Source organism: Cetorhinus maximus, chromosome 6 (genome assembly GCF_964194155.1).
Source record: "Cetorhinus maximus chromosome 6, sCetMax3.hap1.1, whole genome shotgun sequence".
Taxonomy (NCBI): Eukaryota; Metazoa; Chordata; class Chondrichthyes; order Lamniformes; family Cetorhinidae; genus Cetorhinus; species Cetorhinus maximus.
In genome coordinates, this window is record NC_135884.1 from 25,656,025 (window position 1) to 26,663,788 (window position 1,007,764).

Consider the following 1,007,764-nt stretch of genomic DNA (forward strand, 5'->3'; position numbering starts at 1 on the left):
CACACACACCATGGATTTTAAGGGTGGGATAAAAGACTTCAATAGCACCAATCCGGAGTACAAGATTCAATGTCTTCCAAATTCCTTTCAGTTCTTTGTTGATGACACGAGGTGCTCTTTTCACACTTTCAGTATTTAGTTCACCGGCTAAACACTTGCCTTTCAATGTCTCTAACAGTGATTTTCCCCTTCGCCTCTTGACATGGGTTTTCAGAGCGAGCAGGTTATAGAGATATGAGGGGAAAAAGCCAGCTTGCTATTATTGTGGAATTACTGGAATTTTCCACACACAGAAGAAAGAGGTTTTAAGTCTTGTTCCTTTCAGGCTAGGAGCTATTCTGCTGCACTGTTCTCACAAAACCTGGTCACCTGTTCAGGAGCCAATTAAAATGTTGTTGTCAGGCAGCTCCCTTGGTCCAGGACTCCTTTCTTGCACCATCCTGTCTTTCATGGCACACTCTGTTCAGGACTGCAACATCGTATACATCTCTCATCCTGCTGCAGTGGACATGACTTTCAAACTGCAGCCATTATAATTTTAATATACAGTCCAACAGAAATAAAAAGATATGTTCCACCCTTAAAAAGAGATGAAACGCCATTTCAAAAATGCATTTCATCACAAGGTATGTGACACATGGACAACAAAACATGAGACTTACTTTCATTCATCCTTCCTCCCCTTATACAATCTTCAGCATTTCTTACCCCTTTAACTTATTTTAGTATTTTACACCAAGGACAATGCATCTGCGATCACATTATCTTTACCGGCAATATGAACAACCTTTACATTGAATGGTTGAAACAATAGACTCCTTCTAAATTGTGTCGCATTTAGAGTTTTAAACTTTTCAATGAACACCAGCAGATTATGGTCACTGTAGATTAATGTTTCTTTGTTATTGTGTCTGACATAAACTTCAAAGTGTTGAAGGGGCAACAACAATGCTAGAATTTCTTTTTCTACTGTAGAGTACTTCCTCTGATATTGATTTAGTTTCTTGGAAAAGTACCCCATCAGCTTCTCTATCCCTAATTGATCATCTTATAATAGGACTGCACCTACCCCCAAGTCACTAGCATCAATTGCCATTTTAAAAGGTTTGGTAAAGTCAGGGGTGGCCAACACTGGTTCATTTATTAAGATTGCCTTTAGCTTTTCAAAGGATGCTTGGCATTCTGCTGACCATACCACTTTTGCATGTTTTCTTAACAAATTGGTGAGGGGTACAGCTATTGTCCTGAAGTTAGGCACAAACTTCCTATAAAATCCACACATTCTCAAGAATCTCAAGATTTCTCATTTTGTTTTAGGAATGGAAAATTCTATTAGAACGTTCACTTTTGCTGTTCTTGGCAACACCTTTGTCCTACAAATGTGACCTAGTTGAGTTACCCTTGCTTTTGGTCAGATTTATGACTAAGCCAGCCAACTGCAATTGCTTAAACAGGTCCTCTAATTGCTTTAGATGTTCTTCCCGTGTGTTACTACATATTACGACATTGTCTAAATAAACCACACAGTTAGGTACTTCAACTACGACTTGATTCATAAGCCTCTGAAATGCAGTTGGGGCGTTTTTAAACCCAAACAGCATAACTAGACATTGATATAATCCACTTGATGTAACAAAGATAGATATTTCTTTAGCCCTTGATGTTAATGGCACTTGCCAGTACCCCTTCAATAGATCAATTTTACAAAGAAATGAGGCACTGCCAACCCTATCGACACAATCTTCTAACTGATGAATCGGGTACGAATCTGTCCTTGTTACTACATTCACTTTCCTGTAGCCTATACAAAATCTAGTGGATTCATCCGGCTTAGGAACTCCAGCCAATTTGGCTAGGCTCAATCAATTGATTGTCCAGCATATATCGGATCTCTGTTTCTGACTGAGCTTGTTTTTCTGGGCTCAACCAATAATGATGTTATTTTACTGGCACTGAGTCCCCTATGCCCATGTCATGTTTAGCTTAAGTAGTGCATCCAGGTGTATCCCTACAAATTCTCTTATACTTCCTAAGTAACCTTATTAGATCTCCAAATATGAGAGCACAGTGTCTAACTGTCCCAGTATTGTTGTATTAGCTAGTCGAATTGTAGGAGGTTTGCTTAGGGAACTGTACTTCTCCTTCTACCTTCCCTTTATTGTCTCTATTATCCTCCACTACTCCTACCATCTGGCACACTTGCTCTGTCTTATCTTCTCTGTGATCATAATGCTTCAACATGTTTGTGTGACATAACTGTTTCTTCTTCCTACGCTCAGGAGTATCAGATAAGTCACTGCACTAACTCTTTTAAGTTAGAACCTTGGTCAGATTGTATTTCAATTGGTAGACCACAACAAGTGAAAAACTGAGTTAACGTTTCCACTACCACCTTAGCTGTAATTGTCCTTAAAGGAATGGCTTCTGGAAATAGGGTTGTCATATCCATGATTGTAAGGATATACTGATGTCCTACTTTCGTTTTGGGTAACGGTCCTATATAATCTACTAATACCTGACTGAATGGTTCTTCAAAAACTGGTATGGGTGTTAAAGGTGCTGGTTTGATTACATGTTGAGGTTCATCTGATGTGTATGAACATTTTACAAAATTGCACTACATCCTTAAAGTCTTGGCCCGGTAAAATACCTATTTATCGATGCTTGAATTTTCTGTATTCCTACATGTCCTGCCATGGGGATTTCATGTGCGACTAGCAGTATCTCCTTACGATAGTTGGGCGGTACCACTATCTGATGAACAACCGTCTATTCCTCTTCCGCAGGTCCGTGAGGGTGCCTCCACTTCCTCATCAGAACTCAGTTCTTAACGTAACAGCACTCTGGAACTCCTTCTGCCTCAGCTTCAGTATGAGCTGACTGTGCTATGTTGTTTAACTCTGGATCGGCTTTCTGAGCCTCAATTAATGAAGGCCTGTCAAACACTTACTTTGAATTATCCTCATCCTTAAAGAAAGTTTCAGCTACACTAACATCCACTTGTGGTATTACTTTGACCTCTGGTGATAGACTTTGTTTAGCCATTGCTCTGGTCACCACACACAACGGAAAAATACCAGGAACTTGTTCTTGTAACTGCTCTGTCTCTTTAGCCTCTCTCAGGCTTTCTGTAATTATAGGCAAAGCTATAACCTTCACTCCTGCCAAATCATTCCCCAGGAGTAAATCAAATCCATTCACAGGTAATTTCTTGACCATTCCTACAACCACTGACCCAGACAACAAATTATACTCCAACTGCACTTTGTACAATGGAATCGGGACATACTCTCCACTGATCCCGTTTAACAATACTTTAGCTTTAATTGAAATCTCTGGAGGGAAAACTAGATCCTTCTCCAGCAAAAGAATTCGAGTAGCTCCTGTGTCCCTTAATATAGTTATGGGTTTAGCTGCATTTTTTGATGAAAAAGGGGTCGTCTTCCCTTTAGACAAAAACCCTTTATATCTCTCATCTAGCGTATTCACTTCACCTGCATTCACAGCGGTGTTTACCTGCAGACCCTTAATTTTAGTTAAAGCCACAATTTGGTCTGCAGCATTTTTCTTTTGAGTTCCCTTTCCAGACTCTTGCTTACAAACTCCATTAAGTCCCATGGGCTTCCCTTGCAACTTCCAAAATTCTGAACGAATGTGTCCCACTTTATTACAATGGAAACACTCAGGCCTTCGAGTTTCACCTCCACCCTCAGTACCTTCCTTCCTGATCTGGGGAGGAGATCTCAAAGTATTCCCAGCTATTCTTTACCTTGGCTACTTGCCTTCCTTTCACACTCTCACTTTCTATCCTTTTCAAATTTATGCAGGTGATGGAAGAAAGGTTGAGTTTTATGGATCAACTCACAATCGTCAGCCATTAATGCTGCCTGTCTCGTAGCAGTTGCAACCCTTTGATCTTCAACACGGGTTCTTATTACAGATGGTAGGGGGGGTTTTAAAATTCTTTGAAGAGAATGGTCTCTATGAGAACCTCATAGGTAGTTTCAACTCCTAATGCTTGTATCCACCTGTCAAAACCATTTTGCTTAATCCTTTGAAACTCAATTCAATGTAAGTTTGCCCAGGCTGTTTCATTAAATTTTGAAACTTGTCTGTATGTTTCAGGGGCCAACTCATTTGCACTCAAAATGGCCTTTTTCACCACATCATAATTCCTAGAAACCTCCTCTGACAGTGAAGCATAAATTTCCTGTGATCTACCTATCAATTTGCTCTTCATGGACAATGTCCAATTTTCCTTTGGCCAGTTCATCCGTTTAGCTATCTTCTCAAATGAAATAAAGAACGCTTCAGCATCCTTTTCCTCAAACTTGGGAATAGCTTGTACAAATTTAACATCTCTCCACTGGGTTCTGATCTGGAAATAAGTGCTGCTTCACATACTGGGGTCTCTTTTTTAACTGCCAGCATTTTAAGCTGGAATTCTCTCTCTTTTTCTCTTTCCTGCTTTTCTAACCTCACCAATTCTAATTCCCTTTTTTGTTTTCTTTCCTTCTCCTGCTTGTCTTCTTTGGGAGTCATGTTTTGTTTCATTTCCTTTGCTCATTCAAATTCAAGTCGCTTCATTTCTAACTAAAGTCTCACGACTTCCAGCTGTGACTCACTAGTGTCAGGTATCACTTGCAACTTTAAATGCTCTGCTATCTCTTCAATTATCCCTGCCTTCCCAGCTTTAGAAAGCATTCCTACTCCTAATTTACTTGCTAGTTTGATTAACCTGGCTTTTGGGATCCCTTGTAAAATCACCAGGGCAACTCTTCCACTTGCAGGAAAGCTTTAGCAGTTTCCAGTGCCACCCTATTTTTGACAGTACAAACCTGGTGTTTCCTTTTAGCTTTTATTTACTTACTAAATCTACACCCAAATCGTCACTGTCTTTTGTCGCAAAATATCCCAGACTCAAGCCCCCAAACTTTGTCCCATTGTTCTCCAAGTCATGACAAATGTGAAAAGTTTGACCAAACCACCAGGTTGCCCCAATTTTACATAACTGAATACCAGCACCAGGTTTGTAAAGTTAATACATAACTGTTTATTGAACAAATTGTCGTTCACTACTAGCAAAAGAAATATGAACTGCTAATTGTAACACTCTAGCTTAAACTCTACCCCTTTCTTAAATCCCTATACACACACACACACACACACACACACACAAACACACACACACACCATGGATTTTAAGGGTGGGATAAAAGACTTCAATAGCACCAATCCGGAGTACAGGATTCGATGGGTTGATTTTGATCGACATCTTCCAAAGTCCTTTCAGTTCTTTGTTGATGACACGAGGTGGTCTTTCAGCACTTTCAGTATTTAGCTGACTGGTTGAGCACTTGCCTTTCAATGTCTCCAACAGTGATTTTCCCCTTCACTTTGATAGGACTGCATGACCTTACTGCTGACTACAGCAGGTTATAGAGATATGAGGAAAAAGCCAGCTAGCTATTATTGTGGAATTACTGGAATCTTCCACACACAGGAGAAAGAGTTTTTAAGTCTTGTTCCTTTCAGGCTAGGAGCTATTCTGCTGCACTGTCCTCACACAAAACCTGGTCACCTGTTCAGGAGCCAATTAAAATGCTGTTGTCAGGAAGCTCCCTTGGTTCAGGATCTCTTTCTGGCACCATCCTGTCTTTAATGGCACATTCTGTTCCAGGACTGCAACATTGTATATATCTCTCATCCTGTTCCAGTGGACATGTCTTTCAAATTGCAGCCATTGTAATTTGAATACACAGTCCAACAGGAAATAAAAAGATATGTTCTTTACAAGAATCCAACAGAAATAAAGATATGATCCTTACGTTGCATTGCGTTATATGTTCCTTACAGTGGGAAAATTCCAGTTGGCATCCCTTTAAGAGGCCTAACTGGCTACTCATCACTCATTGATGGGTAGTTGTCATGACCCCAGCAACCACCAGCCCTCACCACCATAACAGCCTCTTCCAAAATAGCCAGAGGTGGGAACACACTGGTTATCCAGTGCCCCACTCTGACACCTAGCTGCTGGCATGCTCACCCTCTGGTCCTGCCTTCTCACCCCAACACAAATTCAGCTATTTGTTTGTGACACTGCGTACGAATCAAAAAACCTATGCTTCTTTGGGTGGTTGACACTGCATTGGAGGAGTTAGGATCAGAGTCCTAACCCTTTGACTCTGCAAAACTTACAAGGGTTCCCACTTGGAAAAATTTGTAAACTGCTGTTTTACAAAACAACCTGGAAACATGAAACAAAACTGTGACCTTTAATAAGGCCATCTTAGTTTCCCCATGAGCAAAAATAAATACAACATAGGTTGTCAATTTAAACAGTTGGCTGGAGAACACAGGCTGACCACACTACTAGTAATAACTTCATGCATTAATGTGTTTCATGAAAAACCTGTACTACAAATAAGTTATTCAGTTGTAACAATGCAGTGAAATAAAGTCTAATAAATATCGCTGCAGATACTATGAATTGTTACATACACATTTTAAATCCAAACACTAAAGGCCAAAGGTTAGAAAGTCATTCAATTTGCATATTTAAAAATAAAAATTCATGTTTGTTACAAGGCAAACACTTTGGTGTTGGGGCATTAATTAACCGACCAATTTTTTACAGTTCATATTATTGGAAATCTTCAAAATGTTACTTACTTTGTACAATACTACAGATTACTTGCCTTAAATAAAAGATGAAAAAAATTGCTCTTTCCTTAAGGAAAATGAATCAAACCCATTTCATAATTAATTGATCCAATTAGTTCCTATCTTACCTTCCTGGTTCTGTAAGACAAAAAGCTGCAACATGCTCTCCTGTTGCCAGTTTAGGCAGATACTTGGCTTTCTGCTCTTCAGTACCAACAATTAGGATTCCCTAATCACATGCAAAATAAACAAGGATCAGGTTCTGATACATTTGTGCCAATTACTCAACTGTAATCATATTTACTCAGAGTATGTCTAAATTACTTATACAATGGTATGATGGCATGCAACTGTAGTATCTGGGACAGTGATATTATTTTTACGACAACAAATATACTTCCAAAATGTATCATAGCACAACAGCACAAAGACACGAAAGGGAATTAGACAAATATTAATCAAAACAACAAAAAAAACATTTTGTTTCTGGATTTCAGGTTTCGTCAATCCATTCCCTGGAGTTTCCAATTTCATTCATGACAAAGAATCTCCTGACCATTCAGAAAGAAAATAGTTTATTTTAGAAGTCTCATCCCATTTTAATCCCTCCATCTATTTCCCTTTCAGGTATGATTTGTAAACTACTTATTTTCAATAAGCAACCTTTATCCCCCCATAATCTAGAATCATAGAACATTACTCTGCAAAGAAAAGCCATTCAGCCCAATGAGTCTGCACGAATACTTTCTCCATGAGCCACCAAGGTCAAAAAAACTCATCTGCTCACTTCCTGCACTTAAAATATTCTGCTTTTTCCAGGTGAACTTTCTTCCATTTTGTTTTCTCCAAACTACTCCAAAACTGGATTTACTCCTTCCCCTATATTTGGACCAGTTGCAGTTATAATTTTGTCTGCTTCTGCTACTTCATTACTTTCCTGGTACAACTGCTGCCCCAGAACCGTATGACTTTGCTTCCCTTCCTACTTCTTTCTAATCAGTCTTGCTTTTGCACAGGGCATGGGATCCGGACAGAAAGCAGACTGCATTCTGTTGAGAAGTAGTCAGGTCAGAAAAAATTGGGAAAGGGACAAATTCCACAGCAAGTGGAACGAGAGGCCATAGTTTTAGGCTAAGGGGTGGTAGATTTAAATCAGAGATGAGGAGGAACTACTTTTCTCAAAGGGTCGTGAATCTGTGGAATTCACCACCTCAGAGTGCAGTGGATGCCGGGACGCTGAATAAATTTAAGGATGAGATAGAGAGATTTTTAATTAGTAATGGGTTGACAGAGAGAGGGCAGGAAATTGGAGTTGAGGCCGAAATGAGATCAGCCATGATCTTAATGAATGGCGGGGCAGGCTCGAGGGGCTGAATTGCCTACTCTTGCTCCTAGTTCTTATGTTCTAAGTGCAAAACTTCCTCCTCCTGCAGCGCACAACCAAGGGCATGAAGTAAGATGCCAGCAATATATACTGACCACCATACTAGATTGGTCTCTGCTAAATACATTATTGGTGCATCATAGGAATAAATCAAGTTATATTTGTTAAGCAATGCCAAAGTAGGGTTTCAAAGTAGGAGCTACTGAACCCAACTGCGTGAAGGAACTGAATTAACCCAAACCTACATTTCTTTCCATTTTAACTTTGTACACTAATTCAACTCCCACATTCAGTCTCAGCAAGTCTAAACCAATACCACAATGTCGCAAGCACTTTATTTTAGAAGATTTTCTTTCACGGAGGGAGACAGTTATTGGTCTTTATCTTCAATTCAAATCAACAGTTTACAATCTACTTGGTCAGGATATCTCAAATACCTTCAGTCCAATAGCTTGATGAGCTGCCAGAGTAACAGCAATGGACCCATCCAAAGAAGTGATCTCACCAATTCGTGCGTACATGGTGTTTGACAGGCCAAGGCCACCTGGGAACAAAATCCGTCAACAGATAACACAATCACAGTATTCCGATGCCAAAACTCAAATCGAGCAGTCAAAATAACTATTATGCATTATGTATAGTTATTTTGGTGTAAAATGCTGGGCACACAAAGTTAGACACATCAGCAGTAATTTTATCCTTCAATATTCACAAACTCACCATACTCCACAGGAATCTGCTGTCCAAAGAGACCCAGCTCTTTGAGTCCTTTCATGGTTTCTGGTGGAATTTTTGCATCCAAATCAATGTTCTTTGAATCAACTGATTAAAGAGAAAACATTAACTTAAAACATTCATCTGAATATCTGTTAACATATATAACATGCATATGTCACTATTTATTAATCAATTTTACCTCAAAATGAAAAGGTAAACAGCAGATCATGTGATAGGATTTCAAAGTAGTCATGGAGACCTGCAGTGCCAAATAGTGCTCAATATCCAGAAAGGAATCTCATTAGAATGCTGATGATATGAGCCTTGTAAAGACAAACTTTATTACTAGTTAAAATAGTATTTCTTAAAAACTAACGAGTGCAAAAACGAATTGAAGGTTAGGACTGCTGAAACATACTGATTAGCTGCAGTCAGCAGTAAGGTCGTGCAGTCCTATCGCCCACCTCAGCAAAAACAGTAAAACAAAGGAGAAAACAAGGTTATTTCCCATAGACTTATAACATCTGGTACTTGGGCTTCTTTGTTCTGCTACCTTCTGGGTTGATCCTGTTGCATTGGTTTCTTGGCGCAATTGGCTGAAATTGGCAAACCAGCACAAAATATCGCAGAATTGAAAGAATAAATTACAACCAGCGCAAATCAAGTTTCCAGGCCTTCAAGGAAGCTCTAGCCATTTTGGGCACAAGGACATTATTTTTTTTTTTAAAAAGTAAGCCTTCAAATGCAATTTTGTTTCTCATTTACTAAGAAATTGACTCTCAGAGACAAATATAAACAGCAAATGGTTCTGTATACATATTTTTTTCAATCATTTTCAGTAATTTAAAAGTAGGTTACTCTCAGGTTATAGATTGGCACAAATGAAAAGTGCTTATTTTTGCGATGTACTCATTTTTAGGTGTATTAATCAAATTACAGCAAGTTACTACTCTTAAAAAGATCAAAGTGTACATTTTAAAATATGTTTTTTTTAAAAATTGTATCTTCAGACATTGGTCATGGCAGATTTTACATTCAGTGATATGAGCATGAGTTTGAGCAGAAACCCAAGAGAAAAAACACTTCTCCAAAACTGGCAAAGTTCGCTACTTGTACCCAGAGTGGAAAGTCTATGTTCATATCTCAAATCAGACCTGTACTTCAATATTGCCATTTTTATTGATCAACCCAGAAGGTAGCAGAACAATAGGAAATAACCCTGTTTTCTCCTTTGTTTTACTATTTTTGCTAACATGAGGGCAATAGGACTGCATGGCCTTACTGCTGACTGCAGCTAATCAGTATGTTTCAGCAGTCCTAACCTTCAATTTGTTTTTGCACTCCTTAGTTTTTAAGAAATACTGTTATAACTAATAATAAAGTTAATCTTTACAAGGTTCACATCATCAGCATTCTAATGAGATTTCTTTCTGGATATTGAGCACTATCTGGCACTGCAAATCTCCATGGTTACACACATTAGATGGCTTTACCTCTACAGGATGGACCTGAAGGTCACTTAGAGCAAAGAAATGGGTTGATGTTGTGTGGTCTGATTTTACTACTGGAGGGGATACAGACTTCTTATTGAAGCATAACAAAACAGGCATTTTTACAAAGCAGAAATGGGAGCTGGAGATGATAGCATAATGTGACTAAACTAGTAATCCAGAGGGCCAGGTTAATGCTCTGGGGACACGGTTCAAATCCCATCACAACAGCTGGTGGAATTTCAATCCAATTCATAAATCTGGAATCGAAAACCAGTCTCAGTAACGGTGATCAAGAAACTATTGACAATTGTTATAAAAAACAATCTGGTTCACCAATGTCCTTTAGGGAAGGAAATCTGCCACCCTTACCTGGTCTGGCCTACATGTGACTCCAGAATCACAGCAATGTGGTTGATTCTTACCTGCCCTCTGAAATGACTTAGCATTAATGCTGGCTTTGCCAACGATGCCCACATTCCATGAAAGATTATTAAAAAAGGTAGATAGTTAGCTCCTTGAAATGAACCAACTTGACAGTGTGGTGGAGGCAGAGTCAATTCTGGTTTTGAAAAGGGACTTGGATCATTAACTGAAGAGGAAACATTCGCAAGGCTACGGGGAAAAGGCAAGAAATTTTGTTATGATCTGGTTAGGGACAGTTAATATTTAAATAGAAATTTGAACACCTCATTTTAACCAATAGAACTAAGCCAGAAGATTTCGCTTTTTTAAACAAAACACAAACTTTTATTGTATATACAAAAATTAAACAAAACAAGCACTGTTAACATACGTAGTTATAAACCAAATTGTTATGTACTCAGGTTTACTACTCATTTCCTCCAAGAATTCTCTTGGAACACACAATCTTAGTTATTTGCTGTGGGTACCCCAGTCCCTCGTTCTGGTTACATTTCCAATAATTCTAAGCTAATTCAGCTGATTACTTTCTTTTGCAATAAGACACAGCGGTCCATTGTAGATTCTCCCATTAACTCCAAACTTGGCAATCGTCCATCTTCTGTTCCCTCAAGATTTAAACAGAGTAAACCTCAGCCACATTGCACACTGTCAATTATGACGTTATTCCTTACTCTGCTTACAGTGCAGGTCTATCTAACTGTCATTTACTTTGGTTATCTTCTCAATGAGCTGCAACTAAGAAACTCTCAGCAAACACCAAGATGAACTGAAACCAGAGAACCTTCCTAAGCTCCACCCATCTCCATGATGATGTCACCTACTCTAGGCTGTCCTCAAACCGACCTTTAGATTAATTATCCCACATTTACAATTTCTTCTTTGGTCTGATGAAGAAAATGGGTTTTACAATCTTTCAGGGTTTACTGAATGCCTTTAGACTAATTTAGTTCTAAATCCCAAAACAAAAACATCCTTCTGGACTGTCATCACTGCAAGCTTTACAGAAGTCACATCTCCAGCTCTTTAGCTACGTACGTCCACCTGCTGTTTTATAGCTCTCTCTCTTCTTTTCTGACTTTATTAAACAAACTTTTTGAAGTTTCAGGGTCTTGAGGTTTTCTGGTGATCTCTAAAGCCCAGCAATTTAATTACCTTATCTCTCTGGCTGTTAACCTCTTAAGGCAACATGGCCCCAACCTTTTAAGTGTAATATGCTCTAAGCTTGCTTTAGTTGCATTTATCCCATTTTCTACAGTTAAACTTTAATTCTTAAAACTACAAGTTATGTTCTAAAACACATGAGCCCACAAATTAAGTGAACTTGCAGAGAGCCAACACAGACACGAGAGGTTGAATGGCTTTGTTCTGTGCTATAACGATGCTATGATTCTCCAATGCAGGGATGATTATTTTCATTGCAATACTCTCTTTAATTACAGGTATTTTTGTCATTCTTTTTTTTTTGTCCCACTACTACATGTTCAATTACTTAAGCTACCTACATTATTATAATGTCTACCATTTACAGGAAAAAACAAATAAAGCTTCTGTCTATTGGCATTTTTCTGGTTTAAAGCACCATTCCCCCTCCATGCATACACATACAATAAAGCATTATTTTCATTTGTGCAAATGAAATTATTATAATTGGGGGAGATTTCAACAGAGAAAGATGTGGTTGCAGGTCACAGAGGTTTTCAAAGTAATTATATTCTTTTGGTCAACTCTACGAGATCTACTACATTACATTCTAAACCCCAAAATGTAATTATCAGGGAAAATAACCCTAACAGTGCCACTCCGATTAAAGCAGATTACACGATAGAAGGTATGACAATTCCCTTCTGGAAAATCATAGAATGATACTGAACAGGTGGGTGGCCATTTGGCCCTTTGTGCCTGTGCCAGCTCTTTGAAAGAGCTATCCAATTAGTCCCACTGGGTTCTTCCCCATTGCCATGCAAATTTTTCCCATCAAGTGTTTATCCAATTCCCTTTCAAAAGTTACTACTGAATTTGTCTACACTGCCCTTTCTGGCAGCAAGTTCCAGGTCACGACAAGCTACTACGTGAAGCAATGTTTCCTCATTTCACCTCTGTTCTTTTGTCAGAGCACAGGCAATGCTATGTGCATTAAATGATTTTAATCTCGACAGGATAGACTTGAGTACACATCATTAGAATAAATGACAATGCTTAACCAGGTGGTAGATTTACATAATCCATATTAGGCAAAAAAAACACACACCATCTTCACTGAAAAATTTTTCCACAGGTGCAACAAGTTGACTAATCTCCTCCAACTCTTCTTTACTGATTTCTGGGTAGGGAAAAACTTCTTTCTAGAAAAAATGAACATATAAACTGAAATTACTTACAGTATACAATCCTTTTATAACACAAACTTAGACCAACTATTTCTCCCTCCTCAGTGGTAGCACTTTCACCTCAGAGTCAGAAGGCCAGGTGCTGAAGGCTCACTCCAAACAGTATATAATCCAGGCTGATACTTCAGTGAGGTTGCAATCCTCACAACCTCATTGCCATATTTGACCCCAAGATACGCTTGCAACCAATATCCAATTCATCACCATAAGAACATAAAAGCATAAGAAATAGGAACAGGAGTAGACCATTCAGCCCCTCGAGTCCGCTCCGCCATTCAATAAGATGATGGCTGATCTTCTTTTGTTTTGATTTCTACATTCCCATCTAACCCCGATAACTTTTGATTCCCTTGCTGAACAAGAATCTATCTACCTCTGCCTTAAAAATATTCAGTGACCCTGCCTTCACCACCTTCTGAGGCAGAATGTTCCAAAGTCGCACAACCCTCAGAAAAAATTTCTCCTCATATCCGTCCTGAAAGGGCAACCTCTAATTTTAAAACAGTGCCCCCTAATTCTGGACTCACCGATCAAGAGGAAATATCCTTTCAATGTCCACCTTGTCAAGGCCATTCAGGATCTTGTATACTTCAATCAACCCTCTTCTAAACTCCAGTGGAAACAAGCCCAGTCTGTCTAACCTTTCCTCATAAGACAACCCACTCATTCCAGGTATCAATCTAGCAAACCTTCTTTGAAACGCCTCCAATGCATTTACATCCTTCCTTAAATAGGGAAACCAAAACTGCATAAGTATTCGAGGTGCAGTCTCACTAATGCCCTGTAAAATAGATGCATAACATCCTTACTTTTATGTTCAATTCCTCTCATAATAAAGGATAGCATTCCACTAGCCTTAATTACTTGCTGTACCTGCATACTAACTTTTTGTGACTCACTTACTAGAACACCTAGATCCCTCTGCACTTCAGAATTATGCAGTTGCTCTTCATTTAAGTAATACTCTGCATTTTTGCTCCTCCTGCCAAAGTGAACTACTTCACATTTTCCCACACTAAACTCCATTTGCCAGGTCTTTGCCCACTCACTCAACCTATCTATATCCATCTGCAACCTCCTCATGCCCTCTTCACAACATACTTTCCTACCTATCTTGTGTCATCTGCAAATTTAGCTACCATGTCTTCACTCCCCTCATCTAAGTCATTGATGTAAATCGTAAAAAGTTAAGGCCCCAGTAGATTCCTGGGGGACTCCACGTGCCACATCCTGCCAATTAGAAAAAGACCCATTTATGCATACTCTGCTTTTTGCCAGTCAGCCAACCTACCTTCTATCCATGTTAATATGTTACCCCCTACACCATGCACCTTAATTTTCCACAATAATCTTTGATATGACACCTTATCAAATGGCTTCTGGAAATCCATGTACAGTACGTGTACAGGCTCCCCTTTGTCCACTGTGCATGTTACTCCTTTAAATAGCTCCAATAAATTGGTTAAACATGATTTTCATTTCACAAAACAATGCTGACGCTTCCCGGTTGCCTTGAGCTCTTCTAAGTGTCCACTATAACCTCTTTAATGATCGATTCTAATAACTTCCCCATGACAGACGTCAAGCTAACTGGCCTTTAGTTTCCTGTTTTCTGCCTTCCTTCCTTCTTAAATATAGGGATATTTGCTACTTTCCAATCTGATGGAACCTTTCCAGGATCTAGTGAATTTTGGAAAATTAAGACCAGCACATCGACTACCTCATTAGCCACCTCTTTTAAGACACTAGGATGTAGTCCATCAGGACCCGGAGACTTGCCAGCCTGCAGCTCCAACAAATTTGTTCAGTACCATTTCCCTAGTGATAACAATTTCACCAAGTTCCTTTCTCCCAATCACCTCCTGATTTGCCAAGACTGACTATTTCCACCTCTATAATATTGCCCAACATTGTCTCTGCCTCAGCTCATCTGCTGCTGAAACTTTAATCCATATCTTTGCTACCTCCAGGCTACATTATTCTAATGCACTCCTAGCTGGCCTCCCATCTTCCACCCTCCATAAATAGAAGCTCATCCAAAACTATTTCACCTGCATCCTAACTTGTACCAAGTCACCATTCACCCATCACCTGTTCTTGCTGACCTACACCAGTTCCTGGATAAGAAAAGCGTCAATTTTAAAATTCTCATCCCTGTTTTCAAATCACACCATGGCCTACCCCTCCCTGTCTCTGCAATCTCCTCCTGCCTCCAATTCTGGCCTCCTGTGGATTCCAGGTTTTAGTCACGGCTATGGCTTCAGTTGCCAAGGCTCTAAGCACAGGAATGCCCTCTCTAAACCTCTCTGCCTTGCCACCTCCTTCCTCCTTTAAGACATTCCTTAAAACCTACCTCTTTGACCAAGGTTTTGACCAGTTGCTCTTTTGTCTCATGTGGCTCAGTGCCATATCTTGTTTGATAATGCTCCTGTGAAGCACTTTCAGATGTTTTACCATGTTGAAGTTGCATATAAAGATGAAAGGTCCCATGGTACTATCTGAAGACCCAGGAGGACTCTCCTAGTGTCTTGGCCAATATTTATCTCTTAACCAACATCACTAAAACATATGATCTGGTCCTTATGGTGACTGTTATTTGTAGGGCATTGACCTTGCAAACTGGTTGCCGCATTTCCCATGTTACAAAAGTGACTACACTTCAAAACTACTTCATTGGCAGTAAAACACAGATATCCTGAGGTCAAAAACATTATAGGCATCTAATGGCATCTAGATTCTAGTAACACCCCTGCATCAGATGTTGCACTAATGGGCCTATAATTACCCGGTTTCTCTCCCCTTTCCACCTTAAATAGTGGAGGGAAATTGGCAATTTTCAAATTCGAGGGGGTCATTCATAAATCAAGAATTTTGGAAAATGATGGAAAGCATCTACCATTTCCTCCCTTTCTTTTTAAATGGGTGAAAACCATCAGGTCCTGGAGATTTGTTCATCTTCAGTCTCATCATGGTCTCCACTACTATTGACACTTTAAAAAAAAACAAAGGGAGGATCTTACTAGATTTAATATATGCTTCCTCATATCTCTTGCACTTTGTTCTCTTCCAGGCTTAAGTTCCACTCCAAGGTTTGAGCACAAAAAAAATCAAGGCTGACACTCCAGTGCAGTACTGAGGGAGCACTGCACTGTCGGAGGTGTCAACTTTGAGATGAGACACTAAACTGAGGCCCCATATGACCGATCAGGTGGATGTTAAAGATCCTATGGCATTATTTTGAAGAGCAGGGGAGTCATCTCTGGTGTCCTGCCGATATTTATCCCTCAATCAACATTACACAAAAAAAAAGACAGACTATATCATTATTATTTTGCTGCTTTTGGGAGTTTGCTGAGCACAAATTAGCTGCCACGTTTCCTGCATTCCAACAGTGATTGCGCTTCAAAAAAAAATGCTTCATGGGCTCTAAAGTGCTTTGAGACATTTGGTGGTCATGAAAAGTGCTATTAAAATGCAAATCTTTCTTATTACTGTGAAAACTGATATAAAGCAATTATTTACTGGGCCCATCATTGCCCCATTTTCAAATACAGTCTCACCAGCATTGTCTTTAAGGGGCCCACATTATCGTGAGTCACTCTCTTTCTCTCAACATACATCAACAACTTTTTAGTTGACACGTGTTATCTCATTGTAATTCAGATCATTTTTCAACCTCTTTGATCAACTGATGTTTTAACCTTTCGTAACATAATACATAAAATAATTTGTACAAGACAAAGTTCAAAGGCTGACTCTGTGACAAAGCATCTTTTGCAATCTTGGTGTTTGCCACAAGTTATATGCCTGACTCTGTTTCTAAGAACTCACGCTTGGCATTCAGGCAATATATTACAAAGATATATAATCTAACGAAACTCAAGTGCAATATTGACTCCTCCTGCTTCTACATTGTCATCCTCTGACATGAAGGTGGTAACTCATATTTTAACAGGCAGTGACAGTTCTTCTTACTTTACGTATTTTTAAGAATTGAAAATGTACATCTAAGGGGTCCTTACAGAATACAGGCACATGTTTTAGTACAAATTCCCCCAAAAAACAATTATCACTGCCAAGTGCTAAGATTGTCTCCCCTACACTTTGGGCTTGATACCATTTTTCAACAGATTGCCCAAAACGTCCTAAAATGGAAATTTGACATCAAAATGCCTGACGGCCAATTATCACATATCAACATCCCACAAACTAAATTCAATGAGGAGTTAAGCTGCTCTTTAAATGCCACCATCTATTCTTTCTGAGCAGGCAGGCAGGGCAGTTTAACATATCTTCAGGACAGCACCTCAGGGTCACTGCAGCACTTCCCGAAGTGTTAACCTAATTATGTATTTATGTTTTCTAACAGAGCCTGAGTCTACAACCTTGTGGCTCAAGAGGTCAGAATGCTACTAAAGGAGCCAAATGCCATTTGAAAAATTTAACCATTGGCTGTCCACTGGCAATCAAAATTCTGCATAAAATCCATCCACACATGGAGTTTAATTGTGCCTGACCAGGCTGCAATGTGGAGAATTACCATTTGCAACAGTTGCCTACAATATAACCAAGGCCGGGACAATCTTCCTCCGAATTTCCATCAAGTAATGAAGCGGTACAACTCTGCCAGTCCCCAACCTTTCTCAAAAGCTTGAAATTTGGGAAAACACGACAACTGGAAATCAGACCTACATCAGTTTGATGGAGCCACAGCACCAGCTGCAAACCTGCTCCTCCCTCCTCCCTCTCCCCAGTCCCTACCCCACCCCCGGCCAACCAGCTCCAGCACCAATCTCCCTTCCCCCTGCCAAACCAGCCCTAGGACCAACCACACCTCCAGGGACCCGGGACCAGGACCAAGGAGCAGGTACCAATGACCAGGACCAGGTCCAGGACCATCCCCACACCAACCCCAGGGCCAGCTCCACCCCCACCTCCACCTCCACCTCCACCCCCCAACCCCCAACCCTCAACCCCGGGCTTCCCAAGGACCAGGTCCAGGACCATCCCCACACCAGGGCCAGGGCCAGGGCCAGGGCCACCGCCACCCCCAACCCCACCCCCACCCCCAACCCCACCCCCAACCCAACCCAACCCCAACCCCAACCCCAACCCAACCCAACCCAACCCCAACCCCAACCCCGGGCTTCCCAAGGACACCCACCCACCTGGTTAATTTTACCCAAAAACAAATCCTTGGCGTAAGCCAGACTCCGGCCGTCAGTCCTGAAGCTGCGGCGGTGACAGCATGCGGGGTGCAGGCTCCCGGCGGCGGCGGTGGCGCCGCGCTTCCCCGAGGCCGAGAGCAGGCGAGACGCGCTCACACGGAGTAAAGCCGCTCCGCTCATCTCCTGAGGCTGCTGCCGGCTGCCCGGGTCCGACCTTTCACCCAGTGGGCGCAGAGCTGTCGCACTTTGCTGACGTCACAAAGACCGGGGCGGTACCGCTGATGGCCGGCAGGGGGCAGCCCTATGTCACCTTCCAAAAGTGTCAGCGAAGAAACACCCAACCAAAGTATCCTTTTTTTTTGAGGGGCTCACCCAATAAATGGAACCGTAAGACAAAGGAAACATAAAACTATCATCACCCATGTCCAGTCAACACTCCAGTCCCTGCAGTGCCCAATGGTGATGGAAGGCCTAAAGCGTAAGCCATTGACCCATGTGCTTCCTTTCCAGGGGCACCAGAGGCCACAGAAGAAAGGCAAGAAACCAGAGGAACAATCTCAGTGTTTTATTCAATCTGGACCTGCAAATCTATTTGGATGTGCTAAGGTTTTAAATGGTGGCATAGGTATATGTTTAAAAGCATTGGCTCCTGATCTGCCAATCCCTTGATTTTTAATTTGTATTCAAATCCCTTCATGGCCTCATCCCTCGCTATCTCTATAACCTCCTCCAGCCAAACAGCCCTCCGAGAACTCAGTGTTCCTCCAATTATAAGAATCTGTGCAGCCATCACTTTCTTCCCTCCGCCATTGGTAGACATGCCTTCAGCAGTCTGAGCGATTCAGTGATTTACATTTACATAACAATTCCCAGCTCCCAGAAAGAATCATATTTTAGAGCACCCCATTTGGAGACCCCCTGATTGTTGAGACTTCCCAACCATCCATTCTCCTCCTCTCTTGGGGATGTTATGAGCTCAAAGACTCTTTCTAGTGTAGTGCCTTTATTGAACTGAATGTAAGATGGTTGTCTGCAGGGAGTCCTGCATGGCAGAAGTCACATGACTACAGGAAGCCAGTAAGACATGTAGTAGTGATTGCATTTCAAAACCCAAACATCCCCCTTTCCATAACGAACAAAAGACAAATTTACATGTGTAATTGTGAGCTATCCAAATTACCCACTATACCACAACTATTCTCACGCATTTAGAAGCCGTTCGTTATTCTAGTCAGCCTCTGCACATGCTTTGCACACATAGTCATTAAATCATGCAGGTCTCTTAATGGTACACATGTGCTTGATCATTGGCTATTCATCTAGGTGATGTTCCATCTCCGGGAGTGTTGTTCCTGTGGCACTTGTTGCCATGGTAACTGTTGCATTTGTTTCATTTCTGTTGTTGGGGACCCGTGGACCTCTGGGAGTGATGGTCATTCTGTACTCTGTGCAGCTGGTGAGATCCCATGTTCCTGAATGGCCACCTGCAGTGAAGGAATAGCTTCTCTAGTTGTTCGTACATGCCTGCGGTTTCGCCGGTATATTGAGTCGTTCACTTCCACCGCGTACGACTGAGGCAGCAACTGCTCTCCATACATCCCATGTTGCCACGTAGGCTGACTCCTGTTGAGATCGTTGAAGATTCACACCCTGATGGCTCTCCAATTCTCAACTCTGGTAATGGCATGGCAGTCTTGTCAGAATGAAGTTTGGCCTTCTGCTGCTTCAGCTTGATTTTATCGCCCACACCTGTTACTGCTTCTGGTTTCAGCAGCGTTTTTTGCTATTGGAAGAATAGTTTGGGTGTGGCGTGACATTAGTCTTTGGACTGGACTACTTTCCATGCCTTCAGTCGGTGTGTTTCTCCACTCAAGGGTTGCCCTGTGCTACATTTGCTCAATTTCTTGATGATTCCTTTAGCGATTTTCACTGCCACCTCAGCCTTTCTAATCAACTGGGGATAGTGCAGAGATGATGTATAGTGTTGAACTTCCCAATCCTTTGTGAAGCGGCTGAATTCTTCATTTGTGAACTGCAGGCCATTGTCATTCATTACAATGTCTGGAATGCTATTATGATTGAAGTGTGCTTTCAATCATTCTACTATCTCTCCTATCCACTGAAGTCAGCTGGTCTACCTCCCAGTAGTCAGAATAGTAGTCCACAGTGACAAGATAATCAGCCCTTGCTATATTGAAAAGGTCTACTCCCAGCTTCGCCCATGGTCTGTTTGGGCATGTGTCATCAATAGCTCTCTAGCTTGTTTAGCTTGGTACTTGTTACAAGCACCGGCTTATGTGGTCTTTAATTTCATTTCTCATGTTTGGCCAGTAGAGCACTTCTCTTGCCTTTCTCAGACTCCATTCAATTCCTTGATCGTTTGCATGGATGCGCTTCAGCATCTCTCCTCTCATCTCCTTAGGGATGATGACTCTATCCTTTGTACGAGATGCCATCTTGGGCTGTCAATTTCACAGAATCACAGAATCTCACAGTGCAGAAGAGGCCCTTCGGCCCATCGAGTCTGCACCGACACATGAGAAACACCTGACCTACCTATCTAATCCCATTTACCAGCACTTGGCCCATAGCCTTGAATGTTATGGCGTGCCAAGTGCTCATCCAGGTATTTTTTAAAGGATGTGAGGCAACCCGCCTCCACCACCCTCCCAGGCAGTGCATTCCAGACCGTCACCACCCTCTGGGTAAAAAAGTTTTTCCTCACATCCCCACCTAAACTGCCCCTCACCTTGAACTTATGTCCCCTTGTGACTGACCCTTCAACTAAGGGGAATTTACCTCAGTATGCCCAATATGCCCTTGATGCTCTTGGGCCATCCTTTCATCACTACTTCTTGCAGCACTTGGAGGGTTGCATCTTGTTGGGTGGTTCACTTGATTTGAGCAAGGCGCTTGTCTGTCAGATTCAATGCCTCTGCTGGGTTGATGGCTTCCAGATTATGTCAAGCTGTTGCTTCACGTTGAATCTGGAAGATTTCACATTCTGTTATAGCATCCTCAACTTTCTTCATGGGAAATGCTGCTCGCGACAGCATGTCAGCAATATCGATCTGTTTCTTTTGCTTGTATGTCACATTCAGATGATACCTCTGTAAATTGACACTTTGGAGCAGATAGTAGCATTTGAGAAAAATGCTTTGAAGTGGCTTATGGTTGTTCTCCACTGTTACTTTGTCTCTCCCAAGCAGGTATAGATGAAAACACTCACAAGCAAAGACAATAGTCAAACACACTTTCTTCACCTGTGCATAGCGTCGTTCAGTTTGCGTTAATGCCCTGGATGCAAATATGACTGGTTTTCCTTGCTGCATTAGGGCTGCTCCAAGTCCTGTCTCGCTGGCGTCATGCTCCAAGGTGACCTCATCATTGATGTCATAGTACTTCAGCCCTGGCATCGTGATCACTAACTGTTTGATTTTAGTGAATGCAGTTAACGGCCAAGCATTGCTTAAATTTTAAACCAGGCAGCTTGACCCTGATTGAGCTGCCTGGTTTAAGCTGATCAAGCGGCTTGGTTTAAACTTCAAGCAATGCTTGGCAGTTAACTGTCAGTCACCATCACTGGTGCATTCTCCATGGCAATGCCACTTTGCCAACTAATCAGCACTCTCTTCATATACTGTATAAATTGTTGTTTTCCCCTTATATTGGCATTCTTGCAAGGTGTCCTGATGAGTGCAAGATGAAAAGCTTAGACATGTCTCTTTTTTCAGCAATACTCAAGTTCTGTATTACCAAACGACTATTCGTGTTAAAAGTGTTGCTACTCGTGTCAGCTCTGGCTTGTTAATTAAATCTGTTGCAATCTCATAGTTTTGCCATTGTAAGTGGAAAAACTGCCAGTTTTGCTGCATATCTCCTCTAATTTTGACAGGAGCTGGGAGAGGAAAATTTACAGCCATTTTTGTCTCACCTAGTATCTTACTTGCAGCCTTCAGCTTGTATTAGCTTTTCTTGGTCTTTTTTTTTCTTCAGCACCTTTTAGCAGGTTGGAACATTTCAGTGTTCCTCTTTTAGTAGCTATGGCTTCTCTTCCAGCTTTTCAAAACTCCATCCCACTCCTAACATCATGTTACAAGCTCAAAGACAACAGTCCTCCTTTTGTAGTATCTTTATTGAACTGAATGTAAGGTGGCTGCCTGCAGGGAATCCCTCACGGCAGAGGTCACAGGACTATGGCAAACCAGATAGGACATGCAGTAATGATTGCATTTGAAAAACCAAACTGGGGGTAACAACATAGAGCTAGAGACTTCTCCAACAGGAGCTGGTGATGTCATAAAACAAGGGGGAGATTTTGCATAAAAGTAAACCATTGAATCTTTCAGATTGCTGGAGGTGGCTGTGAGGGAGGAACTCCCAATTCCTGGAAACCTTCAGTCATTCCAGGAGGAATAGAAGCCCTGGTGCTCACTGGTAGGTGAATGGGAAATAAAGAAATGTTGGATTAAAACAGAATAAGAGGCTGTGAAGAAAAAACAAATACCAACTGCAAAACAGGGGTGTCCAAAATAAAAATTAGAAAACAGAATTGAAGCTTAGAGAACACAAGTAAACTGATAAAAAGAGCATGCAGAGCACTGGTGAGTTATTTTTGCAATTTATTTTTTTAAGAACATAAGAAACTGGAGCTGGAGCTTTTTCTTTTTTTTTTAATTCATTCACGAGCTGTGGGCTTCACTGGCTGGACCAGCATTTTTATTGCCCATCCCTAGCTGCCCTTGAGAAGGTGGTGGTGAGCTGCGTTCTTGAATTGCTGCAGTCCATGTGATGTAGGTACACCCACAGTGCTGTTAGGAAGGGAGTTCCTATGCACAGTAGCCGCAGTGTGTACCATCTACAAGATGCACTGCAGGAATTCACCAAGGCTCCTTCGACAGCACCTTCCTAACAGCACAGTGAGTGTACCTACACCACATAGACTGCAGCAGTTCAAGAAAGCAGCTCACCACCACCTTCTCAAGGGCAACTAAGGGTGGAGGGAGTGAATGTTTGTGGATGTGTTGCCAATCAAGTGTGCTGCTTTGTCCTGGACGTTGTTGAGCTTCTTGAGTGTTGTGGGAGCTGCACTCATCCAGGCAAGTGGAGGATACTTCATCACATTCCTGACTTGTGCCTTGTAGATGGTGGACAGACTTTGGGGAGTCAGGAGGTGGGTTACTCATCATACGATTCCTAGCCTCTGACCTGCTCTTGTAGCCACAACATTTATATGGCTAGTCCAGTTCCATTTCTGGTCAATGGTAACCCCCAGGATGTTGATAGTGGGGGATTCATTGATGGTAATACCATTGAACATCAAGGGGTGATGGTTGGATTCTCTCTTGTTGGAGATGGTCAATTTCTGACACTTGTGTGGCATGAATGTTACTTGCCACTTGTCAGCCCAAGCCTGGATATTGTCCAGGTTTTGCTGCATTTGGACATGGACTGCTTCAGAATCTGAGGAGTCACAAATGGTGCTGAACATTGTGCAATCATCAGTGAACATTCCCACTTCTGACCTTATGTTGGAAGGAAGCTGAAGTTGATGAAGCAGCTGAAAATGGTTGGGCCGAGGACACTACCCCCGAGGAACTCCTGCAGTGATGTCCTGGAGCTGAGATGATTGACTTCCAACAACCACAACCATCTTCCTTTGTGCTAGGTATGACTCCAACCAGTGGAGAGTTTTCCTGATTCCCATTTACTCCAGTTTTGCTAGGGCTCCTTGATGCCACATTCTGTCAAATGCCACCTTGATGTCAAGGGCAGTCACTCTCACCTCACCTCTGGAGTTCAGCTCTTTTGTCCATGTTTGAACCAAGGCTGTAATGAGGTCAGGAGCTGAGTGCCCCAGCAGAACCCAAATTGAGCATCAGCGAGCAAGTTATTACAAAGCAAGTGCTACTTGATAGCACTGTTGATGACCGGTTCCATTACTTTACTGATGATCGAGAGTAGCCTGATGGGGTGGTAATTGGCCGGGTTAGATTTGTCCTGCTTTTTTAGTACAGGACATACCTGGGCAATTTTCCACATACCCGGGTAGATGCCAGTGTTGTAGCTATACGGGAACAGCTTGGCTAGGGGCGCAGCAAGTTCTGGAGCACAAGTCTTCAGTACTATTGCTGGAATATTATCAGGGTCCACAGCCTTTGCAGTATCCAGTGCCTTCAGCCATTTCTTGATATCGTGTAGAGTGAATCGAATCGGCATCTATGATGCTGGGACCTCTGGAGGAGGCCGAAATGGATCATCCATTCGGCTGAAGATTGTAGCAAATGCTTCAGCCTTATCTTTTGCACTGATGTGCTGGGCTCCTCCATCACTGAGGATGGGGATGGGGATATTTGTGGAGTCTCCTCCTCCAGTAAGTGGTTTAATTGTCCACCACCATTCACGACTGGATGTGGCAGGACTGTAAAGCTTAGATCTGATCCATTGGTTGTGGGATCGCTTAGCTCTGTCTATCACTTGCTGCTTATGCCGTTTGGCATGCAAGTAGTCCTGTTTTATAGCTTTACCAGGTTGACACCTCATTTTTAGGTATGCCTGGTGCTGCTCCTGGCATGCCCCCTTGCACTCTTCATTGAACCAGGGTTGATCCCCTGGCGTGATGGTAATGCTAAAGTGGGGGATATGCCGGGCCATGAGATTACAGATTGTGCTTGAGTACAATTCTGCTGCTGCTGATGGCCCACAGTGCCTCATGGATGCCTAGTCTTCAGTTGCTAGATCTGTTCGAAATCTATCCCATTTAGCATGGTGGCAGTGTCACACAACACGATGGAGGGTATCCTCAATGTGAAGGCAGGGCTTTGTCTCCACAAGGACCTTGTAGTGGTCACTCTTACCAATACTGTCATGGCAGGCAGTTTGGTGAGGATGAGGTCAAGTATGTTTTTTTCTTTTGTTGGTTCCCTCACCACCTGCCGCAGCTATGTCATTTAGGACTCAGCCTGATCGGTCAGTAGTGGTGCTATCAAGCCACTCTTGGTGATGGACATTGACGTCCCCCATCCAGAGTACATTCTGCGCCATTGCCACCCTCAGTGCTTCCTCCAAGTGGTGTTCAACATGGAGGAGCACTGATTCATCAGCTGAGGGAGGGCGGTCGGTGGTAATCAGCAGGAGGTGGTAATCAGCAGGAGGTTTCCTTGCCCATGTTTGACCTGATGCGATGAGACTCCATGGGGTCCAGAGTCGATGTTGAGGACTCCCAGGGCAACTCCCTCCTGACTGTATACCATGGGTGCCACCACCTCTGCTGAGCCTGTCCTGCTGGTGGGACAGGACATACTCAGGGATGGTGGTGTCTGAGACATTATCTGTAAGGTATGATTCTGTGAGGATGACTGTGTCAAGCTGTTGCTTGACTAGTCTGTGAGACAGCTCTCCCAATTTCAGCACTCCACCATCTGCTGTGGGGTGGTATTCAAACCCGGGTCCCCAGAGCATTAACCTGGGTCTCTGGGTTGCTAGTCTAGCGATCGCTATCGCCTCCCCCTTAAAGGCTAAGCCATTAAACTTTTCCAGTCTGCTCTGCTATTCAATTAGATCATGGCTGACCTTCTCCAACTCCACTTTCCCACAATATACCCATAATTCCTTGATTCCCTTAGTATCCAAAAATTGATTGATCTCTGACTTGGATATACTCAATGGCTGAGCAGAGACCGCTCTAGGGCAGAGAACTCCAAAGATTCCCAACCTTCTGAGTGAATAAATCTTCCCTTCATCTCAGTCCTAAACAGCTGAGCTCTTATTCTGAGACTGTGACCCCTAGTTCTAGTTCATTAATTCTGTTAATGACACTTTAAATGGCCTCAATAGGCCGTTGACAGGTCGGCAGGTGCACAGCTGATTTGGCTGTGCCCCCACCAACCTGAAAATGGAGATGATGCAGGGTGACATCGTGAGTTCCACCTGACATCATCCCATGTCGGCGAGCGGGCCCCGCCCCCAGCTCACTGACCTAAAGACCCTGCCCCATATCACAAAGCATTTCCAAATAATTTCCTTGGGTTAAACAAACTTATTTTTTTCCCAATGTAATTTTCGTAAACAGAGAGCATCAAAGCAACTGGTATGACGACAGAATAGGGTATGGTATCTCATCGTAAGTTGGAATTCTGATCTAATGTACGTCTGGGTGTACAAACTTCAGTTTGGTTTGTGCTCAAAGTGCAGACATGTCCATATTGTAATTCAGTTAGTTGTCTTTGTCCAAAGTCTACAATAATTGACAAAAATGCTCTTCAAAAGACCTTTGTTCCCATGTTGCCCTGGAAACAGCAAGTTTTTAAGCATAAAACAAAGAAACAAATACCAATATGCTCAGTGTGCTAAAGGTCAGGTAAGCCATAATAAATGAGAAGCTGCTGCAGCATCACAGTCACAGCCTGGTTAGTGATTTGGTTTCAGAACAAAGCAGACAATTTGACACTTACTCAACCTCCCAGTGCAGACGGAGTGATTCTCTTCATGCTTAGACAAAGGGCAAAGCAATGACTGTTGACATTTCTAGATTTTTCAGGTTATGATGTTATTGAGAAACTAGCCTCTTGTGCAAAGTTACTGTGAGCTGTTAAACTTCATAAATTGCTTCTTCAGATGATTTGAACATCTATTTATGGTAAATGGATATCTGGTTCCTTATCAACAGCTACAAACATAAACCTCCATAAGAAAATATACTTGATGTCATTATGTTCCATCTTTATCAGTGACCTAATCAATGTTAATAGGGATGTCCTTTTTTCTGATGGACAACTTTACAAAATGATTAACTTATCATTTCAAAAACAAAAAAAAAGGGTGATATTTCTCTAAGCAGGCACTAATGTAAAATCAACTCTGGGTGGACAAATATTATTCTTAAGGACTAATTGATAGTCATTTTAAGAAGGACTGGTTGAAATGCCATGATTCAATTTGTATTACAACAGTTTTGCAACAAGTGATATCAGTCTAACTGGCCTTTAGTTCTTAGTTTTCCTTCTGCCTCTTTCTTGAATAGCAGTGTTAGATTTGCTGTCTTCCAAGCCACTGCAAACGTTGCAGAATCTAAGGAATTTTGGAAGATTGAAATCGGTGCATCCGCTATTTCTGCTACCCCTCCTATTTTTTTAAGAATCCTAGGATGTAGACATCAGGTCCAGGGGATTTGTTGGTGTTCAGTCCCATTAATTTCTCCAGTACCTTTGCTTTGCTGACATTACTTCTAAGTTCCTCATTCTCATCAGACTCTTACTTCTATTGTTTTTGTGTTTCTGCTGCGACAGACAGACACAAATATTTGTCTGTGCCATTTCCGTATTCCTCGTTATAATTTCTCCTGTCTCAACCTCTATGTTTAATTTTGCTCTTTCTTTTAACATTCTTGTAGAAGTTCTTACAATCTTTTTTTATAGTTTTGACTAGCTTACTTGCATATTCTATTTTATGCCTCTTTTTGGTCATCCCACACTGGTATCCAAAACGCTCCCAATCCTCAGGATTACTATAATAAAAGCAAAATACTACGAATGCTGGAAATCTGAAATAAAAACAGAAAATGTTGGAAAAAGTCAGCAGGTCTGTGTGACTCAGACTTGAAATGTTGGGTGGGATTATTTGGACCCACCGAAAACTTTTGGCTGGGCCACCACATCCCCCGTGGCGAGTCCTGCCACAGCGGGACTGGAAAACCCCAGTCGTTAACTCTGTTTCTCTCTCCACAGATGCTGCCAGACCTGCTGAGTTTTTCCAGCATTTTCTGTTTTTAACCCAGGATTATTCTTGGCAATACTAGGAGTCTCTTTTAATCTAATGCTTCCCATTTATTTCTCAATGGAATGCAGTTTCATTGCTCATCAACCACCTACATCTTCTTGTCTAATTTCCTAAACCATTTTAGCCAACATGCCCCTCATGCCTTTATAATTAACTTTAAGTTCAATACTTCAGTTTTGGACTTACGTATGTCAATCATCTTATGATCACTCCCTCCCAGAGGTGCCAAAACATAATTTGGGTCTGACCTCCTTATCTCTAGCATTTAGCCCTCTTTCCCCTGACCACTTCTTCAATTCTTTCTCAAGTCCAAGCCTTAACTTGAAGTGGATCGAATACAATGTATCCAAGTTAGTTGGGAAGTAAGATGTGAGGGGGACACAAAGAGGCTGCAAAAGGATGGAGGTAGCTTTAGTGAATGGGCAAGCTGGCTGGTGGCGTATAATGTGGGGAAATCTGAGGTTATTCACTTTGGTAGGAAGAATAGAAAAACATTTTTTTTTGAATGATAAGAAAATGTTAAAATGTTGGCTTTCAGGGGATTTTGGTGTCCTTGTGCAAGAAACACAAAGTTAACGTGTATGTACAGCAAGCAAATAGGAAGGCAAATGGTATATTGGCCTTTATTGCAATGGCCTTAGTGTACATGACTAAGGAAGACTTGCTACAATTGCACAGAGCTTTGGTCAGATCACATCTGCAAACTGTGCATAGTTTTGATCTCCTTACCCAAGGAAGGGTATACTTGCCTTAGAGGAGGTTTACTAGAGTGATTCTTGGAATGATGGGGTTGACCTACAAGGAGAGATCGAATAGGATGGACCTATACTCATCTGGATTTAGAAGAACGAGAAGTGATCTCACAGAAACATACAGGATTGAGAGGGCTTGACAGGGTAAATGCTGAGGGTCTAGAACAAAAGGGACATGGTATCAAGATAATGGGATGGCCATTTCAGACTGGGATAAGAAATTTCTTCACTGAGGGTCAGGAATCTTTGGAATTCTCTACCCCAGAGGGCTGTGGATGTTCAGCTGTTGAGTATATTCAACACTGAAATCAATAGATCTTTGGACTCTAGGGGATATAGGAATCCAGTGGGCAGGTGTTGAGTTTGAGGATCAGCTGTGCTCTTATTAAATGGCAGAACAGGTTTGAGGTGCCACATGGTCCACTCCTTCTCATATTCCTTAAGTTCTTGTGTAGAGAAGAAAGCATCAGGCTGTTCAATCTTTTTTAAGATGTATAACCTCTGTTTTGGTACCATCCTACTCAATAATGAGGGTCACTGGTGCTGTAGCTCTGAGTTTACCATTATTAAGCTCGTAATGCAGTCAGGGTAAGTGATGATGAGAATTAGGGCACAGATGTTGTCTAAATCAGCCTAGACAGGCAGAAATGAGGAGGAGTTTGAAAGCTGAAGTGTGTGGGAGAGTTTCAACAGCAAAGTTTGCAATTGAGAATGACATTATGCAACTGTTTTGGGCTTTTTGTCTATGTATTCTTTACTTCTCACTGCTTCTGACAGATTGACCATTGGGGGATTCTCAGCTCCAACCCCTAACCACAGCAAGAGTTCCTTAAAAGTAGATATGTCTCTTCAGTTTTAAACCATCTTGATACTAGTAGTAAATCAGAATTTAAATAGAATATTCAGTTAGTGTACACTTTTGAGAATTTGCATTACACAGTATTTTGAAAAAAGTGAAATGACTGAGCAATGTATGTGATATGATATTGACCTGTGACAGGATAATGCAGCATACTAGAAGCTTGCCCCGTTAATGGAGCAATATTTGATCAAGAGTATGGTAATCAAGCATGTTACCGCACCTGTTTCTCCTCACCTAGACCTCAAACAGTATACCCATTCTAACTCTAATTTTATTCGCAGAATGTGGGTATTGGTGACAAGGGCATCATTTATTGCCCAAGGGGCTTCCTAGGTCATTCTAGAAAATAGCCTCGAGTTAACCACATTGATGTGGGACTGAAGGCACGTGGAGGTCCGACTGGAGGCACGTGGAGGTCCGACTGGATAAGTATCACCGGTTGCCTTTCTTAAAAGAACCTAAATGAACTAGCTGTTTTTTTTAAAAAAAACAGCAATCTAACAGCTTTTACTGGTGCTAGCTTTTTTACTTCCAGCCTTTTAAAAGCTGATTTCAGATACTCAAACAACCATCGTGGGATTTGAACTAATTCTCAGTCACATAAGCACTGCACCACTACCAAATGCTAATGAAATGGCAAACACGCAACTCTTTGGTCTAAATTAGAAAGCTGTGCAGATTAACTTTCCTTTTGATGTTTTGCCTTTCCTTTGACAAAAAATGCCATCACAGTATCTTTACAGAGCAGGAGGCGGCCATTTGGCCCGTGAATGGATCAAAATGAATCAGAATGACAAGAGGCTTACATCTTACTTTGAATCTTTGACTCCATTTTAAAAACATTAGACACCTGTACAAAGTCATTCGGTAGAGGTTTTAATGCAGTTAATGTAATTTCCATACATAATTTGCTGTCATATTCCTCTCACTTCAACGAATTATCTAGATCTCTTTCAACAAGATTACATTTTTATTTTTAATTTGAATTCTTGATTAATTCTGTGTCTTCTTCATAAAAATTTACAAACATGTACAGTGCATTGGTACTTTAACACTGAATATCATATTGAACAAGAAGGAGATATGAACAGATGCTTGGATTGGAGATTCTTACACCTCTACCCACAATTGTTACTTCAAGATTAACATGTCATAATGATTTTCCAAATTTTGAACCAAATCTTGGAAAAAAAACACAAAGCAAAATGTCTTCCTTCCAGATTACTGTGTGTTAAACTAAATACCCTTTTGATTAAAAAGGTGTATTAAAATAGTATATTTAGTTTAGAGTAGGTTACATGTCTTCAGCATAATCAGTGACATTTCAATTGCATTTATTTATTTCTCTCGAGACCAAACAACTCGGACAATTGGTACCAGTGCAAATCTGGAAAAAGGTCAGCTGGAGGAGAAGGCCCAACACATCAAATGGCCTTTTTATGTTTTCTTGTAATGTTTGACCTGCAAGAGAAAAAGGATTGAAAATCTGCAGCCCTGCCAATATACTCCCATCATAACTCTAGTAGGAACATCCCAAGAAGGGCCAGAAATTAGCTCAAGTTCCAGTCACTATATAGTGGATTTCGCCTTTTGTAAACAGCAACATGAATGGCAGGGTTGAATAGCGGGGACAACCAAGGGCTGATGTTCCCAAATCCTTGGCCTCCCATTTGCTGGGGACATCATCAATCACACCAGGTCATCGAATAATGGGTGATGGCTCCACTTGGGAGATGAAGCTGGGATTGTGGTCTGTTTCCTCAAAGTTTAATGGATGGCACTAACTTTGTTATATACTTTAAAAAGTGGTCCTCCTCTTACAAAAATCACTTGAGGTGCATCTACTTTATCTTAGCAGCAGGAAATGGTCCCATAACACACCTCACTTGCGCCAAATAGAGTACACCACTTATCAGCTTTCAGGGGCAGCTGGGTATCCATCTTTATCACAGCAATTAAGGAAACATTTGCAGCATCAGTGATAGACGTCCTCAGTAGGCAGCCCTACCCCCAATAGATTTTAAGCCCGAGTATGTTACATAAGGCATCAGTGCAGACCTTGTGATTTTACCTATGACTCAATATGGGCCAACAGTTCTTCAGCATAATATTGATTTACCTAACTAACTGTAGCCACAATATCTCAAGAAACAGCTTCTCTTCCCATTCCCTCGCAGTTACCTCTGGAGGGAGCCAAGGATTTATTCTTGTCTATTACCACCTCCTTATTTACAAGCTTACCCTCAGTGACATCTTCCACATGTATGCCTACACCCAGCTTCACCACTCTATTCCCATCCATTCATTATCTATGTGCTATAAGATTACTTACCAGATATCCACTTGGATAAGCTGTAATTTCATCCAGTTAAACATTGGGAAGATTAAAGCCATGAGATAGGAGTAGGCATTTCAACCCTGCAAGCCTATTTTTGTTCCCTGCTACAATGTTTGAGCCCTCACCACTGATCCCAGCTACTGTCTCAGGCTGAACCAAACTGCAAATTCGTCAGCCTGCTTGACCAATTCAAGTTTCTAACTTTTGTAACATTGTCTATACCTTAATCTATTTGATATCAAAATCCTCGTCCATAATTTCATCTCCAAATTTCAATATTCCAATGCTCTGCTGGACAACCTCCCATTCTCCACCCTCCATAAACTGCAGCTTATCCAAGTTTCTGCTGCCATATCCTATCCTGCACAATGTTCTGCTTGCCCCATCAGCCCTGTCCTCAAAGGTTTATACAGGTGTCCAGTTCCCCAAACTTCTCATCCTAGTGTTTAGGTACCTTTATGTCTATGGACCCTGTCCATCTCCAAATCTCCTCCAGTCCTACAACCCACCGCAATTCACAGTTCCTCGGATTTTGTTCTCCTATGCATGCCTTGTTACCAACCCTGTTTTTAGCCACCTATATCGTAGGTCAAACTAACTCCCTCCACTGCTACACTTCTCCTCCTGTAAGGTCCTCTTTAAAATCCCATCTGACTAAGCTTTTGGTCATCTCCTTAGATGTGGTGCTGCCCATTTTTGTCAGATTGCATCTCTGAAGCACTTTGCAACATTTTTTCTACATTGAAAGTAATTCACAAGTGGCAAGTTGTTGTACGAGTTCAAAGGAGAAGATAACTTTTCAGAAATAAAGATTTGGTATGAAAATAAATTTAAATGCATAAGAACAATTATATTCAATAAAGTATATGTACATACTCCAAAAATTATGAGCCATAAGTGAATTTTTGACCAAGACTTTCCATTCTGCTTCCAATTGCTTTTGCCTCAGTTGTATGATCAGAATCGAAATCTTGTTGCATGTGTCAAATTGCCTATTTATGCACACTTTTTAGTTTTAGTGAAACTTCCCAATGAGGTTTATGGAGGATTTTTCAAATTTGCCAAGGAACTCAAAGCACACAATAAAACGCAAAAGCACAGGTGAAATGGATGCTTAAATAAAAGCAAAATATTTACAGTTTTTTTTTGGTCAGCTTGATGGTTGATGCATATGGAAACCCCATAGCCATGCTTAAGAGTATCCAAACCAAACTACTGAGAGTAACACATTATTGTTATTTAAAATGCAGTGAACACGATTATAATGCATGGCATGAGATTCTAAATATAAAAAATTTATGCTGTAAAATTATATATTTGTGTCTGGAATTTGGCTAGATTATCTTCGGGGTGGGGGTGAAGAGAGGGGAAAGAAAAGATTCACGGAATTTTCATTCAATAATTTAAATAAGTTAAAAGTAGAGTCTAGGGGCCTAATTTTCACTACCGAGGTGGATAGCTCGATTTGGGAAATTTCCTGACTTGGCAGGCCAGCCTCAGTTTCAAGGGCCCCATTAGCCCCAGTTTTGTTCCAGGGAGGCAGGGTGTGATCGTGTCATGCCCACCAACCCTGAAAGCAGATCCAGGCGGACATGAAGGCAGGAGAATACCACGACAGGCTGGTTAGAAGGCCCACCTCAGTTCTCGGGGACTCTGGTTTAGAAGCTGTTAGGCCTCTAGCCCTCACCCCTTAAAACTGCTTCATCCTCCCCCATGCAACCTCCATGTCAATTCTTGCCCCCATTCCACCACCTCAACCACTCACCATGTATCTACAGAGATAAAAACAAAAAACTGCAGATGCTGGAAATCCAAAACAAAAACAGAAATACCTGGAAAAACTCAGCAGGTCTGGCAGCATCGGCGGAGAAGAACAAAGTTTGTTCTTCTCCGCCGATGCTGCCAGACCTGCTGAGTTTTTCCAGGTATTTCTGTTTTTGTTTCACCATGTATCTACCATGGCCAGGCCTCAGGAGCCACGTGGCGATGAATAACAAAAACTTGTAACCACCCAACACAGCTCTCACTCCTACACATCGATAGTGAAAGAAAATCCCATTCTTGAAACCCAAAGCTTTTAAGTCAAATGGTTTATCTCTTACAAAAAAAAACTTCTAATCAGGCCAAAGACAGCTAATCCTTTAATAGCCTATTTAAACTGTCAAACCATGTACTCAGAACTCCGAGATAATTGTAGTTTTTGAAACTCAGCCAAGCATTCATAATGACATCATAGCTCTTAGGGAGTGTCAACAATAAACTCTGTTGAAATTGCATGAACAAATGTTTTTTTTCTAACCTGCACCAGATGGCTTGTCAATCAAAGTAGTCCAGCAGAGTCTTTTTTAAACTCTCACTGATAGCTTACGCCTCTTTTTTCATTTTTGTAGAATGGGGATTAAAAAAAATCTTCAGATCATGACGCTTCAAAAGACCTTATCCATCCTTCAAGTGTGTTTATGTTTACTGCATCAATTTGCGACTCTCACGCCACAGGTTCTTGCACCAGCCAAAATGGGGCATGTTTGAACTCGGAACGAAGTTCAAACGGCCCTTCTGAGTTCAGGTTTCCTGCTTGAGAGTAAAGCCCCGCTCCCTTCCCTACTGGCAAAAGTTAGATCGGTTGGAAATGGGGGCAGGTCTTGCAGATCCGTCATTTTCAAAGGTCTGTGGAGTCTTTCCAACTCCACAGAAATCCATCCCTATGACTCAAAGGGCTACGGATATTAGAATGTTTAAACTAACCTGCTATCGAGAAGATTATAATAAAGAATATGACACAGCAGTGGTATTTTATAACAATTCCAAATATCTAGAACAGCAGAGAATTTTTATAAAATATGAAAAACGGTCTGAAAATAAGACAACTTCAAAACTGTTGTATTTTCAAAATTCCAAGGAAACCATTAAATAAAAAAGGACAAAAGTAGTAATCTTGTATGGTTTATTTTGCGTTCTCCACATTATCACAGTCATAGTTTGACATGGATAGGGTTGTATACTACTTACAACTATAATGCATAATAAAATGAAAGCACTCCTCTCTCCTCATGTACATACAAAATGGATCATGAGCCTTGTAGAACAGTTGCAATGCATGAATAGTTGAAAGCATCTGAAAATTAACTAACAGTCTGTTTTCAAGAACTCATCACTTGCAATAAGCAAACAATTTGGCATGGGCTGCCACAGATGTACAACAGACCTAAGCAATATGGTAGTTTGGGAACAGAAGGATTGCAACCCCGAAGTGACTGGGCATATTTGTAGTACTAATTTACACACTATGTACAAATTAAAGGATTGCCTATTCATTAGCCCCACCACCTATTTAATTTCCTACTCCCCTCCCCATCTCACCCTTGAGATACGGTATTCCATTCTTCGAGTATGTACACATTTACTTCTTTATATTTGCAGGCAGAAGTGTCATTGCCAAATGATATTGTACAATGAGTACAAACCTAAATGCATGCTGGACTGTAGCAACACACAGCTTTACATGAGACAGTAATCTAACATCAAGAGTTTCACTTTGTATTTGCTGATTTTCAGTTTGTTGTTACAAGGAACAAGCAGCTACTGCAGCATGCAGTGCACGATGGGAAAGATTTGACATCAGATGGTTGCATTTTTTTTCTTCTTCAAAGCAATACAATACGTGTACACTAATATTAAAGTGATCTTATCCAAAAAAATACATTGTCATACATTTCATTCTCAACTTAAAAAAACAAATACAAATACACATTATTTGGGTTATTCCAGAAAAGATCAGGTCTGCAAGATAAGGTGGGTGAATTACAGGCCACATAGTGTATTCTTCTTGATCTGGCATCATCTGGTAGAAATTATTTGCATAAGCCAAATATATATGCTGAATACCAAACACATCTTGATGAAAGTATGCAGTCTATTCTGATTCTGACAAATCAGATATGCCATGTGTTTGAACTTGTTTACATATCAGCACTCTCAAAACGTGCACAGCTAAACATTAGCTCGGACAAACTCATTATACAGGTGTTTAAGCAGTAGAAATAAAAAGAATCCACACTATTCCCAATTTAATACATTTTTATTTACAATGAAAAATCATGATAATTTCAAACAATTTATGCACAGTATATGTAACAGACACACGTCTTCATATGAAGGAGCTATTGTGCAATTTACCTAGGTTCTGGACCTTGAAGCTAACCCTTCCCACCGCTATCATCTAGAATGGCAACCAGATCTTTTTTGGAACAGATTTTAGATTACAGGTAGACTATACTTATAGATACCGAAGTATGAAGAAACAGTCTAAGTATTTTAATATGAGATCATCTTACCTCAAGTATACTTAATGTCAACACTGAAATTTTGCAAATATACAGTATGTAGAGTGTAGCCTCACCATATTAACATTAAATGTCATGCAAGATAGCCTGTTTCATTGAGAGCTCATCGTTCTTTATACTGCAAGGAACAGAATCTCAGGAATCAGTCTGACTCCAAGAGATAAGACTTCACGATCCAAGATGTTTAAGAATGATTAAATTAACAAACCTGACATTTATTCTCACTTCTCAGTACATAATTATAAGAAAAATATTGCACATACAGGAAACAAAACTTTAAAAAAAGGCTAAACTCTATTTGCTGTATTTCCTCACTATGGCAGCTAACAAAGTGCTCAGTTCATAGGTTTGCTGGTATTTATGTTTGGTGAATTTTGTTGTTGTCAGAATAAAAAATATTAGTCTGAGCTAGTCTTTTATCTTAGAATGGTCCAAACCAGAAATGTTCCTTCAGTTTCAGCAGACCTCTCACATTGTCACTGAATATATTATTTTGCAAGCTTACTATTGCTGTTCATTTAAACAGTGTGTCTGCTGCAATAATTTGATATTAGATGGTATCACCAATCTATTTTTGAAATATAGGGACCATATTTAAATTTCAAAAACAAGTATGATAGTGATGCGAGTGAGAGATGTACTCAGCCTGCTGAGTGCAATGTACTTTGAAGCAAAAAAATATATATATTTATCTCCTGAAAATTATCTTATAAGAAAAAAAGGAATTTTATCTTTGAGAATTTTAATGCTTTATCCTGCAAATTTCTGAGTGGGCTTCTGAATATTCATGAGTGCACATATGTACATGGGTTTTTGTTTATCCTGGACTCTCACGTGTAAACGGATGAAATAAATCTGGATCTACTCTAAATGCATTCCCTTCATTTTTCCCACCTGATAAGCTATTACTGTTGTAACGAAGGATGCCAAATCCAGATGACCAGATGTCATTTCAATAGCAAACTGCACTAAATTTCAGTTAGCTCACTATATTAATTTCAATACTGATAAGTCAAATAGGTTTTCATTTTTTTCTATTAAAATATGCATGTTATACACAAAGCAGATTTTGATTAAAATAGTATGTGATGATATAGTTGGCACACTTAATAAAGATTACAATCTTGATGTATTAGTTACAGGGGGCTACAGTTGAATAAATACTGGAATTGTTTAACAATGCTCAGAATTCCACAATTTTAGTTTAGGTTTCTGTGCTAAAAGTAACTGAACCTATGACTTTTTTTTTTAAAATTGAGGCTTGTTTTGCAGCTTCAGGGTACTAAGCATTATTTTCCATGCGCAATTAAATTATTTTATCACCAAAAACAAAATTCAAACAAAGCCACCATAACAATCTTCTGTTTACACAAGGGTTTCATCAATTGCCAGAAACCAGTGTCATAAACTAAGCAAGTTTAGAATCATTTAATCCACATCATATTCTTTTGGTATAGGCTCCTACATCTGAAATAATAAAAGAGCTATCAGGCATTACTCCAAGGAAAAGAAAAGAATGCTGCCACATCTGCTGGAAGTGTAATAGTAAAAGCACTGTATGGTAAGCAGCACAGAAGGCTCCCATCTGCCTCAAGCAAGGCAAAAAAACGATACCAAGGAAAGCTTTCCCCTGAGCAGCCTAAGGGATGTAGCCAATTATTGTATTTCACTGACATTACACTGGGAATGTGAATTCTGTTACTCTGATCGGATGCTATCTATAGAACGTAGTAGTAATTTGATTGGTTAAAATTAGGAAGTCAGATTTATATGTCACTGCATTTAAGTGTCTTCACAACTATTAGTGCAGCTTCTGTGGTATTTTAAGTGTACAATGTTCTCAGTTCTAACTTTTCACCTAGACTATTGTGCTGATGCCACTTGTGTGTTTGGTCTTGCTACTGGCAGGAGCAGAAGGGGTTTGCTGGCCATGGAGATGCTGAGGGTGCTGAGAGTGAGTAGGATGCTGGGAATGGGGAGTGGGCACAGGAGGATGAGCTGCATGGGGGTGTTGTTGTACATAGGGAGCGTGTTGGGAATGTGATGCGTGTTGGGAATGCTGTATGTGCTGGTGATGCTGATGAGGGAGTTGTGCATGTTGAGGTGGGTGATAGTGGTGATGGTGATGATAAGGAGGTGGGAGAGGCTGGGTCTGTTGCATGTGACAGAATTGGGAGTGGAGCGCATGCAGCTGCTGTGTCTGCACCTCTGTCTGGCCTGGGTGATGTACAGCTGAGGAATGTTGTTGATGTGGTGGATACGGAAGCTGCTGAGATGACCCTGGTACAGAATAACCCTGGGAAGAGGATTTCCCTCTTTTACTACCAAACAAAGAACCAAGCAGTGATGATGAGTTTGACAACGTCTGGTGAGGACGGATTGGACACTCTCCTCGTGTAGATGTGGTGGCTCTTCGACGTTCATGAGGACTGTTAATGACTGACCCCTAGGAGAAAAAGTATATTATTTATTGAAGAAAGCTGTTGAAAAGTAATTTGCAGAAACATTCTGACATAAAATTTTATTATATATTTTTATGGACCAAATAACATTCAAAGGCCAATGAATCATTATAACAATTAGATCCCTTCTTCAATGAAATGTGAAAAATTATTTATGCATTGTATCATAAGGTTTTATGTAACTTATTTGAAACATACTAATAGGATGGTTTTTTAATTAAATGATGAATTTCTCAGGAACACTAAAATTCCCTACATCTTATTTTTAATTAATGCAGCTAATAGATTTAAACCAAAGATGTATAATCTCTCAACATAAATCTCTATGGGCAGAATTTACTGAATGGAAAGTAACAAGTTTTTTGCACTTTTCCAGCCTAATCTTCATTTCTTTAAATGTAATTCGCAGAGAAAAAAAAATCAAAACTAAAAATGGAGTCCTTCAAAACTTAGCATCTGAAGTGGGTGCCAGAAGTAGTTTACGTTCACCTCAAAGTTATTTTTGTTTATAGAAGGCATTTGCAAGTAACATATAAGCCTGGGTAACCTACAGTCAGATCCTGTTAAAATTGCATGAGTGAACACAAACTCCTGACTATGATTAGAGAAAACGTATTCATCCATGATGTTGCCAGGCAGTCTTTTGAATAAAACCAGAATGTTTAAACAACATCTGGAGTCGAAGCTTTCACTTAAACATCACATCTACAGCAGTAACTGTAACCTTGTGAAGGAGGCATAGTCCACAGCTAACCCATGATTCTCGTGGGCTACATATATGGGCTTGTTGCAAAGGACTTTTGCAATAACTAATCCAATTGGTGGATTTCTTGATTTATCTAATGACTAAAGGTCAATTGTATTAAGATAATTTGAAAATTAATTGGATTAAGGAATCCTCAACTTCATGAAGACAGTGTGATGGAGCGATATCTTAAAAATCAGCACTTTTATCTATCAGGGAGGGGGGAAACAGGCCTGATCTAACAAGTGTTTGTTTCAATTTCTTTTAATGCTAGCCATTATTACAAGCTACTCTTCCTTCACCTTACCATTGGTGACAGGGCCTTGCCCTAATCTCTGAATTTCCTCTTCCTCAATCCCTCCACTTTCAAAAATCTTCTCAGGGTAATTTTTTCAAGTAAGCTTTCAGTAATCATGCCTTATCATCCATTCCCTTAGCCTATTTTATTCTTGTCACTCAGTAAAACGCCTTTTTATGATAACCCTGATGTAAGTGCAGTTTTTTAATCATCCCATGTCTTGGTAGCTATCTGGCAAAGTTCATTAATTGAGGGTGACTGAACTTTAACACCAAAGCAGTCAGATTGTGCAGTACCTACTCAATTATTGGCCACAGATGTATGCAACTAGAGTGCAATAATACTTTGCCATCAATCTTGCCAAACACTCTGTTGAAAGATTAGTGACTTTCCCTCTGGTCTCTTAAGTGCATTCAATCTCAACTTGGTAAGGGACATGTTAATGCACAAGCATATAGAGTTTTGAAATTAAAAAAAAAAACTGGACTCTCAAAGTATTCTGTTTATCAAATTATGATAATTGTGTCAGAACATACATTGTGGCTTTGACTGGATATAAACTTCTCCCAGATAACGGCGCATAAAGTTAACAAGGACCCTAATCTACAAAAAATCTAATTTTCATGTTATGAAAGCAAAATGGTCACCAGCCTATTAGGATTAGAACGTCAACAAAAGCTAAATTTTAAGATTAGAATTGCTTTGTCCAGGGGGGGCAAACAACAGAAGATATAATCATAATTTTCAGTATTCTACCTTTCAGATTTGATGTCTGAACTATATCCTTTATAATTAATGCATTTAAGTTATTTTTCAATCACAGACCCCCACCAAACAAAAAATGTTATACTTTTACTCTGTAGTGATTCCCCATCTTTGTCTCCAAAGACTTCCTGATTATCTTAATTCAGGAAGGCAGGATTATCTAACCAGCCACATTTTCCAGTGTTTTTGCTGACCCTCCCAGATGGAAGCAGCAGCAGTGCTTAAGGGACCAACTTCTCCTCCTCCATCAGAACTCATTTATCCTTTCCTTCCTTGCCCGTGTTTTGGATGAGTGTGTTGGGAAGCTCCAGGCGACTGGCAAGTGTGAATTTCCATAATTTTAGCTTTGGAGTCATTAGCTACATGTTAAGAAAACAGATAAATGCAACACTCTCAAACATTTTCCTAATTTTTGATTAATATATTGACCAAAGGGCATTCAGCTGCACAATTTTGTGAAGTCACACACTGTCTTTATTACTATTTGCTGTGCTGAAATATATGTCTGGAATATAGCTGCAAAATTTATAAAGGATGAATCAGGTGTGCTAGATTCATTGAGAGCAGTAATCGCAAAATTCAGCAGACATCATGATGAATTTGCTAGTTATTTTTCTTCAACTCTTCCACAAACACAAACAGACACTTAAATAAAATGAACCTCACCATGGCTTTTCTTCTGGCATCCTATTTATGCACAGTCTAATTGTTCACTTCAGAAATTTAATAGAAACAGGACCAATGGACTGGACATACTGTGCCACAAGCCATTTACAAATAGAAACAAATTTCAATACCACCTTTCGGAATGTACAAGACTACCACAACAAAGACACTTGCACAAACAATAATCATTGAGGACATCAAGAAAAAAACAGGTTTTGAGTGAAATAAAAATAGGATACATAATTACTGACATTTTGTGTTAAAGTAGCAAGTCTATTAATCTTAATGCCATTACATTGTAAGCATGCATGGGCAATACATGAATTTGGAGCAGGGAGGTGTGGGTGAATGCTTGGATAATGAATGAATTTTCATGAAATCCACAATCAGTTCATCTACTCTATCCAGTTTTTCTATGTGATTCCATACAATGCTTTCAACTAAAGCACAATGGTGCTTTAACAAAAAAAAGTTAACAACTTAAGAACTCAAAACCTTGACTGAGAATCTTAAGTGTTATTCTGCAAACTGATAGCCAATAAAATACAAAAGGAGAAAGTATAAGTGCAGCTTATACAAAGCAAAATAATAAACTGAGTCCATGTTCCAACGTTACAACATGGCACTTGTTAGTTTATTCAGCATTACACATGCTGATGATTTCAAAAGCTTCAGACTCATCGCTGCCAGCAGAACCACATTCAGCTTATTCCATCAACAATGGTGTGCCTTGTCAAGAAGCCTGACTATGCGCGCGAGCATTAGGTGCACATGGCAAGCAATTCACACATGCATATTCTATATGGCAGGCAGGTTACTTGTTGGAAGAAAGCAAAAGGATGCAAAACAAACGCTTTAAAAATATACATTATACATCCAGCTACAGATCAATTACTTCCTACTTACTTCCATATTGCTGTCTAGCGATCCTGCACTGCTGCGGCGCCCACGCTTGCCTGCCCAGGACATGCAATACCAAAGATTAGAAACTGAGAATTAACCCAGGGGCCACATCTTTGTACCCAATGCATATTAAAGGGTCTCTGCACACAGTACAAGCTGAGCACATCTAATTGGGAACTAGCAGGCAAACTCGAAGGAAACTGAACAGCATATATGGGGGATGGCTGCAGGGTGTCTATATATTAACAAAAAACCTAAAAGTAACAATGCGTCATTGTTACCTCTCATTGTTGATTGAGAAAACTTAGCATTTTAAATGAAATGATTCAAACAATTAATGCTATAGTTTTAAAAATTGAGTTTGTTGTTTAGAATTCATACAAATACGGGTGTATATTGTATAAAAACATACTGCAGACGTAAAAAAAAAAGAAAACATCAGCAACATGGGTAATGGCTATTTTATTTCCATGGAAGCTACATAAATGATGAGCTTTACCAGCATTTGTGGCTGAGTAGAGGCAACAGAATGAACACATCACTAAACTTTCCTTAATGTAATTTTGCATTATATTTTTTTTAAAGCAGCATCCATTGATCTGTGAAAAACTGGACCTCTAGTGGATTTCATTTTTCTACTCTGGGAAAAAATAGCTAATAAGAATCCTGCAGAACCCAGGTCAAATGGTGAAAGATGACAGAGTCTCTTCAAAAGAGGTGCAAATCCCATCTTGTGACCAATGACCTTGCCTAAATATGGCATGTTTTACTGAAATGTGGGATGTGTAGAACTGAACATTCTATGTTAATGTTTTGTTTAACATCAGAAGTATTTGAGTCTTTTCAGAGAATGGAAGTTCTTTGTTTAAAAAGCAGAGATTAGAGATCCTGGACTAATTTGGGAAAGTAGTCATTTTAGCGTTTATTAAATCAGCACCTTTAAGAGGATAAATGTATATCACATGAGAAAATAACGGTGCAACATCCATAATTAAAATCAACTTTGAAAGAGAAGAAACAAACGGACTCGAGACCAAACATTACTAAGCAAGCGCAATAACTAAGCTGTTTTCCTGGAGCTCCCTTCGTTTTGGACATTACACATTGCTATATCTCACATTAAACAAAAACAATACACTTGAAATGGTTGAACGTATACTTGATTCAAGCACATATCACATAGAATTCCCATTCAGATACATTACACAGGACCTCTCTATCCTAAATGTAATCTATGCCAAGCAGAACATTCCCTGACTGACTGGATCACACAATTTATTAATCTGACAACAGGGAAGTTGCAGTTTATGTTTCTGATCATTTCAATGACTTAAAATTTGAATCATCAAATAATTTTATTTAAAATATATACATCCAAATAGTCAGATTAAGATTCTGCAGTGTATATTTCTGGATTCTCCATCCGACAATACTAAACCTAAATGGTTTGCTCTGGTCAAAGCTCATATTTTCAAATAAATATGCAACATGAGTGTGCTTCAAATAACAGCCTCATATTTTCCATAATAAAATAGCATGTCAGTACTGATTATTAACAGAATTTATTTCACAATATACAACACAAATTCTTTGATGTTGCTCAAAACTTGAGTGTACCAAATTTGCTGAAGATTAAACAAGTCCATATGCAACATTAATAAAGTTAATACACAACTTCAAAGGCTGAAAATTAGGAAACATACTTGATCATTCTTGGAATAAACCTGGAACAGATTGCAAATGTGTATGCAGTGTATGACATTCTACAGTGTTGAAAAGTTTGCTCAAAGATGATGTTTGACCTTCAACATCTGTCCGACAGCACAACAGCCCTCATTTTCAACTGGTCAAGCAACAGCAGAATTATATTTAGCTTTTCAACACAATAAGAAAAATTACAATAAACAGCTAGCTTCTTACCTGCTTCTGAGAGGTCCCTGAGGGAACTACTGAGTGCAGTCCTTTTTAACCCCTCTCCAGTGGTATAACTGTCATCCAGACTGGTCCTGCTTAATGTGCCAATACCAGGTTCCTTTTTCAGGCCTGAGCTCTGAGAGATACTTGGGCGTACAATTCCTTTCTGTTTTTCTAGTTCAGCTGAAGATAAAATGTCAAATTATATTTCCTGACAGTGTATGATGAGAATGGACAACTGCGACAGATTAATACAAGAGATGCCTTGAAAGGTATGATTGTTTTAGTTTTGCAAAATTTCAGTATTCATATTTCAATATTAAAATACTTCAGCTAGCAAAATGATAGTCAAGGCAGATTTGCAATTTGAAGCCAATGAATTCAAATCTATTGCAGTTCACACCCTGAAATAAAAAATGTACACTGACAAAAAGGTGATTTGATACAATTTTGTACTTACATTCTATTCTGTACTTTTCCATCTCTTGAACTTCTGCAATAGACTCGCGTAGATCATCAGTGAATTTTTTGCGATCCTGCGGGTTGGGGGCATTGAAATTAATCAGGACTTTGATGTCAGCGCCGGAAATAGCGGAAGTAAGTCGGATTCCATTTGGGTAATCTAAGAAAAACAAAGGAATACTTCATATGTTGGAAATTTTATTTATTACAATACATGAACCATCACCAGCAAAGTTATAATGGTTTCTAGAAGATTTTATTTATGTTTAAGGGTTTGAAAAAGCAGACTGAAAGTTGCTCGAGTCCTTACACTGGTTTTCAAAGAGAAGAACTTGTATCCCATACAAGGAAAAGGATTGCCGGAAGCTGTATGTCACTGAATTTTTCTTCTTTTGAAATATCTTTGTAACCTAGACAAAAAAAAATTTGAGGTTATAAACTGATCATGCAGAAATTAAGTGACCAACATGATTTCAATGTGGTTGTAGCATGTTGGCTACTGAATGGGCAGTCTCAGATTCTCAACTCATTCTATGAAGGGAAGATTTCATAATCAAACCTTTCATTTATGTTGACCTTCATAAGTCCTCAACTATTCGTAAACATATCAGTCAGTATTTTTAAATGATGTCCTTACATTCCTTACTTCATGTTTGCACACACTTGAACTGTGCTACTCGTCAAAAGTCCATTTACAGATTAGGTTTGCACAAACACACATACTCCCCATTTTCTTATGATGAAACTTCCCATCTGTCATCAAATCAGGGATGAAACCAATATCTGAAATTCAGTTATTCGTGTCACTTTACTGACAGTAGTAAAATCGTCATAAAAATCCCGAGTGATCAAAGTATTGATAGGTGGTACACGATTTTGGAAACTATTGCAGATTGATGTAAACTTCATATTAGCAAATGTATTGCAAACTGTAATTCCTAAAGTTCAAAAATTGCTCAAAGATTTACTTCCTATCAGCTGAACCCTTAAGCATTGTCCTATAATCTTCCTACTGAACTTTAGCAAATCATTTGCATTTTCAGTTTTTTTTTAATTGATTTTTGGAATCCAAACATTTTTTTGTTATGTAATTATTTAAAAAATCTGAATTATCAAAAGAAAAAATATAGGTGTTCAACTGGAAAGCAAATACAGTAATCACTCAGAGTGAAGGCATACCCTAAAGAGGTTATCATGAATCCAAATAGGATGTTAGATGCCAACATAATCATCATATTTTGTTGTAAGGGTGGCCGAGTTGCACTTTAATGATAGAGTTAATCTGCAGACACTTCTTGGCTGGAGTATTAAGTTTATTTACAATACACTCAGCAGCAACTACGTGTGCTTTCAACTCCAACTCTATCTCAACACTGGCTGCTGAGGGTAGCCCAGGCTAATCTCTTATTGGTTACTACAGATTATGTGATCTTCCTTAACAATGTTTTTCTTAAAGGCATATTACACACTAAACAAAACCATAATTACTACATGTTTATAAATTAAAAACAAGCCAAATGAAAAGGAAACCAAGCCCAAAAAGAGAAATTGCGAACTTATATTGAACCTCTGAAAAAACAAAGGGAAGCCATCAGTGAATAATCTGCAAAAGATGAAAGTCTCTTTATATTTCTAATCCATACATTCACATGGAACTGTCATGGTTGTATTAAGAAGCCCCTGCTATTTGCATCACCCTTCGTGGTTTAATTCTGTACATCACTGTGCCACAACCACACCCACTGCTATCTTAAAAACAATGCTTTCAGATTACATTTATCAAAGGTTTGCAAAATATTCTGAAAAAATGATAATTTCCCCTTTTAATATATTGTACAAAAAACAACCAATTTGAATGTTTAGATTTTCAACAAGAGGCCTTGCTATTTCCTTATCAGCGAAGGGAAAAATGTGTGTCCTAGACCAGGGGAAGATAAATTAAATCTGCTGTTGAAAAAAAAGTGCTTTTGTTCTATGCTGTTCCAAGACAACCGACATGAACATCATTCTTCATCTGCCTCAATTGCCAAAACGCTCACTGCAGAGTCAAAATCTGTGGGCCAGGCTCTAATCCAGATCTGGAACACATACTATAATTCAATGGAGATTTGCACTGCCCAAGAGCCCACTCTCGGTTCCTGCAACTTAAGTGGATAAAAGAGATCCCTCGGCACTATTCCAAGAACTGCGGTTCTTAAGGTGCGTTGGCTTAAATTACTCCCTCGACCACCAAAAACAGATCAATTTTTCATGCATCTCATTTGCTGTATGTGCAAATTGACTGCAGTGTTTGCCTACATAATATTGACTACGATTTTGATGTATTTCATTGGTTATGAAGCACTTTGGGACATTTCTTCTGCCACCAAAGTTTGATTCAAACACTTTAAGGAGCAGAATGTTCTGAATAGGATTCTGTACATCCTGTTGAATGTCCAATATGAGGTGAAAAGGCACTGATATAGGGATTACTCTATCTTATCAATCAATTAACCTGGAATTTGCTGTATACACTCTAATTTAATAGTTAAAATTAGACAAATCTAACCTTCAAAAATAGAAACAAACATCCTATTACCTAATCTGATATCATGACTAAAAATGGTGCACTACCAAGTAAAGTTGTCTTACGACCTTTGACTGGCAAATATTGATATTCATTGGTGGTATTCTGAACTTGATTTGCCTCGTCAATATGCACATATCTAAGAACAGATGTTCTTTCAGCCAGTACTTCTGCATCTAGGCAGATTGAAATAATTGATTAGGCACCTGAGCAAAGGCTGAAACACAGTTTCTCTCAATTTGAATTGGAAAGCCTTTTAATCTATGGATGCATGTGAAGTTAGAACGCAGATCAGCCATGATTTTGTTGAATAGCAGAACAGGCTTGAAGGACTGAATGGCCTACAGCTGGCTCCTATGTTCCTAATGTAATTCCCTTGCTTTGCTTAAAATCTAGAAATGATTTATTACAATTTTTTTGTTATTTGCAGTAAACCTGTCTTACAGTAGATAGGAAATCTTGCTTTAGAACTTCTTTCAGTTGTAAAAATGTTAATATTTATGAAACAGGGATGATAATTTCAAGGTTTAATAGTCTGTATTTATGAAATGTTTTGTCCTGTGCTTTCAAAAGAAACTTGCACACAGTCAGATCACCAAAGCTACTAGCAAAGATGGAATAAATCAGTTTCATACCATTATATTTCTCTTGGTGAAGGGAGACACAAAAATTTTAACTGAGCACATGACTCTACCAATTCTTCTTTATGAAACTTCATAATTACTCTTGGCTTTACAAAGTGAGAAGCACTTCTACAAAGTAACAAATGTCACAAAAAATTACGATCGACTTAAATGTCCCTTCGCGGCTGATTTTTGATGAGAAGCATTCAAGCTAAGTGGAATGATACTGTTATGAAACTGACTTGTAGGTGTTTCTCGGCATAACGGATACAAAAAAATCTAAATGATCAAAAGTCAGCGGGAAAAAAATCAAAAAGGTATCAAGTATAACATGTTACAGAAATTTGAATTTAAATAGAACCCAGATAGTGAAACAATTTAATAATCTTAATTTCAATATCCTGATTCCATATAATTTAACGACCCTATAATTGCTTTAAATGTATTTCAATAACACAGTACACAATTGGTGACCTTTACAAATACATACAACATGCTGTGAATACCAAGTTATTACACTGTTCTTTAAAATGTTTAATGGAGATGGATTCGCTCCGATATGAATATTAGGATGGTTTTAATTACTGTTTTCTAACAGAGCGATTAGTTAACTGTCACCATTTTTTCTAAAGCTGAACACACTAATAATTAATCGCTCATCAGAAACAATCTCAAGCAAAGCAGATTCTTATTTTAATTTTGTCTGGGCACAAAAACATCTCTCTCCCATACTACTGGCCTGATCAACCAGAATTGTGCAAAGCTATGGGCAGTGAAAGGAAAAATAGGCTTTTCTCTCCGTTAGTCATCCGTGGAACGTGGAAGAATAATTTCAACATTAAGATATTCTAATACTCATTTTACTTGTCTTGTAAAAGCATTCTGTACATTTCAATAGCATATAAATGTATTGCAAGGTTCCTCTCACTCCTCATTCTACTGTTAATTATTTGATATGTGTAACGAAACAGGGTTAATTCGTACTTTTATAGTGTAGGATCCTTTGTGGAAAGCTGATCATAGTATGATGAATTTCCTATTGAGTTTGAGTGTGAAGTGGTTAAATCCAAAACTAGGGTCTTAAATTTAAACAAAGCCAATTATGTAAGTATGAGGGATGAGCTGGATAAAGTAGAATGTACATGAAATTGTAGGGAACCAATGTCCAGTGGAAGTGAGGAACTTAAAAGTGATTAATATCAAAGAACTAGAAAAACTGAATGGGACTAAAGGTCTATAAAGCCCCTGGACTTAATGTCCTACAATATAGGGATTTAATAGAGGTAGCAGCAGAGATTGGTTTTGATCTTCCAGAATTTCCATGTACTGAAAGGTAGAAAATGTAACCCCACTGTTCACAAAACAAAGGAGAGAGAAAACAGAGAACTCTTGGTCAGTTAGCCAGGCACCAGTTGTAGAGAAAATGCTAAATTCTATTGTTAGGGATGGGGTAAAATGGCACTTAGAAAATCATAAAATGATCAGCAGAATCAACACATTTTTGAGAGGAAAATTGTGTTTGACAAATCTGTTAGTGTTTTGAGGGTGTAACTAGCAGGGTAAATAAGTGGGGGATGGAGGGTGGTAATAGCAATGGGTATAGTATATTTGGATTTTCAGAAGGCATTGGATAAGGTGCCACACAAGAGATTGTTGCACAAAGTTAGAACTCATGGGATTGGTGGTAATGTATAAGCATGAATTAAGGATTGGTTAATGGACAGTGAACAGAGAGTAGGAATAAACAAGTCAGACTTGTGAGAAAAGTTATCGCTCATGGAATAAAAGGGACAGTAGCAATGTGGATACCAAATTGGCTGAAAAATAGGAAACAGGGCAATGGCAATGGCTATTTTTTGGGCTGGAGGAAGGTTTGTTAGTGGAGTTCCCCAGCGGTATTGGGACCCTTGCTTTTCCTGATATACACAAATGATCTAGATTTTGGTGTGCAGGGGACAATTTCAAAGTTTGCGGATGTTACAAAACTTGGGAGAATTGTAAACTGTGAGCAGGACAGTGTAGAACTTCAAAAGGACAAAGACAAGTTGGTGGAGTGGGCAGACAGGTGGCAGATGAAGTTCAATGCAGAGAAGTGTGAGGTAATGCATTTTGGGGTAGGAAGGACATGGACAGACAATATAAAATAAGGGGTATAATTCTTAATGAGGTGCAGGAGCAGAGGGATGTGGGTGTATATTGCATAGATCATTCTAAATGGCAGGCAGGTGGAGAGTGCAGTTAATAAAGCAAACAGTATCCTGGGCTTTATTAACAGGGGCATAGAATACAAGAGCAAGGAGGTAATGCTGCGCTTATGTAAGACACTAGTTAGACCCCAGCTGGAGTATTGTGTACAGTTCTGGGTGCCACGCTATAGAAAGGATGTGAATATATTGAGAGAGTGCATAAGAGGTTTACAAGAATGGTTCTAGGGATGAGAAACTTAAGTTATGAAGATAGATTGGAGAGGTTAAGACTGTTCTCCTTGGAGAGGAGAAGGCTAAGAGGAGATTTGATAGAAGTGTTCAAAGTCATGTGGGGGCTGGATAGATGGGGAGAAACTGTTCCCGCTCGTATAAGGGTCAAGACCACGAGGGCACAGATTTAAAGTGACTTGCAAAAACAAATGTGATGCGAGGAAAAACGTTTTCACACAGCGAGTGGTTCCAGTCTGGAATATACTGGCCAGAATTTTCCCATCGGCGATTTGGGGGCAGGGCCCGCTCACCGACGGGAAAATGACGCGGGATGACATCAGGAGGAACCTCTGACATCATGCCGGTCCCTTTAAATTTTCAGGAAGGCAGACGGACAGCGAAATCAGCTGTCTGCCCACTGACCTGTCAATGGCCAATTGAGGCCATTGACAGGGTAATTAAAGTAATTAAAGGCCCTGCCCATCCAACCTTAAGGCTGGCGGGCAGGCCAGGAGCCCCAGCGGGCTTCTGATAATACATGAAACCTCATCCACTGGCGGGATGAGGTTTCATGTTCCTTTTTAAAAACTTTAGTAAATGTAATGTGATATTTATTAACATGTCCCATCTCGTGTGACATTGTCACGAGGGGGACATGTTAATAATATTTTTATTTTTCTATTTTTTATGTTTTTTACACTGTCACTAATCTCCCTGCAACAGCACTTTGCCTCAGGGAGCAGTGCGCTCTTTGACAGCTGGGGATTCCCTCCACTCCCCGCACAGGAAGTGCATAGCGCTTCCTGTTGGGCAGGCCTTAATGGCCCGCCCATTTAAAATGGCGGTGGGCCCCATTTCGGCGGCGGGAGTCGGCTGTCAGCCCGTCGTCGAGCCGGTGGGGCCCGCACGCCCACCAAGGGCTAAATTCTGCCCACTGCCTGGAAGTGTGGTGGAGGCAGGTTCAACTGAGGCATTCAAGAGGGAAATAGATGATTATTTGAATAGAAACAAGGTGCAAATGTAGGGGAAAAGGCAGGAGAATGGCATTAAGTCATAAAGCTCATTTAGAGAGCCAGTGTAGACATGATGGGCCGAATGGCCTCCTTCTGCATTGTAACAATTCTGAGATGGTAGATTGTAACTATTGAGCACTGCACACATCAATGCTTGGGCCTCAGCTATTTACAATCTATATCAATGAATTAGTAGAGGGGAGCAAGTGTAATATATCTAAGTTTGCTGAAGATACAAAGCTAGGTGAGAAAGTGAGCTTTGAAGATGACGCAAACAGTCTGCAGATGGATATAGGCAGGTTAAGTGAGTGGGTAAGAACGTGGCAGCATAATGTGAGGAATTGTGAAACTGTCCAGTTTGGTAGTAAGAATGGAAAAATATATTTTTTTAAAAAGGTGAGGGACTGCAAATGTTGATATTGAGAGAGATTTGGGTACCTTTGTGCACGAATCAAAATGTTAACATGCTAGCACAACAAGCAATCAGGAAGACAAATGGTGTGTCTGCCTTTATTGCAAAGGGTCAGAAATGAGGGATGGGCCATTGGTGATAAATTTGCCTTATTTTTCAATTATATATTGGAAGCTTCAACATGTATAAAAATGCTCCGCTATTTGGTGACACTGGGTTTTCAAAACTATCTGCCAATCTTTGATGGTGGATCAATAGCCTTTTAGCACAGAACATTTAGTTAGAAACGGAAAACTTAACTCAATTGCCACCTAAGATAGAATTTCTTTTTATTCTAATATTTGAGCACTGTTGATTTATTCCAATACCAATCAAAGGAATGCCCCGGAGGAATTAAGTTCAAGTTTGCCAGAATGAGGTCCCAGAATTATCTGAAGATGGAAATGACATTATAATGAACTGCACTAAGAAAATGTTTTACGATTAATAGGAGTGAGGCCCGGTTAAAGCATATTTTAGCATCCAGTTGAATCCTTTTAATGAAGTTAAATGATTACATACCACAAGGAGGTCATTAAACAAGAAGATTTCTCGCTGATGTAAACCAAGTTTCTGTGGCTTGTTGGGATCTGGAACCTCAAATAATCGGCAGTAGCAGACTAATCTTCGATGGGGTAGGGAAAGTACCTGAAATGGCAAAGATCAGCAGAGAATTTCAATACCATTCATATTGTCAGAACAGATGTCATGCAGATCACCTGGAGGTTTATGTTGAGGAATCTATCAAGGTGCTGTGGATATGTTTAAAACTTAAATATTCAAAAACCAGGATAAACTTTGTTGCCATAAAAACTTTCAACTACACCAAATTTATTGTCTAGATTCAATGTTGGTCACAAAATATGTTAGCACATAAATCACCATGTCAACTTTCACAGGAACCTTACACATCAATGCTTCCTTTTCACAGAAAACTATTTTTCTATTTCTACAGACTTCTGTTTTCTTTCAAGAATGGTACATTGTTAACTACATGCATATTCTTTCACATTCTTTGAAGAAGTTTGACCTCCACGGTCAAATAGAAATGTATATCATCCAATTATTCCTACTCCTTTAATTTTGTATCGTATACCATCAGATCTTTCTACACTGGTTGTCTATAAATGCTTCATTCTAGTGTGCATCCTTGTACCTTTGCCTAGAGGTTAAGACCCTGAGAAATTCCAAGATGAAACATTAAATAAAACATTCCCAAACCTTGCCTAGTGACAAAGGTAAATGAGAGAAGCCTGTTCTGTACTGGAACTGGATATAAAGGTGCTGTACTCCTCTTCCAAAACTGCTCACGAATCAAGGATCACTCTGGAATGCAAAGGTAACCCTGGATTCCTAAATCTTTCAGGTGAGACATTAAACTGAGGCCCTTTCTATCCTCTCATGTGGATGTAATAGATCCAAGGTGCTATTCAAAGAAAAGCACAGGAGTTTGCCCCCAATTTTTGACTAATATTTATACCTCATATAATGAGGTATATGTGGATCTGGGACATGTGTGAACAGGGTAACCAACTGTGTATAAAAGTAAAATACTGCGGATGTTAGAAATCAGAGACAAAAAGAGAAAATGCTAGGAATACTCAGCAGGTTAGGCAGCATCTATGGAGAGAGAAACATAGTTTAAGTTTCAGATCAATGACCTTTCATCTCTCCAAAGATGCTGCCTGGGTATTGTCCCAAACTTGGGCAAGTTTGTTCTTTATTTTACAGTCCTCTTAAATCCCTCTCCCCACCTCCAATAAATATGAGATGCTCATGAATTTTTTTTGTCATGAAGATTAATACTAACTGTTCAGCTGCCAGTTTTCCTCCCTTCCCTTAGGCCACCTGCCAAGCTTCTGCTAAGGCTCCTCCTGCCTGCCCTCCCCTTGAACTGACATCTTTCTCTAGCTCATCTTTTCCATGAGACTCACCAGCTGCTCTATCATACCTTATTCCCAAACTGCTGACCACCCAACTCCCCTTCCTGATCATCATGTTTCTCACATTGTTAGCCATTCCTTCTCCTTAGATATTTGTCCTACTCCTCTTCAAACCTGCCATCATCATGCCCCTCCTCAGAAATGCCACTCTTGACAACTCTCAGTCTTTGCAAACTACTGTCCCATCTCCTCACTTTCCTCTTAAGTCCTTGAACATGTTATCAACTCCCGAGTCTGTGCCCATCATCCCGGCAACTCTATTTTTGAACTCCTCCAACTAGGTTTCCGTCGCTGCCACAGAAGAGTAAATCGGACAGTAACTTCCAGCAACTGCACACGTGCAATTAAACTGCTGAAATCTACAAGCCATTGTTCAAGTTGGCCTGCTCCTCTAGAAACTACACTATACTGGCATTTCGCTGAGAGACTTGGGCATTGAAATGCATGGAATGGGATGAAATTGGTGTATCTAAGTGATACTCACTAAACTTGCCTGATAAAATTAGGGCTTGTCCAGTTCTGTGCAAATAAATTTTTAATGGCGATATAGGTCTTAATTACTGCCAAACAATGACTCTCTCATTGAAAATGAGCTTTTAATTGTGGCGTCTCATTTGTTCAGGTTTTAATTTTTGTTGCTAATCAATTTTAAAAAAAACTTTTCCTTTTTCTCTTACCCAAGTCTCTTAAGCCCAGCAATCTGATTGGTTAAGGAGATACACAGTTGGTTGCAACAGTAAATGGAAATACCCAACAGGGCAGGCAGCATCTCTGCAGAGATGGAAGGTCAATGATCTGAAACTTTAACTACGTTTCTTTCTCCATAGATGCTGCCTAACCTGAGTATTCCCAGCATTTTCTGTTTTTGTTTCCGATTTCTAGCATCCGCAGTATTTTACTTTTGTACACAGTCAGTTACCCTGTGCACACATGTCCCGGATCCCCTGTACAGGGTTCTGAACCAAAAAGACGTTCTTGTCGCAGGAAGGCCATGGATAAGTGTAAATGTAATGAATGACTCATGCTATTTGTTGGCCACTAGCCACAAAAACTGGACCAATGTATTTTTAGCAAGGCTGACTTTGTAGTACAATAATGAGGGGTAACTGAACTGCTGGGAATGCCACCTTTCGGATACAATGTTAAACTGAGGCCCCATCAGTTTGCTCTGGGCGGATGTAAAAGTACCCATGGCACTATTTCGAAGAGGAGCCAGGGGAGTTATATATCCCTGATGTTCTAGGCAAAATTTATCCCTCAATCAACATCACAATAACAGATTATCTAGTCACATTACGTTGCTCTTTGTGGGAGTTTGCAGTGCACACTTTGGCATTTTCAGCCTTTCCTACAACAGTGACTATGTTCAAAAGTACTTCATTGGCTGCAAAATGCTTCAAGATGTCCAATAATCATGAAAAGCTCCATATTTCTTTAAAACACTATATCGCAGTAATTCAAGTGGGCAGCCTAATACCACCTTTACAGTGAAACCAAGAATGAGTACTAAATATAGCCTTGCTACTCTTGCCCATATCCCATGAACAAATGAGAAAACATAAATGTTTGCAATCAGCAAGCAATCAACATTCCTCAAAATCAACAGTGGTCATTGCAGTGTCAGCATACAAAACGTAATGCAGTCTTACATCAGTAAAACATCTCATTATTTTAAATACAGATTTTCAATACTGTAGATATATTCAATGAAAATTGTTAACCATCAAAATGAAAAGAAATACCTACACAACCAAGTCCATGATGTAGGGATCCAATCTACAGAGGAAACACATATACAGTAAATTAAACTTCAAAGAGAAACATAGGATTTCAAATCACAACACACTAAGCATATTGCGCTTTAAGACTAATCTGGATTAATCAAAAACATGATTTGTGCACTGGTTGCAATTTAGTCCAACTACATTAATATTTAAGGCTAGCTATTAAAAAGTTACTCCAAGCTTACCAGAACTACTTTTTGTGATTTGTCTAATTTTCAATCTTCCTCTCCTGGAGAGGTTTAGAAAAGTGTAGCTCCCCCACAACTTCTATTCTTTGTGTAAGAATCCTAGGAAATCCTTACACCAAGCTAATTAATGGAAACCAACTCAAATACTATTGCTGACTGTACATTTTTAATTTCATTGAAAACCTAGTTCAGTGTATAATGTTTTTATTTAATGCACCCTGGATAAAAGCAGTTGAGAGATGATTAGTAGGAAATTGTGTTTTGGGCCTTCATTGACCAAACGTTTTATTGGCTTGAAAGGTGTAAAAAAAGGTCAATTTGGTTAAAAAAAAAGGAAACTTCATCAGGAGCCCAGTAAAGTGAGAACAGACAATCTGCTGTGTGGGAATAGCGAGATAAACAGCTCCCAGAGAACAGAGGAAAAAAATAGTGCTTCGAAACCTAGTCAAGACACCTGGGTATCAAGGTCATCACGGGCAGAATTTTTGGGTCGGTGAGCGGGAGCAGGACCCACTCACCGACACGTGGTGACATTGGGTGTGCGTCCTGATGTCACCGCACGTCATTTAGATCGTCAGTTCGGTGGGCGCGCAGCCACGTCGGCTGCACGCCCACCAAACTGTCAAAGGCCTATTAAGGCCATTAAGGAAGTAATTAAAGTTGTTAAGAATGCTGCCTGTCCAACCTTAAAGTTGGCAGGCAGGCAAAGAGCCCAGGTGGCCTTCACATTTTTCATGAAACCTCATCCACGTGGGGGACGGATTATTAATTAAATAAAAAATTTTGAAAAAATTAATGGACATGTCTCAGCTCATGTGACAGTTTCCCCCACATGAGGGGACATGCCTTTAAAATTCTTTTTTTCCCCCTTTATTAAATTTTTCAGAACTTAAACTAAACCTCTGTGCCTCAGGGAGATTTCTGGGCTCTTTTGTGTGCATGTGTGAAAGAGCGCAGGCCCCGACTCAAGGAATCCACCCCCCGCCCACACAGGGAGTGCGCAGCGCTTCTGGGTGTGCGTCATGCTGGGCGGGCCGATTAAGGCCCACCCATGTAAAATGGTGGTGCGCACCCGATTGGGGGCGCCGATCAGGTTCATGCCCGCTCCTGCCCGCCCCCTCACAACCCCCCCGATGGGGGGAAAATTCAGCCCCGTGTTTTCACTGTTTGGCATTGGGAGCCAAGATCTTGGTAATTTGATGTGACCTAGCTGGGCACGATGGTTCAGTGACAGTCTTTGTAATTGGTCCATTCAAATGATAGCTAGGCAATGATTGGGTTGAACTATTCTCCAGGAACTTTGTTGTGTAAAGAGATTTGTAGAGGTTTTTACACATGGCATTGACTAATGCCACGGTACCTGGGGCAGAATAGGGAGAATTTAAATGTGCCTCTACCTAAAGTGTAATGGTGCTGTTGCGCTTTGACACTACTGTCTCAGACATTAGCATGCATCAGGTTTTACCTACCCTGAATAAAATATGACTACCATCATCAATAAGGATTATCACATTGAATCATCTCAGTTTGGGAAAAGGGTTAATTGACTCCCTATAATTGGCCTAATTTTCTTATACTTGTTTCTAGATAGACCTGGTCTTTAATGTTATCATTAGCCCCTGTGAACCAAATAACCATATTTAAAAATAGGAAATTCAACAGAAAGAGTGCACTGACCAATAGGCTTATTTAAATTACAGGCAAGTCCTGTTTAGTTAATATTTAATATGCATTATTGAGTGCTTCTTCAATGTATCCAGCTTCCTTGAGTTTAGCAAAGCAACGTTTCAAATTCTTCAATATTAAGGGCCAGTTTATCCTTTCCAGGCATTAAAATGGCAGGATTAGAATATCACGTCATGCATGGGATTTTCTAAGATTGGATAGATAATGCAGGAGAGAGCAGGAACAGCTAGCAGGTAAATCTCTTAAAGATTGCAGCCACTGCTGGACTGAAGACTAGAACTGGCTGACTAACAACATGGGACATTTTCAGATACTGTTTTGAAGGTGTTTCTACTAAAAGTGCAGCAAGGTAAGATTTTCTTTTTGGGATCCTGGTACACCTTTGAAACAGAAGTACATAACCTACGTTCGGCAGCAAGTGTGGCAAACAGCCAAAGAACATGGACAATATTGAGGAGAGGTTAATAATTGCCAAAAAATCTGCCAGAGTAAGCCAAACCAATATTTTACTATGAAAAGTAGATGGGCAAATTCGGCACTTCCAAAAGGGTTTTACCTCATCCCATTTTGCCACGTTGGCAGCGGAATTCTAAGATCACAGCAAATGCCTCTTTCCAAACTTTGCACAGTTGGAATGCATGGTTGACACTTCTTTGTCTTTTATATGCTCTTCAAACTTCCACAAACTCAATGTAACTTCTTTGCTAGCAGGACAAGATGATGCATAACAATCAAAAGAAACCCAATTGAGCCTAGATGAACAGATCATGCTCTAGATCCAGGGCTTCAGAGTATAACAGAGCAGAATTTGGAGGACTCTCAAATTCAGGGATTAAAATCTCATCCCTTTGCTCATCATTCTTTTTCACCTGATTCACTCCTTTATACACTGCAGGACACTATGACTTACGTTATCAGCAATATAACCTCTGTCTGAAGGAATGTCTTGCAACCAGCATTCCAACGTATGTTCCTTTTCTGTAACTTTCAATTAACTCAAGAGCCAACTAGATCCCAGTAATGCTAAAGATGCCAGCAATCTCAGGCTCCAACCTTACTCACTTCTTCTATGTTGGTTTTAAGGGACCCAAAGCCTTTTGTGTGTCATGTAGACTGCATTGGCTGCCAACGTGCTGCATGCGCAGTTATAAAAACTCACTCCATGACATCATTGCGAGCAGACATCAGAACAGATGTTATGGACGCACCGATTGACACAACTGTGATTTAAAACACTGATTAATCAAAACAACTTAACTTCCCTACACATAAGAACCCCATTCATTTGCCATGGTCCATATTCTGCCCAAATGTAGTTTGATCAAACAGGCAGACCCAAATTCATTTATTCTTTCATGGGATGTGGGTGTTGTTGGCAAGGCCAGCATTTGTTGCCCATCCCTAATTGCTCTTGAACCGGGAGGCTCCCATCGCCATTTCAGAGGGCAGTTACGAGTCAGCCACATTGCTGTGGGTCTGGAGTCATGTGTACGCCAAACCAGGTAAAGATGGCAGATTTCCTTCCCTAAGGAACATCAGTGATCCAGGTCGGTTTTTACAACAATCGACAATGGTCTCATGGTCACCATTACTGAGACTAGCTTTTCAATTCTAGGTTATTAATTGAATTTAAATTCCAGCAGCTGCCTTGGCGGGATTTGAACCTATGCCTCCAGAACATTAACCTGGGCCTCTGGATTACAAGTCCAGTGACAGTACCACTACATCACCATCTACCCCCATCACCTCATCATCCCATCATCCCATGAAATGAATCACCTTAGATGCATAATTATGCACGACTTTCTCTTTACAGCATTCAGATCATCCTTGCATTCCCTTCTGCCCCAATGTGCTGTGGATATATTGGTTTGGTAGGGCCTGTGTATTGAAGGATATATTAGAAACCATGCAAAATGTAACCTGCACAAAACGATTGCAGATTTCAACTCAAGTTCTCTCAAGTTTATGTTATCAGCAATGACAAGCAATTGCATCAGGGCCATGTCACTGACATTCCTGATAGTCTATCACTGCACCAACTAGCTTTTAACGTCAAATTGGGAATTTGCTTCCGCTTGTCTAGGACCCAAATGCTTTGGCCCTGCACAGGACTGGATTAAAGAAGGAGCCGTTTGCTGCTGACAGGCCCAGCTAATGACATCAATGGTGTCTGCACACGCGCAGAGGAGATGTGCAGATGGAGGTTGGCGGCCATCTTGCGTGGCCATCTCATGTTGGCAGGAGACAGAGTGTAAAGTGTTGTATACTCAGCTGCTTCTTGATGCCATGTGGAATGAATCGAATTGCTGAAGGCTGATGATGGGGGCTTCAGAAGGAGGTCAAGGTTATCCACTGGAGGCTTTGGTAAAAGACATTTGCAGATACTTCAGCCTTGAGTTTTGCACGTGTGCTCCATTCCCTCACAACTGAGGAAGATGCTGTTCCTGGACCCTCGGGCTCCTCTTAGCTGATCAACTGTGTATCATCATTTGTGACTGGGTGTGGCAGGACTGCAAAGTTTTAACTTGACCTATTGTTTGACATATAGGCAATTGTGTTGTAGCTTTGCAAGGTTGGCACCCCTTTTCATGTAGTTGCCAGTATGCTCTCCACGAACCAGGGTTGATGATCTGGCTTGATACGATGGTGATGGAGGAGTGAGGGATGTGTCGAGCCATGGACTACAGGTGAATACAGGTGACAGGAGGTTTACAGTTTTGCTGCTGCTAATGGCCCATGGCAACTCATGCAAGCCCAGGTTTGAACTATTAGATTTATTCTTAATCTCAGGGGATAGTGGTGACTCGTGGTATCATCACTGGACTAATAATCCAGAGATCCAGGGTAGTGCTCTGGGGACTCAGGTTCGAATCCCACCACGGCAGATGATGAATGCAAATTCAATAAAAATCTGGAATTAAAGGTCTAATGATGACCATGAAACCATTGTCATGTTGTAAAAACCCATCTGGTTCACCAATTCTGCCGTCCATAGCTGGTTTGGCCTACATGTGACTCCAGACCCACAACAACGTGGTTGACTCTAAACTGCTTTCTAAATGGCCTAGCAAAGCACTCAGTTGCATCAATCTGCTAAAAGGTCTAAAAGGAATGGAACCGGACCACCCAGCATCAACCTAGGCACTGAAAGCAACAATGGCAAACTCAGCCCTGTCAACCCTGAAAAGTCTTCCTTGGCTAGTGCCAAAATTGGGAGAAGTGTCTCACAGACTAGTCATGACATAGTCATATTCAAACATACCTTACAGACAATGTGCTCGATACCACCATCGCCATCCCTGGGTATGCTCTGTCCCACCGACAGGGCAGATGCAGCAGAGGTGGTGGCAGAGTGGTATACAGTCGGGAGGGAGTTGCCCTGGGAGTCTTCAACATTGACTCTGGACCCCATGAAGTCTCATGACATCAGGTCAAACATGGTCAAGGAAACCTCCTGCTGATTACCATGTACTGCTCCACGCCCCCCACCTCAGCTACTGAATCAGTACTCCTCCGTATTTAACGCCACTTGGAGGAAGGACTGAGGGTGACAAGGATGCAGATTGTGCTCTTGGTGGGGAACTTCAATGTCCATCACCAAGATTGGCTCAGTAGCACCACTACAGATCAAGCTGGCTGAGTCCTAAAGGACAGAGCTGCTAGACTGGGTTTGCAGCAGGTTGTGAATGAACCAAGAGGAAAAACATACTTGACCTCATCCTTGTCAACCTGCCTGCTGCAGATGCATCTGTCCTTGACAGTGTAGGTAGGGAGGAGTGATCATCGCACAGTTCTTGTGGAGATGAAGTCCCAGTTTCACATTGAGGACACCCTCCATCGCGTTGTGTGGCACAACCATTGTCCTAAATGAGACAGATTTCAAACAGATCTAGAAACTCATGATTGGGCAACCATGAGGCTCTGTGGGCCATCAGCAGCAGCAGAATTGTACTTGAACACAATCTGTAACCTCATGGTCAGGCATATCACCCACTCTACAATCACCACCAAGCCAAGGGACCAACCCTGATTCAATGAAGAGTTCAGGAGGGCACACCAGGAGCAGCACCAGGAATACCTGAAAATGAGGTGCAACCTGGTGCAGCTACAACACAGGACTACTTGCTTGCCAAACAGCATAAATAGCAAGTGATAGACAGGGTTAAGTGTTTCCACAACCAACGGATCAGATCCAAGCTCTGCAGCCCTGCCACATCCAGTCGTGAATGGTGGTGGACAATTAAACAACTCACTGGAGGAGGAGGCTCCACAAATATCCCCATCCTCAAAAGATGCGTGAGCCCAGCACATCAGTGCAAAAGATAAATGCTGAAGCATTCGGCACTTCTGGCTGAGGATTGTTGCACGTGGATGATCCATCTCGACCTCCTCTGGAGGTCCCCAGCATCACAGGTGCCAGTCTTCAGCCAAATCTATGTGATATCACGTTGAGGGCACTGGATACCACAAAGGCTATGGGCCCTGACAACATTCCTGCAATAGTACTGAAGACTTGTACTCCAGAACTTGATGAGCTTCTAGCCATCCAGCACAGCTACAATGTTGGCATCTACCTGGCAATGTGGAAAATTGCCCAGGTATGTCCTGTACACAAAAAGGACTAATCCAACCCAGCCAATTACCACACAATCAATCTACTCTCGATCATAAGTAAAGTAATGGAAGGGGTCATCAACAGTGCTATCAAGCGGCACTTGCTTAGCAATGACCTGCTTACTGACACTCAGTTTGGGTTCCGCCAGGGCCACACAGCTCCTGATCTCATTACAACCTTGGTTTAATAATGGACAAAAGAGCTGAACTCCAGAGGTGAGACGAGAGTGACTGCCCATGACATCAAGGCAGCATTTGACCGAGTGTGGCATCAAGGAGCCCTAGCAAAACTGGAGTCAATGGGAATCAGGTGAAAACTCTCCGCTGGTTGGAGTCATACCTAGCACAAAGGAAGATGGTTGTGGTTGTTGGAGGTCTATTATCTCAGTTCCCGGACATTACTGCAGGAGTTCCTCAGAGTAGCGTCCTATGCCCAACCATCTTCAGCTGCTTCATCAATGATCTTCCTTCCATTAGACGGTCAGGAGTGGGGATGTTCGCTGATGATTGCACAATATTCACCACCATTCGTGACTCCTCAGATACTGAAGCAGTCCAGGTGCAAATGCAGCAAGACCTGGACAATATCCAGGCTTGGGCTGACAAGTGACAAGCAACTTTTGCACCACACAAGTGCCAGGCAATGACCATCTCCAACAAAAGAAAATCTAACCATCGCCCTTTGCGATTTAATGGCATTACTGTTGCGGAATCCCCCACTATCAACACCGTGGGGGCTACCGTTGACCAGAAACAGAACTGGACTAGCCTTTTGTCACCACAAGAGGAGGTCGGAGGCTAGGAATCCTGCAGCGACTAATCACCCCCTGGCTCCCCAAAGCCTGCCCACCACCTACAAGGCACATGTCAGGAGTGTGATAGAATGATCTCCACTTGCCTGGATGAGTACAGCTCCAACACTCAAGAAGCTCTATACCATCCAGGACAAAGCAGTCTACTTGATTGGCACCCCATCCACAAATATTCACTCCCTCCACCACCGTTGCACAGTAGCAGCAGTGTGTAACATCTCCAAGATGCACTGCAGGAACTCACCAAGCCTCGTTAGACAGCACCTTCCAAACCCATGACTGCTGCTATCTAGAAGGACAAGGGCAGCAGACACATGGGAACACCATCACCTGGAAGTTACCCTCCAAGCCACTCACCATCCTGTCTTGGAAATATATCGCCATTCCTTCACTGTACCCGGATCAAAATCCCGGAACTGCCTCTCTAACGCCACTGACAGCATACCCACACCACAGGAACTGCAGCAGTTCAAGAAGGCAGCTCACCACCATCTTCTCAAGGGCAATTGGGATGGGCAATAAATGCTGGCCTAGCCAGCGACACCCAAATCCCATGAACTAATTAAAAAAAATAATCAACAGTGGGAATGGTGGTTTCCATTAGCATGAAGAAGGGACTTGGTCTCCACAGGGACTACATAGTGGTCACTTCTACCAATGATGTAATTTACAGATGCATCTCCAACAATTAGATTAGTGATGAGGTCAAGTAGGTATTCACTCAGGGTGGTTCACTCACTGTCTGCTGCAAGTCCAGCTTGGCAGCCATGCCTTTGATGACCACTGAGCAGACATGACAATTTACTGAAGATCACCTTGATGAGAGCCTGTGATATGGTTGGAATATCATTACAGCAAGAACATCTTCCTGATGATCAGGGTCCTACTCTCCCCTCGCCCACAGGACAGGCATCATTGTAGGCTGCGCAACTCTTTTGTTAAGTGCTCTGTATGGCAACATAATGCACCATGCAGCAGGCTACAATAATCTTAGGGACTATTATAAAGTGCCTCAAATCTGCTTTGAGCTGTTGATAATGTGTTGAATACTGATTGTTGTAGTTACAAGGGCTCTCTGCTGACTCTGCCACTGTTGCAATCTTCCCTGATCTTAGAATCAGGTATTACCACACAAACAGATCATTTGGCCTATCAAGATTGCAGCAGAGTTTTTCTACACAAACTACACAAATCATATTGTTGATAATTTGCATATAATTTCTATTGATCTTATGTTAAAATGAGGCTCATGTCCGTTTTTATCAAGAACACTCCAGGCCATCTGGAAAGTAATGTGAAACACACAATGGGTACACAGAGCAATCTCCATCCAATTCCTCAGCCCTAATTAAACGTTCCACTACAGTGCCACCAGCCATGGCAACTGGGAAATCAGCTGTATAGAATCTTGCATTTTGGCAGTATGTTTTTTCTCCAGTTTAATTACCTTAATTTATGTGTCATTATAAATTTAACAATACAGTCGTTCTTTTAAAGGTGTTAGCAAGCTGAATACTGTATAAAATGTAAATAATGTCAGGTCTAAATGACACATCATTTGTCCAGCCCAGCTCCCTTAGAGAATTTTCAAACTTGACATTTTAGTAGGTTGCTATGAAGATTCTCAGATCTCAGTTCCAACAATCTGTTTGCGTTTTCATCTGGGTATATCTTACTGTTTCGTGCACTTTGGTTAAGTAGCTTTTATGCATATCCACGGCTAAGCATTTTTCTGCTGAGTGAGCAATTTCAGGATGAATGAACGAACATTTTAAATATTTCACGCATACTTCATACATAATTTTGGAACCACACACTTATGAGCAACCCATATCCATATTTAACTGACCGCAACTGTCTTAGTGCAGACATTATATGGTGGATTAGTCATCACCATTAATCAAAAGGCAACAGTTTTCCATGGAAAATAACAATTTAACAGATCAATTGCAGAACAATGTGCTGATACAATGGAATGTTTTCAGGTTAGAGGTCTAACTCCATGCGTTGAGAACATTTTACATTCATGCCACCTCTCCTTTTAAATGGCTTCATCTAAACTCTTACCCTACATGCCAAATTCACTATTATTGAAATAGCATTTTGCACTGGTATTGTTGGAATATATATGAACTTACTGGTTTCTTTCCTACAATCAACTTCTCAACCTTCTGAACCTGGGAGACATGATCCTCATTGGTCTTGAGCTCCCTTTTGCGGATTCGTTCATAAATTCCCGTAAGCATTTCTCGAGGGATGTCTTCTCCATCATCCACCCCTGCAAGACAGAACAATCCTGGTTGGTCTCCTACTTATCTATTATACTTCTTTTCTTATAGATGCAGGGTGGTCCTTGTAATATGAGGGCTAGGCACAAAGAAGGTTAATGTGGGACTGAGTACAGTACCACCCAGGGGTCTGTCTAGTGTTGGACAGAGCTGTGTGTACAAGTACGTACAGAGATAGCTCCTAGTTTGAACCCTTTACTGCATGTACATAGTTCTTGTAGTTAATAAGGCATACAGCTAACATAAGACAATGAATAATTCATTAAGACCCACCAAATGGTATCTAACACCCTACAACAGTCCTCACTTCAAAGTAATAGAAGGTACCTTGGACAGATCAAATTTTGCTGAGATAATTTTGTGTATGGTAGAATTACAAAATTGCTTATAAATGTCTCCATTTAATGTAGATCTAAAGCTAAAGAAAATGGTTACATTTTATCTGCAAAAATAACAGAGAGAGTTATGGGCGCTACAATTGGCCTCAGCAGGAGGAAACTATCCAAGGCTCCTGCTCTTGACAGCTATGCACTGATTTAATTGGAAAGAATGGATGTATACTTGTTTGGCGTGGGCAGCATGAGGCTTGGCTGTTGTAACCACTATTGGCTTGCTAAGATTCATTGTCCATGGAACAGTACACGATAAAAAAAACGAGGCTTCTTAAAACAATTGCCATAAGGATGAAGTTCTGCCATGGAGTTCATGATTCACATCATTGCTTTAAAGATTATTTATTAGTTTCATTAAACTGGTTTTTATAAGCCATCAAGATTTTATTGCATTACTAACTCTCTGCAACTACATGGAAATGATCATAAATCATTGGGCTCTGAGGTATTCAGAATCTTACATTCTGCCTATCATGCCTTTTTTTTCATTTTTCATGGGATGTGAACATCACAGGCAAAGCCAGCAGTTGTTGCCAACTCCTAAGTGCCCTCAAGTAGGTGGTGGTGAACCACCTTTATTAACTTCTTCTGGTCCATCTGGTGTAGATACACCCATTGTGCTACTAGGAAGGAAGTTCCAGGTTTGACCCAGCAACAGTGATGGAACATCGATATAGTTCTAAGTCAGGGAGGTGTGTGGCTTGGGGAACTGGCAAGCGACAGTGATCCCATTGTGTTTGCTCTCCTTGTTCTTCTAGCAGGTAGAGGTCATGGGTTTGAAATGTGCTGTTGGAGGACGCTTGGCAAGTTGCTGCAGAGCATCTTATATATGGTACACACTACTGCAACTTTGCAGTGATGTTGGGGGAAGTGAAAGTTTAAGGTGATGGATGGGGTGTCAATCAAGGGGGTACCATGCCCTGGATTGTGTTGAGTTTCTTGACTGATATCGGAGCTGCACTCATCCAGGCAAGTAGAGAGTATCCCAGCACACTTGTGATTGTATCTTGTAAATGGTGGACAGCCTTTGGGGGAGTCAGGTGAGTGACTCACAACAAAATTCCCAGCCTCTGACCTGCTCTTGTAGCCACAGTATTTATATGGCTGGTCAAGTTCAGTTTCTGGTCAATGGTAATTGCCAGGATGCGGACAGTGGGGAATTCAGCAATGGCAATGTCATTTAGCGTCTCGGGGAGATGGTTAGATTTTCTTTTGTTGAAGATGGTGATTGCCTGGCACTTGTGTGGTACAAATGTTACTTGCCACCCATCAGCCCAAGCCTGAACATTGGCCCAGTCTTGCCACTTATGGCACAGACTGTTTCAGTATCTGATGAGTCATAAATGGTACTGAACACTGTGAAATCATCGGTGAACATCCCCACTTCTGACTTTATATAGGTAGGAAGGTCATTGATGAAGCAGCTGAAGGCTGCTTGGCCCAAGGTCACTACCATGAGGAACTCCTGCAGCTTTTTCTTGGGGCTGAGATGATTGGCCTCCAACAATCACAACCATCTTCCTTTGGGCTAGGTATGACTTCATGCAGTGGAGAGCTCCCCCCACTCACCGATTCCCTATTACTTCAATTTTGCCAGGGCTCCTTGATGCTATACTTGGTCAAATGCTGCCTTAGCGTCAAGGGTAATCACTGTCACCTCACCTCTTGAAATCAGCTCTTTGGTTCACATTTGGGCCTCATGGCCCTGATGGAACCCAAATTGGCAAGCAGGTTATTGCTGTGCAAGTGCCAACTGATAGCACCGTCAATCACACTTTCTATCAGTTTTCTGATGATCAAGAGTAGACTGATGGGGCAGTAATTGGTTGGATTGGATTTGTCCTACTTTTTTGTAGACAGGACATACCTGTGCTATTTTCCACACTGTCAGATAAATGCTACAATGTTGCTGTACCTGAACAGCTTGGTAAGGGTGTGGTTAGCTCTGGAGCACAAGTCTTCTGTATTAGTGTCATGATGCTGTCAGGGCCCACAGCCTTGGTATCACGTGGAGAGAATTGAATTGGCTGAAAACTGACATCTATGATAATGGGGACCTCAGGAGGTGGCCAAGATAGATGAAGATGGTTGAAAATGTTTCAGCCATGTCTTTTGCATTCATGTGACGGATTCCCCTGCCATTGAGAATGGAGATATTTGTGGACCTCCCTCCTCCAGTTACTTGTTTAAGTGCCCACTCCCATCCATGCCTGGATGTGGCCGGATTGCAGAACTTAGATCTGCTCAGCTGATGGATCATTTAGCTCTGTCCATCACAAGACTATGCCACTATGCCCCTTTGTATTTGAATATGACTTTTCAACTTTCAACTGACTGGAAATTTTGAGATTGGAAGTGAGATAGAGCAAGCTGCTTAAAAATGCAAGGCCACATTCCAAAGTGAAGGCGAGAAACCAGCAAATCACCCTCAGGGGTGTATGAAGGGAGAGACATTTCCTATAATCCAGACACCCATCGAAACTCGTAACTGCCTAAGAAAGCGACATTAAAGATGCAAGGTACTGGATACTGAAACAATGGTTACCACAGACAGACTTTTCAAGGCAAGATTGCCAGCCACTACAGGGAGATTGCAAGTGACACAGGCGTTTTCAGCAGAGGAAACAAGCTGAGGGCTGTGCTCTCTCCCTTTCTCTCTTTTGGAATGAGCATGTCACCGGGTTAGAGAAGCCAACTCTACCAGAAACCCACCAGCGAACTGTGATCTAGTAATAATTGCAACATCCTCCACATCTGACCACATCCAAGAAACCAGCTAACCTAATTCGGCTGCAACGTTTAAAGTCTAAATCAAAATCAAGGGCAATCAAAGGACACTTGATTGCATTTTCTTTTTCCTTTTTTAAATTAGACTCTAACTCCCCTTATTTCTGATGTTCTTGCGTGTGTGTGGGTGGGCCTGGCTGATTGCATGAGAGCTGAATGCTTGACGTCAAGTTTTGATTATTTTTCTTGGGTTTTGTGGTAATAAATTTGCTCTTTCTTTGACTCAAGAACCCTTGTTTGATAGGCTCTTCATTGTTCACGGCTCAAATAGTTAAATATATTCTGATTTGAAAAAGGCACATCCTCGTAAAAAGGAAACTGAAACCTTTTTTTGTGACCAACCGAAGAGGTTGAATAGAGGGGAGCCAGTTCACCCCTTCTCACCTGGTTATAACAATGCTCCTTCCAGTGGGTAGCATGTATGAAGTTCAATGTTGTAGCTTCACCAGGTAGGCACCTCATATTTAAGTATGCCTGGTGCTGTTCCTGGCATATCCAATTTATCTATTTAGTTGGAAATCAAACCTTCAGTGTACATTTGTGCACAAACCCATTACTTATGAACCTACATTAAGACAGCTAAGTTATTTAGGATTTTTAAAATTCAATGTTACTTGTTCCACAGCTAACATGAGCTAGTAAGATGAATATTAATGGCGATTTATATTAAAATTCTTTTGGTGTTCTCTGTCTCATGATAGCATGTTTGAAAAATCACTCATTTCAAAATGTAATCATTTCAAATATCTGAAGCCCATCAATTAAAATGCAGCTACTTTGAAATTTTGTGTACTTTTCCTTTCTGGTTTTCATGACACAAAGATAAATGTTTGGGCCTGCAGCCGACTAGGCTGTCAGAATGATTTGGGTTCTTCATTTGCTACTAGTTATTGCCGCATGCATCTGACCACCTCAACTTCAACAAACACTTTCAATCTGATGCTTTTTTCCCCCCCTTGTTTCAGGTAACTTCCAGATTAAATATACTCAGGAGATGAAACAATACTATACCTATTGGGGCTAACTTTTCTATTCGCTGCTGCCTGCATTTTCTTCCTCCTTTCATTTATTCTGTATCTAACTGCTCACCATCAGTCCAGGCTTACTTCCCATCACTACTACAAGTCATTCCATCATCTACCTCTTCTTAGCTTAAAAAATTTGACTAACCCGAGGCTGAAGGATCGAGTTCTACCTCCTTCACCTAATTTGTCTACATGTTTTTCAATTATTTGCAAAACTCTGCAACTCATCTGAATAAAGTCAGTATCTCTGCAATTCTTCTTTCCACTTGCATCTCAGATGAGCTAAATAAATAAATATCCTTTAAGTATTTGAATTTCAGAGTTCTCAATTTATTTTTCTACTTACTCTATGCACATACATCAACTCAACTGTGTAAACAGTTTGCATAGAATAATATTTCAACACATTTGACAAAATTACATCACAATTAAAGTAAAATAATCATCTTTAAAATGAACACGTCAGGGACCATATGGCACAGAAGGTGAGCACAATACCATTTTAATCTGGCAACTGGGTTTTTTTCAACACTTTCAATGTTTTGATTCCCCTTTTATCCACTGCACTGGTAGTTGTACATCATTCAATCTGCTTTTATATTGTTCTTTTAATTTGGATTCCAAGAGATCAGTCTGGGTTTATGCTGCTAAATCAATTTCCTGTAGCAGGATTATAAACTCTGGAAATAGTGGATTTGCAAGTCTGCTGCTGGGCTACATAAAATAGATTTGGCAGCATGAGTGTCAGCAGCCATTTTACAGTCTTTCAGAATCTGAATTGAAACAATGGTTTAAAGGCAGCTTAGAATAGCTACTCACTGGGTTATCTTTAACTCAAAATTACGTCTGCCAACTCTGCAGACAAGGACTTAACATCTATCCTATTGCTTCTATTCATTATTTGAAAAACTTGTTCCTCAGACTTACATATTATGTTTGAAGTTAACAAATTTCTGTGCCATGCTACAATTATCAGTTTAAACATATGGTTTTTCATGGTAATGGTTGGAACTAGTTTATGAAAAAAAAAATCACCACCGTGACACTTCAACAGAAGTTCTCCAGTGCCACTAACCTCGCAAATTCTTGACAAAATCCTCCAGTTTCATTTTGCGTTCTGGTTTCACATTGGGGCTGTACATGTCGGTGTTCAACAAAATAATTGCAAAGGCTAGGATGAAGATCGTATCAGGATTTCGGAACTGTCGCACAACCCCAGAGTTGCAGATACAGTATCGTTGGCTACAACAGAAGGATAGAATATTGCATGTTATATACAGTGAAGTTATGTTAATGGAGAAGTAGCATCAGTAGCTGTACACGAGATTCCCCATAAAGAAAAGTGAAATGTTACAAGTAATCATCCACAGGGATGTGATTGCATCAAAGTAAAAAATACTGAAAATGAGTGAGCCCTGAGAGGGAGCGAAGCAACCAAGCAGGGGAGTATGTTGGTTGTGGGGGAATGGGGGTGGCGCCCCCTCCCACAGTGTGGAAAGTTTTCAGGTATGTGCTTCAAATTGGGACTTTCTGGTGCATTATTTCAGCAGCATTTGAAGAAATAACCTCTTCCCAACCCCTTTCCCCACTCATGCTCTCCTTCCCCACTCAGTTCCTGACTCATGCTCCCCCTCCCTACTCAGCCCCCACTCATGCCCTCCTCACCCCTTATTCATTCATCCCCCTCCTCCTTCTTCACCCTCCCCTACTTGGATTTCACCACCTTGCCTGGACTCAGCTCCTCATCGCTGCTGCTGCCCCTGCTGTCAGTGGATGACTCCTCCTTGGCCTGTGCCACTTGGATCCGCACTGCCAGGAAAAAGCGAGCCACCTCCCTGGGAGATAGGAGCTCAGGCCCCAGGGGCTCAGGTCCTGGCAGGTCAGGGAGCGCAGCCTCTTCCATCACTAGTAGTTTGTGTAGTGCTGGGTTCCAAGAGTAGGCCAAGTCAGTGCCACATCCAGTCTGATGTGGAACAGCAGCAGGTTCAGGATTTTTGGAGTACAAAGGAGAGTTGGGGACACGCACCCCTTGCTGTGGCCTCATTACTGGCAGAGAGTTCCTCCTTTTCTTTCATTTTTGGATTCTTCTCCTCGGCCTCCCGGAAGATGTCGAATGATTGGTGACAGTGCTGCCCTAAGTGTCCTGCATGGTGGCTGTGGGACTGGCTAGAGTAACTTCTGCAGCTCTTCCAATCACAGGTTCCCTCTCTCCTACCCTTGCTGCCCCTTAAACGATAGATTCTTTCTCTGGAGGAGCAGCAAGAGCGTATGGGAGAATACCTTTAATTGGAGGAACTGGAGCAGCTGGTGTGGGAGGGACACAATTTGTGATTGGAGGAGCAGTTCCTTCTCTCCTGCATTGGCTGCTCCTCCAGTTACAGCTCTGCAGTCAGTTCCCACTCTTAGTGACTGAAAGTAGAGTTGCAAACTTTTTTAAGCCCTGTACCAGCTCTGAAGGTCAGAACATATGTTTAAAATGGTGGATTTCTGAAAACCCAATGTCAGAAATCTCCTGGCTTATTAATCAAAACTTGGGGACAGGGGTAGGTGGGTGGGAATTGAAACTGGAAAATCATGAGAGAGGTAGAGACCAAAAAAAGGAAAGCCGGAAAAATGACATCGCCGAGTCTATCATCATTTCGTACACACAGATTTTATTTTTAAGTATAAACCATATTTGCTACTATAGTTTTATTTTCAAACCAGCAACTTGTGATGCAATAATAATAATGTTCGGTGAAATTATCAGAAGATAATCAACAATAGTTTTCAGTATTACAAATGTTGCTGTGATTTTATATTTTGTTTCCGCTGCTTCTTCCCATTTGCACTTTACACCCCTCTTCTGGCTCCCCTCTCTCCCAAGTTTCTCTCCCCATTCCAACCGTGCCCTCTCCAAGCTCATCCTTTCCATGAGACCCGCTACAGGTGTTGGATTAGCTTCCACATGTGCTGCTGACACCCAGCTCTACCTCTCTGCCACTTGTCACAACCCTTCAACTGCCACTAATGCTATCAGACCGCTCATCCACTTCCAACAAAGCCAATTTAGAACAACTTTACTTTGGAACATATCTGTGATAGTCACAGTGATAAAGAATTACTTCAATGCAGTCAAAGATCATAGTGTGTGTGTGTGTATGTGTATGTGCTATTTCAAAAAATAAATGAAATGGGGGTAAAAAGGAAAAAAAACTTGCATTCATATAGTACCTTTCACAATCGGAGGGTATCCCAAAATGCTTCACATCCATCAAAGGAGGTTATAGGGATAAGGAGAGGCAAGGTCAAAGCATTTATAAAACAAATAATGATAATTTTAAATTTCAGTCATTGGGGTTCATGGAGCCAACGTAGGAGGGAGTATGGGTGATGGTTGAGTGGGACTTGGTGCGGGATAGGACACGGGCAATAGATTTTTGAATGAGCTGAAAGTCATGGAGGCAGGAAGATGGGAGGCCAGCCGATAGAGGGTTAGATTAATCAAGTCTGGGAGTGACAAAGGCATAGGTGGGAGTTTCATCAACAAATAGGCTTTGTTGGAAGTGGATGAGCGGTCTGATAGCATAGAGGCAGTTGGAGGGTTGTGACAAGTGACGGAGAGGTAGAGCTGGGTGTCAGCAGCACATGTGGAAGTTAATCCAACACCTGTAGTGGGAAGAATGAGTTTAGAGAGGGTATGACTGGAATGGGGAGAGAAACTTGGGAGAGGGGGAGCCTGAAGTAGGGTGCAAAGGACTAATGGGGAGAAGCAGCAGAAACAAAATATAAAATATTAGCAACAGAATTAGAACAGATCAATCAATAGGATAAAATCGTTCCACTTGATTGCAATTTCCATCACCGATTTTGAGAAAATGTTCCATACTTTACAGCAAAGAACCTATAGCAGTTCTTTTTGCATACAACCTCAGACAGAAACCTAACTGATGCACTGGGAATGCCATTATGAGTACCTGAAATTGGCTTTGTAAAAACATCTCAAATTACTCTGCGTGCATACAGTTCCTCCCTATGTCAGATGTATACAGAATATATGAAGAATTGCATTATCTATAAATTCACAGCCATTACGAAAACTTTGCAATTCAACATACCTGGAGTCACAAATGTGAAGTCAAAAGCTAATCACAAAAAATTTGATAGGAAGTTTCTTTTAACGCACAGTGGAAGCCACTTGCAATCTATAAGACAGGGATTTGTCCACTCCTACCTGCTTAATCACCTCAAGGTGCTAAAGCTCCTTGCCTCGGGGATCACTTTCCTCCCTCCCAGCTGCTGCACATTTATATGACCATAATCCCCAAGATCATCCTGCATATTTGAAATCCCATAGTATTTAGGTATCCAGCACTTTGTTAATACAATGCGAAGAGGTGACAGCTAAGAATATATCTGACTTCTATGTTTTGCTTTGTTTTTCCAAGGCAGATAAAGATGAAGGTAAGAATAAAAACATACTGATCCCCATGCCAGACTCCTTTGTTGAGATACCCCCAAGCAATTTGTTATGATTGCTTAGCTTCTTTGCTTTAGTTGGGAAATTCATATTCTGGGGTGCATTTTCATGTTCAATTTATTAGGAGCCCTAAACCTAACCTTTAAAGAACACTCAATATTGTGTCCAATTCTGGGCACAACTTATTAGGAAGGAAGGGTGTGAAAGCATGAGAGGGGGCTCAGGAAAGATCTACATGAACGTTTCCAGAGTGAGGAGCTTCAGTTACATGGGTAGATCGGAGAAGCTGGCACTGTTCTCCTTGGAGGAGAGAAGGCTGAGAGGACATTTGATAGAGGTGTTCAAAGTCATGAGGGGTCTGGACAGATCAGATATAGAGAAACTGTCCCCATTGGCAAAAGGATCAAGAATCAAGGGTCACCAATTTAAGGTGAATGGCAAAAGAACCAAGGGCAATATAAGGAAAAACCTTTTCATGCAGCACTGTGCGAGAGTCAATCTTAGCTTTCAAAAGGGAATTGGGTATTTATTTGAAGCAAAGACATTTGCAGGGCTACAAGGAAAGGGTGGGGAGCAGGAATAACTGAGGTGCTCTTGCAGAGGGTTGGCATAGACATGATGGGCTGAATAACCACCTTCTGTGATGCAAATATTTCATGATTCTAAGAATGAAAATGAGAAATGTAATGGTCAGCTAGCCATGGATGGGGTAAGAAAAAACAGTAGGCAGAGTTTGTCCAGGCAGAAAAGCAAGCAGATATGTTAGATTACCTAGGCAGTAACGATATGAGCGAAGGAATGCTCCAGGAATGGAACAGGCTGGGGAATGGGAAACAGTTGTCAAATGGCCATAAAATCTAAGCTTTGTAGGAGAACATACTTTACTCAGACTGCGATGTATATACAAGGTACAAAAGCAGATGAGATCTCCTCTTCAATGCTATTAATGTTACTATAAAAGTTGATTTGGATAAAATTTAAGAAAGCTTTAAGGCTTTACTGGATTATTCACACATTGGATAAAACAAAAACCTGAAATTACCCCGATCATCACAATAGATGTCTATAAAAATATTGTATTGCAATTAAAAAGTGATTAATGATGAGTGCAGAAGTTCAGTCATTTGCAGTCAGATGGAGCACAGAAACACAGACATAGAAAATAGGAGCAGGAACAAGTAATTCAGCCCTTCAAGCCTGCTCCGCCATTCAATATGATTATGGCTGATCCTCTATCTCAACGCCATGCTCCTGCTCTCTCCCCATACCCTTTGGCGCCTTTGGAGTCCAGAAATTGATCTATTTCCTTCTGAAATGTCATGAAAATATAATAATTTTCATAACATTGTGATTTATTTTAAAGGTAGGTTAATAGTGGGGTTTGGATTAATTTCTCTGTATGACAGTGTGTGTGTGTGTGGGAGTTTTAATTGAATTGCAGATAGCTTGCCTGGAACTTTTGAGTTATCAAAAGAGAAGCTAGGTTTGAAGTGCTAAATATGTAAACATGGCCGAAGTTTTAGAATGTGAGGTGTGAGAAACATTTGCATTTTTTGATAAACTAGAATCATGAATTTCAAAGAGATGGTAAGGTGTTACACCGAGCCAAAAGAGGCTAAGCCAAATAGTGTGTTTATTTTTCCCAAAGATTACTGATAATATGAGTACTATGGAAGATTTATATTATGGAAAAAGTAAAGCTGCAAAGACATATTGGGACAATGGAATTTACATTAAAAAGGGAGAAACCTGTATAAAGGAGATGAGGTTACGTGCTTAAGGAGAAGGTATTCTATACTCTTTTTTAAAATTCATTCACGGGATGTGGGTTTCGTTGGCTGGGCCAGCATTTATTGCCCATCAAACAAGTGTGAAAGCCTCTAGCCATCAAGTTGCTGTCTACAGGAACTGAAGCTAATTAAACTCACTGTGAATATCACTATCCAGGAAATTGTATGCTTTGCCTGGGTCTGTTGAAATTTATTTGTTTTCATGAAAATGCCCTTAATGGTGGTGTAACTGGCAGTCAGATAAATTAGGGGAGCTAGGAGTTATCATAATAGTAATTTGTAGACCTATATATGTGCTTAAAATCTTTTTGTCTATTATTAAATGTTTAATTTAGTTCGTAAAAACCCTCTAAGACTCGGTGGTCTTATTACTACTGAGTGCAAGGTACGCACCCCGAAATAAAGTACAAATTGCAAACAGTTGTGGCACCTATTTCAGGTTTCCCTCTAGGATTTGAGCAGCTCAGCATTTACCATCCGCTGTGCCATAACAAATACATTCAGTGACTTGGTCCCTACAGCCTTCTGTGGTAGAGAATTCCATAGGTTTACCACCCTCTGAGTGAAGATGTTTCTCCTCATCTCGGCCCTAAATGGCCTAACATGTATCTAGAGACTGTGACCGCTTGTTCTAGACACCCAAGCCAGAGGAAACATCATCCCTGCATCCAGTCTGTCCATCCCTGTCAGAATTTTATAGGTTTCAATGAGATCCCCTCTCATTCTTCTAAACTCCAGTGAATACAGGCCTAGTTGGCCCAATCTCTCCTCATGCAACAATCCTGCCATCCCAGGAATCAGTCTGGTGAAACCTTGCTGCACTCCCTCTATGGCAAGCATATCCTTTCTTGGGTAAGGAGACCAAAACTGCACACAATACTCCAGGTGTGGTCTCACCAAGGCCCTGTACAGCTGCAGTAACACATCCTTGCTCCTGTACTCAAATCCTCTTGCAACGAAGGCCAACATACTATTTGCCTTCTTAACTGCTTGCTGCACATGCATGCTTTCTTTCAGTGAATGGTGTTCAAACACGCCCAGGTCTCTTTGTACATCAACATTTCCCAGTCTATCACCATTTAAATAATACTCCACTATTCTGTTTTTCCTACCAAAGTGGATAACTTCACACTTATCCACGTTATTCTGCATCTGCCATGTATTTGCCCACTCAATCAACTTTTCTAAATTGTCTTGAAGCCTCTTTACACCCTCCTTACCACTCACATTCCCACCAAGTTTCATGTGGTCAAAAAACTTGGAAATACTACATTTGGTTCCCTCATCCAAATCATGGATATATATTTTGAATAGCTGAGGGCCAAGCACTGTTTCCTGTGGTACCCCACTAGTCACTGCCTGCCTTTCCAAAAAGACCCACTTATTCCTACTGTTTCCTGTCTGTTAACCAATTCTCAATCCCATGCCAATATATTACCCCAATCCTTCATACGTGGGACTTTATCAAAAGCTTTCTGAAATCCAAATACACCACATCCACTGGTTCTCCCTTATTTACTTTGCTATCTACGTCCTCAGAAAACTCCAGTAGGTTTGTCAAACATGATTTCCCTTTCATAAATCCATGTTGACTTTGTCTAATCCTGTTTATATTTTCTAAGTGTCCCGTTATCACATCCTTTATAATAGCATTTTCCCTACTACTGATGTTAGGCTAACTGGTCTGTAATTTGCTATTTTCTCCCTTCATCCTTTTTTATTAAATTATTTTAAAGTAATTTGCCACCCTCCAATCTGCCGGGACTGTTTCAGACGCCACAGAGTTTTGGAAGATGACAACCAACGTATCCACAAATTCCATGGCCACCTCCTTTAGTACCGTAGCATTTCTGGGAAATTAATGGTGTCCTCTCCGCGAAGACAGAACTAAAGTCATTATTTAATTGCTCTGCCATTTCCTTGTTTTCTATTATAAATTCTCTTGTTTCAGACAGTAAGGAACCTACATTTGTCTTCACTAATCTTTTTCTTTTTACATACTTATAAGAAGCTTTTATAGCCCGCTTTTATGTTCCTTGCAAGTTTACTCTCATACTCTATTTTCCCCCTCTTAATCAATCTCTTGGTCCTCCTTTGCTGAATTCTAAACTACTCCCAATCCTCAGGCTTGCTATTTTTTCTAGCAACTCTATATGACTTCTTTGGATCTAATACTATCCTTAATTTCTTTTGTTAAAGATGGTTGGGCTGCTTTTCCTGTTGTGTTTTTGCACCAGAAAGGAATGTATAACTGCTGCAATGCATACATTCGTTCCTTAAATATTAGCCATTGCCTATCCACCGTCTTTTAATGAAGTTCCCCAATCTATCTTAGCCAATTCATGCCTCATACCTTTGTAGTTTCCTTTGTTTGGATTTAGGACCTGAGTTTCAGATTGGACTACTTCACTTTCCATCCTAATGAAGAATTTTATCATGTTATGGTCACTGTTCCCTAAAGGACCCTGCACAACAAGATTATTAATTAAACCCTTCCAATTGCACAATACTAAATCTAGGATAGCCAGTTCCCTAGTCGGTTCCTCGACATACTGGTCTAAAAAGCCTTCTCGTATACGCTCCAGGAATTCATCCTCCACAGTATTATTGCTAATTTGGTTTGCCCAGTCTATATGTAGATTAAAGTCACCCATGATTAATGTAGCACCCTTGTTACATGCATCTCTAATTTCCTGTTTAATGCCATCCCCTACCATATCACTACTGTTTGGAGGCCTATAGACAACACCCACTAATATTTTCAACCCCTCGTTACTTCTTACCTCCACCCAAACTGATTCTACATCTAGATTTTCCAAGCTAATATCCTCTCACTATCGCACTGATTTCATCCTTAACTAACAACGCCATGTCAGCTCCTTTTCCTTTTTCCTGTCCATCCTAAATATCGAGTACTCTTGGGCATTCAGTTCCCAGCCTTGGTCATCCTGCAGCCATGTCTCCGTAATTGCTATCATATCGTACCCGCTTACATCTATTTGCACGTTAATTTGTCTACCTCATTGCGAATGCTCCGTACATTCAGATACAGTGTCTTTCGACTTGTCGTTTTAACATTTTTACAGTTTTTTCTGTACAATGGGCCAATTTGATGCCAGCCCCCATTTCCACTGCCTTCTGCTTTCTACTTTTCTGTCTTTCATTCCTATTTTTGTTTCCCTCTCTTATGTCTCCCTGCTCAGGTTCCCATCCCCCTGCCAGTGTAATTTAAACCTTTCCCCACAGTGCCAGCAAATACTCCTGAAAGAATATTGGTCCCGGTCCTGCTTGGGTGCAGCCTGTCCACCTTGTACAGGTCCCATCTTCCCAAGAATCGGCCCCAATGCCCCAGGAACCTAAATCCTTCCCTTCTACACCATCTCTCCAGCCACGTATTCATATGGTCTATTCTCTTACTCTTGATCTTGCTAGCATATAGCACTATGAGTAATCCTGAGATTACTATCTTTGAGGTCCTGCTTTTTAATTCATTTCCTAGCTCCCTATATCCTGCTTTCAGGACCTCATCTCTCTTTTTATCTATGTTGTTAGTACCAATATGGACCATGACCTCTGGCTGTTCACTCTCCCCCTTCAGACTGTCCTGTAGCTGCTCAGTGACATCCTTGACCCTGACACCAGGCAGGCAACATACCAACCTGGTGTCACATCTGCGGCCAAAGAAACATCTATCAGTTCCCCTTACGATAGAATCCCCTATAGCTATTGCTCTCCCACTCTTTCTTTTCTCCCTCCTCCGTGCAGCTGAGCCATTTGTGGTGCCATGGACTTGGCTCTTGCTGTGTTACCCTGAAAAACCATCTCCCCCAGCTGTATCCAAGATGGAAAATCTGGGAGATGAACCTAGGGGACTCCTCCACTACCTGCCTAGTGCTTTTTCTCCATCTGGCAGTAACTCACTCACTTTCTACCTGTGCACACTTTACCTGCGGCGTGACTACCTCACTGTACGTGCTATTCACAAAGATCTCGTCCTTGTGGATGCTCCATAGTGACTCCAGCTGCAGCTCCAGCTCCAAAACATGGATTTTGATTAGCTGCAGCTGGAGATACCTCCTGCACACATGGTTGCCCTGGACACTGGAAGTGTCCCTGACTTCCCACATTGCACAGGAGGAACATTCCGCTTGGCCAAGCTGCCCTGCCATGACTTACCCTTAAAAATGTTCCCCTTACTTTTATTTCCTCTAGTTTAGAGGATATTAAGGATAGAAGAAATACTCACCAGGTTCTACTTGCCAAGTTCACCACTCTTCTTACTGAGGAAAGGTAGAAAATGAAAGGATCCCCTTTTCCCTCTTCCATGAACTCTCACTAAACTCCAACTGAATCACTCTAATGCAGCCCAAAACAGCACTCCAGTACTAATGGATCAATCGTATTATGAATAATCTAAATGATTGATCAATTTAATTTTATGGGAAGTTGCAACCAATATTTCAATAAGTCTCTTGATGTAAGAATAAACGAGCATGAATAATGTTGTTTTTCATTTGAATTGTGCAAGAGTGTCCTGAAACAACTTTAAACTCTGTTGCCGAGTTACATAGACACAGAGGGAAAAATATTGATGTTTTTTACCTGTGGTACATACGCAAGGATGATTTTTAAAATCTACGAACCACAATACCTGAAAGCCTCGATGAGACGTTCTACTTTCTGAGCTTCTCCTTGGACCCGGATGTGTGCCTGGAACTTTCTGAGAGCTTCATCTAATTCCATTCCTGAAAAATCCATCTCATCAACAACACAGCTGAAACAAAATAAACGCCAGTGATTACTTGGCACGATTTAAACATTTAGAAAATACTCTGGTGTAGTGCAGAAAAGGGCCTTTTTAAATAAGTGTTGTTGCAAAATACTTAGCTAATCCCCAGAGTGCAAAATAATTTAGGAAAAGTTTTACAGCCTGTACCACTATTTTGGATGTCTGCTATATTGCTCATTATTTCTGATTATGACTCAAAAGGTTACAGTTGAGGCTTTGGATTCAGCAATTCTGTGGTTACAGAAACAGTTTTGGAATTTTGCCCCACCAGATTTTTCTTCTTTAAACAATTTATACCTCATAACAAAGCCATCTAGATTCCACTCAATAGAATTGACTTCTTAAATCCATCTAACTCCTTCTCAGCCTCCTTAAAGCTGAAGTCATTGACCAAGCTATTGGTCACCCTCCCTTTATCTTAAAGTCAGATTTCATCATATGGTTGTGAAGCAGAGACTATTAGATTAGTCGCAGAATCACAGAATCTTAACAGCACAGGAGGCGGCCATTTGGCCCATCATGTCTGCACTGGCTCTCCAAATGAGTATTATGACCTAGTGCCATTGCTGTGCCTTTTCTCCGTACCCTTGCACATTGTTTCTATTCCAATAATCATCTAATGTCCTCTTGAATGCCTCGTCTGGAACTAACAACAGCATGGATGAGGGCAAGTATAAGCTCTCACCTTACTGATGTCCTTACAAGGAACTTTCATGCATCTATGTATTCGACCTGCTTACCGTTTTGAGGAAGTAACGTCCCTAAATAGCTGTGAAAAGTCTTTAGTTGTAATATACCTGGTCTAATGTAAAGCCTTTGATAAAGTTCCATAAAAAAGGCTGCCCTATACATTTAAAGTTATGGAAAGTCAATGTAAAGCCATAAAATAATTGGCCAAAAAGTAAAGAAACAGCATGGACTTGTTGGAGGAGTGATATGGGGTTGCAGGAAATTAAGCACCTTCTGTTGATTGATGGAAACAGGCACAACTTATAGCACAACTAGAAAAGAACATTAATTCTAGAAATCTGAATGTGACAAGTCATCTAAATACAAATAAAGATCCGAGCAATAGTCTCAAGTATCTGAGCAGAAAAAGACTTTTGAAAAACAGACAAGAATAAAGACTGCAGATGACAAATCAATAATTTCCCATAATCCTAGTGTGTGGTGCAATGTTGTCTTAAATCTTTTTTGTTGCAATGATGATTATTCCTGTATTCCATCAACAAGCAGCATGACAGGATTAATGGAATTAGGTAAGAACAGGTCCTCAGTGGCTCAGCATCTATCCTGAGGTTCACACTGACTTTAATTTATATCAACAATTATGGTCCAGAAACTCAACATACGTTGGCTGCATTTCCAGATCATACTAAACTTAGGCAGGATGGGGAAGCAATCATAGGCAAGCTTTTGTTGTAAAAACAATTTTTTGCATAATAATACTTTTTAACAGTATTTTGTTAACTGGAATGTTAAATTTTGTCTTCTGCCACTCATCTTTAGTGAGTAAATGCACAGCAGGATCTCATGTACATTGACAAATCAAGTTGCAGGTTCGTGTAAAATTGAAGAAAAGTAATGTAATCCTAAGGGTATAGTAAATACTAATTAGAGCTTGTTGCTATAATTAGTTAACTGTTCTCCACTCAAGTTACAAACATGACTACGAACGTGCACCAGTACTGTTTCAGGCATTGTGACATGCAACAGAAAGGGAGTTTGGCCATATTTCACGTCCTAAGAGTATTTCCATAGTTTCAGTATCCATTTATGACCAGTCAGTTTAAATTTGCTGTTCCTACAGGCTTAATTTTTCTGTTGCTAGAATCTACAGTGTTTATAGTTGTCTGGAAACTGATGTGTAAGTATGATAGATATGCATATTTTGATGCAAAATTCATATATAAGTAACTCCATTAAGTAACCACTCAACACAGCTGGAATGCATTGTTCTGCAAAGACTCACTGGAGTCAAAAGGGTGCGTTGAAACAAAATGACAAATGAATAACATGTCTATAATTTATTTGGCTGACTCTCCAGAGACCAATTAACAGCCTCAGACCACATGCATGGTGGATTCTACGGATGACTGACAGTTTTCATTTATTATGAAAAATACATATCTGCCTTTGTCCCATATTGTACTTTGAGAATTGGAAGGTATGTCTCCTCCAAATTTACCGCAACACTTCAGTTTCTTCTGGGCCTATTGAGATGAGCATGTACACCAGGAAACTACTAGAGTATAGATCAATCCTAATGTACAAGTTTGTCTTATGGCCACTGGTCCATTATGTTAAGAGAGATAACTAAGTGTTGTGTATTTTTTATTTTTATACCTGAGGAAGATTATTGCTTAATTTCCATTCTTAGTAAATTAATTTAATAGTTTCTTGCTGAACATGAATTTCTGTTCAACTCCTGTTTAGCAGGTATATATAAAAATATACATTTGTTCTAATGCAGTAAGGACTCAATACTCAGGGTGTTCTTTGGTACTATGAAAAAATATCTGTTCCAGTCTTAAAGATGAGACATACACATCTGTAATATTCAGGATAATATTTTACAGATACAGCCCTCACCAGCCATAAGCAGAATCAAAGTTAGAAGACAACTAAACTGAGTATTTTAAAAGAAAGGAAGGCAACAGAGGGGTAGATAGCAGCAAGCAGCATCTGAAATGTATTTTTTTGCTATGTTTGCAGCTGACAGGGAGTAAAAGACTGGTTAAGCTTTTCGAAGAACAAGTGGAGTAGAAGTATTAAAGCATCAAGAAATTGCAAAGTTGTCAAAACAAATCCTTTATAGTGTCGTTCACAAATCAAAACTGTAGCCAAATTCCAGATCCTGTCAATTTAGCTCAGGAATCTAACATATAGGGTAAATTCAACCCTGGCCTACGCTCAATTATCAGCGAAACGCTGGAAGAAGCTGTCAACAGTGCTATCTAGCGGCACTTACTCTCCAATAACCCATTCAATGCTCTCAGCTTGGGTTCTGCAGGGTCCACTCAGCTCCAAACCTCATTTCAGACTTAGTCCAAACATAGACAAAATAGTTGAAATCAAGAGGTGAACCGAGGGTGACTGCCCTTAACACCAGGGCAACATACATTTGAGTATGACACTAAGGAGCTTGCATAAAAGCGTAGTCACTGGGACTGGGAGTAGGTAATGGTGGGGGCAGGGGATGGGAGAGAAGGGGTAGTCTCCAGTGGCTGGACCTTTACATCTGTATGAAGGAAGATAGTGTGTTAATTGAAGGCCAAAAGTTTCAGCACAAAGACATCAGGCACCATCCTAGGCTCAAATATCTCAGCTACTTTATTAATGACCTTCCTTCCATCATTAATACAGCATCTATCAGCTCACAAGCCTGGATGTTGCCCTGGACTGTTGCATATGAGCATGGACTGGTTCATTATCTGAGTAATTTTTTTTTTGAATGGAGCTGACCTCTGCAATCAATGAACAAACACTATCAAACACCAGCGAAACAGTGCTGCCTATGTGCACTGTCTGCAGGATACACTGCAGCAAGTCATCTAAGCTTCTTCAGCAGCATCTTCCAAATCTTCTACGTCCACCACCTAAAAGGACAAGGGCAGCCAGGGCATGGGAATACAATTAGCTTAAGTTCGTCTCCAAATCACATACCATTCCAACTTGGACATATATCACCGCTATTCCTTCTTCATCACTGGGTCCAAATCCTAGAGCCATGCCAGTATATTCACCACAAGAATGCAGCACATTGAAAAGGTCTACCACAACCTCCAAAAGCAACTGGACATGGATAATAAAATGCCAGTCTAGATGCTCACTTCAATATATAGTACTGAGGCCTGCATCTTTTGAGGTGGCATATTTTGATTGAGGTGTTAAACTGAGGTTTGTCTATTTGCTCAGGTAGGTGTATTGACTCCAACGCACTGTTCAGAGAATCAGGCAGCCCTCTCAGTTAAGTCAGCATTCCCTCCTTATCCACAAAAGTAGATTACTTGAGGTTTACCCTGGATTATGGAAAAACATACAAAGCTGGATAATTTCAAACTGGCGAAAGTTATGATCCTGTCCTGCACAATACTTACTCAAGTACATCTCGGTTGAACTGCTTCTGGCGATTGCCTAAAAACTCGCCAATCATCTGCCTGCTCAGGCCTTTCCTCTGAAGAAGGAAGTGAGCAATACCAACAGGGGTATCGGGAACAAATCCACGCTCAATCAGGTACTGCACACCTTTCTCAGGTTTTCTATGCAAAGAAAATGAAAATTAGAGAGTTAGAAATTCCCAGATATGCTGTGTTCTGAAATATATATCTTTTAAAAAAAACCAAAATATTTATTATTGTACAATGTGATTGCACATCCATATTTTGAGACCAACACACAACACTGAAATACCATTATCTCTCCAAGTTCGCCTTTAATTCACACATACGGACTTGGACATACATCAGACCATCACTGGGTGAAAATCCTGAAATTCCTTTTCTCACACCATTGTGAAAGCACCATGTAAAGGAGTGCAGCAGTTAAAGGACAAGACCCAACAATATTATCTTAGTGCAACTAAGGATAGGCAATAAATGTCAGCATCACTTTCATTTAGAACATTAATCCCAGTCTGGAAGCACCTAAACAAGTTGAGTATGATAGGATCCACCTGACACTTTTGCCAGCTTAAAAGCTGGACTGATTCAAAGGCACTGAAATCAATGGAACCATTTCACAATCCACAGGGCTCTTTCCTTGGCCTCAGAAAATTTACCATTGCGTAGACTCCTTCTAAAAGCTGTCTGAAAAGTTTTGAACTTTAAAACCCTATTTGTCTCATAATTGCTAAATCTCTAATCTTAAAAAAAGGAAAAGCAGGTGACTATTGGCTTTACCCATATTACGTATTTTGGGAGCAGATTCAGTTGCAATCCATTGCATAATTGATATTGATAAATGCAATCTAGCAGCAGCATCAAGTTTGAATTGCAGTTGAACCAACAATGAAAATGCAGCAGGAAGTAAAAGTATCTTTCAGCCAGAACCTTGAAGACAGCAAATTACCTGGTGGAGCATGAGCTTGCATTACGATAGCTGATTTGCTACTCAAGGGCATAATTTGTATGCCTAGCTACTTCCCCGATACTCGCTATACTCTTATCTCACGGTAGCAACACAAAAATGTTAATGGAAAACACAGTAATACAATTTCCATTTGTTAAGAAAAGGTATCATCTTAAAAAAAAACTTTCAATACAATACAGTATAGAATGAATAAACCCTGCCCTACCACCCCATCCTTCCTTCTCATTTAATGCAATATTAGAATTATTGATAGAATCCTCCTAAATTGCTGCGTCACTGCCCCTGGTCCATTGATGGAGATAGATTCTGGCAAAACTCCAGGCGCCTACTTATCTATTTTTCAAGTTATGCAGCCTTCAGTATAACAATTCTAAATTCTGCTGAATGAAATTAAGTGATTGCCCTGCAAAGCCACCTTAATCAGAAAGTAGAGTGAAGGAAGCAGTGAAAATTTGTCGTCTGTGCACTTTTTTTTAAAGCAGCTTTTAGGAAAGATTTTGGGTCTTGACAGCGCTTCCATCTATAAATGGACCTCAAATCATAAAATGGGTTTTTGAAGGCCATTTGTCTTGTCATGCCTATACCGGTTCTCAGGCTGAGCAGCTAGGCTAGTCTCACTTTCCCTTTCCCCATAGCCCTGCAAATTTTCTCTCTTCAGATAATTATCCAATTCCCTTTTGAAAGCCAAGATTGAATCTGTCTTAATCTCACACACATTCTAAATCCTAACCCCTTGCTGCAAAGAGAGATGTTCATGTTGCCTTTGGTCCTTTTGCCATTTCCCTCATTGATTATTCCCATTCTACACTGTCAATGATCAGTAAGAAAAGGATAAACCATGAAATTGTAGACGTTACAGGGAATTGGTGCATATGGTATATATGGATTTCAGAGGTGTTTCCTTAAGTGCAACATAACAACACCTCAGAGCCTTTTTATGAAAATGAAGACAGATGGCATTGAAAAGAACATAGCCACACATGGAAAGGTGGCTTGGATTAACTGATCAGATATCTAAGGTAGTAGCTACATGGGTCTTTAAAAGCTGAAGTGCAGTCACAAAAGGTCATAAAAAGACAAATTAAATTCTGGATATTATGGCCTAGAACTTCTGATTTCCAGGGGGGTCATACTCCAGATGTACTCTGGAAGATGCACTGGGACTACAAGGGAATTGCCTGGGAAGTTCCATCTTCTGATAGGCAATTGTCCTGCATCAGGAACCATCAAATACTCCAATTTAAATTGGAGATTTCGGATGGTTCTGACTCACTTAGCAGAACAGTTACCCAGGAAAAGTTAGGAGAATTAAAACCACTTCTAACTCTGGGTAACTATTATGACCGACTTTCCCTGACCACACACCCCCCCCACTCCCCCCACCCTTAGCTACCCTCCTGAAACCCCCCTTCCCTATCCTACTCCATTCCCCATCCTACCTCTCACCTCCCCGATCCCACTCATTTACCTTCCCCATGGCTAGTGGGCATGGCTTCACTTCTCCTGACGCTGCTGCGTTAGCCTGAAGACCTCAGGAACCCGCTGCACTGCACTTTTCTCACCCGGCCCACGTCAGAAGGTTGGGTGAGGAAATTGTAGATCACGACTAAGATCGGAAGAAAGGGGCAGAATGGCAGTCTGACTTTAAAAATTTTGAGAGCGTACATGGTGAAATATTATTTCTATTGCTTTACAAATTATCAACAAGGGATCACAGATTGAGGGACATGAAAAGGTGATTAGCAGAGCCCTTCCTCAAAATGCTCTCCTCCACCACCTCCCACTACCCCCAGCTGTGTAGTGATGTACTGGTTCTGTGCTGAGAAATAAGCAGGGCCATTTTTGAAAAAGTCCATATCATGCAATGCATTTTAGAAGTCCACTATTTTGAAAGAATTTGCAAAAAAAGACTTATAGGCAAGGTATTGTAGAGACTTGTAAATAAGCTAATCAGACATGTCACACAAAGTAAAATGATGGTATAGCTAAATGACATATAAATGCAAGTTATTGTTGATCATCTTATACATTTCGCTATAGGATAGAGGCACAATGGTTGGCATGGCTGGGCTTATGAAGTTCTATGCATAAAAAACTACATTTATGAGGCAAAATGGTCCACATTTCCAGAGCATTTGTTTTCTTACATACAGCAATTAAAAACATTTGTGTTACTGCCCAGTTTTAATGATCAAAGCTATGATGTGACAACTGCAGAACTGGATGGGTGACTGCCTGTTACATATATGGCTCTTATTTTTCCCAAGAACCCCAATCACAAATGATAGTGTTGCCTCTTAAGCATAGGATGGATGTGTTGCTGGACACTGTTGGCTTGTAGCCCACTTGTTCACATACAGTTTTTGTTCCAGTTTTATAAGGTCCATTAAGTACTTTTGCTCCACAGAACTTGGAAATTTATGAACCACTGATACAACTGAAACAAAATACAGTATATAGACTGAAACAAAATACAGTATATAGCCAATCATTAAGTTATGGCCATAAACATCTCAACTCTGAAGACATTTAACTCCTATATACTGCCTGAGATAATTCATTACTTCACTCTATACATGAACATTTTGTTTGCAACAAGTGAAGGAAAAGTTTTCATTGAAGAGTAAAAGGAGGGAGTCCTTGGAACCGAATGATATAAATATATGTTCTAGCAGTTACCAGGCAAAGTCGGTTGTTATGAATGTGGGTGCTGCCTCTTTAGCAATCTTGTTAATGGAAATTTTTCCTCTGGTAATGGCATCTAATTACTTTGCATTAAACAAACAAATGAGGTAATATTAATAATATGGCCAAACACTTTTCTCTCCTAAAAAAATGATTTATCTCGCTTCACATTTCTACTCTTACATTTCTTTATCTTCTTTTCATTCTTCCATCCTCATTTGGCTTTTTTGATTTTATATATTAGTTTTGCATTGATTAGATGGACGGGCAGGATGGTTCCTTTGAACTTTGCCTTGTGCGTCCCACATATGCAGCACTTGATACCTTATTTCATTCCAACCTAACAGCAGTCAACATAATTCCAGGGTACACTCACTAAACTCTAACTATGCAAAGTCATGGATTTTTTTAGTTGATATATTTTGAACCTCCTAAAGTATAATTCTTTGTGACCAATAGTGGGTACCAAATATTGTCCAGCTCCATTTGTTAGCTTACAAGTAAAACAGAAGACACTTTGTATCACAATATGAAAACAGATTACTTGATAAAGCATTATGCATGTCTTGTAAATGATATGGATTGTGTGTCCAACTGTTGGTGCATTTCAAGAGAAGCAAGAAGAGATATACCCAAATGTCATAACCACAGGCAACAAGTGAGTGGGGCAAAGATATGATACTTTGTTGCTTGTTTGGCCAAATATTCTGCTATATCAGTGTATTCAAATTTCTCATACTCACTTTTGTACAAGTTGGCACTAAAGTCCTAGATGGCTAGTTCCGATTTTGATCTGCCATAATCATGAGTCAATCATAAATGTGAACTGCATTTAATTTGGACCAACATGGCAAAAATAAATGCAACCATGTGGAGTTAATCAGACAAGGTGAGTAAAAAAATCACAGCTGCTTCCCATCTTCAGAAAAGGACATTCTCTTCAAGCATTTTACAATGAAATTTATTCCTTATTTAGCACAACAGATTGACTGCATACTGAAAATGTGTTCATACCATATATGAAAATACTCATACCAGACAATGGGTCAGTAAAATAGAAAATGTAGAAGTTAATCAATTACATATATCTATGGGGAAATTTGAGCGAGGAAAATTCGCCAAGATAAATAAGTAAAATTACCTGCATGCAGAATAATTTGCCTAAGATTGAGAAAGAGTGAAGCCTACATACAGCCTTCGCTCAACAGATTTGACATAGGGTTTTATGCCTAACCAAACAGGCTGGGCCTTCCAATTTTCAGAAAGCCATTCGCATCAGTGCAATGTAACAATCTTTTCTTGAATTTTAGTCAATTTGTACAGCAATGGGCTAATCCTCAAATATTCAAAATATTTTTTTTTCTAAAAATGCTGAAAAATGAAGAGTAGTCTTCCAGTATCTTAAATACATATATGTATGTAGATTTAATCACAATTTAAGAACCACTCATGCGGTTGTTTATACCTTAATTATTACGAGCTCAACACTCAAATCACTTCTATGGAAATATATGATTTCCAATGAAAAAAATCAGGCACCTAAGTTCATATTTATGGAAATTCCCCACCCTCACTGAAGTTAACAAATACCTGAGGCTTTACACCTAAATATTTAAGCAAAAATTGACAATGGGTAACAATGATGACATTAGAAACTACCGAAGACCCTGTGAAGTTGCAACTTTTGAAAATCTGCCACGTATTTCAGCATCCGAAAGTTTGTATTTGGAAAAGAACTTGAGAAAGGAGGAGGAGAAAAATAGAGCCAAGTTGATATTGGCTACTCATACATAGAAGTTGAAAGAATAACCCTGGTAAAAGCCAGGGAACAGGCTGTATGCTCACCCTCTTGCTATAGGATGCCCATGAACAGGTTTTTAACCATTTTAATAATTCTTGTTGATTTTTAATATGGTGAATTAAAGTACACTGTCGGTATTCTCCCATGATAATCTCCAAATTAATAGAGTAATTTCCTCCTTTGCAGCTTTTTTTTCTAAAATCAACAAATCCTCAAAAGCTGTGAAAATATGGGCAGGTGATGTTGCCCTTGACAATTGGCAATTAATCACAGGGCAGCACTGAGGTCAGCTTTAAAGTCCACATCTCAACCTTAGAATCTAAACATAGTTTGAGATAGAAAGATTAATTAAATTTCTACATACTTATTGAAGAGGTTTAGACCAATCCGGTAGTGACGTTTTCTGATGATATCATTGCTAAATGCAGGGGAATCCCAGCTGTTTCGGGTTTCCTTGTGGTATGTTTGTTTGCTCAAAGTTTGCTCTCGTAAACTGTCTCTGGAAGAGGACTCAGAGCTACAATTTATTGTATCATTGGAGTTTGAAGTGCTATTGATACTGTCATTATCCCCATCAGAAAAATCCGACTCAGATTTGCTTTGTCGATTTGCTGAGCCATTGATAGCTAGGTGGCTGTCAATCTGCCGTGGTCGATGGCGAGCAGGCTCATCATCACGGTGGAACACTCTTGTGGGTATTGAATGTGGGATATGCTTGGGACTTCCACGTTGGCTATTAGGGGTCTGTTCATAGGCATTTTGTCTCTTTAGTGAACCTCTGTCTGAACGGTCACTTAAATCGACTGAACTATCACTGGGTGGCTCGATAGTTAGTAAAGGGAGATGATCAACACGAAGCCTCGATTCCTGACCCTCCAAAGAAGGGGTGCTCCTGCAGCTTGTGTCAGTGTCTGGCTTGTCATCCCTGTGGGTCATGGACCAGTATTCCTGGGCAGAATTCACCGACCGGAGCCGGAAATCTGACTCTGTGCTGGATGGCCTGTCTACAGATTGTAAAGACACAGGAAGTGGAGGAGAAAGTTCTTCCTCATCAATATACAGAGTGACATCACTATATGAAGCAGACATTTCATCCAATTTTCTGCGTTCAGCATCACGTGTGGATTTAGCATAAGGTACACTATCCATCTCTTCCTCTTTTTGCAAGTTTTCTTTGCAACGTTTAGCCTGGTCAGTAGGTTGCCCATCATCTGTGTGCAAGCTGCGACAATTCAGTGCATCGTCTATCGATTCTGCAAGCGATTTGACTTGCCTGGAGAAAGCATCTTCAAGCTCAGTTATTGCATCTGCAAAATCATTGTTTGCAGCTGGAGATTTGATCACTGCTGAACCTCCAAGATCGCCACAATCCGACTGGACAATAGGTCCCACTTTTCCTGCATCATCAGTCATGGACACCTGTTTGCCCTCAAAAAATGAGCTGTGGACTTTCTCAGGTCCTTCAAAAGAAAACTGCATTCTCATATTGGACAGAACAATGCGCCTGGACATGCGATTCTCAGACATAGAACTTCGAAGTCTTTCAAAGTTTTTGTTCATTTGATATTGGCGGAAGGCTGTCTGAATGGTTCGAGCGGCATGCCTGGTTATGAAACGTCCTCCATATTTACGTTCAAGCATCTCCACCTAAAAAAAAAGCCAAATATTTAATAACCCAATTCTAAACCGAAATTAGGCCAAGCCTGAGTGTAACTTTGCGCTGTATGAGGGTCTAATTTTGCATAGTTTGAAATGGCTTAATTCCTTCATTTACAACAGAGTAAGGTTATTAAATTTTAATACAAAGATCAAAGCAATTACTCATTTGTTGCTAAACTAGTATTTAACTGTAGTGTGTTCAAATAAAGAATAGGATAATGCCTAATGGAATAAAAGGGTAAAATATGGCAACGACACACCAAAAGATCAGATAGATGAAACCCAATATTTCTTCTGAAAAAGCAGGGTTATTTTAGTGTAGGCTATTCTAGATATTTGCTAATATACATCTTATTTTTCTAGGAATGATGGAAGTGTAAATGTATATTTTCTTCCAAGGACGGTATACCATATGGAAATAATGGATTGGGTATTGTTTCTGGGATGTCAGAAAATGCATCAGGAGCATTTGCAAATATTCCAGTTATCAGCATTCTACTCAACCTCAAGATCAGCTTTGTCAAACATATCCATTTCACTAACAAAATTGTTTTCTCCCATCATACAACATTACTTACCAACGGTTACTGAAACCTTAATCCATGTTTTCATTAACTCAATCCCTGACATCTACAAAGCTTTCTGCCTGCTTCTCTGCATCAATCCTTAACAAGCTACAACTCACCCAAAATATTACAGCTCATTTCTTCACCTGCCCATGTTCCATCCTTCCACCACCCCCATCTTCTGCAAATCTCTATTAGCACCCCTTGTCCCAGCGTATCAATTCCAAAATTCACAGTCAAATCTATTCTTAGCATTGGTCTACATTAACTCAGTGACCTCCTGCTACTCTGTGATACAGTGGAAGGCAGGAGTGTTTAAATGACAAAAGGGATGATGGGTAAGGCAAAAGGGCAAGGAAACGTACTGTGTTAATAACACAACAAAAGATGGGACCAGATGCATTGTAAATAGTTACAGCAGAACTATTAACAGCACTTGTACATGAAAATGAGAGCATCAAGCTCTACAATTTCCGATTGTAACCAATGTTGAGGCAGGAAGGCTGCAAAGTGTTCCACGAGTTTCTTTTGAACTTCATGGGGAATAACATAGCAAGCCAGGACAGAGCGATCAGAGTGCAGGATGTAGAATTAAACCGGCAAACCCAAAAGTGTCATACTTGCGGACCGAACACAGGTGTTCCACAAAGCAATCACCCAACCTATGTTTTCTCAGTGTGACGATGACTGCACTGTGAGCAGTGAATGCAGTATACTAATTTCAAAGCAGTGCAAGTGCATCACTGTTTCACGTGAAAGGAATGTTTGGGATCCTGGAGAGTGGGAAGGAAGGAAAAGGGCAGGTGCTCAAGCTCCTGCACTTGCAAAGGAAGGTGCAAGGGGAAAGGGAGTGGACACAGGATGTGACAGAGCAGTGAACCAGAGTGACAGAGCAGTGAACCAGAGTGACAGAGCAAATGATCCTTTCAGAATGCTGAAGGGGGATGGGAGGGGATGACTCTTTTGGTGGTGGCATTGCACAGGAGGTGGCGGAAACGTCAGAGGATGATCCGTTGAACATGAAGCACGGTGGGGTGGCAGGTAAGGGGAAGGTGGACACTGTTGTGGTTCTGGTAGGGAAAGGATGAGCATAGAGATGCAGAAAATATAACAACAATGTTGAGGATCTTGTCAACCACAGTGAAAGAAAATCCTCAGTTAAGGAAAAAGGAAGACATTCTGGAAGCAATGGTGTGAACAATGGCATTGGAGCAGATGTACCTCAGAAACTGGGAGAATGGAATGGAGTCTTTACAGGAAACAGAGTGGGAGTAAGTGCAATCAAGATAACTGTGGGAGTCAGTGGGCTTATAGATATTGGGGCACACCCTTACCCTTCATAGAATTGGAGGTCAATTAAGGAAAGAGTCACAGATGGACTATGTGAAGAAAATGGAAGAGTGAAATTGGAATGATTTTTCCAGTTTGGTGTGAGCGGTAGAAGCAGCACCAATACAGTCATTCATGCACCAGAAAAATATAAGGGAGGGGACCCGAATTGGCCTGGAACAAAGAATGGTCCACACAGGTAGTAAGTTTGATACAAAATTGGCTCAGTGGCAGGAAACAAAGGGGAATTGTTGATGGGCTTTTTTGTGAGTGGAAGGTTGTTTCCAGTGGGGTTGCACAGGGCTCAGTACTAGGCCCCTGCTTTTTGTGGTATATATTAACGATTTGGATGTAACTGTAGGGGGCATGATCAAGAAGTTTGCAGACGACAAAAATTGGCTGTGTGGTTGACAATGAGGAAGATAGCTGTAGACTGCAAGACAATATCAATGGACTGGTCAGATGGCAGAAAAGTGACAAATGGAATTCAACCTGAAGTGTGAGGTGATGCATTTGGGGAGGTCAAACAAGGTAAAGGAATACACAATTAATGGGAGAATACTGTGAGGTGTAGAGGAAATGAGGGACCTTGGAGTGAATGTCCACAGATCCCTGTAGCTAGCAGGACAGTTCGATAAGGTAGTTAAGAAGGCACATGGAATCCTTTCCTTTATTAGCCGATGGGCACAGAGGAGATTTATGAGGATGTTGCCAGGACTGGAAAAATGCAGGTATGAGGAAAGGTTGGGGTTGTTCTCCTTGGAACAGAAAAGGCTGAGGGGAGATTTGATTGAGATGTACAAAATTGTGAAGGGCCTGGATAAAGTGGATGCCAAGGGCCTATTTACTTTATCAGAGAGGCCAGTGACTCGGGGACATTGGTTTAAAGTGATTTGTAGAAAGATTAGAGGGAAGATGAGGAAATGTTTTTTCACCCAGCCGGTAGTAGGGATCTGGAACTCGATGCTTGAAAGGGAAGAAGAGGGAGGAACCCTCAACTCACTTAAAAAGTGCCTGGATATGCACCTCAAGTGCTGTAACCTGAAGGGCTACGGACCAAATGCTGGAAAGTAGGATTCGGCTGGGTAGCTTGTTTTTCAGCCGGCACAGATACGATGGGCCAGGTGACCTCTTCTGTGCCGTAAACTTTCTATGATGTCCCAAGAAAAGGCAGGCATACCTATGACCTATCTGAGACTTGGGGAGACATTTGTATTTGGAGGAAGTGAATGGAGTTAAAGAAGCTGTACAGTACAAGTAAAAGTTCAGCGTGGTGGAAGAGAGCATTGGTAGATAGAGACTGTTTGGATCTCCGGTCAAGGAAGAAGCAGTGGGCTTGCAGGCCACTTCACGGATGATGGAGGTGTTGATGAATTGGATGCCCATTTGAAACAGAGACAGGACCAGGAAACTCAAAATGGTTAAAATGACAGAAAGCATTGGAAGCGCTGTGGATGTAGACGTAGCATAGACTGGACAAAAGAGGTAAAAAAGGGTTAAGATTGGAAGAAATTAATTCTGCAACAATCGCCTAATCATTCTTAGTATTTCAGAGCAACCTCAAAACCATCCCTATTCAGCATCTAGCAATTAAAGTTATTTTCCATTTCCAAATCACTCTCTGTCGCAGGAATATTCGCAGTGAGATTCTAATGAGGCTAAAAATATAAATTTATCGTGCTATGATTATACATGACAGGTTCACATAGCCTGACGTGCATTTAAGAGCTATGAAGTCTTCATATCTTAGCTACCAAATATGGGTATGCATCCAATTAATAAAAATAGCTTTCTCCCTCCTCTATTACACATATGCACTGCCACATTGTTAAAGAAAGATGAATATTATGATTCAAAGTTGCGTTTACTTGTCTTCAACATTTGAGCAATAATTACCTTTGAGCTATTAAATACCATAATTTCCTGATGATTGAGAAATATTACTGGACATCACTCAGGCTGAACATCCATTGCTAATTTTGGTGTGACTCAAATGAGACTGAGTCAGATCCTTGTTGGAAACACATATTCCATTTTTAAAAAGTCTTGATTTTGGATACACCTAATAATGTAATCTCAGCATTGTTGATACTAGGTCAGCATGAAATGCATATTTGGAAAGAGTATGTTACAGATGTATTTCACCACTAATGTCACTTTATACCATTTTACATTTGTGACTGTGGATGTAAACCTCGTGCTTTAAAGTGCATTTACAGCTCAGATAAAATTCTGTTCCATGTCTTTAGCTTTCTAAAAAAAGTTTATGCTAAATAGTAATGAAATTACACAATTAATACATATCACAAAACATAAACCTTCAACAAAGTGCAAGAAGACCTGCTCTTGAATCTGGAAGCAGTGCAAATTCAAGACAAAACCTGGACATGAGAAATCAGCTGAAGGAAAGGCAGCAGTGGGCACTTGTTTCTGATGTAATTTCAGCAGGGTAGGCCTGAAGCAATTCTGAATGAAGTGACCAAATGATCATGATTTAGGTATTACATTTCCCAATTTACATGAGCAACTTGGATTCAAAGAACTAAGGCTAACAGGTCAAGAGAGCAGACAAGGGAGTAGCCATCCAGCAGTCGAGGGTAAAAGGACCTATGGCACCTATAAAAGGATACCTACAAAAATCTATACATTAGGTATATATCAATAGGGCGACACAGAGGCTGTCCAGAGTAAACTGGGCAAATCTGTTTGTGGATAAAATGTTTCTAGATCAGATGGAGGTGTTTAAAAAAAAATTTGAGATACAGAACTAGGTTATACCCCAAAAGGGCAAGAGTTCTACTAGCAAAAGACGACAGTCAAGGACAACTAAAGAGGTGACACAACATAAAAAAGCTTGCAAAAACATAACAAATAGCAATTTGATTTTACCCTGATCCTGGTGACTGAAAAAGATACAACGAGTAGCGAGAGAGAGAGAAATTAATGGCACTAAAGGATGAGGTCAGGATCACTGAGGACATCAAGAAGAGTGTGAAGCAAGTCAGGATCACAGTGAAGCATAACAGGAGGAGTGTGAAGCAGGTCAGTAACACTGAAGGGGGGGGGGGGGTTTAAAAAAAAAATCACTGTGACATCACAAGGTGGCCATGAGTTGATTAGCTGTTAAATAACCAGAGTGTGTATCAGGAGCAAAAGCAGTGGACTTGGAAGAAATCAGGAACATTGGGGAAAAGACAAATTGTGGGCCAAGAGTGGGGCATATCAATTACCTGGAGAGAGAGAGTCAAAAGCAACAGCGTTCCAGGACCGCGCCGGAGTTTGAAAAAGAAAGTGGAGGAAAAAAATAGTCAAACATTGACATCGCAGGAAAACCATGAGTTGATTGGCTGGTGAGTCTTGCTGCTGTCTTCCCTTTCTCCAAAGTTAGGGAGTGAGTCTGAGCAGCTGAGAGATTAAAAATATTCAAAATTTAAATAAAGCATCCAGCTAACTTCCCTAAATTTATATGACATCAATAGCAGGGAAGTGAGTAGCTTTTAAGTTTTATACAAGGTTAGTAAAAGGTTTATCAGTAGCAAGGTTTATTCATAGGAACAAAGTTTCTTATCTAATAGACAGATGAATGGCAGGGTTGCACTGACCTCTAAAATGCATATTGTGTGCTTTGTTGGAACTCCAGGATGCTTCCTGTGTTCTGGATGACCAGGAAGCATCATCAGTTTCAGCAACTCAAGCTCCGGGTTTTGGACGTGAATAGCAGCTGGCGTTACTGTTATGCGTCCGCGAGATTGAGAGCTTTGTGGATAGCAAGTTTATAAAGGTGATCATGCTGCAGCTTAGGAGTATGCAAGGAGAGAGGGAACGGGTGGCCGCCAAACAGTCAAGAAGGAACCGGCAGGTAGTGCAGGAGTCCTCTGAGTGCATCTCACTCTCTAAGCAGTATTCAGTTTTGAATACTAATGGAAGTGTTGGTCCTGCTGGAGAGCGCAGCCAGAGCCAGGTCCATGGCACCACAAGTGGCTCAGCTGTACAGGGGGGGCACAAAGACGACTGGAAGAGCAATAGTGATAAGAGATTCGCTAGTTAGTTAGAGGAATAGACAGGGCTTTCTGTGGCTGCAAACGAGAATCCAGGAAGATATGTTGCCTCCCTGGTGCCAGTGTCAAGGATGTCACTGAGCAGTGAACTGTCAGCAGTCATGGTCCAATAACATAGGCAAAAAGAGGGATGTCACCCTGAAGTCAGGATTTAGGGAGCGAGGTCAGAAATTTGCATGCAGGACCTCAAAGTAGTAAATTCTGGATTACTCCCAGTTCCAGCACAAATGAGTATAGAAATAAGAGGGTAAAGCAGATCAATGTGTGGCTGGAAAGACTGTGCAGGAGGGTGGGTGGAGGGGGCAGGTGGGAGAGGTTTAAGGGGGTCATAGATTGAAGAAGCCAGACATCATCTTTGCTCCCAGGTTGCTCCTGGAGGAGCATACAATTCTGGCAGAGAGCGAGGTCAGATAGCATTTGATGTAGTTCAACCAGATCTGGCGATAGATAGCTAAACCAGTTGTGTACCAGGTGTGCTCAAGTCAGCACTCATAGAGCTTTGCAGAGCAAAGATAGAGTTAAACCCAGGGAAAAAGACCAGGGTTGGAGAAAGTAAAGGTTTTACCGGGGACATGGGTATTAAAGGTGAAGGTGAAGCAAAGGTTGAGCACATCAATTATTGCAAAAATTTCATGTTGAATGGAAGGCTAAAGGCTAGGCAACTGGAAACTTGATAGTGCAATTGTAAATTACCCAGTCAAGGGTGGGTGGGGAGAGGCTGCTGGAGAAGGAATTGGGGTTGGAAGGAGGTTGTGATTGGTGAGGGTTACAAAAAAATGGTTAGAATGGTTTCATCTACAATGAAGGCATTCAAGCAGAGAGGCCACAAGAGATAGGGATTTTGAGAAAATGGGTGCGAATGTAAGTAAGTGAGATAATATCAAGGGAGAGGTTATGGGGGGGAAAAGAGTCAAATCAGTGGAGAGGTTGAGGTGAGTTGAAATTAAGTTGAAATCACTGAGGATAAATTGTCGCTGAGTGCAGAGGCAAAGGGCGTACAGTAAGTCATACTTTAAGTCACCCTGTTTAAAGTTGTTTCACTTCAGCATCGTTTATTCTTCAAGGCCTTTTTTTTGATTTACAATGCCATTTTCAGTTTCACATCATCTGCACCACCAGCCACACACCACCCTGGCAGCCCCACCCCCTCTGGCAATCTAGGCCAGCTCCTGCCTTGTTCTGAAGCTGGAGCCACCGCTGCAGGTCACCAGAGACCCAGGCTGTGGGGAGAGACCGAGGCTGGAGATCTGGGAGGAGCAGCACAGGGAAGGAAGGAAAGCTGCTGGCCACTGATTGATTGATGAAATGCGAGTAACCTGGGGTCAGGAGAAGGGGGTAGGGAGCAGGGCCTCTGCCTCCTTCTGCTGCCTCCTCGGCTCCTGCAAACTGTCAGGAAGAGCAGGAAGAGTTCCAAGCTCTGGAGGGAGACGGGGTGGCGGGGGGAGGGGGGGGGTGGAAAGAGATGTCAGAGACTGGGGGGGGGGAGAGGGGAGTGTGGGGGAGGGGAAGAGAGAGCACACGAGGAAGGGAGGGAAGGATTGGAGAGAGAGGGAGGGGTGGGGAGAGGGAGAGAGCGAGAAATGCAAATGATTCCAGCTTGGAATGCACAGTGCTGCATTTGTATGGTACACTATTTCAACTTCATTGGTTCCAAAACCAAACGTCGGCTTTAATTCCTGCAGGAACCCCTTCACTTAAAGTGGTGTCACAAAGTCGCGATTTTCAGGAATGCAACCATAACATTAAGCGAGGACTTACTGTAAAGGAGGGCAATATCTCACTGAGCGAAGTGTGGTGGCATTTGGGGGAGTAGCAGGGAACAAAGATTTTAAAAGAGAGACAAGAGGGGTAGGTAAAGGTGAGATGTATATATGAAAAAGTGGTATCTGAAGAGTAGAACCATGAGATCAGATTGTAATTTGGTAATAATGGCTACGCTACCACCACCACGCCAAAGCGGCCAGCACAGCAGTTTGTGCTGGACAGATGTTACAAAATAACACCTGGAGAGATTTGAGCAAGGGGTAAATACGCCATTTGTGAGTCAATGGGAACATAAGAACAGGCATGGGCCATTCAGCCCTGAAGCTGTTCTGCCACTTAATTTGATCATGATTGATCTGTATTGTGACTCCATTTACATTAATGCTCTCACCTAACAAAAATCCATCATTCTTAGTTTTGAACTTTTCAACTGACCTAGTCTCAATAGCTTTTTGGTGAAGAGCTTCAGATTTTTAATATCTTTTTTTGTGAAGAAGTGCTTCGTTACATCACCCTAATTGTTGTGGACTCCCCCACCAGGGGAAATCATTCCCTCTCAATCTATCATATCCTCTAATCAGCTTAAACACCTGAATTAGATCACCTAGTAAAGGGAATATATATTTCCATCAAAGCCAGGATGTCAAAGCATGTGTCTACAATAAGGTTGTGGATAGCCAAGGTCTTGTTTGCAAGGGAATGGACATTTCAAAGGGAATTGTAGAGAGAGGTGGTCATCATTCCCGGATAAATGTTGTAAGTTTGCCAATGAGCCACAAGCAGAAATGAAACAAAATTATTTGAGGGAGAAGAGTTTGAAAGTAGCAACTTGTCCACCTTCCATGAACAGGTCCTGTGCTCTCACTTGGAGCATGAGATACACAATTGCTGTACTACCAATTTTGGTGCAATTCATAATTTATTCATCTGCCTTATGCATTGGCATATACACTAACAGAAAGGCAACAATATGTTTCATGCTCATTACCTGTTTATCCTGCAGATCTGAGGAGAGCTCATAGCTTTCTGACAGTGATCTGGAGCGCTTGATTGCGTCTTCCTCTGCTTGCTTCCGTAGTATGGAGGTGGAATGTTGAAGCTTGGGCCGCCTAGGACGCTGCTGACCAGGTGAGACAGGGAATGATATCAAGGAAGAACCATCAAACTGATCGGGACTGGCAGCAGCACTATGGGTTATTGGACCCTGGCTGTAGCCTGAAGGGCTGTCGAGAGTGCCAGTCTCACTTCCTGGAACATCACCCTCCACACTAAAAGGAAGGAAAATAATTCAAATCAGTAACAAATAGATAAACCCATTCACAAATCTAAATATTTGCTAAAATCAGTGATACATTCTAAAGTAAACTCTAAAATGTACCCAAAGACATTTAATACAAATTATCACGCGTATCAGTCCTGTCGTTTCCCTATTATAAAACAGTTCAAAGTACACATCAGCTCGTAAAACCACAGGATTTTCAAATACTCAAAAGGATCAAGGTAGTAATTTCAGTTGGATAGCTCTGGCATAGCTCAGCGACAACCAACCTTGCGCTCCTTCTGCTAAAAGCAAAGCTTAAAACAAACTACACTCTTGCCTTCCAGAGTGATCCAACATTCTTTGCTTCTCAACGCGAATCAACAAACACAAGATTAAAAATGCACACGGTCTCCGCATATGCAGCATTCTTCACTAATATTCTCCAAAAAGGTATTTTAACAGACACCATTACATGATTGTATCCTATCATTTCACCCCTTTTTGACAACTGAAACAATCCTGTGAAAAGCAGGTAGTGCTGATCTCGCAAGGACATTTCTTCCATTACTTTCCGGACCTTTGGAGCAATGGCAAAGCAATTATCTTTCACAGTATGCATGAAAACTTCCAGGATACAGTTCAACCAGATTTCAGAGACAATTCAGTCATTAAAAAATGAACATGTTGCAGATAGAATATATCCTAAACAAATTTATAAAACTAAAAACCAGGGTGAAAATCTGTAAATGAGTCAGATAAAATCATTCTATGCCAACACTACTTTGTTAAAGTATGTACTTTTTGAGAATGGCTCTACAGAAAAAAAAATGTCGCATGTAGCAGAAAAGTACTTAAATTGTTCCCGAGTGTTAGTTGCAACTTTTCATATAAAAGCAATAGGTTTCTAATTTCAGAACAAAAGAAATTCACAATTCAATTCCCATGAAGAGTTTAACCAAAATTCAAACAGTTAAGCAGCAGTAAGGCCCGTACTTATCTAAGCAGGAAAAAAAAAGCTGGAAGTGCCTTGTATAATGCAGAATTTGAATTTAAAAAGATCCCGCCAACCCCCGGTGGCATTGCTCATGGGTAGCTCAGAACCTGGAAGGGATCTCTGATGTTTACCTCTGTGCAGACTACACAAAAAAAAGCTTCAGATTTACTAACCTATACTTCACAAAATGTGCTTAAGATTTTTTTTTGTTCTTTGGTCCTAAAATTTAGCTACAAAAAAAGTTCCCCTTTGTCTCAGTTATTTCCATGATTACAAAATATATTGTTTTTCTACCTCCTATTTTATACTGTGAATTTGCAGTGAGCGCTGAAATAATTGGCACTGTATTCACTGAGGATTTCTTCCCTCCACCATTGAATCTTTAATCACCATCATTCACCACAGTTTGGGAACTGATTCCAATCACAATATCTAAGGTATCTTAAATATTCTTGTTTGGTCCTGGTGTGAACATCAGTCTAACTGTCCAATACAAACTCTAACTCAAACAAATATTTTATTTTTTGCTTCAACTACTCCTGTCTCAGAGAATGTTCTATACAGCTGTCATACTATGCTCTGGATATTGTAATTTTGCATGAGAAGAATGAAAAGTACAACTACAATGATGCAAATGCACAGGGAAAGATAATATATCATTTTATCTTAAATTAAATCTGTGGGAAGGACACAAATAGCACATTTATGTGGAGCGTACTGGGTATTTTGAAAATGCTGTAGGCAATGTATTTGAAGGTAACACCCAAGACATTTTAATCCTATTCAATGCAAGAGTTTATACCCAAAGTCACATCCTGATAACAATTCAAAATCATTTCATTCAGTGCTTGATAATGAATAAACCATGGGCTCACTTAGTCATTTAATATAAGAAATCAATTATTCAGTATAGAGTAGACAAGTTTCTCTTTGCACATCAAGCAATGGGATTAGCTGCCTCACACTGACCTCAGCTTCTATTAAATGTTCTTGGGAGGAAGTGGGGTGGGTGAGCGGGGAGAAAAAGTAGCAAAAAAGAGGTGTACATTGTAGAGATGGCCAACAATACTTCTCAGATTAAAAAAGGCTTCATATTTATAGATGAGATTAGTCAGAGTTACCAAAGCCTTTCCATGTAATATTTTCCTTTATAATAGGATAATTTTCAAAATCCACAATAAGGTTAACAATCTGGATCTGATTTTGTTCATTAGAATATCACACTTTTTAAGCGAACCATATTTGCAAGAATCAGTAGAACAGAAGTTTGCGTCTACCTTTAAGAAGGTCCAGAATATATTTAAACAGGCAGCAGCTGGTCCTTTAAATGGGTCAGGTGATTTTGGCTAGGAAAAGCATCCAGATGAACTACAGAGCATTATATTGCATGATTGGCAACAGCCACTAAAACAGGAAAAGCAATGCCTCAGTTTGAAATGAAATTTACCATGGAATTTTAAACAACATTGAGGGCTTTGCTGGACATTTGTTCTCAGTTTACTCTTATGCAGTAGGACTCTTATTTCCTTCCACCAGAACTTTAACATAGCTTTTAAAAAAAAAATCTAGAAATAAAGCCCTGATATCAGTAAAAATGATTACAATTGGCATTCCTTCAGGGAGGGAGTCCTAGTTTACCTGTATTAATTGACTTGAGTCCCTAATCAATATAGTTGTCTTTTACTTGTCCTCTGAAGCTACAGTTAAATCAAAACTGTTTACAGCAGTTCAAATTGGCCTAGAATTACCTGTGGATGAGCAATAAATGCTAGCTTTTCCAATAAGTGAACTGACAGATTAAGTCAGTGGTTCCCAAACATATTTTTGCTAACCCACGCATTCAGAGATTCCCACCCCATGCTCACTCCCCACTTGTTAAAGAAAATCAATGGAAAAGAAAACTGGGCAGGGTGGATTGCTCTGAGTCTGCTCTCAATTCTAGCAAAAACTATGTCCATTCTAACCCCACCCATCAACTAGATTTTCCATTGAGCAAATTTTATTTTCTTGGCTAACATAACAGTTTAAGACAAAAAGTAACATAAATAGCAAAGTACCAGTACTATACAATTGAATGAACTTGAACATAAACGTTTGCTGACTCATCCTTAGGAGGATTAGGAGGCGTCTACTTACTGATACACACTTTATTATTTAGAATTTGGAGAGTTTCAAATGTCAGAATAAACCAGGATCATTATCATTACGTAAGAACATACAAAATAGGAGCAGGGATACTCCATACTCTCTCACAAGCCTGCTCTGCCATTTAATATCATGAGTGATCCTCGACTTCAACACTACTATCCCCCCGATCCCTGAATCCCTCGATTCCGTTATAGTGCAAGAATCTGTCAGCTTCAGTCTTGAAGATACGCAATGGCTCAGCACACCAGCCCCGATAGGGTAGAGAATTCCAAAGATTCACAACTCTGAAATGAAAAGATTTCTCCTCACTTCTGTCTGAAATGGGATGTTCCCTTATATGGAGACTATGCCCCCTGGTTCTAGAGTCTCCAGCCAGGGGAAACAAACATCATCTTCGCCACCTACCCTTTTCAGAATCTATGTTTCAATGAGATCACTTCCAATGCTTCTGAACTCCAGAGCATACAGGCCCATTCTACTCAATGTCTTCTCATAAGACAAATGCTCTCACCCCAACAATCCAGTGAACTTTTGTTGTACTGACCCTAAGACAAATATATGCTTCCTTCGATTTGGAGACCAAAACTGTACACAGTACAACGGCAGCAAAACATCCTTACTTTGGGGCTCTAACTTCTTTGCAATAAAAGCCAACATACCTTTTGAGACCAAACACAAACTGGGCGACCGCTTTGCAGAACACCTGCGGCCTGTCCGCAAGAAAGACCCAAACCTCCCTGTCGCTTGCCATTTTAACACTCCACCCTGCTCTCTTGCCCACATGTCTGTCCTTGGCTTGCTGCATTGTTCCAGTGAAGCCCAACGCAAACTGGAGGAACAGCACCTCATCTTCTGACTAGGCACTTTACAGCCTTCCGGGCTGAATATTGAATTCAACAACTTTAGATCTTAAACTCCCTCCCCCATCCCCACTCCCTTTCCGTTTCTTCCCCCTCCCTTTTATTTTTTCCGATAATTTATATAGATTTTTCTTTCCCTACCTATTTCCATTATTTTTAAATCTATAACTGTAATACCCTGTCAGTCTTTCCACCCCATCCCCAATGAGCTGTATCTTGAGTGTCCTGCCATCCATTCTTAATTAGCACATTCTCTTAGATAATATCACCACCTTTAACACCTCTTTGATCCTTTTGTCTGTGACATCTTTTGATTATCTGCTCCTATCACTGCTTGCTTGTCCTTACAACCACCGCCCCCCCCAACTTCTCTCTCTCTCTCTCTCTCTCTCTCTCTCCCCCCCCAGCCCCCCCAACCTTAAACCAGCTTACATTTCACCCCTCTCCTAACTTGACTCAGTTCTGCTGAAGGGTCATGAGGACTCGAAACGTCAACTCTTTTCTTCTCCGCCGATGCTGCCAGACCTGCCGAGTTTTTCCAGGTAATTCTGTTTCTGTTTTGGATTTCCAGCATCCGCAGTAGTTTTTTGTTTTTATACCTTTTGCTTTCCTAACTGCTTACTGTATGTTAACTTTGTGACTCTTCTACAAGGACACCCAATTCACTCTTAACTTATTAGTTTCACATGATTTAAATCAGTTTTTCTATTCTTCCTACTGAAGTGAATAACCTGATTTTTCCCCCACATTATACTCCATCTGCCACCTACTCGCCCATGCATTTAACCTATCTGTAGTCCTTTGCAGACTGTGTCCTCCTCACAGCTACTTTCCATTTGGCCTTGTATCGTCACAAACTGGGAGACATTACACTCTGTCCCTTCATCTAAGTCGTTAATAAAGATTGTAAATAGTTGAAGCCTTACTGATACTTGTGGCAGCTCACCAGTTACAACCTGCCAACCTGAAAATTACAGGTTTATTTATACTTTTTTCTGTCCTTTAACCAATCTTGTACTCATGCTAATATTCCCAACCCCATGAGCCCCTATCTCGTTCAATAATTTTGCATGTGGCAACTTATTGAATGGCTTTTAAAAATCCAAATACACTACATTTACTGGTTCCCCTTTATCTATTCTGGTTACATCCTCAAAAAATTCTAATAGACTTGCCAAACACCATTACCCTTTATAAAACTACGTTACTCTGTCTGACCATATTATGATTCTCTAAGTGCCCTGTTACCACTTGCCTAGCACTGGATTCCAACACTTAGATGATGACTGATGTCAGGCTAACTGGCCTGTATTTCCTTGATTTCTCTCTTCCCTCCTTTCTTGAATACGTACATATGAAATAGGAGGACTAGGCCATTTGGCTCCTCAAGCCTGCTCTGCCACTCAATAAGATCATGGCTGATCTGTTTGTGTTTCGAATTCCACATTCCCATCTACCCCCCGATAACTTTGATTCCCTTGCTTCCCAAGAATCCACCTACCTTAAAAATATTCAATGTCCCCGCTTCCAGCACCTTCTGAAGGAAAGAGCTCCAAAGTCGCACAACCCTCAGAAAAAATTTCTCATCTCTGTCCTAAAAGGGTGACCACTAATTTTAAAACAGTGCCCCTTAGTTCTGGACTCACCCACAAGAGGAAACATCCTTTCCATGTCCACCTTGTCAATACCATTCAGGATCTTCTATACTTCAATCAAGTTACTTCTCACTCTTCTTAACTCCAGTGGAAACAAGCCCAGCCTGTCCAACCTTTCCTCAAAAGGCATCCCACTCATTCCAGGTATCAATCTAATAAACCTCTTCTGAACTGCCTCCAATGCATTTACATCCTCCCTTAAATAAGGAGACCAAAACTGCACACAATATTCAAGATGCGGTCTCATCAATGCCCTGTATAACTGAAGCACACGAGTGGTGCTACATAGTGGTACTATATTTGCTCCCTTTCAATCCACTGGGACCAGTTCAGAATCTAGTGAATTTTGGGACAGCACAACCAGGGCATACACGTTTTTTTTGCAGCCACTTCATTTAGAACCCTAGGACATAGAATCAGAATCATTAAAGCACAGGAAGGCATTTGGCCCATTATGTCCGTGCTGGCTCTCCTAAAGAGCAATTCACATAACGCCACTCCTCCCCCCTCTCCCCACATCCCTGCACATTGCTCCTTTTCAGGTATTTAGAAAATTTAGAACATGTAGAAAAATGTACAACACAGGAGGTAATCACTTTGCCCATTGTGTCTGTGCCAGCCAACAAATGAGCCCCCTAGCCTAATCCCATTTTCCAGCACTTGGTCCGTAACCCTGGAGGTTACAGCACTTCAGGTGCAAATCCAAACACCTTTTAAATGAGTTGAGGGTTTCTTCCTCTTTCAGGCAATGAGTTCCAGACCCCTACCACCCTCTGGGTGAAAAAACATTTTCTCATGTCCCGTCTAATCCTTCTACCAATCACTAAAAAGCTAAGCCCCCTCATCATTGACCTCTCTAAGGTAAATAGGTTCTTCCCATTTACTTTATCCAGGTTCCTCACAACCTTGTATACTTCAATCAAATCTCCCCTCAGCCTCCTCTGTTCTAAGGAAAACAACCCCAGCCTATCCAATCTTTCCTCACAGCTGCAATTTTCCAGTCCTGGCAACATCCTTGTAATTCTCTTCTGTTCCCTCTCTAGTGCAATTACATCCTTCTGTAATGAGGTGACCAGAACTGCACACAGCACTCAAGTTGTGGCCTAACTAATGTTTTATACAGATCCAGCATAACCTCCCTGCTTTGATATTCTATGCCTCAGCTAATAAATGAAAGTATTCCATATGCCTTCTTAACCATGTTATCAAACTGTCCTGCTACCTTCAGGGGTCTGTGGACATGCAATCCAAAGTTCCTCACTTCCTCTGCACCTCTCCGTATTCTCCCATTTAAGGTGTATTTCTTTGTCTGTTTGACCTCCCCAAATGCATCACCTCGCACTTCTCCATGTTGAATTCCATTCGCTGCTTTTCATTCCACCTGACTAGTCCACTGATATTGTCCTGCAGTCCACAACAATCCTCCTCACTATCAACCATGTGGCTAATTTTTGTGTCATCTGCAAACTTCTTGATTATGTCCCCTACATTTAAGTCCAAATCATTACTGTATACCACAAAAAAACAGCAGATATAGCAAAGAGCCCCTGTGGAACCCTACTGGAAACAGCCTTCCAGTTGCAAAAACACCCATTACTCTTTGTTTCCTGCCACTGAGCCAATTTTGTATCCAGCTTTCTACATTCCCCTGGATCCCTGGGCTTTTATTTTTTTAACCAGTCTAGGCCATCTTTCAGACCCATTTGTTTTTCCATCACTTTTTCTTTACAAATCTTAGTTACTTTAACTTCCTCTCATTAGAATCTTGTTGGGGACGTTCCCCATTATTTCTGGTATGTTTTTGTGTCTTATGTGGTGAAGATGGGTGCAAAATATTTCTCTAACATCTGCCATTTCCTTCTTCTCTATTGTAACTTTGCCTATCTCAGCCTCTTAATGTCTACTTTTGGTACTCTCTTCCTTATGATATTCTTCTAGAAACTCTTACAATCGGTTTTTATATTTCTAGCTATTTTACTCTCATATTCTATTTTCTTCCTGTATCAATCTTTTAGTCGTTCTTTGCTGGTATCTAAACTCTCCCAATCCTCGGGCATTCCACTCTTCTTGACAATATTATGAGACTCATCTTTTAATTGAATATTGTCCTTAGCCCCTTTAGTTAGCCACAAATGGATCTCTCTTTCCATGGAGATTTTTCTTAATGCAACACATTAATTGAGAATGATGGAATATTTCTTTGAATGCTCATCTCCCATCATACCTTTTAATCAAATTTCCTAATCTACCTTAGCCAACATGTCCCTCATACCTACGTAACTGGTTTTATTTACGTTGAATACTCCAGTATTACCCTTTTCCCCATAACCCAGCAATTTTTTTCTTTGCAGACAACGATCCAATTCCCTTTGAAAACCTCAATTGATCCTGCCTCCACCAAATTTACAGGCAGTGCATTCCAGATCCTCACCACTCATTGCATGAAAATGTTTTTCATGTCATCATTGCTTCTTTTGCCAGTCATCTTAAATCTGTGCCCTCTGGTTCTTTCCACCAATGAGAACAGTCCACTTTATTTTTTTAAAATTGGCTTTGTTAGAAGCTTGTCTTATTTATTAATTAATACTCTGTCCAACTGTATAGCGTCTATTCGTTAGTCTATAAACTACTCTCACCAATGTTTCCTTCCCCTTGTTATTTCTTATCTCCACCCATACTGATTCTACTTGGTGCTCTTCTGAGCCAAGATCTTTCTCCACTACTGCCCTTCTACAATTCTTCATTATCAGGACTACCCCACCCCTCCTTTTCCATTCTTTCTGTCTTTTCAAGATAAGTACCCTGAAGTGTTTATTTCCCAACCTTGGTCACCATGCAACCATTTCTCTGAAATGCCTATTAGGTCAAAACCATTTATCTTGATTTGTGTCATTAGTTCATAAATCTTCTTAAGAATCCTTCATGTATTTAAATAAAGCACCTTTAATTTCAACTTTTAACTATTCTTCAATGATTTGATCTTATTAAATGATGCATTATTACTGTTAAACTTCTTGGCCCGCCCTGTCATTCTACTTATCTTAATCGCTACATAGCTCTTTGGTCTTGACTTCTCTCTTCAGATTTATAAATTTTCCCTCATTTGTACCCTACCCACACTATTTATTTTAAAAGCCTTATCTATGCAACTCTAATATTACAGTGGAAGTTACTTCATGGAAATAAATGCAGATGCCACAAATAAAAAGGAACATCAGGTGGTGTTAAGTAGGGCTTCATTTCATCACTTCAACAGTTTTTCACATAGTTTATTCACCAAACCCTTCTGCAGAATAAACCCTCCTCAATACACCAAAGTTCCACAGATGACATAGCCACATAGTATTGTAGGTTTTTATAATGGATTGTACGAATTCTACAATTAGCAGTGGTTGGAATTAATGTTCCCAAGCAATGCCAGAATGAATCAAATGAGAAGTGAAGAAACAAACCCATTTTTGAATTACTCTGCTATTGTATTCTGTTCCTAAGTTAATAAATCTGTTTTAAACTTGTTTTCTCTCCCCAATTTCAGCCCCCACTTTCTTGCAGATGCCAATTCCTGCAGAACTAGGTTCTACATGTAACAGCAGCCCTCTCATACTTGACCCACATAAGTCCTTAACAACAAGCGTCTGAAATACTCAATCATTAAGTATCACAGGCAAGTTAATACTGTTCTCATGCTATGTCCACATATGGACATTTTCCAGAAGTGGTCACTAAAGCCAACAGAAGTAGGGACATTGGAATAAGGAAGGGAAAGGTTTGTCAATGATGTTACAGTCAGTTGAAGCAAACCAACTCCCTTCATTGCAGCGATTAACTCATTTAGAATAGAACACAGTCTACATGACTCACTTTTATACCTAGGTGATGTATGTATTTACCCACTTGCACATTACCAGAATACCTCTGGTAGAAAAATAAACAATTCTATTTATACAGTGCCTTCAGTAAAACATTCTACTGTGTTATGGTGAAAATGCCCAAGACAACATTTCATTTTTTTATTCTATAAGCTGAGTTGGTTCATTTACATGCTATGAAACAGCACTACTTTTTCAACAATGGCTTTCACCATCCAAATCCTATGCCATCTCTTGGGAGGGTGGTTAGGGTCGTGGTTTCAATTTTAATAAATCAGTATATAAATCCTTCAGTAGGGTATGGACTATATTTAAAGGTCATTCCACATTTGACTAGTTATGCAGAATTGCTAGGTATACACAAAGACATTCAAAAATCGAGAAATGGCAACTGCGATCATTTTCTAAGCAATGAAGTGTGGTCTGTCAAATGTCACTGATACAGAAAAATATGAGGCTATGGTTTAATTATTCACAAGCTATCTTATAAAAATAATTGGTAAAAATGAAAAATGTAAATATTTTGACATTAGAAAGGAAGTACTATGTAACAAAGTTCCTGTTTTAATGCATCGATGCACTGCAGCCAAAACAGGAGTAATGAAACACATTGCAGAGAAATATGAGGAAATGCTCTAATTTATAAAATAGTATTAATAAAACCCATTCTCACCTGCTGAACCTGTGGAGTGTGCTGAACATGGTGCAGATTAACACTTGATCCACCTAGATTCAATAACGGTCAAATGATACTACACTTGAAAATCCATAAAGCCAGATGAATCAGTGTCTGAGACTGTGCCAAAACTGAAAGCGTTTCGACTCCATTCTGATATTTAAAATGCCAACCTGCCTCGGATCTCGTTAAAGATGAGTGTAAGAGAGCATTCCGCTTAAACAGTTGCGAAGGGATTGATCTTTCCCACAGCTGAGACAAATGAATACAATACAGTAATTGTTCTAATGTCATTTCTTGCTGCTTCTTTCATTGCAAGCCTGAATCTTCAGCTGTTCAGAACCACCAATCAGAAAGGAGTGCGACATAGGATGACATAGCCTGCAGATAAAATCCAGTTTTTTTTAATGTTTATGCTTCGCAGGAAATCAAGCATATCCTGCGATTTCCATTGCTGTTTCCCTTATCATGAGTTTCATTTTCTGCTTGATTCATTTTACTTTCTGAACAGATACAACAATAGCATAAAAAAGGAGCCTCTGTGGTAACAGCATTTTAATCAGAGTAAAAGCTGCCAAATACCTAAATAGTCAGAATATCCATGAAATTTCAGAAGCATTTCTGATGAGAGAATATTGATACACCAATGTCAACATTATCCTGATTGAATTACGATTGCCTTTGTATCTAAACATCAATTTGAGCTCATTTGACTCCACACAGAGTCTAACATTCCAGTTTTTCTCTGAAGTGTTGACTGAATGAGCAATACGAGCCCCATTTTTCCTATAGTCCTCAAGCAGTAGAGTACTGATGTATTATCCAAATTATTGTGTTTCTGCGGCACAGAATTCTAAGAGATGCATTGCAATAATCTGCTTCTTGACATTTACATTATTAAATCTTGTCTGCAGTTGTTAAACAGCCCACTCCCAGATTTTCGATTGTTAAATTACATCATGAGCCACCATACTTCTCCTCTGCAAGAGATAAATGTGCATGTGATTAGGAGGATGATCCTGCATGGTCATTCAGTTGTAAGTAATCAAAAGTGAAATTCAAACCCGAAGGAAAAACACGTGGAGGAAATGTAAGGGAAAACCTGGAAATGAACTGCAGGCCTCAGTACAATACTGCTCCTGAAGCAATTCATTGAAATTTGTGATTAGATTTCTCCAAATGCACGGAATCCAGTACATTTGATATAAGCTTTGAAGATTCTGTCCAACAAGGCAAATTCAAATTTACAGCAGTGGGAGGTTAATAAACAAAAGCAGAAGTACTAATAATGCTTAAAAATGGTCTGAAACAGACACGTACAGCTGCACAGAAAGTCAAATACATGGACTTTATAAAATCAAATTACACTAGAGCACAGAGAACCACAAGAAGCAAAAATCACATCTTTTAAAGCAAACAACCCTCTTCACTGGCAAGGAGTAAGATGCAACCACTACATATATTAACTGCTGTGCTGCTGTCTCCACAGATACATCAATCTTGCTAGCAGTCTCATTGCTGAACTGATGAAAGTAGACCATTAATAGTGAATATTGGAGTGTGACCTCTTAAACAGCAAAACATCATTCAGTTTCCTCCAACCCAGAAAATAATTCTAAAACCTTAATCTGATAAGCATCTCTCTGTATCTGAACATAATCCTGCTTTCCTGAATGAATCAGGAGCATTTATTACCGAGTTTATAGGATGTCTTTGACTGATTATATACTTGAGAGCTCCTTCATAAAATCTGCAAATCAAATATACCACAAATCAGAAAAGCGCTTTAACGTGGAAATCCCCTAGGTGCTCTAAATGTAATTTATGCACATTTAGCTTGGACTGAAAAGGTCTTTAGAAGCCACAATTTATCTTATGGTGCTTTATCAACCTAAATACAAATTCTCAATACAAATTTCCAAGTCAAGTTGTAAAGGCTTACTTTTCAGTGGCATTCAAAAGCATGCTGCATGCAGAAATGGTGTACAAAAATATCTTGCAAGGTATGCACGATCAGTGTTTCATTGCTAAGTGCAAAATAATTTCACTAGTTGTAGATTATAACCTGGGTTGTCGATACTATCAAATATGTTCCAAGAAAGCGTATACTGACACATTGAAAATTGTCCATTGCACAAAACGCTGAGGAGTGCTTTCCCCACCCATTTGTCATACTGCAGACAACGAAATATTTGAAAGACAACTATGCTTGTTGATTCAATCACATTTTGATTGGTATTCCTATATTGATAACCAAGCAGAAGCCAACTGGTAGCAGTGCTCATCTTGAAGGTGGTTGTAAATGTGTATGAGTGCCCAGCTATCTTAAAATTAAAATTACATGTACCTTTTTAACAATAAAGCATCTACTTACAAATGCTTTTTCAGCAAAGATTCAACTTATAAAAAAAAGTTTTCCTAATCATTCTAATCCAAGTGTACAGTTTCATTTCAAATAATGAAATAACAGACAGTACATGCTTACCTACTATCCAATTCAAGCTCTAGGAAAGACTGGGTTCTTTCAGATGTACAATGTAAACACCACATGGTTATAACAGTAAGTAGAAGGGGGTGTCCAATGTATTAACAAAACTCCAGTTCAGGTAAGCATCGTCAAACAATGAGGGTGCAGCATGCATATGTGGCAAAATCACGAGTGCTCCAACAGAACCCAGGAGGCTTAAGCAGCTCAGTTACAATATCCTTTTGGCTTCTGAAGAAAATGAAATTCAACAGTATGTGGAGAAGGAAACGATTGGCCTGTTTGGGAGTGGTTGATTGATCTAGTTAATCAACCTGATTTGTTAAAAGCTTTTCCCAGGGAGGTATTTGCCACAGGAAGACAATGCTGTCATCATATTTGATGCAGATTGTCAGTGAAAACACCAATACAACTGGGAGTTGGCCCATGTGATGTGGTGTAGGCAGCTCTATTAATAGATGTTTTTAGACTGATAAATGTTAAAGTCTGTCTTTACCAATTTATTGATACCGATCAGCTTTGTGCAACTGTAGCTGCCTGCACTTGGAGGAGATCGGTCTCCTTATCCTTAAGGTTTGTTAACTCTTTCAGGAGTACACAGACTGGACTTGCAATTACATTTCTGAAGGTTTAAATTGTCTACTTTAATGCAACACTAATTTTAAGGGAAATCATGTAAGTAATGAAAAAAAGGTATGAATTTTAAAGGCCCTTTAAAGAGTCACTGCCATCATGATAAAGTTTAACAAACCACTTTCTGCTGGATGAAGTTTCTAAATCATTATATTGTGTTTCAGCTAGGTGGTGGTGTGTTTTGAACCAATTCACTGTGTGACAGCGTTTTGAAAGGTTCTGCACCTAATTGGCTAGGTTTCTTTACAGGCACAATGGACCGAATGGTCTCTTTTTATGCTCCACCATTCTCTGATATGATGAAGCTGGCGCACTTTTTAAACTAAGCTCTCAAAATCTCTTGTACCATTTTAAGCATTGCATCTAGAGCTGTTCGAGTATAATCCAAACGTTTCGAAACTACAACACACAACTCAGTGTTTTTGTTTAAAGGAACAACCAAATGGTATAGAAAAAAAAAAATCCGGCACTAATGTCAGCCTTTAAATCTTGTTTTTGGGTCAACTTGCTGTCTGATTCAAACAAAAGCCTATCATGTTTAAGTCTCCATGCTAATGAGGAAACTTACATCTATAGAGTTTTTGCTCGTTTTGATATGGAGTGCATGCACTCTACTTACACAGTCTACTTAATGAGAGAGTTATTGCTTAGGACTCCTAATATATACAAGGAGACTATCAAAACTACACCGCTTACCAATATGGTGCTGGCAAACTTCCAACTGTCTGTTCAGCTAGGATTACTCCATCAATTATTGGCTAACAGCATCACCAAAGCTGATTTCGAAGAATCCTGGGATCCCTGGAATTCCCTTGTGATCTGCCTGGCTCTGGTATCAACTTATCAAGCCTGCTACACCAGACTGCCTTGATTCTGAACCTTCATCACCAGCTTGGCTGGGGGAGGGGCAGGCAGTGGCATCATGGTATTGTCAGACTAGACTAGTGACCCAGGGCAATGCCTGGGGACCCAGGTTTGAATCCCACTATGGCAGATGGTGGAATTTGAATTCAGTAAAATACCTGGAATTAAAGGTCCAATGATGACCATGAAACCATTTTTAATTGTCGTAAAAACCCACCTGGTTCACTAATGTCCTTTGGGAAAGGAAATCTGCCATTCTTACCTGATCTCCAGACCCACAGCAATGCTAAATGCTTTCCAAAATGGCCTAGCAAGGAGACTAGTTGTGTCAAAACTGCTAAAAACATGTTAATAAGGAATGAAACGGGACAGACCACCCAGCACTGACCTAGACACCAAAAATGACAATGGCAAACTCAGACCTGTCGACCCTGCAAAACCCTCCTCTAACGCCTGGGGCCTTGTGCCAAAATTGGGAGAGCTGTCTCACACATTAGTTAAGGAACAGTCCGACATAATCACACTCACGGAACCATATCTTACAGATAATGTTCCAGACACCACCATCACCATCCCTGCGTTTGTCTTGACCCTCTAGCAGGACAGACCCAGCAGAGGTGGCAGCACATTTGCAAGAATCTTCAGTTAGATGTGCCATCTCGGCATCACAGATGCCACTCTTCAACCAATTTGATTCACTCCACGTGATATCAAGAAACGGCTGAAGGCACTGGATACTGCAAAGGCTATGGGCCCTGACAATATTCCGGCAACAGTACTGAAGACTTGTGCTCCAGAACTTACGACACCCCTAGTCAAGCTGTTCCAGTACAGCTACAACACTGGAATCTACCCAGCTATGAAGAAAATTGCCCAGGTATGCCCTGTACACGAAAGCAGGACAATCCAACACGGCCAATTAACGCCCCATTAGTCTACTCACGATCACCAGAAAAGTGATGGTAGGGGTCATCAAAAGTGCTATCAAGTGGCACTTGCTGAGCAATAACCTGCTCACTGATGCTCAGTTTGGGTTCCGCCAGGGTCACTCAGCCTTGGTTCAAACTTGGACAAAAGAGCTGAACTCCAGAGGTGAGGCAAGAGTGACTGCCCTTGACATCAAGGCAGCATTTGATCGAGTATGGCGTCAGGGAGCCCCAGCAAAACTGTAATCAATGGGAATCGGGGGAAAACTCTCCACTGGTTGGAGCCATACCTAGTACAAAGGAAGATGGTTGTGGTTGTTGGAGGTCAATCATCACAGTTCCAGGACATCATGCAGGAGTTCCTCAGGGTTGTTTCCTAGACCCAACCACCTTCAGCTGCTTTATCAATGATCTTCCTTCCATCATAAGGTCAGAAGTGGGGACGTTTGCTGATCATTGCACAATGTTCAGCACCATTTGCAACTCCTCAGATACCAAAACAGTCCATGTCCAAATGCAGCAGGACCTGGGTAATATTCAGGCTTGGGCTGACAATTAACATCCAGTGCCAGGCAATGACCATCTCCAACAAGAGAGAATCTAACTATCGACTCTTGACATTCAATGGCATTACTATCACTAAATCCCCCACTATCAACATCCTGGGGGTTACCATTGGCCAGAAATTGAACTGAACTAGCCATATAAACACTGCGGCTACAAGAGCAGGTCAGGGGCTAAGAATCCTGTGACGAGTAACTCACCTCCTGACTCCCCAAAGCCTGTCCATCTTCTACAAGGCACAGGTCAGGAGTGTGATGGAATACTCTCCACTTGCCTAGATGAGTGCAGCTCCAACAGCATTCAAGAAGCTTGACACCATCCAGGACAAAGCAGCCCATCCACAAACATTCACTCCCTCCATCACTGATGCACAGTAGCAGCAGTGTGTACCAGCTACAAGATGCACTGCAGGAATTCAAGGCTCCTTAGACAGCCTTGCCTTGCCTTCAAACCATGCCTGCTACCATCTGGAAGGACAAGGGCAGCAGACACATGGGAACACCACTACCTGGAAGTTCCCCTGCAAGCCACTTACCATCTTGATTTGGAAATATACTGCTATTCCTTCATTGTCACTGGGTCAAAATTCTGGAACTCCTTTCCTAACAGCCCTGTGGGTGTACCTACACCACATGGACTGCAGCGGTTCAAAAATACAGCTCACCACCACCTTCTCAAGGGCAATTACGGATGGGCAATAAATACTGGCCCAGCCAGCAATGCCCATATCCTGAGAAAGGATTAAAAAAACCCATTCACCACCTCTCCAAGAAGGATAGTCATTAGACAATTTAAGAATACAAGTTTGAGCCCTAAAAGGCGGGCCAGTGGGTTGCAGGAGCTTCACATAAGCTGCATGGTCCGAGCACAATTCTCGATTTGTTTTGGAAAGTTCACAACTATAATTGACCCAATTTTTATAGCACAGTGTGTCCGCCATCACCATAATGGTAACTTACTGTGGTGTTTCCGAGTCATACCTGAAACTGGCAGGTTAAACTACTGCAAACATTCCTGGTTGCGATACTACAAAAGAGATATATAAAGCACTAGGAAAAATGCAAAAACTATTTCCAGAATAAAGAGAGTACAACCATTAAGAAAAAGTAAGATCAGGCTGGGGTTCTTTTCTCTGGAAAAGAGAGCACCAAGAGGTAACTGAGTAGAGGTCTTTAAAATTAAATGATAGGTTTGATAGGACACAAGTAGGGAAGATATTTCCACGTGGGAGAGTCCAAAACCAGAGACCATAAATATAAGACAGTCACTAATAAATCTAATAAGTAATACAAGAGAAACTACTTTACTCAGTGTGGACTTTACTGTGACTGAATGGTTGAGACAAATAGCTTGGATGCATTTAAGGGGAAGCTAGAGAAGAACATGAAGGTGAAAAGAATAGAAGGATATGTTGATAAGGTGAGCAGGAGCAGTTCATGTGCATGGCACAGATCTGTTGGGCCAAATTGCCTAATCCTGTGCTGTAAAATTCAATGCAGCTCCATGTAAAATGGCTCCCATAGTATAGAGAAGAATCAGCTCATACATCAAGTATATGAATGAAGTGTATGTCCTGATAAATGATCATATTTGACAATTTTCTAGTCAATTACTCACCAGTAACAAGATTCTACAAATGCATTTTTTATTTTTAAAAGGTACAAAATTCATTAAAAAAATTACATGGTATGAAGAGCGCCAAAAAGTCATGTGACTGCTCAATTCCATCATATACAACTACAGCGATGGTACCATGTTTTGGAATTTCAAACTACGTTTTCATAGGAGTGCCTTGATATAATTTATGGCATCAAAACTGGGCTGCTGAACTTGGTTCTCAAGGAACAAGGTATAAATTTTGGTTCAAACAGGGGCCTGGGCCAGCATTTAGAGACAACCTACAACAATTTGACATGTGAAATATTCACTCTCATTGCTAATCTGACAATGCTGTTCCTTTGGACTCAGTTATGGTCATTCAGCTGCATGATTTTATTCTGGAGGACAGTGGTCAGTTTTGACTAAAAGCTGGCACTGGAAAGAGAGACAGAAATGATTGTGTATACAGTCAAATCAGCTCCTTGCATGATTATTGGATTAAAAAGTTAAGTGGGAGTTCTAAATTTCAATAGCAAGGTTGTCAACATTACTGTACAGAACTTGCTTTTCCTTGACTAAGATAGAAGAGTAGGATTATCAAGAATCATTTCTTAAGGAACAAATAAGAAGCCAGAAAACTCAACTAAAAATGCAGTTCCACTTATTAAATAAGTTTATCAATAATATTTCTTAAGAATTTTATCTAATTGTAAAATGTGCACTGAATATTCTAACTCACTTTTTAATTTGGACTTGTTCCACTTTCCCATGCCCTCTTTTCATACAGAAGCAAAAGCGTGGCTTGGGGGGGAGGTGGGGGCGCATTGCGGTGGGAGGGGGGTTAAATGACCCCTGCATTTTCCTTAGACATTAGGTCAGGGCATTGGTCCATGGGCCAATTGACATCCATATATGGGGAATTATCAACGATCTTAAGTACCCATATAATAACTGCTGTTTAATTGTCAACCACCACCCCGCCCCCATTGAACAGGTTAAAGAATATCTGAGAACTGCAAAAAGATCCTATTATATTTGCTAACAATTAATTTGAGTACAATAGAGCATTAGTCATACTGCGAAGAGTTTTCTAATCATATCTATAGCAACCTTTTTTGGAAAGCATTTATGAAGAAGTTACACATTGGCAAGTTATTTGACACCACCTTCTCAAGGGAAATTAGGGATGGGCAATAAATGCTGGCCTAGCCAGTGAAGAACACATCCCTTGAATTAATTAAAAATGATTCACTTGCTTAAATCATAATTCAATGAGCTTAAAAGAATGAAAACTTAAAAAAAGACGAAAAGCCCAAGAGCTGTGATGTCAAGTAAATGTCATCCAAATATTAAATGTCATCCTAATATACAATGGATTTTTTTTTAAACATCGGCATTTTTTGCCTTTTCAGAACAACATGCACGTAAGTTTACACAAGCTCACACTGCCAGGACCAGGACCTGCGAGCCTCAAGATTGCTTTGCTTTGGACCATCAAGAAGCGACTTAAAGTCTGTGTTTTTTTAATTTATCCTGTTATGTTCCTTCTCTGTCGGGTCGCTTTGCTCGTGAACACGGTTACACGCCTATCTACTGGTGAGTGAGTTGGTAACAAGACACTGCAGATGAAGAGACCAGGTGAACTATCAATTTTAGTACAGCCAGACTTTCTAATACTTCCTCTTTATCAATTTTTAACTCTCTCTTTTTCTACAACTTTGGCAGCATTTTCCCCCTTGGTCAAAACAGCTTTAAAGTACTAACTTATTACTTCAGACATGCCCTCTGCCTCCATGCATAATTCCTCTTTTGTTTCCCCTCATGAGGAACCTAGAACTGGTTGGGGGGGTGGGGGGCACAGTTCAAAATAAGGGGTCTCCCATTTTAAGGTAGAGATGAGGAGGAATTTCTTCTCTGAGGGTCATTAATCATTGGAATTCACTACCCCAGAGAGTGGTTCTGCAGAGATTGCAGCGGTTCAAGAAGGCAGCTCACAACCACCTTCTCAAGGGCATTCAGGGATGGGCAATAAATGCTGGCCTGGCCAATGATGCCCACATCCTGTAAATGAATTTTAAAAAATAAGAAATTGGTGCAGGAGCTGGCCATTTGGCCCCTTGAGTCTGCTCCACCATTCAATAAGATCATGGCAGATGTGATTGTGGCTTTAATTCCACTTTCCTGCCTGCTGCCCCAGAAACTTTGACTCCATTGTAGATCAAAAATCTGTCAAACTCAGCCTTGAATATATTAAGTAACCTAGCCTCCACTGCTCTCTGGGGTTGTGAATTCCAATGATTAATGAACCTCAGAAGAAATTCCTCCTCATCTCTACCTCAAAATGGGAGACCCCTTATTTTGAAATGTGCCCCCGAGTTCTAGATTCCTCATGAGGGGAAACATCCTCTCAGCATATACCCTGTCAAGCCCCCTCAGAATTTTATATGTTTCAATCATCTCTGATTCTTCTAAACTCCATTGAGTATAGGCACAACCTTTCTTCATAAAGCAACTCATCAATTTAGGAATCAACCTAGTGAACTTTCTCTGAACTGCTTCCAATGTAAGTACACCCAGGAGACCAAAACTGTATGTAGTACTCTAGGTGAGCTCTTACCAATGCCCTGTACAATTGTAGCAAGACTTCCCTACTTTTATATTTCATCCCCCTTGCAATAAAGGCCAACATCCATTTGCCTCCTTAATTACTTGCTGCATCTGCATGATTCATCCACAAGTACACTCAGTTCCCTCTGTGCTGCAGCATTTTGCAGGCCCTCTCTATTTGAATAATATTCTGATTTTCTATTCTTCCTGCAAAGTGGACATCATATGCCATCTGCCAAATATTTGCCCTCTCATTTAACCTTTGCAGACTCTTGGCATCCTCCTTACAACTTGCTTTCCTACCTATCTTTGTCTCATCAGCAAATTTGGCTTAAACACACTCAGTCCCTTCATCTAAGTCATTAAAATAGATTGAAAGTAGTTGAGACCCCATTACTAATCCCTGTGGCACACTACTAGTTACAGTTTGCCAACTTATAAAACACCCATTTATCCCAACTCTGTAGTTAGCCAATCCTCTATCCAAGCTAATATATACCTCAACACCATGAGGTCTTATCTTGTGCAGTAACGTTTTGTGGCTCCTTATTGAATTTTAAAAAAATTCATTCTCAGGATGTGGGCTTTGCTGGCTGGGCCAGCATTTTTATTGCCCATCCCTGGTTGCCCTTGAGAAGGTGGTGGTGAGCTTCTTCATGAACCGCTGCAGTCCATGTGGTGTAGGTACATCCACAGTGCTCTTAGGAAGGGAGTTCCAGGATTTTGGCCCAGCAACAGTGAAGGAACTTTGATATATTTCCAAATAAGGATGGTTAGTGACTTGGAAGGGAACTTCCAGGCGGAGGTGTTCCCATCTATCTGCTGCCCTTCTAGGCGGTAGTGGTTGTGGGTTTGGAAGGTGCTGTCTAAGGAGCCTTGGTGAGTTCCTGCTGTGCATCTTGTAGATGGTACGCACTGCTGCTACTGTGTGTCGGTGGTGAAGGGAGTGAGTGTTTGTGGATGTGGTGCCAATCAAGCAGGCTGCTTTGTCCTGGACGGTGTCCAGCTTCTTCAGTGTTGTGGGAGCTGCACTCATCCAGGCAAGTGGGGAGTATTCCATCACTCTCCTGACTTGAGCCTTGTAGGTGGTGGACAGGCTTTCGGGAGTCAGGAGGTGAGTTACTCATCGCACGATTGCTAGCCTCTGACCTGCTCTTGTAGCCACAGTATTTATATGGCTAGTCCCGTTCAGCTTCTGATGAATTTCACAACTATCTGCCTTGGTTCTATAATTCTTAATATCTTTTCCTAACATCATCAATCTCAGTTTTGAAATTCTCAATTGACCTACTCTCAGCACCTTTCAGGACAGAGATTTGCAAATTGCTGCTACTTTTTTGTGAAGATGTCCACTTTGGCATAATTCTTGAACAGCCCAGGTCTAACTTTAAGGTCATGCCCCTTGTTCTGGTCGCTCCTATAAGAGGAAACAAATCATTTAAGACCTTAAAAAACCTCAATTGGATCTTCCTTTAATCTTCTATACTCAAGGGAATATATGCCTAGTCCATGAAACCTATCCTCATATTTCAACCCTTTTAGCCCTATCATTCTGGTGACTATGCACTCCTTCCACTCCAAGTTCAATATATCCTTTATGAGCTGTCCTGCACTTCCTGAATTGAGTGCTCTCAATGAAATGTAGTGCTCCAGATGGGCTCTCACCAGAGGTCTGCACAGCTGTAAGACAACTTCCATCCCTTGGTATTCCAGCCCTCTTCAGCTAAGGGTAAAGTCTCAACGAGCCTATTAATTTTTTTTTTGCATCTGTCCACAATCTTTTTAAGGATTTCTGCACTTGAATGCCTAAATTTCTGCTTATCCATCATTCCTAGCTTCTCACAATTTAGAAAATATCTTGTTGATCCAAAGTGGTTGGCCTCACGCTTTCCCCACATTAAACTCAGTTTGCCACACTTTTGCCCAAGTTGTCTGCCAAATTAATGCATGATTAGAGAATATTTCCTCTGTTCACCAGCAGGCATAATTGTAGCCATGTTACTTATAAACAAGTTTATGAGTTTGCAACAGCTAGAAAATGATGAGAATTGCCCCCTACAGTGGTAAATGGGACTACGAACTGTTAGGTGTTGGAGATATTGCTTGCTCCAGCCTCAAAAAGCCCAATGCAAACAAGTTCAGGACCACGATTACTTTTCCAGCCATTGGCAATGCTGTCATCACCCTCCTCAAAGGCTGCAGGTCTACCTGCAATAGGTAGCAAATTTCTGTGAGCAACTCCTTTGTGAAACGGAGATGTCACACACACTGTTCCTCACTAAAGTGGAGACGGGGGAAGTGTTCCCTGAAGGCTCTGGGTGGATATGATGTCCTGCTGAGAGCCCTTCTCACTGTCCTCCATCTTTCAGAAGCTTGTCCTCATATGTGTTATCTCTGCTCACTCTCCTGGTCATGTTGCAGACCTAATGGGGACAGAAACTACAGCTGACTGGGAGCAAATGTTGTGGACAAAACACATGAAGTGAGAACCAAGGCATTCACCATTATCGCACCACTCCTTGTGGACTTCACCAAATTTAAACTGCATTGCAAACCTTCAAATACTTCTAATGCAGTGACAGCCAATACAAATCAATGAGCAATCAACATGAAATTGGCTGATCAATTTAAATAGCATTGGTTGGGGAGTGGCCCGGTTGAAAATGGCTCGGCTAGTCAAAGTAGCATTATACATTGACCTTGCACATGATCTACCTACCCTAGATACTTCCAGTACATGTACCGACAACCTAGCCAAAATGTCATCCAGCACAACCTGCATCACAAGTTTGAGAATGGCTTGGATGTCTTTTGGAGCTGAAACAGCATCAACTCCAAAATTTGAATACAGTTGTCTTAATTTACGTAAACTAGCTTCCAAGAGATGCAAATTTGTGCAAATGTTTTAAAGGAATTCACCACGTCAGCAGCTAGACATCACAGCTATGCTTCCCAAGCCAACTTTTAGTAAGGCCACAGGAAAGCCACTAGTTGTTACTGATTTACTGTCTTCTCTTTTACTGTTTCCAAACTTGGTGTCATATACTATTAATCTTGCCCCTCCATTTTGAGGTTACTCAATACAATGACGACCAAAACTATATTCCTTCATTAATTATAACATTATCTGGAATAAAAGTTAAAAAGTCTCTCCATGAGAAAATTGAAAAAAATGAAGAGGAATTCTTCCATATAGGAGCATAATGACTCACGTGAACTGATGGAGCTTTTGTACCATTAACACTCCAATCAAACACTACCTAAAGTCCATATCGTACTGACTACTTCCCTTTTGAATAACCAGGAAATCTAGACCCCCCAATAGACTAAAGGCCATCTGTCTTTGCAATTAATTGATTTGCTTTGAAGTATTAGTTAATGGTAGGCAATTTAAAAAATGGGAGTGGGAAAAGCTGTGTCAAACCTGGAATACACTAATCAATTGGCAGCAAAAACTCCTTAGGAAATACATATATCTGTTATGAATACACCATATTGCTAATAAAACAGGTAGATTCATAGTCTGCTATGCATTGGTGCGCAATGATGTTACAGTAATTTTTTAAAAATGTTATATTTTCATTGATGGGTGCAGAGTAAAATCACATCATTCTCAAAAAAAGTGAACTCTTCTCTGTATTTCTGAGCATTCCTCATTTAAAAAAAAATCTTTACATGACCTTCATCTCATGGGAGGTTTCTTTATGATCATATTCTTGCTGCAGTTCTAGCATGAATGAGGAGAAACTTCAAATTGACCCACAGCTCATTACCAGAGATGTTCCCATTACATCCAGAGCTCATGACCTGTAAGGACTGTAGCAATGAAAGGCTGGAATCCTTACCTATACATGGAAATATATAACAGTTACAACATGGCAGTAGGCCATTTCGTTCAGCCAATTCTGTGTCAATGTTTACTATCCATGCAAACAAGTAGTCCTAATCACACTGTTCCTACTTCCTTCACCCCCCTTCTTTCATCCATCTGTCTAATCTAATCTTAAATGTTAATGTAGTATCTGCTTTAATCATCAATCCTGGAAGTGAATTCAAAAGCCTCTACTGTGTGTAATGAATTCATTTTTTATTCTCTGTTCAAAATTTCTTGCATTTGATCTTGCATCTATGGTCCTTTATCGTTTTAGACTCTTCAACTACTGGAGACAGTCTCTCTTAACTATCTAGAGCCACCCTTTCAAGATTTCAACTACCTCTATCATATCTTCCCTATAATCTTCTTGTTCTAATGAAAAGTGTTTCAGTTTTTCATAGCCTTCTTCGTATTTGTATTTCTTCATACCAGGCAGAATTCTAGTGAATCTGTGTTGTAGCCTCTATTTATTCTCAAACCCCTCCCCATGGTAAGGCACAACGTAATCTTGAGGATTTATATAGCTTCGTTGTTAACTCTTGACATTTATATTCCAAACCTCATGAGAAAACTGTAGTTTCCATCGGCATTTTAAAAAAATCACAGTCCGAGATGCTTCCTTTAATATCCTGTGAACCTGTACCCTCAAATATCTATGATCGTTCACAGCACCAAGTCTACTTCCATTCCGAGTATAATTACCTAAAATTATATCTTAAAGATGGATGATATACTTTTCACCGATAGCCATACACAATACATACTCTTTCCAACAGTTGAATTTTGTGAAAAATTTGAAGCTGACCAAAGTATCATATAGCATATGGTATGCAATCAATATCAGTTATATAATTATTGCAAAATTCAATGGTTTACACTTAAGATTATTCCCGGTCATCTGTTGTGTTTACCTGCTCATTAGTTCACTCTATGAGATTAGATCTCAATCTTCATGGATAAATTGTTTTGCTTCCAAGCAGAAAGTAAATGCTCAAGCAGCTCAAACAGTTCACATGCACCAGATAAAATGACATCACTTTATTAGTGAGCCAGAACATCCTCCAGCTGAACATTCAGAATAGCTGAGTCATCAAATATTTGTACCCTCCTTGACTCTATCAGCATTTCCGGCTGATTACTCAGGTTGAAACAGATTGTACACAATTTCTTTGTGCCATTTGACCATTTTTGAATCCAACACTTCATGCACCACCAGATCACTTCTACATCCACAATATCATTGGCCTGACCACCTCTGCTACTGAAACCCTTATCCACAATTCTTCTGATTGCCTTCTAACTTACTTTCTCCAATACCCTGTTCACTGCCCTCCCAGGGTCCACACTTACAAGACATCAACCATTCCCCAAAAAAATCCACTATTCACAACCTGTCCTGTTTCCCTTTGTTAAAGGTGCAGGGGAGAAAGGCTTACAAAGAATGAGCAGAATAAGTTTAAATTGCGTTTGGCGCAAATCATCTTTACAAGGAGGGAATAATTGTTTCATCAATCGTTGATTTATTGCATTTAAGTTGCTTAATACATAATATTGTATGACCATGTGCTTTCAGCAACAAAGGGATTGACATTTAAACATGTGGCATGAAGAACAGGCCTAATACTGATACAAGGATTCAGCATTTATACATTTATACCAGCTCCTTAATTGTAACTTTTAGAAATGAGATGGTACAAGTTTAAAATAATTACAATGTTGTCAGCATTTCTACATTTCCAATTAATTAAATATTTTAAATTTTCTGTTGCAACACAAACATAGCCAAGCCTACATTCAGATAATATCTTTTCTAAAATGTCAGGCAAGCATGGTATTATTTTGTTCAGTTAGTGTCGACAGGCGCAAACTACAGCGTAATTAATGTAATTAAAACAAATCCATGCTGGCAAAAAATACAAGAAAATAAAAGAGAATTCCTTCCTATCTGCCTTTAAGAGAATAAAATCGCATTAACTCAGTGCGTACAAGTATTCTTGTAGTAAAGCTCTGCCCTTCATACTTCTGTTTTGCGGTTGTTAGACTGCCATTAACCTGTCATACAGAAACTGTTTTCCATAATGCATCCATCTTTTGCATACTTTCAGATTATCTTTTAAGAGTATTTCACGATAGGAAGCAATTTAAAAGCTTTAGCCCATTAGCAATTCTTGCTAACAATCTTTAAACGTGACCATAATGGAACTTTCAATTCAACTGATTAGATTATACCACACAACTCACATCCGGAAAAGCAAATATATCACAGGCATTATTAGCCTGAGAACAGAGCAGGCATTTGTGCTTGACTGGATTGTACAAGACTAGCTGCATATACCTAGTATATATAATTTCTTGATTGAGAGAGAAGGAAGAAACCATTTCATCTACCTCTCAAATTTGATATAAATGCCACTGTACATAGCACACATCTTGGGACAGCTGTGCAGCAAATTGCACCTTGTGAATGATTGCATTGGTAAGGTTTGGATGTTCAAACCATCAGCTTCCCAAGTATTTCTGTGCACACTATGCAATTTTCCATGCAAACATTTAATTCACAATGGACGAGGATTAATTCCATTCGTTGGTTGGTTAGCTTGTGCTGTAACCTATGCCAAAGCTCTAATGTGCAGTTAAACAGGATATGCTGATAATAAGAGATTGCTGCCAAAAGCTGCTAAATGGTGTATTGTTAACAGCTGAAGGATACAAGTTAAAATATTTCATTAGGGATGTAAATGATTGTATTCTAAAGCATATTATTTTTCTATTTGAAATTCATTTTTAAATTTCTTAATAAAAGGCTTCCCTGCAGAACAACTCTTTAATTATTATTAAAACAATGTTTTACTTCATGCAAATGATCTCAATGACTATATGTGAAAATTAGTGCGAACAGAAAATTAAAAAAATACCCAATCTGAAATCGAACATGATTTCAATCTTAGGTTTTTGTTTATTTAGTAAATTACTAAAAAAAAGACATGTCACAGCTTTTGTCAATATTCAAGTTCTGTAGTGCCAAATGGTTATTTAGTAAATTCATTAAGATGCCATATTTAATGTTCCTCATCAAATAAAAGTGACAGCAAACTTAATTCTCTTTAATCAAACTGAATTTGAACAAATTTAAAACTTGAGTATTGCTGAATAAAAAAGATGAAGTTATTCATCTTCCACCCATCAGAACACTTTGCGATAATATCAACATAAGGGGAAAATAACAATTTATGCTGTATGAGAAGAGAGTGCCGATTGATGGAAAGTGGACTCTGACTGGTAGAAGCATTTCCATGGAGAATGCAACAGTGATGGTGACTGACAATTAACTGCCAAGCATTGTTTGAAATTTAAACCAGGGAGCTTGACACTGATTGGTCAAGGCATTGCCCTGAGGAATGAGTCAGCGAATGGCTGTCACTTATTTTGTTTAGCTGATACAGGCGCAATGTGTGTACATGTTCTTTGCAATGACGTGGCAATCCAGGTCAATAAAAATGTTTTTGTATTTTTGCCCGGATCTTCCGAATTCCTAAATGTCCCCCTATTGGAATTTCAAGAGCTGCTCTCAGTATCTCATTTCTATATCCAGATGGCATAACAATCTGATGCACTTCCATCCATTTTTCATCTGCTGAAACTTGATACGGTCTTCACTTCCTCATTAACACATTATCCTTAAGGTAATAACATTCTGGAATACATTCTGCCTCTGTTTCTGAGTAAGCTGTCTGATATAACTGCTTTATTCGTGGATCCTTTTGTTGTAACTCTACCAACTGAACTGAACTAAACACTTCAGCTTCATTCTCTCTTCCTGAACAATCTTATCAATGATAGTATCAACTAATTGAACTTCAATACCTTTTCCCCTGCCATTTAACAACTTCCTCCTGTTTCAACCTGTGAGTCTGTGATCTTGTTACTCCATAATCTGGAAACAATCCAGGATGCTCCTCCTGTAACACCTCTGTTGAATGCACCTCCACAGGCTGCTCAACTACCAAAGGCATCACCCACATCTGCGACCTAACCATATCATTACCTAAAATAAATTGAACCCCTACAATTGGTAACTTTTCCACTACTCCAACAATCACCTTGCCTGTTTTCCACTTACTCTTTAAATTTACCTTCGACAATGGAATAGGTTCCACATCTCCATGAACTCCACTTATCATCTTTTCCCGCAATACTCCCTCTGAACAACAAATATCACTATCCCATAACATTAAGGATTGACAAGACCCTGTGTTTCGTAATATTTTAATATCTTTACCTGTTCCACCATGTACACATGGACTTCCCCTTCACATACAAAATCTTTTAATGTTTCTGCAACTTGTTCTTCAGACCTTAGTTGAGCAAATTGTGAACACATTCCCACTTCTTTACCTATCATTGATTCTTCCTGCTTTACCTGTACACAAACCACTACTTTGTCCTGTGCCTGGACTTCAGAACCCACAGTACTTTTACTGCCAGAACTTTTCGGGATTCCAATTACTGCAACAGATTTTCCCTGTAACCTCCAACACATTGTAATAAACTTGGGCACACAAAGTCAATGAAAACACCCCAATTTTCGAGTGCCACTTCTACCTTCAATACCTTCCATTTTAGTGTAAGAAAAAACTTCCTGAGTATTTCCAACTACTACTACTCTTCCCTGACCACCTACCTTCCTTTCACCTTCCCACTTTCTATCCTACTCTGATTTAGAAAGGTGACAAAAAAGGTTTTGATCTATGAACTAACTCAATCATCAGCTATCTCTGCTGCTTGTCTTACCGTTTTAACCCCCTATTCTCACCACTGAAGAAACTGAATCTTTAAATTCTTCCAAAAGATTTTTTTATATTCATTCATGGGTTGTGGGCATCGCTGGCTGGGCCAGCATTTATTTCCCATCCCTTGTTCAGAGGGCATCTAAGAACCAACCACATTGTTGTGGGCCTGGAGTCACAAATAGGCCAGACCAGGCAAGGACAGCAGATTTCCTTCCCTAAAGGACATTAGTGAACCAGATGGATTTTCACAACAATCAACAATGGTTTCATGGTTATTATTAAACTTTTAATTCCAGATTTTTATTGAAGTCAAATAATAATTCAAAGAACCAGAATCCCCAGAGCATTACCCTGGGTCTCTGGAGTACTAGTCCAGCGACAATGCCACTATGCCATCACAGCAACAATACCGCTATGCCATCAGAGCGACAATACCGCTATGCCATCACCTCCCCTTGGGTACTTCTCTAAGAGCTGCATATGTTGTCTCTACTTAAATGTCCATATCCACCAGTCAAAATGACTTTGTTTTACTCTCTCAAACTCAATATAAGTTTGCCCTGGCTGTTTCCTTATATTCCTAGATTTCTGCTTGTACGCCTCAGGAACCAACTCATATGCACTCAAAATAGTCTTTTTTGACTGCATCATAATCCACCAGTTCTTTTGACAGCAAAGCATAAACCTCATGAGCTCTATCCTCTAACCTAGACTGTAAAAGCAATGTCCAGATTTCTTGTGGCCATTCCATCTGCTCAGCTATCTTCTCAAATGAAATAAAGAACGCCTCTATATCCCTTTCTTCAAACTTCCGAAGAGCTTGCACAAATTTAAACATCTCCCCAGTGGGTTTTAGGTTGAAGGTTTTTTCATCATCAGAACCTTCCTCAGCATCTGAGATCTCTTTTTTAAAGTCCAGCTTTTTAAGCCAGTATACCCTTTCTCGTTTCTTCTCTCTTTCCTCCATTGCTAACTTCTCCCTCTGGAGGTTGAGTTTTCACATTTCTCTTTGAGATACTCTTTTTCTCTTTCTGTCTCTGCCCTTTCTTTTTCTTTTTCCTCTAATTCAAGTTTCTTCAGTTCCTTTGCTTGTTCAAGTTCAAGCTTCTTCATTTGTAACTGAAGTCTCACTACCTCCAGCAGTGACTCACTAGTGTCAGGTGTCACTTGCAATTTCAAATGCTGTACTATCACTTCAACTATGTCTGCTTTCTTTGATCCTACAGGTAACCTCAACTGCAGCTTATCAGCTAAGTCCTTTAACTTACCTTTAGATACTTTTTGTAACCCAGAGTTAAATCTTCAGCTTCTAAAAAAAGTTTTAGCCATGGATACAGCCATTTTTGCAATCTCACCACTTTAAAATCACTCACACCAACTCCTGAATTCAATGTGTTTCTCATACTCCGTAACTTTAAGATTCACCAACTCCAAACCAATCAAGGAATTTCAAATATCCCGCAAAGAGTTCCCAATTCTGTTATGATGTGGCAGATGATGTGTGCCAGGTGGACCAAATCCACAAGGGAAACTTGGTCACGCCATCACAACCGTTTTGCAATTTGTATTTATTACAAGATGTGTGCACTGAATTCAGAAGTAATAAGTCCACCAAGACCTTTAGAGATTTTAAAAATTAAATTAAATTTTTTATTAACATGATAAAAGATTTCAAGCACATACATAAGACTACAATTACTTAATACTATAACAAACCCTAAAATTCCTAATTGACCTGACTCCCAGTTACACACTCCTTTTAAAGCAACAGTTCAAAATAGATTTTAAATTTAGAACAAACATCAGCAAGTTAACACAGCACCCACTTGACAGTGGAAATCCAAATGGTTGTCTCCAACTTCAGTTACTTTACGTAGCAGATTTATGCACAAATGGCTGGAGGCTTCTTGAAGGCTATTTCACATACTCCCGTTAGATCTTACATGGCCTTCTCCACATAGCCTATCATTCTTCTTTATATATCTCTTTTTACTACATAAATTCTGTTATTCCATATGTCTTTGAAACTATCTTCCTCATAATATAAAAGCTTTCATGTTGCAAATATTGTCAGTAACCTTTGGGGAAAATATTAAACACATTCCTTAGCCTTGCTGATGTGGCTAGTTATAACAGGCTAACATTCCTTTGAATCCACAATCCCTTCATTTATCAAAAGCTGCAAATTCCCTTCACGCCTTACATGCTAAGCCAGCATCCATGTTTATTCATTAGCATGTCAAGCACATTTTTACACCTAGTTTCTTTTGATGATTTCAAGCTTGCAGTCGACTTGACTCCAAAAGTAAATTAAATCACACAGACGCAACTTTAACCACACCCATAAACCTACTTAACAATAAACCAGAAAAATATTTTGAAAATTATTATACTTTCATCACATCTTTCTGTCTGCAAAGAACAGGGCCGTGTGTATTAACATATGTCGCTTCCAATACTCGCAAATGTGCCACATTGCGAGCCTGGCTGACAATCTTAAATTGGTTGTCAGCGTCATTCTTAGCACAGGATTGTTTAGCAAATGTTGACCAATCATGGAATCAAATCTAAATGTCGGACACTGTTTTGAGTTTTGCAAGAATGGGCTGGCTGGGTACAGTCAGTACCTTGCCCATTGTGAAGAATGGGTAGGACATGCTCTTCGATACGATTTGCCAGTCTTTGGTTTTACGGACTACATACCTAGCATCTCACTGGCACTGAAATTCATATACCACATGACTCATTTGTGCAATAGGCAGAAAGTCTTTATGGCTTGACGGCAGCATCCTGTTAGTGGCGAATACCACTCGTGTTGCTACTGGATAGTAGTAGCGTGAAACAGCTAGCTTCACCAGTTGTTCAATTTTTTGCACTTCCAGGGTATTCTGAGGTAAACAGGGCACTTTTCAGGGCCAAAATAGGGGAAGGTGATGGCGCAGTGGTATTTTGTCGCTGAACTAGTAATCCAGAGACACAGGGTAATACATTGGGGACCTGGGTTCGAATCCTGCCACAGCAGATAGTGGAATTTGAATTCAATAAAAATCTGGCATGATGACCATGAGTAAAAACCCATCTGGTTCACTAATGTCCTTTAGGGAAGGAAATTTGCCTAGATGTGACTTCAGACCCAAAGCAATATGGTTGACTCTTAACTACCTTCTGGCAGTATCAAACTCAATTGCATCAAACCACTACAAAGTTTAAAAAAAGGAATGAAACCGGATGGACCACCCGGCATCGACCAAGGCACCGGAAATGACAATGGCAAACTCAGCCCTGTTGACCTCCTTACTAGCATTTGGGGGCTAGTGCCAAAATTGGGAGAACTGTCTCACAGACTAGTCAAGCAACAGCCTGATATAGTCATTCTCGTGGAATCATAACTAAAAGACAATGTCCTAGACACCACCATCACCATCACTGCAGAGGTGGCGGCACGGCGGTATACACTCGGGAGGGAGTCCTGCCACATCCCCAACATTGATTCTGGAACCCATTGAAGTCACATGGCATCAGGTCAAACATGGGCAAGGAAACCTCCTGCTGATTACCACGTACCACCCTCCCTCAGCTAATGAATCAGTGTTCCTCCATGTTCAACACCACTTGGAAGAAGCACAGAGGGTCGCAAGGGTGCAGAATGTCCATCACCAAGAGTGGCTCGGTAGCACCACTACTGACAGAGCCCTAAAGGACATAGCTGCTATACTGAGTCTGCGACAGGTGGTAAGGGAACCAAGAGGGAAAAACAAATGACCTCATCCTCTGCAGGTGCTGCAGATGTCCATGCCAATAATCGGTAAGATTGACCACCGCACAATCATTGTGGAGACGAAGTTCCACCTTCACACTGAGGATACCCTCCATCGTGTTGTGTGGCACTACCACCATGCTAAATGGGATAGACTTGAACAGATCGAGCAACTCATGACTGGGCATCCATGAGGCACTGTGGGCCATCAGCAGCAGCAGAATTGTACTCAAACACAATCTGTAACCTCATGGCCCAGCATATCCCCACACTATCATTACCATCAAGCCAGGGGATCAACCCTGGTTCAATGAAGAGTGCAGGAGGTAATGCCAGAAGCAGCACCAGGCATACCTAAAAATGAGGCGTAATCCTGGTGAAGCTACAACACAGGACATGTGTGCATAAACGCATAAGCAGCAAGTGATAGACAGAGCTAAGCGATCCCACAACCAGCGGATCAGATCTAAGCTCTGCAGTCCAGCCACATGCAGTCGTGAATGGTGGTAGGCAATTAAACAACTCACTGGAGGAGGAGGCTCCACAAATATCCCCACTCTCAATGATGGGGGAGCCCAGCACATCAGTGCAAAAGATAAGGCTGAAGCATTTGCTACAATCTTCAGCCATAAGTGTTGAGTGGAAGGTCCATCTCGGCCTCCTCTGGAGGTCCCCAGCATCACAGATGCTAGTCTTCAGCCAATTTGATTCAGTCTACGTGATATCAAGAAACAGCTGAAGGTACTGGATACTGCAAAGATTATGGGCCCTGGCAATATTCCGGCAATAGTACTGAAAACTTGTGCTCCATAACTTGGCGTGCCCCCTAGCCAAGCTGTTCCAGTACAGCTACAACACTGGCATCTACCTGGCTATGTGGAAAATTGCCCAGGTTATGTCCTGTACACAAAAAGCAGGAAAAATCCAACCCAGCTAATTACCGCCCCATCAGTCTATTCTCAATCATCAGCAAAGTAATCGAAGGGATCATCAACAGTGTTATCGAGAGGCACTTACTCAGCAATAACCTGCTCACTGACGTCCAGTTTGGGTTCCTCCAGGGCCACTCAGCTCCTGACCTCAATTAAAGCCTTGGTTCAAACATGGACAAAAGTGCTGAACTCCCGAGGTGGGATGAGGTGAGAGTGACTGCCCTTGACATCAAGGCTGCATTTGACTTGAGTGTGGCATCAAGTAGCCCCAGCAAAACTGAAGTCAATGGGAATCAGAGGTAAAACTAGCCACTGGTTGGAGTCATACCTAGCACAAAGGAAGATGGTTGTGGTTGTTGGAGTTCAGTCATTTCAGCTCCAGGACATCACTACAGGAGTTCCTCAGGGTAGTGTCCTTGGTCCAATCATCTTCAGCTGTTTCGTCAATGACCTTCCTTCCACCATAATGTCAGAAGTGGGGATGTTTGCTGATGATTGCACAATGTTCAACATCATTCGCGACTCCTCAGATACCGAAGCAGTCCATGTCCAAATGCAGCAAGATCTGGACAATATCCAGGCTTGGGCTGACAAGTGGCAAGTAACATTCGTGCCACACAAGTGCCGGGCAATGACCTTCTCCAACAAGCGAGAATCTAACCATCATTTCTTGATGTTCAATGGCATTACCATCACTGAATTCCCCACTATCAACATCCTAGGGGTTATCATTGACCAAAAACTGAACTGGACGAGCCATATAAATACTGTGGCTACAAGAATAGGTCAGAGGCTAGCAATCTTGCAACGAGTAACTCATCTCCTGACTCCCCAAAGCCAGCCCACCATCTACAAGGCACAAGTCAAGATGAGTGCAGCTCCCGCAACACTCAAGAAGCTTGACACCATCCAGGACAAAGCAGCCTGCTTGACTGGCACCGCATGCTCAAACATTCACTCACCTCACCAGTGATGCACAGTAGCAGCAGTGTGTACCATCTACAAGTTGCACTGCAGGAATTCACCAAGGTTCCTTAGATGGCACCTTCCAAACTCACGACCCACTTCCATGTAGAAGGACAAGGGCAGCAGGTAGATGGGAACTGCACCACCTGGAAGTTTCCCCCACCCCAAGTCACTCACCACCTTGGCTTGGAAATATATCGCCATTCCTTCACTGTCACTGCGTCAAAATCCTGGAACTCCCTCCCCAACTGCACTGTGGGTGTATCTACACCACATGGACTCCAGTGGTTCAAGAAGGCAGCTCACCATCACCTTCAAGGGCAACTAGGATGGGCAATAAATACTGGCCCAGCCAGCGAAGCCCACATCCTGTGAATGAATAATAAAAAAAAGTGACACCCTGAGACCTGTTGATGAGTTTGCGTGGTATACAGCACGAAATGGATACCAATCGGGGTATCCATTATCCTACAGAATACCTTTCATACGCCCTGTTTCAGCATCAAGCTTGCATGGTGAGCACTCTCTTTTCATACAATATAAATTAAGAAAACCAAATTATTGGTATTCACGTGAAGTGTCCTGATGAGTGCAAGTTGGAAAGCTTCAACATGTCTTCGACAAGGAAAAGTAAAAATGAAATGAAAACACCATCTCAGATATTTAGGTTGTTTTAAATGGAAATTGGATGTAGACTTTCTTAAAAGCTATCTACACGATTAATATTCAACTTGATCACAATCACAGAATTGCTACAGTGCAGGAGGCGGCCATTCGGCCCATCATGTCTCCGAATGAACAAATCACCTCGAGCCATTCCCCTGCCTTCTACCACAACCCTGCACATTCTTTTCAGAGCGCAGTCTAATTCCCTTTTGAACACCTCATTTAAACTTGGCTCCAGCACACTCTCAGGTGGTGCATTCCAGGTCACAACCACACGCTGCATGAAAAAGTTTTTCATGTCGCTTCTGCTTCTTTTGCCAATTATTTTAAATCTGTGCCCTCTCAGTCTCGATCCTTTCATGTATGGGAACAGTTTTTCTCCATCTACTCTGTCCAGACCCCTCATGATTTTGAATACCTCTGTCAATCTCCTCTCAGCCTTCTCATGATGCAGAAGCAAAACTAATTTATAAATGAAAATTTTTAACAATAATTGCAGTTGTATGCTAAGTGCAATTAGAAGTATTGTATCATAGTGTAACTTTATTTAGACTGTACATTTTTTAAAAAAAGTGTGAACATATTTTGCTTTAACACAAAGCTGTTAAATGTAACTCCCTCCCCCAAATCCTTTTTGCAGAAAAATGATCAAAAATCCCAAAATGTGGCTCACATTATACAAGTGTCATGCTTTCATTTAGATATGGTTACAGTCCTGTAATCAGATGCATGTTTTTTGCCCCCTGTAGTCATTATTAAAAGTCCACTTCAGTTCATTAAACGTCAGCATGTTCATCTGCTGATGAGACAATTCTTTAAAACCTGCAGCATCAGGTTTCTGCTTTATAGGAAACACGGCCCAGATGAAGCAGGCAAAATTTCATCTCAAATGATCAAAACTTACAATACATTGTTCTGATACTTCAATGGTGCATAATCCTGGTGGCTTAACTTTGGCAAATTTTAGGATTAAGAATTCAACAAAAACAGTTTCGAATATAAAACAAAGCTGCAAATCAGTTAACGTTAATGCAGAGAAAGTACTATTGCAAATTCAACAACAGGAACATTTTTAATAAACGCAACAAGCTCTGCAGCAATATTTTAGCTTTTGATCTAATAAGTCTGATCGGATCTTCAGATTCATTATAAAGCTATAACAGAATTTGATTTGTGTTTATTACGTGCTTTAATGAAAATGCTAACAGGATGTAGTCTTGTGGCTACACAAGTTAGACTTCCATCTGGGAGCATTTGAATTTTCAATCCTGATCAAAAGTATAATACAGATTTCTCTGTGGTTTTGCTTAGTCTATGGCAGCAGCTTGGTTGAGCATGCTGCTCCTTAGCAGGGTGACCTAGAAGTACATTGATTGCGTTGATGGAATGTCCACAGAAATGTTCTCAATCAGAAATGTGCTGACTCAAAGATGCTGTGGATGTGAAAGAGAACATGGGGATGAAGGAGAAAAATAAGAAATAATTTTTTTAATGGATAATGCAGGAAGACATATGTCCTTTTAATCATACTCAATTTCACAGAAACCATCGCGTCTCTTGATCATAAAGAGTTCTTTGTTTGGAAGACATTGACAATAAATCAGAACATTTGACTAAAACTCCAAAAGCAATGATTTATTAATACTGCCCTCACACTATTCTACTGAGCCATAAACACTTATCTCATAACACATTCCCTCAGATCCAATCTCATTTATAGACAGAAAACTTTCACATTTCCTGCATCATAGATAGGACAAGTTATCTCAACATCAAATGCTAAAAATAACATTGCACCATGCCATCATTAGATTTCGTGTATGGATTACAAAAAATGGGCAGAATTTAACCTCCACCAACTCCCCCCCCACCCCCCAAACCATGTCTCGAAACTAATCTCAGGGCAGGGCATTTAATCCGGCAGGAGGGTGTGGGTTGGGGATCCCATCCCATTCCCACCTCTGCCCCAAGTCTGGGGCAGGAAGGCTCATTGACAGCCTTCCCACCATGATACAAGCTGAGGCTTTTAAGTGGCCAATTAAGGGCCTCACCTGGGGCAGTTGCCATGCAGGGTGCCAGAAGAGCTAAAATCCTGTTACATGTGCTTGCGGGCTCCCACAAGGGGCTCACTGTTGTCAGGCACTCGGTGCCTGATCAAGGGACCCAAAATCAGGAGGAGGGGGCCTGCTTAGCCACCCACCTGTCCTCTAATCCGACCCCTGCACCTCCCACCCCAACTAGTGACTCCTCCCCCGCAATACCAATCATGCCTTTACTCACCTGTGGCCTGGCTCCCTTGCTGATCCTGAGCCTCTAGCGGGGTGCATTATCAGAAGCTACCAGATTCCCCTGAATTAAGTTCCCTTGGTGGCGCTAACAGCCATAAGGAGCTGCCAGCTTCCGATTGGCAGCTTTCAGCATTGGAGTGGGTGCTGGATTTCCACACTCAAGGGTCTTTGGTCCCTGGGATGGCTCCTCCGCTGGTTACTCAAATGCCTGACTGGTATTTAATTCATGGGGCCTTCCCCCAGGGAGGCAATGGGAGCTCTTGCCAGCTCTCCTATCAATGGGCGAGACTCCCATCGCCTGGATTCAATTGCGCTAGATAGGTCAATTAATTTTCAGTCACTTTGGTACCATTAGCGTTGGGATCACATAACTGTTATTCTATGCAAACACTAACACATTTCAAAACAAGTAACAGCTTTGAAGAATCACAAATTGCCACCAATATTAATAACATTTTGATGTTCAAAGACAGGAAATAATATTCTTCTCAAAGGTTTGCAAACATGTCTAGTTTTAGGCCCTGGCAATTGTGTACATACTATTTAATAAATTGAAATAACATGCTTGCTGACTCCAATGACAAAAAAATTCCCTTGGAGCCCTGGTTGATATTCTGCTCTCTTGCCAGGGGAGCCTGAGGTTTTGCATAATCCCCACAGAAACCACACCCAAAATTCATACTTTAAACAACTCTTTTGGGAGACACTTTTAACATTTGACTGCAGTCAAGAAAATACTTGTAACAAATACGACTCAGCCTAAGTAGCTACAGTTCCATTTGGTCATTTAAGGGTAATTTAGGGTAAAATGAAGGGGTCATGTCAGCTTTCCATAAAACTGTCCGACAACAAGCCTGGGGGGTGGCTTGATTGTTTGAGATTACAGGGGGCCCAGATTGTTTTATGGGGAAGGTGGTGCAAAATGCTTCTACTTGAAGACAATGGCAACAGCCTGAGTGGTAACAATTTTTTAATTTGTTCATGGGATATGGAGGTATCACTGGCTAGGCCAGTATTTATTGCCCATCCCTAAGTTGCCATGCCTAACTGCCCATCTCTAATCCCTGATGGATATACTGAGAGTCTCCAAAGTTCCAGAAAAGTGTTGAGAATGTTGTTTGCAAACAGTTGTGCTTTAAAGTGTCCATTTAGTTCCAAGATGAAAGAAATTTGGGCTCTCAAGGATAGCTAATCAGCATTTCTACCTGGAAAAAATATTATGGTGCAATGGAAATGGGCCTCGAGAGGGAAAGGATTTGTAAGATATCCCTGAAAACTCAAAGACACAGTTAGTCTGCCAGAGTCAGGTGAGAAAGAAAGATAGCAGATAGGGTTCAAAGTCTCTCTAGTTCACCGTGCCGCAATGTAGGTGGAAGATCGCGCTCAGATTGCAAAGTCCAAATTTGTGGGGAGTTAAAATGAGGCAGAATGATTTGTCTAGCTTTAGCCAGAGAGAGAAATCTCCAGGAAACTTGCACCATGAAAAACATTTCTGGAGTTAAAAGTTCCCAGGCTGAAATCCTTGGGAGCTCAGGAACCTTTTCGACTGAATTTGGGAGAATTGACGTGTACCTGTTGTTGTGGCACAGCAGTTGATAAAGTCTGAGTTATTTAAAATCCCAGAGGGAAACTTTAAACAACCGTCAGAACCTATATTTTCAATTGATGTTTGAGATGCAGCTCTGAATTCAGAAATGAAACCGCCAAGCCTCCAGAGGGTTATTATATCAGTTAAATTAAACATTTGTTAATTTTACAAGGTATTAAACACATACACATCTACAAATTAATACTATAATAACTATTAAACAAACCCCCAAATTAATCACTAAAGTCTTCACCAAGGCAACAATAACCCATAGACTTTAAACAGACACCAGGCAAAGCATATTTTAACTTATGAATTCTAAATGAGGTTCCTTTCAATTTGTTTCCTTTGCAGACAGTTATAGGCTTACAGGCACTTAGATATCACATCCCTCTGGCCCACACAAAACTCTTTTCTGTATATGCCTAGCCTTCCCTTTGAATGCAAATTCTCATTGTATCACCGGGCCTTTTGAACTCCACCTCTTCGAACAATAAAGCCCCTTTCATAGTACCAATTTTATTAGTAATATAAACATATTGCTTGGCTTGGTGTCTCCTAGCTTGGTGCAAAGATTCATCCCCAGTCTTTTGAATGGTTTATTCAACAAACTGCAAATGTCCCCTTTACCTTACTGTTTAACATCTCAAAACTACTATCAAAGCACCCAGGCTAGCTGGCTTTAATCCAATTAACACACACACACTCACAGACACAGATCCTACTACAAGTCCAATTTAAAAATAATTCCAATAACATTATACACATTAATATCTCTTCATGACACTGAAATTGGATTTTACAGCTGTGCCAAAAAGTAAAAAAAGGGGCATTCCATCCTGTCATTTAAAATATAAGTTGCCTACAAGATAGTGTTTAATTATGGTGTTTCAGTCATTTGTTACAGTAAATGTCTTAAGACGTGACATCTTATATTATCCTTTCAGCTATTAACTGGAAGCTTGAATTGCTTTTTTTTAAAGAAGTTATTGGTCTCTGAAGGTCTTAGCAATATGCAGTCAAAAGAAGTATATGACAAGAAAATAAAAGAGAGATCTAAATTTCTGATGGACAAAGTACAAATGCAAAAAACTAAAGAACTCTAGTCAAAAAATGCACCTTTAAGCATGACATCCTTTTGAACCATAAATCAAATAAACTTCTAAAGTTCACTGTCAATATATTCACATGGTTATATTTTGCATCTTGGCATGCAGCAGTGATGTGAACAAGTTAAATTAGTAAATTAAATTAAACTGGTATTAAATTCAGGCTGCTGATATTTCAGAAAAAGGGACCCCACCCTCTTTCCAAAATATTATGTATCTAAAAGAACTGGAAAGGAATGACAAAATATATGGAACAAAAACAGTACAAAAAATGAAAAAGTTTGTCAAGAGCAGTTTAGTTGATTAAACTGTCAATTTTTGTTTGATAGCACTCGTGAAGCGCCTTGGGATATTTTACTATGCTAAGGGTACTGTATAAATACAAGTTGTTGTTGTCCAGAGTTCCAGAGATATTTCAATTTCAGATGGAACAATGACATCACTTTCAGTAGCCCAGATGTTGCAGCCAGCAGTAAAGCATCAAGGTTTGCCGCTGGCCTCAAAAAAGCTACACGAAAAGATCTACTGGTCTTGGTGATGTGGTTTTTCCTTTTCCTAATAGCAGTCTAAATCTGGCGCCAAGTTAAGGGGATGCCTTGGCATGCAGCAGTAATGTCTGCAAGCAGGAAAACAGCAATCACATTAAAGCTTTCGCAGACAGTAAACCGGGATGTTAAAAAGCACTTATTATCCTAGACTCCTAGGGAAAAAAAAAAGTGATTTTTTTTTTTAGAAATCTGACATTCCACAAATATAAAATTAGCTTCTCAGGGCCAGTGAGGGTGTTCAGCATTAATAATGAGGTTAGCATGCGTTAAAAACCCAGTGGCACTTAATTCAACAAGATGAACTCTTTCAAGGGTTTTTATAGCAAGACTAAAAGCTTAGGAGTGGAAGTTCTCGTCAATTCAATTGATTTCCCATTGTTTGCAGTTTGGGATTGCTAAAACAGTGCACCCTCCGGAAAAACTTACCACTGACAGCATCTTCTGGATTTTCATGTTATCCTACAATCCAAACTCTATCCACTTATTTCATTATCTTGTGTCTTCCTTCCGTCAACAAAAAAACTGCATACCAAGTGCATCTTAAAGTCAATGTCACATAACCTGGATTCACAAGCCTTAATTTCCTCTAATTGCAGCTAGATTGCTTCGTAAGAACAAGTGAGCACAGCTAAGCCATTCAGGAGAGAAATCGGGAAGCACTTTTTCATACAACAGTTCAGAGAAATCTGGGATTCTCTTCCCCCCACTCCCCCTCAAAAGGCTGTTGATGCTGGGACAACCGGAGCTTTCGGGATTTAGATCGATGGATTTTTGCTCAGAAGAGATAGGGAGGTAAGGTGGATAAATGGAATTGAGGTACACATCAGTCAAGATAGACTTCATTGGCTGAACAAGGTGCATGAAAGATGTCCTTCTGCTCCTGTGTATTTCCACAAGGCTATGCTCCTTTATGTTTGAAAGTATGAGTTTTCAACTTTCAACCGACTGGAAATTTTGAAATTTGAAATGAGATAGAACAAATTACTTAAAAATGCAAGGCCACCTTCCAGGGTGAAGATGAAAAACAAACAAATCACCCTGAGGGAGTGTGAAGAGAGAGACATTTCCTATAATTCAGAAATCCATCAAAACTTGCCACTGTCTAAGGAAGAGACATTAAAATGCAAAGTGCTGGATACTGAAACAAAGGCTGCCACAGACATACCCACCCAAAACCCCTTGGAAATACACAATAGGTGAAATATTTCAGGGCAAAATTTCCAGCCACTGCAGAGTGTTTGTAAGCAAGTGTTAGCAGAGGAAACAGACTGAAAGCTGGGCGGGCTCTCCCTCTCTCTTTTGGAACAAGTGTATCATCTGGTTCAGAAACCAACTTTACTAGAAATCTACTGAACCGAGATCTCGTAATAATTGCAACATCTTCTACATCTGACCATGTCCACAAAAACTGCTAATCCAAATTAGCCGCAAGGTTTAAAAACCTAAGACAAATCAAAGAAAAATCAAAGGTCACTTAACTGTATATCCTTTTAACTTTAAAAATTTTTAGTCCAACTTCCCTTATCTCTAATATGTGTGCGCGTGCCTGCATGCTCAAATGACTGCATGAAGGTCAAATGCTTGACCTCGCATTTTTATTATATTTTCTTGGGTTTAGCGATTAATAAATCTGTTCTCTCTTTGACGGGCTTCTTGTTGCTCACAGCTTAAATAGCTAAATACATTTGGATCCAGAAAAGACATATCCTTGTGAAGAAGAAACTTTAACCTTTATTATGATCAATCGAGGTGGTTGAATAGAGGGAAGCCTGTTGCCCACTTCTCACCTGGTCCCAACAATAAGCAATAAAATAAATTGCATAATTGCTGCAAACCTAATAATTACTGTCAACGTTCCAGTCCATTTGTTTAACAGAAGGTATCTACTTTAGAATGCAAATACACTATATATCAACAAGACAAATTACTGCTGGTTTAGGGTCTTGTGGTGGGGGGGTTAGGGGGAGAAGGACAAATAAAACTTGACGATCCTAGGTTTTTACATTGAGGGGTTATTTTTGATCAAATTCTAGATGCAGGTTAAACAGAGGTATTGAGTACTTGCAAGAATTTATACAACAATAAGATCTTGCTACAAACTCAGATACTTGCCTTGAGTTTAGGTCCGGAGTTCGGAAACTACATTTCCCGGTGAGCCTTGGGACTTCTGCACACGCACCAGCCGGGAAAGGGCTGCACGTGCACAGTTCATCCATTTTCACGTCTCGAGGACGGGAACCAGCCCCATGCACATGCGCAGAAGAATAATGAAACAGTGCGAAACTGCAGGTCAGGTGACATGAAGAGGAGCGTCATTGTAAAGGTGCCGTCCCAGGGAGTAGGACACGGGGAGGGGGATAGGGAGAAGGTCCCAAACAAAGAAGATGATTGAAAACCAATTTATGGAGCAGAAACAGGTCCCAGGTGGTGTGGTCTTGGGTATGGGACAAGGACAGAATCAGAAATAGATCCTGTTAAGTAAAGTTGAGAAAAAGGAGCAGAGCAATAGGTTCCAAATTAATGAGAGCTGCGAGGAGCAGACTTGAAGTGAAGTGGGCTTGAGAGAATCCCTGAAGATCGGAGGGGGCAGTCGAAGATTGGTGACTCTGTGCTGCAGGCCATAAGGACAAATGTACCCTTTTGGAGCAGTGGTGTTCTGCTTGGCACGGCCGAAGATCTGGAAAAGTGCTTGGAACTTGAAACTCGAGTGTACCCAGCGATCCAGGGGAAAGAAATCTCAAAAGGCGAAACTGAAACCCTTGTTGAAGCCATCTAAGTGGGAATGATGTTTGGAGAGAACTCCAAGGTGATTTCTTCAAATGTAGAGACAGGAAACCCTCATGAGAAAGACAGTTTCAGTGAGGCCAGTTGGCTCACAGTGTGACGAGCTTATGGGTGGGTTGTCAAGAAATCCATAGAATCTGCTTTGGTCGCATCTGTCATTTACCTTGGAGTGTGGTGTGCCCATCCACAGTTCACCAGTAGGCTCACATACACTGTATACTTACCCTGAGTATTAGAGTACAAGATAGATATGGTAAATTGTGCTCTCTTTCTAAATTTGTATCTGTCTATAAATATATAGCTGGGGTGAAAGAACAAATGAATATTTGAATCATTTTCTTGTGTTTGAATTGAGATCTTTCCAACCTTTTTATCTGGAGAAATATAGTTAATTTTTCTTGTTTAATAAATGTTTTATTCTGTGTGTTACAAGTTCATCAGCAGAATCCTGTGAATTTGTTCAGTAGCTTAACCTCCACGGTTTCTTAAAAAAAAATAAAAGTGAGGATCTATCAAGCCAGGTTTCACTCTGGGATCTGACTTGTCCAGTATTAATATAAGCTGGGGTCGTAACAATCTACATATAATCAAATCATGAAATATTACTATAAAGTTCAGTCAAGCAGAGTGATGAATGTGACATTTCAAGAAAGCGACTGTCATTGATGAGTGACATAGGGAGTACAGTACTGTCACTTACTTTGTTAATAGTTAAGCAAAGCCAGCTACGAAATTTGCCTGTCAGCTCACCTTAAATTTTTCCCTCTAGCCTGAACAATGATTTTTGTATCTCCAGATGTTAGCATATCATCCATTTATGTTATAGCAGTGCTCATGATGTGGAGTAAGCCCACATCATGGGGGTGGTGGCGGCAAGGAAAAATATACAGCATATTGATGTTTGGAGTAGAGAACCTTTGTCAGAACCTACTGTTGGCATGGACCTTAGCTCATAGTGTTTAATAAAAGTTCTTTCATAGGACGTGGGCATGGGTGGCTAGGCCAGCATTTTTACTGCCTATCACTAATTGCCATTGACAAGGTGATGGTGAGCTGCCTTCTTGAACCTCTACGGCCCATGTGGTGTAGGTAAACCACAGCGCTGTTAGGGAGGGAGTTTCAGGATTTTGACCCAACGACAGAGAAGGAATGGCGATATAGTTCCATTCAGGATGGTGTGTTGTTTGGAGGGGAACTTCCAGGTGGTAGTGTTCCTATGCATCTGCTGCCCGTGTCCTTCTAGGTCGCAGAGGTCAGGGGTTTGGAAGGTGCTGTCGAAGCAGCTGTGGTACATTCCTGCAGTGCATCTTGTAGATGGTGCATACTGTGCGTTGGTGGTGGAGGATGTGGATATTGAAGGTGGGGATATTGAAGGTGGTGATTAAGGTGCCAATTAAGCAGGCTGCTTTGTCCTAGATGGTGTCAAGCTTCATGAGTGTTGTTGGAGCTGCACTCATCCATGTAAGTCTAGGGTATTCCATCATACTCATGGCTTGTACCATGTAGATGTTGGACAGGTTTTGGGGACTCAGGAGGCGAGTTACTTTCCACAAACATTCCCAGCATCTGACCTGCTCTTGTAGCCACGGTATTTATATGGCTAGTCCAGTTCAGTGTCTGGTCAATGGTGACCCCCAGGATATTGATAATGGGGGATTCAGTGATGGTAATGCCAAGGGGAGAGATGGTTGAACTCTCTCTTGTTAGATTTGGACATTGCCTGGCACTTGTGTGGCACAAATGTTACTTGCCACTTGTCAGCCCAAGCCAGGATATTGTCAAGCTCTTGCTGCATTTGGATATGGACTGTTTCAGTATCTGAGGAGTCACGGATGGTGCAGAACATTGTGCAATCATCAGCGAACATCCCCACTTCTGACCTTATGATGGAAGGAAGGTCATTGATGAAGCAGATGAAGGTGATTGGGCCTAGGACACTACCCTGAGGAATTCCTGCAGTGATGTCCTGGAACTGAGATGACTGACATCCAACAACCACAACCATCTTCCTTTGTGCTAGGTATGACTCCAACCAGCAGAGAGTTTTCCCTCTGATTCCCATTGACTCCAGTTTTGCTAGGACTCCTTGATGCCACAAGGAGTCATAAGCTGCCTTGATGTCAGGGGCAGTCACTCTCACCTCATGTCTTAGTTCAGCTATTTTGCCTATGTTTGGACTAAGGCTATAATGAGGTCAGGAGTTGAATGACCCTGGCAGAACCCAAACTGAGCATCAGTGAGCAGGTTATTGCTAAGCAATTGCCACTTCATAACGCTGTCGATGATCCCTTCCATCACTTTGTTGAAGATCGAGAGTAGGCTGATGGGGTGCTAAGTGACCAGGTTGGATTTGTCCTGCTTTTTGTGGACAGGACATAGCTGGAGAGTCTTCCACTCTGCTGGTTAGATGCCAGTGTTGTAGTTGTACTGGAACAGCTTGGCTAAGGGTGTAGCTAGTTCTGGAGCATGTGTCGTCAGTACTATTACTGGACTGTTGTCAGGGCCCATAGCCTTTTCAGTATCCAGTGCCTTCAGCAAATTCTTGATATGATATGTATCTAATTGGCTGAGGACTGGCATTTGTGATGCTGGGGACCTCAGGAGAAGGCTAAGATGGATCATCCACTCGGCACTTCAGAGTGAAGATTATTGTGAATGCTTCAGCCTGGTCTTCTGCAGCGATGTGGTGTGCTCCTCCATCTTTGAGGATGGCAATATTTGTGCACCCTCCACCTCCAGTTAGTTGTTTAATTGTCTACCACTGTTGATGACTGGGTGTGGCAGGACTGCAGAGTTTAGGTCTGATTCGTTGGTTGTGGGATCGCTTAGCTCAATCACATGCTGGTTTTGCTGTTTGACAAGCAAGTAGCCTTGTGTTGTAGCTTCACCAAGTTGACACCTCATTTTTAGGTATGCCTGGTGCTGCTCCTGGCATGCCCTCCTGCACTCTACATTGAACCAGGGTTGATCCCACAGGCTTGATGGTAATGGTAGCGTGAGGGATATGGCAGACCATGAGGTTACAGATTTGGATGCATACAATTCTGCTGCTGCTGATGACCCATAGTGCCACATGCCCAGTTTTCAGTTGCTAGGTTTGTTCCAAATCTATCCCATTGGAACGGTGATAATGCCATACAACGCAATGGAGGGTATCCTTAATGTGAAGACGGCACTTTGTCTCCACAAAGAATGTATTGTGGTCACTCATACCAGTCCGGTCATGGACAGATGCATATGTGTCAGGTAGATCAGGGAGGATAAGGTCAAGTAGATTTTTCCCCCGTTGGTTCCCTCACCACCTGTCATATACCCAGTCTTGGACTATGTCCTTTAGGACTTGGTCAGTTCGGACAGTAGTGGTGCTATTGAACACCATGGACATTGAAGTATCCCATCCAGAGTGCATTCTGTGCCCTAGCCACCTCCTCCAAGTGGTATTCAACAGGGAGGAATACTGATTCATCACCTGGGGAGGAGGCAGTAATGGTAATCAGCAGGTTTCTTTGCCCACTTTTGACCTGATGCCATGTGACTTCATGGGGTCCAGAGTCGATGTTGAGAACTCCCAGGGCAACTCCCCCCGCAACTGTATACCACTGTGCCGCCACCTTTGGAGGGTCTATCCTGTCAGTGGGATAGGACATATCCAGGTGTGATGATGCCCAGGAAATTGTCTATAAAGGTATGATTTCATGAGTCTGCTATGTCAGAAGAAGGGTCATACGGACTCAAAATGTTAAGTCTTTTTCTCTCCACAGATGCTGCTAGACCTGCTGAGTTTTTTCAGCATTTTCTGTTTTTCTTCCGATTTCCAGCATCCGCAGTATTTTGCTTTTATGTCAGGCTATTGCTTGACTAGAACTAGTCAGCAGGGCAGCTCTCCCAATTCTCCCAGTTCGAGTCAAGCCCCCAAATATTATAAGGACGACTTTGCAGGGTCAACAGGACTGGTTTTGCCATTGTCATTTCCAGTGCCAAGGTCAATGCAGGGTTATCCTTCCGGTTTCATTCCTTATTGTAGGCTTTGTAGCAGTTTTGATACAACTCAGTGGTGTGCTGGACTATCTCAAGGGGCATTTAAGAGTCAACCACATTGCTATGGGTCTGGAGTCATATGGACCCGAAACATTAACTATGTTTCTCTCTCCACAGATGCTGCCAGACCAGCTGAGTTTTTCCAGAATTTTCTATTTGTATTTCAGATATCCACAGTATTTTGCTTTTATTTCAGCATAACATGCCATCTTTTGTACTCAAACACCTCTATTTGTGAAGCCCAAGATCCCATATGGTTTGCTAATAACTCTCAACATATCCTGCCACCTTCAAATATCTATGCATGTGAATCCCCAGGTTCCTTTGCCCCTGTACACTCGTTAGAACTGTGCCATTACCTCTGGATTGCCTGTCCTTATTCCTTCTGCCCAAGTTCATCACCTCACACTTCTCAGTATTAAATTCCACCTGTCACTTGTCTACCCCTTCTGCTAGCCTATCCATCTCCTGTTGCAGTCAATTGATATCTTCCTGTAAGCCATAACTCCAAATTTGGAAATTTTATTCAGTTTTCAATATCACAAAAAAAAGTGGTCCCAGCACTGACCCTTGGGGAACATCACTGGCTATCATCCTCCGGTCTGAAAAACAGCCATTTACCATGATTTTTTCCTGATATTGTTCTGAAAACCTTGTATGTTACAAATGTTATTCTGACCACCCTGTAGTTACCAGGAATGTGCTTACATCCTTTCATGAATAAGAATTTGATACTCTCAAATCCTCTGGCACCTCCCCCGTATCTAGGAAAAACTGCTAAACTATGATAAGCCCTTCCAATATCTTGATTCCTACTTCTTTTAGCAACCTGGGATTCAAGCCATCCTGATCAGGCTACTAATCCACTTTCCAGCTTATCCATCTGATCAATTTTCACCCCTTCTATTACCACTACCATCCCTGCTTCAACCAATATTTTGTCAACATCCTTTTCCTTAGTAATAAAAGCTTTGTATCAGTGTTTAAGTATTGCTCAACATCTTGAAGCATATATCAGTCCCTTTTTCCCTAATAGGCCTTCCCCACCTCTTACTACCCACTTACTACTGTATTTACATGCTGGAAGATTTTTGGATTCCTTTTTATGTTCATTACCATTCTGTTCTCACGTTCTCTCTTTACCAGATGGGTTTCCTCTTTGATTCACCTCTCAACATAATTGCACTTGGCCTGGTTCTAAGAATCCACCGTAGATGCATCATACAGCTTTTATTATTTCATCATATTTCACCTCCTTCATTCTCCAAAAGGAGCACTGGCTTTGGTTTACTTACCTTTTGCCCTTGTTGGAATGTACCTAGCTTGTACCAGAAGCTTCTTAAAGATCATCCATTGTTCCATTAGAGCTTTTCCTGTCCGTCTTTGGTTCCATTTTACCCTGACTAGTTTCCCCCTCATCCCACTGAAGTTAGCCCTCTTCCAATTTAGAAATTCTAAATTAGGTTGTTCCTTGGTCTTTTCCATTACTCATATAAAACTTATGATACAAATCACTCTAATCCAAGTGTTCCCCCCACAGTCACTTGATCCACTTAGCCTAGCTCATTCCCCAGCACCAGATCCAGCAATTTTCTTCTCCGCCGATGCTGCCAGACCTGCTGAGTTTTTCCAGGTAATTCTGTTTTTGTTTTGGATTTCCAGCATCCGCAGTTTTTTGTTTTTAGCTTCCTTCCTAGTTGGGCTGAGAACATACTGGTTAAGGATGTTCTCCTGAACACATTTCAGAAATTTCTCCCCATCCTTACACTTTACTCCAAAATTAATTACGCAAATATCGATTGGGATAAAGTTGTCTAATATCACTGTGGCTGTTTGCCAATTTTGTACGGCTGTACGTAAACGTTATACGATAACTGCACTCAAGAATGCAAGCACCGAAATGCCACCACTTGCTTCAAATGGGAATGGGTTAATTGTTCTGTTGTGCTGCCAAGAGAATGGATTATTCATAGCCTCAGCAGGGCTGAGCCATGATTAGTTGACAGGTAAACTTGAGATGTAAACATGACAATTTAGCCTAAGCAGTTTCATTTTCAGGTGTAGCCATGGGAACTTAAAATGTTGTTAATACAAAAATAAGCTTTAACTGGGAGTTGAATTACGTCTGCACGCCCTGGTGCAACTATCCCCCAATCTCCAACCTTGAAGGCTGTACTTGGTCTTAACTCTCCATATACAGTGCTATGGGACACTGGCCACTAACTTCAAATACACTGCAAGTCCAGCATCCAACCCTCAAATAATTTAACCACCTCTAACATCAAAGGTCTAAGTGGTTGCCTTGCCCTGCATTTATTCCGGCAAGGAAATGGAATATAGAAATACGGAAGTCTTGCTAAAACTATGCAACGCACTAGTTAGACCAGATCTAGAACACTGAACAGTTTTGATCCCCTTATCTAAGGAAAGATATACTGACATTGGAGGCAGTCCAGAGGAGGTTCACTAAGTTGATCCCAGGTATGGAGGGATTTTCTTGAGGAGAGGTTGAGTAGGTTGGGCCACTGGAGTTAAGAAGAACGAGAGACGACCTTATTGAAACATAAAAGATTCTTAGGGGGCTTGACAGGATAGATGCTGAGAGGTTATTCCCCCTTGTGGGAAAGTCTAGGACCAGAGGGCATAATCTGAGAGTAAGGGGTTGCCCATTTAATACAGAGATGAGGAGGAATTTCTTCCCTCAGACGTAGTGAGTTTGTGGAATTCTTTACCGCAGAGGCTGGGTCATTAAGTATATTTAAGGCTAACAGATTTTTAATCAGTAAGGGAATCAAGGGTTATGGGGACAAGGCAGGAAAGTGGAATTAAGGATCATCAGATCAGCCATGATCTCATTGAATGGCAGAGCAGACTCGATGGGCCGAATGGCCTACTTCTGGTCCTACGTCTTATGATCTTGGAGGCCATTGGATAGAACAATTTCTGGTAAAGAAGGGTTCTTCTGTTGCAAGGTGGAGCTTAAATGACATCTCATGCTTACCTGTCAGTTGATCAAGGCTCAGCCCTTGAAGTCTGGAACAGTCTTGGCAGCAGAAGGGAGCAATGAAGACCTCCAGAGTCAAAGTTATGTAATTAATTCAGGAAAAGATCCATGAAAAGAAAATAAGCCTGAACTGAAGAATGTTAGGAAGCAAGTGGCATTTTTATTTATCCAATTATTTGTTCACAGCTTTCTGGAAAAAAATATTTAGGGACATTTGTAAAAATAAGAAAGCAATGGTACTACATGTAGCATCCACATTGATAATTATAAGTACTCTAAATTATTAGGACAAAGATTGAGGTTTGTGTTTCTTAATGCTGTAGTTTTCTAATTGTAGACTAGCTTCCATATACTGTTCTCATAAACAAGTACCATCCACCTGAAAATGTGGAGACTGACAATAATGCTTTAACAAGAAACATCCCAAATCAACATCAAATTACGATTTAGCTTAAATTATCTTAAGGATGTGGAAGAATTAAAATAGTAAAGGACAGACTCTTCCATTGTGCTCATTATCTTGTGATACAATACAGCCTTCCTTTAGTTTAGATTATGACTGCAGCTCACATTCCTAACAGAGCGCTCTGGTATTAATAAAAGTGTCTCTGCTGTTTTACAGACAGAAAGAGAACATTTGTTACTCCAATCCAAATGGAATTTATGCAAAACACCCAATAAACATAACATTTACTGAAACAAAACCATGACACTCTTTAAAAAAACAGATAACATTAGTTCAAACTGTTTGCCTTGCAGGATATAAAAATTTCATTATGAAACATTGGAAAAATGTGCTTTGCTAAAAGGATGTTTAAGTAAAGATTACTTCACAGGGAGTTACCAACAGCTCAAAGTACAGTACACACCAACAGGCAAGGTAGCTTCAAAACAAAAAAAAAACTATCCTGACTAAAAAATTCCAAACATTTTTAAAGATCTGCAAGCACAGAGAGGGTGGTTTTTTTGAGGGGTGAGGATAAATTAAAATGTCTACAACAAGGTAACAGTGGTTTTAGAATAAAATTTAGACGGCACAAATTTACTAGTTCCCAACATCAAAATTTATTTAAAAAAAATTAAATTTGCGGCTCCTTATAATGGACATATAATTAGCCTGCACATATGATTAAATGCTGTAAACATATTTTCTTCTTAGGCAGACTCTTGGGATCGAGGATGACTTGCTTCCAATCCAGTTGGATGGATATATCAGCCATCTCAGAACCCAATGTGCCATCTGCAGACACTGCCACATGCCAGGCAAGTGGTGTTTGAGGGGTCAGGCAGATGAGGTGTTTGGAGATTTGTACGCTCCGTCTGCTGCCTCAACCTCTGCACATTTCCGACCATGTCTCTCGATGTGTTCGGTGCCTTCTCCGTTTTGGTCAGTCTCAAGCCAGGGACTCCCATCAGTCAGTGGCTATGTTTGACCTATTAATTCAGAGGCAGAAACATCCACCCCTATTTAAGAGTTACTTACATGAGTTTAAAAAAAAAATGCTTTCAACTGGGAGGATGAGCACAGAATTAACATTTAACTAGTCTTCCTACTTCAAACATAACTGACTTGAGTTCTGGATCCAAGCTTTCTAGGGCTCTCAAATATTCAAATTGTCTGTGCAGCCATGACAATGTTTCAGGGATGGGCTGTAGTCCATCAGGGTTACCAGAACTTTAAGTCTATGCATAAGCACATCAAGAGCATTAAAAAAATGTATTTTCATCTCAGTATCTGCTCTAGAAAAGGGGTTGAAATAAAGAATAAAGTTAAAATCATTTATGAAACAACAATCTACAAAGCAAACCGAATGCTAAATTATATGGCTAAAAAGTGTACAACTTTAAATAAACGATGCTTCAACTGTACAGTATTCTGGCCAACCCAACTAAAGTACTGCCCATTGCTTTGCTCATTGAGATATGAGGGAGGTCTTCAAGCAATTGGACTACAATTGCAGAAAAAAGTCAGAATATTAATAGCAGAGATCAGAGTTATATGAAAATATGATAGAAACTAGCATTTTTCTGCCTTGAATTGAGGTATGTTAAGAGGGGCCCATATTGAGGTGCCCAAGATATTTAATGGTATAGAAGGTAAATCCTTCAGGTTAAACCATGATAGTCAGACAAAGGCATAAATTGCATCCAACTAGAGCCAAATTTAGGACTGACAGCAAAAAGCTTTTCACATAAACTATGATCTACACGTGGAATGGAATTCTGGGTAAAGTGGTGGAAATGAAGAAACATATAACAATCTAAGAAAGCTGCATATTATGACAGGTGTGGATGCATGAACTAAGGTAGTGTGCAAGGTATCTTCATCCAAATAGCTTGCGTGGTTTTCTAAAGAGGTTTGCGATGAGGCCCACGTGACAGAACCACTTTCTTAGCAGCAAGTTGTGCCTAGCTTGGGAAGATCAGAGGAATTGAAGAATTAGAAAACATGGTAATGTACTATCAGAATTCAAAATCAACTATCATTTTCATCTGCATGAAAATATCAGCTTTTCAGTTTTCACACTGAACAAAGATATATGCCATATTTTCAAATTCTACAGCCTTTCAAAGTCTGCAATATACCACTGCCTTAACGTTCTAATTATAAAAATCCTATTCCCCAAAATTGAATCTTTTAAAGAATGAATTTCCTGTATTTGTTTCGCAAAGAGATGCAGAAAAATGCTAGTTACTTGGAAATATGCAGACAGCAATTGAGAGAACGTGTTCATATGTACCATTCTATAAAATTATCTGATGTCAGGGCAAACTGATCCCAATGGATTTTCTGTTAAATCTACAAAGGCGGCACCTACAATATTAATTGAAAACATAACATCTTCTGCCCATAGATTTTCAAGAAACTCATCCATTTACAGTTAAGAGGAACCCACACTAACGTACAAAACCAAAGCTGACTTCAGCATACATCACCCCAGAGAGAGCCTTTTATGCAAAAAAAGGGTAATTTCAAAGGTGCATGGTGTTTAATCTAGAATCCTTCAGCAATCCCTTACCTTAGAAAGAAAGCATCAGAACGTACCCATAATATAAACTTCAAAGCATTTATTTTTATTGAAGCATTCGATAGTTTTAATTCTTAACAGGATAAAGCCTGAGAAATGATAAAAATTATGTTTTGATGGAACGCCACTACAAACATGAATATATCCTTATAATTTCAAATATTTATGCCTGCTTGAATATGATCCACATCACAACATTAATGGGCCAAAACTATTACAAATATTCAGTTTTGAAACTATCAAAAAACTGTAACACTGATGATTTAATATAGAAATCCTCAGGTCAATTAACTATGAAATTGGAATAAATTAAAAATATAACTTGGGCTTTCCTCCTTCCTCCATTAATATATTTAACCAAATCTATGGTGATTATAACTTGGCCATACTGCCCAAACTAACCAGATCACCCCGCCTGCTTCAATTTATTCAGGTTATCCACTTTCAAAACAGCAAATAATGAAAAATCTCAGGATCAATTGAAAACTTATCAATATAAAACCAGGATTTATTCAGTTTGGCTACACACATCTTTGACAGGAAACAAAATAAATGCATGACCTCAGCTGCAATTGATGCTGGTTTATTGAGCTTTATCATCGCGCGTCAATTTCATTGAAAGGTGTGCTCCTACAGGGAAATCTAGACAGTGTATATTAAAGTCGCTGAATTGAAGAACCAAGAAAAGTAACCATACTATCGCAAGCTTCACTTTTTCTCCAAAGCAGAGTTCCAATTTACATCATCAAATCTGCCCTCTATGGGCTCCCTCCATTTCATTCCTTCATTATATCACACTGTGAATACAAGCTACTTCAAGGAAATCTACTGATAACATCAATACTGTCCTAATGCCGTTCAGTAAGTAAACACTAATAAAGTAGAAGCTTCTACAGACAGTGCTTATTCATCAGATTATCACTGTACTGCAGTCACTTGCTGCACTGCATAATTCACCTACCTCTGACTTCATGCTTTTGCAGACCATGAATAAATAAAAAATACACAGCTGGAGCTGTCAAGGTTCCGGATGCAGTGGAATTGCAGTGACTGTGGGGCCCGGAGGAAGATGAAGCTGTACAGTGCCTCGTTGTGGAGCTCAGGGCAGGCCTAAATCCAGTAATTAGGATTTACTGATCAGCAAAATCATATAACGTCGATGTGACGGGCTGTATTTTGTGGCTCCCTCTATTCAGCAGCTTTCATGATCTAGTGTAACCTAATGCATGCTTCTCCGATAATTGCTTCTGTTAAACAATCAGGTTTCAAGGTCATTGCCTGCTAAGCTTCAGTATAAATCAGAAATGGGAATCAGGAACTGGCAAATACTTATTGAATCTGAATATCCCATGTGCTGAGCATCACATACAAAAAGCCATAGCTATTGTATCTCTAAACATCTAAATATATATCAGTGCCCTTCTATCCCTTAGACTGCAGGTGAAAGTAAACTGGCTACCAGGCTGCAGTGCCAATGTATGCAATTGGCATCAGTAAGGTCAGTAGCAATGACATTTTGCACATTAAACCCACAAAGCATGCATTGATAAATCAGGAAAGATTTTATTTCATTTTTCTATTGCCAGGACAGCACAGACTAAATTACTTTTGTACAGTCACATAGTCTGCACTTCAGAGCTGATGCAATTAAAATGCTGATCACTTTTTCTAACAAAGTTCTGTTAATCATTTTCTTGCTTAAAAATCTTGCATCTATTTATAAGCCTCAAGAGGATCAAAGGTACCTGCTCCAATTTCATGTATAAAACAGGTAGTTCTGTAGTTATTGTTCCACAGCTCAGGAACACAATAACAAAGCGCAATTAAAAAGTAAGTAATAACTCATTGCTCTCAAACTGAGCATTCTGGGCTGAAATTCCCTCTCCCGACCCAGAGCAAACCCACATTGGGAGGCATAAAGTGTGGGGCCACAATTTTAAACTTAGCAGACAATTCCTGACAGACAGCATTTTCCCCAAGGTGGGAAGTGTGTCGGACTGAAACCGAATACTCAGGTAAAGTGATGTCGGGGTATGCCATTTAAATGCCTGCAGCAAATCCAATTTTCCCTGACACTGGTATTTTCATCAAGGCAGGTGAGTTCCTGTTGGGGACCATGCCAGTCAATTCATGAACCTTGGGGAATGCCTGTTGCATCCTTTCGACAGTTAAGTTTAAAAGGTCTTGCCAACTTTAAAAAAATTAATTCATGGGATGTGGGCATCGCTGGCTAGGCCAACATTTATTGCCCAGCCCTAGTTGCCCTTGACAAGGTGGTGGTGAGCTGCCTTCTTGAACCGTTGCAGTCCATGTGGTTTAAGTACACCCACAGTGCTGTTAGGGAGGGAGTTCCAGGATTTTGACCCAGCAACAGTGAAGGAACAGTGATATATTTCCAAGTCAGGATGGTGAGTGACTTGAAAGGGAACTTTCAGGTGGCAGTGTTCCCACATGTCTGCTACCCTTGTCCTTCTAGATGGTAGTGGTCGTGGGTTTGGAAGGTGCTGTCTAAGGAGCCTTGGTGAGTTCCTGCAGTGTATCTTGCAGATGATACACACTGCTGCCACTGTGTCGGTGGTGGAGGGAGTGAATATTTGTGGATGGGGTGCCAATCAAACAAGCTGCTTTGTCCTGGATGGAGTCAAGCTTCAAGTGTTTTTGGAGCTGTACTAATCCATGCAAGTGGAGAGTATTCCATCACAATCTCACCTTATGCCTTGTAGATGGTGGACAGGCTTTGGGATTCAGGCGGTGAATTACTTGCCACAGGATTCCCAGCATCTGACTGTTTCTTGTGGCCACAGTGCTTATATGGCTAGTCCAATTCCATTTCTGGTCAATGGTAACCCCCAGGATAACGATGGTGGGGATTCTGCGATGGTAATGCCATTGAATATCAAGGGGCGATGATTAGATTCACTCTTGTTGGAGACGGTCATTGCCTGGCATTTATGTGGCACGAATGTTACTTGCCACTTGTCAGCCCAAGCCTGGATATTGTCCAGGTCTTGCTGCATTTTGGCATGGACTGCTTCAATATGTGACGAGTTGCGGACGGTGCTGAATATTGTGCAATCAGCGAACATCCAGACTTTTGACCTTATGATGGAGGGAAGGTCATTGATGAAGCAGCTGAAGGTGGCTGGGCCTAGGACACTACCCTGAGGAACTCCTGCAGTGATGTCCTGGAACTTATGATTGACCCCCCCCACCCCCCCCCCTCCCCATAACTACAACCATCTTCCTTTCTGCTAGGTATGACTCAAACCAACAGAGATTTCCAACCTAATTCCCTTGACTTCAGTTTTGCTAGGACGCCTTGATGCCACACTTGGTCAAATGCTGTCTTCATGTCAAGGGCAGTCACTCTCACCTTAACTCTGGAGTTCAGTTCTTTTGTCCATGTTTGAACCAAGGTTGTAATGAGGTCAGGGGCTTAGTGGCCCTGGCAGAACCCAAAATTAGTGTCATTGAGCAAATGTCAAAATGCAGTGGTATATGGTGATTTTTGCAGATTTTCAATGCAATGATTGATCATAGGCCTCTGCCCTTAAAAGGTAAGTGATCATTAAATTGATCCACATTGTATAATTGTTCACATGCATTAGAGTATTTTATCCAGTGGATATAGTATTCTTCTGCATTCAGCAATATTGAAAATCTGGTTTAAAATAGGTCACCAGGACACTATGGTTTGAGTTGTATTGTACAATGATTTAAAATCCAGAGATCTTTTCAGACTTTGAAAATATCTGAACAGTTGCCAGGCTTCTGATTGAAATTCCGTTGAGCTTTTGAAAAAAAAATGGAGCAGATGGCTGGACATCTGGTCAGGTGCCTTCAAAGAGTCTACTGTATTATGTTCTATAGTGTCTGTTGATTCAGCTGTGCATTGTGATCCCATTATGAATGCATGGCTGAGCTCCCAACCCCACTAATGGATCTAGCTGAGGAGCTGTTTACACAGTTGGAGGGGACTGTGTGTTTTGTTTGATTGACAGTTTTATAAGTTTCTGATAAGGTTTGAGTGGCTGATTTTTTGTTATTTTATGAGCACTGCAAAGACTTTCCAACGTTATTAAAAGACTCAAATTTGGTACATAGTGGGTTCTGGATGAATGAGCATGGGTGAGGCATGGATAATTATCAACACGTCACCTTACCATTACATTCCGTAACATATGTTAATATAAATACAAGTTATTGTGGTCATACTTACTGTCAGTTGGAGAAAAATGGCTCAGATTTTGAGTTTGTAGTGATAGCATGTTCCCCTACAATACTCTAGGAAATTGGCAGCAGCTTCAGGCACCTGCACATGTGCAATTAGATGCAGACATTCAGAAGCTACTGTCAGTTATTCTCTGCTCCTCCACAGGATGTGCTTATTGAAGTTTGGGCAGATTGAAATTAGAAATCAATGAATTGATGTGAATCTACACTTTTTACATCATTATTCCAGCTGTAAAAATCTTCGAAAAGGTTATGCTTTGTTGAATGAGGTATAACTGGGGTTTTAATGGCTTACCAGCTCATAATTACTAGCGAGCAACCTCCGTAGTCTTGAAAACCCAATTTTATTTATAGAAAGTCAAATTTCGCCATTTCGTGATAAAAAAAATCCATAGATTTTCAAAATGGTGAACTTTTAAAAAATAATTCCAGAATTTAGCTTCTACCTTAATTCCACATGCATGTCTCAACTTTATTTTGCTCTCTGTAAAATTCTAAAACATGAATGATAAAACCTGCTTGTTATTTCTTGGTTTGCTGCTGGAAATTCATCAATGCGATTGGCTGCTTAGCCTGCTTGATTACATCGCTGTTGAACTCCAGAGATCCCTTATAATCGCCGCCAGAGTGAAATCAATATCAGGAAAGGTGAAATCCATGCCACAGAGCTTGCTAAATGTTTGTGGGCAGCTGGCTTCACTGATGAGCATCATCACTTCTCTGTTGACCACAAAATCCAGGTCCATAAGTTATTCATTTGAATTTCAAGAGCATTTTGGCAACACGCGGTGCGGTAATTGAATTAACCAAGCCATCGGGAAGGCTAATTTATTCTATCATTCCCACTGGCACCAAGTTTAATATTGAACTTCAAAGTCAATTGCTTCAGTTACAGCATACTTAATTTAACAAGAGATTAACAAAACTATGAATGCTAAGAAGCTGAACTGAAGTGAAATGGGAACACTTTTGCAAACATAACTTTACCCGTATTGAGATGGAGAAATAACAGGTTAAATGTTTTATTAGAACCCCTTTATCAACCTAATAATCAGCTGCTTATCCTGTGATACATACAGATAAAGTGGAATATACACTATATACAAGTAAACAGCCTACATTATTTACTTCACAAGCATTGTGGCAAGCACCAATGAACGGCAGGCTTCCACAATGAGTTCAGTGACATTACACAAGACTATGTTTGAGGGCATTGACCAGTCTGCATATATTAGATTACTTCCACTTTTAAAGAAGTACTAAGAATTTCTGTAAATTGAGGGGATTATAATCGTCCACACAGGTTTCATCTCACCTGCCCTTGGGAAAATAGATGAATCTCAAGTCTTTTCCTGTGACCACTTTCTGTGCCAATAATACATCTATAATTAAAATTTGTATATCTGTCACAGTTCTAGTGTGGCCATGTTGCATGTGATGCCCATAGACAATATATGCACCAACATGGTTTCTATTGTTAATTTAACACTGATGCTCGGAAACACCAAAATAGATTGAGAACCACAACACTGAGAACACTGAGTCTGCATGCAGTTGCAGACTCTGACCACTGCTGCCAGACCTGCTGAGTTTTTCCAGGTAATTCTGTTTTTGTTTTGGTGTTTCCCCACTAATTGCTCAAAATTCTTTAAATTATTTTACCAGTTTCACTTTTCTTTGGTAACTGCAGTTCATAAAGTCCAAAATTAACATGTAAACAATAGTAAAAATATCAAAATGTTATATTTCACTGTAACATGATCAAATAAATTCAATGAATTACCCTTTACATCTTTTAACTCTTCCATGAAAGTTTTTAGCTGAAGGCCTCAGCCTTTCCAAAAAGCCTGGACTTGAAGTTGATAATTGTGGCCACAGCGGAGATGAATTTGGATTTGGCAGCACATCTAACAGTAGTCAGTAGTATGGATGGAATTTGAATCTAGAGTATTTGTTCAATTTTTCAAAATTAGAAATAGACAAGTTTTCAGAAGTTCACTTAGTAAAATTTAGAGAGCGTTTTAAAAACTGAATGGCTGTGCTTTGGAGGTTGACAGTAATTAATACAAGCAGAAAGGCAAAGGCTTTCCTCGTTCTTTGAGGGAAATGGACTGGAAAGGACAAAAGGACAGAAATGGATTAAGGATAATGGTGCCTCTGATCTTATTACCAATTTTTGGAAGGAGGAATTGGGAGTAGGGCTTTTAAGGAAGACTAAAAGAATAAACATGGCAATGAAGCAGAATTTGGTTGAAGCAGCAAATAAAGGATGACTCACATGCAGATAGACTAATTTGGGATTGACAGTGTGCTGAAGAGAGAATTCATTGCATTAAAACACAACTGGACCAGGAGCTGTTTTTGATGCAAGTTTAACAGAGCACATAATGGTCTTTGCTTACTATCAAGGATGTTGATGAGAAAAGTATCAAGGCTTTTATTATTGCTTCAAAGTTCCTTGGAAATACTTTAGCAAGGATAAGGGACAGATATGCAGCAAATAACAAGGTCAGCTGCTTTGCTGAACTGTAAGTAAACTCATCATAAACACTCTCCTTTTTTAAAAGAAAGACTTGCATTTATATGGCGCCATTCAGGACATTCCTAAGCGGTTTACAGCCTATGAAGTACTTTTGGTGTTGTGATTGTTGTGATGTGGGAAACGCAGCCACCAATTTGTGCATGACAAGGTCCTACCAACAACAATGTGATAATGCCCAGGCAAACTGTTTTATTTTAGTGACGTTGATTGAGGAAGAAATATTGACTAAACACAGGGATAACTCCTGTGCCCTTCAAAATAATGCCATGGGATGTTTTACATCCACCTGGGCGTTTCACCTCTCAACCAAAAGACATTCTGCCCAGTAAAAACCTTGAACAAGTTAAAATCATTGAGCTGGTGTCCTTTTATAAGGAAAACATTGGAACAAAATGAGCTAGGGACAGAATCTTTTCACTTCCCAAGAAAAAGGTTTCGATGAACTTCATTCTATGAACTTCATTCTTGAACTGAACTCACCCAGAGAAGGTTGCATTCGAAGCTACTTCTTGATGGCAAATAAAACTGTTGCTGCCATATAAAGTTTCTTAGAGTGAGGAAATAACTAGTGGCTCAACTGATCCTTCACCTTTTGTATTCTGAACAAGAGCGAGATGAAATCCTTACGGGCTGGTTACAGGTGGAGGTTTAAGGATGAGATAGTGATAGTGGTATGAGGGGAAAGGGCACATGTAGAGGCTGAGTGGATAGGATAAAGGCAAAGAGGTGTGGCTAAAGATGGGAGTGAGGTGGCGATGGGAAGGGGAGAAAGTAGTACCAAGTTAAAAAGGTAAGGGACACTATGGGAACAAGGAAGCAGGAATGTCAAGAGATACCAAGAGCCACATTTTCCCCATAACCCCCCACCCCAAATAAAGCCACTGTTGGTTCCTTATCCCACATCACCTAACCATGCACCACTACCATGTGAAAGAAAAATTCAGGAAAAAAGGGGGCAGAGGGAGAAGTAAAGAGTTAATGGAAAGGAAAAGCAGTAGACAGGAGAAAAATACACATGTAGACAATAGACTGGTAAAAGATAGAGACCATTTTCCCCTCTGTCTAACCAAATATAACACATGAAATTGACCAGATAATGTGTACTGGAGCTAGTTTAAAAACACGTTTAAAATGCTCAAAATTTGGTTATAATTGGGAGAATTGTCAAAATAATAACTACTAAATATTGCCATGTTATTTAGGGTTTTTACAACTAAAAAATTCAAGCTTTAGAAACCAAAGTCAGGAAATGTGTGCCAGTAAAGATATCATTGAAATATGGTCACATAGATAAATATTACACAGAATGTAACAGCACAGATCCAGGCCTATGCTGGTGTTTGCACTCCACATGAGCCATGTTTTGCTTACTAATTCTCTGGATTATATTGAGAGAAATTTTTCCAAAGAATTTCAGTGAATTTACAGAAACTCAGCATAGACTCCAAGTTATTGCTATAAGGTCTAAAAACATAAATAACTAAATTGCTGTGATTTGTATAATCAGTCAGGTGCTGATCCTTAAAATAAAAACAGAATGACGAAAAGCAAGCCAGCAGGAATTGGAAATAATTCCTGTGTTGTATATTCTTTATAGCAAAATGATAAAAAGTACATAAGCAAAATAGCACTGGAACAGCTTTCCAGTTTAAGAACATGCATTCTTTATTCTAGAATCCTGCTCATCATTGAAGTATACTGGTTGATTATGCATACACATGTCTTCAATACAATTGTAGGTATCTTGAAGGATGACATTAAGAATTTTAACAGAACATTTTTCTTCATTGCATAATTCTCTTCATAATATTTTTGAATAAGCCAGTAACGATTCTTTACATTGCAATTCGATTTAGAAATACACTGCAATGAATCAAAAAATTAAAAAGTACTATGTTGTATTCATATTATTAATGATCAATTACAGAAACTGAATAGCTAGTAGATGCTACTGCTAACAGATTGAACATGAGTAGTTCCAATTATTCAATTTGGTTAACTGTTGTAATCAATGTTATTAAATTGGGTTTCCTAGCCAGTACCCAAAAATAAAATGGCTCAAACTGAAATGATAACATAACAGTTTAAATATCTGCTACTGTTGCCACGATCTGACACAGGGATCAGCACCTGAGCTCCTGCTGATCTGCAAATGGTTGCTGGCAAAGTTAAATATGAAATAAGGGAAAAAATTATTAAAATGGTTAGCGATGGAGAGTTTAATAGAGGTGCTCACTCGGCACTAACTGAACGGTACCTGTTAATTCTTCTTGAATAAGGGAACTTAGGACAACTGTAATCACATTTTGTTCAGATCGGTGACTTTGTCCTATGCACAGTTTTCCACCTTTCAAAATTTGAAGTAGCATAGGATCCAATTAGAATTCTTGTAACAATAATTTAGTAACACAAGCAGGAGCAAGCCATTTAGTCCCTTGAGCCTTTTCCACCATTCAATCAGATGATGATTAATCTGTATCTCAGTTCCATTTACCTGTCTTTGGTCCATATTCTTTGAACACTTCTATCAATCTCCAACATTCTCAGCTCTAAGGACCTTCTCAAAAAATTCAACTAGATGAGAAAGACATGATTTACCATTCACAAATCCATGCTGACTCGCTGATCAAATTGGATCTATACAGCACCTTTAATGTAAAAGAAAAAGGCCCCAAGGCACTTGACAGTCAAAATAAAACATACAGCCCAATTAGGAAATCATAAGGCAGACTATCAAAACCTTTGTCAAAGTGGCAGGTTTTAAAGAGTGTCTTAAAAGAGGAAAGTGAGTTAGAGAGGCAGACAGATTTAGGGAGGGAACTCCAAAGCTTAGAGCTAGGCAGCTGAAGGTACGGCTACCAATGGTGGAGCTAGGAGGCTCAAGAGGCCAGAATTAAAGGAGCAGAGATATCTTGAAGGGTTGAGAGTCTGGAGGAGATTACAGGGATAGGGAGGTGCCAGGCCCGGGAGGGATCTGAAAACAAGGATGAGAATTTTAAAATCAAAGAATTGTTTAACCAGGAGCCAGTATAGGTCAGTGAGCTTAGGGATGATGGGTAAGTAGCATTCAGTGGAAGTTAGGACATGGGCAGCAGAGTTTTGGATGAGCCCAAATTTACAGAGTATAGAATGTGGGAGGCTGGCCAGGAGTGCATTAGAATAGTCAAGTCTGGAGGTAACACTGGCACGGATGTGGGTTTGAGCAGAAGAACTGAGGTAAGGGCAGAAAAGGGTGATGTTACAGCGATTTAAACAGGCAGTCTACTGACAACGCAGATGTGTATTTGAAATCTCATCTCAGGGTCAAATGCAACATTGAGGTTGCGACCAGTCTCGGACAGTCTCCAGGGTGAGGGATGCAATCAGTGACGAGGGAGCAGAGCTTGTGACGGAATGAAGACATGGCTATAGTCTTCCCAATGTTTAACTGGAGGAAATTTTTGCTCATTTAGTAATGGATGTTGGACGAGCAGTCTAACAATTTAAACACCCGCCGACTGAACATCAATGAATGATCTCCCAGTCTTCAGTGAGATAACTCAATTCACCAAGGTGGCCCTTTCCAGGGCCAAGCAATGTTTCAGGCCAGTCCTGGAACAAGCATCCTACAAATTAACATCGAAGGACTTCCCTAGGCAAGTGTGAATATCTCGGGGTCATCTGAAGACACAACATTGACATCCTTGCACTTCAAGAAACCGATGTCTCCAATGACCAACAGACTATCGGCTATCCTATTTATGGATAACAACCTCATGACTAGTCACTACCACTTAAAATACGGCTTGGCGACAGACATATGTAAAGAACCCCATTACAGAGCACCCTCCCAACTGAAGAATCCACCAACAACAATGCTATCAAGACAGGGGAACTGCACATCACTGATGATGTATAAAACCCTTAACTTGAAATGGCTAAAGCCAACACTCCCAAGCACACCAATCCCAGCTGTATATGTTGGTGATTTTAACAGTCACACACTATGTGGGGTTGTGAGGCAAATGAAGCCAATGGAGAAGACCTAAAAGACTGGATGTCTGTAGAAGACCTGCACTTGGTCTTCGATCCTAAACAGCGAGCAACTTTCCACTCCGACCTGGCAACAAGGCTCCAACCTGGACCTCACCATCATGTCCAAAGGCCAAAGTGGGAACACGCTGCACACATCTTGCAAAATACTTCGACTTCCCCAACAGCCAGCATAGGCCCATCATCACCCAGGTCAATACTGAAATTCCTGTGCTCTCATCAAAACGAACCCCACAGGGAAACTTGGCCAAAGCCGACTGGGACTGCTTTCGGGAAGCTGTCGAGGAAGTGGTGACCCAAATCCCTACGAGTCTGGAGCGTTATCGGTCTGTTGGTCTCCTATCCACCACCTCCAAAAGGAGCATCCCCCGAGGATTCAGGGAAAATACACTCCCTGCTGGACAAAGGAGACCCAGGACCTACCCTGGGAATGCAATCTGTCCGGCAGACCACAGGTTGCAAAGGCCTTGCTCGAGTCTCTAAATTCAGCCAGATGCCAGTGGTGGGTTTAGGCGTAGAAGGTCTGGGCTTCACGCACTCGAGTGGCTTTGCTTCGGCCCTTCTACGTCGTCTTGGAGCCACTAATCCTATGGAACACTGGGCCCCAAAATCCTGGCCCAACTCCATAGCCTCTAAGTTAGCGCAGAGTACAAAAGGACCTCTTGACAAGGACACCAAGACAGAGGTGCATTGTCAACTATGCTGGACAATAACCTTGATCCCTCCACAAGCCCCCAACCCCTTTAGCACAGATAAGGTGAATGGAGGGTTAGTGGCAATGAAGAAAGGGAAGGCAGCTGGCAGAGATGGTATCCCCAGGAATTTTTTCAACAAGTAGGCCCAAAGGGACTCAAGTGGCTTGTGAAACCATACAGCAGAGTCATGGAATCAGGATGCATCCCAAAAGCATGGCAGGAGACAATCATCTGTGTCATATTAAAGCTAAGCCAATCGATGACCCAGCAAGCCATAGGCCAAAATCATTTCTTGGCATGACTTACAAACACCTAGAACGTATCATTCCATGGAGAACCTGCCCTCTCCTTGAAGCCGTGATCTTTGAAGAACAAGCAGGCTTCTGGCCTAAAAGTAGTTGCTGCGACCAAGCTCTTGCCTTCAGAATACACACTGAGGCCAGTTTCCAGAGGAAACTCAAGACTGGTGCAGCCCTCGTAGGCCTATCATCGGCATATGACATGGTCTGGATTAAAGGCCTGATGCTGAAACTTGCAAGCATAATTCCCTGCCCCCATACACTATGCCTGCTGGAGGTGATGCTGAGCAATAGGCGGCTACGTCTCCACCTTGGCGATAGTCAGCTCACTTCAATCCCTCAACGGACTGCCACAAGGATCAGTGCTGGCACCGATGCTTTTCAACGCCTACATGAGTGACATTCTGCCAACAAAGCCATGCAAATTTGCATATTTGTGTGACCTTGCCCTGGCAACAAAAGCAGCTGCCTTCGATGACAACAAATTCATCTTGAATAGGGACCTCAGCATCATGTCTGAGTACTTCCAGAAATGGAGGTTCAAAATAACCCCCCACAAAACAACAGTCACTGCATGTAATCTTGATAACAAGAATCCTAAACGCAACCTGAATGCAGCCTTCTGTGACAACCTCATATGACAGGACCTTAGTTCAAATTACCTCAGAATGAAGCTGGACCGCACACTAACATTCCACAACCACCTGAAGAAAGTAGCCACCAAGATGAAGTCAAGAGTCAACTTGATCCAGAAAAACACTAGTTGGGAGCCTCAGCACCAGTACAATGGACTTCAGCGATAGCCCTCATGTACTCCGTAACTGAGTACTGTGCACCGGTGTGGACCAGGAGTAGCCACACTCAACTGGCTGATGTTCAACTGAACACTGTAATGGGACCCCAACAACCTGGCTACCTATGCTGGCATACATCACCACCCTCAACTGCCGCCACCCTCAACTGCCGCCACCCCCACCACCCCCCGCCTCCCCTCCAACCGATCCACCACGATGCAATGGCCCACCATGAAGCTCAGTGAATCAAGGAAAACAAACTCCTCCCCATCCACCAAGACCACAGCAATGTTCTTTGCCTCGGTTTGAAGTTACATAAGCCCTTTTGGACCTGTGCACACAACCTTAGACAACGCAATTTCAACCCTGAAGAAACTTTGAAAAATGAAGGTCCTCACAAGAAGTCCCAAGTCCCTTGTGAACACAGAAGACCCCTGGTTTCGACCTTGCACGAAGCCCTAAGCCGCATGCATACAAACCATGGAAGATATGGATACCTGACTCTCAAATGGAAAATTAAAAACTCTCCTGTGTGCGCCTAGAACAAACCATGGAACACATAACGACTCATGCATGACACATAAATAAAGCGGGTATTACAGCGAGACACACTGCCACTCCTGACTTAATGACCTGGCTTAATCACCCTGATGTAAAATTATAGTGTTGCTCTATACCCAGCCATATGAAAGAGGAACAACACAGTAGAAGGGTCGTAAGATGTCGTGGACTTTAGTGTCATTAGTGTACATGTGAAAACTGAGATAAGAAGAAATAGGAGTAGGCCATTTAGCCCATCAAGCTGCTCCGGCTTTCAATTATCATGGTTGATCTGATCATGATCTCAACTGCACTTGTGTGTCTGCCCCCACCATAATCCTCAATTCCCTTGCAGATCAAAAATCTGTCCAGCTCACCCTTGAATATATTCAATGACCCAGCCTCCACAGTTCCCTGGGGAAGAGAATCCAAAAGGTCAGTGACCCTCAGTGAATAACTCCCTGCTCATTTCTGTATTAAATCTCTTATTCTGAAACTGCAACTCCCTAGTTCTACAGTCCCCAGGGACTGTATCATCTCAACATCTACCAGTTCAGCCCTTCTCAGAACCTTATAAGTTTCAGTAAGATCACCTCTCATTCTTCTAAACTCCAATAGGCCCACTGCTCAACCTGTCCTCATAAGACAACCTAGTGAACCTTAACTGAACTGCCTCTTTGTATAAGGAGGCCAAAACTGTGCATAGTACGCTAGGTGTGGTCTCACCAGTGCCTTGTACAGAAGTAGTAAGACTGCCATGCTTTTATACTCCATTCTCCCCCTGCAATAAAGGTTGACATTCCATTTGGCTTCCTAATTACTTGCTGTGCCTGCATGCTAACATTTTGAGATTCGTGTACAAGGACACCCGGATCCCTCTGTACTACAGCATTCTGTAATCTCTCTCTATTTGAATAATATTCTTTTCTATTCTTCCCACTGAAGTTGATAACCTCACATTTTCCCACATTATACTTTCATCTGTCAAATGTTTGCCCACTCGCTTAACCTATCCATATCATTTTGTAAACTCTGTTTCCTCTTCACAATTTGCATCACAATCAAATGAGGCAACAATACAATCTACCCCTTCATCCAAAACATTGATATAAATTCTAAATAGTTGAGGCCCTAGCAGTGATCCCTGTGGCACCAGACTAGTTACAGTCTGCCAACCTGAAAATGACCCATTTATCCTGACTGTTTCCTGCTAGTTAGCCAATCCTCTATCCATGCTAATATATTACCCCCAACACATGAACTCTTATCTTGTGTAGTATGTGACCCCTATCAAACGTCTTTTGTAAATGCAAATATGCAACATCTACAGATTCTCCTTCATGCACCCTACTAGTTACAACCTCAAAGAACTTGAATAAACTTGTCAAACATTATTTGCCTTTCATAAAACCATGACGACTCTGCTGGATTGTATTATGATTTTTAAATATCTTGCTACTATTGCCTCATTTTTTTTCTTTCTTCCTATTCTTCAGAAGCGTCAAACGCTCTTGAATATCCAGTTGCGTTTTCAGATGATGTCGCCAAGGTGCATCATGACGACAAGAAATAGGAGTTGGGGGGGTGGGGGCGGTGGTCAAGGATAGATCCTTCAGGTACACTAGAGGTAATTGTGCAGGAATAGGAAGAGAAGCCACTGATTGATGGCGGTTCTCTGGCCGCAAGAAGAATGGAACCAACCAAGCACAATCCCATCCAGTTGGACAATGGCGGAGAGGCACTGGAGGAGAATCGCAGGGAGGTTTGCTAGTGCTTTTGGGGAGGCCGGGGGGGGGGTGGGGGGGGAATGAAAACCTGAGTGCAAATCCAGAGCAGGGAATGGGAGATGGAGAATTAGTGAGTAACTCTGAAAGACAGAAGCAGCAGAGGTTAAAAAGTGTACAGCACAAGAATTTGGCAGTGTTAAAGGTATATATGTAAATGCAAGGAGCACAGGAAATAAAGCTAATGAGCTGAGGGCACAGATTGGCACACAGCAGCATGATATCATCCTTATAACAGAAACTTGGCTTAAGGAGGGGCAAAAATGGCAACTCAGCATTCCTGGATATAGCATTTTCAGGCAGGATAGGGAGGGGGATAAAAAAGGTGGGGGTGTAGCATTATTGGTTAAAGAATTAATTACAGCTTGAGGAGGGATGATGTACTAAATGAAGCATCACATGAGGCCATATGGGTTGAGCTCAAATAAAAAAGGGGCAGTCATATCTCTAGGAGTATACTATAGCCCCCCAAATAGTGGAAGGGAGTTAGAAGAGCAAATATGTAAACAGATTTCTGAGTGCAAAAACAATAGGGCAGTAATCCTTCGGGATTTCAACTACCCTAATAACAATTGGGATACAAACAGTGTGATGGGCAGAGGGCACAAAATTCTTGAACTGCATTCAAGAGAACTTTTTTTTAAGCTTGCAAGCAACAAGTCTAACGAGAGGGGGCACAATTCTAGGTTTAGTTTTAGGAAATGAAGCTGGGTAAGTGGAAGTAGCAGTGGGGGACCATTTTGGAGATAGTGACCATAATATAGTTAGATTTAGCATCATTATGGAAAAGGACAAAGATAGAACAGGAGTGAAAGTTCTAAATTGAGGGAAGGCAAATCTTACAAAGCTGAGGGGTGAGCTGGCAAGAGCGGACTGAATACAGCTAATGGAAGGAAAAACTGTGTCAAATCAGCGGGAGGCAAAGGTGAGATTCTACGGGCACAGTGTATAGATGTCCCCACAAAGAAAAAAGGTGGTACTGCCAAATCTAGAGCCCCCTGGTTATCCAGAAGCATACAGGCCAAGATAAAGCAAAAAAAAAGAAAGCTTATGACAGTCACAAAACACTTCATTCTGTAGAAAGCCTCGAGTATAGTAAGTACAGAGGTGAAGTAAAAATGGAAATTAGGAAAGCAAAGATAGGATACAAAAAAATATTGGCAGGTAAAATCAAAGAAAATCCTAAGATGTTTTACCAGTACATTAAGAGCAAGGGAATAACTAGGGTTGGGCCTATCAGAGATGTAAATGGTAAATTGTGGGTTGATGCAGAAGATGTTGGCAGGGTTCTTAATGGGTACTTTGTCTCTATCTTCACTAAGAAGAGGGATGATGCAGATATTCTAGTTAATGAAGAGGAGTGTGAAATATCAGAAACAAAAAGCCTAGTAAGAGAGGAAGTCCTGGAGGAACTGGCATCCTTGAAGGTGGATAAATGGCCAGGGCCAGATGGATCCTATCCTAGGCTGTTGAAGGAAACCAAGGAGGAAATAGCAGATGCTCTGAGGATCATTTTCCAATCCTCACTAGATACAGGCGAAGTCGCAGGTCTGCGAACGTTGTACCATTATTTTAAAAAGGGTGTGAGGGATAGGCCAGAAAATTATAGGCCATTCAGTCTGACTTCAGTAGTGGGGAAATTATTGAAAACAATTCTGAGGCACAGGATAAACTGTCACTTAGAAAGGCAGGGATAGTCAGCATTGTTTTGTCAGGGGAAGATCGTGTTTTACTAACTTAGCAGAATTTTATGAGGAAGTAACAAGGACAATTGATGAGAGTAGTGCAGTGGATGCTGTCTACATGGATTTCAGTAAGGCATTTTACAAGGTCCCACATGGCAGACTGGTCAGTAAAGTGAGATCTCATGGGATACAGGGGAAGGTGGCAGGTTGAATCCAAAATTGGGCTCAATGACAGGAAACAAGGTTAATTGTTGATGGTTGATGAATGTTTCTGCGAATAGAAAACGGTTTCCATTAATGTTCCACAAGGCTCAGTGTTGGTGTCCTTGCTGTTTGTTGTATATATTAATGATTTAGACTTAAATGTGGGAGACATGATTGGGAAATTTGCAGATGACACAAAAATTGGTCATGTAGTTGATAGTGAAGAGGATAGCTGTCAGCTCCAGAATGATATCAATGGTTTGGGTGAGCGGGCGGAGAAGTTGCAAATGGAATTCAATCTCAAAAAGTGTGAGGTAATGCATTTGGGGAGGGCAAACAAAGCAAGGGAGTACTCAATAAATGGGAAGTTATGAGAGGGGTTGTGGAAGAGAGAGAGCTTGGAGTGCTTATCCACAGGTCCCTGAAGGTGGCAGGAATGATGGACAAGGTGGCCAAGAAAGCATATGGAATACTTTCCTTTATTGGGCGACTTATTGAATACAAAAGCAGGGATGTAATAATGGAATTGTATAAAATGCTGGTTAGGCCACAGCTGGAATTTTGTGTACAGTTCTGGTCATCACATTGGAGGAAGGACATAATTGCTCTGGAGAGAGTACAGAGAAGATATACAAGGATGTTGCCAGGGCTTGAAAATTGCAGCTATGGAGGAGAGATTTAAAAGGCTAAGGTTGTTTTCTTTAGGACAGAGGTGGTTAAGGGGTGACCTAATTGAGGCATACAAAATTATGAGAGGTCTAGATAGGGTAGACTGGAAAGACTTGTTTCTCCTAGCTGAGGAGTCAATTACCGGGGGGGGTAGAGATTTAAGGTGATTGGTAGAAGGATTAGAGGGAACATGAAAAGATTTTTCACCCAGAGGGTGGTGGGTGTCTGGAATTCACTGCTGAAGTTGGGGGTTGATGCTGAAACACTCAACTCATTTAAAAGGTACCTGGATCTGCACCTGAAGTGCAGTAACTTGCAAGCTACAGGCCAGGTGCTGGAAAGTGAAATTAAACTAAGTGGCTAGTTTGTTTTTTCCTCTTTTTGGCTGGTGCAGTCACGATGTGCTGAATGGCCTCTTTCTGCACCATAACTTTTCTATGGTTCAAAGCTGCAGACAGATCAAGAAGGTGAGGAGAGATAGTTTACCTTTGTCAGAATTAAATAGAATGTCATTTGTGACTTAGATAAGTGCCATTTTGCTACTGTGGCAGGAGCTGAAACGATTGAAAAAAATACAAATGTGGAGTTTGGCAAAAGTTGACCGTGAATATGGGAGGTGACGACACATTCAAGGACTTGAGAGCAAATGGAGGTTGGAGATAGGACAGTGGTTTGCAAGAACTGAGGGACCAAGTGTGGGTTTTTGAGGAGGGGGTGATGACCAGCAAATTTTGAAGGAAATAAGGGCAGAACCTGAGGAGAGAAAGCGATAAACAATAATACAGAAGCCAGGAAGGGAGGTTGGGCGGTCATGAGTTTCATGGAAATAGGGTCAGAGAGCAGGAGGTGGGTCTTGTGGGCTAGATGAGGTCAGGGGCAGTATGAGGTGAGATAGGAGAGAAAGAAAAGGAAACAAGTTCAGGGCTACTGCAACATGGAGCCCTAGAGGTAGTTCAGTCTCATGGGCTTGGGGAAGGGGGGAAAATGAGGGACAGCTGATCAGAAACTCACATTGATGTCCAGATTTGCAAGTTTAAGGTGCTTAACACTCAAGACAGCTGGGTCCCTTTGACACTTGGAAGTCACCAGCTTAAATTTGAAAACTAGCTCACTTCCAGAGAAAGTTCAGCATTACAAATATAGTGGCATAAATCTGATCCCTCCCTGCCCACGCACGTACAAATTTTTCTGCCAAAAATGGTGCAGAGATAATTATTTTGTCCAGCTCTAAGTCAGAATCCACTCTATTCAATCAATTATTTTCAATTAATGTACTGAACAGGTATTTTAAATAAACACACATTGCTGGGACCAAATGGAAAATAGTTTCAGGCAAATTATCACTGGCAGCTAGGCAGATAAAGCAGCCAGGTTAATATGAAATGACCAGTAAAAGTAACCTCCTGTTTATATAAATGATATGTACTAACAATCCTAATACCATCTAATGACTATGCTGTTAGCAATACTGCAATACCTCAATCTTTTTAGAAAGCTATGAGCTTTGGCATGCATTGAAAAACAGCAGAGGTTGCTAATGCTCCAGTAATATTGACCAACTTCTTGCAGACTTGGTGCGAAAGCTTCATGGGGAAGTAGCTATTTTTCTCAATATTTTGTATCAAGGTTTTCTACAATGAACCCTCCCACAGTACAAGCCACAAGTCAACAAGGTGGCAATATTAGAGGAAGCTATTGCCGTAGTAATGACAGTGAAACTGCTTGCGTTTGTCATCATTGCTCCATTGAAACTAACAGCAACTTTTGAGCCTGCATTTGTGCCAAATAATGCAGAAGTTGCTGCCAGTGATTCTCTGCTTCTCCAGAAGAGGTGCATTGCTGGAATGAGACATATGTTATCTAAGCTTTTCGAGCTGCACTCAACAGGACAAGTTTCAAATGCTCACAACAATTTATATTGTAGAAGAAAAGGATGCTGAGTAATTGGCAAGTCAACTCTGATTAGCCAGGGCATTGCCATGGAGAAAGCAACGGGGAACTACAGGCTCCCAAAGCTCCTAGATAATGCAAAAAGTCACAAGGCTTGAACACATTCCTTTTGTTAACAGAGGATGGGTCCCTGACTATGAATGTATGTCGCTTCTAGCGAGCTCAAAAGAGCCTTGTTTTTGAGTTTGACTGATTATCTTAAATTGGTTGTTAGTGCACTCAGGATTGTTCAGCAAGTGCTGCCCAATCACTGAATTACATCTAACAGCAGACATTTCATTTTGACTTTGCAAGCGCGGGCTGGTTGAGTATGGTCTGTACTCTGCCTATTTCAAACAACCAAAGGAACATGCTGTTTGATTCATTCAGCCAATTGCTGGGACATATGGCCTATGTACCTGGCATCACACAGGCATTGAAATTCATACACAACGTTGGTCAATTATGTGGCAGTAGAACGTCTTTTTGGATGGATGGTATCATGCTATTCATGGAAAATAGCACTCATGTTGCCCCTGCATAGTAGCAGCGTGGAATGGCTTGCTTAACAAGTTGTTCAAATTTTTGAGATACTTTGCCTTTCCAGGGTAATTTGAGGTAGACCAGGAACTTTTCAGGTCCTAAAGTGACAACCTTTAGCCCAATTGCCTTTTGACATTTTAGCATTTGTCCTGATGAATGCAAGGTGAAAAGCTTCGGCAACATGTCTCTCTTTTCAGCAATATTCAAGCTCTGTACTAAAAGGATATCTTGCACTGAAAAGCTTGTGATCCAAATCACTCCCAATGACAATGGGTTGAACTTTGAGCACTGATATTTCTACAGCAGAGTTATTAAATGATAAATCGAACAGAAACTTCCAGCAACTGTACATGCACAGTTAAACATGGAAATCAGGAAGTTCCAAAATTCTCTGCTCCTCCAGAAGCTGTGCTACAATGATATCTCACTGAGACACTCAGCATTGGAGTACATGGAATGGTGTGGAGTTGCTGCACAGAGAGTCATAGAGGTTTACAGCACAGAAAAAGGCCCTTCGGCCCATCGAGGCTGCGCCAGTCAAACAAGTACCTAACTATTCTAATCCCACTTTCCAGCACATAGCCTGTATGCCATGGCATTGCAAGTCATCCAAATACTTCATAAAAGTTATAAGGGTTTCTGCCTCTACCACCCTTTCAGGCAGTGAGTTCTAGATTCCTACCACCCTCTGGGTGAAAAAATTCTTCCTCACATCCCCTCTAAACCTCCTGTCCCTTACCTTAAATCTATGCCCCCTGGTTATTGATCCCTCCACCAAGGGGAAAAGTTCCTTCCTCTCTACCCTATCTATGCCCCTCATAATTTTATACACCTCAATCATGTCCCCCCTCAATCTCCTCTGCTCCAGGGAAAATAACCCCAATCTATCCAATCTCTCCTCATAACTAAAACTCTCCAGCCCAGGCAACATCCTGGTAAATATCCTCTGCACTCTCTCTAGTGCAATCACATCCTTCCTGTAATGCGGATTCCAGAACTGCACGCAATACTTTAGCTGTGGCCTAAGCAGCGTTTTATACAGTTCCGGCATAACCTCCCTGCTCTTACATTCTGTGCCTCAGCTAATAAAGACAAGTATCCCATATGCCTTCTTAACAACCTTATCTACCTGTCCTGCTACCTTAAGGGATCGGTGGACATGCACACCAAGGTCCTTCTGATTCTCGGTACATCCCAGGGTCCTGCCATTCATCGTGTATTCCCACATCTTATTTGTCCTACCCAAGTGCATCACCTCACACTTATTCAGATTAAATTCCATTTGCCACTGATCAGCCCATCTGACCAGCCTGTCTATATCCTCCTGTAATCTAAGGCTATCCTCCTCACTATTTACCACCCCACCAATTTTCATGTCATCCGTGAACTTACTGATCAACCCTCCTACATTCAAGTCTAAATCGTTTATATATATCACAAACAGCAAGGGACCCAACACCGATCCCTGTGGAACCCCACTGGACACAGGCATCCAGTCACAAAAACACCCCTTGCCCTTCACCCTCTGCTTCCTGCCACTCAGCCAATTCTGGATCCAATTTGCCAAATTGCCTTGGATCCCATGGGCTCTTATCATCGTTACCAGTCTCCCATGTGGTACCTTATCAAAAGCCTTGCTGAAGTCCAAATAGACTACGTCAAATGCATTGCCCTCAACTACACACCTGGTCACCTCTTCGAAAAATTCAATCAAATTGGTCAGACATGACCTCCCCTTAACAAAACCATGCTGACTGTCCTTGATTAATCCCTGCCTCTCCAAGTGTAGATTAATTCTGCCCCTCAGAATTGCTTTCAATAGTTTCCCCACCACTGAGGTTAGACTGACTGGCCTGTAGATCCCTGGTTTATCCCTTCCTCCCTTCTTAAAAATGGTACCACATTGGCTGTCCTCCAGTCCTCTAGCACCTCTCCTGTGGCCAGAAAGGTATTGAAAATTATTGCCAGTGCTCTTGCTATCTCCTCCCTTGCCTCATCAACAGCCGGCGATACATTTCATCCGGGCCTGGAGATTTATCTACTTTTAAGCCTGCCAGACCACTTAGAACCTCCTCCCTTTCTATGCTAATTTCTTTAATTATATCACAGTCCTTCTGCCTGATTTCTATACCCACATCATCCCTCTCACTTGCGAACACCGACACAAAGTATTCATTTAGAACCCTACCAATGTCTTCTGGCTCCACACACAAATTACCATTATGGTCCTCAATGGGCCCTACTCTTTCCCTAGTTATCCTCCTACTCTTAACGTACTTGTAAAATAACTTTGGATTTTCCTTTATTTTACCTTCCAAAGTTTTTTCATGCCCCCTTTTTGCTCTCCTAATTTCCTTTTTAAGTAACCCCCTACACATTCTATGCTCCTCTAGGGCTTCCACTGTTTTGAGCCCTTGGTATCTGCCATAAGCCTCCCTTTTTCTCTTTATCCAATCCTGTATATCCCTCGACATCCAGGGTTCCTGGGATTTGTTGGTCCTACCCTTTGTCTTTACTGGAATATGTTGGCCCTGTGCTCTCCCTATTTCCTTCTTGAATGAGTTCTACTGCTCTGACACATATTTATCTAAAAGTAGCTGCTCCCAGTCCAGTCTGACCAAATCATATCTGATCTTATTAAAATTGGCCTTCCTCCAATTTAGAACTCTGATTTCTGGCTCATCCTTGTCCTTTTCCCTAACAACCTTGAATCTAACGGAGTTATGATCACTATCTGCAAAATGCTCCCCCACTGATACCTCTACCACTTACCCAGCTTCATTCCCTAAAACTAAGTCCAGGATCATCCCCCTCTCTTATAGGACCTTCTACGTATTGGCTTAAAAAGCTCTCTTGGATGTATTTCAAGAATTCTACTCCCTCTAAACCCATCACACTGTGACTAACCCAGTTAATGTTGGGGGAAATTGAAAACCCCACTATTACTATCCTATTATTTTTACACTTCTCTGAAATTTGCCTACATATCTGCTCTTCTATTTCTCTGACTGTTTGGGGGCCTATAGTACACTACCAGCAATGTGATTGCTCCTTTTTTGTTTTTCAGTTCTACCCATATGGCTTCATTTGAGGAGCCTTCTAAGATGTCATCCCTCCTTACTGCTGTATTTGATTCCTTAATCAATATTGCGATAACCCCTCCTCTTTTACCTCCTTTCCTGTCTCGCCTTAAGACCCTATATCCTAGAACATTGAGCTGCCAATCCTGCCCCTCTCTCAGCCATGTCTCTGTGACAGCAATGACATCATACTTAATGTGTTAATTTATGCCCTCAGCTCATCTGCCTTATTCATCAGACTCCTTGCATTAAATTAAATACTATCCAACCTTGCCAAACTCCTTTGTGCCTTAACTGGCCTATAATTTCTATGCCTTCCAGATTCACTCGCTCTCTCTTCTAATTTTGGCTGTGCATCTCCCCCTGCTGAACCTCTCAGGATCCCATCCCCCCATAAATAATACATAGCCACTAAACCCACAAGAAAGTTGGGCTTATCCGTTCCTATCTAAGTAAATATTTAATGGCATGATAAGACTTAAGTATTACTAAACAACATCTCTGGCAATGAAAATTAACTTTTATAAGTACAGAATCTTATCCTTTCAGATTTTAATTACTGTTAGTGATTTTTAAAAATTAAAAATTAAAAATCACCTAATAAATGTTGTTTTTCTTATCCTTTCTGTATCTTAAGTGGTGGCATACTGGTATTGTCACTAGACTAGTAACCTGGATACCCAGGGTAATGCTCTGGGGACCTGGGTTTGAATCCACCAAGGCAGATTGTCAAATTTGAATTCAATTTAAAAAAACTGAAATTAAGAGTCTAACGATGAACATGAAACCATAGTCGATTATTCCAAAAACCCACCTGGTTTACTAATGTCCTTTAAGGTTGGAATTCTGCCATCTTTACCTGGTCTGGCCTACATATGCCTCCAAACCCACAGCAATGTGGTTGACTCTTAAATGCCCTCTGAAATGGCCTAGTAAGCCACTCAGTTCTCAAGGGTAATTGGGGATGGGCAATAAATGCTAGCCTAGTCAGTGACGCCCACATTCCATGAACAGATAAAAAACAATACCATCTTCATTTTGCTTTCACTTGCTGGTTTAGACTTTGTGCTGTTCAGTAACAAAATCTTCAATCTGATTGTTAAGGAGATGCATGGTTGCTTGCCCTCTTTACACAAATCTCAGATCCCCTGCAGAAGGCGCTGTGTTGAAATGAACAATTAGAGCCAGTCCCAATGTAAAATCCCTTAAACAGTCTGTGAGCAAGCGCAAGTAGATCAGCCCAACGTATATTATATCAAGTCTCGCGTTTGTGTGCACTGTGACACTTACTTTCTGCAACCGTCACATTTTTGTCAAAACCATCCTTGCATTGTGTTATTTCTGTGATGCCAAGCATCAATTTTAAGATTAGCATTACACTGACTTTTCAGCCCTCCCAACTGTTGTTGTGCTGCTGAGCTCCTTCTCCAAGATTGACTCCAGTTGCGACAAGATAGCTTTGTTTATAAATCAACTGGCTCTCACCAGTGTCCTTGTAGAAAATAGGTCTTTCTGCTTTCCACTGGCTTCCCCACCTCCAGCCCTGCTTGTCCTCCCTATTTCAGCACTTTGGGATTCAGGCTGCCTGCCCTCTTCTGACCTGCCATCATAATTGCAGCCTCTTTGCAACGCTTGGCCACTTTTGGTTTCCCCTGCACCACTTCACTGCCTTCCCTTTCCTCAAGTTGTTAGCACCAACCAATCATCCTTTCTTCACTTGTTTCCCAGAATTAAACCCAAGAAAGTACAAATTTTCCAACTGCATGAAATATATCTACTGTACAAGAACTCTTGAAAAATAAATTACTGCTTTCCCATTTAACTACCAAGAAAATGGCTTCCGGGCCAGCCTGGTGGGGAGCAGGTAGGGAAACAACAGGAAGAATATACAGGTGAGGGTATAGTCAGCAATGAAGATTGAAGGAGAATGTAAGGATAGATGGTGACAGATTGAGCAATACCAGGGTGTAGCTGGAGTGAGAAGGTCCGGAGCCAACAAATGTTGAGAATGGGTTGAGAAAGGGGTACGACAGACAAGGGAAGATACCAGGAAGAGATGGCTGATGGGACAGGAATGTAGAGGGAGGTGAGAAATGGCAGAAGGAGGGGATGAAAGAGGTAGAAGAGAGGTGAAAATTGTGAATGAGAGAGAGGGAGAGAGATCAGTGACGGGAAGAGTGAGGGGAGCAGACCATCAATGGTGAAGATATAGTGAGTATGGGAGTAAGAGAGGCATCATTCTAGAGGGGGTGCATATGTGTATCCTTTTCATTTTGCTTTCTGCTGCTGCCTGCAGCTCTTCCCCCCCACCCTCCATCAAAACCCAGTCTGCAGCCTTGGATGGATGCTCCCTACATCGGAGCTCAAAAGACACCCTGTAGACCTCCACCCTAACTGACGGTGCCTAGAACAACACCAATTTGAAAATTGTTTGTTTAATTAGTGTTCTTCTAGATAACAAGAATAAAGCAGAACAGACAGATGTTTAACAAAAGTCTTCATCATTGCTCCAAGTCATTGTAAGGTTATCCTATAATGCTGATCAATTGAATATTTTCAGGTGCTGTGCCTTGAACCAGGAAAGTCAAAGAGGTAAATTTAGTGAGGTGTGGAAAATAGCTTCTGTGTTATCAAGCACCAATACGCAGGACTTTCGCTGAAATTAGTTCCCTAATAATTCATTGCTGTTAAGGGTTACTTTGCAGTCTGTTAAAATAAAACTCTGAATTATAGCACCATCTATATGTGAACAAGAATTTTAATGAGAAACACAGAAGAATGGGAAATGCTGATTGCAGTTTTTTGTTACACAACTTATTTTAAATGACTGCAGTCCATCACGAGACATTAGCTTCAGGACACATTGAGCTCTAGAAAGCACTTTTGCTAGTTCCATTCTTAATTAACTAGAATATGAATTTCATCCAAAAGAATCATTTTTATCTGCTCTTCAGGGGCTTGAGCAGTACCGGAGAGCTTGTGCGTCTGCTGGAACTGTAAGGCCAGAGGGTGATTTGCTTCATTAAACCTGCTATCATTATCTTCAACCACTTTTCGTATGGCTTTAACTCTGCATTGCAAGGTCCCTTCTGTTCTAAGATGATAAAAAAATCCAAACATTACTGCTATTTATTATTTAGCACTAATGCATTATGCATTAAGTTTCTCAAGTGTTAAATAAGGAAACAGTCACCAATAAATAAAGAGCAACAGTATCCACATATTTATCAATGCAAATATTGTGATCATAATATGCTTGTGAAAATAGAAATTGCAAATGTAAAGCAAGAGTGCTATTTTTATGTGATTTTACAATACTATCAGTAAACTATTCAAGTATTATTAATTCCCAGAGGAAATCCATTTTAGGTCAATATACAATTACTTTTTACCTAAACCACAATTTATTTTAATTGCTCAAAACCAGTATACCTCTCCAAGTAGTGTTTCTGCATATCTTCCATTGCAGCACATGATTTATGACTAAAATGCCCTTTCAAGTATCCAGCACGTGATATTTGCAAAAGAAAGGCTGCATTATAAATTACTAAAAAAAATGCAGATGATCATTCCCATTGAGGGAGAGCATCTGATTCATGAAGTACTTGGCTGGTAAATTGAACATATCCACAATATAAAGTACGGTACTTTGTATTATAAGCTCTATTTTGCTACTGTCAGTGGCTCAGCGTGTTCTTTGTCCTTCATACTCTATGATATCCTGTTAGATTGATGATCTCAAAGCAAAATTGCTTTTAATTTAGTCCGAAGGACAGATCGCCTTGTGGAGATCAACGATCTACAGTGGTGCTCATGCTGAAAGGTGTAACAAAGGGAAAATCCACCAGCTGGCCCAGGCACCCAGACAGTCCCTTCTGGAAAAGCCATCAGCATTGTAAAAATTAAATGCCTTTGAGAGTCTGCTTATTATTCTGAGGCTAAAGAATGGATGGAGCATCTGTGGACCCACACTCATCACATTTTGATTGATGATAATTAGGAAATAATAAATTGAGTAAATAAGATCATCCACTAAATATGACTGCCTGCAAAAATATTACTACAGGTCAGCGCAATAAAGAAAATTCTACAAAGAGATTGTATTTCAGTGTACAAATTAATACTGTACTCCTCTTTTAAAACAACCATATTTCCCCACAGCACAATAGGACTTATCTTTGGCGGATAATTTAAGTCACAGGCTAATACATGAGCAAATCAATTTGTGTTTTATGAAATTAAAAAGAAAATCAAAACCTGATTGAAGTTTGAAATAGAAAATGCTAGAAACACATGGTTTATGATATTTTCAGTGTGCCCTTCACCAAAACCAGTTGTTCTGGTGCAAGGTAAATACCCAAAATATCATAACCTGTCTTTTCTCTTTACAGATACTGACTAAAGTGCTTTGTATCTCCAGCATATTCTAATTCTGGTTCTATACTACCACAGCATGGGATTAGTCCACTGTCCTTCACTCTTGTTTCTGCCTTCCTCTCCCAGAGTGTAATTTCCCTAACAGCCTTTTCTTCCACCACCCCACCCCCACCTTTCCCCTAGATTTCGACTGGTCCAACCAGATTTGCTTCTTCCCTTTACTCCATCCCTCAACAGAAATGAGACACAGAAAAACGTTCACACTTTTTGTACTGCACCTCTGGCACTGAAATTTACTCAAAGAAGGGATTTTCCATGTCTTGCATCGTGCGCTTGTAGGAGATAAAAAATGGTGGCTTCTGTAATGAGTGGAGAGTGTGAGTAACCGATCTCTTCCTCACTTTTGAAATTTAAAATAAATATATACGCAATCCCTTTTAAGGCTAACCCTATTGGAATGATTAAAGTTACTATCCCATCTACTTTTTAAAAAACAAGTAGAAAAATACCATTTTCGGAGACCAATATGCATCTTGTCCTTGCTATCCCACCAGTTTACAGCACAGCATGCAAGTAGACAGTGCATCTATGCATCCTGCTTTACAGAGTGGGCATCCATTCCAATACAGTGCCACCCACAATCATAAAATGATCTGCTCGTACACACTCTGCAGCTTGGTTTTTATTCACATCAATGTGAATTTCCACTACCATGAAGAACTGGATCCATTTCAAGCACACATTTATCAGGGTGAAGTCATAATTATGGCATTGACGTGTCAGTTACATGGAGGTGATAGGGTCATCGCGACATGGGCTGGAACAGCTACATTAATCATTCTTTTGAACAGAAAGGTGTCGTCGAGCTGGAAGCAATGAGCACCATATGTTTTTTTTCCAATCCTCGCAGCTATTATTAAAGACTAGGCAGAGTAACAGATGAGGGAACTGGGAAAAATAAATCAAACTGGGGCAGAGCCACAATATTAAGCTGAGGTGAGAAACTGATCTAGGTAAAGAAAAATAAAAACTGCCATCTTATACTAATATTGAAGTACACAAAATTTATAAGAGTTATTATTTTTCTCTAAGTGAAACAAAACATAAATTAAGACAATTACTTCTTCCCCGCTTAAGTTCATGACTGATGTGAGTTATGTTAGTTACATTCCCCATCCCCTGGGTGGAAATATTCATGTGACATATCAGCTCACACCAATGGGGCGGATCAATAATCTTTGTCACCATTGGATAATTGGGACAAAAATAATAATGGGACAGTGTGGTCATTTTGCAAGCCACCTGGGTACAAATAATTACCTTCACCTTGGAGAGTAGTGCTTTGCAATATATTCACTGGATGTTTTACACAAGTGTAAATGATTTTATTTTAGGGTTCGAGAAATTGCAACGCCTGTGGGAATGATGTTTCAACTTGCCAATAAAAGATGCATTTTTCTGCCCTCTCGCATCTCTTCGGAAACATTGAGGGCACACGTATCGATACTGTACACAATTCGATTGTGTGCACTGGCATGTTCTCATGAGATTACATGTTTGTGTAAATCATGGAATTCAGTGTGCATTAACAAAAAGATCTGTTAAGGTTATAAAAATGCATTAAATAGCTTTACTTGTTCATTACACTCTGAAGGGATCACATCGGTTTACGGTCCATTTATTAGTATGACAAAGATTGATAGCAACCATTACAATATAGAAGTCAGCACCTTATTCTTTGCTGCTTTAAAAAAAAATACGGGTTTTTGATGATGACATGGGCACTAGCTGCAGCAGACTCTGGCTATGGAAAGCAAGTGAAGAACAAAATATATACTGACTTCTCGCTTTCAGTCAAAATGAACAAGGCGAATCTGCAGCAAACATTCGTACTAACGACAAGTCTCCTTTGCACAATTGAATTCAAAATCATTCCACTAACTATGAATTCTTGGTCTTCACTAATAAACTTAACAGAAGCAAAATGGACAGTTGGATTGTTAAAGCATTACCAGAGTTGTTTATGGGACAACCCTAAAGAGCAGAGATTTACTGCTTACAATTACTGTATGCCCGTGATCAGGCAACATATGCAGGGTGATTACAAACAGAATTGTGGGACAGAGAACTGAAATGGCTTTGCCACATTAGGTAATTCAACATGTTTTCAAGAAAGTATGGTCTCTTTGATCTAAATTCCTATGCAGGTGGGATTTAACCAATTTCATATTCTTTATCAGGTTTCAATACTTCTTGTGCCTTAGCAAACCTTTCATGAATTATTAGCAAAATGAGTTTTAAAAAAACTTGATAAAGGTGCCAGTCTTTAAAGGACATGGCAAGAATAAGCCACTAATTCAAAATCTATAAAATTGTGTGGAGAAAGTTACAACACTCGTGAAGTCTAGTATCTTCCTTCAAAAACATTAAATGTTGCTGAGGTACTGTCTGGATCTTTGGAAGGAGTTTCTGGACTAACTCCAAGACTTTGTTGCTTCAGCTGAAGAAACATATTCATGAACCAGAGAGTGAAAATACAATTTGGTGTAACATATGGATCTGGATTTTTACTTCCTGGATCTACATGCTGGAGACCATATAACAAAGACAGACATGTCTTTAAGGAGCTAAGTAACACAATATTTACTAGTTTTTGTTCCAGGAGTTCTCTGATCCTTCAATTGGTGCCTTGCAGTTGTATAGCATGCAGGCTACACAAACAGCTTTTAGCATAAAGATCCAGATTGTGTTTCAGGTCTGGGGTGGCTTCAAACTGGTTATTTGTGCTGGTAAGAGTACTACCATGAAAGAAAGAACAAGCTTGCATTTATATAGTTACTATGAATCACTACCTTCTCAAGGGCAACTAGAGATGGGCAGTAAATGCTGGCCCAATCGGTGAAGCCCACATCCCATGAATGAGTGGAAAAATCACTATGGATAGCATAAACAAATTAAAACATTCTGCATCAATAAATGGGTTTACTCATCAGCAATCAGGAGACAGTAGTTTAATCAATTCAAGTATTCAATTTCAACAAATTATAGAGCTACAGCTCTAGAAAATGGAAAGAGAAGTATATAATTTTGCAATGATTGTCCAGATACAAACAAAAAGTAATAGATTTCCAAAATTTGGAGGGAGAATATTTTCAGAGAAGTCCTCTGTGTAAATAGGGCAAATGGCTTACATTGTTTCTGTAAAATAACTGCAACCTGGAGCAATGCCTTGGTTTATTGCAAACACTGGATATGCAGTGCTAATTTCACATGATCCAAATCCACCAAAATAGATTTCTCAATTTTATGCTGTCAAACTTGTAATAGGTTTATTACTAGAAAAAGACAAAGATGCGGATGATGATAGATTATATCCTCATCACTAGATTGAAGGGAGGCACTTGTATTTCTAACATTTTGCTTGCCCAATATTTGGTGCTTTAAAAGAAATATTTGAAAATAGTAGCCAATACAGAATTGGATTCAATATATCCAGTTTTTGTGATTAATCTTTAATTCTTAGTCTATGACTTTTAGCCATTTGAAGCTTTCAAGATTAACAGCTAAATTTATGACCAGCAATGGACAAAAATTAATATTTCCCACAATCATCATGTAGTGTGATCCATCTAATTCCTTATCTGCCATCATGACTTAAAAACCACATAATAAAGGGGCCTCTAAGCAACTGCGATCATAACATGATAGAATTTCATGTTCAATTTGAAGGGGAGAAGTGTGAGTCTAAGAGTAGTGTTTTAAACCTAATCATAAGGGTACGAAATCAGAAAAGACAAAAATGAATTGGGAAACTAGGTTAAAGTTAGGACAGTAGAGATGCAGTGGCAGACTTTTAAGGAGATATTTGATAATTCTCAGCAAAGATTGATCTGAGTGAGAAAGGAAGACCCTTTGAGAAGGATGCATCATCCATGGCTGAATAAGGAAGTTAAGGATAGTGTCAAGTTGAAAGACGCACTGTACAAATCTGCAAAGATTACTGGTAGGTCAGAAGATTGGTCAAATTTTAAGGACCAGCATAGAATGACTAAAAAAAATAAAGAGGGAGAAAAAAGAATCGAGAGAAAGTTAGCTAATAATATAAACACAGATAGTAAGATTTGTTTTTACAAGTATTTGAATAGGAAAAGAGTAACTAAAGCCAGTGTTGGTCCCCTGGAGAATGAGTTTGGGGAATTGATAATGGAATATAAGGAAATGGCAGAGGCGTTGAACAGATATTTTGTGTCTGTCTTCACCGTAGAAGACTTCGAAAACTTCCCAAAGATATTTGAAAATCAAGAGGGAGGAACTTAAAACAATCATCATCACTAGGGAAAAGGTGCTGGGAAAACTATTAGACCTAAAGTCTGACAAGTCTCCAGGACTAGGTGGCCTGCACCATGGAGTCATAAAAGAAGTAGCTGCAGAAATAGAGGATGCATTGGCTATAATCTTCCAAAATTCCTTAGATTCTGGAAGGGTCCCAGTGGATTGGAAAATAGGGAATGTAGCACCTTTATTCAAGAAAGGAGGGAGGCAGAAATCAGGAAACTACAGGCCAGTTCGCCTAACATCTGGCATAGGAAAATTGCTGGAATCCCTTATTGAGGAGGTCATAGCAGGATACTTAGAAAATCATAATTTTATCAGGCAGAGTCAACATAGGTTTGTGAAAGGGAAATAGTGTTTAACTAATTTATTGGAGGTTTTTGAAGTAACAAGTAAGGTAGATAAAGGGGAACCTGTAGACATGGTATACTTGGATTTCCAGAAGACATTTAATAAGGTGCCACATCAAAGGTTACTACACAAAATAAGATTGCATGGTGCAGGGGGCAAAATATTGGAATGGATAAAGGATTGGTTGGCTAACAGGAAGCAGAGAGTAGGGATAAACAGGTCTTTTTTGGATTGGCAAGCTGTAACATGTGGCATGCCATAGGGATCAGTGTTGGGGTCTCAACTATTTACAAGCTACATCAACGATTTTGCTGAAGGGACCAAATGTATAGTAGCTAAATGCGCTAACAACACCAAGAAAGGTAGGGAAGCAAGTTGTCAAGAAGAGGTAGAGTATACAAAGGGATATAGACAGGTTAAGTGAATGGGCAAAAATTTGGCAGATGTAGTATAATGTGGGAAAATGTGAACTTGTCTGCTTTGGCAGGAAGAATAGAAAAGCAGTATCCTATTTAAATGGAGTGAGATTGCAGAACTCGGTAGTAAAAAAAAGGATCTGGGTGTCCTGGTGCATGATTCACAAAAAATTAGTATGCAGGTACAGCAAGTAATTAGGAAGACAAATGGAACGTTCACATTTATTGCAAGAGGAATAGAATAGAAAAGCAGGGAAGTTTTACTGCAGTTGTACAGAGCCTTGGTGAGACCACATCTGGAATACTGTGTACAGTTTTGGTCTCTATTTGAAAAAAGGTATAATTGCATTAGAAGCAGTTCAGGTAAGGTTCACTTGACTCATTCCTGAGATGAGGAGCTTATCTTCTGAAAAAAGGTTGGACAGGTTAGGCCTATACCCATTGGAGTTTAGAAAAATGAGAGGTGATCTGATTGAAACATACAAGATCCTGAGGTGAGTTGCTAGGTAGATACTGGGAGAATGTTTCCACTTGTGGGAGAGACTAGAGCCAGGGGACACAGTTTAAGAATGAGAGGTCGACCGTTTAAGAGAGAGATGAGGAGAAATTTTCTCTCTCCAAGGGTTGTTAGCATTTGGAACTCTCTTCCCCAGAAAGCAGTGGAGGCTGGGTAATTGAATTTATTCAAGGCAGAGTTAGAATTTTGCTAGACAAGGGAGTCATGGGTTATGGGGTGCAGACAGCAAAGTGGAGTTGTGACACAATCAGATCAGTGATGATCTTATTGAATGGCAGAACAGGCTTGAAGGGCTGAATGGCCTACCCCTGCTCCTAAGTCCTAAGTCCTTATGACTGTGCTTGGAAATACATCCCAAGTGTTGATCACTTCCTGCATGAAGAGTATCGTGATAATCTACCTTACCTCACTGTCCAACGAGCAGTTCAATTTTAAGTAACAATATTAATTAATCTTTCAACACTATGTACAGGTTTATGTAACTTAGAAAGATCAACTCAATCCACCTTTCAAGGCTCAAAAGCCAAGTTCTTGTTTTATAACTCATTCCCCAGCACCAGGATTCATCATGGTGGCTTCTGCACTTCAATGTTTTCCCAATTTGTCAGTGATCAGAACTATACATAATATTCAAAGTGTGGTCTGAGCAGATCTCAGTGCAGTTTGATCATAACTTCCTTTGGCCTGAAATACGTTCAATATTCTGCTTCACTGTAACCATCTGTTCTTCTGCAGAAATTGGTTTCAAAGGAAAGCAACTGCACCTATTTCTGACATGTACTGCCAGCGTGCATTAGATTTCCCAGACATTCAGGTATTGCAAACTAAAACAAGCACATTGCCGAACAAAACATCACTAGAACTGCACAGCATTTTCATGCATAATTACTTAAAAAAATTAGTGTTTAATTTAGTTTAATTTGTCCCTAAAATCCAAGCTACTTATTCTGTGAAATACGAAACATAACCAGTGAATGTGCTGCAGCTTTATATTTTTCTTCCCTCAGCAGATGGGAAGCCATTGACCATTAGGGCCGTTAGACTATTTTACAGGTGATCCAACAAAGGTTAGAGCAGTATTACATTCAAAGTGAACGCCCATTCTAAATCAGAACCCAGTTATTTGCAGAAGCTGCAACTTGTTTTCTAACAGCATTAGTTGAGTTTCACTATGGGTTAGCTATTGACACAAAGCACCTCATCTGGTGCCATCTTATGAAACAGCTTGCATCGAAATAGAAAATATGAATTACATAAAACTTGCCAATCCCTGTTCTGCCTGAAGGATGTGCTTACTATGTTTGATGCCAGTTGTGCATATTCATGCACCAGAAATGATGACATAGCCTTTAAGTAAAAATAATCTTTCTGGGCAGGAGTTTCTCAGTGCAAGATTTAAGGAGGCAAGCATTCTGCTTTGAAAATGCTTACCATTACCCCAATAATTTTTTAAAATACAAGACTTGTATTGCAGTTGTGACAGTAAGAAGCACCTGAGTGCACTGAACACAGTGCAAGTTCTGAGCCCCTTCAACAGCATGACTTATAAACAATGAGGATCTGTGCACCTGATCAGCTGGTCATCAGTAAACTGCTCGCTTATCAGGCTCCAGAGTCACTGCACATCAGATCTCATCACACTGCGACTATTTTGAATAAGAATACAGGAGGTACCCATGGTGCTCTGACCAACATCCATCTCTCAATCAACATCAGAAAAATAGATTATCTGGTTATCATCACATTGCTGTTTGTGCGATCTTGCCATGTGCAAAATGGCTGTCACATTTCCTACATTACAACAGTGGCTATTCTCCAAAAGTACTTCATTGGATGTAAAGTGCTTTGGGCTGTAAAGCGCTTTGGGAAGTCCTGTGGCTGTGAAAGGTACTATATAAGTCCAGGTTTTTTTTTTAATTGAGCCTTTCACATTGTTGGGCCATCCCAAACTGCTTCATAGCCAATTAATTTTGAAGTGCAACTTATTTCCTTGGCAAATGCAAAGCCAAAATTCTATAAGCAGCAAATTAGCTAATGTCTGGTGGTGGTTTTGGCTGAGGGATAAATGTTGACCAGACACCAGGAGAAGGCCCCCAATGGAATCTCCTGCACTCACCTGAACAGGTGGATGTGGCCTCAGTTCAGCATCCCAACCAAAAGTAAGTGTATCTGGAATGTAGCAATGTCTCAATGCTCAGCTCAACATTCCATGCCTGAAGTGATCACAACAATAGGATTCAGGTGCAAGAGTGCCATCACTGAACAAAACTGACTTGCAATGGATTCTCCCATTGCTTCAATGGATGAATGTTCAGCAAAATAAAAATCTACGTTGGTGCCATCTCATATGTAATGTTAGGCCAAGTCTCGACCTATAAATGGGAGTTAATTAATAACAGACAGAAGCTAGAGGGAGTTAGTGAGTTATCCAAAGTGTTTCTCCCTCCAGTAAAGTTGTTCAACCTGGAACTCTAACAGAATATGGAGGATATATAGTGCACCTAGTTACAGATACCATTTCAGTCGATTAACAAACTCATTCCTTTTGATATGCAATCAGTTAGCTGGGATTCATTAGCCTTGCAATTTTCCAATTTTAATCCATTTAAATTCCATCTTGGAGCTCAGGCAACAGTGTCTCATTCATTTTAAGACTGGTCCCAGAATGTTGTCATCAGTTACAGAACAGGTGGCTGGATTAAATTTAGTGGCAAAACTTAGTCCTACTGACGTTTGTTTGCTAGAAGTCTGATCTACACCTTTGTCTCACAACTATACACAATTGTACCTCTGCTGCAAAGTGGTTTGACTTGCTGTCAACACTTAGGCAGCTTGAATTTAGAGTTGAGTTGACTGACAGTGGAGTTGCTTTGCACAAACTTGTTGTGCAATTGTATCCCAACATCAGCATTATGTCATATCAGATGTCCTAACACTAACCCTGTGATGTTATTCAGTAGCTGTCAAACACAATGCCATCTTTCAAAGCAGAGGTACAGTGATCCTATTGTTGGCTTGGGATAATAAAGGGAAATTAATTGAAAATATTTAAAAGATCCATCTTAAAATTGATAAGAACAACTGAATAAATAGAATGAAATCAAAAATGCAGTTGATTAACAAACTCATTCTTTTTGACATGCAAACTTTTGATGGGGAGACGATGGCGTAGTGGTACTGTGGCTGGACTAGTAAAGACTCTGGGGACCCGGGTTCGAATCCCGTCACAGCAGATGGTGGGCATTTAAAAATCTGGAATTAAAAGTCTGTTGATGACCATATGAAATCATTGTTGATTGTTGTAAGAACCCATCTGGTTCACTAATGTCCTTTAGGGAAGGAAATCTACCGTCCTGGTCTGGTCTAGATGTGACTCCAGACCTACAACAATGTGGCTGACTCTTAAATACCCTGTGAAATGGCCTAGCATCAAACTGCTACAAAGTCTCAAAGAACGGATGCAACTGGATGGGCCACCCGGCATCAACCTAGGCACCAGAAATGACAATGACAAACTCAGCCCTGTAGATCCTGCAAAGTCCTCCTGACTAACATCTGGGGGCCAGTGCCAAAATGGGGGAGCTGCCCCATGGACTAGTCCTCACAGAATCATACCTAACAGATAATGTCCCAGACATCACCATCGCTGGGTTTTATTTTATTCATTCACGGGATGTGGGCTTTGCTGACTAGGCCAGCACTTATTACCCATCCCTAGTTGCCCTTGAGAAGGTGGGGGTGAGCTGCCTTCTTGAACTGCTGCAGTCCATGTGGTGTAGGTATACCCACAGTGCTGTTAGGAAGGGAGCTCTAGGATTTGGACCCAGCGACAGTGAAGGAACGGTGATATATTTCCAAGTTAGGATGGTGAGTGACTTGGAAGGGAACTTCCAGGTAATGGTGTTCCCATCTATCTGCTGCCCTTGTCCTTCTAGATGGTAGTAGGTCATGGTCATGGGTTTGGAATGTGCTGTCGAAGGACCCTTGGTGAATTCCTGCAGTGCATCTTGTAGATGGTACACACTGCTGCTACTGTGCGTCGGTGGTGGAGGGAGTGAATATTTCTGGGTGTGGTGCCAATCAAGCAGGCTGCTTTGTCCTGGACAGCATCCAGCTTCAAGTGTTTTGGGAGCTGCACTCATCCAGGCAAGTGGGGAATATTTCATCATACTCCTGACTCGTGTCTTGTAGATGGTGGATAGGCTTTGGGGAGTCAGGAGGTGGGTTACTCGTCACACGATTCCTAGTCTCTGAGCTGCTGTTGTAGCCACAGTTCAATCAGTTCAGTTTCTGGTCAATGGTAACCCCCGGGATGTTGATAATGGGGAATTCAGTGATGGTAATGCCATTGAACGTCAAGGGGCAATGGTTAGAATCTCTCTTGTTGGAGATGGTCACTGCCTGGCACTTGTGTGGCATGAATGTTACATGCTTGGAACAGCTTGGTTAGGGGCGCGGCAAGTACTGGAGCACAAGTCTTCAGTACTATTGCCGGAATATTGTCAGGGCCCATAGTCTTTGCATTATCCAGTGCCTTCAGCCGTTCTTTGATATCATGTGGAGTGAATTGAAGTGGCTGAAGACTGGCATCTGTGATGCTGGGGACCTCCGGAGAAGGCCGAGATGGATCTCCCACTTGGCGCTTCTGGCTGAAGATTATAGCAAATGCTTCAGCCTGTGACGCTCACATCCCATAGATGAATAAATAAATTTGAAAAAATGCCATTACCCATTGCTGTCTGAGCTGTGCTTCTCCATTGTTGGCTTTGTGAAAAGAGTTCTGCCTTACAAATGAATTACATCAGTTGGTGTTAGATTGCCATATTTGCATGGTAAATATTAACAAAATGCACCATAGAAAGTTAAGTCTTTGTTTTACGAGTGCAACTAGCATTTTAACAACGTGATAACTTAATTGTCAGAAGTTGATTAGCTGTAATTAACTATTACAAATTTGAAATCTTACTCCAGCTATTAAATTAGTGGAGATTTTTAAAATGTTAGAATTGTTTTAAATTGCACTTTTCCTTTCTGGGTTTCTCCCTTTCTCTCTCTATCCAATCTCCCTTTTCCTCCTTATCCTGAACCTGATTTGACACTCACTAATTTATACTTTTGTCCATTGTTCTTGTTTAGTTTTCAATCCTTACATCTGATAGGTTAAAGGAGATGCACAGATCCAACTGTTACCTTTGGCACAGTGTAATCAGCACAGCAACTTCCCACTCAAAAAAAAACAAAAACCCAGCCGTGTGAGGGCAAGTCTAATTTACAGCAAACGTCATTGTACAGCAAAATGGGCCATTATGCATCAGCCCAAAAAAGTAAAGAACATCTAATGCTGTGAACTAAAATAGAGAAGCACAGGAAAATGGCAGCAGAGAGTGAAACAAACTAAAATAAACCAACATTTTTTTGTTGCTCATAAGGAAATAAACAATAGAAAATTAGCCTTGAAGCTATTTGTTGGCTATGACAGCCATCATTAACACAGTTTTTTGCTTCTGTAACCACAGATGAAAGCCACATTCACAATATTTTTGCTGTGGATTATTATAGTTGTCTCCTACCTTCAGTTTTGGCAGGCTCCAAATTTTAGATTTGCATATTACTGTCTGTTAGAAACTTGAACATGTAGAGAGAGTACACAAAACTTGCCAGTTTTGCTATTTCCTAAAACCCCTGCTCTCCAAAATCCACAACTATCCCTTGAAAACACATGTCATGCAGGTGTACTGCAGAACTAATGGGACAAAACAAACCGAACAACACAATCAAGTAAACAAAAAGGAACACAATAGCATCCAATCAGAAACAGAAGGCCCCAATTGCACCATTACTTCATTTGTTTCATGCAGCCAGCCAAAAGTCAAAGCAATGGACTCAATCCAAATGTGGTTGAGTTTGCTAGCTGCACATTTATACTAGACAACCACTCAAAAAAAAAAACGGGAGTAGTTCTGTTGTTTGGAATATATACTTTGCATGCTCTAGACATTCTTTCATGAGGACATCATTGTAAGCATTTGCTTCTGATTCATGTCCTTTTTACTGCAGGCTGCATTTAATAGAGATAAATGTGGCATCTATAAAAGATACTTTTTAGTTAATTACACTGACCACTTAAATATAGTGAAATCTTGAAATTTCAAAGTTAAAGCTGATGACAGTCTGTCTTTCCTTTTGGGTAGGATTGCTCAGTCATGTCAAAGTTCCTATATTCTGAAATCCTTCTGCTATGATAGCAGCTCTGTTGGTTCACCAGCAGTTTATACTTCAGTCTATACTTAAGTCCAACCCGTTGAAATGAAACGCTCTGGGGACCGGTGTTCGAATCCCGCCACGGCAGATGGTGGAACTTGAATTCAATAAAAATCTGCAATTAAAAGTCTAATGATGACCATGAACCCAGTGTCAATTGTTGTAAAAACCCATCTGGTTCACTAATATCCTTCAGGGAAGGAAATCTGCTACCCTTACCTGGTATGGCCTACATGTGACTCCAGACTCTCAGCAATGTGGTTGATTCTTAAATGCCCTCTGAACAAGGTCAATTAGCCAGCGACGTCCACATCCCATTAATGAATTTTTAAAAAAATCTGCCATCAATGCTGAACAAAAATCGACTGCCAGCTTCTTACCCCATGAATACATATATTAATAATTAACCCAGTGTTCTTGACTGGTGCCCTGATTATTCACTGATATTGAGTCACAGAATCTCCTTTAGTAGTTTGCTCAATGTTAGAACCACATCTAATTTTTCCAAAACAAGGCTCAGCAGCTCCATTGGTCATTACCAAACATAACACTGTATTCAATAGGAGTGGCTCAGCAATAATGATCTTGTTGATATTATCTCATTCTTTCTAATTTTAATTCTATTCAAGATATTATAGCAGTGTGTAGTGCAATGACAACACAAATCGCCAATCCCATCACAAATCCTATGTTCGTTAGCTGTGACTCTGTTAGTAGCACACTCACTTCAGCAGGTTGTGGTTTAATTCCACTCCAGATCTTGCGCACAAAAATCAAGGCTGATACTATGTAGTACTCCAGGAGTGCTGCACTGTCAGGGGTGTCATCTTTCAGATAAGACGTTAAACCATGGTCATATTTGTCCTCACAGATGGCAGTCAAAGACCACATTGCACTTTTTCAAAAAAGCACAGGGGAGTTAACCCGTGTTCTGGACAATGTTTATCCCTTGATCGACATCACAAGAACAAATTATCTGGTCATTGTCACATTGCTGTTTGTGGAACCTTGCTATGTGCAAATTGGCGCTGTGTTTCCTACATTACAGCAGTGATTACAAAAATGCTTCATTGGCTGTAAAGCGCTTTGGGACGTCCAGTGATTATGAAAGGCGCCATACAAAACTTTTTGCATATTCCACATGCACTTTCAAAAGAAAATAAAAAAGTTTCAGCAGAGAGAAAAAGATTCCACTAGCAATACCAGGTAAAACAGCTACCTTTACTGACTATTCCTCAAATTTCAGGTTTAAATTGTTACATTTGTTGATATACAGTCAGTCATTCTCTCTACATACCTATCTGGGGATGGAATTTATTTTAACTGACCACAAATATATCCTGCACATTTGGTCCCAATTTCCATTTCTTTCTTTTTGTCTACACACATTAGGCTGCTGCAGAAATTAAACTTCAAATTACATTTCAACAACTGTATTACAAGGAAACTAGCACTCAGAGCACACCACACAGCATGGAGCAACATGATGGAGGAGTTGCAGAGTGTACTGCAGATAAACTCTGCTGCCTCCAAGCTCTCAATAAACCAGCATTCTTTCAAAAACACAAATATTACTAATAAATAGCTAAATAAGAATAAAAGCATTTAAAATAGATGTGTGCATCTCCAAAGTGTTCTACATCTTTTATTTCTCATGAGACCAAATACTCTGTTGTGCTATTCAGACACCACAGGAGACCAAGTGGTTTCCCAAAGACAAAGGGCTGGTCTCATATCACAAAAGAGAGTGCTATTGCCAATGCCTTCGGAATAGGTTGTCAATCTTTTCTCCTGCCTTGTGGCATGAAAAAGAACTGGAATAAAGAAACAAACCATGTACAACTTAAATCCTAAAGTGTCATTAAACCTCAACCTTTAACTCTCACCCACAGACCATTTTAATGGAAATGGTCCTTTTCATCTTACATGACTTCCTTTGGCTACATCACTCCAGAATCTGCACAGTATAATTAGTGTGAGAAGTAATGCTCAATATTGCTAGTTGTATTTGCATGCGAGCCTTTTACTGTAATAAAAATCCAATTGCATCAAAATGCCAACTTCACAACAAACTTTAAAAAAAAAAATCTCTTTTCAGCATTTTCCTGGATGCACTTGCTCAGGCAAGTGTATAGGTCGAGGAGACCAGATGTCTTCTGATATCTCAAGCGCAAAGCCATCCTTCATGTCTCACATTTCACACAAAGGATTGAACCTTCCATACTTTAAAAAGTATTCAGCAGTTGGGACCATTGTGGGGTCCCAACCTCATTCGCAGTAGCAGCAACCTCCTGGGGTAATTTTACAGGAGGCACCCAATTAAGAGGCCACCTCTGGGACTGCCATCCAAGTAGGGGCTAGGGACAGACTGTTAAGGCGGGAGGGTGAGTCAGCATGAGACTGCTAAGCTGCTAGGCAGCCCATGAGTGTAGCCAGAGTGCTGCTCGCATGCAAGAAATGATAGATGAATGGACAAAATGGAGTGAAATGGCTGGACACAATGGACTCCACTTGCTCAACACAGGCATTATTGCTTACTACAGTCTGCAGGAGATTGGAAACAATTTCAAATCTTTGCCTGTGGTGGACCTCAAGCTTGGCAATTTGCACCTTATGGGAGTAGATTTAATTTATTTATCTTAACACTCCAACCTCCCACTCTGCGCCTCCTGCTACCCAACAAGCTCTAGACACAGTGAGGGGTCCTATGTAACGTTGGCTGCTGATTGGTTGATGAACTTTAATTGATTTCCCACTGCTGCCAGACAGGTTGCCGTCATTGCACTAAAGTCCCTTCCAGGAAAGGTGCGAGGAGGCAGGAACATGTCAGGGAACTCACATGACCTCTTTGCCCATGGTTTTCCTGGCCACCCAACCTTCAAATGCGCCGAGTCCCTGGAAAAACTACCCCTCTCCCCCAAAATCTTGAAAGTTTTTTTTGACTGTGGAAGGCATCGAAACAGAGCCGATTCCAGCACACAAGAGCCTTAGCAGATATCCTCTTCCCAGGTCAGGGTACTGAAATCAGTTGTAATTAAATCTTGTACTTTCTTGATGCGTACAGCGCAGCACCATCGTGGCCAGTGCATTTACCAAGGAAGCAATAAGAACAACTTTGTACATCTAGGCCTGGCACAAAATTACAAGCAGTCTGTTCAAAAACATTTTACATCAAACCTCAATAATTTTATATTTGCCAGCAACTATTTAAACAGTGTCCATCCCATTTTATAGGCGATCAGTCTGTTTTTCCATAGAAAAACAAAACCTTTAAGAGAATTTAAATTCTTGAATATGACACACATGCAATTCTGCCACACCAAAAGATAAATGAGCTTAAAGTATGTCCTACCTGATTGTCCTCACAGAGATGCAGTACTTCCACATTAGATTCCACATGGCATTGGCATCACCAATTTGAACAATTTATTCTTGCAAACTATGGGAGTTGCACAGTTACAGCAGAGAAAAAGGCTTCTTTCAAGAGCAAGCAAATTATTTCCTTGTGCAGCCAGTTAATGACTCACAGACATGAAATAATTTCCACAGCAACTTATTTAAGGAAAATGTACGTATCCTAAAACCTCAAGAAAACCGTGTTAAGTTTCTTCGTTTTCTTTCTCATTGTATTTTGCAACCTTGATTTGTTTTCCTGATCCACATTTTGTTGATCGTTGAAAGCAATGTCGAAACTGAAAATGTATGACGCTTGCAATTTACCAAGTAAGGTAAAAGTCCAAACAGTCCTATGAGATTTGACAGTCGAGTTCACCATTGGGTAAAGCTGGCTGCCTGTGGGGCCCCTGAATATCACTTACCAGAAGACAGCAAGTATTCAACAATACACCCTAAATCATCTGGTGGGGACTGTTTAACCTCCCAGCTGCCTGCATTTCTAACTTGTCTAGTATGATAAAACATTACATATGTAGTTAGTGATGAATAGATCTGTGTTTTTCCCGTAAAACATTTGACAAGAAACCATAAATTGTGGTTTCATAAATTGTTTACATCAGTGAAGTCACTACTTGAAGATTCTGCAATTTCAGAGCTCAAAAATGAAAACATTTAGAGCATTATATACCCAAATTGAAGCATTTACTCAACAATTCCTCTAGTGAAGTTTAGGGAATAATACTGCAAAACATGGAATGGATTTTAGGCTATTGTAACTTACAGCAAACTCCTCAGAACAGATTGTCAGGGCACATATTCTTCAATAGCTGTCAGATTTCACAAATACTGCACTCCAATGTTTCATTGAACCCTTCCCAAAACATGGAGAATGTTCAATTTTTCCATTTATGTTAAGTGTTATATTCCTGATAATTTAGTACGAGGTAAAATATTTTCTGTACTTTTAAGCTCATTGAAGTATTTATTCATTTTGTAACTAAGTATAAAGCTACTCATACATTTGCTTAAGTGAATAAACATATAAATCATTGGAACAGTCAGGTATCAATTTTATTTTAATTTGCTCCTGATTAGGGGCCAAGATGTTGATCTTCTTGTGGGTGTAAAAGGGCATGGCTGAGGTTACTACTGACTGTGTAGCTCACACCTGTCCGCACTTAAAAGGATAATGCCAATGTCACAGTAAAGGAGGTGGTAGTACAGAAATTGCATGGCATAAAATAAATAAAGAATTTATATTTAAAAAGGTGGCAATGCTCAAAGTAGAAAAGTCACCAGGCCTGAATAGGATGCTTCCTAAATTACTGTGGAAAGGAAGGCTGGAAATTGCAGAGGCTCTAGCCACGTTCTTCCAGTCTTTAGATAGAAGAGCCTGGAGGGCTACAAATGCCACACCCCTGTTCAAGAAAGCGAAAAGGGATAACACCAGTCATTGCTGGCCAGTAAGCTTAATATGTCAATGGTGGGGAGACATGAATTTGGAGCAGGATTAAGTGACACTTGGGAAAAATAAGGATTAATAACTGAAAGCCAGCACAGGGGGAGAAAGAACAAAATAAAAACAGAAATACTGGGTATACTCAGCAGGCTTGGCAGCATCTGTGGACAGAGAGATGAGTTATGGTTTCAGGCTGATGACCTTTTATCAGAACTGGGAAAAAGTTAGAAATGTGTATTTCACATAAGTTTAAGTACGCAAAATGGGGGAAGGCAGATAAGGACCAAAAGGTGATGGGAAGGTCACAGACCTGAAGTGTTAACTGTTTCTCTCTCCCTGCTGAATACTGCCAGCATTTACTCCATTTCAGATTTCCAGCAACTGCAGCATTTTGCATTTGTATTTATATAACATCTTTAATTTTTTTTTATTCGTTCATGGGATGTGGGCTTCACTGGCTAGGTCAGCATTTGTTGCCCATCCTTAACTGCCCTTGTTCAGAGGGTACTTAGGAGTCAGCCACATTGTGGGTCTGGAACCACATGTGGGCCAGACTAGGCAAGGACAACAGATTTCCTTCCCTAAAGGACATTGACGAACCCGATGGGTTTTTACAACAATCAGCTTTTTTTATTGAATTCAACTTTCACCATCTGCCACGGTCCCCAGAGCATTACCCTGGGTCTCTAGAATACTAGTCCAGTGACAATACCACTATGCCACCGCCTCCTCCATAATTGTAGTAAAACATCCCAAGGCACTTCATAGAAACCTCATCAAACAAAATTTAACACTGCGCCAGTGAGACACTGACCAAAAGGAGGCAAATGACCAAAAGCCAGTCTCATGGGGGTAGGTTTTAAGGACCACCTTAGAGGAGAACATTTTTTGTTTTTGTTTCAGGTTACCAGCATCCACAGTATTTTGCCTTTACACCAATGAGGTGGTGGCCTTGATAGCCCATGTTGATGTGTACAGACACAAGGAACTGAAAAGCCATAGATCTGGTTCCCTTTTAAAAAAAAATAAAGACACAAATCAATTTCATGCTTAAATGATATCACTGTTGTAAACAAATTCACTACAGAGTCCAATGGCTGGATTTTCATGTATCTCATGTATAAGTTGACCCTGACTTTCAGCTAAAAATCCAAACTCTTTGTCCTTGCTGCCTGCTCGCCGAAGTCAAACTCACCCTGGTGCAAACCTACTCATTCATAGAATCATAAAATGGCACACTATCGAAGGTGGCTTTTCACTCCTCATGTATGCGCAGGTCAACGTGTTGTCAAGGCCACTACCTCATTGGTGTGCACTGCATTCTCACCAATTCCGCCCTCTGATATGCCAACATGATATCAAGAAGGAATGGCAGATAAAGTCATTGAGATTGCAGAGCAAGACAAATAAATGTGCAGCAGCTAGAGAATTCAAGGCGTTGGAGAAGAACATTAGAGATTGAAGAAAGCTCTTTACACAGCTTAGACAGATGCCCAAGGGTAAATGCGTAAACAGAGGAAAGCCTAGCCTGTGGCCACAGTTGGAAAACAAAGTTGCAAAATATGTTAATGAAAATCGCCAGAATGGACTCTCAGTTTCTCATGGTCTGAATCTTCACCGTGAAACAAGAGAGAAAATTAGGCACTGCAGATTTTAAAGCCAGCCCTGGACGATGCACCAGGTTTATGAAGAGAAACAATTTTGAAATGGACAAGACCAAGGTTTCAGTGTCTCCCAGCAGAACTTGACAATAAGCTTATTGCATCAGCAGTTTATAATCAAACATCAACAAAAGAATGGATACAGATTGGTCTGTAGTGGAAACTTGGCTGAGACTCCCATGAATTTTGACATGCCAGCCAGTCAACCAGTGAGCAAAGTTGGAGAAAAAAAAAGTGTTAGCGAAAACAACTGGCCAAGAAGAGTAGATTCACTGTTGTGCTGTCATGTATGTCCGTTGGGACAAAGCTTAAGCCAATGGTGACATTCAAGAGAAAAACGCTCCCAAAACAGAGATTCCCAAAAGGAGCAGCCCATGTTCACAATTAAAGTATAGATGGAAACACGACCAAGGAAAGTTTTAGAAGTTTCTGACCAGGAGGACTATGTAAAAAAAAAAGTATTTTTCATCTGGAACATGTTCAGATCACACCTTGTTGTTGACAGTGTTGCTGAAATTAGATTGCAAAACACTTGATATTACAGTGATTCCTGATGATGTAACTGGCTTTGTTCAACCACTGGGTGTCTCTCTGAAAAGTCCCTTCAAGGATAGCCTGAGAAAAAAAGTGAAATGACTGCATGATCAGAGGAAGGAAGACACTCACTAAGGGAGGCAGCAATACTGGCTCTGATGTTAGCAACCCTGAGTGAAAGAGTTGCAGAGGCCTGAGATAAAATCAGAACAGAGATTGTCAAATTATTCAAGAAATGTGGGGTATCCAGTGCACTTTATGGCACAGATGATGATTATTGTGGAATGATATGGCCAATGACAACATGATTGCTGATGAAGATGATGTCAATGATGCATATGATGATGCCATTTAAGAAACAGATTGGGATACGATATTCGGTTTTGAAGACGAGGAGGAGGGTGATTTTTCCTGGGTTTTAATACATGTTCAGTGCACCCTCTGCTGAAAAATGGTATTCTTCTCTGTACTGTGAAAAAAACTGAATGAAATTGTATAAATTTATATGTGACTTTTGCTTTTGATGTATTTTTTGATAAATTTGACGAATTTAGTGTACACAAATTAATGTCCATCTCCATGGAGATTACTTATTTATAAATAAAATTCAATAATAAAAATGCTTTTGGGTCCTTTCGCACTTTTTTGGGGGGCAGGATTGGAGGGAATAATCTCCAACCTGGCAACTCTGTGATAGCTAGATGATGGGAGAGGGTGGATTTCAACCCCTCAAAAACATTACTCATGTAAAAGTCAACCACCTACTTTTTGGCTAAAAATTTTCACTTAGAAACCCGACTTTTAGACCAGTATATACGGTAGCTCCGACTTGTTGGAGCATCTTGGTAAAAAGTACCCTGAATCTCGTGATTTTTCACTTTGGGCTGGTGGTGCTGTGGCAGTTGTTGGAAGGGCAGGGATGGCCGTCTGTGAGATGGAGTCAGGCTCGGCAGCTGCGGATGCAGAGTGCTGGCAGCCACAGGGGCAGGCGAGTGCAGAGGTGGGCTAGTTAGAAGGCCTGCCTCGGTTCCCTGGGACTTTGTCCCAGTTGTTTCAAAAGCTGTTCTGCCCTGTAGCTCTCACCCCTCATCCCCCAACTCAACCCCCCATGGCTTTTCACACCCCCATGCCAACTCTTGCCCCCCCACCCACCCCATGGCCCCTCACCCAGTATCCACCATGAATACACCTCAAGAGAATGTGGGGAGAACAAAAAAAAAATCACCAACAATCTAATACAGCTCCTACTCATATAAACTTGATAGTAAAAATAGTTCCCATTATTAAGACATAGTCAAAGCTTTAAAACCCCAAGTGGTTAATCTCTTATAAAAACAAAATCTTCTGTTTAGACCCCACAAAGACGGCTAATCATTTAATAGCCTCTTTAAACTATCAAACTGCGAATTCAAGACTCCCTGCTGAGATAATAGATTTTGAAACTCAGCCAAGCATTCACAACATAATAATAGCCTTTGGAAAATGTCAAAAAAGAACTTACGTTTTTTTTTCTAACTTGCAGATGGCCTATCAAAGCAGTCCAGCAGAGAATTTTTTCTTTAACTCAGGGATAGCTGCAGCCTGTTTTTAAAGCTTAAAATGCAGAGGATTTAAAAAACTTCAGATCATGACAGTTATACACACCTTATCCACCCTTCAAGGGCATTTATGTCTACTCCATCAATTCATGACTCCTACTTTGCTGGTTAAGGCCCTTGCAACAGCCAAAACCAGGTCTGTTTGAACTCAGTGCCAAGGTCAAATGGCCCAGCCGAGTTGGGATTTCTTTCTTGTGCAAATCACGCCACATCCCCTTTTCCCTACAAGCAAAACTGGGACATTTTGGAAATGAAGTTTGGACTTCTGCATCAGTATTGCGGTGTTGAAGGTGCCACCTTTTGAATGAAACATTAAATTGAGAGCCTATCTGCTAGCTCAGGTGAATGTAAAAGATCCTATGGCACTAGGAGCAAGTACTTGTGTCCTAACCCAGCGGTTCTCAACTGGGGATCCTTGGCCCCTTAGTGATTCACATGAAGTTTCCATGGAATCCTTATAACAGGAAAGGCAGGCCTCAGAAGCCAAAAGGTTGAGAACTTCTGTCTTAACCAACATTCTTTCCTCAGCCAACATGACCAGAAACATTGTCTGTCTGGTCATGCATCAGCCCACCATTTTTAAGGTCAAATTCAGTCCTAAGCCCTACGGGGAAGTGCAAGTTAAAATGATCAATTTATACTTCTTCCATCTGGAAAATAAATGGCACTAGGATGGGCACAGAATTTTGATAACAAGGCATGTGGTTCAAAATTGCTTTGTTTGAATAAACAATTTATATTTAAAGTAAGATTCATTTCCCCTTTAAAAATGATTATTACATTCAAAGAAAATGGTGATGTCTACAGCAGCCACAATGCTACATTTCTTTGATGGTTGGCCTCATGCACCAGCTAACGCCTTCTGTTTCCAGGAATACATATACGTTAGCCCTTTCATGCAGACTCCACAAACCAGTAAGACTTTCCTACATAATTAAGCACAGTGTAAATCTGTTCCTGGTATTTCAAAGATAACCACACATTTTAGAAATTGTTAGCACCAGGAAAGTAAGGTTCTTTGTATTCACTTTTGAATGTATGGAGCCAAGGATGGATTTTAACATTTATTATTAAACGGAAGTGCCCCTGAATTATACAGATGTATTTTAAATGATTAAGACCAATTCCTCATGATTCCATTGTTTATTAGGGAAATAGATAATGTTTTGTATAAGGTTGATGGTGCCAAAGTTGTTGTAAAATCGTATTTTTCTGATTTACCTGCAGCAACTAAAGACAATGTCCTGCTATAAAAGACTTCCCCTGCATCCGTTGATATTAGAGTTCTGCAGTAGATTTCCAAAAACATTTAGTTTAGACATCATTTCTGTAACCATTCTTTGCCATTGAATTCTCCAACGGCAGTACATTTCACTGAAAACTGCAAGAACACAAATAGGACCTTTGGATTATTGACATCACTAAAACACAAATGGCCTTGTGACTAATTCAGCTGCAAACACACTATGGTACAGCAACTAAATTTTCACTGCAGAACCTGTATTCTGTTGAGGAAGCATTTCCTCAACATCCAATTACCACTTGCACTCCATTTAAAATACAAGATTTAAAATACAGGTTCTGCAGTGAAAATGTAGTAAAAACTGACCTTAATAACCTTTAACAATAAATCAAATCTTGTAAGCTTTCCTCCACATTGGCCTGTCCCTGGGATTCGGGATTAGATGTTCTACTAGGCTTTAATTTCTTTCAATGAGCTTTTGTATCAGTATTTCCAGGGCAATGAGCATATTTCAGACATCTGGAGTCTAACAGTTAAGAGGTTGTCATTTTTATGCTTGCCAAAATCTTATTCTAGATGAAAATCACTCATAGCATTTCAAGAAATAAAGTGAATGCACAATAGTAAAGTGCATTATAGGTAGCAGTTTGTTGTGTCTTTTGAGATGCCCTGATACCAATTGTAATTAGGATTAAAAAGGAACTTGCATATATTGCATCTTGTCACGTCCCTCGGATGTCCCAAAGCTATAATTTCTTTTCTATTCCTTCTCAGCAGCAATCATTGTTGCTATATATAGACAAACACGACAGCCAACATAGCAATATCTCAAATATCAGCAAACTGATGCATGACCAGACAGACAATGTTTCTGGTCATGTTGGCTGAGGAAAGAATGTTGGTTAAGACAGAAGTTCTCAACCTTTTGGCTTCTGAGGCCTGCCTTTCCTGTTATAAGGATTCCATGGAAACTTCATGTGAATCACTAAGGGGCCAATGATACCCAGTTGAGAACCGCTGGGTTAGGACACAAGTACTTGCTCCTAGTGCCATAGGATCTTTTACATTCACCTGAGCTAGCAGATAGGCTCTCAATTTAATGTTTCATCCAAAAGGTGGCACCTTCAACACTGCAATACTCTCTCTGCACTGCAATGAAATATCAGCCTCACTTATAGGCTTGTGATCTGAATCTGGGTCTGTGACAGCACTGATATTTTTTCTTAACTGCTCTGACACATCGTCTTAAGTTCATTTTAAAGTGAGTAGTTACCAAAACCCACAACATAATTAATGCAGTGGGCAGTTCACAGCAATAATGAAGTAAAACGGTACCCTATTACTATGTAATGATCAAAGCACAACTATAAAGTAATAAAGTTGCAGCTCACTAATTAATAAAGATAATGTAGAACAATAGCCAACTTGTACTGCAACACAAGGTCCAGCCCCATCTCCATTCACTACCCTAGCCTGAGACTCCACCTTACTAATCCCTACCAATTCAAACACTGGGCATCAACCCCTTTACATGAAAAGACAACATACACTGAACTGTGACTCAAAGGCAGAAAAAATAACTTCTGCATCAATCACAAGCTGAAGTTCTGAATCTGTCCCCAAGTTTCTATGATAGGAGAGGAAATGGAAAATATGAAACATACAGAAAAAGCAAGTGCATTGACTAAGAAAAGGAAAGAAACTAAGTACTTGAGAAGCCTAGAGTATCAGAGAGGAAGAAAAAGAAATTTGTTGTGGTGTGCCTTTAAGGGATAGCAGCATGCCATCACAAAGAGAAATGGGTCATGTGATCCAGCCTCAGTTTCACTTTGGCCTGTGAGCAGAACACAGCACACACAGCTCTGACATTACTGTCTTCAAGTTTTCTACCTTTGTACAAATGTTCTCATGTGCCTGGTCTCAACAAATGAACCTGCAGCATGTTTACACAATCCCTTATGAGTGATTAGTGCCTTTATATCATTATAAAAACATGAATGGTGTTCAACGGTGGTCAAACAGCATGGCAGCAAGACTAAGTACAGGTACGACATGGCGAACAGCCTATCATCATGCTACTTGGCATGAGACGTCCCTTCACGTTTTGGTCAGACCACAACGAGTTCACAGCGGAGTGTGTTAAAATTAGTGTGGTGACTGGAGCGAAAATCTTTGAAGACACAAACCAGAATAGTGCTCAACTAAAGAGCTGGCAAACAAACAGATCCCTCATGGTGAGATTGCAGCGCATAGCCTGTCAGTCAGTGGGTGGGTCAGCACGTCAAGAGGACCAGCACTAGGTTAGCTCAGTCGGGAAAGGCGAGTGATCAGGTTATGGGCTGGATTGATAGTGAGCGAGGGAGTCAAACAAAAAAAAAGTCAAAATAAGGCTGGAGAAGGTTATGATTATAATGGGTAGCTTCAAGAGTTGAACAATAAATTGAACAAAACAAGGGGGGAGATCAAAAGGATATTGTAAAATATCCACAAAATCTCCAGTTTGATTTGGGATGCAGATGACCTACTATCCAAATTGTGAATGTTTAAACAGCGTTGAAAGCTATTGTTTCTTGATTCAGGAGTGTCTGAACCAGACAAGCCATAAAAATTCACCTAGCAACTAGGAATGAAGATCTACGCAGGCTGAACACATCAGGATTAATAGCAGAATAACTAAAGGATCCCCAAAAGACATGGACTACATTGGAAGATGGGTTCGGAATCAGGTTAAACTTCCATATTCATCGACTAGAATTCATGTCAATTCGACAACAGCCTACAGAATCCACAGAATACTTCATCAGTAGATGCAGAGAAAAGAGTGCATACTGTGATTTTTCAAATGCACAGCAAGCAGACAGAATTGTTGAGCTGGTGATCACCTCCACTTCTCCCATGGAAGAATTCCAGAAAGAGCAGCTAGACAAGCACAAAACGTATAGTATCGAAGAACTACAAAGGAGGAGGCAAGTACGAAGCAATCCTCCCAGGTTGAAGCTTACCATGTCCTAAGCACTCACTAGAACATACACATCTAGCAAGACATGTGAAAGGTGTGACCCTCAGCATACACCAAGGAAATGCCCATCTTTTAATCAATTCTGCAAGGCACATGGCAGAAAGGGCCATTGGCAGTGGCAGTGGCAGTGTACTGGAGCAAAGGCTGATGCAGCTACAAAGAGCTGTGCACTGAACCAGACTATACAGAATGGGTACCTTCAAACATACAAATGACCATCCAGCGCCCGTCAAACATTTGAGGTGATTGACAAACCAGAAAAATGATGATGATGTGCAAATTGAGATGATGAGTGGTGAACACGTGGTTCACACTGTCAATCTCGTGGAAAACATAGATACCATCACATCGTCCGAGGTGTTTGCCAAGATTCAAATTATCTGCCTTAAGTTGGTAACTATTCGTTATTGGCCAAGATTGACACAGGGGCAAGTGCCAACAAACTACCCCTGTGAATTCTAAAAGATGCAAGAATAGAAGAGCAGAGTATTTTTAAAAAGATGTGAGACTTTAAGTGTTGATGTTCAGAGAGACTAGGGTGTGCTTGTACAAGGAACGCAGAAAGTTAGCATGCGGGTGCAGCAAGCAAGTAGGAAGGCAAATAGCATGTTGGCCTTTATTGCAAGAGGATTGGAGTAGAAGAAAAATAAGTCTTGCTACAGTTGTACAGGGTTTGGTGAGATCACATCTGGAATACTGTGTGCAGTTTTGGTCTCCAAATTTAAGAAAGGATGTACTCGCTACAGTGAAGGCTCATGAAATTGGTTGCTGGGATGAGAGGATTGTCCTACGAGAGGCTGAGTAAATTGGGTTTATATTCTCTGGAGTTTAGAAGGATAAGAGGCGATGTCATTGAAACCTACAAAACTCGGAGGGTTTGATAGGGTAGACACAGATTGTTTCTGCCGATTGGGGAATCTAAAACTCAGGGCTGAGAGGAGGAAAAATTACTTTACTCAAAGGGTTGTGAATCTTTGGAATGCTCTGCCTCAGAGGGTTGTGGATGTGGATGTTGAATACGTTTAAGGCTAGACAGATTTTCAATCTCACAGGGAATTAAGGAATATGGGGAGCAGGCAGGAAAATGGAGTTGAAGTCCAGCAACGGCCATGATCACATTAAATGGTGGAACAGGCTCAACTCAATGGTCTACTCCTGCTCATGTTTGTGTTTCTTGTGTATCCATAGACATAGAAGGCCATGGTGAAACCTACTATTGCACAACTTTTGGCATTCAATGGTTCACTTATTCCAGGTGCAGGACCAAAGTGCTGGAGTGTAAGTACAATCAATCTTCCTGGGTGTCACAGATGTTCTATATCGTGGAAACTAAAGGCCCAGCAATCATAGATCTATCAGCATGCCATGACCTCTCACTAGTGTCAATCCATTGAATCAGTCAGACCTCACATAGCATATCAATGTCAAACTACTCCTATCGCCTCAGTTCACAACCCAATGTCAAAATATCCAGAATGTTTCAACAAAATTGGTAGTTTCAAGGGAGCTGCAATGTTGTGCTTGCAGGGGAATGCAATTCCGTCAACTGATCTGGTACATTTAGCACAACGCAAAGGCCAGCAGCTACAAGGAGAAACAGCAAAATATTCTACACTACAGAAACAGTGAAAAACCATCACTGAAAGATGGCTCGATTCAATTCAGCATCTCCACCAATAACACACAAACCATTTTGGACTTACCAGGGCAAGCTAGGCTTCTCCTGGGAATCATTTTTAAAGGCAGGCAGGTCATCATACCAGAATCTTTGCGAGCTGATATTCTTCAACAACTTCATCACACACACAGATGTAGATCGGACGTGAAGACTCACAGGAGAGACTGTCTATTAGCCAGGCATGAACAATGACATTGGCGTTGTCGTAATCAAGAGTGGAAATTTATCCATTCCCAGGGTTTTAGTAGTCCTGGCAATGGTTAAAAGCTAATTGTAACCGGTCCCTCACAGCCACATAAAATGACCATGGAGTACCTACAGCAAATCACCCTTTCGCTCCTGCATACCTACTTTTAATCAGCCTGTACATCCCACAGTTGACAGTTCATGATTCAAGTGAGATACAGTAGAAGTATAGGTACTGAACTGGAGCCAATATCTCAAAGGTAAGTCAAAAGTTATCGTAGGATTTTAAAAAAATTTACATCTCATGTCAACAGAATTCCATCAAGATGATTATAATCAAGTGTTTCTGAAACAATGTTCAAAATATTTGCCTTCTGATGATAGGTCATCGACCTGAAATGTTAACTCAGTTTCTTTCACTACAGATGCTGCCAGACCTGAGTGTTTCCAGCATTTTCTGTTTTTATTTCAAAATATTTCATTCAGTTTAAAGGAATTGGCTAAACATTAAATTTGTTCCAAATTAAAACTAAATATAAAACGCCAATTAAATACAAGCTTTAGCATTACCAGACTCCACTCATGATGGTTACTCTAATTAACTTTTGAACCGCTTCCAGAAAATGGATCAAAGATCCATAATCATTATTGCACAACCAAAAGACAACCTGCACTCAATGTTTTACCTGATCAGCACCTGTACCTCATAGGTCAGGAGGGCACCAGATTTGGTCCTTGGTCTGTATGTTAAATAGCCTCCAAACTGAGGAAGTCATGAGGTTTCAGTGCCTTAGTTGAGGAGAGCGCAGTGTCTGATTAGTACCATTGGTTCAAATATTTTATCTTTACAGATGAACGAATGGAGAGGAATCAGGTGCTTTGTGAGGCCTGGTATGAAAAGTAGCTGCTTCTTTACCAAAAAGGTTAGGAGGCAACCTCATATGATTGGGCTTAATCTTTTCATCAGGCCTGCTAGGGGTTAATAATGCACTCTAACTGCAAGACTGTCCAAATTGGAAGGAATTTAGATACATCCCGAGTTTCACTCTGAGTAGCACTTCTTACTAAGCTACCATTGGGTAATTAAGAGCATATAGTTACAAGCAGCCCTAAAGTCATCTACAGTACAGCAGTTGTGAAATCACCCACATGAGAACTGAGGAGGCTGGAAATCTCTAGAGAGATGTTTGAATGAAATTGGAAAAGAGAAAATTACAGCCATTTAATTCATATTCTACATTTATAGGCCAGAGCTTTCCAATTCTGTGTTCATCAGTTCAGGATTTTCCCTCTAAGTGAATGGGTAGAAAATTCCCAGGCTTGTAAGCACAGAAGCAGAAATTTTCTGACCATAACATTCAAGAGTTTTATTAATACTCTAAAATACAACCACACTTCAGCATATTAGTTTGTAAAATCCTGAAGTACTTCACAATTCTTTTTTTTCATATATTCCTTTAGCAAGGGGCAGTTTTTTTACATTTACACGGCTTTGCAGGAACATAAATCGTTATAATTTCACTGCATTAACACTGTTTTTGTCCATATCACAGCCTCTTAAAGGAAAAGGGACAAATAGAGCCATCAACTTATAATATTTATGTAGTGCCATTAACAATGAAACATCCCAAGATGCTTCAAAGGAGCATTAGAAGGCACAGTATTACACTGAGCCACATAAGGAGCCATTCGTTCAGATGACCACAAAAGCTTGGTCAAAGAGGTAGTTTTTAAGAACGGTCTTAAAGGAAGAAAGTGAAATAGCAAGGCAGAGGGGCGTAGGGAGGGAATTTCAGAGTTTGGGGCCTAGGTAACTGAAGACACAGCCACCAATGGTGGATCAATTGTACCTGGGAATGCACAAGAGGTCAGAATTAGAGAAGCATAAATATCTTGGAGGGTTGTGGGGCTGGAAGAGATTAGAGATAGTGAAGGAAATGGTCATGAAGGGATTTGAAAGCAAGGATAAGAATTATAATGTCAAAGTGTTGCTCAACTGGGAGCTGATGTAAATTAATGTGTGCACATGTGATAGATGACCAGGATTTGGTGTGAGTAAAAACACAGGCAGAGTTTTGGTTGGCTTCAAGATCATGGAGGGTAGAATGTGGGAGACCAGCCAGGAGTGAGTTGGAATAGTCAAGCTTAGAGGCGGCAAAAGCACGACTGAGGGTTTCACCAGTAGATGAGCTGAGACAGAGGTGAATGTCATGGAGGTGGAAACTGTCAAACTCAACTCTGGATCAAATGTGACACTATGGTTGTGAACTGATGGTTTAATCTCATACTGTTGCCTGGGGGAGGGATGGAGTCAATAGTTAGGAAATGGAGTTTGGAGCAGGAACCGAAAACAATGGCTTCAGCCTTCCCTATATTTGATTGGAGGAAATTTCTGCTCATCCAGGATATTTTTTTATTCATTCATGGGATGTGGACATCACTGGCTAGACCAGCATTCATTGTCCATCCCTAATTTCCCTCTAGGTGGTGGTGGTGAGCTGCCTTCTTGAACCGCTGCATTCCATGTGGCATAGGTACACCCACAGTGCTGCTAAGGAGGGAGTTCCAGGAACTGCATAAAGATAAAAGCAAAATAATGCGGGTACTGGAAATCTGAAACAAAAACAAAAGGAATTGCTGGAAAAACTCAAGCCGGTCTAACAGCATCTGTGGAGAGAAAGACAGTTAACGTTTCAAGTCCGTATGACTCTTCTTCAGAGGTAAAAGGGACTGCGTGTTGGATAAGCAGTCTGATAATTTAGCAACAACAAAGAAGTTGAGAGAGGTGGTGGCGAGGTGTAGCTGGGTGTCTTCAGCATATTTGTGAAAATTAACACTGTGCTTTTAGATGATATAGCGCAGGAGCAATATGTAGGTGACAAAGAGGAGGGGGCCAAGTGTCAATCCTTAGGGGACACCAGTGGTAACAGTGCAGGAGCAGGAAGAGAAGCCATTGCTAGTGATTCTCTGGCTATGATTAAGTAGATATGAATCGAACCAGTGAGAGCAGTCCCACCCAACTGTACGACAGTGGAGAGGAGCCAAGAGGATGATGATGTGGTCAACCACGTCAAAGGCTGCAGACAGGTAGAGAAGGGCAAGGGAGAAAGTTTACCTTTGTCACAGTCACATCGGATGTCTTTTGTGACTTTGATAAGAGCCATTTTGGTACTGTGGAGCAGAAACCTGATTGGAGGGATTTAAACATGGAGTTCCAGGAAAAATGGGAACAAACTTGGGAGGTGACAACAGGTTCAAGGACTTGAGGGAAAGCAAGGTTGGAGATGGGTCGATAGTTTTCAAAGACAATGGGATCAAGGGTTGGTTTTCTGAGAGGGGTGATGATGGCAGATATAAAGAAGAGAGGTACAGCATATGATGAGACAATGATTTCCAATATTGGGTAACATGAGGACCAGGAGGGAAGTTCAGTAATCAGCAGTTTAGTGGGAATAGGATCAAGGGACCAGGGAGGTGGGTTTCATGGACAAGATGAGCTCAGAGAGGACATGAAGGAGAGAAGCTTAAAGTCTGGAATAAAAATGTGTACCATAATTTCTAAAATTTAACTTTAAAAACTGTTTGCACCACAGAATTTGTACAAGGCCCTCATTAAATCTCAGGATTCTTAGCGTGCTCACCAACTTTGCCATGAGGTCATCACTATTCCCTACCAATGGACCAGGATTCTCCAACATACTCCAGCTATACATTACTTGTGTTTTTAAACAAAGGTCTCTGAATTCATCAGAATTCACAGAAGGTTCAGCAGGCCAGGCACCAAGAAAGTCACCAAGAAATACAATAGGGAATTAAGAAGAAACCTCTTTACCAAAGAGTGGTAAGAATGTGGAATTCGCTACCACAGGGAGTGGTTGAAGCAAATTGTATAAATGCATTTAAGGGGGAGCTAGACAAGCATATAAAGGAGCAGGGAATAGAGGATTACAATGATTGATTTAAATGAGGAGAAACAGAAGGCAGCTCAAGTGGAACGTAAACACTAGCATGGACTAGTTGGTCTGAATGGCCTGCTTCTGTGTTGTATATCTTATGTAATCCTATGTACAAAACCAAGTACAGAGTTGTAAGGATTTCATAAAGTATGGCACCACAAGTTCTTTGCAGAACTCAGATAGCACTTACAGTCTTGCTTATCTAATAAGTAGTCAGTCAATGCCAGAAATTAAAAACTGATCAAACTAAAAACTTTGTTATAAAGAGATTTTCAATTTGTGATAAAAACGCAGTACTCTGACATTTCTACAAGAACATCAAACAACTCCAGAGGAAACCAAGCAGCTGCTGATAATGAGTCATGACAACATTCTGGGGCTGTATGACTCTACTTGTTCAGCTTCAAACAACAGTATAACACCAAACAGAACCTTTTTATAGGGTCAAAGACACTGGGTTAAAGATATTACCAAAACAAACTGCTTTCAAATGTTCTCTTTTTAAATAATATTTTATCCAATTTTTCTTTGGAAAGCACTGGAATTTTAAAATTAAAATAAATGTAAAACTGCAGGTTAGCAACAATCATTCTTCAAAAGAAAATTTGAAAAATAAGGAATGCTCATCACAGAAGAGATGAAATAGGATAATTTGGGGAAAGCATAAAGCTGTGTTGGATCTTTAAAGGGCTTACCACCCAAACGACCTACAACTTGCATCTATAAAAATTGCAATATAGAAAGAATAAAGGCTCTTCACAGGGCTGTAAAAAAAAGAACAATGAGCCAAAAACAATAGAGTGATAAAAATCTTAGTCAAACTGCTGAGCTTCAAGGAGGGTGATCAATATGGAGAAGGAAGACAATGAGGTGGACGGGTTCAGGAAGGGAGTTTCAGACTGTAGGGACTAATGGACTAAAGGTACAGCTGCCAATAGTGGGGTGAAGAGGTGAAGTATGCAGAATAGGCCAAAGGAGGAGGAATGGAATGTTCATCGAGTTCATTGGGTGGCTAGAAGGTTACAGAGATGGGGAGTGACAAGGCCATCAATGGGTTCTAAAACAAAGACGACTATTTTAAATTTGAGGCATCAGGGTACCTGAACTCAAAGTAGGTCAGCAAGGGCAGAGAGAATGGGTCACCAGGATCTAAAGGCAGCAGAGTTTTGATTAAATTGTAGGTTAGAGGGTGGAGGATGGGAGGCTGGCCAGAACATTACTAGAATTGCTAAGTCTAGATGTGACAAGGCATAGGATTAGTGTTTCAGCAGCAGATGGGCTGAATCAGGAGTCTTTTTAGCATGTTGAAGTCTTTCAAGAAATGTCAAAGATGCATCAGGAAACGTCAATATACCAAATTCCTCAACCAGAAATCTTTGGATCATTGCTAAAGGGACATGAATGTACAAGCAGCATCTGAACAGATGCTTTGGTTCATTTTGAACTAACTAACTACAAAATTGTAGATATTATTGAACTGCGGTTTAGCAATCATGCAATAACCAGGTCATGATCCATATAGCATATAATAAATGTAAAGACTTACCATGAAGGCCAAGTACTCAGCACCAAAAGCTTAAAACAATCCATCACCTTCAAATCAAGCTGAAATTGTGCAGGCTTCGTATAGAAGCACATCAACTATATTAGGAGGTATAGTTGCATAAGAAATTAACAAATCACCAATTACAAAAAGCAGCATTTTAAATTTAATACAGCATTCAAATTTCCTTCAAGTGACTACTTGTTGAAAGAATTTTCAACCAGACAGTACAGCTCATTTTACTTCCAAATCAGTGTCTAGTTGCTTATTCAGGAAAAAGTCTACATGCTGTTTTCTTCCAGACAAAGGGGCACGGCCACCAGTACAGTCTTCATGCAGGATTTTGTCATAAGCCAAGCATATTAAGGTGCTTTATCAGCGCGATGACTGCAGTAATTAATCAATACAAAGTCACAAATGAAACATTCAACTTAGTAAATTGCATCTGGATGGTTTTCTAAGGTGGTACCAAAAATAAATTTGAAAACAATTTCACCAAAGTTCATGCTGTACCGATACTGATGAGATTGATGAAACAATTATACTGAACATTTTAACAGCCGTCAACAAAAATGATGGCTTAAGTATACTACTCCAGAAATATCTATACAAACACTATTTATTCTTAATTACCAGTGTGCTGATCAGATCAGGCATTAGTCTGTATTTTCTATTAGAGATTGCATCAAAGTCATGGTAACAGTAAATGTTTGTGCCCAAGTAGACGCTATTCTATGCAAAATAATGCAAAGTTGAATTGATCGGATATATCAATATTGAACTTGCAATTCATATTTACTTAAATTTAGGAAAGAACAACCAATTGTAAATAGGTTTAGGTTGACTTCTCCATACATTCTTGGATATGCTTTCAAAGCAGATCAAATTGATATTGTTCAAAGAATTAGTGTTTAGTGAAGGCAAAAACGAATGGAGTAGAGGAGATTAATTTGGCAAATAACTCAATTTTTACCATAACAAAATACTGCAGATGCTGCAAAGCTGAAAACCAGAACATAATTGAAGTACTCAGCTGGTCTGGCAGCATCTGTAGAGAGGAAAAACCGAGTTAATGTGCAGGTTTTTTCTGCCACGGGCTTCTGAACCCTGCCATCAGGCTCAAAATGGGGATCAAAAGCCCGCACTGTGTGGGAAGTCACATGTTGTAATTTTCCCCGAGTTGGTCAATTATGGCCTGACGGAGGGCTCGCTGTCCAGCTAAGGATGGCGGGTAGGTTTCTGGAGCTGGAGGGCCAGAGCTTGAAAGCAGCAGCAGGATGCCATTCAAGCAAAGCGAGGGAGAGGGCACTCAAAAATGGAGGCACCCTCCCTCCAACTTCTTTCAAGCTAAAATTAAAAAATGACCTCTGCCTGCAGCCAGGTCTGCCACCTCCAGGCATCTAAACTACTGCCTCACCGCCTGCACTGACCTAGAGGTCAACTTGAAAATCTCAGTCTCCCTTAACAAGTCGGTCAAATGGCTCAATAGGCTATTGTTTGCAGGAAATTGGGGGGTTGGGCTCAGAAGAAGGGTGGGAAAAGAGGATGGAGCCAGGAAATAGCGTGCAGGCCGGTGGCACAAAATTTTACACCCATCCACCTCCATTCCTACCCTAGGTGGGGCTAAAAAACCTGCCCAATGTTTTAGGTCATTGACCTTCAGTTCTGTTGAGCCAAATTTATTACCATTCATCCTTAATAAAAGTCGCGGCTGTGAAGGGATTTATTTTTCTCTATTTAAACTTGGCTCACTTTAAAAGGTTTACAGTTGGCAGTCAGTGTTTGGGAGAGGGTATTAAGTGAGTACCAGAGAAGAAGAGATGCTGCAACAACAATGCCAACAGAAACAGCCTGTAAAGGAGTTGCTGAAACAGAAAGCTGAGGGAGAAAAATCGGGGTCTTGGTAAAGAAGGAGCAACATGTTGAAACCAAAAGCTGGCAAGGTGATCTTGTTCCTGCTGGATTAAGATGCACAGCCTACCAGTACTGCTGCATGCAGGTGGTATTGCAACATATGGAGAGTGGGCAACTAATGGCAGGGAGTGTAACATTAGGCTGGGCAGAACCAGAAGCTGAAGATTGTAGCATCAACAGGGGTGTCACGGCTACAGCAAGTAGGGACTGCTTGCCAGGTAATGCCAAATGGCATTCATCGTCAGGATCAGGAAACGAGTGACTGAGATACAACAGAAGGATACAACAGAAGGTCAAGATCAGGAGCATCTAAGCTGGCATTACAGGACAAGGACAGAGGTTAAGAGGAGTTACTGATGAATGCTATAATTATTTGAGTCCCTCATTACAAAACAATGAGATTTTTGAAAACAAAACAAAAGAACTGTTTTTATTTAATATAAAAAATGAAAGCCTGTTCGTAGCACTTCAGTTCTTTTTGCACTTTTTGTGTCAATTTATTCCCCATGCAAATGTGACATGTGAAAAAACCTTTTCACAAAGTGAGTGGCTCGGGTCTGGAATGCACTGCCTGGAAGTATGGCGAAGGCAGGTTCAATCAAGAGGGCATTAGATGATTATTTGGATAGAAACAATGTGCAGGGGTTCGGGGAAAAGGCAGGGCAATGGCATAAGGTCTTAACGCTCATTTGGAGAGCCGGTGCAGACACGATGGGCCGAATGGCCTCCTTCTGTGCCGCTAAAATTCGGTGATTGTGATTAAAAATTTCTACATTTACTTGTATCGCCTATTTTAAGGCTAGTCATGCTGTGGTCACATAACTCAGCTACAGGATGGCTTTGAGAGCAAAATCTCAAGTGTTTCTGTGTTCTAGGTCATGATTTCTTATTTTTCAGGTGAATCAGAATCCAAGTAAATGCCTTTTCCACTCTTTTTTTACAATTTCTGTGAACTTCCAAGTTTTAGACAAATGTATTTCATTTTCATGTTTTTCCCTCAGGAGATCATCTCCCAACTGTGCTTCACCATTTGTCAATGTCCCCACATCGAACCATGTCTTCTGCCTCAAAGCAGTCCCATTAGTTAATGATAAGACTATTGGCTCCACTAGCCAACTATATCCCAAGTACTCATACCAGCTGTTATGACCACAGCCGATGTTAATTGCTACACAAATCAAATCCCAAAGGGAAACTTGGCTTACGGGCCATACCCTTTTTTTGTATTCTGAAAACGAGATGATGACATACCGATCTCAGCAGCAAGCAGCTCAGTAACACTTGGGATTTTAAGAATTAGAAGTAAAAGGTTTATTAAGAGGAATAAAAGAAAACTTAGGCACACAAGATTACAGTTACAAAAACTTAGTCATACAAAACATTCCGCCTAAAAAGACACTCTACTTGGTCAGACCCACAAGTAAACACCTTCCAGGTAACATTTCCTAAAAGAACATAGGAAATAGCAACAGGAGCTGACCATTCAGCCCTTGAGCCTGCTCCGCCATTCAACAAGGTCATGGCTGATTTCCATATTGCCATCTACCCCTGATACCCTTTGATTCCCTTGCTTAATAACAATCTATCTCCCTCTGCCTTAAAAATATTCATTGACACCGCCTCCACCACCTTCTGAGACAGAGTTCCAAAGTTGCACAGCCCTCAGAGAAAAGAATTTCTCATCTCTGTCCTAAAAGGGTGACCCCTAATTTTAAAACAGTGCCCCCTAGTTCTGTGCTCACCCATAAGAGGAAGCATCCTTTCCACGTCCACCTTGTCAAGGCTGTTCCGGATCTTGTATACTTCAATCAAATCACCCCTCACTCCTCTAAACTCCAGTAGAAACAAGCCCAGTCTGTCCAACCTTTCTTCATAAGACAACCCATTCATTCCAGGTATCAATCTAGCAAACCTCCTTTGAGCAGCCTCCAATGCATTTACATCCTTCCTTAAATAAGGAGACCAAAACTTGATGTTTAACTATAAAAATCCAGTAACATTGCCCAAGGCAAACTGCTGTAGCACTAATAAGTGCATACCACATAACCTGTAACTCTCTTCCACTCTGCTGTGGAAACCCAAACTTCAGAATAAAACTGCTTTTTGCAGCTCAAGATTTTTCTGACTTGACTGGATGGCTGATTCAAACCTGCACCTTCTTCCAGCCCAGAGCCACAGCTCCCAACTCAGCCTCAGCTCAACAGCTAGTTCCAGCTCCAGCCACTGCATCTCAAACAGCTCCCTTAAACTCTCCATACTAACTCTAAAATACCGTTTTTCCTCTTTCATCTCAGGTTCCATTGCTTTCACTCCTCTTTGAAACTCAAATCCTTCCAAATATAAGATCTTTCCTGTGTCCATTTTGTCTTTGCTTTCAGGTCAATAAAATATATCCCCACTTCTGTTTACCTTTGGAACTCCTGCAAGATACAAACATGTTTCTTGTCATTTCAACTTCCCTTTAATATTCAAACAAACTCTCAACTTACCTAAAAATGTAAATGTTAGATCCAACTTACTTACTTGTACCTCAAACCTAACACCTCTATCCTTTTCATGTTTTAAACTCCCCAGACAAACTGTCTCCTATTAATCTCTGCCCAGCTTAATTAAATCATACATACACACACACACCCAGCCTTCTTCACAGAATAACACAATATTCCTCAAAAATATTTTTAAAAAACATTCATTTCTCACACCGGTATATTAATTCTTAACCTGCCCAAGGAACTCCAAAAAATTAATCTTATTTTCAAGTTGTGAAGACAAGCAGCTCATTCTTAAGCCGCACTGGCTGTCCTTATTGAGGCCATTGGCTCAAAGAATGTGAAATGTGGCTATGGTGATTGTTATGCAATTGCAATCTGTTATACTCTGCTGGAAATGCATGTATGTGGATGCTGAAGATAGTTGTGAAGCCCTGCAAGTATCATGTCACCATTCACTGTTTATGCTCACACATGAAGACTGGCTAATTAGGGAAAGGAAAAAAATAACCAGAGTCAATCATCAACTTCAGCAGTGGAGAGACAAGGGGAGAAAAGCAGAAATGAGAGGAAAAATAGAAAAGAGAACAGTGGGTACAAGGGGAGGTGAGAAGGAACAAGGGCACAATTGCCAATTGAAGGCAACTGACTCTGGAAAAGCAAGGATAGTGCCAGGATCAAACCAGATAACAGTTGGTTTGATGTTCACCACTATTAATTATTTACTCTTAAGATCTGAAACTTTCAGTATGATCCAGTGCCAGAACTTCAGCCATCCATAATTTAAGTTAATATCACAAAACAAAATGCTGAACTGGGTGGTCTGTCTGCCCACTCCAAGCTGACAACAACGAAACAGAGGTTGAATCCTACAGATTTTTTAAGCTCATAGAAAAGATAGTTTTATATTTTAATCTTATAGTTTGGTGGGGAGGCATGTCAGCTTCAGGGAGAAACAGAAATTTCAGTGCTTGCAACCAAAATATTTACTGCTCTATATTAAATGGAAATAGTAAACTTATGCTTCAACTTGGGAGCCTGTACAATGCTAAAAGCAAAACTCAAGTTGGCTTCCTCCTTTTCCTGCTCTTATTCACTGCCCATCTTACAATTAGCTAATACTCCTACATCTCCCCTGAATTTTAATCAATCACAAAAGGGGAGTGCTGCGTGCAATGTAACAATTCAGCTTTTTTAGTGGGGAGGTATGATGTAAATAGCTACCATAGCAGCAAGCAACAATGAACTTCATTGGCATTACCCTCACAGCAAAGCTGTCCTTTAGAAATCAAATTGCCAGATGAATGGTAAAACTCCCCAGTTTGGAGTTTCTGAAACTGTTTTAGTATCAAGTTTTAAAGATTATTTGGGAGATTTCTTTACAAAAGGGGATCTGTGCCTCAGAGTATTGATATCAGTCATTTTGGTTTCTCAAATTTATATGTTTTCTAACAAGAGTTAAAGAACAAATGCTGCACCCACAAAAACTTAGAACAAAATGAAATCAAATTTATTGCAATATCCTTTTCATTAAGATAGAATATAAATGACTTTCTGCCGAGCCTAAACTATGCACTAAGTTGTGCTAATGCTTGATGTCTTGTGCAGCTGAATTAAATTAATTCAAGTGCAAAACAAGGTTAATTGTAACACCAAAACAGATAATTATAAATTGCACTCTTTCATACAATGATTAAGTTGCATGTTGATCATCCTCCTCAAAAGATACAATTTAAATAGTGCCTTACCTTTTATAGAACCCATGGATTGGTTGTAGACACAAGAACTGCCAATAATCCAAACAGAAAGCTTTGAATTTCAACATTTTAAGGTTGCCGAGTTATTTCATGAAGTTGCTTTAATAACTCAGTAAAATTCCTGCTTTGGCTTCAATATGAGGTGCACATCAGCACTTCCATTCACAAAGCAACTCAATGTTCTTCAACAAACCTTGGGGTTCCATTCTTCAAAACACCAATATTTACAGATGGTTACGTAGCTCTTATCCTCACCTAGCTTCCTGAGATAAAAACTTATGACAAGGACAACAGCACATCTCCACCTTAGTTACTGGGCTTTTTAAAATCGACTTGTGCTTACAAAGCCTATTCAACATATTACGCGTGGTAATCAGTGCCTCTTTGTCATTTGAAGCCTGCTTTTACCATGCGATTTTAATCCAGGCGTGAGAAAGCTTAAATGTTCATTGTTTCCTAGATTCCTAAAGATGCATCAAAAAACACAGAGATCTGGAAAAATGCATGATAATTTTCCAAATAAGATCAGAAATCTCCAATTCAGATGTCTTCGTCTGTTAAAGGCTAAGCAGCTGAGCTGTAGTAAGTACAGTACGAACACAACTGCCTTCACCGGACGCTTGAATTCAGAACTACAGCTGCTCCATTGTCTGCCACTGAGTATGAGAAATGTGGCTTTCCCAATAACCCGGAATGACAATGAAAACAATACCTTACTCAATCAGGGTGTTAATTATGCCTTATCTAATTCCCAGCACCCTTTGCCAATCAGCTCTGTGAGCAAAGAAGCTAATCATCTGTACCACATGGTGCTCAGTGGGCAATCTCCCAACCGTAGGAGGTTGCAAGCTAAAGCTGTATAGATAGGCGGATGATCGTTGCTGTAGCAACTGGATCACACTGATAAAATCTGGAGTGGAGCATGGGTGACAGTTCACTCACCAATTCTAAAATAATGTACTTATGATAAAAAAATGCAGACATCACAAGTAACTATAATAGAATGACTATATAAATATATTTACATTGATCAAGTACAAATTGAGTTTTAACATTAATAAGTTTACAAAAGTACATGTATGTTTATTAGTCCCATAATGCTTCACATTTTTTATTGTATAACAAGGAGAACTGCTGAAACTTTGTTTCAGGTACCGTGACTTGCAAATACTTATAAAAATGGCTTTACTACAATACATAAAATAATTTCACGAGTGAAGGCTCTTTATATAAGTATAAGTTATTGAAGCATCATCAAAATGAGAGTTTGCTTTTTTTTTAAAACAACTCCACCCATTAACATACAGTAATAAATGCTTCTTCACATCAGTTGGAAAAGCTGGTCAAATGTCAAGTGGTAGTGGTTCTGCTCTTTTGTGTTTGAAATCTAAGTTATGATAATGACTGGTGTGAGAATCTGCAGCAAACACGGAAGAGCTCAGTTAGAGTGCAGTATGATTGTCCACAATGCAATACTACACAGCAATCCTAAAACTGGCCTACCTCTAAAATACAAAAAGGTGCACAAATGCCACTGTTTTTGTAGATTCCTATGAAATTTGACCTTTTTTTTAAGATTTCTTTATATGTTGCCATGGTGATGAGAAAAAGTGTTGGAACTAGAATAAAGGCATGGATTTTCATCCTCAAGGCAGCTAGGGGAGTTGGGAAAATTCCTGGCTCGGCCCAGAAAGTGCACGCAAAGAAGGGATCTTCATTGGTGGGGGCTGGTTGTGGGCTGGTGTCAGGCCAGCTGACCTGGGAAACTCTTTCGAGTTATCAACAGTCACAGATTGCAACTCTTTCGAGTACAATCACAGTTCTTGGTTTCCGGGAGTGGGACATGAACCCACAACCCTCTGATTCAAAGGCGAGGGTGCTATGGACTGAGCCACAGCTGACACCTCCAGCTGACCTGGGAAGAAGTACGAAGGTAGCCACAGAAGCTGCCAGATGCAGAGGCGGGCTGTTTAAAAGGCTCACCTGAGTGTCATGAGACTTTGTTCCAGTGAAAAAAAAAACAAAGACCCTTCAGCCTGCACACTTCACATCCGCTTCACCCTCCAATCATGTCCCATCAATGCCACCTCATTCCCCTCTCCCCCACCCACCCCCTCAGGCCCTCTGCCAAGCTCTGCCCTTCCATCCACCCCCTCGGGCCCTCCATGACACCTATGACAAGCTATGGCACTTCCATGCCCATTGACCCACTGTAGGCTTTCAGGAACCAATGAGCCCCATAGTGTATAGTTGAATGTGTAAAAAAACACATTAAAAAAATTATCCTTCAATAACTTTGAAAAGACAGTCTGGAATGCAAGCTAATAAAAGTGTCAATCATTCAGGCCCTTTGTAGTTTCAAAAACCACAAACCCTTGAACCCACTTACATATCAACAAACATTGTGAAATTGACCATGAGGTCAGTAAGCATGAGCTGTCAATCAATGTTCCCTTTGGCACACAGGTATTCTCGTGTTATAATAGCTGTCCAGGCAGTCACCGTGTGCAGTTCATTAGTTCTAGGAAGTGCACAGTGGGTCAATGCGCATGGAAGTGCTATAGCTTGGTATAGTGGACAGGAGGGGCCTGAGGAGGTGGGTGAAGGGCAGAGCTTGGCATGGGGGGCATGAGACGACATAGGGCATTGGCATAACTTGGCATAACGGGTCCTTTTGAACTTCCCTTTTAAAACATCTCCTCATGCTCTCTAATGTTCATGACTCCTCCAAGGTGCTGTGAATCACAACTCTTCAAAAACCTGGCGTGACTCTACAAAAATTGCAGAGGAACAGGACATGCCTATCTCTGCAACGGGAGTGCCGGATGTGGACTTTTGATAGGAACCAGCTCGCATTCTTTAAAGGCACTCCCGAAAATTAGTCAGCCTGGGAATTCTGGAATTGGAACCCCCCCACCCCCCGCCATTTTTAAAGGGCTTCCGAGTCAACCTGACTCAGCGAAAATCCAAGCCAATGTGCACATTAACAAATTTAACTGATCGGTCGATCTTCCATGTCAGAGGAGACACTACTTTAGGGACCATGAAGGCCAACAGTAACCTCCCAGCTAGCTGCCAGGGAAACCAACTGCAACCAAGTTCCCCACTCCACCCTTGACCCTCCTCCTTTCCCATGACAAAAGCCATTCATGTGTGCGTCAATCTATTTTCTCTCCCCTTCTCTTTCCAGCTTTCCCAAGTACACCTTGCATTCCCTTTCACCTTATGATCTTAGTTAACAACATGTTTTTATAGAGCTTTTAACATAAATTCCCAAAGCAAGTTATCAGTATTATCAAACAAAATTTGACAGAATCATATAAGGAAATATTAGGTCAGATGACCAAGGTGAAGAGAGATAGATTTCAAGAAGTATCAAAGGTGGAGAGAGGGGGAAATTCCAGAGCTTAGGCTCTAGACAGTTGCAGTCACAGCTGCCAATGGTGGAGAAATTAAAATCAAAGACATACAAGTGGCCAGAATTGCAGAGACCTCAGGAGACTGCAGGGCTTGGAGGATGTCCCAGAAGTAGGGAGCAGCCAGGCAATGGAGCAAATTTTAAAATCAAAGCAATGCCAAACCAGCAGCCAATATAGATCAATGAGCACAGGATGAGTGGGACTTGGTGTGATTTAGGATATAGGTTCGGGATGAACACTAGTTGAGAGAGGTTGCATCAGACCAAATACCAGGTTTGTTGAAAGGATGATATTCTTTGAGATCGGATCTGTCAAAATTCTGCGATGCAATAGTCAAAGAAACAATGCCTCTTCCTGCAATCTGACTGGTGCAACACACTCAGTATTACTGTCGTACGGCACCAGGGTAGAACGTTAACCAACTTTCTGCCTGTGGCGCATGCAAAGATCCAACTGCAGTTTTGGAAGAGCTTCAGAAAGCTCTCCTGATGTTTTAGGACAACGTTCCTCCCTCCAGTAAAACTATCAAAAAAATCAAGATTTATTATTATCTCAAAGGAGCTGCCATTCTATACTACTGTGACTGTGTTCACCTACATAACAGTCCAAAGGTAATTCCATGTGTGAAGCACTCGAGATGTTTTCAATGATGGGATAAAACATGTTTTGCTACAATGCTACAGCTTTATAGGTTCCAAGCTTTTAATAATATGAATGAACCAAAGTAGAGAGAAAAGAACTCAAACATATCTGCAGATTCATGTAATGATAGGACAGAGGGACAGACACAACCAATATTAATATACTGAACAGGTATTGTTCCGTTAAAGCACAAAACTGTATAATCAACACTTGCATCTTTCTAACATTGTCCTCAACATAAGCATATAGCTAATACTTTCATTGCACCAGCATTCAGACTCAAATAATCATACCTATGGTATACATGGTTACAGACAGCAAGTTATTATCCCTGCCAGCGCCTCAAGCTTTATTCCACATTTCACTGATAATATCATCTTCAGTGAACATTTGCAGCCATTAATCATTTTCCACCGACTTCCTTTTCACCTTGCAACTGCATACTTACCTTTTTTTTTGTGAAACATTTCAAAACTTATTTTCAAAATAAAGTAATTCTATTTTAAGATTTCTGACCATACTACCAGGTCATGGTGTCATTTTTGCTAAAAGTACTACTGTTTATGTCGCCCACAAAGAGTTCAATTTACAGAACAGCAGAACTAGGAAATACAGCACTGCATTCAAATGAAATTAAGAAAGTAAGTTTTAAACATTGGAAATGAGTAGTGATATCAGTGAGTATTCACACCTGTTTTTATTTTTGCAAGTCTGGCATAAGTTGTCTGCTGAGAATATGCATGAGAGAAGGGGGCAGTTTGATTGACATTTCTTTTGGGAAATATTTCAATAACGAAGGATTCTGAGGCCCACCCATATGAACATAGGAGCCACAGTAGTCCCTTTAGTCCCTCAAACCTGATCTGCCACTCAATGGATCATAGCTGACCTGCATCCGAACTCCATCCACCTGCCTTGGTTCCACATCCTCCAATATGCTTACTTCACAAAAATCTATCAATCTCAGATACAAACTTGTTAATTGAGCTAGCATCTACCAAATGTTTTGGTAGTTTCACATTTCTAACACGGTGTGAAAAAAGTACATTCCCTAACCTCTATCCTGAGTGGCCTGGCTTTGACTTTAAGGTTATGCCCCCCTGTCCTAGATTCCCCCTCCAACAGACAAAGTCCCACTCCATCTACTTGATCAATTCTTTTAAAAATCTTTAACAAAAAGCACAAATCAAAACAACACCTAATATCCCAGGGAGCACAAGCCTGGTTTATGAAATGTTTCCGCATAATTTAACTCTTTCAACCCTGGTGACATCTTGGTGATTCTGTGCTGTAATCCTTTCAAGGCCAGTAGGTCTTTTCTAAAGTGCCGTGTCCGGAACTGTACAGTACTTGAGATGTACTTCGTCAAAAAATTCAGTCAGGTTTGTTAGACATGACTCACACATTACAAATTCATTTTGGCTCTTTCTAGTTAGTTCAGATTTCTTTTAAATTTTCGGCCATTGTTCTCAATTACAGATACCAATAGCTTCCCTATAACAGATGTGAATAATCAGAACAGAGAATGGTGGGGGCACTGGGTCAAATCAGCCAGCCACTAGGTCTGGCAAAAAAAAGCTGGCCTCAGAACGGAAACTTAGTCAACTCAAGCACATTTCATCAGAATACTGACCAAGAAAAGTTGAGTCAAGCTGTTAAAAAGATAGCGTATTTGAAAAAAATATTTTCTAATGTTCAAAGAGTTCTGTAGTAAATCGAATGAAGGGTAAAATTTGATTATGGCTTACTCGATATGTTCACTTGTCGTCTTGTAAAATAAAGCAGCTTAACAATTCTTATCTCCTTGTCTCACATTTTTCAGTCAAGCTTCAGAAAGCTTGGCACGTATGAAGACATGTGCAAATCAGTCACTGCAATTAAATTAATGAAAGTCTTGAAGTTTCCATAATAAAATAATTGGATTATTAAAATCTAATATACAGGACATTATTAACAAATGAATTAATTACATTTTAAACAACTCTGATGTCTTTTAGGGGAAAACTTCAGTTCAAAAGAAAATAGTTTGGTATGGGCTGGCTATTTTCAGGTTCTGATTTCAAGAGCCTCGATATATTGGAAAGGTTGCAATAACAAGTCTGTACAGAAACAGTTGTATAAATAGCTATGTTAGTGTTTGATGAGTACAGCTGCAGTGAAATACTTGTTAGTTTGTTCAAATAATTGATGCTTCAAAAATTTGCCTAAGTATTATATTTTCTTATAGAACATTAGGCCGAAAAATGGACAGAGACATTGTGAAATTAGAGCTATAAAAGAACATGAACAAAAGTTTGCTATTTTGTGCTTAATTGTTCACTATTGTAAGTCATATCTGAAATGACTCTTGCACTGTTCTGCCATTACATTTACAGAGCGTTCTAACTAGATTAAAGTAGTTCTCATTATATATGTTACATATTTTCATTGCCAGCTTATAACACTAGGCCTCAAACAATAGCGTAGATCACAACGCGCAAATCGACACGGCAAGATGACCCCATATTTCCAGCCCCAAAAATGTCTTTGTATTAACTCATACAAGTCCACCCCCTTTTCAGCCACAACATGCTATACTCATTAGTAGTCAGCCTCAATTTTTCACCCCACAAATGCATGTTTAACTTACTGGTACCTTCTAACTGGGCACAAGGGATCAAGTAGGCAAAACAGGCTGGGTTGCAAAGATGTGCGGATGTTTAAGACACACCCACTCTGCGTCAGATACCAATGACTTTGAATTTGATGGGTTTTAAAATGCTTTGATTGTCATTAAAAGTATCTTTGTATGGTTAATTTATTCACCAGTGTTACATTAATTTAACATGAATTACCAATGTTTCTTATTCACGTTTCAAAATGGCAATCTCCCACCCAAATGGAAGTTCACTTTTATATTCAGCGTACAGGTCAACCCCCATTTTTGGAGGCATTTTTTCAGGTCTCAAAGGTCAACTTATACACTGACACCTACGGTACTCATTCCAGTTGGTCAAGGCATAGGCTTGATCGGGCCCTCTTAAGCTGTGTGTTCTCACTTCTAAATAAGGAACATCTGGTGTTTCTTTCAGCAATGATTTCATTGTTTCATTTAGGGGAGTTAACTAAATTTATATCTGCTCTCGACACAATCCACACCCAGACTGTTCCAATAATTTGATTCTTTCCACCTTCAAAGGCTGAACACAGTTTGTTGAAACCAGGCTATTAGCCTAATGCAGAATACAAACATTACTCTAAAAACCACACACCCTTCCCCAGCAGTATTTTGACAGCATTTTATGCAGCTGGGTAATTGGTGTTATTATGTCGTCTTTGTCTCCAACAGCTGAGCTTCCAATTTCCTGAGGCTTCACTTTAGATGATACCAGGATGACAATGTGCAAAGCCTTTCAATGGAAAATTTGCAGCTTGGACTCAGATTTTCAGTTACAACACTAGAGCTACCTGGTTGGAGTTAGATGTACTGCCAATATCACGATCATCTCTTGTGTTGCAACATGATAACTAGGTCAGAAATGTTGTTTTCAGAGGATCAAAATGACAGGGTAACCATACATTACTATTTCAGACACAGAATACCCTCTAAGATGACATAGCTAATAGATTGGTTGCATAAATTATAAGTACCAGTGCTCAGATGATGATTAGGCAGTAGAAATAAAGATTGCGGTTCAAGTATAGCAGATGTTAATTCCATAAAAGTTGTCTTTATTCTAAAGAATTTCTTACATCAATACCACCTACATTCAGACATCCGGTCTATAAATTAAGTTGATTAGTCAAAATGGTTTTGATTGATACGTGCAAGACAGTTCAACTTAAAAAGAAATCCTGATAGTAGTGATAAATCGCTATATGGTTCAGTCACTTTTGGCAATCAAACAGAGCCCAACATTATGTAAATCTACACATTTTTAGTAGTTGGTAAATCTGTAAATTGTGCCATCTACTTAGATGGGCAATGTCATTATCCAGAATTATTTTTAATAGCTCATTTTTAATAGTCAAGTCACTAAGAATTAAAAACAAAAAATGCGGAACTAAAATTATGACATAGCCAATGAAATACATATATAGTTCGAATTGGTTGCTGATCAATAAGGACCAAAATTAGGGTTTACACCAATGAGTTCAGACTTAGGTCTTGGCCTGAGATAATCTGGCTAATTACTTCTTCATAGAGAAATAAAGAAAAAATTAAAAGGTGCGGCGGGGGGGCGGGGTGCAGGGTGCAATCATTTATATTGTTTACACTTCTGGCAGCCTGTTTCAGGGAGGTATTGAAGCTGGTCCCTGTACTGTGTGTAGCATAAGGGTGTTTGGCAGAGCAAGGGTTAATGTGGGACTAGGGAAACAGTACCACCCACATAGTGATGTAGAGTGACATAATAGTAGACTGTGTGTACAAGAGTCTGGAAGAAGCCAGCATGGAGACAGCACCCTTGCAGAGCTGTAGCTTGGAGATGTATATAGTTATGAGGTGTTAATAAACACTTATATGTTCAACCATACAAACCTCCAGACCTCTCACTGAGATGCCAAACAACCCTCACAACATGGAGGCAGTGAAGGATAGACCCCAAAATCCCTAAATAATGACAAAGTCAAGAAACTGCAGTCTGACCTGAGAAAAGTGCACCTAAATTAAAGACACCCAAATTAAAGACACAGCTGGAGATCACCTAAAAACGTTCCATTGCCAGATCTAATCAAACACAGAGTCAAGGGACCTTGCCAGATCGCAAAAAGGGTCAGAAAAAATAGTGAAAAAGCAGAAATTACCTTTTGAAATCAGCAATCCGGATCAGTACTAGCATACCAGTGCACAGCTGGAAGAAAGCTGCAGTACGGGTCCAGTCGCCACAATAACACATGGCGGCCGAGCTTGACGGATTAAAAAAAGTTTTGAAACTGAAGGCCGAGCTGAAAATTCACCATCCAGTACATAAGAACATACGAAACAGCAGGAGTAGACCACTGGGTCCCTCGAGCCTGCTCCGCCATTCATTAAGATCATGGCTGACCGGTTTGTGTTTTGAATTCCACATTCCCATTGCACACCCCGATAACCTTTGATTTCCTTGCCTAACAAGAATCTACCTCCGGCTTAGACATTCAATGACCCCACCTCCACAGTCTTCTGAGGCAGAGTGTTCCAAAGTCGCACAAGTCAAAAATTTATCCTCATCTCTGTCCTAAAAGGACAACCCCTAATTTTAAAACAGAACCCCCTAGTTCTGGACTCACCAACAAGCGGAAACATCCTTTCCACGTCCACCTTGTCAATACCCTTCAGGATCTTATTTACTTCAATCAAGTCACCTCTCACTCTTCTAAACTCCAGTGGAAACAAGCCCAGTCTGTCCAGCCTTTCCTCATAAGACAACCCGCTCATTCCAGGTATCAACCTAGTAAAGCTCCTCTGAACCACCCCCAACGTATTTACATCATTCCTTAAATAAGAAGATCAAAACTGCACACAATATTCCAGATTCAGTCTTGCCAATGCCCTGTATAACTAAAGCATAACATCCTTACTTTTAAGTTCAATCCCTCTCGTAATAAAGGATAGCGTTACATTAACCTTCTTAATTATTTGCTGTACCTGCATACTAATGTTTGCACTAGAACACCTAGATCCCTCTGCAGCTCGGAATTCTGCAGCAGTTCTCCATTTAAGTAATAATCAGCTTTTTGATATTCTTCCTGTCAAAGTGAATCCCACATTATACTCCATCTGCCATATTTTTGCCCACTCACTCAACCTATCTATATCCATCTGCAACCTCCTATGTCCTCTTCACAACATACTTTCCTACCTATCTTTGTATCATCTGTAAATTTAGCTATCATGTCTTCACTCCTCTCATCTAAGTCATTGATATAAATTGTAAGTTGAGACCTCAGCACAGGAATGTTTTGAAAGTCTAAAATATGGAACGCTTCACGAATTTGCATGTCATCCTTGCGCAGGGGCCATGCTAATCTTCTCTGTATCGTTCCAATTTTAGTATATGTGCTGCTGAAGCGAGCACGAGACCTCAGCACAGACCCTTGCGGGACTCCACTCGTCACAAATTGCCAATCAGAAAAAGACCCATTTACGCATACTCTGTTTTTTGCCAGCCAGCCAGCAAATCTTCTATCCTTGCTAATATGTTACCCATGACACCATGAGCTTTTATTTTCCACAATAACCTTTGATGTGGCACCCTATCAAATGCCTTCTGGAAATCCAAGTGCAGCACATCCACGGGCTCGCTTATATCTACAGCGCATATCACTTCTTCAAAGGACTCGAACCAATTTATTATTGAATATGATTTTCTTTTCACAAAACCATGCTGACTCTTCCTGATTACCTTGAGTTTCTCTAAGTGCCCAGCTATAACCTTCTAAATAATCAATTCTCCCCATGACAGACATCGAGCTAATTGACCTAAGTTTCCTGTTTTCTACCTCCCTCTCTTCTTGAATAGAGGGCTATATTTGCTACAATCCACGCTGATGGACCTTTTCAGAATTTAGTGAATTTTGGAAAATTAGCACCAATGCACCTACTACCTCATTTGGCACCTCTTTTAAGACCCTAGGATGAAGTCCATCTGGACCCAGGAACTTGTCCGCCCACAGCTTTGCTCAGTACCACTTCCCTAGTGATTGTAATTTCACCAAGTTCCCCTCTCCCTTCCACCTCCTGACTTGCAACTATTACTGGAATGTTTTTTGTATTCTTTTATAGTGAAGACAGGAGCAAAATATTTACTCATTTCATCCGCCATTTCCTTATTACCTACTATTAACTCCCTATTCTCACTATCTGGATGACCAATACTCACTTTACTTACTCTTTTTCTTTTTAAATACCTGTAGAAACTCTTGCTATTCGTTTTTTACATTTCTAGCTAGCTTCCTCTCCTCTTATAATTTCCTACTCCTGGTTAACCTTTCAATCATTCTCTGCTGTTCTTTATATTCTGACCTGCCATTCATCTTTGTGCAGTTATGCTTTATCCCCCAAGTTTGATGCTCCTAACCTCTAGTTAACCATGGGTGGTGGGTCCTCCCTTTAGAATGTTTCTTTGTAGTAGGAATATACTTATTCTGAGTATTCTGAAATAGCCCCTTAAATGTCTGACACTGCTTCTCTATTGATCTATCCCATAACATAGTATCAAAGTTCATTTCAGCTATCTCAGCTTTCATGCCCACATAGTTGCCCTTATTTAAGTTTAAAATACTAGTCTTAGACCCACTCTAAGAGCCTTTAGCTTTGTCTTTTTGTTATCTTCGTAACACTTAGTCTTGACTGTCGGTGTATCCTTAGGTTTTATCTCTCTGCCCCTTCCTGCTATTACCTGACCCTCATATCCCACATTACTGTTATAATCTCCTGCCTTGAATCTACCCATTGAACCAAGATTGATCCCTTACCCGTCTTGTTTAGTTCAGAGCCCTCTCTACTTCCCTAGTTATGTAATTCACGTGAACACTTGTCCCAGCACGGCTCAAGTGTAGACCAGCTCAACAGTACAACCCCCACTTTCTCCTGTCCTGGTGTCATAAAAATATAACCATTTTCATCATACTATTGTGATTTATTGTGAAGGTAGGTTAATAGTGAGGTCAAAGTTCATTCCTCTGGAAAATTACAAAGAGATGCAAAATGGATTTAATGCCACTCTGAATGGACTGAAGAACCAGTTGGCAGAGAAGATTCAACAATGCTACTAAATTCCAGGAAGAAGCTGAGGTACAAGAAAGAGACCGAAGAACCAGCTGAATGGAAAAAAGGAGGCATTGAAAGGAAAGCCGTAGAGCTTTCCAAGCTGTGAGTAGATAGTGAAGCCCTGAATAACATGATTACAGAACTGAAATAAGCTTAGACTTCAGGAGACAGACCTGGCCAACAGTGAGCCCAAAATGAAGGACAAGGACAAAGTTCTGCTGCAGACGGAGAATGAAAAGACAGCAATAAGATCAAAAAATATAAATCAAACGCTGAAGATCAAGGACTAGAAGAAAAAGCACTAGATGCCTCAAACGTACTGAGAACCATCAAGTTGTTGAAAAATGACATGGTAGAAACGAAAATCAGGAACCTAGAATGTCAAGAAAAACGTTTAACAGTTGCAAGAGAAAGTAGAAGTTCTCACAAAAACCTGAAGAATCTTGGAAACAACTAGCAGAAGCAAAATTACACAATGTGAGCTTTAAGGATAGCCGAGGAATCAGTGAAATGAAAACTCAAAAATGATGAGCTTCAAGCTGACACAAACAGCACAAAGTTGGTGCTGGAACAGGAAAAGGAATTAATGATGAATCAGAACAGTTGGTTGAATATGGAATTAACAACTAAAACTGATGAAATGTTACAACTTCATCGTGAAAAAAAACAATGAAATTCTTGAACTTTAATTCATTCTGGAGAACATGAAAGATGAGGTGTGCAGTATGGATGGGTAAATCCAGACTTTAAAAGCAGATAAGGAAAGTTCTAAGAAACAGATCGAGGATCTAACATAAGAATTGAAAGGGTCTGAGGAGCAGTCAGTTACCATGGAGGAAAGATATCCCAGATGAAGTTGTTAAACTTAAGAGCTCCCCAGACAATTCTGAAACAAAGACAACTGAACTTACCAAAGTAGTTGCTGAGCTGAATGAAAACATTAATAAGTTTTAAAAAGAACTGAAAAATACAGTAAACAAATATTTGGGTGAAACTGTAAAACAAGTGGAAATGAGGGTTCCACTTTTGAAATGTAAAGATCCAAGAACAACACGGGAGACCCTACAGAAATAGCAAACTGAGTCCACTCTAGGAACGAATGGAGTGAACATTCCTTTCGAACGGAATGGGACAAACCCATGGTGTGTGAACAAAGCACGGTTGTCGACAAAGAGAAATGCAACTTGAAGGAGTGCAAAAAATGAATCAAATTGTGACACCCATGGACCAGAAACACAGAATGCTACGATTTCAAAACTGAATCAAAGTCAGCCTGAAACAACTAAGCTTACCATTCCTTGAAATGTGAAAAGAATGAGATCTGTAAGAATTGTAAAGCCTCCAGACCATCTGAATTTATAAGATCACAGACTTGGCGGGGGGGGGGGGGGGGTGGGGGGTGGGAAGCATGTGTCAGGGCGGAGGGTGGATGCAGTGAAGAGAAGGGGTAGCATGTATAGAAGATTGGATTGTAAATGTATGTTGGGTAAAGACTTGAGAGGGGTATGGTATAAGGGTGTTTGGTAGAGTAAGGGTTAATGAAAGACTGTGGAAATAGTACCACCCACATAGTGCTGTAGAGAGTCACATGATAGTAGACAGAGTAGAAGAAGCCAGCATGGAGACAGCACCCATGCAAGGCTATAGCTTGGAGATATATATGGTTATGAATTGTTAATAAACACTTCAACCTTCAGACAACATTGTGTAAAGATTCAATTGGAGAGATCAGAAAATTTAAAATGAACAACCATTACGATGAAAGCAGCCCATCATTTCTCTACAGATTTCTCAACATAAAACGCATGGCAAAATTTTGTGCAATTGTACATGAAAGGAGGTCAAGTTTTTTGTGGAAAATCTATTTTCATGTGAATTAGTTTTGGCTGTGTAACTTGTTTTAGAGTCCATGAAATTAGACTCAAACTAAACAAAACAACAAGAATCTCAATTATAACATATATAAATAACATTTGTAAAAATGTTAACCTTTTTGATTTATTCATGAAGTACAGGACACATTTTAAGTATTCATAGAATGCAAACTTCAAAGACACTTCCTGAAGGTAGTAGTACTGCCTGAAGAAAGTAGAACTGTTTTTCATACTAATATCCAGGCGTAAGAGTGCGTAGTTACTGAAATATTTTTTGATAGAAGTACAGCAACTATTTTGCACCAAAAATGTAAAATAAACTTGTAAATTATGAGATAAACAGTTTTTAAACTCTATACTATTTCTTCCTATTCCATTTTATAATATTCATAAGTAACCCTTTAGAGCATTTATCTTATGAGTGGAGCATTTTGGACACCAATTAGGTCCTTGTTATAGGTGGACTTTCTCAGCAAGTTTAGCCCCTGATATAGAGAAACCAAATCACACTTCAATTCTGCTGCACCATCCCAAATGAAACCCATAAAATTGTATTTCAGAAATAAAAACTAAAGCTCCACTGAAACATTAAGTATTATTCGAAAGCCACCCGTCATCCTACAACTCTTTAAGCAACAGGCACTAAGAAAGTTAAATCATGAATTTTCCACATTTTGGAATGTTTGTTTTATTTGTTGGCTAATTGAGGCTAAATTCATCTAGTTTCCCACCACCTCACTCCAGAAGGAAATAATTTTTAAAAAGGAAGTAAATCAACCTACTGTGCATTCACACACCAGGGGTGGAAATTAGTTCGTGTGACAAGTGTCCTGTCCAACAGTTGGACATGCACTTCAAGATCCCTCTATTTCTCTACATATCTCAGTATCCTACCATTTATTGTATATTCACTTGCCCTCCTCAAATACATTGCTTCACTTCTCCAGATTGAATTACATTTGTCACTTTTCTGCCCAGATGACAAGATCACTTGATATCTTCCTGCAGTCTACAGCTTCCTTTCTGTCAACCACATCCCCAACTTTTGTATCATCTGCTAATTTCTTAATCATGTCCCCTTATTTAAATCTAAATCATTGGTATATATCACAAAGTTGGGGACCTAGCACTGAGCCCTGCAGAGCCCCACTGGAAATAGCCTTCCAATCACAAAAACACCCAATCATAATCCTTTACTTCCTGGCACTGAGCCAAAATTGGATCCAACGTGCCACTTTCCCTTGGATTCCACAGCTTTCAATTTTCTGACTTGTCAGTCATATGGGATCTTGTCAAAAGCCTTGCTAAAATCAGTGCAGACCACAAACACACTATTTACATTGGCCCTGCTTGTTACCACCTCAAAAAAATTCAAGTAAGTTAGTCAGGCACAAGCTCCCCTGAACTGTTCCGTGCTGATCTTTGATTAATCCGTGACTTTCTAAATGATGGTTTATACTGTCCTTCAGAACTTTTTCCAATAATGTTCCCACCACCAAAGTTAGGCTGGCTGACCTGTGATTACTCGAGCTATCCCTTCCTCCCATTTTAAGCAATTGCATAATGTTAGCCGTATCCACCTGTACCCAGAGGGGATTGGAAAATGACAGCCAGGGCCTCCTCCATTTCCTCCTTTGCCTGAGAAGCACTTCATCTGAAATAAAAATGGAAAATGCTGAAATAGTCAGCAGGTCTGACAGCATCTGTGGAGAGAAAAACATTGGTAATGTTTCAGGTCAGTGACATCTTATTAGAATGTCACTGGTCTGAAACGTTAACTCTGTTTCATGCTCCACAGATGCTGCCAGCTCTGCTGAGTAGTTCTAGTATTTTGAGTTTTTATTTCAGGTTTCCAGCATTTGCAATATTTCAGTTTTGCATTTCATGCAGGCCTGGTGATTTATCCACTGTTTGTACCTTCCAATTTTTCACGCTCCTCCTCCGCAACCAAAATGTCTGCATTGTACTCCTCTTTTATAAGAGGGACAAAGCATCTATTAAGAACCAGGCCCAGATCTTCCATCTTCACATGCATAAATTGCATTTTTTGGTCTCTAACTGGCCCCCGCTGTTAGAGACTTAGATACTTAGTCATCCTCTTTCTCTTTGGGCAGAATGTTTAGGTTGGCGGGCGGGTGCACGCCTTACCCGATCGGATGCGAAATCGCGCGAGATGATGTCGGGCAAGTATCCCGAAGTCATCCCGCGCTTGCGCAATATTTCAGTTGGCAGGCGCGTGCAAAAGTCGGAAGTGCACTTGCTGACAATTAAGAGGCTAATTAGTGCAATTAAAGTTGCAATTGTCTCCGAGTTTGTGGGGTGGACAGGCAAATCGGCCAGGTGGACTTCGCATTTTTTATGAAACCTCATCCAAGGGCGGGATGAGGTTTCCATTATTAAATTTAAAAAACCTATCGACAACATTTTTATCATGTATATGTTCAAGTGACTGATTGCGATGCTTGGACAGTTTTCTCCTGATTTTAAAAGCTTTATTTAATTGTTTTCAAGTCTTCAGCTCCCTGAGGCAGCTCTCTGCCTTCAGGGAGCTTTCATTCAGTGCTCTCCTGTGCTTACATCAGCGCCCATGCTCCTCCTGCCCCCATCCCGGCAGCACTGAGCATTTCAGCGCACGCTTCACGCTGGCTGGCCGTTAGTTGGCCAGACAGCGTGAAATCGCGGTCGGGGGCCAATCGCAGTCAGCGGTCCATTCCCCGGCTGATCCCAGGCCCGCCGATCCCACCCGCCCGCCAACCTAAAAGTTTTGTCCTTTATGTACTTATAGCACATCTTCACGTTATCCTTGATTTGCCAATATTTTTTCATGCCCTCTCTTTGCATTCCTAATTTCCTGTCTAGTTTCACTTCTGCACTTTCTATTCTCCTTCAGGCTTTCTGCAGTATTGAGCTCTTGGTATCTGACATTAGCTTCCTTTTTTTGTCTTATCCTATTTATCCTCTTTGACATCCAGGATTCAGGAGTCCCTCCTTTTTTCTCTCTGGGAACATTTGTTCTGAAGCCTCGCTCTCTCTCCCTTGTATATCTCCTCCTTGAATACCACCCATCTGACACTGATTTACCACTCAGTCCACTTTTGCCAAATCACATCTCAGTTTAGTAAAATTAGCCTTTTTCTAATTCGTCTTTGTCCTTTTCCAAAACTTTGCTAAATCTGACTTAAATTATGATCACTACCACCAAAATGCTCTTGCACCTGCCCAACTTCATGCACTAATACTATATCCAGAACTGCCCCTTGTCTTGATGGGCTTGCTACACACTGGCAAGAAATAATGCTCTGAATGCATTTTAAGAATCCTGCATCCTCCATACCTTTTAAACTGATTTCATCATAGTTAATATTAGGGAGTTGAAATCTTCTAATACTGTTTGATTGTTTTTGCGCTTCTCAGTAATTTGCCTACATATGCTCTTCTATCTCCCTCTGACTGTTTGGGGGTCTATGGGTCCCAGCTGTGTGATTGATCCTTTTATGTTCTTCAGTTCAACTCATAAGGCATCATTTGATGACGCTTCTAGCATATCATTCGTCCTCATGGTTATTATTGTTTCTTTAATCAATTTTGCACCACTTTTTATCCCCCTTCCCAATCCCATCTGAAAAGCTTGTTATCAGGAATGTTGAGCTGCCATTCCTGCCCTCCTTTAAGCCATGTTTTACTAGCACCAATAATATATTACTTCCACGTGTCGTCTTCAGTTGTGTTGAAACCGAAAACAGGTTATTCCTGGCGATTGAGTCAAAAAAAAATTAATGGTTCAAACTAAACAAGCAAAGCAGGAATTTGGAGCAGAAAAAAAATCAAGTTATCACAATTTAATATAAACTGTATTGGGAAAAGTTCCATTGTGTTCAGGTACTGCAAAGTAGCTAGCCAAATAAAATAATCATGTATTTTGCACAACAACTCCCTCTAGCTGTATGCACCTCATGTTTTCACTGCCTCCAGTAACACTAGGCCATCTATTTAAAAGTACTCAGTACATGAATACAAACAGCAACGTCAAACAAGTCAGCGCCGTGGGATATAAGCAGTTTGATCAATGCTCTGAAATATCCTCATGCCTTTTCAAGTAATTTTCAGGATATCACAACCAATATATGATTTGGAGGATTGTCAACAATTAAATGTTTCCATTCATCTGTTTACTAATCGATCCAAATCATTCAGCATCTGATTGCAGTATTAGTTCTGCATTAAACCATAGCATCTTCTGAACATTTAGATAAGCTTTTACTTCTCGATATCCTTATCTATTAGGGATGCTAAAACTAACTCCTGTGGAATTCAAATTACACTGTTCCCATTTATAAGTCCCCATTCTGAGCCCATTTTCTACCGGGCACTCTCCTAAAGATATTCGAGTACTCTTGATCTTAGCTATTCATCTTTTAAAATGCACCCTTATCAAATGCTTTTTCAATAACTAAGATACACTACATTTCTCTTGCCCACGAAAGAGCATTATCTTCCAAAGGTTAGTTGTACTTGAGCTCCCTTTCTTGAGGTCAGGCCAGCTAGCTTTTATCAAATTGCACTTTTTCAAATCATTTCTCTAATGGGTCCCTTGAAATTCTTTCCTGCGCCTTTTAATAAACTGACAGGTCTGTGGTTTCCAAGTATATCGCCTTTGTTATCAACATGGACTTTGGATGTTAAAATGCCAGCAGAATGAGATTAGTGAGAAGGAAAGAATCATCACTGGAGAGCCTGAACGATTGAGGGAACAGATGGCAGGCTCGGTGGACAAAATGTGCATAGGGAAGATGGATATAGCAAAGAGATAACAGAACATGTGAGTTGCAAGGAAAGCAAGAGGGAAAGCTGGACCTTCAGGGTAGCTGAGGGACCATTAAAGGAGGCAGTTAACAGCTATGCAAATGCTTCAGATTTCACATACAAAATGGCCCACAAGCAATGTTCCCCCCTAAGCTACGTGGCTGCACAGCAACCCCCAAGTTCCCACACATGCTGTGCACAGGTCGGCTCCTTTAAATTACTGCAACTGCATAGCCGAGTAAAAAAAGAATTTAAAGGTCCCATGCACTTTAAACAAATCAGATGTGCAAAAATAAAAGCACCTCGTCCATGAATCCTTTGCACTTAGAGTTGAAGTTCGTCATGGGGTTATAGAGGGAAATCAATTGTGGCAGAGGAGAGGAGTTTACATTTCTCTAATGATAAAAGGGAACTAAGCATTCTTGGCCAAAGTGAGTGAACAATATAACTAGGTGGCCCAGCTGATCTAATGGTGGACACTTGACCAGTTTAATGCAATGTACATTCTACCTTACAGTCTGCGGAATGAGGCTACAAAGCGGATCTGAGAATCCTGGGGTCAATGATCAGAACAGTTGCAACAGAGAAATGAGCAGCTGCATGTGCAGATTAAATTTTTAAAAACGTTGGTCTTTTTTTATTCTCCCATTGCAAGTAGTTTCTTGCTGGGCTTGACAACAATAGTGCTGTTTGGAGGACTGAGGCAGCAGCATAACTCCACCTCCCCTGCTTAGGAGCCCCACGATTGCCATTGAAGCATGTTGGGTAAGGGAAGAAGTTTTAAAACGCTAAATTGGCAATTCCACTCAAATTCCTAAATTGGGTTGGAAGCAGTATGGAGCGGAAGGAGGAATCTTTCTTCTATTTTGAAAATCCACTTCAGGAGCTATACTGTAGATTAAACTGAGATCTTATATCATCTTGCATATAATAAGAATACCATAAAATTCTCTTGTAATTCAAGCAAAGATCTTGCTAATACAATATTTTGAATTGAATTTGAAAATTTCAAATACAGAAAAATAATTTGAAATTCCAAACTTTAATTAGTTTATCAACATGCAAGCTTCCAGTGACTAACGGAGGCTATTAGTCTTGCGACACACTCGGGGAACCCTATGCTCAGGGGACATGAGTTGTGACACAAAGAGCAATGATCTTTTGTTTTTCACTTTCTGCTGATGAAAGCAATCTGCTAAATTGAAGGTGAAATGTGTATAAAATTAAAATCCAAAATAGGATTGACCTAAAAAAGTGTCAAGGAATGAAGAGATTTATACTTGCTGACTCACGAAAAATATTCACCTTTACCAAATGTTCACACGGGTTAATCTGTGGAATAGCACATTAAAAATATATATACACCAATTCTATATAAAGCAGCTGGGGCACTTCCTGCAGAATGAAACAAAAATGTTACCACTGAGCCCAAGCAAATCATTTTAAACACAATCTAGAAGCTTTAAGAATACTATTCAAAAGTATCATGAATATGCTACACGATCCTCTTCTGACCATGAAATTAGTAACACTGTTCAAGGGCATGATAGAATAGGAAAACATCCAAAAACAATTTTTTTTAGGACCAAGCTGTTCATTCGAAATTATATTTAACAGGCATGCTTAGATTGGGGGAACATATGTGACAGTAACGCACAAAAGGAGGACGTCTCAAGTAGTTAAAAAATAGTCCTGAGGCTATTTGTGGTGAAAAGCTTTAATCACATTATGCTTCCACCATTGTGTAAAATAAAGACACTGTTTAACAGAAGGAATGTATGAGAGTGTGTGAGAAGGAGTCTCCCTCGTATGCTTGTCTAGTTTCCCCTTAAATGTATCTTTACTTAAACACTCCCTGTGGCAGCAATTACCACATTCTTACCACTCTGAGTAAAGAGGTTTCTTCTGAATTCCCTATTGGATTTCTTGGTGACTGTCCTATCTTGATGGACTTATGCTCTTCCCCACAACAGGAAACATTCTCTCAATCCACTCTGTCAAAACCTTCCATAATTTTCAAGACCTCTATTTGGTCACCCCTCAACCTTCTTTTTTGAAGAGCTGAGAGATCCATCCTTGTAAATGTTCTCTGCACCCTCTCTGATGCCTCTAAATCCTTTTTACATTATTGTGACCAGAACTGCACACAGTACTCCAAGCTGTGTCTGACCATGTTTGATGCAGGTTTAGCATAGCTTTCATATTTTTCAATTCTATCACTCAGGAAATAAAACCTGGTGACTGGTTTGCTTTTTTCATGGTTTTGTGAACCTGTGACACAACTTTTAGTGATTGATGCATTTGTACTCCAAGACCCCTTTGTTCCTCTACCTAGACTTGCAACTTCCAAGTAATAAGTGGCTTTGTTATTCTTCTTACCAAAAACGCTGAGATTCAATGCTTTATATGTAATAGTTAATATAGTATGATACAAACTGCGATGAACTACAATAGAGTGACGTATTGAATGACTGAGATGACTTCATAAACTAGACAAGTTTCCTCATGGCTCACCACAACGAAGAGTTATTGCCATGTCTGAATATTATTAAACACTGGATCAATGTATACAGCTGTGTGCGTGAATGCACTACATTTTTTGGCTTTTTTAAAAAAAAAACTTGACTAGCGTACTCGTCATCAAATTACATGGTTTGAAGCACTACCGTAACATGCAATTGCAGACTTTATTTTGCTGTATTTTAGAGGAAAACTAGCATATCCCATAAGGCTGAAATATCAATCCATGACAATGAGGGACATGTATGAAGGCAACCTGAACTTAATGAATTCAATAGTTGCAAATGAGAAAAGAAATAATAAGAGTGAAAAAATAAGCAGTTACATCATCCAGAATTAAAAGAAGAGCAGATTCATGGAGTGAGTAGAAGGGTGAAGGCTACAATCTAAAAGGCAAAGATCTGGAGCTCCAAAATGAAACAGAAACACAGCAAACAACTCTGCTTGCACAGCTAATATTTCTTTGCTTCTGTGTTCACCAACTAGAATTGTAACTGAATTAAAACAGATTTCTAAAATCTGAGCATATTGACCCAGTGTCACAGATCAGCTGTCCCTCAAAGAATGGCAAAGGTCAACAGCAATCTGCAAATTCCAATGGTTAGTAATTGAAACAATGGGCCGTAACTTCTTCAAAGTGGCAATCAGCGTCAGATTGCCACTCCACTTACCTACGCCAAATTTCTTCTATGCCTGTCTCACCTGACCATCTGACTGCGGCCGGGTGAGATCCAGACAGTGCAGCTGTCTCCGAAGCCCAGCGTCGCACTGTCCAGCAGAGTTGAATTGAAGGTGGACACGCCCCCTTTTTTACAGCTTAGCTGTAAAGCAGCTAAGTTTAAAGATCCAATTGAATCGACCGAAAGTAGTAAGTGGATCGGATTGGGGGGGGCGAAGAGAAGAGAGGGAGACACAAGTTCGGAGGTCAGGTGGGGATGAGAGGAGGATTTCGGACGTCGTGAGGGAATAAGGAGTTGGACATTTGAGGTTTGACATACAGGTGGGGGCTGGGAATTTCAGATGTGCAGGTTTGGGGTTAGGTCAGGGGGTTGGGAGCCAGGCCTGCAGGGGTGGGGGAGGTGTGAGGCACCCCATGCGGGTGTGGGGGAATCCCATGGGAGGTCAGAGGGTGGGGACTCATATGGGGGTTGGTTACTCAAGGGTGGAGGAGTCCCCTGGGTGGGATCAGTCTGGGCCTTTACAACTGTTATCCAAAAGTTAGAAGAGGTTTTAATTCTTCTAACGTTTTCGGAGTAACTATTGGTGTAACCGTCGGAACCTTCTGGAGTTTGCATTTTAAATCACATTTTTGGATGGTTCCCAGCAGAGTGTAATTGCCCAGAGGAAGTGTGCACTTCTGGGCAATTCCGTACAAATGCTTACCTGTGAAGTTCCAAGAGGGGTTCTCCAGCGCATATTTGGGGTACCTCCCCAATTCAACGCTGGGGAGCTCGGAGGTTATAGCCTGTTATTTGTGCAACTCGCTCAGATTGACTTATTTTAACGTAAATTGAATATTTATTTAACAAACATCCTTCATTTATAACCAAGATATGATCGTTATTTTCTGCTGAATTTTTAGAATTCATGTTATAACCCATTCCTATAAGGTTTAATTTACAAACACACACACACACACACACACACACAAGGTAATTGTTAATTCAAAGACAAAAGTAACTCTTTCTGTCCATGTATTTCTAAGAGGATACCATCATCATGCCCTGAGAAAGACCAACAATGAGCAATTTCCTTTTCTGGTTTTATTCATGTTCCCAACCTCCCTTCCTTACCTCTGGGGCCCTGGAAATGCTGCGCAAGGTCTAAATTTCTAAAGCCATGCCCAGTCCCTCCGGTTGCTTTGGTCATTTTCAAAACACTGCATCATGCTAATTACAACAAACTAATCTAGTGTGTCACCATGTTTGCATCATAATGCACATTAGCATTACAGTGGAGATGGAAATGGGATTGGAAATAGCTTAATGACAATTTCCCATGATCAAATACAATAAGTAAAATAAAAATCTATCACCTAGATTGTTTTTTTCTCTTTTCCTCTCACTAAAAGCCAATTGACAAAGTCAGTCTTCTGCTCACTTTGCAAAGAGCCTTCCATCAAGTGTCCAGGAAAACTGGAGACAAATGATAACATGAACATATGATAATGATAATCAGGAAATGACTAGAGGGTCCATCACAATGGCCCCACAGTCATGATACCTGCAGCACATCTTACCTCAGCAGCCAGCTAATCACCTGGGAGGGATTAAAAATAAACAGGGATAATAAGGGAAAACAAAACTCAAATTCCTCTCTGACCTGTGCAAAGTCAGCATACATCACACAAGCTGCTAATGCATTAGAGGTTTAATACTTAGAATCATAACAGCACTAGAGGAAGCCATTCAATCCATCAAGTCTATGTCAACTCTCTATAGGGCAATTCACTCAGTCTCATTCCACCGCTCTATCCCTGTAGTCCTGCAAGTTTATTTCCCCCCTCCGCCCCACCCAAGTGCTGTCAAGAAATCTTCCTCACTTCAGCCTGATAATGCTAACAAGACTGTGACTATATTATCAATAAATTATGAAAATGCAATTTAGTATCAAACCCCTTCTGGCAAACATCCAGGCTAGGCAAGGATGTTAAAATACATGGTTTTCCAGTTAAGTCTTATTAATTTACCCACAATGAAGCTGCTCAGAAGGAAAACCAGAGAACAGGATGATGAACTAATACTTAAAATTAAACTTAAAAATGGGCACTACTGAAGTGAAAGGATGGGAAGAGATGGGAGAAAGTATTGGAAATTCTCAAATGTAAATGGCCTGTATTTTACAACAGGAATAATGGATAGGCTATCAGCACATAATGTTATAAGGGGTAAATCAGACAGCAACTTCCAGTCCCGGAATATGTGCAGCTAAAAACAGAAATCCGGACACCACTGTGCAATTTGCCCTGCTCCTCCATCAGTTTCACTAGACCATTATCTCACCAAGATACCTTGCATTCAAACACATGAAGGACGTGAAGTTGGAAGTTCTGGTACCCAGCCACAAGATATGCCAGTGAAGAACCGGGGCTCATTTATTCTGTTTAAGTAAATTTTCAAATTTTAAATTAACAACCAACTTCTCTGGCACTAAAAACTTACTTTCACAAATGTGAAAACACATTCCTTTCGATGTGAATTATTGTTGCAAATGTTTTTATTTTTGTAACTTACTCTCTATTGCATCTTCTCGCTTTATTTCACGTTATATACATGACATTACATTAAGTAACCATTCCTTACCTCAGCAAGGACTCTTAATCTGATTGGTTGAAGACGCATCCTGTTGGCTTGCCTTGTTGACAGTCCTCTGTAGAGAGTATCAGGCTGCATCAGCCTCCCGATGACAATGTTGCTGTTCAACAGCCTAGATTCTGTAGGCAGCTGCATGCATAACAAAACAGCATGTGCATTTGCTGCTGACTGCAAAATTTTGGCCCATGTGTTTTCCTTTCCTTGCAAGCACTTGATTTACCTTGATGTTTAATCAAAAAAAGACTTTACCTCAACAATAGCTATACATATGGGACAAAAGTGCTTTTCCAGGGCATACACAGGCAACATTCTTATGTTCTGAAGAGTCATACTGACCCGAAACGTTAACTCTGTCTTTCTCTCCACAGATGCTGTCAGACCTGCTGAGTTTTACCAGCAATTTTTGTTTTTGATTCTTATGCTCAATGTGAACATGGAAAATTATAATGGCTTGGATTTTGGGTAGATAATAACAGAGAGGCTAACAGTGCCCGTCATTATGGAATAAACCAGACAGCAGCATTATTGCATCTGTGGTTAAACCTGAGAAGCCAGAAGTTGCTGTCAGAGATACCCCACTCCTCCACAGGTCATGCTGCATCAGTCATTGCCAACAGACTCAGCACCCAACTAAAGATATCCAAAACAAAGTTTGGGCTGGTGGATTGAGGAATAAGTGATTATTTAGTGGTGTTATAAGTGTTAATTACAACTGAACAGCTTCTTTGATCCTGAAAGTTAAGTTTAACAAATATAGTGTTTAATTCCTTCATAAGTTAATAATTGTTGGATGTTTAAAGAGATTTTCTTATTCTTTTTCTCTTACACCTCTCTCTCAACATCATTTGCCTTTCCCAAACTTTATTCCACTTTCTGTATGTGATTTAAATCTGATTCAGGCACTTCATGGCTCAGTGAAGATTCTTCCATCTGATTGGCTGAAGAGCCTTATTTTTTCTGCTCACAAATGCCCTGTAGAGGGCATAGCTCCAGGTCAGACACTGAATTTAGGCAAGTCTCCACCCAAAAGCCCACCAAAAATATGTGGGCCACTGTCGGTGCAGTAAACATCATGCAAGCTCTGCTGACTGCAAAATCTGGGCCAATGAAGAGTCGATGTAAAGGTAATGGCTGCAAAAAGGACACATTGTGAAATAAGCAGTATTTGGCCCAATATTACTAGGCAAAGCTACTGAACAGGACAATGCATCAGCAGGATAATAGATTCGTCAAATAAGAGAAAGGTAGGCATACAAAGTAATTACAGATATTACTATAAAGCTAAAATGGAAGTGCAAAGGATATGTTTCAGGACAGGCTAACTCTAAATTGAAACTCAAGAACCATATGGTGATACTAGGGCCAACTAAAGGAGAATCATAGAAAAGTGCAGTTGGGGGGAGTGATGAAAAAGTACATTAGAAGGGCCAAAAGTAAAATCACATGAAGAAAAGCACATATCAAAGCAAATAGTAAAGGTTTTTACATATCATAAAAAGCAAAAGTATTCAGAGATGGGATGAAAGGGGAAAGCTAGTTATGGAACATGAATGCCTGGTGAGGATATTGAAGGCTGTCTGCCATTTCCAGTGTGTTTTATTCTTTTCAAAACAGCTTTCAATCCAATTTCTATTCTCCATAACCCTTAATTTTCTTTTATAATAATAATCTGTTCTGAAGAGGAGTCATATTCAATTTGAAATGTTAGCTCTGTTTTTCTCTCCACAGATGCTACCAGACCTGCTGAGTATTTCCAGCATTTTTGGTTTGTATTTCAAATCACCACATATCTGCAGTATTTTGCATTTATTCCCTTGTTCTTCTTCCTTAATTTACAATGTTGCACCTTGCCAAAGACTTTCCTATAGTTCATGTATATCTACTTCATCTCCCTCATCTACCACATCTGTCAGCTGTTATGATCCTGGACCAGACCCCCAAGTTTTTATATAATCCAGTTAAGAACCAGTAAGTTTCTGCTTCAAGTAGTCAAAGTTTGAGATTGAAGCCACTTGTTAAGGGCTTAAAGCCACAAGATTCCACAGGTTTTGAACAAACAAAATAAACTTTACCACACAAGGTCAGAAAGATAAAACAATTTACAATATCAATCTTATACTCTAACATTCAGGGTTAATACGAGGTATATGGGAGTTTACAGGCAAATTGTGGTCCAGCACCCACACTACACATTAAATGGCAAATGTGACCAAGGCAGAGCCCACAGATTTCTCAGTAACCCACCCAGAACATCAGTAAACACTGAAATAAAAAAGAAAACGCTGGAAAAGACTCAGCAGGTCTGACAGCGTCTATGGAGAGAGAAACAGAGTGAACGTTTCAAGTCTGTATGACTTTTTATAACATCTGTATGACATTAACTCCGTTTCTTTTTCCACAGATGCTGTCAGACCTGCTGAATCTTTCCAGCATTTTCTGTTTTTATTTCAGATTTCCAGAATCTGCAGTATTTTGCTTTTATATCAGTAAACACTGAGTCAACCAATCTCCTTGAAACTGTCTCTCTCTTGAGGGATTCCAGTCTTCACCTTCAAAGACCTTGCCTTGGAATTCTCTCCAAAAGTCACTCCTACTCAGACTGCCTCCGAGTGTCAGTGTCCCCTGAATTTCCGAGTCTGCGCTCCAGGACCAACTCAAGCACAACTTCAGCTATTCAGCTACGCGGAGCAGAACACTACTTCTCCAAAGGGTCACATTTACCCCAACAGCTTGCGGCATGGAGTCACCAACCTTGTGCTGTTTTTCTTTTTAGATCTTTAGGACTTCTCCCAAGCCCCCATTACTTAACGTCTGCCAACCCTTTTTCTGCTGGGAACCTCCTTCTCTGCTCCTCTTACTTTCTTCTTAGCTGGAACCTCTCCCTGTCCCCTCTCTGGGACTCCTCACATGGAACCTCTCCCAGTCCCCTGCTTGGCACTCATCTCGGATATGGTACCCCGCCCCTGGGTCACCTGATTGGAGTTTTTGCAGAGCTTTCTTTTTGGTCAGGTGCACTGGGCTGGTCCTTGGCCCGAAGGACTACAAAAGACCAGATTGCTCATGTACGTGCACGGAAACTCCCGAGGCTTGTTGGAATTTCAAGTTCCCGGCCCCTGCTCGCTGATTAGTAGGCAAGTTGGATCTTGTAACACACCTCCTCAAAAGAATCCTATCTGGCTTTTCAAGCATGATTGCCCTTTTTGAAATCCATATTGGCTACTAACTAGTGGCTCTTTATTTAGATATATGGAAATTTCATCCTTAAGAGGCTCTAAGGTATTCCTCATCACAGGTTTTAAAGTAACTGCCCTGTAATTAATTGAATTAGCTCCATTCCCCTTCTCAGCACTGTTCAGTCCGCCAGAACACTTCTACAATCATTAAACCTCAAAGTTGATTCCTAGAGCCTCAATAATCTTCTGCCCCCTCTTCCTCTAAATCCTATGACATATCCCACAGAGTGCTGGCATTTCCTTCTCTCCATCATCATATCGCTCATCTTGCTCTCAACCACTTCACTGTGCCACTCCCATCAAATATTCATCTCTCTAAGTGCCATATTCCTTTGCCATTTTTGATCATCACCTACAAACTGATGATTTGCCTTTAGATTCCTTTTACTGATATAGTTTAAAATGTTTTACTGTTACTTTTGATTTTTAGTGTAGCGTAGTGTCGTTTAAACACATTCCCTCTGAGATTTACTTATGCTACTCAACACATTTTCTGGTTCTCCTTTAATTTTTCCATTACTCTAATCCTTATAAGCCCTCTTCAATTTTAATTGGTTTCTAACCTGTTTATTTATCCATAACATCCTAAAACTACCAGCAGCTCACTGTTTTATTTGCTGCCATAATGCTATTAAGTCTGATCTTCCATAAAATTATTGCTTCCAGTTTTCCTAGTTTATTTCCCACATGAATTGCAAGTCATGCTTTTTATCCTTTATGTTAAGCTACCCCCTATCTTTAACACAATACTTTCTCATTTATAGCTTGACCTTTGAACCTTCATATGAAATCAAAGCCTTCCTGAAGGGCACCCAAAACTTTCCTCTACAAATACCATCAATAAACCAGATTAACCGGTCATTCATCTCTGTTGTTTTAATGGGACATTGTTGATGCAGAATGGCTCATACTTATCTACGTAATCAACACTGCTCAAAAATAATTTAACATGTGAACTGCTTTGATCACCTGTTTTGTATATAACTGCAAATACAGTAAAAGCATCTCAACAATAGTCCTGCTCCCAATTCAGTGTCACTGATCATTGAAAAACATTAGTGCTTTTGAATTTTTTTCCCCCTTCAGGCATGTTATAAGCCCTCACTTAATGTTGTAGTCGTGTTCCTGAAAAGTGCAACTTTAAGCAACATTAAGCGAATTATAATACATGTAAAAGCTGTAGTGAAAGGTTCAGTTAGGACCTTTCTCATCGGAGAAAAAAAACATTAAAATTATACTCTAAGTTGTAATACTTTAGATGTGTAAATTCCTATATTCGTAGATGAAATAACTTTTGAAATAAAGTAAAGCTTAAAACTGTAAAATTAATATGCTGACTCTACTTACCTCTGGCTCATTGCCACTTCAGCTTCTACCTTTCCCCAACCCTTTGGCTTACTGCCGTGCCTGCTTATTGACCCTCCCTTCGCTGAACCTCCCTCTTGTCAAACCTCCCCCTCCCAAATCCTCACATCAGTTGCCACTTACAGATCAGAGTTCCATGTTTCTATCAGCCTTGTGTGTGTAGGGGTGTTTCTTAATTTCACTCCTGAAAGTTCAGGGTCTAATTATTCGATTACGCTCCCTTGCTCAACACTCCTCAACTGGCAGAAATAGTATCTATCTGCCCTAACTGTTGCTTTTAAATCTTGAAAACTTCAATCAAAAGGCCCCTTAAATTCTAAATTCTAAAGAACACAACCCTAGTTTGAATAACCTATCCTCATAATTTAACCCTAGAGTCCAGGTAAATCTATGATAAAAGCAAAGAACTGCGGATGCTGGAAATCCAAAACAAAAACAGAAACAGAAATACCTGGAAAAACTCAGCAGGTCTGGCAGCATCGGCGGAGAAGAGCACAGTTGAAGTTTCGAGTCCTCATGACCCTTCAACAGAACTAAGTAAAAATAGGAAAGGGGTGAAATATAAGCTGGTTGGGTGGGGGTGGAGGGGGGGGGGGGGGGGGCAAGAAGCCAGTAATAGGTGGAGATAACCAAAAGATGTCACAGACAAAAGAGCAAAGAGGTGTTCAAGGTGGTGATATTATCTAAAGGAATGTGCTAATTAAGGGTAGAAAGCAGGACAAACAAGGTACAGATAGCCCTAGTGGGGGTGGGGTGGGGTGAAGGAATACTAAAAAGGCTAAAAGGTAGAGATAAAACAATGGGTGGAAATACATTTAAAAATAATGGAAATAGGTGGGAAAAGAAAAATCTATATAAATTATCTGAAAAAACAAAAAGGAGGGGGAAGAAACGGAAAGGGGGTGGGGATGGAGGAAAGAGTTCATGATCTAAAATTGTTGAACTCAATATTCAGTCCGGAAGGCTGTAAAGTGCCTAGTCAGAAGATGAGGTGCTGTTCCTCCAGTTTGCGTTGAGCTTCACTGGAACAATGCAGCAAGCCAAGGGCAGATGTGGGCATGAGAGCAGGGTAGAGTGTTGAAATGGCAAGCGACAGGGAGGTCTGGGTAATGCTTGTGGACACCTTAGGGCAGATAGATACTATTTCTGCCAGTTGAGGAGTGTTGAGCAAGGGAGCGTAATCGAATAATTAGACCCTGAACTTTCAGGAGTGAAATTAAGAAACACCCCTACACACACAAGGGTGTTAGAAACATGGAACTCTGATCTGTAAGTGACAACTGATGTTAAATCAATTGTTAATATCAAATCTCAGATGTGTGTTAACCAAAGATATTAAGGACAATGGGGCAAAGGTGCACTTAGGTCATAGATCAGCAATGAAGAGGCTCAAGGTGCTAAATTACCTACTCCTGTTCTTATTATGGTTCAAAACCCAAAAACAATAAATTTATTTCCATTAAGTAGAACAAATCAGATTATCTCCATAAAACCATGGCTAAGAATAAGACGAAGATGAACCTGGACTACTTTAGAATTCTACAGTAGATGAATGGCATACTTCATTCTTTTGAATGTAATCCATTACACGAATTTCTGTTCTAGAAGCATTTATTTATCTCAAGTAGCACAAAACCTTTTAATTTCAGAGCAGGATTATTACTTAAACTGATTATGAATCCTGTTCGTTATTGCACAGAAATAAAATATTTCCCCAAGTCGGGTTCAAATCATACAGCCAATAACTTAAGATATTTTGAGATAAATGAAATGCCTCACTTATAGCATTGTGTTGTTTCACCAGACAGTAGCCAAATAAAAAGTCGTCAATACATGATTCAAAAGTCTCGAGGCAAAGCACCAAAATGTACAGCTCTACATAATTAGGTTTCACTTTAGATATTTCCCCCCTTTGGTTCAGCACTTCAGCCCACTCCCATGGACAAGCTCGTTTCCGTGATCTGCAGAGTGCTCTTACTTGACTAAGCACGAAGGGATTTGCAGCATGCCCGGCCTTTGAACATAAAACCTGTGTTACTGGTTATACTATGTGCACTCACATGATCCTCCTGAGCTTCAGAAGGCAGTAGAATGAACAGCTCAACAGCATGTGGTCAGAAAGTAGATGGTTCTATTTACAGTGTACTGCATTGCAGATTTTAGTTAGAAACTCAACTTACTAATTGATAAATCGGAAAAGACACAATTGCATCAAGTGTTTCAATAGACTAATGGATTTCTGGGTGCTCAGCCAAGCCTTATTTTGTATTCTTGGCTGAGAGCTCAGACATCCATTAGAGTACTAAAACACCTGAGCCCTAGAGAAAAGTGCTTGACTGATATCTCTGGCTCTCTGATCTTTGCTGTAACTTGCACAATGTTTATTTATAGAAGAAAGAGGTTTCAAGTGCATGCGGTTTCAGCTATGGAAACATTAAAGGGTCAGGATGATTGACACTTCCATTGCCCTGCAGTAAAGTGACTTTTTTTTTAAGCTTAGTGGAAAGTTATGAATGAATGACTAGTTTTTTTTTTGAAGCTTTATTTACACATTCTATTATCGCTGTCAGGTTCATTGACCCTCTACACATTGTATAGAATCAATGGGCCTGGAAGTGCTACAGTTTGACATAGTCGGCATGAGATGCTATGGGGGATTGTGGAGGGCATTGCTTGGCAGAGGGGGCATGAGAGGCCATGGTGGGGGGTGGTGTCATGAGGACCTTTCAAAAGGTTTCCTCATGCTGGCTATGGCTCACGATACCTCCGAGATGAACCACTACTCTTTAAAATGCTGGTCTGACTCACTCCATGAAAATTGCAGAGGAGTAGGTCATGCCTATCTCTGCAATGGAGCTAGCCAGTAAGGAGTGCAAGGGCAGGCTTTTGATCCCAACCAGCCAGGCCAGGAGTGGGGTTGGAAATTCCAGGTTCGGGTCCCAGCCGCCATTTTTAAAAGGCTCCAATTCAGTGAAAATCCTGGCCTTGGTTTCATTACAACACAAACAATGCACCAGTTTTCAATCTATTTACCAACTCTCAGCCTGTGCCCAGAAGGGCTCGAATAGACTCAACATTTGTGATGCTACAGACTTTAGACCTTTATATCTAGTTTTGTAAGTATTAGCAAGAATGACAACATGGTACCATCAACTTAACATACTAATATCAGCAAAATACTAGCACTTAGTGCCCTACAAGATTTAATAGAATAAATTAAAACATAAATTATAACAGTAGGCAACTCCCCAGAATATTGGAGAAAATTCTGAAAGAGAGAATCTATCTCCACTTGGAGAGGCAAGGTTTGCTCAGGGATAGTCAGCATGGCTTTGTCAGTGGGAGGTCATGCCTAACAAATTCGATTGAATTTTTTGAGGTGGTGACCAGGTGTGTAGATGAGGGTAGTGCAGTTGATGTAGTTTATATGGATTTCAGCAAAGTCTTTGACAAGGTCCAACATGGGAGACTTACAAAGGTGGCAAATGTACATGGGATACAGGGTAACTTGATAAGGTGGGTTCAAAATTGGCTTAGTTGTAAGAGACAGAGGGTGATGACAGAAGGCTGCTTAATTGACTGGAAGCCAGTGTCCAGTGGCGTACCACAGGGATCTGTGCTGGGTCCCCTATTATTTGTCATTTATATAAACGACATAGATGACTATGTGGGGGGTAGGATTAGTAAGTTTGCGGATGACACAAAGATTGGCTGGGTAGTTAACAGTGAGGTTGAGTGTCTTGAGCTACAGGAAGATATAGATGGGATGGTCAAATGGGCAGATAAGTGGCAGATGGAATTTAACCCTGAAAAGTGTGAACTGATACACTTTGGAAGGAGTAATTTGACAAGGAAGTATTCAATAGACGGCATGACACTAGGAAGTTCTGAGGAACAAAAGGACCTTGGCATGTGTGTTCATAGATCTCTGAAGGTGGTGGGGCATGTTAGTGGGGTGGTGAAAAAAGCATATGGGACCCTTGCCTTTATCAATCAAGGCACAGATTACAAAAGTAGGGAGGTCATGTTGGAGTTGTATAGAACCTTGGTGAGGCCACAGCTAGAATACTGTGTGCAGTTCTGGTTGCCACATTATAGGAAGGATGTGATTGCACTGGAGAGGGTGCAGAGTGGATTCACCAGGATGTTGCCTGGGATGAAACATTTAAGTTATGAAGAGAGGTTGGATAGACTTGGGTTGTTTTCGTTGGAGCAGAGAAGACTGATCAAGGTGTACAAGATTATGAGGGGCATGGACAGGGTGGATAGGGAGCAGCTGTTCCCCTTAGTTGAAGGGTCAGTCACAAGGGGACATAAGTTCAAGGTGAGGGGCAGGAGGTTCAGGGGGGATATGAGGAAAAACCTTTTTACCCAGAGGGTGGTAACGGTCTGGAATGCGCTGCCTGGGAGGGTGGTGGAGGCGGGTTGCCTCACATCCTTTAAAAAGTACCTGGATGAACACTTGGCACATCATAACATTCAAAGCTATGGGCCAAGTGCTGGTAAATGGGATTTGGTAGGTAGGTCAGGTGTTTCTCATGTGTCGGTGCAGGCTCGATGGGCTGAAGGGCCTCTTCTGCACTGTGTGATTCTGTGAATATAAGTGATTTTAAAAAATTCCTTCTGGTTTTATTTGTTAAGTTGAAGAAAATAACATGTTTAAAAACACTGAAGCCTACAGCATGTCATCAACCTGAAATGTTAGCTCTGTTTTTCTCCACTGATGCTGCCTGGCCTGAGTATTCCCAGCATTTTTTTGTTTTTATTTCAGATTTCCAGCATGCACAGTATTTTGCTTTTGCCCAAGTAATATAAATTACTAGTACATGGCATGGGATTTCCTTATTTCAAATATCTTACCAGAAAAGATTACACAGTTAATGTAACCAACCCTCAAAACAAACACCTTTCAGTTGCTCTCTCAAATATCTACCCAATTTTTCGACAGCATCTGCTTCCCTGGACAGTTCACTCCATGCATTCATCACCCTCTGCATTAAGTAACTAAATCTGAACTGCTAATCTTCCCTCTTTTTATTCTCCTTCATTCTAGATTTGATGTGAATCTCAAAAAATATTACAGGGTTTCAATTTATCCATTCCTTCCGAATCTTCAGTGTTTCCTGAGACCTCTTTTCCAGAGTTAACAATTCTTCGCTCCTCAACCTCTTTGTACTCAGTTGCCTTAAACGAGGTTAGCTTGGTTGCCCTTTTCTGCATTAACTCCAGCAGCTGGTTTTCCTTGTTGCAGCATGCAACTACCGCCTTATGTAGTACTGCAGGTGTTGGTGTAAAAGTGCACTGCCTACCATTCACATTTTATGTCAACAGGTCACAATTCAGGCATAATGTTTGCATGTCTCATTTTCCACAAAACATCTTGTGCTATGTTTACATTGACCTTTTGTGCTATGTTTACATTGACCTCAATGTGCCGCCACTGACTTTGCAGGCTGCATCAATGCTTTATAGATGTTAACCCCAACAGGTGCGAAATATGGTGAGCAAACCCTAGGCATTCCAGACTCAGTTCTGCAGACAGGGGAAGCTGGTTACATTAGTTGGCACCAGATGATACAGCAGTGCCTGAAAGCATTGGTCACACCAGCAAAATTGCAGAATCATCCATCTTCCAAATAATGGAATCAGTTCTTATCCCGCACAGCATCTCAGCTGCGACTCACTTTGTGGGATCCATGAAACTGATGGTGATCCATTATGTAAAGTTGAACCCGGCTTAGGCTATGATACAAAATTATTGAATGAGTTACACAAGAGCAAGAGTAGGTCATTCAGCCCGTTGTTCCTGTTCTGGCAATTTTATTAGGTCATGATTGATCCGCTCCAAAATCCACCCTCCTCGCCATGGAACCTGGGCGATGAGTAAGGATCACAACAGGGTGGGATTCCTCATGTCCTGGGCCGCTTCAGTTACTGTGAAGGCCTGTTAGGAGCCCTAGAAATAGTGAGCAGACGGGGCTCGGCCAAACAAGTTCTCAAAAGCAAAACAGCTGGAGGAAGACGTGCCATCTGGAATATCTCAACGGCAGTTCTGGTGGACGAAGGCTGCAGCAGAACGAAACTTCCAATCTTCTTAGTTTCCTTATCATTTGATCAAGATTTCATTCTGTCAAGACATGTGTGAAAGCTGGTGTGCAACGCTTTCTCCATGCTAAAAGATGTCACGCACAGGCAGCTTCTTCCTCAGCATAACTCCCAAGCCCTTCAGCAACCAGAAAATGGCAACAGGAGCAGTCTGGAAGCTTCTAGAGAAATGCACGACCAGGCATCCCGCATGACAACAAATGCCTTACGTGCTATGAAGTCTGCAGATCCCGGATTGGCCTCATCAGTCATCTTCGGACTCATGGAAGACAATCGTCCTCACTTGCGAGGGATGTCCCTTTTACCTGCCTTTACTCCATAACAGTCAATATCCTTCCCTAACAAAATTCTATTGATCACAATCATGAACTGAATCAGCATTCAGAGTTTGGTGTGGAGGTTTGGGTGCAGGGGTGGGGGCGTCATGTTTGGAAGAATCTTAATCTTTCTTATTTCACATTTAACTTGCAGAGTTTATATTTGAAGATTATATTTCTTTTTACTGGATTCCACCACTAGAAGGAAGAGATTCTCTGCATATACCCTATTGATTTTTTAAACATTTTTTACACTTTGATTAGCTTTCAACCTTCTAAACTGAAGGAGTTAAAAACAAGTTTATGCAACCTGTCCTCAATTTTACTCTTTATAATCTGATGACATTCTGATGTGTGCTGTACCCCTTCAAAACTCATATGCTTCCTGAGGTAGCATCCAAATTCAGTCCTCCACATGGGGTCTAATCAAGGCACTGTTCAACTCAGGCATCCATCCACAATTTTATACTCCAAATCTCTTGAAATAAAGTCCAACATTCTATTAGCTTTTTTGATTTTTTTTTATACCTGTGCACCAGATTTTAATGATGAATATTGCACCTCTGTAGCTCTTAATCTCTCCTGCATTGCTCCGAATCTCTCACCATCTTCTTTGAATCCTTATGCTATTTTGTACTGAGCACATTATTAGTCCAATACAAAGTTACTGGCCCATCTGTGATGAATAAGTTGATAATCAACTAGCTTCTGTCTGCATAATACTACAACTGAAGAGTTTCTAGTTGTACATTAAAATGTTTTCTTGGTGCCTCTGCAGTGATCCACAAAGTAAGTATAAATGATCATCAGAGGAACTAAGCGCAAAGCTGATTGTGATATTGCTGGTTCTTTTTACATCAGTTGTTTTATGTAAGATGGTCAAAGAATAGAACAGTTTTTGGACACCTTACTAAACTTCTGGCATCACAACTGTAGATAAAAGCTCAATCCATTCTTCCTACAACTTGGTTGCTGGTAGAAAAAGATCAAGTCATAAATGTTTTTGCTACTGTTAAGTGTTTTCATTGTCTTAAACAAACCAAAGCATCTATGGCATTTTCTGTAAAAGCAATATATAATTGCTCCTTCAGTGATAGACACAAAACTGGTATGTCTGCTACACTTTTCATAAACCACACTCCAACAGTATTGTAATGTTCTGTGTCTTCATAAATACAGTGTAGTTAGCATAAATACAGTATAGTTAGTACAAATGGATATACTGCTAAAGGAGGCCATATTATGTTCATTTTAACCCAAACGGTGATGTTTGCCAAAAAAACTTAAAATAATCTATATATATGATCATGTATTAATTGAAAAGAGTTTTTATTATGCTATAAACACCAGTTATATCAATGATTTGGAGTAGCCATGATGTATGAAACAAACATATTTGTTGTTCCATTCAAATTTAAGAATTTCCCAAAACAACTAGGTGCATTTAGAAAGAAAACTGAAAAATTATGAACGACCGATACTAAAAGCTTACCTTAGCAAAATCACCAAATGAAGGATCAAAATAGACGCAGCAAGGGGGCACGAATAGATCCTTTCAACAAGAACAGCATCTGGTTCTTACCATAAAAGCCAATCGCACATGAAAAATTTACAATGGAGGCTATTTAAATATTTTATAAGTAACATGATTCGTGAAGCACAGTCCTGATTAAGTTTCAGGATTAACCTAGTTAATAGCACTGGTTGTATACCTGTAAAGGAAACTACAGCATCAATACTGTTCACTTCCATGCTTTTTTGAAGATGCTTCACAATTAATGGAAAGGTTTGAAATGGCACTGAAACAGCAGCATAATGGCACAATTAGCATTGCAAAGAATTTAATGAAGGACTGAAGTCTTAAATATTGTTAAAGTATCACATTGCACAGAATATTGAAAGACATTAAACTCTTCTGCTCCTTTGGGGAAACAGCAACAATCCCTTCAATCAATTCTGTTGAACAACTGATTAAGAAACTGCTCAAGCAGCACAATGAATCTTTAAATTGATGAAAGTTAGGAGACTTAGGACACAAGATTTATGCTCTTGTACTTACAAGATCTAGAGTTTTGAGTCCAGTCCAATGAAAGGAAAGTGCACGCTATCATCTGACTACAAAAACTTACAAGTGGAGAGTATTTGGTCAGTCTAAATCCAAAATCATGTGGGCATTCTTCCACAGCACAACACAAGTTATGGTGAAGCACTAATTACTAACCTTGTTCAGAAAAAACTACAATTTTTCCCCCCACTATCTCTAGAAATGCTTGTCTGGATGAACTTTTCTGACGGTTCACTGCAACTCCCAAGTGGAATAATGAAATATTAATATCCTCTCTTGCCTTATTTACAGATACCACTTAGGGTCTGTCTTAAAGGTCTCATGACCTTCAAAATTATCAAGGCTGACAATCACTCTCAGTCCCGAGTGCTGCGCTGTAGGAGATGCCATATTTTGGATGAGATGTTAAACCAAGTCAATCTGCCCTCTCAGGTGGACGTAAAACAATCGCACAACACTATTTTGAAGTGCAGTAGCGTATTCCCCAGTGTACTGGCCAATATTGATTTCTCAATTGACATCACAAAAAATATTATCTGGCCATCATCATATTGTTGTTTGTGGGAACTTGCTATGCACAAATTGGCTACTGTGTTTCCTACTCTACAACAACAACTACACCTGAAAAGTACTTCAATTAAAGCACTTTGGGATGGCTGGTGGTCACATAAGGTGCTATATAAATGCAAGTCAATCTTTCATTTTAAAGGCAATAGGAAATAATGCAAATAAAATGCCACCTGCATTTCAATGGAATGAGGTGGGGTGTTGGGGGAGGAGTCTCCATTCTCCTCATTTTCAGCAATATTCTTGGACAGCCTCAGAGGGATGGATCGTAGCCTGAAATTTGGCAATTCCAGAAAACCCATGACTGGGGTTGGTAATTGTCTCCTTCCTGCTGGCATCCTACCCTCATAAGGTGTATAGAAATGGGACATTTATGCAACTTTAATAATGGAGAACATTTTTGAAGGCTTCAAAAGGATGCAAAAGCGCACAAACCTTTGTGGGAGAGTTAGGAAAGACACTCAAAAACTCAGTTGAAGAGGTGGATTTGGCAAATGCTTTAGAAAGTGGGTTTCGGTGTTTGGGGGGGGGGGGGGGGGAGTTCCGGTAAATAGGGACCAAACAGCTGAAGACTCTGTTGTCAATAGTGGAACACTGAAGTGGAAACAGAGGCCCCAAAGAGCTGCAGTACTGATGTTACTATGGAGGAGGATGATTTTACTTATGATGCACAGGACCACAAGATGGGGAAAGTGAGCTTTAGTGCAGTACAGAAACCAAGTGCTGAAATGTTTGATGTTGGGCATGCAGATCGGGAGGACAAGGAGAATGTTGGAAAAAATGTACAAGTGACGCAGGTACAGATAAGGATTTTGACTGCAGTGGGGAGAAGGTGCAATGCTGTGAAGGTATAAGCAAGTTAGTATCACTGGCAACGGTACTTATCAGTCAGGATGCCACTGATCCTGCCCACCCTTTCTTCAGGAACTCATCAATAGCAGTTTCAAGGCTAATAAAAGAAGGGCATTATCAGATTAGGGACATTATACATAGTAATCGTTATGTCTAGGCATGTTTTGAGAGTGTTTTATTGGAATTGTAGGGGGTGGTGGGGAGGAAAGAAGATGCTCAATAGAGAGTAAAGAATTTATGGTATGGGACCAAATGCACTATTGAAAACATAAACTTCTTTAGATGTATTTGAAGGCATGGAGACTTAAAAAGACCAAAAACACTTGAGTGATAGGTCAATTCAGTGGAGAAGATCCATCGTATAATGTGGGTTGGCACAAATTTCACTTTTAGTCACTATGCATATTCCCCTTTTGTAGGAGGATCTCAGACACTGCACGAGTACTGTTACTTACCAGGGCTTTTGTGCGCGCGAGGTAAAGCATCTCAATCTGCTTAACTTTACTTCCTCACTTATGTAATAGAAGGTCCTTACAAAGTACCGCTCAATTTCCACCCTGTCTTTCCTGTTTTAAGTCCTCAAACGTCCTCTTGCCTCCTAAATCATATTGATTTCTGCCATAACCAAATTTGTCATGAAGCAAATAAATTAAATTCTGTGATTGAGAGGGATAATGGTTTACATTTACCATCATTCTCAACCACTTTGTAGCTTTCACATGATTGACCACACTATCCACTTCCAAAGTCAGACCTTTACTCTTCAGCTTGGTGAGACTATTACTTTATTATGCGCCATCTATCCAATCAGAGCTCCTTATACTACCACAAATGCTCTCAGAGGGAATATGAAAAGTAAGTCCATGCCAGTTCTTGGCAAGTAGCCCAGTCCAGTCTGTTTCAAACTATCAAAATAAAAAGGAACTTAGAAGACCATGGGCGGAATCATCCCAGATTTGCACAAAGTGTGGTGGTGGGTGGGTAAAACGACGTTTGATTATTTATGCATTCCCGGGAATCACGCCGTTTCCATGGCAGACGAGCTCCGATTTGCCTGCCATGCTGTGACCTCGCCGCTTCATCACGCCAGGCACCACATTTAAAGTATAGCTGCGCTCAGTGCTTCCAGCCCAGGACCGCAGCAAAGAGATGGCCCTGAAAAGCAAGACGACTGCGGCCTTCGAGTGCCCTTTCGATGCAGTAGAAGCTTGCTGTGTCGTCCTCTATCCCTGCTCTGGCCACAGGAGGGCCAGCAACATTACTACCACTGCCGTTGCCTGTCAAGCCATAGTGATCAGTGCCAATGCTGCAAAGGAGATGTTGGCCATCCAATGCAGATAGAGGATGAGTGATCTCATCTGTACACCCAGGGTGTGGCAACCATCTCAGCACTCTAAATTCACACACTCAAACCCATCACACATTCACTGGGATCTCACTCTGCCAGCTCAAGGGGCATCACCACCCATTCTCACATACATACCCTCATGTCCATCTGGATTCATCTCCTCTAGAGGCTGCCTCCTCAGGCCACTTGCACAGATCAACATGTCCCCTCCCCCCACACACCCTTGGTTACCCTCCTTCCCCTGTACAGCCCTCGTCCTGCAGCCTCTTCCTCCCCTTCGCCAAGTAAGCCCTAGCCTCCAGCTATTGAAACGCCACCAACATACATTCTGATAGGTAGAGACCTGCCGTGAGCCCCCCTAAAAGTGATGTGGTGCTGTCTGTTAAGCCTGGCGCTGATGACAGCGAGTGCTGGCCAAAGCAAGGTAGCAAACAAACGAAGCCCTGAGCGAAGCCAAGTGCACGTCGCTTGTGTGTTGTGAAACACGTTGACTGGTTTTCCCGCCAACGTGGATGGACGATCCAGCAGGGGGAATCAATTCTGGCAGGCAGGCCTAATAATGATATGCTGATGTATTACAATGAGGTTCCCCAAGTCCAATGGCAGGGAATGTGGCCCACCATCGGCAGGCTGAGCAGATGATCGCGAACTGGTTTCACAACATTGTGAAACCTATCACGCCATATTGTCTGCTCACGCCACCGAACACACCCGACGACGGCGGGCACGGAAACTCCCAGCCCATATTGATGGCTAAATTGCAAGGTAAAACAAAGCATCTCTTCCTATGGTCATACAAAAAAAAATGGCTTGTGTACAAGTGGTAGCCAATGTCTGTTATTTTTGCAGCATCTTTAAACTATAAAGATACCACACTTGGAAACTATTCAATATCACCAAACAGAAATTGGGTGCCCCCAGATGTTGTACAAAGACAATGAAAATGTTGTTCACGCAAAACTGTAAATCTTCTAGCAGAGGTGGTGATGAAGGAATACTTAATGACTAAAATAAACTGAAGCAACTGAAATATGTTACGAACGTCAAAGATTCTATGATCACTAAGAATAGAAAATAACTATGTGGCTCAATGAATGTATGATTTTACAAAAGTAACGTTATTACCAAACTAAGATGCAATCTTTTATTTCTGTCTCTCTCTCCACCGATGCTGCCAGACCTGCTGAGTTTTTCCAGCACTTTGCATATAAAAGCAATTATTTATGTACAGTAATCAAATTTCTTATGTTTAAAGAAATTGTTCTATGACTTTGTACATCAAATACCACAGATCAAAAGTCAGCAAAGCAATTTACCTGGAACAATGTTCAAATTATTTAAGCTATCTGGTATGGTCAAATAGGAATTTGGGTATTTTCTTCTGTTTTTTGGATTTAAAGAAGTTCTGCAATTGATCAGTGAGACAAAATTTAATACATTATTTAATGTCATGAACACTTTAATCACAGAAAATGGTTCATCTTCAAGGACCTAGGACATTCTGGAAGAACGTGTTTTTCAAAAGATACTGTCCCTTAAAGGGATAATGCAGGACTCAGATTGCTATTCCTGGAAAAAGGCATCCTTTTACAAGAAAGGGCAATTAAGCAGTTAGAAAAAAAAACAATTTCTTGACTTGGTGTCATGTGGGTTTTATGGCTCTGAAAAAAATTGTCTGGAAGGCAAGTGTTTTAAAAGTGGGTTTTCATTTTGCTTCGAGATGAGAAGGACCAACTGCTTGAGAAGGAAGACAGCAACCTTTTGCAGTCCACAGCTGGGAGTGAATATAAACTGCTCCTGAGATGCTCTACATTCCACAAATCTGCCTAAAAAGCAGTGCCAGAATCATCGATTGTTTCGCGGATCAGTGCTGAGAGACCAACCATATAACCTGGATGCCATTTCAAGACCTCCACCATTTATCCTTCGTCTTTGAATCATTGACTTGTAATTTTTGGCCGGATTCCTCCATTTCTATTTTTATTTCATTGTTTGTGTGTGCGTGTGCGTGCCTGCGAGGGAATGTGCATGTGAGGCACACACTGTTAGGCTACCTTGAAAGAGTAATTGGTATAATTTCATATTCTGTACTGTATGTTGATAAGCTTTGCCTTTCTATTTGATAAGGCTGGTTTGAAAATAAGCTAATAAGTTTGCTGTTTAATGAAAGAAGCCTGGTTAAAGTCTCTTTCATTCTGGGTACCAGTGGTGAAGGTAAACAATTGGCCATATTGATGAGTAAATTAAACTTTTAAACTAATGGTCTGACCTGTGGAGTAGTGAGGCTAGATCAACTACGCACTCCTCCCATCCGGGTGGTAACATTAAATTATATACTTTCATTGTTTAAATTAACAAGTCAGATTGTAATTTACCTTTATAGAGGTTTCATATATTTATAATCTGTTCATAAAACTGAGGCAGTTCATTCGATACAAAATAGTGAAATATAAAAACTTACCCCCACCACGCCAAAATGAAGGAACCAAGAATACTAAAATGCAGCATGCATTAAAAAGTGATACGGTGAACCCATATGGCTTCAACTTCAAATAACAATCCTAATGTATTACTAACTTACATGGAGCAGAAAATTCCAGTTTGTGAGGCATTATTTGATCTTAGACAGAGTAGCAGTTGGATGCCATCATTAGTTTTAGTGTCCATGGCCTAGCAAGGGAAAAGCCAGTCAGGGTTCCTGTTTTTTGCACATTTGAAAATGCAACATAGTATGGTGAGTGAAACCAAGATTTGACTCAACATATGATAAAATAGACGACTGACATTGTGGGCAGAATTGAGATCAAGAACAGCAGTCCACCTGCTTGCATGATCTTACTGGAGGAAGCCAATTAAGAGGTTGCCTTCAAGAGCACCATCCAATTAAGGAGAGCAGATGGAAGAGACACCCAGCTGGGCTCATGGGAGGGTCCACAGTGTTGCCCTGCCACCAGCCCCACCAAGAGAGATGGGTGCTACTCCGGCAGGAAGGATGAGGGCAAGGTACACCCAGAAGATGCATGAAATGATTAAGATAATTTGTGGCCACAGTTGCCAGGCCAACATTTGTTAAGGGGGACCCCCTCCACAGAATAACCTGCAGCTGCAGCCCTGTGGCAGAAGGAGCTCCAAGGTGATTTAGGGATAAATAAGAGGCCTTACTGTTCCGCTGGCCTGTCGCCAGGAGTCCATCTCAAGGGAGCTGCCAGACTTCACCCGTAGTGTGGGACTGGTCTACCCTTGGTAAGAGCCCACCAGGGTTCCCAATTTTATTTTTATTCATTCACGGGATGTGAGCTTCACTGGCTAGGCCAGCATTTATTGCCCATCCCTAGTTGCACTTGAGCAGGTGGTGGTGAGCTGCCTTCTTGAACCGCTGTAGTTCGTGTGGTGTAGGTATACCCACTGTGCTGTTAGGAAGGGAATTCCAGGGATTTGACCCCAAGTCGCTCGTTAATTGGCACTAATTGGCTACCTGCCACTTCCAGACGAGTAGCCACTTCAGTTGCTCATTCTCCTCCTGTAAGACTGTCTAGAGGTAGGAACGTGTTGACCCGCCAACTCAACTGTGATCTTTCGGATTTCCTTCCTGGTCCTGCCTTCAGCCCCGTTTGAGTCACATAAGATTCCATCCATTGTCTGGGTTCATACATGAATGAAGTAGTACTGGAGTGCAGCAAATACAACAGACTACACCTCTTCAGGGGAGAGAGAAAATTGGAAATAATTTTGGAACCTAATGTATACACATTTGGAGTACGATCTACAGATTCAAACCAAAATGGAAATCTACCTTGTATCTACTTTGCATTTTACTCTATTTGAAACTGAAGTCTGACAAAGTTACTGCAGCACATCTCCATTTCTTGACAACGCAGAACACCAACAGGGCCACATCAGAAATATCTGACAGCTTCCCACTGTCAACTATTGAACATCCTTAGTATTTGGCATGCAGTGCCCATTATCAGTAATTGGAACTACCCCACTGTGATGAATCATAGAAGTTCATGCACAAAGGCAGTATAGACTTGAAAATAGGGCTCTGGTTGCAACTCAGTTTTCTTACTAACTCTTTGAACCATCCTTTGTCATATTTTATAACGTCTTTGAATATATGAAGTTTAAAAGATGTATATTGACATTTCCATACTATTTCTAGCTAACTCATTCAGAAATCTGTATGAAGAACCTGGCTTGTCAGTCCTGACATACGTAATTAACTAATATTTGTGTAGCGCCTTTAACTTAATAAAAATCCAAGGCACTTCACAGAAACATTATAAAACAAACTACAGCACCAAACCACATAATGAGGTATTATGTTAGAAGTCCTAAAACTTTGTCAAAGAGGTAGGCTTTAAGCAGTGTCTTAAAAGGAGGAAAGCAAAGTAGAGGGGCAAATCAGGGTGATGTGGAGATGGTAATGCTCGATCTTACAGATGGTGCAAATATGGGGTCAGAAGCTCATCTTGAGGTCAAATATGACACAAAATTGAGAACAGACTGGGTTAATCTCTGTCGCCAGAAAGAGAGGGATGGCTAGAGAATGGAGTTTGGAGTGCAGACCGAATACAATGGCTTCTGTCTTCCCAATTTTTAATCGGAGAAAATTTCTGCTCCTTAGCCGGTGGTAAATTATCAGACTGCTTATCAATAATGGGGCAATCAAGAGGGTTGGGTGTGGGGTAGAGCTGGGTGTCATCAACATACATGTGAAAACTAATGCGCTTTAAAATGATGTTTTTGAGGGGCAGCATGTAGTTGAGAAATAGGAAGGGGGGAAAGAATAAACCCTTGGGGGGCACCAGAGGCAACAGTGTAAGAAAGGGAAGAGAAATCCTTGCAAGCGATACTCTGGCTATGATAGCTTCAAAAAGAATGGAGCAAGTGAGAGCAGTCAGGCTGGAGGACAGTGGAGACGTGTTGGAGGAGGATAATGTGGTCAACCATGTCAAAGGCTGCAGACAGGTTAAAAAAGATGAGCAGAGACAGCTTACCTTTTTCACAGTTACATAGCAATGTCAAAAATTATATCCTAAGAGCTTTTTGGTTACTGTGGCAGAGATGGAAACCCAATTGAATAGATTCAAATCTGGGGTTCCAGGAGATGACGATGCATTCAAGGACTCAAAGAAAAGGGAGGTTATTTAATGGGGCAGTCGTTTGTAAGGAAAGGTTGTTTTTTTTTGGAGAGGTGTGATTACAACAAGTTTAAAAAGAGAGGGGGACAACACCTGAAGAGACAGAACAGCTAACCATATTGGCCAACATGGAAACCAGAAGGGAAGTTGAAAAAGATGATTAAATGAAGATGATCCTGGATTTTTAGTGCAATTTTATATGATTTAATGTTTATGCAACTTTTCACAAACAGCTCAAAAGAAAAACTATATACGCAATGACACAAACTATTATAATCGCTAATAAGTGCAAAAAACCAAACCTCACAAATTAATGGTATCGCAATATCTAAAATAAACACAAAATAAAATATAAACTTGCATTTTAAAAGGTCATAGGATCATAAAAATAGGAGCAAGAGTAGGCCATTCAGCCCATCTGCCATTCAGTAAGATCATAGCTGATATGACTGTAATATTAACAGTACTTTCTTGTCTGTCCTCCAAAACCCTAGACTCCCTTGTAAATCAAACATCTGTCTAACTCAGCCTTGAATATATTCAATGACAGCCTCCACTGTTCTCTGTGGAAGAGAATTCCAAAGACTAACAACAGAGAAAAAAAATCTTCATCTCCATTTTAAATGGGAGACCCCCAACTGGGACCCCTAGCTCTAGATTCCACCATGAGATGAAACATCCTCTCAGCATCTACCCTGTCAAAACCCTTCAAAATGTTTCAGTGAGATCATTTCTAATGGGTATAGGCCCAACCTGCTCAATCTTAAAACAACCCCTTCATCCCAGGAATCAGCCTAGTGAACCTTCTCTGAACTGCTTCCAATTCAATTATATCCTTCCATAAGCAAGATCAAATCCATATCTGCAGTCTCAGTTGTAGCAAGACTTCCCTGCTTTTATACTCCAACTGTTGATTTTTTTTAAAAAAATTATACAATTCTACAGTTTAAAAGCCAGTCCACTTAGAAAGAAAAATTGCTAACTTAGTTTTTTTTCTATAATTTTGCCCTTAGCTAATTAATAGGTCAAGGGGCCAGAGGACAACTCAGCTGAAGGAGGTTAATAATAAACTTGTACTTGGATGCTTGTTTTTACAGAAGGAATCAAGGGGAAGGAAATGTACACCTATATATACACATACACTCAGGTGAATCAACAATATTTAAATTCAGAAGCTTCAGACCTCTTGGGACTGAACAAGCTTGAATGAATATGATAATGCAGATCGTCAGCAAATACTTGCTACAAACTGCAGCTCCAAAACGTGTTACCTGGCACGATTGCAGTATAGTAAGGATCGAACTATTTCATGGCTTTTCTCTCTATAAACTCATCATCCACAATTTACTTGTAAGCATCATCAATAAATGCATCAGTAACATATGCAGACATTCCACTTTGACCTTGGATGAAACATCTGTCTCTGTGCATAGAAATGATCAATTTAAATAGCAGATACACTTCAATATTAAATTCCCATATAATTTCTCATTACACAAAACATTTGGTGCTCTCTCCATATTTGATACTAAGTATAGATAAAATTCCACTATATCCACAGGAACACTAACACCGAAGACAATGAAATAAAAGATTTATCTAGTTTGCTGGTCAACAGGAATTTTTTTTTAAATTATCGGTAAGCCATAAAATATCTGTTAGCTGAGATTCAAATTCCTAGGTGCACAGTATCTCCCATCGCTCTGGTGAGTTTGTCATGCATTTGTTTTTTCACTACATCAAGCTAAAAATGCACGACAGCTTCTTGATTAAAGAACCTTCCATTCCCCCCCCCACCAGTGTTCAAGATTATTTGACCCCTCTGGTTACAGATTTTTAGAAAACGGTCCAGTACTTTATCAAAATGTACGAGATTATTTGATGTCAAGATATATTATGCAAATTGTCATCCTTACCCTTGGCTATATGTTTATGTATTTGCCACAACGTTTTGCAATGAGCCACAAAGTTAGACAGTCCTCATAAGCTTTAAAATTTTGCTTTGATGTCTAATCACATTATTACAGCATACCTAGTTGCAACCATCTTATACAACACCTTGTACATTACATTATTTGCAAGCATTTCTAGCACAAGTGGAAAACAAAATGCCCATTATACCATTAACTGGAGGCCAGTTGCTACAAATGTTTAAATCGCTGAAAAGGGCTTCCAGTCACCAGATGACCTTATGTTCATCTCTTAATGCTATTATCCACTAACTATTCAAGACGAAATCTGTTATATGCTGCAGAAATATATGGGGTAACTGTGTACTTACAAATGACAATGTCTACGGGCCATTTTGAAGCTGTGTCACCTTGATAATCAAATAAAAATCAGAGCTGGTTGATTGGGTTATTTCCAAAAAACTAATCACTGGACTTCCACATTTCTTCCAGCTCAATTAAAAAGGGTCAACCTATAGAACAGAGAGGTTTGATGCAACCAGCAAACAACTGCATCAGCTGAATACAGCACTGGGTTAAGATACGAAGGGGTTATAATATTTCATTAAGAGATTGCTGTTCTGCCATATCTTCCAGGTCATTTAAAATAGTTTTCCCCAAACTAAACAAGGTAATCATTTAATTTACCCTGATCAAATATTTAAGAAATGCAGTCACATATTAAGCTATCTTTCCACCTCTGTTTAACCAAAGTAGTTCAGTCCAAAACAGTGGCTGTTGATTGGAGCTTCATCACCATGGAAACCACAGTTATCTGTTCAGGCAAATCATAGTCCCTTTGACACTGGCAAATCAATTTATAGGCATCCACTACGTAACAAGTGGTGATATATTTTGGTTTGATGAACAATTGGATAATTAGCAAGGCAGAAGAAGATTAATTTTAATATCCTTGAGATTTCAATTACAGCAATTATTTTAATTATTTAGAGAAGCTTCCCAATTTACAGTGTGAAAAGACAGTATGTTAGAACCCATTATGTTTACAGGTATTAAGCAGTTTTTAAAATTGTGTTTGTTTTAATTCCACACCAGCATTTTTTTTTTTACTTAATGCATGAGCAGTTTTTTCTTCTATTATCACAGCTGCTGTAATTCCCTATAGCTCCTAAAATCAAATACAATATTTCACAGTTCATCTAGCTACTGACAAAATCATATGACTGAAAATGTGTGCGTTTTACAGCACATAATAAACATTTCCAAGAAAAAAAATTGTCTCTTTATATAATAAAATCATAAAACATTTTTGAACTCCCCAATTACTTAGTTGTAGGTTCATTTCCTAACCCAGAGTGGAGTTGTAATAGTCATGTCACAGATTCAGTCCCCATTTTGTGCAGATCCATTTGATCCTAGTCAGGGTGTTAGAACACATCTAACCTTGGCATTAGAAACAGAAAAGTGAATCAGCCATAAAATACATTAATTTTTCTGAAGATCAAGGAAACATGCAAGGCAGCTAGAACATTGACAATTAGGGATTTCAATTACTTAAGATATTAGCCGGAAAAACAAGAAAATCTAATGAGCAGTGCATATTTTTGGGCATGGCAGCCGGTTAGTCCCTTCCTCGGGGTATTGAAGGATCAATAAAGGGTAAGTGCTCATCTGGATGTAATCTTTGATAATGGTCCAGCTATGGTACACAAGCAGAAGTCTAGGAGCTTTGAGAATCCAGTTGAATCAATAAAATGGAAATGCTCGCCAGGGTATGCAAAAGACGTGAAACATGAAAATTAGACTTTGAGAACATGCTTTTGGGGAATATGGAGCTTGAGTTGGGAAACATTCTGATTGTGGTTAAAACGTATCATTGCACAATTAATTCATTCAATAAACTGTACCACATTAATTCAATAAGATTAACTGGTGTTATGTTTTTGTTCACATTTCAAAATGGTGACCACTCAGATCCACACTGGCAGTTCACATTTTATGCTCAGCGTATAAGTTGACCCCAATTTTTAGAAGGATTTTGAGGCTTCAAAGGTCAACTTATACACTGTGACCTATGGTAAGCCCTTTCCCCGTGACCAAAATGCAACCTTACGTACAATGTAATTGAAATAGCAGGCCACAAATAGCAGTCCTTTAATGGCTGAGCTTGAAAATAATATGGGATACCAACATACACTCTTAATCTCTGATTTACAGAATGTATATTAACAGACCACAAGATTAGGCTGAAATCTACCATCCAAGTTTAGAATAACAGGAACAAGATAAAGAATAAACAAACTTTGCTAGATTACATTGCTATGTCTGCTCTAAATTTTCTACTTTGAAAACCCTTGACTGTAAGCCTGGATAAAATACTTTTACATGAGAAACTAACCCCACAGGTGCCTTCATTGATCTTCACCTTTGCAGCAGTGTTGGAGGTATCATCCTTCAGCTGAGACATTAAACTGAGGTCCACCTGTACTTAAGTAAAAGTGAAGGCTTCCTTTGAACAACTCAAAGTAGAGCAGAGAAAGTCTTCTGATGACTTGGCCAATGTTGGTCCCTCAACCAACATCAGTAAAAAAAAATTTTCATAGCTATCTGGGGGAATCACAATGTGCACACATTGACTGCTGCATATCCCTATATTGCAATAGTGACTAAGAATTGACTGTAAAGTTCTTTGAGATATTGAGATCATGAAAGGCTCTATATACAGCAAGTTCTTTCTTTACATCCATGTGTGAAGGATTAGAGCACTGTCTTGTTTCAAAGTAAAACAGTTTAAAATTGAAGTTCTACATACTCTGGACTGACATAAATAAGATGTATGTGCTGAAGTCTCTGGGGTCATGATTCTAACTCAAAAATAATTTTAAAACGTGATACAAGATGTTGCTTTCACAAATGTAGCTGTAATAGATGTATGAACAGAGTAGAAGTATCACCACTTGGTGTAAATTTCACAAGCATTTGTAACAGAAATTGAAATACTAAAAATATCAGATACCCATTTGCAGTTAGTTACCATAGTATGTACGTGGCCCATATGGAGTTTATCAAGTGTTGAGACAATCAGATTTTCAATTTAAAATTGCTCCTTTTCGCAAAGTTTAACTTATTATTTTTCTAACCAGTTCTCTTGAACTCCATTGGCCTATTATTGAGAGAAGGGAGACACTTAAATCTATACACCATACAGGACATAAGGATGAAGATTCTTCAGTGAGGCAAATGAATGTCACATGAAAATGTGTCCATTCTCGAACATAAAAATTCCAATGTTCAATGCAGATAAATCAATGCTGCAATTTAAATGATTCAAAAATAGGAATGATGTTGTAAATTCATAAGCAACTAACAGCATTAAAAAAAAATGCTGAAACACATATCATGACAAAACTGAAATTGTTCAGGCAGAAATTCTAATGATATGTCTAGGTAGGAACTTTAGTCATTGAAACTTTTGTACTCCGGGAGTGCTGTGGTGTGGGGACGATATTGAGAGACACATTCCTCACTGCAAGAGTCTATGCTTGCTCATGTCTGTATTGTGTACACATTCAATAAAGCACAGTTCATTGTCATAAATGTCTCTTAATATTACAACGAGGAATAAATCCAAATATGGTGTCAGAAGTAAATGTCAACTAAGTGTAAATACTTACGGAGGACAAACTACATGCGAATACCAACGCTAAAAAAAAGACACATGGCAGCATGGCAAAATTCTGCCCACTAAACGACATCGGCTTCAGCCACCCGGAGCAGCGGCCTGAATGGAAGCAGCACTTTCACCGGTACAGAATCGCCACCAAACTGGACAAAGAGCCTGGTGAAGTCCAGGTATGCACACTAATTTATGCGCTGGTGAAGGAGGCAGCGGAAGTCATTAAAATGTTCTCATTTGAGGCCAATGAGGAAAATAATTTTGACAAAGTGCTCGAGAAGCTGTCTGCATATTGTGTGCCCAGACGTAATGTCATTCATGAAAGAGCTAAATTTCACCAAAGAGTGCAAAAAGAGGGCGGATCAATAGAAGAGTATAGCAGGAGTTTGAATGAACTAGCAGAAACCTGAGAGTTTGCGGAAAGGAAAAAGGAAAATACCCGGGACAGACTCATGATTGGCAATACTGATAAAGAAAGATCCCAGAAATACAGTTACATCCCGACTTAACACTGGAGAAAGCTATACAGCTAGCACGTCAGTTAGAAAAGACAAAATTGGAAACGCAAGAACAAACAACTAACAATGCATTCATCATGTGAAGTGTTTCAGAAAGTTGATAAACGAAAGATGAAAAAGGAGCAAAGAAAGGAGCATACTATGAAAAACGCACATTTGAAACAGGGTGATGACACACATTTCACAAGCAGGGCCAGACATTCACAGCCACAAGAAACTTGAAATGTACACATTGTAGCACAGCACATGCTCGACAAGATCATTGCATTGCAAGGTATGCAGAGTGCTACAAATGTAAGAAAGTAGGCCATTTTGCTGTGGTTTGTTACACCCATGTGGTCAGCGAAGTAACTGCAGGGGATGTGAGAAATAAGGACAACAAATGTCTTTTTCTTGGCTCTGTCAGGCACGTAAATGACGGCAGCAAGCCTTGGAGAATAGACCTTCCAATTCATGGAAAAGCTGAGTTTCAAAATAGATACTGGAGTAAACACTAGTATAATTTCCGACAGAATATACTTTGCTTTGAAGATGACTCCACAGCTCAATGGCACTAATGTCGCTATTGACAGTCCAGGAGGGAAACTGCAATGTCGGAGAAAATTCCTTGCAAAAACACAGTACAAAGCTGGACATTACCAGTTTACTGTGTATGTGATTAATGGGTGCCAGTGAATAATTTGCTGGGGCATGTGACCGCAGCAATGGGCTAAGTTCAGCAAGTTGACAAAGTCCACTGTGATATCTTAGGAGAAATTGGCCTGCTTAAGATCACACCAGTTAAAATCAGCCTTAAAGAAGGTGCAGTGCCCTACAGTATTCCAAGCGTAAGGTGAATTTCAATGCTGAAGCTCCCCAGAGTCAGAAAAGACACTTGGAACTTATGGTCAACTGTGGTGTCATTGAAGAGATCAAAGAGCAAACTGAATGGTGTGCCCCGATAGTACCTGTGCCAAAGAAAATGGATCAATTCAGATCTGCGTTGATCTCAAAAGACTTAACAAGGCAGTACTGAGAAAAATACATACTTCCAACACTCAATGACATTCTCCTAAAGCTAGCTAACACCCGAGTGTTTTCATTCTGGATGCTGGGAGTGGATTTTGGCAAATTCCACTACATGGAAGATTGTGCTAAGCTTATCACATTTATCACTCCATTTGGCAGGTATTTCTTCCACAGTTTGCCTTTTGGTATTACCAGAGCACCAGAAATATTTCAAAGAATGAGGACAGACTTGTTTCAACATCAAGAGGGCATCACCATGTACATGGATGACATCCTGACCTATGGCATGACAGACGACTGTCTTAAGCATTGCAGATCCATGAAGCACAATAAAGAGAAAAGCTTGATTTGACAAACAACTATTTCCTTGGAAACCGCATTGACAAGCCTACACCGAGACGCTCAGAAGGTCCAGGCCATTGTGGAGATGAGAATGTCTCAGAATTGCGCAGGATCCTAGGCATGATACATTACCTTGAGAGGCTCCAACCCAACCTTTCTGATGTCACAAGACCCTTGATTGAAATGTTGAGGAGTGATGCATGCTGGAACTGGACGCCAACACCTTTGTGAAGGTAAAAGACCTGATTTGAGATGCTCCTGTGTTAGCCTTCCATGACAGTACAAAGCCTAGTGTTGTCAGCGCTGATGCAAGCAACTATGGCCTTGGTGGAGTCCCACTGCAGAGCCACAATGGAGAGTTGAAACCTGTCGCTTATTGCTCCAGAAACCTGACAGATGCAGACGGCTGCAAAAAGGCAGCCGTGTATGTACTGGTGAAATTTCTTGACACCAAAATCTGCGAGTATCTCTTTTCCGCTGTGGTGAGCATCCTTGATACATAACCTATTGGCTGCTCTGTGCTGTCATCCATCCGATGAGAGAGCACTGCTCCCATTCCGTAAGGAGATGCATCACATGTCAGCACCACTCCTTTCATCTGGTCATAATGCACTAATATTTTGGATGAGTGCAGCAATTGTTTCACCTTTATGAAAGCTTCGTTCTGGGGCACCTCCCAAGACCAACGATGGCTCTTTTTCAGTTGAGAATGTGGGGTGGGGGGGGGCAGCGCTGCAGATAAATTGGTTAAGAACCACCCATAATTGTTGATCATTCATAGGAATGATTTGAGCTCTGGGGCGTTCTTTGGCGCAGGTGCCTCTCCTATGGCTCTCACTTTCTCCTTAGCCCGGTTGAGGCCCTGTGAATCTACCCGGTGACCCAAATAGATTACCTCCCTTGTTTGGAACATGCACTTTTCCTTTTTTAGATGGACTCCAGCCTGCAAGAAACATTTTAAGACTAAGTTTGCCAAATGTTCTTTCAGTGAATCCTGTCACCAACAAATCATCTAAATAGACTACAACCCGGGGTTAAATGAAAAATTTCAGACCATTCTAACTTAATCCCCTTTAACCAGTCTCACCCAAGGAGGCTTGGCCCTTCACCTGCTACCACCATCATGAGTAGCTGTACCAATTGGCTTCCATAATGGACAGTTGCTCTGCTTATACCTTTTACTTGAATGTCTTCACCTGTGTAAGGTTTTTAACTTGGCTGTTCATTCCAAACTTAATTGGCGTTCACCATTATTCAAACATCTGAAAGTATGTTCCACAATTATTGTAGTGGAAGCTCCCGTGTCTACTTCCATTCGAACAGATTTGCCATTTACTTTCACTGTGACAAATATTGGTTCTGTCTTTCCAACTTTCAGCTTAAACAATGAGTAAATGTTTGAATTTGTTGTTTCAGGCTCTTCTACATTGTAGATTTCATTGGGCTTTTTTTGTTTACAATCCTGTTTGAATCTTTCCATGCACTGCCTCATTATATGTGCATTTCTGTGAGAATGGTAGCATTCAATTTTTTTAAACTACCAATCACTAAAAGACTGATTGTTTCCACCTCTTAAAATTATTCTTCAATTTTGCTGCTACGTTATTTTTCTTTATTCTTCCACTGGCAGGGTCTGTTTCCCGCTTCTCGGCAGAGTCTCGCTTTTTCATGCCACTTTCGGCTAAGGTTTCCCGCCCGATGTGGAGGATGGCGCCACTTTGCGCACCCTGTATTGCCTGTGAATCTCTTACTGTGCTTTCCATGGCCAATGCCATCTCTAGTGCCTTCTTGAAATCCAGATTCACTTCAGACAATAATCTTTTCTGAATAGTGTCCTCTTTCACACCACACACTAAAATGATCTCTGAGCATGTCATTTAGAGTCATACTGAACTCTCAATGTTCTGTTAGTTGCTTCAAATTTGTCACATGGCATGCAATTGTCTCACTCGGGGCTCTATTTCGTGAATTAAACCTGAACCTCTGCATCATGACCTGAGGGCTTGGGTTGGAAGTGACCCTTCACGAGGTCCACCAATTCATCAAAATTCTTCGAATCTGGGGCACTGGGTGCCATCAAACTTCGAATCAAACTGTAGGTTTTGTTCCCACAAGTACTCAAGAGGATCACTCACCTCTTCTTTTCCCTGTAATCTCATTCGTTTGAAAAAAAGAATGAGAGTTCGTCTACATGTTGAGGCCAATTGTCTGCGGCTAGTTCAAAAGGATCAATTCTCCCAAATTGTGGCATTTTGAGAGGGGATAGCTTCAATTCTAACAGAGCTTGCTGCTTAGAATCACTGGGCGAGGTACAGTGCCACTTTCTTTCTAACTTGATTTCTTCTGTTCTATCTTCGTCGCCAGTTTGTTGCATGGTGGCTGACTTGTACTGTTAGTGATAGCGTTGATATGCAGACACTTCTTGGTTGGAAACATTACATTTATTTACAATATACTCAGCAGCAACCGCACGTGTGCTTTCAACTCCAGGTCTATCTCTACACTGCTGAGATAGCCCGTGCTGCTACTCTTATTGGTTACTATAGATCATACGATCTTCCTTAACATGTATTATTCTTAAAGGTACATTACATACTAAATAAAACTCAATTACTACAGCTACAGAGGCTATAAAACCTGATCTAGCCTTAGAGAGAGAACCAGGCCTTTGTATTAGTTAACTGTTTGATTAAGAAATTCATGTAATACATTAAAAGTGAAAATGTTAATGTTACTTTCTAGCTAATGAGTAGTATAAAAGTTCTTATTTATTACACAGTAGACTTGTGACATCCATTACTTTTTCACTTTTTCAGTCAAAAGGAGGGGTGGGGGTGGAGGGGTTGGTGGGGAAGGAAAAATTATGTAATATGTCTAGGTAGGAACTTTTGTACTTTGGTTGTGGGGGCGATACTGTGTGACACATTCCTCGCTGGAGAGTCCATGTTTACTCGTGTCTGTATTCTGTGTACACATTCAATAAAGCACTGTTCATTGTCATAAACGTCTCTGAATATTACAACTAGGAACAAATCCTAAAAGAAATGATCTTGAATACTTACCTGAAAGCGTTGAAAGTGCCGGCAAGCACACAACTTGCAAGCTATATTACTATTGTTGCTAAGTTCCAAGGTGTTGAAGCACAATTGAAGATTATCTTACAGGGATGAGGCTATATAAAACTGCCAACTTGTCAGATAGGATATAGAAGAAACTACTGTGTCTTCTCCTTTGCATTGGAATATTAAAGCAGAGAAAGAATTTGCTCTCTGGTGTTCAAGATAGTGAAAAGCCCTATGCCCGTGTGAAAAGAAAAAGCAGTTGAGTAGCCCTAAATAAAAATTCCAGCTAATTAAGAGTATTATAAACAAATTATATGTGAAGTAATGTAGGAGTGATTTTTGTACACCAATTTCAATTTTTGATTTGGCTATGATCTTCCCATTCCATTAGGGACAAATAGGCTAGATAATAATATGGGGTTCACATTAAGCACACGAGCATTTAGGTCTTAATGCAGCGTTTTCATTTCATAGAGATTTGACCCTAAATATAAGACACATGAAAATGAATTATGGTTATAGGGACATTATTTCAAAATGCTGGGATACTTCCTTAAACCCATATGGGTCAAGCTGCATCAAGTGGTGTGATTGAGAGAGTTTGGCTTAGTTGGGAGCTCTCACCTCCAAGTCAGAATGTTGCAGGTTCAAGATGTATTTCGAACTGGACTGCCTAATCTATTTCAGTCCGGTACTGAAGTAGTGCTGCTGTAGTAGTTGTGCATCTTTCATATGAGGCATGAAATAGTAACCTCATCTGGCTATTCCAGTGATCAGGGTGTTATAAATGACCCATGCACCATTCAAAGAAGAGCAGAGAGCTTTTCGGTTGCACTGGTCAACACCTCCCCTTCAGATACTAACAAAAACTTTTTTCTACATAACAGTGACTGTAGTTTGAAAGCAATGTTTTTATCAAATTCTAAAGAAAACCTGGTTCTTCAGCAAACAAGGCAGATGCAAACATAGTATTCTGATGAAGTTCTGATCACTTTCAAACAAATCCATTTGCAAAACGTATTGATGGAAGCCACGGAGAGCACTGGTTCATTTAAAATCAATTATTTACATGAGCAAATGACATTTTGTGCTGGCAACTGGTGTATATATGGATTATCACTGATTGCCTTTAACATAAGGCATTTACCAAATCATTGGGCGTGCCAGATATTCCAGTACCATGCAAATCAACAGGTGATGCACCAGAATGACAAATCAGAGAAGAATTTGAAATCTGGTCTTTGCACAATATTCTAATGTATCTGAATCTACTTTTATTTTTAATTTTCATTTTAATGATTGTCTATAACTTTGTCATGAATTATGATTACTTGTTTTATTTTGACCGTCATCACAATTTGGCCCTTACCATCATGATGATTTTTCAATAAACTAATTATCTATCTACTAGTACTTACGCCTCACCATTTCTAGGCAGAGGATGCCAACAGTAGAAGCACTTCATAAATGGAGCAATATTTCATCAAACATTAAGCATCTTCTATCACAGGCACTAATTAATACCCTTCGTGAATGTTGTCTTTTATGTACAGAATAGAGAATGGAGGATGTCCTTCAAAAGTTTTACTTTGTTTGAGTAGGATGGACATTTGGGTGAGGATCTGGCAGTTGGTTCTAACTCACTTACCATCTTATAACTGATTTTCAGATTTTCACTTTTGTGATGCATGATGTTACTCATGTCTATTTCCTGTTGTTGCAACACCGGGCATAAGGAATCCCTAAGAGTCTTTGGAATACCTGCTTTGTTTATCTGGCATTTCTTTAGTACCAATGCATATGCTACAAGTTATATGCTTCCAAAGATTTTGATTAGGTCACTTTTCCAGGTGACAAACAAATAGTGATGAAAACGCAAACATGTTAAACTTAGGATTCCATTGGCTGCAGACATCAATTATATCTAGAATTACTGTACTTTGCATCTAAAATCTGTCACACTTTTGTATCTGATATCATGTTTTAGGATTGTTTCAGTTCAGTTATCTTGAATTCATAGTATAGAATTGTATTTTTTCATCCCTTTTCTTGGTCTTATATTTTGCATATTATTCTTGCAGAGTTTGATTCTCTTCAACAGACTTTATTTTAAAATCACTCTACATTTAGGTCACTAACACCTGGAGATGTACCAAAATTGGGAGAGATTCCCACAGACTAGTCAAGTATCTGATAGTCATTCTCAGCAAATCATACAGCCAATATCCCAAACCTCTACCATCTCTAGGTACGCACTGTTCCACTGTCAGGGCATACAACCAGAAGAAGTGGCACAGTGGTATACAGCTGGGAGGAAGCGGCCTTGGGAGTCCTCAACATTGACTCTGGACTACATGAAGTCTTATGGCATCAGGTCAAATTGGGGCAAGGAAAGATTCCAGACCTGAAACGTTAACTCTTTCTCTCTCTCTCTCTCTCTCTCCACAGATTCTCCCAGACCTTTTAAATATTTCAGGCATTTTCTGTTTTTATTATGGGCAAGGAAACCTCCTGCTGATTACCACCATCCCCCACCACCATTAGTGAATTCGTACTCCCCAATGTTCAACACAACTTAGAAGCACCAAGGGTAGCAAGAGCACAGAATGTACTCTGGGAGGGGGACTTCACTACTGATCGAGCTGGCCAAGTCCTGAAGGATATATTTGCCAGACCCAGCCTTTGGTAGGTGTGAGAGAACGACGAGAGAAAAACGCACTTGATTTCGCCCTCACCAATCTACCTGGCGCAGACACAACTGTACATGACAGTATTGGTAGGAGTGACCATTGTACAGTCCTTGTGGAGACTAAGCCCTGTCTTTTTTGACTCCCGGCTACTTTCTAAAAATCTGTCCTTACCCACTCTAGCTTCAGCAGCAGGGTGATGGTGCAACAATGGAAAATGCACAATGGCATTCCACATATCATCATTCCATGCATGAGGAATGACAACAAATGCCAGGAGTTCTCAGAAGCTCTCGGGCTGTCCCTTCCACTTTGAGGGCTGAACAGATAACACTGATGACGCATGGAAGTCTCTGCAGTCAATCATCTAGTAACCACATTTATCAAAGGAAGAAACAGGGGTAAAGACTGGTTCAAGACCCACCTTGCAGAAATGACTCCCTTCATTGAAGCAAAGAGTACAGCACACCTGGCTTACAACCTGTCTGACAATCTCATGCTAGCCAAGACAGTTGTGAAAACAGTAAGGTGCTCTGCCAACCAGTATTGAATCAATCTATGCAAAGAAATATAAATTGCCAGTGTTATGATCCCAGCTGATGTTAATACTGGACAAGTCAGATCCCAAAGTGAAAGCTGACTTGATAGATCCTAACTTTGTTTTTTTTTTAGAAACCATGGTCAGTTACTGAACACATTCACAAGAGTCTGCCAGTGTACTTTAACACAAAGGATAAAACATTTATTAAACAAGAAAAAATGAACTATATTACACTAGAATAAAAGGTGGGAAATATTTCAATACAAACACCAGAAAATGATTCAAACCCACACTATTCCTTCTATCCCAGCAATAGCCTTACAGACACAAAACCCCAGTGAAGGCTTACCACTATCTCAACACCAAGGCTTGGGCTGGCGCAGCTTCAAATGGTTTCCTTCCAGCAGATTACCGAGCATTCACTAGATGCTTTTCCTCAGCTGGTATCTGTCCTCGAGACACCCAAAAAACCACACTCTAAATTCACTATCATTTCAACTTCCCCAAACTCAGTTCACCAGCAGTCTTGCAGGATTTCTTACTAGAGAGTTTAGACCTTCTGCCTTCACTCTCTGGCATACATACACTAATTGAACTGCTCTTCTGTCTGTGTGTGTGTGCCCCTGGACCCTTGTCACGAGGTAATAGCACAGTTTTTTCTACTTTACATTTTCTTTTCCAAAGTCCACTTACATTACCTTTAGAACCCATCTCTTCACTCCAAGGGTTGTAAAACCTTATTAAAAATGCATGCATATAAACCCGGGTTGTAAAACCTTATTAAAAATGCATGCATATAAACAGGCCCTTCAGATTTCCTGGCACCCAGCTCTCAAAAAACTCTAAATGAAACTAGCCCCATGTTTCACCTTTCTTAACACACAAATACAAAATATAAATTAAACATCAAGTTATACATTGTTCCTAACACCTCCCTGCGGAAAAAAAAAACGAAAAGGCATCTTTAAGAGACATTTTTATTCCCCATTACAATCTCCTCTCATCACTATCCTGGGATGGCAGGATTGTCACATGAGGAGAGATTGGGTCGACTAGGCTGTGTTCATTGGAGTTTAGATGAGAGGGGATCTCACTGAAACGTATAAAATTCTGACAGGGCTGGACAGACTGGATGCAGGGATGATGTTTCCTCTGGCTGGGGGGGTCTAGGACAAGGCGTCACAATCTCAGGATACGGGGTAGGCCATTTAGGACTGAGATGAGGAGAAACCGCTTCACTCAGAGGGTGATGAACCCATGGAATTCTCTACCACAGAAGGCTGTGGAGGCTAAGTCACTGAATATATTTAAGAAGGAAATAGATAGATTTCTAAACTCTAAAGGCGTCAAGGGATATGGGGAGAGAACGGGAGTATACCGTTGAGATAGAGGATCAGCCATGACCATATTGAATAGTGGAGCAGGCTCAAAAGGACTGAATTATCTACTCCCGCTTCTATTTTCTAAGTTTTTATGTTTCTATCTATATTTTACTCGTACAGATATTACACTAGCAATAACATTTTATTTACATCAAATACACAAGGACTTTTCCATCAAAATCATTTGACACAAATCCATTTTGATCACGACATTCTTGTTCCTTCATATTTGCTCTTGATAAAGCAGTTATGATATTGTCTCTTCCTGTTACATGAATGATTTTCAAATGCTCTTTGGCCAACTCTCACACTTTGGCTAATCTTTCCCAGAAATTTGACTCTCAGGCCAAAAGTGTAGTCTCTGAGCTTCGGTTTAATAAATGTTTCTTTCATTAATTTGAGTGATCCTCTCACCTCATGCCCTTATATCAGTTTAAAAGGACTGAATCCTGTGGACTCATTTGGGGCATCTCTAATGACAAACATTAAAAATGGACTTTGTTTATCCTAATCATTAAAGCCTATTGTCAGGAATGTCCTAATCAAGGTCTTCAAAGTTTGAAGCCACCTTTCTGATGCTTTCACAATTGTGGATAAACTGAGGATTTGAATTGTTTTATTCCCAAACTATTCATTATTTCTTTGAATATTTGAGACATAAAATTTGCGTCTTAATCTGAGTTGGATTACTTAAGGAAATACAATCTTGTAAGGAGTTGAATTAACTGTTCCACTACCTTTTTGCTGTAATTTTCTCCAAAGGCACTGCCTCAGGAATTCTTGTTGAAACATCCATAATTGTTAAATTGTAAAAGATACTGATTCCCATTTTTGGTTTTAGGTAGGAGTCCTACACAATCTATTAAGACCCTGCTAAACAGTTCTTCAAAGGATAGAACCAGAGTTAAAGGGTGCAGGTTTAATTGATGATTGAGATTTCCCCACTATCTGATACACATGACATGTCTGGCAGAATTAAACCTCGTCTTTATGCAATCATGTTTCAGTACTTTAACCTGCGTTTTCCTAATACCTAAGTAACCTGCCATTGGAATGTTGTGAGCAACTCAAAATTTCGTTACAATACCCAGATCGAGTTACCACCTGATGGACTGTTGCCCATTCCTCATCAGCTGACATTTGAGGTGGACTCCATTTCCTCATTAGCACTGTGGATTTTAAATAACACTCGGGTTTTGTTCTGACTCAGTCTGTGTAAGCTGTTTGATACAGCCCTCTCAACTCAGCATCAGCCTGTTGCATTTCTATTGAAGATGATGGGCTAAACATTTCAGCCTCATTCTCTTTACCTTCCATGGTTCTGCACATCTCCCTTCAAGATAAAATATCCAGAACCTCCAGTAGCCTGTCTCCCTTTAGCAGTAATCAAGAAAGAATTCTCTTGACTATCCCGAGCCATATTCCCCTTTCTAGCAGGTTCTGAGGGAACATGTTTCACCTGTACCACTGCTATGGTTTTAATATCCTTTTCTTTTCCTGGTACATCATTTTCTGATAATTCCTTAAGTGTTCCTACTATGGCAATAAGTTTCATTATTTAATTTCCAGCAATTAGTTTTTGTATATCCAGTCTTATTATAATGGAAGCATATTACTTCCTTCACATCACTTGTAAGTTCTAGCCCATCTCCTTTATTATTTTGGTGTCCTTCTGTTTCTTCCCTAGAACAAGTACCTTTGCCATCCCCAGATTTTCTATTCCTCTAATTTCCTTGTTGATTCCCATATGACCACCTACCCACATGTATCTGTCTATGTGGGATATCATAGGTATCAGCCAAAGTTGCCGCTTCAGGTCTTTGATACTTGATGCACATCTAAAATCTTAATTGTTAATGGAATACTATTTCAGAATTATTCCATAATCATGATTTCCCTCATGTTCTCAAAAGTTTTCTCCAACTTCAGTGATCAAAACCACTAATCCTTAACACTTCTTTTTCTCTTGCAAATTCTACAAATGTCTGATTAGGTTTCTCATAATCCTAAACCTTAAGTGATATATTCAGGGACAAATTCATAAGCATAGAATATTGCATTTTTACCCTATGGTCTGCAGACAGTTAGATAAATGACTTGGATGAAGGGACAGATGGTACGGTTGTTAAATTTGCTGATGACACAAAGATAGGTAGGAATGTACGTTGGGAAGAGGATGTAAGGAAGCTACAAAGTAACATAAATAGGTTAGGTGAGTGGGCAAAGATCTGGCAAATGGAATATAATGTGGACAAATGTGAAACTGTTCACTTTGGCAGGAAGGCTGAAAAGGAAGCATATTATCTAAATGGCGAGAGATTGCAGAGCTCTGAGCTTCAGAGGGATCTGGTTTTTCCAGTGAATGAATCACAAAAGGCTATTATGCAGGTAATTAGGAAAGCTAATCAAATGTTATCATTCATTATAGGGGCAATTGAATATAAATGTAGGGAAGTTATGCTTCAGTTGTACAGGGTACTGGTGAGATCACACCTGGGAGTATTGTGTACAATTTGGTCTCCTTATTTAAAGAAAGATGTAAATGCGTTAGAAACAATTCAGAGAAGGTTTACTACACTAATACCAGGGTTGACTTATGGAGAAAGGATGGACAGGTTAGGCTTGTATCCACTGGTGTTTAGAAGAGTAAGAGATGACTTGATCGAAACCTTTAAGGTCCTGAGGGGTCTTGACAGGCTGGATTTGGAGAGGATGTTTCCTCTTGGGGGGGGTGGAATCTAGAATTAGGGGTCATGGTTTAAAAATAAGGGGTTGCTCACAAAAAACAGAAATTAGGAGAAATTTTCTCTTCAGGGTTTTGAGCCTTTGGAACTCTCTTCCTCAAATGTCAGTGGAAACAGGGCCTTTGAATATTTTTGTGGCAAAGCTGGATAGATTCTTGATCAGCAAGGGGGTGAAGGGTTATCAGGGGTAGGCAGGAGGTTACAATCAGATCAGCCATGATCTTACTGAATGGCGAAGCAGGCTCGAGGGGCCAACTGGCCTGCTCCTGCTCCATGTTCATATGTTCGTAAGTTTGAATAACTGTCAAAGCCGTTTCTGAATTCCAATCCGTGTAATATACTTCACAGCAAAACCTGTTCCTACGCCCAGTACCTCCATGTACTTGTTTCTTTAAGGATTCACAGATCCCACCAAAATCCAATGATTTACTGATTTTTACTGTTTTTCCTGCTGAGATGTAGAATGTACTTCCACACATGATCAGATGGGAAGCTCCTCAATCTATCATGACTGAAAGTCAAGACAAAAGTGCGGCATGTCCTGATGAGAGAATTTCTATATGCTTATGATGCTGCACTAATTAGCCAGATAGAAGACCAGCTTCAAAGGCTCATGGATCACCTGTCCTGTAACTGTCAAATTCTCTGGCAGTGTCAAGAAAACTGTAGTTGTGGGACAGATGTTGTGTCTCTGCCTGTGATCAGAGTCAACAACACGCCACTGGAAGCAGTCAGCAAACTCTGCTACCTTGGATCTACAGTGATAACCTGTCTCTTGAAGAGCTCAGCACACACATCGGAATTGGCAGCCACCAACTTTGGCTGACTTACAAAATGAGCATACGAAAACAAACTGATCCGCAGAACTAAGGTGCTTATCTAGAAGGCCTGTATCCCCAGCTCAATGCTGCATGATAGCAAAGCCTGGGCAACTTGCACCGACCAAGAAAATTGGCTAAATTACTTCCATCTCTGGGGTCTGCAATGCACCTCTGGCATCGCATGGAAAGACAAAGTCACCAATGAAGCAATCCTTTCTAGGGCAAATATGCTGAGCATGCTAGGGCTAATCAAGCAAAGATGACTTTGCTGGCTTCAGCATGTGCACACGATGGAAAATGGCCACATCCTCAAGGATATGCCATACAGGAAGATAACCCATGCCAAGGACCAGCAGAGCAGCCAAAGCTCCAATTCAAAGATACTGTCAAAAGAGACATGAAAGCCCTCAACATCAATCAGGACAAGTGGGAAATTGATACAAATGTTGACACCAGGGGAGGAGTGTGGGGAGGAGTTTGCCACCATGACGACATGCAGCTCTAACAAGAGAGAATCCAAACCACCTCCCCTTGACATTCAAATGGCATTACCATCGTTGAATCCCCTATCATCATCCTGGGGGTTACCATTGACCAGAAACTGAACTGGACCAGCCATATAAATACTGTGGCTACAAGAGCAGGTCAGGGGCTGGGAATTCTGCGGCGAGTAACTCACCTCCTGACTCCCCAAAGCTTGTCCACCATCTACAAGGCACAGGTCATGAATATGATGGAATACTCTATTTGCCTGGATGGCTGCAGCTCCATCAACACACAAGGAACTCAACATATAGGACAAAGCAGCCTGCTTGATTGGCACCCCATCCATCACCCCCACCGCTGATGCACAGTGGCAGCAGTGTGTCCCATTTACAAGATGCACTGCAGTAACTTACCATGCCTCCCTAGACAGCACCTTCCAAACCCATGCCCTCTGCCACGTAGAAGGACAAGGGAAGCAGACGCATGGGAATACTGCCACCCCCTCCAAGCCACACACCTTTCGGACTTGGAAATATATCGCAGCTCCTTCACTGTCGCAGGGTCAAAGTCCTGGAACTCCCTCCCAAACAATATTGTGGGTGTACCTACACCACATGGACTGCAGTGATTCAAGGCTGCAGCTCACCATCACCAACTCAAGGGCAATTGGGAATGGACAATAAAAATGCTGGCCTGGCCAGTAATGCCTACGTCCCATGAGAGAATAAAAAAAACTCCAAAGCGGACACCAGCCCTGCAAACAAGGCATCATCAAGAGGTCATCCTGCACCACCAGCAAGGGACAAGTTCATGTGTGGCACTTACAGCTGACTTTGCCTTTCCAGAGTTGGCTTGGTCAGTCATCTAAAGTGCAGACGATCTCAGCTGACCTCACCAAAGTTCTGAGGCTGCATTCCGAAATTCTCTTACACAGGGAAGGATGCCAATCAATCAGCTTTTCAGCAGAGGTAAGCCATCCCATCAATCTGGAACTAATTTGAATTTTTACTATGAAGGCGTGAAAATAGTGGAGTAGATTTTCATCACCTCATCAGTAACCTGGTAGAATGAATTGAATGCCTTTTATAGAACTCACTGGACTTTTGAACAAACACAGGGGAGTCCCAATACGTTAATTGGATATTTGTATTTACTTGTATGTAAATGGTGGATATTAACTTGGGATTCACTTATGCTCCAATAAATAGGAACAGCCTGAAATTGTGTTGGTTGGGTTAGGAGGTAAATGTTTGCAATGTGCATCTCTGTTAATAAATGCTTATATAAAAAAAAAGTGTAGAGATAGGCTCCAATTCTATCCTTCACTACTTATCACCTGATCTTTCTGGAATTTAATGTAGGGTCCTGGCTAGCACTTATCCCTCAAACCATAGAATTAAAAGGATTATCTTATCATATTGCAATTTGTGGGATCTTCTATTGCACAAATTCGCTGCTGCCTTTCTTAACATTGCAACAGTGACTACACTTCTAAAGAACTTAATTGGCTGTAAAGAATTTTGAGACAGCCTGAAGTCATGAAGATGCATTAGAAATTCAAGTTTCTATATTTTCTGTCTAAGACCAGTAGCAATTAGCTCGAAAAGATACATATGTCTCATGATAAAGCCAAATCTGCCACAAATGCCTCATTGGAAACAGGAAACTTGAAAATAAAAGCACCTCTAATGAAGCAAATTTATGTCATTGCACTAATTTTGATTAAATGATTGTGAATATAGTATTCGTTGTCAGAACTCTCCAGCACTGCCAAAGGAAATATTTCTGACAGACTGCCAGTAAGTCGAGAATGACTGAAGAAACTTTCCAGTGGGGGAGAAATAAGAATAACAAATAACTCGTTGGCGAGTGGGAGCTGGGAACTACCACTTCCAACTTGCCTCAGGAGTTTTTGCGCACGTGTGGACCGGGAGTGGGCTTTGGAATTCTCAGGGCACCTGCATGAAGAGGGGGAAAATGCAGCACGAAAACCAGGTCATGTAAAGGAGCGGGGCACCACATCATACAAGAGTCCCAGACAGGCGACAGGAAGAGGGGATGGGGCAGGAGTCCCAAAGGAGGAATCCCAGACAGGTGACAGGAAGAGAGGACGGGGGAGGGGTCCCAAAAGAGGAATCCCTGATAGGGGACTGGGAGAGGGGTCAGGGAATGGTCCCAGTTACAAAGAATAGAGTAGAGAAAGATGCTCCAAGTCTGCACCCCTTTTTCAACTTGAAGTGGTTAGAACTTGGGCAAAGCCCTGGCCACTGAAGAGGGCCGAGGAGCAGCCCTGGCCACCGAAGGCAGCAGCAGAAGATTGGTGATTCCATGCTGCGGGCTGTTGGGGTGAAGGTACGCTTTTGAAACCGAAGTGCTCTGCTTGGCGCATCCGAAGAGCTGAAGTCGTGCTTGAGCGTTAGTGCCCGAATGCAGACCCGGGAATCCAGGGGAACGGAGTCACGGAAGATGAGGCTGGAACCATGCGAGGGGGTGATGAGGCTGGAACCATGTGAGGTGGACAGTCGTTGGGGCCATCCAAGTCGGGGCGACTTTTGGAGGGATTTCCTAGGTGAGAACTTCGAAGTTGAAGATTGGGATCCCTCCAGAGCGAGAGCGAGAGCAAGAGCGATCCAATGCCTCAATGTTTACTGACATCTGGGTGGGTTGTTGAGAAATCTACGGAATCTTGGTTGCACCTGCCATTTATAGTGCAGTGTGGTGTGTTCAGCCACTGTTTGACTGTTAATTCACATGTGCCTCATGTTGTAGAGTACAAAATTGATATTATAAATTGTTTTATCTTTCTGGTCTTGTATAGTGAAGTTTACTTCTGTTGTTCAAAACCTGTGGAATCGTGTGGTTTTATTCTGAGCAACTGTCCTGAATCTCAAACTCTGCCCACATTAAACAAAACGTTATTGGTCCCTAATCGAATCTTACCAAAAACTTGGTTGTCTAATCTAGGATTGTAACGCAAAATAATTTGGTAATTACGAAAAGCGTAAAGGCAACAAAATGATTTTAATTAGTTACACTTGTTAAGTTGGCATTTTTACTGTTCTATAGGTGGTGGTGGTCTCCCAGAACATTTGAAGCAAAAAATGAGCATCGCATGTCAGTGAAGCACCTTTTACAGAGTTATCCATTGTTGCCATTTCAGCAGGCAAACATTCCCTGAAGACCCTGCATTGTTTAGTGGAAAGCTCACGTGGTTAATTATCCCTATTGTAATTCTACTCAACAAGAACCAAACATAAGCACTTAACTTTAGAAATATAAACAGATAATTTACTCTTCACATTAATATCACTGTCCTCAGAAGAAAGATCATCCCTAGTATTTTTTTCATGTTTGCACATCTTGAAATTTGGGAATGTGTGCATGAACACTTTGGAATAGCATATATAGGAAACCTCCGAAGAATATTTTACACAGCAAAAGCCAAATTATATATGCAGACAATAGCACTGATCTGCAATCTGTTATCTGTCTTACTGCAAAATGTATTAATTTGCATGCAAAAAGACAACGTGCTCCTTACAACTCTTTAAAAAAAAAGATGGCAGCCAATACACAGGATATCACACATGTAGATCAATGTACCTGAAAGTACAAAGGATGGGATTTATTTGCCACTCAAAAAAGCGCCTCCAAAATCAACGTTTTTCTTTATTCATTCAGCATTTATTGCCCATCCCCAATTGCCCTCGAGAAGGTGGTGGTGAGCTGCCTTCTTGAACCACTGCAGTCTATATGGTGTAGGTACACCCACAGTGCTGTTCGGGAGGAATTTGACCCAGCGACAGTGAAGGAACAGCGATATATTTCCAAGTCAGGAGGGTGAGTGGCTTGGAGGGGAACTTCCAGGTTGTGGTGTTCCCATACGTCTGCTGCCCTTGTCCTTCCAGATGGTAGTGATTGTGGGTTTGGAAGGTGCTGTCAAAGGAGGCTTGGTGAGTTCCTGCAGTGCACTTTGTAGATGGTACACACTGCTGCTACTGTGCGTTGGTGTTGGAGGGAGTGAATATTCGTGGATGGGGTGCCAATCAAGTGGGCTGCTTTGTCCTGGATGGTGTCAAGCTGCTTTGGAGTGTTGTTGGAGCTGCACTCATCCAGACAAGTGGAGAGTATTCCATCACACTCCTGACTTGTGTCTTGTAGATGGTGGATTGGCTTTCGGGATTCAGAGGGTGAGTTACTCGCTTCAGGATTCCTAGCCTCTGACCTGCTCTTGCAGCCAACATATTTAAATGTCCAGTTCAGTTCAGTTTCTGGTCCCCAAGGATGTTGATAGGGGGGGATTCAGCAATGGTAATGCCATTGAATGTCAAGCGGTGATGGTTAGATTCTCTCTTGTTTGAGATGGTCATTGCCTGGCACTTGTGTGACATGAATGTTACTTGCCACTTGTCAGCTCAAGCCTGGATATTGTCCAGGTCTTGTTGCATTTGGACATGGCCTGTTTCAAATCCAGAAGAGACAAAACCCATCACCCCTTTCTTGGAAAAGCCAATAAAAAAGGTCCACAGGGAGTCAAGTATTTTGGTACGATTGATGAATTCACACCTAAAAACAGTAGGATTTTCTTAATTCTGCCCTCAGAAGACAGAAAGTACATAAAACTCAGAATTGGTCTCAAAGATAATTGGCATTAGAGTTCACCATCCCCTCTATTTAAAATCTGCTTGAAAGGTATTGGTAGATGGCCAGAGTTTCCCAGTAGATACCATGATATTCAAATATTAGAAAGAGTGCAGGTGCAAAAAACCTCACATCTGACTCCGAAGAAGAAACAACCCATTTGGAAACATAAAAAAGAGTAGGTCATTCAGCCCTTTGAGCCTGTTCCACCATTCAATACGATCAAGGCTGATCCTCTATCTCAACGCCATACTCCCGCTCTCTCCCCACACCCCTTGGTGCTTTTAGAATCTAGTAATATAACTATTTCCTTCTTAAATATATTCAGTGATTTGGCCTCCACAGCCTTCTGTAGAGAATTCCATAGGTTCATCACTCTCCCAGTGAAGAAATTTCTCTTCATCTCAGTCCTAAATGGCTTACTCCATATCCTGAGTCTGTGACCCCTTGTTTTAGACCCCCCAGCCAGAGAAAACACCAACCCTGCATCCATTTGTCCAGCCCTGTCAGAATTTTGTACATTTCAATGTAATTCCCTCTCATTCTTCTAAACTCCAGTGAATACAAGCCTTGCCAACCTAGTCTCTCCTCATGCGACAATCCTGCCATCCCAGGAATCAGTCTGGTGGAGCCTTCGCTGCACTCCCTCTAAGACAAGTATATTAGGTAAGGAGACAAAAATTGCACACAATACTCCAGGTGTGGTCTCACCAAAGCCCTGTACAGCTGCACTAATACACCCTTACTCAAATCAAATTCAAGTTCCAAGTAGGAGCAGCTCAAATTTGTATTAGAGGAGCAAGAGTCATGCAGAACAGCACCCCAGAGGACGTGTATCCCCCGTTTAGTCAACTGGTTCAAAATAAAGGGCTTGATTATATCATAAACATATCTGCAACAGGCAGCAGTAGCTTGAGCAAAACCTAAAATTTTATATTCAGCATGGCTGCTTAGTTACAGAAATGGCTGTAAACTCTGGTTACAAATAAGCAAGATAGGTTTCCTAAAATTCTGAAACTTCTGAAAAACTGAAAATTCTGAAAGCCTGCACCATGTTTACCGAAATAGAAATCAATGGGAATTCTTGATGATCACTGGAGACTTGCAAGCTATACACAAGTAGAATAATGAAGTACAAGTCTGTCTTGCCGTGTAGCCAGTTTGCACCTCTATTTACCACTTCACAGAGGCATAAGCAAAAAACAAAAGTTGCCAAGTTATTAGAAAGTGTGACCAAAAACTTGATCAGAAATGGATTTTGAAGAGGATCTTGATAGGAGTCAAGAGAGATGGAAAATCTGTTGGGGCTTCTGAAAGAATTTCATTAGAGTGTAGCTGAGTTACAACTAATAACAACATGACAATGGAATAGAGGCCAGAGTCAGGAAGCCAGAGGATTTAGGGGTGGCTGTGTCACGTGGGCTGTGCAAGGAGGAATGAGGCCACAAAGATGACAACTTTGAATCTAAAATATTGGAGAACCAAGGCAACGTAGGTAAGAAAGGACAGTGGGCAGATGCAATAAGGTACGAGCAGCAGAATTTTCGTGTGCTCCAGTCTTTCAAAAGTAAAGGTTAAGAGGCCACCCAGAAGAGCATTAGTGATTGAACCCAGTAGTAACAAAGGCATCAATGAGGGTATAGTGATAGATGGGCATTGATAGGGCGAGTGATAGACAATGTTATAGTCTGGTTGGAAGCTCAGTTTCAGGTTGAACAGCACACTGTTGTGAGGAGAGGATAGACTCTGTGGCAAGGTACAGAGCTTGTCATGGAGCCAAAGACAATGGATTTGGTCTTCCACTGCTTGGCTAGAGTTAATTACAGCTCATCTAAGACTGAATGCTAACCAAGCTGTCTGAAAATTGACACAGTGGAATGATCAAAGAAAGTAGTAGAAAAAGTGGAGCTGGATGCAATCAGCAGACATGTGGAAGCTGACCCCATGTCTGCTGATAATGTTGCCAAGGGACAACTAAGAGAATTTGTTTTCTGGAGGCATGGATAACAAGCCACTATAAATACTGGTACTCAAGAATAAATGGGTTGGAGTAATTAAAATGGCAATTTTATTCCATCCAGGGATTCAAATGATTAACTGCAGAAACGCTGCTCTCAGGCATCATGGTGTCCTCCAAATCTCAAGTGCTTCATGGTATTCACTCCCAGCTATAATTCTTCATATAACTCATTGTAAAACTTGTCAACAAGCTCCCCTGGTCTGCTGCTTCATTACAACTGCATTTTTCTGCATGAAGTTTAGTTCAGAAATCAGCCATGTAATTGTGCTGGTGTTCTCAAATAACCATAAACATAAAGTTTTTCTTAATAAAAAAGGAACACATGTAAGTTTGCAACAATTAACTTTAATCTAAGCAATGATGCATTTTATTAATATTAGATTACAATACATTAGGAAGGAAATACATTTAATATTTGGATAATTTCTCAAATTAACAAAGTGCCTTGGTTATATTCTAACACAAACAAATTGCTGTTAAACAAAATGGTAAGACATCGACTTGAAATGGAAGCACATAGAAACGAAAACATTTCCATGTAACCTCAGATGCTCCTGTAGCCTGTTCCTTTTATTTTAGGAAAGGGTGGCTGTCTAGACAGGTGAAATACTACCCACACTATATTCCTTGAATACAGAAAAATGCCTGCTGACTTAGAAGTTAAAAATATTCAAAATTATCTGAATCAAATGACTGAAAACATTTCCATTGCAGTAAAAAAAAATCTCTCATTGCCTTCTCCCATTTGTAGGTATAAAAGCGGAGGGATTCTCAGGGATGTGTTACTAAGAGTTTTGATACACTGCATTCCACTTTAAATGAAAAGCTAATTTTCATGAATAACTCTTGTAAATAAAAAGATTACGACGAGGTACAAACAAGCTTATTCGATGTTTAAGTACCCACCCCATTTCTTATTCACCCCATTTGTGACTACTAGCAGCAACAGGGACGTGATAGTATCTCCTTATGTGGTTTGGTTTCAAATATTGCCTGTTAAGACCCTTGGGTCTTAAGATGTTTTAGCATGTTAAAGTTGCTGTATAAATGCAAATTGTAATTCATCAAGGGAAGGTCAACTAGCCTTTAATTTAGGAGTAGATATTTCATGGCTTATCTTTAGCAGATTGGTTACTTTTGTAGAAATTCACCTACCATCTATTTTAATAAGAATTAATAATCCAATAAAACAAACAAGTTCAAGTGGAGCGATATTTCATGTTAATCAATGCATTTGAAATATTACACTGTGATTTTCCATTCCTTTGTGTTCTGCAGCCATGTTACAAATTGTTCGATTTGGGAATATTAAAGTCACAGCTCCAGATTAGCCTATGCTTTGCAATGTAAGAAATCTGCATGGCAGTTCATATTTAGGCAACAAAGAATTTCTCGGCAGAAAGCTTGTGAGAGAGAAATAGAAACAGCAAGAAATTGGAGAAGAGAATGTTCAAGAAAGAGATCCAAGGGAATATGAAGAAGTAGAGATTCTAAAGAAGGATAAATCAAGTAACTATAGGCCAGTTATGTTATGGTGTCCCTTGAGGGCAATCTCTTTGAACCAATTGAAAACAAAGAACCGAGATTATTCAGTGGCACACGGATTGCAGAAGGAGATTAAGCAGTATAGAGGTCAGCACTAGGATAGAGATAGACACAGATATAGACGTATCCAATTATTATTTTGATGGAAGGATGACAAAACAGGAGATTTGGCAAATGGTGGGGAAACACAAAAAGCTTTAGGAGGATGCAAACAGATTAGTGGAATGAACAGACAACTTTTGAAGTAGGAAACTTGGGTGATGTATTTCCGAAGAAAAACAAAGGATGGAGTAAACACGCAATGAAAATATGCTTATAAATGCACAGAAGGGACCTGTTGATGCAGATACATGATTACTCCATTGTACAAACACACATAGATAAAGCTATAATAAAAAAGGCTATAATAAAAAAGGCTAATACTATTTAATCGTTTTATCAATAGGAGCATGACACACAGAAACATAGGGATAACAAGAGAGGAGGGCAATCATTAACTCAACTTTATTACAATTACACGGCTCTTCCTTGAGGCTATATTCTGCCTGGTTGATGCTCTCTAACTACAAAGCCGAAGAAAAAATATTTTTAAGAGCTTCCATCTCACTGAAGTGGCTTCAGACCAATCCACATCCAACAACCTACTCTGAAAACTCTGCTCACATTTTGACAGCTTTGACAAATTCCACCAAAGCAGCTAAGACAACATTCTAAAACAATCAAAACCATTCTAAATAAAAAATCCCACATTTAAAAAACATGTCAATTCACCCCATCTCCCAATGTTAACAGATCCTTTAAATAAATTCCAAGATCTGAATCTGTATCTTCGCCAGAAATGAATCAGTTCTCCTTTGGGCCATAATGTTCTTGTGTATCAAGTTTGGTTGAACTCCATCCATTAGTTTTCGAGATATATTGTTTAAGACTAACGGGTGAAAACATTACTTCTGCCCACTTTCAATGCTGGAGGTAATAATAACTTTGCACAAGTCAATGGTTAGACCAGTTAACTATTGTGAAGTTTTGGATGCCCCATTACAGAAAGAGCATTAAAGCCATTCAAAGAACATAACATTAGATCTACGAAGGTGATACCAATGATGAGAAACCAGAGTTATATGGTGGGACTGTGAATATTTACAATGAAAGGAGTGCAAGAGGAGACTTAATATATGTTTTTAAGATAGGCAGCCCTGAGCACAGGCTGAAGTGGGGGTGGAGCCAGAAGCCCTGAGGATCATCAGTAACAGAGTGGAGGAGTAGGAGCCCAAAGAGAGCAGCCTGAAGCCTCAGTTGGGCAGGTCTGAGCAGCACAGAACCCCAGAGGTGCAGGAGATACCCTTCGTAGTCTGGATGGCAAGGTAATCAGGCTCATGTGTTCATGGGAAATTTGCCATAAGAATGCTACAATTACACTGCCTTTCCATTTTGTTTCTTCGCTGCAATTCAAAGTCAAAGTCAGTCATAACCTCAAACCCACGCTGGGGAGAATAGGAGATGTAGGTAGAAGAGAAAGCTTTGGGGTCACCAACTGTTGCTCATGCTGAGCCCAAGGCACCCCTGCTCCCATTGATCAACAACCAAGCCTGCAATGCGGTTGATTCGAGACCAAGAGTTGAGCATGCAATGGCTTCCTTGTGTCTGGAGTGTCAGACCATGGTTGTACATTTTAAAAAGTTCATAGCTCAGATCTTCCTGCCCCTGAATAGTCATATGTCGGAGGTATGGAGGATGATGCGCAGGGGGACCCCTCGGAGGTCTCAACTCAAGAACTTCGCAGGAATTGCCCAGGAAGTTTCAACTTCTGTTGGGCAATTACTCTGTGCCTGAAACCCTCCAAAACTCTGATTTAAAGTTGGAGACTTCAGGTGGTCCCAACTTACAGAGCAGAATAGTTGCCCAGGAAGAGTTAAAGGGATTAAAACCAGTTCCAAATCCTAGGTAACTATACTACTTACTCCATCCCCTTCCCATCCCCCAACCCCTCTCATACCCCCTCACCCACTTCCCTTACACATTTACCTTATTTACTTAGCTGGTCAAAGTAGCCATAAGACCATAAGACATAGGAGCAGAAATTAGGCCATTCGGTCCATCGAGTCTGCTCTGCCATTCAATCATGGCTGATAAGTTTCTCAACCCCATTCTCCTGCCTTCTCCCCATAACCTTTGATCCCCTTACCAATCAAGAACCTATCTATCTTGGTCTTAAATACACTCAATGACCTGGCCTCCACAGCCTTCCGTGGCAATGAATTCCATAGATTCACCACTCTCTGGCTAAAGAAGTTTCTCCTCAACTCTGTTCTAAAAGGTCTTCCCTTTACTCTGAGGCTGTGCCCTCGGGTCCTAGTCTCTCCTACTAATGGAAACATCTTCCCCACGTCCACTCTATCCAGGCCTTTCAGTATTCTGTAAGTTTCAATCAGATGCCCCCTCATCCTTCTAAACTCCATCGAGTATAGACCCAGAGTCCTCAAACGTTCCTCATATGTTAAGCCTTTCATTCCTGGGATCGTTCTCGTGAACCTCCTCTGGACCCTCTCCAGGGCCAGAACATCCTTCCTGAGATACGGGGCCCTAAATTGCTCATAATATTCTAAATGTGGTCTAACCAGAGCCTTATAAAGCCTCAGCAGCACATCCCTGCTTTTATATTCTAGTCCTCTTGAAATAAATGCCAACATTGCATTTGCCTTCCTAACTACCGACTCAACCTGCAAGTTAACCTTAAGAGAATCCTGGACTAGGACTCCCAAGTCCCTTTGCACTCCAGATTTCTGAATTCTCTCCCCATTTAGAAAATAGTCTATGCCTCTATTCTTCCTACCAAAGTGCATGACCTCACACTTGCCCACGTTGTATTCCATCTGCCACTTCTTTGCCCATTCTCCTAACCTGTCCAAATCCTTCTGCAGCCTCCCTGCTTCCTCAATACTACCTGTCCCTCCACCTATCTTTGTACCATCTGCAAACTTAGCCAGGATGCCCTCAGTTCCTTCATCTAGATCGTTAATGTATAAAGTGAAAAGTTGTGGTCCCAACACTGACCCCTGCGGAACTCCACTAGTCACCAGCTGCCATCCTGAGAAGGATCCCCTTATCCCCACTCTCTGCCTCCTGCCAGATAGCCAATCTTCTATCCATGCTAGTACCTTGCCTCTAACACCATGGGCTCTTATCTTACTGAGCAGCCTCCTTGTCAAAGGCCTTCTGTAAGTCCAAGTAGATAACATCCCTTGGCTCTCCTTTGTCTAACTTACTCGTTACCTCCTCAAAGAATTCTAACAGGTTTGTCAGGCATGACCTCCCCTTGATGAAACCATACTGACTTTGCCCTATTTTACTGTGCACTTCCAAGTATTCTGAAATCTCATCCTTAATAACGGACTCTAAAATCTTACCAACAACCGAGGTCAGGCTAATCGGCCTGTAATTTCCCGTCTTTTGCCTCACTCCCTTCTTAAACAGGGGGGTTACATTAGCGATTTTCCAGTCCTCTGGGACCCTCCCTGACTCCAGTGATTCCTGAAAGATCACCACTAACGCCTCTACTATCTCTTCAGCTATCTCCTTCAGAACTCTGGGGTGTAATCCATCTGGTCCAGGTGATTTATCCACCTTCAGACCTTTCAGTTTTCCTAGCACCTTCTCCTTCGTACTGGCCACCATACTCACCTCTGCCCCCGACTCTCTTGAACTTTGGGGATGTCACTCGTGTCTTCCACTGTGAAGACTGACGCAAAGTACCTATTCAGTTCCACCACCATTTCTTTGTTCCCCACTACTACTTCTCCAGCATAATTTTCCAGCGGCCCAATGTCCACTTTTGCCTCTCTCTTACCCTTTATATATCTAAAAAAAAACTCTTGCAATCTTCTTTTATATTACTAGCTAGTTTACCCTCATATTTAATCTACTCCCTCCTTATTTCTTTTTTAGTTGTCCTCTGTTGGTCTTTGTAGGCTTCCCAATCCCCTGGTTTCCTACTGCTCTTCGCCGCATTGTATGCTTTCTCTTTAGCTTTTATGCTGTCCCTGGCTTCCCTTGTCAGCCATGGTTGCCTTGTCCTCCCTTTAGTATGCTTCTTCTTCCTAGGGATGAATTTTTGCTGTGTCTCCCGAATTACTCCCAGAAACCTCTGCCATTGCTGTTCCACTGTCTTTCCTGCTAGGCTCATCTCCCAGTCAATTCTGGCCAGCTCCTCCCTCATGCCTCTGTAGTTGCCTTTTTTCAACTGTAATACCATTACATCTGATTCCAGCTTTTTCCTTTCAAATTGCAGGGTAAATTCTATCATATTATGGTCACTTCCTCCTTTGGGACATTTAAACTTACCGGCATACTGCAGCTAGTGTTGTAAAAGGAGGACGTGGCTTGGCTTCCTCCGAAACTCCTACACTATGAAGGAAAAACTCCGGAACCATTATGCTCCACATTTCTCAGGAGGCCCAGTTCACTAGTCTGGGCGAGAAATATGGAGCTCCAGTAAGTGAATAGAAGCAGAGTGGCAATCCAACGATGGTGACTGTCACGCCTCAGAAGATTCGGCCTCAATTTTTTTTTTAAGTTAAGATTTTTCTTGAATGTACTTAGAGGTTTTGATGCAGGGTGGAATAAAGGATTACTGTACAGGAACTTTTGTGCATTCCATGTACTTTAACCCTGCATTACACAATGTGCAGGCATTCTCATGTTTCTCATCTACTCCAGGTGGAAATGAATTCTGATGCAGCTCTGATGAAGATACTGCAGATAAAGCCAAATAGTTAAAAATTGCTACACACCCAGATAGATATCAGTGAAAAAAAATGTAATCAAGAAAACAAACAAACATAATGAAGAGTACAAAACATTGGGTAAAACATAACAAAATTTGAAAATACAATGAACTGATTAAGCTTGGCTGATCATGCATGCAGGGATCATCATTTTTGGGGCTGTCAGCTTTTTTGCACTAAAAAATTGCAAATTGTTGCTGTCTGGAATAGGAAAGGAGGGAAGCTGAGCAGTGACTTAATTTGAGGATGAGCAGGAAAAATCAGCATAAATTGAGAGAAAGGTACCGACATTTGGAATTTGAATAGAGAGGGAAGCAATGTGCTTCCAAGACAGTCAAAAACAATTCTAAAACAATATCAGATTTAGCAAAACTCCAATGCATACTCAGCACAGACTGTAAGAAATGAAAGGAAATTCTAAGATTTTGCAACAATCTTCTACCAGACATGTAAATGATGTTGGAAAAACGTGCAGCTTAAGTTCCAATAAGTTCTTACCCCATTACATTTTCAGCAAAAACTACATATCATGGTAAGTGGTCTAGATTCCGAACAATTTTGAATGGTCTTTTTTCAAGCTGCAAATCAACTTTTGAATCTTCTAGATTGGTGTATATACAGGAAGGCAAGTAGCACAACTCCCGTGATGCATCTTTCCAACTTAGAATTGGTCAGATTACTAACATTTCTAAGGCATTTTGATAATTTGTATATTTCTGTGATGCCTCCCTTTGTTCCTTTTTAATATGTTTTACCTTTATACTTGTGTCAAAATGTAAACAGTTGTGAGGTGGACCAACGTCCTTAAGCTCAGAACTGGGTGGTGGGAACATGGAGTGCGGAGGACATCGGATGAAGGGAGAAGATTTTTGACCAATGACATCAACTCTGAGGTTTATACGGAACTTTAAAAAAAATGAAGACTGGGCAAGGACACAGCGACATGTCAGGACATGTCTCTGGAGTGGTGACAGCCCTTCAGACACCGATTACAAAAACTAACCTAGGCAATGGTCTCTTGGGTATGTGTGAATGGCTTTCTTCCTGCCTTACCAAGATACAGGAATCATATTCATTGCTGGAAGGTACCTGGAGACACCCCCCTGCTGAGAGCAGGAAATGGCCATGTGCAGGTTGCCTTTGCATGGCAAGGGTGGGATTGATAATCCAATCAGATGATTTGATTTAAGACATTACTTTATATGCCAAGAGGCCAGGGTCAGAAAGGGGTTTAGAGCCACGGCTCCTAAGGACATTGGAGCTGCAACCAGGGATGTGATTTGGTTAGTCACAGAAAGTGGAGGAATTCGTTCAGCGTACCGACCACCGGGGAATGGGTTCCTGAACGCAGGTCTAGTTGGTGTTGTAAGTTTATACTATTGCTTAGTGGGCTAATAAAGGTTTTCCACATAAAGTGGAAATTGTATCCATAGTTTGTTTCGTGACATTGATACTATGTACAGCGTGAGGACCTTAGAGGGTGGTGAGACCCCCTGGTTTAGCATCTTACCCATTTTCTATATTTTTGGGATGATGGACCTTTACATGACTAGGTTGCAACTGCATCTCCCATGGCGCAACAGAAAATCCCATCAATGGCAGCTGGAAACCTCCCAACATCCAAGTTCCCAGCTTAATTTCCAGAAAACCACATCATCTGGGGTTTAAAAACTAGTTGCCAGCAATTTTTAAACGGTAAATAATCAATAATAGAATTAGGTTTAACGAATTGCTTTTCAGAATTTTACTTGTTTCATTTGTTGCATTTAAAATATTCTTAAACAGCTTATACAGTCTTCAGCATAGAACAAAAATGGCAGCTGAAAATAGCATGAAGTATTTGAGTGACTCAGTTTATTTTGTGATGGTCACTGGCTCCGCATTGCTGTGTTTGAAAATAATTGATTTTGGGGTTTCTGGTGCTCAATTGTTATGAAATGGACCAGCCAAGTTGAAATATTTTCTCCCCAATTGCTTTATATTTGAGCCAATAATTATACTGTTGCCTATGGATGCATGATGCTGTTCATGTGTTTGAGTGATTTGACACTACACTGCATGCTGGGACACAACTTGTAATTTGATTGAGCGATTGCTGAGGTGAATACTCTTTAAGCAAACTGCCATTGCCTTTCTACAATCAGCCTGCAGATGGGGCTACACAAAAATTGCATTTGATAAGTTGAAAAATGAAAATGGAAGTTGAGAAATTAAAGTGCCACTACACAGCTTCCAGTTCTCTCACATTTCCCTCCACCTCACTGGAAGTCAAACTGATGCCTGTAAGATTTTTCTAACGTAGGCATGTGAATTATTTCTTGGTTGCAGTGAATTCTTCACACTAGTCACCAGCTAATATAAACAGCCCTCTCTCTCAAAAAAATTTCCTGTAAGTGACACTGAACCAGTCTTCTGCTGAAAAATACCTAGTGCACAAGCGACAAAATCTCATTCTCTGTTTTTCATTAAAATGCATTTATTGCATTTCAACTTATAACCATGTATGCTCATTCTGTTGGACTAAATAAGTCACTCATTTCAGTGGCTCATTTTTAAAATCTGACAATTGCATATTTTGAAAACAAAAACTTTTTACTTAGCTGCAGAAATCAACTTGTGCCTAAATAATAAAATCTTTGAAAACAACTAACAAATCATTCAATGTGGTCAAAGCAAGCGAATGCACTGAACAATTCAGTCAGCTTATAGATCTGCAATGCAACGTCTACACAAATACAAACATTCAACTCATAATACAGTTGCTCAATTATGAGACTGATGAATTAGGTGGAAGCTTGGTTTAAAATGTATTTATCTTAATTCTTTTCACAGGATGTGGGCGTCGGTGGCTACACCGGCATTTATTGCCCATCCCTAATTGCCCTTCAGGTGGTTGTGAGCCACCTTCTTGAGCCGCTGCAGTCCATGTGGTGTAGGTACATGCACTGTGCTGTTAGGACTTCACCATTATAATCTCATTTACTGCAAGCGTTGACGTCCATATTTTCCCACAGTATCAATTATTTTGAGATAAAAAAAAAAGTTCTGTTGAAGGGTCATGAGGACTCGAAACGTCAACTCTTTTCTTCTCCGCCGATGCTGCCAGACCTGCTGAGTTTTTCCAGGTAATTCTGTTTTTGCTTTCAATTATTTTGAATTGCCTTTTGTGAAATCAATTGAGTGCACCGTCCTCTTATCTCCAGGAGAGGGAAGATGGGTCCTAATTTTCTAAGCTGGCAGAAATCACTCAGCATTAAACGCAATTCTATTAGTGACTGAAAGGTCATCATAAAATGTTTTATAATATATTTCACTTTGTCTATGTATAGAGGAAAGTGATATGACATGATAGACAGACAGACATTGTACGTTTTGCACTATAACTTTCCAGCAGTCAATATGCCAATAGTTAAACAAAGTTTATAGGCAAGGCTGTTTTCTGGCTTTTCTAGGAATGGAGCTTTCAACTAATGCCCTCCACAGACCTCCAAAATGTAAGTTCACAATAAGTTAAAAAAAAATAGACTGCCATTGAGACATTTTGCACTTGCAATTAGATTGGAATGCCTTTGATAAATGATTTGCACAAAAGCCGTAAGTTGCAACACACAATGCATCGTTAAGAGACCATATTATTGCTATCCTATTGTCTATTCTTATTAATTGCAGGTTGTTCTTCACACAAAAAAGATTATCTAGAATATATAACATAATTAGAACAGCATTTTATGTGCTTGAAAATACTCAAATTAATGAATTATGTAAACTAAAAATCTATGAATTGCATGAAATGAACTACTGTAAAGCTCAGCACTGATTCCTTTCCATCAGCATCTGCAATAGCCTGAGAAATTCTGCTTATGCCAAAGAATTGACGTGGTTTCAAATGCAAATAAAATTTATTCAGTAATTGCTCAATGGACTGCAGCAGTTGGTTGGTTACCCATTGGACAGGTGATTCTATCAGAGATTTCGACTTCACTGAACTGTATACTTTACATGTTCTGCACTGAACCCTAAAGAAGAAGCTGAATGATAACTAGACAACTGGAGCACATTGATGGACAACACTACAAGGGCATTTTAATGTTATTTAAATAATGTTTGCATGCATTATGGCAAACCGAACCGGAATCTCCTGCACCTTCATTATTTTTATTAAGCTCAACGTGCATTTATTATTCAGTAACAAACTGCAATAACTGAGGCTTACAAAAATGCATGAAGTTAATCTTTTGTCTATTGAAAAGCATGTCACTGTTGAAGATTTTAACCATATGTTTATCTGTCTTAATCGCAAACATTAATTTACAACATAGCCACTCAATTATCTTTCTTAATCCTGGTACTCAGCTAACAATATATGGTGCATAATACTAACCTAAGTGTATGAATTCAAAATCGAGCAACTAAAAACAAGAAACCCGCTGTTTACTTAACACATCAACTTTTTCTTAGGTGTAAACTTAGCATGCAATTGGAAGGTATTGGACAACTTCAACCTATTGCATACAAGTGTATTTCACAATGCTGTTCAATTACATTGAGATAGCTCATAATGAATGTTGTGCCATTCAGTATCAAGTATAGTTCTTTGAAGCACACCAAGGATAGTGAAGAATAAGAGCAGCAATCCCTTGGTACCACTATTCCATGTTACTTCACACCAATTACAACTTGGAATATATAATCGCTGTTTCTTCATTACTTGTCAAAATCTTGAAATTGCCTCCTAAACAAAGTCATGATGAAAACAATGGCATCACCACCGCCTAGACTATGAAAACTTGTGTTCCATCATAATGAAGGACAGGAAACAATTAACAGAAGTTATGAAAAACTCTACAGTGTGATCTTTTATCTTTACTGTGAGATGCACAGTATACTGCATACAATCTCACTTATGAATTGGGTGCTCACAAATTTCCATAAAGAAACCTCCATTTTTTTCCTCTCTTAGCAACATGTTGCATGATTTTTTAAATCACTGAACTACAAATTACAACAGCTGTGCACTTTTGCTTTAAAAAAGTCTTGCTTCCCCCACAATTTCTTAGCACTACGCCATAAGTTGAGGACTCAGGTGATTCGATGCTGTAACTGTCAGTAGGAACACCAACAAAGATGTTCAGTGGAGAAACTTAAATATAGGCAGTATAAGCTTTTCTGTCCCATTATTACATAGGAACATATTGAGCAGAAGGCCATTTAGCCCTTCGAGCCTGCTCTGCCATTCAATAAGATCATGGCTGATCTGGTTGTGGTCTCGATTCCACTTTACCATCTGCTCCCCATAGTCCTCGACTCCCTTGTCTATCAAAAATCTGTCGAACTCTCCCTTGAATAAATTCAATGACCCAGCCTCCAATGTTTTCTGGGGAAGCGAATTCCACATACCCTTAGAGAAAAAAAAACTCATCTATGCCTTGGGCAGTAAACCTCATTCTTAAACTATGACCCCTGGTTCTAGTCTCTCCTACAAGTGGAAACATACTCCCAGGATCTACCCTATCAAGTCCCCTCAGGATCTTTAATGTTTCAATAAGATCACCTCTCATTCTTCTAAACTCCAATGGGTACAAGTCCAACCTGTTCAACCTTTCTTCGTAAGATAAGCCCCTCATCCCAGGAATGAGTCGAGTGAACCTTCTCTGAACTGCTTCGCACGCAATTATATTTATTTTTCAAATAAGGAGACCAAAATTGTACACAGTATTCCAGATGTGTTCTCACCAAGGCCCTGTACAGATGCAGTGAAATTTCCCTACTTTTATATTTCATTTCCCTTGCAATAAATGCCAACATTACATTTGCCTTCCTAATCACTTGCTGTACCTGCATACTAACTACAAAATGGTCTATCACAGGCATTCCCATCACTGCAATGGTCTTGCCAGCAATTAATGAAACTTCTCACTCAGTAAACAGGAGATTCACATACTACTTTAACCAAGTGCATCTGGATTGGAAGTACATTCATTGTTGTTTTATCAAGCCACTCATTAGCATATGCAGAGTGCATATGCATGATTGTATGGCACCTTCAGACAGGATAAATGATATAAACAGGAAGATATTTAATGATCATCTCCAGTCATTCATAATGCTTGAACTTTTCTCCACTGTTCAAAAATAAGGAAAATACCTTATTACAAAACATTTCAGAGATTCAAGTTGCACTTCCTATGAATTATGTACTTTTAAATGCATACATTGCAATGGGAAATAAATTGTTTAGAATCTAATTATTCATTAAAATTCATCAAATAACTGTTTTGGAGAAGGGCAAGTTGCTCATATCTTTGCTTGTGAATTCTTGGAGGAAGTAATCAGTGTTTTTAAAACTAATCCATACTTAGCCTTTGTTTAAACTCTTTAAGCATCTTAATAGATAGTACCAGCTCAATGGACTGCCCTCTTACTGTTAATTTACTTAAGTAACTATGTTTTTATTTCCCACATCTCTGCTCCTCGAATCAAGTTTCTTCATGTTGAAATGGTCACCCCTGTGAGCACTATTCCCTGTTCAAAGATGTAGCATTTTTAAGCCAGTAGTTTCTTAGAAAACAGTTGATAATCCATTAGACTTCTCTCTCAAATTCAGTTGATCGTACAAATTGTAGGATGCCATTCAACTGACCATGCATTCCAACGTTGCTGCTCCATATCAGAACCATGTACTCTGAACCTGCTTCTCTGCTTCCTCTCTTGGTATCCTTTAATATTTTACAGGAGTATTTGGTTCCTTCTTGGAGATCATTAGCATCTTAAAAAAACTACTTATTGTAATGCATTTTTAAAAATTCAACTTCACCTTATATCTATTTTGCTTCTACTAATGCCTAATTTATGCATCAATCAGCACAAATGATTCTTTACCCTGTTTACTGTCTCAAACCATTTCAAAGTTTAAGCCACTTCTGCTAAAGTACTCCATATCTTCTCTGGTCCAGTGAATACAATCCTTATTTGCACAACTGGAGTGAAAACACTTTCATATTCCCTCAATAGCAGAAGTTGTCCCAATATAGCTCATGGTAGATAAGCTTGTGTTCAAATTTATCTTCCCGATTCAGATCCCACAGGAATGCAACCAAGTATTTACCTCTGGCCCTCGTGCAACATCCAAGAAGGAGCAGCCGGCTGAATTGGTGGCTGAAAAGAGGCGCAGAAAGAAAAGGTCTGGGCCTATCTGACCTGTATCTGAGCACTGTCGAGGGGTTGCTAGCCTTACAACAGACACATCCAAACTAAAGACCCTCACATGAACAACTGAATTAAGCAGCTGGGTGAGTGAGTTGTTGCATTCAGCTTGGACATCAAGGTGGCTGGCACTACATGCGTTACCCTGTCCACTCTGCTGAAACTTTAGCTAATGACGAAATGAAGACTCGTGACAGTTGTTGAACGGCATATCCTGCAGGCCGGGATCATGCACTCCTCTAACCAGAACTTTGTCCACATCATGATTTGGCTTCAGGGAGGGAAGCAACTGCTGCTGATGCTGTGCATTTAGTGGGATATAATGTGTGTACATGCTGTTTTCAGCAGGGTGGTGGTAAAGTATTTACACTTCACTGTGAATTTCACTGCTCAGTGCCATATGAAAACTAAGAATATAAGAAATAGGGCCATCAACAACACGCAAGTCAAAAGTGTGATGGAATACTCTCCACTTGCCTGGGTAAGTGCAGCTTCAACAACACTCAAGAAGCTCAATGCCATCCAGGACAAAGCAACCCACTTGATTGGCACTATCCAACACCATAAACACCCACTCCCTCCACTACCGGTGCACAGTGGCAGCAGTGCATACAAAATATAAGATGCAGTGCAGCAACTCACCAAGGCTCCTTCAACAGCACCTTCCAAACCCATCACCTCTACCAACCAGAAGGAGAAGGGCAGCAGATGCATGGGAACACCACCACCTGCAAGTTCCCTCCCAAGCCCCATACCATCCTGACTTGGAACTATGTCTCCATTCCTACACTGTTGCTGGGTCAAAATCCTTGAACTCCCGCCCCAACAGCACTGTGGGTGAACCTACACCACGTGGACTGCAGTGGTTCAAGACAGTGGGTGAACCTACACCACAGGGACTGCAGTGGTTCAAGGCAGTGACTCACCATCACCTTCTCAAGGGCAATTATGGATGGGCAACATAAATGCTGGCCGAGCCAGCAATTCCCACATCCCATGAAAGGGTAAAAAGGGATGGGACCATACCATCTGCCAAGCCTGCTCAAGATTATGACTGATTGTTGGCTTCAACTCCACTTTCCTGCTCAGTCCCCATATCCCTCAATTCACGGACACCAAAAATTTGTCTCTCTCATCTTTAAATATATTCAATGATAGAGTATCCACAGCCCTCTAGGATAGAAAGCTTCAAAGGTTCGAAGATTCACAACTCAGTGAAGAAATTTCTATCATCTCAATCCTAAATGATCAAGCCCCTTATTGAGACTGTGCCCCCCCTCCCCTTGTGTTTTAGGTTCGCCAGCAAGGTGAAACAATCTCAGTGTCTACCCTGTCAAGCCCCTTCAGAATCCTGTATACTTTCATGAGATCACCACTCTTTTCTTTAAATGCCAAAGAGCTTAGATGAAATCTTCTCAGCCTATCATAGAGCAAGCCTCATCCCAGGGACCAATCCAGTGAACCTTCGCTGACCACCTCCAATGTTCCTTAAACATGGAGACCAAAACTACACACAGGACTCCAGGCATGGTCTCACCAAAACCCTGTACAATGTCACAAAACTTCCTGATTCTTGTGTAATGCTGGATTAAAGCACATGAATTGCATGTAAATTGCAACACAGCAATTCTTTATTAAACCAGTACCAAACCTATTGGAACATTCATGAAAAAAAGGTTTAACTTGAGGAAATGAACCTTTTTTTTGAACAATGGATGACTGTGGTCCAACACTCCAGACACAAAGAAACCATTGAGAGCTCAACTCCTGATCTCAAATCAGCTGCATTGCAGGCCTGGTTGTTGAACTGTGGGAGTAGGGATGCTGTGCGTTCAGCAGGAGTGATGATTAGTGATCCAGCGCCTCTCTTCGACCCATGGTTTCCCACCTGCGTTTGAGGTTACAACCAACTCAGAAGCACAAGGAACAAGAAAGCCAGCATGCAAGCTCCCCTCGACCACATGAACACGATTACCTCATCATCCGGACTATGAAGGATATCTCCTGAACTTCAGGGCTTCTCAGACTCTGAGAAGGGGGTTTCTGTGCTGTCAAGGCTGTCCCAATTGAGGCTCCAGGCTGCTTTCTTTGTGTTCCTGCTCTTTCTCCCTGTTGCTGCTCCTCTGGCCTTCTGGTTCTGCCCTGCACAGCTCACACTTGGAGCTTTTGGCTCCCACACCCCTCCTTCCACCCCACCCCACCACCAAGGATGCTGCTGTCTGCCATCACCTGTTGGAGGAGGCCTGACTGACAAAACACCTCACTGACCACAGAGAATGCCCCGCAGAAGGTGGGGTCTAGCCTCACACCTAAGCCCAGAGTTGGTAGTTGGGGCTCCCCCACTACACTTGGCTTTTAAGCCGTGATATTTGCCTTCCTAATTTTTTGCTGTACTGCATACTAACTTTGTGCTCATTGTAGGAATAGAAAGTCCCTCTGAACATCAAAATTTACAAATTTCACATCTTTTTAAATGTTCTGCTTTTCTATCCTTAGACCAAAGTAAATGGCCTCACACTTCCTATAATACTCTATCTCCGACCTTGTTGCCCATTCACCTAACCTGTTCATATCTCTTTGCATCCTGTGTACTTCTCAGCTTGCATTCCCACCTAGCTTTGTATCATCAGAAACATTACTTGGATGCCAACTTGAAAATTGTCCCATTTATCCCTACTCTTTGCTTCTGGTCCAATAACCACACCTGTATTTATGCTAATATATTACCTCCAACTCGATGAGCAACTATGTCGTTGTGTATTATTTTAGGTGGCACCTTGTCGAATGCCTTTTGGACATCCAAGTTTTCAACATCTACTGCTGCCCTTTATCTACTAGTAAAATTTGTTAATCGTGATTTCCTTTTCATAAAACTATGTTGATTTTGTCTGATCACGCTACAATTTTCTAAGCGCTTTGTTAGGACTTAATAATAGATTTCTTGACAACTGATGTCAGGCTAACTAGCACGTGGTTCCCTCTCTCACCCTCCCTTCTTGGAATAATGTTATATTTGCCAACTTCCAATCTGCTGGGACCATTCTAGAATCTAGGGGATTTTGAAAAATCATAACCAATGCACCCACCATCTCTGCAGCTATTTCTTTTAGAACCCTAGGATGTAGACCATCAGGTCCTGGGGATTTGTCAGATTTTAGTCCCTTGCGTTGCTCTAGTACTACTTCTCTGCTAATATTAATTACCCTAATTTCCTCACTCTTATTAGTCCCTAGGTTACCCTCTACTCCTGACATGTGCACTCGAGAGTAGTTCTTTGTACCTAGTGTGTGAGGTCAAACCTGAACATACCAAAGTTGTCTAATGACCAACTTGCAATGATCCTTCAAGGTAGATGGGGTCCCTTAGTTTTAAATGGCTTCAGGCCAGCACAACTGGTAATGGAAGTTTGGAATTAGGTTGACCTGAGCCAGATAGACCTTTTGTATTCCAAAGTTCTGTAACAATCAATCGAGTCAGTCTGTCTTAATAATGAAATCTGCAGGATTGGAATGCTCACAAAGCCCAGAAATTTTCCCACTTGGCTCAAGATATCTCTGCAGCTCAAAGACCTATTTCATCAGGTGGCCTCAGCTGGGCTAGCAATGATAAGCTTAACAGTGCTTTTCAATGGTGAGATGTGGCAATGTGAAAAGGGTACAATTCTAAAATGGCTGCAGGAACTGATATGTACACAATTTGTTGAAGGTGGCAGGGCAGGTGAAGAAAGCAATTAAAACAACATTGGGAATTCTGGCTCTATAATTGGAGGCATAGAGTACAAAAACAATGGAATTATGATGAATCTTTATAATACACTGGTTCAGCCTCAACTGGAGTATTGTGTCCAATTATGAGCATCGGGCTTCAGGAAGGGAGAGGGAGAAGGTTCGGAAGAGATTTACTGAAAAGGTTCCAGGAACAAGGAACTTTAGTTACGTGGATAGTTTTGCAGTAGCTGGAGTTTCTCTCTTTAAAGAAGGTTGAAAGATTTGATAGGGGTGCTCAAAATGATGAGGGGTCTAGACAGGGTAGATAGAAACTGTTCCCATTGGCAAAAGATTCAAGAACCAGAGGACACAGATTTAAGCGATTGGCAAAAGAACAGACATAAGAAAAAGCTTTCTAATGCAGCAGGTGGTTATGATCTGGAAAGCACTGTCTGAAAGGGTGGCAGATGCAGATTCAATTGTGGGTTTCAAAAGGGAATCAGGAAAGTGCCTGAAGGCGGGAAAATCGTCAGGGCTACAGGGAAAGGGCGAGCAAATGGGACTAACTGGATTGATCCAGCAGAGAGCTGGCATGGCCTTGATGGGCTGAATGGTCACTTCTGTGCTGTAACAATTCTTATGATTCTGTGAGAACACAGCAAGTTAAATCTGCATAAATTGCCTAATTTTGACAACTTGGACATAAATATTTTGGTAGCAACGGGGCTATGCTCCTAAAGAGAGAGAATGCACTTCCTGGAAGACAAACCGAAGTCCATAGGGAATGTTTACAGTTGAATGGAGGCTCTTGGGCACGGTGGTGGGTTTACCTTGTTGCTCTCCAAAATATTCTGTACTTTTTCTCAAAATATACCATTTCATATTTATCTACAATAAACTGCTTTTACCACAATTCTGTCCCCTACAAATTTGTACATCTCCACTTACAATTTCCTTCATTTCCCCAACAGTTTGCTATTCACCGGTTACTTATTACAACATGAGATTTGTCTAAATCACTTAGATTTATGAAGAATATGAGGTCACAGGGAAAATCCTTAAACCACATTAGCGACTATGTACTGTTAATATTTGTTCTTTTTGCAAAGCTAATTTGTCAATCCAGAGTGCAGTGAGGTAGCATAGCACAAGACTGTATTTAATCCAGTAAGCAAGTAAAATAATTGTTGATTTTCAGGAAGAGAGACTTCTACAAGAGTAGATTACTGAAAAAGTAATGCATCTAAATCATGGGACAAGGTCTCCTCACGGATACTGCAGTGAAACCATAGGGAGAAAATAGCTCCATAAAAACAATCTTTTTTCATCAGAATTAAATTGTTTGAAGGTTTAATTACAAAAGGAGTAATTTTAAAAAAAACAGATATGCCTTGGTCCTCACTCAAGCTTTAAGTTGAGGGGAAGAGAGGAAAATAAGACTGGCAAAGACAGAATAGGAGCAAAGAATGGCATTTACATAAAAAGGGAACAAACATTTCTACTAGCATATAAATAGTAAGCAGGTAGTAAGAGGTTTTTGGGGGGGTGGGGGGGATGGGGTGGTACTACCAGGCGTAGAAAGAATCATATATATGCTGAGTGGCCCAGAGCGAGGCTCGATTACTTGAGTACTTCACATCAGTGCCTGCTAATAGGGAAGAGAATGCTGACAAAGCATCAGTCGAAGCAGAGATGGCAGAGGTAATGGATGGTGAGAAAATTAATAGAAAGGATGTGCTGCAAAGGCTGACTTTGCTTAAGAGTGGAAAAGTTGCCTGGTCTGGATGGCTTGCATCCCAGGTTGCTAAGGGAAGTTGGAATGGAAATAGAAGAACTTGTCATAATCTTCCCTAGATATGGGGGAGGTGCCAGAGGATTGACGGGTGGCAAATACACCACCCTTATTCAATGGTGCAAGACAATCCAGTAACTACAGCTGGTCAGTTTAACATCAGTGGTGGCAAAGGTTTTAGAAACAAAAATCTGGAGGGGGGGTGAAATCAACAGGTACTTGGAGAGGCTTCAGTTCATTAAGGAGAGCCAGCGCGGATTTGTGAAAGGCAGATCACAATTGACGAAGCTAATTGAATTTTTTGATGAAGTAACAGAGAAAAACGATGAAGGGAAGATGCCATGGATGTTGTCAAATGCTTTCTTAAAATGTATATTGACAATGTGGTTAACAAAATTGAGGCTCATATGGAATAGGAGGGTCAGTGTCCAATTGGATAAAAAAAAAGGCTTAAGGACAGAAAACAATGAGCCATGGTAAATGGCTGTTTCTCAGACTGTAGAATGGTAGACTGGTATTTCCCCAAGGGCTAGGGCCAAATTTTGAGGTGTGGCAAATATGGAGGATAATATCAATCAACTGCAACAGGACAGACAGGCTATCAGAATGGACAGGCAGGTGGAAGATGAAAGTTAATACAGAGAAGTGAGGTAGCGTATTTTGACAGAATGAATTGGGCGAGGCAATATAGACATAATGGCACAGGTCTAAAGAGAACATAAAGAGACTGAGGAGAGATTTGATAAAGTGTACTAGATTACGACTGGTTTGGATGAGGTAGACAAAAGGAAAACTGTTCACATTAGTTGATGGTATATAGGCTAGTGGTCACAGATTTAGGGTTTTGAGCAAGATATGCGGTGAGGGGGGGGTGGTGTGAGGAAGAAATTTTTAATGCAGCAAGTGGTAATGATCTGGAACTCGATGCCTAAAAAGGGCAGTGCAAGTGGAGATGATGAATGATTTCAAAAGGAAATTGGATGGGCACTTGAGGGGAATATATTTGCGGGGCCACAAGGATAGGCCAGTGTAATGGGACTGACTGGATTGCTCTGCAGAGAGCTGACAGAACCGAGGTGGGCCGATTGGACTCCTCCTGTGCTGTAACAACTTTATGACTATGACTGAGGAAAAAAATCTGTAGCTCAGTGCTTACATCTCGAGAGTCACAGGTTATTACAAAAAGCGATGATGTTTGATCTTCCAATTTGTGTCTGATACTATAATGTTCTGTAGCTTTGACATATTGCAGTATGAGCTCAGACAAAATTTGATGATTAGGTTCATCTGTTCACAAAAAATACCAGAAATTGTCTCTTTTAAATTAACATATTCTACCTTTTAATAAAGGAAGTATTGCCATGCCACTATCAAAGCTGCTTCTGAATAGACACCAGCTGTCCAGGATATCCAGTTTGTTTTTCTGTACTGAGTATTTCAGTGCAGCCAAGATCAAGAAATCACATTGGACTTCAGTCTGGATCACTAAGCGATGGTTGGTTTAAAATGTAGTCTTTAGGTTTTACAGCCAAAATCAGCTGTGTTGTTAATTACCTAACAGAGGCAGTATAGTGCTATTAATGCTGTGAAATAAGGAAAATGCACTATTTTCACTGCCTCTCCTGAATCTGAGATTGGATAAAAGGCCTTTTCTCTTGGCAGGTCTCTTTAGTTTTTGGCATCAGTCCAAAATTATATTATTTTTTCAAATGTACTTTAAAGGATCAAAATGCTAGGTTATTTGTCCTGTTTCAAAAGAAAACTATTTGAATCTACTTTCCATGCAATGGTGACTGAAGCTTAACAGTTTATTATACAATCTTAAATTAAGGGCTCTGACGTTTTTCTTTTGAATTTTTAGCTTTATATATAGTTATATGTACTACAGCAGATTATACACCCAGGTGCTTAAAGAATCTGAATTAAGACTTGCAGATAAAGCAGAGCTGCCTTGATTAATAATGTTATCCTTTCACAAATCTCAGTCAAATTCTTTGAGATGCAATAAGAAGGAATCTCAAAATTCTGAGGCACAGTTCAGCTGAAGTTGACAAGCCTCATTTGTTGTGGTTACACATAATGAAGTTGAATCTCAAGTTGGAAAACAAAATTTAGCTCTTAAAAGGTTAATTGCCAAAGGATGCGCATCGTTGAGTACATGTAGAGTATAAATAATTGACATACAACTTTCTAAAGCATTACATTCATTTGTACTTATTTTTAATTAGAATTAGCTCTGAGTGATATTAAGGAGTTGTAATCATGCTTTGCAAACGTTTGGAGAAAGAACTAAAATAGTTATATGACCTTCATCAGCTCCAGGAAGGTTCTTAAAAATCTTTATTTAACTCATCTATATTCCTTTGGTGAGCCATGCCTTGCATACAAATACAGTATTTTCCTGATCAGTTTTGTTAATGCCCTCCCTTGGAGGCTGAATCTGTCAATCAGCTGGTATCATGCAAGGTTTCCGCTTGTACAATACGAAAGTCAAAATTAGCACTCTGTTTCAGTTCATTTGTTTCTCCAATTAAATTAGTTTGGCCAGTCTTGTCAAAGCAAAACCAAATGCATTCTACTGGGTATCAAATTTCTAGTGCCACATGATCAGCTATCTCCAATGTTAACATTACGTAAAGTCTCTACACTATACAAAGGAAATATTGTTCATGAATCCTGTTATCAAGGGTGAAAATTACAGTTGAAGCCAGAGCCTTATCAACATTTTTTACATTGTGTTTCCTGTGTACATCAACACAAACACATTCGGCCGGAAGCCCACAGGATCCAGTGGAATGTTGGTATTGTACCCTACCCCCAATAATGGTCTAGGTTGACTTCAGTGGAGTATAACATTGGGCAGGATGAAAAAGAAAAATCAGCATTCTGGTGGATGAGTTAAGTTAAAAGTTAAATTTTTGATTCCATCAGCGGTTTAGTACGATATTTTGCTTTCAATGTCTGCTCTTGTTTTTGAATTGTCCCAACACATTAAAAGAGAACACAAATCTCTTGCTGGTCATTCTGGTTTCTGAGCACTAATCTTTTTTTTTTATTTCTTTCATGGGATGTGGGCATTTGTTGCCCATCCCTAACTGCCCCTGAACCGAGTAGCTTGCTCTGCCATTTCAGAGAGCAGTTGAGTGCCAAATGCATTGCTGTGGATCCGGAGTCTTATGTAGGCCAGACCAAATAAGGATAGCAGGCTTCCTCCCCTAAAGGACATTAGTGAACCAGATGGGTTTTTATGACAATTGATGATTGTTTTATTAATATTTAATATCAGTAAGAGTAACCATGAAACTAAGTTCAAGCCAAGGGTTTATTGAAGATCAAAGCTGTTGGGATTCAAAGTAAATCTTGGGTGGGAATAAGATACTGGCTCAAGGGTCAAAAAAGTGCCTATTGGTTGGAGTTGTTAACCGGAGGTTGGAGATGACTGAGCGGGGTGTCCCAGTGATCAGTATTAGGATCATCACTGTTTCTAATTTAGATCAACAAATTATACCTCAAACCTGATGCAAACTGGTGACACCAAACTAGGAAGTGCAGTAGAGTCTGGCGAGCCAACTCAAAATGGATAAATAAGTTGGACAGCATATAGAATTGGGCAGAATGTTGGGAATTTTTTTTTTTAAATCCCCAAATGTACACTCAGATCACAATTTAGAATAGAGTTACCAGCTGATCCAATATATAAGAATGCACTATTTATTTCAATGCTGCCACACTACATCACTTGAACTAGGAGCAGAAATCCTATCCATTCCTGGAACTCTGCTGAATATAAGTGGAGCACTATACACATTTGTAATGAAAATGCCCAGTAAGGGTTTCATGTCTGTACAATCAAGCTTAAGGTACTTTCCTCCCACCATTTTTGGATTCCTATATCCTATTTGCTCCTAATAGGTGGTCAGGGTTTGATGATAACGCTTTGACTTTGCTCACTGGGAATTATGTACCGTGTTTGGCTTTCATGCCAAGGCCAAAGATGTAAAGTCTTCACGTTCGATTTGACTCCAAGCTAAGTATCCTTCCCAGATATAGTATGCTAACAAAACTTGTTTCACTTAAAATACTAGCTGCTCCTTGCCTCATCTCCTCCCAAAATTCTGATCAATGGTCTTTACGAGCTTGAAGCATGACTTCTTCAATACTCTCCTTGCTGCTCTAACGAACTGCAGAGTGCAATTTACTGTGACCCACACCCTACACTGCTCTTATCCCATCTTTGCCCAGCTCCACTGGCTACCTGTGCCAAAACAACTAAGATCTTCAGCCTTATTAAACCCACTTGCCCCCGCCACCCCTCCCTGCACCTTCCCCCTGCGACTTCAACAATCTCCTCCAGATGTTTATCCCTGCCCACATACGATGCGCCACCAACAAAATTTCTCTGAACCTTGAGCCACCAGTGGCCATTCACTCAGCCAACATATCATTGCCCTCCCAAACTCTGCCTAAAGAATACTCCCTAGCTTCTTCCCTTCTACTTTCAAAAGCCTTTTAGAAAACTTGGCTCATGTTCTACTTTTGTGCCCTCTAGTTAGTTTCTGTCTATTTTGACACTTCTGCACAACATGCACCTTGTTCTTCTGTTCTGCAGTGTTCAGACTTTTAATCTTGAAATGGGGATTCTATACTAGTGAATTTCTGTCATGTTCTGTATTTGAAATCTATGATCAATTCAACATTTATGGGAAATGGCTACTTTACTTTTAATAAACATAAGTTCATCTTTATTTTAAAATTAACTTGTCAAGTCTGTCTTGATATATCCTGATCCAGTTTACAAAATCTACGCCAAAATGACCTAAGTTTAATACAAATTTAAATGATGACATCACAGCATAGAGAAAACAGTACTAAAATGAATGATACAGTTTTCTTAAATTGCTTGCAAATTGTATGAAGGTCAATGACTGTCTCAGTGTAGGCGGCTTAACATTGCATGAACACAATGTATTTTTATTCAACACGGAACAAAATTATTTCAGTAATATACAAATCTTTAATACCCAAAGATAGATCATTGTTCAACTGTATTTCAAAGTAAGTTTCACTGCACTTCTAACAACATTTTAAAAAATAACCTGTATTTACATATCTCTGAAGTGTACTCACTGTTGTAATGTAGGAAATATGGCAGCTGGATTTGCACACAGCAAGGTCCCACAAATAGCAATGTGATAATGGCCAGATAATCTGCTTCAGTAATGTTGGCTGAAGGATAAATATTGGTGACAACATAGGAACTCCCCTGCTTTTCTTTGTAGTACCACGTGATCTTTTACATCTGCCCGAGATGGCAGACAAGACCTCTTTCATCATATGGCACCTCTGATATTAGCCACCTTCAGGAACTCATCAAGCTTTCTTTGAATTCTTGTAGTGAATCTGCACTCATTGCATCTGGCAGCAACTTATTTCAGAGATCAATGACTGTAGTACCTCCTGGCATCTAATGCAGCTCTTTACTTTTGCACCAGAGATTTAAGACCAGCTTGAATTGTCTATCCACTCATACCGAGTCTAATCCTTTCGTTATTGGAAAAGCGTAAAGTCACGTTGCTGTTATAGCGCTCCAGCAGTCAACATTTTCCTGCACCAATTTTCCATTGAAGTTGCTGAAAATATTGCACTTGCTAGTGGAAATTTCTACATAAACAAGCAGCAATTTACTTACAAGATCATGGTAATTCAGCTTCAAGAGCATGTGAACTATGTTCAGCCTATTTGATCATTGTGCAAGAAGTCAGAACAGTCAAAGGAGAAAAAATTAACCCGGCCATATGCATTTGTACAATTTATTATTGTTTGACAATTACTTCAAATCTCAATCATTTAGTTAGTTTTTTTTTTAAAGAATTGGAAATCTAATTAAGATTTGCTTAGAAGCAACTGCACTTATTTTGTTGAACAATTTCCTGGTTTTGCACTTTGGCAGAACGTAGGACAAAATCTTCCAGTCTTCAGGTCATTGGAGACCGGACGCACAACTGAAGAGGTGCATCAGGATCCTGTGGAAGTCCTGATGCATGGACATACATGGGAATTGCCCACTAAGTTTGAACTTCAATGGGCAATTCCCATGCTCCCCAGGATCCTCCATGAGTGTCTCTGGCTCTGAGCTAGAGTTGGAGTTGGAGAAATTGAACAGTTCGAAAGTATTGATCTGGTTAGTTACCCAGGAAATGTTGCAGATTAAAACCTAGTCTAATATCTGGGTAATTCCTCAACTAACCCCCCAGTCATCCTTCCTGACCCCTTGCGACTACCCGAACCAACTACCTACTTCACCCACCTTCAAAAACTGAACCTCTAAGCTTACCATGTAGCAGCTAGTGCTATCAAAAAGGTGCATGCCCTGTCTTCCTCCGGCTCTACTACAATACAATTGAGTGCACAACTCTGACAGCTGGGATTGGAGAATCCCTGAAGAAATGCACAGCAGCTTCGAGTTGGAGAAATCTATGACATCATTGCCATTAAGCTTGGAAGATTCAGGCAATATTTTATATGATGATGACCATTATACATGTAACTGAATGCGCTGAAAATGTATTAAGACACTCTGCAATAGAAATTAAGAAACCTAAATAATAAATTCACGCACTTTGGTTAACTCAGGATAACATTTTTGTCTGCAAATATATTTATTTGATGGCAGTTAGCTGAGTTTACTTGTATACAGGATTACTTATTTTAGGCATTTCATTTACAGCATTCTATTCAGGTGTGGTATGTTCATGTGGCCCATAAAATCTTCTATGGGTTTGCACCTTAAAAAGGGCGCCGAGAGCGGCGGGGCCTGCGGTATGAAAAGGGCACCGAGAGCGGCGGGGACTGCGGTATGAAAAGGGCACCGAGAGCGGCGGGGACTGCGGTATGAAAAGGGCACCGAGAGCGGCGGGGACTGCGGTATGAAAAGGGCACTAAGAGTGACGGGGACTGCGGTATGAAAAGGGCACCGAGAGCGGCGGGGACTGAGGTATGAAAAGGGCACCGAGAGCGGCGGGGCCTGCGGTATGAAAAGGGCACCGAGCGCGGCGGGGACTGCGGTATGAAAAGGGTGCCGAGAGCGGCGGGGCCTGCGGTATGAAAAGGGCGCCGAGAGCGGCGGGGACTGCGGTATGAAAAGGGCACCGAGAGCGGCGGGGACTGCGGTATGAAAAGGGCACCGAGAGCGGCGGGGACTGCGGTATGAAAAGGGCACTAAGAGTGACGGGGACTGCGGTATGAAAAGGGCACCGAGAGCGGCGGGGACTGCGGTATGAAAAGGGCACCGAGAGCGGCGGGGACTGCGGTATGAAAAGGGCACGGAGAGCGGCGGGGACTGCGGTATGAAAAGGGCACCGAGAGCGGCGGGGACTGCGGTATGAAAAGGGCACTAAGAGTGACAGGGACTGCGGCATGAAAAGGGCACCGAGAGCGGCGGGGACTGCGGTATGAAAAGGGCACCGAGAGCGGCGGGGACTGCGGTATGAAAAGGGCACTAAGAGTGACAGGGACTACGGTATGAAAAGGGCACCGAGTGTGACAGGGACTGCGGTATGAAAAGGGCACTAAGAGTGACAGGGACTGCGGTATGAAAAGGGCACTAAGAGCGGCGGGGACTGCGGTATGAAAAAGGCACCAAGTGTGACAGGGACTGTGGTATGAAAAGGGCACTAAGAGTGACAGGGACTGCGGTATGAAAAGGGCGCCGAGAGCAACAGGGACTGCGGTATGAAAAGGGCGCCGAGAGCAACAGGGACTGCGGTATGAAAAGGGCACGGAGAGCGGCGGGGACTGCGGTATGAAAAGGGCACCGAGAGCGGCGGGGACTGTGGTATGAAAAGGGCACTGAGAGTGACAGGGACTGCGGTATGAAAAGGGCACTAAGAGTGACAGGGACTGCGGTATGAAAAGGGCACCGAGAGCGGCGGGGACTGCGGTATGAAAAGGGCACCGAGAGCGGCGGGGACTGCAGTATGAAAAGGGCACTGAGAGTGACAGGGACTGCGGTATGAAAAGGGCACCGAGAGCGGCGGGGACTGCGGTATGAAAAGGGCACCGAGAGCGGCGGGGACTGTGGTATGAAAAGGGCACCGAGAGTGACAGGGACTACGGTATGAAAAGGGCACCGAGTGTGACAGGGACTGCGGTATGAAAAGGGCACTAAGAGTGACAGGGACTGCGGTATGAAAAGGGCACTAAGAGCGGCGGGATCTGCGGTATGAAAAGGGCACCGAGTGTGACAGGGACTGCGGTATGAAAAGGGCACCGAGAGCGACGGGGACTGCGGTATGAAAAGGGCGCGGTCTGAAAGAAAGATAAAAAGCAACTGTGACGTCACTGGAAGCTTGTAAGTTGATTGGCCGATAAGTGCTCATTCTAAGGGACAGTGTCTGAGGAACCAGCTTAGGACAGGGGTGTTAAGGTAGGTCTATAAATAAAAGGAACTGAAACTTTAAAATAAAAAAAACAAAGTTTGAAAATTTTAAAATTAAAATCAAACTATAAGGATAAAACAGCAATAAAAAGTCATTTAAACAACCATCTAAAACACATACCTTGTAGTTAAGAAGCACGTAGCCTTTGGTTGTCAGTGGTACTAGCATCAATTGACACAGTAAATTGTAGCATCCATAGGAAGAAAGTAAATTAACTAAATAACAAGTTAGAATTTCGGGAAAGGTGTTATGTTGCAGCTGTGAGATGTGGGAGCTTTTGAATTTCGAGGCGATTCATGACAAACACGTCTGCAGGAAGTGTAAGCAGCTTGAGGAATTCCAGATCAGGATTATCGATCCGGAAGCTGAAATGCAGACACTGCGCAACATAAGGGAAGGGAAACATACCTGGATGCTTTGTTCCAGAAGACAGTCACACCTCTTAGAAGGGGTTCATCTGGTTTGGTCAGCAGTGAGGGACAGGAGGATGTGACTGTCAGTGAGGCAGGTAATGGGACCGAGCAGACAGTAGGGGAGGAGCCTCAAGCTTTGCAATTGTCAAACAGGTTTGAGGTGCTCACAAACTGTGTAGATGAAAGCGAAGTTGGCAAGGTGGATGAGCTGGCTAGCCATGGCACTGTGGTACAGGAAGCCGTTCAAACCAAGGGAGCAAAGAGGAACATAGTGGTAGTAGGGGACAGTATAGTGAGAGGGATTGACACTGTTCTCTGCAGCAAAGAGCGAGAGTCCACATGGCTATGTTGCCTGCCCGGTGCCAGGATTCAGGACATCTGCTCAGGGTTGGAGAGGAACTTGCAGTGGGAGGGGGATGATCCAGTTGTTGTGGTCTATTTAGGTACCAATGACATAGGCAGAATGAGGAAAGAGGTTCTGCAAAGTCAGTATGAGGAGCTTGGTACCAAATTAAGCAGAACCTCAAAAAGGTAATAATCTCTGGATTATTACCTGAGCCACATGCAAATTGGCATAGGGCAAATAAAATTAGAGAGACAAATGCGTGGCTCAAAGACTGGTGTGGGAGAAGCGGGTTCCAGTTTGTTGGGCACTGGCATCAGTACTGGGGAAAGTGGGGGCTGAACCGTTGGGACGGTTTACACCTGAACCGTGCTGGGACAAGTGTCCTCATAAATCGCATAACTAGGGAAATAGAGGGGGCTTTAAACTAAACAAGAAGGGTGGGGGATCAAGCTTGGGTAGAGGTAACAATTCAAGGTTTAGAGTCAAGACAGGAGAGCAAAATAGTGATATGAGAAATAAGGGTCTGAGAATGGCAGGAAGGGACAGAGAGAAAAAACCTAAGAATACATCATCAGTCAAGACTAGGTGTTACAAAGGTAACAAAAAGACAAAACTGAAGGCTCTCTATCTGAATGCACGTAGCATTCATAAAGTAAATGAATTGATGGCCCACAGTGAAGTAAATAAATATGATCTGATAGCAATTATGGAGATGTGGCTGCAGGACGACAATAATTGGCTCCTTAATATTGAAGGGTACACGACATTCAAGAAAAATAGGAAGCTAGGTGAAGGTGGAGGGGTAGCACTGTTAATTAAAGAGGGCATTGGTGCAATAGTTAGAGATGACCTTGGCTCAGGAGATCAGGATGTAGAGTCGCTTTGGGTGGAGATGAGAAATAGTAGGGGGAAAAATACATTAGTGAGAGTGGTCTACAGGCCCCCTAACAGCAGCCAGAGTGCAGGGCAAAGTATTCAAGAGAAAATATTGTGTGCTTGTGATAAAGGGATGACAATAATCACAGGTGATTTTAATCTACACTGTCATGAAGCTATTAATGTTATTATTGGAATTTTTTTTCTAAGTAGAGGTCTAGTCTGTGGGTGTGTCTTAATTGGATTAAAACCAGCTAGTCTGGGTGCTTTGACCTATACTTGTTTTGAGATGTAAGAGGTAGAATGCATTTCTATTTTGTTGAATAGAGCAAGAAGGGGAGTGAAATCTGGCACTGAGCTAGCAGAGACCAAGCAATGTTTATATCACTCATAAAATTGGTACTATGAAAGGGATTTTATTGTTAGAAGAGGTGGAGTTCAAAGGGGCTGGTGATACAATGAGAATTTACATTCATTGAGAAGTGCTGGGTATAACAGATAGCAGTTTAGTGTGTACAGATCAGAGGCAATATAAGATCAAAGCCTGTAAGCCTACCACTGTGTCTGCAAAGGAACCAAAGTGAAAGGAGCCTCATTTTGAATTTGTAAGGTGAAAATGCTTTGCCTAGTGTCTGCTTCAGTCTATAGGTTGTTGTTGCCTTCACTCAGATTAGTTTGGAAATTTGGTAAAAGTTATGATAGTAGTAATTCATAGCCGTGTGTATATATTTAACTTGTATAAATTAATGTCTCATGTAGTTTGATATAAAAACCTCTCAAGAACTGGTGGTCTGATTCCTGACTTTAGAGCTGCAACTCAAACATAACATTTAAAAATATAGGTTATGACATTTGTTTAAAGTTTTCCTCTAGGATTTTTAAATAACTCAGTTCTACCAACTGCTGTGTCATCATATCACAAACTAGAAAATCAGATTGGCAGTAGTAGCCTGGATGAGGAGTTCTTAGAATGCTTTTGAGATAGTTTCTTAGAGCTGCATGTTCTGGAACCAACCAGAGAGCGGGTCATATTAGTTTGGTATTGTATAATGTGACAGGATTAATTAATGACCTCAGACTAAAGGCACCCCTTGGTAGCAGCGACCATATGATGATTGAATTTTACATCCAGTTGGAAAGGGAGAAGAGCGGGTCTAAGACTAGTATCTTAAACTTAAATAAGGGCAACTATGTGGGGATGAAAGCTGAGCCAGCTGAAGTGAACTGGGAAACTAGGCTAGAGGGTAGATCAACAGAGAAGCAGTGGCAGACATTTAAGGGGATATTTCAGAGTATTCAGAATAAGTACATTCCTACTATAAAGAAAAACTCTAAGGGGAGGACCCATCATCCATAGATAACTAGAGATAAGGAAAGCATCAAACTTAAGGAAAAAGCATACAACTCCACAAAGATGAGCGGCAGGACAGGTGATTGGACAGGATATAAAGAACGGCAGAGAATGACTAAAAGGTTAATCAGGAGAAAGAAATTAGAGCATGAGAGGAAGCTAGCCAGAAATGTAAAAATGAATAGCAAGAGTTTCTACAGGTATTTAGAAAGGAAAAGACAAAGTAAAGTGAGGGTTGGTCCTCAAGAGAGTGACAGTGAGGAGCTAATAGTAGATAATAAGGAAATGCAGAAGAAATGAACACATATTTTGCTTGTGTTCACTATGGAGGATACAAAAAATATTCCAGTAATAGCTGCAAATCAGGTGGTGAACAGGAGAAAGGAACTTGGTGAAATTGATATCACTAGGGAAATGGTACTGAGCAAATTTGTTGGAGCTGCAGGCTGGGAAGTCTCCAGTTCCCGATGGACTCCATCCTAGGATCTTAAAAGAGGTGACTAATGAGGTAGTCGATGCGCTGGTGTTAATTTTCCAAAATTCACTAGATTCTGGAAAGGTTGCATCAGGTTGGAAAGTAGCAAATATAACCCCTCTATTCAAGTAAAGGGGGAGACAGAAAACAGGAAACTATAGGCCAGTTAGCTTGACTTCTGTCGTGGGAAAGTTATCAGAATCGATCATTAAGGAGGTTATAGCTGGGCACTTAGAAAGGCTCAAGGCAATCGGAAAGAGTCAGCATTTTTTTGTGAAAGGAAAATCATGTTTAACCAATTTATTGGAGTTTTATTTGAAGGAGTAACATGCACAGTGGATAAAGGGGAGCCTGTAGGCATTCTGTACTTGGATTTCCAGAAGTCATTTGATAAGTTGCCATATCAAAGATTATTACAGAAAATAAAAGTGCATGGTGTAGTGGGTAACATATTAGCATGGATAGAAGATTGGCTGGCTGGCAGAAAGCAAAGAGTATGCATAAATGGGTCTTTTGTTGATTGGCAGGAAGTGACGAGTGGCACTCCACAGGGGTCTGTACTGGGACGTCAACTCTTGACGATTTACATCAATGACTTAGATGAGGGGAGTGAAGGCATGGTAGCTAAATTTACAGATGACACAAAGATGAGTGGGGAAGTATGCTTTGAAGAGGACGTGAGGAGATTGCAGATGGTTATAGATAGGTTGAGTGAGTGGGCAAAGATCTGGCAAATGAAGTTTAACGTGGGAAAATGTGAAGTTGCTTACTTTGGTAGGAAAAACAAAAAAATGGAGAAAGGCTGCATAATTCTGAGGTGCAGCAGGATCTAGCTATTCTCGTTCACAAAGTTAGTACACAGATATACCAAGTAATTAAGGTGGCTAATGGGATACTATCCTTTATTATGAGGGGGATTGAACATAAAAATAAAGATGTTATGCTTCAGTTATACAGAGCATTGGTGAGACCGCACCTTGAATACTGTGTGCAGTTTTGGTCTCATTTAAGGAAGGATGTAAATGAAAACAGAATTACCTGGAAAAACTCAGCAGGTCTGGCAGCATCGGTGGAGAAGAAAAGAGTTGACGTTTCGAGTCCTCATGACCCTTCAACAGAACTGAGTAATATTAGGATACTTATTAGGATATTATACTAATATATTATATTAGGATATTATACTTTCCTAATATTACTCAGTTCTGTTGAAGGATCATGAGGACTCGAAACGTCAACTCATTTCTTCTCCGCCGATGCTGCCAGACCTGCTGAGTTTTTCCAGGTATTTCTGTTTTAGTTTTGGATTTCCAGCATCTGCAGTAGTTTTTTGTTTTTATCTTAAGGATGTAAATGTATTGGAGGCGGTTCAAAGGAGATTTATTAGATTGATACCTGGAATGAATGGGTTGTCTTATGAGGAAATGTTGGACAGACTGGGCTTGTTTCCACTGGAGTTTAGAAGAGTGAGGGGTGATTTGAGTGAAGTATACAATGTCCTGAACAGCCTTGACAAGGTGGACGTCGAAAGGATGTTTCCTCTTGTGGGTGAGTCCAAAACTAAGGGGCACGGTTTTAAAATTAGGGGTCGCCCTTTTAGGACACAGACGAGGAGAAATTTTTTCTGAGGGTTGTGCGACTTGGAATTCTGTCTCGGAAGTGGTGGAGGTGGGGGTCATTGAATATTTTTTTAAGGCAGAGGTAGATAGATTCTTGTTAGGCGAGGGAATCAAAGGTTGTTGGGAATGTGGAAATTGAAATACAAAAACATCAGCCATTATCTTATTGAATGGTGGAGCAGACTCGAGAGGGTGAATAGTCTACTCCTGTTCCTATTTCTTATGCTCTTATCCATTTCTGTGGTCCAATGTGTTTCATTTGAACTCCTGATAGTTTGGCATGAGAAAAGTGAATTTTAGCCATGTCTCTGGCAGCCTCCCAGCATTTGACCTTCTACATAGTTCTTTGGTAGCAACATAATCACGAGTATTGGACTGCTTTCCTGTTCTATTTTCTTCTGTTCCTTTAAACAGACATCAGTTATAACAACTGCTAAATCAGTTCCTTGTCTTTAATGATCATGTGTTACACAATCTGCTACGAGCACACTATGTATTTTGTATGGTTGGGGAAGCAATTATAGTTCGATGTCAAGGTTAACAATCCACGTGAATGGTTGAGATGCCACCAGGAATGGACAGGGCAGGAGTTCAGGAAATAGGCGATGGTCTGATTTGGATGGCCACAGTTAAAGCTTGAGCTGTTCCTTAGCTTCTTTAGTTCCTAGGTTGGGAACTCTAGTTCCCGATGAACCTTGGGTCTCTTGGGCATGCGCCGGCTGGGAAATGGATGCACGAGTGCAGCTTGGATTTCTTAAAAAATCTTCTTAAGGCTGGAGACCAGCCCTGCATGGCTATGCAGAAGGGAAAAGAGAAAAAACAGTGCAAAGAAGGTCATATGACCTAATATGGAGCACCACCATAGTGTGTCCTTCCCAGGGAGCAGAACATGTGAGGGGAGCAGGGAAAAGGTCCCAAACCAGACAGGGAGAGGTCCAAAAGGTAGTCGCAGGTAAGAGATGAAGACAGGGGAAGGGAATAGATCCCATTAAGTGAAGCTACAAGAAAGGAGCAGGATTACAGGCTCCAAATTCAAGAGGGAGCTGCAGGGAGCAGACCGAGTGAAGTGGGCACGAGAGGAATCCTGAACATCTGAGAAGGCAGTTAAAGGTTCATGACTCCATTCTGCAGGCCACTGGGGCAAAGGTACCCCCCTTTGGGGCAGTGGTGTTCTGCTTGGCACGGCTGAAGATCTGAGATCATGCTTGGAAGGTGGAGCATGTGCGTACAGGGAGATCCAGGGGAAAAGAATCTCGGAAGGCAAGATTGAAACCCTGCAAGGTAGGTCATTCTTCCAGATGTCAGAGTGGGAACGACGTTTTTGGTCCCCAACCAGATCTCTTGGCCTCCTCCCCCCTCTACCCACCCCATGTCCCGAGGTCTAGTCAAGGATCATAACACTCGTGTTTCATTAATGGAGCACATGGCTACATCTTCCTTGGTCCATCCTCAAGTGGCTGAGAGCTGTCCAGATTTTCCATGGAAGGTTGAAATCTTGAACTTTGCCACTCAATCAGTTATCTGGTTGCGGTTGGTGAAGTTTGCAGTCAACTAGGCAGTCTGCTATGAAGAAGTAGAGCTGTCATCAGTTTGTAGGGTGTGAAGTGCGTGCCTGTAGGGACTAAGGGGTTTCAGATGGCTGCATGGGGTTTTTCTTTGAGGCCCGGTGTCAGTGGGAGTGCTTCATTAGCTGCTAGCAAATGGTGTTCTTGGAGGAAGATGTTTTCCCTGTGGACAGCAGGAGGTTCAATGTGTGCTAACTTACAAAGCCATTCAAGCTGCATTAGTCTCAACATTCCAGAATAATCCTTATGACTTCACAGGAAACACACAGTAATTTTTCATGTGGACCTCCTGTTAAAGCAAGCTTTCTAACTTGGAACTAACACAGTCAAGGTGACTGAAGCCTGCCCACCGGGCACCCGGTCCAAGCAGTAAAAGCCTGGGAAAACAAATTAATAAATGATACAACACAATTCCATTTGTTTGGCTCTTTACGGAGTTCACAATTCACTACAGAACTCAAATGCCAAGCTTTACTATTCCAGCCTGACAACAGCACACAGTGGCTTGCTCAAAAACCTTATACCAAAGCTAGTTTTTGATCCCTACATTCTATACATGCAAACGCTAATTTATATACATTAAGGGTACATAATGCAGACTTTAGATAACACGGAGCCAAGACGACAGTCATGTCTGATCTCACCCAATGATTCCATTGCTATGGTTACGGATCCATCCGGGCACTTCATTACTTTATTGCTATAAACAGTTACCAAACCCTTAAGACTTGGATGAAACCTTTTTCCACTTTTTCAGCATCTTATCATTTAACAAACTAGGGTTCAAAATACAAGGGACTGGTGGGAAAAATTCACCCTTGAAACCTCAAAAATAACCCAAGACGGGGGTGGTGGGGGTGAAAAATTCAAAATATTGATTTAAAAAAGTTACACCCATGTATTTTGATTGGAGGAGTGTTGAGCATGAGAAAGAGAGAATCTGTGTGGAGCAGCTCCTCCAAACACAGATTCTGTTTTTCCCATGCTTGCTGCTCCAGCTCTTCCAATGACAAGCTGCCTCCCACTTTTGTTGGTCCTCCAAGCAGCAGCAAGGGCGGGAACCTGTGGCTGGAGGTCAAGGAGCAGTTATTTTGGCCAGTCCAATGACCAGCTGCCTCCCACTTTTGTTGGTCCGCCAAGCAGCAGCAAGGGCGGGAACCTGTGGCTGGAGGTCAAGGAGCAGTTATTTTGGCCAGCCCTGCTGCCGCCATGCAGGAGACTTTCGCCTGTGCTGTCACCAACTGCTGGACAAAGAGAGGAGGGAGGAGGCTGCCAGTAACGAGAGACAGAGTACAGATCGGGTCACGTTACATTTTATGACTGGTGGCCCCTTGATCAAAAGCTCCTCTGAAAACCTTCCTCTGTGGGCGCAATTCTTATCTCCCCATTCTATTAAGAAACCAAAGCTCCCAAAAGACATGGTTGATGACCTCACAATTTTTATCTGAAGAGAGATTTCCCAAAGAAAATTTTTAATGCTTCATCATGATGTTATTTTCAATCTACGTGAATAGTGTCAGTGTTGTGGGATTGAAACCTTTTCTCATTTAAGGCTGGTATCAAGGTCAGGCTTACCACAAACGGCTCAACTCCATCCACCCTGTCCCAAATGAAGTTGACAACCTATTGGCACAATGTGACTTTTCTATTTTGCACACCAGCCATTCACATAGCCTGTCGGCTGGTAATCTGGGGCTGTATTTGTAGGCCTGGTGGGCCGTAAGCCCAATGAGAACTGGGTTTCAGGCTGTCCAAATGTTGAGCTGTAACTTCTCATGGGGCGGTAATTGAGTCGGATTGCCACTTTGTTCAAAATTACTTACCTGGAAATCTAGGCAATCCTATCTTGCCCAACCTTGCGACTCTGGCCGGGCGAGATCTATGTAACGCAGTGCGCTCCTGGGACCTACTGTCAAGGGCAGCTCAGTCAAAGGTAGGTAAGCTATGCCCCCTTGTTTACTAGCTGCCATAAACCAGGTAAGTTTAAAGGCTCAGCCAACTTTAAAGATCTCTGGCATGTCAGGTAGAAGGTGTGTATAAGCTAAGCGGGTAGGACTTCAGGTTGGGGTGGGTCAGTGCTATAGTTACCCATTATAGTTTAATTCCAGTTTAAATCCCATTTTTCAGATGGTTTTCAGGGCAGGGCCATTGCCCACCCGAGGTTTGAACTTCTCTTTATCCGGGAGCTTCTGGGGGGTTGGGAGGTCCCCAGCGCATCTTTGGTGTACCCCCAGATACACTGCCCTGGAGTGAGTTTGGAAGTTAGGCCCATTGTCCCACGCAGTATCCTTCAAGACAGCAAAGGAAGTGCATCTCTCCCATAAGCCAGGGCTAGGTTTAAATATAGCTCATGATGTGCTTGGGGACCTGGATTGATAGATGGGCAAAAAAGAGCAATGTGGGTGCAGAATAATCACACAAGTAACATATTTGTGCCAGAGTTTTTGATCTTTTACACTGGGTATTTGTTTTTTGCCCCAGTAACAAGTACCTCTAGGCACAAATAAACAGAAAATTCCACCCCTCTGTAATGGCGCAGTATGAGCACAAGCTAAGTGGGCAGGTTCAAATTTGGGGTGTGACCTGGTTCCACCAGGTCTCTGTTCCATTTAAAAAAAAATAAGTTCTGCAATTCTAACCGGGGTGGCCTGTTGCTTTTCAACCTGATCTTGTTGGGAATGGTCGGTCTCACCAGTTCTGCCTGCCTTTTGCCATGGGATAATGCTCCTACATGAAGTAGGGATACAAACCATGCTAAGGTGGAGTCTTCAGACCATATCAACATTTTATTTCCAACTTAACTCTTTGGCTGGAACAGTTCCCCATCCCAATGAGTACAACATGGTGCCTTTCCAATATTCAAAGCCTGCAGGCAGCACTTTAAATGGTGCAGACACCTGCTTCTTTATGTAACTGACCTGGCTCCTGGTACTTGATAGGTCAATACTGGAGCAGGCTGGTGGCTGGATATCTCACCTCATTGTGCTTGTAGAGATAGTGCTATACAGCTGAAATAACCTAAATTTTCTGCCTGCCGCCCATATATAAAGCTGGAATTGCGTGCAGATCAGTTCCCATAGTAGAAGGTACTCTATTCTCATCATTAAAATCAGTGCAAATTAAAATTACTAGGGTCCATGGCTGAAGCAAAGGTGAAAATTACTAATATTTACTCTCTCATTGGTCTAGACCCATCAGAGCCAAATAATTACATTCCACAACAAAATAACCATCGCTCAAAGCCTGAATTTAAATGCAGCAGGATCCCATCCAATCAAATTTCAGGAATTATTGTATTTCCCAAGTTCTCACACTCTTAAATGCTTTCCCAGTTGCTTCTTCCACAATCATTAGTGGTAGAGTAGAGCATATATAACTGCTAAGACAATTGGTTACTGCACCAACTTCTCAAAATAAACAAGTACCCTGCTCCATTGACTTGTAGTTGAATTGAATTCAGATTCTAATTTTAAACAGCATCTTTAAGCCAAAAAAAAATTGAGCATATTGATTGCAAGAGTAGATGGTTGCTGTGCCACCTGGTAACTTGCTTCATGGACAGGCAGATAGAGAACCAATATTTCTAACACACTCATTAAAAGTACCAGTGACTGGAACAACCCGCTGAGAAAATGTTTCAGAATTATGACTTGAGAGGGGGGCCATTACCAAGTGTACTGCATCATGTATTGGTTCCAGTCGACAATTTCACTAGGGAAACTCCTGCTGCAATCTGCAATATCAGAGTGTTCAGATGTTGGAACTAAAAGATTAAGTTACTTCAATGATAAATATTTAAATTCAAGATCTTAAAGTTTAAGAAACAACCAGCGGAAAGTCTACAAATGCCTCTGCATACAGAAATGAGAGATCAAATTTATAAGCAGTCAGGGCAATTTCTCTGATGAGTGAAGGACCAGCTAGTGCGGAGTTAAGTACTAGCAATCAAGGCTTACTTAATTGCAAGATTAAAGAAAAATTATTAGAGCAACACCAATAGAGATTAGCCACAAATGTATATGCAGGTTGTAGAAAATAAAATTTGTGCAATGTTGCATCTGGTTGAACATCTATATGATAGACCTAACATCTTTATTAATTAGATGTTCATCAAATTCACAATCAAGAATGTGCACTTGGAAATCCGAATGAATTAAATAAAAAACAGTTAATTAGATCAATTCTAAATTAGAAAATATAAATAACGGCCCTACCAATACTAACACACAGTTGCAGCATAGAATAATAAACCACGTTATATACCATCAAAGCCTGATATGTTGGAATGGCCAATTTACGATGAATAATTTTGAAATGTTTCTAAAAGCTCACTAAATGATACACCATCTGTTCAATATTTTCCGCCTGAAAGTCTATTTTTCACACGCTATGTGATAAAAAATAAGATACGTCACACTGCAATGCAGACAAAATACTTTACAAAAAGAAAAGTTGTTATTCTGAAGTTAAAAGAACTGTCTCCATGCTGCATGTTAATAATGGGACCTGGATGCAGAATTTTATTATTTTGCACTATAACTACAATGTGAATAAGTCTTTTCGCCTACTACCTTTCTTTTTCCACAAAATTCCACTCCTCTTATAATAAATTTACACTGGCAGCTTCCAAATATCAGATCTGGTGACAGCTCCTCAGATGAATCAAATGTGCAAATCAACTACCAAGGTTGTCAACCAATGGTGAAATACAATATGAACAGTAATTCACAGGGGTTGCTTTGTGAGACCATTCCATCTTAGCTCCACAACCACTAACGATCCAAAATATTAAAAAGAAGAAACCATGGGCCCAATTTTCTTCCCCCATTTCCAACATGGGTACTCAAATAAAATTACATCAAAAAATATGATTTGCTTGATTGTTGTAAAGAACTGCAACAGCCATTTATCATATCATAAAATGTGATTTCACCTCCAGAATTTGAGGAAGGAAGCAGCTGCAGGTACCCACATGAGAATTTAAAATCTTCAAACCTAAGATTTCAGATTGCAAAAGGCTAAATTTAACAAGTGAATGGGAGCTGTAACAAATGAAGACTAACCATGATAATTTAGCTGAAAGGATAAGTTATTAAATACACATTGTCAACTGTTTAGTAAACTCAGAAGCACTTGCATTATATTAAGTTTATCCAGAAGCATCAACAATGCAGCACTTAGCAAAATAAACTAGAACTAATACTTGATGAGCTTATTAAACTGAATCTCATGATTGGATAATTTCAGAGGAAGAAAGTGTCTACAAGCACAGTGCAACTGAAAGAAAACATCTATGGAATTTAGCAATAGCTGTTCTTCTGATCAGATACTTGGCATAGGAGCTTATCTATTTTAAGCCAAGTACAAATTCAACCAATTGTATCTGAAAAGTCAGAGTTTGAGAGGATTGGGTGTGTTATGACAGGGCAGATGGTGTATGCCAGATGGACCAAATCCATGAGGGAAACTTGGTCGAGCTATCACAATGGTTTTGCAATTGGTATTTATTTCGAGACGCATGCACTAAATTCAGAAATAACGAGTCCAACAAGACTTTGAGATTTTTAAGAAAATATTTATTAACAAAATAAAAGATGTCAAGCACATAACATAAGACCAGAATTACTACTATAATAATTCCTAAAATTCCTAATTAACCTTACTCCCGGTTACACCCCCTTTAAGGCAACGGTCCAAAAATAGATTTTAGATTTTAAGCAGATCCAGCAAACTAACAATACCCCGGACAGTGGAATTCCAAATGGCTTTTCTCCAGCTACAGTTTCGGTACACAGCAGACCTATGCACAAACATGAGGCCTTGTTAAGGTTATTTCACACACTTCTGTTAGATCTCACACTTGGCCTTCTCCTGACACACAACCTTATTCTCCTTTATACATGTTTCTCTCTTTTTAATATGTAAATTCTATTGTTTCATATATCTTTGAAACTGTATATTCCTCAATATAAAAACTTTCACTTTGCTATTTATTGGCAGCAGCATTTGGGTAAAATAAACATTCCTTAGCCTTGCTTATCTGGCTAGTTGTAAACAAACCAAGATCCCTTTGAAATCCAAATCTCCCTTCATTTATCTAAAAATGCAAATTTCCTTCACACCTTACATGCTAAGCCAGCATCCACGTTTACTCATTAGCATATCAAGCACCTAGCGTCTTTTGATGAGTTAAAGCTTGCAGTCTATCCGACTCCAAATGTCTCCTAAAATCTTCACCAAGGCAACAAAAGCCCATAGACTTTAAAACAGACACCAGGCAAAGCACATTTTATCTTACAAATTCAAAATGAGGTCCCTTTCAATTTGTTCAGTCACAGGCACATTGTTAAGGTTTACAGGCTGCTTAGACCTCATATGCCTGACTCACACACAAAATGCTTCTGTATATACCCAGCCTTCCCTTTGAATGCAAATTCTCATTGTATCACCAGGTCCTTTGAGCTCCACTTCTTCGAACAATAAAACCTCTTTCATAGTACCAAATTTATTGCTAATATAAACATATTGCTTGGTGTCTCCTAGCTCAGTGCAAGGTTTCACCCCCAGTCTTTGAATGGTTTATTCAACAAAATACAAATACACCCCCTGCTTTACTGTTTAACATCTCAAAACAACTGTACATCAAAGCACCTATACTAGCTGGCTTTAATCCAATTAAGACACACACACACAAACACCCACAGACACAGACCCTATTACAAGTTCAATTTAAATTCATTTCCAATAACATTATATGCATTAATATCTTCATGACTGTTGTTGTTGCCTTGAAGATTTACATCAGTGATTAATTTGGGATTTGTTTAAAAATTATTATGGTAGTAATTTGTAGACATGTGTGTGTGTTTAATTCCTTGTTAAATTAATAAATGTTTAACTTATATTAAAACCTCTGGAGGCTTGGTGGTTTCATTTCTGAATTCAGAGCTGCATCTCAAACATACCAATTGAAAATATAGGTTATGACAGTTGTTTAAAGTTTCCCTCTGGGATTTTAAATCACTCAGCCTTTACCAACTGCTGTACCACAACAAACAGCTATCCTGATCAGGTCATGACTTGCTGTATCACGCAAACTCACAAATGGGCCAAAGGCCACCACTTTTGGACCTAAAAAATGCCCTGTCTACCTCAAATTACCCTAGAACAGCAAAGTATCTCCAAAATTTAAACATCAGGTTAAGCAAGCTGTTCACACTATTACTATGCAGTGGCTACACAAGTATTTTCCACTAACAGGATGTTGCATCACTCCAAAAAAAGTTCTGCCTCCCACACAATTGAGCAGTGTTGTGTATGAATTTCAGTTCCAGTGCAATGCCAGGTGCATACATCCCAACAATTGTCTGGCTGAATCAAACAGCATGTTCCTTTAGTTTTTTTTGTAATAGACGAAGTATAGACTATACTCAATGAGCCCAAGCTTGTGAAACTGAAAACAAAAACATCTACTGGTAGATGTGATTCCACGATTAGGCAACACTTAAACAATCCTGAGTGTGTCAACAGCTACACTAACAACCAATTTAAGATAATCAGTCAAGTTCATAATGAGGCTCATTTACCCTTGCTAGAAATGACATACATTCACTAGGCAGGGATCCGTTTTCTCCAAACCAAAAGGAATGTGTTTGAGCCTTGCACCATTTTTTGAACTACCTAGGAGCTTGGGGAACCTATAGTACCCCATCGCTTTCTCCATGGCAAGGCCTCGGCCAAAGTCAACTCACCAACCAGTCAGCACCACCTTTTCTCCTGTATGAATTTTCACAATTGTTTGAAATTTTGCATTCTTGCATTTGTCCTGAGGAGTGCAAGACAAAAAGCTTTGACAAAATGTCTCTTGTCAGCAATATTCAAGTTCTGTACTACCAAGCGACTGATGTCATATACTTGGCGGGAGTTGCAGGAATATCCAAGGGAAGAGATTTGAAGAAATGAGGATGACAGCAAAAAAAAAAATCAAATTTCCACTTGCAGACTTGCATACACATGGGCCATCATTGATGCTGAAGTTAGAGATGATGGACAAGTTGACTCCAGTTATGTCACAATATTTAATCCATGACCCACTAACCTGAAATTGCAGCGTAGTGTGATCAAAATGGTCAAAGGTGATAACAAGAAGTCAAAAAGAATTACACACAAGGTTAGCAACAATTCAGAAGTTTCTGTAGGCAACTACAAGCAAATTGTGAATATGGTTCTAGAACAATGCTGAAGTTGCAATGCTGCTTTCAAAATATATCACCCACTGAACATGTATTTTTCTTCTTACAGCAGAAAACCTTACAACAGAAGGCGCAGAGCACAGATGGGCAAATAGGACTCAGCAGGTTAAACCCCCTTTATAAGGTTGATAAAGGAAGTCAATGGCTAGAAGGCAGTACACAGCATGGGTAACAAAAGCTTAGACAAGGACATGTTCTTTGCACAGCAGTGCTTCAGCAAGTGAATAGCTATGACTCTGATGTAGCATAATATATCTATGCAGCAAAGCGCCTAACCATACATATTCACTCCTTACGCCAAGCTTTAGGTATGTCAGACCACAGGACCATCATTCTGAGCTGTACCAGCAACAAATCTCACCATGTCCATTCAGCACCATCACAATTTGAAGCAGGCAACAGGTGCCACAAAGATGAGCATTGTTCTGAATTTTACTGATTTAGAGAAAAACAGCAACTGGCGAGTCATAGAATCCTATAAATTACAACGAAGGAGAAGGCTGCACTGCACACTGCTTCCATGCTTGTGTGAGCATAACCAGAGGTGTTTACCCAATTACCACTTTGTTGCCTTTTGGCCATATTCTTTTATATTTTTCCTTTTAAAATACTTATTGTCTCCTTTAAAGTGCCTTTTCATCTCTTGCCTTCACAGCCACTTGTGGCAAGACATTCCCTGTTCTAAAAATTCTATGTGAAAAACATTAAAGTTTCTCTCATTCTTCTAACAAAAATCCCAAGCTCGTGACCTCTTGTTGCCGACTCACTCGTTTGTCCGGGGCGGGGGGAAGAAAAATTAGCCTCTATTTACTTCTCAAAATCTCGCAACAATTTTGAAAAACTTCATTAGATCAGCTTATTGAGAAAATTTTCTTCATGATAACCTTCTTATTGGTATCACTCATGAATTTTGAGTGTATATTTTCCATAACAAATGCTATTAATAGGGTGCCAAGAACTGTATGCAATGGCCAGTGGCCGGAACATGGTCCGATACAAATTCAACATTAGTTCCTTACTTTTGCATTGTGTGCACCTGTTTACAAATCACAGAATTCCATCCCTTCTTTGACTTACTTTTCCACTTACAGCCTCACCTTTGAAGATCTCTGCAACCAATCTCTATATCTCTGACATGTACTGATTCAAGAAAAATCACTGATACGTTGCAAGATTCCTTCTCATATCAATCACAAACTTTCATTTGATTTCAGTCTAGCGTAGCTAAAATCCTCCATGATTATAACTGTCACTATTACAAACTTCTGTAAATGGACTACAAATTTCATCCTCCATTTTCTTCCTGATATTCAACTGTTCACAAAATACGATTAAATGTGACACACCCTCCTTAATTCTGACCATCATAGATAAAAAATTGCCTCTTTATGGCTGCAATTGTGTTTTTAATTGACGAGGCTCCCACTGCTCTTTCTTCATCTTGCTTGAAAATATAATCGATAAGGGTATCACCCCTAACATCACCCCAGCTGAGGTCAATTTTCTTTCAATGCTACAGAATACAGCTTCCTTCCAAACAATGCCTGAAGTTTCTCAAACTTCTTTCAAGCGCCTTATTCTTTCATAAACCATAGGTGTCAATGTAGGACCACTGAAGCCTTGAAAAATCCCTCCAATAACAGGAGTCGATTTATACGTCGAGTGTAAAAGTGAACCACTGGTGTGGGTGGTTGCCATTTTGAAATGTTATCAGCATCCAATGCAAAGAGTGGGCATGTCTTAAACTCCTGCACATCTTCACAACACAACTTGATCCATTGCACCCAGTTATAAGGTGCCAGCAATCAAAACATGATGGGGTGAAAAATTGAGGCTGAGTACTAATTTGAGTATAGTATGCCTTGATTGAAAGGGCTGATTTATATCCCGAGTATATGCAAAAAAATAGCTTTTGGGGCTGGAAAAATGGAGTTGACTTATATGCTGTGATTTACAGTACAAACTCATTTCACAGTACTGGATGTACATGTCCTTTTCTCTTCACTATCATTCTTCACTCTAATCTATCACAGGGACAAAGTTAGACCATTCAGCCCTCAATTAAATGAGATCAAGTTGACCTGTATCTTAATTCCATCTACTCACCTTGGCTCAATACCCTTGACTAACAAAACTGTATCAATCTTAGATTTAAAATGATTAATTTACTTAATTTTATTTATATTTAATTATTAATTTAATCTACAGCAGTCTTTCTAACCCTCAACCCACGGGCCAGACGCGGCCCATGAAGCCCCTCTATCCTGGCCCTCCGAGCCAATTTTCAAAATGCTGGTAAGATGGGTATGTGGAGTGGAGGGTTCTGAAATCACAGGCCGTTCCTCTCCCATGTTTACTGCTGATAGCTCAGTGAGCCTCAGTAGCAAATGTTGGAGAGAAACAGCCTGTGGCTGGAGGAGCAGCAAACACTAGCTGTGGTGAGCATGCTCAAAGCAGAGAGGTTGTCAATGGGGGAGGGCGAAGTTGGGCATCTCGCGCTTGAAACAGCTTGCCTCACTCCCAGTCTCGGTCTCATTCACCTCCACACACCAATACGCACTCACTTACTTACTGTGGGTGAGGTTGAGTGAGTGAGCTCGACACACACTGACGCACTCGCACTCTAATGCTCATTAGAAATTACTCTTTTTTTCAAACTTAAAAATTCATTGCTTTGACTTTGCTTTATTTTTGCTCAGCAAGTTGTATCGTCTCTTCATACCTCAACCTTTTATTTTTTAAGAAATTCACTTCAATGTTGTGCCAAACCTTATCTTTCTGAAATTTGCTCACTGGCCCCTTGAGTATGATAAAAAGCGGAAATGTGGCTCCCACCCCACCCCCTCCCCCAAGCAAAAAAGGTTTGGGGAGCCTGATCTACAGCTTTAGTTGGAGAGTCACACGCTTCTACTACCCTTTGCATGAAGCATATCCAAATTCTTTACTCAATGGCCTGGCTCTGAATTTAAGGTTACACCTCCTGGCCTTAGGTTCCTCCTTCAACTCATCGTCATAAAAGGTCATCATAGCAAGTAGAAAATCTATGATTCACACTCATTGTGGATATTCCTTGGAACTGCATTTATTTGTAAGGGTCTCTGACACTGGCTTACGTTGATAGCAATTCAGTTGACTGAACTGCTAAGTTTTGGGTGGGGAACATCTTCAGGTGAATACAATGAGCATTCAGGCCATCTTCAATGTACTACATAACCCCAGTTTTATAGCACATATCATGGCTGTGCCTCAGTTTCACAATTTCAAATATTGGATAGATGTTGCAGTTGAAATTTTTGAATCTTGAGTAGAAATTCAAAATAAATGCTTCTTTGTTATGCATTTAGCCACCGAAATGATTGTTTTGGGAGCCTTTTCATTGTTATTTTGAGTAACTTGAGCATTTATGCATATTTAGATCAGTGCAGGTTTCAATTGAAGAAAAATAGCAATTTTCCATCTTGATCAAAATTATATAGCACAAAGTAAAATGCAAGATTAAAAAGTTTCTTTCCTTCATGAGCTTGTATTTTCATTACAACAATGGAAGAAATAAAAAGTCTAAAGTACTGAAGAAATATTGAGAAGGAACAGATTGCCGAATTATATTAAAGATGCCCTGAGGCAAAAAACATTGTTTTAGAGAAAAGTCCCAGACAGAAGAGAAATTTGATTAAACAGCTGAGCATGTAAACTCCCAGCACCAGTCCATGGCTTATGCCAGTATCAAATCTATCATGTTATCTAAACTTGTTAATACCATAATCACATGTATATAGGTCAACCCTAAACCTGAGCTTACCACGTCCCCACCTCCAAGAAAAACAGTAAATCTCAATCTGCACACCTACTGTAAGTGCTTGCTTAATAAAGGATGACACAAGTAAATATGGTAGTCTTTGAACACAATATGGATATCATATGAATTAGGAGGAGAGGGCCATTTTGGCCTTTTGAGCCTGTTCTGCCATTCGATAAGACCAGGGCTGATTGATTGTAGCTTCAACTCCATTTTCTTACCTACTCCCAATACCCTTTAACTCACTTGTTAATCAAGAATCTAGCTACTTCTGCCTTAAGAATATTCAATGACCCTGCCCCTACTGCTCCCTGAGGAAGAGAATTCCACAGGCTCATCACCTTTAAGAGAAAAGATTTCTCCTCATCTGTCTGAAATGGGAGACCACTTATTTTTAAGTTGGTGTTCCCTAGCTCTCATCTCTCCCACAATGGGAAACATCCTTTCAGCATTCATCCTATCAAGTTCCCTCAGGATCTTATATGTTTCAATAATATCGTCTCTCATTATTCTAAACTCCAATGGGTACAGCTCCAACCTTTCCTCATGAGATAATCCCCCTAAACTTCAGGAATCCGTCCAGTGAACCATCTCTGAACTGCTTTTACTGCAATCATGCTATTCTTAAAATAGGAGACCAAAACTCTGCACCAATGCCCTGTATAACTGTAGCAAAACATCCCTACTTTTATATTCCATTCCCCTTGCAATAAAGCCCAACATTCCATTTGCCTTCTTAATTTCTTGCTGTACCTGCACATTAACTTATTGTGATTCATGTACCCAGACCCCTCTGTACTACCGAGTTCTGTAATCTCTCTCCATTGAAATAGTACACTGCTTTTCTATTCTTCTTGCCAAAGTGGACTTGCTCACATTTTCCTACATTATACTCCTGCTGTCAAATTTTTGCCCATTCACTTAACCTATGTCCCTTTGCAGATTCTCCACAACTTACTTTCCTATCTTGTGCCATCAGCAAATTATATATTCGGCCGCATCATCAAAACCATTAATATAGATTGTAAATAGTTGAAGTCCCAGCACGGATTCCCTGTGGCACTCCATTCATCACATCTTGCCAACTCAAAAATGAGCCATTTATGCCTACTCTGCTTCCTATTAGCTAACCAACCCTCTATCCATGCTACTATGTTACCTCCTACACCATGAGCTCTTTTATGTCGTAATCTTTGATGTGGCACCTTGTTAAATACCATCTGGAAATCAAGTACAGCACATCCACATTGCTTGTTATTTTCTCAAATAACTCAGCTGTTTGTGCCCTTCTATAATCCTTAATAACAGATTCCAGCATTTTCCCTATGACAAATGTTAAGCTAACAGGTCTATAGTTTCCTATTTTCTGTCTCCCTCCTTTCTTGAACAGAGGAATTACATTGGTTAATTTACAATCTGATGGCACCTTTCCAGAATCTAGTGAATTTTGTAAAATTACAACCTGCTTCTACTATCTCAGCAGCCACTTATTTTAAGACTCTAGGATTAAGTCCATTAGGATCTGGGGACTTGTCAGATTTTAATTCTAATAATTTTCTCAGTACTCTTTCCCTGGTGATTGGAATTGTTTTAAATTCCTCCCTCCATTTCATTTCTTGATTCACAATTATTTTCTTGGATGTTACTTAAATCCTCTACAATAAAGACTGACAAAATATGTTAAAATCAACAGCCATTTCCTTATTTCTCATTATTAATTTCCCCCAGGTACATTCTCTAGTGGACCAATGCTCACTTTACTTACACTTTTCCTTTTTAAATAGCTGTAGCATCTCTGGCCATCTGTTTTTACATTTCTAGCTAGCTTTCTCCCATACTCTAATTTCTCCCTCCTTGTTATTCTTTGCTTTTTAAAAAAAAACATTGTGCAATTTTCTAATCTGCCACTAATCTTCACAGGATTGTATGTTTTTTCTTTCAATTTGATACTGTCTTTAATTTCCTAGTTAGCCACAAATAGTCTCTCCTACCCAGAGAGTTTTTCTTTCTCACTGGAATGTATCTTTGCTGGAGTTATGAAATATCTCAAATGTCTGCCACTGCATCTCTACTGACCTATCCCTTAACCTAATTTCCCAGTTCACTTTAGCCAAACCGTCATAATTGCCCTTAAAAATAAAACATTAGTCTAAGGCCCACTCTTCTCTCCCTCAAACTGAATTTAAACTCCAATCACAGATTTAAAAGTGACCAAAAATATTGTCAATCGCATTTACAAATGCAGAAAATATAACCGCATAGTTAATGTTATGTAATGCATAGGAATATTTTTAAAAATCATCCTTTGTTTAAGGGACCCTGTTATTCTGCTGTGGGCTGCTAGGTTTGGCCTATGTTTCAACTGTCTGAAGCATTTTGGAACATAAAAAATGCAACAGTATAAGTTTTGTTTCTGTTTCAAATTATCAAGTTGCATGAACTGCTTCAGAAATATTTGACTTCAAATCAAGAGCTAGAAAACATTCTTCTGAATAAGTGCTTAAACTGGAATTTTTTCAATGTTGTTATAAATACCTAGTTCATGGTAATATTTTGAGGGGTAATTTTTAGTTCTGATAAGTTTAACTGTAGAAAATAGGATAAACGTAGCTGAAGCAGCTTGGAGTCAAACCTAGCACAAAAGGAAGTTGGTTGTGGCTGTTGGAGGTCAAGCATCTCAGTTCCAGGTCATCACTACACGAGTTCCTCAGGGTAGTGTCCTAGGCCCAACCATCTTCAGCTGCTTCATCAATGACTTTCCTTCCATCACAAGATCAGGAATGGGCATGTTCGCTGATGATTGCACAATACTCAGCACCATTCACGACTCCTCAGATACTGAAGCAGTCCATGTCCAAACGCAGCAAGACCTGGATAATATCCAGGCTTGGGCTGACAAGTGGCAAGTAACATTCACACCACACAGGTGCCAGGCAATGTGCATCTCCAACAAGGGAGAATCTAACCATTGTCCCTTGACTTTCAATGGGATTCCTATTAATGAATCGCCCACTATCATCCTGGGGATTACCATTGACCAGAAACTGAACTGGACAAGCCATATAAATACTGTGGCTACAAGAGCTGGTCAGAGGCTAGGAATCCTGCGACGAGTAACCCACCACCTGACTCCCCAAAACCTGTCCACCATCTACAAGGCACAAGTCAGAAGTGTGATGGAATGCTCCCCACTTGCCTGGATGAGCGCAACTCCCATAACACTCAAAGCTCGACACCATCCAGGGCAAAGCAGCCCACTTGATTGGCACCCCATCCACAAACATTCACTCCCTCCACCACCGATGCATAGTAGCAGCAGTGTGTACCATCTACAAGATGCGCTGCAGGAATTCACCACGCCTCCTTAGCACTTTCCAAACCCACAACCACCACCATCTAGAAGGTCAAGGGCAGCAGATAGATGGAAACACCACCACCTGCAAGTTCCCCTCCAAGTCACTCACCATCCTGACTTGGAAATATATCACTGTTCCTTCACTGTTAATTGGTCAAAATCCTGGAACTCCCTCCATAACAGCACTGTGGGTGTACCTACACCACATGGACTGCAGCGGTTCAAGGCAGCAGCTCACCACCACCTTCTCTAGGGCAACTAGGGTTGGGCAATAAATGCTGGCCCAGCCAGCGAAACCCACATCCCATGAATGAATAATAAAAACAATCTGGATATTTAATTAGGCTGAAAAGAACATGCAGAAGCTGATCCCTCTCCTTGAGTTCCAGATAGAGTCAAGCAGCACACAAGGTTAGAGGAATTAACCTTTCTCATTTTGCTACTAACACGTTCAGCATTATGTGGTAGACATTGCCCCAACATCAGCATCACACACTGTTTGCTATTTGCAATTCGAAAAGCCTCTGCTCCTAAGTGGCTGCCAGTTGCCATGCGATAGCATCCTGTTTGGCTTATCAAAGCCTAGCAAATTTCAATTAATTTATCAAAGGACATAGGGCATTTTGAATTGGAAAGAGTTACTCCATCTGGGTTAGAGGGGAGATGAGAACTTTTTTTCACTCTGGAAATCACTTCCTAAAAGGGTGGTAAGAAGCAGAAACCTTCATGGCATTTAAAAAGTACTTAGTCTGTAGTCTTGTAGCTAAGACACTTCAAGTGCATATCCAAGAGCTGGAAATTGGCTTTAGGCTGGATAGTTTTTTCTGCTGGCACAAACATGATGGGTCGAATGGCCTCCTATATCAAATTTCTATGACCCTATCTTCATCTAACTGACTGTGGAGGAGAATGAGGCGTGCCAGCATTGAAATAATTCAAAGTCTTGAAAGGGTGTTAGAATACTGCTACCTTGCAATCCTAAGAATATCTATACACATGTGTATTTTTGTATTAATCTGAGAAACCACTGTGCTTTGCTGGTGCAAACAACATTAGGGAAGAGGTTGTGAGAAAACCAGGACAATTATGCATTTATGAGATATTCCACAACAAAGCAATGCAACAAATAGTTGAGGGTTTTACAGAAAGGAATGTTGAAAAGATGGTGATGAACCTCCCACCAGCACCACTGCCCCCCCCCACCCCCCCCCCCAACCCCACACCCAGCAAAGTTAAAGTGGTTTTATAAAGTTAAAGTGATAGAAGGTACAGAGTAAAGAAGAAAGTGAGGACTGGGAGAATGAATATGAGGCTATGAGGGAACAACTGAAGGGAATTTGGGCTGAAGTAAATTAAGGACTTACTTCAAAGAATTGTAGGAAGCACTAAAAACATTAGATGTAGTACTGAATTTCCAAGAAGTCCAAACAAAAGTATTAAGATAATTAAAGAAACTATACTTCTGTCAGGTCAAGTAGCCAACCTTTTGTTTCAAGCCCTATAAAAATGATTCAAGTAGGAAATGCCCACTTCATCTGTAAGAACTCAATGCAACCCAAGTACAATATGGCAAATATAATAGCAAGAGGACCGAAACACTCTGGTGAAATTTAGACACCCATTTCCACCTCTATCCCTGAGTTTATTAAAAGCAGCAGCACTTCCCAAAAACACTTAGTTAAAATGCAATCAGATAATTCCCAAATTGAAAAACAGTAAACAAATTAGGAGACAAGTGGCAGCCAACATCCCTGAAACTCTTTCGAGTTATCAACAGTCACAGATTGCAACTCTTTCGAGTACAATCACAGTTCTTGGTTTCCGGGAGTGGGACGTGAACCCACAACCCTCTGATTCAAAGGCGAGGGTGCTATGAACTGAGCCAATCCCTGAACAAGAACGGTCTCAACAGTCTTTGTAATTGCTCGGTGCCTGGTAGTCCTGATAGCAATGTCAGGTTATCAGAGGTGCTCGACACACAAACTGAATCATCAAACCAATTATCCAGAACTGTCCACAGTTAATAGATTGAAAGCAAAAGATCAAATTAAGTTTCTCCATTTCATGTTGGGGGTGGTGGGGGGGGGTGTTCTATTAGAAATGAGCAGATTGCATGCATGTGTGCATCAATAAATGTAAGTAAACACAGCTCAAAATTGATAAAGGATTAGTTAGTGCCGCAGCTTCTGTCCCACTCGAAGCTGCTTAAAGTTTTACTTCTCTAGAATCAAAGCGAACATAATGATAATTCTTAGGTGATGGCAGCTGTTGCTAGCCTGAAAAGGAGCAGTGGTCAGATGAGGCCTTTGCAATATGAGAACACAACTGGATAGATATCTTAAAACAAGCATCCTCCAAAGCTGTGTTAGGATTTTCAGTTCAGCTTGCTTAATTAAGATGCTGGCTAAAATGCAGAAGCGGAATGCAAGTTACTTTAGTGAATCACTCCATGTTTCAATAGTCTGATAGGGGCATAGACCAGTTGGTCTGGATAGCCATTGTGACCAACTGATTAACAGGCCTTATATACAGCTCTGAGAAAAAAAACTGGTAACAGGCAAATATGAAAAATGAAGTCCCTGAAAATAGGCTTGAAGGCCAAAAATAGTATTCAATGGAGTTCTGGAACTGCCCAAGGGGAAGAGAAAGAGTTAAGGAAAGCAGTCCTGAATGTGTACATGCAAACGCTATAATAGATGATGGAAGGTATAAGGTAACTTTATGGTGGGCTTCAACTCCATGGTTTAAGGAGAGAGCTCAATGTATCATTGCACACTTTTACATTAGGATCTTTTACAGGACAATTGAGTCTGTGAATATAACACCCAGGTGTACCATTTAAAAAATGGCATAAAGAATACATTTTTGAATAAAGCCATTGCACTAGGTAGTATGGAGAAAGTCTTAAGGACTGACATTGGTCTAACACTTGGGTAGTTCAAGACTCCATGAAGATTTGAGGCACTGAGAAGAGAAAGAAAAGGATAAAGAAAAGCTTGAAAGGCATGCCAGCCATCCTGCCCTATCTGGATCAGCACTCTCTCACGGTCATATGCTTTTGCAAATTACAATTAGTATGTTCGCTTCCATCTCAACTCTGATCAAACTCACCATATTGGTTGCAGTCAATCCTGATGTAATTTAAGCAGTTTGTTACCAATCAAAATCTCAAGGCTAGATAATGAGAAACCCTTTCCCATAGCGGAGAAATCTAAAAGTCGGGGTCACAGCCTCATTGGTTGACCATTTCGGATTGAGATGAGAAGAAATTTCTTCACTCAAAGGCTGTGAATCGTTCAAGTTCTCTATCCCAAAAGGCTGTAGATGTCCAGTCAGTCATTGAAAATATTCAAAACTGAAATTGATAGATTTTTGGACATGAAGGGAATCAGGGGATGTACGGAAGGATGGGGCAAGTGAAATTGATGTTGTTGATTAATTATGATATTATGGAATGTTGGACAAGGCTTGGGGGGTCAACTATAGCCTACTTCTGTTTGCAATGTTGCCATGTCCACTGAAGAATGCTTAATAGCTTTGAAGAAAATAAATGAAAACATGTTTGAAAATTTAAAGTACTATTCAGATTTTTGGACAACCCCCTTTTTCTCTCCCAACCATAGGAAACTCAGTATGTATGAGGTGGGAAAAAAAGAGAGGCATTAACCTTGAAATTACAGCAGTGACCAAACATGAAGACAAAGATTTGATGCACAATTAAATATTGAATAAAGTGTTATCTATCCAATTGCATGTTACTTCAGAGAACAAAAACAGGTTCCCTGTATTTAAACAGTCTTCAATTAGGTTAAAATTCAGATTTTGCAACTGCTAGCATTTTGACCCAAATTCACAAAATGCAGTTATGGCCAATTGACAGGGATTAAAAGCTTAGGACATGACCATCTGTGGCAGGGGAAGTCCTCCTTATATAATTTGAATAATTTGCAGACACCGGAAGTCAAAGTTGCATGGAACACTGAATTTATTTCAAGGTTTTAACGAGGATTATTAAAGCTGTAACTAATTCTAATGGGAATCTGGCCTAAAAATCTCTCTTCCGATCTTCAGCGGAGTGCTATGAATATTTTTCAAGTGGAAGAATAATTCCGGCTGTTTGACTAGATAATCTGCCATTTATTATACAAAATCTGATATCTTTTAAAGTGCTCATTATATAGGACATTTAAAGATGCCTTGTGAAAAAATTAGACAATTCCTCTTGATAATGTTACAAAGTAATTATGAACTGGTCAAAGAATTCTGGGTGGGACTGGTCTGCTTCTAAACCCAAAATGACTACTACTTATGGTATCTAAATGGATTAGTTATTCTCAAACATGTTTTTCTGCTTATGTTAGAGTAACAGGTATCGTAATTCCCTAAGTTATGTTTTAACTGTCCTCATGAATTGTTCCTCACTTATGGAATTCTTAATAACTTTTTCCATTTGTCAGTAGATCATAGAATACTTTACACATTATTGTGGCGCAAACTTTGAATGACTTAACTCATTGTTCGCTTATGAATAGCTTCAGTTTGTGCTGACATCGAGAAACAGTATATGTTAACATTTCCAAATGTGCACGTGGCAAGAACATACCAGGCTTTTCTACTTGTGCAACAGCTTCTGCTGAGCCCTATCAAAAAACAGGTAATACAAATCCATCTAAAATGAAGATCAGCATTTGCTGGATAAACTTTGATTCACAGGGGATTTATCCAATCTCTCATTGTATATATTTACGAAAACCAAATCTCAGTTCTCAGCTCCATATTTCTAAAGCTTCTCCATATATTCAATGCTTTCATTTCTACTTCAATCATGACTGTTTGTTCCTAGATGTAATTTCCTCCTGTCAGTTATGTGAAACATCCTTAACAATTTTCAGGATGCCATTTGCTTGACATGAAAAAAACTTCACTCGCTATTAAATATATTATTTAATTAATGAACATTCTTAAAAACAACTTACCAATACTTTAAATGTTGACAGGTTTGATTACCCAAGTATCAAAGCATTTTCAATATACAAAGAAAATGTATACTTTACAGTTCCCAATTGATAACACAGTATCCTTATTTTCAACTGATTGTTGCGGGAATTCAGCAGAACCTTGGGAAATAAAGGTCAGCAAGCTTACTAATGTCACTATAAGCCTATTAGATTTTCAAGTAACAGGTCATGAACAAAACCGAGTGAAGGGAGAAGGAAATACTAGTTATTTTATAGAGCTGAGCTTTCTCAAGTAGGCTGAAATGGTGTTATTTTTTTCCCCTAATACCCTCTACAGGCAGTGAGTAATTGCTGTAGTACAAAGTGCTACAGTGTGGTTAAAAATGCCCTTGATTCACCACACAACTTAGAAATTTCAGCCACTTTGCTAAGGTAACATTTGCATTTTTCCCCCCCAACCCCCGACCCACAGAGAACAAAAATATTTTGCTCATCATTTTAGGTCACTGAAACCTGCCCTTTGGTATCTCCCACCAATTAGTTGAAGAACTGCATGCTGAAGATCAAACCTGCCCATTCACTTGGCAATGGAACAGGAGGGGAAGGGAAGGCAAGAAAGGTGACAGGACAGTGTCCTATTGTCACTAACTATTGTTCAAAAATGCATTAAATAAATAACGGACCTGTAGCTGCACACTAAGTTGCCCTGGGGTTGGCTGGTCATTCCGGTCCTCCACCGGTTTACTATGTTGTATAATGCTCATGACTAATATGAAGCATTAGATACTGCAGCCCAAGAGAAAACAAATTTCGGCACCAGCTCTACTGTCATGCATTGCTCCTGTGCTCGCTTTAGATTATTGTCCTATGGTAGAGAAGTTCACAATGAAAACCAGAGAGACAGTCTCCTATTTTATATTTAAGATTTCCAAGGATAACACCAAAAACACGCCAACATACGCATCAGGAAAGCATTGACCAATTGAGTCTCTTTTCTTTTGATAAAAAATGGCTGAGGGGTGACCTAATAGAGTTATTTAAAATTATGTAAGGTTTTAATAAAACAGATACAAAGAGAACGTTTGCTTCTGGGGAAGAGCATAACCAGAGGCCATCAACATAAGATAGTCACCAAGAAATCCAAAAGGGAATTTAGAAGGAACTTCTTCACCTAAAGAGTAGTGAGAATGTAGAACTCTCTACCACAGGGAATGGCTGCATCCAATAGATGCATTTAAGAGGAAGTTAGACAAGCATAAAAGGGAGACGGGAATAGGTGGTTATGATGAGTGTTAGATAAGGAAAGATGGGGGGTGGCTCAAGTGGCACATATAAGACTGACATAGACAGATTGGATGAATGTCCTGTTCCTGTGTCATTTATTCATTTATCCCATTAATGCTGCGTAAGCAGTTCTGTTACTTGCATCATGGGACTGTGGGTTGTGGGGGGGCGGGGGGGCGGTCATTGCAACAGGAAGACTGAGGAACATGCAGACCATGAGCTTCAGGTGTAGGGTAGGGTGAGGTGACAGCAATAAGAACTTGCTAAGAGCCAAAAAGAAACTACCACCCTTACTCCACACTTTAGTTATTGCTTGTGGTGCTTGTAAGCTAAATGTAGGTGGAGCATCAACTATTCCATCTCCAACCCCAACACATTCCAATCTTGCTGCTTGGGTTTCAAATTAGTCTGGACCCCTCAAGATTCCAACCATTACTTTCTATTAAATTTCACTTTGTATTAATGGTTGTTTTTTCTATGTCGTCTAGTTGCTGAACACTTGATTTATCTATTCAATAGTGAAAAGATATGCAAGATCCACAGCACTGCCACATTTGTAAAGAGGGTGTTTCTTTTTGATTAAGGGGATTCTATCTTACTTACATCCGATATAGCTCTGAATCCTAGCATCAGCTCTACCCTACAGCTCCAGGGCACAGGGAGAGACCTAAAAGGATTGTTTGGTAATTGGCAGTGACTAGTAAGAAAATTGATATCTACTTGAATTGTCCCCCAGTCAAGGATAAGATTTGCAGTGTACTATGAGCACACACCAAATACACATTTCAGTTTCCTGCAAACAATCATTTGTTTTGATGGATCAGATCTAAGCTCTGCAGTCCTGCTACATCCAGTCGTGAATGGTAGTGGACAATTAAACAACTCACCGGAGGAAGTGGCTCTACAAATATCCCCAGCAGGAGCCCAGCACATCAGTGAAAAAGATAAGGCTGAAGCATTCGCAACAATCTTCAACCAGAAGTGCTGAGTGGATGATCCAACTCTGCCTCCTCTGGAGGTCCCCAGCATCACAGATGCCAATCTTCAGCCAATTCAATTCACTCCATGTGATATCAAGAAATGGATCAAGGTACTGGATACTACAAAGGCTATGGGCCCTGACAATATTCCAGCAATAGTGCTGAAAACGTGCTCTAGAACTCGTCACGCCCCTAGCCAAGCTGTTCCAGTACAGCTACAACACTGGCACCTACCCGGCTATGTGGAAAATTGCCCAGGTATGTCCTGTACACAAAAAGCAGGACAAATCCAACCCGGCCAATTACCACCCCCATTCAGTCTACTCTCAATCATCAGTAAAATAATGGAAGGGGTCATCAACAGTGCTATCAAGCGGCACTTGCTTAGCAATAACCTGCTTACTAACACCAAGTTTGGGTTCTGCCAGGGCGACTCAGCTCCTGACCTCGTTACAGCCTTGGTTCAAACATGGACAAAAGAGCTGAACTCCAGAGGTGAGGTGAGAGTGACTGCCCTTGACATCAAGGTTGCATTTGACCCAGTGTGGCATCAAGGAGCCCTAGCAAAACTGGGGTCAATGGGAATCAGTGGGGAAAACCCTCCACTAGTTAGAGTCATACCTAGCACAAAGGAAAATGGTTGTGGTTGTTGGAGCTCAGGCCGCTCAGCTCCAGGACATCACTGAAGGAGTTCCTCAGGATAGTGTCCTTGGCCCAACCATCATCAGCTGCTTCATCAATGACCTTCCTTCCATCATAAGGTCAGAAGTGGGGATGTTCACTGATGATTGCACAATGTTCAGCACCATTTGCAACTCCTCAGATGCTGAAGCAGTCCATGTCCAAATGCAGTAAGACCTGGACAATATCCAGGCTTGGGCTGACAAGTGGCAAGTAACATTCGCGCCACACAAGTGCCGGGCAATGACCATCTCCAACAAGAGAGAATCCAACCATCGCCCCTTGATGTTCAATGGCATTATCATCACTGAATCCCCCACTATCAACATCCTGGGATTTACCATTGACCAGAAACTGAACTGGACTAGCCATATAAATACTGTGGCTACAAGAGCAGGTCAGAGGCTAGGAATCGTGAGATGAATAACTCACCTCTTGATTCCCCAAAGCCTGCCCACCATTGACAAGGCACAAGTCAGGAGAGTGATGGAATACACCCCACTTGCATGGATGACTGCAGCTCCCACAGCACAAGAAGCTTGACACCATCCAGGACAAAGCAGCCCACTTGATTGGCACCATGTCCACAAGCATTCACTCCCTCCACCACCTACACACAGTAGCAGTAGTGTGTACCATCTACAAGATGCACTGCAGGAATTCACCTTCGACAGCACCTTCCAAACCCACGACCACCACCATCTGAAGGACAAGGCCAGCAGATAGATGGGAATGCCACCACCTGCAAGTTCCCCTCCAAGTCACTCACTACCCTTGACTTGGAAATATATCGCCGTTCGTTCACTGTCGCTGGGTCAAAACCCTGGAGCTCCCTTCCTAACAGCACTATAGGTGTACCTACACCACATGGACTGCAGTGGTTCAAGAAGGCAGTTCACCACCACCTTCTCAAGAACAACTAGGGATGGGTAATTAATGCTGGCTCAGCCAGCGAAGCCCACATCCCATGATTAAATTTTTAAAAATTGAAAGATACACATACATGCAACAGCTTCGCTTTAGGTCCTTTTGACTGCTAGTTTGCTTGTAGGGGCTTACTGAAACAGTGTGTGATTTAAGGTGTACATTAAGTGATAGGTGTGTTCTTGATTATGACTTGTGAAATACATTATGAGCATCTAACCCAACTTTCTGGCTATGTTGATTTGTTGTGTTCAAGCTAGCTCAAATGCTTTTGAAGTTAAAGCTATTTTATGTAGAAAATCAGAAGTTATGCTCAATCTTGTGTCTGGTTCTGGTCAATGAAACACACTTCATTGATTCTGGAAGTGATGCAGAGGAGAGTCATACAAATGACCTACAGGATCTATACAAATTTCATAGTTGTAAACATATAGTTATATTTTAAGGTTAAATTTAAAGGTTCTTTTCACAAACACCACAGCTGTACTGAATTACACGACTGTCCCAAGCACAGTCGATAAATATTAATTTTCTGTTTCTTTCCTGGGAAATGTATGTCTTCAAACTGATATTTTCATAAAGTCAGAGTGATCAGCAAGAGATTCAGAAATGTTTAAGGCATAGCCAAACCAGACCCTGACAGCCATTTGTGTATTTTGCTAAAACTCAATGAGAATTTATGCCTCTCAAGCTCTTTAGTGGTCATGAATTACTCTGGCTCCTTTTTTCCTTATGGATGTGCTGTGGTTACACCCAGAAATTTGAAGATTCAGCTGTCTCAATGAGCCCAAATGTAGATCTCTGCCCGATTGCTGTGCTCCACTTGAACAAGCAGTGCACATGAAAACCAGATGATATTGGCAAAGAGGTTCATAAATATGCTATTTGCACATTTGAAGAGCTAATTAGAAACATTTTCCTCAAATAATAATTAATTCCTCAATAAGGGTCAAGGGTTTAAGTGGTTCTTTTTAAAAATTACCAAAATTGATCTCCATAATGCTTTAAAATGAAGCACAAATTAATTATGCCTTTTTGCACACATTTCAAACCACACTCATCTTGCAACCAACTCGGCCAGAGTGTGTCTGAGAAGTAACCACTATTTTCTAGTCTAATACTTAGAATCTCACTCTGATCAACACCAGCTGTGGCTCAATTGGTTGCACTCGTGCCCGAATCACAAGGTTCCGGGTTCAGCCCCATTCCAGGGCATGGAGTGCAATAATCAAAGCTGACAGTCCAGTGCAGTACTGAGGGACTGCTGCACTGTCAGGGGCGCTGCCTTTCGGATAAGACGTTAAACCAAGGCCCCATGTACCTGCTCAGGTGCGTGTAAAAGTAAAATCGCCTTCTATCCTCCTTTTGATAATATCTTAAAGGGATACACTTTATATATTGGAATGGTCAGTACATGTGCACAGCACATGAACAACCTGTTGCTAGGGTTCAGGATAATCTGATGCCCCGGGAACAGTTATGCATAGTCAAGAAAATAAAAACATTCAAAGGCCTTATCCTTTGCAGAACACTATATTTAAAAAAATCTTAAGCTTCCAATGAACATAGAAATTCCTGAAGATTCTAAATCCACTATTGCAAAACATCATTCTATATAAAAGGCAGTTTGCAACTCATTGATAGATAAATTGTTGAGTAAATAATGTTAGCTTGTTCCAGTATTACTCTCACCTCCAATTTTAAAAATTATAGATTAAAGCCCTATTGTAGACTTAGCATGGAATCTAGGCTGACACTGCAGTGCAACATTGAGGGGAATGCTGCATTGGTAGAGGTGCCACCTTCTGATAAGATTTTAAACTACTGCACAACATTTCTGGAGAACCAGATATCTAACCTCAACCATCAAAACTCAGATTCTCTCACAATTCACGTTCTGTTTGTCGGATTTTTGCAATGAAAAGATGCTACATAGTTACAAGTTCTTTCCTTCTTAAAACTTGCAGTTTAAAGTCCGATGATGATGCTGATCCAGAGGAACAAGGACTTTGCAGGAGTAATGATATTTATTCCCCATGTGAATTTGAGTGTTATTAATGATTATTATTTTCAGCTCTGCTCACCATTTGACATAGTGAAAGTTGTCAAAATTACCAAGAAAAAACAACTTATAAACACAGAATTGAAAGAAAGGAGATTCTAATTTTAGTATATATGTTAACTACCAAAGGAAAAGAGCAACTAATGTTAATTGCTAATTGGTTGGTACTGGAACTTGCTAACCCCATTGCTCATGTAGAACAGTCCAAATGATTTTTTGAAGATACCACTACAATGCACCATTGAGATTTCAAGGTTTGCAAGTAATACAGTAAAAAACATGACTGTTATTTTGTAATAGCTGCACTGTTTTATAATATAGTTTTTAAGAATTCTACTGGTACTTCATTTTTTTCCCCAAAATAGGGAGATGGGTGGAAATAAACTGAAACAAATCTTCGCTCACACCAGTCATTTACCGGTACCCAACTTCTACCCCTAAAAACTGGGATTGATAATTCCCATTTCTGCAATCACCCTAGTAATCCTTCGACAAGCACGCCTCAATATTCATTGCTAAAACATGCATGCTCATGATATGCCAAAATCCATGCACTGGGGGTTTTGCAACGTATATTATGTTGCATGCCATATTTGACATTCCAGAGCTTCACTTCCCATTTATTTCAAACAAGTTTGCACCTTAAAAGGTTTATAATACAACTTACATTTGATGGTAAACAAAGTAAATGTTACCAGAAGGGGAAATAATCATTTTATAACCGGTTTTGTGAAAAAAAATTTGCAGGAGTATGGCACTTTATGTCAATAGTGCAGATTTATGTTGTTACACTAATATAACCTAAAGAAGAAAATTAGGTTTCTTAGAAATTAATTACTCCCTTACAAGTTAAAGGAAATGCCACTACAGAAAGGTTTCATGGTCATGTTAATGAAGAAATGAAAAACATTACATTCTGAAGTTCTTGTGTTACAAGCATTTTTTTTTGGGAGAAAGTCTATTTCAAATCCAAACTGAACTAGGTATTGAAAGAACAGTAATATAATTTGTACTTGAGATAAGAAAGGAAAGCCATACCTGACAAATATGATGCAAAAAGTAAATCAGTTCACTGTTCAGTACCACACGAGCAAGATTCGAAAATTCTTCTGGAGAATCTGAATCCCAGCTTTATCCCTTTCATTTAATGCTGACTTTATCCTACATCCAACATCAATTGAAGTAAGTGGTCATTAGACAATACACACTCATGCTTATAACTGTTAGCGAATGCTTGCTTTGTAAACTGAAAAATTTACACCAAGGAAAAGGAGGATATTAACTTTTAAATCATTAACAAAACCACTGAAGACCTTTAAAAACAAGCATTAACCATCCTTAGTTACAACAGAGGATTATATTTTGCAGTAATGCAGGAGTCGATCTATAAAACTTAACACAACAATTGTGGTTCTTGCTAATTAGACGTAATCTGTTGACTACCCCACAAAATAGCTAACAATTTGTAATGATTTTTCCTTTCTATGGAGCATTTAGATTATATGGAGCTCAATATAAAACTCTGGTTGCATTTATATTTTCTCCTCAAATTGCTTCACAGGGTTTTTGGTGGATTATAGCAATGTGACTGGTTACATTTCATCTTTACAAAATATATAATGTATTATAGTAGAAAATAAAACTTTCATTGTAGCATTTGAACATTTCAGAACCTCTAAGCTACAGTGCAATACGGTGAAAAGTTGATATTTTTGAATCCCAATGGTAATGTGCCAAGCCAAGAAGGAAAGGATTACATCTGTAAGTGTTAAAATTTAGCACAACTCAAACACAACAACTGGGTCGACTGTATTTGGCATAATTCTATCTAACGTCTATTCATAAGCTGCAATAATTGCATGTTGAAGTTGCAATAGTTAATTATGTACAAGCTCAAACCTATTCTACTTCTAATTTAGGCAGGTGCTAAGATGCTTTGTATGTTGTATCTCCTTTATTTATAATGTCCAAGCTCCCAGCTCTCCTACTCTAATCAAATACAACCTCCAAAGACCATCATTTCCTTTAGTGCCAATATATATTATAGTCTTCAAAATTAAATTAATGCTGACTGCTCGGATGTCTCAACTGAAATTATCCTTATTGCTAATTAATCTTACAATATCAACCTTGTGTACATCTCCAATCATTACTCCAAAAACATACCCTTCATGTACAAACCATGTAGACAAATGAGTACCAAAAGTAACTTAAAGGGAAGAAAGTGTGTGTTGTCTGAAAAGGTACAGTATTATATATAACTTCAACGACAAATCAGATTACACACACATCTAAAGGTATGAGCAAGTTATCATTTGTGCAAATTTTTCTTTGCAAATTTTCGACAGCAAGTATCAAGAGGCCTTCAATTTTTGTTCCGAGGCTGATAGCAATTAACATGAAACCTTATTGGAGGGTTTGCCCTCTGCATTTTTAAAGTATTCAACCAATTTATATGAATGAATAACAAATTCATCTGAACAGGACCCAGTAAAATAATTTTGAATTTATTTGCAAAGATCTACGTTAAGCTCAATTTAAGGAACATTGGGGTCAAAGCAGTCAGTGGAGTTCATACAGTATTGCATCCTTTCCAGTTTTATATGGTTTACATAAGAGAAAATGTTGAATCTGCAGAATCAATATCAAGGGTTGTCATTCATCTCTGGCTGTGGCACAAGACCAGTGATAACAGATCGCTGTGTATATGTAGTATCGGATGATCCGTTCCATTAACCACAATGGAACCGAACGGCAGGGGCTGCGTATGAGATCGCCCATTTTGCCTCACTGACTGAGGTAAATCTCTACCTCCGAGTCTTTTTGTTACACAGCACTGGATTTTGGCACAGCCTGCCAAAATTAAATTCAAGATGGAGAATTCCAAAGAAAGCCTAATTAGCATCAAAAGAATGTATACATAAACAAATTTTATACCATCTTATGTTTTATTTTCAATTCCTCTAATTTATTTATAGCGCTACCATACAGTTTCACAAACAGAACAAGTGGGCGGCAATCATTCAGGTCCCAAAGGCTTAATATATTCTGAATTTACCCAAGCATCACTACCACTCTGGTTAGGTTAATCACTGCACCATGCTGATGAGATCTAAAATAAAAGCACAAGTTTGTGATTCACCTCAAGTGTCCATTCTGGAAAAATTAGCTACCCAGCATAGGAACACAAATTGGATCTCTGTAATAATTTATGCACAACTGTCTGAGTTAAGCAGGAAAGATAATTTTGAGTCACATTGCAATATTCCCTTGCTTATAGTTTTGGATCCTAATTCTTCTTTTCATCTTCTACAAAATCTGAATTTCAATGGCAACATTACAAGCAAGGCACAGCATCACAATGTTCCAATAACCAACACTTGATATTTCTTGGCATTTAAAAAAATCTCCCTTCGATCCTCCCTGTCAACATGATATTTCATTCAAACAGCAGGAACAAAAAAAGACAACTTGCTCCCTGGCATCTTTTCCAAAGCAACGAATCAACAAACAGGCATTATGTGAAATGGAACGCAGGTTGACTTTGTACAGTGCACAGTTTTGGTCTCCTTATTTAAAAGAAGGATATAAATGCGTTGGTTCACTCAACTGATACCTGGGATAGGGTGGATTATTTTATGAGGTAAGGCTGGACAGGTTGGGCCTGTATCCATTGGAGTTTAGAAGATTGAGAGGTTCTCTTATTGAAACATACAAGATCCTGAGGGGACTCGACAGGGTGGATGCTGAAATGATGCTTCACCTTTGGGAGAGACTAGAACTAGGGGACACTGTTTAAATATAAGGGGTCTCACATTTAAAACAGATTTGAGAAGAAATTTTTTCCCTCAGAGGGTGAATCTTTGGAACTCTCTCTTCCCCAGTGAACGATGGAGGCAGGGCCAATAAATATTTTTAAACTCTTTCGAGTTATCAACAGTCACAGATTGCAACTCTTTCGAGTACAATCACAGTTCTTGGTTTCCGGGAGTGGGACATGAACCCACAACCCTCTGATTCAAAGGCGAGGGTGCTATGAACTGAGCCACAGCTGACACCTCATCAATATTTTTAAGGCAGAGTTAGACAGACTCTTCACTAACAAGGGAGTCAAAGGTTATCAGGGATAGGCGGAATGTGGAGTTGAGGCTACAATAAGCCATGATCTTATTGAATGGCAGAGCAGGCTTGAGGGGCTGAATGGCCAACACCTGTTCCTAATTTGTATGTTTACTCTCAGTCTGATTTTCTCTCCCTTCTCAGAGGGCAAATGGTTAGGAGCAGACTCAGTCTCTTTGTTGAGATCATGTTCAAAATTAGAAACTAATGGAGGTAAACTGATATCACATGATCACTCAACTGCCATTTATCGAGTTATTTTGTCAATCATGGACCCTTCCTACCACTCTTAGCCAGGCTACTTTCAGTCTTCTACACTTTAACTAGCTTTTTAAAAATTCATTCATGGGATGTGTGCATCACTTGTTAGGTAGCATTTAATGCCCATCCCCAATTACCCTCGAGAAGGTGGTGGAGAGCTGCCTTCTTGAACCGCTGCAGTCCACATGTTGTAGGAACATTCGGGTGTTAGGGAAGGAGTTCCAGGATTTTGACCCAGCGACAATGAAGGCATAGCGATATATTTCCAAGTTAGGATGGTGTGTGGCTTGGAGGGGAACCTCCAGGTGACAGTGTTCCCATGTGTCTGCTGCCCTTGTCATTCTAGGTGATAATGGTCATGGGTTAGGAAGGTGCTGTCAAAGCAGCCATGGTGAGTTCCTGCAGTACATCTTGTAGATGGTATACACTGCTGCCACTGTGCGTTGGTGGAGGAGAGAATGAACGTTTGTTGATGTGGTGCCAATCAGGTGGGCTGTTTTGTCCTGGATGGTGTCAAGCTTCTTGAATGTTGTTGGAGCTGCACTCATCCAGGCAAGTGCACAGTATTCCATCACAGTCCTGACTTGTGCCTTGTGGATGGTGGACAAACTTTGGGGAGTCAGGTAGTGAGTTATTGCTGCAGAATTCTCAGCCTCTGACCTGTTCCTGTAGCCACAGTATTTATATGGCTAGTCCAGTTCAGTTTATGGTCAATGGTAACCCCTAGGATGTTGACAGTGGGGGAATTCAGCTGTGGTAATGCTATTGAATATCAAATGGAGGTATTAGATTCTCTCTTGGAGATGGTCATTGCCTGGCACTTAAGTGGCAAGTAACATTTGTGCCACACATCAGCCCAAGCCTGGAAAATGCCCAGGTCTTGCTCCATTTGAACATGGGCTGCTTCAGTATCTGAGTCATTGCGAATGGTGAACATTTTGCAACCATCTGTGAAAATTCCCACTTCTGACCTTATGATGGAAGGAAGGTCACTGATGAAGCAACTGAAGCTGGTTGGGGCCAGGACATTACCCTGAGGAACACGTGCAGTGATGTCCTGGAACTGAGATGATTGACCTCCAACAACCAAAACCATCTTACTTTGTGCTAGGTATGGCCCCAACCAGAAGAGAGTTTTACCCCCCTGATTCCCATTGACTCCAGTTTTGCTAGGGCCCCTTGATGCCACACTTGGTCAAATGCTGCCTTGATGCCAAGGGCAGTCACTCTCACCACACCTCTGGAGTTCAGCTCTTTTGTCCAGGTTTGAACCAAGGCTGTAATGAGGCCAGAAGCTGAGTGACCCTGGCGGAACCCAAACTGAGCATCAGTGTGCAGGTTATTGCTAAGCAAGTGCTGCTTGATAGCACTGTTGATGACCCCTTCCATCACTTTACTGATGATCGAGAGTAGACTGGTGGGGCGGTAACTGCCTGGATTAGATTTGTCCTGTTTCTGTGTACAGGACATACCTGGGTAATTTTCCACATAGCTGGGTAGATACCAGTGTTGTAGCTGTACTGGAACAGCTTGGCTAGGGGTGCAGCAAGTTCTGGAGCACGTTTTCAGTACTATTGCTGGAATATTGTCAGGGCCCATAGCCTTTGCAGCATCCAGTGCCTTCAGCTGTTTCTTGATATCATGTGGTGTGAATCGAATTGGCTGAAGACTGGCATCTGTGATGCTGGGGACCTCCAGAGGAGACCGAGATGGATCATCCTCTCGTCACTAATAAAAACAAAAAACTGCGGATGCTGGAAATCCAAAACAAAAACAGAAATACCTGGAAAAACTCAGCAGGTCTGGCAGCATCGGCGGAGAAGAACAAAGTTGACGTTTCGAGTCCTCATGACCCTACAACAGAACTAAGTGAAAATAGGAGAGGGGTGGAAATATAAGCTGGTTTAAGGTGGTGGTTGGGGGGGGGGAAGGTTGTAGGGACAAGCAAGCAGTGATAGGAGCAGATAACCAAAAGATGTCACAGACAAAAGATCAAAGAGGTGTTGAAGGTGGTGATATTATCTAAAAGAATGTGCTAATTAAGAATGGATAGCAGGACACGCAAGGTACAGATAGCTCTACTGGGGGTGGGGTGAAATAAGACTAAAAGGGGATAAAAGGTATAGATTTAAAAATAATGGAAATAGGTGGGAAAAGAAAAATCTATATAAATTATTGGAAAAAACAAAAGGGAGGGGGAAGAAACGGAAAGGGGGTGGGGATGCAGGAGGGAGTTCAAGATCTAAAGTTGTTGAACTCAAATTTCAGTCCGGAAGGCTGTAAAGTGCCTAGTCGGAAGATGAGGTGCTGTTCCTCCAGTTTGCGTTGAGCTTCACTGGAACAATGCAGCAAGCCAAGGACAGACATGTCGTAAGAGAGCAGGGTGGAGTGTTAAAATGGCAAGCGACAGGGAGGTCTGGGTCATTCTTGCGGACGGACCGAAGGTGTTCTGCAAAGCGGTCGCCCAGCCTGCGTTTGGTCTCTCCAATGTAGAGGAAACCGCATTGGGAGCAACGAATGCAGTAGACTAAGTTGGGGGAAATGCAGGTGAAATGTTGCTTCACTTGAAAGGAGTGTTTGGGCCCTTGGATGGTGAGGAGAGAGGAAGTGAAGGGGCAGGTGTTGCATATTTTGCGTATGCATGGGGAGGTGCCGTAGGTGGGGGTTGAGGAGTAGGCGGTGATGGAGGAGTGGACCAGGGTGTCACAGAGGGAACGATCCCTATGGAATGCCGCCAGGGGGGGTGAAGGGAAGATGTGTTTGGTGGTGGCATCATGCTGGAGTTGGCAGAAATGGTGGAGGATGGTCCTTTGAATGCGGAGGCTGGTGGGGTGATAAGTGAGGACAAGGGGGACCCTATCATGTTACTGGGAGGGAGGAGAAGGCGTGAGGGCGAATGCGTGGGAGATGGGCCGGACACGGTTGAGGACCCTGTCAGCTACCGTGGGTGGAAAACCTCGGTTAAGGAAGAAGGAGGACATGTCAGAGGAACTGTTTTGGAAGGTAGCATCATCAGAACAGATGCAACGGAGACGAAGGAACTGAGAGAATGGGATAGAGTCCTTACAGGAAGCGGGGTGTGAGGAGCTGTAGTTGAGGTAGTTGTGGGAGTCAGTAGGCTTGTAATGGATTGGCATTTCTTGAAGAGAAGTGGCAGTCAAAGAAGTGGCATCCTCTCATCACTTCTGGCTGAAGTTGGTTGCAAATGCTTCAGCCTTATCTTTTGTACTGATGCACTGAGCTCCCCCATCGTAGAGGATAAGGATATTTGTGGAGCCTCCTCCTCCATTGAATTGTTTAATTGCCCACCACCATTCACGACTGCTTGTGGCAGGACTGCAGAGCTTAGATCTGATCTGTTGGTTGTGGGATCGCTTGGCTCTGTCTATCACTTGCTGCTTATGCTGTTTGGCATGCTAGTCCTGTGATGTAGCTTCACCAGGTTGACACCTCATTTTTAGGTATGCCTGGTGCTGCTCCTGGCATGCCCTCCTGCACTCTTCATTGAACCAGGGTTGAAATCCTGGCTTGGTGGTAATGCTAGAGTGGGGGATATACTGGGCCATGAGGTTACAGATTGTGGTCAAGTACAATTCTGCTGCTGATGGTCCACAGCACCTCATGGCTGCCAGTTTTGAGTTGCTAGATCTGTTCGCAATCTATCCCATTTAGCACAGTGGTGGTGCCACACAACACGATGGAGGGAATCCTCAACGTGAAGACAGGACTTCGTGACACCGCACAGTCCTTATGGCGACTCCTACTAATACTATCATGAACAGATGCATCTGTGGCAGGCAGGTTGGTGGGGATGAGGTCAAGAATGTTTTTTCCTCGTTGGTTCCCTCACCACCTGTCAGACCCAGCGTAGCAGCTATGGGCTTTAGGACTCGGCCACCCCGGTCTGTAGCGGTGCTACTGAGCCACTCTTGTTGATGGGTATTGAAGTCCCCCACCCAGAGTACAATTTTCATGCTTGCCACCCTCAGTACTTCCTCCCAGTGGTGTTCAACATGACAAAGTATTGACTCATCAGCTGAGGGTGTGTGGTATTCAGCAGGAGGTTTCCTTGTCTATGTTTGACCTGATGCCATGCAGATTAATGAGGTCCAGAGTCAATGTTGAGGACTCCCAGGACAACTCCCTCCCGACTGTATATCACTGTGCCCGCCACCTCTGCTGGGTCTGACCTGCCAATGGGACAGGACATACCCAGGGATAGTGATGGCAGTGTCTGGGACATTATCTGTGTTATGAGACAGCAATTTATTAAAGCTAAGCTACTCAAAAATCCCAGAGGGAAACTTTAAACAACTGTCATAACCTATACTTTTAAGTGGTATGTTTGAGATGCAACTCAAAATTCAGGAATCAGACCCCCAGTTCTCAGGAAGTTTTTTATTAGGCTAAATGAAACATTTTAATTTACAAAACATTAAACACATATACATGGCTACAAATTACTATGATAACTTTTAATAAGTTCCTAAACTAATCTCCATTATGGCAACAGCAACCCATAGACTTAACGACACACCAGGCCAAGTATTTTCACCTTACAAATTCAAAATGAGGTTCCTTTCACTTTGGTTCCTGTGGAGACAGTTGTAGGTTTACAGCTACTTTGATCTAACATTGCCTCTCCCCACACACACAAAACCACTATCCTTATACCTAGCATAGCTCATTGAATGTAAATTCTCATTCTATCATCAACCTCTTTAAACTCTACCCCTTCTAACAAAAACCCTTTCATAGTACCAATTTTATTAGCAATATAAACATATTGCTTGGTCTTTGCTAGCTAGGTGCCAGATTTCACTCTCCTCCTTGAATGCTCTTCAAAAAATGCAAATGCACTCTACCTCTCTTACATCTCAAAACTAGTACACATCAAAGCATCCAACTAGCTGGCTTTTATCCAATTAAGACACATCCACAGATTAAACCTCTATTTTAAAAGAAAAATATTTTCCAATAATATTATATACATTCTTAGCTTCATGACATCTGTAAGGCATGATTCCATGAGTATGACTACATCAAGCTGTTGCTTGGATTAGTCTGTGAGCCAGCTCTCCCAATTTTAGCACAAGCCCCCAGATGCTGCTAAGAAGGACTTTGCAGGGTCGACAGGGCTGGGATTGTCGTTGTCATTTCCAGTGCCGAGGTCAGTGCCATGCGATCAATCCAGTTTCATTCCGTATTGACTTTCTAGCAGTTTTGTTACAATTGAGTGGCTTGCTAGGCCATTTCAGAGGGCATTTAAGAGTCAATCACATTGCTGTGGGTCTGGAGTCACATATAGGCCAGACCAGGTAAGCCCAGCAGATTGCCTTCCCTACAGGGCATTAGTGAATCATAGGTTTTTACGACAATCGACAATGGAATTAAAAGCTAAATGATGACCATGAAACCAGATTTTAATTGACCGAATTAAAAACCGACCATCTGCCCTGGTGGGATTCGATCCCTGGTCCCCGGAGCGTTACTCTAGGTCTCTGGATCACCAGGCTAGTGACAATGTCACTATACCACCGCCTCCCTCGGAGATGCATAATAATACTCAATGATTCAGTGTTTGATTTTGGAAACTCAGCCAGAAATTGTGACCTCAGGATGAGCTGAAGAACATATTGTATTTTATAAGATGTTAACTGGATCAGCACAATTGGTTGGGTCAGTTTCACTGTAAAAAGCATGAACTGCAATTGACAGCTTGATATCCCATAAATTAGTGAAAGTGATATCCATGCCAACATGAATATTGTGTTATGCAACAGAATGCATTTTACTCATGTTGTGATCATGAATAAGGTTTGCTCAAAAGTTAAATAGTTTTCTATCCATAAATTATACAGAGACAAAGCCCATCAATCTATAAACTGCGGGATTTATCGTATTTACATCTGCTTTTGCTGCATCATGCTTATGTACCCATCTCACTCCTTTTCTACATTTATTACAGAGGACCATCTGTGTCATGCCAACAAGTGCACTCAAAATAGCAGTTGGCTTGGTGCGTGCTGCAAGGCAGTTGTATAATGAAGAGCATTCTGTCAAAGGGTAAATCTGAGAAAATTTAGTGAAGCTCTCACACACACACACTGCAACTTGGACATAATTTTACAGTACACTAGTTGTCATTGGTATGACCTTATATAGAATATAGAATGGTTCCAGCACAGGCAGGCCATTTGGCCAGTTATGTCTGTGCTGGCCCTCTGAAGAGAAATTCACCAAATACACTTCCCTCTTTCCCTGTCGTCCTGTAATTTTTTTCCCTTTCAGGTCATGATCTAATTCTCCATTAAAAGCCTCAGTTGAACCTGCTTCCACCACACTCAGGCAGTGCATTCCGGATTCTAACCACCACTCTGTGTGAAAATGATTTTCCGCATGTCGCCATTGCTTCCTTGGCCAATTACTTTAAATCGGTGTCCTCTGGTTCTCGATCCTTCCACTAATGTCCAGACCCACCATGATTTTGAAAAGCTCCATCAAATCCCCTCAACTTTCTCTCCTTCAGTGAGCCTGGCGAACGGAATAACAAGGGCTGTAAAGAGGGCTCTAAACTAAATAGCAGGGGTGGGGAGGGTTCCTGAAAGGGGATACGTAGGCTTACAAAGCAAAAGGATATGGCAGACTTGCAGGGCAGCTATTTAGGTAATGATACCCAGAGTGTGCAGGAAGGGACAGAGTGTACAAACATAAAAAAAAATAGCAGCAAATGGCGTCAAGGAGGAGAAAATGGTAAAAAGGCAAAATTAATGGCCCTTGACTTAAATGCACGTAGTATTCGGAACAAAATAAATGAATTAACGGCACAAATCGAGGTTAATGGGTATGATCTTATAGCCATTACAGAGACGTGGTTACAAAGAGATCAAAGCTGGGAACTAAATATTCAGGGGTATGTGACTTTGAAAGGACAGGAAGGAAAGGGCGGTGGGGTAGCTTTGTTAGTACAAGATGGAATAAATATGATAGCAAGAAAGGATCTTGGATCGGAAGATGTAGAATCCATATGGGTGGAGGTAAATAGCAAGGGGAAGACAACATTGATGGGAGTAGTCTATAGGCCCCCTGACAGTAGCTATACAGTAGGACAGAATAAATCCATAATAAGGGCATGTAAAAAGGCAGTACGTTAATCATGGGTGACTTTAATCTTCGTGTAGATTGGGAAAAATCAAATTGGCAGAGGTAGACATGAGCAAGAATTCGTACAGTGTATTTGGGACAGTTTCTTAGAACAAATGTTGTGAATTTAACCAGGGATCAGGCTATTTTGGCTATGGTAGTGTGTAATGAGGCAGGTTTAATAAATGATCTGAGTAAAGGGTCCCCTAAGAAACCGGGACCATAATATGGTAGAATTAATCATTAGCTTGAGAGTGAGAAACTTGGGTCGGAAACAACTGTGCTAAACTTAAATAAGGGCAATTACAAAGGAATGAGGGCAGAGTTGGCTGGAGTGGACTGGGAAAGGAGTTTAGCAGAAAAGACGGTTGATGAACCAATGGCAGACGTTTAAAAAAATAGTTCATGACTCACAACAAAGATATATCTCAGTGAGGAAGAAGGATTCAAGGAAGGGGATAAACCAACCATGGTTAACCAAACAAGTTAAGGACAGTATCAAATTGTTGTGGCAAAAATTAGTGGTAAGCCAGAGGATTGAGAAAGTTTTAAAAACCAAAAGATGACACAAAAAATAAAGAAGGAGAAAATAAACTTTGAGGGTAAACTAGCAAGTAATATAAATACAGGCACTAAGAGCTTCTTTAAATATATGAGAAGGAAGAGAGAGGGGCCAAAGTGAACGTATGCCCCGGAGAGAATGAGGCTAGGGAAATAATTATGGGGAACCAGGAAATGGCAGAGGAGTTGAATAAATACTTTACTTCAGTCCTCACAGAGGAAGATATTAATAACATTCCAAAAATACTAAATAATCAAGGGGCAAAAGCAGGGGGTGAGAAAGAAATAAATACAATAACTATCATTAGAGAAAAAGTACCAGGGAAACTAATGGGGCTAAAAGCCAATAAGTCCCCTGGACCTGATGGGTTGCATCCTAGGATATTAAAGGAAGTAGCTACAGAGATAGTGAATGCACTGGTAGTAATCTTCCAAGAATTCTTAGATTCTGGAAAAGTCCAGAGGATTGGAGAATGGCCAATGTAACACCCTGATTCAAAAAGGGAGGGAGACAAAAAACAGGTGACTATAGGCCACTTAGCTTAACATAAGACCATAAGACATAGGAGCAGAAATTAGGCCATTCGGCCCATCGAGTCTGCTCCGCCATTCAATCATGGCTGATAAATTTCTCAACCCCATTCTCCCGCCTTCTCCCCGTAACCTTTGATCCCCTTACCAATCAAGAACCTATCTATCTCGGTCTTAAATACACTCAATGACCTGGCCTCCACAGCCTTCTGTGGCAATGAATTCCATAGATTCACCACTCTCTGGCTAAAGAAGTTTCTCCTCATCTCTGTTCTAAAAGGTCTTCCCTTTACTCTGAGGCTGTGCCCTCGGGTCCTAGTCTCTCCTACTAATGGAAACATCTTCCCCACGTCCACTCTATCCAGGCCTTTCAGTATTCTGTAAGTTTCAATCAGATCCCCCCCTCATCCTTCTAAACTCCATTGAGTATAGAGCCAGAGTCCTCAAACGTTCCTCATATGTTAAGCCTTTCATTCCTGGGATCGTTCTCGTGAACCTCCTCTGGACTCTCTCCAGGGCCAGAACATCCTTCCTGAGATACGGGGCCCAAAATTGCTCACAATATTCTAAATGTGGTTTGACCAGAGCCTTATAAAGCCTCAGCAGCACATCCCTGCTTTTATATTCTAGTCCTCTAGAAATAAATGCCAACATTGCATTTGCCTTCCTAACTACCGACTCAACCTGCAAGTTAACCTTAAGAGAATCCTGGACTAGTACTCCCAAGTCCCTTTGCACTCCAGATTTCTGAATTCTCTCCCCATTTAGAAATTAGTCTCTGCCTCTATTCTTCCTACCAAAGTGCATGACCTCACACTTCCCACGTTGTATTCTATCTGCCACTTCTTTGCCCATTCTCCTAACCTGTCTAAATCCTTCTGCAGTCTCCCCGCCTCCTCAATACTACCTGTCCCTAAACCTATCTTTGTATCATCTGCAAACTTAGTCAGAATGCCCTCAGTTCCTTCATCTAGATCATTAATGTATAAAGTGAAAAGTTGTGGTCCCAACACTGACCCTTGTGGAACTCCATTGTCATTGTCATTGGGAAAATGTTGGAGTCTATTATAAAGGATCTAATAGCACAGCATTTAGAATTACATAATCTAATCAAGCAGAGTCAGCATGGCTTCATGAAGGGAAAATCATGCCTAACAAATTTATTAGAATTCTTTGAGGCGGTAACAAGCAGGATAGATAAGGGGAATCAGTAGATGTAATATATTTGGATTTCCAAAAGATGTTCGGTAAGGTACCGCACATAAGGCTACTTATAAGATAAGAGCCCATGGTGTCGGGGGTAGTATATTAGCATGGATAGAGGATTGGCTAACTAATAGAAGACAGAGTTGGTATAAGGGGGGGCACTTTCAGGATGGCAACCTGCAACTAATGGAATGCCACATGGATCAGTGCTGGGGCCTCAATTATTTACAATATATATTAACAGACGAATGTGCTATCGCCAAGTTTGCAGATGACAAAAACAGGTGGGAAGGCAAATGGTGAGGAAGACACAAGGAGTATACAGAGGGATACAGAGTTACGTGCATAGGCAAAAACTTGGCAGATGGAATATAATGTGGGAAAATGTGAGGTTTTGCACTTTGGCAGGAATAGAGGAGCTGAATATTACTTAAATGGAGAAAGGCTGCAGAAGGCTGCAGCACAGAGGGATTTGGGAGTCCTTGTGCATGAATCCCAAAAAACTAACAAGTTCAACAAGTAATAGGGAAAGCAAATGGAATGTTGGCCTTTATTTAAAAGGGAACGGAGTATAAATATAGGAAAGTCTTGCTAAAACTATACAAGGCACTAGTTAGACCACACCTAGAATACTGCGAACAATTTTGGTCCCCTTATTGAAGGAGAGATATACTGGCATTGGAGGCAGTCCAGAGAAGGTTCACTAGGTTGATCCCAGGTATGGAGGGATTTTCTTATGACGAGAGGTTCAGTAGGTTGGGCCTGTACTCATTTGAGTTTAGAAGAATGAGAGGCAGCCTTATTGAAACATAAAATTTTTAGGGGACTTGACAGGGTAGATGCTGAGAGGTTGTTTCCCCTTGTGGGAGAGTCTAGGACCAGGGGGCGCCCATTTAAAACAGATGAGGAGGAATTTCTTCTCTCAGAAGGTAGTGAATCTGTGGAATACTTTACCACAGAGGGCTGTAGAGGCTGGGTCGTTAAGTATATTCAAGGCAAAGATTGACAGATTTTTAATCGGTAAGGGTATCAAGGGTTATGGGGAAAAGGCAGAAAAGTGGAGTTGAGGATTATCAGATCAGCCACAATCTCATTAAATGGCAGAGCAGACTCGATGCGCTGAATGGCCTACATCTGCTCCTACGTCTTATGGTGTTATGAGATTCCGCATCCCTGGAACCATTCTCGTGAATCTTTTCTGCATCCTCTCTAATGCCTTCACAGCCTTCCTAAAGTGTGGTGCCCAGAACGGGACACAATACTCCAGTTGAGCAGTTGAGGCCAAACCAGTCTTCTATACTAGTTTAGCATAACTTCCTTGCTTTTGTGCTCCATGCCTCCATTGATAAAGCCCAGGATGCGGTATGCTTTATTAACTGCTCTCTCAACATATCCTGCCACCTTTAATGGTTTGTGCACATATACATCCAGGTCCCTCTGCTCCTTCAGCCCCTTTCGAATTGTACTCTTTATTTTGTATTCTCTCTCCACTTTTTTCCTACTAGGATGAATCACTTCACACGTCTCTGCATGAAAATCCATATGCCACTTCTCTGCCCATTCCACCAACCTGTCTATGTCCTTTTGAAGTTCTACGCTATCCTCCTCAATGTTCCCAATGCTTCCAAGTTTTGTATCATCCATAAGTTCTGCAAGTGTATCCTGTACAGCAAGGATTAGGTGATATATCAGATGATGATAGGGGTCCTAAAACCGACCCCTGGGGAGCTCCATTACAAGCCTTCCTCCAGTCTGAAAAACCACCATTAACCACCACTATTTCCTGTCACTCAGCCAATTGAATCTTTTATTCCATTTTTTTGCTCATTAATCTGTTGTGCAGCACTTTATCAAATGCCTTTTGCAAGTCCATGTACACCACATCAACAGCATTACCCTAATCAACCCTTTGTTACCCCAAAAAACCCAAGCTCATTAAAAAACCATTTTCCTTCAACAAATCCATGCTGGATTTCCTTAATTAACCCACATTTGCCAAAGTGGCTATTAATTTTGCCCCAAATTATCATTTCTAAAATCTTCCCCACCAAAGGTGATTAAACTGACTGATCTGTTTTTGCTGGGCTTACCTTCCACCCTTTTTTGAACAAGGACGTAATATTTGCAACTCTCCAGTCCTCTGCACCACCCAGAGTCCAAGGAATCTTGGAAAATTGTGACTAGTGCCTCAACAATATCCACTCTCACTTCCTTCAGTCTCCTTGAATGCCCCTTATCCAGTCCTGTGCCTTATCAATTTTAAGTGCACACAACCTATCCAATACTTCCTCCTTACCAATTTTAAGCCCTTCAAGTGTCTGAATTACTTCTCTTTCACCATTACCTGGGCAGCATCATCTTCCTTGGTAAAGACAAATGCAAAGTATTCATTTAACACTTCAGCCATGCCCCTGCCTCAATGCATAAATCCCCTTTTTGGTTCCTGATCAGCCTGACACCTCCTCTCACTACCTTATTACTTACATACCTATGGAAGACTTTTGGATTCCCCTTTAGGTTAGCTGCCAGTTTCTCCTTGTACTCTCTCTTTGCTGCTCATTTGTTTTTCTCAATTCCCCTTTGGGCCTTCTATAGTCAGCCCGGTTCTCAATTGTGTTATTCGTTTGACATCTGTCATAAGTATATTTTTTCTGCTTTCATCTGAATCTCCATCCCAACAGTTTGATATAGATTTTCACATAGGAGGGCACGATTAGCTGCAAATAAACAGAACCAGCCAACTTAAAATACATTTAAAAAAACTCTAATGAACAAAGAAACCTGGAAGACAACTGAAAAGAACCAAAGCAATGAAAATGCAATTTGTATATAATTGTAACATAAGCAGGGTCATAATTATCAAGCTGCTACAAATTCAGTTGATTGAACTTCTTACAATTGGCAAAACTACATTTGCTCTACAAAACAGTGACAAAGAATATACATCTTTAACACCCATCTGAACAGGTATTTCAACAGTTAATCCACAAATCATCTTCTGTTGGAAAAAGCCCCGACAGCTGTAATTCTATGATGAACTAGATATCAGTTCCTTCCTAGATTTTTTTTTTAGGTTCCCAAAATTATTGTGGCAAATTCTTCACGCTCTCGCAAATGCACAACTTTGATAGATCGTTAACAAAAACAGAATTACCTGGAAAAACTCAACAGGTCTGGCAGCATCGCTGGAGAAGAAAACAGTTGACGTTTCGAGTCCTCATGACCCTTCGGCAGAACTGAAGTATAGTTAGGAGAGAGGTGAAATATAAGCTGGTCTAAGGTGGGGGGCGGGGGAGAGAGAAGTTGAGGGTGGGGTGGTTGTAGGAATAAGATGTAGATCTTTGTTGCAAAGCTGTAAGAATGTCCCATTTGAATTAGAACGTTCGGATTTATCCGATTATTAAGAGGTTTTGAGCAACCTCTGTTCTGTTTTCAAGTTTAAGTGCTGCTATATTGGCCAATGTAAGAAATTTGCAAGGAACAGGTGCTGGATCTGTTGCAGTATATACCACAACAAATGTTTCGCATAGTATTATATTGCATATGTAAACTTAGATGTATTACCTGCCTGTTCACCATAGTGAGTATTTCCAGGAAACATTTTAGTTAACAACATTGAAAAGTAAACGCACCCAAGGATTTTATATGCCCTTTAAATCAGTTTGCAGACAAGGATAGGATTCTTAAAAAGTTTGGTAAAACTGGGAGAATTTCTACCACTCAAAAATGCAATATTATTAGAAATACTAGTTCCATAAGAAATGTTTTAAACAAACTAATCCTACATATAACCTCAGGTGGAGCCTATTTGCACTTACAATGTGAATTTGTTACATTAGGGAAAGAATTGCAAAAAAAAAGCTATAAAAGGATTTAACTGGTGTTCATGTAATTGTTCAATCAAACAGATGACTGAATAATTGACTGGAAGTATGCAGATTCTTGGGTTATCTTAAGTAGGTGAGCTCAAAATGACATCAGTAGGATTTTCTCAATATCCATATTCTTTATGAAACACAGTAATTAAAAAATATCTACTTGAGAGAGAAATCTTAAGGGATATGCTTAGCTTAGGCGAACAGTTAGGGGCCTAATGTTTTGAAATAACGTGCAACTTACTGTGTTCGATTGCCTTTCGGTTATCTAACCTTAGCTGAAACTATTATAAAATGTTTTATTTTACCAGTCAATACTGATGTCAGGAACTAGCAGGCTGCTGTCAACTACTTAGTGCAGGACTAAGGTTAGTGCAAGAAAAATGTGATATTTTGAAAAGCCTTAACATTTGTAATATTTTGTGCATGCAAGTCTTTCTTTGCTGATACAATAATAGTTCTGGCAAATTGAAGCTGCCTAGAAAATTACACAATCTCACTGATTTGACTGTGAGGCTGTCAAAAGACGTTGTCTGGTCTCAGGAGCTGTGCAATAATTCCTTCCCTTCCTTCAATTTCTCAGTCTACACCTATTTCATTTATGCAGTAAGCAATCCCATTATTCCCTCAGTTTAGACTTGTTTTAAAACCACTCGAGGTCACTTCAAAAATCAATTGAATGTAAACATTTTCAACATTATACACATCATTCCTTTTTATTACTTGGCCTATCATTTGTACCTATCAGCAACAATGAAATTGCACCCCAGTAATAGTCGACACATTCAGGAAATAAGGAAAGGAAAAGAAAGGCAGGGAAACAAAGAAAATTGCATAGGTTGTTTCAAAACTGACTCCAGGAAATTCTCTTCCAAAATTGTAAATCACAGAACAATGCAAACATAGCCAGTAGGAGAGCCGATTTATTCAAGGCTCCAGATGTGGCAAACATGAAAAATTACAGTGCCGAAAGTGCATGAAAACAAAATTCAGATCAATGAAGAATTCATACTGCAAACTTAAAATGCAGATTAAGGCCAATGCAGCATCACAAGAGGGTCAGTTGGATCCCTATGCATGAAACCAGTTTAAAAACAGCTTAATCCCAGATATTCATTAATGCCCTGCAAGCGCATACGGTTCTGTGCTGGTCACAGTCACCTTTCCTCCAGCACAGTTAACTATTTTTCACTGCTGCAGTGTCTTTATTAACCCTAAGAAAATCATTGACAGAGCTATGCAGGGACAGGGACAGAGCTATGCAGGGACAGGGACAGAGCTATGCAGGGACAGGGACATGGACAGAGATTTGCAGGGACAGGGACAGAGATTTGCAGGGACATGGACAGAGATTTGCAGGGACAGAGTCTGGCACCCCAAAGATATTTCACATATCACATCAAAGTTAGAGGCACCTAATAAGCTTAATCATGTTGGTAAGGCTACAGCACCTTAAAATTTCACAATCGCAATTTAAAAATCTCACAATCTGAAACTATACACAGTTCTGATTAATTATGAACTGTGTTGAAGCCAGCAGGGTAATAAATTATTACAGTATAGTTTTTCCAGTTACGAGTTTGAGGGTAGAGACAAAATGCAATAAAGGTAAATAAACTTGTGCAAATAAAAGCCAACAAAACAAATAGCTTATACACCAGAGCCTCATCCAGAAATAAATAAGGCAAGTGAACTGTTATTCCAGCATGCATTTTTTATTTACATTCCTATACACATTTTTGGTTAGCTCCTTAGTAAAATGGCGGTAAAGCTGTTCGCAATCACCACTGTTACACTTCTGAAACTGACAGCAATTTCTAGAGTCAGCACCTGTACCGTTAAAAGCAGAAGTCAGGAAGTTGCTCTCAGTAATTGTGTTTCCCTATGGGTTTCGCTGTTGAAAACCCCCTGCAGTAATGCAATGAAGTAGAAATCACTGAACCAACAAACTTGTCTCTTTACACGATTAGTCATGTTATATAAACCCTTGAAAAAGTTACAGCTTCATGAATCTGGTGTAACTGGATTTTTAATGGTTCACGAGTTCAAATTACTGAACAACGTCTGTCCCTGAAAATCTAATTTTATTTTTGTGGAATGTCAAGTTTCTCCATTGTGATAAAAACAATCAAAAATGTGATTTTTTTTTTTAAGTGTGATGTTTCAGCTTCTACTTTAATCTCATGTTTATATCTAATTATTTTAATCAAGTGAAAAATTCAGCACATTTCCTGGTTTGCTGTCTAAGAATACTTCAATGTGATTAGTTGCTTCCCTGCTTGATGACATCACTGTTGTTGGACACCTAGGAATCCTCTTGACTTGGTGTCAGATTTAAACTGGTGTCTTGAAAGGGGAAAGCCATGCCACAGACAGTGTTCCTTGTGGGTGGTATGAGGTTAGCGAGTGCCACTGTTTCATTGCTGACTGCAAAATCTGGGTCAACACTGCTCTTCGGCTCATTTATGGCTAATTCAGAAACTATTTAAATTCAAATCACCCATTTCTTCAAAGGTAATCTCACCAATTCTGCAAGCTCACACAATGAACACCCTTGTTCACTCAATTCTGCCAAACTTAACCCAACTGATCCATCCTTCATATTCATTACCTCTCATTTCTCCATTTCATTTCTCCAGTTTGATCTGGTGAAAGAGACCTGAAGTCTTCAGCATGGTCAGTCCTTGATGATATAGTCCACATGTTCCATCAGTCCAATCCACTCCACTTTCACACTTCATTTTCTGCTCTATTTTCATGACTACTCCACACCACTCCAGCCAGTCCTCAGATCTCCTGCTCAGGATTGCTGCTGAACACAAGAATCTCCTCTAATTTTGTTAAATCCCACTTGTGGACATGGCCATCATCTATTGCCCATCCCTAGTTGTCAAGAAGGGGCTGGTAGGCCACCTTCTCGAACCACTGCATTCCATGCGAAGCTACTCTTAAAACAAGGTTCGATAGGGAATGACAATGTTCCAAGTCAGGATGACGTGAGAGGGACACTTGGTGTTCCTATGAGTTTGCTGCTCATCCTTCTATGTGAAGGTCAATGATTTAGAAGATGCTGGAGAAGAAACCTTGGTTTCTTTATGCAGGTACAGCAAATAATCAAGATGGTAAATGGAATGATAACCTTTATTTAAAGAGGAATGGAGTATAATAGTAGGCAAGTCTTGCTACAACTGTACAGGGCATTGGTGAGACCACAGCAAGAGTACTGTATGCAGTTTTGCTCATCTTACTTGAAGGACATACTTGTATTGGAGGCAACTAGGGAAAGAGTAGGGCCCATTAAGGACCATAGTGGTAATTTGTGTGCTGAGCCGGAAGACGTAGGTAGGGTTCTAAATGAATACTTTGGGTCAGTGTTCACAAGTGAGGGGGACGACGTAGGTATGGAAATCAGGCAGAAGGAATGTGATCTAATTAAAGAAATTAGCATAGAAAGGGAGGAGCTTTTAAGTGGTCTGGCAGGCTTAAAAGTAGATAAATCTCCAGGCCCGGATGAAATGTATCCCAGGCTGTTGAGTGAGGCAAGGGCAAGGGAGGAGATAGCAGGGGTGCTGCCAATAATTTTCAATACACCTCTGGCCACAGGAGAGGTGCCAGAGGACTGGAGGACAGCCAATGTGGTACCGTTATTCATGAAGGGAGGAAGGGATAAACCAGGGAACTACAGGCCAGGAGTCTAACTTCAGTGGTGGGGAAACTATTGGAAACAATTCTGAGGGACAGAATTAATCTACACTTGGAGGGGCAGGGATTAATCAAGGACAGTCAGCATGGTTTTGTTAAGGGGAGGTCATGTCTGACCAATTTGATTGAATTTTTCAAAGAGGTGACCAGGTGTGTAGATGAGGGCAACTTGGACTTCAGCAAGGCTTTTGATAAGGTCCCACATGGGAGACTGATAATGAAGGTAAGAGCCCATGGGATTCAAGGCAATTTGGCAAACTGGATCCAGAATTGGCTGAGTGGCAGGAAGCAGAGGGTGATGGTCGAGGGGTGTTTTTGTGACTGGATGCCCGTCTCCAGTGGGGTTCCACAGAGATTGGTGTTGGGTCCCTTGCTGTTTGTGGTATATATAAATGATTTAGACTTGAATGTAGGAGGGTTAATCAGTAAGTTCGTGGATGACACAAAAATTGGCGGGGTGGTATATGGTGAGGAGGATAGCCTTAGATTACAGGAGGATATAGACGGGCTGATCAGTGAGAAATGGAATTTAATCCAGATAAATATGCACTTGGGCAGGACAAACAAGGCACGGGAATACACGATGAATGGTAGGACCCTGGGCAGTACCAAGGATCAGAGGGACCTTGGTGTGCATGTCCACCAGTCCCTTAAGGCAGCAGGTCAGATAGATAAAGGTGGTTAAGAAGGCATATGGGATACTTGCCTTTATTAGCCGAGGCATAGAATATAAGAGCAGGGAGGTTATGCTGGAACTGTATAAAACGCTGGTTAGCCCACAGCTAGAGTATTGCGTGCAGTGCTGGAGCCCAGCATGTCAGTACAAAAGACAAGGTTGAAATATTTGTGAAGATCTTCATCCCAAAGTGCCAGGTGGATGATTCATCTCTGCCTCCTCCTTAGATCCCCAATATCCTATGTAGTCTTTGATTAATCTAATTCAATTTTTTGATGAAATGCAGAAGGATGATGAAGGGAATACTGTGGGCGTTGTTTATGTGGATTTTAAGAGAATGTTTAACAAAGTACCACATAAAATACGGATTAACAAAATTGAGGCTCATTGAGGAGGGAGTGTGTGTGTCAGCTTAGATGAAAAATTAAGGACAGAATTCAGCAAGTCAAGATAAATGGTTAAAAGCAACAAACTGCGGGTGCTGGAAATCCAAAACAAAAATAAAAATACCTGGAAAAACTCAGCAGGTCTGACAGCATCTGTGGAGAGGAACACAGTTAACGTTTTGAGTCCATATGACTCTTCAACAGAACAGAAGATAAATGGTTGTTTTTCAGGCTGGAGGATGGTTCCCCAAGGGTCAGTGCTGGAACCACCACTTTTTTTTTGAGACATAAATGATGGGTCTTGGAATACAAAAATACAGAGTAAAACTTCTGGAGGTTTGGTAAATAGTGAGAATGACACCAATTAAATGCAACAGAACATAAGATAGCCTGGCAGAACAAGCAGACAAGTGGTAGATGGAATTTAATACAGGGAAGTACGAGGTGATGCATTTTTGGCAGAAGGGACAGGGACATTGCAATACAGATGTAATGGTACATTTCTAAAGAGCGTGCAGGAACAGAGGGACCTGGGGGTTTGTGCTTTGAAGGTGGCAGGACACATTGAGGGAGTAGTTAGCAAAACATATGGAATCTTCGGCTTCATAGATATAGTGTGTTATGACCTGCATAGAGACCAATAAAAGAAATTCAAACTTCCAGGTAATAGCTGAAAAAACGACCCAACAAGATTTCATGTTTTAAGCCTTTTACTGCAACAAAACACAAAGTGCTAATGATTAAACACCACATTGTAGGAAACCTTTACTCTAAACCACAAAGCAGAGGACTCCCATGCTTTTCTTTTAGCACAAACAAAAACACTTCACAGACATACTTTACACTATCCTTTAGTAGACAAGTAGACAATCAGTTCTCCTGGAACCAGTCCAAGGGGATTGCTGGCTCCAGAGGGTTTACTTCTGTTCTTTTCCTTTCTCAGCCTGGAACTTTTCATCTCAATTTTTCCCTTAGGGATTCTTCCTCTAGCGCAAGCTAGGCAAATCTTCCAGACTAGTTTTAACTCATGAATTTGATCTTTTAAATCCAAGCGTGAGCTCCCATCCACATTCTTGTGTAATGAACCACAGGGTTGTGCTGTCTATAGCTGCTCTCCCTCCCCCAGATCCTGGCAGACTAATCTTGTCTGAGTGTTTTCAGGGATACCTTAGACCTTTCCCCTCTCAAAGCCTATCTCCTTAGCAATGTGAATCACATGGGCCTTGTATCCAGGTAGGAATGTTGATTAGCTATCCTTGAGACACCAACTCTCTTATCTTGCAAGTAAATGGTCAAATTAAAGCACAACTGCTTAAACCCAACATTCTCAACACTTTTCCTGGGACTTGAGAAACTCTCAGTCGATCCACTGTTAGCACACAGGCTGCTGCTATTGTTTCAAAGTATAAACACCTTGCAACCTTGTCACAGTAAAACAATCTTGGCCCCCTTTAATTCCTAATGATCAAATCACCCAGGCTTGCTGTCAGGTAGACTTCAGAACATGTCACATGACCCCCTTCATTTTACCCCAAATTAAAGGCAGTACCAAAACAGCATAATCTTATAAACCTCATAATTGTAACAGGAGGTATCGAGTACAAATGCAGGGAAGTAATACTGAATTTGTATAAAAGCTCTGGTTAGGCCACAAGTAGAGTATCACATCCAGTTCTGGTCATCATACTTTAGATCAATTTCCTTTACTCCAAGGAAAACAATCCCAGCTCCTTCAACTAGCCATGTAGCTAAGATCACTCACCCCTGGAACATTCTAGGTGATTTGACAGAAGTGTACAAGGCTTATGACTGGTTTAGAGAAGACAGACAAAGAAATGTGCTGTTCATGTAAGTTAATCGTTTAAGGACTAGGGGAACACAGATTTAAGATTTCGGGCAAGAGGTGCAGAGGTTATTCAAGGAAAAAGTATCTTTTTTTAAAAATGCAGCAAGTGGTAATGACCTGGAACTCGCTGCCTGTGAGTGTGGTGGAACTGGAGACAATCAAAGCTGAGTATTTCTGGCATTTTCTGTTTTTTTGGTATGCATCTCTATTGGTTCAATTACAATGGGATCTGCTTGCTTCACTGCAGCATTCTAGCCACAAAATTACATTATTATCCCAACCCATTTAAAAAAATATACTTTTGGTACTGGTGTGTTGATTTCTAGTATATTTAAACCTTTCATCATGGTCAATTTTGTTTGTGATTCCTTTGTTTACTTGCTTAAACTAGAAGATTCACTGCATTCAGAAATTCACAGGCCTCAAAATTATAAGCCATAGATGAAAAATAATTGAGTGTCTAATGAAAGTTTATTATAGAAAGGGTCACTTGCATGGTGCCTCAATTTCAGTCCTGATAGAAGACTTAATGTTCTATAGGGGGTGTCAAACTGTACTTGTGAAATGCATCATCTATTTAATTTCCAGACTTTTATCCTGTCTTTGCCTGTCATGTAATGGCTATTTTAAAGATATTGCACCTGATAAGTCACATTTCATGACCTCCCATCCATAGGCCCAACTTTATTAAAATGAGCACCTTTCAAAGTTAACCAATTAAATATTCAATTCATGCAAGGTAAATGAATCAAAAGTAATCAGCACTGTTGAATGAGTCATAATCAAAAACCTAGGCATTAACATTTCTTAAGAAACTATCTAGCTTGAACTGCTTTGCAACAGAAGCTATTCAATTAAAATGTTCAAAGAAGAGTGAATTTGCTATGACCTATTAACATTTTTTTTTTTTAATTTACCTGTAAAATCCCTGAACAATATATGCTTTGAGGTGTCAATTTCTGTGCAAAAAGCTGGGGTTTGTCAGGAGGTTAGAGTTTGGATTGTTGTCTACTTTCTTTTCGTTGCAGTACCTTCTACAGTTTATGCCAATCGCAAAGCTTCCCCTTTTTCGATAAAACAAAAGCAAAATACCGCAGATGCTGGAGATCCAAAATTAAACTAGAAAGTGCTGGAAAAACTCACATCTGGCAGCATTTGTGGAGAGAGAGAAACAGAGTTAACGCAACTGTTTCTCTCTCCACAGATGCTGCCATTCCCCTTTTTGACGTTGACCTCAAAACACAAGGTAAGGAAGCTTCCCTTTTGGGTCCTATAAATGCTGCTCTTCCTTTAGCTTGAATACTTACTTATCCAGAATATTACTGACTACTCACAGCACATCAGGCATTGCTGTTTGTAAGCCCTGATTTCCCACCTGGCTCTTCCTGAAAATCCTGTCCATGACAGAAGATGAGTGACAGTCCTAACATGGAGACCATAATATGGGCGAATTGATGTGACTTTATAAAACAATGTTTTTTATTCATTCATTTGATGTGAACATCTCTGGCAAGGCCAGCATTTGTTGCCCTCTCTAATTGCCCTCAAAAAGGTGGTGGTGAGCCACCTCTTCGACCACTGCAGTCTGTGATGGAGATGCACCCTGACTGCTGTCAGGAGTGTTCCAGGATTTTCACCTAGTAATAGTAAAGGAATGGCCATCTATTCCCAATTCAGGATGGTGTGGGGTTTGGAGGGGAACTTGGAGGTGGCGGTGTTTCCATACGTCTGCTGCCCTTGCCCCTCTAGGCGGAAGGGGTCATGGATTGGGAAGGGACTGTGGCAAGTTGCTGCAATGCATCATTTAGATGGTACACTGTCGTTATAGTGCAGCAGTGGTGGAGAAAGGTAATGTTTAAGGCAGCAGATGGGTGTCAATCAAGTGGGCTGCTTTGTCTTCGGATGGCAGGAGGACTTGTGTCTAGTCGATGGTAGATAGGCTCTGGGGAGTCACGAGGTGAGTGACTCACTGAAGAATTTTTGGTCAATATTGTTACCCCCAGTTTGCTAATGGTGGGGCAATTCAACAATAGTAATCCCGTTGAATATCAAGGAGAGGCAGTTAGACATTTTGGTTACAGATAGCTATTCCCTGGCACTTGCATGGCATGAATGCTCGCCACAAGCATGGGGGTTACATAATTTATACAATGAGGCCCCATGTATCAAGCAATACATTTTTAATTCAATTCATCCTTGACAAAAACACAAATTATTGACTTAATTTTAGTAAGGAGAGTTAGTACATACAAACACAAGGGAGCAAATTAGTTTTTACTGTTCAAGGATCTCCCAGAGCTCAGGAGCGAGAAAGGAACGAGTCTTTCAGCAGTTATGTTTGATGATCAGTTTGTAACAAAACAATCCTGATGAGGTCACTGCAGGAAATTTAAAAAAAAAATTTAATCTGCATACCACATTATTACATTGAACACACTGAAGCAATTAGACAGTTCAGTGATGGTTATGCAAGCACCATAAAAATGGTTAAAATCTGTGCAAGTTTTGTTCTAAAATTATAATTTCTTCTGAACTGGCCAAGATGGGAGAAGCTGGGCACCATTTAGACCAGTGTAGATTACAAGTACTAAATACACTCATTAACCTATTGCACACCTTTCAGATCAATATATTTCTGAAACCTGTATTTTATAACCCCATTAAAGGATCTTGCTCTTAAAAGAAAACAAAGCAAGGCTTGTCACTAAAGTTTGGCTATGCTGAATAATATAATGGATAGTGCACTTTAAAAAGTATTTTAAGCATACAGATTTTTGTTAAAAATTAGTATTTATTGCTCAACAGCCACAAAATCAATCCTAAAAAAGACAAAAGAATAAGCCATGGTTCACTTTTGAATTAGCCAAAGAAGGTGATGAAGTGCTTTTGCCTTATTTGGCAATTTTAAATTAAATGTTACTTATTAAATGCTAACAACCAAGGAACCTAAAGTTTCAAGGCTAGAAGTAAATTTTTAACTGTGTGTAAATTGAAATGCAGCATTTTGGAACCAGTTTGGCACACAAGTGCTCCAAAACAAAAATCTGTACTTCCAAATGTAAGCTACTGCGCATTACAGATCACAGCTATTACAACTGGGATGATTCTGTGCAAGTAGAGTCACCTCAGAAACCTGCACCCACACCATGCTAACACAGATTAGGTGCTAACCAACATTACAATCACCGGCATCAGGTACATTTCCACCCCCATCACTGGTCTGTTGAATGCACTGCAGCAAAACAGGATCAGAAAGGACAATAGCAGCAGCATGAAACACGCCTTTCAAGTTCCTTTCCAAGTCACATTATCCTAATTTGGAAAAAAAAATCACTATTCCCTCATTGTCATTGGGTTAAATTCTTGCAAGTCCCTAATGAACAAGAACTTATGTTATGTCTTTAATTAAGGAAATGTTCCGTGAAGCATTATAAAACAAAGTACATCAGCGAGCCAGATGAGATAATAGGTTAGATAACTGAAAGCTTAATCAAAGAGTAGGTTTTAAGGAGCGTCATGGAGGAGGGAAGTGAGATAGAGAGATGGAGGGTGTAGGGAGGGAGCTCCAGAGCTTGGAACCATGGTATGACCATTAATGGTGGAGCAATTATAATTAGGGATGCACAAGAGGCCAGAAGGGAGCCCAGATATTTTGGAGGGTATTGGGGCTGGAGGAAATTAGAGATATGGAGGGGCACAGCCATGGAGGGATTTGAAAAAAGAATGAGTATTAAGTTAAGGTGTTGCTTCACTGGGAGCCAATGTAAGCCAGGAAGCACAAGGGTGATGGGGAACAGGACATGCTGCGAGTTTTGGATGACCTCAAGTTTAGAGGATAGAACAGGGGAAATCAGCCAGGAATATGCTGGAATGTCTAGAGGTAACAAAGGTATGAATCCAAAACTCATACGAACATTATTAAAAACTGAACCAGTTGAAGAAAGGTGGCCAGTATTGCCTTCAGGGAAATTACAGATGGACAATGAGTAAGACTTTGCTAAGGTTGCCCATGTATCATGAACAATTTTTTAAAGTATCCAAAATGCTTTCACAGGATCAAGTTTTCACAGCTGTGTCGAACCTTGGCCTTGAGAATAAAGTACCAACTGCTTTTTGGATTATTGAACCTAGGCTTCATCATAGACACCCACAAACAAAAGGTAAAACACTTTCTTCCTAGTCATCTTGCAAGCATCAACTATTTCTGTGGGCCAGAAAATCAAGATCTTGACAATTGCAAATGGAACAATGAATATTTTAAGGAAAATATACATCTCAGTTATGGACAAGGGAGAGAAATAGACTGAAAGCCCCAATTCCCTTTTCCTTCTGTCCGTAATTAGTGCAGTTTAATTTTGAGAAGGCTGTTGTTTTCCCTGTTCTCACGAACCCCACCCCCTATCCCATTAGGGTGCGGTCAATTTAAAAGTCACCAGCAGCAGACTTTCATGGACTTAAACAAGGAGTATTATTTATTCACACACCCTAGAAAGGTCAATCGTTATGGTCAATCACACAATGCACATCCAAGAAAGATACAACTGAAGACAGTAGGGCACTTCTACAAATATTAAATCTAAACCGAATAGTTAGCAGTTCACGATCTTTGAGAGCCATAGGAGGAGGAAGATTTTCCCCAATCGTGAATTGAAGTTCACACTAGTTCAGATGCCTGGGGTCAAACCCAGTTTAACTACAGGGTTCCTACAAAGTAAAGATCATTCAGCAGGTCGTGTAAACAGGTCCTGATGGCTGTTGTAACCAAAGGTCCAATGTCTCACAGGCAAACTTAGCTGTTTGAAACAGGTTGGAGGAAGCTTTTAAAAGACTAAGCCTCACAGGTCTTGAAAAGGCAAGGTGACACTGCTCTTCTTTGCAGCTGTGTTGTTGCTGGTGCTCTGTAGACTGCCCATCCTCTCAGTTTGTGGATAAAAGGATTTTAAAATCAAAGGGCAGTTTTGATCACATAATGAATGGCCATTGAAACACAATAGAAGTCAAATGATGATCTTTCATACTGAAGGAGGAGTTTCAGTCACATTGTCAAAAGGGAGATAGATAGTGGTCTTGAACTCTTCTTTGTGGATGCTCAGTCTCGATAGCACTCCTTTGTTGTATGGCAGAGTCAGAGTCAGAGAGTTTATTGTCCCTGTGTTTTGGAGTAGGCCTTGACAATAGGTGTGAAATTGCACAGATGAGTGCTATTTAGGCATGTCCATTCAAAGATGACCCTTGCCTATTATAATCCAATTTGTAGCTTTCCAGAAAGCTTGCTAGACTTCGAAGCTGCAAAAGTCAAGCGACCTCCTCAGCAGCCTTCTTAGTTTATCAGGTTCATTTTAAAAGGAATTCAGTTTTTAAAAAAGTATTGTAATATGTTCATGCCTGCACTAGCATGATAATATTAACACTTCCTTTAGAATCATTAATGCTATTTGCCCTTCTCCCAAACTCCTTTATATTAAAAAAAATCTATATAAAAGAACTTATATAGAATTAAATGGTTACAAGAGAATAATAATTCAAGTCAAAAAATGCAACAGGCTGGTAACATCCCCATAAATGTGGCTGATGATGGTGTCTACTTCATTGCTGTTCCACTGAGAAATTTCCATTGGTTCTGGCACTTTGTTCTTCTGTCCATTTAAATTGCCACATATCAGTTTTGCCACAAGGAAAATTTCAAGTGCTGCAACATTCAAGCTTCGATGTATTCAAGCTTTTCAGGTGTCCTGTCTTGCCTTTGCAGTAACAGCAGGATCTCTGCCCTTGAAGCGATAATTAAGATGCTCATTACAAAGCACAGCATTTGTTAAATGTTCCTAGCGCAACCTCCCACAGCTAATCACTTTCCAGTAGGTTTCACCAAATGGCAGTGCATTACTCCTTTGTACAATCTGTTTTGAGGAACAAATTCCACACTGCCCCCATTTTGTCTTGCATTTCACGAGATACTTAATGCTCGCTGGCCATATGCACCCTCAGCCCTTTTCCATCATAAGCAAGTGGCAACTCTTGATGATTATGTCTAAGCAGCTGGATGGCTCTTTAATTAAAGAAGTGATCGCAGCTGAGCCAGATACCATATCCTCCAGATATACACACATGCATATTTTCTAGCAGGGGTCACTGGGTAGTGAGCTGGATTTAAAATACAGGCTAATTTTCCCTCCCTTGTCAGAAACTCAGAGGCCACTGCAGCTCCCCAGCAGTCAAACCCTGCTGAGCTCAACTATTGCAGCGCTGACTAGTGATGAATCATGCAATCTTCCAGTTTGTAAACAGAATCATAGAATTGTCATGGTGCAGGAGGCGGCCATTCAGCCCATCATGTCTGCACCAGCTCTCTGAGCTTTTTAACTTAGTGCCTATCTCCTGCCTTTTCCCCGTAACCCTGCACATTGGATGATTATTTAAATAGAATGCCCTCTTGAATGCCTCAATCGAACCTGCCCCCACCACACTTCCAGACAGTGCATTCCAAACTCTAACCACTCGCTGAGAGAAAAAGTATTTTCTCACCTCGCATTTGCTTCTTTTGCAAAACACTTTAAAACCATGCCCTCTGGTTCTCGATCCATTACGAGCAGGAACAGTTTCTCCCTATCTACTCTGTCCAGAACCCTCATGATTTGAAAACTTCTATCAAGTCTCCTCTTACCCTTCTCCTCTCCAAGGAAAACAGTCCCAACTTCTCCAATCTTTCCTCATAACTGAAGTCTCTCATCCCTGGAGCCATTCTTGTAAACCTCTTCTGCACTCTCTCCAATGCGCTCACATCCTTCCTATAGTGTGGCGCCCAGAACTGTACACAATACTCCAACTGAACTCTAACCAGCATTTTATGTAAGTTCATCAAAACCTCCCTGCTCTTGTACTCTCTGCCCCTATTAATGAAGCCGGGAATACTATATGCTTTAGAAACTGCTCTCTGCCTGTCCTGCCACCTTTAATGACTTATGTACATATACACCCAGGACTCTCTGCTCCTGCTCACTCTTTAGAATAGTATCCTTTATTTTATACTCTCTCTCCATGTTCTTTGCACCAAAGTGCATCACTTCACACTTCTCCACATTGAACTTCATCTGCCACCTATCTGCCCACTCCACCAATGTGTCAATGTCCTTTTGAAGTTCTACACTATCCTGCTCAAAGTTTTCAATTCTCCCAAGTTTTGTGTCATCTACAAACTTTGAAATTGTCCCCTGCACACCAAGATCTATATCATGTATATTTATCATGAAAAGCAAGGGTCCCAATATCGACCCCTGAGAACTCCACTACGAACCTTCTTTCAGCATGAAAAATACCCATTAACCATTACTCTGTTTCCTATCCCTCAGCCAATTTTGTATCCACGTTGCTACTGTCCCTTTTATTCCATGAGCAATAACATTCCTCAAGTCTGTTGTGTGGCACTGTATCAAACACCTTTTGGCAGTCCATATATACCACATCAATGGCCTTTCCCTCATCAACCATCTCTGTTACCTCTTCAAAGAACTCAAGTTAGTTAGACATGATTTTCCTTTCAATAAATCCATGCTGACTCTTCCGGATCAATCCACATTTTTCCATATGACTATTAATTCTATCCCAAATAATTGTTTCTAGAAGCTTCCCAACCACGGAAGTTAAATTGACTATAAAAACCTGCCCTGCAATGGCAATGTTTGCAATTCTCAGTCCTCTAGCACTTCCCCCTAATCCAGCATCCCATTGAAAGATTATTGGCAATGCCTCTGTAATTTCCACTCTCACTTCCTTCAATATTCTTGGATGCATCTCATCCGGTCCCGGTGCCTCATCAACTTTAAGTACTTACAGCTTATCCAATACCGCCCCCTCATCAATTTTAAACTCTTCTAGTGACTGAGTTTTCTCCTCTGTCACCATGGCCTGGGCAGCATCTACCTCACAGGTAAAGACAGATGCAAAGTATTCATTAAACATGTCAGCCATGCCTCTTGCCTTTGTGTAAATCCGCTTTTTGGTCCCTCATTGGCCCTACTCCTCCTTTTACCACCCTTTCACTATTGATGTGCTTATAGAACACTTTGGGATTTCCTTTTATGTTAGCTGCCAGTCTTTTTTCATAATCCCTCTTTGTTTCTCGCTATTTGCTTTTTCACATCCCTTCTGTATTCAGCTTGGTTCTCAGTTGTATTTGCTACCCAACACCTGTTGTAAGCACACATTTTTACCTTCAACTTCTATCTCCTTTGTCATCCAGGGAGCTCTGGATTTGTTTATCCTACCCTTCTCATTTGAGAGAACATACCTTGACTGTGCCCAAACCAACTCCTCTTTGAAGGCAGCCCATTGTTCAGCTACTGTTTTTCCCACCAACCTTTGATTCCAGTCTATCCAGCCCAGCTCCATTCTTGCCTCATTGAAGTCCACTCTTGCCAGTTGATTATTCTTACTCTGGATTGACAAATATCCTTTTCCACCGTCATCCTAAACCTGATGTTACATGATCACTGTCCCTTAAATGTTCCCCCACTGTCACTTGATCTACTTGGTCCACCTCATTCCCAAGAACCAGGTCTAGCAGTGCCTCCTTTCTTGTTGGACTGGACACATACTGCTGTAGGAAGTTCTCCTGAACACAAATCTAGGAATGCTTGTTCCTCACTGCCCCTTACACTTCCCAGTCTACATACGGGTAAGTAAAGCCCCCATTACTCTACGATTTTTACACCTCTCCAATTTCCTTGCAGATTTGTTCCTCTATATCCTTCCCACTAGCTGGTGGTCTGTATATTACACCGAGCAATGTAATTTCATCCTTTTTATTCCTTAGCTCTAGCCAAATCAATTTTGTCCTTGAATCCTCTGAGACATCCTCTTTCTCCAGTACTGAAATACTCTCCTTGACCAAAAATGCCACCCCGCCTCCTTTATTCCCTTTATCTTTTCTGAACACTTTTGTAACCAGGAACATTTAGCACCCAGATCTGCCCTTCCTTAAGCCAGGTCTCCGTTGTCGCCACATCGTCATCCCACAAGGCAATCTGCGCCTGTAACACCCAATTTTATTAACTATACTCCGTGCATTCACATACATGCAATGTAACCCTGATTTAGACTTCATTACTTGCTCCCTTACACCGACTCCATCTATTAACTTACTATTCCCTATTTCAGTACTATCAGCCTCTCCCAAAGCTTTGCAAACTACCCGGGAAATTCAACATCATGTTTGAAATGTTTGTTCACTTGAAAGCTACTTTTCCCCAGAAAGCATAATTCTGACAATAACTGGTGACACTATACACAGGAAACAATTTTACAGCACATGCCACTTGATTTGCTTGAAGAATACTTGAACATTTAAAAACTATTGTCCTGAATTGCTCCACCTCTTTCAAGTAAACATATTCTTCCCATCACAAATGTGAAATAACTAAAATTATCCCGTGTTGGTTTACATAAAGGCAACAGAAGAATAGTAGGAACAGAGTTCAATCCATAAATACAGACACCCAAATTCTCTGCAGTCCATAAATTACAGATCAGAGCAGTCAAAGTGGTGTTAGAGACTTAAACTGAGCAAATTTTAGCGTCAATAACCTCATTATAACAACTGAGTTCACAGACTATATCAGATTCATCTCAATTAAAACTGACTTAAGCTCATTAAAACCTACATTAACATTTAAACTGTGTGTTTGAATTATTACACAACAAATCACCTCATGTTAGAATCTAGAGTCAGCACAGCACTTGTATGTGTTAGTGCAACACTGCAGCATGTGACCCGGAATACACAGCGACTGCTAACAAGTTGAAAGTTATTACAGGCTGAGAGAAAATTCATAAACCATTAAAGCCTCACTCATATTCAACACAGTCTTGGGTAAATTTGTGATTATTTTATTAGCTTAAAAACTTATTGTTGCAATATAGTTACATCTAGTTTTATTAAGGGAACTAAGCTGTACAGATGTTGGAAGGGGAAGGGCGCCTCCAATTCGTTAATTTTATGATGGCTTACAGATAATTGGTTGTGCAAAATTGAAAAGGCTTCTTTTTACAAAATATACACAATTATTTTTTAAATAGAAAACTTCTAACGTGGAATTTTAATACATTTTATTACTACATCAAAAAGCTCATCATTTAGATACAAATAGTAAGTTTTTATGACAGGGTAACAATATTGTTTTTTTACATTCAACCCCATAGCTTGGATTATAAAACTTCAAAGTTTTACATGAAACAACTCTGATATTTGAAATCAAAACTGTCAGTTTAACATTATTAAAGTCATCACAAATGCAATTCAACTTGTATTATTTATTATGTAAATCACTTACAAACAAGTGTTATATCTTTGCAGGACAAGAGACTGGTGCATACACATGGAGTTCAAGTACCCAAAAACTGGTTCATTCCAGTTTTGATTTATATACATACATACACACACACACAAATGGCCACAAGAGGATGCTATTACAACAAGGACTGACAATTAATTCAAAACATTCCGCATGAATAAGCTACCTTTTAGGGAAATGAGCTGCCCTTTATGTCCCTATGTCATTCTGGTGAATCCACAAGAGACTCCTTCCAAGGCCAATATATCTTTCCTGAGGTTCAGTGCCCAAAACTGAATGCAGTTCTCCAGATGGGATCTGTACAACTGAAGCATCACTTTCTCACTTACAAATTCCAAACCCCTTCACAAAGATTAAAATTTCATTAGCCTTATGAATCACTTTTGGTTTCCATGCACTCGCTTCTGGTGAATTGTGTACACTTAAATCCCTTGTTCATCCACATTTCCTAGCTTCTCGCCATTTAGAAAATATTATTTGCTTCTGACCCAAAGTGGATAACTTGCACATCCTCACATCAAACTCCATCTGCCAGTTATGTAGAGTAAATCTTGCAATGTTGCATTACTTAAACTTTGCTATTTCTAGATGTAGGTATTTATCATTGTGTATTTTCAATAGAATTATCACCACCTTCCCTTCTGATATTCCCTTACAAGCTTGGGCCTCAGGAGCAGCAACGTGGCCAATGGCAAGGGACAACAGTCACACAACGGTTTTATAAAGTACAAACGATCCCTAAAAGACACTGTTGCTCCTGTGAATCCATCAGATATAGTCTTTTCCAGTCAAAATAAACACCCTAAAACCATTTCACATGTCTAACACCAGCAACAGTCCAAAGTCTGAACCAGACTTCTATCCTACCCTTCTCTGGGAAGATCCATTTAGTGCCTTGAGCTGGAACAATGCTCATGGAGCAATCAAGGCAACATGGCTGGGGGTGGGAGAAGAGAGAATGTTAACATAGTGGTAAGGTTTCAATACAAAGATGACAAGTCAGGCTAACACTGATAAAAGAATTGAAGGTAAACTTAAAAATACAACCGGTGATAACTTTCGGGACATCTCCAATTGATCCGTAACATGATCCCAAGCTTCCAGTCGCCCGTCACTTCAATTCTCCAACTTGCTCTCACCCTGACCTTACTATCCTTGGCCTGCTGCAGTGTTCCATCTGAGCTCAACGTTCAGCTCAAGGAACAGCACCTCATCTTTTGATCAGGAACTTTGCAACCTTCTGGACTCATCACGGAGTTCAACAATTTTAGATTGTAACCTCTAACCCCATTCTTATTTTTGCTGGTTTGGCTTCACTTTATTTCCTTGACTTTTCTTTCAGATGGCAGCTTTTCGGGATCCTGACAACCACACCTTCTCTGGGCATATCTTTTGTTTCTTGTCCGATTTCTACTCCCTTTGGCTTTGTCCCATGAAACCTTTAGTCATTTAATTTGCCCTGCCCTCCACCCTATCACAGGCCTTCCCTTAGCTTCCTCCACCCCCATCCCCTCTTTTGCTTGCTCAAAACCTATTACATTTCTAACTTTTCTCAGTTCTGATCAAAGACCTGAAACATCAACTATTTTTCTTTCCACAGATGCTGCCAGACCTCCAGAGTATTCCAGCATTGTCTATTCTTATTTCAGATTTCCAGCAGCCACAGTATTTTGCTTTTGTAATAAGTAAACAACTGCACTAATAGGAAATAAATCTAGGAGCGCATGCCAACAAGAATTAAAAACAAAACATGTATCCTTTTAAAACTTGAGATCAAACAGCTAATTCCAAAAAAGTTAGGAATTTCTAGGAACTGTTTTTGCAAGATTATCAAAAGGATGAAAACTAGAATAGCATTTCAGCCACTTCAACCCCTGCTCAAATAACATATGTTTCATAAGATGTTCCATATCATGAAAAGACTTTGCCAAAGACACTTAACTTTCAGATTTCTCTACAGAAGTAGAACACTGAAGTTGCTGGAAATCTCAAACAAAAACAGAAAATGCTGGAAGTACACAGCACAGGCAATGGATCAGGAGAGAGAAACAGAGTTAACATTCCAGATTGATGACCTTTCAGAGTTTGGAAAAGTTACCAAGATTATATGATTTCATCAAGTTCAAAAAAAAGTAGGGGGGGTGGGTGGGGGGAAAGAGGACAAGAAGAAAGCAAAGGCCAGTGATAGGGTGGAAGGCAGGACCACAAAAAAAGTTGAGCATTTAAGGTCAAAGGGATTGGTAATGGAAGCATGGAAACAAAAAAAAATGTGTCTAGAGGAGGTATCAATAGTAGAACAGCTGTCACCTGAATGCAAACAGAGAAAAAAAGAGAAAACCAAAACTAAGGAAAAGGAAACAAAATGGGCAGAGGTTACGACTAAAAGTATTGAACTCAATGTTGAATTCAAAAGGCTGTAAAGTCCCCAATCAAAAGGTGAGGCACTGTTCCTTAATTTTTTTTGCTATCGTTGCTTAGGAATGAACTTCATTTAAAAAACACAAGGTCAATTCTACACAGAAGCTTTACGTATACCAAGATTGTATAAAATGCATTTTGCATTTTGATCATGCGCTCTTTGAACAATTATGGAGCACAATGTCTAACCACTTCCCATTATTCATAAATGTTATGAAGTTCACAGAAACAAATCTTGAGAAATAAAGTCATTATTTCACCTGGAACAATTGCAGATGGAATTGTTACAACCAGGTGAGAAAAGATCAAAGAGTTCCCCTCTTTTCCCTCTCCTCGGTTGACCACAACAGGTTTTGGATAAGGATATCCCTTGCCAATTTTAGTATGAACTTAATGGCTTACATGGTGCAATTATAAAGAATCAGTCAGGCAGGTTTTCTTGGGTTTAACAAAAAGAGGTCAGATCGATTTGTATATAAATAAACTAAGTAAAATTACTAAAATTACACTCCAACTTCCACACACAAATACAGATAGGGGAGGGCAAGTCACATCACACCTCTCTCCACTGCCAGTAATTTGAACAATAATTTAATATTCCAACTATGACTTGATTAGCTCGTTTAAAGAGCTCTTAAAAATCAAGGTTTTTGTCCGCCATTAAACTTTGAATAGTTCGTCTTCAGATGTTGAATACTGTAGGTGATTTTGATGGATACTTTGTCGAAAGGGCAGGAAGGAAAGTCTTTCATAGTCACCAGGGTTTTGTGGGGGGTAGGGGGGAGAAAAGAGAGAAAGAGGGGAAGAGGGGGCATTGTCCTTGGTGAGTTTTGCAGACTTTGCATCTCTTGTCCATAGATTGGAATGTATATCATAACGTAAATTTGTGTCACTATCTTGCGGTAGGTTGAAGCCACTTTAGCCTGTTTCAAAAAGTCTGACTTTTTAAAAAGTGCAATTCCTGTTTTTCAGCCAATGAATGAAAAATCAATATTTGATATAAGCACATTTTCATAATGCAATGAAACATGTTTATGGCAACACTGTGTACAGGAATTTTCTGCCCTTGATGCATTAATAAGATCCTTCGGAAGTTTTTTTAGTCCCAGAAATATAGTTCTTCATGCATGATGCAGGTGCCTAGACATTAGTGCAGGAAACAAAGCTGTAGCCATAAGTGCTGAGTGAATGATCAATTGTGGTCTCCTCCTGAAACCCAGCATCAGCAGACGCCAGTCTTCAGCCAATTTGATTCATTCCACATGCTTGCAAACCACGGGCTGGTTGGGAAAGGACATGCTGACCGCACAAAGGCACATCAAGCACCATGTCCATTCCAATGCTTACAATGGGAGGGGTGCAGACTGTACCCAACCAGCTTATGCTTGCAAACTCAAAACAGCATCCAACATTAGATGTGATTCGGTAATTGGACACCATTTGCTAAACAATCCCCAGAGTGCTAAGAATTACACTGACAACCAATTTAAGATGGTCAGTCGACCTCGCAGTGTGGTGCTTGTACTGGAAGCTACATATATTAATACACAGAACCCGGTTCTTTGCAGACAGAAAGAACATGTACACATTGATCCCGTTTCAGCTAAACAAAATAACCAGCAGCCGTTCACTGACTCATTCTTCAGGGCAATACTTTGACCAATCTGGGTCAAGCTGTCTGGTTTAAATTTCAGGTAATGCTTGGCATTTAACTGTCAGTCACCATCAACTGGTGCATTCTCCATGGCAACACCTCTACCAGAGTCCACTTGCCAACCAATCAGCAATCTCTTCTCATACAGTATAAATATGTGTTTCCCCTGACATTGGTATTTTCTTGCATATTGTCCTGATGAGTGCAAGACGAAAAGTTTAGATAAAAAGCGTATTTTTTCAGTCATACTCAAGTTCTGTATTACCAGGCGACTATTTGAATATGCTTTCTGTCTCCCAGCTTTTGGGAAGAGGGAGAAAAAAAAAGGAGGGGGGGGAGAAATGGACAGCGGTTGTTGTGGTCAGGAGAGAAAAAAAGCTGAGGATTCTTCGCAAGCTACTGAAGCAGGATGTGGAAGGGAGATGGTCTCTCGAAGAGACACATCCCACAGTCATTTAAAGGAATCCAGGAGGCGCATCCTGGCATGGCCAGGTTGGTGACCAGGGGCGGTGGGGACAGGAAGAAAGAATCATCAGAGCAAGCTTTGCTGCTGGTTGTGCATTTGAAAACTCTCCAAAAACTAAGGGAAGCACCTGCAGATGGTCACTCAAAGTTACTACTCAGCGAAATGGGGATTCGTTGGAATGACTGTGGACTGTTTGCTATAATGTCTGTAATTTCATGGAAAGTACAGGATGGGATTTTTGACTCAAGTAAAAGGGGAAAGTTCTTTTCAGAAGTTTCGAGTATAAGTTGCCTCCTGAAATAGGTGTTTAGTCAATGATGCCTTTAATTAATTTGTTACAGTAAAAGTCTTAAAACCGGCAATCTTGACAGGTGATCATTTCAGTCAATCAGTCACTAGAAGTTTGAATACCATTTTAAAAGTTATCAATCTTTACAGAGATTGTAACAATATCAGAATATTGCTTAACCAGAAGCTCTTGTAGGTCAGCAAGCACAGAGATAATAGGACTTAGTGAGAATTTGGAGATGGACAACAGTGTTTTGGTGTCATCAAATCTTTGGGGTGGGGGCGTGTGGTCAAACATAAGAGGCCAGCCAGGAGTGAATTGGAATAGTCCAGAGGTAAAGGCATGGGTGAGATTTTCAGCAGATGATTTGAGCAGGGGCAAAGTTGTGTGATATGGAGGTGAATCTAGGCAATCTTAGCAATGCTGTATGCATGGACAGAAACTAATCTGAAAGTCAAATATGGAGTTGGACAAGCAATCTGACAATGTAGCGACAGTGGAAAGGATGAGACAGGTGGTGACGAACTACGAGCTGGGTACTGTCAGCATGCACGTCGAATTTGATGCTGTGCTTTCAAATCAAATTAAATGGAACTAAGTACTGATCAATTCTCTTGTTGAATGATTTGGAGGCAAATTGAGAAAATACTTCCAAGATGACTCAACAGTTGATAAAAACATAAATTAAGGTATGGGAGTTTTCTTGACTGTCTGCAATCCGCCTATTAGATGCACAGGATTCAAGAACACATCCAAACACATTGCTGCTACTTAGGCAGATCAGTAGATTGATTGCTGCACAGAATTTAAAAGGAGAAAACATGTTTGGACCAATCACACCCTAAAGCAGCACAATTTCTGTTGAGTCGTCATTCAGCAACATTGTGAGTGCAGTTTGCAATAGATGGATCAATTTTTCCAACTGAAAATACATGGCAAGAATGGTGACGATATTAACAAGTTAGATATTGCATTAAACTGTAATAACTTTTGATCGCAAAAACGGGAGACATAATCATGGTTATGGAAGGATTAAAACCCATATGGAAATTCAGTTAATTTAATCTTACATTACACTATTGATGAAGCAATTACGTGGGGAGATAACCTCTTTGAAACTGTTTGGACTAATGCTTGTCTGGCATCAGTAGCTGCTTAACTCATCTGTTTAAGTGCAATTTAATGAGTGCATGTCAGTGAAGTACTTTTACAACAAAACCTCAGTCATATTACATCAAAACTAATAAATAAAGAACCATTAGGATTGACCACACAAAATATTTAGGGTTTCTTTTTTGCGGGGTATATAATCTTCTGTGCTATGGGCTGTTGAAACTCCATTTAGCCAATGTATTTGGTTCCACCATGTGCTAACTTGTGTAGTAGAAGAGTCTGGTGCAGAAAGGGTTAATGTGGGACTGACTACAATACTGCCCACACTGATGTAAGGAGGCACACTACCCAGAGCCAGGGTCAGTTGAGAGATGGATAAAGATGGGTAAAAACCTAGACTAGAATCCATACCTGTACCAGCTACTGTAAATATATACATCGCTATGAGTTGTTAATAAAGACTTGCTGTTAACATACTCTAGACTACGAAGCCTACTTCATGGTATCCAAGGCAGGATTCTTCCTGGTACCAGCATTGGGATTGAAACCCCCATCCTAACAAGAATGCTGAGAAACTAAGAAAAAGGACACCTTCAATGGACTCTGCACTGAACCCAACTGAAGCTGCAAGCGCTGAGAAATTCACCAGAAAGATAAAAGCAAAAGCTACAGAGCCAAAGAACCTGGAAGCAAACAGGAAAGGAGGTTCACTCAGGCAGAAGACCCCATTGCAACCTCCTTTGAAATACAGCTCCAGCAAGCAGAGCTCACAGTCTGCAAGGGTGAGGTTAAATTTTTTAACTCCAGGCCAGCTCATCCTGAGACACCCCTTTCAAGTCAATCAGAAATGCCATTTAAAGCAACCTGTCGCCAAACCCAATCCCAGACTCCGAGTCTCAATATGTGGTTCCCGAGTCCAGCAAAAAAGAATCAGTACTAAATGATTTTGTCTATTCTGGGTACCTCACGACTGTCCAAGTTCAGAAACAGCAAGCCCAGGGTTATTTTCCAAGAGTACTGATTTCTAATGCGATACCGCTGAATGAATTAAGTCGACAGCCAGCTGATCTACACAGCCATTGCAGTCCCTTCTTTTTCAAGTAGAATCACACTGCTGCCATTTTGAAAAACCCGCTAAAAATCAGCAAGTGCAGGAGTGCTTTGTTCAGCAGTAACCGGCAATGCCATCTTGGAAGCCTGTAATCTCTTAAAGCTGTACCTACACATTTTAAAATTTTTTAAAAATGGATCACAATTCCTTATTTCCAGCTCCACTGTGATTCACCATGGCCCAGACCAGTCACACAACTGGAGTCTTTGGAGAACATTTTTATTTTAAGATACAGCATCGCTGCACATCAAATTAAAAAAAATCGTTGGCAGAACAAGTTAGTACACTTCTTTACACCATCGGGCCAATAGCAGATGAAATCATTACAAGAAAAGCTAATAATGAATCATCTGCCAAATTTGATGATGTTTTGAAATCTTTCAGCATCTATTTCAACCAGAGCTCCAATAAGATAATGGAGACAGCTAAATTTAATAAGAAAGTCCAGCTCCCTGGGAACCTGTTGATTCCTTCATTAACAAACTCTATAAGGTGTGAATATGATGATTTAAAGTCTGAGCTCATCTGGAGCAGAATCGTGGTAGATGTTGTGGATGCAAAACTACAAACTAAAGGTGACCTTACCCTTGACAAGGCTCTCCAGCTAGACAGATTGTCGGAGCTACATGAACAACACAGAACCATCCTAAGGGCAGAGGACACCTCATGGGGCAGAAACCAACCCTCTGTCCACCATATCAGGTCACAAAACTGCTGGGACCATCTAAGTCAGGGAATGCAACCCCTGAATTGCCCCACAGAGGGACTTTGCTAGTGCTGAGTGTGTGAAGCACCTCACAGGAAAGATCAGTGTCCTGCGAGCACTGCCCAAAGCCTCCACTGCAACAGACAGGGACACTTTGGTAAACTGTGCAAGTCAAAAACCCAGCACTGCACAGACATCCCAAAGGTCATCCATGAGGTCAAGACTGAAGACCCAGAAGAGACACAGCCATTATTCTGGGGGGACATCAGAGAATGTGGTTCTTCATTTTGGAATGCTGACATCCTGGTAACTGGTCATCTAACAAATCTTAAATTAGATTCAGGTGGCGGTATGACAGCCTGTCAGACAAGGAACCAAAGGTCCAAGGCCTTGTATTCAACCAACAGACACTCCACTGTATGAAGCAGGGGGAGTCCGCCTCCTGGTCATCAGCATGATCCTTGAACAACTGAGGTTTTGGTGACAAACAAATCTTTGAACTGATGCATGTCGTATGCAATCAGCCTCTCTCTTCTGAGCAGAGATGCCTGCATAGCCCTCTATCTTCTCAAGCTGGAAGATGATGTCAAGACTACCACAGTCGTTAGTACCATGCTGTTCTAACCGGCTGAGTTCACAAACACTACTCAGCCTCTGATTTCACCTGTGATCTCTCTTCTCTTTTTGCAGAACTGCCTTCTCCAGCATCATTCCAGGCCTTGGAAAGTCCCCAATGATCAGACCAACTGACCAGACACGAGATTACCATAGTACCTCCAGTGGAAGTGGCATGCCAGAGGGCAGAGTCAGACAACAGGAGTTGTTGCATCCTCTCCCTAGACAGGCTCCCTCCATTGAACACCAGTCCAACCTTCAAGCCAACAACAAGGACATCAATACCAGAGACAACCACCTGAAAATGAGATGTGGGAGGGTTAGAGGGTCTTCAGACAGCCTGAACGTCTAACTTCAAGGACTTAAAACGGGGAGAATGTTGTTAATGTTAATAATGTAATAGCAAAAATGTTAGAATAGCATCATGGTTGTAACAATAAGGTTTAATGCACAAGGCTTATAACAATGTAAGACTTGGAAGTAAGCTAAAGTAACTCTATGTCCATGGGATAAAGACTTTGTGGGGGGGGGGGGGGGGGGGGGGGGAGTGTAATAGTAGGGTCAAGTACATAATTGGTTAATGTGGGACTGAGTATAGTGCTGCCCACACACTGATGTAAGAAGGCACACAACCCAGAGCCAAGATCAGTCTAGAGATGGACAGAGATGGGTAAAGGCCTAGACTGATGTCAGCTCCATGCATGTACCTTCTCCTGTAAATATGTAGATAGTTATGAGTGGTTAATAAAAACTTACTGTCAACACATTCTTCAACTTGCACATAGCAACTTCAATGTAACAAGTTTTAAAGTTATTATTAAAATTTGCACAGTACTGTAAATATATTTTAAATTGTCTTCAATATTTTTGTGGTGTAACTTCAGTCACTATTTATTTGCTCTCAAATAAATATTTGAATATTTTTAAAATATTTATTATTTAAATTTTTATTCAAATAAATCATCTTATTTGACCCTTGCTTTTCCTGATATATATTAATGATTTAGATCTTGCTGTGCAGGGGACAATCTCAAAGTTTGCGGACGACACAAAACTTGGGAGAATTGTAAACTGAGAGGAGGACAGTGCAGAACTTCAAAAGGACGTTGACACATATCAGAGTGGGCAGATAGGTAGCAGATGAAGTTCAACATGGAGGAGAAGTGTGAGGTGATGCACTTTGGTACAAAGAACATGGAGAGAGAGTACAAAATAAAGGATACTATTCTAAAGAGTGTGCAGGAGCAGAGAGACCTGGGTGTATATGTACATAAGTCAGTAAAGCTGGCAGAGCAGGAAGAGAGCTGTTTCTAAAGCATACAGCATTCTAGGCTTCATTAATAGGGGCAGAGAGTACAATGTCAGGGAGGTATATAGGACACTGGTTAGACCTCAGTTGGAGTATTGTGTACAGTTCTGGGCGCCACACTATAGGAAGGCTGTGAACGCATTGGAGAGAGTGCAGAACAGGTTTATGAGAATGGTTCCAGGGATGAGACACTACAGTTATGAGGAAAGATTGGAGAAGTTGGGTCTGTTTTCCTTGGAGAGGAGAAGGCCAAGAGGAGACTTGATAGAAGTTTTCAAAATCATGAGGGGTCTGGACAGGGTAGATAGGGAGAAGCTGTTTCCATCTGTAAACGGATCGAGAACTAGAGGGCATAGCTTTAAAATATTTTGCAAAAGAAGCAAATGTGAGGTGAGAAAAAAACTTTTCCATACAGCGAGTGGTTAGGGTTTGGAATGCACTGCCTGGAAGTGTGGTGGAGGCAGGTTCGATTGAGGCATTCAGGAGGGCATTGGATGATTATCTAAATAGAAACAACGTGCAGGGTTACAGGGAAAAGGCAGAAGATTGGCCCCAAGTTAAAATGCTCAGAGAGCCGGTGCAGACAGAATGGGCTGAATGGCCACCTCCTACACCATAACAATCCTGTGATTCAATTATTTTCACTTACACCATCTGTCTACAGTATTTGCAAATGTAGCCTATGCCTAACCACAGAGGACCATGCAGGAATAGTATACCCACATCCTGCGATTTTTCTTTCTCCCATCCAGTTTATGGGATTTCTTAGCTCTGCTCAATTACTTTTGAAGATAGACATGTACTATCGGCAAACTTGTGAACTAGAGTAGTGTATTTCAAGCCTGCAAACTGAGAAGACACATCACTTCAAAATTCTCATGTTCAAACTTCTGTCCCTCATCCTTGAGCTATCTCAAAGCCACTCAACTGCCCTAGGTATAGACAATAGTTGCAAGTATACCCAATGTTTCACCCCTTGCACAGTGAAAGACTGCGGCAAAAATTGTGGAGATTATGAGCTCATTTTGAAAACTATTGTGGTTAAATAGCATTTGCCAAGTCTGACTGGAGCTCAAAAAAATAACAATTGTTAAGCTGTTTACATGACTGTTAGAACAACACAAAGACAATCCACCCTCTCATTCTGATTGAGGTGAACACTTTTCCTTAAATATCAGCACTCTCATCAGAGTCAAAAGATTGTGGGCTCAATGCCCACTACAAGACCTAACCTAGCTGATACTCCACTGCACGAGTGTGTGTGTGTGTGTGCGTGTGTGTGTGTGCGCGTGTTCATGCGCGCGCGCGTGTGTGTGCGTGGGGGTAGGAGAGAAAGTGCCAGGAAGGGGCAATATTAAACTAACGTCCTGTCTGTCAGATCCAGCTATTTTGGTGGATACTAAAGATCCCGGATCGTTATTTGAAGAACAGAGTTCTTCTGATGTCTTGTCCAACACGCTTCACTCAAACACTATCACCATGGGGGCATTGCTGTGTATAAGATACGACTAAAATTACCTACCACCCAGCACTTCAAATAGTTAATCTTGAGGCACTTTTGCAACATAATAAAATGCTATATAAATGCTAGTTAGCTCTTTCATTTCCTCTTTCAGTTGGAATATTTCTCCCATTCCCACACTTCACGCCAACACTCCCCTCAGTAGTGATGCCATCGCTTTTCTGCTGCATGGAGGATTGGCCGAACTTTAAAGGAACTAGGAACAATGAGGGAGTGGGGAAGGAGAACAGGAGAAATGGAGAAGAGAATGAGCTGGAGCAGTTCTGATTTTCAACTACAGAAAATGGACTGAAACAATAACAACTGATGTCAAATACAAATGGTTACTACATATGACTCAAGGACCAGCCAGACACAAAAGCTTTACTAACCACAAGTTAGCAAGAACAATAGCAAAGTAAGAAAGCAGTCAGAGGTAAAAAATCAAAACAGCTGAGGCACATGAATAACCAGTACCCCTAAACGGAATTAAATAAAGTCCACTAGCCTGGATGCATAGTTTGACTGCAAGCCAATCGAAGCATTTGCTGCACTCTTTGACTTCCTCAATTCTGCAGGGTCCTTCTGCTCTTCCTAGCCTTTGAAGGTCCACCTCCAAAAGACTCCTGTAAACATAGCTTTTGATTGTCTACTCAGTGCCATCCAAATACCTTAATTTCCTCCTTGGTGTTCACATCTTCCCCCTTGTAGCACATTAAGATTTTGTTTTTAGAAAAGCAAAGTTATATTCCTATTGTTATGGTAATTATAATGCAGATGAAGACCTTTTTGTCAATTGTGAATACAAACGGCAAACCGAAAGTAACTGCAGAGAAGGGAAAAGCAGATATTGTGAATAATTCCTCACCAAGTACATTAATAAATCTTACCAGTTTGAATGTATTAAAGTTCAATGACCTACATATAATTCAAGAGTTTCCAAGGCAGCATATAACCAAGTCCACTGTTCTGTCTTTTAGCAATGTTGTTGAACATAAATTCAACTGACAATTTAAGACTAATAATAACCTAACAAACTGTCAGAATACATTATTGCATCTTTTGTACATGGCATCAAAACAAAAACACACTTCTGCTTTTTCTTCATAAATGCTTCTTTACAAAGACTTCAAAAACTTCAGTAGAACTGAAAATACAACTCTATACGGAGATAATAAGGCTTCCTTATGAATTCTGAATATAATTTTTTAATAAAATACAGCTACATTCAAGAAAGGCCTTATTACATGATCACTTTGACACACAATCCAGTCAGGTAAAAGTACCAGCAAAGATGAAAGGCAACATATGATCAAATAATATATGTAATGACGTCCTGCTTTTCCTATGATCTCTACTAGATACATCAAAACAATTTATGACTGTTTGACAACCACAAATAAACTGGGGTTTAGTTATATAGTGAGCAGCTTTCCTTTATTCATGCAATTCAAAAGGAGTTATGCCAATTTGGATAAGAATCACAAAGACGTAATTGAAAAGGTTCAGATACCCTGCATCCAAAGAGAAAACGCAGAACTCAATCAACTTGTCTTGAATGAGTTATGCATCTACAAATAATCCTTGCTATCCTCTTCAAAAGCCAGTTCAAATGTGCTGCTGTGCTAAAGAGGCCAATTGGAGAACAATACTTGTTCATATAGCAGAGGACTAGCAGGCCAGAGTTAAAGGTCCAGATTTCCTCTCCTTCCACCCCCTTCCATGTCTATTCTGCAACAAATTGTAGGGGAAGTAGGATGGAGTGGCCTTACCTTGATTCTCTATGAATCTAAATCTCCATTATAATTTTCTTCCACCATCTAATGTGGATGGCTTACAGCATTCACTACAAACCTACCATACCACATAAATGGGATCTAAAAAGCCAACATTGGATTTTCCTCCACTACCATTCATGGATTGCCTCAATGAAAGACAATCACTGTACAAAAGAGGCCCTTGCTGATCAAAAGGTGAGTCCTCCTTATTGGGATAGGGTATTCCATCAAACTTTGCTGCTAAAGGAATTGTTGTTTTGCATTTTTGGGGAGCAAGCTTGCCAATAGCTGCAGCATTGCTGCTCAGGTAGCAGAGATTTTTTGGACCTGTAGCGATGAAGCACAAACACAAGAATGTCAAGTACAGTGTCCCTTGAATAGGCAGTAACAGTTACTCACACCCTTAAGGTTCCAACATGAGTAACTTTCATGAATCAGAAATTTACAGCATGGAAGGAGGCCATTCAGCCATCTATGTCTGTACCAGCCAACAAGAATCCATCCAGCCTAATCCCACTTTCCAGCTCTTCATCTGTAGCCTTATGGGTTAAGGCACTTCAAGTGCATATCCAAATACTTATAAATGTTGAGGGTTTCTGCCTCCACCACCCTTTCAGGCAGAGTTCCAGATCCCCGCCCCCCCTTAAGTGAACAGATGTCCTCTTGAATCCCTCAAAACCTCACATCTCTTCCCCTAAATCTACATCATCTGGTAATGGACCCCTCAGCTAAGAGGAATAGGGCCTTTGTACCCATGCTATCTAGACCCTTCAAATTTTATAACTTCAATCATGTCTCCCCTCAGGCTCCTCTGTTCCACAGAAAACAATCCTAGCCTATTCAATCTTTTCTCATATTGATAACTAGAATTCTCCAGCCCACACCACATCCTCTTAAATCTCTTCTGTATCCTCTCTAGTGCCAATCACACCTTTCCTTTAGTGCAGAGACAAGATGTAATACTCCAGCTGCAGCTGAACTAATGTTTTATACAGTTCCAGCATAACCTTCCTGCTCTAATATTCTGAGCCTCAGCTAAATAAGACAAGCAACCTGTACGCTTCCTTGACAATCTTATCTACCTGTCAAGCTACCTTCAGGGATCCGTGGACATGCACTCCACAGTTCCTTTGTTTCTCTATACTTGTGTATTCATGTGCCTTGTTAGCCTTTCCCAAATGCATTATCTCATGCTTCTCTGGAACGCCATTTGCCACTGTTCTAACTATCTGAATAGTCCATTAATATCTTCCTGTAGTCTGCAGCTTTCTTCTTCATTATCAACCGCATGACTAATTTTCATATCATCTGCAAGCTTCCTATTCATACCCTCCACATTCAAGTCCAAATCATTGACATTTACTGCAAAAGGGACCTAGCACCGAGGCTTGCAGTACCTCACTGGAAACAGCCATGGGTTTTTATTTTTGTGACCAGTCTGCCATGTAGGAGCTTATCAAAAGTCTTGCTAAACTCCATATAGATTACATCAAATGCACTGTCTCATCATTGCCTTATTACCTCCTTAAAAAATTCAATATTAGTTGGACACAACTTCCCCTCAACAAATCAGTCTTCCTAAATGAAGATTTATCCTCTCCCTCAGAATATTTTCAAAGTAATTCTTCCACTGCTGAGGTGAGACCAAATCATTACAGACTGACTAGTCACGCTCTTTCTCTCAATTTAAACAATAGTACAACATTAGCTGGAGGCAGCCCTCTGGCGCTATAGCTGTAGCCCAAGGAAAATCAGAAAATGGTGGTCAAAATCGGAGTTTTTTGTTCTCTTGCTTCCCCTAGCAGCCTAGAATACATTTTGTCTGGGTCTCAGGATTTGTACACTTTCAAAGTCGTTAATCCCCATAATACTTCTCCCAAACAAGCCCCCATGTTTTTGGTAGGGTTCAGTTAGGGATCAGTATCTTTTTGTTTAAAGTCCACAAAGTTTGAGATTCAAGACACTTGCTAAGAGAATAAGGTACTAATATTCCACAGGTTTTGAACAAAAAAATAAACTTCATTATACATGGTCAAAAAGATAAAACAATTTACAATGCCTATCTGATGAGCCCTAAATGTTAGAGTATATGAGGTGAATTAACAGACAAACTGTGATTGAACATATCACAAAGTTTAACAAATAGCAAATGTGACCAAAACAGATCTCCGGTTTCTCAGCAATCCACCCAGACATCAGTAAACAGAGTCAACCAATTTTGTTGAAACTCTGCCTCCCACACGAGGGACTCCAAATTTCACACTTTCAAAGATCAAGCCTCTGAATTCCCTCAAAACCACTTCAACTTGACTGCCTCAACAACTGCATATCTCCCAAGATTTCAATCCCATCTCCCAAGACTCTGTTCCCTTGGATTTCCGAGTCTGTTCTCCGGCCTCTACTCCCGGTGCGATTTCAGCTCTTTAATAGCCAGCTGGCTTCACTGGGCTGGCACTGCCCCTGGATTTCACCAAGCTCCAATCTCCCCAGCTACACCAACCTATAAATGGCTTCCAAAGCTTTTACTGAACCCTAACCCTTTCCAGCCTGGAGCCAGTGGCTGTCTGCCATCTTCTTAGCTCCCCACGGCTTCTCCTGATGCCTAACTGCACAGAGCTATGAAACAGCTCCTGAGACTTCTGCTGAGCCCCAACTACACAGAACCAACTAACAGCAATACTTTGGCTGCCTGGAGCCTGCTAATAGCAGCACCTTTTTGGTATGGCCTTTCTCTGCTGCAGAACACTCACTTCCCCAGCAAACACAGATAAATTGCAACCAGAGAACTTTAAGCTCCACCCATCTCCATGATGATGTAGCCTTCCAGGGCTTACTGAATGCTTTTAAATTAATTGTAGCTTTAACTCCCAAAACAAAACAACTCTCTGGGCTGCATTTCTTTGCAAGCAGTGTAGACACCTCATCTCCAATTCTCCAGCTAAGTAGGCTCACCTCCTGTTTTAGGATATTACCTTTCTAGCTGTTAACCCCTTAAGTCAACATGGTCTTCAAACTGCTTTAGTTGCATTTATTCCATTTTCTACAGTTAAACTTGAATCTTCCCAGAATGAAAAATTACCTATAAAATATTACTATGTCACAAATAACTAGGTTAAGGTTCAATGTTAGTTTCTTCTAATATTTCACACTCCTCCTCAATTGCAATGCCAAAATTAGCCCTCTCTTGTGAAAAAAGTATTCATTAAAAACCAAATTTGGAATCTAACCAAATTTTGATCACTCTGAAGCACTCCCCCAATGGATACCAAAGACCTCTGCCCCCACAAGCAGGCTACCCTTATGGTCTTCAATAGGCCTTACTCTTTCTTCAGTTATCCTCTTGCTCTTTATGTATTTTTTAAAAAACACCTTTGGGTTTCCTTCAATTTTTACTTGCCAAAATGCTTTCAGGCCCTGTCTTTGCTTTCCTCATTTCATTTTCATTTTGACCCCTACACTTTTTATATTGCTCTACATTTTCTGCAATATTGAGTCCTCAGTATCTGTCAAAAGCTTCTCTTTTCTTCTGTATCCTCTCCTTTAAACTCCTTGATGTCCAAGGGGCTCTGCATTTGCTAGTCCCACTCTTTCTTTAAGGGAACATACTTGCTCAGAACCCTCCCCATCTCTTCCTTGAATGCCTCCTGCTGATCTAGCACAGAATTACCTTTAAGTATTTGTTTCCAGTCCACTTTAGCCAAACCTGAACTTAGTAAAATTAGGTTTTCCCCAATTGAGAACATTTATTCCTGATCTTTGTCCTTTTCTACAATTTACTCTGAATCTAACCAAATTTTGATCGCTCTGAAGCACTCCCCAATGGATACCCCTTCCTAAAATTAAGTCCAGAAACACCCCTTCTCTTGTTGGGCTTGCTACATATTGGCAAAAAATGTTCCAAGTACATTTTAAGAATTCTGCTCCCTCTGTGCCTTTAACACTAATTCTAACAGTTAACATTAGGATAGTTCAAATCTGTCACTGTTATTGCTCTATGCACTTGTCAGATATTTACCTATGTATGTGCTCTTCTACGTCCCTCCTATTTGGGGGTCTTTGGTGCACTCCCAGTAGCTGTTTTGCCTTTTCTTCAGTCCAATCCATATGCCCTCATTTGATGATCCTTCTCCCATATCACCCTCCTCACAGATACAATTGTTCCTTTAATCCGTTTTAGTGTCATAGAGGCCTACAGCACAGAAAAAGGCCCTTCAGCCCATTTTGACCTCCCCTCCCCTTGTCTTGTTTGAAAACCCTGTAACCAGGAATGATCTGCCATTCCTGCCCTTCACTCAGCCATGCCTCAGTAATATCTATAATATCATACTTCTGCCTTTCAACTCCCAGCTCATGTGCCTTATTCCCAATATTTCTTGCACTAAAGTAATACCATTCATCACTGCTAAACTCTGTCTATTTTCTAGCCTTTGTTTCCTCCACCTTTCAAACACACTTATGAATTTTCTGCCTTCCATTTCCAGCTCAACTACTCTTCCTTTCGAATCTATTTTCAGGTTCCCATTCCCCTGCTCAAGAGGTTTGAACCCTCCCAACAGTACTAGCAGAACTTCCTGCAGAGACATTGGTCCCAGCACTTGAGGTACAACCAATTGGCTTGTACAGATTCCACCCCTGCCCCAGAAGTGGTCCCAATGCCTCAAGAATCTAAAGCCCTCCCCCTCCTACACCATCTCTCAAGCCACATATTCATCAGCTTTATCTTCCTACTTCTGTACTCAGTAACATACAACACCGAGTGTAATCTAGAGGAGATTACTACCCTGGAGGTCCTCCTTTTCAATATCTTTCCTAGCTCCCTAAACTCTGCCTGCAGGATCTCATCTCTCTTTCTGCCCACATCATTGGTGCCAATATGGGCCACGACCTCTGGCTGTTCACCTTCCCCCCCACCCCCTCACCTCAATCTCTTGCAGCCACTCAGCAACGTCCTTGCCCCTGGCACCACAAAGGCAACATACCATCCTGGAGTCACATCTGCAGCCACAGAAGCATTGGTCTGCCCGCTTCACTACTGAACCCCTTACCACTATTGCACTTATACTATTCTTCCTCTTCATCCTATGCAGCTGAGCCACTCATGGTGCATGAACTTGGCTCTGCCTGCACTCCCCAGAGGAATCTTCATTCCTACCAGTATTCAGAACTGAATACCAGTTGAAGAGCGAGATGCAATCATGTGTTCCCTGCCCAGTCTGCCTGCTCCTCCTGGTGGTCACCCATTCTCTTTCTGCCTGCATATTTTTAACGCTGTGGAGTGACCACAACCTCCAGAAACATGCAACCCATGAAGCTGTCTACCTCATGGATGCTCCATTGAGACTCTAGCAGCTGCTCATGCTCTGAACCTGGAGCTCGAGTTGCTCTACCTGATGACACTTCCTGCACATGTGGTCATATAGACCTTAAAAAAAAAATCCAGGATTTCCCACATGGCAGAGAATGGCATCATGGAATGCACAAGGTTCTCTGCCATGTCTTTACTTAGTAGACAATTTTGTGGAAACACTTAAACAGACAGTCATCAATCGGCTCCTTCCCTGGTTGTCACACCACTATGACTGTTCTGCAGATGCTGCTTTGGTCCTTGGAGATTTCTTTGGAAGCTCTGACCTCCTCAGTCGCTGTGCTCTGTCTCCACCTAGGTTTGCCCCCGCCACTGCGACAGGTGAGTCACCCTTTAATATAGATAAATGTCTCCCTGCTCACCTAATTAATACCTCTAGACATCAGTCTCCCACTCCCTCACTGTCTCCCGTTCCCACAAATGAGCCACTCCTTGTTTGTAAAAGATCAGAACAGCATCTCTCTCCTCCCTCAGCAAATTCCCTGTGCTAAGTACTCTGTTGAGCTGGACTCCAAGCAATTTACTTTCTGTGCCGTTACTAAGGAAACATGGGGCTATGGTATGGTTGCAATATTTAGCTTCTCAGGTGTCCGATGCCTGCAAGGACATGGTAACACATTTATAAATTATGCCAATCAACTATGACTATCAATGCTTTTATCTCTGTATGCCTCTCCAAAGCAACAAATGAAAGACAGCAACTTAACTTAGACTCAGTTTTACTTCGATTCAAAAAGTTATATCAGCAATTTTTGCATCTCTTGCAAACTGCGGGAGTGAGAAGCAACAGCACCTGAAACTACATCTTCTGAACATCCAATTTGATAAACAATTCCCAATTTTACCTCAAAACACTAAGATAAATTTTAAGATAAATTAAAAGAATTCTTAAAACTAAAAATGATTTTAATACTAGATGAAATTTAATTAGCGCCATTCCGTCTGGGCTTTCCTGCTTCAGTGCAGGGAAATATTGCTGCTACACAAGTCCTCTTAATAGCCAACCTTGCTGCAAGTCATAAAGACATCCAAATTTTACTTCAGTGCAGGTCTTTATAGCTCAGATAAGATTTCATAAACCAGAAACAGGAAAATAAATTGTTTCCTTTGCTCACTGCAGCAGTATAAACAAATTCTTACGTAAATGACAATTTGATTTGGATCTGTTAAGTGAAATAGGACAATTACCTTGTTCCAACTCAATTTCTAAGTGAAAAATTAACAGCTTTAATTTGAAACCAGCAGAAAATCTGATTAAATGCATCCCCCAGTTTGCATTCAACTAAAAATCAAATACAGTCATGCTGTACATGGACATGATTTTACTTTTTCCACTGACGAAACAATTGTTTTTCTTCTGCTTGAAATACAAAACAAGTGCAACATATTTTCAAGTTCGAGAGATCTATTTTCCCTTCACACAATAATAGTGTTATAAAAAATACCTCTGTTCGACCTGGCTGAAGCTTTTGAAATTCATTACGTTCCCTTAACAATTTTAGGTAATCATCAAAATCACATGCTGTGAAGAACTATTCCACCTGTGGGATAGCAAAATGTGAAACATTCCAGTAATTGTGAATGTTGCACATGCTGAAACTGGATATTCTGCTTTCAGCAGAAAGATTGATCTGTATGGGAAAAACTCATCCATGTGCAAAGCTTTTTGTGGACATCAATATCTTACGTGAAAAATACTAGGCCAGAATTTACTGTTAAAATAACTGAAACTAACAGCACTCTGATTTATATACAAGTTAGACAGCAACTTCAGGCAAGCACAAATGGACAGTTAAACATGATAAGTGCCAAGTCAACGTACCATTTTAAATACCATGAGGGGGTCTTAATTGTTTGCCAAACCAGCCCTGACAGTTATAAAATGTGGAGTCTCATTCCTTCAGTTTTTAAATTGTTGGAGATTTTAAAAATTTTCTTAAAGACATTTTTTAAAAAAAAAAATGCCTCTCAATCCAATCTTGATTTTCTGTTCCTTATTTCACTTTGTGGACCTGATTTAGTATTTAATTCGCTATTCTAACTCTAACCAACTCATTAACAATTGTCATTAACCACAAAATCTGGACCAATGAATAGCAGCGCCATTAATTTCACTTATCCAGAGAATTTCTATAGGTTTTTGTACCAAAAGTTGTAGTAATCAGAAATCCATTTCAGGGCAGGACCCTCTACGGGGATTTAACTAGGGCAGGCTACAGTGTAGCTCAACCAGTCTAAAGAATTCCGAATGAACAGCAAAGTATAAACCAGGAAGTGCAAGTTGTAATGTTTAATTAAACAGGAAACAATTTACAGAAAGCAAAATAGAGCAGGAAAGAAAGATGAGAGTGAGAGAGATAAAAAGAGATGAAGACAAAGGAATATTTTTAAAACCTCATGAATAATGAGAAATTTATTCCCACAATATTTGTTTGCAGAGGGAACCTGAAAGTGTTACAGCGAAGCATACAATATAGTTTAAGCATAACTGAGGTATTGCACTTAAAAGCAGCATACACTTCATTCGAGACTTTGGTTAGTTTCTAATAGCTCTCCCATGAGACTCTCAGCTTGTCAGAAAATATTTTGATAACGATAGGAAATTTTGAGGAGCTCAGAGAAAGTGTTACAACAATTAAGTGTAGCATCCATTGGAAATGCACGCTAAATATGCACTTTTTAAAATATATTTGTTGACAGAATGCGGGCATCACTAGCAACATTTGTTGCCCATCCTTAATTGCCTTTGATATTTGCTGATGACTGCACAGTGTTCAATACCATTCATAACACCTCAGATACTAAAGCAGCCCACGCCCACACACAGCAAGACCTGGGCAACATTCAGGCTTGGGCCAATAAATGACAAGTAACATTTGCACTACACAAGTGCCAGGCAATGACCATCTCCAAGAGAGAATCTAAACATTTTCCCTTGACATTCAATGGCATTACCTTCACTGAATCTCCTACTAACAACATCCTAGGGGTTACCATTTACCAGGAATTGAACTGAACCAGCCATATAAATGCTATGGCTACACGAGCAGGTCAGAAGCAGGGAATTCTGCAGAGAGTAATTCACTTCCTGACTCCCCAAAGCCTGTCCACCATCTACAAGACAAGCCAGAAACGTGATAGAATACACTCTTCTAGCCTGGATGTGTTCAGTTCCAACACTCAAAAAGCTTAACACTATCCAGGCCAAAGTAATCCACTTGATCAGTACCCCATCCACCACCAAGTCTCAGTGACAGAAGTACATACCATATACAAGTTGCTTGCAATAAATCACCAAGGCTCCTTCAACAGCACCTTCCAAACTCGACCACTAGCACAGAGAAAGACAACAGCAACAGACAGATGGGAACATCAAGACGTGCAAATTCCCCTCCAAGTCACACACCACCCTGACTTGTATCCTGACAGTATATTGCTGTCCTTTCACTGTCGCTCGGTCAAAATCCTGGAATTCCCTTCCTAACACCACATGGGCTGCAGCAGTCTAAGAAGGCAGTTCATCACCACCTTCACAAGGCCAGACAGACAATAAATGCTGGTCTTGCCAGCTGCACCCATATCCCATGAAAATATATTTTAAAATTGCATATTTAGCATTCATGTTCTATAAATACTGCCCTAATTGTTCCAAAACTTTCCACAATTGTTAATAACATTTCCTATCATCAAAATATCCTCTGACAAACTTTGATCATAGGAGAGCCACTAGAAACATAATCTAAGTCTTGCATAAAGTGCATGCTTCCTTTAAATGCAACATTTCAGTTATGCTTAAGCTGTATTAAATGCTTCGCTCTGATGCTTTGAGGTTTCATTTGCAAACAAATATTGTGGTCCAAAAAACGTTATATTTTGACTAAAATGGAACTGCCTGAAGGCTGGCAACTGCATTCAGGAAATCCTGGCAAGTTGAAAAAAATGTGAGATGTCAATAGCCAGATGGACACAAAGCAACAATAGCCTTGGTTTCGCTTCCTCTCAATCAAGCTAGACCCCAGATCATCCTTATTGACACCAGACTCCAGTCCCCTAATATCTTACCAGACTGCAATCACCTTCATACTCTATCACAGGACCCCACCCCCTGCCCACCCCAAACACCTGCACCCCAGGACTTGTTAAAAATTTGTGAAACCCTCTTTGTTACTTCCAAGATCTCCTGAACTGTCCCCTCAGCGTTGACATTTCATGATCACCACTGAACCCCACTGCCCTCAGACTCAACAATCAAACTCTTCAATGCTGCAGTTTCTCCAAAGCCTGCGCCTCCATCCTCCGACATGTGCTCAACAGGCCTTCTCCAAATTCCCAAATAGGCCATTCTCCAGCTGGTTTCAGAATTCCAGATTTTCTTTTCCTGCTCCATTCACAGAGCAAGATTCATGCTCAGACTCACTGGTTCAACACTTCAAGCTCATGCCTTTGCTAGCTAATTATGCTGTTTCATGCTTCAAACTCAGTCAACTATTGGGAAGGAAGGATCAGCATACATATCGAGAGCTATGGATAGAACAGCAGTTGCACATTTTATGTAAAAGGTGTGGAAGCTTTTAAACTTTTAAAGAACAACAAAGGGTTACTAAAAAAATAAAAAGAGCAAAAGTAAATTAAGAAAGAAAACTAGTGCAAAATGTAAAAACTGATAGCAAAAGCTTCTATAAGTATATAAAAGGAAAGAGAGTAGCTAAAGTGAAAGTTGGTCCCTTGGAAGATGAGACTGGGGAGTTAATAATGGGGAATACAGAAATGGCAGAGACGCATAATCAATATTTTGCCTCAGTTTTCACAGTGGAGGACACTAGTACCACCCCAATAGTAACAGGTAGTGCAGAGGGTATAGAGAAGGAAGAACTTAGAACAATCACCATTACTAGAGAAAAAGTACTGAGCAAACTATTGGGATTAAAGGGTGACAAGTTCCCAGGACCTGATGGCCTACATCCCAGGGTCTTAAAGGAAGTGGCAGCGGAGATAGTCGATGCATTGGCTATAATATTCCAAAATTCCCTGGATTCTGGAAAGGTTCCACTGGATTGGAAAAGTGCTAATATAACGCCCTTATTCAAAAGGGGGGTGGGGGGTGAGAGGAGGTAAAACCTGGAAGCTATAGACCAGCTAGTTTAACATCTGTTGTTGGGAAATTGTTAGAATCCATTATTAAGGAAGTAGTAATGGGGCATTTGGAAAGTCAAAATGCAATCCATCAGAGTCAGCATGGTTTTATTAAGACTAGATTGTGTTTGGCTAATTTGCTAGAGTTCTTGAAGGTGTGATAAGCAAAGTGGATAATGGGGATCCTGTAGATGTAGTATATCTGGACTTCCAGAAGGCCTTTCATAAGGTGCCGCACAAAAGATTAATATACAAGATCACACGGAGTTAGGGGTAATATATTAGCTTGGATAGAGGATTGGCTAACCAACAGAAAGCAGAAAGTCAGGGTAAATGGGTCTTTTTCTGGATGGCAAGCTGTAACTAGTGGGGTGCCACAGGATTCAGTCCTAGGGCCCCAATAATTTACAATCTATATTAATGACTTGGATTCAGGGATAGAAGGTACTATAGCTAAATTTGCAGATGACACCAAAATAGGCGGGAAAATAAGTTTCAAGTTGCAATGAAGAAATAATAAACTTACAAAAAGGATATGGACAGGTTAGGTGAATGGGCCAAAATTTGGCAGATGGAGTTTAACGTGGATAAGTGTGAGGTTATCCATTTCGGTCGGAAGAATAAAAAGGCGACTTATTATTTAAATGGAGAGAAACTTCAGAATGCCTCATTGCAGAGGGATCTGGGTGTCCTCGTGCATGAAATCGCTGAAAGCTAATATGCAGGTACAGCAGGTAATAAAAGGAAGGCAAATGGAATTTTGGCATTTATTGCTAAAGGAATAAAGTATAAAAATAAGGAAGTGTTGTTGCGACTGTACAAGGCATTGGTGATTCTGCACCTGGAGTACTGTGCACAGTTTTGGTCCCCTTACTTGAGGAAGGATGTAGTTGCACTGGAGGCGGTTCAGAGGAGGTTCACTAGATTGATTCCAGAGATGCGGGCCTTGTCTTATGAGGAGAGATTGAGCAGTTTAGGCCTATACTCGCTAGAGTTTAGAAGGATGAGAGGAGATCTAATTGGAGGTATATAAGATGCTAAAAGGGATAGACAAAATAGACATGGAGTGGATGTTACCCCTTGTGGGGCATTCTAGAACGAGAGGTCATTTTTAGGCTAAGGGGTAGTAGATTTAAATCAGAGGTGAGGAGGAATTACTTTTCTCAAAGGGTCATGAATCTGTGGAATTCACTACCTCAGAGTGCAGTGGATGCCGGGACACTGAATGAATTTAAGGAGATAGATTTTTAATTAGTAACGGGTTGAGGCCGAAATGAGATCAACCATGATCGTATTGAATGGCAGGGCAGGCTCGAGGGGCTGAATTGCCTACTCCTGCTCCTAGTTCTTATGTTCTTATTAATACCAGTCTTTGAGGATTGCATATATATGGAGAAAAACAACAAAACTTGGTATTATTCATGTCTAGACAATCAGTATTCCTCAGATGGATCATACAGAAAATATAGGACATTCGCCCTATTCTTGAAATATAATCAGTAGTACAGGACAGAAGGAACAGCAAAGCCCCATGCTTCTGATAGAATACCAGTCTCGGAAGAAAAACGTCATTGAACTCACATCAGAATGCTATTGGCAAAAGTTGTAACATTTGGAAATCTTGGTGCATCGTACAAAAGCTCATTTTGAATATGAGAAATTGATGCTAATATAAAGATGGCAGAGTAATCAAATAGAAAGAATCTCTTTTTAGAGCATTAGTTAAGTAACCCCAAATAATAAATATTTAAGTGAATAAATTTGCATAACTGAGGAAGAAATTTTATACAACCTAATGAAAGGAAAGAACATTTGAATGCATCATTCATCTGTTTCAGTGAAACTTACTTGCTGCAGAGAGAGTCAGAGTGGACTCCATCTTTGCACTGGAAATGGGTTAATTGGTACAAGCAGTAATCTCAAGTACCAAATCACCAACCTTCCCACCCAATGCACCCACAAAGGGATAACCTCACCAATCTCCTTGGCATCCCATTAAGCTGACCTACCTTCACGCTCTGAGCTCTACCAGATCAAAACTCATCGCCACCTTGGTATTTGCCTTCAGAATGTCCATTCAAACATAACCCTTTCTATGCATGACTTTGTGAACAAACAGGCATCCTTTTCTACGAATTAGATTTGTTTTATAGATGGCAGCACAGTATTTCTTACTGAAGCTTCTGCACCTGGCTATACTTTCCACCACATGGTGGCTGTTGCTGCTAGCATTCCATGCTAGAAACAGGAGTTTATAGCCACTATGTAAAATGTCTGTCAGTCTAATCTACGCAGATACTGTCGGACCCGCTGAGTTTTTCCAGGTATTTTTGTTTTTGTTCTAGATTTCCAGCAACCGCAGTATTTTGCTTTTATCTTAGTGTTTAATTTGACTGCCACCTCTCTTCAAGGAATGTCTACCTTGAAGTAGTATTGCTCTTCTCTCCGACAGGATTTCCGCCTATCTCTTTTGCCCTGTTATATTTCATCTCATTTCGATATGTCTTAGTTGTGATGAAGGGTCATACGGACTCGAAACGTCAACTGTATCCCTCTCCGCAGATGCTGTCAGGCCTGCTGAGTTTCTCCAGATATTTTTGTTTTTAATCTGTTATAGCTTGGCCTGAATAGTTTGCAAGTGCTCATTGGATAGACTTGTGGAGCAAAGTAACGGCACAGCACCACCTTCAGGTACGGGATGTAAATTCCCCATCAGCAACTTCTTTCCCATTCATGTTTCCCAACCCAAGTTTAGTTCCACCACAGTTATTCCATCTTATTAACCACACTAAACCAGCTGAATTACTAAGTACAGGAGGTGAAAGATAATATGGCTGAAGGCAGGTGCCAGAAGGTAACTCAGTTATCTTCTAGAGTATTTTAAATTTCTTAATGTATATATTAATTACACAACCACAACATTTATACTCTTACTAGCTGTATTAACTCAAGGTTCTCCTCCATAAATTAATATCTTTAGATACTGTCTACATATGATGGAAGTTTAATGGGAAATCCCAAGCCCCAAATACACCAATTAATGCACAAAACACTCAGCCAGTATCCACACAAGTACCAGTTCATTCCTAACATTTCATCTACACAGCAAAAGCATTTTTGAAGTGGAGATCTTAACCAGTTCAACTTTAGAGGAGTTATGAGAAAAGAATGGAGATGGAGGTTGAAAATAGAGCAGTTGAGCAAATATAACATGGGGACACAATGTGAGGCAGTTGCGAGTTGCAGCAAAGACAAAATGCCTGAATTACAGCAGGATCTTTCCTCCGATTTGGCAATGGGGGCATACAGGTGTCCAAGGAGCTGAGAACAGTGAGGAGAGCAGGATTGGTTTATGCAATGTACAGCAAGAGAACATGAAAATATACAAGCATTTATATTTAGAAGATAAATGTTGGCTTATTTAAGCAAATAAATTTGTACATCTAACGTGGGAGAATAAAAGACACAGGATCACATTGCTACATAGTTCTTTGGCCAGTTGAGTAGTGATGGGGGTGGACAAGCCAACACACTTACTGGTACAGCTGAGGGAACTGTTAAGATAGTTAAAAGTCAAAATATGCTGGTTTGGGACTGGAGCCACATATAGGCCAGATGGAGTATAGGCAGGTTTCCTTCCCTAAAGAGCATCAGTGAACCAGCTGGATTGTACGATAATCTGACAGCTTCATGGTAACTTTCATTGATACCAGCTTTTTATTTCAAAAATTCTCAGACTGCCATAGAGCAATGTGTGTTTTCTGGATCATCAGGCTAGAAGCCTGTATCACTAGTGTATTAACAACAGTGACACTGCTGCATTTTTTTAATGTTACTACCCTTTTCAGTACTGTCCTCAAAATATTAGCCAAAAGGTTTTCCAAAAATATTTAAATTATTTTAATTAATTCTTCTTCTCCACCTTGCTACTACTGGTTTCATTAGTAACGGAATGTTGATTCTTGATTGGTTGTTTTCACTCCTGGTTTCATGAGCTGCAAGTTTGACACATACTTTCCATGTGCAACACTTTCCAGGGCGATTTGCATATACTAGATGAAAGGTTTCAAACCATGATTAGAGTAATTTTTCCCATTTTAGTGCTCGTAAGCCAATCTCCAAAATTTCCATGCAATTTAAGCCTACATCAGATTGTATACCTGAATATAGTGGAAGTTAGCATCCATCTAATCAATCGTTGTTGGCAGAAACTGAACATTTTATCACACAGATAAGTGAGAATGGATAATGATTTATGCATCAGACAAAAGTCCTTGGAACTTAGCTCTCTTGATTAATTTCAGGTAACAAAAATGTACTTCAGCTTTAAAGAACTCAATGAGCTCAGTAATCCAAAGTCATCCACATAATTGTTTTGAAATGCCATAAGAAAATTGACTTTTTTCACCTACTTAAATCAATTTCAATGGAAAGTGCATACCTTGGTACATCTATTTCAGTCTGATTTCCACCTCCAAAACATCACCCATCTCTGTGTCTCAACTTTGCTGCTGGTGAAACCCTCAGCTATGCTTTCATTGCTCCAACTTTGACTATTATAACACACTCCTGGCTGGTCTCCCAAATTTTAACCCTCCATAAACTCGAGAGCATCCAAAATTCTGCTGCTCATGTCCTAACTTGCACAAGAGGCCATTCACGCATCACCCACATGTTCGATGAACCGACACTGGCTCCCAGCTAAACACCTCAATTCTGGAATTCACATCCTTGTTTTCAAGTCATACCTAACACAAAAGGAAGGTGGTCGAGATTGTTGGAGGCCAATTATCTCAGTTCCCGGTCATCACTACATGAGTTTCTTAGGGTCGTGGCTCAACCATCTTCAGCTGCTTCATCAATGACCTTCCTCCCATCATAAGGTCAGAAGTGGGGATGTTCGCTGATGATTGCACAATGTTCAGCACCATCTGTGACTGCTCAAATACTGAAACAGTCCATGTCCAAATGCAGCAAGAACTTGGCAATATCCAGGCTTGGGCTGACAAGTGGCAAGTAACATTCGCGCCACACAAGTGCTAGGTAATGACCATCTCCAACAAGAGAATCTAACCATCACCCCCTTGACATACAATGCATCATCACTGAACCCCCCCACTATCAACATCCTGGAGGTTACCGTTGACCAGAAACTGAACTGGACTAGCCATATAAATAACATGGCTCCAAGAGCAGGTCAGAGGCTAGGAATCCTGTGGTGGGTAACTAACTTCCTGACTCCCCAAAGCCCAGCCACCATCTACAAGGCACGAGTCAGGAGTGTGATGGAATGCTTTCCACTTGCCTGGATGAGTGTAGCTCCCACAGCACTCAAACCTTGACACCGTCCAGGACAAAGCAGTCCACTTGATTGGCACCCCTTCCACAAATATTCACTCCCTCCATCACAAACAAAGAATGGCAGCAGTGTGTTTCTGCTGATTCACTGCAGAAACACACCAAGGCTCCTTAGGCAGCATCTTCCAAACCCATGACCACTACCATCTAGAAGGACAAGGGCAGCAGTTACATGTGACCACCACCACCTGGAAGTTCCCCTCCAAGGCACTCACCACCCTGACTTGGAAATATATCGCCATTCCTTCACTGTCACTGGTCAAAATCCTGCTGCGCCCTCCCTAGCAGCACTGTGGGTGTACCTATATCACGGACTGCAGGGATTCAAGGCGGCAGCTCATCACCACCTTCTCAAGGGCAATTAAGAATGGGCATTAAATGCTGGCCTAGCCAGCAACGCCCACATCCCGTAAATGAATAAACAAAGAATCCCTCCATGGCTGCACATCTCCTCTAGCCCTACAATCCTTTTAAGATATTCGCATTCCTCCAATTCTAGCCTCTTGGACATTCCTGATTTTAATTGCTCCACGTTTGGTGGCCATGCCTTCAGTTTCCGAGGTCCAAAAGTTTTGGAGTATCCTCTCTACCTCGCATTCCTCCTTCAAGACTCTCCTTATAACCAAGGTGCTAAATACAAATTGTTGTTGATTTAGAAACTAATACAATTCAGACAGTTCATCATAAATTAGGACAGAATATTTGTGTTTCCACAATGTAATTATTTCACCAAAGTAGCAATCTATTATCTTAATTCGCAAAATAAAAAAAAATCTCCAGATTTACTTTGTAGTAATAAATGCCCAGACAGAATCCATGAAACACATTTCATATTGGTACATCCCCTACACACATCACGCATATGTTGTCTTTAGGTCAATCAACAAATGTATTCTGTGATCCAATTAAAATTCAAAGTCCAGTTCCAATGAAATGTCATTGACCTGAAACATCAACTCTGTTTCTCCCTCCACAGATGCTGCCTGACCCGCCTAGTATTTCCAGCATTTTGTTTCTTATTTCAATTCTTGATTCACCAGTTCCAAGCACAACAAACCTAGCATTTCTGATTCCCAAAACCTGGTGCTGCATTACACAGACAAAAAATAATTTTGAGGCAGAAAAAACTCAAATCATGGGTTCTGAAAAAGTTTAAGGATGTGTATGGCTAAACCCATTTCTCAAAAATTCACCTGTATTTAACTCTTACATTGTAATACACACCAAGGGGAAAGTATTAACCCATTTGCCTTTGAACACTTTTCTCATTACTGGATTTTTTGGCAGCATTTCAAATTAGAGTTTAGCGAGAGGGAGGAACTGAAAGAAATCAGTATTATTAGGGAAACGGCGTTGGGGAAATTGATGGGATTGAAGGCCGATAAATCCCCAGGGCCTGATAACCTACATCCCAGAGTACTTAAGGAAGTGGCCCTAGAAATAGTGGATGCATTGGTGGTCATCTTCTGAGATTCTATAGACTCTGGAACAGTTCCTACAGATTGGAGGGTAGCTAATGTAACCCCACTATTTAAAAAAGGAGGCAGAGAGAAAACAGGGAATTATAGACCAGTCAGCCTGACGTCGGTAGTGGAGAAAATTCTAGAGTCCATTATAAAAGATTTGATAACTGAGCACTTGGAAAGCAGTGGCAGAATCGGACAGAGTCAGCATGGATTTATGAAAGGAAAATCATGCTTGACAAATCTACTGGAATTTTTCGAGGATGTAACTAGTAGAGTTGATGAGGGGGAGGCTGTGAATGTGGTTTATTTGGACTTTCAGAAGGTTTTCGACAAAGTCCCATATAAGAGATTGGCATATAAAATTAAAGCACATGGGATTGGGGGTAGTGTATTGAGATGGATAGAAAACTGGTTGGCAGACAGGAAACAAAGAGTAGGAATAAACGGGTCTTTTTCCGAATGGCAGGCAGTGACTAGTGGGGTACCACAGGGATCGGTGCTGGGACCCGTTATTCACAATATATATTAAGGATTTAGATGAGGGAATTAAATGTAATATCTCCAAATTTGCAGATGACACAAAGCTGGGTGGGAGGGTGAGCTGTGAGGAGGATACAGAGGTGCTTCAGTGTGATTTGGACAAACTGAGTGGGCAAATGCATAGCAGATGAAGTGGATAAATGTGAGGTTATCCATTTTGGTAACAAAAACAGGAAGGCAGATTATTATCTGCATGGCTCTAAACTGAGAGAGGGGAATGTGCAACGAGACCTGGGTGTCCTTGTACACCAGTCACTGAAGGTGCAGCAGGCGGTAAAGAAGGCAAATGGTATGTTGGTCTTCATAGCCAGAAGATTAGAGTACAGGAACAGGGATGTCTTGCTGCAATTGTACAGGGCCTTGGTGAGACCACACCTGGAATATTGTGTGCAGTTTTGGTCTCCTTGTCTGAGGAAGGATGTTCTTGCTATAGAGGGAGTGCAGCAAAAGTTTACCCAACTGATCCCTGGGATGGCGGGACTGACATATGAGGAGAGATTGAGTCGATTAGGGTTATATTTGCTGGAGTTCAGAAGAATGAGGGGGGATCTCATAGAAACCTCTAAAATTCTAACAGGACTAGACAGGGTAGATGCAGGATGTACCCGATGGTGGGGGAGTCCAGAACCAGGGGTCACAGTCTGAGGATATGGGGTAGACCATTTAGGACTGAGGAGAAATTTCTTCACCCAGAGAGTGGTGAGCCTGTGGAATTCACTACCACACAAAGTAGTTGAGACCAAAACATTGTATGTTTTCAAGAAGGAGTTAAATATAGCTCTTGGGGCGAAAGGGATCAAAGGATATGGGGAGAAAGCGGGAGCAGGCTATTGAGTTGGATGATCAGCCATGATCATAATGAATGGCGGAGCAGGCTCGAAGGACCGAATGGCCTACTCCTGCTCCTAGTTTCTATGTTTCCTCATTAACACATTGGTTGCACATAAGTTATGGTAGTTACTGTTCTCTGGACCAAATAAAACAAAAAAAATCACATGAATAATTTGAATCACAAACCATACGACCTGAGGAAGATGGAAAGTCACAATACAGAGTTGTATTATTTGGCTCCCTTCAGGCTAAGAATAGCATGACACACATATCTGGTTTGGACCACTTTACCCATAAATTTAATTGAAAACCATTCTGATAAAGAAAACTTTGCGATAAAGATTTTTAACAAGGGGAAAACTGCAATGCCATAAACTCCCACAAGGCCAGGCTTCATGATCAGATTTCAGTAAAGGGTATACATATATTTTCTTAAATTCATCAGGATACAGAAGAATGAACAACCCATTAGGTTCAAGTGGATTCAGAATCACCCACAACAAAGACAAGAATTCTCACAAAACTAAGCCCTGCCGGGCATGCAGATGTTATGCAATCTTATACTAACTCTAATGTTATTAGGCACACTATGTAAACAGCTTTGTAGAGGGCACAAGCAAGGAATTGGGTGAGTCTATATTGGAATGTTAGTGCCACACTATCAAAACCATTGAGTGATGGCTGCACTAATGCAAGTAGGAACAATAAATGATGAAGAGGAAAAAGGGAGGGGTCAAGCAAAGAAGTGGAAAGGCAGAAGTTTTACAATAATATGCTGTACTTCTTGGGACTTGCATAACAAAGGAAGTGGTTTAAAAGTAACATCAAAATTGGCTCAGCATTAAAGCACCACAAAAATCATGAAAACTTAGCACCAAAAAGACTGCACTCGAGGGACTGGGGTGGGTGAGGGAGGAATGAGCCTGAGAAAGCAAGATAACATGAAAGCAAGAATGAGTCCACAAGCATTATGTGGTTGGAGGCTAAGTCTGTTGGACTGTCAGAGGGCTCCAGACTTTTGCTTCTCAGTTTGCAAAATGCGTTGTGTAGCAGTTAATGTCCAAGTAGCCTCAGCTGTCAACATGAAGAAATGTCAGGAGCTAGATTCCCCAAGTACATGGAGCTATCTTCTAACCAAAATGAATCTCATTCTAAACAAGCATGACTTCATAGGCCAACTTCAAGAACATGTCCTTCCACTATATCCCAACAGCACGCATTTAAAATCTGTTCTACACTTTTCTGATATCAGGATTGACCTTTGTGAAGTCTTCTTCAGCAAAGGCAATCAAGACCATCATCTTGTGGTAATGGGCACACAAGTAGAGCCCCATTAACTAATGATTGCTAGCAAGTCCATATTTACAGAATGAGATCAGCGGTTTTATTTCAAAACTGGTCCCCCGCTGAACTCTGAATGTGCTGCACTAATTAAAAACAGGCAGGATTAAGGAAATACAAAGCGATGGGTGTGGACTCATGCCCACGATTCCTCACATACAGGAAGTTCCATTCAACTTCATTATCACAGAGAAACAGAATAGAGGGCCTATATTTTTCCATTGGGAGAGGCAATGGAAACAGAACTTGACTCCAGCCCACTTAATCTTGCAGTTGGTCAAAACAGTGTTGCCAATATTATGAAATGGTTTGCCTACTCCTGCACAAGCTAAAACTTCGTTTAATTCAACAGAATTAAAATGCAGATGCAAATACCCTACATTCATCCAATTCACTAGGAATTGCTATGGAAAAATGTGTTGGTAACTCATTTTTTTTAAAAGAGGGAAAATCCAACAAATGGGTAGTTAAAATAAATATTCTCCTTGCATGTGTTTACAATTATATTTTCAACTTAAATGCATCATGCTTCTTCAATCTCAGTTTATTGAATATTTCCCTTAAATGATGACTGTCTCTCACACATACACAAGAAATGGTGAGTTCCTTGAAGTTGTAGCAATGCAAATGCTGAACATTCACAAGTAGTAAGATCGCATCACTTATTTGCCATGTATAAATTCTCAGCAATTACAAAATTAGAAACATTTAATAAAAGCTAAACAAAAAGATAATGATTAGCTCATTAGGACTATTACTAAATTTCTCTTGTTGTATATTTACTTTGTTCCAGCCCATAATGCTTTTAAAGCTTAACCCATCCAGCAGCACCCTCTGGATACACAAGTTGCCTGTTCTCTGCTTCACGGATGCAGCTTGCTGAATGACCTGTTGATTTTGTCTTGCTAAACAAAAAAGGAGCACCTTCAGCTTCAGGACCCAGTTTAAGCAGTTTTCCCATTTGCTGAGGTCTTTTTTTCCTCTCAGTTACTATTCACAAATGAAGGACAGGGAAATGAACTGCCTGTGCAGACTGCTCTTGAGTCAGCTGTCAAGAGGCACACAAGTAAAGCACAGTTTGGAGTTTCTCTTTTGGAAAAAGACCTTCACCTCAACTTGCCACAACTCCAAGTAGGTCATCTCAGGTGGTGGGGTGGAGAACTTCACTTTCATTAATGTGTGCTATCAACCCAGTTTCCAAACAAAAAAAAATCACATCATACATGCTGTCAAAACACACGAGTTTTTTAACCCAAACAGCAAACAAAAAAAGGTGCTTTCAGGAAAATAACTAGACTCCTATCCGAGCTCACTGATACAGATCAAGTTCATTATTTCTATATCTATTTAATTGTATAACTCCGGGGGATTGATAGGAAATGCATGGATTTTAACCTACAGAAAATTCTGACAATTCTCCTCCACTGCTCCCTTCTTATTTTATTACTGTGCACCACATTTCCTCTCAAATGTTAGCATCAAAAGCTTTCCATGCAATCTGTTCCACTATGGAAAGAGATTTGCAGCTGCAAGATTGTGTAGAAGTAAAATGCTTAAAAAGGCCTATTGCAAATTAATGAAGTGACAATTTAACACAGCAACCAAATTGTTCATTTTACCTAGCTACAAGATCATTGTAGCACAACAATGTTCAAAGCACCACACCAAGAACTTGCTTTCTTCAGCAGAAAAAGTACAAACTTGTTAGCAAAACCTAGGAAATGTGTTAAGATAAGTATCATCACTTAAATATCAGCAACATATACAAATCAATTATTGTTGTACAGTTTCAAGCAAGAGGACCTAAACTAGGGTCTGGCACAGTCAAGGTATATTGCCACGAAGGGGAAAGGTGGGACAAACAAATCCAGAGCTCCCTGGATGATAAAAGAGATAGAGGTTAAGAAAAAAAATAATTTGCAATTCTGACAGATGTCAGGTGCCTAATACAATCACGAACCAGGCTGAAAATAGAAGGTTCAGAGAGGAATTGAAAAATCAAATAAGAGAAGCAAAAAGAGCACGAGAAGATACTGGCAGCTAACAAAAGGGAATCCAAATGTCTTCTATAGGCACATAAATAGTAAAATGGTGGTAAAAGGAAGGGGGGAAGCCATTAGGGACTAAAAAGGGGATTCACACATGGAGACAGGGGGCATGGCTGAGAGTAAATGAATACTTTGTATCTGACTTTACCAAGGAAGATGCTGCTGCCCAGGTCATGGTGAAAGAGGAAGTAGTTCAGACACGTGGAAGAGTTTAAAATTGATAAGGAGGAGGCATTGAATGGGCTGTCTGTACTTAAAACGGATAAGGCACCATGAGCAGATAAGATGCATCCAAGGGTACTGAGGGAAGTGAGTGAAAATTGTGGAGACACTGGACTTAATTTTCCAGTCTTCCTTAGATCAAAGGGTAATGCCAGAGACAGGAGAATTGGTAGAATTTGGTAGAAAAGGTGGCAGAGACATAATATTGAATAAAGGGTACAATTCTTAAGGAGGCACACAAGCAGAAGGACTTCAGTTTTTCAATTATTTCTTTCATGGGACGTGGGCATCTCTGGCTAGGCCAGCATTTTTATTGCTCACTCCTAATTTCCCTCGAGAAGGTGGTGGTGAACTGCTTTCTTAAACCACTGCAGTCCATGTGGTGTACGTACACCCACAGTCCTGGCCTTGTGACAGTGAGGGAGCAGTGATATAGTTCCAAGTCAGGATGGTGGGTAGTTTGGAGGGGAGCTTGCAGGTGGTAGTGTTTCCATGCATCTGCTGTTTTTGTCCTTCTAAAGTGGTAGTTTGGAAGGTGTTATCAAAGGAGCCTTGGTGAGTTCCTGCAGTGCATCTTGATGATAGTGCACACTGTCACTGTGCAGCGATGGTGGAGGGAATGGATATTGAAGGTGATGGATGGGATGCCAATCAAGTGGGCTGCTTTGTCCTAACGATGGTGTCGGATTTCTGAGTGTTGTTGGAGCTGCACTCATCCAGACAAGTGGAGAATATTCCATCACACACCCGACTTGTGCCTTGTAGCTGATGGACAGGTTTTGGGGAGTCAGGAGGCGAGTTACTTGCTGCAAAATTCCTAGCCTCTGAGCTGTTCTTGTAGCCACAATATTTATATGGTTAGTCCAGTTCAGTTTCTGGTCAATGATAGCCCCTAGGATGTTGGTAGTGGGGGATTCACTGATAGTAATGTCAATGAATATCAAGAGGAGACAGATTCTCTCTTGTTGGAAATCGTGTATATGTGCATAAATTATTGAAGGTGGCAGGACAGAGTGAGAGAGCGATTAATAAAGCACAAAGCATCCTAGGCTTTATTGATAGGGACATGGCATACAAAAGCAAGGAAGTTAACAAGCCACTGGTTTGGCCTCAACTGGAGTATTGAGTCCAGTTCTGGGTGTACATTTTAGGAAGGACGTGAAGGCATGTGAGCATGTGCAGAAAAGATTCAGGAGAATGAAGTTCCACATCTATGGACCCAGTTACATGGATAGATTGGGAAGTTGGGACTGTCCTCCTTGGAGGAGAGAAGATTGAGATCTAACAGAGGTATCCAAGGTCATGAGGAGTATGGACAGAGTAGATAGGGAGAAACTGTTCCCATTGATGGAAGAATCAAGAACCGAAGGTCACAGATTGAAGGTAATTGGCAAAAGAAGCAACGGTAACATGAGGAAAAACTCTAATGCAGCAAATGGTTAGGACCTGGAATGCGCTGCCTGAGTGTGTGGTGTAGCAAAGGTACAATTGAGGCATTCAAAAGGGAATAGGATCATTATTGAAAAAGAATAAAATGTGCATGGCGATGGGGAGAAGGTGGGGGAATGGCACTAGGTGAATTGCTCCTTCGGAGGGCCAGCATAGACATGGTGGGCTGAATGGCCTCCTTTGGTGCTATAACCATTCTACGATTCTATAAATAGACTACATGGATATAAATCAGCAATTGAGGTACCCAAATAAGGGAATATCTTTCCTGATACAACAACAGCAACAAAAAAAATCTATCATTTCAGCATTGAATACTGACAATAGATGTAAATTACCTAATTTCTGCATTTCTAATTAAAGCCATCACAGAAGTTTTTTTAGCATATAAATATTTTTTCATTAAAGCATCTACAAAGCCAGAGCATGAAGCTTAATCATTTAACAACTCACTGCATTGTAACAGAACTTAACTCATTTACCAAAAGAATAAAGGGTTATTGCATGAATGAGCAGTACCGATTAAATAAGCATCATTACAGACTGTACTGAGGCATGAAAAAAAATAACCATTAACGAATCCATTTTTATTGCATTCACAGCATAAGTTCCACTGCATCCAGATTTAAATGTAACCAGTCAGCCAATAAAAAGTAGAAATCAAAGGGCACAGTTTCATTTGAATACCGCGCTCCAATGGAAATAGCATGGCATGAAGAGTGGTGGCTGAACACAAACCTGACACTCCTTGAACTCTCTCCTTCGTACCTATGAAGTAAAAAGTGAATAATTAGTGCGAAAGCCAAACATGGAAAGGATTTTAAGCAGCTTTTCATTTAATTAGATGCTTTCAAAATTAACCACCAAAAAAAGGTTTGAAGTAACAATTACCCAGAATCAGTTTGAATTCAACGTTACAATTGAGTGGATATAATACAATTAACAATTTATAATCAATAAGCACTGAACATCAAAATGAAAGACTAAATCCAGACCAAAGAATAGAAAATGTGCTTCAAGTTTAATTCTTTTTAAATAAATAATAAAGGGGCTGATTTTTGGGTTTGGATTTTTTTCTCCCTAAAATTGGATCAAAAATATCTGGAAACCTGCTGCAACGGAATGCACACTCTTCAGGGCTAAAATAAAATCAGATTTCCAAGTTGAGTTTAATAAACAAAATGATTTTAAATAAAGGAATTCAATCGTTCAATAATAAATGCACACACCCACCGAAGTGCAATGTTAGAAAGAATTCTTATGCACATTAACTGTATCCTCAGCATTATCTTCTTGATGGAATTTCAGGCACTACCCTGCTGACTTCCTTTTAAAAGGCAAAAATGTATGGGTTACTGATTGCTAACTGACTACAAATGATCAAGCATTCCTTTTTTAAAGAGGGTATGCAAGGTGTTTAGGAAAATCAATTCCAACAAGAATTTTACATTTAAATTTTTACTGTACGATGGCATTTATTGGTAAAATGTCAACAGAAACATGAGCATATAGTAACACGTACATGTTACGATCAAGTAAATTTGAATGTTTACAGGTACCTTTGTAATGATGGGAGATATTTTGTTTGTATCTGCAAAACATAGGTTTTACAAATACCCTCTTGTATAGTAAAATTTTTACTTATAAAATTAAGAAAATATTTTGCTGTGACCATTAACTGTTTCATGCATTATGCCACAAGCTGGATCTTAAAATTGAACTTGTACTTAAATCTACTGGGCCCCATTTATCCTTCCTACTCAAAAAGGAAATCACGGGTTAGGCTGGAACTTATCAGCAGGGCAAACATTGTTATTTGTGGATTCAACGTGACGACATGCTTCTCACAGAGATGAGGAACCTGGGCAAATGCCTGTTCAAAATTCAAGTAAACTGCACCTATTGGATTACCTCCATTACAAGCTGAGTTACCCCCTCAAAAGAATTCCAGTACGTTTGCAAATAATTATCTACATCCAAAATGATACTGACACTTCTGTTTTTAAATGTTCATTTAATGCACCTGTGGAATGCCCTTAGGCATTTTTCCAAGTAAGAATATTTAGCTTACAATTACTAGATTTGTACCTTACTCTTTGAATACTGTAACTCTATTTGTTACCATCAAAACCTTCATATCGACAGTAATTATGGAGCCCTGAAAAATATCAAAGCATCACTAATTTTCTCATTTTGTTGTCATTTAACTCCTTGAGAATAATGTGATTTTTTTTAAGGATAGGACCACCATATCATGCAATGCACAGCACATTTTGCTGGTATGGTACAGATGTGCTGAAATCAACTGCATCCCATTAAGGTTAAAGCGGAGTAGCATGAATAGAGAAATGATGAGGCGAACGGATAGCAGATTGCCGTTAGCAAAGATTGCAGGTTGACAACTCCAAATTTCCAGTTCCATTTCTGAAGAACCCAACATGAAATGACCTGATTTGTTTGTAAAAAAGTGCTTTTGCTAATGAAATTATCCTTCTTTAAAAATGTTTTGTTTGTCACAAGTTCCTATGTACCTCAGAACTGTCAAATCATCTGACTGCACAAATACTTGCTGACACGCAACTGCATCAAATGCAAACAAAATGTCATCCAGCACCAGATAGTATAGCTTCAGCTCGTGTCTGAGCTACCCTTTAGAAGGAGACAAAAATAATTACAAGTAATATTTGTACTTATATAGCACATTGTGCAAAACATCTCACTATTACTTTGTAAAACGCAGAGACTGATGTATGAGTTTATGATCAAATTGTCCTAACCAATCACAATGTGAGAAATGCTAAATTCAATACAGGAATAAACTCCATGAAACTCCAAGGGTGGAATTCAACAACATCTCCCGTGGGGAGTTTGGTGACAGGGGGGCATTTAAATCGGGTAGTAGGGTGGTGGTTGGGGACCAGTCACCTTCACGCCTTTGACCCAATGAAGTCCGTGGCGGGAAGGCTCAGGCTTTCCCGCCCCGAACTGAAGTCCTTAAGTGGAGGACACGCCACACAGGAAACCTGAAAAGCAATCTGTCGGGGTTGCTTACAGGCTTCTGGGTGGTTGGGAGGCGGCGGGGGGGGTGGGTGAGAAGGGCAGAAGAACATGCCTTGTTCAATGGCACTTGGCGCTTGATTGAAGGACCTAGAATCAGGGAAGGCAGGGGGGCACTGCTTTGAGCCACCTGCAATTGCTGCCTACCCACCTCCCCCACAACCACCCTCCTGACATCACTCACCTTGGCCTGGGTCCATTAGTGACCCTGGGCCTTGGGTACATTACTGGCAACAGCCAACACCTCCCTAGTGGCGATGCTAAGCAATGAAAAGCTGCCAGCTTCTGATTGGGACCCAATGGATGGGAATCCCATTCTGAATCCTTGACCCTGGGGAAGGCCTGCTGCTGTCCAGCTAGGTGAGTGATTGGTACTTCATGTGGCAGCCCTCCCAAAAAGAGGCAACAGAGCTCTTGCCAGCTAGGGAGACCCCCATCACCCACATTATATTCCACCCCATGTGGGAGGCATTTAAAACTATCCAGATCACAGGTTATCATTGCATTCACAAAAATTCCTCACTCTCAGTAGCATGCTATAATCTACAAAAATAAGTCAGACAGCAATTTTTCAGGCACTGAAACTACATCCAATATTTTTGCAATATATCTTTGTACAGTCAACATTCCAAAATTACATTCGTAATTTAACTATCTACCGTATGCCAGCCAAGGTGTATTGTTTCTTAAAAGTAGCATTGTTTCCTTGCCGACAAATACCAAACTAGCAAGCGATTGCCCCAGAACTTTCTACAATGACCTTTCATATTCATCTAGTTCTAATCAAGTTTTACCTGCCGGAACATCACAACGGCCCAGATCTTCTGGTTGTTGGATAGTTGGAGGCCAGATGTTCCCTCCCCCCCACCCAAATCGTGCTACAGGACCCCTCAGCGTCCAAATGCAATGCCCGAAAAATTTGAACTTCCGACAGACAATTCCCCTGCTTGCTTGAGCCCTCTGAAAAAGTCTTCAACTTGGAGTGAGTGCCAGATATTTTGAACTTGATAGTTAACCAGGAAAATGTTAGCAAAATCCCAGTGTAACTCCTGCGCAATTATAAAACCTCCCCTCGTCGACCCCGACTCCCCTGCCTGACCTGACCACCAAACCCCCCAACCTAACCATTCGATTTCCTCCCCCCTCACCACACTGTGGTGCCCCAAGCCTACCCAACCTCAACATCTGACACCCTGTCTCTCCCCAAACTCGGCGGCAGAACCCAACTCGCCCCAGGTGACTCCTCCCCTACCCCATTACGGCCTCCCAATGACTTCTTCTGAGTCTGCCTCATCAGACACAATGATTCCCCCCAACCTAGCTGTCACCCTACCCCCTCACCTACCTACCCTACCTAAAGGGCATTAGAGAGCCAGGTGGGTTTTTACAACAATAATAGTTGTCATGACTGGTGAATCCACCATCACTGAGACTAGCCTTGTTTTTATTTTTTCATGGGATATGAGCATTGTTAGCTCCCTAACTGACCTTGCTAGGTCATTTCAGAGTGCAGTTACGAGTCAACCTTAAAGAAAGTTTCACTAGCTTTACATTCCAGAGTTATTAACTGCTGTGGTGGGATTTGAACCTATGTCCCCAGAGCATTAGCCTGGGTCTCTGGATTATGGTGACATTACCACTACGCCACCATCTCCCTGATGGTAAAACCACCTTGAATAGGAAAATTAAACAGGATTTTTTTGAACTTCAACATCTGAAAAATAAAAGCAAAAAAAAAAGGCATGTTTGTTAATAGCACATCTTTAAAAAAATAGTATTTTTAGGAAGGCAGCTCAAAGTTATGTTCAGTTCCTTCACACTGTTTGAATCTATTATTTGAGCCAGTACCCTTGATGGCATTGCTATGAAGCATAGTTATTGAAGAATTATTTAAAAATTCACTTTTGAAAAAATGGATATTGATGTCAAGAATCTCTGAGGTCTGGCTTCAGACTTGCTCGTTTAAATTCGGTTGTGTGCCCTGTCAAATTTTGGAATTTTTCACTGTTTCTACAAGAAGAATTTGTAAAAGAGTTACAGTTAAGTAATGTGCTTTGAATTAAAGAGAGATCAAACTTCAAATGCTCTTTCCAGCCATGGGCTACTGTTCAGACAAACAAAAGGAAGCTCATTTGTTCAAGAGTCAGGCACGGATTTCAGTAAAGTGAGGTTGACAAATTTGTGGGACATCATTGCTCATCGTGTCTCATTTATAAGTAGCCTAACAGTCATTTGACTTACCCCCGTCTCCAAAAAGGTAATTTTTTTCCAAAATGGATGGAGCCATAAGGGTGAAGGAGAAAAATGCAGAAAATACATAATAGGTGATGTCAGTCCTGTTAGGTCTGGAGAGAGCTGGCAAGCTTGCTCATGCTTATCAACACAAGTCAGGACCAAAAGGCTCAGTAGGAAAACAAAGTCAAGTCGGCCGATGAAAATAGGATAGTGCAGCAAACTGTGTTACAGTTTAGGCGATCAACTGAGCTAATTGAATTTAGCATGGATTACTATTACCCAATAAATTCACTTGCTGCCTGAGCAGCTTATGAAATTCAAATCCATCCTGGTCTCAGAAGTTTCAATTTTCCTTCAGAACAACTGAGAAAAATACACAAAAGAGTATCTGAAAGATGAGAAATGGAGTTCCGATAATTAAGAAATACTAATGTTCAGACCCAACTTGACCAAATCACACGGTTGCATAATTAAACAATGGTTTTTAGGGCACACTCCTAAAAGCAAGAGGTTTGGACAACTTATGAGCGTGACCCGTGCAAAGTGCCCAAGGGTCAGGTTGGCTGTAAAATGTTAGCAAAAATATGCAATGCTAAAACTTCAGGTAACACTTGGTAAATTAGTACTGTATGTAACTTCACAACCCTGTCTGCTGTAAAAAAAAATAGAACAGAGTGTTGACCAAGTATGTGAGAGGGAGAACTGACATAATAGGCGGGAAGCTATTTGTTTAGCGAAAGTTGAACATGAGCCACATGGGCCAGAGCAAGACTAGCTATATATCAGAACCAAGGTCAGCCATAAGCTCATTAGAATGATGAGGTGGTGGGGAAAAAAAGAGAAATGGTATCTCTGCTCAAAGCTAGGTTAATGGTGAGGCACCAATTATTCATCAGGAAGCCACATTGTCTCCAGTGTGAAAATATGCCCCTGTGCATTGCAACAGCTGTACCTAATAGATGCCCTATATAAAAAATGATATGGGGTGCCAGTGCCAGAAGATCAAAACCAGAGCAAGCAGGGACATCATGTACATGGTGTCTCTGTACTTGGACAACGGGATTTTGGGTGCAACCCAATTGTTGCTATCGTTCAAAAATGATTAAAGCATGTTGAACCAAAAGGTAAACAAAAAGAGTCCCAATGAACAATAGGACTGGAAGACTTCAGGGGAATTCAAGAGACACCTGGGAGACTGGCCAGAAGCAAGCTGCTGAAGAAATGAACGCAGCTGCAAATTCTGCCCAGTGCGCAACAGGGAATTAAAAGAAAGGCTCCATTGCACTCTAAAAGCTACTGCTCAAATAGTATAATTTATTAAGTTTGATGCATACTGAATAAACTAGGAAGGAATCATTGCTGGATCTGGTGCTGGGGAATGAGGTGGGTCAAGTGGATCAAGTGTTTTGGGAGAACACTTGGTTAAGAGTGTTCATCACTTCATAAGTTTCAGATTAGTAATGGAGATGGCAAAGAGCAAGAAACAATCTAAAGTAGAACTTCTAAACTGGAAGAGCACTAACTTCAATGGAATGAGCAGGAATCTAGCCAGGGTAAAATGGAACATAAGATTGACAAATAAAAGCTAACTTAACAATGGGTGGTGTTTAAGGTTGTTTCAGGTACATTAAAGAGCGGAAGGCAGGGGACCAAAACCAGAGCTCCTTGGATGGTGGGTGATATAGAGAGTATGAATAAACACACAAAAAAGTGAGTGTGCGCTCAGGTGAATTCTTCAGGCTAAACTAGGTTGAGCAGGGAAGTGAAGATTTTGTATGTTTCTTCACCTGAAAGATAACCAATTGGAAAGGGTATTATAGCTCCTAAGAAGAAGCAAGATAACATATACTATACAAGCATAAGTGGATATTTAAAATATAATGCTGATTATTTGTGCTTTCCAGCTGAATCAACATCTTCTGGACTGATTGACAGACAAAAATAACTCATGGTAATTTCCTATTTCAAATGTTCATGTTCAGAAAGCCATAGGTCTTTCAATAGCCAAAACACAAGATTTGTGAATAATTGCCTTTAATCGCTAGACTACCAGCAAAACCTAAAAATACAAGTAAATGCATACATAACCAAAAACAGATCCAGCATGTCATCTCTAAAACTGAAAAAAAAATGCTGACTCCTTCACTGAAAATATTTGCCTAAAGCAAAATGATATTCTCTCAAAAGCTGGGTCAGTCAGAAATACAAAATGTCTACTCCAGTTTGTGTCATTATCACAAGCAGAACAACAAAATAAAAATGGTGCAACCTTTGATAGTAAACAGCAGGCAGAGCTCTAAATTGCCAGGAGACATCTTATTGCATCTACAACTAAAGGCTTTTTGCAGTGCATACACGTCCTGTGACTAGACATTAGAAAGAAACCAGCATCTACTTCTGGATTTTCTCACTAGAGTGGTGAGCTGTCATCTAAAACATACTGGAGTTTTTAAAATGGCATTTAATTGCAAGAAATACCGGATAAAAATATTTTCTGAATGGTTCACAATTAATGGTCGTTTACAAAGTCTGTGTTTCTATTGTTCTTCCCCTTCTCACCTTTTGCTTCTCCTAGTTGTTTAAATCATCTGCACAACAAAACATTTTCAAAGAGAAGGGGCAAGTAATCTCCACCCAGGACTCATCAATAATATTGTATAATTGGTAGCATTACAACCGCAAACTTTCCCTTTCAGTATTTCTTCTGTGGATCAAATGCCTCTCCAGGCTTACGTAAATCGTCAATTTGGGCTAATTGCACTTTTCATAAATGCCTAATTTGAATTAGATTAGGATATGCCATCAGAGCGTGCATGTGGGATTAACGCTGCTACTTATGTCGAATTTCAACACCAGCACATACTGGTTGGGACATAGAAATTAAAACATGGTAACAGTCTATGCAATTCAAATTCTTCTCTTCCATGAGATATGATAGCATGAAACATTGATCTCCATCGGCAGCTCATTTATTGATAGAGCCGCAAATTTGGTGAGGAAATCACTTCTAAAAAGCCTGTGGAGGCACTTTAAGAAACGTGCATTGGACAGCAGCAGCAATGCAACTTCCATCAGGCCTCTAGACGTTCTCTGATGGAGCAGTGGAATTGTGACTCTAAGAGTCATCAGGAAGGAGGTCTCCTTTTCAATACAAAGCTGATAGATGTTAAAGCATAACAGTTCATGCATATCTGGAGAAGTGACACAAGAATGTGACCAGGGCCTGGTAATGCAGATAAAACAAATTATAAATTGAAACTGGACTGCCAAGGTAAGCCTCTATTTTATTTTCCCTTCAAAGTCCCATGGGGCTATACTATTGCCAAGGAGGCATCAAACAAACAAGGTGGATAAAAGGGAACCTGTGGATGTGCTGTACTTAGATTTCCAGAAGGCATTTGACATGGTGTCAGATCAAAGGTTGCTGCACAAAATAAGAGCTCATGGTGCAGGGGTAATACATTAGCATGGAAAGAGGATTGCTTAGCTAAAAGTTAACAAAGTAGGCATAGATAGGTCATTTTTGGATTGGCAAGATGTGATGAATGGAGTGCCACAGGGATCAGTGCTGGGACCGCAACTATTTACCATCTATATTAATGGCTTGAATTACCGCACCAAATTGTATGGTTGCTAAATTTGTTGATATTACAAAGATAGGTAGGAAAGTAAATTGTGAAGAGGACATACCTATATCTCTTTTCAGGCTCAAGTAAGTAGGCGAAAAATTGGTGGATGGGCTATAATGTGGGAAAATGTGAACTTGCCCACTTCGGCAAGAAGAATAAAAAAAAACATGGGGAGAGATTGCAAAACTCAGAAGTACAGAGGGATCTGGGTGCCCTGGTACATGAGTCACAAATGTTGGCATGCAGATAGAGCAAGTGATTAGGAAGGCAAATAGAATGCTGTTGTTTATTGCAAGCTGGAATGGAATTTAAAGTTGGGATGTTTTGCTACAATGGTATAGGGTATTGGTGAGACCACATCTGGAGTAGTGTGTCCAGTTTTGGTCTCCTTATTTAGGAAAGGACATAATGGCATTAGAAGCAGTTCAGAGAATGTTTAGCTGGCTACTTCCTGGGTTGAGTGGGTTATCCTATGAGGAAAGGTTGGACAGGTTGGGCCTGTATCCATTGGTGTTTAGAAGATGGAGAGGTTCTCTTATTGAAACATACAAGATCCTGAGGGGACTTGACAGGGTGGATACTGAAAGGATGTTTCCCCTTGTGGAAGTGACTTGAACTAGGGAACATGGTCTAAAAATAAGGGGTATCCCATTTAAAATGGAGATGGAGAACTCCCCCTCCCCCACCCCCACCAAGGGTCTTTAGCCTGTGGAACTCTTCCCCAGAGAGCGTGGAGGCAGGGTCATTGAATATTTTTAAGGCTGAATTGAGGGGGTCCAAGGATACTAGGGTAGGCAGGAATGTGCCGTTGATGTCACAATCAAATCCATGACAATCATAATGAATGGAGGAGCAAGCTCAAGGAGCGAAAGGCCTACTCCTGTCCCTGATTCATATGTTCATACATAAACTCTTTCCTGCTTTCCACTCCACTCAAATCAGCAGGAAATACTTAATTGCACCTCCTTTCTTCATGCACTTACACTGAAAAACAGCTTCTGTCAGCACAGCTACTTCACCCTACTGCCCACACGGACTAGATTTTTATTCCATCACGCGTAGTATGTTAGAAGTCTTTACCTCGGACGCACATTAACCAACTTCCACTCTTCTTACAAGAGAAGTTAGAACACAAGGAGGGGAAGAAACCAGAATAGGAGGAAGTGCTGTCAATCTAAGACACTAACAGGTGAAAGAGGCCATCAACATTATTGGAAATGACCAGGCAGCCAGAGGTGAACAACAGCTGCAGCCTCTGAAATGTTTGTGGTTGGTCACAGATCTGTTCAAAAATTGGAATCAAGTATTTTAATGCTGTATTAGGGTACCAGTTGACCCATGATATTTCCGTTTTCTGCAGGATTCAGTGGTATGATGGTTAGTTACTATGAATTCAAACCCCACTTGATAGCAGGGGGTGGGGGGTGGGGGATTTAAATTTAATTCAATAAATCTGATTTTTAAAAAAAAAATCTAGCACCAGTAATGGTGACCATGAAACTTTCAGTCATTAAAACCTCTCAGCAACAAGTGCTGATCTTGCTAGCAATACCCACGTCTATGAATGGATTTAAAAAAAACTGGTACAGACTAACATGTTTCAGCCACTGTGCGGATTCTTAAGAGGAGTCATAAGCTAAGTATGTGGAGAATAGCCTTTGTCCTCAAACAGTCATCCTGTCACTTGGTGCACAGGGTAGAGTACAGTAGAGGAAATGCTGTCACATAAATCAGTTATGGCAGCTGCCAGGAGAGTAGGCACACGCCTCCATGTGCTGCCGATCACAGAGCATTATTGGAGTGGAAGCCCTTGTAGTTCACAGCAGCAGTGGCATTCTGTGGGGCAATACTAGTGTAGTTAATGACATCTTGGGCTTTGTAGTCAATGACATCCTGGGCTTGGCAGGGGGTGAGGAGAAATGCTGTGCAAATCGTAGAACCCCATCATGCTTCTGGACATCCATGTTAAAAGTGATGAAACAATTTGCTCTCAAAGGCGACACTCTTCAGCTGCTGAACACAAGCAGAGACTACAGACTGGCTGCTGTGAGCAATTTCCCCTGTAGTATGTCATGGACAGGGAGAGGTGGTAGAATTATTTTTCCCCCCTTTCTTCTCACCCTTTGGTTGCCTGCAACAAGATGCATCTTTGAGCGTGTGTTTGAAACCTTTTTGTGTTGTGGGATTCAGTGATAAACACAAGGGCTTTTGAATAAATTTAAATCAAAAGAAAAGGATAATGTTTATTCATTCAACCAAAACGTAAACAACGAAAAACACACTCCCTCACACAGACATACACACAAATAAATGAAAATGGATTCTAGAGACAAAGAATGCATTTAGGTTAATAGCAAAACAAGCTAGTAAACCACATGTCCAAATTTCAGTCCTTTAAAAATGCATGTATAGCAAGCATAGATGGGTTCTCTCCCGTGGTTCTACAGATGAATGAAAGTAGGAAACCTCTGAGTGGCCAGGAAAAGTCATGGCCAAGTTTCGAAGAGGGGAAGCTTTGTAGGTGATAGCAAATTAGTACCCCCTCTCTCACTGCCTGGATTGACACACAGGGTTCTGTTCTTCTTCCTGGAGGTTGGCCCCTCTTGTCCCGTTGGTTAGCAGATTGATCTGTCCCTCAGATCAGTTTTGGTCATGCGACACACCCCCTGCCCACCCCCACAAATTGATCAATACCTCTGCCCACATAGCTGGTCCAAAGTTAGAAGCCACTGCTACACATGGACCAGCATATTTCCCACACTACCATCACCACCGAGCCAGGGGGATCAACCCTGGTTCAATGGAGAGCACAGGAGGGCATGCCAGGAGCAGCACCAGACATGCATAAAAATGAGGTATCAACCTGGTGAAGCTATAACACAGGACTACTTGCAAAGCATACAGCATAAGCAGCAAGTGATAGACAGGGCTAAGCAATTCTACAACCAACGGATCAGATCTACGCTCTGCAGTCCTGCCACATCCAGTTGTGAATGGTGGTGGACAATTAAACAACTAACTGGAAGAGGAGGATCCATAAATATCCCCATCCTCAATGATGGAGGAACATCAGTGCAAAAGTTAAGGCTGAAGCATTTGCAACCATCTTCAGCCAGAATTGCCGAATGGATGATCCATCTCGGTTTCCTCCGGAGGTCTCCAGCATTACAGATGCCAGTCTTCAGCTAATTCAATTCACTCCACACAATATCAAGAAACGGCTGAAGGCACTAGATACTGCAAAGGCTATGGGCCCTGACAATAGTACTGAAGACTTGTGCTCCAGAACTTGCTGCGCCCCTAGGCGAGCTGTCCTGTATGGCTACAACACTGGCAACTACCCAGTAATATAGAAAATTGCCCAGGTATGTCCTGTACACAAAAAGCAGGACAATTCCAACCCGACCAATTACCAGCCCATCAGTCTACTTCATCAGTAAAGTAATGGAAGGGATCAACAGTGCTATCAAGTGACACTTGCTTGGCAATAACCTGCTCGTTGACGGTCAGTTTGGGTTCCGCCAGGGTCACTTAGCTTCTGCCTCATTACAGCCTTTGTTCAAACATTGGCAAAAGAGCTGAATTCCTGAGGTGAGCAAGAGTGACTTCCCTCAACATCAAGGCAGTATTTGACGGAGTGTGGCATCAAGGAGCCCCAGCAAAAAACTGGGGTCAATGGAAATCAGGGGAAAACTCTCCGCTGGTTGAAGTCATACCTAGCACAAAGGAATATGGTTGTGGTTGTTGGAGATCAATCATCACAGTTCCAGGACATCACTGCAGGAGTTCCCCAGGGTAGTGTCCTCAGCCCTACCACCTTCAGCTGCTTCATCAATGACTTTCCTTCCATCATAAGATCAGAAGTGGGGATGTTCGCACAATGTCCAGCACCATTTGCAACTCCTCAGATACTGAAGCTGTCCATGTCCAAATGCAGCAAGACTGGACAATATCCAGGCTTGGGCTGGCAATTAACATTCACGCCACACAAGTGTGAGGCAATGACCATCTCCAACAAGAAATAATCTAACCATCACCCTTTGGTGTTCAATGGCATTACCATCACTGAATCCCCCATTATCAATATCCTGGGGGTTACCATTGACCAGAAACTGAACTGGACTAGCCATATAAATACTGTGGCTACAAGAGTAGGTCAGAGGCTAGGAATCCTGCGACGAGTAACTCACCTCCTGACTCCCCAAAGCCAGTCCACCATCTACAAGGCACAAGCCAGGATTGAGCTGGATGAGAGCTTCAACAACACTCGAGAAGCTTGACACCATCCAGGAGAAAGCAGCTCACTTGACTGGCACCACATCCACAAACATTCACTCCCTCCACCACCAAACAGTGACAACAGTGTGTACCATCTACACGATCCACTGCAGGAATTCACCAAGGCTCCTTTGGCAGCACCTTCCAAGCCTACAACCACCACCATCTGGAAGGACAAGGGCAGCAAGTACATGGAAACACCACCACCTGCAAGTTCCCCTCCAAGCCACTCAGCATCCTGACTTGGAAATATATTGCCGTTCCTTCACTATCACTGGGTCAAAATCCTAGAGCTCCCTCCTTAGCAGCACTGTGGGTGTACCTGCACCACATGGACTGCAGCGGTTCAAGAAGGCAGCTCACCACCATCTTTTCAAAAGCAATTAGGGGTGGACAATAAATGCTGGTGATGCCCACATCCTGTAAAATGATTTTTTTTTTTTTAAATGGGGTTTTGATGGTGGCTGTTCACATCCTGCTTGTGATAAGTGGTTTCTCTGCACCTTACTTTGTTAAGGGTCAAGCTTGAAGACACTGCGTCTGGGCATGTTACTGACTTGAGTTTTGGTAAATATCCAGTCAATAGATATTGTAAATTCACAAATGGTTTTGCATTGCGAATGTCTATTCAAGGGAGGGTACTCCAGCCACAGTCATTTACATTTTAAGGAACTTTCCAGAAACAGGTTCAATCGTGAATTCATCCTTTGTCTGGTGCCAAAATCAGGTCACCTGAGCCTATTGGCAGCCATCTTGGGGCAGCATTTTGATCACTTTTCAAAGTTTGTTTTCAAGAGTCTGCATTGACTGAAGTCTGTACCTTGAAGGTTGGGAATAGGACTATCCTTGCAGGCAAGACATGACCGTCACAGGTACCCTGGTTCGAACCAGAAGAAAAGTGTGATTCAGGAATGTAGAGACCTTGACTGAATGATGCACTAAATTATGGCAGCTGGTTGCAGGTCTTGCTGCCAAGAAGGGACACTGCTCTGTGAAAGCCTCCCTAGAGAAACAAAGCTTCCTATACACTGCTCCTCAGATCTGCAAATCATGATGTCCTGGACATATAAAGTCTTTTGGGAGGATAAGGATTCCTGTAAGCATTTCTATTCTTGTTCATTTCCCTCCAGCTGCAGTTCCATTTGCTCCTTCCACATGCTGTTGCTTATGTTCCCAATAGTCGTCATCCCAGAAAGACTACCATGAAACTAGAAGCCCCTCAACACAAAACATTTTAATTATGTTATAAGCATTTTAGACATTAGTTTGATCAGATGCAATCTCATTCTATTTCAGTGAATTTAGATGCAACATGTTTCGTCAGTCACACTGAGAATCATACTTATACCATGATTTAGCTCAAGTGTTATAGAACAGAAAAATTATAACTGTAAAGGTTCCAGGAGCATTTTGATCAAAGTGATTCCTTACACCTCCTATGAAAGTCTACTAAAGATGGTTAAAACACCAATATGAGTCAGGAAAAAAAGTGTTCTTTCACACATTCTGCTGTATAATATGCTTGAGTAGATTTCATAGGCCAGAATCACAAGGAGAGAAGTGGGAAAGTGGATTAAGTTTATGGCGGAACTTTAACTTTATGACCTGACTTGGCAGGAGGTGTTTGTGTTTCACCACACACTGTGGAGTTTTAACCCTGCATTTGCGATGTAACAGATGCCCTCTCAGAAGCCTGGCAAATTAACAGGCTGGGTTTCTAGTCAGGAATCACTGGGGAGAAGGCCAATGGACCATGTAGTTCCGAGCTTTGGGGTAGGAGGTGGGCTGCATCAGAAATCAGTGACCTAAGGGTTTAGAGATAGTGTCAGGGGAAAAGATCAGAAGGGTTTGGGACCTAGTGGGGTAGGTGTTTGTCTGATTGCAGGTGAGAGATGTATGCTAGATCCAACAGGTAAGTGGAGGGGCTCTTGCCTCCTGGATCCAGCAATCCTCACTTTTCTTTAGTCATCAGGTTTCCTGAAGCACAGGAAACAAAGCTTTCCCCCACCACGGAGGTGCCTTTGCTACAAAAGGCACCATCTTTTAGCTGTCATACTTGTGATGATGTCCTATGCAGCAGTCCTTCCATGCTCCACTTGCTCCCCATCTCCAACACATTTAAGTCCCTTTAAAGTCTCACTCCATCTTCACAGTGCAATCTTCCACAGCCATATATTACAGCCAAAACACTGTCTCTTTAACAATAGGTTATTGCTTTGCGTCTGCTCCATTGTGAGATGCAGACACCTGTCACTAAATTATAGCCTACCATCATTCTCCAGCAAAAACCTCTATTTGGCCATGATCTCAGACCTGTGACCTCTTCATTCTTTCTTTCCCCTCCTCTATCTTCTGCTCATCACCCTTCTTCTTCATTTATAGAACATAGCCATCCTTCTACTGATAACTGCTGTACAAAAAAGCTTTATTCTTCTTATGTCTAAATCATAGAAATACTTGCCACCAGCTGGAGTTTGTGCAATTAATCCTACAAAACAAGCCCCAACTGTACAACACTTTCCAAGGAATTTTAACACACAGAATATTTTCAGTGACCAAACTTCTATTCAGTCCATGAATGATGGCCTAAAATTAACACCCAAGGATGAAGTAATGGAATGGCAATATGTAATTTATATCAGGTGATGTTTAACAAATTTGTATTTACATAATGGCTTATAAAGGCTCAAAAAAGTGCTTCACAAACATATTGACTTTAAATAGAAAGGTTTTTTGCCAAGTGTCTGATACGTGTAGAAATATCACTATATTCAAGGGCCACTAAGCCAAGCTACCTCTGCACCTGTAGACCACCTATTTGCCAAGTCTGAAGTGAACACTTTCTTTATTGGGACACACTTCATGTACCGAAGTCCATCAAGTGGAGATTTGTGCACCCAAGATCTAGGGATCACAGCCTTCATACAGGGCAGTTTAACCAGCTTTAACTACACAACCCAAAGAGTAAAAGCAAAATACTGAGGATGCTGGAAATCTGAAATGAAACCAGGAAGTGCAGGAAATGCTCGGCAGATCTGGCAGCATTTGCGGAGAGCGAACCAGAGTTAACGTCAAGTCAATTATGACTCTTCTTCAGATTGAATGACTACTTTGCTGAACACCTTTACTCAGTGCAAGAATAACTCTGAACTTCCAGTTGCTTGCCATTTTAATTCACCACCTTGCTCTCATGCCCACATTTCTGTCCTCATCCTGCTTCAGTGAGGCTCAATGCAGGCTCAAGATACAACTCCCTCATCTTCCAGTTAGGCATTTTGCAACCTGCTGGACTCAACATTGAATCAAACAACTTCAGTCCATGAACTCATTAAACTCAAAATGTTAACTGTTTCTCTTGCCACAGATGTTGCCAGATCTGCTGAGCATTACAAACACTAGTACACTTGCCTATGCGTGTGATTAGTTGTACTAAGGTTATTTAGAGCCAAGTGGACATTGGTTCTGGGTAAAAACTTCTCTCTCCTGGTCTTGTTATTCAACCAGTTTGGCTAATCAATTAACAGTGCCCTGACATTTAAGACTTCCTTTGTTCATGTATCAGAATATTAATTCTACTACAGAAGACTGGTCATTCCTAATACTCACTGCCAGGTGCATCATCTTGGAGCTAACTCAACTGTGAAGGATACAACTTACCAACCCCCCAGAGCAGCAGTTACCAGCTGGTCAGTTAAGAAGCGTGCGTTCAAGCCCTTGTTGAAAGAGTAAAAAAATACCCTGCATCCCTTAGGAGGGATAAAATGTGCGAGGACACCACTGTCATTTTTCTTGACTACAGCATGGATATGCATCATACCATATGAAACAATGGTCCACTAGCTGCTCTCCAGTTAAGAGTCAGTAGATTAATTTTTCACAAAAAATGTTTCAACTGATTTATAATACATTTAATAGATGAGTTTTAAAATGTGAGGAATTTTATTAAAATGTCGTCAGTAATGTCATTAGGCTAAAATTGGTAAGGAGAACAAATTAGAAATTTGCTTCAATAAGCTGTGACAAAATTTGTGGCTTATAATGTTCATAAAATATGTATAAATAGCAGTAATTTTAATCATCCTAAAAAATGTGCTAACTTAATTCTCTAAATAAATTATTCCATGCCAATCATTGTGAATGCTGTACCGAGCTAATGTTATGGTCTGTAGTACCAGATGACTAATCAAAGCTGAAATCGACACTTGTCAATTGAGATGTTTATTCAGTTCCATCACACATTGCCCAATTGTTTGGACCTCATCTCTGATGTTTAGGACCACTATCATGCTTTTGGTTGCCTTCATTCATTGCGTCAGGACTGCCATGTCTTGCCCTCACGCAAGAGGGCAAAAAAAGTAGAGGAGCTACTACCAAATTCTGACCACACTCACATCAATATTGCATTTCTATACATACAGCAACCCGAAAAAGTGAACAGCTATATATATTATAAATTGTGCTGCTCGTATTGTCAACTCTACTTCAGGTATAGCACCTCTGCAAAGTGGAGCCTTTCTGGCTCCAATTAAATTCATAAAAGAAATCATAACTGAAGGAATACTAATCAGCAACTGGCGGGCAGGAATGAAAACCATAAATTAAGTTTTTCAGAACAATTACAAAATGAAAAATGGACAGTTGCCAGCGGTTACGAATGATAATTCAAACCAAATAATTTAAAAAGCTGAGATCTACAACCAGAAATCAGGTTTATTACATATTAAAAATTTGCAATTTACAAGGAGACAACGGCAGAGGTTTAAGACAAAAAGAGGCAGACTTGCATTTATATAGAGCCTTTCACAACTCCAACTCCAAGATGTCCCAAAGTGCCTTACAGCCAGTGAATTACTTTTGAAGTGTAGTCACCGTTGTAATGTAGTAGGCAATTTCCATCCAGCAACATCTCACAAACAGCAATATGACAATGACCAGGTAATCAGCTGACTTCTCATTATGTTAATTAATGGCTAAATAATAACTAGGAAAATGCCCATGGCATGTCTCAGAAACATTAGTGGCAACCGCTGACCTCATACCAAATGGTATATAAAGAGGGGAGCCTAGATGCCTGAAGGCACAGCTGTCACTGGTAAGGGGAAAGAAAGGGAGACGTACATGTGCAAGAGTTGCAGAATTGTTAAAAGGTTGCAGGTTACAGAAACGAGGTAGCGTGAGGCCAAGGCAGGATTTGAACATGACAACAATTTTAAAGTCATCAAGTTAGTAGGTATGCCATTTGAGATTTCTTTCCTTCCCCATCCATCCATGGCAGAGGTATTTGCAGAAGATGACAACAAAAAGCCACCCTTTTTAAAAAAATATAAAAGATATAAGCATGCAAAGCATGAATTTTAAACACTTTGACATGACTATAAGAAATACTTGCTTATGTAGCTATAGCCATTACATGCACTTATTTGATATGTGGCAGGAACAAATATGTCATAAACCTGCAGCATTTACTATTTTGAGGAACTGAAAATCAATACCTCATCACAAATTAGTGGCATGTGCAGCCTGTCCTAGAAATCTCCTTGCAAGAGTGTAACCACCATAAAGGTGGTCAGAAGATCTGCTGGTCAAAGGTGAAAAGGATACAGAACATGTAGAATCCACACATTTTAAGAATCTAGAGAATACATAGCAGTAGCTCTATTGCAAAGATTTTGAAAAAGATGCAGGCGTCAGAAGACTGGTGGTTAGTTAATGTTATACTATATTTAAAAAGGGAGGTAGAATACAACCCGGAGAAATCAGATCAATAAAAAAAAATGAATGACATTTTTACTGAAGGAAAAGAGAAAAACACCTAGAATTCAAAAATGTAATAATGAACAGTCAGCATGGAGTTCAAATGGAAAAAGTCTAGCTTGGTCAACCTTACTGATAGTAGTCAAGGGTAATGCAGTACCTGTAGATAGATATAATTCATCTAGATTTCCAAAAGGCCTTTGATAACGTGCCACATAATAGACTAATGAATTAAGTCAGTACACGTACAGAGTCAGGACACAAATGAGAGACTAGATAGTTAGTTGGCTGCAAGACAAAGGCAGCATCAAGAATAGCTATCCATAGCGGCAGAAGGTGTAGCTATAGCCATTACATGCACTTATATTTGGTGTGTGACAGGAACAAAATGTGTTCTACTGTATCATTGTTGGGTCCACTGTCCCTAATTCATATCAACCATTTAGACTTTCGAATCAGAAACACTTTCTAAATGAGTGGAAGACACCAAGTTTGGGAGGATAATACTGATGGAAACAAATTACAATATTAATAAACTTGCAAATAATCATAATTCGCAAATGAATTTCAACACAAGTGTCACATATTGCTAAGGTAGGTAAAGTGGTCACATGTTTGGAAAATTAAATTTATAAATGAGGTAAGGGACCAAGGAGATCTGGCAGTACAAAGACACAAAATTACAAAGCAGTGACACAAGCTAATAAGACTACAAAAAAAAAAGGCAAACCGAGAACTAGGAAAGAATTGAAAACTAGAGAAGTTAAGTTAAAATTGTATCCAACCTTGGTTAGACCACCGTGTGCCATTCTGGTTGCCATGTTATAAAAAAGATATCGAGGCACTGAAGGTGCAAAGATGGTTCACAAGGATAATACCAGAAATTCAAGGTTATACCCAACAGAAAATGAACAGAATGCATCTCTTTTCTCTCGCTAACAGAAGTCTCAAGGGTGATCCAAATAAGGTCTATAAAATTACGTAGGTTTTGATAGTTTTTCCATTTGTGAGAAACTAAGTTAGAGGCAATTGATAAGAATCAGCAATAAATCAATAGGGAATTCAAAAGAAACATTTTTAAACCACATAGTGGTGAGAATGTGAAACATGTTACGGGGATTGTTTGAGGCAATTAGTATAGCATATGGATATTTCAGGGGAAGCCACATAAGCGTTTGAAGGGGAAGGGAATAGAAAGCTATGCCGACAGAGTTAGATGAAGGAGGATACCAGTTGGCTCGAGTGGAGCATAAATGTGGGCATGGCCTAGCTGGTCAAAATAGTCTGTATGTTCTATGTAATTCCATGTATTGCTACTTTCAGCTGCTTGGACTAGCACAGAATTTCCTTAAACTAGAATATCAAGTAGCCAATTACTGTCAGTGAAAAGACCGAATATTTTATGAGTTAAAAGTTGATCATGCAGAGGTATTTCATTGATACCAGTCTACACATATTTTTCTACATGACTCAAGATTTCATAACAGCACAATTCCTCGTTAAAACTGCTCACCATTTATGACTACATCCAGTTCAAATAGATCGGGTTCAGAATGAATTGATTTTAAAATAATCCACAAAGAATGCTGAGTGATCAGTTAAAGACCAATTTCTTACCAGGCTAGCATAATACTCTCTTGTGCAATTGTACATATCACGTGAAAGCATGCAAAAAAATAAAAGGGAAAAGACAATTTGATTCATTATACCATCTGTACATGCCTAGGTTTTGCACTCCCAAGAAAAGAAGTTCTGCCAAATACTTGGTTGCTATTGGGTGAACTGAAAAAGTCAGAATATTTATCCATACATGAAAACAACAAAGGCTTGCTACCATCCACTTTCCACCCCCCCCAACCAGCCTTTTGAACCAGAAAGCATGATTGTCTCTACCTATAATTTTCAATGCTGTACTAGGATACTTTTTCAACTCCTTTTTGGGGGGAGCCAAATCAAATTAACTGTTGTAACTGTGATTCTGCTCTCAATATCCCTTACTCTGGAGGCAGGAAAATGGGATCTCAATCTGCAATCTCAGAGAGTTTAATTTTAAATATGGATCCTGTAATTCTACATTCAAAATTTTGCCATTTATGTCTATCAGCATATTAAAAGCACGGTTCTTGCCCGTATTACTTATCGGTTATACAAATTGAACAAATGAGTGTTAAACTTAACAGGCAAATCTGGGAACCAGATATTGTTTTTCTTTTGTTTTCCTCTACATCCCCATCAACAGATTTTTTTTCAAAATAAAAGACAAGGGTCAGGATATTCCAGATGGCGGGGTTTCCTATCCTGCTATCCGAAGAGTCAGCAGGGAACACATCCCCACTGACACTCTGTCCTGCAGCCATTTCACTCTCGAATGAGTGTCAATTGGCTGCAGGCAGGACTACCACCCCTCACTTCGGAGAAAGTCCCACCTCTTCTGTCCCTGCAGCAACAGAAGCGGAGCTTCCTGAAGACATCGGAGGCTAAGTCCCAGGACTGGACGGGTAGGTAAGTTTTTGTGGTCTCAGGGTGGGGGTGGGGGGGGGGGTGGGTGGTGGTGGAGGATGGTGGGTGATTCGGGTGTCGGGCAAGAGGCTGGTGGGCAGGTACCCGAAGTTTGCAGGGGGCTTCTGATGGAGGCATTACCCTCCCCACTGTCCCCCCGCAACCCAGGCCTTAGCCCAATCATTTTCAGGCTTCCCCCACAACCAGGAAATCTACCCTCCATCCTAGAAAATGAGGCTGGGTGGGAAACGGCCCTTAAGTGGCCAATAATTGGCCACTTAAGGGCATCAACTGGGGAAAGGGTGAGCAGCCTGTCCAAGGCCTCGCTGGCCCCAGCATAAAATCACTAAGAGGTCTGGGTGGGCAGGAACCCAGTGGGAAGCCCATTCATTCTATTTCACGTTCCCCCTCACTTGCAGCATAGGAGCATGAAATTCGGACCAAGGATTTAACAAAATACAGATTAAATTTAAGATTCCATACTACGCTGCTAGAATATAATGAAATTAAGTATTGGTACAATCAAAACTGTTTTGGTATTAAAAGTATGTTATGTTGCATTATACAGAGCTGTTATTGCAAGGTGTACACTTTTAACAAGGAAGTTGGAGGTACAAACACTGATTGGCATAACTACAATATGAATGAATTCAAAAGTTTAACTTAAGCAACTGAATTGTTGGTACAATTAATAAGCTGTCTTGTGCTGGATTTCTAGTATAAACCCCAAAATGAGTAGGGAGCTCATGCTTAAGTAATGTAGATTACTAATTATATAATACAAATAAATCACCCATAGCATTGTTCTGCAGATAATCTGATGCCTAGAGCAAGGTTCTGATGTGTAGCTGCCAATCTTTAATCTGGTCTGTCTCTTTAGGACTGGTCAGGTAAATAGGCACATCCTAAATCAATTACAGGATAATTGGTAAGGAAGTTTCAGTATATTGGCAGCTGCTATTACGTTATCAGTTCCAGTTTTTTTTTGGCCATAAAAAACAAGGTTCTTTTTATGAATACTTTTCAACATGTGAAAGATGATAAATCCATGAAACCAGGAGGGAGAAAGAAAGACAGCCACAGGAAGCTAAGGAAAAATGATCACTGCTTCAGTGCACCATGGCATAGCTTGTTAAACGCCTTGCAACTCCCTACCGAGTTTATAATTTTGGTCCAGGTGTTAGGATAGGCGCTTTTCAACAAGATATGAGAGTATCCCTCTGATGGTCAGATGGAATCAAACTGCCAGAAGGTTGCATGCAATTTAAAAAAGAAATTAGTTGAACCGAAGGAAATTGGCAGTCCAACAAAACCCTTAAAAACTGAACCATTTTATGGTTGGGTGAAATGTAAAGCTATTGTACTTCAGAAAATACACACAAGCTCTCCAATTTATTTAGAAAAAAATCAAGTGAAGGCAGTGTAAATTTCTTCAACAATTTAACAGAAACACCAATAGCAATCTTAAGAGGGCCGGCAAGATGTTGTCACTTCCATATGTCCAAAATAACTTGCTGAGATTAGTCCTTGTCATAATTTGAGCAATAAAAATAATTACTTCAGTTAATTAATATTTTTTAGCCTGATAAATTTGATCAATTAAAATAAATTTATAAATGATCAATTCCCATCAAGTTAGAAGTTGGAGGAAGTGCCTGATGGATTACATTACTGTAGGTGTCATGAAACTAACATTTTTCATTATATTATTGTAGGTTTATGGGTGAGACTGTAGATGGGTCTGTCTGTATTAATTGAATTAGAGACAGATAGACTGCAAGCTTGAAATTATCAAAAGTTAGATTTAAAAGGCATTTGATATGCTCATGAGTAAACATGGATGAAGTCTCAGCATGTAGAGTGTGAAAGGAAATTTGCATTTTTAGATAAGTGAAGAGTTCTTCGGGTTTCAAAGGGTGTTTACAACCAACAAGACCAGCAAGGCCAAGCAGTATGTCCATTTTTCCCCCAACAATACTGGCCATATTGGCAACAAGATATATTTTTATATTATGGGAAAAGTAAATTTCTAGACATATATGTTGGGGGCCATAAGATCTAAGACAGCTGTGTAAAACAGTCTTGGGGAAGCCTGCAGCCACTTTAGCAGAAGTCTGCTGTGTCCAGTAACCAAAGGTGGAGGAAAGCCTTTGGAATTGCACTGTCGAGTGGGTGTTATGGTAAACCTGCTGGCTTGATATTTAAATTTAAAATCTACTTTGGACTGCTGCCTTAAAAAGGGTGTGTAGTTGGGAGTCAGGTTAATTAGGAATTTTGAGGTTTGTTATAATATTAAATAACTAATCTTATTTATGTGCTTGAAATCTTTTTTGTTAATAAATGTTTTAAAATCTCTAAAGGTGTTAGCGGACTCATTACTTATGAATTCAGTACACAAATCTTCTTGTAATAAATGCAAATTGCAAAACTGTTGGGATAGCCTGGCCAAGTTTCCCTTGTGGACTCGTTCCACCTGGAACACACCACCTGCCACGTCATAACAGGGGCCATGACATGAACATTCACACCAACAATGTGCATGCCTCATTTATAAAATCGGGTTCAGCTAAAATTGTTAATTTGAGTTGGTCAGACAGATAACAAAGAGTAAAATATGTTGAAATCATTAACTAGCATAAGATATTAGGGCTGGCATATTTTTAAAGTGCTTATACAAATTTCAGTATTTTTTCCTGTGTCAAAGAATTTTGCAATTGAAAATCCATATTAAGGTTGCCTTTGCATCCCTGCTAAGAAAATACCATTTTGCAGAAAACTAGATATTCAGTGAAGAGGAACTGACTTCATAAGTGACAAATGCAAGAGGACAGAAGCTTAATATGTAGATTAAATCAATGGCCCTGCTGCAGTAGGTAAAGACAAACTGATAATTTGTCTGACGCATGTAATCACAGCACCACTCTCCCACACATGTTCATAAGGGGATTTAGAGCTTCTCGCATCTGCAAATGCTCAATAGGATTAAATTACCATCAAGATGATAGGCAGTGGCCTATCACAAATATGAGAAACGAACACCTAACAGCACTCAAAAGTAAACATTTTGCAGCAATCTGAGAATGTGCCAAAAGCAAGTTACCAAATTATTTTTTATTCATTGGATGTGGGCATCGCTGGCTAAGCCATCCCAAATGCCCCCTGAAGAGCAATAAGAGTCAACCACATTGCTATGGGTCTGGAGTCACATGTAGGCCAGATCAAGTAAGGACAGCAGATTTCCTTCCCTAAAGGAAGTTTAGTGAACCAGGTGGGTTTTTACCACAATCAGCAATGGTCATCATCAGGCTTTTAATTTCAGACATTTATTGAATTCAAATTTCACCATCCGCCATGGTGGGATTCGAACCCAAATCCCCAGAGCATTACCCTGGATCTCTGGAATACTAGTCAATGACAATACCACTATGCCACTGACCACCTACAATTATAAACCATGCCTTTAAAGTTTTAATAACCTTGCACAAGGGTTAAAAAAGGAACTGGAGCAGAGATAAACTTTGCCGAGGTCCTCAATTAGTAACAAAAAAAAAATCACCCAAGATTAAGAATGAAATATATTTTCATGAATGCAATTTAAAGGTAAAGTAATCTTTAATTCTAAAGTAACAACCCAGACCCATTCAATTAGCTAAAAAAAAATTCAGCAAGACAGAGAAGCGCTACATGGATTGGAGAAGGTAGGCATGTCTGAAAAAAAAATAACATTCTTTTGGGTTAGAAATCTCACTTCACAAATTAGAAGAACATTGTGACCCAAAAGGCAAAGCTTTGTTGAGAAAACACCATGTGACCAATTCTTGGTTCTGTTTAAATATAAACTGGAATTCTTAATTTTAAAGTTCAGATATGAATGAATAACCAACATAATGTCTCCTGTATCAATCCTTTTTTTTTGGAAGGGTCCCAAGTATGAAGCTAGTATTGTCCTTACACCATTTACTGCACTTATTTTGATGAATCCCCCTCCTTTCCCAGAAACTATTCCTTTGCATCAAAGCTGTCCCAGGGTAACAGGTTTGTGCTCATTGGGAAGTTTTCTGGTAAATTTGTAGATTTAAAAGGATACATTTTAAAGAAGTTTAAGCACTATGCATCATAATTACCTAATATTACATTGAATGTAAAGCACAGAAACAGGCCATTTGGCTTAACTGATCTATGCTGGTGTTATGCCTCCTCCCAACCTACTTCATCTGATCCTGTCTGCACATCCTTCTATTTTTGCACTCTCATACTTATCTAACTTCGCCTTAAGTGCATTTATGCCACCCGGCTCAGCCACTCCTCCTGGCAGCAAATTTCCTCAGCCTGACCACTCTCTGGATAAAGCTTACTGGATTTATTAGTGACCGTCTTATATTTGTGACCCTATTTGTGGACCTCCTCTTCGCACTCACCCCAAACCCCATACAAGCAGAAACATCTCCACACCTACCCCATCCAATTACTACATAATTTTAAAGACCACGGTAAGGTCACTCTTCAGTCTTCTTTTATAGAAAAGAGCGCCTCAGCTTGTTTGTACAATGATAATTAATTTACAGTAAATCAAGCATTTGAAGTGTGGAAATGCAGTACTAGTTTGTATGCAACAATGTCCCACAAACAACTTGGAGATAAATGACCAGATAATCTGTCTTAGTTGATGCTGGTTGAGGGATAAACCTCTTACAGGATGTTAAGTGAACTCCCCTTTTCTCTTTAAATGCAAACACGAGATCATTTAAGTCCATTTGAGGGAGCAGGAAGGGAATTGGTTAAATATCACACCTGAAAAATGGCAACTCTGACATTGCAGAGCTTCCCCAGTAATACACTTGGGCGTCAGCCTAGGTTATTTGCACAAGCGTCTGGAATGGGGCTTGAACGTCTGATCCTCCAGCAAAAACAGAGTCAGTGGACTGGAAAATTCTTAGGAGATAAGGCTGGAGGAAGTTACAGAGATAGCAGAGGCAAGGTCACAGAGGGTTTAAAACACAAGGATGAGAATTTTAATTGGAGAATTGGGGAGTAAAACAGTTCAGCAAGGACAAGGGAAATGGGTGAATGAGACATGGTGAAAGATTAGATACAGGCAGCAGAGTTTTGGATGATCTTAAGTGTAGAGGATGAGAGGCCAACCAGACATGTATAGCTACATCCAAAGGTGACAAAAGCAAAAATACGGTGTTGAGCAATAGATGGGCTAAGGCAGAGGCAGAAGCAAGTGAAGTTGCAGAGGTGGAATTATATAATTTTTGTGATGAAGCATATGAAAATCAAAAAAGCTTACCTTGGGATCAAAAAGGATGCCAAGAGAGAAAGTCTTATTCCACAATAGGCTGTAATCCAGCAAGGATGGTAGAATTGCTGGCAAGGGTACCCAGTTTGTGACAAAGGCTGAAACTAACTGAAAAAGATTGTTTGTCTAATATCCACTCTTGAGGAGTGCAATCTGACAGAGACAGTGGAAGGAAGGGCTGAGAGGGATGGTGAAGAGATAGAACTTGATGTTGGGTGAGGCAGTGGCATAGTGGTATCGTCACTTACTGGTATTCCAGAGACCCAGGGTAATGCTCTGCGGACCCAGGTGGGATTTGAATTCAATAAAAATCTGGAATTAAAAGTCTGATGAGCATGAAATCATTGCCGACTGTTGTAAAAACCCATCTGGTTCACTAATATCCTTCAGGGAAGGACATCTGCCATCCTTACCTGGTCTGGCCCGACTCCAGACCCTCGCTGAACAAGGACAATAAATGCTGGCCTAGACAGCACTGCTCACATCCCATGAGCTATTTTTAAAAATAAGCATGGAATTATACCCCATGATGTCATCAAGGAGGATGTAAAACAGGAATACAGGGAGAGTTGGGGAACTTTAGGACGTAATGGAGGTGGGAAGAGAAGCTATCGCTGGAAATGATCTTATGAAATGATAAGAAATAGGAGCAGGATTGTGGCTATTTTGCTTCTCAAGCCTGCTCTGCCATTCAATAAGGTCATGGCTGATCTGATTGTGGCTTTAATTCCTGCCTGCACACCACCCTCAAAGTCAGACTCCCTTGTAAACCAGTAATGTGCAAAACTCAACCTTGAATACAATCAATGACCCTAGTCCCCACTGCTATCCGGGGAAGAGAATTCCAAAAACTGAGCGACCCTCAGAAGAAATTCCTGATCTCTATCTTGAAGGTGAAACTTATTTTTAAACTTTGACCTTTAGTTCTAAATTTCCAACCTCACCCCACACAGGAAAGATCTTCCCAGCATCCACCCTGTCAAGTCCCATCAGGATCTAACGTTTCAATAAGATCACTTATCCTTCTAAGCTCCAATAAGCAGAAGTCCAACCACCTCAACTTTTCCTCAAATACGTTTTTAATCGCAGGAATCAACCTAGTGAACCTTCTCTGAATTGCTGCAAATGCAAGGATATCTTTCCTTAAATAGGAAGGCCCAAACTGTGTGCAGTACTCCAAGTGCGGTCTCACCAATGCCTTCCCTACTTTTATACTCCATTTCTCCTGCAATAAAAGGACAACCTTTAAGGGACCACATGAGAAGAGTCTCAAGGAGGAGAGTTGCGAGAGGTCATAAGGTTAACTGCATATTGTTTGGAGGACAAAGAGATAATAGATCAGTCACAAATATTTTTCACTGTGCTTATGACTGGATTCATTTCACTGCTGCAATAGGGACTAAAATCTAATTAGGAGAGAGATTCAAACGTGGAATTGCAATAAGGTTGAGCAAGGTGTTGAGATAACAACACATTAAAGAGATTGAGGAAAGGGATGTGGACAAAAGGGTGATAGTTTGCAATGATAGAGACAGTGATTTGTTTTTCCCACAGGGAGTGATTGGTAAAAGAGAAACAATACCGGAACAGAAGGAACAGTTTACAATGTACCTCCTGACCTTCTAAATTCTTTTCCCAACCTCATGAGAAATAACCAGTAGTGGTACCAATCCTTCTGGAATCCTCAAATGCACTTAACAGATATTGCTCCAGTTACCTTTTAAACAGTTGCAGATGCCCAACAAGTTAATAGCTGCTTTTAAACTTTGTTCTATCTGTCCACAATCCTAAGGAAAAAAAACCTGTCATCTCTCACCCTGTTCAGCCTTTGTGAATTTTGTACTCAGTTCAGTTAAACTAGCTTGCTTAATTTCTCATTCAATATGCTCTTAGTCCTGTTTTTCCAGTGAAAAATAGGTGTAAATGACTAAATCTCTGTTCATAAATTAGTCCCAAGAGCTGGAACTATTCTGGTCATCTTTAGAATCCTAACACATCCATATCTGTAAGTATTGGAATATTTGCTATCCTCTAGTTTTCTGGCACTAGTACAGTATTTATGAAGCACTGATAACTACCAGCCATTTGTACAGGCACAAATTCAAGTTGTCATGGCACAGCAGTACCACTATGTAATTTGTTAGTAACTAATTCTGCAGTATATCGTTTGTATACATCTATTATATTAATCCCACTAGAGACAAAACATCCTGGTAAAGACATACCTTTGTGGCAATCTGATTCTGACAATATGACTGGAAAAATGTAAATACCCAATTTGTGAAAGTCTGGGTAACTAAACTGTAGCTGAAACAATTTCAGTTGGAAAACATGGGCTTACTATCAGATTTCCTTGCCCCTCATCTCCAAAGGGATACACATATCAAATTTAAACAATTACATATTGTATGCTTCATCATTTACAACTTGTGCTTGGGCAGATCACATCTAATTTCAAAACTTTCAAATTCTATGCATCTAGTTACATCACAATACAGCAGAATTAGGATACTCCTTGATGTAGTAACCTGAAAATACTGCCAATGCTGAAAGTCTGAAATAAACAGAAAATGCGACAAACAGTCAACATGTCAGGCAGCATCTGTGGAGAGAAGCTGGGTTAGCATTTCAGGTACATCCACTTGACAGAATTCGATTAAGTCATTGACCTGAAACTAACTTTCTCTCAACTTGAAAGTGTTATTTTTACCTCCAGCACTCAAAATAAAATCTTCCTGCTAATGATAACATCCTTACCCAAAATTAAATTAAACAAAATCACTTGTGGGTGCAAATCGGAAATGCAAGTGGTTATTTAGCATAAATCTAGCAACGTTGTTGATGGTATGTTTATTCAACTACTCCAACATTGCAAGACGTGAGAGTTGGTGCCCTTTGAAAGAGACAGTCTTTCGTGACTGGGGTTTGATAATACATAGTACAACTTCAGCATTGTATTATACTGATGTGAGGAAAACAGGAATTTATGATTTTAAGTGCTTAAGAGAAGCCCATATTAAAAATGGCAGAAACCAGCTGTGTTTCCAGGATATCTACAGAATGTCCTTCTTTTATGGATGTGGGTCTACTTATCTTAATTCGATGTGAATGCCAGTTCTAAAAATATATTTCTGGTATTGTTCCACATTCATGTCGGTTGTCAGAAACATAGCAAATTGAAAATGTATCCAACTGGTGCCGGATATTGAAGCCAGGCTAGGTAAAGAGCAGTAAATGTCATATAGAAATGCGGCTTTTCTGGGCTACTAATGCATTGTCATGAAAGTCCATTCAGACCTCAATCTAGGAACTTTGATCTTCCAAGGGATGTCTTCCATTTTCTATTTAACTTAGCTCAATATATGAAGGGGATAATTATTGCTATAATATAAATGGTTATGCACTCATACCAGAGATTCCACTGCCTTGTATTCAGCGTATACTATCTTGGCAACGTTTACATTTCTGTACACCTTATATGTAAATAAGTCTGTATATAAAAGATAAAAAGACTGGCATGTATTTACAACCTCATTTTATAACTTCAAGGTTGCCCCAGAGCAATTTACAACAAATGACGTCCTTTTGAAATGTAGTCATTGTAGTAATGTAGGAATCACAGCAGCAATTTGTGCATAGTTATCTCCCACAAACAATGTGATAATGACCAGATAAAGCTATTTCTGTGGTGTTGACTGAAGGATAAATGTTGGCCAAGACAAAGCGTTAACTCCCGTACCCTTCTTTGAAATATATAATAGCATGTGTTGCATTTTTAAAAATTCTTTTATGGGATTGGGTTTTGCTGGCAGAGGCAACAATTTTTGCCCACCCCTAATTGCCCATGAGGAAGTGGTGGTGGTGGTGGTAATGAGCTGCCTTCTTGAGCCACCATTATCTATCTGGTTCAGCTTTGCTGTAGCGGTTTGGTACAACTGAGTGGCTTGCTATGTCATTTGGAGGGCATTTAAGAGTCAACCACATTACTGTGGGTCTGGCATCACATGTATGCCAGACTGGTTAAGGATGGCAGATTTCCTTCCCTAAAAGGCATTAGTGGACCAGATGGGTTCTTTAAACAATCAATAATCGTTTCACAGCGCCATTACGGAGACTAGTTTTCTATTCCAGATTAATTAATTGAATTTAAATTCCACAATGTGCCATGGGATTTGAACCCATGCTCCCAGATCATGAACCTTGGCCTCTGGATTACTAGTGCCAATGACATTAACCACTACGCCAACATTCTCTCCAGAACTGAAACCCAGCTTCCAAGTAACAATCTTCAGTAACTCTTGTCCCAAAACTCAGTTTCCTCAACAAGTATATGAACATCTTATCGGTCTTCAGTAAGGGGGAAAAGGTTCATTTAAGACAACTTATGTGCCAATCATCCTGTTCTAGATCTCCAATGCCAATGATGGATACAACTTGTTAACAAAGGTTCAATGCAAGTCCTCACACGAGGAATTTTTTTTTTTTAAACAAGACGAGGTTGGCTCCCTTGTAGGATAATCAGTGGTATATGACTTAAGTCAGGAGGTCATTCATCTGCAAACTCTCTTTTCTCCCTCTGAGTCCTGGATCCGTTGTTGGCTGAAAGGAGCCCTTCCATTGGATTCAAAGGAACTTCAAAAATAAACAAGAAATGCTTGAACACATCTTTTATAATGGGTTACTGCCTAGAGTAACACAGCTACAGAAAGGCAAACCGATGATACTGAAGCCCTGCACTACAAAATGTAATTTAATTATATATGCTGATTTTGCAATCAGAAGAATGATGGTAACATGCTTGCACATTTTAATACTGGTGTCTATACACCATGCTGTTCATGAGGAGCTGCTGGCACTCAAAAATTTTAATCCATATCTACAAAATCAAAACATTTAGGAAGATGAGGACCCGAAATGAAAACCGAAAATGCTGGAAACACTCAGCAAGTCAAGCAGCATCTATGGAGGAAGAAACAGAGGTTAACATGTCAGGTCAGTTATCTTACATCAGAACAGGGAAGAGTCGATTATCCTGAAACGTTAACTCTTTCTCTCTCCACAGCTGCTGCAGGTCCTGAGTAATTCCAGTATTTTCTCTCTTTATTTCTAACCCATATTTTTCAGCTGTCTACTGACGAGTGACTATCCCCACCCCCACCTTTTGAAGGAGGAGAAACCCAGGACAGTTGGAGTCAAGTTGGGGGGAGAAAAAGAACAAAAGGTCAGTGAAGTCTCTGTCTTCATCTCAGGATCATGAAGACCCAAGTAATATCCAGTAATGGTATGTTTGGAAGCAAGCTGGCTATCTGTGGGGAGATTCAAGTTCCTATGAACGAGCAATAAAAGTCAAATGATTTTGCACTTTGAATTTGCATTACAGTTTTTGTTTTAAAACTAGTGCTGAGAACTCAATGTGTCAATTAAATGTCACAGATCTGAAACGTCAACTCCATCTTTCTCTCTCCACAGTTGCTGCCTGACCTGTTGAGTGTTTTCATTATTTTCTGCTTCTAAAAATTGACAAATTAACTGATTGACTTCATAGTTCAATGTCTCCTATTCAATGGCAACATTGTCAGATTAGCTCATGCACTCACATCATGGCAATACTACCTGAATTCCTTGGTGAAATATTACGTGAAGCATTAATGTACCTATCATACACCCACATCATTAAAACTCTTGAATAGAGTAACCTTTTAAAGGAAGCACACCTGAGAAGTATTGTCTTAAATGTCACATCTTCAAAACATTACCCAGCTGCAGGTCTTAGCTAAGTAGTTAACTGAAGCAAGTTTGCTAAAAATTTGCTAAAAGCAGGCAAGTCAAAAAAATAGCATAAAACACACGTGAAGAACAAATACCTAGCAGAAAATAGAGCAATCAAATCCTATTCACAACTTTGCAAGTAGCACAAAACCAACCAAATTGCTTAAAGGTGATGACTGGAGAACTCTGGCATCTGTTGCAAGAGTAAGTAAGCCAATCAGAGTTGTAGTTTTCAGTGTTTCTCTAATAACTGTGATATTTAACAGTATACTGCGGCAACTTAGCATAAATAAAATACACAAGTATAACTGTGAGCGGAGCGGGGGAGGCATAATTTTGCATAGCTATTAAACAAAAATTGAACTAGCAACATTGTTTCGGATTAATTTATTGCATTACTGAAATAAAGGCAGTCTTTCATTTACATAGTACCTTAGAACCACGTGACAGCCGATGAAGTACTTTTGAAGTGTAGTCATTGTGATGTAGGAAACGCAGCAGCCAATTTGCGCACAGCAAGATCCCACAAACTGCCATGTTATAATGGCTTGATAATCTGTTTAGTGATGCTAATGGAGGATAAATATTGGCCAGGACATCAGGGACAATGCCCCTGTTCTTCAAAATACCACCACAGGATCTTTTACATCTACCTGAAAAGGCACCTTTTAATTATTTTTTCTGATGAGAAGGTCCTACAGAACCTAACTACAGCTTTTACATTAAATGAAACAATGTTAAATGAATCAAAGGAATGAAACAACTGTAAAGAAACTTCTGGGAGTCAACTTGATGCCCGAGATGGAAAGTTACTGGGAGGATGAAACTGGTCAAGGAGAACAGCTTGAGACGTGATTGAGTGTAACTCATCAAGGCAAGAAGGTACATGCAAAGGCTCAAGAAGCTAATGGCGGGTGAATGGCACTAAGGTAGAATTTTAAATACAAGGTTTAGACAAAACTGGAGGTTTCATAGGGCAGTTTGGGATAAAGTAAATCTTTTTGGGTTCATAAAGGCTTTTGTTCATAATCCATCCAGGTCCAATCTTGGGAAACGTTCAGTGCAGTAGGCAGTGGAAATGAACTTTCCAGGTAGACTCTGGTCCAACACTCGAGTGGTTTGAGAAGCCAAGATGATTTGGGACACCAAGAAGAGAGAAGTGGAAGAAAAAGCAAGTTGTTTGCTCATGCCTGCCATCCTGCCCAATCTGGACCAGTACTTGCCAACTGTCATGGTCAAACATTTTTGCTGGATAATTGATGTGTTATCTTTCACCTTAAGCTCTTATTAAACTGAACATATTTCACCATATTGGTTGCAGTCGATCCTGACTGATTAGATAGTTATAACATCAGCTATCCTTTGATTGAAAGACCAAAATTTGTACCCAGGTGTCATTTTGGTGAAGGCATTTGCACATGCAGGAATTGTTCACAGGCAGTGTGCAGAGTAGACAGATTGCGGCTTCAGTATGTCATGCTAATTTGATGTCAACACTTGTCAATTTTGCAGCTGAATGCCCAGTTAACATCATCTGTTAAACATACACAGCTGAACATGTATTCAGGAGTAGGAAGGAACGCCAATGAGAGTTAAAGGGATCATCAACTATTTACAAGTTAGTCGCTGACTGATTTCTAATAACTCCCACTGTGACTGTAAAAGTGTTTGATGGCTTCCAAGGCCAGAGCCGGGAGGGGGGAGTAGATAACTACAAATGCAACATGATTTGAAAAATCTCAGATCTGAATTTCCCAGTGTTCAGCTCAAAAGGATTACATGACACAATTTCACATTTTAAGACTTTTACTGCAACAAACTAAAATCACTAAACATTATTTGGACAATTAATATACTATACTACAAAAAATGTATCCCCCTTTTAACTTCTTAATGCCACAGAAATCCCCATGACACATTTGTATATTTAGTGCACTCTCCATAGACATCTAGTCTCAGGTTTAAAGTCCAACTCCTCCCATCATTAACAGGACCCCTTCTCCCTGCTTCACCAAAGTGAATATTTCAGTGTTCTTTGAACAAAGTCTTCTTCATTCAACCTTTACAGCACAATCAAATGGATGTCCCGTTGTAAGGTTCTGTTGGTTGATTTTATGGTTTCTAACTTTTCACAATTCTTGTTTCCTTGAACATGGGCACAGCCCTTCACTGAGTGGTTAACCCAACAGCAGTCCTTTTTTCTGCTTGGTTTAGCAGCACCTGTTGGTTTGAATAAAGGTTTGATCTGGACCTCCTGTCCCCATGGCAACCAGGTTACATGGGCTTGTCACCAGGCAGAAATCAGAACATCCCCCATTCCAGGGAATTCTGTTTTACCTTAAAATTAAAAAGAGACAGTTTAAAATATAATGACCTTGTAAAGTCTGGTAGTCGTAACAAACAGCAACTTCCCATTCACCAAAGTCCCACACCTTACCTTCTTTTGTCTCTGACCATCACAACATCTGCTTGGATACGAAGCAAACATTAAAAGCTAGCATAAGATACACATTCCAAATCAAATTTATAAATTAAAACATGCCATGTTGCGTACAAGCATCAACTAAACACCCTTGTATGCCTGTCTTCAGTGTGCCTTAACCTGCCCTAGTGCTCCTACAGTGGTTGGCTGGTGAAGCTTGCTGAGCTTCAATGGGGCAGACTAAAAATGGTCTTGCAGGACGACCCCAAGTGGCTGTCGCCCTGGATGGCAAATTTGGACTTTATTATCCCAGCATGGACAGCAAGAGTTTGAAATGGTTGGCTGACTGTCAAAAGGGCACTGTAAAGAGTAGCAGCAGCAGAAGGACAGATGGTGTTGCCTTGAAGGAGGACAACATTTTTGTGGCCCATGGAGAAATTGCCATTTCCGGCAGGGCAGCAACTCATCGATCTTAATAAACCTGTTGGACAGATTGCTGGGCTGCTGAGGCACCCAGCGAGTCCTCTTTGAATACTTGTATCTGCAGCCATAACGGCAGCAGTGAGAGCTTGTGCGGCGGCAAGCTCAGTTTTCATGAAAGAAGCCTGGACTTCCACTGCAGCACCCAGATGTTAGGTGGCTTCCACTCGTATGCAATGGAAGCCGAGGCATTGCCCATCAGACACTGCATCTTCGTTGGATCCAGAAATGTGATAATGGAGCTGGCTACCACTTTCATGCCAAAAGAGTAGACTCCAAGCTCTGCACAAAGCCCCATGTCAAGTTGGTATCAAACTCGTCCATGCTCTTCAACATTGGTTGAAGAGTTCAGGTAGGTCTGCCAATGCACAAAACATTTCATTGTGCATATCAGTCGTCCTTCTTCTGTAGGATGCCCCCATTGAAGTCCTCATGAATTGGCTGATAGCTGTGAGAAAAATCATTATTCTATCCAGAAGTTCATGTTTATCCCAAAACTTTCAGGTTTCCTCTCTTATCTTCAAAATTCTTGCACTGATTCGTATTCCTACACTGCTCAAATGTGTCACAACGCACAAAATTTCCAGATTTGAAAGCTGGATTTTACTTGCACTATAAAATGAATGGGCAGTTCTTTGCATTTGAAGAAATTTGGCTGCAAATAATTTTTTTCTTTTGCATTAGTTAATAAAGTGTTACACAGTAATCTTTCCATGTCTCTAATTTCCAAACCTCTCGCTCAATTACCGACCTTGCCAAAGCACAACTGTTATGTTTCCCAACTGACAGGAAAAGAATGTGGTGTGGTAGCTTCCTGTCACTTAGTCTTATTTTTTGCCTAAAAGGTTGGTGTTCCTGTCATTTTCCCCAAGTACACAGCAGCATTTGACAGCTTTGCTCCAAACATCCTTTTCAGTCACATTGCCAGGACTGTTCAACTCAGCAGGTATGAAGTGCACAGGCTTAAATTATTTCTTGGGGAAAAGCAAAAGGAGATCTATACCCCTTGTGATAAACTGCCAAGCCTTTGTATCAGGCAGATTATGAAACTAGCACAGGCCCCCACACAAATTCAACACCACTGGTCTCATTTGCTTATAAATCTGCAGATTACACATGCCTGAAGCACAAAGTTTAGTCACAATTATTGTTAGTCTTTGAGAATGACCAATACATTAAAGCCAATTACAATTGTAATTCAATGTAATTTTATTTACTGCAGCTGGACAAATTGAACCGTAGCACATTATTGCTACATTCAAGTATTTTAGCAGTTTTGTTTGAGAGGCACCAACAAAATCTCGTATGAATAAGGAATTGTACTTCAAAGAATTTATGGAGTTTAAACCTGGATCATAAGAGAATGGGTACAGGAGTAGACCATTCAACCTTTTGAGCCATATCCTTTGACACATATAGTGGTAATCTATCGTAGTCAGCTTGAAAGTTGCAAGTGGCCCACCAAACACAGCCTTTTTGGGCAAAGTGCTCCTAATCTACCCTGAATGGGAAAAAAAGTGTTTGCCAATTTCATTTCCAAGTCACTTGTAGCTCTTATTTAAAGATTATGTGCTGTGATTTTGTATTCCTCCACCAGAAGAAATAGTTTCTCTATCTACCCTACCAAATATTTTATTTTAAGTCAACAGTTCACCTCTGAACCTTCTAAACAAGCAAATACAAGCAAAGTTTATGCGACCTGTTCTTAATTTAACGCTTAAGCCCTGCAGTCACTGTGAAGCTGCACTGTACTCCATACAAAGCCAATATACCTTTCTGTTGAAGGGTCATGTGGACTCGAAACGTCGACTCTTTTCTTCTCCACCGATGCTGCCAGACCTGCTGAGTTTTTCCAGGTAATTCTGTTTTTGTTTTACCTTTCCTGAAGTCTAGTGCCCAAATGTAGTTCTCCAAATGGGGTCTGACCAAGACTCTGTACAAATGAAGAAACTCTTGCTGACTTTGATATTCCAACTTCTCACTCTAAGGTCAATTCATTCCACCAATCTGTTGGATTACTTTTTGTACCTATACACCAATGCTTAGCAATGCGTGTACTTGGACACCTAAACCTTTTTCCATCTCCACAGCATCTAGTATTTTATCCACTCACTTAATTTGTCTGTGTCTGTGACACTTGGTAACTTCCTACTCCCCTTTACATGTCTATGCCTACTAATTTAGTGTCATTTTAAAACTTGTATATAAATATTATTCCTTCATTCAAGCCCTTAAGCCGAAGCCCAAGTACAGATTCCTGGGAACACCATGAAATCATGAAACACCATAGCACTTGTCAAATTTTTTTTAAAAGCACCACATAACTCAAATTAACATGTTCCTGGTTAACCATCTCACTTCAGTTATTAAAGATTTTGGGGTTTCTTTAGTCTTATGCTAAATTCAGGCATCAATGTTTCAGAATTGTGCTGCTGATACAGCATTCCCTAGAATAGTTACAGCACAGGAAGCAGTCGTCTGGCCAGTCAAGTTTATACCAGCTCTCTGTAACAGCAATCCAACTAATCTGCCTCCTGTGTCTTTGCCCTGTAGCCCAGTAATTTCTCTTCCCTTCAAGTACTTGCCTAAATACTTATACTTCCTGAAAGTCACAAGTGAAACTCTCCACTCAGGTAGTGCATCTTAATTATAACCACTCAGTGCATAAAAGGGGTTTTCTTCATATCACCTTTGGGTCTAAATCTCAAACATTCTGTCAATAGGAACAGTTCTTCTCAATCTAATCTGTCTACACCACTCATGATTGAGCACCTTTATCAGGTTTCCTCTCAACCTTCTCTGCTCAAAGGGGAAACAACCCCAGCTTCTCCAATCTATCCCTGTAACTGAAATCCTTCATCCCTGGAGCCATTCTAATAAAATCACTCCCAAAAGCCTTCACATTCTTCCTGAAGTACAGTTTTCTGAATTGGACACACTACTCCAGTTGTGGCCAAGCCTGATGTGCTTCATCACTCCTTCGCTTTTGCATTCCCTGCCTCTATTTATAAAGCCCAGAAAAACATGAAAAACAGCTCCCTCAACCTGCACTGCAGCCTCAACGATTTGCACCCAGGTCAGTGTTCCTGCACCCCCTTTAGAATTGTATCCTTCATTTTCTATTGCCTCTCCTCTCTCATTACCAAAATGCATCACTTCGTACTTTATTAAATCCCATCTGCCACGTCTGCCCATTCCTACCAGCACATGTCTTTTTTAAGTCTATCAAAATCCTGCACATTGTTCACAATACTTAAGTTTTGTATCATCTGCAAGGGCCACTCAGCTCCTGATCTCATTGGTCCAAACATGGACAATAGGAGCTTAACTCCCAGGGTGAGGTGAGAGTGACTGCCCTTGACATCAAGGCAGCATTTAACCGAGTACAGCATCAAGAAGCCCTAGCGAAATTGAAGTCAATGGGAATCAGGCGGAAAGCTCTCCACTGGTTGGAGTCATACCTAGCACGAAGGAAGGTGGTTGCGGTTTTTGGAGGCCAATCATCTCAGTCCCAGGACATTGCTGCAGGAGTACCATAGGGTAGTGTCCTAGGCTCAAACACCTTCAGTTGCTTGAATGAACTACCTGTCATCATAAGGTCACAAGTTCAATGAATACACAGCTTTCAGCACCATTTGCAATTCCTCTTGTACAGAAATATTCCAGTGTCCATATGCATCAAGAACTGGACAACATTTGGACTCGGGCTGATAAATGGCAAGTAACATTCATGCCACACGATTGCCAGGCAATAAGCTTCTCCAACAAGAGATTCTAACCATCTCCCCTTGACGTCCAATGGCATTATCACTGCCGAATCCCACACTATCAACATCCTGGGGTCACCATTGACCAGAAACTGAACTGGACTAGCCATACTGTGGCTACAAGAGCAGGTCAGGGGCTTAAAATTCTCATGGAAAGTAACTCACCTCATGATTCCCCAAAGCCTGTCCACCATCGACAAGGCGCAAGTGTGATGAAATATTCTTGACATGCTTGGATGAGTGCACCACACAAAATGCTCAACATCATCCAGGACAAAGCAGTCCGCTTGATTGATTGAGTGGTGGATGGGGTACTGTTCACTCCCTCTACCACTGACGCACAGCAGCAGTGTGCCATCTACAAGATGCACAGCAGCAAATCATCAAGGCTTCTTCAACAGCACCTTCCAAACCTGCTAGCTCTACCACCTAGGAGGACAAGGGGAGCAGATGCATGGGAAGAACACTACCTGCAAGTTCCCCTCCAAGCCACTCACTATCCTGACTTGGAACTATATCACTGTTACTTCAGTGTCATGGAATTAAAATCCTGGAACTTCCTTTCCAGCAGCACTTTGAGTATGCCTGCACCAGATGTACTCTAGCAATTCAAACTCTTTCGAGTTATCAACAGTCACAGATTGCAACTCTTTCGAGTACAATCACAGTTCTTGGTTTCCGGGAGTGGGACATGAACCCACAACCCTCTGGTTCAAAGGCGAGGGTGCTATGAACTGAGCCACAGCTGCAATTCAAGATTCAAGGACAATTATGGATGGGCAAATGCTGGTCTTGCCAATAACACCAAAAAAGAACAATAAGTTCTGAATTAGTCCCCTGTACACCTGAGTTGAGGACATAACCAGAAAAACTGTGATCTGAGTTCCGACCCTGGGAAACCCCACTGTGTGCAGACCTCCAGTCTGACAAACAGTCATTCATCGCTACTCTCTGTTCCAGTCACTCAGGCAATTTTGTATCCTTGCTGCCACTGTTCCTTTTATTTCATGGGCTTCAGCTTTATTGATGACCTATTATGAGGCACTATATCAAAATACCTTTAGGAAGTCCCCATATACTGCTTCAACCATATTGCATTCATCAATGCTCTGTTACCTCTTCAAAAACTTAATGGAGTTAAACACATTTTGCCTTGGCAACTCAGTATAGGTTTTTCCAAATTAACCCACACTTGAGCCCATTAATTTAGGACAAAACTATCATTTCTAAAAGCTTGCTCACCACTGAGGTTAACCCTGACTGGCCTGAAATTGAATGGTTCATCCTTTACAACCTTTTTTGAACAAGGGTGTAACATTTGCAATTCTCCAGTCCTTTAGCTTCACCCCATATCCAAGAATGATTAAAAGATGATGGCCAGTATCTTTAATTTCCACCCTTAACATCTAGGGAGTGTATATTTACCTCAGCGAATTCATAGCATACCCCCAGAGAAAGAATAAGGCCGCCTCTGCAATTTATTTTAGCTGTTTTTAATCATAGGATGATCCTCCTCTTCAGAAAAAGGGTAAAGTCCACATTAGACTTGGACTTAAATTTTAAATACTAGTGCCCTATATGGAGTTAAAGAATTCCTTACTAAGAACTAAAATTAAACTCCTGTGAAACCACAAATCTTTAAGTAAATCTGGATAGAATTAAATGATAAAACTGGCAGTTGTAAATTTTATGACTTGACTTGAAATGAAGTTACAACATTTTTCAATGCGTGTAATGAAGAACAATATTGCAGGGCAAAGAAGCAATCTCACAGCAGAGCTTACAAATCAGAATTTATTTCTGCACAGTTCAATAGCTGGTTAGTACAATTGGTTCCAACATATTTATTCAAAACCAATGCCATTTGAAAAAAAAAATCTCAATATCTTGAGAAGAGTGGCATCATCACCAAGTCAAAGAAAATAAGTATCATGATACAACTACAAGAGTTGGTTTCATTCACCACTTCAGTAACTATCAGAAAACAAATAGTACAAACAGTAGTTTTCCATGTGTCCTCAGATTCTAAATAAAACATTATGCATGGAACAGGCCTAATTTAACATTTCCTGCTCCAAATCTTGTTCTACACCATCCAAATGAAAAAAAAAACACAATAAAAATCATCAAGATTTGGAAGTCAGATTTAAAATCTTAAATCGTAAGCCAATATGGAATGCTCTTCAAATAGAAACCATCAATGTTTGATTAGGTTATGATCAATGAATCACTTAAGCTAATACCATAGATAGAATTACTACAAAATGTTACAATATGCTTCCTGCTGCCCAATAATGACTAGGCCAGAGTTGGGCAGGGAGAAGGGAAAATGAAGGGAACTGGGACAAATTGATAATATGAACAGAAAATGCTGGAAAAACTCATATGAACATACAAACAAGGAGGAGGATGAGGCCATTCGGTCCCTCAAGCCTGCTCCACCATTTAATAAGATTAAGGCTGATCTGATATTAACCTGAAATCTGCATCCCACCTACCCGATAACCTATCACACCCTTGCTTACCAAGAATCTATCCACTTCTACTTTAAAGATTTTCGAAGACTCTGCTTCCACCGCCTTTTCAGGACGAGAGTTCCAAAGACTCACGATCCTCAAAAAAATGTTGCCTCATTTCCATTTTAAATTGGTGACCCCTTATTTTTAAAACGGTGACCCCTAGTTCTAGATTCTCCCACAAGAAGTGTCATATGGACTCGAAACATTAACTGTTTCTCTCTCCACAGGTGCCATCAAACCCGCTGAATTTTTCCAGCATTTTCTGTTTTTATTTCAGATTTCCAGCATCTGCAGTATTTTGCTTTTATCTGGGGCAAATTAGTGTCTGGCTCTTGCCAAGTTGCATAAATATATAACTAATTCCAACAGACTTTAATTCTATTTTAGATTATAAATCCTGGAACAAGCATTGACTATTGTATTAGAGTTTGCAGATGAAAGCAAACAATTCAAATTTACTCTAGGTGACAACTGTAGCTGTTCTATTTAAAATTTAAAGGCAATGGGAGCAGATAGCTTTTGCGATCAATACTGGAGCATAAAGGCACCATGATAGCCGGGAAGAAACCAGGCATTGACCTGCATGAAGAGCCGAGTGCGATCACACATGAACTGGATATTGAGGGAGTGGAATTCTTCCAATTGCAGAATTTAGAAAATTTAGTTTTGATCTTCAGTTTTATCATTACATTGAAATGCAACAAGGGCATGGATAAGGAGAATCCAATGTCCGATATTGGTTTGACCAGAATTTATTAGACAAGAGATGTTACATAGAAGTTATTATTAATTACTCCAAAAAAGAAAATATGTCATGGAGTTATATTGATTGGCCGAGTGATATCACTTGGTTTCTCTCCAATAGAGAGGACACTGTCGTAAGTGGATGTTTAGGCAGACACCATCACAACTTGACAAGTTTTTGAAAAAAAAATTAAGCACATGGGAAAGAATAGGGAACTGGGATTAGCATAAATTGAAAATTTGAACATTCAACACCAAGAGATGCATTTGGCCAAATGGTGCTTTAATTTTTGCCTGAACTAGGCACACAGTAAGGCATTTCATGTTCCAACAACAATGTGTGCGAATAAGCCAACCTGGTGCAACTAAAATCTTGAGCTTCAGATGCTGCATAACCTGAATATTAATTTAGTCCTAGCAAGAATAGTGTGAAACTTTTATTTGTTAAACACTTCTGTAACTTGAACACTTGGGAGTTATCAGAAAAAAATTAGCTTGAAACAAAAACGAACGTGAGAGCACATCTTTGAACAAAACTCACCAAAGAACAACTTTTTTTGCACATCCACTTTAATATCAACTAAAATATACAATCAGGAACTATTCAAGACATCTGGTCATACTTTTAAGTACTGCATTCAAATAGACATATCATTAAAATATTCCTGACTGGCACCTCCAATGGCTCAGTGAGTAGCGGAATTATACAGACCAGGGAGGTGGTAGGTTTAATTTTTGGTTTGTGCTGATTTAACTAATCTTAGGAAGAAGTTGGCGTGGTATTATTAGCTTCTGTGCTCTGGATCAGGAAAAGAAACTACCAAATTTGATTGCACACCAGTTGACTAGCTTGCAGGTCAACATTCAATGCTGAAATAAATGCATGGATGGGATCAGGTTTATCTACAACACCCTCCATAATCAAACAGCTTCACAACTTTACTAATTGGCCCTCACACATGTGAATTTTGACAATTTACTGAAAGTAAATGACATGTGGAACCAGACCCCAGTGAGGAGTTAGCTTTTTTAGGAAGGAGGGGGAGGATAAAAAGCAACTTTTGGCACCCTCTCTTTCAAATGGTATCATTTAGGAATGTCTGAGATGAGTAACAGGAGCAACTGAAGATTCTAATCTTAAAGATGTTCACAGAAAACGAGAAAGGCACAAGAAATAAGACTGAAATCATGACCTATGCTGTCAGTGTTATTTTTAAATTTTAATTCAAATGCATTCAATATGCATTCATTCCATCAACACTTGTGTGAGAGCACTTAGTAACTACAGTGCATAATACAGCAAGTCACCAAACTTAATGTGACTGCACCTTCTGTGCCTATGATCTCTACCACTGAGAAGGACAAGGATTAGGAATATCATGAAAACACTGATTCCCAAGTCACATACCATCCTGATTTGAACAGATATTGCCAGTGGATCAAAACTCTGCAATTCCCTACTTGCCACTATCATAGGGTCAAACTTGATCCCACCCATCCATCGCCACAAAAATTCAGCAGTTCATGAAGATGACCCACCATCATCTCCAGATAACTACTGAATACAACCAACATTGCCTGACAGTATCACCTGCACCCCACAAGCAAGGAAGCAATTATGCTTAGACAGCAGAGGACTGGAGTGTTAACTGGTTGTATGGTTTCACTCCAAACCAGAGCTCCACTGGATCATTATTGATCTGATCAAGCCATGTTATGCTTAAGTGCTGAACTTTTGTCTTTACCCAAGAGACCAGCAGCCCAAAAGGTGGCTGCCTCACAGAAAGCTCTCCAATGTTTGAGATCACCACAACCAGAGAACTATTTAAATGTGACATTAAGTTCACAAACCCAGCACTACGTCAACTCTTTGTTCAGGTTTGTACCCCTAGAAAAAGTGTTAGCCCAATGGAAGGAATGAATCATTATCTTACTCTAAGGAATAAAGCTCACACACCAAGTGTGCAGTAATAGACCAACAATTCTCATTTCCATCACTGGAAAATTCTTTTACATCCTACTTGTTCAACTTCATCCACTACAAGAGAAACACCGTGAAACCTGTTCAGGGCAGCAATGTGCAATATACAGTGGATGCCATACCAGCTCAGAGATTATTTTGAATAATGATAGGCGTTTATGTTCAATGGAGCTTATCAAATGTGTAATTATAATTTTAGTACTTAAAAGTATATTGTATTTTAATGTCAATAACCACAACTGTACATCATTAGCATCTAATCAGTACTGAAATAGATAATTTCATTTTGTAGTCAAGTTTTCTAATTTTGGTGTATAAACTACCTTGCTTCATGTGCCAAAGAATTAACAAGACCCAATTACACTTAACTATGTAGTTTTAGAAAGATCTGAGATTTGATACAGCGGCACTTAAGAGGCGACAACCCCAAACACTACCTGCAGTTAATACTGATGTTCTGAGTAGTAGGGGGGAAAAAGCAGGAAGTAGCGCAGCAAGCAGCTGAACAGCTGGAATGCCTTTTCAGGAAGCAGATGCAACGTCAGATTAGTGCCACCAATTACTACACATCGGCAGGAGGCCCACTTGCTGCTGCACATGAATACAACTGTAGGATTACAAAGAATCCAAAAAACCCTATAAACAGTTATATCTGGAAAAGCATCAACTCCTATTTCAAGATCTGTGCAATGTACAACAAGAAACAAAACAGTATGTGCTTCATGTAATGCACTTTCACTAGAATCTACAGATATCCTGTATATTTGCAAACTTTGGACGACTGTTCTTTATACCAAGAGTAGCTGTTAGGGAAATGAGGTTATATACAGGCCTTACACTTCAGATTCAAGTTAGTCTCTTCTCTCAGCTGCAAAGATCCCAAGTGAAACTAACTGTACAGTATGATTTTAATTTGCATAAATTGGCAGCCAGAGGAAGACTGATGTCAGAAAACAGGAAAATGGCAAAGTGCTCTTCAGAAGTTGAGACGGAAACATTGTTAGTAGAATTGAGTGAGTGCCTAATTACAAGCATACCAAACTAGAAAATTAACAAAAACTGATCAGTGGCTTCAAAACAGTCTGCAGTTCTCAAAGCTGACAACCCAAGAACTGTTCTCGTTACAATCCTACAACATATACAAAAGCATGAGTTATGTGGCCTTGCAATGTGCTGGAAGAGAAAAGCATACAAAACTAGGTATGGCAGTGTAGTGATTATACCAGAATCCAGAAACCCGAACGAATAACTGGAGTGGTGATGGTGCTGTTACAGTTCACTTGGAGTCTTGAGTTACTGCAGCACCATGCACTTTTACATGCACTTTGTATTCTGGAGCCATGGATATGATGGTAGAAATTCCAACGCCCTTTCCATCACATGGCTGATCTGGAATTTCTCCCACTCTTGCTGCCTGCCATTGTTGTGTTGGAAGGATTTGCAGGTTGATACTCAATCCGTTTGACTGCGTTATTAAATGCACCTTCCTTAGCTATCACCCATCATGTCCTGAGGTGGGACTCGAACCCGGAGCTCCTGGCTCAAAGGCAGGGACACTACCCACTGCGTCACAAGACCTCTAATAATTACAGTACAAGTTCTAAACCCACTATGACACTAAAAATTTGAATTCTGTTGAACAAACCTGTAACTAAAAAAGGTATCAGAAAACAAGTGACCATAAAGCTGCCACATTGCTGTAAAAACTCAACTTGCCCACTAATGTCTTTTAGGGAATGCAACTAGCCATACTTTCATTCCACAACATGGTTGACCCTTAACTGCTCTTTCAAGTGGCCTTACAAGCCACTCAGTTGTGTCAACCCACTATAAAGAACTAGCAGCATTACTGGATTATGCACACTATGTGGGCTGCAGCAGCTCAAGAAGGCAACCCAACACCACCATCAAGTTGCCTTTTAGCAATAAATGGTGTCAACAGCCAGAGAATGAATTTCAACAAGACTGAAGTGGCATAAATGTTGAAGACTATTTAATGCTTAGGTGGGCCATATGATGCATCTAATCTAAAGGAGGACAAAAATTTAATCAAAAGGTCGGTTTAGTTATCTATTCAGCCATTATGGAAACTCAGCAATGATTTTCAGGTTTTATAATTTTGCTTGTCAAAGGCGGGGGGGGAGCAGAAAAAAGGTAAAATGCACTAAAATAAGTGTGGGTAAATTTATTTTTCTCCTTGAAATATTCTAGTTTACAAACTTCACCTGTCACAGAATTTAAGGACAAGGTACACAAACTTTTGATCAGAGGGCAGTTTGTTTGCAAACGTCAGATTTAGTCCATTATGGCACTGTGATCCCAATTTTAGCTCCGTTGCTGGATAGAAACAATGAATAAAGAAAGGGGCAAAGGAGGAGAACAATGGAGAAAGACGACATAGTTGATTAATTTTGATTGACATCATTCCTAAACAAATATATTTAATACCAAATGACTGCAATTGTTCAATATATAGAATATTTACCAATGGTTGAATAAGACTATGAAAGTAAACAAAATACAGAAATATAAATGAAGACCAAATGACCCATTTATGGACAAACATAGAATCTATAATTCAAAATAAAATTAGAAAGCGTCAGAAATTTAAGGATTACAAATGATAGCCAATGCCTATTTCTTTAAGGCAAGTCATGCCTGACAAATTTTAGAGATTTTTTTTAAACCATAATATCCAGCTGGATAGATACAACAAATTTAGTTGTAGTTGGTATGATTTTTCACAAGGTCATCAATGAGGCTCATTCGAATACTTCAGACATCCTGCACAAAAGTAAATATAGCTATGTGGCTGGAAAGTTAGTTGAAGAAGCAATTTTTTCAATATCTTTAATGTAACAAAACTTCCCTAGACCCTTTACACAAGCATCAAGCCACAGTACGCATTGACCAAAACCTTGGTCAAAGAGTTAAGTTTTAATGAGTGTCTTAAAGGATGATAGCAAGGTAGAGGTGTGGGGAGATGGAGGGAGGGAATTTCTGAGAAGTGGGGCCATCAATGGTAGAGCGATTAAAATCGGGGATGCTCAAAAAGGCCAGAATAAGAGCAGTGTTGGATATGGCAGGGCAAAGACATGGAAGGATTTGAAAACAAGGATGTGATGTTTCTTGATTGGGAGCCAAATGTAGATCAGCAAGCACAGGGGTGATAGGTGAATGGTACTTGGTGACAGACAGCAGAGTTTTGGACGACCTCAAGCTGATGGACGGTAGAACATGGGAGACAGCCAGAAGCGCACTGGAATAGTCATATATAGGGGGGGGTGACAAAAGGCAGGGTTTCAGTTGATGAGGTGAGACAGGGGCGAATTCAGATGATGTTATAGAGGTGGAAATAGCAGTCATACTGATGAAGAACATATGGTCAGAAGCACATCTCAGGGTCATACATGAGACCAAGGTCACAAACAGACTGGTTTAATCCTGGAGTGCTGTTATGACATCCAAGCTTACATCGTTAGCGAGCACGGAGATCTGGAACTTCAACTCCCAATTGAAGCTTTTGCACGTGTAGACTGGGAACAGGCTGCATATGCAGAGATCAGCATTTTTACATTTTTTTTTAGGCCCAGTGTGTTTGCACATAAGAAAACGGTGCAAAGTCCCAGGTCAGGTGATCAGGAGCAGAACGCCATCACAGACAAGTGTCTCAGGCAGGGACAAGGGACAGGGTGAAGTCCCAAAGGTAGAATCCCAGGAAGAAATCCCAGTTCAGTTAAAAGGAATGAGCAGAGAAAAAGGGCTCAAGATCGGGAAAGGGCTGCAGGTAGCAATCTTTACATGAAGAGGGCTTAGAAGAAGCCTTGAAGTTCCAAAAAGGCTGAAGATTGGTGACTCCATACTGCGGGCTGTTGGGGCAAAGGTGCCCCTTTGGAGCAGTCGTGTTCTGCTCAGGCACGGCCAAAGATCTGCAACTGTGCTCAAGAGTTGGTACTGGAGCATGGACTCGAGAATCCATTCCCCTGGATTCTCAAGACACGAGACTGAAATCCTGAGAGGTAGGCTAAATTGACGTGGTCAGAGTGGGAGTGCCTTTTGGAGAGAATTCCAAGATTAGATCTTCATAGGTGAAGACTGGAATCCCTCAAGAGAGATGGGCAGAATTTCAGGGAGATTGGTTAATTCAGTGTTACTTACGCCTGGGTGGGCTGCTGAGAAATCTATAGACTGTGTCTTGGTTGCATCTGCCATTTATCGTGTACTGCTGTGTGGGTTCAACCACAATTGGCTTATTAATTCACATGTACCTCATACTTACCCTAAATGTATAAGAGACACTGCAACTTGTTTTACCTGTCTGTATAGTAAAGTTTATTTTTGTTTGTTCAAAACATGTGGAATCTTGTGGCTTTCTTCACTGAGCTCGTGTCTTGAATCGGTCTACTTTGAACAAAATGTTATTGGTTCCTAACTGGATCTGACCAACAAGATTGGGGTCTGGCCTAGGAACATAACACTGTTGCCAGGGAGAGCGATGGAGTCAATAGCTAGGGAATGTTTGGGGCAGACACCAAAAACAATGGCTTCAGTCTTTCCAATATTTAATTGGAGAAATTTTCTGCTCATCCAGTATTGCATGTCAGATAAGCAGTCTGATAATTTACCAACAATGGAGGAGTTGCAAGGTAGGGGTGAGGTACAGCTGGGTGCTGTCAGCATGCACATAAAAACTAATGCTGTGCTTTCAGATGATGCTGCCAAGGAGCAAAATGCAGATGAGAAACAGGAGGGGTCAAGGATAAATCATTGAGGGGGAGGTGTGGAAAATCACCAGAGGTAACAGTGTGGGAGCAGGAAGAGTAGCCATGGCAAGTGATAATCTATATACAAATTGGATAGATAAGAATGGAAACAGAGAGCAGTTCCACCCACCCAGAAGGAAATAACAGTAAAACCTGGGAAATAAGAGTACTGGTCCGAACTGGCCTTGTCTACCTTAAAATGGAACACCAGTAAAACCTGGAAAATGGACTCGTCCGAACTTTTTTTTCCCTTCTGGGCAGTGGAGGGGCACTGGAGGTCAATCATATCAAAAAGCTGCCAACAGGACAAGAACAACAAGAAGAGAGAAACTTACTTTTGTCACAGTCACATACAATGTCGTGTGAGACTTTGATAAGGGCCATTCCAGTGCTGCAGAAGGGGCAGAAATCTGATTTGGGGGGTTGGGGGCAGGATTCAAACATGAAGTTCTGGGAAAGATTGGTTTAAGGATTGTTTTTTTTTTGAAGATGGGGTGATGATGGTAGATATAAAAGGAGAGGGACACTAGAAGGGAGAACACCATTAACAATAATGGCCAACATGGGGCCAAGAAATTGGGTGGTCAGCAGTTTAGTAGGAATGAAGTTGAGGGGGCAAGAGGTGGATCTCACAGACAAGGAGTTGGGTAAATGGGTGTTGCTCAGATTGCAGAAACTTCAGAAGCTGTCTACCCTAGAGATCAGTATTGGGTCCACTTATATTCTAGATATACAATGACTTGGAGTTGGTCATAAGAACACAAATCTCAAAATTACTAATGAGACAAAATAAGAGATTTGGCAAAAAGCAAGATGACTATAAAAGACCTCTGGAAGATAGAAAAGGCAGCACAGTGGTTAGATGGGTGTTTAATGAAACTTAATGTAAGTATGAGGCAATACATTAGAGGGGAAAAAAGTAACCAGAGTATAACCTCAACAGAAAGCCGGTGAATATAGCACCATAGAGAGGCCAGCAACATTTTAGGTTTTATCAATAGCTGTTTTGAGCTTGAGACGCAATTATAAATATATACAAAACATTACTTAAGCCATAGTTATGGACTGTTTGCCGTTTTAAGTAAACCCACTGTAAAAGGGACATTGCATTTGCCTTCCTAACTACCGACTCAACCTGCAAATTAACCTTAAGAGAATCCTGGACTAGGACTCTCAAGTCCCTTTGCATTCCAGATTTCTGAATTCTCTCCCCATTTAGAAAATAGTCTATGCCTCTATTCTTCCTACCAAAGTGCATGACCTCACACTTCCCCACGTTGTATTCCATCTGCCACTTCTTTGCCCATTCTCCTAACCTGTCCAAATCTTTCTGCAGCCTCCCTGCCTCCTCAATACTACCTGTCCCTCCGCCTATCTTTGTATCACCTGCAAACTTAGCCAGAATGCCCTCAGTTCCATCATCTAGATCATTAATGTATAAAGTGAAAAGTTGTGGTCCCAACACTGACCCCTGCGGAACTCCACTAGTCACCGGCCGCCATCCTGAGAAGGACCCCCTTATCCCCACTCTCTGTCTCCTGCCAGACAGCCAATCTTCTATCCATGCTAGTACCTTGCCTCTAACACCATGGGCTCTTATCTTACTGAGCAGCCTCCTGTGCGGCACCTTGTCAAAGGCCTTCTGGAAGTCCAAGTCGATAACATCCATTGGCTCTCCTTTGTCTAACCTACTCGTTACCTCCTCAAAGAATTCTAACAGATTTGTCAGGCATGACCTCCCCTTGATGAAACCATGCTGACTTTGCCCTATTTTACCATGCACTTCCAAGTATTCTGAAATCTCATCCTTAATAATGGACTCTAAAATCTTACCAACTAGATTTACTAGAGATTGAAAACCATAATTATATAAAAAAGGGACCTGAAAATAGCTTCTCTAGTTGGAATAGTCCCATTATAAGATTTAATAAAATGCTTTTAGAATCAACAGTTCAGGTGGCATGAATAGGGAAACACTATTTTCTCTGAGAAATTAGGATAGAGAGGTCATCAATTTAAAGTTACCACAAAGTGAGAGAGGACAGAAGTTAGGAGAAATCTATTTAGAATATTGTTAGAGCATGGGATGTTTTGCCCCAGGGAGTATTTGAGACAAACAATTCCCTCTGATAAATGTTCAAAGGCAGAGGAAGAAGAAACTCTATGGAAGAGAAACTAACAGGGCTACGGGGTTAGTTTTAGGATTGCTCTCGCATATACAGTCAGCACAGACATAATGATCAGAAAGAAATAAGAACAGAAAATTCTTGAAATATTCAATAGGTCAAACAGAATCTGTGGAAAGAGAAAGAAGGTCTTTCATCACAATTGGGAAAAGTTAGAAATGTAATTGGTTTTAAGGTGATGAAAGAAAGAACAAAAAGGTCTGCGAAATGGTAGTAGGAGGGATTAAATGGCAAAAGGGTTGGTGGTGCAAGGCCAAAGGGAGTGGTAATGGGACACAAAAACGAAAGGTGTCTCCAGAGGAGGCATGAATGGAAGAATGATAAACAGCTATCATTCAAAAACAAAACGGAGAAAAACAAGACTCAAAATAACACCTGCATAGAAAAAGGAGCCAAAAAAACAAAAAAAGAGATTATGGTCTGACATTGCTGTACTTGATAGAGTCCAGAAGGTTGTAAACGTGCACAAAAGATGAGCTGCCGTTCCAAGCTTGCGTTGAACTTCAGTGGAACACTGCAGGTGGTCAAGGACAGAGGTCAACATGAAAGCGAGGTGGAGAATTAAAATGACAGACAACCAGGAAGCCCAGTGTCATGCTTGCAGATTGAACGGCGATGTTCTGTGAAGTGGTCACCCAAAGCTGCGTTCTGTCTCCCAATGTCAAGTATACATATATACATTATACTAAAATATTGCTTTTACCTGGAATGAGTATTTGGGGCCTTGGACAGTGAGGAGAGAGAAGTAAAAGGGCAGGTTTTCCATCTCCTGTGCCTCCATGGGAAGAGGGCTGGCATTGGTCCACTCCTCAATCATCCCCAGAGTGTCACTTTAGAATGCTGAAAGAGGAGATGATGTGTTTGGTGGTCGCATCATACCAGAGGAATGGTGGAGGATGATCCATTGAATATTTGTTGATGCCTATCCCCAGAAATGGAGGCCAAAAGAATATCCAAAATGTTTACTTTTTTCTCTCCCCGCAGATGCTGCCTAATCAGCTGAATATTTGCAGCATCCAATGCATTTTGCTTTGTGTTGTAATAAGACCTCTTTTGTGTGTTGAAAACTTTAATTCTATTTAAACATCTAATTCAAATGAAAAAGGCAGAAAAAGTCCTACAAAGTTCTTCATATTCTCATTTCGATAGTATAATCATCAGAATAAAAACCATTAAAATCACTTCATTTAAAAGCAATGTGTCAAACCTGGACACATGACCTTTACTTATATAAATAATCGGCAATGCAGATCATGTGATCAACTTGTACTAAAATCAAGCAATTTTAATTCCATACCTGAAGAATACCTTAAATGTTTATCAATATCTCTCTGGTAAACATACATTTATAAGAGAAAATCTAAGGCAAATTTTAGGAAAACAGCTCAAAACAAATCAATCTGAAATAAGTGTGAAATGAAACTCAAGATGCAAATAGATACGGGAATATTTCAACTTTAAGTCATCTCTAATTCATGCTGAAAATTGCAATTAGATTCCCATCTTGCATCCCTCAAAAAGAATTTAAAGGATTAGTTCTATTAATCCACACTTTCATTAATGATGAAAGTCTTGAGCTAGATCGAAAAGATGATATTAAGTTTATTTTACATTATATCCTATTTCACAAAACTACTCACTAATCCCCATAAGCATAACAAAACAGGAGGCCAAGGTCAGTCAGCCACATCAGCTTGCTGCACAAACGCAGGGTGTTTTAAATAAATCATTTGGCAGCCTACAGTATTAAGATGCAATTTTTTTTTAAACCTAAAAAAAAACTTACAAACATCAAGTTTGCAATTTAATCTATGCTTCAAGCAAGATGTGTAATCTACCTTTAAGACAAATGTTGTAATGTAAGATCACATGATCTTGGCACCCAATAGAGTAGCGTTGGCTACCTCTGTAGTCTTGAGTTAGAGTCTGAAGAGTAAGGACAGAGTTTTGAGTTGTAAGCAAAAGTGTAGCTGCTAAGTTCCTTTTGTAAATAAACAGAGCGTGTTTCTTCTAAGCACGATCTACTGATCTTCCCTGTCTTGGTACCAACTTGGTCACCCCGAAACAAATGTGCAACCCGGATCCTTTAGCCCCAAACACAGGCACCGGATCCAACACAAGTGCTGCATGAAGGTCATGTATTTTCCACTAGGGATGAAAAGAAGAGGGAATTAACTTGGACTTTCATGTGCATGCATCTCATAACTGCGCTAAGTGTTTATTAGGGCAATACCTAGGGCAGGAGAAGGGCGGACACAATGTATGTACATGTCAAACTCTTCAAACACAAAAAAGGCATTTTGTCCATCATGCCTCTTTCAGCTCTTTGAGAGTGCCATCCAATTCATTACTCTCCCCCACTCTTTCTCCATAACCCTGCAAACTTTCCTTCTTCCAGGAAATGCCACCAAAACGTGAAATCTTTCCTCCTACAACCTGTTGAACTTGCACAATCTTCCTTTCCTGAACTCATCCAGCACGTGGCACGGAAATTACTGCAATCCAAACATCATTCAAGTTTTGTTTTGCAATCTAATGAAGAATACTCCAGCTAATTTTATGTTACAAAGTACTGACTCGCTTGATCACCATCTACAAGATGCATTGCAGCAATCTGCCGTGACTCCTTCGACAGCACTTTCCAAACCTGCAACCTCTGCCACCCAGAAGGACAAAGGCAGCAGGCACATGGAAACACCACCACCTACAAGTTCCCCTCTAGGCCACACAACATCCTGATTTAGAACTAATTTGCCGTTTTTTTCCCCTCACCATCGTTGAGTCAAAATCCTGGCACTCCGTTCCTAACAGCGATGAGTGTAATCTGCACCACATGGACTGTAACGGTTCAAGAGGCAGCTCACCACCACCTTCTCAAGAGCAATTAGGGATGGGCAATAAATGTTGGCCTAGCCAGCTGCACCCACATTCCAGGAAAGAAAAAAATGTAATGGAACTATCTATTGTGGAACAGATCAGTGGCCCATTTAATCTCATCTACAGCTTTCAACTTACCTTTCCAGAGATGGTGGTGATCAGTGAAATGGAAGACTGAAGAAAAATCTACTCAATCTTTTGAACATATATAATTAAATAATTTATTAACCATGCAGATGCAGAAATCCATGGTTACACAAACATGCTGCATTGCAATGAAGGAAACTTTACCTATTACTCAGGGTGTCATACTAACAGAAGTTATCAAAGTCTGTCACTTGGGTAAGCCTGTCCCATCTGATAATTTTGGCCACCCAAACCTATCAAATACTAAAACAGATAGATGATTATTCTCCTTGTGGTGTAGTATCAATTTGCAGATAGCCTAATGAAACATCATGACCAGTGCCTTTTCATTGAAGATCAGCTGGTGGGGTGGAAAGGGAGGGAAGGGGTCTGCTCCTGCTTAATAATTCTGTTAGTAATAGAAGCAGCTAAAAGCTGGAAGCACTCAACATTAGTGGAATTTGAGCCGAATCTTTGGCAGGCACTGAACTTTTAACTAAAACAAAAGCATCTTCTAACTGATACCCAATCTCCAAAATTTTAGCAGAAAGACCAGGATCTTGCCTCATCCAGCCGTCAACCAAGGTTCAGTCGTAGCATCCTTGTTTGAACTGGAAAGTTATGGGTTCAAGTCCCATTCCAAGGACTTGAGCACAAAGTTTTAGGACAATATTCCAGTACCTATGGAGGGAGTGTTGCAATGTCATAGGTCTTTTAAATAAGGTGCATTCAATCTAGACTCTTGGTGCTTTCTTAGGTGGAAGTACAAGACCCCACAGCATTAATGTCAAGAAAATCTTCTCTCTCGTCCAATATTTATTCTTCCCAACACCCAAATCAAATTTTAACATCATCAAACTGCTGTTTGAGAACGTGCGTGTAAATTGGCCGATGTGTTTCCTATAGGCATCCTGGAAAAGTTTCAAATCTAGCTCAAGGTTATTTCTTTCTTTCAGAAAATTCCTCTTCCAAATTTCAAATTCAAATTAGCAGGACTAGAATTGTTGAATGCTTACCATGTTGACTGTGAGGAGGATAGGGTAGCACCTCAAAAGAACAGACAAATTGGTGGACAGGTGGTAGTTGAAGTTTAATGCAGAGAAATGCAAAATGATTCATTTTGGTAGAAATAATATGGAGACACAGTATAAAATAGGGGGTACAACTCTAAAGGGGGTGCAGGTGCGGAAGGACCTAGACGCATATGTGCAGAAGTCTTTGAAGGTGGCAGGACAGGTTGAGAAAGTAGTTAATAAAGCACACAGCATCCTAGGCTTCATTACTAGGGGCACAGAGTACAAGAGCAAGGAGGTTATTTTGAACTTGTATAAGTCACTAGTTCAACTTCAGCTGGAGGATTGAGTCCACTTCTAGGTGTTGCACTTTAGGAAGGATGTGAAGGCATTGGAAAGAGTGCAGAAAAGATTCACAAGAATGGTTTCAAGGATGAGGAACTTGTTATAGAGATAGATTGAGAAGTTAGGACTGTTTTCCTTAAGAGAAAAGGCGGCTGAGAGACGATTTGACAGAGGTATTCAAAATCATGAGGGGTCCGGACAGAGCAGATAGGGAGAAACTGTGCCCACTCATGAAAATAGCAAGAACGAGAGGGCACAGATTTAAATTAATTAGTAAAAGAAGCAATAGTGATATGAGGAAAAACTTTCATGCAGCGAGTGGTTATGGTCTGAAATGCTCTGCCTGAGAATGCGGTGCAAGCAGACACAATTGAAGCATTCAAAAGGGAATTAGGCTGTTAATTGAAAAGAAAATTGTGCAGGGTTTTAGGGAGAAGGCAGGAGAACGGAACTACATGAGTTGCTCAGAGAGTCAGGGGAGTCACAATCAGCCAAATGGCCTCCTCCTGCTCCATAACATTTGTGATTTCTCCCTGCGAAGTCTTTTGCATCATTCTGCCAAGCCTCCACAGTAGTTTCTTTGATGAAATCTATTCTCAGTCTTAACAACTCAATCCCATACAATTTCAACCTTATCCCATCATCTCCCACTGCGCTGCTCTTTTGTCCTTCCTTCACCTTACTCATTAACTCCCTCGATTTGCCATCTGCCTCTTCACCTTGCCACCTCCAAAATTTCAACCATGGATTGAGCCATCTTCAATGGCATCCTTAGCTTCTTCAGATGTGTCGACATTGAAGATTAGATTGGATAAGTGCTTGAAGGAAAAGGTGTTGAATTGACATGGGAACGGAATGATTAAAGGAGATTAGAACAATTTTCCACATGCAAGATAAATGTCTGCACGGATTGACCGGTTTCCGGATTATAACTTCTATGCATTTATATGACTATTCAATTTCGTTAGGTGATGAGAATTCAACCAAAATTCCCAAGCAAGCCTCTTCAAAATCAGAATGCATAAAAGAACTGCTGTAATTTCATCCCAAGTAGACTTCTAAAAGTGATTCCTTTTAATGTATTTGTAAACAGTAATCAGTTGTCAAATGAGACAGAAAGATTCTCTAATACTTGAGGGGGGAGGAACAATAAAGGGAGAGAGAAATAAGTTCGGCCTACTTCTCTACTGGTAGTAATTATTCATGATAATTATGCACTGGACTCCTCTTTACAAAAGATCGGGAAGAAACATTAAGGGTTACAGATCTAACAGATATAGTGAATCTGACTAATTCCCCACCATCCCCAACTTAGAAACATAGAAAATAGGAGTATTCTTGGTTACAGCAAACAACAATATAACATATCGTATTCATTTGTCTTGTTTTCACATTGCAAAGGTTCCTTAAACTTAGCTAGAAAGCATAAGGGCCTTAAAATGCAACTGCAGTTAAAATCCATGCAACAGCCAAGAACAAGGTTGCAAGAACAGGCCCAAGCAATTTTCTGGCCTAAGGGTTGGAGGGAGGAGCCAAGCCACATTTTAATATACTGTACGATTCAGTGAGATCTGTGCATGACAGCCAGTTATTTTAAAAATAGGTGACAGTTATTTAAATCAAAGCAGCTCCATCAACTGCTTTCACACATGACTAATGAGCTGAAAGCTGTTCAGAAAGCTTAGATTGAGCAAGAGAGAAATCAGAGCATTTGAAACCTTCAGAAAGGCAGGTTATACGACGTGCCAAACTAGAAGAGTACAAAGATAAATACGGATGTTACGTACAAAGGAATAGATTAACACACAGATGGTGACTTTTTTTTCCCCTGAAGGTTACAAAATATGCGTATATTAATGCTATATATTTACCTATCCATCTTTAGTTCAACCAACATACAAAACAAAATCATTGAGTAAAATTAGGAAAGACTTCGATACACAAAGGGTGGTAGAAGTTTGTAACAGTCTTCTACAAATGACGATTGATGCCAGATCAATTGTAAACTTTGAAAACGTAGATTGGCTAACAAAAATCTATCAAAAGGTATTGAGAGATATGGAGCAAAGCCAGCTACCGAGAGTTGGTTCACAAATTAGCCATCATCTCATTGAATGACAGAACAGGCTCAAGGGGCTAAATGGCTGTAGTAATTATAGTTTTGAGAAACGTAGGACTGTAACTTTAAGAATAATCCTGTGTTGTAAGATCACATGATCTGTAAACCAGTTAGCAGTGTGGGGAACCTTTAGAAGAGAGAGTTCTTCTTTGGTTATAGAGCTTGATGCACACATGTCATTGCTGCTGCTGTAAATGAAGTTAAACGTGTCCACCGTTGCTGTGCCTTGCCCAGCGATTGAGAGTATTAAGTTCATTAAAAAGGAAGATATACTCATCCAAAACGCCACAGTTTGGCAGAATCGATCCCTTTGAACCAGCCACAGATGACTGGTCTCAATATATAGAACATCTGGCGTTCTTCTTTCAAGCCAACAAAATCACAAGGGAGAAAGGGAGAAAGGGAGGAGAGTGATTCTGAATATTTGTGGGAGCAAGACCTACAGTTTAATTCAAAGCTTGATGGGCCCCAGTGCTCCAGATTCGAAGGCTTTCAGTGAATTAGACCACCTCGTTAAGGGACTTTTTAAACCAAGCCCTCAGTCACAATGCAGAGGTTCAGGTTCAATTCATGATGCAGAGCCCCAGGAGAGGCCATTGCTACCTACGTGGTGAAATTAAAGCAACAGAATATTGTGATTTCAGTAAAACCCTGAACAGCATGCTCGGGGATCGTTTGGTATGTGGCATGCAGGAGGATGCTATTCAGCCAAGACCACTGGCTGAAGTGAATCTCGATTTTAAGAAAGCGTTAGAAATAGCGCTGGCAATGGAAAGTGCTGTAAGGGATTCACAGATGATTCAAGGGGTGCAAAATGACACTCTTCTCCGAGTTGGGCAGGAAAAGCCGGGACTCCGCCATGAAGTGGGAAACAGCCCTCACTAACCAAAAATTTAGAAGAAACAGCTTAGCAGCAAAGTCGAAAGCTAATTTTTATCAAAGTGGAAACAATCAAACTCCTAACGATTGGCAATTTAAAAAGGGTAGTGTGTTATTTTTGTTACATTATGTATCCGCTTCTGTGACATTACAAAGCAAGATTTAAACAGGCTTGCAGATAACAATCAAGATCCAATGAAGCATATAGTGTAGAAGTGCCAGAAACAACCAACTCTAATATCTATTTATTATTCAACATGAAAGTTGGGAAGACAGAGCCAATTATTGTCACAGTGCAAGTGAATGGTAAGCCCTTAAAAATGGAAGTAGACACGGGTGCTTCTACCACTGTAATAGGAGAACACACTCTCAGATATTTAAATAAGTAAGTGTGATCAACAATTAAATTTGGAACAAACATCTGCCAAGTTGAAAACGTACACAGGCAAAGAAATCCAAGTAAAGGGCATCACCAGAGCAACTGGTCATTATAGACACCAATCGGCACAGCTACCAGTGATGGTGGTAGAAGGTGAAGGACCTTCTAAGATTGTGATTGGTTGAAAGAGATTAAATTAAATTGGTCCGAAATCCTCCAGTTGCGAGCAGGGGGGCTGCCAGAGCTGGCAAAAAAAAGACACCGTCTTCAAGGATGAACTGGGAAAAATCCAGGGCCTACAAGCCAAGATTTACCTGGACCCAGAAGCAACCCCTCACTTCTTGGAAGTAAGACCGGTACCATGCACCCTGAGAGAGAAGGCTGGCACAGAGTTGAACCAGCTAGACAGGCTGGGTGTCATAAAAGCAGCTCAGTTCTCAGAGTGGGCAGCACCCATAATCCTCATCCTTAAACACAACCAGGCCGCCCTGATCTGTGGGGACTATAAACTAAACAGCCAAAGCAGCAGCCAAACTGGACAGGTACCCTATTCAAGATTGAAGACCTATATGTCAAACTAGCAGAAGGGACAACGTATACAAAGCTTGCCATGAGTCACACATATCAGCAACTGGAGCTGAATGATGCCTCCCAGGAATTCATGACCATAAATACCCACAAAGGATTATATCAATACATATGCCTGCCCTTCGGCGTTTCCTCAGCCTGTGCCATTTTTCAAAGGATGATGGAGAGCTTGCTACAAGGACTGCCTCAAATTGTGGTCTACCTGGACGATGTACTGATAACTGGATTCACAAAAAGAAACACTTGGCTAACCTGGAGGAAGTCCTGAAGCAATTTTTAGGAGTGGACCAAAGGAAGGAAAAATGTACTTTCCAAGCAAATAGAGTCATTTATTTGGGCCACTGGGTAGATGCCCAAGGGTTACACCCAGTTGAAGAGATAAAGCAATCAGAGAGGCACCTGCACCTAAGAACACCTCTGAACTTAAATCATTTTTAGGGATGGTAAGTTATTATGGCCGGTTTGTACCAAATTTAACAGTTCAAGCCTCTCTACATTCACTGCTAAGAAAAAAACCAGTGTTGGGTTTGGGAGTCACCCCAAGAAGAAGCCTTCATGAAAGTAAAAATGTTCTTACGGCATTATGACCAGACAAAGGAATTGGTGCTAACCTGTGATGTGTCCCCTTATGGAGTGGGAGGGGTACTCTCAAGATGGACGATAGGCTATGTATCCAGGACACTTACCACAGCTGAAAAAGTATATTCTCAGATCAGAAAGGAAGGTCTGTCGATTACTTTTGGAAGGAAGAAAAAGCAAGGAATCAATCAATCCACCAATCCATCCACCAATCCATCCAGCAATCCACCAATCCATCCAGCAATCCACCAATCCATCCAGCAATCCACCAATCCATCCAGCAATCCACCAATCCATCCAGCAATCCACCAATCCATCCAGCAATCCACCAATCCATCCAGCAATCCACCAATCCATCCAGCAATCCACCAATCCATCCAGCAATCCACCAATCCATCCAGCAATCCACCAATCAATCCAGCAATCCACCAATCAATCCAGCAATCCACCAATCCATCCAGCAATCCACCAATCCATCCAGAAATCCACCAATCCATCCAGAAATCCACCAATCCATCCAGCAATCCACCAATCCATCCAGCAATCCACCAATCCATCCAGCAATCCACCAATCCATCCAGCAATCCACCAATCCATCCAGCAATCCACCAATCAATCCAGCAATCCACCAATCAATCCAGCAATCCACCAATCAAGCAATCCACCAATCAAGCAATCCACCAATCAAGCAATCCACCAATCAAGCAATCCACCAATCAAGCAATCCACCAATCAAGCAATCCACCAATACATGCATGGGCAACATTTCACGATAGTATCAGACCACAAACCACTTTGGGCCTGTTTAGTAAGGAAAAGGCTATGCCCCCCATAGCTTCTGCATGAATACAAAGGTGGGCCCCAATTTTGGCAGCATATGAATACACCTTTGTACATAGACCAGGGATTCATATAGCAAATGCTGATGCCCTAAGTTGCCTTCCTTTGCAAGAGAACAATGACCATGTCCCAATCCCCCAAGAACTCGTATTAGTGATGAATTTCCTAGATTCCTCACCAGCAGGTGCAAGGCAGATAAAAAACCGGATGAATCATGATCCAGTCCTGTCTCGAGTGAGAGACCAAGTATTACATGGTTTGTTCCAGGGACCAATCTCTGATGAATTGAAGGCATTTTTCAGCTGAAGAAACGACATGAGCAGTCAAGATAGTATTCTATTATGGGGTGTACGAGTAGTAGTTCCTTCACAAGGGAGATGCTCTTAGAAGAGCTACACAGTGCCCATCCAGGAATCTCATGAATGAAGACGATAGTGCAAAGTTATCTTTGATGCCCAGGAATGGACGGTGATATAGAAAAAGGTAAAACACTGTGCAATTTCAACAGCTACACAAATTGCCGGTGGCAGCTCCATTACACCCATGGGAGTGGCCTGGTAGACCTTGGGTGAGATTGCACATAGACTACATCAGTCCTTTCCTTGGGACCATGTTTCTACTGATTATAGATGCTAATCCCAAGTGGTTATGCATTTATCAGCCAATGCCAGGCGCTACAAAACTACGCCAGAGCTTCACCATCCATGGATTGCCAGCAGTAAACATCTCCGATAATGGCGCTGCGTTTAAGAGCACTGAGTTTCAACGATTTGTCAGCAATGATACCAACCGCGTTAAAGATTGTACAGTACCATTGGTCATCTAACGACCTGGCGGAAAGAGCAGTACAAACTTTTAAGGCAGGAATTAAGAAGTTACCAGGTGAATTGTTGGAAACTAGACGATCACTTCCTATTTCACTACAGAACAACCCTTCACACTACGACAGGAGCAATACCTGAAGTATTACTGTTGAAGTGCCGTCTTCAGACAAGACTGAGCCTAATACTTCCCAATTTGGAGGGGAAGGCGGAGAAAAGTCAAGGGAACCAAAAAGCGAATCATGATTTGCAGAGTCATGAGCGACAGTTTATTGTTGGAGAAGTATATGCAAAGGATTTTGGACGACGACTGAAGTGGTTACCTGGTAAAGTAAGCTCTGTGACTAGACCACTGTCGTAGCACTTGAAAGTGGAGGGCTGGATCACCCATAAGCATATGGACCATTTAAGAAAAAGGGAGATACATCAACAAAATGATGTTCCACCTGTAACCATCACTGAACCTGTGGTCCTGTTGAAGTTGCTCAACCAAGGACAGACATGCCCGATGTCTCTGTCGAAATGGAAGATACTGAACTGCATGTGCCTGATAAAAAAGGTACCTGATGTTAAATGCAGTTCCAGAGAACATGGGTCCTGTCAAAGAATAAAGAATCTGAAGTCGTGGAGCTATGATGTTCCACACGGATCAGGAAACCACCTGAAAGACTGAACTTGTAATTTCATGCCCTGTGTAAATATTGTAATGTCATGAGATAAATGTCATTGTAAATACAAAATGTACAGGAAAGTTAAAAGGGGGAGGAATGTAGTAATTATAGTTCTGAGAAACTTAGGACTGTAGCTTTAAGAATAATTCTGTTATAAGATCACATGATCTGCGTAAACCAGTTAGCAGTGCGGGGAATCTCTAGAAGAGACTTCTTCTTTAGTTATAGAGTTTGACACATGTGTATTTACAAAACAGCAGCAGCAACTAAAGTTAAATGTAACCTCCAGGAAAAGTTATGTGGAAAATCAACTCTTGTAACAATGGCCTGCTCCCATTCCTATGCCTTGCCACTTTTAGAAGATGGAAGAACATGCTGTGGAAGCACAGGATACAAAGTATTTAACAAAGGCATTTAACAAAGCTAGGATTCACTTGTGAGAGCTATTTAAAATTATCGGAGCTATAGTGGCTGGAGTAAGAGTGGCTAAAATAAAAATAAATGTATAGCAGCAGAATGACAGGAAATTAACTTTCTGCAATTGCATTATATACTCTACACTTAGCTACATTTAGAAAATTGGGGAATAATTTAAAAAGTAATGATCCTAAATTGAGAAGTATGGTAGATTCTGAAAGACATGCACTTAGGCAAGCTAGAATTCTATGCAAAATATAAAGCATGTTTTAGAATTAAGAATAGGGAAAAGAAATAAACCTTAAATGGTAAGATTTTAAATGCAATAGAGGAACTCTGGAGAGTAGGTGGACTAGCCATTAAACATGCAGAAAGCCATAAATATCATGATTTATAAAATAGAAAAGCAAGGCGGCAACCTTAAAATTTGCAAGACCTCAGGCTGTGCTTATATTCAGGTTTAGACACTCCATAAGCAATCTGTAAAGATAAATGGAAAAGATGCGGTGCAAATTCCTTAAAATGTTGCTTGGAGTGAGAGGTTACAGTTACAAAAGGGGCCTTCGAGATGTTGGGGCTGTTCTCAATAGCACTCGAGGTTAATGGGTGACCCGATGAAGGTCTTGAAAATACTGAGAGATTGCTTCCATTTCTAGCAGGACAATAACAAGGACACACATTTAAGATAAAAATCACAAAAATGACAAAGGGAAGACAAAAAAATATATCTTTTAGAGATGGTTGTGAAAATTTGGAATTCCCTGTAGAAGCTGGATATCAAAATTCATTTTCCAATCAACTCATGTCCTTTTTAAAAAAGGAAAATTAACATTAGAAGGTATGGAGTGTGCAAAAAATGGGATTAGATCACTTATCTCGACAGCAACTAGTAAAGACTTGATGGGTCTAGCTTATTTCTGTCCTGTTCTGTATAACATTCTACGATTCAAGGGTCTGGTTCAGGGGAAGTGCTTTTTTTTTCTAATAGTGGCTCAACACCACTTTCTCAAAGGCAATTACAGTGAACATTGGGGATTCTCACATTCCATGAAAATATATTTTTTTTAATTCTGCAAACAAGGTACATTGCTGTGGGTCTGGTGTAGCAAAACTTTGTGAACCATCCTGGGCAGTGCAGCTCATGTACATGACTTTTGATTAATACTGAGTTATATAGGGGATGGAAATACTCAGCAGGTCTGGCAGCATCTGTGGACAGAGATGCATTTCAGGTCAATGACCTTTCATTCGAGTTTTGTGATCCAAATAGTTATTGCTAATTTGTTGTCAGTTGAACAAGTACCACCTTTTGCGAATGCATTTACAAATCAGGTAAAGATTCGATAAAGATTCAATCAAGGTTCCCCTCAGAATATCTTTACTGTATTAGTATTGTCTGGGCACATTTAGATAAGCCTTTACGGAATACAAATGAACGGTTCAAATCTCTAGGGGCCTGGTGAGTTAGAAAGCGGCCAATCTGTAGCTCACAGGTGGTGCTTTTTTTGTCACCTTGGAGGACATCAAGAGATTTAATTGCTCCATAGTTAATGGCCTACATTCTCTGGAATTCCTTATTTAGCCAGACCTCAAACTCCCATTTGTAGCCCAGGGTGGAAAGCACTGTGGCACTTAAGTGATTCTCAGGACAATCTGTAGAAAAATGAGGCTGCGTTTTGAACCTTAAACAAGCAAAATGATGGGTCATGATAGGTTCAGATGGCTCAGGAGAAAGGGTGCATGTAATGTTAATAATGGGATGCATTAACAGTAATTTTTCAACAAATTGCAGACCCACAATGCAACCTGTTGAGATATCCAACCAGGAGAACTGTACAGACTTGGATGCAGCAATAATACAATAATAGTTCAGTAGAAGGGGAAGCCATTCTCCATTTTTTTTGCAAGTAGCTGCATTTAGAATCATAGTCAGAGAGTTGGAGGTAGTGTTGGCAACAGGAGTTCTGCCATCAGGCCTCGAAAGCAGGGGTCAAACATGCTTTGGTGGGACCTGGGGCTGCACCTAGTCAGTCGCAACCAATTAAATGGTTGCCACTGGGGATGTTGTCCCCATTAAGAATGGTTCCCTACTCCCAAGAGCTGTTTGCCCTCAGCAATGCCACCAGAAGCACTGGCCACTAATGGGGCTTCACTAAGAGGAGGAGCACACATTGAAGATCATGTACCCTCACAATCAGGTAAGTGGGGTTGGTGAGGGCAGGCAGCACAATTGCCATGGGGTTGCCTTTCAGTGGGTCAAAGAGTGCCCCAAAAGGAGCACACACTCCCCCCCCCTACCCCACTCCACCACACACATTCCCCAGAAGGCTGTCAATTTATTACTGACAAAAAAAATCAAAGCACAATGGCAGCTTTCCCATGTGGCAGACGGAAGAGGTCTTTAACTGGTCTCTGGGCAGGTGTCAGGAAAATATAATTTCTATAATGTTATTGGGATGTATTGTAAAATAGAGTAATAGTGGGATGTGTGTCTGTGTAAGACTTAATTGAATTAGAGGAGCTAGTCTTTGTCTTTGATGTAAGAGAAGTTAGGATTGAAATGTTAATTGGGTAAACATGGAGAAGTTTTAGAATGTGAAACGTAAACGGAACATTTGCATTTTGAAATAAACCAGACTAGATTGTTTTCAAAGGAGGGGTGAAATGTGTCACCCAGCCAGGTGAAGTTTAGAAAGACTGTTCATTTTTCTCCAAAGGTTACTGATAAAATTTAGTGCCATGAGAGATTATCAGAAAAGTAAAGTCCAAAGGTATAGTGAAACAATGGGAATTTGCATTCAGTGGGGAAAATACGTATAAAGGAACAAAGGTTGTGTGTAAGGGAGGGCATTTTAAGATCGAGCAAGTGTGAAAAGCCTTCAGCATCTATGCCTCAAGCTGCTGTCTTCAAACAGCTGAAGTTAAGAAAACTCATTTTGAATTCGACTTGTTCAGGGCATCATGTTTCTTTGCCTGGGTCTTTAAAATCTGTGTCTTATTGTTGCCTTAATGAAAGTGTAAGCGGGAGTTGCATTGATTAGGAGACTTAGAAGTTATCATAGTAGATATATATATATATATATATATATATATATATATATATATATATATATATATACACATACATATATATATTTAAAATCTCTTATTAATAATTGTTTTATCTAATTTTGTAAAAACCTATAAGACTTGGTGGTCTTATTACTACTGAATTCAAGGCAGGCAACTCGAAATTTATACAAATTGCAAAACAATTTGTGGCAGTTGTTTCAAGTTTCCCTAAGGGATTTGAACAACTCAGCGTTTACCATCGGCTGTGCCATAACAGGAGGCCTTCTGCCATCTTCCCTACTGCTGGCAAGGTAGCATGGCAGCAGCAAGATAGATGCTCCACCTGCCTTCATTCCGCACCATTTTATAGGCTGTTGTAAGGGTGGCCAAGTTGCTACTAGTTGATCCACAGAGACTTCTTGGGTGGAAACATCGTAAATAAACTTCATGTACTCAGCAGCAACTACATGTGTGCTTTCAACTCCAACTCTACCTCTTCACAGGCTCCTGAGGTAGCCCGTACTACTCTCCTATTGATTACTACAGATCATGTGATCCTTCTTAACAAGCTTTGTTCTTAGAAAGGTACATCACACTAACTAAAGCCATAATTACTACATTCCTCCACCTTTAACTTGGCTATACATATTATATTTATTTACAAGCACAAATTTTTCAAGACAACATAATATTTACAATGGGTAAGGAATTTACAAGTTCAGTCTTTCAGGTGGTTTCCTGATACATGTGAAAGGTTGCAGCTTCACAACTTCAGGTTCTGTATCAGGAACCTCCTTTTCCTTTGAACATCAGGTGCTATGGTGGGCACTTGCAGCTCTGTATCCTCAACTCTTACAGGAACATCAGACATGTCAGTCCTGGGTTGAGTATCTTCAACAGGAAATGCAGACCCAGTCATGATCACTGGTGGAACCAAATCTTGGCGATTTCTCTCTTAAATGATCCACGTTTCCGGATGATCCGGCCTTCTACCTCCAGTGGTAAATGAGGTCCAGTCACCTCACTTATTTCACCTGGTAATCACTTTGGTCCTTCTCCAAAGTTCTTCATGTATGCAGTCTCTCCCACGGTAAATTTCCTCTCATGACTATGCCAGTCGTGGCTAGTTTTCTGGCTTCCCTGACTCCTTTTCAACAACAACTTTATAGGTGTGACCCCTGTTTTTGTGAGGGGTGGTTCTGTAATGAAGAAAGCGTGCTTGCTTGGTTGCTAAGGGAATGCCAGTTAGCTTTTTCATGCCCTTATGGCCAGTCCATCTGAGAAAGATGATACAGAGTGATACCGTTGAGGCTGATAAACCAATGAAACTCAGCACTCGTAAATGCCGTTATCAGAACTGACTACTTCTGGTAGTCTGTGAATGACAAAACTGACGTGGTTTCTCAATTGTAACACCCGACGTTGGCGACTTCACCTCATACATCCCAACCATTTTGAATGGGCATCGACAATGAGCAGAAACAGGAAAGGTCCAACATAGTCAATGTGCAACCGTACCCAGGGTCTACCTGGCCCATCCCAAGAGTGTAACAGAGCTGTTGCTGGCAACTTCTGCAGTTGCTGACATTGCACAGTGCTTTACTAAACTCTATTTTGCCATCCATCCCAAGCCACCATAGATAGCTGAGTGCTATGGTCTTCATTCGGGAAATTCCACAATGTGCACTGTGTAGTTCATTTTAAAAAAATGGCTCCCTTCCTTTTGGAGGAACTATCACCTCGTGCCCTCCACAATAAGATGCCATCCTGGCTGGTTATTTCATGTTTTCTGTTGAAGTACAGTCTCATTTCGTCAGATATGGGCTCCTGTGACCAATCATGAAGCACTTGTTCTTGTACATGCGATAGGACTGAGTCCCGACTTACCCAGTCCCTGATCTGTTGAGCGCATACTGGCGAGGAATCTAAGCAATTTAAAAGTAAAACAAGTTCCTGTGGAACTGGGACATGCTCATCATTTTCTTGTAAAAGGCAAAAGACTAAGGGCATCGGCCTTTGCGATTTGATTGCCAGGCCTATGTACGAAAGCATATTCGTATGCTGCCAGAATTAAGGACCCAGCAGTATTTCTGTATCTTCTTTCTATGTGCCTTATTTCCAACATAGACTTTAATCTCAGCCTTCTTTTTGACTTCATTATTGGCCAGACTTCTTTCAGATGCAAGCTCAACTTGTCTGAGCTCAGAGCCGAGTCTCCCAAAAATTCATTATCTCTGCTTCTTGGAAAATTCTGCAGCTTTTGCTTCCAAAACATCCTTGGCTTCATTTAATCAATTCTTCAGCTCTTCAGTCTCTTTTTTTATATTCGTTTGCTGCCTCCTGGAAAATTGAACATTGTTGTGACTGCCAACTCATCCTTCAGTTTTGTTCAGAGAAGTGTTGAATTCTTTGTTTCTCTTCACACTTTGCCAGAGGTACAAACTCTGACCTGAGGGAATCTTGCAGTTTGTAAAGGTCTTTCAACAGGTTTTCTTTTTCCTCCTTCCCCACCCCCTTTCCGATCCCCCTTTTTTCTAATAATTTATATATTTTTTAATGTATTTTTCTTTTCCCACCTATTTATTATTATTTTTAAATTTATTTCCATCCATTGTTTTATCTCCACCTTTTAGCCTATTTCATTCCCTTCCCCCTGCCCCACCCCCACTAGGGCTATCTGTCACTTGCTCGTTCTGCTTTCTACCCTTAATGTCACCATTAGCTCATCCTTTAGCTAATATCACCACCGTCAACACCCCTTCGTCCTTTTGTCTATGACATCTTTGGCAATGTCTTCTTTGCCTCCACCTATCACCGGCCCTCTACCCAGCTCTACCTGTCCCACCCCCCTCAACCAGCTTATATTTCACCTCATTTCTATTTTTCTTTAGTTCTGATGAAGAGTCATTCAGACTCAAAACGTTAACTGTATTCCTTTCCGCGGATGCTGTCAGACCTGCTGAGTTTTTCCAGCTATTTTTGTTTTTGTCTCTTTTTCCCTGTTAAGGTTGCTCACCTCTTCTCGAACTCTGTCATCAAACAGAGTCTCTTTAAGTTTCTTCTGCAGTTCTTCCAGGTTTTGGCTTAAGACTGGCCTGCACTTTTTCAGGTTGTTGAGTCTTTACACATTCCTTTTTCAAAACAGGAACACTTCCAGCTTCCTTTTCGAATCTCAGGAGCCAATCAAGGTTGATTTCCCTTCACCCAAGAAGGCTTGGTCCTCTGCACCTCCCAGTACCAACACTGGTAGCTTTGCTGATTGGCTTCCATAATGGACAGTTACTCAGCTTATGCCTTTTACTTGGATGTCTTCAACCGTGTATGTTTTTAGCTTGGCGGCTGTTTGTTCTAAGCTTAGTTGATGTTCACCATTATTCAAATATCTGAAGGTATGTTCCCAATTTCCTTGGAGAGAAGACTAAGAGGAGACTTGATAGAGGTTTTCAAAATCATGAGGGGTCTGGACAGAGTAGATGGTGAGAAACTGTTCTCACTCAAACGGATTGAGAACCAGAGGGCACAGATTTAAAGCGTTTTGCAAAAGAAGCAAATGCGAGGTGAGAAACATTTTCACACAGCGAGTAGTTAGGGTTTGGAATACACTGCCTGGAAATGTGGTGCAGGCAAGTTCAATTAAAGCATTCAAGACGGTACTGGATGATTATCTAAGTAAAAACAAATGTGCAGGGTTACAGGGAAAAGGCAGGAGATTGGCACTAAGTTAAAATGCTCAGAGCCAGTGCAGACACGATGGGCTGAATGGCCTCCTTCTACACTAACAATTCTGTGATTGCGATACTGTAGTGGAAGCTCCTGTGTCTACTTCCATTTTAACAGGTTTGCCATTTACTTTCACAGTGACAAATATTGGTTTCGCCTTTCCAACTTTCAGATTAATGAGTAAATGTCAGAATTTGTTGTTTCAGGCTCTTCTACATTGTAGATTTCATTGAGCTCTTTTGTTTACAAGCCTGCCTGAATCTTACCTTGCGCTTCCTCATTATATGTCCATTTCTGTGACAATAGAAGCATTTGATTTTTTTTTAAACTGCCAATTGCTAAAAGACTGATTGTTTCCACCTCTATTAAAATTCTTTGATCTCACTGCTAAGTTAGTCTTCTTGGCAGAGTCTCGCTTTTTTGCGCCACTTTTGTTTGAGGTTTCCCGCCCGATGGGGAGGACGGCGCCATTTTGCGCATCCTGTATTGCTTGTGAATCTCTTACAGCGCTTTCCATGGCCAGTGCACTCTCTAGCACCTTCGTGAAATCCAGATTCGCTTTGGACAATAATCTTTTCTGAGTACTGTCCTCTTTCACACCACACGCTAAACGATCTCCGAGCATGTTGTTCAGAGTCATGCCAAACTCTCAATGTTGTATTAGAGGCTTCAGATTTGCCACATAGCATGCAACTGTCTCACCCGGGGCTCTATTTCATGAATTAAACCTGACCCTCTGCATCGTGACCGAGGGCTTGGGTTGAAAGTGACCCTTCACGAGGTCCACCAATTCATCGAAATTCTTTGAATCTGGGGCACTGGGTGCCGTCAAACTATGAATCAAACCATAGGTTTTGCTCCCACAAGTACACGAGGATTGCTCACCTCTTCTCTTCCCCTGTAATCTCATTTGCTTGGGACAAAAAAAGAACGTGAGGCTTTCTATGTATTGAGACCAATCACCAGATTCTAGTTCAAAAGGATGAATTCTCCCAAATTGTGGCATTTTGAGAGAGGATAACTTCTTCAATTCTAACGGAGTTTGCTACTTATGATCACTAGGCGAGGTACAGTACCGATTTCTTTTCAACTTGTTTTCCTCTGTTCAATCCTGTTTTATCCTCAGCCAATTTGCTGCAATGGTGGCCGAGTTGCTACTGTTGTTGATAGAGTTGATCTGCAGACACTTCTTGGATGGAAACATTAAGTTTATTTACAATATACTCAGCAGCAACTAACATGTGCGCTTCCAACTCCAACTCTACACTGACTGCTGAGGTAGCCTGCACTACTCTCCTATTGGTTACTACAGATGTGATCTTCCTTAACAAGCATTATTCTTAAAAAGGTACATTACACACTAAATAAAACTATAATGACTACAGAGACCACCCCCAAAGAGCTGGTAGAGTCAGACATGGTGTGAATCAGCCACAGGAGGCTGATTGAGTTCATGCCAGCTCTCTGCAGAGCATTCCAGTTAGTCCCATTGACCAACTCTATGCCTGCCACACTGCATATTTATTTCCCTTAAGTGCCTATCCAGTTTCCTTTTAAAATGGTTGGTCATCTCGGCTTCCACTAGCCTTTTGGCAGCGAGTTCCAGGTTATTGCCACTCGCTATGTACAAAAGCTCTTCCTTACATGCCCCCAGCATCTTTTGCCCAAAACCTTAAATGTGTCCCCTCCCTCTTGGAAACATGTATCTTTTAATGCTTTGGGCTACAAATTCTGTGTGTGCATTTAGTATGAGTTCCTAGTAGATGAAGGGTTAATTCTAAATGCAAGCTTAGGACTTACAGCCTAAGTGACTGCAGTCAAATAGAAGTCAATACTGTAACAAGAATTGATAGTGTAGTGTGAATAACAAAAGTAGAAAGATGTTCCAACTGTGTTACCAGTTGCAACCAAAGTATATGTTTGAAATGTATAGATCAATGGACTTTGGAGCCATAACTAGATGAGTGTAAGGATTAAGTCCAGCAAATGGTGATATAGGAAAAAGTTAATGATGGCTGGTTAGGCATTGAGATATGCTGTTCACTGGGTCGTGACCATTGACAAATGAAATAAGATCAACACAATGACAACATCAGAACACAGGAGGGCCCCTGGCTTCAGAGAATAAAAAAGAAAAGAGATCTGTTGCACAGATTTGAAGACATCATAGGAGAGAAAAGAGGAAGACCATAAGATGTAGGAGCAGAAGAAGTAGGCCGTTCAGCCCATCGAGTCTGCTCCACCTTTCAATGCAATCGTGGCTGATCTGATGATCCTCAACTCCACTTTCCTGCCTTGTCCCCATAACCCTTGATTCCCCTACTGGATTAAAAATCTGTATCTCAGCCTTGAATATACTTAATGACTCAGCCCTCTGTGGTAAAGAATTCCACAGATTCACTACCCTCAGAAGAAATTCCTCATCTGTTTTAAATGGGCAACCCCTGACTCTGAGATTATGCCCTCTGGCCTGAGACTCTCCCACAAGTGGAAACAACCTCTCAGCATCTACCCTGTCAAGCCCCCTAAGAATCTTATATGTTTCAATAAAGTCGCCTTTCATTCTTCTGAAGTCCAATGAGTACATGCCCAACCTACTCAAACCTCTCCTCATAAGAAAATCCCTCCATACCTGGGATCAACCAGTGAACCTTCTCTGAACTGCCTCCAATGCCAGTTTATCTTTCCTTAGATAAGGGGACCAAAATTGTTCACAGTATACTAGGTGTGGTCTAACTAGTGCCTTGTATAGTTTTAGCAAGGCTTCCCTGTTTTTATACTCCATTCCCTTTGAAATAAAGGCCAACATTCCATTTGCCTTACCTGCTGAATTTGTATGCTAGCTTTTTGGGATTCATGCATAAGGACCACTAAATCCTTCTGTGCTGCAGCTTTCTTCAGTCTTTCGCCATTTAAATAATATTCAGCTCTTCTATTCTTCCTGCCAAAGTGCATAACCTCTCACTTTCCCACATTAAATTCCATCTGCCACATTTTTGCCCACTTACTTAACCTGTCTATATCCCTCTGTAGACTCTTTGCATTATCCTCACCACTTGCCTTCCCACCTATTTTTGTCATCCGCAAACTTGGCAGTACTACATTCACCTCCCTCATCCAAGTCATTAATATATATTGTAAATAATTGTGGTCCCAGGACTGATCCCTGTGGCACTCCACTAGTTACAGGTTGCCATCCTGAAAATGCACCCCCCATATCCCAACTCTTTCTTCTATTAGTTAGCCAGTCCTCTATCCATGCTAATATACTATTCCTGATCTCAAGTCGCCTTGTGCATGGTACCTTATCGAACGCCTTTTGGAAATTCAAATATATTACATCTACTAGTTCCCCTTTATCTATCCTGCTTGTTACCACCTCAAGGAATTCTAATACGTTTGTTAGGCATGATTTTCCCTTTATGAAGCCATGCTGACTCTACTTGATTATATTATGCATTTCTAAATGCTCTGCTATTACTTCCTTTATAATGGACTCTAACATTCTCCCAATGACAGATGTTAAGCTAAGTGGCCTATAGTTACCCTTTTTTTGTCTCTCTCCCTTTTTGAATAAGGATATCACATTGGTAGTTTTTCAATCTTCTGAGACTTTTCCAGGATCCAATGCATCCACTATCTCTGCAGCTACTTCCTTTAATATCTAAGGATGCAACCCATCAGATCTAGGGGGCTTATCAGCCTTTAGCCCCATTAGTTTCCCTAGTACTTTTTCTCTAGTGATAGTTATTGTATTTATTTCCTTTCCCCCCCCCGCCCTGCTTTTGCCCCATGATTGTTTAGTGTTTTTGGGTATGCTATTAATGTCTTTTACCATGAAGACTGAAGCAAAGTATTTATTCAACTCCGACATTTCCTGGTTCCCCATTATTTCCCCAGCCTCATTCTCTAAAGGGCCTATATTGACTTTGGCCTCTCTCTTTTTATATATTTAAAGAAGCTCTTACTGTCTATTTTTATATTACTTGCTAGTTTACCCTCAAAAGTTTATTTTCTCCCTCTATTATTTTTTTGGTCATCTTCAGGAAACATCCTAGAGTATTGGAAAACTGCCAATGTAACACCCTCATTCAAGCAACAATCTTCAGCTAGAAGTGCCAAGTGGATTATTCATCTCAGCCTCCTCCGAAGTTCCCCAGCAATGACGCCAGTCTTCAGCCAATTCAATTCACTCCACGTGATATCAAGAAACGGCTGAAGGCACTGGATACTGAAAAGGATATGGGCCCTGACAATATTCCGGCAATAGTACTAAAGACTTGTGCTTGAGAACTTGCTGCGCCCCTAGCCAAGCTGTTCCCGTACAGCTACAACACTGGCATCTACCCAGCAATGTGGAAAATTTCCCAGGTAGGTCCTGTCCACAAAAACACAGGACAAATCCAAGCTGGTCAATTACCACCCCATCAGTCTACTCTCGATCATCAGCAAAGTAATGGAAGGGGTCATCGACAGTGCTATCAAGCAGCACTTGTTTAGCAGTAACCTGCTCACTGATGCCCAGTTTGGTTTCTGCCAGGGTCACTCAGCTCCTGACCTCATTACAGCCTTGGTTCAAACATGGGAAAAAGACCTGAATGCCAGAGGTGGGGTGAGAGTGACTGGCCTTGACATCAAGGCTGCATTTGACAGAGTGTGGTATCAAGGAGCCGAAGCAAAACTGGAGTCAATGGGAATCGGGAAAACTCTCCATCAGTTGGAAGCATGAAGGATGATGATTGTGATTTATCTCAGTCCCAGGACATCACTGCAGGAGTTCCTCAGCCCAATCATCTTCAGCTGTTTCATCAATGACTTTCCTTCATCATAAAGTCAGAAGTGGGGATGTTCACTGATGATTGTACAATGTTCAGCACCATTTGCAACTCCTCAGATACTGAACCAGTCCAAATGCAGCAAGACTTCGGCAACATCCATGCTTGGGCTGACAAGTGGCAAGTAACATTCACACCACACAAGTGCCAGGCAATGTCCACCTCCAACAAGAGAGAATCTAACCATCACCCCTTGACTTTCAATGGCATTACCATCACTGAATCCCCCATTATCAACATCCTGGAGGTTAACATTGACCAGAAACTGAACTGGACTAGCCATAAAAATACTGTTGCTACAAAAGCAGGTCAGAGGTTAGGAATCCAGTGGCGAGTAACTCACCTCTCGACTCCCCAAAGCCTGTCCACCATCTACAAGGCACAAGTCAGGAATGTGATGGAATACTCCCAACTTGCCTGGATAAACGCAGCTCAAACAGCACTCAAGAAGCTCGACACCATCCAGGACAAAACAGCCCACTCGATTAGCATCCGATCCAAAGTTCCACTCCCTCCACTACCAATGTACAGTTGCAGCAGTGTGTACCATCTACAAGATGCAGTGCAGGAACGCACCATTTCTCCGTAGACAGCACCTTCCAAACCCGCAACTGCTATCATCTAGAAGGGCAAGAGCAGCAGAAACATGGCAAAACCACCTGGAAGTTCCCCTCCAAGCCATTCACCATCCTGACTTGGAAACATATCACCGTTCCTTCACTGTCACTGGGGCAAAATCCTGGAACATCATCCCTAACTGCACTGTGGGTGTACCTACACCACAGACTGCAGCGGTTCAAGGCGGCAGCTCACCACCACCTTCTCAAATGCAATTAGGGATGGGCAACAAATGTTGGTCCAGCCAGCGATACCCACATCGCATGAATGAACAAAAACAAAAAGGTGTCTCCCTGTTTGAAATATAATGTCTGATCGCCAAACCTCTTGCACCTAGTCCTTGTACCATCAGCTAATAGGAATACCTTTTCTATCATAATCTTATGTGCCTATCAAATCCCCTCAAGGAGAGCAACCTCAGGTTCTCCAACTTGTAACTAAAATTCCCCATTCCCGGAACCATTTTGGTAAACCTCCCCTGCACCCAAGGACCCTCACATCCTTTCTAAAGTGTAATGACCAAAACTGCATACAACACTCATGGCCTAACTAGGCTTTTATAAAGTTCAACATAACTGCCATTAGATCATAGAAATTCATAGCATGGATGGAAGTCATTCAGCCCATCATGCTCATGTCAGCTGACAAGGAGCCATCCAGCCTAATCCCACTTTCTGGCTCTTGGCATGTAGCTTTTTAGTTTAGGGCACTTCAAGTGCAAATCCAAATAATTATTAAACTTTTGAAGTTTTGTCTATATCAGCCTTTCACGCAGTGTGTTCCCTCTGGGTGAAAAAGCTTCCCCTCTAATCCCACGCAAACCTCCTACACATTACCCTAAATCTATACTACCTGATTATAACCATTCAACCAATGACCTATCATGCCTTCCTAGACCCCTCAAATCATTCTGTAAAAGAGAATGCCCTGGAACAGGGGATGGTGTGAAGTTGTCCTGATCACTGCCTGGCAATAAGCTCATGTGACAAGGCTGTCATATGGACAGGGTTCCCAGGTCAAAGCTTATTCAAAGTCAGGTGTGAGCTTTAACAGCTGGGAATGAAGGAAAAGGCAGCTGCCCTTACTGCTCCAGGCTCAAAGAGCTGAGAAAAGAGAATCCACAACAGGTGCTGCTATGCCAAGCAGAAGTAAAGGACTACTGTTGGGTTAATCACCAAGCAAAGGTCTAGTAAGCACTCAACCCATGCTCAAGATAACAAGGATTGTGAAAAGTTAGGGAGTTCCAGGATTTTGATAAAACGACAGTGAAAGAATGGGCGATATATTTTGAAGTCAGGATGTTGTGTGGCATGGAGGAGAAATTGCAAGTTTTGGCATTCTCATGGACCTGCTGCCCTTGCCCTTTTAGGTGGTAGAGGTTGCAGGTTTGGAAGGTGCTGTCAAAGGATGATTGACTAGTTGCTGCAGTGCATCTTGTATATAATACACACGGCTGCCACTGTATTTTGGTGGTGGAATGAACTAATCTAAGCTGGTGGATGGGGTGCCGATTAAGCAAGCTGCTGTGTCATAATGGTGTTGAGCTCCTCGAGTGTTGTTGGAGCTGCACTCATTCAGACAAGTGGACAGTATTCCACTGCACTTCTAACTTGTGCCTTGTAAATGGTAGACAGGCTTTGGAGAATCAGGATGTGAGTTACTCACCACATGGTTGAGCCTCAGACCTGTTCTTGTAGCCAGAGCTCTTATGTGCTGGTCCAGTTCAGTTTCTGGTCAATGGTAACCCCCTGGATGTTGATAGAGGGGGATTCAGTGACTGGCAAGGGAAGGTAGTTAGATTCTCTCTTGTTAGAGATGGCCATTACTTGGCACTTGTGGGGTACAAAAGTTACAGCCATTTATCCACCCAAGCCTGAATGTTGTCCAGGTCTTGCTGCATATTGGCATGAACTGCTTCAGTATCTGAGGAGCTATGAATGGTACTGAACACGTGCAATCACCAGTGAACATCCCCACTTCTGGCCTTATGACAGAAGGAAGGTCATTGATGAAGCAGCTGAAGATGGTTGAGCCTACGACACTAATACAGTGATAGCTTGGGACCGAGATGATTTGCCACCAACAACCATAACCATCTTCCTTTTTGTTAGGTAGCACACCAAATAAGAATTTCCCCTGGTTCACAGGGCTCCTTGATACCACACTCAGTCAAATGCTGCCTTGATGTCACTCTTGCAAAGTGCTGCCCACAGAAACTTGATCTACTTGGCCAGCCTCATTCCTCAACACCAGATCCAGCAATGCCTCCTTCCTGGTTGGGCCAAAAACACACCGGTCAAGGACGTTTTCCTGAACATATTTCAAAAATTCCTCCCTTTACTTTTACTCTAACATTATCTCAATTGATTTGTGTAATTAAAGTCCCCCAATGTCACCACACTCGTTCTTGCACAGTTCATTGATTTCCCTGCAGATTCGCTCCGCTCTCTTTCACTATATATAGAATATCCTTGAATATTATGTCCCCAGTCCATACCATTTTTAAGCCACATTTCCATTATTGCCAAATCATCATATTCCCACATGGCTATTCTACTTGCCACTCACTAATCTTATTGATCGCACTGTGTTTACATAGATGCATTATAAACCTGTTTTTGTATTCCTTGTAGTCCTCCTGAATCTGCTCCTATCGAATATGGTACTACCTTCTTCTCTGACGTTATCCAACCCTGTCACTTTATGCACCTTATTCTACTTTTCTATTTCTATATGCTGATGCCCATCCCCCTGCCAATTTAGTTTAAACCCTCCCCAACCACATTAGTGAACCTCCCCATCATTAGGACACTGATTCCCAGTCCTGTCCAGGTACAGCCTCTCTTTTGAATAACTGATTCCTGCCCCAGAAATGGTCCCAATGCCCCATGAATCTCAAGCCCTTCCTCCTGCACCATGTCTCAAGCCACGTATTAATGCTCATCTTCCTATTTCTACTCTCACGAGCACATGGCACTGGGAGTAATCCAGAGATTACTACCTTCAGGGTCCTACTTTTTAAAAAACTTACTCCATAGCTCCTGAAAATCTGACTGTTGGACCTCAAGACCTACCCCCACTAGGTTTTTTTTGTGCCAGCGTGTAGCACAACTTCTTGCTCACTCCCTTCCCCCTGCAGAATATTCTGCACTATCTCCATGATATCCCTTACACCAGCATCAGGGAGGCAACACATGATGCAAGATTCAGACAACTGTTATAAAAATACCTGTCTGCCCCCCTATAGAATCTCCTATAACGATGGCATTTCTTTTAAAAGTAAAAGTATTTCACCCTTTTTGAATGAACCTAGTGAAATGTTTGATGATGCAGCTCTTTTTATTTGACACATCTGTCTAGATCAGGAAAACTTGTTTGTAGGGACCGAAAATAAAGCATTTGGCTATAATATAACAGTGTGGGTAGGATGCTCGTGCTAAAAGAAAGCTCAGACAGGGAGTGGAATTGATCAGTGCCCAGATCATGGTTTCCTAGATTTCTGCATATTCTTGGGAAGTTGATTTGTAGGAGCACAGAGTTATGGGCCATTAACATCCCAGGCCTGAGCTCTATTGGCCACTTTTTAAAAGGAAACACTTTACTGGCCAAGTGCCACTCCACACATAAAGTAACTGTAGAGGTTACACGGTATCACTACTGAAACTGAAGGTGAAACCAAAGGTTAAACCATTTCTTGGTAACATGGATGATGCCTAAGCCAATTAAATGAAGATTTTATTAAAATTAATTCCCTTGGGCATGTGTTATAAGGCCCATTCCACTCAACATTTTCTCAATCTGTAGATAGTACAGCAGCAGGTCACAAGTGAACATGGTGGAGAATATGAAGTAACAGATATTGTCAACCAAGTGCCAAATGCAGGCAAAGCTCTTCTGGATTGTGTACAAGATTAGGGGAATGGTGGCAGGTGGGGAGGAAGAAAGAGAATGAGAAATTAGCTTTTTTTATGCCAAAACTACCATTTTGGCTTGCACTTTAGTGTCACAGTTTAAATAGGGGCACGAGCTGCAACAAGTATAGTTCAATAGAATTTTTCCCCTCTGTATAAGCAAATATTTGCTTCACACTACATGCTTGGGAACACAGCAGTGTTCATCACATTTATGACACAGCAAAGAGCACGGCAGTTTTCTGGATCAGCTAACTTACCAGTAAAAGGATCGAGCCAAGACTGCTATTGGCTCTTTGCTGAGGAAAGCAAGAAACAAGAAAACTTGGCCATCCCAGTATTACGTCTTTTGTGTTCAGCAACATTTAAATGGTTCTCTTTCATCTCCCTGTACAATGATTTGTCCTTTATGAGAAATATGACTTTAATTATTCTTCACAGCGGAGCAGAGCTGGAAGACTACTCCACACTCATCCAAAATGTGGCTACAAAATTTTCGATTTGAACCAGAAGAACTGCCGAATGTAATTTGTTACTGATATTTCAATTGTACAGTGAAATCATGTCATGGAATGATACAGAAAAGGCAGCCATCTGGCCTCCCTTAGTAGAGTTATTCAATTAGTCCCATTCCCCATTCTTTCTGTATAGCCCTGTAATTGTTTTTGCTTTCAATTATCTATCCTGTTGTCTTTCGGATGTTACTGTTGAATCTGCTTTCACCCCATTTGCAGGGAATTACCACATCTTGCCGTGAAAAAAGTTTACTCATCCCGCATTTAGTTCTTTTCTCAAATCATCTTAAATCTGTCCTCAGGGTACCAGTCTCTCCTTAAGTATTAAACATTAAGGAGTTGGAATGCTCTCCTTAAATCTTCTCAGCTCCAAGGAGAATCTTTCTAGCTTCTCTAGCTCAGCAGCAAGAATATTTGCATCTGCGTAGGCTTGCAAAGTCACCAGAACTACAAGATGTATTCATTAATCATTCAGAGCACTTTTAGAATGGATTCCCTTTATCAAAAATGTACAATTATAAAAACACCACTGGAGGAAATTGAGATTAATGGTTAGGAACTGGGGAATTTAGATTAAAGTTTAAATAGCTTGTCAACAGAGATGAAACTGCTGTGCATTTCATTTTAGGTACATCCTATATACTTTCAAAAAAGGTGATTGGTCACAATATTCTAATGTATTTCACCTATAGGTGGTGCTCTAAGTAACATTGCTTGACTTAAGCACATTGGGCTTAACTAATACTGTGATAGCCCAACTGTACTGACCCAGCATAATATACTTCCTCTGATTGCCTGCCTGACTGTTCCTGTTTTCTTCTCTTTTCCCCCCCCTGCACTATAGATGAATGTTAGCTCCCAAATCCACCCTCGATGTTGCAATCAATGATACACCTGTAGAGTTTCAAGGTGCTCTTTAAGTTAATCATTTGCCAATACTGACATTTTACTTGCAAGTAGTCTAGAGTGGGAGGGTGGGGGTGGGGGTGGGGGTTTGCGACGGGGGACAAATCGATATCCTCCATGCTACGCACACCCATCACAACTGCAAGCAGCATAGTTAGCACTCACTTTTTAACCAATTTCATTGTTCTCCACAGTCCTAAACATCCTCTACAGATTCGAATGCAAACTCCCTGGGTCTTCATAAAGTGCAGTTTTTCTAAGAAGTCAACCACAATTTATACTGAACTAGTGAGCTGGAGCTGCCTTACATAGTGGCAGACCAGTACAACAGTCTTCACCTCTTTCCTTTTCTCCTCCTCCAGCCCTGCCAAAAATGCATCCATCTAGTATTCACAATCTTGTTGTATGTATTTCTGTCCTCCCCCATTGTTCCATCTTCACAAGGCTTATACTCACAGCTATGTGCTACCTTTCCCTGGAGATTCTTTCATAATATCCCTCTGGTCATGATCTTGTTCAAGGCCCTTGTCCTCACCAATGCTCCTGTACTCTGTATAACTCAGTGATCAGAAGATGTTATCGGGCTCAAAGTCGAGTAGTCACTTCTCCCCATAGTTTCATACACCATCTCCCACAAAGCACTTTTTCATCAGGGCAAGGAACTGCTCAACCACTTGCTACTTATTTAATCACAATCCTTTAAAATTCAGGATCACTTCCTCCCACAGCATGGAGTGCATACAAAGACAAACTCCATAGTGAGGAGAGAAGCAGTAATTAAAAGGCTAAAACAACAACAAAAAAATAGGGACATGGTGACATTTTAGTAACTAAGGAGGAGTGGAGACGGAGCATAATATTGAATATTTGCAGTTACAAGAAGTTAAAGGGGCATATTAGGGTAACAGAACAAGTGCCGGTGAAGAAACAAAGGGCGAAACTATACATGCAAATGAGGATGTTAAGTCACCAGTGGGCCTAAGGATCATTCTGTAACTGTAGAGCTATTTTGCCATCTGGGTGAAATCCCAAAGGTGACATTTGGCACCAGCAAACATTAGGGAAACAAAACGATGGTATTAAAATGGGGTGGGGGGGACACAGGTGGGGGTGGAGGTTAGCTCTCTTACTCACCCTGTTCCACAGCACAATCCCACTCCAAACAAACAAAACAACTACCTCCTCCTTCCTCACTGTCCAAGGACCCAAACACTCCTTTAAGGTGAAGCAGCGCGCTTCACTTGCACCTCCTTCAATTTAGCCTACTGCATCCGCTGCTCCCAATGCGGTCTCCTCTACACTGGGGAGACCAAACACAGACTGGGTGACCGCTTTGCGGAACACCTTCGGTCTGTCCACAAGCATAACCCAGACCTTCCTGTCGCTTGCCATTTCAACACACCACCTTGCTCTCATGCCCACATGTCCGTCCTTGGCCTGCTGCAATGTTCCAGTGAAGCTCAACACAAACTGGAGGAACAGCACCTCATCTTCCGATTAGGCATTTTACAGCCTTCTGGACTCATCAAGTTCAACTTCAGACCATGAACTCCCTCCTCTATCTTCACCCCTTTTTTAAAATCCACTTATCTTTTCTTTTTTTTTCCATTTTTATTCATTTATCATTATTTTATCCCATTTTCTAATCATTTTCCCCACCACCCCCAAAAAGGGTCATCTGTTACTTGTGCCATGTTGCTCTTTCAGAGTGCTTACCCTTGGCTCTGTTATCATCACATACTGCTTTCTTACCTTTTATGCCACTCTGAAGGGTCATATGGACTTGAAACGTTAACTCTATTTCTCTCCTCACAGATGCTGTCAGACCTGATTTTTTTTCCAGCATTTTTGTTTCAGGTTTGCAGCATCCACAGTATTTTGCTTTTATAAAAGAAATACCTCCCTCAGAATCATCTTTCAACATAACTCTCAGCTACGAAGAATCAAAAATATTGTTTTAAAATATATTCCTACCCAGCACCAGCCTCTGGGCACATCCCTGGTACAGCCATACTTAATAGTACTCTTCTTTTCTTTAAGAAATAGATTTTTAAGGAGCAATATTCAATTTTTTCCCCTTTCTATATTTCCTTCATAAACTTGAACACATTACTTTTAATTGCATCTCCAGTTCTTTTATTTGAAAGAGTAAGCTTTTGGCAAACAGTATCTCTTCATTTAATTTAAAAAAAAATTCATTCACAAGATGAGCGCATTGCTGGCAAGGCCAGGATGTATTGTCCGCCCTTAATTGTCCTTGGGAAGGTGGTGGTGGTGAGCCACCTCTTGAACCACTGCAGACCATGTCATGCCTACTGACTTTTCTGCAGTTTGATACAACTGAATGGCTTGCTAGGGTCTGGAGTCATATGTAGGTCAGACCAGGTAAGTAGAGACTTTCTTCCCTGAAGGACATTAGCAAACCAGATTGGTGTTTTGCAATAATCTGGTATTACAAAGGCTAGTTTTTTATTCCAGATTCATTAATTAACTTTATACTACCCCAGTGGCCAGGGTGGGATTTGAATGCCTGTCTTCAGCTCATTTGTTTGGACGTCGATTACTAGGCAAGTAACAATACCACTCCGATACCATCCTCCCAGCAACTGTCTTGACATAAAACTGCAGCTTTAATAATGTCTGAATATTCTATATTAAAAAAATCCAACCCAAACTTCGGAATATTTTTACACCAAACCCATTTCATTTAGAGCTCCTATTTAAATTTATACAATTTGGCGGATGCCTCATTAACTGAAGCTAGTGCAAACACTTTTCAGGGATTTTCTAGTTCCCCCAACTTTTCATCAAGAACACAACAGTCAAACTGCTGGGCTTGCATCATTCATGATGTGGGCTGTTTAGCAAGCTTCCTTAAATCTGTTTCCATTAACCAGACAGCATAGGTGTGGCTGCGGAGTTGGCATTGATTGAATGATCCATCCCTTCACTCATCCTCCACTTCTTTCTTATATTCCGCTCGCCCCAGAAATATGAGGAGCCATTAGCATTTTTAAGTTTTAAATGTTAAGTATTTAGCGTAATTGATTTTGATTTGAGAACTGATAAGTGTTGTTCTATTTTATATATTTGATTAGCCACAGCAATGCAGAGTTGACACTAGCTTCTAAGTATGCAGGAATTTGATTCACCAGTTTTATACAATGCCTTAAAATGTCTACACCATGCTTCTAGCATCTTCTCTGTCCTAGGTTTACTTATTGCCAAGTCAACACCCAAACTTAACCAAATCAAGCACAGTAAGCATAGATCAGTTACCAGATTCTCAATCAAGCAGAACACTTGAACCATTGAATACTACAAGTTGTGTTTATAAAGTGAACATTGTTTAACAAGACAGATAAAATGGCTTAATCATTTTTAAAATGGTATCGCTTCTATTTCAACTTATACTATTCCAAACGTTTGGGGTACTATTTCAAGAGCACTAGCTACCACACAGATTGCTGCTTGCATAAGCAAGCTGTTTTTCAGTAAAGGGCACTGCAGACAAGTTTTGATCCTACCTTTGGCCAACATCAATACATATGCACTTCCCAGAATAGATAACTGAATAATAGCCGATTTATTTTCTTTCAACCAAGTGCTGATAGTAATTTTAACTTGTGCTTGCACCCCAGCTGAGATCAGCTCTACTCAGCACAAAGGTCAGAGTTTAAGTTTTCCCATTCCAACTAAAAATGAAACAAAAAAAATCAGTGATAAAAGACATGGTTAGGCTTCACTTCATTGACACATTTGTGCAATTAATAAGCCTCAAGTTGCCAAATTGTACTGTACCTAAGTTTATTGATGGGAAGTCTTAATGTGTATGTATTACTGGCATGTTGGTAAGTCTTTAAGTTGACATCTAAAGTATAAATTGCTGTAAAGTAGCTTTAAGGAGAAAAAAAATCAAAGTTAACTGAGGTTGCAGTTGGAACACATGTGGCATTTGGGATCCAGAGAGTCTAGCATTAGCAGTAAACAGAAGCGAAAACTGGGATATCGATTGGTTAAGGATGACCAGAGGGTTAGAATGTAAGAAAAGGGTACAAGTCAAGGTTAGTTTATTGCAGGGAAGCCATAGGTAACTCTCCCATTGGTCAAGTAAATTGAGATTAAGTTGTATGGAGGCCATGAGCTCACTACCCATTTGTCAGGAGTTACAAATATTGGGGAAAGCTGCATTTACACAGGTGCTCAGACTTGGGCTGAATGTTGAAAAAGCTGCCTTAAAAAAAGGTATTAAAATAGGGGAAGAACAGTGTAATCTTTGCATTTGTGGGGCAGGAGAGGGCAGGGGTGGGAGAGAGAAGGAAGAGAGAGGGAGACAATTCAACAAGTGACTGTGGAATCAATAGGCTCGGAAGTTAGATGCCTTAAAGCTGCAAAGGGGTGTTGGTATGTATATTAGAATTAAGTTGACTAAGGTAGAATCTTCAAGACTTAAAGTCAGGAGACTAGGTCTTAGGAACAAAGAGAAAACCCCAGAAATCCCAGGAACCAAGAGGAGAACCCACCAGGTGTCCTACGAGCCAAAAAGAGAAGACCCCAGCAATCCTGGGATCCACAGGAAAGTCAGTACATCATGCCATGCTTCAACTAGTGGAATGTTAAGGATCAGTCTTTGTTGTCCAATACGTTGTTAGTTTGCATTCTAAATTAGTCAATGTCCTTGCCAACAAGGTTATTCCCTGACAATTTTGTATGCTAAACCCCAGACTTACAGTTCAAATCACAACATGTTTAAAAGTGTTATGGATGAAAGATCCAAGTGTTTAAAATGGCATTTTTTAAAAACTCAATTTGCTAGTCTGTTGCAGATATTTTTTTCTAGACTTCTTTTCTCAATGAAATGAGGTTATATTCATGTGAGAAGGCACAAGATGGAAAACTAGAGAGAAGTCGATCTGTTCTTCAAATACAACACAAAACTTTCAACCAATCATCTAAGGGAACGTTTTCACAAGAGTACCTTAGTTGAAACAATGAGGATACAATAGTCTAGTGCAGGGGTGCTAAACGTAAGGTAATATAATTCAACTTGGCCCTTTCTTGATATCACATGAAGTGAATCAAACTGACTGAAGACTGGCATCTGTTATAGTGGGGATCTCAGGGCATGGCAAAGATAGATCATTCATTTGACACTTTTGGTTGAAGATGGTTGTGAATGCTTAGCCTTTTCTTTTGCACTTGTGCTGGACTCCAAGATTCATGGCTCACCTTCCTCCTGTTTGTTGTCCATCACCATTCGTGGCTAGATGTGGCAGGAGGACATGTTTTGATCAGATTTGTTGTAGGATTGTTTCGCTCTCTATAGTTTGCAGCTTCTGCTGTGTAGTATACATGCATTCCTGTGTCATAACTTCAACAGGTTGGCACCTTTTTAATTTAAGCCTGGTGCTGTTCCTGGTATATTCTACACTGATTGAATCAGAATTGGTAATAAGACTTGATAATGTCAGAGTGAGGGACATGCCAGGCCACTGGCTACAGATTGCGTTGGAATACAATTCTGAAGATGGCACCTCATGGATGCCTAGATTTGAGCTGCTAAATTTGTTCTGAAACAAATTCATTTAGAATGGTAGTAATGCCACACAATACAGCAGTGCCCTCAGTGTGAAGACTGATCTTTGCTTCTATAAGTGGGTCAATCCTTTCAATACTGTCATGGACATCAGTGACAGGTGAGATTGGCGAAGACAAAGTCAAAGAGGTTTCCCCTCTTGGCTCTCACCATCTGCCACAGGTCCAGTCAGGCAGCTATATCTTTCAAGCCTCAGCTAATAATGGTACCAGTAAGGCATTTTTTGTGATGCATATTGAAATTCCTCACCCAGAGTACATTCTGTGCTCTTGCCGACTTGCAGTGCTTCTTCTTAGTGGTGTTTAACATGGAAGAGGGTAGATTCATCAGCTGAAGGTTAAAAACCTCCTGAAATCCCAGCAAGCAATTTCCACTGCCTTACTCACCACCTGTAACATCGTGAAAAGTGCTGCAAGCAAATTGGTCAGACTTGCTCTACTTCCAAATTCATATTGCCTCTCCAATCAGACACAATGACAGAAGTGTCAAAGGGCAACATCTGATTGATGAAAAGGAGGGTGTCCAACTATGAAAATCAGAGTACTCCACAAAATTCCTATAAAAGCAGGAGGTAAAGCCATCCTTGGGATCTTCTGGTTTAATTATGACAAGGGATGAGACCACAGGTTGTCCATTATAGGTCAGAAGGAAAACAACTCAAAGGATGTCATTTTTAACTTTGACTAGAGTAGTGTTAATAATGAGAAAGTGCTGACGCATATAAATAGATGGATATAGGTCAACAGGTTCACATACATAAGACTTAAGTCTGGATACATTTCCTGTCAACTCCTCTCCCCCCTCCATGTACTTGCACAGTTACCACAAAGTGGAGTTCTCTGATGCAATACTTAAATTTTCCATACTACACAAGTTTGTATCACCAATGTATATTGCTTATCCTCTAACTCTTGTCATGAAAGTATAATAATTCTCACATTATTGTGATTTATTGTAAACATAAGTTAATAGTGGGGTTGGAGTGTGTGTGTCATTTAATTGAATTGGAGACAGCTGGTCTGGAGGCTTTGACTCAAAAGAAGCTAGGTTTGAAATGCTAAATACGAAAACATGGTTGAAGTCTTAGAACATGAGGTGAGCAGAATTTACTTTTTTAGATAAATCCGGATGGTCTGAATTTCAAAGAGATGGTAGGATGTTACACTTAGCCATAGAAGCTAGGCCGAGCAGTGGTGTTTATTTTTCCCAAAGGTTACAGATAACATTACTTTTCTCATAATATAAATCTTTTAAATGGTGCTAAAGTTCCAAAGGCATTTGGGAACAATGGGATGTACATTAAAAAAGGGAGAAACATGTATAAAGGAGAATGAGGCTGTGTGTCAGGGAAGGCGCTGTAAGATCTACCGGAAGTGTGAAAAGCCTCCAGTGTTTGTGCATTAAGCCTGCTGTCTACAGAAACCAAAGCTGGGAAAAGCCACTTTGAATTCTACTGTCCAGGGTAGTGTGTTGACTTGCCTGGATCTGTTAATATCTACTTGCTTTTTACCATTGCCTTAATGGGGGTGTAACTGGAAGCCAGATTAATTAAGGCTTTTAGGAGTTATTTTAGTAGTAATTTGTAGACCTACGTATGTGCTTGAAATTTTTTTGTTAATAAATTTTTTGAGAGATTTTCTAGAAAACTAAAATCTTGGGGGACTTATTACTACTGAATTCAGGGCATACATCGGAATAAATACAAATTGCAAAATCATTGTGATAGCGGGATCAAGTTTCCCTCTTTGGATTTGATCCACCTCGCACACTTCATCTGCCACGTCATAACACTCTTTTCCCTTGAAATTCACGTGTGTCTACAAATCTAACTACTGCATTGCGTGTTGCACCCAATATTCAAGTAAGCAGTTTTTCTTCCCCCAAAAGAAATTATGCACAGCATGTGCCCTCCCCAGTAGCAAGTTGGGTGGTGTGGGTCATTTAAATCAAGTAGGAGAGTATAGTGGATGGAGACCATGCCACCTTCCCACCTCCACCCCAATTAAAGTCCGTGGCAGGTAGGCCCGTGGACAGCCTTCCTGCCCCACCACCAATTGAGGCCCTCAAGTGGGCCATTCATGCCCACTTAAGTGCCTCATCCTGCTGTTGGTAGCAACCCAACAGGAGGCTCACAATGCAGGGAGCATGATAAGCAAACCCTGGAATCTATATATTCCTTAGGGTTAAGAGGGAAGGTGATCTCATTGAAACATGAGATTCTTAAGGGGGTTGACAAGGTAGGTGCCAGGCAGATGTTTCTCCTGGCGAGGGAATCTAGAACACAGGTTCAGAGTCTCAGAATAAGAGGTGGACCAATCAGCATGAGGGGTAAAGGTTACAGTCTGAAATTGAACTCAATGTTGAGTTCGGAAGGCTGTAAAGTGCCCAAATCAAAAGATGAGGAGCTGTACCTCGAGCTTATATTGAGCTTTATTGGAATACTGCAGGAGGCAGTGAACGGGGGTTGGTGTGAGAGCAAGGCGCAGATTTTTTTTAAAAAACATACAAATGAATACAAAAAGCACTTGGAACAGTACAAGGATAAACTTCATGATAAAAAAATTGGTTATAAATGATTGTTCTTTGGTTACACAACATCATGCATTAAAGTTTCTGCCCTCCTCCCCACCACAAATGTTGGTCAATCAGCTGAGTGTTTTTAGCATTATCATCCCACCTAGTTATCGCCTGTTCTACTGCAGCAAACCTGTCATATTGTCACTTAAAGATATTCATTACATTGGAATTTAATTAAGGCTCTGCACCATTATTGAAACAAAACTTTTACTTTCCTATTGAAAGATTAGAAGCCTGATCATAATTTTCATAAATGGCTTATGCTACTTAAAATTCAATCCAGACGAATTTTAGGCTGCAGTGATAACTTCGCCATCCATAATTAGCAACAAAATACTACAAATTTGATTCTTTTTCAGTGGTCTTGTCTCAGCATTTCTGACAATTCTCAACAGAATTCAGTCCTTCACCCAAGGCATAATTTTGAATGTCCAAATCATGAACTTAGTCAACACTCTGCTTCAGATAGCTTCCATATTACAATTGCAAATCTTGCACCTCTTAAGCTTGCAAATACAATTAAGCATAATTTACTAATAAATAGCCAGACAGCCTGAGTTAATAGTACATTATTAATTTTGTTTCTATTGCTCATTTCCTGGAATAAAAAGGAACTCAGTTCACTGCAAATGGTAAAGATAATGGAACAAGCTAGTCGTAAGTTAAAACATAGCTTTGCCAGAATTAATCCACTTTGGTTCTAATGTCAGGCTTGCATTATCTAGCTGCGGGTAAAATGCTATTCGTTGTTCTTAGGTCCATACTCTGTTTCAACATCTGCATCACTTACCTACCCATGTGCCCTAGGGTGAAATTTTCATGCAATCAATGCCCAACAGCCAACATTTAATCTAAAACGGCAAACATTTCAACTTTACATTAAATAAAACATGGAATTTCAAAGTTTCAAAGTTTCTCATCCCACTTCAGTTACACCATGAGATAACTGAACAGATTTATTATTTATGCAGTAAAATGGAAGATTATCCAATGTATAAACCATATGTAAAGTGCCTTTGAGTTGAGATTTTGCTTTCATACGCATTAGGATAAGCTAATGAAACTGAATGTAGAGGGCAAGGAATTGAAGAGGAAAAAAGGGATAAGGGGTCCAAGAATTCTAAGATTCATTAATCATGTCCTTTAAGTTTCATTTCTGACGATGCTATGACCTTCCTAGGTTGAATACTGTACATGTATTGCCACAAACTAGTCCTCAGAACAGTTTGCAGGGTAACTAATGTGCTTCAGGGCTTGGTTTTGTGCGTTATTTTTGCAACCAGCACCATGCCACATCCAAATCAGTTAATAAACAGGGTATTATAATCTTGCATTGATCCACAGTGAAGCCTACTTTATCAGCATTCCAACCTGTTTTTTTGTGGGAAAAACATTGAGATTTGACTTTATGACATATTGTGTCTTGTTTCTTCATTTTTGTTAGGTTTGCCTATGAAGTGTCTTTTGTTTCATTGCTAAGGCACACGATAAATACAAGTTGCTGTTCATCAGAAAACATATATACACAAATGGTGACAATATTGACAATTTCAATAGCCTGAGGTACTTGCCACAAAAAGATTTGCCTAGATTGTGTTTACAAGGAGCCTCATTAACTGAAGGATTTCCTTCCATTGCAAACTAAGTGCTCTTATTTTCAGACAGTTGTGCTGCACATCCATGCAAAGTGCAGGATTCCTTGAGACAGCAAATATACCGTTTACCTAAAATGTCATACAAAAAGAATTATATAAAAACTGTAGGACAGAACACTGCTTCAGTCACATGCATTGCACTATTTGTGTACAGTGAAGTCAAAACATTGTACAATTAACAGTGCACAATTAAATCAGTTTCACCACATTACTGGTTTAACACATTTCATTTATCATGACTATTCCATAACGTATACCACCACCTCCTCACCATATTCCCCTCCCCCAACAATCATATTATGACAAATGACATGAGGCCATGGATCACAAAATGTAAAAAAACATTTATAGCTTCATATTCATGAAGAATTCACACCCTAATCTGTAGATTGCTTTACGCCTAATTTACTGTACACTGCACATAACCATGTGTTTATGCACTAGATCAAAGACAAAAATCAGACACAAATATTTAGCACAAATTGAATTTGTATGTGACTTTGATTTCAGTGGCCATATAGCTAGCAGCTTCTGCTTTCTTTCCGTAATTCCTCAATTTATTGGATATGCCCAGTAGAAAGTTTATTTGAAATTTATTCACAAATTTCTGTAGCTCGATTCATTATTAAAGCAAAACTGTAACAGTTAAAATTCTCAAGGCAGTTGTTCTAAATTATACAACAGGAGGGATTACTGAATTATAAGAGTGGAAGTTTTATATATGAATCCCTAGCATGCATTGTTAGTAATGCCATATCAAAGCAAAGCAATCTACTGGAAAATACCTTGCTTCCCTGCCCGCGATCAAGTCTGGCACCTGAAGGTTTTAAACTTAGAAGGGTATTGGGTCCCAATATGACTTTAATATTAAATCATATGCTGGCTGCAATGCGAATCTGAAAAATCAATTTGAGTATTGAAGAGGAGACATGTCAAAGCTTTTCATCTTGCACTCATCAGGACACTTTGCAAGAATATCAATATAAAAGGATATTTATACTGTATGTGAAGAATGTGCTGATTGGTTGGCAAGTGGACTCTGATTGGTAGAGATGTTGCCATGGAGAATGCACCATGTAATGATGACTGACAGTTACCTGCCAAGCATTGTTTGAAATTTAAACCAGACAGCTTGACCCTGATCAGTCGAGGCTGTGTCCTGAGGAATGAACTAGTGAATGGCTGTCACTAATTTTGTTTAGCTGAAACAGACACAGGTGTGTACACATGTTCTGTTTGCAAAGAACACGGCCCTCTGTATTAGTATATGTAGCTTCTAGTACATGCAACTGCACCACACTCCGAGCCCGACTGACAATCTTAAATTGATTGTCAGCATAATTCCTAGCACACTGTGGATTATTGAGCAAATGTCGTCCAATTGTGGAATCACATCTAATGTTGGACACTGGGTTTCGAGTTTTGCAAGCATGGGCTGGTTCGGCATAGTCCGTACCTTTCCTGTTCCAAACAGCGGCTGGGACACTGTTTGCTACAATAGTCTAACAACAATTCCAATCTTACAGCGTATGGAACTATAAGAATCCCAACACGTCTATTGACCAGTGAAGGTAGGCTTGCAGTAGACCATGGTAGAGAATCCTCTGATAGATTTCTCAACAAGTACATAAAGGAAGGAGAGTTCATTTGACTGCTCAATTCCAATTGTGAATTTGAGCATAGAATGGAGCCCATTAAGTCACATAAGGAAATTATTACGTTTGTTATATTTAAATCTGCAGCTGTATGTCTCATTGACATACTGGAAACATGGAGGTGGTGATAGCGTAGTGGTATTGTCGCTGGACCAGAGATCCAGGGTAATGCTCTGGGGACCTGGGTTCAAATCTCGCCACGGCAGATGAGGGAAATTTGAATTCAATAAAAAAAAAAATCTGGAATTAAGAGTCTAATGATGACCATGGAAATATTGTCGATTGTTCTAAAAACCCACCTGGTTCACTCATGTCCATTAGGGAAGGAAATGTGTCATCCTTACCTGGTCTGGCCTACATGGGACAAATCCAACCTGGCCCCATCAGTCTACTCTCCATCATCAGTAAAGTAATGGAAGGGGTCATCAACAGTGCTATCAAGCAGCACTCGTTCAGCAATAACCTGCTCACTGATGTCCAGTTTGGGTTCTGCCAGGACCACTCAGCTCCTGACCTCATTACAGCCTTGTTTCAAACATGGACAAAATGAGCTGAACTCCTGAGGTGAGGAGAGAGTGACTGCCTTTGACATCAAGGCCACATTTGACCGAGTATGGCATCAAGGAACTCTAGCAAAACTGGAGCCAATGGGAATCAGGGGGAAAACTGTGTGCTGGTTGGAGTCATACCTAGCACAAAAGGAAGATGGTTGTCATGGAGGTCAGTCATCTCAGCTCCAGGGCATCACCGCCGGAGTTCCTCAGGGTAGTGTCCTCGGCCGAACCATCTTCGGCTACTTCATCAACGACCTTCCTTCCATCATAAGGTCAGAAAGTTGCACAATGTTCAGTACCATTCACGACTTCAGATACTGAAGCAGTCCATGTCCAATGCAGTAAATCTGGACAATATCCAGGCTTGGGCTGACAAGTGGCAAGTAGCATTTCCACCACACAAGTATCAGGCAATGACCATCTCCAACAAGAGAGAATCCAACCATCGCCCCTTGATGTTCAATGGCATTACCACCACTGAATCCCCCACTATCAACATCCTGGGGGTTACCATTGACCAGAAACTGAACTGGACTAGCCATATAAATACTGTAGCTACAAGAGCAGGTCAGAGGCTAGGAATCGTGTGACCATTAACTCACCTCCTGACTCCCCAACGCCTGTCCACCATCTACAAAGGCACAAGTCAGAAGTGTGATGGAATACTCTCCTCTTGCCTGGATGAGTGCAGCTCCCACAACACTCAAGAAGCTTGACACCATCCAGGACAAGGCAGCCCGCTTGATTGGCACCATATCCACAAACATTCATTCCCTCCACCACCAACATACAGTAGCAGCAGTGTGTACCATCTACAAGATGCACTGCAGGAATTCACCAAGACTCCTTCGACAGCACTTTCCAAACCCATGACCACTACCACCTAGAAGGACAAGGGCAGCACATGGATGGGAACATTATCACCTGGAAGTTCCCCTCCAAATCACTCACCATCATGACTTGGAAATATATCACCGGTCCTTCACTGTCGCTGGGTCAAAATTTTGAAGCTACCTTCCTAACAGAACTGTGGTTGTACCTACACCACATGGACTGCAGCAGTTCAAGGCGGCAGCTCACCACCATCTTCTCAAGGGCAATTAGGGATGGGCAATAAATGCTGGCCCAGCCAGCGAAGCCCACAACCAGTGAATTAATGAAAAAAAAGCGAGGGGTAGGATGTCATTCCATTGAAAACAAGTCTCTCATGGAACCCAACAAAGATGTTTTAAGAGCTGGGCCTAGAGGGGATCCCATGGCAGCGTCATCTATTTGGCCATACATGGGGTCATTAAAACTGAACTCAATTGCGTGAGTTGCCAAGTTCATCAGTTCAATGAATACTTATTCACACGATGGTGGCGGATCTAGTTCGCCATGATATAATGCTGTAGCACAAATATCTATGACTTCCTTAAGTGAAACAGTGGTAAATAGGCGAGAAATGTCAAATGAACACGTGGACACAGCATTGCTATCGATGTGCAAGTCCTGTATGCCCTTCAATTGTGAAGAAGCCCTTCACCGTGTATGGGGAAAACTTGGTCAAAACTGATTGTACTGTACTACCAAATGACTATACCCGAGACAGATACAACAAAGATCAAATTCACGATAACAACATAGTTCGACTTACAGGTAAGTTAAGGGCAGGCAAGCTGAATTTCTCCAAGCGTGTATTAAGCCCAGGCTGTGCCAGTTTTCATTCCCAAACTTATCAATAATGCTGAAGTAAGACAGTCCCATGATCGAGCGAGCGTTAATATGGGATGAGATTGAACAGATTGGTAATAGGATTACTAATTTACACCATGCCCTACACTGCACTTGGTCTGAAGTGCGCAAACTTCTTTTAACAATTTGATCCGTTTATGCCACTATATTGCATCAATAGATGACCGCACCACAAAAACAGTGTCCATTCACAACACGTCCGATGGAATGAAACCTAACTTCTGCCACTCATATTTCCGACATGTGGATGATACGTTTGCTATATTTAAATCTGCAGCTGCATGCAATAATTTCCTTACATGTCTTAATGGCTCCATCCTGTGCTCAAATTCACCATTGGCCCTGAAAAGTGCCCAGTCTACCTCAGATTACCCTGGAAGGGCAAGGTGTCTCAAATTTTAGCAACAAGTGAAGCTATCTATCTCACACTGCTATGTGGTAATATATGAGTGGTATCCACCACTAACAAGATGCTGCCATCAAGCCAAAAAGACTTTCTGCCTATCACACGAATGAGTAATGTGGCATATGAATTTCAGTGCCAACGAGAGGCTTGATATGTAGGCCTTCTGCCCCAAAGACTGGCAGATCATACCAAACAGTATGTCCCAGCCGCTGTTCGCAATGGGCAAGGTACAGACCATACCCAACCAGCCCGTGTTTGCAAAACTCAAAATATAGTGTTCAACATTAAATGCAATTCCATGATTGGACAACATTTGCTAAATAATCCGCAGCATGCTAAGAATCACACTGACAACCAATTTAAAAGAGTCAGTTGGGCTTGCAGTGTGGCGCATTTGCGCATACTGGGAGCTAAATGTATTAATTCACAGGGCCGACAGAAAGAACATGTGCACACATTGCACCTGTCTCAACTGAACAACGTAAGTGACAGCCATTCGTTGGCTCATTCCTCAGGGCAATGCCCAATGCTTTGGCCAGAGCCAAGCTGTCTGGTTTAAATTTCAAACAATGCTTGGCAGTTAACTGTCAGTCACCATCATTGGTGCAATCTCCAAGTCAATGCTTCTCCCGGAGTTCATTTGCCAACCAATCAGCACTTTTGGAGTATAAGTTGTTTCCCCCTTATATTGGTATTCTTACAAAGGGTGCTGATGAGCGCAAGACAAAAAACTTCATCGTTTGGTGCTACCAAATGACCAAAAAACAATTTATTTTCCTGGCCAGAAGTTCTTCAAGCTTTCCTTAGTGGGGTTTTAATAGCAACAGTTAACAGTCCAGGATGTTGTTCAACCAGATGATAGGTTTGTACAAAAGGAATTTTTCTACCTCTGGTCAAGTGAAAAGCAAACCACTGCTTATTTCAGGAGAGAGAAATTATCTACAATCGTGCAATTATGTTATGCAAATTACTACTCGACAAGGGATTTTAATCTTAACAACGACCATGAAACACAAGTCGATGTTCTGTGGAATGCTCAGATAAATACTCCCCCTCACTAACTGTCCCTGCTTCTTATCCAATCCATCATATTTTTGTAAAATTCCCTGGTTTGTCTGTTGCACTCAATGGATTCTACTGCTACTCCAAAAAAAAAATTATGAAAAGCTTACTAATAAAAGGTTGCAGCAGCTTCTCTGGCACATAGTTGAGAGTCCTTCATCAACACCAGAGCTAGTGAGGACTTGGAAAATGTGTCTTGGGAGAAATTAGCATAGCCTTACCAATGATAGAAATAAGGTAATGTTTCATACACGAGATCACTAGAATTAACATACTTGCATTTGAAGTCATTGCCATGACATGGATAGGAAATAGAAGTTTTAGGCTGAAAGGGAAATTGTTAAATTGATCAGAAGTAACAAATGGTGCTTCCCAGAAAGGCACTTTGGACCTCAGCATTTTACCCATACAAATGGGAATAACAAGGAGAATATCAAAAGATCTATAGATACTAAAAGAGGATGCATGTTTATTGTAAAGAAAGCAGCCGGATTTCTGTTCAGGAAGAGAAAAGAAAACTCTACTTGCAGGTTTACAGTTCTGGTTAGGACTAATTTAGAGTTTTAGGTTCAACCTTAAACATCTCATTTTAGGAGAATATAGCAGCCATGCAGCGAGTACTGGGATAATTCACTTGATTGCTCCCAAGAGGAAGGGATTTGCTATCAACCCAAGTTAGCTATGAACTGAGAGACTTGATAACTAGTAAAATCGGTTTTAAAATGGGAAGAATGTTGGCCAGGGAACCAATAAAATTCTTGTGCTCGCTTTTGAAAAGGCTACAAAGGTCTTCAAAATCCTACTGTACAGACTGAGTTTATCATCCAAGGCATAACGTTTTCAAAGCAACACTCCTTCAGCACTGCTTTGAAGTGTTATTCCAGACTAATTGCTCAGGCAGCAGTGTAGGGCTTCAAGCCAGCAACCTTTTGGCTTAGGATCAGTCTATAGAGAGAGAGGCAAGCTGGCACAATATATTTTGTTGCCGACAGGGCTTAGTGTCATTTACACAATCATTGTTGTGGTGTTGCACAGTTCTATGGGATACTTTGTTATGGTTATTGAACTGGATGCTTATCCTGGAATCAATGTCCATTAGTGACCAGAGTATGGAAATTGCCATTTGACACAAAGCAGGCACAGGGAACAATCCCTGCACCAGAATTAAGGTCCTCCATCCTTAAAAGAATTAGGGCAAGCTGCCAGCTCCCGTTTCCATCGGCAGCCCTTCAGATGGAAGCATTCCATTTCAGGTCCCAGGGAGGGAGCAGAGCAGACAGCAGGAGACGGGGAAATCGTGGATTGCAGGGAGCCAGTGGAAGTTATGCAGTGCCAGGAATGAAAATCCTCCGCCTCATTGCTCCCACCATTTAAAAAAAATGTTTTTGCTTACTATTACAGTGGCTGTTGCTGGTGAGGCTGCACGTGCATCTCAAAACAAGAGTGCAGAAGGTCTACGTACGATCTGCTCTGCTTAAGGGGATACGTGTGCACAAATTGTTGAAGGTGTCAGGGCAGGTTGAGAAAGTGGTTAAGACATACCATACATACTGGCGTAAAAGTCAAGTTTCTAAGACTAAATTTTTAGCCGAAAAGTAGGAGATCGACTTTTACATGAGTAATATTTGAGGGGTTGAAATCAATCCTCTTCCATCATCCAGCTATCAGAGTTGCCAGGATGGATGCAGTTTCCACCAACCCTGCCTCCTAAAGTAGTACAAAAGGAGCCAAAAGTATCGTTGAAGTTTTATTGAAATAATAAACCCATGGAGACATTTTCTATACACTAAATTCAAATCCAAAAACAAAAGCTGCATATATAAATTTATACAATTTCTTTCTTTCTTTCTTTCTTGGTACATTAAATACCACTTAGCAGAGGAAGCGCTGAATGCACGAAAAAGAAAATCACCCTCCTCACGTTCAAAACCAAAGAATGTCTCCCAATCTTCATCTTGAACGATATATACATCAAGATCATCTTCATCAGCAATCTTGTCATCAGCCCTATCGTTCCACAAATAATCAGCTCTGCCATCAAGTGCATTGGATATCCCACATTTCCAGATGATTTGACAACAATCTCCATTCTGATTTAATCCCAGGCCTCTACAGGGTCGCTAACATCACAGGTCGTATGCTGCCTCCCTTGGTGAATGCCTTCTCTCCTCTGATCATCCAGTCAGTCATTCTACTTTCTTCTCAGGCCACCCAGAAGGGCTTTTATTTTAAATTGAACAGGGCTACTTTGATCACCAGGGATCACTGCAATATCACAGTTTTGCAATTCAACTTCAGTATCATCAACAACAATAACAACGTGTGATCTGAACATGTCCCAGATGAGAAGACTTTTTCTTTATGTAATCCTCCTGGTCAGAAACAAAAACAAAAAACACTTTCCTCAGCCATATTTTCAAGCCACTTTCATTCATTCATCCTTTATCGTGAACATGGGACTACTTTTGGGAGTTGCTATTTTGGGAGAGTTTCTCTCTTTAATATCACCATCAGCTTAAGCTTTGTCTCAGAGACATATATGACAGCACAACAGTGAATCTAATCTTCAAGGCCAGTTGTTTTCACTAACATTGTTTTTTCTCATCGTTTGACTGGCTGCCATGTCAAAATTCATGGGAGTCTCGGCCACGTTCCCACTACAGGCCGATTTGTATCCATTCTTTTGTTGATGTTTGATTATAAACCACTGGAATGCGATAAGCCTATTGTCAAGTTCTGTTGGGAGACACTGAAATCTTGGTCTTCTGTTGCTTACAAAATTGTTTCTCTTCATAAACTTGGTACACCATCCAGGGCTGGCTTTGAAATCTGCAGTGCCTAATTTTTGTGCTCGTTTCAGGGAACAAAGATTCAGACCTTGAGAACAGTGTCCATTCTAGCAATTTTCATTGACTTATTTTGCAACTTGCTTTCCCAACTACAGCCACATGTTAGGCTTTCCTCCGTTTGCACATATATTCTTGGGTATCTGCCCAAGCTGTATAGAGAGCTTCCTCTAATCTCTAATGTTGTTCTCTGGTATCTTGAATTCTGTATCTGCTGCATAATTATTTGTCTGCTCTGCAATCTCAGTGACTAACTTTGAACTGAGCTGTATACCTGCCTTTCCTTCTTGATGCCATGTTGTCATATTAGAGGGCAGGATTGGTGGGAACGCAGCAGTGGGGTGGTGGTCTTGACATCACATGTTGATGTGCACAGACATGGGGAGCTGAACAGCAGCCTTCAATGGGGTGCTATTCTATGATTCTATTGAGTAGGTTTGCACCAGGGCGAGATTAACTTCAGCAGCAAGTGGGTTTTAAATACTTTGTCAATGTCAGGGATGGACTTATACACACGATTGACCATTACAATTACATACAGTACGTGATCCTGGGCTTTTTAAATAGAGGCATAGAGCATTACAGCAAGGAGATGCTGAACCTTTATAAAATGCTGTTTCAGCCACAACTGATGTATTACATCCAATTCTGAGCACCGCACTTTAAGCAGGATGTGAAGGCATTGCAGAGGGCGCAGAAAAGATTTGCAAGGATGGTTCTAGGGATGAGGGGCTTCGATTACAAGAACAGATTGCAGAAGCTGGAGTTGTTCTCCTTAGAGGAGAGATGGCTAAGGTCTGGTGGAAGTGTTTGAGGGATATGGACAGAGTGGATAGGGAGAAACTGTTCCTATTGGTGGAAGATTTGTGAACCAGAGGGTACTGATTTAAAGTAATTGGCATGAAAAAAAACTTTATAAAAAAATAATGCAGCAAACGGTTAGGATCTGGAATGCACTGGGTGTGTGGTGGCAAACAAAAAAAATTGCAACGCTATGGGGAAAAGGCAGGGGAATGGGACTAGCCAAGTTGTTCTTGCAGAGCCAGCAAGGACACAATGTGCTGAATGGCCACCTTCTCTACTGTAACTATTCTCTGATAATTGTCATGGTCCATTAGAAACCAACAATATATGTAGAATGAAGAATGAAGTTCTGCTGAGTGCATTTCAGGAGCTAGGGTCAAAAAAATGCAGAACCTCACAGGTAATCATCTGAGAACTGTTACCCAAACCACAGAAAAATTGGCATGGGGCAAACAGATTAGAAGGTCAAATGCATGGCTGGAAGTAGCGTGGGAGACAGGGCTTTTCACTAATGGGGCACCAGGGCCAGTACTGACAAAAGAGGAAGCTATTTGAACAGGCTACCCTTAGACCAGTGTCCTCGCAAAGTGGATAATTAACGCTTTCAATTAATAAGGAAAAGGAAGATGAAAATGAAGAGAAGAACTCAAATGGGTGAATTTAAAAAGCAACAAGAGAAATGACAAGGCTGTTGAGCAGAATGGTGATTTGGATGAAAATAATAAGCAGAGTGGGTCAGGAAGGGTCAGAAAGCTTAAAAAAGGTAATGAGGCATGAGTGACTAGGGTGACAATAAAAAAATATAGAAGTTAAGCTTGAAGCACAATATTTGAAAATGTTGAGCATTCACGACAAAATAGACGAATTAATAGCATGGGCAATTAATGGGTTTAATCCAATAGCTGTTTCAGAAACCTGGTTTTTAAGTGACAATGGTTGGCAATTCAATTTTTCAGGATACATGAGTTATAGAGTTAAGCAAAATGAAAAAAGGAAGAGTTACCCTGATAAAGGACAGGAGAAATACAATAGAAAGAAATGATCTTAATTTAGAAAATTAAGATGCAGAATCAGTTTGGGTAAAGCTAAGAAACAAGGGACAGAAATCACTGGTGGGAGTAGTTTATAGGTCCCCAGTAGTAGTTTAGCACAGAGTATAAATCAGGAAATTAAATGGTACATATAAAAAGGAGGGTAATACAGTAATCATTAGGGAACTTTAATCTTCGTTTAGACTGGTCAACCAAGTTTGCGGTTAATAGTGTACAGAATGAATTCATGGAATGCATTCAAAATAGTTCAGCATGCCAAGGAACTAATTAAGGAACAGACCATTTTAAATCTAGTATTGCACATTGAGAGAGTGTTAATTAATAACCTTGTCATGAAGGAACTCTGGGGAAGAGTGATCATAATGATTTTGAGTGATTAGTTATGCCCAAAATTAGGGTCTTAAATCTGAACAAAGTAAACTATGTAGGTATGAAGAGGAGTGTCGGCCAAGATTGGGAAACTAGGTTTTTTTTTTTAAAGTTACAATAGGTTAGGAGTAGGAAATATTTTAAAAATGGATTTGTAATTTGCAAAAGTTCATGCCTTTAGGTAATAAAAGCCCCAATGGGAAAAGCGGCCCAACTGTGGTTAACAAGTAGTTTTGAGATTTAAGCATAAAATTGAAGATTGACGACATTTTTAAAGTTGCCAAAAAGAATAGCAAGCCTGAGGATTAGGAGAATAAAATTCAACCAAGGATGAGCAAGAAAAGTAATAGCTAGAGACTTAAAAACACATCATAAAAGTTTTTACCGGCTATGTAAAGATTGCAGAAGGTGAATATGGGACCATTACAGGCAAGGACGGGAGAAATAAACGGGGAATAAGGAAATGGCAGACTTAAGACAGATACAGAGTATTTGTTTAAACAGTAGACAACTTATATTTATTTAGTGATTTTAATTAAATGAAATGTCCCAAGGCACGTCACATGAACATTTAAAAAAAAATTACACCAAGCCACAGAGATATTAGGCCATATGACAAAAAGCTTGGTCAATGAGATAGTTTTAGTTTTAAGGAGTGACTTAAAAGGGCAAGGTAGAGGGGCTGAGAGGGATAAGTAGGGAATTCCAGAGCGTGGAGCCTAGACAACTAACAGGATGCTGCCGTCAAACCAAAAAGACGTTCTGGCCATCACACAAATGAGCAATGTGGTATATGAATTTCAGTGCAGGTGCAATGCCATGTCATGTATGTAGGCCATACACCCCAATGGCTGGTTGATCATATAAACAGCACATCCCTTTGGCTGTCCACAAAGTGCCAACCATACCCAACCAGCCCATGCGTGCAAAATTCAAAACATAAATGTCCAATGTTAGATGTGATTCCGCTATTAGACACTGCAATTAGGATTGTTTAGTAAGTGCTAAGGGGTACACTGAATCAATTTAAGATGATCCATCAGATTCGCAGTGTGGCTCACTTATCCATGCTAGAAGCTACATATATTCACACACAGGGCTCTTCCCTTTACAGACAGAAGGAGTGTGTCCACGTATTGCACCTTTTCCGACTAAACAAAAACTATTCACTGGTTCATTCCTCATGGCAACACCTCTACCAGAGTCCACTTGCCCAACAATCAGCACTCTCTTCTCATGCAGCATAGGTTGTTATTCCCTTTACAACTGGTATTCTTGCGTACTTCTCCTGATGAGTGCAAGGCGAGAAACTTCGACAGTATGTCTCTATTTCAGCAATATTCAAGTTTTGTACTACCAAATGACTAATTACCAGAAAATGTGGAACTGGAATGAAAGCAACAAATCTCATGGACTTATGGTCTACATCTTAATTTTAAAAGGGGTGGTTACAGAAATAGTGGATGCATTGATTTTGATCTTCTAGAATTTCCTAGATTGGAAAGTAGCAAATACAATCCCACATTTCAAGAAAGGAAGGAGAGAGCAAGTAAGGGGCTATTTAGCAGTTAACCTTCGATCAGTACTAAGAAAAATGCAAGAATCTCTTAGGGATGTGACAATAGGACACTTAAATCATAATGTGATGGGTAGAGTGGGCGTTGTGCATTTGTATTTTCAAAAATAAAACAATAAAGGTGTCACACCAGCGGTTATTACACAAATTATTCCAATGCAAACTAAAAATTGGTTAATGGACAGAAAACAGAGTAAATAGGTCATTTGAGTTGGCAGGCTATAACTAGTGGTATAGCACAAGGGTCACTGCTTGCATTTCAGCTTTTTTTCCCCCCTTTCGGAACATTGGTGTCACCAATAAAGCCAGCATTTGTTGCCCATCCTTAATTGCCCTTGAACTGAGTGGCTTGCTAGGCCAGAGGACAATTAAGAGTCGGCATCATTACTATGGGTCTGAAGTCACATGTAGGCCAGACTGGGTAAAAATGGCATCTTGAGAAGGTGGTGATGAGCTGACTTCTTGAACCACTGTAGCCCATGTGGCGTAGGTACATGCAGTGCTGTTCCCACAGCATTGGCCTGGGCCTCTGCATTATTATTCCAGTTACACTACCATCTCCCCATATTGGCAAGCTATATCAAATGGCATGGATGAAATACAATGAATCCAGGTTCACTGATGATACAAAATTTGTTGGGAAAGTAAGCTGCAAGGAGGATGCAGAGAGACAGCAAAAGGCTATAAACTGGTTAAGTGTATGGGCAAAGATGTGATAATTACAATATAATCTAGTAGAACCACAATATAATCTAGTAGGAAAAACAAAAAAGCAAATTTTTTTTTAAAAAATGGCTAAAGACAGAGAAATGTTCTTATTCATAGGGGGCTTGGGCATCCTTGTACACAAATCACAAAAGTTAACATGCAGGTACAGCAAGCAGTATATTATACTCCAATCCCCTTGTAATAAAGGCGAAGAGTAAAGAAGTCTTACTGCAATTGTATTGGGCAACCAAGACTCCACCTGGAGAACTGTGTACAGTTTTAGTCTCCTTACCCAAAGGAGGAGGATATTAGGTTCACTAGATTGATTCCGGGAATGGGAAGATTGTCCTGCAAGGAGAGATGGAGTAGATTAGGCCTATATTCCCCAAAGTTAAGAAGAACGAGAGGGGATTGCATTGAAACACAAAATTAAGGGGCTCATGACAGTCTAGATGCTGGCTGGCTTTCTCCTAGCTGAGAAATCTAGAACACTGTTACAGTCTCAAGATAAGCGGTCAACCATTTAGGACTGAGGTTGTGAACCTTTGCAATTCTCTACGCCAGAGAGCTGCAGATGCTTAGTTGTTGAGTACCATCAAGTCAGTATTCAAAAAAATTAACCAATCTAAGGGAATCGAGGGATATGGGCATTAATGTACAAAAGTGGCTGAGGTAGAAAATCAGCCATGATCTTACGGAATGGCTGAGTAGGCTTGAAGAATCAAATGGGTTACTCCTACTTACATAATGACTTTAGCATGGTCAGGAAAAATCCCACATTAGAATACACTTCATAATGAAGCTTTCTAGTATTCTGCAGGATTTCTTCTTGAATAAATTTCAAATTAACCATAAAAATACACAAAGTGGAGTGCTCGTCATTCTTGATCAGCTATCATCCCAACTGCAGATTATATGTTGAGTAACATACTAGCTTCTGATTAATAAAATTTTAATAGCCACATCCACAATGTCGCTTTTTGACGTTTATTTCACAGCAAGGAGTGCAATCCCAAATTAGCTATGTACTGCCTTACTGATTACTTTCATTCAGTTCCATTACTGAAGAGAAGATTGTGATGAAGAACCATCATTTAGTTTCAGCATCTCAGTGGCTTTCAAGATTTATAGGCTGCTTTTGATCAAGTTTTAATGCATCATGCCCAAAGGTTAATTCTGATAGCTGTGGATCTGGTAACTCCAAGTCAATGGGGACATCTTGTGCCTCCAGTACTTATGGTTCTGATAACACTGTAAAGCTTATATTAATTTTGTTCATTTACTTCTGCACCTTTCCAAGGCTTGAGTGAACAAGAGTGATAAAGTCTTAGCATGCCTTTTTACCTTTCCCTTTGAAGCTCTTCAGCTGCTAGGTTTCCACCTTGTATTCCCTCTCCAGTTCCTCATCCCTGTGTTTAAAGATCTGCTTCTCTGCCAGTAATACTTGACAACAGTCCACCTTTATTTTCTCCTCAACTCTGTCTCAATGTGCAGGAATTGCTCTTTTGTCTTTGTACTAATGGTGCTATATAAATACAAGTTCTCATAGTTGGGCAGGAAAGCAAAGTACTGCAGACAATCATCTGTTCAGAGATTGGTAGCTTCAGCCTAAAATAATTTAGAAGCTATACATCTAAATTACAAGGCACCCATTTAATCACTGGGAGTTAAAAAAGTTCAATACAGTCAAATTAAAATGTTGATCTTTTACTGTGGTTTTTGTTGTAATATGCCTTTAAAGGGATGGGAGTGTGCCATCACTAGAAGGGAAGTGTGTCATGTGATCTGGCCTCAATTTTGGCCTGTGAGCAGGACGCAGCACACAGCTCTGCTGCTGAGGTCTTCAAGTTTTCAACCTTTGTAGAAATGTTCTCATGTGCCTAGTCTCAATAAATGAACTTGCAATGTGATTACACAATCCCTTGTGATTGGCATCTTTATAGCATTATAAAACCAGGTCAGTTTTCAGTGGAGAAAGTCAAGTACACCTCGCTAAAGAAGTAAATCAAAGGTATTTTCACATGAAATATGGCAAATTAATTTACAATGCTCAAATCCCAATTGTTAGCGAACTTGATATACCTGTAATTCAAGTGTTACGCTACTTGAGTAATGCTTTATAGAGTCATTACCCAGTACAAATTCTTCTAAAGTTAATTGTGATTCTTGTAGATGACCTGCATTTATGGAGCACCTTTCACAACTTCGGAACATCCCAAACCACTTTACAGCCAATTAAATACTTTTGAAGTGCAGTCACTTATAATATTTCTGTTTTTAAACACTGCAGCCACTTTGCACTCCAGCTCTCACAAACATGTAATGCGATAATAACCGGGAAATCTGTTTGAGATGTTGAGATAAATATTGGCCAGGGCACCAGGGATAACAGACCCTGCTCTTTTTTGAAATAGTGCCACGAGTTCTTTAATATTCACCTGAGATGTCGTTGGGTGGAGGGGGGTGGGTTTGGTTTAAAAGTCTCATCTGAAAGACAGCACCTCCTACAGTACAGCACACTTAGTAAGAGTGTCAGCCTTGACTTTTCTACGTAACAGCACAGCCACTCAAGAATCCAGGGATGAAAAAATAATTAGATGCTTAAAGTGTAGTAACGAAATGCTACTTACATGAAGTTTTTTTTTAAATCTTTTAAAAACTCCAGTTTATAAAACATTAGTCGGTTTCCAAATGATATATTGCTTTGGCTAAAAGTTAACATTTAACTTTACTCAGACTATATAATCATCCTGAAACCATTGGATTATACAAACACTAAACAGTCCTATGATTTGTATAGAAAAATCAAAACCATGACAGAAAGATCAAAATCTCAGCATCCATAAATCTTGTTGAAACTAGATACTTGTAAACAAAATAATTAGAAGACAAAGTTAAAAACTGAAACCAAGCCAAGCTGCATGCCAATAGTTATTGGCCAAAGTACAAATGATGAAAGATGTTTACCAACTGTAAACTGTAAATAAGGTGGCATCCAAATATTGTTGCAAAAATTGAGGCCTGCTAAAAAGCAACAGCTTCAAACATTTGTAAATTTTTAAACACTATCCCATCGCTGTTGGTGATATTTCACTAATGAGAAGTTAATGTGCTGAATGAAATTCCATAATGTTAAAAATTACTTGTATAAAAAAATTAAAATGGATATAAAATAATACAAGAGTTGTATGTATAGAAAGTTGTTGACTTTTGCAACGATTTTCTAACCTTCACTCCACACACACTCCCAAAAGTTTTGACATCTCACTAGTGTACAGCTTACTACTGCATCACATTATAGGTGAGGAGCAAAAAAAGCAGCATTATTAAAAACAATTCATTCCACCTTTATTTTATATCCACATTTCCAGCAATGGTCACTGACTAATGGATCAGAAGCAGGAACTATTGGCAATGTTCCCTTCCCTAGCCCAAGGATACCAAGGTTGGTTATTTGTACCCCTGCTCAGCCTTCTTGAACACTGTTGTCCATGCGATGAGTGTCATGAAGGTATAATAATTTTCATATTTTTTTCTGGTTTACTGTAAAGCAGGTTTATGGGGTTAAGTATAGTTAGGTCTGTCTGTATGTGATGTGATTATATTTGGAGTCAATTAGACAGCAGGCTTTGACTCAGCAAAAGAAGATAGGTGCTTGATATGTTAATGGGGAAACATGGATGTTGGCTTAGCCTGTAAGGTGCAAAGGGAATTTGCATTTTTGGATAGATGGAGAGATTTTTGGATTTCAAAGGGATCTCAACCTGTTTCAATTAGCCATATAAAGGTTAAGGAATGTGTTTATATTTCCCCCAAAGGTTACTGGCAATAAATAGTAGCAACATGAAAGTTTTTACGGTGAGGAAGATGTAGTTTCAAAAACATATAAAACAATAAAATTTACATTTTAGAAGAGATTTATAAAAAGGAGAATGAGGCTGTGTCAGAAGAAGGCATTGAAAGATCTAACAGAAACGTGTGAAATAGCCTCAATGAAGCTTCCAGTATTTGTGCAGAAGTCTGGTGTCTACCGAAACTGAAGCTGGGAAAAGTCATTTGGAATTCCACTGTCCAGGGTATTGTGTTAATTTGCTGGATCTAATGAAAATCTAAAATCTATGTTTGGACCATTGCCATAAAGGGGGTGCAATTAGGAGTCAGGTTAATTAGGAATTATTATAGTAGTAATTTGTAGTCTTATGTATGTGCTTGAAATCTTCTCTCGTTAATTTTTTTTAAAAAATCTGTCTTGGTGGACTTATTACTTCTGAATTCAGTGCACACATCTCAAAATAAATACAAATTGCAAAACCGTTTTGATAGCGTGATCAAGTTTCCCTCATGGATTTTATCTGCCTGGCACACATCATCTGCTGCGTCATAACAATGAGGTACTCCAACAGTGCTGTTAGGTAGAATCAATGCCACACAGCACAGAAGGCTATTCGGCCCTTTGAGCCCGCAACAGCTCTTTGAAAGAGTTATCCAATTTGTCCCATTCCCCAATTATTTTTCCGATAACTCGGCAACTTTCTCAAATATGTATCCAATTTCACTTTGAAATTTACTGAAGAAACATCATAGACTCGAAACGTTAACTCTGTTTCTCTCTCCACAGATGCTGCCAGACCTGCTGAACTTTTTCAGCATTGTGTGTTTTTATTTGAAATTTACTGTATTGCTAAATCTGATTTCAGGCAGTGCATTCCAGATCATAACTCACTGCATTAAAATTAATTCTCTTCACCTTAGGCTCTTTTGCCAATTACTTTAAAACATTGTCCTTTGGTTACAAAGCCTCCAACCAGTGGAAAAGGTCTCTCTTTATAAACCCTTAATATATTGTTCATTTTTAAACCATAGGGAGTTCCAAGACTTTGACCCAACGGTAATGACAGAATGGCAATCCAAGTCAGGATTGAGAGAGACTTGGAGGGGAACTGCAATTGGTACTGTTCCAATGCACCTGCTATCCTTGTCCTCCAGGTGGTAGAGGTCATGGATTTAGAAGGTGCAGTCCAAGAAACCTGGGAAAGCTTCTGAAACACATCTTGTAGATGGTACACACTGCGGTCATGTGCACCTGTGGTGGAGGGAGGGAATGTTTAAAGGAGTGAATAGGATAGCAATCCTATCCTAACCATCCTTTGTCCTGGATGGTGTCCAGCTTCTTCACTGTTGTTGAAACTGCACTCACCAAGGTCAAATGGAAAGCACTTGATTACATGCCTGATTGGTGCATTGTCGGTGGTGGAAAGGCTTTGGAATTCACACACCATAGATTACCTAGCCTCTGGCCTGCTCTTGCAGCCACATAATTCTTGTAGCTGCTGCAGTTGCATTTCTGGCCAATGTTACCTCTGAGACATTGCTTCTCAAACTTTTTCTCAGTGTGACCTAATTTCAATGCTCCAGACTTCCCATGACTCCAATGGGAAAATATGGGGGGGTGGGGGATTGAGGTTTCAGTGATTGAGCATAGTGGAAAATGCTTTTAAACCGCAGAGTTTTTAAAAATCCTACCTTTCCACAGCCTTTTTTTGCAATCAGGCCTTAAAAAACGTCTGTCTGTTAAGCCACACCCACCATTAGAGAAAAAAAACCCACAAGGATTTAAAAAGAGGTCTTGTAGCAGTTAATATTCAGTCCAGGGCTCCCTCAGAACTTGCAGCCCAAAAATCGCATCTCACGACCCCACTGGGGATCATGACTTGCAGTTTGGGAAGCCCTGCTCTAGGGTGATGTGGGAGGGGGAGGGGGAGGGGGGAAATTCAACAATGAAAATGCCATTGGCTGCCAAAGGAAAGCAGTTAGACTATTTTTTGGAGATGGTCACTGCCTGGCAGCTGTGTGGCATGAATGTTACTTTCCAATTAATAGTCAAAGCCTGGAAATTGTTTTTGGTCTTTCTGTATGTGGGCACACACTGCTTCAGTATCTGAGGAGTTGCAAATGGAAATGAACACTACTGCAATCATCCTGACTTCTAACTTTAGAGGGAAGGTCATATTGTTAGATTGAAAACAATTTCACATGGCTATATATTTTTGGGCAGAAACTTTAAACTGAGACGTGACCAAATAAATAAACTCTGAATGATATGAAGCAGTGTTTACTTAAAAATTCGACTTTAGCCCTAATGGACACAGTTCTACCTTGGCAGCAAGCGACTAACTTGTGCACTACATGGTTTAGCATTCCTGTTCTACTAAAACAACTCACCTCTAACTTATTACAAGCAAGCTGATGGGAGAACTGCTAGAATATAAATTAATATCCATACACATTGTTGCAGATGAAAAAGAAAGAGACTTTTGGATTCCAAGCTACAGCCTGAAACTTTCAAGCAGAACGCTGACTTGCAATTCTCTAGGAACTTAGAAGCAACTATAATTTTCTGGATTCCCACAGGGAATTCTTGAACAGCAGCCTTAAAAAGCAGGCTAGTATCTATAAAACACCATTATATCCCAGACTACCCATGCTCCACCAAAGCCACGAATATCTGCATATCCACGACTAAGTAAACAGCAGTCACGCCTCTAATATCCTACCAACATATTGCAAAATATCAAAGCATAATTTGGTTTTCTTCATCTTAATAACCTTGCAAGACTTCAGAGAAAGAAAGCACTTTCATTAGCAAGGAGGAGAATTGTGGTTGTGGGAATTAGGGAGAGCACTTCAATTCATTTTTTAGGGAATTTTGTGCTTTTGTTTCATTTTCCCCCTTCCTTGGTTGGATTGTGGAAAATATATGCTGGCAAATGCTTCTCATCTTGCACTTGCCAGGACAGACAAGAATGCCAAATTTTACAGTGAGCAATAATTTATACTGCATGAGAAACAGACACTGATTGGATGAGTTGTTGCCATGGAGAGTGCACCAAGGACAATGCCTGGACCTGGTCCTTTTGCCTGCAGAGGACAGGTCCCTACATAGCCTTTCCTCTTTTGTTCCTTTTGTAAGGCTTCAGGATAACAATGGAATAGCAATACCATGAACAGCAGAAAAAAGAAACCTTGGAGTGTTTGAAGTGCGGTGTGCACGTGCTAAGATTACTTTGGGCAGCGAGTTCGAGAAAAAATACAATTTTTCACTTGTTTTAAGTACAAAAGTTGCTCTTCTCCTGCAGATTTTGTCTTTTCTGAAGCAGATGAAGGATGTTGAAGCATTTATAAATTCCTGGCAATCAGTAGACATGCATTTGTCGGACAGATCAGAGGACAAAAACACTGCTCAATTGCTTTGTTACTTTCCCCAACAGATTCTCAATCCGCAATGACCTTGACAGTTTTCAACCTACAATAACTCATCTGATATTTTTTATTGAGCCAGCTAAAAGTAAGAAATACAAGCCAATATTCAGCAAAAACAGTCAAGTCAAGGCAAACACGCCCTGGTCATTGGAAACTTCTTACTGCACCATAGTAGCAGCATGTCATGCAAGGCAAAGTCTTTCCCAAAGCAAAGCAGTCATGGGTTTTCCAGGTGCTAAGGATATTCAGAGCAAGGGGAGAATAAAAAGAAACACTCATTGCTTTACATGTTTGAATTATCTGTGATAATTATGTTTCCTCAGAAACTCTGATTAATAGCCAAAAGGATAAAAGTAGTGGGTCAAAGGAGAGAAACAGGGTTTTTGACCTAAAATGAATGATTGAAGGATCTTTGCAAAAAAAAATAAAGCTAATACGTGATGACAATTAGAGAAATGTTTTTCATATCAATGGCTTTTCATGAGGAATGGGATTCATTTAAAATAGTTAGAATCAGACAGATTGGCCAGGAATGTTAAAAGGAACAACTGGGAGGTCTTAAAATAATTGGGACCGAGACTGTTCTGGCTGTCTTTGAATGTGGCTTCTTGTCCTAAAGGATCTAAAGTAAAGATGTTCCCAATTATAAAGGATAATTTAAGATTAGAGCATTGAAATTTAGATAATTCCAGCATGAGAGATTCATAAGTAACAATTATTCCCTTCAAATACTTTCATGCCAATGCTAGATGAATTAGAAATAGAATCACATTCATATGCAGCTATGAAAGAAATAGGCATAAAAGTCAATATCTCACAGCATGATGCCTGAATTTTAGTTGAAGGGTTATATCTGATATCAAAATAGGGCATATTGGGATAGGATAACATGCTGAGGAATACAGTTCTAGTTGTTAGGAAGGATTTAATTCTTTCAAAAAAAAAGATAGTAACTAAAGCAATGAGTGCAGTCAGCCCTAGATTGGTCCTTGGTACCTATTACAAGCTTTCAGGCCAAGGGGCCAGCCAGAACAAGGCACTGGTTCAATGAGGGGTGCAGGGTACATGCCAGGAACAGCACCAGTTATACTTAAAAAATAAACCTGGTGAAGCTACCCAGAATTCATGCATGCTACACAACAGAAGCAGCATGCTATAGACAGAGCTAAGTGATCCCACAACCAACAGGTTAGACCAAAGTTCTGCACATCCAGTTATAAATTGTGCTGGACAACAAATTGGAATTGGAGGCTTCACAAACATCCCCATCCTCAATGATAGGGGAACCCAGCATGTCAATGTAAATGACAAGCTTGAAGCATTTGCAATCATCTTCAGCCAGAGGTGCAGAGTGGATGACCTCCCTGAAGCCCCCATTATCATGGATGCTAGCCTTTAGACAATCAATTCACTCCAACTATCAAGAAATGACAGAAGGCACTGAAAACATCAAAGGCTTTAGGCCCTGACAACATCCCAGCTGCAGTAATGAAGACTTGTACTCCAGAACTAGCCACATCCCTAGCCAAGCTGTTCCAACACAGCTACAACACCAGCATCTATCCAACAAAATGGAAAATTGCCCAGACATGCCCTGTTCACACAAAAAAGGACATATCTAATCCAGTCCACTCTTGTTCAGCAAAGTGATGGAAGATGTCGTCAACAGTTCTATCACGTGGCACTGACAACAGTATCCTGCATCACCAATGCTCAGCTTGGGTCCTGCCAGGGTCACTCAGCTCCTGACCTCATTACATCCTTGGTCCAAAGATGGACAAGAGAGCGGAGTTCCAGTGGTGAGGCGAGAGTGACTGCCCTTGACATCAAGACAGCATTTGACTGATATTACAACTGGACAAGCCCGATTCCAGGGTGGAACCCAGCTTGATAAAAAAAAAGTTAGGATCTATTTGTTTGTTTAGATACTTGGAGAGTAACTACTGAACAGAGTCACAGCAGTCAGCTGATGAACTCTTAACAAAAGAATAAAATATTTATTCAACAAGATGAATTATATTACAATACTCCTTCACCCACAACTAAACCTTTACAGATAAACAGATTTGTAAGGATAACACAAATTACAAAAGCTATCTTATACTCTAATATCCACAATAAGTACACAGTCCATGTAAACCAATTGGTGGCCTGCAGTCAGGCACACCACACTCACTATGTGACAGATGCCACCTCAATCAGATGCTGTGGATCTCTCAACCACCCCCAGACCATGAGACCATAAGACCATAAGAGCAGAAATTAGGCCATTCGGCCCATCGAGTCTGCTCCACCATTCAATCATGGCAGATCGGTTTCTCAACCCCATTCTCCCACCTTCTCCCCGTAAACTTTGATCCCCTTACCAATCAAGAACCTATCTATCTTGGTCTTAAATACACTCAATGACCTGGCCTCCACAGCCTTCTGTGGCAATGAATTCCATAGATTCACCACTCTCTGGCTAAAGAAGTTTTTCCTCATCTTTGTTCTAAAAGGTCTTCCCTTTACTCTGAGGCTGTGCCCTCGGGTCCTAGTCTCTCCTACTAATGGAAACATCTTCCCCACGTCCACTCTATCCAGGCCTTTCAGTATTCTGTAAATTTCAATCAGATGCCCCCTCATCCTTCTAAACTCCATCGAGTATAGAGCCAGAGTCCTCAAACGTTCCTCATATGTTAAGCCTTTCATTCCTGGGATCGTTCTCGTGAACCTCCTCTGGATCCTCTCCAGGGCCAGAACATCCTTCCTGAGATATGGGGCCCAAAATTGCTCACAATATTCTAAATGTGGTCTGACCAGAGCCTTATAAAGCCTCAGCAGCACATCCCTGCTTTTATATTCTAGTCCTCCCGAAACATTGCATTTGCCTTCCTAACTACCGACTCAACCTGCAAGTTAACCTTAAGAGAATCCTGGACTAGGACTCCCAAGTCCCTTTGCATTCCAGATTTCTGAATTCTCTCCCCATTTAGAAAATAATCTATGCCTCTATTCTTCCTACCGAAGTGCATGACCTCACACTTCCCCACGTTATATTCCATCTGCCACTTCTTCGCCCATTCTCCTAACCTGTCCAAATCCTTCTGCAGCCTCCCCGCCTCCTCAATACTACCTGTCCCTCCACCTATCTTTGTATCATCTGCAAACTTAGCAAGGATGCCCTCAGTTCCTTCATCTAGATCATTAATGTATAAAGTGAAAAGTTGTGGTCCCAACACTGACCCCTGCGGAACTCTACTAGTCACCGGCTGCCATCCTGAGAAGGACCCCCTTATCCCCACTCTCTGCCTCCTGCCAGATAGCCAATCTTCTATCCATGCTAGTACCTTGCCTCTAACACCATGGGCTCTTATCTTACTGAGCAACCATACGAAGGTTTCCAATCTCCACTCTCCAAGACCTCACCTTGGAATCTTCTCCCTAACCAACGCTTTCTCTCAGATGCCTTCCACAAGGGTTCAAGTCCAGGGTTTCGAACTCTCCTTCTGATGTTCCTCTCTCCTGGGTCAGCACATGCGTTCAAGCTTTCTTCCACGCTCTCTCATTCACTCAGTTGTCAATAGTGCACCACTGCTTCATATGCCCATAGCAAAGAGTTACCTTCGGCTGTCTCTTTGGACCTTTTGGTTTCTCACAAGCCTTTATTACTTTAAACTTGAAGCTTGGAGCCTTTATCTGCCCCTCACTCTTGTCAGGACCATTTTTCAGGTTCCTGTCCTTCCTTTGACTAGCAGGTCTTCTTGGGACTGTCTCCCTTTCCACTCCCCTGGATTTTGGGGACTTTCTTCTTTAGCTTGGGACTTGCTATCTGTCCAATCTGGGTTGCTTCTGCTTGGCAGCTGTCTGCAAAAACTGACAAAAACTGTTGTTTCTAGTTTCTTCTGTGTGTCTCTGTGGGAGGGGCCTGCCTCTTTGGACCCCTGTTGCTAAATAGCCCAGTTTTTCTACTTTTGTTGGTGCTTAACTTCTCTTATTGCCGTAAGCTCTCAATTAGAAATGCAGGCACCTTTTAAAGTGAAACTAAAACTCAACTTAACTTTTCTTAATAGATGCAGAAATACAACTCAAACTGAAACATTAAAGCTAAAACTCATTCCTAACACCAACAAATACCAATATAAAACTTACTCTAACTATTCCGATCGCCTAATGGCAAGTGTAGCATCAAGGCACCCTTGCAAAATAGAAGGCAATGGGAACCAGGGATGAAACTACTGGTTGGAGTCACACCTAGCACAAAGAAAGATGGCTGCACAGTTGGAGGTCAATCATCTCATTCCCTGGACATCACTGCAGGAATTCCTCAGGATAGTGTCCTAGGCCCAATCATGGACAGAAAAATCAATAATGAAGAGTATCTATCTCCACTTGTTACCTGGGATGAAACATTTAAGTTATGAAGAGAGGTTGGATAGACTTGGTTTGTTTTCGCTGGAGCAGAGAAGACTGAGGGGCGACCTGATTGAGGTGTACAAGATTATGAGGGGCATGGACAAGGTGGATAGGGAGCAGCTATAAGGGGAACCCCTTAGTTGAAGGGTCAGTCACAAGGGGGCATAAGTTCAAGGTGAGGGGCAGGAGGTTTGGTTGGGGGGGGGGGGTGTGAGGAAAAGCTTTTTTACCCAGAGGGTGGTGACGGTCTGGAATGCGCTGCCTGGGAGAGTGGTGGAGGCAGATTGCCTCACATCCTTTAAAAAGTACCTGGATGAGCACTTGGCACATCATAACATTCAAGGCTAGGGGCCAAGTGCTGGTAAATTGGGATCAGGTAGGTAGGTCAGGTGTTTCTCACGTGTCGGTGCAGACTCGATGGGCCGAAGGACCTCTTCTGCACTGTGATTCTGATTCTGAAGCTTTTGAACAAAAGTTCAGAAGTGGGGATATTCACTGATGATTGCACAGAGCTCATAATGCCTCTGTCCATATTCCCATGCAGCAAGACCCATGCATCAGCCCAAGCTAGAATGTTAAATGGCAAGTAACATTTGTGCCATACAAGTACCAGGTAATCTCCAGTGAAAGAATCTAACCATCTCCCCTTGACATTCAATAGTATTACCATCTCTGAATCACCCACTGACCAGAAACTTAACTGGACCAGCCATGTAAGTACTGTGGTTACAAGAGCGAGTCAGAGGCTGGGAATTCTGCAACGAGTAACTCATCTCCTGCTTCCCCATAGCCTGTCCACAAGACAAGTCAGGAATATGATGGAATGCTCTCCACTTGCCTGGATGAGTACAACTCCAAAACCACTCAAGAAGCTTGACACCATCCAGGACAAAGTAGCCCATTTGACTGGCACCCCATCCACTACCGGTGCACAGCGGCAGTGTGTACCATATACAACGATGCGCAGCATCAACTCACTCAGGTTCCTTCGACAGCACGTTTCAAATCCATAACCTTCACCACCTAGAGGGACAAAGGCAGCGTGCAGCAGACTGAAATCCTGGAACTGCTCCCTTACAGCACTGTGGGTGTAGCTGCACCACACGACCACAGCAGTTCAAAGTGGCACATCAGCACCTTAAAGGACAATTGGGGATGGGCAATAAATGCTGTCCTTGTTAGCAATGTCCACATCCCATGAACAAATAAAAAATGTACAAGTGGCCTTAAAAAGACATGCCAGGTGAAACAGCTCCATTTTTTTATAGGTTGCATCACATCCATGCTCAAGATTCCATGCTGTGAGCAACAGTTTAAAATTTAAAAAACATTAAAGCAGTTACCTGGTCCCATTCTCATCTACCCAATTGTAGCCAGAAAACCATTTAATGGTTTCGCTTCCCAAACTGGTACCTCTGGTGTATCTCAAACATCTATCCTTTGTTCCCCCCTCCTATTTCTCATCTATTGCCTCCCTTGGTGACATCTGAAAGCACAGCATTAGTTTTCAAACGTATGCCAATAACACAGAGCTTCCTTACCATCAGTGCTCTCGACTCCTCTACTGGTGGCAAAGTTAGGATCCAGTACTGGATGAGTATAAATTTCTTCCAATTAAATATTTGGAAGACTGCCTCTGTCCCCCACTCCAAACTCAGTTCCCTAGCTACTGACTCCATCCCCCTCCCTGGCAACAATCTGAGACTGAACCAAACTGTTTGCAATTTTGGTGTCCTATTGAGCCAGAGTTGAGCTTCTGACCACATCTGTGTAATTACTGAAACTGCCTATTCCAACGCCCACAATATCATCCTTGCCTCAGCACATCAGCTGCTGCAACCTTTGACCATGTCGTTTGCCACCTTTAAACCTGACTATACCAATGCACTTCTCGTTGGGCTCCCGCATTCTACCCTCTATAAAACTTATGTCCTTACTCATAACATCCTATTCACCTATGTTCCATGTACTCCCCGACCTGCACTTGATCCCAGTCGCACAACTGATTATAGAGAATTCTCCACCTTGTTTTGAAATCCCATGGCCTCACTCTTCTCCCTGTAATCTCCTCCAACCCACAACCCTCCATGGTACCTGACCTTGCCTAATTCTGGCCTCTGAGGCTCACCAATTTTAAGTTGATCTACCATTTGTGGTTATGCCTTACATTGCCTAAACTACTCCACCTCTCTTTATTCCTTTATGAAATTCGTTAAAACCTACTTCTTGGACCAAGCTTTTAGCATTCTGTCCTAAAATGGCCTTATTTGGCTCAGTATCTAACTTTGCTTTAAACGCTGTTTAGCACCTTGGGGCATTTCTGTTAACTAAATATAAAGTTGCTGCTGTTGTTCAGTTTTAGTTGGTGTAATTGGGACAATATTGTTCCAAATATTAGTACTACAGATCATAAAAAAATTCCTGCACTTAAATTCTATTTCATACAATAGAGCATTAGAATTCCAAACTCAATTACCTAATCAAACAAGCTTGTTGCAATCATGAACTTGGGAACCAAACAAACAAAAAAAAAGCACACTAAGTATTTTTATTCAAGAATCTATTTATTCTCATGGACAGCAGGGTTAATGGCTACGGAAGCAGTTTACTTGTCAGTTTTACTGGCCTCTTTACCAGTGTAAAACCATTTATTTGATTTAATGCCTACAGTCCAGCACGTTTGACTCCATCAAGTTTCTGATAGATTAGTTTAGTCATTTGGTAGTACAGAACTTGAGTATTGCTGAAAAAAAGGCATGAGTGCAAGACGAAAAGCTTTGACAGCATCAGGACAATCGCAAGAATGCCAATGTCAGGGGAAGCAGCAACTTTATATTGTATGAGAAGAGTGCGCTGATTGGTCAGCATGTGGACCCTGATTGGCAAAGGCATTGCGCCATGGAGAATGCACCAGTTAAATGGTGACTAACAGTTAACTGCCAAGCATTGTTGGAAATTTAAACCAGGCAGCTTGACTGATTGGTCAAGGCACTGCCCTGAGGAATGAACCAGCAAACGATGTCATTTATTTTGTTTAGCTGAAACAGGAGTAGTGTGTGTACATGTTCTGTCTGCAAAGAACAGGGGCCTACGTATTAATATGTTGCTTTCAATACACACAAATGCACCACACTCGAGCCCAACTGACAGACAATCTTAAATTGGTTGCCAGCATATTATTAAGCAAACGTTGTCCCATCGTGGAATCACATCTAATGTTGGACAATGGTGTTTTGAGTTTTGCAAGCACAGGCTGGTTGGGTACATTCTGTACCTTGCCTGTTGCGAACAGCAGAAGGAACATGCTGTTTGATATGATCCACCAGTCTTTGGAATGTACTGCCTACATACCTAGCATCACACTGTCACTGAAATTCATATACCACATTACTCGCGTGTGATAGGCAGAACGTCTTGACAGCAGCACCCTGTTAGTAGCGGATACCACTCGTACTGCTGCGACATAGTAGCAGGGTGAAACAGCTAGCTTCACCTGTTGCTCAAATTTTGAAGATACCTTGCCCTTCCAGAGTAATCTGAGGTAGACTGGGCACTTCTCAGGGCCGGAAGTGACAGCCTTAGGGCCATTCATAAGTTTGTGCGATATAACTTTTTTCACCAACTTTTGTTTTCCTCTAGAGGAGGAAAGGCAAATCTTAAAAACATGTACATTAGAAAATAATCCTCCTGAGTTATGATGGACTCTGGGATCATTTGTTAAATTCATAGAAGATTCATTTCTACTTGTGAGCATTTGATACTATTCTCCATTTGTTTAAGTAGACAGAACAGATGCGACCTTTTATTGACTCCAAAAACAAAGATTCAAACCATCTTTGCTTGACCAACCATCAACACTGACATTATTTCCAGTAAGTCTTACCACAGTTCCCCACTGTGGGAATTGAACCATGCCATGACCTGACTTAAGCAAACTAGGAACAAGTTATCAACCATTAAAACTTGAGATTTAGTGACTCTCTTGTTTTAGAAAGCATACCTTGAGAAAAGGAGCAAAGTAATAACTGGCTGTATTCTATAGCCCTTAAATACTCTATACAGGAAGAGATTATATTTATAAACAAACCTAAACCATTTTAACATTTTATCCATGTACAGGAGGCTTGTAATCATTCTGGAGAACATACAGACGGTTTAAAAACTCCAATGTAAAACAGACTTTATAATTTAACAAATGATCCCAGAGTCCATCATAAACTTAGGAAAATTATCTAACATACATGTTTAAGATTTTTTCAGCCTTTTCTCCTCTAGGAGGAGATCAAAAGTTGGGGAACAAAGTTATATCCAAGGCTTGCAGCTTGAAAGAATGTGTGCTCACACAAGATTTGTAAAATGTACTAACACCAAAACTAGTTAAATGCTATTGAAAAAAAAGTTTTGATATTTCCCCAAAACCTGCAAACAATTAACCTATCTCATTAATGGCTGAAAAAGTTGCATCCCATTGGGTTGGGGGGCTCTTTGTCCTGCACATTCAGAAAAGGTCTTGCCCTTGGGTTGTGAACATGGAGATAAACAGGCAAAACGTCCATTTGAAGAAACAAGCTGCAAGGACAGTCTGGTCCAAAGCCTGCAAGATGGCTAGAATACCAAACAACAAATAAAAGTCAAGTAAAATGATCCGCCAATATGCAGGCATGTAGTATGTTGTTATTTTGTATCACAGTGCACCAAGACAAGTTGTACTATTGAATTCAAGCACAACCGTTTATCTGTTTGCGGTTCTAAAAATTACAGATAGGTTTTTCATATCTGGAATTGTCATATGTTTTCTCAGACCTCTTTCAAAAAGATTGAAGCAACAGACTGGAAGGCACATGAAAGATGTGTTATGGACTTGCAAGTCAAGGTGAATGCATTGTTACATCACTTGATTTATACCATGATATAAGCAGATACAGGAGTGAAAGTCAAATTTGGCATGCAAAGTGTTTATGATGAAGTTACTAGAATAGGTGACCAAAAAGCTTGATTAAAGATACAGGTTTCAAAGGGGTATCTTAAAAAAAGGTGGAGACAGAGGTGAAGATACGGAGGTTTAGGGAGATCTATACTGCTAAAGGAACAGGCGCCGGTGATGGACGGAAAGACGTGGTTGATGGACAAGAAACCAGAGTCAGTGGAATATAGAGTTCTTAGATGGTTGTAGGGTATGACATAGATAGGAATGGATGAGATATGCAGGGATCTGAACACAAGGATGAGAAAATTAAGGTGTGGTGGACAGGAGCCAACCTAACTCAGAGCTGGACACAGTGTAGGTTAAGATGTGAACAAACATTTGGATGAACCGGAGTTTAGTGAGGGTGGAGCAGCCAGAAGAGCATTGGAATAGTCATGTGAAAAGGAAAACATGGCTTAAAATGGTTTCAGCAGCAGAAACATGCAATGCCTGATTCTTCTACTTCTGCAGCAGTCTTTCTGATGGAGAGGATATGCTATCAGAAACACAGCTTGGTCAAGTAACAATCCACAGTTGCAACAGTCGCTAATGAATCCAAAAAGATGACCGAGATCTTCAAATACTCTAAATGGGTCCACTGTTACTGAGATGAGGATTCTTGAGTGCTTTGAATAGGTTCCAGATTACTATGCAGAGAAGCATACCCTGAGATATGGAATAAGAGGAGGATGTTGGAATCTGTGGCCATTACAGACAGACCTATATAAGGGAATACCGTGAAAACATCAGTTATGAACATAGAAAAGACTGAAGTATGAATCAACCTATACTTACAAGCTCCAACCATGGATTGCCCCCTCCAAAATGTTTACAAGCCATATGTACACACAAAAGTTGAGTTTCATAAACATTAAAGATCACACTAAAGATCGAATTTGGTGCCTTAAAAAAAAAGTCTTGACCAGGCATGGTTCTAAAGAAATAAATGATGAAGAATACAGAAAGAGGGATTATGTGAGGAAAAGTAAATTTGCTAGAGGAAAGATTGAAGGATTTTTAAAAATGCACTTAAGCACAATCCAAGTATGAATCAATGAATATCAGTAATACTTAAAGCTGCACCCATTTGTCTGCTGCATCCAGGGTGAAATTACTACAACCCAAATAACCAATACCTAGCACTTGTATAGTACTCTTGGCATGGCCAAATGTCACAATGGCCCACAGACACTGGGGGAAGGATACATAAAAGACAGACACTGGCCAGCAATTTAGGAAAAAACATAAAAATGCAGAGATTTGATGGCGAGGTAGGGGATAAAAAGAAATGGAGGATAAAAGAAAGTCATAGATCAGTAAGCAAGCAGATACGTAGAACTGGAGAAAGCCAAAAGGAGTATGCTGCAAAACCATGGAGGGACTGCAAACAAGGACAAGAACTTCAGAATAATCTCAGTTTGAAGTTATTCAGAATAGAATAAGTGTAATGTAAAAGTTCTTCAACACAGATAAAAGGTATTTCAAATATCGTGTTCATGTCCATATTCATGAACCTTTGAAGCTCATTTGCTAAGATATCAATTCCATTCCAAATTTTACAGAAGTATCAATTTTCTTTAACAACCTAACTTTGAGGCCTATGAAGTGCAGAGTTTCATATCTACTGTTAACACAAGTTCGAGGTACTGCAATGTGCGCAAAATGTCAGTGTTGCAATTGAAGTTCTCTCCCAAAACATGTTCAACCAAGATAGTTTCCTTAAGAAAATCTGCATCTAAGACATGATGGAAGTGAGGGAATTCCATAGCACTACTATTTTATTTGCACAATAGGTAGCCAATGTAGTCTCCACTACATTCTTCTGCTACTTCTAAAGATGAGACATGATAAATTTTAAGCTTGTAACAATAACAGCTGAATGTTTACAAATGAGAAGCAAAACACACAAGAAACATCAATATTCCCTTACTACAGGATCTGTTTTAAAAGAAGAGTCTTTAGGTCATTCCAATTACCTTTAAACCGTTTGTCTGGTGAAATGGCACACACCAAAGACCTCCAATGGAGCTGCTCTAGATTCCCTCTATCAAAACCAGGCAGTCAAACCAGTCAGACCGCTGTCCAAATAGTTATGTTTTTCTTTTAATCAAAGAAGCCTGTTCCTTGTTCAAAGGACTAATTTCCAATAGTCAGTTGGAATATTTATCAACTAAACCAAAGAAATGTGAATAGCAATCACTCAACTGTTTATGGAATTGTTTGCCCTCAATACCTGTCTGCAACAGAATCTATTTAGAATGCCTCATGAACACATTCTGTAATACTGAAAAGGCCATTGGACTAGACAAACAACTAAAAAAGTTTGTTCAGTTGGCAACTTGACTTCCCATGAAACTAAATGCTATCTCTAGGCACCTTGTGTATTTATTTTCTCCTCAACAAATGCAGAAGATTTCATGTCTCAGACCACAACTTACATGAATCAGATGTATTCAAGAAAATACAATACAGAAATCTTAGTTAAGGTTTGCTTTTCAGTTGCTTACCTTCCCTTCTTTTAAAATGTGTTTGCTCTTAAAGTCATCTTTCAAAACTAAGCTTTTCATTGAAAGCTACAAAAAGATACATTTGATAAACTGTTTTTATTAGCTACCAAAATCTGGTGTAAAATCAGTAATATATCAAAGCTTCTTGTTCAGTTTTCTCTCCCATTGGGTACTTTTAAATTTGCTTAGCTTTGTGATATTCTTTTCCCCTCAACATTGGTCAGAAGGTACTTCCACAATATTAACTTGCATCTCAACTCATCATATGCAGTTTCAGATACTGGAAAGTAAAAGCTATTTTAGTTTGGCAAAAATAATTGTTTTATTCCTCCTTATCTTGACTGAACACAGTGCTGAAACAAACATTTTACTGCATAAGATATAGAAGCAAGCTACTATCAAAATATGAGTGCATGAAGGACATGGATGAAAGCAAAACATGCATGAATCATTTAAAATTTAATCAGATGGTCTCCTATAAGAAGCCAGCAAATTGCCTGGGATTGTATTGAAGACCACAATATGTTTCTGAGGGGAGAAATAATAGTCCAGGCTGATTTAAATAACGATGAAAGGTTGCAGACCTGAAAACGTTAACTGTTTCACGCTCCACAGGTGCTGCCAAACCTGCTGAGATTCCCAGCACCTGCAGTATTTTGCTTTCGTGATCTGGTTAAAGGGCCAAATGGGATTCTGTTGTTGTTATGAGAAAAAGGCCACGTCATGATATTTACAAAAGATGCTGTTTAAACTAATTGAAGAGTCACATAATCCAACCCATTTTCTATTGCATGTTGAAGAGTCAGAAAACCTACATTAGCAACCACACCCCAGCTGCTTTCCTTCCAAGATGTGGGAGCTGTGGCTCAGTTCATAGCACCCTCGCCTTTGAATCAGAGGGTTGTGGGTTCACGTCCCACTCCCGGAAACCAAGAACTGTGATTGTACTCGAAAGAGTTGCAATCTGTGACTGTTGATAACTCGAACGAGTTTCCAAGATGTGGGCACGTGGGGAGGTTTACCCAGCACACGATGGTTCGCCCTGATGGCTCAAATCTCCGGCGCAAACACCTCTAGCGACACCATTTCCAACCTGAGGAAACAAAAAAAAACAGAAAATGCTGGGGAAAACTCAGCAGGTCAGGCAGCACCTGTGGAGAGAGAAACAGTTTAACATTTCCAATCCCAAATGGGGGGACTCGAAAACGTTAACTCTTGTTTCTCCCTCGACAGATGCTGTCAGACCTTGCGGGGTTTTTTTTTAACCTCACATTCTGTTTTTGATGTCGGGTTTCCAGCATCCGCAGCATTTTGCTCCTGGGCAATCTGAAGAAAGCGGTTCCAAACATCGCCCCGCCCTCCTCACGCTCGCCAGCAGCACGCATGCGCGCCGCTACACCTTCCCGCCTGGCGGCGGAAAGGAGCAACCCCAGTGACAGCGCAGACACTGGCACTCACTGGAGACTCAGGATCAGATCATGGTGACATTCATGATCAGGAAAAAGAAAATAGCAATACCACACACACACACACACACACACACAATTACTAACGTCATCATCAGCGAATAAAGATCCAATCAATAGCATATCACAAAAAATGTAGCCACTGTAACCCAACACCACAGCAAACAAGTCATACAATAGCATTCAGCCTTTGCAGATCGACTCAATGTCCTCCCATCAAGGCTAAAGCTAACCTTTATCACAAAGATTTGTTTCTTTTTAATTGAACGTGCCATTAGCTGCATTGAGAAATTCTATTCATAACTACTTGGAGTATGTACATATTTGCACCCTTTCACATCAGAATTTTCCAATGTTAGCTTCAACTTGTACTCATGTTACAGCTGAGTGGCATTTTCCCTGCTGTCATGTATAGATCTCGCTCACTGTACACCAGTGGATAGATGCTCTGTACTTTACAGGTACCTTTCCTTTCGGTTCTACGTAGTCAGTTAATATGATGACCAGAGTTAAAATTTCCCTTCTTAAAAAAAGGTAAAAAGAATGTTTCTGTAGCTCACTTTATTTAAGAGGAATACAACAGCGTTAAAGGAAAGTGGTGTCACTGGGAAAGCCAGATAGTGAAACAAGGACAGAACTTCCTATTTGGAATAGTTTAACATTCAAGAATAACAGTCGCGGTGTGTTTAAGCGGGGAGAAATAAGAGTCTAAAATTATTCCACAGTAAATCTTGAGCAGTTATGAGGTCACTGACACCTTGTTATTCCATTCGCCCAAACACAAGCGCAATTCAATCGAGTTATTTACATTACTGAAATACATACATCTCGAAAATATTTAATATAAACATACAAGGGCATCCTCGACACCCGGAGGCATGAATGTATCGGAAAAGCCGAGGCCATTGTTCCATTTCTGGGAGTTTAGATACTAAATATATCATGGATTATGGATTAAGCAAATCGACTTATCAGGATGCCAGGATACCACAGATGTTGCCGGATATCATAACCATTTCACTGAAGCAGTATTTCACTTCACTTCTGACAACATGCACTATTCTCCCAGAAAGTCCTCTTAGCGCTTGAATAAAAATCGTTCAGTTTTTGAAATGCTTCACAAACTATTGCGACTCTGCTCTGTTGCTGTCTTACGACTTCGACAGAATCCACATTCGTTCCATTTATTGTTTCGTCGCAAATATATAACAACATTACTCATCTCAATACCTCATCGCGTGAAGCTAAAACGCCCCGAGGTAGGAAACGCCAGATATTTGTTATTCTGAACGCTTAAGTTATTTTCTCTTCAGGTTGTCAGGAGGGAGAGTGGGTGGGGAGCTGAGAATTGATGACCCTTAAACGTTATGGAGAATTTTGACTTGCGTGTGTTTGTTTTTGGAGAAAATACGATTCCTGCTTTAAGACTTTTAAAATCACAAATACATGGACTTCCATTCACATCCACAAACTCAAACTATGCTGATCTCCAACACGTTATAGATCATAATTTATTTTAAAAGTTTTTGCGGTGGCAATGAATAGAAGGTCCTCTTTAAAAAGGTCTCCAGATGCGCGTTACTATCGCGCTTGATACGCCGCTAAATGAATGAAAGCAGCAGCCCTGTAATAAAAAAAAATGCAGTAGCTTCACTTTCTGCAGCTGCTTCCGAAAAGATAATTAAAGTCAAGAGCAATGGGCACGGCCATATGATTACTCAGTTCCTGGAATTACTAGAAATGCATTAAAATTACCCGTGCTATACAAAAACAAAAAAGGATCAGCTCTCTAGAGACTAGGGTGCAGACCTTCCTGATTTAGCCGAGTCTCTCATATCTCTGCCCATACAACTTGAATCAGTGCATGCTACTCCGTACCTGCTCGTTTGCTTTATATGGAATATATATATATAAAAAACATAGTTTGCCTTTTGCTAACTATTTCCGTAAAAGATTAACGAAAGCCCACACTTTAGCAGGAATAACGGTTGTTCATACATTACGAGATGCCGACACTTCAGATTTGCAACTTAAGCAGCCCACTAAGATGCCCAAAATGCAATCTTAGCTCGGTAATAGCGGATAACACTTTGCAAATGTAATTATATTGGATATAGAATCCGGAGCAAGAGTATCAGCAATTCTTACTTTTCTTGCTTTAAGTCCTCTTTAATTGATGCTAGAGGCGTATAGTTGGTGCTCTGCAAACGGCAAGTGGTCAGATGCCGCTGGTGCTCCTCTTTGAGACAGGCATTCTCCTTCCACAGCTCGGCCACTTGCTGCTCCAGCTCCTCGATACGCTTCTTCTGGTTCTCCAGCAACTCTTGCTGGGTCTCGATTATTTTATTTAGCTCTTTTAGATATTCCACGGCTCGGTTCGGGTTCTCCGCTGCGCCTTCCATGGCGAAGAAACGCCGTGTATCAAGTCCGTTATGTCCGCGGGAAATCAAATCACAGCCTTTCCTTAATAGTGAGGTAAACGCAAAGCGTCTTTTCCCAGCTGCTCTCCGCCATTGTTTGTTTTGCACTGAGTGAGTGAGTGAGCGGGTGGCTGGAGATTTGGCCACAGCCGCATGCCGTCCAGCTGAGCTCAATGTTCATCACACGTACCGCCTCAACGTGCCTTTCACCAGCCAGCTACACTTCATTGAGGGAAATACATTTAAAAGGGCAATTTCCCAGTCTCGTTTCGTAGCTTTCACCGTGTGTCTTGCACACCCGCTTTAAGGTAAAATGCGAAAGAAAGCCAAAGGTAATTGGCTGGAATGGACTGAGTCAAATTTCAACTTTGAATCATAACTCTTAGTGGGTCCTACCAAACCATGCGGCTGGGGCGAAGAATATAACTAGTTATCCAAGACACTTGTGCTAGATAATGAAATTGCACGGTGGCAGAATTTCTGCAAGCTGCAGTTTAAAGTAATCACTTCGCAAACTTTGTAGTGCAGCCTATCAAATTGTTCAACAATTCAGTTTAATAAAATGCAACACAAAACACACAACTGCTGTAAGTTTTTGCATCAGATGCTTCCAAAATCCAATGTCTCTGCGATAAAGATAGACTATAGTGCCTTTCCTGGTTCCAAAATGTTTTACAGCCAATGAAGTAATTTTGAAACAAAAACAGACAAATGCTGGAAAAACTCAGCAGGTCTAGCAGCACCTGTTAACGTTTCGAGTCCGTGTGACCCTTCTTCAGAGTAATTTTGAAGTTAATTTGCACACAGCAAGATCCCACAAACAACAAAGTGATAACTAACCAAATAATCTATTTTTAGGTGTTGGTTGAGGAATTAATATTGGCTAGGACAGTGAGGAGAATTCCCCACCTTGTTCCAAATAGCACTGTGGGGTCTTATATGTCCATCTGAAAAAGGGCCTCTATTTAACATCATATTTTATGCACCTCCCAGAATGCAGCACTACCGCACGACTGCACTGGAGTGTCAGTCAAGATTTTGTGCTCAAGTCTGTGGATTAGAGCTTGAACACAAGACCTTCTGACCCCTGAGGCATGAGTGCTACCACGGAGAAAGGGCTGACATCATCTGATTGATGCATCACAATTACTACTGGTAACAGATTGTACTGTGGTTCTCTCACTCTCCTTAATAGACAACACAGTGGCGCCAAGGAGGGTAGAGAGGTAGATTGAAATGTTTCTGGCTACTCACATTCCAATGACATTCATAACCATGGCCAAGGTAGTCTTAGTACAGGGCAGAGGTCAACGAAAAGGAACTCAATCATGAATTGGATGGACTTCTCAAGGAAGCAATGACACTATCGAGACCCTGAAGAGAGGAAAGGGAGAGTAAAACATGTTTTACACAAAATACTTACCTGATGGCCTGCAGTTTGCAACAGTAATGAGAGTAAACTGTCAGCACCTGCCAGCAGTAATAGGAACTTCTGGAGTCTGCACACGCTCAAAATAATGTGGAAATCCAGAATTTGTTGTCAATGGTTCTATACTTCTCCAAAGAGTGTGCTATTAAGGCACCACTGCCACTAAATCCAAAATCCAGATTAATATCTCTGAGTTAAAAAAGACAATTATGTGGTGCCTTTCACAACTTTAGAGCATTCCAAAGTGCTTCGTAGCAAATGAGATAATTTTGAAGTGTAGTCCATATTAATGTAGGAAATGCAGTAGCCAATTTTTACAAGCAAAGTCCCACAAATAGCAACAAGAAAATGTTATTTTTTGGTGATGCTGGTTGACTTAATGGGAGGAACTCTCCTGCTCTTTTTAAAAATAGTGACATAGGATAATTTACATCTACCTGAGAGGCCAGAGAGGACCTTGGTTTAATATCTCATCTGAAAGTGCAGCAGTGTGGCACTTCCTCAATACTGTAGTGGAGTACCAACGGATGTACTCAAGTCTTTACAGTGGGACTTGAACCCACATCATCCTAACTCAAAGGCAAATGTGCTACCACTGCCTTGATAAAACATTGTTTGGGGAGGGCAGGTACCAGCCAAGTGCTTTTCACATAGAAGATGGAATGCTTTATTATTTTGGCTAGTGAGCCAAAAGGGATTGGATAAGTACTTGAAAAGGAAGTATATAGTAGGTTATGGAAAAGAGCAGAAAAATGGGATTAAATTAGATAGCTTGGTTGAAGAATTAGCACTGGCTACTGAACAAAATGGTCTCCTTTTATGCTACGATTCTTTAAAAGCCAAGCATTAATTTTGCCATTACTTCACACACAACTGACACCATGAGCAATGATATGATTTGCATTATGTTTTAATAAATGATTTGAAGAACAATTTTCACCAAACTGGTGCCTGTTAAATTTAGCTGGGTTTTTTGTGCCCTGTTGAGTAATCACTGAAGATTTAAAGGCATTCCCTGCTTTGACCAGGATTTTGCATTTCATCATCATTCCAGAATCAGAAACTCTGTATAAAAAAGTTGAGGAAATGGAAAGTGGTTTACTACATTGGAATTGGGGCTAAATTGGAAATTATTTAGTTCACTGAAATTCTGTGTTTTGATGAACATTCTGCTTAGATGACATTCACTTGTTTGAAACTAATTATGTAAGTAAAAGTTAAAAATAGAATGTATAACAGTGCGCATCTAAACATCTGGATCACTTGTTTTCCCTCTAAAAATAAATTTAAAATAATGTTATAGAAAAAGCCTTTGTTAATTACATTGTCTGCAAAACAATCCCACTTCAAATCATTAAGTTGCTTCTGTTTAAAAGCAAAATACTGTGGATGCTGGAAATGTGAAATAAAAACAGATGGCATTGGAAATATCAGCAGGTCAGGTAGCATTTGTGAAGAGAGAAACAGAATTAACTTTCCTCCCCTTCCCCCTTTCCCTGCCTCTGTACTTGTTTAAAAACCATCACATCTGTAACATTTTCCAGTTCTGATGAAAAGTCTGTTTCACTCTCCATTGATGCTGCCTGTTTTGCTGAGTATTTCCAGCATTTTCTGTTTTTATTTCATAATTGTCCTGGTGGACTCTTATCATATATGTATACTAATGCTGCATCTCGGCCTTGTAGGTCGCAGTATAAGTCTTGAGTCTAGGGTTTAAACTGACTTCAGAGGGAAGCAGTGTGAAATCCTCAAGACAAAACTGTCTCACACCATGTGGGTCTAACACCACTTGAATCGTGGTATCAAAACATAATTTTAAATGTTAAGGTAATCTATAGGACTCCCTCAACACTTCTTAAACTTACTTGGTGGTGGTTTAAATGTTTAGAAAGCGCAGATACTATTAACCATACTCACTAAACAGTTACATTTTAAACAATGGGAGGGTGCACTAAGCATGCATGTACATGTGAACTTTCTCCTGTAAATATTACAATACAAGTCAAAAACATAAACAAAGTATTAGCCCCAATTTTTACTCTAGGTCAGTTGCAGACAACTGAGTTTTTATTTCAGAGGAATAATACCAGAGGACCAGCCAACCTTGTGATTCTAAACAAGCTGGAGAAACAAGGTGTGGGAAATATGCATCTCCACTTGAGCTGTGAACTTCAGCCATCTCGAGGCTGGAAGCTTCATTGAACAGTCTCTGACAATTACTTGTACCCTTTTATTAAGCACTGGAAAAACATGCACTCAGCCAGCTTGACTTATATCAAATTACATTGTGAAATACATCTTCTACAACTGCACGGCCTCTCAATGCCATTCTAACTCTCCTCTATTTCCTCTAGACTGTTCTTGACAACCAAAGCTGCCCTGGACACCTCAGAGCCCTTATGAGGATATATCCACTCATGCCACATCACTCTCAAGCACCATCGTACAAGATTAGAGTTAGGTAGAATCTGCATGCGATGATGCACCAAGCACAAGTGTGTAGGGACAGGAGGCAGCTCAGTGGAGGGTGAGGTCCTCACCCACAACTGCTGAGGAAGACAGAGATAAGGACCTCAGGGGTCGAGCAATGAGAAGAAAACTGCTTGCCTACAGCTGCTCATACAAGCAGCTGCACAAAGCTATTGGAAATTTTGTCAAGGTGTTTTACCACCATCATTGAAAATGTGGGGGTGTCTGCTTCCAGTTTAGGCAGTGTCACCGTGCATGGCATCAGCACTCTGCAGTCTACCTTACGTAGTGTGGCGTCCTCCATGTTGGACTAACTCATGGAGCAAGTAATTGGTGAAGCCTTCAAGGAGATAGTTATTTCCTGCAGTCTTCCCTCCTGCAGAACCATGGACATGATGAGCCTCATGGAAGTGGCAGTGACAGACTGGAATACAAGAACGCAAGAATTAGGAGCAGGAGTAGACTTTTCGGCCCCTTGGGCCTGCTCCACCATTCGATAAGATCATGACATACCTGATAGAGGCCTCGTCTCCATTTCCCTGTCTGCCCCCCATATCCCTTGATGCCCTTGTTCCCCATAACCCTTGATGCCCTTGTTAATCAGGAGTCTAGCTGCATGTGTTGATCTCTCCTAGGACATTTGCTCAATCACCACCTCTCAATCAATATCTAAAATGGTGCCAGTAATCCAGCTGTGTCAGACTACACTAGCAGAAACAAAGCGACTGCCATCTGCATTCTCTCCTTCTCATGTTCAAGCATCCAGGCATTGCTCTCAAAGAGTCTCCACATGAGCAACAGCATTCTTCAATCATCTCTGCAGCTGCTGCTAAGGGAGAATTTTATAGGGTTGGTAAAGTGAGGTAGCCTTCTGTTATGAAAAGAGCTATGGGCTGGATTTAATGCAGTCCCTCTCAGCAAGAAACATGGCAAACGAGCCCACTTAATTCTGGGAGACACTCCACGTCAGACTCCTGGCAGTGGCAAAACCTCCCCTGATTAAGTGGGTGGGTGGAAGGGGCTGAAGTGGGATTGCCGGCTGCTGGCAGCAGGATTTACTTTTCCCTTTCATGGGATGTGGGCATTTATTGCCCATCCCTAGTTTTTATTTTAATTCATTTTTTATTCATTTTTATTAATTCACAGGATGTGGGCTTCGCTGGCTGGGTCAGCAATTATTGCCCATCCCTAGTTGCCCTTGAGAAGGTGGTGGTGAGCTGTCTTCTTGAACCGCTGCAGTCCATGTGGTGTAGGTACCACCCACAGTGCTGTTGAGGAGGGAGTTCCAGGATTTTGACCAGCAACAGTGAAGGAACGGTGATATATTTCCAAGTCAGGATGGTGATTGACTTGGAAGGGAACTTGCAGGTGGTGGTGTTCCCATGTATCTGCTGCCCTTGTCCTTCTAAGTGGTAGTGGTCATGGGCTTGGAAGGTGCTGCCTAAGGAGCGGTGCATCTTGTAGATGGTACATACTGCTGCTACTGTGCGTTGGTGGTGGAGGGAGTGAATGTTTGTGGATGTGGTGGCAATCAAGCAGGCTGCTTTGTCCTGGACAGTGTCAAGCTTCTTCAGTGTTGTGGGAGTATTCCATTACACTCCTGACTTGTCTCTAGATGGTGGACAGGCTTTGGGGAATCAGGAAGTGAGTTACTCGTTACACGATTCCTAGCCCCTGACCTGCTCTTGTTGCCCTTGAGAAGGTGGTGGTGAGCTGCCTTCTTGAACCGCTGCAGTCCATATGGTGTAGGTACACTCACTGTGGTGTAGGTACACTTACAGTGCTATTAGGGAGGGAATTCCAGGATTTTGACCCAGTGACAGTGAAGGAATGGTAATATAGTTCCAAGTCAAGATGGTGTGTGGCATGGAGAGGCACTTGTAGGTGGTGGTGTTCCCATGCATTTGCTGCCCTTGTCCTTCTAGGTGGTCGAGGTCGTGGGTTTGGAAGGTGCTGTCGAAGGAGCCTTGGTGAATTTCTGCAGTGCATCTTGTAGATGGTACACAAGGTTGCCACTGTGTGTCAGCGGTGGAGGGAATGAATGCCTAAGTTCATGGATGGAGTGCCAATCAAGTGGGCAGCTTTGTCCTGGATGGTGTCGAGCTTCTTGTATGCTGTTGCAGCTCCTGCTGGTGCTGCTGGGCAGTTGACAGCCTCTGATTGGCCAGCAGCTCTCAGTATCTGGGAGTTTCACCATTGGCGACCTCAATCAAGTGGATGACCTGGCGGTGACCACTTAAGTGCCTGAAGGGCACTTGATTCTTTCGGGCCTCCCCCACAGAAGTGACAGGGGTTCACCATTAGTTCTCCAATGGGTGAGTGGGACCCCTGTTGGCCTGACAGAATCCGGCCAATTAAGGGTTGACCACTTTCATGCCAAAATTATAGTTCAATTTACTAATTGCATATTTCTTGCAAATAAATTCATCTTTTTTACGTTTGGGAGTTTGGTGTACGGTTTTTTTACATTGCAACTTGTTTATCTACATTGTCAAAATGTCACTGAAATAGAGGTTTGCTGAATGATTTGACAGTTCTTCAGTGCATAATGAAGGGAGTGGTGAAGGGAATAACAAGTTGTTCTTATTGTCACTTTTGATATTAGGGAACTGAGTAAATCAATGGAAGCTCACTCCCTACCTTATCTGGCTGCTGGGATTTTGCTGTCTTCCTTCTTCCTGCTCTCCCTTACCTACACCCAATCTTTCCTCATCAGATTCTATTGTTGCTGTGGTTCTTCCATCTGCAGTAGTTGCGTTACCATGCTGTGCAGAATGCAGCACACAGCTGTGATATGACCCATTTTATCTGGGGCATGTTACAGCGAGTCCCTAGTGTAATCAAGTCACTTTAGTTTCAAGATGGCAAATGTGTTTAACGATGTTGCTGGTGGACACAAGGCTATCATTGTGGCTGTTCTGCTTAAGCACAGTGGAGTAATGTAGGGGTGTCATCAGCTAGGTGGAGAGCAAATATCAAAGCCAACTCCTGACATCCCTGGAGGGGAGGAATAGTGGTGGATGTGTCGCAGGATTAAAGCATTGTGGCAGCAAAACTGCAACAAATCTGCATGATTCTTTGGCAGTGATCACACATTAGTTGGACATTGATGGATGATAGCCTTCCTGTTGAGAAAAGCTCCTGGCTCATCCTTTGGTCCCCTGATAGCTATACATGGGTACTTGATGTTGCCTTATATGATGCTGAGTCAAAATCCTGGAACTCCCTTCCTAACAGCACTGTGGGTGTAACTACAGCACATGGACTGCAGCAGTTCAAAAAGGCAGCTCACCATCACCTTCTCAAGGATAACTAGGGATGGACAATAAATGCTGGCCCAGCTAGTGACGCCCACATCCTGTGAATGAATAAAAAAATACAACCAATGCTGAAAATTCCAGAGATCTTTCATTCTGTCTATTGAGCAAGTAATGTACTTAATGGTGCCGTTAAAGAAGGGCTTCAGGGACCTATTTAAAGCAGCTGTGTGTGCACACAGCGGGATGCAGATGATACCTCCTGCGGCAGCCAGCCTGAGGTGAAAAGTTCAGGGCAATATTGACTTTCACAGCCACCAGCAAAGCAGAGGAGCAGGTCCTGATGTAGGAAGCTGATCAGATCTAAAACACCCCAGCTGATGAAGCTAAGTCTCCTGATGCACTGCTCTACTCAGGTGTTCAGAATCTTGGATAATACTCGATGGGTTGGGTAAAGGGTTCTACAGGCAGACACCTCTCCTGCTTCAATCCAGCAGACTCGTCTGCTGCTTGTCTTGATTGCAAGCACTGCTGCGTCTCCTGCTGCCACTGTTGTTCTTCCACAAACTACTCATTCATCCAGAATAAGAAATAGCATAAAAGGCACCCATGATAATCTGAAAATGTTTATTTTAGGTGAATAAGGCAACAAATGAAAAAGAGGCAATTTCCAAACTCTGAAATGCATTAATCAGAAATGCATAGAAATCCTATTAATCTGTATTAGTGGAGAGGCATACCTCTTTAAATTTTCCTGCAGGTTATGCATTACTAAGGTGGAGGCCCTGATTTAAACTGTGGCAGCAGGCAAACACCAATGGGGATCTCTGACCGAGACTGGGGCCATTTTAATTCCTGGGCCTCATTTAACTATTCCATAATATCTCCCACCCTGAACCAGCAGTTCTGACATTAGGGCTGTTGGCAGGAGCGGAAATCTGCCTGTGAATCTTGGGAAGCCAGGGACACAAGAAAATGATCCTCAGCACAAAGTTAATGCTGAGCAAGGACTCAAGCAGCTGATGCCATGGCGGGGGTTAAGAGGCAAGACTAGGGATGGGGAGGCCCAAGACAACTTGCGGAGGGGTTGTTCACCTCCTTGTGGATTGTGCCTTTGCAAAGAAGGTCTGGAGAGACCACATAGTGGTTTCTGTTGAGGTTCACCCAAGCCGTTCTGTGACACAGGACTCTGTGCTCTACGGGCTGTTCCCAGGGACACACACCGAGACAAACATCAACTGCAGCTGGAGGATCATCAACTTGGTGAAAGACACTCTTTGGTCTGCCCGAAACTTGTTGGTCTTCCAGTGCAAAGAGTTGTCCCCGACTGAGTGTTGCAAACTGGCACATTCCAAGGCCCAGGACTACGTGCTGAGGGATGTAGTAAAGCTTGGGGAGCCGTCGCAAAGTCGCTAAGGGGAAAGATCGCTGTCTAAGACCTTTCTGCCACAGTGCACCAAGGGGCTGGGAATTGTATAGACCCCTCGGGCTGTACGGCTCACAATGAATTGAATAATAATTGTATTATAATTTTATTGAAGAACCTCAGAGTGCAACACGATGTATGTTGATAACTCCAATACGATTGCACTGTCTGACTGTCTGTAATGACCATATTGAAATGATTGTAATATTCATTGATTGCATTGAAGCACCTCTTGATCCATGTCAAAAAGTTGAATCTGATTGTACCTTTTGTGATGGCGATTCAGAAATATTTTGTAATGTTCTTCCAGATATTTTATGAATAAAGTATATATTTAAAAAAAAAACTTGCAGAGGGGCTGGAAACTGTAGAATCCCTTGAGCTGTATGCCTGACATTGAATGTACACTGCAAATATCAAGAGTATTGAAATTGTATGGAGGCACCTCAGAGCGGAACATGCTGTATAGAGAAAAGCTGAATTCCATTGCATTTTCTGTAATTTTCTATTTGAAATTTTTTTGCCCTCAAGCTGTATGTCTGACATGGAATGTATATTGTAAATATCAATAGTATTACAATTATATCGAGGCAACTAAGAGCAAAACTATATGGAGACCAGTTGAATTTTATTGCACTTCCTGTAATTTTCAAGTTGGAATGTTTTGTGATGTCCTTCTACAAAATTTCTGAATAAAGAATATTTTTGGGAGAAAAAAAAAGCTTGCGGCAGCTTGGATGGAGAATGCTAGTTCTTCCTAGCCTACAAATATTTTGCAGAAAAGTAATGATTTAAAAATTAATTTGGCTCCTTTTGGGCTGCCAGTAACTCCCGCCTCACAGGCCGGACACCAGGTGTGCCTCTGCCTCTCTCTGAGTTGTCATGAAAATGATATCACAGGACTGACAACATCATTGGGTTGCAACTTTGAAATTGATTTTAGGCCCTTGCTCACCTTCAGCAGATCCTCCTCTGACTTCAAAATCAGTGAAGCCAGGTGGGAATGGCCAATAATTGCACTTGGCCGTATCTCACCCCTTCCCATGCACCATTCTCATTGACAAGAGGGATTAAAATCAAGGCTGGAGTCAGTTCCGGACAGAAACTGGGAATACAATGAATTTCCCCATTTTGACTGCTCCATTCTTGCTGGGTGGGTTAGGTTGACATCCGGACTATATGCTGAGACCAGAAGCTGCAGTATAAATATACCAACAAATCATTTGGTATCATGTTTATTGAAAATAGAAAAATAAACACATTTAACCGGATCTTAAAAAAAGCAATAGGCCAGTTTTAAAATTTGGTGTTACTGTTCACAGTGTTGGCGATGTATCATCTTTGAATGCACTCTTTTTGTGTTTTGCTGACTTCACTCTGATTCCTGAATACTAATTTGCCTTATATGAACCAAATGTGAGTACCAATACATTTTGTATGCAACATTTAAAAAATATTGATGAATGATCAGAGGCACATAAATTCCACCAGAAATCTCATTTCCTCCCTTCTTGCCCTGTTTTAGCCTGCCTCTTTGAACTCCAACTGTTCAGCATTTCTTAGCAAGAAGAACCAGGAGCAATCTGCTGGAGGGTTCCTCTAGTATTGGCTTTTAACCAATCGCGAAGAGGTGTGGACTGCCATGAGTTGCCCTCTTTTGGTGTTCTTCCACCCCTTTGCCATCTAGGAAAGAATAAAACAAGCCAGACAGGTACGATAGAAATTACAATCCGGAAAGGGGAATGAAATTAGAAAAGAGCACATGTAACTTACTTTCTAGGCTTTGGAAGTCACCTCTCCCATCACCAAAATTCAGAACTTACTGTGTGGTAGTTGTTTATCCATACTAAATATTGGGACTATAATGCTTTCCAAGTCAACCAAAATGCAATCTTCAGTCATGATGTGAACTTTCCCAATCGACCAAAACCACAACCAACAAAAGTCACCCAACACATTGATTTGCTGCTGGCGTTGCAGACAACGTGAGTGCAGTCTAATTTGCTTGATGTTTCTGCATTTGGTGCCAGGTGCATTCTACGCATGTGTCCTTAAAAATGTATTGTGCAGGCCGCAATTCGCTTTTGGTGTAGCGGTAAGCTGAAATCCTGACTGGGCTTGTAGCCTGTATAACAAAGCTCTGAGTAATATCCGATCCACACTCTGTCCAGCAGGTTGCTGACTTTGGGTGAGGCGCAACAATCAGATGATGACGCACGGTTACCACCGCTAGGGAGAAAGGTGGGGCGGCTTACAATTTTCATACATGTTTAAAAAAGCACATCAAAAGCAGCACATGTTGTGTGGTTTTCCCTACCCAGATGGATAGTGGAATAAGGGAAATGGTTTATGGTGATGAACTGCAGTTCTGGCATCTTTACATAAATGTGCAATTATAATGTTGAACGGAACATTCCTTCTGTTATCATCCAGTACAGGACCATCCCAAACCCAGCGGGGTACAGAACTCGACAAATAGGGGAGCTGCAAAATACATTCTGTATTTTACCAATATTTCCATTGTTGTGTGGGAAGCGTTTCCAGAACTATCTCTGCTGTTTCTCTAGCAATAAGTCACACTATATTAAATCAGTGCCATTATTAGTTATTATAAATCGACTTTAAAACTCATATTTCATTCAACATTTTCAAACCGTCCTCCCTTGCACGTAGTGTTATCCATTTAGGTTTCATTGTATGTCCTAAACAGTCAGATCTGCACTGCGGGGGGTTTTGTGTGGCAGAAAGAGATGTTATGCCATGTGAGATAAAGTTTCTCAAATTACTTTCCAAGTCCTCTACCTTCAAATACATCGAGGTACAATGTGACATTCTTGAAGTTATCGCCAAATGAAGTGGAAATTATTTTTGGAGCTTAATTAGTCCAACTGTTGTTGTGATGCCAGAAACTAATTAAGCAGAACACCTCCTGTTGGGGGTATCACACATCCTTCCTGCCAGCAACTCCAGCACCAAATCCAATCCAATCGAATGACACACGTTGCTCGTCCCTTCTGCTGTTCCACGTCGCTCTCGTGTGGATTTTTCTTCTGCAGTCTCGGTGTTTTCCTTCTATACCGGATGCTCTTTTAGTCGGGCCTGTTGTCAAAACAATAGACGGAAGGCAGAAGTTCTAGGAGCTCAAACGGAAACACTGACGAAGACCATTTTTAAACACTCACTCGAGAGATATGTCAAATATTGGAAAAGTGCTGATGGTTGAAGGGCAAAACCACAGATCCGTTCAATTGTCCAACGGGATTTCATGGAAATGGTCCCGGAAGAAGTATTCAATAAAATGTTCTCGCCACATGCCCGTTTTAGTCAATTGATAGTTATGCAAGTTATTGTCATTATATTGCGAAGTGTTCTCATCACAGAATCTGGTTTGGCACATAAAGAATATAAAAACGGAAACCTGCTTCATTATGACGAACCTATGAAACAAGTAGTGCTCTCTTCCCACTGTCACTGGCTAAGGGAGCTGAAAGGGCTGCGTGTTGGTGGTAAATCATTTTCAACAGTTGTCCATTGGAATGCCTCGAATTGTACATATTCTCTTCTAACCATAGTTTGCCGCTTGAAAGCAAACTGCAAGCAGAAAGCGACAACACTCCAAACACACGTTGGGATCCTTATCTTCGCTCTTCGTATAATTTTGACATTAAAATCTGTTCTGCAATAGACTTTCCCTGTTTCTTATTTTATGTTACAGCTATGTTGCCAAATGACACTTAAACCCCACCCTGATTCATGGATTATATCGTGGCCGGGATAGCATAAAATGATCCATCCTTGATATGCCCTGGTTATTTTTTTTCACTGTTTTCTGGTTGATTTTAATTTATCGATGACCATTTCACCATTAGACGACGTTCCTAAACAACAGATTTCCGAGCAACAAAAAAAATGATGTAAGGTTTCTTCCAAGTTAAAACAATGTATACAATGCAATTGTAATAGATACTAATTGTTTCAACTTCACTGACCACCTGTACATTCAACAAAACCGTTCATTTTACGTGTTTTTAAAGTAGTATACCGATCTTTATAGCTGTGCCAAATGTACCATTCCATAGCATCAGGATAAGCTGTATGTGTTCCCTCTGATATTTGTAATGAAGGGAGTGGTGCACAGGTTTGATTTACTGTTTCCTACATGGCAACAGGGGCTTCTCAAAACAGGCACCATTGTAAAGCGCTTTGCTATCGCAAAGGGGGATACCATTGAGTCGTCAAAGGCGCTTGATGAACGCAAGTCTGACTTTTTCTGTACACGAGGAAGGCGCAGCCTGGCCACTTCTGTTTGTGCAGCAGTGAACAGTGTAGGCTGAGCTTTGCCATTTTAAGAACGTGTTTGACGATTCCACCTCTAGTTTATACATATTCCACCTCTAGTTTATACATATTCCTTAGCCCAGAGGGAATGGGATCACCGGCCTTACTTTCCTAAGGGATTGTTTTGTTTCATGTAAAATGAAGTACCTGATCGTGATGGGGACAATTTATTACCATTACAAAGTCTGAACAGCACATAGGAACATAGGAAATCGGAGCAGGAGTAGACCATTCGGCCTCTCGAGTCTGCCCGCAACCGTTTATCTAGATCAAGACAGATCTTCCATCTCAATGTCTTTGCCCCTTTATATCATAATATCTGGAAAAATGCTAACACGTGCTATCCATGCCAGCGTTTACAGTCCTGAGGAGCCTCTTTCTTCAACTAACCCCATCCATGTGTGTCTATTGCCTCCTGCCTCATGTGCTTATCTAGCTCCCCCAAGTCCAGTGGTTCCCAAAGAAGCAAACGCGCAGACCGTCTCTAGGAGGTACTTGGCTCTTAATTGTGCTATGGTGGATTTTCAGGGATGAGAAACTCTTTCTGGCCTCCAGGGTTTCCCAGCCGGAGGTATGCTTGGTGCACAGTCTCACTGGTGAGATGCAGTTGTGCCTATTAGCAGCAAGCCGGAGAGAAACAGCCTGTGCTTGGAGCAGCGGCGAGGCGAGTGACTGTGCTGGAGCCTGAGCACTGGCTCCCGTGTGGTGCCGGAGGAGCAGCTGCTGCTCCAAACACTGTCCCACTGGGAGAGGCGACTGCTTGACCAGCAGCCCAGCAGGCGGACGTGGTCTCCCCGGCCAAGGCCATGACCTTGGGGGAGCTGCCTCACAAAGGAATGAGTGGGGAGGGTGGACTGGGAATTGCTGAGTGAGTGAGGGAGAGGGGGTTGGGGAGATGGACTTCTGAGTGAGAGTGGGGAGAGGGGTTGGGGAAAGGGGCTGCTGAGTGAGTGAATGGGGGAGGGAGTTGCAAAGAGGGTCTGTTGAGTGAGTGAGGGGGTTGAGAAGAGGGGCTGCTGAGAGTGGCTGAAGGGGAGGGGGATTGCTGAGCGAGTGGGAAGAGGAGGGTTGGGGAGAGGGGCTGCTGAATGAGTGAGTGGAGAGGGGTGTTGGGGAGAAAGGCTGCTGAGTGAGTGAAGGAGGTTGGGGAGAGGGGCTGTTGAGTGAGTGAGGGGGATTGGGGAGAGGGGCTGCTGAGTGAGTGAGGGGGATTGGGGAGAGGGGCTGCTGAGTGAGTGGGGGATTGGGGAGAGGGGCTGCTGAGTGAGTGAAGGGGAGGAAGTTGGGAAGAAGGGCTACTGAGTCAGTGGGTGGGGAGAGGGGAGTTGGGGACAGGGGGTGGGGGAAGGGGTCTCTACATGAGTGTACAGGGTAGGGGGTTGTGAAGAAGGACAACTGAGTGAGTGAGGGGAGAGGGGTGGTGGAGAAAAAGGGAATGCTGCGTGAGTGCTGGAGGGGGTTGGGAAGAGGGGCTGCTAAGTGAGTGAGGGGGAGGGCATTAGGGAGAGAGAAGAGATCGGGAAGAGGGACTGCTGAGTGAGGGGGGGTTGGGGAAGAGGCTTCTGAGTGAATGTAATGGGGACAGGGTTGCGAAGAGGGGCAGCTGAGTGAGTGAGTGGAGAGGGGTGTTGGAGAAAGGAGCTACTGAGTGAGTGAGTGGGGAGAGGGGGTTTGAGAAAGAGGGAATGCTGTGTGAGTGGTGGAGGGGGTTGGGGACAGTGGCTGTTGAGTGAGTGAGGGGGAGGGCATTAGAGAGAGGGACTGCTGATTGAGAGGGAGGGAAGAGGGGGTTGGGGAGAGGGGCTGCTGAATGTGAGGGGAAGGTGGTTGGGGACAGGGATTGCTGAGTGAGTGGGGAGAGGGGGTTAGAAGAGGGGCTGCTGAGTGAGGGGGGTTGGGGGAAGGGGCTTCTCAGTGAGTATATGGGGACGAGGTTGCGAAGAGGGGCAGCTGCGTGAGTGAGTGAGGAGAGGGGGTTTGAGAAAGAGGGAATGCTGTGTGAGTAGGGAAGGGGGTTAGGAAGATTGGCTGCTGAGTGAGTGAGGGGCAGGGCATTGGGAAGAGGGACTGCTGAATGAGAGGGAGGGAAGAGGGGGTTGGGAAGTGGGATTGCTGAGAGTGTGAGGAATGTATGAGGAACGTTTGAAGACTCTGGGTCTATACTCGATGGAGTTTAGAAGGATGAGGATTGAAACTTACAGAATACTGAAAGGCCTGGATAGAGTGGACATGGGGAAGATGTTTCCATTAGTAGGAGAGACTAGGACCCGAGGGCACAGCCTCAGAGTAAAGGGAAGACCTTTTAGAACAGAGATGAGGAGAAACTTCTTTAGCCAGAGAGTGGTGAATCTATGGAATTCATTGCCACAGAGGGATGTGGAGGCCAGGTCATTGAGTGTATTTAAGACCGAGATAGATAGGTTCTTGATTGGTAAGGGGGTCAAAGGTTACAGGGAGAAGGCGGGAGAATGGGGTTGAGAAACCTATCAGCCATGATTGAATGGCGGAGCAGACTCGATGGGCCGAATGGCCTAATTTCTGCTCCTATGTCTTATGGTCTTCTGGTGAGGGGAGGGGGTTAGGGAGAGGGGCTGTTGAGTGAGTGAGTGGGGAGTTTGGGGTTGGGGGAGAGAGGCTGCTGGGTGAGAGTGAGGTTGGGGAAAGGGACGGCTGAGTAAGTGAATGGGGGAAGGGGATGGAAAGAGGGTCTGTTGAGTGTGTGAGTGAGGGGGAGGGGGTTGGGAAGAGGGGTTTCTGAGTGTGAGGGAGATGGTTGGGGTGAGAGGCTGCTGAGTGAGGGGGTTGGGAGAGGGGCTGCTTGGTGAGTGAGTGGGGAGAGGGGGATTGGGGAGCGGGACTGGTTTGGGAAGCGGGATTGCTGATTGGGGAGAGGGACTGGTTTGGGAAGCGGGATTGCTGATTGGGGAGAGGGACTGGTTTGGGAAGCGGGATTGCTGATTGGGGAGGGGGGCTTGGGGAGAGATGTGCTAAGTTAGTGTGAGGGGGAGGGGGTTGGAGAGAGGGACTGCTGAGTGAGTGAATGGGGGGAGGGGGTTGGAAATATGGTCTGTTGAGTGAGTGAGGGGGAGGGGGTTTGGAAGAGGGGTTTCTGAGAGTGAGTGAAAGGGAGGGGGTTTGGGGAGAGGGATTGCCGAGTGAGTGAGTGGGGAGAAGGGAGTTGGGGAGAGGGACTGGGTTGGAAGCGGGATTGCTGATTGGGGAGGGGGGCTTGGGGAGAGGTCTGCTGAGTGAGTGTGAGGGGGAGGAGGTTGGAGAGGGAGGCTGTTGAGAGTGAGTGAGAGAGAGGGGGGTTGGGCAGAGGGATTGCTGAGTGAGGGGTGGGGGTTGGGAAGAGGGAATGCTGTGAGTGAGGGGGAGAGGGAGGTTGGGGAAAGGAGCTGCTGAGAGTGAGTGTGGAGAGGGAGGTGGGAAAAGGGCTGCTGAGTGAGTGAAGGGGAGCGGGGGGTTGGGGAGAGAGGCTCTGAGTGAGTGGGTGGGGAGAAAGGGGTTGGGTAGAGGGGTTACAGAGTAAGTGTGGGGAGAGGGGCGTTGGGGAGTGGGGCTGCTGAGAGAGAAAGGGGGAGGAGGTTGGGATGAGGGACTGCTGAGCGACTGAGTGGGGAGAGCAGGTTGGGGAGAGGGACTGCTGAATGAAGGGGAGGGGGTTAGGATGAGGGTTTGCTGAGTGGGGAGGGGAGCTTGGGGAGAGGTCTGCTGAGTGAGTGTGAGGGGGAGGGGGTTGGGGAGAGAGAGTGGAGAGAGGGTGGCTTGGGAGACGGGCTGTTGAATGGATGGGAAGAGGGGCTTGGGGAGAAGGGCTGTGTGAATGAGTGCGGAGAGGGGGCGGGAGAAGGGCAGCTGAGTGAGTGAGGGGGAGAGGAAGGTTGGGGAAGGGGGCTGCTGAGAGTGAGTGAGTGAGAGGGAGGGGGCTTGGGCAGAGGGATTGCAGAGTGAGGGTGAGGTAGTTGGGAAGAGGGAATGCTGAGTGCGGAGTGGGGGCTGCGGGACAGGGGCTGCTGGGTGAGTTAATGAAAGGGGGAGAGGAGTGCAGAGAGGGGCTGCTGAGTGAGTGGGGAGGGAGGAGTTGGATAGAGGGATTGCTGAGTAAGTGTGGGGAGGGAGGGGTTGGATAGAGGGACTGCTGAGTAAGTGTGGGAAGAGGGGGGTTGCGGATGAGGGATTGCTGAGTGAGTGGGGAGAGGGGGGTTGCGGATAAGGGATTGCTGAGTGAGTGGGGAGGGAGGGGTTGGATAGAGGGATTGCTGAGTGAGTGGGGAGAGGGGATGCTGAGTGATTGACTAGGGAGAGTGGGGTTGGGGAATGCTGGTGAGTGAGTGAGTGTGGAGGGGGTGGGAGAAGAGCTGCTGGGTGTGTGAGGAGAGGGAGGTTGGGGAAGGGGGCTGCTGAGAGTGAGTGAGAGGGAGGGGATTGGGCAGAGGGATTGCTGTGAGGGGGTGGGGGTTGGGAAGAGGGAATGCAGAGTGAGTGGGGAGAGCAGGGTGGGGAGAGCGGGGTTGGGGGAGGGGCTGCTGAATGAGTGAGTGCAGAGAAGGGGGTTGGGGAGAGGGGCTGCTGAGTGAGTGAGGGGAAGGGGATGGAAAGAGGGGCTGCTGAGCGAGTGAGGGGGAGCGGTGTGGGAAGAGGGACTGCTGAGTGAGTGGGAGTGGGGAGACGCGTGGGGCGAAGGGTTGCTGAGTGAGTGGGGGAGGGGTGTGGGAAGAGGGACTGTTGAGTGAGTAGGAGTGAGGAGAGGGGCTGCTGACTGAGTTTTAGTGGGGAGGGTGTTGGGGAGAGGGACTGCTGAATGAAGGGGAGGGGGTTGGGATGAGGGATTGCTGAGTGGGGAGGTGCGGGTTGGGGAGAGGGACTCCTGAGTGAGTGTGCGTAGAGTGGGGTTGGGAAGAGGGGTTGCTGAGTGAGTGAGCAGGGAGAGGAGGGTTGGGGAGAGGGGCTGCTGAGTGAGTGAGGGGGATTGGGGAGAGGGGCTGCTGAGTGAGTGAGGGGGATTGGGGAGAGAGGCTGCTGAGTGAGTGAGGGGGATTGGGGAGAGGGGCTGCTGAGTGAGTGAGGGGGATTGGGGAGAGGGGCTGCTGAGTGAGTGAGGGGGATTGGGGAGAGGGGCTGCTGAGTGAGTGAGGGGGATTGGGGAGAGGGGCTGCTGAGTGAGTGAGGGGGATTGGGGAGAGGGGCTGCTGAGTGAGTGAGGGGGATTGGGGAGAGAGGCTGCTGAGTCAGTGGGTGGGGAGAGGGGAGTTGGGGACAGGGGCTACTGAGTGAGTGGGGAGAGGGGGGTTGGGGGAAGGGGCCTCTGCATGAGTGTATGGGGTAGGGGGTTGTGAAGAGTGGCAGCTGAGTGAGTTTGGGGAGAGGGGTAATGGAGAAAGAGGGAATGCTGTGTGAGTGGTGGAGGGGGTTAGGAAGAGGGGCTGCTGAGTGAGTGAGGGGGAGCGCATTAGGGAGAGGGATTGCTAAGTGAGAGGGAGTGAAGAGGGGGTTGGGGAGAGTGGCAGCTGAGTGTGAGGGGGAGAGGGTTGGAAAGAGGGATTGCTGAATGAGAGGCGAGAGGGTGGGTTGGGAAGAGGGGCTGCTGAATGAGTGAGGGGATTGGGCTGCTGAGAGTGAGTGAAGTGGAAGGGGGGTTGGGGAGGGAGATTGCTTAGTGGGGGGAGGGGGTTTGAAGAGGGGTTGCTAAATGAGTGAGTGTGGAGAGGGGGTGGAGGAAGGGCTGTTGAGTGAGTGAGGGGGAGAGGGAGTTTAGGGAGAGCGGCTGAATGTGAGGGGAAGGTGGTTGGGGACGGGGATTGCTGAGTGAATGGGGGGTGGGGGTTGAAGAGGGGCTGCTGAGTGGGATAGGGGGTTGGGGAGAGGGGCTGCTGAGAGCGTGAAGGGGAGGGGGTTGGAAAGAGGGGCTGCTGTGAGCAAGGGGGAAGAGATTGTGAAGAGGGACTCCTGAATGAGGGGGGGGAGTTGGGGGAAGGGGCTTCTGAGTGAATGTATAGGGGACGGAGTTGCGAAGAGGGGCAGCTGAGTGAGTGAGTGGGGAGAGGGGGTTTGAGAAAGAGGGAATGCTGTATGAGTGGTGGAGGTGGGTGGCGAGAGGGGCTGCTGAGTGAGTGAGGAGGAGGGGGTTTGGTAGAGAGTGTGCTGAGTGACTGAGGGAGAGAGGGGGTGTGGAAAGGGGCTGGTGAGTGAGTGAGTCAGAAGAGTGGAGTTGGGGAGAGGGGCTGCTGAGTGAGTGAATAGGGGAGGGGGTTGGAAAGAGAACTGGTGAGTAACTGAGGGAGGGGGAGGGGGTTAGGAAGAGGGGTTTCTGAGAGTGAATCAAAGGGATGGGGTTTGGGGAGACGGTTTGCTGCATGACAGGGTGCGGAGAGGGGGCTGGGGTGAGGGGCTGCTGAGTGAGTGAGTGCAGAGAGGGAGGTGGGAAAAGGGCTGCTGAGTGAGTGAAGGGGAGAGGGGATTGGGGAGAGAGGTTCTGAGTGAGTGAGTGGGGAGAAAGGGTTGGGTAGAAGGATTGCTGAGTAGGTGTGGGGAGACAGGCGTTAGGGATGAGGGATTGCTGAGTGATTGAGTGGGGAGAGGGGATTTGGGGAGTGGGGCTGCTGAGAGTGTAAGGGACAGGGGGATGGGAAGAGGTGCTACTGAGTGAGTGAAGGGCAGGAGGTTGGGATGAGGGACTGCTGAGAGAGTGAGAGGGGTTACGGAGAGAGGCTGCTGAGGGCGTGAGGGGGAATGGGTTGGAAAGAGGGACTTGAATGAGTGTGTTGGGGAGGATGTAGGGAAGAGGGGCTGCTGAGTAAGTGTGAGTGGGGAGAGAGGGTTGGGGAAAGGAACTGTTGGGTGAAGGGGTGGGCGTTGGGATGAGGGTTTGCTGATTGGGGAGAGAGGGGTTGCAGAGAGGGACTGCTGGGTGAAGGGGTGGGGGTTGGGAAGTGGGATTAGTGATTGGGGAGGGGAGCTTGTGGAGAGGGCTGCTGAGTGAGTGTGAGGGGGGAGGGGGTTGGGAAGAGGGGTTTCTGAGAGTGAGAAAAAGGGATGGGGTTTGGGGAGACGGATTGCTGAGTGACTGAGTGCGGACAGGGGGGTGGGAGAAGGGCGGCTGAGTGAGTGACGAGGAGAGGGGGTTGGGGAGAGAGGCTCTGCGTGAGTGAGTGGAGAAAGGGGTTGGGTAGAATGGTTGTAAATAGGTGTGGGGAGAGGGGAGTTGGGGATGAGGGATTGCTGAGTGAGTGAGGAGAGGGGGATTGGGGAGAGGGGCTGCTGAGTGAGTGTGAGTGGGGAGAGAGGGTTGGGGAGAGGGACTGCTGAGTGATGGGGAGGGGGTTGGGATGAGGGATTGCTGAGTGGGGAGATGGGGGTTGGGGAGAGGGACTCCTGAGTGAGTGAGTACGGAGAATGGGGTTGAGGAGAGGGGCTGCTGAGTGAGTGAGGGAGAGGGGGTTTGGGAGAGAGTCTGCTCAGTGAGTGAGTGGGAAGAGGGGTGTGGGGCTGCTGAGTGAGTGAATGGGGAGAGGGGTTTGGGGAGAGGGGCTGCTGAGCGAGTGAGGGGGAGCGGGTGGGAAGAGGGGCTGCTGAGTGAGTGCGAGTGGGGAGATAGAGTTGGGGAGAGGGATTGCGGAGTGAAGGGGACGGGGTTGGGATGAGGGATTGCTGAGTGCAGAGAGCGGGGTTGGGGAGAGGGGCTGCTGAGTGAGTGAGTGAGGGGGAGGGGGTTTGGGAGAGAGTCTGCTGAGTGAGAGAGTGGGTAAAGGGGCTTGGGGAGAGAGACTGCTGAGTGAAGAGGGGGGTTGGGAAGGGGGCTGCTGAGTGAGTGAGTGAGTGGGGAGAGGGGTTGTGGAGAGGGGCTGGTGAGTGAGTGCGAGTGGGGAGATAGAGTTGGGGAGAGGGATTGCGGAGTGAAGGGGACGGGGTTGGGATGAGGGATTGCTGAGTGCAGAGAGCGGGGTTGAGGAGAGGGGCTGCTGAGTGAGAGTGAGGGGGAGGGGGTTTGGGAGAGAGTCTGCTGAGTGAGAGAGTGGGTAAAGGGGCTTGGGGAGAGAGACTGCTGAGTGAAGGGGGGTTTGGGAAGGGGGCTGCTGAGTGAGGGAGTGAGTGGGGAGAGAGGTTGTGGAGAGGGACTGGTGAGTGAGTGAGGGGGAGGGGGTTTGGGAGAGAGGCTGCTGAGTGAGTGGGGAGAGGGGTTGTGGAGAGGGGCTGGTGAGTGAAGAGGGGGATTGGGAAGGAGGGCTGCTGAGTGAGTGAGTGGAGAGTTGGTGATGGGGGGCTGCTGAGTGAGTGAGTGGGGAGAGGGGTGGATGGTGGGAGGGGCTGCTGAGTTAGTGAGCGAATGAGGGGGAGGGGGTGGGACAAGTAGCTGCAAACTGAGTGAAGGGGAGAGGGGGGTTGGGGAGAGAGACTCTGAGCGAATGAGTGAGTGGAGAGAAAGGGGTTGGGTAGAAGGGTTGCTGAGTAGGTGTGGGGAGAGGGGAGTTGGGGATGAGGGATTGTTGAATGAGTGAGGAGAGGCGGGTTGGGGAGATGGACTGCTGAGTGAGTGTGAGTGGGGAGAGAGGGTTGGGGAGAGGGACTGCTGAGTGAAGGGGAGGGGGTTGGGATGAGGGATTGCTGAGTGGGGAGATGGGGGTTGGGGAGAGGGGCTGCTGAGTGAGTGAGGGGTAGCGGGGTGAGAAGAGGGACTGCTGAGTGAGTGAGAGGGGGTTGGGGAGAGGGGCTGCTGAGTGAGTGAGGGGTAGCGGGGTGAGAAGAGGGATTGCTGAGTGGGGAGATGGGGGTTGGGGAGAGGGACTCTTGAGTGAGTGAGTACGGAGAACGGGGTTGAGGAGAGGGGCTGCTGAGTGAGTGAGGGAGAGGGGGTTTGGGAGAGAGTCTGCTCAGTGAGTGAGTGGGAAGAGGGGTGGGGCTGCTAAGTGAGTGAATGGGGTGAGGGGGTTTGGGGAGAGGGGCTGCTGAGCGAGTGAGGGGGAGTGGGTGGGAAGAGGGGCTGCTGAGTGAGTGCGAGTGGGGAGGTAGAGTTGGGGAGAGGGGTTGCAGAGTGAAGGGGAGGGGGTTGGGATGAAGGATTGCTGAGTGCGGAGAGCGGGGTTGGGGAGAGGGGCTGCTGAGTGAGTGAGGGGGAAGGGGTTTGGGAGAGAGGCTGCTGAGTGAGTGGGGTGAGGGGTGGATGGTGGGAGTGGCTGCTGAGTGAGTGAGCGAATGAGGGGGAGGGGGTGGGACGAGTAGCTGCAAACTGAGTGAAGGGGAGAGGGGGGTTTGGAGAAGGGCTGCTGAGTGGGGAAGAGGATGGGAAGAGGGTCTGCTGAGTGAGTGTGAGTGGGGAGCGGGTGTTGGGGAGAGGGACTGCTGAGTGAAGGGGAGGTGGTTGGGATGAGGGATTGCTGAGTGGGGAGATGGAGGTTGGGGAGAGGGGCTGCTGAGTGAAGGGGAGGTGTTTGGGATGAGGGATTGCTGAGTGGGGAGCGGGTGTTGGGGAGAGGGACTGCTGAGTGAAGGGGTGGTTGGGATGAGGGATTGCTGAGTGGGGAGAGGGGCTGCTGAGTGGGGGAGGGGGTGGGAAGAGCGGTTGGTGAGTGAGTGAGGGGGAGCGGGGTGGGAAAAGGGGCTGATGAATAAGTGAGGGGGAGGAGGTTTGGATGAGGGACTGCTGAGTGGGTGAGTGAAGGGGAATTTCGGAGAAGGGCTGCTAAGGGTGTGAGGGGGAGCGGGTTGGAAAGAGGGACTGTTGAATGAGTGTGTTGGGCGAGGATGTAGGGAACAGATACTGCTGAGTGAAGGGGAGGGGGTTGGAATGAGGGTTTGCTGAGTGGGGAGAGGGGGGTTGGGGGGAGGGATTGCTGAGTGGGAAGGGGAGCTTGGGGAGAGGTCTACTGAGTGAGTGTGAGGGGGGGAGAGAGGCTGTTGAGAGAGAGTAGGGAGAGGGGGTTGGAGAGAGAGGCTGCTGAGAGAGTGAGTGAGTAAAGGGGTCTTGGGAGAGGCACTGCTGATTGAGTGAGGGGGAGGGGCTTTATGAGCGCGTCTGCTGAGTGAGTGGGGAGTGGGGGTTTAGGGGAGAGGCTGCTGAGTGAGTGAGTGGGGAGTTTGGGGTTGGGGAGAGGCACTATTTAGCGAGTGAGGCGGAGGGGGTTTGTGAGAGAGTCTAGTGAGTGAGTGGGGGGAGGGGTTGGGAAGAGGGGCTGATGAGTGAATGGGGGGAGCAGGGATAGGAAGAGGGATTGTAGAGTGAGTGAGAGAATTGGGGTGGGAAGAGGGGCTGCTGAGTGAGTGAGCGGGTGGGGGTATGTAAGAGGGATTGCTGAGTGGGCAGAGGTGGGTTGGGGAGAGGGGCTACTGCTTGAGTGAGTGGGGAGAGGGGGTTTGGGAAGAGGGGCAGCTGAGTGAGTAAAGGGGATGGGATGGGGAGGGATTGCTGAGTGGGGGAGGGGGTGGGAAGAGGGGCTGCTGAGTGAATGAGGGTGACAGGGTGGGGTGTGATTGCTGAGTGAGTGGGAGGAGGTGGAAAGAGGAGCTGCTGAGTGAGTGAGGGGGAGGGGTGGGAAGAGGGATTGCTGAATGAGTGAGTGGGGAAAGGGTGGGGAGAGGGGCTGCAGAGTGAGTGAGTCGGGCGAGGGGGGTGGGGAGACGGGCTGCAGAGTGAGTGAGTTGGGCGAGGGGGGTGGGGATAGGGGCTACTGAGTGAGTATGGGTGAGGGGGGTTAGGGAGAGGGGCTACTGGGTGTTGTAGTGGGGAGAGGGGGGTTGGGGAGAGGGGCTGCTGAGTGTGAGTGGGGAGAGGGGTTTGGAAAGAGTGATTGCTGAGTGAGTGAGTTGTGGGGGGGGGCTTCTTTGATATATCTAGTAGCTGACATGTTTTCACAACATGCTGTTCCTGTTTTCCTATTGTATTCATCGTCTTGTTAAAATATGTAGCTAGGGTATTTAAATTATATGAACTGTACCAATGAGAGTACAGCAAACACAGAAAAATACTACATGCACTGTTTGCATCCAATGATCATACAACATGGCGTAAAACTGTTTGCCCTAATTAAAGCCTTTTTGGTTCTAACATTTTGAAAATGTGTGCTCATTAGAGGGGTAGTTTAAAAAGAAACTGCCTGTAGAGGTACACAAAAAGTTCATAAATCTGAATACGGGTATACGACCAAAAATTTTGTGAACCACTGCTCTACGTTATTCGCCTCAGCTATACCCTGTAGTCGCAGGTTCCATGTTGTAACCACTCTGGGTAATAAGATCCCCCTGAATTCCCTATTAGACTCTTTTCATGACTATTTTATATCGATGGTCATTAGTACTGATATCACCTCTGCATGCAAACATCTTCTTTATTTCTACCATATTATGTTTCCATCTACACCTCTTAAAGTGTCACCTATCTGTTTCATCGGCAAAGCTGGGTAAGTGGCTCTTTATCCATCATCTAAGTTGTTCATGCTTTGTTTGCATTTTTTAGGGCCTTATTAACCTGCAGCCCTACTTTTAATGATTTGTGTACCTGCACCTCTGACTATACCCACCAATTTGGTGTCATCTGAAAATTTTGAACTTGTACTTTTGATTCTTGAGTCCAAATCATTTAACTATGTGATGAACAGTAGTGGTCTCAGCACTATCCTTGTGGAACACCACTTTCCACACTTTGTCTATCAGAGTAACCCTGACTCCCTGTTTTCTGTTTTTAGCCAGCTTGCTATCCATTCTGCTACTCCTCCCCTGGCTCCACATGTTCTAACCTTAGTCGTGAGTCTACTATATCATAAAGCCTCTGTTTGTGTCAGCATATGTTCCACAAGATAACATTTTAAAAAAATATGGATTCTGGAGAAGCATAGAGCAATAATGTAATTATCCAAAGTGATCAATAGGAATTATTTTCTCGGTTTTTTTACTTTGATTTGGTGAACAGATTAGATTGTTTCAAATATGCTTTGATTATTTTTTTCCATCAAGATTCTTAATACTGCTCTTAAAATACTTTCATGATGTAAAAGTGATGTTGATCATTTCAGTTCGTGGAGAGGTTAACAATCAATTTTAATAAGACATTTATATTGGAGTCCCATTTTAATCAGGCTTATACAAAATACTGTGTAAATATCTCCCTTTGCTAAAGGTACAACCTCTGGTATCATTCCTGCAAATATTTCTTGCACCCTCTCCTGTGCCTCTATATCCTTTCGTAAAATGGTGCCAAATCTATGCACAATACTCCAATTGTGGTCTAACCCAGTTCTAACAGAAATTTAGTGTGACATTTCTACTTTCATTTGTTGCCCATCCCTAAATTCCCTTGAAAAGGTGGTGGTGAGCTGCCTTCTTGAACTGCTGCAGTCCATGTGGTGTAGGTACATCCACAGTGCTGTTAGGAAGAGAGTCCAGGATTTTGACCCAGTGACAGTGAAGGAACAGTGATATAGTCCCAAGTCAGTATACTATGTGGCTAGGAGGGGAACATGCAGGTGGTGGTGTTCCCGTGCATCTGCTCCCCTTGTCCTTCTATGTGGTACAAGTCGCAGGTTTGGAAGGTGTTGTTGAAGGTGCCTTGGTGTGTTGCTGAAGTGCAATTTTGTATATGGTACACACTGTTGCCACAATCCATCAATAGTGGAGCAAGTGAAAATTTAAAGGTGGTGGATGGGGTGCCAATCCAGCAGATTGCTTTGCCCTGGATGGCCATGAGACCATAAGAATTAGGAGCAGAAGTAGGCCATTCGGCCCATCGTGTTGAGCTTCTTGAGTGTTGTTGGAGCTGCACTCACCCAGGCAAGAGAAGAGTATTCCATCACACTCCTGACATGTACTTTGTAGATGGTGGACAGGCTTTTTAGGAGTCAGGAAGTGAGTTACTTGCGGCAGAATTCCCAGTCTCTGACCTGCCCTTGTAGCCACAGTATTTATATGGCTAGTCTAGTTCAGTTTCTGGTCAATGGTAAACCCCAGGTTGTTGATAGTGGGGGATTCAATGATGGTAATGCCATTGAATGTCATGGGAAGATGGTTAGATTGTCTCTTGTTGGAGATGGTCATTGTTTGGCACTTGTGTGGTGCAAAAGTTACTTGCCACTTGTCATCCCAAGACTGAATGTTGTCAAGATCTTGCTGCATATGGACATGGACTGCCTCAGTATCGGAGTCACGAATGGTGCTGAACATTGTACAATCATAAGTGAATATCCCCACTATCTGACTTCTTATGATGGAGGGAAGGTCATTGGTGAAACAGCTGAAGATGGTTGAGGCTAGGACTTGCTATGAGTTACTCATGGGCAGCAGAGTTCTGGATGGCCTCAAATTTACAGTGCATAAAATGTGGGAAACCAGCCAAGAAAATAAAAACAAACAGCAAGAACTTCTACGGGTATATTAAGTAAAGAAAGTATCTAAAGTGAGCATGGGACCCTTGGAGGATACAACAGGAGAATTGATAACGGGAAACAGAGAAATAGCACATAATTGAAATCGGTATTTTGCATATTGGTCTTCACGGTGGAGGACACTGTAAACATTCCAAAGATATCAGATAAACAAGGAACTAATTGGAGGAAGGATCTTGTAACAGTCTCTATCACGAGGGACAAAGTATTTGACAAACTAATGGGACTAAACATACAAACAAAGAGCAGGAGTAGGCCATTTGGTCCCTCGAGCCTGCTCCGCCATTCAATGAGATCATGGCTGATCTGATAGTAACCTGAAATCTGCATCCCACCTACCCCCCGATAACCTAGCACCTCCTTGCTTACCAAGAATCTATCCACCTCCGCTTTAAAAATATTCAAAAACTTTGCTTCCACCACCTTTTCAGGAAGAGAGTTCCAAAGACTCACAACCCTATGAGAGAAATAAACTTCGCCTCATCTCTGTTTTAAATGGGCAACCCCTTATTTTTAAACAGTGACCCCCCTAGTTCTAGATTCTCCGACAAGAAAAAACATCCTCTCCATGTCCACCCTGTCAAGATCCCTCAGGATCTTTATATGTTTCAATCAAGGTGGTGGTGAACTGAGTGGCTTGCTAGAGCATTTCAGAGGGTGGTTAAGAGTCAACCACATTATTCTGGGTCTGGAGTCACAGGTAGGCCAGATGGGCTAAGAATGGCAGATTTCCTTCCCTAGTAGAGAACTAGATGGGTTTTAACAACGATCCATTCATTTTATAGTCACCATTACTGATACTGGATTTTTAATTCCAAGTTCATTCAATTCTTCGGAGACTTGCCACATCGAGAGGCAGACAAAGAATATGTTATTGCCTGTCTTCCATAGCTTGTTCTTCATAAGACAGCTTGCTACCCTGAAGCTATCTCTTGAGGGGTGCCACTTCACAACAGAACATGGCTGACCAGAAGCCTCCCCAACTCTTACCACCTGCCATAGGTGTGTTGGAAGGAATTTCAGGTTGACAATCAACCTGTTTGAATGCACCTCCCATGGCCATCATGTCCTGGAGTGGGACTTTAACCTGGAGGTTACAGCTCAGAGGTAGGGATGCTAACCACTACACCATAAAACCTCCCCCTTTACACAAGTCATTGAATTTAAATTCCCTAGCTGCCAGGATGGGTTTTGAACTCACACCTTTGAAGAAGAGCAAATGAGTTCTCCCTGGTGTCAATATTTATCACGCAACCAAACGTCACTAAAAACAGGTCTCTCTCATTATCATGTTAATGTTAGTGGGAGCTTGCCATGCGCAAATTGGCTGTTGCATTTCCTACATTACAACACTGACTACACTTCAAAAAAGCACTTTGTTCACTGTAAAATACATTAGGGTGAAATGAAAGGTATAATATAACTATACGTCTTTCTTACTGGAGAAGTTATTCAGCTGAGCCTCTATCAGCTGAATTGCTGCTGCAGAGATCTTGCTACTGGTGGCTCTTGCCCATTGATGGCATCTTCAGCTTCCTACGTTTATGCGGGTTCTTTGTTCACTTTTTCATGGCATGTGGGCATCGTTGGCAAGGCCAGCATTTTGTCATGAAAATCTGGTTACAGCCACAGATTACTTACGGGCATATTGAACTTTTTAAGTGTGTGTTTTAAAGAAATATAAGCAAGGTCACTGGGCAAAAGATGGCCAATAATGTAAAGTGATCACTTTCTGGAAAATTCCTATGTGGATTACCCTGACAGACCTGTCCTGAGAGAACATGGAATGTCGCACCTGAAAAGATGTCATGGGCCTTCTTCAAGCAGAAACACTTGAAAGGGAGATAGGAGAGATGCAAAAGGCTGAACTTTAATCTCCTGTGGTTGCGGAGGCAAAAGACTGATTTGCACATCTCAGCAGTCACTCAAAAATCCATTTCCTGTTGATTTATATCTCAGAATGTGTAAATAGTTCTGATATGAATGCAAGATGACCATTCCCGCTCCTGAAGTATACAGGAAAGAAATGGATTAAAGAGCTGGTGTGCTGTGTGTGTGACAGCAAGCAGAAGAACAAGCTAGTCACCCACCCCGTGCACCTTGCAATCAAAAGATCTCTCTCTCTCTCTCTTAATGGAGGCAAGGCTCAGAAGAAGACACAATCAGAAAGGAAATAGGACAGCCTCTTCAGCTACCCTGCAGAACCAAGTGTCTCCAAACCAACTGCAAAACTGGCAAAGTCAGCTCTACCGGAATCACCCAACTTAACAGCCACAACGTACCGCCATCCACGTCTCAATGACAAGCCAAAGACTGATTTGTATATTATTTTTAACTTTTCGGCTCTTAACCTCTCGTTTCTGACCTGTGTGTATGTGTGTTGCGTTTTTATTACTTTTTCTCGGGTTTTAGTAACTAATAAACCTACTCTTTCTTTGACTCAAGAAAGCCTAGTTAAATTGGCTGCTTCTAAAAGTAAATACATTTGGACTGGGAAAAGGTGTCCAGGGGAGCAAGGGATCCCTTTTAAATGAAACCCCATGTCCACTTAAATGAAGATCTGAAGTTCAAAAGTCTAATACACCACACAACTCTCTTGCTTTGGTTCCACACCCCTGTGCAGCCCAGAATTGGAAGTGCGATTAAATCTACCCTTGCTTTTAGAATCATGGCAAGATTACAACATAGAAGGGGGCCATTCGGCCCATCGTATCCTTGCTGGCTCTCTGCAAGGGCAACTCAGCTAGTGTCTCACTGCCCCCGCCCTTTCCCTTGCATTCTTTACTCCCCAGCTAATTATCCAATTTCCTTTTGAAAGCCCTATGGAATCTGCCTCCGCCACATTCTCAGACAGTGCATTCCAGATCCTGAACACTCGCTGAGTAAAAATGTCTTTTTTTTTTAAATGAATGAGCGTGAACGAGTTAGTTGGTGAACGCCCTCATAGATTTTTTTTTTTACAGGTTTTTTTTCTCTCTCTCTTCTGCGGAACTAACCAACATCCACCTAGATGCCACTCCCTCAATGTCAGGAACCATAAAGCATGGGTGTGTTTCACATCAGTTTATTGCATTGCTTCAGTTTCTCACCCTGGCAGGTTCAAAGTGTGGTGTTGTAAGGTTCAATTCTCAGTTCAAACTTCATTCATTATCATCTTCTAATTGCTGTAATTATAGCATCAATGAGCTATTGAAACTTATTAGAAATGTAAGAATCTATTTTAATGAAGGTTGAAGTCCACGTCACTCCAATAAACAGGCAATCAGTAGTAAAATATCCACCTTCGGTTTAGCTTGGAAAAATTCTGTTGCGAGTCTGCTTAACCTTTCCCTCACAACATTACAACATCAACACTGTACAGTGTTTTATATCTCTGGTCCAGAATGCATTAGACCGTGGTGCAGTTCAGACATCGAGGGGGACAGGGTCAAGGTAGGGGATGGGGACAGGCAGGGTCAAAGCTGCATCCTGCCTCCTGGTCACCAATTAACCAGCCGCTGACATCACCCCACGTGCTTCCCCATCCTCCCAAACACTCATCCATTGCCCCTTCTTCCCTCCCCCTCTCCAATTCACAAGAACACTAGAATTAGAGAGAACAAGAGAGAATCTAACCATCGCCCCTTGATGTTCAATGGCATTACCATCACTGAATCCCCCACTATCAACATCCTGGGGATTACCATTGACCAGAAACTGAACTAGACTAGCCATATAAATAATGTGGCTACAAGAGCAGGTCAGAGGCTAGGAATCATGCGACGAGTAACTCACCTCCTGATTCCCCAAAGCCTGTCCACCATCTACATGGCACAAGTCAGGAGTGTGATGGAATACTCCCCACTTGCCTGGATGAGTGCAGCTCCAACAACACTGAAGAAGCTGGACACCTTCTAGGACAAAGCAGTCCACTTGATTGGCACCACATCCACAAACATTCACTCCCTCCACCACCGACGCACAGTAGCAGACAAGTCACCAGGACCTGATGGCCTGCATCCAAGGGTTTTAAAGGAAGTGGCTGCAGAGATAGTGGAGGCATTGGAGGCATTCCAGAACTTATTGGATTCCGGGAGGGTCCAGGGGATTGGAAAACTGCTAATGTGATGCCCCTGTTCAAGAAGGGAGGAAGACAAAAAGCAGGAAACTGTAAGCCAGTCAGCCTAACTTCTGTCATTGGGAAATTGCTAGAGTCCATTATTAAGGAAGAAATAGCAGGACATTTAGAAAATCTTAACGCAATCAAACAGAGTCAACATGGTTTTGTGAAAGGGAAATCATGTTTGACAAATTTGCTAGAGTTCTTTGAGGATATAACAGAATTGATAAAAGGGGCACGGTAGATGTAGTGTATTTGGATTTCCAGAAAGTGTTCGATAAGGTGCCACATAAAAGGTTATTGCACAAGATAGGAGCTCACAGTATTGGAGGTAATGTATTAGCATGGATTGAGGATTGGTTAACACACAGAAGACAGAGAGTTGGGATTAATGGGTCTTTTTCAGGTTGGAAAGACTAGTGGAGTGCCAAAAGGATCAGTCAATTATTTATTATCTATATTAATGACTTGAAGGAGGGGGCAGAGTGTAATGTATCCAAATTTGCTGATGATACAAAAATAAGTGGGAAGGCATGTTGTGATGAAGACATAAGGAGTCTGCAAGGGGATATAGATAGGTTGAGTGAGTGGGCAAAAACTTGGCAGATGGAGTTTAATGTAGGAAAGTATGAGGTCATGCACTTTGGTAGGAAAAATTAAACGGCGGACTATTATTTTAATGGAGAGACCCTCCAAAAAAGTGCAGCACAGAGGGATCTGGGTGTTCTTGTCCATGAAACACAAAAGGTTAGCATGTAGGTGCAGCAAGTAATTAATAAGGCAAATGGAATTTTGGCCTGTATTGCTAGCGGGTTGGAGTTTAAAAATAGGGAAGTCTTGTTACAAACTGTACAGGATGTTGGTGAGACCGTACCTAAGTACTTTGTGCAGTTTTGGCCCCCGTATTTAATAAAGGATATACTGGCATTGGAGGCAGTTCAAAAGAGATTCACTAGGCTGATTCTGGGATGAAGGGGTTGACTTATCAAGAACAGCTAAACAGGTTAGGTCTTTATTCATTAGAGTTTGGAAGAATGAGTGGTGATCTTACTGAAACGTTCAAGATTCTGAGGGGGCTTGACAGGACAGATGTTGAGAAGATGTTTCCACTAGTGAGGGAATCTCGAGCTAGGGGACATAGTTACAGAATAAAACTGAGATGCGAAGGAATTTCTTCTCTCAGAGTAGTGAATGGCTGGAATTCTCTACCCCAGAAAGTTCTGGAGGCTAGATCACTGCAAGTATTTAAAGAGGAGGTAGATAGATTTTTGAAATATTGGGGAGTTGAGGGTTATGAAGAGCTGTCACGAAAGAGGAGTTGAGGCCTGAGGCAGATCAGCCATGATCTTATTGAATGGCGGGGCAAGCTTGAGGGGCCAAATGGCCTACTCCTGCTCCTATTTCTTATGTAATGCCTGGGAATAGTCAAGTCTAGAGGTAACAAAGGCACAAATGAGGGCTTCAGCAACAGGCGAGCTTTGACTGGGGTGAAGTTGGGCAATGTTACAGAGGTGGAAATAGGTGGTCTTAGTGATGGCATGACTATGAGGTCGGAGGTTCACCTTGAGAGCAAACATGATACCAAGATTGTGAAAAGACAGTTTAATTTCAGACTGTTGCCAGGGAGAGGGATGCAGTCAGTAGTTAGGGAATGGAGTTTCGAGCAGGAACTAAAAACAATGGCATCAGTCTTCCCAAAATTGAATTGGATAAATGTTCTGCTCATTCAGTGTTGGGTGTCAGAGAAGCAGCCTGATAATTTTGCAACTGCAGAGGATTGGAGAGAGGTGGTGGTGAGGTAGGCTGAGTGTCATCGGCATGTATGTGAAAATTAATGTTGTGCCTTCGGATGATGTCATCGAGGGCAGTTTGTGTGTGAGAAATAAGAGAGGGCCAAGGATAGATCCTTGGGGGACAGTAGAGGTAACAGTGCAGGAGCAGGAGGAGAAGCCATTGCAGGTACTTCTCTGGCTATGATTAGATAAGAAGGGAACCACATCAGAGCAGTTCCACCAAACTGGATGACAGTGGAGATGCATCGAAGGAGGATGGTGTGGTCAGTCATGTCAAAGGCTGGAGACAGGTCGAGAAGGATGAGGAGGGAAAGTTTACCTTTGTCACAGTTACATTGCCTGTCATTTGTGACTTTGATAAGAGGCGTTTTAGTACTGTGGCTGGGGCAGAAACCTTTTGTCTTATTCATTTATGGGATGTGGGCATCACTGGCTAAGCCAGCATTTATTGCCCATCCCTAATTGCCCTTGAGCTGCTTTCTTGAACCACTGCAGTCCATGAGTCCATCCCTAATTGGAGGGATTGAAACTTCGAGTGCCAAAAAAGACGGGACAGATTTGGGAGGCGACAACACAGTCGAGGACTTTGGAGAGGAAAGAGAGGTTGGAGATGGGGTGGTAGCTGGTAAGGATGAAGGGGTCAGGAATTGTTTTTTTGAGGAGATGGGTGGACAGGGGAATCACAACTGAAGAAAGAGAACCATTTACAATATCGTCTAACCACAGGAGCCAGGAGGGGAAGTTGGATGATCAGCAGCTTAGTGAGAATAAGATCAAGGGAGCAGGAGGTGGGTCTCATGAACTCAGAGAATGCATGAGGGGACAAGAAGGAGAAACTCGAAAAATATGCAAGTTCAGGGCAAGGACAGAAGGGAGCATTAATGGAAGTTTGTCCGGGCGTGCCAGTGGAAAGCTGGTACACTGCAGAGACAGCTGATTGGATTATCCCAATCTTAGTGACAAATCAGTGCATGAGCCTCTTGCACTCAGTGTTGGAGGTGACGGTGGAGGGGACAGGGGAGAAGGGTTTAAGAAGACAGTTTGCAGTAGAGAAAAGAAGCCCGGGGTTGTCTTTGCATTCCAGGGTGACCCTGGAATAGTGAGCCGTTTTAGCATTTGAGAGCAGTTCCTGATGGTGTTTTAAGGGGCCCAGTCAGATCTGGTGGATAGCTACCCTGACATTTTTTTTACTGAATGCTTGTAGACTATTTTATGAAACTTGATAATTTAACTTCATACTTCCTCTTTTTTTAAAAACCCCTAATCTCTTGATCAGTCCCTTGTAATGCTTCCCCCCACCCGCACCCCACCCCCATGCGCCCCTTCCCCCTCCATGGACTTGGCATTGCCTCTTCAGGTTTTCCCTCACATCTTTGCTCAACTAAAGCATCTCACCTGAGTAGAATATATTTTCCTGAACTCTGGACTATCTGCATCTTGGGAGTGATCATTCCCTGGAACATGCGATCCAGGAGTTACTTACAATACGTCCTGGAGTTCACACATGACACAGGAATTGCAGGCAAGGGTCCACCATTGTGTTGTGTACTAGCCTGTTTTTCCGAGCTCTTTTTTTGTGGAAAGTCAACGCTCCTTAACAAAGTCCAACTTTAAATTAAAAAAAAATCAAAGCTGCAAATATTAAACTCACTCATACATGAGCACCAAGAGTCCAGTTCTCTTTAATTATCTAATTGCATGGGATTGATTGCCCAGGTTCAGCAAAGCATCCTTTAATCCCATCGAAATGCCATCCCTCTTTTCATGTAATAACTGTATCGAGAACTATTTTTCTATTATAAGAAAATATGTTCTATTTTTAAGCACGTGTAAAGGCCTAATCAAGTACTTGTTGTACATGAATCACACCTCCAACAACATCGATATTCTCACCCAGTTGACGTCAATGCAGACATTGGGAACATTTGAGAAGGCAGATTGAGGATTAGAAAGATCACTCCAAATCCATGCTGCCCACTTAGATTGTGGTTCGAAACAATGACGCGAGGTAATCACTGCAGCTTTTTTTTTTATTATTACAGTCGTGATTTTTCACAGATTATGCCTTCACAGGTATGTACCAAATTAAATCCGAATCGGATTCTCATATATCACCTCCGGAATACAATGGAAACGTTTGTCAAACCTCAATAATAATTAGGGAGTAGAATGATACCGCAAGAACAGTTAAGCCAAGGCTCAGGAGAGTGTTCTTTTTCACAGAAACGACAGTTTTCTTCGGAATTTGAATCTTGCCGCAGAAGGATTGAAGGTCTGTTTCGGAGTAAACAGTAATTGTCCATTTTTTCTGAGAATAGTGAGAATATACACAATAAAACTCGAGATCAGAGGTTCTGCTTTTGTTGCGAAACCTGTTCAACCATCCTACTGGTATATAAAATCAATGTTCATTTGACAACCTCAAAATAACTAACGGTAAAAGGAACACTACAGGCCAGAGTCATTTAAAATCTAATTAAATGTGTTACTATTAACTGAGCAGACACATATAGCCGTGAAGAAAATATATACCTCTAATTTTGAATTTTGATTTCCTGCCCTACAAGTCACAGCTACTGCTTCCTAATGTTGTCAAATCTGCCCAGGCAACATCAAATAATTTTTCCACTGTTTTTTAATGGTGTGAACCCACATAACACCCTTAGGAATATACTATATAATTATTCATTGCACTGCAATATTCTTATAAGCCTGCAAATGATATTAGCGCACAAAGTGTACAAAAATAATTTCTGCAAGTACAGTATGAGCCAACTCACCAAACAGGCTATAATATTTCCTATGTTAATTTGTTGGCTGTAGACCCAAGCCAATACATATCGTTTAAATTGGTGTTTAATATATCCCATTTGCGTATGTGATTCATGATTTCTTCAATGACTTTTGTTTTAAGTGTAACAGATGCAAAATCTAGAGATGTGGATTTCATCTTTCCCAATGTTAATTTTATTCTGACTAACTACAGGGGATTACTGACATCTAGAACGTCATGTCATCAAGCAGGCTAAGAGGCTAATCACATAGGAGAATTTCCACAATCGGCAAACCAGGGAGTAAACAAGCAGGTTCTACCATTTTTTATTTATGTTTTTATAAAGTGAAATAAAGATTACAGCATGCATATTGGATTAAGATTGCTGAAATATTAAAAAAACTTTAAAAATACTAAGTTTTATAATTTTAAAAATCTATGGAATTTTTATCATTGGATGCAGAAATTTGACATTCCACAAATGAGAACAAAGTCTTTCAGGACCAGAGAAGTTGTTCACAAGTAATTCTTACACTGTCAAAACATAGTTACACTTCATTCAAACAAAGCATAGCTTTTTCAAGGGCTTTTATAACAAGAATAATAGTGTAAAAAGCGAAAGTTCACTTCAATTCAATTATTTCTTATTGATTTAAATATGCAAGGACTTCAACAGGGCATCCTGTGGAAGAGTTGACAATCACTGACAGCAATTTCTGCACTTCCATGTTTAACTATGCATGTGTGGACATTAGAAGCTGCTGTCAGTTTCACAGAGTAATGGGGAATGCTGACAGTTGCACCATCATTAAAACTTCAAAATCCAGGCCAATGTTAAAAATCATCCATTCCACCCCAAACGCACCCCCACAGTTGGCCACACCATGTAAACTCAACTTGACTCAAATGTAGGCAGGATAAAAGTAGCAGGTGTCTTTTACATTTGTGAAGCAGTTGGATTTTTATAAAGGAACAGTGGCTATTTTATTAGACTAACTAGATTCAATTTTACAACTTGACATAATGGTTTTGATTAATGACTTTTGAGACGGTAACTATTGCACTACTGCATATGATGACCAAAAACCATTGTGATTCAAGTTAGCTAATGTCAGATTATAGGTGTGATTAGCTCTGACTGAGACAACATTGCTCCTCACAGATATTTCTTGCTACACCTCACCACTCCTCTTTTGAACCTTCAAGGGTTTGGTGCTTTAGAGCTGAAATGACAGAATGCCTGTCTCTTACCTGACATGATTATCTGAACTTCTGTCGACTATACTAAGCATATATATGCAGGTTTGTTGTGCTGTTTGAACAAAAATGATATTTTCAAGTAACTTGAATTAAGAAAAATAATTCCCTTGGATGAAAGAAAGAGGCTTTCTAATCACTTATACCACAACCAAATCTTTCTTATATGTGGTTTTTATTCCATGAAATTGCTTTGGCAGATAACTGTCCTTACTTCTACGAGTAGGTTATAAACTAGATTTATACAGTATATACCCTGAAATCTGGATTTACATCACAAAAGCATAATTTATAGTTGCCACTTGGATCATGTAAACCCGATGAGTTATACCAGCAGGAAAATCACAATGCTCAAGGATATAAAACATGACGGAAGATGTGAGCCATGAGTTTACTCTAGATTTCACAGTGACTGCAAGAAATAAGGAAAGGCATTCATTTTCCTGGCTTCATGTTTTGTAACTCCAACACCAGGATCAGAATGCACATCTTATTGTTTTGGGAAGGTGGTGGTGGTTCTCCTCCTGGAATTGCAGTAGCTTTTCTTTTCATGGTGCTCCCACAATACTATTAGACAGTGATTTCCAGATTTTCATCCAGCAATGAAACATGAACGGCATGGGGTTATGGTATCCCTGTAATCTTGCTGCAGTTTTCCTTCTTACTGGTAGGATTTCAAGTTGCAGGTAGAAGAATATTTCTTTTCATCAACACAAGATCATACTATTAGAAAATATTGAACTTTTTAAGATGGGACCGATGATAAATCAATATGAATAATATTTATCATTTAACAGCTTTTTCCAACTGAAATTAATTCTAATTGTTTTGTGCTTTGCTAGCACATTATCCCCCAGTTACAAAGGAGCAGCTTAAATCAATGACATATGTCAGATTTTGGCTGGGACCCAAATCAATCCTTAAACAAAGCTGGGTCCTCTAAACTGTAGCAAAGTGCTGTGTTGCAAATTTCAACAGCATTCAGAAGTCATCTGTGATTTTTTAAAAAGAAATAACTATGCACTTACATTATGATTTCTATAATATGGTTAGATAAATTCATATGCAGATTTTAGAATAGTATCAAATATATGTCTCTAATAAATTGAGTTTGTGACCCATTCTGGTTTTCAGATTTGCAACAAAGTTTTGTAGAATATTTACCAACTCAGTACTTTGAATATTCCTCGACCTGTTGTTGAGCTTTCTTGAAAGGAGCCTGCAATCCTACACAGCACTGAAGACAGGAAAAAAGTGGAAACTGTACAAATCTCAAAGAATCAAAAAGTTTCATGCCTAGTTTTAATATGCCACAAGTAGTTTTGTATGAAGTATAACATTGAAAATGAATCCAATCCTATGAACGTATTGCTAAATTGTGAATGTTGGAATTAGGCATGACTACAAAGGAAACTCAAAAATATTAATTTATTAAAAGTCTACTCCTGTGGTGCTGCACTCTAACTTTGAGAATATTCTATTCTATGTTAATGATATATATATATATATATATATATATGTATATGCTGTATTAAACTGAATGGGGTGGGGAATGGTGAGAGAGAGTTTTCATGTTAATGTTAACTGAATTTACAGACAAAAAATACCAGTAGTATTTTGAAGCCAATTAATTATCTCACCAATGTTACGTTTTGTTGATAGAGAAGGTCATATATTAGGATGGAACATAAAGTCTGAGAAAAGCAGTGGGTTTTCTTTTACCACCCTCTGTTCTCTTCATGTATTCTTTGTCATTGCTCTGTCTTTTCTCTTTCCTTAACTTTTCTTTTGCTTCTCCCAAAGCACCAATGGCTCATAGCTACATATAGAGGTGGAGGTTATTAGGTAAACATGGTCATCAGTGGCTTCCTTCCCATCCCTGCTCAAGCACTTATGGTTCACCCACTCCTTTGATATCACATCCCCTGCCCCTTACTATTCCCCTACTCCTTTCCAGTCCTTCCACACTCTACATACCGCTATCTATTCCTCTTTAAATGACAACCCTTGTACTCTGCCCTCTCTTCTACTTCACTCACTCCCATCACTCTCAAACCTTTATCGATATCCCATGTTCCCACTCATTCCCTTGCTTCAAGGATACGTGGCTAGAGGCTGGAGGCCCTTTCACCCTCAACCAGTTTCCATCTCTTCCTACCTGTTTCTCCTTATTTACTTGCAGAATTATTTTGGAGTTTGTAAAGAAATCATTTAGCCTTTCTCTCTCTCCGTATTTCTGTTTATTTTTGCTTCTTTGTCATAGGTCTTTAAAATTAAAATGTTTGCCTCATAGGTGGAACACAATAGCATTGACCTTCTCTATCAACAAAACGTAACATTGGTGAGATAATTAATTGGCTTCAAAATACTACTGGTATTTTTTGTCTGCAAATTCAATTAACATTAACATGAAAACTCTCTCTCACCATTCCCCACCCCATTCAGTTTAATACAGCATATACATATATATATCATTAACATAGAATAGAAGTCATTTCATAAAACCAAAATCAGGTGAAAATTAATGCTAAACCAAAGATATATTAGGATGGAACATAAAGTCTGAGAAAAGCAGTGGGTTTTCAGGAGGGTTATTGAGCTGCATATGTTTAGGGGAGGAATCCCAGAGCTTAGGGCCCAGATAACTGAAGGCGTAGACACCTTATTGTGGAATTAAAGGAGTTGGGAGGTACAACAGCCATAGTTGGAGGAACACAAAAGTTTCTTAAGTAAGGTTGGAGAAAATTAGAGAGGGGTGAGACTTTGTAGGGATTTAAATGCATGAATGAGAATTTTTAACTGGAGACAATGTAGCTCAGTAAGCATGGGGGTGAGGCTTAACAGACTTGGCGTCAGATAGGATACAGCAGCAGAGTTTTGGATGAGCTAAACTTTACGAAGGGTGGAGGATGGGAGGTCAAGGAGGAGAGCACTGAAATAGTTGAGTCTGGAGGTGACAAAGGTGTGGGTGAGGGTTTCGGCTCAAGTTGGGCTGAAGCGTTGGGAACGATGGAGGTAGAAGGAGGCAGTCTTTTTTATGGAGAGGATATGGAGCTGGAAGCTCAGATCAGGGTCACAAAGCATGCCGAAGTTGCTATCAGTCTGGTTCAGCCTTGGACAGCAACCGTGGAGGGAAATGGAATTGATGGCGATGGCATGGAATTTGAGATAGAGGCCAACAACAATGACTTTGTTCTTCTCAATGTCTAACTGAGGGAAATTGCAACTTGTCCAGGACTGGATGCTAGACAAATTGTCTGACAAAGCAGCAGCAGTGGAGTGGTCGAAAGGTTGTAGAGATGTCATCAACGTACATATGGAATCTGATGCAATGTCTTCAGGTGATGTCACTGAGGAGCAGCATATAGATGAAGAGAGGACCAAGAGTAGACACTGGAATTCTGAGACCACTCACCATTTTAAACATATAACAAATACATTTAGATTGAACAGTTGTTTTCCCTATACATGAAGAAAAGCTATCATAGCTGCATGATTTCTAAAACTATTTTAAGTATTTCCAAAACAAAACCAGACTGTGTGTGTTCAAATTCTGAACTGTAAGTAGATTCTGTTCTAGTAAGTTTAGTTTGCTAACATGAAAACATTAGAACATCAAACTTATTAAAGGAGGAAATTACATAAGCTTCAGAAGCTGCTGCTGCTTCAGAACTTCAGGTCAGCTCTGTGTCAGAGACCATCCATAATGATTTGATTTTGTGACTGGTGGGGGGGTGGAGGGGTGGGGGTGGCGGGGTGGGGGCGGTGATCTATCCTTGGCCCTCTCCTCTTCCTCATCTGTATGCTGCTTCATGGTGACATCATGTGAAAGGGAGGGAAAGAGCGGAAAATAGAGATACTCAACAGGCTTGAGGGGCTGAATGGCTCACTCCTGCTCCTAATTCGTATTGAACAAGTTGGTCAGCAAAATTTCGGAAACAATAGTATTCCTTTGGATATTTCTCTTCCATCTTCAAGACTGCCATTTGGTGAAACAAATAATTTGCATTTTTATAGTATCTTTCATGGCTTTAGAAAATGTCAAAGTACTTCACAGCCAATCCAGTATAGCCACTGTTGCAATGTCAGTAAATGTAGCAACCAGATTGCACACAGTAGGCTCCCACAAACAGCAATTAAATAAATATCCAGACAAGCTATTTTTGGTGGTTTTGGTTGGAGGATAAGTGCTGAGGAACACCCTGCCGCCTTCAGATAGCATCCTGGGGTGTTTTATGTCCAGTTGAGCAAACAAATGTCCCAATTTAGCATCTCATCTGAAAGTTGATATCTGACAAGGCAGGACTTGACTGAAGAGTCAGCCTAGATTATGCACTTGAATCTCTAGATTGGGGCTTGAACCCACAATTTTCTGCCTGAGAGGTGAGAGCACCTCCACTGAGCCAAGGCTGATGTCGAGAATTGCTTATTAGAAAATGCTTGAATTTTAAATAGTTGTAACAATGGCAAACTTACAGAAACATGATTTAGCTCACGAGCTGGGGAAGAAAAATCTTCATTATAAGGATAGAGAACTTCCATTTATGATGGCAATGATAATTTGCCTCAATGGTGTATAGAAATGGATGATATGGGACCCATTCTCAATAGGAATCACTATTTTAGTTAGTTTGTCTTGATCTGTGATTTAACATTTTTGAGAATTAACACCAGGGCACACTATTTTAGAAAAGCCAATTTCAAGGATCCAAGGCAAAAACTGAAACAGGTTAATTTGGAAAATCATTTGATTCCTCAGTTAAGGATAAAAGGAATACCTTCAAAGGTGTATTGATGAGCATGTAGGATAAATAATTAACAAGACTACTAAACAGACTTAAAAAAGTTAAACCTAAATGGATTACCAACACAATCTGAAGTGAAATTAAAAGGATGAAAGGGAAAAGAATCCATAAGGGAATAAGGGAAATGTAGGAAGCTTTCAAAGTATGTTAAAAACGTTGTGAGAGGAGCAATGAAAAAGCTAGAAATTAACAGAACTGCACATGTTCCTGTGCTATAATAAGAAATGCTTGAGGAGGCATAAATACGCCAAGAGTTGAAATCAAGGATGAATGGAGAATAGTTAATATATTCAATACGTTGTTTTTTGAAATATTCACATGTCTTCCATTAACAATGATAATGCAAGTAGATTTTCCAACTTTTGACATTAGCAGGATGGAGGTTCCCATGGGCTCAAAACAAATCCTGATAATATTTATCTCAGGGTAAGAAGACAGAGCAGGGATGAGATATGTGTAATATTGACAATTGAAGAGTTAGTGAATACTGGGGAGATCCTGCTACATTGGAAATAAACTGGTGCAGCATCCATCATCAAAAAAAGGCAGTAAAGCTAATCTGGGTAATTATAAACCCATTATGATTACAAGAATGAAATATTAAACTGTTACCTTTGGTGGGGGCAGGGGTGTACGAAGGCAATGTGGATTTTTGGGCAGTTGAGTTAGAGGAATCAGCTAGGACTGAAACGGCCTGTAAATCAGAACAGTGGCAGATGATAGTTAATACAGATAAATGTAAGGTACTGCACATTGTCATGTATAATGGATGGTGTAAAGCTGGCTAAATGCAACATTGAAGAGGATATGGAGCAACAGTACGCTTGGCACTCAATTTGTCAAGCCACTGTGAAACAATCATATAGAATGCTGCACTATATTGCTACATTAGTAGAGCATAAATCAGAAGGTGCCATATTAAAATTATCCTGGTGAGATCACATCTTGTATATCATATCTAATTTTGATAAGCAAAAGTATTAAAGAATCTACTTGATTCCATTGTTGCTGATCCAGATGTGGAATGATCAAGCTGCAGTCAAAGCCAATGTTTGCATATCTAACGACAGTTATCAATATAACTGCAGAAAAGTTACTACTGGGGACTGAGTTGGCTAAGCAAAGAAAACCTATAAACCCTGAGCCTTTTTTTTTTGAATGGGACAATGCTTGAATGGCAGTGGTGGCGGCAAAGAAAGGGTAATGCATAAGTTATCAGTGTTGGAGGAATAGAATTTAGGGAAAAAAATGTTGGTTTGGAGATGGATGTGGCGAAAGGTAGGGGTGAGGTCATGGTGGGATTGAAGGAAGAGTGTCAGCAGTGAATAGGAGATAATAGGAACTTTCTTACTGAGAAGTTAATGATATTCACATCCACAATCACTGAGATGACTTGCATTTGGTGCCAAATAATGTCTAAGCTACTTTGTCACTCAGCATCAAAGATGATGAGTATTTTCCCAGGGACTCAGAAACACTTGGAGATGGGGGCAGGGAAAATTGTAGAGAAAGGGGTCGTGCTGTTTTCCCAAAACATTCCCACCTCCTTGTGCTTTTCACAAAGGCTACATCAGTGCAGTGATAGCAACCTGTCCAGCAGCAGCAGGAAGTCAATTAAGGCTCATCCAATTAGCAACTTTCCAGTATAAATGATATTTTACCAAGGTCATACTGGACCCCCACTGTGGCTGCAGCACATCAGGTTACATGAGGTGTATGTAGTGCAAGGCAGTCAGAGTGCATCATGTCAAAAATTAAATCTACCGCCTTAAGATGTAAATTGGCAAAACTAAGGCTCTCTTGCAAGTAGAGGTTTGCAAATTCCTTCCAATCTCCTGGAGTTTGCAGTAAACATTAGTGCCAGTGATAAGGAATTGGAAGCTTTTATCTTTAGCTGTTTCACTCCTCCATTTTGTCCAGCCCTCTTGCACATCAGCAGCACTCTCACTGCATACAGTGAAAGCTGCTGGTTGGCACCCTTGCTGACTTGTCCTCCTCGCTCCTCGGCTGACTTGCCAGCCCTAATTAGATGATGATTTTGGAGGTGTTCTTTTCATTGGGTGTCTCACACGAAATGACCCTGGGAGATGTGCTGCTGCTGAGAATGTGGTTGGGATCCAAAAATGATCCTGGGTGCCAAAGATTTCCTACGGTCAGAAGATCTAGGCCACCAGTTCCAAGGGAGCCCAAGACTTTATTGATAATGCTGAATTGGTGAACCCGTTCAAAGTGATGTGGAGCAAAGCCAAAGTTTTGCAGCCTTGTCTAACTTGGGATACTTGTGCTTCAAAAGTGAGCGGACCTCACTTATGGAGTGAGGTAGGTTTGACAATATTTTTTTTACAGATATTCAGGAGTCCTTTTCAGAAATAAAGACGGGCAAATTTCCACTACACGTGAGTCACTAACTGAATAAACATTTCAAAACAATGAGTGTTGGAATGCACAAAAGAAAATCAAGAACGAATAAAGAACAATCCATTCACACCCTCGCACTAGAACTAGCATCTTGCAATAGAACAATTTCTGTGTTGGTCAACAGTCCGTAGCAAGGGCTTCCTCATTAAGATCTATGCTTGAATGTATGCTGACACTCACAAGGGACAGAGTTCTGAGGCTCGCTACTTTAGGGTTTGTTACCGGTGCAAGTGAAGGATCTTCAATTATGTTGCATGGAGCTGTTTCCAATTAGTGGGCTGAATTTATGATTGGCATGTGATTCTGTTTTAGACACAAACACAAACTGTCAAAAGTAACTTTTCTGCCTTGAACCATTGTGCTCGAGTTCAAATGATGCAGCCAATCCTGATTTTAAAAAGTATGTTGTCAATGCTTTCTTAAATTGTTTTTGTAGTAATGACATAATGAAAACATGAGGAGGTTGTTCTTGCAATGCTTAGCTACATACCATTTCTTTATTTTTTCTAAATGATATTCCATACTATGTTAGCATTGAATTGTTATTTTCTAAGTTTTCCAATTCATTCAGTGTCCACTCATGTTTTCACCCAACATACATAATGAATTATAAATTTAATTTGCTATTAGTTGGCCCAGTTACATAAATGTTCCAAACTCTTCTGAAATTAAAAAAAAATTTCTTCTTCTGTTTTAACTACTTTCTCTATCCTAGTGCCCCTGAAAATTTATCAAGGCAACAATGGGTTTGATTTCTTAAGATATCCATGTATACAAGAAAACACATTGGACTCTGGGATGCTCAGTTCAATGCTTTTTTGTTCTCCCCCTCTTATCACCACTCTACCTTCCTGTTGGATATGTATTTTAATTTAATCATGATATGCACGTGTCACTGGCCAGGCCAGCATCTATTGCCCATCACAAACTGCCCTTGAGAAGGTGGTGATAAGCTAACTTCTTGCAGTCCATGTGGTGTAGGTACACCCTCAATGTTGTTAGGAAGTGCCAAGATTTTGATCCAGTGACAGTGAAGAAATGGTCATATAGTTCCAAGTCAGGATCAAGTGAGACCTCGAGGGTGATTTGCAAGTGGTGGAATTCGCAGGATCTTGGTGAGTTGTTGCAGTGTATCTTGTAGATAGTATACACTGCAGCCACTGTGGGCCTGTGGTGATGGAAGTAAATGTTTAAGGTGGTGGATGGTGTGCCAAACAAGTTGGCTACTTTGTCTGCATTCATTCAGGCAATTGGGGAGTACTCCATCACACTCAAGCTGTGCCTTGTAGATGGTGGGCAGGTTTTGGGGAGTCAGGTGGTAAAATACCATACTCACTGCAAAATTCCCAACCTCTGACCTTCTCTTGTAGCCACAGTATTTATATGGCTGGTCCAGTTAAATTTCTGGTTAATAATGAACCCAGAGTGTTGCTGGTGGGGGATTTACTGATAATGCCATTGAATGTAAAGGAGAGTTGGTCATTATCTGGTACCTTGTATGGCATGAAAGTCACAATATTTGCCACTTAGCATCCAAGCCTGAATGTTGTTTGGATCTTTCTGCATGCAGGCATGGACAGCTTCATTATCTGGGAAGTTGTGAATGGACAATTTGTAATTAGTCCTGAAGTGCCACTTCATAGCACTGTTGATGACACCTTCCAATATTTTGTTGATGATTGAATGTAGATTTATTGGGTGGAAATTGACTGGATCAAATTTGCCCTGCTTTTTACGGACACAATACTTCTCTTTTGCATACTAAAATTCCTATTTTTAATCATTTTCTTGTCCTGTTCCAACAGCTTTTAGTTTTTCACATCTTTCATTTAGGATCTTAAAGCCTTTGAGATTTTCAAAACTGCATCATTTATATTATACAGCACGGAAGGAGACAATTTGATCCATTGTGCCTGTGCCAGCTCTTTAAAAGAGCAATCCAATTAGTCCCATTCTCCTGCCCTGCAAATATTTCTCAAGTATTTATTCATTTTCCTTTTAAAAAAGATTATTGAATCTGCTTCTATCACCCTGTCAGTACATTCTTGGTCATAACAACATACTGAATTAAAAAAAATCTCTTCTTGCCTCTGACTCTTTGCAAATTACCTTAAATCTCTTTTGGTTACTGATTCTCATGTCACTGGAAAGTGTCTTTCCTTATGGACTCTTAGCAAACTATTCAGAACAGTTCAAATCTTCCCCTTAACCTTTTCTGCCCCATGAACAAATCTAGCTTCTCTAGTAACTAATGTCACATCTCTGGGACCATACTAGTAAATTTGCCCTGCATTCTCTCCAAGGTCTTGACTTTTTCCTTAAAGTATGGTCCCCAGAATTTGGCACAATACTCCAGCTGGGGCCTTACCAGTGACTTATAAAGGATTAGCAGAGCTATGTTGCTTTTGTAATCTATTTTCATAAAGTCAAGGACCTGATGTTTGTTTTTGAATGAGCAGCCCTCTCAATATGTCCTGCCATTCGCAAATATTTGTGTATGCACACCTCGCTGTTTTTGCACTCCCTTTAAAATTGCACCATTTAGTTCATATTGCCAGCAATGCAATTATTATGAACACCAAGTTGAAAATTTATTAATGATGAGTGCTCACATTCTAAATCCATACTGTTTATTTCAACAAATTACTGCTTTATTAAAAACTCCCCTAGCATATTCCTCAATTACTCCAATTATTTTACTTATTTATCATTTACAAAAAAAATGGAAGCATTTATGTTGATTCTTTCCAATCCAACAGATTCACACTACTTTTTTGATGGGTTTGTGCCCCATAAATTTCCTTTCCAATCTCTTTCAATAATCCAGGATAAAGACCAGCTGGCCCATTTCAGGTTTTTAAGTACCAACACTACACCAAAATCAGAATTCTCTAGGATATGTTGTTCAATAATTTGAGTGTTAATATTCCCAACTCCAACACCCCCCAACCACTGTGAAAAACTCTAGAAAATAATATCCCCCAAAATCATCAATTTTGCTCTTCAGAAATTTAACTTCCTTTCCAGGTATCTTACTAATACGATACTGAAAACAATGTTTCACTGCGGTCAGTACCCTTTGTCCTACTTTTCTCTGGTGTCCTCTCTGATCCTACAATAATCTCTAACCTAGTTTAACACATGCTACATTTGGCCAAAAGTGTATCCCTCATCTATACGTAGCCCATATGTGAATAAAAACGGTCTCGTTGGATTCTTATTTTTTTAGCTAGAAAAGCTACATTTCACAAGTAGATTTTAATACTTTCAGCAGAGCTTCTCAGATGAATATTTAATATTTGCTAGTGGGTGTCCCAGAGCAAGCAATCTAAAAATGATTGATACGCAAACGTGTTCAACTAAAATTACTGAACAAAGACATTAATAAAGAAGAATGTCTTTGATGACATTTATTATTTGACAAACACATAAAAAACAGCACAATGCATCACTTTGAAAATAAACTGAAAAATGCTGGTAGTTTCACTACATTTCATATTCTTATCATTCATTACACAGTGGTTTTTAAGGCACGTCAGTGATACAACTTCAAGGATGAACTAAAATTATTCACATGAACAGGTAAATTGGGCTAAATTCAATGATCACTTGATGCTAAGCATTTGGTCTGTTCAAGTAAACTTAGCATTTAAGATATGCTGCATACTCTTCACATTATTTATTACATTACAGCTACAAGCACAATCTTGGTTCAGCTACTGTGCTGAGGTATAATGTCAGTCATAGAAAAGCAGAGTTATCACACAGAAGGACCATTAACAACTGTCCGAAAAAACAAAAGAATGGGTACATTGGATTTACAATAGTTCCATATTTCTCAAATTGTACTTCACCTATTAAAAACTTTCTATTTATTGAAGTTCCTGCTCTTTCTGCGATAATCCAAATGTAAAGATTAATACCACAAAATCATTAGTTTAAAAAACCTATCAAATGCTCGATGTTAAACATTACCAAATAAACTTTTTACCATTCTTTATTCATACAATTTCACAGAAAAATGCAATTCAGGCTCTTTGCTGCTCAAAATAAAGTTAAAATATTACAAAATAAGCATGACTTCAAAGCAGTCAGTCAAATAAAAAAAAGGTTCAGGTACTTTCACAAACAGCAAAAAAAATCCAAGTATAATTCACACTGTAACATTGCAAAAATCATTAACTGCAAAACATACTTATTTTGAATTCCACTGTTTATTACAAGTAAACTAGTCAGGATTACAGCAAATGCATTCATCTACCACAGGGTTAATTTTTCCATGTGGATATTCACATCTTATTTTGTAAAAATTGTTCAATTCAACATTTTAAAGGGACACACTGGAGAGCTGCCTAATGGCTCAAAACTTTTTCTAAGAGATAACTCAGCCAATGAGACCTGGGCTTAATTACTGCTCCAAGCTGGAATGGAAGTCAGGTACACTGATTGGCCTCAATCCTCCTGGGCTGAGGAGAAAGAAAATGACTAGCATTCCTCATCACTGTACCACAACCCTGCGGCAACTTCTCATGCATGAAAGCCAAGTCGGGACAACACAACGTATGGCTATGGTGCCCCTATTTTTTAACAACCTGCTGACGCTATCCGTCCAAGCATCACTAGCCATGCAGGATATTTAAGATTGAATAGTGCTTGTGCAAACACACCAACAAGGAGATCAATTGCCTTCATGAGAGGTAGGGATTAAAAAGTAAAAAAAAACTGAAAATAAGGCACTATAATTTAGAAAGACTGTGGAAAGATGCTCCTTGGTTGCATTGGGCATTCTTTTTCTCATATCAAGTGTTCCCCGGTGAAGATCCGTTGGATGGATAACCTGTACTCCACAATCTGGACCGTGGACTGCTTCTACCACTCGAGTGCATGCTTGTATTAAAATGAGTAGGAGGAGAAGAAAACCCTAAAGAGAATCAACAGTATTGAAACTTTAATACAGTTATGTTCTAATGTATTACTTTATAAAGTGAATGGCTAATTTTATATGCATTTATAGAGACTTTATATTCAATCCATGCAGTACATATTTAAAACAATATGGAACTTTCCAGAGAACCATAGAAAAGTTACAGCACAGCAAGAGGCCATTCAGCCCATCGTGTCTGCACCACCTGCAAAAGAAAAGACTAGTTGCCCATTTTAATCCCACCTTCTAGCACGTGGTCCGTAGCCTTTGCAGTTTACAGCACTTTAGGTGCAGATCCGGATGCCTTTTAAATGAGTTAAGGGTTTCTGCCTCCACCATCAAACCAGGCAGTAAATTCCAATCACCCACCACCTTCTGGGTGAAAAAGTTTATCCTCATGTCCCCTTTCATCCTTCTACCAATCACCTTAAATCTGTGCCTAGTAATTGACCTCTCTGCTAGGGGAAACAAGATACCCCCCTGCATACTCTATCCAGGTCCCTCAATCTTGTACACCTCAATCATGTCACCCCTCAGCCTCCTCAGTTCCAAGGAAAATAACCCCAGCCTATCCAATCTGTCCTCAACTGCAACTTTCAAGCCCTGGCACATTGTTGTAAATCTCCTCCGTACTCTCTCCAGAGCAATTATGTCCTTCCTGTAATGTGGCAGCCAGAACTGTACACACAATTTCAGCTGCAGCCTAACCAGCATTTTATACAGTTCCATCATTACATCCCTGCTTTTATATTTTATACCACGCCCAATAAAGGAAATCATTCCATATGCTTTCTTTACCACCTAATCCACCTGCCCTGCCACCTTCAGGGACCTGTACTCCAAGGTCTCTCACTTCCTCTACCCTCTCAATATCCCATTTATTGTGTATTCCCTAGCTTTTTGTCCTCTCCGAATGCATTACCTCACTTCTCTGGATTGAATTCCATCCATCACTTTTCCACCCACTCAACCAAACCATTGATATCATTCTGGAGACAACAGCTATTCTTTTCACTGTCAACTACAAGGCCAATTTTTATGTCATATGCAAATTTCCCAGTCATGCCATCCACATTTAAGTTCAAATCATTAATATATACAACAAAGAGCAAGGCGACTCAACACTGAGCCCTGTGGAATGCCACTGGAAACAGTTTTCGATTCACAAAAACATCCAACAATTACCCTTGTTTCCTGTCACTGAGCCAATTTTGAATCCAACTCGCCACATTCCCCTGTATCCTTTGGGCTTTTACTTCTCTGACCAGTCTGCCATGTGGGACCTTGTCAAATGCCTTACTAAAATCCATGTAGAGAACATCCACTGCACTACACTCATCAATCCTCCTTGTTACTTCCTCAAAAAATTCTATTCAATTAGTAAGACATGGCCTTCCCCTAACAAAACCATGCTGACTACTTTCTAAGTGACAGTTTATCTTGTGTATCAGAATTGATTCTAATAAATTGCCCACCGTAGAAGCCAGACTGACCAGCTTATAATTATTTGGTATATCCCTTGCACCCTTTTTAAATAATGGCACAAAGTTCTCAGGCCTCCAATCCCCTGGGAGCTCACTTGTATCTAGTGAGGATTGGAAAATGATCCTCAGAACATCCGCTATTTCTTCCCTGGCTTCCTTCAAAAGCCTGGGATAGAATCCATCCGGCCCTGGTGACTTATCCACCTTCAAGGACGTCAGCCCCTCTAGTACATCCTCTCTCGCTATGATTTGTATCTAATATTTCACACTACTGTTTAACTAGAATGTCTGCATCATCCCTCTCCTTAGTGAAGACAGAGACAAAGTACTCATTGAGAACCCTGGCCACATCTTCAGCATTAAAGCACAAGTCACCATGTACATCACTGATCGGCCCTACCCTTTCCTTAGTTATTCTCTTGCTCTTGATGTACTAGTAAAACATCTTTGGGTTTTCATTGATTTTACCTGCCAATACTTTTTCATATCCTCTCTTTGCTTTTCTAATTACCTTTATTTCACACTTGTACTTTATATACTCTAGGTTTTCTACAGTATTAAGTTTTTTGTGACTGTCATAAGCTTTCTTTTTCTGCTTTATCTTACCTTGTATACTTCTGGATAACCAGGGGGCTCTAGATTTGGCAGTACTGGCCTTTTTCTTTGTGGGGACATGTATACACTGTGCCCACAGAATCTTGCTTTTGAATGCCTCCCACTGGTCTCTCACTGATTTCCCTTCAAGTAGCTATAACCAGCCCACTTTCGCCAGATCAACTCAGCTTTGTAAAATTTGTCCTTCCTCAATTTAGAACTTTTACTCCTGTTCTATCTTTATCCTTTTCCATAATTATACTAGATCTAACTGTATTATGGTCACCATCTCCAAAATGCTCACCCACTGCTATGTCATCCACTTGCCCAGCTTCATTTCCTAATACGGAATCTAGAATTGCATTACCTCGCGCTGGGCTTGTTAGGTGCTGGCTAAAAAAGTTCTCTTCAATGAAGTTCAAGAATTTTGTGGCCTCTGTGCCTATTACACTGTTCGCATCCCAGTTGATATTAGGGTAGTTATATTTCCCTATTATTTTTGCACTCAGAAATTTGCCTACATATTTGCCCTTCTAACTCCCTCTTACTATTTGGGGGTCTATAGTACACTCCTAGTAGTGTGGCTGCCCCCTTTTTAATTTCTGAGCTCAACCCATAAGGCCTCATTTGATGATTCATTTAGTACATCATCCCTCCTCACAGCTGTAATTGATTCTTTAACCAATAATACTACATCCCCAACTTTTTTAGCCCCCTCTCTATCCTGCATGAAAACCCTATTTCCAGGGATGCTGAGCTGCCATTTTTGCCCCTCTTTAAGCCCAGATTCTGTTATAGCAATGATATCATGCTACCATGTGTCTACCTGTGCCCTCAGCTCACTGGCTGTTTGCTATACTCTTTGCATTTAAATAAATACCTTTTAACACTGCCAAATTTCTTTGCTGCTTCTGTCACCCACTAATTTTCTGTCTCCCACTCCTTGCTCTGAATTTGTCCTCACTGAATCTGCCCTCAGGTTCTCACCTCCCCGCCAATCTAGTTTAAACCCTCCCCAATAACACTAGCAAATCACCCTGCAAGGACATTCTTCCCGGTCCTAGTCAGGTGTAGACTGTCGGGCTTGTACAGATCCCACCTTCCCCAGAAGTGGTCCCAATGGCCCAAAAATCTGAAGCCCTCCCTCCTGCATCATCTCTCCAGCCTCACATTCATCTGGTGTATTCCCCAATTTCCATACTCACTAGCATATGGCCTTGGAAATAATCCAGAGATTACTATCTTTGAGCCATGACGACTTATAAATTGCCAGACAAAAAGGACAAGGTTTGCTACACTGGGACCAGGTGGTTTAGTGGATTAACATATTTGTCTATGAAAAAAAAATTTCAGTACAACCCAGACTAGGGTGATAAAAATCTGTTCCTTCTGGCAGCTATTAAGACTGGCATGTATAAAAAAGTTCCATTTCAATAACACAGATGCACAACAAAAATTCACCAACAATTTGAAGTAAATTATTAATATCATAGAATGTAAGGATTTACATTGTTTTATCAGAAGAGAAGAGCAAGTGAATAGCACATCCGAGGCCTAGGCTAGGTTGGGACAGAATGGAAGCAGCTTTTCTCTCCAGGTGCCGTTTTGTGATTGACACTGAATTACAAAGTGTGAAATGGGACAGATTTTTTCTTCCTGATTCCTACACAAGACCACTCACTAAGTGAAAATCAAGCAAGAATGAATTTTTAAAAACGGCTTAATAAAAGATCTCAATTGCTAAAAGCCAGGATCTTTCTGCAAGTCATTTTTCTCTACCAAGGTTCCTTTCATAGCGGGCTAATTACCTATTTACTCTGGCTAAGGCTACTTATACAATCAGTGTCATTTATTTCAAATAGAACTTAGCTGACTATAACTTAGCAGAATTCTACATGCTCAAAAATATTTCTACCAATAAAGCCCAAAATTACTTCATATAGAATCCTTAGGGGTATCATAATCATAAATACTTTCTGTAATGTACAATTCCTGTCATGAATATAGATCAATAAAAATGTAACCAACTGATATTAAAACTAATTCAATACGAAAAAGAAAATATGACATTTCTACACAGTTGTCTCATCTTGTATTTTGATTGGACAGTTCAAAAACCAGAGCCAAAATGCTAAGCATACAACTCATTTAGATTTAAAACATCCCCAAAGCAAGAACTTAAATCAACAAATTAAATGGTTATCCAACATCAATTTCTAAAACTGGACAAAAACTTTTGATAATAAATATTTTACGAATAAGCATATTGGTAATGTTTACCTCTTCGAGGCGGGGTCTGAGTAATAAATGCTGGGTGATGAATCAGCTCCCGTGGTGAAAAGAATGCATGATAGGCTGAAAATGAAAATGAAAATAAGTATTTAAGAACAGTAAAATCATATATCAGTTAAACTTTTCTTCAAACTAGTAGTGCTTACCAATAATCATAATTGCAGTTGCAGCAAGTAGTGCAAAAAGTGTGAAGAACATAACTTGGTAAGACTGAATGAACTGCTGGAAGAAACCAACGCCTTCCCAGTGAGCTGCTGTGATATCAGCTGAGAAAAGACAAACAGAAACGGTTAAAACACTTTGTAACATTGTGTGATTGAGTGTTACATACATTCACAGGTTTCCAATCATCTTGCATTTAAAAATTCTTTAGTTAGTATAGTGTACTCATGAGGGCTCAGTTATTGAAAGCACTAAAATCTGGAACCAAATCAAATGGATGCAGAAGGTCCCAGCCTCATTGCCAACTTAGTACTGAATCAGCAGGCCTCAGATGGGGTGGCAGTAGAGATGCTGCCATTGGCTTAATGGCACTGGACACACTTCCAGACTGATCTCCAGTCACCCACAATAGAAAACATTAGTATGCATATCAGGGTGAACCGGATAAGCCTTGGTTGTAGTACTGTCCCCAATTCCCCAGTTAAATTGCCCAGCACACACTGACGAGGCAGAGGCATGAAAAGTGGCCACTTAGATGAAATGACAGAGTAGCTAGCAGCCATGGAACTATAGCCCTGCTCAAAAGTTAGCAGCTACAAGGAGGAAAAAGGTTGAAATAATAATGTTAAGAAAATTACTTTTCAGTCTTCTTCCCCCATTTTGTATAACATTGTGACTCAAGCAGAAATTTGGCAACCCACATTCTGAAAACTTATGAACAAATCAGTTCCTTGGCAACAATTCCTTGAAAACAAATACGGCTACTACTAAATGAATGGTCTGGTTGTGTACCTGGATCCTGTTTCTACTCCAGTTGCAAGATGACACATAATAGTCCCTAGAATTTGTTAAGCAGGAAAGATGGTGAGTGAGGCACCCATATTAATAATGGTGTCAGGACAAAGGAGCAAGGAGTAAGTTCTTCAGTGCTATGCCTTCTATTGTACTGATTTATTGAGCATGTCACTCTTGAAAAACAAGCTAGCCATATAATTTGGTGTTTAAGCATGAATATCAGCAGGTTAAGACATATGATGGGGTCCGTATTGCCTAAAAATAGGTAATGTATAGGAAAAGCCAAATACAAGGACAATAAATGGCAGCAAAATTTGGCAGCTACAGTTTAATCAAAACATTTGTTCAACAGCATCACCATAAGATAATGACTGGCTCTTGGTTCATATCAATCTTTAAAGACAACAGTGTGCACTTCTAGGACCCACATGTAGAGCTCAGTTGCATCTCTCTAATAAGTTGTGAGTCTGATATCAAATAGTTAAACTTACAGATCAACACATTCCTGATTGGAAGGGAGTGGCATTCAAGCTGCTTGGTAAGCTTAAGTCTTGTTGGGTTAAATGTCAATGCAATATCTCAAGAGGATATCTGTCAAACCAACTGCTTAGATAAAAATGAATATAAAAAGTGCCCAAGACTGAATGCCAATACAAAAATCTGGTTCCAATTCATTGCCTCTATATTGAATCTCAAGTACTCTCCATGTTCAATTACACATGCTTGATACCCACAGCCACAAACCAATCTTCTAGATGCATGGTTTGAAATAATTGCATTCTTGCTACAAGTTGAACAGATCCTCCTACCCTGTTAGGGAGCTACAAGTTAATTAGCTTCTGAGTTTCCTGGAAAGGCTGCATCTTCCCTATAACATGCAAAAACAGAAGGCTCCTTTATAGGAACACTGGCCATGACTTAAAGAGCTTCCATTTCTGGAAAATCCTTGTGAGAATGTAAGTAACCTTCACTGTCTCACCCTAGCAATTCAGAGAAACAAGGCCCTACTTGTCTTAAAAAAAAACTCAGATGCAATCCTCTACTGACAACCCATTGATACCTGGAAAAATTGTGAAAAGGAGTTACTGTTGGGGCACGCTGGCAGCTGCAAGGAGATTCATTTTACAGTCCCTACTGCCATCTCCTGAACCCAAGTATGAAGTTCACTACTTTAGAAGGCTGAACAGTTCAATGTACAGTTTGGATAAATTGGCTACTTCAAGATATGGCAGGACTTCCCTTGCTGCTGTATATATAAACTTTTCACTACTTGTTCCACCACAAAATAATTAGTTGAGAAAGGAGCTTCTACTAAATAGACCTGCAGATCTTGAATACTTAAAATGATCTGCTAAGATCATGAAGCAGAAAATAATCCAATATCTATCACTACACGGGTGTCAATAGCAGGCTAATGCAATTGTTCGGCAATCTATTTTTATTTAAGGAATAGCTTGGTCCAAGGGTTAAAATTAGAAGTGTTAAATCTTTGCGCAGAAGGTTGTAATGTTCTAGGAGAATGAGCCAAATGATGTTTGGCAAATAGCGTTTAAACTAAATAAAAAATAATGCAGCGTCATGCATGTAGGTAAGCCTAACGTGTTCTGGTAATTACATGATATTAAAAGAATCTAGGTGATATTGTGAACGGATCAGGGAAGATTTACAACTAATGCAGAGAAGGCATAGCCAAAGCAAACATGGTATTGAGTTGTATCGAGAGAGGTATTGAGTACAATTAAAAGCATGCGTTGTCATTATACAGGTTGATCGTTAGGCCACATATGGAGTACAATGTTCAGATTTGGTCTGCCAACATGGTGCGAGATATAGTGGCCTTGAAAAAGGTCACAAAAGAGTTACAAAAATGATACCTAGTTTAAAGAACTGTAGTTACTCAGATAGATTTAAAGAACTGGGTCTATTTATTTCAAAGCAGCATAGGCTTGTAAGTGACATAATAAGAGGTATAGAAAACAATAAACAATATTGCATGCATATTGATTGATTTTTCAGTTTGACAGATTGGGGAAGACTCCCTAAGAGACATGTATTTAAACCATGCAAAAGTAGAAACAGGATGGGTGTTGCAATGTTCTTCATTACCCAGAGTGGTGAGCCTTTGAAATGATTTACTAGCTTCTGTAGTGACTCTCTGCGTGTCTTCAAGAAAGCAGGGCTGGTTCTTGGCTGGGGCAGAGATCTCGTTTATCTGGATAACAGTTAACAACGACATGGTCATTAAGATCTCCTGACTACTTTTAATAGATTGAGAGGGTCAGGAAGGAATTTTAATTTAATTTTTAATTTCCCCCATTTATTGGCTCTAAGTTTTTTTTTCTGTCTCTTCCAGTGGCTTTGTTGCTGGGGGAGGGAGATATGATGGGGGAAGGAAGTGTCTAGTCAAGATGCTCCAGGCATCATTAAAGCTTGATGGTCCAGCTGGTCTAATCCTGTCAGTCATTTATCACCAGGATAATTCTGTGCTTCTTGCTAATGAACAAAGGAGTTAGCAGGTTGCAAATCTCAACAGTGTCCAGTTCTCACTTTTCCAAATTATCTTAGCTTAATATCCTTTTTGAACAAGGCATGCATTTAGAGATATGGCAGGTTAGGTCAGGGCAAATTGTTGAATACTTTCACTTCAACCATCCTTCTGAGAAGCTATCTGGCCCGCTTGTACCACATTTCTGTAGAATCAGCCTATACCAGAATACTGTGCTTATATACCAATTATATCAACTATTATTTTATAGGAGGTCAAAATATATAAACTTACATTGCGCTTCTGCATTTTTATCAGAAATGTGCAGGACTTTCACTGGAATAGAGACTGACTGGTCTGTCATTGAGTTGGAAATGACAAGAGTTGTTGACATGGATCCCTGGCTTATTAGCCTAGTATCAGACAAGGTGACTGTAAACTTCACATAGCTTTGTAGTCCATAGAATTTCTCCTTTTCTTGAATAATTATCAATGGTGATCCTGGTTTAACCTAAGGGGGAAAGAGAATTCTCCTTACTCTACTATAAAATATAGATTACACATTCTATTGGCTAGGAATAGATGGCAAGGTCCATACTGTGACACACTTTATACAAGTATGATTTCGAAAAGCAACCTGTTTACAATGTAACCTGTATGGTAGCATTACAAACTCAACAATCAGTGGGTTTATTATTTTTCACAGACTGGTGGACTTCCAGCCTTTCATTTCATTTCCTGGGTCAAATGCTTTCTGGGTACCCCAGCAGAGGGACAACTCAGAGAACCATGGTGTTGTATCCTGTTCCGGAATCCTTGGCCACCTGTGTTTTGGGCAGAGGTTGGCAATTATGGATGGTATTTAATCTTGTACATAAAACTGATAGGAATATTGTCAACAAAGGAAAAAAAAAGAGGGGCAAGGATATGATTCATTTCAGAACTTCCATACAGCCATACAGAGAGTTATGGCCTGGCCTGGCCATGTGTGGTAGGATTTTCATAATTGTACATCTACAAGCAACTGCAGAGTCACGCATTTCAATCTCCACCGCCCAAAATGATGATGATGGGCAGTTGAATAAGATTGGCTTTCCACTTCACCAATTTCAATTTTGCTGCCATTATGACAAAGATGAATGGGACAAGGTTGCTTCAGTAGTGTAAAGGAAGTCGAAAAGCTTGCAGATATATATACACTATATACCTAAAGATGGGTGCTGATTTAACTATAAGTTGAAATTGTTGGTTGGCAAGTCTAGATGTGACGTAGAGAAAATGTGTGTAGTTTCAGGTATACTGATTTTCACATAGAAAAAAATACTTAAGACTTCATACAATTTTACTGATCAAATCACTAACTTCAAAATGTAAAGTTGAACATGCCAAGACGATTTTTCAAAGAATTAATTCTGTTGTCACAGTTAGCTAAATGACACCATAATAAAGCAATTATGTCACACTTGCCAAACAGTGTTCTTGTTTCTTTCAAAATTTGCAACTATGTTGTGCCCTGATATCTGTGCAATACATTGCAAATATATGTATATGTAATGGCTCTCATTTTAGCGTGCCGACATGTGTTCAACAGCACAAATCAGTCAACAAATATATTACATCTGTCTACTGGTGTAAGCTTACCAGTCCTAAAGAGAGTCAGTACAGTGGAATTTCAATGATCATTTTAAATTAATGCATCAGCTCCAGTTTAATATTTGCAGTTCAAATATCTTCACTCCAGCATCAAACATGTGCCTTGTCTGTGTGTAGTGAAAATAGTGCAACCAAAGCTGAAGGAAATTCTATGCTTCTATATACCAATGACTAATATTTAAAATCAAAGTCACAATTAACAAGGTATAAAATACATATGTTAAGACATATGCCAGTTAGTCCCTTACCTCTAGATTCCCAAGAATTTCAGAAGTTTCAAACACTGTAATTTCAGCAGCTGTATATAGGTTGCTCAAAAGGATCTCAGACTGATCAGTATAAAAACCAGGTAAAAATGGAATGCTAGCACCAATTTGTTCTCTGATGAAATGAGCACCAGGTATCGAAGCTTTCACATTGACAGATGTTTTGGCTTTACTAAGTACTTTCAGTTGGTGGTCAGTCAACTTCTGCATTGTAATAGAACAAGTGTAATGTCCTAACAAGGAAGGAAGACAATTAATTCAAGTGTAGCTACTTAAAAAAAAAAACAACTCTCTTGTTTTGTTTCAACCAATACAAGCATAAAACATAAAAGATAACAAATCAGTGCCAAAACTGTATGAAAACAAGCGCTCAATTAAATATTATTCCATGAGGTGGTCAAAACCTTTAGTATGAATTTTAGTTTCTTCTTGTATATCCTATATGTCAAACTCACCAGGAAGCTACTTATGTAGAAACTAAAAAACAAATACCTGTATGTGTATCAAATCCAGTTTTAACATTAAACAAATCTTCAGGTGGGATTTCTATTGCCCCATTATTAAAATAGAGATCGCAAGTGACACTGGATTCAGGGTGTATTTTAGCAACTGCTTCGACATGTGCAGCTGTACAGTCTCCTGAAAGAGAACAAAATGAAATTTAAAATGATACAGACGGAAGATGACCAGTTTGGTTTCAATATGTGAAACTTTTCATTACAATATTCACTCCATTTGTGAAAAGTCTTAATATTCTGGATAACTTTAGTCTCAAAAGTGAATAAAATTTTAAACTCATATTAAACACGATATTTGCTATTTTCATGGGGGAGGCGGAGGGGCAACATTAGCAATGCTATTCCTTTAGCCCATGAATTCCAACTTTCAGCTTAACCCTAATCTACAATGTAGTAAATGCGTTAATTATTATTTATCAGTAAAAAAAAAACACAGAAGGCAGACTGACTTGCAATAGAAAAGTTCTCATGTCCTCCAGAAAAAAAAATTACCTTTCAAATTATTGCTGCTCTCTCCTATAATAACAGACACCTTAAATGGTGCAGCATCTGGTTGGCTTGTCAAAAGTGTACCACTCTGCACTTGTGCGACAGTCTTCCAAGCACTCTTAATCACCAGCTGGAAAACAGATTAACACTTAGCTAAATAATCATTTATAAGACCATAAGAAATAGGAGCAGGAGTAGGTTATTTGGTCCTTTTGAGTTTGCTCTGCCAATCAACACTATCATGACTGATCTTCTGCCTCAACTTCACCTTCTCTCACTATCCCCATTTGCCCCATTATTTAAAAATATATTGACCTTGGTCTTGAATATACTCAAACAATTGAGCAGCTACTAACCTCTGGGATAGAGAATTCCAAAATGTTCACAACTCGAGTGAAGAAATTTTTGCTCATTTCAGTCCTAAGTGTCCGATCGCTTATTCTAAGACACTGACTCATAGTTCTAGACTTCCCAGCCAAAGAAACATGCTCCTAGCATCTAGCCGATAACGCCCCTTAAGAATTATACTATGAAATCACCCTACATTCTTCCAAGCTCTAGGGTTAATTGGCTGAGTCCATCTTCATAGGATAATGCCCTTATCCAAGGAATCAGTTTAATGAACCTTTATTATACCCCCTCAAATGGAAGCACATCCTTCCTTGGGTAAGAAGGCCAAAGCTGTACACAGTACTCCAGATGTAGTGTCACCAAGAGCCTATATAATTGCAGTAAAACTTTCTTTACTTTACAACTGCTTGCTGTACCTGCATGTTATCATTCTCTTGTGTATAAGGATACCCAGGTCCCTCTGAATGCCAACATTTCCTAGTCTCAGCATTTGAAAAATGTTCTGCTTTTCTATTTCCTTCTAAAGTAGGTAACTTCGCATGTTCCGACATTATAATCCCATCGGTCACTCATTCACTTAGCCTATATCCCTGTGCAGCCTCTTTGCATCCTCCTCATGGTTTGCTTCACCAACCTAGCTTTGTATGGTCAACAAACATTGCATGTGGTCCCCTCATCAATGATATAGATTATATATATTGACACCCAAGCACTGATCCTTGCAGCACTCAAATAGTTACAGCCTGTCACTCCAAAAAAAATGTCTTGTTCATTCTATACATAACTATATATGTATTTTATAGCAATGGTACAAATATATCCAGCATTTGTCTGAAATGGGTGTTTTTGTCATGAAATACTGCATTTGAGCATACATTGTATTAACAAAGAATAATTTAGCTGCGTGAGCCACTGAAGAAATCAGCAATGCAGGTTGTAGGCCTGAGCATTTATCAGAATCTTCATGTACATAATGGGCCATTAATTCAGAATGGAAGTTGCATCATGTAATTTGATGAACACTTTCTTCCAATATCTAATTGTTTTATTAAGACAGAAAAACAAAACAAAACTCAGTCTCAGCATTTGTGCCTCATTACCAAAAGGGTTTACCTCTTTGTAGGTTTTGAGATGTCCTGGTACTTCATAATAAACAGTGACAGACCCAGAATCTCTTGCAACTGCAGTGCCGGTCTTTGGGTTAATCTGAAGAATATTACTGGAAGATGAACTCCAAACTCCTAATTGCGCTGGAGGAACATAGGTAAAGTTCTGGTTTTCATCATGTACTTGCATATTAGGTATTCACATGATCTCAAACTGTTACCAATGTCATTTCATGTGCTTACCTTCCTGATTAACTAGGTTACTGCTGAAACAGATGACATCACCAACCACAATATCTCCCAGCAAGTCAGGATAAATGAAATGTTCAACAGGTAAGGGAATATAATCTGATATTCCAGTATGCTCTGTGTCCCAGACTCGCAACAAAGTCAGCCCCACATTCACAGCCCTTATTATAAAGGTGTTATTAATGGTTCCTTTGCCAATCTGCAGCATGTCATCCCTTCAAAAATAAAAAGTTAAGAAATAATGTATTATAAAATGAACACACTGCATGTATTTGTTGTGCCTTTTCTTCCTAGAGCTTCAGAAAAATGGATATCTATCCCACAATATCATCAGGTTTGGGTTTTGTGTACACAAAAGAATCCTCAGACTGAACACATTTGTGGGAAAAGAGTTCAGGAACACTGACTGAACCAATGTCTGGCAGTATTGGAAGAGATTCCGAGTCTAACAGACTTCAGGGAGAGGGGACATAGAAAATGCAGCTCAAATTGGCCTTGATACCTTTAAGATCATTGGCCAACACCACCCTCTCCACTGCTTACTTCAATGGCAGCCCATTCCTGCCTTACAGCACTTGGTGAGTTTTCTGACTGAAGACTTTATTAAGCAGTAATTTCCATAAACAATGAAAAATTACAGTAGAAATGCTCGAAGCTAATTAATTAACACAGATTCCAAGTTTATATACAAAAAACAATTAGAAACTCAATGCCCCACCAAAAATGGTTTTGTAGTCTGAGGGAAAAGCATTTAACTAAATTTGGAGCTAAAATGGAGAGGAGGGGCTTGCCAATGAGCCAATCAAATGCAACCCAATAATTCAAATCACATGTTCGAGGCAGGTTAAAACAAAATAACAGAAAATTTAAAAAATCATATCTTGAGAAAATATATACATGTTCGACATGAGAAAGTTCATTAATTGAGAAAAAATGGCAAATAAGTAACTCAACAAAAGGCCTGAAATAAATATTATCTGCTTTATTTTTCCCTTAGTAACAAATACCTAAACAAAACTGTATTTCACAAATAATATGGCTAAACATAGCCATTGAATCGCAGACAAGTCAGACAGAAAAAGAGGTGATGGCTAGGAACATGGTCAGTTGTTCGAGGCCTAATGGTTCATAACTGGCCAATGACAGTTTAAGCCCCATTCTCCTAGTCCGCCTTCCCTTCCAGAGAGATTAGACTCCACTGCCACTGATAGTGCCAGTACCAGATCCCAGCAACACTGCTCACTTCCACTGCTCCAAAGTCACCTCCAGTCCAGCTGGAACCGAAGACCACTGAGCACCTCGTTCTGCTCCACCCCATTTATGTTCAAACAGCCAGAATCCAGGGGCAGAATTTTGCCCTTGATGGGCGGGCGGGGCCCCACTGGCTCGGCGGCGGGCGGGCAGCTGATCGCTGCTGCTGGAACGGGCCCCGCCGCCATTTTGAGTGGGCAGGCCAATGAAGGCCCGCCTAAGCACTTCCTGTGCACGGGGGGGTGGGGGGGAGAAGAGAGGGATTCCCCAACTTTCAAAGTGCGCTCTTTTGCACATGTGCGCGAAAGAGCGCACATTTCCCTGAGACTAGGGAGAGAGCTGAAAGTGTCATAAACTTGAAAAATAGAAAAATTAATATGTCCCCCTCATGTGACAATATCACACGAGATGGGACATGTTAATAAATATCACAAATTTTATTAAAGTTTTTTAAAAACAGACATGAAACCTCGTTCCACCAGCTGGGGCTCCTGGCCTGCCCGCCAGCCTTAAAGTTGAATGGGCAGGGCCTTTAATTGATTTAACTACCCTGTCAATGACCAATGACGTCGGGGGTCCCCCCTGATGTCACCCCACATCATTTTCGTGTTGGCGAGCGGGCTCCGCCCCCAACTCGCCGACGGAAAAATTCTGGCCCAGGTCTTCCACAGTGCTCACAAATCCCCAAAACACATTTCTAGTACATTCTCATCCCAAAAATCACTTCAAATCTTCTAGGCCCCTCAAGAGCTCTACTCCCAATGATAACTGATTTTATTATCCCAGATACCGGGAGCTGCTACGTTGCTCATAGAACCACCTCCTCCATATCCTGGAATATCTAGTACAAGATACGAAGACTTCATCTGAGTTGTGTTAAAGTGGGGCCTACTTCCCATTACTCCCAAGGCCAACCCCAGTACTGTTATTGTTAGTGACCATAACACCTCTATTCTTGTAAAACCTTTTTCTCATCACAAACAACACCATGGGAGATTCACTACCATCCCCAAATATATTTAAAATGCACACAAAATGTGAATTAATGCAATTTCACAAAGGACACCCAAATAGACAAGTATATACAATCTGCTAATCCTTTGATTGACACTGGATTGGTATACGGCCTCATTAGGTCTTGAGATACTTTTTAAATCCATTGGTACCACGTATATTAGCTAGTAATATGTCTTAGTTTCACTTCAATATGGATAAACAGCAACTACCATCATTGGTTTACCTGTTCATAGCAAAGTTTATTATTGTATTCTGTGCATGGAAGGTGTCTCCAGAATGGTCATGGAAATGAACAGTCAAAGTTAAAGTTATCCCCACTGGAATAGCTGATGGAGACTCCTTGTTAAGTGTATGTATTACTGGACTTGTGCTGATTCTCAAGTAAGAGACAGGTGCAACCTAAAAAGCATGGAAACCATAAAAGTAAGCATGGTGCATAATACCATAATTTCCTTTGCAAAGATATTAAAAATAAAAAAATTAAGATCAGCATTATGGAGTTTATCTTCTTTAAAAAACAAAAACCTATTTGTCTAATTTTTAAAGCAGCTTTTGAAGCAAAAGTATCTAAACCCTACCCTTTAGGAGTTTAAAATTATAACGTAAAACCTTGTATTTACTTTTAAGCCACTTTACCACAAGATATAATTATTTTTAATATCCAAAGGAATGTTTGGATCAGCCTGAAATTCAAAACACTGGCTTTGTTTGTGAAGTCAACTAAGCAGTTTCAGACATTCTGGATAAATCAAACATAAAACAGAAACTTCCATTGAAGTATGGGACAGTGGAATGTGATATATTATTTTAAATATATTACCTGCAAGTCTCTCAATATATTGCACAGAGTTAGAAGATACACCATTTTATGGCGTATTTTATGAAGATACACTGTGTTACACATTGCATTCATCTTTGGGGGATTTTTTCCAAGTGCATTGGAGATCAACTGTTATAACTGCCCCATTATTCTCTAGAAGCCATACATAACTTATTTATACACAATGTAAGAATGGTGTCTTTTACCGCCTGATGGGTTCTAAAGCATATTACAGCCAATTCAATATTTTTGTAATGTAGAAAAATGCGACAGGTAAATGGTGGACAGCAGTATTTGCACAAATAGCAATGAGATAAATGACCAGATAATCTACTTCAGTGATGTTGATTGAGGGAAAAATGTCAACTTGGACACCAGAACTCCCTGCTCTTCAAATAATGCCACAGATTGTCAGAGAGAATAGACAGTAATAGAGAATAGCAATTTGAAGAGCCAATTTTTCTCTTGTCCCACCCATTTTACCACAGTGAAGCTTTTGAAGCGTTTCCTTCTCAAATATATTGAAAATTTTTTGAAACTATAAAAATATTTCTCAAAAACCACAACTGAGTTATGAAAAGACAATGCAATTAATAAATTTAATTATACAGTTTTTCTTACCTTAACTGCAACAGTGATTGTCTGGTTTATACCAAACTGCTCTTCAGAGATCACTTCAATTGTTGAAGTTCCAGTTATGGGACCAGATGTGAGAAATCCATTTTCATCCACTTGTATCACAGGAGTTTTGTCAGAAGAGTCTTGTACTCGATAACTGAGAGAAGCCACACCATCTCTGCAGATCGAGCAAGAATGAATGTGATTAACCAAAATTAATTTCTAGTTGCTAAATGATATTTTTCAAAATTGAAGCTCTTTTGTATACAGATGTATTTCAAATATTTGCAGTGTTTCATCAGCCCTATCTGTTCACCTGTCAACGGTGATGGTAATTAGGCATGCACATTTCCTTAAATACAACCTGACAGCCCAGAGAGTTGGGAAGGGCAGAAAGATTGAGAAAGTCAGGTGATCTGATTGGTTTGGAGCCAAATCGCTAATCCAAACAAGGGAATTCATTGTTAAACGCTCTCAGCATCACAATGAAGTGATAGATCTATGGCCCAGTCCGTCACTGGACCTAAAATGTAACCTAGAGATCTCCTCCCAGACAAAGACATACAAGTATAGCCTGATAATCCCTTTAACAAATAACAGGCTCTGTCTGCTATAACAAGTAGTAATTGCAAGTGCAGTTCACCTTTCTGGTCTTGGGTCTCCTCACCAGCTAGCCTCCCTTTCTGTTTTTATTCATTTTCAAAACTTGTGCTGTGGAGTTTGCCAATGTTCTTTTACGTAGGTGTCGGAAACAGTTCTTTGATTAATGTTGCAGCCACAACCAAACCCCTTTCACAGCAAACGTGGATAAAATGCAACATGTTGCTCTGGGAGTAAGGCAGGTGCTGCACATACAAATGTTGGACATCAAGAGATACAATTTCCTTATTAAGTGCTTACTTCATCCGACAGCTGAAGACAGTCAACAACAGTGTAAGCTGAGCCCAATAGCCTGCTGCAACTCCAAACAACAGTAGAAACTGTATGCATACACATTTAAACCACATACAACGTCCACCAAGCCTTCAGTCAACTTAACTGAAGGACCAATGTACATATTCATAAGCCTTGTAACATACTGTTCCTATTTTGTGTTTTTAAAATGCTTTTCATTGGGCAACTGAAAAAATATTTAAGAGGTGTTACCTTTTCTACTTTGTTATTATAATGCCTTTGTTACTCATTTACTTTCTCCTTACCTTTCCTTTTAATGTGGCCAATTTATATTTTTGAGTTTACCTTTGTACTTGTCAGAAATGAATGAGTGTTCTCTTATTGGCTTTGTTCTGCTGCGCGAGGAATGGATGTCTCCCCTAATGCTTCTGTACAGTTGCATCCTAGCTTAAACTTTGACTTGCTATCAAGCACTAGCTTGATCTCTGGCAAAGAATAACAATCCCTACCTAACAGCACTGTAGGGGTATCTTCACTACACAGACTGTAGCAGTTCAAGAAGTGACTCATCATCACTTTCTCAACAGCAATCTGGGATGGGCAACAAATGCTGGTTCTGTCAGTGATTCCTAGATCTCATGAAAAGAATAAAGAAAACATTCACACTGATTACTAAATTATTTCTCAATTTTTTGCAATTAGGAAAGAATTTAAACAACAATTTAAACATTTAAACAATTTAGGCAAATTAGTGTGGTTTGGCTCCTCAAACAAACTGGAGAAGTTCATTTTTACAGGAGTCGCTATTTGCTGCATCCTATGTACTGATTTGTTATTTAGTTGGTTGTAATCTTTCAAAATTCCCTAGATTCTGGAAAGGTCCCAGGGGATTGGAAAAATGAAAATATAACACCTCTGTTCAAGAAAGTAGAAACACAGAAAGCAGGAAACTATAGACCAGTTAGCCCAACATTTGCTATTAGGAAAATTCTATTATGAAAGGGGTATTGTAGGACGTTTAGAAATCATTATACAATCAGGCTGCGTCATTGCTTTGCGAAAGGAAAATAGTGCTAGACTAAAATGATTAGAGTTCTTTGAGAATGTAATAAACAGGTTGGATAAAGGGGAACCAGTAGATGAAGTGTATTTGGATTTCCAAAAGGCATTTGATAAGGTGCCACATAATAGGTTATGACACAAGGTAAGAACATATAGTTAAAAGCAAATAGTGTTGGGGGTGATATATTAGCATGGAGAGGGGACTGGCTAACTAACAGAAAACAAGTCGGGATAAATGGGTCATTTTCAGCTTGGCAAACTGTAACTAGTAGAGTGCCACAGAGATCAGTGCTAGGGCCTCAACCATTTATGATCTATATTAATGATTTGGATGAATGCACTGACTGTATTGCAGCCAAATTTGCTGACATTATGAAGATAGATAGGAAATTAAGTTGCGAGGCAAATACAACAAGTCTGTGCAGGAATATACACAGGTTAAGTGAGTGGGCAAAAATCTGATAGATGAAGTAAAACGTTGGCAGGAATAATAGAAAAGCAAGTATTATTTAAATGGAGAGATTGCAGAATGCTGTGGTAGAGGGACCTGGGTGTCCTTGCACATGAATCACAAAAGTCAGCACACAGGTGCAGCTAGCTAATTAAGACAAATGAATATTGGCCTTTCTTGCAAGGGGGATAGAAGTATGAAAAGAGGCAAATCTTGCTACAACTTGAGGACTGTGTGCAGTTTTGGCCATCTTACTGAAGAGGAGACATAACAAGGCTGGTTCCTGGGATGAAGGGATTGTTTTATAAGGAAAGGGTAAGCAGGTTGGGTCTATACTCACTTGAGGTTAGAAGAATGAGAGGTGATCTTATTGAACATATGAAACAGGAGCAGCAGTAGGCCATTCAGCCCCTCAAGCCTGCTCTGCCATTCAATATGATCATGATTGATCTGATTGTGTTTCAAAGTCCATGTTCCCATCTACCTCCAATAACCTTTTATTCCCTTGTCTAACAAGAATCTACCTACCACTGCCTTAAAAATATTCAATGATCCTGCCTCCACCACCTTCAGAGGCAGGAATGTTCCAAAGTCGCACGACCGTCAAAATTTCTCCTTATCTCTGTCCAAAAGAGCAACCCCTAATTTTAAAACAGTGCCCCCTTTTTCTGGACTCACCCACAAGAGGAAACATTCTTTCCATGTCCACCTTGTAAATACTGTTCAGGATCTTATATACTTCAATCAAGTCACCCTCACTCTTTTAAACTCTAGTGGAAACAAACCCAGTCTTTCCAACCTTTCCTCATAAGACAACCTGCTCATTCCAGGTATCAATCTACTAAACCTCCTTTGAACTACCTCCAACGTATACATAAGAAACGTATAAGATTCCGAGGGCACTTGACAGGGTAGATGTTGAGAGGATATTTCTCCTCATGGGAAAATTAGAACTGGGGACAATTTCAAAGTAAGGGATGACCCATTTAAGACAGAAATGAGGAGGAATTTCTTCTCTCTGAGGGTCATTTGTGTTTGGAATTCTCTCCCCCAACGAACAGTGGAGGCTGGTTGGGTCATTGAATGTATTCAAGCCAGAGTTAGGCAGAATTTTGATTGACAGAGTGTCAAGGGTTATGGGGAGACAGGCAGGAAAGTGGAGTTAAGGCTACATCAGATCAGCTGTGATCTTATTGACTGGTACAGCAGGCTCCTGGGGCTGAATGGTCTATGCCTGTGCCTACTTCTTATGTTATGTAACTCATCCAAGTTATAGTTAACTGGCTCTTCATTATGTTCCACTGAAGAAGTTTAAGTGCCTCTTGTATAATGCATTAGCAGATACCAGTACACCACTGCACTTCAGAATATTGACTAAAAATGCCTCCACAGCATTTGTCAATTTTCATCTTGCCTTTTTAAATTTAATGCTGTAGTAAATTCCTATGCATCTGCTTGCATGGGATTTATAGCCAAAACATCTGTCTGAGTAAAGCAATTCAGCTGTTGCTGTCTTAAGCTAGCCTCAAGAAAATATTCAGAACACTTTTATGAGGACTACTAATGAAAATACTGTAATTTTAATATAAATAGACAAGCCTCAAAACTGAGACAACCTATTAAGTTCCAGCTCTGCTGAAAGGTTATTGATCTGAAGCGTTGAGCAGAGTGTTCCCATCCTCGCTCCAAGTGCAGTGGCAGGCAGGAAAAAGTGATTTTGCCGGGCGCAATGGTGGGTTTTTGCACCATATTTTTCACTTCCCACCTCATTAATTATGCCTCTGATTTGCCTGCCCCACTATGACCTCAGCAGTTCGTTATTCTGGGCATCATATTTAAGTCATATCTGTGCACAGCCCTCTCAATGCCTGCAGCCCAGCACTGCCCCACGGAAGATGTGGCTCCCAAAGGGAAGAGGCATGCTGCTCCTAAATTTAGTGATGCCTCATTGGGCCACCTGCTGGACACCATGGAGGGCTGCTGTGATGTCCTTTACCCGTCATGGCTGCAGGAGGTCCACCAGTCTGGCTTGAGGGGGGGTGGCGGCAGCAGCGTTCAGCGCCAACAGCACACAGAAAAGGTCAGCAATCCAGCGCAGAAAGAGGATGAATAACCTTATCCGTTCCATTATGTCAACCACCTCATCACTCAACTCTGTCACTCAAGTCCATCAGGCATTTTCAGGATGACACTCTACAGGGATCTCTCACTGCCAATTCAAGGGACATCATCACACTCTCATGCACACAGCTACACATCTCCATCTGGGCTCATATCCTGTGTAGCTCACGCCCTCATCCCATGCACAACTCCACTTACCACCCACACAAGGCAGGCAACCTTATCCTCTGCCTTGGCATGGGTCCCACTCACACGATCTCCATTTCTTTTTATGCAGGGCAAGCTGGCACACAATAGGAGGAAGAGGTCCTAGACTGGGGGGTGGAGCAACCAAAATCAAGAGTGAAGCGACCGAAGTCAAGGCCCTCACTCCCTATGAGGAGCGTACCATTGTTCTGTCCAGATGGATCTGGGACTGTGCCTGTGGTAAGATCGATGGCACACACCCATGTGAGGGTTCTGCACCTGCTCATCCCTCAGACAGCGATACTGAGAGTTCATTGTCATGTCTTCGAGTCACCTGCCACGCACTAATTATCTCTACTTCCTTTCAAAGGCACTCTAGAACGCACCCGAGGTCATCAACAAGTCACGCCCTGATTTCCAGCCCCGAGGACATCTCAGATGAGGAACCAGAGGATAGCACCATAGAAGACATGTCACAGCGATCACCTACACACTCTGCCACTGCCCCTTTGGCAGGACCTAGTTCTAAAGTAGCCTTGGGGTCACAATCTGGTGAGCACAACACAAATCTGTTGAACAGCAGGCAGAGGCAGGGACATCCAAGGTAGCTGGCACTCGGAGAATGGCTGGAGGCCAGGATTCAGCTGAGTCCGAGTCTGATGACAAGCCTCTGCAGTCGGTCCTAACTCGGTGGAGCCAAATCAGGAATATCAGGAAGGGTGGTCAGCTGCTTTCCTCAGATTGCAACATACGATGGAGGAGTCCGTCTGTGTTGGACCTGAGGTGATAGCACTGGCATACCAATGCACAGAGGTCAACAATGGTAGGATGACGGCCACCATGGAGACCTTGGTCCAATCATGGTCCTGCACTTCATCAGTGTAGGCATTGGTGACATCCATCAGTGCTTATGCAAGGTGGGGGGAGGGAGGGGGCAACTCCACTCCACTCCAGCTGCCCCTTCTCAAGGAGATCGCCAGGGGCCCTTGCGCACGCACAGGGAGGAGGATCAGTAGCTGGAGACCCCAGGGGCTTCCATCCAGACTCCGGGAGTGTCCAGCCGATCCCAATCCCCTCTTCCTGTGACCCCATCATCTCCTCCAGCTCCACAGGTCAAGCAGGGTGCACCTGCCCCACAGCAGGAGACCAAATGCAGGCCAGGGCCCTCCAAGGCTCAGCACTCCATAGAACGCCCGGCAGTCATCATAGGCAACAGGGTGTACTAGTCAGCAGGCTGTCTCCACCTCCACTGAAGATATTGGGGATACACCAAGACGTAGCAGTAGGGTTAGGAAATCAAAATATTAGGAACACGATGGTGGCACAGATGTGAACCACATGTATATAATATTCACCAAGTAGAATCACACCCATTTCACATCTCCTGTACTGTAAGCCTCTTCTTTATGATGAGCTGTGTTGTTGTCAATCAGGTGTGACACCATGGTCCCTCATCCCACTTAGAGATGTCGCTAGCATGTGCCTCTCGTCAATGTTGTCCGCTTCCATATCACCAGTGTGTGTCCCCGTTCTCAGGTCATTCTTGACGTCAGTGATGCCTTGTCCTTAATGTTAAGTGAGTTTGTGGAACGATGTTCATTCTTTGCTGTTTAAGATTTAGACTGAGGTTTTCATCAGTCTCACCTGAAAAGTTGAAGGTGTCGTTTCCAAGGAGAGGTGTTTGAATGCATGGAGAAGGGTCACATATCTTGGAACTCCATGTATTCCCCATCATCCGGCAGGATTTTCCATTCTAAGGGCCCTTACTCAGAGCTCGTGTACACTCCTGTCTGCCTTGTGCGTTGCTGACTCTAAGTGCACATACGCTAAGCTCACCAATAAGCATGAGCTCCTTTCCACCTTGATGTGCCAGATCACTGTCCCTTGAAGCCACATTATTGTGCTGGCGCTCAACCCTACAACCTTGAGCCTTTCTTACCTTGTAGTTGTCCATATTGCGACAAGGCCCTCGTCACAACGTAGGGATGCAGCACTGTACGATACGTTCTGTGAAGCGTGCCCACGCCTAAACAGCTGCTGAGGTCAGTGGAGATAAATCCAAATGGTGATGTGTTGCAGTCGATGGAGCATTTAAGCATGCTCTGGAAGTACATAAGGTAGCTTTAGGCAATGCTGAGGGCAGCAATGGGATAGCAGCAGGGATGTATGGAAGCTGAAGTGTGTTATTTCTTATCAACGAAGTGTGACCTTGAGAGCTTCATGGTCTCTTAGCATTTTGGAGCTCACAAGGGCAAGGGCTAGCCACGAGGGCAGACTGTGTTAAAGAGGGTGCATTTTAATGTATGGCAGGCAAGGTGTGTGAACATTGTTATCCTCAGGTAGTTTACATCCATGGAAAGGTCAGGATAAATGCACGCTCGCATCCCTAAGAGAGTGTGCTGGATGTCAATGTGATGGAGAAGGTGACATAGGTGAATAAGTGATGTCAAAATGGATTAAGACCTGTGGAACATCCTCAGCTGCCTTGGCCCAAGTGTGACCTATCAGTGCCACCATCAAGGCGACACAGAATGTGTTATCCCATTGGTGGAGATGGATCCCCTTGAGGAGCTTTGTCAGGCTGAAAGGAATACGGCTATGAGTCCACAGGGAATTGTACAGCAGCTCCTGCCTCTTCTAGATTGCTGTAGCGACTGGGATGCTGGAGAGGTGCTAGAAGAGGCAGTAACTTCTGAGTCTGATGCCCAGGTGTCCTCCTTCAAGTAGCACCCCATCTCAGCAAGGAGACATGCTTTTGAGGCTTCTCATCTTTCAAAGAATCAGGATAATGGTTAGCCAAGTGCCTAAGTACTCACTCTCAGATTGAACTGCATGGTTGAAAAACAAAAGAGGGAGAGCAATGCTGGTGTTCATGTGGGCCTCACATGCACATCTGCCTTGTCTGGTCAGTACTATGGCTCTTCCCCTGCAGCCTTGGCTTCCTGGACCTCATCCCCCTCATCCCCTTAAAAGTCCTCAAAGGAAACATGCAGCTCCTCCAAGCTGGCATCTGGCGTGTCCTCATCCCTTTGCAGCTCCAGGTTGTGCAGTGCACAGCAAACCATGATGATCCAAGAGATCTTCTGAGGAGTGTACTGGAGTGCTCCAGCAGATCTGTTGAGGCATCAGAATTGCATCTTCAACATGCCAATGGTGTGCTCCACTCCACCAACGTTCGGGTAGTGGTATGAGCGTTGTTGTGTACCTTCTTCTCAGCAGGATTTTGTGTTTGCCGCATGGGCTTCATCTGCCACGTCCTTTGCGGGTGCCCCTTGTCATCAAGGACCCAACCCTAGACTCGTTGTGGTCCCTTGAAGATGTCTGGGATCTGTGACCTACTCAAGATGTACAAGCTGTGGTATCTTCCTGGGTATCTCATGCAACCCTGCGTGATTTGTTTCTTGTGGTTGCAGACCAGCTGTGCACTTGAGTGAGTGGAGGCTTTTCCTGTTGATGTATTGGACTGCCCGTTGCCAGGGAGCTGTTACAGCTACCTGGGTGCAGTCGATAGCACTCTGCACCTATGGGAATCCGGAAAATGCAGCAAAGCCTTGTGCTCTGGTGCCCTGGCTTGCTTGATCTCTAGCGAAGTCAATGTAATTATGGGCCTTTGAAAAAAGGGCGTATGTCACCTCCTGTATGCACTTCTGCGTCGAAGCTTGAGAGATCCCACAGAGGTCTGCAGTGCACCCTGGGAACTGCCAGTCACATTGAAGTTAATAGCAGCAGTTACTTTCCAAGCCACTGGCAATGGGCGTCCTCCCAGACACCACGGCATCAACTCTTGGAGAATGTGGCAGATGAGTCACCAGATCCCTGGACATGTGGAGGCATCAGCGACACAGTCTCTCGCTGATCTGCACGAAAGACATGCTTGTTCTGTACACCCTCGGTCTTGAGAGCTGTCTCTGGACAACACTTCAGTTCGCCTCATCCTCTGCATCTGGAGGGGTCCCTGCTGCCCCTTGCTCATAAAGGTGAAGCTCCTCCCTTTGGTGAACCTGGCACCGCTGTCACAACCTTTTCCGCCTTCTCTCCTGCCTGTATGCGATTACACAGGCAGCAATAAATCCAGCCTCCATCTTCCTGAAGGTCTCCCCTCTGCAGCATCAATGAGAAAAAGACATGAGTCAGCATGAGCTTCCACAGGTCCTATTTCTCTCAATGACTAGAGTGATTGTAGGTTCAAGGGCTTGGTTCTGGTGTCTGCACCTATTCACCATTGAAATCCTGGCCAGCGCAAGCTAAGTTTTAAGGTGCTCCTCTCTCCCCCTACCCCCTTTTACATGACTGACTGCTGTGAGATTGCTATGGCCAGGCCCTGAGATCCTCATTCACTGCACTCTAATACTACACTCTTTGGAATACACAAGGTCTAATGTTCATTGAGGAACTGAGTGTGTTTGAGGGGGGGCTGAGGCTTCTCATCTGTCCTGGAGGAGCATAATGTTCAGGTTTCCCTCCCTCCAACAACTCTCAAGCCTCCCCTTCCAATGCTTGATCCCATTGTGATTGTGGTGGATATCCCTGTGCAACCCCCTGAATCATTTGATGTGGATGTGCCTATGGCCCATTCAGACCCTTCCCATCTTGAGGCCGACTGCACAGTGAAATATAGAGATCCCTCCCACCTCCAATGAGACCTTCAAATGGGCCATCACTACCTTTATCCCATCTATAGCCTGCAGAGGCCAGGCTATGAGTGTGCCATCTGCGACTCAGTATTAAGCCTTGGACCGACGTGCCAGATTTAACAACCACGCCCTGTGCACAACACTGGACTAACATGCCCTTCCCTCCCTGGATTGGGACAAGGACAGTCTTTTCAAGGTCAACAATGTAAACTGAAGTGCTTCCTCCCAGTTCTGGCCCAAACTGGCTTTTGTCCCTCTCTAAGAGGCACTTCCCCATTCTGGCCCAGAGGACATTTCCAACCCGCTCCCCCAAGTCATGTGTCTGAGTGTAACCTTCGCCCCCTCAGTGGAGCCCTTGCCCTGTGGCCCCTTCCCTTGACTCTGTCCACTTTCCATTCTCCTCGAGTCAAACCCTTGCTCTGCAGCACATTACAAGCCACCCACGCCTTACTGCTGGTCTGGTAGGTAGGGCCTTGTATGTGAAAGCCCCTGAAAGCAAAGTGGTGCTGCCTGCAAAGCCTGGTGCTAAGTCCAAGGTACCGCAAGCACTGCGCAACGCAAGGCTGGCAAACAAACCTCAAAGTCATCAGTGGTGCAGATCGCCAGGTGCACGTGAAAGATGTCGGTGTAGCTAGATACCGATGTGCACTTTTGATCCAATATGGGAGTTGATTCTGGCGAGCAGCCATTATAATGAGTATGCATGATATTACAATGTATTAAAATGACATTCCTGACAACGCGGCTGGAAATGCACGCTGCCATTGACGTCAGGAGTGAATGATTGCAACCTATTTTCCACCATCGCCCGCCATGACGCCTGTCCCCGGCCGGAGAGGAAAATCCTAGCCATTGATTCTCCCTCTCCATAGGTGCTGCCTGACCAAGTATTTCCAGCATTTTTCATTTTATTTCAGATTTTCAGAATCCACAGTATTTTGCTTTAGTAACCCAAGTAGTTGTTATGGCTCTTTGGAAATGAGTTCTCGTTCTGTTCTAATAAAAACAGAAAATGTTGGAAAAGCTCAGCAGATCTGGCAGCTTCTGTGGAGAGAGAAACAGAGTTAACGCGCTGCTTTTATTTTATAAAATTGGTAGGGTAAGTTTCTTGTGCTATTTAGACCCAGCTTTGGGGAAGTCAGTAAAAGAGAGACGATGGACAATGATTTCACCTCAGCAACCCCTTGTGGTCAGATAAAGCTGATTCAAATGGTGACCTTTAGCAAATCCACTTAAATAGGGATCAAATTGAATCCATAAATAGTTCTTAAAGGCCATCACCAATGAGCATTTATTGTCGTAAGAGAAATGATTTGGAAAAAATTACTGAATTTTAACAGCATAGTGAGAATTACTGTAAGTTTAAAAACAAGTTCAGTCTGAAAGTAGATAGCTAAGGCAATGACCTCGCATTGCTGCAAGTTCCTCAAGGGCTACATAATGACCTTAGTGGCCTGTCTCTGTAATTGATACTTGCTTCACTACTATTGCATGGGAAGGTTTGACCTTGGGCAGAATTAAAGCAGAATATCAGACACTCTATAAGTCCAGCATTTGCACCAAAAGTTTGAATCAGGCAGAAAAGCCCAAGAGAAGGTGAGCTCAGAAAGGAAGAGCGGGTCAGTTCATCAACCTGCTTAAGAGGGGTAGCATAATGTGTACATTATTTTTGTGTTAGTGTTTGAAGATAAGTTGCATCAATTGAACTAAAATAACCAGGATCTTAATTATAGCTTAGTAAATTTACCTTAATGTAGAAAAAAAGGGTTCAATAATTGAAACAAGTCTCACCTTATTTAATGTGAACTTAATCTGCTTTCAAGGAAGAAAAACATGCGCAAAGACAAAGGTTAAGTGGGTTTCTATTGTTCCAACCTGGGTCCTTCTATCATGCAAGCATATACAGAGCAATGTGAAACAATTCCCATAAAAATAAGATGCTCGGACTGCATAGAAGAGAAATTGAAGTCACAGTAGACACAAATAAATACTGATGACAACATCTTGAAGCAATGTTTTTAAAAGAAAGAATTGGATTGCTGCTCTAATTTTGTATTTTTTCAAGACTGTTCGACATTTTAGATCATACAGAAAGAATGACTAATTTGTTAGTTCTTAAACCTTACCGATTTGTTTGAAGTTTCAGGAACGAGTTTGGTGACATTAGTATCTGCTCAGCTTCAACTTCAGGATTGAGCAAATGTAATTTTTCAAACACCTAAAAGGAAAAGTAATTTGTTATTGATGGTCCTACAATGTCTAAAACCACAAGTAGCTAGTAGCTTTGTACACCATGAAAGGGAGAATTGGGGAGAGACAAGCAGTGCAGAGAGACAAAAAGACAGAAATAGAATGGAGACAGAATTAGCAATGTTGAGATAAACGGATGAGACATTGAGTATTGTCATTTGAAATGCCACAAAAAGTATTGGGTTTGGTATATCCTGCAATATTTCAGTGAAAAATCATGTAGCCCTTTCCTTCGATGTCTGTATGCAATGCTGGCTTAATGGGACTTTTTAATATTGATCTGACAACTGCAGTTCTGTGCTCTGGCCACCAAGTGGGTCTCTGGAGTATTTTTTAGGTCCTCAATCTCACCAGTGTCAGCCAACTTGGCAACGAATCAGTAAGTATGTGCGTTTTCAAAAAAAAAAATCTTAGATTCTTTCCCTGCTTTCCCATTTATACAGCATGCTCTTTGCTCCTGCCCACCTAATACATTATCTAAAAGATTCATGGCAGACTGAACCTTACTCTCCAATGTTTGGCCAACTGTGCAAAACAACTTTCCGTTAAACAAGGAAACAATATCTGTATTTACATTTATCATAGAATGATAGAATTTTACAGCACAGAATCACCATAGGGCTCATAGTGCTTGTGCAGATTCTTTGAAACAGCAGTTCAATTTAGTCCCACATCCTGGTTTTATCCCAAAACCATGCAAATTTGTGCTCTTCATATACATGTCCAATTGTCTTTTAAAAGTTGCGATAGAATTTAATTTCACCACCTTTTCAGGTGGCGCATTCCAGAAACTTCTGAAGAAATTTCTCCTCATTACATCCCCAGTTCTTAGGACAATTATTTTAAACCACTGGTTACTGATCCACTTGCCAAAGGAAACGGTTTCTCCTTGCTCGCTCTGTCAAAACCTCAATTCTGAATACCACGATTAGGTCTCCCCATAACCTCTCTGCTCAAAGGAGAAGAATCCCAACTTCTCCAATCTTCAATGACCTGTGAATATGCACCCTCAAGTTCTTCCGTTCTTGCACCCCGCTCAAAAGAGTTTAGATTATATTGCCTCTCAATTTACTTTCTCCTATAGTATATCAATTCACATTTAGCTACATAAATTATGTCATATGTCTGCCCCTTTCACCAGTCTATGTACTCCTGAAGTCTGCTATTGCGTTCACTATTTGCTAAGATCCGCATCTTCTGCGAACTTCAAAATTGTACTCCCTATGCCCAGAGCAAGACATGCCTATGTGAATATATAAAAAAAACAAACAAAAGCAATGATCCTGATAAAGACCCCAGGGTTCACCATTGCATACTTCTCTCCAGTTGGAAGAATACCCATTCACCTCCACTCTCTGCCTTCTATCCCTTAGCCAGTATGTATCAATTTACCACTGTCCTTTTAATCCCATGTGCATTCATTTCACAATTAAGTCTATTTTGTGGTAGTTTATCAAATGCCTTTCCTAAGTCCATATATACATCTGCTGTATTACCTTCATTAATCATTTTTATTTCAAGTAATTCAACAGGATACTTGCCTTTAACAAATCCAAGATAAAAGCAAAAAGCCATACGGACTCGAAACGCTAACTCGGTCTTCCTTTCCACAGATGCTGTCAGACCTGCTGAGTTTTTTCAGCAATTTTTGTTTTTGTTTAACAAGTCCATGCTAGCTCTCCTTTATTAACCCTGCTTCTCCAAGTGAGAATTGATTTTGTCCTTAACAATGTTCTCTAGTAATTTTCCCACCACTGACATTAGACTGATGAAATTCTTGCGTCTACATTCATGAAACTAAAGTCCCCTACTATTACTGCTGTACTATTTTTACATTTCTCTGAAATTTGCCTACAGATTTGCTCTTCTAAATTCTTCTCATTATAACACCTAGCAATGCAAGAGTTCCTTAACACTGAACAAATAGGTTCATTCAGTCTTTAAACCATTGTTATGGCCACAACCGGTGTTAATCGCTGCGCAAACCAAATCCCAGAGGGGAACTTGGCTTACAAGCCATACCCTTTTTTGGTTTTCTGAAAATGAGGAGGAGACGTACTGATCCAGCGTTAGGGAGTCCAGTAATACTTTTGGGATTTTAAAAATTCGAAGTAAAAGTTTTATTAACAGGAATAAATGAAAAAAAACTTAAGCACACAAAATTACGGTACACAGTGAAACTTAGTCTTCTAAAACATCCCCCCAAAGAGACACTCTGCTTGGTCAGACCCACAAGTAAGCACCTTCTAGGCAATACTCTCTTATAAATGTTTAACTATAAAAAAAATCCAGTAATATTACCCAAGGCAAATTGCTGTAGATTCAATAAAGGCATACCGCAAGACCTGTAACTCTCTTCCACTCTGCTGTGAAAATCCACTATCTACCGCACGGCCAATTTTTGTGTCATTTGCAAACTTCTTGATCATTCCCCAGACATTTACGTCCAAATCATTGCTATATAGAACAAAGCACAAGAGACCAAGTATTGAGCCCCGCAGAACCCCACTAGAAACAGCCTTCCAGTCACAAAAACATCCATCAACAATTGCCCTTTGTTTCTTGCCACTGAGCCAATTTTGTATCCAGCTTGCTACATTCCCCTGGATCCCATGGGCTTTTTTTAAAAAACCAGTCTGCCATGTGGGTCCCAGTCAAATGCCATGCTAAAATCCATGTAGACCCCCACTTGTTACTTCCTCAAAAAATTCAATCAAATTAGTCAAACATGGCCTTCCCTTAACAAATCGATACTGACTGTCCTCAATTAATCCATGCCTTTCTAAGTGACAGCTTATCCTGTTCCTCAGAATCGATTCCAATAAATTGCCCACTACAGAAGTCAGACTGACTGGCTTGTAATTATTTGGTCTATCCCTTGCTCCCTTTTTAAACAAAGGTACAACGTTAGCAGACCTCCGATCCTCTGGCACCTCACCTGTACCCAGTGAGGATTGGAAAATGGTCAGACCCTCTGCAACTTCCTCCCCGGCTTCTTTTAACAGACTGGGTACATTACATCTGGCCCTGGTGATCTATCCAGTTTCAAGGATGCTAATATCCTTAATATTTCTTCTCTCCCTACGTTTATCACATCCAATACTTCACACTCCTCCTTAACTATCATGTCTGCATTGTCCCCCTCATTTGCGAAGGCAAACACAGAAGTATTCATTAAGAATCACACCGACATCCTCCACTTCCCATGTCCGCACAATATTTATTTCGCTTAGAATTTGCAGAGCTACTCTTTGCAGAAAAAGACTCTAATCCAGTTACCATACGCTTTCTATTCTTGCTTAATCTCAAGAAAGTACTTTATCCTCTCCATGTGCAATGATATGGCACAAACAGTAATGTCAAAAAAGTGACAAGGAGATGGCAGCAGTACCTGAATCTGCATTTCATCTGACAATTCTCTGGCTTTATTTTCAAATTGTCCAGCTGTTGGATCTGTAGTTTTCACTACAACTTTCAACCCGGTTCTGCCTTTCACTCGACTGTACACATACATTGCGAAGTTATTACTTGCTGTAAGTTGAAAAGATGCCTAAGAACACAAAACGCATTCAAAAAATGATTTGAAATTCTACAAAAACAAACCAGAGCAAGTAAATGATAAAATAGTTTCAACATATGGGGATGCATTTCTTGAAGATTATATGCAGTCACATATACACACTTGTTTTAGACAATATACAACAGGTAACAGGTGTAAGCAGAAATTGATGAGCCCCAATAGCTCAGTTTACCTCAGAATGCCTTGTGCCAAGGTCAATAATGTCCCTTTTAGTGACAGACCAATGAAATGTCAGACCTGGTATTGCATTACCAAATGTAAATGGTGTCTGGTTGCTTGTAATTCCCATTACATAGATAGGCATCTGTGAATGAAGAAAATTCATCAAAACCAGTGTGACATCAAGCGCCATTACTAAATTCAAACAGTGTATATGTAGAAACCAATAAGGATCATTGAACTTTCATTATTATCCTGAATTTATGAACTTGTAAATTCATGTCTTAAGGTTCAGTATTATCAGAAAAATCCGTAGATAAATGGAGGCAAAATGGCCATCTCCTATGACGTAATAGCTCGAGAACAAACTTGCCAGGAGGTTTTTCGGTTTTTAAATTAAAAATATAAAATTACCAGAGTGCCAGTCTTCATTCTTGTAATGGGCGCATGTATTCTTACAGCTTTAAGCTGAACTACTTCCACTTCTACTTCATCCTTTAAAAAAATAAAACATTTTATAGGCTATAGAACCACTTGAATGGTCAAATAAACATTTTCATTCCTAATCCGATACAAAAGTTTAAGGCTTTGTACAAGCCTCAAGCGGTAAGTGCTTGCAAAGGTTTTGTCTTTAAAAATAAATAGCCCAAGCCAAAACAACAAGTGCATATTGCAAAGAACTGAGCCACATGGCTACCTTCAGTTAAAAGAAATATCTAATACAGTACCAACGCAACATAGGGCATTACCAGGGTCAAAAATTTAACTCAATAAGCAATATTGACAAACAAACTTAAGTTGTATTTGTCATACTCCACACTTATACATTACAGCAGTGATTAAATCTTAATTGCTAAAGTCACTGTTCATACATTGAGGAAAGGATGAATCTGGAACCAGTCTTTTCTTTAATTCAAGCTTATTCACAAGACCACAGAGTACAGGCACACACTCCCTTGTTCCGCCCCTACACCTGGTGTAAATTGGCTTTTGTACACTTGGAGGCAGCTGCTCTCAATTACAAACTAAAACATGCACTCCACTGTAGCATGACACCAACTCATTATTGTTAATGCTGGATTAAGAGTCGAATAAAAATTGCATGATTACTGGAAAAAGTAAATTGGAACATTTCATACTACATTATTCTCTAGGAGAGCCTTTTCTTGGTGGGGATAAAAAGGAGTTACAGATCTTGTCTGTCTGATTTATACTCATATCTATTTTATTGTCCGACTAGAGTGAAATGGTAGTCAGATTCAGAAGAACTGTTTGAATTTAATCCTAATAAGTCTGAATAGAGTCATAGAGTCAATGAGGCCTACAGCACAGGAAAAGGCCCTTCAGCCCATCGAGTCTGCACCGGTCAAACAAATACCTAACTATTCTCATCCCATTTTTCAGCACTAGGCCCATAACCTTGTATGCCATGGCATCGCAAGTGCACATCCAAATACTACTTAAATGTTGAGGGTTTTTGTCTCTACCACCCTTTCAGGCAGTGAGTTCCAGATTCCCACCACCCTCTGGGTGAAAAAATTCTTCCTCACATCCCCTCTAAACCTCCTGCCTCTTACCTTAAATCTATGCCCCCTGGTTCTTGATCCCTCCACCAAGGGGAAAAGTTCCTTCCAGTCTACCTTATCTATGTCCCTCATAATTTTATACACCTCAATCATGTCCCCCCTCAATCTCCTCTGCTCCAGGGAAAATAACTCCAGTCTATCCAATCTCTCCTCATAACAAAAACTCTCCTGCCCAGGCAACATCCTGGTAAATATCCTCTGCACTCTCTCTAGTGCAATCACATCCTTCCTATAATGCGGGATTCCAGAACTGCATACAATACTCTAGCTGTAGCCTAACCAGCGTTTTGTACAGTTCCAGCATAACCTCCCTGCTCTTATATTCTATGCCTCAGCTAATAGAGGCAAGTATCCGCTATGCCTTCTTAACCACCTTATCTACCTGTCCCACTACCTTAAGGGACCGGTGGACATGCACACCAAGGTCCCTCTGATCCTCGGTACTTCCCAGGGTCCTGCCATTCATTGTGTATTCCATGCCTTGTTTGTCCTGCCCAAGTGCATCACCTCACACTTATCCAGATTAAATTCCATTTGCCACTGATCAGCCCACCTGACCAGCCCATCTATATCCTCCTGTAATCTAAGGCTATCCTCCTCTCTTTTTACCACCCCACCAATTTTCGTGCCATCTGCGAACCTACTGATCAACCCTCCTACATCCAAGTCTAAATTGTTTATATATACCACAAACAGCAAGGGGCCCAACACCGATCCCTGTGGAACCCCAGTGGACACAGGCATCCAGTCACAAAAACACCCCTCGACCATCACCCTCTGCTTCCTGCCACTCAGCCAATTCTGGATCCAATTTGCCAAATTGCCTTGGATCCCATGGGCTCTTACCTTTGTTATCAATCTCCCATGTGGGACCTTATTAAAAGCCTTGCTGAAGTCCAAGTAGACTACGTCAAATGCATTGCCTTCATCTACACACCTGATCACCTCTTCGAAAAATTCAATCAAATTGGTCAGACATGACCTCCCCTTAACAAAACCATGCTGACTGTCCTTGATTAATCCCTGCCTCTCCAAGTGTAGATTAATTCTGTCCCTCAGAATTGCTTCCAATAGTTTCCCCACCACTGAGGTTAGACTGACTGGCCTGTAGATTCCTGGTTCATCCCTTCTTGAATAACGGTACCACACTGACTGTCCTCCAGTCCTCTGGCACCTCTCCTGTGGCCAGAGGTGTATTGAAAATTAATGCCAGCATCCCTATCTCCTCGCTTGCCTCACTCAACAGCCTGGGAGACATTTCATCTGGGCCTGGAGATTTATATACTTTTAAGCCTGCCAGGCCACTTAGAACCTCCTCCCTTTCTATGCTAATTTCTTTAATTATATCACAGTTCTTCTGCCCGATTTCCATACCCACTTCGTCCTTCTCACTTGTGAACACCTGTACAAAGTATTCATTTAAAACCCTACCTCTGTCTTCTGGCTCCACACACAAATTACCACTATGGTCCTTAATGGGCCCTACTCTTTACCTAGTTATCCTCTTACTCTTAATGTACTTGTAAAATAACTTTGGATTTTCCTTTATTTTACCTGCCAATGCTTTTTCATGCCCCCTTTTTGCTCTCCTAATTTCCTTTTTAAGTTTCCCCCCTACGCATTCTATACTCCTCTAGGGCTTCCGCTGTTTTGAGCCCTTGGTATCTGCCATAAGCCTCCCTTTTTCTCTTTATCCAATCCTGTAAATCCCTTGACATCCAGGGTTCCTTGGATTTGTTGGTCCCACGCTTTGTCTTCACTGGAATATGTAGGCTTGTACTCTCCCCATTTCCTTCTTGAATGAGTCCCACTGCTCTAACGCAGATTTACCTAAAAGTAGTTGCCCCAGTCCACTCTGGCCAAATCATATCTGATCTTATTAAAATTGGCCTTCCCCCAATTTAGAACTCTGATTTCTGGCCCATCCTTGTCCTTTTCCATAACAACATTGAATCTAACGGAGTTATGATCACCATCTACAAAATGCTCCCCCACTGATACCTCTACCACTTGCCTGGCTTCATTCCCTAAAATTAAGTCCAGGACCTCTCTTGTAGGGCCTTCTATGTACTGGCTTAAAAAGCTCTCCTGGATGCATTTTAAGAATTCCGCTCCCTCTAAACCTATCACACTGTGACTAACCCAGTTAATGTTGGGGAAGTTGAAATCCCCCACTATTACTACCCTATTATTTTTATACTTCTCTGAAATTTACCTATATATCTGCTCTTCTATTTCACTCTGTTTGGGGGCCTAAAGTACACTCCCAGCAATGTGATTGCTCCTTTTTTGTTTTTCACTTCTACCCATATGGCTTCATTTGACGAGTTTTCTAAGGTGTCACCCCCCCCTAACTGCTGTAATTGATTCCTTGATCAATATTACGATATCCCCTGCTCTTTTACCTCCTTTCCTGTCTTGCCTGAAGACCCTATATCCTGGAATATAAGCTGCCAATCCTGCCCCTCTCTCAACCATGTCTCTGTGACAGCAATGGCATCATACTTCATCTGTTAATTTGTGCCCTCAACTCATCTGCCTTATTCGTCAGACTCCTTGCATTAAAATACCATCCAACCTTGCCAAACTCCTTTGTGCCTTAACTGGCCTATAATTTCTATGCCTTCTAGGCTCACTGGTTTTTTTTCTGATTTTGGCTGTGGATCTCCCCCCGCTGAATCTCCTCTCAGGATCCCACCCCACCCAAGTTAGTTTAAACCCTCCCCAACAGCACTAGCAAACCTCCCCACAAGGATGTTGGTCCCATTCCAGTTCAGATGCAACCCATCCGCCTTGTAGAGGGCCCACCGCCCCAGAAATGGTCCCAATGTCCCAGAAATCTAAAGGCCTCCCTTCCTGCACCATCGCTCCAGCCACACATTCATCTGGACTAGCCTCCTATTTCTATACTCACTAGCGTGTAGTAACAAAAGTAATCCAGAGATTACTACTTTCGAGGTCCTGTTTTTTAATCTGTTTCCTAGCTCCCTAAATTCTGCTTGCAGGACCTCATCCCTTTTTCTACCTATGTTGTTGGTACCAATATGTACCACAATCTCTATCTGTTTGCACCCCCCCCACCCTTAGAATGTCCTGCAGCCGTTCAATAACATCCTTGACCCTGGCACCAGGTAGGAAACATGCCATCCTGCAGTCACGTCTACGGCCGCAGAAACGCCTGTCTGTTCCCCTTACTATGGAGTCTCCTACCACTACTGCTCTTCCCCTCTTTTTCCTCCCCTCCTGCAGCTGAGCCACTCAGAGTGCCATGAGCGTGGCTGCACTCCCCAGAGGAAGCGTCACTCTCACCATTTTCCAACACAGGAAAACGGTTCTCAAGCGAGATGCTCCCTGGGGATTTCCTGACTACCGGCCTGACACCTTTCTTCTGACTGATGGTCACTAATTCCCTCTCTGTCCTAGAATAAGTCATATATCCCTAATTTAGGAAAGATGTTGGTGCCTGATTATTCTACTAGGGTTAGGAAAGTATCCCCTAATTAAAGGGGCAACTCAAATTTGGGGCAAGTAACTTCCAATTAAATTGGGTTTTCCTGCAGTCATTGTAAGAAGGGCCCAATGCTGAAACACAGACAGCAAATGTCAGTATTGGGTGGGCTCCAGAAATTTTTACAGATGGCAGAATAAATGGACAATCACAATCAGAGTCAAAGTGTGTATCTTTATAATGCCAATAGATTTGGGCTCAAGTCTACATTAATTTGGTTCTGATAAAAAGGGTTTACATTTGTATAACATCTTTCATATCCTTAGGACACCCCAAAGTGCATACAGGCAGTTAGTTACTTTTAAAGTGCAGTTGTTTATATAGCCAAAGGTAACAGGCAACTTACATATACTACCACCAACATAAATGTTAGCCAGAGCACTGGTTGAACACTCAAGCTCTTTCTTAAATAATGCTTAAGCGATCTTTTATAAACATCCAAACATGAAGGCAGGGCCTCAATTTATCATCTCATCCAAGAGAGAGCACCTCTGATAATGCAGTACTCTGTCACTACTGCACTGCAAGCTTAGTCCTGCAGTGGGGCTTGAACCCACAACCTTGTGACTCAGTAGCAAGTGTGCCATCATTTGAGCACTTAATAACTGCATCTTAAGACACAAGATCAACACCGACAATAATGCCAACTTAATAATAAAGATTATCAGGTGGATGCTGTTACAAATTAATGGGTGAGCTCAAATGTTATCCATTATATTTAACTCTAGAAGTGAAATCTTGGATTAGTTCCAAGCGTAATTGTAAATAGAGCTATCAAGATCCACAATCAAGATGGATGCCTATTCACAAAATAGTTAGTTTATTTAACTATGTTGTTCTTGGGGTAAGAGTTGGGAATATGAAGGAAAACAGTGCTACTCTATTCCACTTCAGAAACATCCCAGCAGTTTATGTTTAGGGCAAGAGGATCAGGTACGGAATAGGTGAAGTCAAGAAAACAGGCTATGGAAGCGTGTATAAACATGTTGCAGTTGCCAGTTAATGTCCGAGTTTGGTGAATTTGTTGAGAGCAGTCAAATCCAAAAAGGTCGAGGAAAGCCAAGCAACCAATTCTCTGGTCAGATCTTTACTGACAACAGAGTGAGGAAAGGATAAAAACAACAAGTAAAAAGCCAGGTCTTTGATGACAAGAGGGTGCCCCTTGACACAAGTGCTTCTATAAAGTTAAATATAGAAAAAAGTTACTTAAAAAAGGACCACCAAGGTAGGATATTGAAGGATGTACAGGCACCAAAGTTTTGAGCTGGCTGATTCATCTGGATGAGACACTGAATGACAACATATTAAAGCAGGGCCTGGAAAGAATTACTATGCATGAACAGGAAGCAAAGTAACATTAAGATAGGTGGAATTGTCAAAGCATCATGCACCTTGTCAAGCAGGGTAAAATAACCGTTATCCAAAGTACAACGGTAATAGGAAAAATTTCAGAAGTTTCAATAGCGTACATACGAGAAGTCCAGGCTGCAGAAAGTATAGCCTTTTCTTTTGGTACAGCAATGGACTTATTTAGAACAAAACTGTACATATAATAAGGCAATTGTTTATAGCCCTGTTGAGACTATGTTTTCCCTGTTGTGTTCCTGCAAAGTACAAGAAGTAAAGATTAATGCACTACAGGAAAAGGATTTCAACTGTTCAGTACACATAGCCCTTAAGGCACACCGAAATGAGTTGATCTTGGCCTTGTTTTACTTATAATTCAGGAAATACAAATGCATACAGCACTGAATACGATTGTAGTGGTCCTTAGCTAGTCACATTATTGCCCATATCACCTTTCAAAATAAAAATCAAGGGGTCGGCCATTTTGGAGTAAAAGGAGAAATTACTTAATTCAGAGTTGTGAATCTTTGGAATTTTCTACCCCAGAAGGCTATGGCTGCTCAATTGATGAATATATTCAAGACTGAGCTCAATAGATTTTCAGACATTAAAGAAATCATGAAGTATGGGGATAGGGTGGGAAAGCAGAACTGATTAGAAGTTTTGCCATGATCGTACAGGATAGCAGAGCATGCTAAGGGGCTGTATGGCCTACTCCTGCTTATATATTTATGCATCTGTTTACGCAAACTGCCATGATGTGTTTCTTTACTTGTTCTATTATCGTCCCCTTTTGGCTTGTACCATTACCCTTTTTACCATTTAACCTTTCCCATCTTCCACTCTCTCACAGCCCTTACATTTTTATTTTTTCCTCCCATCCCGCCTGTCCGTGCCTCTACATGCTGAAAACCTCTCGTGTCTCTAACTATTTCCAGTTCTGATGAAAAGTCATCAATCTGAAACGTTAACTCTGTTTCTCCTTCCACAGCTGCTGCCTGTCAGGTTTCTCCAGCATTTTCTGTTTATATTTTAAACTTTCTGCATCTGCAATATTTTGATTTTTTCAGGGCTATAAATGAGTAGCCTATGATTTATGGAAAATTATGTCTCCATATGTTGCAGCCTGTGATAAAAGGCCTGAAAACAGTCAAGTACAGCTACATAGCTGATAATGTAAAAACAATTGTGAATTGCATCCATTTTTTTTTTGCCAATATATCTTTACCAAAGGGCCAAAATCATATTTTGGAATATGGCACATAGCTTCATTAACTGCCAGAATGAATCATCTTCCTCCAGTAACTAATGCAAATTGATAAATGTATGTTTTCTTCATGACGAACAAATAAAAAATAGAAACAAACAAACAGCAGGTCCTACAATACAAATGCTTAGACAATCAAAGGAGAATAATCCTAATGTGGATAATGGAGATTCACTGCAGTTAAATACATGATGAGAAGCCATGTGCCCTGATTTACGTTTCAATGGTACAAAGCTTTGACAAATCACAAACTACAAAATCAAGGTAATTATAAATCATGACACATGTAATAGGAATTACACTCCACTGAGTGGTTCATTATATGTTCAGTCTATATCACACTTAAAACTCATTTAAAATGTGAACTGATATCGATGCACAGATTGCAGACTGGGTTAAGAAAGTGAATACCCAAGTGTATTTTGGAAAACCCTAAATGGAGTGCCTAGATTGCCAAAAAGGCATTTGACAAGATACATTTGAAAAGTTAATTAACCTCAAAGCTGTAGAGATCGAGGAAATTGTCTGAAGCATAGTAAACAACAGAAAGTTGGAATAGGAATTAATGAAGGGGTTTCAAAGCAAGGGGAGTTGAGGAATAACGAGTGGCACATCCCAAGGCTCATCAATGAAAGTACTCCTGATTCTGAATGACAAATTTGAAAACTCAACGCAAATTAGTCAAATTTACAGTTGATAAATAAATGAGGGGCAACGGAATCCAAAAAGGCTGCTCATAAAATATAGAATGATTTTGATAAAACAAGTATGTCGGCAAACAAATGCAATTTAATGTTGCATGGATAGAAAAATAGATGACATGTGTTCAATGAATGAAGCCGAAATCACCAATATGTTGAAAAGGACCTAAGGGATATAAATATGGTACTCTGCATGTTCAACTATGTGCATATCAAATTAATAGACTATAAGTCGGAAGAGCTTTTTATTGAATAACACAGTGATCTGGTCTTTACACCCTAAGTACTGTCCATTTCTGGCTGCTGAGAAACAGGGGAAAAGTTTGGCAATTGATGCAGAGCAGAGAAGAGCCATAAGACTGATACCTAGTGGAAAAGGATCTGAATTATGAGGAAAATTTGGAGAAACATTTATGACATGGTCTTGAAGACATATACATGATAGTTAAGAATAAGGAAGTAGCTATGAAATATAATCTATTGCAAGAATAATACAAAGGGGGCACAGTTCCAAATGAAAAGTAAATTTCAGACTGATATCAGCAAACGTTTCTTCACACTGAGTTATCAACAGATGGAATGGACTTCAAGATAGTGGAACTGAAAACCATTGAACAAGCAGATGTTGAAACATCGGAACATAATGCCTTTGTGGATGGATGAATGAATATTAGCCTCATAGCTATCCTTACTGATAATTTCTTGTGATATAATAATGAACTGTTTTGAACAAAAAGTTAATTCTTGCTTTGACTAATGATGTTACCATGGCGAAATAGAAAAATTATTACATGGCTATTACAAGTGATCGGATAAAATTAATAGAAAACCTGAAAGAGTAAATCCATTCAAAAATTCACAACAACAAGGGTTTCTGCTCTTCATTTACAATTAGGGAAGCTACAACCTCAAACATTTTTGAATTAACATGCTATGATATGGTGCATAAATTTTTACAGGGATTCTCCTGTGTACCTCGGAGTAAAAGATATCACACATGCAAATTCAAATGCTGTATTTTTTAAAAAAATTTAGCTAATGTTGCAGGCCTACAAAAACTCTTAAAATTTAAGTAAAATGCATTCAAGGCACACCAGATTTTGATTTCCCATCTCTTACCTGAGAAATTACCACTACTTTGCCACTTTCAGCATCAACAGCTTGAACTACGCCAGTCACTTTGCCATTTCCAACTGCAAGTCCTCTTACATGCCCGATGTTATTTACTGTAGCAAGGTTTTGATCATTTATAGTAAACAAGATGTTGGACTGTGGCTGAGGACCTCCTTCAGAAGTAATCTGTTACACAGTAATGGATTAAAATTAACATCTTAGTTAAAGCATTCAAATTTCTAATTAAAAATACTTTTAATGTTCAACATTTTGTCTCTCAAAATGAAGTACAAATATCCAACAGATTTTTGTTCTCAAGGCTTGGATACAAATAAAAATCTGAGCAGTTTTCTCATCTTGTTAATTTCAAGTTTTGCAATACAAAAATCATATGAGAAATGCTGGAAAGAGGTATTTTCTACTGCTATTTACTATTTGCTATGAGCATGTGAAAATCTTCTGAAGGTCAAATATCAGTGATTCCTTCCTTTGGCTGTTGAAACTAGCACTGGGCTGCACACTGGTTCTGGGCATTCTCAGATTTTTTCTTTAAATATCCAATAGATAGAGTAATAATGCATGAAGAGTAAACATCTTGTAGTTTTATGGTCAGTTTTGAGCGCATGAAGTATTGTATCTGACATGGATACATTCCAATTTAGAGACCACCAACATTCAGAGAATTTGAAGAAAAATTGCCATGAAACCATCTTTAGTTGTCATTTTAACAACAGATTCATCAACATTAAAATTGATATTCTTTAAGAAAAATGAGGCATCATATTTTGATACTGTACCGTCAACACAGAGTTGAGTTTGGGAAACTGAATTTAACATCTTTCAACAGATGGATAATCAGTATTTCAACAGAATTTTTAAATTGTTAGAAACAATCATGCCCTGGACACAACGTACCTGCATCATTGCACCCACAATGAGTGTTACTTTTCTTGGAATCAATCGAAAGGGATGAAATACCTACAGAATGAAAAGAAATTGATTTAAGATTCAAATTGCATTGATTTTAAGACTGAGATGACACCAGAAATCCTTCCCTCATCTTTAACATTTACAACATCAGCTTTTGATGATCTTGCGACACGATCTCTGCGGCTTTTAACAACGTAGTAACTGGGCATTTTGAATTATTTGTATGACTGGAGGAAATATGCTCAAACTTACTTCTACTTGCTGAGGTGCAGAACTTAGCTTTTTGCCATCCTTGTTTGTTACAGTTGCTGTCAAACTGGTCTGTCCTATTGCTTTACCTTGAATTGTAAAGCTTGCAGTGTAATCATCAAGGATTTCCTCAAGTGGCCTAAAACAGGAAATATATGTTCAAGAAACAAACCCTGACAAATCAAGCATTTCAATGAAGAACGAAAAATGCGCCTTAGCAACCCAACAGTGACATCAGCAGAGCCCTGAATCTAATCTAAGGTTAAAGGGATTGAGCTAATCATTCTTGCAAAACAGAAAAAAGTTACTTACTCTAAAGAAAGTATTTGAGAGGCTGCTTTCAGCTTTAAATTCATGAATTGGAAATATTTAGAAAAGAAAGGTTTTTTTGAATAATCCAGTACTCGCACATAGGCTTTAACCGTGTTACCAATCTCCACCTGTGGAAGAAAAAATTATGAATACACTTCACATTAAAGACTTAGATACACCAAGTACAATTTAAGTTACATATGCCATTAGAAGTGATAGGCTTTCCTGGTGACTTATTGCACAAGTCTATCAAACTGTGTAAAACTAAGCTCAACATTATTATTAATTTCATCTCATAACTTCTGATTCCTAGGATTCTCTTAGCTTGTTCTCAAGAGCCATTATATCCTTACAAGTTGATCACAAATGTGCAGAATACTCAAGAAAAGAAGTAAAACACTGTGGCTGCTGGAATCCAAAATAAATACAGAAAATGCTGGAAATGCTCAGCAGGCCTGGCAGCATCTGTGAAGAGAGAAGCAGTTAACCTTTCAGATCGATAACCTTTCCTATGAAACTTAATGACCTGAAACATTAACTCTGTTTCTCTTCCCCTCTCTAGATGCTGCCAGGCCTAATGAGCAGTTTCAGCATTTTCTGTTTTTATACTTAAGATAAGGCCAGACTTATGCAGCAATATCACCTCCTTTGATTTATATTTTCTCTGATACAGCCTATGTTTGCCGTTCCATTGCAGCTAAGCATTGGGTTGACTTTCATAGCTATAACAAGCCCTATTATCTCTTTGCTCAACAGCCTGTTACACTTCACACAACTGCTCTTTAATTTCTTGCTCCATATTAATTGTAAATTTATTGCTCTTCCTTTGAGAAGCTGCTCAATACCATGGTATCACAGTTTTAACAGCAAGAGGGTGAAAGGGGAAACTGTATTTTTCACGAAAGTTTAGATAATGTGTTTAGATCAGGCAGAAGACTGCACTTTATAAAAAGATGTTAAATTCTACAGAGATAATTATGAATATTATGAAGTTTGTAAAATGCAGTCAGAATATTTTCATTCTAATTCTGCAAAACACATTCACACACTTAAGTATAAACATTATCACACGGGAGACCATTTTCCCCACTGCTGCCTCTATTTGCTAGAGCAATCCATTAATCCCTACTATATCAGAAACACTGGAAATGCTCATCAGGTCATGCAACATCTGTGGAGAGTGAAACAGTTAACATTGCAGGTCGTTGAACTTTCTGACTCTGCTATTCCCATTTATACCTCCTCAAGGCCTATCTTTTGTTTCTTTTCTTGTCCCATTACAATCTCCTTTTGCCTTGCGCCATCATCTCTCCCACCTTCCACGCTATCAAAGACCTTCCCTTTTATTTTTCCTCCACCTCCTTTCCCTGCCTTTGCACTTACTTAAAACTTGTTACATCTCCAGCTTTTTCCAGATTTCCCTGGCCCGAGTATTACCAACATTTTGTTTTTATTTCAGGTTTCTAGCATCTGGTATATTTCTTTCCCCATTAATCCTACAACCCCACTCTCTCCCCATAATCTTCAATGTTCCTCCATTTAAAGTATGAATCTAATTTTCTCTTACTGGATTCTCTTACAAGGTGCAATGGTTTCTGTTTCAGCTATTTGCTGTAGTAAAATATCCTATGCTCAAACAAGACATTTATGTGAAGAAGTTTCTCCTCATGCCTTTCCTCACCTGCTGAAAACTGAACCTATTGCTGTATCCACAAACAGATAAAAAATTATTTCTGAATGGGCCCTATCAAAATTTTTCATAATTTCAAAATTCTCTATATAATCTCCTTTTAGCCTTCTCTGCTCCAGTGGAGCTAATCCTTATATCACATGTTTCTCCTCATAACTATAGTTGTTCTTCTCTATTAGCTTGTTGAATCTAAACTTTCTAGTCTCTGTGGCTTTAATAATGTTCTTTCTATAATGTGCTACCGAAACTGTTACCTTGACTGTTGTCTAACTATTACCTTGTACAAATTGAAGTTTACTTCTTTGCTTTTATCTTTAGTATCTTCATTTATAAAACTTAATGCACAACTGAGCTTTTTATGGTTTATCTATCTGCACTTAAGAAAAATAGAAACCAAAATAAACTTAACCATTAAGTTATTAATGTTCAACTAACCTTATCCACAACTCGTACGTACACCTCCAGTATGTCAGACACATGTACTTGAGCTCTAGCAGGCCCCAAAAAAGCAAGACACAAATCATGGACTAAAACTGTTAAAATTCCTGGATGTATTGGCTGCACCTGTATAATGCAGAAAAATGAAATGATTTTATAGATTGTACAATTTTAGAAACTCACATCAGCCTGAAACTATGTGGGGGCATGATTCCACTAGTTATGCTGGCATTGCAAATACCAGTGACCTGCACTACCAACTTTGTCAGAGTAGGCAGGATTAGTGAGAAGTCACCCTACTTGCATGGGCCCATCCAAATGTCCATATCAAAGGGGTACACCTGCAGTGCCTTGCCACATTTGGAGACAACAAAATATGGTGCTTGTGGTCAAGATGGCAGGGGGAAGAAAGAAAAGATATTTCTTCCGTCGCTGTTTGTCCTGCTTGCGTGATCAGCAAGCCTGTACCATGGTGACCCCTCTGGATTGTGCCATAACACTGAGGGTTCAAGCCATGGTCTTGGCATGGAGCTCCCTCCACCACCCTGACAATCAATTTGACATGTTTATTTCTCCAACATACACTGGATTCTACGTCTGAAGATGTGGTAATTCCCATAGAGTCCCTGCCCTTATCACCTATACCTCTGTTTGTGATCCTATTTGGGGCATGAAGGCTTTGGCCCCAAACAAAGCCACAGGAAGCTCCAGCCCGACCAGGACTCAGCCAAGTTCTTGTATGGTTTTTGGCCATGCCACATAGTAGCACTGCCAATGTGGAATAAATGGTTAAAATTAAAACCATTTTTAGGCCAAAAATGAAAATCTAGTTTTCATTACCTGGGAATGAAAAGGAGTGTAACTAAATGAATATGTAGCAAAACATAAACCATTGGAACACAATTTATGCACAGATCGAAATCCAGCTGAATGATTGCTTTTGAGCCAGTGCAGGAAGTCATGTCAGAAGCAGCATCAGACATACCTAAAAATGAAGTGTCAACCTAGTGAAGCTACAAAATAGGACCTACTTGCATGCCAAAGAGCGGAAGCAGCATGCAACAGACAGAGCCAAGTGATTCCACAACCAACAGATCAGATCTAAGTTCTGCAGTCTTGCCATGTGGCCAATAAAATAACTAACTGGTGGAGGCAGCTCAACAAATATCTCTCATCCTCAACAAAGGGGGAGCCCAGCACATCAGTGCAAATGTGAAAGCTGAAGCATTTGCAATCACAAACATGGAAGGGAGAAAGGAGTCGTCAACAGTGCTTTCAAGCAGCACTTACTTAGGAATCACCTGCTCATTGTTGTTTAATTTGGGTTCCACTAGGTCCACTCAATTTTTGATCTCATTGCAACATTGGTCCAAACATGGACAAAAAAGGTGAGCTCCAAAGGTGAGGTGAGTGACTGTCCTTGACATCAAGGCAGCATTTGACTGAGTGTGTCATCAAGGAGCCCTAGCAAAACTGGAGTAAATGGGAATCAGGGCGAAAACTCTTCGCTGGTTGGAGTCGTACAGGGCACAAAGAAAGATGGTTCTGGTTATTGAAGGTCAGTCAGTTCAGTCCCAGGGCATTGCAGCAGGAGTTCCTCAGGGTAGTGTCCTAGGCCCAGCCATCTTCAGCTACTTAATCAATGAAGATCAGTAGCAGGGATGTTCACTGATGCTTGTGCAATGTTCAGCACCATTCGTGAGTTCTCAGATACTGATGCAGTCCATCTCCATATGCAGCAAGACCTGGACAACACTCGGGCTTGGGCTGACAAGTGGCAAGTAACATTTGTGCCACATAAATACAGGGCAATGACCATGACCACTACATAGACTGCAGCAGTTCAAGACGGCGGCTCACCACCACCTTCTCAAGGGCAGTTAGGGATGGGCAAAAAATGCTGGCCTAGCCAGCAACGCCCGGCACAAGAATAAATTTTTTAAATTGCAGAGGCGTTACTTTATAATATAGTAGCATGAAAAATTTTCCTCACCCCAATTTCCAAGTACATTTGGAAATATTACAGAATATTGCAATGTCAGTGGTCTGAGTTTTAATTTTCATGCTAGTAGCTTCATGCTACTTGATCCTGTGTGAGGTGCTGGTTCAAAGTTAAAGGTATTGCTGATCTGACAACATTTAACAGCAGGTCTACAAAGCTATAAAAAAAAACTAGACCTCCTTTCAATAGTTACATGTTTGTAGCTTGTCTCACTTTGCTTGAACTCAAAGCCAGGCTTGCAGTGTAACTGTGACTCAGCTAGCATCTCATCACTCAGGAACAAAATAAAAAGGTGACAATTCCTGTTGCATTAAATTCAGAGACTTGCTGGCTGAACCTGTGGCTGTTGGCCATGTGCACCTCAGAGGCAGTACCCTAAGCTAAACTATTGCATGCCTTGGAAATGCAAGAGTGGTGCAATTCCACATTTTTAAAAGTGAGAAGCTTTTGGGAATCTATTAATCTAAGGCATTAATGGAGATATTATTTGGCTTAGAGGGTGCTTCATTTTTTTTAAACAAATACTTTGAACTAGATTTTTGCATGAGCTTTATAATGGTCAGAATGCTATCTTTAAAAGGGGATTTTTACCTCAGAATTTTTAGTTCATGGGCAACTCAATAACATTCTTAAATTAACCATTCAAAGCTACGAAACTTTTTACCTCAATTCGACCATGTGTTCCAGCTATCCAGTGCTTCAAGACTACAGGGAAGATAAATTCTACTGGAAGCAAACAGCCAAGGACATACAGGAACCTCCCACCTCCCCCACCCCTGACAGTATTATACAGATAATGATTCACTCACCTGAGCAATGAACTGGGCCTCCTGATAGTCAACCCTTGCTAGATTTGTTGCACTTGTATTAATGAAAAAGTATCCTGATCCTTCCTTGAGTGAAAGCTCTGCCTTTTAGACAGAAAGAATGAAAGCTCTTAATTGTAATAAACATATTTTGTAAAACAGATTTTATTTGGCTGTGTACCACTAAATAAGTAACACATTTTTACCTTAATGTTAGGATGGTTGTAAATGGTGATATTATCCGGGATGATTTTAACATCTTCCACAAGCAACAATTCAATTGTAGCAGATACAGGTATTAATGGATCATACTGTGACAGAAGAATACCAAAAAAGTTAGAATACTTATTATACATTTTTAATTACGTTATTATCCAGTTAGAAGTTAAAACTATCACAATACAGTATTCAGCTAAACAAAATAAGTGACAGCCATTCGCTGACTCATTCCTCAGGGCAATGCCTTGACCAATCAGGGTCAAGCTGCCTGGTTTTAAGTTTGAAATAATGCTTGGCAGTTAACTGTCAGTCACCATCACTGGTGAATTCTCTATGGTAATGCCTCTACTAATCAGAATCCACTTGCCAACCATCAGCACTCTCTTCTCAGACAGTATAAGTTGTTGTTTTCCCCTTATATTGGCATTCTTGAAGTGTCCTAACGAGTGCAAGATGAAAAGCTTCGATATGTCTCTTTTTCAGCAATACAGTATTAGGATTTAAGCGGTTCTTTAACATAATTGAACAAGTTCAGTTACCCAAGTCTGCACTAATTCTTTTTACTTTAATAGTTGACATACCCTAGATTTAACTTTAGCTGCATTGAGATGCTCTTGCTGATAGCCTGTTGCAGTTGCTGTGATAGAAGTAGTCCCTGATTCACGATGAACCAGTACAGTCTGCAAACCTAATTTAAAATATAAAATGCATAGTCCAAATAAGCAAATTATTCAATTTTTGCAATATATACCAACTGATTTTTAACCATGTCCATACCATGTTGCTTTTTTTGTCCATTTCCGTGATCTTTTTCATTCATTTGCATAGGCATACTGAGTTCGATGCTGGCTAGGGAAAGTTTTGATGATTCCCAGATAATACTAAGGGAAGAAAAGTTGTCAAATCTACGTCCTTGCTGGTCATATGCTTCCAAGTCAAGGACTGGGTTACGATAGTTTGACACAGGAACCTAGAAGAGAAGCAGTGCCATTAGAATACGAAGAAATATTCTGAATATTTTCTTTTTAAAAACAAATAGAAATCATTGACGATCATACGTCAAAAGAAAAATTCCCGATTAAGAGCAATTGACTTGAAATATTTGAAGCAGCTGCATTAAAAAAGTATGATCTGAACATGGTAACTATTTTAGAAATAAATTGCATTAAGAACTGTGATTTTTCGAATTCTATAACACAAATTAAGACTTACCACTTGTTTATTTTGTTGAAGCAAAGGACATAAGTCCAGCTGTGGATTCAGGTATACAGGAACCAATGTGAGCCTGGATGGAGGAGCACAAACAAACTTGACAACAGCTGGTTCCACTGCAGGGAAGGTATTTTTTAAACTAGGCTTGTTCCCTACTGTCAAAGCCAAAACCTAAAGAAGAAGAAAATACATATAATATGTAGTTTAAATATCAATTAATGAATCTGTTATTACAGCATCCCAAATATGTCAAGGCTGAGGCAAAAAACTGCCAATTAAACTCCATTCAGGAGGAAGACAATAGGTTTTCTCAATCAAGTGCCACAAAAACTCAAAATTACAAATTAAAACTTATTAAATTTGTATCTAGTAAGTTTTTTTTTATGTTCATTCAATTCAATTGTTCATTCAATTGTGAATATCACCAGCAAAGTCAGCATTTAATGCCTATGCCTAAATGCCCTTGAGAAGGTGATGGTAAGCTGCCTCCCAGAACCACTGCAGTCCACGCAATGTAGGTACACTCTCAGTGCTGTTAGGAAGGGAGTCCCAGGATTCTGACCCACCCACAGTGAAAGCAGCAGTGATATATTTCCAAATCAGAATGATGTATGATGTGTCACTTGCAGGGGGAATTTGCAGGTGGTTTACATGTAATTATACAGAATATACAGCACAGAAACAGGACATTCGGCCTAACTTGCCCATGCCGGTGTTTTTGCTCAACTCGAGCCTCCTCTCATTTAAATCGACCATTGTAACCCTTTATATACACAGCAATTTTGGCTGAAGATGATTTAAGAGGTGCTGCTGCCCTTGTTCTTCTAGGTGGGAGAGACTGCGGGTTTTGAAGAAGGAGCCTTTGCAGTTGCTGCAGTGCATTTTTATATGATAAACACTGCCGCCACTGTGCGCTGGCGGAAGGAGTGAATGTTCAGGTGGTAGACAGGGTGCCAATCAAGCAGGCTGCTTTGTCATGGCTTGTGTCAAGCTGCACTCATCCAGGCAAGTACAGAGTACTCCATCACTCTCCTGAATTGTGGCTTCTAGATAGTGGACAGACTTTGATGATTCAGGAGCTGAGTAACTCGCCACAGAATTCCCAACATCTGATCTGCACTTGTAGCCACAGCATTGCTGGTTCAGTTAAGTTTCTGTCCAAGTGTGATCCCCAGGATGTTGATGGTGGGGATTCAGTGATGGTAACTGCCACACAATTCAAGGGCAGATGGTTAGATTGCCTCTTGTTGGAGATGGTCAATCCCACCGTTGCCATTGGCTGTCCTCCAATTCTACTCAGGGTTGGGAGTTTCTGCATTGGGTCTCATGTGATTTAAAAGGCTGAGTCTTGACCTGCAGATCTTGGATACGGGGGCAGGACGCCCCATGAGGTTGGAGGATCTGGAATACAGGATTTGCTCCCTTTTCTATTCTTCACTGCTGCCAGTCTGCCTCAGCAGTAAGGTGTTTGGACTCAAAGCATAATGCAGCTTGATGGACAAGTTGTCACCATTTTTAAAGATTAGTAGCAAGCGCCTCCCATGCATTATTGCCATCGCTGCCATACTTCAAGGAGAACTGAGTGTCTTTGAAGTGGTTTTTTTTTGTCCTTCCCTGGAACACAAACCATTTGAGAGTTGAGAAAACAGGACCGGGTGGGGGAGACACATTTTGGCCACCTGGACAGTGTCCAGTCCATTGTAGTTGATTTTGCAGGAGTTTTGCCGCAATGCTTGTGGAGCTGGCTTCAAGGAGGGCACTAGCATTTGTTTGATGGCCATCCCATTGAATCTGGAGGATGCAACCGAGGTACTGCTGATGGAATGTCTTGCGCACTCTTATGTGTCATTGATACACAGTCCAGGTCTCACTGCAGTATAGGAGTGTGTTGATGACAACTGCTCTGTACACTAGGACATTCTCAACACACAAGTGTGAGGCATTATCAGCCCAAGCAAGTACTCTGTCCAGGTCTTGCTGCATGTGGGCACGGACTACTTCAGTTTGAGGAATTCTCAATAGTACAAATCACTATGCAGTCATCAGCATACCTCCCCACATCTCACCTTATTGATGAAGCAGCTGAAGATGGTTGGGCCTAGGACATGACCCTTGATGAACTCCTGCAGCAATATACTGGTGCTGAGATGATTGGTCTCCAACAACCACACCATCTTCCTTTGTGCTAGGTATGACTCCAACCAGTAAAGAGTTTTCCCCCAAATTCTCATTGGTTTCAATTTTTCTAGGACCCCTTGATGCCACACTTGGTCAAAAGCTGCTTTGACGTCAAGCGAGGTCACTCTCAAATCACCTCTGGGATTCAGCTCTTTTATCCATGTTTGGACCAGGCTGTAATGAGGTCTGGAACTGAGTAGTCCTGGTGGAACTGAGCACTGGTGAGCAGGTTATTGTTGAGTAAATGCCACTTGATAGCACTGTCAATGGCTCCTTCCACCACTTCATTGATTTTGTGGTCAGGACATACCTGGGCAATTTTCCACATTATTGCATCTGGACTGGAACATCTTAGTTAAAGACATGGCTAGTTCTAAAGCACAAGTCTGCAGTACTACAGCAGAGATGTAGTCAAGACCCATAACCTTTGTTGTATCTAGTGTCTTCAGCAGTTTCTTAATACTAACAAGTTAATGGCTTGGCTGAAGACTGGCATTTGTAATGCTAGGGGCTTCAGAAGGAGGCTGCGACAGATCATCTACTTGGCACAGTCTGAAGTCACCATTTGCCGTACGTGAAGAATTGATTTAGTCAAGTTATTATTGCACAATGTCTCAGCATGCATGCCTGGAAAGAGCTGTAAAGAAACCTAGTTCAGTGGGGTACAAGATAAAGAGAATAAGTTGTTGTTTCTCACCTGCTCTCCCAGTGCTGTACAGGTAGCTCTCACCACATGTTTAGGTTGATTTCTAAACGCTGGGGAGCTAATCAGATGGAGAACAATACTTCCTTCATTTTCAGCTGTAAGATCAGTGAAAAACTTTGAGGGCTCCAAGACCCATGGCCTGGGCCCTCCCTCAAACAGCATATCCTTTGAGGATCCCAAAGTTACCAAAGCAACAGATACTGGATCAACAGCCTGAAATAAAAAACAGTATATAGATAAAAATCGTGTTATGGGTTATCATTGCTTCAAAACTATGACGTATTATCTGCAAATTAGTAACACTAACTCAAACCAAATTTCCATTTTGTAACTTCACACTCTTGCATTTTTGGTTTTAAAACTATGGTTTATGACAAGCACTTATTAGGAGAGCACATTGTGGAAACACAAGGCTATTTTGCTTCAGGTCATTTATCTGCATATTCATAGAACTACAAACATATCAAGTATCAAGGCAAAATTAAAGGTAAATCTAGCAGAGTAGCTTCTAAATATGGCAATCACCAAAAGTCAGTCCAAATCGAGGAGGACTGGACATTAATCATTTAGAATGATAATGAGTATTTCATATAAGTGTTCGTGGAAAATAACTTGACAATCACTTGTACATTAGGACCTTGCAGCTTTAGAGATTAATTTTCATGGGAAAGGGGGAAAAACAATGTATCAAATTTCAAGTAGCGAGTCACAGGAACAAAAGGAACAGGAGTAGGCTAGACAGCCTCTCCAACCTGTTGTGCCATTTACTTATGAATTTTCTGCATCTCAGTCCCATCCTTTTAATGCACAGTTATTATTAAATGACAAGTTGCAATGTTTGTCCACAATATTTGTATTCCTTACTTTATTGTTGGAGCAAGGAAGAGTTGCTATTTAATGAAACTAGTGCTTGAACACAATTGAGTAATAGTTCTCATTTACCCCACCAATTTCAGTAGGGTAAGTGATGTATTGCCAAATTTTCCCTGGCAAGGTTTGCACCGAATTATCCTGTAGCAATTTTGCCAGTCAATCTTAGAACTCCTCAAAACCTCTCTGTGCCAACTGATTGTTCCATACTACCATATCTCTGAATTTTAAGCTCAGAACTGTTGATTCTAATTAAGGAGGACAAAGGCAATTTCTCTCAATTTTCTTTGGGGCCCCAAGTTACTATTTTGCAACCATTGTTCTTTTGCCCTCTGTAATGTTTTCAGACAATCCAAAAAATGTTACAAAACACTTCCAATTCTGTTTATCAAAGCATGCGCATGTAATCACAATCAACAACTCATCTCTCATTTGCTTTGACATGAAGAGGATTCAAATATTTTTAAATTTAGTATACAATTTATAGAACTGTAATAACAGATCATTTAACACATTAGCCAAATTGATCAATTATGTTACATGCTTCACAATTATTTCTGTACATTTATAATACCTAGAAAAAATTGGAAGTTTCTTGAATTCATAGCTCAAATAAATCTTTAATGTTCTGTAATTAAAAATATATTTCTCTCAATGTAATAATGCATCCTTTTGTCTACAGAATAACATTACATACCCATAAGTCCCTTTTCTTATCTAAGTTAAAGGTAAGCTAAAATCAAATATCTACCATAAAATCAACTACTTAAATAACTTTCACAAAGCAAACAACTGTTGACCATAAGAACTATTTTTATTAGAACTTTCTCATTTGTACTACATGTGTTGGGATAAAATTGCCTCGGCAGTATCCTCTTCCTTTTTATTTTCTGGAATGCCACTTCATGAGAATGAAAACAGCAGCTGGTATTTGAAATGTGTAATATTATTACTTTCAATAGATGCCCATACAATATCACATGCTGTACCATTGACTAATCAGTCTCTTACAACTGTGCAATTAAGAGATCCATGTGATAACCAAGCAGTGATCCTCAAAGCGATGGCATACCCGAAAGCAGAATGAAAATTCTTTTCTTCAACAATAAAGATGCTATTTAAATGCACATTGATCTAAAGAGAGATCCTAAAGCACTTCACTGAGCTGCACATGAATTTTGAAAGCGCTCTTATGACAAGATGGGTTGGAAAGCTACTCAAAACTCTGCTGAGTCTTAAAAATATGCAGAAACCATAAATTTCTTCAACATCAACTCCAAGTGTGATCACCATCTCAGGCTAAACAAGATTGTTCAGAAGCTTGGCACCCGATTTATTGACAAACCAAATTTCCAATTCCATATCCTCGCCCTGACAAAGACTGCCTCCTTCCAACTCCATAACAGTGGTCACCTGCCCCACTGCAACCCAGTTGTCTCCAAAAAAAATAATAAAACCCTCAAACATGGCTTGGCCACCTCCAGACTCAATTAGTCCAATGCGTTCTTGGCCAGGCCTCCATCTTCCACCGTTTATAAACCTCAGCTCACCCAAAACTCTGTTGCTCAAAAACCATTTTGTAGCAATACTAACTTGCTCATCATCTGGCTAAGGTACTTTGGCTTCCTGTTCCTTAAAATTCTTTAGTTAAATTTTTCCATGGCCTCACCTTTCCCCATCTCTAACCTGCTCCAGCTCCATAATTCCTCCTGAATGTAGTGTTCCTGACCACAGCCTCATGTTGGCAGCCATACATGAGCCATCTAACTTCTATACTTTGAAATTACCTCCCTCTTCACCTCCTTTCCTCTTTTACAGCCCTTCTTAAATACAAAACTTAAGAGTTTTCAAATGATCTTTTCTAATTCCTCTTTGGCTGGATGACAGTTTTCCTAGCACCTCTGAATTGTCTAGGAAATTTTTCTCCATATTAAAAGGTGATAAATAAAGGCAAATTGCACAATTTTGCACAAATGGCAACACTAAAATGCATGTGAATTGTGGATAGACTCCAACATTAAATTATAAAGAATTATACATAATGGAAACAGGTGTGAGATGCAGGAAGAAAAAAGCAACCCTAAATACAAACCTTTTCATTGTTAATACTTACTTTGAGTGGCACATATGCAACAATAGTGATGGTGGCAGTAAGGTACACATGGCCGTGACTATAACTAACCACAAGAGTGGTGTAACCCTGAGCCTCCGCTTGAACTCTTATTCCACTGCAGTGCTTAGGGCCTGGTTCCAATCTCTCTGTTAACAAACAGGATGGATAAGTAAATTTATTTTTAACATTGAAATCTTATCAGCTGTATTATAACACTACACCTTACAATTTGTTCCATTAATTGGCTTTGAAATGTTGTATAGGCAGAATCCATTTTCTTCAAATAAATTCTTCCCCTAAGAACATAGGCAGCATGGAATGCAAAAAGGTCCGAGTCATCAGGCCTACCCCTTCCACAGAGTATGCATCAGAGACTATATCAACATCACTGAAATAGTAGAACACTTTAATGGGAATAAATTTCCTGCAAAGCAAAAAAAATAACAAGCATGTACATTTATACTGATTGAAAACTGGTCATTATATTGTATTAATCGATCATGATTAGACAGGCGTGCAGGTGTAAAATGGAATGAGCTCTAGGATTCAATCTACTGGATGTTAATAGTTGAGGTCATTGAAACCTTCATGCTCCATTTTGTATCGGGAATGTTGCTTCATAAACTAGGTTATGAACTTTATGATGCATTGTTTCCAGTACAAAATGTGGTATGATGTGCAAACCAACAATGCAAAAGAAAACTTATGTGCTTTATCCTTGAAGAAACATCACCTCCCTCCACCAAGCCAATGTTCTCTCCTTCATGCCAAAGCCATAAAGCTCCTTGGTGGGATATTAACTGACAGACACTGGTGCCTCCAAGTAGCTAACAAAAAATTGTTGCACTTTTCAACAGCATGTCTGCGTGATATTCCAACTGGAAGATTTGGTCAGGGACAGAAAAGAGAGGAGGGGAGCACTGGCACGAAGCCCAATGTTGACTGCACCCAAAGTCCATACAGGCTGACAATCATTAGAATCATGGCTAATCATCCCCCTCCCTCACCCAGGAACATTGAGGTCAACTGTTCCTTCATGCTGATTGAAATCAGCTACTCAATAGTGACTAGAAAATGAAGCAGGGACTTTCCTGGTTTGCAAGGCTCAGCTGTCTGCTAGCTAAACTTCCATTCCCCTCAAAATGGCTTTAATTGAAGACACCTGTCATTTTGCTGACATCATTAAGATGTTATTTGTTTCATCATTAAGAAAAGCAAGGCTATTAAGATTAAGCCAAAAAACGAGCCTGCAGCACGAGTTTAAGTCCCCCCACCAGACACGGTGGGTAACACAGTGGAAATAGAAAAGATCCAGACGAGAGCTCTAAGAATGATTCTTTGATAATGAACCTCAGCCACTCAAAAAGGCTCAAAGACCTGGGTCTGTTTACTTCAGAGTAAATATATAAAAATGAAGAAAATCATGCATTCCTTTTCTCTGCTGGTTTCAGGAGATAAAATATATAATTTAATAATTTTCAGCTCAAGCCCCACTATTACTCAAACTTATTTTTTCAGTTCAGTGCAGAACATTCAAATTAGACTTGGTGATGGCCTGATAAATGTCGATAAAAGAATTTAAAGAGCTGTATAGCATTCCTATTGATTGACTATTCCAGCTTTGCAAATTGGGGAGCTCTGGAGACACAAAATTGAAGAGTAGGATGGACTGGATCTTAAGTCGTTCTGATTTTCTCAAAGAGTAATGAGCCTCGAGTACATTGCTGGCTGGTGTGGCAAGTGCAGACTGTGTCTTCAAGGGGGAGTTGGTCTGGTTCTCAACTGGGACAAAGATCGCAGCATAAAGCAGGCAGGTGTCTTTATAGATAACACTAGCCCAAGTGATCTCCTGGTCTTGTTTTGATCACTTGAGGGACTCAGAGGAATTTTCCAAGTACTTTTTCACCTACTGGCGCTGGATTTGTTGCCTTTTCAAAGAGATCACATGACTGCAAGGGGTAGAAAATGTTGAGTCATGATGCTCCATTCATTTTCACAACTTGCCCTTTCATGTTTTTAAGTCAATTCAGAATAAACAGGGATTTTAAATTTAAAATCCCTAATTCTTTCTTGTTCAAAAGTATATCTTATACCACAACAGCGATACTTTTACTTTTTACTAGTTAACCACTCTACTGGCAACTCAAGCATGACAAAATTTCACTGCAAACATTTTTATCACTCCATCTACAGAAAATTGCAATTTCTTACATACAGAAGTGCACATGCAGCTGTGAATCATCAGACTTGTGAATCAATTGTACCCACACAGGTTTCTTTCTGAATATTTTGAAAAGTGAATACTCCAGATGTTAAAGATACACAAAGAATTGATGCAGGGCCAAAATATGTTGCCCTTGAGGTGTGGCTGCAAGTGACAAGTACTAAAATTCAATTATCAGTTTACTGTGCTAGAATAAAAATTAACCAGACCAATGTAACTTGAGCTTTCCAAGACCATTTGTGTATTTTGATTGCTGCACTGGATACCAGAACATCAATGCTATTCCCACTCATGCCCTTTCTTTTTAACTTTACTCCACTCTCAGGTACTCTGCCTTCAGGATTCCCCATCCCAATGCTCAGTGCTTTTCAACCTTCTTGCTCTTTCCATTGTCCCAGGTGTGACTCCCTCTTAGGTAAGCCTGCAGCTCCTCATCTGAGGATACCACAAGAGTCACAGACTGCATCAAGGCACTGGGTGCTGATTTCTGAGCAGCAACACCAATTCCCCCACCCCTCAACAACCACCTTGTCCAGTGCACCCACTTGAGGGCTAATCTTGCCATTTTCCTTCCTGTCCAACTCACCCCTCCCATTGCCGACCCTGTGGACTCTGCCAGTGCATCCGCTTTCACCACTCTTCTACACATCTCCCTCCAGAATATCCGTTCACTTGTGAAGAAAGCTCTTGCCATCCACGATTGCATCAACATCATGACCTTAATGGAAACCTGGCTGTTGGGTGATGACTCCCTTCCCCTTAATGAAGCCTGCTCACCTATCTATATCTTCTACAGCTTGCCCCGACAAGACCAGTATGACAGCAGTGTGGTGCTTATCATCAGCTCACGCCTTTGCCTGGCCTCCTACTCCTTTGGTACTTTCTCCGCCTTTGAGCATTTCATCTTGTTCCAATCCTCTCTCATTGAAAATCATTTTTCTCTACGGCCCAAACAAGTAGGATAAAAATTTTCTGAGATACCTTCACTGCTTTCCTTCCTCAGTCTCTGAACCCAACGACTTCTCATCTTCTGTGATTTCAACCTCCATCTCAACTCATTATGCTCTCTCTCGAATTCACTGCCCTCTTATCCTGCCTAAATCTCTCCCTCCGTGTAAACACCCCAATCCATACTCACAGTCATCTCCTTGATCTTTCTATCACACATGCTTTTGCTCATCCCTTAGAATCAATCACAGATAAGGCCATATCTCTGATCACTTCGTTGCATCACTGTTCACCCACATTCCCCTTCCACACCCCAGCCCTACCTACTTCTGTATCAACTTGCTCAAACGAATCTTCGCCTCCAACTTCAATGCCCTAGTCCCCAATAAAACCATTACTCACTCAGGTACTGCCTTCATCTCTGCTCCCTTAAGTCCAGGGGATGCAGGCTGAAATGGATGTAGCTGAGAACTGGTCCGGCTGGACTACATAAAACACTATTGGGTCCTACTCTCACTTGCTAAGACTGCTCAACATTCCAAGACTATCCTGGAGTGCAAGGATAACCCTTTCCCTTTTCTCTACTGCAAACTTTCTTAATACCTTCCCATGCAATGTGCAGGGAGTTCATGCACTTCTTCGTCACTAAGAAGCAGACCATCTCATCAGCTACCTATACTGTCCTCTCCCTTTCACTAGCCCACCAGGCCAACCTTCCTCTAAAGCTGTCCACCCTCCCTAGCCTTAACCCTGAACTCGCATCTTTCTCCAAGTTCGCTCCTATCCTGCCTCTGAGAAGATATAGACAGGTGAGCAGGCTTCATTAAGGGGAAAGGTGTCATCACTCCATAGCCGGATTTCCACTAAGGTCATGATGATGCAATCATGGATGGCAAGTCTTCTTCAGAACGGACATTCTGGTGGGAGGCGCGTAGAGGAGCGGTATGGTCAAAGCTCATCCTGTCCGAGATCCACCTCTGGGTCCCTTGACCTTATCCCCACTAAACTACTGACTAGCCAGCTTTTCCTCCTGGTCCTCGTATTAGCCAATATTGCAAATGGTTTCTATTCAGATGCTTTCCCACTCTCCTTTAAATCCGCCATCATCACCTCTTACTCCACCATCCTTGCGAATTATAGCTCCATCTCCAACCTCCCACTCCTTTCCAAAGTCTTTGCATGTGTTTTCACCTCCAAAACCTGAGTTTACCTTTCCCAGCAGTCCATGTCTGAATCCCTCCAGTCGGGTTTCTGCCTTGTTACAGTACCGAAACCGCTCTTATTGAAGTCATAAATGACATCCTATGTGATTGTGACAAAGGTAAACGTTCCCTCCTCACCCTTCTCATCCTATCTGCAGCCTTTAACATGGCTGACCACATATCCTCTTCCAGTGCCTCTCTGCTGTCTTCCAGCTTGGTGGGGCTGCTCTCACCTGATTCAATTCTCATCTACCTAATCATAGTCAAAAATCACTTGTAATGGCTTCTCTTCCTGCTCCTACACTGTTACATCTGATGTCCCTCAAGGGTCTAATCTTTGGCTCCCTATTTCTCATCTCATTCAGCTCGTCTACCAAAAGCACAATGTTAGTTTTCACATGAATGCTGATGACACCCAGCTCTACCTTACCACATCTCTCAACTCCTCTACAGTTGCTAAGTTACCAGACTACTTTATTTGACATCCAGCACAGGGTGAGCAGAAATTTCCTCCAATTAAATATTGGGAAGACTGAAGCCACTGTTTTCAGTCCCTGCTCCAAACTCTGTTCCCTTACTACTGATTCCAACTCTATCCCAAGCAAGAGAGAGATTAAACCAGTCTGTTCGCAATCTTGGTGTTATAATTGACCGATAGATGAGCTTCCGGCCTTATATTCGTGCAATAACTAAGCCTGCCTATTTCCATCTCTGTAACATCACCTGACTTTGCCTTGGGTCTCAGCTTACCTGCTGCTGAAACCCTCATTCCTGCCTTTGTTGCCTCTAAACTCAACTATTCCAACATACTCCTGGCTAGTCTCCCACGTTCTACTCTCTGCAAACTTGAGATCATCTCATACTCTGCTTCCCATAGCTTAACTCACATCAAGTCCTGTTCATCTATCACCCCCGTGCTCACTGATCTACATAGGCTCCTGGTCAAGCAAAGTCTTGATTTTAAAATTCTCATCCTTGTTTTAAAATTGCTCCATGGCCTCAACCATCCTCCCTATCTCTAACTTTCTCCAGAGCCACAACCCTCAGGGAAACCTGTGATCATCTAATTCCGGCCTTTTGAGCATCTCATATTTCAATTGCTCCATCAATGAAGGCCATACCTTCAGATGTGTGGGCCTTAAACTGTGGATTTTCCTCCCTTTCACTGTCCATCTCACTACCACTCTTCCCTCCTTTAACACTCATCTTAAATCCTGTCTTTTAAACCAGGTTTTTGGTTATCTGCCCTAATATCTCCTTATATGTCTTGGTATCATTTTTGTTTCATTATGTACCTTTAAAGTGCCTTGGGATGCTTTATTACATTAAAGGTACTATATAAAAACAGGATGTTTTTGTGCTCCACCGCTTTGCTCCACTGAAGATGCATGTTATTTACTGCTCGAAAAAAATTATACCAGCACAGAAATTATTAGTTTTGTCTATTCCTGCTATTAATCAGATCATAAAATTAAATATATTATTCATTACCTTCTATAGTTTTGAAAATACCACGGTTTTCAATCTCCACCACAAGATCAAAATGGGAGCAGTCAGTTAACATAACTTTTTCATTTGTTTCCACGTTCATCAGACCGTAAATTTTGAGCGGTAAATCCAATATTTGTCCGACTCGAGCTTCTACCTGGCAAGGTGTGAACTCCATTTGGATTGGCTCTATTACATAAACCTCAAGATAAGAAAGTATTGAAACAGTATTACAAATTAAAATCAAAATATCACAACCACAAACTATCCAAGTTGCTAGCCATTAAAACACTGAAGGTATATGGTTTTACAGGGGAGCATTAATTAGTGATTTTAAATTTACTAGCCAGGCAACTGGCAGAAACTCGTAACTCTTTTCTGAATAGTACCCTGGAATTTTGGACAACCACCAAGCAAGCAGACAAGTTGCTATGTTAATGCCTCATCCTAAAGATAGTATGTCCAATGTAATATTCCCTCAATACTATAATGAAGTATTTACAAGACTTGCTCTCTAGTCTGAAAAGGGTCATGGACCCAATTCCATCTGACACAAGATAAACAGAGTATTATCAATGTTATGAAATGGAAAATTGTGATATACTGATAAAACAACATTGTTAACAGTTATCACCATTTTTGCACAATGTTGTGTTCAGTTTCAATTTTATTGTAATCACACATTTTTGGTGCCATTATTGCTTTTACCTTGATAAGAACAATAAAACAAATATTATTGGCAAGTCTGACACTCAATTTAAAAGAAATGCCAAGGCATATGCTAACCTTGATAAACCTCCTAAAAATTTTCCTATGCTTGGTTTGTTATTAATCAATATTTTCAGTCTGGTAGCATGATGGAAGACGTATGCCTTGTTCACTTAAAGGCAAGCCATTTTTGAAAAAGGAACCAAACAATTTACCGAATTGACATTTTGATAAGAAACCTAATAGTCTGGTTAATCAAATCTTCCTGGATACTTATAAAGAAAACACAGAACCATACAGACTACTGGCTAACTTTGCAGTATATTTTATAGGGACAGAAACTCAAATCACAGAGCTTTGTTTGAAGAAATAGTTCTCGGGCTACAGTAACACGCGGTGATGAAACACTTAAGGTAAAGTTTTCGGATTTCTTTTAAAAAGGGTCTGTGCAAGCCTGGGAAAAATATTAGACCACATAGCATTTTCACAGGGCCATGCACATCTCAATCTGAACACCTACTTATTGCCCTGTAGTCAGCATTAAAGTAACCTTTTAGAAAATTTAAGGTATAATGATGGCCTTAACAATTAATGGCCCAGATCTTGTAGTCTGTTTATTATATTTTCACTTGTTCAGACTGTGAAATTTTGCTCCAGAGCTTACTTTAAATTAGAGTCAAAACAGCACAGCTCCCTCTGAAGATGTTCTGCGAAGTAAGAAGACTGTGCATTTCCTTGATCAATCAAATTGGAGAATTCTTACTGAGGCATAGGGTCTGAACCAGTAAGTGTCAGTATAGTTAATTTGACACCAAATCACACACAGCAAGCAAAATGAAGAGAAGGAAACAAATTTGGGATTGAGAGAGACATTATGTATCGAAAATTTGTATTTACATTTTTAAGATTTCAAACAATAATTGAAAACTGAAGGAATGAGAACCCACACTTGTAAAAAAAATCTGTGCCAGAGGGGAAGTTTGAGTGCAATTGAGAATTATGACATCATTAAGAATTTACTTACACTTGAACCTAAGTTTTCCTTTCGAGTTTAGTGAGCATCAACCATGTAAGTGCCACAACTCTACATCCTTCCAGGTGTTTTAACGCCTAGTCTCAGTATGATACCGTTAAACTGCAGCTACTGCTTTCCATGATTAACTGCACAAGCTATCAGTGGATGCTGCTGCTCAATTTACAGTTCAATAACAGTGAACATCAAAGCCCCACTTAGTTTTACTGCAAAATCAGGGTCAATGTTTTATTGCTTCAATTTCATAAAAGTGGAGTACATAATTTATTCCAAATATATACATTTCATTTTTGTATTTCCTAAAGGTTCATGAAGAAGGGATAAAAAAATCTTAAAAATTATTTTACCATCATTTGCCCATAGTGCAATAGATTCTGAACATCATGCGCTTGTATTACACTTAACCCTATATCGCTTGCTGTTGTCATAATCCCTTTAACTGTCACTGTTGCCACAGCCTGGCTGGATGATGACCAGGTAAAATTTCCACTCCCACCTTCTGCCTAAGTAACAAATTAAACATATATTAAAGGAATAAATATTCAACGTCAGTCATTAACATATAATGTAACTGTGATCACATTCAACAGAATCTCATTCTAATGCATTTGGAAATGTGTATTCAATACCTTGGAAGAATTACTGGGATATTATATTACATATGACTTTGGCAAAACAAGCTAACATTATGTCATTATAGCTGGGCCCAAACATGGACAGAATAGCTGAATCCCAGAGGTGGCATGAAGGTGACTTCCCTTCACAACAAGGCAACATTGACCAACTGTGGTACCAAGGAGTTCTTCAAAATTGAAATCAGTAGGGATCAGGGTGAAACTCTCCAGTGTTGTAGTCATGCCTGACAGAAAGGCAAATGGCTAGGTGATGGAGACTAAGCCACGATAAGACAGGGTAAATAATGAGAAACCGTTTCCACTCAAGAGAGCACAGATTACCACAGAGGACACGGATTCAAAATAATTGATCAAATGAGTAAAAGGAAGGCAAGGAATTCCCCTACCCCCCCAACTGAAAGGGCAGTTGGGAGTCTGGACCGGATTTCCTGAGAGGGTGGTGGAAGCAGGTTCGATCGAGGTATTCAAAAGCGAATTAGATTGCTACCTGAAAAGAATGAATGTGCATGGTTACAGGAATAAGGCAGGGGAATGGGATGAAGTAGTAGCTCAGAGAGCCAGTGCAGACTTGATGGCCTCCTTCTGCACTGTAAAGATTATGTGAATACAGGCAGCTAAGGACTAAAGGCAAGGACAGCAGTCCCAACAAATCAGACAATTCATCCATGACTGCACTTTGGAGCCTCACAGACATATGGGGGTGGGGGTAGGTATTACCACAGCTTTGCATTCAGCAAGTTTCGTTGCCAGTTTGATACTTTGTTTCCTCCACAGTCTCTTGCCCAAATGGGCAAATGTTGAGCTTGCTCTGACAATTCTATTTGCCACCTCACTGTCAATACAGGCATTTCTGGAGATTGTATTTCCAAGAGGAAGATTCGAAACAGAAGGTTTTTTTTTGTGGTAAGAAAATAAACTAATGGCCGATTTCTAACTGTAGTATGGGACAAAGTCATTCTGAGAAACCTTGTGCGTATAATGAACATCAAAAAATACATTATGTTAACAGAATAAAATGCACCGCACCTTTATTGCATACTGATAAGTTCCAGCCATCTGCTGCCAAGGAAATGTCAAAATGCTTGGCGTAAGAACTATTGGATTATAAATTTCGACATCCTGTTGGTTTCGCACAGGGACTGGCAGGGAATGTATAATTCCACTCTGAAAGTCAAAATTAAACAAAAAAAAAGAGTTGAAAAGGTATTAGTAAAATTATGAACTAGACTGAAATAAAGGCATTTTCCAGGAAAGTAGGCAAAGAGAAGATAATGCACTTTTGAAAACTGAAGTGTTCTAAAAACCACTTAGTTAATGAAACTAAAAACTTTCAGGGCTTGCTATCAGCAGTTTAGCACAACCATTTCAATAGCACATGGCCATGTTTTCACCGATTGAACAGCAGATTTTTGGTAATTTATACAAAAAAAAACGCTTACAGCACTACAGTCACAATGCTAATTCTAAACTTGGTGAATTAATTTCTTACTGCAGTCTCTTGGAATTTCAGCCTTCTAAGCTTTTTTTTTTAAAAACACCAAGGCCAGGATTTTCCAGCCCCGCCATGACAGGACCCACCGTGGGAGATTCAGCCGCTCAGCCAAATGTCCATTGCCTTTCGCCGAGACCGGATGATCACGCAACAGGCAGGGCCGGAAAATCCCACCCTAAATGTTTCCAATTTCTCATCCACTGACTCAGATATGTAAGGAAATTTAAGAAAAACACCCATGTTCCCTCACATATATAAAATGTACACAAAAAGTTGAAAAATAACTTAGCCTGCTTTTCTGGATGTTTTATATATGTATTTAGTTAAAAAATTTAATATGATTGTGTGGAATAAAACATGTCAAGTTAACAATGATCAAAAGAAGATGTAAAATTAACTAACTAGTTTGAAACAGCATGAATTTATCAATCATTTCTAATTATGCCCATTAGGCCACATTTCACTTTGCTGCTAAAATAAAGGGAAGTACTATATATATATATATATATATATATACACACACACACAGATGTAAATTCCATAACTATGACCAATTTCTCTCTTTCCAGTTCAAATCAACTTTTATACAAATCATTATTCCACCAAGTGATCAGACAATCACTGAAGCTTGAAACACTACTTAACTGTCCCACAAAGGCAGATAGAGGATTGTATAGTGCCTTTCAAAACATCTCAAAGTCCCATGAACAGCAATGACATAATGACCAGGCATCTATTATAGTGAAGGTTGGTCGAAGGATACATATTGACAAGAACACCAATGGAGAACGGCACTGCTCTTCTATAATAATGAAGTGAACACTTTTAGATAGCACCTTTCACCACCTCAGGACGTAAGATTCTTTACATCCAATGAGCTAGTATTGAGATGTAGTCACTGTTGCAACGCAGGAAACACAGCCAATTTTCACCAAGTCCCACAAGCAGCACCAGCTGCGTTTGTTGCCAACGCTGTGCATGTGCAGTTCTAGTGTTTTACTCAGTCACATCACTGTGAGCGACAAAGTAGGCAGCGGCCAGGAGCAAAAATGGTGCTGTTCATATCATCACAGCTGTGTTTTAGGCAGCGCCCTTGAATTCCTAATTGGAGTAGATTAGCTGGAGTGCCTGTGACTCACAGGGAGGGAGTCAGTTTTTCAGGCCAGGGCCCCAGTTGGACTCGGGCCTCAGGCAGTGGGTTGTCCGAGTGAGGGCCATAAGGGGAACAGGGCAGCGGGGTGGCTGAACCGGGGTGGGAGGAAAGAATGGGAGAAGGGGGCCAATGAATGGAGGAAAGGGGGGAGGGACAGGGGCCAAGGGAAGCAATGGGGGCTGAGGAGGAAGAAGAGGAGGGGGTGGGGGTGAGGAGGCGGGTATGATGGTGTGAGGATGGCACATGTATATGGTGATGTCATTGATGCACATGCAGAGGGTATTGGCAGGCTGGGCGCAGTGTAGTGACGTCATTGGATTTCTGCGCATGTGCGGAACAGTGTGCATGCTGCCATCATGCATGGCCGTCTTGCATTGACAAGATGCAGAGTGTTAAATAAATGACCAGATTATCTGTTTCCTTTCCAACTGTTGAGTTAGGATAAAGGTTGGCCAGAACAGCAGCAGCACTCCCTTGCTGCTCTTTGAATAGTATTGTGGAATCGTTTATCTCTACTGGAGTGGGGGGCGGGGGCAGAAATGTGTCTTGGCTAAACATTCAACCCAAAAGAAGGCGCCTCCAATAATTCACTGAAATGCCAGCCTAAATGATATGCTCCTCAACTTAATTGGGGCTTCAGCACATGACTGAGGTGCAAAACTACCAACACTGAGCCAAGGCTGACAACTATGACAGAGGAATAAAACTCTTGCAGGTCCCACAAAAAAGTTGTTCAATAAGCATCATTATTTGTTGAAATTCATAAAAATTGAAACAGTATAATATATAAAACAGTGCCATATTCTGAACTAAAGCAAAGGATAAGAGTTCTTTGAAGATATTTTGACTCAGCACCCAATAAGAGATCAGGACACTATTTTGAAGTTTATTGCTCTGCATTAGTGTGACAAGTGTCATAATTTCCAATGCACACCTGTTGCATTCAATTTCACCATGTGCACTGCAGTTTACTGTTTCTGAATTTGGTCACCTCCTGCACATTCACTCTACTTGGATGTACAAGGTTCTACGTTCTAAATTAGTTAATGGGTTTGATGTTTTTGCTTATAAATACTAAATAGCTCTTTTTAAAAAAAATTATTAAATATTATTCCTGTAAATTGGAGCTATTTTCCTTCTGGAACAAAGGATGCAAAACAGAATAGCAATCAAGTTTGAAACTTCAGTTAAGACCAGCTTAATAGACTGTATGCAATCTAAATGAAGGTCTCAATCAATTGGCCAATTACAAAACTTGCTCCAAAGCTGAAATCAATTGTCGACTGCTCATTTGTATTAAAAAAAGTTATTTTGAGTGCATTCTGCTGCTTCGAAAGAGTCAGAAAATGAGAAAGGATATCAATGCTTCATCTTATGCATTGAAGTGAACACAAAAAAATCCCTTTATAACTTTAACCAGCTAAGGTACAATATTTTGTGCACTACTGGTTTCCACATACTCCCTCATTGCTAAAGGATGGCCTGGCATTAAATGGGAAGAAATTACTAGACAAAAACAACTGACCTGAGAAACCACATTGGTTAATGAAGCATCAATTATTGTTTGACCTTTCTTCAGCGCTTTTACATGATGGTATGATCCGTTCACAGAGGTCTCCAGTATTTCAAAATACTCCTTTGGAATTTCAGTCTTAATTCGGATATCCTATGTTCCAATAAAAAAAAATGTTTTTTGCACAAAATGTTAAATACAAACATGAATAACTTTTATTTCAACATAAATGTAGTACATTAAAATGGCTATAACCTACTATGCCAGATACAAAACATGACAAAGAGTCAATTTACAAAATGGATATCTGGCACTAAAAACACTCAGTTACAAACTTTGGTAACACAGGGCGCCTCAACTGTCTATTAGAACATTTGCTGGGTGACTCCACTAAGACAATATCCCTGACAAAGTTAATTCTCATTATTTCAATAAAAAATATTTAACAGAAAGAAACAAAGATTCCAAATAAATGGCTATTCGAAAAATGGGAACCGAATGAAAACTGGTGCTCAGATTGATAAAATAAAGATATTTGCCTCTTATAGGTAAGGTTCAACGTTCTTCTGGAGGATGGACGCTGTTCAAAAGATAGAGAAAAAATTCTGTGCTGTCACTTTCCCAATTTCCAGCTGGTCACAATGCTTGGAATAATGACACTTCAAAATTTAACTCTTGTTCTTAATTTTTTGGGGAGAGAGATTATTAAGTCAAAAATAGCTTGGTTTCAAAGCTCAATACAGAATATAGAAAAATAGCTTTGTATTGGGCCAGCAGGCCAACATCTGTTGAAACAATGTCCGGAATGAGACATGCAGCTATGAGACATGCAGCTATTAACATACAATTTGACCAGCAACTTCACATGACGAGATGCCCCATGAATTTAAAATCAAAAGTTGGCAGGACAATTTCAAGTTAGCTTCCTGAAATTGGCATTTTGCCCTCAACCTCCTTGTTTATTTCGTGAAATTGCTGCATTTGCAAATTAATTACCTATTTAACTCACCACGAAAGTTAAGCCTAGTAATTAATAGTGCAAATGCCCTTTTCAATTACATAATATTCTTGATGACTGCCGATTAAACTCTGACCTTGAAATTGATCAATTAAAAGGGTAGAGCCTCATCCTTTGAGATTTTTTTTAAAAAGCCAAATTTAAAATCACAAAATATCTTACTTTGTCTTTTTCTCTCTCTCAATCAAATGCATCTTTCCTTCTATTACTCTCTGTTCCTAACTTGACATCAAATCTACCCATTGTAATTCAACCTTCTCGCAGTTCTTCCTCTGTTTGTTTCTCAATCTTTAAATTTCATTAGTTAAGGAGATATACTGTTGACCCCATTATTTGTCAAGTTCCTAGATAACCCACTTCTCTCGCTGCACTAACAGCAAAACGTTTGAGCTGAAGAGTGCAGGGAAACGTCTACCTAACCAGGCATGCTACAATATGCTCTGCTTCAGCAAACTCTGACTCTTTGCAATCTATAAAAACCTATACATGTTTCTGAGGGAAACAAGAATGTTTAAACATTGTCTAAATTACACAATTTGCTCACTTTTAATTTCCAGTTTGTCAATTTCCAAAGAGGTTGAGAGGGGTGAGCCAGTTGCTAAATCATTCTGGAATGTCAGCTACAAAGAATACTGGAAAAAATGCGTAGCAATTTAGACAACTGTTTTGTTCTAATGAACACCACAGTCATCATAAAAGAATTGTCAGTAAATTTGATGTCACAGGTTTTTCAGTAACTTAAAAATATATAATTTATGTAATACTTACATCAGATAGATAAAGTTTATTGCTTTCTTTATCATACACTTCAATAGTTAGACCATACACTTCCCCAGTTTCCAAAATCCATCTGTCTCCAGGGTGAACTGTAAAACCTGTGTGCGTGTATATATATATATAAAAAAATATAAAGATTCCTTGCCTTCAATATAATTATGTTCTAACCTCCGTGTAATGGGCTGTTATACAAAGAGAAATTCACAAGACACTTTTCCTTTAAAGTTTTGTATCCTTACATATCAACATGGGATACTGTCATAAGCTTGTGCCAAGATCCTTTGACTGTGATCAAGATCATAGGAGATCAAAATGAGTACAGCACCCATAGGACTTTTGTGAAGTGGAATATTGGGCACACGTATGGAAATCTGAAATAAAAATAAGTGCTGGAAAAACTCAGCAGGTCTGGCAACATCTGAAGGAGAGAGAAAACTATATTCTAATTATTCTTCAGTTTGATGGTTATTGTGATTCATATACAGGTAAAAATATTTTAAAATAAATAGTTCATTTTGAAAGTTCTGTCTTGAAATGTACAAAATGGTTAGCCTCAGAATAAGAGAGGTAGGGAATTTAGGAGTGAGATGAGAAGAAATTTCTTCAGTTAGAGTGTGGTGAATCTTTGGAATTCTCTACCTGAGGGCTGTGGAAGCTCAGACATTGAGTATGTTCTAAGCAGAGGTCAATAGATTTCTAGAAACCAATGACATCAAGGGATACAGGGATAGTGCAGGAAGATGGCACTGAGGTAGATCAGCCATGATCTAGATAAATGGCAGAGCAAGCTCAAGGGGCCAAATGGCCTACTTCTGCTCCTCTGTTCCTACGAAATAGAGTTAATGTTTCAAATCGAATATGACTCTTCTTCAGAATGGCGAGGTAGATATCTAGGCACTGTTGTCTGGTCGACTGCCCAGCACTGCAGGAAGCCTTTACAAATGGAGAACATTAACGTCATGCGCAATTAAGTTCACAGATTGGATCATGGAAGACTTCCCCAACAAACTATCAGAATACTGTGTTACCAGATAGTTATTTTGTGGCCAATGTTTAGTATTGACATTCCTGTGACAAAAGCAAATCTGCGACAAGCTATCAACAATTGTTCAGTGCCCATAATTATCAATTCGAGAATTTAACCCCCATAAAATGATTTTCTAAATTAGAGTAACATCTATTTATTAAAATCAGTACTGATTATGTTGTTGGAAATACCAGGTTATACTGCCTTACTTGCTCAGTGGATGGGGAAAAAAAACTTCAGTCACAAATGAAATATTCTTCAGGTAGCTTTCTCTAAATGGATGTTGTACACGATTCTCAGAATTAAGAAATGGATGGAACATAAATAGAATCTTCCATCCTCAAAGGATTGATCAATTGTCCTCAACAACCTACTGACTGTTTTGACTACTGTAGCAAAACCTCAGCAACTATTTGTTCCAGAACACTGTCATGAAATCTTTGGATAGGCCCATCTATCAAAGACATGCATTATCTTATCCTGGAGCATCCAGTCACAGACACACATTTGATCCATTTCTAAGGCAGCTTGAAACAAGCAGACCAAATACAGAAAAATGTTATATTATGCCGAAAGAAAAATCTATTAGTTGAATGATTAAAGGTATATAAATAAACAAATAGCCAAATAAACAAATGTAAGTTTTTTTTTCTTATTAACTGGCTACATGAACACAATTGCTTAGAATTGGAGAAAATGAACGAGATTATGATTCCACAATAAGGCCTTATGTAGCAAAGAATGTGAAAGACCATGTGGCTTTCCTGGCTGCTGGAATTATGTAAAAGAACAGGCTATTTGGATGATAAGCTATTCATTTGTGTAGCCTTATTCCCCAATTTATTTAAAAGCCTACTAATTCAATGTTAGTTTACAAGTAAGCAAATGCTTACCAAATCACTGTTCAGCCCTGATATAGCTATGACTTAAAAGGATAAAAACAATTATTGTATGAACTGTAGCACATTGGAATATTCTGAAAGCAAGGAAGCTCTTCAGCTGTCTAATACTGCAAGTAAAATAAAACTGATATTTATATTGATAAGTTATCTCAGTACCTGCAGTATCACTTGGTCATAAGGAAATGGGCAGAAAAATCAATTCCACTATTAGTTTATCTGATTCCAAATGTAAAACTAAGACAATTTACTAGAGTTTTTCTCAAGGAGAAAAGCCCAACCTACTAACATTGCAAGACAGAACTTTCAAAATGAACTATTTAATTTAAAATATTTTTTACTTATGTATGAATCATGATGACCAAATTGAAGAATAATTTATAATATAGTTTTCAAATCTAAAAAAATAATGTACTCACAATTGACAGATGTTTCGTTGATAAATTATTTTAAATACTAACCTAGGTAACGTGGCTCAACGACATAAATTGTGCAGTTTGGTAACCGGGATACACCTTGCATACGAATACCTAAGCCATTTGTTAAGGGTCATGTAAGTTTAAAACTGTCATCAACCTTTATTTTCAAATATAACTAAAGAATATAGGCATTTCAAAACATTCATAGAGGCCAATGATTATAATACAATATATACAATTATAATACTATAAAGTCTTGTAGTCAGCCTGAAATTAAAAGGCTGATTCCTTATAGAACTATTATTTTGCTGACCAGTTCCAAATCTCAATCCAAATTTTTATTATTGCTTTATAATGTTTCAGGTAAATATAGCTATGATTCTGGTTCACACGCTCGTGGTTAGCCATTCTAACATCATTCTATAATACAGAAAATTATGAAACCCAGAAATGACTTGGTTCCAAGCAATCTGGACTGGGGAAGTTATAGTGTGATGATCTTGACTTTGGTATTCAGGACACAATTTCAAAATTTGAAGATGACGCAAAACTTGGAAGGATTGTGAACTGTGAGGGCCTTAATGATAAACTTCAAAAGGACGTAGAAAAGTTGGTGGAATGGGTGGACAAGTGGCAGATAAATTTAATGCAGAGAAGTGTGAAGTGATTAATTTTGGTAGGAAGAACAAGGAAGGCAATATAAAAGAGGATACAATTTTAAAGGGGGTGCAGGAGCAGAGGGGCCTGGGTGTATACGTGCACAAATCATTGAACAATTGAGGGCAAGGACGTGGTTAATGAAGCATAGGGGATCCCGGGCTTTATAGATAGGGGCAGACTACAAGAGCAATAAAGTTATGATAAAACTGGGCACTACACTTTAGAATGGATGCGTAAGCATTCGAGAGAGTGCAGAAAGATTCAGGAGAATAGTTCCAGGGATGAGGAACTTCAGATATGCAGATAGAATGGAAAAATTGGAATGTTCTCCTTGGAGAAAAGGAGGTCAAGAAGGGATTTGATGGACATGTTCAAAATCATGACGGGTTTGGACAGGTTAGAGAGGGAGAAACTATCCCCGCTGGCGGAAAGGTAAAGAGCCAGACGACACTAATTAAACATGTATGGCAAAAGAAGCAAAGGTAACATGAGGAAAAATGTTTTTATGCAGCAAGTGGTCAGGATCTAGAATGCACTGTCTGACAGTGGAGGCAGATTCAACAGTGGCTTTCAAACTAGAACTGGATAACTACCTAAAGAGAAAAAGCGTGCAGAGCTACGGGGAAAGAGTGGGGCAGTGAGACTAGCTGAGTTGCTCTTACAGAGAGCTGGCAGGGGCATGATGGACTGAATGGCTTTCTTCTGCACTTAACCATTCTATAATTCAAACTTGCTGAAATAACAAAAGGTACTAAAGCAGAAGCGTCTGTTAAAGTTGAACATTTAAGTCCATTTTCAAACTCCTTTAGGGTTCCCATCAGTTATGCAGCCTTAGGTCCACCAAAAATAGATGCAGATGCAATCCTGGACCTTAATAGCCCCAGTAAGTAATAGCCTGGATTTTGCAGTCAGTGGTGAAGCAATGATCCTCGTCGCTGACCACAAAAATGCTGCACACGAAGATCATCAATGTGGTGCTGACCTCCCCTGTCCTCAGTCTGCTTCTGCTGCCATGTCAAGAGGATTACCAGATGTCCAGCAGCTGTGATATCAGCAAACAGTGTAGTACTCTCACGGATAGCAAACCAAGATGTTAAAAGTGCTTTTGCTTTTAATTTAAATTTTCAGATAGCAAAATAAATGATGGTTGGATAAAGATAGAAGCTAAGGTAAACTTTTTAAAATATTAATTTTAAATGCAGATTTTCTTTTAACCATAATGGAGAAATCTGACACTTATACAAATACAAAATTAGCTTCTCAGGGCCAGTGAGTGTGTTCACCAGTAATTATCAAGTTTGTGTGCTATAAAAAAAAATGTAAAACTCATTCAAAAGAAGTGTTATTTTCCAACAATTTTTTTTTTTAAAAAACAGCGAGACTCAAGTGCAAGAGTGGAAATTTGCGTCAATCCATAAGGTCCCCACAGATTGCACTCAGTAGGGACCCTAAGCATGTCCTCTGAAAAGTGTAGAATCACTGGCAGCAGCTTCTGGATTTTTGCGTAATTATGCTCATGCGTGGACTCCAGAAGTTGCTGCCAATTTCAGTAAAATAATGTTCAAGAAGCTTGAGCATTTAGCACTGCTAGCTGCGAGAACTGTGCTCAAATTCTTGAGACGGTAAAGTCCTCTCCAAAGCAGGCAACATCCCACTGCTGAGAAACCACAGGCTGGATGGGTCAAAAGTTTGTGCATCAACCAAGGAGAAAAGACAACAAAATCCAATGGCAATTGACTCATTTACAGTGGAGTGCACCTGCGCCCCAGCGCTGCATCTACTTTCTTATAGGCCTTAAAGTGGCATAAATGGCAGACATCAGAGGAAACTAAAAACCACTTTAAACATGTCCCCATATTGTAGTTGGAATCTTGGAGGAAAGAGCATCAATTTCTCCACCTTTCCCTTTCTTACCCTCCCAAATTTGACATTGACCAATCCAAAGGGTGGAACCAACTGCAGCAGTATTATGATCCAATGTCTGGTCTCCTGCTTCTGGAGAGGACTTTACCACTCAATTCAATTTCAACCCAAGGAGGAATTTCTGGGCTAATGTTTTTTATTTTAAGCAAACATAAAGAGGAGGTTCTTGTTTGGTGTTAAATCAGAAGTTAGAGCCAGAGAAAGTTAAAGTGAGGAGAAATTCAATTTAGATGTCAGCAAAGGATATTTGAAGGAGAGTGGGCTGTTAGGGTTGTTGTAAACTCTGTTGAGAGTAGTCCAATAGATGTTTTAAAAAATGAACACATGCAAGATGTTAATTGAAGTTAGCAGAGGAGGAGCGCTGATGAACCAGAAAAGATGCTGACTACTGGGAATTGGCTGAAGATCAGACTCAACATCAGAGAAAGCTGGGATTATCATATAGCACTTAAAAACTCAAAGCGGTCTTTTTTATAGGAATGCCATTCAAGAAATAGTTAAGCAATAAGAACATGACTGCTAACACTTGCTTTGCTATATAAACTAAAAGCAACCAACTTTCATGCATAAATATGCTTATACAAAGTACATAGGTGGATACTGCTGATATGCTATATTATGTTCAAGTCTACTAAGGCTATTACACTGTAGCTGTCGTTATAATGCCTTACAGTAACTGTTTTTAGTTTGTTTTGTAATTTCTAAATATAGTTGTGTTCTGTTTTATTATTGAAAATGCTACTTGATTACACTAATTTAAATTAGACACACAAGAATCAGTATGGCAACTGCACAAACTGCATAGACTTTGACCTGTTGTCCATTGAGGATGGGAGTATTCTGCACCCAGAACACATTAATAGCTGCCTGTGCATATTGTTTATGCAGAATAAGTGAAGATCCATTAGCTGCAAACATGCCAAAGTTGGAAAAACAATGCTAATATTGCTGTATAAATAGCTGGTTCTTAAAAGTTTATCCATGCCATACAAGTGTATTCAGTGTGAGCTTGTATGAGGTAGGTATTAGATCATTAGCATTAGGTTACTTCTGAACATGCTTTATCATTTAGCTTCTGCAAGGTGCTAATCAGAATAGCAAAGGATACTTTTATGCATCAGCACCAGGTTTGTTTGCCCTTGCTGCAGTGTGGTTACTGTTGACGTGGCTTGCTTTAGTTTGCCCACTGGTTGATTTGCATCTCCCCCTGGACTTACTATGCTATTTTGCAGCTCTAATTCATACTGATCAGAAGGCATCATTAGTTCTGGAAAAGAAAAAAAAACTTTAGTAAATTTTAGTGGATAAATTGCAAAGCTTACAAACAAAACATGCAATGGAAGTTAGCTGAAATAACTAGCTCAAGAAACATTTCAATGATCTTTGAATTCACTTCAAACAATTAAAGTCTTCTTGTTTGGCAAACATAAAAGACTACTGCATAGTAGGAGGAAGAGGCCGGAACAGGAAAACATTTCATTCCACAAGTAAGTCTGGCCCAAAAACTTCAAATTACAAAGCAGAATTATTTTATGGAGGTCACAGTGAGTTTAGGTTTGCAATGGGTAAAGGAATTCTCTCTCCCGCATAGACAGGGAAACAAAATAGTAGATTCTAAATAATAAAGACATCAAGAGATATGGGGAGAGTGTAGGATAACTGCATTGAGGTAGGTCAGCCATGATTTAGTTGAATGATGGAGCAGCACAAGAGGCCGAATGGCCTACTCCTGCTGTTACGTTCCTAAAACTCCATAGAGCCATAGAAAAGTTATAGTGCAGAGGCCATTCAGCCCATTGTGCCTGCGCCAGCCAAAGAGGAATAAAAGAAACTAGCCATTCATCTTAATCCCACTTTCCAGCACATGATCCATGGCCTTGCAGGTTGCAACACTTCAGGTGCAGATCCAGGTACCTGTGAAATGAGTTTATTGTTGCAATCTCAAGCATCAATTTAGGCACTGAATTCTAGATGCCCATCACCCTCTGGGTGAAAGTTTTTCCTCATGCCCACTCCAGCTGGATGCAAGGAAGATTCTCTCCGTGCCTACTGCTTTTGAGCTGTGAGATCTGGAATAAGTTTCTGGATCCTAGAAATTTTAGTCAACTGGTCAGGTAGAGGAAAGTAATGATAGGAAGAAGTAATGCAATGTTGGGACAGAGATTACTTTTGATATAAATGAGGTAGAAGCCCTCAACAGATTAAAAGAGCTCCAAACCATTTATCAAGGCTGCTATTTATCCCAGATTAATGAAAGAGATATTAACCAGAAGACCACAAGACATAGGAGAAGTAGGCCATTCGGCCAACCGAGTCTGCTCCACCATTCAATGAGATTATGGCTGATCTGATAACCCTCAACTCCACTTTCTTGCCTTTTGCCCGTAACCCTCGATTCCCTTACTGATTAAAAATCTATCTATCTCCACCTTTAATATACTTAATGACCCAGCCTCGACAACCCTCTGCGGTAAAGAATTCGACAGATTCACTACCCTCTGAGAGAAGAAATTCCTCCTCACCTTGGTCTTAAATGGGCGACCCCTTACTCTGAGATTATACCTTCTGATCCTAGACTCTCCCACAACCTCTCAGCATCTACCCTGTCAAACACCCTAAGAATCTTATATGTTTCAATAAGGTCACCTCTCATTCTTCTAAACTCCAATGAGTACATGCCCAAACTCTCCTCATAAGAAAATCCCTCCATACCCGAGATCAACCTAGTGAACCTTCTCTGGGCTGTCTCCAATGCCAGTATATCTTTCCTTAGATAGGGGGTGGCCTAACTAGTGCCTTGTATAGTTTTGGCAAGACTTGACTATTTTTAACTCGACTCCCTTTGAAATAAAGGCCAACATTTCATTTGCCTTCCCTATTATCTGTTGAACTTGTATGTTAGCTTTTTGGGATTCATGTACAAGGATTCCCAAATCCCTGTGCTGCAGCCTTCTCCATTTAAATAATATTCATCTCCTCTACTCTTCCTGCCAAAGTGCGTAACCTCATATTTTCCCACATTATATTCCATCTGCCACTTTTTGCCCACTCACTTAACCTGTCTATATCCCTCTGTAGACTCCTTGTGTCAACCTCACCACTTGCCTTCCCACTTATTTTTGTTGGAAAAAAATTGATACATATTGTTGTGGAGGATTAGGACAACATGATGCATTTTCAAAAAGGATAACAACAATTGCAGTCAGAATATTAATTCAATACAATGTAGATAACTGAATAAATGATCAGAATTAAACTGGAGTGTCATCTGAACATTGCAGCCAAATGGATTTAGACCAGAAATATCTTGCCCGATCAACTTCAATTGACCTTTTCCAATTGTGATGAAGTGGACTTCAAATAAAATCTACCAGATGATCTGGTTAGGTTTCCATAAAGCTCCACGTGAAAAGATAGTACTAACGTTCCAGATTTGGGGTATATAAGTAAATTTCGGGAATGAGTGAAACAAATTTCGCTGAAGACGTGGTGGATAATAAGAGAGAAACAGCAGCTATTTGTTTGTGGAATTATGTTGTTTCTGGATTGGGGGTGGCGCAATGTTTGAGTGGATTAAAGTGCTGACAGCGGGGTCCCAAGGAATGATACTGGCTTATGTCAAGAACTTGAACTCAGAAGGTCAATGTAACTGCAAAATTTCATTCCATGTGTTAATCAGTGTAAAGAGTAACATCCAGATATCAGCCTTAAATTTGCCTTTTACTTCTTTGAATGTATACCTTTATCCTAGCCAGACAACTTAAAGTAATTTTCCTGATTTACTTTTTCCATATCATTAATCATCATCATCTACTTCTATAAATTCACTTCTTAGATGTCTCCTTTCAAGGTGAAAGTCCACATTTCTCCACTCTTTCTTTATAACTTAGATCTCTGTGACACTAAGGATCAGCTTTGTGGTCCTTCTTTGAACTGTTCCAATGCTTGATCACATCCCTTGTGCTCCAGTGGCCAGAATTAGATGTAAAAATTAGTGAATGGTGTGGAATATTATATCAAATTTAAATTTTAAGAGTAGGACAAGGGGAATGGACACAGTTTCTAAACTGAGAGAGAAATTCAGTGGCGAGGTCAGGAGGTTCTCCTTCAAACAAGGATTACTACATGGAACAGACATTCAGGTGGAGTAGAGAATGCAAGAATCTTGGATGCTATAAAACACGCAAGTGTGCCATTTTTCTGGTCATATGAAAACCGTACTTTAACCGTGATCTTATGGCTCGAGTGTAACAGGCTTTGGATATCTTGCATGCAGATTTTTCATTTGTTTTTCCCTCAGGTTTCAATAAATACACAAGGAAAAGAGACAAACCTGTGACCTTCCCTTGTCTTATCTTCTGTACCCGATAATGAATAGAGGTGCCCACCATCAGGTAAATATCATAAGCTGGATTCAGCATAATGTTTTCCAGGATAAGGAGTCGTACTTCTGCAGCTGGCACATTCTTGTGAACAAGAAATGACAGAATTGTGTTTTAAAATTAGTTATAAAAAAAAAATCAAAAATACTGATTAAATATTGGGTGCAACTTTTCTGTTAGATAATAGAACAGTTTAAGCCAGTCACTGAAATCACATTTAAAAAAAAATACATAAAAATAGTTCCTGCGGGTTAAATATACCTTACCAAATTTTCAGCCACATTTTCTTTAGGGAGTATGTGCTACCCATGATTAAAGCTTTAGTAAGTTACTCTGCCATATGAGATAACTGATCCTCGAGGACAATACACCAACTGAAGAACAATTTCTTTGCATCTTTGAGTTGCAGAATTGAGCTACTTTTCCTTGATATCTGCATTACATTGTAGAACAAATTTCAAAAGTTCAAGCTTGTGTTCAACTGTGACTCATTTTGTGGCTTAGCACCATGTCCAATGGTGGACAAAAAAGTCTGTACATCCCAACACCACAAATGCCACATTGTTGGTTTGCACAAGTTGATCAAGCACCCAATTTGTCTACATCCAGAAAAATGTCAACCTGCAACATCATGCCTCCGGAGGTGGCCATTCATGTTTGCTGCTGAGTGCACTGACACAATGGGTAAAACGCTTGTGAAAATTCATTTATATTGTAAGAATTACATGGAAGTTTGAACCACCAACAATTGTAAATATAGCATTAAATTTCCTTAACTTTCGTCCAACCATAGGAAAGTTGTTTACCCATAGATTTGCCAACTAGATTTCATCTATACCAAAATAAATCAGTGCGCGTGGATCTCTTGTAAAATCTCAATTGCTCAAGAATGGTTTTCCTAAAAGTAATCAGCCATTTAATAAGGAAAACTGATGATTGCATTTTTTCCAATTACAGCTTAGGACAAAGTAAAGGCAGGTTTGCAAACTCTAAGCTGAAACACTTCCATTTGAAAACAGGATCTCTAGACATGAATGTTCCGTCAACTAAAAATGTAGTATGTGTTCCTCTCTAATAAAAGTAGTTTTGGTTGCCTATGGGAGCCAAAGCCATTTCTCCAAATTCACTTTCCATAATTGACCTTGGTTTTTAATCTTCTGTTTTGCCTCTCCCAGTTCATCGACAGATAGGGGGCATCTATTCAACATGCTTCAAGCATCATCACTGTGCAAAAAGGCTTAATAGACCTTATGGTCCTTTCCTGTGGCATTTTCATATACCTTTGTATGGTTCACATGCTTAATTTAATTAGTCAGCGTGGGATATTGTGGAATCCCTGCGGTGTACCTTGAAAGGTTTAATATGCATTCAAGGAAAGTTGATTAATTCCAATTACAAGCATTCTTTATTGCATATGCACAGAATTCATGTAAAGTTCATTGAGAGAATAGAAAAGGTGAAGGAGACTGGTGAACTTCAGGACTGAAGAGAGAATCACTGTTCAGCAATTCTCCTCATCCAAGCAAGTATAACAAGATTTATCAAATGCCTTGTTATATTAATGTGTGACAGTACAGAATGTGAACCTCTCCCTATAAAATACTCAGTTGGTACCCTAACATTTTAAGGCATGGGGGGGTGGGGGGGGGGGGGTGTGGAGGAGGAGGAGGAGGAGGATTAAATGGGTCTCCCCTGCCGCCTCCAAGAGGATTTCTGCAGGATGAAGGGATGAATCAATTGTTGCCATCTTTATAATGAAATCATTAAAAATAAGCATGGAACATCATTTAGTTCATCAAGCTTTCTTCTCTGGATGACATGCCATCCACAACAAAATGTTCTATAAATTATTTTCTTGCCACTCCCCAAAAGTGTGGAGATGTGAATCAGATTTCAAACTAATCTAAGTGGGGCCCAGATTTTCTGTAGATTGGTGTTCTCTGGTCGTAGTGACATATCTTTGTAAATTGCCATCTTATCCAATCTTGGTACTTGAAAAAACTTCTTCGACAGCAACTTCCAAACCCATGACCTCGACCATCTAAAAAGGACATGGGCAACAGGCACATGGGAACACAACCTACAAGTTCCCCTCCAAGTCATGCATCGACCGACTTGGAAATATATCGCCTTTCCTACATCATCGCTGGATCAAAATCCTGGAACACTCAACAGCACCGTGGCAGTATGAACACCATCACTTTCTCAAAGGCAATCCAGGATGGGTAATAAATGATGGCTTTGTCAGTGATACCTTCGCCCCGTGAAACGAATTTAAAAAAACTAGATCATGCGCATTTACAATTTTTTTCGCCTCCAACAGAGACAGAGTCAGGTCTGTGAACAATGTAATTTAAAACTCCAAGCCTAGAATCATCCACTTGACTATTTTTTTTGAACTTGCCAGAATAGATTAAGAATTTACAGCTAATATTAGCAAGGCAATGGTCAAACATTCAAAAGTGTCTCTTGGTCTGATGAACATCAAACAGGCCAACCAAAGGTCCCTTTCAGGACCAACCAAGAAACTCAGTCCCAGTACACCACATTTATCAACTCAACAGGGAAGGTCTATCTAGAGCGAAGTATGATATTTTGTCAAAGGAACTTAGAACATAAATAATTGATGCTCTTGTCCTCCATGAAACCAACCTACTGAACCCAAAGCATAGCATATACAGATCCATTGATTCCACAATACAGTGCTTGAATGTCTATGATGTTCACTGTCTCCAACCTTTTTCCCCTCCATTTGTCTTGTAAGTTTGTTTTCTGTTCATTCAGTTTTCAATCCAATTTACCCTTAAATGTGTAATACAGTACACCAGCCAGTCTAGCAAGCAAAGCATTCCATTTACAGTACAGGATAGTGCCCATGGCAGAAGGGAGAAAACAGCACCTACAAAAACCAAGTCATCCAATAGTAAATCTATCACTACCTATTAGAACAGCATTTCCTTCTCCAATATTAAAACCTTTTGGACAAAAATCCTCAAAAATCTCAGATGCACTAGCAGATGCACATATGCGCTGAATTACAGCTTTCTTAAAAAAAAACAATTTCTCCCTCTCCACACTGAATCATGAGGGAATAGAATTGTTAAACCTTCACCACAGGAAGGAATAGGAGAACATGCATAGGCAAGCTGCTATTAACTATCTTTTACAGCTACCAAACTCACTGATGTAATGCTGAAAAATATGAACCTTAAAGCTTAAAGAGGCACCTCTAAGGTTCACACACCTGTCAAAAAGCTGGATTATGTTTAAATTGTTTTTAAAAAAATAACATTTATAGGGGAAAAAGTGATGGTTTAGAATCAATTTGCACCAACGAATGGTGTATAATGGCAAGTTCAATAACGACAAAGAAAGCTCTCGGAGAAGGGCTGCCTGCCCATTTCTTACACCCAACACAAAACTTGAAAGATTGAAGGAAAAGTAATTTAGAAATTCATCAGTATTAAATTACCTTGTAAATTGCTTCTTGTATTTTTCCTTTCAACTTTGAATTTCCAGTTTTCATTCCTGACACCAAGACTGTATCCCCTTGTTTGCCATGTTTCTCCATTTCAGATATGTAAGTAGGTGGAGTGTAGGTAGATTCAGAAAACTTAAGTATCCTGCAACAAAAGTTCATGTTATTTACTCAAAACATTAGTTCTTTATTGTAGAGAAATAAAGGCAGACAAATAATCCAGAAATTTTCACATGAGTTATATTTAGCCCATCATGGCTGCCTCCTATCACCTCTGTACTATTTATGATACAAGATAATAAACTGAATGCTCAGTTCCAGACTCCCAAATCTGTTATTCCATTAATGGTTTGATGCTTCATAGCTTTTCGTGCATTAGGGAAAAGTGAGGAAAAAATGTATATGAGGACTTACATCATCAAATGTTAAAAAGATAACTAAACAATTTCAGGAACTAAAACATTTGTAAATCTTGTTTACGGTATTACATAAAAACATCACTATGGCATACTGTACAACATTTATTTAACGCAAATATTAAATCTATGTATAGTGCTAAGCAAATCCACAAATATTCATAAAGGAAATTACTGATCACTCAGCTGCAAGTAATAAAGCAGTATGTAATACTGTGCACTCTTATACCATTCTTATAAGTTATACTGAACAGAATAAGTAAACACTTCTTAAAAACATATTCAAATAGGAATAAATCTTAATTTGTATAAACCTAAGCTCTACTTAATAGTTAGACCTCACTCACAATAGTAACTGTCATACACGTTTAGCACAAGCAGAATCAAGCATTGTTTTACGAAGTGCATTTTTAAAAAGTGCATTTTTAAAAATTTGTGCAGCAGGACAAACTTGAGGGTGGGTTCATTAGTGAGAGGAAAAAACTTAGAGTTAACTAGAAACGTTAACTCTGTTTCTCCATAGATGCTGTCAGACTTGCTGAGTTTTCCAGCATTTTCTGTTTTTAATCCAAAATTATGACAACAGCCTGACTGCTCCAAGGCATTTTGCTCTTCTTCATATTGAAATTTCATTGATTCTAAGAACTTTCTGCTCACAACTATCGCATTCACAATTTTCAAGAGTGTGGATCAAAAATCACTTCCTTCTTTTTAAAAAATTATGCAAAACAGGAAAAGCCTGCTTTGCATACAATCTACATGCTTACCCATTTGAAATTGGAGCAGTGGTTATTGCCCTAGGACTAGACTCCTTATTAAAGGGGGACTATGCTTTATATGGGAATAGTAGAAAGAAGGGACTCAGACAGCAGTAATTAATGACAGTGTGCCAAGCACTCATCCTGCATGGAAGTGGAGGCTGCCATTTAACATCTATCTAGTACCTGTCCTGATGATAACTACAACATCAGATGGAAGTGCAGCATTGGCTATGAAAATGCCTGGTGCACCAATTGTCCTCTAAACGGCATGAGCCACTCATGTATGCTGATAGAGGTTGAGTAAGTAATAGTGGTGCCTGAAGGGTAGAATTATTCTGTTTGCAATTTTATAAGAGCATATGTGGAAAACACTCATGGGTGTTAGGAATATGAACACTTCTTATTGTTTCTTTTGTAATCCGCCAAGGATAAATAGCTCAGAGGCTGTGTTCTGACTGGTTCCTATGCACTAGCTTCCTAAAAAGCAAACCCATCTCCCTCATTTCAGCCTGGATAATCTCAGCAAGGAGTTGCAATCTTAGTCATTTCACCCTTCCTTGAGCTCACTGAATGAATTTGTATGAGGCAAGGCTTGTCCAATCAAATGGAAAACACCAGGTGTGACAATCTGATAGTGATGAGCACAGTTCTACATCACATAAATTTACAGCCTTTATGTCAAGGCCCTCAGATACATAAAATCTGCTGGAACGAAACAACATTTTGGATCAAGAAACTGAAACAAACTATACAGGACAATCTTGCTCAAAATATTTCTTAGTTATAAATGCCAACTGCTTTATGACGGACATTGCTGGCAGGAGAAAAAGAACTAAATGTGGCAGGCAACACTTTCATGAAAGACAGGGCGAAAAGCCTCAGACGCGAGCTACCCTTTTAGATGCTCTAGGTTGATCACTGCAAGTACAAGTATAAAGATTGCATCATTTTTCTTGAACATAGAGTAAACTTTGTGCAACCTTATCAGAGCTGGTTAAAAAATACTTTACGTCCATGTAACTTCCTCTCCAAGATATAATTCGTGTAAAATGTGAAGCAATTATAGGTGGATCAGCTGCTTTAAAGGAAGGCTTTATATTTTCCTCCACTAGCAATAGAAAAGTAAAAATATAGGCTTGTTCTTTTTGCTCTTCTGTAATGATGCCACTGATGAAGGAGCAAAAGGATTTTTAAGCAATAACGTCTGATAAATCCAGTCTTCCTACCGCAATGCATTGTGAGAATCCGAATATCCAGCAGCTTCTGTATCTTTGACTATATTCCATTCAAACACTAATCCTGCCAATGTGCTGAATGTGTTGCCTGTGAAAGAGAGAGAGGGAGCATAAGTATCTTAATGTTTTTAGCACAAATTAATTTGCAACACTAGCTGTAAAAAGTTGACAGGTGATGGTGACCGGTGTCCGTTTCATGACACTCAAAAAGCAAGCTGTTTACAGATGCTTGAAAGGCAAATGAAAGCCAGTGTAAAATGAGTCTATTTTTTTCAAATGATGTATCTTGTCAAAATACTACTGCAACATCTTGTCTCGTGACATGAGAAGCAGTGTTCATGGAAGAGCAGGACAAAATTCAAAATTCATGCTAGCATTTCTATAAATTGAGTTTGCAATATAGAACATTGTGCCCATCAAATAAGTGATATTTCTGTCTTTCAAAAGCCGAATATTCAATGAGTTGAGCTGATTTTCAAACCGTACAATGCTCTTAGATAGTCCATGACTATACCACAGCTTCAACTGCTTCCCTTTGAAAATGTACATCTTAATTTGAAGGACTTTCATAGAAACCAGTTACCAACGTACTGATATAACAAGCGCTTCACTCTCTTGAACCTGTGCCTTGATGAAATGGAGCACATACAAATGCAAATTGCAATTATGATGACTGCAATGATTATACAATCCAGAAATACAAATTAAGCATAACTAAAGAGAAACAGAATTAACGTTTCGAGTCCAATAAGACTTGAGTCATATTGGACTCAAAACATTAACTCTGTTTCTCTCTCTACAGATGCTGTCAGACCTGCTGAGTCTTTCCAGCACTGTGTGTTTATTTCAAATCTCCAGCATCTGGAATATTTTGCTTTTATGACCAGAGAGGGGTCCACTAGCCAAAGTGTATTCATGAAACTGGGATCCCGAGTTCTCAAATTACACACAGATTGAAAGTGCACAGCACAATATCATTAACAATGGACTGAAATGGTTGTTACCAATATTACATAGCAGGATTTTAAGTGTTAATGCATTGTTTTGCAAACAGAGGGGAGTGTGACTGCCCTTGACATCAATACAGCATTTGACTAAGAGTGGCATCTAGGAGCCCTAGCAAAACTGGAAGTAATGGGAGTCGGGGGAAACTCTCCACAGGTTGGAGTCATACTTAGCACAAAGGAAGATGGTTGTGGTTGTTGGAGGTCAATCATCCCAGCTCTGGGACATCACTGCAGGATTTCCTCAGAGCAGTGTTCCATGCCCAACCATCTTCAGCTGCTTCCTCAATGACATTCCTTCCATCATAAGGTCAGAGTGGGGATGTTTGCTGATGATTGCATAATGTTCAGCACCATTCACAACTCCTCAGATACTGAAGCAGTCCATGTCTAAATGTAGCAAGACCTGGACAATATCCAGATTTGGGCTGACAAGTAGCAACAACATTCACACCACATAAGTGCCAGGCAATGACCATCTCCAACAAGAGAGAATCTAACCATCACCCCTTGACATTCAATGGCATTACCATCACTGAATTCCCCACTAACAACATCCTGGGGCTTGCCATTGACCAGAAACTGAACTGGACTAGCCATACAAATACTGTGGCTACAAGAGCAGGACAGAGGCTAGGAATCCTATGGCAAGTAACTCATCTCCTGACTCCCCAAGGCCTGTCCACCATCTACAAGGCACAGGTCAGAAGTGTGACGGAATACTCTCCACTTGCCTGGAGAAGTGTAGCTCCAACAACACTCAAGAAACTTGACACCATCCAGGACAAAGCAGCCTGCTTCATTGGCACCTCGTCCACAAACATTCACTCCCTCCACCACCGACACAAGGTGGCAGCAGTGCGTACAATCTACAACATGCACTGCAGGAATTCAAGCCTCTTTGACAGCATCTTCCAAACCCACAACTGCTACCATCTAGAAAGACAAGGGCAACAGACAGATGGGAACATCATCACCTGGAAGCTCCCCTCCATCCTGGTTTGGAAATATATCACCGTTCCTTCACTGCTGCTGGGTCAAAATCCTGGAACTCCCTCCCTAACAGCACAGTGGGTATACCTACACCACATGGACTACAGCGGTTCAAGGAGGCAGCTCACCACCGCCTTCTCAAGGGCAAATAGAGATGTGATGCCCGCATCCCATGAATAAATAAGAAAAAATAAAAACAGAGCACTGAAACTAAGAAATAAATCTGTCTTGTTTCAATTTGTTACAAACTCTTTAAGATCTACAACCTACAGGAAAATTCGCCATAATGGAAAGATTACACTCTCAGTCTGCCTCTTCCCTTCTCTTGCACAGCTTCAGTTGTTTTCACTTCCACCAGGAGGAACACTTTGTTTCCCTGTCCATCCTAACCACTTCTCAGAGGCACTCTGTACATCTTCCTCTTTCCTCCCAATTTACGAAGGCAACCTTTGTTCCAGGATTTACAACTTACTGCTGCTCCCGATTCCTCCTCGCTGTTTCTTCTGTCAGGAATCCAGCTCTGCTGCCTTGTCTTGGGCACAATTCCTGATCTCTCGAAGAGACCTGCCTATCTGAGATTGCCTTGTAAACTAAGTATTCTTATGGCTCAATAGGTGCATTCGCTCTCCAGAGTGTCATGGAGCCAAATAGATTCCATTACTGGTCTGTTCTGAGTTAGCTTATCTCAACCAAGGCCACAGGAGGGTAACTACTATAATTAATCCAAATTAGCAAAGAGAAGGAGCAGGAAGAAAACCCAAAGCAGCATCAGGAAATAGCTCATCGAGTACCTCCCATGTCAGGGAATCAAAATTAAATGAGTATTACATTACAAGGCTGCAAAAAGAGCAATGGTCAAAAGGGGAAGGCTGTCTTTGTAGTAAACTGTTGTCTGATTTGTAAAATCTGCATCATTTTGGTCAAATTTCCAAGCACAGTAAAGCTGTTAAAAAGCCATGCATTTTCTAAGAAGTAACAAATAGCAGATTTTTTTTAAAAAAAGCTTTCAATCTCCAAATAGATCAACTGTATAAGGAATAGACGGGCCTCTGGTTTACTTCACCCGAGCAAACCCATTAAAGCTCAAATCTTTTTAGGGATCAATAATAAATCAGTTCGCTCAGTGTCTGGGAAATGCTTACGTTTACATTAGTGCCATTCAAATACGAATCTACAGAATGACAATCAGATACAGTGAACCAGATTCTCCAGCAACTAAGATCAGCAATTTAGATTATAAATTCAGATATCCAGTCTGCAGCTCACTTTCAATAAATTCCTTCATATTTTCCAGCATTTGTAAGTTAAATATGCCATTGCTAGAATGCCGGTAAATCAGTAGTATAGATATAACATGGGCATCTACCCGGCAATGTGGAAAATTGTCCAGCTATGTCCTGTCCACAAAAAGCAGGACAAGTCAAACCTAGCCAATTACCATCCCATCAGTCTACTCTCCATCATCAGCAAAGTGATGGAAGGGGTTGTCGACAGCGCTATCAAATGGTACTCACTCAACAATAATCTGCTCACTGACACTCAGTTTGGGTTCTGCCAGGGCCACTCAGCTCCTGACCTCATTACAGCCTTAGTCCAAACAAGAAGAAATGAGCTGAAATCAAGAGGGGAGATTGAGAATGTCTGCCCTTGACATCAAGGCAGCATTTGACCAAGTGTGACATCAAAGAGCCCTCGTAAAACTGGAGTCAATGTGAATCAGGAGGGAAACATTCTACTGGTGGCAGTCTTACCCAGCACAAAGGAAGATGGTTGCTGGTGGTCAATCATCTCAGTCCCAGGACATCGCTGTAGGAGTTCCTCAGGATAGTGAGAAACCTAGGTCCAACCATCTTCAATTACTTCATCAATGACCCTCCCTCCAACATAAGGTCAGAAATGGGGATGTTTGGAAATGATTGCACCAAGTTCAACATCATTCACGATTCCTCAGAGGCTGAACAGCCCATGTCCACATGCAGCAAGACCTGGTCAATATTCAGACCTGAGCTGATGAGTGTGATATGAATGTTACTTGCCACAGGTGTCAGGCAATGACCATCTCCCCTTGACATTCAATGGCATGACTATCACTGAATCCCCCTCTATCAACCTCCTGTGGGTTACCATTGACCAGAAATGGAACTGGACCAGCCAGTGGCAACAAGAGCAGGTCAGAGGCTGGGAATTCTGCAGTGAGCAACTCACCCCGTGATTCCCCAAAGCCTATCCACCATCTACAAGGCACAAAGTCACGAGTATGAATGGAATACTCTCCACTTACCTGGGTGAGTACAGCTCCAACAAAACTCAGGAAGCTTGACAGCATTCAGGAAAAAGCAGCCTGCTTGCTTGGCACCCCATCCACCACTTAAACATTCACTCCCTCCACTACTGACACAATGGCAGCAGTGTCTACCACCTACAAGAGGCACTGCAGCAACTCATCAAGGATTCTTCGACAACACCTTTGCAAACCCGTGACCTCTACCACCTCAAAGGACAAGGGCAGCAGATGCATGGGAACACCACCACCTGCAAGTTCCCCTCCAAGCCACACAGCATCCGGACTTGGAACTGTAACAACTCCACATTCCTGCCTATCCCAGTAACCTTTGACTCCCTCAATTCAGCCTTAAAAATATTCAATGACCCTACCTCTGGAGAAGAGACTCATAAGCTAAAGGCCCTCGGGGGGGAAAAAATCCTCATCTCCATTTTAAATGGGATATCTCTTATTTTTAAATGGGATTCTCTGGTGCTAGTCACTCCCACAAGGGGAAACATCCTTTCAGCATCCACCCTGTCAAGTCCCCTCAGGGTCTTGGATGTTTCTATAAGATAACTGCTCAATCTTCTAAATTCCAGTGGATACACGCCCAGCTTTTCCAACCTTTCTTTGTAAGGTAACACTCCCATCCAGGTATCAATTGAGTGAACCCTCTCCAAAATACTTTAAATGTATTTCTTAAATAAGGAGACCAAAATTGTACACAGTACTTTGGATGTGGTCTCACCAATGCCCTCTACGATGGTAGCAAAACATCCCTAACTTACAACATTCCATTTGCCTTACTAATCACTTGCTGTACCTGAATACTAACTTTTCCTGATTCATGTGCCAGGACACCCAGATTCCTCTGTACCACAGAGTTCTGCAATCTCGCTCCATTTAAATAACATGCTACTTTTCTATTCTTCCTGCCAAAATGGATAAGTTCATAATGTTCCACATTATACTCCATCTGCCAAATTTTTGCCCACTCACTTAACCTATTTGTCTCTTTGCAGACTCCTTATGTCCTTTTCAGGGCTTACTTTCCTAGCTATTTTTGTGTGATCAGCAAACTTAGCAACCATACATCCGGTCCCTTCATCCAAGTCATTGATATAGATTGTAAATCATAACTGACGAGCTGTAATTAAAATTTTACAAATGTTCAATGCAGTAAAATATGATCAGGATAAGAAATGAGGTCCTCAGTATTGTGGACCTCAACTAACAAAGAAAAACCAGATGATCTGGTTGGCACAGAGCCCTTTTGAGAGACTTTGCTGTATGTAAATTGGGTTTTGTTTCCTCCATCTTACAATAGCATTTCAAAAGTAGTTACTTTGCTGCAAAGCACTTTGGGATATCCTTACATTGTGAAAAGGTGTTATATAAATACAAGTTCTTGCTGTCTTCTTTCTCAAGAGTTTTCCTTTGATAGCTCCCTTTGCTGTGCAAATCAAGCACTTAACTAAATGGACCAAACGCAACAGCTCTTGCGGTTAAAAATGTAAAACTCAGTTCCTGAAATTCAACTTGCTAAACACACAGGCTGCACCAATTGTGTGCATCTGTGCACACCCCTCTTTGCACGTGCCTCTCTGTATATGGAGGGGATACTGAACAACATTTCCTGGTTCATCCATATACCCTATTCTCATTTATACAAAAGAATATGGTAAACTTAATAGCATATTGTTTAATGTCAGTTTTGTTGGTCTTGAGAGTGTTATCCTATTTACAAATTGAAGCGATTAGATCGAAAGTCAATCATGATGGATTATTTTGTCTAACTACAGGTTCAGAATTTCCCGCAGTTGAGATTGGCGACGTATGCATAAAGTCTGCAAATCTCAAAGTTGCTAACTTGCTCCAAATTTTTTCTTGTTTTCTCATGAGTATAGCGGCATATCAGGCATCTGGTGCCAAATAAAGAGCTGAACTGACAACACACTCACCAGCTATAGTTGAGGAAGGGTTTAAATGAATTGAAGTGTAACTTCTTAAAAACTTAAATGTATAATTGAGTTTCACATTAAACACGGCCTTGCTAAAATATTAATATGCCCATGATAGAAAAATTAAGGAACATGGATGACTCAGCTAAATCAACGACTGGGAAAATGACCTTGGTTAAGTTGTGATTTGAGAAACTCAGGATAATCACCATCACCAAAATTACAGCAAACTTCAGAGTAAACATAAATAGCACCATGCACTATTAATTGAATTTTGGCAGATGAGAAGAGGAGAGATCGGGCTGGCAGAAGTGAACACTAGCACGGGAAAAGATAGTGAAATAGAGCATTGGGAACACAAGATCAGAGATAGGGAACCAAAAATTAAGGCACAGAACACTAGAAAAAAAAGAGGCAGAAGCAGCACAAAGAGCACATAACATGAAAATGATCAAGGCCTGCCATAAAAAGATTTGCCTCATTGTGAGCTGTGCCATGGAATATTTGCTTGTGAAATGTTGAAAATTGTGTGAATGAGTACTCTTCCTATAACTGTCACATTTATTCGGTGTGAAGGCAGTGGCCATTCCCACTTTATGTCAAGATGGAGCTGCCTAATCCAAGGGTAGGGAACCTCTTTCTTATCAAGGGATACTCACACAGAAAATCAGTCGTGGGCCAGACACACATTAAAAAAAATTTTTGTTTTTTTTTAAAAAGAGAGGATACAGAAACATTCAGGTAAAAGTAAATTACTGCGGATGCTGGAAATCTGAAACAAAAATAAAAATAGCTGGAAAAACTCAGCAGGTCTGACAGCATCTGCGGAGAGGAATACAGTTAACATTTCGAGTCCGTATAACTCTTCATCAGAACTAATGAAAAATAGAAAAGGTGAAATAAAAGCTGGTTGAGTGGGGAGTGGGACAGGTAGAGCTGGATAGACGGCCAGTGATAGGTGGAGGCAAAGAAGAGATTACCAAAGATGTCATAGACAAACAGACAAAGGGGCGTTGATGGCGGTGATATTAGCTAAGAAGCGTGCTAGTGGTGACATCAAGGGTAGAAAGCAGGACGAGCAAGTGACAGATAGCCCTAGTGGTGGTGGTGGTGGTGGTGGTGGTGGTGGTGGTGGTGGTGGTGGTGGTGGTGGTGGTGGTGGTGGTGGTGGTGGGGGGGGGGGGGGGGGGGGGGGGGGGGTCAAAATAGGCTAAAAGGTGGAGGTGAAATAATGGATGGAAATACATTTAAAAATAATGTAAATAGGTGGAAAAATATATTAAAAAATAAATTGGGAAAGGAGGGATCGGAAAGAGGGTGGGAATGGGGGAGTGTTCATGATCTGAAGTTCCCGGAGGGAATGATCTCTGCCCCTTTACTTCCCTTCTCCTCACTGTCCAAGGGCCCAAACACTCCTTTCAAGTGAAGCAGCACTTCACTTGCACTTCCCTCAATTTAGTCTACTGCATTCGCTGCTCCCAATGCGGTTTCCTCTACATTGGAGAGACCAAACGCAGACTAGGTGACCGCCTCGTGGAACACCTTCGGTCTGTCCGCAAGCATGACCCAGGTCTCCATCGCTTGCCTTTTCAACACACCACCCTGCTCTCATGCCCACATGTCCATCCTTGGCCTGCTGCAATGTTCCAGTGAAGCTCAACGCAAACCGGAGGAACAGCACCTCATCTTCTGACGAGGTATTTTACAGCCTTCCGGACTGAATATTGAGTTCAACAACTTTAGATCATGAACTCTCTCCTCCATCCCCACCCCCTTTCCGATCTCCCTTTTTCCAATAATTTATTTTTTCATATATTTTTCTTTTCCCACCTATTTCCATTATTTTTAAATGTATTTCCATCCATTGTTTTATCTCCACCTTTTAGCCTATTTCGATCCCTTCCCCCAACCCCAACCCCACTAGGGCTATCTGTCACTTGCTCGTCCTGCTTTCTACCCTTAATATCACCATCAGCACATTTCTTAGCTAATATCACCACCGTCAACACCCCTTTGTCCTTTTGTCTATGACATCTTTGGCAATCTCTTCATTGCCTCCACCTATCACTGGCCCTCTATCCAGCTCTACCTGTCCCAACAACCTCAAACAGCTTATATTTCACCTCTATTTTCCCTTAGTTCTGTTGAAGAGTCATACGGACTCGAAATGTTAACTGTATTCCTCTCCGCAGATGCTGTCAGACCTGCTGAGTTTTTCCAGCTATTTTTATTTTTGTTACAGAAACATTCAACTCACCCACTACTTTAATGCTATGGCTAAGTTTGCTTTTCCTTAATGAGTAGCACAGCTTCTGCGTCTCAATCACAGCACTCCTGAAATTCAACTCAACTTTTTGCTTGCTTTGCTTTCCTTTCCCAATCTCTCTCTCTCCATTTTCACTCTGTCTCACCCCCAAACCAGCCCAGGGCAGTGACTCAACAACTCAAGGCCCTGGCCAACCCCTAGTCCGAGGCTGCACCTGGGCCTGCAGCCTGTGTCTCTTCCTCAGTCAGCAGGGGCTGAGCCCATCCTGGGACACCAATGGAGCTGGGAGGGGAAGCAGAATGGGGTTCAGCTGAGCTGCTGAGTGAGCGAGTGTCCTGCTTCCTTTCCTCCCCTCCCCATCCCAGGTTACTCACTAAGAAGTTTATAGTGTGCAACTTATAATTTCTACACTGTCCCTACAAGTTCCTCTATCCTGGAAAGGACTATCTCTGTTGTCAGATCCATCTGGGAAATGAAGTTCTCCAAGTTGAGATCTGAGCATTTAATACACTGACTGTCCTATTGAAAAGTAGATAAGTTATTTGAAGTAGATAAAGAATGCTAAAGTGCTTGTTTCTGTTCCATGGTATAAAAGTAATTTTCCTGTCCTCCTTTTTCTCCACTTCCCCTACAACACACATCATTCTGACCAGCCTCATCATGGTTGGTCTGGAGATCTGTTCTCAGATCTTTCCTATTAAGGCTCAAGTCGGCCACCCACTGTGGCTGTCTGGGTTACTCGCACTTCATCACCCACTTGGCAGTTGGCAGCTTCCTGTCCCTGTGCTCATGCTCCTTGATCTTGGGCCTCCCTCTCTCCCCACAGCCTGGGCCTCTGGTGACTGCGGCCGAGGTACATCAGAACATGGCACCGGCTGGCTCAGAGTGCAGCACGTGGATTAAGGAGTGAGTGGGTGGGTCGGGGGGGGGGGGTTGCGAAAGAAAGACGACCGGATCTTGAAATCTCCCTGCAGGCAGGACGAAAAAGTGCAACGGGCCACATCCGGCCCCCAGGCCAGGGGATAATCATTCTGATTACCTTTGCTCAAATCCTCCAGCTTATGTTTCTGTCTACTAGGTAGCTAAAATGGTACTGGGTTAATGTGAGGCCTTGCATCTCCAAATGGGATGCCATTGTGGTTCAATCTCTTAAAGCCATCTTTTTTTCGGCCTTCTGGTTTCCTTGCTCCTGGCATTAGTTAGCTGCAAGGAGCAGGTGCAGTATTTCAGACTTGAGTATTTTGAGTGCTTAAAGTGAAGCATCGCTGCAAGGCCAGCATATGTTGCCCATCCCTAATTGCCCTCGAGTTAAAGTTGTCTCAAGCAGTGAGTTTAATGGATTGAAGAAAAAAACTGAACACGGTGAAACAAAGTAGGAAATTCACTACATGAAGAATTAGGGACTTGAACCAATGCTTCACTCCATCATACAGCTGTAAAGCTATCCGGCCATTTATATGTGTGGAGCAATTTATGCTTAAGTGTGCAAACATATACAGATATGATACACAAAAATATTTTCCAAGTAATCGAAATCTAGTTCTTGCAGAGACTATTACTTTATACCCACTACAATGATTGTACCATCACATCTTAGTGCAGCGCAAATAGACTAATTTTTAAAGTGGCATTTTCCCTTACCATTGCACTGGTCGTTTTTCTACCCTTACAAAAAGGTGCAATTTGCCTCCTGTTTGAAAACTCACCACAGTGAAAATCAACATGAAACATTTAACAGTTTGGTCTCTTCAGCTACTACTAATACGGCTGAATAACAAGTACCCCCACAAGATTTAAAATAGCCAAAGAACCTAGGTTTTATATTCATGCAAAATTTCAGTGCCAGTTAGTAAGTAATTAATTATGTACCTTCTGCATCCAAAGCTCGAATTCTCAATTTTAGTGGCGAATCTTCTAAATAAAGTTCACGAGTTGTGGACACAATTTCAATCTCGCTGATGATATCAACTATTGCATCACACCTCAATACGCGCCCAATTGCTATTGAAGAAGAAAAAAATTGGAAAATAAGACAAACAAGGAATTAAGGACATGTAAATCAAAAAAAAATTATGTTCAATTCTTCACAAGCACTAAAAATCACCAAAAAGAAAGTCTTTTTGTCCATGCAAGGTCTTCAAATTGGAAACAAGCATTTTTAAAACATTGAATCTATTTTAAAACTTAGACAGCTAGTACATGAAACAGCTAACATTTCTTTCCAGCAAATTTTGTCCAAGTCCCAATAGATCAGAAATTTAGCTCCTTTTCTTGAGTGCTTATCGTGATTCAATCATTTCTCACCCTTGAAGTCAAGATCTGATTGCATGTTACCCCAGCTTCTCAACTGGTGGAGACAGAAAAGAACTTAGTGTTGAATGAGGACATGCATATAACAAAGAAAGATAAAGAACTGAGGAAGCAGCTCAACTGGCCCTGGAGCAATCACAGCAATGTTCTTCACATGTAGGAAGATGGAAATTTATGGATTGTAATGAATCAAAAATATTCAAGTTACAAGTTATTAACAGGTGGCAACTTAAACTCAAGTAATTCACATGCTAAACATGTGAAGAATATAAATAAAAACTAACATTGTCAGAATGAAGCTGCATTGACACGTGCCAGTAATAGGTCTAACAAATTTTAAAATGTCAACTGTGCTTTCAAAGGAAAGCATCGAGAGACTGAAGCGCACAGATGAGACAATACCCCAGGCAGCTCCAAGACAACTGCTTCTTTCTTGTTGCACAGAAATCCTGAGTAGCTTAAAAGGCAGCCACTTACCCATATGCCTGCTAAGCAAGGAATTGCAATGGGAAAATAAAAATGATAACATTTAAAACCACAAAAAAAATTTATTTTGTAATATTAGCTATGCTTATATTTTGAGCTACAAATAAGGGTTTTCAAACTGTCTCAGTTTCTATTGCGGAACATAGCCCAAGTGTATTCACTGACATAAATCGAGTGATTAAAAACAAATAGATAACTTTATCTAATATACAATTGTTTAAATTATAGCTTTCAAAATACTAGCATTTTGCAGAAATACCATACCTATTTCTTCAGCAAATATAATACTGGTGAGGCGTGCTGGTTGGGATGCATGTGCCACAACAACTGCTCTTTGCGAACATTGCCGATCATTTGGGTTTATGGGTTCAATACTTGCAACCTCTGGTCTTGTTGACCACCTACAAAAAAAAAAATCATGATTAGACTTTTCTTTGATACAATTATTAAACTGACATTAGGCATAAGCTTACAGCAGCAGTGCATAAAAACAGCATCAATTCATTACATAACTATTAAGTTATGAGATTTCATAATCTTGCCCATTTACATTCAGCTTCACCAAGACTGAATTTACAAGCAAAGATTGTGGTGTTATAAGTCGACTTGGCACATAACACGATCCCTGTTTTTGAATGCCAAAACGCATGTTTAGGCCGACACGTCAAACCCATATTTTTCAGTTAATAAATATTGTTTAGGGCTAAACTCGCTTTAGGGGTTGGCCTGAAATTTTCAGCTCAAATATATGTCTATGGTTATACTCACTTTATAAGTCGGCGCATGGGACCAAGCAGGCAATACAGGCCTCGCTGCCAATAAGATGCACAGGAGTTTAAAACACGCCCACACAGGGCAGTCCACACATAGCGACAAGAACAAAAATTTTTTTCACATTTCAAAATGGCAACCACCTACACCAACAGTTCACATTTTATACTCGGTATATAAGATGACCCCTGTTTTTGGAAGGTTTTTGCGAAGCTTCAAAAGGTCAACTTATATGCTGCGATCTACATGATCAATTTATGCTGTTCAACAGATTTTTTTTCAATCATTTGTCCACTACCAAGGTTAGGCTGACTGGCCTTTAATTACTCAGTCTATCCCTTGCTCCCTTATTAAACAATGGTACAAGGTTAACAGTCCTCTAATCCTCCAGCACCATGCTTGTCGCCAGAGGATTGGAAAGTGAGTCAGAGCCTTCTTCATTTTCTCCTTTGCTTTAAGTCTGGGATACATTGCACCTGGGCCTGGTAACTTATTTACTTTCAAAGATGGTAAAACCCTTGATAGTTCCTCTATTGTTATGGTTACACCAATCCAATATGTCTCACTCCTCTTCAACCATGTTTGCAACACCCCCTCTTTCATGAAGTCAGAGGCAACATAATCATGAAGAACCATGTCCTTGTCTTCTGAATCCACATACAAGCTCTCTCTGTCCACCTCATCATCTTTAACCACCATATTCCTTCATGTTTCCTACTTCAACTTCGCTAACCCCACTGCCAATGCTTTAAAAAAAAAGTCCGGCTCTTGCTATAATCCAGAAACTCCCAATTCCCTCTTTCCCCTGTCACAACATTTCAGCTATTATTGATCTCCTGAACTGTTCCTTTCCTCTGCCTTTGACAGCCTTCTTGCTACTAAATCATTCAATGTCTCTCATCACTGGTACTGGCTCCATCTTCATTCTCTTAAATCTCAGGTGTAACCTTGGAAGGAGCTCACACTCTTCAGTGTGGCTTTGAATGACAAAGTGAGCTTTTTATCTTATGTGTGAACTATGTTAACATTTTGGTACAAAATACAAACCAGAATGGTAGTAAATGCAATAGAACTGAAAAGTGCTGTATTAAGTATTCTTTGTAAATCAGCAATGGGCTTCAGGCATTGCCATTTACAATAGAAATCTCATTAAATTGTCAGTAAGCAACCGTAGATCATTTTTCTACAAACAATTCTTCTGAAAATGTCCTCCCCCATGAATTGTGAGCACGCAATTAGTTCGCATCCACACTGACATCCATTACTGATCTAAGCATACAGAGACTTAATTTAAATAACCCTAGAAGAGATACAATTTAATTGTGTTAAAGACAATAATTTACAGTTGTAGAATATTTGCGTCATGTATAAATGTGAAAGTGCGGAGTACAGGCCTGATGATCTGTGTACACATTTTCAGTTTCAATGTGATAATTATCAGAATCTGTAACATTTCAAATTTGATTATTTTTCATCTTGTGAAGATCCTGTAACTCTTAGTTCATTTCAAAGTAAAGCAAAAAAAGGGCAACCAAAGAACTGGAGACATTTCCCAAATAGGCCTCACAAATGCGGAAAGGACATGGAAAATAGAGTATCAGGATCATACAATGGGTACAGCACAGGAGGCCATTCACCCCTCCATTCGCTGCAAGAGCAACTCCACTAATTCCACTCCATTCTTTTGTACGGCTGCAGGGAAACTTTTTCTCTTCAGATAATTATCCAATTTCCTTTTGAATGTCCTACCATCACCACGACCACCACACTCTCAAGTAGTAAATTCCAGATTATTACCACTCGCTGCAAAAAAAAGTTTTCCCTCATGTTGCCTCTTATTCTTTCTCGATCACCTTAAATCAATGGCTTCTGGTTCTTGACACTTTTGCCGATGGGAACAGTTTCTCTCTATCTGTTCTGTCCAGACCTCTCATGATTTTGAGTACCTCACAAACCTCCTCTCAACCTTACGTAAAAATAAAATACTGCAGATGTTGGAAATCTGAAACAAAAACAGAAAATACTGGAAAAACTCAGCAGGTCCAGCAGCATCTGTGGAGAGAGAAACAGAGTTAACGTTTCGAGTCCATATGGCCCTTCTTCAGAGCTGAAGAGAAGTGGAAATGTGATGAAATTTATACTGTTTAAAGGGGGGGGGGCAGATGGAGCTGGATAGGTGGCCAGTGATAGGTGGCCAGCATTATGTGTGGACAAAGGAGGGACTGACCTTGAGATTGACTTCTCAACTTTCTCTTCTCCAAGGATAACAGCCCCAGCTACGCCAAGCTATCCAAGTAAATGAAGCCTCACCTCAGAAATCAATAAATATTGCTTCACAAATCCGATAGAATGCTTTCAGGAAGTGACAATTTCCAGAAAAGCTTAGCCCATAGAATCTTCTTGGGTTTTTGAATATAATTTATCCTTTTTAAAAAAAGTGAACTCAAGGTATTAATAGTTTCCTCTCCCCGCCCCCCCGACCCTTATCTAATCTCATGAATTGGTAAATTCTGAACATACGTCTTCCAGTTCTGTGTTCAGTCCAGATAAGTCCAGAGATGAAATATATCATTTGAGGCAGAGGGTCTGAGAAATCCAGAAGAGTTTTTTTTTTAAAAAAAAGGACAAGCTTCCAAATTTATGTTGGCCCCCTACAACCTAACATACTTTGAAAGAAATAAAAACAGAATATGCTGGAAATACTCAACTTGCCAGGCAGCTGAGTTTAAAAGAAGCTGCTTTGCAATACTATTACTTACAATAAAACAAATAAAACCTCTTGGTCTTCCTTCTTAGATACAAAATACATAAAATTCTTAAAGGCTTTGCATAGAGTAGATGCTGGGCACATGTTCTCCATGAGTGGGAAACTAGAACCAGGGGTCACAGTCTCACAACTAAGGGGTTACAATCTCAGAATTCTGTAGTGGTTGTTTATGGCCGAATTGAAAAGAACCCTTTTTACTCAAAGGCTGTATATCTTTGGAATTTTCTACTTCAGAGAGCTGCAAGTATTCAGCCATCAAGTATTTTTGATAGATTTTTTTGGGTACTATGGCAATTAAGAGATATGGGTATAATGCAAGCCAGTGGAGTTCAAGCCGATCAGCCATGATCGCATTGAACAAGGGAGAAAGTTCGAGGGCCAATAGGCCTACTCTTGCTCCTATTTCTTATGCCATTGTGGCTATCTTCAGATGTGTTTTCTAGCATTTTCAACCATTGCCATTGTGTTGTGTTTTCCACTTAAGACCCAGGAGTCCAGTTCTGATTGTTTCCCTCCCCCCTCAATGCCAAAGTTAATTTCCATATTCTTAGTGTACATACGCTGCAGTTTTACCCCAGTGTCAATAGAAGCTATTTAGGCTGTGCACAGACACTAAACTGGAGTGTAAAATCTGATATTTAGGCCTAAGCTTCCTGTCTCTTCCAGGAAGTATCACTCAACTTTGCACTGATGTGCGAGTGGATTTGTGCTGCACCTACAGTAACTGCAGCACCATGGCTGGGCAAAAATGCATCAAATTGATGCCAGTCACCATAAGAATATGAGCCTTTAAATATACATTTTTTCCCCACATGTATTTTATTTACACTTATGATGTAAAGTAGATCATTGGCTAGTAACTTTAAGAACACCCTCTATGTTTCTCCCCTTCTTAGAAACACAGCAGTGGGCCTCAGCCACTCATGCTTGTTCTGACAGTTAGATGAGATCATGGCTGACCAGAAGTCCATCCACCCACCATCCTTAATACCTTTGCGTAACAAAGGTCTATCAATCCCCGTTTTGGGATTTTCAACTCAGCTCCAGTCAGAACGTGTTTCTCCAGCAGGAGTGGAGTATAGGACCTTAGAAAGTTGCAGTGCAGAAAGAGGCCATTCAGCCCATCGTGTCTGCACCAGCCAAAGAGAGAAAAAAGAAACCAGCCGCTCACTTTATTTCCACTTTTCAGCAGCTGGTCCGTAGCTTTGCAGGTCACAGCACCTCAGATGTAGACCCAGCTACCTTTCAAATGAGTTGAGCGTTTTAGCCTCAACCACCAACTTTGGCAGTGAATTCCAGATGTCCACCATCCTCTGGGTGCAAACGTTTTTCCTCATTCCTTCCACCAATCACCTTAAATGTATGCCCCCTTGGTAATTGACCCCTCAGCTAGGGGAAATATGTATTTCCTGTCTGCCCTATCTAGGCCCTTTATTGTTTTGTACACTTCAATTAGGTCAACCCTTAGCTTCCTCTGTCCTAAGGAAAAACAACGGTTTTGGAGATTAGCCTGTAGACGTTGTCACTCAAACTGGTCGAAACTTAGGCGCCAAGTATCTATACGTGAAGGTCATAGCATGAGAATTTACACCGCTCTCAAACACCTTAGACAGAACGCTTACACATTACAGTTTAGTAAAATGAGACTCGGCGGATCCTTTAACATTAATAGCGTGCAGTCGGTCTGTACTAAGAAATGGCGTATAACCTTCAAGCAAAGCACCCACACTACACGTGCACTCAATGGAAGTGACTGCGCTGGAAAACGGGATTCAGTCAGCAGCTATTGTATTTACACATTACGGGATATCAAAAAATGGGGGGGGGGGGGGGATAATAAATCGTGAATACACTAAAAAAATTAGATTATTGTTTGGTCACTCTTACCATTTATAACATCCTTCCGCCGCTTCTAGTGTAAAGTTGACAGTTGTGCTTCTAGCATAGGGGAGTAAAACTTTGGGGATGTTCAGTTTTGAGGCTTCAGAATAAAAATTCGTGCAGCTCGCCAGAATCAAAATCCAGTTGTGTAAGTGGAGAGCCATAGTCTGCTTCGTCACAGCTCGAGGTATAACATGCAATTAATTTAAAAAAAAAGATTGACTGCAAAATTGAGTCCAAGTCCGAAATAAAGGTTGAAACAAGACTGAAGAAAAGAAATGGGGCTTTGTGTCGAACGGGTCATTAATAATTTCACACAGCGAGGGCCCAGAACAGTGCAAGAGTGCCTCTGCTTATGGAGAATTCAGAAGACGGGCAGACATTGTTGCAGTTAAAGGATACAAAATAACCCGCGTGTATCGAACCGCTAGGGTTATTCTGAGAGTCGGCGCACTGCCTCTGCCAGACAAGTTTCACTAAGGAACTGGAAAGCATGGGACGCATATGGTGATTTTTTTAAAAAAAAACTCAAGGACAAAGCCCGGTAATTCTCCCAGCTCCTCCTGAAAGACACTGCACGGTTCGGCCCTTCGCCTCAGTGCTTCAAACAGTAGCGTTCCAGGCGCCCCCAGCTCTCACTTTCACCCTTTTAATATATTTGCAAAAAGCAACTTCAAGCCGGCGCTGCCTCTGTCCTCCACACAAAAACTACCCGCCTTTTCCTACCATTTGATCAACGTCACTCCACCCCTCAAAGCCGCAGTCAGAGAGGAAAGCGAACGCATGCGCCCCAAAGGGATGGATCTATTAACCCACTCGCTGCCGGACTAATATCTTATTCTCGCTTTCATCACCTCTTCTTCGCCCACCAAACATCATAAAACAAAATCAAAGCGTCACGATAGAAATCACGATCCAAAGCGTTAAAAATGAGAAAGTGTGTGTGTGTGTGTGTGTGTTTTCTTTCTCTGACTCGAAGGCGTTAGTTTATCAGCGTCTCTTAGAGACCCAGCCTGAGAACTTCCTGGTAAAAGCAAAGAACTGTGGATGCTGGAAATCCAAAACAAAAACAGAAACACCTGGAAAAACTCAGCAGGTCTGGCAGCATCGGCGGAGAGGAGCACAGTTGACATTTCGAGTCCTCATGACCCTTCAACAGAACTAAGTAAAAATAGGAAAGGGGTGAAATATAAGCTGGTTTAAGGGGGGGAGTGTTGTTGGAACAAGAAGCCAGTGATAGGTGGAGATAACCAAAAGATGTCACAGACAAAAGGACAAAGAGGTGTTGAAGGTGGTGATATTATCCAAAGGAATGTGCTAATTAAGGGTAGAAAGCAGGACAAACAAGGTACAGATAGCTCTAATGGGGGTGGGGTGAAGGAATACTAAAAAGGCTAAAAGGTAGAGATAACTTCCTGGTAAAACTGCGCAGCAATTAAATACAGAATATTCTTAGCTTGCTCCTGTTTATAATAATCAGACTTTGCTGGATTGAGACACTTTTGGTTTCTGTGCTCTGTAATGTGCGATTTCCCGACCATTAAAACAAACAGGTGCAAAATCGAGATGAAAAAAGCAGGTAGAGAGAACAATATAGTGATTTAATTTATTGAGCCCCCTTTGGTTTTTCTTATAATTTGGATGAAATTATTTGTGTCCCAGCGAAAAGGGGGCACTTTTGACAAATTGGACACCTGGGCCATCATGGTTGACCAGAGTAGCAGACAGAAATTAAAACAGAAAATGTAGGGAGTACTGAACAGGCCAGGAAGCTTGTAGATTGTGTACTCAAAAGTGTTATTGTTCAAATTCTTAAATTTTCTTTTTTCTCTGAATGTGGTTTTATTATTTGTGCCCCAGTAAAATGGGGACACTGTTCGGGTGCAAGCAAAATACTCCGATGAAGATTCATAAGGACTAGATCCAAACATCTTCAGTTGCTTCATCAATTACCTTCCCTCCATATAAAGTCAGAAGTGGGAATGTTCGCTGATGATTACACAAAGTCTAGCACCATTCGCAACTCCTCTGATACTGAAGCAGTCCGTAAACATATACAGCAAGACCTGGACAACATTCAGGCTAGGGCTGATAAATGACAAGTAACATTCATGTCACACTAAGTGCCAGGCAATGACCAGCTCCAACAAGAGAGATTCTAATCATCTCCCCTTGATATTCAATGTCATTGCCATCGCTGAATCCTCCACGATCAGCATCCTGGGGCTACCATTGACCCAAAACTGAACTGGACCAGCCTAATAAATAGTGTGGCTACAAGAACAGGTCAGAGGTTGGGAATTCTGCAGCGAGTAACTCACCTCCTGATTTTGCAGAGCCTGTTGACCATCTACAAGGCACAAGTCAGGAGGTTATGGAATACTCTCTACTTGCCTGGACAACTGCAGCCCCAACAACACTCAAGAAACTCGACTGGGTGGTAGAGGCAGAAAACCTCAATATTTAATAAGTATTTGGATGTGCACTTGCAATGCCATGACACACAGGACTATGGGCCTGGTGCTGGAAAATGGGATTAGAATAGTTAGGTACTTGTTTGACCGGTGCAGACTGATGGGCTGAAGGGTCATTTTCTGTGCTGTAGACCTCTGTGACAGTTCAGGACAAAGCAGCTCACTTGATTGGCATTCCATCCACCACTTCAAACATTTACTCCCTCCACCACCGACGCACAGTGGCAGCAGTGAATACCATCTGCAAAATGCACTGCAGCAACTCACCAAAGCTCTTTTTACACCACTTTCCAAACCCATGACCTCTACCACCTGGAAGGACAAGGGCAGGAGATGCAGGGGAACACCACCACCTGCTAATCCCATCCAAGTTATACACCATCCTAACTTGGAGCTATATCACCATTCCTTCACTGTCGCTGGGGTCAAAATCCTGGAACTCCCTCCCTAAGAGCCCTGTGAGTATACCTACACCTCAAGGACAGTTGGGGCTGGGCGATAACTGCCAGCTTAGCCAGCAACACCCACATCCCATGAAAGAATAAATTTGAAAAAAACATCCATGGTGGAGCAATGAAAATTGGGGATGTGCAAGAGGGCAGAATTGGAGGAGGGCACAAATCTCAGTGTTGTTGATCTGGACTGGGTGATAAAGGTAGGGATGCGGAGGCCATGAAGAGATTTGAAAACACAGATGAGAATTGTATAATCTACCCTACTACCAATAACCTGTGTGTAATTACTCACCCGCCTTACCCCACCTTCTCCAAGCTCACCTCTTCCATAAGACCAAACTCCTGTAGTTTTCATTCTTTCACCGTATATTCTTGACCCTCAAATTCACCTCTTATCCCCATGCCTGCTGACATTGATAATGCTGATCTATTCTCAAACACTGTCGCTCTCCCTATCTTGCCAAATGCAGCTTGCACATCTCCTCCAATATCTTATCTTGCTTCCCCGACAAAGTCACCTGCACAATCTCCAATGGATTTATGCTTGCTTAGTCCTTCTATTTTCCTTATCCGCATGCTGCCCCTCTGTCCTACCATGCACAGCTAAGGAGTTAGCTTCTATATTTGACAGATAAGCCAGAATTTCCTCATATTGAATTTTGGGAAGAACATTTTTGTCCCTTGGCATTAACTCCAGTCTCTTGTTTCTGACTCCATTACTCTCCCCAAACACTTAGTCAGTCTGAATTGACCTGTTTGAAACATTGGTGTCTTGTTCAATGCAAAACCGAGCATTTAGTACCACGTCTTATTCATCATGAAGAAAACTTACTTCCACCTGTGCAACAACAGGGACAATAGTGTAGTGGGGAAAGAAATGGACTAGTAACCAACTAGTTCTCAATTCAAACCTCATAATAGAATTTTGTAAAAATAAATTAAAGCTATTAAAATAAAAGCAAAATACTGCAGATGTTGGAAATCTGAAATAAATACTGGAAATACTCAGCAAGTTTGGCAGTAACTGTGGAGAGAGAAACAGAGTTAATGTTTCAAGTCCTTATGACTCTTTTTCAGATCTGAAGAGAGGTAGAAAAGTGTTGGATTTTATGCTGTTGAAGAGAGGGGGTGGAGCAGGTGGAGCAAAATAGAAGGTCAGGGATATGTTGGAACTCAGGAGAGATTAAATGACAAAAATGTCAATTCACAAAAGGAGTGGTAATGATAGTGTTAAAGACTAAGGCATGTATTAATAGTGGCATAAAGATCAGATAGCAGAATGTGCTAATAGTAGAACAAGGGTCAGTGCTCTCTGAAAGCAAAACATGGGAACAAGTTACAGACTGGTGCCTGCAGGGGATAGGGGGACTAAAAAAAAATCAAATGGAGAACAAAGTTCATGGTCTGAAGTTGTTGAGCTCAATGTTAGACCAGAAGGTTGTAAAGTGCCTAATTGGAAAATGTTCTGTCCTCAGGCTGCTACAATGTTCCAGTGAAGCCCAACTGAAGGAACAGCACCTCATCTTCCGATGAGGCACTTTACAGCTGGACCTAACATTGAGTTCAACAAGTTCAGATCATGAGCTCTGTCCTCCATTTTGATTTTTTCTACCCCTCCCGCTCCCCTTCCCCTGCCCCCTGCCAAGGGCCAGTCTGTAACTTGTTCCCATATTTGATTTCAGAAAGTGCTGACCCTTGTTCTGCTATTAAGACATTCTGCTTTTTGATCTTTATGCCACTATTAACACCTGCCTTAGTCTTTAACAGCATCATTCCCATCCCATTTGTCTTGTGTCCATGACATCTTTGTCATTTAATCTCTCCTGAGCTCCAACCTATCCCTGACCTTCCATTTTGCTCCACCTGCTCCACCCCCTCTCTTCAATAGCATAAAACCCATTATTTTTCTACTGCTCTTCAGATCCGAAAAAGAGTCACATGGACTCGAAACATTAACTCTGTTTCTCTCTCCACAGATGCTGCCCGATCTGCTGAATTGTTGCAGCATCTGTTTTCCTGTTTTTATTACCAGATCTACTAATTTGTGAACTAGCACCAGGAAAAAAAATTGAAAGGTTCTGGATTATTGTAAACACCAAAACAATTCACTAATATCCTTCATGGAAGAAAACCTACCACTCTTGTCTGCCCTATATGTGATTCTGTCAAATACTATTGAACTGACTCTGAAGGCTTGCCAGTGATGTCCACATCCCAAGAACAACAAAAAAGATGCTCGAGGCACATCTGACTACCCCTAGTCTGGGGGGAAGGAGGAGAAGTCGATTCTATTCTTACTGGGATTATTAATGTCTCTTCTCATATTTCTCTTTTGGATGATTCCTGCTCAAATTGTTGTGTGGCATCTTTTCCTGGTTATTCAAAGTAACTAAGGGACCTCAACCATGTGTGTTGTGTGTAAACAAACTGATAACAGCTAGGTTAAAGAACAAAATCAGGTACTGCAACATACCCACAGATAAGCCAACTACATATATCATGTATCACAGCAGTGCCTTGCAGTAAGGTCCTAAATATGCAAACATTTGCTTAGTTTGTTGAAACTAAATTAATCGCATTGCCCTATCTGCATCACTTTTTATTTTCAAACCTTGGTACTTGCATCAGTACAGAGGTATAAAAGATCAATAAAGCCACTTAATGCATTCACTCCAAGGACCATCTTCAATATCTCAAAAAAAAGGTGACTGCAATTTGTCATGAAGAAAATATACCATCATATATGACAAAAACTAAAAATTCCTTCAAGGAATATTAAAGCTATTAAAACTATATCTTAATTGCTTATTTAATTCTTAAAACTTCCTTGGGGAGCAACACCAAATTATAACAGCTGTAACAGTGATTCGTGGAAACCTTCATCCGATCTCAAAACTTTCTGCCTCAACTTTTCCACAATCAACAATTGGAGAAAAAAATGCTCTTGCAGCGTTCAATTTTGCCTCCAATTGATCTGATTGGTTCTGCCAGCCTCAAGTTGTGTCTTCTGATAAATCTGATCATTCATAATTACAATCTTCAATGCCAGTGAAAAAATATATATTCCTGTGAAATGGTAACAAGCTGACACCTAGGTTGAAAAACCAGTATTTGGTATGGATGGCATGTCCAAAAAAAAAGTCCTAAAATAAATAAAAAGTGATTAAAATTGTAATTGTCAAATCTCACTTAATGAGGCAATCAACCCACTGGTTGTGGAAGACATTTGGAGAACTACTGGGGGACTGCATGCCTGTGCTCCAGGGTGTACTGGATACATACCTAACCTCAGCTACTAAGTACAAAGAAGCATCACCAGTGACTCTTATTAAGCAACTAATTAATATAAATGAAGTGCCACTGTCTGTTGTAATCTAACTATATTCTTTATGTCACTACTCTTTTGTATTTTTAAAAATTTGCTCAAGGGATGTGAGTGTCACTGGCTAGGTCAGCATTTATTGCCCATTTCTAATTGCCCTTGAGAAGGTGGTGAAGAACTGCCTTCTTGAACTGCTGCAGTCCATGTGGTGTAGGTACACCCATTGTGCTGTTAGGGAGGGAGTTACAGGATTTTGACCAGCAACAATGAATGAACACCGATATTGTTCCAAGTCAGGATGGTGAGTGACTTGGAGGGGAACTTCCAGATGGTGGTCTTTCCATTAGTCTGCTGCCTTTGTCTTAGATGGTAGTGGTCGCAGGTTTGGAAGGTGCTGCCTCAGGATCCTTGGTGAGTTTCTGCAGTGAATTTTGTAGATGGTATACACTGAATTGATATTGTTCGTAGGTGATGAAGGGAGTGAATGTTTGTGGAATGTGTGCCAATCAAGCGGGCTGCTTTGTCTTGAATGGTGTCAAGCTTCTTGAGTGTTGTTTGAGCTGAACTCATCCAGGCAAGTGGGGAGTATTCCACCACACTCCTGACATGTGCCTTGTAGATGGTGTACAGGTTTTTGTGAGTCAGCAGGTGAGTTACTCGACGCAGGGTTCCTAACCTCAGACTTGCTCTTGTAGCCACAGTATTTATATGGCTAGTCTAGTTCAGTTTCTGGTCAACGGTAACCCTCAGGATGTTGATATTTGGGGAGTTAGTGATGGTAATGCCTTTGAATGTCAAGGGCCAATGGTTAGATTCTCTCTTGTTGGAGATGGTCATTGCCTGGCACTTGTGTGGTGTGAATGTTTGCACTGGAGTGGGCTGCATTAGAGTGCTTCAGTTGGAGTTTGGTGAGAGAGGAAGTTCACGGAAGAGGGAAGGAGGTGATAGTTTCATTTTCTACCTTTCCTCAGTAAGGAGTGCGGTAGCCTTGGTAAGTAGGACCTGATAAGTATTTCTTCTGCCCTTAATATTCTCTAAACTAGAGGAAGTAAAAGTTAAGGGAGTAATTTAAAGGCAAGTCATGGCAGAACAGCTCGACCGAGTGGAGTGCACCTCCTGTGTGAGGTGGGAAGTCAGGGACACTTCTGGTGTCCAGGGCAACCATGTGTGCAGGAAATATCTCCAGCTGCAGCTACTCGAAATCCATGTTTCAGAGCTGGAGCTGCACTTGAAGTCACTGTGGAGCGTCCATGTGGAGCATCTGCAAGGATGAAATATTCGTAGATAGCACATACAGTGAGGTGGTCACACCGCAGGTAAAGAGTGCACAGGCAGAAAGGGAATGGGTGACTGCCAGACAGAGTAAAAGCACTGGACAGGTAGTGCAGGACTCCCCTGGGTCCATCGCCCTCTCCAACAGATTTTCTGTTTTGGATGCTGCTAGGGGAGATGGTTTCTCAGGGGAATGCAGCAAGAGCCAAGTCTGTGGCACCATGAGTGGCTCAGCTGCACAGAGGGGGAAAAAAGACAGAGAGAGCAATAGTGATAGGGGATTCTATCATTAGGGGAACAGACAGACGTTTCTGCAGCCACAGATGTGACACCAGGATGGTATGTGCCTCCCTGGGTCAAGGATGTAACTGAGCAGCTGCAACACATTCTGAAGGGGGAGGGTGAACAGTCAGAGGTTGCAGTCCATATCGATACCAACGGCATAGGTAAAAAGAGGGATGAGGTCCTGAGAGTAGAACATAGGGAGCTAGGAAATAATTTAAAAAGCAGGACCTCAAAGGTAGTAATCTCAGGATTACTTCCAGTGCCACGTGCTAGTGAGATCAGGAATAAGAGAATAGACCAGATAAATGCATGGCTGGAGAGATGGTGGAGGAGGGAAGGGTTTAGAATCCTGAGACATTGGGACCCATTCTGGGGAAGATGGGGCCTGTATAAGCTGGACGGATTGCACCCCAGCAGGACCGGGACCAATATCCTAGCAGGGGTATTCGCTAGTGCTGTGGGGGATGGTTTAAACTAGATTGGCAGGGGGTTAGGAACCTGAGCAGGGCGACACAACAGAGGGAAATAAAGGTAGGAATGAAATATGGAAAAGTAGAAAGCAAAAGTGGAAGGCAGAGAAAACAAGGGCTAGCAGCAAATAGGGCCATAGTACAAAAAAATGTGTAAAATGTTAAAAAGACAAGTCTAAACTCTGAGGGGGATCTCATAGAAACCTATAAAATTCTAACAGGACTAGACAGGGTAGATGCAGGAAGGATGTTCCCAATGGTGGGGGAGTCCAGAACCAGGGGTCACAGTCTGAGGACATGGGGTAGACCACTTAGGACTGAGATGAGGAGAAATTTCTTCACCCAGAGAGTGGTGAGCCTGTGGAATTCATTACCACAGAAAGTAGTCGAGACCAAAACATTGTATGCTTTCAAGAAGGAGTTAGATATAGCTCCTGGTGTGAAAGGGATCAAAAGGTATGGGGAGAAAGCGGGAGCAGGCTATTGAGTTGGATGATCAGCCATGATCATAATGAATGGTGGAGCAGGCTCGAAGGGCTGAATGGCCTACTCCTGCTCCTAGTTTCTGTGTTTCTAAAGGCACTGTATCTGAATGCATGGAGGATTCACAATAATGTAGATGAATAGTGCAAGTAGATGTAAATGGGTACAATATGATTGCAATTGCGGAGACATGGCTGCAGGATCACCAAGGCTGGGAACTGAATATCCAAGGGTACTCAATATTCAGGACAGACAGGCAAAAAGGAAAAGCAGGTGGAGTGGCGTTGTTAGTTAAGGATGAAATCAGTGTGATAGTGAGAGAGGGATATTGGCTCAGAAAATCTAGATGTAGAGTAAGTCTGGGTGGGAGCTGAGAAGAAACAAGGGGCTGAAAACATTAGTGGGAGTTGTTTATAGGCCTCCAAACAGTATTGATAAGGTAGGGGACGGCATTAAACTGGAAATTAGAGAAGCGTGTAACAAGGATGCTACAGTAATCATGGGTGACTTTAATCTAAATATAGATGAGGCAAACCAAATTAGCAATAATACCGTGGCAGATGAATTCCTGGAGTATGTACGAGATGGATTTTTAGACCATTATGTCAAGGAACCGATTAGGGAACAGGCTATCCTAGATTTGGTAGTCTGGGATGAGATGGGTTTAATTAATAATCTTGTTGTGTGGAGTCCTTTAGGGAATGGTGACCATAACGTGATAAAATTCTTCATTAGGATGGGAAGTGAAGTAGTCTGATCTGAAACTAGGGTCCTAAATCTTAACAAAGAAAACTGCTAAGGTATGAGGTGTGAGTTGGCTAAGATAGATTGGGGAACTTCATTAAAAGGCATGACGGTGGATAGACAATGGCTAATATTTAAGGAACAAATGTATGCTTTGCAGTAGTTATACATTCCTTTCTGGCACAAAAGCACAACAGGAAATGTGGCCCAATCATGGTTAATGAAAGAAATTAAGGAAAGTATTATGTCCAAAGAGGAGCCATGTAAAGTTGCTAGAAAAAGTAGCAAACCTGAGGATTGGGAGCAGTTTATAATTCAGCAAAGGAAGATTAAGAGATTGATTAAGACAGGAAAAATAGAGTATGAGAGTAAACTTGCAAGGAACATAAAAGTGGACTGTAAAAACTTCTAGAAGCATGTAAAAACAAAATGATTGGTGAAGACAAATGTCGATCCCTTACAATCTGAAGTGGGAGAATTTATAATAGAAAACGTGGAAATGTCAGAGCAATTAAACAACTACTTTAGTTCTGTCTAAGGAAGAAGACACAAATAACTTCCCAGAAATACTATGGAACTAAGGGTCTTGTGAAAAGGAGGAATTGAAGGAAATTAGTATTACTAAAACAATAGTGCTGGAGAAATTAATGGGACTGAAAGCCGATAGATCCCCAGGGCCCCATAATCTACATCCCAGGGTACTAAAGGAGGTGGCCATGGAAATTGTGGATATGTTGGTTGTCATCTTCCAAAATTCTGTAGATTCTGGAACAGTCCCAGCAGAATGGAGGGTGACAAATGTAACACTACTATTTAAAAAAGGAGGGAGAAAACAGTGAATTACAGACTGGCTAGCCTAACATCAGTAGTAGGGAAATGCTAGAATCTATTATAAAGGGTGTGATATCAAGACACTTAGAAAATATCAGGAGGATTAGACAAAGTCAACATGACTTATGAAAGGAAAATCATGTTTGACAAACCTACTGATGTTTTTTGAGAATGTAACTAGCAGAATGGATAAGGGAGAACCAGTGGGTGTGGTGTATTTGGATTTTTGGAACGTTTTTTATACATAAGAGATTATTGTGTAAAATTAAAGCACATGGGATTGGGGGTAATATATTGGCATGGATTGAGAATTGGTTAGCAGACAGGAAACAGAAATTAGGAATAAATGGGTCTTTTTCAGAATGGCAGTTGGTGACAAGTCAGGTACTGCAGGGATCAGTGCTTGGGCCCAAGCCATTCACAATACATATCAATAATTTGGTTGAGGAAGTGTGAGTGATGAGGAGGATGTTGTGAGGTTTCAAAGTGATTTAGACAGGTTGAGTGAGTGGGCAAATACATGGCAGATGCAGTATAATGTAGATAAGTGTGAAGTTATCTGCTTCGGTGGGAAACACAGAATGGCAGAGTATTATTTAAATGGTGATAGATTGGGAAGTGTTGATTTGCAAAGGGACCTGGGTATGTTTGTACACCAATCACTAAAAGCAAGCATGCAGGTGCAGCAAGCAGTTGAGAAGACAAATGGTACGTTGGCCTTCATTGCCAGAGGAATTGAGTACAGGAACAAGGATGTCTTACTGCAGCTGCACAGGGCCTTGGTGAGACCACACTTGGAGTATTGTGTGCAGTTTTGGTCTCCTTACATAAGAAAAGATATACTTGCCATAGAGGGAGTGCAACGAAGGTTCACCAGACTGATTCCTGGGATGGCAGGATTGTCGTATGAGGAGAGATTGGGCTGACTAGGCCTGTATTAACTGGAGTTTAGAAGAATGAGAGGAGATCTCATTGAAACATATAAAATTCTGACAGAGTTGGACAGACTGGATTCAGGGTTGATATTTCCTTTGGCTGGGGGGGCTAGAACAAGGGGTCACAATCTCAGGATAATGGGTAGACCATTTAGAACTGAGATGAAGAGAAAATTCTTCACTCAGAGGGTGGTGAACCTATGGAATTCTCTACCACAGAAGACTGTGGAGGCCAAGTCACTAAATATATTTAAGAAGGAAATAGATAAGATTTCTGGACTATAAAGGCATCAAGGAGTATGGGGAGAGCGCGGGAGTACAGCGTTGAGATAGAGGTTCAGCCATGATCATACTGAATGTTGGAGCAGGCTTGAAGGGCCAAATGACCTACTCCTGCTCCCATTTTCTATGTTTATATGAATGTTACCTGCCACTTGTCAGCCCAAGCTTGGATATTGTCCAGGTCTTGCTGGACATGGACTGCTTCAGTATCCGAGGAGTCGCGAATGGTGCTGAACATTGTGTAATCATCAGCGAACATCCTCACTTCTGACCTTATGATGGAAGGAAGGTCATAGATGAAGGAGCTGAAGATAGTTTGCCTAGGACACTACCCTGAGGAACAGCTGCAGTGGTGTCCTGGAACTGAGATGATTGACCTCCAACTAACCACAACCATCTTCCTTTGTGCTAGGTATGATTCCAACCAGTGGAGAGTTTTCCCAGATTCCCATTGACTCCAGTTTTGCTAGGGCTCCTTGATGCCACACTTGGGCAAATGCTGCCCTGCTGTCAAGGGCAATCACTCTCACCTCACCTCGGGAGTTCAGCTCTTTTGTCCATGTTTGAACCAAGGCTGCAATGAGGTCATGAGCTGAGTGACCCTGGCAGAACCCAAACCGAGCATCAGTGAGCAGGTTATTGCTAATCAAGTGCCGCTTGATAGCACTGTTGATGGCCCCTTGCATCAGTTTACTGATATTGAGAGTAGACTGATGGGGCAGTAATTGGCTGGGTTGGATTTGTCCTGTTTTTTGTGTACAGGGCATACCTGGGCAATTTTCCACATTGCAGGGTAGATGCTTGTGTTGTACCTCTACTAGAACAGCTTGGCTATGGACACGGCATGTTCTGGAGCACAAGTCTTCAATACTATCGCTGGAATATTGTCAGGGGCCATGGCCTTTTCAGTATCCAGTGCCTTCAGCCATTTCTTGCTATCGCCTAAAGATTATTGTTGCCCTCTACGGGGTAAAAGCCAGGAATGATTGATATATGATTAATCTCTGTAGCTGCACCGTTGTTGGCACACTTTATTTATCACTTGCTAAATCCTTACTAATTCTCTCAAACGTTTCCACAGCAGCACTAAGGAGAGTGAAAATTTTGGATGACTGAAAATTTTGCAACAATGTCTCCATACAAACTTAATTTACCAAGAATAATGTAACTAATAATGAAGATCCAACTATCATTGAGACATAGCAGAAAGATTGGGGTGTATGCACAAAAGTGAAGTTTGTCCAACCAGAAGTCAGAATCTAGGATTAAATTTAAGGAATCTATCAACCTCTAACAACAGTCATGCTACTTCTCCTGGTCACTGGTCGCTAAGTACGCCCATGATGTGCTTTCATGCCTAATTGAGGAAATACCTGTGGGAGGCATTTTCCCATCTTTAATTAAATGGTTTATTTTCTACCTGAGCGGTGGCATGGAAGAATGCAATTTTGGTTGATGTTAAATGATTAGACTTTTAGGAACATCTTTTGTGAACTTATTATGATAACAGTGTATTAAACTATTGTAACTTTAAAATTACTTCTTGTAAATATTTCTATACATATTATTTGTGATGATACAAAAATACGGCACTTGATTACACTCATAAAATAATGCTCTAAAATAATGTGGCTGTGATAGTCTATCCAGACCATATGTTGAAATTGGTCAGGAATGGAAACTGAGATCATTTTGCTGTGTGACTAGATGTGGTAGGGCTGTATAACTCAGGAAGTGACTATAAAGTTTGCTTTCATAACTCCCCACTTCCTGCCATATAACATCGATCTAGTCAAAAGTATTTGTTCCTTTGCTGATTTAAAATGTTTGACTTCTTTAATCAATTATAAAGATGTATTTTTTTAGGAAATGTTTGTACATTTGGGTAACTAAATTTTTCAAAAGTTTGTTACAATTCACTTATTTTACAGAAAGTGTAATGTAGACCAATGAGATAGGAGAGATAAGAATCAGACTGAAAAATGAAGGGTACATGCATGAAACAGACAAGCTAAGAGTGATTGCAAGGAAGTAAGTTCCTGTCAGTTTAGAAAAAGATTTAGTATAACTTTCAAAAATAGTTTCAGCAAGATACCTGCAAATCATTGTTGGAAAACATGACAGAACTTACATAATATATATATTCAGCTATTCACAATATATATTAATGATTGAGATGAGGAAACTGAATGTAACATCTTCAAATTTGCGGATGACACAAAGCTGGGTGGGAGGGTGAACTGTGAGGACGATGCAGAGATGCTTCAGTGTGATTTGGACAAGCTGAGTAAGTGGGCAAATGCATGGCAGATGCAGTATAATGTGGATAAATGTGAGGTTATCCACTTTGGTAGCAACAACAGCAAGGCAGATTATTATCTGAATGGCTACAAATTGAGAGAGGGGAATGTGCAGTGAGACCCGGGTGCCCTTGTACACCAGTCGCTGAAGGTAAGCATGCAGGTGCAGCAGGTGGTAAATAAGGCAAATGGTATGTTGGCCTTCATAGCGAGAGGATTCAAGTACAGGAGCGGGGGTGTCTTGTTATAATTATACAGGGCCTTGGTGAGACCACACCTGGAATATTGTGTGCAGTTTTGGTCTCATTTTCTGAGGAAGGATGTTCTTGCTATAGAGGGAGTGCAGCAAAGGTTTATCAGACTGATTCCTGGGATGGTGGGACTGACACGTGAGGAGAGATTGAGTCGATTTGGGTTATATTTGCTGGAGTTCAGAAGAATGAGGGGGGGATCTCATAGAAACCTATAACATTCTAACAGGACTAGACAGGGTAGATGCAGGAAGGATGTTCCCGATGGTGGGGGAAGTCTAGAACCAGGGGCCTAAGTCTGAGGATACGGGGTAGGCCATTTAGGACTGAGATGAGGAGAAATTTCTTCACCCAGAGAGTGGTAAGCCTGTGGAATTCGCTACCACAGAAAGTAGTTGAGGCCAAAACATTGTATGTTTTCAAGAAGGAGTTAGATATAGCTCTTGGGGCGAAAGGGATCAAAGGGTATGGGGAGAAAGCGGGAGCATGCTATTGAGTTGGATGATCAGCCATGATCATAATGAATGGCAAAGCAGTCTCGAAGGGCTGAATGGCCTACTCCTGCTCCTATTTTCTATGTCTGTGTTTCTATGTTAAAGCATTACCAATGGTTCATGGTTACATAAATAAAACATTGATTATATTTGAAAGTGTATGCTATTATACACATCAATGAACAGAGAATTGATTACATATGATATTGTATTTGGAAAAAGCTTTGCACTTTACATTCTTGCTTCTTAACACATTGGTGCTCTTGAGTTATGATATATCCTGTGAGTTCCGTTAATTGCTCTACTGTTTGCATACGTAAACAACCCTCTTGTCATTTGGCAGAAGATTGCAGGCTCAAGTGCCATAGCAGAACTCAGGTACTTAATATAAGGCTACACTCCAGTGCCACACTGGGAGAGTTGTCCTCCAGATCAGATGTGTTGTCCTCCAGATCAGATGCTAAATAAAGATCCTGCCTAGGTGGATATTTAAAAAATAGCTGTAATGAGGTGATAGCAGGGTTGAAAAAGAAATTTGAACCCAATGAATTAAAAAACTTATTACAGTAATGCTTCACAAAATTAACCTGAAAGGTAGGAGTCTCCCTCCTTAAGTGTGTTTTAGGAGGAACATTCAGGAAACAAAAATTTGTTCCTCTTCCACATCAATAAGTGCAAAATAGAAATAATTATCTTTAGACTGGGTGGCTTTCAATCATAGGTAACGCAATTGTTATGGACAGGAGGGGGGGGGGGGGGTTAATTTAAAACAGTACTAATTGCTCCGCTCACCACCCATACATAAACAGAAAGGTGTTTCTTATTTGCTTCCCCCTTTATAGGCGGTGGTATATTTTCCAGCCCCTCGGTTTTCTTGTATGATCCAATTTTCTATTAATAACACTGTGGCAAACTCGAGATAGAATGAACTCAAATGTTAGTTTATTTGCACCCACTCAAAATGTGGAAGGAGGGTCGTAACGTTGCCTGCTTTGCTTTCATCCAGTAGATGATGGATAAAGAACAGAAAGATTTACAGTGCAGCGACTACAGGGAGAATAAATATTGTTTCATGTGGGTTCCAGAGTCCAGAATCAAAGTCCAATGAGGTATTCCATCATGGAAGTTGGTGAGCTGAAAACCGATGCTGGATGATTCACTTTTCCGGTGGTGTTGACTTCACATGATGAGTTAGTCATGCAGAGATAAATCAGTCTTCTAGGCAATTATACAGAATTTCCAGCAGAAGCAGTGTAGATAGGGCCAGATGTCCTATCTGGGCCAGAGCTCCTTGTCTGTGAGGCTGCTAGTCAGATAATAAACAGGCAGACTGAGACTTTGCAGTTCAGCAAGGCAATAATACTGGTTCCACAAACCAGAGGTCCATGTCACATGACTCCCACCTCTCCATACTGTCTTTGACAAGGGATGTGTATTCCTCATCTAGGTCCCCAAGATTGTTGAATGTCTCTACCATTAAGAATTGAAAGGAAGGTTGCAGAGCCCTTTGTCTTAGAAGACGAGTAGAGTCCTGTTGGCCAGATTGGGTTATGAATGGCAGATGGCCTTTGTATAGCTCTCTTTGAATATGGTCTGTGCAGCCTACAGGGAAGGTCAGGTACAAAAACAAAAATACCTGGAAAAACTCAGCAGGTCTGACAGCATCTGTGGAGAGGGATAGTTGACGTTTCGAGTCTGTCTTAGTTCTGATGAAGGGTCATACGTACTTGAAACGTCAACTGTATCCCTCTCCGCAAATGCCGTCAGACCTGCTGAGTTTTTCCAGGTATTTTTGTTTTTGTTCTAGATTTCCAGCATCTGCAGTATTTTGCTTTTATCACAGGGAAGGTTGTTAGTGGTTCTTCAGGGATAACAAGGTGCGAGTTTCTCCAATAATGCCAGGTAGCTTCTTTTGTTCAGCATCACAGTTAGACATAGATTCAGCCATTTTAGGTCTTTGTCCAGTTTGAAGTTTTTAAGAGATAGCAATGGGCATATCTCTATTTATTTTAAAATAACAAGTGTACAGGGCGAGGTCTTAGTCGCTCATAGTGGTAGAGATCGCTGACAGCAATCAACAATTTTGGCTAAGGATTAAATATCGTTAAACTATTATGAAAGGTTACACTCCATTTATAAGCATTGTTTAAAAAAATGGGAGATTGAAACACACTTTTCAGAAATAGCCTTTCAGCGTAAGCAAAGTTTATCCCAAAACCAAATTTCACAATCCCTCTCCACAATACAATGTGAAAGGCTGTTTCATCTTTTGAAAAAACAGCTTTTACTATTTTTTTTGAAAAACATATAAGGAAATAATTAAATTAAATAATTGAACAATTAATTCATCCTAACATCTGCCAAGGATGTTTGGGCAAATGCTTCTCTCACTTGCACGATTTCCAGCAACTACTTAAGTGAAGCACAAAGATGTACAACTAACAGAGAGAAGATTTTGGAAATCTTTCTCCATCGTTTAATATGCAACCTGTTGTTAGACTTTCAATAGAATTTTGCTCTCAAGCCCAACATGTGTGAACGACTAAGCTGTTTTGCAGCTTTGGGAAAGATAAGCATATCATTTATTATATTATTATTATACATTAATGGTTTGCTCAAGAATTTCAGGCCTAAACTTTCTGAACCTTGTCTAGATTTTTTTCTATTCCTAATCAACTTCCTTTTGTGGTGCACATAATGAGCCGGATTTTTGATCCTGAGGCGAGTAGCTTAAGTCAGGAAATTTCCCAACCGGCAAACCAGCCTTGATTATAAAGGGCCCCGTCACACACAATTTTCACTCTGGGGAGACAGGGCGGATTGAGTTGGGCCTGCTGACCCTGGAAGAAGATCGGAGCAGCTATGGAGGTGTTTAGGTGCCGAGGCTGATTGGTTAGAAGGCCCACCTTCATTGTCTGGGATTTCATCTCAGTTATTTTAAAAGCTGTTAGGCCCTCTAGTCCTCACCCCTCACACCCCCAACCACTCACCATGCCCCCATGCTACCTGCATTCCCCCTGTGGCTCTTCCATGTCCCCTCCATGCCCACTGACCCAGTATGCACTATGTGTAGAACCAATGAGCTATATAATGACAATGGTGAGTCTTGAAATGCTGAGGAAAAAACATCCATTTAGAAATCTCTTTTAAAAGAAAACTGCTGTTCTTACAACTCTATAAAAGTGTCAATGAGACAGAGCCGTTCACAGTATCAGTAACAGAAACCTTCCATCACTTCACACATTTTAATCTTGTCCAAATACACATACAGGCATTGTCAGAACAGAACAAAGAATAACTTAATATAAGCTCAGAAGGATGTCAATCAATCAAAGCAAACACCCCACTTCCACCAGTCAAAACAGAACCCCTACTGAGCTAATCCATTTGTGAGTCTTGGAGTTCAGCCAAGCATTCATCTTTGATTCCAATTTACCCGTGACAGATCCATATCAGTCGATAAAATTTCCCCTCCTCCAACTAAGTAACTTTCATCTAGATAGCTCCTGATCCTTTTCCATAGCTAATCTAAATTTTACAATCATTATTCCCTAAATGTTCGCCTTTGACACTTGATTCACTTGACCCAACTTATTCCCACCTCATCCCACAAAGCCTCATTTATTGTTGGGCAGTGTGAATTTCTTGGGAAGAAACAGTAAGATATTCAGGAAGAAGCATTCAGAATCAGAGCTGCACCTGCTGTTAAAACATTGATTTCTTTATTTTCTTCCAAAATCCCACTGCTGGTGTATGGTAGCCTTAGGTGGACAAAATGCACAATTCAATTTTCAATACACTACAGGCAGGAAACATATTGAGCAAGAACATTTTGCTGAACACAATTCAGAAACTTTTCCCATTTTCTGCCATTTAAACTATTACTATCCAACTGTATATTTGAAAATTAAAATACTCCATGATCACAACTCTACAGTTCTTGTGCCTCTCTATACTTTCCCTGTAAATTTGCTCTTCTTTATCTTTCCCACTAGTTTGTGGCCTATAGAATATACCCAGTATTGCAGTGGTACCACTATTGGTTTTTTAAGCTCTAACCAAATAGATCTGTCCTCGATCCCTCCAGGATATCCTCTCTCTCCAGCAGTGTAATATTCTCCATAATCAATATTTCCAGCCCTCCTCTTTTCTTTCCTGAAAAACTTGTATCCTGGAACATTTTGTACTCACCCTGCCCATTTTTGGGCTTAGTCTCCATTAGCGCCAGAACATCATATGCCCATGTGGCTATTTGGGCCTGCAGCTCACCAACCTTATTTACCATACATGCACTGTAGACCTTATTTAGATCTTCTTGCATTCTCTCTTCGTCTGACCTTACTCAATACCTTGTTGTTTCTTACTCGAGTGCTATCTGTCTTTATCTATCCTTTGTGCACCTTGTTTCCTCCTTTCTAATGTTAAATCCTGCTGCCCACCCCCTAAAAATATAGTTTAGACCCTGTCCAACAATACTAACAAACTACCAGGCAAAGACATTGGTCCCAGCTGTGTTGAAGTGTAATTGTCTGGCTTGTAAATGTCCCAACTCACTCAGAACCAGTACCAATGTCCTAGGAATCATAATCCCTGCCTCCTGCATCATTTGTCCAGCCATGCATTCATCTGCTCTATCTTCCTATTTCTTTACAAGTGCACGGCATCAGGAGCAATAGAGAGATTACTACCTTTGGGGTCCTGCTTATTAATCTCTTTCTAGCTCCCTAAAATCTGCTGGCAGGATCTCATCCCTCTTTCTACCTATGTCATTGGTACCAACAAGGACCATGAACTCTGGCTGTTCACTATACCCCTCAGAATTTCCTGAAGTCACTTAATGACATCCTGAGCCCTGGCACCAGGGAGGCAGCATATCATTTTGGAATCAGATCTGCGGCCATGGAAATGCCAGTCTGTTCCCCTTGTGGCCACCATGACACATGTCGTTGTTCAAGCTCTGAAATCTAGATCTCAAGCTCCACCAACTGACTGCGAGTCCGGCACATGTTATTATCTAGGATTTGGACAACATCCCGGAAATCACATAATACATTAATCACATAACACATTAAGGTGCACATTGGAAAAAATAAATGCATGCTCAAATTGATTATTTAATATTCTAGCTCATAAAATTGCATTCTTAAATGTTGGAAATGCTTGCAATAATTTCCCTCACACTATCCTGCCTTTTTATCAGGCATGGATTAGTAATTTCACCAGAATGTTAGGAACTTTCCGCTGTGGCTGGAGAATATACTCTGGGTTGAATTTTGTGGTATTAGTGACTATTAAACTGTCAGCTTTTGCTATCATTACTCCACTGAAACTGACAGCAACTTGGGAGTCCGTACATGCACAGAATAAAGTGGAGATTCAGAAGTTGCTGTCAGTAATTCTATGCTTCCCCAGAGAGTGCACTGTTGAGGACCCCTCAGAGTGCAATCTCTAAGCAATCAGTGAATTGATCAAAACTTCCACTTTTATGCTGTTAATCTCATTTTTAAAACCATTGAATGAGGTGTAACTGGGTTTTTAATAGTGAACTAATTTCATAATTACTACCAAACACCCTTAATGGCCCTGAACACAAATTTTATATTTGTCAATTTTTTCCATAATGATAAAAGTCCACAAATTTTTATTTTTTACATTTCACTTATATTACTTAAGCATTAATTTTAATATATACTCATAATCATTTATTCCACTAACTGGAAATTTAAATTACAAATGAAGACATTCAATGCTTTTAACATCCTGCTTTGCTGTTTCTGAGAATACTCCATTGCAGTTAGCTGCATACCCTGCTTGCTGACATCACTGCTGCCTGGAAATTCCCTGGACATGGAGCCAGGTTTTAATCTATCATTAGGAAAGAGGGTGTCCACATCACAGAGATCAATTTGGCCCAGACTTTTGTCCCCGGTCAGTTGTGTAGAGTCGGGAGATTTCCCAGCTTGGTGAACCCAATCTTTGAAAATGTCCACGCTCAGGTCAGATTTTTGATTGGGGTTGGGCAGCGGGCTGAAATAGGAGTCCGGACGAGTGACCCCGGAATGAGTGCAGAGGCTGTTGGGTGTGGAGGCAGGCTGGGTGGAAGGCCTGCCTCTGTGCTCCAGCACTGTATTTAAATACATTTAAAAAAAAATAAAATGAAAAACAGCCCTCTAGCCCTCAACCCCCACACACTCTCTATGCCCCATCCGTGCCTACTTGATTCCAACCCCATGGCCTTGTACCAGCCATAACTTACTGTCAATTCATGTTAACCAATGCCCCCACCCACCACTCTATGCCCTTACCCCTTCCATGCCAACTCATCTAGTATCCTCTGACAGTTTTGACACTTTCTTCACATCTTTGACAGCTGGACAGTTGTAACAATTCTTTGACAGCTGGACAGTTCCAATATGTTTTTGCATAAAAAGTGCATAATCAAGTTCACTTTTAACAATCCCAAAGGGGTACCTTACCTCTCCAAAGGGGTACCCTGGCTATCCAAATGAATCCAACACGATTAGACCTCCTCTTACCTTTTCTAATCTGCACACTCCTGGTCTCACATTCCTGGCCTATCAAAATCTCACTTCAGTAGAGGCAGCTGGTGATTTAGATAGCCAGATACCTTTTCAAATCGCGCATGGGCATGTGTGAACCCCAGCCCAACTCCACTCTTGCTCCTGTGAAAAGGGGACATGCTGGGTGTGGGGGCAGGACCTAGAAATTTTGGCCATTTCTGAGATTTTTGCCATGACAGAGAGCCTCTCCGTGGTGGAGGAGATCTGGACCTTTCTTTGAGGTCACTACAAGTATTGCTTCACCGCAGACTGCAAACTTTAGGTGTGTGTGAAAGAACGATGCACCTAGTTCACTGGAAAGCATACAAGTGTTACATGACAATCAAGCTTAAAAAAGGACAGAGGACTTCTGGATCCTGATGCAAAATCCTAAGTGCGCGTGAGATTTGCAGGTTGCACTTGGCTCCTGTGGAATTGCAACACCCATAATGCGACATGCCAAGTTACTCAAAATGATTACAAAATCAAAAATAAAGTGTGAGTGACAATAAAGGACATTAGTGAACCAGGTAGGTTTTTTACTACCATCAGCTTTTATGGCCATCAGACTTTTAATTGAATTCAAATTCTACTATGATAGGATTCAAACCCAGGCCCCCAGAAAATTACCCGGAATCGCTAGATTAGCGTTGATAAGACCACTATGCCACCGCCTCCTCAGACCACCTATCTATTGAGATCTAGGCTATTGGCTGTAAAGAAAACTTTGCCTGGGGGGGCAATGCTACAATAATATTGGTTTCAGTGAGAGTTACACATCCGCTGTGGGTAATGAGGAGCGGAGAAAACTATTTTATAATCGTGCAGCACCAAGGTTTGATATAAAGAGCTGGGAATTAGGCATTGGGGGGGGGCTGTGAAAGAACTTACTTATGTATTAAGCAAATTCTGTAAATCAGTGGAAGAATGCAACTCTGAGCTATGTATATTAATTAAAATATGCAACAATTTGCATTTTATCTGTTGCAGGAAGTTTGTTTGCTGTCAGCTAATAGGTGAACTTAGATCTTACTTTGGCTCCAGTTATTAAAGCGGTGCCAAACCCACTGGTGCAAGACAGCCTGAGAGCCGCTGGTCCATCTTAACATGTTTGATTGTGGTTATTTCTGGACGTGTCCAGAATCATGAAATGCTGCCTTCGGTTACCTACAGCACACGGTACCCTAGCTTGCGCTCGGATAACGTCTCAAGTTCACTAAATGATGCTCCAAGCGGTCTAGTTCTGTAAGAAGGACTCGAAACGTCAACTTTGTTCTTCTCCGCCGAGGCTGCCAGACCCGCTGAGTTTTTTTTCCAGGTGATTCTGTTTTTGTTTTGGATTTTCCAGCATCCGCAGTTTGTGTTTTTTTTTTGTTTTCGTGCTCCCTTGGCGTTTGAGGCAATTAATCCGCGAGGCCAGCCCCATGGTCTCGTCCGAAGGAAGCAGTCACGAAGCGGAATGGAGGCGGCAGAAGCGGCGTAAACTCTTGGCGTTGCCCCGGTGACGTTTGGCTCTGCGCACAATCGGCGTGAGACGGTGCGTGATGAGGGAGCGGCCGTGGCCCGTCAGCTTATTTACAGCAGAGGCTTCACTTTTAAGGGCCAGAACAATCGAATATGACCTTTCAGAGGTGATATTGTAGGAACCGGTATTTAACGCGCAAATTCCTCTGCGCTTGCAGGTAGGGGAGGGAGGGGGGTCCGCGAGGAAGGGAAGCTGGACTGAGCTTCTGCCAGCCCCGAGTCTCTCCCTATCCGCTGGAATTTGAAGACAGTCGGGCCCCAAGCGCGGAGTTTTCCTCCCCCTGGTTGAGGGTTGTTGTGACTGTCAGCGCGCGCTGTTGACAGGTAACGTGCTAACTCTGCACTTCCAAGTGACTTCAGTTTTATGTAGATCGCTTGTGTGTTATTTATTTTAGATTCTGGACGGAAGCGTTCAGCTTGTGCACAGGGGACTGCATTTGCAATTCATTTTGGGACCTGTGGTTTTTGTAGCAATTTTTTGTTTTTTTTGGGGTGGGGGTGCCCATGTAGGACTGAGCAGGACCCGATTCAACGAGAAACGATAACCTTTATTAACTTCTGTGCCTCAGAAGGTAAGAACATAAGAGGCAGGAGGAGGCCACGCAGCGCCTAGAGTCTGCTCCGCTATTCAGTGAGATGTTGGCTAACCTGATCTTGACCTCAACTCCACTTTCCTATTTGTTCCCCATAATTCAATAATCTACCGATCACAGCCTTGCATCTTTTCTCTCATTCTGCTTCAATATATTAGCCTCCACGGTTCTCGGAGTAGAGAATTACAAAGATTCAGGACCCCCTGAGAGAAGAGATTCTCCCCATTTCCATTTTAAATAATGAAATTATTCTGAAACTATGCCTCCTAGTTCTAGACCCCCATTCCTCTACCCCCTCCCATGAGGGGCAATATCCTCTCAATAATCAAGTCCCCTCAGAATCTTTTATGTTTCAACATCATCTCTCATTCTTCTAAACTCCAATGAATAAAGGCCCAAAATGGTCAACCTTTCCTCATTAGACAAGCCTTCATCCCAGGAATCAACCTCAATGGAATATATCTTTGAGAATTATGAAACATCTCCCTAAATGTCTGGAACTCCTTATTTACCGTTTTACACTTTAACCTATTTCCCCAGTCCACTTTAGCCAACTTCATGCCTTAATAACTACCTTTGTTTAAGTTTAAGACCCCAGTTTCAGACCAAATTTGTCACCCTCAAACTAATTGTTTTATTCATTCATTCATTTTGCTGGCTGGGCCAGCATTTATTGCCCATTCCTAGTTGCCCTTGAGAAGGTGGTGGTGAGCTGCCTTGTTGAATTGCTGCAGTTGATGTGGTGTAGGTACACCCACAGTGCTGTTAGGAAGGGAGTTCCAAGATTTTGATCCAGTGGCAGCGAAGGAACAGTGTTATATTTCTAAGTCAGGATGGTGAGTGACTTGGAGGGGAACTCGCAGGTGGTGGTGTTCCCAACTATCTGCTGTCCTTGTCCTTCTAGTTAGTACTGGCCGTGGGTTTGGAAGGTGCTGTCTAAAGAGCCTTGGTGAATAGTGCATCTTGTAGATGGTAAAACACTGCTGCCACTGTGTGTCGGTGGTGGAGGGAGTGAATGTTTGTGGATGTGGTGCCAATCAAGTGGGCTGCTTTGCCCTGGATGATGTCAAGCTTCTTGAGTGTTTTGGAGTTGCACTCATCCAGGCAAGTGGGAAGTATTCCATCACAATCCTGACTTGTAGATCATCGACAGGCTTTGGAAAGTCAGGAGGCCAATTACTCGCTCCAGGATTCCTAGCCTCTGACCTGCTCTTGTAGCCACGGTATTTTTATGGCTAGTCCAGTTCAGTTTCTGGTCAATGGTAACCCCCAGGATGTTGATAGTGGGGGATTCAGTGATGGTAATGCCATTGAATGTCAAGGGGTGACAGTTAGATTCTCTCTTGTTGGAGATGGTCCTTGTGTGGCGCGAATGTTACTTGCCACATGTCAGCCCAAGCCTGGATATTGTCCAGGTCTTGCTGCATTTGGACATGGATTGCTACAGTATCTGAGGAGTCGAGAATGGTGCTGAACATTGTGCAATCATCAGTGAAGATCCCCACTTCTGACCTCATGATGGAAGGAAGGTCATTGATGAAACGGCTGAAGATGGTTGGGCCAAGGACACTACCCTGAGGAACTCCTGCAGTGATGTCCTGAAGAGGAGATGACTGACTTCCAACAACCACAACCATCTTCCTTTGTGCAAGGTATGACTCCAACCAGCGGAGAATTTTCCCCCTGATTCCCATTGACTCCAGTTTTGCTCGGGCTCCTTGATGCCACACTTGGTCAAAAGCAGCCTTGGTGTCAAGGGCAGTCACTCGCACCGCACATCGGGAGTTCAGCTCTTTTGTCCATGTTTAAAACAAGGCTGTAATGAGATCAGGAGCTGAGTGGTCCTGGCCGAACCCAAACTGGACGTCGGTGAGCAGGTTATTGCTGAGCAAGTGCCGCTTGATAGCACTGTTGATGACCCCTTCCATTACTTTACTGGTGACAGAGAGTAGACTGATGGGGTGGTAATTGGTCGGGTTGGATTTTATGTACAGGACAAACCTGGGCAATTTTCCACAAAGCCAGGTAAATGCCAGTGTTGTAGCTGTACTGGAACAGCTTGCCTAGGGGCGTGGCAAGTTCTGACGCACAAGTCAGTACTATTGCCAGAATATTGTCAGGGCCCATAGCCTTTGCAGTATCCAGTGCCTTCAGCCATTTCTTGATATCACGTGGAACTAATCGAATTGGCTGAAATCTGGCATGTGTGATGCTGGGGACCTCCGGAGGAAGCCAAGTTGGATCATCCACTTGGCACTTCTGACTGTAGATTGTAGCACATGCTTCAGCCTTATCTTTTGCACTGATGTGCTGGGCTCCCCCAACATTGAGGATGGGGTTGTTTGTGGAGCTTCCTCCTCCAGTAAGTTGTTTAATTGTCCACCACCATTCATGACTGGATGTGGCAGGTCTGCAGAGCTTAGATCTGATCGGTTGGTTGTGGGATCGCTTAGCTCTGTCTATCACTTGCTGCTTATGCTGTTTGGCATGCAAGTAGTCCTGTGTTATAGCTTCACCAGGTTGACACCTCATTGTTAGGTATGTCTGGTGCTGCTCCTGGCATGCCCTCCTGCATTCTTCATTGAACCACGGTTCATCCCCTGGCTTGGTGGTAATGGTAGAGTGGGGAATATGCCTGGCCATGAGGTTACAGATTGTGTTTGAGTACAATTCTGCTGATGCTGATGGCCCACAGCGCCTCATGGATGCCCAGTCTTGAGTTGCTAGATCTGTTCGAAATCTATCCCATTTCACACAATGGTAGTGCCGCACAACATAATGGAGGGTATCCTCAACGTGAAGGCAGGACTTCGTATCCACAATGACTGTGAGGTGGTCACTCCTACTGATACTGTCATGGACAGATGTATCTGCGGCAGGCAGGTTGGTGAGGATGAGGTCAAGTATGTTTTTCCCTCTTGTTGGTTCCCTCACCACCTGGCGCGGACCCAGTCTAGCAGCTATGTCCTTTCGGATTTAGCCACCTTGGCCAGTAGTAGTGCTACAGACCCACTCTTGGTGATGGACTTTGAAGTCCAATACCAGGGTGCACTCTGTACCCGTGCCACCCTCAGTGTGTCTTCCAAGTGGTGTTCAACATAGAGGAGCACTGATTCATCAGCTAAGGGAGGGCGGTACGTGGTAATCAGCAGGAGGTTACCTTGTCCATGTTTGACCTGATGCCATGAGACTTCATGTGGTCCGGAGTCATTGTTGAGGACTCCCTCCTGACTATCCCACTGTGCCGCCACCTCTGCTGGGTCTGTCCTGCCGGTGGGGCAAGACATATCCAGGGATGTAATGGTGGTGTCTGGGGCATTATCTGTAAGATATGATTCTGTGAGTATGACTATGTCAGGCTGTTGCTTGACTAGTCTGTGAGACAGCTCTCCCAATTTTGGCACCAGCCCCCAGATGTTAGTAAGGAGGACTTTGCAGGGTCAACAGGGCTGAGATTGCCGTTGTGGTTTCCGGTGTCTAGGTCGACGCCGGGTAGTCCATCCAAAGATTCCTTATTTGAATCTTTGCCGTGGTTTGATACAACTGAGTAGCTTGCTAGGCCATTTCAGATGGCATTTAAGAGTCAACCACATTGCTGTGGGCCTGGATTCACATATAGGCCAGACCAGGTGAGGACTGCAGCTTCAAGAGCTTAATGGTGGGCGCTTCCGGGACTACAACCACGAACAAGAAGGCAGCCCGTAGATCCCGGAGCAAGGTCAGTCCAGGGTCTTGGGCAGGGAGGGATTGGCTAGTTTAGGGAGGGGCTGGGGGGGGTGTGTTTTCTAGAGCAGGTGGCTAGGCAGAAAGGGTTGGAGTACTACAGTCCTAGGGGGGCTGCACCCAGATGTTTGAAGAGATCCTCACAAAGATAGCACCCTCCTGCGCTTTGAAGATTTTTAAAAAAAAAAGCAGCCTGCCCACTCCTGCCTGACTGCCCATGCCAACTATTCAATGGCATGGCAGGGTATTATTGGGCACATTTGGCTTGTTAACAAGCTCAATTGACCCCTAATTATTTAAATATGGCAGGCAGGCTGCTGATTGCAATGCTCACCCATCTTCCCACCCCTCCAATCTGGCATTATGGGGGTGAGTTCGGAGGGTGGGTGGGAAGGTGGTGGGGTGGGCATTTGCCCTATTTTACGTGTCTGCCCCCTCCTGCTGAAAACATGCCCTGCAGGGGCGTGTAAAATGTAGCCCAATGCGTTTGTTTCTTCTGTAAATTTGGTAAATTCATATGGCATTTACATATCATGTGAGATGATGCTGGTAGCAGTGCTGGCACAGGCAGCTTCTAAACCTATTAGCATATATGTGGATGTAAATCACTTTAAACCAATGAAGGAGGAGGAGGTGTAGGTGTGGAGAGTCAGTTTGGTAGAAGTTAGAAAAAGATGAGATGATGGTAGTGATCAGTGGAATGAATGTATTGTCAAAAGTCTGTACTACAGAAAAGATTATAGAAAGTAAGAATAAAACACTTAAAAGTAAAGCAAGAGTGATGAAAAATAAGAACAGTTTAAATTGCGTGTATAACAATGCACAAAGAGCATCCAGAACAAGTATGCTTAGTCAGAAAGTGTGACCAGAGCGTCATCAAGCCATTTGTCAGGGCCGAAACAGTTATCCAAATATGAGCTCTGTACATAAATAAATGCATGTAGCGCAAGGAATAATGAATTCAGCTTATTTTGATGTAATTTATTATTATAGAGACTTGGGAACAACCAGGGAGCTAAATATTCCAGGCTATAAGATCTTTAGAAAGGCCCAGCAATGCCTTGATTTTTAAAATTCTCAGCCTTGTTCTCATACCTTGATGACCTTCTTATCGCTCTCCATCTTTGTAGCCTCCTCCTAGCCGCACAACCTTCCCCGAACTCCGCATTTCTCCAATTGTGGCCTCTTGTGCTTCCCTGATCTTCATTGCTCCACCATAGGTGGCCATGCTTTCAGCTGCCTCGACCCTAAACTCTTGAATTTCCTTTCTAAACGCCTCTCCCTTGCCCCCTCTTTCCTTCACCCACCCCCACCCACTTTAAGTTGCTCTTTAAAACCTACCTCATAACAACCTTTTGGTCATGTGCCCTAATATCTTCTCGTGTGGCTCAGTGTCAGATTTTGTTTGATGCTGCTGTGAAGTTTCTTGGTAAGTTTATTGTATTAAAGGGCTCAATAAATGCAAGTTGTTATTAACTGAGAACTGAGAAGCAGTAACAATGTTGATAAAAATCAAAATTGTTGCAGTAGGAAGAGGGGATTTCAGTAAGGTGAGCAGGCAATGGAAGCACTGGATAGAATTAAGGAACCGTAGGGGATGCAAGACTCTGGAATGCACTGCCTCAAAGGATGGTGGAAGCAGATTCATGAGTAACTTTCAAAAGGAATTAGATCTACATTTAGAGGGGAAAAAAAACAATTGGAAGGCTATGGGGAAAGAGCAGGAAAATGGGACTAATTGGATGGCTCTTCCAAAGTCCCAGCACAGGCCTCCTAGTGTGCCATGTGATTTTGAATTGTCTACAGAGCTCCTAATAATAGTGTTGTGGTGGCAGTATGTATAAGTAGAGATCCGAGAAGCCTGTTGCCTGCATGTATGGGTAGTTTTAATTTTCACATGCACTGGGAGAAGCAAAACAGCTCAAGTTCGAAGTGCAGCATATTTCTAGGAAGTACTTGTGACAGTGTTCTGAAAGAATATTTTAAAACCAGTAAGAGAACCGGCTATACCAGATTTAGTACAGAGTAACTAGATAGAATTAATTAGCAATTGGATGTTCAAGGAACACCTTAAAACAGTGATCATAATATGATCGAGTTTGATACAGTGAAAAGGAGAAGGGAGCGTTGCAAACTAAGGTTGTATATTTAAATAGGGCAGAGTGGAAGGGCTGGGATATAAATTGACCAGAGTAAACTTGCTGAACAGTAAATTGGTAAATGTATGGAAAAATATTCAAGAAATGAGCTTTGCTTAGTAAAGTTATTACGTTATTATAGTTGAGTGACCATGGTCCACATATGAGGTGGAAATCTTCAAGTAAACACTCTAATCAAGGTAATCAGGATAAAGCAAACATGGGGCACTTCAATGACGGAAATTTATCATAGTTGTGATATGTAATTTTGAAAATGTTTTATGTTGTACAAAATATTGGTTTGGATTTTAGAAATTTCAGGTACTGAGAGGGGGAAAAAATATTCCAACATGTTCTAAGTGGACTGATTTGGTTGCTTTGTTTCTTTCAGTTTTCTTATTGGCAGGCAAGTTGGGTTGGTTGTTTTCATAAGTCTTTTGCAGTTCCTCATTAGCAGTTTGCTAGCTGTTCACTTAGCTTTTGATGCCATTTCATTTGTGTTTTACATTAATCTAATCGACAAAGTATAAAAATGAAATGATATCAAGCCAGTGAATTAAATAAATGATACTAGAGTCACATAATTAAATGAGTAATACAAGAACCACAGAATTACAGAAGTTCTGGCTCTAAATATTAAGTAAATTATAAAGTAAATTATATTGAAGCCATAGAATTAGATAAAGGCAGCCAAAGTAGGGAGGTCATGTTGGAGTTGTATAGAACCTTGGAGAGGCCACAGCTGGAGTACTGTCTGCAGTTCTGGTCGCCACATTATAGAAAGGATGTGATTGCACTGGAGAGGGTGCAGAGGAGATTCACCAGAATGTTGCCTGGGATGAAACATTTAAGTTATGAAGAGAGGTTGGATAGACTTGGGTTGTTTTCGTTGGAGCAGAGAAGACTGAGGAGCGACCTGATCGAGGTGTACAAGATAATGAGGGGCATGGACAGGGTGGATAGGGAGCAGCTGTTCCCCTTAGTTGAAGGGTCAGTCACAAGGGGGCATAAGTTCAAGGTGAGGGGCAGGAGATTTAGGGGGGGATGTGAGGAAAAATATTTTTACCCAGAGGGTGGTGACGGTCTGGAATGCACTGCCTGGGAGGGTGGTGGAGGTGGGTTGCCTCACATCCTTTTTAAAAAGTACCTGGATGAGCACTTGGCACGTCATAACATTCAAGGCTATGGGCCAAGTGCTGGTAAATGGGATTAGGTAGGTAGGTCAGATGTTTCTCACGTGTCGGTGCGCCTCTTCTGCACTGTGATGCTGTGAATTAAATAATTTTGGGGTGACCAGAATTTAATTATATTTGTAATATCAGAATCCACAGAATGAAATCAATAACAAGGCTGAACCATTTGCAGTTATCTTCAGCCATAAGTGGCAAATGCATGATCCATCTTGGCCTCCTCCTGAGGTTCCCAGCATCACAGACGCCAGTCTCCAGCCAATTTCAAGAAGTGGCTGAAGGCATTGGATACTGCAAAGGCTATGGGTCCTGACAACATTCCAGCAGTAGTACTGAACACTTGTGCTCCAGAACTTGCCACACCCCTAACCAGGATGTTCCAGCTAGAACACTGGCATCTACCCGGCTATGTGGAAAATTGCCCAAATATGTCCTGCCCAGAAAAAGCAGGACAAATCCAACCCAGCCAATTATTGCTTTATCAGTCTACTCAATCATCAGCAAAGTGATGGCAAGTGTTGTTGTTTGTGCTATTAAACAGCGTTTACTCAGCAATAACCTGCTCATTGATGCCCAGTTTGGGTTCCGCAAGGGCCACTCAGCTCCTGACCACATTATAGCCTTGTCCAAATACGGACAAAAGAGCTGAATTCCAGAGGTGAGATGGGAGTGTCTGCCCTTGACATCAAGGCAGCATTTGATCAAGTGTGGCATCAAGGAACCCTAGCAAAACTGGAGTCAATGGGAATCGAGGGGAAAGCTCTCCACTGGTTGGAGTCATACATAGCACATAGGAAGACAGTTGTGATTTTGGAGGCCAGTCATTTCAGTTCCAGACATTGCTGCAGGAGTTCCTCCGGGTAGTGTCCTCGGCCCAACCATCTTCAGCTTTTTCCTGAATGGAAAAAAGACCTTCCATCATAAGGTCAGAAGTATGGATGTTTGCAGATGATTGCACAGTGCTCAGCATCATTTGTGACTCCTCCGATACTGCAGCAGTTTGTGTCCATATGCAGCAAGACCTGAACAACATTGAGGCTTGATCTGATAAGTGGGAAATAACATTCGTGCCATGCAAGTACCAGGCAATGATTACCTCCAACAACAGAGACTCTAACCATCTCCCCATGACATTCATTGGCATTACCATCACTGAATCCACCACTATCAACATCCTGGGGGGTGGGGGGGGGATTACCATTGGCAAGAAACAGAACTAGACCAGCTAGGGGGAGGTGGTGGTGCAGTGGTATTGTCACTGGACTAGTATTCCAGAAACCCAGGTTCTCCATGGCAGATGGTGAAATTTGAATTCAATAAAAAATCTGATTGATGACCATTTCAATTGTTGTAAAAACCCATCTCATGTCCTTATACTGTGGTTATAAGAGCAGGTCAGAGGCTGGGAATCCTACGGTGAGTAACTCACCTCCTGGCTCTCAAAAGCCTGTCCACCATCTACAAGGCACAAGTCAGGAGTGTGATGGAATACTCTCCACTTGCCTGGATGAGTGAAGCTCCCACAACGCTCAAGAAGCTTTACACCATTCAGGACAAAGCAGCCTGCTTGATTGGCACCCCATCCACCACAATAAACATTCACTCTCTCCACCACTGATGCACAGTGGCAGCAGTGTGTACCATCTACAAGATGCACTGCAGGAACTCACCAAGGCTCCTTTGACAGCACCTTCCAGACCCGTGACCTCTACCACGTAGAAGGACAAGTGCAGCAGATGCTTGGGAACAGCACCACCTGCAAGTTCCCCTCCAAGTCACACATCATCCTGACTTGGAACTATATCAGTGTTCCTTCACTGTCACTGGATCAAAATCCTAGAAATCCCTTCCTAGCAGCACTGCAGTCCATGAGTTCCTATGACACATGGACTGCAGTGGTTCCAGATGGCAGCACACCACCAACTTCTCTAGGGCAATTAGGGCAATAAGTGCTGGCCTAGCCATCAATGCCCATATTCCATGAACAAATATTTTAAAAATGGTGTCATTAACAACCTAATAGGGACTTATCTCCATTGCCCAATATACTACACAGGTGATAAAAGCAAAATACTGCAATCTGAAATAAAAACAGAAAATGTTGGAAAAACTCAGCAGGTCTAACAGTATCTGTGGAGAGAAAGACAGAGTTAACGTTTTGAGTCTGTATGACTCTTCTTCAGACCTGCTGAGTTTTTCCAGCGTTTTCTGTTTTTATACGACACAGGTGTTTTGCTACCTATCTCCAGTCAAACATGTCAATTATTTTACGGTTTTCATAGAATGATGGACACAAGCATGGATTTCAAACTAGTAAATAACTCAGATGTTTCTACAATAATTTAATAGCTGTAGATCACTGACCCTGATGTATGATACCTGAGATAAAACTGCATATCCTCTAAATTCTTTAGAAGCAATGCAACATTTCTTAAGTATGTTCTGTATAATGCATGCTATCACGTGCTTCATGTGGCACATTTGTGTAACACTTCATTTTATCTTTCTCTATTATTCTTAAAGATGCATTTTTCTATTTCAGCCTTGATTTACATTCTTAGGAGTTTTAGTATATCATGGTTAAGTAAATTAAAACAAACCAAACAACTGATGAACTCCAAGCAAGTTGTAAATGTAGAAATGCTCAATCTTTTAAGGAATTTTTTTCCATCTCCTTACTGGGTTCCAGACTCCCTCTAACTGATAATTGACCTGTCAGTTAAACAAAGCTGGGGTTTTGTTTTCCTGTCTGACCTCTTAAGTGGAATTATTAATCATGTCAATTGTGCATAGCAACAAATACTTTCTGGTCTTAACAGGACATCTACCAATATTGTATTTGCATAGTGTAATGTACCTGTCCATTGCAAAGCAGTGCATGCTCTGGCACTGTTTACACTATTTGGTGAGCAGTGAACAGAACAGCGAGGCTGATAAGCAGTTGAGTTTGGTATTAATAAGCAGCCAGTGAGGGATAGAAAGTGATTAAGACTCTTAGCAGGGGCTAAGAGAGGGAGATATCTTAGTGTATGGAGTGAGAAAGGAAAAGCTTGTCGCGAGATTAAGGTTGAGGGATACAGGAAAGAGAGATTATTAGAAATTGTTCGTATGAAAGGACACTGCAGGGAACAGGAAAGACTGTTGCTGGGCTTTACACAATGAGGGATAGAAAGACCTGAGAAAGATGGTGGTTAGTGAAAGGACATATGTACCGATATAACCACAGGAGCACGAGAGCAAGAGCAGTGTGTGAATGTGTTATACAACCTTGCATTTTCATAGCCTTCAATAACCTCAGGAGATTGCAAAGTGCTTCATAGCCAATTAATTGCTCCTGAGGTGTCATCCACTGTAGCAAACGCTGCAGCCAATTTTCTGCTTGTTTTTTGTTACTCCTAGGGAATCGTGTTGGGGACAGGGGCTGGTGGGAAAGGGAAAGTGGAGGTCTGTTTAGCCTCAATGGTTGAGCCATCATGATGAGCTAGGCATGATGGGCCAGCTGGCCTTCTGCCTGTCACTTTTTTGTATGTTTGTATTTACATACAGCAAAATCCCACAGTGTTAATATAGTCATTGAGCAGATGATCTGTTTTCCGGTTTTGTAAAGGGTGAATGTATGCCAGGACACAGAGGTCATGGGATCTTTTAATCATGTGAGAGGGCACACTGTCTTGTTTAAAATCTTATTTAAAAAAGTATTACAGTGGGAAAGAAGCAGGGAGGCACAGTACTTATTTTTATTGTGAAAAATGCAGCAAAAGATCAACAGGTCACTTAACACAGTTCTGTTAAATTGTGGAAAGATTGTAGGAATTTTTGAGGGAATATTAATTGTTATGTCTTCTCCAGGACTGATAGCCGAAACGAACATGTAAGAAAGAAGATGTCAGAGCAAGAAAGCAGAAAGAAAGGCCACCTGTAAGTTGCAGATACTATTTTTCAGTGTCTTGAGCTATATCTGTCATTATATCATATTTCAATAGGATATGAATGAGGCTAAATGTGGTATTCATTACTTCATACTGTCTTTGCTACATTACATTAAATAGCAACACCAGTGCCTATTCAATCTATCTTTGCTTTGAGTTCCAGTTGCGATGCTCTATCCATGGCAGTGGCACGGGCACAATATTTGACCACTGTGATTTTGATTCTATGGTTCTATTAAAATTCTTTAAATGTTTGTTGTTCATTTGAAGGCTACACAATACCACCCTGTACATTGATCTTCTATCAACGCAATGGCCTATAGTGTATTCTCCTGACTATAATATCTCGTTCCTGGGCCTGGAAAAGCTTCATCCTTTTGATTCGGGAAAGTGGGGGAAAATTGTCCACTTTTTGAAAGGTGTGTCTTTTTAAAAAAAATATTTTTTTTTTTACCTGTTTGATTATTTGAATGTTTACAGGTCAAAGAAGTTTTAATTAACCACTATGCTCATAAATGGCATTTTGCTTGTCTAATTATTTTGCAGAAATGATGCTTATATGTTCAGAGCTTAGGGAATTCGATGTTCATGAACTTGAGTATCTATTGTTCTCAAATCCTGGGGAAAAAAGTGCGATGTTTAATATCTTGCTAGGGGCAATTTTAAGAAAAGTTTTGGTAAAAACAGTAGTTTGAAAATATAAAAACAAAAAACTACTGCGGATGCTGGAAATCCAAAACAAAAACAGAATTACCTGGAAAAACTCAGCAGGTCTGGCAGCATCGGCGGAGAAGAAAAGAGTTGATGCTTCGAGTTGATGTTTTTGAGTTTGAAAATATAGCTGCCTTTGCGAATCATGGCCTTTTATTTCTCTTGTATTTGCTCACTTTTAGAAGAGAAGATGATAAACGATGAGACCATTGTTAAAGCCCGGGAAGCGCAGGAAGATGACTTGTTAGTAGTACACTCAAGGCGGTACCTCAATAAACTCAAGGTGATTTGTTTTCTTCTTGATCCCCAACTCTGGATAGATGTAAATCTATTCATTGAATTAATCTGAAGCAATCAATACCCAGTTCATTAAATCATATGTTTATCATCTGCCAAAATCTTTAAGCAACTGAGGAAAACTATTAGGTTACATCAGTAGAGAGGTTAAATATTTATGAAGATCAAAATCTTTTTAAAAGGTGTCCTTTTGTGTTCAGTTTTTATTCTGCTTTAATGTTTACAGGATGGCAGGAGAATCTGGATTCTGAAAAATAAAACCTACTGTAGCGAAAACTCTTCGGGCGGAATCGTCCCAGATTTTCACTAAGTGTAGTAGCGGGCATGAAAAACGGCGTTTTACCTGTCGGCTGCAATGGCGGATTTTCACACCACATTGTCCCCTTCCTGGCATGTCCCGCCTGATTAATAATGTATTCACAGGAAACACATTGGATCACTGGCGGGCAGGCTCGGATTTGTCTGCCGCGCTGTAACCTCACTGTTTCCTTGTTCCAGGTGCCAATTTTAAAGTGCACCAAGGTGCAGCCTACTTCATGTCTATAGACCAGGACTGCTCCAGGCCACAGATGGCTCCGAAAGCAAAGGTGGCAGCAGCCCTCTCTCTGGGACGCGTGCTGCGTGCAGTGTAAGGCCGCCACAAAGCCCTCTAGCCCCACTCTGGCTGCAGGAGGTCCACCAGAGTCACCAATCCGGCCTGGGAGGCAATGGCAGCGGTGGTCAGTGCCAGCGGAGCACAGAGGAGGTCAGCCATCCAGTGCAGAAAGAGGGTGAATGCTCTCATCTGTTGCGCCAGGGTAAGTAAACCACCTCATCACTGTCAACACACTTCCAAACCCGTCTCACATTCACAGGGCTCTCACACCTCAAGGGACAACACCACTAACTCTCACACACACCCACACATTACCATCAGACTGATGTCCTCTGGAGCTCGCATCCTCATCGCGTCCATGGCTTCACTCACCACGCGTTCCACGCAGTGGCATGTGTCCTGCACACACTATACCCATCTGTTTTCATGCACAAGAAGCTGGCTCTCAACAAGAGGGAGAGGTCCCAGACTGGAGTGGAGTGGCTGACATTAAGCCCCTCACTCACTTTGAGGAGTGTGCCATCACGCTGACTGGTGAGGGTGTGGACTGTGCCTGCGGTGATGGTGAGGTCGGAGGCGAACACCCACGTGAGGATCCTGCACCACGTCATCGCTCTCTCAACGCAACTGTGAGTGCTCTCTCTCCTGTTTTTGACTCTGCTGCCATGCACTAATTATCTCTACTTTGGTTCTAAGGGAGCTCTGCCAAGTGACTGACGCTCTCAGCCAGCCAGTCCCTCAGCTGTCCTCACCTCCAGCCAAGAGGAAACCTCTTCCATTGAAGAGCTGAGAATAAACAGCCTGGAAGACCTGTCATAGCACTTGGCCACACCCCCCACTAGCTCAGAGACACACATCTCGGTGGGACCTAGGTATAGAGCAGGCTCAGGTTCACAATCTGTTGGTCACTGCACAGACACGAGTCTGCAGCAGGAGGAGGCTGGTTCAGCCAAGCTCCTTGAAACCCGGAGGACTGCTGGGGAAAAGGCATCTGTGAGGTCCAAGTCAGATGACGAGCCTCTTGATTCGGCCTTCCAGCTCATTGTGGAGAGTTAGCAGAAAGCGGGGGAACATCATGCAGAGCTGATAAACCTTCAACAGAGTGGCGCACACATTGGAGGAGTGCGTCTGCCTGCTCTCTGATGAAGTGGTGCCCACGTGTGCATGCATAGAGGTCTCCATGGGAAGGATGGCAGACGCTATGGAGACCATGGTCCAGCAGAATGCAGAGATGCAGTGCTCTCCATCATGGTATCCGTGAGTGAGTTCCTGCAGTGGCAACGTGAGGAAGAAACTGGGTACCCAATGTCCCTCCAGGTGCTCCTTCCACTCAGAGTCAGGCCGGGGCCCTTGGGCACCCAAAAGAGAGGAGGAGCGGCAGCTGGACACCCCTGGGTCATCCAGTCAGGAATCTCAGGCTGTCCGCTCCCTCCGAGTCCCCTTTGCCTGTGACCCCTCAACCTCGTCCTCTGTCACTGCAGAGGGAGCAGCTGACCCCACAGAAAGACAACCAGAGCAAGCCGGGGCCCTCAAGGCTCTCCAGAGTATCCATGCCGAAGCCATCAGAGGCAACAGGGCCAACAATTGCACAGGCTGCCTCCACCCCTGCTGCGGATGTCAGGGCAGCACCTAGAAGAAGTGGTAGGCCTAGAAAAGTTGAGAAATTCTGACCACAAGTGGTTGAACAGGTGAACACATTTTGTCACTTTTTTATAATCTGAATATATTCACTTTGTGAAAAATGTGTAATGTTTTCTTTCAGCTTCATTTCTTGGCTTCGTGTGTCCTCCCCCTGCATCCGTTAAACCCCCCCCCGCACTAGCAGTTCAGCTGTACGCAGCCGAATACGAGTGATTCTGGAGGGTGCGTGTGTGTGTGGTATGGCCTTTCGGAGCCTCATGGACGCCCTCTCCCACACGCGTGGAGCCTTCATCCATCACACTCATCTCACTGTCCCGAGCATTTTAATGCTGGCTGCTGGGGTTCTCTTTTTCAGTTGTCCATCTGAGCTGACCTGCATCTCCGCCCACCCATTGATCGCACTCCCACGCAGCACCTTTTCCCGTCCAACACGAGGCTCCGCTCACTTTCGATTTGCACAGCATGGTAGTCGTTAAGTTTTTGATTAGCTCCCCTGTCCTTTCCCCCTCCCTAGTCACCCACGTCCTTTTCCCCCATCACAGTCAAACCCCCCTTGGTATCACCTTCTACCTCCCCATCATTGTCCTACAGCCCGAACCCTTGTCACTCCAGGATGTCCAGGTGAATGACACACCCTCACCCTCCCACCCTGCTGGCTCCCTCTGCCCCCTCTCACATTCACCATTCCATCCTATCTCGCCCACCCTAAGTTCGCTCTCCAAGAGGCTCACATTGACTTCACGTGCCTCTCCCTTGCACATTCACCTGGACACTCCACTCCTACCCGTTCTCCATCCTCCTCCTCCGCCCCCCAGCCCTTGGCGAAGTCCATGAAATTCAGGAGCCTCACTGAAGTTGACGCTGCTGTGTGGAGACCTCCTACCTTCCAAGAGCTGCTTCTCGGCAGAGCCATGTGCATGAGGATCCATCCAACATGCGATGCATGCGTTCTTCCAGGGTCCGGTAGCTCTAGAGCTCCAGCATCATCATCTCCTCAGATGTCTGCGATCCGAGCAAGGCCATAAAAGTAAGTCCCGCCTTCTGCAAGTCTCGCTTGTCCAGATGTTGTCCAGAGCTGGTGTGTTCCCGCTGGCATAACAGTAAATAGGGTGTGAGGGGATGATTCTGGTTTGGCCTTACTTTGCATCCCATTAACGGGATCACATTGGGTTCACACTGGCCTCCTTTGGGTTTCAAGATCCGCCATGGCAGACACCACTGGCTGATCCCGCTGTGATTTCACGCTGGCATGAAACTGACTTCTGCCCCTCCCACTGACTTCTTCCCCCTGCCCGCCCGCCATGACGTCCGCTGCCAACAGGAGCAGAAAATTCCGGCATTACTGTTGGTCAGTATTGTCTTCAATCCAAAAAACAGAATCAATTTTGTATTTTTATTTTGTAATCTAATAGACGCTTTGCAGAAGATTTAAATTTTCTGGAAAGAAGAAGTTAATATTAATTGCTTGGTTCTGCTTCTTGAAACCTTTTTAAAATAAATATCATTCTTCCCCATTTTTGCTATCAGATTTTAATTAATACCTTCCATTTGTCTTGTACTGTGTAATAAATCAAACATTATTGGGCTGAAATGAAAGTAATAAGCAACAAAATTGCATTTGAATTGGTCAGCGCTATATTTCGGACATAAAGTTATGCTCTACAATTATCTTTTATTTAGTAAAAAGGTCAGATTTGTTTTGAATGCACACATTATAACATATGGATTGTGGACTCATTCTGGTGATAATGTGATACTTTTTTTTCACCTCCATGCAGCTTTTTCTGATCTCTTTGAAAAGGTGGTTTGTGAGGATTGTGTGGTATGAATATGCTTCCTGTTCTGAAAAAAAAGAGGAACCATTCTATTTTAAACTTGATAGTGTGAATCACATTTGGCATATGACTTATTAGGGTACTGGTCCTTAAATTTTAAGCTCCGTTTTATGTGACCTACTGAGGTAGGAGCATAATGAGATACCCACCAGCCCTTGTGATCTGTTGCTGCTTTCTGGTCAACTGCAACTGCTACTCTCTACCTGCTGCTAATACTTCTGTCATTGGTCCCCCACCCAAAGTCACTTCACTTCAATTTCTTTCCACGCACCATGAGCGTTGCAAGAAATGTGTGAGGGGGAGGGGAAAGGAAATTCATTGCTGAGACAAAGGTCAAAGTAAAATAATGGAGGTAAATGGAAGACTAAAGTAGTGGAGAGAAGGGATGAAAGGAAAATAGGGTAGGGAGAGAAAGGAGAGCGCGAGAAACCAAGGGAAGGAGGACGATGAAAAAGGATAAGCATAAACAAAAGTAGGAAAGACACCATGAGGGAAATATTGGAGACAAAGATGGAATGAAAGGTAGAAAAGCAAAAGGAGAGTTTTTTTTTTAAAATTTGCAGATTTGCTTGCAGTATTGACAGCATGTAGGGGCTAAAACACTGGAAAAGTTATGGTTGGGCCTCATTGCCTGGTGTGCAACAGTTTCAGAACCATTGAACTTTGGAACAGTCGGTTAACTACAATGTATTCTGGCACAAGGCTATTCAGTTCTGTAACATAGTCCTTAATAAACTGAATTTCAGAGTCTTAACCATTTTCCTTGAAGCTGTCCCACTTAGATCGTTAGCTTTTCACAAAGCAATTCTATGGCTACAAGTTAATTTACTATCTTGGAGCAAATGCACTATACTGTATAGTTTGTAGAGTGCACTTGTGCGAGTTGCATTTTGTGGGTGATACATGGCAGACAAACTGGAACAGGTTTAGTGGGCAGAACAAATCATTTCCTGCCTTGATTTTTTTTTTGAAGCCAGAAATAAGTCCAGTTTATCTTGTATTAAAACTGATTATCAGAGCCTATATTTTAGTTGATTTACACTGACAATGGAAGGTCGACTCTAGTTAGGATGCAGTTGCTTTAATTGTGAATTATTAATATAATTGGGGATACTGGCTGCTGATAGAATCTGTCATTAATTTACTTAGAAATGGAGCAAAAATGAAATGCACATATAAGAATGGAAGACTATTTTCGATAATTTTGCAGCATTTATATATCTTAGGCCAGCATAGACTAGCTGCAAAACATAAAACTGACCATAAAACTGCAAAATATTAAATTGCTCCATTTAAATAAGATATAATTTACTCTCCTGTTTAAAAAAGAAACCTCTGCATTCTATCCTCTCTTGAAGGGGCTGATTCATGTAGTGATATGGTTCTTCTTGCTCAAGTGTCAATTTCATGTATGTGAGGACAAGTGATGAAGGTACAGAGGCAATTTGATCATTGGAAAAACACACCTGTACCCATTTCTGTCTTTGCTTGATGTCTACTTATTTTCCCTGAGGCAGATTTTGTGGGCCCCAGGGCTTGGTTGTCTCAAGACCGATACTCTTGTGCAGTACTAACAGTAAAAGCCAGAGAATCACTTGCAGTGGCTTCTCTTCCAGCTCCTGTACCTTAACTTCTGGCATCCCCAAGAAGACAGCATTGGTCTTCTCCTATTTCTCACTTGCATGCTGCCCCTCGGCAACATCATCTGAAGGCACAGCATTAATTTTCATGCAAACGCTAATGACATCTTGCTCTAGCTCACCATGACCGCTCTCACATCCTCCCCGTTGCTAAATTATTTGGCTGCTTATTCAATATCCAGTAGCAGATGAGCAGAAGTTTCCTCCAATTAAATATTGGGAAGACGGCAGCTATTGTTTTTGGTCCTTGTTCCAAATTCCATTCCCTAACTATTAACCCCATCCCTCTTGCTGGCAACAGCCTGAGGTTAAGCCAGTTTGTTTGCAGCCTTGGTGTCACACTTAGCCTGGAGGTGGCAGGAATGAGGTCAGAAGCTCACCACTAAGACTGCCTATTTTCACCTCCAGATCTTTGCCTGTCTCAGCTCATCTGCTGCTGAAACCCTTATGCCTTTGTCACCTCCAGACTTGGCTATTACAAAGTACTGTTGGCTGGCCTCCCACGTTCTATCCTCCATAAACTTGAGATTGTCCATAACTCTGCTGCCTGTTTCTTAACTCGCAGCAAATCTTGTGTCTCTGTCGCCCCTGTGTTTGCTGCCCTACATTTGTTCCTGGTCAAGCAGCACCTTGATTTTAAAATTCTCATCCTTGTTTTCAAATCCCTCTAGAGCCTTCACCCTCCCTACCTCCATAATCTCCTCTAGCACTCCTCTAACTCTGGCCACTTTTGTTGCCCCAATTATAATTGCCCCATCATTGGTGGCCATGCTTCAGTTGCCACGGCCCCAAGCTCTGGAATACTTTCCCCATATCTCTCCACCTCTCTGCTTCGCTTTCCCCCTTTAAGAATTTTCTTAAAATCTACCTCTTTGACCAAGCTTTTGGTCATCTAACCTAATATCTCCTCATGTGGTTTGGAAGTGTCATACTTGGTTCCATAATGTTCCTGTGAAGTCCTTTGAGATGTTTCATTATGTTAAAGGTGCGAAATACTTGCAAATATATGTTGTCTATACTTCATTTGTTAAGTATCCAGCCCTCCTGGTGAAGAGATTTTAGTTTTGTTGTTTAGGTGAACTTTAAAGTTCCTCATAAGAGCAGGGGGTTCTCCCAGTATCCTGACCAATATTGCTCCCACAGTTGCTGTAATGAAAAGTAGATTAACTGGTCATTCATTTCGTTGCTTTTTAAGGGATTGAGATGAGTGCAAATTATCAGTCATGTTCTCTTTCAATGTAATTCCTGTGAAGTGCTTTGAGATATATCAAGGCACTATATGAATGTCTTTTATGACAGGACGTACTGGACAGCTGTCCAGTGCGGGCAATAGATGACTATGTCCCAGCTACCTAGAGAGACACAAGCCAGTTACAGCACCCCTATCATTTGTAGTTAAGATCAGGAAACTCAGCACAAGTAAGGATTTAAACCTAGGATTTATTGGCCTGTGTATCACTTTGGCACATTTGCACGTTTGGCGAGTGCTTACCAGTGAGCCCACCAGAAAAGACCATTTTGCTAAGTTTTTGTTTTCCTTGTGTGATGAAAAGAATAAACCAATACTTCATTGTAATAATTATTTCTTCATAAAGCATATTATTGTGAATGGGAAAATAAACAGTATAGAATCATAGAAATTTTGCGGCGTAGAAAAAGGCCACTTGGCTCGTTGGGTCTGCACCGGCCAAAAAATGAGCCACCCAGTCTAACCCCACTTTCCAGCATTTGGCCCATAGCTCTGCAGGTTACGACACTTGAGGTGCATATCCAGACACCTTTTTAAATGAGTTGAGGGTTTCTGCCTCCACTACCCTTTCAGGCAATGATTTCCAAACCCCTACAACCGTCTGGGCGAAAAAATCTTTCCTCACCACCACTCTAATCTTTCTCCCAATCACTTTAAATCTAGGCCCCCTAGTCACTGAACTCTTTGCTAAGGTAAATATGCCCTTCCCATCCACTCTATCTAGGCACCTCACAGCCTTGTACACCTCAATCAAATCTCCCCTCAGCCTCCTCTGTTCCAAGGAGAACAACCCCAGCCTATCTAATCTTTCCTCAAAGCCGCAATTTTCTTGTCCTGGCAACACCCTCATAAATCTCCTCTGTACCCTCTCCAATGCAATTACATCCTTTCTGTAATGAGGTGACCAGAACTTCACAAATTACTGAAGTTGTGGCCTAACTAGTATTTCATATAGTTCTAGATAACATCCCTGCTCATATATTCTGTGCCTTGGCTAATAAGGAAAAGGATTTCAAATGCCTTAATCACCTTATCAGCCTGTCCTGCTACCTTCAGGAATCTGTGGGCATTCACTCCAAGGCCCCTCGCTTCCACTGCACTTCTCAGTACTCGCCCATTTATTGTGTAATCCCTTGCCGTGTTTGACCTTTCCAAGCTGCTGTACTGTACAATGATTTAATGTCAAGTGTAACACTGAACATGCTTTTGCTGAGAGTGGTGACCAAATGTTAATAGCCTGTGGTTTCCATTTTGTGCACAATCGTTGTTCTGGGTGCAAATTGCACCCAAGATTTTGCTAGTTTTGGGAAGTGTTTATTTTCTCATGTTTCTGCTCAGTCGTTTGCATAATAACAAACTTCAGATTTTCCATGACCAGTGCAATTGGGCAGTGACTTGGAGAGCTTTTTAATGTGTTTTTGCTTTTAAAAATATTCCTTGATATGTTTAAGGGTGGGTGAGAACACAGAAATAAGCATCTTAATTAGTGTTTAGTCCACCGCCCGTGAATAACCTGATTTTTAAATAATTTGTTCACTGAACCCTCTTTTGTACTTAATGAATTAAATGTCTTTAGGTTCCAGTTAGTATGATTGTATTTTGCCTCATGTCTCTGAACCTTCATTCTATTTTTTATAGACTGTGTCTCATGTGATTTGTGCTGCTGGAAAAAATGTTAAAATGCCAGTTGCTGATTTATTTTTTACTGATTAGTTAAATTGAAACCTGGCTTGGCTATAGAAAAGGAAATGATGATTGATAAATGGAAAAGAACTTGCCTGACAGAGACTAGTGGAGTTATGCATAAATCACATGAAATGAAGGACAGCATTTCTGTTGGTATTGTAAAATTTGCTAAAATCACCAAGCAATCAGCAAGTCTCATATTGGACCATAAAAAAGGATTTTGGTGCAACATTGACCTTTTCACAGAAAGGGAGTGATTTTCATGTTGCTATTGCCCTGTTGTGGCCTAACTAATGTTTCATATCGTTCCAGCATAACTTCCCTGCTCATATTCTATGCTTTGGCTAATAAGGGAAAGGATTTCATATGCCTCAATCAACTGCTCAAAAATGGGCTGGTAGCAGAATCAGAATTCCTGGACTTGCTGAAATGTCAGCTTGCCAGTGAGTTTACGTCCATGTTGATTTTCGGGTGGATCTCCAGCCAGCCACAGCTCCTGCACAAAACGTGGGTGGCTCATACATATGCAAATTGACTGTACATAGGAGTCAAGTGAGGCATTTGGGACCGTCATGGCCATTTTTCGTCTATGCCTCATTGCTATCACCATTCACTACTCCTGCCTGACGGCAATGAATGGTACAAGTTGGACAGGTGACCATTTCCATGATATTTATTTAAAAACATCCCTGGCTGCTTTCAAGTAAAGCTTCAGAAAATTTTGAGATGTTGCATTGGCAATTTTAAAGAGTTCACCTTAGAACATTTCAGTGTACTTGTGTAGCTGCTGTAGAGCGGTCTAAGCTGTCAAAATACTTTTAACTTCATGCTTTTTTATTCATGGAGGTCCTCCAATGGCTCTCACTCCGGCAGGAGGAGAAATAGCAAATAATCGAGCCAAATATGTCTTCATCAGCTACAGCCCTAATAGAATGAGATGTGCTCCAAAAATTCTTCTTGCCATGGGAACAGAGTTGTCCTCTCCAGCAGTAAGACATGCAATCAATTGTCCCAACTTGTTATGTGTTATTGTTATCATTATCAGTTGCAGTCAAGATCACTGAATCTTTTGCCTCCCTGCTTCCGGCTCTTTCAAGGCTTCCATAGGGAATATCAAAGTCAGTAATGTTGCATTAAGCAAGTGATTGATGCCTTGTTTGCCAGGTGACAAAGTTAGTCATTTTCACAATGGACTTCCAGAAGTAGCAAGATAGGGCTGAAGGGTTTTGAGCAGATTGCTAGAGCTCCCTAAGGTTAGGTGTTATTAGCTGCACCCTGGTCACCCCATGGGCTTCTTCACTTGACCCCATAGCCTAGTGAGGGCTTCCACTGCATTGATGTGTAACTGGGGTGTGATCACTAACAGTGGATCATGTAGGTCTGTGCCTTGACACTTATGTTTTGCCAATCTTTTCCTCCTGCACATCAAATCAGATGTTGACTGCTAGGAGACAGAAACTATCTCCTGCTCGCTTGGCTCACAGCTTCTTAGAAACACGGTTTGATACGTTGAGTTAACTTGAGCCCTTGCTGAGTAGACCATTGGATTCCTCAACCAACAGCCGTGGAACAGTGTTTTGCTGTATTTGCGGTGCCAACAAGGCATGGAATGACCATTGGAGGAAGGCTGTCAGCTTGATGAGGGAGAGGATACAGGTATGTAGAAGATGGTGAGGAAGTTTCAACTTCTGATGCACAGAAACCATCTTTCTTAAGGACTATGGCCCTAAAGTCTGCATTTCTGTAACTTTTAGTGGGGCTGGGATGTGATTTGACTTTCTTTTTCTGGATCCTTTTTGCCAGCATTAGCTGCTCCTGATTATTTGTTCTCGGTGAATCATCCAGTGCAGACCTCTGTAACATGCTATGCCCTGCAAGGTGCAATTTTCTGTGCTTAGATTTGAAAGGATTAGAGTGAGCAACAGAGCATCTTTTGGAGGACAGTCCTACTCCATCTCTGTGATTGGAATGGTTGTGTTTCTAGACCTTGGAAAAGGGAGAGAAAGGAAAGTTTGCATCTAGTTGGAAGAGTAAGCACTAGCAGGTGAGTAGGCTACCATGCTGAATGTGGGTGAGATTGTTAAGTAGAAAGAGAAAAGAAAGCAAAGATTCTGATACACTCTGCTGGGCATTGCCTCCAACCTGACCATCTTTGACGCTGTGCTCTTTGTCTTCCAATAGTGTTGATTGCAACCTTTTTCCTTTGGTGTCAGTGTGTTAGAATGGCTGAACGTCCTCTGAGTGTTAGGATCATACCTTGTTCTAGTTGTCTCCTTCCCAGTGAGACCCAGCTCTGCATGCAGTAGGAGTGGAAGTGTGCTAATAACTGCCCTTGGCAAGGGCTTTTAACATATATTTGTGCATGATGGCATGAAAAAGCAGCAAGTGTGGCCAGTGAGGCGATGGTAAGATCCTGCAGGACTTTGCAGAGGGAGTGAGAGATGTAAAACGGAGGCTCGCCTTTGCAAATCGTTAAATTTCTTTCTGCCTTGCAGTCAGGTTCCATGGTTGGCATTTTCTGTCATCATATTCCATGCTCATGCACTGATTTGCATGGTACCCCTCAACTATGTATAAGGAAAAAGACCTCTTTGTTGACTATCACTTACAGTGATATTATCACAGCATCAGAAAACCTTGGCGTTCTTATTGGAACTAGTATTGCCTACTGCTACACAATCTTGCTTGGTTCTGTTTCCTACTCTAGGAACCCACTTACTCTAATGTGCTGCTAAAGACTTTAAATTATTATACCGCTGCCATACTTCCCATCTCTTAATTGGCAAGCTGCCTACTGGGGGCATTTTTGTGTTGGCAGCTCACTGAATAACTGGGGCCAACCATTAAAATTTCACAGGGACACATGCTGACTTCTCCAGGTTGTCACTTACTAACTACCCCTGCCTGCCTGATTTACTGCCATGAAATTCTCCCTGAAGCATTTGATTTGACCATGAGACATATTACTTTAATGTATATTACTCCTTGGCAAGTATATATTTGGAATATTATCTGAAGTTTAAAGCGCTTTTTCCCTAAAAAAAAAACTGCTCTGATTATTAGAAACAGAAGTGTGAGACTCAACTGAACTAGTCTCTTTTGGGAAGAGCCTGGAAAAATGTTGATTCAAAATGAAATGAAATTCTGGATGAATTTAAGAACAGCACTTAAATTTAAAACTAATCAAAGATAATCATACAGTGAGGAGTATTATGGTATCTGTGTTACATGGACCATTTTCAGTTGAAAGTTGAGATAACTGTAACAATAGTTGTTGAAGGAGCTTATTGATGAGAAGCTGGCACTTAACAGGATGGTCAGCTTTTCAGCTTTTAGGCTTAGGCAGTTAAGTTATTTCTGGAACATCATTACCCAATTCAATTTTCCATTACTTATACTTTTTAGCTTGAGTACCCAAAAAAAATTGTAAGTGAAATATGTTATGAAATATTTATAATGAATATATTTATTTTTATCGGCATACTAATGACCAGTAATTTCCCAGTGTTCTTCTAGAAGTGGAAAAACTCTACAAATTCTCTCATTTGCACCTGAAATTATGGTCTTTTGTTATATCCAAGCTGAAAAATTATTTATTCTTTTTTACCCAGGAATGTGTCTAAAACTGGAATTATTTTGACGCCCATTCCTTAACGTTCATCTAATAGCATCCGTTTTAAATTATCCTCCATCATGCCAAAATGTTCTAATTGTAATAATTTTTCTTTTAACCGCGGAGCTGACACCTGGATTATCTCCTATGTGGTATAAATTCCACTTTTTTCCCCAAATTATCTCTCAATGTACAAGTGATCAATTTGATCTTGGCAACTGCTGCCTCAGTGCAAGACAGTGCAGTAACTCTGTCGCAGAGCACACATTGGAATTCGAGTAGTTTTAAATGCCCACAAATCTTGCTTCCATATTTTTGTGAAGGAACCTCTCATATCCACTGTGAAACACCTAAGTTACATAACAGGTCCCTGATATTTTTTTTTGGGGGAAAATCAAATCAAATCATTTGCTCTTAATAATTTGCATGCTTTGGGTGTGTGGATATATAATTAAAATCAGTTTTCAGTAAGCTGCCAATTTTCATATCTCTTGCATTTCAAAAGCAATAATGGTAATTCCCTGTGGCCTGTAGGCATGTATGTTTGTACTGGCAGCTGATGTTTCTTTTTACAAAATGCTCTATTTCAAGCTGTACTATGAACGTATTGTTGTGTTTTGTTTCATTTTAATTCCATGTTAGTGCATTTTATTATTATAACTTAATAATTCAATCTAACTTTTATAATGTAGGTTCCTTTTGACATAATGTGCACTTTTTAATAGATGCTTCCAAAACCATTTCACTCTGAATTACTGATGTCAAATGCCTCCCCGGTTTAATTTCTGGGAATACATAATCTCATAAATTAGCCATAAATAGATATTTTGAATGAGTCAGTGCTATCTTTTTGGTTGTTGCAAGATGGCAATTTTTTCATCATGTGCGATTTGTTTCAACTACTGACCTGGCACCTAAAATGAATTTCTTCATTGTTACATCCGTTTATATTCTGTGAATGTATTTTCTTCTCTTCCTGCAAACAGAACAATTTCTTGGAGGGCTTACAAGAGGTATCAAGTAAATCTTCTTGTGCTTCTGCTGTGTACATGCTTGTGAAAATGAATTGACTCGAAAGCTATCCCCAGATTGTGATCTTGAGTTAACATTTCTTTTGCTTGCAATGATCAGTAGTGATTAAAGTGAAATTGTTTTGCGCAAATGTTTTTCTGTTTCAATATTAAACAAAAATGGAACCTTTTCTTAGTAGAGGTGAAATGTGCTGTTTCTGTGTTTTAAGTAGAATGGGCCCAGTTTCCACCCTTACACTGGAAGTGCAAAACTGACTCTTTACATCCACGGATGAATGTTTTTTTATTTCTGCCTGTTCCTGTTCTAAATGTCCAGTGCCTGATATTTGGATTTAAGTGAAGTACAAAAGTGCATCTTAAGGGGCATTTGGAAGCTCCAGGAAGGAATTTATCATTGTTGGCAACCTTCAGTAAACCATTCCAATTACCCCAGAATTTTATTGTTCCTTAAAATCAAAATTCCTAGGTTGTTTGTTGAATTTTTGTCCTAATGGCAATGGGAAACCCAAAACATTTGGGGAAAAAAATGATTTTGTTCTAGTACAGATTAATCTTATTTATGCACAAATTTGAGTTATTGCTCAAGAAAAAAAGAGCATATGCAGGATGTAGCAGCCTGTTCTGTTTACAATTGACCGGACAATCTTAAGTATCTGTGTTTACTCCCTAGTATTTATGTTGCAAACTCATTGCCAGTATATTTTATGCAATTGCAATGCTTGTAGGCTCTAATGAGCAAATAGTAGTTCCTCCTTGCATCTGGAAGGGGGAAGGTAATTTGGCCCTTTTTATGTTGTATTCCAATGTGTGTGTTGATTATTTGGCTTGCTGTATGTGCTTACAGATTGCTTATTGTTCGTGTATATGTTTTGCGTTCACAAACATTAAAGGCAGAATTTTTAATTCAATGTGTTGTGTATGAAAATGGTATTTCCACCACTACATTCTGCATAATGTGAAAACATGCAGATGGTATTTCAGAAGCAGATCACATACTTCTAATGATTATGTTGTACTCATTCCAGTGGAACATAGGACATGGAGTATGTAGGAACGGAGTGAATGTAATTTATTTATTTTGGGAAGTAAGGAAAAAGTGATGACAAGGACTTTGAATTAATTTAATTAAATTCCATTGCTGTAACATTATCTCTTTTATAAGGAAATTGTACAAATTATCTGTTTCCTGACAACGATAAGTGGAAAAAAAAATGGGGACAGCCCCCCCTCCCTCCAAAAGAAAAGCCAGGATATGTATCCAGTTCCCAACTGCCTTTTTATCTTGTTAATGAAGATGTTATCTCCATTGATGTTGCTGATAAAGAAAATATTACTTTGGTCTAGGCTGGAATAAATTTTGTTCATTTTAATGGAGAACTTGAAAACAGGTGTTATTTATTATATATAAATGGTGGCCTGAAATTTGCTGGAATGACACATTTGTCCATTAACACCATAGGTTTAGACTGTTGTGTGCCTGATCCTCCAGTGGCTTTATGTCTAAGTTGTCTGGAAAGTATTAGGTAGGTGGCGATTCTGAAGTGGTGCAATGGCCAATGTATTGATCCTTTTAATGCTAATGGCTATGAAGATGCTGCAATCTGCCAGCTAAGTTTTCATGCTGAATTAAATTAATTATTTGGATGTTTAACCAAAATTAAATGTTAAAGCATAAGTGATTAAGGGGTGTATCTACTATGAAATGCAGAAGTCTGACTAGGAACAGCAACCAGGAGATATACTACCAACACATTTCAAATCCTGTATTCCCAGATGGTGTGAATGAACCATTTGCCTAAAACATCCACAGTTGCATTTTTAAAAAGTTATTGTCAAAGGCCTTGGCATTTGTAAAAGGTCAAATTCTGCTTTGATTTAGCCAGTATCTTCAACTGCAGAGTGTTTCAATGGCTTTGCTATCTGCACACGCATATCTCAATTCTACTAAACATAAGTGCTATTTTTTTAGTTAGTTAGCACTTACGAAACAAATGTCTTTTCCAGCTCAGTGAAGTTCTCCAATTAATTGAGTTTTTTTAAACTTACAATATCAATTGTGCCGCTTCCAGGTCTAGGCCATTCTGATTTAATCTGATAGCATTGTTCAAAGTGGCATTAATGCAGCAAATTTGGACATCACCATTGATTTTATAGGGAGGTGGAGCTATGATAATGAAACCTGAGCTTCAGTGAGGGCTACGGCAGAGCAGCTCAGAGGTTCCAGGATATCTTTGCATGGTGCAAATAATAGTTTGTTACGTATGCTGCCATTTCCTAGAAAATAATCTTCTGTAAGAATGGCATACACTGAAGATACACCATAACTATAGCATAAATTTCCAGCAAATTTTGTCCCAAGTTTTTGCAATGTATGGTATACTATTTTTTAGTATGATCAACTAAGATTTCTTTAATGCCAGTAATTAAATTTATACTTAAATACATTTTTATGTATTTTGGGAGCAAATACCATTTGCCATTGACACATTAAGTCTACATACAGTCAACAGGGGTGAAGTTTGGGAAATGAAATGGAGAGCCTTTTCTTTGCTGTATCAGATTTGAAAAGGCATTCTTTAGCTTGGCCTTGTCAAATAACCAAATCTCTGTCTTTTAATAACTGTGTAGTATAGATTAACACTACAGTTCTTTTTGTAAACAAAACTGTTCGCAGTTTTGTTTCTTAATGTACTAGAAATTTAACCCGCATGCTAACAAGGGCAACGACGTGTCAGACAGTTTCCGACTAGCCCTCACCAACAGATTTGAAGTACTACTGAGGTCAGGCGTCATTGAGGAACAGGGCGGAGGAGAAAAGTCAACAAAAAACAATGACCCAACATAGAAGTTGACTGATGAAAGATAGCTGGCACAGATCAAGTGGAACTAGGAAAAGAACATTGAATGAAGATGATATACAGAAGACTGGATAAAGTCACGAAGAGCTGCAGGAGAAACTAAATGAAAATGGATAGAGTTAAAAGGCAGGGAGGCACAAGAAGCAGCAAATCAAAATGATTCCAAAATGCGATACAGGATCATACAAAAACTGGTGCAAGAAACAACACCACTGTACTAATCGAGGGCAAAGACGGCAGGATGCTGTTGACAGATTAGCAGCAGGAGGCGATGAGGGTGAAACACTTTTGGAAGATCCTCGACCAGTCCAACCCCAGCTCCATGTTTGAGTTCGATAACCGCACCACACCTCAGCAGCTGAACGTCAACCTGGGCGAAATTGCTGGATCAGAGGTCAAAAGAGCCATTCAGAGCTAGAAGTACAACAAGGCACCTGGGATTGATGAGATACCAGCAGTGCTATTGAAACCTATCAAAAACACTGTCAAAACAGAACTGACCGACCTGTACAAGGCCTGGACTGCGGAGGATGTCCTGGATGACTGGAGGCGAGGAGTAATTGTCAAAATGAAAACTAACAAATTTATGGAACCTCAGCGACTGCAACAACTAAAGAGGCATAACGCTGCTGTTAGCACCTGGCAAGTTCTTCAGCATGGTGCTACTCAATAGATTGAAAACAAAAGTAGGCAGTATCCTTTGTGAAGAACAGGCAAGTTTTGGTTTTCTTCATTCATGGGATGTGGGCATTGCTGGGCAGGCCAACATTTATTGCCCATCCCTAATTGCCCTTGAGAAGATGGTGGTGAGCTGCCACCTTGAACCACTGCAGTTCATTTAGTGTGGGTATACCCACTGTGCTGTTAGGGAGGGAGTTCCAGGAATTTGACCCAGCGATAGTGAAGGAACGGCGATATATTTCCAATTCACGATGGTGTGTGGCTTGGAGGGGAACTTCCAGGTGGCGATGTTCCTGTGTATTTGCTGCCCTTGTCCTTTTTAGATGGTAGCGGGTGTGGGTTTGGAAGGTGCTTTCTAAAGAGCCTTAGTGAGTTCCTGCAGTGTGACGTGCACACTGCTGCCGCTATGTGTCAGTGGCGGAAGGAGTGAATGTTTGTTTGTGGATGGGGTGCCAATCAAGTGGCTGCTTTGTCCTGAATGGTATAAAGCTTCTTGAATGTTGTGGGAGCTGCATGCATCCAGGCAAGTGGAGAGAATTCCATCACACTCCTGACTTGTGTCTTTAGATGGTGGACAGGCTGCGGGAAGTGAGGAGGTGAGTTGCTCGCTGCAGGATTCCCAGCCTCTGACCTCTTGAACCTGCAGTATTTATATGGCTAGTCCAGTTCAATTTGTGGTTAATGGTAACCTCCAGGATGTTATTAGTGGGGGATTCAACGATTGTAATGCCATTGAACATCAAGGAATGATTGTTGGGTTCTTGTTGGAGATGGTCATTGCCTGGCACTTGCATGTCGCGAATGTTACTTGCCACCCAAGCCTGTATATTGTCCAGGTCTTGCTGCATTTTGACGGACTGCTTCTAGGGTGGCAGATCTTTCTGCGAGCAGATCTTTATGCTCAGGAGCATCGTAGAGCAGAGCATAGAGTATTAGAAGCCACTCATTATCAACTACATTGATTTCATCAAGGCTTTTGATAGCATCCATCAGCAATCACTCTGGCACATCCCAAGATAGTATGGCATCCTGGAGCGGTATATTAACATCTTCAACACCTTGTACAAAAACTCCAGCTGCTGTGTTAAGACTAGCACATGCACCACAGGCTCCTTTTTAACACCATCACAGGAGTACAGCAAGGCTGCATACTGTCCCATCCCTTTTCCTTTTTGGTTATTGATTTCACCATGAGGAAGGCGATCGTGAGTGCAGACTTTGGCATCCCATGGCAACACCACCAGGTGACAAACCTGGATTTTGCAGACGACGTTACCTTGCTGGCCAAAGAATCTCCCACGCGCTCTAAGAGATAACCACCAGTCTTGAGAGTAGCTGCGCCAAGGCTGGTGTATGCATCAGCTGTGAGAAGACCAAGGCAATGACGGCTGGATGGCAATAAGGCCTTCCCATCACCATCGGGCAGCAGAACATCAAGGACATTTACCACTTCGCCAACTTAGGAAGCAACATCTCCAGAGAGGATGCTGTGGAGATCAACGTCCACACAAGAATTGGAAAAGCAGCATTAGTCTTCCAGCAGCTCCACATTGGGCATTCAACACCATCAACACAGCCATGAAGCTGCGACTCTGCATGTACACTACATAGTAATGCCAAATACAATCTGTGCCAGCAAGATGTGGAAGAAAACAGCAAAGGTGTCATGTAAGTTGGACATCTTTCACCAGCGCTGCCTGTGCACCACAAGGATGAGACAGCATCACCAATGAAGAAGTGCTACAGAGGATTGTTCAGATGCATGTGGGACATTGTGATGTTAAGACGACTGATGCTGGTGGGACACACATTTCGCCTCCCAGACGTACTGGCCAGAGTGCCAGTAGAATGGACACCACCAGATGGAAGAAGACGATCGGGTTGGCCAAAGAAGACCTGGCAAAGTACATTTAAGGAGGACCCCCAAAAGCAGGACACCACCTGGGCTGAAGCAAAAGAGATTCAGGTGAACTGGGGCCAATGATAAAGTCTTGCTGCCCATCTGTCCTGCGTGGGACCGGAGGAATTGAGTCTAAATCTAAGTAACTTCTTTTGTTTAACTTAACTTTTATTAATTTTAGTTGTGAAAATATTTTCTCACTGAAATGTGTTTTTCATATCTAATGCAACTTTAAATGAATGAAGTTTTAGAAAGTAATTATAACAAATTTCAACCAATGGTTTTTGAAATTTAGAATTATATTCCATCCAGTTTGACTTCTGTGTCAATGTTTCTTTTTAAGACATCAAATTTAGTTAGATATAACACAGCAACTAACCTTCCACGTATCTTTCTTCCACAGTGGTCATTTATAGTTGCTACTATAACTGAGATACTACCCGTGGCAATCCTGCCTAACTTTATCATCCAGAGAAAAGTACTAAGACCTTTCAGGACACAGACTGGAGGAACAATTATGGTAAGGAAACTGTTTTATTTGCAAGCTATCTTGCATGGTGAGTTACCAATTTTTTTTAATACCTGAATTGTTCTCCATAGACAAAGGTGTGTCTGTCTGATCACTTCACTTTACACAAGTGATTGAATATCTGGAACTTCATCTCTGGTGAACCATTTTCAATGAATATTTCTTCAAATATTAGGCAGCATTTGTATTCTACAATGCATGCAGTTGCTAATTGTTTAAATGGTGCATTATCACTCCTCTAGTGAAAGATTCATTCCTGTAGAATAGCTGATAATGAATTATTAAGAGCCTTAAATACAGTTTTTTGTCTTAGAAAATCTAAGTAATTATGCTCGGTTCTTAAGAAATGCTGCATAATTGTGTTGCTCTAGATAAGAGTAGAATGTATGAAAACTTAATGTGCTTGTACTAATTTCCTTTGTGTGCTCTTTTTTTTTACATGGACTAAATAAACTGGTTAGCATTTGTGTAATAATAGTACAAGTGCAATTTTTTGGAAGTTTGTACATGAATGTTGTTTTAAAATTGCTTTCTAAAATTTGGTTCTGTGCTCTGCGTAAAGTGTATGACCTCTCAGTGACTGTGACTGAGTCCACTCTGCCCTCCCTTCCCAATTTACGTGGCACATGCATCACAAGTCAAAAGACCAAGGTGCATCACAAGCCTTTCCCTTGAACAGGAGAAATATCAAGCAATCGGAGGTCTGATCCTCAAGGCTCAAATGTACAATTCCCATGCCAAACACTCAAATCACCTCTCTGTAACCAGGAAGTGAATACAAGCCAGCAGTGTTGATTTCAGTCAACCATGGCTCGTAGAAGGCAGGATCTCACTGCATTGACCCATCTGAATCTCACAGAACAGGAAGAAATTTCTTCAATCCTAATTTTCACATTGCTTCCAAGATTGGCATACCATGCCAAGAGTACAACTTATCAATGAAATCGCTGTTTGTCGCAATCCATGGTTTTATTATACATACAATTTTCGCATTTACAATCTCCCATTGCATAGTTCCTTTTAAGAATATAAGAAATAGAAACAAGAGTAGACCATACGTCCCCTTGAGCCTGCTCTGCTGTTCAACACAATCATGGCTGATCATCTGCCTTAACTCCACTTATCCATCTGCTCCCCATATCCCATGATTTTTAAAATTCATTCATGGGATCTGGGCGACGCTGGCTAAGCCAGCATTTATTGCCCACCCCTAATTGCCCTTGTTCAGGGGGCTGTTAAGAGTCAACGACATTGTTGTGGGTTTGAAGTCACATGTAGGCCAGACCAGGTAAGGATGGCAGATTTCCTTTCCTAAAGGACATTTAGATTCCCTGAGAGACCAACAATCTGTCTATCTAAGGCTTGAATATACTAGACGATTGAGCATCCACAACCCTTTGAATGAAGAAATTTCTCTTTATCTCGGTCATAAATGATCAACCCCTTAACTTGAGACTGTGCCACCATGCTCTACTCCCCTGTCAAGGAAATGACTTAAGTGTCAACCTTCTCAAGCCTCGTCAGAGCCTTTGTATGTTTCAATGAGATTACCTTTCATTCTTCTAAACTCCCGAGAATATAGACACAGTTTACTTGGTCTCTCATCAGTCAACAACCCTCTCATCCCAGGAACCAATCTAGTGAACAATCTCTGCTGCACTACCTCCAATGGAGAGAAACTGTGCACAAAACTCTAGGTTTGATCTGACCAAAGCCCTATACAATTGTAGCCAGACTTCCTTACTCTTGTACTCCAATCTCCTTGCAATAAAGACCAACATGCCACTTGTCCTCCTAGTTGCCTGCTGTATCTGCTTGATAATATAGTGTACCATGTATGAGAATACCCAAGTCCTTTTAAACATCAACAATTAGAGGTTTTACGCCTTTTAAAAAATATTCTGCTTTGCTATTCTTGCTACCACAATAAATTACCTCAAACCCTCATATTATACTCATTTGTCACTTTGTTGCCCACTTAGTTAACCTGTTTATTTGTCTTTGCCACCTTTTTGTGTTCTCCAATGCTTACTTTCCCACCTAGCTTTGTGATGATTCACTTAAAGTCGTTTCACTTAAAGCTGTGATTTTCAGGAATGCAGCCACATCAGGAATCTCTAAATTGTCAACCTGTCCTCCAGCTTTTAAGTATGACTACACCCCCATACCCCACCCCCATCACACACACAGGAGAAATGTTGGGCAATGTATCAAGAACTTGTTAAGATGAACTTGGCACTCAATATGGGTTAAGTATACAGAACACACAAGTCTTGTTTGCAAAATGCAAGTTAAATCCAGCTGAACAACTGCTTCCAGAATGCCATACGAGCTTGAAACATTGGAGCTTTGATGATACTTGCATGTAATAGGTTGAGATGGCATTCTTCAAATAAGCCTAGTGAGTGTAGTTGTCAGGAAGCTCACACTTTAGTTGGTGGTAACCAGTTTGTTTGGCAGCTCAACTGGCCAAAACCCCAAACATGAAGAGTGGGGATCTAGCCCTTGGCTTCCTGTTCAGCTGCGTAAGGACAGATGGTGTATAGAAGTCTGAACTGGAAGTCAGAAACAGATGGTAAGAACTCCCTTCTTAAGCCTAGCACTATTCAGTTTCAGAGAATTGCAAGTAAGAGTGAATTTAGCTTATTAATAGGGATAGTGTAATGCACTTCCTTATTTTCTATCTTTTAAGTAGCATTCCACAACAGATTCAAGTTCATATATAAGTAAAATAAACCAGCTTGTTGGTTTACACTTCACACTGGTGTTCATCAATGTGTTCATCAATCTGTCTTTCCAAAAATAGAAGTGCACAAAGAAGCATGTGTGAGATTGCAGTATTCAGCTCCTAGAACAAGAGTTTCATCATTACAACCCCTGACTAATATCATTTGTATGGCCTGAATATTGTGCAGTAGAATTAAAATCTTGATCATACTCCACAGACAGGAGAGACCAGTGATGTTGAATTCAAACAAATATCCAGTGTGGACCTTTAAGTTTATGACACACCCTATTCTACATTGGTATTGAATATTAAGAATGTGGAACTTTTGAGTCCTGGTATTGCCTGTTATTTAGTTGGTTGTCAGCTTTGAGACCTGGGTCAGAAGCCATACTCTCAGCAAAGACAAGCTCAGTAACCTCTTATGGTTTGCTATATATTATGCTAACAGCACAGAGAATCTATCTCCGTGGCCACAAGTTCAAAATGGTTCCTGTTTCAAAATTGCTTAATTTGAGGAAATATTTGAGGAAAGAATTAGTTGTTGTTTGAGAGTGAAACTTCGACTTGTTTGTATGTGAATAACTGCTCAACCGTGGAATTACAGTTCTGTAGAATGAGAAACTACATTACAAAACAGCAGTTACCGCCCTCAAATAAATGTAATTAAACCTATAATGGAGTACTGCACTAGAAGTTTTTCACGCAGTGTGCATTCTTAGGGCCTATAATACTATAGCTACTCAATTTAAAAAGGAAATATATTCTATTAAATTGCCAGATATTCTAAGACATATACATGTAGTAATGTGTCTGTCATATATTGTTGTCTCTTTCATATTTGACTGCTGGCTAGAATCAACCTGAAAACAAACACCATGTGAAATGATACTTCTGCATGCAACAGTCCTACTTTAACATAACAAAACTCTGGTCTGGCGGCATAATAATGAATACAATAGATAACACACTGTTTTTGAGGAAGGAGTAAACCATTGGTCCATCTTATCTAACCATCCAATTTCCCATAAGATTACCAACTAGATGCGGTTTTAAATCTAATAATTGTGAATGCCATTTACCGACAAAAATCATCTGTTGAACTCACGGGGCAGAATTTTATCAGAGGCGGACTGTTCCGGTTGGTGGAACTGAAAATGTGCGCCACTTCCACTTTCTTGCTTTTACCCATTTCCCATGCAATTCTAATTAAAATTTCAAGTGCTGGCAGTGTGCACGGGAGACACCGTGCAATTCTGTGGCAGGGGAAGCTTTTCACTAGTGAACCCCACCAGCAGTCAACAATGCTGCAGCTAAGGGCAGCCTATAAATAAAGCTCCTGGTCAAACAGGGAGGCTCTGCATCACAGCCAAAACTTGCCTGCCCAACTCCATTGACAATGACGTAAGACTTATTGGGAGCACTAAGGCGGCATGCGTGTTTTTCAAATTTAAATTTTACTAGTAAGTATTTCATATTACATTGATTTAATTTTATTCATGTGTGCATCATTGTTATTTGTTGAGACTAGTCTAATCAGAGAGCTAAATGTACTGGCACACCTCATTGTTGGTATGCATTGATGGTTACAGGGAGTTAGGGACATTTCCTTTATTGTGGAAGAAACAATGTTGTGTTTTTTTTTGGTTCACTCTTTATTGAATATTCATGTTAGTGTCCAGTGTTATACTTGCCACGCTGTGGGACATGGTTGAATTTGCAGCCTCAGCTGGCCCTCCCTAAAGGAGATTGTCCAAGATCACTCTCTCAGTGGGGATAATTGAAATGTCATAGGTGAGCTCAAAGCCTTGTAAGGACTCTGCAGTCAGCATCCTGAGATGGACTTACTTGTGGATAGTACTGACCCCACCCTTCAGGCCCTTCATCATCTTACCTTGATTGATTGTTTGTTTGCCCTCACCACTCCAGGATGCCAGGCCTTTTCCACTTTACTCCTCCACGCCCCTGACCCCACCCCTCTGCCCTCCCTTGGATCCCTCTTCTACTCCTCAATGTACCCAAAAACCAATCTTTCAACCCACAACCCCCCACCCCCTCACCCCTATCTCTCCCTTTCTGTTCCCGAGCCTCCATGTAAGCTGTCATTCTCCTGCTCCCTTCCCTTGTGCCGTAGAATTCAACAAGGAAATCCTCTGACCTCGGACACAGTTGCACAAAGCTGATGGGTGTACACACCTTTAAACAAACGTGACCTAGGTGACATGAGATTCTTGTGTGCCACTGACTTAATCTTGAGGATAAGATGTAATTAAAAGAGTTTCAATATAATGAGTATTCATGGCATGCAAACGTATTACAAGTAGGAACCCGCTACAGGATGGTATGACTTAATAAGACCATAAGACATAGGAGCAGAAATTAGGCCATTTGGCCCATCGAGTCTGCTCCGCCATTCAATCATGGCTGATAAGTTTCTCAACCCCATTCTCCCGCCTTCTCCCCATAACCTTTGATCCCCTTACCAATCAAGAACCTATCTATCTCGGTCTTAAATACACTCAATGACCTGGCCTCCACAGCCTTCTGTGGCAATGAATTCCATAGATACACCACACTCTGGCTAAAGAAGTTTCTCCTCATCTCTGTTCTAAAAGGCCTTCCCTTTACTCTGAGGCTGTGCCCTCGGGTCCTAGTCTCTCCTACTAATGGAAACATCTTCCCCATGTCCACTCTATCCAGGCCTTTCAGTATTCTGTAAGTTTCAATCAGATCCCCCCTCATCCTTCTAAACTCCATCGAGTATAGACCCAGAGTCCTCAAACGTTCCTCATATGTTAAGCCTTTCATTCCAGGGATCATTCTCGTGAACCTCCTCTGGACCCTCTCCAGGGCCAGCACATCCTTCCCGAGATATGGGGCTATAAATTGCTCACAATATTGTAAATGTGGTCTGACCAGAGCCTTATAAAGCCTCAGCAGCACATCCCTGCTTTTATATTCTAGTCCTCTCGAAATAAACGCCAACATTGCATTTGCCTTCCTAACTACCTCATCTCAACCTGCTGTTGGGATATTGAAGCTTTAGCTTCCGCCTAATTCAGCCATCCCACACTCCACCTTTCCTGCTCTAGCAGATTCCATAAAATTCTTCCTGTAGTTTCTCGTTCTACCATCCTTGCTGGAAGTCTGTTCAGCATAAATATTACCCTTCAACCTGAATTCCCAATTTTCTTTTATTGTCCTTTAATCTACAACGCCTTGTTCTTTAACATCACGCGTAGCAGAAAAAATTAAACAAATTTGTGTTTTCCAATTTGCTCCTCATGTTAAACAACACTTAACCAATCATTGATCAGTATTTTCTTTTGACCCACAGGGTGGCTAACTTCTTGTAGCTCTATATATTCTGGTCTGCAGTTGATCTGGTGGTGCTCTACATTCTCTCTGATAGCTTAACTTTAAAAAAAAAAATTATAATAATTAAGTTGAGCCCAAAACTGGATGGAATATTTCCAATGTCATTTCAAGGCAGGATGTACTTCTAGAATTGCCACTGTTCACTTTTAAGCTTTATAGGTAGAACATTATACAGATAGGTTTAGCAATAGGTATCTAGAAGGGCTCCTGTTTTTGATGAATTCCTAAATACTTCAGTTCCTGCTTTTTCTTTTTCAAAAAGATTGCACAATTATAAAACTTCCATTTAAGCATTTAAGTTGCAATAAAATCCTTCCTTTGAATGTTGTCAAATGAAGAAATTTTACTTTTGAATGCCTATGGACATGTACCATAAATATGATATTAACATAGGCTTTTGAAGTACTGTTGAGATCACTCAATTGTGTGTAAGTAAAAGTCAAAGGTTTGTGGCTAGATTTAACTTTTGATATCTATGTAAATTATTGTGTGCATTTATGATATTGTAATTCCAAGAAATCTGTAGGAGCATAAAGTATGGGATAAGAAATTACTATTTAGTTTATCATGTTGCTCCTTACACAGACCATGTGGTGTGTGTGTGATTTTAATTCAGCTGGGCAAGGGTTTGATAGGAGTCGGGTTATCTGGGGTTTTGGAAACATGAAAGGGATACAGGTATTGAGGTATAAGTAAATAGAAGACCTAATATTTGCATTTTTAGATAAGTTGAGAAGTTGTTAGAATTTCCAAGGTTGGGAGGTGGGGGGGTGGGTGGAGGTGGCCAGAGGTGGCATCCTGCATCTTACAAGAGTTCATAGGTAAACGAATAATGGGGATATTCTATTTTTATTGACCCAAAAGCAAAGAGAAGATGGAAACATGAAAGATCTTACATTTGGAAGGGTTTGAGTTTCAAAGATGCTTGAGAACAATAGGATTCAGATGAAAGGGAAAAAAGGTATATTAGAGTTATCTGTGGATAGCTGCTTTGTTTAGCTATTGAGCTGGATAGTTGTCAAGCTGGAGATATTTGGCATTGTTTGAGCTGTTGAGAAGTCTTGGGCTGCAGCAAGTAGTTTCATTCTGAAGTGAATTCCACCACAAAGTGGAAAAGGGTAGAGGTCATATAGTACACTTTTATTGAAGCTACAGCAGTTTGCCTTGTGTAATATTACTGGATTTCACATTTAAATATCTATAAGGGCTGTTGCCTGGAAAGTGTTTACTTGGGGGTTTGACCAAATAGAATTTTGGGAGAATGTTTTGTAAGACTAACCATAATTGTGTAACTGTAATCTTGTGTGCTTAAGTTTTCTTTTATTTCTTGTTAATAAAACTTTTAATTAAAAAAACCCAGAAGTGGTACTGGACCTCTTGCTGCTGAGATTGATACTTCTCTTTATCAGAATACCAAAAAAAAGATTGTGGCCCGTAAGCCAAGTTTCCCTCTGGGATTTGGTTTGCGCAGCAATTAACACCGGCTGTGGTCATAAAAAATGAAATTTCTGCACATATAGTCTTTAATTGTCAAGGAAATTGAACAAAATTCCAGTATGGCTGTCTATCCATCTACATTTTGTCAACCTTTACCAACACCACCTTCCTTCCCACTTGAGCCAATGGCACACAAATAGTCATTGCTACTCAGTGGGGGCTATTTAATGGATGTGACAGGGTTTTCACCCCAAAGGCTATACTTACATCCAAACATGAGTACACAATTGGGGTTAAAAATCAGATGTCCTATAATCATTAAGATCCTACGATAAAAAGCTACTGAAATTTCTAGTTTTGTACAGTACTATTAATCCTCTCTTGCAAACAAAATATTAAAATTATAAACGAGTTCTGGAGTTAATATTCAGGGACATAGTTCTTCTTCACCAGGAAATCCATAGACGCAGCGGATGCAGCCAGATCAAATGTACCAGAAGTATGACATTCACACACACAATGTACGTGTGCTGCATATGAAGGTGCATTGACTTTTTTTTTGAAAGGGCATACATCATGTTGCATGACATGGTCTGAAATCAGTCACTGCACCAGTCAATTCTGAGTCCATTGCTTAACAAGAAAAACTGTGCATAGTGCAAACATCTAAAGACATTCAGTGTCTTTTGTATGATTCAAAAATATTATCCTGATAATGATGAAGTCTAGATCACTCAGCTCTAACCTTTTTTTATTGGAGATGCATTTTAACTTAAAACATCAAGAGCGTTTTAATCTAAAAACTTTAGCAGCAGCCTTCCAATGTCTATTATTGGAGATCAAGAGGATCCAAATTTATACTTTTTCCTGCATCCTTGAATCTAGAGATCTCCAATTTATAATGAGACCTGAAGCAGTATTATAATTTTTTAAAAAATTAATTGCTGTCAGTGAATTATCTGTGAATGACATTGACTTCCATGAACCGTGTCAATCTTGCACCGATTGTTAAAAGACATAGATGAAATTCAGTTTCAGTCTCATCCTGGTTCTGTATTTTATCTTGTTATTAGACACTTGAAAAGCCTAAATCCCACTTCACCAGTAGAACAAGAACTTTCTTTCCTTCCTATGGTGGCGTTATATACTTAAAGACGTCAAATGAAGCAGAATTAGAGAGTGGTGCAGAATTGGATCAGGACAGATGTAAATTGTCACTATTTCAAAGTTATATATTATGTCCTTATTTTTGTTTTAAATTATAAATTCCTATGGGCACGTTTAGAATGAAAAACGGCTGCATATAGTGACACCACTGGCCCTGGCCAGAACGGAGATGATTAATGCGAGAATTACCCAATCAGGCCTGGAGATTGCACATGGGATGAGTGTCGCTGGGAGTACTCAACGTTGACTTTGGACCCCATTAAGCCTCATGGCATCAGGTCAAACATGGGCAAGGAACCATCCTGCTGATTACCACCTACGGGCCTCCCGTAACTGATGAACCAGTACTTCTCCATGTTGAACACCTCTTGGAAGAAGCATTGAAGGTATCAAGGGCACAGAAGGTACTCTGGGTGGGGAACTTCAGTGTTCATCACCAAGAGTAGCTTGGTAGGACTACTGCTGACTGAACTGGCTGATTCTTGAAGGACGTATCTGAAGCCTAGGCCTGCAGGAGTTGGTGAAATAAACAAGAGGGAAAAAACCTACTTTACCTCTCCCTCATCAGTCTACCTATGGCAGATGCATCAAACCATGATAGTTTTGGATACCCTCCATTGTGTTGTGTGTCACTACCACCTGGCTACATGGGATACATTCTGAATACTTGGCATCCAAAAGGTACTGTGGGTCATCAGCAGCAGCAGCAGAATTGCATTCAACAATAATTTCCATTAGCTTTTTTAAAAAATTCAATTGTAGGATGTGGGCATTGCCAACAAGCTCAGTTGCCCATCCCTAATTGCTCTTGAGAAGGTCGTGGTGAGTCACCTTTTTGAATCACTGCATTCCATGTGGCATAGGTACACCTACAGTGCTGTTAGAGAGAGAGAGTTGTAGGATTTTGGCCCACTGGTAGTGAAGGAATGGTAATATAGTGTGACTTGGAGGGGAACTTGCAGGTGGTTGTGTTCCCAGGTGCCTGCTACCTTTGTTGTTCTTGGTGGTACAAGTTGTAGATGTGGAACGTGCTGTCGAAGGAGCCTTGGAAAATTGCTGCGGTGGACCGTGTAGATTGTGTACACGCTGAAGCCACTGTGCACCACTGGTGGAGGGAGTGAATTTTTAAGATGGTGGATGGGGTGCCGATCAAGTGGGCTGCTTTATCTTGGATAGTGTCGAGTTTCTTGAGTCTTTTTGGAGCTGCATTTACCCAGGCAAATTCCATCACTCTTCTGACTTGTGCTTTATAAATGATAGAGAAGCTTTGGGGAGTCAGAAGATGAGATAATTGCTGTAGAATTCCCATTCTTTGACTTGCTCTTGTAGCCACAGTATTTATATGACTGGTCTAGTTATGTCAGTGGCAACCCCCAGGATATTGATGGTGTGGGGTTCAGTGATGGTAATGCCATTGAACACCAAGCTTGACACCATTGTGGCCAAAGCAGCCCATTTGATTGTTTGATGGTCCATGTGTTTTGGGAAATATACGTATTTTCTTTTTCTGTGATGTCCCCTTTAAGACCATGATATACTGACAAGTATTCTGAAAGAGGATTAACTAGCTTCCTGATTATGACATCATTAGGTTCTAAGAAATGCCCACTTGACCAGAGGCTGCCATAGGGATGAACAGCTAAGAAGCAAATGGAAAATAGAAAGCTAATTGCAGTGGGGTGGGTCAGCCTGTTTTTGCTGTTCAGTGGCTCAGAACACAAAGAATTGGTGCAAAGAGGAAATGAGCAAGATTCTCTCCAAATGGAACAGTTTTCTGTTTGGTAGTCTTGGAACAGACCCCGCTGTTGAAGTAGGTCTCTGAGAATAGGGCACAGACTGTGTTATAGTCTGTGTTATACAGTTAGAAAGAGCAGAGAACTGAAGATAGGAAGAGCAGGGGATTGTGTATTGGGCAAGACCCACTGTTGCTGGTTCAGTGTTGCCAGAGCCCAGCAGGCTGTTTAAAGGGATGGAGACGGGAGTCTGTGGGGATTCTGTGCCATTAGGACTGTTGTAACCTAAATGAGAGAGGGTTTATAGATATCCACCTTGTTAGTTATAGCTGTGTACTTTGTGTGGAATATGGTTGGCGGTGACTCGAGGGCTGAAACGATTGAATGAGAAGTGAGAGATCCTACATAGTGGCGGCCGAGTTGGAATGACTGAAATTGCATGTGGTGCCACATTGTGTGGGAAGGAATGCAAGTGTTTGTTACTAAGTGAGTAGGATCTTTGTTGTGTTGACTATTTAAAGTGAAACTACCTCTGTTTTAAATATCCTTCACCTGTTAATTAACGTTTGAATTATCTTAATTTTAGTTGGTTTGTTTCAGTAAAAGTTTTAAGAAGTGAAATCTTGTCCTGCGGTTTTCTTTCCTTTGGCATCGTGGGGATTCCTTTCTTTTGGAAAAAGTTATCGGTTTCTACAGGAATGTAACAATTGGCAACCCATCCACCACCGTAAGCATTCACTCCCTCCACCTCCACCGTAAAATAACTGGAAGAAACATTGCAGCAACAACATGTTTATTGACACCATTGCATCTGCCAATAAATTGGAGGCGGAATCAGACTTACAATAGGCCAGACACACAGCAATTTATTTTACAGCAAACAAAGCCTATTTACACAGTACACTCAAACAAATATCTCACTGAGACTATTAAAAAGAATCCCTCTGAACTGCAGCAAACAGAACTCATGACCAAAACTGCATCTCCCAATAAAAGCAAAGTGATTTTTCTCTAGCAATATTGAGGGAGTGGAGAATAGTTTAATACAAAGGAGGTGTGTAAAAACAAAAACAAAAATACCTGGAAAAACTCAGCAGGTCTGGCAGCATCTGTGGAGAGGAACACAGTTAACGTTTCGAGTCCGCATGACTCTTCAACAGAACTAAGGGAAAATAGAAAATGGGTGAAATATAAGCTGGTTTAAGGGGGGTTCTGTCGAAGGGCCATGAAGGCTCGAAACGTTAACTGATTTCTTCTCCGCCGATGCTGCCAGACTTGCTGAGTTTATCCAGGTAATTCTGTTTTTGTTTTGGATTTCCAGCATCTGCAGTAGCTTTTAGCTTTTTGTTTTTATCTTTGGTTTAAGGGGGGACCGATCGTGTCAGCCTGTTCCTGCCCCACGGAACTCATTTCTTGCTATCTTGATTCCATTCTCTCTCCCCTTGTCCAGTCCCTTCCCACCTACATCCGTGATTCCTCTGACACCCTACATCATATCAACAATTTCCAGTTCCCTGGCCCCAACCGCCTCCTCTTCACCATGGACGTCCAATCCCTCTACACCTCCATCCCCCACCGGGATGGTCTGATGGTTTTCCGCTTCTTCCTCGAACAGAGGCCTGAACAATCCCCATCCTCCACTACTCTCCTCCGTCTGGCTGAACTTGCTCTCACACTGAACAATTTCTCCTTAAACTCCTCTCACTTCCTCCAAATAAAAGGTGTGGCTATGGGTACCCGCATGGGCCCCAGCTATGCCTGTCTCTTTATGGGGTATGTGGAACATTCCTTGTTCCAGTCCTACTCCGGCCCCCTCCCACAACTATTTCTCCGGTACATCGATGATTACTTCGGTGCTGCTTCATGCTCTCGTCTGGACCTGGAGAAATGTATTAATTTTGCTTCCAATTTCCACCCCTCCATCATTTTCACATGGTCCATCTCTGACACTTCCCTCCCCTTCCTTGACCTCTCTGTCTCAATTTCTGGTGATAGACTGCCCACCAATATCCATTACAAGCCTACCGACTCCCACAGCTACCTCGACTACAGCTCCTAACACCCCGCTTCCTGTAAGGACTCCATCCCATTCTCTCAGTTCCTTCACCTCTGTCGCATCTGTTCTGATGATGCCACTTTCAAGAACAATTCCTCTGACATGTCTCCTTCTTCCTTAACCGAGGTTTTCCACCCACGGTGGTTGACAGGGCCCTCAACCATGTCTGGCCCATCTCCCGCGCATCCGCCCTCACACCTTCTTCTCCCTCCCAGAAACATGATAGGGTCCCTCTTGTCCTCACTTATCACCCCACCAGCCTCCGCATTCAAAGGATCATCCTCCGCCATTTCCGCCAACTCCAGCATGATGCCACCACCAAACACATCTTCCCTTCATCCCCTCTGGCGGCATTCCGTAGGGATCGTTCCCTCCGTGACACCCTGGTCCACTCCTCCATCACCCCCTACTCCTCAACCCCCTTCCACGGCACCTTCCCATGCAACCACAGAAGATGCAACACCTGCCCCTTCACTTCCCCTCTCCTCACCGTCCAAGGGCCCAAACACTCATTTCAAGTGAAGCAGCGTTTCACTTGCACTTCCCTCAACTTAGTCTACTGCATTCGTTGCTCCCAATGCGGTCTCCTCTACATTGGAGAGACCAAACGCAAACTGGGTGACTGCTTTGCAGAACACCTTCGGTCTGTCCGCAAGCATTACCAGACCTCACTGTCGCTTGCCATTTCAACACCCCACCCTACTCTCATGCCCACATGTCCGTCCTTGGCTTGCTGCATTGTTCCATTGAAGCTCAACGCAAACTGAGGAACAGCACCTCATCTTCCGACTAGGCACTTTACAGCCTTCCGGACTGAATATTGAGTTCAACAATTTTAGATCATGAACTCTCTCCTCCATCCCCACCCCCTTTCCGATTTTCCCCCTCCTTTTTGTTTTTTCCAATAATTTATATAGATTTTCCTTTTCCCACCTATTTCCATTATTTTTAAATGTATTTCCATGCATTGTTTTATCTCTACCTTTTAGCCTTTTTCGATTCCTTCACCCCACCCCACCCCCACTAGGGCTATCTGTACCTTGCTCGTTCTGCTTTCTACCCATAATTAGCACATTCCTTAGATAATATCACCACCTTCAACACCTCTTTGTCCTTTTGTCTGTGACATCTTTTGGTTATCTCCACCTATCACTGGCCCTCTATCCAGCTCTTCTTGTCTCCCCCCCCCATTAAACCAGCTTATATTTCACCCCTTTCCTATTTTTCCTTAGTTCTGTTGAAGAGTCATGCGGACTCGAAACGTTAACTGTGCTTCTCTCCACAAATGCTGCCAGACCTGCTGAGTTTTTCCAGATATTTTTGTTTTTGTTTTGGATTTCCAGCATCCGCAGTTTTTTGCTTTTATCTTAGTGTGTAAAATCAATCCTGCTCACTTGTAGATTTTGGGTTTGGAAGATGCCGTCAAAGGAACCTTGGCGAGTTGCTGCAAGGCTGTCTCTTGTGACACCAACGGTCCCAGATAGAATGGAGATGATTGGGTAATTAGGCCTGGAGACTACACTTGATTGTGATGCTGCAGTACTTCCACTGATGAAAGGATGTAATTACAACATGATAAACTTACATCTGCAGTTTCCATTTTCAATGCAGATATAGGAATTTATATTGGAAAAGCTACACCCAAATGTAAGATGTTTAATATTCCAGATAGGTTGTTACCTTGCTTTACTTTATAAAGTTGTAATCTCCTCAAGCTTTTAAATGATGACAAAGGAAAGTGAAGCTTGTCATCTGAACTATAAATTGAGAGGTACAAGAAAATAACTCCCACATACCTGTCATCTTATAATGTACTTGGTGATCTACTATGCACATGCTAGGTTGGAGGGTAGAGCCTGTCAAGAATATGTAACTGATGTCCTTGTGCTGTTGCTGAGAGTGATATTGTCTGCTTGGATTATGTGCTGCATGATTGTAGTACGGTGTTATTCACCCACAGCTGTGTCATATCATTGTACATGCTAATATCCTATTTAGTATCAAGATTGTAAAATGAACAATGAAAGATGTCATGTAGGTAAAATAATACATGAAAAGTTGAGCGTGCAATGCAGCTGATCTCGCTGATGCAAAGCAAAATCACAGAACCCTTACAGCACAGAATCAGGCCAGTTGGCCCAACCAAACAATGTCAGCATTTATGCTCCACTTGTACCTCTGCCTGTCTTTCCCCATCTAATTCTATCAACATAACCCTCTATTCCCTTGTCCCTCATATGCTTACCTAGTCACCCCTTTTGTTTTTTATAATGCTCCTTTGAAGCGCCTTGGCAGAATATCTGTTTTTTGTACATGTCCCATTGCCTTGTGAGGACAATGTTCCCGACCCTGGTCAGGTACAACCTGTTTGGCTTGTACAGGTCCTAATGTCCAGCGATCTGAAGCTCTTCCTCCTGCAAAAAATGAAATAGTTTTTGATGGCATTTAATGGAATTAAGTGCAGAAACAATAGCAATATATTCCAATGATTAATCTAATGGAACTGAGAGAAATGTTAAACTTTAGTTTTAAAATTGATAGGACGTGAGCAGTATTCAAATAGAAATTTAGAACAATGGTCTGGATTTTACGTTTCCAGCAGGGACATGTAAAATATGTTGGGAGGCTAGTCCACCACCTTCCCGCCCATCCCCATAATACGGGGTTTGGTTAAGGTGCCCACTAGCCTGCTCACCCTTATGCCTATTAAGGCCATTAAGTGGCCAATTATTTCCCACTAAGGCTGTCAATCTGCCTCCACTGCCATAAAATGCTGGGCAGTAGGTGGCAGGTGGGCGAGAGTGGGAAGGAAGGGGGACACATTATGCCCTGTGCGCATCAGAGGCACCCCCCTCCCCCCCCAACCCAAGATGTTACCCAGCCTGACCTCCAAAGCCAGACCCCCAACTCCTAGTCCCCCTCCCTAAACTCTTTGATCCCTCCCCGTCCAAACCCTTGACTTACCTCTCTGTGATGGCCATGTCCTCTCCATCCCGGGGACTCCTGGTCCTCCCAGCAGCGCCCACTGCTGAGTTCTGGTGCTGCTAGGACTGCTAGAGCTTCCAGCCAATCAGAGTTGCCGGTAGCTCGAGGGTGGGACTTCCTGTCACTGAGGAGCATAAGTCCGGCGCTTAGCTTGTTTAGGCCGTCAGCAGCGTGTTATTACTGTGGGGCAGCCTTTCATAAAGTCTGTCGGTTTGGAACCGACTTTCCTTCCATGGAGGCCAGCAGTCCACTCCCCCACCCACCCCACAACCCCAGTAAAATCCAGCCCAATGAGCTGAAGTTATGTGAGATAATTGATGCCATAAGAAATGGTTAAACAGCATTTAAATTTTTTAGGTAATTGGCCAGAGCCTTATTTAAAACTAAATACTTACATTGCGAGAAACAAAAGTACCAGGGACTGCTTTTGAGGCCCACCATTAGGGCCCCATTTTAGTCAGGAGTTAGGGCTGGCTGGTGTTTGGTTGGATGTGGAGTCCAGCAGGCAAAGCACTTAAAATTCACAGGAAATTGTGTTCAGCTGAAGGACAGCAGGGAAGAAAAAAAGGAACAAAAAGCAGTATATTTGAAACTAACTGCATTTTTAATTTTCAATTCAATATATTCTGAATTTGACAGTTTCCAATTGCTTCACAAACTGAAATCACACCTGATGTCGGCCAGACTGGGTATATGTGGCAGTTTCTTCCCTTGAAGGGTATTCATAAACCAGTTGGGTTTTTACAACAATGCAACAGCTTCGTGATTACTTTTACTACTTTCAGTTTTTTTTTCCATTTCCAGGTTTTTAAATAAATGCGATTCAAGCCTCGAACTGTTATGGTTTAAAATGAATTGCATTTGCGGCTGAGGCTTGAGATTACTGTATTGCTGTCTCTGCCTTTTATGGTCTGCTGGCACTTGACTGGCACCAATGTTAACATGGTATTTGTTCTAGAGTGGTTCTGCATGTAATTTTCCTCCTGCTTCATCCACTTTATTAAAAAATGCTATTTTGATTAGACATTAAACGTACAAGTATAATTTATATGTTTCATTGTACAAGGACCAGGCAACATTTGACAAGTCTTATTATGATGTACTACTAGTTTTCAGATTGATTAACTTTAATTTTGAGTTCTTTGTTTCTATGCCTATAAATGTAGCCTTGGTATCAGAGATTATTCATGTGGGTTTACAGACTACATATTATAGTATTACTGGTTTATCAGTATATCTGCCCCCTTTATCCCCGCATTAGCGTAGTAATGGTATATTGGTTGGGTGGCAGTTGGTAGCTGAGGGGTGGTTGACCATATATTTTGTTGGGCAGGGAGAATCTTGCACATATCTGGAGGGCACTAGCATGTTGTTGATAAGGTGGTGACAAATCTGTGTGCTGGGCCTCTTGATCTGCCTCATTTGCATTTACTTCATCAACAATAACTTGCATTTATATACCTCCTTTAACATAGCTTAGATCGTGATGTATAAGTCTACTTGGCGTATAAGGCAACCCCATTCCCCCCGGCCGCCCCGTCCACTGCCACTTTTCAGCTCCAAAATGCTATACTCACATTCGGAGATGCCCTTAATTTTTCACCCCAGAAATGCATGTTTTACTAACCCAAGACTGTAAGTTGGTGCATGGGTTCAAGCAGGCAATGAAGGCTGTGTTGCGAAGAAGATGCGAGAGAGCTTAAGACACGCCCACACAGAGCGGGAACTTGTGTGGTGTGAATGTTATTGCCACTTGTCAGCCCAAGCCTGGATATTGTCCAGGTCTTGATGCATTTGGACATGGACTGCTTCAGTATCTGAGGAGTCACGAATGGTGCTGAACATTGTGCAATCCAGCGAACATCCCTACTTCTAACCTTATAATGGAAGGAAGGTCATTGATGAAGCAGCTGGAGATGGATCGGCTCAGACACTACCCGGAGGAACCACTGAAGTGATGTCCTGGAACTGCAATGATTGACCTCCAACAACCACAAGCATCTTCCTTTGTGCTATGTATGACTCCAACCAGCGGAGAGGTTCCCCCCTGATTTCCATTGACTCCCTAGTTTTGCTAGGGCTCCTTGATGCCACACTCGGTCAAATGTTGCCTTGATGTCAAGGGCAGTCACTCTCACCTCAATTCAGGAGTTCAGCTCTGTTGTCCATATTTAAATCAAGGCTGTAATGAGGCCAGGAGCTGTGTGGCCCTTGAGGAAACCAAACTGAGCATCAGTGAGCAGGTTATTGTTAAGCAAGTGCCACTTGATAGCACTGTTGATGATCCCTTCCATCACTTTACTGATGATTGAGAGCAGACTGATGGGACGGTGATTGGCCGGATTGGATTTGTCCGGCTTTTTTAGTACTGGACATACCTGGGCAATTTTCCACATTGCCGGGTAGATGCCAGTGTTGTAGCTGTATTGCAGCAGCTTGGCTAGGAACGCAACTAATTCTGCAGCCTTCTGTACTATTATCGGAATATTGTCAGGGCCCATAGCCATTGCAGTGTCCAGTGCCTTCAGTCGTTTCTTGATAGCACGTGGAGTGAATCGAATTGTCTGAAGATTGACACCTGTGTTGCTGGGGACCTCCAGAGGAGGCAATATTAATAATAAAAAACAGTCTTTTGAGAACAGGTTTGTAGTTTAAACCAGCAGCAAACAATGCTGATACACAGTAAACATGCTAAGTATAGGAGTTTAGAATAATGCACAATAGTGACTATTGATCCAGAAAAAAGTATTAGCAGTAGTATGTATGTACTGACAAAATAAATGGAGCGTAGTAGCCTGATACTGTATTTATTTTTTGCAAATTAAATGTTCAGTACAATATTTCGCAATCTTTTTCTTTCACCAACAGCCTGAAATTTGGCATAAACTTTTCACAGACTGAGCATCTCAACTCCGCCTCCAGCTTTACATCCAGTATCAGTGACCAATATTTCGAATTCTTGAAAGTTACTGCAGAAAAAGTGGATTCCCAGAGCCACTTTGAGCTGAACATCGAAAACCGCTATGCAATGTCTGGGTGGAGAACCATGAACTCGTTTTCTTTTTAAAGATGATTGCACAGCATCAAGGCAGATTCATCTTTTGCTGATGATTGATCTAGCTTTGAAATGAAGGCAAATCCACTTTGAAACCGGGCCTGTCCAGAGAGAGCATACTTTGGAGGCCTTGAGATAGTTGGGAGCTATAGATGTCAAGGTGAACTGAATCTCATATGAACTGAAAGGCCAGCCTGAACCTTTCAAAATCAGAGAAGCGCTTGTCCAATTTGCTGAGCAGATTCCCTGACCACTTCACATAGTGCTGCTGATCAGAATCGGCATCTGCCGCACATTGTTGCAGATCTGGCAGGTGCGTGAAATCCTGACTCTTCCCATGCACCACAGAAAGTTTTGGTTTTGAATGAAATGCTTGCACGTTCTGCGCCAAATTGGAAATCACCTTTCCCTTTCCCTAAAATTTCAGTTTCGGTTTGTTCAAGAAGACAGCAACTTGGGTCTGAAAATTCAAGTCGCATTGCCACGCATCAACAGAGCAAATCACCACCTTTTCCTTTCTCAGCAAGAAAGTCTCAGATTGGAGTGAGCAGGGCAGCAAATCATTGCGAGACCTTTCCACAACTCAAGTTATCATACAAATGCAAATAGATGATTTTGATGAAATCTGACTTCACTTCTTCCAACAATTCCACAAACTGGTGATGGTTCAGAGTGCTATTGCGGTCAAAATTGACGATTCTCGATTTTAACAATCGTGCTCATCCAATCTTCTATTGTGTCTCCCCCCCGCCTTACATTGGAGCATAGAAATTTTCTTGGGGAAAAATGCAGTGAAAAGAGACCAAATCATTGCCATCAAGGCTGTTTGCAGTCGAATGCTACTTCAGCAGACTGACAGATTCTAGATTTTTGTTCAATTATGGCAGATGCACTATCCCTAACTAACCAAGAAGCTAACTTCAAATACAATTCAAACTTTTCCACGACACCTTTGAAAACACCAAGAATGTCAATGCTTCAAGAGCAGTTTTTCAGCCCAGAAATTGCCAGTAGTTCTTGGTGAATCTCCAAGTCTTCAGATATAAAACAAATCCAGAAAATGAACTGTGCAGCATCTCGGATGCCACCGAAAATGACACGTATCCTTAACTAAGCATGCAGGTAACCTTCAAGATATTGCGGCAGATCTTGCCATTGGAGAGCAGCTGTTTGATGACTCAGCTGTAGATTTTGAACATTTTGCATGATATTGTGTTTTTGCCTTTGCTTCATAATTTTTGAGCAAAGCTTCCCATAGTTGTACAGATGATTTATTTCACCAATTCTCCATCTGAAAACAATTTGTTTTTTCAAGGCAGAGTCCACGCTGCTTTGTAGCTATAGCCAAAGTCACCAGCTCAGAGAAAGTGTGTCAAATTCTGCTGCTGATAATGCAAATTTGTTTTCAGATGAGTGATTTTGCCCTCTCGACTTAGGCAGCTTCCTCTTAGTGACCAATCAAACTTGTTTCCGCTTTGGAAATGTTTTTTTTGAACTGCCCACCTGGCTTTGGTCGAATTTTTTTTTACACAGTGGCTTCTTGTTTCTTTTCACAACAGCAAATCCCAACATCCATGCGTTGTGAGATTTATGCCTGATTTTTTTCCAATCTCTGTTTCTTTGCTGCAGTTTTCGCTAAAGTACAGGCTTTCTCATCGTCAATCAGGCCAGCACCTCTCTCGTGCTCTTGTTGCCACTTCCTAATAACAAACTTATCGATGTTTGAAATGTGAGAGGATGTTTGGGTAAATTAGAGAATCAATTTGTCACATATATCCCTGGCTGATTCAGCATATGTGGCGAGTGGCGAATGTATTGGACAATGCTGGTGCAAACGTCAACATGTGCCATTAATTAAGACGTTTTACACCCCAATCTACCTGATGCAAAACTGCCAGGAAACATTATGCTCACTGCACTGTATTCAAAGAATACTGAATCTAGGACCTCCGCATTGCCAGTGGCTTTCCCTGAAAACCAATCACGTGCCCCAAGATTAAAAAGCTCAGGACAGATGCCATTCCTCAAGTGAGGCCTGGGGGTTGGTATTGGGATGTGAGGGGAGGGGAGGGTGGGTACGTGAGGTAAATGTCAGAACACTTATCTGTTTGGCCTGAAACAACTTCTAAATCATTGAAAACAATTCATTTTAGTTGAAAATTTCTGAAAAATACAATGTATCTGAACATCCCCATTTTCACAGAAATGTTGCAAGATGATGCATAAAAGAGAGCTATAAATTTTGGAGATGAGGACCTGCCATCCCACCCCCATGAAGTAGAAAGATCCTGTGCCTGGCAACTGGGGACGCTGAGAAGGAAATCTAGCTGCCGAGATGAGGTGGATTTGCCTGAGCGTCACTCTGCTGATTGCATGGACAGGACCAGTGCTGGAAAAAGTGCAATGATCTGACCTGGCAGTTAATGTTAACTTATTCCCTTTCATCATAAGGTCAGACGTGGGGATTGCACAATGTTCAGTACCATTCTCGACTCCTCAGATACTGAAGCAGTCCATGTCGAAATGCAGCAAGACCTGGACAATATCCAGACTTAGGCTGACAAGTGGCAAGTAATATTCATGCCACACAAGTGCCAGGCAATGACCATCTCCAATGATAGAGAAAATAACCATTGCCCCTTGACATTCAATGGCATTACCATCACTGAATCCCACACCATCAACACCCAGGAGGTTACCATTGACCACAAAATGAAATGGACTATCCATATAAATACTGGCTAAAAGAGCAGGTCAGAGGCTAGGAATCCTAAGGTGAGTAACTCACCACCTGACACCCCAAAGCCTATCCACCATCTACAGGGCACAAGTCAGGAGTGTGATGGAATACTCTCCACTTGCCTGGATGAGTGCAGCTCCAACAACACACCAGAAACTCAGCACCACCCAGGACAAAGCAGCCTGCTTGATTGGCACCCCATCCACAAACATTCACTCCCTCCCCACTGACGCATAGTGGCAGCAGTGTGTACCATCTACAAGATGCACTGCAGGAACTCACCAAGCCTCCTGAGGCAGCCACGATTACTACCATCTAGAAGGACAAGTGCAGCAGACACATGGGAACACCATCACTTGGAAGTTCCCCTCCAAGCCACTCACCATCCTGATTTGGAAATATATCTCCATTCCTTCACTGTTGCTGGGTCAAAATCCTGGAACTCCCTCCCTAACAACAATGTGGGAGTGCCTGCACCACATGGACTGCAGCGGTTCAACCACCTTCTCGAGGGCAATTAGGGATGGGCAATAAATGATGGCCCAGCCAGCAAAGCTCACATCCCATGAATTAGTAAAATAAAAAACTAACTCTGCCAGCAAAGAGTATCAGGAAACCAAATTACTGCAGATCTTTTTTACCTTGCAGTTATTGCCTCTTACCGTTTCTAGCATGTTCCAATTTTATTTCCTGCTATTTAAAAGTAAAGACTTGTTTAAAAGCTCTAGCTAGTGTCCTAGCAGCAGGTGTCAAAAAGGAGTTAGTCTTTTGATGCAAGATGTGTAACTGTTTTCAGGCCAGATGTTTTTGTATACAAAGATCTGCATCCAGCAGCCAATGTGTTGATCATCTCCTTAATTATCTTCACCCAGAAAGACAGGCTTTTAAATGTGTCCTGTAATTGGATTAGACAGAAGCATCCCCTGCTTAAGGATTGGTTGCAATGTCTGCAAACTTCCCTGCGAAAGCAGCAATGAGCAGTAGATCCTCCAAACAAGCTGGTAGCTGGACACCAGCACTGCTTATGTGCTGTCAATGTTCTGTGCAACTTGGTATTCCCTTTTCTCTGTGCGAGACAAATTGGCACGTTTAATGTACGAGTACAGGGCATCCAGCGGAGAATTGCTGCTTTTAAAGCACTTGACTCCATGAGGAGAATGTCTTCAGATGCAAGAAACCACATTGTGTGGCTTAATGGTGGCATGCTCTGAGGTTAGTGGCACCAGCTCAGCGCAAGGTGAGCCCGTTTTGTCTCCTAGGGCTGCATCTTAGTATGCACAGCTGCACCATTCTAATCCTTTCATCTTTCCTTCTTACAGATCTGTAGAGGTCTGCAACATGAAGGGGAGAGGCTGACAGAACAGGGAAAACAAGTATGAGGAGGAGGTGGAGCAGCCCCAGGGAAGAAACTGGGAGAAGGGATGTTGGCCTTTCCATCCCCACACTGCACCGTAAGGGTGATGAGGTGCAGGAGGGAGGAGACCAGGGCACCTTTCTTCATATGACAGTGCAACCTCCTCACTTACTCTGTGCCACACCCACTCAGCAGCTGATGTACCTGCCTCAGCAGCCACCTAAGTTTGACAGATCGAGGGTTTGGGGAGATTCAGAAGAGGCCTTGGGGTGGGAAATGTGCCCGGTCTCTATTGCAGAGGGTCAGCAATGGGTCAGAATGGAATAGGACTTCAGGGATCTGTAGCTGAAAGAAGGAGGCATCAGATCCTCGCATGGCATCTACCTCCGGTTGATCAACCATCGTTTGTGCCTTTTGACTGCTGTGGTCAGTGGTGGTTTCCAGGGATGATGGCATGAGATAGCTTTTATCAAAAGGTTGTTCAGGACCTTTGGGATCTGGTGGAGACCTCTACAGCCGACCCGAAGATGATGCCCCTTCCCATGATTCAGCAACAATCTTGTTTTTGAGGGTGTAATGGGGAAATGAGGTAGGGTGTAAAGCCCAGCTTTTCCTGTTGCTCTTTCTCATTCTCGGGGATTCGTCATACAGCTTTTTTGTTTTTGAATTCTGCCACTGTATATATTTTTATATTTTTAGTTTTGTTAAAAGCAATCATGCAGGCCCATTCGAGGGGGGAAAAATCTTCATTATTTAAAAAAAAATTAAAATTGGTGTCTCAAAATCTTTGCAATTCTTGATGCAGAGTTTGATACTTCACCACTACACCACTGTTACCGAAGCTGGACTTTTAGTCCATGAGCATGTCTTTCTGTTACAATGTAAAGATGCTGCACTGAGTGTCTCAGCTGTTAAGTTTACCTGCTGCTTTATTTGGAGGGTAATGGACCTTACCATCTGTAACTTCTAATTTGTAAACAGTCCAATTTTCTGTCTTTGCATCTTGTTGAATAAACATTTTTTAGATGTTGTCAGTAAAGATAATAGTTTAAAAGCAAAAAACTGCGGATGCTGGAAATCCAAAACAAAAATAAAAATAAGACCTGCTGAGTTTTTCAAGATAATAGTTTAGCCTAAGCACTTTCTCACTGTTTGTTGACCAAGTTTAATTGCACCTTGTTACTGAATAAAAGATATGTTACTTCTAAATTATCTTGCTTCTCATATTACTTGAGTTGTAATCATGCCACATGATTTGGTGTGTTTAATGTAGGGGTATTACAAAGGTTGGTTTGGAGATTACCATTGGCTGAAGACCTGTGTCACCAGTTGCTCTCTGTCTGGCTGACCTGGAAGCTGTCAGTGCAGAATCCTCTGAGGGCCACCACTGATTGAATTGGGAACATGGGGTCCTCTAGTTCCACGGGTCATTCTTTCCTCCTGCTACCTTTGAGTTGTATCTGTGTTGCCTAAGACTAATCTATCTTTAATCAGGTTATCTTTTAGCTGTCCGAATTCTGCAATCTGCGTTACTGTTTGTTTTGATCTCGCACTGCTAGGTTCATTGAAGACTTTAGCGTGCGTTATCAATGGTATACACTCAGCTGGAATCTTGCCCTTCAAATCTTCCAGTTTAGCTCTGATGTGTACTGTAGAACTGCTTCATTTACCTTCTGCTCGTGCATTTCCTTGCACTGATGTGGTTGGTAACCACCCTGTGGTTTACTTCCATATTGTCTCCCTTGCTGTGGGATCTCTCATTTTCCTTTCTCTGTTGGCACGTTTAGGGTTATCTATCCAAGCTTTAGACTTGCTGGTCTCTCATGCCTAAGACTAATCTATCTTTAATCAGGTCATCTTTTAGCTGTCTGAATTCAGATGATTCTGCAAGTTGCATTACTGCTGTTATGTAATGTTCAATGATTTCTTGTGTACCTTGTACTCTTGTAACATTCACTCGGGGTTGAATGCATTCGTTCAAAGCTTTCAAAATCTCTGCCGTCTGTTTACTTTGTTTGTTGGTTATATTTAGGGTGGTATATACTTCGTAGTAGTCTCTTCCCAGGAGTGTTAGGAGTGTAGCTACTCATATCTGTTCAGGCTTTTTAATGTTTGCAATTCTGTTGCAATCTCATAGTTTTGCCATTATAAGTGGAAAAACTGCCAATTCTGCTATGTATCACCATCCAATGTTACTGGAGATGGGATTGGAAAATTTACTGCAGCCATTTTACTCAGTATTTTCCTTTGTGTGCTTCCTTTTTGTCCCTTTTGTGTTTGCTTTAGCTTTGCCCTTGTTTCAGCAGTTTTTTTTCAGATTTGAACCTTTATGTGCCTGGGTTCTCGTTGTCTTCTCTGCCAAATTTCCAGGGTTCAAAAATCTATCTTTCTTCACTTCCTGACACCATGTTTCATGTATAAGGACAGCTGTACTTCTTCAATGTGATCTCAGTGAGAGGCTTTATTGAACTGGAGAGAAAGAGCAGCTTACAGTTAGCTTGCCTCATGGCAAAGTCACATGACTATGGCAAGCCAGGTAGCACACTTAGTAAAGATTGCATTTCCAAAACCCAAACAACTTCCAGGTGCATGGAACAGGCTTTCAGTGCCTCCATGATACTCTACATTGGCTGGGCAACAATGTGTGCACAGTTATAGCTTTTTTGTCCTTCATTTGTTGTGACATGGAATAGTGCCGCCAGGCATGGTTTTAGGGCTTAGGGCTTGTTCTCCAAAATCCATCTGCTACCTTGTACTTTGTGGCCAAATAATTCATAGATGGTGGCTTAGCAAACAACAATGGGGGGGGATAGCAGCTTCCCTCCTGCATAGAATTTGCATGCGGGATTCTTTGTACAATTTCTGTATTTAATAGGTGGAACCCCATCCTGTTGATGAATGTGTCCGGGCCCATTGTGGAGATCTCACACTCATGTGGGCATTCATTGAGAGCCCATCCTGCAGAAACCAGTGAGTCTGTGGAAGTTGATGACCTTGTCTCTTTGCTCTGCAAGGGCCACATCAAGTACAATGCCCTGTAGAAGGGGTCCCTCACTTCACTTCTCCCTGGCTGTTGTTGCACGGATTTCTAGTGATTGAGTGGAAGAAATAGGAGCAATAAATGGCATAATCACTCTTGTTTTGACTTATCAGAGTTAAGCTGCAGTTTTGGGCCTTCCTACAGCATTTCACAGAGGCAGCAATGACCAATCTGATGAAGCAGCACAGGCTGCAATGAACCTCTGACAGCTTCTGGTATAAGATTCTTTCCCAGGGCTGGAGGTCAGTAGTGCTGCATTCTCCAACCATATTGCCTCACATTTCATGCCTTTTACCTCCACTCCTCCTCCTCCTCCTCGTTTATGATAATGCAGAGTAGAGGACATCCCAGTGGAAAGACCATTGCAATCTTTGAATGTTGGAGAGGGAGAAGGTACTTGAAAATATTACTTCAGACTCAGGACTCTGGATGGAAAAACTGTAGATCTTGGTATGAAAGAAGCAGAGGGAAAAAGTTTAGAGATTAACTCCAACTGCAGACTGAGGAGTTGAAGCTCCACAGCTTTAATGGTTATCCCAGTCACCCAATGGCCCGCCAACACAATTATTTTCAGTTTAAATGGCTGCAGTTAGAATCGAGGAAATTTGCAATCGCTATTGGCTTGAATATGGTCTGAACTATGATCAACTTTTCACTTTCAGTGAGGGTCTTGAAAATTCCCAAGAAAATTACGGCATAATGTGAATAGTGTCATGCCTCACAGCATAATATCCTGAGGCTTTTGAACTGAAAAACTGACCCATGCCATACATAAACCATTCCCATAAAGCAAGCCTCCAGGAAGTTCCCACTCAACATTTCAGGAATGGATGTTTTCTGAGTCTTCGAGACCTTTGTGTCATTAATGAATTAGTTACTGAACAATACCTTTATAATAATATTCTTTGTGTGTCATTCAAGACTGTTGTGTTTTATTAATGATATAGACACCAAGCACTCATAAGCAATTGTGTAAACATGTGGGTTCATTCATTGAGACTAAGCACATGAGAACTTTTCTACAAAGGTACAAAGCTTGAAGAATCAGCAGCAGAGCTATGTGTGCTGTGTTCTGCTCATAGACCAAAGTGACACCAAGACCTGATCACATGACACACTTCCCTTCTAGTGATGACATGCTGCTCTCCTTTAAAAGCATTTTACAACAAAGTCTGCTGTGAATTTTGAGCTGGAGGCCATTTTCTTTTCACTACTGAGGCTTACATCTGTTTTACTTCTCCTTGTTAACCACTCGTATGCAAGACATTTTGCCTGATTTTAGCTTTTGCTGCAGTCACATTGCAGCAAAAAGTGCTATCATGTTCTAATCACTTGGAAGAAGCAAAAAAAAATCCCAAATATGGCTACTGTGACAGTCCTCATCAAGGCTCAGGCTGAGAAGAAAGTTTTAATTAAGTGTTGCATGAAATGTTGTAAATCTTGAATTGAAAGTATTATCAAACGCCCAGGAATAAGTTGATAAAGACTACGTAATCTTGCAACGTCATTTACAACATGTTGCTATGAATAGGTCTGGGCTTTCCAGAGCCTTTGGCTCTTTTAAAGAGCTTTCGTTCCCACGCAATATCACTACCACATTCACTGCTACCTCAAACATTGTTCCACTTTTGCCCTGGTTGCCCTTCTGCTCACTCACGCACATATTCCAATTTCACTACCTCCGCTTGCATACTTCCAGCATTGACCTACCACTAGCGGGTACATGTATAAGTGCTTTGTTGAATTTCACCCCCTTACCCAGCATGCATTTCTGCAACCATTGTGACTGACAGCAGATGGTGAACAGCCTCTTTATTTCAAATGTTGTTTGGCAGAACTACAATGAGTTGCACCCAACACTTCATCTTTAAATATGTTTTAAATGTGGATAATCCCAGTGTCATTAAAAATGTTGAAGTATTTTAACTGGAAATGGGATTTTACACCCTCCTGAACTCTTGCGCCGAGATCTCTGGTCTTGACCCTTCATTTTACAGCAAGGCAATATAAACAAAGTTCTATAAAGCTGAAATTGGTTCTGTGTAAAAGCAGCTTATCTCCACATTTGAGTTGCTGAAGGACTAAAGATAAACTTTATGAAAATTATTATGAATCTTTGGAGAAATTTTTTCAATCCGTTTAGCTTTTGTCTCTCAAAGCTGTGTATTTAAAAAAAAAAACACAATTGGAACAGACCTGTAAAGATATCCTACTACTGCTTTACATGCATTTGTGTGGAGCTTAAAACTGAGAGAACGCTTTCAATAAGTTTTGCACAGCTCACTTTGCTATTTGTAGATTCCGTATACTGGTCAAATTTTGACTTGGTTCCTTTAACTATTTCATACAAGAAAATACTAACTGTTAGAAAATTAGTTACGATCACCTGGCCAGGGCTTTGCAGTCATTAGCACAAGTGAATTAGACTAAATATATTATGTTGCATTTCCTTAAATTTCATTTCAAATCACATTATACACTCATATTGGCTAATAAAAGCAACCTCTGCGTTTGCGTCCTGATACATTCATAATTTAGATGCATGCAAATTATGTGGTTGTAAAAATTGTGGAGTTTTGAGTGTAAACAAGCTACACTGCAATGACAGTACAACCAGATCTCTTCGATCTTTTCATGTCCGTCCGCAAATCCTCCATCTGAATGAATCACCGCCCATGAAACTGGTAAGGCTTCGGATTCGAATGGGAGTATCCTCCAGTTGTAATTACTTGGGGGTCTCTCAACATTGTGACTAGGTATTCAGGTGCAACAGGAAACAGTCAGTTATTCCTGCACTTTTTTTGAAAATTATCCTTGGAGACCTGTTTTGTATTTTCTGTTTCTTAAAGGCATAAGTGTAAGTCACATTGAAAAGCTTCCCTGTTTGCAGCTTCCTATACATGCTGTGCCTAATGTGCATGAATCATGGTTAAATTTGTCTAACTTGCACCCAAGAAGGAAACTCTTGGCCTTGTTTATTTTTGCTCAGCACCATATCATTTATTTCATATATTACTTAATGTTGATCATATGGGTGGTGTTGTGGGGTGGAATGTATGGGGCTTTGTTGCCTGTGGTTTGGGTTCACATCTCTCTAATTACAGGCCTGTTCATGTTTTGGGAGAGCATCTGCTTATTTCAGTTTGGGGATTGCTCCTTAAGGCTTACTGAGTGTGATCAGTATTGGAGCAGGTTTTCTGCTGTTAATGTTGTTGTATTATGACTGTTCAGTAATGGTTAAAAGCAATATTGGCAAATTTGAAGTTTGTGTGAACAGCCATTGATTTATGCAAAGTAAGATGGGTGTGGAGGGAATTGGTGTGTGATATAATATATGGTCCCCCTGACTGGTGTAATAGGTGTGGGGCGGGGGTCATAAAATAAAATGAATGGCTAGCCCACCCCTGAGCTGCCCCCATATTATGGTGGATGGGTAAGGCATCAGCCAGCCTGCCTGCCCTTAAGACTATTGAGGCCATTCATTGGCAATTAAAGGCTACTTAAGGGCCTTTTTCTGCTGCCACCAGAACACGGTGGGTGGGAGAAGGCAGAAGGAAAGTGGCCAGCCCACTACTTTTGCCATCATGTAAATCATTGGTTGGTAATGTGGGCGATTCTAGCCACCACGTTTAGGAAAGATGAAGCATTAGAGTTAATATCCTGGGTTTACCAGGATATTACCTGGGATGAGGAACTACAGTTATGAGGAGAGATTGGAAAAGTTGTGTTCTCCTTGGACCAGAGAAGGTTAAGAGATAACTTAGTAGAGATTTTCATGATGATGAGTGGCTTTGGTAGAGTAGATTGAGAAAAATTATTCCCTGTACAGAGTGGGTCAATAATTTAGTGGCCATTGATTCAAAATCCTTGGCAAAAGATCCAGAGGGAAAATGAGGAGAAACCTTTTCAGTCAAAGTTGTCGGGATCTGGACGCTGTGCCTGAAAAGGTGGTGGAAGCTGATTACATAATTAATTTTAAAAGGGGGTTGGTCAGGTACTTGAGGACAAGGAACTTGCAGGATTACTGACAAAAAGTAGGGATGCGGGACTCAATATAACTGCTTTTGCAATGAGCCAGCACAAGCATGATGGGCTGAACAGCCTCCTTCTGTGCTGTATGTTTCTATGATATACTCTAATTGTTCCTAAGAAGTGAATGTTCTGTTGAATGCATATCTGAAATGTGTTTCTTGAAACTGTGTTGTGTATCTTTTTAGCGTTAGTAGTTAGCTGTTTATTTCTCAAGTATATATCTTATTGACCACGCTGCAAATAGAATTGCTTTATAAACTGCTGGTCGTGCAAGCTTTGTTGCAGTAATAATTTGTTTTCTTTATGTGTTTCTAATGTTTAGGCTGGGAAACTTGCCATCGACCGGGGATGGGCAATCAATGTTGGTAGGTAGCAGAAACTTAATTACTGCAAATATTTGTAGGCCATATACATGTCATTTAGATTAGAATTTTAATTTACTGTTGAAGAAATAATCTGCACTGCTAGTGTGACCGTGGATTGTTTTTATAGTTCATCAGTCAGCTAGCTGAATATAGAGGCAGATTTATTGCAACATCAGAGCTTCCAATATCAGGTAACTCTGTACAACATGATATTAAAAGCTTTGTTATTGCAAATAAATTTCATCAGCCTTCACTGCTTTTCTTATAGGTCAGTTTGCTGATCTATAAAAACAGCTGTCTTTATCACCTTTACAGCCCAGGTTATTTGTCCTGCAGTACATCCAGGCAAATGATGAAAATTACTAACGTTGAGGCTATTACATGCTTATAATAATAGCCAGTATTCTTTGTAATACTCCCGAGAAGGCTTGACAAACCAGATTTGTATGACTTGCTCCATTATTTGATTTTTTTTAAGATTAAATGTTAAATCTAAATGTGTCTGTTGTATTTGTTAATCCCAGATTAACAAATCCCCTTTCAGTTGTGATGGAAACAAATCGATTTTACTTTTCAAGCACAATGAATTGGGTAAAATCATCATGTTCAGAGGCAGTTTATTGATATCATAAAATTTTGGTTAGTTTTGAAGAGCTATATTTGATGCCTAGCACCTTTGCAACATCATACATCATTTAAGAACACCAGAGCAGTCTAGAGAAGTCCACAGTACTGTGGTGGCTGTATTTGTATTAGTTCCCAGTATATTTATCGAAAGATTTTTTTGGAAACATGTTCAAAGTAGCTCTTAAATTGTTCAAGCTGCCTTATTCTAAGTTAAGGTGCAGAAATGTAATTTTAGTCTGCCTTCTTTTGAACATCCCTGTATTAAACACATGTTCAAAACAAGTTAGGAGCAGAACATTCAATAAATATTTTTGGAATACTAAAAGAAGGAAGAGCCTGCATTTATAATAGTGTCCTTTATGTCCAAAAGTGCTGCACGGCCACTGTATTACTTTTGAACTGCACCCACTCTTGTAGTGAGAGAAATGCTGCATCTAATTTGTGGACAGTAAGGGCCCAAAGATAGCAATGAGATAAATGAATAGGTAATCTGCCTTTAATGATGTTGGTTGAGTTCCATGGGAGCCTTTGCCTCCATCTGAGAGGACCGACAGGGCCCCAGTTTAAATTCTCCTCTGAAAGTATATCTCCAACAGTGCTGCCCTCCCTCAGTTAAGCCTCGGAGTGCCAAAACTTATGTACTCAAGTTTTTAAAGTGAGCTTCTGAGTCAAGCTGACACCTTACTACATTTAAATAGCCTATAATGTTTCATAATCATCTGTGACTTCACTATGCATGAGATTATATGGTCATCTTTGTTCCATGCATAAAAGCATTGCTCCATATGGCTATCCACTTAGCTCTTGTTTTTTTCAAAAAAAAGCAAGTTTATGATATCAAACTGCTAATAGGCTTATTCATTATTCCTAAACTCTAAATTTTACAGCTAGTCATCTCAGTTGATTTAATTATTTTATGTTAAATATTAGCTTGTACATAGACTAATTATTAATTTTTTAACCATTGTTATCAAGTTCAACTTTATAGGCTTTAATCATCACTTTCCTTCTGTTAGGTGGTGGCTTTCACCATTGCTCAAGTGAACAAGGAGGAGGATTTTGTGCTTATGCTGACATAACTTTAGCAATTAAGGTGAGAATGTAGAGTAAATAATAGTGAAATTTTGTATCTGACTATAAGATACTGTAAAGCAAAATGTAAAAACTAATTGCCTTTATAAGGTGCAACTCATTACTTACAGTTAATTATGACTATAAAATATATTTCAATGATTATTACAATATAAATGTTATTGATCATCTTTAAGTGTAAATTCCTCAATCTGACAACAGCCTGAGGGAAAATTATGTCTTCCTGGATTGCATTTTTTAGCTGTTTTGTTGAAATGAAATTAATATTATAAGTAATAGGAATACATTAATTGGTTTATTCCTGTAACACTAAACAGCTTAACTATTAAAGAAAACACTTTTCATTAAAATTAAAAAGGGTTTAAACGGTTTTAAAAACTTGCATCCTCATATCCTGTCATCCCTATTTCCCTCTAATAAGCTATTTATCGCAACAAAACAAATTTATTGCAGGGGGGATGTTTCAATCAAAATGATCCATGTCCCAAACATTATCATTTTGCTGTTTGCTAAAGTTAAATTGCCCTTAACCTCTTGCTTTTCAATGCATATATAATTTTTTTTTAAAGGATTAGCCTGGACATTTCTGTAAGTGATGTTATCATACATGCTTAATCCATTTGTATTGAATTCCTCTCTGCTATGTTAATAGAAATACTAAAATATTTTAAATGAATAACTGATTGCTTCCGTTAAAACCGTGGTGAGGAATGAGATTCATACAATAACATCATTTAACATTATTTCCAGAATTTCTTTAAATGTGCTATCAACACTGATAATATGTCCACTTCTTTTCATTTTAGTCTGTACATATAATGAGCAATGATCTGAATCTTGTAACTTTTATTAGATGATTGCCACTTTAGGACTGCATTTCATCTTATAGTATCACCTTTTTTCACAATCCATATGTACATTTATTTTTGCTGATGCCATCCTGAACCATTTTCCTAGCTATTTTCAGGGGTGGGTTGCCGTTGCCTTCCACTGTGCTGTTGGTTTAGTCGCTGACAACACCACAATTGCAATAGGTAGCATACTGGGTTACAGTGATACCAGTGGCAGACCTGAGATCACGCTCGGCAAGGGAAGATGTGAGGCCTCCCATTTCGCCATCCAGTGAAATCCTCATATATACAAGCTGGTAACATGAAAAATAGGAATGTGGAATGTATGAACAATGAACAGGAAAGAAAAGCTAGGGAACCTAAAGCAAGAAATGGAAAAGGAGAAATTAACCATCCTAGGGAAGTACAATGGATAGTAATAGACAACTTCATGAGTGATGAAGTGAGAATGATATACTCAGGAGGAGACAGAAAGGAATGGGGAATAGCAGTAGTGCTAGACAAGGAAGCGAATTGTGAGTCAGTTAGACTGATGCTAGTGAAACTACAACCAGTGGACATTACTATCATTCAAGTGCCCATAAGTGAACATCAGATGAGGAGGTTGATTAAGCATATGACAGAATTGAAAACTAATTTAACAGGAGAGTGGGAAGAGCTATGTGATTGTTATGGGAGATTAGAACAGGATTGTTGGAGAAGGAAGTGACAACAAAGGAGTAGGACCATATGGTCTTGGAAAGAGAAATGAGTGAGGCCAAAATCTGGTAGATTTTTGCAGAGGAACAGGACTCATGTTAACAAACATATGGCTTAGGCATTAAAGAAGATGATATACATGGAAATTTTTTTAGAAACCAGTAAAAAGTAACTAAAACAAAAGGACGAAATTAGAGTATAATAGAAAGCTAGCTAGAAATATAAAAACAGATAAGAGTTTCTAAACGTATTTAAAAAGGAGAAGAGTAGCTAAAGTGAGCATTGGTCCCTTGGAGGGTGAGACTGGGGAATTAATAATGAGAAACAAGTAAAAGGCGGACACATTGAACAAGTATTTTGTGTCTGTCTTCACTGTAGAAGACACAAAAACATCCCAAGAATACTTGAAAATCAAGTTAACTTAAAGCAATCACAATCATTAGGGAAAAGGTACTAGTCAAACTATTAGAACTAACAGCTGGCAAGTCCCCTGGACTTGATGGCCTGCATCCTAGAGTCTTAAAAAGTGGCTGCAGAGATTGTAAGTGCATTGGTTGTGATCTTCCAAAATTCCCTAGATTCTGGAAAGGTCCCCAGGACTGGAAAATTGCAAATGTGACTCCTTAGGAGGGACACAGGAAGCAGGAAACTGTAAGCCAGTTAGCCTAACATCTGCTATAGGGAAGTTGCTGGAATCCATTATTAAGGAGGTAATAGGACATTTAGAAAATCATAATGCAATCAAGCAGAGTCAACGTGGTTTTGTGAAAGGGAAAATGTGTTTGACTAATTTATTAAGAGTTCTTTGAGAAAGTAACAATGAAGGGGAATATGTAGATGTGCTGTACTTGGATTTCCAAAAGGCATTTGATAAGGTACCGCATCAAAGGTTACTTCACAAAATAAGCGCTCATGGTGTAAGGGGTTATATTAGCATGGATAGAAGATTGCATAGCTAACAGGAAGCTGTACGTAGGGATAAGTGGCCACTTTCAGGTTGTCAAGCTGTAACTAGTGGAGTGCCCCAGGGATCAGTGCTGGGGCCTCAACTATTAATGATCTATGTTAATGGCTTGGAAGAAGGTACTGAATGTATGGTGGCTGAATTTGTTGATGATACGAGGATAGGTAGGAAAGTAAGTTGTCAAAAGGACATGGAGTCTACAAAGGGATTTAGATAGGTTAAGTGAGTGGGCAAAAATTTGGCAGACGGAGTATAATGTGGAGACATGTGAACTTGTCCACATTGGCAGGAAGAATAGAAAAGCAGTATGTTTTTCAAATGGAGAGAGACTGCCGAACTTGGCAGTACAGAGGGATCTGGGTGTCCTGGTATATGAATTACACAAAGTTAGTATGCGGGTACAGCAAGTGATTAGGAAAGCAAATGGAATGTTGGTGTTTAATGCAACGAGGATCGAGTAGGAAAGTAGGGAAATGTTGCTGCAGCTGTACAGGGCCTTAGTGAGAGTGCATCTGGATTACTGTATACAGTTTTGGTCTCCTTACTTAAGAAAGGATATAATTGAATTAGATGCTGTTCAGAGAAGGTTCACTTGACTGGTTCCTGGGGTGAAGCATTTATCTTAAGAGAAAAGGTTGAGCAGGTTGGGCCTCTACCCATTAGAGTTTAGAAGAATGAGAGGTGATCATATTGAAACATATTAGATCCTAAGGGCAATGGACCGGGTAGATGCTGAGAGGATATTTCCCTTTGTGGGGGAATCTAGAACTAGGAGATGCAGCTTAAAAATTAGGGGTCTCCCATTTAAGACTGGGATGAGGAGAATTTTTTTCTGTAGAATTCGCTTCCCCAGAGAGCAGTGGAGGCTGGGTCATTGAATATGTGCAAGGCTGAGTTAGATAGATTTTTGATTGGTAAGGGAGTCGAGGATTTTGGGACAGACAGGAAAGTGGAGTTGAGGCCAGAAACAGATCAGGAATGATCCTATTGAATGGCAGAGCAGGTTCAAAGGGCCGAATGACCCTAACTCCTGCTCCTAATTCTTGTATTCTTTTGGTAGTATAATGGTAGAATTAATGTATCTTGATCAAGGATATATATGGAGGAGAGAGGCTACTTGGTCATTCTTTGTTCCGCTATGCAGGGAGAAGCCTATTTTCTCATTACAGCAATGTTTCTACTTCCACTTTTCCTACCTGGAATTTTTTTCTTTGTGTTGAATACATATTTGTGTTCTTGAGAACTTCACAATTTTAGTTCAAAATGTACTCTACACTGATTGGAAACAGTTGCCTCCTTGTCCTTATCTCATGGTTTAGTTTGAAATGGCATTCTGTCTTTATTCATCCTTATCACAGAATCTTTACAGTGCAGAAGGAGGCCATTCGGCCCATCGGGTTTGCACTGGCTCGCTGAAAGAACATTCTACCTAATCCCACTCCCCTGCCTTATCCCTGTAACCATGCACATTCTTTCTTTTCAGATAGCAATCCAGTTCCCTTTTGAATACCTCAATCAAACCTGCCTCCAACACCTTTTCAGGAAGTTTGTTCCAACTCCAACTCCAACCACCCTCTGGGTAAAAAAAATTTTCTTCACATCACTTCTACTCCTTTTGCCCATTATTTTGAATATGTGCCCTCTAGTTCTTGATGCTCTGGAGTGGGAACAGTTTCTCACTATTTACCCTGTCCATATCCCTCAGGATCTTGAATACCTCTATCAAGTCTCCCCTCAGCCTTCTTTTCTCGAAGGAAAACACACCCAGCCTCTCCAATCTATCCTCATAGCTACAATTGTTTATCCCTGGAATCATTCTAGTGAATCTTTTCTGTACTCTTTCCAAAGCCTTCACATCCTTCCTCAAGTATGGTGCCCAGAAGTGGACTCAATACTCCAGATGAGGCCCAACTGGTATCTTATACAAGTTTAACATGACCTCCTTACTCTTGTACTCAATGTCCCTATTAATAAAACCTAGGATACCATATGCTTTATTAACTGCTCTCTCAACATGCCTTGCTACCGTCAATGACTTATGTACATATACTCCAAGGTCACTTGTTCCTGCGCCTCCTTTAGAGTTTCTCCTTTTATTTTATACTTTTTCTCTACAATCTTCCTACCAAAATGAATCACCTCACACTTCTCTGCATTGAACTTCATCTGCCACTTGCCTGCCCAATTCACCAATATATCTATGTTCTTTTGAAGTTCAAGACTATCCTCACCACAGTTGACAATGCCTCTAATCTTCGTATCATCCGCAAATTTTGAAAACATGCCCTGCAGACCACAGTCTAGGCCATTAATATATATCAAGAAGAGGCAAGGGTCCCAACACTGACCCCTGGGGAACTCTACTATAGACCGTCCTCCAATCTGAAAAACAACCATTTATCCCTACCCTCTGTTTCCTGTCACTCAGCCAATTTCTTATCCAAGTGCCTACTTTCTCTTTTATTCATTTATTTTTTTTATTCATTCAGGGGATGTGGGCTTTGCTGGCTGGGCCAGCATTTATTCCCCATCCCTAGTTGCCCTTGAGAAGGTGGTGGTGAGCTGCTTCCTTGAACTGCTGCAATTCATGTGGTGTAGGTACACCCACAGTGCTGCCCTGTTAGGAAGGGAGTTCCAGGATTTTGACAGCAACAGTGGAGGAATGATGATATATTTCCAAGTCAGGATGGTGAGTGACTTGGAGGGGAATTCCAGGTGGTGGTGTTCCCATCTATCTGCTGCCCTTGTCCTTCTAGATGGTAGTGGTCGTGGGTTTGGAAGGTGTTGTCGAAGGAGCCTTGGTGAATCCATGCAGTGCATCTTGTAGAACCATCTTGCTCTGTGTTAGGCATGACCAACCAGCGGAGAGCTTTCCCCCTGATTCCCATTGACTCCAGTGTTGCTATGGCTCCTTGATGCCACACTCGGTCAAATGCGGCCTTGATGTCAAGGGCAGTCACTCTCACCTCACCTTGGAAGTTCAGCTGTTTTGTCTATGTTTGAACCAAGGCTGTAATGGGGTCAGGAGCTGAATGGCCCTGGCAGAACCCAAACTGAGCGTCAGTGAGTAGGCTATTGCTAAGCAAGTACCGTTTGATAGCACTGTTGATGACCCCTTCCATTACTGATGATGGAGAATAGACTGATGGGGCGGTAATTGGCTGGGTTGGATTTGTCCTCGTTGTATACGGGACATACCTGGGCAATTTTCCACATAGCCGAGTAATGCCAGCGTTGTAGCTGTACTGGAACAGCTTAGCTAGGGGTGCGGCAAGTTCTGACGCACAAGTCTTCAATATTATTGCTGGAATACTGTCAGGTCCCGTAGCATTGCAGTATCCAGTGCCGTCAGCCATTTTTAGATATCACATGGAGTGAATCGAATTGGCTGAAGACTGGCATCTGTGATGCTGGGGACCTCCGGAGGAGGCTGAGATGGATCATCCATTTGGCACTCCTGGCTGAAGATTGTTGAAAATGTTTCAGCCTTATCTTCTGAACTGATGTGCTGGGCTCCTCCATCATTGAGGAAGGGGATATTTGTGGACCTTGCTCCTCCAGTGAGTTGTTTAATTGTCCACCACCATTCATGACTGGATGTGGCAGGACTACAGAGCTTAGGTCTGACCCACTGGTTGTGGGATCGCTTCACTCTGTATATCACTGCTGCTTATGCTGTTTGGCACATAAGTAGTCCTGTGTTGTAGCTTCACCAGGTTGCCACCTCATTTTTAGGTATACCTGATGCTGCCCCTGGCATGCCCTCCTGCACTCTTCATTGAAACAGGGTTGATCCCCTGGCTTGATGGTAATGGTAGAGTGGGGGATATGCCAGCCCATGAGGTTAAAGATTGTGTTCGAGTATAATTCTGATGCTGCCAATGGCCCACAGTGCCTCATGGATGCCCAGTCTTGAGTTGCTAGATGAGCTAGAAGTTTGCTCACAAGTCTATTGTACCATTAATCACTTTGTCACCCTCTTTTCAAAACTGAGGCAGCCCATATTTTTCCAATCTTTTTGTGTAATCCAGTACTCCCACACCAGGGATCAGTCTTACCTCCCAAGTTTGGAATCCCCTGTGTCTGAGTGACAGGGCCATATGCAGAGTGCAGAGCATTGTATAGTTTAATTATAGTTCCTTGCTTGTAGTCTACTATTTGTCTTTTATTGGCTGGTATTCTTTTTTTTTTGATTGCTATTCACACTATCATTACATCTATTTAATCCATATCAGCTGTTTGAAAATCAAAATTCCTTTTCAACATTTTATTTATTCTAGAACATTATAGGTTTAACATAAATAACTGAATTTAACCAGTTGAGACAATCTAGTAAAATATTCTGTACCAGTTGATCTGTCTCTGTTACTTGAGTAATTTTGTTTACAGTAAGGCTGAATCTGTCCCGATTTGACTCCTGTTTCTCAGTGTTGGGCCAGTAAAAGGGAAACTTGTGCAGTTGCCAAGATCATCAAAGTCTTATGCTGGGAATAGCTAGTTAGCGCTGATATCCCACACCGCACAGAAATAACAGATCATTTTTTGCACGATCATCTCATTAAAATAATTTTATTTAGTTAAAATTGTAATTATTATTGTCAAATGTCAGTAATGCTATAATGTGCTTTTTGTTGAATGGAACTAATGAGATAAGGTAGGACAAGGAGAAATCTTCTGATGGAACAAGATCATATTCTCTCAGTGACAGGTGTCAAGTGTCCACAATCATCTGTCATTGTTTGGAGAAAGGGAACCGTCTTGTTTTATGGTTTATAATGCTACTTGTGCCATTGAACTGTAACCAGGCTACCAGTATTATACCTGAGGCAGCGCAGCTGTGAATGCTGCAGTAAGCATTCACTGTGCGTAATAAAGGCTTCATGACACATCACGGTTAGGAAATGATCCTGGTGCCCTGATGTACATTTTAGTGGACAACTTCACATCTCTGCAAAAATTCTATAATAGTCAAATATTTTAAACATTTTTTGAAATTGCTTGTGTGGAAGCACACATTTGCATTTCTACTTTTATAAAGCAAGCTTCTTTCTGCTCCAAGTTTTTGTTGGACGTCATATTTATATCCATGTTTCCTCTAATTTCAAATCCAAGTGGTCACTTGAGTTTGAAAGTATGTGGCAAATGTGAGAGTATTTTTTTTATTATTAATTGGTAACAAGATCTCATTGTTCCACTCTGCCCGGCACCTTTTGTTTAAAATTTTTTGCATTTCGTAGATTAACAGTTTCCTAATTCTTGAAAATTTTTTGACGTTATGTGCAGTAATTCTAAATGTGTCATTTGCAGCTATATTTGCTTTGCTCGAGTGTCATTATGACTGTAATTTTGTTGCAGTTTTTGTTTGACAGAGTGGAGGCAGTGTCTAAGGCTATGATCATTGATTTGGATGCACATCAGGTAATTTCCCACAATCATTTTATGTTGAAGTGAAAAATGTCGTCTTTTTCTTCCTCCTGTTTTATGAACAGAAGCGTGTAATTGACTGGCTGATATAATTACATTGCAAACATTCAAGCCAGAAATGGACTGATAAGAAGCCAAATGATTTGTATTGTCACAAATGGTGTAGATAACTTAAGCATTCTTCAGAGTGTAAAGTAAATACTTTCTTATACAGCAGGCTACCTTGTGAATTGATATAAGAAAGAAAGTTTCTCATTGTGCTACTGTTACTGTAAAATCAAATGATTATCCTTTCCCCAACATTGGATTCCCCAAGCCAAAAAAGAGCATTGGTATATTTTGTGCTTCATTTTTCTGGCAGTGACTGTGTAGTTAGTTGATTACTCACTGGGAGGCATACAGTGGTAGCTTGGATTGACTTGTTGGCGGAGAAATTTGATGGACCTCCAAAGCGGGCACAGAGTCAGCAGACAGCCATTCTGGCTTTAGATCTCATTCAAATGCTAGCAATCAGCAGTTGCAAGCTGCTGGCAACAAAAGGGTATCCTACTGCAGCTCACTTGTTGCGGAAGGCAGGCAATTGGCTGGCTGTGAGTTGGCTGGCAGATCAGGTCTGTGGTCGGCAGAGTGGCAATCCAGAAAGTATAGGAGGGGTCAGGAGTTTATTTGTGGAGCCAGGAGGGAATCTCCTGCTTCTCCTAGGCCCATAAAAATAAAAAAAAACACTAAATTACATGGCGCTATTTTGAGCTGCCTCCAGCAGTTACTTTAAGTATTGCTGGTGAGGCCACTCAAGGTTTGGTACAATTAGGTGGAAAATGCTCAGCCTGTTTGTACCTGAACCTAACAACAGGGTTCTACAACCAGGATAGAATGTCAATTTTGCATATTTAAGAAGCTTTATGCCTGTTTCAAGTGGGCGGGCTGCTCCCCCATTTATAAGCCTGCCTGAATTGGACATTGTGAACCTCGGTCATCGGTGGATTTTCAACTGCTGGCTGCCCATTTTCAGTCATAAATTAGCGGTGAGAGGGGGCATGTATTTAATTCTCCCCATTATTCCGAGTGCTGGTATTCAGCACCTCCGCTCTGTACTTTTCCTAGAGGGGGTGGTGAGCTAAGGAACCCACTCTGTAGGGAGAGCAAAATACTGTAGACGCTGGAAATACTTAGCAGATTGGGCAGCATCTGTGTAGAGAGAAACGGAGTTAACGTTTCAGGTTGATGATGAAAAGTCATCCTGCCAGACCTGCTGAATATTTTAAGCATTTTTTGTTTTTACTCTGTAGCAAATTGTGCTCACAAATTACCCTCGTTTTAACCCAAAGTAGGTTGTGGAATAACAGGCTGAGCCATTGCTTCATTTAGATTTTAGTTAACTTTTTTTCTTTAATTTAACCAAAGCTCAAATTGCAGCTTTTCAGAATATCAACTATTGTTTATAAAAAGAACATTAAGCAGCAACCCATAATGGGGACATAATGCTGAACTACATTGTTAAATCAGTAATGTATAGGGGAGGTCATACTGAAATTACACATTGATGTGGCCGTGCCTTGAGTACTGTGTACTGCTTTGGTCAAGTATATTCAAAGGCAATATTCTAGCCTTGGAGGCAATTCGGAGAAAAGTTGCAAAAGTGATTCTCAGTTTCATGAGAATTCATCACTGAGATTGAACAGGAGAGACTGGAGATTTATTCTTGAAAGCATATGGCAAATCCCGGATGTCTTTTCAAGATGAACCATAGCTTGGGTTGGCATTGATGAAAGAAGAGTTTAGTGAGATGTTGAGAAATGATCTTATAATTCATTGAGTTATCATTTGAAGAACTGTGGGCATTCAAGATCTAGTTTATTGCTGTCTTTCTTTCCTGTTGGAGGTCCAGGCTAAATTATCTTCCTTATCCTGGGTGTCAGGAAGAGATTTTAATGTATATAATGTTATTGGAAATTATTTTTTAAAAATAGAGGTTTAGTCTGTGTGTGTGTGTTAATTGGATTAAAGCCAGCTAGTCTGGGTGCTTTGATGTATAGCAGTTTTGAGGTGTAAACAGAGGTAGAGGGTATATTTGCATTTTGTTGAATAGAGCATTCCAGAGTGGGAGTGAAATCTTGCACCTAGCTAGAAGACAGCAAACAATGTTTAAGTTGCTAATAAAATTGGTGCTATGAAAGGGATTCAAAGGGCCTGGTGATACAATGAAAATTTACATTCAAAGGGGAAGGCTGGGTATAACAGAAAGGGGTTTTGTGTGTACAGGTCAGAGGCATGTAAGATCAAAGCCTGTAAGCCTACAACTGTCTGCAAATAAACCAAATTGAAAGGAACCTCATTTTGAATTCTTAAGGTGAAAATGCTTGGCCTGGTCTCTGTTTACGTCTATTGGTTGTTGTTGCCTTAGTGGAGATTAATTTGGGAATTTGTTAAAAGTTATGATAGCAGTAATTTGTAGCCATATGTATGTGTTCAATTTGTTGTAAAATAATATATGTTTCATTTGGTTTAATATATAAACCTTTTGAGACTGGTGGTTTTATTCCTGCATTTAGAGCTGCAACTTAAAACATACCAATTGAAAACATAGGTTATGACAGTTGTTTAAAGTTTCCCCCTGGCCTTTTAAATAACTCAGCCTATACAAACTGCTGGGGGCTCTTGATGGGATAAAATTTATAATTCCTTGATTGGTTTGGAATTGGTGAATCTTAAGGATACAAGTACGTTAAGCAGTTTGAATTCAGGAGTTGGTGAGGTATTTTAGAAGTGGTGAGACTGCAAGATGACTTTGGCAATTGTGAAGACTTGTCTGGGAGTGGAAGATATTACTCTGATTGTGTTGGAAAAAATAACCAAGGGTAAGTTAACAGATTGGCGGATAAGTTAAAATTGGGGTTACCTGCGGGTGCTAGGAAATCAGATCTAATTAAAAGTATAGCACAGTATCTATAGTTGGAAGTGAAGCTTGACACTAGTGAGTCACAGCTCGAGGTAGTGAGGCTTCAGTTACAAATGAAGATGCTTGAATTTAAACAAGCAAAGGAACTGAAAAATCTTGAATTAGAAGCAAAGGACAGAAAAATGGCTTTTAAGAGGGAACAAGTAGAAAGGCAGGAGAGAGAGGGAGAGAAAACAGGAAAGGGAATTAGAAATTGTGAAGATTGAGAGGGAGGAAAGAGAAAAAGAGCGAGAGAGAGAATTTCCAACTGAAAATGTTGGCAGTTGAAAAGAGACGCCACCATGCGAAAAAGGACTTAACTGCAGAGTGGGGAGATGTTTACATTTATACAAGCTCTTCCAGAGTCTGAGGAAAAAGATATTGAAGCATTCTTTATTTCATTTAAGAAGCTAGCTAAGCAGATGAAATGGCCACAGGAAAACTGGACATTATTATTATAGTCAAAGTTAGTGGGTAGAGCGGATGAGCTATATGCTTTGCTCTCAGAAGAAATCTTGGTGAATTATGATGTGGCAAAAAAGGCTATCTTGAGTGCATTTGAATTGGTTCCTAAAGCAGACAGGCAGAAATGTAGGAATTTGAGAAAACAGCCTGGGAAAACTTGTATCGAGTTTGAAGGAGTAAAACAAAGCATTTTGACTGGTGAATACGGGTGTTAAAAATAGAGACAACGTATGCAGCTCTTAGGGAACTAATTCTTTTGGAAGAATTTAAAGATTCAATCCCTTCGGCAGCGAGAACTCGTGTGGGGGAACAGAGGGTTGATTCTGCAAGACAAGCCGCAGGGATAGCTGATGATTTTGAGTTAGTTCATAGAGCTAAACCTTTTTTCCGTCACCCTTTCAAATGGGAAAAGGATAGAAAGTGGGAAGGTGAAAGGAAGGTAGGTAGTCAGGGAAGAGAAGGAGTAGCTGGAAGCTCCCAGGAAGTATTTTCTCAGAATAAAAAAGGTGCTGAAGGTAGAAGTGACATATATGAAAATTGAGGTTTTTCATTGTAACAAAGTGAGGCTCACAAAGTCAGTGTGTTGAAGGTTGCAGGAAAAATCTGTTGGAATTATTGGGGTACAGAAAATCTCTGGAAGTGAAAGTACTGTGTGTTCTGAGGTTCAGGCACAGGAGAAACCACTGGTTTGTGTACAGGTGAAATGGAGATTCATTGCTAGGTGAAGAAGTGGGAATGTGTTCACAATTTATCCAAGAGAATTCTGAGGAGCAGGTTGCAGAAATGTTTAAAGATTTTGTATGTGAAGGGAAAGTCTTTCCAGGTGTACAGGATGGAGTAGGTAAAGATCTTAAAATTTTAAGAGCACAGGGACAAGTCAATCCTTAATGTTGTGGGATAGTGATATTTGTTGTTCAAAGGGAGCATTTCAAGAGCAGGTAATAATAATAAGTGGGGTTCATGGAGATGCTAAATCTATTCCATTGTGGAAGGTAAAATTAAAGAGCAAATGGAGGACAGGTGAAGTTATAGTTGGAAAATATAGGTGGAAAAATTGCCCATTGCAGGGGTTCAGTTTATTCTGGATAATGATATAGCTGGATTGCAAATGTGGGTGATGCCTATGGTAGTTGAGCAGCCTGTAGAAGTGTTTTCAACAGAGATGTTACAGAAGGAACCTCCTGGATTGTTTCCTGATTGTATTGTAACGAGATGAAAGGCTCATTGGGAAGAACAAGATAAGCAAGAAGGGCAGGCAGTTCAAAGGCAAGAAGAAGCTGCTGAAATCCAATTAGCTGGCACTGTGTTTGATAGCATTGTTCAGGAGGAAAGACTACAGGACAATTTAGCTGAAGTGTTTAACTCAAGGAGGTTAGTGAGGTTACAGAAAAATGATTTGCAATTAAAACAGTTAAATCAGAAAGCTTATTCAGAAACAGAAGCAAAATGCATTCCAGAATGTTATTACCTTCAGGTAAATATTTTAATGAGAAAATGGAGGTTGGATCATGTCTCAGAAATGAAAGCTGGGGAGAGGTGCATCAAATTGTTATCCATTAGGGTATAGAAATGAGATTTTGAGGATTTCTCATGAAATTCCAATGGGGGGACATTTAGGAATTAAGAAAACACAGGAAAAGATAGAGGTACTTTTTTGGCCAGGATTGCATAGGGATGTAGTCAGATTCTGTAGAACCTGTTATACATGTCAAATAACAGGAAAACCACAAGCAGTGATTAAGCCGGCGCCTTTAATCCCAATACCAGCATTTGAAGAACCTTTTACCAGGGTCATGATTGATTGTGTAGGACCCCTCCCTAAGGCTAAAAGTGGAAATCAGTATTTACTGAGAATAATGGATATGTCTTCCAGGTTTCCTGAAGTGATACCTTTTAAGAAATATTACAACTAAGAAGATTGTGGAGGAGTTAATTACATTTTTTTACAAGATATGGTTTACCTAAGGAGTATTTCCTTAGGAGTAAGGAGTATCTGATTGTATTAATCAGATCAGGGGTCAAATTTCATATCACAACTGTTTAATGAACAGTTTGGGGACAAAACAGCTTAAGTCAACAGCTTATCATCCGGAGTCAAAAGGAGCTTTAGAAAGATGCATCAAACTTTAAAAACTAAAATGAGAGCGTACTGTTAGGGTTATCCACAGGATTGGGATACAGGAATTCCATTTTTGTTATTTACTATTAGAGACACTGCTAATGCATCGACTGGTTTTAGCTCTTTTGAACTAGTTTATGGTCATGAAGTAAGGGGACCACTGAAATTGATTCATGAGAAATCGGTGGGTCAAAATTCAGAAACTAGTCTCCTAGATTACGTATCAAATTTCAGGGAAAGTTTGAACAGAGCATGTGAGTTGGCTGGGGAACATTTAAAGATATCACAGCAAGTGATGAAAATGAAGGCAGATAAGAAAGCTAAAACTCGCAGTTTTGTTTCTGGAGCGAAAATACTAGATTTGTTACCAGTACTAGGTGATTCATTAAATTCTCAATTTAATGGGCCTTACAGGATTGAAAAGAAATTGAGTTAAGTAAATAATTTAATAAATACTCCAGATAGGAGAAAGAAGAGAACAAAAAGAGGTATTGGTGATGGTGGATGATGAGAAAAAGGTAGAAGTGCAGGACTCTGAAATTGATTTTCCTCTAAGCGCATTGGACAACGAGGGAGTGCTTGAAATTTAAATGAAATATTGAGTTACCTTCCAAACAAGTGTCAAAGTGATTTGGAAAAGCTATTGCAAATCACACAAATCTATTTGTCGGAATAAACTAGGAAAGGCACATTTAGCTATACATGATGTCTTGGTACAAGTTTCACCTTTAATAAGGCAACATCCTTGTAAATTAAATCTGGCAAAGTTATCACAAGTACAGAAAGAAATTGATTTTATGCTTCAAAATGATATCATTGAGTCGAGTTGCAGTAACTGGAGTTTTCCCATTGTACTGGTACCGCAACCGGATGGAACACTAAGACTGTGTGTGGATATCAAAAGGTGAACACGGTGACAAAAGCGGATTTGTATCCCATACCGCGGTTGGAAGCTTACATTGAGAAAGTGGGACAATGAAAATTATCAAAAAGTTTGACTTGCTAAAAGGATATTGGCAGGTACTGTTGTCGGAGAGAGCAAAGGAGATATCAGTTTTAGTAACACCAAGTGGACTATATCAGTGTAAAGTCATGCCATTTGGTATGAAGAATGCACCTGTGACATTTCAAAGGCTGACAAAAAATGTAATTGCAGGTCTAAGTAATTGTGCTGTTTAAATTGATGATCCAATAGTTTTCAGTCAGACGTAGGAGGAGCATTTACAGCACCTGGAAGAATTATTTACTCGACTACAGGAAGCTAATTTGGTGATGAACTTGGCTAAAAGTGAATTTGCAAAAATGCAAGTTACGTATCTAGGCCATACCATTGGACATGGTAAGGTAGCTCCGAGTGATGCAAAAGTCAAGGCTATTGTGGATTTCCCAGTGCCTACAACAAAACGAGATGTTTTGAGATTTCTGGGCATGAGTGGGTTTTACCGGAAATTTGTACCAAATTTTAGCCAAGTGGTTGCTCCACTGAATGAACTATTAAAAAAGAACAAGAAGTTTCAATGGACACAGGAGTGTCAGGAGTCATTTGATAGTTTGAAAACTGTATTGACTATGACTCCAGTTTTGGCAGTACCCAATTATGCCAAGCAATTCAAGTTGGCCATTGACGCAAGTGATATAGGCATTGGGACTGTACTGTTGCAAGAAGTTGACACTGGAATTGAAAAACCGATTGGGCATTTTTCACAGAAGCTGAATGTACAGCAGAGAAGGTATTCAACAATCGAAAAAGAGACTGCGGGCATAATTTTCCCGTTGGCGACATGTAAGATGACGCGCGGTGACATCAGGCGAGCGTCCCGACGTTGCCGTGCGCCATTGCGATATTTTGTTGGGCAGGCATGTGATGATATCTGATGTGCGCCCACCATTAATTAACGGGCCACTTAAGGCCCTTGAGGCTCCAATCGACAGCGATTTTTCGGCGCCCATGCAATCTTCAGGTAGGCGCATGGGCACAACGGGTAGGACACATTTATATAAACTTCATCTACGGTGGGGATAAGAGGGCTCAGTGGGGCCGTGAGTGTGCTCTGTCAAATATTGATTTTTCAAAGTTATTGATACTTGTCTGTGTGATCTGCAATACTTCAAAACGCATACCAGCTGCTTGGACTGCACTCACAGCCTTCAGGTCAGCACTCTGCAGTGAGGAATCTTTTTTGAGCCTGCAGGTTTCAGGAAGCCTTCCCTTAGCCTGGGAATGGGAGCTGAACTCTCTACTGGAGGCATCTCCTCTAAGGAAGACGGGAGGGCTAGAAGGGGGAGGAGGCCAGGAGTGCACATTCAGCCTCCTGGGGAGCCACCTTTGGGAGGAAAGGCGCAGGCACAAAGGGTGCAGGGCCAAGAAGTAGTCCAAGGCGGAAGGGGCCGCAGAAGATGCCACTATCCTGCTGCCAGGGTATACAGGCAGCGAAGCAGTTACCTCAATATGTCTGAGGTGCAGTGCCGAAGGAGGCTCCGTGTCTCAAGGGAGACAGTCAACTATATCTGTCAGATGATTGGGCCTGAGATCTCCGCGAGCTATGTGGGTGGACACCCCATGCCAGTTACTTTAAAGGTCGCAGCTGCCCTCAACTTCTATGCCTCTGGCTCCTCCCTGGGTGAATTTTGCAGTGTCTCCCAATCAGCTGTCCACATTTGTGTCAAGCAGGTTACAGATGCTCTGTTCAGGCGTGGTTTGACCTTCATCCACTACCACTGGGACGAGGCAAGCCAGACACTGCGAGCCAGAGGCTTTGTGGCCATTGCTGGCTTCCCCTGCGTCCAGGGTGCAATAGACTGTACACATGTGGCCATCAAGGCGCCAGCAGGTGAGCCCGGTGCCTTCGTCAACAGGAAGGGCTTCCACTCCATGAACGTGCAGATAGTGTGTGATCACAGGATGCAGATTCTGCAAGTCTGTGCAAGGTACCCAGGCAGCTCCCACGACACCTACATCCTCAGACACTCCCAGGTGCCGGGTCTCTTCAGTGCTCCAGCCCGGCTTGATGGATGGCTGCTGGGTGACAAGGGTTATCCCCTCAGAAGGTGGCTCATGACGTCTCTCCACCATCCAAGAACAGAAGCTGAGCAGCGGTATAATAGGAGCCACGGCTCCACAAGGGCTGTGGTGGAGAGAGCCATCGGTCTTCTCAAAATGCGCTCCCAATGCCTGGACCGCTCAGAGGGCGCACTCCAGTGCCCCCCAGATAGTGTGTCACTGATAGTGGTTGCATGCTGCGCCCTCCACAATCTTGCGCTGGAAAGGGGGGACGCTGTGGATGAAGAAGATGTAGACGCAGGGGCTGCAGCTGCACACGGTGAGTCCAACAGTGAGTCCGAGGATGAGCACACACAGTGAAATGCTGAGGGGGTAGACGCTGACCCGGACATACTCCAGGGAAGCAGGGATACCCGGGAGGCTTTAATCCAACGAGCCTTCAGCTAGCACACCACAGATGGACCTCCAGGACAAGCCTGGGCTGCAGGCTCCATACTCGATACCTAAATGCAAAATCTGCCTGGATAGGAACATTAACTAAGGGCCTTGTTAATAAAGCTGAATGTCCCACCAATCACTCATAACATTATTGGTAACCATCCACCTGAAGAAGAGGCACCCTCAGCCATGGTGACATGTCTGAATTTAATATTACAACAAAAAGAACTTAAGAAAACAAAATAACGGAGGTGTTAAACATCACACCAACTCATAAAGACCTCATTATGGGCCAACACAAAAGCACCAGTGATAAACCCATGGTGTGCTTAAGGTGCCTTATGTTTTTGTTTTCGGGTGCTACGTCTTGGTGCTGCCCCATCGCTGGGAGTGGCATCTGAGACAGCCTGCTGGCTCTGCTGTCCTGTTGGCCTCGATGACCTTGGCGGTCATCCACTGGCCCATGGAGCCTGTGCTGACCCCACCTGGGAGGGAGCTGCCAGTTCCACAGCTGGCATCTCCCCAGTCGTCGCAGCCTCACCGGATGCAACGGTCACTGGCAGAGGGGCAGAGGAGCCCACAGAGACAACAGACAGCTGCTGCGCCGACGTGAGGTCGCTTCGGACCTCCCTGCTCACCGTGATGGATGGGCACCGAGCTGGGAAACTTGGTGCCCAGACCATCTCCCACACTGGCACTGACCAGCTGAGGTCAATGCCGATGTGAGGGTTTGCTGGTCCGAGCGCATCTCCAGGGAGCCCTGATTGGTCTCCTGGAGGAGCCTTTCTACTCTCTCCACGGAGGACTCATGGCCATGAGGCTCATTGCATCAGCGAGAGTCCGCGTAGACTCCTCCACCATGGACACCAAGCCAAGCATCACCTCATGCATCTCCACCAGATGCTCCTGCACACCTGGCCGCATTTCCTGCGTTAGCTGCATCGCAGACCTCTCCAGAGGCACATCATCAGGCACCGACTGAGCATGTACCTGGTCCCCTGCAGTCCTCCGACTGCTGGCGCCATGGGCACTCTGTCTCTGTCAGCTCCTCTTGCAACTGTGAAGTGCCCTCACTGCTGTGCCCCGGGACACTAGCCTATGTTCTAATTCCCACCGAGGTGCTAGTATCTGCGTTGGTGCCTGTCTGGCAGAGATGGTGTGACACTGGTGAGTCCGAGACTTCAGGCCCCTCAGGTGTGAGAGGGGGCCTCTGCTGCTCCTCCTCCTGGCCCTGCTCCGCTGATGCTGAAAGCAAGAACAAGGACATTGGATCACTTAACGTGGAGACAATGTCAATGTGCATCCCTGTCCCCCGGATCATTATGCGCTCATCCTTCCATAAGCAATGGTCAAGCCTTGTTGCAAACTTCAATCTCTGAACATTCAGCACTGCCATGGCTGTTGGGAGAACAATGGTGACCTCACTGCTGGGCATACATGCCTGCCCGGGGCACCCCAGCCTCACCTTCACCTATTGACCTGGGTGCATGGCGCCTCTCCAGATTCAGGACCTCCTGCTTGAAGTGGCTGAGAATCTCAACTGGGCAAGCTCTCTGCCAGTCCTCACCCACTCGGCTGCATTATGTGCATTCTTCTCCTGAAAAGGAGAGAAGAGCAGTGATTAGTGCTACTTGTACCTGGACTCTCTTCGCGGATGGCCCACCCCAATCAGAGTGGGACATTGCAGGGCTCCAGTGCCTCCTCACCCTGCTGCTGCCCAACACTCACACAAAGATGCTAGGCCTGTCCTCCACCCCCTTGGCCAAATGCTGCCTACGTCACATTAGGCATCACATGGTCTAACCTTCCATAGCAAGGAGGCGCAAGCACGTGGAGCACAGAGGGCAGCAGATCGATCAGTGCCACACCATCTTGAAACTCCCCTCCCAGCATGTCATCACCCTGACCTTGTCATCACCCTGACCTTGTCATCACCCTGACTGTGTCATCACCCTGACTTTGTCATGTCCAGGAGTTCCAGCACTGCACCTAGGTGCAGCTCCTCCAGGTAGCCCCCAAAACAGTAATGTGGGTCTCAGTGTACCACATGCTGCGGGGGCAGAACCCATCTCTTCACCACCCTCTTAGGGTGACCTCGGCATGGGCAATATCTGCTGGCCCACCCAGCGAAGGACACATGCCATCAATGATTCGATCCAGCCACTACACTCAGACTTGTGGGGTGGGGTGGGTGGGGTTGCGGCCAGTGGGGAAAGCCGACCTGCTGGGTTGAGTGACCAATTCCAGCATGGTACTCATCCTTCCTGAGCGCAACAGGTCGTTGAAGCGCTTGCGACACTGGACCCAGGTGCATCGCACCACGTCGCAGGAGCTCATCACCTCCGCCACCTCCTCCCAGGCACGTTTGCCATGTTTGGGGGGGGTCTCCTCCTCCCATCCTGGGGTACCAGGACCTCCTGCCGTGCTGCCACCTCCTCGAGGAGAGCAGCAAGGCAATCATCAGAAAAACGAGGGGCAGAGTGCCCCCCTCCCCTACCCTCCTGCCTGGCCTGCTCAGCAGCAGCGCTCTGGGGAGCCCTTCCACTGGCCATGATTCACAGCCTTTGAAAGGCTGCAGCAACTTTTTATAACAGGCCTCTGGGCCGCCATTGGTCCCGGTGCCCCCCCGCCCACTCCCGCCGTCCTCGGGAGCTGCGATTCACGTTGGGTAGGCCTTAATCGGCCCGCCCGTGTAAAGTGGCAGCGCGGCTCTGATCGCGAGCGGCGATCGGGCCCACTCCCGCTCTGCCCCCCCGACAGGCTGAAAATTCTGCCCTATGAGCTTGGTGTTAGCATTGCAGCATTTTGAAATTTATGTTGCAAACAATTCATCAGAAACGATTGTTTATACAGACTATAATTCTTTAAAGTTTTTGGACAAATTTCAAGACAAAAGTGCAAGGCCTTTTAGGTGGAGTCTATTATTACAACCAATTAATCTACGGATTATACATGTTGCTGGTAAAGGGAATCTGTTCGCAGATGCGTTATCAGGAGTTTGAAGCTTAAAGGAAAATTGGGCATTTTTAAAAAAAACTTGGAATGATTTCTGTTGATACCAAGGACTTGTGTGTGTGTGTATATATATATATATAATTGTTATGTCAATGTATCTAGTAATGTAATAGGGTAATAAGTATAGGAGATAGTGTGAGATGGGTTATTAAAAGTATGAAGCCGTCTTTCGGAATTATGACGGTTCATTTTTTGATAGGAAGGGGGATGTCATGCAGAGATATTAATGTATATAATGTTATTTGAATTTTTTTTTAAATAGAGGTTAGCCTGTGTGTGTGTTAACTGACTTAAAGTCAGCTAGTCTGGGTGTTTTAATGTATAGTAGTTTTGAGATGTGAACAGAGGAGGGTACACTTGCATTTTGTTGAATAGAGCATTCCAGAGCGGGAATGAAATCTTGCACCTGGCTAGGAGACAGCAAGCAATGTTTAAGTTGCTAATAAAATTGGTGCTATGAAAGGGTTTTAAAGGGCCTGGTGATACAATGAAAATTTACATTCAAAGGGGAAGGCTGGGTATAACAGAAAGGAGTTTTGTGTGTACAGGTCAGAGGCATGTAAGATCGAAGCCTGTAAGCCTACAACTGTCTGCAAATAAACCAAATTGAATGGAACTTCAGTTTGAATTCATAAGGTGAAAATGCTTTGGCGTCTGTTTAAGTATGTTGGTCGTTGTTGCCTTAGTGGAGATTAATTTGGGAATTTGCTAAAAGTTATGATAGCAGTAATTTGTAGCCATATGTATGTGTTTAATTTGTTGTACAATAATATATGTTTCATTTAGTTTAATATATAACTTCTTGAGACTGGTGGTCTTATTCCTGAATTTAGAGCTGCAACTCAAAACATACCAATTGAAAACATAGGTTATGACAGTTGTTTAAAGTTTCCCTCTGGGATTTTAAATAACTCAGCCTTTATAAACTGCTGTGTTATAACACTGGGATTTATTTAAATCTATAATAACTAATTTCCATCTTGAAATTGGGGTGTTGATCTGTATTCAAGAAGCTTTATCATTTGATCATAAATCAAAAGGAATACAACTTGCTTTGTGGCTTTTTTATTGTTTGTCTATGTTTTTAATTAACTCTTGCCTTGTTTAGGAAGTATCCTTCGGTGTATTCCTTCCATGGCATCACTATAGAGAACAGAAGCTTTGTTTTGTGGGGGCAGTAGGCCCCAGGATGTCACAGTGCTGAGACGTTTGGGAGTCTGGTGTTGGGATTGGGCCCCAATATGAAATTTATTTCTAAACACAAAATCAGTGTTGTTGTATTTGCTAGCAAAATGCAGTTTGCAAATTACATGGGGAGGATGAAGTGTAACACTGAGTGTCTGTGCCTTTAGCTACCTAGCTTCACACTCTGGAATTCTACCTCCCCACTTCCCTCTTCTCATTTAAGACCTTTATTAAATCCTAACTGATCAATCTTTTGGTCACCCCTCTTAATATCTCTTTCTCTGACTTTCATTCCCACCTCCCCCTTTGTCCCCTGTGCAGGATATTCGGATGTTTTCCTTTGCTTTGAGTAACCAATTAGAAAAAGTCGTGGAGAGTTCAAAACTTGGTGTTAGCATAAACGTGGATTATTTCCAGTTACAGCTTACTTGGTCATACAGTATGTACGAGATATTTAAAGAAAAAGATTAGAGGAAACTTGTTCACTTAAAGCCTTTCTGAATGCTGTCACTGAGTTAGCATTGATTGATGATAATCCTGTATTGATGAGCATTAAAAATGTACTGAATAACTACAGAAGAATGATGTTAAAGTTTATTGGGAGAACATTGGATAATTTGAGAGGAGCCTAATTTCATTGCAGGTAAGAAGGGCTGACTGGTCTTTTGATAAAATTTCAGGTTCTCCCGGAGCAAATCATGGAATCTTAAATCGCTACCCAGTGAAAGAAAAGAAAATTGACATCGAACGATTTTTGCCTTGAGTTAAACAACATAAGTCATTAAATTTCATTTTAAAGATAAGATGCATATATATTATGTTTACTCTCTGGGAAAGCATTTACTGTGCTTCTAAATGATAATTAGAATTTTTTGTTCAGGTTACATTATTGAAATATATTTTAATACAAATTTAAATGATGGGTGCAGCAGTTGCTGAGTTTATACATAATTTGACCATCAGTTATGATATTATGACAGGTTTAGGTGATAAAAATGAAATTATTGATGCATGTTGGTGTTTTTGCGCTGTCAATTTTACATTGTGGATAGTTGAATACCAACAAGCAATCATCCAATGAAATTTGAGCAACAATATATTAAATTATAATTTAATAATTTGCTTTAGTTTTTATACAGTGCAGAGTATTTGTTACCTTAGATAGAGGTCTAGGATTGCTTTATTTGTAGGTTGCGTTATTGGTTCTTTTGTTTTGTCCTTTAAATTGTGTTGTTCTTTTGCTTAATGGGCTCCCAAATGAGATCTAAAAGAGCTAATGAAATCTTTTGCAGAGTAGCTTGTTTATGATCTTGTGACCAGATGTGAGGGTGAAAGAGAAGTGTAAATCTTGACATTCCAAATTGTTGTTTAGTAAATTGTTTCTGAACCAGTCAGCTGTTTTTGCTTGTGCATTGTACTAATTTTGGGGAGCCAATAATGTGAGGCTTGATGGCAATAGCATTAATGTGCTTCGGGCAAGAGCACCCATATTATCAGGCATTGGGGCACTAATTGTGCACCCATTGTATGTAGCATGTCATAATACTGTGGGGAAGCACTGTAATATTAAGGGCCTGTACATGCTCAAGGTCTGAAAAAAACATTATTGATCCCTTTTCCCCTTTTGCAGCTATCCTTAGCCAGAAGTGCCGAGTGGATGATCCATGTCTGCCTCCTCCTGAGGTTCCCAGCTTCACAGGTGCCAGTCTTCAGCCAATTCAATTCACTCTACATGGCATCAAGAAATGGCTGAGTGCAAGGGACACAGCAGAGGTTATTGGTACCAACAACATCCTGGCTGTAGTGCCCTAACTAAGCTGTTCCAGTACAGCTACAACACAGGCATCTCATTGACAATGTGAAAAATTACCCGAGGAAGCCCTATCCACAAAAAGCGGGACAAATCCAATCAGGCCAAGTACTGTCATATCAGCCTACTCTTAGTCATCAATGGAAGAGGTCATCAACAGTGCTATCAAGTGGCACTTGTTCACTGATGTTTTCGGTTTGAGTTCTGCCGAGGCCTCTCAATTCTAGCTCACATTACTGCCTTTTGTTCAAATAGGGACATGAGAGCTGAATGTCTGAGATGAGGATGCCTGCCCTTTATATCATGGCAGCATTCGACTCAGTGTGGTACCAAGGAGACCCAGTAGAACTGAAGTTAATCGTGTTCAGGGGAAAACTCTTACAGTGCTTGAAGCCATGCCTGACAGAAAAGTAGATGGTCGTGATTGTTGAAGGCCAATTACTCGATCCCCAGGACATCTCTGTATCTGACATCCTTGAGGGATGTGTCTTAGGCCCAACTATTTCACCTGCTTCATTGATGACCTTCCCTTCATCATAGGGTCAGAGTGGGACTGTTCACAGATGTGCACAGTGTTCAGCTTTGTTTAGAATTCCATAGATAATGAAGCAGTCCATGCCAGCATGCAGCAAAACTGAAAAAACATCCATGCTTGGGCCGATAAATGGCATGTAACTTTTGCACCAGACAATGACCATCTCCAGCAAGAGAGAGCCTAACCACTTTTCTGACATTTAATGACAAGTTCTCGACTATCAATATCTTGGGCACCACTGGATGCTCATCTGAAATAGATACATAAATGACATGGTTATTAGAGTAGATCAGCAGCTGAGTATTTTATGGTGAGCAGCTCAGCCCCTGGCTCCCTAAAGCCTCTCACCTGCAAGGCACAAGTTATGGTTGTGATGGAATGCTCTCCACTTATCTGGATAGGTGTATCAACAATACTTAAGAAGCTCGACACCATCTGAAACAAATCGGTCCACTTGATCATCACTTTTTGCACTGCTCTAAACATTCACCTCCCCCTGCAGCGTCTGCAGGTCCACCACCCCCTGCAGCGCCTGCAGGTCCACCACCCCCTGCAGCGCCTGCGGGTCCGCCTCCCCCTGCAGCGCCTGCGGGTCCGCCTCCCCCTGCAGCGCCTGCGGGTCCGCCTCCCCCTGCAGCGCCTGCGGGTCCGCCTCCCCCTGCAGCGCCTGCGGGTCCGCCTCCCCCTGCAGCGCCTGCGGGTCCGCCTCCCCCTGCAGCGCCTGCAGGTCCGCCTCCCCCTGCAGCGCCTGCAGGTCCGCCTCCCCCTGCAGCGCCTGCAGGTCCGCCTCCCCCTGCAGCGCCTGTGTAGCTTGGGTCAAACTCTTGGAACTTGCTACTGAACAGCATTATGGGAGCAACTTGAGTACATGGGCTGCAGTGATTCAAGGACCAGTACCACCTTTTGAAGGGCAACTAGGGATGGGCCATAATTGTCAGTGATGCACATTCCAAAAAACGATTAAAAAAAGGAAGAATGTAGAACACTCTAGCTAAAGTGACCACAATTATTGGTGCCTTTTCTGTGTTTTCAAATAAAAGGTCTTATCATGTAGCAAGCAGAAGGCAGACAGCAGGAACCAGTGGCAGAACATTAGGCTGACCAGAGGAAAGGACATTTGTTTCCACAAGGAACCAGTCACTCAGCAGGAGTTAGAAGGGAATTATAATATATGACACATTTAGTTAATTGCGTGAAATACACAAAGCACAACATGTGCCCAATTGCCTTGCCAAATAAACCTTCCATCAAGTAACAATATGTCAAAACCTATGGCTACAATGGCAGACACAACAACCTAGAAAACTTGTGAAAACTGATGAACAACTTCAAAAAGCTGACAATGCAAAAACCAAGCAACAACTTACCTAACAGCCCTGAATATTAGCCTATGACTATGGTTATTGCTTTAGGGTGACTGAATGAGTTAAAAGTATGTTTTTAGTCCGTAGGATTCTAACATTGCTAACAATGTTTGGGGGTCCGATTTTACTATCCCTTTTTTCCTGCGGAAGTCAAAACCCCCAAACTTCTTGCCTATAACACAAAAATAAGTCTGTTGACACCTGATATTAGGCAGGCATACAGCACTATTACATTTCATGTAATGCAGGAAAAAGCTGAAGTGTTTCTTTTTATGATGTGGGTTTAGAAATCTCTAAAGGGGAAATGTGGGCACCGAAATTATGTGATTTATTTTCTCGTGAAATTTAAACTGTGCACCATAATTCTGACTGTGAAGCCAGTCTGGTGGTTTACAGGCTTTCAAATATTGAAATAAACATCCCTGGTACTTTTTCTTCCTTTTGCTTCGGTGGAATGTGGCCGTGAAGAGTCCGAACTAATGGAGGGGATGGGCTATTTAGTGGCCTCCTCTCCCTCTATTCAATCCCAAATTACTGGCCTTGATCTTCATCAAAGCTGCTGGAAAAGGCTTATTCCTTTACAAGAATGTTTCCAGTAGCCCATCCACTAAATGTTGCTGTACTAATGTCTGCCCTTGATATTGCCGTTTCTCTCCCTCTTCAAGGGTAGTACAACCCTAAGGGTGACCAGGAGCTCTTTAAGAACTGTTGACAACACATAACTGACCTTTTTGAACCTACTGAGCTTCTAGTGCCACTGAATTATTTAAGTGAGCTGAGCTTGCACTTTTGTGCAGTCAGCTCTCTGCACTGCAGGTTTGTGTGGTGCCCAAAGTACATTAATGGCCTCCTGGTGTCAACTTATGCTCAGTACTTGATTCGATGTTTATGCACAGTAATATTATTTACTTTGCTGGTTCTCAGTCACGGAGCTGGAATTGTGATTTTTTTTTTGTGATTTGTGGCAATGTGTTTAACAGCCTACCTGAGCCTTGTATGCATTTGAACAGTTTAAAAATACTGGATTGAGTTTTGGTTTTGGGCGCAATCAGCGAAACAGGTGCAAATTGCACCCAAAACTGGGCCTGTTTCGAGAATTTTATTTTACCCCTCCCTCAAACGCCATTGGCATATCAGCGAACAAAAAAAATCCGCTATGAAGCAACACAATTGGGCAACCTTTTAAAATGTAATTTAAAAAAAAAACCTTTGACCTATTCAGAAGTGGTAACTTGCTGCTGTTTGCGTAAAACAGCTGAAAATAGGCTTATCACAAAAAGCATTGTTAATCAGTCAATCCACCAATTGTGAGCAACTTAATCTTAAATTACTGAAAATTACACTTTAAAAAATATACAAAGCCATTTGCTTGGGGTACAATAGTAAGTTTCTTGGTACCTTCAAAAAATATATTCATAACCTTTAAAAATGTTCCTGTTGGTGTCCTTGCACCCGAGAGAGCCAGTTTAATTGTTAACACCTCCCCAAAGGCCCACAAATGAGCTCAATTAGTGCTGATTAATTCATCCTGGGGGCATTGCCAGTTTTGTGGGCAGGGCCTGCTTCTCACACAATTTCTTTGAATTTTTATGCAAGAGGTCAGGAGACTTGATTTGTGCTTAAAATTCCACGATCCTTTGTGCTGGTTATGATTAACTTTGGGTGACATATACCAGAACAAAAGCAGAAACTCCAGGCCTCTTTAATTTTAACAGTACAAGATGGGGAGATGTAGTCAAATCAGTTATGCTGTGGGTGGCAGGGAGACGGCAGAATCTATGGGCCAAATGAGGTTTTGTGCTGTACTATTCTATGATTCTTTAACAGCAAATCTCATGACAGTGTTTTTTATCTCCTTTAAAATTGTCTTGAAACGTACTGTGAGATATATTTTACTTCAAGATTGAACTTGGTCAGTTTATACTGCTAATTCATGACGAGGTCTGGGCGGATGCTACAGTTGCTCTAACCTTAGCTGTTTGTGTAAGCAGGGTAAAATACAAATTCATACATTTTTAAAAGCTTATCGCACAGCATTAATGATCTACAGTAATTACATCTGAAAGTACCTTGTAAATATCTTGAAGTATGTTCAAGAGTGGATTAGTTTAGCCACAAGGTATTGCCAGCTTGCATTGTAAGATACATCTGTGGTTGTGTGATGTAAGTGCAGAGATTAGTTTCTTTAAAACATGAAAAATTGCACAGCATGATAGCTCAAGCTGTAATGTGCAAATCATCAGCCTGTTTGTTATGTTGCAGCTCCATCTTGTGGTTCCATTTGTCTCAAATTGCTAAATGTTTCCATAGCAAAACATCCTCAAGATGCCAGTAGTTTTAGTGTTAGTTGGAGTTGAATAACATGAAAAGACAATTGGTAAAATAGTACTTTATTGGGTATGCTATTTTACAGAACTTAGTTTCAAAAGTACATATAAGTCAAAGTGAAACTAAGTCTGTGACATTGGTTTCTTTGTCTTGGCTCACTTATAGTCTAATGTTAAGTGCTGAAGATGTTTGAATGGCTTGATGTAAGTTATTGTCAGCATTGTAAAAATTAAAATGTATTGTGAACAAATATGCATGTATACTTCATACAACTAAACAATTTTTAAAAGTAAGATTAAAGAAACCCAAATGCATTTACTAATTTTGGTTACATCTGTACAGACGTTACTATAACATCATTCAAAAGCTATACTTAGAAATCTAGTTTTTGGTTTGTAGCATTTCTTGGTGTATTTCTGAAACTGAATAATTTTATCACAAACAGAAATTTTGGATATTTTGTTGAAATGTGTTTTGGTTGCTAAATAAATCAGACTTTAATATTAATTCCTCAGAACCAGTGGGAGGGGATTGCAGAGAAAGCTAAGATCTCAGAGGGATTGCAAAGAAAAAAAATCACATCCAGACCATTTTAGTTTAAATTAATACACAGGGGCTTAGTTGACTTCTACTGCGATAAAGGAGATAATAACACGCAGGGAAATGCTTGAGGTGCCCTTGTTGTCCTGGCATTATATCAGATGTGTGATTTTGCTGTGGCATCTATACCTACTAGTGGGATGTGATTAATGAGTGTTCTGAAATACCTTTGCACAGCACTTCATACTGTGGTAAACACAATGAGGATTAGAATTTATATGAGAGCTTTGTTGTAGTGTGAAGAGTTTTATTATATAATAGTGTAGAAACTAAAATACACATCTCACTGTTAAATGGAATAGGGAGACAGACTTCCAAGGCAGAAGAGGTCAAGGGAATCTAACAAACTTCTGACTACATACCCTCTTCATCATAGGGAATGCCTAGTTCCACCTGTCTTATTGCCTACTTTTGTCTGTGCTCAATAGACCAGAAGAAATAGGAGCAGAAGTAGGCTGTAAGATCCCATGAGTCTGCTCTGCCTTTCAGTAAAATCATGGCTGACCTTCCACCTCAAACCCGCTTTCCCATCCTATCCTATATCTCTTAATTCCCTTAGTATGCAAGAATCAGTCAAACTCAGTCTTGAATAAACTCAACAACCGAGCATCCACAGCCTGCTGGGATGGAGAATGCTTGGTCAAGCTCCTGCTGAAACTCTCATCCGTGACTTTCTCACCTCTAAATTTGTCTATTTTAATGTTGCCCTGACAGTCTCCCATGCACTGTAAAAGTCAGCTCTTTCTGTCTTCTACCTGTACCCTTTCCTGTACCAAGCTCATCAATCCATTGTACCTGTCCTTGCTTACCTCCATTAGCTCACACTCTCCCAATGCCTCAAATTTATGCCTCAAATGCAAGCACTTGTTTAAATCCATTCATGGCCTTCCATCTCCCTTCTTCCTTGACCTACACTTGACACCCCTTCACCCACTACCCACGTCCCACCAAGAACTCTCCATTCCTCTGATTCTGGCCTATTGTATGTTCCCCTCCCTTTGCCTTACTATAAATGGCTGTGCTTTCTGCCGCTCAGGCTTTATGCTCATCACATCCCTCCCTTAGCACTGTCCTTCCCTCTACAATCCTCTCCTTTTTAAGAACTCCCTTAAAACCTAGCCCTAAACCTAGTTTTTGGTCACTGTTTCTAATAGTGTGTTCCTTGAGGAACTTTTGAGAGTTTAGCACTGTAAAGGTGCTATATAAATTCAAGTTGTTGAATTAGTAGTACGAGAAACTTACATAAGCATACATACCATTCATAGTGGAATACTCAGTTGTGTCCACATCGCTTAAATGAAGATTTAAGGTACATTTTGAACAGTACTTGTGAAAACTGGGTGGACATTTAAAATCAGCCAGGAGACTTACTCATCGACATCCTGCCCCGCTCCCCCCAGTCCGGAATTTTATCTTGCTTTTCTGAGCTGGTGGCAAGAGCTCCTGCCTGAAACTGGTATGGTCATTCGTTAGTAAAAACAGAAAATGCTGGAAATACTCAGCAGGTCAGTCAGCATGTACAGAGAGAGAAACAGAGTTAACATTTAAATATCAATGACCTTTTGTCACATCTGGTCACTTTTTAAATATGCAGATTGGGCTCTTTGTCACAATTGGGGCCCAGCTACTATTAATCCCAGGGGATCCGCCCACAAATTTGTGTTAAGTGGAGCTATTCCCTCTTGAGTGCATCGCTATGTAACCCATTATGCCTACAAACACAGTCTATGCCCAAAACAACAGATTCAAATGCCAATTAATGAAAACACAGCAAAGCAGTATATGTGTGACAAAGTCTTTAATCAATTTGATCACACCTTACCACATGACCTGACCTTGCAGAAGTCTGGGAATTAGCACCGGAAAAACTCCATAATCTTTTTTTGCTTAGCATGCTGTTTTTGGACATGGACAACATATCCGTCATGTTTTCAATGCAGTCAATGTATTTGTGCTGCAGTGTAAAATTCCACAGCATCTCTACAGCCTTTGCGGCATTAGCTAGAGAAACAGGCAGGTGAGTGGACAGGCATTCATCAAACTCTTAAGGGTCATCAGCTTCCTTGGTGGGAGAATGTACTGCATCTCCAATTGCATCATCTGTCAGTTCTGTCATGCAGTGCATGGCATTATCCACTTCCTCGTAAGTCTCCTTGGCTGTAACTGCTGGAGTTTTCATGCCAGCTTCCCTCAGCCGAGCGAAAAGTGCCTCATCATTGGGTTGGTTGGCCTTATCCTACTCCTCCTTGTTCTTGACATCTTGTGCAGTCGTAAACTGCTTGTACCCAACATGATGGAAGTAGTTGGCAATTGTGGTTTCTGTCACCATCTTCATGCCCTTTTCATCATGAACATAGCCTCTAGTACAGTTGGATTGTACTCTTGCATCTTACTGATGACCTTGATAACCTGAAAGATCAGATGTCCATGGTTGTCACCTTTCAGTGTCCAGATCACCCCCTGATCCATTGGCTAGCGCTTGGCAATTGTATTGGGAGGTAAAAACAACAGTTTCATGCTCATCATGCCAGCGATGTCGGGGTGCACGGGGCAGCTGTCTATAATGTTGATAACCTTTTGTTTACTTTTGTTGATGTGTTTTGTCCATTTTCCAGATCCACGCCTGAAGAATGCTGGCAGTTTTGTTAGCCTCATACTGCATGAGTAGTATTTTAATGTTTGCGAAGCAACGTGGCTTCTTGGATTTTCCTGTCAGAAGAAGTAATAGCTTTTCATGCCATCCATATTGGCGCAGACCATAGCAGCGATGCGTTCCTAGCTCTGCATTCCTTCTCTCTAACAACACTTCTAACTCTCACCCAGGTTTAGCATACCCGCAGGCTTTGCACAGCTTTTCACAGGGAAATCTTGATGTCAAATGATGGCTTGCCCAGCGCTCAGTGATTTGGCGCTCTTGTTAGGTCTAACTCCGCTCTGATTGGTCAGCACAGTCATATGAAAAGCTTAGACAAATTCAGCTAATTCAGAGTTACCAGTGTGGAATTTTGACTCATCATGGGCATCGTTCTAGGGGATTTGCTGGTGGGAATGGTTGACGACTTCGACATAACCAGAATTTTGTGTCAACTGAGTTTGACTCATCACGATTTCATTGTACTGGGTTTTTTTGGTCCCAACTGAAGACCTCCTGCCAACCAGTTGTGCTCCTGCCCACTGCTCAACTGCTACTTCCAGTTGGGTAACACTTTTGAGGTCAGGGGAATTTGACACTTGCCTCGCATCTCCCCCATGCCTCCCACCATGGGTACAAGTTAGCAGCAGTTCAAGTTGAAATTTGATGTAAAGTATCAGATTTTGCGACAGTTTTAGGGCCATTGTAATTGCTGCTTATATTAAGTATACTGTACTCGCACATGCCATTTCGTATTGTCTGCTTATGTTTATAGATAAAATACAGTACTGTTAGGTAATGGCTTAATTGATAGAGTGATAACATTAGGATATCCAAGCAGTGTTGAAAAAGCACAATACTTATTCCAATCAAACGTAATTGTAAAGCAGTGAGCTAAACACCCTGATTATCTCTGAAAGCTTCAACAAATCAGAAAGCAATCAAGGGCGTTCTATGCCTCAGATGTACTTCACCATTAAGCTGGCAAAAAAAAACTTAATCAGCTATGTTTTTATGAGTCCTGCAAAGAACAATTTTCTGTTCAAAATACTCATCAATCTTTTCACTCTTAGGGGAATGGACATGAGAGAGATTTTATGGATGACAACAGAGTCTATATTATGGATGTTTTTAATAGATACATCTACCCAGGCGATGGATTTGCAAAGCGTAAGTCAAGTTATCACTGTTAAATTTCAAAGGTAATTGGTGTATGCAGCTTTATATGCATTGAACTTTTTTTTAACCAGCATAACAAGATATCCAAATAAATTGAAAGCACTTTTGCAATTGATCCAGAATGTGTGAAATATGAATGATTACTGCTGTATAGAACCTGAAAGGACAAATTCATTCTGCATCTTTAACATACCTGCTTGGATTCTGGAGAAAGTATGCATTGAGTAGACACATGAAAAATATCATAACATTGCCTCACTCTATTCCCATATCATATAAAACATGCACTGTATGTACTGCTTTTTATTAGATATCAGTATAAACATACCAATTGAACCATGGAGCCCACTAGTTTGTTTCTGATGTGGGAAATGTGTTACATGGGTCAGTGTTGAAGCAGAAATATTTGAACAGATAACCAAACAAGGACATACTCTGTGTGCTGAGAGCAAATTTCCAGTCTGAACATAGTCCGGTTGTACGCTAATCATTAAATCAGTAGTTTACCTTCAATTGGAGGAGCAGTTATTCTTTCTGCATCAAAGTCTATGTTGCATGTATTGTAGTTTGAGACTTCACAGGCCATGTTTCATGTAATCTTCTACTCATAGGCCAGGATTAAGAAGATGACTCCAGGAGCAGGAAATGTGGCGGGTGGAGTGAGTTAATTAAGCGGGAGACAAAAATTTTGAAATTGCGACAATGGGTTCAGACTGAAAAGTCAATGGCATGGCAGTAACAGGTTGGGCCTTATGCCTTCCTTTGTGGGTTCCTATTTGTAATACATTTGCATGCCATGAAAACTTATTATCTTAAAACTTTTTGGGATTAAGTCCTTCTGTCATGAACAGAATTTGTTTTATTTTTATTCATTCATGGGATGGGGGCATCGCTGGCTTGGCCAGAATTTATTATCCATCTCTAATTGCCCTTAAGAGGGCAGCTCACCACCACCTTCTTGAACCGCTGCAGTTCATGTGGTGTAGATTCACCCACAGTGCTGTTAGGGAGAGAGCTCCAGGATTTTGACCCAGCGACAGTGAAGGAACAGCGATATATTTCCAAGTCAGGTTGGTGTGTGGTTTGGAGGGGAACTTCCAGATGGTGGTCTTCCCATGCATCTGCTGCCCTTGTCCTTCTGGATAGTAGCTGTCTTGGGTTTGGAAGGTGCTCCCTCAGGAGCCTTGGTTAGTTTCTGCAGTGCATCTTGTAGATGTTACACACTGCTGCTACTGTGCGTTGGTGGCGGAGGGAGTGAATGTTTGTGGATGGGGCGCCAATCAAGTGGGCTGCTTTGTCCTGGATGGTGTTGAGCTTCCTGAGTGTTTTTGCAGCTGCACTCATCCAGACAAGTGGAGAGTATTCCACCACACTCCTCACTTGTGTCTTGTAGATGATGGACAAGCTTTGGCGAGTCAGGAGTTGAGTTATTCACCACAGGACTTGTAGCCTCTGACCTACACTTGTAGCAACAGTATTAATTGGCTAGTCCAGTTCAGTTTCTGGTCAATGGCAGCCCCCAGGATGTTGATAGTGGGTGTATTCACTGATGGTAATACCATTCAATGTCAAGGGGCGATGGTTAGATTCTCTCTTGTTGGAGATGCACATTGCCTGGCACTTGTGTGGCGTGAAGGTTACTTATCACTTGTCAGCCCAAGCCTGGATAGTGTCCAGGTCTTGATGTATTTGGACATGGACTGCTTCAGTATCTGAGGAGTTGCGAATAGTGCTGAACATTGTGCAATCATCAGCGAATGTCTCCACTTCTGACCTTATGATGGACGGAAGGTCATTGATGAAGCAGCTGAAGATGATTGGGCTGAGGACACTACCCTGAGGAACTCCTGCAGTGATGTCCTGGTAATGAGATGACTGACCTCCAACAGCCACAACCATCTTCTTTTGTATGCGGTGTGACTCCAACCAGTGGTGACTTTTCCCCCAATCCCCATTGACTCCAGTTTTGCTAGGGATCTTTGATGCATGCTTGGTCAAATGCTGCCTTGATGTCAAGGGCAGTCACACTCACCTCACCCCTGGAGTTCCGCTGTTTTGTCCATGTTTGAGGCAAGGCTGTAATGAGGTCAGGAGCGACCCTGGTAGAACCCAAACTGAGCGTCCGTGAGCAGATTATTGCTAAGCAAGTGGTGCTTGATAGCACTGTTGAGGACCACTTCCATCACTTCACTGATGATGGAGAGAAGACTGATATGGGGCAATAATTGGCCACGTTGAATTTGTCCTGCTTTTTGTGTACATGATATACCTGGGCAAATTTCCCCATTGCTGGGTAGATGCCAGTGTTGTAGGTGTACTGGAGCAGCTTGGCTAGGAGCCTGGCAAGTTCTGGAGCACAAGTCTTCAGTACAATTGCTGGAATATTGTCAGGGCCTATAGCCTTTGCAGTATCCAGTGCTTTCAGCCATTTCTTGATATCACATGGAATCGAATTGGCTGAGGACTGGTGTCTGCGATGCTGGGGACCTCTGGAGGAGGCCGAGATGGATCATCCACTCCGCAGTTCTGGCACTTCATCTCCACATGCTCACCCCTCCCGATTTTGTCATGGACAGATGCATCAGCGGCAGGCAGGTTGGTGAGGATGAGGTCAAGTATGTTTTTTACTCTTGTTGGTTCCCTCACCACCTGCCGCAGACCCGGTCTAGCAGCTATGTCCTTTCAGACTCTGCCGGTTCGTCCTGTAGTGGTGCTACCAAGCCACGCTTGGTGATGGACATTGAAGTCCCTCACCCAGAGTATATTCTGCACCCTTGCCACCCTTGGCGCTTCCTCCAAGTGGTACTCAACATGGAGGAGCACTGATTTGTTAGCTGGCAGGGTGGGCACGGTATTTGGTAATCAGCAGGAGGTTTCCTTACCCATGTTTGACCTGATGACATGAGACTTCATATGGTGCAGATTCAATGTTGAGATCTCCCTGGGCAACTCCCTCCCAACTGTATAGCACTGTGCCGCCACCTCTGCTGGGTCTGTCCTGCTAGTTGGACAGGGCATAGCCAGGGATGGTGATGGTGGTATCTGGGAAATTACCTGCAAGGTTTGATTCCATGAGTATGACTGGCTATGTCTAGTCTGTGGGACAGCTCTCCCTATTTTTACTATTGAGGATTTTACAGGGTCAACAGGGCTGAGTTTGCCATTGTAGTTTCCAGTGCCTAAGTTGATGCTGGGTGATCTGTTCAGTTTCATCCCTTATTGACTTTCTAGTGGTTTGATACAGCTGAGTGGCTTGCTAGGCCATTTCACAGGGCTTTTAAGAGTCAACCACATTGCTGTGGGCGTGGAGTCACATGTAGACCAGACCAGGTAAGGAAGACCTACTTTTCTTGCCTAAAGTGTTCCTTTTTACTGCCCGTAATCAAATGTATTACCATTCTGTAAATGGTATGTGTTTTCTTATCTCAGGGTGATTGTCCCAATTTAAATAACCCCAGTATCAGGCTTTTCCTGAGTTTTTAAATAAAGAAGGTCACACACTTGCCCAGATGTTTAAAAAAAAAAGTGGTGTCTCACTCAGTCCTTCCACACACAAGGATTAGACACAGATGAAGGTAAAATAAAATGCAATCACAATTTAGGATTGTCTCTGTCTCTTTTGTGGCAGGCCTGTAGTTTCTTAGATGAGCTTGACTCTTTAGTTGGTGAAAGTCTCGTAAAACAAAGGATTCTCAGTCAACTGCGAGGCTTCTTGTAGTTGAATTTCCAGGAGGTTCGTTCTCGGATCAACTAGAAGTTGGTTCAGGTTTGACTGGGAGTGGGGGTGGGCGCTGGCAGTAGTCCTTCACCCACTTTCAAGGTATTGCTGAATATTATCTTTGCTGCTTAGGCGACTTGCAGCACGTTTGATGGCTTCCTGATTGAACCCTCTCTGCAGAAGAGATTCTTCCTATTATTTTAAAAGCAAACGGGACAATAAAGATTAATAAGGGGAGAGGTGATGGAGGGAGAAGTTTGAGGGGGCCTAAGGGAGGTGAAGGGGTGCACAGAACCAATGGCTCAGACTTCTGACAAAAAAGTAGGTGACAAGAAATTTGGGGCTTTGATGCAGAACTTCCCTGCTTGTTTTAAAGCTCGTCCGAATCTGCTGAACAGCCACCTGATGGTGGTATCCTACAATGGAAATCCACCCCCACCACGCAATTGCACGTGTTTCATAAGAATTGCATGGGCGGTGGCTCCCAATACGAAAGTGGAAGATGTGCATACTTCCGGTTCTGCCGTCAGGAATGGTGCGCCACAGATTAAATTCTGCCTATAGCCTGTACCTTTGCATTCAAAAAAAAAGATCAGATCGGACAGGCATGCGAGTATCTAGAATTCTCTTGTCTGAATTGGCAAATCCAGATTTTTATTTTCATTTTCAATTATAAAAGAGTTTCCAGGTGTTGTCACTGGTTGGCGGGGCCAGGGAGAGAAATCATGGGCCCCAGCGCTTCTCCTGGTTCCGGGCCCTCGGGTGTGTCTGTGCAGCAGAGCTTTTAAGAGACCAGGGAACAAAGGACTGGTTCACAATTGCATCTGTTTCGTGATCAGCAAGGTTGAAGACTCTGCTGATTGCTGCTCTCACTGCAGTTTATTTTCAATATCTACGATGCAATACAACTATATCATGGTATTTCAATAGCTCAAAAAAACTCTCAAAAATCACCAAGATAGAGTGGCGAAATAGGTGAGTAGACAAAAGGACAAGGTTGAAGTCAATGGAAAAGACTCTTGAGAATCACGTGCAGTGTAAAACAGGTTACTGATTCACACTTAGCCTATTGTGCTCTCCTGTCCTGGCAATCTCACTCCACAAAGCCTCAACCCCGCTCCAACCTTGCCCTCAACCGCCGGCCTCAACCCCGCTCCAACCTTGCCCTCAACCGCCAGCCTCAACCCCGCTCCAACCTTGCCCTCAAACCCCATTCCAACCTTCCCCCCCAACCCCAGCTCCCACCTTGCCCTCAACCCCACCTCTAACCTTCCCCCCAACACCATCTCCAACACCCCCCCCCCCCTCTAATCCCAGCTCTAACCTCCCTGTTCCAACCTTTCCCTCAACCCCTGCTCCAACCTTCCCTTCAACCCCTGCTCCAACCTTCCCCCCCCTCTAGCCCACCTCCGACCTTCCCTCACCCCCATCCCCCCAAGCCTACCTCCAACCGTGCCTCCACCCCCCCCAAATCATGCCTCCCTCCCTCAGCAGCATCCAGTTGGTTATTAAATTACAGAGATTTGATTTACCATTTTTGAAGCAGGAACATTCTCAGTTGCTGCTGCTTCTTCTCACTTCCGGGCAGGTTCCTGATTTCCCGGTGGGCTTTTCAAAAATAAATAAATAAAAATTTTGAATCACGATGCTGCCCAAAGGTCAGAAGCAGCGACAGCAACTGGCGAAATTGGTCTGACACTGACAGGCTGGCTTAATAAATATCGGAACTCTTAGTCTGACGGATCCATTTTTTAAGCCGGTCTTTCAGGTCCACAGCTCTGGCTGCTCAGCGTGAACAACAAAAAACTGCTTGAAACATCGAGCCTGGGCCTAGGTTCCCCCAGACCCCTGGGCCCTGGTATCTGGCACCATCTGCACCCCCTTCTCCTGGGCCCTGCTGTTTGGTATTGGTGATGAACCTCCAAAAATAATATTATGCTAGGTTGTCCTTTTCAGGATAATGTTGTGACCAGGTGAGGAGGAATGAACTGGCTCCCCTCTATTCAGCCTCCTCGGTTGATCGCAGCAAAGGTTTTTTTAAATGTTTTTTTCCACGTGCATGCCTTTTCTGAATCCAAATGTATTTTTACTATTGATGCAGTGAACAATAAGGAGCCAATCAAAATAGGTTTTCTTGAGCCAAAGAAAGAGCAAGCTTATTAGCCACTGAACCCGAGGAAAATTATATAAGATGCGATGTCACACGCACGCACACACACACGGGTATCAGGAGTAAAGAAAGGTGGAGTCCAAGTAAAAGTTAAAAGAATAAATATTTAGATGGCCTTTGCTTGTCCTTGAGATGTAGATTTTTTAATGCTGTGGCTGATTTATGTTGGCTGGTTCCTTGGATGCAGTCAGGTGTGGAAGGTTTTGTAATTCTTACGTGATCTCGGTTCATTGGTAGATTTTGGTACGCTGGTGTCTTGAACTGAGTACTGCACTTGTGTCCATGGAGAAAGAGAGAGGGAGATCTCTTCAGCCTATTTCTCTGCTAAGTCTTTTTCCAAAATCTCTCTGATGATGACCTCTGGTTTGGCAAAAAAAAAGCCAGTACTTAAAACCCTGCTGGTTGTCTATTCCCGAGAAATTCGATTACCATTTCTGCTGTAGTCATTATGGTGGAATAGGTAATCACATTTTCTGATGTTTCATCTCAGAAACCATTTGATGCGTTTTAAGATAGTTAAACCCAACAGGAGATGGGGATCTTTCACATTCCACAGTGGGGTTTGTATGTCTGTTCCCACTTGGGTGGAGTGCAAGTTGTATCCTGACTGGCTAGCAGTTTGCCATTGTCTTAAAAAGATTTCAGTTGAATAAAATCCAGCACTTCGCATTTTTAATATCTTCCTTAGTTAGTGTTGAGTTTCAATGTTTGTAGATTACTAGGAATGTCTCTCTCTCTCTCTCTCTCTTCACACTCCCTGAGGGGGGTGGGGTGGGGGCTCTTATTTGCTTTTCTCACCTTCACCTTGGAAGGTGGCCTTGCATTTTAAAGCAGTTTGTTCCGTCTCATTTCAAATTACAGAACTTCCAGTCAGTTGAATTTAATTATTTTGCAAAAATAAAGAGCTATAACTTCCTGACAAGCATTAAAAATGGAGAAAGGCTGTGGTCTTTAGGTCATATGATTACCAGCAAGCAATTATATGCACCCTGGATTAAAATAAAAGCTAATAAAACAGAGGATTAGCATGCAAAGGGACAAAGCTCCTGAAAGCAGGATGCTTTTTAAACAGTGTTTCCTGTCATCTGACAGTTTGGCTTGGATACAGCCATATGAACATACGAATTAGGAGCAGGAGTAGGCCACTTAGCCCCTTGAGCCTGCTGTGCCATTCAATAAGATCATGGCTGGTCTGAATGTAACCTCAACCCCATGATCCTGCCTACCCCCGATAACCTTTCACCCCCTTATTAGGCAAGAATCTATCTAACTCTGCCTTAAAAATATTCAAAGACTCTGCTTTCACTGCTTTTTGAAGAAGAGTGTTCCAAAGACTCACAACCCTCTAAGAGGAAAATTTTCTCCTCATCTCAGTCTTAAATGAGTGACCCCTAATTTTAAAACAGTGACCCCTAGTTCTAGATTCCCTGACAAAAGGAAACATCCTCTCCACATTCACCATGTCAAGACCCCTCAGGACCTTAAATGTTTCAATTAAGTCACCACTTAGTCTTCTAAATTCCAGTGGATACAATCGTAACCTTTGTAGCCTCCTTACATCATCTTCACAATTTACTTTCCTACCCATCTTTTTGTTGTCAGCAAATTTAGCAACCATTTCTTCGTTCCCTTCATCCAAGTCATTTATATTAATTGTAAAAAGTTGAGGCCCCAGCACTGATCCCTGTGGCACACCACTCATCACATCCTGCCAACCAGAAAAAGACCCATTTATGCTAACTATCTGCTTCCTGTTAGTTAGCCAATCTTCTATCCATGCCAATATGTTACCCCCTTCACCATGAGCTTTCATTTTCTGCAACAGCCTTGGATATGGCACTTTATCAAATGCCTTCTGAAAATCTAAGTACAGCACATCCAGCGGTTCCCCTTTATCCACAGCACATGTGACTCCTTTGAGAAACTCCAATAAATTGGTTAAACATGATTTCCCTTTTACAAACCATGTTGACTCTGCCTGATTGCCTTGAATTTTTCTAAGTGCCCTGCTATAACACCTTTATAATAGCTTCTAATATTTTCCCTATGATAGATATTAGGCGAACTGCCCTATAATTTTTTGCTTCCTGTTTTTGAACAAAGGAGTTATATTTGCTATTTTCCAATCTAATGGAACCTTCCCCGAATCTAGGGAATTTTGGAAAATTAAAAGCAGTGCATCAACTATCTCACTAACCACTTCTTTCAAGACCTGAGGGTGAAGTCCATCTGGACCTGGGGATGTGTCAGCCCACACCCCCAACAATTTGCTCAATACCACTTCCCTGGTGATTGTAATTTTCCTGAGTTCCTCCCTCCCTTCCATTTCCTGATTTACAGCTATTTTCAGGATGTTACTTGTGTCCTCTAAAGTGAAGACCGAAGCAAAATATCTGTTTAATTCATCCGCCATCTCCCTACTTTTCATTATCCATTCCTCAGATGCACTTTCTTTAGGACCAATGCTCACTTTGTTAATTCTTTTCTTATTTAAATATCTATAGAAACTCTTACATCTTTATGTTACTAGCTAGCTTTCTCTCATACTCTAATTTTTCCCTCCTTATTAATCTTTGTCATTCTTTGCTGTTCTTTATATTCTTCCCAATCTTCTGACCTGCCACCCGTGTTTGCGTAATTATCTGCTTTTTCTTTAAGTTTGATACTGTCTTTGACTTTTTAAATTAAACATGGATGGTGGGCCCTCCCCTTGGAATTTTTCTTTCTCATTGTATATATTCTGTGTATTCTGAAATATCCCTTTAAATGTCTGCCACTGAACTTCTATTGACCTATCCCTTAATCTCATTTGCCAGTTCACTTTAGCCAGCTCTGCTTTCATGCCCTCTTAATTGCCCTTATTTAAGTTTAAAATACTAGTCTTGGATGTACTCATTTCTCCCTCAAAATGAATGTAAAATTCAATCCTATTATGATCGCTGCTACCTAGGGGTGCCTTCACTAGGAGGTTGGAGGTGTCAGCTGTGGCTCAGCTCATAGCACCCTCGCCTTTGAATCAGAGGGTTGTGGGTTCATGTCCCACTCCCGGAAACCAAGAACTGTGATTGTACTCGAAAGAGTTGCAATCTGTGACTGTTGATAACTCGAAAGAGTTTCACTAGGAGGTTATCAATTAATCCTATCTTGTTGCTCAATACCAGGTCTAGCATAGCCTGCTCTCTGGCTGGCTCCAGAATGTGCTGTTTTAAGAAACTATCCTGTAAACATTCTATGAACGCCTCATCAATGCTACCTTTGCCCATCTGATTTTTCCAGTCGATATGTAGATTAAAATCCCCCATGATTATTACTGTACCTTACTGGCAAGCTCCCATTATCTCTTCTTTTACTACCATGTAGTTACAATTAGGGGGCCTGTACACCACTCCCACAAGTGGCTTTTTGCCTTTATCATTTCTGAACACAACCCAAACCGCTTCTACATCCTGGTTTCCTGAACTTAGATCATCCCTCTCTAATGTGCTAATACCATCATTAATTAACAGAGCCACCCCTCCACCTTTTCCTAACTTCCCGTCCTTCCTAAATGTCACCTACCCTTCAATGTTCGGATCCCAATCTGTTATCCTGTAGCTATGTCTCTGTAATGGCTATCAAATCGTACTTATTTATTTCTATTTGCACTATCAGTTCACCTGTTTTGTTTTGAATGCTACGTGTTTAGATACAGAGCGTTTAGTTTTGTCCTTTTCTTATTTTTGTCGTGTCTAGCCTTATCTGCTGATTTACTCTTAGATTTGTACTCTCTGTCCCATCCTGTCACAGTCTGTTTATCATTTCCCATATTAAAACCTGTCTCTTTTGCCTTGTCTCGATTCTTTAGTTTACCACATCTTCCCAAATTTGATCCCTTGCCCCACTATTCAATTTAAAACCCTCTCTATTTCCCCAGTCAGGCGGCTTGGAGGTCACCAGCTCCAGCACGGTTCAGGTGCAGACCATCCAAACGGTACAGATACCACTTTCCCCAATAATGGTCCCAGTGCCCCACAAACTGGAACCCATTTCTCCCACACCAGTCTTCGAGCCACGTATTCATTTCTCTAATCTTATTTGTCCTATGCCAATTTGCACGTGGCTGAGGTAATAGTTCAGAAATAAATACCTTTGACATTTGGCTTCTTAATTTGGTGCCTAGCTCGTCATACTGACTATGCAGAGCCTCCTTCCTCATCCTGTCTATGTCGTTGATACCTACATGGACCATAATCACTGGATCCTCACCCTCCCACTGCAAGTTCTATGCCAGCCCTGAGCAGATGTCCTGAACCCTGGCACCGGCAGTAACAAAGCCGTCTGGACTCTTGCTCTTTGCTACAGAAAACAGTGTCAATCCCCCTTACTGCACTGTCCCATACTACATACCACTACATTCCTTTTTGCTCCCTCCACTTTTATGGCTTCCTGTACTACGGTGCCATGGTCAGTTTGCTCTTCCACTCTGCAGCCCCCACTCTCATCCAAACAAGCTGGGAGAACTTCAGACCTGTTGGAGAATTGTAGAGGCTCACACTCCTGCCCTCTGGGTCCCCTTACCTCCCTCACTCGCAGTCACACACTCCTGTCCCTGGCCACTGACCAAATCAAAAGACCCTACCCTAAGAGGTGTGACTGCTTCCTGGTAGAAAGCATCCAGGTAACTTTCCCCCTCCCTGATGTGTCATAGAGTCTTCAGCTCGGCCTCCAGCTCAATGACTCTGAGCCGAAGTTCCTCAAGCCGCAAACACTTACTGCAGACGTGTTTGCCCCGGATCACAATGTTATCCAGGAACTGACACATGCTGAAGCCTCGACACATCACCTATCCTACCACCCTTAATGTTTTAAATAATTATTTAATTATATTAATCACTTATTTATGTTGCTTTCTTATATGTTTTATTAACTTTACCACCAAATTGCGTACTATTTAAATCTTAAAGATAGAATAGAACTTACCCACTTACCAGATACTCACCAAACAGCTAGCTCCTTTTCCTGTAGTAGAGCAAGAACCAATTTCTATGGGGTGAGAAAAATAGAAAACGAATAACTCCTTCTCCCTCTTCACCGAACTCCTCTCTCACCAAACTTGAAGTCTTCACTCAGTCAGCTGCACTCTGCCCATTTAGCATATCGTGGCACCTCCCAATGTTCACGTGTATTATCCTGTAAAGTACTCATCACTTTTAAGCAATATTCATGGCCCATTGTTCCTGTTGAAGTTTCGCTCATGGATCCAGACCATCTCAGGTCCCACATAATTAATATGATCGTTTTTTTTTTTAACACTGGCCCAGGTAGGGAGTGCAGTAGCAATTTTTAATTGTACATTAAACAACACTGTGGAAACTTGAATTGATATAATTTCAAAAGCACATCTCAGAGATTCCATGAGAAGATCGAATTGGATCACCCTTGGATTTCTATTTTGGTGATAGTGTTGGTGCCAAGATTGGGAACCCACTAGCAATAGAAAGGGTTTATCTTGATCAAGAGAAACCAGATTTTTACTCCAACCATTTTGTAGTTCACAAAGGGGCAGGAGAACTCATAGGGCTTGATTTTCATGACCCTGCCAGGGGTCCCAGTGGGGGGACACATAAAATAGGGCAGGTGCCAACTCCACCACCTTCCCACCAACCCTCATAATACAAGGAGTGGGTGAGCACCAAATTCGGTAACCCATCCACCATCTTTCGAAAGCTTTTTTAAAAGGGCGGGAAGGAAATGGAGTTGCTAACTTTGGGGGGTGCCCTTAGCACATCGGGGGGCAACCTAATAAAATAGTACCCCTCCCTTTCACTCCTACTCTGCCTACTCTGTAAAACATACCACCCCCACACCATTTCCTAAACTGCCCAAACACTCCATGCCTAAGACTTACCTTGCTCTGGGATCCATGGGCTGCCTTCTTGAGACTGGTTGCAGTCCTGGCAGTGCCCACTAATGTGCTCTTGGTGCTGTCGGGCATGCTGAAGCTGCCGACCAATTGGATTGGCTAGCAGCTGCTGAGGGCGGGACTTCCTGCCCAGTGAGGGGTGGAGGTCCCATACTGCACCAGGTTAGCCTGCCCGCAGCGCGTTATGGCTGCAAGGTGGGCTGGTGTGGAGCGGGTTGGCTCCATGCTGACTTTGTTTCCCCCCCCCCCCCTGTAAAATACTGCCTGTAGGTACAGCACCAAAGGTCACCATTTGGCCTATTGTACGGTCTGGCTATTTGAAGAAGCTATCCAATCTATAACAACTCACTGCATTAAAAAAAAGGCTGCATTTGCTGCCAATGCCGTGCATGCGCAGTTGTACTGTTTTACTCCATGATATCATTGCAAGCGATGGAGCAGGCAGCAGCCAGTGCAGTGGTGCTCATCAAACAGCTATTAAAGACATTGATAACACAAGCCTCACCTTCTCCGAGTCGGTGGTGTGGAGGGGAGGAATGGATCAGGAGGGGAGGCTTCTGATCCACCCGGTGACGGCCACAATTCCGGATTATCCATATCCATATCCCAGCTTTAGAGCTCAGAGGGTTCTTCCAGTTGGGTCTTATTCAGACCCTGAAGCTGTTCACCCGTTTCCTGAGCCCCCGGCGGGTGGGCAGTTGGGGCGTGGCCTCCCCACAGTTTCTGACTGTCTTGCGCCGGAGCTTCTTCCCCTTAACCTGGGCCCATCACAGGGAAGAAGCCCCAGAGCTGCAAACGCGGGAGATGGAGGCTGTAATCCAGGATTGCGGCCTCCACTGGGTGGATCAGAAGCCTCCCCTCCCTCCCCATCCCGATCGTGCCCGGACTGCCTAGAGGCCGCGGGGCTCAGAAGCTGGGTGAACAGCTTCAGGGTCTGAGTAAGATCTAACTGGCACTGTGTCTTTTGCAAATGACAAGTGCGCATGTGCAGACGGTATCAGCAGCCATCTTATGTAGGCAGGAAACACTGTTTAAAAATTGTTCTCCTTATGCTGTCTCTGATTCTTGTGCCTGTTTGCTTAAATCTGTGCTATCTGACTATCAACCCTTCTGCCACTGGAAACCTTTTCTCCTTAATTACTCTGTCAAACACCTTCGTGATTTTGAAAACTTTTAAATATTCCATTGGGCCTGTTTCTGTGCTGTAAATTCTATGTTAATGGTTTTCTGCTAAGTCAGTTAGTCCCAGCTTGTTAATGTCCTGTGCATTTGGAATAAGTCCAATGTCAATGTAATGTTCATTTAAAACTTTAATACTAATTGGGTACAATTGTAGATAATTCAGTCTTTCATAATCAATGTGCAGCTGGACATTGAGGGAATCATCCTTTTGGCTTACTAATTTATCCAGTTTGGAAATTGTACCCGCTGCTTTTTAATTGTGACTTTAATTTCGTCCTTCATTAGCTAATGTCCACACCATTCAACACTTTTCAATATATGAGTTTAATTTTCTTGCATGTAGAAAGTACATTGTTAGAATTAGAGCTTTTGAATTAGAGGCAAAAGATTTTTGTTTTGTGTTCTCTTTTGTCAGAGTTATAAATAAGATAAGATGATCTTCCTTCATCCGGATCTTCAGCTTTGTGTAATGGTCTTTCCTTATGTGAGTTTCTGCTTATTGTCTGTGTACACTGCGGGGACGAGGAGCTCCTAGTTCTGGCACTGTTCTATCCACAGCTGGTTATCTTCTTGCTATGATGTTGCGTAACACACATTCAACAGGAACTGTCGCTGTGGAGTCTTCATTTTGACACCGTCCTGCAATATCTGTAGGAGTTGGAATGCTGTTTGCTCTCCAAGGCTGGTATAATGTTGTGGGTGGTTTACTTAAAAGATTGCAGATGCTGACTCTTACTAAATTTACTTCTAAATTTTTCTTTAGTTGCTTGCAGTTTAGAAGTTCTATATTACATTCTGTCACCACTGGCCTTGTGAAGTTTCCCAAATCCAAATTGTCAAACTACAAGGTTTCTAATTTATGATTTCCTGTTAAATTAAACTTTCATTAAAAAAAGGCTGAAATATAAATGGTCTGTGCAAGTTTCTATATCTTTGGCTATTATCCATGGAATTGTGGAAAATTTAACGTGAGAAAGAGGAGAACTAAGGCCAGAATTCTACCTTTGGTGTGCAGGTGTGTGCCCAAAATGCCTGGACGTAACATGATGTGCGATGACGTCGGGCGTGCATCCCAATGTCATTGCGCTGTCTCGTGATATTTCATTCGGCGGGCACGTGCCGGAGTCGGCTGTGCGCCCGCCGATAATTGAAAGGCCTATTAAGGAGCATTAACAAACTAATTAACTTCAAATTTACGCTGCCCGTCCAACCTCACGGCGAAATGGCCAAGCGGCCTTTACATTTTTTAGGAAACCTCATCCACAGGCGAGATGAGGTTTCCTAAAGCTAATACAAATGAAATAAAACCTTTAGCTCCATGCCTCGGGGGAGATTGAAGTGCTCTTTTGCCCGCCAGGCCCGGCCCTCCCTTCTCCCCCTGCCCGCACAGGCAGCGCTCAGTGCCGCCGCTCACCATCGACGCAGGGCAGGCCTCAATTGGTCCGCCCGTGTGAAACCGCGGTGCGGAGCCGATCGCGGGCGGTGGTCGGCTCCTTGACCGTCCCCGCCGAGCCTGCCCGCCGAGGGCAAAATTCAGACCTAAGAGCTTTTGATGTGGGGGTAAAGCTGTTTATTTTCCACTTTTTGAAGAATTTTGTTCTTTTCTGCACTTTAGAGTAAAGAGATTATTATTGAATTTCTAATCAAATTAAAATAGACAGCACAGCTGCTTTACATTTATGTAGTGGAATCTGGTCTGTGCATTCAGTAGCAGCAGCTTAGTCTCCATTAGTTGAGTAACATTTGAATGGAAATGAAAATCAGCTGGTTCCCATAACTGGCTGTTCATCCAGCGTTGCGTCCAGGCGGCAAGCTGAACACCTACCTCCGAATCTTCTAATCTATAACAAAACAAATGCTTTGATTTTTGCAAACTCTCAACCCAATGATGTTTCGGTTTCTGCAGCCTTCGAACCAATCCTTTAATCAGTTCAACACCCCAGAAATAGTCAAAGTGACATCTGTGATCAAATAATGTGAGACAGTTGGAAACCTTTTTAAACACATGAAGCCGTGCTAATTTTCAGAATGACAGACATAATACCAAAACTAATGACTGTTTCTCTGGAAAAGCGAGGGTTAACAAGCGTGTACTCTTAAGAACGCAACTATAGCTGCAAACCTCAGTGATAATCGATTTCAACTTAAAAGGATCAGCAAAGACCAAACATGAAAATGTCGCAATGTATTAGAATACAACGCACATTAAATACTGTTATCTGCTTGTATAATGTTTCATAATTGGTAGCACATTCATAGCCCTTATTATTATTATTATCAATTACAATTTAAAAGCTATTGTAAATTTAGTTGTCACCTGTAGATTTAGAAGGAAAGAAAGCGCTTTCATTTACATTGTACCTTTCAAGTTCTCAGGAATTCCCAAAGTACTTAACAACCAACTAAGTACTTTTAATATAAAAGCAGAAAACTGCAGATGCTGGAAATCCAAAACAAAACAAAAACAAAAATACCTGGAAAAACTCAGCAGGTCTGGCAGCATCTGCGGAGAGGAGCACAGTTAACGTTTCGAGTCCGTATGACTCTTCAACAGAAGTACTTTTTAAAGTGTAATTGCTGTTGTAACATATGGCAGCCAATTTGCACACAATGAAGTCCACAAATGGCAGTTGGAACATAGGAACAGGAGTAGGCCATTCAGCCTCTCCAGCCTGCTCTGGCATTCAGTCAGATCCTAACTGATCTGTATTCTAACTTCAACCACCCATCTTGGCTCCATCTCTCTTAATACACTCGATTAGCAAAAATCCATCAATCTCAGATTTAGAATTCTTAATTAAATTAACGTCTACTGCTTTTTGTGGGAGAGAGTTCCACAATCCTACCACCCTTTGTGTGAAGAAGCACTTATCAGCTTCTCTCCTGAATGACCAATGAGATGAATGACTGGGTAACCTGGTTTTAATGATATTGACTAAGGATTAAATGGTGTGCAGGACATCAGGGGAACTCCACTGCTCCTCTTCAAATAGTAGCCGTAGGAACTTTTATGCCACTAGAACAGTCAGCCCGGGGGCTGCAGTTTGATGTCTTAACTGAGAGACGGTGGCTGGAATTTTATTCCCCTGCATTAGGCACGTAAGGAGGCGGGCAGACCTGAAAATTTGACAGGTTGGCGCTGAGATTGATGCTCTGCACCTTCCCACCTTCATTGGAAGTAAGTTCTGGGAGGGACGGCACATGGCCGATGTTCCCACCCTGCCTGCAATTGCGTCCCTTAAATGGCCAATTAATGACCACTTGAGGGCTTCTTCCTACCTCTGCTGCAATCCTCACAGCTCCAGGTGGGCCTGCTGACATTCGGCCTGCATGACATATAAAAGTGTGTGTTTCAGCTGGTGGCGGTGGGGCGGTGGTGGGGGGGGGGTGGTGTTCTCTCGATATGTCTAATCTGTGCATGATTGAGGACATGGACGTTATGGCTGACAGCCACCCCCGCCCTTGCTGCTGACCCCGATGCCCGTGTCCCCCACCCTGTGAAACCTCCCCCCTCCCCTCAACAGCACCTACTTTTTCCCCGGGGGTCGCTCTGTGATCCTGGGACTGCGGGGGGCCGGTTTTGTTTCGGCAGCAGCCACGGCTGCTTCAGTAGCACTGCCGAGTGCCAGAGCAGACAGTCTCTGATTGGCTAGCAGCCCTTGGCAGGTGGGAGGTTGCCTTCCAAGGTCCTCAGTCTGGGAGAAGGGTTGCTGCTGTCCACTTAATTGCCTGACGGGCAGATGATACGCCGGGTCTTTCTCCTCAGAGTCAGCATGGGTGGCTCACCACTTTTTCAGGCAGCATGTGAGATACTCGCAAGGATGGAAGATTCTGCCTGGTATCTCGGACATTGTGCCTCAGTGATAGCTAATGTGGTCAAGTTTTTGGAGTAGAGCTGGAAACCACAACCTTTTGACTCAGCTGAGCATGTGACCACTGAGCTAAACCTGACAGTGATTATTTAGCAGTAATTATAACCTGCACCTAAGAGTTACCATGGGTTAGGACACAATCATTTTGCCCCTGTCTGGATATCAGCCCAAGTAGCAGCAGCTTTTTGACAGATTCCATTGGCCGGATTTAAGAGGGCGCAGTAAACCCCACCCCGGCCCCGGCCCTGGCTAAAAAGTCGGTGGGGCGGGGAGGTGGAGAGCCTGCCCACTCTCCCGATGCCTGTCCTGCAGACATGTAATGCTGGAAGCAACATTAAGTGGTTAGAGACGGGACTTCCACCCCTCAGTCAGGAGGAAATCCTGCCTTAGAGAGATGTCGGCCAATTGTATGGCTTGCAGCTCTGTAGTCCCAGCAGCGCCACCGGGAGTGGTGGCCACTGCTGGGACTACTGGAAGTCCCACCTTGCCAAGGATACCAGACTAACAGGCAAGTCCAGGGTCTCGCTGCAGCCAGGCTGGCAGACGAAGGGGCGAGGGGGTTGGCAGGCTGGGTTTGAGAGGTCAAAGTGAGGGTTAAAGTTTGGGGGGTGGGGCTGTGTGTATGTCCTTGGCAAGGGAGTGCCTCCGATGGGCCCAGGCAGCCTGGAAAGAAGCCCCCCCCCCCCACCCCTCCTCCTTGCCCAGCACCTGCCTGGCTTCCTGACTGCGGTGGGCCTCCCTCTGCCGCAGGTGGCGGGATGGGGCCCTTAATTGGCCATTAGTTGACCACTGAAGGGCCTCAGTAGGCCCAAGGGTGGGGATCTGCCTAAGGCTGGCCTGTTTAATTGCGTTGGGGGGCGGGGATGGACAGACACGTGGCAGGCACAGCATCCACTGGATTTTAGGTGCCGCTATCACCCACCCCCCTCCAGCCTTCAAACCTGCTGGCAGGGAAGCGTATAATACAGCCCCCATTTTGTACATCTATCGATACTGTATTAGCTCTCTGAAAATCATTATGCAAACAAAATAATAAACTGCAGTATATAAACAGCAGCAGCTACCCGCAATGAAATATAAAAAGGTAAGGCAGAGGAACAGTAGGAGTCATTTTGGGTTTCTTATAAATTGTTTAATTTAATGAATCAATCACTGAAGCAATTTTGTGCACTATCCAGCGTTACTCAATCTACCCCAGTGATCAGGCCTTGGATTTCCTTCAACTTTACCATGCAAAAATAATTTTGAGCCCTGCTTTCTACTCATCTGAGGGCACCACTGTGGCATCATTGCTTCCATTCCAGACTGACGGAGTTGCCACTGGATAATACAATGGTTTCTAATGATTGTTGTTTAGGAACCCTGAGACTTTATCTCTCAGCCTGTGAGGAATAGCTCTTAGCTAGCAACAACTTTAACAATGACAACATGTATCCATATAGCGCTTTTCATGTGATAAAACATCCCAAGGTGCTTCGCAAAGGCATTATAAACTAAAATATGACACTGAGCCACACTAGGTGATATAAGATCAGATGCTTAAAAGCTTGGTCATGGAAGTAGGTTTTAACAAATGTCTTAAAGGAGGAAATTGAGGTAGAAAGAGATGGATAGGTTTAGGGCCTTGACAACTGAAGGCACAGCCACTGAAGATGGAGTGATTAAAATCAGCCATGCTCTGAAACTGAAATTAGAGGAGGGCAGATATCCCAGAGGGTTATAGGGTTCCAAGAGATTGCAAAGATAGGGTGGGACCAGGCCATAGAGGGATTTGAAAACAAGGATGAGAATTTTAAAATCAAGGCATTGTTTAAGCAGGAGCCAGTGTAGATCAGCAAGCACCAGGGTGATGGGCATGAGTTAGGACATGGGCATCAGAGTATTGGATGACCTCAAGTTTACAGAAAGTAGAATGTGGGAGGCCGGCCAGGAGTACAGTTGAATAGCTAATCCTCAAGGAAGAAAGGTGTAGATGTGTTTCAACATTCAGCAGCAGAAAAGCTGAGGCAGCGGCAGAGAGTGGCGATTCTCAGTCGTAGAAATAGTAGGTCTTGGTGACAGTGTGGCTATGTAGTTGGTTGAAAGCTCATCACTGGGTCAGTTATGACACCAACGTTGTGAATAGCCTGGCTCAGCCTCAGACGGTTGCAAAGGGCAAGGGATGGAATCAATGGCAAGGGAGTGGAATTCATGGCGGGGTCCAAAGACAGCCTTCAGTCTTCTCAATATTTAATTGGAGGAAATTGCTGCTCATCCGGTATTGCATGTCGAATAAGCAATCTGGCAAGTTAGAAGGAGTGGAGAGATCTAGAGAGATGGTGGTGAAGTAGAGTTGGGTGTTGTCAGCATACAGGTAGAAGCTAACTTGATGTTTTTGGATGCTATTGCCGAGGGGCAACATGTAGATGAGAAATAAGTGGGGCTAAGAGCTGTTTTGGCACTGTGGCAGTGGTGGCAGTTTTATTGGAGGGAACTAAGACCAATGGACTCAATTTTGTATCTATGTTCTTTGTATTGGAGTGGTGAAGCTCATCATTTCACTATTTAGGAAAATAACTGAATAATAATTAGCTTAAGATAAACTTTGGTGTAACAATTATTTTTGTTACATAACATTACATTTCTCATGAACAATTTTTGAAATCAAGGTATGATCTTCCGTGTTCTAATATTTCTTAGCAACAGTAATTTGTCATTGAAATATCTTTGCATTTTCTGTCTGTATGGATAAGATAATTGTTTACACACTATTTAAGTAAATAACTGTAGGCTGGATTTTGATTCATAGTGTTTGCCTCACGGTGCATAAAATTTATTTCCTGTAGAGTTAACTGTGGAATAATTGATTGCCTTAAATAGTTTATTCATGAATTGTTACCAGGAGCCATCAAGTGGAAAATTGAGCTGGACTGGGACACAGAGGATTCAGAGTATCTGCAGAAAGTGGAAACACATATGTCAAAAGCATTGCAGGAAGTCACTCCAGACATCATCGTGTACAACGCAGGCACTGACATCTTAGATGGTGATCAACTGGGAGGTTTGGCTATTTCAACTCAGGTTCGTAATACAAATTCAGGGTAATCCAGATGTTTGTGCTTTGTATTAGTGAAAGCACTTCAACAACAAGTTATGCCTTAAATTTTAAATATGCAACATGTTCAAATGTATGTAAACTTAATTAAACAATGGTGAATGAATGTATTTTACCTTGTGGAAGATTTGAAGGAATGTTTTGTTATACCTGCTTGTCCAAAAGGTTCAGTTCTATTTATGTCTATTCCAGAAATGTCATTAGTTTGATCAAATGGTGTATTTAATTCCGACTTCACTATTGTGCAATGTTTACTTCACTGTCATTTCTGCAAGATTTGGCTTTTTTCTCTTGCCCGGCTAAAATAAATTAAAACAAGTCAAACGTTTCTAGTTAGATTTATTCAGGTAAACTACTGTAGCAGTACAACTTTTTGCACTCTGATAACTGGTATGTAAATGATACGCAAGAGGAAAATAACAGTTACCATTTTAAAAGGAACAGTTCATTTATATAAAACAGTATTTACTATAAATTTAGATGCACATATTTTGAAACTTTTTAGTCTCAAATATTTTTATGTATGATTTGTAAATAAATAAGCATACAAAATATGTTCAGATTAACTAGAAAAATACTTATTGCTTCAGTACTCAATTGTCCCTTGTATTTACTAAAGACTTTATCATAGAATTTAATTCTGGCAATTTTAACATTACGTTTAATGTCACTTTAACTTTCTAAAATAATGTGATTCATAATTGCGCTGTGCTGAAGAGGTATAGTTATATTTATTACATAAAAAGGCAATTGCTGCTGAAAACATGAATATAGATTTTTGTTTGTAACCATCTTTTGATGTTTTTGCTAGAAACTCAGTAGTTACAATGGGGAGACATTTACCATATTAAAATTAAGTTGTGGGATAACGTGTAACTATTTCATATTTTCATCTTATTGCTCTCTTTTTGGGGGGGGAGTGATGAAAACGTTTTGTTGACATCTTATATTTAGTAATGATAGAAAAACAAACTACTGTCTGTTCTTATGACATCGATCTCCTAATTCATTTTTCTTAATTAGGGAATCATTAAAAGAGATCAAAGAGTCTTTGAGGCAGCCCGCAAGCGTAAGATACCCATCCTGATGGTGACATCTGGAGGCTACCAAAGGTCTACAGCTCGGATCATAGCTGATTCTATTCTTAACTTGCACCATTTGCAACTAATAGACCAGAGGTTGCTTTAGGTGAAATGGATGACTCTTAATATTTCTAATACACAAATCTGTATCAGCTGCAACGCCACCACTATCAATGCAAAGAACTTCTATTAGTTTGGGGAAAAATGTAATTTAAATGCTAAAGTAACAATGTTCTATAATCTGACTAAAGAAAATTATAAATGTAGATAAGGTAAAGAAATAAATAGGTTTACAATACTATTAAAGTCTTAAAGGAACATTCCTCTCAGGTGCAATAAAGACATGAAATTTTTAAATTCATAATAGATATCCACATGGCTGTGTGAAGAATCTAAAGAAATATAAATTTTCAAATAAAATATTTAGCTCAGCACACCCCAATTCTTGAATGATTACATGTAAAAATTTGAAAGTCTTTTCCACTCTCATACTAGGTATTAGTCATACGACAATTGAAACAGAGTGGTGTATCAATGTGATAATTAAAAGTAATCACTATTCTCACTCTATTGTACTGAAAACAGAGGATATGATGACATTATTTGGGAAGAATATAATTCAGATTGTTTTGTAACAAATATAGTTGCAATTATTAGAGAAAATTGTTAACTGCTGAAATATCCTGGAAAATTGGATCACATTACTATAATAATTTATTTTATTGCACAGCAATCCATTTGTAAAGGAATGTGCCTTTAAATACAAGGTGTCTAGTTTTCTGTTCTCAGTTTCTGGCTGAAAATGTTCTTGTATTCTTGTATGATGGTGTTATTCATAATGAATATCTTTCTGTTATGGCCTACAGAAAGTATTTTGTACTGTAGATTAACGTGGAATTTAAATAACTAAATGCACCACTTATATTTTATCTAATTTAAATACTATTGGAGCACGACTACAATATTTTCTGATGCTTATTCATTATTATCTGACACAAAGGGCCGAATTTTCATCTGGGTGCGGAGGAGCATTATTGTGTGTGAATGGCCACACTGATTTTTGGAGGATATCCGATTTTCCTCCGCATTCTGTCCCGTTCCATTTTCCCTTGGCCTTTTTGCCAGTTGGAAATGCCTAGTGTGCAAAATGCACACGCACTCCCGCTGAGCTTGGGTTCCCCATTGGGGAGGAAAATTAGGTTTCCTCGCACATACTATTTCGTCTGGTGGTGTGGGGTTGTGGAAGCCCATTAAAAGTATGCCAGGTTTGAGAGTTTGTGAAGAAAAGGGAAAACCTGCTGAGGAGTCGAGAGCATTCTGAAAAGTTAGTATAAAATATTGTGGCACCTTCAAATGTCACTATCAGCTGCTGCATTGTAATGTAGATGCGTTTTTAATGCAGTGAATCATCATAGTGATCTGTCCTGCAAAGGTAAGTTGACCCTTACATTGATCAGCATTGTATAGATTTTCACATGCATTACAGTACTTTCCCAATGGAGGAAGTACCATAATGTATTAAAAAATGTTTTTAAAAAAAACCCCTCTGCTGTCATGTTTTTGTGCTCAAATTTAATTGGACTGGCAGATCTGGCTGTTTTTTCAAAAACAAAACTGCTTCTGAAGATAGAAGAAATGTCTGCCCTTTTTTGCCTCCATTAATTGACAGGCACTCTGATCTGAAATGGATATCTGTTCTGGCAGTGGAGCTGGAAGCTTTTGTTATGACAGCTGTTCAATTATGAATGCTTGTCTGGGATTCAAAAACTTCAGCTCAGCAAGTGGCCTTATTGATCCAAGAACTATTGAAACATTTATGAGCCTGTAATAACAATATATCTTTGATGTGTTTTCTTGTTTGTTTACAAATGTTATAGGCACTTAAAGGATTACAATTTTTTGGTCCAGTTTCAATGATAATGAATTTGAATTCAGGGATTTCTTAGATTGTTAGAGGTTTAATGGTTTTCCAATGATTTTAAAATAATTCTCATTGCTATTGCATGGCTCCTGAGAACTGTACATAGTCCATACTGGGTGAGTGGCTATGGAGGATACATAGAGGTGGCATGGGGAATATGTGTGGCATGGGGGAATCTGAGGGGGCATGGGTTGGCATCTGGAATGTGAGGTGGCATGGGGATGGGTGGGCAGGTGAGGGGAGGTTTAGGGGGCCTTTAAACAATGCCAGTAGCTGGGCTGCTATGTTGGAGAACCAAAGTGGGTCTTCTAACCTGTCTGCCTCCGTACCCACCCACCACATGCACTCCATCACAGCTAGTAAAATTACTGGTGAACTACACGTGGGTTGGGTGGACACTTGGCAAGCTGTGAAAGTGCGCAGGTTGCTTTTTTCCGAGCCCTGGTGAAAATTCAGCCCTACATGTGTCTTTTATTGATAAGTTGAAAAGCTTGCATTTTATTGCTAACTTATCTAAAATCTGAGGATTCCTTTGTTGTGTTTTGTGAAATTGATCTTATTAATAAAGCAGCAGACAGCATAAGAATGGTAAGAAAAATTAAGCTAGTGTAAACGGGTGACCGATCTGCGACTGCCAGTTTTTTGGTGGAAGGCAAAATCTCCCCTTTTCAAGTTGTAGGAAATCATGCTTAAATGGTACTATTGAATAATGTGCCCATTTCTGGTCATCAGAAGAAAAATGTCTGGAGATGACATAGAGAAGAATCTCAAGACAAAATAGGACTGAGTTGTGAGGAAGGTCTGGAGAAGTTTTTGAGATGGGGTGATTGAAATGGGACCGCATTCAGGCATCTAAGCTCATAAGTGATGTAGAAAAGGGAAATGTGCAATATTAGCTTCAAATTAGACTTTGGTAAAGGGGTAAAAAGAGGTATATTCAAATGAAGAAAAAAATTGGATAGAAAAAATGAACTTGTATTTTTATAGATACTTTCATGACCTCAGGACATCGCAAAGCACTTGTCAGTGAAGTCGTGTTGAAATTTAGGAAGAAGTTTGGACTGATTTCGGGAAGTTTTTCTTTACACACAGACTGAATAACATATAGAGTAGACTTCTGGTTTGGACAGTGGGGAAAGCAAAGCCTGGAAGCATTTAAGAAATGTCTGAGTGTTGTAATAGTGACATGGCAGCAGAGCGTTAGGGAGAGACTGAAGTTTTTTTCTGAGTGGGTGTTTCAGGATTGGCTAACCGCTGTGCCCAATTCATATCTATCTTGGGTTTTATAAAGAAGCAAGATATAAAATGTAAAATTGTGCCTGGGAACATTTCGCACTTTATCCTTCTGGTGAGGAACCTGACACATTAATGATGCAAATTGGAAATCCAGACAATAACTATCCAAAAAGGGGTTTAGTTAAAAGCTTGTAAAATATTGTAAGGTTTTCAAGTGCCCCCTACTTGATACCTGAGTTTGAAGTCCATTGTTGACTGACATTCACAGTCTGGCTTCTATCTTTCAGAAAGTAAGTTTACCTAATCTCGGTGTAATTATCTAAATATAGAAGGGAATTGGGTGATGAATCACTTTTACACTACAGAGAAAATGCTTCCTGATGCATTTAAGGGAAAGTTAATACTTGAGGGAGAAAGGAAATAGAAGGACATGTTGATAGGGTGAGATTATGTAAATAGAGTGGGAGGAGGCTTTTGTGGAGCATAATCACCAGGTTAATGGCACATATCTGTTCTGTAAATTCTGTGTAATATTTTGTAAGGATGTGGCTATGTCCAAGGGCTAGAATAAATAACCTGATTTGATTGAAGAGGACATCGCAGGTTGTGTATGCTGATTTGAGAATGCCATGAAAATAGGACAAAAAATAACAAGGTAACAAGTTTTCTAAGTGTTAGTTAATTTTCTTTTAATTTAAGCCTGATGAATGTGATCTCAGCTTACTAAAGTCAGTCTCCATTATAACACTAGGCATGTGGATTGAAGCCTTTTGAGGATATTGAAATCTAATGAAAATAAACTGGTATTATTATATTTTTCTTCGAAAACGTAAACTTTTAATGTAGAAGAGAGATGCTAAATAAAAATATGTATTTGATTTATTACTAGGTTTCAGTTTTAAAAATTGTAACTGTTTCATGAAGATATTATCAATTGAATGTTGGGCTGGATTTTGTGGTTGCAATGATGGCAAAACTGTCAATGGCAAAACTGTCAATGGCAACCTGTGGAGTGTTCACATACACGGTGAAATGCAGAAAATTGAAATTGCTATCAGTGAATTCTCATTTCTCCACAGTATGCGCTGTGGAAGTCCTCACAGATGAAAATCATTAGAAATCACTGAATTGATGTGAACTTCCTCTTTTTATGTTATTATTCTTGCTGTATAAATGCTTAAAAAGTTATGACTTGTTGAATGAGATGTAACTGAGTTTTTAACTATGTACTAAGTCACAATTATTGTTGAACAACTGCTCTCATCCTGAAAAACTAATTTTATATTTGCGGAATGTCAAATTTCTCCATTCCATTATAAAAATGCACAGATTTTTAAATAATAAACAAACCTTTTTAAAATAATAATTTTTATGGTATTTCAGCCTCTACCTTAATACTATGTGTATGTCCAAATCTCTTTTTCGCTCTGTGTAAAAGTACAAAAAGTAGTTGACAAAACCGGCTTGTTACTTCCTGGTTTGTGTCTGTGAGAATTCTTCAGAGTGACTGCCTGCTTAGTCTACTTGATGATGTCACTGTTGCTAGATGCCAAGCATCTCCTTGACTTTGCACTAGAGGGGAATTAATGGCAGACAAGGTGAAACCTAGGCTACATAGCTCATTAGATCTTGATAGGCCATTTTCCTTTAGGCTTGTAGCGAGTGCCGTTACTTCACCTCCAACTGTGAAATCCAGGCCAATATGTTTGGTTCTGAATGCCCTGCTTAAACTCTATTGTTCGTGACTAACAATCGTTTGAGTGTATTTTTCTACTACTGCAAGAAGTCAAGCAATTTGACATTAAAATTGAAACAAATGAGGCTGAGTTGCAGCATTGTTTTGAGTACTTCTATTGTATTCTGTTGATAGATTGTAAAGGTTTGCTTGCCTGTTGATGAATGCTCTGTAAATTAACAAAGTGATATTATTATGAATTCTGCTCTATTTATTAAGAAGCAGTTTATTTTTCTGGTAGAGTTACTCTTTTTGGTAGCTGAATTTGTTTACAGTTGCCCACAATGCTCATGATTGAAGTCCCAAGTTTTGTCATGTGCCATTTAACCACTATCTTTCAGAATACATTACTTTTTATAGCTAGTGATATATTTGGTTTATAGAAGTCACTTATCCTAATGATTTGTTGTTGACATTTATTTATTTGTTTGTTTACCAAAGGTTTTACAGATTGATGGAAATTATGATTTGTTAAATTGTAACTTTTCACTGCAAACTTTTCTGTAATTGTGACCCTGGATTTAATCCTGTATATTAACCAATGACTGACCAAATACCACAATGAAAAACAGAATAATATACTTATTTTTAATAATCTGGGGTGGTACATTTGATATTTAGTTGATAATCTCACTATTTGTTTTATAAGACCCAAGTTATAAGCACTGATTGATGACTATCATGGTAAGCATCATATCAAATAACTTGCATTGGAAATATCTTGTCAAAATCTTGATCTCATCTGAATGTAACATTACTTGACTTTGGTTCAGGTCCACGAATGTAGTGCTTTATCATGATGAGAAATTTGACTATTTTATTTATCCTTGGGATGTGAGCATCGCTGGCAAGGCCAGCATTTATTGTCCACCTTTAACAGGTGGCGGTGAGCCACATGTGGCTGAGTGACTTGCTCGGCTATATCAGAGGGCATTTAAGAGTCAATCACATTGGTGTGGGTCTGGAGTCATACATAGGTCAGATTAGGTAAGGACAGCAGATTTCTTACCCTGAAGAACATTGGTGAACTAGATGGGTTTTAATTACAATCTGGTAGTTTCATGATCGTTATTAACGAGACTAACATTTTGACTCGTTAATTGAATTTAAATTCCTCCTGCAGCTGCCATGGTGGGATTTGAACTCATGTCTCCAGAGCATTCATCTGGGCTTCTGCGTTACTGGTCCAACTTGTCACCATCCCCAACATTTTGCATTTGCATTTTTGCTTTATCTGCACTTAATGTCTCTCAGTTTTGCTGTGCACATTTACGAGGAGAGGATTTAAACCCTTGACAAGGCCCTAATAAAGGCATAAAGCATTATGAATGAGGATAGATCACTCCGCCCACCCAGTTTAACAAAAATCAAGTTTTTGGGATGCGATCTAGACTTTTCTTTCTGTGTCAGATGCACTGAAAAGCTAATTTCCTCATAATCTATTCTAAAACAAATTAGATATGAACATGAGCAAAAAAAAAATCAGCTGATCTGTATTATTTTGCACTTTAATGTCACAACAGATTATTATACCTGATTAAATGAATCAAACATTATTTTCACTGTCAGTAATCAATTTAGTGCATCTAAAGTGGTGTGGCTTTGAACCTTGATTCAGATTGAGCAGATAATCCAGACTGACATTCCAATACAGTCGTAAATCAGTGCTGCACCTTTGGAGGTCCTTAAACTCTGAGACATTAAACCAAAGCCCCATCAAATCAGAACCCATTGTTCTGCTGGTTTGGATAGGCATTAAAGATCCTGTGTCACTATTCAGGGAAGAGATGAGAGCCTCGTGGAATCCCATTCACCATTTTCTTCTCAACCAAAACTAACAAAACCTGATTAATTGTTCATCGATCTTATTACTAGTTGTGGGATCATGCTGTGCCATGGTACAGATGTGTTTATTATCACAGAATACAATTCTGTTAATTATTGAGTTAAAAAGCTTGAAACAGCACAACTGTTGGTGATGCCATTGTAGTGGAGGATTAATAGCATCATACATTACATACATGCACTGAAATTTCTTCAGTTATCTATTCTGAACTGAGTTCCGCCAAAACCATGCTATCAGCCAAATATCAAATACTTGGGAAGCTGTTGATGGGTGTCGTCTACAATTTATTTTCACGTTCATAAGCTGCTTCATGATGTTTTGCTGAATTAGCTTGACAATGTTGAAAGACTAACGGGCTCCATTTGATTCCCACCCATGTATCAACTCAACCATAAACAGAAAACTGATAGTTTTTCAAAACACAAGCCCATTAGCTACTCTCTGCTAAGCCTTGCCAACTTGAGGAAGAATAGCACAGTCTTCGGGCTGTAATTAACATTCCAAATTAATTATAGCTCAATTGTAGGTTTACACATTATTTGTTTTGTCCTGTGATTATAGGTAGGTGTGAATAATTAATATTCAATAAATGATAATGAACCGTTGCAGCTTATATTTAACATATGATCCTACCTCACTGTAGTGCTAAGCTAATGTCAATGTATATCTGCAGAGAATAAATAGTGTACAGTTTTTGATAATCAGGGCATTTTTTTCTATAGTAATTTTTTTTGTATGAATCATATTGTACTGTATCTTCTTATTAATAAAAAGTGCGTAGAAGTGGTAATCATTAGAGCAAATTTTTAAGCCAGCAACAACCTTGCAAATATTTATGCTGCATTTATATTGCAACTTCTGATAGCGGATTGGTGGCAGCAGTTTGGATTCCAGGAAGTACTTTATTTCCTCTGCCTGGCTCAAAGTGGTATTCACCTGGCCAGGAGAAGCATCTGCCCATGCATGGTTGTACACCTCTGCAGCCCCTCATCCAGTGGTAAAAATGTAAATAAAATCAACAATGTCTAAATGTATGATCCCAGATATATATTTAAAAAGTGTTCAGAAGCCCCAGGGGACCTTAAACATTTGAACTTAATTTATCACCAGGCTAGAATTGTACACTGTGAGGCTACCTCCCCCAGTGGATTTATACGACCATTCTAGTATCACTGCAAAAAGGAAGCATATACTAAAATTGGGATATATTGCACTCTTACACGCATTTGTAGATTTGTGCTGCTTTTTCATATATTACTTATTTTATTTGTTTTACTTTTATATTTGAAGTACAGTGCTTTTAAATTTGAATGGAATGCATAGAAAACGTAAATATACAAAATTCCACAAATTATTTAAGGATTCTGCACACATTTGTATTTTAGTGACAATCTTAATTTTCTACTTCCCAAATGAATAGTCAATGAATTTACTGAGGGAGTGTTGCACTGGTGGAGGCGCTGGCTTTGGGATGAGACATTAAACTGAGGCCTCATCAAACCACTCAGGTGGATGTAAAAGACTCTGTGGCACGAAGGAGGGCAGGGTGTTAACCCCGAAGACCTGGCCAATACTTATCCCTCAAGCAACTTCACTAAAGCAGATTATCTGGTCACTATCACATTGCTGTTTGTGGGAGTTTGCTGTGCACAAAGCGGCTGCTGCATTCCCTGCGTTACAACAGTGACTACTCACAAAAGTACTTCACTGGCGTAAAGTGATTTGGGACGTCCTGAAAAGCATTATACAAATGTAACATTTCCTTTTCTTTACCTCTTCTGATAGTTTAGCCGAGGACAGAAAGCCTGTCTCATTATATCCCAAAGTAGTGGATAGTACATTGTAAAGGCCTTGCTTTTTGAAGGTCATGCTGTTTGAAATTTTCCTTTTGATTATTTTTGAGGAGCTTTTACATTGATTTTAGCCTTTTAACACTTCATGCATCATTAAATCCACACAGGATAATTAATTTGTCTTTTTAAAATAATTTTGTTAATTTAGCCAATTACAATGTTCTAATTGAGTTTATTTATAATGGGGCTTGAGTTCCGAAGGAGCGGCAATTGAGTCGAGTTGCCACTCCGCTCAAAAGTTCTAAGCTGAAAATCCACCTGATCCTACCTCTCCTGATCTTCCGACTCAGGCCAAGCGAGATCTGGGCAGTGCAGCGCGTCCCTGGGGCTGAGCGTCAAGGGCTGTCAAGTTGATGGTAAGTAAGCCACGCCCCCTTTTTACGGCACTAGCTGCTGTACACCAGGTAATTTTAAAGGTCCAACCAGGTTCAAAGGTCTTTGACAAGGTAAGTGTACAGTGTAAGTGGGTAGGATTTGGTTCGACGGGGGTTGGTTGGGTCGGGCATTGGGAGGGGCAATTTGGGTCAGGCCTTGAGGGTGGGGTCCATTTTGGGTTGCACCAGTCCTTGGGGGAGTGGGTCAGGTCACACTTTGTGGGAATGGGGGTGGTTGGTCAGGTCGGGCCTTGGGTAGGATGGGTGTCAGGTTGGGCCTTGTAGTGGGTGGTGGGGCAGGAGGAGCAATGGAGGTTGGGCCGGGCCTTGGTGGAGGGAAAGGGGTGGGGGTTGGGTTGGGCCTTGGGGTGGGATCAGGATGGTTCGGGCCTGGGGAGATAATAGGTGGTTGAGGGAAGCCCTGCAGGGAGGTGATGCATCAAAGTCCTGTGGGGGAGTCCCATGGAGGGGGCATGTGGAAGTTCTATGGGTGTGAGGGGAGTCCTGTGGGGTGGAGGCTCGATGTGGGTCTGTACAATAGTTACCTAGAAGTTAGAAGTGGTTTTAATTCTTCTAACGTTTTCTGGGTAACACAGTCAGAACCATCCAAAGTTTGCGATTTAAATTGCATTTTTGGATGGTTCCCAGTGTAAGGCAATTGCCCATGGTTAAGTTTGCACTTCCCAAGCAATTGCCATGCAAACTTTACCTGGGAACATCTGGTGGTGGGGGTTGTGGGTTTCCCAGCGCATCTTTGGGGACCCCCTCGATATGACGCACTGGAGCTCGAAGTTACGGCCCAATATTTTCAAAATAATTATTTAAAAATCTAGATCACGAGAGTTGCCCTTATAAAATAATACAGTAACCATGTTGGCTATGCATACTGGGAATGCTAACTTGAATTAACATCTACGTCTGAGTTGTATCACCAAATGAAGCTATCATAGCAGAACTTCTGAAGCAACATAGGGAATAGTTGAGTGGGGTTTCTCAGTAAGTGCAGCTGCTTAACAATTGTTCATTTCAATTCTTGTTGCAAATATTTTGACACGTTAATTTTACATCTATTCAGTACAATTTATTAATATAATGACATTACAAATTTCAAAGGTTAGGACTTTTTTGATTTATAAGGAAATAATTTCTTAATTTGCATTTCACCTATGTAGACTGAATCAATTGTCAAATCCTTTATCAAGTTATATCACAAAATAATGTTCGCCTGTCTTTTTAAAAGTACTGTTTTAAAATTTGGAAGTGTATTTAGAAGTGTTTAATTACAGACCAGGAAGTATGTTTGGTGTAACCCAACACAATCTGATCCTGCTTTAGCACAGTATGACATTTTAAATTTAAAAAAATTCTCTCACAAGTTGTGGGTGTCGCTGGCTGGGCCAACATTTATTGCCCATCCCGAATTGCTCTTGAGAGGGTGGTGGTAAGCTGCCTTCTTGAACAACTGCAGCCCATGTGGTGTCGGTACACCCATGGTGCTGTTAGGGAGGGAATTCCAGGATTTTGACCTGGTGACAGTGAGGGAACGACAATATAGTTCCAAGTCGGGATGGTGTGTGGTTTGGAGGGGAGCTTGCAGGGGATCGTGTTCCCATGCATCTTGTGCTCTTTCCTTCTAGGTGGTAGAGGTTGCGGGTTTGTAAGGTGGTGTCGAAGGAGCCTTGGCGAGTTGTTGCCGTGCATCTTGTAGATGGTACACACTGCTGCCACTATGTGTCAATGGTGGAGGGAGTGGATGTTGAAGGTGGTGGATGGGGTACCAATCAAGCGGGCTGCTTTGTCTTGGATGGTATCGAGCTGCTTGAGTGTTGTTTGAGCTGCACTCATCCAGGCAAGTGAACAGTATTGCACCACCCTCCTGACTTGTGCCATGTAGATGGTGGGCAGGCTTTGTGGGTCAGGAGGTGAGTTACTCTCTGCAGAATTCCTAGCCTTTGACCTGCTCTTGTAGCCACAGTATTTATATGGCTGGTCCAGTTCAGTTTCTGGTCAATGGTAACCCTCAGGATGTTGATAGTGAAGAATTCAGTTTTGAACCATCGATGGTTATATTCTTTCTTGTTGAAGATGGTCATTCTTATGTAGCATGAATGTTACTTGCCACTTGTCAGCCCAAGCCTGGACATTTTCTAGGTCTTGCTGCATTTGAACATGGACTGCTTCGGTATCTGAGGAGTCACAAATGGTGCTGAACGTTGTGCAATCATCAGCGAACATCCCCACTTCTGACCTTATTGATGGAAGGTCATTGATGAAGCAGCTGAAGGTGGTTGGGCCTAGGACACTACCCTGAGGAACTCCTGCAGCAATGTCCCAGGGCTGAGATGACTGACCTCCAAAAACCACAACCATCTTCTTTTGTGTTAGGTATGACTCCAACCAGCGGAGTGGTCATCGTTGACTCCAGTTTTGCTAGGGTTCCTTGATGTCACACTCGGTCAAATGCAGCCTTGATGTCAAGGGAAGTCACTCTCACCTCCCCTCGGGAGTTCAGCTCTTTTGTCCATGTTTGAACCAAGGCTGTAATGAGGCCAAGAGCTGAGTAGCCCTGGAGGAACCCAAACTGAGCGTCAGTGAGCAGGTTATTGCTGAGTAAGTGCCACTTGATAGCACTGTCACTTTGCTGAGGATCGAGAATAGACTGATGGGGCGGTAATTGGTTAGGTTGGATTTGTCCTGCTTTTTGTGTACAGGACATACCTGGGCAATTTTCCATAAAGCTGGTTAGATGCCAGTGTTGTAGCTGTACTGGGACAGCTTGGCTAGTGGCGCGGCAAGTTTTGGAGCACAAATCTTCAGTACTATTGCTGGAATATTGTCAGGGCCCATAGCCTTTGCAGTATCCAGTGCCTTCAGCCATTTCTTGATATCACGTGGAGTGAATCGAATTGACTGCAATCTCTGATGCAGGGGAGCTCCGGAGGAGGCTGAGATGGATCATCCACTTGGCACTTCCGGCTGAAGATTGTTGCAAATGCTTCAGCCTTATCTTTTGCACTGCTGTGCTGGGCTCCCCCATCAGTGAGGATGGGGATATTTGTGGAGCCTCCTCCTCCAGTGAGTTGTTTCATTGTCCACCACCATTCATGTAGGTTTCTTCTTCTTGGTTTCCTCACCATCTGTCACAGACCGGTCTAGCTGCTAGGTCATTTAGGACTCAGCCTGCTCAGTCTGTAGTGGTGTTACTGTGCCACTGTTGGTGATGGACATTGAAGATCCCCCACCCAGAGCACATCCTGTGCCCTTGCCACTTTCAATGCTTCCTTCAAGTGGTGTTCTCAACAGAGTGTGCTGACTCATCAGCTGTGGGGGTAGGGGGTGGTGCAGTACGTGGTAATCAGCAGGAGGTTTCCTTGTCTATGTTTGACCTGACACCATGACACTTCATGGGTCCAGATTTGATGTTGACAACCCTCAGGGCAACACCCTCCTGACTGTCTACCACTGTGCCGCCACCCCTGGTGGGCCTGTCCTGTTGGTGGGACATTTGATTATGACTACATGTCATGACCAGAATCCACACCCAGTGATAGCTCGTAAAGTCAGAAAGGTCTTCGTCAGCTGTAGATTGAAATTAGTGTTTCATGGTCACTGCTTTCACTATATAGCATGTATTCTGAATTTATTTTTCTGTTTCAGAAACTTACCCACAGAAAAATCTGTGTATGTTTTCATATTTCCTGTGGGGTTGTGCAAAGTGTCACTGTACCAACATTCTGTCAATCATGGCAACAAAACATGGATTTATAGCTATTAAATCAAACACAGGAGCAAGCAGTACTTTCTCATGTTTGATGTTTTATCATTCAATGGTAATGAGTCATACTCTTACTCTGTTCGAGATAACAATATGCTTCTATTAATGATGCAGTGGAGTGGGGATTTCAAAATGCTAGCAGTTTTAATTAAAAACTCAAGGAAATGAAAGTTTCTCAGAAAGATTGGGGAGTGCTCTAACAACAGTTCGAGAATAGATAAAAGGAGAAGGATGATGAGAGATTTGTAAATGAGGAAAAGGAAATTGTAAGCATCCAGATAATAGCATGCTTCCAGTCTAACCAGGAAAGAAGCTTTGCTTCATTTAGTTCTGAAGATTATAATGGGGTGAAGGGCAAATAATTGATGTGAGAGGGTGAAAAATTGAGAATGGAGGTAGAAATCCCATAGAGGTTGAAGATATGATGTGATAATGTATGAAGAGATAATGCTCCAGATTTTGCAGTTGTAGTAATGGCAACATTTGCATCCATCCACACTTACAGTTAAACAGGAAAATCCAAAAGCTACTGCCACTTATTCCCCACTGTCCCACAGGGTGCACTGTTGAAGTCCCCATTGATGGAAATCATTAGAAATCACTGAATAGGTGTGAACTTTCACTTATAAAAGAAAGATTTGCATTTATATTACATCCTTCATGACCGCTGGATGTCCAAAAGGGCTTCACAACCAATTAAGTGCTTTTGGAGTATAGTCACTGTTGTAATATAGGAAAACAGGAAAAGTGGCAGTCAATTTGTACTCAGCAAGCCCCCACAAACGTCAATGTGATAATTGGCAGATCATTTGTTTTAGTGATGTTGGATTGAGGGATAAATATTTGCCAGAGCACTGGGGACAGCTCCCCTGCTCTTCTTTAAAATAGTCTTATGGGAGAGCAGATGGGGTCTCACTTTAATATCTCATCTGAAAAAATGGCATCTCCAACAGTGCAGAGCTCTCTCAGAGCTGTACTGGATTGTCAGCCATATGCTCTCATTTTTGTCGTTAAAAACCATTGAAAAGTTGAATGAGGTGTAACTGGGTTTTTAACGGCTTAATAAATCATAATCACTGCTGAATAGCCTCTCTTACCTTGATAAACTAATTTTATGTTTGTGGAATGTCAATTTTCTTCATTCCATGCTAAAAATTCAGTAGATTTTAAAATTAAATTTATTGTTTTGAAAGTTTGATATTTCATCTTCTATCTTAAACCTATCTGTATGTTCTAATCTTTATTGTGGGGTCATGATTCATGACCTGCCTTTGCCCGTTTAGATCAAGGTGAACAACATGTAAACTTCATCTGAATGATTGACTGTAGCCTTGGCCCAAATGGCTCATGTACTGTTTTCTACTACTGAATGCTGCCTGCGGACCCTGCATACAGCACGATGGCCCAACAACATTGTTTTCAGGCTGAATGATGCAGCCAGCCTGCTCTTCTTAAAGGGTAAGTGCATCTTAAAGGGAAGCTGCACAAAAATATTGTTGCATTTCTGCAATGTAAATTTGTGCAAAGTGAACATCAGGGTACAGACACACTGGCCTCTAGGGACATAGAACTTGGGAGCAGGAGTAGGCCTTTCAGCTCTTTGACCTCTCAGTCTTCTAAAATCCAATGGGTATAAGCCCAGCCTGTTCAACCTTTCTTCATAGGATAAGCTCTTCATCCAAGGAATGAGTTGAGTGAGCCTTCTCTGAACTGATTCTAACATAATTATGTCCTTTTTCAAATAAGGAGACCAAACTGTACACACTACTCCAGATGTGGTCTCACCACGGCCCTGTACGGCTGCAGTAAAACTGCTCTACTTTTATATTCCATTCTCATTGCAAAAAACACCAACATTCTATTTGCCTTCCTAATCACTTGCTGTACCTGCATACTAACTTTTTGTGATTCATGTACCAGGACACCCAGATCCCTCTGCATGACAGAGCAATCTCTTTCCATTTAGCTAGTCTACTGTTTTTCTATTCTTCCTGTCAAGGTGAACAAGATCACATTTTCCCACATTACACTTCATCTGCTAATTTTTTAGCATGGAAAATCTACAAAGGGAAGAAGGCTCATGTGACCTTAGAATAGGAGCCTCATTCCTGAAAATACAGATATGATGGAAAACCTGAGATACTGGAACTATTTCAATTGGAGCAAGGAAGGCTAGCAAGAAACCGACTGGATATTTTTAAAACTGGGTTTTGTTAGCATGACTAGGGGAAGACTATTTCCTTTAGTTGGGGACTCAGTGGTGAGGGGTCAACAAGTTAAAACACTAGAGTGAGCAGAGAAGCCAGGAGAAATTTCTTTGAGCATCTGCAGTATTTTTCTTTTATGATAAATTTGTTGCCAATTTTGGAGTTTATGAGACAAGTATCAAAACCAATGCTTCATCCATGCTATTTACCTTATTGAAGAGACCAAGTAATCTTGATTCAAAACTGTGATGAGCTAGGTGAGAGTTTTAAGTTCTGTAAGCGGTTGTCTTACTAGTTAACCTTTTGGTAACTTTCTTGAGTTAAATTGATTAAAGTTAATCATTCTTTATCCAATTACATTCCATATTCACATAAGGTAAAACCAATGAGGCAAGCTTGGAGATTGCCCAACATTTCCAGCCACATGATCTCCCTCTGGATTATTTTCATTTTTTAATTTCATTTTTTCCTTTGATTTGCATGGGTCATAGTAAGAGAAGTAAGCATTTGCAAAGATATGAAAGGTGACCGAACTTAAGGATACTGCCAGCCCAAAGGAAGCACAAAAAACCTCAGGTTTTGGAGTTGTAGTATAATGGGCCAAATCTTCTGATCATCAGGTCGTCGGAGATCAGACGTACAACTGAAGATGAACGTCAGGGTCATGTGGGAGTCCTGATGTGAGGACCTTTTGTGAGAATTGCCTGGGAAGTTTCAACTTGCAATGAGCAGTTCCCCTGCTGCCCGGGACCCTCTGTGAATGTCTCCGACTCTGAGTTACTTCGGATAGTTCCGCAGTATTTACCTGGGTAGTTACCCAGGAGATGGTAGACCCCACTCACTTCCTCCACCTCCCCACCCCCCCACCCCCCCACAAACTGCCCAGGAGATGGTAGACCCCACTCACCTCCCCACCCCCTCAGCCATCCAACTACCCACCCCGACCCAACTATCCCCCACCCTGGTCCAGGCCCCCGATGCTACTCCCCTCCTAACCAGACCTGACCTCTTGACTGTCATCATGACCACCTGACTACCCTTTCGACCTGACCCGACTAACCTCCGACCCAACCCACCTACCCCCTCCGGCTTGACTCCCCCCTGAGCAGACCCAATGTGACTAACCCAATCAACTGACTAACCCCTGACCAGACCCAACCAACTCCTTGACTGGACTACCCCTCTTGACCATCCGACTACCCGTCAAATCCAACCCAACTGTCCCCTGACCCGTCTACCACCTCACCCAGCTACCACCTTGGTGGACCTTCCAATGTTGTTTCTGGATGATGCAAATCTTTATTTATCTACAGAGCTCAAATATCCTGCCGGAACTAAAGACTTTCAAAGAATTCCCAAGTACCACTTACCCACCTACCCGCACTCATATTAGACCACTTATCCATCTACCCACCAACCCACCTACTTGCTTACCCAGCTTACACACCTACCCTTCACTAATCCATTACTAGCATTCAGACTGGACATTTAAACTTACCATATGGTAGCTATTGCTGTAAAAAAAGAGGTGTGTCCAGTCTCCCCTGACTCTACTCTGCTCCAGTGGAGTTCCCTGAATGACGCTCTGCTGTGCATTTCTTTGACAAACGGGAAGAAATGTGCAGCCGTGTTGAGGTGGAGGAATTTTTGAGCATAGTGTTAATCTGACTATCGTTGCAGCTGTTCAGAAGATCCAGGCCAACATTTTTGGAGCATCAGTGTGTGTTGCCACAGAATGATGTAATGCAGGTTGTCCCCCAGTCTTCTGAGTTCCTGAAATGGGTCACGCTACTGCGGAGTGCAAGGAGCACTGGGAGGAGGGTTGTCATTGAACTACCCTTTCACCTACCAGCTGTTTTAGAACAGCAAATGGTAAGTTGCTTGTGGACCTTTTTGACTGTAAGAGGGGGAATTAAGTGTTCAAAGGAGAAATTATATATTTAGCCTGAAATTCTTTATAATTTTATGCATTTTGCTATCTTTAACTTATGCATGGGAAGGAGCAATCATTTTCCTCCATAACAGCCTTATGCTTTTGTTGCTTGCAAAATTTGGCATGCATTAGGAGAGTATAAAGCTTTAACAAGCTTTTCATCATTGATCCTCCCTCTGCAAATTAAATGGAAGAACTGAAGAAAAGCTTGCAAAGGTTCTATTTAAAAAAAAATAATTAGAGATGTGACTTTTCCAATTGAAAATATAATCATTTTTTATGTATATTTCAGAAAATATATTTTGCTGTTCGCTTCATTTTCTTTAGTAAGTGTTTTTGATTGCTTTCTGGTAGAATATAAAACACTTGGGGACATTAAGTATAGTTCTGTATTATACTTCAATTAATTTGAGCTGTGTTTTTTGTTAAACGATATCAAAATGATGGCCTGTAGATGAGTTGACTATGAGACTAGGCCAAGTTGATTTAGTCAGGGTATGGGGACTATGTTCCCGGACCTAATTCAATTCTTTATGATCTATACATTGCATGATAAACCAGACAATTTGAGTTTTCTACGCAATAGCTCTTACCGTTATGTTTTTAATGATAGATGTTTGGCAACCCTGACTTTAGAAGCTTTGAAAATAAGTACTTCTGAATTCTCTAAAAGTCTTTAGTTCTGGCAGGATATTTGAAGTGTATAGATAAATAAAGATTTGCATCATCCAGAAACAACATTGCATCTGGAAGGTCCACCAAGAGGCAAACCTAACTACTCTGTCTAAAACCTCTGTTGCTGAACAGACTAATAAAAATATCATTGTGTATTTTAATCCTTTTGAATTGATTCTAATTTTGTTTTAAGTATTCTGTGGCTTTTATTTCTTGATGAATAATTTGTCTTTGTGCATTTACCTATAAATAAATCTCACCAAGAAGTTTTAGCTTATATACATTTGTTTTGCTGTGTGGAATTTTCTGCGTTTGGGGGAATCCTGGAGAATGTATTGGGCATCTTATAAGAACACTAGGCAGAGTTCAAGGAAACCATCACCCTTCACTCCAGCACTTAGATTGGTGCTTAGCTCTCTCCAACATAACATGAAGGAATCCTCAGGGTATTGTTTGGTTAGCCACACATGGCAAGCCTGTGCCCCAATTGTACCTAGCACTGTAAACATACACAAATGTAAGGTGGGGAGGTGGCAAATTCCTTTTCATTAGTCTTGAAGGCCACTTTCAGCTAAGTAACTATATAGGGCAGCAATTATTTCAGCTTTTCCAGAAGGTTGTGGGGAGAAGTGGTTGGCAAAAAACAAGAGTAGGCAAAACAAATGTGGAGGTAGAAAATAGTCTAAAAGTGAGTGATGAAGTAATACATCATCCAAACCCAGAAATAATGTCCGGTGAGAGAACTTGCCTGATACTTCAGAGTACCATCAGGGTAATAGAACATTATGCCTGGCAGGAGATGGCAGCTCTGCTCAACACATGACTTGTTAGTCGTTAAGACTATGCAACACTACTACTTACCAGATATTGAGCCAAGCAAGCTTGCCACAAATGATTGCTTGTCAACCTGTTCCACATTTCTTTTCTAGTGCATGCCAAGACCTCTCACAACTATCATTCTTTTGTTGCTTATCCTGCTATACTTCAGCAGGACATATTCAAATTATCACCCTTGACAGCTTCACCTGGTCCGAGGTCCATAATGGTCCATTATGGGTCCATTATGGTCCATTATTTCAATACAATCTGCATGATAAATACTTGCTGACAAATATGTTGAAGGCGGGCAGTACATGGCTGTGACCAATTATCATCTACTTTAGTAAATGCAGCAGTGCTGTGATATTTGGTAATTGTGTCAAACTGCCATTACTCTTCAGTGGAAGTAGAAAAGCTGAAAGTGCTGAGTGATGCATCAGTCTACCTATTGATACATATGTGAGCAACACATTGACTCCTAAATTCAGATGACCCCTAGCCTGCTAGCCTGGAAAGAGGTGAAGGCAAAAAATGTTAATGGAACAAGTGACCTTGACAGTCGCTGGTAGATATCCAGCCCATGGTATAGGTTGGCTGCAGGACCTTACAGTTGATAATTCTGTACTGCATCAGAGTGAGGTCCGCTTTATCATTCTACCGAGAGGTCATTGACCTGAAAAGTTAACTCTGTTTCTCTCTGTAAAGATGCTGCCAGAGCTATTGACTATTTCCAACATTTCTGTTTTTAATTCCACTCCTTCATTGCAGGTAGATGTGCCAATACCTGCAAACTTGGTACATGCTTAGTGCGCAGTTCAACTTTGGTGCCTACTAATCTCCCTGGCATGCCTTATTTCATCTTATACCAATATAACCATTGGATTTGAAATGCCATAAATATAGTCTTCAATCCACATCCCTAGTTTTAACTTACTGGTTGATTGTCAGGTACCCTATGCTCCCACAAAATATTATATTGTAAGAGACCTTTTTTTTTAGTTCAGCTTTAACCGCTAAAATCTTTCAACTATTTTGGTTGTGTCACGGACAGGAGGAGGGCTAATTTAAACATCCCTGATTTCTCATCTCAACACCCGTCCATAAAAAGAAGGGCGTTTTGATTTTCTTCTTCCTTTATAAGCGGTGGCATGTTTCACAACCCCTCAGTTTTGGTGTGATGTGGGTTTTATGAATAAACCAACAGCAAACTCGGGGTAGGATGAGCTCAGAGGGTTAGTTTATTTCCACACATTCAAAACATGAAGAGGGGGTCACGACCCAGCCCCCATATGCACTCATATAGTAAAAGAGAAAGAAAGATTTACAGGGCAAAAATCACAGAGAAAAGAATTATTGCTTCACATGTGTCCATGTGAATCAAAGTCCAATGGTGAATTCCTTCACAGAGGTCAGCAGTCTGAGCTGATGCTGGATAATTCACTTTTCCAGCAGAGTTGACTTCCACAATGAGATTAGCATGCAGAGATGAATCAGTCCTGTAGACGATGGTACAGAAGTTACAGTGTAGAAGGGGCCAGGCATTCAAACTTGGCCTTGTCTCATAGTTAACTCACCTACAGGCCATAATTTTGATATCGTTTAACAAAAAACGCAGCTCAAACCTTTTCTGTGCTGCTGCTTGTGGGTGGTCAAAATGGCAGACTGAGCTTTGCAGTGCAGCAAGACAGTATAACCGATTTCCCCATCTAGAGGTTCATGTCACATGACTCTCATCGTTTTTAAAATTCATTCATGGGATGTTAGCTTTGCTGGCTCAGCCAGCATTTATTGCCCATCCCTAGTTGCCCTTGAGAAGGTGCTGGTCAGCTGTCTTCTCCAACCACTGCAATCCATGTGGTGTAGGTACACCCATAGTGCTGTTAGGGAGGGTGTTCCAGGATTTTGACCCAGTGATAATGAAGGAATGGTGATATATTTCCAAGTCAGGATGGTGAGTGATTTGGAGGGGAACATCCATCCAGTGGTGTTCCCAACTATCTGCTGCCCTTGTCCTTCTACATGGTAGAGGTCGTGAGTTTCAAAGGTGCTGTTGAAGGAGCCTTGGTGAATTCCTGCAGCGCATCTTGTAGATGGTACACTCTGCTGCTACTGTGCGTCGGTGGTGTAGGGAGTGAATATTTGTGGATGTGATGCCATTTAAGTGGGCTGCTTTGTCCTGTACAGGGCCAAGCTTCTTGAGTGTTGTGGGAGCTACACTCATTCAGGCAAGTGGGGAGTATTCCATCACACTCCTGACTTGTGTCTTGTAGATGGTGGACAGGTGTTGGGAAGTTAGGAGGTGAGTTACTCTCCGCAGGATTCCTAGCCTCTGACCTGCTATTGTAACAACAGTATTTATATGGCTAGTCCAGTTCAGTTTCTGGTCAATGGTAACCCCAAGGATGCTGATAGTGAGGGATTCAGTGATGGTAATGTCATTGAACCTCAAGGGACGATGGTTAGATTCTTTCTTGTTGGAGATGGTTATTGTCTGACACTTGTGTGGCGTGAACGTTACTTGCCACTTGTCAGCCCAAGCCCAGATATTGTCTAGGTCTTGCTGCATTTGGACATGGACTGCTTCAGTATCTGAGGAGTCACAAATGGTGCTGAACATTGTGCAATCATCAGCGAACATCCCCACTCCTGACCTTATGATGGAAGGAAGGTCATTGATGAAACAGCCGAAGATGCTTGGGCTGAGGACACTACCCTGAAGAACTCCCTGAGGATGTCCTGGAGCTGAGATGACTGACCTCCAACAACCACTACCATCTTCCTTTGTGCTAGGTATGACTCCAACCAGTGGAGAGTTTTCCCATTGACTCCAGTTTTGCTCAGGCTCCTTATGCTACACTGAGTCAAATGCAGCCTTGATGTCAAGGGAAGTCACTCTCACCTCACCTCAGGAGTTCAGCTCTTTTGTCCATGTTTGAACCAAGGCTGTAATGAGGTCAGGAACTGAGTGGCCCTGACGGAATCCAAACTGGGTGTCAGTGAGCAGGTTATTGCTAAGCATGTGCCAATTTATAGCACTGTTGAAGACCCCTTCCATTACTTTACCGATGATGGAGAGTAGGCTGATGGGGTGGCAATTGGTTGGGTTGGATTTGTACTGCTTTTTTAGTACAGGACATACATGGGCAATTTTCCACATAGCTGGTTAGATGTCAGTGTTGTGGCTGTACTGGAACAGCTTGGCTAGGGGCGCGGCAAGTTCTGGAGCACAAATTTTCAGTACTATTGCTGGAATATTGGTAGGTCCCATAACCTTTGCAGTATCCAGTGCCTTCAGCCATTTCTTGATATCATGCAGAGTGAATTGAATTGGCTGAAGACTGGCACTTGTGATGCTGGGGACCTCCAGAGGATGTCGAGATGGACCATCCACTCGGCACTTCTGGCTGAAGATTATTGCAGATGCTTCGGCCTCATCTTTTGCACTGATGTGTTGGACTCCCCCATCATTGAGGGTGGGGATATTTTGTGGAGCCTACTTCTCCAGTGAGTTGTTTAATTTTACACCACCATTCACGACTGGATGTGGCAGGGCTGCAGAACTGAGATCTGATCTTTTGGTTCTGGGATCGCTTAGCTCTGTCTCTCAGGCTGTTTGGCACACAAGTGGTCCCGTATTATAGCTTCACCAGGTTGACATTTCATTTTTAGGTATGCCTGGTGCTGCTCCTGGCATGCCCTCCTGCAACCTTCATTGAACCAGGGCTGATCCCCTGGCTTGATGGTAATGGTAGAGTGGGGGATATGCTGGGTCATGAGGTTACAGATTGTGTTTGAGTACAATGCGGCTGCTGATGGCCCACAGCACCTCATGAGTGTCCAGTCTTAAGTTGCTATATCTGTTCAAAATCTATCCCATTTAGCGTGGTGGTAGTGCCACAGAACATGATGGAGGGTATCCTCAATGTGAAGGGGGGACTTTGTCTCCACAACAACTACGCAGTGGTCACTGCTACCGCCACTGTCATGGACAGATGCATCTGTGGCAGGCAGGTTGGTGAGGATGAGGTCAAGTATGTTTTTCCCTCTTGGTTTTCTCACAACCTGCCGCAGACCCAGCCCTTTACGATTTGGCCAGCTCGGTCAGTAGTGGTGCTACCGAGCCACTCTTGGTGATGGACATTGAAGTCCCCCACCCAGAGTACATTCTGTGTCCTTGCCACCCTCAGTGCTTCCTCTAAGTGGTGTTCAACATGGAGGAGTACTGATTCATCAGTGGAGGGAGGGTGGTACGTGGTAATCAGCAGGAAGTTTCCTTGCCCACATTTGACCTGATGCCATGAGACTTCTTGGGATCTGGAGTCAATGTTGAGGACTGTACACCACTTTGCTGCCACCTCTGCTGGGTATGTCCTGCCAGTGGGAAAGGACATATCCAAGGATGGTGATGGTGGTATCCAGGACATTATCTGTAAGGTGTGATTCCGTGAGTATTACTATGTCAGGCTGGTGCTTGACTAGTCTGTGAGACAGCTCTCCCAATTTTGGCACAAGCCCCCAGATGTTAATGGACAGGGTTGAGTTTGCCATTGTCATTTCCGGTGCCTAGTTCAAGGCCGGGTGGTCCATCCGGTTGCATTCCTTTTTTGAGACTTTGTAGCGGTTTGATACAACTGAGTGGCTTGTAGGCCATTTCAGAGAGCATTTAAGGTCAATCACATTGCTGTGGGTCTGGAGTCACATGTAGGCCAGGCCAGGTAAGGACAGCAGATTTCCTTCCCTAAAGGACATTAGTGAACCAGGTGGGTTTTTATAACAATCGACAATGGTTTCCTGGTCATCCTTTGAGTTTTAATTCCAGATTTTTATTGAATTCAAATTCCACCATCTGCCATGGTGGGATTCAAACCTGGGTCCCCAGAGCATTACCCTGGGTCTCTGGATTACTAGTCCAGCAACAAAACCACTACACAATTGCCTCTTCTAACTCTCCACACCATGTTTTGATATGTATTCCTTGTCTGGTCCCTGAGATTGTTAAATCTTGAAAGGGAGGTTGTGGGGTCCTTTGTCCTAGCAAATGAATTGGCTCCGGTTGGTCAGGCCTGGCTTATGAAATGTAGATGGTCTTTGTGTAGTTCCCTTTGAATTTGGTCTCCGCAGCCCATAGGGAGTTATTTCGGTCTCTTCAGAGATAATGAGGTGTTGGGGTCTTTGCCCAGTTTTAAAAATTTTAGAAATTAGCCATAAAGATATATATATATAAAAAATATGGAGTGTGAGGACTTAGCCCCCTGACAGGTGCGATTGGTTTATTTGAGAATTGGGATGCAATACCTAGCTTTTTTTGAGATTTCATGTCAGCATTATCTACTATTTTGGCAATTAAAACTTCTCATTAAACGACCAACAAAATTAATAAAACCAATTCTAAAATGTACTGTAAATCTAGATATTTTCAAACAGCTTCTGCCCTTTTATGTGACGCTTCTTTTGCATTCACTTGGTGATCCTGTTCTAAGTGGATGGAAAATCACACTGGCCTAGAAGTTGAATGCTGCCACACCTGCTTTTTGAATGCTAAACTGGTATGTAATCCTCCAGCATGGTTGGCAGGTAATGCATGTCCATTACAAGATTGAAGTGCGCTGCCTGCCATTTTGGTATAGGCAAAAAAAATAGGCATCTAGGGCACATGCCTGATATAGCCATTAGGTTCTTTGCACATTCAAACAAAGAACTAATGGCAGAAGATCTTACTGTAATCTTTCTCTGGTTTAATTCACTCAGTCTAAGGTTGTTAAAGCCTTTAAAGCACAGACGGCTTTCGGCTAGAAAGTTCAAACAATAGACATGCATGGACATGATGTATAGACATGATTCCACCTTCCGTGAATGAGATATTAAAATCAACCTGCAAGTTAAATCAACCTCCAAAGCCATCAATCACAGCAGTTCTATGCATCTGAAGCATCAATTCCTCATTTTTTGAATTGAGATAAAAGCTAGCATTCCATTAGCCCTTTTGAAATATTGAGAAAAATTCCAATTTGTCTTCCTTGAACCCAAAGCAGATGACTTTACGCTTTCTCATGTTGAACTTAATCTGCCATAGTTTTGTCCACTCACTAAGTAACTTCCTGCTGCCATCCATATAATTTATTGTGCCTCTAATTTCATGCCATCTGTAAACTTGGATCTACAATACTCTATTCCCTTGTCCACATCATTCATGGTAAAAATCTAAGGTCCCAGTTTGGAACATCTCACCATTCAGTGAATGAACTGTTTAGGTGCAATATTGGACAGGGCCTGAAAACGAGTGAGGGGGTAGCACTGCAGGATTAACCCATGCCAAAAGGCTAAAAAGTCAGGGTGGGATCCTGCAGCCATTTAACGGCCAATTCTTAATGGCCAGTACTAGACTGGAGGCAGGAATTCCACCCTTCTGGATAAGGAAGTCCAGCCTCAGAGAGCTGCTGGCCAGTTGAAGGCCACAGCTCTCCAGCACTTTGGGACAGAGGCATATGGCACTGGCTCCAGGATTTGAGTCAGTGTTTAGGGGTCTCACCGGGTGCCAGGTGGGGGGGGCGCTGGGGTTTGAGGGGCTATGAGGGAGGGCAACCTGGGAGGGACAACCCCTCCACCCCCCCAACCCACCCTGTCACCAGCCCATGCAGGAAAACCATTTGGCGTAGGCCTCTCCTGCTGCTGGTTAAATGCCAGTGGCAACAGGATGAGGCCCATAAGTGGGCATTAATTCCCTTAAGGTCCTCAATTGCCACTGATGGGTGGGCCACACATCACCACCCCTGCCACTGGTGATATTGCAGTGGAGGCAAGGGTGGGTGGGTTGGATATAACAAGTCTTCAATCCTGTTAGCAGGGGAGCATTAAATGCACCGTTTGGTGTAATTTACAGTACAGAAGGAGGCTATTAGTTCCATCATGTCTATGCTGGCTCTTCGTAGAGCAATCCAGTCAGTCACATGCTCTGCTTTATCCCTTTAGCCTTCAGGTTTATTTCCCTCAAATGCCCAATTTTCTTCTGATATCATTGATCATTACAACCTCCACCACTCTGTTAGGTGGCAAGTTCCAGGTCATTATCACTCACTGCATAAAAAAGTTCCTTCTTGTGGCCCCCTGCACCTCTTGCCCAAAAACTTAAATCTGTGTCCCATACTCCTTGTACCCTCATCTAATGAGAACAGTTTTTTCTTTGTCTACCTTATCTGAATCTGTCGCTATCTTCTGCATCTCTATCAAATCTCCTCTTAACTCCAAGGAAAACAGCCCCAGTTTCTCCAACCTAACCTTGTAGCTAACATCCCTCATCTCTGGAGCCATTCCGGTAAATCTTCCCTGCACCTTCTCAAGGAGTCTCACATCCTTCTTAAAATGTGGTAACCAGAACTGGACAAAGTACTCTAGTTGTAGCCTAACTAGAGCTTTATAAACGATTCAGCGCAATGTCACTGCTTTTGTACTCAATCCTGATATTTATAAAGCCCAAATCCCATATGATTTGCTAACCACACTCTCACTATATCCTGTCACCTTCAAAGATCGATGCACACGCACCCCCCAGGTCCTTCTTACCCTGCACACTCTTTAGAACTGTACCGTTAAGTCTATATTGCCTCTCCCTGTCTCTTCTGCCAAAATGTAGCGCCTCAAACTTCTCTGTATTACATTCCATTTGCTACCTGTCTGCCCATTCTGTGAGTCCATCTTGTCGCAGCCATGATCAAGGATGGTGCTTTACCAGCATTTCTACTCACTCCATTAGGTATAAAGTAGACAATGTACTGTTGGTGATTTTAAAAAGTGCCTTGATATCAATTTTACTTCAGTTACATAAATATATGCTTGGGCCTCATTTTAAAACTTCAGACGCAGTTTAAAGAAAATATAAATAGCAAGCAAACTGTTTTTCTTTCTGTCATTGTGCTACATGATGCTGTAATCTTCAGGTTAATGCAGCTAACCTCGTAAGGATGTCAGAACTATTTTACACCTATTATTGTAGAAATGTCTCCAATAAAAAATATTTTCAAAAGAGAGCATTCATGTTGAAACAGCAATGATAATTCGCTGATGACAGGATTTGAAACTGAGAGAACTGTTCCAGCTGTCCATACAAGATACTTGTATATACTTGTTGACTTGAATTTTGCAGCAAAATTGCAGATGTCTGAGCTTATCTTTGTTTTGAGCAATCAATTTTTAAAAACTGACTGTTGGTACGAAAGTAATGGAGATTCTTAACTGTCTAAAAAAAAAGTAATCAACTAATCCTATAATTAAAAATTAGAACTTCACTGTAGATACATCTTTAAAGAGTTCCAATGTCTTTCATCTTTACTTGATTAATGATCATATCACGTGGTTTATCCAGTAATATGCCTGCAGGCGACTAATGAAGAGATCAGCAAAAACACTTAATTATAGCGATATTACCCACATACTTAATGGCACTATTAACATATCTTGGACCATTAATCATTATTAGGAAAGTAAGGCACCAATTTGGGATAATTCTCTGCAAATGCACACATTGCTGAGATGTGGTGTCTCTAATTGTTTTCTGATGTGACTATTTAAAGGAGTGAGGATGGATATACTTCCTCCAGCTTCTCTATTAGGATCAAATAATTCTGCAGTGTCCTGAAAATGCAAAGGGCAAGTACAAAAATCAAAGACTCAGCTCTCCCCTTGTCCTTGTAGAAGGTTACTGCCTAATACATTGCAAAGCTTTAGACTGCAGAAAGTCCAGGTTTTATTCTCTGTTTGTGCTGTACGAGCTGCTTGAAATTATTATTCTCAATTAGATAGTAAGCCAATTCCCATATTATAACCAGTGCTCAACATATTATCTAATTATTTGTTACAGATCTTTAACAGCAGATTATTCTCAATTGGACAGTAAGTCAATTCCCATAATATAACCAGTGCTCAACATGTTATCTAATTATTTGTTGCAGATCTTTAACAGCAGATTAAAAATAAAGAGCCTACGTTCTATGTATCTCAAACGTCAGTAATTTCACCATTTATTTCCTGCCAGTAAGCCCTTTGTACTTTGCATTGTGTTAAATCCATTCCATGCAGCCTAATGTAGTTTTACCACAGCAGTAAATGATTATAATGGGTGAACTAAAAAGCACCAATTTCGATAGTTAGTGTGGATAAATCCAATTATCTTAAATGACAGGACATTTCTATTTAAAAAGACCTGTGAATCATATTTAGACCACATTTTACCTTTGTCAATAGTTTATTATTGGGCAGATTCAGGGGCCCTGTGTTCCTACATAACAGGTGCGCAAACAGCGGAGGGAGAGAGGAATTGCAGCACGGCAGTCTTCAGCATTTATGTCCCCATTCTGCACCTTAGCTTCATTAGGTCACAGTTTGGTGCGAACATTTGAATGAACACCTAGTTCATTCAAATTCTGCATTATTTGCTCCAGATTTGCCATTTCTTGCATGTGCATCCTTTTGCAATAGGAGCAGTGACGCAGTAAAACCTGCCTTCGTTGCAGATTTTGCACTTTGTAATATTTTCTATTTTTTAGCGCTTTGTTTTATGAGGTATTTTCCATATTTGTAAATTTTTATTAATACTTATTTTTGTGATAACTTGTAGAGGCCAAATGTTTTCTCCTTTAAGGTTGTTTGCTTTTACATGTTTAAGATGGTACAGGATGAAAGAAGGATGCCGGATAAACAGGCAACAGACCAAATCTATGGACCTCGACACTCTTGTTGCTAATGAGCAAAGACAATTGTTTCAATTGGCTCTGGAGGGGAGAGGTTAGCCAACCACAGCAAAAATGCTTTTAGCCAACTCGCAGCATTGAGATGGGCATTAGTAAAAATGCAAAAATCAACATCCTAAACTGTTATGATTATGCTCGTTCCAGTAAATGATGTAATATCAGGTAATGCACTGCCCATATATCTATCAAACTTGTAATACATCAATCAGCACTGATAGCAGCTTTGTCTGCTTTTACACTGAATGGAATGATAGAATTGCTCAATGTCAACACACTGGCATAGTCTCAAGGTCAGGAGGTTTAAGCCTGGGTGCCACTTTTTGCTGACATGCATTGCTATCTTCTGGGGTTGGTAGCCTATAAGCTTCCACATCACAAGAATTCTTACCTATCCAATGATTATTAGAAAGCAGCAAGCGCAGATATAGCTCTTGGGTCGAAAGGGATTGAAGGGTATGGGGAGAAAGCAGGAGCAGGCTATTGAGTTGGATGATCAGCCATGATCATAATGAGTGGCGGAGCAGGCTCGAAGGGCCGAATGGCCTACTCCTGCTCCTAGTTTCTATGTTTCTATGTTCTCCGCTTCAAAATGTAATGATACAGAATGTGCAATTTAAGGAAAATACTTAAAACTTACTGACTCATTATGAAGCATCATGAAGTAACAAGTTGTTTTCTTCATATACTGTTACTTGGTCCATTGTATGCAATTAACATAGGCCTGGATTTCGCAGTCAGCAAAACAATATTACGCACCGCTGATCTTGAAAAAGGTTTCCTACAAAGATCTAGCCATCTCTGTGGTGTGGGTTTTCCCTTTTTCATTGTCATTTTGAACCTGGTGACAATCAAAATGGATCCAACAATGTGATGCCAACAAGCAGGATACGCAGCCAAACATATTCAAGTATTCTCACAGACAGCAACTCAGGAAGTAAAATACACTGATTATCCTTTGATTTTAATAAAATTTTACAAAAAAAGCAAGATAAATCATTGGAACAGACACATGTGATTGAGGTAGAAATGAAATATCATGAACAAGATTTAAGAAAAATAATAGTTTAAAATATGTTTTTTCATCATAATGGAGAAATTTGACAGTCCATAAATATAAAATTAGTTTCCGAGGGCCAGAGAGATATTTTGGGAGTAATTATGAACGTAGGATGAATGGCTACGGCACAGAAAGCTCATCTTTCTCATGCCAGCTCTCCTCAAGAGCATAGTCCATTTAACAAGGTGTAACATTTTCAAGGGTTTTTGCATCAAGACTAATAGATTACAAAAGGTAAGTTGTCGTCAATTTGCTGTTTTCTACTTGCTTGCAGTCTTGGGGTTCTTTAACAGCACACTCAAGGGAAGTGTAGAATCACTGACATCATCTTTTGGATTTCTGCAGATAACTGTATATGTGCAGATTCCAGAAGTGGCTGTCAGTTTTAGAGGAGTAATAACAGCAGATCCTGGCAGTTTTGCCATCATTACTTCATAAAATCTGGGCCATAGTTATAAACACATTTTCCAGTTGCCTTTTCAGAACAATTTGCTAATGTATTGTGGTGCACACACTGGGCCAAGTATCAATGATGGAGATCATCAGTAGTGCCTCACGATGCATCAGCAAGGTTTAAATATTTGTTTCATACTGTATTAATATATGTTAGCCATTTGCAACAATGTGAAATATGAGTTGATTCAGCAATCCTGGATTGAAAAGCTGTCAGGACCTCTGGGTGAGACCTAAATTGTGAGCCATCAGAACAAGGAGCTGGCTTCACCAGATGTTACAAGGCCAGCACATAAACATACACTCCATGTGCTGTTTAAGCTTTGCTTAATGAGAAAGATGAAGTGAGCCCCGCAGAATATGACAAGTGTACAGCCCTTAAGCATCTGAAAAATGGACTATCTCATATAGAAATAAAAAATGTTAGAGCCTTTTTAAAGGCTCAGAAACATTGCTGAAAAGTTTAGTTAGTGGGAATCTTTATTTTTTCGTGAGATCTGGGCATCACTGGCAAGGCCAGCATTTGTTGCCCATCCTTGCAAGACCATTGCAGAGAGCAGTTAAGAATCAGCCACATTGTTATGGGTCTGGAGTCGCATGTATGGCCAGACCTGATAAGGGCAGCAGATTTTCTTCCCTAAAGGGCATTACTGAACCAGATGGGTTTTTATGACAATCATTGATAGTTTCATGGTCGGCATTACTGAGACTAGCTTTATATTCTTGATTTATTAACTGAATTCAAATTCCACCAGCTGCCGTAGTGGGACTTGAACCCATGTCCTCAGAGCATTAGCCTGGGTTTCTGGGAGCTAGATCCACTACTCCACCATCTCCCCTTAAATTGCATATAAACAATGAGGCCACAAAAGCCAGGCACAATCTACATCCTCTGTGATGGGTGGTTCAGTTCTGGGCCCTTTAAAGTCCCTCCAACATCTGTAAAACTGCCATAAGTGTGATGGAATCTTCAGCACTCACCTGGATCAGTGTAACTGTAGCAACACCCAAGAAACTCAGTATCTTCCAGGTTAAAGTCACCTACTTGATTAAACATCTGCCATTGGAGTCAACTTCCAACTCCTCCATGGCCTGTGCATTGTGGCTGCAGTGTTTAACTATTTACAGGATGCAACAAAGCAACTGACCAAGTTTAATGCAACAGCACATCTCATGATATCTAACACCAATAAGGACAAGAACAGCAAGATCAGGGGAATGCCTCACCTCCAACACCCGTTTCAAGTCATACACCATCCTGACTCAGGCATGTGCTATGGTTGCTTCATTATCGTTAGGTTTACATCTGCTTCCAAGCCCACCGATCGCGCTCGCACACTGAGGGATAAATTCAGGCCACAATATACTTCAAAGCTTCAATACACACCTCGTTTGTATGTGTCAATATTGTGAGAGCTTCATTGGTGCGAGGATAAGGGGAAAAATACGGCTTTGCCAATGTTGCCCACATCCTGAAAACAAATAGCAAAATGGCAGATTTAAGAAAAGGCAAAAAAATGGAGTGCACGACATGGAGGCACTGGGCAAGTGGTAGAGTGGTGCTGTACCCAACCTCCAACTTGATGGTTGGTGATCTAGGTGGAAGAGATGGGGGAGGGTGGCTTTTTTGGAAGTCTGCAGTGCTGATATGGCTGAACTGGATTTCACGTCATCCCCAGAGCAATGCAGCGCTCAGTAGCACTCTTATCCTTCAATTTGGAGTTTCAATTAAAAACAATGTTAAAAATGTATCAACAGAGGGGAATAGCACAAATCAGGAAATGCTTTTAGATTTATTTTCAAAATAACTTGCTTTCTGCCTGAAAATATCATTCTAATGTATCAACATGCCCCCGGCATTAGCAATGTATCCACGCTCTACATTTCAAACTTCACTTTAGCTTCTGCAGGTCAGTGATTTTCAGAGATTTATTATGGTGGTGGTTGGTTAATAAAATAGAAAATGCTGGAAATGCTCAGCAGGTCTAGCAGCGTCTGTTGAGAAATGCTCTACAGATGCTGTTAGACTGTTGAGTGTTCCCGGCATTTTCTATTTTTATTTAGATTTCCAGCATCTGCAGGATTTTGCTTTTGTATTTGTGGTTTTTCTTAAAATTCTGGGTACAACTGTCCTATCAGAACATGCATAGTGTCAAACAAAATGAGGTGTATATTGAAATGGGAACAGGGCGGACGTCTCCATGGACAGAAGGAAGGAGGCACTGGAGGCCATAGAGAGGAGTTTTGGGAGACCGTGCTGTGGCAGGAACAATTCAATTGATTGAATCCAGATTCAGAGGCAGGAGCAACTTGTGCAAGGAATTGAGGAATGTCATCCAGAGGTTCAAGCCTTGGAAGCGGGCATGGAAATGGCCGCCGCCAAGCAGTCCCTGGTTTTTCAGATGACTGCTTGTGGACATTCATGCAGGGAGTGGGTGATTGCTGGGAGATGCTGCTGCCACATGACGGCAAGAGGAGGCCTTCACATATCAGCAAGAAAACCTGGACAGAGTTGGCAGCAATCGTCAGCAGCCGTGGGGTCGTCTGAAGGTCTGAGGTGCAGTGGCGGAAGAGTCCGAATGACCACCTCCGCTCTGTGAGGGTGAGTAAGGAAGCCCCTTTGCATCTTGAATCAATGCTTATGTGTGGGCTTGCGTTTGGTGGGGCTTGAAGGTGTTAAGGCACCAGCTCAGCTCCAGTTGCCAAGTTGTCCTGTGCTCTACAAGACTGGGACTAGACAGGATGGGAGGCATGCCTAGAAGGTGGAAGTCCTGCAATGTGATGGGCAAATGGACCAGCGATGCTGGGGAGGAGGATGTAAGCTTTTGCCATAATCGAGGAAGGACTCTTGAATCTGCTCTTGTCCTCACAGGAGAAGAGGAAGTGCAATGTGCTGGAATGAAGCCCTACAGGTGGTGGTTGGAGTCTGGCTGTGCTGACTCCAATGGAGGTGGACATATTAGAGTTGGCCTGCAAGCATGGAGCGACATCCACTGGTCAAGGAGAGGCTGGGGTTTTGGAGGAGGGTAAGAGTGAAGGGTACTACACTTTCAATTGTGGGCGGGACTCAGAAATGGAGGGCAATGGGTCAAAGACTGCAAAGTTATATCCACTGCTCTCCTATGTTCTTGCATAAGTAAATGTTTGAATTGCGCTATGCCCAATCTCAGAACACAGCTGCAGCTACCTACTCTGACTCTTTAATGCTCATGGATACTTATAGCTGTTTCTCATCCATCAGATGGATCACCTTCCAGACCAGCAGAGGATCCAGATGGTCCTCCATTAACCTTGGAGGAGGAGGAGGGGCCTCCAGATGCTGTTGCATCACATCCTCAGACTGCACCTTGCACCACCTCAGATACTGGCACCTTGGTGGGGTCAAACGTTTCAGCACAGCTGGTTGCACATACTGGGGAAGTCGCATCACATTCGCCTGAGGAGCTGTTGGAGACAGCTGAGAAAAAACTGATCCACAGGCAGATGATGAGCCCCTGGTGTCGTTCATTAGGTGGCAAATGCTGAATGTCCAGCAGGATGTACATGGAAAGCTGGCAGAGATTCCTGAGGGTTTGCATGCCATGGTCCATACAATGGAAGAGTCCATGTGGAGCACGAGTACTGAGGTCACCCTCGGCTCTGAAAGCACGGCATCCTCCATCCAGGGATTGGTGACTCTCATGGAGTGCCGGCTCCAGGAGCTCAGTCAAGGGTTTCTGGGTTTGTACTCCGACCTGCAAGCCCACACACTAGCAGTGACCTCAGCAGGGCATTGGCACTGTGAGAGATGGATGAGGCACCTGGTGTCTCTGCTAGCTGCTCATCCATCTATGGTGAGTAGGGAGGTTCAAGCAAAACTCATGTTGGCGGATGAGCAACAGCTATCTGCATCTGAAGGCTCTTCTCAGGGGGCTCCTGATAGGGCAGCTCCTCTGCCCCTCTGCCAATGACTGTTTTGTCTGGAGAAACGGTGATGGCTGAGAAGTGTCCTGCCATTGTGCATGACTCTCCCACCCTGTTAGGGCTCTCACAGTCTCTGGCCACCAGAGGACAACCGCCAAAGTCATCCAGGCCAAAGGGGCATCTGAGTCAGCAGCCTGCATCCAATGCAACTACCCGTGATGGTGGAGCACCAAGATGAAGCACTCGTAAATGTTTTAAGAAATCACTGTAAAAACATAAGGACTATCATTGGCGAAATCTTTATCCATGTGACTTGTGTATTGTTTTGTTGTTCCACATCACCATATTAAAATCTCACCTCATGTCACATGTCCTTCTTGTGTTTTGAGTACCATTAAGACAGGAGGCCTGCAACTCAAAGCAAAACAGTGATTGAGCATGATAGCTTTTTTCAGGAGGAGGTGCATGAGAAAGAGAGTGTCAGGAGGGGTTCATGAGCTCTGTGTGATAACAAAACTGCAGCTTTTCAATGATTTGGACTGTTGACTTTTGACGTCTACTGGAAACTCCTTTGAGTCAGAGTTTCCCTGGTCTCCATGGCTCCCAAAAGCTGCTGCCTTGCTGGGTCCCCAGCATGACCCTGTGGCTGAGCAGGTTCTTCCTCAGAATCTGTGTTGAAATTGCCCTCAAACGTTTGTGGCTGCATATCACAGTCTTCACCCATCTGATGTTCCCGAGAGAGAGGCCAGATCGTGCAGGGCACAGCATACAACCACAATGAACGACAAGGCACTCTGGAGGATGTTGAACAAACCCTCCACACCAGTCCAGACAATGGAACCTCATCTTTAGAAGGCCTATCACCCTCCCAATTATGGCCCTCGTGGAGGTCTGGCTTCTATTGCACCTCTGTTTAGCGGGTGTTCTTGGATGTCTTATTGGTGGTCAACAGCCATCTTGTCAGAGGTTATCCTTTATCCTCCACCAGCTAGCCAGCCAATCAGGCAGGGGGGATGAAAAACCTTGGAACCTGGAAGTGCCGGAGGATATGAGAGTCATGGAAATTCCCAGGGTACCTTGCACAAGCCTGGAGGATCTGCTGCTGTGATCGCACACTAGCTGGACATTGAGTGAATGGAAGCCTTTACCATTCACAAAGACCCCCGGCTCTCCAGCAAGTGCCTTGGTTGCCACATGGGTGTAATCAATTGCACCCTGAATCTTTGGGAAGCCTGCAATTGCTGCAAGTCCTATTGCACGCTCTGCCTGGCTATCCTCGTCTGTTCTGAAATGTGTGGTGGTATTCACCCTCCTGAAGAGTGCATCCCCAAAAGCTTCATGCAGCTGTGTGCTGTGGGTTGTGACACTTCACAGAGATCTCCTGCAGGTCTCTGGAAGAAACCTGAGGTATAAAAGTTGAGGGCAACAGTCACTTTCAGCACCATAGGCATTGGGTGCCCACTAACAGTTGGATGCGATCTCAGGCCTTATCTTCTCTCAGGTTGAAGTCACTGTCTCCCTTGAGAGGCAGATCCTTCTTCTGTCCTGCACCTCAGCCTTGTCCAGATAGCCGGATCTAACTCTTGCAGCAGGGTAATGGCACCTCCAACTGCCCCTTCTTGCAAGCCTTGCTGGCCTTCAACACATCCAGGGTGTGCTGCTCGGTCTTGGGGGATGAAACGCCGATGATGTCTCCAGCTGGCTGGACTCCTCTCCCTTCTTGCGCTCTCCTCCTCATCTGAGGAGGAGCCTTCACCTGAAATGACAATCCCCATTTTTCACCTTCTGGATTGTTGAGGTGCTTACTGGATGATGCTTTGGCCAGCCTGTAAATGCCTCTTTAAGGATAGAAGCATCCTTACTTACATTGGATATGAGCAATATGGTTCAGAGAGAAAGTAAGACCGTCCAGGCTTTCGCAAGATATATTAACTCCTTTATCCACATTCTTTGTTTCATCCTCAGTCTTATATCTCGCCCTGGATTTAGAAAGTACAAACTGTGCGCTCCCCACCTGCCCGTTCAGCCCATGTGCCAGCTGTAAAAACGCAAAAGCTTCTTAAAATTGCAGTCCATTGCCTACTTAATTGCCTGAATTGGCCCTTTAATTGACTTTGGGTGGGCTGCTGACATTCAGGCACACCCGCCCAGTGAAATATCACAATGCGGCGTGATGACGTTGGGAACCCCTCCCGATATCATCATGTCCTACGTCACACGACATCAGCGTGCTGGCCACCCGCACAGGTACTGTGAAATTCAGGCCTGTGAAGGACATTCAGTGAACACTTTATGCAACACAAGAGTTCTGCTTTTTCATTTTGTAAGGCTCTGCTAACTTGAATATTGCTGAAAAGAGAGACATGTTGCTGAAGCTTTTTGTCTTGTGCTCAACAGGACAAATGCAAGAAAGCCAAATTTCAAATGATCACAACAATTTATATTACAGGAGATGGGGTTGCCGATTGGTTGGCAAGTTGACTCTCATTGGCAGGGGTGTTGCCATGGAGAAAGCAACAGGGATCTTCCGGCCCCCCAAGTTCCCAGGTAAGCCTATAGTTCCCTGTTGCTTTCTCTATGGCAATGCCTAGGCCAATTGGAGTTGACTTGCCAATCAGAGTTGTCAGAATTGAAATTTGGCATTCTTGCATTTGTCCTGATGAGTGCAAGATGAAAAGCTTTGGCAACTTGTCTTTCTTTTCAGCAATAATTAAGTGCTTTACTAACTGATAATGATAGTCATGTGTGGGGAACTATGTGATAACCATTTAAAATTGCTTTTAACAGAACAGAATGCTTCACTAATATGACAAGGCATCATGATTATTTTATTTGAATGAGGGAAATATAATTATGCCAATAAGACACAAATCAATGCTAGATTGGAATATCTGACTAATTCCCAAGAAGCAGCCCGGCAAAAAACATATTGTCAGCTTGTTTGGATCATCTTGATTTCATTAGTGGGAACATTAGCGGAAATTGTTTGATGCAGTGCACTGGGAGTGAGTTTTGCACCTACTTGGTGCCAAGATCACACAGGCTGTATTTTTTTTTATGATCAGATGAGAATGCTGCTGCTTGAAGTTCTCAATGGCAGCTCAGTGTAAGCTGATTAGAAGCTCCGAGGTTATGTTGTTGAGGTCAGGGCTTCTTAACTTTCCTATTGTGGTTTGTCCTAGAGAATGCCCAGAATTACTGCAGTAAAGCAGGAGAATCTGCAAGGAAATTCTAAATAATATCATAGTGCTCAACAAGAAGGTACTGAAACCAAAACATTTAGCCTTACTTCCTGCTCTTTTGAGAATAACTTATCTTAAAGGACAAAGAGATGGTTTGGTTAGCTTTTAGTTAGCTGCATTTTCTTAATTTTCAATTTGCCCCTTAATGCACTTTTTATTTTTTTAATTTTCAACTACAGGTAGTTTAATTCTATTTATTCAGCTACTGCTACTTTCTATCCACCTTAAACTGGTAGATGGTCATTCATGTGGTGACCTCTCTGTACTCCAATAACCTGGAGGACGAGAGGATTGTTTAGTGGCAGATCTTCCCCTCGGTAGCATTACCCAACCCGGTAGATCCCACCATGGTTACTTGGTCATACATGATGATCTGCTTCCCTTTCACCGGGAAAATTGACTCAAATTAACTGTCTTCTGTAGCTGGCTCAGCAATTTCATCCAGGACGGTGACATGGCTGTTAAAGTCACCATTATTGTGAACTTTTTCTATTACTAGTTCCTTTCAATCCATAGTAGCCTAAAGGATAGGTGCCAGATTAGTCAGTCTGCAGTGATCCACTGCATATATCTGGCCATAGTTGATTTGTTTGCCAGGGATAATTACTTAAATTCCCAATGGAAATCTGGAACATCAGTTTTTTATCACATTCAGATTTCCAAGATTATTGGAATGCCTTGACTGTAGTGTGGATGATCATGAGAGGATAGGTCATGGGTGGATTTAAAACACAAGGACTGGGAACCAATGTAGGTCAACAAGGACAGGGGTGATGGGCGAGTAGAAATTTTGATGAATTGAAGTTCATTGATAGCAGAAGATATCAGGCCAACCACGAGAACTTTGGAGTCATTAATTCTGGAGCTGACAAAAGCAGATTTTGTATGGCAGATTGGCTGAATGATACTATGGAGGGGAAATAGGCACTATTTGTGATGTAGATGATATGAGTTTGAAAGCACAGCTCAAGGTGGTACAGGATTCCAGACTGGTTCAACCTGAGAGTGAGTTGGAGAGGAGAGGTGAAGTTGATGATGGTGTGGAGTGTCACCTTTCAATCCAATTCCTTGTGCTTTTTTTTCTGTATCTGTTAATTTCCTTATTTTCCCATAAAGTAACAATTGCCCTTCTAAACAACTTAATTGACCTTGTAGCTATGGTGTTCTGAGGTGGTACATTCTTTGTATGAGAAGGAGGGGCATGGCTTTCTGGTCGATGACCTGGTTCAAGCATGTAGCTTCAGAAAAGCTCTCCGTAATAAAGTTATCTGTTTCAAGTAGAAACCTGTGCGGTATGTCAAGTGATTACAGTGGCGAGTACGATAATTAAACTTTTTGTTTACTGTGATATATTCAACCTATAATTACTATTTATTACCCAGTTTTGATTTTTATTGCTTCCCTACAGAAAAGCATTCAGTCTAAGCTTGTGCCCATAATAAGGGCCACAGGGTAACCATTCCCTCCTTTCTCTGATTATCTAACTGATTTGGTGCTGAATCTGAGCACAACACTAGTTTTGTCCAACTCTCTCAAGGTTCTTAGCAATTTCAGTCAGCGTGATTAGCTTTTCAATTATTTCTGAAGAAGATTGAAAAGTGCTTTGGGAAAGCATGTCCCTACCCCTCAAAAAAGAGTAAAAAGGTGATTGGAAAAAATTATGCCTTGTGGGTGGTTTGATTTTTCTCTCTAGATTGAATAATTGATCCCTTAAGATGTGTAGAAGTGTTTCTAATCTAGAATGCAAATGGGCCACTGTTTTTGAAAATCTGTTTTCAGAATTTCAACAGATGTTGAGTAAGTTCTCTGGTTCTAATTCTAACATATGAAACATTTGTCCTTCACTATAACTCAAGGGTTTAGTAAATGTAACTATTCCATAAATGATCAAGCCCTGCAGCAAAGCACGTATGTCCATGTGGAATCAAAGACATTGGTTTCAATTGCTGGAGACACCTAATGATTTTTGCAAATGTAGCTTTCTTATTGCAGAACATGATATCATAACACAGTATAATACATAATGGTAACATGGTACACAGGTCCTATAGACTTTCCGCTGGTATTTTCTTCATACTCAGACTTTCAAGCACAGGGCAGTAGGATCCAGATCTATTGAATGTATAACTCATTCACCATGACCTCCAATAAAACAAAAACCTAGGAATCACTGATAGCAATATTAGTGGCGAAATACTTATTTCTCTAGAAAGTCACCTCCGCAGTGACAGTTTTCTGGTGCTAAGTGTGTAGTTTAACCTCCAAAATGATATCTGCAGCATGCATGCTTTGGTGCTAGCTGAGGTGGACACAATTTTGGTTACAGCATTAGTGTGCATGCAGTGAACATCTACCAGAAGTATCAGAGTGGGCAGGTGGTAGTATCAATCAGTGCGTAACACTGATTTGACGCCAGTGCTGCCATTTTGGAGCTCAATGCACTAACTAATGCCATGTTTTAAACATATACAGATGAACACACGCTTAGCAGTGGGAAGGAAACCCCACCAGTGCCGTTTAAAGGGACTGTCAACTACTTTCATGTTAGTTCCTGATTGATTTCGGCTGGCTCTTGTTGCAATTCTGAAAGGGTTTGTTAGTTTCCAAGGTTGTTTAAAGTTGCTGAAGTCCACAGGCAGTGATGTGGCACTTGCTGAAGGACCTTATCCTGACTTTAAGGATTATGCACAAGCCACTTGTTCCTGGGCATGGTGCACTTGTTTGCATCCCCCTTGGCCTACCTTATGAGAGAGAGAATGAGCATAGGCGACACAGTGGTGGGAGGAAGCTGCCAGAGGAAAGAGGAGGAAGGATGGGGAAAGGCTCTCTGTAAGAGACCATATCCATCTTGAGTGTTCAGGGACAAATTCTCCTATCTAAACCTTAGCAAGGAACAGTGTGTCTGCCACAACTGCAGCCTCAGAGCAGTGTGAGGACAGCATGGGCAGTGGCTGTGAAGATGACTGTGGCCATGAACTTTTATGTACCTGGTTCCTTCCAGATTGGAGCAGGTGATATTTGCAACATCTCCCAGTTTGTCATCCATTGTTCCATAATGGAGATCAGTGAGGCGCTTTACTCCATGAGAGCTGAATACATTTAATTCCTTCTTTTCAGAGAGAAGGGGTGGTGTGAGCACAAGACATCACAGGATTGCAAACTTCCCCATGGTGCAGGGTGGCATTGACTAGAGGCACGTGGTTTTGCAGGAGCCGCATGTCCGAAATACACCCCATTTGAAAGGGATTCCAATCCTCAAAGTGCAGCTGGTGTGCAAATATACGCAGCGATTCATCCAGGTCAGTGCCCAAAATCCTGACAGAAGTCTTTATCCATTCATTCTGCAGCAGTCTTCTGCACCATCTGCATTTGGACCCCCATGAGAAACCAGAGGGTGGCTACTGGGCAAGAAGGGTTATCCTTTGGCGACATGTTTCTTGACTCCACATGCATTCACGGACAGCATGCATATAATAAAAGCCATGCTCCCATGGGAAGGCAATGTTGTAGTGGTATTGTCACTGGACGAGTAATCCAAAGACCCAGGGGAGTGCTCTGGGGGCCCAGGTTTGAATCTGCCGTGGTAGAATTTGAATTCAATAAAGTCTAATGATGTAAAAACCCATCTGGTTCACTAACGTCCCTTCCCTTAGGGAAGGAAATCCTTACCTGGTCTGGCCTACATGTGACTCCAGACTCACAGCAATGGCCTAGCAAGCCACTCAGTTGTATCAAACCATTACAAAGCCTCAAAAAAGGAATGAAACCAGACGGACCACCCGGCATCGACCTAGGCACCGGAAACGACAATGGCAAATCCAGCCCTGTTGACCCTGCTGACCCTGCAAAGTCCCCCTTACTAACATCTGGGGGCTGGTGCCAAAATTGGGAGAGCTGTCTCTCAGACGAGTCAAGTGTCAGCCTGACATAGTCATACTTATGCAATCATATCTTATAGATAAAATCCCAGACACCACCATCACCATCCCTGGATATGTCCTGTCCCACCAGCGGAACAGACCCAGCAGAGGTGGCGGCACAATGGTATAAAATTGGGAGGGAGTTGCCCTGGGAGTCCTCAACATCCGCAGCATCAGGTCAAATGTGGGCAAGGAAATCTCCTGCACGTACCACCCTCCGTCCGCTGATGAATCAGTGCTCTTCCATGTTGAACGTCACTTACAGGAAGCACTGAGGGTGGCAATGGTGCAGAATGTACTCTGGATGGGGGACATCAATGTCCATCACCAAAAGTGGCTCGGTAGCACCACTACTGACTGAGCTGGCTGAGTCTAAAGGGCAGAACGACTAGACTGGGTCTGCAGCAGGTGGTGAGGGAACCAACAAGAAGGAAAAACATTTTTGATCTCATCCTCAGCAACCTGCCTGCCGCAGATGCATTTTTCCACAACAATGTCGGTAGGAGTGACCACCGCAAAGTCGTTATGGAGACAAAGTTCCGCCTTGAAATTGAGGATATCCTCCATCGTGTTGTGTGGCACTATCACTGTGCTAAATGGGATAGATTTCGAACAGATCTAGCAACTCAAGACAGGGCATCCATGAGGTGCTCAGCAGCAGAATTTTACTTGAACACAATCTGTAACCTCATGGACCAGCAAATGACCCACTCTACCATTACCATCAAGCCAGGGGATCAACCCTGGTTCAATGAAGAATGCAGGAGGGCATGCCAGGAGCAGCACCAGGCATATCTAAAAATGAGGTGTCAACTTGGTGAAGCTAAAACACCGGACTACTTGCGTGCCAAACAGCATAAACAGCAAGTGATAGACAGAGATAAGTGATCTCACAACCAACGGATCAGATCTAAGCTCTGCATCTCAGCCACAGCCAGTCAATGATGGGGGAGCCCAGCACATCAGTGCAAAAGATAAGGCTGAAGCATTTGCAACAATCTTCAGCAGAAGTGCCGAGTGGATGATGTATCTCGGCCTCCTCTGGAAGTCCCCAGCATCACAGATGCCAGTCTTCAGCCAATTCAATTCGTTCCATGTGATATCAAGAAACAGGTGGAGGCACTAGGTGGTGTAAAGGCTATGGACCCTGACAATATTCCGGCAATAGTACTGAAGACGTGTGCTCCAGAACTTGCTGCGCCCCTAGCCAAGCTGTTCCAGTACAGCTACAACACTGGCATCTACCCGGCTATGTGGAAATTGCCCAGGTATGTCTTGTACACAAAAAGCAGAACAAATCCAAACCTGGTCAATTACCGCCCATTGGTCTACTCTCGATCATCAGTAAAGTAATGGAAGGGACCATCAACAGTGCTATTAATCGGCACTTGCTTAGCAATAACCTGCTCACTGATGTCCAGTTTGTGTTCCGCCAGGGCCACTCAGCTCCTGACCTCATTACAGCCTTGGTTCAAACATGGATAAAAGATCTGAACTCCCGAGGTGAGGTGAGAGTAACTGCCCTTGGCATCAAGGTCACATTTGACTGAGTGTGGCATCAAGGAGCCCTAGCAAAACTGCAGTCAATGGGAATCAGGGGGAAAACCCTCCACTAGCACAAAGGAAGATGGTTGTGATTATGGAGGTCAGTCATCTCAGCTCAAGGACATCACTGCAGGACTTCCTTAGGGTAGTGTCCTCGGCTCAACCATCTTCAGCTGCTTCATCAACGACCTTCATTCCATCATAAGGTCAGGAGTGGGGATATTCCCTGATGACTGAACAATGCTCCATTCGTGACTCCTCAGATACTGAAGCAGTCCATGTTCAAATGCAGTAAGACCTGGAAAATATCCAGGCTTGGGATGACAAGTGGCAAGTAACATTCATATCAACAAATGCCAGGCAATGACCATCTCCAACAAGAGAGAATTTAACCATCGCCCCTTGATGTTCAATGGCATTACCCTTACTGAACCCTCCACTATCAACATCCTGGGGGGGGTTACCATTGACCAGAAACTGAACTGGACTAGCCATATGAATACAGTGGCTATAAGAGCAGGTCAGAGGCTAGGAATCCTGCGATGAGTAACTCACCTCCTGATTCCCCAAAACCTGCCACAATCTACAAGGCACAAGTCAGGAGTGTGATGGAATGCATTCACTTGCCTGGATGAGTGCAGCTCCTACAAACCTCAAGAAGCTTGACACCATCCAGGACAAGGCAGTCCACTTGATTGGCACCCCATCCACAAACATTCACTCCCTCCACCCCCGACGCACAGTAGCTGCAGTGTGTACCATCCACAAGGTGCACTGAAGGAATTCACCAAGGCTCCTTACACAGCACCTTCCAAACTCATGACCACTACCATCTAGGAGGACAAGGGCAGCAGAAAGATGGGAACACCACCACTTGGACATTCCCCTCCAAATCACTCACCATCCTGACTTGGAAATATATTGCTGTTCTTTAACTGTTGCTGGGTCAAAACCTTGGAACTCCCTCTCTAACAGCCATGTTGGTGCACCAATACCACATTGACTGCAGTGGTTCAAGAAGGCAGTCATGTGACCTGTTCTTAAGCCTGCCTGACAGCAAGCCTGGGTGGTTTGATTGTTAGATATTAAAGGGGGCCCAGATTGTTTTACTGGAAGAAGGTGCAAGGTGTACTCTTGAGGTGGAATGTTGTGCCGTCCCCCATGGTCATTTTGGTGGTGGGGAGATTTGATTGGACAGGAGCCACTCCCATGCCCTGGCTGCCAATCCCCCTCCCCTCCCCTCCCTTCCCCTGACTGACCCTCCTGCTATTACTCACCTTTGGCAGGTGTTCCAGCGATATGAGGCCTTGGATGGGTGTTGTACTGGCAGCAGCCACCATGTACCTGGTGGCACTGCCATTCAATAGGGATACCAGCCTCTAATTGGCTGTCAGCTCTTGGTGGGCAGGCCTTCCACCCCATCCCCCACCCTCCCCACCCACCCCCGGGTCCTTGACCCTGTCGTACCTGAATTGAACAAATGCTGTGGGCCTTCCCGAGAAGAGGTGATGCAGGGCTCTCACCAGCTCTCCAGCTGATGGTTGAGACCCCCCATTGCATCCACAAGATTCCGTACTTGAAGACAATGGCAGCAGCCTGTGTGCTAACAGTGGATAGACTGGGAGTCTGCAAAGTCCCAAAAAAGTGTTGAGAATGTTGAGTTGGAAACAGATGTGATTCAAACTGTCCATTTAGTTTCAAGATGGAAGAGAGTTGGGCTCTCAAGAATAGCTAATCAGCATCTCTACCTGGATACAAAGCCCATGTGATTCATGTTACCATGGGGAAGGCTTCAGAGGAAGCCATTGTAAAGATCGGCTTACAGGCTTTCCTAAAATATCACTGTATATCACAACAGGCAGGATCTTCTGCAAGGGTCCAGGAGAGCGAACACAGCTAGAGGCTGAAGGTCTCAATGGTTCAGTGCAATGGACTGCTTAGCTTGGGACATTAGTTCCTGAGAAAGGCACAAGGTTGTTGTGAGGGGAGGGGTGGAAAATAAGAACTACATGATTACACAATCTGCAACTTTTAAAATTGAAAACAATGTGGGATGAGAGAAAGTGGGATTTGAGAAGGAGAATTAAATATGTGTACCATTATCTTCAATGGTTTCATTCCCAATGCTGACCACAGCCTCAGCCATGGCCACTTGAATGATGGCAACCACCGTTTCCTGCATGGGGGTGAGGACATACAGCCATGCCTGTCCCCCACCAGTTATATGCTGCTGTCTCCAGTTATATACCTTGTCCTGCGAGTGAGAGGGAATTGTGTCAGTACGTGTGTTTTGGTGCCATGCTTGTCATGGTTGAACAGCTGGCAGGGTATATAAGCTGTTGGATGTGGTTGTGAGGCTTGTAGTAGTGTGTGTGTGAGAGTGGGGTGAAGCTATGAATGATTATGTATGAGACATAATTGATAGAGATTATTGGTAGGTAAATGATGGGATGTGGTGCATAAAGCAGTGTGTGAGGCTAGTGACACAGTTGGTGTGATATAGCATTTGAAGATACATTTACCGCTGTAAGGGGTTGGGCATAATTCTATAGATCTTATTAAGGTATTAAGGTCTCAGGTAGTTCATCAGTAAGTATTTACTAACTACTAGAAACTATATGCATAGGTGCACTAAAGTTGCAAGTTAGGAGCTGTCTCCATGCTTGCTTCTACACATGAGTCTGTCCAACACTAAACTGACCACTAGGTACAGGTCATGTGTTCTCTTACATCATTGTGGGGTGGTACAGTATTCAGTCCCCTTATACTACACCTTCCCCAAAGTTTTTATCCAATGTATTTACAAGTTATCCCAGTTTACCCCATGTATTTCCATTATTACTGCTACTCATGTTCCCCCACCTACCCCCACCAAGTAGAAACATATAAACGTAGAAAATAGGAGTATGAGTAGGTAATTTGGCCTTTCAGCCTGCTCCGCCATTCAATACGATCATGGCTGATCCTCTATCTCAACTCTGTACTCCCGCGCTCTCCCCAAACCCCTTGATGCCTTTAGAGTCTAGAAATTTACCTATTTCCTTCTTAAATATATTCAGTGACTTGACCTCCACAGCCCTCTGTGGTAGAGAATTCCATAGGTTTACCACCCTCTGAGTGAAGAAGTTTCTCCTTGCCTTAGTTCTAAATGGTCTACACCATATCCTGAGACTGTGACCCCTGTTCTAAACTGCGCCCCACCCTCTCCCCAGCCAGAGGAAATATCATCCCTGAATCCAGTCTGTCCAACCCTGTCAGAATTTTATGTTTCAATGAGGTCTCCTCTCAGTCTTCTGAACTCCAATGAATACAGGCCTAGTTGGCCGAATCTCTCCTCATACGACAATCCTGCCATCCCAGGAATTAGTCTGGTAAACCTTTGTTGCACTCCCTCTATGGCAAGCATATCCTTTCTTGGGTAAGGAGACCAAAACTGCACACAATACTCCAGGTGTGGTCTCACCAAGGCCCTGTACAGCTGCAGTAAGGCATTCTTACTCCTCTACTCAAGTCCTCTCACAATGAAGGCCTGCATACTATTTTCCTTCTTAACTGCTTGCTGCATCTGCATACTTGCTTTCAGTGATTGGTGTACAAGGAGACCCAGGTCCTTTTGTACATCAACATTTCCCAACCTATCACCATTTAAATAATACTCTGCCATTCTGTTTTTACTACCAAAGTGGATAATTCCACACTTTTCCACACTATACTGCAACTGCCATGTATTTGCCCACTTACTCAACCTGTCCAAATCGCCTTGAAGCCTCTTAACACCTTCTTCATCATTCACATTCCCACCAAGTTTCATGTTGTCAGCAAACTTGGAAATATTACATTTGGTTCCCTCATCCAAATCATTTATATATATTGTGAATAGTTGGGGCCCAAGTACTGATCCCTGCGGTACCCCACTAGTCACCGCCTGCCACTCTGAAAAAGACCCATTTATTCCTACACTCTGTTTCCTGTCTGCTAACCAATTCTCAATCCATGCCAAAATATTACCCCCAATCCTTTGTGCTTTAATTTTACACGCTAACCTCATATGTGGACTTTATCAAAAGCTTTCTGAAAATCCAAATACACCACATCCACAGGTTCTCCCTTATCTATTCTGCTAGTTACGTCCTCAAAAAGCTCCAGTAGGTTTGCCAAGCATGATTTCCCTTTCATAAATCCGTGTTGACTTTGTCTAATCCCATTGATATTTTCCAAGTGTCCTGTTATCACATCCTTTAAAATAGACTCTAGCATTTTCCCTACTATTTAGCCTAACTAATGTTAGGCTAACCGGTCTGTAATTCACTGTTCTCTCCCTCCCTCTTTTAAATAGTGGGGTTATATTTGCCACACTCCAATCTGCCGGGACTGTTTCAGAATTACAGAATTTTGCAAGATTACAACGCATCCACTATTTCCATGGCCACGTCCTTTAGTACCCTGGGATGTAGATTATGAGGCTCTGGGGATTTATTGGCTTTCAGTCCCATTAAATTGTCCAGCACTATTGTTTTAGTAATACTAATTTCCTTCAATTCCTCCTTCTCACTTGACCCTTGGTTCCCTAGTATTCCTGGGAAGTTATTTGTGTCTTCCTCCTTAGACAGAACTAAATTAGTTGTTTAATTGCCCTGCCATTCCTTGTTTTCTATTATAAATTCTCCCATTTCAGACAGTAAGGGACCTACAGTTGTCTTCACGATTTTTTTTCATTTTAAACGCTTTTAGAGGTTTTTACAGTCCGCTATTATATTCCTTGCAAGTTTACTCTAATACTCTATTTTTCCCTTCTTAATCAATCTCTTGATACTCCTTTGCTGAATTCTAAACTGCTCCCAATTCTTAGGCTCGCTAGTTTTCCTAGCAACTTTATATGACTCCTCTTTGGATCTAATTCTATCCTTAATTTCTTTCGTTAGCCATGGTTGGGCTGTTTTTCCTGTTGTATTTTTGTGCAGAAAGAACTGTTGCAATGCATACATTCATTCCTTAAATATTAGCCATTGTCTATCTACCATCATGTCATGCCTTTTAATGAAGTTCCCCATGCTATCTTAGCTAACTCATGCCTTATGCCTTCATAGTTTCCTTTGTTAAGATTTAGGACCCTAGTTTCAGATCGGACTACTTCGCTTTCCATCCTAATGAAGAATTCTATCATGTTATGGTCATTGTTCCCTAAAGGACCTTGCATAACAAGATTATTAATTAAACCCTTCTAATTGCACAATACCAAATCTAGGATAGCCAGTTCCCTAGTCGGTTCCTCAACATTCTGGTCTAAAAAACCACCTCTTACACACTCCAGGAATTCATCCGCCATTGTATTATTGCTAATTTTGTTTGTCCACTCTATAAGTAGATTAAGTCACCCATGATTACTGTAGCACCCTTGTTACATGCATCTCTAATTTGCTGTTTAATGCCATTCCTACCTTTATCACTACTTTTGGAGGCCTATAGACAACTCCCACTAATGTTTTCCGCCCCTTGTTGCTTCTTAGCTTCACCCAGACTGATTCTACATCTAGATTTTCTGAGCCAATATCCTCTCTCACTATTGCACTGATTTCATCCTTAACTAACAAAGCCGCACCACCTCCATTTCCTTTTTGCCGTTGGATATTCAGTTTGCAGCCTTGGTCACCCTGCAGCCATGTCTCCATAATCACAATCATATCGTACCTACTTATATCTATTTGCACTGTTAATTCATCTACCTTATTGTGAATGCCCCGTGCATTCAGATACGGTGCCTTTAGACTTGTCTATTTTTAACTTTTTTACACTTTTTTGTATTATGGCCCTATTTATTGCTAGCCCTTGTTTCCTCTGCCTTCCATGTTTGCTTTCTACTTTTCTGTCTTTCATTCCTATCTTTATTTCCCTTTCTTGTGCCTCCCTGTTCAGGTTCCCAACCCCCTGCCAATCTAGTTTAAACCCTCCCCTGCAGTACTAATGAATACCCCTGCAAGGATATTGGTCTCGGTCCTGCTGGGGTGCAACCCGTCCAGCTTATACAGGTCCCAACTTCCCCAGAATCATTCCAATACCTCAGGAATCTAAATCCTTCCCTCCTACACCATCTCTGCAGCCATGCATTCACCTGGCCTATTCCCCTATTCCTGATCTCGCTAGCATGTGGCAGTGGGAGTGATCCTGAGATTACTACCTCTGAGTCTCTGAGATCATAGATTCAGGCAGTCTGGAGACCTTATAACCCTTCCAAATTTTGTTCTCACTGCTGTTGGAGGAATGCTAGGCTCTGTCGCTGTTGGTAAACTTGGTTGAATCAGAGGTTGTTCTGGCATCTGGGTGTCTTTTCATCTTTTTCTCTTCCTTGGCATTGAATTGCTCGTTGTCGATTCCCAATTTTTTCTTATTGGTGGTCATTCATTTCTTCTGTTCTTTTACAGGCAGAATGAACTCTCAGCTCGTCTGCACAGTGTGTTTTCATTTTCCTTCGTGTGGCTCAGTGTGATGCACATTGAGATTGACATTTCAAAGATGGAACCTATGCTTGGCTTGGCCTCCGTGGTGGAGGAGTCTACGCGGACGATCGGCAAAGCAATGAGCCACATGTCCGAGCGCCATGCGTCCTCCATAGAGAGAGTGGCGACTCTCGTGGAGAGGCTCCTCCAGGAGGCCCATAAGGGCTTCCTGGGGATGCACTCTGACCAGCAAGCCCTCACATCGGCAGAGGTAGATTCTTGATAAACAAGGGGGTGAAAGACTATCGGGGGAAGGCAGGAGGTTACAACCAGATCAGCCATGATCTTATTGAATAGCGGAGCAGGTACGAGAGGCTGAGCAGCCCACTCTTGCTCCTAATTCTTATATGCGTATTGCCTTAGGATTACTTTGTCAGCAAATTCACCAAACGAGCATAATAATGTATTAATCCGGACCTCTTCTGATTTCCTACCTGGACTTGATGTACTCTGGTAATTTAAAATTTTCTTCTCAAGGATGCCCAATTTTGTGTCAGGTTTTGCCCTTGCCTGAGTCCAGACTGGTCCGAAAGAGTGGATTTCTAATCCATGGGTAAAATTTTTAATTTCCAGGTTCAGCTTTAAGAGGCTTCTGAAAATCCAAGCTATTGCTGGTGTATGCTTCTTCACAAAGGGTTTCCCCAAGCTTGCCAGTTTTGGCGAGCTCCCGCAGTAATGGCGTTTGCGATCTCAGTATTTAAACTTTTTCAACAATGGCTGCTTGGATTGATTGTTTTGAGTCTTCCTCGGTTTGGCACTATGTTCTCGGGTCGTAGAAGCATCAAGTACCGGCTTTTGCTGGGTTTTCAAAGCTGCCTACTCAGCCGTGATTAATTTTACTTAATTTTTTATTCCCTCCTTTTTCAGAGAGAGCTCGGCGCTGCCATGCGCTCAGGAGCCGACTCGGGAATCAGTGTTTTCACGGACTGCGACTTAAACGGCAATTTCTGACTACTGCTGTATTTAACTTTTTCAGGACTTGTGTTGTCCAGGAATTTAAATTTTTTAGCTCACCCTTGCTCGGTCTGCTGACTCTGCACTTACTGTGTATTGGAGCTGGACTTCCATGGGATTCAGTGGAGTCTCCTGCTGCAGCGAGGTATTTAATTTCTGCCTTCAGCTTCCAAGCCTTTCTTTGGGCTTTCTCTGGTGATTTCCTTCTGCACCTTCACTTCTTGAGCTTTTCTTCAGGTCAGAATGCTTCTTTGATTTTTCCAGGATTTTAATTTTCTTCTGAAGTCTCGGCGAGGTTTTGAGTTGTTCCATTTGCTGCCAGCATGATGTAAGGTGTTAGTCATCATTCAATAGGTCTTATTAAGGTATTCATAGTCTTAGGTAGTTCAACAGTAAGTAGTTATTAACTACGAGAAGCTATATACATAGGTACAGTAGAGGTCCAAGCTAGGAGCTGTCTCCATGCTTGCTTCTAAACATGGCTCTGTCCAATGCTACAGTGACCCTTAGATGCAGGTCACGTGTTCTCTTACATCACTGTGTTGGCAGGTGCTGTACTCAACCCCACATTAACCCTATATGTGCCAGACCCTTATCCACTAGCCTAGATCACTTGTGAGAGTTCATTCAGCTTCTTGTGCCACTGCGTCCAAGACCTCAGGGCTAGGCTCCTGACATTACTCACCACAGATATCGGGTCTCACTGCCTTTTGTCTGGAGGATGTCCTGGCTCCCTGTGGGTAGATGACGTGTTTCTTGCTGTCCACTTTCTGCAGCAAGGCCTCCATCAGAGGGTCAGGAACTCAGCAGCCTGAGCAGTGCCATCAGAGGTGGTGGCCACTGCTGAGGCAGGCAGTGGCCTTGCTGCATTCAGGAGATAGGCCAAAAAAAAGTAATATAAACGTTCAAGTTTGGAGGGGAAACCCCTCTGAAGAAATCACTGGGACAACAGGGGCTGACTTCCCTGCCCCATGGCTCCCCCTATGTTTTAAAAATCCATCCCTCCCAACCCCCATACCCCCTCCACTCACAGGTCTGCTGTTGGGAGGTCACTTACGTTCAACTTGCAGCCTCCTCCTGTGGTGTGGGTGTTGGGGGGAATGTGATCTGCCATTGGCAAAGTGCCATTGGCCTGGTAAAATGGCTCTTAAAAGGGCCTTTGCATGTTTAAATTGGTTTCCTTCCTCCTTGTGGCGTGTAGCCTGTTCCATCTTGTTCCCCAATGGCAGAACATGGCTGTGCAGTTGATCTGCCTGTCTCCCTTTGTTCTTGCCCAGCGCAGGCCAGTAAAATTCTGCCCCTTGTTCCTGCATCCCTTCCAAATGATACTGCCTCTCCGCATTCTTCATATCAAAATGTCACAATTCTCATCGTTAAATTTCATCAGTCATGTGTCTGTCCATTTCATCAGTCTATGTCCTACTGCAGTCCAACCAGAGATTTATGCTACAACTATAATGTAACTTCTACCTTTTGTATTTCAGCCCCTTGAGATCAAGGCTAAAATTCCATTAGCTTTTTAAATTATCTTTTTGTACATGGACACATATTTTTAGTGATCTTTGTACTTTGGGGTCTAGATATACCTGCTCCTCTACAGTTCCTAGCTTCTCCCCATTTAAAAAATACTTGGACCCATCCTTCTTAGATCCAAGATGGATGAACTCATACTTTCCCATGTTGAGCTCCATCAGCCACAGTTTTGTCACTCACTTAATCTATCAATGTCCTTTTACAACTTACTACTCCCATCTATACTCAGTACTGGCTCTCTATTGCTTCACCTAAATCATTGATAACTATTGTAAAACGCTGAGGGCCCAGCACAGATTCCTGAGGGGCACCACTAATCACATCCTATTAACTCTATTGGGAAGCTTAGGATTCTTGTGAGCATGCCTCCTTTTTTTTGCTGTCCCTGCAGTTGGTGGCTCTGTCTTCTCCAATCTGCTACTGCTCCTCCTCCTCTTGGCAGTGTGAAATTGCTCGAAGATAATACATATGAATGCTAAGAGTCCCGCTAAGAGTTCAGAATGTGACACAGCCACTAGAAGCATTTTCAATTGACCTAAGTAGCCAAAATATAATACAAGCAGCTGTATTTCCAACATTCTTTAAATGTCCTGAGGTTTGGGGAACCCAACAGAAATATGAATCATTGATTCTGTCCTGTGTTTCAATAGCTACTGGAACAGTAAATTTGGCTATGATGGAAATGGACAACTTTGATAGTATGCCGTTTGTAGCTTTGGTCACAGTCAAATTGGACACCAAGATTGTCCATTAGTTTGTTCAACCAAAGTGAAGAACTCGGCCGAGAGATAGAATTGGGCCAGTGGGACAGTGTTTTTAGTGAGAGCCAAAGACGGCAAGTTTTGCCACTTGGAAGTTGGAAAAATTTCTAGCTTATCGATAACCTGTTGTTGGGCAAACTGTCAGCATCAGCCCAAACCACCCTAGCTCATCAATCCTGCAAATGTGGTATCATACATTCACTTCTAAAATTACTACTGCATCATTGCTCGAGCTGTCATTGAAGCACAGGCCATTGGGAGAAATAGCTGCTTCCAGACCTGAATGATGTATTTTAGGCTATATTTGTAATATCATTTTTATCATTCAAAACTTGTGATTACTGTAATTTGTTCCCTGAGTATCAGGGAAAATGGAACACAAACAACTGATTGATTTACTTGAGTTCAGATCATTTATGTTCAACAACAACCACTTGTACTTATTATTTAAAGCATTCAATGGACCTCTAGGACCTCCTGAATTATTTACAATTTACAAAGTAAATGTTGGTGACAGCTTTGAATTCTTTTGAATTAACATACCTTCAAGAAGCGCCACACATCTGGGGTAAATATGCAGAATTACACATCTCTGAAACCTTGTCACATTGAAGGAAGTAAAATATCTCCCAGAGCTTAATCACCAGAAAAATTATTTGCTTCAGAATCTGACACATAATGATGTTATGGAACATAAATGATTAGAAAATAAAATCTTTCCGTAGGCACATCTATCACACCCAAGTCCTTCAGTCTAGTAAAATTGTTGATGCAATTGTAAATAAACATCAGATGGAATTACGTATGGATGAGCTTCATTTCCTTTCACGCTTCTGCATTAGGTTTTTTATTATCTGGAAACAAGTCTTCTTAGAATTCTATGTAACTTATTCATTTTGTTTTGGTATTGTTTTCCAGGAAGGTCTTTTGAATCCAATGACAGCATTGTGCTTCACTCTATTCTGTGCTCATTGCTGTGTGAATGTTAGATTCAATAGTGGGGTTGGAGGGTGGGTGGAGAGTGGGGTGGAGGGGGTGATGGTAGTTGTCCATCTGCACAATATCCAGATGCAAAACATATATTTTTTTTTTTACAAATTCCTTCATTTACAGTTCTGCAGTTTACAGGCCCAAAGAAAGGAAATCACAAATTGGCATTTTAAAGGCACAAGGAGAATATTCTGTTTTACTAGCACCATTTATTGAAAAAACACACAGCTATGTTTTCTGTTTATAAGAGAGGTTTACAGTCACATCTGAGAGGTTTGATGGAAAGGATTGACTTTATCTAGAAACAGTTTCTAAAAATATTTGATAGTCAAATAATTCAAGTTGAATATAGAAACAGTTTATAAGATAATGGAGTTGATGTTTTCCTTTCAGGTTCATGGGAAAGGAGGCTTCATTGTTTTCTACCCATTCATTATAATGGATGGTAAATCATCAACAGCTTGTACCCATTTTTGCAACAAGGGCATTTGCCCTAAAATGTACTTACGTCCTGGCACTATGGAGGAAAGTCTACACAATGTGATCAAAATATGTCAGATGCATCTGATGTTATGTTACTTGGCATGCACTATTTTTAAAATTTAGAATATTTAAAAGAATCAGCAATTATTTTGCTACTTTGGAAGTTACAGAAGAAAATAATCAAGTATTCCACAGGACACAATGGATCCTGTGACGCTGGGAGGGGTGAATGGACGATAGAGGCTGGAAGAGAAGGTTTTGTTTATGGAGGGCAGCAGGGCAGGACTGTGCATTGGAGATGTGAGGATGGATAAATATTCTGCTTCATTGCCTTTGGGATCTGAGAGTATTATGCAGACATTCCATCTGGAGCATGTCTGCTTGTTCAGATGGATGTAAAGCGGCACTGTTCGAAGAAAAGCAGAGAACACTCTTCGTATCTTGAACAGCTTTTTCCTCCCCCAGTTACCAGCACTATCACAAACAGTTTAAATATTCACAATCTCATTTGCTATTTCTAAGCTTTTGCTGTGTGTAAAGTTGGCTGCTACATTTGCCTAGATGACAAGAGTAACTGCATTTTGAAAAGTTATTCCATGCAAGACCCTCCCTCCCCCACTGCCACCGAGGCTATTAGAAACTGGTTAATTTTATCCCTTAACCAACATGGTTTTTTTAAAGAAACTGATTATCTGGTGTTATTGCTGTTTGTGGGACAATGCTGTTCACAAATTGGCTACCCAGCAGTCATTACACTTCAAAAGTACTGAATTTGTGGTAAAACACTTTGTAATGTCCTGCTGTTGTGAAAGGCACTTTATAAATGCAGGTCTTTCTTTTAATATAAAAGCATATTGTTCCTTTCTATGAGAGTTCAACTGTAATTTGATCATGGCCACTAGCGTCAAGTTCCCATGAAATGTTTGATGAGGGACAGCAGTTTACAGCTCTGTTGGAATCGCACAAGGACTGTTAAAACTTTCCCTTCCCACAGCCACAAAATGTACCAACTTGTGATCAGCTCTCTGGGACTCACTGGAGCAAACAATTGCAACAAGCTGAGATTAAATGGCTGTCACTGGCATATGCCAACTATTGCAGCTGGGTCTGGAGACTCGGTGAATTGCTCCCACGTTGGCAATTAAAGTTCATGCAGTGTCAAATTTCTGCATACTGAAATCTTTTGAATACCTATCAAGAAATATGTTTGGTCTCGACTATTTTATCATCCAGAGTGTCTTCAGGAAGTCAGTGGGGAGATGCTGAATCAACAGGAGGATGAGGATGCATAGATAACCCAACATCTCAACAAATACTACATGGAAGACTGGTGTCATTTTCAATGTACAGCAGCACATCTCCCCAGTAGTAAGCTGGCAATAGAAGGATTGAGCTGTGATGAACGGTAGTTCTGTCATAGTTCAAATCACAAGGAAGTTTATGTATTTTTTTAATAATGAGACATGACTGGTCACCTTCAATCTGTGTTACTGCCAGTTCCATGCCACTGGGTGAGACAGAATCCATATTCTCTAGGAATGGCGTTTTATCTATTAGGGAGCATTCTCCCATGCCTCCTCCGACGGGATCAATGGCAGGTGGCAGGGGTGGGGTAGAATTAGGCAGGAGGTCCAAAAATTGGTTTCACACTGGCGCGAAATGACAGCGAGATCTTCCAATGCTGCACACCATGGTGGATCGGGAATCCCGCTGGAGGCCGGCGTGAAAGCAATTTGCATCCCGCTAATGGGATGCAAGTGAAGGCCTGACCGGAACCTTGCCCCTACGGCCGATTCTCTATGACACCAGTGTGAAAGCCCACCAGTCCAGAACATGTCTGGACCGGCGTGACGTGCAAAAGTCAGGACTTACCTTTAGTGCCTTGCTCAGCTCGCGGGCACCCATGAGCAGATGATGATGGAGGCTGAGAGCTACTGGACCCTGAGGGAGCATGTGCGTTGCATGCTGGGTGGAGCCTCATCCACATGGGTTCTTTGTGAAGCAGCGTTCAGAAGGCGGGAGGTCTCCATGCAGCAGCTTCGACTTCACTGAGGCTTTGGGCTTCCAGGGACTTTGCGGAGACTTCAGGCCATCTTCCAGGGACTTCGGCATGGGGGGTGGGACCATCGAGATGTGAGATGGGAGGCAGCAGGAGGTACTGATGGGCCGCAAAGTTGGGTGGGTTGGGGAGGAATGTCCTGGTCTGAAGTGGTGGGGGAATGTCCAGGTCTGAAGTGGTGGAGGGGGGGTGAATGTCCAGGTCTGAAATTGTGGGGGGTAATGTCTGCCTGAAGTGAGGGGGGAATGTCCATGTCTGAAGGCGGGGTGGTGGTGAATGTCTAGATGAATGTGCTCACAGGTAGGAGTCAATTATTGATTCCTGGGGAGTGAACTCGGGGTGCGCATGACAGGATGGAACGTTAAGGTTACAGGGGCCGGTAGGGTGAGAGGGTGAAGGTTCTACAGTGTCAGGTGAAGGGGCGGCAAGGGTTTTTAGTGGGGACATGGCGATAAATGTGGATGAGGAGGGTAGCAGGAGGAAGTCAGGGAGGTCCATGTGAATGGGGGGTGGGATGCTCTGAAAGGAAGGGAACATGCTCATTCACCTGGACATTCTGGAAGAAAAAGGCTTCAAGCTGGAGTATGACAGTGGAGAGGTCAAAGTTGCCCGGTGGGTCAATGGTATAGGGGGAAAGGACTGGGGGAGGGGAAATGGTGGGGCAGCTCATGAAGTAAGCAACAATAACCAAGCTGGTCAAATCAAAAGTGAGTGGAGCCTCGTGTTGGACAGGCACAGGTGCTGCATGGGAGCTGGGTCAGTTGAAGGGTGGAGATGAAGGTCATCTCAGCTGGATAACTGAAGGGAACCCTAGAAGGCAGTATTGACAATGCTAGGTGTCACGACAGTGAATTACAGCCCCAAATTACTTATGGATATATTGGACTTTTTAAGGAAGACGTATATTTTTAAAAGACATACAAGCAAAGACACTGAGCAAAAGCTGGCTGAGAATGTAAAGTAACCACTTTCTGGAAAATTCCCATGTGGATCATACTTGACCGACTCGACCCGATAGAACATGGAATGTCACACCTAAAAAGGTGTCAAGGCCTACTTCAGACAGATACACTTGAAAGGAAGTGGTGAAATGCAAAAGACTAAACTTTAATCTCCTGTAATTGTGGAGACAATGGAGACTGATTGCCACATCTCAACAGACATCTAAAACCCATCTCCTGTTATATCTCAGAATGTGGAAATGGCCTGAGTTTAAAGAAAATGGACACTGTCAAAAGATATAAAACAAAAAAAAACAAAACAGTTCTGTTGAAGGGTCATAAGGACTCGAAACGTCAACTCTTTTCTTCTCCGCCAATGCTGCCAGGCCTGCTGAGTTTTTCCAGGTAATTCTGTTTTTGTACTGTCAAAAGATATGTTTGTTTTTCCCTTCCAGGAATACACAAGGAAATGGGTTAAAAAGCTAGCTGCAGACCTGATCTCTGTGTGGTAGTGTGCTGTGAGAGTAACAGCAGAAGATCAAATAGGCACCTCTGCAGCTTGCCGGCAAAGTCTCTCTCTCTCTGTCTCTGTTACTGGAGGCAAGTCAGCAAAGACACAATCAGAAAGGAAATAGAACAGCTTCTTCAGCCAACCTGCAGAACCAAATATCTCTAAACCAACTGCTAAACTGCCAAAGTCAGCTCTACCAGAATCACCCAACTTAACAGCCGCAATGTTTCACCATCTACACCTCACAGACAAGCCAAAGACAGATTTGTATATCTCTTTTAACTTTTATTTAGACTCAGCTTATCATTTCAGATCTGTGTTGGGTTTTATTACTTTTTTCTCAGGTTTTTAGTAACTAATAAACTTACTCTTTCTTTGACTCAAGAAAGCCTGGTTAAATTGGCTCCTTCTAAAGCATAAATACAGTTGGACTGGGAAAAGGTATCCATGGTGGGGGGGAAGGATCCCTCTTAAATTAACCTTATTGTGACCAACCAAGGGAGTTGGATAAAGAAGGGGGGCCAGCTCATTCCTCCTCACTTGGGAGCTCAGCAAAATTAGGTTCCTGTTTGGGAAGTTAACAAATTGAGGGACCTGGTCCGGGGACTGGTCGTAAATAGGGACCAGTGAGATGAGTGTAATGAATGAAGGCTCAGCCTGTGCAGGAGAGTGCTTGCCACAGGCCCTTCTCCCTGCAGATTCACTCATGGGGTCGGCTGCGTGCAGGAGAACTGCTTTGAGGTGAGGCAGTGGGGGGTGTGGTGCTTGCAAAGCCTTTAGAAGGACGCTGAAAAAGAAGTCAACAAAACGCAGTGAAAGTGAATATATTTGCAGACGTTTAATTTGTGACAATTATTGTGTTCACCTGTTGAAACAGTTGGGATCAAAATTTCTTACCACTTCTCCTAGGTGCTGCCTTGACATTCGCAGTTGTGGTGGAGGCAGCCTGCTGATCCATTTGCCCTGTTGCCTTTGGTGACTTTGGCTGGCGAGCCGAGGCTTACAGGGCCCCGGCTTTGTTTGGCTGCCCTCTTGAGGACCAGCTGCTCCCCCTGCGGTGACAGAGGGCGAGGTTGAAGAAGTCATTGACAAAGGGGCTTTGGAGGGTGTGGACAACCTCCTGAGAGTTCTGAGCGGATGACCCAGGGGTGTCCAGCTGCCACTCCTCCTCCCTTTGGGTGCCCGAGGGCCCCAGCCTGACTCCTTGAGAGGAAGGAGTACCTGGAGGGAGGCTGAGGTTCTCCGCCTCCCCTCCCGTGTTGACACTGCAGGAACTCACCCATGGCTGCCACGATGGAGTGCAGGTCTGCGTGCATCTCCAGCAGAAACTGGGCATTCTGCTGGACCAGGGTCTCCATGGCATCCGCCATCCTTCCCATGGAGACCTCAATGCACACACAGGTGTGTAGCATTCCATCAGAGAGCAGGCGGATGCACTCCTCCGAATTGCATGCCACTCTGTTGAGGGCTTCCAACACCTCTGCCTGAATTTGCTTCAGCCTCTTGCTGAATCTCCATCATGAGTTGAAAGACCAATTCCAGAGGCTCGTCATCTGACTCGGACCTCACAGATGCCTCTTCCCCAGCAGTCCTCCGAGTGCCAGGGAGCTTGGCTGAACCCGCCTCCTCCTGCTGCAGACACATGTTCGTGAGGTGACTTCCAGATTGTGACACCCTTCCTAACCTAGCACTGATACCCACCAAGGTGTGTGTTCCTGACCTGGTGGAGGGTGCAGGTGTCTGCTGTGGTGCCTCTACAGGTGTGCAGCTCTGGTCTTCTGCTCTCTCCTTGCTCCTCTCTGGGCTGGGGCTGGTGCTGAGGCCTGATGGGGAGTCTTCCTGCTCAGTGCTTGGCCTCTTCCTGGAGGCACCTGTAAGTGAGACAGGAGAGTACAAGTGACAGCATCAGTTGCCTCCAACATGGAGACACATTTGGCCCTCAGGTTTCCATAGAATGGATGAATCCCTACGAAGTGGACGTCCAAGTCCGAGCTCCACATTGCCAATGGCACGGCCCTGCTCCACCTCTGTGAGCTCAGATGCCCTCACCCCGAATTCAGTGAGAGACCTCAGACATGGGCCCCCCACCGCCTCCTGTCTTCTGCCGCTCTCTGCAGCTGTGATTGATCTTGTCCTGCTCGAAGACAACAGAACATGGGTTGGTGATGACTTGCATGTTGCATGCATTGGAATATTGTAATTTGGTTCATTTATCATACTTACCTTTGCAAGATAGCCCACTTTTGTGTGGCAGGTCATCACTGGTGAGCATTGTGTCGAAGGCTTTTGGACCAGCTCCCTCCAGAGTGCTGAGCCCATCCGCATGCAAGGAAAAGGCTCAGACAAGCATCTGATTTGTGAAGGTTGCTGGTTCCCTCTGCGCCTAAGGCCTTTTCCCCCTCCACAATGCCTACTATGTAGTGTTCCACCTCTATTGAAGGGTGGAGGAGGCACATTGGTCACTCTGTTGCAGAGTGGATGCATTGCAGTTGGGCTGTGATGCACAACAATGCTGTTACCACTGAGGACCTTGTACCATGACATATTGGTCTCTTTGTGGTTTATGCGACCACCTGATAAGATTTACCCTTGGTGGAGTGAACAGGGCCATTCATCCTATGGCCAACCTTTTGTGCACCGTTTGGGCACTTATGGCATCGGCCATCTGCGTCCATGCAGGGTTGGTCTTCCTGCTCAGCCTCCTCCTCCCATCAGCTGAGAAGTGTTTATTCCTCTGGACCTCCACGTGGTCCAGGAGGAAGCGCAGGGAGGCGCCACTAGACTTAGGTGCTGGCCTCTCAGCTCCCCTTCCACACATCCCGATGTTAGTCTCTTGTGGATGCCTGAGTGCCTTTTAAAAAGCCATCCAGCCGCCCGCCACAGAAGACATCGCAAAACCCCCAGCTGCATAATTAATGACGCTGGGGACAGAAAAGATACCGTAGGATTTCCCGTTGGCCTCCGCCACGGGAATTACTCCCCGCCGCTGACCCCGCCTGAGGATTTAGTCCTGGATGGGAAAATTCCGCCCATTGACTCACTTTCCTCTTTCTTGCAACATGTTTCAAAACCAAAAGAATATCATATCCATGGATGATACATATGGCTGTCATGATACTACTTGGTCTTGACATGTGAATGCTTTTTCATTGGGATGGGTGGTTGTGATCGCTGAAATGAATCTATAGTGGTGACCCAGGTTATTTTTGTGGAGCCCAGAGGAGCAGTTCTAATTTTCTGGGCCCCACAATAAATAATTCCAAACTTACCTTTCCTGAACCTCTTCGGTGGTAGACCTTTTTCAAAATGGAGCTGGCACATTTCTAGGGTTTTACTTTATAAGTTGAGGCTACCAACCTCATTTTGATGCCTTTATTGCCTCGATAATGCCAATCAAATCAAGTAAATATCAACCCTGTTAATCTGATTATGTAGGTATAAAAGTTAACTGAGCATATGTGTTGTAAACATTTCGTAAATTTTCCCTTTTAGTTCATGGAAATTACTTACCTTGATGTTTTATTCTCCTGAATCCAAAAAAAAATTCCGTTCTTCAATCCAATATTAGGTGTTTTGATACTTCTATTTCTGTTCAGTTGTCTGTGGCACATTATGTAACAATGTAGCCTTTTGAAATTCCCATGCAAATAAAACACCAAGGTAAATTTGAATGCTTCATTGATTAAACCACAGATTCTTTTACTGTAGTAAAGTCAGCTCACTGGGAGTACAAACTGTGGAACATATTTTTGTTATTCAACTGTTTCTCAATTGACGAACTTATTCATGGAGGTTAAGTTCCAACTCTACTTTAGATCTTGAACTTCCTCCTCCATCCCCACCCCCTTTCCGTTTCTTCCCCCTCCCTTTTGTTTTTTCCAATAATTTATATAGATTTTTCTTTTCCCACCTATTTCCATTATTTTTAAATCTATAACTGTAATGCCCTGTCAGTCTTTCCACCCCACCCCCACTAGAGCTGTACCTTGAGTGTCCTGCCATCCATTCTTAATTAGCACATTCTCTTAGATAATATCACCACCTTTAACACCTCTCTGTTCCTTAGTCTGTGACATCTTTTGATTATCTGCTCCTATCACTGCTTGCTTGTCCCTACAACCAGCACCCCCCCCCTCCCCCCATCCCCCACCTTAAACCAGCTTATATTTCACCCCTCTCCTAACTTTACTCAGTTCTGTTGATGGGTCATGAGGACTCGAAACGTCAACTCTTTTCTTCTCTGCCGATGCTGCCAGACCTGCTGAGTTTTTCCAGGTAATTCTGTTTTTGTTCTACCTAGTCCCTAGTCTGTCTGATTTAATAGCCCCCAAAAAATTTGCATTATAATTTGCTTCATTGACAGCCTCAGTTTAGATGTCCATGACTTGCTGGCAATGTAAATATTTTTAAACAGTTTGCAGTGAACTGTAAAGTCTTTTAGTCAAGTACTGCTCTAGGCTATTACTATTCAAGTGATATTCTTGTAAGCATTAAAAGTGCTAAAACCTGGGGAAACAAGAAATTTAAACATTACCTATGATGTTTTAAAAATATGGTGTCATTGGGGATATGGCTAACTACAGTATATACACAAAATCTACATAATATTAATTTTCTTTTTGAAAAGTAGATAGCCTTAGAAAAATTAGAACTGTGAAAAGCCTCTACTGTTTCAGGCAATAAGACATAAATTGACAATTTTATGAGCTTGGGAATGATTGGGGAGGAGAAGCTTCAGTGGAGATTGTGCAACTCAGCAAATGAGGGCAGGTACCTGGGGTGCTTGGAATTGAATCAGAAAGAAATGCAGGCAGCTGTTATTTTCACTGAGCTTTAAAGATGCTGAAGTTCATAGAAACTAGGAGCAGGAGTAGGCCATTCGGCCCTTCGAGCCTGCTCTGCCATTCATTATGATCATAGCTGATCATCCAACTCAGTAGCCTGCTCCCGCTTTCTCCCCTTTGATCCCTTTCACCCCAAGAGCTATATCTAACTCCTTCTTGAAAACATACAATGTTTTGGTCTCAACTACTTTCTGTGGTAACGAATTCCACAGGCTCACCACTCTCTGGGTGAAGAAATTTCTCCTCATCTCAGTCCTAAATGGTCTTCCCCATATCCTCAGATTGTGACTCCTGGTTCTGGACTCCCCCACCATCGGGAACATCCTTCCTGCATCTACCCTGTCTAGTCCTCTTAGAATTTTATAGGTTTCTATGAGACCCCCCCCTCATTCTTCTGAACTCCAGCAAATATAATCCTGATCGACTCAATCTCTCCTCATATGTCATTCCCGCCATCCCAGGAATCAGTCGGGTAAACCTTTGCTGCACTCCCTCTATGGCAAGTACATCCTTCCTCAGATAAGGAGACCAAAACTGCACACAATATTCCAGGTGTGGTCTCACCAAGGTCCTGTACAATTGCAGCAAGACAACTCTGTGCCTGTACTCGAATCCTCTGGCTATGAAGGCCAACATACCATTTGCCTTCTTTACCGCCTGCTGCACCTGCATGCTTACCTTCAGTGACTGGTGTACAAGGACACCCAGGTCTCGTTGCACATTCCCCTCTTTCAATTTATAGCCATTCAGATAATAATCTGCTTTCCTGTTTTTGCTACCAAAATGGATAACCTCACATTTATCCACATTATACTGCATCTGCCATGCATTTGCCCACTCACTCAGCTTGTCTAGATCTCACAAGTTCAAACAGGTTGTAATGACAGCACAGAAGGTTTAAAGGTATATTGACATTTCCTATGTTCAGATTTTGACCAGAATTTGCAAGCAGAAGGAGAGGCTTTCCAACTTTGCAAAAATGGCCCTGGTCTAGAAGTCCCACCTCCAAACTGTATCCCCACCATTTTCACAGGGGTGAGGGCGCATGTACAGGGGCAGGTTGAACTTTTCACATCTGTGGTTCATGGAGGCACTTGCACATGTGCAACTGCAGCTACCCTAAGTCTGCTCTGATTTTTGCAAGGAGGGAGTGGGAAATATAATGTTTGCACATTAGACCTGGTAGAAGGTCTAAACTTATCTGAGTTCTTAGGGTACCATTTTGGATATGGGCCTGGGAAAGCTTTGGGAGAGGTCAGTTGCCTTTAAGGAGAGGTCAAGTGCACTTTCGGATTTTTAAAACTAGACATGAATGTGCATAAAAAGTAAATATCCTCATTGGAACGTCAAGCTTATTGTAAATGTCAAAGGGAGCTGTCAAAGGGACTGTCAAGCTGTCAAAGCAGTAAAATTTCCTGCCCTTTAAATATTTGAGAAAACTGTCTGCAGTGTTGAAAAAAATCAGTGCTTGCTGTTTCACTCTGTCTGTTAACATAAGCCTGAGAGCTACCTTTGCAGGATTAGTACTGCATGACTAATTTCACAGCCTATCATTATTGCAGTGGGTTGCATGTCAGTTCACAGTTTGATTGACAGCTCCAAGTGTTCATAAAGTCTTTGAAGTGGGACTACGATTACAAATGGTTGTTCTTGTTAGGAATTGAAGGAAATTAAATGTAGCGAATGGTTTTTTCTGAATGAGATTTTTTTTTAAAGAGTGAGTTCATCAATAGACACAACTTTATTTAATCTCAACCCATGATGAATACTGAATGTGTTGGCACGGAGAGTGTAAGGGCAAAGGGTGTTGAGTGGGCATGAGTTGGCTTAGGGCCTAAAAAGGGCCATGAGGGATGGATAGAAGAGCATAGGTTGATATGGAGGATATGAGGGGCCATGGGGGTGGGTGGGGGGCATGAGGTGGCATGGGTTGGCATGGATGGAGCATGGAGAGCGTGCGAGAGAGTGAGGAAGTGTGAAGGGTGAGGGCTGGAGAGCCTTTTTTGGTTCTATTTTTGTTTTCAGGAGTGCCAGCCCACCAAGGCGGGCCTTTGTGCCTAGCCTGCCTCCGGACCCAGCAGCCCCTATGCTACCTCTGAAAAGTTTCCGGGGCAGTGGGCTTGACTCCCATTTCACACCGTCCACCCAGAACGAAAACCTAAATTTCCAGGATGCTTTTTCCTGGTTGGGTTTGTGGAGCCAGGAATTGTCTTGACTCTGGGCTCCTGACCTAGGAGTGAAAACTCAGGTCTTCGAGTCTACAGTATCAGGATATGGTTGGTGGTATATGTCTGTTTTTTTTGGCACTACATTGTAATTATTAACTTTGTGGCAAAGTTTTGACACTGTTCTTTTGACAGGCCATTTCAACTAACAGCAATATTGTGAATCCTTCTGTATTTAAGTTTATTAGAAAGAGGATGAACGAGGAAACTTGCATTTATTTATTGAATCTGCAGAGATGACCCAACTCACTTTACAACCAATAGATATTTGAGGCATTCACTAGAGCAATGGTGGGATGTCCAGCAGGTAAGGTTGTTCTGGAGGCACGCTTATTGTATCCACACTACACTCCCAACCTGTAGCTATCAACAGGACATTTACCAGGATTTGTCTGATAAACTGTGTCTTCATTGGTTGTGATTCACATGAGAGGCTATGATGATTTGTGTCACTGCAAACTGACCCCCAGCCAAACTCAACCAGAGGCATGGTGCTGACACTAGCTGTCAACATAAAACAGCCATCAATTTCTATACCTCTGGATACTTTCATGGTAACACAGAGGACATCAGACACATAAGCCGCACAGTGGTCAGGTGTATAAAGCAGGTACTGACTGATGAATTGTTTGCAAGAGCAAACCAGTTCATCACATTCCCTGTTGATAACTAGCAACAGCATGAGACAGTTGGGAAATGTTTACATGTTGTAAAATTGCCTGGTTTTCAGTGTGACCCTATAAGCCCCTGTCCACAATTTGGTTGTCCTGGAGAACTCTAGGGGCTGCCGTTTTGTGACTATGTAGCTTGTCGCTGAACATCAGGTTAAACTAATGCACATCAAAATCTGATTACCAGGGGGCACTTTCAATGCCTTTATTTTTATGCAGGACTTTCCTGCAGCAGCGCCAGATAACCCAGCCCAGAATCAGTTCCTCCCATTGGGAAGTACATGAACTGGTAGAAACGAGCTGAAAGTATTACAGTGAAACTGTCCTCAGAAGATTCAATGGGATCAGCCTGTTTTTGTTGTGTCAGTAAGGAAACCCGCTGCACCCAATTCATTGTTGATAATCCATGCTGCAATAATATTGACATGATTATAGTCTTTTTCTGTCGCCAAAGTTGGTTGAAGGTTGATTTATTCAGGTTGTTTGAGCTTATTATGTTAGATTACAATCCCCTGTGCTGATGTTCAAATAGCCAGCTTAGCTATTTTACCGTCGGTATGTGGGGGTGGAGCCAACATGCCGATGCGCAAAATGACGGGTGTGCATCCCGACATCACCATGCACCATTGTGATATTTTGGAGGGCGGGCGCGCTATGACTTCTGAGGCGCACCCGCCATTAATTAATGGGCCAGTTAAGGCCCTTGAGGCAATAATTGACAGCAATTTCTAGCAGCCCGTGTGATTTTCAGTGCATCGCACGGGCGCTATGGGCAGGCGGGTAGGTCATATTTTTAAAAACCTTGGGCGGGATAAGAGGGGTGAGTGGGCTCACGAATGCCAGCTGTCAGTACTTTACTTTTTAAACTTACTTCTACTTGCTTGTGTGAACAGGACAACTTCAATTCTCTTCAGAGCTGCTTTGACAGAAAAAACAAGATTCAGTTCAGGACTCTGGAGGAAACAAAATTCTTGGGGCCTTGTAGGTTTCAGGCAGGCTTCCCTTACCCTAGGAATGGAGATTGTGCTCTCCACTGGAGGCACCTCCTCTGAGGAGGAAGAGAGGGCCAAAAGGGGGAGGAGGCCAAGCGTAGATATTCAGCTTCCAGGGGAGCCACCTTTGGGAGGACAGGCACAGGCACAAGGGGTGCAAGGCCAACAGGAAGTGCAAGGCGGAAGGGGCCACAGAAGACGCCACTATCCTGCTGCCAGGGTTTACAGGCGGCAATGCAGCTGCCTTAGTATGTCTGAGGTGCAATGCCAAAGGAGGCTCCGTCTCTCAAGGGAGACAGTGACCTCCATCTGTCAGATAATGGGCCCTGAGATCATCTCCATCTGTGTGGATGGGCACCCCATGCCAGTGGCTCTAAAGGTCACAGTTGCCCTCAACTTCTATGGTTCTGGTTCCTTCCAGGGGTCGGTGGGTGATCTTTGTGGAGTCTCCCAATCAGCTGTCCACTGGTGTCAAGCTGGTAACAGATGCTCTGTTCCGGCATGCATTGACTTGGATGAGACCAGCTAGGCGGAGCGAGCCAGAGGCTTTGCCGCGATTTCTGGGTTCCCCCGCGTCCAGGGTGCAATAGACTGCACACATGTGGCCATCAAGGCGCCAGTGGGTGAGCCGGGTGCCTTTGCCAACAGGAAGAGATTCCACTCTATAAACATGCCAATAGTTTGTGACCATGGGATGCAGATTCTGCAAGTCTTTGCAAGGTACCAAGGCAGCTCCGATGACACCTACATCCTGAGACACTCCGAGGTGCCGAGGTTCTTCAATGCTCCAGCCCAGCTAGATGGATGGCTATTGAGGGCTATCCCCTCAAAAGGTGGCTCATGACGCCTCTCTGCCATCCAAGAATAGAGGCCGAGCAGTGCTACAATAGGAGCCACGCCTCCACAGGGGCTGGGGTAGAGAGAACCATCAGTCTTCTCAAGATGTGCTTCCAATGCCTGGACGGCTCAGGGGGCGCACTGCAATATCCCCCAGATCGTGTGTCACTGATAGTGGTTGCATGCTGCACTCTCCACAATCTGGCACTGGAAAGGGGGGACGCAGTGGAGGAAGAAGATTTTGACGCAGCTGCTCTGGCAGCAGATGATGAGTCCAGTAGTGAGTCCGAGGACGAGCACGGTCAGGAGAATGCTGAGGGGATAGACGCTGACCTGGGCAACCTCCAGAGAGGCAGGGACACCTGGGAGGCTTTGATCCTACGCTCCTTCAGCTAGCTTACCAAAGATGAACCACCACCACATGCCAGAGCTGCAGGCTCCATACTCGATACCTGAGAGCAACATTTGCCTGGTTAGGAACATTGACTATATGCCTTCTCAATAAAGCTCAATCACAAAAAAGTCACTCATAACATCTTCCTTCACCTGCAGAACTAATGAAGCACCCAGAGGCTTGTTGAGAACCGAAACATTTAATGATTGCATACTTGCATACAGAAATGAAAGTCCATTAAAAGGTGTTGAGCAGCACACCAAATGCAAAACAACTGAAACGAGGATCAAAAGAAAACCACCAGTGATAAGCCTGTGTTGAGCCTAAGGTGATTTACATTTACATTTGCGGGTGCTATGTCTAGGTGCTCCCCCCTCGCTGGCACTGGCATTGGAGACAGCCTGCTCACTCTGCTATAATAAAAGCAAAATACTGCGGATGCTGGAAATCTGAAACAAAAACAAAAATACCTGGAAAAACTTAGCAGGTCTGACAGCATCTGCGGAGAGGAATACTGGAGATCTTCTCTCCACAGCTTCCAACCTCATAGTCTCCCAACCTCGGACGGCCCGCTTCTACCTCCTACCCAAAATCCACAAACAGGATTGTCCTGGCAGACCGATCGTGTCAGCCTGTTCCTGCCCCACGGAACTCATTTCTTGCTATCTTAACTCCCTTCTCTCTCCCCTTGTCCAGTCCCTTCCCACCTATATCCGTGATTCCTCTGACACCCTACATCAATTTCCAGTTCCCTGGCCCCAACCGCCGCCTCTTCACCATGGATGTCCAATCCCTCTACACCTCCATCCCCCACCGGGATGGTCTGAGGGCTCTCTGCTTCTTCCTCGAACAGAGGCCCGAACAATCCCAATCCACCACTACTCTCCTCCATCTGGCTGAACTTGTTCTCACACTGAACAATTTCTCCTTAAACTCCTCTCACCTCCTCCAAATAAAAGGTGTGGCTATGGGTTCCCGCATGGGCCCCAGCTATGCCTGTCTCTTTATGGGGTATGTGGAACATTCCTTGTTCTAGTCCTACTCTGGCCCCCTCCCACAACTCTTTCTCCGGTACATCGATGATTACTTCGGTGCTGCTTCATGCTCTCGTCTGGATCTGGAAAAAATTTATTAATTTTGCTTCCAATTTCCACCCCTCCATCATTTTCACGTGGTCCATCATTGACACTGCCCTTCCCTTCCTTGACCTCTCAGTCTCAATTTCTGGTGATAGACTGTCCATCAATATTTATTACAAGCCTACCGACTCCCACAGCTACCTCGACTACAGCTCCTCACACCCTGCTTCCTGTAAGGACTCCATCCCATTCTCACAGTTCCTTCACCTCCATCGCATCTGTTCTGATGATGCCACTTTCCAAAACAGTTCCTCTGACATGTCTTCCTTCCTCCTTAACCGAGGTTTTCCACCCACGGTGGTTGACAGGGCCCTCAACCGTGTCTGGCCCATCTCCCGCGCATCCGCCCTCACAACTTCCTCTCCCTCCCAGAACCATGATAGGGTCCCCCTTGTCCTCACTTATCACCCCACCAGCCTCCGCATTCAAAGGATCATCCTCCGCCATTTCCGTCAACTTCAGCATGATGCCACCACCAAATACATCTTCCTTTCACCCCCCTTGGCAACTTTGCACAGGGTTCATTCCCTCCGTGACACTCTGGTCCACTCCTCCATCACCGCCTACACCTCAACCCCCTCCCATGGCACCTTCCCATGCAACCGCAGAAGGTACAACACCTGCCCCTTTACTTCCCCCCCTCCTCACTGTTCAAGGGCCCAAACACTCCTTTCAAGTGAAGCAGCATTTCACTTCCACTTCCCCCTCAATTTAGTCTGCTGCATTCGCTGCTCCCAATGCGGTCTCCTCTACAATGGACCTCCGTGCTCACCATTGATAGATGGGCACCTAACTGGGATACTGGGCGCCTCATCCATCTCCCACACGGACACTGATCACCTGAAGTCATTGCCGCTGTGAGGACTTGCAGGTCTGAGCACATTCCCAGGAAGCCCTGATTGTTCTCTTGGAGGAGCCTCTTCATGAGAGTTGCCACTCTCTCCCTGGAGGAGGCAGTGCGCTCGGCCTTGAGGATCATTGCATTGCTCATGCTCTGCATGGACTCCTCCATCATGGAGGCCATGGCAAGCATTCCCTCATGTATCTCCGCCAGATCCTCCCACACATCCTGCTGGACTTCCAGGATCTGCTGCCTCAGGGATGACTCCAGAGGCCCATCATCAGCTACCAACTGAGCATGTTCCTGATCCCCAACATTCCTCCGACTACCAGCGCCCTGGGCACCCTCTGCCTCCGCCTGCACCTCAAGTGAGTGTGAAGTGCCCTCACCGCTGTACACCGAGACACTGGTATCTGTGCTGGTGCCTGCCTGGCTGAGATGTGTGATGCTGGTGCGTTTATATCTTCTGGGCCCCTCAGCCTCCTGAGACCGGGCGTGCTCCGGTGAGGCTGAAAGGAAGAACAAGGACATTTGATTAGTAGAAGTTGTTACACTGTTAATGTACATGCCTGGCACCCGGATCAGGATGTGCTTGTCTTTCTATTATCAATGGGGATCCCACGCTGGAGGCTGAAATCAATATACAGTCAACAGTGGAATGTTTGCACTGACAGACATTGTGACCTTAGTGCACGGCACTCTTACCTCCCAGTGGCACCCCAACCTCACCACGGCCGGTTGATCTAGGCGCATGGCACCTCTCCAGCTCCTGTGCCTCCTGCTCATATCTGGTCAGTATGAGAATGTGGAGCCGCCCTCCGCCAGTCCGCAGTCGCTCTGCATTATTGTGAGCTGTCTTCTCCCGAAAGGAGAGAGGAGCATTGATTAGTCCACCCTGTGCCTGCATTGCCATTGCAGCCTGGCCAACCCCACCTGAGGAAAACCTGGCAGGGCTCATCCGATTCGTGACCCTGGAGCCGCCATACACTCATTCCAAGCATCCAGGGCTCACCCCCTTGCCCAGATGCTGCCTCCATGACATTTGCCACTTGCACTCTAAGACCTTCCAAACCCACAAGCACTACCACCTAGAAGGACAAGAGCAGCAGATAGATGGGTACACCTCCACCTGGAAGTTCCCTTCCCAAGTCACTCAGCATCCGACTTTGAAATGTTTCGGCGCTCCACCACTGTGGCTAGGTCCAAATCCAGGACTCGCCCCCAAACAGCACAGTGGGTGTACCTGCACCACATGCAGTGGATACAGAAGACTGCTCACCACCAACCTCTCAGGGGCAACTAGAGACGGGCAATAAATGCTGGTCCACCCAGTGAAGGCCACATGCCGTGAATGAATGAATGCAAGAACAAAATTCTGAGTTGGCGGGGGGGCCAGAAGGGCCCAATCTAACTAAGTGACCCATGCCAATGTGGTACTCACCCTTCCTGATCGCAAGAGGTCATTAAATTGCTTGTGGCACTGCACCCAGGTGCGTTCGCCACATCATGGGAGCTGACCCTTTCTGCCACCCCCTCCCAGGCACGTTTTGTCATGTGGGGGGGGGGGCCTCCTCCTCCTGTCCCTTGGCACAAGGATGTCGCAGTGTGCTGCCACCTCCTCGAGGAGGGCAGCAAGGCACTCATCCAAAAATCTTGGGGCACTCTGCCCCGCCGACCTACCCTCCTGCCTGGTCTGCTCTCTGAGAGCGCTGTCGGACATCCTCCTGTGCGAAATCGGTGGCAGCCTTTGGAAGGCTGCCTGCACCGTTTTTGAATAGGCTGCCGGGTCGCCATGGGTGGTCAATGGACTCCCGCTGCCGCCTGCCCCTTCCCGATGTTCTCTGGAGCCACGATTCACGCTGGGCGGGCCTTATTTGGCCCGCCTGCGTAAAATGGCGGTGCGGAGCTGATATCGGGCAGCAATTGGCCCCGCGCCTGCTCCCGACCAGCCCGCCCGCCATAATTAAAATCCTGGCCAATGTGTGTAACATATTGACGATTTCAACCACACTTGAACATTACATTTCACCTAAGCGAAAGCCGAACAAAGAAGGTACAGATGTTTAAGTACATCCCAATAGATCAAGAAATAGAGTCACCTCATATCAAAGCATTTAGAAAAATAAATGATTTTAACTGCTCACAAATTACATTTGTGACGTTTGGAATGACAGTCTGCCTTTAATAGGACCCAATTATTCCCAGAAAAGAAATATTTACTGTAATTGCAACTTCCCTAAAGGGGCTAGAGTGGTGTTAAATGGTATTTCTGTCTGCCTGGCAAATTGGACACCTGATTTTAATGGAAAATGACAAACCGTCCCCATGGATTTTTCAGAGATTTCAGTTTGATGATTAAGTCCAGGTGTTAAGTGTAGATTGAAAATAAAAAGGAAACCTTTTTGTTGCAGGAATCAATGCGTTTTGTAATTAAAACTTTTACAAATACATTTTGGGAAAAAGTTACGTTAAAAGGACTAATTTTCAGACGTTCTAGTCATTATCTAGGTTGGCTTGAACACACTTATTAAAACCTTTGACTGAGTCAGCTTTAGGATTTGGATCACTTTCAATATTTAAGGATCTTTAGCAGTTTTCTTTCAAAGAGGACACTGGGTGGATATTAGATATATAACCAGGCTGGAGCTGTGCATGCTCTTGCTTTGTCACACCTGTATTCACAGTATGGGGGCCTCGCCTTGCCAAATTTTGAGAAAACCCCTTTCAATTTGCTTCTTGCTATGGAAAGTAAGCAGAGTGTCATGCTCATGCAATATGGACTCATGGATTAATGGAGCACAAATTCAAAATGAACACTTTATTTTTAAAAGAAATGTTGTTGAGAGGTCAGGTGATCTTTTCTTCCCTGCCAATATACATGGAACTAAAAAAGGCTCTGGAGCTAGCCAACATATCAGGACAAGGGATTAAAATGGAAACAAACTTTTGGGACATCTCATTGAGAAGTCATTAACATGCAACAGACCCTTCCTGTGGATTAATGGTTGCCCTTATCCAAATAATTACAGAAATTTGTTCACAATGCAGATCTTTTGGCTTTGGAGTGGGGGCAGCTTTGCCTGCCCCTGGCCTCCTCTTCAAAGTCTTCAGCTCCAGTGGCTCCCAGATGGCCTGAAGGGGGCCACATCCATGAAGCTGGTGGATCCCCCCAAGTGGCAACTAGAACCACAGTGCCACTGGCCAAATGCCAGTAGCCCTGGGAAATTGCCTTTAGTTATTTAAATTGGCTACCCAGAGCCGATTTTTCTGGTTCCCCTCAGCCCCACCTCCCATTTTGCCACCACGGGTCTGGGAAAATCATGCCCCATTTTTCTGCAACAGGACATTATTTTGGGACTAAATGTTTCATGGTGTAGGTAGAACAGAGTGGAAGGAATGGAAGGAAATCAGTAAACATATCCCGGAAGGCAGAAGAAAAGAACTTACCATTTGGTTCTCCATTCTTGCTCACTGACATCACATAAAAGCTTAATTCCAACAATTTTGGATGAATTTGGCCAAAACATATAATAAAGCAAATATTGGCAATACTTTCATTTTCACATATGGGAAATGGTACGATTATGAATCACTTGTACCCCCTCTCTCCCAAACTGAGTTCCTTGGCTATCGCATGAGTAGGACTTGCTGAGCTGAGGTGAGATACTTCCACAAGGGATAAAACTGGTGGAAAATTGACATTGGATAGTCTAAGTAATTTCTTGATGGTTGATTAGCTGTGGTTTATTTTGATTCACTCTTGGTATTCTTAGCTAGAGAATGAGTTATAACTCAGAGGCCTAGAAACTTGATACCTGTTTTGACTTGCTAAACGCCAACCGAAGCCTCCAATATGGCAAACTGAAAGCACATGAACATTTCCACCCATAACTGCGGCATCTGCCATATTAGGTTGAGCTTCTTCATTGGCATCAACAGCACACTCCAGACAGAACTACTTACAATAGTAATTTATATAAATTTTGGTATATCCAAGCACCTAACTTGCCATGTTCTGAACCTGGCCAGCAACTTGTGATGCTGACTGAAAGGATGAACCTCTTGAATTTATTTGAAGCGGTGATGCAATCCTTACCGTTAGTTGCTGGTTAATTTCTGTTTTTAGTGTGGTTTATCCAACAACTCAATTCCATCCCTAACAGTGAAAAGAAATAACTATGAATCATTCTTGTGCAAGCCAATTTGTGTTTGTCTTAAAAGCTTATTCCCCTATCTGAGTGCTCCTGTGAAGTTTTTTCCCCAGTGACTACAGCTTGGGAGATGGTTGTTGAGCTTCCATTGAGGACTTTTCAGATGGTGGGTGGCCTTGCACAGCTGTGAATACAATCTATCGCTTCTCAGCTTGGCTGGAGCAGTCTGGCCCAGCTGGCTGTGTGGTACTAAAAGGACACTGATGGATTGGGTGACAGGGAAGCAAGTAACTATAATCCTGAAAGAGGATAGTAGAGTGCAGGACCGACCTGACGCTTTGGAGGCCCCCTATCAATACTGACCTTTAAAGCCAAGATGGCATCCACCTGACCCTTCATGTAGTATGAGCTATCAAAAAAGGTTGTCTGATAGTGGATACCACTGTTGTATTCATGGAGTTGACTAGTTGGTCCATGTTGAAGAAGGTAGACTCCATGCCCTATTAGAATCCACAAGTTGGAACTGGACTCCTCCATGCGCTGTTACATGGTGTGCAAGCTCACTGGCAGGCTGCCCAGTGTGCCTAGCCTTTCCTGGTGTACGACCTTGAAGCTTCTTTGGTAGGCTGGGTCCTTGTCAATATCTGAGCTGGTGCTTGTAAGGGTGAGATAGAGTGACACTGCACTTTCAGGAAGCTGCCCTCCTTGCTTCTCTGGAAGAGTGGCATTCACATATTCAGCACCTGAAATGAAGGAGAACAATATGACTTAGTTTTTAGTTTGAAGGAAGAGCAGAAAGAAAAGTTGCTGTCGAAAGCACCAGCAGCTTGTCATGCAAAGTGTCTATGGTGAGATAGAAACACAAAGCAAAAGAGAGGAAAATATGTGGAAAAGACCCCGCACGCTCTCTTCTCCAGTCTTACCAGTGTTGCTATGACCAACATTCTGTCTGTAATGGCTGGCACATTATCATTGAGATGGGGTGCAAATGGGCTTCCTCTCCTCTGGTGGCAGCTTCCTGTCTGGAGTTATGCACAACCTTCTCCTGCAAATAGGAATGGAGTGTGTTCATGACAGTCTTGTAACGTATAAGGAAATGTGCCTAGTCTGAAGAATAGCTGGTATATATGCCCCAACCATATACACGGTATATGTGATTTTTGGTTCAGTTGTTGTTGCAATAATGATGAGTGTGTGAGTAGGAGGAGAAGGAGATATGGTGCAGTGCGGTGCAGTGATTGTAGGAAAAGGGAAGTGGGGGCTTTGTGAGCACTGAGGCTGGAGATCATGGAAATGTGAACAGAGAATAAGAGAGCAGTGATCTTACCTTGACAACTCTGCTGAGGTCATTGAATTTTTTCTGTCTTTGCAGCCATATCTTTAGAGCTAAGATCCCTTACTCTGTCATCTCTTCCACTAGCAGTACAATTATTTCCTGGAGAGTTTTCTGTGTCCTTGGGGGTAGGGAATGAAGATTTTCCTCCTGTCCACTGCTGGCAACAGCTCCTCTAATGCAAAATTTGAGAATGCTCATGTCCTCTTACTGCTTGCTGCTGCCAATTCTCTCCCAGGAGTGTTCTTACTTCTGTAGCCACTGTACACCTTCCCTTTAATTGATTATGTGCTCTTGAGGACAATGAAAACAGATGCACCTTTTTCAAGTGCCAACGCATTTCTAAGCCAAGAAATCTAAAAGACGGAAGAAGATTTCTTTTAAATTTCTGCTGTTTAAAATCAAACAAAGGAAATAGAGTCTACAGGATAGAAATGTTTCTATTCCTGATTTGTATCTGAGATGTTTTGATTGCTGGTATATGTTTTGTTGCTGTCTCCCTCTGTGAAATGGTACTCAGCCTGTCACAATACAGTTTGAGATTGTACTCCTTTTGATCTGAATGAGCCTCTTTATTTTCGTGGAGTTTGTGAAATCACAGTAAGTGTCGTACTTCATCACACGACAAGTTACAATATTATACAACAGCAGTAAGAGACTTCTTTAGTCAGATTATTTTTCTTTTAAACATCTAGCTTCTATCAATAAAGGTTCAAATCTTTAATAGGATGACTGCCAATTTGTTGTAAGCATTTAGTTTTGAGCTGCTGAAAATAGACGAATAAATAAATAATTGAACTGAAAGGACAGTGATAAGATCGATTTTGAATGGTGCAGGACTCTTCAGTGACTTTTGACTATGGCTTGAATGTTGATAAGTTTTACTGCAGCGAAGGACTACAGGAATCAAATGTTATTATTATATGGAAAGAAAACATTTGCATTTATATAGTGCCTTTCATGACCTCAGGGAGTCACAAAGCACCTTGCAGTATTTTTGAATTGTAATCACTGTTGCAGTGTACAAGTTACCAACTTCAAAAAAAGACACAAGGAGAATCAATCCAGTTAAAATTTGAATAGCACTACTGATGTCCCTAAACACTTAGCAGATAAAACTGTGCATGGTGGACACTAAACAATAAAGACCTGAATGACCCAGGTTTGATCAACTTATCTCAACCAAGATAATGGCAAGGTGCTACAAATTAGCCTCAACTCCCAACACTGGGAAAAGGATTGCTCCTGCCTGTGATTGCTGTTCCATTGTAATCATGTTTCCATTATGTGAATGAGGGTAATTTCACTGGACCAATAATCCAGAGATTTGGATTAATAATCCAAAGGATTTGAGTTTAAATCCCACTGTGGCAGTTTGCAAATTTGAATTCAGTTTAAAAAATGAAAGGCTGGTATTGGTAAAAGTGACCATGAGGCTGTCAGATTGTTGTGAACATTCAACTAGTTTACTAATATCCTTTAGGAAATTAAATATGCTGTCCTTACCTGGTGACTCCAGTCCCTCATCAATGTGACCAAGTAAGCTATTCAGTTGTAATGTACAACTACCAGCTAAGCAACTTGCCCACCACCACCTTCTCAGAGCAACAAGGGATGAGGAATGAATACTGACCCTGTCAGCGATGCCCACATTGTGAGATTGAGTAAAGACTTATTTTTAGTCTAACCCACCTGGCAAGAAGACTAATAGAATCAGACTTGCGTCTGTTTAACATCCCTCTCGATAACTTTTCATTGAAATTTCTTGTAACTGGAGGTGACAGTCAATGAACAGAAAACAGATACTTAAGCCTCCAGTTCAAGTCACTGCTCTGCTTTTAGGGCGTTTCTCACAGAAGTAGGCACCCATGGATACTGAGTATAGCCCTATTCACCTAATGATCTTCCCCCTTCAAATAATGCAGGCATTGTCACCTGCCATGCAATGAAGATATTCTGGCTACTCCCTGTCTAATGGCCACTGAAGACAACAGTCTTGTTTTTGCAGTCAGGTACCATTTGGGCAGTACAGGTACAGCACCTCAAATCCAGCTATCTGAAAACCGGCAATGTCCAAAAATCGGACATTTTTGAAATGGCGTGCTGGTCTAGTCCCAGGGTCTGCTTTAGGTTCTTGATTTCCCAGTCTTCTTCTTTTACTTCTGCTGTGTCCAGATGGTTTCTGTCAGAAACAGGAGCTTCCACTTTTTGTTCCTGTTGTGGAGCAGAATCATTCTCCTAGTCTTCCAGGGGAATCTTTTCCTCGGGCTTTCCTTGGTCTTGGTTCTTCTCTGCCAGGCACCAGGCGAATGTGGGTGAGTAGATGGCAATGGGGCGAGAGAAACGCATGACTCCTGGAGAAGACAATGTGGCTCTGCCCGCCTCAGGGGCCCTACCAGCATCTGCGGCACTGCCTGGGGAGGGGTGATTGGGGTCTTGGGACTGCTCCTTCATTTGCAGCTTGCGCTTCTGATGAGGTAGGGTCCAGGATGGAGCATTGGATGGAAGCATCTACTTTTGGGTTAACCTGGATTCCGATCTCTTTAGTATTTTCTTCATGATTTTCATTTTATTCAGGATCTTTATTAGTTTCAGGCACTGGACAGGTTGCACGTCCAAAACCTGGGAAAATGCGAAAGGCCTCGGTCCTGAGGGTGCTGGATTTGGGACACTGTGCCTGTAATTGAATGCAACCCCTTTATGTTCATGAGGTTATGGGGTTGATATAAAGGGCTCTGATGCCCACAATCTTGCTGCCGATGAAAGTTGCACCTCTTGTCTTGTCAATGCCTCCAGAAGAAATATGATGAATGTGTTTCCCTTTGCAAATCGAGCAATTGCCACTTGCTTGAGGCATGAGTACACTCCAGACTGCCTGGTAGGGCAGTTATCTTCTGGGTGGCTTGGAAAGACGTGATGGCGCACGATCAGCGAGGGGAGGCTTCGGCCTGAGCGAGACAGAGACTGAGTGGATATATTTGGGAATTTGGTTCAAGTGGGAATTCAACTGGTAAGCCTTTGTCAAGTTCAAATTTGGAGTAAGAGTCAGATTCTGACCTAGAACTAAGAACCCAGAATTAACAGCCTTTAAGTTAAGTAGCCTAGTTAAATGCTCTGAAAAAGAGTTGTGCAGACTCGAAACGTTAACTCTGCTTCTCTCTCCACAGATAGTGCCAGACCTGCTACATTTTTACAGCATTTTCTGTTTTTATTTCATATTTACAGCATCCGCAGTATTTTGCTTTTACCTTAGTTAAAAAGCCCTTTGCCTGAATAGGGCCTAAATTAGGTATTGATAACTGTAGCAGGAAGCCAGGCTAGAGAATGAGTCATCACAGGTCTATAAAAGAAATGGATTTTTTCAGCACACGATCAGCGAGGGGAGACTTCAGCCTGGATTACCTGGATTCTTTGTACCAGGAGGCGGTCACACTTCTTAGAACAGGGTCTCCTGATTTGGTCAGTGGTCAGGGACAGGAGAGTGTGACTTGCGAGTAAGGCAGGTAAAGGGGACTCAGAGTGCAGGAGCCTCAGCCTTTACAATTGTCCAATAGACTTGAGGTTTTTTCAGCTTGTTTGGATGAGAGTGGGGGCCGCAGGGTGGAAGAGCTAACTGGCCATGGCACTGTGGTATAAGAAGCCATTCAAGTTGGGGGAGCAAAAATGAATGTAGTGGTAGTGGGGGATAGTATAATCAGATGGATTGACACCATTCTCTGCAGCAAAGAGCATGAGTCCAGACAGCTGTGTTGCCTGCCTGGTTCCAGGGTGTGGGACATCTGCTTGGGGCTGGAGAGGAACTTGCTGTGGGAGGGGGAGGACCCAATCATCGTGGTCCATGTAGGTACCAATGACATAGGTAGGACAAAGAAGGAGGTTCTGCATAGTAAGGAGTTTGGCACCAAATTCAGAAGCAGGACCTCAAAGGTCATAATCTCTGGATTATTACCTGAGCCACGTGCAAATTGCCATAGGAAAAATAAGATTAGTGAGATGAATGAGTGGCTCAAAGACTGGTGCGGGAGAAGTGGGTTCCGGATCGTGGGGCACTAGCACTAGTACCGGGGAAAGTGGGATCAGTACCGTGGGGACTGTCTACACCTGAACTGTGCTGGGACCAGTGTTCTTGTGAGCCACCTAACTAGGGAAGTAGAGAGGGTTTTGAACTAAATAGTGTGGGCAAGCGATCAAATATGGGAAGATGTGGTAAATCAAAGAGCAAAGACAAGATTAAAAAAAAAAGATATTATTACAGGAAATTAAAAACAGATCATGACAGGAAGGGATAGACAGTACAAATGTAACACTAAATCAACAGATTAAACTAGAGGTTATAAAAAGAATAAAAGGATAAAACTACAAGTTATGTATGTGAATGCACGTAGTATTCAAAATGGAGAGCGCACATAGAAATAAATGATTGCAATTTGACAGCCATGATGGAGACATGCCTGAAGGAGGACATGGATTGGGATCTGAATATTGAAGGGTACAGGATATTTAGGAAGCGAGGATATGGTGAAGGGGTGACTCTGTTAGTTAATGATGGTATTAGCACAATAGAGAGGGATGACTTAAGTTCAGGAAGCCAGGATGTGGAAATGGTTTGGGTAGAGATGAGAAATGGTAAAGGCAAGAAGTCACTTGTGGGAGTTGTGTCCAGGTCCCCCAAACAGTAACCATGTGGTAGTGTTGAGTATAAAGGAAGACATAATTGGAGAATGTCAGAATGGCACAGTGATAATCATGGGAGATTTTCATTTACATATAGACTGGAAAAGTCAGATGGGCAACGAAAGCCTAGATGAGGAGTACATTGAATGTTTTCAGGATAGTTTCTTAACACAGCATGTTCTAGAGCCAACCAGAGAGCAGGCTATAATAGACCTGGTATTGTGCAATTAGATGAGAGTATTTGATGATCTCATAGTGAATATGTGCTCCTAGGTAGCAGCAATCATAATATGATTGAATTTTGCATTCAGATTGAGGGAGAGAGGAGTGGGTCTGAGACTAAGTTTTTAAACGTAAATAAGGGCAATTATGAGGGCATGAAAGCTGAGCTGGATAAAGTGAATTGGCAAATTAGATTAAGGGATAGGTAAACAGAGATGCAGTGGCTATTATTTAAGCAGATATTTCAGAATGCACAGAGTAGATACATTCCAACGAGTAAGAAAAAGTCCGAGGGACGGACACACCATCCATGGTTAACTAGAAAGGTTAAAGATAGTATCAAACAAAGAAAAAGCATATAATTGTGCAAAGACAGATGGCAGGTCAGAAGATTGGACAGAATATAAGGACCAGCAAATAATGACTAAAAGACTAATAAGGAGAGAAAAATTAGGGTATGAGAGAAAGCTAGCCAGAAATATAAAAATAGATAGTAAGAGTTTTTAATAAATATTTTAAAAATAAAAGAATTAACAAAGTGAGCACTGGTCCTATAGACAGTGAGCCTGGTGAGTTGATAATGGAAAGCAAGGGCCAAAATCTTCGGATTGGTGAGCGGGGGTGGACCCCGCTCGCCAGTGCGTAAAATGACACGTGGTGATGTCGGGTGGGTGTCCCGACATCACCGTGCGTCATTCTGATTTTGAAAGGACTATTAAGTCCATTTAAATATCAATTGAAGCACTTAACGGAGATGCCCGTGGCGAAGAGACCAGGCGGCCTTCGCATTTATCATGAAACCTCATCCAGAGGCGGGATGAGGCTTCATGAAGTGTTTATAAATTGAATGAAAGTTTTTATTAAAGTTTGTTGACATGTCCCAGCTCATGTGACACTGTCACATGAGGGTACATGTCTTAAAAATATTTTTTCTTTAGTCTGATTTTTAAAAATTTTAATAATCTCCCTGAGGCAGTTCTGCATGCGTGAAAGAGCACAGGCCCTGACTCAGCCTTTTCCCCCCCACCTGCACAGGGAGCTCTAAGTGTCTCTGGGTGCGTGTCACACTGGCAGGCCTTAACTGGCCCACCCGCACCCGCTCCTGCCCAGCCCTCCCTGACGGGGAGAAAATTCTCCCCAAGGAGAAGGCAGATGAATTGAACAGCTATTTTGCATCAGTTTTCACTATAGAGGATATAGAGTAATATCCCAGAAGCAGCTATAAACCAGGAAATGGAAGTGGGGAAGGAAGTCAGGAAAATTACAGTCACCAGAGAAGTGGTACTGAGTAAATTGTTGGAGCTGCGGGCTGACAAGAGCCCGGGTCCTGATGGACTTCACCCTAGGGTCTTAAAAGAAGTGTCTAGTGAAATAGTTGATGCATCGGTTTTAATTTTCCAAAACTCCCCAGATTTGGGGAAGGTCCCATTAGATTGGAAGATAGCAAATGTAACTCTATTATTCAAAAAGGGAGGGAGACAGAAAGCAGGAAATTATAGGCCAATTAGCTTAACATCTGCTGTAGGGAAAATATTAGAAGATATTATTAAAGAAGTTATAGCAAGGCACTTGGGTAAGCTCAAGGTCATCAGACAGAGTCAACATGGTTTTGTGAAAGGGAAATCATGTTTAACCACTTATTGGAGTACTTTGAGAAAATAACATGTGCTGTAGATAAAGGGGAACCGGTGGACGTACTGTACTTGGATTTCCAGAGGCATTTGATAAAGTGCCACATCAAAGATTATTGCAGAAAATAAAAGCTCATGTTATAGGGGGTAATATATTAGCATGGATAGAAGATTGGCTGGCTAACAGGAAGCTGAGTGCAGGCATAAATGGGTCCTTTTCAGATTGGCAAGATGTAATGAGTGGTGTGCCACAGGATCAGTGCTGGGACCTCAACTGTTTACAATTTATATAGATGACTTGGATGAAGGATTGAAGGGATGGTTGCCAAACTTGCTGATGACACAAAGACAGGTAGGAAAGAAAGTTGTGAAAAAGACATAAGGAGGCTACAAACAGATATAGATAGGTTAAGTGAGTGGACAAAGATCTGGCAAATGGAATATAATATGGAAAAATGTGGAGTTGTCTGTTTTGGCAGGAAGAATAAAAGAGAAGCATATTATCTAAATAGTGAGAGATTGCAGAGCTCTGAGGTGCAGAGAGATGTGGGTGTCCTAGTGCATGAATCACAAAAGGCTAGTATGTAAGTACAGCAAGTAATTAGGAAAACTAATAGAATGTTATCATTTATTGTGAAGGAAATTGAATACAAAATTAGGGAGGTTATGCTTCAGGTGTACAGGGCACTAGTGAGACCACATTTGGAGTATTGTGTACAGTATTGGTCACCTTATTCAAGGAAGGATGTAAATGCATGGGAAGCAGTTCAGAGAAGGTTTGCCAGTCTAATACCTGGAATGGGCGGGTTGTCTTATGAGGAAGGGTTGGACAGGCTAGGCTGGTATCCACTGGATAAAAGCAAAATACTGCGGATGCTGGAAATCTGAAACAGAGTTAACGTTTTGAGTCTGTATGACTCTTTTTCTGAAGAAGAGTCAAATGGACTCAAAATGTTAACTGTTTTTCTCTCCACAGATGCTGTTAGACCTGCTAAGTTTTTCCAGCATTTTCTGTTTTTGTATCCACTGGAGTTTAGAAGAGTAAGAGGCAACTTGATTGAAACATATAAGATCCTGAGGGGCCTTGACAGGGGAATGTGGAAAGGATGTTTCCTGTTGTGGAAAATCTAGAACTAGTGGTCACTGGTTAAAAATAAGGGGTTGCTCATTTGTAACAGAGATGAGGGCCTGAATTTTCCTGTCGGCGATTTGGGGGTGGGGCCCGCTTGCTGACAGGAAAATGACATGGGATGACGTCGGGAGGAACCCCTGACGTCATCCCGGTCCCTTTAAATTTTTAGGAAGGTGGGCGGACTGTGAAATCAGCTGTCCGCCCACTGAACTGTCAATGGCCAATTGAGGCCATTGACAGAGTAATTAAAGACTCTGCCCGTCCAATCTTAAGCTGGCGGGCAGGCCAGGAGCCCCGGCGGGCTTCTGATAATACATGAAACCTCATCCACTGGCAGGATGAGGTTTCATGTCCATTTTTAAAAACTTTAATACATTTTATGTGATATTTATTAACATGTCCCATCTCGTGTGACATTGTCACATGAGGGGGGCATGTTAATAATTTTTTAATTTTTCTATTTTTAAAGTTGTTTGGACTGTCAGTAATCTCCCTGAGACAGCACTTTGCCTCAGGGAGCAGTGCGCTCTTTCGTGCGCATGCGCGAAAGAGCGCACCTTGACAACTGGGGATTCCCTCTCCCCCCCACACAGGAAGTGCATAGCGCTTCCTGTCGGGCAGGCCGCTGGGCGGGCCTTAATTGGCCTGCCCACTCAAAATGGTGGGGGTTGGCTGTCCGCTCGCCGCCGAGCCGGTGGGGCCTGCTTGCCCACCAAGGGCAAAATTCTGCCCGAGGTGAATTTTTTCCACTCAGAGGGTTGCGAGTCTTTTGAACTGTCTTCCTGAAAAGGTGGTGGAAGCAGAGTCTTTGAATATTTTTAAGGAAGAGCTAAATAGATTCTTGGTAAGCAAGGGGGTGATAGCTTATCTTATTAAATGACGAAGCAGGCTCGAGGGGCTGAATGGCCTACTCCTGCTCCTTCTTCGTATGTTCAAAACGTACCACCCTGTGCAAACTGCCACTTCTGCAGGAGGAACCATCCTGACCTGGTTACTGGGCACCCATCACTGTGCTGCAGGTAACACAATTCTGTGGCAGCTTGTCTTGTGCAGACAAAGGCAATGAAACAACATATTCTTTGATATGCCCAGGCAAGAGTGGTTGTCATGATAATAGCTGATTGTGGTTGTGGACTCCGGTATGAGATACAATGTGGTATTCTGCAGTATACACGGGGTCACCTGACCTGGGGGTTGAAGGTCAGATAGCACATTTTGGAGCCTGTCTTGATGGAGTATCAATACTGCAGATAAGTGTTCATGTTAGGAAAATGTGTTATTAATAAAGTTATGTCAGCTACAATATTGACGGTCTGTGTGCATCATTAAAATAAGAAACAAGAAACAAGACTTGGTGTCAGAAGTAAACTAAACGCAACAATGGAGGTTCTGAAACCACTGACAGAGCACAGTTTGGAGGGCAATCTCAACAAAAACTGGAGGTGGTTCTGGCAGCGATTTGAGATGTACCTCACGGTGATGGGCAGTGATAAAAAAGACCCTCAGGTACAGTCTTCCATCTTTCTTCACATAGCAGGGGAAAAAGTCCTAGGAATCTATAACACATTCACGTTTGAAAGTGATAAGAAACAAAATGACTTGAAAGAAATAATAGAAAAATTTGAAGCCTACAGCAGCCCTAAGAAGAACATCACGTATGAAAGACACTGATTTTACACATGTACGTAACTGAGCTGAGAAAATGAGCTAAATCATGTGAATTTGACATGCTTGAGGAATCACTCATCCGAGATAGAATAATTAGTGGGATTGCAAATGATTCTCTGGTGGAACAGCTTTTGAGAGAAGTTGACCTCACGCTGGACAAAGCAATAAATATCTGCAGAGCGGCAGAGACAACAAAATGTCAGATCAAACAGATGACAGAAGATGATAAGCCACACAAGGTCAAGTAGTTAGATGCAGTTAAACAGAAACAGTCCTGGGAAAGAACAAATAGACAGCCTGAAGGTAAAAAGAACAAAACTACTATTAAACATTTAAATACAGCTGATGTGGAACAGAGCATTTACCATGTCATTGTCCAGCCTATGGAAAGCAGTGTAAGCAATCTGATAAACTAAATCGCTTCGCTAAGATGTGTAAATCAAAGAAGACCCACACGACTGCAGATGATGACACAGACACTGAAACTGAACTTTTCATTGGTGCAGTAACAACAAACTTCAAAGAGGACGAATGGACTGTTGATTTAAAAATTGCCAACATGATGATGAATTTCAGGCTTGACACAGGTACGCAAACAAATGTCATTCTGATAAGCCTGTATCATAAGATAAGCAAAGAAAAACAGCTAACTAAAACAAAAATGACGCTGTCTACTTATGCAGGTGAAAAAATTGCAGTAGAAGGCAAGTAAACACTTAAAGTGAACTACAAAAAACAGTCTCAAGCACCTCCATCCATGGTGGTGAAAACTAATGCAAAACCCATTCTTGGAATCAATGTTTGTGAAACTCTGAAGCTAATCAAGAGAATAAGGACTGTCACCACAGATGACATCCTGAGCGAGTATAATCCAGGGATTGACTGCCTAAAAGGAGAACACACCATCAAGATTGACAAAACTGTGACACCCAAAATACACCCGCCCAGGAAAATACCAGTAATGCTGAGGGACCGACTGAAAGCAGAGTTGGGCAGAACAGAGAAACTTCACATCATCAAGAAAATTGAAGAACTGACAAAGTGGGTTAATCCGATTGTAATTGTGGAAAACTATTGGGAAACCTAAACCAGGAAGTACAAAGAGAGCATTGCTGGCTGCCCACAGTAGAAGAGATCATGTGTAAGCTAGCTGATGCTAAATAATATTCAGCCTTGGACGTGAGTTCAGGCTTCTGGCAGGTCAAGCTGGATGAATGCAGCTCCTATCTCTGTACCCTCCACACACCATACAGGCAATACAGGTTCTTACACTTACTTTTTACTATTAATTCAGCTCCAGAGGTGTTCGGCAGAACAGTGAAGCAGCTGTTTGAAGGATTAGAGGGCATGGAAACCTACATCAGATGATGTGCTGGTCTGGGGAGCCTCACGAGAAGAACATGACCACAGACTGAGGCAGGTGCTGGCCAGAGGCAGAGAAAGGAACCTCAAGTTGAAGAAGGAAAAGTGCAAAATAGGTCGTCATGAAATCAAGTACTTAGGACATGTGCTAACAAGTGAGGGACTGAAGCTGGATCCGGGTAAAATTGAAGCATTCGTGAATATGCCACCCACAGAATGTAGGACTTGGTGTCGTTTTTGGGAATGGTGACCTATCTAGGGAAATTCATTCCAAATATGTCAGACCTGACAGCACCTCTCAGAGAACTTCTACAAAATGATGTGGAATGGCACTGGGAACAAAGTCACCAGGAAGCTTTGACGAGTCTGAAGAGAACACTGACCCAGGCGCCAGTGTTAAAGTATTACGATGTCAGTCAGTTGGTCAAGATCTCAGTGGACGTTTCAAAGACTGGCCTGGGAGCTGTCCTCTTGCAAAATGAGGCACCAGTGACATACGCTTCAAAGGCAATGACTGAAACACATCAGCGGTATGCCCAAATAGAGAAAGAAATGCTAGCAATTGTGTTTGGCCTAGAATGCTTCCATCAGTTTGTCTATGGCAAGGACGTGGAGGTAGAGTCTGATCATAAGCCTTTGGAAGCTATACTTAAAAAGCCCCTGAACTGTGCACCATCAAGAATCCAAAGATTATTAATGCGCCTGCAGAAGTACCATACAAACTGGGCAAGGAAATGTACATCACAGACACTCTGTCACGTGCATACCTACCCATCACGGAGGAAGAGGATAAAAAAACGGAAGACCAGGTTCACATGCTGACAAAGAACTTACCTGTGGCTGTAACCAAACTGGATGAGATCAAGGAAGCAACCAAGAACGACACCACCCTGAGAAAACTGCAGCAGATTGTGCAAACTGGCTGGCCCACACATCGGAGCAGAGCCCCTTCTGCTGTACAAGAGCACTGGAACTTTTGTGAGGAACTTCATGTAGCAGAAGGAATACTTTTCAGGGGAGAAAAGATGACAATTCCTGCAACACTGAGGAAAGAAATGCTGCAGCGCATACATGAAAGTCACCTCAGCATAGAAACATGCAGGAGAAGAGCTCAAGATGTAATATGTTGGCCTGGAATGGGAGCACAAATTTGGGAAATGGTGAATGCGTGTGCAGAGTGCCAAAAGTACACTTTTGTGCTCAGTGTTCCAGAGAGGCCCTGGCAGAAAATTGGAGCAGACTTGTTCACATTTGACAACAGTGAGCGCCTACTAGTGGCAGATTATTACACAAAGTTTTTTGAGTCTGTGCTGCTGAGAAATGATAGTAAGAGCATTGCTGTAATAAATCATTTAAAATCCATTTTTTGCTAACAGTCCACAATTCTCAGGCACTGGATTTTGTAAATTTGCACAGGACTGGGAGTTTTGCCACATTAGGGCAAGTCACAAATGTCCACAATCCAGTGGAATGGTGGAACGTACCGTGCAGACCTTAAAACACCTGTTGAAGAAGGCAAAGGCGGACGGATGAGACCCCTAGCTGGCTCTGCCGGGTTTCAGGAACACTCCATTAGACGGCGTTGGATCATCTCCTCCTGATGGGGAGAAGTCTAAGAACTAAGCTTCCAACTGCACCCCAACTGTTACTTCCACAGCCAGTGAGCTGCAGCATGCAGGACCTGCTCAAACTGAAGCAGAAACAGCACTTTGAACGAGGCCCCTGACCTCTGCCTGACCTGAACATGGGAGAGACAGTGAGGATTTGGCATGAAGGGATCTGGAATCCAGCTGTTGTCATAGGAATCACAGGGGAACCAAAGTCTTACATAGTGCAGACTCCAAATGGACAACTGTACAGAAGAAACCGGAAATTCTTACGGAAAACAAATGGAATGCAACCCTGCTCTGAGCCAGAAAGTGTCGCTGAAGATCAAAAACCAGAATGCACCAGTGAAGCAACAGATAACCAGACAAAGCCTGAGAGTCCTGAAAACACCAAGCAGTGATAGTGACGCAGAGTTGGAAAAGGCCCCTTGTCCTTCAAAACCACCTCTGTCACCATACAGAACATCCAGTGGAAGAATTGTGAAAAAAAAACCACAGCGATACAGAGATGAGTAAAAGACAAAACAGACTGATCAAAACAGTGAGAAAGAATATATGAGACATTGTGTACTTGAGTTGTATAAAATTTTTTTTAAAAAGGGGAAATGTCATGATAATAACTGATTGTGGGTGTGGACTCCAGTATTAGATACTATACAGTACTCTGTACTATATACGGGATCACATGACCTGGGGATTGAAGGCCATAAAGCACATTCTAGAGTCTGCCTTGTTAGAGTACAAATACTGCAGATATGTGTTCTAGTTGGGAAAATGTGTTATCAATAAAGTTAGCTCAGCTACAATATCGACGGCCTGTTTGCATCATTAAAAAAAGAAACAAGACAGTGGTTTGGTCCATCAGCAGATGTTGCAGAGTGCTCCCATGGAAAATAAAATCTGAAACTCCGTCTGAACAACTAAGCAGTGGAGATGTTTAAAGCAGTTATTAGTTGTTCGGCCTACCTAGCGCTGGCAGAGACACTAATGCTATGGATGAAGCTGCTCCTGAATTTATGAATGACTAAAATATTTAAGTAATGTATTTCACAAGAGGCCAGCAAATACCAAGAGTGCAGTCTCCTTGTGCTTTCCTGTTCACTGGATTAATGATTTGCAATTTCCCCAACTGAATCAGCTGTTGAACATTTATAGTTTCTGAGTTTTAAGCAAATGTTAGATGTGGGAGGAAGAAGACAAGTTCCAGAATCTATCTCTCACTCTTTGCTAAGCCTCATATCACTCATGGTAACTCTTTTTGCTATATCTACGTGGAAGTTTATTACTATTTGGCGGAGAGATTCCTCCTAGTTATTTCCGATATCGGAAGAGTATCTTTGTTTGTAGAGTGGTGAGTGTTTGGAATGATAAGCTTGATAGCATAGCAGAGACCAAGGGTGGAATTTTCCCTGCCTGTTGGTGCCGGTGTGTTTGGCGGCATGAGTGGACAATATGGTGAGAAAGCCAAAATTCAGTTTCACAACGTTGTGAAACCAGTTTGCGATTGTCCGCTCTGCACATTAATGGTGGGCCACATTAGCGCAGTGGGACGCCCGGAACTTCATTGTAATACATCTGCATATCATTATAAGCCCAGCTCACCGGAATCACCCACCCCACGCTGGACCATCTGAGCACGCTGATGTGTTTCACAACTATATGTAAGCAGTGTGCACCTTGAGAGCTGCACTTCGCTTGGGGCTTCGAGGTTTGTTTGCCTACCTTGCTTGAGGCAGCACTCACAGTCATCAGAGCCAGGCTTCCCAGGCAGCACCACATCACTTTTAGGGGGACTCACAGGCAGGTCTCTACCAGACCAGCCATAAGGCATGGGTGGCTTTTCAATGGCTGCAGGGTTTGCTTGAGGAGGGGGGAGAAGTGGCCTCAGACAAGGGAAGGGACTGCAGGGTGAACGCTGTACTGAGGAAGGAGGGTATCTCAGGGTGTGTGTGGGGGCACAAGTTGATCTGTGCAAGTGGCCTCAAGATGGTGGTGCCTGAGGGGGCAGTCTCCAGAGGGGATGAGGCCAGGTAGACATGTGAGGGTATGTGTGAGAGAACGGGTGGTGATGTCCCTTGAGCTGGCAGTGAGTGAGATGCCAGTGAATGTGTGATGGGCTTGAGTGTGTGAGTTTAGAGTGATGAGATGTTTACCTTGCCCTGGCAGCACAGATGAGATCATTCATCCTTTTTCTGCATTGGAGGGCCAACCTCTTCTGAGCAGAATTGGCACTGATCACCACTGCCATTGCCTACCAAGCCGGAGTGGTTATGTTGCTGCCCCTGCTGCGGCCAGAGTGGGAGTAGAGGACATCACGGCGGGCATCCACAGCGTCCAAAAGGCGCTCGAGGGACTTGTCACTAAACCTGGGGCTAAAGTCTTCCTGCCTTTCGGGGTCATGTCTTCTCTGCAGCTGTCCCGGGCTGGAAGCACTGAGAGGTGCACGTGGCTGCATTTTAAATGTGGCGCCCGGTGTGATGAAGCAGCGAGGTGACAGGGTGGTAGGTGAATTAGAGCCTGCCTGCCATAGAAATGGTGTGTTTCCTGGGAATGCATGATTAATGAAGGGGGATTGGGATGATACGATGTGAGAAGCCACCATTGCGGCTGGCGGGTAAAATATTCTTTTTCTCTCCCACTACCGCACTTAGTGCAAATCTGGGACGATTCTGCCCAAAAGCTTAGATTTTCCTCTGAAATTATGCCTGGGAAACGGTGTTACAAAAGCACTATATAGTGAAACCGCTCCAGTGGTTCCTGCAATTGTTCTGTGCTAGTCATTTATTAGGGGGGGAGATGCAAAATACATCTGGCCATAAATGGGCTGGTGAATTAAAATGCTTTACAGGCAATGGGAGTACATCATGCAGCATAATTTCCATTGTTTGCATCCTGAAAATGTTAGATGCAGGAATATTGGCTGAGGCCATAGTTGCATCATCATGATGGATTGAAGTCCTCTCCCACTATATTTGCGTGGTTTCACAGATCTAGGTTAAAACACCAGGGATAATCTAAATGCAGTTGAATTATATTGGGAGAGATAGGGTATTAGTGGAATGAACTTTGGTTGGCTTTTGCTTTTTGTTTACATTCATTTATGTCCTTATATTGTACCAATAATCCCTTCCATAATCTGGCCACATCACCCTGTATAAAAACCTTTTGTGAGATTGCAGCATAATTGCAAGTCATTGAATTAAAAAATTGATTGCACTTTCCTTTTGCCAGTGAACACATTAGATGTTCAGGGAAACTCTCTTCAAGTGGAAATTGAGCCACATGACTAAACTCAACAGCCTGGAGCAGCCTATTAATCAAGGATGAGATGGAGAAGACCATGTTGGGAAATTTACAGAGCTCTCACGGCTAGCTGATTTATGTAGTGTTCCAAAGTCAGGCTCTAATTACTTTGCCAATGTTGCCATTCTCTGTGTAGGAAGTCATTGAATGTTGGCACAGCATCACAATTAAGAAATATTTGGTCCTCATCCAATGTGCACAAAGCAAATTCCAACGAAGGCGCTTGGATGGTGTTGAAAGTGGTAATATTTCTCACCCCTAGCCCAGGAATAATGAGGGCAAGGGGAGAAACCCTGTGCCCTGCCTAAGACTAGGGATCAGAGACAAAAGCATCTTTGGTTGCGTGATTGCTCCCTGTAGCATATAGGTTTAACAGGGTGGATATGCTGATCTATGGGGCACATGATGATGTGGCACTGATGTCAGGCAGTCGTGTGAGAGGGACTGCAGGGAGCAGACAAGCAGCCCTGAGGAGGGATGTGCCTCCCCGATAACTCACCGTGTACATACTGTAAATAGTGTAAATAAGTTAGTTTTTAAGTAGACGCCCTGACATGCCTGAGGTTCCTCTCTGCTCCTAGCAGCTTCTACAAGATGGTAGCAGTGGTGGCTGCACCAATTTAGTCTATTGTTGGTGCCACAGGATGAACACCCATGGTCCAAGATGTCTACGGTCCCACTTCAGCAAGATGCCTCATCAAGCATCCAGGGACACATATGCTGTAGACAGGAAGTGATGGTGACGCTGTAGGAACAGTTACTGCCCTACCCCGCTTGTTTTCAAGCCTCAAAGACTGACACGGAGATTGCTACTGGAAAAGAAATATCCACAACCCAGATCGGTTCCTTCTTTCCTTTCGCAGGGCCACACTTGGTAATTCTGCCCAAGTCGAAGCCTGCCAGAATGGTACAGAAGGCAGGAAACTGCTTTGTCGCCGTGTTGAAATGTCTGTGCTGTGGTGCGAGATGACAGCACAAACAGCAGGATTGCCCAGTGGGGGATGCTGAGTGTTTCAGATGTGTCAGGACGGGACCTGAACTGCAGCGTTTCAAGAAGGCAGCTCACCACCACCCTCTCAAGGGCAGTTAGTGATGGCTATAAATACAGGCCTAGCGAGTGAAGCCCTCATACCATGAATGAGTAAAAAAAAAAATCCAGTATTTCTGCTCCATTAGAGTCTCTATCAAACGGGACAAATGACTACACCAGCAGAAATTAGTGCCTCTCATACTTCCTCAGTGAAGTTCGCCACCATCCCCAGGACTTCTGGTCCATCAACTTAGAGGTCAGAGGGTTCCCAACATGCTTCAAACTGGACACAGGCGCAGGAGTATCTGTACTGGCTGATCATCTCGCATGGCTGCACACAATTGCTCTTTGGCCTTCCACCATGAAACTCCAGGAGCCAGGTTGAATGAACCTACATGTTAAGGGCCAGATTACCACCACATGTTCAATAAGGGCTGACAGATCTCAGAAACTCTTGATGTCATCTGCAACCGAACCATTTCTCTATAAGCAGGAACGCATGCGTACAGTTAGGCGTCATACAAAAAGTCAATGAGATTCTTCCATCCGACACTAGGGTCTGCCAGGAATTTCCACAACGTTTTCAAGGCTTTGGAAGCTGAAGGCAGAATATAATATTCCTCTGCCCCCAAATGCCATACCAGTGTGACTGTTCACCCCGAGGAGGGTAACACGCCCCCTATTGCCGAAGGTTAAGGAGGAGCTTAGTTGCATGTTACACAGGGGCATTATTTGCCTGGACACGCAACCAACCTGCTGATGTTTTGGCATGATCACCGTCCTCAAGCTTAATAACCATCTCCGGCTTTGTGTCGATTATGCACAGCTTAATAAAGCCTTACACAGAGGGAAATCCACCTGATAAAGTCAGTAGATGACAGTTTGGCCAAGCTCGCCAGTAGGATCCTTTTTATGTAATGTAACAAGCAGGTTTTGGGAAATACCCCTGAGCAAGGAATCTGGGTGCCTGTTGACCTTAATCACGCCCTTTGGTTGATTTTTCTTTTACTGCCTCCCTTTCGGCATTTTGTCTGTCCCTGAGATATTCCAACGTACTATGTCAACAATCCTCAAGGGTAAACAAGGTGTTACCTGCCATATGGAAGACATCCTCATACATACATACAAGAGTGAACATGACCATAGGGTAGGAGAGGTCTTCAAGGTGCCTCAGAAAACAGATCTTATGCTGAACAACAAGTGAGTGCGCCAGGGCCAACATCAACACATCATCCAATGGCATGGTATTACAGTTGATCCTCAGAAACAATGGCCATTACTGAGTTTCCCCAACCAACATGCATCACTGATATTCAAAGTTTCCTGGGGATGGTAAACCAGATGAGAAAGTTTATCCCTAACTTGGCCACACTCACAGAACCCTTGAGAGATCTCCTGAGGAAGGGCCTACAATGGTTCTGGGGCGCAGAACAAATCAAGGCCCTTCAATCCATTAAATCTTGCCTAGTCTCCTTGGATGTCCTGCCATACTATGATCGCACGTTGCCTATGGTCATCACTACAAACACTTCCTCTATGGGCCTTGGCGATGTTCTCAAGCAGCTGCAAAAGAGTGGAAACAGAAAACCTGCCTATTTTGCTTTGAGAGCTCTCACAGAAACTGAACGAAGGTATGCCACTATTGAGAAAGAGGCACTGCCGGTTACAAGGACTGTTGAATGATTTTCTGATTACCTGATGGGGCTGCCCTTCCAGGTGAAAACAGATCACAAACCCCTCATAACACTCTATATTCAACAGTTGGCCAATATATAGCCGTCTCTGTCCCAGCCAAGACACAAACCATGGCTGATGCTTTCTCCAGAGCCCAGGTTAACCACGCTATCACCCTTAATTCTACATTAGTGTCAGAAGTAGAAGCATTTTCCTCCACCATCATGAACTGACTGCCCATATTTGCCATGCAGGCTGGTCAACACACCCAAAAAGAGGATGTCGAACGCATTCAAGTTCGGGAGTTCTGTCTCCAAGGGTGGTCCAAATATAATCCTACCAATCGTCTTATCTGCAAATACCAACAAGTCCATTTGACTGTTGTGTGTGACCTTCTGGTTTATGACCATCATTTGGTCATTCCACGCGCTATGCGTCAAGATGTTCTTCACAGCCTTCATGGAGGTCACCTCGGTATCACTTATTGTAGAGCGAGAGAACTACAACAATATGGTGGCCTGGTGTCACACAAGTGGTCCAGGATTTTCTCCTATCCTGTCCGACCTGCCGCATTCACTCTCTGGCACCAACGGAACCCTTGGTACCATCTGTCTTTTGTCACCGACCATGGCAGAAGTTTGGGCTCGACCTCTTTGTCTTCCACGGCAAGACACACCTCATGGTTATTAATTATTATTCTTGATGGTTAGAGATAATCAGGCTTTAGACAACCCCAGTGGCGCTTTTCATCAGAGCACTACAAACCATCTTTTATACCCATGGGCTTCTGGTTGAAATTATTTCAGATAAGGGACCCCAATTCACTAACAACCATTTTCGGCAGTTCACTGTTGATAATGGGACCTCCCATTTTGCCAGCTCCCCTCTTCACCCGCAAAGCATGGGAAAGTGAGTGAGCAGTCTGCATGAGGAACGATCTGATTTCCAAGAATTCCGATTGGCATGCGGCTCTCATGCAGTATCGGGTTACTCTCTTTGCCAATGGATTCTCTCTGACCAAACGCCTTATGGGCTGTCATTTAAAAAGGCAGGTTCACCTGTTGCCTGCAAGCCTTCAGCCACTTATCACCTCTGCTGGCCATAACGCAGTGAGGGTGAAGGAGTTGAATGTCCGGGAAAAACAGCGACAATGGTACAATACCAGACAGGGAGCGAAGGCTTTGTTGTCTTTGATGCCGAACCAGCGATTCTGGATCTGGGACTGAAAAGCTGAAGTTTTCATTCTCACTAGCATGGAACACCCGCACTCATATCTGGTCCAGATGCCGTCTGGCACTACCTGAAGAAACAGAGGAGTCCTCATCATATTCACTCCCATTAGACCACAGGGTTTTGACTACCACGATATGTGGCTGGAAGTGCCCTGAAACACTCCAGACACTCTGAGGGGTGTTGACTCTCCCCGGGACCCATTCCTACTCCTCGGACTCACTGGAGCAGTCACTAGGAAATGCTCGGACAGAGTGGAGAATGCTCCCCAGAGACTCAGTTTGTAGCTGGGAGACTTGGGGCAGAAGGAGTGGGGGTTTGGGGGGAGAAGGAGGCAGCAATGTAAACATTTTTAAAAAAAAGTGTGCTTGCACATGAGCAGGGGCGAGACCTCATTGTGAGTGGGACACAGCCAGAGTGAGTGTGGGTATTGGCAATTTGGTGCACAGTGGGAATTCTGTGCAGAAGGGAAGAGATGCTCTTTGCATTTTTTCTTTGTGATCCAACTTCTTAAATCTACAGCGAGTGGTCTTGCCCTGCTGCAGCAGTAGAGGCTACAAGGGAGAGAAATGACTGGTAAGTAGTGGGTAAGGTCGGGTAAGTATTTACTACTTTTATCACTTATAGTTTAAGGTCTTTTTGTGTTTTATAGTTTGTATATTCTGTAGTAATGAGGATCAGGAAAGAAGGGCCCTAGAGTAATTGATTTAAAAGGTTTAATTTAAAGGGATAAGTCATGGCAGGAGCACTCAAAGCCGTGGTCTGCTCCTTGTGCTCCATGTGGGAAGCCGGGGACATTTCCAGTGCCTGGGACCAGCATGTGTGCAGGAAGTGTGCCCAGCTGCAGCTCCTGGAAGCTTGGGTTTCAGAGCTGGAATGGCAGCTGGGGACACTGTGGAGCATCCGTGAGTCTGAGAGCATCATGGATAGCACGTTTAGAGAGATAGTCACACCGCAGATGAAGGGACTTGAGGAAGGAAGGGAATGGGTGACCACCAGGCAGTCCAAGAGAAACAGGCAGGTAGTTCAGGAGTCCCTGGGGCCCGGCTCTCAAATTTTAGAGGCTGGTTCCTCCAGGGAGTGCAGACAGAGCCAAACTTCTGGCACCATAAGCAGCCTGTCTGTACAGGAGAGGAGGAAGAGCAATAGTAATAGGGGATTCTATAGTCAGGGGAACAGATAGGCGCTACTGTGGCCGTCAACGTGACTCCAGGATGGTGCGTTGCCTGCCTGGTCCCAGGGTCCGGGATGTCACTGAACGGCTGCAGGGCATCCTGAAGGGGGAGGGTGATAAGGCAGAGGTTATGGTACATGTTGGTACCAATGACATAGGTAGAAAGAGGGATGAGGTCTTAAATCAAGAATACAGGGAGTTAGGCAGTAGACTAAAAAGCAAGACCTCTCGGGTTGTAACCTCTGGATTACTCCCAGAGCCACGTGCTAGCGAGCTCAGAAATAGGAGAATAGCGCAGATGAATACGTGGTTTAAGAGTTGCTGCAGGAGGGTGGATTTTAGATTCCTGGATCACTGGGACCGTTTCTGGGGAAGGTGGGACCTGTACAAACGGGACGGTCTACATCTGAACCAGGGCAGGACTAACATCCTAGCAGGCGTGTTTGCTAGTGCTGTTGGGAGGAGTTTAAACTAATTCGGCAGGGGGAGTGCAGTTGATGTCGTTTATTTGGATTTCAGCAAACCTTTGACAAGATCCCACATGGGAGACTTATAAAGAAGGCAAATGCACATGGGATACATGGTAATTTGATAAGGTGGATTCAAAATTGGCTTAGTTGTTGGTAGACTGAGGGTGACAACAGAAGGATGCTTTAGTGACTGGAAGCCAGTGTCCAGTGGCGTACCACAGGGATCTGTGCTGGGTCCCTTATTATTCGTCATTTATATAAACGACATAGATGACTATGTGGGCGGTAGGATTAGTAAATTTGCAGACGACACAAAGATTGGCAGGGTGGTTAACAGTTAGGTTGAGTGTCTTGGGCTACAGGAAGATATAGACAGGATGGTCAAATGGGCAGATAAGGGGCAAATGGAATTTAACCTTGAAAAGTGTGGGGTGATACATTTTGGTAGGAGTAATTTGACAAGGAAGTATTCAATGAACGGCATGGCACTAGGAAGTTCTGAGGAACAAAGGGACCTTGGCGTGTCTGTCCATAGATCTCTGAAGGCAGAGGGGCATGTTAGTGGGGTGGTGAAAAAGACATACGGGACACTTGCCTTTATCAATCGAGGCATAGATTACAAAAGTAGGGAGGCCATGTTGGAGTTGTATAGAACCTTGGAGAGGCCACAGCTGGAGTACTGTCTGCAGTTCTGGTCGCCACATTATAGGAAGGATGTGATTGCACTGGAGGGGGTGCAGAGGAGATTCACCAGGATGTTGCCTGGGATGAAACATTTAAGTTATGAAGAGAAGTTGGATAGACTTGGGCTGTTTTCGGTGGAGCAGAGAAAACTGAGGGGCGACCTGATTGAGGTGTACAAGATTATGAGGGGCATGGACAGGGTGGATAGGGAGCAGCTATTCCCCTCAGTCGACGGGTCAGTCACAAGGGGGCATAAGTTCAAGGTGAGGGGCAGGAAGTTTAGGGGGGAACGTGAGGAAAAACTTTTTTACCCAGAGGGTGGTGACGGTCTGGAATGCGCTGCCTGGGAGGGTGGTGAAGGCGGGTTGCCTCACATCCTTTAATAAGTACCTGGATGAGCACTTGGCATGTCATAACATTCAAGGCTGTGTGTGAAGTGCTGGTAACTGGGATTAGGTAGGTAGGTCAGGTGTTTCTCACGTGTCCGCGCAGACTCGATGGGCCGAAGGGCCTCTTCTGAACTGTGTGATTCTGTAATTCTGAGAAGTCATTAAATAGTTAAAAAGAGAACTTTTCATATTATTGTTAAAAATAATAGTGTACTTGGGGGGAGGTGTAGTGTAAAGGGTTAACAGAATGGATATGCTAATCTACGTGGTGCATAATGATGGTGGTACTGATATCAGGCAGTCGTGTGCGAGGTACAGTAGGGAGCAGACTGGCAGCCCTGAGGGGAGATGTGCCTCCCTGATAACTCACTATGTACCTGCTGTAAATAGTGTAAATAAACCAAATAATTCCAACTACCATGAACCTAACTAAGGAGGTTCTGCAGGAGTATGCTGTTTCTGTGACTATCTCTGAGGGACTGTCTGTCTCGGATAGCGTGGTGCTACTGGTGCAGGTGACTTGAGGACCAAATCCCTTGAGTGAGAAAAGAGAGAGATCCTACATTCTGGAGGCTGAGTTGGAAGTCATTGTCGTATCTGCTATTCCAAGTGTGATTTCTAGTTCTTACTGATCGTAAATTGTCTGTTAATCCATGTTTAATTTAATTCGTGTTAAAGTAAAAGCTACAGAAAGTGGAGTCTTGTTGATAATTTGTTCATTTAGGGATCATTTAGTAAATTTGGTTATTTTGCTTTACAGTTTCCCCATGGGAATCTTAACATCATAAATTTGTTAGTCAGATTCTAGCTTGGATAAAGCTAGAGACCCATTTTCTTGCCTGTATCTGCAGGAGGGTCTCCTAAACTGTCCTTTTTATAATAGGCTCCATTTTCGAATCATTTTCATTGAAGCTAAAGACAATGGCTGCAAAATTTGGTTTCTTGGCATTCTGCTTTTTAAAGCTACAAACATGGTTTTTGTTCCAAAATGGCATCCATGGTTTGTGTGTACACATCTGGCATGACTCTCACCAGATGCCATTTTGGTGAGGAAGTCAGCACACATGCAGGGAGCACCCGCTAGAACTATGAAGATTGTGACAATCAATGCATAAAGCTGATTTGATGCCAGTGGTGCCATTTTGGAACTCAATCCTCGAGCTAAAACTGCCCCTTAAACACGTGGAGCTTGTATACTTCCTCTGCAGTAGGAAGGAACCCAGCAGAGTTATTTAAAGCGATCATCAACGACTTGACTGGCTGTTGCTGCAATTGTGGAAGTATTTGGTGGTTTCTATAATTTTTTTTCAAGTTGTGCAAGTCTACAGAGAATGGTTTGGTATGTGGTGTAAGGCTTTAATCTGATTTCAAAGTTTCCACACAAGCAACTTGCTCCCATGTGCAAAATAATGCATTCCCCTTGGACTACAGCATGACAGGAGGAATAAGCAGAGGTGACACAGGGCTGGACAAGCTGCTGAGAGTGGAGAGGAGTCGTGGTTAGAGTGTGGAAAAGTTCTCAGCAGAAGGCCGCACAGCTTGTTTAGGGAGCAATTTTCCTCCTTGAACCTCAGCAATGAACATGCAGAAGATGTCCGCTTTCCAGTAAGGATGTCCTCACGCAAATCTGCCACTTGTGCAGCCACAACTGTGACTTCAAAGCAGGGCAGAGACGGCATCACCAGTGGCTGTGTAGGTCAGGATAGCCCCTTAGTTATGTGTTGCGTTCCATCCATCCTGGAGCAGGAGATTTTTTTAACATCTCCCAGGTTACAATCCACTATTGCATCATATCTTTTCGTCCAGTGTTAATCGCACACCTTAATCCTGTGCCTGTTTTCAGGGGTCATCGAATTTTGCCTCCAAAAGAATTTCCATGCAAAAGAGTGGAAATGTCCCAGAATTGCACCAAGTGCGGTAGTGGGCGGAAAAATTGACATTTTACCCACTGGCCGCAATGGCGCCCTTTCACACCGTATCATCCCCTTCCCGCCTCATTAATTATACAATGACAGGAAACACTTGCTGGCAGGCAGCTTCTGAACTTCCCACCATGCCGGTACCACACAGTTTCCTCACTCTGGGTGCCATATCTAAACTGTAGCCGTGCACAGTTCTCAATCCTTGCAGCCCAGGACCACTCCAGTGAAGACATGGCTCTGAAAGCCAGGAAGAGTTCAGTGACCTGTCACTGGAATGCCTTTTGGAGGCCCGCCGTGATGTCCTTCAGCCCTGCTTTGGCTGCAGGAGGTCCAGCAATCTCACCAATCCAGCTTGGGAGAAGGTGGCAAAGGTGGTCAGTGCCAATGCTACACTGAAGAGGTTGGCCATCCAGTGCAGAAAGAGGATGAACAATCTCATCCATGCTGCCAGGGTAAGGTGACCATCTGATCACTCTACACTCACACACTCACAAGGCCATCACACATTCACTGGCATCTCACTCACTGCCAGCTCAAGGGACATCACCACTCACTTTCTTACTCACACCCTCACATTTCCATCTGGCCTCATCTCCTTGGAGACTGCCTCCTCAGCCTGCACCATCTTGAGGCCACTTGCACCGATCAACATGTGCCCCCACACACACCCTGGGACACCCCCCTTCTGCAGCACAGCCCTCACCCTGCAGCCTCTTCCCTTGCGTGAGGCCACTCTCCCACTTCCCCAAGCAAGCCTGAGCCCTGCAGCCATTGAAAAGTCACCCCAGCCTTACGGCGGGTCTGGTAGGTAGAGACCTGCCTGTGAGCACCCCCCTTAAAATTGATGTAGTGCTGCCTGCGAAGCCTGGCGCTGATGACTGTCGAGTGCTGTCCAAAGCAAGATAAGCAAACAAACCTCGAAGTCCCGAGCGAAATGCAGCCTGCTAGGTTGCACGTTGCTTATGTACAGCTGTGAAACACATCAGCAGGCAATCACGCCAATGTGCCCAGGTAATCCAGCATGGGGGGATGATTCCGGTGGGCGGGGATTCTAATTATATGCAAATGTTTTAAACTGACGTTCCCGATGTGCAGTGACGGGAAACGCAGCCCGTCATTGACGGGTGGAGCAGACAATTGCAAACTTGTTGGGATTCTCCTTTTCCCTCGGAGACCCTCCCCACACTCAAGTTCATGACACCAGATTCACAAGTGTATGGCTTGAACAGAATGACCAGCGAGACAAGTTTCTTCAGATAATTCACAGTTACTTTATTGAATCACCCACAACCCCACAGTACAAAAGCCAAAGTTTAAAACAACCTATTCCCAGTAACCGACACAAAGTCACCAAGACTCGGTTAAAAGTTACAAAAGCATAGGCAAAATACCACACCCTGCCCCTGAAACCTTAAGAAAAAAAACTCTCAGACCACTATCACCAAGATATGGCTAAAACAAGCTACAAGGTACCGGCAAAAATACCAAGGGCAGAATCTTTGGGTCAGCAAGCGGGGGCGGGGTCCGCTCGCCGAAACGTAAAATGACGAGTGATGACATGGGGTGTGCGTCCCAACGTCACCGTGCACCATTCAGATCTCGAGTTTGGTGGGCGCATGCCAGAGTCGGCTGCGCGCCCTCTGAACTGTCAAAGGCCTATTAAGGCCTATTAAATAGTAATTAAACTAATTAACTGAGCTGCCCATCCAACCTTAACGTTGTTGGGCAGACGAAGGGCCCAGGCGGCCTTCGCATTTATCATGAAACCTCATCCACGGGCGGGATGAGGTTTCATGGAGGTTTTTTAAAGTTTAGTAAAAATTTATAATAAAATTCATTGACATGTCCCAGCTCATGTGACACTGTATTTAGTTGATTCCACACAAGGTCCAGACAAATGTCATCAGCTCCTGCTGGTTGAAACAATACAGGGTTTTCCATGGAAAATGTATCCAGGCGAATATTATCAGTTCTCATTGTATAAGCAATTCTCCTGCTGTTCGAGGTGGCGCAGTAACAGCACAGTAACAGCACCTGGCTCCAAAGTTAATGAGGATTTGAATGACCCTATTCCAGTTCTATTGTCTGTGGTGGTTGAATAATTCCTTGAGTGTATTGTATTGATGATATGTCCTTTGTGCCATTGTATTGGGTAATCAGACATCTTGATCACGTTAGTCAATGCCCAAACCCTTTTGATGAGTCACTGTGTTTTCACTAAATGTCCGAATTAACCCCTTGCTGCCCAGCCCTGTACTGCTGACTGCAGCTTATCTTTTTGAAATTTATAGTTCCAATCATGAGGTCAAAACATGTCCATGGGTTTGAAATTATGTTCCGTGAATTTCCCAGTTGGAGGGGATTTCGATCCTACTAACTGGTTTCACGATGTTGTGACTTTTGGCCTTCCCGCCATAAACCGCCCATGTCCACCATGACGCCCGATGCCAATGGGAACGGAAAATTCTGGCCAATGTTTCTGTTCGTTTGCTAAAGTCTAGAATCATATCAACTATTTTCTAATATGATTGAATGCATAAGTCAAATAAATGACGCAGCCTTCTGTGAGAATTTATTTTACGATTGTTGGGCACATTCCATTTGAGCCTGTTTTTTTAAATTAAGCAAATTATTTACTTAAAGATTGCTTAATTAATGGACATTATGTTAAAACTCAGATGAAGAAAAGAACATTGGAGTATAGTCTTTATGCACAAACATTAATTTGCAGAGACACATTACATATCATGCAACTGCAACCAACAACACCTCTTTTAGTCTGCTCCTATGTATATCAGCGTTGGTCAGTCCTCAATTAATACCTAACATCTGAATGCAATTAACCAACTGATTTACAATTAACAGACTCCCTTCTCTCTCTATAAATTAAAAAAAAAACTATTTACGACCAAAATTTCAACAGAAAGTTAAAGATTTCCATACTCTGTACAAAGCATTGTGTGATGAGCCTCTTCCAGAATTTCCTTTGCGTGAAACAATCCAACAGTTGGTAGTTTGAATATACGCAGCTAATTCCTCTCCAGCATTTGTTTCAAGCTGGCAAGATCGATTCATAACCTTTTATCACTCACACTTTTCATAGGGTTTCATTGTCCCACAATGAACTGTGACGGACAGGAGTGAGGCAAAATTGAACCCTTTTTTTTGCCATCTGTCCGTAAGCAGAAGTGTTTTAAGTTTTGAATAAGGCCGAGGCATGTTTCCCTCAGAGGCAAACCCTCTGTTTGTGAGGGCAATTTTTTAAGTGACTTGCAGCAAACTCTCTGTTAAAGCAGAAGTATAGTTTATCCACACATTCAAACCCGAAGAATGGTTGCAGCTTCATACACGCACAAAAGCACACAATAAGATTGGAAAGAGGATATCAGTTCATGTGTTTGCCAGAGTCCAGAAAGTCAGAGACCAGTGGGGGTTCCTTCACGAAGGAGCTACAGTTCAGGCGGAGAAGAAAGGAGTTGACGTTTCGAGTCCTCATGACCCTTCAGCAGAATCTGCTGCCAGACCTGCTGAGTTTTTCCAGGTAATTCTGTTTTTGTTTTGGATTTCCAGCATCCGCAGTAGTTTTTTGTTTTTATCTCTACAGTTCAGGCGGGTTCAGTTAGCTGAAGCAGGATTTGCAGAAAGTTGATGCTGACACAGCAAGATAATAATGTTAATATTTGCAAAAAATGTTTTGGATTGGGGGAGAGTGGGTTTTAGTAAAATAAGGCAGGATCTGTCCAAAGTAGACTGGGAACAGCTACTTGTGGGGAAATCTACAGAGAAGCAGTGGAGGGTGTTCAAAAAGGAAATGGGGAGGGTGCAGGTGATAGGAAGGAGTAACAAACCCAGAGAACCATGGATGACCAGAGATATTCAGGTTACGATGGGAAGGAAAAGAGAGGCTTTTAGCAGGTACAAGGGAAGCAAATCAGCAGAGGCATTAGTGCAGTACAGAAAGTGCAGGGTGGAACTTAAGAAAGCAACTAGGAGACCAAAGAGGGGATATGAGAAAGCTCTGGCTGGTAAAAGTAGGGAAAATCCCAAGATATTCTATAAGTACATCAATGGGAAGAGGATAACCAGGGAAAGAGTAGGGCCCATAAGGGGGCAACCTATGGGTGGAGCCAGAGGACATCGCTAGAGTGTTGAATGCATACTTCACGTCCGTCTTCACCCAAGAGAATGAGGATGAAGGTATCGAACTCGGGGAGAGAGACTGCGAGGTTCTTAAGCAAATTGATATAGGGAGTGACAAGGTATTGGAGGTGTTGGCAGGCTTAAAAGTGGTCCAGATGATTTGTGTCCCAGAATATCACTTAAAATATTTGCTATATACAGTCCCTTATCTATTCGCTCCACAACAGCTAGTTCTTCAGCAGCCAGAGTACTTTTAGCAAAACCCTTTTTATTTCCTTTTTCCCCCAAGCTAAAGGAAATTTTCATTCCCATACAATGAAACCAGCTGCACTAGAATCCCACTCAAGGAGATTAGCATGTGAAGTATCAGTAAAGATACTTCATGATTTATGAGTTACCTGAGGATGGAAATTTCAGTGTACATTTTTCTGGATTTAATTTTGTAATGTTTTATTCAACTTCAAAATATCCTCTGCTTTGGGGTGTTTCATCAAAATACTTAACTCCAGCACATCAAAACTAGCATGTGGCCGAGTCTGAGTCACAACCAGTTCAATGAAGCTTCACAATTGTTTTGTCTCTTTAGATATAAGATCATTCTTTTGTGATGGCCTAGACTAATTATTTAGGATGACAGAAACACTCTGGAAGTAGGATTGTTGATTTATAGTTATGCCAGAGCTTCTTTGCTTAATATCTAAACTAATACAGCTCCACAAGCCTTGACTACCAATTTTAAATTCTACTCTAACTTATGAATAACACATTTCTCAAATTCTGCACTACCACCTCATAAGAAATCAGCAACATGCATCTTGAGGATTCCTAAAGTTTTCCTTTATGGTACCAAGAAAAGATTGCAGGATCTGTTTTCAGTTGAACACAACCTATTTTCAGTAAACACTGATCTCACCGAAAAATGCCAAACCGTGGCAGCATCATTCAGGCCATAGGCACATTTGGTTAGTTTTCCTAGGGGAGAATTTTCCCCATGTTGGGCGGGCTGTGTGGGAGTGGGCACAGGCGGGCATGGACCTAATCGCCGCCTGCACTCGGGTTCACGCTGCCAGTTTATGTGGACGGGCCAATTAAGGGCCGCCCAGCGTAGTTCACGACTCACATGGATAGCGGGAGTGGGCGGGCTGCGGCGGGCGTGCACAGACCATCGGGTCCAATGGTGACCCGGCGGCCTGTTTAAATGAAGGCCTGGCAGCCTTTGCAAGGCTGCTCACAATGGCTGGGAGAAGAACACATTAGAGGGGCAATGTGCATGATGCAAGTCCAGAGGCTAGGCCAAAGGGGCAGGCCAGGCCGGAGGGTAGGCCATCTGGGCAGGCCAGGCCGGAGGGTAGGCCAGCGGGGCAGTATGCCCCTCGTTTCTCTGACGAGTGCCTAGCTTCCCTCCTGGAGGAGGTGGCAGTGTGGCGGTCGGTCCTTCTTCCGAGTGACGGGAGGCGGAGGCCTCCCCACCTGACCAAACGGACATGGGAGAAGGCGGCCGAGAATGTCAGTTCCCATGATGTGGTGCGGCGCAAATGGTTCCAGTGCCACAAACGATTCAACAACCTCCTGCGCTCGGGAAGGGTGAGTACCTTGTTGCCTCAAGTCACTTAATGCAGCTGTCACCCCTTCCCTCCAGCCAGCCCCATCCTGTTCTGCATCCGCAGTATGTGTGACACTGACACCCAGTGTATAGGATGGGGGTGAAAGTCAAGGATCTGCATCTAGGCAGAGTGCTGGAACTGTAAAGCATGTTGAAGTCAGGGTGCTAACATGCTGGGAGGGGAGCTTCCAGCTGGCAGGGCACCAATCCATCTGCTGGTCTTTGTGCTCCATGTGCTTGTGCCTCCTCGCTTAGCAAAGTGACACCTTGTGGTGCTACATGTAAAGGAGGCAGCATTTGGCCAATGGTGGGGGCGGTCAGCCCTGGCTTGTTTGGGTGAGTGTACGGCAGCTGTGGGGTGATGAAGAACTGGAATCCTGCAATGTCCTACTCTGACTGGGTTGGCAGGGATGCGATGGGAATTCCGGTGCAGGTTGGACTAATCAATGCTCCTCTCTCCCTTTCAGGAAAAGACTGTGCACAATGCATCGGAACGAATGCGGACTGGCGGAGGGCAGGCGGAGTTGGCCATCCTAACGGCTTTCGAGCAGCAGGCCATGGATCTGGAGAGGCGCCATGCCCCCAGGTCCACCGGTGGCGGTGAGGCTGGGTGCCATGGGGAGCTATGTTTGGCGAGCAGTCAGGTCACCATGTGTGTCCCAGAAGCCATGGCACAGCTGAATGCTCAGTGATTGAAGTTTGCAACTTGGGCTGACTATGGACGGGTGAGCGTATAATGATACAGGGGAGCGGCATGCAAGTTGACATTGTCTGCAATGTAACAAATCAAATGTCCTTTTTCTTCCTTTCAGCATCACCTGGGCAGGGCTGGGAGGAGGAGGTAGAGGGTCCACCTCTCACCCCTGGGGACCCAGAGGAAATCCACTCACCAGCGTCACACTATCTCTGCCAGGCAGGCACCAGCGCAGATACTAGCACCTCGGTGGGAATTAGATCTTCGGTTAGTGTCCTGGGGCACGTCGGTGAGGACATTTCACACTCGATTGAGGTGCAGGCAGAAACAGAGAGTGCCCAGGACGCTGGCAGTCGGAGGACTGCTGGGGATAAGGTACATGCTCGGGTAGTGGCTGATGATGTGCCTCTGGAGTCGTCCATGAAACAGTGAACGCTGGAAGTGCAGCAGGGTTTGCGGGGTGATCTGGCGGAGATACATGAGGCTATGCGTGACATGATGCCCTTGTTGGAGGAGTCCACGCGGAGCATCACTGATGCAATGAGCCTTATGGCCGAGCGCCATGCTTCCTCCATGGAGAGAATAGCGTCTTGTGGAGAGGCTCCTCCAGGAGAACAGTCAGGGCCTCCTGGGGTTGTGCTTGGACCTGTAAGCCCTCACTGGTCAGTGCCAGTGTGGAAGATGGTTTGGGCACCAAGTATCCCAGCTCGGTGCGCATCCATCTATGATGAGCAGGGAGGTCCGAAGCGACATCACGGCGGCTCAGCAGCTGTCTGTCGTCCCGGCAGATTCCTCTCAGGGCGCTCCGGATGAGAGTATCAGCTCCTCCGCCCCTCTGCCAGTGACTGTGGCATCCGATGAGGCTGCAGTGACTGGGGAGATGCCAGATCTGGAACTGGCCGCTTCCTCACAGGCGGAGCCAGCACAGGCTCCACGGGCCTGAGTATGTCCGCCAAGGTCATCGAGGCCAACAGGACAGCACAGTGAGCAGGCTGACTCAGATGCCAGTACCAGCGAGGGTGAGCACCTAGACATAACACCCGTAAGTGTAAAATTAAGGCACCTTAGGCACACCACGGGTTTCTCACTGGTACTTTTATGTTGGCCCATAGTAGTTTCTGGAAGACTTGGTGTGATGTCCAGCACCTTTCTTTTTTGCTTTCTGAAGTTACATTTGTTCTCTCAATAAATTTTGACATGTTGCTGTGCCTCAGGGTGATTCCTTACTTCTGCAAGTATACGGGAAACCATGATATTATGAGTGAGTTGTTTAACATCATTGACAATACTTTATTGACAAGGGCCTTAGTTAATGTTATTATCCAGGCTGATTTAGCATTCAGGTATCGAGTGTGGAGCCTGCAGCCCTGGCGTGTGTTGAAGGTCCATCTATGGTGTTCTAGCTGAAGGTTCTTTGGATTAAAGCCTCCCAGGTGTCCCTGCCCCCCTGGAGTATGCCTGGGTCAGCGTCTACCCTCCTGTGTGTGCTCATCCTTGGACTCACTGCTGGACTCATCGTGTGCAGCTGCAGCAACTGCATCCACGTCTTCCTCATCCACTTCATCACCCCTTTCCAGCGCAAGACTGTGGAGAGCGCAGCATGCAACCACTATCAGCAACACACGATCTGGGGGGTATTGGAGTGCGCCCCCTGAGTGGCCCAGGCATCGGAAGTGCACCTTGAGAAGACCGATTGTTCTCTCCACCACAGCCCTTGTGGTGCTGTGGCTCCTATTGTACTGCTGCCCAGCTTCTGTTCTTGGCTGGCGGAGAGGCTTCATGAGGGGATAGTCCTTGTCACCCAGCAGCCAACCATCCAGCCAAGCCGGAGCACTGAAGAGACCCAGCACCTGGGAGTGTCTGAGGATGTAGGTGTCATGGGAGCTGCCTGGGTACCTTGCACAGACTTGAAGAATCAGCATCCTGTGATCACACACTATCTGCACGTTCATGGAGTGGAAGCCCTTCCTGTTGACAAAGGCACTGGGCTCACCTACTGGCGCCTTGATGGCCACATGCGTACAGTCTATTGCACCCTGGATGCGGGGGAAGCCAGCAGTTGCCATGAAGCCTCTGGCTCGCTGTGTCTGACTTGCCTGGTTTCCAATGGTAGTGGATGAAAGTCAATGCACGCCTGAACAGAGCGTCTGTAACCTGCTTGACACAAGTGTGGACAGCTGATTGGGAGACTCTGCAGAGATCACCCGCCATGCCCTGGAACGAGCCGAAGGTATAGAAGTTGAGGGCAGCTGTGATCTTTAGAGTCACTGCCAAGGGGTGCCCACCCACACAGCTTGTGGAGATCTCAGGGCCTATCATCTGACAGATGGAGGTGACTGTCTCCCTTGAGAGACGGAGCCTCCTTCGGTACTGGACCTTAGACATATTGAGGTAGCTGCTTCACCGCCTGTAAACCCTGGCAGTAGGATATTGGCGTCTTCTATGGCCTCTTCCACCTTGGACATCCTGTTGGCCCTGCGCCCCTTGTACCTGCGCCTCTCCTCCCAAAGTTGGCTCCCCTGGCGGCTGAATGTGCACTACTGGCCTCCTCTCCCTTCTGGCCCTCCCTTCCTTCTCAGAGGAGGTGCCTCCAGTGGAGAGCACAACTCCCATTCCCAGGCTAAGGGAAGGCTTTCTGAAAGCTGCAGGCCCCGAAAATGATCTTTACTGTAGAGTGCTGACCAAGGCTTTTACTCCTGACCAAGCAGCTGGTACGAATTTTGAAGTGTTCCTGTCACACAGGCAAGTATCAGTAACTTTCACATTTAAATACCTGAAAGATCACATTTGCGAACTCACTCACCCCTCTTATCCCACTCGTGGATGAGGCTTATACAAATGTCTCCTATCCGCCTACCCATTGCGCTCGTGTGACATCCTGAAGCTCACACTGGCTGCGAAAAATCATATTCAATTGCTGCCTCATGGGCCTTAACTGGCCTGTTAATTGATGGCTGGCACACATCTGAACTTACAGCGTGCCCGCCTTCCGAAATATCACGATGGCGCGTGGTGACGTCGGGACGCACGCCCATCGTCACTGCGCGTTATTTTATGCATCGGCATGTGGGGCCCACCCCCGCACGCCAACGGGAAAATTCTGCCCATAGTTTTCCTTCTGCATCTGCTGCCTCTTTTGACAGTTTCAGATACACTTCTCTCTGAAAAGTATCATACTTCAGAAATGTGGTTTTTATGATAATTGACCGACACTTCCTCAACTAATTAGCTGAAAGAGCCAAAAAAGATTAAGATTATTATCTGTTCTGATGAAGAGTCATACGGACTCGAAACGTTGACTGTGTTCCTCTCCGCAGATGCTGTCAGACCTGCTGAGTTTTTCTGGGTATTTTTGTTTTTGTTGTAGATTTCCAGCATCCGCAGAATTTTGCTTTTATCATAGGATTATTTTAGTTCACTCTAATATCTCTATCAAGCCCTGAGCTTGGTAGGAACTATATCCTCCAAAGCATCTAAAGAGAGTTCTTTGTCTGAGCTGCCCATGCTAGGGCAGTTGTCAATTTACCCCCTGGCTGATCAACCAAAATTTCACACAGCATTTCAATTACAGCCTGATTCCTCTCACAAAGACCATTGCTAAAAGAACCACAGCTGCTATATTCATGACAATAATGTTCAAATTCTTACACATGTCTCTGAACTCCTGGTTAGCAAGTTTATCTCCTTTATCCATCAAAACGTTTGCTGGTATCCCAGATCCAGTCCCCATACATTTTTCCTTAATTTTGTCGATGATAACTTCCTTGTCCTTAATATACATTAGTGTAGAAATATTAAGCCTTGTAGCCTGGTATATAAATTGAAGATGAGAATCTTTCTTTATCACATATCTTTAAATCCATGGCAACTCCCTCGTTAAAGTCTTCTCCCAATGGAAGACTTACAATAGGATGTGATGGCATCCTAAAGATTTCACAATTCTCACTGCTCTCTATTAGCTTCGTATTTGAGGTGGTGACATAGTGGCAGTAATCCAGAGACTCAGGGTAATGGGTGGAATTTAAATTCAATAAAAATCTGGAACCATTGTTGATTGTTGTAAAACCCATCTGGTTCACAATGTCCTTTGGGGAAGGAAATCTGGCATGTTACCTGCTCTGGCCTACATGTGACTCCAGACCCACAGCAATGTGGTTGGCTCTTAAATGGCCCAGCAGGCCAATTGTATCAAACTGCTAAAAAGTCAGTAAAGAGGAATGAAACCGGACTGACTGCCCAGACCACCTGGCACCAACCTAGGCACCGGAAACGACAACAGCAAACCCAGCCCTGACGACCCTGCAGAGTCCTCCTCACTAACATCTGTGGGCTTGTGTCAAAATGGGGACAATCTTCCTTGCAGTTCACAACACTCCCAAGCTTCGTATCATCCGCAAACTTTGAAATTGTCGCCTGCACACCAAGATCTAGATCATTAATATATATCAGGAAAAGCAAGGATCCCAATACCTCTCGACCCCTGGGAAACTCCACTACAAACCTTCCTCCAGCCCGAGAAACATCCATTGACCATTACTCTCTGCTTCCTATTTTTCAGCCAATTTTGTATCTATGCTGTCCCTTTTATTCCATGAGCAATAACTTTTCTCACAAGTCGGTTGTGTGGCACTGTCAAATGTCTTTTCAAAGTCCATGTACACCACATCAACAGCATTACCCTCATCGACCTTTTCTGTTACCTCTTCAAAAACCTCCAGCAAGTTAGTTAAACATGATTTCCCATTTAGAAATCCATGCTGGCTCTTCCTTATCAACCCATATTTTTCCATGTGACTACTAATTCTATCCTGAATAATTGTTTCTAGAATCTTGCCCACCACTGAAGTTAAACTGACTGGTCTGTAATTGCTGGGCTTATCCTTACAACCTTTTTTGAACAAGGGCGTAATGTTTGCAATTCTGCATTCCTCTGGCACCACCCCTGAGTCTTGGGAAGACTAAAAGATTATGGCTAGTGCCTCTGCAATTTCTACTCTCACTTCCTTCAATATCCTTGGATGCATCTCATCCGGTCCTGGTGCCTTGTCAACTTTAGGTTTATTCAACATTTTCTCCTTATCAAGTTTGAACCCTTCTGGTGACAGAGTTTCCTCATCTGTCAGCATGGCCTGGGTAGCATCTACCTCCTTGGTAAAGACGGATGCAAAGTATTCATTTAATACCGCAGCCATGGCCCATTCGTCCATGTGTAAATTCCCTTTTGGGTCCCTAATCAGCCCTACTCCTTTTACCACCCTTTTACTATTTATATGCCTATAGAAGACTTTGGGCTTCCCTTTTACATTGGCTGCCAGTCTTTACTCATAATCCCTCTTCACTTCTCTAATATGCTTTTTCACCTCCCTGAACCTTCTGTATTCCCCTTAGTTCTCAATTGTATTTTCTACCTGACACCTGTCATAAGCGCACTTTTTCTTCTTTATCTTAATTTCAATCTCCTTTTTCATCCAGGGACCTTGGGACTTGTTTGCCCTACCTTTCCCTTTCAATAGAATGGACATTAACTGTGCCTGAACCAATTATTTTTTGAAGGTGGCCCATTGTTCAGCTAGTTTTTCTTGCCAATCTTTCGTTCCAGTCTATCTGGCCCAGCTCTGTTCTTGCCTCATCGAAGTTGGTTCTTGTCCAGTTAATTATTCTTACTCTGGATTGCCTATCATCCTTTTCTATCATTATCCTAAAACATAAAATACAATGATCACTGTCTCCTAAATGTTCCCCCACTGACACTTGATCTACTTGGTCCACCTCATTCCCAAGAACCAGGTCTTTTTTTGTTGGATTGGACACATACTGCTGTAGAAAATTCTTCTGAACACAATCTAGGAACTTCTGCCCCTCTCCTCCCTTTACACTACTACTGTTCCAGTCTACATTTGGGTAATTAAAGTCCCCCATTATAACTACTCTATAATGCCTGCATCTCTCTAATTTCCCTGCAGATTTGTTCTTCTTTGTCCTTCTCATTATTTGGCTGTCTATGGACTACACCGAGCAATGTAATTGGGTCCTTTTTGTTTCTTAGCTCTAGAGGACACAGGACTATGTGCGTGCCAAACAGCATAAGCAGCAAGCGATAGACAGGGCTAAGCGACCGCAACCAACAAATTAGATTTAAGCTCTTCAGTCCTGCCACACCCAGTTGTGAATGGTGGTGGACAATTAAACAGCTCACTGGAGGAGCAGGCTCCACAAATATCCCCATCCTCAATGATGGGGGATCCCAGCACATTAGAGCAAAAGACAAGGCTACAATCTTCAGCTAGAAGTGCCGAGTGGATGATCCATCTCAGCCTCCTCTGGAGGTCCCCAGCATCACAGATGCCAGTCTTCAGCCAATTCGATTCACTCTACATGATATCAAGAAATGGCTGAAGGCACTGGATACTGCAAAGGCTATGAGCCCTGACAATATTACAGCAATAATACTGAAAGACTTTTGCTCTAGAACTTGCCGCGCCCCTAACCAAGCTGTTCCAGTACAGCTACAACACTGGCATCTATCCAGCTATGTGGAAAATTGCCCAAGTATGTCCTGTACACACAAAACAGGACAAATCCAACCCAGCCAATTTCTGCCCCATCAGTCTACTCTCGGTCATCGGTAAGGTGATGGAAAGAGTCTTCAACAGTGCTATCAAGCAGCACTTGCTTATTAATAGCCTGTGTATTGACGTTCAGTTTGGGTTCTGCCAGGGTCACTCAGCTCCTGACCTCAGTACAGCCTTGGTTTTATCATGGACAAAAGACCTGAACTCCCGAGGTGAAATGAGAGTGACTGACCTTGACATCAAGGCAGCATTTGACCGAGTGTGGCATTAAGGATTCCTAGCAAAACTGGAGTCAATGGGAATCAGGAGTAAAACTCTCCACTGGTTGGAGTCATAACTAGCACAAAGGGAGATGGTTGTGGTTGTTGGAGGTCAATCATCTCAATTCCAGAACATCACTGCAGGAGTTCCTCAGGGTAGTGTCTTAGGCCCAACCATCTTCAGCTGCTTCATTAATCACCTTCCTTCCATCATAAGGTCAGAAGTGGGGATGTTCGCTGATGATTGCACAATGTTCAGCACCATCCGCGACTCCTCAAATACTGAAGCGGTCCACATCCAGATTCAGCAAGACCTGCAGAGTATCCAGGCTTGGGCTGACAAGTGGCAATTAACATGCACGCTACACAAGTGCCAGGCAATGAGCATCTCCAACAAGAGAGAAATTAAGCATTGCCCCTTGATATTCCCCTGCATTACCATCACTGAATCCCCCAACATCAACATCCTGGGGTTACCATTGACCAGAAATTGAACTGGATTGTCATATAAATACTGTGGCTGCAAGAGCAGGTCAGAGGCTAGGAATCCTGTGGTGGGTAACTAACTTCCTGACTCCCCAAAGCCTGTCCACCATCTACAAGGCACAAGTCAGGATTGTGATGGAATACGCTCCACTTGCCTGGATGAGTGCAGCTCCAACAACACTCAAAAAGCTTGACACCATCCAGGACAAAATAACCCGTTTGATTGGCACCGCATCCACAAACATTCACTCCCTCCACCACCAACGAATAGTGGCAGCAGTGTGTTCAATCTACAAGATATGCTGCAGAAACTCACCAAGGGTCCTTAGGCAGCACCTTCCAAAACCACGACCACTACCACCTAGAAGGACAAGGGCAGTGGGTACATGGGAACACCATTACCTGGAAGTTCCCCTCCAAGCTACTTACTATCTTGATTCAGAAATATCTCACCATTCCTTCACTGTCACTGCATCAAGATCCTGAACTTCCTCCCCAACAGCACTGTGGGTGTACCTACACCAAAGGGACTGTAGCAGTTCAAGAAGGCAGCTCACTACCACCTTCTCAAGGGCAATTACGGATGGGCAATAAAGGTTGACCTAGCCAGCGAAGCCCACACCCTGTAAATGAATAAAAAAAATACTCCCCACAAACTACACTTGGATCTTTTGGCAGGATTTTTAAACATGGACAAGTTGGGTAAGCAAATTGTCTATGAAACAAATATTTTCTAATCTTTTTCACCTGATGCCATTAATAATTGACTGACACCCTGATGAAAAACATCAAGTTTTGTTCAGGGGATACAATAATGTCCTGATTGTGTAAACTGTAGATTAGCCGATTTTCCAAAAGTAATTGGCTTATTGTGTTCCGTGTTATGTTTTATTTGTGTATTTTTCGTAGGTTTACTCAGTAGAATAGGTATCTCACTAGAGACGACTTCAGTGTTTATAAAGTGTCTTATTTCAGCCAATTTACATGGAATTACCACACTTGAGTACTTTATTATTCATTAAGCTTCTATTGGTCATCCCTACTTAGCGAATCAAGGTAACATTTTAGCAATCTACCCCATACACCGTTGAAGTACGTGCACTAATACAATTAAAGGAATCTGCAACAAATACATTCATCACAGGATTAAAACTCCTCTGACCAGTATAATCTGTTCAGCTTCATCATTATCTTCATTTTCTTCCTCAAAAACACCTTCTTCATGTGTGATTTCAAAGACCCTGCTTCCTTGCCCTGGGCAATTCACTGTAAAATTATAATACTTAGTCACATCTAACACATCCAATTTCATTTTCTGCTGTTATAATTGGGTTTGCTGTAACTGCTTTCATCACCACTCTGTCTGTAATCCTTCCATTGCATTGATATCTGCATCTGGTATCTGGACTATTTTGAAACCTGGCAACCATCAACTCTATTCTTTGTGTCACAATGGAATGTCTCATTTGTTCCATGAAGGCTGAGAGTGTGACTGTTTCCCCAGGAATTTTTTTTAAAAGACAGTAGACATCTGATCCAAGGCTCCTTCTCCAAGAACTGAACACCGTTTAGAACCAGTTGGCTATCTATTTAAAACACCGTAGCACAATCTAGTCATTTGAACTCAAGTATTAGTTCAGTGATCCCCAAATGGGACTTTATCTACTTTTCGTATGATAATGCCGCTGATATATTCTTCCATGGAATGACCATTTGTTTAACAAAACCTATCAAATTCTGACCAGGCCCGATCAGCATTTAACAAGGCTGTCTTTCTTGTAGATTTCATTCAGGCATTCTACTAGAAAGTCTGAACCCCCATTGCTGTTGGAGTGGTACCCATCTCAGAAAATGCCTCATATCGAACTTTACTTTGTGCAGGAAGAGACAACACCAAGGCCATACCTTGTTTTCTCTTTGGCAGCGTAACCCACACCCACGTATCAACCTCATTTTTCTACTGGTTTTATGGTTCAGACCCTGAGAACATTGGAGTGTAATTGTACCCTGACAATTCAAACTTGCATTCTGCCATATTCCATAACAGCTACTGGGATTTCAGTTTTATGTCCAAATCAAGAAACAATCACGGTTTTCAACCTTCACCTTTAGGCACCTATTCTCTTCTATGGTAGAACAGTGGTGAAGGGTAGACCTTAGTCTTTATTCATTAGCTTTTATTTACAGAGTTACACATTGGGCCATAACCTCCTCGGAGTGGCAATCAGCGTCAGATTGCCACTCCGTACTGAATTACTTGACGCAAAATTTCTTCCGTGCCTGTCTTGACCGACCTTCCAATTCAGGCTGGGCAATATCCAGGCATTGCAGCTGTCTCCAAAGCCCAGTGTTGTAGTCCAGCAGAGTTGGATTGAAGAAGGACACGCCCCCCTTTTTTACGGCACTAGCTGCCGTAATCAAGGTCCGATTGAAATTGACAGGCCAAGGGGAAGGTAAGTACCTAAGGTAAGCGAATAGAATTATGGAGTGTGTGGGGATTGGATGTCGGGTGGGGGTGTGTGAGGTAGGGCAGATCAGACATTGGAATGGGGGTTGGACATTGTTGGGGGGTTCAGGCATCAGGATGGGGTAGGGGGGATGTCGGCCATCAGGGGGGCTGAGGTTGGGGGCTTGAACATCAGAGGGTCGGTTGGGGGTGGTTGGACATTGCGGGGGGTTGGACATCGGGGGATGGGGGTGGGATCAGACCTTGGGGGAGTGTGCTCAAGGTCGGTGGGGAGGTCCTGTCGGGTCGGGAGGTGGGTAGGGCCTGTAGGTGGGGGAAGGGGGGTAGGTGGGGGAGGTCAGGTCGGGACAACAGGAAGGGGAGGTTGGGCCTGCGGTTTGGGGGGAATCAGTACTGTGAGGTGGGGAGATCGAGTTGGATCCTGTCTGGGAGGATCTCATGGGCAGTCAGGGGGTGTGGGGAATAACATATAGGGGGGGCGCAGTTGGGGTGTGGGGGAGGCCTCTGGGTGGTTGGGGGTGTGGGGGGCAGTCCCATGAGGGACAGGGTGCAGCCTGTGTCTTTACAATAGTTACCCAGAAGTTAGAAGAGGTTCTAATTCTTTTTATGAGTAACTATTTGTGTTAAACTGCCAAAACCATCTGAAGTTTGCGATTTAAATTGCATTTTCAGATTGTTTCCAGGGCAGGGCAATTGCCCAGAGGAAGTTTGCACTTCTGGGCAATTGCCGTGCAAACCCTGACCTTGAAGTTCTGAGAGGAGTTCCCCAGCACACCTTTGGTGTACCTCCCATATCCGACGCTGGGGAGCTTGGAAGGACTCTTTTCTTTGGAGAAAAGAAGGCTGACAGGAGATTTGATAGAGGTATTCAAGATCATGAGGGACAATGTAGATTAGGAGACGTGGTTCCCTCTCACGAAAGGATTGAGAACGAAAGGGCACAGGTTTAAGGTTATTGGAAAAAGAAGCAAAAACGACACGAGGAAAAACATTTTCACACAGTGAGTAGTTAAGGTCTGGAATGCACTGCCTGAGAGTGTGGTGGAGGCAGGTTCAACTGAAGCATTCAAAAGGGGAATTAGACTGATATCTGAAAAGGAAGAATGTACAGGGTTACGGGGAGAAGACGGGGTAATGGCACTAGGTGAGTTGCTCATTCGTAGAGCCGGTGCAGACGCAATGGGCCAAATGGTCTCCTTCCATGCTGTGATTCTTTTCTGTGATTGAATATCAAGCACCTCCAACCAGCAACCCTGCTTTCGATCTGTTCCTATATATATGCATGCAGGTTAGTCCCAAATTAATACCCACTGCCTGAACACAATTAACCCATCATTAATAGATGTTTATCATGTTATTTACTCATAAGTTTAATTCATTTTAGTTTCAAACTGGAAATGTACCTATTGTACTCACTAATGAGAGTCAAAAAAATTGATTAGTGTATAATTTTAAAATCCGTCATCCTCTTGCCTCTTTCAATGGCCTATTTGTTCTCTAATGTTTTGCTGCTAATGTGCCTGGAAACTCCCATTTCTTTTCCTGTAAGTCTCATTGCAATTGGCTTTTCCATTTATCTCTTTATATCTTTGATTAAGCATTTTGCATCTCTTACTTTGCCTTCATGGATTTTCAGATTTGTTTTCTTTTCCTCTTTTCTTAAATTGCTTATGCATTATTCGTCACTTAACCATTTAGGTTTTAAGTTAGACAATGACTTCTACATGATGTAGATTTCAGCCGAATCATTTCAAATACATCCTGTAAAGCACTACGGTGCTGCGTAATGTTTTTTCTCTCTAGTTCTTTGTATGTTGTCAAGGAGATCTGACATCTAGTACAGTCATTTTATTGTCTTCTGCCAGTTGTTAAATCTAATGAAATCCCAAGCACTGGTACCTCAAGGTTCTTCAGTTGTTCTGCTATTAGACTGAGATTTTAAAAGGGTTGAGTTTGAATCGGAGGTGGCGGGCGCATAATTCGGCATTGCCGGTCTCTCCACACTGGTTCACTGCCACGATCATGACCCCAAGCCATTTTGAATGAGAATGGCTCAGGAAGCAATGGGCAGCCAATTGAGGCAAATTATTGTTAATTACAAGGCCTATTAAGGCCATGTTCCTTTGCCAACTGGTAGGTATCAGCTGTGGCTCAGTCCATAGCACCCTCGCCTTTGAATCAGAGGGTTGTGGGTTCATGTCCCACTCCTGGAAACCAAGAACTGTGATTGTACTTGAAAGAGTTGCAATCTGTGACTGTTGGTAACTCGAAAGAGTTTCCTTTGCCAACTGGAACCCAATCGGAAATGGAATTTTGCCTGGACCATGTCTCGGCCTACGTGGTGGGCTCAGGTGAGGGTGGGAGGGTCCGATGGATCATGCAATCCTACCTGCTCAAACCCTTAGCCACTGCTGGGCCACAGTTTCAGCTGCTGGCCATCCCCTGAAGGGGTTTCCCCTCCAGGATCATGGCCAGGAAGCTGTGGTACTTTAAAGCATAAAATAAACTTATCTTAGCTTGTCCTTTGCTGCGTTTATTATCTGGAAATCGCTACCTGAAAGGTTGGTCAATGATGAATCATTAAAGAGGAATTGGATATATACTTGAAAAGGACAGGGGATAGAGCTATGGGGCAAGAGCAAGGGGGTGGCACTAATAGGATAGCTCCTTCAAAGACCTGGCACAGGCCCAGTGGACTGAATTGCCTCCTCGTTGCTGTATGATTCTTAGCTTCTTAGATTGTGGAGCTGGTAAATGCACCGTGTTTAGTGGTACCAAACCATACTGTCGGTATGCCAGTTTTGATCCCTGGTCTGTGCTCTGTCCAGGAGCAATGGAATTGCTACAACTGGCCTCAGCCTCCAAAATATTGAGGTGAACAGAGACAAAAGTAATAATTCTGAAGTTGAGGACACTGTGACATTGCTGAAACACTGGTTTCTGTATCTCACTTATAAGAGCTGGTTGAATGTTAGCTTGATATTGTGTAGAGAAGCCAGGATAGCTGCCTTCGAACGGGTCTTGTTTACCTTAAAATGGAGCTCCAGTTTGGACCATTCCCAATCATTTCCCAGTTTTGCTGTTTTTTTCCCTTCTGGGAAAGTGCTCCAAACATCATTTTAGTGTATAGGGTAATAAATATCATACTTGCAATGTTTTCTGTAAGCTGTATGGCCCTGAAAGTCCTTGTGCAGCCCCTTTAAGTTATTTCTCCCCCATTATACTTTTAGTGGCAAGTAAATCATGTCATAGAAGACGTTATTTAGCATGATGTGACAGATAGGCATAATTATAGCCCAACTGATAGTAAGGACACTGGAAGTCCACCCACACAATCATTTGCTCACAGGCTTACTCAGAATCAATTGTTACTTTTAATAGTAAATTTGTACAAGACTGTCTGTCTCAGCGCTTCTCAAACACTTTTGGTCCAGATGACAGCTAAAAATTCTTAGCTTCTCATCACACTCTGGCGAAGGTTACTGCAGTGGCAAGAGTGGAAAATATATCTCACCCTCCTTCACTTCTGTTTTACACACTCCCCTTCTTTCACTTCTGTGTTTCTTTTCCTTTCTCTCCACAATTTTTCTGTCTCATTTTTTCCTCTCTCATCTTTTCCATCTTTTTTTTGGCTTTTTAACAGTTTTCCTTTGACCGCTTTTCTACAGCCTTGCCGGGAGCAGCAAGGAAAGCTGAGGCAGCCAGGCAGTTCTCTTAGTCAACTCGAAAACAATGTTTAATAAAAGGCAGGGACACTGGGGCATTAAAAAAAAACACAGGCAGGGGAGAATTCCTGCTAAATGTTGGTTGAGACAATTCTTTGGTTCTGCTAGTGATACAAAATCTGATGATAAATCCTGTGAAATTTATATAAAATTGTGTATTTGAGAACTAAGTTGTGCCATTTTAAAGCAATTAGCATAGAATGGCTGCCCAAATATATAGTATTCTACAAATTTCTCAAAGACAAAGAAAATGTGAGTTTTTGACTGTTAGCAAACGACATGTCACAGTAAATCATTTCTCCTGAGCAGGCGTGGACTCAGCTCCTGTTTGGTTTTCATAGTCCAATCTCAATATACTAACTTGCAGAAGGGTTCCATGCTACACTACAAACACTGCTCTTCAGCATTAACCTCAATAACCTTGTGGTATGTTAGCTGGGCGAATGTCTACATTCTCAGCATGCCTCGCTTACTGAACCTACTATCATGCGATTCATATCTCTGATGTATGTCACATGCTGACACCTAAGCCCAATGTTTCTTTTCAAGGTCTGATGTGACTTTTGCCACTTGACTTGATTCTGCTGAAATTATTTCCTCTTGACTAAGACTGGTCATATCAGAATAGGAATTCTCACACTTTGATCTCCAGCCTATAGTAATTGATGTGCACATCTTTTGTAGCTGATGTACTTGCGAAAAGCAGGCACAAATCATGGTGTTTGGGCTTTATTGCGAGTGCAGTCATTCTGGGCTGAATCTTTGGCTCGGTGAGCGGGGGCAGGGCCTGCTCACTGACGCGTAAAATGACGCGGTGTGACATGGGGTGTGCATTCCGACGTCACCGCGCGTCATTTAGATTTTCAGTTCGGCGGGCGCGTATGCCCGCTGAACTGTCAAAGACCTGTTAAGGCCATTAATTAACTAATTAACCCAATTGAGAAAGCTGCCCATCCAACCTTAAGGTTGGCGGGCAGGCGAAGAGCCCAGGTGGCCTTTGCATTTTCATGGAACCTCATCTATGGGCAGGATGAGGTTTCATGAAGGGTTTATAAATTAAATAAATTTTTTAATTTAGAGTTCATTGACATGTCCCAGCTCATGCGACACTGTCTCATGAAGGGACATGTCGTAAATGTTTTTTTCTTCTTTATTAAAATTTTTAAAACTTAAAACTTATCTCCCTGAGGCACAGAGATGCCTCAGGGAGATCTCTGCGCTCTTTCACACGCATGCATGAAAGAGCGCACTCCCGATTCCCCCCCTCGCCCGCATGGGAAGAGCACAGCGCTTCCGGGCGTGCGTCACACTGAGCGGGCCTTAATTGGCCCGCCCACGTAAAATGGCGGCGTGGACCCGATCGGGGGCGCTGATTGGGCCCACGCCCGTTCCCGCACAACCCCCCCGACAGGGGGATAATTCTCTCCTATAGTTTTTTCAGATTGGAAATTTACATTTTAACGAACGCTTAGTCACTGAAATACCTTTTAAAGTAAACTCAGATGGGCAGAGATTAAATTGTAAATGTTTCACACATCTATAAATTGCCTCTGGTTGCAGAAGTTATTCTACAAACTCAAATTTTCTGTCCACATACGCACTTCCCTCAATTTTCTTTTCTCCAACTTTCAAGATATAGATCATTTTGGCAATTTTCACCCAAAGATTATAGATAACTTAAAGAGACCATTTTCTCCTTGATCATTTCTGACTTGCATTGTATGTTTGCTCCCCTTATCTCTTGAAAGCACTGACTTGTGCTGACAAGGAGTTCTAAACGAACTAGTAAATATTAGATACTTTACCCAAGTGTACTGTTGCACATGAATCACACACATTAATGGCTGCCAGTTATTGAAGAATGAAAGGAAACACGGTCCAGAACACACATGCAGACATTACCAGTCAAGGTTGGATAGCGATCAGAAGTAGAAATCCCAGGAGAATTTTTTTTCCCTTTCTAGTTGGTGGCGCTGGGAGAAATTGTAGTACATTTACCACCATCCAACTGATAAAAGCTTAACTCAGCACAGATGAAGAATTAAACATAGGGCTCTCCAGGTCCATTAGGCTTCATAACAAACTGGGTCATCCATTTATTGACTGAGCCAAATGAGTTTACCTGCTGAAACCATTATGATCTCTTCCTATTATATCTATATTGGTACACCATAGTACAGGAACTTGGTGCTGCGATGTACTGCATAGCATAATACAAGGTAGTTCATCATACTTGACTCCTGATCTCAGCTGGACTGTCTGAGGTTAGACATAACATTATCCAACTGGGCCACTCTTTCAACTGATCATGGAGCAACACTGGCTCAGACTTTTGAACATGCTTCATTTCCACTTTCTCAAAGGAAGAATAACATGTGGCTTCAGAGACAAGGGGGTAAGGCAATGCTGTAAAATAGGCAATGTCTTATAGGACAACCATCTATCATTCTGAGCCACACCGAGAAGTGCATTTAAGTGTGGGAAATTTAATACTAAGGGCCATACATCTAAGATAATCAGTAATAAATCCAACAAAGAACTCAGGAGAAACTTATTAACCCAGAAAATGGTGAGAATGTAGGACTTTCCACCACACTAAGTAGTCGAGGCAAGTAGTACGGCAAAGATGCCTTTAATGGGAAGCTAGAGAAACACACGAGGGAGAAAGGAATTGAAGGATATGCATATATCCCAGGAAGAAGCTGATTTGGACCATGAACATGTACCAGTTGGGTAAATTCAATGTAATTTTATGCAAGCAATCCATTACGAAAATTTCATACTTATTTTTATTCAGACTTCAAGTGTGAAAATGTATTTATTAGCAGATTATTTAATCTTTGTACGATTTACAATTTAACCCTGTTTCTATAGAACTGGTGTATACGAAAACAATTATTTTTCAGGTCACTGTACCTCTTGTGTAGAAATTCTACTTAATTCCCTAGAAATTGGTACATTTTACACTCAATATCCTCTCAACTTATTTTCGCTGCTTATAAAGATTGCTGACTCCTTTCCAACAATTTTGGTTTACAATTAATCCATAAATGATGCTATAAAACTGCTCTTTGCAAGTTTTATAGAGCTTTGACACATTTTAATAATGTTTCTTTAGAGAAAAATTACCAAATGGTTATTAACTTTGTGATGAAGTTATTCTTTCTTGAAGCTCCAGACTGACCCTGAAACGATGATGTTAAAGCATCAAGCGCCAACCATTGTTCCTGGCCCATGTAATGTCCGATTTAGCTCGAGGTTTTCTATACGGTCGCACATTTTATGCTAAGTGCTTGCCATCCCGTATAGCAAAACCACCCAAATGGTGAAATTAATTCAAATTACTGTCTTCTAATATCGTTTTCTTCCTTTATTGTCTATTTTATGTTTAATTTCAATCTGACTGAGTGGGCACACTTTGCTCAGGTCATTATGTGCGGGCTGGAAGCTGGGAGGGCAATACTCGGGGGGGCTGTGGGGGTGTGTCAGTCTGATGTCTTCCCGCTCGCATAGTATCGGAGGTGGGTGGTTGGTATGGCGTTGATGCCTAGGACACTTGGGGTCCATCCAGAAACCAGGGAGCCAAGGTGACCAAATGCCTCTTATTTCACGGAATCATCCTGCATCTGAGTCCCGTGTCCCGGGCTGCATGATACGGAACATTGTTTATCCCATCGTTCAGATCTTTAAGTTTTGTGCATGTGCAGTACCCGCTCTGGCAGCCTCCCCCCACCCAATGCCCCTACCCCCACCCCTATCTCTCACAGCTCTGGCAGCATCCCCACCCTCCCTTCCACAGGCCTGGCAGCCTCCCCCCTGCCCTCACAGCCCTGGCAATACTTCCCCCCACCCCCAGCCCCCCACCCACTCTAGTGCCTATGGACCCCATGGCAGGGTGTCCCTTAATTTTCTCTGTGAGACTGGTCACCCTGCATGGAGCATTCATTAAGGACTCTCCTCTCCCCTCACCCTAGTAGGCATATTGCCAGTAGCGGGTACTTTAGTGGCATGGTTGCCCATTGAACAGCCAATTAAGTCACTTAATGGCCCAATGAAGCAGCGCTTCCCACACCCGGCTACATTTTGCCTGGGTCAGGATGGCCCATCACTGTGTAGGGCAACTGTCAAGTAAACCCTGGTTGCCTCCAAGAGTGTTTCCCAGACTCACTGAGGAGGAGGGAGAAAGGGGGGAGTGGTGGGGGGGAAGGGAGGCAAGGGGGAAAAGGGAGGGGTAAGGGGAGGGGGAAAATGAAAGATAGGAGAGGAAGGGGGAGGGGAGGAGGAAAAGGAGGGGAGGAAGGGGGAGGGGAGGGAAGGAGGGGGAGGAGGAGGCAGTGGGGGATGAGGGGCTCCTTATTGGATGCTCCATAGTTCACTGATAGGTCCCTGGAGGCAATAGCCACCCATGTCGCTGGGGTGCCACTATAATAATAACCAACTCCAATCACCAAGGTCTGCCTTCCTGACCCCAGCTTCCCTTAATAAACCTAGGTGTCATCCAGGGTGCCTTGGCATTGATGCAGCCTCAGCACTTGCCATGCTAGAGGTGACGACCGTGGCTACTAAGCTGCCGGCCCTCTGTTTGGATTGGTAGCCCTTGGGGGGGGGCTGCTGTCCTCAATTGGATAACAGCCCCAGGGGCCACCTGTTAATTTGCTGCCTCCAGCAGAATTTTGCCCAGGGTCCCGATCCTTGCCACAGCAGGTCAACATCTGCTTTACCCTCCAGTGGTGCCACAGCAGGTCAACATCTGCTTTACCCCACCCCAGTGGTGCCACAGCAGGTCAACTCCTGCTTTACCCTCCAGTGGTGCCACAGCAGGTCAACATCTGCTTTACCCTCCAGTGGTGCCACAGCAGGTCAACATCTGCTTTACCCTCCAGTGGTGCCACAGCAGGTCAACCTCTGCTTTACCCCCCAAGTGGTGCAACATCAGCATCCCCGGAAAGATTCAGCCCGTGTTTCGATAATAGCCTATTTGTTTTTACAAGACAGCCCAAATAATGTTCTGCCAACTCTGCTTTACCTTTAGTAACACATCAGCTCTCTACCCTATAAATCCAAGCAGCATATTATAATAGCATGATGTGCCATTAATTCTGCAGTTCAATGAAATGCATGCATAAAAGAGACTGCTCCAATGTGAATGCTGTCACTAGTTATTTTCTTTCCAAATTTATTATTATTTCAATATTTACTACCTAATGAGCAATAATTGAATTGATATAGCTATTAATAAAAACAGTTCAGCAATACAGCTTGACCTGACATGAAAATAAAGAAAATGGCTGATTTAAGATTAGCTGCAAATTAGAGAAGGATTTGTGAGGTAAGAGGACCTATCTTGAGCGCTGTTGTTGACTTGTACACGAGTTTGTAAATTAATCATGTGACCGGGGTTAGACCTTTCCATTTTTTCCACGTTCCGAACATGTCTGACTGACGATTTTGTGTTGCTTTCCTCATTTGGCTTGGAAACTTGATTCAATCTCTTGCTTTGTTTCGGTGGTACTGATTGAAACGGTAGTTTGCAACGCCAGCTTTTAAAGAAGCATTAGTCAAAGGAAGCTTTTCGGATTTACTGATAAGATTAGTGACGATGTGTTGATAAATTGTTCATTCTTACACATTCTTATGCTTTCCTAAAATGATGTAAAGATATAGCCCCAGTTCAGCTGAGGTTACTTTCAGCATTTTTGTAAAAAAGCTGATTTAAATTTATACAAAAAGTAAAAAACAGGAAATCCTTTGATTGTGAAAAGAAAATAATTGAAGTAAAGCATGTTTCAATGAATAAACCATTGGTCGGAATCTTCGGCTCGGCGAGTGGGGATGGGGCCCACTCGCTGACGCGTAAAATGACACGTGGCGATGTCAAGCGTGCGTCCCCACATCACCGCGCATCATTCCTAATTTCAGTGTCAAAGGCCAATTAAAGGCCATTTAAAAAGTAATTAAGCCACTTAACATAGCTGCCCGTCCAACCTTAAGGCTGGTGGGCAGGCAAAGAGCCCAGGCGGCCTTCCCATTTTTCATGAAATCTCATCCACGGGCGGGATGAGATTTCATGAATAATTTATAAGTGAAATAAAGATTTTCATTAACATTCATAGACATGTCCCAGCTCATGTGACACTTTCACATGAGGGGACATGTCCTGAATTATTTTTTTCTTTATTAAAATTTTTGAAACTCAAACTGATCTCCCTGAGGCAGCCCTGTACCTGGGCAGACCTTAAATGGCCCGCCCACGTAAAATGGCGGCGAGCAGCCAATCGCAGACAGCGATTGGCTGTGCACCCGCCCGCGCTCATTCCCGCCCAACCCCACTGACGGAAGAAAATTCTTCCCATTGGGTTTAATTACCATTATTCACTAGCACCTCTGTTAACATGTTCTTGTAAATAATTTTCTCTGTTAACTTAAAGGCAAGAGGTGCGTGAGAGGAGCCGGGAGTTGAAGAGGAACGCGAGAGGAGTTGGGAGTTGAAAAGGAGCTGGGAGAGCAGAGGTGACTGAGGAAGTTTGGTGAGGAAGGAATGAGGTGATCCTTTGAGTACTGTGAGTATGGTCGGGTAAGTATTTACTACTTTTATCACTTATAGTTTTTAAGGTCTTATTCTGTGATTCATCGTTTGTAAGGGCTATATTCTGTAACAACGAGGAGCAGGGAAGAAGGGCCCTAGGGTAATTGATATTATTTGATATTAAGTATCTTCCTAAAGGTTTAATTTAATTTAAAGGGGTAAGTCCTGGCAGGAGAGCTCAAAGCCATGGTGTGCTCCTCTTGCTCTATGTGGGAAGCCGCGAATATTTCCAGTGCCCGGGGCCAGCATGTGTGCAGGAAGTGTTTCCAGCTGCAGCTCCTGGAAGCCTGGGTTTCAGAGCTGGAACGGCGGCTGGGGACACTGTGGAGCATCCGCAAAGTGGAAAGTATCGTCGATAGCACATATAGAGAGGTGGTCATACCACAGGCAGAAAGTGAATGGGTGACCACCAGGCAGAGCAAGAGGACTAGGCAGGCAGTGCAGGAATCTCCTGTGGCTATTCCCCTGCAAAACAGATGGACCGCTTTGGTTACTGTTGAGGGCAATGGCCTCTCAGGGGAAAGTAGCAACAGCCAAATTTGTTGCATCACGGTTGGCTCTGCTGCACAGGGGAGGAGTAAAAAGTGTGGAAATGCAATAGTTGTAGGGGATTCAATTGTATGGGGAATAGATAGGCGTTTCTGTGGCTGCAGACGAGACTCCAGGATGGTATGTTGCCTCCCTAGTGCTAGGGTCAAAGATGTCTCAGAGCGGCTACAGGACATTCTGAAGGGGGAGGGTGAACAGCCAGTGGTCGTGGTACACATTGGAACAAACGACATAGATGAAAAAAGGATGAGGTCCTAAAAGCAGTATATAGGGAGTTAGGAAGTAAGTTGAAAAGTAGAATCTCAAAGGTAGTGATCTCAGTATTACTACCAGTGCCACGTGCTAGTCAGAGTTGAAATCGCAGGATATATCGAATGAATACATGGCTGAAGAGATGGTGTGAGGGGGAGGGTTTCAGATTCCTGGGACATTGGGACCGGTTCTGGGGGAGGTGGGACCAGAACAAACTGGACAGGTTACACCTGGGCAGGACCGGGACTGATGTCCTAGGGGGAATATTTGCTCGAGTGGTTGGGGAGGGTTTAAACTAAAATGGCAGGGGGATGGGAACCTATGCAATGAGTGAGAGGAGGGGGAATCAAGGACAAGAACAAAAGACAGAAAGGGGAATAAGAAAAGTGATAGGCAGAGAAATCAAGGGCAAGAATCAAACAGGACCTCAGTGAAAAATAGTGGAAATGGGACAAGCAATGTTAAAAAGACAAGCCTTAAGGCTTTGTGTCTTAATGTGAGGAGCATTCACAATAAAGTGGATGAATTAACCACGCAAATAGATGTAAACAGATATGATATAGTTGGGATTACGGAGACATGGCTGCAGGGTGACCAGGGATGGGAACTGAACATCTAGGGGTATTCAGTATTTAGGAAGGACAGTCAAAAAGGAAAAGATGGTGGAGTTGCATTGCTGGTTAAAGAGGAAATTAATGCAATAGTGAGGAAAGATATTAGCTCCGAATATGTGGAACCTGTATGGGTAGAGCTGAGAAACACTAAGGGACAAAAATCGTTAGTGGGGGTTGTATATATAAAAACCCCCAAACTGTAGTGGTGATGTTGGGAATGGCATTAACAGGGAATTAGAGATGCATGCAATAAAGGAAAATCTGAAATTATGGGTGACTTTAATCTGCATATAGATTGGGCAAATCAAATTAGTAGCAATACCGTAGAGGAGGAATTCTTGGAGTGTATACGGGATGGTTTTCTGGACCAATATGCTGAGGAACCAACTAGAGAACAGGCCATCCTAGACTGGGTATTGTGTAATGAAAAAGGAATAATTGCCAATCTAGTTGTGCGATGTCCCTAGGGGATGAGCGATCATAATATGATAGGATTCTTCATCAAGATGGAAAGTGACGTTGCTGATTCTGAGATTAGGGTCCTGAATCTTAATAAAGGAAACTACGATGGTATGAGGCACGAGTTGGCTACGATGGATTGGGAAACGTTACTAAAAGGAATGATGGTGGACAGACAATGGCAAACATTCAAAGAGCGCATGGGTGAACTGAAACCATTATTTATTCCTGTCTGGCGCAAAAGTAAAACAGGAAAGGTGGCCACACCATGGCTTACAAGGGAAATTAGAGATAGTATTAGATCCAAGGAAGAGGCATACAAATTGGCCAGAAAAAACAACAGACCAGAGGATTGGGAGCAACTTAGAATTCAGCAAAGGAGGACCAAGGGATTGATTAAGAAGGGGAAAATAAAGTATGAGAGTAAGCTTGCAGGGAACATAAAAACTGACTGTAAAAGTTTCTATAGGTATGTGAAGAGAAAAAGATTGGTGAAGACAAATGTAGGTCCCTCACAGTCAGAAACAGGAGAATTTATAATGGGGAACAAAGAAATGGCTGACCAACTAAATACATACTCTGGTTCTGTCTTCACAAAGGAGGACACAAATAACATACCAGAAATGTTGGGGAACACAGGGTTTAGTGAGAGGGAGGAACTGAAAGAAATCAGTATTAGTAGGGAAATGGTGTTGGCGAATTTGATGGGATTGAAGGCCAATAAATCCCCAGGGCCTGATAATCTACATCCCAGAGTACTTTCGGAAGTGACCCTAGAAATAGTGGATGCATTGGTGGTCATCTTCAGAGATTCTATAGACTCTGGAATAGTTCCTACAGATTGGAGGGCAGCTAATGTAACCCCACCATTTAAAAAAGGAGGTAGAGAGAAAACAGGGAATCATAGACCAGTCAGCCTGACGTCGGTAGTGAGGAAAATTCTAGAGTCCATTATAAAAGATTTAATAGCTGAGCACTTGGAAAACAGTGTCAGAATTGGACAGAGTCAGCATGGATTTATGAAAGGGAAATCATGCTTGACAAATCTACTGGAAGTTTTCAAGGATGTAACTAGTAGAGTTGATGAGGGGGAGCCAATGGATGCGGTTTATTTGGACTTTCAGAAGGCTTTCGACAAAGCCCCACATAAAAGATTGACATGTAAAATTAAAGCGCATGGGATTGGGGGTAGTGTATTGAGATGGATCGAAAACTGGTTGGCAGACAGGAAACAAAGAGTAGGAATAAACGGGTCTTTTTCTGAATGGCAGGTAGTGACTAGTGGGGTACCGCAGGGATTGGTGCTGGGACCCCAGCTATTCACAATATATATTGATGATTTAGATGAGGGAACTAAATGTAATATCACCAAATTTGCAGATGACACAATGTTGGGTGGGAGGGTGAGCTGTGAGGAGGATGCAGAGATGCTTCAGTGTGATTTGGATCAGCTGAGTGAGTGGCAAATGCATGACAAATGCAGTATAATGTGGATAAATGTGAGATTATCCACTTTAGTAGCAAAAACAGGAAGGCAGATTATTATTTGAATGGCTATAAATTGGGAGAGGGAAATGTGCAACGAGACCTGGGTGTCCTCTTACGCCAGTCGCTGAAGGTAAGCATGCAGGTGCAACAGGCGGTAAAGAAGGCAAATGATATGTTGGCCTTCATAACGAGAGGATTTGAGTACAGGAGCAGGGATGTCTTGCTGCAATTATACAGGGCCTTGGTGAGACCACACCTGGAATATTGTGTGCAGTTTTGGTCTCCTTATCTGAGGAAGGATGTTCTTGCTATAGAGGGAGTGCAGCGAAGGTTTACCAGGCTGATTCCTGGGATGGAGGGAATGACATATGAAGAGAGATTGAGTTGGTTAGGGTTATATTTGCTGGAGTTCAGAAGAATGAGGGGGGATCTCATAGAAACCTATAAAATTCTAACAGACCTAGACAGGATAGATGCAGGAAGGATGTTCCCGATGGTGGGGGAGTCCAGAACCAGGGGTCACAGTCTGAGGATATGGGGTAGACCATTTAGGACTGAGATGAGGAGAAATTTCTTCACCCAGAGAGTGGTGAGACTGTGGAATTTGCTACCACAGAAAGTCGTTGAGGCCAAAACACTGTATGTTTTCAAGAAGGAGTTAGATGTAGCTCTTGCGGCGAAAGGGATCAAAGGATATGGGGAAAAAGCGGGAGCAGGCTATTGAGTTGGATGATCAACTATGATCATAATGAATGGCGGAGCAGGCTCGAAGGGCTGAATGGCCTACCCCTGCTCCTAGTTTCTATGTATGTTTCCATGTATGTAACATAAGCTAATGTATTTTTGTTGGGTTAAAATAAAGCACAAAGGAGTTCATGCAAAGAAATAAAATAATAGGATCACAGGGCAGAATTTAGCTCTTGTTGAGTGGGTTTGGCGGGGGCGGTCAGGGGTTGTCGGAAAGCCAACCGCCGCCCGCAATCGAGGCCGGAAGGCAATTCCACACTGGCAGGCAAATTAAGGCCCGCCCAGCCTGAAACCCGAGCGTCAGCGTTCAGCGCTGCCTGGGCAGGCGGGGGGGGAGGTGGGCAAGCGGGGCGAGCGCAACCTTTGAGCGATGTGTGCGCTAGAGAATCTCCCTGAGGCAGCGCTGTGCCTCAGGGAGATGAAGAGTTTTCAAAAAAAAATAAAGAAATGAAAAATGTTATAAAACATGTCCCCTCATGTGACTCATGTCATGTCGTGTGACAATGTGTTATTAATTAAATTTTTAAAAATTTATTTTATTTTTATTTGCTTTAGGAAACCTCATTCCGCCCGTGGATGAATTTCGTTAAAAGGTACAAGGGCTGCTTGGCCTTTTCGCCTGCCTGCCAACCGTAAGGTTGGACTGGCAGCGAAAAATGTCAGTTAATTGAGATGTTAATTGCCTTAACAGGCCTTTCAGTTGTCGGTGTGTCCGTTGCCGATTCTCCAGCGCACTTGCCGATCAAAATATCGCGCAACTGCACGTTGACGTCGGGACATTTGCCCGATGTCAAGATGCATCATTTTACGTTCGGGCAGGTCGGGCCCGCGCCCGCCCGCCAATGTAAAAATTTTGACCATAGAATGGTTACAGCACAGAAGGAGGCCATTCAGCCATCGAATCCATGCTGGATTCCTGTAAAAACAACTCAGCTAGTGCCACGCCTCACTCTTTCCCCGTAGTCCTGCAATTTTATTTATCTTCAAGGTACTTACCCAATTCTCTTTTGAAAGTCCTGGTTGTATCTCCACTACGCTCTCAGGTAGTGCATTCCAGATCCTAACCACTTGTCTTTCAACATTTTCCTCATGTCACTGTTGGTTCTTTTGCCTGCCACCTTAACTTGGTTCTTAATCCTTCTGCCAATTGGAACAGTTTACCCTCTATCTGTCCAACCTCTCGTGACTTTGAACACTTCAACATAAATCTCCTCTCAAACTTCCCTGAGGAGAAATATCCTAATTTCTGCAATCAAGTCTCACACCCTTGGAACCATTCTTGTAATTTTGCACCCTCTCTAATGCCTTCAATTGCTTCCTTGAATGCCCAGAATTGAGCACAGTCCTCCAGCTGAAGTCGAACCAAAGCTTTACACAGGTTCAAAGTAACTTCCTTGTTTTTATACTCTATGCTTTTGTTTATAAAGCCCAGGATACTGTATGCCTTTTTAACTGCATTGTCAATCTGCCCTGCCATGGCCAACAATTTGTACATATACCTGTATACCCCCAGGTAACTCTGTCCCTGATCCCTTTAAAATTGCGCCCTTTATTTTTCTTCATTTTCTCATTCTTCCTACCAAAAAGTATCACTTTACACTTCACTTCATTAAATTCCAAGTCACATGGGCACCCATTCCACCAGCCTGTTTATGTTCCTTGAAGCTGTCCTCCTCACAGTTCACACTTTTTTCACCTTACGTGTTATCTGCAAAAATGGAATATACATACTTCGTTGATCCACAAAAAGCTAACCTTTACCGGGCTTAAACCACTTGGTGTGGTTTTATGTAACTGGATGGGATTGCAGATCTGTATAATCATGCTGTAATGGCATCCACCGGTTATGTTTGCTTTGCATGGAAGACTATGGAGTAGAAAGCATGGGGAAAGATATATAATTTATCCGTGTTAATTCTGGAAGGAACTTTAAAAAAATTGAATGATTTTACATTTGCTTAACTCCTGAGTGAGTATTAATCCTTCAGAAAACTGGAAGGGCTACCAGTAAAATTGCTGAGTTTTACCTAACATGCATATTCTAAACTGTACAACCTTGAGGATGATAATTCTGATTGGAACCATCAATGCCTTGGAACTCCGTAAAAAAATCTTTATGTTTTGGTTCTCAAACCTTTAGTAATTGTAAAGAACTAAAAGTTATAAACAATTTCTAGAAACTGTTCTTTTTGTACAGTCATTTATCCTGCATTGTGGATACATGCAAAGTATACTGAGAGCCACAGTGCCAGGGGAATATTCACATGACATTTGTACATTTCATCCATGGTACTGTATGGTACTGCTATTTGTCACAAATGAGAAAGAAAAGCAGATCACCCTGATCGAGATGGCTATAGACCAGATCAATGGCAATGCAACTGAATCAGTCCCATAATGGGAGAAAATGCATTGGGTTGGATTTTCCTGTAAAGATAACAGTGAGGCTAATGGCATTCAACATTATATATGCGTAGCGACTGCAGCACTTCAGGCAAGGGCGAGGTGTGTGGTTAAACTTAAATATTCAAGCTGTCTAAATTTCACTGCTGCAATGTTAGCTTTCTGAAAATGACATCTCGCTGTTGGCCTCATCATTGAAATGCATTGAGCAGTGTGAACCTATTGTATTTGTGTAGCTGGTACAAAGTAAATTCACCATAAAAAGTTAAGCCTTGTCTATTCCAGGCTAAGTATCCTTATAATAACCTGATAAGTGTTAATTACTGTCAAAAAGCCTGTCTTATACTGAAAATTAACTACTAGTGTAGAGGTTTTAAATGTTTTTGGAGATTCTTAAGGTATCAAGTTTAATTATTTGAACTTCTCCTTTCTGTCTTCTTATGTGTCTCTCTTTTAAACCAATCTATCTTCCTCTCCCTTTATTTCTCTTGCTGTGCCCAGTGTGACATTGAAATTCAACCATCCTAATTCTCTGAATCACGCTCTGAAGAAGGGTCATATGGACTCGAAACGGTAACTCTGATTCTCTCTCCACAGATGCTGCTAGATCTGCTGAGTTTTTCCAGCATTTTTTATTTTTGTTTCAGATTTCCAGCATCCGCAGTATTTTGCTTTTGTCCTAATTTACAGTTCATTCACAGTCCTTGCGCAGCTAATTTCATAACCTTTCAACGTGATTGGTTAAGGAGACATACAGTTGCTTGCCCTGTTCACTCAGGACCCAGATGCCCCTTTTCCCCTCACTGCAATGTTATCAGCTTGCCTTTTATTCAACTTGTCACTCGAAGGATTAAAAAACCTAATGATGTAACTAATCGCAAATGCTATTGAATTCCCTCCTAACAGCAAAATTTTGCCAGGCTTTGAGAAGTAATGTTAAAAAGTGCACAGGCTTTAAAGGAGTAGTGACAGGAATAGTACTTGTTATAGTTTTAGGAAAAAAATGCAAAGCAGTGAATGTTGATGGAAGTTGATTTAGGGTGTATTCAGGAGGGCTGAGTGCCCTGTGGGTCTTGAGCATCGTGTACACTGTGTGAATACGAAGCAGTGCTTACACCTGGTTATTGTCAAGTATCAGATTTATATCATGCTGAATGTAGCTTCACATCAATGCCTCCCATTGAGTGCAAAGCGATCAGTATCAAGAAACCACAATGCCCACGTATATGGTTTTTTAAAATCAAAATATGAAGTATTAGCTAAATTAATACAAAATTATCCATTTTGAATGGCTAATGGATGGTAGAAGGTACAATAGAGTCTGGGATTCAGGAAACCAGAAGCATTTCATTATCTGATGGAACCTCCTACATTTTGGGCTGAATTTTCAATTGCCTGTGGGCTCTCAGTGATGTATTCAGATTTTCAAAGAGGGCATTGGAGAGGGGAGATGACAGCCTGCATGCCCATCCCAAAGGGCATGGTGCAATGGGACCCTTGCCATCTCCATGCTGTCTCTTCAATTGTGGTCACTCCACCACCTGTCCGGACCCTTTCACGTACCACAGAGTTTATGTATTTTATTGTTGTCCATGGTCAAAGTGCTTTAATGTGTGAGATTAGTGTGTTTTCTTATCCTCAGGGTGATTTGTCCAAATTTAAATGATTTCCAGCAGCAAGATTTTGTATATTTAAAAATAAAGAAGATTATTTATTAGCATACACCCGTCCCGGAGGTTCAACGCAATGTCATACAAACTGTCACGTACATGCAAGGAGTAGGTACAGATGAATAAAAAATATATAATTATTATCTGGAATTATTTCAGTCTCTTTCGTAGCAGGCCTATAGTTTCTTGGATGAATTGATGCTTTAGCTGGAGTGGAGGTCATGCAGAAGCAGAGGATTCTCAGTAAGCTGCAAGGCTTCTTGTAGTTGAATTGCCAGGAGGTAGGCTTTCAGGTGAACTTGAAGTTGGAACAGATTAGGGGAGAATCCTTCTCCCACTTTCAAGGTATAGCTGTTTTATCTTGGCTGTGTAGTTGTCTTGCCGCTGGTTCAATGATTTCTGATTACATCTTTCAAAGTGTTTCGGACCTGAACAGCTTCTCCTGTTATTTTTAAAAACAGGAAACAAACAAGACTGCCTTATCCATGTGATCTATTTCAAGCCCAAAGTTCTTTTCCAAATAAAGTGGTGTGTTAGACCGACAAACATCCTGTGTTGTGGCTTCTCATGCTCTGAGAGTTTCAGACAGCCAAGGTATTTTTGTTTGGGATCAGGAGTCACCACAATAAATCAGTGAGATCCATTTCATATTCAGCTCACACCCATTGACTTTCAACATCTCTATAGTCCATGGTGAAGCAGAAAGGCAAATGGGCTGGTATATCATAGTCCTGTTTGTTCATGGTTCATCCTTAACAAAGGGTTGCGTGAATCTCACAAGTGGCTGTGATTGTTCATATGCAATTAGGTATTTGCCTGAGTTTCAGGTCTGTCTGGACCTAATACTGCCAAAGCCACATATGTTACAGCCATTTGAAGTAGTTTTTGGTGTCGATTTTAAAAACAAAATATAGCTTTAAAACTGTAATACCTCCTTGCCTATACTGGGCACGACAACATGCATTATGTGTTCTTTTCAGCTGCAGGATCCAGAGAGAGAAAGAGAGAGAGAGAGTTACGAGAAGGCTGCCCTTCCTCATCACTTTCAGCAATATTTTCACATTAGATGTTACTTTCTTCAGTGATGCCCCCTTCTCATTTGCAGTCAAGATGTGAGGGTTACTCATGCGTCAGTGATGCTACTGGCCACTTTATCTGACAACGTTGAGGAGAACTATGTACAATCAGTCTCCTCAGTTTGTGTGTATTCTGGTATCTATAGAGTTAGGGACCTGTCACCTGATGTCAGTTGGCACTCACCTTGCCAGATCTTAGTAGGCCATTAAACCACTTTCACCACTGGACCTATTACTCCCTGGCTGCTGATCTCTATGGCCACCTCTAGCCATGCCTGCTTGATCCTCTGGCTCAATGTACCTCCTCTTTTAGATGGTTGGGAAGAGTACAGTTCTCCTGTCTGCCCAAAGCACTGCTGTCCTCCCTGCTCTCCCTGCTCAATTGTTTGCAAAGGCAACAACAAACCCACCCATGGCTGCCATTTGCCTTTTAAATTATCCCTCTGTGTCTTGGTCTTGCCTCCTGCCCACGCCTGATGCCCCTAATTAGGGATTGAACCTGCCTGTGGGGCAATTAGTGGCTGCCACTTTGAAAATTGCACCACGTCACCGATGCTGATATGGTGGGGGGTTGGGACTTGGAAATATTCGGGGTGTTGGGTTCCTGACCCTGGAATGAAATTTCATCCCATTGTATAGAATTACTGGAAGCATCCACATGTTCTAGTGCTGCTGGGTCTGCTAGAGCTGCTGGCCAATCAGATTGGCTGGCACAACAGGACTTCCTCTGAACACAGCATGTCAGAAGCTGTACTGACTCAACTTCTACAACACAGACTGTTACTATGTATTACGCAAGTTGTTACGATCTGGAAGAAGTTCTTGTGCTGCAGTGGGTAGCGTCCCTGCCTCTGAACCAGAAGTTCTGGGTTCAAGTCCCACTCCAGGACTTGATGGCCAAGGAATAATGCAGCCATACAGATTGTGTATCAATCTGCAAATCCTCCCAACATCTGCCAATAGCAGTTGGTAAGAGCAGGAGAAATTCCTGGCCTGCCATGTGATGGCTGAAGCATTTATAATATCTGCATATCTAAATGAGTGCAGCTCCAACAACACTCAAGAAGTTCAACACCATCCAGGACAAAACAGTGATTGGCACCCCATGCACCACCTTAAACTCACTCCAACAGCACTCTTAGTGGCAGCAGTGTATACCATCTACAAGATGTATTGCAAGAACTCAACAAGACTTCTTCAACAGCACCATCCAAACCCATGACTTTTACAGCCTAGAGGAACAATGACAGCAGATGCTTGGGAGCACCACCTCCTGCCAGTTCCTCTCCAAGTCACATACCACCCTGACTTGGAAATATATTGTCATTCCTTCATCCTCACTGGGTCAAAATCCTGGAACTTCCTCCCTAACAGCACTGTGTATGTATTTACACTCCGTGTACTGCAATGATTCAAGAAGGCAACTCAGCATCGCCTTCTTAAGGGTAATTATGGATGGCAATAAATCCTAACCTTGTCAGCAGTGTCCACATCATATGGTGAATGAAAAATAGACCTGTTTTCTGAAGTAATTCATGAATTTGAATGGAAGGTATCGCCAGTGATGTGTCATTAGCAGGCCAAACAATCAGCTAGGGTTTAAGATATTTAACATGAGCTTTCTGGGGAAAAAAATTTAGCTCCATCGTAACATCAGAGTAAATAAATTTTAATTCGGCACATATGCACTTTTAATGCAAACCAAATAACCAGTTGCTGCATTTTCACAAATCATTTGCACTAAATGTAGCAGATTTGAACTGTATGTTAATTTATTGGTTCTGTTTTTCATTGAAGAGCTCCTTGTCTTTCATGGTCTGAAAAATGTGCTGATGTTTCATTAATGTGTAACATACTTTATTGACAGCAAGCACGCAAGAAATTTTGGTTAGAAGTGCAGACAAATTTTCAAAAATAATCTTTTCAAACATCCTTCTTGAGTAGTAAAAGCTGTGATTACTTCCCCCACAACCGAACACTTTACATGTAGGAAGATCTCAGTTGTAGTCACACCAACTCGAACTCAACGGGAGGGAAATTTTCAAACTTTATTTTTGAAGAAACCTCAGCAGATCAGCTCGTTTTTCACTACAGTGGGGCTTCCATATTAGATTATCCAACAATTAAGATAAACTACAGTTCTCAAATATTAAAGGCCTGGGTGTATATTAACCAAATGCCATTATACGGGCTGATTTTAGCTCTAGCAGCCCAGCAGAAATCGAGAGAACAGGCAAAATCAGGCAGATTGATTATCAGCTCGGAACTGAATTTTTAACCATTATTTCCGATTTTAACCTGAAGGATTCTGCAGGCAGGTGAGGTGCACGCCTAAAGCAGAGGGGGGCCTCAAGGATTTAAAAAAATCAACCTTTAACCACAATAACTTATGTTTCTATAGCCCCTTTAGTGTAATAAAACATCCCAAGGTGTTTCACGAAGCCACATTAGGAGATATTAAGTCAGATGACCAAAAGCTTGGTCAAAGAAGTAGGTCTCAAAGAGTGTCATAAAGGAGGAAAGTGAGGTGGAGAGGGGAGAGATATATGGAAGGAACACCAGTGCTTAGGGCCAGGCAAATTAAGGCGTGGTTACCATTGTGGAGTGATAAAAATCAGGGATGCACAAGAGGCCAGAATTAGATGAGCTTGGTTAATTTGGAGGGTTGCAGGGCTTAGGAGGTTATAGGGATAGGTACGGGTGAGGCTGTGGAGGGAGTTGAAAACAAGGATGAGAATTTTAAAATTAAGACGTTGCTTGATCTGGAACCAATGTAGGTCAGAGACTATTAGGGTGATAGGTTAAAGGGACATGTTGCGAGTTAGGACATGGGGAGCAGAGTTTTGAATGACGTCAAGCTTATGGAGCCTAGAATGTGGGAGACCAGCCATGTGTGCACTAGAATAATCAAATCTAGAGGTAACAAAGGCACGGATAAAGGATCAGCAACAAAGGATCACCTGAACAGAGAGATTGGTAATAATATTGCTCCACATGGAGACCAGGAGGGGAAGTTGAACAGTCAGCATTTGTGTGAGAATAGGATCGAGAGAGCAGGACGTGGATCTGATGGACAAGATGAGCTCAGAGAGGGCGTGAAAGGAGATATAACAGGAACAAGTTCAGGACTGGGGAGAGAGTGGACTTTAGAGGACGTTTGGCCTGGTGGGCTAGTGGAAGAGGGGGATGTGGCAGGAGCAGCTGATTGAATGGACTTGATCCCAGTGACAAAGAACTTCTGAAGCTCCTAGGATGTATTGAGCAAGGTGAGTGGGAAATAGGGGTTTTAGGATGTAGTATTAGAGTGTCTAGGACTGAACGGGTTAATGTGGAACTGGGGAAACAGTACCGCGCATCTGATGTTGTAAAGGGAGTCACATGATTAGTAATAGTCTGGTAGTAGTCTGAGTGGGGAAAGCTCATGGCTTTAACTGAAGAAGCCTACTGTTTTGTCTATCTGTACATTGTTATGTTCTACAATAAATAATTACAGTTCAGACTCTATGCTTCTGAACCTGCTCCACAGGCAACCACAGCAACATCCAACATGGTGGCAGCAGCTGAAGGACCCCGAAGTCTACGAAAATAAAAATGTAAAAATCTGCAGTCTGACCTGAAAAGAGAGAGCCAAAATGGAAGTCTTCGATGAAGCAGCTGGAAATCACCAGAAGAGCTCCATAACAGATGTGGAGGTTGAGAAGAAGAGAAGAAATCATCCTTGCAGCCCAAGAAGGACTCCACCATAGCACATGGATGTCAGTTGAAAATCCCGATCAAAAAGCAGAGATAAAGAACATAGCGACGATTGAGGAAGGGTGAACAAACCTTAAAAAAGGCTTTAAAAAGCCAAGGTGCAGTAACCAGGCAGCTTTGGGAGACTGTTCATTTTTAAGTGCGCAGCTTGAAACACGCCACAGCCTGGGTCCAGAGTCAGCGCCATAACATGTGGCAACTGCATGGTGAAAAAAGAGAAGAAAAATGTGGCTACTAAATTCAATCCTCTGGCAACAGCAAATGTTGAAGGGTCATGAGGACTCGAAACGTCAACTGTACTCTTCTCCGCCGATGCTGCCAGACCTGCTGAGTTTTTCCAGGTATTTCTGTTTCTGTTTTTGTGTTGAGCAAAGTAACTAACTGGCCTTAATAATGGTTTTGACGATTTTTCCTGAGATTCAGAGAGGGTTTGAGACAGCTCAGTAACCACGGTGAGTATCCAAAAAAGCTCGGTCAGCGTGGGAAAACTTGATTAGTGCAACATCGTTTAAAAAAATTAAGGCCAGCCTCTCCTGAGCTGAAAATGGCGATGGATTCAGCATTTATTTTGCCGGAACGATTTGGGCAGATGGAAGGGTCAGACCTGACACGGAATTGGGCACTATGGAGGAGGAGATTTTTAAGACACAGAATTGCATCAGGATTAGATAATAAATCAGAGGCTGAGCAAGCTAATACACTATTGTATTCAATTGGTGCAATTGCTGATGACGTGATAGCCTGACAAGGTATTAATGAATCATCAGACAAATTTGAAGAGGTCATAAAATCCTTTGACAATTACTTTAACCTATGGAGTAACAACATTTTGGAAATAGCAAAGTTTAATAGAAGGGTGCAAAAGCATGGAGAACCTGTGGACACCTTCATCAATGATTTGTATCAGTTGGTTGAAGACTGTGAAAAAATGATCTTATGTGTTGGCTGATACAAAACCACATAGAAGTTGGGTTAACTGATGATACCCTTTCTGACCTGCTTCAATCCAATAAAGATTTAACTTTAGAGAAGGCGTTACTGATTGTCAGACCATCTGAGGTCCATCAGCAAAATAGATCCATATTAAGAGGGGAAGACAAACCATGGTACAGAACACCACCAGTGACAGTAGAGCTCATTAAACACTAAAATGCGAAAGACATTCCAGGGCAAAGAAGACCGGATGCAATTAAAACTCAAGATGTACGTAAACCATGCCAGCGCTGTGGTGCCAAAAAGCCTGTTTGTGCAAATAGTGTCCTGCAAGCACAGCTGAATGCTTCCACTCTAAAAGGCTGGAACACTTTGGGAAAATGTGCAGATCAAAACCCTCTAAACGTGTATAGGATCACCAGCGAATCTTCGCACAAAAAGCCATCAACGAAATAGAAGAATGAAACGTCAAAACGAAGAACAACAATGCTTCCCAGGTGAGATTAAAGACCCCAGGTATACATTCTGGAATGCTGACATATGGATCAATGAGCACATTACTAATTTTAAATTAGACATAGGAGCAAGTGTGACAGCCCTGTCCTACAGAGAACTGTGGCTGATTAAACAATCTCTGCAGCCACCTACAACACAGTTTTGCAGACCAGGAGAAATCAAGCTTCAGGCCAAAGGCACGTTGCAAGCAACACTCTAATATAAGAACAAACATATACAGCAAATGCTTCACAACCAAGAATTCTCTCATCTGAGCAGAAAAGCCTGTGTTGACCTCAACCTCATCCGAAAGATTGAAGAGATTAGCCAACAAGGATCTGGTACTAATTTTAAAAAGGGTTTTACAACTGGGCTGGGGTGACTGAAGACTGAATATAGCATAACACTGAGAAACGATGCCAAACCTGTGTGCCTGTTTGCTCTAACGAAAATACTTCATCTGCTTATGAAGCAAGTACAACTGCAACTGGACGAGGTGGCCAACGTGGGATTCATCTCCCCCATCACTCAGCCAATGGAATGGTGCGCTGGGCTGGCCCCAGTTCCAAAACCAAACGGTTCCATTCGCATTTGTGTCGACCTGACATAACTCAACCACGCTGTGGCAAAGGAAATTCCGCCAATGTCCTTGGCGGACGACAGCTTAACCAAACTCTCCAAGAGCACAGTGTTCTTAAAACCTGATGCCAACAGTGGCTTCTGGCAGGTTCTGTTAGACTAAAAATCTAAGCCACTGAGAACTTTTAGCACCCCATTGGCCAGATTTTGCTTCAATCGTTTGCCCTTCAGCGTTACCTTGGCATCCAAGATTTTTCAGCGCACAATGTCGACCATCTTACAGGGCCTAAAAGGAGTAATCTGCCACATGGATGATGTCCTTGTCCATGGGACAACTTGCGAGGAACACGACATGAGAAGGCTTTCTTGAATTGCTTACAGGAAGTAGGATTAACACTGAATGAGCAATGCGAATTCTCAAAGAGCGTCGTTCGGTTTTTAGGTAATATTGTGAGCAGCAAAGGCATCATGGCAGACCCACATAAACGAAGGCAATCCGTGTCAACCCTGTCATCCATTGCAGATCTCCAAAGATTACTGGGCATGGTAAACCTGCTCGCAAGATTCTTGCCGATCCTGGCATAAGTCATGGAGCCCTTGCAACACTGACTGGAGAAGGCCCAAGTGTGTTGTTGGGATGCACACCAGGGGCAGCATTCCGTTAGATCAATGACACGCTGCTCTCACCAGATATCCTGGCTCACTACGACCCATCCCTGCCAACCACAATCGCAACGGATGCCTGATCAACAGGACAAAGGCAGTCCTGTTCCAAGAGCAGCTGGATGGGTGCTGCTGACCAGTATATTATGCGTCTAGGGTGCTACCAGGCACAGACAGGCAGTATGCAGCTATTGAAAAAGAGGCTTCTGCAGTCATGTGGGCTTTTTTATTATTCATTTATGGGATGTGGGCTTCGCTGGCTTGGCCAGCATTTATTGCCCATCCCTAATTGCCCTTGAGAAGGTGGTGATGAGCTGCCTTTTTGAACTGCTGCAGTCCATGTGGTGTAGGTACACCCACAGTGCTGTTAGGGAGGGAGTTCCAGGATTTTGACACAGCAACAGTGAAGGAATGGTGATATATTTCCAAGTCAGGATGGTGTGTGGCTTGGAGGGGAACCTCCAGGTGGTGGTGTTCCTGCCGTTTGCTGCCCTTGTTCTTCTAGGTGGTAGTGGTCATGGGTTTGGAAGGTGCTGTCTAAGGAGCCTTGGTGAATTCCTGCAGTGTATCTTGTAGATTGTACACACTGCTGCTACTGTGCGTCGGTGGTAGAGGGAGTGAATGTTTGTGGATGTGGTGCCAATCAAGTGGGCTGCTTAGACCTGGACGGTGTCCAGCTTCGTCAGTGTTGTGGGAGCTGCACTCATCAAGGCACGTGGAGAGTATTCCATCACACTCCTGACTTGTGCCTTGTAGATGGTGGACAAGCTTTGGGGAATCAGGAGGTGAGTTACTCATCGCACGATTCCTAGCCTCTGACCTGCTCTTGTAGCCACAGTATTTATATGGCTGGTCCAATTCAGTTTCTGGTCAATGGGAACCCCCAGGATGTTGATAGTGGGGGATTCAGTGATGGTAATACCATTGAACATGAAGAGAAGTTCTCTGACTATATCATTGGGCTGAAAGTAGTCATCGAGACAGATCACAAAACACTAGTCTCACTACTGAATGAGAAGGAACTTGCCAGAATGCCCCCAGAATTCAGAGATTCCACTTGTGTCTCATATGCTTTGCTTAAGAGACAGTGTACACCCAGGGGAAGCATCAAACAGGGACACACTGTCCAGGACCACAGTCGACCATCCCATGATACAGGATGTTAATCTGGTCAACGAAGTCGACTGCTATTCCCAATTTGTGACAACACAATTGTCAGTGAGCTCTAAGAAGCTACAACCGATACGCGAAGGGCAGATTCAAGATGAACAGCGCGTCTGCATCTGTCAGTGCTGCATACAAGATTGGCCACAGCAGTGTTCCGGTGGCACTGTCATGAAAATATACTTTGAACAACAGAAACACTTCGCCATATTTGATGATCTGCTGGTGTATGGTGAGCGGTTAGCCATTCTTGCCTCCCCCCGACCAGAGATTCTTCAACAAATCCACCAAGGCCACTTGGGCATCAGAAAATGCAGAACTCGCGCCCGGTCTGCAGTGTGGTTGCCGGACATATCAAGACCGATTGAAGAGATGATATCACACTGCCAGGTGTGTGCACGGCACAAACCAGTCCAGGGGGAGCCCCTTATCCTCACACAATTCCCTACCAGATTGTGGGAACATTTGGGAATGGATCTATTCATGCACAATGCCAAATCCTTCCTCATCATTGTCAACTGCTTCTCTGGGTAGATCAAGGTGAGGTGTTTATACACAATGACCACAGGACCTGTCACTAAGGTGTTGAAAGATGTCTTTGTCATACTTGGCATCCCTGGCCAGGTGGTGCCCGACAAGGGCCTGGAATTTGCTAATGACTATTTCACTCATTTCGCTGAGAGCTGCGGATCTCAATGCTTCACCAGCCCCCTGAGGTGTGCACAACTTAATGGAGAGGTGGAAAGGGGCATCCACACCATTAAAACAATCTTTGCAAAAAAATGAGGACTTTCCAATGGCATTTTTGACATATTGATCCATTAACATGTAGATCAGCGCCACCAGAGCTGCTAATGGGCAAAAAACTTTGCACTCAGTTTCTCATGCTGCCCAATAAGTTAATCCCAGGGTTAACAGTCTGGACTATCAGAAGGCTCAGGACCGAGAATAGCCCTACAGAAAGCAACAAGCTTTCACTTACAATAGGAGGTATCATACCAAAAACCTGCCCAAATTAAATGACGGAAACAAGATTTGGATCAGAGACCTCAGCTGAGAAGCGTTATTGTCCTAAGCGATGAGGATCAACAACACTCTTCCTTGATACATACCCCAGAAGGCATAATAAGGAGGGACAGGAGAAGTTTTATCCACATTCCTCAAGGAGACTCTTTTATCATAAATTTAGGCAAACCAGATGTAGAACTTCAAACAAACAAAACACCAAATGCTGCGGCTTCTACTGAAGAACAGCCAAGTCAGAGCAAAGAGATCCAAGTTGAGACTCCAAGTTTCAAAAGAACATGATCAGGGGGAGTCATGAAACCTCCACACCATTTAAACCTGTAAAGTCAGAGGTTTGGGGGGAAGGAGGATTAGCATGTAAATATAAAAGCAAAAATATTTGGTTAAAGACTTAGGGGGAGAGGTGTAGTATTAGGGTGTTCAGAACTGAAGGGGTTATTGTGGTACTGGGGAAATATGATGATGTAAAGGGAGTCACATGATTAGTAGTAGCCTGAATGGAGATTGTTCATGGCTTGGACTGAAGAAGGCTACGGTCTTATCTATCTGTACATAGTTATGTTCTGCAATAAATAGTTACTGTTCAGACTCTACGGGAGCGCGCCCGACACACCTGAATGTAAAATGATGCGCGATGACGTTGGGTGTGCGCCCCGACATCATTGCGCGGTCTTGTGATATTCTGTTTGGCGGGCGTGCGCCGGAGTCGGCCTATTAAGGCCATTAATAATCTAATGAAATTCAAATTTACGCCTTACAGTTGGCGGGCAGGTGAAAAGGCCAAGCGGCCGTTATATTTACCTCATCCACGAGCGGGATGAGGTTTCCTAAAGCAAATAAACATTAAATAAAAACTTTATTTTTGAATTAAAAACATGTCCCGGCTCATGTGACAGAGTCACGTGAGGGGACATCTTTTATTAAATTTTTATCCTTTTCATTTTTCTTTACACAGCGCTTCAATCTCCGAGGCAGCTGCTCTTTCTCATGCACGTGCGAACTGCGTGCTCGGCCTGGCTCGGCCTCCTCGCCCTGCCTGCACAGGCAGCGCTCAGCGCTGTCGCTTGTGATCCATGCAGGGTAAGCCGTAACTGGCCCGCCCGGGTGAAATCTCAGTGCGGAGCCAATTGCGGGCGGTGGTCGGCTTCCTGCCTGCCCCCACTGAGCACCCCCCGCCAAGGGCAAAATCCTGCCCAATACCTCTGAACCTCTTCCGTAGACAACCACAACAACATACAACGAAGAAGCCAGTTTGTAGTGTAGAGAAAAGAAGCTGTGGGTTATCCTTCCACCCTGGAATAGTGCACAGTTTTTGCAGATGAGAGCAGGGCCCAATATGTTTAAGTGTTCCTGCTAGACCTAGAAGTGGATGGCGAAACAAATTGTTCGCCATATCCTTTCAAGGCTGTGTCCCTTAGACTTATGGGACTGGAGATGAGGGCCATACCTGAGGGAACAGCCAGCGTGAGGGAGAGTCATGGTTTTATTGGGGATTAGGGCAAAGGTGGAGGTGATGGTGCAGCTGAGCAAATCAGTAGTTGCACAAATGTTTTGGCGACTGCAGGGCCAACAGCTAGATAGTTGGGATTTTGAAAATGCAGTGATGAGTTAATCGGGGTATAACTTTTTTCTACATCAATAGAAACCTGATTGCATCTGAATTGGGGACAGAGTGGACAAGCCGTTGTGACTTCCCTGTCAATTGAGCAGCTTTACAGACAGATAAGGTCCTCCAAGTTAAATATAAAACTTTTTTGTGGGGCCAGGAGCAGAGGTTGTCCGGTCTCCACAAGGAAAGTCATGACCTCCTCTGCCCTTCACTCTCATTATCGCCAAGGATACATACCCAAAACTCCATCCCTGCCACTTACCTGGTCGGGCCCGGGATTGGGGATATTTATACGAGCCCCAGGGATAAAAAAAACACCTTGGGCTGAATCTTAGCCTGAAACTTGCTTGTGGTTAAAATTGATCCAGTGGAGTAAATGAAAATCTTAAATCGCACACTCCCAACAAGAAAATAACCCTTACTTGCAAATGTGCTGTACTGATAGATCGAAGTTTAATACGATCTTTCCAATATGACCATAGTACCAGAAATTTGAACAGTCTGATGATCTTTCGAAGGATGTTCTGTTTAACTATTTCAAGTGCTATTGATAAAGAACGTGCATTTGCAATTATAAAGGGCAGAATTTTCTGTTTTTCAGTCTAAGTGCGGTGGTGGGCGGCTTCAGCAGTGGCTACCCCACTGCTCTGAATGGCGGGAACTGGAGCTTGGAAGTTTATTAATTATGCACAGGCGAGTATCAGACCGAATCACTCACTGGGTCAGGAGCTGATTTGTCTGCCCGCCATTAGCTGGTGGGGTCGAATGTCCGGCCCCATATTTAACCCCAGCTGAACACGTACATCTCACTCTCTCCAGCCCAGCTGTCTCCAGGACATGCACAGAGATATCTTCCACCCAGAAGGAGAAGACTGTAAGCCTCAAGGAGAAGGCAGCACCCGGCTTCACCCGCCAAGCCCGTGAGGACTTGATCAGGGGAGTGCAGGCGCACAGGGATGTGCTGCATCCCAGGGATGGGTCCAAGAAGCACACCAGTCTCACCTCTTCGGCCTGGGAGGCCATCGAAGAGGGGATCAGTGTGGCCGGCAACCGCGCCCACAACGATATCCAGTGCAGGAAGTGGATGAATGACATCATCCGCTCCGACAGGGTAAGTCATCCTTCAACTCCCTCCACTATCAAACTCTCATCATGGTGTCATGTACTCAAAGGGCTACTCTCTTCAGGGATCTCGTACGACCATTAGTGGGGTACACATCATCACTGATCGTCTAGCAGGAACTTTGACATCTGCACTGCCCCTTCTATCATGTTGCTCACACTCCAACCTCAGCCCCTGATGGGGAGGGCTCACCACACACCGGGGACATGCATCTTTCCCAAGCTCTGCTCCATCCCTTCTCATCACATGCCTTTCTTTTGTGTACACCCAGGGGAAGCTTGCCCACAACAGGCGGGAACGATTGCGGAAGGGGGGGAGGGACAGCCGACATCATTGCCCTCACACAATTTAAGGAGGCTGCCTCTCACATCGCTGGGGAGGACATGGATTGCGCCTGTGGGGAAGGGGAGATCGGATTTTCCTCGCTATCTAGTGCGGATCGCAGCTCCATCAGTACATCACATCCTGACAATCGCAGGGAGTGACATGAAGTCTTATATTCCTCATGCTCATCAACAAACTTCTATTCTTCATCTTATAGGCACCAGCAGATTGAGGCCCACAAGCGTGCCCACCATAAGCCCCAGCCCCCAAACCACACCTGAGGAGGAAGCTCACAAAGAAGCGTCACTGCACTCACCCGCACCCTCCAACAGCGCAGGGACACACACCTCAGTGGGGCATAGCTCTAGATTAGGCTCAGGCTCACCTACTGGAAAACACCTCACTGACATCCCCACAGCAGGCAGAGACAGCCGAGGCCTCCGGCACTTGGGGCTGTTGGAGATCAGAGTCAGGTGATGAGCCTCTGCAAGCAGCCACCAACCCAGTGCTGGAGACACAACAACAGGTGGTGGAACATCAGGCAGAGATTCGGTAGTCACTCAGCACACTAGATTGAAAGATGGAGGAGTCCATCCATGTTCTGTCTGTTGCCGTGGCTCCAACATGCCAGCATCTCGAGGTCACCATAGGAAGGTTAGCGACCACCATGGACACTTTGGTCTAGCAGGTTTTGCCGGATTTTCACTCAGTCCTGGACTCCATGGCCATGCACCCTGGTGGGCACCATCAAGATGTAGGCAATAGGGGGATGAGGCACCTTGATCTTCCTCCAGATGCAGCATCTCAAGGAGTGAGGGTGGTGCACTCGGGCACCGACAGGGAGAATGAGCATCAGCTGGACACCCCAGGGGCTCCCACTCAGAACACTCCAAGGGTGTGCAGCTGCTCAGAGTCCCCTCTGCCTGCGACCCCATCCACTCCAGCTTCTCAGGCCGAGGAGAGTGCATCTTCCCCTGAGCAGGAGACCCTTATCAGGCAGGGGCCCTGCAGGCCTGCAGAGGATGTAGGCCAAGGTCATCGCGGACATCAGGACATAGCAATTGGCAGGTTGCCTCCACCTCTGCTGCTGATGTCGGGGCTGCACCCAGGCGTAGTGGTACGGTTAAGCAAGTTAAGGAATTTTGAAACTACTTTTGGGCCACAGATGTGCTATCACTGTAAAAATGTTGCACTTTTGTAAATACATTTGAGGGGTCTGTGAATGGATTGGTCAACTGTAGGTGTTGTGATTATGCACATTTGAATCCTCTTATTTCATGGTTTATCCATCCTCCCACTTAGTGATAGTGTCCAATGTGAGATTAATGTTCCTGTGATATCAACCTCACTGAGTCTCCACACCCTTGTGTGATGTCAGGGAGATTTATTTAAATCTTTATTAGAAGTGTGTGATGTGTACGCTTCTAACCCTTCTTCCTCATGGAAGACCATTATGTGAGGGCAGCTCATCAGCTTTGATTGACTAGTGGCAGTTGTATCTCCTCAGTGGTTGTGGCAAAAGGCAAGGCATGGACAGGAGAAGGAGGTCCCTAGCCATGTCCTCATCTCAGTGGCCGCTGTGTTTTCAATCATTATCTGGCGGCAAATGCTTCGTGTCATTTCTTGCATCGGTCTCATTCCTCAGTGGACTCTCACTTCCCAGAGTGAGCGCATACACAGGGCACTGTGGACCAAAGCAGAGATCATGGCTTGGCAATTCATGAGGCCAGAATGTGCCAGTGTGAATGCTGGACTCGTTTTTGATGTGAATAGTTGGACATCCCCTGAGATGAAAGGGAATGGTATTGAGGGATAGGAGAAATGTGGCCATCTCCCCTGGTCTTAACTTTAATCCCCCTGGAACAAGTCAGCAATTAAAGTGTCACAGACAAGTCTCCGACATCTTGCTTCCTCCATGGTGTTGTCACATTCATTTTGACCCTCATCAGCCTCTTGAGGTTCCTGGGCCTCTGTATCTTCATCCTCCGAAGAGCTCTCATCCTCCTCCAGTTCACCCTCTGGCAGGGGTTCACCTCTTTGCATTGCCAGGTTGTGAAGGACGTAAAACACTGCGATGATGCGGGAAACCCTATCGGGAGTGTATTGGAGTGAGCCACCTGAGAGGTCCAAGCATCTGAAACGCATCTTCAGAAGCCCTATGGTCTACTCTATAAGGAAGTGTGTGGAGCTGTGAGCAGCTTTGTACCTCTCCTCGGAATGATTCTGATGGCAATGCACCAGTGTCATCAGCCTGTGTTTCAGTGGGTACCCCTTATCCCCAAACAGCCATCCCTGCAGACGTAATGGCCCTTTGAAAATCTCAGGTACCTGACAGTGACTCAGCAAGTAGGAGTCATGGCAACTCCCAGGGTACCGTGCACAAATGTGCAGAATGTGCTTCCAGTAATCACACACCAGTTGTACATTGATGGAATGGTAGCCCTTGTGGTTTATAAACATCAGGTCCTGCTGCCATGGAGCCCGTATAGCCACATGGGTGCAGTCTATTGCACCCTGCACTCTAGGGAAGTCTGAGATGGCAGCGAAGCCGATGAATCTTGCAGCCTGGCTACCTTCATCCAGAGCAAACCTGACATAATGATTGGCCTTCCTGTAAATCGCATCTGTGACCTACTTAATGCATCTATGTGTTGCGGCCTGAGAGCTGCCGCAGGGATGCCTGTTGACCCCTGGAAAGACCCACAGGCAAAGAAATTGAGCGTGGCAATCACCTTTAAAGCCACTGGCAGGGGATAGCCTCCAACTCAAGGGCATCAGGTCTTCATTAAGAATGTGGCAGATGTGATCTGTCAGAGCTCGGGACAAGTGCAGATGTGCGTTGCATTGACTCTCACTCATTTGTAAATAGGAGAGTCTTCTTTGATATACCCTTGGTCTGCAAATCGCCTCCATTGTCTGGGTCTCTCCTCCTGACCCTCTTGTTCTTGCTCTGGTTGCTCTTGACCCTGGACATCAGGCAGGGTCTCCTGCTGGAGCTGTGCCCTGCAATGCCTCTCCCTCCTTCGCCTCCTCCATTGCATTAGGACCCTCAGAAAGATAGCATTAAGTCCTGGATCCATTTCTTCTTTGACCATGTCTCTAAAATGCAACATTTCAACATTAATGAGGAACGGTTCTACATAGTGAAGCTCACACTCTGCGCCCTTTAAGTTCTGTAATGGTCTACATTGGTTTCAACCCTTCTTGCACTGCTGCAGATGCTACCTTGTCTTTGTGGCGCTACCACCCATACTGAGGTGACCAAGATGCCATCCCAGGAACGTTACTTCTCAATCACTGATTGCTGTGAGAAGGTTTGAATGACTAGCGCTACCAAATCTGGTTCAGTGCTTCAACCTATGATCTAGCATTCCAATTAACAACACATTGGCCTGAATTCTACCCTCAGTGTGTGCCCGAAGCTGGCATGGCGGGATGTAAAACCCGCTCCGGGCTGATTTCGCGCTGTGAATGCGATCTTATGCTGGGTGGCCAATTAAGGCCCACCCAGCGTGAAACACGACCGCCGGGTGTATTTTCCGTGCGCGAGGGTGGGAACGTGTTGAGCGCCAGCTCCAACTGGGACCTGGCGGGGTTTTCAAAAAGCAGAGGAGGCAGCTCCCTGAAGGCTGCCGGGAGTTATGGGGAGGCTGAGGGAGGTGTTTGGAAGCAATCCAACAAATGTCCTGGTGTATAGACATGACCTCAGCACCTGGTTGCCATGGAGGGCAGGAGGGCAAGTCGAGTGGGCACTCTGCCACCTGTTTCTCAGATGAGTGCCTGGGAGTGCTGGTCAAGGAGGTCAGTGCCAGGTGACATATCTAATGCTCAGGGACGGCAAGAGAAGACCACCTCACCTGACCAGAAAGGCCTGGACAGAGGCTGCCGCCCTGTGGTGCTTCAGTGCTGCAAGAGGTTCAAAGATCTGCTGTGGTCAGCAAGGGTAAGTGCAGAGATGGCATGGACCCGTGTGGAGAACTTTAGTCGAGTGCCCATTGCTCAGAATGTTCAGGGGGTCTAAGAGTGTGTATGTCAACTGGCATAAACCTGCCCTGCCAAGGTTGGGATGTCAGCACAACTGGCCTCAGTGCATTGCAGGGTGAGATGTGACGCAGTGACACTAATGCCTAATGCTCGGGTGGGAGGGTGGGTGGCAATCAGGAAAGGACCTTCAAGGAGACGGAGCAATAATGAGGCTGTCTTTCCCTGTCAGGAGAGGGGCAGTCATAACGCCACAGAGTGCCACAGAGCGGGTGGAGGAGTGCCAAATCTGTGTCTCCTCATGAAACACGAAAATGATGCACTGGTGCTTGAATGCCAATGGCCAGCTTGCTCCTCTGGATGCGGTGAGGTGAGAATCTCAGATGAAGTTAGGAGTTCAGGTAACAGATGCGTGTGCAGTGGGCATTGGAAACATAATGGGCTCCTCTCATCAGAAACTGAACTGTCATAGCCAGAGAGCCATTGAAGCTCCAATGCAGATGGACCATGCAGCAGGTCTCCACTGTCTCCGTAGCCTGCCTAACATGCATATTGGCTTTGACGATTGAGTGTACTGATCTTTTGCCTTCCTCCCGCAGATGCGCCATTTGCAGGAACTGCTGGTGACCCTGAGGGCCCGGCATTGAGCTCTGGGGAAAACAGCACACCTGCACCAGCTTCACACTGTCTCTCTGAACCAGGTACCGGCGTAGATACTCACACAGCGGTGGGCATTAGCTAAACGGCTCCCGCAGGTAATGTACAGTGGTGAGGGCACATCACACTCGCATGAGGGGCTGGCAGAGACAGAGAGATCCCAGAGAGCCGGCAGTTGGGGGCACAGCTGGAGACCAGGACCATGCTGCATCCAAGGCAGATGATGTGCTTCTGGAGTCGTCCATCAGGCGGCAGACGCCGGATGTCCAGCAGGATGTATGGCAAGAACTGACGGAGACCCATGAGTGTCTGCGAGCCATGGTCTCCATCGTGGAGTCCATGTGGATCATGAGTTCTGCGCTGACCCTTAACACCAAGCACACAGCCTCCTCCATTGAGAGAGTGGTGACTCTCATGGAGAGGCAGAATCAGGGGTTCCTGGGGTTGCACTTGGACCTGCAAGTCTTCTCATAGGCAGTAACCTCAAGAGGTCACCTAGTCCCCCTGCTAGGTCCCCGCCCATCAATGGTGGACAGGGAGGTGCAAACGCACCTCATGCTGGTGGACGAGCTGCCTGTCATCTCTATGGGCTTCTCTCAGGGCGCTCTGGACGAGGGCACCAGCTGCTCCATCCCTCTGCCAGTGTGCACTGCATCTGATGATGCCGCGATGACTGAGGAGTGCCCCGCTATGGGGCTGGATGCACCTTCCCAGGCGGAGCCTACTCAGGCTCTGGTGGCCAGAGGATGACCGCCAAGGTCATCAGGGCCACCAGGACAGCAGAGTCAGCAGAATCAGCAGAGTCAGGAGGCTGCCTCCAACACCACTGTCAGCGAGGGGGGTGGGGCACCAAGACACAGCACCCGCGGATGTAAATTGAAGGCACATTGAGCACAGCAGGGGCCTGTCACAGGTGACATTTTTTGCATCAACTATTTTGACTCCTGTATCAGGGATGGACACTTTGTTCTATTTTTGTTCATGTGAAGTAACTAAACGTTTATTTGACTTAAGTTCGCTGAGTTGGCTGGATGGTATGAATAGGTGCCAGGTGCAGCACAGGCTTGTAAAAGTGTGGCGTTGTGTGGTGCTGGCGTACTGGGTTGGGTTGTCATTTATTGATTGTTAGCAAAGGAGACAGCGCTATTGGCTCAATGAGGCCTCGATGCCTTGGATGCCTAGCAGAAGGTTCACTGTATCAAAGCATCCCTGGTGTTCCTGCCACCATGAAGGTTCCTGTCCTCTGCCTCAAGGTCCTCACCCTGCACCTCCCCAAGCTTTTCCTCTGAGCCATCACTTCAGTCATCCTCCGTAGGCTGTGGAGCTGCCTCACTTTCCTCAGCTTCCAGTGAGCCCGCCTTTGCCAGAGCCAGGTTGTGCAGGGTGCTGCATGTGATGACTATGAGGGAGACACACTCTGGAGGATACTGCAATGCTCCCTCTTACCGGTCCAGGCATCTGAAGTGCACCCTCAGCAGCCCGATAGCCCTCTCCACCACCGCCCTCGCGGAGGCATGACCCCTGTTGTATCTCTCCTCAGCCTCAGTTCTTGGGTGACTGAGTAATCATAAGCCACCTCTTCAAGGGATTGCCCTTGTCACCCAGGAGCCATCTTTCCAATCATGTAGGAGCCACGAACAGCCTTGGTACCTGTGAATGCTGCAAGATGTAAGCATTGTGTGAGCTGCCAGGGTAATGGGCATAAACCTGGAAAATCTATGTCCTGTGGTCACAGACGATCTGAACATTCACTGGGTGAAACTCCTTTCTGTTTACGAAAGCTCCTGGCTCACCCGCTGGCATCTTAATGGCCACGTGAGTGCAATTGATTACACCCTGGACACAGGGGAACCCAGCCATCGCAGCGAAGCCTCGTGCTCTCTCTGTCTGGCTCACCTTCTCTGTCTGGAAGTGGATGAACATGCGGATGTGTCTAAAGATCTCATCAGTCACAAGCTTCACGCAACTGTGTGCAGCTGATTGAGAAATGCTGCACAGACCCCTCATTGAGCCCTGAAAAGAACTGGAGCATAGAAGTTGAAGGCCGCTGTGACCTTCAAAGCCACCGGCATGGGGTGTCCACCTGCGCAGTTGGAGGTGATTTCCGGACCTATCATGTGACATATTGCTGTCACTGTGTCCCTGGAGAGGCAGAACCCCCTGTGGCACTGGACCGTGGACATCTGGAGGTAGTTGGAACGCTGCCTGAACACTCTAGATGCTGGGTAGCAGCGTCTTCAGCATGTCCTCTCGCCTTGGCCCCCCTGCTGGCCCTGCACCAACTGAGCCCATGCCTCTCCTCTTAAAGCTCTGTCCCTGGGACGCTGTCCGCACTCACCTGGCCTCCTCTCCCTCCTGCCCCTTTCCTCCTCTTCAGAGGAGGTTCCACTGGCGGAATACACTACCCCCATTAGATGGGATGCAGAGGACCAGTGCCTTGAAGATGAAGGAGCAATTGTGCTGCAATACTCAGAGGAACCTTCCAGGGTAGATGAGGTCCTGAGAAGCTGAAAGGCAGGCTTGACAATCAAACGAGATGCCAAGAAACTCTGGGACAACACTGTACTCACACAGCAAAGGACTGGCAATGGCAGAGGAAGTGCTGCTGCTCCAAGAGCCTTCTATCCCACCCGTGGATGAAGAAATGATTAAAACATGAATTCCACCCACCCATTGTATCTATGCAACGAGCTAAAAATGGCCCGGGCAATGTAAAATCACAGTCAATAGGCTTTTAAATTACCTTAATTGGCCCTTTAATTGTCGGCGGGCACTGGTCCGACTCCGCCGATCTCAATATTGCACGCATGCGCGATGACATCAGCACATACGCCCGACGTCGTTTCGTGCAATTTAACGTGCATTCGGGTCAGGTGTGCATCCGACCTCAGAACCCAAATCTGGGCAATTGCTTCTGGTTAATGGCTGGGTGCCCTTTGGCCTGTTAGGAATGCCAATTCAGGAGAGCACCTGACTGGGGCCTCTATTAATGGAATGCATTTATACTGACCTGTGCCTCCTTCCCAAGTGCCTGCATTTCCAAATGATACATTCACATATCTCAATGCTGATACACAGCAATTTTGATGTAAAGCCACTGAGTTATGAGTATCCCTCTTTCAGTGCTGAAAAACGCATTGGCTTCCAATGGCCTTCAGTGCTGGGAGGACTTCCTCCTTTCTCTATAATAAGACTCCAGGTCACTCTTACAGCACCAACAAGTTAGGGGGCACCCCCAGAAAGGGCCCCTTAGTGCTGCAGTCTACTCCGCCCACACAGCCTCATTCAGAATTACTTCCACTTTCAATTTTGCTCCAGTAGAGCAAGATGGTGGTTCTAAACTACTATTTCAAAAAGAGCTTTGACGCTCCCTCTCTGACTGCCCGTGTCCCCGATATCTACCTGGATCCTCACGATGTGAAGGTAGAGTTCCCTCCTGTTATTCTCCAGCCTTCCCCGGTAATCCTGGATCCCATAGTTGTTGAGGTGGGCATTCCTACCCTCCCCCATGAGCCGATCACTACTGAAGTGCCCATGACCCATGTGGACGTCTACCCTCCTTATCTGGAGGCTGTGTGCATGGTCACCCACCCGGGTGAACTCCCCCCGACCCTCCCAGGAAAGGTTCACATACTCCCTCGCTCCCCTTTTATTATGTGTTCCCAAAATACAGGCTGCAGACGCCTCCCAATTCAATCACAGCTCAGTACAGAGACAGACAAGCCCACAGACAGCAACTGTGAGACAGCCCTGCATACCAAGCTGTGCATCATTCCTACTGAGCACCCAGGTCTTGCCCCTACCTGGAGCTCCCAATGATTATTCCTGCAGCCTGGCCCCTGCACCCCATGACTGTCTCCACTGTTGACTGTGAGGTTCACTAAACCCTAGGGGTGTCTGTACTCTGTGACTGCTTTCCACAAAGCCCCAGGGGTGTCTGTACTCTTGACTGTTTTCCACAAAGCCCCAGGGGTGTCTGTACTCTGTGACTGCTTTCCACAAAGCCCTAGGGGTGTCTGTACTCTCTGACTGCTTTCCACAAAGCCCCAGGGTTGTCTGTACTCTGTGACTGCTTTCCACAAAGCCCCAGGGGTGTCTGTACTCTGACTGCTTTCCACAAAGCCTCAGGGTTGTCTGTACTCTGTGACTGCTTTCCACAAAGCCCCAGGGTTGTCTGTACTCTCTGACTGCTTTTGACAAAGCCCTAGGGGTGTCTGTACTCTGTGACTGCTTTCCACAAAGCCCCAGGGGTGTCTGTACTCTGACTGCTTTCCGCAAAGCCCCAGGGGTGTCTGTACTCTGTGACTGTTTTCCACAAAGCCCCAGGGGTGTCTGTACTCTCTGACTGCTTTCCACAAAGCCCTAGGGGTGTCTGTACTCTGTGACTGCTTTCCACAAAGCCCCAGGGGTGTCTGTACTCTGTGACTGTTTTCCACAAAGCCCCAGGGGTGTCTGTACTCTGTGACTGCTTTCCACAAAGCCCCAGGAGTGTCTGTACTCTCTGACTGCTTTTGACAAAGCCCTAGGGGTGTCTGTACTCTGTGACTGCTTTCCACAAAGCCCCAGGGGTGTCTGTACTCTGTGACTGCTTTCCACAAAGCCCCAGGGGTGTCTGTACTCTGACTGTTTTCCACAAAGCCCCAGGGTTGTCTGTATTCTCTGACTGCTTTCCACAAAGCCCCAGGGTTGTCTGTACTCTGTGACTGCTTTCCACAAAGCCCCAGGGGTGTCTGTACTCTCTGACTGCTTTTGACAAAGCCCTAGGGGTGTCTGTACTCTGTGACTGTTTTCCACAAAGCCCCAGGGGTGTCTGTACTCTGTGACTGTTTTCCACAAAGCCCCAGGGGTGTCTGTACTCTCTGACTGCTTTTGACAAAGCCCTAGGGGTGTCTGTACTCTGTGACTGCTTTCCACAAAGCCCCAGGGGTGTCTGTACTCTGACTGCTTTTGACAAAGCCCTAGGGGTGTCTGTACTCTGTGACTGCTTTCCACAAAGCCCCAGGGGTGTCTGTACTCTCTGACTGCTTTTGACAAAGCCCTAGGGGTGTCTGTACTCTGTGACTGCTTTCCACAAAGCCCCAGGGGTGTCTGTACTCTGTGACTGCTTTCCACAAAGCCCCAGGGGTGTCTGTACTCTGACTGTTTTCCACAAAGCCCCAGGGTTGTCTGTATTCTCTGACTGCTTTCCACAAAGCCCCAGGGTTGTCTGTACTCTGTGACTGCTTTCCACAAAGCCCCAGGGGTGTCTGTACTCTCTGACTGCTTTTGACAAAGCCCTAGGGGTGTCTGTACTCTGTGACTGCTTTCCACAAAGCCCCAGGGGTGTCTGTACTCTGACTGCTTTTGACAAAGCCCTAGGGGTGTCTGTACTCTGTGACTGCTTTCCACAAAGCCCCAGGGGTGTCTGTACTCTCTGACTGCTTTTGACAAAGCCCTAGGGGTGTCTGTACTCTGTGACTGCTTTCCACAAAGCCCCAGTGGTGTCTGTACTCTGTGACTGTTTTCCACAAAGCCCCAGGGGTGTCTGTACTCTGTGACTGCTTTCCACAAAGCCCCAGGGGTGTCTGTACTCTGACTGTTTTCCACAAAGCCCCAGGGTTGTCTGTATTCTCTGACTGCTTTCCACAAAGCCCCAGGCTTGTCTGTACTCTGTGACTGCTTTCCACAAAGCCCCAGGGGTGTCTGTACTCTGACTGTTTTCCACAAAGCCCCAGGGTTGTCTGTATTCTCTGACTGCTTTCCACAAAGCCCCAGGGTTGTCTGTACTCTGTGACTGCTTTCCACAAAGCCCCACTGGTGTCTGTACTCTGTGACTGTTTTCCACAAAGCCCCAGGGGTGTCTGTACTCTGTGACTGCTTTCCACAAAGCCCCAGGGGTGTCTGTACTCTGACTGTTTTCCACAAAGCCCCAGGGTTGTCTGTATTCTCTGACTGCTTTCCACAAAGCCCCAGGGTTGTCTGTACTCTGTGACTGCTTTCCACAAAGCCCCAGGGGTGTCTGTACTCTGTGACTGCTTTCCACAAAGCCCCAGTGGTGTCTGTACTCTGTGACTGTTTTCCACAAAGCCCCAGGGGTGTCTGTACTCTTGACTGCTTTTGACAAAGCCCTAGGGGTGTCTGTACTCTGTGACTGCTTTCCACAAAGCCCCAGGGGTGTCTGTACTCTGACTGCTTTCCACAAAGCCCCAGGGTAGTCTGCACTCTCTGAATCTTGATTGCAAGCCCCGGACCAGGGACTTTGACTTTCACATTGTTGCTCCTTGCCCTGATGATTGAAGACAGCACTGTGGCCCTTCCCAAACCATCCCCCCCCACCTATGTGTCTGCGTGTGACCTTTCCCTCTTGTGGCACAACAATCTCCTCACCATTTCCTATTCCAGAGTCTGCGTTCATGCACTGCCATTCATACATGTGGTTTCTCTTTCACCCCCTTGTTTATTAGTGTCTTACTTACCCTTGTCAGGCTCCAAATTCCCACCCTCGGACTGCCCTCTGCTTCCTGTCATTCCCCCTCCTCCACTACCTTGCAAAGCCTTCCTGCCCCTCTGCCTTCTATCATGCCCCCTTCCCTGCCATCTCCCCATCCCATCGTATTGCCTTCCTTCCCCATTGCCCCCCGCTATGTTTAACCTTCCCTATCATACCCCTCCCCACCCAAACCCCTACCCCGGTCGATATGCAGGTTTCTGACTGATCAGCCCTGTCTGAGTATGCTGTCTCCCCCAGTCTGATGTTCCACTGGCTTCACAAAGAGACAGGCACAGGGCAATTGGAACTTAGGCCACTTGTGTTACACTCACCTCAACGTCCCAAACCAAGTGAAGTCGGACGGTACACGCCATCCTTTTTCAAACGGGTTTCAGACCCAGGTGATTTCCCGCTGATTGGAAGGCGGCACCAGACTCCGGTGAGAAGCTAATTTAATGAGCATTCATGAGATGTTAATGAATGCAAATGGCGTTCATGCCGCCAGTCAGCGGGATACCCGACCCGCCATCGGGAAAATTGCGAACTGTATTTTTTTGCCGGTGGGTTTCCGGCTTTTTTGCCTGCCGCTGGATTCTCTGCTCCTGCCTGCCACAAGCAGGATGGAAAAATGCTGCTCAAAGAGTTTTAATGCCTGTTTCCAGTCAGAATCTGTGTTCTCCATAGCAAAAAGTATTAATGACACTATAGCCTTAATCAGAGAAAACTGCTCAAGCATATTTCAATATTAAGGGAACTCCTTTTCCAAACAGTGGGCCTTTTCCTATCATGTTGTAAATCACATACCACAGACAAGGTCATCTCTTTCTTTCCAGGTCATTGAAGGAGGAATTTTCTATCGATCTTAATGCCTTTGTCACACCCAGTGCTCAGTAAATGAGTTTAAAACTCCACTTCAAAAGGATTTTCGATTTAGATATAAACTAAGTGTAAAAATTGTTTAGAATAAGTGTTCAGTACACAATATGAGGAAACTCTTTCAAGTTACCAACAGTCACAGATTGCAACTTCTTTCGAGTACAATCACAGTTCTTGGTTTTTCCAGGAGTGGGACATGAACCCACAACCCTCTGATTCAAAGGCGAGGGTGCTATGAACTGAGCCACAGCTGACACCTCTACAATATGAGGAATAATGACAAAGCTAGAATCTAATTAACAGGGTTAGATGTTATCAAGAATTGTGATTAAGTAGGTTAATAACTATCACCTAAACCTAGAGGTAAAGTTACAGTCTTAAAATTGTGTCTTGTATTGGTCACTATTATAATTGACATATTTTCATTTTAATGTGCTGGTTTATTTTTGTGACTTGTTGAAGCAGATATTGTCACCATAAACCGGCACCTTTGACAGCACCAAAGACAGACAATACACTTTATATCTTTAATGTTTGACAATGATCACATGAAAGCATTTAAATATGACGCCATTCTTATAGGCTTCCAAAAAATACCTAGAAATCCCTTTGTCTAGGATATATGTACTTATGTAAAAGTGTATATGTAATATATATATGTATACATATGTATGTATGTTTATTGTATGTTTATATAATTGCAATTAAAAGTATCTTTAGGCTTCCAGTTGCAATTGATGAATCTATCAAAATAGTTTCTCAGAAACAAGTGAATACAAGAGCAAGCCAGCTGTAGACTTTAATTCTATATTGAGATTCAAAGAAACTTTCAACTGATTTGTCCCTTTCCTTCAGTAGGGAGACAGAACTGTGTCTGTACCTATATTACCTTTAGTTCTACACTTGACTCTGCAGCCACATTGGAGCCTAGTCTATTTACTGTTTGGCTCCCTGCTTTTTCTGGTGTGTGATTGTTTTGTTTCAGTGATAACAGCTAAGAAGTCTGGCTACTATATATGACATCAGTTATTTGCACTGTCACAGTGGCATTCCCTGTCAGTGCTAATTCCACTCTGAAGGAAAGGGGAGAGTAATCCCAGTGAAAAGCTTTGACTTCTGTCTACAGAACGGACTAGCACCGAGAACCAGATTCTACTGAGACCAAAAGCGATCTAAATGTTAGAACTCTGAAATAAAAACAGTAAATACTGGAAAGACAGAGCAGGTGATAAAGCCAATGTTTGTCTCTTTGACTTTAATGTTCCAATGATGTCTCTGATGTTAAAACAAATGGATTCATTGTGTTAAACTGCAGATGGTAGTAGTTATCTCCTAATCAATCTGAAGAACTGGTCTGTTCCATTGTAAAAAAAGGTATGTCTAACAGATGTGTAAAGTGTTGACATCTCACCATTGATTTGGTGCAAATCAAGTGCGCATCAGGCTACAATTGCTATGGTTTTGTTCTGCACTGATGCTACAATTGGGTGTTAATGCTCACTGAATCCAGAGTTTGGGCCCAACTAAATACTGGAACAAAGAGAATTAACCTTCCCCAGACGAGCCAATCTAGATCTCGAAAACTGATTTATCACCTACAAATTTATGGAATCCAAACTGCTTTGTGTCAATCTCTCAGTCACAACGGTGGTATATCCACCAGGGATAGGATTTCCACCTGTCCATTACTTCTGTCCCTGATCATGGCCCAGTTTCAATTTTTGGGGACTTACATATTTCATATGGACAACTGCTCCATTTACTGCACAGCTAGAGCACTCACTGCAGGTGGCAAGGAAAAATCTTGCTGCAATGACTTGCTGTGGTATAAGTGGGTTATAAATGAGGACTGTAGTTCACTGTTGAAATGGCGGTTTCCATGATATTGATGTGCAATCAATAACAGCAGGGAAACCCTGACATTTTAAATCTCTCAGATGACTTTAGCGTTGCTAATTACCGAGGCATCCCATGCACCCATTGTTGCTAGGGAACAAATAGACAGATTTATGCAACATGACATAATTCTTTGATCTGCCTAGTCCACCCATTTGTGGTGGGTATGTTGTTTGTCTGCCGTCAAATGCTGTGCAAATTTCCACTGCTCAAAAAAGGGGTGGGGATTTGACCAATTTTCCCGCTTACCTAGATTATGATGTTTTTCTGCTGATTTTGAGGTGTAAACTTGGACCAGCAGTGGGTCATTTTGACTTGTGTGAAAACGTGAAACGAGTTATAGTGAATCAACAGCCTGTCTTACATTCCATCCATATTAATCTAGAAATAAAAGGCTATGCTCCATTTTAGATATTATTAAGGATTCCATGTGTGGTTTAATTGATTGCTCAACATATGTCTTTACAGACCTCATGGCAGCATCAGACTCATTACTCTCTGGCTATTCCCTTGCTCTCTCACCAGACTGATTGTAACCTTGGTATTCTGTTCAACCCTGGGTTAAGCTTTAAACCACATGTCAATAACCTAAACCACTTATTTACGTCGTTGCAACCTGCCTCTATGCCCACATCCACTGCTGAAACCATATTTTTGTTGCTCCCATATTTAAACCATTTTAATGCTCTCGCTGGTCTTCCATCCTCTTATAAACTCCAACTTGTACATATCCTGTCATGCATTATCCATCCATCCTTATTTACATCCTCACTGGCCTGCATTGGCTCCCAGTCTCCCAGGCTCCCAGTCTCCCAATTAATCACATTTAAAATTCTTATCCTTGTCAGTGGCCTTGCCCTACCCTATCCCTACAACCTCCTTGAGGCCTATATCCCATCTTGAGCCTTCCATTTTGTCTATTTTCCCATCTCCCCCTCACCCCAACACTATTGTTGCCCTATTAGTGTCAGAACTTCCATCTGCTTTGGACCTTTGGAACTCCCTCCCTCAATATTGTCACATCTCTATCTCTCGCTTCACCGTTAAAAACATCCACTAGACCCATATCTTTGAGTAGACTTTTAGTCATGCCTTCTATACTCTCCCTTCCTATTTGGCTTCCATTTTTCCTTCCACCCATTTGTCCCTTGGGAGGTTTCTTTATGTAGAAGGTGCTATATAAATGAAAGTTTAAGTTGCTGTTCTATGGATTCTAATAGTAACCAAGATAAGACTAACAGGATTACAATTTCCTAGCTTATCTCTTTCCGATTTCTTGAATGTGTGTGCAGCATTTGCAAAGATTTGCTTCAAAATTAACAACAACTTTGTGATACAAAAACAGAATTACCTGGAAAAACTCAGCAGGTCTGGCAGTATTGGCGGAGATGCTGCCAGACCTGCTGAGTTTTTCCAGGTGATTCTGTTTTTGTTTTGGATTTCCAGCATCCGCAGTAGTTTTTTGTTTTTAACAACTTTGTGATGTTTGCTAGATGAAGGGGGGGGTGGTGGATTATGGCATATTGGGCCAAATGATGCTGTTTTGGCATTGTGATTGGAGGTATAACTTCTATTCATACACACTTCTGTTCAGTATTGTGGTTGGACTATTCTCACGTAGCCATAATGCCATTATTCAGCAAAGGACGTTTATGACCCATCTTATTTTCACATGTCGTCCTCAACAAATTTAATACTGCACCTGTCTTAGGTCCTTCATCTATATCCTTTGCACTCCTGAGATGTTGACAAAGCTGAGCTTCATTTATGTTTATTCTCCTTGTCCTGCTTCCAGGAAAAGAGCCAATGGGATTGCATTAGAAAACTGAGTTATCTAAGTTTCCCTACAGCAAGTGAAAGAGATCAATTAAATAAAATATTGCTCCTTTAAGGTTTATTTTTTTTCTTTCTTCTACTGTTGTGGGGGGTGTTGCCCTTTTTTTTGGATATAGAGCCCTTTAAGCAGAAACTATTGATGAGCTTTCAATGTAAGTGTGTACCTCCACTTGGCCACTGTCCACTCTGGCATGTTTGGAATTGGAAGGATACTGTTAAGGGAACCTCAGGTGAAGAATCTTGTGCTCTGAGGTGCTGGAGCATTTTAGTAAGAGGCGCTCAAGCAAGGCATTGATTTGGATTGAGGCCTTTAACAAAACGTTACTGAGTAATGCTATCATCTGTCATACAGCATGATAATCAACGAAAACATTAAACAAGAATATTATGATTTGGACTCTCTCCCACTGCTCTTTATTCACGTTTACTCCAAAAGGCAGCTTCCCTAGCTCCTCTTTATGAGCCAAAGCATACCATTATTCAGCATAGAGTGTCCTGGTCAATAGAGTCAAACCTGGTACCAGTGGGCTATACACTTGAACACATCGGCACTGCCTATACATTCCTAGTACAATAGCAGAGTGTATAGTTCAGGCTAATATTATTATACTGTTTATTAAGAGAAAGGAAGATACACAAAAGCAGGTTAAATCAGGTAATAAAATAACAGTGAAATCAAAATAATAAAGTTTTCTGAATTCTAACAGTCTCTTTTTATTTGGGGCCCTTAAACAGAATCTATTGATGGCTTTTAGTTTAAGTGTCTTTGTCTTCGTTCTCATGGCCGGGATTTTATGGCCCCGCCTTGGCTTGCCTCCCCCCACCGGGGGATGTGACGAGCCATTTAAATCTCCACTCAGTTCGGCGGGACCGTAATATCCCGCTAGGCGGGAGGGACCATAAAATCCTGGCCTTGAGTTCTTTCTTATCACAAATGCTTGGAAATTAGATTGAACTGAGTGAACCGAAGGCACAGCAAAAGACTGCAGGAATTGAATTTATCAAGGCGGCCTTTGACACCTCAGATCGTAAGGGTCTTCTCTTTGAAGAAGCCCAGATCGCTCCTGACAGGCGGGTAAACCCGTTTCATTTTGCTCCTGGCAGACGCAGGTAAAGCTACAGAGTTTTGACACCCAGATTTTTGAATCATGTAACAGTGACAAAATTAACAGTCACCTGGAGAAGGCTGGATTAATTAAAGAAATCCAGGATGGATTTTGTTAAAGGCTAATTGTGTTGAACCAGTTTGATTGAGTTTTTTGATGAGGTAAGAAAGAATTGATGAGGGTAATGAGGTTGGTGCGGTGTCTATGGATTTGGCGTTGGATGAAGTGTCACATGATGGGTTTGTCAGCAAAGCTGAAGCACAAGGAATAAAAGGGACAGTGGCAGCATGGATACATGAAGTTGTCAGAGTGATGGGAGATGGAGTAGTGGTAAACAGTTGTGCTTTGGTTCTGGAGGAAGATATAAAGTGGTGTTCCCCGGGAGTCAATACTAGGACCACTGCTTTTCTTGATATATATGAATGACTTAGACTTGGGTGTCCAAGTCACAATTTCAAAATTTGCAGATGGCACAAAACATGGAAGTATTGTGAACTGTGAGGAGGACAGAGATAGACTTCAAGAGGACATAGTCAGGCTGGTGGAATAAGCAAACACACAACAAATGAAATGTAATGAAGAAAAGTGTGAAGTCCTTTGGTAGGAAGAATGAGGAAAGGCAATATAAATTAAAGGATACAATTCATACAATACTAAAGGGGCTGCAGGAACAAAGAGACCTGAGGGTATGTTTGCACAAATCGTTCAAGGTAGCAGGGCGGGTTGAGACCGTGATTTTAAAAAGCAAACGGGATCCTTGGCTTTATAAATAGGGAAAAGAGTACAAAAACAAGGAAGTTATGATGAAGCTTTATAAAACACTAGTTCGGCCTCAACCAGAGTATTGGTTCCAATTCTGAGCACCACGTTTTAGGAGGGATGTAAAGGCTTTAGGGTGGATGCTTTACGAGAATGGTTCCAGGGATGAGGGATTTCAGTTTTGTGCATAGATTATAGAAGCTGGGGTTATTCTCCTGGCAGAAGAGAAGGTTGAGAGGAGTTTTGCTAGAGGTGTTCAAAATCATGAGGGGTCTCAACAAAGTATATGGGGAGCAACTGTTCTCTTTGACGGAGAACCAGCTGACACAGGGAAAGGGGTGAGAGTGGGGCTAGCTGAATTGCACTTGCAGTGAGCTGGCACAGGCTCAGTAGGCAGAATGGCCTCCTTCTGCGCTGTAACCATTCCATGGCCAGAATTTTATGTTCTGAGGTGGGGGGAGCATGAAATTGCATGGACGTGATTCCCTCCGGGTTCCCGCCCACCCCAACCTGCTAGCGATTTCACGCTGGGGCGGGCAGGGTCTCGGACAGGAAGCCTGTCCTTGCCCCAATTAAGGCCCTTAAATGGCCACTTAAGGGCCTTTTCCCATCCAGCCTCAATTTTTAGGCTGGCAGGCAGATTTCAGCTCGGTGGGGAAAACGAAAATAAAGTAAGTTCAATCTTTGGAGAGAAGGTGGGGTGGGGGGAAACGCTCCATCAAAAACCCCCTTCTGAATGGGGGTGCTCTCCACTTAAGGCCCGATGACCTCTGGACCTCCCTCCCCCTGCCCCAGCCTATTCCAGCAGCACGCCAGGCCTTCCCTACCACCCCCCCCACCCCCGGCTCTGCCACTTGCCTGTCCTCCGGTTTCTGGGACTCGGTGCCACCTCCGGCTGCTGCAGCCCTGTGCCTGGAAGGACCGGAGAGCTGCCAGCCAATCAGGTTGGCCGGCATCTCTCCAAGGCGGGACTTCCTCCTGAGCATAATATGACATTGGGGTTGCTGGAGTTGGTGGGGATATGTTCTGAGCTCCCGCCATCCTGAAAATTCAGCCCTGTGATTCTGTTACAACCATGTGAGCAGGAGTGATATGACTCCACAATTCTCCTTCTCTGCCTTTGACCATAACAGGGTCTTTTAGTGAATTTAGAGAGAATGTGCCTCACCAATTTTGTAACAGTCCCACCATTTACACTTTGAGGTTGTAAAGAATTATTCAGACAGGTTTTCCTAGGTTAAGGAAAGAACAAGATAACTTTATTGAAACCTTTTCCTCAGCTAAAAAAAAAAGACTAGATAAAACACAACCACCATTCATAGGTTCATACACATGTACCTGGGCCCAAACATGGCGGAATTATCCGCTCCCGCCAGCGGCAGGAATCTTGCTGGGCGGGGGCACTAAGTTTGGCGTGATGGGAAATGTCAGTTTCCTGCTGGCGGGACATTAGTTTGGAATTTTGTTCTCCGGTCTTTGATGGTGGGTTAAAGGCAGCTCGAGAGTTTCCTGCTGCTTTATGTTGGGAACCATATTTGGGTTCATTTGCACCTCATGAATGCTCATTACAAGGCCAACTTGTCGGAATTACATTGCCCCCTCCAGCCCCACCGGTGGATGATGAGAACATTCTGTTTCCCGTCTGTACATAAGTGGCATGTACCTGGCGAGCTTCAGTTCATTGATGACTTTGGTGTGGCAGATATTGCTTTCACCTATTTTTAAGAGTGTTGCTGTGAGATTTTGGGTGTTTGTATCAGATGCTGCATCAAGGATGGAGAGGGGTGCAGGCTAATGGGGGAAGGGTTGGGAGACTGTCTGGAGAATGTGGGAATGGTGTCTGGGGAGGGGGCGGGGTTAGTGTCCAGGGAAGGGGGAGAGTGTCTTAGAGGGAGGGGTCTGAGGCGTCAACGGCGGGGTCCTTGGGGGGAGAGCTCAGGGCACTGGTGGTAGGAGGGAAAGTGTAAGGTTATTGCAGGAAATATAAGCTCATGGTGTAAGGGGTAACATAGAAGATTGGCTGGCTGGCAGAAAACAGAGTATGCATAAATCAGTCTTTTTCTGATTGACAGGATGTGATGAGTAGAGTCCCACAGGGGTCTGTGTTGGGGCCTCAACTTCTTACAATTTATGTTAATGGTTTAGATGAAGAGAGTGAAGGCATGGTAGCTAAATTTGCAGATGACATAAAGTTAGGTAGTAAACTATGTTGTGAAGAGGACATGAGGTTGCAGACGAATATAGATAAATTGAGTGAGTGGGCAAAAATCTGGCAGATGGAGTATAATGTGGGAAAATGTGAAGTTGTTCACTTTGGTAAGAAGAATGAAAAGGCAGAACATTAATTGAATGGAAAACGACTGCAGAATTCCGAGGTGCAGAGGGATCTCGGTGTCCTAGTGCATGAGTCACAAAAAGTTAGCATGCAGGTATGGCAAGTAATTAAGAAGGCAAATGGAATGCTATCCTTTATTACGAGAGGATTGAACATAAAAGTAAGGATGTTATGCATCAGTTGTACAGGACATTGATGAGACCACATCTCGAATATTGTGTGCGGTTTTGGTCTCCTTATTTAAGGAAGATGTAAATGCGCTGAAAGCGGTTCAGGATAGGTTTACTAGATTGATACCTGGAAAGAGCAGGTTGTCTTATAAGGAAAGGTTAGACAGACTGGGCTTGTTTCCACTGGAGTTTAGAAGAGTGAGAAGTGACTTGATTCAAGTATAGAAGATCCTGAACTGTATTGCCAAGGTGGACGTAGAAAAAGGATGTGGGTGAGTCCAGAAAAAGGGTGCACTGTTTTAAAATTAGGGGCCACCCTTTTAGGACAAAGATGAGGAGAAATTTTTTCTCTGAGGGTCGTGTGACTTTGGAACTCTGCCTCAGAAGGTGATGGAGGCGGGGTCATTGAATATTTTTAAGGTAGAGGTAGATAGATTGTTGTTAGGCAAGGGAATCAAAGGTTATTTGGGGTAGATGGGAATATGGAATTCAAAACAAACAGATCAGCCATGATCTTATCAAATGGCAGAGCAGGCTTGAGGGGCCAAATGGCCTACTTCTGCTCCTATTTCGTATGTCACAGTCAGAGGGCCAGTGGGATGCAGTAGGGTGGCAGGTTCAGGTGAGAGCCTGGGAGGTGAAGGTCTCATTGGGTGGGGCACGGAGGGGGACAAGAAAGGTGGCTCGGGTAATGGAAAGGGGCAGGGTCAGGGTGACATGGGGATGGTAACGGTGTGGGCTCTGAGGGGAGGAATGACGTGTGGAGGTAGATCATTAAAGGGTCCAGGGAGGAGGATCAAGGGTGATAGGAGGGAGAGGAATGTTGATATTGAGTAGGTCTATGATGATGGAGGGAAGTTGGTGGGTGACAGGGGGAGGTTAGGAGGTATGGTGCGTGTCTGAAAAGTTACGAGCACCATTTTCTCCGGGTTGCCCTTGACAACACAGTTGCTCTGCACATGTGAATCCTCGAAGTGGGAGGAGTATCTTTTTGGGTGGGTACAGCTCAAGGTCAGAACAAGTGGCCAACTAAAGGGTCACCCTAATAACTATGAGGCAACTGCATGTCAAAGATGCTCACCCGTGTTCTCTCTATGGTGAAGTCTGCATTACAGCAGTTTTGTTCCCAACTCAAGAATCTCATAACACCAAGCTGCCAGCAAGGTGTGGAGCTGACATTCATTCTGTGCCAATTGCCATCGGCTGCAGTCAGAGGCATGGATGAAGGGAGGGAGGGAGGTGCATGCCTCCAAGGGGCACAGCTGGTGGAGGGGAGCCAACTCGTGACTTCAAACCTCCATCCTCCCAGGTGAATGGTCATGGCTGACAAGGGATCATGTGGTTAATCTTCTGTGCTGTCAAGGCAATGGTCCCGTTATAGAGTTTCAAGGGTAATGGAGAGAAGTGGAAAAATGTCTGCACGAGGCTTCTTGCACATGGTTCTCATCACCCTGGTCTAAGAGCAAGTTCTCCATAACATTCATGTATGAATGGAAGGAACACCCATCCCTGGTCCTCCAGGATGTCCTTTACCTGGAAGGGGTGGGGTGTGGATGCCAGGTCTAGGTGAAAGGCTTAGCACTTGCCTGCTGGCTTTGAGATGGAGGGAAATCTGTAAAGTACATGCACACTTAATGTATTACTTCAATTCGTTCGCACATCCACTGAGGCGTCGATGGTGCAGGCTGCAGGCAACCCTGCCTTGGTAATGGCTCTCATCCAGATGAGCAGGAGGAGGGCTGGTTGGCACAGAACCATGAGGTGCAAGGGCCTGAGCAGCAAGAGGCAGTGGGGTCTCTATAAGGTCAATAGGCTGGCGAGCATTGGCTCGACTATGGGTATATTGCCAGCTCTGTTCTTGTCTAGAGATGAGCAAAAGGCAATGCCGGAGGCACCCTAGTATGTCCCAGGATGTGGTTGCCGACGTCTGCCAGCTTCTCCAGTATGAGTTGCAGCTGCAAGGACTCTGGAGGAGTAATGCTGAGCTCCTAACTTATAATGAGTGAATGCCTGTCCGGGTGCCCTTTAAATATGGCGCCAGAATGTTCAACACGCAGGGCAGGCGACTCCCTGCCTACCCCACCACAAAATTTGCTGAGCTCCTTACTGATGCATAATTAATGAGTGGAAAAGTGGAAGATTGCACGTGTCCATCTACCTTGCTGCTCAGCAAGAATCAGATGGAATTTCCTGCCTGCCACACTTAGTCTCCAGAACGAAAAATTCCGCCCACTCACCAGTACAGATGGCAGTGTAAGAGGAAAGGCTTATAAGATTTTTTTTACGGCTCATGAAAGATAAAACAAAGGAGTTTACAGTTAGTTGTTTCTTGGCTGATCTCAATGTGGTGGTTCAACGTTGCTGTCAGTTTGTTCAGCTGTTCTCCTGGATGTAGTTTTATGGAGCAGATTTCCACAATTTTTCAAAAGATCTTGGTTTGCAGTTGGTTCTTCTTCACAGGTTGGCTACTTTGCAAACTGGGCACAGCACTTCCGAGAGAGAGAGAGAGAGAGAAAGAGAAAGAGAGAGCACATAGCTTCAATCAGTACAGGATTATCCTTTTTTTCTTCTCCTGCTTGGTAAGGCCCTTGAAGTACCTTGCTGTTTGTATATTCCAGAGAAATTCTATTAGTTCATGTCTGCTGCAGTTATTGTTTCAGAACAGGTAATTGCACTTTGATGCCTCATCTCAGAAACATTTGCAAAGTCTCAGGGTGGTGTGAATTGATGGGGGATGATGTATTTCATGCTCCTCAGATGGTTGAATGTCTGTCTTCACCCCATGGAAGGTGAAATTGTGTGCCTTGCACCAGTCTGGGCAGTTTTCCCATTATCTGTTTGAGGATCCCAGTTTTTTATAATACAGCTGAAAAAGAAAAAAAGCAGAAATTGTATCTTCTAAAAACATAGGTTCCAATGGATAGGTATTATAATTAATTTAATCCTAATTGACAAGTATGAGACGCATCTCGGAGTGACTATGTTGTGTATATATAAACATTTTTGTAAAAAGATGTCAACTGGCCAATCAGAGGTTGTAGGACTGGAGGAATTGTGAGAGATAGGGAGTGAAGGATCCATGAAGGGATGTAGACATGAGGATGAAAATGATAAATTTAAGCATGGGGAATTGGGAAGCAAAACAGGTCAGGAGTGCAAGTGCAACTTGGAAAAGAGATGGGCTGAGGCCGAGCCAAAGATGGACAATGTTACAGAGGTGGAAGTAAGTGGTCTTTATGATGGAAAGTCCTGCTCATCCATCACCCTTGGGCTTGCTGATTTACATTTGCCTGTTCCAGCAACACCTCAATTTGAAAATTCTCATCCTTGTGTTCAAGTCCCCCTATGGCCTTGCTCCCCTGATCTCTGTAGTCTCCTCTAGCCTTACAACATCTCTACACCCCAAATCTGACTTCTTGTGCACCCAGTATCCTTCACGCCAACAATGTAAGCCATGCCTTCAATTGCTGAAGCCCTAAGCTCTGGAATTCCCTCCCTAAACCTCACAGCTCTCTACCTCTCTTTCGTCCTTTAAGTTGTTCCTTAAAACATACTCCTTTGACAAAGTTTTACTGTCCTAATATTGCATTATGGGGCTGGGTATCAATTGTTATCTGATAACACTGCAGTATAAGTATACCAGTGCCTTGGTATGTTAAAGGCACAATATAAATGCAAATTATTGTCGTGGGATGATTCAAGGTTGGAAACTCAGCTTCAGGTCAGGTAGGACATCAGGGATTTGTAAACAGTCTCGTTCAACTTCAGACAGGCCTGGGGGAGGGACTTGAATCAGCGGCAAGGGCCTGGAGTTCATTGTGGGGGCCAAAGCCAATGTTTAACTGAAGGAAATTAAGGTTCATCCAAGACTGAATGTTTGACACAACACAGAACCTCATGAAAGGGCTGAGAGTGGTAATGGAGAGGTAGAGCTAGGTGTTGTCGGTGTACGTTTAGAGCCCGACTCAGGGCTGGATTTAATGGAATTGACAGGGGGCTCGTCCTCCAGCTGGAGAGCTGGCAAGAGCCCCATGTCACCTCCTTAGGGGAAGACCCACCGTATTAAGTGTCACTCAGGACTTAAAGAGAGGGCGATGACATCTGTTTTGAAAGGAAGGGGAGCAGTATTTGAGCCAAGGGCACCATTTACAATGTCAGCTAGCATGGGGGCGCAGGATAGGCTGTAATATTCTAAACTTGATGAGGAACTTTAACAGAGCATGGTATAAATAAAGACGGGTTGCACTTTTTCACAATTCAATGTTGACGCTGGTCTCATATTTGCATTCTTTGACCCTCAGGCTCTTGAAGTGAAATCTTATCAGAAGAATTGTCATGGTTTTATTTTAAGCATCTCAATGCCCAGGCCTAGCTACCATTCAGTTAAAAAACATAAAGAAGCAATATTTTATAATTTGAATAAGAGTTTTGTCCCAAAATGGGGAGTTAAAACGCTTTTGAATTGTCAGGAGCGGGATTGGGGAGGGCAGTAGAACACGAGAAACCCAGAAGGTTCTCCCACAAGCTGTGGAATTTTAGCTGATAGACAGGCGGGCAGGCAGCAGCCTGGAGGGGGCCACTGGAGCAGGTGGGTCACACGCTGATCCAAGCTGGGTGGGCGGTAGGTGGCTGATTGTAGGGGCTGGTCAAGCAGGCCTACAGGAACTAACAGGAAAGGCACTTACCTCCTGCGGTATCTTGCCTTGGTTTAGCTGATGGACTTCCCAAGACCTGGGAAACCCATACGGCTAACCAGAATTAAACTCCAGACAGTGAATACAAATGAGGAACGCAGCTTCAGTTATCATATTTAAAGTGACAAGCTGCCTCCTTGGAGCAGATTGGCTGCCTACTCCCTATCCCCATCACATTAAAACCAGAAGTGAGTGGGTCAGAGGCTGGATCCAGAACCCGCACCTCACCAAAAGTCTGCCCAATTTGGGGATTAAATTTACTCCAAAGATTCTTTTAAAATGTTTGATAGATCAGATATGGCATTTATTGATCTCCATACAGCAGAATGAAGAACCTAGTTTTTTTATTCATTCACGGGATGTGGGCATCACTGGCTGGGCCAGCATTTATTGCCCATCCCAAATTGCCCTTGAGAAGGTGGTGGTGAGCTGCCTTCTTCAATCGCTGCAGTCCCTG

General features: G+C 41.8%; 4 protein-coding genes and 1 non-coding gene across 11 annotated transcripts in view; 1 reads left to right on the plus strand and 4 right to left on the minus strand.

Annotated features, from left to right (window-relative positions):
- The window catches only part of acad9 (acyl-CoA dehydrogenase family, member 9), a 76,346-nt gene extending 57,885 nt beyond the window's left edge, over positions 1 to 18,461 (minus strand). The window contains exons 1-5 of the mRNA XM_078543459.1: positions 18,236 to 18,461; positions 12,929 to 13,022; positions 8,768 to 8,869; positions 8,485 to 8,591; positions 6,792 to 6,892 (exon numbers count right to left, since the gene is read on the minus strand). Of these exons, the coding sequence (XP_078399585.1) occupies positions 6,792 to 6,892; positions 8,485 to 8,591; positions 8,768 to 8,869; positions 12,929 to 13,022; positions 18,236 to 18,415 (584 nt within the window). The 5' untranslated portion in view covers positions 18,416 to 18,461. The remainder of the gene's footprint in view (positions 1 to 6,791; positions 6,893 to 8,484; positions 8,592 to 8,767; positions 8,870 to 12,928; positions 13,023 to 18,235) is intronic.
- An 18,880-nt stretch (positions 18,462 to 37,341) lies between these two features.
- On the minus strand, positions 37,342 to 548,640 carry iqsec1b (IQ motif and Sec7 domain ArfGEF 1b). Of its 5 annotated transcripts, XM_078543453.1 has the most exons (15): positions 548,173 to 548,640; positions 422,980 to 423,009; positions 100,094 to 100,373; positions 90,094 to 91,376; positions 84,253 to 84,414; positions 80,015 to 80,137; positions 70,190 to 70,356; positions 64,761 to 64,900; positions 55,282 to 55,311; positions 52,115 to 52,240; positions 44,833 to 44,932; positions 44,521 to 44,682; positions 44,067 to 44,243; positions 42,150 to 42,199; positions 37,348 to 38,753 (listed from the first exon to the last, which is right to left on the minus strand). In XM_078543453.1, the coding sequence occupies exons 1-15, from the start codon at positions 548,424 to 548,426 to the stop codon at positions 38,166 to 38,168; spliced, it is 3,672 nt and encodes a 1,223-aa protein (XP_078399579.1). In that variant the 5' UTR covers positions 548,427 to 548,640; the 3' UTR covers positions 37,348 to 38,165. The 5 variants fall into 5 exon arrangements, with proteins under 5 accessions (XP_078399583.1, XP_078399579.1, XP_078399580.1 ...); XM_078543457.1 differs by lacking the exon at positions 42,150 to 42,199 and having other exon boundaries at positions 37,342 to 38,753; XM_078543454.1 differs by lacking the exon at positions 422,980 to 423,009 and having other exon boundaries at positions 548,173 to 548,552.
- Positions 229,328 to 229,434, minus strand: LOC144682350 (U6 spliceosomal RNA). The gene has a single exon (XR_013577001.1). It is a non-coding gene; the product is annotated as a U6 spliceosomal RNA (small nuclear RNA).
- A 46,623-nt stretch (positions 548,641 to 595,263) lies between the features above and the next one.
- Positions 595,264 to 698,478, minus strand: nup210 (nucleoporin 210). 2 transcript variants are annotated; one of them, XM_078543460.1, is made up of 40 exons: positions 697,639 to 698,478; positions 692,478 to 692,614; positions 691,287 to 691,418; positions 680,919 to 681,015; positions 678,510 to 678,660; positions 674,989 to 675,121; positions 671,764 to 671,922; positions 668,115 to 668,183; positions 665,719 to 665,825; positions 663,945 to 664,085; positions 660,801 to 660,938; positions 659,487 to 659,642; positions 657,402 to 657,600; positions 651,537 to 651,682; positions 648,545 to 648,766; positions 645,670 to 645,840; positions 645,235 to 645,427; positions 645,039 to 645,145; positions 644,445 to 644,549; positions 644,242 to 644,343; positions 641,428 to 641,556; positions 639,303 to 639,430; positions 638,994 to 639,129; positions 638,727 to 638,789; positions 637,818 to 637,997; positions 628,704 to 628,784; positions 628,303 to 628,434; positions 627,942 to 628,100; positions 624,427 to 624,518; positions 612,956 to 613,130; positions 611,738 to 611,913; positions 609,241 to 609,461; positions 609,005 to 609,141; positions 607,544 to 607,670; positions 607,026 to 607,172; positions 606,516 to 606,766; positions 604,909 to 605,125; positions 601,319 to 601,438; positions 601,161 to 601,235; positions 595,264 to 596,799 (listed from the first exon to the last, which is right to left on the minus strand). In XM_078543460.1, the coding sequence occupies exons 1-40, from the start codon at positions 697,794 to 697,796 to the stop codon at positions 596,678 to 596,680; spliced, it is 5,691 nt and encodes a 1,896-aa protein (XP_078399586.1). In that variant the 5' UTR covers positions 697,797 to 698,478; the 3' UTR covers positions 595,264 to 596,677. The 2 variants fall into 2 exon arrangements, with proteins under 2 accessions (XP_078399586.1, XP_078399587.1); XM_078543461.1 differs by having other exon boundaries at positions 698,359 to 698,432.
- Positions 698,479 to 720,306: 21,828 nt separating this feature from the next.
- On the plus strand, positions 720,307 to 841,029 carry hdac11 (histone deacetylase 11). 2 transcript variants are annotated; one of them, XM_078543462.1, is made up of 11 exons: positions 720,307 to 720,421; positions 731,808 to 731,876; positions 732,158 to 732,306; positions 732,781 to 732,881; positions 752,028 to 752,144; positions 782,178 to 782,220; positions 783,864 to 783,940; positions 791,809 to 791,871; positions 815,381 to 815,477; positions 835,212 to 835,390; positions 836,448 to 841,029. In XM_078543462.1, exons 1-11 carry the CDS (start codon positions 720,408 to 720,410, stop codon positions 836,610 to 836,612), a joined length of 1,074 nt encoding a protein of 357 aa, XP_078399588.1. In that variant the 5' UTR covers positions 720,307 to 720,407; the 3' UTR covers positions 836,613 to 841,029. The 2 variants fall into 2 exon arrangements, with proteins under 2 accessions (XP_078399588.1, XP_078399589.1); XM_078543463.1 differs by lacking the exon at positions 720,307 to 720,421 and adding an exon at positions 720,498 to 720,638.
- The last annotated feature ends 166,735 nt before the right edge of the window (positions 841,030 to 1,007,764 follow it).

What these genes read in the sequence shown, in the direction of transcription:
- iqsec1b (XM_078543453.1), bottom strand. Translation starts at nt 548,426, where the DNA reads ATGGAAGGCGCAGCGGAGAACCCGAACCGAGCCGTGGAATATCTAAAA. An exon ending in TGATTGTAGGAAAGAAACCA is followed by an intron (nt 55,312 to 64,760) that starts GTAAGTTCATAT and finishes TTTCCTCTGTAG; the next exon opens with ATTGGATCCCTACATCATGG. An exon ending in CGCTAGACAGCAATATGGAA is followed by an intron (nt 38,754 to 42,149) that starts GTAAGTAGGAAG and finishes TTTTTCTCCTAG; the next exon opens with GGGTCAGTCATTAACAGTCC.
- hdac11 (XM_078543462.1), top strand. An exon ending in GGTACCTCAATAAACTCAAG is followed by an intron (nt 732,882 to 752,027) that starts GTGATTTGTTTT and finishes TTTCTTCCACAG; the next exon opens with TGGTCATTTATAGTTGCTAC. An exon ending in GTTTGGCTATTTCAACTCAG is followed by an intron (nt 835,391 to 836,447) that starts GTTCGTAATACA and finishes TTTCTTAATTAG; the next exon opens with GGAATCATTAAAAGAGATCA.
- nup210 (XM_078543460.1), bottom strand. Translation starts at nt 697,796, where the DNA reads ATGGCTCTCCACTTACACAACTGGATTTTGATTCTGGCGAGCTGCACG. An exon ending in AGGCCCAGTTCATTGCTCAG is followed by an intron (nt 641,557 to 644,241) that starts GTGAGTGAATCA and finishes TGCATTATACAG; the next exon opens with GTGCAGCCAATACATCCAGG. An exon ending in AAATTCTTGGGAATCTAGAG is followed by an intron (nt 605,126 to 606,515) that starts GTAAGGGACTAA and finishes TTTCCCCCTTAG; the next exon opens with GTTAAACCAGGATCACCATT.